Source organism: Hyperoodon ampullatus (assembly GCF_949752795.1).
Source record: "Hyperoodon ampullatus genome assembly, chromosome: 10".
NCBI lineage: Eukaryota > Metazoa > Chordata > Mammalia > Artiodactyla > Ziphiidae > Hyperoodon > Hyperoodon ampullatus.
In genome coordinates this window covers 35,804,984-36,787,471 of record NC_136923.1, presented here as the reverse complement: position 1 = coordinate 36,787,471, position 982,488 = coordinate 35,804,984, and the positions used below count along the sequence as shown (strand labels likewise).

Genomic DNA, 982,488 nt, shown 5'->3' with positions numbered 1-982,488 from the left:
CTAGATCTGTGCAAGCAGAGGCTGGGCTCAGGATGTGTGCGGTCCAGTCAGCTCCTCCTCCCTACCTGGTCCTGGGACCCTGACATCAGTCTTCTCTCCCGATCTCAGGGTTCAAACCAGCACCCACCATCCTTCCCTAGGCCTTGCCCTCCCCATCTGCCAAATGACAGCATGGACACAGGAACCTCACATGTCCCTCTAGCTCAGAGATTCTGCCCAATGGTCCCACTCTCTGGAAATTCAGGCCCATAGAGCCAGCCTGAAGACAGGCCCCTGGGAACTCTCACCCACAGACCATAGCAGGCCCACCTTGGTCTTGTTCTGTGAGGTGGTGAGGGCCTCTGCCAGTTCATTGGTCATGAAGGTGCTCTCTGTCTCCAGAAAGCTGATGCCCTGAGGCTCGAAGATGTAAATGTCCATCTAGAGGCAAGAAGTGGGTTACTGGGTCTGCTGGGGGACAGGGCTGGCCCCCACAGGAGGCAGAAGGGGAAGCAGGGGCCGCCCTCAGGAGAGTGAGGTCATCTAGGAGGACTTCTAAGAGGAGGCGGCACCGGGTACCTGCAGGTGCTTGACCGGCTGCTGGGGCTGGACTTTCAGCAGCAGCTCGTATGCTCCCAGATGCCGCACCAGGAGCTCCTCATACACCAGCTCGAAGGTGACCTTGGCAGCGGGCGCCACACTGACTGACACCTGGAACTGCTCTGTCTTTCTCCCAGTGGCCCTGGGGGAAGAGGGCATCAGGTCTGCCCCTCAGACCAGGGGCGGCTGAAGGCAGGGGCAGCCCCCACCCCCACAGGGTCCTCCCCACCCCGTTGGGTTCACTTGACGAGGCCGGCGCTCTCTCCCCTCGCCACAGCCGCGCTGTATTGCTCCTGGGCTGCAGCCTTCTCCTTGATGTTACCGGGATAGGTCACACCATCAATGATCCTGGGGCAGGAGGGAGGGAGTTGTTGAGAGCCCAGTGGGGGAGGCCCCCTGCAATCCTGCCTCCTCCAGGACTTCACGTGCCTCTTGACAGACTGACTCCCATCTTTACCTGAGCCCACCCGTTTATTATGCACCTACTGTGGACATGACTCTGTGCGGGGCCCGGTGCGGATGGGGGCTCTGCAGGCCTCCATCTACCCTGAGACGTGCACTGTGTTGGCAAACATGCCTTTTACTGAACAACTGGGATGAAGGCTGCAGGGGAGGCAGGTCCCGGCCTCTCTTCTCCCTTCCCATCGGGCTCCACGTCCCAGTTGCCCCTTCCATCCCACAGACTGTTCTCAGAGGAAATGGTCAGCCACCAGCGAGATCTCTGAGCCACAGTTCACTCAGCCCTGTGGGGCAGACTCAGCAGGAGGGAGATGCCGACTCCCAGGCCAGTGGAGACACAGGACTGAAGGCTCTGACCCCTCTCCCCCATGGCTGCCCCCCCTTCCAACACTGGACAGGCCACTCTGCAGAGAGATTGGCCTCTGGGGAAGGAAGTTTTGGACAACTGGTGGACAGGGATCCTTGGGGCGTGCAGACAATCCTAGTGGCCATTTCTGGGGACTGAGAGTGAACTGGCAGGCAAACATAAGCCTGCTCTGTCTGGGGGTGTTGTGAGAGGGTGAGAGTGTACGGGGGGAGGGGGGACAGCCAGGAACTCAGGACCAAGTGTCCTTCCTCCACACCCTCCTGACCTCCCTGGTCACAATTTAACTCTGGGCTAAGGATTGGGCTGCTGCTGGGCTGCAGGGCTCCTCCTCCCAGATGTCCAATTTGGGATCCCAGGCAGGCTGGGGAGCAGGGCCCCCTGCCCCCTGCTTCCCTATCTCATGAAGCAACAGGAGCTGGGCCCAGAGAGGGGTGCAAGTCCAGGGCCCTCAGAAGATGCGATGGGCCTGAAACCTCGTAACTTGCCGGCCATGGAACCCACATGGGAGGCGGGGTGCAGCCTGTGAAGCTTATGCTGCAAGTTAGGCAGCACAGACCTGGCTCCAGGGTGAGCAAATCAAGGGCTGCTGGAGGGGGTGTGGGCAGAGAGATAAGGAGCCAACCATAGGGACCGGACCCCCACCGCAGGTTTTCAGAGGTCCCAGGGTGCACTGGGGACTCCACCTTAGATGCTCGCTCTCTGCCCCACCCATCGCCTGCCCTGAGTTTCTGGGATCAGCCTCTCTCTGGCCTGTCCTCAATCACTGCCTCTCCTGTGGGGCCAGGGACAGAGAGTTCTCTGGCATTTAGCAAACATTGCAAAACTCGGTCGGGAAGGGTGGGGGAGGACAGTAGAGACAAGGTGAGGATCATCACCTGCTTACAGACCCCACAGAAACCCCAGGGGCCTCCCAATGAAGCTTCTGACCCAGAGCAGAACCACCCTCTGCAGTATCCCAGTTGGAGGTGTGGGGGGATGAGCCTGGCTTAGAACTTCTGTGACAAGGAGGTGGTCCCCCTCCTTGAGGCACTGTTTCATTGTGGGGCAGCCCAGGGGTTAGGAAGTTTTCTGTATTCTGAGCTGGAATCTGCCTTTTGGTGACTCCCTTCTGCCTGGGCTTGGCCTCAGGATGCCCTGTCTGTACTTCTCAAAGGCAAAGACACAAAGATACTGTGGTTCTCCATCTGCCACCTGGGCAGCACTCAGGGAAGATGGATGAACAGATGGAGAGATGGATGGCGGGAGGGACCAACAGAGGGAGGGATGAAGGCATGGCAGGATGGATGGAGGAATGGAGGGAGGAAGAGATACAGGGAGGGAAAGAGGGAGGGAGGAAAGAAGGGAGAACCGGAAGGAGGAAGGGATAAAAGGATGGAGGGAGGGAAACGTCTCTGAGAATACATGAAGTTCCTGCCTAAAGCCTCTGGTCCCTGTATTGCCTACAGGTGGAGCACACACACCTCAGGCATATATCCTGGCACATCTCACATCAGGAAGAGGCCCTCTCTTCCTGATCTGGCATAGGGACCATGGTGTCACAGTGCTGGATTGGGGAGGGGGGACGAGGAGGAGAGCAGGAGGGCACCTACATGGAGAAGTTGGTGATGAAGGCTTTCTTGGGCAGCTCCATCTGGAAGGTGATCTCCTGCAAAGTACTGGCCTTGTTGACCACCCGGCTGGTGACGACTGTGTGGGCAAATCGGGATGAGACCTTGGAGTCTACAGTGAGGCTGTAGATGTCGATGTCATTCTGGACCAGTGGAGGAGGAAAGGGTAGGACTGTTCAATGTTCTTCAAGAGTGGGCCTTGACCTTGGTCCCAGACCAAGCCCTGGCCCCCAACCCCAAGCGAGACACTGATCAAGCCTCAGGCAAAATTCCATGAAGCATTTCATTTGTGAACTTTCATCTCACATCAGAGGCAGCTGTGTGCTTCATTCCCCATCCTACAGTGCCACGGGGCAGGGATCAGTCTGTCTTGTTCAGTGGGGGCCATAGTGCCCCTCGGAGAACAAGGAGGCAAGGGGTGGGGGGTGGAGCCTGAGCCCCACTGTGTCTGGGAGAAACTTACTTATCCTTGGGGCAGAGGTGAGTGGCAGAGGATCCTGTTGGGTCAGGAAGCTTCCATGCCATCTTAGCTCTGCCCAATGAAAGGGCAGTGAACAAGTCCTGTGACTGGGGAAAACAGCCCCTGCCAGCCTCCCCCCAGGGGCCTGCAGGAGCTGGGAGAACTGGAGGTAGGGAGGGTCCATCTCTAAGGCTGGGCATCTTCTGCTTTGTCCCCTTTTCCCTGCAGCATTGGGCCTCTCCTGTTGCCCTGTCCACAGGGCACTCCCCCAGGCACGTGTTTCTCTCGAGGCCTGTGGTCTCCAAGGAAGGGCACGTGCAAACAGGCAGAGCCTACACATCTCTCGCCCGCCTGCATGTGGCACACTTGTGCTTAGCACAGAGGTGCGCGGCGGGCCGTGTGGCTTGTTTACACGTGAGTGTCTGCTCCATGCCAGACACTGTACTCAGCATTTTACAACACTCTAGGTTTCCTCTTCACCACAAACTTCTAAATAGTTCTATTACTACCTTGTTCTACAGATAAGGAAAAAGAGACACGGAAAGCATCAATGACTTCCGAAAGGTCACGCAGCCAGGAGGCGTAAGCTGGGCTCCTGAGGCCCATTCTTACCCGCCCCACCCACTGCCGCCCTCCAGGGCAACCTGTTAGGTTGCACTTCCTCCCCGTGAACTGGGAATACCAGGATCACCCCTTCTTGTAAATGGGGGACTCTCCATAGAGCCCTCAGGGTAGTGCCTGGTGGATGGGCAGCACTGCTTCTCTGCACACACACTGAACCGTGCTCACTTGCACACACCGAGGCTCTCCTCCCCTTCACCCACTTGTCCCACTCACGCTCAGGTGCACACATACAGGAACCCGTGGACACCCGCTACCTTTTGGGCCCTGAGGGTCTGGAGGGTGGCCAGCGAGAGCAGGACCAGCACGATGCCGCAGGCGCGGCCAGGGGCTGGGGTCTTCATTTTGGCTCTGGTGCCTGGCAGGCCGCTTCTGAACTTGAGAGGAAGAGCAGAATGAATTTGTAACTTGCTCGCTGCCCCGCCCCTGTGGGGGCAGGTTCTGGGAAATTGGGATCTGCAAGCCAAACATTGCAGTGGCCTCAGATAAGCAGGCAAACTGCGAATGTCCTGTGGACCTTGGCTGGGGACGGGAACATGTACTGAGCAGGAGCAGGCTCAGGTGGGAGTTAGGTACTGGCGCCCCTTCTGAATGGTCCAGAATCTGACCAAACCACCACCACCCCTTGCACCACTCATCTTGCCGACAAGCTCCCTAGGGCTGGGGGACATAGCAGTGAACTGGCCTGCTCTCCATAAGCCCAGCCTGGGAGAAGCACAGGTGTGGTTGGGAAGAGGAGGGCCAGAGGGTGGTTTGCAGGAGGCAGGGGCCTGGAAGTCAGGTCAGTGTGACTGGGCAGTGGGACCCCAAATGCACCAAGCAGCCCTTGGGGTGCCTGAGTGGGGCAAGATCTGCTGGGGCCAAGGCAGGATGGATACACCTTATTTCTGGGATGAGAGGCTAGGTCAAGGAGCCCCCCTTCTCTCTGCTGGGGCCTCAGGATGCTGTTTGGGCCCCATTATTCTAGCCAGGACTCTTGGTGCAACTCCAGCAAGGCCTCTGAAACAAGACCTGCACTTGGCAATACAAACTGAGGGCCATAAAGATGCCCACACGATGTGGCCCAGAAGTCCTGCTCCGGGGAATCTCCTGAGAGGGAAGCATGGAACAGAGAAAGCACAGAGCTCCTGAAGGGGACGATTCGGGGTGGTGGCGTGTATGCTCAGGTGGCCTACATGGAGGTCAGTCGTGCCAAGGGAGCCCGTGAGTCACGCCTGGAGTGAGAAAGGGCAGAACGCTGATCTGTCAGCATGCCAAGGCAGTGCCGTTGTCGTGGGCTCAGACCACAGGAGGGTGGCTGGAGGGCCTGGGGTAGGATTATAGATGATTTTTTTTCAATCTTCCTTTAATAAAGTTGAAAGACTGCTTTCATAACAAGTAGCAATAAAGCGAATTAATACTAGGGGATCTGGATGCAGCTGGTGTTTATGTCCCTGTGGCTCCGGGAAAGCTTGGCTCCTGAGTCTGGGGCCACAGATGGGATAAAGATGCTTCAGAAAAGTGGCCAGGTACCAGATCCTTGGTTGGGGAAGGAGGATTCAGTGACACTATCCCAGGGGTGGGAACTGGGGAAGGGTACCATCTTCAGGGCCTACTTGGGACCCTGGGGCGGTGACAGGGTCAGGCAAGGGCCAGGAAGGGGGCTCCTCCATTAGCCCTGCCTCGGTCAACGCCAGTAGCATCTGCCCCAAGGGAAGGGAGCTGGGTCTGTGGCTACAAGTAAATATTCCCCTTCCTTAGCATGACTTAGCCAGAAGCCTCACCTCTGGGCGCATCTATACAGCTCTCCCTTTGACTATGGATGCGATTGGGCTTACTCGGGAAGACATACCCCTTCAGCAATCTGGGGGAAGAGCCTCCCCAGGAGCCCAGTGAGCAGGCCCAGGCCTGGTCGCCACAGAAGGTCTGCTCCCTTGGGGCACAGAGCATGGACCCAGCCTGGAAACAGCTATATAAGGAAGCCGGGCTGGCCAGGAATGTGGGAAAGGTTCTGTGCAGCCCGCTCCACCTGCCCAGGGGACAGGCGGGACTTCCCTGTAGGCACTGGCCCCGAGCCAGGCACTGTAAGCCCAGACCCTGCCAGTCCATCTCCGGACTGTCTGTGGTCTTGCTGTCACAGCTGGGCAGGCCTCTGCAGTAACCTGAGTCTGACAGGTCCATGCGCACAGAGACACTGAGGCCTAAAGTGGGAAGAATCACACATGAGCCGAGAACCTGGTGTTCCATGCCTCAGGCAGAGCTGTGGGAGTGGCAAGGGGGAGGCTCGGACTGTCTGGGAGAGGGGACAGGAGTTCAGGAAGCAGACTGCCACTGGCCAGGGAGGAGCCTCCAACTGGCTTTGTCTTTGAGGGGATGCAAGCTGGCAGGGAGGCAATATGAACAAGGGGGAGGGGGCTTTGAGGATCCTGAGTCCCTCAGAGCCTTGGGGTCCTTGGAGGCATCTCGATGGCTTCTGTGAAAACCAAGGGAAGGGTGAGCCCCAGGCCCCCACCTGCTTCACTCTGAGCAGTGTGACTATGGCCTGTTTTGCGCAATAGGCTCCCTTGCCTCGTACAAGGGGAAACAGGCTCAGAAAAGGAGGAGAGACAGTCTGAAGTCACACAGATCAGCGCCAGGTCTCCACACCCAAGGTTCTTTCTAGTACGTGGCAGTGGCCATAATGGCACCTGCATTATCCTCTGGGGCCGTCCCAAAAGCTAAGAAGCGTACAGAACATGCCCCACACCTACCTTGCCCACCCCTCCCCTGCATTTAGTGGCCATGGCCAGTGACCAACCAACACCCTCCAAATGCCGGGGCCACTTGGGCATCCTCTTTATTGGTGTTGCCCAGGTGCTGGTGCAGAGTCCCTGGGCTCAGGGGCCAGGGCTGTTGGGGAGGGTGCCAATCCCAGAGGCCGCGGGTGAGAAGCTATGTTCTGGCATAAAAAAGAGTTCTTGGGAAAGGCTCCTGTGTCTAGGTGTTGCTGATGGTAAGGGGCGTGGCGTGCACTTCTCAGCCAAAGACACTCTTGGCGGGTCCGGCTTTGGGCTTCTCAAAAACAGTCTCGGTGCCAGTCCGGGCGAGGCTGAACACCGATGGGGCGGCAGAACCAGCTTGCTCTGTGGGGAGGATGGGGAGGAGGTGTAGTCAGGGGCACGGCCTGGCTTCCTAGGGAGGAAAGGCCCCTTTTGTGGGGAGCACCCCCCTGAGCCCACAAGCTCTGAACTCTTAGAAAAAGGACCCATGGGACATCCCCCCCCAACCCCATCCTCCCTCCTATTGACACACATCTGCGCCCCTGGAGCCCATCGTCCCAAGAACACTCACCACACTCCCGCATGACCTGATAGGTCTTGGACTTGATGTCCTGGTTCTTGGTCAGCTTCCCTCGGGCCCCCTTCAGGTCCTCCTCCTTCACAGGGGGGCGCTTCTTCTTGATGGGGGCTTCCTGAGTGCCAGCCTTGGAGAGCCCAGAGCCTCATCTTACAACCTGAGGCTTCGAGGCTGAGAGCCCTTTCCCACCACTGTGCCTTGGCTGAGACCCCTCTTCCCTGCTCACTTAACTCAAGCCAATTCAAGGCCTCACTCCTCTTCCAGGAAGCCTTTCTGACTATACTTCACAGCCCCATACCCCGAGTCTCTGCCCTTTTCCCACAGACTGGGAGCTCTGGGACCATGGCTGTTGTAGCCTCACACATCTGTGTGCCTGTCCTCCCTGAGCCCGTCTTCCAAGGGAGGCAGAGCCTCCTGTGTTTATGCCCAGAGCTCAGCTCAAGACACAGTTGCTAAAGATGACAGCGCCCATCCTCCACCCCCACCCCCTGGCACGAGCAGGGCCTGTGCTGGGCCCTCCTACCTGGGACATGGTGGGTGTGGGGAACTGCTCCCTGGAAGGCAGTGGCTGTGAAAGAGATCTGAGCGGCGCCCAGCCCTCTCGGGTTTATATAGTTGGCTTGCCTGTCCCGGGAAGTCACTCCCCCTCCTCTGACAGCTCCCTGATGATTCAGATCCACACAGCCGCTGGCTTCAGAGTTTATTCTTGGAGATGATGGGGGCTCGCTGAGCACTGCTGCCTGGGGGGCTGCAGTCCTGGTGAAAGCAGACAGCTGGGGAGACCCCGTACCCTTGAGGACAGCTGCTCTCTGGCAGGCGGGAGGTGCTGGGCCTGGCAGCGACTCGCGTTTATGAACGTAGGTCCTGTAACGTGAGTGGGGCACTCCGAGCTGTCCATCTGCGATAGCCCATCCCAGCGTGGGGGGTGTCCCGGGGGAAAGAGAGGGCCCTGAGCCAGGCTGGACAGCTCTGAGCTTGTTTTTCTCTCTTCTACCCCTTCCCTGGATTCCAGAGGAGAGAGACTTCCCAGCCCCACATGGCAGCAGGGCGGAGGGCTTCCTGCATCTGCCGCTGGGGAGCATGTGCTCACAGCCAGCTCGCTGGGCTCTCACAGTGGACTCAGAGCGTGGGGGCTACCCGTAGCTCACAGGTACAGAAGCTGCTGCCAAGGGAAGCCTGGGAGCCGCTCCATCTGCATTTTTGCTGATGCCCCTGTCCTCTGTCCAGCTCCCAGTGCAAGTTTGGCAACAGGATGAAGGAGGGAGCAAAGCACCCAGGAAGGGCCGAGAGGAAACCATGCTTTGAGGTAAGGGGACCGGTGAGCTGAAGGCAGGAAACAGCACAGAGCCTCTGACTGAGATGAGGTCACCGAAGGGCGCCTGGCCCAAGGACATTGAGGTTGTGAGAGGGTGAGCAAGAGTGAAGCCCACTCAAGGCATGGACAAAGGCACAGGCTCCCTGAAGGTCACTTAGCTCTCCTCTGCTAGTTCCTAACACCCCATCCTTGAAGGGAAGACCCCCGGGGCACAGGACAGGACTCCAAGCCTGAGGCGAGGGTAGGAGTGGATGTGGGTAGGAGGTCAGGGTCCGCCCCATTGGATCAGACATGCCCAAGCTCCTTGTCAGTTTGTGATGGAGAGTATTTTTATCCTTGAAGGCTCCAGGCAGACAAAACCCAACCAGGCACTGATGGCTGGCTGTCTGGAACACCGCTCAGCTGCTGTCAGACCTCATCCCACCCCGATACCCCCTGCCTGGTCCTGGCCCCAGGAGGCCAATGCGAGCCCTGCCAGGCTCCATCTGAGACGAGTGCTGACATGAGGAATGCCTCTGGATGGGCACAGACCCAGGGCTCCAAACAGGGGCCAAGAGGCACTGAGGGCAGGCCTGGCTTGTGAGGGCACTGCTGCTGGCTCCCAGTGCTTCAGCTCGGCCCCCACAGCCAGCTCTGCCCAGGGGGGCACCTGCCTTCCAACCCCGTGGCCTCAGGAACAAGGATGTGGGATGTTCACTCCTCACACTCCATCTCTCCGGCACCCTTCACTCCTCAGGGGGCGGGGGGCGGGCAGAGCAGCTTTTACTCGCATTAACAGGGAAGTGGAAATGGCAAGAGTATGTCTGGTTTTTTCCCCTTGGCAGGTTTCGGCTCCCACATCCGCCAAAAGGAGATGTCAGATTCATTCTCACTCTGTTTTCTGGGGAGAACCTTCTAACTCACTGGGGACATTTTCTTGACCCCCACTAAGCTGTTTCAACTTCACAGAACACACAACCAACAACCACAAAAGTGATGGTTTCTTTTTTTAAAAAACTGTAATAAGATGTCAAACTTTATTGTAAACCACTTTACAATGTTAAGTACATCGTCTTCTCTTTCATTTCAAAAATGTGTTTCTGTGAATCGTAACACCACAGATTTAACCACCCGTGCTGGGAGGGCAGTGGAAGTCGGTCACGGTTTGCTCGTGTAGGTCTGACTTCTAATAAACTTCATGAAAAGAGAAATCAAATTAAACCAACCCACCCACCCACTCAGGAGCTCAAGGTCCCTCCCCAAGAGCAAAGCTCTTCAGAGCTGCCAATGTTTCACAGGGTAAAACACAGAGCTCTCCACTCCTAGTTGGAAATGTGTGAAACTTCTAAAGGCCAACCCTGCCCCCTACAAGGTGGCTGCTCTGGCTGACAAGCCGTCTGCATTTGCTTGGCTGCAAAAAGGCCAGTGAATTGCAGTCTGGAGGGCACAGTGAGCTGCTGACAGCTGCTGCTCCCTCCAGGCTCCTGGGGCAGCCTTCAGACGGGGACTCTGGGCTATAGCCTCCAGGCCCACACTGAAGAGGGGAAGAAACAACCTGAATTTGAGCCTTTATATATTTTCCCTTTAAAGGCATGACAGGTCAACATTAACCCATGACTCCTTGCTGTCAGGAAGAGGCACAGATTAAAGCTTGAGGCAGGAGGCCACCAGTGTGCCCGAAGGCTAATTGACGGGCCTTCATGTGGCAGGTCTTTGGGCTGAGCAGACCAAGAAGCCACTGCCTGGGATCTCACCAACATCCCTCCTTGCCATTGTCAACATCCCACTGTCAGAGAAAGGAAAAATGGGCAACAGCGATCTCTTCCATTCGGATATGACAGTTCTACCTCATCGGGTTATTTCTATCAGTTACAAGAAACTTGTTCATGGCCTTGACTTACAAGTTTCCATTATGGGTGGCTTGGCTGAGGTCCAGATTTGGACAAATCAGACAGATGGCGCACAACACCCAGTTGGTGTTCCATGGTTTCTCAAGCACAATGATGCTTGCCATGTGGCAGGTGAAGAGCTGCACCTCATAAGGCACCTTGGAGCAGGTGGTGAGGAAGCTTATCCTAGGGATAAGGCCAAACACATCAGGCCACGCCATTTAGGCCCGCACGCTGACAAGGCCCTGTACGATCAGACTCCCTGTTAGACATCCATGTCCTAGTTAGCCAGCTACACAACTGAGGCTCAGAGACTAAAGCCCTTTCAAAATCAGGATACAGGGAGAAACCACTGCTCGCTCGCTACCTCTTTGTCCCCCAAACCCACTGCCCAGCAGGCACTGGGATGAGCCTTGAGATGAGCAGATCATCTGGGGTCTGTATAACCCCCAGTTTCCATCCTTCACACCTGTGGCTTCCCCACCCTCGTCCCTGGTTTGGAAACATGAGGAGCTCAAGACTGAAAGTGAAGCTCAGATTCTGGGTTCAGGGAGGTGCAGGAAAGAGCTGCGGCCACAGATTATTCAAACCAAGACAAAACAGGAGGAGAGAGTAAGGCAAGTCAGCGATGCCTGCCACCTACCAGGACCAATGTCAGTCCTGGTCTTCCCTGGGGAGCCCCCCCACTAACACAGCTGAGAGTAGGAGGGGGGAGGAGCATAAAATGAGAGCAAAGCTAAGGGAGAGTGGAGATGGGCTCCAATCTCACCCTGCTCTCCTCTCCAGCTGCAGGTGCCCACTGTAATAGAGTCGCCGCCCTCTGCAATTCAGGTCCCAGCTCCTCTGACCCTCTGGATTCCTACAGGACGACAGGCTGAGAAGGCCTCCAGAAGGCCTGTCCCTCCATGACCCACACAGGTGAGACCATGGGAGGCAGAGGACAGGCCCAGGATGCCTGGTTTAACAGCGTGGCTCACATGCCACAATTCAGACCCAATCTGTTTGAGTGACACGTTTTTATGTAGGTTTTTAGGTAGGAACCTAAAAAGAAGGTTCTGGGTGGTGTGGCCTCCCTGCACTGATCTCACTTCCAACTCGCACCTTAGCCATGCGGTTCTCTATTCCTAAACTTCCATGACTGCCTCTGGGCTGGGACAAAACACTGGGCTGCTGCTCCCACAGCAGGGCAAGTGCCTGGGTCAGCCCATTCCACTGCTGGGCAGCAGACTCCCAAGGCCACGGGGCCTATGCCCATGCTGGGGAGTGGAGGCCACAAGCTTTGAAGCACCTTGTCCTGCCTGTGGACGCAGAGAGCAAGCTCGCTCACCTCCACCCGCTGCTCTGGAGGATGCGAAAAACGGGATCACTTGGTCAGAGAGGCGTTCTCTAGAAGACGAGTCGACAACACTAAGCTGACAGGCAAGGCGTAGCCTGAGAGGAAGTTCCCAGAGCTGGGTCCAGAGCCTGGTTCTGAAGGCTGCACCATGGGAGGCGGGGAGGCCAAGACTGTGTTTTAAACTTCAGATCTGGAGGCTCTGAAGAGAAGCAGGGAACAAACAGGAGTGGCCTCGGAGTCTCAATTTCTCTGGACACAAAATCCTCTTAACGCTCCTTTTTCCAGCATGTTTCAGTAAGACCTCTAACCTGCCGGCAGAAGTGCCAAGGAACTGGTGGGCCCTGGGCAGAGCCCTTCCTATTCCACCCTCACAGGGCCCTGGATCCACATTTGGACCGGCCACCTCCTGCTCAGGCTTGACCTTTGCAGAACCACCGGGTTTGTTGATTTCAGATGAGGGCCCACCTCCCTTCCTACCGGAATCATTACCTCATCTGATCGTAGATTACCTAACAATATTCCAAATAAAAAATTCCCGACTTTTTCCGCCCACCAGTTCACAACCCATGAAAGGCAAACAAACCCATTTCTTTGGGGATTAAAAAGAGTTTTTAAATACAATAGTATGAAAATATAACTTAAAAATATAAAAGTTAACAGTATACGGAAGACTTAAAAATCTATGTTTTGCCCATGAGTCCCATAGGAAATAAACATATACTCAAAAAACATTAACACTGTGACAGCTCATAAAACCAGCTATAGAAATCAATAGTTACAAAAGCCATTTCGAGTAAGAAAGCGTTGCGGTTCCAACCTGGTCAATGTGTAACTTTTAGCCCCCAAACGTGTTACGTCTTCACATTCCCCCGAGCCTTGGCGAAAGGCTCCACCCACGGTCTGTGTGCACGTGAGTTCTCATCCTCGAGGCCACCCGGCCAGACGCAGGACAGGGCTTCTGGGTCCCTCACAACACCGCTTGGGACGACAACACACAAACAAAACGCCTCGCTTGCATATTTGGTCAGTGTTTGTAGTGCAACTGAGTGGGGACCTCCAGCTACCACACCGGGCCAGCGGCCTCCCTCCCTCGGGTCACAGTAGTCTAGGAGTGGGCAGAGACCGTGGGAGGAGTGGAGGTAGAAGAGGGGCAGAGAGAGGAGGGGAGGGAAGACGCAGCGGAGCGACCCTCGGCCAACCGGTGGCTGGCCGGGCCCCGACCCGACCCCAGCTCGAGGATGCGTCATACAGGCAGCCCGAAGCGGTGCTTCTTTTTCTTCGCGGGCTTCAGGGGGGTCAGTCTCCGGAGGTCCTCCTCCACATCGGACTCCTCCATCTCGTCATCGGCCGAGATCAGGATCTGAGTGGTGGAGAGGCGTGGCCCTGAGTCACTGCCTGCAGTGCCCTCTTCACCTACCCACCCTGGACCCCAGCACAGAATGCCAGCCTGTCTAGGAGGCCTCAAGTGTCGGGTTTCTTTAGGAGAGGGTGATGGGGAGGCCCTCTTTACAGAGTGAGACAAGCTGGCCCACCCCAGACTTTTTTTTTTTTACACCACGTGTATCCACGGGCTCCTGATACCAGTGCTGAGTCGATACGCCTCCCCTCTGCTCCCGCTTCTCCATCCAACCTCCGGCTGCGACCGAACCCCCGTCAGAGCAAACTTAGCCTACGGTCATCCTGGCAAAAAAGCCCAGTCTTCACACATGGAGTCCTAGGTCCTTGAAATTGGTTCAAATACAGCAAAAGCAGACTGAAAAGCCCCGTTCTGAATGGAAAACACCTGTGGGGCACAACATAAAGCAGGGAGATTTCAGAGTGTCTGCTCTGAGCCAACCTGGTAAACTTCTGAAGACAAACAGAAGACCTCCGCTCTTCTGAGCCCCCAGAACGATGCAGCCACGCAGCTAGGGCATCCAGGGCAGACACTCATTCACTGCCCACCTGCCTGTCTCCACAGACCTCAGAGCACCAGGGAAGGACTGGCACAGTCCAGGTCAGGACGGAGAGGCCCGAAGTGCACCTGTTCAAGGGGAGCTCATTCTCCTCCTGGGCAGGGCGGTCTCACCACCCCTCCCTGCAGGGCTTCCTGCCTCCAGTCTTGGTCCCCTGATTGAACACTCTGGCTCCCTACCTGCCGCACGAGCACATTCCCATTCCTCACCCTGGATCACAAAGCACCTTGCCCAGCTAGCTCAAACCTTTGCCTGTACCTACTTCTTGTCATTCTGTCCTGCCCTCCGGAATATATGCTACTCTGGCCACAGTGAATTTCACATTAGTACCCAAATGCCAAACCACATGACCACAACTGCTCAGGAGCAGCTGCTTCTGCCTGAAACACTGTGTGTCGTTCACCTAATGTTCACTGCGCTCTTACAACCCGACAGGCCTCGTGCCAGGTTCTAGGGACACCTAGAGAAGAGACGGGCTTCCCCTCTGTCCTCCATCTAGTCAGCTTTCAAAGCTCCCTCCAGGACGCCCCCAAGAGCTAAACCAACTGTTCCAAGTCCTCACAGGGCTTTGTCAACGCCTCAATCTCAGAACTTATTGCAGAGTGCTACGATGGCCTGTGCAGGCTGTCACCTTCCTTGTCCACAAGTCTGAAGGCCTCAGCCATTTCTGTAGCCCCCATCCCACAGCGCAGTGCAGGTGCAAAGTGAGTACTGTGGGCTGCCTAGGACACACAACCTTGCCTCCAGGCTCCTATTTATGACCACCAATCTCCCTGAAGTCCAAACATGTGAACTCAGGAAACTTGAAAATACGGGGAGGTAAGGTTCTCCCTGGGAGGTCTGGCTATTCCTACAGAAGCTTCTTGGTGGCTTAGCCAACACTTCCCTTGTTCTTTGACGACAGGCAGGGATTCAAACGCCTTGATGCTTAAAGGTCGATGACCAGGCCCACACGTCCTTGACAGCTTCCCTGGAACAAGGCAGCTCCTCCCTTTCCTGTCTTTCTCCACTGACAAGAGGGGCTACTGGAGGCGAGCCACCCACAACAGATGCTCCAGCTCCCGGCCCTAGGAAGGCCCACAGGACAGCAGGAACGGGTCCAGGCTGGATGGGAGCTGTCAGCCTCCTCTCCCTCCCGCTAGCTGGTGCTGTGACTCAGCACTCAAGAGAAGGACAGATGCAAACACGAGACCAGACCCCTCCTGGGTCAGCGGCATGAGGGCTCGGCCCTACCTCAGACTCTGACTCCTCATGGGACGCGGCCCTTCGGTAGCGGACCTTGCTGCCGTTCCTCGAGTCCTGGTTGGCTCCCCTTTCTTCTAGTTTAGCTTTCGTCCTTCCCTTTCTCATGAGGAAATTGTCCACTACCCAAAACATCAGAGCCTGGGGGAAGGAAAGTGCAGGTTACTCTGGGATAAGCCATTTGTGAAACCAAGCTGAGCAGCTCCACACCCATCCTTCTCACCCCTGCTCCAGATCACAGCATCGAGAACCAGGGAAAGGAAAACATCATCCAGGCCCCCTGCTCTCTTTCTCAGCAGTCTACGAAGAGATTCCTAATCTCTATGTCCCTTCTTCTGTTTCACCCCAAGGGGTTCTGTGGTGGTGACTGATGGGGACAGCCTGCCCCAGGTGCTGCAGCAGTTGGCAGAGTGGGGCCTGAACCAAGGTCTCCGGACTCCTAGTGGGGGCTCCTCCCCTGGGCCGAGCAGTTGGCCAGCACACCTGCCACATCTGTCATCCCCAGGTTCCTTTACCGTTTTCTTATTTCTTAATTTCTAGCCAGAGTGCTCATGAGTTCCTCTTGGAGCCCTGCGGTCAGGAATAAATGACGGGGATGAATTCCTGACAATCTTAATCTAGAAGCTGCTGTTACACACGGGGCAGGGAGGGCAAGACAAAGATCCCAGAACCCTTCATTTTGCACAGAGGCCCCAGAGCAGGGATGTGCATGTTGAGGAAGCAATCCTGCTATTTCCAGGTCCGGGGTGGGGATGGGAGGTGGCAAATGGTTGCATGGAGGGACCCGAGGGCTATAAGGTGTTTTCTCCATCAGACTCAGAATTCTGACAGACACGGGAAGGCAGGGGGCAAACAGGGTAAAAAATGCAACAAGGCACTGACATTGACAAAGAAGGGGACGATCAGCATGACGATGGCCAGCTTCAGGTCTGGGTTTTCAATGGGATTCAACAGGGCCACCTGTAAAGAGAAGTAGACTCAGTGAGGGTGGAGGAGACCCCAGAGAAAGTTCGGGGTGGGGGTGGGGGAGTGGGGGGGTGATACGGCACTGGAAATCACCCACGAGGCCTTGCGAGGGGGCTTACCTTAGACACTCCCCCCAGAGCCCTGATGAGAACAGCACCTCACATCCAGGGCCACACAGTCCCCAGACCTGACTGCTAACAAGGGACTGACGCCCTTGGAGACCACTGGGAGCAGTTAGTGCTTGAGAGGCGAAACGACGCAGGGACGGGGGACAGGGGTGGGGCGGGAAGCACTTTACGAAGCAGGCACGGGGTGAGGCTGGAGAGTGTGAGGAGAGGAGGAGGTTGGTGGGCGCTCATCACAGCTACTAGCAATGAGGCGCCGACCACTTTCTAACAGAAACCCTGCACCCCAACCGCCTCCTCAAGGGCAACAGCTCCCAAAAGCCTTGGTTTATTTTCTTAAAAAAATAAATCTCAGCCACAAATAAAACCAAAGCAGGCCAAGATCTGAGTTACTTGTCCCCAAAGTCTCTTTGGCTGGTTTCCTGTGGGCAGTGGAAGCTTAACTGCACAGCCCTGGGGCCAGAGGGCAGGGTTAGGAACCATGGGAACCTGTGACCAGCCACACTGCCTGTGGCACCAAAAGGCTCGGTTAAACCACTGGCCAAGAGAGGTGCATGAGGAAGCACCTGCAAATGTAGAGAACACCCGCTGACAACACTTACAATTAACCGACCACCGTAAGCAAGCCCAGGGTGGGGACTGTATTTTCATGGGCTTTATATGTTCCAAGGCTTAACCTAGAGCAGACGTGTATGGCCGAAGTGGAAGGATGCTACGTAAAAAACTGACAAGTTACTGCTCTTGATAGGTAGCCAGGAGCTGCCCCATCAAAACCAATCCAGGTGCATTCATGGAGTTAAAAAAAAACAACAACAAGCAATTTGGTTTCCCAATAGGGCTGGGGTGGGGGAGTACTGTCTTGCTTAGCGTCTCGAGGAGCTGGTAAAGAACGGAACAAGAGGCAAACCTTCTTCCACTGAAGTATGAGGAGGACAATGAAGACGACAGATTTTTCAAAAATCATGATCACGATGTAAAGGGCACACTGTCCAACCCAGGCTCCGCACTGCAGAGGGTCTCCTGCAGGGAGAGCGGGCTTGGTCACGCGGGGCGCAGACACCAATGCCCCGCCCCCCCACTGCCCACAGCTCCTGTGAGCCCTCACACCCCACCCCACCCCAGAGCTCCTGAATGAGCCCTCCAGAGCGCCAAGAATCAGTTCGGCCGAACAAACAAATGTAGGTGTTTTAAACAAAATCAGAGAATTCCTAATTTGGAGATACCAAAGTGGCCTTTCTTTCAAGACAGCCCAAGATATAATTACAAAGCACTAAAGTTAGTAAGTGCCCATTGCTGGAGCTCAGAAAAGCTGGCTCTTTTTGTCCACTGGCAGCAGAGGCTGTGTTAAGCAAGACTGCTATTATTATCCGTTGTTGATTTTTCCAGTGGCTGTAGTGCTACCCATCTTTCCCCCGTCCATGAGCGGGCTGAGGGTTTGAATCATGAAGGCAGCAAATGACCTCTCTGTTTGTCTCCTACCCCCGGCCCACTCTCCCGGCCATTCCTGCTGCCCTCAGCCCTGAGAGCAGAAACCTGACTCTGGGGAAATTCAGATTCTGTCTAGGGGGGCACCCCAAAACACCTTCGGCTGGGGACATGGAAGAAAAGAGAGGAACCTCCAAGGTGAGGAGGGGCTGTGACAAAGGTCCGTCTGTGATCCCATTGGTCACTGTGCTTGAGAAACAGCACAGGAATCACAGGAACACAACAGTCTGCACTGGGGGACACTCAGTGCCTCCAGAAAGTTTCAGAAGGGACTTGATGAAGGGTGGAGGACCCCTCCAGGGAACATCCTACATCCTCAGTGACAGGCAGAACCCATGGGATGGGTGAGTCCCTGGGGAGCCACAAACGCCTCCAGAGCGGGAGACCCAGGGGAGAGTGGGGGGTGGGGGGACGCCACCAGGGGCCACTCTGGAAGCCCTGCCGGAGCTGTGTGACCACGTTGGCCCGGAGGGGGCTAGAGAGTAACACTGCAGGGGAGACAAAGGCCCCAATCCAGGCTGTGAGGAGAATCTGGCCTCCAGAGGAACATCCGGCTTCTCATTTGATTCTGCAGTTTCTGCAGCAATCCCTGTCCAGCATGGGTGCCGGAGGCCCGCAGCCTTGCCAGCTGTATGTGATGGAAACCCAGTGGACACCTTCCGGCAGCTGTAATGGACACAACCCCAGGCCATTCCCTTTTCTGGAAAACCTCTGGAGAAGTGCACAGAAAACATGCAGAAAGACGTCACTGCCTCTTCTGCGGTGTCCTATTTACTTTCACATTTGAGCCAAAAAGCCACTTCAGAAGTGCAATCTCTCCTAACCAGATTTTTTTTTTTTCTTCTTTTCTCCGCGGTACGCGGGCCTCCCACCGCTGCAGCCTCTCCCATTGCGGAGCACAGGCTCCGGACGCGCAGGCTCAGCGGCCATGGCTCACGGGCCCAGCCGCTCCGCGGCACGCGGGATCCTCCCGGACCGGGGCACGAACCCGCGTCCCCTGCATCGGCAGGCGGACTCCCAACCACTGCGCCACCAGGGAAGCCCTCCTAACCAGATTTTTAATGGAATTTTGTAATCCTTCCGGTAAACTACCTGACGTTATTGAGGAAAGTCCTCAAAAACAGCAGCTGAAAATACTTGTTAAAAACTGTTTAAGTGAAACGGGGGAGAGTCAGACAGAAGCACTTGGTAGGATTGGGACTGAATCCCAATCTAGTCTGAATTGGGACTAGTGTGTTTAAAAGTCAACACAACGAGTTAACATTTAATATCAAAAGAAAATATACTTGCTCAGAGCATGCTCACTCCATTTGCTCCAAGTTTTAAGTGGCCGACAGAAAAAGAAGATGCTTTTCCTTCTCAGGGGGCCTCACACTGCCTCCTGAATTCCACTGCTCTGAGTTTCAGAGCCACAACTTAGAGGCAGCTGCCTCTGTTTTTCATGTAGATGCTTGAGTAAGAAAGTCTAAAAACATGGTGAGGACTTCCCTGGTGGCACAGTGGTTAAGAATCTGCCTGCCAATGCAGGGGACACGGATTCGAGCCCTGGTCCAGGAAGATCCCACAGGCCATGGAGCAACTAAGCCCGTGCACCACAACTACTGAGCCTGTGCTCTAGAGCCCGCAAGCCACAACTACTGAGCCTGTGCGCCACAACTACTGAAGCCCACGTGCCTAGAACCCATGCTCCGCAACAAGAGAAGCCTCCACAACAAGAAGCCCGTGCACCACAACGAAGAGTAGCCCCCACTCGCCACAACTAGAGAAAGCCCGTGCACAGCAACGAAGACCCAACACAGTCAAAAATAAATAAATAAATAAACAAACAGATAAATAAATACATGGTGGAAAAAAAAAGTAAAAAGTCACATGTGACCCCACTCTCACACACCGTTTCCTCCAAGCATCCAGCCCTCGTAGCCACAGCTGGAGTGAGTGCACATGCGCTGGTTTTTCTGATTTGTTTCATTTGAGAGTCTGTCCACAGCCTCGTCTTTTAAGGACAGACAAGCCAGGCATTCTCGTGTGCTCTGCTTTTTACCACACTGGACACACTGAGGTGCGTGGGCGTTTTGTTTTTGTTGGATTCTTTCCTCAGGATAAATCACAGGGATGGATGGGACCAAAAGGACGGAACACGTCTGTATCTAGAGAGGCCTCTGGAGGGAGCACAAGGACAGGGGCGGGCAGCAAAGCCCACACACCACTGGTGCCCAAAGGACAGAGACCTCGTTTTCAGGGCTTCTGCCTAAGGAAGAGCAGCCTGGTCTTCAGACTGCAGACACCACGTCCTCCCTGGACCCTGTCTCGCCCCTCAGGGCTGTGTGGTCTATTCCCCACGGACCATGTTCTTGTTAGCAAGTTCACCTTCTCTTCTAGGGACCATGGAAACACCTAGAAAACAAGCCCCTTTTCTTCTCTCACCTGAGAAGAGAGCTCTGTGGCCTACCTGGAACTACTGCCTCAAGTGGATGGGCCGGTTAACAGGTGCAATAGGTAGAATAGTGTCCACAACCTAATCCCCAGAACCCGTGACTATGGAGCTACCGTGGCAGAGACTCAAGGCTGCAAGTGGATTAAGGCTGCTGATCAGCTGACTAAGAGAAAGCATCCTGGCCTATCCAGGTGGGCCCAATGTAATCACAAGGGCACTTTAGAGTGGAAGGAGGTGGGGGAAGGTCACAGTGATATGATATGAGAGGAACTCAACCTGCATCTGCTAGCCCTGAAAATGGAGGAAGGGGTCATGAGCCAAGGAATGTAGGTAGCCTCCAGAATGTGGAAAAGACAAGAAAACCGATTCTCCCCTTAGAGACTCCAGAAGGAACCAGTCCTGCTGACACCCTGGTTTTAGTCCATGAGACCCATGTCGGACTTCTGAACTACAGACAGTAAGATAATAAATTTGTGTTGTTTTAAGCCACTAGTTTTGTGGTAATTTGTTACAGCTGCAAGAAGAAAACAATAGAAATTGACAGAAATAGAAACCAGGTAACTGACATCCACTATCCTTCCTCAGCCTGGGGAGGGAGGACCCAGACGGTCCTCATAAAGGGCAGCTTCACGTGGAAACACCCTGGCTTGAAGACTCTGGTTCCCAAAGGCAGGGGTGGGATGACCCAAGGGCAGGGGCTGAGGCAGGCTAAGTGGGTGGAGGAGGGTGGCATGGAAACAAGAGGTTTAAACAACCACTGCCTTCTTCCTTTCAATCTCTCTTAAGGATGCAAACAAAACACGCTGAGAATAGGTGGTACCATAATGTCCAGCGTATCAGGACCAGACTTGGCCTCCACTCCCACGTCACTGAGCGGCATGACTGGCTATGAGTGGCTCTTTCGTAGCACTGCTCAGCTACAGTTGAGTCGAGAGCCCTGCCTTCCAGAAGGGATCTTAACAGCAAAGAAGAAGCTATGAGCACTGCTCTTGGAGATGGTGGGAGGATTGCATATCTCAGTGTAGTAGCCAAGAGGCCCTCCAAGCTGTGCACTGTCTGGATGAGCTTCCTGTGTCACTCAACCCCTGTGGATGCCTATCCTATAAATGAGGATGATGTTGCTTTGGTCCCTGTGTGCTGTGGTCCATTTCCATCCTCCAAGTTGAGGAGTCAATGACTTGGAGCTTCTCTGCAGCCTTCCCTGGAGACACAGGGGCACACGCTGTGTGTCGGACACTATCTTAAGTCAGTGACTCATCAGGCATCAAGTAACAAGGCTAAGAAAAGCCCTCCCCTGAGCTCATCTCCCGTCAATGGAGACAAACAATTACTTAAGATTTCTAGAAATACCCAAGGCACTCACAGCCAGCTCCACGAACCAGCTCCCCTTTTAAATGTCAGTCCCTTGTGAGTCTTCAGCCATGTAGGAGTGAGCGGCCACAGCCATGAGCTCTTTGGGAGGTGTGACCAGGAAAGGAGAGTGGGATCCAGAATCCCACGGTCGTTCCATCACAGAATCCCTCCTTCTTGTCCCACGTGCCCCTCTCATGGCAAAGACTCCACTGATGTTGTTGCCATGAATGGGAGCTCCTGGCTCCAGACAGCAAGGCCTGTTGTGAAGGTGGGAGACAGCTAAATCCCCAGAGCGGGGCAAGGCCCAAAGAAACCCCTCTCACCAGCAGCCCCGTTGAGGGCACATCCAGCTGCTTCTCTGGGGGTACCAAGTAAAAGGCACTGAATTTGTGCCCGGAGCCAGCATGAAGGCAGCTTCCTGCCCAGGCTGTATCCCATGGGGTATGACAAGATGGAGTGGGTCAAAGCTGGGCCAGCACCCCTAGGTCACCTGTTTTAAGCTGTGTCTCTGTGAGTTGAGGATTCATCTGGTGTCCCTGGTGACCGTACATGCCAGATGCTGGGGTGGGGGCAGCCCACGGTCAGCAAGGTGACTTGGCCCCGGGGTGGGGGGATGGACACTCCAGTCTTGACCTGGTGAGCCCCAGTAGTAGAATGGCCCAGTGACAGGACAAGCACAGACATGCAGTTGGGAGTTTGGCAACTCCCAAACTGAGAGCCGCCTCCCATCTCTCTAGCGAGGTGGGCAGGTGGTATGAGCCTGGTGGGAAGTGTGGCAAAGTGAGGTGGCCTTACAGCCCTGCAGGTGAGGGCTGTGCCCCTCCCTGCCTCTAGGGTGTCTCCTGTCTCCTAGGAGCCTAAGCAGCGAAGCAGGCACCCACCTGCCTCGGGCATGTGGCAGGAGGTTGGAGCTCAGGCTCCAGAACAAGCCTCTCCACCACACAGAGGACATAGCCACCAGCTCTTGAACCTTCTCCGAACCCACTGGCCTGGAGGGCTGTACGGGGCAAGGAGCAGAGCCCCCTCCAGGAAGCCCCCTCCACAGCCCTGTCTAGCGTCCGTGGTACGTTACCATATTCGCCAAAACGCAGGGACTCCCACTGCTGCCACTCCACCAAGACGCTGACGGCGCGCACGCCCATGTAGATGAGCAGCATGCCCACGGTGGCGTCCAAGAGGAAGTTGATGAGGTACCTGTGAGGAGAGGGCACAGTGGCACCATCAGGAAACACCACCCAGGGAGCTGGGCCCACGTGCTTCCAGGGCCAAGGTCAAGGCTGGGGACCCAGCACTGTTTGGTCCTGTTCTGGGAGGTGGGAGCCTCCAGTGTGCCTGTGCAAGAGGCTGCAGGGCTCACCTCCGGGAGCCCAGGAAGGCCTCATGCCCCGGGACAGTGCACTGCTCAAAGTGGGTGGAGGAGCGACCAAGAAAGTCGAAAGCCCTCAAGTGTTCCTGCCAAATGAAGACTGGGACAGAGTGCCTGGAAGCAGCCAAGGAAGCCGGAAGCAAAACAGAACTTAATCGATAAAAATAATTTGTGCCCTAACTGTTCACTCCCTGGAGGCCCAGCCCTCCCAAGGCCCCGAGACAGTGCTGCTGCAGCAGAGCAGTTCAGGAAATGGCCCCCGGGGTTTCCTAGACCAAAGAGGGCAGGGCCACGTGGCCCCTGCTCACCCCTGTGCTTCAGAGCCTGCCATGGAAGCAAGCACGAGTAAGTATTTCTAAAGAGAGAGCTTAACCCCCCATGGAAAAGGCAAGATGATGGAGGAAGGAGAGGAGGGTCAGAGGAGCATGCCCACCCTGACCTCTCGTTCTTGTGGGGTCTGTTTTCATCTATCCGACACACACTTCTTCCCTCACCAAGGAAAGGCCCCTGGCTCACTGGCTTTCCCTCGAGGGCCCTGAACACAGGCTGCAGCTCTCCAGACAAAGCAGGAGACAAGCAGTCACGGGGTCAGGTGCTAGCCTTCTAGATGCCACAAGGCTAGGAAACCCCCCTAGGGAAGCTCTGGATACCACAGAACAACTGCGGCACTGCTGAGTTGCTCAGGCTTGAGATGTTTTATGCAGGCCCGTGGCCCCAACCCCAAGACCCAGCCTCAGCGGCCTCAGTGACATGCACAGCACTCTGAAACCTGAGGGAGCATGTGCTGAAGGGGGAAGGGGGCGGCTGCGTGTGCCCTGGAGTGGTGAGAAAACCAGAGGGAGGGGACGGCCTTTTCTTCCTGCCTGCCCTTCCTCTTTAAAATCACAAGGGGTCACTCTCAGACCACAGACCAGAGAAGGCATAGCGACTGCTTCCCAGGCAGTTTCTCCAAGTTCACAGCTGAGCTCTGGCCCTAGGCTAAAGCTGCTCTCAGATGCTTAAACTGCATTGGTTTCAAGTGGTTCTGACATCTGGGACCCATCCTGAAAATATCAAGAGAACCTGATACACATGCATGCATTAGTTCATTCATCCCTCACCAAACATTGATTCGAGTTTACTGCGTCCCAGGCCTTAGGAATAAAGACAGAAAGCTCTAGACTCTATATTCAACACAGGTGAGACCGGCAGCCAACAGGGTATCCTGTGGGTCCCGGAGCCAGACTGGCTGGGTTCAAATCCCCGCTCCATCACTCTTGAGCTGTGTGAACTCAATTAAGTTATATAAATCTCTCTGTGCCTCAGTTCTCTAACTGTAAATGAGGATAACCCAAGTATCTATATTGCAGGGCTGTTACGAGGATCAAACGAGTCAACATACGTGAACAGTGCTTGCCACGTATTAAGTGCTACACAAATGTGCTGTTAGAATCATAGCCCCTCGGATGTCACAAAAGCCAAACTCCCACCCAGAGCAGTATCCCCAGCACGGGGCAACCCTGCAGCCACAGGAAGTTGTTCACCCTCCTCTGTTTGTACATTTCTCCTCTCCCTGAACTGACTGGCTTCCCTTCTAGGTCTGTAGAGTACCAAGATGCTCCAGGTCCAGCCCAACCCTTCCCCCATTTGAAAAAAGTCATAGGGCTATTCACGGATGATGGGGCTGGAATGGAACCTGCTGCAGCACTTGCTCTTCCACAGGCCAGGACCTCTCCACTCTGTGGGGCAAGGCCTGCTCTGCCTGCCTAGTCTCCCCTCAACAGCTCTTCAACCGACTGCTGGAGCTCACGTGTCTTTCCTATGTTTTAATGACAATATCCTTTGATTGAGCTATTAACATCTTCATTGGCAAGTGTCTCTATGACTTCCAACGTTGCATGTACTCATCATCTCATGAAATCTTCATGGTGATCCTGGGGATCTGGATGAGGAAACAGAGGCTCAGGGAAGTTGAGCTGCCTTCCTGCTGATTGGCCTCCCATTCAAGGGCTCTTTTCACCACACCTAACTCCATTTTGGGCCTTTTCTCCTCTGGCTAAGCACTCGACATCTGTCAGCAGTCCCTTCTCCATCCCAGCTGTGATTCAGTTTGTCAAAGTCCACCAGTGACCAAGGCGGCACCAGGAGACAGGGTTCCTCACCCCAGTGCCTCCAGGGTGAGCAGCTGGCTCTCAGCATATCCCGGCCAACCAAGAAACTCCACCAGAGGATGACACAAGCTTGCTGCTGGGCTCAAGGGTTAGAAGGACAAGGCCCTTTCCTAACCAACTCCCCTATGGGAGGATCGCCCTTCCGGTCCCCTGCTGTGGGACTACACCCTAACAGATTACAACCTATCCAGGTCTTAAGGTAAAAAACCCTGGGGAGGGAAGACTTTACAACCTCCTTCTGAATCAGGACCTGAACTAAATCTCAAAACTACACACTGTCACCAAACAAGAGAAGCTTAAAGGAATCTTCCAGTCCAAATGGTCTTAAATATACACTGAACCTCTTGGCAAGGGACTCACCAGCCCTCCACCCCACTCTCCCTCAGAGGCACGGCAGGGCTGGGGGGCATTCCAGGCAGAGGGCAGTGCGAGCAAAGGCAGAGAAGCAGGAGACAGCCGGTGGGGTTGAGGGCCACCAGGAGCAGCCCAGCATGGCTGGAGCACTAAGTCTGAGCGAGGAGGGCAGCAGATGGAGCCAGGACAGGGAAGGGGAGCAGCCTCTTCTACTCCATCTGCTAAGAGTGGCACTGTTCGGGTGCTGCCCGCAAGGAGGACAGGTATCATGGCCCAACTGGGGTTTCAGGCAGACAGCTTTGGGGGCTGTGTGGAAGGCACACTGACTGCACTGACAAGGCAGAACCACCCATGGTCTTCAGGTCAAAGAGGTCAATGATGGTCAACAATGGCTTTGACCCTGAATGGCTGACACCACAGAGAAGCCCCTATGTGTACTGCTCCAGCACAGACACTCCTTCGGGGCATTATGCTGCTTTGCCAGGGGCTGCTTGGAAACTGGGAGACATAAGGGCACTAGAAGGCCAAGGGACAGAACTGAGGTTGATTAGCAGAAAGCCAGAGCACAGGGCAACTGTCACTGGGCAAAACCTTAACACCCAGCACGCACACAACAATCTCTCAGATGAGCACAGAGACGAAGGGGAGTTGCCCCCTCCCCAAGCTAGAGGGAACATGACTGGCAGCAGAAAGCAAGGCATGGAGGGGCAGGTGATGTTTGCACTCAAATATGGGCCACTTACAGTGAACAAGGGTCCTCTTCAGTGAGATCTGCTAGGTATACATTTGCAAAGTGGATGAATAGCATTCCTATGGCTTGTTTGGAAGTGTCTAAAAACCTGTACAAAATAGAATCAGCACTTGTTATCACTCTGACAGGAGGGTAATAACCAATTTGGGGAAAATGATAAGTCTGAAACAGGAAAAAAAGAAAAAAGCCACTGGGGAGACCCCAAACTTCCAGTTACTCGTCACCTCTTCCTGGGGCGTTGGGACTAACTCAGGCTTGGCGTTTCAGCCCCCTTTCAAAACCGTAACACTGCATCCCTGAAAGGCCACTGATTAATAACACAGATTTAAACACACAAAACACGTTTAAAATGTGTTTTCACTTTTTCTTTTTCTTTTTTTTTTGCGGTACGCGGGCCTCTCACTGTTGTGGCCTCTCCTGTTGCAGAGCACAGGCTCCGGACGCGCAGGCTCAGCGGCCATGGCTCACGGGCCCAGCCGCTCCGCGGCATGTGGGATCTTCCTGGACTGGGGCACGAACCCGTGTCCCCTGCATCGGCAGGCGGACTCAACTACTGCGCCACCAGGGAAGCCCTCACTTTTTCATTTTTGTTACTTCAAAACAAAATGCTTGAACACAGCTTTGGATGGGGTCTGAGGTGCCTCTACTTCAAAGAGCTCCCAACTGACTTCACACACAAGCTGAATGATGTGCAAGCTTAACGAGACTTGCACTCATCCAGCACTGCCTCTGGAGCCCTAAACAACCTTCAGCTGCTGCCGCTTAAACAACGGGCTCGTTTGGGGCAGACAAACTTTTCTGTGAAGGGTCTGAGAGTAGATGTTTTAGGCTGCGGGCCATCGTCCTCTGTAGCAACGACGCACTCTGCTGCTGCACTGTAAGAGCAGCCAGTCACTAGCAACCCACTGACACTTTATTTATGGAGACAGACAGCAGTCAGATTGGGCCTGCGGGCTATAGCTTGCCAACCCTTGGACTAGAGGACAGAAGTTTCAGAAAAGAAAAAACAAAGTTGGTAGTCTTTGGGACAGGTGGCAGGAGCACTGTGGAGATAATGTGGGCCCTCAGTTTCTCCTCAGCCATGAACACCTGGGGACCACTCACAGTCTGTGGTCGAGGAACCTTTGGATTGTGGTCACCTCTCTTGGCCTCCCAGGCTGGGCATTCAGAATTGGGCCAGGCCACTGACAGGGGTGATAAAGGGGCACACAGGCATGGGTCCCAGGGCTGGAACAGACCTTAGAGATTATCCAGACCAAACCTGCAACTGAGGCTTGAAAATCATTTCCTAAAATCAGGGCAAAGTAGGAGCTGCCAAAGGGGATTGTGTGTAAAACCCAACTCCACATTCCCCCAGGCCGCCCCACCTAAGCTAGATACCCAGACTTGAGAGAAACCGACTGGTGGAAAATAAAAACGAATTATCAACATTGAGAAATAATGCACTGAAGATCAATCAAGAATATGCTTATAATTTTATAAAGGGGCCTTTATCACAGAGATTTATCGGAAGTTTCCTCTGGAGGGAAAGTAGATATTGTTAGGACAGGTGCAAGAAAGATGGCTTCTTGAGGGCATTATGTTGTCCTGAGGAGCTGGCTGTCTCCTTCTAAGTGATTTATTTTTTTGGAGTTTTGTCTTTGGAAGTTATGTCTGAAGCTTTAACCACCATTTCTATGAAGGAAAAACTGCTGCCACAAGGTCATCCTGGGACTAAGAAAGACTAGTTTTGGGGACAGGGGCATCTACATGGTACATTTGACTTATCTCCAAATTTAGATTATTTTTTTGGTTACGCATAGAGAATCCAAAGATTTAATATAGTCCAACAACAGGCAGACATAACTAACAAAGCCTGCAGCACGGACTGATACATCTGTATCATCTTCCACCTCCTAAAACTAGACAGCAGAGTTATGACAGAATCGCTACCATCTGGCTGTCACTAGCCCTATAGTGGGCTCAACAGTTATCTGGAGAAACAGAAGTGCTTTCATATTACACACAGTTCCTGATGACTAACTGGACTAATGAATTTCAACACTTTATGTTATGTATAATTGCTCACATTCCATGCCACCCCCCCAAAAAGTCAAAAGCATTCTAGGAATGAGTTAATATTTAAATACGCACCATATCCTCCAAGGACGTCTTTCATGCTTTGGTTCTCTGAAGCGTTTGACTGAAAGAAAAGACAGATATTCAGTACCTTTCTACAGTGATAAGGAAGCGAAGTGCATTTAACAAGCTGAGGGTTCTCGGCACACTCAGTGTTTAAAACCACTGAGTCAGGGTACTTGCTCTTTAACATGGGATGATGTGCAAGAAGCCATGAAGGTCTCAGAGGCCCTGTTGCTACCGACCAGTAGACTCTTCTGAACCGGCTACTTAGGAAGAATGGCTCCTCACAGCATGTGGAAAACTGTATTTTCTTCTTTGTGACAAGGGTCTCTCAGACAGGGACTGGAAACCGCAAAGGGGAATGTAGCTACTTCTAAGTTCAGGATCCAACGACAAATCCATCCATCCGCCCACCCACCCAAACGTTCACAGAGTGCCTGCTCCAAGCCAGGAGCTGTGGAGACAAAGGCAGAGGCAGCTGTAGGGGAGGGCAGACACGTACCCAACAAGGGTGGCGAGCGCTCGAGAACAGATAAGTCTGAGGCAGAGTGAAGGCAGGAGCCTGCCTGCCTGCCTGGAGGAAGGGCACCAGTCAGGAAGGTGGCCAAGCCCAGTCCTGGGGACCGGGGACAAGGCTAGCAAATGGACCAGGGAGGGGAGAGAACAGCCGTCTGGACAGAGCACACACCATGAGCTGACAGGTACAGGGACATGACGTGACAGAGTGTGTGTGGCATAATTTGATTTGGCTTTAATATAGCAGGTAACAAGGGAGACAGGTTGAGCAGCGTCCTGAGTGCCAGGCCAAGGAGTCTGGAATGAATCCTGCTGGGAAGGAAAAGCCAGGGAAGAGACCTAAGCAGAGGCAAAGACACAGTGGGAATGGTGGAAAAGCGGCTCTGAATTGTGTAGATGGTGGGTTTCTGGGAGTGGAGAGGACTGAGCAAGGATGCTGGTTGTGTCCCAGCACCAGGCAGTGGCACTCCCAGCACAGGACAGTGGAGGCAGGATGCTCATTCAGCAACAGCCTGACCACGTCGAATGGCAAAGGCTCCCCAGACCGATATCTTCACCTTGGGTGGGTCTGAGACATAACTGTTTACACTGAAGGAAACAAATAAGTTCTAAGTGTTTTGTCCTCCACTGAAGCCCTAGGCAGACTTATTTCCACAACGACTCTATCTACTCAAACAAACAATGCAAGTGCCGCATGTGTGATGTTCTCCCACACAAAAGTACCGAGGAAGAAACAGACACGATGGTAGCAGGCAAGAACAGACTTCTGGCAGAGCCCCAGGCTGCAGTGAGGATGCAGGAAGAGGAAGGCAGGGAGAGAGAAACGGGTGGCCAATCAATAAGCCCTACTTCTCTAAATAAATACAGGCAGCCCCTGGTTTGCAAAGCAAGGACTGTCTATGCACAGAAATGAAATGTCTGGTGTTTAGAGACATTTTGATAGAGAGACCAAAAAGCAGGTGAAATTGTGAGGAGGCCTCTCATCCCGTTGACACAGGACAGATCCAAAACATCAGCAAGGCCGAAGAGTCTTGAGGGAGGAGTTGAGGGAGGAGTTGAGGGAGGCCCAGAGGTTCTGCAAGCATCCTCTGGGCTGAGGGGCTGGGGGCTCAAGAAGGAGATGCGGAGGGAGCTGGGCCAGGGCAAGCCATCTGGAGGGAAAGCCCACAGGCAGGGCCACAGCGCTTCCTGCTCATGTGTTCTTCTCCTCAGGGGAGTCTGTCCCCATCAGCATAAAATAAAGGACATCAAAACATAACCCAAGAAGAATGTCCTCATTCTTAGGAGATACGTGCTAAAGTACCAGAATGGGTACAATTGACTTTCAAGTGGTTTAGGGGGAAAATTATACATTATTTATGATAATTATATATAATAAATATAAATGGTATAACTTGTAATTATAAATAATTACACTATAATTATAAATGATAAATACAAGTAATGATATAATAAATATTTATAATTATATTAATATAAACAAGAGAAGCAAATATGGTGTTATGTGCCAAATTGTATTCCTCCTCCCACCCCCCTAATTCACATGAAGAATTCCTAACCCCCAGGACCGCAGAATGTGATTACTTGCAGACAGGGTCTTAAAAGAGGTAATAAAAGTAAAACAAGGTCCATGGGTGGGCCCTAATCCACTATGGCTGGTGTCCTTATAAGAAAAGGAGATTAAGACACACACATAGACTGAGGGGTGACCATGTGAGGACACAGTGAGAAGACAGCCACCTGCAAGCCAAGGAGAGAGCCCTCAGGAGAAACCAAACCTGCTGACACCTTGACCTGGGACTTGCAGCCTCCAGGACTGTGAGGAAATAAATTTCTGTTGTTTAATACACCCATTCTATACTTTGTTATGGCAGCCTTAGCACACCAATACATGTGGCAACACAGTAATTGATAAACCTAGATGAAGGACATTTGTGTATTCATTAAATTTATTTAGAATTTTTTTTTAGGTCTAACATTTTTTGAAATAAAAAGCTGGGAAGAAAACACACTCTAGAAGAATGAACCAGTCCAAGCATTCAGAGGGCAATCTGGCAATATCTATCAAAACTGTTAATACCCACACCCCTTAACCTGCAGTGCACTGCCAGGTACGTGTTGCACAGGTCTTACTGCAGCACATGCCAAGATGTATATAGGTCTTCACTGTAATACTGTCATAACAAAAACCCAGGAAGAAACCATCAATGTGGGGTCGGGTATATACATCACGGTATGAGGCAACACCATGCAGTTACTAGAAACAAGGTAGATCTGCATGGATTAATATCGAAAGACTTCCAAATTATATTAACAAACTGCAGAATAATATGCCTACCATGATTCTGTTCAGACCCATTTTTAAAGAATATATATTTATGCTGGTATTACGCAGGGGTTTTTTCCCTAGGATATGTAAGTGACTGTTAACAAAGGCTTCCTTTGATGAAAGGAATTATGGGTCAGGTGACCCATAGACATTTTATATCATTCTGAATGGTTTAAACATTCTTCCATGTTCATATTGTTTTTATTAAAAAAAAAAAAGACAAGCCTGTGTCAGAGACTTGTATTAATGCAGCAAAGTGGGACATGGGAGAAGTGCTGTGACTCACAGTTGGGCTCTGGTTCAAGAAAGGGAGAGGAAGGGTGTGTGCAGGCCGTCCGTGTGCGGGAGCGCCCTACACGGGACTCAGAGTGGATTCAGATTCTTCTGAAGAGCAGACGTGTGGCTCCTGCCTTCTCCCTCTCCATGTCCTACCCCCTTTCCCTAGAATATATGAGTCTAAAATCTTTTTTTTTTTTTAAATTAAAGGAAGAAGAAGCATTAAGAAAGCTACTCTAGATCTAATTTGGAAAAGAACAGAAGATCCTGTTCACCCAGCCATGTGTTACTGAGGGGCCTACTGTGCTATGGGGCCAGTTCAGCAGGTGACGAAAGAGACAAAACCCCCCACCTTCCTTACATTCAAGCGGGGAGAGAGGAGTAAACACATAGCATGTCAGGCAGCAACATGGGACAGGAAAGCAGGAAAGGAGCAAAGGGGCCTGGGAAGTGGGTTTGCAGGGACAGATGAGGAGGCCCGGAAGGTGAGCATCAGTCAGTGAGAATCACCCGAGTCTGCAGAATAGCCGTCAGGCAGAGGCCAGGGATAGGTGGGAGTACGGGACATGAAGTCAGGCCTCCCAGGCCTTGTGGCCCAGGGAGCAAAGGCTCCCCTTTGCCTGCAGTGACAAGGGGGCAGCTGCAGGGCAGGACGCTGTGACCTACAGTCGAATAGGCTCACCCCTGCTGCTGTGCTGAGCAGCCTTCAGGGAGACCAGTATGAGAACCCACGGCGAGGCAGTGGTGGCTTAGCCAGCTAGCAGCAGGAGAGGATGACAGGAGGTGGGATCCTGGCTGTATCTTCAACACTAAGCCGACAGGACTTGCTGACAGGGTGGATGGGGGGGTGTGAGAGGAAGAGAACAGTCCAGGACAACTCCAGAGCTGGGAACTTACACTGTTCCACTGCGCTTCTGGTTCTGGTTTGGTGGTGGTGAAAGGTGGGAAACTGGGGGGACACAAGACTTCTCTGCAGGTAAGAGATGAGGAACTGCCTCCGGGTCCCTGATGGACGACGAGCCACGTAACCGTTCCCAAACAGGGCTGTTCCCCACGGGGCTGTGGCAGCTGCTACCTCAGAAGCTCCAGAGAGTGATTCAGGCTCAGCCCTCGGACAACCGATCTTTTCTCAATTCCTGGTGCTTCCACAGGATGGAGAGAACTCAGACGGCGCAAGAGGGCAAAGCAAAGGGCAATCCATCCTTTCTAACGTACCCACCAACGTCCCCTGAGGCCGGAGGGCTAGTGGAGGGGAAGCAGGCACACCTCAAGGGTAGGTCAGGCCCCTGACACTCCGCGACACTGGACCTGGAACCCAAGGTTGACGGAGCAGCGCCTAAGAGAGGCCCTCGTGAGACAAAGAAGGGGGGGTGGTGTTGAGAGTGGGGGACAGACAAGGGGGCCGTTGGGTCGCGCAGCCCTCGGGGGGTTCCCAGTGGGCTGCTTTCATGCACACACATCCCAGAGACAGGCGTGGGGCCCCATCGCCAGAAAAGCAGTAGTGGCCAATAGCCAGAGAGACGTGCTGTGAGCCCTCTGCTACTATGTGACTTTATGTAAAAAGAAAAAAAGGAGGGGGCCCTCTATGATCTAGCAGGTTGACCTCAAAATTAAACAAGAGAAAACAGGTGGAAGCAGCTGGCACAGAACACGTGCTCAGGAAAGCAAACCACACCCTGCAGGTCCTGTCCTGGACCGTCTTCCCTCTCCTCTCCTCTGTGTCCACTCTTCCCAGTCCTGGGGCCCAGCCACCCCATCCTGGTCCTGGTCTCTGAGAAGCGTGTGACCTAGGGTCTGCCAGCCGCAACCTGACCTCTCCACAACAGCCTCCCTCTTGGCGCCTGCAGGCAGCTCAGGGTTCTAGAAGGGTTCTAGGAATCCCCCCCATGTTGAGTGTTCCTCTGTGGCTCCCTTCTACCTCCCAATGGCTCCCTCCTCCCTCCACAGGCTCTCCTTCCTCTGCTTGACCCTTGGGGAGAAGCCTCCCCTCTCAGGGTTTCTATGCCAAGGGTTCATCAGCCTCCTCCCCCAGCCCTGGCCCCCAGTGACCCTCCAAGTGCAGCCTGGCCCCGCAGAGTCGTGTCTCCTGCCCACCCTGCCAGTCCTGCCTGGCTTCCCCGTTTCTGCATAGAATGGAAGTCTCCTCACCTCTGGGGCCTCCATATTCTCCTCCCCTGACTCTGTCAATCTCCCCCACCAACTCTGCAATTGAGGAGTCTTCTGGACGTGTCCCTTTCCCCATTTCTACCACTGAACTAGTCCAGGTCCTCATGACTGCTTTCCCATGCTAATGAGACTGTCTCTTCACAGGCTTCCCAGTTGCCTTACCCACCCACCTGCCCATCCATTCCCCTCCCCATCCCACCCACAGCCAGCACTTACTCTGTGCTGGGGATACTAAAATGCATAACACAAACACAGTCCCTGCCCTCAAGGAACTTCCAGTGTAATTACACTGCACATCATTTAACTTGCCTGAAACATAGCTCCCTTCGTTTCCAATCTTACTCATTTTTGAATTAAAATACATCTTTTGGAAGAGGTAAATATACGGAGAGTGTATAAAATCCAGAGAGTACATTCTTTTGGTTAGAACTTGTAGGGTACATCTTTTTCAATCTCCTTTCTTTCAACTTTATATTTAACGTGGGTCTACTGTAAGCAACATACAGCTGAGTTCCCCCCACTCCAAGTGTGGCTGGCAACTGAAGAGTGGTCCTCAAAAAGGTAGGTCCAAATCTTCATCCTCAATACCTCTGAATGTGACCTTACTTGGAAAAAAGGTCTTTAACGGGGGGTGGGGGGGTCCCTAAATCTAATTACAAGTACCCTTATGAGAGAGAAGAGCGGAGAAGAAGAAGGCCTTGTGAAGACAGGAGCCTAGGAACCTCTGAAGCCACCAGAAGTAGAAGAGGCAAGGATTCTCCCCCCTAGAGCCAGTGGAGGGGGTATGGCCCTGCTGATACCTTGATTCTGGACTTTGGGCTTCCAGGACTGTAAGAGAATAAATTTGTTTTGTTAAGCCAAGAAGTTTGTGATTATTTGTTATGGCGTCCCTAAAAAACTAATTAGGCAATTTTTTTTACTTTTACTTTTTCTTTTTGTTTTCTTGGCCACGCCCGGATTGCTTATGGGATCTCCCTGACCAGGGATTGAACCCCGGGCCCTTGGCAGTGAAAGCACAGAGTCCTAACCACTGGACCACCAGGGAATTCCCTTTACTTTTCCTTTTCTTTTTTTTAAATTTAAATTTATTTATTTATTTTTGGCTGCGTTGGGTCTTGGTTGCTGTGCAAGGGCTTTCTCCAGTTGTGGTGAGCGGGGGCTACTCTTCTTTGCGGTGCACAGGGTTCTCATTGTGGTGGCTTCTCTTGTTGCGGAGCACGGGCTCTAGGCGCCTGGGCTTCAGTAGTTGCGGCACGTAGGCTCAGTAGTTGTGGCACGCGGGCTGTAGAATGCAGGCTCAGTAGTTGTGGCACACGGGCTTAGCTGCTCCACGGCATGTGGGATCTTCCTGGACCAGGGCTCGAACCCACGTCCCCTGCATTGGCAGGTGGATTCTTAACAACTGCGCCACCAAGGACGCCCCCCTTTACTTTTTCTTAAAAAAAAAAAATTCAGAATTCAAAACACTCCCTTCCATCTGAAATCCCAGTCCCTCTGTTTCCCTTCTCAAGGCCAACCTCTGTCACCTGGATCTTGTGTGTCCTTCCAAAGATGTGCCAGGAGAGTATAAAGATGGACAGATGTCTTTTTAAAGAGACAGACAGACGGTCGCAGACTTCACAGAGTCGGACCCTTCCTGCTCTCCTTGAAAACCCCCTGGAGCTTCACCTACTGTACACGTGGCTCTTCCTCTTGGATTAGAGGTTATGTGGTATCCTGTGGCATGGTAATGTCATCTCTGAGTCATTCTACAAGTACCACTGCAGCGAATGTCCCTGCCATGTGCCACCTCTGCCTGTGTGGGTAAATTCCTAGTGGAAGACTTGCTGCATCAAAGCTTATGTGCAGCTGACTTTGTCACACTGCCCTCCAGAGGCTGTAGCAACCCATACAAGTGCCCTTTCCCCACATCCCTGCCAGCACTGTGTATTAATGAAACTTTTTGCTTTGACAATGTGATCACTGAAAGGCAGCCTCAGCACGGCTGTAGAGTGCACTCATCAAGGCACGTGGGCACCCAGGAAGCAGCTCAAGTGAGGCTGGCAAGACTCCCACCTGCCCTCCTCTCTGCCCACCTGCTCTGGGCCTCGGCTCACACCCTCCCCTGAGGGTACCAGGGCATAGTGCTCACTCTTCCATAAGTTTTGTGGTTTTGGTGCCACACAACAGGAAGGCAGTATGGGTGATCAGATTCTACCTGTTTCACACTGGCAACCTTGTCACTTGGTTCTGCACACACCTCTCTGAGTCAGCACCTAGAGGGCAGGTACCTGGCAATCCACTTCCCTGTCCTCCTCGGAGCCTCGCCCAGTTGATGCCCCAGGGACTTGCTGAGTGGAAGAAGAGAGATGGGATTTTATACAGGGGTGTTTCCTTTTATATCACAAGGAACAAGGAAGAAGACGTAAGAGGTGGCATTGCAAGTCAAATCACAGGAATTGGAAGGGAAATAATTTCCTCAAAGCAGCTGCAGTCCTACTTAGAAACCGAGTCATAAAAAGCACAACTGTTTAGAAATTAAACCACACAATTTAAAAGAGCTATGTCCGTGCCGGGCACACCCTGAGAGAAGCAGAGTTAGATGCATGTAAGGGGCAGTAAGAGGCTCCTGACTGTCTGGTGAAGAGAAAGCAGGGCTCAAGCCTGAACGACAACGAGGTAAACTGGGCTTCAGAAGACATGGTTACCAGGAGGTAGCAGTCCCTTGAGCTCCTCTTTATCTGACGGCACTTCCCAAACCAGCATGATGAGGGTGTAAAATCACCCCTGCTGTGGATACACTACAGGAAGGGGCTCGTGAACCCGGTAGGCTTCTTGGCAGAGAGCTTCTCTTTGCCATGAAAATCCACCAAGGCAATTCAGTTACATGTAAAACGTGTGGAACATTCACATTCTTACTACTAAAGTGTAATCTTGAAGCTAGAAGGTGATCACAGACCACACAGCAGCCACTTTAGCATCCAGCATTTCACAAAGTGATACAACAGAAGACACCCTGGATGGTGCCATGTCACAGGCTACAGAAATGAGTCGCAGGCTCTTCACCAGTCCCTGTGTGAGACCTCGGGGCTCGGGATGTGAGGAGGTTTCCACCCCCTGGGGTGGGGGAGCTCCAGAGACTATGAGCTCATACTTTCTTGTTCATCCCTGGGGGCAAACCCTCTCCTTCCAATGACCTGCAGCCAGAAAAAAAACCCAGAGTTTTAGAGCCTTCTGTCCAGTGACAGGCTGCTGACCGGGACGACACTCTGATGGCCTCATTTCTCAAGCTGTACCACGGTTCAGTGGCTCACGCAACAGAGGCTTCCTGTCGAGGGTAACAGACTGTTTACCAGGGCAAATGGCAAGCAGCCCCCACCCGTGCCAGCTGGGGATCAGTTCATAAACTAGGCAGTTTGGAATCTGAGTCAGAGCCAGAAGGGTCCTTGAGGGGCCAACCTCCTCGGTGTAAAGGGTGAGGAAAGTGGGAGGGAAGAGCTGATTTGTCCAGGATCACCAGGTACTTAGTAGTGGAGCTGGGGTGAAATCCGAGCCACCTGAGACAGGCCTCTTTCTGTAACTGGTACTGGCTGGGCCAGTGACCTCAAACCACAGCTTGCTGGCTCTGTGCTCCCAGGACCCCAATCCCAAAGGACAGAAACTCCTGGGGGTGAGTAAATCCACCCTCACCGATGGAACCAGCAATCTAGGAAGAACCCAGAAGTGCTTCTGCACTTTCCCTAAATTATAAATGATCATCCCAATATTCAAGCCTCCTTAATGCTCCCTAGTGGTGTGAAAACCCCAGAGGTACTCAGTGTCTTCAGGGCAGGGAGAAAGTTCCAGGAAGACACTGAGGTAGCCTGCTGGTTGCCCCCCAAACCCACTGGCCCCTCTCTTTCTTACTAAGTAAGTCCCTTCGGTAGCTTGCAGACTGTGTCCTCAGCCTCCCCTGAAGCTGGGTGCGGCTGTGTGACCAAGTTCTAGCCTAGGATAGTTGTACACCCAGACTGGGCTGCTTTTCAAGAAGTGAAGAGCCACGTGATTCTTATGACAAGGGACTAAAGGCAGTCCAGCTGGGGGTAGTTTGAAATCTAGTCCCTGCTTTATCAAAAGTTTTATTATTATTATTATTTGTGTGTGTGTGTGTGTGGTACGCGGGCCTCTCACTGTTGTGGCCTCTCCCGTTGCGGAGCACAGGCTCTGGACGCGCAGGCTCAGCGGCCATGGCTCATGGGCCTAGCCACTCCGCGGCACGTGGGATCTTCCCGGACCGGGGCACGAACCCGTGTCCCCTGCAACGGCAGGCGGACTCTCAACCACTGCACCACCAGGGAAGCCCCCAAAAGTTTTATTATTTTAAGCCAGTCACTTAATTCTTCCGGGTCTAAGTGTCCTCAGCTGTCTACGTCATAGGGTCAATGCTGGGACAAAAGCAGCTGTAGCAGGTGAGTGGTATGACTGCCTCACCACCACCCTTCGTCAGGCATTCAATCCAGGATTTTACATTGTTACTTCTCATCTTCACAGCAACCGTGAAAGGTATCATCCTTGTTTTACACATAAGGTCAGAGGATCTGCCAAAGGACAAAAGTGGTACAACCAGCATGTGCATGTGCATCTACATCTACCTGATTCCAGCGCCCACATCCTCCCCCCACCCCACCCCCACCAGCCAACCTGAGGAAGCCTAATCCAAGACAATGCTGGTTCTTGTAGGGCTGGACCGCAAGGGCAGAGAGGGCCCAGGAGGCTCCCTGAGGTCAGGGCCCACCTCCTCCCCGCAACATGTCCTCCCGACTCTGGTTCTCTTCCCTTAAACACCTCCACACTGCAGCTGGAGTGAGCTGAGATGCCACGCCTTGCTTAGAAGCTTCCAGAGTCTACTCCACCTCCCATCCCTCAGGGAACACAAGTTTGACTTTTCAAGTTGGCAAACAAGGTACCCGTGGCCTGGCATCTCCCAACTTAGCTGTCACTCACATTGTCCCTTTGGCTTGGGAGGGCCTCCACATTTCTTCTCCTGGAAAGCTCTTAGATTAAGTTCAAACAACTCTAAGACATGCCTCCTTTGCAACTGGGCTAAGCCTCCTGCCTCCCTCTGGCTCCTCAAGGTCTCCTATGCACACCCCTGGATTAACACTTCACGTGCAATACTAAGGATCTGTCTCTCCCGCCAAACAATTAGTTAAGGAGGCAGACGCCTTCTTAACTTATTCGTGTTTACACCCTCCGCACCCAGCTCAGCACCTTTTAGAAGGAAGCAGGCACGGACCGAACAAACGGAGCAGGGCACGCTGGGCTTCGTCACAGGCCAGAGGAGGTGACACCTTAGCACTCAGCGTGCAAAGCTCTGGGCTCAAAACCTCACGCCAGCAACTTACGTGGGGCCAGGGGAAGTTGTTAACCTTGCTGGGCGTCTATCTGCCTCTCTATAAAGTGGAAGAAATGACAGCACCCGTCTCACCGCAGCATTAGCAAGACAATGTGTTTATGGAGTATTTAAAACTGTGCTTTATACTTAGCAAGTACTGTGCACATCACAGCAGGAAGGAGCAGAGGTACTGCTGTTGGAGGAACGGTGCGTCCTCGGGTGCAAAGCCCAGCTGCAGACAGCAGGAAAGCACTCATCTGATTATGATTTGTGGATCCAGAGCCTCCCTAAAGTCTTTTTTCTTATAGATTATAAATCATTGTGGTAAGTTTGGAAACCAGAGAAAGTGAAATTATCTAAAATGTCACCATCTGAATACAACCAAGATCATTAGTTGTTATATCACTGTACTTCTGGTTCCAAATCTCCTTCTGGCCTGCACTTCCCATGTGGGACCAGAACGAAGCTATAGCAGGCTGTGCTCTCTGTTCCCTGGTCCGTCAGCCTCCATCAGCCCCAAGGGTTGGCCACTGGAAGAACTTTCCAGATGCTGGTGCTCTGAAAGGTGAGCACTGAAGAGTGGTGACAGGGACACCCTGGGCAGAGCGGCAGGGCACAGCTCAGGCTTGCATGGCTGGGCCTCCCGCCTCACCACATCAGGCAGCGAACACAGGACATGCTCAGGAAACACCGAGGGACTGACAGGACAGAGGGCTCAAGACCAACTTGGAAGGCTCAGAAGGTCACTGGGGAAAGGGGCTGGTTCTTGTCAAAACACCTCACGCTGCTCTTAGCTGAAGATGGGAGATGCACCATGAAATCAACTCGGAGACGCTGCAGAATTTCTTCTACAATCAGAGTGAGGAAAAAATTTGAACCGACACGTCACCGATTCAAGAAACCACGGAATGAGACCCTGTCATCACACTCCAATCCAGTGGGAAGAGCAGATTGGTGCTGCTGTCCCACAAGCTGGCTGAGCAGGTGCCTGCAGTGGGGGTGGGGGTGGGGTGGGGGACTGGGGTCAGAGTTCAGCTGAGGGTGTCCCTCCACTTCACTTAAAACTCCCATGGCCACAAATCTGTCAAAAGGCAAACTTTATACTTCAGAGCCGTGCACTTTATGTAAATGACACCTCCTTAAAAATTTTAAAAACAAACACAAAGCCCTCCCATGCCTTTCTACAACAGTTAGAATAAAACGCAGGCTCCTTCTCATGGCCAAGGTATTGCGTTACTTCGGGTTCTCTCTGCTTCTCTGACTTCATCCCCTCATCCCCTCTGGCCTTCTCTCTATGCACCACACCAACTGGCTCCATCCTGCCGCAGCTGCACTTTCTGTCTGGGACACTCTTCTCCCAGTTTGCCAAGTGGCGGGCCCCTCTTCTCACTCTTGTCCCAGTTTCCGGGTCACCTCCTTGGAAGCCTCTCCCAACCACCTCAGCTCCAGGTGTGCGCGTCCTGCCTTGCCCCCATCCCTCAATCTCACTTCCCTATCTCGTTTTCTTCACAGCACTAATGCCTCTCATCTCAGAAATTCTTTTGTGTTTTCCTGACCACTGTCTTTTTTCTCCCCACTAGAAAGGAAGCTCTGTAAGACCAGGAACTTCTGCTCTGCTTACCCCACATTCCTAGCAGCTAGAGGGTGCCTGGCTCTTAACAGGGTGCTACACAATATTTGTTGAACAAAGGAATTCCTTCAGTCTGTCACTTAAGACATAATTATTGAGTACCGTCCAGGTATCTATTTTTAATTCAATAAGTTCCATGAATTTGCACAGTGAGTTCTCCCAGAAGTTTGGTTTGCAAACCATTAGTCCTGCAACAGGACTAAAATTGCTTAGCTTTCTCTTTGGCGCCAAAGTAATCTGCCAGCAAGATTGCCAGAGGACACTACCCCAGACCTTTCCTCCTCCTAACTAACCACAAGGCAGGGTGAACCGTCCTGTCAAGGCCTCCCTCCCCATATCTGGCCTTAGATGCAAGAACTGGACACTCTGGGTTTGTAATCAGTTTAAGTGCTCATGAATATTTTTTGTAAGGACTCTTTCTGGACAGATGAAGCCGAGGTTCTAAGTTAGCCAGCTTTAATCCTCCCATGCGTGGGTGGGCCAAAGGCTGAGAGAAAAAGCTAAACTGTCTAGCAAATAAATATGCTTAGCCTTCTAAACACAGGGACTCCTTAGAAGCACAGCTTCCCTGGGAGCAGGGTGGCGGTGTCATTTGCTAAAGCTGATGACCTCAGCAAGGGTGGGAGTGTTCCATGGGGAACTCTTGGATGGAAAGAAATGAATGGCTGATAAGCACACAAGAAGATACGCAACCTCAATAAGGTCAATTTTTAAAATGCAAATTAATAATTATTCTTGCCCCGATTAGCAAAGATTAAAACATTTGGTGAAGATATTAGGAAACAGGCAATCTTCAACTGCAGGTAGAAAAGTAAATGGTACAACCACTAGGGAAATGTGTGGAAGTGGATCTGTGATCCTGGTCCCCAGGATCATTAAATTGGTGTCAGGATGGTCACAGTGAATGGAGCCTCCTGGGACCACGGATGCTGGAGGCAGAGATGTTAGAGATGCTGCTGGAGGTGGATGAAGAGGCCTCCAGGATGCAGTGTGACTTCAGAAGCAGGAGGAGCTACAGACCTATAAATATTCTTAATGAAGGCTTGATGGGTAGTGTAAATTCTCCTTGAACACTGATGGAAGCCACAAGGATTCAGGAATGGGCCGTCCTAGAAGGACTCTGCCCTGAGAGCCAGTGTCCCTGGGCAACTGGGGACCCTCTAGGCCTAAGGAACTCACAGAGATTTGCTGCATCTGCTCTTGCTCTGTGTCACCACCACACTGCTAACTGGATTCCTTGGCCAAATACATTTATGAACTTCATTTGATCTCCTAGTGGACGGAGACGTGCATGGTTTTCTCCCTATCAATCCACAGATCACTTAAAAAGTTGCAGCAGATATTTTGGTAATGTCTGTTTTGATTTTAAATATTTACACACTGCGGCCCAGAAAATCCACTTCTAGGATTTTCTTTTATTGTTACACTCACACAAATACCCAGAAGTCTGTGTAAGAGTGTATTGCAGCCTTGTCTGTAAGAGTGGAAGACTTAAAAACCACCTAAGTGTCTATCAATAAGGGAGGGGGTTAAATGTAAGTTATCATACAGTGGAATTCAACTGTTAAAAAGTGAGGTAGAAATGGTACACTTGCAATGGCTGAATTTTATGCTATACAGGTTACACCTCAATAAAGTTTTCTACAAAGTGAGGTAAATCTATCTGCATTGACATGGAAAAATGCCATGTCACCGAAAAAAAAAAAAAAAAGCACTCACTACCTAGCTCGCTCATGGAAAAAAACAAGTCACCAAAACAGTAATGTGTCATGTGAGCCTATTTTTATTTTAAAATGATATATTCATGCAGAAATTTGAAGGCACACACAATAAACTGTTAACCATGGGTAGCTCTCTAGAGCATGGAATTATAAGGAACTTCTGCTTTTTATGCTATGTATTTCCATAATGTTTTCTTTAGTTGTTTACAAAGAGCATGTATTACTTTGTGGTAGGAAAAAAAAAAGGTCTAAAAACAATTAACTGAGAAAAAAGCTTCTGTTGCCAAAAACAATAATTTAAAAATGACAATAATACAGTTTTGCACATTAGGTTAATTTATAGCCTTCCTCAAACCTAACTCATTCAGAAAATTTCCTTCTGCCAGAAAAGCTTCCAGCAGGCAGGACTCACTAGAGATGGGAAATATGTCACTTCAGCCCATTTAGTCCACGTCAAGCAGGGGCAAGGATCATTGCTGCGCCATTTGTCATCCCTGATGGACAAGATGTGCCACCATGCTCCTGTCAGTCAGGTCAGGGGCTCCCCTCACACGTGATGCTCACAGGCATAGGTTCAAATAAAATGTTTATCGTATATGTTTATATTTTATAGGATTCCCCAGATTCCCTGCCTTTTCAAAATTAACCAACCAATAATCAATCCTGATTGTGCTGGATAAGAGGCCTCTGACTACAAAATTTCTTTACACAGCCCTTCACTGCAACCTCATGGCTAATCAAACAGAAAAAGGAGTGGCCCCAGAGTCTGTGTTTCTCAGAGCTAACAGCTGCAGCCCGGGCCCAGTCCCACCACGGAAGATGATCGTCGGCTCAGGCAATGCAGAAACTTGTCTCACTGCTGCTTCCGACAGTCAGAGGAAACACCCACTCGCCCCACTGCTCAGTGATGAGCTGCAGACTGCAGGGTGGGTTTTCATCCTTGTAACCCAAGGCTCTGAAATGATTCCAGCTGCTCAGGGTGGTCCAAACTCAGCAGAGAACAGAACATATACAATGGGTATAGGGACGTCGCGTTCACACCTTGAGCCTGGAAGGAGACGGTGGAGGTCCAGCTGTACATTCACCCACCAAGAGTTAAACAGAAGCTGAGGACTGGACACAACACTGCCACTCACGGCCTGGCTCACTCAGCTCCAAGAATCTTACTAGGAGGAAAACCCCAGTGTACTGTTTCATTCATAAAGATGACTCCACCTGCCCTCTGACCTTCTGCAGGTCATATACTCTCAATGCCACTCCCTGGCAGTGGTGAAGGGATCCCCCAGCCCCTCATCTCCCTCATCCAGTAGCCCTTGTGAACACTTTGGAAGCTGTGTGAGGGCAACTGGCCGAGGACAGGTTCACACCCAACAGGGTCTCCAACCAAACCCTGCCTCACCTTCGAAGAAAAACAACCTTGTCTCCTACCTAAATCCAACATGCATGGCTAATTCACCTGAGTTTCTAGGAGGGTTTCTGAGAAAGCCTCATCAGGTATGGTATCATCATCGTCGTCATCAGAATACTGAAGTCTCGAGTTATGCCAACTCAATCACTCCTCACATCCACCCTGGGAGGATAGTATCATCCCAAGTTCTAGATGAAGAAACTGAATCTCAGTGCAGTTAAGGAACTTGCTGAAGTCTCACAGGTGGCAAGTGGTAGTCAGGACCAGAACCCAGGCCACTGCTGACCCTCACTCCCCACAAAACAAGTCTCAGCATCAGGACCGCCTGGGCTTGGCTCCTCGGTATAAAATGCAAAGTTTCTGAAATGCAGACCTCTATGTGCAATCCAGACAGCATTAACAAAAGTCAAGAACAGCCTCCAAAAGAGAATTCACTCAGAAAATTTAAGTATAGATAGAAAAATAGTTCAAAAACTTTGTTCTGTACTGATGGTAGCTATAGCATATATATCCACAATACATGCATCATCCAAAATTTCAAGGCTTGCAGTTAAAAAGTCAATTCAAGTCTTAATGCAGGTGGAAACTCAAACTGTTTGCTGTTGAAGTTCGTTGGTACAGGCAGAGGCCACACCGGCTGAGGCTACAACAGGTCTCTGACAAGCGCTGCCCGAGGTTGGCTGCTCCTGCCACCACTCGGCCTCCCACAGCACAGCCCAGGCTCTTGGGCAGCCCAAGCAGCTGGAGCGGGGAGGGGGAAAGCCCCAGGTCTCCCAGCGTGTGCAATATCCCTCCACCACCCCCACAGCCCTATGCCCCCTCCCACTGGCTGCTGCTCCAGGCTCTGTGCTCCTAGGCTGTCAGGACCAAGTGGCACAGTTAGGAAGGTCTGTTCACAGACCAGAGAGGCTCCCACCGCCCGTGCAAGTGAGGGGCACTGCTTTGTGAGAGTCCCACACATTTACCCAGCAGAAGACTCTTCCTCTGGGAATGTACTGGGGCTTCACCTTCTAACTGAAATGAACTAATAAGCACCCTTAGCAGAGAAATTAATAGAAGAGCAGCTCTTCTCTTGATACCACAGTTATAAAACTACATTTAAGACCTTTTCCCTAGCTTCTCAACTCAGGGCAGCTGGCACCCAGAGTCTTTTCTTTTTCAACAATATACATTGTGTAACCAACCAGAATCTGAGCAGAAGACAAGCAACACAGTTCATTTCCTCAGTCCCAAAGCCTGGGAATCAGGTGTCAGGGCAGCAGAGAGCAGCTGAGGAAACCTTAACATTACAATAATATCCTGACTCCAGGGAGCCTTGGGACCTTAAGTGAAGAAATCATCAGTCCCCTATGAACTAAAATATCTGTAAGTCCTCCTTGGCTGGCAGTGGGAATCCCATCTAGAGTAGTCTGTCAGATGCTTCAGGCACCTTGGGTTCCTCTCACAGCTATTTTCACCTCTTCTCCACTTAGGAAGAACAAGTGGCCTGGGTGAGAGGAAGAAGTGATAAATGAGAAGTGTGTATGTCAGTACAGGGGGAGAGACAACATAATAAACCACAACCCCCAGGACTGGGCCCCAGGCTGTCCTAGGAAAGGCGGGTCTGGGTCAAATTAGGATTCCTGTACTCCCAGTGCTCTCTCTGTTCGCCTGTCTGCTGGGATGCCTCCAATTTACCTTCCATGAGAGCGCTGGAAAAACTCCCACCACATGGCGTGGTGGTCATGAGAGGCACCATTAAGGTTTTCTGCATCCCTTGTCCTATTATGTAGGATGTGCAGTGAGCGGCCTCAGGGATGCCGCTAGGCTAGGCTGACAGCTTGGCTGAAGAGCCGGTGGAAAGGAAGTCAGCATCCATCTCTTTCCTTGAGGGCTACGAACCACACCTACAGGCAGTGAGGAGAAGCCACCTGAGTGTGCTGGGTTTTGGAGAAGCACTTGCTGCGTGATCTGGGATTGTTTCACAATAGTGTCCGCCTTTGTTCCAGCCTTCCTAGAAGTCTAGAATGAACCTAAGTGAACCCCAGAGAACCAGCATGTCTTGGTCCTGCTATTTCTCACTTGAAACAGGCCTGCCAATGCCAGTTCCTGATCAGAAAGTTCTGGCACAATTCATGAGACCTCAGGAAAAAAGGAGGCAAAGGGCCTAGGTCAGGCCTGCCTACCTGTCCTCAGACTCTCCAACCCGGCAATAGTGCTGGGAATATGCTTCCTTTGGGCTTGCTCCTCAACCAAGCTACCCGCGGGAGACTTATCTAACAAGCATCTTACCACACCTGACACTGTGCAAGAAGAGCCAGAGGCTGAACCCCTGATGTGGGTGGGCAAGCATAGAGCTCACTCATTTACTCAGGAAATGACTGAACAATCTGACACAAGAATCAGGATAGTGCTGACTGTGCCTAAGTACATTCTAGGGGCAAGGGAAGAGCAGGTGGCTCTGGAGAGACTTACTGAGTGCTCAGGGCACTGAACAAAAATTCTATACAACTCTAAAGAACAAAGCTCTATACTGTATACAAGCTAGAACTTGAGCACTTCCCTCTCCCTTAGCATTGAGATATGAGCCCCCCTTTGAAAGAGGGAGGAAAAGGAAGATCAATTGCCTCCTTACAAAAAAGGAACTTGAGAAGACTGAAAATGTGTAAAAAATCACCTGCACAGAATGAGCAGGCTCCACTTCAAAGATTAGCCCGCATTTGACGCCCACACACAACTCAAAGCTCATTATACAGCAAATTAGTGTGAAATTTATCTTGTATCAACAATCCAGTGTGGAATGTAGAAACTCCGATTTCCTAACGGTTATATTACAAGCAGTGAGCCAACAGGCTGGCTTGCTAAAGACGAGGTAAATAATAAGAATACAGGCAGACCTCATTCTACTGTGCTTCGCAGATACTATGTTCTTTACAAATTGAAAGGTTTGTGGCAACCCTGCGTTGAACAAATCTATCGGTGCCATTTTTCCAACAACATTTACTCACTTTGTGTTTCGGTGTCACATTTTGGTAATTCTCTCAATATTTTAGACCTTAAAGTTACTATATTTGTGAGCTTCCCTGGTGGCGCAGTGGTTGAGAGTCCGCCTGCCGATGCAGGGGACGCGGGTTCCTGCCCCGGTCCGGGAAGATCCCACACGCTGCGGAGCGGCTGGGCCCATGCGCCATGGCTGCTGAGCCTGCGCGTCCGGAGCCTGTGCTCCGCAACAGGAGAGGCCACAACAGTGAGAGGCCCGCATATCGCAAAAAAAAAAAAAAAAAAAAAATTACTATATTTGTTTTGGTGACCTGTGATCAGTGACCTTTGATTTTACTATTGTAACTGTTTTGGGTTGCCACAAGCAGTGCACATTTAAGATCGAACTTAAGCCATAAATACCTGCTCCACCAGTTGTTCCCCTATCACTCTCCTTCTCTTCAGGCCTCCCTGTTCCCTGAAACACAACAATATTGAAGTTGGGCCAATTAATAACCCTGCAGTGGCCTCTAAGTGTTCAAGTGAAAGGAAGAGTCAGTCAATGCAGCAAACGTCACTGCTGTCTTGTTTTAGGAAACTGCCACGGCCACCCCAGCCTTCAGCAACCACCACCCTGACCAGTCAGCAGCATCAACATCAAGGCAAGACCCTCCACCAGCACAAAGACTACTCCTCGCTAAAGGCTCAGATGATTACCAGCACTTAAGTATGTTTTAATTAAGGTGTGTACATTGCTTTTTTTAAATTAAAAAAAATTTATTTATTTTTGAACATGGAATGGATGAACCTTTCAAGGGGGAACTTGAAACTGTTGCTTTACTTTTCAACTCAATCTTAGCTGATACGCTCACGGTCTCTGCTGACCTAGGTGGCTAAGAGTTCTCCAAGGCAAGAAAAAAGAACAAGGCACTAGATGCTGTCACCAATGTTTCTGTCCATCCCTACAAGAGCTTTCCCTTCCCCTATTCTACCGCAACAACCAAAAAGGTATTGTAAGCTCAATTCAGGTTCTCACTCACCCAGGCAAAGGGACATCTTATCAGTGCCATGAAGTCTACTGACAAGGGCAGCATGGACCCAAATGATGCCCTGGAGGGGTATCAAGAAGGACTTAGGGCCTGGCATTTATAGCATGCCTCGGCAGAGCAGGGGAGGGTGGAGGAGCTGACAATAAAGAGGAGGCACTGGGATCACGATTTCCCAGCATGGCCTCTAGGAGCTCAAAGCCACACTGCTGCACTGCTATTTGTTAATGTGGTGAAAGTTATTCTTAAAGTTAGGAAAACAACTCAATTTCTCCCCAATTTTGTAATTTGCTACCATCAGACTTAACTCTTGAGATTATAACTAAAGATGACAAAACTTGGAAAAGCTTCCAGGAGCTGAGTTGATATGGCAGTATATAAGGACTGGAGGCACTTGCTTTGGGTAAAAAAGGATCATCCTTTTTTTTTCTTTTTCCTGCCTTCATTTATGAAAGATACTTCTCACTGGATATAGAATCCTAGGTTTACAGGTTTTTACTTTCAGCATTTAAATATGTTGTTCCAGGACTTCCCTGGTGGTGCAGTGGTTAAGAATCCGCCTGCCAATGAAGGGGACACAAGTTCGAGCCCTGGTCTGGGAAGATCCTGCATTTCGCAGAGCAACTAAGCCCGTGCACCACAACTACTGAGCCTGAGCTCTAGAGCCCATGAGCCACAACTACTGAAGCCTGGAGCCCGTGCTCTGCAACAAAGACAAGCCACCACAATGAGAAGCCCGTGCACCGCAACAGAGAGTAGCCCCCGCTTGCCGCAACTAGAGAAAGTCTGCGCGCAGCAACGAAGACCCAACGCAGCCAAAAATAAATAAATTAATTTACAAAAAAGATGTTCCATTGTCTCCTGGCTTGAATAATTTTATGAAAAGTCTGTATTAGTTCTTATGTTTATTTCCCTCTACATAATGTCTTTTTTCCTCTCCTTGCTTTTTACAATTTTCTTTTTATGATTTTTTTTTCTTTTTATTGTTTTTCAACAATTTGATTATGATGTGGCTTAGTGTGATTTACTTTGTGTTTATCCTACTTGGGGTTTGTTAAGTTTCCTGGATCTGAGTTTACATTTTGGTTTTTTTATGGCAGTGCCTCGTGGCTTGTGGGATCTTAGTTCCCTGACCAGGGATCGAACCCGGGCCCAGAGCAGTGAAAGCACCCAGTCTTAACCAATGGACTGCCAGGGAATTCCTATATGAGTTTAGTTTTCATCAGCTTTGCAAAATATTCGGCCATTACTCTTTTTTTTTTAATTAAATTAAATTTTATTTATTTATTATTTTTGCCTGCATTGGGTCTTGGTTGCTGTGCATAGGCTTTTCTCTAGTTGCAGTGAGCGGGGGTTACTCTTCGTTGTGGTACACGGGCTTCTCATTGTGGTGGCTTCTCTTGTTGCGGAGTTTGGGCTCTAGGTGCACAGGCTTCAGTAGTTGTGGCACGTGGGCTCAGTAGTTGTGGCTCGCGGGCTCTAGAGTGCAGGCTCAGTAGTTGTGGTGCACAGGCTTAGTTGCTCCACGGCATGCGGGATCTTCCCGGACCAGGGCTCGAACCTGTGTCCCTTGCATTGGCAGGCGGATTCTTAACCACTGCGTCACCAGGGAAGTCCCTCAGCCATTACTCTTAAAATATTTTTTCTGTCCTTTTTCTCCCACCTCTTCTAGAAATCAAATTACATGTTGGACCTTTGATATTTTCCCATGAGGCTCTGTTCATTTTTTTTTTGGTCTTTTTTCTCTCTGTGCTTCAACTTGTAAAGCTTCTGTGGTTGTATTATCAATTCACTAATGTATTCTTCCTCAGAGTATAATTTTCTGTTAAGTCCATCCAGTAAAATTTCCAGAAATTATATCTTCAGTTCCAGACATTCCACTTGGTTCACTATTCTATCTTCCACTGTGCTCATTATTATTATTTTTTTTAGATTTAATTAATTAATTAATTTATTTATTTATTTATTTTTGGCTGCATTGGGTCTTCGTTGCTGCATGCAGGCTTTTCTCTAGTTGTGGCGAGTGGGGGCTACTCTTCGTTGTGGTGCGCGGGCTTCTTATTGCAGTGGATTCTCTTGTTGTGGAACACGGGCTCTAGGAGCATGGGCTTCAGTACTTGTGGCTTGCAGGCTCTAGAGCGCAGGCTCAGTAGTTGTGGTGCATGGGCTTAGTTGCTCCGCAGCATGTGGGATCTTCCCGACCAGGGCTCGAACCCATGTGCCCTGCATTGGCAAGGAGATTCTTAACCACTGTGCCACCAGGGAAGTCTGTATATATTCTTTTTATCTGGGTACTTTTGCTCAGCGTACTCAACCATGCTGTTTTATCAGTGGCTCATTCCTTTTAGCTGCTGACATGGATTCCATTGTAGGTATATACCACAATTTGTTTATCTGCTCATGTGCTGATGGACATTTGGATTGTTTCCAATTTGGGGCAATTATGAATAAAGTTGCTATGAAAGTGCTTTCATGGACATAATGTTTTCTTTTCTCTTAGGTAAATAAATATCTAGGGGTAAAATTGCTCAGCTGTATGGGAGGTGTAATTTTCTTTATAAGAAACTTTCCAACAGTTTTCCAAAGTAGTTGTACCATTTTATATTTCTGCTAGCAGTACTATAAGAGTTTCAAAGCTCACAGTCTCTTCAACTCTTGGTATCGTCAATCTTTTTAATTTTAGCTTTTTGTGTTGGTGTACTGTGGTATCTCATCATTGTTTAATTTGTATTTTCCTGATGATTAATGATATTGAACATCTTTTCATGTGCTTACTGGCCATTTGTGTATCTTAATGTCTATCCTTTACCTATTTTAAAATTGCGTTGTCTTTTTTACTGAATTGTAAGAATTGTTTACATATTCTGAATGCATATGCTTTGTCAGATATTCACATTGCAAATATTTTTCCCCAGTCTGTGGCTTACCTTTTCATTTTCATTACAGTATGTCTTGAAGGCCAGAGATACTTAATTTAGATGAAATCCAATTTATTATTTTTTTAATGGTTCAAGCTTTTTTTATCCTAAGAAACCTTTGCCTTTCCCAGGGTCACAAAGATTTTCTCTTACGTTTTCCTCTAGAAGTGTTACAGTTTTCACGTCTACATCTGGAGCTGTGATGTATTTTTACTCAATTTTTAAAAAATTTATTTATTTTTGGCTGTGTTGGGTCTTCGTTTCTGTGCGAGGGCTTTCTCTAGTTGTGGCAAGCGGGGGCCACTCTTCATCGCGGTGCGCAGGCCTCTCACTATCACGGCCTCTCTTGTTGCGGAGCACAGGCTCCAGACGCGCAAGCTCAGTAGTTGTGGCTGACGGGCCTAGTTGCTCCGCGGCATGTGGGATCTTCCCAGACCAGGGCTCGAACCTGTGTCCCCTGCATTAGCAGGCTGATTCTCAACCACTGCGCCACCAGGGAAGCCCTTTACTCAATTTTTGTGTGTGGTATCAAGGCTTGTTTTTAAGCCATGTACTCTTTTTTTCTAGGGCTAGATAAGGCATGATTCTTTTGAGGTGTCTAGTGAATGCCCCCAGTGTTCAACAACGTCTCTCACGTTAACTGGAAAGAAAAACCTCTTCCTGTCCTAAATAGTCCAGCTCATAGTGAAACCGAGCAGGGCCCTGTGGGGCTCCCAGGCTCGGAGGTCTTTTTTGTCCCCCGTTTCTTGTAGGCAAGAATCCAGCCTCCATGACCTTTTCTGAGTTCCAAAGGGCAGATTCGAACAGTTGCTAATTGAGGAGCAGTCAAGAAACCACTTGAGGCAAGATTAAAGGGACCAGAGAAGCTCATCAAGATTAGGAGACCACCTGAGACGAGATTAAAGGAGTGCAGACCCTACACACACCCAGATCTTGTCAGAGCCCCCATCCTTGAACCACTGTCGTAAAACCCTCATCAAATCATCTGGGGTTGGGACACACAGTTTTTTGAGGCAGGAGCCTGCTGTATCCCCCTGTGCCGGGCAAAGCAATAAAGCTATTCTCTTCCACTTCACCTAAAACTCTGTCTCCAAGATGCAGTTTGGCACTGGTGCACAGAGAGGCAGAGCTTTCGGTAACAACAGCTTTCCCCTCGCTCTGTCTTGTGAGTTTCACCTATGCACACACAGATTAATATCCAGAAAAGGACTTGAGACCTCTGAACAAATGTCTTGAGCTTTTCCTCTATGTAGCCCTTTTTTCTCGATATTGTCCCTGAAATTTCCAATTGCTCTGGCTTCCTCAACTTTGTCTTCTCAACTCAGCAAGGCTGCTGGACTCTGTTTGGGTTGCTCCTAACTACTCTGAGATCTGGAAACTGCCTCCAGCAGAAAGCTGAGGGGAAGACCAGAGGGCTCAGTTCATTATTTTCTTTTCCCTCAGGGATCCTGAGCTGCCTGTTGTCCAATTTCTGCAAACGGTTGTTTCATAATATTTTGGCCTCTTTTCTGACTGCTTATAGAAGGAGGGTGAGTTCTATACCAGTGGTCCCTTCTCTGGCAAAAGCCTCTTCACCTACATTTGCATGGGCTGAAGTGTTAAATTTATCCACATAGGAAAGATTCCTCCGGCTTCAGCGACATGCCCTACTGGATTCCAATCTCAAAATGAAGAGCCTTTGGCTTTTCCTAGTCCACCTATCATGCCTAGAAAAATAACTGCATTGACGCTCTCAGCGAAAAACCAAGCCGATGAGGGACAATGAGAACCAAATGGTGTTGAAGAACTCCACACACAGAGGACATGGAAGCACAGAGGTTAGAGAAGCAGCGTCCCTGTGCCACGAACTGCAATGTGAACACTGCACACACAGCAGTGGAAAGCCCCAGCACTGGAGTGAGACACACCGGGTTTGAATTCCAGTATCCCACTTATTGGCTGCCACAACCTTAGACAATTCACTTAACCTCTCTGTGCCTCAGTTTCTCCAGGTATAAAATAGGGTAATATGAGTACCCACCTCATGTGGCTAATGTGAGAAGTAAATGGTAAGGCATGTACAGGGCCTGGCACATAATGAACACTCTACAAATGTGAGTGCTCACATTTGTAGCACTGTGAGCAATACTGTGAGTGCTCAGTATTGTCACCAGACCCAAAACTGGCCAAAGCACCTTCAGAGCCTGTGGTTCTGCCCTCCCACCCAGAAGAGGTTTTACAAGGAAGACTGAAAATAGATCCTACATTTAAATGGTCTCAAAATACCTCCCCACAATTTACTTATTAAGTACTAGGGGGAAATGTTACCTTCACACTGGAGACACCCAGAGGAACCATCTTACCAAGATGTCAGAGAATTTCACCAATACTGGGATAAACCAACATCAGGTGCCTGAGGGCCTGACACACTGAAGAGGTCACAGCATCACTTATGCAGCATCCCCACCAAAAACACACAGCCTGGATGTAATCATGAGAAAACATCAGACAAACCCAATCTAGGACATTCTACAAAGTCACTGGCCTGTACTCTTCAAAAGCATCAAGGCTAAGACGACAATGAAAGGCTGAGGAACTGTTACAGACTAAAGAGATGTGACAACTGAATCCAAAGTATGACCCTGGACCGGGAGAAAATAGCTATGAAGACAGTACTCAGGCAATTGATGAAATCTGAATATGGACTGCGGACTGATAATAACATGTTAACGTTAAATTTCCCGAGCATTAATAATTGTACCATGGTTCTAAAAGAGAACACCAGTGTTCTTAGAAAATGAATTCTGAACTTTGTAGTGATTAGAGTGTAGTGATTAGAGAAGAGAAAGATCTCAGTCCCCCCACCTCCTAAGTCTCATTGCTCTCCCTCTGAGCAGCTTCCCAGTAGGGAGCAAGCTTCTGCCTCGGCCTTGAGCACCAAGCCAGGGCGCCAGCACCAGCTTGGCAGCCAAGCCAGCCCAGCCCAGCCCAGCGAGAGGCAGAGCCATGCAGAGGCCTAACCTGTACAGCACAGACTGTATGTCCTTCAACTTCAAAGGAGAGCAGTAATGGCTAAGGTCGTTAGGGAGCGCACTTCTTGGAAGATGCGGAGGATATAGCGAGGTCGGGTGGGAGGAGAAAAGCACTTAGGGGAAGTAGGACTGTGGGTAAGGGGAGGAGGTAGGAACAGGTCTGGCAGGTGTTGGGGCTGAAAGAAGAGCAGCAGGTGGCATCTTGCTGCAACCCACCGTCTGGTACCATGGCTGTTCTCCTTGGCCTGGGCTACAGTGCAGTCTGTGGTGGCTGGAATGTCTGTAGCAAAGAAAGAGCTCAGAAACGGACATGGGGGCACCAGGTCCAGGAGCCCGGCTGTCCTTCAAGACGCCAGGATGCCATCTTAGTCCCAGGCAAAGAAGGACCCACTGCATAACACCACTGGCAGCCATGGCCAGTGGGAGCAAGGACCCAGGAGCTCCTGGTATGGTTCAGCGGTCCACCTGCTCTGAACAGGGTCAGACAACGCCCCACCGGCGCCAGCTCTCCTTGCCCTCATGCCTCACATCACTGCTGACCAAAATTCAGCCTGAGCCTTGTCCACGCTGGCCCAGCCCGAGAACCTCCATTGCTGGGAGAACAAAATCACTGTAAAACGGCTGCACCCAGGACGCTGTCCCATCCGCAGCAGTGGTCCTTGAACTCAGGCAGGTCCTTAGCAAGACTACAGTGCTTGTTGGATGTTTCCCTGGAGATTTTTACCTATTTGGCGTATTAGTAAATTATTTAGTTTAACACATGTTGAGAAAAACAAATCAATATGCAATCTGCTAAGCAGACTGAGAGGCAATTTAACATTCCTGTTTACTCTAATTTCATGTAACAGAAATGATTTTTTTTTTCCAGTAACTGATGAGATTTCTCACAGAGAATTTGGGGACAGAATTATACAAGCAGGGCTCTTGCCAGAAAAAACACATTCATTTAAGTCTCCCTACACTGTGTCTGTGGGACCCCAACACCCGGCCCTCATCACCAGCCTGAGGGTGGGGCAGCGGTGGAAACAGCAGACCTGCAGTCCTCAAGCCTGCTGTCTGGAAACCCCAAGAGCAAAATCCCAGCCGGAAGGACAGCGCATGTGTGTTGCACACCGTTCAAGGGAGCGCTGAGTGAGTCTCCGCTCCATGCATGCCCTAGATGGAACCACGTGCAAATATTTTAGCTCCAAATTCACTACCCAGATAGAAAAACCTGCTCTCATGCTCTGACGCCGCCTGGGCAGAGACACAGTGTATGCGGGGCTGGCAAGAGGCCCGTGTGCGCTGCCACTGTTCTCTCTTTCCTCAGGACCGCGGCCTGGCTTGTGTCATTTAACCCAGGAGTTGTCACTGCATCATCTTTCTGCATCATTTTTCATGTTATTAAGCGAAAATGTCTTCAAAGAAAACGGAAAAGCCCATGAAGAACACTGATGAGCTTAAGAGGCTGGAAAAGCCCACAGACTAGAACACAAGCTGGGGGGAAATAAAGCATTTTGAGAAAGGTAAATGTGTAAAAAACGCATGTGTCCCAACCTACTGTGCACGCAACTTGGTCCATGAGAGAGAACAGAGAAAAAAACATGAAAGCTCTTGACACCTATCACTCACTGGTGATAGGAAAAGCCACAAATCCTCGACACCAAGTCTTTAGAAGAAATTTTAGAGCCAAGGAAAACACTGGTTGAGCGCCCCAGCCTAACCCTTCCTCCCCGCTCGCCCTGGGGGAGGCTGAGCCTCGCCAGCTCCTGCTTCCTCCTCCGGCAAAGTGGCTCAAGTGGAACCTGACCACGGAGCAAGATGCCCTTTAGAATGCAAAGGGTGCTCTAAATCAAAGGGAACACGGTGGTGGGGGGCAGCTGCATGTCGGATAAGCCAGGGCTGCAGTAACTCAAATGAGAAGTCTTTTTCTCACAGGCAAGCATGCGATTTCAGGGGCTGGCAACCCCGCTGTACCAGTGCAGGAGTTCTAGAACGTGCCGAGGACTGAGTTCTCACGGGAGAGGTTCTTTAGCAAAGCCCAATGCCACCACAGCCTGGGGCCCCACTCAAAGGGGCTAGAGGTTTCCAGGCTTATTCTCTGTGACCACACCCAACAGCTGTCCACAACCAAGGCTGAACCAAAAATCCAGGGATGGAAGCATCTCCACTTTGTCTACACCTGTGTGGAGTGCGGTGGACAGTCAATAGAAGCCGGTTACGAATAAGGAGCTGCTTCCCTTATTAGCTAAAAGCAAAAAGCAATGTCTCCAGAGCCACACAGCCTGACTCTACCACTTACTGGCTATGTGACCTTGGGCAGGTTACTTAACCTCCCTGTGACTCAGTTTCCTTATGTATGAGATGGAGACAATATTAGCACCCACCTCTCAGGGTGGCTGTGAGGACTAACTGGGCTAAAACACAATGCCTGGCACTGAGCAGGCCCAGCAGGTCTGCCCCCACATCATCACACCACCTATCTCAGGAGGCACACTGCCAATAGGCTAGGGGGCTGGGAGAAGGTCACTGGGTTCCCCTTTCTTTTCCTGCAGCCCCAAAGATACAAACAGTAGACCTTCCCTGGGAGACCCCATGAGGTCTAAAAGGAATGTGATAAACTGCTTTAAAACAAAGGTTCTCAAAGAAACATGCAAAAGGAGCCTGAGGTATGGACTTCCCTGGCGGTCCAGTGGTTAAGACCCCACACTTTCACTGCAGGGGGTGAGTGTTCAACCCCTGGTCAGGGAACTAAGACCCCACAGGCTGTGTGGCTCGGCCAAAAAACAAAACAAATAAACAAAAGGAGCCTGAGGTAAACACAGAACCTGACTTGATTTAATTCACCATCCTTTTTAAGCTTAAGTTGTAGAAAATAGGCCTGAAATTGAAAAAAGGCGGCTCTCTGGAATCCCTCCAAGCACACTGCCTCTTTTGCTGGGAGCCTGTGTCCCCACTATCTCCAGCCCCCAGAACCGATGGCCACGCTCATGATCTCCTACCTGGACCTTTGCCCTCATCACTCCCTCTGTTTCGAGAGCCCCTCACATCTCCTTCACCTCCAGTGTTGTGACCAAGCAGGGCTTCCTCAGAGATGGTTCCCAAGGTCTCCTGGCAGAATCCCTCATCACTCCTCTCAAGTCTGTTCAAACATCTACAGCCCTCTTCACACTGCAATGGAATCATCTGCCAGCACGCACGCAGCCCACTCCAGCTGTGAGTCCCTCAGGGACAGGGGACTGGGTCTCAGCTCTTCTTTGTCAAGGCCACACTTGGCACCCAGGTCCTTAACAGATCCATTCTGCTAGAGCTCGCATGAGAGTCTGCATGTGACTGAGTCTACAAACTGAACAATTGTAGTTCTTAACAGGGGTGATTTTCCCCCCAAGGGACACTGGGCAATGTCTGGAGATACTTTGGGTTGTCACAACAGGGGTGGGGGAGCTACTGGCATCCAGTGGGTAGAGGCCAGGGATGCTGCTAAACATCCTACAATGCACAGGACAGCCCCCCAAAACAAAGAATTATCTGGCCCAAGATGTCAATGGTGCCAAGTTGAAAAACCCTGGGTTAGATGGATAACTTCCTAGCAGTGGAGTGATCTAAAAGAGATGCACGGACCACTTCTATGTACACATGAAGAAAAGGATAACTCTTAAGGGCCATCACTAACTCTTAAGATTATTAACTACGCTCCTTATAATCATATAGCACCAGGGAAACAAATTCTGTGAAAACTTGCAGGTAACCTGAAATACTGAGGGCCCTGGAAACTCCTCCTCACGAGTTACAGAATGGATTCATGTACGCCTCCCTGCAGCTCCGGGAGGCTCCGCCTCAGAGGCTGGACCTCAGTCCCAGGGTGGGCTCGCCATCCTCACATAGCCAGGGCAAACCTTCACAAAGGCCAAGGCCAGAAAAGCGAACCTAAGATGGAATTCAAACATGCACGAAAGGACTGGTAGGTCTTTTCAAATTGATGCATTTAACGTTATCAATAGCCACAAAATAATCTGAAGTTCCAGATAATACTCTGGACATAAAGAAGAATCATTAAGAAAGAAACTCGGAATTATACAAAAAGGAAATAAAAAAAGAGGGGGGTAAAGTAGCCAGGGATAGAGAGTAATAAGTGCACCTGTGGAAAGGGGTGAAAAAAGGCATCGGGGGAAGTGGCTGAGAGAGACTGGGGCCTGAGGGACCCGGCTTACATCTCAGCTCTGCACCTACCAACAGGTACCTTGTGCTACACACTTCACCTGCCCACTGTCCTTGTTTGCAGAATGAAAACAACCCCTCCCTTCCAGGTTCCTGTGAAGCACTGTCAAGTGCTGAGCGCAAGAGCCGGCATACTAGGGACTCAGTAAAGAGCCAGTTGCAGGAAAGTGGGCTCCAGCAGCCTGTGTTACCACCTGCTACCACAGGACCTGGGGCTGTTGAAGCCAGGGACTCGGATGCAGGTTCGTCACCTGTAAATGGGTTGCCCCAGTCCACCCACTGCCCGCTCAGGGCCCACGTGAGACTCTGTAGGCGAAAACACAAGAAAGGGTGAGGTGAAGGAAGGAGATTATTACTTACACCAAAGCCACCTGGTTTGAGTGTCTCCTAACTTGGAATTGGCAATCACTATACTGTCTGGGTTATAGTTTTTTTACTATTATGCAGTCTAAGAGAAGAGGGCTAAAGGTAAACATGTTGAGTAAACAAGAAAGAAAGGGAAATGTTTAACTTAATTCAGAAAACAATTTACTCAAGCACTTGTGAGATGTTCCTCAACTGAGTTCTGAATGTGAATACTGTAATGACAATGAGGATGACATCCCCCCTCCTACTATGGAGGGCCCAACATGTGCCTGACACTAACCCAGCTTCCTTACACACACCCTTCTAATCCTCAGTTCCAGAAAAATCATCATTCCCATCTTGCTGGGGAGGAAACCAAAGCTTCAAGAAATACATGGGTTGCTCAAGGGCAGTATGTGGCAGAAGCAGAAATGAAAGCCAGGTCAGATGGGTTCCAGAGCCAGGGATTCTGCTATTTTTAACCATTTGTAAAACTCCTTCAACAGGAGGAGACTTCATCTTCATGCAAACACTATACTAACTGCAAAGGATTTTAAACAGCTCATTAAAGCAGTAAAGGCTTGATAGGTTCCTATAGGGCAACACTTAAAAAACAAAGGTATTTAAAAGGCAAAAAATGCATTACAACTCAGATTGTCCCCTAATTCAGATAACTCCCTCTTGCCCTGATTTTATTCCAAATTAGTGAAGTTTTTATTATAAATAAAGGAGATCACCATTATGGATAAATGCTACCAGGTGAATCAGCATTTAGAAAACCAAAAACTTTCTGAAAATAAGGACCCCCTAACGGGCCTCCATGCTAATGTTGGCTGTACTCCTTTCCCCTGTGGGCACAACAGCAGCCTGGGACAGAATGCTCTTCCTGGGCCTTGGCTGGCACTCCGGGGTGGGGGAGGAAAGGAAGGCGACATTATTGACTGTGTGATGGGTGCCAGGCCCAGAGATGGCACCTTCACATATGAGCCCATTTCAGCCATCACTGAGTTTCGTTATTTTACCAGAAGTGAAAAGTTACTGGGAAACAGGATATTCACAAGATCTCAAAGTATTACCGCCAGAGAGATAATGTATTAACTGCAAAGGGGAAAATGTACCCTATAAGGGAGAGAGCTGGAGACGTGCCCTCTCTGCCCAGTAACTGACCTTATCACTAACAGTGGGACTGATGTCATGTGCCGCCTGGTGCTGTGTAACATGAAGCACACAACACTGCTCATGCAGTGTTCTCGCTGTAAAAAAGGTTATCGCAATCTAATGGCTCCTCCAGACCAACTCAGGAAACACAGGGGTCCATGAAACGCTCAAACACCGCAACAAGGTAACAACCCAGACAACTCCAGAAGGTGGGGCACCGTCCACAACAACTAGCCAGGACTCTTCCAAAGGCAATGTCAGTAAACAACAACAAAAAACAAAAAAACTCATGTGTATGTGTGTGTGTGTGCGTGTGCGCGCACGCACGTGTGTAGGGGAGATTCTTTTAGGATGAAAGTGACTTAAAAACATAACCAGAAAAAAAAAACATAACCAGGTGCAAAGTGTGGACCTTGATTAGATCATAGTTTTTAAAAAACTCCAGCTATAAAAGACCTGTGACGTTAGGGAAAGTGTGAATATTAGATATTAGGTGATATTGCAGGGCTATAAATTTTCTTAGGTGTGATCATGAAACTGTGGTTATGGGGACTTCCCTGGTGGCACAGTGGTTAACAGTCCACCTGCCAATGCAGGGGACACGGTTTCGAGCCCTAGTCCAGGAAGATCCCACATGCTGAGGAGCAACTAAACCCGTGCGCCACAACTACTGAGCCTGTGCGTCTAGACCCCGCGAGCCACAACTACTGAAGCCCACATGCCTAGAGCCTGTGCTCCACAACAAGAGAAGTCACCGCAACAAGAAGTCTGCACACCGCAAGGAGGAGTAGCCCCCGCTCGCCACAACTAGAGAAAGCCCGCACGCAGCAACGAAGACCCAACATAGCCAAAAATAAACAAATAAAAAATAAATAAATTCATTAAAAAAAAAAAAGAAACTGTGGTTATGTAGACAACTATTCTTATCCTTAGGAGACTCAACTGAAGTTTTTAGGGATAAAGTGTGATGCTGGCTGCAACTTACCCTCAAATGGGTCAGCCAAAAAAAAAAAGTATAAAGAGATAGAGTAAACGTGGCAAAAGGTGAACAATTTCTGAATCGAGGTGGAGGGCAGATAGGCATTCATTGTATTATTTTCATCTTTTCTGTATATTTGACATTTTTTAAGATAAAAATTAGGATGGCATGGGGACAGGTGATCCCAGGAAAGGTTGTCCCAACATGCCTATGTCTGTACAGAACACACAGGGAGGCCAGTTCACCACGTGCCAAAACAGCAGGGACTCATTTGAGATTAAGGTTCAAAGCTGGGTATACTAGTCTGTGATGTTACTTTGGGCCTCAGGAAAAATACTATCATTTCTCAGCACCATCAGTGTTCTCATAAAACAATGACACCTTCTCTCAGTTGGATAGTCCCCAAATCTGTAACATGAAAATAGGCAGGTAGATTTATCCAAGCTCTCAAAATGCTTGTTTTGTTAAAAAGCCAATTCTGTCTACACTTCAGCCCAGGGTTCTGATGGTGCATGGTGAAGGAGGCTTGAGTTTGCTTTACATTTACAGGTCCTGAGAGTAAATACCCCTAATGCCAACACACACACTGGCCAATACTGACCTTTTGCTGATGGCTGGGCCACTGCCCTGTGCTGGAACACACAGGGCAGCTCCAGGACTGCTCAGCTCTGCTCTGCTGTGACTTCACTGAGTCACAGGCTACAGATAAAGCCACCAAAACAAGCTGCTCGGCAGGTAGAGCATGACAAAGGTCCCTCGTTTAAAGCATTTCCTTCTACTGAGACACCCGATGACTTTCAGTGACACTCCAGAAAACCTAGAGGGGGAAGGCCCTTTAAAAGCTTGCCTCTGAGTTTGTTTGGCTTTCCTTGGACACACAGGGTACCTTAGCCGAAGCCTCTGGAAAGTTCACCCCCTGAACAAGGCGATGCTGACACTGGGACATGCCAGCAGATGGCGGCTTGTATGTTTATGCAGCTTAAAGAATCAGCTATATAGATCAACTGGCACACCAACTCTCAACTGCCTGGCCAGAGACGTCTGGAAATCCCCACACAGTGAGCCGAGCACCAGCATGAGAAATCCCTGTGACAATCAAAATCCTCTCTTGAGATATAAGAGGGTCTTCCTCCAGGTAACCTTTACTTCTAGGTAAAAAACACAGCAACCTGTAAATGGAGAAAAAGTAATTTTCTGGGTAGAAAAAGAAACATAACAACAGTGGTCTGGGGGCTTCCCTGGTGGCGCAGTGGTTGAGAGTCTGCCTGCCGATGCAGGGGACACGGGTTTGTGCCCCGGTCTGGGAAGATCCCACATGCCGCGGAGCAACTGGGCCCGTGAGCCAAAATTACTGAGCCTGCGCGTCTGGAGCCTGTGCTCCGCAACAAGAGAGGTCGCGATAGTGAGAGGCCCGCGCACTGTGATGAAGAGTGGCCCCCGCTCGCCACAACTAGAGAAAGCCCTCGCACAGAAACGAAGACCCAACACAGCCATAAATAAATAAATAAATAAAGCAAACTGTCAACAAGTAAAAATAAACACTAAAAACAAAAAACGAAAAAAAACACAGTGGTCTGAGGATTCACTGAAATCAGGATGTGAAGTGATGAAAAATACCACACGGCCTGTCTGGCAGAGAAATGGGTCCATCCTATACAACAGAGCTGGTCCAACAGGAAAACGGAATAGTGCCTGCCCTAAGAACTGGGGAGTTGTCAGAAGTGTCCGAGCCCGTTGCCCTGGAGGAGGAAAGCACCAGAAGGGAAAAGACTGTGACTCCAAAGAGGAGAGGGACTGTTAGTTTCAACTGCTCAGGAGAGATGACTGGTATTTAAAATGTGCTTGGGGACTTCCCTGGTGATCCAGTGGATGAGACTCTGTGCTTCCACTGCAGGGGGGCATGGGTTCGACCCCTGGTCAGGGAACTAAGATCCCGCATGCCACGCAGCACAGCCAATTAAAAAAAAAGAGAGAGAGAGAAAATATGCTTGAAGAAACCAATGATGGAATTGATAAAGGATGGAGTGGCCTCATCTTAACGAACCCAGACCTCCCTCAAGGGCTGCAAGGTGAGCAGTCTTTTCATGGGAGCCTGGCACTCCTGAGAGCAGCTCTGCCAGACTGAGGAACAGGCACTGTGACCAGGAAGACAGCCAAGCAGCTTGCAGGAGCAATTCCTTGAGACCACCTCCACCCCCTTTCGTTTTCCCCAACAAAGTCCATTTCAAAATGTAAAACAGTTCCTAAGAGATTTCCTCCTCTGCCCAGCCCTGCAAAATGGAAAAGCCCCACAGTTCTATTTTAATAGAACCAACAAGTTAAAGAGAAGAAAGGTACTTCCCTGACTGGGTCTCGATCAGTGGGACACCCCTTGGGCTGCTGTCTGCTTCTAGGTGGGAGAATAGGGCTCTCGATCCATGTCCATGCCTGTATCCAGGGCAGACATGGCTCTAGCCTTTCCAACTCTTCCCCCCATCACCCCTACTCATCATTGTCCCAGGACCTACTACCCAATGCCACAAGCTCCCTCCACGTCTAGCCTTACACTGAGCAAGAAACCACTTCCTAGTTCCACCTTTGCATACGGAATATACCAACCACGGCGGGATCTGCACTTGTGCTCACAGTGAAGATTAAGAAGTGACTGCGTCCCTGAAGACCCGCAGGGCCAGCACCATCACTCTGAACACATTCAATCTGGCACACTTCTCAGCTGTGAGCAACTCCGCCTGTCATAATCACATTTCCCTCTCTGAATCACAAGTATCAAACCCCAGGGAATTAGTGGGGCCATCAGCACCTATCAAACCCATGAAAATAGCCAGGGCTATGCTAAGAAATCTTAGGTCAGGGAACAACATAAAACTTAAGCCGGGAGTTCCTTTAGGGAGAAAGGGCGGCCAGCTGGAGGAGAGAAATGTGGGGAGGGGGGTGCAGACCCACGCACAATGTCTCGAACATACAGACATACAGTCCATGCACCCAAGTCTGAAGCTGATTTTCGCTAAGTCGTCACAAATTATTACTGTGCAAACAAGTGGGTATTTGTTCAGCAGGGAAAACAGCAAGGCAAGTTAGAGACTAAAAAGGAGAGCAAAAGTAGCAAACATATACAGTCTGGGACTTGTTGCAAGACTTACGAAGGCCAGGCAACCAGAAAAAAAATGGTGTCCAAGAATAGCCTCTTCAGGGTTACCTAAAGCTTGGGAGAATTCACCCAAATAAGCCACACATCATAAACAAGCAAAGCCGCAACTCCAGCAACTGGACCCTACAAGACGCACACACACAGCTGTAGGATCCTTCCCAGATACCAAGGAGCATACCTTCTGCAGGAACTTCCCATTCTACCCACATGAGCACAGTGGGGAAATTTTGAGAACAAGTCATTTTGGAACTAACACCTCTGTCAAAATAGTTATAACCCTTCCCTTTCCCCGAAATGCAATCACAGGGCTACTAGGCCTCTTGTCACTTTAATAAAAGGAAGGATGTACACTAAGAAAACATAACCCCTCAACACGTGGCACACATGACAACACGTTAGAACTTCTGGTTCTCCAGAAGGGCTATCTGGGGTTTTCTTCCCCATCATGAAGCTCTCAAGGAAGGGCCCCTGATGACTTAGCACAGGAATTCTAAGACCTCCTCAGACCTGAGTCTGGTTCTCCACTAAGCTCCTAAGTTGCCCAAGTCTCATGGAAAGGAAGGATACCTGAAATATAAACAAAAGTGGGCTGGGAAAGGGAACAGCCAGGGGAGACTTGAGATGCAACTTAATTAGGAAAGGCTGGGACAGAGATGGAACAGGTGAGCCTGTTCAGGAAAAGGAGAGGAAAAAGGAGATGCGGGAAAGAAGGCAGTCTGGGTGGGTCCGGCTCCAACCAAAACAGAAAATTAAGCTGAGGGTGAAGGGGCGGGGCGGGGGAAGTAGTACTGGGAACGGAATGCACGGCCTAATAAGCCAGGTATTGCAAGGTGGCAGGATTTACATGCGAACGGGACATAGTAAATCCTGAAGTGAAGGTGAAGAAAAAAGCTCAGTATCAGACTGGGGGCGAAGGGGAGGCTAAGAAGAGCCTTTAAAAGGGGGCAGAAAAGAATATGCCTCCCGGGGGTCATGGCCGTAGGCTGTTAAGTGGAGGAGCTTTAATTTGCGATGACACGGTTGCAGGGGAGCATCTCAGAAGAGAGGTGTGCGCGGGTGGGAGAAGAGGAGTAGGGGTGACCCCTGACGAGAGGCTGCCGCGATAAGGCGAGGGACCCAGGACCCTGGGTCGGGGCCAAAGATCCCCCTCGTCTGGGAATGCCCAGCCTGGGCTCGCGGGAGGAAGGCACCTTCGCCAAAGGGCCCGGGTCCCCAAGGCCTGAACTCCTCAGGCAGGAGGGTCCCCGAGGCCGGCGGGCCCGAGGCTCGCGGCGCAGGGCTTCAGGAGGGCGGGGGTCCCGGACTCACGCATCAACGTGCTGAAGGCCACGACGCCGAGCAGCCCCTGCAGGAAGATGCCGAAACTGTGCATGAGGGCACCGCTCTCGCAGCGGCCCGCGCCGGACGCTACGGTGGAAGGCGGCCCGCCCGGCAGTGAATGGCTCGAGTTACCGGCAGGACCCTGCATGGCGGGCCTGGCGAAGGGCGCTGGGCGCCGCCGCCCGGCCGCCCGCCCGGCCTCGCTACCGGCGGGGCCCTCACCACCGAGCCCAGAGCCCGGAGTCCGAGCCGGGAGCCGGTACCTCCGCCCCACGGCCGACTCGGCGCCGCGCGTAACGCGACGTCTGAGACCGCAGTACCTGATTGGCCAGGCCCGGCGTGGGGGCGGGCCTTGGCCGCTCCTACTCTTCCCCCCACCAGGGGCGGGGCTCCGGCCGGAGAGGGAGCGGTGTTTTGGATCCTGACCACAGGTAGGACAGACCAGGTGAGCTGGGCTGCGCAAAACGGATTGAGAGCCCAAGCCCGGACTCCGAGCTCCAGGTCGGGAAGGCAGGAGCAGGGAAGATCTGTGACAATTTTTTTTTTTCCCTCTAAGATAAACCCCTAAAGAATTCATGAAAAAATACTTCTGGATTCCACCCCCAGATTCCGATTCAGTTGTTCTGAGACGGTGGCCAACAATCTGCATTTTCGGCAAGCAGCCTGGATTATTCTGAGGCAGGTCGTGGAGAAAAACAATCTGACTCCGCACACAAGCATTTTCTTTCCAACCCAGACCTTCGGAGTCCTTGTAGTTTCCTTGTTAGTACCAGTATCCTGGCCAAAGGCTTGTCTTAGATTCATCATTCAGGCCCCGAATCGACTTTTCCTCCCATAAACGTAATGTAAATGGTCATTTCAATCCAACTGCCTTCATTTAAAAATATACAGGGTATATGCTGTAAACACGTGGATATAACCCCATTTTGTTCATTTTGAACGTGATTCATATAAGAAAATCAGGTTGTTGGTATTTGTCAGTCTCCAGGGCCTCCCTCCACACACACATTTATTCCCACTCAACCCTGACTCCTCAGAACCTGCTCCCTTCCTCTACTAGGGCCTTTAGTCCCCATTCTGTCACCTACCCTCTCAGCCGCCTCTGGCTTTTCTCCAGACACCTCTTGTTGGTGCTCTCAGGTCCCTGACCAGGACTGCATCCACTTAATGCCAGTGTACACACAGTATTATTCCAGTAGACACTGGGTACACTTGTTGAACAATAAATACCAAACCTAGGGAAAGTTCCCCTAAAGATAGCCATCAAGAAATTCCAATTACATAAAAGGTTCAATGCTATCCAAAAGCTTTCTTGGTTAATAGGAATATTAACTTGATTATCTGGAGAACACAAATGCTACTGGCTCCCTAGAGCCAATTCTCCAGCCCTTCTCTTACAATGCACTTCCACACCTCTGTGCCTTTACATGGCATTCTATCTGCATGGAATACTGTTCCCTTTTCCCTGCTCCATGAACTGCTACTCATGCTTGAAGGCCTGCCTGACCCCCCTGTCCCCACTGTGCATCCACATTACCTTGTGTGTGCTGCTCCACTAGAAGTTTTCAGACTGCTAAATTAGACGGCTGTACACACCTCTCTCTCCCAGCTGAGTGTGAGCCTCCTGAGGGCAGGAACTGATTTTTACTCAGCCTTGAATCCAACATAGTGCCTGGCACAGAGAGCATGCAACAAAATGCTTTTTAAATTAAATTGATTTTTAATTTATAAAATTAAAAACTCTCCACAAGTATTGACCATGGGAAAATACAGAAAATCAGGTTAAGAAAATAAACAGGTAAGGAAAAATTGCATTACCGTCTTTAAGTCTAAGAAGGTCCCTTATGGGTATGTACGCTCAACAGTTACAGTCCACGTTTAGAGAGAACCAAACAATAGGATGTGTCCTTAAAGCCGAAGAGATTGTAGTTGGGCATAAGGAGATTATTAATTGCTTGAAGACACAGCTCAAGGAAAATTGCACATAGAGCTGAAAAATGAATTTTTTTGACAAAGCAGGGCTCTGCACATCCAGATGTGGAGGAACCTTAAGGCCCATCGCTGCTGTGCCAAGGCAAATGGAAAGAACAAGAAGCAGTCTTCAGAGATCAGGGCAGAGTCCTCGGTGCCGGGAGCAAGCTCACTATGGGAAATTCTGCTCTTCCTACCTTTTCTGAACGGCAATTAAAAAGTACCCAGATCCAGAGGGGAAAGGATCAGACAGCAGGATGGGGGGAGAATTCTGGAAAGGTTAATTTTATTGAAGTAGGAAGGAACTTTCTCCTCCATTCAGAGATGATTCTCTGAGGTCCCACTGGAAACAGTTTTGAAGGATTTACTCTGGTCAAGATGCCTTCTTTGCTGTCAAAGGAAGTTAAATATACCTTAAGACCTGTTTTAATTTTCTCACGACCACTTAAAACTGTCATAACATACCACACGTTTATATACACTCTTATTTACAAACCAAAAAAAAAAAAACCCACGCAAAATATTCATCCAAAATAGTTATTTTTTAATCCCTTGAAGTTATACCATCAAACTTGATGGCAGTTATTTTAATAGGTATTCTTGTGCATATTTCTCCTTAAGTATACTTTATCCTCAATGCGTAACTTTTAAAATTAAAAGAAAAACAGTAAGCAGGAAGGATACAACGCAATATGCATTTCATTTTGTTCCAAACAAGCAGCTTAAAAAAAAAAAAAACAAAGGATAACATACATTAAAGTGCATCAGTTCCAACGAGTTAGTATTAGAAAAGGGCCTAAGGACAGTGCTGGAACCAGCCAGGAGTCCCACCCTGGAAGGCCTCTGATTGTCTTCAGAGAATAGTCAACAAAAAAAAAAAAAAGGAAGAGGAAAAAAATGAGCACTTAAAAATCTCAAGAGAAACATTCAAAGTACACTTCCCTAGAGACTTCTTGCAAAAGAAGATAAGTTTTAATTTTGTCTAAACTTTGTAACCTCCCTCAGTCATCTGCTTTGTGACTTGGTTTGCCCCAAGAGCCTACCTTCATCCTTTCAACACTATTTGTTCACGCTCATATCCACTCTGCCAAGTTAGGCATGCAGTTAGATAAACTAAAACATGTAGAAACCTGTAGGACTGAGTTCCCACGCATCCTGAGAACAGGCACACCTATTAGCAACGGTAGCTTCATGTCACTAGCCAGTGTCATCCTTTGCCTCCAGAAATAGTTGGAGACCCTTGCCTCCCACAGCTTTAACTCCACTACTGGTGGAGTTAAAGACATGTCCGGCAAGGCTGTGGCTTGTTTCCCTTTAAGACAGTCCTTTGCGATAGGCCACGGCACCAGAACAGACCCAAATGGTGTGTCAGGTCAGAAAAGACATAAAGGAATGGAGTTTTAGGCCTACTTCTCCATTCCTCCAACCCCCACTCCTGGTTCTGCTGGTTCTTGCAAAAATCTAAGACTTCTGAAACCCTAGAATGAAGAAAATCGATCTCCAGTGCACTTATGGCCCACCACCTTCTATACCTTCACCCCTAAGGCTGCCCTCAGAAACAGAACTACCTGTGAAATCTGGTACAAGTACAGAGGAAATCCCAGGTGAGCAGGCTTGGAACCAGATCCATTTGGACTGGGCTTGGAGTTTAGAACTCTCCTGCCAAAACTCCAAGTTCATAGGTGACTTATTTAGATAAATTCAAATCTCCAAAGTATACACATCCTGACACAATGGGAGGGAATCATCAAAATTCACTAGCAAAACATTGTAAAGTGAATAAAATCAAGGAAGAGTTATACGTGCATGAAAGTGATTGATTTCTTTTTGGTTTTGCAGGAGGCTCTGTCCTACAGGGTTTCCGAGCCAGCACCATGACCATGACACATGGTTACTTTGGGTGGACCCAGGACCAAAGACATTCAAATTTTTAAAGGGGGTACCCAGTCCCTACTGAGACTTATACTTCATTTGCTAGTGCTCCCTTCTCCTTCGTCTTCAAAAGGCCAACTGATAACACGGAACACTTTTGAACTTACACACACACACACATCCCCAATATACAGGACCAAAGTTCAAACTTGGTGTGTGTTTCCACTGCCGAGGCTATGCTCCTAACAGCTCTCTCAGAGTATCTGTGGGCATCAATCAACCAGCACATGGTGTCTTAAATAAATGTCTTTGGTGATAGGCACCAAGTAAACAGAAGTGCCTATGATAGTTTTCCCAATGTCCCCATTTAGTTAAATCTTACCTACAGTTCCCTGATGTTCTGTGTGTGCCCCAGAAATACTTTCTGGCTTGGGAGAGGGGATGGTTCTGAGTACTATCCAACCTGAGGCCTCCTAAAGCTTTTACTCTGTATTCAGTTATGGTATTAGTGACTGAATTCGTACAAGAGAACAAATAAAATGTATTCAAGTCCTCAGGAAGCTTTGGTCCAATGCCCGCTCCCTCACAGTGAGAAAAATTTTACTTCCAGGAGAGGAGCATATAAAGGTCAAGTTCTGAACTGGTTTTCTATGACTGCCTCTATCGTAATTCAAAAAATATTTACCCAAGAAGCCCATCCCTTCCAGATGTTGGTAACTATCCTTCCCTGACCTCTATAATGTAGATGCTGGGAGCCACCTACAATGCTAAAGAAAGGCAGACAGGACAAAAGCTCCCATTAATGCATTTCCTGCATTAGCCACCACAGTTCTGCTTCAACGGAGAGGAATGGAGGTGGTTTACAAATGAAAACAGCACAGTCTCCAGAAGCCCACAAAATATAGTCAAAATGTCACAGCAAATCTTCGCATGCAGTAAAAGGTTTCCCTAACACACCAACGCTACAATAATAGGCTTATATTAGTCAGTCAGCTTCAAGGTCCAGGAGCATGATATAATCCATTCACCTGTTTCCAAGCTTGTCAATTCAGGATCAAAAATGGATCCTGGAAAACTTCCTGACCTTAGGGAGGCTATGGAGCTAGCTGAAGGCGAAATTCAGACAAATGAGTCCCTCATAATGTACCTCGCACAGATTTAAGAGGTTGGTATCTTTAAAAACCAAAGTTCATATACCTATTGCAACATGACAAACATTTTACCCCAACATGGTGAGCTGTTATCAGGCTTAATATCTGTTTTAGAATCACAACAATCAGACTGTCGCTGCTGGCCAGTCCAGCCCCAGCCACATTATGAGGCAAATGGAGTCTAAATTTTATACTTAAAAAAAAAAAAAAAGCCCTGTGCCAAATTCCCAAACAATTATCCTCTCTTCTGTGATGGCCAGGAATAGGGGCTTGTCCAATTTAGAGTCGGCTTCTCTCTGGGAGAAAGCTGAGCTTGAATAATCATGGCATAAAAAATAGACAAGCTGGCTGGGGCCCGACTCTACCTGATCAGAGACTACTACTTAGGGCCGTGTGTTTCATCTTGCAGGGGCTTTGCCCCCTTCACCTGTGAAGGGAGGTGTTTTAAATTCTATGGTTTCTGAAGAAGTCAAGAGAGAGACAATATAACATATTCACTGTTGCATTTGGTAAATTCTCTCTTATAGAAAATCTCATTTTCCTAAATAAGACAACAATGTTAATTAGTTCCAGACTTTTTTTGTTTCATTGATCTTCTTCAAGGAACTCTTTGCCTTAGTGCCTTGACTGCTGAGCTCTCAGGAAATTTTATTATGCAAGATACCCACCTCCCCCGCCCCCACCCACCCCCGCCAAAATGCTATCTACTTAATGCTAACTGTTCCCAAGCATCATATATATGCTTCTCTTCCAGGGGCATAGAATCAATCAAAACTTTAAAAACTATATCTCCGATAAGTTCAAACATATTAACTTCTACTTAAATGAAGCATCTTTCCAGGTATATCTGGTAGTAACCTAAGCAAAGAGTTGATGCTTTAATATATGGTTTGGTTGGAGGGCCTGAGTTAAGGTGTTCATAAATTATCCAATGAAGAGAAGATTCAGATTACAAATGTTTGCCAAGGTCCATAAAAACACGTGGGGCAGCGGGGGAAGAAAAGGAAAAAATCACAATCAGTTTAAATTTGTAATAAAATTACCTTATATTTGTATAGCTGTTTAGAATTTACCCAGTTTGTAGTTTTAAAACATTTTCAAATCTTGAAGAGGAATGATTAGGTTATATATTTGCAGGTAACTAGGATAATTAACACACACACACACACACACACACACACACACACACATTCAGCAAAGCAAACCATATAAAGGAAGCAACCTATGTATCTTTCCTCATTCCACATGGTTGGAACAGTACAGCAAATGCTATTATTCTATAATAGCTAACAGTGCAGTCATAAGTGAAAATTTGCCTGTTTAATACCAACTTGAGCTGGGTCAAAAGAAACACCTAAAAGGAAACTTGAGTTGTTGAGTGGGAATTGACCGTAGAATACATTCAATTTAAAGGTTTAACCAAAGAAAGAGTAAACGTGACTAGGCAAAGACATTTCTAGAATCCTTAACCATCTCTCAATCTTTATCCAGCCACTGAGGACATACTGTAACGGAAATGCCATGCTCTGCATCACCCCTCCTAAAACTTATTTTCTCTGTTGTGCTTCTACACTATCTGCCTGGAGACACTGAGAAAGATGGGGAAATGGGCTTTACTGTGGGTCTAGGGAACACCTACTGATTTTTACCCGAAGTGAGGACTCTCAAAATGAAAGACAAACAACTATAGAGAAAAGTAAACACAAAATAAAAGCCTCTGAAGTCCCTCTGAGAACTAACAGGGAGAAAGCAATTCAACTGAAATAGCAACAATCTTTGAACTACTTGAAACAGGCGGCCCACCTGGGTCAAGATGCAAAACAATGACAGTAGAGTTCTTAGATCAGTCAGTTAAGGAATTGGTGTTAAGTGCCACACATTATTTTTAAGAAAGCAAACAGTGTTTTTTTTCCTCCAACTCTGTCATAGTTTTAGTGTTCATGTAGCTTAAAAATGGTATCATTAAAACAACCTCATACACGGCTAGGCTATAAGCTCAATTATCAACAGAGGTAGTAAACAAAGGAACTCCTAAGAATAGATTTTTAAATGGATCAAAGTGTGACTGTACATTCAAAACCCTAGAGCCACAGAATCATCCCCAAAATGAACTGTTTTAATTTAAAAAAGCTTAAAAAACACAATGACAATGAAGCACTGATGTGCCTTAGGCACAGTCCCAAATCAGTGCTGACTTAAAGCTATGTTCTCTCTTTCCAAGAAAGAGAAAGCAGAGAACAAAGTTCAATCTACAGTGGGAAGGAACAGAAAGAACAAAAAGAAAACCAAAAGGGTGCTTTCCAGCAACCTAGATTATTCTTCGTTTTCAGGCCACACCAGTGGAAATGCTTATTCTTCTTAAATGAGTCTTTTCTTCACAACCTTTATTTTTTTTAAACTGCAATCTGCTGAACAAGAGATGCCCACATTTTCACTGGCAGGAGAGCCACTTCTGTGCAGTTTTTGCTTACTCAGTGTGGGTCCTCCTTCCCTGAAAGTGCAAAGAGAGCAAGCCGACGCCTGCAGGGCCCAGAGCCCCAGGACTATTTCAGCTCCACTTGTAGAGCAGGGCGAAGGATTTGCTGCATTTGTGCTTCAAAGATACAGCTCACTTTGGTTGTCCTTCTCAGTTGGCAAACTGTTCATAAAAAGCAAACTTGATCCTCTCTATGTGATGGCAAAGTTTGATGGCAGGGCCCAGTTTTAAGTCCATGCACTCTTGAACGGTGGGAAGGGTAAGGAGCAACAGGGCCTGCCCATCAATTTCCTGTTAAAGCATAAAATACAAATCATCTGTGATGTGCGTATGAGTGGCAGCTCGACCATTACAGCCCTGGTTCACTTCGCTTTGTCAAAATCAAACTTCCCTGTACTTTTCCTTTCATCACTTTTTCCCTTTAAATAAGTATCACACACTTCCTTTTAAATGCCTCTCATAGTCCTTCATACTAATTAATCTTCAGAATTAGTAATAAAGGGGACTTCCCTGGTGGTCCAGTGGTTAAGAATCTGCCTTCCAATGCAGGGGACGCGGGTTTGATCCCTGGTTGGGGAACTAAGATCCCACATGCTGTGGGGCAACTAAGCCTAGGCACTGCAACTACTGAGCCCGCACGCTCTGCAGCCCGTGTGCCACAACTACTGAGCCTGTCCGGCACAACTAGAGAGCCCACATGCTGCAACTAGAGAGAAGCCTGCATGCCGCAACTAAGACCCAACACAGCCAAATAAATTTTTTTAAAAAAGAATGAGTAATAAAAGTTTTACCAAGGGTAAGAATCCATTCTGCTCTGCAGAAATCCAGTAAATTAACTAGCCTAACAGTAACCGGCAACTAAATGTGCCAGAAGAAATATCTTTTTAGAGGACTCTTTCTAAATCTGAAAGAAAATATTACCTATAAACTGCAATGTTTTCCTATTCTGTAACATTCATAAAAGCCTGACCAGCTTTTCAAAGATGTTCAGTTTTGAATCAAAACAAAATTTATTTCAATATTTAAGGCCACAGACTATTTCTGTTAGAGCCTAACACATTATAGATGTTAATTATTTTTTAAAACAAGCAGATCGTTATTTTGGAAAAGAGGAGGATAATTAAGTATAGCATGCGTAATTTTAAGCTATTTAATAGGGGATGGAAACAAACTCTTAGGAAAAATGAGAATGCAATAATAATCTGCTTCAACTATGGAGGCAGTCAGATAAGTAACTTTTTATCATAGTTCTACTCTTGAGAAGGGAAATAATATTTTTTTTGTTTTGGATAGAAATATTTTTCCTTAGACTTGTAAATAAATTGCTATTACCTCCACAGCCCTCTGCTAAAGAGATACATTACTAAAACCTCAAGGTCTTTGTGATTACCTGGTCTAGGAATATTCTTGCTAGCGGAGCACAGTCGGTGGATCTGATGAACCGCACAACATCCGCCACACTCCACTTCAGGGGGTTACTGTCCAGGTGAAGCCTTTCAGAAACTTCAATCCTTATTTCCTTCATTCCCCACAACAAAAGCAAATCAAATGGTGTTAGAGCTATTTCATTCTAAGAAAGTCTCTACATAAAGTCATAACCCTTTAAGGCAGGATTTAAAGTAATTTTAGGACATGATTTCTCCCAGCAAGGATGGCAAAGGTCCATACACATTAGGTAATCAGGAAATGTTTGTCTTTTGTAATAAGAAATATTAACAGACAAGAATTCATCTCAAAGTTTCAGCACAAGTAATTTGGACAATTTAACAGAGAAAATAGTTTTTAAATCTTCCACTTGTTCCTTGGTTTATTTCAGGTCACTCTCTGGCAGGGTGCAGAAGTAAATGGGCTGGTATTTCCAATAAGAGAAGGCTTAACTAAATTATCAGGAGAAATCGTTTTTAACTACTTCTGTTCACAGACTATATTTAAAAAGCAATCCAGTTTTAAAACACTAACTTTGCCATTCTTATAATGCATGTATGTGTTAATACGCATGTATGAACCTACCAAACAAAATGGTTTAACCAGAACCAAAAAGATAATTTATTACTACAAAACCATATATATTTGTTTGTTTTTTTTTTTTTTTTTTGCGGTACGCGGGCCTCTCACTGTTGTGGTCTCTCCCGTTGCGGAGCACAGGCTCCGGATGCGCAGGCTCAGCGGCCATGGCTCACGGGCCCAGCCGCTCCGTGGCATATGGGATCCTCCCAGACCGGGGCACGAACCCGTATCCCCTGCATCGGCAGGCGGACTCTCAACCACTGCGCCACCAGGGAGGCCCAAAACCATATATATTATGAAAAATATCAAAAGGCAGTTTTCCCTGAACTAAATGACAAGTTACTAAAAAACTACCAATGAAACTTTTTTTTACTTAAAACAAGCAGCCATTCTGAGAGAGATTTTCCTCCTGATAAGTAGTTGATCTCCAAATAATCCTTGAAATGCAAGTAAATCACTGAATTTGGGATGTTTTAAAAAAAGACCCAGGAAATTCAACTGAAGCCATAGTGAAATAAGTGTAACGCCAACATCATTAACAGTTAGATTCTAGAGGGAAATTGTCAAGAGAGAAAAAAAGACACTGTAGTTTTAAAACGGGTACCTTTGGTGAAGGAGGTTTATTCTCATCATCAGAAAATGAAAAAGTGCGAAGCTCTCTTTTTCTTCTCTGTCTGTCTGGAGGCAGTGATGTGGATATCTCACTTTGGGTGGGAGAGGAGGAGCATGATTTTTTTTCTGACATTTCTGACTCTTCCTGTAGCTCATCCTGTTGCTCAGATGTACTGCCCTCACTTAGGGAATCATCATCCCCTTCATCTGGGTCATCCTCATCTTCACCTCCACTTCCCTAGAGGACAAGGAGAGAAGTCTCACTGAAATTCAGGAAAAATCAGTTCCTGGACCACGAGACCATCTTCCATTGGCCGGAGATCCGAATAGAAAGATCTGCAGGTATTCCTTCTGTCTGTATTGTAAACCAGGGATCTCTTGGCTTCTAGACATTACAGGTACATCACAGATCTCATACCTGGGGAGAGCCCGCTGGGGTATTATCAACAGATGCAGAGGAGCGTTTCTTCTTATGAACAAAAACATTTTTTCGCCTCTTTCTCCTCTTACTCGCTTTTTTCAGGGCACATGCTAAGTTACTATGCCCACCAGGTGGCCTCCCAATTCTTTTATTTTTCTTCTTTCCATAGTAGTGTGCTAAATGTGAATGACAAAGAAAAATGAAGTAGCTTCATTATTTTTGTGTACCTCAAACCACAAGGGATTCCACTAGCATAGCACAACATTGGTACAGTGTATTTGATTAAGGTTAAATTCATACAATGGAATAATCTTGACTATAGATTCTGAATATACAGTTTGATTAGTAAATGACAAATGCATAAACCTGAATAATCCTCCCCCTAACAAGATACAGAACATCTCCATTAACCTAGAAAGTTCCCAGGGTCACTTCCTAGGTTAGTCCCCCTCACCAGAAGTAATCACTATTCTAATTTCCATCACTATAGACTAGTTTTGCCTCATCTAAGGAATCATTCAGTAAATACTTTTTCCAACAAGGCTTCTTTCACTCAGTATAATTTTTTTAAAGTGTTTCTTTTTTTTTTTAAATTTTAACTTTTTTTAAATCTTTGGCTGCATTGGGTCTTCGTTGCTGCACGTGGACTTCCTCTAGTTGCGGTGAGAGGGGGCTACTCTTAGTTGCATGGGCTTCTCATTGCGGTGGCTTCTCTTGCTGTGGAGCACTGGCTCTAGGCACACAGGCTTCAGTAGTTGCAGCACGTGGGCTCAGTAGTTATGGCACACGGGCCCTAGAGCACGCGGGCTTCAGTAGTTGCGGCACGCGGGCTCTAGGGCGTGCAGGCTCAGTAGTTGTGACATGTGGGCTCTAGAGCGCAGGGTCAGTAGTTGTGGCACATGGGCTTAGTTGCTCTGCGGCATGTGGGATACTCCCAGACCAGGGATCAAACCGCGTCCCCTGCATTGGCAGGCGGATTGGCTTCTTAACCACTGTGCCACCAGGGAAGTCCCAGCATAATGTTTTTGAGTTTCATCTATGTTGTGTGTATGAGTAGTTCATTTCTTCATATTGATGAAGAGCATTCCATTGTATGAATATACCGGTTTATCTATTCTCCTGCTGATGGGCCCCTGGTTGTTTCCAGATTTTGGCAATTATTAAGTTGTAGTGAACATTCTTGTACAAGGCTTTTAGTGGGCAATGTTTTCATCTTCCTTGGGTAAATACCTAGGAATGGAATTGTTGGATCATATGGTAGACATATGATTACCTTTAAAGAGACTGCTAACACTTTTCCAAAAGGGTTATATAATTTTACACTCCACCAGCAATGTACGAGAGATATAGCTGCTCTGTACACCTCCACCAACATGTGGGATTGTCAGTAATTTTCATTTTAGCCAATCTAGTGGATATACAGTAATTTTTTATCGTAGTTTAAATCTGTACTTCCCTGACAACTAATGCTACTGAGCGAGCACATTTTCATTTACTTATTGGCCATTTGCGTATCTTCTTTTGGTGAAGCGTTTATTCAAGACTTTTATTCACTTTTTAAAATGGTTTTCTCTGTTTATTTAATTTTTTACTGACATATAATTCACACAACATAAAATCCATCATTTGTACATATTCAGCAGTCTTTAGACACAGACTATGAATGAATACACTGTTGTGCAGCCATCACCACTATCGAATACCAGATCATTTTGTTTCTCTTTTTATTTACTTATTTTTAAATTGAGGTAAAAGTCACATAACAAACAACTAAACATATAAAAATGTACAATTTAGTGGTATTAGTGTAGTCACAATGTTGTACAACTACCAGCTTTCTTTAGTTTCAAAACTCCTCTTTTTATTGAGTTGTGAGAGTTTTTAATATATTCTGGAGACAAGTTCTTTGTTGTATTAAGAATATTTTCTCATCTGTGCCCCCTCAGGGATGCCAAAACAAACAAATAAACAGGAATATTTTCTCCAAGACTGTGGATTGTCTTTTCCTTTTTATAAATAGTATTATTAAGAGACCAAAAGTTTTAATTTCGGTAATATTTAATGTATTAGTTTTTCCTTCAGGTTAGTGAATTCTGTGTCCTCTCTCAGCAACCTTTGCCTAGCTCAAGATCTTCAGGATAGCTCTTTTTTTTTTTTTTTTTTGCGGTACGCGGGCCTCTCACTGCTGTGGCCTCTCCAGTTGCGGAGCACAGGCTCCGGACGCGCAGGCTCAGCGGCCATGGCTCACAGGCCCAGCTGCTCCGCAGCATGTGGGATCTTCCCGGACCTGGGCACAAGCCCGTGTCCCCTGCATCGGCAGGCGGACTCTCAACCACTGCGCCACCAGGGAAGCCCCAGGATACCTCTTTTGTTTTCTTCTAGAAGCTTTATAGTTTAGCTTTTACATTAGGTCTATGATTAATTACCTTGAATAAATTTTTGTATATAGTGAGGTGGAGCCAAGGAGCTCTGTTTTTGCATTTTCGATTTGGATATCCAATTGTACCAGTGCCATTTGCTGAAAGAAATTCCTTCCCCATTAAATTTATCATTTTTGTTGAAAATTCTTTAACTATATAAGTTTGTCTCTATTTCTGGACCCTCTATTCTGTCCCATCACTCTATTTGACTATTCTTTCATCAATACCCCACTTTTGATTACTATAGTTTATGGTAAAACTTGAAGTCAGGTAGAGTAAGCCCTCCAACTTTACTCTTCTTTTTCAGGATTGTTTTGACTATTTTAGGTCCTGTGTATTTTCATATAAATTTTAGAATATAGAGACAATTCCAAAAATGAAATATACATAGTTTAGCTCTGAGCTACATATTAAAGTAATATCAAAATATAATGTAATTTTTTTGCGAAAAATGAATACTAAAGGACATAAATCCATTTGATATCATTCAAATTACTAACTGGGAAAAATTATAAAGAGTCCTAAAATCTAGGCTAATTTCAATTATATCATTGTGAAAAATAAATTCAAGACAAAAAGCATAACATAATCCACATACTTCCAAAGGCTCAAATTGGTGTACTTATACATGTGCTTATATGAACAGTACATTTCACTTAGCCACTAATAATCATTGAAATTTACTAAACTAAGTGCTGAATCTGACACAATAATAATAAGTTAGACAAACCCTGCTCTTAAGGAGTTTATAATCCAATAAATATAAGTAGAAACTAGCTTATATACCCTCATATGATTTTGTGATTCATATACTAATTAGAAAACTTGTCATGCTAAATATGGACCTTGTATCAGCAGCATCACCAGCATCTGGGAACTTGTTGGAAATGTAGACACTTAGGCCCCAGACACCCACAGGCCTGATGAACCAGAACCTCTATTTTAATAAGACCCTCAGAATTTGCACGCATGATAAAGTTTAAGAGGCCCCAAATTAGAGACCCCCTAAAAGAAATCTTCAAGTTTAACAAGGTAAAATCCACCTCTGTATTTTTTATTTTTATTTTTACTTTTTGCGGTACGCGGGTCTCTCACTGCTGTGGCCTCCCCCGTCGCGGAGCACAGGCTCTGGACGCGCAGGCTCAGCGGCCATGGCCCACGGACCCAGCCGCTCCGCGGCATGTGGGATCCTCCCGGACCGGGGCACGAACCCGCGTCCCCTTTATCAGCAGGCAGACTCTCAACCACTGCGCCACCAGGGAAGCCCCTCCACCTCTGTATTAATTCTCCTAAGTGACATCAGGGCTTGTGGGATTTAAGGAAAAGTAGGATCAGAATTTTGTGTTTGGGTAACAATGCCTTGACAAGACTCCAAATTAAACATTTCATTCTGAATGCCTTTTTTTTTTTTTTTTGCCGTTTCACAAAAGAGAAGATAAGCAATGAGAGGCAGCAGGTGTTGTTATGACATACTCCTGCCTCCTGCCCAGCACTCTCACCCCAATGTCTGCACAGCTAGCTCTCCTGCTTCCTTCACTTCCTTGGCCACCTGTATGAACAGCACCCCACCTGCTAGCCTTCCTCACTCTCCTACTTTGCTTATTTTGCTTCATTTTTCTCCAGAGTACTTCTATTTGTTCACTTGTTTATTATCTATCTCCCACATTAAGATGTAAACTCAATGAGGAAAGGAATTTTTTTCCTTACATTTGTATCCCAGTGCTAGACCAATGGCAGCACACAGTGGACCCGTAATAAATACATGCAGATTGTATAAACAGATTCCATATCCTATTAGATGCAACAGTTAATTTATATACACTCTGTACATAAAGGTTGGCAAACTAGGGCCTGTAGGCCAAATGTGACCCATGGCCTGTTTTGGTATGGCCCACAAGCTAAAAATAGTATTTACATTTTTAAAAGTGTTCTTTTAAAAAATTAAAACAAAACAAAAAGAATATGCAAAAGAGATCCTATGACCCGTAGCCTAAAATATTATTATCTGGCCCTTTATAGAAAAAGTTTGCATACCTCTGCTATATCTGAATGTCTGCAAAATAAAAACCTTCCAGGATATGAGATATGGTCAGCTGCTACAGTTGACAAATGTAAAAAACTTGACTCACTATATTTAGTCTTTGTAAGTACAGAGCAGTTCTCTGAACACTTATCCAGAACCATCCGTGGACCAAAGAGATTAGGACAGCACTCCAGTTTGATACAGGTTTGCCGGCAGAATTCAGTCACCCGATCTGCTGTTTTCACTATCTCGACGGTAGCTCGGTAACTCTTTCCTTTGTATCTGCCATTGGAAGACATCAGATACCAAGTTTATTGGGCTAGTGATTACACAGAGAAAAATCAAGTATATTAACAGACCTGAAAAATATTTTTGCTTCTTAGAATATTCTATGTCCCTTACAGTTTGAGGACTCTGAAAACAATGAGGAATTTATATGGTACTTAAATTTATCATCTAGTAAGCTATGACAACTAAAAGCTGACTTTTTAAATTAGCAAAATAAGGTCCTTGCTTTCTGTTCCTATGTTTAAGGTTTTCAAATAATAACTTATACACTAACCACTAAAAAAACAGTGACTTTCATTAAGTCTTCCTTGACCCAAGAGTAGTGGTTCCACGAGTATGGTCTACGGACCAATATAACCTGCCAACTGTTACCCATCCATGACAAGATGAGGTCAGAAAACAAGAGCAAATGTTTTATAAACTTTCACAGTAACTTGCAAAAGTAATTTTATGGCTCTTAAATCTAGTAACAAAAAAGCTGTTCCTGCATTGTATGTCTTTTGAATTCCATATTTTTGTAACTCATTTTTACCATATTGTATAAAAGTATAATAGGATAGCAACTTAAAAAAGAAAACAAACCTGGTCCTTTACCACAAATAGTTGAAGAAGCACTGCCCAAGGGAACACAAGTACCCTAATATTATCCATGGAAGAATCAATTCTGTGACCTGTTAAGCGTGATTAAGAATAAAGGGCAGGGCTTCCCTGGTGGCGCAGTGATTGGGAGTCCGCCTGCTGATGCAGAGGACACGGGTTCATGCCCCGGTCCGGGAGGATCCCACATGCCGCAGAGCGGCTGGGCCCGTGGGCCATGGCCGCTGGGCCTGCACGTCCAGAGCCTGTGCTCCGCAGTGGGAGAGGCCAAGGCAGTGAGAGGCCCGCGTACCGCAAAAAAAAAAAAAAAAAAAAAAGAATAAAGGGCAGGGGGGCTTCCCTGGTGGCACAGTGGTTAAGAATCCGCCTGCCAATGCAGGGGACCTGGGTTCAAGCCCTGGTCCGGGAAGATCCCACATGCCTCGGAGCAACTAAGCCTGTGCGCCACAACTACTGAGCCTGCGCTCTGGAGCCCGTGAGCCACAACTACTGAGCCCACGAGCCACAACTACTGAAGCCCGCGCGCCTAGAGCCTGTGCTCTGCAACAAGAGAAGCCACCACAATGAGAAGCCCACGCACCACAACAAAGAGTAGCCCCTGCTAGCCACAACTAGAGAAAGCCCACATGCAGCAATGAAGACCCCTAATGCAGCCAAAAAAAAAACGGAATAAAGGGCAGGGGAGCCTACTCACTTGGCCTTGAGGACTTCCCCACATCCATGCCACACAGAGTCTTTGTCCAGCTGCAGCTCCCGAAGGACACGACTGGGTTTATAGGCTGCATTGATCAGTAAAGTGAGGACCTGTGCTCCATTTTTAAAGCAGAAATATGGGTTGGGGAGGAGAAAAGCAGATGATTAGAACCTTGCTATTCCCTAGAATGTCACCTAGGTGATTAATTCTAGTCATATTAATTAACAAACATTAACATAATAATAATACTGAAGATATGACAGTTGACCGAAGTTGCAAATAAGACAGTAATGAGACCCTCTTAAATATTCTAAACATTATGGTCAGGAAGAAATAGGCACCACAAATTTAAAATTACTCTAGCATTTGCTTCCAAATCCTTTCCTAGTCATGGTACACACAGAAGCTCCGGCCTCCCCAGACACAGCCTCACCACCCTAAGGGCTGATAGGTTTGAAACCCTCACATCTCTTACCCACAGTGCAGCACCCTGCCTGGGAAGCTCAAGTCCAGCAGATGTGTATGTAGTTCTATCACGGTCACAGGTTAATGCCACACAGCCTCTCAGGCTTAGACTACTCTCATGTTCACCCCTGCATGGTCCTCACATGGTCTCTGACAGAAGACCTTCCTACACTGACAGAGGTGAACCTGCCACGTGAAGAACTGCTTAGGTGAATGTTTCCTATGGAGCAAAAATAATTATGTGCCTAGTTCACTGTCCAATACATGAGAAAAGTGAGTCACTTTTGATAAAACCTAGAGTTGTCACACCTACGGCATGCTGATCCTTGTCTGAATGCATCTACCAGACTGCTGTGAAATTTCTTAAATTCTTTTACTCTAGGTGGGAACCTTACCTCTCTGAGGACCAGGACACAATTCCCGGGTCCCACACATTGAGGCAGCTCAGCGATCCTTCCTTTGTTAAGATATGGCCCTGAGAAGCAACGGTGGTTGAAGTATATCTTTGGACAGCAATATTTTCCATTAATTATAACTGAGAAATGAAGAGAAACAAATATTCAGAACAGAATAGTTTTCTACCCTATGTTTCCAAAGCTGAATTACTGAAGAAAAAACCCAGCATATCCACCATTACATAAAGTCAGGACTTAACTTATTTTGGAGTTTAACATACTGTCTGAGTGTGAAATACCTTATACTTACAACAAGTCTATTATAGAGCTATCACTCTGCTGAGATCAACAACATCCTTACTGCAGATTAACTCCTGGTTAATGCAACATTGTTCCAGAGCCCCACGCTTCTATCACTACAGGAAGTGGAGGATTTACTTCAAGAACTCATGATGATTCCTGAAGATCAATGACTCAATAATCGATTCTAGAATATTTCTAGACAGTGATGGTGAATATTATCCAGAACTACAGTTTGTCCCCTTAAAACTACCAAACTAGTATGCTGGTAGCCTTTGGTGATGTGGGAGCCCACCCATCGCTGCGATTCCTCCAAGGGATAAAAACATTCTGTGACCACATCTCTAAATTCTTTAGGTATTACGGGGTATAACTAGGCCTAGAGACCCCTCTCTTCAACTGTTTTTCTGTATGAATACTGTACTCCAATATAAGTTTTTTTTAATCCCTTCATATGAGTAGTTGGCAATTCAGCTACTAAATGTAAAAAAATTCAAGGACACTAAAACATTTTCCATTTTCATATAAAGCAAAGAAAGCTCTTCTGCCCTGTTAATCAAAAGGAAACGAGCGTGTACACTGCCCAGTGTTGACAGCACCCTTAAGTACGCAGTGTTCATTCTCTAATTAAGAACCCAGTCTTAGCATAGTGGTCAGCATGTCGGTGCCCACTTCTCCATTTGAACTCTGTCACCCAGATCCCCTCAGGGGATGCTCCCTGCTGCTGGGAATGTTGGGAGTTTACAGCTCTCAGTTGTGAGTCTATCCTGGAATATCTCTCAGTCCAGACTGTCCCTCATTAGGAGAGAGCTACCTTGCCCAAGGTCCCACCCTTTGTGAGGTGGGGAGGGAGAAGCAGCTCACTTCCAATAACTGACCAATGAGGGAGTACAAGGGTGTGGCCACCACACCTCTAGGGACACACCACTGAGGGACACTCAGTGGCTATGCCAGCTCCAAGGCTCCCTGTGGGACTGGAAAAGACTTCTGTTATAACTGCACTGTGACTCAACTTCTCCCTCTGCCCAGTCCTGCATCTTTTACCCTTCCCAGGAGTGCTTCAAAAAGCACTCCTCAATGAAACTCCTGCATGCAAATATCAAGAGTCTCAGGCTCTGTTTCCAAGGTAACTTGAAATATGACAAAATCCAAAGCAAACACATTTTGGCTATGGTCACATGAGATATTAATGTCTTAATTCTTTAGTTTTAGTAGGCATTAGAATGGTCAGTAACATGTCAAAAATAAGGAGTCATGCAGCCCTGATCCTCTATGTATAAATGATGCTATGAAAAGGCAGTGGGTAGAAGAGACAAAAGTACAGGTTTTGAACTTGAGAAAAATTTGAGTTCCATTTTTGACCCTTCTACTGTAAGCTGTGTGACCTCTGAGCTTTGATTTCCTTTCTTTTCTAAGCATTTACTAAATACCACCCAAATGCCTAATCTGTGCTAAAACACACAGAACCAAGATGCTAAGCATTATACAACCAGCAAAGGGGTGTCAAGAGTAGTTCCAAGGAGCCCTGGTCAAAAGGCTTGGGCCTCCAGCAGGGATCCTTGTCTAATTTATCAGGCATTGCCTCTGCAACAATCTCTTTTTCAGTGTTTTGTTTTGTTTTTAATTGCAAAATATATATACAAAGTGTGTATATCATAAAAAGATTTTAAAGAAGAATAAATATCTATCTCTCAACCACCCAGTTTAAAAAAAGAGCATGATCTGAAAAGCTTAAGTTTCTTTATTTAAACTCAGGGATGATATATTGACCTCCAGAGCCTTTAACACTGACAAGTGATCAGTAAATAATGGCTAAAATATTATAATGTCCATTTATAATGGACAGAAATACCAGCCTAAAGATAATTATTAAACTAAATATATCTTAGACAATTATAACTCTTTAAAATCACAATTAAAAGACCCCTCTATAAAGCTACATCCCATAAATCAAAGGTATTGTTTACTAAGTTATTTTTAGATATAGTCCATTAAAAGAAGCTAAAGGTCATCTTTTCCCTAAGATTGCATGCACTTATACCTGAGTCTGTGGAGCTCAGCTCCTGATTCTTCAGACCCTCATGGACAGTCCTTGAGCATGGTATTCTGCATCAAGAAAACACAACAAAATAATGAGATAATTCCTAAGATCAGTAAAATGTGAGGATTAGTTTCCTTCAAATCTAAGAAGAAAACAAATGTGGCAGATTGCAAAATTGGTAACAAAAGGTGCTTCCTCAATTGTACTTTTTTTAGAAACAGCAATTGTTTTAAAAACTATGGACATGTTCTAAGGGGACAACAGTCTGTAGACAGTGCTGTGATACTGCATGTTCCAATGAACCTGCATTCATGTGAGCAACAAATTATAGAATTCCTTGTTGGATTCTTAAACCACAAGTAAACTACAGATGGTCCCCAATTTACAGTGGTTTGACTTAACGATATTTCCACTTAACGACAGTGCAAGAGCAATATGCATTCAGCAGAAACCATACTTTGAATTTTGATCTTTTCCCTGGCTAGTGATAATGCAGTACAATCCATGCTCCTGGGCAGCAACCCAGTCAGGCAGGAGATCACAGGGTAAACAATCAATACACTTACAACTTTTCTGTTTTCTGCTTTCAATACAGTAGTCAATAAATCACATGAGTATTCTTTGTGGTAGATGAGTTTGCCCAACTGAAGGTTAATGTATAAGTGTCCTGAGCACATTTAAGGTAGGCTAAGCTACGATGTTTGGTAGGTTAGGTGTGTTAAATGCACTTTCAACTTATGATATTTTCAACTTAAGGTGGGTTTATTGGGACATAATCCCATTATAAATCGAGGAAGATCTGTACTTGTTTTTTTAATAGATGAAGAACAGAAGCATTTTTATATAGGGTCTGTTTCCTCCTATCAGTTTCAAAATTAAAGACAAATTACAAAACCAGAATTACACCATATGCAGCAATCACTGAAAAAGGCTAATTTATCTTTTCAGAATACTCCCTGACTAAACCTTTGGATCAGTCTTGATGACTAAGTCAAGGAAAACTCTAAAGCCAGTTTTTTTGTCATTGCTTTCTCAGTCCTCTAGCTGGGTTAGAATGCTGCAGCCTTTCTCTCCATCTCAATTGTCAGTTTTATTACTCACAAAGCCACGAAAGCAGCTATAAATTATACAGAATTTGCTACAGACTGAATTGTGTTCTCTTAAATTCATATGTTGAAGCCCTAATTCCACCCCCACCCCATGCGAGTGTGTTTGGACATAGGTCTTTTAGGCAGTAAATAAGGGTGGGGCTCTAACCCAATAGGATCAGTGGCCTCATAAGAAGAACAAGAAAGAAAGAACTCCCTTCCTCCTCGCTCCTGCCATGTGAGGACACAGCGTGAAGATGGCTATCTGCAAGCTAGGAAGAGAGCCTTGACCAGGAACCAAATCAGGCTGGTACCTGATCTTAGACTTCCAGCCTCCAGAACTGTGAGAAATACATTTCTGTTGTTTAAGCCACCAGTCTCTGGTATTTTGTTCTGGCAGCCTGAGCTAAGACAGAATTGAAAACCCAATTTTTAAAAATACGCATGCACACAGAATCCCTTGTATTTTAAAGGCACCACTAATTCTTTGCTTTTCAACAGTGTGTATGAAGGAATGCTACAAAGGGCTTTTTAAAAAAAATATTTATTTATTTACTTGGCTGCACTGGGTCTTAGCTGCGGCACGTGGGATCTTCGTTGCCGCGTGCGGGATCTTTGCTGTGGCATGCGGGATCTAGTTCCCTGACTAGGGATCGAAACCGGGTCCCTTGCATTGGGAGTGCAGAGTCTTAACCACTGGACCACCAGGGAAGTCCCAAAGGGCTTCTTAATGGGAGACAGAAGTACTCCTCTGAGTGTGATTTTTCTTGTACAGTTGTTGTTTTCTACCTCAAGTTCTTTTCACTGTGACAAATCATAACCTGATTTATAATTTTTGGTTTTCCTTAACAAATACCAGCATAGAGACTCTATTTCCTCTCTTATTCAAATGTCTTCAGGGTCTAAACACCAAAGAAAATTCAATTTGGGGAACATCTTGAGAATGCATTGTACCCTTTTATATATAATGCCACTTTAGGAAATGCTCATATTGTAAGGAGAAGTGTATAAACTATCAAAAGCTGAATTAAAGGATTATGCTTCCATCTAAGAAAACAATATATGAGGAGATATACTCTCTGAAATAGTTATTTCTTCTTCTAGATATCTAACTTTCAAATGTCAACTATTCAAACATACTATCACTTACTGTTTTTCTGGTTGAACCACTGCAACTTTCCTCTGTTTGTGTACTGTACAAAGAAAAAAAATATATAAATGTCAAGAAAAATAAAAAGACAAAGGAAAAGTTACATATGCATTAAGCTAACTTTAGCTTACAGCTGGCCTTTGAACAACATGGGTCTGAATATATGTGGATTTTTTTCAACAGTAAATACTATAGTACTACACAGTCTGCAGTTAGTTGATTCCTCAAATGCAAAACTGCAGAGACAGAGGGCCAACTATGGGACTTGTGCATCTGCAGATGTTGGTATCCATGGCAGGTCCCAGAACCAATCCCCCACATACATGGAGGGCATACGCAGTTCACTGGTCTTTACTGTATTCACATAGTTGGGCAATTATTACCACAGTCAATTCAAGAATATTTTTATCATCTCAAAAAGAAACTCCGTACCCCTTAGCAATCACCTCTCCACTTAACCATCCCCGAGCTCTAAGTAACTACTAATCTACTTTTCCTCTCTCTAGATTTGCTTGTTAAATCATAAATGGAATCATACAACATGTGCTCTTTTGTGACTGGCTTCTTCAGAGTTCATCCAAGTTGTGGTGTATGCTAACACCTCATTCCTTTATATTTCTGAATACTATTCCATGGTGTGGAGATACCACATTTGTTTATCTATGCATCAGTTGATGGACATTTGGATTGGTTCCACGATGTACATTTGTGTATAAGTTTTTATGTGGATATATGTTTTCATTTCTCATGAGTATATAGCTCTATATTTAACACTTCGAGGAACTGCCAGATTGTTTTCCAAAACAGCTACACCATTTTATTTCCCCCCAGAAAATATTCATAGAAGTTGGCTGTCCCAGGGAGGCTTAAAAATATGATTTTTGGTTTCTGTATAAAGACATAGCAATACTTATAGTACTTGCTAGTTAAAAAAACACAGATCTAGGGTTTTTTTTTTTTTTGCGGTACACGGGCCTCTCACTGCTGTGGCCTCTCCCATTGCAGAGCACAGGCTCCGGACGCGCAGGCTCAGCGGCCATGGCTCACGGACCCAGTCGCTCCGTGGCATGTGTGATCTTCCCGGACTGGGGCACGAACCCGCGTCCCCTGCATCGGCAGGCAGACGCTCAACCACTGCGCCGCCAGGGAAGCTCTCAGAACTAGGTTTTAAATATAGGTGACCCTTGAACAATGCAGGGGTTGGAGTGCCAACCCCCAAGCAGTCGAAGATCCATGTATAACTTTACATTCCACCCTCCGTATGTGCAGTTCTGCATCCGCGGATTCAACCATCCAGGGGTCATGTAGTACTGCAGTACATATTTATTGAAACAAATCCACATACAAGTAGACCCACACAGTTCAAACCCACATTGTTCAAGGGTCAACTGTACTTTAAAGGAGAAAATTTTATGGTATATAAATATCTCTCAATAAAGCTGTTTTTAAAAGTTGGGGGGGGATCACTTTAAGATTAGGTTACAAAACATGGGGACTGTGTCTTGCTCAATCTCTCACTCTCTTGCTTGCTGGCTCTGATGGAAGCCAACTCCTGTGCTGTGAGCTCCCCCACAAAGTGGTCCACATGACAAGAAACTGAGGGAAGCCTCCAACTGACAGTCAACAAGGAACTGAGGCCCTCAGTCCGAGAGTCCACAAGGAAATGAATTCCTGCCCACAACCATCTGAGTAAACTTGGGAGCAGATCCTCCCCCAGTTGGGCCTTGAGATGACAAGAGCCCTGCTGACACTCTGAATGCAGCCCCACCAGAGACTCAGATCCAGAGGTCCCAGCTAAGTTGTGTCAGATTCCTGATCTACAGAAAATGTGAGATAATAAATGTTTTGTTGCAATGAATGATCTCCTATGCAGAAATGGATAACCAGAATATCATTTTATTTTTCTCTGAAATGTCCAGATTCATCCTACTTGGTAACAGCCACACAGCAAATTATTTAACAATCAATCCTTTGACCCAGAAATAGACAGCTACCTCGTGCTCGGCGAGGAGTGCTGAGGGGATGGCCATTGGTTTCACACCAGCCCAAAGGAAATATATGCATGGATTCCACATTCACAATAAATTCAGGTATGGGTTTCTTAGAACCTGTTTAGATTTAAAAAAAATTTTTAAAGACTATTAAATAACTTTCTTCATAAACTACTTTCTAGACAATGTTCTAGTAGACAGTGTTCTACTGTTGCAATAATACAGACACAAAGTCTCTTAAGCAAGTTCCCTTTACACAGAAGTCGTACTTTTTCATGTGTGACAAACATTAAGAGAAAAAGCAAACTGTCCCCCAAGCGTAACTGTATAAAGACCAAAACAGGTAGTCAATGTACAGGGTGACCCTTAGTTAGGGAACAGCAAATAAGCACCTAGAACTACCAGTAATATCATTCAGATGGTTGACAAATATGGTCGTCAATTCCATGAAATAACTGGAAAATAAAAGGCAAACGTTATAGTTCTACTCAATAAAAACATTACTTCTGGTACTCAGGAACAAACCACAAGTTAGATTGGTGGGCTCAAATCAGAAAGTGATGTAAACAAAGTTGCTCAGCAGAGGTTGCATAAACATGTACATCCAATGCTGTCCATGACACCTATGTTAAAGGCCGATTCTACAAACCGGGAACAACAGTAAGTACCGAGTCTGACTATTCAGCAGTGAATAAAAAGAAACCCAGGCATAGTTAGCTGTAGTGCCGAGTACTCACATACTACTTTCTGTCCACAAACCTGTCCCATCACTGAATATTACTTTTAGCATAATATATCTTTTCAATTTTACATACTTTTTGGTTCTACTGGTTGGGGGCAACCAAAATATAATCTCTCGAATAAGCTAGTTACTAATGCTCATGCTCATGTATTTTGGTCACATCAAAATATATGCTATTTAACCTGTATTTTTCCATTCAAGAAAACAGGGGCCCATATAAGTGAAGGCTTTTATTTGTATTCATTTCCTAAAATTTGAAGGTCAAGGACAGGAAGATGAATTTTTAGCTCAGAGTCTTACATTACAAATTAGAAGTCTCTGAACAAGACCCCTATTTAGCTAATCAATTAAGTTTAACAAGCCACATTACAGGGGTAAACAGGAAGGCAAAGAAGAGTGGTCAGACGAAGGCTTCTCAGGGGTGTTGACGCTTACCCTCCAACTGGAGCCACAGGTAGGAGCCTCTCACTGCAGTAATGGTGGCAACGCACACTTCTTCAGGGAGAAGAGGGTTCACTGCCTCAAGCTTCATGTTCTCCTTAAATTCATGCTCAGAAATTGACTAGAAGATAAATTAATCAAATACATACTCAGTATTAACTCACGTGCTCATCTGAGAGAACTTTCCAAGTAACAGTTAATCCTAGAGTAACTCCTCCATCCTACACCCCAGGGTAACTGTCCCTTCCCCTCCTACAGAAGATAAGATTTATCCTCCAGAGGGTAAAACATCAGATCCCTGGGCAGGAGGACACAGGAACTATTGAGGGCATGCATGCTGTCCAGAACAGAGATTAGCATGTGGAATGCTGAGGCCCAGTCCCTGCTTCTACCCTCCATGCAAGCAAATGGAAGAGACCTCTTGTGGCAATATGAAGCACAAGAAGGAACACATAAAGATATGGATTTAGGTTTCCCCAACAAATGGCCAGACAGATCTTACCCAATAGGGAAGTTCAAGGTTGACAAGCCCCACCCACATGCTCAGAGCTTCCAGTCAGCTTTTTCTTTTAGTCTCCCATTTCTTAAATATAAGCAAGCAAATTCCACCAAGGAATTACCAGATATCTAAACATATGAAAGCTAGAGACCAAAACAGACAAAACAAGCAACTTGGAGAAAACAGATTATGCAAGAAGAAAACTCACAAAAGGTGGGGGTAATTAACATCCTCTGAAAGATGAGAAAAACTATTGCATCTTTAAAATAAGAACAGTATGTTATTAAAAATATTCAGAAATAGTTTTTAAAAATTAAAAATGTGGTATCAAAAATTAAAAACTCAAAATAAGGGTTGAAAGATAAAGTTTAGGAAATCTTCCAGCAAGCAAAGCAAAAAAAACCCCCTAAGAAACAGGAAAAGCAGTGGGGGTGGGGAGGGTGCGGCAGAATTGGAGGCCTGGTCCAGAAGGCCACCAAAATGAGAATTCCAGAAGGAGAAGAGAGAAAAAGAAAAGGAAATCAAAGAAGAGATCCAAGGGAACTTCCCAGCACAGAGAGGCGCAAGTTTCCAGAGAGAATGTGCTCTCCACGCTCCAGCACATGGGTGAAGACAGGCCAAGCCATGGCTTGACACTGAAAGGGAGTGACAAAAGAGACTCTATAACCTTCCAGGGATAGAGAAAAGGGCAGGTCATATATGAAAGATCAAGAATAAGAATGGCTTTCAACTTCTCAATACCAACACTATAAGGTAGAAAACAATGGAGGTTTTCAAAATTCTAAAGTGAAATAACTTCCATTCTAAAATTCCACATTGAGCCAAACGATCAGTCAAGTTAGTAGAGTGAACATATTTTCAAACACCAAAAGTCTACTAACACTTACATCTCTTGCATCCCATTTCAGGAAGCTACTGAGAGACAGACTCCATCAAAACAAGGGAATAAACCAAAAAAGAAGAGGCCATGAGATATATATAACAGGAATCCCAAGTCCTAAGAAGAAGGAGAGGCAATTCCTTGGGTGACACAGCAGAGCAGTTTCCAGAATTAAAACTACATGGCAAGCCAAGACAGTAACCTGTCTAAAAAGAGGTTGCTAAGAGGGGTGTCTCTAAAAAAATATATTAGACATGACAGATTTCCTGATACGCTAATAGTCTTGAGAATCTACTGGAAGGTGTGGGAAGAACTAGTATTATAAGCAAAGAAAACTAGGCTATGAAAAACAAGGCAATTATTAACTTGAGGACAAATAAAAGAAGAAAACAATCACAAAATACTACACTGCTAATCTGTGAGTAACACCTAAATGCCCATGATAATGTAAATACTCAAATTCAGACTTAACCAAGAATTGTATTATCACTCTAATAGGAAGAGGAGATAGGTAAGACAGAGGAGAAAGGTAAGGTAAAATAGCTAGATTACTCACTTACCGTAATATAGAATTGAGAGACACATCTAAAATTAACTCAAAAGATAGCAGCAAATTATAAGTGAGGAAGTATAAATATAAGAATAACAAACAGTGAGAAGAACAGGAAGTGAATACTTCTGGGAAGGGAAGCCATGGAAAGGGACAGAGCAGGAAGCTGTTGTTTTATGTTCTAAGCTTTTTACTGCTGTTTGGCTTTGTAAATCATAAATAAGTTTAATAATTTTCTCTCCTTAATATTTCATCATTTTTTCATATTAATGGACCATCAAAACAAATCATAAACTAAAATTTTAAATTCACATGATTTCAGCTAATTAAAAAAACCAAATTGATAAACTGTTAAGCTAATTAAATTAACAAATTAACTTCCGCAGCAAATGAAATTTTCCTTGGACAATTTTATTACAATCAACAAGAGGCGTTTTGGGGGTGCATGAGAGAACTGGCTTCAGAGTAAACATCATTACAGCAAGGGAAGCACAGCAGTCCCCAGCAGCCCCGAAGCAGTGGCCCTGAGGGGACAGGATTCTCACCGGAGGGAAGCACCTCTGGGGAGCAGCTTCAGCACCACACTGTTTGAGGTAGTCGGCCCAATCAAAGTCCTGGCCTGGGTAGCCTAGGTAGGGACAAAAGAGCAATGATTCACACCTCACGTGCCTGCCTGGCTTTGCCACTCTGCCAGGTGTCCACCCACAACTTCTAATTTTGCTAATTTGAGGACTTTGATCATTTTAGAGAGGGGAAAAAACACCCTATTAAATCCAAAGTATTAATTTTATAAAATAGAGCAACTCTGGATAAATTTTTAAACTCACACTTCAAATTAGGCATTTATTTGAACAATATGTTATATGATTAGTTGTTGACAATTTACCAAAAGAATTTAAGACAGTTATGACTGAATTTGATTTGTGCTAATAAATCCAGTCTCTAAAGGAGAGAGACCCAGGGTCTAAAGGAAAAGAGGCAACAAACAACCTACAGCACTATTTAATCAGTGAAGACTTTTTTCTTTCGTAAAGCTATTCCCTTAAACATGTCTTAGCAACTACTAATATTCCCAGCACAGGTTTCAGATTCGTGTTCTATAGAATCTCAGTGCTCTATAAGCTGAATCATGAATTCATTTCAGGAAAAAAGCTGAGCTTAATTCCCCACTTAAGTCTACAGGTTCTTGGCAGAAGCCCCTCTAACCTGACATCCTGATGGCACCGGCTCTGTGCAAGGAGCTGGACTGAGTCCGGCTGCCCCGCCATGTCTGAGCTCACCTCCGCTCCCCAGAGCTCAATGTCCCACAGGCACAGAGCAGGCTACTCAAGAGCACACCAGCCTACAGCCAAACAGCCCCTGCAGTCACCTCCTCTGCCCACCTCAGACTGGCACCATGTTCTCTCTGCCTCCCCCTCAATTCCTGACAGTAAATTATCTACCATTTTTAATTACATAATCCACTACTTTCCTTCTATTGATATTCACAAAGACAGCTGAGTTGTCTACAACAATGCTGAGAGAGGTGATATCTTTAATAAATTTTTTTTTCTTCTCATGTAATGGCAGCGGGCAGGAGAAGGAACTTGGGATGTTCAGAGCTTCCTGCAAAGCAAGAACTTGCTCCTGTAGGTATGTCCCCCCAACCATCACCACCAGGCAGGCACTCCCACTGTCTGTTCACTGATGAGGGAGAACCTGGGGGGTTCTGTTACTGTTTTCCCCTATTTACTCATTGAAGGAACTACCATTCTCACTTTTGTTTCCCCCGTGACAAGTCCAATGCCTGGCTCAAAGCAAACATTCTACAAAATGTTTGTTGGATGAATGAAGGCTGAACAGAAAACAAAGGTTCAGAGTCTGTGACTCTTATTAACAGAAAAGAGCACTTCCAGCCCAGTGTTCCAGCAGTCACCATTTAGAAAGTGAAGCTATGTTTTACTAAGAGCTTACCAATAAAGTATATACACGGCCAGTCAAATAATATGATTTGCTGACATAAAAATCAGATAAACACCTTACACTTCCAGATACTCTAAGTTAAAAAAATACTTAAGGGGCTTCCCTGGTGGCGCAGTGGTTGAGAGTCCGCCTGCCGATGCAGGGGACACGGGTTCGTGCCCCGGTCTGGGAGGATCCCACATGCCGCGGAGCGGCTGGGCCCGTGAGCCATGGCCGCTGGGCCTGCGCGTCCGGAGCCTGTGCTCCGCAAGGGGAGAGGCCACAGCAGTGAGAGGCCCGCCTACCGCAAAAAAAAAAAAAAAAAAAAAAAAAAAAAAAAAATACTTAAAATTTCAGCTCAAATAAGTCATATTTAGTAACCTTGATTAAAGGGTCAAAGATTAAATTTTGCAAAGTTGCAAACATGAGGAAAATGAGCTGCTACCTTCCTACTTACAGCCTGAGTTCTACTTTTGACCATAAATCTCCCTCTGAGGTCCAAAGAGTCTCCCTCTAAGAGGAGGCCCAGAAACCTAAAAATCAGTAATCTACCTCCTACTTCTGGCTCTAAGGCCTCTTCTCATAAATCAGCTCCCAAGACTCATTGCATCCTACCCTCACCCCCGTTGCCTCCCAGCAGACACAGATGGAATGAACTAAGGAAGCTGCATGGAACCCCAGGATGTTATGAAGATATTTATCAAGGTAGTAGGACATACTTTACTAGTTTTTTTTTTTTTTTTTGCGGTACGCGGGCCTCTCACTGTTGTGGCCTCTCCCGTTGCGGAGCACAGGCTCCGGACGGGCAGGCTCAGCGGCCATGGCTCACAGGCCCAGCCGCTCCGCGGCATGTGAGATCTTCCCGGACCGGGGCACGAACCCGTGTCCCCTGCATCGGCAGGCGGACTCTCAACCACTGCATCACCAGGGAAGCCCTAGTTTTTTGGTTTTTAAAAAAAATATTTATTTATTTATTTGGTTGCACCTGTCTTAGTTGTGGCAGGTGGGCTCCTTAGTTGTGGCTCGCCAGCTCCTTAGTTGTGGCATGCATGTGCAATCTAGTTCCCTGACCAGGGATTGAACCCCGGCCCCCTGCATTGGGAGCGCAGAGTCCTAACCACTGTGCCACCAGGGAAGTCCCTATTTACTAGTTTTTAAGCTTAATTTATAACTTTTAAATATGTAGATACTGGAATCTAGGTCTTTGTTTACTCTTGTCTTGGGCCCCCAAAACATTAAGGACAGGATTGGGTGTGAGGAGAGAGGGGGACAAAAGATCCAGGTAAAGCCATCTGATAAATCTCATTTCGAAGCAAACAAATCAGAAAAGAATGAATACACACCAGGAGGGGGACTGATGTGTAAACCATTCTTCAGACCCCACTGCACAGGGAAAATACCAGGACTGTCAGCATGACACACGAAGGATCGCTGTGCACGATTCTCTGGTCGCAAATCATCCATTTCCACCAGAAAATACTTCTCATCAAAAACCTGTATGTATGATTTAACACATAAAATAGACAAATTTTTTTTAAATTGAGGTATAGCTGCTTTACAATGTTGTGCTAGTTCCTGCTGTACAACGAAGTCAATCAGCTATATGTATACATATACCCCCTCCCTCTGGGACCTCCCTCCCACCCGTCCCACCCATCTAGGTCACCACAGAGCACCGAGCTGAGCTCCCTGCGCTATACAGAAGGTTCCCACTAGCTGTTTTACACATGGTAGTGTATATATTTCAATCCCAATACGTGTATGTTTATGCACGCGTGTACACACACACACGCGTCATTTCCTTGGCAGAGCTGAACATGTTACAAAAGTTAATGGCCACATTAATAGTAACATTAAGTGTTTTATAATACTACTACTAAGCACTCAGTAAATGTTATCTCTGTGTCAGGCGCTGTTTAAATGCTTTTTTTGTATTAATTCAGCTTTAATCTTCCTAACACTCTAACAAGGTACCATTATCAACCCCATTTTGCAGAAAAGGAAACTGAGTTTAAAAAGCAGTTAAATAACCTGCTCCATGTTACACTGACAGGAAGAAACAGAACCTAGATTTAAATCCAAGTTGTTGAGCTCCAAACAAGCTTAGTTCAGGCTCAGTGAGGAGTCAACTACACCAGTTTATTAGATCAGACCCTAGCCTAGTTTCAAATGCCAAAGAGAAGGTTTTATGAAACTCCCCTGGCTCCTTACCACCTACACTTCAACTCCAGAAAGGACCTTCTGATCCCACTGCAGGTTCAGAATCCCTTCTTGTTCTTTTCTTCCCCCTCCTTTTGTGAAGTTACTCTTTTTAAAAAAAATAAATTTATTTATTTTGTTTTATTTATTTTTGGTTGCGTTGGGCCTTGTTGCTGCACGCAGGCTTTCTCTAGTTGCGGCAAGTGGGGGCTACTCTTTGTCGCAGTGCATGGGCCTCTCACTGTGGTGGCTTCTCTTGTTGCAGAGCATGGGCTCTAGGCGCATGGGCTTCAGTAGCTGTGGCTCGTGGGCTCTAGAGCACAGGCTCAGTAGTTGTGGCACACGGGCTTAGTTGCTCCGTGGCATGTGGGATATTCCCAGACCAGGGTTCAAACCCGTGTCCCCTGCCTTGGCAGGTGGATTCTTAACCACTGTGCCAGCAGGGAAGCCCCCTTCTGGTTCTAAGAATAATCTTCTTCTAAGGTGAGGAAAATTTAAATCTCAACAGGTCAGACGATTCAGTGTCCACATAATTATTCCTCTTGTCACACTTGACTTTTGGTTCTACTTTCAGTAAATGGGCTTCTGCTCTACTCTGAAAAAAGAAATCCTCTACCTTATGCCTCAGTTCTAGTTACTGAGTAACTGGGCCTTGACAACCTGCCCAGTTCTTGTGGTTACTTCTAACAAGAACCTCGCTTTTGTCAGTCTTCCAAAAGATTAAAGTCTGAATCTGGAATCCATGGCTGGAGCAATCCTACTGACAGATCTTGTGACACTAATCAACTGTTCCTCACACATCTGCTCACCCAACGAGCCCTGCACCTAGCTGGACACTGATGACACTGCCTGCCTCCAAACTTTTCAGATACCATGGGCTACCTGCCGCTTAAATCTCCTCTATAGTTATGTACAGCTAGGCCTGCCCCAAAGAATGTGCACCCCACTACTCTGGTGCCCAGGCTTTGGTTAGCTGGGGCAACCAAGCTCTGACAAAGGAATGGGCCACAAAGAACCAGACATTACAAATGTAAAATGTGCACAGAACTAATTCTAGCCTCACAGCTTAGGAGAAACAATGGGTTGGATTAGTGGAGTTTGAAGATTAAAACACTACCAATTTCCTAAACCAGTCACCCTGACAAGAATTCTTACCAAGAGAGTTGCCTCCATTTTACCTTAACAATTGTAGCAGGAGAGATCCCAAAAGGAGACCAGGGATCCACAGCTTCCAATTTCATATTTACAGAGAATGAATGAGTGCCAATCACTTGTTTATCCTGAAATGCAAATGCCAAGAGTGAATAAAATATAGTATCTGCACATTAATTTTATACTCATATATAGCTGAATACTACTCTTAATTAAAATAATGGAACTGTCCAGCTTCTGGTAAATAATCTAATCCTATAATTGTCTTCCCAGCCTGGAAAAAATTATTTAGGGAAAAAAACCCCAAAGGAAGCACTCCTACTCTCTACATTCGGAACACGAGGGTCATACAGAGAAAAAACAAGTTTATTTTACAAGTCAAGGCTATGTAGTTAAGAGTAGAAAAGAAAAGACTCAAAATGCTTTAAGAGCTCTTCGGGAAAAAACCTAGACTACTTTTAGGAAAAAAGGACGATCATCACTCTAGCTAGCCTTCAAACCTCTTCCCTCCTTCAGGCATCACAGCACTCTCACTGACACCAGGGGTTATTATATGCTTTGCCGCCCCCCATATTCCTTTACTCTACTGTGAGAAGATAAGTACCTATCTACAAAATTTTTGTTTTTACCTTAAATAAGTAAGATGGTAATGGCTCTTCCTCCTCCTCTTTCACTTTGGCCAAGATCTCTTGCCACTCAACTTCAGTTTTCAGATGTCTGATGGCTTTAGTTAAAACAAGACAGGATGCTTTAAGTGATGTGAGAACTTACACATTTTATAACTGCTCTGAAAGCATTCACATAAAAAAGTCACTTTCCACTGGGAAAAGGAAGGGGTTCAAGCCCACTTATACCATCTTTACTCAGAGAACTTATAACTTTAACTTCAGTACCTTGTCTCCTCTGTTCAGAACCTGGGTAGTGGTTTGGTGAAAATACCTACAGTAAGATCATAAGGATTGCTGTTGTCCACAAAATAATATAATATAGCATCCAAATTGGGGCACATAATAATGAATGTAAATTGATTCAAACATTAACTGTTTTAGTATTATTGGGATATGTTTTAATCAACAATTTGCTTTGAACTCAAGACCTGTCCTATTCCTATAACTATGTACATGCTACCTAGAGAATTTTTCTTCAGTTTTGGTAACGGATCAGTATGAGTTGGGGCAGAAGTCAGTAGAAGTTGGAGCAGAAGGTATATCAATATGTGTGGCAAATTACTAAGGCAATAAAGCCAAAAAAACACACAAGGAATTTAACTGCTCCATATACATTTTTTCAATATCTCTATTATGTAAACTAACAAAGGCTTCCATAATATGCAGAATAATGTATTTTTCAGTCTCACAGATATTAATAAAAATATAATAAACAATAATGTAATATTAAAAGAAAAATGTTATATTGCTCCTCACCTGATGGGGGCTGAAGCTCATATCCCTGTTGAGCAGCCCAACCAACATGATGAAGAAACGGATCCAAGTAATACAACCAATGTTCAAAATTATCAGAACTCTCAAGTCCTTCATAACGCAGCTTCAGCCTTCCTCCAATGTTGTCTACTACAGTAACAATCCAAGTACTTAAAGAGTCCTGGAAAGCTTGACATTCTAGCCTGGAACCTGGAGCAATGAGATCTAAAGGATTCCTCCCATTACGGAGCTGTAGGTAAAAAAAGCAAAATGATTATATAAGAGTGGTAACATAATATTTTTAAAATCAAGTTTTAAATGAACTCAAATTAGCCTTTATATTTTTACCCATCCAAAGCTAGTGACACTGAACTGTCTAATATCATACAAGTCTCTATAGTATTATTTCTGGTGATATGAAAATATTTATCTTAAAGAAAGATTTCTATCTCTAGGACTATGTTATAGTTTCATCTAGAAAGAATATTTAAAATATCATCATTACTTAGTCTCTGTAAAAGCAAGTATGATCATCATTTTTTAAAAAATCAAATATGACAAAAGTCAAAATCCCCCACAATCCTACCTCCAGGAAAGAACCATGATAAACGCTTTGGCATATACTCTCTGAGAATGGGTTTTCTACACACAAGTCAACATCCACCAGTGTCTTTTCCTCTTTTGTATTTTTTGAAAAATGTATATTGTTTTTCAATGTGTTTGTCACTTAATATTTCACAGCTATCTTTCTATTATAGCACATATAAATCTCCCTCATTCTTTTAATCTGTTTTATTGACATTATGTATTATACATGGGCAGTAATTTATCCACTTATCTGCTGATGGCATTTCAGTTCTGATTTTTTTACTCATTTCACAATGATGTTCTTATAAATGCAATGAGTGTACTGATTACACTGAGGGAAAGGAAAAGTTTAATTCTCACTCTCTAGATAAAAAGCTAGAAAAGAGAATAAAAACAAAGGCTGATTCCAGTATCATCACTTAACCATTTCTTACTGTTCAAACTTACATTTTTTTCCTAATAAGAACTGCTCGGACTTCCCTGGTGGCACAGTGGTTAAGAATCTGCCTGCCAATGCAGGGGACACGGGTTCAAGCCCTGGTCTGGGAAGATCCCACATGGTACGGAGTAACAAAGCCCTTGCACCACAACTACTGAGCCTGTGCTCTAGAGCCCGCGAGCCACAACTACTGAACTCGCGTGCCACAACTACTGAAGCCCGCGTGCCTATAGCCTGTGCTCCGCAACAAGAGAAGCCACCGCAATGAGAAGCCTGCACACCGCAACCAAGAGTCGCCCCTGGGCAGCAACAAAGACCCAACGCAGCCAAAAATAAATGAATAAATAAATAAATTTATTTTAAAAAAAGAACTGCTCTATGACACTTACATATTCATATAGATGCAAAAGAACACATGAACAAATGAAGGAACACATTCACAGCTAAAGATAAGAATAGCAGAATCAAGGTCAATGTACTGCAGGATACTTATTAATTCATTTGTTCATGATTTCATTCATTCATTCAAATGTTACTGAGTGTTTAGCTGGGCCCAGACTAAACATAATTAAATGAGTCAGAGTACAGGCATACATGTGAGATATTGCAGGTTCAGTTCCAGACCACTACAATAACGTAAATATTGCAATAAAGTGAACCATACTAATTTTTTGGTTTCCCAGTGCATATAAAAATAAAGTTTACACTATATTGTAGTCTATTAAGTGTGCAACAGCATTGTCTAAAAAAAAATGCACATATCTTAATTTAAAAATGCAAAACAGGGGCTTCCCTGGTGGCACAGTGGTTGAGAGTCCGCCTGCCGATGCAGGGGACACGGGTTCGTGCCCCGGTCCAGGAGGATCCCACATGCCATGGAGCGGCTGGGCCCGTGAGCCATGGCCACTGAGCCTGCGCGTCTGGAGCCTGTGCTCCGCAACGGGAGAGGCTGCAGCAATGAGAGGCCCACGTACCGCAAAAAAAAAAAAAAAAAAAAAAACCAATTACAATAGTAACATCAAAGATCACTGATCAGAGATCACCATACAAATATAATAATAATGAAAAGTTTGAAATGTTGTGAGAATTACCAAAATGTAACACAGAAACACAAAGTGAGCAAATACTGTTGGAAAAATAGCGCCGACAGACTTGCTTAAAGCAGGGTTGCCACAATGCTTCAATTTGTAAAAAATGCGGTGTCTGAAAAGCACAATAAAGTGAAGCACAATCAAATGAGGTATGCCTGTATAAAATATAAAGATCACCTAGAAACAGAGTGTTTGCCAATCAGTTTAAAGAGGAATTGTGACTGGATCACAGAATTAAATATAACAGTTAACACAATAAAACATTTAGAAGAAAATATAGGAGTAAATCTATATGACCTTGGGTTAAACAAAGCCTTCTTAGATAAGACTCCAAAAGTACAAGCAACAAAAGATAAAAAAAAAAAAAAGAAAACGATAGATAAATTGGACAACATCTAAATAAAAAACTTTTGTTCTACAAACAATATCATCAAGAAAGTGAAAAGACAATCTACAGAATTGGAGGAAATATTTAAAAATCATATATCTTGATCTAGACTAATCAGAATTTATAAGGAACTCTTACAACCCAATAATAAAAAGATAAATAACCCAATTTAAAAATGGGCAGATATTTCGCCAAAAAAGCACATAGAAATATGCTCAGTATCATTAGTCATTAGGGAAATGCAAATCGAAGTGAGATATTACTTCACACCCACTAGGATAGCTATAACCAAAAAGAGAATAACGGGTGTTGGCAAGGATGTAAAGAAATTGGAACCTTCATAAACTGCATTTCACGTATGATACAAAGAATGTTGCTGGTACGACAGATAGTGACAAAATATAACTTAGAAACGTCATAACCAATAATTTATTTCACAAAAACAAGAAATCTATTTTCACCAACAAGCTCAAAAGCTATACTAATTTAAAAGAACTGCTGAAAGCAGGTAGGTGGTGGTCCAGTGTCTTCTGAGCAAAAGAAAAGGGGTCTCAAGTCACATGGTGTGGGAGTTACAAATGTCCATGCTGAAGTACAGTCAGCCCTTGCTCAGTTCCAAGTGAGAGCTCAAAATGGCCACATTTTCCAACTGCATGAAAGAATCTGGAAAACTAGATTTCATGTGTTTGCAACTAATTCAAAAACCTTTTACGCACTGAGCAAGCCACCAGTTTGCAACCTCTGAGGGTAAGTTTACACCCCCCAATACCTATGCCTATGTCTGTACTAATAATGCTGATCTGTCTTGGAGTGGTAAATGAGCATGCAATTTTAAGATTCCTTGGACAGGAAGACTGGAAGGGTTTTCCACACTGATTCTGGAAGCAATAATACTCACGCCCTCTAGCAGCGGAACAGGAGGACTACATGCTCCCATCAGGGTCTGCCGCAGAAACTCATCCCGATCAGACACTTTATCTCTGATGCCTAGATGAAGGAATCATACTGTCAGCCACAAAACACAGAGAAATTAAACTAAGTAGAATACAGAGAAACTAAACCAGTGAAAATGGTTCAGAGGTGCATCTGTCATTTTAATATTTAACAGCCCAACATATTGCTTCTTTGACAGCTTAAAAATAATCCTCCTCTAGATAGAGCTACTTCCTGGTTAGTTTAATAGGAGTTGTATCCAGAAAAAAGAGAATAGGCCCAACTCCCTGTTAGTATAATTTTATCCAAAAATGAACTACTTTATTTTTTATTATGGAATTTTTCAAATATACAGAAAAATAGAGAAAACAGTATAATGAATCCCCAGCTTCAAAAACTGTCACTTCATGGTCAACCTTTATATCTAGACCAGGAGCTGTTAGCAAACGATGAACTGTGGGCTAAATCTGGCCTGCTGTCTTTACTGTAAATAAAGTTTTATTGGAACACAGCCAACATCATTTTTTAAGTACTGCTTTCACATTACAAAGGTAGAGTTGAGCAGCTGTGACAGAAACCACAGGGCCTGAAAAGCCTAAAATATTTTACTATCTGGTCCTTTACAGCTACTTTATCAACCCTGATTTATATCCTCACATACTCCCCCCACCGCAACCCAACCATGGATTATTCAGAAACCAATTCCTGATATCATGTAATTTCATCTAATATAATCTCAGTATGCATTTCTAAAAGAAAATAACTTTTTGTATAACCACAATAACACCACACCTGTAAAAATTACAATAATTCCCTCGTATCAAATATCTAGTCCATGTTCAACTTTCCAAAATGTCTCAAAAATGATTTTTTCAATGTTTGGTCAAATCATGATACAAATGAGAGCCACACATTGCAAATGGTTAATATATCAACTAAATCTCTTTTAATGTGTATGTATACCCCACACTCCCTCTTTTTCTTGCAGCATATTTGTTAAGACTCAACATTTTGTCTTATATAGAGTTTTTCAGAGTCTGGTTTTACTGGTTGCCTCCTTGTGGTAACCAGTTGCTCTACTGTCCTTTCCATTTTCTATAAATCAGTATTTATATCTAGAGGCTTGATCAAATTCAGATTTGACTCTCTGGGGCGGGGAGTAAGATTACTTCGTAAGTGGAGTTGTATCTTTCCATCAAGAGGCACATTCATTCTGGTTGTCTCTCGTTCTGTGATGTTAGCAGCTTTTAATGTTCACTACATAGATATACTGATTCATTAGGGGCTAAAAATGGTGATATTCTATCACCCCTTCTTCATTTACTAACCAAAATACTTCTATAAAGAAAAATTTCTCTTCTTCTACTATTTGATCACAAAAAGAAGGCAGGATATATGCTTGATTTTCTTTATTCTTTCTCTGTATTTACCAGCCTTCAAAATTATCAGTTGGTTCTCTAGCATCGTCCCAAGGCGACCAATGAGGGTTTTGTTTAAAAGATTCACCATGAAGTTACAAATTAAATCACATATATGTTTCAGGCCATTGCAGCTGCTGTCCTATTGATGCTCAAAGTGTCTCATCTTTAAGAAGAGGGGGTCTCTTCAGGTTGGCTCCTGAGTCCTTTGACATAACCGTAGTAAATAGTTATTGATCTCTTTTTCACTTTTGGTATAAAAAGATGTTCCGTGCTCCTCTTGTACATTTCCTGCCCCCGTCCAGCTTTATCCCACAATACACAAATAATAATTTCAAAATAACATCAACTCTACCACCAACAATATGATTACTAAAAACAGCTTGAGCTGTTGTTGCTACTTCGGCAATTTTTTTGGTTCCTTTTGGCATAGCCTTACTAGGGACATACATTTAAATTACTGTATTTGAAAGTCACTGAGATAGTTGTTCTCTGGGTAGTTACCTCACAAGCTCCATACACAGGTTTCTTTATTTGCTTCTGCATTTGTTTTTTTACAAATTGTTTTTTTTTTTTTTTTTTTTTTTGCGGTACGCGGGCCTCTCACTGTTGTGGCCTCTTCCATTGCGGAGCACAGGCTCCGGACGTGCAGGCTCAGCGGCCATGGCTCATGGGCCCAGCCACTCCGCAGCATGTGGGATCTTCCCGGACCGGGGCACGAACCCGTGTCCCCTGCATCGGCAGGCGGACTCTCAACCACTGCGCCACCAGGGAAGCCCGCTCTGGAAGAATTTTATTCTACCCTTTTTCCCTCTTTTTTTTATTATCCTAACTTGACCTTGTATGAGACTCAACTGAAATCATTTTCTGTTGTTCATGTTTAAATGAGGTGAATTTTCCTATACTCTTAAGATGCGATAGTGGGCCAGGTAGCTTCATGTCTCTAGAGCTTCCTCTTACATTGTTTTTTCACAGAATGTTAATGGCAAGCTAGAAGCCCATCGATAACCCAGGACTCTAACTTCATTTCTAAATACCATCCTTCAAAAAACAAAATGAAACAAAACAAAAAAACCTAGGGCTCCCTGGAGAAATGGCTGATTTCAGGGCTGAGGCAAGGAAAAGTTTCCTGAACAAGAAACTACTCAAAGAATAATGGGACATAGCAAAGGACACATTTGCCAGCTTGAAGGGGTGTCCACTGGCCAAATTTAGGACAGTCTGAGCATCAAAATAAATAATGATAGTAAGGATTACAATCCATTGAATAAAATAATACTCATGAGTCTATACTGACATAGATACATAAATACACACATGCATACATGCATACATAAATACCTGTGTGTAAATGGTAGAAAAGAGAAAGCTCTTTCTATAGTAGAAAGCCAATTATGAAATAAAGAAGGAATTAGAAAATACCATTTGGTAATCATTAAAGTAATAACTGTTTCAGATAAAAATTATCAATGGATGCCAAAAATAGTGGGTGAAGTTTGAAGAGTAATGAGATAGTTACATAATCTCAAGCTATCTTCCCACAAGATACTTACTAATTAAAAACAGTAAAAGCAATTTTACAGTGGAAAAACTTGGCATATACCAATTTAATCAAGTGATGAAAGTTAATATCACAAGTTAGTTACAGGACAAACCAACAGCATGTGTCTCCTGATATGATGCAGCAGAAGGACACAGCATCACTTCTGCATTTTTCCTACCCAAAGTGCACAATCTGAATCTAAGTAAACATCAGACAAACCCAAATTGTGAGACATTCTAAAAAATAGCCAGCCTGTACTCTTCAAAAACGTCAATGCCAAGAAGGACAAAGAAAGGTTAAGGAAACTAAAAAGATATGACAGCTAAATGCACTGAATCCTGGACGAGGAAAAGACATGAGGAATAATGAACAGTACTCAACATAATGAACGTTCCTGGGAAAATCGGCCTGTACCTTTCAAAGATGTCAAAGTCATGAAAGTCAAAGAAAGCCTGAGGAACTGTCCCAGATTAAAGGAATCTTAGGAGACATGACAAATGAATGTTAACACATGATCCAGGATTTCCTTTTACTGTAGAAACATTTTACTATAAAAACATTATTGATAAAAACTGAACAAGGTCTATACATTAAATAACAGTATTATATCAAAGTTAATTTCCTGATTTTATTTTATTGTGTTCATGAATGTCCTTGTTTTTAGAAGTAAAGAGTAAAAGGACATCACATGTACAACTGACTCTCATGGTTCATTAAAAAAACCTGTGTGTGTGTGTGTGTGTGTGTGTGTGTGAGAGAGAGAGAGAGAGAGAGAGAGAGAGAGAGAGAGAGAGAGAGAGAGGATAAAGTAAATGTGGTAAAATGCCAACATTTGGGGAAAGTTGGCAGTAAGTGCCCAAGAATTTTCTATAATATTTTTGCAAATCTGAAGTATTTCTGTAAATCTGAAATTATAAAAAAATAAGTTGAAAGTAAAGCATATAAGGTCTGGAATTTTCTTAAGGTCTGTCTTTCCTTTCTGCACACTTATATGACCCTTCTCTTTCTTTTGTCCTATTGTCTCTGTCCTACTTAATTTGGATTCTACTCCCAGTAGGGCTCTTTCCTGAAAGGGAGCTTCAGTTGGTTTATTCTAAGGGTCCACAGGTCCCAGATTGCTTGTAGGTGATAGGAGGGAGGACGATATAATCAGAAAGAGAATCAATCTGGCCCAGCGTACTCAAAGACAACCAGACCTACAAGTCTCAAACTTAAGAGAGCCTCACAGACCTACAGGATTATAAGCCACACATGCTTCCTATGAATGTCATAAAAGCCTGAAGCTTAGTGAGCACAGAATATAATTTTTTTAAAGGGAAATGTAAATTATTCCTTATAAATACTGTTATTCAAAATGCTAACCCGAAGAAGTCAGGAAGACCTATGTGCTTGGGAAACTGGAAACCTAAGACTGTGGACAGCCCAAATTTTCCTACAGCAATACCACATCACGCCTTGATATGAAGTATCGCATTACCTTCCGGGGCTTCGAGGGTCTTCTTATTCTGCTCACACCACCCAATGGGGTAGAGGTCAGCCTTCCTGATGTCACACCAGAAGTCTGCTCTCCGGTCCTCCCCGTAGCCATCGTAGCGGAGGAGGAGCAACTGCTCACAGGCGGTAATGATGGTGGCAACCCAGTAGGTTTCAGGATCGGTTTTCACAACCACCTCCAGTTTCATCCCAGGAGCAAATCCATTCTGCAAACGTGTGTCCACCTGAACAGGGAAATGTTATTAACCACCAGAAAAACATCTCAAATGAATACTTCTTTGGCCAACGTTCTTTTAAGACTTACAATTCTGAAGCACTAAATGCAATAAAATCTTCTCAAGGGAAACCTGAGAAATTCCAATTCTAACTCACAGGAGTGATCCAAACAAAACAGGGACTAGCAATGCTGCTCTGTTCCATCTGACTCTGAAGGAGCTTTAAGAGAACTCAATATTCCACCAAAGCAGTCTATTATGATTATAGAATATGCTTTCTATTAAGTATACAAATCACTAAATGTTCACCATTTTAACAACCTTCAACACATTAAGTTTTCAAGAGTGATTTCTCGATCATTCAAAAGAAAATTTATGAAGCTAGAAAAGGTAAAGGACAAAAATAAGTTATATTGATAATAAATTAGTATAATATGTACCATACAAAAGGAGCCATATTTCCCAGTTTCCCTAAAACAGTCTGTGTTTACACCTGTTATTCCTGAATAATAATAATGCCTCTTATCTCTCTCAAAAGTGTCCTAATTTAGATGATAAATTATATGGTCACAAAGTTAGGGGTCTGCAATTCTGGAACTCCTGTATGTGTATACTAAAATTAAATAAATATACTATGGATAATGAGAGCCAGGTTTCTCACTGTGGGAGAAAGAAGTAAAAATAAGAAGAGGGGAATGGGACTTCCCTGGCAGTCCAGTGGTTAAGACTCCATGCTTCCACTGCAGGGGGCATGGGTTCAATCCCTGGTGAGGGAACTAAGATCCTGCATGCTGCACGGCACAGCCAAAAATAATAATAATAATAAAATAGAATAAAATTTTAAAAAGAAGAAGGTAAAACCAGAATGAATCTTGTGGTGTTGATCTGAAATCAGAGGTGTGGATGCCAAAATGACTATTACGACTACGATATCTGCATAATCTCAAAGGTTCTCTCCACAAAATTCTTCTTAGTCGCAAAGGGGAAAACAGAAACATTACGGTGAAGAAATCTGGCAGATGCCACCTTAACTAACGGATCAAAGTTAATGTCACCAGTCCTAAAACATCAATATCATATACCCTTGATATCATACCAGAAAAGCACATCATCATTTCTATGACATTCTTGCCAAATGCATAAACTCAAGCTCATCATGAGAAAACCCAAACGCAAATTGAGAAACATTCTACAAAATAACTTGTATATGATATGCACTTCAAAAGTATCCAGGCCATGAAAGACAGAGAATGAGGAACTGTCCCACACTAGAGGAGACAATGAAGACATGACAACTAAGTGCAATGTGGCCATCATAACCACTGGAAAGTGAGGGGGCTCCTGGAAAGGAGAGGCCAGAGAGGGAAAGTCCACATTCCGTGTAAAATTCCTCCCCATTCTAATCACTAACCTGCTGCACTCCTGAAAAGTAATCACTATCCTGAATTATAACACTACAGTTTAACACTGCCTGTGTTTCAGCACTATGTTAGCAAAATTATGCAGTATGAATGTTTTTCTGTGTGGGGCTTCTCTTGCCCAACATTGCTTATGAGATTCATTTGTGCTGTTGCATGTAACAGTACTTTATGTCTTCTCACTCCTGTATAGTATTCCATTATACAAATATGCCATAATTTATCCATTCTAATGCTCCTCATAGTAGGCACTCTGGGTAGGTCACAGTTTTGGAAGACTACTGATAATATTCTCATAATTATATGAATAGTTTTGTATGTCATTTGATGCATACCTACACGGATTCCTATAATAAAAAGACAAATATTTTCCAAAGTGGCTGTACCAATGTACTCTGCCAGTAGTATACAAGAAATCCTTCTGCCTTAACATTCTAACCAACATTACTGTATTTTCTACCTTTTTCATTTTTTTTTTTTTTTTTTTTTTTTTTTTTGTGTTACGCGGGCCTCTCACTGCTGTGGCCTCTCCCGTTGCGGGGCACAGGCTCCGGACGCGCAGGCTCAGCGGCCATGGCTCACGGGCCCAGCCGCTCCGCGGCATGTGGGATCTTCCCTGACCGGGGCAAGAACCCGCGTCCCCCGCATAGGCAGGCGGACTCTCAACCACTGCGCCACCAGGGAAGCCCTACCTTTTTCATTTTAACCATTTTGAAACATGTATTATCTCACTGTAATTTTAATTTGCATTTTCTGATTATTAATAGAGTTGAGAATCTTTTTATTTATTAGCCATTTAGATTTCTTCTTCTGGGGAATGCCTAAATTTCTTGCCAATTTTTAATTGAGTCAATATTCTGGATATCAGTCTGGCAATTACTTGTATTACAAATATCATTTTCTTGATGGTGTTGTTTGATAAACAGAAGTTATTAATTTTAATATACTCTGATTCATCAATATTTTTCCTTTAAAAAGTTAATGGTTTTTCTATATTTTTAAACAAACTTTTCCCTATCCATAGAGGTCATAAGACATACTACTATATTATTTTCTAGAAGCCTTTTATATTGAGAACTAATATCCACCTTGAGTTAATCTCTGTGTGTGGTATTAGGTAGGGGTCAGGTTTTACTTGTTTGAATCAGTTTGTCAATTTCTACTTAAATTTTTTTTTGCTGTTTGACTTGGGTTGCAGTCAATCTACAGATCTGGGGAGAACTGACATCTTTACAATACTGAGTCTTCCAATAGATGAACAGGTATATTCTTTCATTTTAACTTATATAAATAAAGATTTGAAGTTTCTCTGTAAATATTTCTTACATTTTATTCCTAGCTATTTGATGTTTTTTATGTTATTGTAAATCACATCTTTCAGTTTCCATTTCTGTTTGCAGTATATAGAAATAAAAGGCTTTTTATACCAACCTTGTATCTAAAAATCTTGCTAAAATTACTCATTAATTCTAATAATATAGCTGTAAATTATTTTATTCATCTGCAAATAATGACCTTTTCCCTTCCTTCCTAATTCTTATACATTTTGTTTTTCTTACCTTATTATATTGGCTAGATCCTCCAATACAATATCAAACAGAAATCATGTTAACCAGCATGATTTTTGTCTTGTTCCATATTAAAAAGATGTATCATATTACCATTAATAAAGTTTGCTGTAGATTTGTTTATAGATACACTTCATCAAATTAAGGAAATTCCCATCTGTAGTTTGCTAAGAGTTTTATTGTAAGTGGATGTGGAATTTTATCAATAATTTTCTTTATATATTGAGATGATAATGTGATTTTTCTCCTTTATTCTACTACTATGGTGAATTATGCTCATTGATTTTCAAATGTTAAGCCACTTAAGCCATCTTGTATTCCTGGAAAAATCGACTTGTTATTAATGTACTATCCTTTTTAAATATAGCTACATTTAGTTTGGTATTATTTTGTATGCTATTTATGCATTAGTCGTCATGAGTGATGTGTCTCTGTAATTTTCCTTTCCTGAAACATTGTTAGATTTGGTATCAAGGTTGTGCTGATCTCTAAATAAACTGGTACCCTACAATCAATATGGGATAGAATGATCAGACAGAAAGGAAACAGAAGACTTGAACAAGATTATAAACCAACTAGACCTAACAGACATATAGAGAACACTCCACTCAGCAACAAGAGAGTACACATTCCTCTCAAATGTACATGGAACATTCTCCAGGATAGACCATAATTTTAGGCCAAAAACCAAAAATCATACAAAGTATCTTTTCTAATCACAATGAAGTAAAACTGGAACTCAATAACAGAAGGAAAACTAAAAAATTAACAAATACTTGGATATGAAACACACTCTTAAATAGCCAATAGATCAAGGAAGAAATTACAAGGGAAATTAGAAAATACTTTGAGACAGATTATAACAAAAATACATCAAAATTTATGAGAGGCAGCAAAAGCAGCATTAAGCAGGAAATTTGTAGCTGTATATGACTACACTAAAAAAGGAAGATCTCAAATCAACACCCTAACTTTACTTCTTAAGAAACTAGAAAAAGAAGAGCAAATTAAACCCAAAGCTAGCATAAGGAAGGAAATAATAAAGATTAGAGTAGTGATAAATAAAATAGAGAACAGAAAAACAATACAGGACTTCTGGTTTTCAATTTGACATGTAAGGATTTTTGGATGTTGGAACTCCTGTCCTAAGAAGGAAAAAAAACCTCAACAAACTAAAAATCAACAACTCTTCTTAGATCCAGCAGAGAATTGAGGTCATAGGGCAAAACTGCTGTGCTCAAAATTGGAGACAGACAGACAGATACAGAGAATTACAACATACTAGACAGAGCAGAAACCTCTGCAGGACTAGAACCAGGGTAGGAAACCTCAAACTGTAATTAATGTATTGCTAGAGGCTCAGCATGGACAAGATTGAGAGGTAAAAACTCCATGGGGGCCCAGTCTCAGGGCGGCCCACGGACTTCTCTGAGTTTACCGCCCCCAGGAGTCCTACCAGGTTTTCACAATAAAGATCAGAGAAAAATCTCCTAGTACTTCTGGCAGAGGGAAGAATAAAGTAGCATTGTGAAATACATCCAAAGCATCCTGCTCTTCTTAACAAGACTGACCTTCAAGAAAAATTATTTTACTAGGTCCTAACCAACTAGAGTTTTACCAGAACTTTTACCAGAGTTTTCCTGATCTAAGGTAAGGGAAATACCCAACTCCAGCCCCCTCTAGCCTCCAAAATAGGGGAAAGGATATGCACAACTCAGGTTCACTAAAACACTGAGACCAAATCACAGGGCTAGAGAATGCTTTTGCTCTCCTCACACCACCACATCAAGAGGGCTCCTGTAAAACAGAGGAGACAAAATAAATGACACCAAAGTAAATTTTAGCCTCTGATACCTATAGCTACAAGAAATGGTAAAATCAACCTAACTTCTATCCAGGTAAACATAAAACACTAAAGACCTATTTATTTCTCTTCCTTTTACTCAGTATAATATGTCCAGCTTTCAACAAAAACTTACAGAGCTACTAAAAGACAAAAAACACAGTTTGAAGAAACAGAGCAGACATTAGAACCAGGCTCAAATATGGCAGAGATGTAACATACCAGGAATTTAAAACAACTGATTAATATGATAAGGGCTCTAAATGAAAAGAGTGGACAGATGGATGATGCAAGAAGAGAGAAACTCTGAGGAAAAATCAAAATGAAATGGTAGACACCAAAAACACTCTAACAAAAATGAAGAATTCCTTGATGGGCTCAACCACAAGACTGGGGTCAGCCAGGGAAATAATGTGTGAGCTAGAAAAAATGTCAATAAAACTTTCAAAACTGAAAAGCAAAGAGAAAAAAGAATGAGAAAGTTAGAAGAATACCAAAGAACTGTGGGACAATTATAAAAAGTGTGACATACGTGTACTATAAATATTGGAAGGAAAAGAGAAAGAATAGAAGAAATATTTGAAGCAATAATGACTGAGAATTTCCCAAAATTAATGATACCAAACCACAGATCCAAGAAGTCCAGAGAATACCAAGCAGTATAAATAACACAAAAAAAATCTATACCTAGGCATAAGATACTCAAACTGCAGAAAAACAAAGACAAAAAACTCTTGGAAGACGACAGAGGAAAAAAAAATACCTTACCTATAGAGAAGCAAGGATAAAAATTACATCAGACTCCTCTTCAGAAAACACTCAAGTAAGAAAATAGTGGAGTGAAATATTTAAATTAAAGAAAAAAGACACCAACTTAGAATTCTGCACTCAGCAAAATAAAAGACTTTTCTCAAACAAAAATTGAGGAACTTTGTCGCCAGTATTATTTCTTGCAAGAAATATTAAAATAAATTCTTCAGGGAATTCCCTGGCAGTCCAGTGGTTAGGACTCCATGCTTTCACTGCCGAGGGCCCAGGTTCAATCCCTGGTCAGGGAACTAAGATCCCGCAAGCCACATGGCGTGGCTGGGAAACTTCATTCATTCATTCACTCATTCCTCAGAAAGAAGGAAAATGATATATGTCAGAAACTAGATCTACATAAAGGAAGAGCAATAGAATAAATGAATAAATATATAATAAACATATAAAAGAATCAATAAAGATAAATCTAATTTTTCTTATTCTTAATATATCTAACATATAACTGTTCAAACTAATAACAGCAACAAATTATTTGGTGATTATAGCTTATGTGTAAGTGAAACGAATGATAACAATGTTATAAGGCCTGGGAGGGAGAAATTGGGAATACTCTGATATTAGCTACTGGCACTATCCATGAAATGGTACAGTGTTACTTGAAAGAGAACTTGGGTTAGTTGTAAATGTATATTGCAAAAACAAGGGCAACCACTAAAAAAGTTTTTAAAAGTATAATGATGTGCTAAGTGAAATAAGCCAACATAAAAGTACAAATATTGTATGATTTCACTTATGTGCAATAGGCAAATGCACAGAGACAGAAAGTATAACAGAGGTTACTAGGGGCTGGGGGAGGAGAGTGGGAGGAGCCACCCAGGGGAGAAACCCTGAATACAGGGTTTCTGTCGGAGATGATGAAAAAGTTCTGGAAATGGAGAATGTTAGTGGTTGTACAACACTGAGGAAGAAGTTAATTTTTTTTTTTTTTTTTTTTTTTTTTGCAGTACACGGGCCTCTCACTGTTGTGGCCTCTCCCGTTGCGGAGCACAGGCTCCGGGCGCGCAGGCTCAGCAGCCATGGCTCACGGGCCCAGCCGCTCCGCGGCATGTGGGATCCTCCCAGACCGGGGCACGAACCCGTGTCCACTGCATCAGCAGGTGGACTCCCAACCACTGCGCCACCAGGGAAGCCCCAGAAGTTAATTTTTTAAAAACCTTTAACATTGAAGGGTTTTCAATATGCATCTTTTAATTAATTGCAGTCTACTTACAAATAATACCATACCACTTCATGTGCTGCACAAAGATCTTACAACCGTATACTCCCAAATCCTCCCTCTCATCCTTTGTGCTACTATAGTTACATATGCTATAAACACACAATATACTGCTACCAATTTTTTTGTTTGTTTCAAACTGGTATCTTTCAGAGACACTAAAAATAAGGAAAACAATGAACTTTATATCTAGCTACATCTATGCCATTTCTGTTGTTCTTTCTTTGTGTGGATCTAAGTTTCCGTCTTATTTCAAATTCCTTCTGCCTTAAGAACTTCCTAATATTTATTTATTTATTTATTTTTAATTTTTTTTTTTTTTCGGTATGCAGGCCTCTCACTGTTGTGGCCTCTCCTGTTGCGGAGCACGGGTTCCGGACGCACAGGCTCAGCGGCCATGGCTCACGGGCCCAGCCGCTCTGCAGCATGTGGGATCTTCCTGGAACGGGGCACGAACCCAAGTCCCCTGCATCAGCAGGCGGACTCTCAAACACTGCGCCACCAGGGAAGCCCCCTAATACTTTTTTGTAGATAATGAAACCTCTTAATTTTTGTTTTCCTGAAAAGGTCTATATTTCTCCTCCACTTCTGGAAAAAATTTCTGCTGAGGACAGAATTCTGGGTTGATAGCTTCATTTCTTTCAACACTTTAAAGATCTTACTCCACTGTGTTCTGGTTTGGATAGTTTCCCAAAAAAATTTCACTATAATTCTTATATTTGTTCCTCTATATGTAATGTGTCTTTTTTTCCTCTGGCTGCCTTCAAGATTTTCTCTTTCCCTTTGGATTTCAGCAGTCTGAATATGATGTGTCTGGATGCATTTTATTGTTATTAATTATCCTGTTTTGCATTGCTTGAGCTTCTTTGATCTGTGGTGTAGTATCTTTGTTTTCCTTTGGAAAATTGTCTGCCATTATCCCTTCAAACATCTCTTCCTCACCTCTGCTCTTTTCTCCTTCTGAGATTCCAATTATGCACAAATTACACTTTTAAAAAAAAATATTGTCCACAGCAGTTGGGTGTTCTAGTCTGTTTTTTCCCCACTTTTTCTGTTTATATTTCAGTCTGGGCAATTTCTACTGACTTACCTTCAAGTATACTGATTTCTTCCTCATCTGTGTCAAGTCAACTGATGAGCCTGTCAAAGGCACTCATCTGTTACCATGTTTTTCATTTCTATTAGACTCTTTCTAATAGTTTCTATCTCTGCTGAAATTCCTCTTCTGTTCATGCATGTTGTCCACCTGTTCTGCTAGAGCCTCTAACATATTAATCATAGTTATTTAAAATTCTCTGACAGTTTAAACATCTGGGTCATACAAGTCTGGTTCTATTGAATGCTTTGACTCTTGACAGTTTTCTGTTTTTCTCTTCCTTCTTGTGTGTCTCTCATGATTTTTGGTTGAAAGCTAGACATCCTGGGTAGAACAGTCAAGACTGAGACACATAGTATTTACTCCCGGAAATGAGCATGTTTCTTCTTAGGACTTAAGTTCAAGAGAGAAGGTTAAGTCAATCTAGTTAGGAGTAGAGCTGGGTTTGGGTTTTATTGTTGCTAAGTTATTCACAGTGTACCACAGGCTTCAGATTCCACTAGCACTGTCTGGTATTTATGCTGTAGGCTCATTTGCTATACGGTTTTTTCCCTCAACATTAGCTGCTCCACCCTCACATTTAGATCTTCTCTTTGTGACTACAACTCTTTTGTAACTACACTTCTCTTTGTGACTGTCTCTCTCCACACTCTTGCCTCTCCCCCACAAACAGACCTCTACTACCCACAATTTTCTAATTTGATAGTGGGGGACAAGCATTCTCTGAGATTCAGCCTCAGTCTTGTGAGATTCTGTGTCCCTTGGTCTTGGGGGTGGAAACTTCTCAGTGATCCTAACCTTCCCCCAACTGTAGGGGACTTCTGATGCTCCAGCATGTATTCCTACCCCTCTCCTACCTACATCCCTTCCCCAATCAGTTTGATGCTTTTGTTCTAAAAGACCCAGGTAAAGCTTAGTGCCTTTCCCATAGTGGGGGCTGTTCTCTCCACCAGACATGCACCATGAGGAAGGCTTTTTCACTATCTTACACTCTTCCTCTTTGCAAATGTGGTTTATCTCTAATTCCTTCTTCAGCCCTGTCTTCCCTCCTTCCTTCATGCCAAACTTGGTCATGTAAAACTCTTGCCAGTGGCTTGGACATACATTACCATTGCTCTAGAGTTCTGAGTTCTACCAGTTTTGCCCATGATCTGCTAGTCATAGCCATCCCTTCTCAACATCTTCCTATATCCATGCTTGATTTTTACTATATTTGGCAGCCCTTCACCATATACTGATTCAGGTTTATGGTTAGGCCAAGTCCTAAACCAGAGCAAAGCCCTAACTCTCTTCAATTTTATTAAGGCTCAGAGAGGAAGCTGCAGAAGAAAAGTGTGAAGCTAGCAGAGGCTGGTTCATGAGGTTGAAGGGAAAAGGACATTTATATAACATAAAAGTGCAAGGTGGAGCAGCGAGTGCTGATGTAGAAGCTGCAGCAAGTTATCCAGAAGATCTAGCTAAGATAATGGATGGCGGTAGCTACACTAAACAACAGATTTTCAGTGTAGATGAAACAGCCTTATCTTGGAAGAAGATGGAAGAAAATGCCATCTAGGACTTCCATAGCCAGAGAAGTCAAAGCCTGGCTTCAAAGCTTCAAAGGACAAGCTGACTCTCTTGTTAGGGGCTAATGCAACTGGTGAGCTGAAGCAAGTGCTCATTTACCATGAAAAAATCCTAGGGCCTTTAAGAATTATACTAAATCTAACCTGCCTGTGCTCTATAAATGGGAAAACAAAGCCTGGATGACCGCACATCTGTTTACAACATGGTTTACTGCATATTTTAAGTCCACTGTTGAGACCTACTGCTCAGAAAAAGATTCCTTTCAAAATAGTACTGCTCACTGACAGTGCATCTGGTTACCCAAGAGTTTTGATGGAAATGTACAAGATTAATAACGTTTTCATGCCTGCAAACACAACATCCATTCTGCAGCTTATGGATCAAGAAGTCATTTCAACTTTCAAGTCTGACTACTTAAAAAATACATTTCATGAAGCCGTAGCTGCTATAGTGATTCCTCTGATGAATCTAACAATTGAAAGCCTCCTAGAAGGGATTCACCATTCTAGATGCCTTTAATTACATTTTTGATCCATGGGAAGAGGTCAAAATGAACATTAACAGGTGTTTGGAAGAAGCTGATTCCAACCCTCATGGATGACTTTAAGGGGTTCAGGACTTCAGTGGAGAAAGTAACTGCCAATGGGGTGGAACAGCAAGAAAACTAGAAGTGATGCCTGAAAATGTGACTGAATTGGTGCAATCTCGTGATAAAACCTGAACAAATGAGGAGTTTCTTCTTCTTCTTCCTCTTTTTTTTTTTTTTTTTTTAATCTTTTGGCCACGTCGTGTAGCATGTGGGATCTTAGTTCCCCGACCAGGGATCGAACCCATTCCCCCTGCATTGGCACTGTGGAGTCCTAACCACTGGACCACCAGGGAAGTCCCAGGAGTTTCTTCTCATGGATGAGCTTTCTTGAGATGGAATCTACTCCTGGTGAAGATGCTGTGAAGACTGTTGAAATGACAACAAAGGATTTAGAATATTACACAAACTTAGTTGATAAAGCAGTGGCAGGGCTTGAGAATTGACTCCAATTTTGAAAGAACATTTACTATGGGTAAAATGCTATCAAATAGTATTGCACCTACAGAGGAATCAATCGTAAAAGGAAGAGTCAATCCATGGGGCAAACTTCACTGTTGTCTTTTTTCAAGAAACTGCCACGGCCACCCGAACCCTTCAGCCACCACCACCCTGACCAGTCAGCAGCATCAACATCAAGGTAACACCCTCCACCAGCACAAAGACTACTCGTGAAAGGCTCAGATGATGACTAGCACTTTTAAGCAATAATATATTTTTAAATTAAGGTATGTACTTTTTTTTAGACATAATGCTATTGCACACTTAACAGACTATAGTATAGTTTAAACATACTTTTATATGTACTGGGAAACCAAAAATTTGTGTGACTTGCACTTTATTGCAATACTTGCCTTACTGTGGTGGTCTGGAACTGAACCTGCAACAGCTCCAGTCTGCCTGTACCAGACTATAAATCATTTTCTTCAACTGAAGAGGTTTTGGGGGTTTTTTTTGACAAAAATAAAGGAATATTCATGACTGGTCAAAAAAAGACAAGTTGGCATCGAGTGGCAAAAAATACACAAAACCAAAAGGGTTTTAGAATATGCCAAGTTTTCTTAATAAAAGTGGCAACAGGAGGGAAAAAGAAAAAGCACTCAAGTTCTCTCAAGTATTCTACCTTAAAATAACTCTAAACTCTCTAATGATGGTGCAGTGAGTCAAAGAAAAGAAATATAGTAAGTCAAGCAATATAGTCACTGCTCACATGTTTAAAAGACCCGTAGGGAACTGCTGTGGACCCTGTCTCTTCCAGATAGTCTTCCCAGCTTAATTCCACTTCTTCCACTCCAGATCCAGCATCTGGAATTAAAAACAAAACAACACAAAAACAGGTAAGACTCAATTTTAAAAAAACTTAAGGTATAAAAACATAAACTTAGTAAACCTAACTTACAATTTACTTCACAAGTTAACTGACTTTTCACACAAAATAACTAAGTATTCTTTTTAAATAGCAGGTTCCCTTAGTGCACTGATTGTCAATGAATCTCAACACCATAGAGTGTGACATGCTGTCTCCTGCTGGGATCTATCTGGGATTCACCTAAATAGATCACATAAAGCTGGTGAGAGTGTAACTACTATAATCCCTTTGGACTGTAATTTAGTATCTAATGCCAAATATCTGAGATCCTTAATAGGCATTTCAAACTTAAATTTTCAATCTGTTCTTCCTTAGTACTCTCCAACTGAGTAAAAGTTACCAATGGTTGATAGTTTGACTCAATCCAAAAACTGTGGAGTTATCCTTACTTTCTTCCCTTTCCTTCACATCTCACATCCAATCCATCAGAAAATTCTGAGTACTACCTTTAAAAATATCCCAAACCTAATCACCTTCCACCATTTCTACTGCTATCTCTCTAAGTGCAAGGTCTAACTACCATATCTTTCACCTTTTAATCACACAATAAAATCTAAAATTTGGGAGACTGCAAAGGCCCTATGTGATCTGACCCCTAGTTCCCGACCCTGCCCCTGCATCCCCAACCAGCCTCTTGTTTGCTCACTCACTCGAGGGACACTGAGTTTCTTGCCACTCCTCTCTGACCATGTTCTTTCCTCAAAGTCTCTGCGTTTGTTATTTTCTCCACTTAGACTCATTCCCCTGTCATTGACAGCTTTACGTCATTCAAGCCTCTACTCAACACCTCTCCAGAAAAGTCTTCCACCAGAAAGGCCTTCCATCAGTGTGCATCTAAAGTAGAAACCTCCAGCCTCTGCTTTCATTATCTTCACGGCATTCATTCCTACCTACAAACATACCATGGCTTTTTATCTTCCCCATTAGACAATAAACTCTGTGAAGACAGGAACTTTGTTTTGGTCACTCCTACATCTCTGTCACAGCAGAGACTCAATACATTTTTGTTGAGTGAGCAAAGATTCAAACACTCTATTGGAATCCAATAATCCCAATTCACATAAGCTCCCTAAGAGCAGGGTTTTGTTCACTGACTATCCCCACTGCCCAAAACAATGCCTGTCACTAGCAAGTCTGTGATAAACAGCTGCTGAATGAGTATACCCTTGGGGAGCCTGTGCTTCACACAAACACAAGGAGGCAAATACAAGGATGCTCACCACAGCACTGTTTCTAACAGCAACAGACAGAAGCAATCAGTAGAAGAGTAGATAAATTATGGCAATCCTACAACGGAGTACTACTACATATAGCAGCTGAAATAAATGAACTATATTGACATGTATAAATCTCAAAAAAAATCACATCAAGTAAAAACAGCAGGTGCAGAATGAAAAGCATAAGATACAATTTAGGCTTCAAAACAAAACTGCAATATAATGTTTATAAATACAAATCAATAACGGTACAAAAAAAGGATGGGAAGAATATACATCAACATTAACAGTGCTACCTTTGGGGATGGAGGGAAGCAAAGAAGATTAGAAGGAAAGTACAGAAGAGCCTTAAACTGTATTATGTTTTATTTCTTTTAAAAAATGAAAAAACACATGAAAACATGTTCAACATCATTAGGGAAATGCAAATCAAAACCACAGTGAGATACCACCTCACACTCATGAGGATGGCTATTATCAAAAAAGCAGAAAATAAGTGTAGGCAAGGCTGTGAGAAATTGGAATCTTTGTGCACTGCTGGTCATGGAATATAAAATGGTACAGCCACTGTGGAAAAATTTTTGGTGGTTTCTCAAAAAATTAAAAATATAATTACCATATGATCCAGCAATTCCACTTCTGGGTATATACCCAAAAAACTGATAGCAGGGACTCAAACAGATATCTATACATGAATGTTTATAGCAGCAATATTCACAACAGCCAAAAGGCGGAAGTAACTGACTCAAGTGTCCATCAACAGATGAATGGATAAACAAAATGTACTATATGTATGCAATGTAATATTATTTAGTCATAAAAAGGAAGGAGGGGTTTCCCTGGTGGCAGGGAATGCCTGCCAATGCAGGGGACACGGGTTCGAGCCCTGGTCTGGGAAGATCCCACATGCCGCGGAGCAACTAAGCCCATGCACCACAACTACTGAGCTTGAGCTCTAGAGCCCATGAGCCACTACTACTGAGCCCACGTGCCACAACTACTGAAGCCTGCACGCCTAGAGCCCGTGCTCCGCAACAAGAGAAGCCACCGCAATGAGAAGCACGTGCACTGCAGCGAAGAGTAGCCCTTGCTCGCCACAACTAAAGAAAGCCCTCATGCAGCAATGAAGACCCAATGCAGCCAAAAATAAATAAATAAATAAATATATATATGTATATATAAAAAAGCACCACATCTCTGAAAAAAAAGGAAGGAAATTCTGACACAGGTTACAGGCTACAATGTGGATGAACCATGAGAACATTACACTAAATGAAATAAGCCAGCCACAAAAGGTCAAATATTCTATGATTCCACTTACTTGAGGTAGTTAAGAGTAGTCAAATTCATAGAGACAGAAAGAAGAATGGTAGTTTCCAAGGACTGGGGGGAGAGGGGAATGGGGAGTTAGTGTTTGATGGGTACAGAGTTTCAGTATGGGAAGATGAAAAAGTTTTGGAGATGGACGGTGGTAACAGTTGCACAATAATGTGAATGTATGTAATGTAATGCCACTGAACAGTACACTTAAAAATGGCTGAAGTGGTCAATTTTATGTTATGGATACTTTACCGCAATTTAAAAATGAAAACAAATATTGGACAATGTTAATTTATTATTTATTAATTTTTAAATTCTGCCTTGTAGGTACGTGGGTGTTTCCTATATTGTTTTCCATTCATTTCTATGTATTTGAATATTTTCCCTAGAAATACAACAAACCAACAAAGACTTTCTTGGGAACATCCTGGAAGTATGAGCCAGTAGAAAGTCAACTTCCATCACTAAAACACAAGGCTGGACATTCATATTCATGGTCCTTGGCAAGAACCCTAGTCCCTCAAACAGCTGATTTAAAAATAAAAAATAAACATAACAACAATAAAAGCAGTGAATGAAAGGACTAAAATCTCTCATTCATCAAAAATTACCTAAAAACTGAGAAGAAACTAATGATCTGATAGAAAAGTCAGCAAAACACATGAAAAGAGAATTTATTTTATTTTTAATAAATTTATTTTATTTATTTATTTTTGGCTGTGTTGGGTCTTCGTTGCTGTGCATGGGCTTTCTCTAGTTTCGGTGAGCAGGGGCTACTCTTCGTTGCGGTGCATGGGCTTCTCATTGTGGTGGCTTCTCTTGTTGCAGAGCACGGGCTCTAGGTGTGCAGGCTTCAGTAGTTGCGGCACGCAGGCTCAGTAGTTGTGGCGTGGGCTCTAGAGCTCAGGTGCAGTAGTTGTGGCACATGGGCTTAGTTGCTCCATGGCATGTGGGATCTTCCCGGACCAGGGCTTGAACCCGTGTCCCCTGCATTGGCAGGTGGATTCTTAACCACTGCGCCACCAGGGAAGTCCCGAGAATTTACTTTTTAAAAATGCAAATAGTCCTTAAACATATGGAAACGTGTGTAAATTTATTCATTTTTAAAAAATGCAAATGGAAACTACATTGAGATATCAGATGGAAAAAATTCCAAAGTCTGACAACACACTCCATGGTGAGGCAGGTAATTAAGCAGGTAAAGCATAACGACACAACCCCGGTGAAAGAACTTGGCAATATCTAGCAAATTTACATATGTATTTACCTTTTGATCCAGCAATCCCACTTCTAGGAATCTATCCCAAAGATATGCTGGCAAAAATACAAAAAGACATATGTACAAAGCTATTCATTGCAGTACTATATGTAATACCAAGACTGGAAACAACCCAAATGTCCACCAATAAGGAACAGGGTGAATAAAATACGGTATATACATCCAGTACTATACATCTGTAAAAAAGAATGAGAATGATTTCCACATACTGATGTGGAATAATCTTCAGTATACACTAAGTGAAACAGCAAAACACAGAGCAGTTTTTATTGTAGCTCTAGTTTTTGTATAAGGTGAGAGAGAGATGAATATATATGTAAATGCTCACACATATCTTTTTACGTTTTAAAACATGAAAAATAGAATAAAAAGTAATAAAATTTGTTATATATATGGAGAAGAAGAAAAAGGATGAATACTATCAGGATGAAAGTGGGAATGTTATATAATTTTGACTTCGTAACTATGTATATACTTTACACAATTTAGAAACATTTAAATTAAAAATTCTAAAAACTGAAAATGAACTTAAACAAATATGCCTAACTGTTGGCGTCAAAACCACAAAGAAAACAGGATCTCTTTAAGTCATTAATAAAATACAAAATTTTGACTGCAAACCCAAGTGGAATATATCTAAAGGCAAAACCATAAAGAAATCTTAAACTATACACTATTATCCTACTGATATTTGGAAGGTTGGTATTGTTATTGTGAAAAAATTATATGAATATTATAGGATAAAAATAAATAAGTGATGATATTAAAGACATTACAAAACAACACATTTCTAAAAGAAAAGAGACACGAATATAAAATCAAAGAAATAAAAACCCTGTAATTTTAAATTAAAATTGTAAATATCAGATGAAGCCATCTGATTTTCTTTTCTCTTCGAAAGACATGTATTTCCTAGCTATGTCTATGGATAAGACCTAGAAGAAATGGCAATTTGCTATCAATGAGCACCCCAGCACCTGGATTGTAGACTGTAAATATCATATCCACTTAAAAAAAAATGAGCTCCTCAGAGAAATGGCAAATTGCAAGCTTGGGGCAGGAAATGTGCAAGAGGTACCTTGGAATCTTATTATACCAGAAAGCAAGGACCAGAACTATCAAAGATATATGACATCACATCCAAAGAGCACAGGAACCAATCTGAAAGAACTCTCATTGGTCTAGAATGAGGCAATTTGATCATCAAATGAGTGATGACAGCAATAGATTCAAATTCATATATAAAATATATATGTAATGTATATATGATATGAGTTAATAACACTTAAAAGAAAATAAATCAACTTCCTAAATAGCAGAGTGAGTACCTCAGTGAATCCATTCTTCCAGAAAAGCAGCAAAAATACTGGCTAAACAATGAAAACCGACCATTTCCAAGTTCTGAAATTAACTGAAGGCACAGAACAAACTGAAAAGCCTCTATCAAGACAAGTTACAGAACCTCTGTTAGAATAGTGGGATTGTGGCTCTTTAAGTTGGAGCTATTCCCATCTTTCATTCCTCCCCAGCTCAAAACAGAAATTTTAGAACTGAAAATACAATAACCAAAAAACAAAACAAAACAAACTCCTCTATAGATAAGCTCTACAGCAGAATGAGGAGGACAGGGAAAGAAACACCAAAATTAAAGAGCAATAGAAAACACTCAATTTCAACAACGGAGAGAAAAAAAATGAAAAGCGCCTCACAGAGCTGTGCGGCAATAGCAACAGATCTAACAAAAGTGTCTTCAGAGTCCCAAAAGAAGACAAAGAGAACAGGGCAGAAAAAGTCCTAGAAGAAATAATGGCTGAAAATGTTCCAAATTTGTCAAAAGACGTAAGCCTATAGTTTTAAGAAGGTGAGAAAACTCTCAACAAGATAAACCCAAGGAAATCTGTGCACAGATACACAGAGTCAAACTGCTGAAAACTAGAGACAAAAAATCCTGAAAGCAGCAAGAGAAACAATACCTCTTTTAAGGGGAGTGGCGGGAGACAGAATTCCAATGACAGCAAATTTTTCATCAGAAAGGGAGGCCAGAAGGCACAATATTTTTCAGGAGATGAAGAAAATAACTTTCAACTCAGAATTCTATATTTAGCAAAAATATCCTTTAATAGTGAGTGGCAAAATTAAGATATTCTCAGATGAAGGGAAACTAATGAATTCTATCACCCAGAGATCTACCCTAACAAAATGGCTAAAGTAAATTCTATAAACAGAAATGAAATGACAGAGAAGGAATCTTGGAAAATCAGGAAGGAATAAAGAACAATGAAAAGAGTAAAAATACTGGAAAACATACTACATTTTCCTTCTCCTCTTGAATTTTCTAAATTATATTTGACAGTTGAAGCAAAACTTTTAACAATATCTGATGTGGTTCTCCAAACATGTAGAAGAATATTTAAGACAAGTTTATTATAAATAAGAGTAGGTAAAGAGACATAAAAATAGGTAAAATTTTTACACTTCACTCAAATTAACAAAATGATAAAACCAGCAGAGTGTGATAAGTATATATAATGTAATACCTAGAGCAACCACTAAAAAGCTATACAAAGAGATACACTCAAGAACAGTGTACAGACAAAACAAAATGAAATTCTAAAAAAATGTTCAAGTAACCCACAGGAAGGCAGGAAAAGATGGGAACAAAAAAACAGAGAAAACAGGGCTTCCCTGGTGGCGCAGTGGTTTAGAATCTGCCTGCCAATGCAGGGGACGCAGGTTCAAGCCCTGGTCCGGGAAGATCCCACATGCCGTGGAGCAACTAAGCCTGCGCGCCACAACTGCTGAGTCTGTGGTCTAGAGCTCGCAAGCCACAACTACTGAACCCGCAAGCCACAATTACTGAAGCCCGTGTGACTACAGCCTGTGCTCCGCAACAAGAGAAGCCACAGCAATGAGAAGCCCGTGCACCGCAACAAAGAGCAGCCCCCACTTGCGGCAACTAGAGAAAGCCTGTGCACACCAACAAACACCCAACGCGCTAAAAGTAAATAAATAAATAAATAAATGTATTTAAAAAAACAGAGAAAACAAATGGACAGAAATGGCAGACGGGGCTTCCCTGGTGGCACAGTGCTTGAGAGTCCGCCTGCCGATGCAGGGGACACGGTTTGTGCCCCGGTCCAGGAAGATCCCACACGCCGCGGAGCAGCTAGGCCTGTGAGCCATGGCCACTGAGCCTGCACGTCAGGAGCCTGTGCTCTGCAACGGGAGAGGCCACAACAGTGAGAGGCCCACATACCGCAAAAAAAAAAAAAAAAAAAAAAAAAGGCAGGCGTGAGCCCTAACATATCAATAATTACATTAAGTGTAAATGATCTACACCAACTACAAGACTGAAAAAAAAATTTTTTTCACCCTCCCCCACCCCCTGCCTCTGGTAACCACAAACCTGATCTCTTTTTCTATGAGTTTGTTGGTTTTTGAAGTGAAATTGACTTACAACACTATGTTAGGTACTGCTACACAACATAGTGATTTGATATTTCTATACATCCCCAAATGAACATCACGGTAAGTCTACAGTTACCATCTGTCATGATACAAAGATATTACATAATTATTGACTATATTCCCCATACTGTACATCTCATACCTGTGACTCATTTATTTTGTAATTGAAAGTCTGTACCTCTTACCCTCCCTCAGCTATTGCTCTGCTCTCCCTACTCTCCTCCCTCTAGCAGCCACCTGTTTGTTCTCTATATCTATGACTCTGTTTCTGTTTAGTTATGTTTGTTCATTTGTTTTGTTTTTTAGATTCCACATATAAGTGAAATCTGACAGTATTTGTCTTTGTCTGACTTATTTCACTTAGAATAATACCCTTTAGGTCCATCCATGTTGTTGCAAATGGCAAGATATCGTTCTTTTTTTCCCTAGGGCTGAGTAATATTCCATTGTGTATATATATCACATCTTCTTCATCCATTCATCTATGGATGGGCACTTAGGTTTCTTCCATATCTAGGCTACTGTAAATAGTGCTACAATGAACATAGGGGTGCATATATCTTTTCAAATTAGTGTTTTTTCTTTGAATAAGCACTCAGGAGTGGAACTGATGGATCATATGGTAGTTCTATTTTTAATTTTTTGAGGAAACTCCATACTGTTTTCCATAGTAGCTGCACCAATTTACATTCCCACTGACAGTGCATGAGGGTTCCCTTTTCGCCACATCCTTGTCAACATTTATTATTTGCTGTCTTTTTGATAATAGCCTTCTGACAGGTGTGAAGTGATTGTGATGTTGATTTCCATTTCCCTGATGATGAGTGATGCTGAGCATCTTTTCATGTGCCTGCTGACCTTCTGTATGTCTTCTTCGGAAAAATGTCTATCTAGGTCCCTTACTCATTTTTAAATTGGGTTGTTAATTTTTTAAATTTATTTATTTTATTTATTTATTTTTGGCTGTGTTGCGTCTTCAGTGCTGTGCACGGGCTTTCTCTAGTTGTGGCGAGTGGGGGATACTCTTCATTGCAGTGCATGGGCTTCTCCTCTTGCTGTGGAGCATGGGCTCTAGGCGCGTGGGCTTCAGTAGTTGTGGCTCGCGGGCTCTAGAGTGCAGACTCAGTTTTGGTGCACGTGGTTAGTTGCTCTATGGCACGTGGGATCTTCCTGGACCAGGGCTCGAGCCCGTGTCCCCTGCATTGGCAGACATATTCTTAACCACTGCGCCACCAGGGAAGCCCCGGGTTGTTCGTTTTTTTTTGTTTTGTTTTGTTTTTTACATCTTTATTGGAGTATAATTGCTTAACAATGGTGTGCTAGTTTCTGCTTTATAACAAAATTAATCAGTTATACATATACATATGTTCCCATATCCCCTCCCTCTTGCGTCTCCCTCCCACCCTCCCTATCCCACCCCTCCAGGCGGTCACAAAGCACCGAGCTGATCTCCCTGTGCTATGCGGCTGCTTCCCACTAGCTATCTACCTTACGTTTGGTAGTGTATATATGTCCATGCTTCTCTTTCGCTTTGTCACAGCTTACCCTTCCCCCTCCCCATATCCTCAAGTCCATTCTCTAGTAGGTCTGTGTCTTTATTCCTGTCTTACCCCTATGTTCTTCATGACATTTTTTTTCTTAAATTCCATATATATGTGTCAGCATACAATATTTGTCTTTCTCTTTCTGACTTACTTCACTCTCTATGACAGACTCTAGGTCCATCCACCTCATTACAAATAGCTCAATTTCGTTTCTTTTTATGGCTGAGTAATATTCCGTTGTATATATGTGCCACATCTTCTTTATTCATTCATCCGATGATGGACACTTAGGTTGTTTCCATCTCCGGGCTATTGTAAATAGAGCTGCTATGAATATTTTGGTACATGACTCTTTTTGAATTATGGTTTTCTCAGGGTATATGCCCAGTAGTGGGATTGCTGGGTCATATGGTAGTTCTATTTGTACTTTTTTAAGGAACCTCCATACTGTTCTCCATAGTGGCTGTACCAATTCACATTCCTACCAGCAGTGCAAGAGTGTTCCCTTTTCTCCACACCCTCTCCAGCATTTATTGTTTCTAGATTTTTTGATGATAGCCATTCTGACTGGTGTGAGATGGTATCTCATTGTCGTTTTGATTTGCATTTCTCTAATGAGTAAAGATGTTGAGCATCCTTTCATGTGTTTGTTGGCAGTCTGTATATCTTCTGTGGAGAAATGTCTATTTAGGCCTTCTGCCCATTTTTGGATTGGGTTGTTTGTTTTTTTGTTATTGAGCTGCATGAGCTGCTTATAAATTTTGGAGATTAATCCTTTGTCAGTCGCTTCATTTGCAAATATTTTCTCCCATTCTAAGGGTTGTCTTTTGGTCTTGTTTATGGTTTCCTTTGCTGTGCAAAAGCTTTTAAGTTTCATTAATTAATTAATTAATGACTACATGCTGTTACAAGAAACTTACTCCAAATATAATGATTTACACAGGTTGAAAGTGAAAGGATGAGAGACTTCCCTGGTGGTGCAGCTGTTAAGAATCCGCCTGCCAATGCAGGGAACACGGGTTCGATCCCTGGGCCAGGAAGACCCGACATGCCATGGAGCAACTAAGCCCGTGGGCCACAACTACTGAGCCTGCACTCTAGAGCCCACGCGCCACAACTACTGAGCCCACACGCTGAAACTACTAAAGCCAGTCTGTGCACTCTAGGGCCTGCATGTCCCAACTACTGAGCTGCGAGCTGCAACTACTGAAGCCCACGTGACTAGAGCCTGTGCTTCTCAACAAGAGAAGTCACAGCAATGAGAAGCCCACGCACTGCAACGAAGAGTAGTCTCTGCTTGCCACAACTAGAGAAAGCCCGCGCGCAGCAACAAAGACCCAGTGCAGCCAAAAATAAATAAAATTAAAAAAAAAAAGAAAGTGAAAGCATGAAAAGGATATACCATGCAAACATTAATAAAAAGAAAGTAGGAATAGGTAAATCTGTAGAGAAAGAAAGTAGACATGGTTGCCAGAGGGTAGAATTAAGCAAGAAATGACTGCTAATGGTTTCTTCTGAGGAGTGATGAAAATGTTCTGGAATTAGGTAGTACTGTTGGTCACCCAACTTTCTGAATACACTGAAAACCACTGAACTGTATATTCTCAAAGTGTAAATTTTATACTATGTGAATTATATCTTAAAAAAATAAAAATATTTCAATAAAGATGTTTTTAGGAAACCTCAATAGTTAAAAAATTATTAATTAAAAAGCAAACAAGGGCTTCCCTGGTGGCGCAGTGGTTGAGAGTCCGCCTGCCGATGCAGGGGACATGGGTTCGTGCCCCGATCTGGGAAGATCCCACATGCCGCAGAGTGGCTGGGCCCGTGAGCCATGGCCGCTGAGCCTGCGCGTCCGGAGCCTGTGCTCCGCAACGGGAGAGGCCACAACAGTGAGAGGCCTGCGTACCGCAAAAAAAAAAAAAAAAAAAAAGCAAACAAACAATATGATTAATAAATGAGCCAAAAATAAGAAGACATGGTACTGAAGGGGATACAGGGATGGCAAATAAGCATCTGTTCAACATCACCTGCATCACCTGTTCAACATCATTTGCATTCAGCCAATAGGGGAAAGAAAATTAAGACCAGAATGAGCTATCATTACACATCTATCAGCATGACTTAAATAAAAATAGTGACAATACCAAATGACTGTGAGGATGTGAAGAAATCAGATCTCATATACTGCTGCTAAGAATACATAATGGTACAGCCACTCTGGAAAGTAGTTGTGTTCCTCGGCATTTATCCCAGAAAAATGAAATTTTATGTATATGATTGTTTATAGCATCTTTATTCATAAAAACCAAAAACTAGAAGCAACCAAAATGTACTGCAACAGATGAACGGTTAACCAAACTGCAGTATAGCCACAGAATACTACCAAGCAATAAAAGGAAAGAGACTAATGATACATTCAAGAATTTGGATGGATCTCAGGGGCATTATTCTGAGTGAAAAAAGCCCATCTCAAAAAGTCACATACTGTGTGGTTTTATTTATGTAACATTCTGGAAATGACAAAATTATAGAGATGAAGAACAGATTAATGGTTACCTGGGGTTAGGGAATATTGGGGAAGAGGAGTAGGTGTAACTATGAAGGGGCAGTACAAAGGAGCTCTGTGTGGTGATGGAATAGTTCGGTATCTTGACTGAGGTGGTGGTTACAGGAATCCACACGTGATAAAATGACAGAACTACATACATTTTATACATAGATCAATTTCCTAGCTTTTATATTGTACTATACTTAAATGAGATGTAACTTACAGTAGAAACTGGGTGAATGGTACATGAGAACTGTCAGTATTTTTGCAAGCTCCTATGAATTGATAATTACCTCAAAAGAAACTTTCTTTTTTTTTTTAACGGAGTCTGCTCATAAAAGTTATTTACTTTTTCAACAAACATGCTGAGTACCTTCCCCCCCCAGCCAGTGCCAGGTTCTCTGCCAGGTACAAAGAAAGACAACTCATGTCTTCAAAGAGCTTCCCATTTAGTGGTAGAAAGATAAGCCATACAACATAACACAGGTAAGTAATGGAATTCTGCACTCTGAAGAATGGATTTTGCTCAGCAAAACCAATACCTGCATCAATCTGCTGCTCCCCGTTCATTTCCACAGCACATGGGTGATCTCCTCCCCACACAGAGGACAGGCCTTATAGTTATGCTACAATCTGAAGATTACTTGCAGTTCTCAAGCATCTGTTCAATGGGCATCCAAGGGTCCAAATGAAAGTGCTGAAAAATCAAGAAGAACACATTAACAGGCTGCAGCCCAGTGTTTATTCAGTCATAAGACATGACACTCTGGTGGGCTGAAAGGGCAGATAAAACAAAAATACACTGGCAGAATAGATGGAATTAGAGAAAAAAAATTTGACAGCTTTTCTAATTTTGAAGACTGTGTGTGTGTGTGTGTGTAGAGAGAGAAAGAACTATCAAGATCTTGATATCTAAAAATCACAACAAATAAACATATATATGAATCACTACCCCTTCAACTTAGATTATAATACTGAGCACCACTATCCACAAAAACTCTAATTCCTAATGAAATCCTGGGGGGAAAAGTTAGCTTCCAATGCCCTGTCTTAACCAGTAAATAAGATTCAGGATATGACATATTATTTTATCTAGTTTTCCATTTCATTTACCTAGAATATTATGCAGAACCAAAAAGTATCAACTATATTTGTCTACAATTACACTTATAAAGAGAGCTCAATCCCTCCAAAATAACCTCTGAAACCATTTATTCTTTTTTAAAAAGGCTTTATTGGGATACAATTCACATGCCAAAATCTCCCATTTTAAGTGTACAATTCAATAATTTTCAGTAAATTTACAGAGTTGTATAACCATCACTATAATCCAATTTTAGAATATTTCCATCACCCTGGAAAGAAACTTCTTTCCCCACTTGCAGTTCTTCTCCATTCCATCCCTAGCCTCAGGCAACCACTAATCTGCTTTTGTCTCTAGAGATTTGCCTCTTCTGGACATTTCACACAAATGAAATCATACAACATGTGGTCTTTTGCACCTGACTTTTTTCACTCAGCATGTTTTTGAGGCCCATCCATGCTGCAGCATGGATGAATTTATTTATTCTTGCTTTACACACATGTAAAACAATCTAAGATACTGCCTTTATATATGCCTAACAGATTAGAAAGAGTAAATGCAAGGGGAAAAGGAGCTGCTGCAGGAAGGCGTGATGTGAACTAACCTCAAGGGCAACAATGCAGAAAACTATAAAGGTGGAATAGGAACTCAACAGCCACAGCTGCCTGGGTGATACCTACAAGAGCAAACAACTCTGAACCTCTGAAAAGGATTCTGATTCTTATTAGATCCCCAGTAAAAGATTACCATAAAAATCTTTTAAACACTAAGAAAAAAATAGTTTAAATTTTAACATACTCTTTGAAAAGGTACAAGCTACCTCAAGTACAACAGCGTGAGCTGGGTGATAGGGATACCCAGATTCTAGTCCCAGCTCTACCCATAACTAACTATGCAATCTTATACAGACTATATTATGTCCTTTTTTTTTTTTTTTTTGCTGTACGCGGGCCTCTCACTGTTGTGGCCTCTCCTGTTGCGGAGCACAGGCTCCGGACACGCAGGCTCAGCGGCCATGGCTCATGGGCCCAGCCGCTCCGCAGCATGTGGGATCTTCCCAGACCGGGGCATGAACCCGTGTCTCCTGCATCGGCAGGCGGACTCTCAACCACTGCGCCACCAGGGAAGCCCTATTATGTCCATTTTTTAAATCTGTAAAATGAGTGTAACATTTTCAGATTTTAAAACTAAATTTCATATTGAGCATAGAGAAAATCTTAATAATAGTTAAAATTATGGATATCCCATTTGAGGTAACTGCCAGTTATCCAAAATCTTTTCATACAACAACATAAGCACTGAAACTCAACACATTCACAGATAGGAACAACTGAATAGAAACCTGGTAGTGAGATTTAAAGCCTCTAAATAAGCTTTCTTCTCTCAGTTTACTTTCCTACCCCAAGCCCAAAACATTCAAACTGTACCATTCCACCTGCTAATTCATTCACTCCCCATATTTATTAAACACCAGCTCATTACCATCCACTATTCTAGGGAATAAGGGTAAAGCAATCAAGAGAGACTTGATTCCCGCATTCATGATGCTTATTTTCAACTGGTGTAAGACAATTTAAGCCAACAAATTAAAACAATTATTTAAAGTGCTATGAAGGAAAAGCAGCAGTGGGTGCTAAGATAGAACATAATGGCAGACCTAACCTAAACTAAGAGGTCACTGACAGCGTCCCTGGAGCGGGGAAAGGTATTTAAGCTGACACTAAAGAGGAAACAGCAGTTAGGCAAAAAGGGCAGAAAGGAAAGAGTAGTCCAGGAATAGGGAGCAGCACATACAAAGGCTCTAAGGTGGGGAGGAACTGAGAGCATGCCACTGTGGCTGCAGCATGGGAACCAACCGGGTAAGTGGCACACAATGAAACTGGACAGGAAGAGTAGGAATAACGCAGTTGATACAAACTGGGGATTTACCATGAGTTGGGTACTGTCCAAAGCACTTAAACATATTAACCCATTTAATACTCTCAACAACTGGACAAGGTGACATCACTATCATGAGGAAACAGGCACAAAACAGGTACTACCTGCCAGTGTCCCACAGCTAGTTAAGTAGGAAAACCAGGTTTCAAACCTAGCAAAACGTCCACATTATATGTCCTCAAACACTGTATTATAGTGCCTCTCAATGGGAAGCAACTGAGGGTTTTCTCAAGCAGAGAAAGGATCAAATCTGTGTTTTTAAAAACATCACTCTGGAAAAAAAAAAATTACTCTGGACCGAATCAGAGAAACCATAAAGGAGTGACAAAAAAACATAAAAGTATAAAATTTCTACATGGCAAAAGACACCGTAAAGAAAATTCAAAGATAAGAGAGTAGGTCTTAAAAGTTCTCATCACACACAAAAAATTTTTTCTAACTATGTATGGTGACAGATGTTAACTAGATTTATTGCAGTAATCTTCACAATGTATACAGATATCAAATCATTATGCTGTATGCCTGAAACTAATATAATGTTATATGGCAATTTTACTTCAATAAAAATAAATAAATAAGACAGTTGAGATGGGTGAAATATTAGCAACATGTAAGATAATGGATTAATTTCCATATACAAGCTCCCATAATTCAACAAGAAAAAAAAGAAAAATCGGTAAAATATGTAATTAATCCACATTAAAAATGAGTTAATACTTACAAAAATATGCTCAATCTCATTAGTAGTGAAATAATAAGACTTTTTAATCAAATACTATTTTTTTCACCTTTGCAATTGGTAAAATTTTTTTTTTTTTTTTTTTTTTTTTTTTTTGCGGTACGCGGACCTCTCACTGTTGTGGCCTCTCCCGTTGCGGAGCACAGGCTCTGGACGCACAGGCTCAGCGGCCATGGCTCACCGGCCCAGCCACTCCGCGGCACGTGGGATCCTCCCGGACCGGGGCATAAACCCGCGTCCCCTGCATCGGCAGGCAGACTCCCAACCACTGCGCCACCAGGGAAGCCCTGGTAAAATTTTTAAAACTGAAAATCTCCAGAGTTGGCAAGGAAGACAGACAAGGGAGAGAGTATATATTGGTACTACCTTTTTGGAGAGGAATTTAATGATAAATAATTTAACGTATAAAGATTTAAAAGACAAACTCTTTGAGCAATAATTCTACTGTTAAGAACCTTTCACACAACACAATATGTGGAATCTAAAAAAGTGATACAAATGAACTTATTTACAAAACACAAACAGACTCACAGACATAGAAAACAAACTTATGGTTACCAAAGGGTAATGGCAGGGGAGGGATAAATTAGGAGTTTGTGAAAAACAGATACACACTACTATATATAAAATAGAAAAACAGGGCTTCCCTGGTGGCACAGTGGTTGAGAGTCCGCCTGCTGATGCAGGGGACACGGGTTCGTGCCCCGGTCTGGGAAGATCCCACATGCCGCGGAGCGGCTAGGCCTGTGAGCCATGGCTGCTGAGACTGCGCGTCCGGAGCCTGTGCTCCGCAACGGGAGAGGCCACAACAGTGAGAGGCCCGCGTACCGCAAACAAAAAAAAAAAAAAAAAAAAAAAAGATAAACAGCAAGGACCTACTGTAGAGCACAGGGAACTATATTCAATATCTTGTAATAATCTATAATGGAAAAGAATCTGAAAAAGAATAGATATATATATATATGTATGTATAACTTAATCACCTTGCTTTACATGTGAAACTAACACAACATTGTAAATCAACTATACTTCAATAAAAAATAAATTTAAAAAAAGCACTCTTGAACAACAACAACAAAAGAACCTTTCACACAACACAAATGTGTGGAAGGCTACATAGCCAATGATGTTTGCTGCTGTATTATCTGTAACAGTGAGAAACCAGAAACAGCCTATATGTCCATCAAATGTGAATGAGGGGCTTCCCTGGTGGCGCAGTGGTTGGGAGTCCGCCTGCTGATGCAGGGGACGCGGGTTCGTGCCCCGGTCTGGGAGGATCCCACATGCCGCGGAGCGGATTGGCCCGTGAGCCATGGCCGTTGGGCCTGCGTGTCCGGAGCCTGTGCTCCGCAACGGGAGAGGCCACAGCAGTGAGAGGCCCACATACCGCAAAAAAAAAAAAAAAAAAAAAAATGTGAATGAGATGGCTACAGACATTATGATACACCTACACTAGGAAATAATTTGTAATCATTAGAAGAATTCAAGTAGATCCATAAAAGCATATGGGAATGTCATCTATATTTTCAATGAAAAATGCAAGTGAAGGACAATTATTATTTATATTAACTTTTCAAAATCCTGTGTCCATTGTTTACCTGGCTATGTGACTTTCAAACACCTTATTGGTGCCAATGGTATCACTAATAAAATGGAGTATAACAGTACTGTACCTACCTCACTGGACTGACAGGGTAAGTAAGATAAACAATGAAATGCACATAGCATAGGCTACATAGTAAATGCTGAGTTAATGTTAACTTATGCAATATTGACAGATTCAACTTCCTATGGCACTAACTTAGGGTCACTCTACATATCGTCTTGAAACTTCATCATGGGTCTGACGTAACAAAATTATCTGTTGGTTTACTAGGCTGTGAAGATGTCATCCACTGCTAACACTCATAAAGTCTTGAAATACATCAGCACATTTTGTGCAGCAAGCCACGTAGTGCAATAATAATTATTATTATTATTAATAAATCTTCAAAGCCAAAAAGACATGAGTTGGGGGAAATGCAAGTCTTATGTAGCTGAAACTAAGTATGTAACTTTAAAAAATTAAGTTATAATTAACATACATTATTACATAAGTTTCAGGTGTAGTGATTCAGTTTTTTTTTTTTAATTTTTCTTTATTTATTTTTGGCTGCATTGGGTCTTCGTTGCTGTGCACGGGCTTCCTCTAGTTGCAGTGAGTGGGGGCTACTCTTCGTTGCGGTGCGCGAGCTTCTCATTGCGATGGCTTCTCTTGTTGCGGAGCACGGGCTCTAGGCACATAGGCTTCAGTAGTTGTGGCTCACAGGCTCTAGAGCGCAGGCTCAGTAGTTGTGGCGCATGGGCTTAGTTGCTCCACGGCATGTGGGATCTCCCCAGACCAGGGCTCGAACCTGTCTCTCCTGTACTGGCAGGTGGATTCTTAACCACTGCGCCACCAGGGAAGCCCCCAGTATTTTTATATATCACTGCAAGAAGACCATTTACCATGTGTCAACATACAAAGTTGTTAAAAAGGGCTGTGACATTTTTTCGATCTTACAGCATCACTTAGATTTTAACAAATAAACAATCAGTTCATTGTCTTAATAGGATCATGAGAAATAAACTGATGAAGCCTTTTGCTGTAGAACATCTGTCAAATCTTTCTCTTTATTGCTAGTCTGCTCTCTTTTTATGCAGTGAGGAAAAAACAGTAAAATATCGAGGAGCTTAAAATATAAAAATTTAATTCACTTTTCATTTATTTCCTATTCATGTTAAACTGTTTTACTGTCTTTATTTATCACTGATTTTGGTATTATAATTCCTCTTGTGGTGACCAGAATACATCAGAATTATTTATTTAAATAAGTTCTCATGAACTAACTAATCTGGACCTTGTTCATCTTATTTAGAATTCTTTCAGTGAACTAAACAGCAGCCTAGATATTTACAGGAGGTTCTAATAAAAGAGACTAAAGCCAGTATTTTAAAATAGGAAACACTTCTAAGAAACATAAATTAACAATTTAAAAAAGCAAAGCTAATTGTACAAAACCAGCTTTGATGTCAAACACACACACACACACACACACACACACACACAGGCACACAAAGAAAACAGAAACAAAACCCAGATAGAATAAAACTGAACTGAATTCGCTATTTCATTTTTAGTGATATATCAATATAAAATAAAACCACCATGGAATACTTATCTTTTAATAGATTTTTTTAAAGATCTAAAAGTCATCTGAACAACAAACAGCTACATGATGCTTCCCCTCCCATCCTATTTCAGTTTACCCATGTAGTCCACACTCTAAGCTTATACTACTCGGCTCCACGTTAATGCTCTTGATTTTCAAGGCTAAGATTAAACACTGAGTAAGAGTATTTATTATGTAGAAAAGTTACAATAATGCAAGGGAGATTTCTGTAGCATGAGTCCTCAGCCAAATGATTTAACATGTTGGACATAATTTTTAAAGCACTTAGGAAGAAGGACAGAAACTCAGTGTGACTATAAAGATATGACCTAGTATGTATGGTGGTTGCAAGAAAATGCTTTAATTCAGTAAATATTTACCAGACAGTTAAAAGGAAAATTCCCACTAACTAACATGCTTGAATTTGCACTCCTCTCCCTCAACTGAACAAATGGAAGGTCAGTAATAATTTCAAGTATGTTGTAAATACGGTTAAGTGCAAACAATTCAGCAAATCAGATGCTCCATTTTGGGCAGATCTGCAAAGTTAACCCTGCCCTTGACGGTAAACACTAGTGGTAGAGTCACTGTTTTTTTGTTCCCCAACAGGTGTTGATTTCAGTTGGCCTTTCACTCTCCACAAGGGTTAATCATCACTCCCTGACCTTGTGCACATCTTATTTGACAGGCTATCTAAATTAAATCTTATGCTTCCATCTGTCAAATGTCAATGTAACTTGATGATCATGGGTAGGAATTTTCTATTGTTTCATTAAGTTGTTTGTTGTTGTTGTTTTTAACCCACTGCTACATGTTTAACTAGGGAGATAAAAAATAAGTCTGTTGGGGCTTCCCTGGTGGCGCAGTGGTTGAGGGTCCGCCTGCCGTTGCAGGGGACACGGGTTCGTGCCCCGGTCTGGGAAGATCCCACATGCCGCGGAGCGGCTGGGCCCGTGAGCCATGGCCGCTGAGCCTGCGCGTCCGGAGCCTGTGCTCCGCGGTGGGAGAGGCCACAGCAGTGAGAGGCCCGCGTACAGCAAAAAAAAAAAAAAAAAAAAAGGCTGTTAAGTTGACAAATCTTAGCCACTCAAATCAGCTAAGTTAAATCTGACCCTAACTTAACTTTTTCATGATTATGTAAATGCAACACAGGGCACATCTATCTCAGCTGAACAAATCAGTACTTATTAATTTACAAAACCAGTAAAAGCTTTAAACAAAACCCACAACTCAAGAATACTCTAATTTTTTTAAAAGGTGCTCAACATCACATCAGGGAAATGGAAATCAAAACCACAGTGAGATACCATCTCACACCTGTCAGAATGGCTATTATCAGAAAGACAAGAAGTAACAAGTGTTGGCAAGGATGTGGAGGAAATCCCTGTGCACCACTGGTGGGAATATAAATTGGTGTGGGCACTGTGTGAAAACACTATGTAGATTCTTCAAAAAATTAAAAATAGAACTACCATATGATCCAGCAGTTCCACTTCTGGGTATGTGAAATGACAGGAAATGAAAACACTAACTCAAAAAGATACCTACACCCCCATGTTCATTGCAGCATTATTTACAATAGCCAAGACATGGAAGCAACCTAACTGTCCATGGATGGATGGATAAAGAAGATGCTGTGTACACATATATACATACACAATCGAATCATTTTGCAATATATATATATATATATATATATATATATATATATATATATATATATCAAATCACAGTGTTGTACAACTTGGACTAATACAATGTTATATGTCAACTATATCTCAATCTTTTAAAAAGTCAAATTACAAGGCAATATTTTAAAAGGGTTATTTTGGACTAACAATGAGAAATTTTTAAGTAAAATATGGTACAAGCATACACTGTATTACTACATGGCCAATAAAACTGTGTTAGAGAAATGTTTTCCTTCCCAATCAAAATCCCAATAGGGTATTTTATTCACCTTGATGAGCTAATTTTTAAATGCATCTAAAAGAGAAAATGTACAATCTAGCTACATTTTTGTAAAAGATGATATATGATGAAGCTAGTTCCTTCTATCAAAATATTAAAATAGTGTAGTATTAGTGCAAGAAAAGGCAAATACATCCATAAAATAGAATGAGACTGAGGAATAGATGCATTTATATGAGAGTACAGTTTGTGATACAATGGCACCCCATATCAATTGTGAAAGGATGAACAAACTAATAATAAAGAATTGGCTATCCGTTTTGGGAGGAAAAAAATTAGATCCTTACTTCATGCTGCAACATAAATAAATCCCAGGTGAATTAAAAGAGCAAAACATGAAAATTAAGACTCCAAACAAATTAAAAGAAAAACACAAGAGAATATGGTTATAACCTTGGTATAGTATAGACTTCCTTAAGCAAGGAAGCTATAAAATGGATACATTTGACTACATAAACATTTAAAACTTCTGATTAGCAAAAAGATACCATAAACAACTTTCAAAGCCAAGTTACAGACTAGAGAAAAATATTGCCAGCATATATCAATATAATAGAATTAACAGCCATAATTACAGAAAGCACCTATAAATCATAAAAAAAAGACCAAACCTTATAGGGGCAAAACAGTCAGATATAAACAGGAATTTTACAGAAGAAATGCAAATGACTTACATGCATATGAAAATATGTTTAACATCAACAGCTAAAACAAGTTATTTTTCACTCACAGACTGGCAAAAATAAAAGATTAATAATACCCAATATGGGTAAAGATATGGAGATATGAATGCTGCTATCACCGGTTGAAGAGCACAAATGGATGCAACCCTTTTAGAAAGAAATTTTATTTCATCAAAAATTTTAACCTGTATTCTCTACAACCGAGCAATTCAATTTCCAATATCTATTTCAGAAAACTATCCAAAAAATAAATAAGCAGCATAACGATTTCAAAGAAAGAGATTAAATTGTTCTCACTTCCAGGGCATACACAGAGAAGACACTCCCACACGTACAAAGTGCAAAAGCCTAAATGTATGCTTGAGCAATGTCTGTGGCTAGGGAAAAACTGGAAACCTCAGTATCAATCAGTAAATTAGGGCACATCCGTTAAGATGAGAGTTAAAAAGAACGAGATAGTTTAATGGGTACAGAGTTTATGTTGGGAGTGGTGAAAAGGTTTTGGGTATAGACAGTAGTTTGTATATGTGTGATTGCTTATACAACATACTCAAACATACACAAAACTACATATTTCTATAGTATATATATTTCTTTATATATCTACAGATGCTTTTAAAATGATCTGGAAGGATGCATCCAAATCACTACCAGTGGTTACTTCTAGGAGAGTGAGATTCAGGAACAGGGTAAAAGGGAATTTGTGCTTTATCTGCATTGAATAAACATTTTATGATAAGAATGTATTCATACGTGTACTTTTATGACTCAAATTTTTATTTTGAGAAAAAAAATGCATTTACTGACATGGAAAGTTATTTATTCATTCTTTCAACAAATATTTACCAGAAACCTACTCTGTGTTAATAAGCCCTATCAAAATATTAGGGATGTTATCAGTGAAGAATACTGGCCAAAATCTCTGCCCTCATGAAGCTTATGTTTTAGTGGGAAGGAGAAAAAGTACTTTTTGAAATATGGTAAGTGACAGAGCTGGGCAGGGGAGACGCATAGGCTGAAAGTTAAATGCGGAGGTTGGGGAGGGGGAGGACGGAGATGAGGGGGGGAGGACAAAGACGAGGGGAGGAGGGGGAGCATCACTGAAAAGGTAACATTTGGACAAAGACTTGAAGGACAAACAGAAGGAAAAAGCCTGCCAGGCATAGGTAAAACCCAGAACAAAGGCCCTAGAATGAGGACATGTGAGGTGTGTTCTAAGACTAGCAAGGAAGTCAGGGTAGTAGAGGCCACATAAATAAGTAAGCGAGAGGAGAGGCAAGACAGCCGTCAACCTCACAGTTTGCCACACTCCCAGTCTCCTTTGTGACTGTCTCCCACCTGCAGTCCTTAGGGAACTATGATATTTACCAGGACCCTATTCCTCTGGGGGTGATAAAACATAAAGGCAAGGCTGGTGGGAATGTACAATGGTGCAATCCCTTTAGAAAACAGTCTGGCAGTTCCTGAAAATGTTAAACATAGATTTACCATGTGACTTAACAATTTCACTTCTTGGTATATACCCAAGAGGACTGAAAACATATGTCTACACCAAAACTTGTACATGAATGTACACAGCAGCATTATTTGTAATGTCAAAAGGTAGAAACAACCCAAATGTCCACCCACCCATTAATGAATAAATAAAATGTGGGGGACTTCCCTGGTGGCACAATGGTTAAGAATCCGCTTGCCAATGCAGGGGACACGGGTTCGATTCCTGGTCCAGGAAGATCTCACATGCCATGGAGTAACTGAGCCTGCTTGCCACAACTACTTAAACTCACGTGCCTAGAGCCCGTGCTCTGCAACAAGAGAAGCCACCGCTATGAGAAGCCCACACACCACAACCAAGAGTAGCCCCCGCTCACCCCAACTGGAGAAAGCCCATGCGCAGCAACAAAGACCCAACGCAGCCAAAAATTAAAAAATAAAAATATAAATAAAATGTGGGATATCTAACACAATGGAATATTATTTGGCCATAAAAAGGAACAAAGTACTGATACATGCTACAACATAGATAACCTTGAAAATACTGTGCCAAGTGAAAGAGGTCAAACACAAAAGGCTACATATTGTATGCTTCCATTTATGTGAAATGTACTGAATAAGCAAATCCATAGAGACAGAAGGCAGATTAGCGTGGCTGCCCAGGCTGGGGGAGAGGGTAATGGGGAGTGACTAACGTGTACAGGGTTTCTTGCGGGGGTGTTGAAACATTATAAAATTAGGTTGTTGTGATAGCTGAAAAAAACCACTGACTGTACACTTTAAATAAGTGAACTTTATGGTATGTAAAAATATCTTGATAAAGCTGTAAAAAAAAAAAAGGTAAAAAAAAGCTGTAAAAAAATATTAAGGACACAACTGTGCTTTTAAAATAACATTATTCCCATTTTCAAATACAGAAGCCAATGACAAAAAGAGACAAGGAGTCTGGGTCACCATTAGGATATGCAACAGAACAAGGAAAGATAATTTAGCTGTCACTGTTGTGTATTAGTTAAGTTAATGCTTTAAAAGATAAATTCCAAATTTCTGTTGTTTAATCCAACAGGTATTTATTTCTCACACACATGAAGTCCAAACAGATGTTCCTAATGAGTGGGGCAACTCCCCTCCACGTGGTAATTCATGGAGCCAAGTGCCTTCTACCTCACACCTCCTCCATCTTCAACAAAGGGTTCTCAAATCTTCGAGTATAGGGGGATCACTCACGGGAGGTTCTCCTGGGCCAGGCCTGCAAGCAGAACCTCCCTTCTACCCACGTTCTGCTAGTTAAAACTTAGTTACGTGACCCATCTGCTCTAAGGGAAGCCAAGAACTCTAATGCAGTACTTCCCGACATTAGTAAATATGAGTGTTTAGAATTAGCATTGCCATATTCTAAATTCATATCAACAGCTAATATCAGTTATTTTATTTAAAGAAGCCTCTACGGATCAACAGTAGTGATACAACAAACTGCCATGGAATTGCTTTCTCAATTAATCAATAAATATTTACTGAGTACATACTATCTGCCACATATTGTTTTAGGTAAACAAATAGAGGGGGGAAACCTTGCCCTCATGGATCTCACAATCCAGCGTGGGGAGACAGAAAAACAAAGTGTATATAGCATATTGAACAAAAATAAATGTTAGGAGGAAAATGAAGCAAGGAAGGAGGACAGAAGTACTACTTTCAAAAAGGTGATTAAGGTCTTAGTGATGAGGTGACATGAGCCCACACCTGAGGGAAGAACATTCCAGGCAGGAAAAGGAGAAGTGCAAAGACCCTCAAGTGAGAGCTTGTGCAGGATATTTGAGGTCACTGCTGTTGCAGCAGAATGATCAAGGCTGGGATCTAGGAGGTGAGTTTAGAAAGGTACCAGGGAGCCAGATTACATGTACACTTGTAGGCTGCTGTGAAGATTTTAGTTTTGGGGAAGCCACTGGAAGATTTGGAGCAGGAGAGAGACACAGTTTCACCTATTTTTTAAAAAGGTTATCCTGCAGCTATGTTGAGAAAAGACTGCAAATGGGCAAGAGTAGAAGCAGGAAGATCAATTTAAAAGATGCTGGAATAATCCAGGTGAGAGGTGTTCGTGGCTAACTCCAGGTTAGAAGCAGTAAAAATACAGAATAGTAAATGAGAAACTGGATGTGGGGTGTGAGAAAAAAAGTATTACCTGGGCTGACTCTTTAAGTTTTTTGTCTATGCAATAGAAAGGATGAAGTTGCCACTTGGGGAAAAGCAAAGTCTAAAGGAGGAGTGGTTTGAGGAAGACAAATTGAGGGCTTCAATGCAAAACAGGGCAATATGATTGCCTTCTTCATTATTAAGGGTTTGCTCTTTGAGTGTTCAGGGAAATTCTTTTTCAATCAACAGAATTATTACTATGTAAAGTGTTTCCAATTTATAAGCTATTTTCTTTATCGGCTATACTTCATCTGAGCAAAATAACAACTCTTTACAACAGCTAGATGGGTTCAATCCTTATCTTACACCTTGGGAACCTTCTTGTCATCTTCAATCCCTCTCTTACACTTCACCTTTTTTTCTAGGTTTACTAATCATCCATGAAGGCACTTGCTCATACCAGTTTAGTAATTTATGTTGTCTCATTGTCTTATTTTAAAACCCAAAATTCAATACCCACAAATTTTCCATTAAAAGCACTTAAATGTCCATTTTTCTAAGCCTTCTTTAATACACATCTATCAGAAATTTCAGACATAAATAATTTTTGAAAACTGAATCATACTATAACGAGGTTGGAAATTTTATGCCAACCAATTTATAAATCCCTGGTTCACAGTTGTAAGTATGGCCATTCTGCAGTCCTGTTTCCTCAGCAATTGCTAATTAGTACCAGGGTACTAAGCACCTACACTATGCCAGATACCAAGACTACTAAATCAAGGTTTTGAAATTATCTTTCACTGTACCAAAATATGACATATGCATTTAAAAAGCATTTCTTTATCCTCACATTATCTTGTAAGCTGCAGAAATAGCAGATCTTCTAGAGCTCAAATATTATCACATTCTCATTGATTACAGGCTTTATTTACAGGAGCCAGTAGCACGAGCACATGTTAAAAGAGTCAATATGTCTTTAATCTGATTAAAGAGGTATTTGATTCACCAACACAAATGCTGTCAAAATGTACCACTTTTAATAATTTTATAAAAGGATTACAGGAAGAGACCATGTCTGGTTACAAAAAGCCAGGAAATTATTCTGTAATTCCATGGTTGCTGGTTCTCAGCCTTCTCATGTTAAATCACAGATGAGAAACTTCATTCCAATGCAACAAATGCTTGTTAGCCATTTATCTTAAAAAAAAAAAAAAAAGGAACAAGTAATATTTGAGTATCTGCTATGTATGTGCCTGGCACTTTTTTTGTGTGTTATACGGTAAATAAAACACTGCCCAACAGTTCATGGTAAGCATAATATAAGTGTTAACTATTTTTAAATTATATCTTATTTAATCCTAACCAACCATTTACTTATCACATACATGATAACCCCATTTTACAGATGAGGAGACCGAGGTTCAGAGAAATTAAATAACCTGTCAGTTTATACAGCTAGGAAACACCAGAGGCAGCATTTGAACCCTAGCCTGATTCCTGAGCCTAAACTCCTCTAGTTTTCCTGTAGCTCGGGATGACTGTGAAGTGTCTATCTCCTGTACCACAAAGTGATGGCCCTAAATGATTTACACTCTAGTTCTTCTGTTTATTCATTTATTTAACTTCAAGGTTCTACACTGTTCTACTACAGGGGTAGTAACCAGGAGTCTGAATGGTACCTAGATAGGTGTTGCCATCAATGAATTTCTCCCAAAATGTTATTCTACTAGGTCCTTAACTAGGTTAATTCATGTGAAAGAATAAAAGCCTAAAAACTCTGAATTAATGAACACTTGAAAAAAGAAATATAATTTTCTTATTCTTTAAGTGAATGATAAACTAATCTCCAAAGAAGAGGATTTATGAGACTTTTGCTTAAAGTGTTAAGATTAAAGTTTTTTCTCAAGTATGTTTAAATTCCCACCTTACTCCTTTATACACCTAGAACCTACTTTTTTCATAGCACTGTATAAGGTTAAGCCCAGTCCAGTTCAACTCTCTCCAATTCTGTAATGGTCACTACTAGCACAGCCTAATATGTCTTTCCCTCCATCTCTTCCTCCTTGCCACCAAACTCCACATTTGATCATGATGGCAAAGTCCCCTGTTCCACATAATGGATCATGCTCAGGCAGCCTCATTCCCCTCTGTCAGATAACTGTGTTCTGAGTCTTCCTTATGGCTATGTGACCCAGTCCTGGCTCAAAAATAAGAGAAAACTTACTGGGGAGCTTCTGGGAAATATAATTTCACTCCTAATAAGAAAGGCAAGATAGTTTCAAAATGTGTAGAATCTTTAATATCACCCAGTGTTCACCTTGCAGTGGTAACTGGCACAGCTAGGTTAGCAAACACATCCCATTACAATGTATACAGACTATGTATTCTACTTCTTTTAGGGCCCCTGCAATGCTAGATATGGACATACACTAGAAAGTAAACTCCACAAGAACATGTATTGTTTCATTCAACTAATATTTACTAAATGCCTAGTAAATGCCAGGCTTTGTGCTGGGCACCAGGGTAGAGTCATGAACAAATGAGACATTAAAATCCTGGCTCCTAAGACACAGTTGGTACTCAAATAATACTTGTTGAATTAATGAACTACAAATTCAAATGATTAATTACTGAACTAAAACTCTGGTAGAATTGTTTTTTTTTCTTTTTAGAATAAATTATTTTAAGCTGTAAAATAGTAAAAGTTTAACTGAAACTAATATTCAGATAATTTTAAATATTGTACCTTCAGACCAGTTTTTGTCATACAACTAAAACATATATATATATATATATATATATATATATATATATATATATATATATATATATTTTACATCCCAGAGAATATTCAGTGTAATAAATATTGGTAGGCATTTATACGTATTATAAGCAAACTGGAGAATTTCCAATTTCTCAAAAATAGTATGTGTGCGTAAAATGAAAGTGTTCCTTCAGTATTAATTTCGCTATAACTCTAAGGAATATGTTTAAAGAGTACACTAAATACAGAGAAGCAGTCAATGAAGATTTAAATCAAAATTCAAATCTGATTTCTGGCCCCCCAAAACCAAAAAACAAACAAAAACTACTGTGAGAGCAGGAGCTTCAAGATGGCGGAAGAGTAAGACGCGGAGATCACCTTCCTCCCCACAAATACATCAGAAATACATCTACATGTGGAACAATTACAGAACACCTACTGAACGCTGGCAGAAGACTGAATGCTGGCAGAAGACCTCAGACCTCCCCAAAGGCAAGAAACTCCCCCACGTACCTGGGTAGGGCAAAAGAAAAAAGAAAAAACAGACAAAAGAATAGGGACGGGACCTGCACCAGTGAGAGGGAGCTGTGAAGGAGGAAAGGTTTCCACACACTAGGAAGCCCCTTCGCGGGCGGAGACTCCCGGTGACGGAGTGGGGAAGCTTCGGGGCTGCGGAGGAGAGCGCAGCAACGGGGTGCGGAGGGCAAAGCGGAGAGATTCCCGCACAGAGGATCGGTGCCGACCAGCACTCACCAGCCCGAGAGGCTTGTCTGCTCACCCGCCGGGACAGATCGGGGCTGGGACGTGAGGCTCGGGCTTCGGTGGGATCCCAGGGAGAGGACTGGGGTTGGCTGCGTGAACACAGCCTTGAAGAGGCCAGTGCACCACTGCTAGCCGGGAGGGAGCCCGGGAAAAAGTCTGGAGCTGCCGAAGAGACAATTGACTCTTTCTTGACTCTTTGTTTCCTGGAGCGCGAGGAGAGGGGATTAAGAGCGCTGCTTAAAGGAGCTCCAGAGACGGGCGCGAGTCGCGGCTAACAGCGCGGACCCCAGAGACGGGCATGAGACGCTAAGGCTGCTGCTGCAGCCACCAAGAAGCCTGTGTGCGAGCACAGGTCACTATCCACACCTCCCCTCCCGGGAGCCTGTGCAGCCCGCCACTGTCAGGGTCCCGTGATCCAGGGACAACTTCCCCTGGAGAACGCACGGTGCGCCTCAGGCTGGTGCAATGTCACGCCAGCCTCTGCCGCTGGAGGCTCAACCCGCATCCGTAACCCTCTCTCCCCCCGGCCTGAGGGAGCCAGAGCCCCGAATCAGCTGCTCCTTTAACCCTGTCCTGTGTGAGCGAAGAACAGACGCCCTCAGCCGACCTACACGCAGAGGCGGGGCCAAATCCAAAGCTGAACCCGGGGAGCTGTGCGAACAAAGAGAAAGGGAAATTTTTCCCAGCAGCCTCAGAAGCAGCGGATTAAATCTCCACAATCAAATTGATGTACCCTGTATCTGTGGAATACCTGAATAGACAACGAATCATCCCAAATTGAGGAGGTGGACTTTGGGAGCAACGATATATATTTTTTCCCCCTTTTTCTCTTTTTGTGAGTATGTATGTGTATGCTTCTGTGTGTGATTTTATCTGTATAGTTTTGCTTTTACCATTTGTTCTAGGGTTCTGTCTGTCCTTTTTTTTTTAATTACTTAAAAATTTTTTCTTAATATTTTTTATTTTAATAACTTTATTTTATTTTATCCTCTCCCTCTCCCCCTCCCCCTCCCCCCCTTTTCTCCCTTTTATTCTGACCGTGTGGAGGACAGGCTCTTGGTGCTCCAGACAGGCATCAGGGCTGTGCCACTGAGGTGGGAAAGCCAAGTTCAGGACACTGGTCCACAAGAGACCTCCCAGCTCCACGTAATATCAAACGTCAAAAATCTCCCAGAGATCTCCATCTCAATGCCAAGACCCAGCTCCACTCAACGACCAGCAAGCTACAGTGCAGGACACCCTATGCCAAAAAACTAGCAAGACAGGAACACAACCCCATCCATTAGCAGAGAGGCAGCCTAAAATCATAATAAGGTCACAGACACCCCAAAACACACCACCAGACATGGACCTGCCCACCAGAAAGACAAGGTCCAGTCTCATCCACCAGAACACCGGCACTAGTCCCCTCCACCAGGAAGCCTACACAACCCACTGAACCAACCTTAGCCACTGGGGACAGACACCAAAAACAACTGAAATTACGAACCTGCAGCCTGTGAAAAGGAGACCCCAAACACAGTAAGTTAAGCAAAATGAGAAGACAGAGAAACACACAGCAGATGAAGGAGCAAGGCAAAAACCCACCAGACCTAACAAATGAAGAGGAAATAGGCAGGCTACCTGAAAAATAATTCGGAATAATGATAGTAAAGATGATCCCAAATCTTGGAAATAGAATGGAGAAAATACAAGAAATGTTTAACAAGGACCTAGAAGAACAAACAGAGATGGGGCTTCCCTGGTGGCACAGTGGTTAAGAATCCACCTGCCAATGCAGGGGATACGTGTTCGATCCCTGGTCCGGGAAGATCCCACATGCTGTGGAACAACTAAGACTGTGTGCCACAACGACTGAGCCTGTGCTCTAGAACCCATGAGCCACAACTACTGAAGCCCATGTGCCACAGCTACAGAAGCCCGCGCACCTAGAGCCTGTGCTCCGCAACAAGAGAAGCCACCACAACGAGAAGCCCGCACACCGCTATAAAGAGGAGCCCCTGCTCGCCGCAACTAGAGAAAGCCTGCACACAGCAATGAAGACCCAATGCAACCAAAGAAGAAAAAAAGAGTAGCCCCTGCTTGCTGCAACTAGAGAAAACCCACGCGTGGCAACAAAGACCCAACGCAGCCAAAAATAAATTAATTAACAAAAAAAACAGAGATGAACAACACAATAAATGAAATTTAAAATTCTCTAGAAGGGGTCAATAGCAGAATAACTGAGGAAGAAGAATGGATAAGTGACCTGGAAGATAAAATAGTGGAAATAACTACTGCAGAGCAGAATAAAGAAAAAAGAATGAAAAGAATTGAGGACAAGCCCAGAGAACTCTGGGACAACATTAAATGCACCAACATTCGAATTATAGGGGTTCCAGAAGTAGAAGAGAAAAAAAAGGGACTGAGAAAATATTTGAAGAGATTATAGTTGAAAACTTCCCTAATATGGGAAAGGAAATAGTTAATCAACTCCAGAAAGCACAGAGAGTCCCATACAGGATAAATCCAAGGAGAAACATGCCAACACACATATTAATCAAACTATCAAAAATTAAATATAAAGAAAAAATATTAAAAGCAGCAAGGGCAAATCAACAAGTAACACATAAAGGAATCCCCATAAGGTTAACAGCTGATCTTTCAGCAGAAACTCTGCAAGCCAGAAGGGAGTGGCAGGATATATTTAAAGTGATGAAGGAGAAAAACCTACAACCAAGATTACTCTACCCAGCAAGGATCTCATTCAGATTTGATGGAGAAATTAAAAGCTTTACAGAAACGCAAAAGTTAAGAGAATTCAGCACCACCAAACCAGCTTTACAACAAATGCTAAAGGAACCTCTCTAGGCAGGAAACACAAAAGAAGAAAAACACCTACAATAATAAACCCAAAACAAATAAGAAAATGGTAATAGGAACATACATACCGATAATTACCTTAAATGTAAATGGACTAAATGATCCAACCAAAAGACATAGACTGGCTGAATGGATACAAAAACAAGACCCGTATATATGCTGTCTACAAGAGACCCACTTCAGACCTAGGGACACATATAAACTGAAAGTGAGGGGATGGAAAAAGATATTCCATGCAAATGGAAATCAAAAGAAAGCTGGAGTAGCAATTCTCATATCAGACAAAACAGACTTTAAAACAAAGACTATTACAAGAGACAAAGAAGGACACTACATAATGATCAAGGGATCAATCCAAGAAGAAGATATGATAATTGTAAATATTTATGCACCCAACATAGGAGCACCTCAATACATAAGGCAAATACTAACAGCCATAAAAGGGGAAATCGACAGCAACACAATCATAGTAGGGGACTTTAACACCCCACTTTCACCAATGGAGAGATCATCCAAAATGAAAATAAGTAAGGAAACACAAGCTTTAAATGACACATTAAACAAGATGGACTTAATTGATATTTATAGGACATTCCATCCAAAAACAACAGAATACACATTCTTCTCAAGTGCTCATGGAACATTCTCCAGGATAGATCATATCTTAGTTCACAAATCAAGCCTTGGTAAATTTAAGAAAATTGAAATCGTATCAAGTACCTCTTCTGACCACAATGCTATGAGACCAGATATTAATTACAGGAAAAAATCTGTAAGAAAAAAATCTGTAAGAAATACAAACACATGGAGGCTAAACAACACACTACTTAATAACCAAGAAATCACTGAAGAAATCAAAGAGGAAATTAAAAAATACCTAGAAACAAATGACAATGAAAACACAATGACCCAAAACCTATGGGATGCAGCAAAAGCAGTTATAAGAAGAGAGTTTATAGCTATACAAGCCTACCTTAAGAAACAAGAAACATCTCAAATAAACAACCTAACCTTAACCAAAAGCAATTAGAGAAACAAGAACAAAAAAACCCCAAAGTTAGCAGAGGGAAAGAAATCATAAAGATCAGATCAGAAATAAATGAGAAAGAAATGAAGGAAATGATAGCAATGATCAATAATACTCAAAGCTGGTTCTTTGAGAAGATAAACAAAATTGATAAACCATTAGCCAGACTTATCAAGAAAAAAAGGGAGAAGACTCAAATCAATAGAATTAGAAATGAAAAAGGAGAAGTAACAACTGACACTGCAGAAATACAAAGGATCACGAGAGATTACTACCAGCAACTACACGTCAATAAAATGGACAACCTGGAAGAAATAGGACACATTCTTAGAAATACACAACTTTCTGAGACTGAACCAGGAAGAAATAGAAAATATGAACAGACCAGTCACAAGCACTGAAATTGAAACTGTGATTAAAAATCTTCCAACAGGGGCTTCCCTGGTGGCGCAGTGGTTGAGAGTCCGCCTGCCGATGCAGGGGACACGGGTTCGTGCCCCGTTTCGGGAAGATCCCACATGCCGAGGAGCGGCTGGGCCCGTGAACCATGGCCGCTGAGCCTGCGCGTCCAGAGCCTGTGCTCCGCAACGGGAGAGGCCACAGCAGTGAGAGGCCCGCATACCACAAAAAAAAAAAAAAAAAAAAAAAAAAAAAAAAATCTTCCAACAAACAAAAGTCCAGGACCAGATGGCTTCACAGGTGAATTCTATCAAACATTTAGAGAAGAGCTAACACATATCCTTCTCAAACTCTTCCAAAATATAACAGAGGGAGGAACACTCCCAAACTCATTCTATGAGGCCACCATCACTCTAATGCCAAAACCAGACAAAGATGTCACAAAGAGAGAAAACTAGAGGCCAATATTGCTGATGAACATAGATGCAAAAATCCTCAACAAAGTACTAGCAAACAGAATCCAACAGCACATTAAAAGGATCATACACTATGATCAAGTGGGGTTTATCTCAGGAATGCAAGGATTCTTTAATATATGCAAATCAATCAACATGATACACCATATTAACAAATTGAAGGAGAAAAACCATATGATCATCTCAATAGATGCGGAGAAAGCTTTCAACAGAATTCAACACCCATTTATGATAAAAACCCTCCAGAAAGTAGGCATAGAGGGAACTTTCCTCAATATAATAAAGGCCATATATGAAAAACCCACAGCCAACATCGTGCTCAATGGTGAAAAACTGAAAGCATTTCCACTAAGATCAGGAACAAGACAAAGTTGCCCACTCTCACCACTATTATTCAACATAGTTTTGGAAGTTTTAGCCACAGCAATCAGAGAAGAAAAAGAAATAAAAGGAATCCAAATTGGAAAAGAAGAAGTAAAGCTGTCACTGTTTGCAGATGACATGATACGATATATAGAGAATCCTAAAGATGCTACCAGAAAACTACTAGAGCTAATCAATTAATTTGGTAAAGTAGCAGGATACAAAATTAATGTACAGAAATCACTTGCATTCCTATACACTAATGATGAAAAATCTGAAAATGAAATTAAGAAAACACTCCCATTTACCACTGCAACAAAAAGAATAAAGTATCTAGGAATAAATCTACCTAAGGAGACAAAAGACCTGTATGCAGAAAGTTATAAGACACTGATGAAAAATTAAAGATGATACAGATAGATGGAGAGATATACGATGTTCTTGGATTGGAAGAATCAATATTGTGAAAATGACTCTACTACCCAAAGCAATCTACACAGTCAATGAACTCCCTATCAAATTACCACTGGCATTTTTCACAGAACTAGAACAAAAAATTTCACAATTTGTATGGAAACACAAAAGACCCCGAATAGCCAAAGCAATCTTGAGAAAGAAAAATGGAGCTGGAGGAATCAGGCTCCCTGACTTCAGACTATACTACAAAGCGACAGTAATCAAGACAGTATGGTACTGGCACAAAACCAGAAATACAGATCAATGGAACAGGATAGAAAGCCCAGAGATAAACCCATGCACATATGTCACCTTATCTTTGATAAAGGAGGCAAGAATATACAGTGGAGAAAAGACAGACTCTTCAATAAGTGGTGCTGGGAAAACTGGACAGCAACATGTAAAAGAATAAAATTAGAACACTCCCTAACACCATACACAAAAATAAACTCAAAATGGATTAAAGACCTAAATGTAAGGCCAGACACCATCAAACTCTTAGAGGAAAACATAGGCAGAACACTCTATGACATAAATCATAGCAAGATCCTTTTTGACCCACCTCCTAGAGAAATGGAAGTAAAAACAAAAATAAGCAAATGGGACCTAATGAAACTTAAAAGCTTAAATGGAAATAAAAACAAAAATAAACAAATGGGACCTAATGAAACTCAAAAGCTTTTGCACAGCAAAGGAAAGCATAAACAAGACCAAAAGACAACCCTCAGAATGGGAGAAAATATTTGCAAATGAAGCAACTGACAAAGGATTAATCTCCAAAACATACAAGCAACTCACACAGCTCAATAACAAAAAAACAAACAACCCAATCCAAAAATGGGCAGAAGACCTATATAGACATTTCTCCAAAAAAGATATACAGATTGCCAACAAACACATGCAAGAATGCTCAAGATCATTAATCGTTAGAGAAATGCAAATCAAAACTACAATGAGATATCATCTCACACCAGTCAGAATGGCCATCGTCAAAAAATCTAGAAACAATAAATGCTGGAGAGGGTGTGGAGAAAAGGGAACACTCTTGCACTGTTGGTGGGAATGTGAATTGGTACAGCCACTATGGAGAACAGTATGGAGGTTCCTTAAAAAAGTACAAATAGAACTACCATATGACCCAGCAATCCCACTACTGGGCATATACCCTGAGAAAACCATAATTCAAAAAGAGTCATGTACCACGATGTTCACTGCAGCTCTATTTACAATAGCCAGGACATGGAAGCAACCTAAGTGTCCATCATCGGATGAATGAATAAAGAAGATGTGGCACATATATACAATGGAATATTACTCAGCCATAAAAGGAACGAAACTGAGTTATTTGTAGTGAGGTGGATGGACCCAAAGACTGTCATAGAGAGTGAAGTAAGTCAGAAAGAGAAAAAACAAATACCATATGCTAACACATATATATGGAATCTAAAGAAAAAAAAAAAGGTCATGAAGAACCTAGGGGCAAGACGGGAATAAAGATGCAGACCTACTAGAGCATGGACTTGAGGATATGGGGAGGGGGAAGGGTAAGCTGTGACAAAGTGAGAGAGTGGTATGGACATATATACACTACCAAACATAAAATAGATAGCTAGTGGGAAGCAGCCGCATAGCACAGGGAGATCAGCTCAGTGCTTTGTGACCACCTAGAGGGGTGGAATAGGGAGGGTGGGAGGGAGGGAGACGCAACAGGGAAGAGATGTGGGAACATATGTATATGTATAACTGATTCACTTTGTTATAAAGCAGAAACTAACACACCACTGTAAAGCAATTATACTCCAATAAAGATGTTAAAAAAAAAAGATTTTTTTGTTCCAGTTCTTAAAAAAACAGGGATTGCATTGAATCTGTACATTGCTTTGGGCAGTATAGTCATTTTCAACATGTTGATTCTTCCAATCCAAGAACACAGTATATCTCTCCATCTCTTTGTATCATCTTTAAATTCTTTCATCAGTGCTGAGTACAGGTCTTTTAACTCCTTAGGAAGGCTTATTCCTAGGTATTTTATTCTTTTTGTTGCAATGGTGAATGGGATTGTTTCCTTAATTTCTCTTTCTGATCTTTTGTTCTTAGTGTATAGGAATGCAAGAGATTTCTGTGCATTAATTTTGTATCCTGCAACTTTACCAAATTCATTGATTAGCTCTGGTAGTTTTCTGGTGGTGTCTTTAGGATTATCTATGTATAGTATCATGTCATCTGTGAACAGTGACAGTTTTACTTCTTCTTTTCCAATGTGTATTCTTTTTATTTATTTTTCTTCTCTGATTGCCATGGCTAGGACCACCAAACCTATGTTGAATAACAGTGGTGAGAGTGGACATCCTTGTCTTGTTCCTGATCTCAGAGGAAATGCTTTCAGTTTTTCACCATTGAGAATGATGTTTCCTGTGGGTTTGTCATATATGGCCTTTATTATGTTGAGGTAGGTTCCCTCTATGACCACTTTCTGGACAGTTTTTATCATAAATGGGTGTTGAATTTTGTCAAAAACTTTTTCTGCATCTATTGAGATGATCGTATGATTTTTACTCTTCAGTTTGTTATTATGGTGTATCACATTGATTGATTTGCGTATATTGATGAATCCTTGTATCCCTGGGATAAATCCCGCTTGATCATGGTATATGATCCTTTTAGTGTGTTGTTGGATTCTGTTTGCTAGTATTGTGTTGAGGATTTTTGCATCTATATTCATCAGTGATATTGGTCTCTAATTTTCTTTTTTTGTAGTAACTTTGTCTGTTTTTGGTATCAGGGTGATGGTGGCCTCATGGAATGAGTCTGGGAGTGTTCCTTCCTCTGCAATTTTTTGGAAGAGTTTGAGAAGGATGGGTGTTAGCTCTTCTCTAAATGTTTGATAGAATTCACCTGTGAAGCCATCTGGTCCTGGACTTTTGTTTGTTGGAAGATTTTTAATCACAGTTTGAATTTCATTACTTGTGATTGGTCTGTTCATATTTTCTATTTCTTCCTGGTTCAGTCTTGGAAGGTTATACCTTCCTAAGAATTTGTCCATTTCTTCCAGGTTGTCCATTTTATTGGCATATAGTTGTTTGTAATAGTCTCTTAGTAATAGTCTCTTATGATGCTTTGTAATTCTGCGGTGTCCGTTGTAACTTCTCCCTTTTCATTTCTTATTTTATTGATTTGGGTCTTCTCCCTCTTTTTCTTTTTCTTTTCCTTTTTTTTTTTCTGCAGTTCGCGGGCCTCTCACTGTTGTGGCCTCTCCCGTTGCGGAGCACAGGCTCCGGACGCCCACGGCCATGGCTCACGGGCCTAGCCGCTCCGTGGCATGTGGGATCTTCCCGGACCGGGGCACAAACCCGTGTCCCCTGAATCGGCAGGCGGACTCTCAACCACTGTGCCACCAGGGAAGCCCTTCCCTCTTTTTCTTGATGAATCTGAAAAGCCGACTATTCTCTTCAAGAGAATGAAAAATCAACTGAAGCTGAATAATGAGTATAATTAAATTTGTTCTACCCAAAGTTCAGCACAGTAAGTATCTTGAAAAAGATCACTCGGTAAAGCCAATACAGATGCCTAGAAGAGAACTCTTCTTTGACTTTGTGCCTTTGTCTTCATCAGTTGGGCAAATGTTTCTCTAAACAGTGAACAACAAAATTCACATGCCGGGGAATGGCAGGTAGTGAAATAATAGACCAGACTAACTATAAAAATGAGACCCAGCTTAAATCCCCCGGCCACCACTTACTAGCTCAGTTTCCTTATCTGTTAAATAGGGAATATGGTAAAGAGCTGTTGTGAAGAGTAAATGATAATTTACACTTACAGCAGGTACCTAATAAATCCTATCCATCAGAATATTAGAGATATGTTTAAACCCTCATGTTTCCGTACAACCGTGTCTTCCCAGCTAAAGAAGTTATTAGGGATCATAAATTTTAGAGGCTACTGAACCTACATTACAACTTTCAGCAGTTCAGGAAGTTTAATAAAATATTTTAAGTGATTAATTTAGGTCTCTAAAAGGAAGGAAATCAAGGTATATGAATGATCAACACCATATCAAAAGTAACTGGACAGTTCTGGTAAGGAAGCATGTGGCCTCAAAAGCCAGACTGCTAAGGCTTGACAGGTGCACAGCCTGCTTGCTGTGTGGCCTTGGGCAAGTTACAGAATCAATTTATGCCTCAGGAGTCTCTTCTGTAAAATGGAGATGTTAACAATAGTACCTATCCCATACAGCTACTTTGATTATTCAATTAATTAATGCATGTAAAAGTTTACAGCACACTAAACCCTCAAAGAATATTAGCTATTATTGCTTTAACAAGGCTCTTATTAGAATGAAAATACCTTTTGTTTCTAAAATGATTCCCAGACCATACGTAGTTGAAACACCCTCTTTATTTCTCTATTTTTCTTACCAAATATCCTCCTAACTCCTCCTAGCAAAGTTATACAGTACACGTTTTTAAAAAATTAAAGTACATTTCTCTATTCTTCTTTGGTGTAATGAAATGACATTGAGTTAGTTTAGAGAACAGTCAAAAGGCTAAAAAAAGAATCAGTGATAAACAGCCAACACCGAAAACCTTGGAATCAGTAGGAAAGCACAAAAACAAAGCCTTTGCCCCAAAGGAGTAAAGAGGCTTCTGCCTACCCCAGAGGCCTCGAGAAGAGAACCAAGGGCAAGTTGCAGTGATTGATGTCTTCAGACCTCTGGAAGGCTTGACTTTTATCCAATCATTCACCAAACTTGAACTCCCACTCTTTCTCCTCAAAGCTTTCAACGGAGGGCATGATTATAAGGCAGGATGCTTTGGGGAGTTTGCTGCTTTGTTTTGTTACATTAAGCGCACAGGTATTTTTAAATAGCTTTATGTCAGACTTCACAGACTCCTGGACTATAATCATGTGTGCAGTACGATTAATTCATTGGAATTTTAAAAAAGAATTTAAGGCCCTAAAAGATTATCAGCTATAAGTGCCAAGCAACTTTGGATAGGCTATAACCACTCAAAATCCATACTGCATGAGCAGACAAAACCAGTCCCTCAGCACCTCCCAACTCCAGGGCAATGCTGCTGCCCCCTGAGGCATCCCTGGAAAATAGCATGATGGCGACTGTCTATTGCAAAACACTGGGCCATTATGTTGTGGTCCACAAACCTAAGAAGCATGCTGAACATTTAATAACAATGATACAAGGAACAAGTATAAATTATTTAGAAAAAGCATAAATGATTCAGAAAACAAAATAACTCTTCAGTAGCTTTTAAAGTAAGTGCTTCCGGGACTTCCCTGGTGGTGCAGTGGTTAAGAATATGCCTGCCAATGCAGGGGACACGGGTTGGAGCCCTGATCTGGGAAGATCCCACACGCTGTGGAGCAACTAAGCCTGTGCGCCACAACTACTGAGCCTGCGCACTACAGCCCATGAGCCACAACTACTGAGCCTGCACTCTAGAGCCAGCGAGCCACTGCTGAAGCCCATGCACCTAGAGCCCGTGCTCCGCAACAAAGAGAAGCCACCGCAATGAGAAGTCTGTGCACCACAACGAAGAGTAGCCCCCGCTCGCTGCAACTAGAGAAAGCCCGCACACAGCAATGAAGACCTGACACAGCCAAAAATAAATTAATTAATTACATAAGATAAAATAAAATAAGTGTTTCCAAAAAAGGAGTAAACCTCTGATCACTACTGCAGATATGCTGCAAATGTGTTAGACCTATAAAATAATTCAGTGCAAAGTATTAAATAGGCATGAGAAAAACAAAGAAAAACAAAGTCTAAATTATGCTAACTAATTAGGAATCCAGTTAAATTCATATGCAAGGGGCTTTCCTGGTGGCGCAGTGGTTAAGAATCTGTCTACCAATGCAGGGGACATGGGTTCGATCCCTGGTCCAGGAAGATTCCACATGCCACGGAGCAACTAAGCCCATATGTCACAACTACTGACCCTGCACTCTAGAGCCCGCAAGCCACAACTACTGAGCCCACGAGCCGCAACCACTGAAGCCCACGTGCTCTAAGGCCCATGCTCCACAACAAGAGAAGCCACCACAATACGAAGCCTGCGCACTGCAATGAAGAGTAGCCCCTGCTCGCCACAACTAGAGAAAAGCCTATGCGCAGCAATGAAGACCCAACACAGCCATGAATGAATGAATGAATGAATAAATAAGATAGATAAATAAATAAATAAATTCATATGCAAGATGTAATAGATAAATAAATAAATTCATATGCAAGATGTAAAACCAAAACCCTAACTTAGTTGCAGCTTGTTATTTGCTTTTGTTGATTTCAATACCCACATATATTAATATATGCGGTGAACATCCTCTAAGAACTAGAAGTGCCTATGCTAAATATATAGAGATTTTTGGTTAAATCTCCATACTTTTTAAACAAAAACAATGCCTCCTCCCCCACTTTTCTATTCTTTCCCTAAAAATGATGTTATTTTTCCTGCCATTAAATTATTTAAGTAAACTTAAATACGGTACTAGAAAGGTTACCAGTTTTCTAAGATTAGCACTTACCAATTCCACTTTTTAGCGTGTAGTACAAAATTATCTACATAATATTCAATCCTTAACAACACTGACTATGCTGTGCTAATTTTCATATTTTATAAGAAAAAATAGTTTTTACAAAGTATAAAACTTCTTTCAGTTTGAAACAGAGGTGCCTGAAGTCATCAAAACAAGCTGAAAAGAAATCAAAACTTTCCTATCTGCAAGTTAACAAAAGGTAGGCTTGAGGTAAATAACTGGTGATTAATGTCTCTTTCAGAGGGAAAAAATTTCCAGCACCATCTATGAAAACTGTTCTGACTCACATTCCAAAGGCTGGTTGTTTTTTATGATGAGGGGTGGGAGGGAGACACGGTTATTACTTTAATTGTATTTAAACTGTTCAGAAAATAAATAAATGAACTAGTTGGTCAAAACACAGCCACTCACTCAAGAAAAACATCATCATAAAGATAATAACAACTCAAAGTACACCCTATAAATCATTAACATGTTTTCTTCAGTATTTTCTTATAGGATATGAGATTATAAATACAGTATTATTTTCTATTAAAGTAGAAAAGAGAACTCAACTCAGTTGTTTAAACTCACATTCAATTCCTCCAAAATGATAATTTGAAGATTATCCCAGGCTTAGATATATCAAGTTGGAATTTCATGCCCACCAGTCAGATGACAGACAAATAGGACACTCAGGCAGTCCCTGCTGACTTGGAAACCAAAATCCAATGCTGGAAGAGGCTTAATGTCAAATCTAACTACCAAAAAGTCATAAGCTCACTTCAAATTCCTCTCAAAGCAATCTTTTAGGAAAAAAAATCAATAAGCTATTCAAACACCAGAGTACTGCTCTTGCTTGAATCTTTAACAAAATGTCAAACAAATTCAGATTGCCAGTTAGACTTCAAAGAGCCACCTTAATGAAAAAGTCTTGTCAAGAAAGGGAGGGAGGGGGCCTCCCTGGTGGCGCAGTGGTTGAGAGTCCGCCTGCTGATGCAGGGGATACGGGTTCGTGCCCCGGTCTGGGAGGATCCCATATGCCGCGGAGCGGCTGGGCCCGTGAGCCATGGCCGCTGAGCCTGCGCATCCAGAGCCTGTGCTCCGCAACGGGAGAGGCCACAACAGTGAGAGGCCCGCGTACCGCAAAAAAAAAAAAAAAAAAAAAAAAAAAAAAAAAAAAAGAAAGGGAGGGAGGGAAAGTTTCTCCCATTTTAACAAATCCTCTAATGAGAACTAAACATCATGGAAGTTTGGCCTTGGGAATTTAGACATCAGCACACCTTGTAAAACATGTAAATAAACCCAATAAATAAAAATTACTACTGTGGGGTTACCCGGTCAACCTTGCAATTTTGGAGGGATACTGATGGAGTGGGGTGAAGTATGAAGAGAATAAAATACTTTTCCCACCTTACTCAAATGAGTAATGGAGTTCAACATATAAACCTTTTTCCCTTTACTCATTTTTCCCCCCAAACAAATACTTTATGCGCACATCACTGCCTCATTTTCAAACATTTGCTTAGTGCCATCAGGAACTATACCTAGCACTACGTGTTTACAATACATTAAGTTAGCTGCCTGGATGATTGTTTTTAAATCTTTCTTTGTCTCACTAAATAACTGATATTGGTGAATCTGAAAGTTAGAAAAAACTTCAATAGGTCACATCTAGTCCAATGACCCTCATAGTTTTGTGATTATACACCATTCTCATGCCTCAATATTTCCACAAATAACATCTCTCCGTAAACCTATGGTGCTTCTCTAACAAGTCTCTCCCCGCCCATCCCTGAGTAAGTTGCCCATTCTGTGTTCCAACACCATCAATGACACAGTACAGAAAACTCCCATGAATACCTTCTGTGACAATCTGTTCTACTTCTGAGCAGCTGCACCACACAGTCTGTCTTTGAACTGCCCCCAACTTCCAATGGCTTCTACCCATAGCCATTGCCCATTCAGAATGAGTTTGCACCTTCATGCGTACAAAAGCCCTTCACATAGCTGAAAGAACAGTTCTCCCTAAGACAGGTCCTGAGTTCCCTCACCATCCCAGTCTTCCTCTGAAACACATTTCAGTGTCTGTATCCCAACAGAATACAAAAGAATAAAATAAAACCTTAAACTGATTTTGATTTCACTTTACACTGTCCACTACTTATGTGACCAGGCAAAATATTTCAAAACTAAGTTTGCTCAGTTAGTTAGACTTCGATACTGAGATCTTGGTAATCAGTCTTGATGGACTACAGAACTGTTCCTTTCTCATTATGTTTCTTTAAATTTAACCAATCATAGAACTAAACAGATCTTTATTCTAAAGACATACAGATGGCCAACAGATACATGAAAAGATGCTCAGCATCACTAATCAGCACGAAAATGAAAATCAAAACCACAATGAGATATCACCTCACACCTGCTGGGGTGGCTATTATCAAAAAGATAAGAGATAACAAGTGCTGGTGAGAATGTGGAGAAAAGGGAATCCTTGTGTACTGTTGGTGAAAATGTAAATTGTGCAGCCACTATAGAAAACAGCATGGAGATTCCTCAAAAAACTAAAAATAGAACTATAATACAATCCAGCAATTCCACTTCTGGGTATTATCCAAAGGGAACAAAGTCACTAAATCTAGGCTGATCAATTAGTACAGAAACTTTCCCCACCCCTGGCCCCATCCATTCACTTAGTTCTGAACACTCTAAGCATCTGCTACACACAGCTCCAATTAAGAGGTACATCTACTTACAAAACACTACAGAGTTACTGTGACATTAGATTAGTATTTAAAACAGATACACTGACAGCCAAAAAAAAAAGAAAAAGAAAGCATTCCATTTAGGGAGAATTCTGAAAACAGGGTTAATAACTTTTAAAACAGATACACTGACAGCCAAAAAAAAGAAAAAGAAATCATCCCATTTAGGGAGAATTCTGAAAACAGGGTTAATAACTAAGGTACAAAAAATGAAAAAAAAACTCAGTAGAATGTATGTCAACTTTATAACTTTTCTTATTTACACTTAAGATCAAGAAAAGAACAGAAAACCTTTTCATAACAATAAAGCATCATAAGAGACAGCAGCAACATAAATCAGAGCTGTAAAAACAGAAAAGCAAGCAATTACTATATATTCAGTATAAAATACTATGTTGGGAAAAGATAAGGTCAAGCTTGCAATGTGCTCTTATAAAGCAATAATTCAGGATACATACAGTCTTTGCCTACAAAGAAGCAGAGGAGAACACTTTACAGAGTTTCCAACAGAAGGATTTGTTCGTAAGCCATTAATGCAGAGACAGAGGAAGAAAAAAAACAAAACAAAAAACACTCAACTTGCTAATTAGTTGAAACTCTTTGTCTGCCAAGTCATCTGGGAAATGGTGCATTAGGAAAAATAACCCAAACGACTTGTTAATAACAAGAGTCACTGCATTTGTAACTAAAGAGATCATACACAACTATACCACTGGATAACAAAATAGAAGATAAGGAGTTCTTTTAGTGAAAGTAATCCAGCTAACACATGATGAAGGAATGACAGAATCTCTGATACAATTAACGGATCTGAGCGTTGACCATCAACAAACAGTTTACACCAATCACAAAACAAAAAGCAAGCTGAAAGGTTACTTGCCTAATGATGGAAGAACAGAACACCAACTATGAAACAATCTTTCAAACAAACAAAAAAAATCAAACCTGAATCAGATTGAGCTTCTAGATCCAACAGAGAAGTCAGAGGAACATGGTAAACATCGACCTCGACTTTTACCTCACACCATACATAAAAACTCAAAAGGAATCATTAAGCTAAATATAAGAGCTAAAATTTCAAAACATGTAAGAAAAAAAGGAGAAAATGTTTTTGACCTAGGTTGGCAAAGATTTTTTAGATATGACCCCCCAAAAAGCACAAACAACAAAAGAAAAAATAAATTGCGACTGTATCAAAGTTTAAAAGTGTTTTCTCTTCAAAGATTCCATTAAGAAAAAGAAAAGACACAAACTGGGGGAAAAATAATTGCAAAATATATGTCTAATAAAGGATTTGTATATAAAAATTCTTACAACTCAATAAACAATCCAATTTTTTTAAATAGGCAAAAGATGTGAAGAGACTCTTCAACAAAGATATATGAATGGCAAATGAGCACATGAAAAGATGCTCAACCTCATTAGTCATTAGGGAAATGCTAATTAAAACCTCAACGAAATATCATTACACACCAATGAAGATGATTAAAGTGAAAGACTAACAATACCAAGCGTTAAGAAGGATGTGGAGAGACCGCAGCTCTCACACAATACTGGAATGAATGTAAAAGAATGTAAAATGGTACAGCCACTTTGAAAACAGTCTGGCGGTTTCTTAAAAATTTAGACCCAGCAATTCCACTCCTGGGCATTTACCAAAGAGAAATGAAAATATATCCATACAAAGACATTTACACAAGTGTTCACTGCTATGAACTGGAACCACCCAAAGGTCCATCAGGTAGTGAATGGATAAACAAAATATGGTATATCTATACAATGGAATACTTCTCAGCAAAATACAAAGGAACAAACTACCAAAACATGCAATGATAGGGATGGATCTCAGAAACAACACATTGAATGAAATATGCCAGACACAAAAGGCTACATACTGAATGATTCTATTTACATGAAATGTGTGGAAGAGGCAAAACTGTAGAGAAAAAAGCAGATCAGTGGTTGCCTGGGGCCAGGAAGAGGCAGGATTATCAGTAAGTGGTCAAAAGATCATTTTGGGGGTGATGGAAGTGTTCTAAAACTAAATTTCGATGATGGTTGTACAACTGTATAATCTTACTAAAACTTATGAAGCTGTTCACTTAAGGTGTAAAATATGCCTCAATAAAGCAATTTTTTTAAAAAAGACAGAGAATTAAGAGACCAAATGCAATGCAATGGCCTTTTGGATCCTGTAAACAATATTTTAAAATTTATTTACTGTGGTAAAATATGCATAACATAAAATTTACCATTTTAATCACTGTTAAGTGTATAGTTCTGTGGCATCAAGTACATTCACATTGTTGCGCAACACATTTTAAAAAAGTAACAGCATATGTGGGAATTCCCTGGTGGCACAGTGGATGAGACTCCACGCTCCCAATGCAGGTGGCCCAGGTTCGATCCCTGGTCCAGGAACTAGATCCCACATGCATGCCACAACTAAGAGTTCACATGCCACAATTAAGGAGCCCACAAGCCGCAATTAAGGAGCCAGCAAGCAGCAATTAAGGAGACCAAGAGGGCTTCCCTGGTGGCGCAGTGGTTGAGAGTCCGCCTGCCAGTGCAGGAGACACGGGTTCGTGGCCCGGTCTGGGAAGATCCCATATGCCGCGGAGCGGCTGGGCCCGTGAACCATGGCCGCTGAGTCTGCGCGTCCGGAGCCTGTGCTCCGCAACGGGAGAGGCCACAACAGTGAGAGGCCCGCGTACCGCAAAAAAAAAAAAAAAAAAAAAGGAGACCAAGAGCCACAACTAAGACCAGTGCAACCAAATAAATAAAATAAATAAATAAAATTTTTTTAAAGAATAAATGGTGGAGAGGGCATGGAGAAAAGGGATTTATTTACTTGTTTATTTATTTATTTATTTATGGCTGCATTGGGTCTTCGTTGCTGTGTGGGCTTTCTTTAGTTGCAGTGAGTGGGGGCTACTCTTTGTTACGGTGAGCAGGCTTCTCATTGCGGTGGTTTCTCTTGCTGAAGAGCACGGGCCCTAGAGCATGTGGGCTTCAGTAGTTGTGGCTTGTGGGCTCAGCAGTTGGGGCTCGCAGGCTCTAGAGCGCAGGCTCAGTAGTTGTGGTGCACAGGCTTAGTTGCTCTGCGGCATGTGGGATCTTCCTGGACCAGGGCTCGAACCCATGTCTCCGGCATTGGCAGGCAGATTCTTAACCACTGTGCCACCAGGGAAGTACCCATAACCTATTTTAAAATGTGTTTTCTATGGAGTAGTCCAGTTTGTACTTTTAAAAGTTCAAACACGATTTGCACTATGTATTGTGATATTTCTGAATTATAACAGAAATAAGAGAATTATTATTTCAAATTAACTCAATATTCAGTAGTTAGGAGATATTCTCCTCACTTTAATTTGCACAGAGTAAGTGCTCATTTAAGCACCTGCTAAAATGAACTATACTGAATAACTGGATGCCTGTCCCGAGCACCCTAAATCCCATAGTCCAAGACCAGTGACTGCCACCCAGAGCCATACACAAATTCATCACCTAGTCAGAACCAGCTTGCTAAACCTGGAGCACAAATTTTCAATACAGCCTCCTCTTTTTTCCAACAAGCAGTATGCTATTCATGAAGTACTGAAGCAATGGGAAAAACACAATGATTCAAGTTAATTTAATCAAGGTTGTTATACCTAGATTTTCAGTAGTTGGTTGTTGGTTTTTTTGGTCTTAGCCCGAAATATTTTACAAAAATTATGGTATTTAGATTTTCATTCCAGAAACAGAGCTATTCTTTTTAGATCTCAATTTCAAAAGAAAAAAACCTCTACAGGTTCTGCATAACAGCCAATACCACAAGTCAAATTTTAATCTTCACATGGAACAGAATTCAAAATAGTGATGATGGGACTTCCCTGGTGGTGCAGTGGATAAGAATCCGCCTGCCAACACAGGGGACACGGGTTCGATCCCTGGTCTGGGAAGATCCCACATGCCGCGGAGCAACTAAGCCTATGTGCCACAACTACTAAGCCTGTGCACCACAACTACTAAAGCCCGCCTGCCGAGAGCCTGTGCTCCGCAACAAGAGAAGCCACCGCAAGAAGCCCGCGCACTGCAACGAAGAGTAGACCCCACTCACCACTAGAGAAAGCTCGCGCGCAGCAACGAAGACCCAACGCAGCCAAAAATAAATACAATTAAATCTTAAAAAAAAAGTGATTATAGCAATTGGATTTTTTTAAATTGGAGTATAGCTGATTTACAATGCTGTGTTAGTTTCAGGTGTACAGCAAAGTGAATCAGGTATACATATATCCACTCTTTCTTAGATTCTTTTCCCATATAGGCCATTACAGAGTACTGAGTAGGGTTCCCTGTGCTATACAGTGGGTCCTTATTAGTTATCTATTTTGTACATAGCAGTGTGTATATGTCAATCCCAGTCTCCCAATTTATCCTTCCTCCCCCCCTTTCCCCCAGAAACCGTAAGTTTGTTTTCTACATCTATGGCTCTATTTCTGTTTTGAAAATAAGTTCATTTGTACCATTTTTTTAGATTCCACATATAAGCGATATCATGTGATACTTCCAACTGGATATTTAATAGTATTAAGGAATTAACTGATTTTTACATGTGATAAACATGTATGGTTTAAAAAGTCATCATTTTAGAGATAAACACTGAATTATTTATGAAGTGATAAAATACTCAAGTTTTGCTGTATAACAATACAGTGAGGGAGGCAAAATTGTGTGTGTCAGAGAAAAAGAATATAGATAAAGTAAGCCAGCCACGTGTTGAAAATTGCAGAAACCGAGTAGCAGGGCTTTCTGTTTCTATGTATGTTTGAATATCGTTATAATGAAAAGTAGACCATAAAAAAATTATAGTGATAAATCAGACTTCTTAGAGGCTACAACAAAGAAGCAGCAGCAGCATTAATTGCTGTAAACACAGAAATAAAGAGTGTGCATAGTAAATGACATCCTGATATTCATGGATGCTACTACTCTGAAAAAACCTGCTGCATTCTCAGCAGCATGAGGTGACTCCCATGACTAATATCCCAAATTATATTTTGGACATCACGTCCAAAACACATTACATCCAAAATGCATTTTGTATTTAGAGATCTTTCTGGAAAATCAATGATATTTAACAAGTATGTATTGACTAAAAGATCATCGTTATCTGAGTATTTCCTATTTCTGACCATTCTTTTCTTTAACAACTCATTCTTTCAACAGTGAATGTTGAAGTTAGAGCAGTAAGAGAAAAAAAGTCTATCACTGAAAATCCATCTAGATATAATATGGAATTTCAACTCAAAAAGAAGCAATAACACCAATTATTAGATCACATTTGGTTACTGAAACCTAAACTCACGGTTCCTCCTATTTTCTGTTCTCACAGCATGAGACATTCTCCCCATTTTGTCCATAGTACACAAGGACATTTCTTTTTTTTTTCTTTTTAGTAGAATGAATTGCTTTTAATGACTTCAGTTTTATTCTGATTTTCATTTTTAATTATGGTAGATAATCAAGTGGCAGATTCCTCAGATTCTGAGACACAACTTCTTTATCATTCATGTACAAAAGGGAAATACTGGGTCTTGTCTTGAGCCCCTTTCAGCACCACCACCATCCACTTATATCATCTTGGGCACCCCATTTGACCCCAGCTAATACATCCAACTGCTAAGCTGAAGCAGTCCATCCCTGGTACCACAATGGGTCAAAAGAGAGGGACAAAAGGGGTTGCAACTGTCTCAGTTTGAAGCCTCCTTCTTGACAACAGTGTACTCACAGTGCAAAAGTGTTCATCTTTTGCAGAGGCAAGGGACAAGTTTAAGTCAGATGTGCTGTAACTTTTTTTTTTAAGATTTTTTTTTGATGTGGACCATTTTTTTAAAGTCTTTATTGAATTTGTTACAATATTGCTTCTGTGTTATGTTTTTTGGTTTTTTGGCCACCAGGCATGTGGGATCTTAGCTCCCTGACCAGGGATCGAACCTACACCTCCTGCACTGGAAGGCAAAGTCTTAACCACTGGACTGCCAGGGAAGTCCCTGTAACTTTTAACAAAATTCAAAATTGGTACAGAGCAACAATTTTTTGCAGTGCAAACTCAGTTTGTGTTTTTGAAAAGTTAAGTTTTGTTTTCGTTTTGTTATGTTTTTTAGATAATGGATTTTTTTTTGGCTGTGTTGGATCTTCGTTGCTGTGCGCGGGCTTTCTCTAGTTGCAGCAAGCAGGGGCTACTCTTCGTTGCAGTGCGCAGGCTTCTCCTCGCGATGGCTTCTCTTGTTGCGCAGCACGGGCTCTAGGCACACAGGCTTCAGTAGTTGTGGGACACGGGCTCTAGAGCACAGGCTCAGTAGTTGTGGCGCACGGGCATAGTTGTTCCGTGGCATGTGGGATCTTCCCGGACCTGGGATTGAACCCATGTCCCCTGCATTGGCAGATGGATTCTTAACCACTGCGCCACCAGGGAAGCCCTTTGTTTTTGTTTTTAAATTCTTCGGAGTTGGGTTGAATTAATCACTTTTCTTATCAATTAGAAAAAATTTATTGAACACTACATAAATATGGGAAATATAAAACACATGTTAAATATGGTCCCTATACATTGAAAGCATGTAATGCCAGCTGGGAAAACTTAACAGTGATCTAAGAGGGCAATGATGACTACCAAGTGCTCTGGACAGACCACACACAATGGGAGCAAAGCGAAGGAAGGCCTTGGTTTGAGCCAGGTCCAGAATGAGGATGTAACTGTGAAAAATGGAGAAAATGAAGATAATTCCAGACAGAAGGATAAGAGCAAAGGTACAGAGTTGGAAAAGTGCAATGTGTACTCCAGACACAGCAACTAGACCAATTTGGTTTGGGTTGAGAGCTTCAACACAAGTGACAAGACAAGACTGGAAAGCTAGGTTGACGCTAACCTGGAGGCCTTATTTACCAAAGGTTTGGACTTCAACCTGAAGGAAATATGGGAACACTCGAACAGAGTTAAATGCCATGAAAGTGAATGGTAGTGTACATATAGAAAGATGGGCAGTAATGCTCAGGATTGGAGTGGGGAGGAAGAGCCTGGAAGCTAGATCAGGGGATGCTTACTTTAGTAATTCTAAAAAGAAGACCAGAAACACCAGAAGATAGAGGGACAGGAAAGAAACACTTCATTTATATAAGATGTCTGCAGTTTCCAAAAGACTTTTCCTTTAATGAGCTCATTTTACCCTCAGAACAATTTGTAAAGTAGAACATCTGTCACATTTCGTAAGTAAGGAATTGCTGCTCAGGGCATTTCCTTCTATGACTGTCAGGCCATGTTTCTTTTCACGATTACTGATCTCTTAACCACTAGACTGTAAGCTCCTTTAGGGTATGCAGGAACCATTGATTTGTTTGCCCTGGAATCTCAGCTGCATTGCAAAGAGCCCTGCTCAGTACCTGATACCAGAAGATATTCATTAAATACATGATACGTGAGCAAGCAAATAACTTAAGAGCACATTTCCTCTTCCACTCTTGTGCCAATGACACTGAAATGTTTATTTTGTTTTGCTTTGTTTAGTGTTTGTTCTGACAATGGAAAAGCTTTGACGATTACACTACCTTTTTTTTTTTTGGCAGTTCCTAGACAAGAAGACCTCTTTTTTCCCCTAGGTAGGAGAGAAGAAAAATGCACAAAAGGGAATATCAGGTTCTCTGTCACCTTCACAGTAGTATCAGAAAGTCACGCTAAGTGATATATTACTAAGGATACAAAAAGGTTGACATTTGGTAGTTATTTTTTTCAATAATGTTCTATTTTTTTGCAGAATGGAATGGATACTAAGATTAATAGCCATGCATATGAGCACTTACAGTGCCAAAGGTGAGAAACCCTGGCCTAGAACACTTGATGCCAAAAAGTGAGAAAATGCTTCAAAGAATGATGGACACAGGTCAAAAAGACAAAGAAGCCAGCTTAACGGGGCTCCCATTGGCCAAATCTAGGACAACTTACACATAAATAAAAATAACGAGTAACAAGACTATAGCTCACTGAATAAAATAGAAAACCATGAGTCGATACTGATATAAATTAATAAATCAATAAATTTAAAAGTTTGACAAAGAATGGGATAGTTACATAGTTTCAAAGTACTTAGTCACAAAATACTAATTAATTACAAATGGAAAGAGGGTAATTTATCAGTGGAAAGCCTGGCACATACCACCATAAACAGCTGATCATCAGAAATAGGACAAATTGAAATCTGTGCCTCCTTTCAGGGTACATAAGACACAGCGTCATTTCTGTGATGTTCCTGCTGAAGACCTATAACCCGAGTTTAATCTTGAGAAAACATCAGATAAACCCAAATTGAGGGTCATTCTAAAATATATCAGGCCTATAATCTCCAAACACATCAAGATCATGAAAATAAAAAGAAAGGCTGAAGACAACTTGACATCTAAATACGAAGCATGATTCTCAACTGGATCCCTTTGCTTTTACCAAAAAAAAGGGGGCAGTGGGGAGGTGGGAGACTTTATTGGGGCAATTAGTCAAACCTGAATGGGGTCTGAGGTGTATTTGATATTAATGTGTCAGTGTTAAGTTCCGGATTTTGAGAGTTATATTGTACTTATGTAGGAGAATGTCCTTACTGCAGAAGTAACACAGCAGGGTATTCTGGAGTGATGGAGCATCAGATGGACAACTTACTGCCAAGGACTCTGGGTTGGGAAAACATTTTCCCTATTGTACTTATAAGTTTTCCCTGTTTCTGGCTGTTTCAAAAATTTAAAAATATTTTTAAATGATTGGTTATCTCTCCAAAATGAAAGTAATAAATATAATCTTAACACATACACATGTATTCTTTCCAACAAGAGTGTTCTCTTTGTAGGACGAGTACTAAGCTGAGTCTGGTATTTGATCACTAGGAAAGTAGTGCGAAACAGTGTTGTATAACAAAAAACGAAAGCCCAAAACAGGTTTTCCACATTGTAACCCTGACTTCAAACTCCAGTTCATCACAAATGAATTCATGGCCTTGGAAGATTTTTTACCCTTCTGAGTCTCAATACCCTAATCTATAAAGTGGGAATACCACTTTTTTTACAGAGTGGCTCTGAGGATGAAACAAGCTGGTTTCTCTGACAATGCCTTCCAGATTATAGATACTCAAGACTAATTCTCTCCCACTTCTAAACAATCTCTTTACAGCTTGCATCTAGTTAGTAAGTTTACATCTTAGTAAGCCTAAGAAGTACGCTTCCTAATATCAAACAACTTTTCAGGTTAAAGGGATATTAAGGATCCTTTACTCCAATACCCCTGCTTTACAGAGAAGGAAATGAGACCCTGGACTTACACAAGGCAAAGGCAAACCACTCCCATCACAGAGAAACCAGCAGTGGTTGGGAGCTCCAAGCACTGTGACACGCTCTCGTTTCATCTTCACAGAACTTGGAAGCAAGCATTATGATGATTTTGCAGGTAAGAAAACAAAGGTTCAAGCAAGATTAAGAAACTTACTCAGAATTCAGGTCTCTCTGACTCCAACATTCATGAATTTCCCACTAAATGCTAACTCTATTATTTCCAAACGTGATTAAGAAAGACACCACATATGTAAGTTTAAAAGGGTTTTCTGTACACTATGCACTCAGGAAATTACTCCCTTACCCCCACAGTTCCCTGTTATCACTATAAAACAGAAATTATTTAACCCCCAAGTCTTCATCCATCAACATCCTCAGCAATTTACGATAATCTTGTCAACTCCCCCTATCACAGACTTGTTTATAAAAATCAGCAACAGTGTCAAATTTCTTAAAATGTCTTCCTACCTTAAATAGTTTCTCTTATTCCTACTGTTTAGAGCAAGGTTCTTCACCTGGAGTGCTAGGATCCATGAAGAGAATTCAGGGGCACATGAATGTGAATGAGAGAAAGATGTTACATCTGTTTTAACTCATCTCAAATTGAAATTTAAGATTTCCTTCAAATATGAGTGTAGGCGACAACACAGCAATATTAACAGTAACTTTGTCACCAGAGAAAGAACACATATTTTCATATCACATTACAGATGATGCAGATATACATAAAGATTTCCTTTTTAATCCTATGTATTTTATTTACTTAAAACCAGCAATCTGAGAATGGTCTACAGGCCTCACTAGTTTACCAAAGGGATACATGCATATCAAAAAGCTTAAGAACCCCTGGTTTTGAACAACAAAGCTGTTAATCTGCTGAGAATTTGAGAGAATAAAGGGGAAAAAAGTTTGGCTTTTAAACACATGAACCACTTATTCATTCAACAAATATTTACTTGGTTCTCGTACTGTGCTGTACTGTGAAGCAGCTATAAAGATAAAACATTGCCCCTTTGCCTCAAACTAGTGGGAAAGGAGACAAAAGCAAGTAACAAGGTTAGAATGTCTTAAGGCCTAGAGGAAAAGGGCAAAAGAAACCTTTGAACTCAAAGAAGAGGTTCTGTTTTCTCACTAAACAAACAAGGCACAATTTGAGTAAAGGGAGAAGAATCAGAAAGCTCTTCTAGCTCTCAGTTGCTCCTACAGCCTGGAGTGCAGGGGGCTTCTGGCAGCTCCTCCCTAGCCCAGGGGAAGGCAAAGGGAGACAGCTATCAAGAGGGAACAGCGGGACTTCCCTGGTGGTCCAGTGGGTAAAATTCCACGCTCCCAATGCAGGGGGCCGCGGTTTGATCCCTGGTCGGTGAACTAGATCCTGCATGCATGCCGCAACTGAGAAGTCCGCATGCCGCCAACTAAACATGCTGCAACGAAGATCCCGCGTGCCGCAGCTGAGAGCCAGTGCAGCCAAAATAATTAAAAAAAAAAAAAAAAAAGAGAGAGAGAGTACAGTTGGGCAGTGATTGGACACAGCAGCCCAGCCAGGGCAAGTAGCTCATGGATCCTGATTTAACTCTCTGTAGAGCTGGTAGGCCCTTTCTATTCCACAGATGCTCTGGGAAAATTAAACAACAAGAAATTTTCTTAACTTTCTTTACATAATGTAGGTGGGAAAACGTACAAGGGGGTAAAGTGGAGCCATGTTTCAAAATAAGATGACATTCACTTAATCTGTATAATCAAAATACAGTATGTCTGGGGCTTCCCTGGTGGCGCAGTGGTTGAGAGTCCGCCTGCCAATGCAGGGCACACGGGTTCGTGCCCCGGTCCGGGAAGATCCCACATGCCGCGAAGCGGCTGGGCCCGTGAGCCATGGCCGCTGAGCCTGCGCGTCCAGAGCCTGTGCTCCGCAGCGGGAGAGGCCACAACAGTGAGAGGCCCGCGTACCGCAAAAAAAAAAACCCCAGTATGTCTGACTAATGATATTTTATTTATAACATAGTATTTACAGTAGCTGACTGAGAAAGTGGCAAATGAGTCTGTCTCTATATATAGAACTTAACTTATAAAACATGATGTTTAAATAAAGTAATTTGCTCAAAGTTTCCCCCCACTGAATTTTAATTTTAATTCCACAATATTTGTTATACCATATCAACAAAATGGCACCAGGTAAAAGATAAAACCATCCCAGGGAAATACCACCAACCTTATAAAACATCTGTTTTATATCTTTATCTTTAGAACTATCTTCCAATATTTACCAATGCAATTAGAAACCCACATGTTTACAATGTTTTCTCAACCATTCTCACAATTGACCTCCACCTACTACTGAGCACCTCCTTCATTCCCAGCACTACACTAGGGATGGAAGATCATGATACAAAGGTCAGTCTTGCCCTAAAGGATTTTACAGTTAGGGACAGAGCCACCGGGGGAATTTCTGAAATGCAAGACATTAGAAAACCAGCTGCACAGAGAAGGAAAAGTTAACCGTGAGTCAAGATAGCTGCCAAAAAAAAAAAAAAAAAAAGCTGCATGTAAAAGTAAAGGAACTTCATCTTGAAGAAGAATGGACAGAACCTTGGAAAGGTAGAGGAAAGAGTAGAAGACATTCCTAGCAGGGCAAGCAGGATGCAAAAGGCAGCAAGGCAGGCATGAGACTGGCATCAGCTGTGTGTATGGGTCGGGGGAGGGTGCTTGCATGTAAGGTGGAAGGACAGATCAGTCTGCTGGTTATAGCATAAGGCCACACAGAGGGGTGTACACAGTAGAAAGTTACATATTACACAAAAGGCACCAAATAGGAAAGACTCGAGGAGTACTACATTTTAAAGTTTATCTGTCAGCTGACATACAGTTAAAGGAAAATTAGGACTAGAGGCAGACCAGCAGAAAACAGCCCAGAGAGGAAAGGCTGAGGGCTTGGGGCAGAGAAGCAGCCATCAGAATGGTGAGGAAACGCTAAACCTAAGAGATATTTTAAAGTAGGAAATAACAGAAAAATCAGAGATGACTCCAAATTCTATCATGTGAAAGGCCAAATAGTAGTGACACAGACCTGAGGTTTTGGGGTGGGGGACATGTCAAAGACTGATGCATCCTTTATGACTGATACAGACTCCTGGGTTAAGAGTGGGCCATCCAGGTGAAGTCCCAAAGGTAGGTGAAAATTAGGCTGCTAAGAGATGACAGAGTGTAAAACAGGCTGGGCTGTAGATTATGAGTCAACTGGCAAGTGCAGGCAGCTACTTCTCAGAAAAACCCAAGAGAAAGAAAGGGAGGTAACAAAAAGGGGAAAGGAGGTAGCACTTTTTGCTGGCCACTATCAAAGTCACTTCACATACATTAAATAGAGAAGAAATATAAATGCAGTAAGTCAAGAAAATGCCCTCTCGCAAAGAGCACACCATCAACAAAGACAATTATGAAAGGAAGTTCAATGGATAATGAAGACTGAGAAAAGGGCACTGGACATGCCACTGCAAAGATCACCGGCAATGTCTGAGAGAGCTTTCCAGTTGTGTGGCAGGAGCAGAGGCTGCGACGTGGGTGGCTGAGAGGAGAAGGCGGGGATACAAAGTGAATGCAGTGAGTAAGAAGCAACCATATATTTAGGTATAAAATGAACAAGCAGCAAATGGACAAGGTTTAATGGCCCCTTAAAAAGGGCAGCAATGTAGAACAGTTCTCACAATCCTTTGTTCACCAAAGGAATTAGGAAAACACTGACCAACAAAATCCAAAAGTCAAAGGTTAGCGCCCATACTTTGCATTATTGAAGGTGCTAGAATTAAAGGAAAATGACAGACACATTTTAGTCTTTGCGAGCTCAATTCCATAACGAACAGAGTTCAGCTATAAATATAACAAATTAACATACACTGATTGGGACATATTCTGTCTTCTTTACAGTTGAAAGGTTTTGAGTGCTGAGAGACCAATAACAAAGACACAAAGAGCTTGTTAAGCTATAAAAAAAATTACAAATATTTCACACTACCTTTTTGAAATCCTAAACCATGTTTTTATAAATAACACATCTGAAAGACCAATCACAATCATCTAGAAACTTGCTATAGGAATCGTAGTGCTATAGAATTTGATTTGTAAAAACACTTACTGGTTCAATGGAAAATTTTTTCCATGTTTCCAGTGTTGAGCCTTAAACAGAGATAGTCCCAGCCAATCATATAAAACTTGCTAAGTTACAACTTATGCATTAGTTTGTACTCAAAATAATAAAAGTACTCATTCTTCAATCTTTTATCTGAAGAATAAACTCTTCTACACAGGGGACTGTAAGTACCAGACAAATTTAGAATGGGCAGAATATGTCATCATGAATACAACTCTTAGTGGTATATATGGATGAGTTCAAAGCTGACCAGACGCAGTGTTCTGCTAAAATGCACTGTTTTAGAATTTCATAATACTGAAAGCAATGCAAGAACTATGCCACCAGATAAAAAAAATTCTGGACAAGTTCCTTATAGATTCTTAAATTCGTTCAAAATGTAACAGTATTATACTTACAGAGTCATTAACTCAAGATGCAACCTCACTTGTTACAAAGCATGTAACACCATCTTAACTTATAGAAAAAAAGAGCAGTTTTCTCCGTCAAGGACATACTAATGATTTTCAACAAAATGATGGAAAATAAAACATTGCATTTATGAGCATTTCCCTGTGCCTTATATCAGAAACATTCCTACAAGTTACTATTGCAAAAAGAAGTACATTTTGTTTTAGAATATAATCATGACCTCTAAAAATCTTCTCCTGTGAAGAATTTTTACTTATAACTTGAAATAGCAGAAAAATCTAGAATTGACAAGAAAAAAAAAGGTAACTCCTAAGAATTAAGAGTGATTTAAAATTGCATCAGGGGGACTTCTCTGATGCTGCAGTGCTTAAGAATCTGCCTGCCAATGCAGGGGACACAGGTTTGAGCCCTGGTCCAGGAAAATCCCATGTGCTATGGAGCAACTAAGCCCGTGCGCCACGACTACTGAGTCTGCGCTCTAGAGCCCGTGAGCCACAACTACTGACCCTGCCTGCTGCAACTACAGAAGCCCACACACCTACAGCCCGTGCTCTGCAACAAGAGAAGCCACTGCAGTGAGAAGTCCGCGTACTGCAACGAAGAGTAGCCCCCACTCGCCGCAACTAGAGAAAGCCCACGTGCAGCAATGAAGACCAAACACAGCCAAAAATAAAACTTAAAAAAAAAAATTTTTTTAATTTACAAAATAAAATTTCATCGGGACTTCCCTGGTGGTCCAGTGGTTAAGACTATGTGCTTCCACTGCAGGGGGCATGGGTTCAATCCCTGGTCAGGGAGCTAGGATCCCACATGCCATGTGCGCAGAAAAAAATAAAATAAAAAAGAAAATTACATCAATTTTGTTACATTCTATGAAATGACTACAACTGCGTAACGTATGTAACACATACAACTGTGTTAGCTCTTTTTTCTTTTGCCAAAATGCTCTCACACTTTCATTACTATTAGATAATAATCAGTTAATTGATAGTTTCAGTTACTTTAAGAAAGAACATGGCTTATTTATGAAGCGTCGTTTTCTTTAAAAACAGTCTTGAGATCAGGGAGGAAGACAGCTGACTCGTTGTGCCAGGCATTGTGCGATATAATACCTCATCCATTCCACCACCTTTTGAAATAGTCCCATTCTAGACAACAAGGTCCTAATGTATAGCACAAGGAACTATATTGAATATCCTGTGATAAACCATAATGGACGAGAATATAAAAAAAGAATGTATATATGTGTACGACTGAGTCACTCTGCTGTATAGCAGAGACTGGCACAACACTGTAAAGCAACTATACTTCAATAAAAAAATAAAATAAAAAATTTAATATATGGTAAAAAATAATAAAAAAAGAAATAGTCCCATTCTAAAGGCCAGGAAATAAGGTTTATTTTTGGCTGCATTGGGTCTTCATTGCTGCACACTGGCTTCCTTCTAGTTGCAGCGAGCGGGGGTTACTCTTCGTTGCGGTGCGTGGGCTTCTCATTGAGGTGGCTTCTCTTGTTGCAGGGCACAGGGTCTAGGCGTGAGGGCTTCAGTAGTTGTGGCACGTGGGCTTCAGTAGTTGTGGCTCCTGGGCTCTAGAGTACAGGCTTGGTAGTTGTGGTGCATGGGCTTAGTTGCTCCGTGGCATGTGGGATCTTCCCAGACTAGGGCTTGAACCCATGTCCCCTGCACTGGCAGGCGGATTCTTAACCACTGTGCCACCAGGGAAGCCCCTATCAGTCTTTCATTTCTTTTTATTACTAGATAATATTCTACTGTATGGGTATATCACATTTGACTCACCCATTCATCAGTTGATGGACATTTTAGTTGTTTCCACTTTTTGGCTGTTATACATAATACTGCTGTGAGCTTTCATGTACAAGTTTTTGTGTATAATATTTTCATTTCTCTTGGGTATATACCTAGGAGTGGAATTGCTGGGTCATATGGTAACTCTATGCTGACCTATTTGAGAAACCGCCAAACTGTTTTCCAAAGTTGTTGCACATTTTACATTCCTACTAGCAATGTGTGGTGGTTCCAGTTTCTCCACATCCTTGCCAACACTTGCTAGTCTCTCTCTCTCTCCTGATTATAGCCATTTTTGTGGCTTTAATTGGGGAAATAGAAATTAAAATACAGTGAGATGCCATTATGCACTCATATGCAAATGTTGATATTTTAAAATCCAAATGTAGGGAGTGAGTATGTGGAGGTCTATTATTTTTTGTATGACTCAAATATGGTTTTGGCTTTTTTTTTAATGATTTTGTTGAGGTGAGGTTGCTTTATGCTCTCATTTTGAGGATCCTCTAGCTTCATAATTTCTCTCTGCTGTACTGAAGTTTATGCTAGCTGTGTCTTTATTCATTCCCTCCATCAACACTCATTGAGGGGGCCTGTCTGTTTCTAAGGAACCAGTCCCTAGAGTGCCTAGGACACCTGATTTTGTGATGAGAATAAAGAATATGATAAAATAGCCGAACAATTAGAAGGTAGACTAGCTGTGCTGTTGTTCCTCAGAGCTTTTTACAGAGGAATACCTGTTACCAGTGACAGCTCTCAGATGTATTTTTTATTTATTGTTAGCTGATTCACTGGGTGGTGGCTCTGAAAACATTGTAAGAAGTGACTTGTTTTCTTTCCTGAATTGGAGCTTTAGAATATGCAGGAAAATATCTAAGAGGAAATGATAGAAAATGAGGAAATCTATTTTGGTAAAGCTTATGTGTAAAGATTTTGTTTTTGAATGGAACTTAGTATGGGGGAGACAGAACTTAGGTTTTGGATTTGGCTGTCATTTACTAGTTGTGTAGCTTTGGGAAAGTTAAATGATTTCTCTTTACGTTAAGTTTTACTAAATTAAGCCAATCACAAAAGATCACATATTATATATCATTTATACAAAATGTCTAGAATAGGCAGATCTAGAGAGAGAGAAAGTAGATTAACGGTTGCCTTAGGCTGAAGAAGCAAGGAAGTAGGGATAAAGAGTAACTGCTAGCAGGCACAAAGTTTCTTTTTGGAATAATGAAAATCTTCTAAAATTAGATTATGGGGACTTCCCTGGTGGCGCAGTGGTTAAGACTCCACGCTCCCAATGCAGGGGGCCCAGGTTCAATCCCTGGTCAGGGAACTAGATCCCATATATTGCAACTAAGAGTTTGAATGCCGCAACTAAAAGATCCCACATGCCTCAACTAAAAAGATCCCGCATGCCGCAATTAAAGATCCCACATGCCGCAACTAAAACCCAACATGGCCAAGTAAATAAATAAATAATTTTTTAAAAAACTAATAAAAATAAAATTTGATCATAAAGATGGTTTCCACAACTCTGGAAATATACTAAAAATCACTGAATTGTTTACTTTGAGTAAGTGGTAAATTTCATGATAAGTAAATCAAATCTCAATAAAGCTATTTTTAAAATAAAAGAAAAAGGGGCTTCCCTGGTGGCGCAGTGGTTAAGAATCTGCCCCCGCTCACAGCAACTAGAGAAAGCCCACGTGCAGCAACGAAGACCCACTGCAGCCAAAAAATAATTAATTAATTAATTTTAAAAAGAACAGAGGCACTAAACTATTAAAAATAAATAATATAAGAGAAAAAGTAAAGCCTACAATTGTTTGTTTTTCAATATTCTGCCTCAAATGGCAATGTATGCAGTAGGGGAAGACTTATTTCATCAAAAACAATATAACTGGGCTTCCCTGGTGGCTCAGCGGTTTAGAATCCGCCTGCCAATGCAGGGGATTCTATCCCTGGTCCAGGAAGATCCCACATCCTGCGGAGCAACTAAACCCATGCGCTACAACTACTGAGCCTGTGCTCTAGAGCCCACGAGCCACAACTACTGAGCCTGTGCACCACAGCTACTGAAGCCCGTGTGCCTAGAGCCCATGCTCTGCAACAAGAGAAGCCACCGCAATGAGAAGCCCGCACACCACAAAGAAGAGTAGCCCACACTCACCACAACTAGAGAAAGCCCACATGCAGCAATGAAGACTCAGCTCAGTCAAAAAAAATAAATTAAAAAAATCAGAAACAAACAACTGTTTTTCTTTTATTTAGACTGCTGTCTTTTTAGCACCCTACTTTTAGCAGTAAAAGAAAAGAAAATACGGGGTTTTCTAAGATCCAGAACACAGTCATTAATAATTAAAGGACAAAGGAAGAACAATCATTAGAGCTTTAAGTTCACACTCCTACCTCCAAAGTAGGAGTGATTTGCTCACTCACTATCAGACACCACAGGCCCCCCTGAGTTCTAGTAACCATATAATCACAGCCTTAATCTTGATCGTCCCAGTGCCAGCCTGAGGCCACACATGTGTCAGTCTGGCTGAGTCCGGGATGAGCTTATATCCAACATTTAAAGCAGACAATGTCCAACGTTCCCAAAGTGGCTGTCCCGTCTCACATCCCACCAGCAGTGAACCGAGATCCCATGGCTCCACAAACTCATTTCCCAGTGAGTTTTTTTTTTTTTTTTTTTTTTGCGGTATGTGGGCCTCTCACTGTTGTGGCCTCTCCCGTTGCGGAGCACAGGCTCCAGACGCACAGGCTCAGCGGCCATGGCCCTCGGGCCCAGCCGCTCCGCGGCATGTGGGATACTCCCAGACCGGGGCATGAATCCGTGTCCCCTGCATCGGCAGGCGGACTCCCAACCACTGCGCCACCAGGGAAGCCCATTGAGATTTTTAAATTTTTGCAAATCTAGCGAGTGTAGAATGGTATCTCACTGTGTTCTGATATGCATTTCCCCAATTAAAGTAAGGTTGAACACCTTTTTTTAATGTCTACTGACCACTGGATTTCGTCTTTTGGGAAGTGCCTGCTCAAGTCATTTTTCCACTGGGCTGTCTTTTTTTACCTATTGATTTGAAAGAGCTCTTTATATATTCTGACAGTTATATGTGATTACAATTTATGTTCCTACTCTGTGGCTAACTTTTTTTTTTTTTTTTTGCGGTACGCAGGCCTCTCACCATTGTGGCCTCTCCCGTTGCCGAGCACAGGCTCCAGACGCGCAGGCTCAGCGGCCATGGCTCATGGGCCCAGCCACTCCGCAGCATGTGGGATCTTCCCGGACCGGGGCACGAACCCGTGTCCCCTGCATCGGCAGGTGGACTCTCAACGACTGCGCCACCAGGGAAGCCCTGTGGCTAATTTTTTTACTCTCTTTATGGTATCTGTTGATAACGCTTTTAATTTTAATGTAGTCACATTTAACAAACTTTTCTTTGTAGTTAGTGCTTTTTTGTTTTCTTTCTCTCTCTTTTTTTTTCTCTCTTTCTTTCCAGCTGTGTTGGGTCTTCATTGCTGCATGCAGGCTTTCTCTAGTTGTGGCGAGTGGGGGTTACTCTCTGTTGCAGTGCACAGGCTTCTCATTGCAGTGGCTTCTCTTGTTGCGGAGCACGGGCGCTAGGCGCGCAGGCTTTGGTAGTTGCGGCACACGGGCCCTAGGGCATGTGGGCTTCAGCAATTACGGTGTGTGGGCTCCGTAGTTGTGGCTCACAGGCTCTAGAGCGCAAGCTCAGTAGTTGTGGTGCACGGGCTTAGTTGCTCCGTGGCATGTGGGATCTTCCTGGACCAGGGCTCGAACCCGTGTCCCCTGCATTGGCAGGCAGATTCTTAACCACTGCACCATCAGGGAAGTCCCCAGTTAGTGCTTTCTGCACCTTGTTTTAAAAAATTCTTCCCCACCCTGAAGTCACAATGATCCTCTCTTATTATTATTACCTAAAATTTTTTAAATTATGCCTCTACATTCAGTTCCTTAATCCATCAGCTACAAGGGAAAGATTCAATTTCATATTTTTCCCTTACATGTAAAACTGATTATTGGGAACTAGATCTGACCCCAGTAACTAGACTCAACCACTGAGCAAAATAGGAAACTAATGAGATCCTTCTTTTGTTGAGGACCTACTATGCCAGCTAGGAGTTATACAAATATGCAATATGCAATACAAATATGCAATAATTCTGCAAAGTACACTGCTACTATTCCCATCTTACAGATGAAAAAACTGAAGCTAAGAAACAAGTCCAAGGTGTTAAAAGATAAAGATGGGATCCACATCTGTCTCATCTAATGCCCGTGTTCTTTCTACCATACCACACTGTTTTAGGTAAGAATTTGATCTCTGGATAAAAGAGGAAACGTTTTCATTTGAGGATACAGTAGTCACTTTACTCTCCAGGTCCGCTAATAAAATGATGCTTACTTTATTTTAATAGCCAGGGAACAGATATTTATTGAGTGCCTATTACCTGCCAAGTATTGTTCCCTACTCTGGGGATCAAGTGATAAACAAAACAAAGCCCCTATCCTCTTGAGGGCTTACGTCTAACCTGCTAATAAGTAGTCTCCCATGTACCTTCTGCATGACCCAGTCTTACACACTTAATAAAGAAATACTTCCTTGGGCTTCCCTGGTGGTGCAGTGGTTGAGAGTCCGCCGGCCGATGCGGGGGACACAGGTTCGTGCCGCAGGCCGGGAAGATCCCACATGCCGCAGAGCAGCTGGGCCCATGAGCCATGGCCGCTGAGCCTGCGTGTGCTGTGCTCTGCAACGGGAGAGGCCACAACAGTGAGAGGCCCGCGTACCGCAAAAATAAAGAAAGAAAGAAAGAAAGAAAGAAAGAAATACTTCCTCAAAAGCAGAGCAATAGGACTGCAACATGTTGCACTGTCAAGTTTAAGGCTGAACTTAAATAGCAACTTGGAGAAATTTCACCATTTCACACTGACAGAACGCCATGAAAGAAAGCATCGCCATGCCCTTCTCCTGTAGCTTATACTTTCACTTTTCAAAAAATATTAACAATATTTCCAAATTACCTTAACAAAATGAGCATGACTTCTTGTAAGCAAAATGAGCATACATCTTGTGCTATTTCTTAACTCTTCTTTCCCTCTTTATTTTATTTTATTTTTTTATGGGAATTTTTTTTTTTTTTTTTTTTTTTTTGCGGTACGCAGGCCTCTCACTGTTGTGGCCTCTCCCGTGGTGGAGCACAGGCTCCGGACATGCAGGCTCAGCGGCCATGGCTCACGGGCCCAGCCGCTCCGCGGCATGTGGGATCTTCCCGGACCGGGGCACGAACCCGTGTCCCCTGCATCGCCAGGCAGACTCTCAACCGCTGCGCCACCAGGGAAGCCCTCTTTCCCTCTTTTAAAAGATGCATTTCTATGTACAATAAGCAGTAATAAACTTCTGCTTCATTTCTTTACTACAAATAGGATGTCTATGCATATTCAGAAAATAGAAGAATTCAAGGGCTTCCCTGGTGGCGCAGCGGTTGAGAGTCCGCCTGCCGATACAGGGGACACGGGTTCGTGCCCCGGTCCGGGAAGATCCCACATGCCGCGGAGCGGCTGGGCCCGTGAGCCATGGCCGCTGAGCCTGTGCGTCCGGAGCCTGTGCTCCACAGCGGGAAAGGCCACAACAGTGAGAGGCCTGCGTACCGCAAAAAAAAAAAAAAGAAAAGAAAATAGATGAATTCAAGAACTAGGAGAGGGACTTCCCTGGCGGTCCAGTGGTTAAGACTCCACGCTTTCACTTTATGGGGCATGGGTTCGATCCCTGGTCAGGGAACTAAGATCCCACATGCCGCGTGGCGTGGCCAAAAATAAAAAAATTTTTAAAATAAAGAACTAGGAGAGGAAAAAAGGTAACTATGCAGAGCAATGCAAGAGGCCAAGAACTACCTTTATTTTCCCATCACCTGCTTGCATCTGTTTCCATCTTTCAAACAAAGGAAACGCCCTTTCCAGAGGCTCTAGATTCCACCCCTTTCACCCACTTAATAATATAACACCATCAGTTATTCCTTCTGTACTACATTTCCAAGGATTAGTCACATCAGAGGAACATACAAACACGCTCTAATGCTGCCATCTCAATGATCAAAGAAAACCTCTCCTGACCCTGTCATGCCCTCTAAGAACTCCATTTCTCTGCTTTCCCTTCACAGTAAGAAGTCTCATCTCAGAAGCTTGCCTACATGTGCCATTTCCTCACTTCCTACCCAATCTGGCTAGTCTATCCTAACACACTGACATTACTCTTGGCCAGATCACCAATGACCTTTCAATCACCAAATCCAATGGTTTCCTCTCTGGTCTCGCCAGGCCCCCCCATCTATACAGTAAACTCCTCAAAGCATTTTCTCCTCTCAGCTACTGTGACACTACTGTCCTGGTTTTCCTTCTTCCTCTCTGTCCAATCCATCTCACTCTCTTTTGCTGGCTCCTCCAGAATCACACAAACTCTAAATCTTGGAATTCCTCAGAGCTAAGTGCTGAGTTCTCTTTTTCCCCGTATACATCCAACATTCTCTTCCTGGGCAGTATCATGCAAATTCATGGCACTTGCTCCCTGAGCGCCAGACACATATGTCCAACTACTCATTTGGAATCTCCATTTCAATGTTGCACAGGCAAGCGAAACAGAACCCTAATTTGCTTCTAAACCCAAACCTCCCCAGGCTTCCCCATCTCAGTGATAAACAACCAACCAAGCCAAAAACTTAGAAACCATGGTCAATAGCTCAATCGCCCTCACTCCATCCATTAGCAAATCCTACTGAGTCTACTGTGACCATATATCTTGAAATTAACCATTTCTCTCCATTCTCACTATCATCCTAATCCAAGCCACCCGGACAATTGCAGTAGCCTCCAAACTGCCTCTCCTCTCACACTTGGAAGTCTGTTCTCTACACAGCAGATAGAAATCTTTTTAAAGGCAAAGCAGAGGGAATTCCTTGGTGGTCCAGTGGTTAGGACTCCACGCCTCCACTGCAGAGGGCACGGGTTCAATCCCTGGTTGGGAACTAAAATCCCGCAAGCCATGCGGCGCAGCTAGGGAAAAAAAAGGCAAAATAGATCCTGTCACGATCGTACTTAAAGCCTTTCAGTAACTTCCTAAGTAATAAACTCCAAACTCCTTACAGGATCTTACCAGCCCTGGAAGGTCTGGTCCCTACTTACCACTCCATCTTCCTTCCAATCATACTCCCTCTACTGGTTCCTAATTCACCTCAGACTCTTTCCTAAGTACTATCCCCTTGCCCAAAGTGCTACTCACACAGCTGCTTCTCACCCTTCACATCGTAAGTCTAAAAGTCACCAGCACAGAAAGATTTTTTCTCATCACCCTATTGAGCATGTCCTCATCTTATAGTCTAACATATCACTCAGCCTACCAGCCAAGTACTTATCACAAATACTAGCTTCTATTTATTTCCTTACTAGTTTATTATCTCCCTACTGTCCCAAAATACAAGCTTCCCTCTGTTTGGGTTGTACATGCAGTGCCAATAAATATTTGTAGAATGAGTGGCAGAAAGAAGAAGTAAATCAAGGACAGAGGAAGGAGAGAAAAGAAGGGAAGAAAAGAAAACATTTCCTATCTATAGCCAGGTTTCCACCAGAGTTTTATAATACAGATTTTTCCATACTGTAAGTGAAAGTAGAGGTTCGCTGTCGGCTGAGCCTAACAGTAATATTCTATACATAACTTAACCTATTTGTAAAGTACAGCTCTAGCAGCAATCTGTTTATTTTATACCCAGTGCATTTCTATTGAAAGATCAAATTATTGCTTCTCTACAACTAGTCTCAGGAGTTACTAGTACACACTTAAATTTGCCAATGTAAATGAGGAGAAAATTTTGCTTAAAACATAATGCCAAGAGAAGAAAAAGATAATTATAAAATGCAAGAGCTTTATGCCTAAGTGCATTAGAAAAATGCCTCTAAAAGAGCAAAATGTTAATGAGGGGTGATTGGTAAACGGGATACACTGTTATAACCTCTTCGTTTGTGTATGTTTAAAATTTCCCATAATAAAAAGTTAAATAAGAGTAAATGCCTCTAAGAAGTCAAAAGTAAGTAAGTATCTCTGGGTGGGTCACAGCTATTTTCCTAGCTCAAGTGCGCTCTGTTGCCCTCTGGAGACTTAATTTAAATGAACTGTTAACAGTTTCTAAAGGTGTTTTCGTAAGACATGGGCTGCTCCTTGGGAGTGTCTGCGGGCCCTCCCACTGGCTCAGTGTCACAGACTTCCAGCCCAGCCTCCTTTCTATGAGAGACTCCAACAACCACAGCTCAAAAACAGAGCAACTTTAGGGGAGGAATAAAATCGTTTAAAAGGAGGAAGTAGTGGAAGCATGCAGAAAGGGAAAATAAATGATTTTTGCTTAAACTTAAACAGAACATTTTTTCCTAGAATTCTGATGAGGCAATATTTCTTTCTAAAGCGCACTTCAGATTCTGAAAGGGACTTACAGAAGACTAAATGCAAATCCACCAGAGGCCAGCATCCCCAGCCAAAATGGCCCTCCTCCTCCATGACTCCAACATTTCAAAATGTTGCTGCTGTCAGTGGTAGAGATGCTGCTGTGAAGGCCTCATTTATTAGGTGGCACAGAGAACAGAAGAATGTAAGCTGCTCTGGCAGTAGTTAATTTTTTTGCTATAGAAATACTCTGGTCTATGGGAAAACAAAAATCATAGAAGTTTATTTTCAGTTTGTTTAGACTGAAGAAAATAATCCTATTAGGAAAGTAAGGGACTGCAGCTAGTCACAATTTTAAGACTGATTTTATCCTTACAAGTGAATCCATGAACATAATGAGATGGATCCAAACTGGCACATGAAAGATCCATTTATTTAGTTTACAAGTAGAAAAGGATCATCGTTTAAGAAAAATAATTAGCATTACAGAAATCCAAAATAACCTGATGAATGAAATAAGCTAGTACTTGAACATAAATTATTTAATTCACCAAAAACATGATAAATTATTCCCTGAAGATAACTTTTAACATTAAAAGCCCTTAGAATTTCAGATTTAAGGAAAAAAGCAAAGATGTGAATTCCATAAATAAATTACAGTAGAATTCTAAATCTGTAAATGTAATCACTGCATAGGATTTCATTTTGTCTTTCTTTTTTGGGGGGTAGGTGCAAGAAGTATTTTGTGATCTATCAGTGACAGACCTCACATCCAAGAAACAGACATTCAACCTAAAACCCTAGGCCAATTTTAATTGAGGCCTAGAGAAGCAGGGAAATAGACAACGGAAGTCCCACTAATTCCTACCATTTCCACTATGATCTCCCTCCACATCTTGAGAGATTTAAATGTTGCCATCCCTAATCAAAAATAAGCTTATCAGTAATAGATTCATGTCATAAATATTGACGAGCACTGAACATGAATATAGTTTGCAATCAAGTATATTTAGACCTTGGTACCCTTGTTCATAAGCGAGAAAAGGAGCAACAAGATGCTGGCAATGTGTCTTGGGGGGTGTGGGGGAGATGAGAATGATCTGAGCAGCAAAGGGAGGAGCACTCAATCAGAGGTACCGTAAATACAAGCCTGTCACATCTTAGACCAATAACTGATAGCAGGGGTCTCTGAGTAAGGACTATAATCAGATTAGGAGAGGCCAGTATGATCTTGTAGGTGACAGAGATCTAATCTGGGACACAATTGGGCCTAAACACAGATTTACTGAACTCACGGAAATGAGCACTTAATCACACTAAGAGATCAAGGCCACAGTGAAGATATGTTTCCTGTCGTGTTCCATTTTGAGAGGCTGAGTTCACTTTTGTGGTTCAACACATGGATGTGACTAGGCTAAGTTGGAATTTAATTCTTAGCTTTCTAATGTTGCACTCATGATCTCAGATCTTACCCTTGCTATTAATTTAGTTTGTTCCTACATCTAAGTTTATCTCTACATATGAATTAAATAAATACCACCTGTGCTGGATAGTTTATGTTGGTACTCAGCCCCAAGTTTAACCTTCTAGACTCTCCCTGAATCATCAGGCGTGAATCTGCATCGCCAGCCCCCCTTGTCAGCTGTGCTCTCACTCAACTCTGGCAGCAGCCCTGGCAGGCGTACAGGTTCCTGCTTGGCAGTGAACTCCAGCAGTATAGGTGAAAAATGGTGGTGTGTGGGCTCTACGCAATACCACCTTCCCCTTTGCTCCTCCAGCCCTTCCTTTTGTATCCAATTCCTAGAATCATACCCCCCCTTTTTTTTTTTTTTTTTTTTTTTTTTTTTTTTTTTTTTGCGGTACGCGGGCCTCTCACTGTTGTGGCCTCTCCCATTGCGGAGCACAGGCTCCGGACGCGCAGGCTCAGCGGCCATGGCTCACGGGCCCAGCCGCTCCGCGGCATATGGGATCTTCCCGGACCGGGGCACGAACCCGTGTCCCCTGCATCGGCAGGCGGACTTTCAACCACTGCGCCACCAGGGAAGCCCCCCCCCCTTTTTTAAATTGACGTATAGCTGATTTACAATGTTGTACCAATCTCTGCGGTACAGCAAAGTGACTCAGTTATACACACAGAATTATATCCCCTTTTGATTGAAGCACCTAGGAGTGGTTTCCTGACTAGACATTGTCTGATAGCCTACCAAATTCAGAATTTATATAATTCACAACCCAGGGTGGGGAGCTATGCTATAAAATATTCATTCATCCATTCAGTCAACAACTTCTTACTGAGCACCTACTGTAGGCAAGACCCTGTTCTAGGTGCTGGAGATACAACATAGACAAAAATCCCTGTGGTCAAAGAGCTAACATTCAAGTGCCGGAGAGAGATAATACATAGGCTAGAGAAGTAAAATACACAGTGTTAGATAATAAATGCTAAGGAGAAAAAAAAAAATCAGGGGCAGGGATATGAAATTTTGCAGGAGGTTGAAATTTTCTTTTTTTTTTTTTTTTTTTTTTTTTTGTGGTACGCGGGCCTCTCACTGTTGTGGCCTCTCCCGCTGCGGAGCACAGGCTTCCGATGCGCAGGCTCAGCGGCCATGGCTCATGGGCCCAGCCGCTCCGCGGCATGCGGGATCTTCCCGGACCGGGGCACGAACCCGTGTCCCCTGCATCGGCAGGCGGACTCTCAACCACTGTGCCACCAGGGAAGCCCGAAATTTTCTTTTCCTTTAATTGAGGTATAGTTGATTTACAAAATTAGGTACTAAGGGACTTCCCTGGTGGCGCAGTGGTTAAGAATCCACCTGCCAGGGCTTCCCTGGTGGCGCAACGAAGACCCAATGCAGCCAAAAATTAATTAATTAAATAAAAATAAATAAAATTGATGATGCAGGCAACTGTACCCTCCTAGGGCATAAAAGTTATAAAAAAAAATTTCTATCTGACTCCTACCAGGTGAGAATATAATTAGCCAAAGAAAATGTAATAATTACAAATTAACTTCCTATAATATTCAATATACAGAAAAATTAATGCATAACATGCCAGGGTTATAAAAATTTTAATAAATCAAAACAGCAAATGACTCACATATAAGCACTCAGTATAATAACCTTCCTCAGCAATGAAACAGCAAATTAGGGGAACTCAACAGATAGCAAAGTAAAAAGTTTGGGGCCCATTTAGGATATACTGTAATCTTGACAAGCTGCATGCTTATGGACACAAGTTAACAGAGTTTCCCCTCCATCCCCATGTCCTGACTGCTGCTCACTCCAGTTCCAGGCAGGTCCCAATGAGCCTGCCTTCAGTTTCAGATATAATAGCCCAAGATCACTGTAGCTAGTTCTTTGCTTCTTCTGGTACTCTCAAAGAGGGAAAGTTGGTGGGAACCTCACCAAAGTTAAACAGCTTTAGGAGGAAGCAGCACTAAAGATAAAGGCTTGGAAAGGGATTTGAAAAGGAAAAGTTCAGGATTATTGTCTTATTTTACACTGGACCTTGTCTCCATTAAAAACTGAAATGTCGGGGCTTCCCTGGTGGCGCAGTGGTTGAGAATCTGCCTACTAATGCAGGGGACACGGGTTCGAGCCCTGGTCTGGGAGGATCCCACATGCCGCGGAGCAACTAGGCCCGTGAGCCACAACTACTGAGCCTGTGCGTCTGGAGCCTGTGCTCCGCAACAAGAGAGGCCGCGATAGTGAGAGGCCCGCGCACCGCGATGAAGAGTGGCCCCCGCTTGCCACAACTAGAGAAAGCCTTCGCACGGAAACGAAGACCCAAAACAGCAAATAAATAAATAAATAAATAAATAAATCACAAGTGCCGCATGCTATAAGTTAAATTCAAAGTCCAAGTTAATAAACACTGTTTTAAAAAAAATAAAACTGAAATGTCTTAAGTCTGAGAAAGTCTTATACTAATAATATATGAGTAAGTATTCAAAGATTACTCACTCCCTGACCTTTACTCCCACAAACATTATTCCACAAAAACCATTTCTCAAAATAACACCCTACAAAAATGTTAGCCCCTCCTCCCAGCCCTGTCAAAGTATCTTCCATAGGAGGCACTTTGTACCTTTCTGACAGCACTTAAACACTAGCTATTTTGTATCATATCTTATCCTGGTACTATAAGCTTCTCAAGGGCAGGGAATTTACTCAACTTTGTATTCCCTCAACTCCTGGCACCACCGCTTTATAAAATTTGCTGAATAAATTTCTATGTCAACAGATCACGGTACCTCCAATTCAGTAGAGAGGAAAAACCCACAACTTTCTAATGCAGCAATAACGTTCCTGCCTCCAGGGAGGGGTAATGTCATTCTCACAAGAGAAGGAAATTCAGTGCCCACCACCTCGAGATGCCTCAAGGTCAGCACTGCTGACAATCCTGGTGTGCACACTGACCAACTGGGAGTGCCTTTTTCACCTGAGAGGGCGCTAAAGCAGAGCTCCTGTGTGAATTTATTAGGCATTATCCACAGGCAATTCGCTTGCTCTACAGTCCTCTTCAAATCCTCTGACGTTAAAACAAGCCTTCAAACCACTGTTTCTTCCACCTGTTCTTTAAACATCGAACGGTCCAACTTGCCAGGCTGCCCTGTTGCTTACAATGCTTTTCACAATACAAGGAACTTGACTAAATCTAATTGCCGATTTCTATACTTCTTTTTCCTGAGATCACTTTTTTCTTTCTTTCTTTCTTTCTTTATTTATGGCTGCATTGGGTCTTCATTGCTGCATGTGGGCTTTCTCTAGTTGCGGCGAGCGGGGGCTACTCTTTGTTGTGGTGCGCAGGCTCCTCATTGCAGCGGCTTCTCTTGTTGTGGAGCAGGGGCTCTAGGTGCACAGGCTTCAGTAGTTGTGGCGCATGGGATCAGTAGCTATGGCTCTCAGGCTTAGTTGCTCTGTGGCATGTGGGATCTTCCCGGACCAAGGATCGAACCCGTGTCCCCTGTATTGGCAGGTGGATTCTTAACCACTGCGCCACCAGGAAAGTCCTGAGATCACTCTCTGAAGGCACCTTATCAACCCATAAGAACTTGCTTTTTGCCATACTATGTGATGCTGTTTTTTTGCCACAGGTCCAAGTCTACAAGTCGTATCCTTCTGTCTGCCTTCACGGGTCAAAACTACTCACTAGAATACAAAATAAATGGCAGAAAGAATGCCATTCTTTAATGGCAGAGCAAACACACTTGACTCCGGAAAGCCCAGTAGTGCACTCAGTGGCTGCAAGCCCCTGCAGGGAATGGCACTAGCACTTGTGGACCAGCAGTGCCTGCCAGTTGCTGGCCCAGTGTGTGCACCCACTGTGCAAGCGATGACAGCCCTGGGTTAGGAATATACTACCATGAATTGTTACCCTTCGTGTGTGTGTGTGTGTGCGTGTGTAGTACGCAGGCCTCTCACTGTTGCGGCCTCTCCCGTTGCGGAGCACAGGCTCCGGACATGCAGGCCCAGCGGCCATGGCTCACAGGCCCAGCCGCCCCGCAGCATGTGGGATCTTCCTGGACTGGGGCACGAACCCGTGTCCCCTGCATTGGCAGGCGGATTTTCAACCACTGTGCCACCAGGGAAGCCCTGTTACCCATTTTTTGACGACAGTATTTTAGAGGCAATGGCAGTACACAGAGAAGATACTGATGGGGGGTATGAATGCAAGCTCTGAGGGAGTGTTCTCAAGTTCTTCCAATAAAGGGTAAGAAGTAAGAACTCATTACTGAAATATAATAACACTTTAAGATTCAGCTACATAATGCATCAAGATTCCAAATTCAGTTTCTTCAGAAGTTACGATACTGGAACCATAGCATTCTGTTTAAAATTCCTTATCAAGTAGCTCAGATAAAAAGCAACTTAAAAAAAATTTTAGCTGTATTACTGCCAATGAACAAAAGAATACAAAAAAATTTCCAGAAAATAAAATAATTTGTTAGCCAATCCATGCTGCTGTGATTTTCTCAAAATCAAAACACAAACACAAATAAACTAAATTGATAACAAGCAGCACACACAGGTCTTGGGCTTTAAAGGCATGGTTAACACCTCACAGTCTGTGGACATCTTCAGACACCTCAGCCTCCCAAGACTCAGATGGGAACTCTGCCCCCTCTACCCCTCCTGCCCCACAGGAAGGGGAAGGAGTGGAGTGGCGGAGACTTTATCTCCTGCTCCCCTTATTCTACTGCACCCAGTGCTGGAGAACAGTCTACTTATACAAACGCATTAACTCAGAAAAAACACATTCAGTATTAGAAAGCTTGTCTTAATCCAAGCAAATGCAGTTATCATTTATTAGTCCATGACACTGTTTATAGCATAAAAAAACTGGAAATACCAACTGAATAAATTATGGAGCATCCATTAACAGACTACTAGGCAATCATTAAAAGAACAAGGCAGATCTCTGTGAACTTGGATATATCCAAGACATTTTAAATGAAAAGAGCACTACCAATTGAGTTTTTTGAAGTGGGTGGGGAAATATATATCATTATACAAACAGAATTTTTCTGGAAGAAAACAAAAGAAACTAGGGATAACAGTGGCCTGCAGAAGGGACTAAGGGGACTTCCCTGGCAGTCCAGTGGTTAAGACTCCAAGCTTCCAAGGCAGGGGGTACGGGTTCGATCCCTGGTTGGGGAACAAAGATCCATGCCGTGTGGTGTGGCCAAAATAAAAAAATTGTACAGAACGGACCGAAGGACTAGGGATCTGAGTAAAGGAGTACTGTACACTCTTTTTCACTATTCAAAAAATATTTTACTACGTACATGTATCCCTGTTTAAAAAAAAAAGATTAAGGGAATTCCTTGGAGGTCCAGTGGCTAGGACTCTAGCTTCCACTGCAGGGAACACAGATTTGACCCCTGGTCAGGGAACTAAGATCCCACAAGCTGCACAGCCACAGAGTGGCTGAAAAACAAGCAAACAAACAAAAAGATTAAGTACTTAAGTCTGTGATTATGATAAAAATAAAGCAACGCAAGAAAAAGTGATGCCTATTAAAAGCAATCTCATTTTTCTTATCTCTAAATTCTTCACGGCAACATTTGAATTCAGTAAAACGGGTGGGTGGAAGGGTGGTATAGGAAGAGGTTCATTCTACCCACAGTAACTTTCAACTTTTTGACAACCGTGCTAAAAAAAAATGTATACTTCCTCCTCAAACCAAGATGCAAAAATCCCTTAAATGTTTTTGGCTCCACTGTAATCAAAGTTTAAATGATTCAAATATATTAACAGATCTGCAACTAAAGTTCAATTACATTTTACATGTTAATATCACATACTAACTATATTATGAGTAAACAGTTTTATATAATATCTTTTTGTTTCTAAACAGAATTTCCGAATTACTGAAGAGTCCAAATTTTCTGAAGTCTCTCCAGCCAAAAATCAGTTAAGTAAAAAACTAGAGTATTGACTCATTTTTCCTTTGTGCATGGAAGCAGAACAAAATATATCAAACCAAAAAAAAAACCAAATATTTTTTCATTAAAAAATAGAGGGTTTTGGGCTTCCCTGGTGGCGCAGTGGTTGAGAGTCCGCCTGCCGATGCAGGGGACACGGGTTCATGCCTCGGTCCGGGAAGATCCCACATGCCGCGGAGCGGCTGGGCCCGTGAGCCATGGCCGCTGAGCCTGCGTGTCCGGAGCCTGTGCTCCGCAACGGGAGAGACCGCAACGGGAGAGACCACATCAGTGAGAGGACCGCGTACCGCAAAAAAAAAAAAAAAAAAAAAAATAGAGGGTTTTTTCCCTCATAGCTTCACAATTTCCAAAACTTCTCCATTTCCAGGCAGGACTGAGTAGCGGGTGGGAAGGATTATAGGCAAAGTCTAAGTCTGGTCAACCCTCTTTCAGTTCTGTGGTGCCTCCCCTGTTCTCAGGTACCCCCAGTCCTCATACAGATACAACATCATCAGCACTCCCACCACAGTAAGAGCATCAATTCAATTAACAATGGTGGGAGGACAATGGATCCACTGGATTTTATTCTGAAGCTCAAGCTGGGGCTCATGCACCTGCAAATAACAGGCTCTCATTAGTTACATGAGGGCAAAGGAAGTATCAATAGAACTGCCCCATCCTATGCTCATATAGAACCAGACTGGTGATTGCCCCTCTGTAACTACTATCATGAAAAGTAAAGCAAATGACTGGAGCTAATGCCCTTCAATTTGATTTTTACTAATGGAAATGCATTTGTGTCAAAGATCTGAAGATGGGCAATTATCCTCGAAAAAGTGTTGTTATAAGTTATAAAGAAAATGAAGTTGAGGAAAGGAATGTGGCTCACCTTAAACAATAAACAGACACTCCAAGCTGCAAAATATGACAAAATATTGACTTCTCATAAAAAAAAAATTCTGAACATTCAGAACTAAACTATAACACTGCCCCCCCCAAATCTCCAGAGTTAAAAAAAATTTTTTTCTTAGATCATCTACAAGTTGGCTGTTTATTCATACCTCCACTTAACATATATGTATTTGTTATGCTCCATTCTCAGTACAGGGATGCCATGCTGATTAAAGGACAGACCTGGTTCCTATCTTCATGGAGTTTACAACAGCAAACAGAAGAACAATGCATTAGTGCACTGTCTAGTTTTCCCACAAGGAACAATAAGGAAAAACATTCCTGGAGTAGGTTTTAATATTCTCTACAGTGGGGCTCTAAAACACTTTATAATAAATTAAACTTTTAAATTTAAATATTAGAATGAGCTAAAAATAAGATAATTTCATATAGTGATAAGTGCCATGAAAAAAACCAAACAGTAATGAGACATGAAAAGCCAGGGGAGTGGAGGTAAGGATGTTTAGGAAAGGTTTCATTACTGAGCTGACCCCTCTGATGAAAAGGAACTAAATGTAACAAACTCAGTGTACTTGGAGGGACAGAAAAGACATGTGGCTGGATTGTGGGAAAGCAGGCGGAAAAGTGGCAGAGGTGGGCAGGGAACAAATCACAAAGGGCATTACAGACCACAAAAGGAGTTTGGATTTTATTGTAATTACTATGGAAAGCCACTGGCAGGCTCTAAGCCTAGGAGTAACAAGACAGGATCTGATTAAACATCATAGTTTCTTGTTTAGCACATAATACATTTTAGAGTAGAAATAATGTTATAAATGATGGTGCTGCAGTATTGCTTCTATGCTTTCGTTCAGCTATAATTCATCTACTGTCTACTCTCTGCTACGTTGTATGCAAGGTACCGATAAAGAATAAAACAGGGTCTCTCACCATGAGCTCTCAATCTGGTATAGACACTGAACAAATAATTACAATTGTAATATTCACAAGAGGAGAATATGTAGAATACTGTGAGTACCCAGGGCAAAGGGTAGTTAATCTGGCCTGGAGGAGTCCGGGGAGGAAAACTCCACAGGAGACCTGAGTCTTACAGGACAAGCAAGAATCTCCTTAGTGCAGTCCCCTAAGCACAACACCCAAACCACTGGTGGAACATGAGAAAATTTAGGGGCTGCTGAAGACTTTCTTTTAAAGTATTTACATAGCATCATTAAGGTGGAATGGGAAAAAGAGTTAACATATAAAACATGCAACTGCAACTTCACAGGTATTGCTTAAAGATGATTTATTAAGAACTTCAAAGGTACAAATTTCTAGTTATAAAATAAGTCATGGAGATGTAATGTACAGCATGGTGACTATAGTTAATAATATTGTATTACACATTTGAAAGTATCTAAGAGAGTAAATCTTAAAAGTTCTCATCATAAGAAAAAAATTTGGTAACTAGGTATGGCGACAGATGTTAACTAGACTTATTGTGGTGATCATTTCCCAATATATACAAGTATCAAATCATTAGTTTTACACCTGAAACTAATATAATCTTGTATGTCAATTATACCTCAATTTAAAAATTAAATTAAAAAAAATTTTCACTAGCATTTGGTTTTCCCACAACACTGAATATGTGGGTATCACTTCAACAAGTGGGTCTGTGCTCTCTGTATATGTATGTGTATGTGTGTGTGTATGTATGTATGTTACCCATTGTGTACTGGGGTTAAAAACTTTTTTTAATACCAACTTTTTTTGCAGCCATTTTTGTACTTAAACCAAGACAACCTTTAATCAAAATTTCCAAACAGAGATTTTGAAAAAATTCCAAATACTCTCCACTTAAGACTCAAAAGTTATGAAAATTTTCCTGATTTGCTTTATTTTTCTATACATATGTGCATATATGTATACTTCATGAGCCACTGGAAAGTGTTGAAGACATCATGAGACATCATGATACCTCAGCTCTAAACTCTTCAGCTTGCTTCTCCCAAGAATAAGGGCATTCTCATATATAGTCACAACTCCATTACTACACCTAAAAAAAAAAATTCCTTAATATCACCTTTTATGAGGTACATAGTTTTTAAAATTTTTAAGTACAAAGGCTTTGTTGAGAACCCTGGGAGTTCCCTGGCTGCCTGGTGGTTAGGGTTCCAGGATTTCACTGCCAGGGCCTGGGTTCAATCCCTAGTCACGGAATTGAGATCCCGCAAGCCATTTGGTACGGCCAAAAATAAATAAATAAATAAATAAGAAACTTACTGAAGGAATATATTTGGATAAAACTATTAGATTTACTATTAGTTGTATTTCATTATTTTTATTTTTAAAATGTAATAATGCTTTATAAAATTTAAGTTAAAAAGTCAAAAATTTAGGAACTTCCCTGGTGGTCCAGTGGGTAAGAATCCATGCTCCCAGTGCAGGGGGCCTGGGTTCAATCCCTGGTCGGGGAACTAGATCCCGCATGCATGCCACAACTAAGAGTCCGCATGCTGCAACTAAAGATCCTGCATGCCGCAACTAAGATCTGGCGCAACCAAATAAATAAATAAATAAATATTTTAAAAAATAGTCAAAATTTTAAAGTAAATTTTTAAAATATTAAAAGAATAATTATGGTAATCAAATATGGCCAAAAGCATGAGATTGGTACATGCAAGACTGATATTTGGGGAGCCTTGTGTTAGTGGAGGACACACTGGACATGCAGAGGAGAGTATGTGCAGAGGACCAGGGTGTGGGTGTGGCTGGAGGGACGGGCGTGTGTGAGAGGGGGCTAAGCTGGGCAGGTGGGGGGACAAGCTCCTCAAGGATTCTGTGCACATTCCTGAGGAGCCTGGACTTTCCCCTGCTGGCAGCCTGATAAGTTTATGTGATAAAATCAAGTTTGTTTAGAAAGAGCTATCTGGCCACAGTGTGTCAGATGGATTGGAGAAGGAAGGGCAGAGGATGGAGGGTATGGACAACCATTTGGAGGCAACAGAACATATTTTTAACTACAAATAATTAACATTTTAGTTATATTATGGGTTGAACAAACCTGCTATACTGGTAAAGGAACAAAACAAAAACAGTAAAACTAAACGAAGTTTACTTGCATGTTCATGTTGTAGAAGAGCAGCTTTTAGGAGAATAAGATAAGTTAGTAGAGACTTCCGTAAAACTTGAAACCCTTGGGCACTTTTGAAGATTTCAGCATTTAAAGGAGTTGGCTCTTTTTAATACCTAGTTTCACTTTCCAAAGTGGCTTTCCTTTTCCTTGGCAAGATTCATCGCCGCATTAATTTTATATTTACCAGTCACAATTAAAATAAAACCAATGGGAAAGAGGTGGGGTGCAGAACAGACCAAGTGATTTTCCGACAATCAGAGTGCCCTCAGGCAGTACTGAGCAACTCCAGAAAGCTCCACTTACAGAGTCCAAGGACCAGATACCAGCTCTGCCTCGGAAGAGGAAGAGGGCAGCACCAGGAGGCCTAAGTGTCAGGACAGGATGCTGACCCTTCACTCCCTTTCCACCAGAACTCTAGTTTTACTTATTTTACATATTGGGCTTCCTATAAAGTTCACTTAACAAAGGGTCCCATAGCTTCTAAAAATGTTTGAAAGCCAAGGAGTCAGAACTGCACATTCTTAAGTAAAGAGTTGGTAATTCAAGAATAAGACTCAGTTCCACGGGAAAGCTGTTGGGGGAAAAAATGGAAGCCATCACTAAGAAGGAAGGTAAAAAAAGACACCTAGGCAGATGGGCCGGCTAGAGGGGTAGCTTTAAGGTAGACTGAGGGATTCTGTTCGGGACCTGTAGATTTTGAGAGGCCAGCGGAGCATCTAAACTCGACAGGCCCAGAGAACAGAGGATATATGGATCTGAAGCTCAGCAGAAAGGTTTAGGGGGGGCATACGGGCTAGATGAAGTCTAAATGTGGGGGAATCCACCAAGGGAGGGTCTGAAAAGGTCACAGAAGGCAAAAAGAAAAGGGTCTGCCTCGAGCTAAGATTGTGTGGAGCCAGTGGCACATAGGGCCACTTCAGGAGGAGAAGTCTCCTTCAGGGTCTGAAGTGGGCAGTCTGTCCACAGCAGAGCAGGCACAGGCTGGACTGGCAGGGGTGGTACTCAACAGAGCAGAAGCTGCAGAAGGGCAAAGGGACCAGAGTAAAGGGTACTGGCCAGGAAGCAAAAGACTGGACAATGGGTCCAGGCTTAAAGGGGCTGGAACTCTTTGAGAGGAAAAGGAGGTTAACAATGAGGTCAAAGATGAGACAGGAAGAGTAGCGAAGCCTCTCAAGGAGGTAGCGGAAAAAGAATACCACACCAGAACCTGAGGTTTCAGTAGTATAGCTGCTTTGGAAAGAGCTCCTCCCAAAGTTAATAGAAAGCCAAAATCAGGGTAAAGGTCAAGGGGTGGGCGGGGAGGAGAAACGGTTTTCAGAACCCTGTTGTGCCTTAAAGCTCTGGATCTGGCTGTAGGAGTCATGGAGCCCTCCTCAGGCACTCACAGCAGAGAAGGGAGAGCCGCCCTAGAAGGGAAGGCCAGAAGAGCCCACCCAGCCCACTGCTTCCCGTGTCACAACTACTACTGGCAACAGGGCCATTTAAAATTTCTCTCAGTTCACCCAGGAGCCCTTAAGGAAATCCAGGCACAGATAATGCCTAACAGCAGATTAAGTCTGTTGCCCAATTTGTGTACAGTGTTACTTGTATCAATATTAACAATAATAAAAACTTACATATATTTTAAATGCAAATACAAACCATGATTGAGGACTAAAATCAACTTCAAAAGGGAAACAAATGAAAATAATAAGCATCAACTACATTAAGAGGGTCAAGGGGTTCAGATATCATAAATGACCATAATAACAATCAAATACCCAAAGTTTTTCATATTTCTAGCTTCAGCTACTAGATCACCTACCCCTGCCCATTTTGCTCAATAATAAAAATGAAAACTGGACTTCCCTGGTGGAACAGTGGTTAAGAATCCACCTGCTAATGCAGGGGACAAGTGTTCGATCCCTGGTCCGGGAAGATCCCACATGCCGCAGAGCAACTAAGCCTGTGTGCCACAACTACTGAGCCTGCGCTCTAGAGCCCGTGACCCACAACTACTGAAGCCCGCACGCCTAGAGCCCGTGCTCTGTAACAAGAGAAGCCACCACAATGAGAAGCCCACGCACCGCAAGGAAGAGTAGCCCCTACTTACAGCAACTAGAGAAAGCCCGTGCGCAGCACCAAAGACCCAACGCAACCAAGAATAAATAAATAAAATAAATTTTAAAACTATTCTGGGTAAAAAAATATATAATACTTTGGAATTAAATCGAAGTACTTGTTGGTTAACACTTTAAACTGAATTTCAGCAGGAAAAACTCTTGAGGTATTTTAATGATTGATAAATTTCTCAGTCCATCTCATGTTGTCATTCCAAATACGACTGTCCTGCACTTGCAGCTGCCAACAAACCTCCCTCCATCTCTCATCTAAGACCCTCTCCAAATGTCATCTCAGCCCAAAACCAACTTTCCCAAACCAAGCAGGTACTCTCAACTGCTCTATCCACCCCAAATCAGTCTAGTGATTAACCTTTCTCTAGATTAAGCAAACACACCTGCATGCAGCACTGCACACCATGTTAGAAATGCCACTGTATAGCCTTTACCCACACAGTCCAGTGCTTGGCTCTGCAGTTACTCAACTATCAAACCACAAAGTTCAGCAGGGACCTAATACCGTTAGCACAATATATAGACAACATTTTTTTAAAATTATGTCCTTGAGTGATGATCTAAAGTCAAAAAGGGCTGAATAAATTTATAAACATCCTCTTGAATAAAAGAGACTAAAAAGTAACTACAAATCTTTAGGTGCCTTTCAGCAACAGGCAAAGATTTACAATCAAACTTGTTAAAACTCTGCAGTAAAATCATAATTTTTCTTTTAATAACCTGTCTTCTTATCCTCTCTCCCACTTTTGTAAAGCTTAAAAATGAACTTGTAACAACCTGACCACATCCTTTCTATTTTAAACATTTTCCAATGGGGCCAGTTCCAGTTGAAGAAGTATCGAGTCATATCAAAATCCCACTCCCTGAAGCCTAATGGTTCAAAATCTCCCAGGTAACCGAAATCCCCAGAGACTTTCAGCCAATTTAACAGCTATGTACAAGAAGAAAACTTTTTTTCAATTACAAAACATTCCAGTTAGAAAACAAATTCTATTTACAGAGATAAAAATACCCTGCCATAACAAAGCCATACCATTTACTGATTAAATGTTCTTTCATTCTCATTTAAATTATTCTGAAATACTGGTTAACAGCCAAATAAATCCAGAAAGAAAAGTTTCAGGAAATTATAAGATAGAAAAGATTTAATAAAAAATATTTAGCATTCAAAATACCTGCCTTATAGTTTTCTGCTTTCCAGACTGTATTCATTTCTTTAATGTGAACATGACATGAAGTCATAATAAAAAGACCAATGAAGTTTGGACAGTTCAGCTTTTCTATAGACTTCAGAGTCAAAAGACAGCAGCTTCTACATCATCATTCTACAGCTAAGCCCAGTCTAGTTACCACTGTGAAAGCAAAAGTACCCTACAGAAGCTGCAAGATTATGAATAAGAAAAGCATTTTTAAAGAGAAAAATCATAGTTTACCAAAACACAAACAGCAAAAGACGGAATTCCCTTTCATATGTGCTTCTCATTTTGCATCTCTTCAGTTGCATCTCTCAAAAATTTAACAAATTTTAAGTTAAATATCTGATAATGCCAAAGCTAAGAAATCTAAAAAGAGCCACCAAAAAAGGAAAGGAGGAAGGAAGGAAGGAAGGGAGGGAGGGAGGGAGGAAGGAAGGAAGGAGAGAGAAAAACTGGTGGATCAATAATAACTAAGCGATGAATTACTTTGCTAATGATGCTATGAATCTTGGGGTAGAGTGACCAAATTCAGCTTAGTTTTTGGCCAACTGTCTGACTTAGTCACAGAAAAACACAATTATTCAGCAGAATCATTACACAAAAGAAAATCTTTCAACTTTGTGGACTACGCCCCATACATCCCTACCACAGGCCTCAGACAGTTCCCAACTTTGTATCACACAGATGGCCATGCAGTAGAAAAACACAGACTTTTGTGAGAACTAACAAGAATTCACTTACAACCTCTAACTCCTCTCCTTTAGCAGTAGAAACAAGAAAGGGTACAAGAATATACTAAAAGGCATTTGGGAAGGATAAGCAAATTGCTGAAGTACTTGCTTCAGTGCGGAATGTAAAAAACCCAACTTCTTAGGTCTAACACAAAAAGGTATCTTAATCATGTTGAAATAAAAAAAAAAACACATACCTGATACAATTTTTAGTTACTTTTTGTTTTTGCTTTCATCACTAGAGTTTTAATGATTTGATAAACCAGGCAAATATCCTGCATATATAAATCAAGTTAATTGCCGTCATTTAAAAGGTTGTTAGCTTTATGCCCACATTCTTTAATTCACTGAACTCTAAAAAATCAATTTTCATTTAATTTTCTCAGCAAATTCTAGGCTTTAAGGAACTGATTCATCTACTGACAACTTAAATCTGACTTGTTGGGAAAGTTCATGATTCATCCTTCAAACCTACTGTCTGCAAATATACCTGTATTCCAAAAACGAGAAATAACAGATTAATACAGGCCCAATGTCCACAAGGACTCCCAAGAACCACAGATCCAAACCTGCACAGTACTGCCTCAGCTAAAAAGTGATCTTCTGACTAAGAAGTCACTCAGGTCAGAATTTTTAGTTATTTTAGATATTAAAAAAAAGTAAGAATTGTTATAAAAGCATCAGGATCAGGGCGAAAAGGACCATGACCATAACTCCAGGTTTACACACGTGTTGTCCTTCAGTTTATTAATATTGCCCCTTTCACCCTCAAGAGAGTTCTGTTGCGAAGCAAAACTCACCAGTGGTGATGGAAGTCAGTATAGTGGTCACCTTGGGAGGAGGAAGGTGTTTACTGAACGGAAAGAATGTAAAGAGAGCCCTTCGGGAGGCCGAAAATGTTCTTAATCTGAGTGTAGCTACCAGAGCGTATACATACGTAAAAAGTCATTGAACTCTATGTACTTAAGATTTTACTGTAAGTTAGGCCTCAATAAATAAATGAATAAATATATATATAAAATTTCAAAAACATATTAAAATACATGTGTAACTATCTTTCCAGATAATTACATGAAATCATCCAGACAGAGCTCCCAAGATATTTTCTCAAAATGTATTTTAATAAAGATGCAAAAAAAAAAAAAAAAAAAAAAAAAAAAATAAAGATGCACATTTATGTAGAACCTTTCAAAGTACAGACCAAGATTTTTTTAATCGTTCACTTTAAAAAGTCACCGAATTTTAGAACTGAAAGCACGCAGAATAATGATCCATTCATCCTCTAACTCTGCAAATAAGGAAAACCAAATCTGTAAAGGGTAAGAAACATACCCAAGATAAGGCAGCTAGTCAATGACAACAGCAGTAATGTAACTGTTTCCTGATCTTGGGCCACTCCCGTTTCCACCAAGCAGTTACTTTTCTGACATTGTAAACAAACCTCAACTCTGAATCTACCTGTGGCCTAGAAAGATTCAACATATCCCTCAAAACACGAGGCCAACAGGCCCCAAAGTGTATGCAAGAAAACACTCATCTTCCTTCCTCCTGTCAAGACAGTTGACAAATGAACAATTACATTTTCAGGCATTTTGCTTGCGATGCAATAAAGTGTGACATCTGAAAAATGTGGTTCCAGAGGAGAAGGCATATGCAGGGATTGACAAAATCCATCTTATTTCCTTTCAAATCTGATGGTTTCTTGGTTCTCAAGACTATATCACTGCTAAGTAGGGCTCACGAAACCTCGCTCAGGGCCGTCCATCCGCATGGCTTTGAGTGAACCGCTGGGAATAACCCCCACTAAATAAAACGCCTGGCCCTGGCAAGGGTGTCCTACCCCAATCCTGGCGCATAACAAAACGTGCAGGTGACCTGTCCTTTACGGCTCAGTTTTAGAACCCAGTGGGCGGCTGACATCTTGTGAAAAACTTAACATACATCCTTTCCGCGGGAATTTATCTCTGTTCTCACAAGGCGTTTCTGTTCCCCACAGGGCAGGCCCGCCTTGTCAGGACACTCTGCTCGCCTCTCCATAGCCTCTTTTCAAGGTCCAAAACGAGACTTTAAGAACAGAAATCGAAACGGTCACGGACCTCCTGAGCGGCAAGCCCGACTGGGGTCGAGCAGCGGGTTCCCCGCGAGCCCTCGGCCCGCTCGCGCGGCGCTAGGAAGGCCCAGCGCACTCCACCACGCTGGCCCGAAGCAACCGGTTGCGGCGGCCGCTAGACGCTCAGCGTCCGCCTCGGCCCTGCGAAGTTCGGACCTCCGCGCGGGCGGCGCGCCCCCGGGTCCTGCTGCGGGTTCGCGCCACCGCCCGGAGCGAGCCCGGGGGGCGGGTCCGCGGGGGCTCGGCGGGCGGGAGCGCGGGACGCGCGGGGAGGGGCACGCGGCGGGCCCAGCGCGCCGGGGAACTTGGGCGCCGGCGTTGCCGCCGCCCGGCCACTTTCCTTTCACGCCCCAAGGCTGCCGCGCGGCGCGCTGTCCGCCCGGGACGGCCGGCCGCCGCCGCCGCGGCGAGGCGCCCAGGCGCGCTCCTGGTGCCCGGCAGGCCGGCGCACGGGGACGCGCCAGGCCGCGCGCGGGCGCCGCGTTTCCCCCCCCCCCCACACACCCGCCCCGCCCCCGCCCCCAACGTGCTGCCGCCGCCCGTTGGCGCCTCAGCCCGCGCGCCCGCCGCCCTCCGGCTACCGGCGGATTTTCGTTGGCAAAGTTGCGTGGCCGCCTCGAGGGGGCCGCCGCGCGGTCCACCGCCCCGGCGCCGCCGCCGCCCCTTCAGGCCGCCGCGCGGGAAGGCCCAGCCGGCGGCCCCGCTTTTTTACCTGTCGGGAGTTTTCGCGCGCGCGCTCGCTCGATCGCTCGCTTTTCCCTTCTCGCTCTCGTTTTCTTTCTTTCCTTCTTTTCGTTCCCCCGTGCGGGCGCTTTTTCCGCTCGCGCCGCCTGCACTCGCCCGCTCGCGCCCTTCTTCCTGCTGGGCTCCGCGGAGCGGGGCGGCCGGCAGCTCTCCCCGCCCCCCTCCACCCGCGCTCCGGCGGAGGCGGCGGCGGCGGCGCTCCGCGCTCCGACTCATTCCAATATGGCACGGGCGCAGGGCGCATGCGCCCGCGCCCCCCCACCATCCGCGCTCCTCCCGGCAGCCCGCGCCCCTCGCGCCGCGCGCGTGGCGCCCCCCGGCCTGGCCTCCCAGAACTCGCCCGCTTGTCTTCCCGCACCGCTGGGCTGTTGCGGGAGGAGAGGCGGCCGCGGACTGGGGTCCTGGGGGGTCCAGCGCCGCCAGTCGCCCCAGCCCCACGTGCCTGCAGCCCACAACTTGCAGCGGACACCCCCGAGGCCGTGGCGCAGGGCAAGCGGCGGCGCCTCCGGCCCCCGACGGCGCTGCGACCCCGCGCTGCCTGGCCCCGACAGGGAGACGCGCCCCCAGGGACCCAGCGCCCACCCTGTCCCTGCTCCAACCCACGAGGGACGGGCCCCCCGCGCCTCACCTCGGGTTGTGGACAGAGCGCAGGGAACCGGGTGGCGTCCCTGTGTCGATTTTGGCGTCCGAGCCGGGGCGAAGCGCGATGCTGTCGTCCGCACGTGACAGCCTCCGGCAAGATGGCATTAGCGGAGGAACGGACCGAGCGACAGCTGGATACCAGATCGGCGCGTGTCGCCGTGGGAGAGGGCTGCGTCCGCCCGCCTGGCCCACGTCGGAGACGTGGCGCGACCCTTGAGATCTGGGAAGGCACCAAGTGCCCCCTGTCTGCGAAGTCAGACCCGGACCCCCGGCACACCCGGTGTCTCTAGGCTTCCGCAGGAGGCGCCCTGTAAATCCGAGTTTTCCTGCCGCTCGGGGCCCCGGCGAGGGGGCACAAGACGGCTGCCGAATTCCGGCGGGAGTGCGGGGGGCCCGGGCTCGGGACAGAAGCTCGAAGGTGGCTACAAGCCAGCCCCGCAACCCGAGGTGCCCACGGGCGTTATGTTCCCCGAGCTCGCCCCTTCCCCAGCGAGAGCAGGTGCCAGTGGGACACCCCTATCCCCACCTGCTCTGGAGAGTTCCATGCAGGAAGGAGTCCCTGTACCATGGAGACCCAGGAGTGCCTGGACTCCCGGGCCCAGAGAGGAGGTCTCCGAGAGGGCTTTGACGGCTCCTGCCTTTCGGGGAGGAGGAGGCGCCCCCATCGCAAGAAGGAGGTCTGGGGTGCCAAATGCGGCTCAAATCACTTCCTACTGACCTCAGCCACCGCGCTGGAAAATATTACCCCACTTTACAGACAAGAGTTGCTCAAAGTCACGCTGCTGGCTAGATTTGAATCCAGTTTTTTTGTTTGTTTTTGTTTTTGTTTTAACTGCCACTGAAAAGACAATAAGAAAACCAGGGAGAAAGAAACATGCAAAAAGAATAAAGTAGTATCCATAATACTACTACAAAATGCAACTTTTCACACATGAAAGCTTCCGCTTATATGCACGTCTTTACATAGTTGCAACCACACATTCCCTTTTGTGTTTGCTACCATCGCTAACATTTTTCTTCTGGTCACACAATTCATTTTTAATGTGTGCAGGTATCCTCATGCATTCACTCAGTCTCTTAATATTGCCTATTTTGGTTCCTTGTAATTGTTTGCTAATGTGTATCTTAGTTCTGCACTTGGAACAAATTCCTGGCAGTTGAATAACCAGGTGGAAGTTTAAGGAACAGCAAGGTGTTCTTGCCCCACAGTGCCATAGGGCTTCCGAAAGAGCTGCCCCACTTACTCCGCACCACCCAGGAACAAGTGTAAAAGAGTTCAATACACATTTCTAAGCGTTGGGTACCATCATTTTTTCTCCCCTATTTTAACAGTGTCTATTGGTATTTCAAGGTTACTTCAGTATTTCTTAGACGACTTTAAAAAGAAATGTTTTTTCCATGCATTTACTATTCTGTATTTCCCTTTCTGTAAATGATCTGTTCATATCCATTCATCTTTTGGGGACTTGAACCTCTTCTAACATTGAATAAGCATTTTTTATGTTATAGATATTGCTCTTCTGTCATCAGTGATCCAAATATTTCCCAGTCCATTGTTCTTTTTTGTTTTATTCAATCTGTCATTCTGGTCCTTTGTGATTTTTAAAAATTGTTTCAATGCAGACAAACCTTTCTTCCACCCATCTGATAGTCTATTTTCTGCTAGTTTTCTAAAACTTCATTTTACATCTAGTTCTTTGGTGATTATCCATGGCAAGTTCATTTTGCTATGTGGGGTAAAATATAGATTTAACTAACCACCATCATCACCAGTTTTTATGCAGTCGCCATTAATTAAATAATTCTTCCCTTATCCTTTGCTTAGTAAAATCTACTTTTATGCTAGGCTTTTGATTTTGGTTGGTCTATTTCTGAATTGTCCATTTCCTTTCACAGACCTTGGTTTAAGCAAATACCATGTGCATCTAAATATTGGTTCTTTGAAATAGGTTCTCACATCTGGCAGGGCTAGAATCCTCCTCATGGGGTCTTCTTTTATTCAGAATATCACTTGATATCCAGACTGGTTTAAGTCCCTACACATTTTAGGATAATCGTACAGGGCTTAAGAGTGCTGGCTTTGGAGATGCGATCACCCAGTTTCAACATTCACCAGCCCTGTGACCTTGGCAAGTTGCTTATCACCTCTAGGCCTTATGGTCTTGGTCTGTAAAACGGGGATAAAAGTAACACCTGCCTCACAAGCTCAATGCCTGTCATATAGTATATATATATATATATATATATATATATATATATATATATATATATATATATATACTCAATAAATATCAGCATTGTTATTGATATTTTTCCAAAAAAATTTGGGATTTTGCATGGAGTTACATTCAACCTGTGAATTCATTTAAACAGATCAAATATTCTATAATATTTCATTTTCCCAACCAGGACATGTGCTATCTTTCCTCCAAATATTTTAAAACTCAGACAGAAGCGAGGTCCCTCATTGACTCCAGCCTCTCTCTGTTGCTCACCTTCACGACCCCTGAGGAAGAGGAAGAGCAGAAAGCCACAAGGAACAATTGAAGACTACCATTTAAGAGAGTCTGGCTTGTGCAGGGCCCCGTGTAGGTGTGGACATGTGTGCACATGCAGGAAATCTTCTTTACCCTTTGCAACATCCCCCAGGGCAGGTCATGGCATTCTCTATGGACAAAGAGCAAACTGGGAGTTTGCAGATCACTCAGTGAGAGCCAGAGCTAGACCACAAACCTGGTGGACCAGCCCCTCAACCCCTCTGCCGCTTGGAATTTCGTATAGTAGTTATTCACAGAGGAGGCAATGCCAGAGGAGCATGGAGGAAACTGACTTCTGATCATGGCACACCCCTGCTCAAAAGCCTCCCAGGGCTTCCCGTTGCACTTTGAAAAAGCCAAAAGACTTACTTTGGCCTCTGAGACTGGCCCTGGCCACCCTACAAACTCACCAGGCACCACTTACCAGTCTTGCTTGCTGCAGTTCACCTGTACCTATATCCTTTCCATCCCATAAGTATGACAAACCCCTTCCCACCTCAGGACCCTTGCACACTCTGTTCCCACTGCCTGGGACACTCTCCATCCCACCTCATGCACCCACCTTCACATAGTTAGTACCATCTCATTGTCCCAGTATCTGTTTAAGAAGGTGGTCTCCTGGACTTCCCTGGTGGCGCAGTCGTTAAGAATCCGCCTGCCAATGCAGGGGACACAGGTTCTATCCCTGGTCCGGGAAGTTCTGACATACCACAGCGCAACTAAGCCCGGGCACCACAACTCCTGAGCCCGTGTGCCACAACTACTGAGGCCCGCAAGCCCTAGAGCCCACGCGTAGCAACTACTGAGCCCACACGCGGCAACTACGGAAGCCCGCATGCTCTAGGGTCTGCACACCTAGAGCCCATGCTCCGCAACAAGAGAAGCCACCGCAATGAGAAGCCCACGCACCACAACGAAGAGTAGCCCCCGCTCACCGCAACTAGAGAAAGCCCGTGCACAGCAACAAAGATCCAACACAGCCAAAAATTAACAAATTAAATAAATAAATAAATAAATAAGGAGGTGGCCTCCTTAGAGAAGTCGTCCCTGCCCACTCCACCTAACAGGTTCTCTCTCTCCCCACAATTGGTACCTATCATTTATATCTGTATTTTTGTCATTTTGGGGGGTTCTGTCACCCTTGTCTAATAACCCCACAGACATCAGTCCCCCTGAGGGCAGAGGTGTGCCTGTTTCATTCACTATGAAGCTGGCCCTTTCCCTGAGAGGCAGCAGGTTGATGAGAGGGTGGCTAGTGGGTCAGCTGGCAACATCCGAGACCAGAGGTTGGCACACCCATGATGTACCCTGGCCATTCCCCACTCAGTCTCCACTTCCTACTGGTTCTGGGGGCGGAGGCTATGACCTCCTACCCTCACTGACCAAGGGGTCAGTGTGTGATCATTCCGTATGAACCCCCGTCCCCTGCTACTTCCAAGCAGTCCTACTCTCTGCAGGTGGGTGTCAAGTCAGGGCCTTGTTCTGAATGAGAGCATGAGGGCCAGGCCTGGACTCAGGGGACCCACAGAACCCTCAGCCAGGACTCGGGCCCATTTTCCACCCAAAAAGAACTTAAAGTTCTGCAGCCTCCCAGGCCCTGCTGTCAGCAGCCCTCCATTGCCACTGACCAGCCAGCACCCTTCAATCAGCCCAAGGGAAGCAAGTCACATGATGATGCCCTGTGGCTAATCATGCAAAGGATCAAGTAGATCACCACCAAAGAGTCCCTGCTCACACCATGCCACTCTCCATTGAAGCCCAGTTCACTATGCTGGCCCTGCTTCCCTAGGGGCACAGGCCACTGTCACGTGTCCTTTCAACACCTGCCCGGCTCCACCTCCACGTCTTGGCTCCTGCAATTTCACCCCGCCAGGCATCCCTCTCTCCAATGCCATGTTGTAAGGGAAAAAGCAGTGTGCTTGGAGGCACACAGCTTGGGGGTCAAGTCCAGATTTAGTCACTGTTTATTTATGAGACCTCCTTTTCTAAAAATTTAATTTAATGTATTTATTTTTATTTATTTATTCATTTTTGGCCACGCCGCGCGCCTTGCAGGATCCTAGTTCCCCGACTAGGGATCGAACCCGGATCCCTAGCAGTGGAAGCACAGAGTCCTAACCACTGTACCGCCAGGGAATTCCCCAATAAGACCTCCTTTATGGGACACTTCATCTCTCTGGGCCTCAGTTTCCTCATCTCTATAAAAATGGGGATAAAGCCACCTATCTTGCTGGGTCCTGAGAATCCAAGGCGGTAATGGTCATAAACACTCTTTGCAAACTGCGAAGCACAACAGAATTATAATAATTGGCCTGGTCCAAAGCCACTTCCTGCAGGAGGCCTCCCAAGATCTCTCCACTTCCTTCTCTGTCTACCCAGGGCACTTAGCTTGCTTTTCCCCAGTCACCTACCTTGGGAAAAGCACAGGCTCACCAGACCCCATTTCCATCCTTGAGTATCACAAGCCCAGGGCTATGCACAATTCATTCCCAGCAATCTCTCTCTACCTCCACAGCTCTCTTTTCCCAATTCATGGAGGAAAACAAAATTAATGGGCACAATGTTCTCAATTTTATATTATTGGGCCATGCAATTTTCCTAAGCCTTTTTGCCCCTTCAACTTCTTATCTGCTAACAAGATAAGGGCACAGAACTGGTGACCAAGAACACTCATCAATGCAGGGAAAACAAGGCTGGCATTTATCTTTGGGGTGATGAAATGTTCAAAAATTAGATATGGTGATGGTTGCACAACTTCATGATATACTAAAAACTGCAGAACTGTATACTTTAAAAGGGTGAATTTTATGGTATATGAGTAATATCTCCATTTAAAAGTTGTATGAGAGAAGTCTGCAGTGACTGGTTCTGAGGACACAAGCCTGTAGCCCTTGGATCAAATGTGGCCCCAGGTGGTGCTTTACTTGACCTGCACAGTGAGGTTTTTTTACAATACTCTTTTTTTTGGGGGGGGGGTAATTTGCATAGAGTAAAATGCACCCATTTTATAAGCGTGCAGTCTCTGAGTATTGACAGAGGTAACCACAACCACAATCAAGATACAGAGCATTCCATCACCCAGAAATTTCCTTCCATCCCCTTTCAGTGACTCCCCTGCCCACAGGCAACCACTGATCTGACTTCTTTTCTTTCTTTCTTTTTTTAAAAAATTTATTTGGCTGCATCGGGTCTTAGTTGCGGCAATACTGACCTGATTTCTATCTCCATAGTTAGTGTTGTCTGTTTTTAAAAGATTCATCATAGAGTGATATCTTTTCGTGTCTGTTTTTGGGATTCATCCACATTGTTACATGTATTTCCCTTTTCCTCTGATGTTCAACCACTCCTTTATTTCAGGTTAAATAATATTATTTTAATCACACAGAATGCCCAAGGAATGAAGATTCAGCACCTCTCTTTTCTACTGGTCTTCAAAATATTGTACCCGTATCAGTGAATTTTTGAGCATACACCCTCCAGTATGTTTATTTATGTTTAAATCATTATTTTATACACACATACTATTATATCTAGTAAAATATTACATGCATTATAAAACATACACAATATATAGAAATTTTAAAAGGAAGAAGTAAAGGTAAGATAAATACTACTTTAATATAATTTTCATTTTATTTATCAAAGGAGTATAATCATTTTGGCCCTCACAAATTATTATATTAAATGATTATTTTTAACAATATTAAAAATATACATTAAAAATAATAGTTAAAAAAAGGAATGGGATTTAAAATGCTTCTTTTTTTACACTGCTGAAGTATAATTGAAGTACAATAAACTATACATATTTAATTTTATAATCCGATTAGTTTTGACATATGAATATACCTATGAAAGCATCATGACAATCAAGAAAACAAATACTTTCATCACCCACAAAAGTTTCTTCACATTTCTTTACAATTCATCCCTCTCTCTGTGAACATCCCCAGGCAGCCACTGACGTGCTTTTGTCACTACAGTTTATATTGCATTTTCTAGAATTTTATATAAATGGAATTAAATAGTCGGTACTCTTTTTTTGCCCGTCTTCTCTCATACAACTTAATGATTTTGAGATCCCTCCATGCTCTTGCATGTAACAGTAGCTCATTCCTTTTTCTTACTGAATAGTATTCCATTGTATGGGTATATCACTATTTGTTTATCCATTCCCTTGTTGATGGGCATTTGGGTTCTTTCCAATTTAGAGCTATTATGAATAACGCTGTTATGAACATTCATATTTAAGTCTTTCTGTGGATGTGTGTTTTCATTCCTCTTTGTTAACAGCATATATATTATGTAATATATTAAATATAATGTACTAGAAATATTCCTAATTATTAATTAGTAATATAACATATGATCTATGAAAATATATAATAAAACAATATGAAATACTAAATGTATAAGGATATGCATGTGTGATATGAAATGTGTAATATGTAAATGATAATATAATTTATAGTATATAATAAAATATAATTAATATAACATGTATTAAATATTTTGAATATATATAATAAATGTCCCATCAACAGTCATACACATTAAAAAGTATATCTATATCACACACATACATATATATGTAAATACCTAAATACACATACACACTTTTATCTGATGTGTATGTCTTTGATGGGACATTTAGTCCCCATTCCCTGTGGTCCTCTACCCACCTGTTCTGAAAACCACATTAAAAAGAAGCAGTCACTCAGGCTTGACCCCAGAGAGGTCACTTCCAAGACTTGGAGGTCAAGTTGGGGCTGAGGAGCTGGCATTTGGAATCAGGACACCAAGGCTCACTATGCTGGCCAAGGGCTCCTGTATTTGGCTGCTTACCGTCCAGGAGCCAGGAGGGAGTAGAGAGTAGGGCCAACTCAGGCACAGAACATTCTCCAAGCCTGTCATGGCCTCCTGAAGGGTCAGAGGTGGGAGGTTCATGAAGAGAGCTGGCCATTGGGCCCTTCGAAGGGAGTTAGCAGGGTAAGCCCACCAGGAGAGGAAAGAGTAAAGGGCGACATGACAGTGGACCCTCCCAGCCTCTCCCCAAAGCCACCTGCTGGGCTTGGGCAAGCGCAGCCTTCATCCCTTTGATGCTCAGAGTCCTTTCTCCATCCCCTGCCTGCTTGCCATGACTGGAGACCACAGTCCCCGCCTGTCCCATGCCCTCCATCGCACTCCCTGCTTCTTCCCATGCTGCCATTTTTCCTTTTTTATTAAGGTATAGCTTACATTCAATAACTATTAGGATATTGGTATGAATCTATAACATGTTAACACGGACATTCATTATGTTTGTTTGATGCCTGTTAGAGCAACAGGGAAGCTTAATCTCCCTGATAAACAAGAGCCTCACAGTTACCTGGTGGGGCTTCCAGCCAAATGTGTGGTACCACTTCTAGGCCCCCAAACTGTTTCCCTGCTTGTCAGCGCTGGGTGGATTTGGGAGGAAAGAGATTTCTGCATAATACAGACAAAATCAGAGACAATGCCAATGGACCTTGCTTTACCCGGTAGCTTTGTACAAAATGAAGTGTAGCCAACTGAATTTTAATTTTCTCATTACTTACTTTATAATTCCTGAGATGTGTGATCTTCATTCCTGTTGGGTCTTGCTCCTAAGTCCTCAAATTTCCGTTCTCCACTGTCTTCAGTCAGTTCTGGAGCACAAAACCTGAGACAGTCACTTTTAACTTCCTGGTATCAATTATTTTATCCTTATAATCTGGCTAGTAACATTTGGGCTGTTGAAAGCAGAGCAATGCACTCAAAGATGTCTAGAGGTTCTTTCAGCTCTAAGATTTGGGATTGGGCTGTGAACAAGATTGTGAATATTTCAGATAAGGAGTTTTCCAAGCAGCAGAGCCAGACTAAATCATTCATGCATGCTTCCTCTCACTGATGCTGGCTCTGTGCCTGCACAGGTGGGACTGAGGTACACAGACAGATCTATTAAATGGCCAACGCAGAAGTGCTCCCAGCTGAGTAAAGTCCTCCCTAGGGTTGGTTCAATGAAAGGGGGTCCTAGAAAGGGCCTCTCTCCAAGGAAGGAGGCCTGATTTCCTCTCCTGAGCTGGGAGCAGAAAACCTGAGTCTGCTTGTCCCTTCTGTCCCAGGGCCTGGCTTTTCCTCTGTGCAGGTGGGGGAGGAGGAGAGGCTCTATAGACCCTCCCACCTTTGTGCTGGGTCCTCTGATAGATTCAATAGGGCAGCCAGGAGGCACTGCTGGGGAGAAGCAGCCTTGGCAGGTGGGGGCAGGCTCTCTGCAGACAGCAAACGTCTTGTGCACTGTTCTTGGTGGGACCCCAGCAACTAGAGGATTAAGTAAAAGCATGCAAGTAAAGGTCTTCTGTGGTGCCCAACTTGTAGTCTCCCACATCAGCCAGATCCTCCATTGTAGCAGGACTCTGGGTTCCTGGAAGATGCCTGCCACCTCTAGCAGCCAGGCTCACTTCCAGATGGGAAATGGGGTGGGCTCTTTGAGGCAACCGAGGGTCTGGAACAGAGGGACTTCCAAGGATGAAGAACAACTGGAATTCACATTCATTGCTATTGTCAGTTTCCTATAAAATTAAACACACACTTACCCTGTGATCCAGTTTCTCCACTCTTAGGTTAAATTTACCCAAGAGAAGTAAAAACACACCCCCACACAGAGACTTGCACAAGAATATTCAGAGCAGCTTTATTCATAATAGCTGAAAACTGGAAACAACCCAGAGGCCTGTCAACAGAAGAATAGGTAAATTGTGGTATATTTATACAATGGAATACTACTCAGTGATAAAAAGGAATGAACAAATGTTAGACACAGCAACATGGGCAAATCTAAAAGACATCATTCTGACCAAAAGAAGCTGGACATAAAAAAGAACATGCTGTATGACTACATTTACTTGATATTCTAGGACAGCAAAACTAATTTCTGATGATGGAGGTCAGAGTAGCAATTACTTCTTGGGTAGGTGCTAGAGACTGGGATGGCACAAAGGAAATTTTCTGGGGTGATGAACCTTGCTCTGGTCATGGTTACATGGGTGTCCATCTGAATGAGAGTCATCGGGTTGTACAGTCCTGATTAGTGCTTTTTACTGACTGTAACTTATTCCTCGATAGGAAAAATAAGCCTCCAGGATGCACTCCGAAATGAGGAGCCTCTGGGGGAGGGCTGCTGCAGAGAAGCAGGCAGAGGCCCCGTGTGTGCGCACTAGCGCTCCCTTCATCCAACCCATCCTGCAGGAGCCTGGCTGGGAATTGATCTTCCTGGTTCTGGTCTCAACCGAATGTCAAGTGCACTGGCTGGTGAATGAGATCATACACATGTAAGTGGCAGTTTACAGCATGGAGGGCTTGGAGGCAGATCACAACCGGACAGGCCACATCATGCCCTCAAGTCAGCTGGGCCATCTGTCACCACTAGACTCTGGGCTTTTCTGAGGCCCCAGGACTGCCTGGCTGGGGTGGGGCATAAGGTTAGCTGTAGCCAACCTTGCTGGGAAGGAGGGGCCCAGCCCAAGCCTCCACTAAGGGGTAGCCCTGGTGCAGAGGGTGACAGGGATTGACCTTAACAGACCTTAGCCACTGCACCCAATATAGACTAATCTCATCTTTGTTTTTTCCTGCCCTGTCTTCTCCCCATGCTCAGCCTGCCCACTCCTTTTTCCATCCAAGCACCAGCCCTTCCTCAGACTGCCCCCTACTTGTTACCTTCTGAGCACTGGTTCTGCAGAAGAAATGACCCCAGGGGGCCCACACCCACACCTGTGGCAAGACATGGTTTTCCACATGTGGAAACACATACCACACACACACTCATTCACACACATCCCAGGAGGATCCCCGGCAACAGGTGTGGATTTATAGATGTGTACAGGTGCCTACGGCCATGGGCACATAAACTATTGCCGCCGTGGTAACAGTCACCATTTATTGGGTGTCCACTAAACACTGGGCAATGTCTGATCAGCGACTGCTTATGGTCCACTTCCCATGTGTGCAGTCCTTGGCTAGATGTTCTGTCCATGTGTGGATTCATTCAATTCTCACCACAACACTGTGTGGCAGGTAGTATTCTGCCTACTTTACAGATGATGACACAGGAACTCAGAGAAAAGTCACCTGCCTGTGATCGTCCACCCAGACACTCAACATAACCCCAAAGCACTGCAGCCAGGCAGAAAGCCCAGTCCGGCCGCTGCTCCCTGCACTCCCTCTCTCCCTACCCTCTCCTCACCCTCTCCCAGGTGGGGTCTCCTTTGGTCAGAGGGAAGCAAGCCCACGGCATCCCAAGAATGGGCTTCTTTGAAAGCCCATTTCCATCATCAAATGGGCTTGCTCTCTAGTTCCCTGGAGCTCTTGGTGGCTACTGGCCAGCAGATCCTCAGTGCTGTTTGGTGGGGTGCGGGGGGGAGTGGGCATGGAAAAGGCACGGTGAGCTCAGGGAGGGCTGGCAAAAACATCTGAGACAGGCCCAGGACAGCCCCAAACTTGACACTTCAACCTCTCCCAGCACCTGGCCTGGCGGATGCTAGAATCCACACTGAGCTCCCAGGACCCGGACCCTATCTTTCCTGCTGCCCAAAGCACCTGCCTGTCCGTTGCTTCTTAATCTCCTATTCTGGGTCCTCCTTCACCCCATTTTCTAGAAGCAGAAAGTGAAGGCCGAGACAGATTGGGATTTGCTCATTTAGAGTGAGAAGTCCAGGAAAGGTCAATCTTTTCCAAGTGAGTTGCTTTGGGGCAGTTCCCCCCTAGTTAGATTGAGCCTGAGCAGGGACCATGTCAGCTACACCTCCAGCCAGCCCTGCTGTCAGATGTCAGGAAGAAACCTGGGGCCAGGGTGTAGTTCAGATCCAACCTGGAGGAGAGGGCCCAGCAGGCCGCTGACCTCAATCTCCAAGTCTCCCGGCCTTGGAGAAGGAGCTGAGGTCAGGGCTCTTTTTCAGGAGAGGCCTCACCAGACAGCTCCTGCCTTTAAGATGTAAAGTTATACATCTTAAATATATACAATATAAATGAATTAATTAATTAATAAGTAATATATAAGATGAGTAATGAAAGAAATTCACATTGAAAGGAGATGTTTTGGCAAAGTGTTAGTGCAACAAAGTGCAACAAGTCCTCTGATCCTGAGTGTGAGCTCAAGAGTTTGGAGGGTGATTTTTTTTTCTTTTTTTTTAGGCTGCACTGTGTGGCATGCTGAATCTTTGTACCCCAACCAGGGATCGAACCCATGCCTCCTGCATTGGGAGCGCGGAATCTTAACCACTGGACCGCCAGGGAAGTCCCTGGAGGGTGATTTAGCACCTGCCTCTCAGCTCAGCGAGTTCAGTTCTCAGCATCTCCGAAAGACCCCAGAGGAGACGTGCACAGGGGTGTCCGTTGTGGCAGTCTGGAATAGCATCCCACTGGAAACAGCCTAGACGTCCAGGAACAGAGGAACAGATAAGCCTATGGGATATCCATATAGTGCATGTCCTCTGCTGCAATTACAATGATTGAGGAGGGGGAGGGGGACATGGCTGGTCTGGGGGTGCTGCGTGTCCACAGGAGCACAGGCTTTGCCAGACGCACCTGGGTCTACAGTCTGGGAGGGGTGTTCTGCTAGACATTTCCTGCCCTGCTTGGCTTCCCCCACGTCCCTGCCTGTCCCCATCCCAACCCAAATCTTATTGTGGGGGGTTGGGAGAAAGGAGAAAATAAACTCTGAAAATAGTTTGAGATGTGAGCTTTTAAAGGAAAAGGATTGAGTCTTGAAGCCAAAATAAGGGGACAGAGATAGAAAGTCAGGGCGTTGGTGGCAGTGTCATCATGGGATGGGCTGCCTGCAGGGCCAGGGCATTAGCACAGCTGAGCACCACCACTGGGACACAACTATTTCACATTCACAGGACATTTGATAAATCATCTATATGTGTTAAACACACATGCTCCTAAAGCACTTTCTTTTTTTTTATACAATAAATTTGTTGCTTGGGTAGCACAAGTATAATTATTCTCATTTTATAGAGAAATATCAAACTCCTAACCCTTGTGAACCCTGAGCTTGTGAAGAACAAGGCCAAGGGAGCCTTTCAATTTAATCTTACTGTATTACATTTTAAAAATGAGGATGTTTTCATGTACTTCTTATGTAATAAAAACTAATTTTAAAAGTTAAAAAAATTGTTTTAATTGAGAACAAGGAAGGAAAAGAGAGAACTGAAGTCAAGGAGACCAGTGAAGAAGCTATTGGTGAAGGGGTGGTGTGGCCGGAGTCTGGGGGTCCCCATCTATAAAATGGGTGCACTGAATCCTATGGTCACTGGAGCTGTTGAGAGGACCCTAGCACTACTGGAGGTGCACTCTGAAGTCTGTGGGGTTTGTTCCCCAGATACTTGGCTGGAAGACAGGGCTCCCCCAAGTACCCTGTTCAGGCCTTCCTGCGGAGCTGCCCTCCCAGGCGTGCCTGATGCTCACAGGTCTCAACACACCAGGAGGCCAACTGGGCCATAGAGAAAGATCTGGCAACAGGGCTACCTCCCCAACCAGAACCCAGCCCTTAACAGGGCCCACCACTTCAGCCCAGCAGCCCAGTGGAGGATCTCCATGCAAATCAGCTGTATGAGCTATAGCTCAGTTCAGACCAGAGCTCCAGAAACAGGCCCCAAAGACACCCTCATTCTCTACTGCTCCAAGGCAGTATTGGGACAGCTGGACTTAGCCTCTAACTGCTCAGGCCCTCACCGGAAATATGATGCCCAGCAGCTCCATGGCCTTCGCCCTCTCTGGGAAAGGGCAGAAGTAGGGCGGCCTGGGTCAGGAACTCCCCACTCCCCGCCCTGGGCAAAGAGCTCCAAGCCTGGTTGGAGGAACAAGGCCAAACAAGGGCTCAAACGCAGGTCCTTGACTCCCGTGGCTGCAAGCACAGCCTCATGAGGTGGACAGGGCCACCATCTGCTTGCTTAATTGGTACCCACTTCCCCACTAGCGCCAAGGGGCCATGAAGGAGGCATGGTCACAGCATGGACAGCTTCTCACACAGCTCCTCCTGCCCAGGGGTGGGATGGGCATCCTTAAGGAGCCTGTACCCGGGAGGCAGTGCTCCTGGGCCTCGCTACCGGCCAGGCCTGGATGAGGCAGAAGCCTCTGGCTGGGAGAGGCAGAGTGCAGAGACATCCCGTGCTTGCTGCTAGCTACCAGGGCCCTGTGGGCACACACGCATTCATGTCTGGGAGGGTCATGGGAGGGTGTCTTTCCATGTATGATGGCAACGCTGCGTGGTAGCTCAAACACAGGCTCTGCCGTCCCCCTGCCCGGGCTGGAATCCCTGTACCACCATTGCTGGTGTACCTCGGGCAGACAAAAGCCCTTCTTAGCCTCAGTTTCCTCATCTGCCAAAGCAGCATGATCCCAACAACTCTGACCCCACGGAGTCTTTGTGAGTGCCTGGGTCACAGTCAGCCCTTATTCTACTCCAAGTCAATGCATGGGGTGTGGCCAGCTGAGTTCCTACCTGCCTCAGTGTCCTCAATGTCCCCAGAGGAGGCTGAAGAGCCAGTTCTAATTGCTCCTCTGCCACTGATATTCTAAGAAGGGGAGGCGAGGTGCTGAGCAGGCTCAGGAGGGGAAAGCCAAAAGGCTCAGCGAGGGTTTGTGGGGTGTAGGGTCCAGGTGGACTTCTGGTCAGTGCCCCAGCCTCTGCTGGACCTGACTAGCAGCCATTCAGCATTTGGCAACTGTGTCTAGGGCCTGCCTTGCCATTGTCTCCCACCACCCTGCTCGCCAGCCCCTTGGAAGAAACACACGGGAGGGTCCTGCCCTCTAGTGGCCGCCGGCGGTCAAGCCTCTCCTTTTGGATCCCAGGCCTCAGAGGAACCCACTGCCCGCTCTACCTTCTCCAGTGCCGGCTTCACAGGAACAAGTCTGTTTTACAGTGGCTGAAACTGAGGTTGGTCCTAGGAGCCGGCTCAGCTATCTTAATCTCTGAGTACCTTTGAGCCCTGAGGGCGCTGCTTCCGGGCTCTTGGTGGTCCTAGGGTCCTAGGGTCACAGGGTCTGGGTCCACTAAGAGGGAGGCCTGACTGCCCAGGATGAGGGTACTCAAGGACCATGGTCAACACAAGCAATACAGGAAGCAGGGAGAGCCTTAGCTCTGGAATGGGGCACATGCTTCTGCCCAGGTTCCCCACACGCCCGCACTCCTGCTTCCCCCATTGCAGCCTGTCGTCAGGCTGTGACCAGTGCCTATGGATGGGGGGAGCACCACAGGAGTTGAGAACTTAGCCTAGGGCTTGACACAAAAGCTGCTTTGCTTCTGGACATCCCCATCTGTGCCCCAAGTGAAAGGAGGCGGGGACCTGGGGAAGGAGGGAAAACTAAGGGGAAGTCCTGCCTCTCTAGGAAGGGCCTCTGCATCCTCTGTCCCTCAAGGGAGGCACAAGTGTGAACCCATCAGATAAGCAAGTCTTTCCTTGCCTTTACTGAACCATGAGCTGAGCCTGGGACCAGGTCATTCCCCCAGGCCCTCCATGTCTCTCCTGCCAGCCCCGGAGGCCTCTTCCCTTCATTCCTGGAGTCTGAAATGCAAAGACTTGTGGCTGTGTGCCAGGCGCTGAGGATTCACATGAACAAAGTGGGCCTGCCTGGCCCTGGGGCAGCTGGAGTCCAGGGTAGGAGGTGGCCAGTGACAGCACAGGCCTCTGCAGAAAAGCACTCAGCGCACACGATGCCCAGTCAGTCCCACCCAGGCCCCACGGAGACCCCGTGGCTCTGGGCAAGGGCCCGTCCCAAGAAGCCTCTAGGTTCTGACAAGGACATCCGAGCTCCAGGCACCACCCCCCCCATGAATCTCCACTCATGCACACGCTTCCTGCTCCCAGTTAGCACTAATTAGACAGTGGGAGAACCCACAGACCGTGTAGCAAAAGCAGTCAGGTCTGTGGGGTCCCAGGGAGGCAGTCCCCATCAGGCACCAGGTGAGAAGGGCCTTGGGGGAAAGGTCCTGGGGTCCCTGCTTCTCTGAGGGGGGATCAAGTTACAGGGCCACATCTGCCAGGGGCCTCAGTGGTCCCTCTGGAAGATGGGAGCTGCCCAAGGGCTGGGGCAGACTGGAGGATGGGGAGCCTGACAAACACCTCCCTTTGAGGCCTTCCCCCAAGCTCCTCATCCCAACCTGGCCTCTCCAGTTCCTCTGCTCCCAGTCCTCACTCCATACATCATCCACTCATTCATTCATTTATTCACTCATTCATTCATGCATTAAGTGTCCATGGACCTCCTAGGACCAGGCCCTGGGACCACAGAGATAGACATGAAGCTGATCAGCAGGGCCGTGCAGGTGGGTATGAGGGCAGGCGAAGCTCCTAGTGCTTAACTCCCCCACTTGAGCAGCCCCTTCCTCTACCACTCACCCCCACCCAGGCCTGGGCCCAGCTTGGCATAGATTACAGGGGGCAACCATCAGATGGCTTCATCCCATTCCTGATGGAGAGAAGGAGGCCAGGCTGGCAGTGCGGTGTGCTTGTGAGTGGAAGGGTCAGCCCCACACCTTCCTTCGTGTGGCTCTGGTTGGCACTCTCTGGGTGAGGCTGTTGTTCCCTTGGTCATTCAGACTGGACTCAGAGGATTGGCCAGCAAGGCCAGCTGTGCACATGCCCGTGACCAGGCCTGCAGGCACAGCACTGCTAGGAAGTCATAGGATTTGGGGGGTAAGAGGAAAAGGGGGGTCCAAGTCCCAGTTGCTCTGAGGTGGGGCTGGAACACGCATGGCTGAGCAACCTGGGCCCCAGACCCCAGGGTGAGGGCCCTGAACCAGCCAGCCCCCTTTACACCACACCACACGGCTCAGGCCCTCAGCCGCAAGCTGGGGTGGTGGGAAGAACGCAGGTGTGTCCAGCCTGGCCCCTGTTCCCCAGAACATCCCCATCCCCCAGGAAGGCTGCACAAATAAGGCCTTGAACCTAACCTGCTGCACCCTATGCCTCTGGGCAGGGAAACAAGGCCCAAAGCCACTTCCCTGAGGAGATCACGTCACCCTGAGGGAGGCGCAGGGGCAGAGGGTGGTTTCACTTCCTCTCTGTTTACTGGTAACTTTAGTTCCCAAGTTCCCCATCCAGCCAGGCTGATTAGTTAGATCCTCCAGGGGGAGGCCTGGGGTATCAATGACTTTCCTGACACCTTGGGAAGCAGTCCCCTGTGCCAGACACACTCCACCTGCAGCCAAGGAGGCAGTGGAACCTGGAGGGTCGGGTCCTCGTTGCTGGCTTGTGCTCACCAGAGGCACCAAGGTCCACTGCTCCTCCAGGAGTCTCCCGGCTTCTGCAGTGGGAAAGACAGTCGGCTGAATAACCCAGTGACAGGCTGCCATGATCTCACAGTTACCGCTGAGCATGGCCTGGGTGCCTGGCATTGTGCAAAGCCTCTTTCACGTGAAAGGAGGGGTATGGCCCACTGGCTAGCAGGTCCTGGGCCTGGGCTCCAGGCTGGCTGGTCATTAACACAGTGTGACCTGGAGAGGCTTCCTTCCATCCCGGGGCTTCCTCTGGGGTGAGGCTGGGGCCGAGAGGCAGGGCCCTGCTCTGATACAGCAAGAGCGGTCTCAGGCTCCATCAGTGGGCAAAATGCAGAAGAGTCTCTGTGTCAAGATATTCTCTACCACGTGGTTTACAATGTAGGGAAAACTGGGGACAACTTAACTGGTACACCGTAGAGTAAAAAAGAACAGTGTAGAGGGCAGTGTGTACATGGCAAGATGTGTGCACCACATGCAAAGTAAAAAGAGGCCATGGACGGGATGGGGCGTTTCTGTCTACAGGGCACTGGCTGCCCAGGATACTTTATAATTTACAACTTATAAGTTAATATAAGAAATACCTAAAATACATAATGCTGTCAGAGATAAGATCATTTGCTACCAGGAAGAACAATACCCGGAGATATTTTAGACTCTGATGATTTCTGCTCTGGTCTAGCTCCCCTGTCTGAACGCAGGCCCAGGCTCCAGCCTCGGAGCACACAGGCCCATCTGCTTTCCCACGCTCCACTCAGCCCCAAATAGTGCTGCATGGTGACTTTTCCTTGGCCCCCTGGATACCCCAGACTTTTTCTTGTCCCCCACCATGGTCCTAGAGCAACAGTTGAGTAGGGATCAGAACCTTTTGTAGATGGAGAAGAGGATCTTACGAACAGACAGCGGCAGGCCTGGAATTAGAGCATGATTCTCAGGCTCCCTGGCTCTGTTGATTATCTGTATCAACAGCTGGTCCCTGGAGCCAAAACATCAACTCCAAAGCTACAAAGACAACCAGAAAGCTTGCAGAGTCGGGGGAGAGGCCCACAGAAGCTGATGGGAGTGCGGAGGCCTGGAGCAGCGGGCTCTGTGGCACAGCCAGGTCACAGGCTTTTGAGGAGAGCAGGAGGAGGAGGAGGAGCAAGAGGCAGGCCTGACGGACCCCCCACCACTCAGATATGGCCCAGACCCCAAAGGCCAACAGCCTTACTCCTCCCCCAAGGAGTGGTGCCAGACCCAGACATATCTGGTGTCTTCCTGCTCTCCTTGAGTCCTAACTGTGGACAGAACACACTTCCCTTCTTAGGAAAATCCCACCTTAATAGTAGCACTCAAGACAGAACCCTCTGGGCACCCTAGGTTCTGGCCTTTCTCTTCCTCCCAGCTGCTTCTGGAAGGGGAAAGCTGGTTGGTCTGAACCTGGCATCCTTTATCCCAGTCCAGAGAAGTAAAAACAACAAACGAAATAGAAGTTTATAGAGGTTAAGTCTGAGAGGCTGATGGCAGAGGCAATGGTTGTTTTTTGTTGTCTTTTTTAGGGTGAGGAGGAAGAACTCAACAAGTTTCAGATCAGTTTTGATGAGTGGGTTCAAGGTGAGGATGCTGGCAAACTGGAGATCGAGGCTGGCGGCAGGGGCAGTTTCGGGAGTGTCCTCACAGCCACCATGGCCCAGGCCTAAAGCTGAGGTCAGGGGAGCCAGTGCCCATGGCCTCACACCCACATGGCAGGACCAACGCAGACCCTTCCATTTTCTTCAGAAGCTGCCGACAGCAGTTGGCCCTCCTTGGACAAAGCCACATTCTCCTCTATCACCTGGGGTCTTTTTTCTTTCTGCTTTAATCTAAGGCTACAGGGAAATTTAAACTACCAGTTGAGGTAATTTCTGAAATTGCTGAAAATCATTTAACAAGCTTTGGAAGCATCCCCTCTTGCTCTGGGGAGCCACTCAGGCTGAGCCTGAAAGAGGTCATTTGCTGGCTCTCCCTGGAAGCTGTGGCTTTGCTTCCCCAGGCTTGCCTACCTGAGTTGGCCAAGAGTCAGAAGGCCTCGGGCAGTCTCCGTTACCCATGTCCTCACCTTCTAAGCTCCTCCGGGCAAGCTGGGCTGAGAAGGATCTTTCGTTTCCTCTTCACTTGCAGCACTGCCTCCAAGAAAAGGGGAAAGAAATGTTGCCACTGAAGGGAAAAAGACTCAACCACATGCATGTCTGTGGACTGGGTTTAGGTGGGAAGGAGGGAGCAGGTAGGCATGAAAAAAATATTCCCAGGGGCCACAGTTCCTCTCTGTTCAGCAGATTTATAATTCCACTCACAGAGCAAACGGGCTGGTGCAGGGCACCTCCTGCTTAGTGCCCCTCCATCCTCTCATGGAAGCCTTGCCACATCCTATGAGGCAAGTGCTCTAATGCCCAGTTTTAGATGCATAAACTGAGGCTCAAAGAGATTAACTACCTTGCTCAAGGTTGAAGTGGGGATGGGTCTGCCTCCAAGACCCTCTCTGGAACTCACACACAACCTGCCTTCCTAGTTCTCAAGGGAGAAGGAAAATAGGGCTGTTCGAAGAAAGGGAAAGGAGCGTGATGGGCTCAAGAGCGTGAGCAACTGAACCTGACAGGGGTGAGGGCCCAGGGGGCAGAGAGGTGAGACATTGGAGGCTGGATAGCAGGTGGTGCTGGGCTCCTGAGGGCACCCAAAGAACCAGACCAGGCAGAAGCGGGGGAAAAGGGATGGGTCCTGTGTTTACTAATGCCACATGTTTGGGGTTTAGTGCCTTCTGGGGGTGACAGGGCTAAAGAAAAGTGGTTAAATCACCAGTATTTGTAATGTCCTCACTTCTCGCTCTTTTGCTGGCCCAGCCGTAAACAGGCCTTGAGTGGGTTAATAGGAGCGAGGGTGGGGAGAACAGAGCTTGGGCTGGGGAGGGGGTGGGGTGGACAGCATCAGGAGAGGACTGGCCGTGGGTGAGGAGCAGAAGAAAAAGCGGGCAGGGAGGTGCGTACACAGGACATGTAGGGAGTCTTGCTATGGGTTGTTTTCTCCAAGGCTTTCAGAGCTGCATTTGCCTGTCCTACCTCTGTTCTCCTTCCATCCTCCCTGGGCTGTGCAAGGTGGGCTACTGACAGATGAGGAAACCGAGGCACAGAGAGGCAAGATCTCCTGCCTATGATTACAAAGTGATGGAGTGGCCAAAGTTAGCTGCCTTCCCACTCCTTGGTGGTGTCACCTGGGGTCAAGGCCACCAAGACAGGGGACCATGGGGTACAGACAACTTTTTCTTTGTAACACAACATAATTTTTGGCCAGATTTGTTCCTCCCAAATACTTCTTTTTTTTTTTTTTTTTTGCGGTACGTGGGCCTCTCACTGCTGTGGCCTCTCCCGTTGCAGAGCACAGGCTCCGGACGCGCAGGCCCAGTGGCCATGGCTCACGGGCCCAGCCGCTCTGCGGCATGTGGGATCTTCCCAGACCAGGGCATGAACCCGTGTCCCCTGCATCGGCAGGCGGATTCTCAACCACTGCGCCACCAGGGAAGCCCTCCCAAATACTTCTTATGCATGCTAATGCCTGTGCAAAACAATTACCTTAAATTCTTTAAGATGAGATAAAGACTGAGGTGGGAGAGGAATTGTGGGAGAAAAAGTCATGGAAGGTCAGCGAGGAGGTTTAAAACATTCAAAATCATGGATTTCAAACTTGGTGGGGTTTTTTTTGTTTTTAACAAAAAAAGCCTTTTTTTCAAGCAATTTCTTAGACTAACCCCTAATTTTCAAAACAGATAAAAAGGGTGCTGCTCCAGTTAGAGTAGGAGCTGGATGGCCCGTCCATCTCCTCAGGCTCAATGTTATCACTACAGCTCAAATCCAGCCCTTGTTAACCCGAGGGAGGAACGGAGCCCAAAGGGAGATGGTACCTGGCACGTGCTCAGTGCGCCACAGTTGGCAGAGTGAGGGAGGCTTGTTCAAGGTCACCCATTGAGTTAGAAAAGGGCAGCCAGGCTGGAGTATAACCATGTATGTGACACCATGGCGCCACAGTTGGCAGAGTGAGGGAGGCTTGTTCAAGGTCACCCACTGAGTTAGAAAAGGGCAGCCAGGCTGAAGTATAACCATGTATGTGACACCATGGGCCGCTTAGAAAGCAAAACTCTTCGTGTACTTCAGAAGGCAGACATGGACGCAAGCGGACTTCCCTGGTGGTGGTGCACATGGAAGGAACGCCACGGGCAGGACACCTCTGGGTTCTTCCCCCAGAGCCTGGCTCTCAGCCATGTGTTTGTAGGGTTGCTGCAGGGAGAGTGGAAAAGAGGCAAGGATGAGTGGCCAGTGCGCTTGGGCATCTTGCCATCAGCCCCGCATGATGTCACTCCCACTTACTAAAGAAAAAAGAAAAAAAATGCAAGTAGCTCTATCCCTTCTATTGCCCCCCAGAGCTGGACATCTGCACACCTGCAAGAACATCCTCTTGTCATTGGAGAGATGCCACTTAGGGTTTTCACAAGCCACATGAGGAAGAAAGGAATCTTCAGCTCTAGCTCAAGAACATAAAAATGCGCTGTGCTAATCTGGTTTGTTCATAAAATTGTTGTGTTAATGCCCTGGGGGAAACAAAAAGGAAAGCTATTTTAGCAACATTCCCTAGTTTGGTTGGGATTATGTGTGGGGGAAAACATTCCCGTTTCCCTCATGGCTAAGGGTTTTGGTTCTCCTGGGTCCTCATGGTTCTCCCTGCCTGGCCGTGCCAGTCCCTGATGAGGGCTGGATGAGAGTGTGCCCTGAGCCCAGGGGAAGGTGGGGCTAGTCAACGCTGGGGTTCACAACACACACCTCCCGAAAGGACCGAGGGTCCTGTGTCACCCGGAGTTGTCTCATAACTCTCCTTCTGAAAGATGCTCTCTGGTCCCCCTGATGCCACGCTCCCTGGTGTCAACTTTTGTCATTTTCAAAAAGCAGTGCAGAGAAGTGAGTGAAGAGCCACAGTGAGTCAGGCTTTCATTTCAGACTCCCCTTCTCTCCCGCCCGACACGGCTGCATGGCAGCCGCACACTATTAGTTCCACATAATTGAAAAGTGTGTCAGGATCTCTCAGACACGAACCCGAAACATGCTGCTCAGTTGTCACCTCCAACGTGACTAATGCAGTCGTGTCTTAATTAGTCACTGTTTACTGCGCTGACAGCATCAGAGCCCTGTTCCAAGGCCCCAGTTTGTGATGCGGATGAGATTAAAGGACTGAGAGTTGCCAGGTTTTCAGGTCCCCTTCCCACTGAGCACTCTGAACCCAGGTGGCCTCTGCCAAGTGCATTGGTCAGACCAGGGCAGCACTGTGACAGTAGAGCCAACAGGGACACATTTTTGGATGGAGGGAGGTAATGAGACAAGTAAATGGTGGACTAGAACATTCCCTCGCAAGTCGGTTGTTACATCACAGGCCCTTGGGCAGCTCCTCTGAGGCTGAAGGGGCAACTCCGGATGAACCATGCCACCTGGCCCAGCCCCTGCCCAGTGAGAGCTGATTGAACTGGGCACTCATCTGCCCCGAGGGTGGCCCATCCACTGGCTCCCTTATGACCCATGGCCCACAGTAGCTAGCCTGGGCCAGTTCCATTTCTCCTCAGGGGCTTTGTGTACAGAACAGAGCTTAAACCCGAGAGGAGAGACTGCAGGCAGGAGATAAAAGGTGGTGAAAGAGACTGTCTTGGGACTTCCCTGGTGGCGCAGTGGTTAAGACTCCACGCTCCCAATGCAGGGGGCCCGGGTTCGATCCCTGGTCAGGGAACTAGATCCCACATGCATGTCGCAACTAAGAGTTCACATGCCACAACTAAGGAGCCTGTGAGCCGCAACTTAAGACCCAGTGCAACCAAATAAATAAATAAATAAATATTAAAAAAAGAAAGAAAGAGACTGTCTCATCATTGGAAGAACGTGGACCTCTACCCGAGAGCAGCAGCTATTTCTGGGAACTCCTCCTCTCACTGCCCACCAGCCTGACTGCCCACCGTCTGGGCCCCAGGACAGGTGGGTATCACCCCAGTGTGAAGCCAGGAGGAGCACAGAAACCAGAAGCTGCCCCAGCACACAGCACCTGCTAGCCTCATGGTGAGGCAGCCGTCCAGGCATCCCCTCTCCTCCTTCTAAAGCCCCCTGGGGCCCTTTGTTCATTCAGCCTCATAGGTGCAGAATCCAGGACCCTTCAACTCTTCAGGAACCTACAGAAATGACTGAGATGGAAAAAAATTTACTGGATCCAAACACAAAGCTTCAAAGCTGATGTTCAAATGTCTATACCCCAGGAGAGTTAGCCAACCACAACTCCTGCATACTTACATACCTGTTATGCTCAATGTGGGACAGGGTGTACTGTAACAGCTTTGACAAGCCGTGGGGAGGGGTCTCCATGAGCATGCGGCAGCCTTGACAGGGTTCTGGGTGCACCTACTCTGGTGAGGACCCCGTTCATGAAGGGAAAGACCTAACTCCCTACAGCTCACCTCTAGCACTTTCCCTCTAAGCCATACTACCCCAGAAGGATGGAGAAGCTGACAGGCCAAGACTTCACTTTGGGAAAGGGGCACCTAGCAACTTCGGCTAATTAGTCTGGAGGATAATTAAGAAGTATTTATAAGACTTCCTTCATTAGGTCCCTAAAGGAGGCTGAACTACATTAGGAGCCCATTTTCCCTATTTCACTCTGATACACCCAGATGGTTCTGGTTAAGAAGGAATGACACTAAGTAGGGGGACTGATTCTGCCACAGTAATTGGGGTTGGATTGATGATGCAAATCAATGAGTCTTCCTTTCCCCCCAAACTCTTCAAATAAAACACCTTTCTTGCTACTCTTGAAAGTTAATTAGGGACTTCCCCAGTGGCCCAGTGGTTAAGACTCTGTGCTTCCACTGCAGGGGGCCTGGGTTTCATCCCTGGTCGGGGAACTACGATCCCACATGCCGTACAGCGTGGCCAAAAATAAATAAATAAGATAAAGTAAAATAAAATAGAATTTTTAAAAAAATCTAAAAAAAAAGAAATTTGGGCTTCCCTGGTGGTACACTGGTTAAGAATCAGCCTGCCAATGCAGGGGACACGGGTTTGAGCCCTGGCCTGGGAAGATCCCACATGCTGCAGAGCAACTAAGCCCATGCACCACAACTACTGAGCCCACGCTCTAGAGCCGTGAGCCACAACTACTGAGCCTGCGCACCACAACTACTGAAGCCCTCGCGCCTAGAGCCCGTGCTCCACAACAAGAGAAGCCACCGCAATGAGAATCCCATGCACCGCAACGAAGAGTAGCCCCCGCTCACCTCAACTAGAGAAAGCCCGTGTGCAACAATGAAGACCCAACGCAGCCAAAAATAAATAAAAATAAAAAATGCTGTTTAAAAAAAAAGAAATTAACAAATATCAATAAAATATTTACAACATTAAGGACATTCACTCAGGTAAATAGCAGTAAAACAAATCACTTTCCACCTGCATGTGATTGGCTCAGAAGTCTCATTTCCAAATAAAATACACGAGTCAAGCAACCGAATGAGGAAGATATAAAGGTGAAGGGGTACCCTGGACTCCCTAAAAACCACAGGCCTAAAATCACACACTTGTCCTCCCTGCCCTGATATTAGTTCTGACCTGCCAAAAATGGCTGCATATTTTAAAAACATGACCAAGAAAAGGACAGGCCAGACAGAGAAGACAGGAAAGAGAAAAGTGCTATCAACAATGAGGAGCACTACTTCGGGCGGAAGGGAAAGGCGGTGAATAAACTGCCAGGCCTGTCAGTCTGGGACACAGAAAGCTCCATTGCAGGGGCCAGGAATCCAGCCCCTCTTTCAAAGTCAGAATCATGGTCTAGTAACGTCAACGTAGGGAGAACCGTTCTGATGAGGAATAAAAACGATTCACGTACTCAAGGTACTTGCCCACTTTCCTTTTGAAATTTAAGAGTTTTTGTTTCTTTTTTGGAAGGAGAAGTAGTATGAAACATCTTCACAGAGATGTGAAGAAAATAATTTATTCATTTTAAAATGGGGAAATTGACATGAAACTAGCAATATGAATACATGGTTTTAAAAAAAGACAGGAGGGAGGAGGTGCCCTGGTGAATTAGGTAGTAAGTGGCAGGGAGTGGGGCAGAGTATACAGCATCTCCTGAGCCAGAAGTCACAGCTGAGGAAGCATTAAGTAGCACAGCAGCATCCCCTCACGGAGGGACCTGACAGGCCAAACCTGAAGACACCAACACACATGTGGCCAGAGCAGCACAGAAAGAAGAAATGCTGCTATCCTCACCAACAAAAGCTTCTTCGTTTCATAAATGGATGTACTTTAGAGACTTGTTTCCATGGAAAAGTAGCCTCACTATGTTTTGAGTGGCACTTAAAGCCTCAAGTGTGATTCCCCCTCAAAACCCTTCTTTGGTAACGTGGGGCAGCTCAGCACTCATGTATGCAAGCACCCTGAGGCACAGGTGTGGCTCTAGGGAGACGGGGGAAAGCCCCAGAGCGAGTGGTCGGGCCCAGCTGTGCTCCAGGGAGCAGCGGGGACAGAGGCAGAAGTCATGGGCTGCAAAGGGCCTGCTGCCCAAGTGCTGGAGCCCGGAAAGCAGGCGTTAGTAATGGGACAACACCTGCTTCCCAAAACCCTGGGCCACGGGGACTCCTCTTTCTATAAACGGGGAAGCAGGCCACAGGAAGCAGCCCCCGGTGGCCGTCCCAGCTGGCCATCTCTCAAGAGGCGCTGGCCCTGACTGCGACAGCCCTGTGCTGATAGCAGAGCCTGGCCGCATGGGGACGAGATGAGCATGAGCCCTTGCTGTCAGACACAGAGACTCTCCAAGCTGGAGAACAGAGTGGGAGCCGTGGTGTTCCTGCTCCCGAGGAGGTGGGGCATCAGCATTGCTGCTCAGGCAACGGCAGCTGTCTTCCTGGAGCTGGGAATGGACACTGTGAACACGAGCACGACTGGCCCTGGGCACTGCCGCTGGTGAGGATAATGGGGTGTGCCAACCTCAGTTTGCCGAAAGAGCTGGTCCTGAAGTCCTGCCCCAGAGATGCAGAGGCCAAAGGTCTGGAACGGATCCTGGAAACCTACATTTCTAACTTGCAATCCAGGTGATTCTGAGGCAGGTAGTGCGAGAACCACACTTTGAGTCTGGGGTCAAGTGGGCAGGGGTTGGGTGACAGGGTTCTAGGGGAGAGAGGGGTGGTCAATGGCAGCAGAGAAGGAACTTGTGAGGGCTGGAGGCCCATTTCTGTGCATTCAAAAGACAAAAAAAAGTACTTGTGGGGCTTTTCCTGGTGGCGCAGTGGTTAAGAATCCGCTTGCCAATGCAGGGGACATGGGTTCGAGCCCTGGTCTCGGAAGATCCCACATGCTGCAGAGCAACTAAGCCCGTGCACCACAACTACTGAGCCTGTGCTTTAGGGCCTGTGTGCCACAACTACTAAGCCCACATGCCACAGCTACTGAAGCCCGTGTGCCTAGAGCCCGTGCTCCGCAACAAGAGAAGTCACCACAATGAGAAGCCTGCACACTGCAACGAAGAGTAGCTCCCGCTCGCCACAACTAGAGAAAGCCTATGCGCAGCAACAAAGACCCAATGCAGCCAAAATAAATAAATAAATAAAATTTATTTAAAAAAAGAGAGAAGCCACCACAATGAGAAGCCCGAGCACCGCAACAAAGAGTAGTCCCCACTTGCTGCAACTAGAGAAAGTCCACGCGCAGCAACAAAGACCCAACTCAGCCCTAAATAAATAAATAAATAAATAAATAAATAAATTTTTAAAAAAAAGTACTTGGGGGCGGGGGGCTGCCTTCTGTGTGTGCCACCCACCCTACCCCACGGGGCAATCAGTTCTTCTAAGGTAGGCTGACCCTGCCTTACAAAATATGACCAAGCCCATGATTCTGGAGGGCCTCTGATTGTTCAGTGACACCTTGCATTTAGCTACTTTCCCTGCAATTAATACGAAGCATTCTCTCCTTGAATAGATAAAAAGGTGTCCAGGTGACTAGGTCCTAGTCTTGGTGCACTGGTGGTTCTTTATCCTTGGCCTCTTGGCTTTGGCTCCGGGCCAGTGGATTTAAATGTGTGCATTTCAGCCAAACTGCCATCTGATACAAGCTTCCCTGCTCTCTGGGTGTAAACATAGAAAGTTTGGGGACGTCGGGACTAGATGATTACTAGCTATTACCACCCAAGATATACTCTGCGCATGTAGCTCCAAAGGCCAATCACATCTAATTAATTAATACATTAATTACATCAGTTAATATAGTAATACATTAATGAAAGAAGAAGAATGCTTTGCTGCCTGAGAACAGCACCTGCTGGGTGCAGGGCAGGGAGGCAAGCCTTAGCCTGGGCTCACATTGTAGCCTGAAGGACCAGATCCGCAGCCTGCCAGTCTTGTCCTGGGGCTGGAATTCCGGTGTACTGACCAGTGCTGGAAGTAACAGGTCAGTGGGGGAAGGGTGTGATTCAGTGACACATGCCATACAGAATTTTCCCTATTTCATTCTGATGGAAAAAAAGACACCTCTATTCAACTTTAGTTGTCATCTGTGCAATTTCCTCATGAGAAGTTACAGCCAACTGCAAAGCGGTGTTCCCTTCAGAGTAGCTCACGAAGGATCACAGTGTCCTTCAAAGCCCTCCTCTCTCAAGTGGCCAGGCCAGAGGTCGTCAGCCGGCTTGCCCCTGCTGTGGGAAGACATGTGCTGGCCTGGGGGTGCGGGTGGGAGTGGGGGACAGCCATGAAGGGGAGAGACGTGACTCTGCCTAACTGTGGGAAATGTGACCTGAAAGACTGTGTCTTCATTTCTTAGATTTCTCATTGAACAATATTTCTCCTTCGCCAAACAACCAGGCCACAGTGTTGACGTGGGGAAAGCCACAACTCCAGGGCCAACTTGTTCTTGTTTGGTGCACAACATCACATAACATCAAGTCTCCTTCCGGCTTTTATGGAATATGTTAAATATTCCTGTGGAGGGTAAAGTGGCTACATCTCTCCTTCTGGGCCAGAAGATTAACTATTATCATCCAAGATAGAGTTTGTTGGAACATGTAGTTCTGAAGGTCAATCACAACCAAAAAGAATTAACACATCATTCAAAAAGAAAAATGCTGATTACAACAAAATGGTGAAAAAAACAATTGCATCTATTTTAAAAGCTTTTTGGTCTTCCCTTAAAAATGGAACTCGTCCTTGCTGTCTGAAATCTCAAACGGATGCTAAGTGTTTGGTCTGGTGGTTCGCTCCGATGACTCACCTGTGTGTTGGTCTCACTCCACTACAGACCCCCAACTGGGCTCTTCTGCATAAAAAACATGTTCCACCCACAAAACCGCTCCACAGCTGGTCCAGGTGCCATAGGGCTTCCACGAGGTCACGTCGTTTTGTCAGTGAGTCTGGACACACCTAACTGAGTCCTAAGAAAGTGGATCAGTTTGGTCTCTGTGAGGAATGCTGTCCCAAGAGTCACTCCCAAACAGAGGGCCCCCACAGCGACGTGCACCAGCATGGCTGGCCAGCCCCGCTCACAGCAGAGGAACACCTGCAGAAAGAAACCACTGTCACTGCCCCGGGCCCCCAGCCGTACCTCCTTTCTCTGAGGCAAGCCACGGGGAGTGGAGGCCCTACTGCTCCAGCTTCCAGTCAGGTAAAGGCATGACAGCTATGTACTAGGGTCTACTCTGTTCCCACGGGTAGTCCCAGAAGCTTAGGGGAAGGGGTAAGAGGAAGCAAGTACTTGTCCAGCTGGGTCAGGCAGAGCAGAAATGGGATGCCTGGAACGAGGGACAGTGGACATGCTGCAAAATCATGTGGTGTGAAGGCTGCAGGGCGCCTCACCTCGGAAACAGCAGTAATGCCACCACTGAGGGCAAATGCCCCGAGGAGGACTGGCGACAGGAACAGGCCGGCCAGGGGCTTGTGGGGGCTCTTCCGGTAGTAGCGGTGGATGAAGCAAAGGCTCTGTGTGATCCGAATGCCCATGTTGAAGCAGTTGGCCAAGATGAAGCCCACGCTGCCACACCAATGGGTCAGGAGATAGGATAACAGCAGGAACGAAGTTGAGAGGGCCAGCATTGTGAAATTGTACCTGGGAAGAGGGAAGCAAGCAATGCAGGGCAGTGGGTACCTGGTCCCAAGGCAGGGCTGCTACAAAGAAAGTGGCTGTGAACATGAATTCACAGAAAGCACCTTCAAGTTCCTGCGATCCAGCTGATTTTCACAACATCGAATGCTAAGTGGACAACATGGAAATGTCACTGTCCCTTTCACCCCTGAATAGAAGAGTAAGAAAATGAACAACTCAACATATTTATGGTGTTTAAGGATAATAACTGGTTACTTTAATTGACACTGTGATCAAAACACATAAAAATCCTTTTCAGCCTGTCTTTAACGTGAGACACAACAATATGACACAGATAACAATTACATGTGAACAGGCACTCTGACAGGTACTGTGAGGGGTGCTGGGGATGTACTGGTGGATGAACACACGGCCCTTTCCCTGTGGAGCTTGGATCCGTTTTATGGACGAGGAAACCAGGCAGAGGGAGGCTAAATAATTTGCCTAAGGAATGAGCCGACACCCCAACCTGACCCCTGGCCCCTAAACTTTAGCACCTCATACCGCTTCCCTTGCAAAATGCAGAAGCCCCATAACCTTGGCCAGTGGCTCTCACTCAAAGCAAGTGACCAGCTTCCATAATGAAATGGAAACAGGGAGCAAAGCCTGGACCACCTTCAGGGTTTCCCAGACTCTTACACATCCCTCCTCTGCTCTCTACATCTCCAGAGCTCTGTGGGTTCTATGACTGGAGGGATTATACTGCTCTTTTCACTTCTATGATTCCAGAGCAGCACGTCACTTAGTTATCTTCAGTTCTCAGTTCTCAACTGAGTCTCAGCAGAGATAAAATAGCTGCCACAGGCTTCCAAAAGGCTTGTGGTACATCCATGAACAAAATTCTCCAGCATCTCATTTCTGCCTAGCACACAGCAGGCATTCTAAGTGTATAGTTGTTGAGGGAACCAAACTCCTTAGATCCCTAAGCTGTGTCAGCTGGGTTAGGAAACCTCAGAGGCCACCACTCGGGTTCTGTACAGAAGGGAGGGGTGGTAAGAAAGCCACTGTGGCCTCCAAATGCCCAGGTTCTGGTCCTTGGGCTGATCAAGCCCAAGGTGCTATGGGAGATATAATTCATCAGAGAGGATAGCAAGAACACACATGCGTGCGCACGCACGCACACACACACACACATACTGTACTCCAACAGGGGAGATATGTTTTCATCCAGAATTCCAGAGAGGGAATTCATTTGCTTCTTAGTTGAGAGAGTTTCTTTTAATGAGTAATAGAACTACAAGAGCCCACATCTTCAAAAGGGAAGTTTCTTCATTAACTGCTAATCAATTATCAGAATGGCCAACTTTATAACAGGCAATTGAGGCTGGGCCAGTACTCTGACCTCTTTTCCAAAAAGAAGCAGAGATGTGTAATCTGTTCAGTTGTTTTTCAGAAACGATCTCAGAAAGGTTTATTAAGACCAATGCTTGGAGTTTAGGCCATAGGTTCACGAACTTTCAAAGTCATCCTCACCCAGCTCCAAGTAGAATGGAAACAATGAATGAAACCGGTAGGCAATTCACGCTAATTCAAGCAGGGACAAGTTCCATGGTGTGGCTTCTTTAACGTAGCCATTTGGGAGGTGCTGATGATGACGGAGTCCACTGTTTTTCACTAGAAGAGGGCTCTGCAACTATTGAACTTTCCAGAACTCATAAATCTATAGCCTTAAAGACATTATCCACTTCAGGAAAAAATGAGAATTTTAAAGATAAAATTAAAATGCCACTTTTTAAATCGATGGAAAATTAGTCAGTGACAATGACTATTTTCTAAGGCTTGGTTAACACAGACAGGAAGTTATTTAATCAGGCTTATCAAAAGATAGATGACTGCAGCAGCAACTGAAGCATCCCCCAGTGGGTGCTGGTTGAAAACATCAAGGCACAGCCATACGTTGTAGCCTTGGCAACCATGCAAAGGATGGTGCCAGTCTTGTGTGCACTCGTCCTGCATTCAACAGTTACGGAGTCCCACTCCACATTGGGCACTCAAGGGCCAACAAGTCAGAAAAAGGAGCTGTCAGTCTTCGGCCTCTGCATCACTGTCCCCTCTGCCTGGAAGGTTCGGCCCCATCTTTGCATAGCAGACCCTTCTTGGTCATTCAGGCCTCAGCCTAAATGCCACCTCCTTGGAGGGGCCCCCCAATCTAAAAAGGCCCCCAATCTCACTACATAACCCTGTTTTAGTTCTTTGCAAAGCACCATATTTTCTTGCTTATTTACTTGTTTGCTACCTGCCTTCCCCACTGTCAGCTCCAGGAGAGCAGGGATCTCTTCTCTTTTGTTCATTGCTGAATTCCTGGAGCTTAAAGAAATGCCTGTTAGAGAGTAGATGCCCCAAAAGTATTTGTCAAATGAACAAAAGAAAATGAGATATCCTTAACAAAACACAACAAAAATCCTTCAGTGGAGCATAATGTAAAAGCCATCAATTTTATGCTATACATATTATGAGGTTATTAACAAAAAAGCAACTTGCAGTTCAATGGACATTCTAATATTTCACATCCAACCAAATCCCCGATTTTTATTTAGAAAAACACTGATTAACCTGTAGGTAGTTAACTAAAAGCCATGATTTCATCAGTATATATTTTTCAATTCAGAATCTGAAATGTACAAGGTAAATCAATCATAACACTTAACTAAGCTGCTCAATTCTACTATAAAAATTCTTACTACCGTTTTATGTCTGGCTAAATTCATAGAGAGGGAAAAATTGCTGGGGTCTGTGATGAGCCCAGGTGCTACCTGTGTTCAGACAGGACTGAGGGTTGGGGCCAGGGGCCCAGACAGAAAGGGGGCTGCTATGTTTAATACAAACCTGGAGACCATGCTTAAAGGTACACACATTTTACTCTTAGGGGAAGTGAATTACTTCAGATGAGAACAAGGCCCTGTCTTTTCTCTATGTTGACTACTAATACCATGAAAATAATTTTCCAGATTTTAATATAATGTTCTGATCCCATTACTACAAATAACTTAAAAAGTTGCTTTCATTGGGTCAATGCAATGTAAGAGAAACCAAAGCAACCAGCCACTGTCTATATTCCCTCATGATTTGTTCCAGGATATATTTTTTTAATGTTTTAATCAGGCTTAGTGTTGATTCTCCCCCTCAACACTAATGCTGAAATTGTTATAACAAAATTCCCTTCAAAGAGATAGATTCTTAGCCCAGAACTCTTTCCACTACACCTCAGTGCCTCATTTAGTATGTTTTAAATTATATTTTTAAATTATTTCATGTTAGAAGCACCTTTCAAGTAAAAACACAGTGCTTTCAAAATTAAACTTAGAGAACATTTTATCCACTAAAAAAAAAAAAAAAAAGATAGACTCAAAGCAGTTTATAGCTATAAATTTAACTGTCTGAAGTAAAAACCATGTCTAGACCACCATTTGAAAACTATGGGTTGTGACCTAAAAGTAGGCTAGGAAATCAATTTAGTGGGTCATGACATGGCAGTTTAAAGAATGAAATAGAACAGAATTAAAAACCATCAGTGTGTCCTGTGCATAACTGGGGTACTTGTTGCTTCATGGAAGCTTCCTTTCAGTCACACCCAAATATGCACTGGGTCACAGTGTTCAATGCAGTTTTCACTCTGAAAGCTGGTCTGAGCCAGCAGTTCCTAAGGCCTTCGCTATCTATCATCAGCAATCTCCTGGAGCTGAGCAATAAAAGACTCCTTGGCCTAAGTTCCTAAAATTCCAGTTCAGCTGGTATGGGAGGGGGCCAGAACTTCTGAGCAGTCTGGGCTGGGACCACTGCCCTAGACTCCAGTTCTCAACTATGGTGTAGCATACAAGGTCACCAAGCCTCTGTGAGACAGGCCCCAGTGGGAAGCAGACAGAGGCTGCTCTGAATGAGAGGAAGGGTTCACCAACTCTCTGAGTACCTTTTCCCCAACCTACCCCCGCACTGGGACTCTGAGGAGCTTCAACGGCACTCAGGGCACTACAGAGGCAGCATGAAACCCCCGAGGGACCCAGACCTCAAGGGGCAAAGGGATAAAGAGGGCCGCTCGCCCCATTACCTATACCCACCCTTCTCTCTTCTTCTTCCTCTCTCTTCTTTGTCCCTATCAGTTTTATCCTTCTCCTCAACTGCATTCTGCAGTGATGTCTTCAGATACCACCTTGCTAATTTTGGCATCTGGAACACAAGAGATCAATTATCCTAGGTGTGGGTCAGAGGCTCTTACCAGGAGTTCACGTCAGAAGCATTGAGGAGTTTTAAAACATTCACATGCTCAGGGCCTGCTGATTCTGTAGGCGTGGTAGGAGAGAGAGTGGTGGGAGTAGGGTGGACAGGAATCTGCATTTCTAACAAGCTCCATGGGGCACTATGACTCAAAACCAGTGTTAAAAACTACTGCTTGAAATTCCAGGGCAGAGGTCCTGACCTGGGGGTCAATGGATGGGAAAAAATGTGGCAAAACTTGTATGTGCACTTGGGCCTTTCTCTGAGGAGAGGTGTCACAGATCCCCGAGATTCTCCAAGACCTACAAATCAGATTCTATAGATGTGCATCTTGAAGAAGCTCCTTGGTAACCCATCGGAGCACTGGGCAAGGAGGTGGGTAAAGGAGTGATCTTGTCTGGTGCCTGCCTCTGCCAGCCTGGACTAACACAACCCTTCAGGGCCCTGACTTCTCCCTTCACAAAGGGAGGCAAGGAGCAGTGTCTGCCCCCAGCCCTACTGTGGGGAGGACTTACTGAATGGTGCCTGAGGAAGGCACCACACTCCTGGTTCTAGAAGAGCCTTCTGTAAATGCATGTTCAGAATGAAAAGAAAGAAGTTACTTCATTTTGGCTGAAGGCCATAATTAGAGGTGTATCTTTAAGGTTACCTACCTGTCGACCTCCTCTTTGCTCATGGCAGCAAATGTGAAACATTCGGTCACTCCATTGATGGCAAGCAGGAGGACGTAAAGACAATAGGCACGCAGCAGGACAGGACCTGTAAGGAAATAACCCACTGAGACTCCAGAGCCCAAACGGGAGGCCCACGTGCACCCTCACTTCGGCAGGTTGGTCAGAGAACACCAGAGCTGGGTCATGAGCCCTGCTGATGTCATCAGTGGGCAGATGCATGCTTGAGCCTATCTGGAAGGACTCCCAGCATTCTACAGTACTGACTAAAATAAACAGCTAAAAACAAAAGGACAATTAGGAATAAATGTACAGATCTCTTGCCTAACAACTAAAAGCTTATCTGGCCAGCAAGCAAGTCTCACTTTCTAAATCAGCATGAAGAAGCCTGCTAGTTTGAGCACTTGGGGACACTAGTGGCCCTGCATGCTAAGAGAAGCTCAGTTGAGGAGGCCCTGAAGAAGCCCAGGGTTCAGGAGCAGCAGGAAACTACAGAGATAGAATACCCATAACTCTTCAGGGAGAATCAGAGCCTGCAAGTTTATTTTCTCCTAAAACAAAGTGATGTGGTTCTATAGCTAACTAACAAGCTTTGGGAAGATCTGCTAACAAAAAATTGGGAGCCTTAAAACGAAATTGATCCCCTCTTTTTTTTTTTTCCCCCCTGGCCAAGCTGCGCAGCTTGCAGGACATTTGTTCCCAACCAGGGATTGAACCTGGGCCCTCAGCAGTCAAAGTGCCAAGTCCTAACCACTGGACCATGAGGGAATCCCCTGATCCCCTCCTTTAAGAGGGCCATTACTGAGAGGCAGCCAAGCAGTTTCTAATAAAATAAACATGTACTTAACCTATGATCCAGCAATTCTACTCCTAGGTGTACAACCAACAGAAACAAATGCATGTGTTCACAAAAACATGTGCACAAAAACATCCATAGCAGTTTTATTCCTAACAGCCCAAAGTGACCATTGACAGGAGAAGGGATAAACAAACTATGGGCCGTCCGCACAAAGAAATACTTCTCAGCAATCAAGGAGAAAAAAAACTACTGATGCATGTAAAAACATAGATGAATCTCAAAAACATTATATTGAGGGAAAGAAGCCGAACATGAAAGTGCCCATGCTATATGATTTCATTTATATGAAATTCTTTTTAAAAGCAATACTAATCTATGGTAACAGAAATCAGAGCAGTGCTTGTCTCTGAGTTGGAGGGGGGCAGTTGACTGGAAAGGGTCCTAAGAGAACTTTCTGGGGTAATAGAAATGTTCTGTATCTTAATCTGGATGTTGGTTACATGGGTGTAGATATTTGTCAAAACTAATCAAACTGTGCTCTTTTTTTCTTTAAAGCATTTAAAAAATATTTATTTATTTATTTTTGCCTGCATTGAGTCTTCGTTGCTGCACTCAGGCTTTCTCTAGTTGCGGCAAGCGGGGGCTACTTTTCGTTGCAGTGCACGTGCTTCTCATTGCGGTGGCTTCTCTTGTTAAAGAGCATGGGCTCTAGGCATGCGGGTTTCAGTAGTTGTGGCACGTGGGCTCAGTAGTTGTGGCGCACAGGCTCAGTAGTTGTGGCACATGGGCTTAGTTGCTCCACGGCATGTGGGATCTTCCCGGACCAGGGCTCGAACCTATGTCCCCTGCACTGGCAGGCGGATTCTTAACCACTGCGCCACCAGGGAAGCCCCCAAACTGTGCTCTTAAGAGGACAGCATTTTAATTTATGTAAATTAGACCTCAATAAAGAAAAAACTTAACTGCTAAAAGAAAAGGGAAAGGCGGGGGGGAGTTCCCGAGTCTCAGAATCTTAAACTTATTCATGGTTTATGAAAGCTGCTTAATATGAAACATCCCTGAGTCATGGGGACCCTAAATAGTTTTACGGCCATCAAAAAGGACAAAAGGACTACTAACAGGGCAGCCCTGATGGCCCTCTCTTGTGTTCACATTGTACCGTATCCTGTTGCATTTCATTCCCCAAGTCACTGCAGAAAGTAGCCTGGCCCCCACCCCAGCTGTGGGATGACTCCAGCAAAGGAGGCAGGGACCAGGTTCAGCCCTGCGGTGGCTCGAGGCTATGCTCATTGTGCTTCCTGCTTCTCTCCATCCTCCTCTCTCTGGCAGAGAGGAGTGGGGTTCCTCTCATAACCTGCACCTCTCACTTGATAACTGAAAGCTGAAGGCATGTGTGAGTCTATCTGAAGGTGGATAGTGAGCTGCTTTGCAATGTGGAGGACACAAAACTCCTGCATGAAACGGTGATTCAATTTTGGGGAAAGAGGGTGGAATTGGGGAATTTGTGGATGGAACCTTAAACTATGGATTAAAGTGAGTGGTAGTATGGCTTGAATTATATATGCCCTTCAAAAGTAATCTGAAGTAATCTGAAGTCTAATAGATCTATCTGGACCTATTAGAGTATGATCTATTTGGAAATAGGGTCTTATAAAGATAACCAAGTTAAAATGAGGTCATTAGGGTGGGCGCTAATCCATTATGACTGGTGTCCTTATAAAAAAGGGAAATTTGGACGCAGAGACAGACACTCACAGAGGGAAGACAATGTGAAGACACACAGGGAGAAGACAGCCACGTGATAGGAGGAGTTAATGCATTTCCAAGTCAAGGACTGCCGGCCTACACCATTAGCTAGAAGAGGCAAGGAAGGATACCTACTCTGGAGATGTCAGAGAGAGCACGGCCCTGCTGACACCTGGATTTCAGACTTCTGCCCTCCAGAACTGTGAGACAATCAATTTCTGTTGAAATTAAGCCACCCAGTTTGTGATACATTGTTATCGCAGCCCTAGGAAACTAATATTAGGGGATTGAGAAGAAAAAAAGATTTTAAAAAATAAAAGAGAAGACACTGCTTTGGGAAAGCAAGTGTTCTCCTTACTTGCTGCAAATAATAAATCCTTCCTTCTCCAGACTAAAAAAAAGTAAAAGAAAGGGCAAGAGAGAAGCACCTAAGAGATAAATGTGAGAAATCTCAGGGGAGTTCACTGAATGTATTTTTCTTTAGGACGGAAAAGCTAGGTATGAGAAAGACTTCTGAGAAAAGTCTCAGAGCACTTCCAAAGCTCCTAATTATATACAGGGCTAAGCCCAAGTAATGCAAAGCAAAACCACAGTGCCCCACGAAAGCCTGCCTGTGGTGCGTCCAAGTCCTACATTTGGAGACAACAGCACAGAGGCCTCTGAGAGGCCACTTCAGGTCATAGGTAAGTCCACTTCACAGGTGAGGACAAAGAACAACACGCAACTGGGGCAACGGAGGACAGCAGCATTGCAAGGTCCACTTTCAAAACTAAGTGTTGGGCTGAGCCATGGAAAGTTCCCATTCTTTTCTGATTCAGTAAGACTTTCTGGAGAAAGTCAAGTTTTGCGAGGTAGTTTTAAGGGAACAAAAAAGACTATGGTGGGGGGCGGAGGGGGGCAGAGAGCAGCAGTGTTAATGTTTTCTGGCGCAGGAAAGGCATTCAGATACGCAGCACTAGTCCAAAGAGTCAGGAGTAGGGCAAGGAGAAGATGGGTGGAGTGCAGACGAGGGAAGGAAAGCCGACAGGCACCCTGGGGAGACAAAATGACCCTCCCAGAAGGCACAGAGAACTGGAAGTTTGGTCAAAATGAGAAGCAGTTGCAATGAGGAGACAAATGCTGGAAGACCTTGCCAGGACAGGGATGCTGATGGAGGCCTGGGCCAGGCAAGAGACGACAAGGGCCCTAAAGATCCTGCAGCGGCTACACCAAACCACGCATCCTTTTCAGAGACTGAGAAACCAGACCACTCTCAAGACTCTTCTCTCTCTGAAGATGAGACAGAGGGGATATCTTTTTGAGTCTCAAATTATTAATGACTCTGGGGCTTCCCTGGTGGCGCAGTGGTTGAGAATCTGCCTGCCAATGCAGGGGATGCGGGTTCGAGCCCTGGTCCGGGAAGATCCCATGTGCCGCAGAGCAACTAAGTCCATGTGCCACAACTATTGAGCCTGCGCTCCAGAGACCGTGAGCCACAACTACTGAGCCCTCAAGCCACAACTACTGAAGCCCGCGTGCCTAGAGCCCGTGCTCTGCAACAAGAGAAGCCACTGCAATGAGAAGCCCGTGCACTGCAATGAAGAGTAGCCCCCACTTGCCGCAACTAGAGAAAGCCTGCGTGCAGCAACGAAGACCCAACGCAGCCAAAAATAAAAAACAATAATAAATAAAAAATAAAGGGGCTTCCCTGGTGGCGCAGTGGTTGAGAGCCTGCCTGCCAATGCAGGGGACACGGGTTCGTGCCCCGGTCCGGGAGGATCCCACATGCCGCGGAGCGGCTGGACCCCTGAGCCATGGCCGCTGAGCTTGCGCGTCCGGAGCCTGTGCTCCGCAACGGGAGAGGCCACAACAGTGAGAGGCCCGCGTACCGCAAAAAAAATAAAAAATAAAAAAAAAAATAAAAATAAAAAATAAATAGAATTATTAATGACTCTGACATAAACCATCAGAGATAGAATTTATTACCTTAGAAATCAACTAACACTGACCCTTTTAAATTCTCAAGACTGGTACCAGCATCTCACTTGAGTAAAAGGACCACACAATGACAATGGTTTGTTGATATATCTTCTATGATTAACGAATCCAGCAAGTGAACATTGCATGGATGGGACAGCCCTTTCCTCGTGGCATTGTCCTGTGGTTGCATTACAAAGGCTGCTCCTTGGTGATTACCTTTCCAAAGGGGCAGAGCCCGTCTCTGCACACTGACTTGCTAATGGCTTCCTAATGCGGCCTCCCTGCAGTTGCCTGACCCAGGGAGCCACAAACCACGTCATTGGTTTCATGGCAGGTGTTTCTCCAAACTTAACAACCTTTGCTGTCAAGCAGAAACTCGGCCCTTCTTCCCCTAATACTAGAAGTTTGGGCCTATTATAGTGGAGACTAAAACATGCCAGTGACGTTGTAAAATGGCACTGGAGAAGGCCCTTTACATTTGAGATAGGGCAGCAGAAAGAAGTCTTCAGGGTTCTTGTCTAGTGACCTGAGGAATTAAAAACATCTTTGCTAAACCCAAGACGAAACACTCCAAATGGATTGCCACCCCACGACCCAGCGCATTTTGAAACTGGTGAAGTTCCCAGGGCCCAGCGATGCTGTGAGACGGCCAGTGGCCTGGGCACCAAGTGTTTCAAAGTTAGACACATTCAATACTTTTCTCCTTCAAAACCCAAGAGTCACTGGATTAAATATACCACTTTATTTGCCGAGATCAATTTCATTCTCTGCGAATGGCTCTGGGTTATCCTTCTGAGGCTTTTATGCATCAGGCCGTGAGATTTATGTGGCACTTACTATCTGCAGATGTGTTTAGTACCAAGCGGAGACTCATCAGAGCCTGCTCTCTGCCTTCCTCGCTTACCCCAGAGGGAGCACAGGGAAGCAATCGGCAAAACACATTTTAGGGCTGAGAGGAAAGCCAAGGATTCATAACAACTGCTCCAAGTGAGGTTGCGGGACTGATCGACCTGGTGCCAAAGCTCCAATTGCACCCTGGGCTGGTTTGACCTCAGGTGCCCCAGCTACCGGCAATTTTCCCTACACTGACACACGTCAGTTGTGTGTTTGAATTTTGTAAGGCTCTTCTAAATATTTCGGTTTGGAAATTAGAACAGATCTGGAAAAACCTCTTGTGCATACCTGATCCTGAGCTAAGCATGGCCCCTCCATAGATGTCCAAAGCCAGTTGAGAATAGGCAAAGCCGAAAACAGAGATGGTCAGGCCGGTGAGCAGGGCCAGCTTTAGCAGGGACTCCAAAACCGCGGCGGCCACAGCAACATCCTCCTTGGGCCAGGGGAGAGGGAAGGAAGTGGGATGAATCATGAACTAAAGAAAAACTTCACGTCTGACTTTCTCCCTTTGCTGTTTTACAGATCACTCTTTCAACTGCTGAGGGCCATCACTGCTTTTCTGTAGCCTGGGTTTATTTCTATGTCAATTAGCAAATGGAGGGAAAAAGACAAAGTGTACCTCCTTAGGCAGTGCAAGGGAGGGTTAGTTTTTAACTCATTTAGGATAAACTATCTCAAATGTTGCCTAGGAAACACTCACTTCCCCTTCTGACATTTATTCTTAAATGGACGAGTTTTTACATTGCTAGCTAGCTTTGTCACCGTGCTTCTCCTGACAAACAACTCCAAACCCTGATGTTCCTGGGATCTACACTTAGGAAAACATTCCTAAATCAGTCTGAGAACCAGATTAGCTCATTTTGAAATACTGTGCATAAACTGTATTTTGCAAAATGTCTTCTAAGAGATGTAAGAGGCCAACTTAGCTTGCTTCTAATTCTAAGACAGACATTTTCAATGGTTCTAGGAAAAGGGAAGTTTCTACAACCAAATACTCTTGGATTAAAATCTCTTCTGTTTTTACTGGCCAGAGTATATCAATTCTCAGAGTCAGAATGGAGCTCTGGGCATGTCACAAGTCCTTAAGAAGCTAAATAACTGGTGTGGTGAGAGAGACCAAATGTCCGCATGCTTTCCTCCCCGCACCCTCAGTTGGCCTTGACCTGGTCTCTGCATCCTTCAGCTCATCTGTTGTTCTTGAGAATTTGAGGATGGGGGAGGCAACCTCATTCTTACACCTAAGACTAGACCATGGAAGGAGGTCTGCGCTGCACTGGGGACAGCTGCAGAGAGTTCTGAGAGGGCTGGGACAAGAATAAGGTCACAAAGAAGGACAAAGGGTGAAAAAGAAGGGCTGGTCAGGGCAAAAAGGAGAAGCTGTGAAAGAAGAAGTGAGCTCAGGGTCCTGCCATCCTTCAGAATGTGATAGAAGAATGAAAACTAGAAGAAAATTTCAGATCTAACAGAGGGGAACAGATAGCTCCACGTTTCTGTCTGTTTATCCTGCACATAGACAGAGAATTCACTTGGGAGATGGTGACATGAGAACCAAGACTACCTGCTTCTGAAGTGTGGCATCCTTTTCTCTCTCCAGCACCTTAGCAAAGAATATATAAAAACTCTCTTCTATTGGCTGGAAAATTAATCTGGCCACAAGGGAGCCAAGATTATTCACTATATCATACACGCCTACAAAACAAAAAGGAAGAAATAACAATCGTACTGGTTTTTCTATTTGAATTTTTATAGCACCATTAAAATTTTTTCTAATTTAATTTTTTAAATTAAACTTTTTGATATAATTATAGATTCACATGGAGTTGTAAGAAATAAAAGAGAGATCCACGTACCCTTTACCCGGTTCCCCAAACAGTAAATTCTTGCAAAACTATAGCACAATATCACAACTGACATGGATACAGTCAAGATACAGAACATTTCCATCACCAGCAATTTTTTATAAAAGTCATTAATGCCAAGTTGATTTTTTTTCTATTTTTATTTACACTACTTTGGGATTATATTCAAAAATAAATGTGAAAAAATATTAAGACCTATCTAGCCACACAAACATGGAGCAAATCTTTGTGACTGCAATGAGCTCCCTTTTCCCTTAGCACACCTTGGCCCCCAAAATGAGCACCAGAGCTCTGCAGAAAGCAGGGTAAGGGCAGAGAACCTCAAAAGAGAACGTGCCACCCACGTCAATGAGAGGGGATAGTCAAATATATATTTATAAAGACCTACACTTTTTAATCTCCAGGATTCATTTCTTATAATCTTTTTTTAAAAAATAATCTTCAGGTTCATTTTTCCATTAAATGTTTCAAACTGCAGAGAAAAATATGAGAAAGTGTCTACTAATAGTTCATCTTTAATTAAAACAATACAGAATTTCATCTTACCCTGATCCCCAAAATTTAACACGTTCAAAAATGTCATCACATATCGCTCGCCTGTAAATGGAAAAGCAAAATAATTAGCATTTCAAATGTACAGTATTTTCTTGTTTCCTTTTCTTTTATCGTCTATCATCTCTTCCAGTTGGTAAATACTCTCAAAGGAGAAAAATTAAGTAATCAGTTAAAGACATGTTCCTTGTCCTAATGTTGATTTCAAATAATCTCAAAATAATAACAATTTGGAAAGTGCAGAGGGCTTTACTGACAACAAATTTCCAAACCAGTTAAATTAAAAACAAAACAAAAATCAATAAAACCAGTCTAAGTTTTTTAAGAAGTATGAGGAGTTACTAAAATGTTAATGATGAAAATGATTATCTCAAGTTTTCAGGGAGGTCAGATAATCTGAGTGTAAATTCTATGAAATGAAAGGTCCATGATTAAGTGCACAGACTCATCAAGTTTCCTCTCTGGGTGGATAAAGCTCCGTGGAGGCTGGCAGTTCCCTGGAGCCCAAGTTCACAATTCAAGACAGTCTAATGCTTTCAAGGTGAAGACACCAGCCCAGAGCCCTATTCCCCACCCCCAACTTCCATGAATGTTCTTATTATCTGTGAGTGGAAAGCACTGACCACTACGGAGGTGGAGCACTGAAGAGTGTCCATAGCTCTGAAGGGCCAACTCTCACCTCCTAGCAACTTGCTCAAAGAGGAAAGCAATATTAAGAGATGAGAAGCAATGTGATCTTAAGTCCCTCTTCAACCCTTCCCTGCCTACAATCTCCCAGCCACTGCATTTGTGGCAGGGACCTCTGCAAGTCTTCCCAGGCACGGGTCCTCAGGCACTGCACTAGTTCCCATCTGTATCTCTGCTCTGCTCTGATCCATCCTCACAACTAACAGTTCCAGCTTTTGCAAATACAGATATTAAGTCAATCCCTGCTTTCACAATTTTAAATGGCTCTGGAGTATTTGCAAAAAGTCCAAGCGCCTTGATTCTGCATTTGAGGTCTTTTATTCTTTAATTTTTATCATTTTTTATAAATTTATTTATTTTATTTATTTATTTTTGGCTGCGTTCGGTCTTCATTTCTGCGTGTGGGCTTTCTCTAGTTGTGGCGAGCGGAGGCTACTCTGTTGCAGTGCGTGGGCTTCTCATCGCCATGGCTTCTCTTATTGCGGAGCATGCGCTCTAGGCATGCGGGCTTCAGTAGTTGTGGCTCACAGGCTCAGCAGTTGTGGCTCGTGGGTTCTAGAGCGCAGGCTCGGTAGTTGTGGTGCACGGGCTTAGTTGCTCCGTGGTATGTGGGATCTTCCTGGACGAGGGCTCGAACCCGTGTCCCCTGCATTGGGATTCTTAACCACTGTGCCACCAGGGAAGCCCTTGAGGCCTTTTATAAACTTACCCCGAGCTATCTTTTTGGGCTCCCTTCACCAACCTCACCCCCACCTCCCACCATCACAATGTCATCCTCTGCTACACCCTACATGGAGGATTTAGCCCCTCCAGCTGCTCTGAGTCAGGCTGGGCCGGTGTTCCCAGACTCAGCTGTTGGTATTCTCACCACCTGCAATGGCTTTTCTTCAGGGGCTTCCCTGGGTTCTGGCACAAAAGGCCTCTCCCTCCCACGTTCTGTGAGCTCCCTGAGGGCAGGAACCATGTCTCACTCATCTCCGTGCCCCTGGCTGCCTAGCAGAGCTCCAGGAAATGAAACAGCACTCAAGAGATGTCTGGCGAATGAGCTGGCATTTCCAAGTACAGCCCCTCACAGCCCTGTATCAGAGTTAACCACACAAATGCCTGCATCTCTGGGGAGAGAATGAGCTCCTTGAGGCCACGGCCTGTTCCTCATTCATCTGTGTATTCTCAGCACCTGACACACAGTGTTTAGGAAATGTGGGGGTAGAAAGTAACAGCATTTATATACACACATATACTATACACACACACACATATACTATACACACACACATATACATATACTATATACACTCACACATACACACACACATACACATATACTATATACATTCACACATACACACACACATACTATATACACTCACACACACATACTGTATACACTCACACATACACACATATACTATATACACTCACACATACATACACACATACACATATACTATATACACTCACATACACATACACTATACACACTCACACATACACACACATACACATATACTATATACACTCACACATACACATACACATATACTATATACACTCACACATACACACACATACACATATACTATATACACTCACACATATACACACACATACACATATACTGTATGCACACACATACACATACTGTATACACTCACACATACACACACATACACATATACTATATACACTCACACATACACACACACATATATATACTCACACACACATACACTATATACACCCCCACACACACATATACTGTATACACTCACACATACACACACATACACATATACTATATACACTCACACATACACACACTCACATATACTATATACACTCACACATACACATACACATATACTATATACACTCACACACACATACACTATATACATCCACACATACACACACACACATGTACTATATACACTCACACATACACACACACATACACATATACTGTATACACTCACATACATACACATACACATATACTGTATACACTCACACACATACATACACATGTGCCATATACACTCACACATAACACACACATACATACACATATACTATATACACTCACACACACACACATTTTTTGCTATAACAATAAATGATTTCAAATTTTTTAGAACTGTAGTTTTTAGAGAAGAAGAATCTGGGTGTCCTTGTCAAGCCCCTTCCTTACTTCACAGCCACAGAGAGGGAGGCCCTGGAATGTCCCTAAGGGCCCTCTGCCAGCCAGGTCAGGACGGCCCAACCATGGAGCAGGCCCAGCTTGGGAGGCTTGAGTGTGTAGCTGACACCTGCCACTGCAAACACATCTAGCCACTGCAGTCCAGACAACCAACTTAGGGCCACTGCTTGCAACCAACTCAGGACCATTCTTCAACTCATTCAAACTGTCCTTTAAACTTCAGGAGGAAAAAAAAGTGCATTTAAGTAACACCCCTTCCCAAAACTCCCTCCATTGTTTTGCCTGTTCTAACAATAATGGGAACTATCACAATATACAATTTCACTACAGTACCTTTTTTTATCAAAAAATACTTGCTGAATACCTATCATGTGCCAGGCCCGGCAGGGTGCCACAGAGACAGTGGTGAACAGCACACTCGGTGTTCTCAAGAAACTTAGCATTAAGGCACCTCCAGTCAGCTCTCCGAAGGCTTCTGACCTTTACTTCCTCCAGAAGCCCTATGAACAGTTTCACTTCTGTAATGGCAGCATTATGGGCTCAGGCTAGAAACATCCATTCGCAAAGTTCAGGGAGCCCTAAGGCGCCTCCTGGTTCTATCCTTTAACTCACAGATGTGGAAAGTGAGGCTTAGGGAGAGTTACTTCCCTTTGGAAGCATAATGAATAAAATAAAGAAGGTGGAAAAGGAAAAACAACAAGATAATAATAATGATGTTTGTATTACAATGCTAGAATTATAGGAAACTTTTCTATTTTCCAAAATTCTTGTAATGGGGTTATATTATTTTCATAATTAAAAGAATTTTTGAAAAGATTTAGAAACACGTTCAGTAATAGATATATAGATGTACAGACACATGAAATTTATAGAGAGAAACTACTACTTTCAGCAGCTTATAGCCACCTCCAATCTCATTCTTTGAACTAAAGCTGGGTATAAATAAACCAATACATATATATAGAAAAGTTACATATACTTTCAGCTCCTGGTTTGCCTTCTGCTTCAGAGCTCTGTCACTGTTAAATCTGAAAGTCCCGAGAAGTTGGAAGGCTGACCAAACTATCCCACAGGTGAATTTTATTGTTAAAGAAAATAAGATGAGGGCTTCCCTGGTGGCGCAGTTGTTGGGACTCTGCCTGCCAATGCAGGGGACGCGGGTTCGCGCCCTGGTCTGGGAAGATCCCATGTGCCGCGGAGCAACTAGGCCCGTGAGCCACAATTACTGAGCCTGCGCGTCTGGAGCCTGTGCTCTGCAACAAAAGAGGCCGCGATAGTGAGAGGCCCACGCACCGTGATGAAGAGTGGCCCCCTCTCGTCGCAACTAGAGAAAGCCCTCGCACAGAAACGAAGACCCAACACAGCCATAAATAAATAAATAAATAAATTAAAAAAAAAAAAAAGAAAATAAGATGAGAAAAACCTGGTTCTTAAAAAGTGCAGAAAAACAAGTGTATAAAAAGTTAGGAAAATGAGATTACAGATCGTTTTCTGTATTTTCCAAACTTTCTGTAATTGATATAATATTTTTATAATACATTTGTTTAAACGCTGTTAACATGGGTTCGGGAGTTAGACTTGGATTCAAATTAAATTGCTCCTCATTTCTGCAGAAGTTATGTAACCTCACTGACCCTCAGTTTCCTCATCCATAATAAATGGGGACAATATCTTTCTTACAAGGCTGTGGAGAGATTTAAATTAGACAACTGAAGTATCTAATTAAATAAATGTTAGTTTCCCTCTCCTTGTTTAAAAAACTCTCATTTCTGAGGGTCCTCTGCCCTGGGGGCTCTAGGCAGCAGGTGGTCTGCATCTAGGCAATCAGCAGTTCTATGGAATCCCCTGGCTGATACTTCGGTTTCCTGACTGCTTAGAGAGACTTTTTACTTACCTTCTGTCAAAATCTGTTTCAAGAAAGACTGTTTGAAGAAACTCCAAGTCAATTTAGCCTCTTCCCAATTTACAAAAGCCTAGAAGAAAAAACAAAACAAAAACTCCAGGTATTCCAAGTCTAAGAATACAATAATACTACATGAGAGGCAAACTCAGTTTGGTCTCTAAATCCCAATTTGGATAGTCGCCACTAATTTTTCATTTACTGCTAAGCACACAGAAAACATCTAACGAATACTGGCAAAGAACTTACATTCCTAAATGTGAAGACAAAGTCTCTGGGTGGAAGAGCCTCCCTGTGGGGCCTGCCCAAGATTCATTCACTGAGACCCCTAAAGAATTGTGCTGTCCCCTTGCTGCTGCCCAGAGAGTAAGCTGACCACATGGAACACACACAGCTCACAGTCAGTTCTTCCCTTAAAGGACGTCTGAAGCATGCCAAGCTGCAGGACAAGTTCTGCTCAATGTACATCTTAGTGCTTTATTTAGCCAGCCAGGGTCCCTTTACAGAAAGCATATGAGCTTGGCTTGTATATTTCAAAAGAAAGTAAGGCCTTCCAGGTCAGTTAAACCACATAGAATTGGAACGACAGAGAAAAGGAAAACAAAAACAAAAAACAAACTGCTGATATGGCTCTTCTCAAACTCTCAGGGGGAGCACCAAACTGCCCATTTTCTAGGGACAAGGAGGGTGAGAAGGAAGCAAATGCTTAGGAAGGGCAGAGGTCAACCTGTAAGAGACAGGTAGCCTCAAAGCCAGAGAGCTGACCACAAAATGCAGGAGAGGGGCAAGCTAGCTGGACATGACTTCTTTTTTCCTACTTCCTCCCAGTTCCTTCTAGGGGCCCCTCCTCAAACATGAAGGCATCCAGAGTATTCAGTTTAGGTGTTAGGTTCTTATTCTCAGGGTACCTGCATTTTGGAAAGTTCTTATTAACTCAGACTTTTCAAAGGTGGGATTTCAGGGGACTATTTAGGAGGAAAGGGGTGAATCACAAGGCCAAGCCCAACCCACCTCTCTAAAAGGTCGATTTTAGCTATGGAAGCTGGCCCAAAGGCAGGCGTAGAACCTGTCCCAGTCACATGGGCCCCTGCTCTTGGCCCAAAGCCCATCTGTGTAGAAATATAATGCATGCCATATATATGATTTTAAATTTTCTAGCAGCCTACAGTGAATAGTAAAAAGAAACAGGTAAAATTCATTTTAATATATTTGATTTGACCCCAAATATTATCATTGCAACATGAAAAGAAATACTAGAAGCATTTCATATTTTTTATATTAATTCTTTGAAATCCAGTGTGTATTGAGTGCACTTACAGCTCATCTCAATTCCAAATGCTCTGTAGCCACATTGCCCCGTCCACATTACCATTTAGGACAGGGCAAGTCTAGAGTACCCTTTGAAAGCAAGGGTCATTTCCAGTCCTCAAATCTCCTCACCCTTTGGTTTCAGAACCCTTCTTCCAGATTTGGAGGACAGTTCTGAATCCTGCCAAACCACACTGACATCAGTGCATCATTGGACCTGGAGCCGAATGCCAGGGGTAGCTCTAGTCCAGGAGGAAATTTTCCTCAGTGAGAAGGAAATTGGGCATTTCCTTGCCCCAGAACAAAGAGCGCCAGACCTCCCTATACCACTAGGGGGCACTGTGGACCATGTCATCCTGGTACACTGATCCCACCCATAGTTGGCTTCAGGGGAGCCTGGGTACAGCACCTTCTCTCTCTCTCTGCCCCCTCCATGCCAGGTGGTCCTCTGGAGGGGGCGAGGGGTGTGATCTGCAAAGCAGTAACTGTGCTCTTTTCAAAGGAAATGAACAGTTACAGCGGACCCACAAGGCTTTTGTGAAGCCTACTTGCTGTTAGGCTGTGAATTGATTTGGGAAGGTGGCTGAGCTCTTTAAAAAAAATAAATTAAAAGTTCTTTAGGACAGTGAAATCATGACAGTGCATCTGATCTTCAAGCTTATACTTGAGCATTCCTTTCTCCTAATGCCTTCAATTTAAATGGACCCATGGTTTGGAAGGAATGGCCACACTGCTTACTAACTCCAAAATGCTCATTAAGGACACAGAAGCAGGAAGTCTGATCAGAGATTGGGTTTCTTCTCAGAGGCACCTGCTAAGTGGTAGAAAAAGAAGCACTCTCCGGGCTTTTACCATTCTGTTCTGAATGGATTTGTCACTTGGGAAGGTCAAAAGAGGCCTCTTGGGGCTTCCCTGGTGGTGCAGTGGTTGAGAGTCCGCCTGCCGATGCAGGGGACGCGGGTTCGTGCCCCGGTCCGGGAAGATCCCACATGCCGCGGAGCGGCTGGGCCCGTGGGCCGTGGGCCATGGCTGCTGGGCCTGCGCGTCCGGAGCCTGTGCTCCACAACGGGAGAGGCCACAACAGTGAGAGGCCTGCGTACCGCAAAAAAAAAAAAAAAAAAGAGGCCTCTTCCCCAAGAGCTAGGTTGGTATTGCTGAGCTGGTCTACAGGCTGTGAATTTCTCCAGAATCCCGTGACTTAACAAGCCATTCCACTGCCTCCCGGTACTGATGGAGAAATTGAGGTACAGGTGGGGAAAGGTGATGGGAAGTACCTCCGGAGAAGGTCTGGAATCAGAACTCAGGGGCTCATTGTGCTTTAACCTGAGTCACTCTTCCACTTCCCAAACTCTTCTGACTCAGAATGGTCCAACCAGCTGCATCTTTACCACACTGACAAGAGTCACCAGGGCCACGGTCCTGTCCCCTGCCCTCCATCACCTCCACACCCCGCACAGCACTCTTTCCTCTCCCTCTCGCTCCAGGGCTATCGACTGCCCTGGCTTCGTCCATGCTTCCGCTTCCACCCACCCTCCACTGTCCTCATCACTTGATAAGTGATAGATAATTGCCACTGCCTCCTCCTGGTCTTCTTCCAACCTTTTCTCTCCTTATGGTGTAGGGTTCAGGCTTTGGATTCAAGCTCAGGGACTGGGGCTCAAACTACAGCTCCTGACTTTTTGTTGCTGTTGTTTATTTTGGCTGCTCTGGGTCTTAGTTGTAGCGCAAGGGATCTTCGTTGTGGCATGACAGCTTCTTCTGAGTTGCGGCATGCATGCGAGATCTAGTTCCCCAACCAGGGATTGAACCCAGGTCCCCTGCATTGGGAGCATGAAGTCTCACCCACTGGACCCAGGGGTGAGACTGGGGAAGTCCCATTCCTTACCCTTTTTTTTCCTTTTTTTCTTTTTTTGGCTGGGCCACGGCGGCATGTGGGATCTTAGTTCCCCAACCAGGGATCAAACCCATGCCCCCTGCAGTGGAAGCGCAGAGTCCTAACCACTGGACCTCAGGGAATTCCCTACAGCTCCTGACTTACAGACTACAAAGACCATGGGCAAAACACTTAACTTTGTTAAACCTCAGTTTTCTCACCTACAAAGTGGGATAAGAAGTCCTATTTCCTGGAGCTGGTATGAGCAATGAATGAGAGAAAACTAGACATGATAAATTTGTAACAGATGGCAAGTTTCTCAGCACAAGCAATTAGACCACGGTACTGTTCAAAAACCTTTCATTAGGCTCCACTGCCCTTGAACTGCACTTGGCAGCACTGAGGCCATTACTACCCGGCTCTAGACCAGCACACCGTCACCTCCGTCCCCCTTTTGCTTCCTCCTCTCCCCTCCCCAGCTGTCCAACCAACCTAAGGACCCAGTCATCTTTGCAATCCCAATTCCAACATGGTGATGGGCACATAACAGGCCCTGAGCAAATGTTCTTCCTTCCTACAGCCACGAATGCTCATTTCTACCACACGTTCACATTCGCCTCTGCCCACGCAGGCGTCAAGGCCCAGCTCAAAAGCAGCTTCCTCCATGAAGCCTTCCTTGACGCTTGCAGATGGAATTCATCAGTTCTTTCTCTGTGCTTCTATCTTGTTAACACTAGACACACAGTGTAGTTAGCAGAGTACACGTTATCTCCCCACCACAGTGCAAGTTCTGAGCACAGGGACCTCACTCAGGGCACCTGGTACAGTGCTTAAGACAGGATACTGCTTAGTACATGCTTGCTGTGTTAAATTCCTCAACTTTACTTGAATACTAGCTGATCTCTCATATTAAATCCCTCAGGAGTGTCAAAGAATAGAAAAGATGTAAAAGGCAGGCTTTATTTGAGATGTCATTACTTTAAGGCTAAATAAGTAACATTAAAGAAGATAGAATTCTGGACTTCCCTGGTGGCGCAGTGGTTAAGAATCTGCCTGCCAATGCAGGGGACACGGGTTCGAGTCCTTGTCCAGGAAGATCCCACATGTCGCAGAGCAACTAAGCCCACGTGCCACAACTACTGAGCCTGTGCTCTAGAGCCTGTGAGCCACAACTACTGAAGCAAGCGCGCCTAGAGCCCACACTCCGCAAAGAGAAAAGCCACTGCAATGAGAAGCCCACACACCACAACGAAGAGTAGCCCCCGCTCACCGCAACTAGAGAAAGCCCACACAGAACAACGAGACCCAATGCAGCCAAAAATTAATTAATTAAGTAAGTAATTAAAAAAAAAGAAGATGGAATTCTATAAGAGGAGGCAAGAAATCTCCCAATTTGGTCAAGTTGATTGTGAATGCAATTTTTTGACCAGTTTCGTAGAAGGGAGCCCCTAGGGCAGAAAGCTGCTCTGGAGAGTCGAGTTAGGCATGTTGCTGGTGTAGTCATCCACTGCATTCAGATTTGTCTCGTTTCTTTCCTCTTTAAAAAAGTAAACTTGAATAATGAATTGTTCTACCTGGAATCTCCTAATCTTTAAGTAAATAAATAATTACTTTGGGCAATAAGACAATTTCTTCTGGAAGACTTCATAGCATAGAGGTTTAAACACACAAACTAAGGTTTTTCCACAGACAGAAGTTAGAGAGAAGTGGGTCCAAAGCCAGCTGTGTGATTTGGGGTTCGTCACTTAATGTCTCTGAACCTCACTTTTCTCACCTGTAAAATGGGAGACAATAGTATTTACCTCATAGGGTTACTAAGAGGATTAAGGACAGAAGTTCAAGTACAGTACTTAGTCTAAGGCCGGGCGCAGAGTAAGTGTGCAGTCAATGGCAGTTATTATAAACGGCTCTTTGTCAAAGTTCAAATACTTTCACAGAATTCTGTTAAGTCTTTAAGAGGGGCCTCAGAGGTTGTGTAGACCAACAATCTCACCTTAAAAGTGAGGACCTGAGGTCTGGAGAGAGTCCTGCAGGCTTCAGATCTGTATCTACTGCCTCCCAAATGCACAGGAAGCTCCCTGAGGCTAAGCAGTCACCTTCCTACGTGTCTGTGTCCCAGAGAACACCCAGCAGGGGCTGTGTTCTGTCAGCAGGAACGCTGCCACCATCATGTGTGACAGGTACATGTGTGACAGGTACACCCAACCTTCTTAAGGTCAAGACTTCTGTCCTGACAACATGAGCATGGGTACTTTCGGGACAGATTGCCAGGTGAAACTGCTGAGCTCTCAGCAATGTCATCAGTGTCTGCCTGGCTAGGATGTTCGAGTGGAGTTACTCCTGCTCTCAGAGCAGCAGTGGGATGCTGGTGATGGTGTGGGCTGTCACTTACGGATGTGCACTCATGCCAGGCCACAGTGTTAAGCACCTTATATGCCCCATCTCATCTGGCTCTCACAACCACCTTAGGAGGGAGGTATTCTTATTATGCCCATTTGACAGATAAGGAAACTGAAGGTTGGAGTTCAAGGAAACTGAAGGTTGGAGTTTTGAGCCCGTCACAGGGTTAAGTACACACTTGTCGGACTCTTTTCCTTACCCTCTCTCTCTTTGCCTGTATTAACAGTAAAAACGCTCCTTTCCAAAATACTGCTGGGAGCAGGCGCTGGTCCAGTATGAAAAGCTGGCCAGGCTTGGTACAGGTGGGCCCTGGGGAGCGCTCAGGGAGGGGGACTTTTCTGCACTCTCAGACCCGCTCTGTGGGCAGGGAGCAGAAGCTCCAGGCAAGAGAAGTGATCTGGAGTCCTGATCTGTTAAGCCTGCAGATAAGGTATCATGGTATCCAAAAACTGTCATGTTGATTTAGGTTAAAGGTAAGATCTAGTTGATCAGAATGGAGAACTCTCATATAACAAATAAGAACATATCTGGCTTTATTACATAATTTCTCGTTTTTCTTGAAAAGTTGCATAACAAGATTCCTTAAGTTCTGAGACTTAAGTCCCAAATACTTTATTACATTTTCAAGTAATCACAAAAGAGCTATAAGGAGAAGTCCAGCTGAAGCCTTACCTCAACTAAGTGCACCACATCCAGCAAGCAAGTAAGTACGAGAAAAAGGGAAAGTGCATCAGCCGAGATGGAGCAGGTCACAGAGCATCTGCGCAGAGGCGATGTGGTAAGACATCACATGCACGGCTCCTGGGCTAGAGACACTAGCACTGACCCCACGAGAGTCAGGAGATAAAAGTCAAATGGACTGAAAGTTGAAGGGTTGAGTAGAAAGAGATTATGCCTTGCTCTCACACATCAGACTCTGGACTCCTCAGTGGTCTACGTGGGGAAGGGGATCACCTGAGAGAGCAGCCTGACACTAGGCAAAGGAACTCTGCAGGGGCCCTCCCTGCTTTGTCAGCACCATCTAGACTAACTGTGCTGGAGGTCAGTCCTGGGAAAAACCAAGAGACGCAGCAGAACAGAGAGAGTGAGCACAGTGGTGAGAGCCCTGTGCTCTGCTGGGATTCATGCCACTCCAGCTCCTGTCCTCACTCTGACCCTCACCCTGGGCAGGTAATTTAGTTGCTAAGCCTCAGTTCCTCAACGCTAAAATAGAAATAATAATGTCATCCCCAAAGAGTTGTTATAAGCATTAAATAAGGTATGTAAATCATCCAGCACAGGGGCTGGCAGAGTGATTTTCAACTGGGGGCAATTCTGTCCCCTGGGGGACACTCCACAGTGTCTGAAGATATTTTTGGTTGTTATAATTTGGGGGTGGTACCTCCTGGTATCTAGTGGGTAAAGATCAAGAACGCTGCTAAACATCCTACAATGCAAAGGACAGCTCCCACAACAAAAATTATCTGGCCCAAACTGTCAATAGTGACAATACTTAGAAACCCTGGCTGAGCACATAACAAGCACTCCATAGACATGAGTTATCAAATTATCTTTATTATTATAACAATAAGCAATAAAGTTGTCATTTCTTTCCCTCAAAGATAACTAGCATCTGTGATTAAAATGATAACAGACAAAATACATTACTTACTCTATTTCTCGTAATATTGGGTAAGAGATCTGTCATTCTGGAGACAGGAAGAACTTGTTGCTTGGCTGATTCTGGGGAGGCCAGTAACTTTGTGAAATAAATAACATAGCAGAGCACCAGAACTGCAGTATAGAAAAGCTGAAAAAAGAAAATAATGGGTTTAAATTACACTGTTTTAATGTAAGCATAATTAAGATACACCTATAGATTTGACCTCAAAGGCCAGTCAAGAAATAGAACTGTCTTAATTAACTGTACTTTCTATGGAGCAATGTCTCACCCTCTGGAAAACAGCACTACTGAGTATGACCCAGCTCCACTGCAGCATCTCTAGGGAAAGTGTCACAACACTTCACCTGACTGGGAGAACAGAAGTTCTTCCAGGCAGGCAGAACATAAGTTCCGTGACAGACATCCACTAGGACAACCACCACAGCAATGTCAGATACGTTCTCCGAAGATTTGTATTTGGACAAAGGGATGGCTCTCCCAACTAGACAGTACACCTTGAGAATCCGTGTGTCCCAGCTGTGCTAGTATCCAGGGACTTGTCCATCATCTAGGGCTGGGGATTCTCCATGAACCCCAGAAACCTGTGACACTATGATTAAAAAGCAGAATTGAGCTGCTGGCTCTCCTTTCTGCCTAGTGCATGGGTAGGGCAAGAGCTACTACAGGATGGGGAGGGTCAGGGTGCTAAGAGGCTCCACCCCATCCTCTTCCCATCTAGGACAAAAAGATGTCTTCTGGCCATGAGCAGCCCCCTGGGGTTTTGTCTGCAGGTTGGGGAGGAGTATCCAAAGAGACCCTTTTCAGGAATTCCCTAGCAGTCCAGTGGTCAGGACTCTGCACTTCCAACGCCGGGCACCCAGGCTCGACCCCTGGTCAGGGAACTACAATAAGATACCACAAGCTGCGTGGCATCGCAGGGAAAAAAAAAACAACGAAAGAGCCCCTTTTCATAAGCTCCCTTATCCCCTCTGCCCCTGAGAACAGTGCACACTAGCTTAAGAAGTACTGGGACCTCCAGGCCCCACTTTCAATCTGGAAACACCAAGCCTGCTCCTTTAGTAGACGCACTAAGAGGAGTCTGGGTTTAGCAGGTGTAGGCTCCTCTGCTCTCCACGCCCATCCATGCCTGAGGACAGACTCGCCATCCACTCTCCGTCTTTCATGCCTCAAACCCTTTAAGACACAAGCAGCGCTGTGGGGAGCCACACCACCTGATGCCAACATCCTCTGTAACAAGCACCCTTTTCTAGCCCCCTTCCCTGCCTCTCTCCATCTTCCTGCTGACCAGAGCCTGGGGAAGAGCAACAACCTCTTTACAGAGTATCCTAACTACATGATCCCTTCCCCTTTTTCTAATTGAGGAAATATTCACATAAATTGACCATTTTAACCATTTTAAAGCATATAATGGCAGTGGCTTTTAGTACATTCACAATGTTGTACAATAACCACCATTATCTAATTCCAGAACATTTTTCATTACTCCAAAAGGAAATTCTGGACCCATTAAGCAGTCACTCTCCATTCCCCAAGCCCCTGGCAACCACTAATCTGCTTTCTGTCTCTACAGACTCGCCTATTCTGGACATTACACATTAATGGAAACATATAATAGGTGGCCTTTTGTGTCTGGTTTCTTTCACTTAGTATCATTTTTTCAAGGTTCATCCATGTTGTAGCACGTATCAGTATTTCATTTTTATGCTGAATAATATTCTATTGTATAGATATACCACATTTCGTTTATCCATTCATCAACTGATGAACATTTGGGCTGTTTCCACCTTTTGGCTATTGTGAATAGTATTACTATGAACATCCGTGTACAAAATTTTGTTTGAACACCCATCTTCAGTTCTTTTGGGTATATACCTAGGAGTGGAATTGCTGGATCACATGGCACTTCTACATTTAACTTTTTGAGGAACTGCCAAATTGTTTTCCACAGCAGCTACACCATATTACATTCCCACCAGCAATGTATGAGTGTTCCAATTTCTCCATATCTTCACCAATGTTTGTTATTTTCTATCTTTTTGATAATTGCCATCCTAACTGCTGTAAAGTGGTATCTCATTGCGGTTTTGATTTACATTTGCCTAATAACTAATGCTGTTGAGCACCTTTTCATGTGCTTATTGGCTATTTATTTGCGTATCTTCTTTGGAAAAATGTCTATTCAAGTCCTTGACCCACTTTTGGGGTGGTTTGTCTTTTTGTTGTTGAGTTGTAAGATCTCTTTATATATTCTACAGTGACCCTTTTATTTGAGCTATGATGCCATGGGGAGAGGGGCCAGTTCAAGGAGGAATCTGGAGGCAGGTTGGAGAAAGGAGAATCCCAGCACCATAGGTGGGGCTCGCCTGCTGATATGAGGTGCTGTTGGCTCTTAGACCTCTCCCACAGAGACTGACAGAGAATATACCAGAGAAGTGCTCTCAGAAATCTTATGATGAGGATGTCAATAAACTCAGAATTGGCCTAGCTGACCTATGATCTATGACGTATCCTGGGTGGGAACTACGATAATGAGAAAGTCATAATGCAAGTAACTTTCCCAAGAAGAGTCAACCAATAACTGGGCATCTCTACTGCCCTCCTATCCTATTAGGGAGAGTCCATCACAAACAGTGACGAATGTTGAGTACTGTAGTTGTAGATCTAATAAAACATGGCAAAAAAAATCAGAGATAACGTCTCTAAAATATGTAATTGTAGCAAGCTACTTTTAGGAAGCAATTCTCATTCTTTTTTTTTTTTTTTTTTTTTTGCGGTACACTGGCCTCTCACTGTTGTGGCCTCTCCCATTGTGGAGCACAGGCTCCGGACGCGCAGGCTCAGCGGCCATGGCTCACAGGCTCAGCCGCTCCACGGCATGTGGGATCTTCTCGGACCAAGGCACGAACCTGTGTCCCCTGCATCAGCAGGCGGACTCTCAACCACTGGGCCACCAGGGAAGCCCCTCATTCTTAATCTATAATTTTATTTTATTTTATTTTTTTTATTTTTTATTTTTTTTTTTTTTGCGGTATGTGGGCCTCTCACTGTTGTGGCCTCTCCCGTTGCGGAGCACAGGCTCCGGACGCGCAGGCTCAACGGCCATGGCTCACGAGCCCAGCTGCTCCACAGCATGTGGGATCTTCCCGGACTGGGGCACGAACCCGTGTCCCCTGCATTGGCAGGCGGACTCTCAACCACTGCGCCACCAGGGAAGCCCTTAATCTATAATTTTAAATCTAGCTCTTCTATGTTTCACAGAAATATTTTTACTTTTTGCCTAGGACATGGGAAACATTTTCACATAAATCATTACTAAGAATTTTAACTTGTCTTCCAATACATTAAGAAAAATTACAAAGTAGTTTGTACTATGAGATGGTATGATAACTGTATGATCTTTTTCATTTTTTAAATTAGCATTAGTACTATAGTTACATTTTTAATAGAACTAGAAATATGAACTAGAACTAGAAAATGAGATGGAATTGAAGCCAAAATTGCTAAAACTGAAAACGTACCTCCTATGACTAGATTCACACCCTCTGAATTATGAGAGATTTCAATCTAAGTTTAAAACAGGCTTGGCAGAGTTTCCTGCTATTCTGAAAACAACTGATTGAAATCCAGGGAAAATAACACACATGCAATTTGATTCCCACCCCACCCCCTTACTGCTTTCTCTCTCCTCCATAGGATTGTCAGACAATCAAAGGTCAGTTTGATATGGGCTGGGCTTGCCCACAGAATGTCTAAAGGAGTTTTTATGTCTGACAACAAGGCTGGATGTGGCTCTCACCAGGTCCCCACAAACACCAGTGGTGTCAGTGTATGCAGTGGGATGGACATGGCAGCCAGAGGAGAAGCAGTGCCAAGACCACCTTTCTAGAGCTTCCAGCCTTCTCCACATGCATGAATACTGCAAATGTAAATCACGGAGTAACAGAAACAAGAAGTAAAAAACAGATGGAGAAACAGAAATTATACAAAAGTTAAAAGTCATAACTCTTACCTGGGCCAAAGAGAAAATATACAGTCCCCAGTGAGGCAAACACAGCACGAGAAAAGCTGTCAGGACGCTCTTGAGGATTACTGACAGGCTCTCAGCAATCACCTGCAAACCCATGGTAAAGGGTACACTTTACAAACATTATTAAAAACTAAAGATGCAAAGGAATCCCAGAAAATCTGGGATAGCGGTTACCCCGGTGGTAGGGGTGGGGCATATGGTTGGACACAGTATTAATAATGTTCTACTTCTTGGGTTGGGTGGTAGGTTCATGGACCTTCAGTATATTATCATGCTTTAAGATTTACATATGTTACACACTATATTCTTTTGTATGTATCAAATAATATATTTTAAAAGATGGAAAGTTAATATCCGTATACAACTAAATAGAATCACTAGAAAAATCTGAAAAACGTCCTTTTAAATTCTTATTTACACTAATAACTTCCCTATTAACAAAACCTGTTCTTCATTAATAGTGTAGCAGAGGTAAACTTCAACCAAACTCATCTGACAAATCTCAAGTGAATGAACTGAACTGTTCATGTTACCTTTTTCCAAATATTTTTTAGATGCAAATCTGAAAAGACCATTCTCTCCTATAAAAGCATTTTTTAAAAACCACTCTTTCTCCTGTTCTTCTCATTTCTCATTCACAGCAGAAGGCACACTGACCTTAAGCTTGACAAACATATGTGCTTGTGCCAAGACCCAGAAGGGCTCTCCCAGAAGTTCCACCACTGCCGAGAACCCAAACAACACCACTCCAGTTCCATAGTGGGGGATGACATCAGGATCGGGCACTGCGAGCAACTGTAGCCAGGCCCAGCCCAGGAACACGGACCAAAACACACCCAAAGGGACTCTAGAAAAGGGAACAAATGTCTCTTAATATGCTAAATATAAAAATAAAAATATATTAAAATAGTAACATTGAACAGAAAAGAAATATAGTCATAATAAAAATAGCTACCACTTATTCAGGCACTTACTACATGCCAGGCATATGATTCACCCCCTTTATCTCACTGACTCCTCACAATGATACTCTGTCATTACCCCCATTTAAAAGATGAGGAAACTAAGGCTGACAAGCATTGGGTAATTTGGCCAAGGTCATAGACAGCTATTCAGGGCAGAAGTAGGACCCAATCCTGATCTAACTCCAAAGCCTGCACTCCTATCCACTGTGTTACAATGACCCATAAGTAAAACTCCCAGAAGTGCCTGCTGTTTGCACTAGAATAACTGAAGAATGGTATACAGCTGGTCCTTGTACCTCAAATAACTGGTAGTCCAGTGCACAGTATCCCTTCAGGTGTGACCAGAGAGCACTTCAATATGACTGGGTGGCTAACAGTCATTCCTCTAATAAAATAAACACCTACCAGCCGTTATGACAGTCATCTCCATGAGGTAATAAGGAGTTATGCAAGGGCAGGACTGGGAAACCATTTTAATCACTAGCCCTCCTGGCAGGGATTGAACTGCAGAAAAGCCATTACAACTTTTAGCTGATGTACTTGGTCCTCAAGAATATTCTAAAAGGCTCAGAACTGAAATCAACATAACAAAATTGAGGGGAGATACAAAGAAACCCTTAAAAGGCTTTCAAAAAATAGTAAGTGGCTGTTAAAAGCACAGAAAACACTCTAAGGAAAAAGGTTAGGAATAAAAAAGATGGCACAGGCCCAGTGGGAATCAAAATAGCAGAAACAGCCTCCAAAGAGGGTAGAAGTGGGGTAGAAACGTGGCACAGAAACCCCTACCCGGAGCTTCCTCCTGGCTCCTGGCCATCCGGAGAGAAAACAGCCAGGGATGCTCCTTCACACATATGTTCTCCCCTTCCTGTCCCACGCCAAGGGTGCAGAAGCCCACTGCAAAACCCAAGCTGGAAACTATTCAGCTTTAGGCAAGTGTTGCTGTTTAATTTCTCACACTTATCACACTTGCCTCCGTGAAACCGTCTCCGGCCAAAGCACAACTCACGTTAGCCACAGGAGGTTGAGGGTCTGGCTCCAGTCCCGCTGGGTGCTGCCACTCAGACATGCTCTGCGGAAGGCCTCTCTGGCCAGGAAGATGGTGGTAGAGTAAAGCAGTGTTAGCCTGTAAAGGAAAAGCAGCAATCAACATGATGTCTAGATTTTTCATAGAGACAACTTCTGGGATTTTGCTAGCAATCGGGAGGAGGAAAAGTCTTGGTCATAGATCACTGGTGGTGATTGGCGGGGGGCAATGGTTTCTTACAGAAGCCCCCTCCCCAGCTAATCTGATCCATACAATAGGAGAGTTAGGAACCAAACAAGGGACATATGAGCGTGTGCCTATAGAGAGTTATGCCTAGGACAGAAACTGCCACAGAGGCCCCCAAAGCCTGCAGCCTTTGTGCCTATACAGAGGTGTGGCTCTGACCATAAGGAGGAAAAAAGGACAAGATATGACCGCACACAGCAAGAGGGCCTCTTGGCCACCCCGAGACTGGTGACCTAATGACCCTTATGAAAGAAGCTGAGGCTCTATTGAGTAGAGAATCTCAACACAGGCAATGAGGCTGGCAACCACTACTGGGGCTGCTGTGACCCAGATGGGCAAGGCTTGCCCACGTTCCTCCTGGCGGGCTTACCTAGGTGGACCCTCCTGCACCTTAGCAAAGAGTAGCTACAGTTCCCCTTCCTCAACAGGCAGTTGATTGGATGAAGCTAGAATGAGGATGGCCCAGGGCTAAGGTACCTGAGGTTGTCCAGGGACCATTCTCTGACCCAGTGCTTCTGTCCCAATGAGACTGAACTATACCTTAAGCAGGTAGACAGGCCAGACAAGGGCTGTCAATGCAGGGATCTGCAAATCTGGGCGAGGCCAGTGGGGAGAGGCCCAAACTGCTTTAAAGTCTGAGTACCTAAGAGGCCTTGGCCCTCTTCCTTCCTGCTTTTACAAGAACATTTCTCATTTTTAAAATAAATTTATTTATTTATTTATTTTTGGCTGCATTGGGTCTTCGTTGCTGTGTGCAGGCTTTCTCTAATTGCAGCAGCTGGGGCTACTCTTCGTTGTGGTGCACAGGCTTCTCATTGCAGGGGCTTCTCTTGCTGTGGAGCACAGGCTCCAGGGTGGGCGGGCTTCAGTAGTTGTGGCACACGGGCTCAGTAGTTGTGGCTTGCAGGCTCTAGAGTGCAGGCTCAGTAGTTGTGGCGCATGGGCTTCGTTGCTCTGTGGCACGTGGGATCTTCCCGGACCAGGGCTCGAACCCGTGTCCCCTGTATTAGCAGGCAAATTCTTAACCACTGAGCCACCAGGGAAGTCCCAAAAAGAGCATTCCTTAAAGTATGGTCTCTATTTCAAAATCACCTGAAAAACTTGTCAAAGTGCAGATTCCTGGGCACCTCCTCAGTCCTACCAATTGCAAAGCTCTCCAGATGATTCCTTTGCCCATCAAAGTTTGAGACCCTTCTCTAAGCTCTGAGAACAGAGCCAAGAGCATATGTTCGGTAAATATTAGATGTGAAATGCTGTCTGAAACATAATGTCTTGTTTACTAGGACATGAAGACACACCTGGGAAGCTGAGCTATACTGAGCACTCACATCACTTCATATACTTTTGTGTCATTTGTGAAGATAGAATATGTGTGGTTGTCCTTGAACAGACAGGAGGAGAGTAGAAGAAACAGAGTCTAAAAGACAAAGCAAGTTGGCTTTCTAAGAGCCTCCAAGGAACTAATGACAAGGACTCAGCTCTCATCCCACTGCCACTTTCCAATTATCAAATTCACCGAGGAGGGAAGGAAGGTGGCTGTTCCAGCCCTGCAATTACAAAGTACATCCTCACGATCTGCAGAATTCCTGCTTCATTTGCTGTCAGCAGGACGAGAACACAGGATTATACCTGAGTTGGAGTTTGCAGTGAATTACTCCCACTCCTCTCCTGGGTTCTAAGGCACAGAGGGAGAGCGGGCAGAGAAATGTGTATTTGGAGGCTGCTAATGGAAAACACACCATGGGTCCATTAAAAGTGACATCGCCTAACGCTTCTCTTCAGCCCACTGCTGAAACACTCTGCTTCTGGTAAAGGTCCATGCTTCTAAAATCCAAGGGTGACACACAGGTACAGAGTTTGAAGAAAACCCGACTAGGGATGTGAGTTGTGGACAAGGCCAGGGTACACCCCTTCTTACCTGACATTCACTATGCCAACGATTTCCTTTGACAGGAAGCGAAGAATAAATGCATTTAAGACAAAGGTGATCAATCGAAACAACACCTACGGAAAAAGAAAAAAAATACATAATAAATTATATTGGGAAGGTTTACTTTGCTGAAATGAACACAAGATGGCTGCTCTTCTTAATGTAACGACATACAGCAGCTTTGCCAGAGAGATTCTCTTTAAAATGCTCAACCTGTCTGCACTGCTTCTGAAATCTCATTCCTTGGGGTCTCTCGGCACTCTCATGCAATGGTCAAAGAACCCAAAAAGGCATGTGGAAGTCTCCCTAATTTACTGATGAGAAGAGGGAGGCCCTGACAGATTCACTGAATTTCTTCAAGTTCAGTCAGGCACTCCAGGGAGCAGAAAGGGAATTCTAGTTAGTGCTTCACACTGGCCCTCCCTCCAGCCTGTTTAGAAAGAGCACACACTTGGCAAGTGGAAGTCTGCAGAATATAGCAGATTTACCAGGAATGACGGAATCTAACTTCTCCTTCTTTGCCTAGTAATAGCTAAGGATCTGACAATGACATTTAATCTCTTTGAACTTCGGTTTCTCAATTAGAAAACAGAAAAGGCTATGTTTATTTACTGAATATTTGCCACTTTCCAGAGAGGAACTGAAATACCTTTCAAACAACTGCAATAAGATACTATAAAATAGAGGGGAAAGGAAAACAGAGTCCAGCTATCGCCATTTGAAAAGGATATATCCTGAGACTTTCAAGCCTGTGAATTCAAGAAAACCACCTGAACAAAGAATTCTTCCCATGAGACAGAGAAAAACAGGTTGCAATTAAGTGAGGTTGCCAAATGGGGATGATGGCTGGGGTGCAAGCCTCACTAAGTGACACCCCCTCTGCATCCTGGCAGCAACACAGATGTAACTCAAGGGCACTCCAGAGCAAATGACAGATCACTTCTGTGTCAAGCACTCTCAGAGTTACATGTGAATAGTTGCAATCTGGAAAATTCAATCAAACTATGCCAGTGGACCACAGTGGTCTGAAAATCTCCTGGGGAAGGTATGACCAAAAAGGGAGACTGCAGTCTAACACTGTCCCTGAAGTGTCACAGAGCAGCAAGGTCTCCAAAGCCAAGGTATCACAGTGTTAACCTTTACGGAGTCAAAGGTGATCTCTTCAAAGTCTGATGAAAGCTTGGTAGCCTCTCCTTAGAAACATGCGGGTACATACATAGACACCAAATTCTGTATTCAATTTTAGAGATTTGAAACCAATTCATGCAGCTCTTAACGGAAAAAGTACTCAGCTGAGAGTCTCAACTCACCATTTAGCTAAACCCATCATCTTCTAATTTCTGTAAGCCTCAATTTTCATCCCTGTCAAGTGAGGCTACCTATCACAGAGAGTTGATGACAAGGATCAAAAAACATCGTGGAAGTGAAAGCATTTTTGAAAAATGCATACAAATGAAAGGCATTAATACACTATGGCTGGCTCAGAGTTACAGAGAATAAGCTCTTAAATTCTTTCAGAACACAATGTAATTGCAAAGCTACCTCAAGTGTCTGCACTGTAATTTGAGAAAGCACACAAGACTGAATTAAAACACTCCAAGAAACCTAAAGATTATAGCTATTTAAAAAAACCCCACATGCACACATTTATGTTAACTTCAAAGTTATCACTAAGAAACTTAATGTCTTAGGCTATATCCATATCTCCTAATTGGTTTGAATAAAGGTTTGAGCTAATGAAGATATAAGGTTGCTCACACTCCCCAGTATTTGCTCTGTATAGTGGCCCTTATTAGCAACAGTCTTCATTTAACTTTGTAAAGGACTTAACAGTTTAAAAAAAAAAAAAGCCCTTTCACATCTGTTAATTACCTGACCCCTAAAAGCAACCGGGTGAATGCATGGGAAGCAAGTAAACTCGGAGCAAAGGGATTTGCCCACATGGCAAGCAAATGACCCAGCTTGACCTTATGGGTAAGGCCACCTGACTCCTAGTCTAGTGTGTTTTCTGCTATGACTTTTCTTTTAATGAAGCTAATCTCAGTAGTAAGGTATCATCAAAGGTTGAACAATCAACATTGTGGCTAAAGCACTGAATTCAAAGTTATTAATGTTGTGAAATACAAAAAAAAACACAACTAGGTAACTTAGGGTTCAACTGATTTAGGGTTAGATGACTAGCTAATGTTTATAAAGTGCATATCTTGTGCAAGGAATTCTTCTACATGCCTTACATAGATTGGCTCATTTCACCCCTACAGTGACCATTTTCAAAATTCATATTACCATAATAAAACTAGCTAACATTTATTAAGTACTTATGCCAGGCACTTAGGCATTTCATCTAATCTCCCTAATGACATTATGAGGTTGCATTATTGTTCTCATTTAAGATGAGGAAACTGATGATTGTAGAAGTCAAGAGATTTTCCCCAAGTGCAGTCATCTAGCGAGTGGCAAGGCCCAAACTTGAGCCCTAGTCTGCCTGGTGCTTTCTCCTAACCTCTATGTGAAATGCTGCCTCTCTAAAACAAAGGGAAAGGTAGATTCAGGACTTTTGTGAGGAAGGGTTGAACGGTCAAGAGTGAGACATAGAGAAACTGAGCCACATGACTTAGAATGACCAGGTTCTAGGGTTAAAAGAATCTTTACAATACCATTTGGATCAACTGGCATGCACCATATCTGACGTGAAAATTTGGGCCAAGAAGGGAAAGTGACTTGTCCAAGGTCACACTGCCTTAAGGAAGAGTGCATACTAAGAGCCAGAGCATACTACTGTTAAGTGCAATTATCCGAATAACCCCAACCTAGCCTCACAGCAACCTTATGAGCTAGGTACTATTATTACCCCCGTTTTCTGAGGAGGAGCTGAGGCTTAGCAGGTGAAGCCACTTGTCCTGGGTCATGCAACAAGGGCATGGTAGAACCAAGATTCCAGTCCAGGCCTGTCTGAGCCCAGGTCCCTGTTCTTCGCCATGCCATATTGTCTTTCTGAACTCAGTGGGAGTCAGAGTTTGAAAAAAGTGTTTGAGGGTAAGGAGTGGGACATGGAAAAAATAAACCCTTGCCTTAAAAATATATGAGATTCTAGAGCACCAAAGGCACCCCTGCCACCTGATCTAACCCTCCCCTACTGCCATATGGGATATATAATGCTCAAAAGGAAAAGTGGTTTGTTTGCAGTCTCCCAGCCAGGATTCTGGACGCAGGCTCCCAGCTCCGGGCCCAGGTGTCCCCTCTCGGCCGCCGCCGCCACCGCCTCTCGCGGAACCCCTCCGTAGTAGCGGGGTCCACGCCAGGGCTGGGTCTGCCCCGGGATGGGCTCTAAAGGGCCCCCGGGCCACCTCCCCGTGAATCCCGGCTGCGGAACGGGCTGGGGCCGGCCCGGCAGAGTACCTGCAGAAGGAGACCAGAGGAGGCCAGCCGGGCCGCCTGGCCCAGCACCTCGCGGGGGCGCATAGCCTCAGCGCCCGGGGTCCGTCCCCAGTAAACGCCTCAGACCGCCGGCTTTGTCGCAAGAAGATAGCGTCACGGAGCGGCTCGTTCGATGATTGGCGATTTTGTACGGCGGAGGCGGGGCACGGGAAGATCTGGCCCTTTAAGTGGACCGGGTTCGAATTAGTCAGCGTGCTTGCGCCGCATCGCCTCTCCCGTTTGAGAGGACGTGTGGTTTCTGTGCCTATATCTCCCTGTTTCAAATAAGTTAAATACTGTGACCATAATAAGAGGTGCTATTAAAGTAGCCAAAGCCCCTTCTCTGAGACTCCCAGCCCACCAACCAAGAAACACTAACTTCCCTGGCCTCATCTGTCAAAAGGAACAAACTATTCACTGGCCTCCGTAATAAGATTTTTTTTTTTTTTAAGAAATGTTTTCTTTAAAAAAAAATTTATTTATTTATTTATTTACTTATTTATTTATGGCTGTGTTGGGTCTTCGTTTCTGTGCGAGGGCTTTCTCTAGTTGCGGCAAGCGGGGGCCACTCTTCATCGTGGCGCGCAGGCCTCTCACTGTCGCGGCCTCTCTTGTTGCAGAGCACAGGCTCCAGACGCGCAGGCTCAGTAGTTGTGGCTCACGGGCCTAGTTGCTCCGCGGCATGTGGGATCCTCCCAGACCAGAGGTCGAACCCGTGTCCCCTGCATTGGCAAGCAGATTCTCAACCACTGCACCACCAGGGAAGCCCCCGTAATAAGATTTTTGCCATTTGACCTTCGCTTACAAAATCATGGACACGGTCCCCTGAATTAGACTAGACAGGTGTGTCCCAATTTTACAGCGAAAGAACTGAGGACCAGAAGTTAAATACAGCATCTTCATATGTGTGGTTCTGTGTAATCCTTTCTCAAGTGTTGAAAATTGGGACCTGTTGTCAGAGATGAATAAGGTGAGACGTGGAGACGTGAAGTGAGTTGTTCATATATACATAACTTGTACCTGGGTGGAGTGGACCCCAGGCTCCTGATCCTAAACTTGCCTCCCTTGTCTGCATGCCACCAATTGTGAGGACAGAGCAGAAGAATGGTAGGAAAGAGCTTCATAAACTGTAAAGTGCCTGACACGATCGGCTGTTGTTCTGTCCATTTTCCTATCATCTGCTATGCGGGCCATAGGAAGCCTCATCTATCTCAGGCACTCCGTGATTTGACCCCAACCTACCTTTCAACCACCTTTCACACTCTCACTGCCCTTTAACAACACATTCTAGGCTCTCGCCATTTGGATCCCTTACATTTCCTCAAACAGGCCCAAATTGGCCTTTGCTCTGCTGCCATCTCTGCGCAAAGTGCCTTCCTTTCCAAATGGCACTGCCCTACCCTCCCAGGCCCCAATGTTCTGACTTGTGAGTATAACAGCACCTGCTATGGACTGAATGTTTGTGTCCTCCCCAAATTCATATGTTGAAGCCCTAATTTCCAATGTGGTGGTAATTGGAGGTGGGACCTTTGGGAGGTAATTAGGTCACAAGAGTGGAGCCCTCAAGAATGGGGTTAATGACCTTACAAGAAGAGACGAGAGAGATGAACTCTCTCCCTGCCATGTGAGGATACAGCAAGAAGGCAGCTGGTTGCAAACCAGGAAGAGGGCTCTCACCAAGAACTGAATCGGCCACTTTATCTTGGACTTCCCAGACTTCAGGACCGCAAGAAATAAATTCCTGTTGTTTAAGCCACCCAGCCTATGGTATTCTATTACAGCAGCCTAAGCAGATTAAGGCAGCACCTGTAGGGCTTCCCTGGTGGTGCAGTGGTTAGGAATCCACCTGCCAATGCAGGAGACACAGGTTTGATCCCTGGCCTGGGAGGATCTCATATGCCGTGGAGCAACTAAGCCACAACTACTGAGCCTGTGCTCTAGAGCCTACGAGCCACAACTACTGAGCCCGCCTGCCACAACTACTGAAGCCCGTGTGCCTAGAACCTGTTCTCTGCAACAAGAGAAGCCACGACAGTGAGAGACCCGCTCACCGCAGTGAAGAGTAGCCCCTGCTCGCTGCAACTGGAGAAAGCCTGCACACAGCAACAAAGACCCAACACAGCCAAAAATAAAAACAAATAAATAAATTTATTTTTTAAAAAAAGACAGCACCTGTAAAGCACTTTGTAACCCTTTATAGCTCTTAGCACAGTCTGCTTTGCAGTGAAGAGACTAGGCTATGTCTAAACATCCCATGAGTTCCAATAAGGCAGGAATGAAGTCCATTTGGCTTTGCCTCCTGCAGTAGTGGCAGAGAAAATCCCCAGGACACCTGTGAACGTTTCCTGACCTGTTATTGCTGCTACTACTGCTGGAAACAGACTAGGGGGTTCAAGGCCTATGCACATCCCCCACTCCCATCTTGCCAGATTAATCAAGTTCTGTCTTATGGCAGGGGCTCAGAATGTAAGCTTTTGACTGTCAGACAGACCTGGCCCTGAATCCTCATTCTGCTACTCACTAACCAGGTGACCTCTATATGCTCAGCTATTAAATAGGGGATATTATCTGCCCTTTGATGGCAATCGTAAGGATTATAGTAGACAAAAGTCTGGCCCTTCAGGAGCTTAAATTCTAGTGGGAGGAAGATTGAAAAAAAAAAACCCTAGTAAATAAATAATAAAATTTCACATAGGGATAAGTGCTATGAAAGAATGAAATAAGATAAGGTAATAGAGGCTTTTAGATGGGGAGGGAGGGGTGCTGTTCCGGAAGGCAGAGCAAATTAGGCAACCACTTGGAGAGGAGAGCAAAATGCTGGGGGGTCAAGGTATTCAGCCTGTGGGCCGAGATGCCCAAGGCCTTGACCTGGGCTGCCTGCCCACCCCCATGGACCTTGGGCTGGCAGGTGAGGTGGGCTCTGGCTCCCTTTATCCCAGCCAAGCAGCTGCCTCCTCCACAGCTACTCCTTGGAGCGCAACCAACCAAGAGCTTTTTTTTTTTTTTTTGTCCGCTCTGCACGGCATGTGGGATCTTAGTTTCCCAACCAGGGATTGAACCCATGCTCCCTCATTGGAATCACAGGGTCTTAACCACTGGACTACCAGGAAAATCCCCAAGAGCTCTTCACGTCAACATACTCTAACCCTAGGCATCCAGGTGGGCTGGTCTGGGAGTGACTAGGGAATCATTTCACTGGGGGCAAAGAAGCCAAAGGGAAATGCTCCAAGCTAAGTCCAAAGTGCAAAGCCTCCCAGGAGTCCAGGGTACAGTCCCCAAGGGGCTTCTGGGCAGGGAGTCAGGAGCCCTTTTCTCTCATTCTGGAGGGTAGGATTTAGCAAGGAGAGATTGAGCAGACACTTTGTGCCCAGAGCCGTGCTGGGTGCAGGGGTGTGTGGGAGAGAAGGAACTGTAATGAGAATCAGTGAGCACCGACCACTGACTCCATGTTAGGTGCTCGTGTGAGCACTGCACATGCATGTACTAACCCCTTCATCCTCTCAACAACTCATGAGGTAGGTATTACAGATGAGGACTCCGGGAGAGCTGCAGAGGTTGAGCTGCAGTGGGCTTGAAGTTGTCCCCCGCCTCTGTGCTGAGCCTCTCCAAAGGCCTTGCCTCTGTTAGAGGTATTGGCACCAACAGGGCCTGGCACACTCCTGTGTGCCACACTCCTGTGTGGAGGGCTAAGCAAGGGGCTGGTGAGCTGTGACCCACTGGCTATTGCCTGTTTTAAACCACCTGCAAGCTAAGGATAATTTTTATAATTTTAAAAGGTTGGGAAAAAAATCAAAAGACTATGTCATGACACATGAAAATTACATGAAATTCAGATTTCAGGGTCCACAGTAAAGGTTTTTTTTTAATTAGAAAATTGGAATCGCGGCTTCCCTGGTGGTGCAGTGATTAAGAATCCACATGCCAATGCAGGAGACATGGGTTTGAGCCCTGGTCCGGGAAGATCCCACATGTCGTGGAGCAACTGAGCCCATGTGCCACAACTACTGAGCCTGTGCTCTAGAGCCTGCGAGCCACAACTATTGAGCCCACGTGCCACAACTACGGAGGACCGCGCGCCTAGAACCCACGCTCCACAACAAGAGAAGCCACCGCACTGAGAAGCCCGTGCACTGCAGTGGAGAGTAGCCCCCGCTCACCGCAGCTAAAGAAAGCCTGCGTGCAGCAAAGACCCAATGCAGCCAAAAATAAATAAATTAAATAAATAAATTTTATAAAAGAAAAAAGATAATTGGAATCATATTGTACATTTCCACTGTATTTTCAAATTATTATTTTTTTAAATTGAAGTACAGTTGATGTACAATATTATGTAAGTTTCAGGTGTACAACATAGTGATTCACAATTTTTAAAGGTTATATTCCACTTACAATTATTATAAAATATTGGCTATATTCCCTGTTTTCTAATATATCCTTGTAGCTTATTTATTTTATACATAGTAGTTTATACCTCTTAATCTCTACCCCTATCTTGCCCCTCCCCACAAATAAAGTTTTATTGGAACACAACCACACCCATCCATTTGTTTACTTGTTGTCTATAGCTACTGTCTTACTAGAACAGCAGAGTAATTTGGCCTGAAAAACTGAAAATATTTACTGTCTGGCCTTTTAAAGAAAAAGGTTGCCAATCCTGGTGATCACCATTGAGCCCCGGTGCCTGACAAGCAGTGGACATTTCAATATTGAATGAATGAATGCATACATAAATGAAATTTTAAGTTCAGTTTAAAAAATTTTTTAAGGGTGGAAGAGTTTTATTAGCCCATGGCAAGATACAAAATGATTAATGATGATAAGAAGAGTTCTTTCCTGGTGGTTGCCTGGTTTGGAGAGCAAGTGACCCCTGGGAGAACACTAGACTATCACTGGTGGTCACTGAAGGAGCTGTTTCTCTGGGCTTCCCCCACCCCCCGCCCCCTGCTCTCCATGGCAGGTAGCCTCCCTGCCAGGGAAAGCTGACCTGAGCTGGCTATTTTATTACAAAGCTGGAGGGAGTGCCAGAGCTGTTGCCAAGCCAGTTAGACTCCTGGGGCATCAGGGCAGGGAGGGAGGTGGCTGGCATGTGGGGAGGCAGGATGGAAGATATGGGAAGCGGGACCTTGGACCTCAGCTGGGTGGAGGCAGAAGAGCTGGGCATGGTCCTATACACCTGCCACTTGCTCTGCCCTGCCAAGGCTTCCTGGTGCCCAGAGAACCTCCACCAATGCCCTCCCTGCAAGAGAAACTCAAGACTCTGTCCCTCACTCAGAAGTCCCCGGGCATGAGAATTTGGCTGTGCTATTAGTAGTCCACATTTGCTGAGCCCGTGTAGGCACTATGCTGCACACTTCACTTTCATGATCTCATTTTACTCCCATAGCAGCCCCACAATGTAGGCACCATTATTATCCCCATTTTACAGACCAGGAGACTGAGGCTTAGTGGGGTTAAGGGACCTGCCTAAGGGCTAGTAAATGACGGTGCCAGAATTTGCACCAGGCGGTGTGACTCTCAGACCCTTAACCAGGACTAAACCAGGTTGTTTATTGTTAGTGCTGATGTTTTGGCTCCACTTCAGCAGTTCTGATTCAGGAAGGCTGGGGTGGGCCTAGGAATATGCATTAATCTGCACTCTGGGTGGTTCTGATACAGTGGACCAAGCTCTGAGAAGCACAGACTGAGGGCAGATCTTCAGGCACCTTGGAAAATCTGCCTCCTTCGGTGGGCTGGAAAATTCTGTCTACTTAAAGCAAGCAAACTGAGTCCTGAGATCTGCCCCCAGGCCCATCCAGCCATCAAGGGGTTTTGCTCTCAGGATTGGGCCACAGTTCAGTGGTCAGGGCAGCGGGGACTGGAGGCGGTGCCTGCTCGAGGGCCTTGGGGAAATTTTGTATCAGGAAGGGTGCACAGTGCAGCCCCTGGCTCCCAGGGTCTGCCCAGGGGTTGGGGGTGAGCAGCCACAGGGCCCTGGCCTTGCTGGCTCCTGTGGGCTTTGATTTGTGCAGAGATAAGAGAGTAAACTGCAATGTCCACTCATCAGCCTGGTTCATATCAACACAATGTCTATTCCAGAGCCACCACCCTGTGCTGGGCATTAGGAGGGAACATAAGGGTGAACGAGTCATAATCGCTGCCCTCTCAGAGCTCAGGGTCCCTCTCCAAGAGAACACGACTGTGATACCAGGCAGGTTGAGGTGGAAAAAAACAGGCAAGGGAAGCTCAGGGTTGGGGTCAGAGCTCTCTGGTGGGAGCATCAGGGAAGCTTTCCCGCAGGGTCTGTTTTTGAGCTGCACCTTGAAGGGAAAGAGGGCTTGGTCAGACAGAGGGACATGCAGGCAGAGAGAACACAGAGGAGGAAACTTGCCGAGCCAATTGGAGGACCCAGGAAGCGCCTTTGACTGACCTGGAGTGCAAGAGGTCCTCCCTCACTGGTCTGTGGCCAGTGCCGGGCTGGTAGCCCTGAGAAGAACAGCAAGTTCATGGATGTGGACATGCATGTGTGAATGAATACAAACTCAGGCACATGTGTTCACATGCATGGGGGGAGGTGAGCATGCATCTGTATGTGTGTGCAGGTCTATTTGCCAGGATCTGCCTTCAGACAGACAAAGTCTGTGTGTGGGAGTCTGTGCGCATGCACGTGAATGCATACATGCTTGTGGGTTTATGTATGAGCACGGATGTGAAAATGTGAATGTAAGGTCACATGCAGTGCACACAGCCAGTGAACGTGTGGGGACATGAAGGTGTGTGTGCACGCAGGTATACACATATGTAGGCTGCCTCAGGGAGTCAGCCTTTGGACTTTCTGATTCTGGGTCCATGGCCCCCATAAGTGCAAAAATGGTTAACATTGTGAGTCAGGCCTCCACTTTTCATGCATCACCTCAATTAACACTCTCATCAATCTTACATGGTGAGGGGACTTCCCGGGGACTTCCCTGGTGGCACAGTGGTTAAGAATCTGCCTGCCAATGCAGGGGACACGGGTTCCACCCCTGGTCTGGGAAGATCTCACATGCCGCGGAGCATTAAGCCTGTGCGCCACAACTACTGAGCCTGCGCTCTAGAGCCCGCGTGCCGCAACTACTGAAGCCTGCACGCCTAGAGCCGGTGCTCCCCAACAAGAGAAGCCACTGCAATGAGAAGCCCACGCACTGCAGTGGAGAGTAGCCCCCACTCACCGCAACTAGAGAAAGCCCACATGCAGCAATGAAGACCTAACGCAGCCAAAAATAAATGAATAAGTAAATAAATCTATTTAAAAGAAAATTTTACATGGTGGGCTTATTATAGTTATATAATAATCATCTGAGTTATTATTCCTATTTTACAGATGAAGAAACTGAAGCTTAGAAAAGTAAAGTGACTTGCTCAGGGTTACCCAGCCAATAGGTAGCAGAGCTGGGATTGAGCTCAGACTGTCAGACCCCAAAGGCCCCCCTTTACCATTTTCTGCAAGCTGCTTCTCAGCAATTCACAAAGCTCCTAGGAAGGAAACGCCCCTGGCACATTCCCGCTCCTGGCACATTCCCGCCCCTGGCCTGGACCTGGCATAAACACCCAGGGCTTCTTCTCACATGCTAGGTAGGAAGGGGCTGTCCCTGGGGCCTGGCTCTTGGGACCCAGGGCTACACACATAGAAAGGTCACATAGAGGTGAAACAGGGCAGACTTTGTTTATCCAAAACCCCAAAGAATTTGGGCCAGAGCCAGTGGACGCCGCAAGCTTGAGCACATGGTGTGTTTGCTGCCCTATGGAACAACAGTCCAGCATGGAGAGTTGCCCCCAGGCTCTCCCGGGCCTGTTTTCTCGAAGGCTACTTGCCAGCACCTTCTCCTGAAGAAGGTAGGGATCGAGCCTGGGGACCAGAGTGGAGTCGGGTACCAGGGCAGGCCCTTCCTGGACCTGACAGCCTGTCAGCGGCAGCAGCACCACCAACCTGCATTTGTGTCTTTTTTCTTGCATTGAGGACACAAGTGTCATGTAAAAACCAAAACAGGCAATAACAATTTTTTTAAAAATAGGTCTCACAGAAACATTTTCCTCAACCATTTGGAGATGGACTGATCTAAGTTCAAATGTCTTTTAGGTAAGACACTTCGTTTCTCCAAGCCTCTGTCTCCTCATCCGTAAAATGGGGATAATAATAATACCTGCCACATGAGTTATGGTGAGAGTTAAATGAGATAATGCATGCAGAGGCTTCCACACTGCCAGGCACATAGACTGAGCATGCTCAACAAATAGGAGCTATTAGTGTTATTTTCATTGTATTTGCATCAATAGAGCTGACATCGTTTCTCCCTATGACCTTGGAAAATCATTTAATATTTGGACCTCCATCCTCCACCCCCATAGAGATTATTTTGACTTTTTTTCTTACATTCATTTTCTTAAATTAATTTTTGGGGGGGCCATGTTGCACAGCATGTGAGATCTCAGTTCCCCAACCAGGGATTGAACCCATGCCCCCCTCAGTGGAAGCATGGAGTCTTGACCACTGAACTGCCAGGGAAGTCCCAGGCTCATTTAAATGTTTAAAAATATATAACTTATTTTCATAATTCTGTACCATAAAATTCACCCCTTTTAAGGTGTACAATTTAATTGTAAATGAACTCTATTTCAATACAAATTTTAAAAATAATAACAAAATAAAATAAAACGTCATAATATTAAAAAATAAAAAAATAAAAAATAAGGTGTACATTTCAGTGGGTGTTAGCATATTCACGCTTGGATGGCGTTCTCCAACCATCACTACTATCTAATTCCAGAACATTTTCATCACTCCCAAAAGAAACTCCATACTCATTAGCAGACAATCCCCTTTTCCCCTTCTCCTCAGCTCCTGGCAATGACTAATCTACTTTGTGTCTCTTTGTATTTGCCTATTCTGGACGTTTCCTATAAATGGAATCATACAGAATGGGGTATTTTGCACCCAGAATCTTTCACTTAGCATTAATGTTTTGTAGAGTCATCCATGTTGTTGCAGGTATCATTGCTTCATTCCTTTTTATGGCTGAATAATATTCCATTTTATGGGTATATCACATTTTGTTTATCCATTCATTAGCTGATGAACATTTGAGTTGTTTCCACTTTTTGGTTATTATGAGTAATGCTGCTATGAACATTTGTGTACAGATATTTGTGTGGACATGTTTTCAATTCTCTTGGTTATGTACCTAGGAGCGGGATTGCTGGGGTCTTGTGGTAACCCTGTTTTCCACGGTGGCTGTAGTATTTTACATTCCCACTGGCAGTGTATGAGGGTTCCAATTTCTCCACATCCTCACCAATACATATTATTGTCCATGTTTTTGATCATAGCCATCCTCATGGCTGTGAAGTGATATCTCATTGTGGTTTTGATTTGCATTTCTGTAATTACTAATGATGTTGAGCATCTTTTCATGTGCTTATTGGCTATTTCTATATCTTTTTTGGAGACATGTCTCTTCAAATCCTTTGCCATTTAAAAATTCTTTTTATTTTAGCTAACATTTACTGAGCACCTCCTGTGTGCTGACTTACTGGGTTGGGAAGGGGCACACAGAGCCATGGACTCTGCTTGGGGTATGAAGGCTTGCCTTGCTCTGCCTCCCAGGGCTGTCACACTGGAGCATGTGTGTGATAGAAGGAACTCTGATCCAAGAGGGGAGGAGACACGGATTGGACAAGGGCCTCGGGTTTCAGAGGCTGTCTGTGCCATGCACCCTCCCAGGGGCCTGCCTTGCCCACAGGCTGCCCTGCCACACCTGACACCAGTGTAACTGATACGTGGCAGCCACCCAGGTCACCAACAGAGGAGGTACCCTCTGGGTAAGCACCCTCAGGGAATCCCAATTTAAACCCATGGCCACCCAGCCAGGGCCCCCACACAGTCCCTGGTCATCTCCAGGCAGCTCTGCAGGGTGAGTGCTAGGGATAGTGAGGCTGCTGGAGCCTGAGCAATAGGAAGACAGAAGGAGCCTACTCTGCCCCACACGGCTGTGTGCTTTAGGCATGTCCCTTGATGTCTCTGAGCCTCAGTTTTCTCATCTGTGAAATGGGAGACTAACAACACAATCTCTTGAGGTGCTTCTGAAGCTGAAATGAAATGATGCATGCAAAGGGGTTTACACAGGTTGGGACAGAGGAAACGTTCACGCAATATAACTCATGTTACTTTTTTGTCATCTGAAAACTGAGAGGGATGAGATGATCTACAAATGCTCGACTCCCTCCTAGAAAAGAGAGGTGATAAGGAGCCAGTGGAACCCCCACATCATATGAAAGGAGCAAATAGGCGGGCCAGACCCTCCCAGTCACAGCTACCTCTATGGGAAGGAGCTGTCCTGATTTCAGGGTTACCCAAAAAAGAATTTCAGAGGCAGCAGCCCCAGGATGGGCAGCCAGACCATCCTAGGAAGCTGTCTGGCCTCTGGGACTTTCTGGTCTCCATCCCGGCTTCGCCTCACCCCTCCCAGCCCGTGCCACAGCAGCCAGGCGCCTTCTCACTGGTCTGCCGAGCTCATGGCTGAAAGGAAGTATGTTTCCAGATAGGGTGAAAATAGATCCTTCTCCAAATATGCTCATTGTGGCTAAGACAAATAAATCGAACCAAGAGGGAAAAGAGAGCAGAGAGCAGCCATCAGATGGGGCCAGGCCTGGGCAGTTCTGGAGAGGCAAGCTGCAGATGGGTGGGGGTTGGGCTTGTACAACAGAATGGTATGTGTGCATGTGTGTGAGTGTGTGCGTGTGTGTGAGTGTGTGCATGTGTGAGTGCATGTATGTGTGTGAGTGTGTGCATGTGTGAGTATGTATGTGTGCTTGTGTGTGCATTGTGTGTGTGCATGTGTGCATGACTGACTTTAAGCATGACTGAGCATGTGTGATAGTAAACGTGGGTATGGGAGTGGGTATGTGTGAATGTGTGGATGCAGGTTGAGTGAGTGCACTTGTGTGTCAGGCGAAGTCTGTCAGCACGTGCAAGCGCGTACGTGAGTATGTAAGCATTGCGAGTCTACGTGCAAGTGTGAGCGAGTGCAAGTGAGTGCATATGACAGCGTACAAATGAGTGTGAGCATGTAGGAGTGCAAATGTGTGTGACTGCCTGTATGTGTTAATGCCAGAGTGTATGTGTGATTGTGTAAGCATCTGTGTGTGTGAGTGTGTCTGAGAAAATGTGAGTACATGTGTGTGAGTGTTCACCTGTGTCGTGTGGTGTGAACATGTGAGCAAGTATATGTGAGTGTGTACAAGCAGGTGTGATAGTGTGTCTCTGTGTATGGGGTTTTTTGTTTGTTTATTTATTTTTTATACAGCAGGTTCTTATTAGTTATCCATTTTATACATATTAGCATATACACATCAATCCCAATCTCCCAATTCATCCCACCACCACCACCACCCCTGCCACTTTCCCCCCTTGGTGTCCATATGTTTGTTCTCTACATCTGTGTCTCTATTTCTGCCTGCAAACCGGTTTGTGCATGTGCCTGTGCACGTGCTTGTGGTTGGTGTCCCAGGTCACTTACTAATGGTGGTGGCCCCGAGGGAAAGTAGAATTCTCTGGGCTTAGTTACTCAAAGCCCAGACACAGACAGTTCAAGAACATATTTCAAAATAGACCCACTGCATTTGTCATGGGGACTCCCTGTTACCTGGGGGCCAATAAGACTTCCTAGAGTTGCTGCTCTGTGGACCTCTCAGAGGCACAGAATGTCAGAAACCAAAGGGACTTGGAGCCCCTCTCCCCAAAGACTTCATGGTACATATGGGGAGGCTGGAGCCCAGGGTAACACAGCTGGTGGGGGCAGAGCTGGGCTTGTGACTCAGGCCTTCACCTCTCTGTCCAGTGGTCTTCTTGTGCCTCCACCAAGACACACCTTCTGCCTCTGTGGTCCATTTATCCAGCAAATGTTTACTGTGTACCTGTTGAGAGCTACGCATCAAACTGGTCTGTAAGATACAGACCAGGACCCTGCTGCAAGAAGCTTTCGTCCAGGGTGGAAAGGTAGACTGTAAACCAATAGCCAAGTTGATAAGATAATTCCACATCCTGAAAAGTGCCTTGAAGTCAGAAAAGTAGGGTGATGCGATCCCGAGGCCTACTTCAACAGAGTGGTCAGGGAGGGCCTCTACAGAGTGACATTGGAGCTGAGGCCAGGGTAGGGGAGCCAGCTCCTCACAGCTGGGTCTTCAGACCTATTTTCTAAGTGATCTTCTAGGGGCAGGTGGAGCTGTCACAAGTGCCACAGTCCAGGAGGCCTCGACCACTCCCCTAGTCCAATTCTTTTTTTTTTTTTGAGAGTAATATTTTTTAATCTTCCTCTTTGGAATTCTGCAGTGGAAACACAAGGGCAGCCCCTTCTTTCTCCTAAACCCAGCAGAAACATTAATAACCTATCATATCCTTTTTAGAAAATTGAGGTAATTGTAGATTCGCATGCAGTTGTAAGAAATAATACAGAGAGATCCCTTGTACATTTTGCCCACTTTTACCCAGTAGTAACATTTTGTGAAACAATAGTATGACATCACAACCAGAATATTGACATTAGTTCAATCCACCAGTCTTGGTCATATTTCGCCAGTTTTACCTGCGTATGTGTGTATATTAAGTTCTATGCAATTTTGTTACCTGTGTAAATTCTTACATCTGCCACTACAGTCAAGATACTGAACAGTTCCAATACCACAAGCATTCTTCATGTTGCTCTTTTATAATCACGCCTACGTCACCCCCTTCTTAACCCTTGGCAACCACTAATCTATCCTCCACTTCTAAAATTTTTTCATTCGAAAAATGGAGTTATACACTATGTAACTTTTTAGGATTGGATTTTTTCACTCAGCATAATTCTCTGGAAATCCATCCAAGTTTTTGAATGTATCAGTAGTTTGTTTCTTTTATTTATTTCATGATACGGATGTACCACAGTTTAACCATTCACCTGTTAAAGAACACTTTGTACACAACATTGTAAATCAACTGTACGCCAATAAAATTAAAATATTTTTTAAAAAAAGGAACACTTTGTGCTCCCACTTTGTACTCACTAGCAATTAATGAAATAGCCTATTTTACTTGGTGTCCTGAGTGTTGTTTTATAATCACAATTATTAAGTTTCTTAACCCTTCAGGCATGGCACCTATTATTATTTCCATTTCAAAGACAGGGAAAATTGAGGCTTATCGTAAATGATTTTCCCACAATCACATGCTGTTAAATGGCAAAGAAGAGCTTGGAACTCAAGACAATAGGGCTCTTTCTACTACACCAAGCTTTCTCAGACCTTGACTAAGGTTGCTGGGAAGAGGGTGTAGGTAGAACCAGAAGAGAGATGTCGGAGGCTGGAAGAGCACTGGAGCAGCCTGGATCAATTCAGGTCCTCACAGCTAACTTCAGTTCATAGGTTAGAAGAGCAGTGTCATGAAGCAGGGGGCAATATGGCTTATGCCCTTGAAATTGTTTCCCCTTTGCCACTTCAAGCCTGAAGTGGATGGAGCCCATGAGCAATCTGCCCACAGACCTGGGACCTGGAATGGAAAAAGGAGGACTCAGCCTTTGGGTGTCTATCAGAGGATAAATGGTCAAGAATCTCCTTGGAAATGTGAAGTTGAGTGTGTCTCTGATGAGGTCTGAGGAAGTTGAGTCCCATGACAAGTGAGCTCTCTATGCTGGGGCAGGGGACAGTAAGGGAGAAATAGCATTCTAATTTTATTTTAGTGTGGTGGGGAACTTTAGGTCATTTACACACACACACACACACACACACCCTCATTTACACACACACACACACACACACCCCTCATTTACACACACACACACACACACACACACACACACACACACCCCTTGGGCAGGCTCGGTGTCTGGGACATGGTTCGAGGAAAGCAAAGTGGAATCAAAAATGGCAGTTCAGGGCTTTCCTGGTAGCGCAGTGGTTGAGAGTCCGCCTGCCGATGCAGGGGACGTGAGTTCGTGCCCCGGTCCGGGAGGATCCCACGTGCCGTGGAGCGGCTGGGCCTGTGAGCCATGGCCGCTGAGCCTGCGCGTCCGGAGCCTGTGCTCCACAACGGGAGAGGCCACAGCAGTGAGAGGCCCGCATAACGCAAAAAAAAAAAAAAAAAAAAAAGGCAGTTCACTCTTTTGCTGCTGCGGCCGCAGGCATGAGTATGCTCAGGCTTCAGAAAAGGCTTGGCTTCAGTGTCCTCCACTGTGGCAAAAAGAAGGTCTGGTTGGACCCCAATGAGACTAATGAAATTACGAATGCCAAATCCCGTCAGCAGATCCGGAAGCTGATCAAAGATGGGCTGATCATCTGGAAGCCTGTGACAGTCTGTTCCCAGGCTTGATGCTGTAAAAACACCTTGGCCCGCCGGAAGGACAGGCACACGAGCATAGGTAAGAGAAAGGGTACTGCCAATGCTCGAATGCCAGAGAATGTAACCTGGTTGAGGAGGATGAGAATTCTGCACCAGCTGCTCAGAAAATACCGTGAATCTAAGAAGATTGACCGCCACGTGTATCACAGCCTGTACCTCAGCTAGTCTGGTCTGCCTTGCGCCCTAGACCGTGAACTCCTCTTGGCAGGACCTCGCTCAGTTTTTAATCACTGTCCATTTCCCTCCCCCGTCTAGCCCTTGCTTGGGCGCATAGGCTCAATCTACAGTTGATAAACAAGCGACTCAGGGTATGAGTCAGACCCCAAATCCCGAGAGGCACAGAGTCTAACTCCCCCTAGTCCAATTCTGATGGGAAGTGATGGAGAAAAACCTCCTCCCTGGGGACTAGAGGAATCCTCCCTCAGAGAAGGCCAGAGATGAGAAGCAAGTAGTTCCCAAGGCTGCTGGGGCCCGGGAATCACTGCTGGGGCCATGGAGGAACCATCACCTCCACACATGTCCTGAAGTGCTGGTCCAACCCTCATGAAAATAATAGTAACCACTGATGTTAACTAACAGTGACTACTGACGTTTGTTAAGCTCTTCGCATGTGCCAGGCGTATACCAGGGGCTTCAGGTGTATTATTGCATTTAACCTCCTCAACACACCTTAGGAAATGGGCAGTGATGTCACCCCAGTTTACAGATGAGGAAAGTGAGGCCCCACTGAAGTAACATGCACAAGGTCACACCACCAGGAAGGGGCAGAGCTGCCATTTGCACTCAGGCCTCTGCGACCGGAAAGACCAGAGGCCCTGAGCACACACCCTGGTGCCTCCTGCCTGCTTGCCCTTCGCATCTCACTGACCTGGACCTTCCTGGCCACCCTGCCCCCGAGGATCACACTGCCTGCCCTTGGAGCTCCTACCAATTCAGGCCTCACAACCTACCACAGAGCCCTGAATTATGTCACCATTTGCAAAGGCCAAGATCAACGTCATTGTCCTAACAGCCCCTATATGTGCCAGAAACTTTGGAACCTTTACATACGAGATTGCAGTCTTCACAAGAACCCTTTAAGGACAGGATTATGTATCTCATCTAACAGCTGAGGAGGTAAAGGGATGGGGGGGGTGGTAACCTGACCCCAGAGCCTAATAGCCCCCATGCTTTCACATAGGGTGTTGGTGAAATGCTTAGCCTGCTTTACTCCATTTAAGCCTCAAAGTCAGTGACTCCCTCCCACCACCAGCCTTACCTATGCAGGGTTTAAATTCATGCCTCGGCAATGCTACCAATGACAGAAAATCCCCAGCCTTTGGGGTCACTCTCAAGCACTTGAAGCCCCTATGTTGAAAGGGTGAATGCCAAGGGTTCTCCATGTCTATACCTCAGGGCTCTGAGGTACAGAGCATCTTAGTGTAGGGAGCCTGAACAAATGACTTAGCCCCTTAGAACCTTGATTTCCCCATCTATAAAGTGGGGTTATATGATAATACCCACCTCACAGGTTTGGAGTCAGGTAAAACCAAGGTGATGTAATGGTGCCTGGCACACAGTAGGTGCTCAGTAAAGATTTGTGGGTCCCTTGGTTAGCACTGGTCTTGAGACCCTTAGGGGGTGGAGTCTAGATGGTGGGGTAGAGATTTCAACTTCCTGGGTTTCTGGAGCCTTGCTTAGAGGGCCTCAGTCCTCAGCTCTCTCCCCCAGTCACTGGTTTGGGCAGCAGCCCCTGGCTCTCCCTCTGGGAACTGTGGGGGTGATGCACAGGCCCAGCCGCTCCAGTTCCCAGATGAGCCAGGCAGAGGAGGCCACAGGTCTTCCAGACAGCTGTGTCCCAGAGCTGCAGCCGAGGGAAGGAAGTATGTGCTCAATGGGGAAGTTGCTGCCCGAAACACCCGGTTGAGAAACAAGGTGGGGAAAATCCACCAGGCTGCTGGGCTCTGGGGAGGGGATCTCCAGGGGTGGCACATGCACACCACTCTCTCCTCCTCTGTCCCTTTAGCCTGGAGGCAGTGGTGGCTTCCTGCTGGTGCTACTCTCTGGGCTGCCTTGCCTTTCCCCATAGCTTCTCTACTTTTCCATCACCTGTGTAATGGATTCCCTACATTCAGTTCCCTCTATTTGAAACACCTCAAGTGGCTTCTCTTTCCCTGTTAGACCCTGAAGTCCACAGAGGTAAGGCCACTTGTCCAGGATCAAAGGGCTTGCCTGTGGCACCCATCCTCTGCTTCCTCAGCCCCCTCTCCCTTTGGAGGTCTGCCTTCCTCACCCTCACTCTGTGCCAGCTTCCTTCTGCTTTGTGGAGAGCTGTCTGGGAATGTAGTGAACTTAAGGAACTTCATCAGTTGATTCTTACTAAAGTATTACTGACTGATACTTGGGTATCCAGAAGAAGCTAGGACCTCATTGGGCCTGTCCAGGGGATCTGAGGCCACAGAAGAGAGGCAGGCACTGCTGGAAACATTGCCTAAGGCATTTCTCTTCCTGTCTCCTTCCACCTTTCCCCCAGTGCCCCCAACAGGCTAAACCAAGCCACAGAAGTATGAGGAATGCAGCCTGAAGAGGTTGACCCCTCTGCTATAGACGAGGATCAGAGCAGGGGAAGGGTGAGGAATGATTTGCGGTAAGTAGGCCCAGGATAGGCACATTCTCCTCTGTCTACTGTGGCAGGGGTCAGATTTGATGGTGCCTGAGGATACTTTGCTCTCTGAAAGTCTATGGTTCTGTGACTCTTAGAGCAAGGGCATGGATTTCTCTGGGTTCTGGTCGCAATTCCTATCCTGCGTGGCCTGCAGATCCCTACTCCCTCTGCCCTTAGTGTGGCCATCTGCTCAATGGAGAGGTTGGTCAACCTGGTCCACGTGGGCCCTGGAAGAAGACCCTGGGTATGTGGGCTGATTTCTCATCCACATCTAGGCCATGATTCTCCAGAAGCTCCTTTCAGGAATCTGCTGACCTCACCATACCTGGCCATCCTGCTGTCTCAGGCTGGGGGCACCCAGCCCTGTGTCTGCTTTTCCCTGTAGTCCAGTCTTCGTGAGGCTGCCAGCCCATCAGTCATGGGTCTGGACCTCCCACCCCAGCTCCACCTTCGCTGGCTGAGGGCTCTTCCCCCTCAGAGCAGTAGGAGGCACCACCTGGCCCGGGCAGAGGTCCACTCAAGCCCTCCACCCCACCTCCCTCCCTCTATCTGGGGTTTTTCCTTTTTTCCTTTCCAGAAATGGACAGGAAACTGGGCCCGTTGTAGAGAGATTATAAGAAAGATTTCTAAAAAGACTCTGAGAGAGGTGCCGAGCAGAGGGGACAGCAGGTCTCCTTCCGTGGGAGGCTGATGTCAAGCCCTTCTAAGGTTTCCGCAGGCTCTTGGCTCTCAACCCAAGCAAATTAAAAGGCACCCACTTCCCACATAAAACACTTGTAAGAGTTGTGCTCTTCTGTGAGGTGTGCTCCAGTTGACAGGTTGTCCTAATATTACACTTAGCAGACATTTAATGTAACATGTATAGAGTTTCAAGCTTCCTGTCACTGAGCTGACACCCTGTGCTATGTGATCTCAATCTACTTCTCAGAACACTGTACCACCATGAACCCCATTTTACAGGGGAGAAGACAAGATGAGAGAGGTCTGGCACCTCGTCTAAGAACACGCAGCCAGGGAGCACTGGGTCACCGTCTGGGTCTGCCTCTCCCCATAGCCTGGACCTTTGTCACCCTGGATTCCTGACTCTGCCTTGGGGACTCTGGGGTGGGGACTTCAGGTCTGCAGGGCTCACACCTCATTAGAAGAGCTTAGGGCTGCTGAATAGCCTGGCCTGATGAACCAGAGCCCTCCTCCTGGCCCAGTTAGGTGCTTGGCATCGGTGCCCCGGGACTCCTCCCAAGGGTGAGCTGCAGGGCACATGGTTTACCTGCCAGGAGCCCCAAGGTAGGAAAACAAACACCATAAATCATCAGGAAGCCTGTGTAAATATTTTATAGATGGGACAGTAAATAATGCAGCTCCCCGGACGTACCTGACCCAGTTCATCTGCCCCACATCCAGCACCCAGGCCAGTCTGTCTGGGCCACTCTCCTGCCTTGTATTTTTTAAACAAGTGCTGAGGCCCAGTGCTGGGCCCTTTCATATGCACCATCTTCACTGCCTAGCCTTTGCTCACGCTGCTCCCTCTGCCTGGAACACATTTCTCCCTAAGCCTGGCTAATTCATCCTTCTCCTTCAGGAGTCACCTCCTTCAGGAAGCCTTCTTTGATATCCTGGGTGGAGTCAGGAGTTCTTCTGGCTCTCACAGTGCCTAGGCTTCCCCCATGTGGGCTCTGCTCACAGGATGTGGTCATTTCCTAGTGACTTGTCTGCTCTCTCGCTGTCAGCTCCAAGAGAGCGATCATATCCCTGGAACTGAGGGCAAATCTTGGCATATAGTAGGTGCTCAACAAATAATGTTAAAGGATGGCATAAGTTATCTTGTTTAACCTTTAAATAAGTCTGCGAAGCAGGTGTTATTGTGTTTCTTATTACAATTATCCTTATTTTACAGGCAAGAAAACTGAGGCTCAGTGGCAGTGCTGGGATTGACTTCCCACCTGTCTGATCCTGAGTTTAGTGCTTTCTCAATCACCCATCCAGGAACATGTCTCTTTCTCCTACAGACCTCAAACTCCTTGAATCAGGGACCCGCTGTTTCTGCTGGGGGGTCCTTGACCCTTACCATAGGCTCTGGCACCCAGTGGATGCTAATCCACGTGTGTGAATGCCTACCAAAGGCAAGGCAGCAGTCAGGATCTTGTTGCCGACCTGGGAAGGAATGCACAGTGAGTACCTCGGGAGCAGGAGACTAGGTGAGGGGACTTATGACCCCCAGGCCCCAGAGCATCTCTGAGAAGATATGTGTCTGGGGAGGGTCTTGGGTCCCAGGCGGAGGCAGCTTTGAAAGATGCTTGGATGCAATGGCCCAGATGCCTTCCATCCAAAGGCACTGCATTACTTTGGGGCCAAGTCCCTAACCAGGCCATCAGAGCCTCGGAGGAACCTGAGACACAAAGACAGATGATCCTGTCTGCCCTCTCCCCATCCTGTGTCAGGCACTGAGAACGAGGACAAAGAAATCAGGGCACAGGCAGCGTGAGGTGGGACAGGACAAGGACAGCTTTGCACAAGAAGCCCTGGCCTGACCCTGGCCTCGATCCTTGGCAGGAGGTGGGCTGCAGAAGAGATGGAGGGTAAATGGGTTTCAACTGATGTGTCACTTACGGCTGGTTGCCAATGGCTCCCTGCAGCTCTGTTGAGAAGGATTCTGAGTTGTATCCCTCCGGGCTCAGTTAGAAGTGCTGTGATCGATTAGCAATATTGGCCACCAGCACAGAGGGGGGCACAGTAGCCTACTTCAGAATTTGTCAGCCCCTCCTTTCACCTTTCCTCAACTCTCAGCACAGAGTAGGGACCCAATAAAGGTCTGTGGGTTCATTGTTGATTACTACCAAGGTCAGCGCAGAAGTCATTTTGAGTTAGTCATTCATGGAGGTGGAGCTATGAACCCAGGGCCTCTTTACTATTGTATCTGCAAGAACCAGAAAGGGAAAAGGGAGAAGAGAATGGGAAAGAACGACAGACAGCAAATGAGAAGTTAGATGCCCATGAGAACTTCTGGACAGTGTGGACTGAGATCCTGAACCCAGGCACAGCTCTGCCCTCACTAGTCAGCAGGAACCAGGAGCTTTCCAAGGCAAATTCCAGAGATAAATCTTGGCAAGGACCCAGGAGGTGGAGGCTTGTGCTGCAGGAGGCCGGACCCAAGCCTTCTATGCCCGGCAGACTCAGGCATCCCCACTGGGCCCGGGGCAGTGCAAGGGGCACATAGGGGTCCCAGGTGCAGCTCCTGTGTGAGCTCCTGCCCTCACATAGCTTCCCAGGTCGTGGGGGAAGAATACTGTGGGGGCTGGAGCAGGTGGGGCCGGGCAGGATGCTCCCTCTGGTCTGGGAGAACCTGGGCAGGACTGAGAAGGCTGACAGTGGGGCAGCCAGACTGTGTGCGCCTACCCTTGCTCCCCCAGCCTCTCACTGCCCCTTGGACACCCACCCCGTGAGGCCACACAGAAAGGTCTGCACAAGCCTTCACAGCTGGGGAACAAGCCTCTGGAAGGGGAGCTGTGTCCCTCCCCTGCTAGCTGCCAATACCTCCACACCCATCACTCGTCTGACTCCACCCAGGCCAGTTTCCAACTGTCCCCCCACCCCCATCCTTGTTTCTGTGGCTTTAGGGGTAGACTGGCCTAGTGGTTATGAACTCTGGCTTGGAATTCAGAGCAGTCTGGGATGTAAGGCTCAGTTTGGCCACGTCCTGGCTGTGTGAGAATCGGCGTGTCATTTAGCATCCCTGGGTCTCAGTTTCCTCTCCTGTAAAATGGGGCTAATAATGATGGAATTATTGTTCTTATTATGATTCTAAGATTCTGAGACCAAGCTCATGTTCACCACATCCTCTGTAGAGTCCTGATTCCACCTGGACCCCCAGGGGACCTCTTTCAAGATTGGTAGGCATCAAGGCTGGTGAAGGGCCCTGGAGCTGGGGACTTGGAATGTTTTGAACCTGAAGGCCTGGGGCAGAGCAAAATGGGCTGGGCAGGGGTTCCCTGCAGCCCTGAGGCCCCTGGGCCTGCTGAGCTCTGGGCTATGAGCAGAGCCAGTCATCCCAGGCCACCTATAATTACCTTCTGGCAGAGCTCTGTGGCACTGGGCGGGGGCAGCAATTGTGAAGTTTTATTCTGATGCCCATTCAGTGCCCTTGGGCTTCCCCACACCGGCTGACCACTGCCAGACACAGATAAAGATTGAGTTCTTTGGGGAGGAGGCCCTTCCAAGGAAGCTGACCTCTGAGTGCAGGATCCAAGAGTTCAGGACCCCACAGTCTTCACAGACCCACCTCTGCCCAGGCCCTGGGGGCAAAGGCTGCTCTGGGGACCCTTGGCAGCCAGGAGAGCTGATTGGAGAGTACTCCAGGGCCTCTTGGACACAGTGTGAGGCCAGAATGGGGAGGCTCCAGAGGACCCACAGTGGACTCTCCACCTTCATCCTCCTCCCCACTGTCCCCTTCCTCTCCTCCCCTCAGGTGCCCAGGCCTTGGTCTTAGGAGGGCAGATGCTGGCATTGGGGTGGCTGGGAATAAGGGTGCCTCAAGGGCAAACCCTGAGCCTGAGCCGTCTCTGGAGGTCATGCACCCTTGCTGGCTGGAGCCTGGTCTTCCTCTCACTGTCGTGTGCACTTGCACCTTCCTGCTCTCCCACACTGCTGCCCCCACTCCAGGCCTCTCACACACAAGAATTTATGCACAGACACGTCCTTGTACACTCAACCATGTCAGCAATTGCAGGGTGATGATGGAGGAAGTAATGGTGACTTCCCACCCCAAACTTCCCCATCTTAAAGCAGCAAGAGGTGGGGACTCGAGGGGTCAGCCTCCAGGTCAGGGAGAGGATCCTGTGTCTGAGTGCTGTGGGCAGCAGCACAGGCAGGTCTGCCCCGTGCTGTTTCATCATGCATTGCTGCTCCTAATTCTTCTGGGCACATCCCCGCCTACTGCATCTTTCTCCCCAGGGCAGGGCTGAGATGTCTCTGGATCTGCAGAGGAGCTTCCAGGGCAGGGCCTGCCAGAGCTGCAGCAGGGTACAGGACAGGGAGCCCCAGAGGCTCAGGCCAATCCCAGCCAGCCTGACTTCCATGGGGAAGCAGCTCCCTGGCCCTTTGCCCGTGGAGGCCCAGGGCCCAGAGAGAGCCGACAAACGTGAGGTGAGCAGATGCTGCTGAGCACTGCTTGGGCATGGGGTGCCGTCCCGGGAAAGCCAGGCTTCACTAAGAGCCTACAGCATGCCTGACCCTCACAGGGTGGCAGCCATGTGTGTGGTGGAATGGGGAGGGATCTGGAGGAGAGGACATGGCCCTCAAGGGGGTGTGACTCTGCAGCTAGGGAAGGAACAAAGACATGCACAGCTTAAGGCTCAATCCTACAGGCACCAGGAGGGTCACGTGCTAGAATGATGACACCAGGGAGCCCAGAGACCCATGGGTAAAGGTTCCAGAACTAGCAGTAAACGAAAGGAAGCGGGTTCGAGGTGACTCAGGAACCCCCTACACACAGCCACACCCTCACCCATGAGTCTGTTGGTCGGAGACCCAGCAGCCCGTCCTTCGGGGCTGCACACCGAGCTCGCAGAGCAAAGGTCAGAAGGGCAAAGATTAGAGAAATCTCCCTGGACCTACACCCATGTGTGCCCTTTCATGACAGCAAACCTTGTGCTCAGGGAGCAGGCTGTAATCAGCCTCAGGCGCTGCCGGCGGGGGTGGGGGTGGGGAGCTGGGCATGGGGGTGGGTGGGTGGAGGTCTCTGCATCAGCTGTGTCTCCACCCCTGCACTGCAGGTGCCATCAGCAGCATGTGGCAGGGCACTCTGATCGCTACCCTATTGGACCCACAGACCCAGGCAGCATGCATGATAAAGGCCATGCTGCACTTATCCACTCATTTAAAGGGGCTTGTTGCAGCCGAGCCTGCCTCCAGGCCCTTGCCCTTTCCTCTGCCTAGAATGCCTGTCTTCCCAACCTTATCGCTTCCAGTTTCTGCCTGGAAAACCCCTTTCCCAAGGCTTCATTTCCCATTATCTTCAGCACAGGCCCAAATGCAGACCCAGGCCTTTGCATGGAATCCAAGGCCCCTGAGAATGTGAATCCCCCACTACCCCTGGGGTACCCTGTGCACCCCATGCTCCAGCCCCACAGGCTCACCTCGCTCTTCCTAGGATTGGCCTTGGATGTAGTCTTTGCTCCGGCTGTGAGTGCTTTCTCTGTCTCCTCACCACTGCCCGAGAAGGAATTCCTCCTTGTCATTCTGGCTCAGGCCAGGGGCACCCTGTGGTGGAGCTGTCCTTGCTTCCTCAGTTCTAGTACAGGGTCTAGCACACAGTTGGTGTTTGCTAAATGATTGCAGGAGGGAAAGAACAATGAACTATGTTCTATTCTTGGCTCTGTTGGAGTCTGTGCTGGTTACCTGGGCAAGTCACTTTGCCTCTTGGGACCTTAGTCTCCCATCTATTTGATGGGGAGTTAGATGAGATGGTTTGCATTAAGCTTCTAAGAGCCTTAGGTTTTATGCAGAGGGATTCCGGCCATGTAAGCTTCCCATCCCATCCTTAAATGCACCCTGATAATATCAAAATTAAATCATATAACAAAAATAGCAGTAATCTATTGGGAACTCACTCTGATCTAGACACAGTGCTAGACCCTCCTCTGTCTACATTCCCTGAGCCTCTGAGGGGCTATAAACAACCCCATTCAGAGATAAGGGAGTTGAAGCCAGAGAGGGGAGGTGACTTGCCCAAGGTCACACAGCTGAGTGGCTGAACTCGCAGTAAGAAGCCCACCCCCAATGGCCAGGGGACTCCTGGTCTCAGGCTTGGGCCTCCTGAGCTCGGCCACTGCCCTTCAACACAACCTATAAGGACAGCCCCTTTTCAGGAGGCTCAGGCTCAGGGGCTTGGGCTGCACTGTGGGCTGGGAACCCCGCAGGCACGTGGAAGGGAAGAGCGGACCCTGGAGGGCAGTCACCCAGGCATGCGGCTGCTCCAGCCCAGCATCCCTGCCAGGCAGAGGAAGACAGATGCCCGGCCTCCCAAATCATGCTGGACTCCATCCCCTCCTCTGGTGGAGACACTGGCCAAAGTCCAGGCTGCCATCTGGGCCTGGCCTAAGCCAGGCAGAACATCTGCTCCATTCCAGTTTCCTGAGGAATTGTCCTGACAATGCCCCTGTCAGAACCAACTGGAGGGCAGCAGAGCCAGTCCCCACCACAGCATCCTGCCTTTGTCTATGGAAGGGGCAGGGACTCTCTGCAGGACACATGGACAAGCAAGGCCTTGGGCTCCTGCCTCATTCTCCTCCAACAACCTGTGTGGCCTTGGGCTGGGGTTTACCCGAGCCTCAGTTTCCTCCTCTGTGTGATGGGATCAGAATGCCTGCACTACCCAGGTGGAGGTAATTAGATGGCAATTGGGGGGCTCCCCATGGTGCCTGGGGGAGGTTCCTAGCCAAGGGGTAAAGAGAAGAATGTATCTGGGTAGAACTGCGGGACCTGATGCCTGCAACCCTCAGAGTGGCCCACTCCTGTCCATGCCCCCAGCACGTCCTCATGCGGACTTGGGGAGGAGGGAGAGATGGGATAGGGAAGGCAGTGGCCTCCTCCTTACCCTCACTGGGTCAATTAATCCTCGTGGCCACGGAGAGCTAGGGCTCTTATCATCCTTCGTCGTGTTTCAGAGAAGCTGAGCTACCTGCCCGAGGTCACAACCAGTGAGGGCTGAGCTGGGAGGGGAACCCAGAGACCAGGTTTAACTACTAGGAGCCCCTGCCTCTGAAGCCACCAGGTCCTCCTGCGGAAAGGCTGGAGGCTGCGACCTCACACAGACCTGGGGGCCCGCCTCTTCCTGACCTGCTGAGTGGCCTTGGGTGGTGACCTCACCCCTCTGAGCCTCAGTTTCCTCACCTGTAAACTGGAGCTGCCCCAAGCACTGAACGAGAGGCTGTTTTGAACTGCTCAGCCTGTCCTTGGCAGGGGCCAGTATCATCCTAGTGATAACTTAATACGTCCCATCCTGTCGCCTCTCTTGTATAGCTGGAGCTATCAAGGCCTGGAGGGGCAGAGGGGCCTCCTGGGATCCTGCAGCAAGTCAGAGGCACCGCAGGGTGAGCCTCCAGCTTCACAGTGCTTGCCAGGCACCTCCTCAGGCATGCCCATCGGAGGCCTGTGTCTAGCTGCATTCTGCCACCATCCCCACCCCTGACACAAACTCGCTTACTTGTGTGCACTCAGGCTCACCGCAGCCCAGAGGTTTGTCCTTCTCCAGAAGCTTCACTTCATGCCTACCTCCCATCAGACAAGACCCAGGATGCCAGGCCCATCCTCAGCTGCTAGGGTTCCCTTTGAGCTGGGGCTTAGCTGAGAGGCCAAGTCCCCCAAGCCCTGGAAGCCCCGAGCAAATCTGGAGGATCAGTTGGTGGTTCCAGCTCCCAGGGGAGGCCCTGTAGGGCAGGTGGGCCAGAGCTGCAGGAGTCATCCTGAGAGCCACTGCCCCCACCCCGGTTGTCCCCTTACTTTCTGGTCACCCTGTTCTTTCTTCTTCAGACACCTGGGAGCTGAGGTAAAGCATTGTGCTGGGGCTTGGAAGCTGGGCAGGCCTGGGTGGGGAGGTGGTAGGACGATCCCCCAACCCCCCAGTGGTGTTCCCCAGGGAGAGAGGGCACACTCTGCCCTGATGTCTGAGCTCTGCCTAACCTGGTACAGGGACTAGGGGAGGCTTCCTGGAAGAGGTGGTAACTAAGCTAGAACCTATATGAAGACTGAGAAGGAGTTAGCTAGGCATGGTGCACCTTGCAAAGGGAAGAGCATGGGCAAAGGCCTGGAGGTGAGAAACTGCAGAAGGTTGTCTGGTAGGAACTGAAAGAAATTCCTCTCACAGGAGCTGGGGTGCTTGGCAGGGGCTGGGGAGGCAGGGCTGAACCAGGCTGGGCCTAACAGTCATGTCGAGACTTTGTCCTTTTTTTTTTTTTTTTTTTTTGCAGTACGCGGGCCTTTCACTGTTGTGGCCTCTCCCGTTGCGGAGCACAGGCTCCGGACGCGCAGGCTCAGCGGCCATGACTCACGGGCCCAGCCGCTCCACGGCATGTGGGATCTTCCCGGACCGGGACACGAACCCGTGTCCCCTGCATCGGCATCGGCAGGCGGACTCTCAACCACTGCACCACCAGGGAAGCCCGAGACTTTGTCCTTTATCCCGAAAGATCCATGGTCACTTCGAGGCTGGGACTGAGCAGTCCTGGACTCTTCAGGAGGAGTGTGTGGCTCCTGTGAGAAGAAAGAATTGTTGGGGGTGTGGAGCTGGGGTCCTGAGTACAGAAGACTGCAGGTGGCCAGACAAGAGGCACTGGTGGCCCAGGGCGGCAGCAGTGGGGGGCAAAAGAATGGAGAAGTCAGAATGGGGAGACTGAGGGACTTCCTTGACCGTCCAGTGGTTAAGACTTCCAGTGCAGGGGGAGTGGGTTCGATCCCTGGTCAGGGAACTAAGATCCCACATGCTGTGCAGTGTGGCCAAAAACAAAAGAATGGGGAGACTGAGGCACCAAGGGGACAAAGACCTGTACACGCTTCCATAGTGAACTGGGGCCTGGCTGGGGTGGCGACATTGTGGGGGGTGGAGGTTGAGCTGTGGGGAAAGGGCAGGAGGCTGCCCAGCGCAGGCCCACTTGGATCCACCCCAGGGGCTGGGAATCCTTTGTCCCCTCACCGCATCTCTCGGAGCAAAGCTTCTGCCTGAGGGAAGAAAAGTTCATTTCTCGTCTCCTGTGGCACGGCTATGCCATGCACCACACCCACCCCACAGAAGCTGCGGTTTGGCCACAACCTGGCTTCTCAAGAGCCTGGTGGGCAGCGGAGTCCTCCTTGGAGTCTTCTCCTCTAGATTCCGGCGGCTTCATGTGGGTGGTGTGGAAGGAGAGGGCTTGAGGAACAGGAGGGAAGACTGGGCATCATTGCTACCAGCTTCCCTCCATCCCCACCCCCCAGCCCCCCACACGTGCACACCAGCCGGCACCTAGGTGCACACACAAGAACCCAAAGCCAGATTTCACAGAACACTCCCACCACAACCCCTATTGCCCAGCACTAAAACCCACTCACACTTCCCCAAGTTCCCTCCTCATCCTTTCTGCTTTCCCTCCAGAGAGCTGCTTCCGAGGCAAAGAGTGGCCCCCCACACAAGAAAGCTACCTTCCTACCCCAAAGGACAGACCAGCATGGTTGCTCTGCAACACAGTAGAGCTATAGAGCAGATATCAGCATGAACTTCCCAGGCTTCCAGGTTGTGAAACCTGAGGCCAAGTTGAAAGTCTAGTTCATCTTCTTTGCAAGGCTCCCAAATCTCCCTGTGATCCTGAAGCTGATCCTGAAGCGGCCTGAAGCTGAGGCCCCAGTTCCAGTGCCCACCTGGGTAAACTTGGTACAGCTGGATGCAGCTAGCTGGAGTCCTCACCGCACTGGCCTAGAGTGAGGGTGTAAAGGGTCCCACATGGGCCCCACCTGAGGGCTTAGATTATATATCCCAGCCTTTGACCCAAATGCCACCCCCATCCAAAAATTCCAGCCTTCTCCACTCTTCCCTCTATTGCCCTGGGATGACTGCCTGGTGCCCACAGGCCCTGAGGGGCTGGCCTGGGAACTGTCTGCGTTTCTGGCTCCAAGGGCTCACCATTCCTGCTGCCCAGGACTGCCCAGCAGCCTGGCCACCGGCCTAGCCACTGTGGCCAAGATGGCCACAGTCTGTTCCTGCAGAATCCTGTGGGCAGAGGCAAGGCCCAGGCATATGACGGTGGTGGGGTGGGCAAGTAGCCTAAGGGTGAGACTCAGCTCCCTGGGGAGGCTCCTCACCTGGCAACCTCTGTCTCTGCCCACCACAGGCTGCTGGGCACTGAGGAGGAGGCGTATGTCTGCCAAGGGAGCTCGCAGCCTGGGGGAGATGGACATGAACAGCCCAGCTGCCTGTTTCTAGTGCTGGGCATAGGGATGAGGAAACTGAGGCTCAGAGATGGCTGGCATTTGCTCAAGGTCACACAGTGAGTTAGTGTGGAAGCTGCATGCTAGCTCTTCCTACTCTGGAGCGTCTGCACCATGTGGTTGGTGCCTCAGGAGAGGCCCTGGACAGAGGGGATGGGAGTGGGTTAGAACTGAGGGGAGGGCTCATAGGAAGCAGAGGACCTCTTTAGTTAGAGACAGGAATCTGGAAGTCTCCCTAGAGGAGGACCTTTTGCATGGGGCCTTGTTAGACGGCTAAGAGCTTGATGGAATGGCATCTTCAAGAGCAAAGCACAACATGAGCACACCCAGGATGGAGGGTGCTGGCTGTGCAAGTACCTTGTTCAGGCTCTGCTGGTCCAACTGGCCCAACCACTTCTCTCTCCAGGCACTGCTCACTGCCCCTGCTCACAGCCCTGCCAAGAGTTGTTGGCAAACCCTGGGAGAAAGCTGGGTCAGGAACCTAGGATCCCTCATCCTGGTCCTAGGGTAAAATGACTAAGGGGTCCTGAGCCCCAGACTGCTCTGTCACCTCCTCACAGTCACCTCCTCCAGAAAGCCTGCCCGGATTGTGCCTTCCAGTAGGACAATTTCTAAGATACAACAACAGTGTGGAGGGTAGGTCTGTCTGAGGAGATGAAATTATCTGTGCAATTATGAGAAATCTCTACTTTTCTCTGTAAACTTGTCATTATTTTCCTTATTTGCTCTGGTTTTCATCAGAACAGCCAATGTGTGTCATTACTTCATTACTTTTCTAGGTTTCTGTGAATCTCCCTCCCCATCTCTCACCACCCGCCTCCCCCAGCCCCAGTCCTCCCACCCAGGGGTCAGGCTTTGGTGCCTTAGGACGACACTCTCGCCCAGGCTCTGGGTTGCGCCATCCATGAAATGGGCGTGCTCAAGTCTCCCTGACTCTCCCGGACGGAGCCAGCAACGAAGGGCAAGGAGAAGACACCGCCCAGCGCCCGGGCCGAGGAGGCGGCGCCACCACAGCCTCCAGGTGGCGACCCGACCCGGGAATAGAGCCCGGTCATTTATAGCCGGGCCTGAGTCACGTGGCGAGGCGGACGCCTCCGCCCGCTTTGGGAAAGGTCTCCCCGAGGCTAGGCTGGGCTGGGCCCCGAGCGCGGGAGACGTGCCTGCGGGGGCGTATGCGCCGCAGCCGCTGCTGGGGGGCGAGGCTGTCCGAGTGGGGATCCGGGTGTGCCTGGCGGTCCTTCCCCACCCTTTGCAGCTCAGGGCCACCCCTACCCGCCGTCCCCCGTTTCCCACCGGCCAAGCTGGGCACGGTGAGCTGCCCGCTGCGGAGGGAGACTGAGGCAGGTGAGCAAGCGAGGGAGCTGGTGAGGCCGGCGGCCCTCCCCGCCCTGTGGTTGACAGAGCCCCTCCGACTCCGCAGGTGTCAGAGCCTAGTGTGAGACCTGGCAGATCTTAGCAGAGGGGGTGCTGCTGCGTGCGGGTGATGGGGGAGTAAGGGGGAGGCTGGAGACTGGGGGGGTCACCTGGGTCTTTGTGCCAGGGGATAGCTGCTAGTCCGTGACTGCCCCTGACAACACCAATGCCGATCCACGCCCCTTTGGTGGGCAGAGGAGTAGAGGAGCCTGAAGAGGGGACTCAGAAGAGCAGGGGCTGTGCGGTGGTCAGTGCAGGACTGGGGTAGTCCAGGGGCTGCCTGCTCTGTGAGAGCCCGGGGAAAGCCCTGTGCCCTGAACTCCCAGAAAGCACCTTCCCCTTGTCTACCGCAAGTATTTCTCAAGTTTCACCCAAACATAGATGTGTTGAGGACAGAACTTGTGGACCATTAGCCGGCCTCACCAACTCTTTGGTAGTTAACACCAACATGGATTGAGCTCTGCCCCTAGTGCCCCAGAATCTTGATCTCTTCCATCCTCTCAACCACCCACCAGGCCAATATTACTGTTCTCTTCTCCATTCCACAGATGAGGAAGGTGAGGCACAGTTAAGGCACAGGTCCAGGGTGGAGCCAGGATGTAAACTTGGCCTGTTCAGGCCCCTGACCTGGCACTTCCCTACCATTTGGTACTACCCCCAAGGCCACTTCCCTTACTTGTTGCCTACCCAGTGCCTGAGGCTGAAATCCCTGCCCATGGTCATCTTGGTGACCTGAGGCATGGCCACAGGTTGGACCATGTTCCAAGTGCCCTTCTCACCTGCATGCACTAGCCCCAACAGGACCCATCCAGGCTCTGCCATCCCCAGCAGGTGCCCAGGAGCACCATCCCTGCTGGCCTAGGCCTTCTGCTCCAGAAACATGAGCCCACTCTCCCTTGGTCAGGCCAGGGCTCTGGATGTGATGGGGATGGTGATGGCAGCCAAAGCTTCAGGGACAGGGATGGTGATACAGAGAAGCAGAAACAGAGAGGCAGCATAGGCAGAGAGGCCAGAACAAGGACCAACTCTTGGCAGGGATCAAGTGGGGGACCCCATCCTGCTCCCTCAGGTGGGTGGGCCCCAGAGATGGAGGGAGGTCCAGGCCTTTTCCAGGTTGCTTGGCTGAGTCCTGGACTTCCTGTGGAGGGGTTTGAGGGCCCCCAGGGTTAATGGCCTCTGGGTGGGGTGGAACCTGCAGGGGTCAGGCTGGCGATCCTCTAGACTAACCCTCCAGGGAGCCTGCAGGGAGACAGCCCTGGGTGGATGCTGGGGGTAGGAGTCTGGAGACTGCTCAGTGCTAACTCTGATGGGCCTGTTTCCTTGGCTGCAAACCTGGATAGGGGAAAAGGGAAAGTACCACTTCTGGGTGGCTGCTATGGACCCAGCCCTGCTTGGGGATTTATGCCCCATATCATGAGAGGCTGACAAGGGCTCTTCCGAGGCTGACAGCCTGTGACTTGGCAAAGTGACCTTACCTGTGGCCCTGGCCAGTGTGAGCTGAGCCTCACCAGGTGCCCACACTGGCTGAAATTGCACACACATCATCTCACCCAACACTTAACCACCAACATGGTTTGTCATTAGCCCATTTCACAGGTGAGAACTCAGGATCAGAGAGGTGTGGTCACCCGCCCAGGGTCATACAGTTAGCATGTGACACAGCCAAGGCTTGCTCCCAAGCCTCAGCAGGCCCTTCTAAGGTCAGTACCAGTCAGGTTGTGGAGGCACAGAAGCAAGCTCACCTGGACTGTGCCCTGGCCCACCCAGTGTGGCACCAAAGGGCAACTCCGACATGCAGAGTGGCTCCATCCAAGCTTGGCCTGGATTCCCTGGACCCCACACAAGCCTGTTCTCCCTGGGTCCCCTGATCCCAGGGCCTGTCTCTAGAGGGAAGCCCACCTGCATCCTTTCTCTGCATTGGCCACAGTGTGGCCTGCACAGCCTCAGCCCCTTGCCCTTCTCTGGGGACATCTCGCCTCCCCTTGGAATCTCCATAGGAGAAAGATTGGCTGAAGCTAGTGTGTGCCCACAGCCCCTGAGTTCATGAGTCTGCATAATCCTGAGGGCCAAGAAAGTGCTTCTTGGTGTCTAATTTAAATCCTTCTTGTTCCTGCAACACCAGTCCTGCTCTAAAGTAGTGGTTCTCAACAAGGGGTGGTTTTGCCCCCTAGGGGGCATTTGACTGTGTCTGGAGATATTTTTTTTAATTTTATTTTACTGAAGGATAGTTGATTTACAGTGTTGTGTTAATTTTGACTGTACAGCAAAGTGATTCAGTTATACATATATTTTTATATTTATATATATATATACATTCTTTTTCATATTCTTTTCCATTATGGTTTTTCACAGGATATTGAATATGGTTTCCTGTGCTATACAGTAGGACCTTGTTGTTTATCCATCCTATATATAATAGTTTGCATCTGCTAATCCCAAACTCCCAATCCATTCCTCCCCCACCTCTCTCCCCCTCAGCAACCACAAATCTGTTCTCTATTTCTGTGAGTCTGTTTCTCTTTTGTAGATAGGTTCATTTGTGCCATATTTTAGATTCCACATATAAGTGATATCTTATGGTACTTGTCTTTCTCTTTCTGACTTACTTAGTATGATCATCTCTACGTCCATCCATGTTGCTGCAAATGGCATTATTTCATTCTTTTTTATGGCTGAGTAGTATTCCATTGTATATATGTACCACATCTTCTTTATGCATTCATCTGTCGATGGACATTTAGGTTGTTTCCATGTCTTGGCTATTGTGAATAGTGCTGCTATGAACATAGGGGTGCATGTATCTTTTCGAATTATAGTTTTGTCTGGGTATATGCCCAGGAATGGGATTGCTGCCTTATATAGCAACTCTATTTTTAGTTTTTTTGAGGAACCTCCATACTATTTTCCATAGTGGCTGCACCAATTTACATTTCCACCAACAGTGTAGGAGGGTTCCCTTTTTGGAGACATTTTTATCTGTCATGACTTAAGGGAGGGGAGTGCTACTGGCATCTAGTGGGTGGAGGCCAGGGATGCTGCTAAACATCCTCCAATGCACAGAACAGCCCCCACAACAAAGAATCATCTGACCCAAGGGTCAGTAATGCTGAGACTGAGAACCCCTGGACTTTGGAGCCAGGTGGACCTTGGTTTGAATCCCACCTCTGCCATTTACTAGCTGTGAATCCTTGGGCAAGTGGCTTCATCTCTCCTTGAGACTCAGTTTGCTCATCACCAAAAATGGCCCTAATAGTGGCCTTCACCTTAAAGTGCCTTGAGGACTGATCAGATTGCACACATCCAGTACCCAGCACAGGACCTGACACTGGGGAAGCTCCATCAGTGATAGCGATTATTCTTTTCCATTTTCCAAGGTGAACCTCGGGGTGTGGGAGCAAAGGTCTGGTGGCTGGTCCTGGAGCTCCCCAAGAGGCAGCCCTCCATTGCCCTCCCTCCAGTGATCCCTGGCACAGGCTGGGCCTATTGTTGATGTTGAGGGAGAGGCTAGGTTGGCCACTGTGGACCTGGAGGGAGGAGCCAGGAGGGAAACTTGATTCCAGGTGAGCAAAAGTCACCTGAAGCTCTCCTTGCTCCCCTTTCCTCCAGCCCAACCCCAGGGAAGCCATGGGGTCGGGGTAGTGTGATTTGTGAGGACACAAATCACACTAATGAATGGAGTCCCTTAGCTCAGGGAAGTGCCATGGATTCACAGCTGGGCATCACGGAGGAGTGGCATTTGAATGGACACAACCAAGAGAGGTAGAGATTTGGGGATGGGTGGGAAATGACATTCAGTCCCAGGGAACAGTGTGTACAAAAGACTGGTTGTGAGGAGTAGGGCATAAGCCCTATTTCCCAAAAGATAGTCCAGTGTGACCTGAAGGTTCAGTTTGGTGGATAGAGCCTCCCCCAGTGGGGTAGGGGACAGGCACCAGTGCTGGGAACCTAGACAATAATCAGTTTTCAAACTAGGTCCTCCTTCTGGAATGTAGAAGCCGCCCGCCACCCCCCCCCACCCCTGCCCAGCCTCCCATTTGTGGGAAGAATCATTGTAGTTTTTCTCTTTCCAGTCCGGACCACCCCCACCCACCCTCCCATTTGTGGGAAGAATCATTGTAGTTTTTCTCTTTCCAGTCCGGACCACCCCCACCCACCCCAGACACACACTTAAAACAGTTTCAGGATTCACATCTCTGCCAGGCTCTCCGTCCCTGGAGGTCTCATTGGACACCCCTTCCTCCCACCCCCACAGCCCTGTAACCCACTTGGTGTGACCCCTTCTTCCCACCCATCTTCCCCAACCTGAACAACATGGGTCCTCCCACCTGAAAAACATGGCAGCACCTCTGCCCCTGTCCAGCCCATCTCTTTGCCTGCCGCCACTCTGTCCCATACATTTCCCCCACAAGCCCACTCCACTCTAACAGCTGCAACCACCTGCTCTTTGAGAAGACTAATGTCCTGGCCATGGCCTGTGTTGGCTGTGGGCCCCTTGATCAGCTCAGCCTTCCTCAGGGATTGCCTCCCACTTTCATCCCTTAGGTCTCAGCTGGGAAGAGCTGTCCAGACTGTCCTCTAGGTGGTCCCACAGGAGGTAGGCCTGGAACTGGAACCCTCTTCTTTTCCTCTGAAAAGTGACGTTTCTTTGGAGTATGGAGTCATTGGTTTGGTTTTCTGATCTTTGGGAGCAAGAGAATGGATTCCCTGCGCCTTACTCTTTCCCCAGACTTGAGGCCCAGAGGATACCCAGTGAATGAAATGAATGAATGAGTTATGCCAGACAACCAAGTTCTAAGTCTGGAAAGGAAGATCAGGAGCTTCCCAGAGGCGATGGGGAACTCTGAAAAGCAGGGGCAGGAGGGAGGAATACTGGTGGATCGGGGTAGGGGCTGTTTCCAGAATCACTTGACCAGCAGCGGTGGACCATCTAGAGCCTCCCGCCCTGGAGTCTTCCCACTCGTCTCCGGGGGCAGGGCCGGGACTAGCCGGCCTGGCGGCGGGCACCAAGCCCGGCCGCGTCCGCACTCCAGCCAACAGGAAGAGAAAGAGCGAGGGCCCGGCGAGGCGGGCCAGCTGGCGGGGCGGGAGTCCCGGGCGCCGGCGCTGGGAGCTGGGGAACCCCCTCCGGCGCCTCTCCGGCTCGCTGTGCGGGGCGTGGGGCGGGGAGATCGCCCCCCACCCACCCTGGCCTCAGCGTCCTCCGTAAAATGAGGCCCCTTCTGAGGTCTGGTAGTGCCCCAATGGCCGGCGGGGGCGAGGGGTGCCGGGGCGGGCGGAGAGGCCCAGACATTGAGTGGCGGGCCAGGGAAAGCCTAGCCGCTAGACCCCCGGGGGCCGCGGGTGGAGGCGGGCCCTCGTGGGGGCGGGCCCAGGGCGGGGCCGCGGCCGGGGCCGGCACCTGGGTGAGGTCGCGCCGCGCCGCCCCGCCCCCTCGCACTTCCGTGTGCCGCTGCGCGGGAGCTAGAGGCTGCGGACCCGGGATCACTTGAGCGACCCCCGGCGTTCGCCCGCCGCGCCGAGGCCCGGGTGGTACCTCACCGGCCACCGGGCCCGTCCGGGTCGGGTGCGCACCGAACCCCCATCCGCGCGCGCTCCCGGGAGCCGCGCCGAGAGCCGGACTCTAGCCACCGCGACCCCTGGCGCCTGGCCCGAGCCCGGAGGTGAGTGAGGGCCGGGCCCGGACGTGGGATCGGGCTGCCCCGAGGACGCACCGTCCCTCCCTTTCCCTCCCCGCTCCGGTTCCCGTTTCCGAAACTGAGCCGCGGCTGGCGAAAGTCCCGCCGCGCTCTGAGACCCGCCGGAGTCTCCGTGGCCCCGTCCGTCTGTCTGGCCCTCTCCCCAGCGGTAAGGGCTGAGGGGCTCTTGTCCGTCTGCTCCCGGCCCCTCTCTACCCGCGTATGCCCCCAGCGCCTCCGAGGGTCCACCGTCCCTTCCGAATTCCTGGGGCCCTCTGTCCGTCCATCCGTCCCCACCCCCTCAATGTTCCCCCGTCCGCCTCTTCCTAGTACCCATCCGGCTGCCCTTCGCCCCGCTTGCGCCCCATCACCCCACCCCCAGTCCACCTCCCGCCACCCCCTAGATCCTGTCCTCCGCGAGCGGCGCCCCCGGCCACGCTCGCCGCCCCCTGCCTGTCCGCCGCCTCATCTTTTCTACCGCGGGGCTGAGGCCAGGCCGCCCGCTGGGCCTCGCCTCCCGCCTCTGGGACCCTGCCCGGCACAGCCGGCGCGGCGCCTCCTCCTCGCTCGTTCTCTTCTTTCAGTCTCTGTGTGTTTCTCCCCGTCTGTCTCCGGGCTGGGCGTGGCTCCATGCTACACTATCCCCTGCCCTTCCCCTCCCACCCCTACGCCCCCCCCCCCCCAGCCCCCTTTTCCAGTGGCCCCTTCCCAGTCCAGATGCCACCCCTTTGGGGGCCCAGCCGGGAGAGGGGAGGAGGCGGAGGAGGGAAGGGCTGAAGAGGCAGGAGGTGGGCACCGTCAGAACTGCCGCACTTCCCCAACTCCTCCATTCGTCCTTGTCGGGGAGGGGAGAGCCCCACTGAGACCCCCACCAGAACCGGGTCAGAAGGATTTGGTGTGAGTGAGGCGACGTTCCTTTCTCCTCTGGCCCCTACCCTATGTGCGTGGACCCTGTCTTCTGCCGAGTTGTCCGTATCTGTCATGTAGGTATGTTGTATATCTGTGTCTCCTTGAGTGTTCTTTGTCACCGGGTCTGAGACTTGACCCTGTGTGTCCTTTTAAACATGTGTGACTTGCCTATGTGTATGTGTATATACCTCTTTGAGTTTCCTGAGGCTCTGTGTGCCCTCTGCAGCTATGTGTGTACTATGTTCTTTGTCACCAGTCTCCCCTCTGTGTGTTGGGATGTGTGTCCCCATGTGCCTGGAGGGTCTTGTGTTGTACACTGGGTATGTCTTGTTGGTCATGAGTACATACAGCCCGCAGTGTTAGTGTCAGCCCACCAGGCTCATGTGTGAGTGTGTCTGTATAAGTGTGTGTATGTGTGTGCACTTACATGTTCTTGTTCTCTGCCACTGAGCCACTGTGACCAGGCTGTGACCAGACTGACCTAGTCGCTGAGGGAGCGGACTGGCCCCTTGGGTTTCCTCGTTCCTGCCGTGGACTGAGCTGGGGTGTGGTGGGCAGGCCGATAGAAGGCAGTTGTGCGGGTATGTGTGTGTGTGATGTGGAGGTGTTTGGACAGCTGTACCTGGCTATAGGGTGGTATGAGGGATCTGGCGTGTGACAGGAGTTTGGCTGGGGCCGAGGCTGAGTGTATGACTGGTGGGAGACTCACAGTCTGACTGTATGAAACTGTGAGGATGTGTGCTTGGGGAGTCATTGTGATTGTGGGGAACCGAGAGTGCTTGGGCGTGGGTGTCAGTAGCAGGAGGGGATGCCACAAGGTGTGTGTTGCCTGTGCCCTGGGGTGGCAGTGCTGGGAGGGAAGGTGAGAGCCCTGGTGTGTGTGTGTGTGTGTGTGTGTATGCATGTGGCAGGCTGTGAGAGTGTGGATGTGCACGTGATACACTCAGGCCCAGCCCTGGCTCCTGGGGAGACGGGGAAAGCCTCCATCTCTCACCTTCCTCCACTCTCCCGAGTTCACAGACACCTGAGGTCACAGTGTTGTGACTAAGACCGAGAGCTCTGGACCCAGGAGAGATTTGGGCTCAAATACACACTGTGCCTTTTTTTTTTTTTTTTTTTTTTTTTTTTGCGGTACGCGGGCCTCTCACTGTTGTGGCCTCTCCCATTGCGGAGCACAGGCTCCGGACGTGCAGGCCCAGCGGCTATGGTTCACGGGCCCAGCCGCTCCGCGGCATGTGGGATCTTCCTGGACCAGGGCACGAACCCGTGTCCCCTGCATCGGCAGGCGGACTCTCAACCACTGCGCCACCAGGGAAGCCCCCACACTGTGCCTTTTAAGAGCAAGAGCTGGGAACTAGGCCTCTCTAAGGCAGTTTCCTTATTTGCAGGGTGGAGAAAGTTGTGAGGACCAGAAGTCCTGTGTCAGAGGTCCTTTAGTACAGCCTTGGTCCATAGTGAAAGCTCAGCACATGCTAAGTCTTGTTTGGTGACCACTCACCTCCCCGCAAACTATATGGTCCCCATTCTCCTGGGAGCTGGAGCTAATAAAAGCCCAGATAGTCCCAACCCAATTTCCTGCCTGTGATGTATCTTTTGCCCCCTCCCATCCGCTTGACCAGACTGCTTGTGGAGGGAAGATGGCTGACAGAGACCCCACCTGCATCCAGCCCTGTTGAGCCCACATGATACCCCCTACCAGTCTCAGCAGCAGTGATGGGGAGAGAGTGGTGGGGGTGATTCGAAGCTGTGACCGCAGGCCACTGACACCGTTTAGCTGGCACAGCTAATTGGAGTTTAAAATTAGAAATAACTTAAAGCACAGACAAAAAGATAAAGCTCGAGGATGCCTCAGCCCCGAGGGAGTGGTGATGGGGGTCTTCAGCTGGAGGAGCGGCTCACATCTGGGGAGGAGAAACTTTTGTGGAGGCCTGGCATGCAGAGAAAGTGCTCAGGCCTTTCAGCCAGGAGACCCAGGGCACCTTGTTGCCTTTGCTGTTCCTTCCTTCTAGGATCTCTCTGGGCCTCCATTTTTTCAGCTGTATAATGGGCACAACAGTAATGTGAGAATCACCTGAACTAGAAGGTGCAAAACAAAGAATAAAAAAGTGTCACTGTTCATTTGGCACTCCCAGTGTGAGTTCAGCACAGCAGCTGGCACAGCACATCATTGGAGCCTCAGTACCATCTGGGGAAATTTAGTCTCCCCACTTTAAAGATGAGACAAACTGAGGCTCAGAGGAATTGCCCCAGGCCACAAAGCGGTGGTACCTGATTGCACCCTAGGTCTCCAAGCCCACAGGGCAGGCTCTTGAAGACAGGAGGATTAGGAACAGCTTTCTTGTTGTATCTGTAGTCTGGGAATGCTCCAAGGGCTGAGACATAGTGTTCTGACCCCAAGCATGGAGTGGACACATAGCCAGTGCCCTGGAAAAGTCAAGCCCAATACCTCATTTCATAGAAGAGAAAGCCAGGTCCCCACAGGCCAAGGTCTCAGAACCAGACAAGGCTGAGGCGGGCCTCTGTCAGCCATGCTGGGGCTGACTGATGGGAAGAGCCTGTTTGGTGGTGCCTCCCAGCTCATCTGTTTTCTCTTGTTCCTACAGGTCTGCCAGGAACCGGCCCAGGTGAGGGCGGTGGGCCTACTTCTGGTGGTGGTTGTGTGGCGGTGGTGGCAGCAGGAGCCAGGACTACAGACAAAGGGGAGCCGGGAGCCCCAGGTAAGATGGGGTCCTCTTAGGCAGATGGACAGTGTACAGGGATGACCATCCCCTTTGGGCTCCTCCCCTTCTGCCCTGGGACTGGAGTGGGGGAACACACAGAGTCCTTGGTCTGGGTATGGGGCTGGGCACCCAGAGCAGGTAGCAGTTGGCCCTGCCCCTGAGAGCTCCCTGCCTAGAACTGGCTTCTGGCCCAGGGAAGGCTTTGGCCTTGGAGCTCAGAGGCCTGGGGCCCACCAGTGGTTTGGTGCTGAGAGGAGGTGGTGTCTGAGCCAGGGTGAGAGTAGATGTATCAGCTTTTCCTTGGCCCCTTTCTCTGCCTCAGGCTGTCCTCGTCATCACGAAGGGAAACTGAGGTTTGCCCTGGGCCCTGTAGGGGTTGGACACTGAGCTGGAATGGAATGAGGTCTCCCAGCTCCTGGCACAGCTCTCTTCCACACCCCAGTTCCCCCATTTCCGCAGCCTCTCTGGGGCCAGGGGAGAGGCTCTAAATCCCCATCCCCAGCCCCCAGATTCAGGGTGAGCTGGGAGTCTCTAAGGAATACTGGGAAAGGCTGCACTCTCTCAGGCCCCTTATAAAGCTAAAACTTCCCTCCTTTGGGGCCAGACTTGCCTCCTTCAGCCCACATTACAGGGATAAGTGTGAGTTACCCACTGAGTGTCCGAAGTCCAGTGAACAGGATTCTGGGGCGCACTGGAGGGTGCTCAGGGTGGCCAAGGTGTTCTTGCTCCAGGAGTCCTCCCAGATGAATCCCTCACTCCCACCCCTACTGGCTGCCAGGCACCTATAGGTCTCAGGGGTGAATAGATGGTGGGGGCCGGGCTCCCCCTTGAGGGGAGGGCAAGAGGTCAGGACCCTCACTTCCTGGAGGGACTGAACAAGGGCAGGGTCTACTCTGGGTCTTCTGTTTATTCAGCCTCCCTGCAAACCTGGTGGGGAGGAGGTGATGTGTCCTTGGCTGGCTGGGGGACTCTGCTGTGTGAGATCAGGGGGCCATTCCCGCCCACCACTGAGCCTCATTCCCTAAGTTCAATTAATTAGCCTTAAAGCCAGCCCACTTTCTACTCTCAAACTTCACCTACCTTGCTGGCATAGACATACAAACACACACAGGGAGACAAGCTGAGCCGCATTCGGCACCCATATCCGCAGACCCATGAGTGCCTGCACACGTAGCACACATGCGCACACACATACACAGGTGTTCACATGCACTCACCCGAAGGCACGCTCAAACACGCACACAGAGGCTCACCCAGTCATCCGTGCACTCAGACGCCTGCCCACACATACCACACTGTGCCCATTCTGGGTCAGGAAGGGGGGCGGTCCTCGGTCAGGGTCACAGCTCAGCTTGCATCTGGCACTGAGGGTGAGGTTTGAGGTGTGGCCGTGTGACCACAGGCACTCCAGGGGACAGGGCCACAGTGGGAGGTGAGCTCTTCCCAGGCATTCACCAGCTATCCTGCCCGCCTGGGCTAGGCCCCCAGGCTGACCAGGGCTTGGCACTGGGGGGAGGGGGGATAAATGTAGGGGAGGGGCCATGTCAGCTGTGCTGGCACCGTTTGTGGCTGCTGCCACAGAGGAGGAAGTGGGCTGCCTGTGGTCACGGGGCCGAGGTGCTCACAGGCGGGTGGGGGATCCTATCAGCTCCTCTGTTCCCTGCAGTGTCCATGCCTGGTACACGTGGAGTTGCTGGGCCCTGGGGACTGGGAGGCAGGCAGGGGACTTCTCCTGGGGCGGTCTGTGCACTTTCCAAGGCCTGGGCCCAAGGAGAGACCGTCCGAGGTGTTTCCGGAGGCTCACTTCCTCTGGGCTGCCCAGGAAGTGGTTTTAGAGTGGGACTGACCAGCTCTCCATCTGTGGCTTGCTCCACCCCAGCCTTGCCTCCGAGAGGAGCAGAGTGTCTGGCCAGTGGATAGGTCAACCGGCCAGGCTTTCCATGGCCAGGCCTGGTCAGGCCTGGACAGAAACTCAAGGAGTGGGCTGGCGGTGCAGAGGCCACGGAGTCCCCTGCAGCCTCCATAACCCCAGCTCCTCCGTTCCACCAAGCTGTAAGCTGAGGCTCAGAGCATTAGCTCAGGCAGGGATGGCCCCTTGTGTGTGAGTGACATCAGCTGGGCTGCATCTCTGGGATTAGGCAGCTCTAAGCGGCTGTATGAATGGACCTGGGCAAGTGGCTTTGACACCCAGTGCCTCAGTGTCCCCCTCTGACACCTGAGACCATGACAGCATCCACCTTTACCAGGTTGTGCTGGAAACAACAGATGATGTATGCAAAGTAGCCAGGACCGTGCCTGGCACGCTGTTCGTGTGTAAGAAGTAGAAACTAGCTGTATAAAGCACTCAGCACCCGGTTCATGGTAACTGTTCGAAGAACAGCAGGTGGTACTGATGATGGGATTATTATCCTCTGATGGCCTGGGCACAGGCCCAGTGTCACGGGGCAAAGTGGCTGTGGCTGAGAAGCCGGGTCTCGATTCTGCCTCCAGCGGCAATGCTGCAGGGTGGGGACAGTTCTGTTGTTTCAATAGGTTCTGCGTTCTCGGAGGAGAAGAACTCCAGGGTGGAACAGCTGTGCCCACTCAGCTCTTCTCCCCCTCACTCCCTTTCAAAGGGAGAAAAATAGATCTCCTGACAAACGGTTGCAGAGAAGGGAAAGGCAGGCCGCAGCTGCCTGCTGCCCTCTCTGGCCTCCCCAAAGCCCCTCCCCTGCCTGGCCCCTTGCGGGACATGGGGCTTGGAAAAGCTGAGGCTGGCAGTGAGGGGATAGCTGGTGAGCCCTCCCGCCAGCCTGCCTGCTCTTCAGACCCTTGGAGTTGGCCTTTGGGCTGGGGAAGGGGGCGGACGTGTGGGGCTCATGGAGGCTGGAGGAGTGGGGAGAGCTGGAAATCCCCTTACACACATCCATACATACATCCTTGCCATGTGGCAGCTGGTGGCAGGGACCTGCCTGTTCCAGGGACACACAGAAGGTTAGCCCAGTGAGGGTTGGGCTGAGCTTCGGCTTTTGCTATCTGGGGCCAAGGGGCTGGGGTTCTGGGGTATTGAATGGTAATGCTGGCGGTGTAGTAGGCAGGGGCCAGGAGCCTGGAGAGCTGGAGATGGGCAGGGGCCTTGGCTAGGAGTGTGAGCGAGGGCATCGAAGGTTTAGAAGCAAGACCTCTGCAGGCGTCAGACAGATCTGGCTTCAGATCTTTGCTTGATATTTACTGGCTGTGTACTCAAGCCAGGGACTGGACTACTTTGAGCCTCAGTCACCTCACCTGTGAAATGGGCAGATCAGGGAGTGTCCATCTGAGACCTGAATGATGAGAAAGAGCCAGTGTGTGTTTTGGGAGGAGCAGGAAGATGGAACAGCGAGCTCAGAGGCTCCTGAGCAGAAAGGAACGTGGCTATTTAGGGAACCAGAAGTGGTCGCTGGGGTTGGGGCCCAGGAGCAGGGCAGGGTATGGCCAAGAGGCCAGGGAGAGGGGTCTGGGCTGATCAGAAGGGAAATGGGAAACACTGGGGCCTTGAGCAGGGGGTGACAAGATTTGCTTTACTGTCTTAAAAGACCTGCCTAGTCACTGGGGCAGAGGGACCGTGGGGGCCAGAGTAGAGGATGGAGGTTAGTGAGCAGGCTGGTGCAGGCCTGCAGAAGGCGATGGTGTCTGGATGGGGTGGTGATGGAGAAAAGAGAGGACTTCAGGATGGACAGGAGGCAGAAGTGATAGCCTTGCTGTGCTGGGAAGAAGGGGAAGGTGGAAACGACCGCCAGGTGTCTGGCCTGAGTGCTGGCGCTGCTAGGAGACCAGGGGCACTTGCGTGGAGAACATCAGTAGGCCTCATTTGGATGTGTTTGAGCACCTCCAGAGCTAGGCGAGATTGGGGATCCTGGAGTTCAGGAGGGTCTGGGCTGAAAGTGAAACCTGAGAGTCGAGAGGTAGCACGTAAAGCCCGGACTAGGGAGGAGGGGTTCAGCAGGCCTTTGGTGGGGAAGTTTGAGAGGCCTTGGGTACAGGGCTGGGGTGGCTGCCCCTCGAAGGTCCCTGCCAGGGTGCCCAGGAGGGCAGGCTTGTGGTGACTGAGCTGCTGTTTTCACAACAGCTCCAGAAGCTTTGGATTATGTCTGTGGCTGTGTTGGGTAAACAGGCACAGTGGAGTAGCCAGTCGCCAAGGCCTGAGGCTGGAGCAGGTGTCCGCTTGCTGTGGGCTGGGGCTGGAGGAGGTAGGAGGAGAACTGCAGGGTCGTTCAGTATCAGAGCTGGAGGAAGCTGAGAGGTCTCCATTGTCAACGTAGGGAGACTGAGGTCCTGAGAGAGACAGTAGCTGGCCGGGGGTCTGCCAGTGGACTCAGCTGTCTTTGCCCAGCCTGGTCTCTTTCCAGAGCAACAGACCAGAGCAGGGCACCACAGGGCTGGGTGGCTTGAGAGAGCCCCTTTACCCACTGATCCAAGGAAGTTTGGAGGCCCCTGTGGCTATCAGACAGCTGGAAATGGGCGGTGGGGCAGGTGGGGAGAGGGCCCAGCGTGAGGATGACGGCGCTGATAAGGATGACAGTACAGCTCCTACACTCAGCACCAGCTCCTGGGCAGGGCAAGGTCATCCCTTTCACAGATGACGCCAGAGGGCCTAGGCCAAGCTCGCAGGGCACCCAGGGTAGACCCCACTGAACTAGACCCGTCCAGCCCACAGCCAGCCCCTGCTCTCCAGTTCCTGTGTTCACTGCCCGCCGTGGGATGGCACACCATGGTCCTGCCTCTCTCCAGCTTTCTCCTGATCCCTAAAGTGGGGAGGCATCATCTAGGCCCTACTCACCTTGTGGGGATGGATGGCAAAAGCCTTAGATGGCCATCTCACCGTCACTCAAACACAAAGGCTGTTGTCGACAATCAGGAAAATCACAGGGACTCTAGAAGGAGGTGCACAGAGAGGGGCTGAGGAGTAGGGGCTGGTGGAGGAGCCGTGCCCTCAGTCAAGCACCTGCCCTGTCCCGCGGGAGGCTAGACGGGCAGTTCTGGGGCTAGAACCGGAGAGTCCCTCTCCGCCACCCTGGGGTCTGCCCTGTTGGCTTTGTGGCTTTAGGTGAATTACCCGCCCTCTCTTTGTCAGGTTCTGCCCAGTGAGTCTGGAGCTCCGTGGAGGTCCTGTGTGGGGTGCCCGCAGGGCTGCTCTACCTGCACAGGTGCACCCGCCCCTCCTCCTGTGAGCCAGGCCTGTGACTGCACCTGTGGCCCCCAGCCTCGTCCCCAACCTCCACTGACTTCCCCTCAGGCAGTGGGAGGCCACCCAGTGATGAGCCTGACCGGCCCACTCCTTCCCTTGTACACTGGACTTTGTCCCAGGCCAGGAGGGACTCTCTCCACCTCCCTCAGTGGGGAGGCCCAGCCTGCCTGGTGTCCTGCTGCCCTTCCCTCCCCTGTCCCCAGTTGTTGTGCCCCACGGGCTGCAGGAGAAAAAGCTACATTTGGACTTTCCGGTGGCAGACCGTAGTCAGGCACGTGTGGGTCCTTTCAGGCTTGTGAGTTGATCTCTGCCAGCCTAGAGTGTCTCTGTGCCTGTGTTCTCGCGGCTCCCTGTGTGCACACAGATCTCCCTGTGCTGGTGAATGCGTGAGGGTATGAATGTCCTGTGTGATCTGCGTGGGCTTGGACGTCTGTCAACATGTGAGAGCCGGGGAGCAGGGGTGTCTTTCTTGGTGTGTGCGTTACTGAGTTGTCATAGGATTGTGTATGTGCCTATGGCTACAGCTGTGTGTGTATGTCCAACTGCAGTCAGGGCTCCCCACGTGTAACTGTGTTTGGTTTGGTGGGTGTGCCCATGTGGGCACACAGGTGTGGTTATTCTGGGAAAGGCCCTGACATGCCCCCTACCCTGGCTCCTCACAGAGGCCCCTTGTCCTCAGTCTTGCCATGAAGGGACTTTTGTTCCCCCCTCAGGGGTACCTGGAGCCCTCCCTCTGGCTGAGCCCAGGGCTTCCCCAGTCCTAGGGCCAGCTGAGTGGCTCTGGCCTGTGGCTGCTGTGGACTGTGCCCCACACAGGTCCTACACCCCACATGGGCCGGCAGGGGTGAGTGTGAGCCAGTGACAGCCAGGGTCCCAAGATCTGTCCCCGTTACCCTTCCAGACCCTCTGGCCAGATGGGCTCGTGGCACCCTGGGCACCTCTCAGATTGAAGCCCTTCCTAAGGCAAACCCCGCCCCCTCCGCCCCGGCTGACAGGCCCCTCCGGCCCCCATTCTACCCCAGGCCTTCTCACTGCCTGAGCAGAGGTCATCTTCTCTGTAATTACACACTTATGTGGCTGTCCCCTGTGGGGCTGTGAGTTCCATGGGCCTGGTGTGTCTTGTCACTGTGATGCCCGCTGGCTGGGGGTGACCTGGGACCAGGCTAGGCCTTCAAGACCTACAGTCCCCACCCTATCATGTGCAGAATTTTGTCGCCACAGGCATGGGTTTTCCTGAGGGAAAAGCCAGGTGTTTCACTGGTTCTGAGGGAAGGACAGTTGGAAAAGGTTCAGTTGTGCTGCCCAGGCCTCACCTCTGATTCCCATCAGTGGGCCGGGTCGGCTGGCGGTGGAGTTTTTGCATGTCCCCAGGATAGTCAGATGTGTGGCCAGAGCTGACAAGGCTGAGCTACAGGCAGACACCCAGGTCCTCTGCTGAGTGTGATCTCAGACACATGCACAGGGGACCTGCTGGGGCACGTGAGATAGAGGAGCAGCTGGTTTCCTGGCAAGTGGGGAAGGAAGGGCTGGACTTCAGAGCAATCTGTAAGGATATGGAGGAATTCAGGGAGACATTCTGGCTGAGGGAGCAGCCTGTGCAAAAGCTGGAAAGTGAGGCATGTGTTCACAGAGTAGCCAGGGGTGAGATTTGAGGTGGCGGGAGGCCAGGGCCAGGCTGAGGTTTGGGCCTTCTCCAAGGGCAGCGGGAGTCCAGGAGGTTCTGAGCTGTGAGAAGAATGGATTGGGGAGGGACCGGGAGTGGTGACAGGTAGTAGGGGAGGTCACTGGGGAAGGGGAGGAGAGTCCACGGCAGCGGGTGGTCTGTGTGGGGCGAGGGAGAGGCTGAGAAGGAGTCTGGCTGGGGGATAAGGTGCTAGTCCTGGGGGAGAGCAGGGGTGGGGAGCATCCCCTGCTGTGGGACTTGGCCATGACCTGAGACCATGGCTGGTCCCTCTCCCAGGACATGGGGGCTGGGGCACAGGCCCTGGGGGAAGGGCCTTGGAGGGGTCTTGCTAGCCCTTCCCCTCCCCCACCTCCTGTTCTTCTTGCTGAGCCCATTTCCTGGGTTGTGAAACCCCTGTGGCCTCCTTAACTTGCTTCTGTCTGGGAAGGCCATCTGGGGAAGCCAGCCTCCCAGCTGAGCTGCCACCCGCCTGCCTGCCCTGCCCGGCAGCTTCTGCCACGCCCAGCCCCCTTGCCCTGTTGCAACCCTGCCAGGGCCAGCCCTGCTCCTCCTGCAATCACACTGCCTCTCACTCTCCTTCCCTCCCACTGCCTGGGCCTCCTGTGTCCTCCTTCTTCCGTTCATCCCTCAAGACTGATGTGGGCCGGACCTTGAGCTCCCCGCAGGCAGGGTCTGTGTCCCTAGAGGGCCTAGGCCGACACTGCCCCACTTTGCTTTGCCACCACCACCAGCCTTGACCGGCAGCGGGTGGTGGCCTTCCGTGGGCAGGTGGCAGGGGCTGCCCCAGGCTGGGCGGATGTGTGTGGGGAGGGTTGTGTGGGAGGGGTGTATCCCCCTCTCCTCAGGGGTCTGTTCAAGGGAGCCAGACCCTAGACCCACTAGGGGCCTCAGCTGGTCCTACTCACCCTTGCTTTGCTTGACCTCAGCCTGCCTCCTCTTGTTCCCTGGCGGACCTTGTGAGGGAGCCCCCCTCTACATTCTCACAGTCTCCCCAAGAGCCTGCCCAAGGCCTCTCTTCTCGGGCCCTGCTTTGCTCCTCTGTCCAGCAGGCATCACCCTGTGGCCTGGGAGGCAGAATCAAATGTCAGGGAAGGACTAGGGTGGAGGGGACCCGGCCCTACCTGGGGGCCAGGGGACCCTCATTGCAGGACCCGGTCCTCAGTTCCCCCGCTCCGTACAAAGAGGAGATGGACATGTCAGTTTCTGAAGGCCCATCTCTTGGGAGATATTTTGGGCTTGATGGGTTTTATTTTTTTACCTCTAAAAAAATGGTTATCCAACAAGTTATATGTGATTGCTGTAGAAAAATGAGAAGATGCGTTTTTGTTCCTGATAGTGCCCCTCAGGCCATGCACCCCACCTGCCCCCTTTACTGGAACACACTCACGCACACACACGTAGATGTGTAATGTGCATACTTGTCCTCCACGCCCAAGCTCCAAGGAGCTTCAGCTGGCACAGTCACTCTGGTCACCTCGAGGTCGGCCTTGCCCACTGCCCCCGACTGGTTGGGAGAAGGTTTCCGCTGCCCTGGCGGAAGCGGGCCGCCTGTTCTGGTCCGGCCCAGCCCTGCCTTTCCGTACCTCTGGGCTCTTGGTCCAGGGCAGGGTGGGGAGCAGGGCCAGCAAGCCCTCATCTCCTGGGGCTGGGATGCAGCCAGACCTTCCCCAGGTTTTAAGAACTGGAGTCTGTTCCAAACAGCTGGGTCAGGAGAAGAAGTAGCAGTTCAGGGGTCTGTACCACCCTCTTTGTACAGTAGCAGGGGGTCCCCAAGCGCAGACCTAGGACCAGCCTGGAGGGGGTTGGGTGGCCAAGCACAGGGGACCTGTCTCCTGGTGCCCTCACCCCTCTTCTTGTTTACTTTGTCCTCATGGCTGTGTCAGTGTGTGTTGCTCCTGCACGTTTATCTTTCTCTAGCTCTGCCCCCTCTTGCCCTTAGTCTCCTCTTCCTGACATGGCATACCAGAAGAGTGTGGGCTGCAACGTCAGGCAGGCCCGGATTCAGAACCTCCTTCTACCACTTACTGACTCTGTGATCTTGGGCAAGTCACCTAGCCTCTCTGAGCCTGTTTCTTCATCAGTAAAATATCCACCTCTGGGACCTGCACAGGGATAAAGTGAGCTAATGCCATTACAATGTTGGTCTGGTGTATGTTGGCCTCAGAGAAGGATGAGCTTTCTTATAAGTGAGGGTACTGATTCACACGCAGGCCCTTTGACTCCCAAGTCCGGAGCTCTCTGCTTCACAGGGCTGCCTCTGCTGTGGGCTAGAGAAGCAGGAGAGTAGAGACTTGGAGCCCACAGGCAGTTGGGAAAGGCCTGGCTGGCCTCAGCTGGCTCCAAGGAGCTGGTCCCCATGGAGGCCTGGGTGGAGTCCAACCCCTGCCACCTCTGTGGCCCTGCAGAGTGGGGATGAGGTTGAGCCAGTGGCCTTCCTTTGGGGCCTGTGGGCCTGAGCCAATTTGCATGGGGGCTATAAATAGTTGGCCCACCTTGCTTTTGTGCTATCACTTTACCGCCTGGCCTTCCCACCAGTGTTCAGATGCTCTGCAAGGTAGGTGGGCAACTCTGGCTCTGCTTTGCAGGGGGGTCCTGGTGTGCAGGGGCCCAAGACCTCTTTCAGGGTCACATGGCCATCAATGGAAGAAGATGCCAGCTCGTGGTGCCTGTGTTCCTCTGGGGGTCCAGGCGGTGCAGTTGAGGTGGAGGAGGTGATAGAACCTGGCCGGGGCCCATGCTCTAGTTTTAGTCCTAGGTCGTTGGGGCTAGGTGACCTAACCCTAGGGTTACTGCCAAGTAGCCCCAGGGCAGCCCGTGGGTCCTCTCTCTTACGGCGCTGCGGCCTGGCTGTGCAGGTTTGGGGCCAGGACTGGGGCCTGCTGTGGTTGTGGTTTTCCCTCTGGTGGCTTCTAACTGACTGCGAACAGCAACTGCTCCGAGTGTGCTGCAGAGCTGGAGGGCAGGCTGATGATCCTGTCTCTGCCTCACTGCCCTGGGTGGTCCATGGACGGCTCCTGCTGGGTGACCCGGAGCCCATGGGCCACCTGGACTGGGCCCCGAGGGGAGGTGGGGGAAGGGCCGAGGAGGAGCTGGCCGGTAGGTGTTGGGCCCACCTGGGGTAGCAGCTCTGTGAGCAGCTCTGTTCCTGGAGACGTGGTTTCCCCGAGAGGTAGAGTCAGTTATCAGGACCGTCTTCCCAGGCTGTGGGGCGGGGCGTGGAGTGGATGTGGTGGGGATGTGAGTGTACTTTGTAAGCGGCGAAGGAAGGTGCACAGATGAAGGAGGGGTGCTATTAGCAAGAAGGGGTTGTAGTGGAAGAGGCCCCCGCCCTGAGTCTGTGGGGTTGGTGTTGGCTCTCGTCCTATACAAGTTCTCATCATCGTGACAACCCTGCAGCGAGGGACTGTTCCTCATCTGGAGGATGGGGATGACTGAGACTCAGGCCAAGTGACCCACGGAGTCCCACAGCCAAGGCAGTGTGGGTGACAGGATCTTATACCCAGGCAGCTTGACCGTCATTTTGCCACCCAGGGCTGCCCTGACTCCCTCTCCCATATGAGCCCAGCCCCCTGCAGCACAACTGCTCCTCCTTTGTCCCTGCCCACCTGCCCCCTCATCCTCTGAGACACTCAGGAAGTTCATCACGGCCCCACCTGGGTCTCGAGGTTATCCTGTTGGGAAGCGTGAGGCTGAGCCACATCTGCCGGGGGTCAGGCCCTGGAACGTGGATGCAGACACATGGCAAGTGTGTGCTGTGCAGGGGCCCTGCTGATCATTCTGGACCCCCAGACCACACTGGGTGGCAGGAGGGGCACGATGTCCTTTTGCCTAGAAGTTTGAGACACTCACCCAGGCTCCTACGCACGCTCCCAGCCAGGCCCATGCAGCTCGCTCTCCACTTCAACATTGGCTGAGTGCACACTACCTGCCACCCACTCACACGTCCTCGCAGGCACACACATCTCCGTGGCTATGCAGTCACACCCACACATACCGCCCCCCTCCCCCCAACACCAGCTTGCACACTCATGCCTGCTTGGGCCCCGGGAGGAAGCAGCAGCCGCCCACAGCTGGCTTTCCCTCCCTGCCTACTGAGGGGTCACTGTGGCTGGCCTGTCTGGTCTCAGACGTGAGCTCACACACCCACTCTCGCTCCCTCTGAGTAGGAGCCTGGCCCGGGCAGGGGACATGGTGGAGTCTGCCCCACATGGTCCTTCCCCTCTACTCTGGCTGCAGGCTTCAGAGGACTGGCCGGGCCATTGGGCTGGGCTGTAGGCTGAGGTCAAGTGTTTCCTGTGAGCTCATCTGGGCTTGGAGCTGCCAGCAGGCCTGGCTGGTACTCTGTGGCCATGTGGAGGAGCTGGGGGAGCTGTCCCAGGGCCAGGGTGGCTGTTGCCTGTGCACACAGGCGCATGTGTGGGTAGGGGTGCGTGTCTGAGTCTGCCTCCGTGCCGGCTTATGTTCAGGATGGAGCAAATACGTATATATGGGAATGAACGTTAGTGAGCATTCCTGCAGCCTCGGCTGTGGAGCTCCCTCCTGTGGGGCCTAGGCCCAGAGCCAGTGTCTGTGCAGGTGTACGAGTGTACACCTGTGGGCTTGCACAGCTGAGCATCCTCCACGAGGACAAGCCGAAAGACCTTCAGGGCCACCCGTAGTGATCCTCGATTTGAGGAACTGTGAGGAATGGGGGCGTGTGGGGCCAACCTGTGTGGTTTAAGAAGCAAAGTCAGCGTTACATTTGACATTAAAGTAGTTTTATAGTTGGAAAAACTTAGTCTGAAAGTGCGGACAAACTTCCAGGTAGGCGAGAGTGCCTGACCCCAAGGGGCTCAGGTTCAGAAGTGTCAGGCACGCTGATGTGGGTGGGGCCTTTCACTACCCTGGTCCCAGGCAAAGTGGGTGCTTAATTAGTAGAATCCCAGCTTCGGGTTCTGGTTCAACCTCAGGATTTCAGTTTCCCATCTGAAAAGTGGGGGTGATCATCTTGGCCCTGCTACTTGTCTTGGCCCTGCTTGTCTGCCTGGGTAGTTATGAGCAAAAAACAAACTTTGAAACCAAAGAGGGCTGCATGGGGCAGGGTACAGGGAGGAAGGGGTGCTGTCCTGCCCATCTTGGCTGGCACCAAGGTGCTATGGCCAGCACATACTAGGTAACAGCCATTGGGTATTAAAGGAGGCATTGAACGACTGACTCCCCACATGAATGACATGGGAGTCACAGGCTCACACGCCTCCAGGGCCTAGATAGGATTTGGAGAGAAGTGGAAGGGGGCCTCTGAACTGGAGTCAACCGGCAGGGGTGCCCAACAAAGGGGTCAGTGCCAGCCAGATATTGCCCAGTAGGCCTGATGTCGCACCTTCCAATTTCACCAGGGAGGCCACCAATCTAGTCTTAAATAAAACTTCTCAATTTTAATGGTGGCAACTAGGACTAGTGCATTTTAAGCACCACGTGGGCCAAATTCAATGCTGTGGGAGCCCTGGTGGGGAGCGGATACCTGACCACCTCCCAGGGCTGTCCCTGCTGCCCGCCTCACACTTCTGTCTCCACAGCCCTGCTGCAAGCCCCAACATGGCACCGTTCCTGCGCATCTCCTTCAACTCCTACGAGCTGGGCTCCCTGCAGGCCGCAGATGAGGCAAGCCAACCCTTCTGTGCTGTGAAGATGAAGGAGGCACTCAGCACAGGTAGGGCTGTAGGCTGGACCCTACCTATGCTGCAGGCACTGGCAGCAGCCGGTGGGGTGGGGAAGCCAGGGCCAGGAGGAGGCAATGGAAGGGACTGTGCCTTGTTCTCCTAGAGCCTCTGAGGGATCCTTCTCTTCCTTGTCCTCGTCTCCCTGCCCAGCTCAGCTTGCGATGCAGGACAACAGAGGCTACTCACTGCCTGTAGGACCACCTGCACTGGCTACATGGAACCTTCTGTGGAGCTCAGGGCTTCTGGCTCCTCCCCCACTGGTTGTTTCACCCAAGAACAGGCTCCCTGCAGGAGCTCCACATGTCCATCTGTGCCAGGCCCTGTGCTGGGCACTGAGAACACTGCCATGCTCCAGGGCTGACCAGGCCCTGCCCTCATGGGGCTTACAGTCTGGTGGAGGAGGCACACAGTGAATCCTGTGATAGGGAAGTCCAGATGAGGAACCATCCCAGGCTGCAGTCAGGGAGGTCATCCTGGAAGAAGCAAACATCTCACGCCATTCCTTCTTCTACCCTCACCTGGTGAACCCCTGGCTGATCCCTTAGGTCTCAGCTGAGCTGTCCCTTCCTCTAGGAAGCCTTCTCTGACCCTTAGGTTGGGGCAGGCCACGTGACCATGGGCGGGTCTAGAACCAGTGACCTTGCCCTCTTCAGTCTCATGACAGCTGTGATTTAATGTTCACTTGAGGGGTGAACTGATTCATGTCTCTGCCCAGGACTAGGACTCTAGGAGGACAGGTACCGTGTTCTTTCCTCCAACACCATGGCTGGCATGTGGGAGCCTGTGGCAGTGTCACTGAGTACATGTCTAAGGGAAGGTGACATCTAAGAGGGGCTGGAGGAAGAGGGTCACAGGAAGAAGGGACAGCAGGAGCAGAGGCCCGGGGTGGAACCTAGCAGGGCACCCGGGGGAAACTGCCGGCGTTTCTGTGCTCTCAGGCGGGTTGTGAGTGAGATAGGGCTGGTGAGGCGAGCAGAGCATGGTCATGAGGGCTGAGGAGTGGAGACTTGGGCCCTGGGGGAGACAGCAGGCAGATTCCATAGGATGGAAGGCTGTGGGAAGGCCCGGGATTTGAAGCACAGAGGGTCCCTAGCCTGACCTTGCCTTCCTGGCCCGTTGCAGAGCGTGGGAAGACGCTGGTGCAGAAGAAGCCCACCATGTACCCCGAGTGGAAGTCCTCGTTCGATGCCCACATCTACGAAGGTCGCGTCATCCAGATCGTGCTGATGCGAGCCGCGGAGGAGCCAGTGTCCGAGGTGACAGTGGGTGTGTCGGTGCTGGCCGAGCGCTGCAAGAAGAACAATGGCAAGGCCGAGTTCTGGGTGAGGGGCACAGCCACAGTCACGCGTGTGTGTGGGCAACGTCAGCGGGTACGGCCGAGGGCACCCGGCCACTCCGGCCACTGGGGCAGCTCTGTAGCTGACAGCTTGTGTTCGAATCCTGGTCCTGCGATTCATCAGACCCTTCGCCTCTCTGAGTCTGCTTCTGCATATGTAAAAGGAGAAACTACTAAAAGACCTACGGTGGGGTCAGTTTTGATGGAATGAGCAGCTGGATGCAAAGGGCTTACTGCAGAACCTGGCACGTAGGCAGTGCTAAAGAGAGCCCTCCTTGGTATTACAGCTGCTTTTTTCCCTTTTAATTTTGCAAAGGCAGGATGTGCACATAGTAAAACATATCAAGCTGTATGAAAGGGTGGATCCTAGCCCCAACACCAGGTCCCCCTTCTCAGAGAACCCCACTGTTCCCAGTTCTGTTTGGAATCTTCACAGATATTCCAAACCCAGGCAGGCATCGGGGAACACCAGTTATGATCTTCCACAGCCGGCGGGGGTCGGGGAGGAGAAGGCTCATGGCCCTCCACTCACCTGCTGAAACCTGGACTCTGCACGCACACGTGGCCATATGTCCATTGTGGCCACAGGACGTCAGCTCTGGCAGGGCATCCCTGCCCCCTGGGGTTACATGTGGGCTCCTGCAGCCAAGATGTCCCCGCCAGGAAAGACCTGTGACCATGGAGACTCTACTCAGCCTCCAGTGAGGGGTGAAGGAACTGGGCCGAGAGAGGTTGACCCAGGGCTGCACCCACCCTTGAAGAATCCGGCAGAGACTCCTGTTGTGCTCTCTGTCCACCACCCCAAGGGACACTGTCAGTCACCAGGCCCTGGGGGGGCTGAGGGTCTTGCCCTTAGGTTAGGACGAGCCAGTCTGTGTGAGGAGAGTGGACAGACAGAGCCCCCGACAGACAGACAGAGAGAGAGAGAGAGAGAACCAGCACGCTGTGTCAGTATGCGTGTGTCTGTGTGTCTGCATGTGTGGGGGCATGCAGTGCCTCCATTCTAAGATCCTTGTGAAGCGGGCAGCCGGGGTTGGGGGCGGGGAGTTTCCCTTCCCACTCTGTTCCCGGGGCCATGTGGCCAAGCTGGGTGTGGGCTGGATCCTTTTACTTCCCCAAATGTAATAATACTCCTGGGTGAGGGCTGGGGGCGGGTCTCAGGGGTGGGGCCCTGCCCACTCTGGGCAGACAGGTGTCTGGCTAGGCTGCTGGGACTCCCTGGCCCTTCAGGGACCAACCATGGGAGCGGGTTCTGAGTCTGGCTTGGCCCAGGCTCGCCCTCATTGACTCCCCCACCCTTACTCCTGCAGCTGGACCTGCAACCCCAGGCCAAGGTGTTGATGTCTGTGCAGTATTTCCTGGAAGACATAGGTAAGCCCCTCCCTACCTGGGCTGGGGACGGAGGTTCAGAGGCCAGAGCCAGAACGGAGGTTTAGGGAAGCAGCCTCCATTGGCGCTCTGTCCAGGACTGCCCTGGGAGGGACTGAAGGGGTGTGGCCCCTCCCGTGGGCTGGGGCTGACTTCACTGCTACCCGGCCCCCAGATTGCAAGCAGTCAATGCGGAGTGAAGACGGGGCCAAGTTCCCAACGATGAACCGCCGTGGAGCCATCAAACAGGCCAAAATTCACTACATCAAGAACCACGAGTTTATCGCCACCTTCTTTGGACAGCCCACTTTCTGCTCTGTGTGCAGAGACTTTGTTTGGTGAGACTGGCTGTGTCCGCTGGGGTGGGGTGGGTGAGGGAGGGCCCCCATCCCCGGTGCTTCCCCTCACTCACCCTGCCTGGGTACTTGCCTTTCAGGGGTCTCAACAAGCAAGGCTACAAGTGCAGGCGTAAGTGTCTCCACAGCCCGGTCTGTATGCACATGTGTGTGCACGCATGTGCCTGCGTGCCTTCACAGAGAAGCCTGTGTCCCTGTGTTGGGACGGTGTGTCTGGATGAAGCCTGTGCTTGAGTGTGTGCACGTGAGGCTTTCCATGTGGTAGTGTGTGTGTGGACGGCGGCTGCGTCAGTGAGTGCTGGAGCCGGCGTGTCTCTTCCCAGCGCTTCCCGTTCAGTGACATCACGTTGGCGGCCTGAAATAGGCCCCGGTGGAGTATGTACACAGAATCTGCCAGTGCTGCATATCGGGGCTCTTTCCCCCAAGAGAGGCTATTAGACCTTTGCCAGCACATCCCTGGCTGCATGTGCTTCTGTTGAGAGCTGTGTGCATCTGTTACACACGTATGAGCACACCCTTCTCTATGGCCGTCGGTGCATGCATGAGGCAGTGTGGACCGGTGGTGGTGAGCACAGGCTCTGGAGCCAGCCTGCCTGGGTCTAAATCCCAGCTCTACCACTTCCTAGCTGTAGGACCTTAGACAAAGTTACTTAACCTCTCTGTGCCTCAATTTCCTCATCTGTAAAATAGGGACAATAGAGTCATTGTGAAGATCAAATGGGATAAAATATGTAAAGCTGTATTTTAAGTGTGGCTGGTGCCCGGTAAGCATTCTATGTAAGAAGGTTTGTCATTATACATGCTGTGTACATGTATCTGAGTGCCTTTGTGTTGGGGTGCATCTGTCAGTGTGTGTGTGTGTGTGTGCTTAAGAGCTGTTTGCTGTCCTGAGCCACAAAGAGGGCTCCCCTGCCTCTAGTTCTCTCACTGCCATGCCCCCCTCCCTGCCCACCGGGACTCCTTGAGCCTTTCCTAACCTCTGAGGACCCCCCCCAGATCGACCTGTCCTCCCCGCCCCATCCTTCCCAGACTCCTCCCACAGGGACTGACCGGAGGAGAGAAAAGTCAAGCTCTAGGCCGAGGGCTCCGTGTGGTGAGGGTGTGGGTGGTCGGGGAGCACGGGGGCTTTGTGTGGAGGGCAGGACTGGGCCAGAGGGCACCAGCTCACAGATTCTGCCCCTCCGGGGCCTTCCCGTCCCCCTCCTGGGCTTGGGCCTCCTCAAGAATGCAACGCTGCCATCCACAAGAAATGCATCGACAAGATCATTGGCCGGTGTACGGGCACTGCAGCTAACAGCCGGGACACCATAGTGAGGCCGGGCCCAGGGCAGGGCGGGAGGGATTCGAGCTCTCCCCACCCCTTCCCTGTGGGGTCACCCTTCCTCCCCGTTTTCCTTCTTCCTTCCTTCCCCTGGCTTGGCCCCTGGGATCCCTGGATTTCCCAGTCCCCACGGAGCCCTCTTGGGGATCTTGCCATGCATGGGGTTGGGTCAGGGAGAGTTAGGGGGTGAGGGGCTGGAGTTGGCATGTGACCCTTGATCTGTGACACCCCGCACCCCTAGTTCCAGAAAGAACGTTTCAACATTGACATGCCACACCGGTTCAAGGTTTATAACTACATGAGCCCCACCTTCTGCGACCACTGCGGCAGCCTGCTCTGGGGGCTGGTGAAGCAGGGATTAAAGTGTGAAGGTGCGTGCCGGCTAGGGCGGGGGCTGCGGCGGAAGTGGGAGGGGTCCCACCCGGACCCCGGAAGCTGAGACCAGCTGAGGCTGCCTTTGCCCCCTCACTCGGGGACTCTCATGTGGGTGAGGCCTCCTGGCCCCTCCCCACTGGCCCGACTGACTCTGTCATTTACTGCTGTGTGACCGTCAGAAGGTGGCCCCACCGCTGAGAGCTCCACGTCCTCAAGTATAAAACAGGCGTTAGAGTTGAGTCGGCCCCAGAGAGTCACCGAGGGGAAAGCAGGCGGAGGGTGCTCCCTGGCCGGGGCCCGTCTCACACCAGCTCAGCTTGTGCTCCTCGCAGGCCCTCCCCCACCTCAGGCTTCACTGAAATGAGAGACATCTGGAGGAAAAGTGACTTGTCTAGCTTGTCCCAGACATTTGTTTTTTCTTTTTCTTCTTTAAATAATGAAAGATTTGAGGTGCTCGTAATGGCTTCAGATACATCTTTTTCTAAAGGCAGGAAGCCCCGCAGACCCTGCCAAAAGCCCTCGTCTCTCCTGCTCTCTCCTCCATCCCTCCCTGCCCTTGGCTGGGCCTGGGACAAGGGGACAGTTCTCTTGGAGCCTGCTGGCTGCCTGACTGGGCGGGGGCCCTGATGGCTCTGCTTCTCTCCCACCCCAGATTGTGGCATGAACGTGCACCATAAGTGCCAGATGAAGGTGGCCAACCTCTGTGGCATCAACCAGAAGCTCTTGGCCGAGGCTTTGAACCAAGTCACCCAGGTGGGCAGGCACTGTGGGAACCCTGGACAGAGGGTGGCAGGGTTGGGGACGAGTCAGGGCTCATGCCCACTCCTGGGGAACTGCAGTGAGGGGCGTTTATACATAAGACCCTACTTCTGGAAGATCCAGTTCAAGGACTGGACATTAGAGGGTGGTGGGCTTGTTCTCCTAAGAAATTAGTTATTCAAGCAGTGCTTTTCCTGAGGGTGAACCTGGATGACTGCAAGGTTGGAACACTTGGAACTAAAGCCTTTATGTGTATATGATTTTTTTTTTTTTTTAAGAGTTTAGGGCTTCCCTGGTGGCGCAGTGGTTGAGAGTCCGCCTGCCGATTCAGGGGACACGGGTTCGTGCCCCAGTCCGTGAAGATCCCACATGCCACGGAGCGGCTAGGCCCGTGAGCCATGGCCGCTGAGCCTGCGCATCCAGAGCCTGTGCTCCGCAACGGGAGAGGCCACAACAGTGAGAGGTCTGCGTACCTCAAAAAAAAAAAAAAAAAAGAGTTTACCTAAAATCTCTTTTTCCTCCTTTACTTTTTTTTTTTAATTAATTTATTTATTTTTGGCTGTGTTGGGTCTTTGTTGCTGCATGCGGGCTTTCTCTAGTTGTGGCGAGCAGGGGCTACTCTTCATTGTGGAGCACGGGCTCTAGGCGTGCGGGCTTCAGTAATTGTGGCTCGCGGCCTCTAGAGCACAGGCTTAGTGGTTGTGGCACATGGGCTTAGATGCTCCTCGGCATGTGACATCTTCCTGGACAAGGGTTCGAACCTGTGTGCCCTGGATTGGCAGGTGGATTCTTAACCACTGCGCCACCAGGGAAGTACAGTGTGTACATGTTTTGTGTGTGTGTGTTTGGGTATGGGTGGAGCTTGAAGGAGGCCACAGAACTTTAAGATTCTAGAATCTATCACAAGTGAGGAAAAATAAAAAAAGTGAAGGCAACACAAATAAAAATCTATTGAGTAAGTGGCTGGGAAGTTAGGGTTCAATTTCCAGAACTTTTGTTTGTAATCAGTGCCTTCCAGACCACCGAGGCGTCTCTGTGCCGGAAGTGTGTGTGTGTGTGTGTGTGTGTGTGTGCGCGCGCGCGCGCGCGCGCATGTGTGCACTTGTTCACACATGTGTACATGCACATGCACTGTCTGGGGTCCCGGGCTCTGCCCCTGCTGTCCCCCATTGGTATTGAGGGTAGAGTTATGGATGGTTGGGGTCCTCCCTCTGGGTTGGGAGTTCTGACCATGGTATGACCTCTGGCCCCCCAACCCCTACCCCCTCCAGAGACCTGCCCGGAGGTCGGACTCCGAGACTGCAGAGACTGTTGGGATCTACCAGAATTTTGAGAAGAAGCCAGGAGTCTCTGGAGATGATGTCCAAGGTGAAGCTGTGCCCATTCCTTCCAGGAAAGCCCCTACCCCCCCACGCCAGCATGGGACCCAGCCTCTCCACACAGTTGAGTGCAACTGGAGAGGAGGCACCTCTGTGGGGAGGGACCCAGCAGGGGAGGCCCACCCTCTGGACATGAGACATGAGTCTGAAGCAGCTGTCTCTCGGGCAGGAACTGGGACCTACGGCAAGATCTGGGAGAGCAGCACCACGTGCAGCATTGAGAACTTCACCTTCGTCAAGGTCCTGGGCAAGGGAAGCTTCGGGAAGGTGAGGGCCCCATGGCCCTGGGGCAGGCAGCCCGAGGGACCTGGGCTCGGTAGCCAAGGGGCACCTGCTTCCCACCCTCCCTGGGTGCTTCCGGGTTGGGTTGGGCCGTGCGCCCTGACCTTTGGTCCGAACCTCCCCTGCTCAGCACCTCTGCCCATCTGTCAGGTGCTGCTCGCAGAGCTGAAGGGCAAAAAGGAATTCTTCGCCATCAAGGCCCTCAAGAAGGACGTGGTTCTGATCGATGATGACGTGGAGTGCACGATGGTGGAGAAGCGGGTGCTGGCGCTCTCCGGGGAGAATCCCTTTCTCACCCATCTCTTCTGCACCTTCCAGACCAAGGTGCCGGCCCGCCCACTATCAGTGCCCCTGGCCCACAGCCCCCCTCAGTTGCTCAGGTCAAGGCCATGTCTCCCATTGAGATTCTCCAGGGCAGGGCCCAGTCTTCTTCCTCAGACCACTTAAGGCAAGGCTGAGTCCCCCTTCCTCAGACTCCTCAGGGCAGGGCCGTTCTTCCCCCTCACGTCCGCCAGGGCAGATGTCCCCTGCTTCCTTTTGGGGCTTGCCCCTAGTGGTCCTCAGTGAGGGAGCCTCCTGCTGCCTTCTGTGCCTCTGCTCACCACCCTCCCCCCACAGGACCACCTGTTCTTTGTGATGGAGTTCCTCAATGGGGGCGACCTGATGTATCACATCCAGGACAAAGGCCGCTTCGAGCTCTACCGTGCCACGTACGCGAGGCCCTGTCGGGGGAAGAGCCCTCTGCCCATCTGCCTTCCATTCCTTCTTCCCTCCCCCTGGTGAAGCCAGCCTGGGCTGGAGCTGGGGTTGGAGAGACTTGGGGTGGCCAGGGCCATCCCCCGCCCCACGTGGGAAGCTAGGGGTGAGGGGTGAGCTGTGGCTGGGAACACAACCTAGACATGCCAGGTCCTGTCCCCTCCCTGGGCCTCAGCGGGTGGTTGATCCTGCACAATGCAGGACCCAGGTGGGTGGCCCCCAAACTAGCATGCACCCCCAGACTTGTGTGTGTGTGCACATAGGCATATCTATATAAATGCATACACTCTTAGGACAGAGAATTGTCTCATTTGGAGCTTTTTTCTTCACAATTTTCTTTTCTGCCATGGCTACCAGCCCCTACTTGCCTGATACAAGATGTGCTTGATCAGGACCAGGTTGTCCGTGGAGTTATTTTCAGCATTTCCTGTCACTGGGGGTGGGGATGAAGACCCAGGGAGAAGCAGGGGCTGCTCACAGAAATCTCAGGACACTTTGTGTGTGTGTGTGTGTCTCATGCAGGTTTTATGCGGCTGAGATAGTCTGTGGACTACAGTTTCTACACCAGAAAGGGGTCATTTACAGGTGCGGGGATGGGAAGGTGGGGGGTGTTTAGGAGGGGAGGCCCCAACCCCATCATATCCTCTGAAATGCTCTGAGTGGATCCCGGTCCAGCTGTGGCCCCATCTCCTCTTGGAGTCAGTCTTTAGTTGGGTATTTGCTTAAACCACCTACTCCATTGCTACAATTCCTTGTGGCCCCTTAGCTGAGGCTGGCACAGCTCCAGGGACTGGGAACTCCCTGCCCATACTCGACACCTTTGGCGGGAGCGCAGCACTGACTGGTATGGTGTCTCCCTCCCTCGGAGCCATCAGTCTCCCTCTGCAGCTGCATCTGAGCACTCTGAGGTTCCACCAATGGGGTCCGGTTTCATAAATTCTCACCCAATAAATGACAGTCCCATCCTGCCATGGATTAATATGTACTCATCCAAAAGGCTGAGCCCGTGCTGTGTGTACTATTGTGGGATGATCCCAAGGTATGTTGTCAAGTGGAAAACCAATCCATGGGACAGTGCATATTGGGTGTTAGGGGCCAGGCTGTAAAAGGTGGCATGAGATGCACATTGTAATGTGCTGTCCGTGCCTGGACTCAGTCTAGGGAGGGCCCGGCAAGCGAGGTTAGTGGAAGATGGGCCTTGTGCTGTTCTGCTTTTCTGGTGCTTGTTACCGTGTGCCTAAGTTATCTACTCAACTACCTACATAAAATAGACGGGCTCCCTGCCCTTGTGGAGTCTGACAAACCTGAGTCCAGGGCGCTTCCACAGCTGACTAGCTGGGTGACCCTAGGCAAGTGATAGCACCTCGCTGAGCCTCATTTTGGGCTTCGGGAAGTAGGATGGTGTGTGTCCAGCACACAGCACACAGTAGGCAGCTTGCAGGAAGCACCTGTGTTTAGCACCTCTTTCCCCTCCTCTTCCTCATTCCCTCGTCCCCTGGAGAGAGTCCTAGGCTTTCCGGGCTGACAGTGGGGACATGGGAGGGGACTACGGGGAGGAGGGGAATTGGACCCTAACGACTCCTTTTCCTATCCCCTCCCCGCAGGGACCTTAAGCTGGACAACGTGATGCTGGACCGGGACGGCCACATCAAGATTGCTGACTTCGGCATGTGCAAGGAGAACATGTTCGGGGACAAACTGGCCAGCACCTTCTGTGGCACCCCTGACTACATCGCCCCCGAGGTGAGTGGCACCCTCCCGGCCCCGCCTCTGGCTGACACCTTGTCTCCACAGGTGGCGATGTCCCAGTCACAGCCGAGAGGCTGAGGAGGGCTGGCCGGGGCTTGTGCTCGAGGGCCCCCTCAGCTCCGGCACCCACTCTGCCCCAGATCCTGCAGGGCCTGAAGTACTCATTCTCCGTGGACTGGTGGTCCTTTGGAGTCCTTCTCTATGAGATGCTCATTGGTCAGTCCCCCTTCCACGGTGATGATGAGGACGAACTCTTTGAGTCCATCCGTGTGGACTCACCATATTATCCCCGCTGGATTACCAGGGAGTCCAAGGACATCCTGGAGAAGGTAGGAGCCCCTGGGCTGGGCTGGCAGGGGCAGGAGGTGGCAGACGCCAGGTCACGGGAATGCCAGAAGCCTCCTGTCTCAGGGATGGCAGCCTCACCAGTGCTCCGGTCCTAACACATTGGGGGGTCACTCTCCTGCCACGTTCCTGGGACCTCCTGTCTATGTTCCCTGCACTGAATCAGCCTGGCCTGGCAATGATGGGCTTGGGGTCAGAAGACAGGTAGACCTTAGGCTAAACTCTGAGTCTATCTCCTTATCTACAAAATGAGGCCAGAAGAGAACCTTTCTCACAGAGTTTTGGGGAAAAAACCATAAATGTATGATGCCAGGCAGATGGTAAACACCCAATAAGGGCTACTGCTTTTACTCACAAGTCCCACCAGCTGAGAGTCCTGGCAGCCCCAGTCCACGCCCTATTTCTCCACTGGGCCTGGGACCAGAGACCAGAGAGGACTTCTCAGCCCCAGAGGCCCTGGGCTGTGACACCAGGCTGGGCTGGACCAGCCTGGGCACCCCTCGGCCTGCTTGGGGGTTTTCTGAGGCTCCCATTTCCTACAGCCCTCGGGTGCTAACCAGGTTCCCTGCTGCATTGCAGCTGCTTGAACGGGATACGACCAGGAGGCTGGGAGTGACAGGGAACATCAAAATCCACCCCTTCTTCAAGACCATCAACTGGGCTCTGCTGGAGAAACGTGCAGTGGAGCCACCCTTCAAGCCCAGAGTGGTATGTGATCCCACTCCAGTGGGGGCTGCCCACTCAATGTTGTCCCTCACTGCCTTCCGGAGTGGACTCCTCCTGCTTTGCCCTGCCTCTCTCCTGCATCATTCACATGCTCTCCCCCTCTCCCTTCTTCTAGCAAATCTGCTTTCCCAACCTCCTTGGCACACTGAGCCACAGCCTCTACCCTCATATCCTCACCATCTCTCCTCAGTCAGTCATTCAACAAACATCGGTGACAGTGGATCCAGCCACCCTTTAGCATACATTCTTTAAACCCACTGTGTGCAGGGGAGTAAGCTTTGGGGATCAGAGTTAAGGCCCCCCTCCCTCCATCTACCCATCTATCCAATCCATTTTCCAAAAAATACCGGAAATGCTGAGTGCCCTCTGGGTGCACAGCACTGTGCTGGGCTGCATAGCGAAGTGGGAGGCCCAGTCCCAGAGCTAGAGGGGCCCCAGCTCCTCAGACAGATAGGAAACTTGCACACTGATGGTCATTTGTGATAAATGACAGCAGTACAAGACAAGGCCACACACAATCAGTTGCCACTGGGAGGGTCTGTGGGCAGGTGCCCAAGATGCAGAGATCGGGGTGGGTCTGAGAGGAAATGGGATGTCGGCAGGGCTGGGGAAGCTCGGCCAGGCCAAGGGCAGATGGGAGGTATTCCAGGTAAAGGAGGGATGGTTTGCATAAAGGCCTAGAATCTAGAGAACCCGCCAAGGAGCCAGCAGGAGGGCAGAGGCAGGCTGGACTTCTCAGAAGTTGAACTCTGTGGCCCTTCTCTGATCGCAGGTCTTCCCTCCCTTCCCCTTTCTCTCCTTTGCTTCCCCTCCTCTGTCAGGACACGCTGTTCCCACTGAGCAGCCTGCGTAATGTGCCCCCGTGTTTGTGTCTTGAAGCCGCAGAGCACCCCCCATTCCAGGGATCTCAAACTCAGTGCCTCCTGCCCTGGGCACGTCACTACCAGGCCAGGCCAGCTGTGGGAAAATCACACAGCCTGCTTTCAGTGTCTCGCTTTTGATAGAAAGAGGGATAGACCGATTTTAAATAACACCAGGCAGCTGATCGGCAGCCCCTGTCAGTGGGAAGTGGGGCCTGTGATGAGCTGGCCAAGCAGTTTTCAGCACCAAGAGTGGGCGGTCATGCCAGGAAATGGGCCCAGGGCTGCTCTGCTCTGTCAGTTTTCAAAGAAGCCAGAAACCAGGATTTTTATGTCAAATTGCCCAATTTTTTTTTTTTTTTTTTTTGCTGTACGCGGGCCTCTCACTGTTGTGGCCCCTCCCGTTACGGAGCACAGGCTCCGGACGTGCAGGCTCAGCGGCCATGGCTCACGGGCCCAGCTGCTCCGCGGCATGTGGGCTCTTCCCGGACCAGGGCACAAACCCGTGTCCCCTGCATCAGCAGGCGGACTCTCAACCACTGCGCCACCAGGGAAGCCCCAAATTGCCCAATTTTAAAATATTGGCTCAAATGCCATTAAAACCCATGGCTAGTCAAAATGGTTGTACCTGCAGCTCAGTTTGGCCTGAGGGCCACCAGCTTAAGACCTCTTTCAATCACCCTTTCATTGTACCTTCAGAAGCAGAGAGTTGGCAAACTTTTCCTGTGAACAGCCTGATAGTAAATATCTTAGGCTTTGGAGGCCGGATAGTCTCAAGGCAGCCATAGACGGTATGTCAGTGAGTGGGTGTGGCTGGGTACTAATAAAACTTTATTTATGGATGCCGAACTTTGAATTTCATTTAATTTTCACATGTCATGAAGTGTTATTCTCCTTTTGATTTTTTCCTAAACATTTAAAATGCAAAAGCTAGCCTTCGCTTGTGGGACCTACAAAAACAGGTGGTGGGTGGGCTTTGGCCCAGGGCTGTGGTCTTCTAGAACCCTGCTTGGGTGGATGCCCACCTTTCTTCCTCCAGGCCCCCTGCTGGCTTCCCTCATTCCCTTGGTAACAGCATCCACCTTCCAGTGGAAAGACTCTCTTTTCTGTTCTAAATAAGGACAGCTCTGGCTTGGCCCAGTCCAACAGGGATTATGGCTCCGGGAATGGGTCCCCGGAGCGTCAGGAGCCCATGGGAAGGTTGCCCTTTGGGTCCCGCTTACGCACCCCTGCCTTCTGCTTGCAGAGGTCCCCTGGAGACTACAGCAACTTCGACCAGGAGTTCCTGAACGAGAAGCCGCGCCTCTCCTACAGCGACAAGAACCTCATCGACTCCATGGACCAAACAGCATTTGCCGGCTTCTCCTTTGTGAACCCCAAATTCGAGAGGCTCCTGGAAAATTGAGGTTGCCAGACATGTGCCCCCAACCCACCCCAGCCAGGGAGCCTGGGTCAGCCAGCACGGCCTGCTGACCTGGCCCAGGCAGAGCAGGCAGGGCCCCCCACTTCATCGGCACCTGCCTGTCCCCCACGATAAGCAGCAGTGTGATTGTCATAATTTCTGCTGCTGCCTGTCTCCCTCGTCCCCCAGAGAGGCCTCAGCTCCTGTCTGGCTGGGCTTTCATGGTACTTCCTCTGTGAATTGTATGTGAATTCGCTTTTCCTCTGCCCTCAGAGGGAAATTGTAAATCCTGTGTTTCATTACTTGAATGTAGTTATCTATTGAAAAAAATATGTAATATATACATATATACACGCACATATATATATATATATGTGTGTATATATATATATATGGGCGTGTATATATTGCTCAGTAGAGAAAAATGTGGGGGACTGGTAATATGTTGATCTTTTAAAATATATATATATTATATATATGACGCACACCCTCCCCACCTCCCACCACCCCCCCACCCAAAAAAAAAAAAAAAAAAAAGGAGCACAAGCTGTTTGAACCGCCAGGTTCTTTTATTTGTGTGTCTAAATAAACACCAACTGATACCGACCTGGCTGTCGGGACATGTTTCTCGCAGGAAGCTGGTGGCTGCTGCTCCCACTTCTGGCAGCTCTGTCTTGGAAGTTAAACCGAGCTGTTAGCTGCAGATGCAGACCCCTGGGCTTTCATGCAAATGTGTTTGTATTTATGGGTTTCCTCTGGCTCCAGGGCCGTGGGCCAAAAGCAGAAAACTTTTCTGGGTGGCTGAGGGAGCCCCAGGTGTCTCTGTGGGGTGATGGGAGGAGGTGGGACCAGCTGCAGAGAGTCTATCTCAGAAGAGTGAGGGGCGAGCGCTGAAAAGCAGGACAGTGCAAGGTCTGGCCAGGAGACGTGAGCAAAGTCGTCGAGGCCAGCCCAGACTGGTGAGGAGGACAGGGGAGAGGAAGGAAATACAGCTCAGGCTTCAGACAGCTCTGGATTCAAATCGCAGAGTAGCCAAAAGGTACGGCTTTTAAGATGTCACTTAATCATTTGAAACCTCCGTTTCCTCATCTGTAAAATGGGGACAAAGCAAGGCGGTACTCGGTGTAACTTCTCATCTCACGTTTGTCCCTGCCCTTGCCACAGAGGCGTCTGTGTCTGAGTTCTAGAATCTATATCTCAGGGGCTCTTTCCTACCTGGGGACAGGGAGGGGACCAGGGTAGGAGAAAAAAGTGAGAAAATACCGAGTGGCCGGGTTGAGGTTGAGAGACTTGTTCAGTGTGCCCGTGTGCAGCGAGGAAACTGGTGGCAGCCGGTGTCCCCCTGAACGTGCAGCTCTCTGTCCCCACCACTTCAACACCCGCTCTCGGCTTCCTGTTCCTTCCTCTCCACCTCTCTCTGGGCACAGGCCTCAGGCAGGGCCCTCCCTCCAGCCCCTCTGGTCCAGCCCCCGGCCCTCGTCCCTGGTGGTGAGCGAGGTGCCCCCAGTGCCGGATTGGCTGGCCCTGGCAGCCAAGCAGCTGACTTCCAGCAAGTTCATTTTTCTGGGCTGAGGTACAAGTTTCCACAGCTGGAGAGGAGCCGGATGAGGGGGGGCTGATGCTGTGGGAATTGGGGGCCGAGCCCTCCCCAGAGAGACCTAAGTGTCCCCCTGTCCTTTCCACCTGCCACCCTCTCAGGAAACACTTGAATCCTTGCTCTGCGTCCAGCAGTGAAAGCCCCAGAAGTGGGGCTTTTTCCCCTTGGGCTCACAGTCAGGTGGGGGAGACACAGGGTGACATGGGCTGTGCTGGGGAATGCTGGGGCTGTGAGAGCCCAGAGGAGGAGCCTGGGGACCCCTGTTCTCTACTTCTGTTGCACAGGCCCCAGAAGCCCCCGGGGTGGTCCAGAGTGTGTTTAGAACAGAACTACAGTTGGTGAGTGAATTCAGAGCCTGTCCCATCGTCCTGCAGCTCCAAGGCAGAGCCATGCAGCCAGAGCCCATTTCCTCCTGCGTGGGCTGGGAGACTAAGTCGTTTTTCAGCCAGAGGCTGTGGAGGGTGGTGGGAAGAATGGAAGTGTGAGTTCTACTCTGCTTCCCACACACTGTAACCACCATGAGTTTCTTCCTTAGGCCTCAGTTCCTCATCTGTAAAACGGGACCATTACTCCCTACTGGCTCTTGGAGCTCCCGGCTCTAGGGAACCCCTCAGAGACTGATGCTCGGTACCCCATGGGGCCGGGCAAAGCCTGGGGGACGGGGAAGCAGCTGCCAGGGATGCTGCCAAACTGCCTGGGAAGCTGTGCGGCTCGAGGCCTGTTCCCAGAGTTGCGTAGGCACCAGGCCTGACGGGTGGCCCAGGAAATGCCTCTCATGGCTGGACCCGGAGCTGCGCTTTCACTGGGAACTGGGGGTCTGGAAGACGGCCCTCCACCTGCCAGGTAGGTGTGTAGGCAGAGCAGCGAGCTTGGCCTCCACCTGAAATGTGTACCAGGCCGCACACTCACAGCCAAGTAAACACAGTTGCAGGAGGGCCTGCGGGCAGGAGCAGGGCTCTGCTGTCAGATACCCCTGGTTTCAAGCCCTGCATGTCCCTAGTTGTGTGACCTCAGTGAGTGACAACCTTCTGGAGCTCCAGTTTCCTTTACTGTAAAATGGGGATGCAGGCAGACTTCATTTTACTGCACTTCGCTGTACTACACTTTGTAGACATCACGTTCTTTACAAATTGAAGGTTTGTGGCAACCCTGCTTGGAGCAAGTCAATCGGCACCATTTCTCCAACGGCATTTGCTCACTTCGTGCTTCTGTGTCACATTTTGGTAATTCTCTTAATATTTCAAATTTTAAATTATTATTATATTTGTTATGGTGATCAGTGATGTCTGATGTTACTATTGTAATTGTTTTGCAGCACCACCAACTGTGCCCATATAAGAACTTAATACGAACTTCCCTGGTAGTCCAGTGGTTAGGATTCTGCGCTTCCACTGCAAGGGACATGGGTTCAATCCCTGGTTGGGGAACTGAGATTCCACATGCCGCACAGCGCAGCCAAGAAAAATGCAAAAAGATAAGAATCCACCAGCCAATGCAGGGGACACGGGTTCGAGCCCTGGTCTGGGAAGATCCCACATGCCACGGAGCAACTAAGCCCGTGGGCCACAACTACTGAGCCTGCGCTCTAGAGCTTGCAAGCCACAACTACTCTAGAGCCCACGTACCACAACTACTGAAGCCCATGCGCCTAGAGCCTGTGCTCCACAACAAGAGAAACCACCACAATGAGAAGCCTGCACACCGCAACAAAGAGTAGCTCCTACTCGCTGTAACTAGAGAAAGCCTGTGTGCAGCAATGAAGACCCAACGCAACCAAGATAAATAAATAAATTTATTTTTTTAAAAGGAAATACATTTCACAAGGCTATAGCTGCCACATAGAGTGATTCCTCTGATGGATCTGAAAATTGAAAACCTTTTGGAAAAGATTTACCATTCTAGATGTCATTAAGACATTTGTGATCCAGGGAAAGAGGTCAAAATAACATTAAGAAGAGTTTGGAAGAAGTTGATTCCAACCCTCATGGACGACTTTGAGGGGTTCAGGACTTCAGTGGAGGAAGTCACTGCAGATGTGATGGAAATAGCAGAAGAACCAGAGTTAGAAGTAGAGCCTGAAGATGTAACTGAATTGCTGCAATCTCATGATAAAACTTTTAACGAACGAGGAATTGCTTCTTATGAATGAACAAAGAAAGTGGTTTCTTGGGATGGAATCTACTCCTGGTGAAGATGCTTTGAAGATTATTGAAATGACAACAAAGGATTTAGAATATTACATAAACATAGTTGATAAAGCAGTGTCAGGGCTTGAGAGGATTGACTCCAATTCTGGAACAACTTCTACTGTGAGTAAAATGCTATCAAACAGCACTGTGTACTATGGAGAAATCATTCATGAAAGGAAGAGTCATTTGATATGGCAAACTTCATTTTTGTTTTATTTTAAGAAATTGTCACAGCTTCCTCAATCTTCAAGCAGCCACCACCTTGATCAGTCAGCAGCCATCAACATCGAGGCAAAACCTTCCACCAGCAAAAAGATTACAACTTGCTGAAGGCTCAGATGATGGTTAGCATTTTTTAGCAATAAAGTACTTTTTAATTAAGGTATGTACATTGCTTTTTAAGACCTAATGTTATTGCACTTAATAGATTACAGTATAGTGTAAACATAACTTTTATATGTACTGGGAAACCCAAAATTTTTTGTGACTCATGTTTTATTTCGGTGGCCTGGAACCGAACTCGTAATATTTCCGAGGTATGCGTGGAACTATGCTGATGCTTGTGGCTTAGGATGATTTCTGTAAGTGCATCCCACGGTCTCAGGACACAGTAGATGCTTAGTAAACAGCAGCCACTGTGACCCCATCCCCTCAAGGGGATGAAACATGCTCAGGATAGCGGGCCTGTCAGCTGCACATCAGAACCCGTGGGCCTTTTGACCAGACTGCAGGAGGGCACCTTGGCAGTTTCAGTTAAAACCTAAGATGCGGGAATTCCCTGGCAGTCCAGTGATTAGGACTCTGCGCTTCCACTGCAGGGGGCACAGGTTCGATCCCTGGTCTGGGAACTAAGACCCTGCAAGCCATGTGGCGTGGAATGAATGAATGAATCCTAAAATGCACCCACCCCATTGCCTAGCAATCTCCCTTCCCAAGCAGAGCTACCCAGAGGAGTCTCACCCACAGGCCCCAGGAGGCTGGCCCAGGATGCCCACCACCTCGTGGATTAATTGGGAAAAACTGGAAGCAAGCAGAACACCCAGCACCTGGGGAGGTGGTTAAATACTTTCCTGATGTGGAAAATGGTGCAGGGCCAAGGAATCAAGATGAGCAAGTTAGAGAACCAGAACTTCCGAGTGATTCCACCCTGTGGTTCCATGTGCCAGCTCGTGAGGGCACCCAAAGGTGGAATGAAGGATGAATGAGTGAATGAGTGAATGAATGCATGGGCTGCGCAGACCACAATCCCTTTAAGGCAGGGGCTCTCACAGTCAGCGTGCAAAGCACACTGATAAGACACACCCTTTATGCCAAGTTCTAGCCAGCAGGTCTCAGCCCTGACTGTACATAGGAATCCGATGCCCAGGCTGCCCCGCGTCTAGTTCTAGGTGATCTCTGGAAGGGACCCCACGTTAGTATTGCTAAAGCGCCCCAGGGTCCAACGGGCACCAGGATTGAGAGCCAGTTGGTTGAGATCTGGGAATCTGCATTTCACCCAGTCGTCCTGGTGGAGCAAGGAGATGCAGCTGTGAGTGGGCCACACCCTGGAAGGCGAAGTCGCCAGCCAGTACCGCCCAGCCCCTGTGTGTGGAAGGCTCCACCGCTGGACCCTGGGACCCCTGCGTGAGCGCCCATCACAGGCGGAAGATCGGTGGGCCCTAAGGGAGGGAGCCTGCGGTGGCCCCGGGAAGCTACAGCACCCTCTGGTGGCCGGCAGGCTTGCAGGCCCAGGGAGGACCGTTTTGTGCCAGGTACAGTGCTCGGTTCCTAACCCACCTCCTGTCATTAGTCCCTGGGGAAATAGTCCAGCAAGGAGGTGCCCGAGGACCATTTTGAAGAGATTCAGAGATGTGGAGGTTACACATCTAGACAGCTCCCCTGGCATTAAGAGGGTCTCTGGGCTGCCCCAAATCTCAACCCCATTCCATCACACAATTAGAATCCCATTTCCCCAATTTCTTCCTTACTAAGGTGTGAATGACTGATATGAGCTCCCCTCCCCCTGCTCTGGAGGCATGGGTAAGGAGTTGGTAAAACAAGGGTGGCTGCCAATCCTGCCTTGTGACATTAGAAGCGACAGGTGACCAAACCCCAGGAACTCATAAGTCAATGTCCTCCAGCTGGCAGGTGGCATTGACCCATTGTCCCAGCTGAGGGTTGGGACATGGTTCAAGAGCAAGACAGCTGTGGCCAACCACAGACCTTTAGAAACCTGCCATCAATAGTACTGGCAAAACCTCTCTGAGCCACTTCCTGGATTTAAATCATGAGTTTCATTTTCATAGGAAAATGAAAAAGGAATGTCTCAAAAATTAAGCCAATTAGACCCACTTTGCATCAATGATAAGTTCAAAATAACTCATTTCACAAAATGCTTGCATTCCATTAAAAATGGATCTTGTTAGCTTAATTGTTCTTGAGCGCTCTGTTTGGAAGTCTCTTTTTTCTTTAAAAAAAAGAAAGAAAGATTGTCTTTAAACCCTGGCTCAGGTTTGCAGTAGCTGGATATCAAATGCTCCTTTTTATATTGGACCCATACTCAGACTCACCTAGCGTGGGCCAGGAAGTGGCAGTGCTGATGACAAACTATGGGATGCAGACTTGGAGTCAGATCTGGGTCTACACCTGCCTGTCCCATCCCTCCACTGTTACTCGCCCTCTCTGAGCCTCAGTTTCTTCCCCTATAGCTTATGCATAATAATATCTGCTTTACAGTGTTGTTATGAGGGTGAAGCTTGGAAAACTCTTCGTGCAGCCCGGCACACAGTGAGTACTCAGGAAATCTAAGACTATTGTTCTTATTCTTAACTCTGTGAACATCTTCCATGTCTTCAAGCTTGTTTGCCTAACAACAGTGCTGTAGGTACAAGGCATGGCTGGGCCCAGGCTAGTGTCCGGGAATCTTGACAAGAGAAAATATTTGAAGAGATTATAGTCTAAAACTTCCCTAACATGGGAAAGGAAATAGCCACCCAAGTCCAGGAAGTGCAGAGAGTCCCATACAGGATAAACACAAGGAGAAACACTGAGACACATAGTAATCAAACCGGCAAAAATTAAAGACAAAGAAAAATTATTGAAAGCAACCAGGGAAAAATGACAAAAAACATACAAGGGAACTCCCATAAGGTTAACAGCTGATTTCTCAGCAAAAACTCTACAAGCCAGAAGGGAGTGGCATGATATACTTAAAGTGATGAAAGGGAAGAACCTACAGCCAAGATTACTCTACCCGGCAAGGATCTCGTTCAGATTTGATGGAGAAATCAAAAGCTTTACAGACAAGCAAAAGCTAAGAGAATTCAGCACCACCAAACCAGCTCTACAACAAATGCTAAAGGAACTTCTCTAAGTGGGAACCACAAGAGAAGAAAATGACCTACAAAAACAAATCCAAAACAATTAAGAAAATGGTAATAGGAGCATACATATCAATAATTACCTTAAACATGAATGGATTAAATGCTCCAACCAAAAGACACAGGCTTGCTGAATGGGTATAAAAACAAGACCCATATATATGCTGTCTACAAGAGACCCACTTCAGACCTAGGGGCACATTCAGACTGAAAGTGAGGGGATGGAAAAAGATACTCCATGCAAATGGAAATCAAAAGAAAGCTGGAGTAGCAATCCTCATATCAGATAAAATAGACTTTAAAATAAAGAATGTTACAAGAGACAAGGAAGGACACTACATAATGATCAAGGGATCAATCCAAGAAGAAGATATAACAATTATAAATGTTATAAATTATTATACATTATAAATATATATATGCACCCAACATAGGAGCACCTCAATACATAAGGCAACTGCTAACAGATCTAAAAGAGGAAATCGACAGTAACACAGTAATAGTGGGGGACTTTAACACCTCACTTACACCAATGGACAGATCATCCAAACAGAAAATTAATAAGGAAACACAAGTTTTAAATGACACAATAGACCAGATAGATTTAATTGATATTTATAGGACATTCCATCCGAAAACAGCAGATTACACTTTCTTCTCAAGTGCGCACAGAACATTCTCCAGGATAGATGACATCTTGTGTTACAAATCAAGCCTCAGTAAATTTAAGAAAATTGAAATCATATCAAGCATCTTTTCTGACCACAACGCTATGAGATTAGAAATCAATTACAGGCTACTAGAGAAAGCCCGTGTGCAGCAACAAAGACCCAACACAACCAAAATTAAATAATAAATAAACTAATTAATTTTTTAAAAAAAAAGAAAGAAACAGAGGGGAGTACACATGAAACTAACACAGCATTGTAAATCAACCATACGCCAACAAAACTTTTTAAAAAATCAATTAGAGGGAAAAAAACATAAAAAACACAAACACATGGAGGCTAAACAATACATTACTAAATAACCAAGAGCTCACTGAAGAAATCAAAGAAGAAATCAAAAATACCTAGAGAAAAATGATAATGAAAATACAATGATCCAAAACCTATGGGATGCAGCCAAAGCAGTTCTAAAAGGGAAGGTTATAGCTATACAAGCCTACCTCAAGAAACAAGAAAAATCTCAAATAAACCATCTAACATTACACCTAAAGGAACTAGAGGAAGAAGAACAAACAAAACCCAAAGTTAGCAGAAGGAAGGAAATAATAAAGATCAGAGCAGAAATAAATGAAATAGAAACAAAGAAAACAACAGCAAAGATCAATAAAACTAAAAGCTGATTCTTTGAGAAGATAAACAAAATTGATAAACCGTTAGCCAGACTCATCAAGAAAAAGAGGGAGAGGTCTCAAATCAATAAAATTAGAAATGAAAAAGGAGAGGTTACAACAGACACCGCAGAAATACAAAGTGTCCTAAGAGACTACTACAAGCAACTCTATACCAATAAAATGGACAACCTGGAAGAAATGGACAAATTCTTAGAAAGGTATAATCTTCCAAGGCTGAACCAGGAAGAACTAGAAAATATGAACAGACCAATCACAGGTAATGAAATTGAAATGGTGATTAAAAATCTTCCAACAAACAAAAGTCCAGGACCAGATGACTTCACAGGGGAATTCTATCAAACATTTAGAGAAGAGCTAACACCCATCCTTCTCAAACTCTTCCAAAAAATTGCAGAGGAAGAAACACTCCCAAACTCATTCTATGAGGCCACCACCACCACCCTGATACCAAAACCAGACAAAGATACTACAAAAAAAGAAAACTAGAGACCAATATCACCGATGAATATAGATGCAAAAATCCTCAACAAAATACTAGCAAACAGAATCCAACAACACATTAAAAGGATCATACACCATGATCAAGTGGGATTTAACCCAAGGATGCAAGGATTCTTCAATATATGCAAATCAATGGATGTGATACACCATATAAACAAATTGAAGAATAAAGACCATATGATCATCTCAATAGATGCAGAAAAAGCTTTTGGCAAAATTCAACACCGATTTATGATAAAAACCTCTCCAGAAAGTGGTCATAGAGGGAACCTACCTCAACATAATAAAGGCTATATACGACAAACCCACAGCAAACATCATTCTCAATGGTGAAAAACTGAAAGCATTTCCTCTAAGATCAGGAACAAGACAAGGATGTCCACTCTCGCCATTATTATTCAACATAGTCTTGGAAGTCCTAGACATGGCAATCAGAGAAGAAAAAGAAATAAAAGGAATCCAAATTGGAAAAGAAGAAGTAAAACTGTCACTGTTTGCAGATGACATGATACTATACATAGAGAATCCTAAAGATGCCACCAGAAAACTACTAGAGCTCATCAATGAATTTGGTAAAGTTGCAGGATACAAAACTAATGCACAGAAATCTCTTGCATTCCTATACACTAATGATGAAAAATCTGAAAGAGAAATTAAGGAAACAGTCCCATTTACCATTGCCACAAAAATAATAAAATACCTAGGAATAAACCTACCTAGGGAGACAAAAGACCTGTATGCAGAAAACTATAAGACACTGTTGAAAGAAATTAGAGATGAAACCAACAGATGGAGAGATATACCATGTTCTTGGATTGGAAGAATCAATATTGTGAAAATGACTATACTACCCAAAGCAATCTACTGATTCAATGCAATCCCTATCAAATTACCAATGGCATTTTTTACAGAACTAGAACAAAAAATCTTAAAATTTGTATGGAGACACAAAAGACCCCGAATAGCCAAAGCAGTCTTGAGGGAAAAAAACGGAGCTGGAGGAATCAGACTCCCTGCCTTCAGACTATACTACAAAGCTACAGTAATCAAGACAATGTGATACTGGCACAAAAACAGAAATACAGATCAATGGAACAGGATAGAAAGCCCTGAGATAAACCCACACACCTATGATCAACTAATCTATGACAAACGACACAAGGATATACAATGGAGAAAAGACCGTCTCTTCAATAAGTGGTGCTGGGAAAACTGGACAGCTACATGTAAAAGAATGAAATTAGAACACTCCCTAACACCATACACAAAAATAAACTCAAAATGGATTAAAGACCTAAATGTAAGAGCGGACACTATAAAACTCTTAGAGGAAAACACAGGAAGAACACTCTTTGAGATAAATCACAGCAAGATCACCCACCTCCTAGAGTAATAGAAATAAAAACAAAAATAAACCAATGGGACCTAATGAAACTTAAAAGCTTTTGCAAAGCAAAGGAAACTACGAACGAGACAAAAAGACAACCCTCAGAATGGGAAAAAAATGTTTGCAAACGAATCAACGGACAAAAGATTAATCTCCAAAATATATAAACAGCTCATGCAGCTCAATATTAAAAAAACAAACAACCCAATCCAAAAATGGGCAGAAGACCTAAATAGACATTTCTCCAAAGAAGACATACAGATGGCCAAGAAGCACATGAAAAGCTGCTCAACATCACTAATTATTAGAGAAATCCAAATCAAAACTACAACGAGGTATCACCTCACACCAGTTAGAATGGGCATTATCAGAAAATCTACAAACAACAAATGCTGGAGAGGGTGTGAAGAAAAGGGAACCCTCTGGCACTGTTGGTAGGAATGTAAATTGATATAGCCACTATGGAGAACAGTACGGAGGTTCCTTTAAAAACTAAAAATAGAATTACCATATGACCCAACAATTCCACTACTGAGCATATACCCAGAGAAAATCGTAATTCAAAAAGACACATGCACCCCAATGTTCACTGGAGCACTATTTACAATAGCCAGGTCATGGAAGCAACCTAAATGCCCACTGACAGAAGAATGGATAAAGAAGAGGTGGTACATATATACACTGGAATATTACTTAGCCATAAAAAGGAACAAAACTGGGTCATTTGTAGAGACGTGGATGAATCTAGAGACTGTCATACAGAGTGAAGTAAGGCAGAAAAAGAAAAACAAATATTGCATATTACCACATATATGTGGAACCTAGAAAAATGGTACAGATGAACCGTTAGGAGGGCAGAAATAGAGACACAGAAGTAGAGAAAAAACGTATGGACACCAAGGGGGGAAAGTGGCAGGGGGGTGAGGGTGGTGGTGTGATGAACTGGGAGATTGGGATTGACATGTATACACTGATGTGTATAAAATGGATGACTAATAAGAACCTGCTCTATAAAAAAATAAAGAAAATTCAAAAAAAAAAAGCCCCAGTTCTTGGCAAAAACTAAAATCAAATGACATGAAAGGTAGTAATTCCCACTGTCACAAAATTCCATTGAAAGTTGCCACAGCAGCAGAAAGAGCGACAGATGCCTGGAGGTCTCCCCTTCTCCACGCCCTCTTGTTTGGTCTTAGGGCCACACTAAAACCTCTCCCTCACCCCTCAGGACCTTGCCCAGCATGTTCCAGAGGCAGAGCTGGAGAGCCTCCTGGGAGCCCCCAAATCACATCCAGGATGCAGATACACAGGTTGGGCTGATGTTTCTTGAGCAGCTACTAAGGTCAGATCCTGCATTGGAGGCTTTTCTAGTGTATTTGTGGTCATGTCTCTGAAATGAAGGCCGGACTCGTCAATTCACTCTGTGAGCATTTAGTAAGCGCTGACTGCATGTCAGGGCTCTGCAGCATGGTGGGAAACTGTGCAAATGAGGAACAGGCTTGTGGTCTCCTGGGGGAGGCAGGTGTGTAAGCAAATTACAGTACAGGGGAGGGTGGGGGTCAGGGTGTCCACTGGGGCTGTGGGTGGCCAGAGGAAGTACCGGCTTTTCCTGGGAGGGCAACAGGGACTGGAAAGGCCTCCTGGAAGAGGAGACATTTAATCCTGAGATCCAAAGAATGAGTAGGTCCCACTGTCGGACCTGCAACACTTTTATTAAAGTCTGCTAATACCAAGTTTTGCTGAGATGCAAAGCTGCGGGTCCCTGTTAGCAATCGTGGGAACGTAATTGGCCTCATTCCCCCAGAAGGCAACTTGGCACCCTTTGGGACTGCTGAAGACCCAGGCTTCTTGCTGGAGAAAGGCTTGGTCGCGACACTGCGAGCCACACAGGTAAGATTGTTCATTGCCACACTGTAAAATGCAAAATTGGAAACAACCGAATGTCCACACAGGAGACTAAATGGAGAACTGGAGGTGAGTTCGTGCAGTGGATATGGAGCCTCCGCCTTCACAGTGGACAGGGCTGCCAGCTTCAACACCGACTGACTCTCAAACCCACGTTAAGAGGAAATGTGGAAGAATATGTGTGGGGTGATGAAACAGGGCAGTGCAGAGCTGCACGAGCTCAGGGATGCAATCTTCTGTGTGAAGCGCCCAGAACGCCAGGAGTCAGAGGGTGCAACCAGGACGCAGGACGCTGGCTCCTCTGATGGGTAGGGGTGGGGGAAGACCTGGGCTCCAGAGACTACCTAAGGGCTTGGCTTCTGTCTGTAATGCTTTACCTCTTTCAAAAAACTTTTGAAGCATGTACAGAAAACCATCAGAGGTTCATAGAGCTTGGTGGAGGGTCTGCAGATGTTTATTTTATTCTCTGTGCTTTATGCTCAAAACGTTTCATAATTTTTAAAAGTATTTTTTTAAAGTACAGGTAGAGGGTTTCCCTGGTGGCGCAGTGGTTGAGAGTCCGCCTGCCGATGCAGGGGACACGGGTTCGTGCCCCGGTCCGGGAGGATCCCACATGCCGCGGAGCGGCTGGGCCCGTGAGTCATGGCCGCTGAGCCTGCGCGTCCGGAACCTGTGCTCCGCGGGCACAGTGAGTGACCGGGGCAGTGAGAGGCCCGCGTACCGCAAAAAAAAAAAAAAAAAGGTAAGCGTTCTGTCTCTTGACCTGACTGCTGGTTACCCAGGTGTCCCTTTCTAATGATTTGTTACACTGTACATTTGTGCTATGTGCTTTTCTTTACGGAGGTGACATTTCACAGTTTTTTAGAAGTTAAAAAGAATGAGTAGGCAACAGGGTGGGGTCGGGGAAGCGGTCCCAGGCAGAGGAACTGGCAGAGCCAAGGCCTGGGAGCTGGGCAGGGCCCTGGAGTCCCGCCCCAAGGATGCGTGGTCCCCTGAGCACAGCCCTGCTCCCAGCCCGCACCCGTGGGTGGTCGGGCTCTCTGCACTGGGGGGCCAGGCTGGCAGAAAGTGAGCGCTCAGGCAGGGGCGCCAGCTGGAGTGAGAGGACAGGCTTGATGAACGGTTTAACCCTCTCCTGATGTGTTAAGAGGTGGGCGTGCGGCCCGCAGGTGGGGGTTATCATGAGCTTGGCATTACTTGTTGGAGGCTGTGGGCGGGCTGCAGCTGAGCTAGTGCGGGAGCTCGTGGCGGGGGCGTGGCGGCCCGGCGGGGCTGCGGAGAGAGTGATGCGGGCCCTGGGCGTGGGCTCGGAGGAGCAGCTACCCCGCTGGGCCCACGAGGTTCCGCTGACGGCAGCCTGCACCAGCTCGGTAAGATTTTCTGGGGCTTTGGGAAGGTTGGGGGAGACGCAGCAGGGGCAAGTGTGGTGAGATAGTTGCGCTTTCCGGTGTTCTTTCTGCATCAGAGATGGGAAGTCAGGCTCCGCCGTGGGGCTGGCGTTCGCTGTGAGGTGCTGGGCCTGCGCAGGGATGGAGAGGCACTGACATCAGGGGAAATGTGGGTGATTTACCTGACAATCTTATTAAGAAAGCTCGTAAAGGGACTTCCCTGGTGGTCCAGTGGGTGAGGCTCCGTTCTTCCACTGCAGGGGGCCCGGTTGGATCCCTGCTTGGGGAGCTAAGATCCCACATGCCCTGTGGGCCAAGCAAAAAAAAAAAAAAAAGAAACAAAGCTCTTAAAGAAAAGTGTAGAGATAAAATTGCCACCCTTTGTACCTCCCCCCCTCATTTCCTCTGCATTCTTCCACAGGGAACCAGCACCTGGTTTTACTGTGTGGACCATTTCTCTGTACCACAGGCAACCCTGAGCATAGTCTAGAGAATTTTTTTTATTTTGCTTTAATTAATTTATTTATTTTTGGCTGTGTTGGGTCTTTGTTGCTGCGCGTGGGCTTTCTGTAGTTGTGGCGAGCGGGGGCTATGCTTCTTTGCAGTGTGCTGGCTTATTGCGGTGGCTTCTCTTGTTGCGGAGCACGGGCTTTAGGTGTGCAGGTTTCAGTAGTTGTGGCTCACGGTCTCTAGAGCGCAGGCTCAGTGGTTGTGGCACACGGGCTTAGTTGCTCCGCGGCATGTGGGATCTTCCCGGACCAGGGCTCGAACCCGTGTCCCCTGAATTGGCAGGCAGATTCTTAACCACTGCGCTACCAGGGAAGTCCCTAGAGCATTGTTTTGCATGTTTTTAAAGTTCATTATAAACAGTGTCTGTGCACAGGAGGATCCTTCTGCTGCCTGATTGCCCACCCCGCCAACCCACGCATGCTTTTGAAATGGACCTTTACTAAGCCCTGTAGCTCAAGTGTATTTACTTCCTTTTGTGAGAGCTTTGAGATATAATTCATATACCATACAATTCACCCATTCAAAGTGTACAATTCAATGGTTTTCAGTATGTGCATAGAGTCGTACAATCATTACCGCAATCAATTTTAGAACAGTTTCATCACCCAGAAAAGAAACTCCATACCCTTTAGCCTTCAGCCTCCCACTTCCCCCATATCCCCAGCTCTTGGCAACCACTAATCTCCTTTCTGACTGTATAGATTTGCCTATTCAGGATGTGTCATATAAATAGAATCATACAATATGTAATCTTTTGTGACTGGTTAAGGAATTCCCTTTCAGGGTTGTATGATATCCCATCATATATATTGACCACACTTTATCCAAATAAATGATGTAGAATCCTGCTTTCATCCTGCCAAATGGAGTAGAAGGGACTATATTTACCTTCCTGTCCTGCCTGAGGAAAAAAGAAACAAAAAACAAAAACAAAAACAAGATAAAATCAATGAAACAACAGTTCTCAAGATTCTGCACATGAGGTAACAAAAGGCAGTGTTCCCCGAGAGATGGGAAACATGGAAGGTGAGCCCCATGTTTGCCCAGCTTACTGCCTGGAGACAGTCTCCAGGCTGAGGCTTAGGGAGGGGAAACCAGGTGGTGCCCCGTGGACTCCCCAAGTTGGGAAGATGAAGCTGGGAATTCAGGCAAGCCAAGGGGGCTGGAATTCAGAATGTAGCCTATTGGAGATGAGAGAGAAAGGCCCAGAGGTCTGCAGAGAATCCTTCTGGAGTATTTGGCTAAGCACTCATCAGGGCATGTGTGTGAGGAAATGCTCCAAGGTGAGAAAGGATTATCTGAGTGGATAAGAGGGAGAAATCCTTAGAACTCACAGGGTGTTGGGAACAGTGGCTATTCTCAGAAGCCATACTGGAAAACCTCATGATTCAGGGTCATTGTGTAGAGTACCCAGAGGTCACCACATCCTAGAACAAAGCCTAAGAATATTTATGGCAATATAAAAAGTATCCAGCAACCAATCACATAAAATCCACAATGTCTGGTATCCAATCAAAAATTACCAGGCGCGCATCCGGAGCCTGTGCTCCGCAACGGGAGAGGCCACAACAGTGAGAGGCCCGCGTACCACAAAAAAAAAAAAAAAAAAAATTACCAGGCATGGGACTTGCCTGGTGGTGCAGTGGTTAAGAATCCGCCTGTCAATGCAGGGGACACGGGTTCAAGACCTGGTCCGGGAAGATCCCACATGCCGTGGAGCCACTAAGCCTGGTGCCACAACTACTAAGCCTGCGCTCTAGACCCCTCAAGCCACAACTACTGAGCCCGCGTGCCTAGAGCCCGTGCTCTGCAACAAGAGAAGGCACTGCAATGAGAAGCCCGCGCACCGCAACGAAGAATAGCCCCCACTCACCACAACTAGAGAAAGCCCGTGCACAGCAACGAAGACCCAATGCAGCCAAAAATAAATTAAAAAATAAATAAATTTAAAAAAAATTACCTGGCATGAAAAGAAACAGGAAAAATATCAATTGAAACTGACCCAGAACCAACACACATATTAGGATTTGCAGACAAGGACATTAAAACTAGTTATTAACTAAATAATTATAATAACTATTCTGTATTTCAAAAAGTTAAGTAGAGGATGAATAGGCAAAGCACAACAAATTTTTAGGGCAGTAAGTAAACTATTCTATATGTTAATATATCGATACAAGTCATTATACACTTGTCCAAACTCACAGAATGTATAATGCCAAGAGTGAACCCTAATGTGAATGTGGGCTTTGGGTGATAATGATGTGTCAATATAGGTTCATATCAATTGTAACAGTTGTACCACTCTGGTGGGGGATGTCAATAGCTGGGGAGGCTATGCATGTGTTGGGGTAGGGAGTATATGGGAGCTCTACCTTCCACTCAGTTTTGCTTGTGAACCTAAAACTGCTTTTAAAAATAAAGACTATTTTAAAAAAATAAACAGAAATATAGAAGATACAAAAAAAGACCCCAATTACACAATGATGTCTGAGATTTTAAAATATGCTGACTGGGATTCACAGCAGATTAGACATTGCAGATAAAAACTTAAAGACATAGCAACAGAAAGTATCCACAATGAAACCCAGAGTGGGGGAAAAATTAACAGCACCAGTAAGTCATGGTACAACCTCAAGCAATCTAATCTATATCGAAGTGGAATCTCTGAAGGATAAGGGGATGATGGTACAGAAAAAATATTGGAAGAAATAATGGCAGAAAATTTTCTAGACTTGATGAAAACTATAAATCTGTAGCTCCAAGAAGCTCAATGAATCCCAAGCACAACAGACACAAGGAAAATACACCAAAGCACATCATAATTAAATTGCTAAAAAGCAGTGATAAAGAGAAAATCTTAAATATATCCAAAGAAAAAAGTCATGTTACGGGCAGAGGAACAAAAAAAAATAAGAATGACAACAGATTTCTCTTTGGAAACAAGGCAAGTGAGGAGACAAGGGGGCAAGTCTTTAAAATACTGAAAGACACACACACACTCAGAACTCTATGGCCAGCAAGGGTGTCAAGAGTTTTTCAGACATCCAAAGCTAAAATAATTCATCTCCATTTACAGAAAATGTTAAAAGAGATCCATCAAGCAGAAGGAAAATTATTCCAGATGGAAAGAGGGATCTACACAAAGGAACAAAGCATACCAGAAATAGGAAAAGTATGGACGACTTGGTATAGTAATGAAGCTTTGGTGAACTGTTTTCTGGAATTGCACATGCAGGGCAATTAGTTCCAGAGGTGACATGATTTAACATTTCTTTATAAAAATGTCCTTATTCCTCTAGGGGTGGACGCAAGGCAGGAAAACTGTTTCTGCAGATAATGAAGGGCAGGAAATTAGCAGTGCATCTGCATACACCTTTCCCAACCACCACAGTGAAGTTTTTCTCAGGTTAATTGTACTCTTTTGCTACTCATTTCTCATTTACCCACTTTGTTGGACAGCTATTCATGTGCCATCTGCCCCATGCACAACACTGCAACTGGCTATGTGGAGAAAAAGACAAACCAGAAAATTACCCAGGTTTTAAGGATTTCACAGTCTAGAACAAATTGCCATAATAGCAAGTAATAAATACAACTGCCTTATGAAAGGAAGAAATATAGAAGAGGCAGGGAGGGATTTCTCCCAACCAGAGATCTAAGGAAGGCCATTTCCTAGGTAACCCTCCAAAGCATGAGAATTTAGAAATATTTAGTTAAGAAAGGCTGCATCTTATCTGTCACGTGTTGGCAACTTCTGATGAAAATATTAAATTTCTGCTTAAAATATAAAATTTCTCCTCCTGCTTCATGCCCCTGCCTTCTGTTACTCTACTATGTTTGAAACTGGAGGAGCATGGAGAGGGAGGGGGAGGGGGAGAGACACAGAATGGATGGTGAAGCAGCAAAGTGGAGGAAGATAGTTTTCACCACCAGAATATCTCGATTATCTCCAAAGGCCGCTGCTAGCAGGGTGAGTGGCCTTGGAAATTACGACTGTAATTTGGGCTTGCTTGCAGATTTCTCAGGTGTGTAGGGGGTGTGAACAGAAAGACGACCTTTTGGTTTGGGAGGTTTGGAATCTGTGGAGAAGTGTGATTAATTTTTCAAGCACTCTATGCATTGATATCCTTTTTGTTTTCTCTTGGTTTAGTGGACCCTTTCTTGAGAATTTCAGCCCATCTTGTCTTTGCTAAGGAAAGCCACAGAAAGGTGATATTCTGGGCCTGGGACTTGACGTGTGTGTGGAAATCTCCCATTCTGTTCATTAGCCGGGTTTGGGGAATCACTGGCCTGGAGGACATGAATTAGGGATGGTCCAGCTTTGGATTCCTCTTTTCACAGGACCCGGGCCATGGAAAACATTCAATAAAATATTGGTTGGAGATGGGAAAAAAAAAAGAAGTTCCTCTTCCTGTGAAAGTAAAATTAGAAGTCTTTTCTGGCATAGTTGAGATCCAAATTACTGACGTTAGCATTCAAGGCTGCATCCTTCCTCCCCCAGCCCCCCACCATATGTGCCCTCTAGTTACACTAGGCATGGGCTGTCACCCAGATGGGCTGTGCCTTCCTCCTGAGAGGCCCTTGCCCGCCAACCCAAGCTTTCTCTTCCTCCTCCTCAGTCCCCCATTTTCTTCCTGTTGTCAAACTGCCTTGTGTTTTTCTCAGCACTAAGTGATCCACACCAGCGCAGCCTGGGGAGGGGGTGGGAGGGAGAAGAGGAAGTGGGAGAGACCATGGAGGAAGTGACAGAAGCTGGGCCGCCGGGGCTGGCGCTGGAGAGACGGGGGAGATGGTTTGAGGTGAGGCTGCAGCAGGGCAGGAAGAGGCCATTCAGGGCTTCATCCAGTGGTAGTCATGAGGGAGGGGATGTGCTTGAACAGTAAGTGTTTGTGTCAGGTTCTAGAGGATTCCCTTGGGCTGCTGTGTAGAGAATGAGCTGGGGGGAGGGGCAGAAGTCAGAAGGCATCTGGAGGCCATTGACTGCGCTCTGTATAAGAAGAGGTGATGGGGACTTCTCTGGGGTGCAGTGGTTAAGAATCTGCCTGCCAGCACAGGGGACTTGGGTTAGAGCCCTGGGCCAGGAAGATCCCACATGCGGCGGGGCAGCTAAGCCTGTGAGCCACAACTACTGAGCGCACGCACCACAACTACTGAAACCCGCGTGCCTAGAGCCCATGCTCCGCAACAAGAGAAGCCACCGCAATGAGAAGCCGGCACACCGCAACAAAGAGTGGCCCCCGCTCATCACAACTAGAGGAAGCCCGCACGCAGCAATGAAGACCCAGCGCAGCCAAAAATAAATAAATAGATTTATTAAAAAAAAAGAAAAAGAAGAAGAAGAAGAGGTGATGGAGGTCTGGACCAGGATGCAGGCAGAAGCTGGCATATTTGGGATCATTTAGGAAGCAAAATCAATGGGTCCTGGAGTTACTGGGAGAGAACCCTGTCCAGTCCCACGAGTGGGGCAGGGGTGAGTAATTGCCCAAAACTTCCTCTTCGTCCCAGCATGCATCTTGTAATTTCAGTGCTGTGTGACTACTGGGAGCCATTGCTGCAGCCCAGGGTCTCTGGTCCATGAGTCAGCTCCTCCCTAGTCCTTACAGGTGGAGGTACAGGCTACTCCTCCACATGGGCCACTTTTTCCTACAAAGTGATGTGACTTGGGCCTCTGAGGTGATGGAGAGACAGGCTCTTTGCTGAGGTCTGTGTTCCTGGGATCAGCTAAAATGAAATTCCTCGTGGGTCTAAACTTCAACGCCCCTCACCCCCAGCCTGGTGGACCTGGGCTCAAGCACATGCAGAGGCCCTGGCTTGTCTCCAAATACCTCTTGTAAGGATAGAGCTGCTCATCCAGTTCTGAACTGTGTGATGGTTTTCTTCATCTTTTGAGCTTGGAGGAGCAGAGGGAAGCTTCTTGAATTTAAGGTGCGAGTATGATTAGGAAGTTTTTGTTAAAACTCTGATCAGCTGCCTCCTACCCCCATGAAAATATGAGAAAAACATTTATTGCATGTTCAGATCTGAAGTCACTGAAGGCAACATAAAAATGGGCCATGTATGACTTGGGTACTAATAAACTCACCCTTTGTCCTTTGAGGAGTACTGAGGTAGAAAGAGACATTTTCTGGGGAAAAGCATTTGTCGATGTTGGAAACTCTGTTGCTTTATTTTTTGTGGTGAGATGGGGATGAAGGATGGGGGCTCTGGGCTTCCTCCACCCTGGCTCGGGTGTGTGTAGGGAGGTGGTCAGTGACCTGGGGATGAATTTCTGCTCCCTTTTTAAAGAAGCTTCCCTCCTCTTCCCCTTTAAATCCCAGATATTTTCCTTTTTCTCTTAAACTTCAAGTTCTAACGTCCAGATGAGTGTTCTCTGGGAGATGATGGGTGAACCATGAACTGGGCAGATTGGGGGGCTGCTATGCACTGAACTGTGTTGCTCCCAAATTCATAGGTTAAAGCCCTAACCCCCAATGTGACCATATTTGGAGATGGAGACTCTAAGGAGGTATTTAAGGTTAAATGAGGTCATGTGGGTGGAACCCTGACCAGATAGGGTTAGTGTCCTCTTACTTAGAGACACCAAGGGCACTGTCTGTCTCCACTGGCACAGGGAGGAAAGGCCATGTGAGGACATCTATAAGCCACAGTGTAGGCCCTCACAAGAAACTGAATTGGCCGGCACCTTGATCTTGGACTTCCAGCCTTCAGAACAGTGAGAAATAAGTTTCTGTTGTTTAAGCCACCCAGCCTGAGGAATTTTGTTATGCAGCCCGAGCTAAGACCAGGGCTTCAGCAGCTTTGGGGTCCTCCTTTTTTTTGTTTTAAATAAATTTATTTGTTTATTTATTTATTTATTTATGGTTTGCCCAGTAGTGGGATTTCTGGGTTGTATGGTAGTTCTACTTTTAGTTTTTTAAGGAACTTCCATACTGTTCTCCATAGTGGCTGTATCAATTTACATTCCCACCAACAGTGCAAGAGGGTTCCCTTTTCTCCACACCCACTCCAGCATTTATCGTTTGTAGATTTTTTGATGATGGCCATTCTGACTGGTGTGAGGTGATACCTCACTGTAGTTTTGATTTGCATTTCTCTAATGATTATGATATTCAGCATCCATTCATGTGTTTGTTGGCAATCTGTATATCTTCTTTGGAGAAACGTCTATTTAGGTCTTCTGCCCATTTTTGGATTGGGTTGTTTGTTTTTTTGATATTGAGCTGCATGAGCTGCTTGTAAATTTTGGAGATTAATCCTTTGTCAGTTGCTTCATTTGCAAATATTTTTTTCCCATTCTGAGGGTTGTCTTTTCGTCTTGTTTATGGTTTCCTTTGCTGTGCAAAAGGTTTTATATTTCATTAGGTCCCATTTGTTTATTTTTGTTTTTATTTCCATTTCTCTAGGAGGTGGGTCAAAAAGCATCTTGCTGTGATTTATGTCATAGAGTGTTCTGCCTATATTTTCCTCTAAGAGTTTTATAGTGTATGGCCTTACATTTAGGTCTTTAATCCATTTTGAGTTTATTTTTGTGTATGGTGTTAGGGAGTGTTCTAATTTCATTCTTTTACATGTGGCTGTCCAGTTTTCCCAGCACCACTTATTGAAGAGGCTGTCTTTTCTCCATTGTATGTTCTTGCCTCCTTTATCAAAAATAAGGTGACCATATGTGTGTGGGTTTATCTCTGGGCTTTCTATCTTGTTCCATTGATCATATTTCTGTTTTTGTGCCAGTGCCATACTGTCTTGGTTACTGTAGCTTTGTAGTATATTCTGAAGTCAGGGAGCCTGATTCCTCCAGCTCCGTTTTTCTTTCTCCAGATTGCTTTGGCTATTCAGGGTCTTTTGTGTTTCCATACAAATTGTGAAATTTTTTGTTCTAGTTCTGTGAAAAATGCCAGTGGTAGTTTGATAGGGATTGCATTGAATCTGTAGATTGCTTTGGGTAGTAGTGTCATTTTCGCAATGTTGATTCTTCCAATCCAAGAACATGGTATGTCTCTCCATCTGTTGGTTTCATCTCTAATTTCTTTCATCGGTGTCTTTTTTTAAAAAATAAATTTATTTATTTTTGGCCGCGTTGGGTCTTCGTTGCTGCCCGCAGGCTTTCTCTAGTTGCAGCGAATGGGGGCTACTCTTTGTTGCGGTGTGCAGGCTTCTCATTGTGGTGGCTTCTCTTGTTGTGGAGCACAGGCTCTAGGTGTGCGGGCTTCAGTAGCTTTGGCTCACGGGCTCTAGAGCGCAGGCTCAGTAGTTGTGGCACACGGATTTAGTTGCTTTGCGGCATATGGGATCTTCCTGGACGAGGGCTCGAACCTGTGTCCCCTGCATTGGCAGGCAGATTCTTAACCACTGTGCCACCAGGGAAGCCCCATCAGTGTCTTACAGTTTTCTGCGTACAGGTCTTTTGTCTCCTTAGATAGGTTTATTCCTAGGTATTTTATTCTTTTTGTTGCAATGGTAAATGGTAGTGTTTCCTTAATTTCACTTTCAGATTTTTCATCATTAGTGTATAGGAATGGAATGCCTTAATTTTGTATCCTGCTACTTAACCATATTCATTGATTAGCTCTAGTAGTTTTCTGGTAGCATCTTTAGGATTCTCTGTGTATAGTATCATGTCATCTGCAAACAGTGACAACTTTACTTCTTCTTTTCCGATTTGGATTCCTTTTATTTCTTTTTCTTCTCTGATTGCTGTGGCTAAAACTTCCAAAACAATGTTGAATAATAGTGGTGAGAGTGGGCAGCCTGTCTTTGCCCTTATGTATTTTCCAAGATTCATACTTCAAATCCCCATGTCTGTAACACCCAGATCCCCGAGAGTTAGTGATTTCTGGAATCCTACCCAGAGCACTTGCCAGTGTCCCCTTGCTCTCCTGTTACCTCTCCCCTCACCCCGAAGGGGACAGAAGAGCACAGGGGAGCCCCAGGCAGGGACTCATCTTGGGGAGGAGGGCTGGAACCTGCCTCTGAAATGCTTTAATTATTAAAGTAATACCCACCCCCAAAACCCATTGTCCCAGAGGCTGGGAAGGACAGGCTGTTTGAAGTGGCAGCTTTCTTTGTGGCAGAACCTGGATCCCCCTACACACAACATCCGGGGAGGGGATCTTTGGTGAGATGAGGGAACGGTTGTGACCCCAGCTCTGCTGCAAGAGGCGTCTGTGTGGATCTCCACACGGAGATCCTGGAAGCACAGGTGTCCTCACTGGGAGAGAAAGGAGCATTTGGTCCGCAGCTGCAGTAAGACACCTCACATTCTGTCCCCCTGTCCTCACCACAGAAAGGACAGGAAGTGAAAGTCTTCAAGTCCTATCAAAAAGACAGGAACTGGTGAAATCTGAGTAAGGTTTGTGGTCACCTGAGACATTGTACAAACGTGCATGTCCTGGTCTTGGTGATGCACAATAGTTATGTAAGATGCCACCACTGGGGAAAGCTGGTTGAGGTCATGAGACCTCTTCTTTTTTTGCAACTTCTTGTGAATCCACAATTATCTCAACAAAAAAGATTTAAAATAATGGCAGACCCACAGAACGGGAGAAAATATTTTCAAATCATAAGTCTGATAAGGGACTTGTATCTGGACTATATAAATAAAGAACTCTTACAATTTGTCTTAGTTTGGGCTACTGTTATAAATTACCATAGACTGGGTGGTTTAGCCAACAATTATTTATTTCTCATAGTTCTGGAATGTCCAAGATCAAGGTGCCCTCAGATTTGGTGTCTGAAAGCCCTCTTCCTGGTGTGCAGGTGGCTTTTTAGTTATGTCCTCACATAACATTTCCTGTGTGCATACAGGAAAGACAGATCTTACTTGCTTCCTCTTTTTTTTTTTTTTTGGCTGTGTCGGGTGTTCGTTTTTGTGCGAGGGCTTTCTCTAGTTGCGGCAAGCGGGGACCACTCTTCATCGCGGTGCACGGGTCTCTCACTGTCGCGGCCTCTCTTGTTGCAGAGCACAGGCTCCAGACACACAGGCTCAGTAGTTGTGGTTCACAGGCCTAGTTGCTCCGCGGCATGTGGGATCTTCCTAGACCAGGGCTCAAACCTGTGTCCCCTGCATTGGCAGGCAGATTCTCAAGCACTGCGCCACCAGGGAAGCCCCCTTTGCTTCCTCTTTTAAAAGGGCATTAATTCCATTGTAAGAGCCCCACCCTTATGACCTTATCCAACCCTAATTATCTTCCAAAGGCCCCACCTCCAAATTTCATCACACTGGGGATGAGAATTTCCACATATGGACTTTGAGGGGATACAAACATTCAGTCCATACAATTCAATAATAAGAAGAAAAATAACCCAATTTTAAAAATAGGCAAAGAATCCATATAGATATTTCTCCAAAGAAGGTGTGCAAATGGCCAATAAGCATATAAAACGATGTTCCACACCATTATCCATCGTAAGAATGCAGATCAAAACCATGAGATACCACCTCACCTGTAATAAAAAAGATAATTACAAGTGTTGGCAAGGGTGAGGAGAAATTGGATCTGTTATGCATTGCTGGTAGGAATGTAAAATGGCACAGCCATCAGCCTTGCAGTTCCTCAGAAAGTTAAACATAGATAGTTACCAGCAATTCCAATCCTAGGTATACACCCAAGAGAAATGAGAACATATGTCCCCCCAGACCACAAATGTTTATAGAAGCGTTACTTATAATAGACAAAAAGGAGAAATAACTGATGAATGGAAAAATAAAATGTGGTATAACCATACAATAATATATATTATTTGGCAATAAAAAGAAATGAAATTCTGATACATGGGTGAACCTTAAAAACATTATGGTAAGTAAATGAAGGCAGAAAAGACCTGTATTATTTTGTCAGGCTCACCTAGCTCAGCCTCGCCTGAGAACCGAGAAGTCCCCAGGGCACCCCTCACCCCTGTAGCCATATCACATGCACAGCTGTGGGGTGGTGCGAAGAAAAGTGGTCCCTGGCCTCCCCTCCCTGCCAGCTGGGCTGGGAGGCCCTTCACTGGTGCCAGGAGTTTGTCCTGAGGCTGTTGTGGGGCCCTGAAGCTGACCCTCCGCAGGCCATGCTGACCTCCCACTCAGCTGCCTAAGCCATGAGGCTTGGCCAGGCCTTTCTGGCTGGGAGGTCAGGCCAAGGAGAGCCTTGGGCACTGTGTCCTGGCTTCTCATCCTCCCTGGCCAGGGGCTGAGGAGGAAATAACAGGTTCCTCAGACTCTCATGAGGGCCCAGCTGACTGGGCTTCCTGCACGTGCTTGGCCACACCGCACGGCATGTGGGGTCTTAGTTCCCTGACCAGGGATCGAACCCGTCATCCCTGCAGTGGAAGCGTGGAGTCTTAATCGCTGGACCCGTAGGGAAGTCCCTACCAAGCACATTTTATACTATGTCTTCTCAGCCAAAGAGAGGAAGCAGGGTTTCAAAGGCTCATCATGGGCTCTGGGTCCATAAATGTCCCAGTTTCCTGTGTCCCTGATGTCTTAGGACTAGGTCTGGGGCCTTGGGAGTATTGTCACTTCCTCCATATCCTGCCCAAGCCCCAAGGGCCTGCCTGCCCAGGCCTTTGTCTTCTCCCTCACAAGCTGTGTGGGTTTCAAGAGGCTTAGCAGGCTGGGGTGTTGGGGCAGCTGCCTGTCCTGTCCCTCTGCTTGGATTATCCAGGGCTGCCCAGGTCCTTGGGGCCTTGGCTGATGCATATAGATGGGCCCAGCAGGTCTACCCTAGCCTCCCTGCAGGCCTGGGCCTGTGTCCATGGCTCAGGTGCCCTTTTCCCACCATTTGCTTCTAGAAACTTACGTGCATGGGCCTTAGGCCCCAAGGACCACAGGTGGCTTTGCTGACAGCTGTACAGAATCTGAGCTCCAGCGTGCTCCGTCCACATTCCCCATGGCCATGGTCCTGCAGGACCCAAGGCCCTTCTCCAGGTGCCCGCTGCACAACCCCTTCTCCAGGGGGCCGAGGGGTAGTAGGGTGCAGAGGCTGAGGTCTCGGAGTGAGAGAGACCCAGGTTCCAATCCCAGCTCTGCCTTTTACTACCGTGCTGGAGTAACTGGTGTCTCATCTGAGCCTCAGTTCTACCTCATCTGAAAGATGGGGATGATCCAGTTGGAAGGGCTAAATAGATGTATACACATAAAGCGCTGGCTTGCAGGAGGTGTTCAGCAATGTCACCTTCACCTCCCACTCCTCACTGGTCTTGGCTGGCTGCAGCCCAGTCCTGGGACAACAGCCGCCATCCCACTCCTCCTCTCAGCCCCACCTTGGGGATCCATTCCAGGCATCACAGTACCAAGGATGACCACCAGGTGGCGCCCACCCCAGCTCCCTGTCCCCAGGCTGCTGCTTTGCAGACCTCTATGGATTTCCTTACTTTTTTCTGGTTTACTGTAGTTTATTTTGGATTATACAAGAAGGGGCATCAGAGTCGTGTCAGGACCCAGAGCTCTGGCTGAGAACTATCCTCTTCGCCCCACCCCATTGGTCCCAGGCAGGAAGAGAGGGCTTGCCTGCTCCCCACCTCCCCCTACCCATGTGGGCTTCCTGCAGTGCCTGGTGCCAGCCTCCCTGGTGTTTGCCCTGATGTCGGCTTCTGGTGCTTAAGTTGTCTCCAGTTGGTGCCAGCAGGCTGATAAGCCCTGGCCCAGGACTCCTCCCCACCCCTGCTCTTCCTGGCACCCTTTGGAATTGGTGTTAAACATAGGCACACAGCCTCTGGTCCAGCCAAACCCGGCTGAGTAGCCTTGTGAGCTTGCTGACTGTGGGTGTGACTGCTTTATACTGTCCAGATTGTTGGGGGGACAAATAGACATGTCTGTGAATGTCTCATCTCCCCAAGGACTCCGGATTTCCTGGGAACCCCACCAGTGGCTGGGAGCACCCAGCCCTCTTTCCCTGGCATTAGTTTGTCCTAGGTCGGGATAAAGTTCTATGCATTTGGCTACAGGAAAGGCCTACCGCAGCTGAGCCCAGGGAGCAAGGGAGAAATAAGCTGTGGTCACAGGGGTGAGGGAACCAGCCCCACACAGAGGCTGGAGCTCGAGCCTGCACAGCTTTCTAAGTGTGAGCAGAAGCTCCTGGACCAGCTGTCAAATACAGAGTCCCCGGCCCCAGAGGCAAGGCCCAGGAAACTGCATTTTCACAAGTCGAGGGGAGGCAGTTCTGCCCACTTGGAATTGAGGACTGCTGGGTCTGTGGTGCTGGGTGGGAAATTCTTGTTTTTCTTGCTGCCTGCAGCTCTGATGCCAATCTGAGAGCTTCATTCTTTCTCAGGATGGGGCTACCCTGTTTCCCTCTGCTTCTCTGAGGCTGCTGGTTAAGAGGGCATGGGAAGGAACTGGAACAATAAGCAAGTGCCCTCCCTACCCCAGGAGACCTCGGACCACAGGGGTCAGACTATGAGGCAGCTCCCTAGACCCCTGGGGCCGGGCCAGCTGAGGGTGAGGGTTTCCGCCTCTGGGCTGGAAGGCAGGTTGCAGGCGAACCTGGTGGTGCTTGGGAAACAGCAGCAGCTCAGAACCAACTGCGCCAACCTCCCTACTTCTCCCTCCACCCTTCTTCCTCTGAACCAGCACTGGCTGCATTCACACCAAAGAAAAAACATTTCAGGAGCCAATTCATTTTTCTCAAAACATATTATTTATGACTCCTCTCGGTACATCTTTGAGCACCTCTGCCAGGATCTCAGGAATGTGTAGAACTCACTCCCACGCTGTACCCCCCACCCCCCACTAGGCCTTGGTGACCAGGCCCCGCACGGCTTGCGCGATGGCGTCCTTGTCAATGCCGAACATCTTGAGCAGCTCTGTTGGTTTCCCGCTTCTTGGCACCTGGCTGACAGCCAGGCGAGTGACAGTGACGCCAGGCTCGCCCACTACTGCAGAGGCCACTGCCTCACCTATGCCACCTGGACAAAGGAAGGGAGGTGAGTCAGGTGATGCAGCCTCGGGTGAGCAGTGGGCGGGTCCCCAGAGCCCCTAGCTGCCCCCGGGGCCCTGGATCAGTCTGAGTTTATTCCCTTTCCCAAGGATGGGGGGATGGCATATATACCAACCACCCTGCCCCACGCCTGTAGCCAGAGCAGACATCACCAATCACAGTACTTATTTTTTTCATAAGCCCAAATATGGCCTCTGAATCATATTTAACACCATCCTCTGGGCAGCTGTCATCAACCGACATCTGCACTTGATCTCAGGGTCTAAGCCCGTCTATTCCCCTGGGGCCTGCCTTGGAGGAGAGAGTGGTGTGTATTTGTAGAGAATGGCTTTGTGAAAAACTCATTAAGGCCAGAAATTTGTGTCACTTTCCCAGTTTGATTCTGCACAACAGCCTTAACTTTCAGGTACTTCAGGGACATGACCACTGTGTGCTCTTAGCACGGCTGGAACCCTCTCGGGCTTCCTGGGTCAGGCAGGGATCCAAGGAGCCATTCCAGCCATTGAGTTCAAGGGTCCCCAGGCCAAGCCTGAGGTCTGTTAAGAGGCCAAGTCCCAGCTGCTCTGGGTTTCCTGGGCTGCAGCTACCCTCCTGGGGCTGGGATAAAGGAGGATGTCCAGCCCTGTGCCCCCAGCCCTCCCAACCCGTGTGTCCCTGGCTCTCTCACCTTCACAGTAATGGTCCTCCACGGTGATGATCCTGCCCTTGGTAGCACGGGCACTGTCGAGAATGAGCTTCTTGTCCAGGGGCTTGATGGTGAAAGGGTCCAACACGCGAATGTTGATCTTCTCTGTGAGGGGAGGAGAAGTGGGGCGGGCTGAGAGGAAGGAGCTGGGCGCCGTGGGTCTGCCCTTTGGGGGCCTTTGATGGGCACCCTGCGAGGGGGCCTGTCACACAGCTGCCCACCCCCGATGGCTCGGCCACCTCCTCTGTTGATCTGTGATGCCCGTGTCCTCCGCACCCACCCCTCCACCTCGGAGCCTCCCTGGCCTGACAGGAGCAGCAGGTCTCAGGCAGGAAGAGGAGCGCCTCTCTCTCCCCTCACGCCCTGCGCTGCAGGATCTTGGCCTTTGGACCGACTGTCAGGGAAAGCCAGAGGGACAGCCGCCTCCAGGGGTCCACCCTGAGGTAAAGTGAGGGCATGTGGGGTGGTGGGGAGGGGAGCTGTGGCTGCAGGCAGGGCGGTGTCAGGTCAGGAGGATGGGTCAACCCTCGCCCTGGATCTCCAGCCCGTCTCGCTCCTGCTCTGGCCCTCCCCCCAGTTCCTCAGAGCTCTGTTCCTTCTGCCTGGGCCTCTTCGATACCCTCTTTGCTTATCAGTTCCTACTCACATCTGAGGTCATTTTCTTTTCTTTTTTTAAATTTATTTATTTTTGGCTGCACTGGGTCTTCGTTGCTGTGTGTGGGCTTTCTCTAGTTGTGGTGCCTTGTCTTGTTGCAGAGCACGGGCTCTAGGTGCGTGGGCTTCAGTAGTTGTGGCACGTGGGCTCAGTAGTTGTGACTCCCAGGCTCTAGAGCGCAGGCTCAGTAGTTGTGGCGCACGGGCTTAGTTGCTCCGCGGCATGTGGGATCTTCCTGCACCAGGGCCTGAACCATGTCCCCTGCACTGGCAGGTGGATTCTTAACCACTGCACCACCAGGGAAGCCCTGAGGTCATTTTCCTAAGGACACCCATGTCCGCCCTCTCCTGGGTGCTCAGCACAGCTGAAATCTGTTGTGATTCTACTGCAGGGGAGGCTAATGCCTGTCTTCCCTACAGCTAACACTTGTGAGCTCGCAATGATGATAATAATGCCAGGTCACGTTTATTAAATCCTCAGGACACCCCCGTGGGGAAGGTGACAGTACCTCCATCATGGGTGGGGAAACGAGGCACAATGATGCTGAATAACGTACTTAATTAGAAGCCAGCTAAGTAGATTCAGGTTCCAGGGCCTCGATCTGGCCACCATGCTGGGCACACAGTGAGTGCTCCAAGCCTGGCTCTTAGTAATATTCTCATCATTTAATTAGACGAGATTTTTCTTCACCCAAGACCGGGTCTGCAGTTAGCACCCCATCTAAGACTTTGTGGGTCCCGCCCTCCTTACCTTTCTTTAGCAGGTCAGCAGCAGCCAAGGCCTCATGCAGGGTCACCCCAGCCCCGATCACAGTCACCTGGTCGTCCCTGCTCTTCAGGACCACCTGGGGGCAACATGGGGGCCAGTGAGGCTCAAAGTCTGGTAGACTGGGGTGGATCCCAACCTCAGGCTCTCTCTGTGGGGTCTCACTGGGGCATAAACCACACTGACCTTGGCCTGTCCGATTTGGAAATCCTCATTGTTGTTGTAGATGATGGCGTTTTCTGGGCGGCTGGTCCGGATGAAGCAGATGCCCTGGAATGAAACAGAATAACTGAGGATTTCAGGACACAGGACTTCCAACCTTGAGGACTCAGTCTTTCCTCTGCAGCACGTGCCTCTCCTAATATTCCTCCTGCGTGACAGCCAGCCCCAAGCCCCAGATGGAAGATAACTTCTCCATCAGGTAGACTGGCCTCCAAGGACTACACCCCCTCCGCCCCCTGCCCCAGAGTGTTGTGGCTTGCCCCCTGCCCTCAGAGGGATGAGAGCCACGTGAGACATTCCAGTCAATGGCAGCGTGGCTCTTGTTCAGGACTCAGTTCATTCTGTCTTGGAGAATCCAACACAGGGAGGGCAGACAGGCATCAACTGCTGGATTGGCAGGGGCTGCCAGGATGCTCAGTGGTGAAAGAGAGCGGTGATCAATTAGCAATGTCTGCCACGCAGCAGGAAGGGTGGTGTGTATTTCATTTTTCCTGGTCTAACTCCTCCAAGTCACAACACCAGTGCACGGTCAGGAGACACCACTCTGGGGCAGCAAATGACCAGCTCTGGGCCTGCATGCTAGCCTCCCTTCCCGTCCCTTTAGGGAGGCGCTAGCTGCCAGCTAAAGAAAGAACAGTCAAGTGACCCACCTTTCTATTGGCCGCTAATTCCACTGCCTTCTCCGTAGACACCCCATCGCTTGGGTAAAAGACGGTTGACATGGGGAGAGACCGAAACATAGCCAGATCTTCCAGGGCCATCTGGGAGGGCCCATCTTCCCCTAGGGTGTGGGAAAGGATATGCTGAAGTAAGACCTCATGCGTGGAATGGAATCCTGGCCCCAAACCCTGTTTCAGAAGTCCGGGGACAGAATTTCGCGCCAAGCTGGTGGGCTATCCCTGGCAGTGTGACGTGCTAGCTCGGAAGTGTTTTCTGCCACCATCATGGTTCATCTGCTAAACTGCATTGTCGCTGTGTCCCAGAACATGGGCATCGGCAAGAATGGGGACCTGCCCTGGCCCCCGCTCAGGTAAACAGAATTTGGTGATTATGGGTGGGGAAACCTGGTTCTCCATTCCAGAGAAGAATCGACCTTTAAAGGACAGAATTAATATAGTTCTCAGTAGAGAACTCACGGAACCTCCAAAGGGAGCTCATTTTCTTGCTAAAAGTCTGGATGATGCCTTAAAACTTATTGAGCAACCAGAATTAACAAATAAAGTGGACATGGTTTGGATAGTGGGAGGCAGTTCCGTTTATAAGATATCCAGGTGTTCCTTCTGATGTCCAGGAGGAGAAAGGCATTAAGTACAAATTTGAAGTATATAAAAAGAACAATTAATGTGAAAGTGATTTCTGATCTATTTCAAGCCTCCCCCCCCCCCAAAAAATTATGTATTTTTTGTTGTGGAGACTTTTATTGACTTTAGATCTATGGATAATTATTTCTAAGCAAAGTACTTTTATTCCCCATTAATCTTAACTAGACTGTATCAGATACCATTTGTGAAACATTTCTTGCTGTAACTGCCCGAATGCCCATCAAGAGTCAAGAATAGGTGACCAGCACGTGCCTAGGGTAGAATATCTACCAAGACAGCCCGAAGTGGCAGAGTCCCCTGGTAGCATGAGTTGAAACCAGAGCCTATAGAGCTAGGAGCTAGGCAGATGGGTCCAAAGGTCAGAAATGGATTATAAACAGAAGAGCTAGCATACAGTTATTAAAATTAGATCAAAAGAGGGACTGTGAATTACTTTATATCACACTTTTGAAAAAAATTCTGTTCACTCAGACTAGGAGTCAATAAGTTGAAAACTCCAGGATATTCCACAGAGCTAGTAAAGAGGCAGGTATGAGACTACCTTTTTGGTGGTTAAAGGAGAAGGTTTGAGACCTTAAAAAACTTTGTTTCTGATCTTCAATGAGATTGCATGGGCTGTTACAATGATAGAATAAGAATTGGCTGCTCTTTACAAAAAAGAATAACCTAATATCAAGCATAATGGCTAAAACTAAAAATTCAAAGAGGTAAAAATTGAGAATGAATATTGCTAGAAACCAAAATTAGTAAGTTAGAAACTAAACTTCACAGAATTAAAAAATGAAAATTAAAACATGTTTTACCCATCACTTTAGCAAAGATTTAGATTAAGTATCCAAAAAAAAAAAAAAAAGCATTTTCTGCCTTATAAATTGGTACAAACTTTTTAGAGTGTAAGTTAGCAACATCAATTAAAATTCAAAGTATTCTGGATTTGGACCCAGAACTTCCACTTCTAGAAATTAATCCTGAACAAAGAAATGGACCCAAGAGTATTTCTTGCAACTTTCTTTTTCAAACTTGGAAACAGCCCAAATGTTGATTAATAAGAAATAACTAACCAGTATGTCTATAAAATGTAACATCTGCAGCAGTTAAAAAGAATGAAGTACTGACAGAAAAATGCCAAAAATTGCTAAGTAAAAGAAGCAAATTGTGTGTAATACTCAAAATGTTTAATAAATGTTCATGTGTGGGAAAAAGCAAAAAAAAAAGAAAAGAACTCCGGGGACGTCACAGGTGTGAGCACCCGGCCGCAGCTCCTTACCGATGGACACGCCGCAGTGGGAGCCACAGAGGTTGATGTTGCTCTCGGAGATGGCTGCCATGCGAATCTGGTCAAAGGCCCGCGTAAAGAAGGCTGCAAAGGTGCTGCAGAAGGGCACCGTCCTGTCACGTGTGGCACAGCCCACGGCGACGCTCACCTGGGGGCAGAGTGGGTGGTGTCAGCCCCGAGGAGGGAGAGGGTGGCCAGGGGGCCCAGGACCCCCAGGGCCACCTCTTGGGAGGTGAGGGTTCCGTCTCCCTAGTAACTGTTAATTCTCCTCCTCCCATGCAAGTGATCCTGTACACCCACGGACTCCACAGTCTGTTTGCAAACTCCTTCAACTTGAAATAGTAATTTCACAAGTTCTCTTAAAATCACTGTCCTGGGGAACACTTTTCTAGCAAAAGCCTTTCACAGAGCAGGCTATTAAGCTTGGGCATGGACGGTCCATCCTTCCCAGGCCTCTGCAAGTCTCCTCCACCATCTCCCTGCCACCCCAAGGCCTCTGCAGAGACCAGCCCTCGCAACCCCTCTGCATGCCCAGAGGCCCCAGGCCCCAAATGCTGGCCCAGAAGCACTGAGTGCAGGCACTGGTTCTAAATTGGCATCACCTCCACAGCTCTGAAACCCACCAGCTGACAGGAGCCCTCCTTCCCCAGCCCCCCACCCCCCAGCCCCAGACCCCCCAGCTGCCAAGGCTGGAAGCCAGAGACAACTTCAGGTTCAGGTGGAGGAAGAACTCTGGATGCAGCAGAGTCAGGTGGTCTCCAGGGGGAGGAAGCTCCCAGTTCCTAGAAGCCTGCAGGCCAGGCTGGGCTCCTCGGCCAGGATATTTTGAAAAACAGGACAAAACAGTGTTCCTTATTTAACAACCATAGATCCTGACAAGGAGCTGTTAACCCAACTGTGTGCATGGCAGGGGTCCACGAAGTCCTCTCAACTCTGTATTCCACAGGGTGGCAAGGGCCAAAGCCTTGTGCATAAAAGGGCCCAGCAGACTTTGGCTGCTCGTTCCAGCCTCCTGGCTGTGCCTGCCCTTCCGCCTGGAGGGCCCTTTACCCCCAGAGAAAGCCCATCCACCACAATGACTGGCCTGCGTGCAGCATCCCCTGCTCAGCTCCCCTGTGTGCACTCACCCAGCCCTTGGGTGTCACAACACCCCTCCCCCACCAGTTACTTGAGGTCAAGGGTCAATGCTGGGTCCTAGCCGTTTCTAGGGCCTAGCAGGCACCTGTCACTGCCAAACACGGCTGCTCAAGGGAACAGGAGGGGTTCAGCCCTGCCCCTGCACCCCTCAGACCCCAGCTGCACCCACCATGTTCTGCTCAGCAATGTAGCACTCGATGAAGCGGTCTGGGTGCTCCTTTTTGAAGAGTTCTGAGAAGGTAGAATTCTTGGTGTCCCCGTCCAGGGCGATGATGCGGTCGCTGGCGTGGCCCAGCTTGGCCAGGGCCTGCCCATAGGCTTTGCGGGTGGCTATCTGTAGGGAGGAGAGTGGGAAGGCTGAGCACCTCGGGGGCATGTGGCCTGGAGCCCAGCTCAGACTCTGGGCCATAGCTTCCACCAGGGAGGAAAAGGGTAAAAACAGGAGCAGAAAAAGGAAGCCCAGCAGCATATGGCCCCTGTGGAAACTTCTGTAAGGTTGCCAATAAGAACTTAAAACGATCAATGTCTTGGGTGCAGCCTCTTGTCTCCAGCCCGGCTATGAACCATCTGAGCTGGAAAAGATGTCCTAACACCCCCATTTCCCCAGCCCTGTAAAAGAGGCCTGTGAACTCGCCCAACTCTGCACGAGAATACACTGAGGGCCTCGCAGTCAGAAAGCCTGACTCAGGTGGCACTGATGGGTCCACAAGGGGGAGTGCCCAGAGCCGGGCAGGCCTGCCCTTTGCCTTTGCCTGGCCAGAAGTGGGGGAGTCCTGAGTGCAGGCCAAGGCCATGATGGACTGGGGCTGGGGTGGGGGGGACTCAGAAGCTGTCAGCTTTGATCCCAGTAGCTTGCTGTGTGACTATGGGCAAATCCCTTGCCCTCTCTGAGCCTCTCTGCATGTAAATAATTCCAGAGCTGGCTGGCCCCATGAAAGAACTCGCAGGAGCACCATCTTAGGGTTCCTCCTCACCCCGAACTAATCTAATCTCTCTTCTCTTTCCCAGCCCCAGCCCTGGGGAACCAGAGAACTGCTGCCACCCTAGCCCAACCAGTCCAGAAAAGTGAGGCCCAACTGGGTACCTTGTCCCCAACTTTGTAGCTGGGTGGGGTGGGCATTCGGATGTTGGTGATGTCCACTGAGGGGGTGTCCTCTTGCGGGGGTTTCGCCAGGATCTTCTTTTTGCTCTGGATCTGGCTGTAGATTTCCTGGATGATCTGATCAGCCATGTTTTTGGGGAGGGGCTTCCCATGCCAAGACTCCTTATCTTCTACCCCTATGGGTACAATGTAGGAGGGCAGAGGGACAGGTAAGGTGAAAGCTCCCAGAGGGCCAGGAAGCTGCTCGAGGGGGCCTAACCCCCCACACGTCAAGGGCAGGCCACCATGGGGGTCAGGGAAGGAGGACCATGGTGACCAGCACTCAACTGCAGGCCCCTGTTGAGTAGCGGCCCAGTCCCCCAGGAGCTCCCAGTGGGGAGGGGGCATGTGTGGTAGATGAATGTTGCTGGCATGCCACCCCATCCCATTCCCCTTGCATCACCTCCCCATCCCAAGCCTGCACAGCGTGGGGTCTGCTGTAGAAATCACACTCAGTTTGTTGAATAGGTTGGGAGAGGAAGCTGAGGCCTAGGGCGGGGGCAGCACCGCCAAGGTCACCTATGCATCAGTGAGCAGCAGACGGGGCTCTGTAAGCCCGCAGGTGCATCCCCCGCCGTGGCATCTTGCCATGCGGGAACCAGTGAGACTTAATAACCCTCTCCTCTAAGGTCACCTCAGATGTCACCACAGCCTGGAGAAAGCCAAGGACTAACCATCCCAAGCAGCCCCCAGGAGCTATGAGGTTTCCAGATCCCACGTGGTGGTAACACCTGAGGGGTCAGCATCAGCAGCACTGAGGCCATAACTGTATCCCAGAGTCCTCTCCCAGAAGGTTCCAGAACTGTACACTTCTTCCCAGATACCAGTGAATATCCTCATTTACCTCAAGTCCACACAGGCAGAGGGGGACGTGACCGCTGGTGGGCAGGGGGAGAGCCGGGCACGTGGCACAGTGAAGCCAGCCCAGAGCCTGCAGTTAGCCCTTTTAGTGCCAGACTCCCTGTATCCCTGGGCAAGTCCCTGGCCACTTCTAGCCCCATCTTCCCATCGTTACAATGGGCAAGCGCCATCCCAGCCCCAAGCAAGGGTCTGGAGCCCGTGCCTAGGTGCTAGGGAGGGACTTATGTCGGCATGGCTCTCAGGCCAGGCACACGAACCATCTTCCAGACGCTCCTGGGCTGCCCACCCGCACAGCCCTCTGGAATCACTTTTCCATTGCATGAGGGGTACCCCGCTTGCCTCCTAGGGAAGAATCTAGGTCTCCCCAGGCTTTCCTGGGGCTCCCTGCATCAGCCCTTCGGCTCAGGGCAGACATCGGGAGCTGTCAAGGTCGCTCTGCAGATGCCAGGCAGGGAGTGTCCTCTCTCCTTACCCACAGTCCTTCCCAAGTCCTCCCTCTCCTCCTGCCTACACATGACCCCCAGTCAAGACCAGCCTAACCAGGCTCTAAATCCCAGCTCAGCCACACTGCCCAGCAAGTCTCCTGCTCCCCCTTCCCTGGACTGTGTGCACTCCGCTGAGGAAGCAAGCGGCTGGCTCAACCCCAGACACGGGCTCTCAGAGGCACGCCTCCTAAACAACCCCCTCTTCAGTCAGCCGCAGGGCCCGGTCCCGGGGTGGTGGGTGGAAGGAGACTCGAGCATACAGACCTGTGATGCCTCGACCCTTGAAGGTCTTGGCAATGATGGCCGTTGGCTGGTTCTTGACCTGCCCGAAGGCCTTACACAGCTCCTCCACGCTGTGTCCATCTACGATGACGGCGTGCCAGCTGGGGACAGAAAGAGGGCGTGAGGGGTGAGGGCCCTGAGAAGGGTCCTGGGGAAAGGCCCTGCCCTCGCTCCACTGCACGGCTGCGATCTGGAAAAGAGCTGGAGGAGTTGGGGCGCCTCAAACCTGCTGGTTTCCGATTTGGGTTTAATTTTCTCTTTTCACATTGTTTTACTTCCTCTTGTTTGCCTTTGAACAGATTTTCCTCCTCTCTCCTAAGTAATGCAAAGCCTAGTTCACTTATTGTCTTTCATTCCTGAGCTATTCATTTCCTACTGAAAGCTGCTTTTAGGACAATGCACTGGGTTTGGAATCTACTGCTAGATTTCTGATGAATTTTTATTTAAGGGACACATCGGATCACTCCATAGATGGTGGACGTGGTGCCGGAAACTTGAATAAATTAAGTCATGTTGTCAAACATCCAGAGAAAGGAGCCTTTCTCTTTCAGGCAATCCCTTCTGGGACACTTTTTGGCAGATTAATAGTAACAGAAGTAGCAGCTCACACTTATTGAGTGCCCACTCTATGTAGGCATGGGGCTGAGCACATATTAACCCATTTAAACCTGTTGTTGGGCTTCCCTGGTGGCACAGTGGTTAAGAATCCGCCTGCCAATGCAGGGGACACGGGTTCACACCCTGGTCCAGGAAGATCCCACGTGCCGTGGACCAGCTAAGCCCATGTGCCACAACTGCTGAGCCTGCGAGCCACAACTACTGAAGCCCGCGTGCCTAGAGCCCGTGCTCCCAACAGGAGAAGCCACCGCAATGAGAAGCCCACGCACCGCAACAAAGAGTAGCCCCCGCTTGATGCAACTAGAGAAAACCCATGCTCAGCAACGAACACCCAACGTAGCCAAACATAAATAAATAAAATAAATAAGGCAAATTATTAAAAAAAAAACAAAAACCTGTTGTTGTCCCCATTTTATAGACATGTAAGCTGACATACTGAAGGTGGAGTAATCTGCCCAAGGCCGCAAAGCAAGTTAAGTGATGAAACCAGGACTTAAGGAATCTGGCTTTGTAGCCACAAGGTTATGGACACAGACCCAAGGATGCTGCCGGGGTTATACTCCAAGTCCCCAGCCCGATGTGGCCTTGAGGAGGTCTGTTCCTGAGGCATGTTATGGCTGTTTCTTCCCCTGTCCAACAGAGAATCTTTCTTCTCTTCATTTTCTCCCTCTGTAAGGTCACTCAGAGTTAACAGCCCTGTGTCTGCTGTGTGATCAGGTACTGCAACTCCAACTCGACTTTCCCTGGTCATCGGCTCATCTATGAAGGGTGGCCTTGGAGGCCCTGGGCCCTCAGAGCCCAACTGCAGAACTTGTATTTGGGGTAGGGGAGGGACATCAAGGTGAGGCCCTCTCTGGCTGACACCCACCCAGATGGACCTCCCTGCTTTGTAACACGTGACTCTGAACTCACAACCATCCAAGGCCCATGGGGGAAATCTGGAAACCCTATCTCCCGTTTCCCTATGAGAGGTCTGTTCCTCCTCCTGTCACAAGAGGTAACCAGTGGCCTGACGTACTGAGCGAGCCTGGTCCACACCGTGCACCTCCTGCCTCCTCACCCAAGAACAAGGTGAGGATGTGTGAGATCACGTTATGTGGATGCTCTGAGAGCCATCACACCACTCAACGTGCAAATAAAGGAACTTGCTCAGAGCTGGGCCTCAGCCCACGAATCCATGGCACTGGTCAGGGTGGCCACTTTAAGTCCAAATGCCCTGTGAGTCAGACCCTGAAGGGAGACCTTCTTTTGATGGGGCTTAACCTCTGGCTTCAGCCCCGGCATCTGCAAAGCTTCTGGCACAGAGGTCTCCTTTGCTATGAGGGTGCTCAGGCCACAGCCTCGTACGTACCCGAAGGCCTCGCAGCGCTTCTGGTAGACGTCCATCTGATGCTGCAGCGGGGTGGGGTCACTCTGGCCCAGGCGGTTGATGTCAAGAATGGCGACGAGGTTGTCCAGCTTGTAGACGGCTGCAAAGGCCATGGCCTCCCACACGGAGCCCTCTGATAGCTCGCCGTCTCCCAGCATGCAGTAGACACGGTAGCTGTGGGTGGGGGTAGGGGGTTAGAGACTGGCCCCCCTGCCTGGCCCACGTGCCCCTGGCCTTTCCCTCTGGGATGTGCAACAGCTGTGCCCACCCCAAGTCCACACCCAGTGAGGAAGGGGCTGTGAAGGAAGCTGTCAGGAGCTCCAGAAAGTAGCACCAGCTGCCAAGAAACAGCTCCAGACAGCAGTGTGGAGTGGTTAGGGCACGAAGAAAATGATGAGGTTCACAGGGGCTGACTACTCACACTGGGCGGGAGGGCCCTGAGCCGCCCACTGCCGGGGTGCACCCACTTCTCTCCGCCTCACCGTGAACCAGGACTGCTGGGGGAGCCCTGGGACTCGCTCAGTGGGCCAGAGGGACAGAGGACCTTTCTGCTCAGAGGAGCTGGGCCAGGGAGGCCATCTGTGATGCACCCTAGAGGGAGGCTTCAGGTGAAGATGAGCACGCACGAGGGGGCTTGAAGGCCGGGGTCACGGTGTGGGAAGGTGCCTCAAAGGATGGGCTCCTCCCAAACTTCTGGGGCTCGTTCTCACCCAAGACTAGAGCTGGGCCTAGGCTTTCTCCACCCCAGGGGCTATCTCCTGCCCTCAACACAGGCAGCCATGATTGTTCCAAAGGCAGTGTGACACGGTAAAAAGAGCAATGAACTTGGGATAAATTACCCAGAAACAGAACCTTCCCTGGCTGGGGAGGGTGGAGCCAAGGGGTGAGGCTGGAGGCAGGGAGACCAGTTCAGGGACCTTGACCCCAACCCCCAACCCCCCAACTCTGCTTAGCATTGAGTAACCCTCTCAGAGAAGGAAGGTAAGTGCAGTTGCTACTCCCAAAAAAACACACAGACAAGGAAACAGGCTCAAAGGTCAAGGCACCTGCCTGAAGATCATGCAGCTGGGGAGCAGCTGAGCGAGGATTCAAACACAGGCCTGACCGCCCCGCCCGGTCTGTCCACTCCTTGCTGACTAGGATCGCACACAGGGGGAGGGGCAGCAGGATGCCGAGACCCCCCTTCCCCTGCCCAGCGTCCAGATGCGTGACCCCAGGGAGCGAGGCTGGTACCTGGATGGCTCGGAGGGACACAGCCGCCCGCCCTGTTGCTGAGTGGGTTGGGCCTCCAGGCCTCCCTGCTGCAGGGCCAGCGCAGGGGGAGCTGAAGAGAGGTGGGGACGGCTGTGGTGCTGTCAGCATGACTCAGCACCCCTGCAGGCCTCCAGGTCAGGGAGGGCTCCTGCATCCTCCCCTTGCCATGCCAGGCCCGTACCTTCACTTCTGTGGCCTCCAGCAGGCCAGGCCACTGGTTCCCCCACAAGGAGAAGGTCCCACTCACAGAGGCTTATCTGAAGCTGGGTCTTGCAGGCTGCAAGGGGGGCGCAAAGACACTGCAGGGGTGGGGTCTGGCACAGCAGCTCCCGAAAATGACCAACCTGATGGGGCTAAGCCAGAGAAGCTGGTAGGGAACTCGACTTCCCCAAAAAGGGATTCCAGGGAAGCAGACTGGCTGCCTTCCCAACCCCACACCCACTTCCAAGGAACCTGAACTGGGGCCAAGAGTGGAGTTCCAGCATAGCCTCAGACTCAAGTCAGGAGGGTGGCGTGGGGAGACACTGCGGGTGCTTGTGAACAGGAAAGGGGGCCCTGCAGAAGCCAGGGCTAACCCTGAGGCTGCATACTTCCTGAAGCTGTTAGATTCAGGGTAGGGCTACAAATGCCCACAGTCCTGAATTACCATGAAGAGAAGAGACCCTAACGAGAGGGCCAACATTTGCTGCAGGAGTTGGGAAACCACCTCAAATATCCAACAACAGATGACGGTCTAAACGTGTTACAGCATCCCCATAAAACAGAACAGTATCCAGTCATTAAAACTAGCTCTTGGACTTCCCTGGTGGCACAGTGGTTAATAATCCGCCTGCCAATGCAGGGGCACGGGTTCCAGCCCTGGTCCGGGAAGATCCCACATGCCGCGGAGCAACTAAGCCCGTGCGCTGCAACTATTGAGCCTGTGCTCTAGAGCTGGGAAGCCACAACTACTGAGCCCGCGTGCCACAACTACTGAAGCCCACGCACCTAGAGCACGTGCTCCGCAACAAGAGAAGCCACCGCAATGAGAAGCCTGCGCACCGCAACAAAGAGTAGTTCCCACTCGCCACAACTAGAGAAAAGCCCACGCACAGCAATGAAGACCCAACACAGCCAAAAATAAAAATAAAATAAAAAAAACAAACACTAGCTCTTGACAGGGTGTGAGAAAGTGTTCAGATTTTTCTAAAAAGCATTGGGTAAAATTGTATAAATACTAGGATTATAAATCCATTAAGTTTTTTCTCACAATAACATGGAGGAAATAGGATACATTGTTAAGTGAGACTGAAATGGGGGAGAGGTGGTTAAGAATAAGGAAGATGTTTGTTTCTTCTTTTTTTTTTTTTTGGCCACACCTCGCAGTATGCAGGATCTTCATTCCCCGACCAGAAAGTGAACCCATGCCCCCTGCAATGGAAGCACAGTCTTAACTACTGGACTGCCAAGGAAGTCCCTCGTTTCTTTTTAATGCATTCCTGTATTTTAGATTAGTATGTATTTTATAATAAAAAAAATTATGTAAAAGAGAAATGGGGAATTCCCTGGAGGTCCAGTGGTTAGGACTCAGTGCTCTCGCTGCCGGGGCCCCAGGTTCGATCCCTGGTTGGGAACTAAGATCCCATAAGCCATGTAGTGCAACCAAAAAAAAAAAAAAAAAAAGAGAGAGAGAAATGGAAGAGAGCCAATTGGATGTGTGCTCCCTGGTTGATGGCTGGACAGACCTGACTGGAGGCTGGATCCAGGACCTCTGGCAGCTGGCGCAGCCTGGTAATTCCCTTAACCCCTCAGCCTTAGCCAACCCTGGCCACTGAGAACCCAGCTAAACGCTTTCTCCCTACACTGGCTTTTCCCATTATGTTAGGGTCAGGAAACGACCCTTCATGAGGAATTATTTCAAGCAACTGTAGAGAATAATTAACTCACAGCTCTGGTTCTGTGCCAAATAAAATACTCTTAAACACACATCCCATTCTTTGTGACTTTCTTCACTGCATGGTGAATCATTTCTGGGTGTAGCTGAGCCTGGCCCCAGAGCCCAGCCCGGGAGGCTATGCCATCAGGTAACACTGGCCTGAGTCTGGGAGGCCTCACAGCCCCAGCCCACCTCCTGGAGAGCTGTCTCAGGAGCTTCCCCTGCACACAGTAGGTGCTCACTGGGTGGAGCATCCAGTCAGGCTCCCTGTAGCCACCTGCCGCCTGCAGGCCAGACTCCCTCGGCCTCTCCTCTGGGAAGCTTCCCACCCACAGGGCTCCCTGAGCCTGCTGTGCTTCCCTCAGGCCCCTCAGAGCAGCCTGGGGACCCTGAATATGGACTCCAGATGCACACCCTGGGTTCACATCCTGCCTCCACCATAAGCAAACATCTTACCTCAGTTTCCCCACCTGTGAGAGGGGCAGCTGTACGCACCTTATCACCTTATCAAGGTGAAACCCTATAAAGCACAGAGTACAGGGCCCTAAACGGTAAAGGAATGCAGAAACCACTTTGACAGCCTGCAGCCAACACTCCTCCCCTCCGCAACAGAGACCTGTCTGTAGGCCACGGTGGACGGCCTTGTAGCTGAAACCTGCCTCGAGGGCCTTCTCTCCCAAACTGCCTGGTGCTCGAGCAGCAAACCTCTCTGACCAGGCTGCTCACCCTCCACAGGCCACTCTCTCCAGGGTTCATCTCTTCCCTGGCTGACACGTGGGGGTCAGGGAGGCCCAGAAACACCCCCGGAACACCCCATTTTCTCCTTTCCCGAGGTAAAGGCGAGTGGCTCGGGCCTGGGTTCTCGGCACCTAGTCAGGCATTGAGAGGTGGGCCCACCTAAGACTTCCAGGGTCCAGGTGCCAGGCTTGGGGGCAACATGGGAACTCATGAGCCAAAGCGCTCTGGCCAAAGAGCACGTGGCTCTGGACACAAGCCTGGCCCTACCGGTCACTATCCAGGGACTCTGGGCAGGTCCCTTCACTCCTTTGAGCCCATTTCCTCATCTGAAAAGGGAGCTGGTCCTGGTACCAGCCTCATGCCACACATGCACGGTTAGTCACTCAATTCCTAGTCCGCCCTGGGCAGGCAAGGAGGTGCTTGGGGGCAGCGAGTAAAGCTGGGCCACCAGGACCCCCCCCAAAACCATCGTGGGTGGGGGTGGGGAGTGGGAGTGTTACCTGGCTTTGTCGAAGTATTTGCCGGTGTAGGCCATCCCGCAAGCGGCCCCAAGGCCTTGGCCCAGGGAGCCCGTGGCCACATCGGTGAAAGCTTGTTTCTGTCATGACAGAGGGCTACAGTTACTACAGGCAATGTTTCCCAGAAGTGCCTCCCAGGATTCTAGCCCTGTGGCCTTGGGAGCCTCGAAGCCACACCCCACCCATACCCAGGGTACAGGCAGGTCTGCAGAAGGCAGAGTGTGACTTCTCATTATGCCCCTACAGCAGTAATTGTGGGTGTGGTTCAAATACCAGCTCGGGCCATGGGGAGCTGTGTGACCTCAGGCCACGGACTGAATCTCTTTGGGCCTTGGTTCCTTCATCTGTAAACAGAACCCACATTATTCACCTCACACAGTGGTTGGGAGAATTCATGACAAAACTGAAGTATTTGGCCCTAGTGGGTGCCCAGATGGGGCGTCACAGTTTCCATGGTAACCTCATGAACTCCAAACCTTTGCAGCGACCCGAGGAGCACACCAGGCCCCTTCCGTGGGTGTCACCAGCATCCTGCTGTGACCCCCTTAGAGAATCCCTGGTGAACCTCTTCTCCCAAGCTGTGTCTAAGTGGCCAGGGAGGCCCAGCAGGGAAGGGAAGCCGGTGTTTGGTGCCTGGGGAGAGGCCCTCCCTGCAGTTGACCCAGAGTGCCCTGGGCTGGGGCCTTAAAGGTCTCACCCTTCAGCACAAGCTTGGGGTAAACAGCGTGCCTCCAAACGCCTGCTTCTTCCTCCCTTTAATGCCCTCCTCTGCCCTCCAACACCCTCAGCTCCTCAGTGGGTGCCCTGCCCCCTTCCCACATGCCTTGAGAAACAGGAAGTGGAAGCAGAGGCCTGGAGAGGCTCCTGGTGGGGTGCACTTACCGGGACAGGGTGCCCGTCCAAGTCAGAGCTGATCTTCCTCAGGTTCAGCAGCTCTGCCTCAGGCAGGAAGCCGGCTTCAGCCCAGACGGCATACAGGATGGGCGCTGCATGGCCCTGCAGGGGATGGACGGGGGGAGGGGGAGGGGGATGGGTCAGATGAGGAGCTGTTCCCGCCACGCCCCGAAACCCAGGGCTTAGCCAAACCGAACCTGCCGGCCCGGGTATCCCTTTCAGGAAAGGAAGCAAGTGAAGGCTACCTTCCCTCCTTTCATCCCTCTCCAGCCCAAGGTTCCCACAGCCAAGGCCGAGCCGGCCCTAGGACAGGTGCAGGGGGAGCGCAGCTGTGAGGCCCAAGGCCAAAACCCCAGCAGGCAGCCGGCCGCCCTAATCCCTGGGTTCTGGCATGTGAGCAGACTTGGACAGACTTCTAAGCTCTCATGCCTACCCCGAGAGACCAGAGGCCATGGAGCCAGGCCTGGGTACAGGTGGATTTCGGGGTTTCATGGCATAGTTTGTGGCTATGGTTCTCAAGCGGGGCGGTGGGGGGAGGTGGTCAGGGCACCCCATCCTAAACCCTACTGCAGGGCATCACCACTCTTGAGGGAGCGAGCGTGGCCTGGGTACTGGCCCAACAGAGACGCGTGTAGAAAGCCACAAAGCTATACCCCAGACCCGGACTTCAGTCCTGCCTGTCAACACCAAACATGGGCGGAACACCCAGACCATTTCCATTAATCCCTATGAATTCGGTTGTTTATTCCTTAGCTTGGGGTTAAGTTTACCAGCTGGGTCAGCACAGAGCAAGCCACCGAGGGAGGGGCCGGACGGAGCAGGTGGAGAAGAGTGGTGAGGGGCTGGGTTCACACCAGGGAGGTAGGTCCCCTTCTCACCATTTCAGGGCCCACCCAGCCCCAGGTGAAGGACAGAGGGCTGGCGTCCTACCTTGGAGAGCACAAAGCGGTCGTTGTGAGGGTTCTGGGGATCCATGGCCTTGTAGCGCATGGTGTGGAAGAAGAGGACAGCCATGATCTCGGCGGCGCTGCAGCATGACGTGGGGTGGCTGTGGCCCAGGAGAGAGACGAACGCATGCATCACAGCCCTGAACCCCTGATCTACAGGGCTTATCCCACGCCCACAGACAGGGACCTGGGGGTGCAGGTCCCAAGGAGTCACGGGCTTGGCTTGTCAGAGAGCCACGTGCTCCTCCCTCCTGGGAGGGTTACATGGGGTCTCAAGGAGGCACTGCTGGCAGCATGGGGGTTGCACCCTCCCAGGGGCCAACAGTCTGGACCCTCAGAGTCATGGTAATTGAAGAATTCTGGGGCTGGACTAGAGTAAGAAAGGAGGAGGGGTCCAGGAGACTGCAGTGGCCCCTCTATGAACAGTTAGCTAAGTCCCAGTGGGACTGCCCAGGACTCTGCCCACCTGTCAGGGCAACCTGGCCTCCCAGGCCCCCAGGGGTACTGGGCCTCCTACGGCCCTGGGCGGGGGCTAACGGACGAAGGCTCCCAGCAGCCCCCACCCACAGGGTTGGTAGTCTGAAAACTGGGCCTTCAGGCTCTCCAAGAGCATCACTGGGCTACTCGGCAGGCTTTTAATGGGCATTTTGAGGGCTGGTATAGCCACCAGGAACAATGTTTTTGCACAGAATTTAAAAGGCAAAGCAATCTCTTGTCTTCTACAAAGGCTACAATCCTGGAAAAAATTAAAACTCCTTCTGCCTGAGACAGGGCTGGGCTGGGGCTGACAGCAGCAAGCACCTGCCCTTCCAGGCCTGGGGCGGTGGGGTCAACGGGTCTCCCTTTTCTAGGCTCTTTGTTCTATTTGCTGCACAGTTATTTGAATGGCTCCTGGGCAAAGGACTTAACCAGAGAACGTACAAGGATTATGTCTTAGAGATGTGACTTATTCAGGTTTCTTAGGACCCACTTGGTTGATTCAGCCCCAGCCCCCAGGAGTGGAGACTGGGGTTCCCGGCAGGACATGCTGTGATTCCTGAAGCCCTCTGGTCCACAGCTTGATTACAACGTCAGCCTCAGGGCACGTGCCTCCCAGCCGCTCCCTCCATGCAGCTCAGCACAGCCTTCTGCCGCTGCTCTGAGGCCCTTCATACTAAAACATGCCCACTGCCAAACTCAAGGGCACATGCACCACCTGGAGTTCCGTGGGCCTCCCTCCTCCCTGCCAGCCGGCTCCCGCCACGGGTTAGGGGTGAGTCACTCCCAGAGCAGACACATTAGTAGAGAAATCTGGAACTGTCCATGCTGGTTTAGTACCCACATCCCCAGCACACAATCGTCTTATACTTAACCATTTCTACGAACTCCTGGTCATGGGGAAAGACACTAGACCTGAAAGAGGGAGGTGAGGAAATGTGAACGAGAAACCCTTCCCTGCCTGGCAGGAACCCAACTCCCTTGTCCCTAGCGCAAAATTCAGCTGGGGGACGCCCCAGTCAACACCAGCCAGGCTGACCTCTTGCCCTTCCCCTCCTAGGGCAACCCCATCCCTGAGGAACCCTTTTTCAAAAGTCATGACCCTGTTAGGAGAACAGTGGGGGAAGGATGTGGGTGGAGAGCAGGCCAAACTGCTCCAAGAGAAAGAAGGCAGACACGGACAGGAGCTTGGCCTGCCCTGCCCACCTGGCGGTTCCCAGGAAGGGGCTTCAGGCAGAAAGGGCTGTGACACAAGCACTTTCTGCACATGGTGGAAGTGTGCCTGGCCCAGGCAAAGCTGACGTGGTGGGAGGGAGGTCACCCATGAAGAGACACCAGAAGTTGAAAAGTAGTTGATTTGAACACTTCCTTGCGAGACCCATGGGGGTTGAGCCTATATTTCCTCCAAAGCCTGCATCCCGGACACACTACTAGCCCTACCTTCATACCTGCCAAATAAAAACATACAGGATAAGGGATCCTTGGGGGCCAGGTGTCTGCTCCACTCCACCCCACCCCAGAGCTTTCAGGGAACTCCCTCTGAGAGGTGTCCCAGGGTGGGGATATGGGCCACTCAGGCTGTGACTTTAGCACATGCTTCACCTCCCTGAGGCTCAGCTTCCTCACTTGTAAATGGGGTGCTGTGTGCGGATGGCAGGGGGTCCCTAAGACAATGAACTCAAAGTGCCCAGGTTACCATCAGCCACCACTATCCGCTGGAAGACCAGATGCCACACTTCTCAGTGCCTCCAACTCCTCATCTGCAGGCTGGGACCGCGACCCTCTGCGGACCACGGGGCAGGCAAGAGGGAAGAAATAAGCTGAGAATTGAGATGGGGCTCTGCAAACCGTAAACTGCTGAACACACGGGAGACAGTTACTTTTAGGTGCAACTTACTAGAGGAACTTCAGGGTACAGAGTCTGTGGTCTGAGGGCCTGAGATTCTCCTGTAACCCCAGCCTGCCCTGGGGGGACAACTGTGGGTGGGGGCCCACCCCAAGGTGCTGTACAGGACAAACCCATGAATGTAAACTGGCAAGAGGCAGGGAGGGGTGTGGGCAAGGTGGGAGGCTGCAGGGAACTTTATCCACTACGCAACTCTTTGTGATGCATGGGGGTTATAAGTTTGTTCCAAAACCTGTCCACTTACTCCTAATTAGTTCAATCTATGAAGGTGGTGCTGAGGCCTTAGATCTGGGCCTAGGTAAGTCTCCCAAAGGCCCCCCACCTCTGGGAGGACATTCTTCCAGATGTCCCCACCACCACCCTTCCCTTCAGCATTCACTCTGCTTGCTTACAGGTTTCCCTGCAGAAAAAGTGCAGAGAAGATCCCTCACCCCCTGGCTGGGCACCTCTCCATTATCAACAGATAATGCTGCCAGCTGCTGGAAGATGGCCCTTCTCCCACCCTACACATGTCATACACATGCCTCAAGGCCTCAGAAAATGAACCAGGGAGGTGAGCACTACAACAGCCTCTCCAATGCTTAAAAATACAAAGAAAAATAATCTGTTATGAAGAAAGTACCCGAAGGAAAAAGTAAGAAATATGAGTTGAAAACCAACAGTTAAGGTCCAACCTAAAAAGTTAAAAAATACAGTGAGCTCAAAGACAGTAGAAAGATAAAAAATGGAAATTTATGAAATAGGAAGCAAATGTACAATTTTTAAAAATCGAAGTCAAGAGCTAGCTCTTCAAAAAAGAAAAAAAAGGGACTTCCCTGGTGGCGCAGTGGTTAAGAATCTGCCTGCCAATGCAGGGGACACGGGTTTGAGCCCTGGTCCGGGAAGATCCCACATGCCACAGAGCAGCTATGCCTGTGCACCACAACTGCTGAGCCTGCGCTCAAGAGCCCGTGAGCCACAACTACTGAGCCCATGCAGCGCAGAGCCCGTGCTCAGCAACAAGAGAAGCCACCACAATGAAAAGCCCGCGCACCGCAACGAAGAGTAGCCTCCGCTGGCCTCAACAAGAGAAAGCCCGTGCACAGCAACGAAGACCCAACGCAGCCAAAAAGAAATAAAGAGGATATTTCATGACAGTATATTCCTATAATGGAATACTATGCAGCAACCTCAACAAGATCTCACAAATACGACACGTGAACAAAGCACACTGCTGACAGATCTCTACAGCAGGGAAGACCATACTGTTTATGAATTTATACAAACGTTATAAGACTATAAGGAAAACAATAAAATGCAAAACTCAGTGTATAGTTCTTTCTGGGGGAAACCCTCCTTCTGTGAGGAGGGAGAGACACCCAGCAGGTTCTAAAGCACTATAACGTCCTAGTTCTTAAGCCTGGAGGTAGGTACACCCAGGTTAGTTATTTATAACATGTACATTATTTATATTCTTTTTTAGGTATATATTAAAAAAAATACTCAGGGGACTTCCCTAGTGGCATTCTTAACTAGTGGTTAAGAATCCGCCTGCCAATGCCGGGGACACGGGTTCGATCCCTGGTCTGGGAAGATCCCACATACCGCGGAGCGACGAAGCCCGTGCGCCACAACTACTGAGCCTGTGCTCTGGAGCCTTCGAGCCACAGCTACTGAAGCCCGCGCGCCTAGAGCCCGTTCTCTGCAACAAGAGAAGCCACCGCAGTGAGAAGCCCACGCACCACGACAAAGAGTAGCCCCCACTCACCACAACTAGAGAAAGCCTGCGTGCAGCAATGAAGACCCAACGCAGCCAAAAATAAATAAATAAAATAAAATTTATATATTAAAAAAAAACATTAAAAAAGAAAATACTCAGGCAAGAGAACCTCAGGATGCCAGGACACAAGCCATCCTTGTTTTTCCTGTTCCTAGAACCACCTGGACTGGCTCCTGCCTGGAAAGACTGCCTCCACACCTCAGACTATGAAAAAACAGAGCTATGCCCCACACCACTCCCTCCGAGAAGCCCTCCCTGACCACACTATCTAAAATACCTTCTTCAAGACTTCCCTGGCGGTCCACCGGTTAAGACTCCGCACTTCCACTGCAGTGGGCTTGCGTTTAATCCTTGGTCGGGGAACTAAGATCCCGCAAACCGCGTTAAAAAAAAAAACAAAAAAAACCCTTTTATCCCCTCACTCATACTTGCCGCCAACTGACATTATGTGGCTATTTGTTGCCTGTCTGTCCTAGGTGCAACTCCAGCTCCAGGAGGGCAGGGAGTTTGAGCCTTTTCACTGTTGTAGCCTCGGGCCTGAAGAGCATCTGGAACAAAGACTGCACAAATAAATGATGTATCCTGGCTCCAAGACTCTAGGGATGTGACCTCTCTGAGCCTCAGTTTCCTCAATGTAAGATGGAGACAGTAGCAGAATCTGACTGAATGAGGTAGTATTTGTGTGTAAAGAGCTTGACACAGTGCATAGGAAAACGGCAACTGCTCAGTAAATATCAGCTTTAAAAATACCAGATACGAAGTTGAACCTCCTTCTCATTTTGAGGATGGGACCACTAAGGTCCACAGAAGGGGGAAGTACCTTGCCCAAGGTCACACAGTCTACCATCAGAAGAGCTAGGAGAAAAACAAAATGCTAAGAGAAAGTGAAGAATGGATAAACAAAATGTAGTATATCCAAACAATGGACTATTCAGCAATAAAAAGAAACGAAGTACTAATTCATGCTACAACATAATGACCTTCCAAATATTGTGCTAAGTGAAAAAAGCCAGACCCCCAAAGACCTCATTCTGTAGGATTCAATTTATATGAAATATCCAGAAGAGTTAAAATGGGAAGTGGTAAATTCACTAAAACTTATTGTAAATCAGTGTCAATATACTAAATTTACTAAAAGCCACTGGACCATACACTAAGAATGTTATGATATGAAAATTATACCTCACTAGAGCTATAAAAGGATGATCTTTAAAAGGAAAAAGGTGCTCAGAGCCCAGTAGAGGAAATACTTGAGCAGCCACACTCCCAGTTGTGCAGCCCTCAGAGATTACAGCCAGGCCATGGGTGAGACTGACTTCTGAGCAAGAAGGCGAAACAGTGCAGGCCCCCACCAGCTAGACCCCACATGCTGGGGCAATCGCCAGCTCCCACCAGCCCACCCCATGGAGTGGACTTCACCTCACTGTTCAGGGCAGGAGCACAGAGTCTGCCTAAGGACCCAGCGTCCAGGGCTGGTAGCTGTAGTCTGTGGCAATAAGGGAGTTCCTGAATTTGTGAGACTGGGCTCTAGTTACAACAGGCCTCTGCCTAAAGAGGCAAAGTCAAGGGGAGTCAGAGCTGGTGGTCCAAGGGCCACAGTGTGATCAGCTCATGGGAAGACAGGAGAACATCTCAGACCCTAGCCAGGTGGCTGCACCAGATCCCCAGCTTCAGGAAGCACTGCCCATCAGCCCTGCTGAGTTCAGAGGCAAAGAACAGGGTCATTGCAGGACAGCCGGGTGTCCTCACACAGAGTTGGGAAATGCCGCTGCTGGGGTAATCTCAACGGGCTTGCTCTTGCCTCAGTCAGGGCCAAGCTGGGGTGAAGACAACCCGAATGGAGAAGCAGGCCCAGGCAGCAGTTTTCTGCCCAGAGAGGCTGGGCCAACAGGGGCCCTCTGAGCACTCAAAGCCTCTCTAAGCACCAGAGCTGGGTAGCAGGGAGGGATGTACTTCCAGCCACTTCAAGGTCACGTGAACCCCCCAGGACATGAAACCCACAACAGGAGGTGGCAGGACCCCAGAGCTTGCTCATTCTGGTCCCCCAGCCCCACCCCGGAGAAACCCAGTTCAAAAACCACCTATCTGTGAACTTCTCCTTTAGAGTTGGGGAAACTGAGGCCCTGGGACGGGAAGGGTCTTTCTGACAAGGGCACAGCCAGTCGGAACACAGCCAGGGTTAGATTCGTCTCCCTGTGCCCACCAGCCAGGCCTGGCCAGACCTTATGTTCCCGAGTATCCACCCCAACACTGTGGGTCAGAGCCCCGGGGACTTCTAAGCACAGCCCGCACCTCCAGATCTGGGCCTGACTCTGATGGCGTCCTCAGATGACACTCAGCACTGTTTGGATAATGCCAGTCTAGCCCGCTTGGTGAGAACTCAGAAATCTCCACCATGAGCCTCAGCAGTAAGGGCCCCTCTGACAAGGCCATCAAGTCTCATCTTTTAAAGCCTGGATGAGCTGGACCCTTGCCACGGCTGCCACAGCTCCCCCAGCACGCAGAGGGAGGGGCAGGTGACCTGGAGAAGCTGTGGGTGTTGCCACAAGGAGCCCTCTGTGCAGGCTCTGTCCCTCAGCTCCTCGGACACAGAGGCCAGTGTCCTCACTTCCCGGGCCTGGTGACGTCCACTATCACTTGGTCAGTGATGGCACAGGAAGGGGAAAGCTACCGAGATATCAGGACTTCACCAAATCCTGAACACCACGGCCTGGTCCTCACTGATCCAATGTCAGTCCAGCCTCCGCAGTGACCATGAAAAGACTTTGGCCAAAGTGCTGTTTCACCACTGGGGGTGTAAGCTCCCCCAGAAAGGAGACAACCTGACAGGATGGTCACTTTGGCCATGACTGCACAGAGCCAGGGCCTCAAAGCTGAGCCTTCACTTGATGGACCGCACCCATTGCTGTGAGGGAATAGTCGGCCTCAAAACAAACATCTGGAGACCTGTTCAAGTCTTCCTTTACTGGTTTTTTTTTTTGTGCACAGAGCTCTTGGCACATGCCTTTCAAAATCTCTTGTGACAGAGGTAGTAATAGTAACGTTACTTCCTTCTGAAAAATTAAGTTTTTTCTAAGTATTTCTTTTTTTTTTGGCCTTACAGCATGTTTTTTTCTAAGTATTTCTTTCCTGCATTTTTTACGCATGCTTAAAACGAACAGGATTCACTGTATCTTGCACTTTTTCTTTTTGTAAATGGACACTTTGAGTTCAGTGAGTTCCTCCCTAAGGCATTACAATGTAAACCTGGGTGTAACTTAGTTGCCAATCCAGTATCTTTTCCCCATAGAAATCAGAGTTTAACTATCTAACAAAGACCCAGGAGACCCACTGGACACCCTCGCCCTTTGGGAGCCCCCCTCCCCCAGTTGTAAATGTTATTTCATTTCTTTCCAAGTGCCTTCAAACTGACTGAGATCCCTTATCACTGTGCCTTATCTTCCCCTTTCTAGTTTCTCTCTATTTTCTGGCCTGGTGCTGCCTGCCTGCCCAAGAAGTCTTCCTGGTTTAACATGAGCCCCTCACTGGACAGCATGGAACAGCTATGGGCAAGTCACAATGACCAGCTTGGGCAAGTCACTTAACACACTAGCCTCACTTTCCTCATCTATAAAATGTGATATGACAGCATCTGTCTCATAGGGTTATTCTCAGAATCCATAAAATAATATTAGCAATAAAGGATGCTCTGTGTCACACCAGGGATACTTATTGACCACTCAGGAACCCTGTAATTGTCTACAGGTTTTATCTAGACCTGTAAGATGCTCAGAAGTGTAACACTATTTTGTGTCCCTCCAGCTAGACCGACAGGAATCTAGCTAGAGAGCTCCTAGCATACAGCAGGGCTCAACAAGGTTCTGCAGGGCAAATGATCCCCTGAAGTGGTCAAGGGAAGGGGATCCAGTAGTACTCACCAAGCAATATAGGTGTGCAGACCTACTGTGTGCCAGGCGGGGGAGAGGGCAGCAAGAGTAAGCCAGATCCCTGCCTGGCCAAGGGGTACCCCGCATGATCGGGTATCAGCCAGAAGCAAGAATCTTGTCTTTGTTCTAAAGAGAAGACTTGGCTGGGAAGGTTTCTGGAAACCATCCCCCACCCAGACTTCAAAATCATTTCATGAACCCATCACATGCTGTCTGGGCAGCCTCATGCCCCGCCCCAAAGGGCTGGAATCCTGAAAACCACTCAGTGTGTAGGCGCTACTACTGTTCCCATTTTACAGAGCGGGAAACAGGCTCTGAAGCGACTCACTAGCTGACCCTCTCAACTACCCCACCTGATGCCTCCAGCTGCACAGTGGCCAGTTATCATTACTGTCCCTTGCAACTGGCCATCTTCAGAGAAGGCTCCTTGGGATGGGCAACAGCCTTTCTCCATCTTCTGAGCCATTAGGGCTGACGGAAAAGAACGCTGGGGGATGGGCCTCTGACTTGAGCAAAGTGCACCTGGAGGCTGGCCCTGCATGTTCACTCCAAGGCCCTGGGGCTTGGTTCTTGGTTCTCTTAACTTTCCAAGTCTCCCCTCCTCCACCCCATCCCCTCCTCATGCCCCCACCCCAGAGGAGATCCTACACTTTCCCTCACAAGGGATGCCAGGGTTCTGCATCCACGTGGCCACCTTCCTCCTCGCTCCCCACTCCTGGAGTCTCAGCACCCCTGCTCCAAAGCCACTCCAAAGCCAAGAGTGGCAAGAATGTGACTCTGAACAGGAATGTGAGGTGAAGAAGGGGACGGGTAGTTTGAGGTAGGGACAAGGCCGGGGCCCCCAGGCTCCTCTGCAAGATGAGGGGTTAACACAGGCGGCACGGGTTCAAATTCCAGCTCTCGCCGCGTGCGACCTCGGGCAACTGAAAAATTCGGAGCTTCAGTTTCCTCACGTGTGGGTGGAACATTACCAGTTACCAGGGTGGAAAGGGTCCAGGGGTCGCGCGTGCCGAGGGTACAGGGCTTGTCTCTTGGCGAGCGGGCACTAATGGTGGCCTTCCCGGGACGGCCGGCGAGGGGCCTCCGCAGTGCGTAGCCGCGCGTCCCCTGCGCCTTACAGCAGCGGGGAATGAGGAGCCGAGCCGGCCTGAGGCCTGCTGGGAGCCGGGCCCCAGCAGGCGGAAGCCGGGCCGAACGCGGGCGCGGCGGAAGGCTCCTGCGGCGCTGACCTGCGAGGCGCGCGCTCCGCCATCTGACCGCGCCCCCGGCCGCCTCCCTCGTGGTGGCACCGTGCAGCGCGACATGGAGCCGGCGTGCCCGCGGCCCCGGCGCCCTCGCCCTGCGCCCCCACTCACCCCGAGCCGGCCGCCGTGGTGGCCTGGATGGAACTGATGCGCAGGCGGTTGGCCGTGTCCTTCAGGGCCTGCAGCTTCTGCTGGTCTGGCTTATGGTAGGCCTCCATGGCGCGGCCGGGCGAACGGGCGGGTGGGGAGGCCGAGGACGAGGAGACTCAGTGCAGCGTAGCTGCAGGCAACTGCTAAGGCCCGACGCAGCGCGGGGGCGCGTTAAGAGTCCTGGGAGCCGCCCGCGGGGGCGGGGCGCCGGCATCACCCCAGGTTGCCCCGCCCCGCCCCGCCCCCAGACCCGCGGAGGCAGCCCCGCCCCAGCCCTCCGGCGCTGTTAGGAAACCGAGGCCGTCGGGAGCTGGCGAGTCTCTGGACCCAGCCCGATGCTGTCCACCCGCCTAACCTCTCCGTCCCTCTTTCCTTACCCCGAAATCTGCGGGGCAGCTGCGGGCTGCCAGGCTCCTGTGAGTCAGGCTGCACTGCCATGCCGAGATTAACCACCGATACAAATAATGTGATAATAACTGCAGGTTCTAGGCCCGGCTCAGGGTTCAACTGTTGACTCGCATCTTCACTGCAGACCGCTCTCCTTCCTCCACAAAGCCCTGGAGTGAAACTGAGAGGGGAGGCTTCATTGATTATCCCTTAGTAAAAATGAGCAAACTGAAACTGGCAAGGTCAATTAAGGTCACAGGGCTGGTGCGTGCAGGGGGCTCTGCCCTAGCAAACACGCCCTATCCTCAAGCCCCAGCCCCAGAGAGGGACCCCAGGGCTTGAGGAGCCTGTAGGAGGATGAGGATTATGAAAATGAGAATACATATTAGTAGTAACGATAATATCAGCTAATGTTAACTGAGAAATTACTAGAGGCAAACCCTTCACACGTTATTAGGGCCTAATAACACTGCCGACTCTTAGGGAGATCACTGGGTTTGGTTTCCAGGTCTATAGGGGCAGGAGAACCCACCTCTGCTCTTACCAGGTCCCCTGGTCCCCAGGGGGACGAGGGTCCCCCGAGTGGGAGTAGGGCGGGGACCGTCATCACAGATGTTGTCGGTGGAGTTCACCCACATGCCTCAGGAGGCTGATACCCTTTACCACGTCTTATACAGGAAGAAGCTCCATTTTACAGAGGACAGAGAAAGGTATCCCCTCAAATCAGTGGCTGAGGAGGAGGCTGCATCAGACCTGTCTGATGCTGAGCCCCTGAGCGAGCTGAGGGAGGCAAGTGGCCAAGCCTTCCTTGCCTGTGTCCCCTCTGTGTCTTTTGCCAACACTCAGAGCTCTGGGTCATGAGGGACAATGGACTGAATGTGACTGAGTCCCCCACCCCAACTCTAGGCGCTCCTTGGCTGTTCCTCTGCTGGCCTGGCTCCCAGATGCCCAGCCAGACCCTAAGCCAAGTGCATCTCATAGCACTTGGATCCTGCTGGCCCAGCCCATGGAGGGCTGCCCACCCAAGGTTGGCTCCAAAGCTGGCAAGGGCTGCAGGCTGGATTGGAGTGAGATAGCCCCAAGGGTATGCCATGTCAGAGACCTGACATGTGCCTCTGCCCTCAGTCTGATAAGAAAGCACATACCTTTGAAACCCTTTGGAAGCTCTGTGTCTTCCAACTCTGGCCTTTAGAGCAGTGGTTTCCTGTTCCAAACCTCAATTTCTCCCTCTGCCCAATGGGACTAATCCTTGCCATTCTGCACCCACCCTGGTCTCTAATGGTGGCACAGGTCTCTCCATGGCTCTGGGGATCCAGCAGTGATAGAAGAAAATGCCCCTCCACCTGCCCCATTGTGGGGCTCTAGGGACCCCTGGGGCAGCTTCTTGTCATCCCAGGATTCCAGGTGAATAAGACCCAGTTTGGCATCACCACAGCCTTCTCCTCCCACCCCGCCCCCCGACCCCCCTGGCCTACAAGGGCTGGGCGCCTTAGCTAAGGCACAGGGCAGAGCCAAGGTCTAGCTCCTCCTGCTGCTCAGATCTGGGCACCCAACTAGACCTTGGACATGAAGACCTCCACAGTGCTCGTGCCCTTCCACTAGAGACTCTGTGCCTGGGAGATGATGCTGAGGGAAGTTCCATGGGCAAGCATGTCTGCAATGGCAGCAGGCACGGGCTGGTGGGGGCCTACGTGGTCATTTCACCCAATCGGTGTGAAGACCAAGCCTCCTGAGAAATGGGAATACTCTAAAGTATCCCCATTTCTGACTTGTGGACAGAAATTGGAAGGGCCTGTGGGGAACTGTAGCTCGTAAGGGTCCCAATCACCAGACATGACAGTCCCCTAGCTGGCTGAGTCATAAGAATTGCCTGAAACAGTTATTCTACACACGAATCCCTGGTCACCACATCTAACCTTCTGAATCAGAATCCCTAGGGTGGGGCCTGGGACTCTGCATATCTAAGAAGACCCTCAGGCAATTCTGTTTTGGGGCTCTGAGAACTCTCCAGAGAAAAACATCGGGGAGACCTGGACAGACCTGAGTTCAATGCCTCACTGGTTACGCCGTGGGGCTAAGTGAAGCACTGAAAGGCCAGCTGTGGTGGGGAGATGTCCGTGACATGTAAACAGAGTAAAGCAAGGTATAGAACAGCAGGTAGAGTGTGATCCTATTTCTGTCAAAAATAAAGTGTGCACACGCATGTGTGTGTGTGTGCATGCGTGTGTACCCATGCATGTGTGTGTTCGTAAGTGTGTCTGGGCAGAACAGAGACTGCAAGGACAGACTTCAAGCCATGGGGGACTTTGGAGGGTTGGACTGAGGGAGACTTTGGGTTTCTACTTTACGAATTTCTCTTTGGCTGGAATTTAGTGCTAGTGAACACTGTTGACTTTTATAATCCAGAAAAAAAGCAAAACAAAATTCCGTCTTGAAAAGAGCACTGTTGAGATTGGGAGATGCATTTTTAAAAAAAATTTTATTTTTTAAATTAATTAATTAATTAATTAATGGCTGCTTTGGGTCTTCGTTGCTGCACGCGGGCTTTCTCTAGTTGTGGTGAGCGCGGGGTACTCTTTGTTGCGGTGCATGGTCTTCTCATTGCGGTGGCTTCTCTTGACGCGGAGCACGGGCTCTAGGTGCACCCGCTTCAGTAGTGTGGCTCGCGAGCTCTAGAGCACAGGTTCAATAGTTGTGGCACTCGGGCTTAGTTGCTCCGTGGCATGTGGGATCTTCCCGGACCAGGGCTCAAACCCATGTTCCCTGCATTGGTAGGTGGATTCTTAACCACTGTGCCACCAGGGAAGCCCTGGAGATGCATTTTTATGAATGCGCTTTTGCTTGTAATTTCTCATGATTATGTAAAGCTGCCTCTGTGTTTCATAAGCCAGGCTGTTTCCTTGGATGTTTTTGAGTTGGGAGCAAACCTCCAGGTGGTGGGTGCTCACCAGTGGGAGGTTCCTCCTGCCCTTGCTCTGCTATCTACATGAAATTCAGGGCAGAGCTATCCTGATGTGCTTCTGCACATCCCCTGAGTGGACACCAATGAGGCGTGAATGGGTCCTGAGCAGCTGTGTTCCTGAATGACAGCACTGGGCATCACTTTGGCAGGTCTGGCCCACGTGCGGCTCCTGGGGCAGGCCTGGGCTAGTGCTGGGGGCCCTAAATCAGGCTTGCAGTGGAGGCAACATCCCAATCTGGGTCTTCGGGACACTGTCTTTGACTCATATCCGGGGCTCAAAGCCTGTGGGGGCCTGGAATGAGTCCTCGTGCGAGGATGTGTCCAGCCTCGTGTCCACCAATGCGTAGTAGAGGGTCCACTCTTGGACACTCTCTAACGGGCTTGTAGGTTGATGAAGAATTCAGTTTTAATAAATCCATCTCTCCTCTCAATGCCGGAAATTTCCTTCCAGAGGCATTTTTGGGGTAAAGTTTCTTTTGATAATGTTGCCCCCAGGGACGTGAGATGACACACTGTTCAACTCACAGAACCTCTGATTTTTCTGATTTAAATTTTGTTTTTGTTCTTGTTCTTGTTTTTTAAAAACACTGCTCCCCCCCTCCAAAGGTAAAAGTAAAAACCTGGAAGGTATAGAAAATTTAGAAGTAAACTAAAATTGTATGTAATGCCACCCAAAGAGGACCACTGTTAAAGTCATTTGTTCATTTGACAAATTTTTTTTTTTTTTTTTGGCTGTACCACGCTGCATGCAGGATCTTAGTTCCCCGCCAGAGATTGAACCTGTGACCCCTCCAGAGGAAGTTCTGAGTCCTAACCACTGGACCACCAGGGAATTCCCTCATTTGACAAATACTGATTTATTACAATTGTTTGAAGAAAATAAAACAGAGTCAAGGGTCAAGGAGAGGGGCTGGAGAGTAGAAGTGGGGGTCCCTTCAATAGGTGTTTGCTACTATAGTTCTTTTGTTTTCTTATTGTCAGGATCACATAAAATTCTCCATTTTTCATTTACATTTTCCCATTAGCATTCCCAAATTCTTCAAAGACATCGTTTTTACTAGCTGTGTATTGTCCCATCATGGAGCTATGTCCTCATTATTAACCATCCCTCAGTGATGAGTATTTGGAGTGCTTCCAGGTTTTCACCAAGATGTATTACCCTGCAGTTAACATGTGGTACCTAAATCCTTGACCTCCTGGCAGCTTAGCCGGGAGTTTTCCCAGAATTTTTAATGGGAAACTGCTAGGTCAGAGGTTGGCAACCCTTCTAAAGCCCTTGATACATATTTGGCAATGAGCTCTCCAGGAGATCTGGTTGTGACTCAGTCACCTCTGCCTCTCAGCCATGTGCTTGGGGGAGAGGGCAGAGGGAGGGAATCCAAGACCTGCATGGCCTTGGGTGGATCCCTGAATGTTTCTGGGCCTCTGTTTCCTCACATTTGTAAAATGGGCTCATTCTCACAACAAACAGAGGCTTCTTCTTGTTTTCCCTTTCTCTGCCTGGGGAAAGCAAATTCAAGGTGGGGAGGCTACCCTCATTTTCACAGCTGTAAGCTCGTCCTGGCAGTGGTATGTAGGCAGCGGGAGGTATTAGACCCCCTTGGCCAGTGAGCAAAGGGAAAATCAATGAGAAGAGAGAATTCTGAGATGAATTTTATAGACGGTTTTCTCCAGGACACCTGCAGACTCTGGGACCGTAGGCACTGGGCAAGAGCCCCATGACAGGGAGGCAGGGGTGGGGAAAGGGAACCTGGACACAGGGGATAACTCACCAGCTCCTCGACTTTGCTAGAAGTCAGCTCTAACCCAGGTGCACATGGCTCTCTCTCCTTCCTTTCTCATTTTATTGCTTTTAAAAAAAATCACAACTTGGGAATTCCCTGGTGGTCCAGTGGTTAGGACTCAGCGCTTTCACTGCCAGGGGACTGGGTTCATTCCCTGGTCGGGGAACTAAGATCCCTCCCGTAAGCCACGTGGTACTGAAACTGTGCACCTCAGATTGGGACTTGAATCCACATGCCGGGACTCGAACCCAGCTTAAACCCAGATTGGGACTTGAACCTACACACTGGGACTCGAACCCGGCCAAAACCCTGACTGGGACTCGAACCAGTCAGGGTTGCTTCTTTACTCCCAAATCTTCTCTCTGGATTCACTTTTCTTCTTGCAGAAATGTATCTTTTAATAATTTTTTAAAATAAATTTATTTATTTTTATTTTTGGCTCCGTTGGGTCTTTGTTGCTGCACACGGGCTTTCTCTAGTTGTGGTGAGCGGGGGCTACTCTTTGTTGCAGTGCACAGGCTTCTCATAGTGGTGGCTTCTCTTGTTGCAGAGCATGGGCTCTAGGCGCACGGGCTTCAGTAGTTGTGGCACGCAGGCTCGGTAGTTGTGGTGCACGGGCTCGGTAGTTGTGGTGCACGGGCTCGGTAGTTGTAGCGCACGGGCTTAGTTGCTCTGCGGCATGTGGGATCTTCCCAGACCAGGGCTTGAACCCATGTCTCCTGCATTGGCAGGCAGATTCTTAACCACTGCACCACCAGGGAAGCCCATCCTCTTGTCTTTTATTTTAACTAGCCTTGTAGGTGCAAAGTAGTATCTCATGGTGGTTTTGTCATTTACTGCTTTAAAAAAAATTATACAAGTAACAACACATGTTCTTTGTAGAAAATTTGAGAATATATCAAAATACTGTGATAGTCTGTTTTATATGTCATTCTGAAACCGTGCACCCCAAATTGGGACTTGAACTCACGTGCCGGGACTCAAACCCAGCCAAAACCCAGACTGGGACTTGAACCCACATGGCTGGGACTAGAACCCGGCCAAAACCCCCAGTCTTCCAACTGAGATTGCACACCTGGTTTCAGGACTTAATGAAGCTCAGGTTTTTGATGTCTCATCACAGAAAGGATTCAGTGAGACAAAGTAATAGGTAAGAAGTGAGAAACACACTCCACAGACAGAGTGTGGGCCATCTCAGAAGGTGAGAAAGGCACTAGGACATGGGATTGTCAGCTTTTATAGGGGTGGGTAATTTCATAGGCTAATGAGTGGGAGGAGTATTCCAGCTATTCCGGGAAGGGGCGGGGATTTCCAGGAACTGGGCCACTGCCCACTTTTTCATCCTTATGGTTGGCCTTGGAACTGTCATGGCGCCTGTGGGTTTGTCATTTAGCTTACTGATGTGTTACCATGAGCATATACTGAGGCTCGAGGTCTAGTGGAAGTCGACTTGTCCACCATCTTGGACCCATTTGGTTCTAATCCGTTTATGTCATGTCCTCGGGCTATGTCATTCTTTCAAAGGTTGTGCCCTGCCCCCCTTCCCTCCTGTTTCAGTTCAGCGAGGCTGTGTCTCCAATTATTCAATCAAACACTAACCTAGGTGCTGCTGTGAAGTTATCTTGTAGATGTGATTACATCCCATAATCAGTTGATTTTAAGTAAAAGAGATTATTCTAGATAACCTGGGTGGATCTGATTCAGTTGGTTGAAAGGCTGAAGAAGAAAAGTGACGTCTTCTGTGGCAGCGCCAGCCTCCTCTGCAGTCTGTGACTTACCCATCAGTCCCCTCGCCCCACCACCTTGGAGCAATCCAATTCTTTGCCACAAATCTTTAATATAGACCTACAGGTTCTGCTTCTCTGCTTGTATCCTGACTGATACACAAAGAGGAAAACTTCGTCCCCCATAATCCACCATCCAGAGGTCACTAAAGACAACATTTTGGTTATTTCCTTCCAGCCTTTTGTTTTTCTTTTTATCCATGAACATAAATATTTTAAGTAAGGTCATGATCCCTCTGGTTTATATCACTGTGCATCTTAAATGCTTTCCCGCAGAGTCCACGTGCTTTTCTACCCCAGAATTATTACTGGCGCAGAGGAAGGTCATCCACTGTCCCCCCTTGGTTGGACGTTTGCGTTGCTTCCGCGTTTGTACTGTATCAAACAATACTTGTGCTTTCACTGTAGCTAGCACTTGCTTCTGGGAGAGAGGGTTTCTTTTCTGGTCATCACTGTGTGTCCTTGGCCAATCCCAGGACCAGATTGGATGGTCGACCCTCTGAGTCACCCCCAAAGGCCGGGGCTGCAGGCACCTGGCACTCCTGAAAGGTGAGCACCAGCATGGAGCCCAGCGCAGCCCTGCCAGGCCTGCTTTCCTTGCACACAAAGGAAAAGTGCCTAGTCATTGCAGCTTGCGGTTTGAGTAGCAGAGCCTGGGCACCTCCCTGGGTGGGGAGTAAAGGAGCTGCCTCAACAGCCCCCATCAGTTCCTGTCCGGGTGTGCCATGCCAGGCTGGGCTTGGGCAGTGCTGCTGACAGTCAGGGCACTTCTAGGGCAGCCGGGCCCGCCTGCATGGCCTGAGGCACAGAGTGGGGAGAGATTGTCACCCTCTTCCCTCTTCTGATATCTCCTGGTTTCCCTGAGCAAGCTGTGTGGTAAAGGTGGCTTTTGTTCCTGTGGACATCAAAGATGAACATTTTTGTTTTGTTGTGGGGAGATTAAGTGGATTTTCTCCTGGGCAGTTGTTGAATAGCTGAGGTGGTGGTTATTTAGGGTAGGGCTGCAGCAGCCTGGAGAAAGGCATGGATCCTTTCCCTGTTTAGAGCCACACGGCTCCTCCTGGGAAACTCAAAGCCGAAACAGTGTTTGGCTGGGAGGAACAGTCAGCAGCCACAGGAAGTCCCAAGCCCAGGTTGGTTGCCCTCCAAACACAATGGCTTTTTCTCCCCACCCCACCCCCAGAATTAGCAGTGACATCTAGTCAGCCTTCCTTCTGGTGACTTTGATGAGGCCTCAATTGACCCTTTGATTCTTTCATGAATTCACTCCTTTGTTGCATTTACCAAGGCCTGTGTGCCAGCACTGTGCTAGATGTTTGGGGAAGAAGATGATCCTGTCTTGGTTCTCAGATCACAGGTCACAGGTCGGCAGGGGCCACATGGCCCTGTCCTGTGATCTGTACAAAGAATTGCCTGCTGAGACTGCAAATCAGGGAAGGCTCCAAGGAGGAAGTGACAACCGACAGCAAATTTTGAAATAACAGTATTCCCTGCCACCAAACTACCTGTGTCATGCTGGCATGGGTGATGGGGATTGAGACTATAAACCCATTTCAGATCTGGACCTTGGCTTCCCAGCCCAGCCAGTGTCCTGGCAGGATGCCTCTGAGCCACTCCCACACACCCCCCCACCCCCAGCCTAGGGCTGAGAAAGCCCTCTGAAGAGCCATACCTGGGAGGAAGGGATAACAACAGGTGACTGGCAGCAATGCCACTGTCATTTCCGAACGTGCTTCAAAATTCTCCAGGGACCTGAAAGCTTTTTCCACGTTCCACAGACCCAGAGGGAGGTTTGAACAGAACACGTCCAGGTCAACTCTTGCCTCTGCTGCCCCCTAGCTGGGTGAACTTGGACGGATGGCCTTCGGCAAATCACTCAGCGGTCAGTTCCTTCATCTGGAAAATGAGGCAATGACATGTGTCCCCCAGGTGGTCAGGACGGTGAAAGTCACTCTATTCCACAGAGTGACGTGCATCCCTGTTCCCGAAATAGCTTACCACGGAGCCCAGGCTAAGGGGACAGGGCAGGCGTGTGTGGGGCTGTGCCCATAGTGGCCAGCACTGAGTCTGGGACAGAATAGCTGCTACCCCCAGCCCCAAGGGTCAGATGGGGACCAACAAATAGGGTGTGTGTGTGTCTCTCTCTCCCACCTTCCCTCCTACCTTTTTCTGAGGTTGAGGCACCAGCCATCGCACCGGCCCATCATTTAAGGGCTCCAAAGTCCTCGGGGAATGTTAATTAATAACCTCGCCATCTTGGGCTGGAGCGCAAACAGCTCCTCGGTCTCCTTTTGGGCAGGAGCCCAGTGAGTCAGGGCAGGCGATGGAGGGGGGCGGGAGCTGGCTCCCAGGTGTGTCGGCCCTGGACGGGCCCTTTGTGGGAAAGTGGCCGTCTTCTGGGTGAAGGGGAGCCGTGTCAGGGTGAAGACCAGGGCTCCTATTTACGGGGGCATTCTGAGAATTCGTGTAGTCATGCCCAAGCATTTCCACATTTAATATGGAACATCTGATTATAAAGTACTTTAAAACTTCTCCTTTAGATCACAATTTAGGTCTTATTTAAAAATTATGTAGGCATAGGTTACATTCTCTATGAATTCTAGGTCAAAATGGTAAAGGTGAAATGACAAAATATTTGTTTAAAAGGGGGTGAGGTGCCTGCTAGGGTGGAGACCACACAGTAAATGGGGGTGTTGCCGGCAACATTGCTAGCGTCCCCTTTCCCATCAGGGGGCCTGTCGGGGTAAAGGTCAAACAGAAGTCAGGGAAGCTTCTCGGTGCCAGCAGGACGGGAGAGGATGTTAGTCCTTCTGTCCAGGGGAAAGACCCCTGCCTAGGAGAGGCTGGGAGGGGCAGTCTCTGGGGGCAGGGACACGTCAGATATAAAAACAACAAAACGGGGCTTGGTTAGCAAAGTGCGTAGGGGTCCAGATTTTTGTACATGCTTCAGAAGCCAGGGCACCACTGCCAACACTGAGAAATTCCACAGAACATGGCGGGCGGTTTGCTGGGGGTGCCTCTAGAGCTTTGCCAGGGCTCAGGCAGTACCAGACCCATCCTTCTGGAGGGGCAGGGACGCGGTAAGCAAGCAGCAGTTCCTGTGGACTGTGGCCGCCTTCTCAGCTCCGAATTCTGGGGCCCTTTTTAGACTGATGGGCTGACGTCAGTCTAATCACAGCCAGGGCCTCAGCCCCTTCCCAGGATGACAGGAAGCTGGTGCCGTGAGTGGCCCTTTCCCGCGGCTGCACTTTGAATGGCCTCCACCTCTGAGGGATGTGGGGAGGGTTAAAGAATGCACACAGAGCACACAGCACACAACAAATGTCGGTTATGATTACTTGTGAGACTGTACTTCAAATACATTCAAACTTACGTGAAAGAAGTGCCTGGGAAACACGATGTGACTGTCATGCGGCCTTTGTATCACCTCCTTCCGAGCCATTCTACCGCTGGGCATAAGAAATCTCTTAGTAGTCAGCTTTACTTTTAGCTAATTTGCCTGGTGAACCTGAAGAGATATATGTAAGCCCCATCCTCCCACCCTGTCATGGGTTCCGTCTGCATGAGCGTGGCAGCAAACTTAGGTGGAGAATCTTGAATTGATCTAAGCCCTTTAGAAACCTGTTGGCGTCTTCCCATTACATTTGGGGGTAACAGAGACCCCAAAAGACACGGTCTGAAGGAGGGAATGCAGGCTGGGCTCCAGGGTTTGCTTGATTTAGTGACTGTTTTGCTGCTCTTCCCTTCAGCTTTCCAAGAACCTGGCTTCATCTTTAGAGGAAACCCCATGGCCGGATTTCTAGCTGCTCATCCAGGAGAAACAGGCTGGTTCTTGTAGTTCTGACAAACACAGAAGCCTCAGCAATCTCTAACTCACACACTTACTCAAAGACCAGGTATTTTTTAAAATTAATCAATTAATTAATTAATATTTATTTTATTTTTGGCTGTGTTGGCTCTTTGTTGCTGCACGTGGGCTTTCTTCAGTTGCGGAGAGCGGGGGCTACTCTTTGTTGTGGTACGTGGGCTTCTCATTGCGGTGGCTTCTCTTGTTGCGGAGCATGGGCTCTAGGCACGCGGGGATCAGTAGTTGTGGCTCACGGGCTCTAGAGTGCAGGCTCAGGAGCTGTGGCGCATGGGCTTAGTTGCTCTGCGGCATGTGGGATCTTCCCAGACCAGGGCTCGAACCCGTGTCCCCTGCATTGGTAGGCGGATTCTTAACCACTGCGCCACCAGGGAAGCCTAAGATGAGGTATCTTTTAGCAACAGCATGAACCAGGATCCATAGACGGTGAGTGAAAACATCATTAGAAACAACCAGGAAGCCTAAAATCCCAAACCCTATGGCTCTTGTTCACGATCCAGTGGCCTTAGTTTTTCACGAAATTCCAATGAACCCGGTTACCTGGTTTCCTAGGTCATGACAGCTGAAAAGCAGCACGTGAGCAGGTCAAACTAGCTTTTTTTTTTTTTTTTGTCAAACTAGCTTTTAATAAACAGTGGTAATGTGTGACCTAAGGAATTATAGAAAGCAATCTAGAATAATTTATCGTGGAGGCAATGGAGTCAAGAAAGGAATTCTAGACCAGCCCTCTGGTCTGCTTGGCTTCGGGTCCCTAACTCAGGACTGGCTTAATAAGCAGCAGGCCCTGTCACTCTCGGCTTCAACTCCCTTCTCCCTAAAATGGGTTATTGTGAAGATCAGGAAAATAATGGACAGCAATGCTTAAGTGCTGAATGAGCATGCATTAATGATGACTGGGGGGTGTGTGTGTACAAAAGTCATAAAGCAAGGGTTAAGCATATGCTCTGCTCTGAAAAAGCAGGCAGCCATAACAAACATTTTAGAGAGAATTTCATTTGGAAACACACTTAATGTGAACAATTACTAGGGAGATATATGATTAACACTTTTTTCCTTTTCCCTATGTCCCATAATGATCACATTTTACTTTCTTCCCTCCCTCTTTCCTTATCATCCTAGATGCCTGGCACATATGACAACTCAATACACATGAACTGAGTGAATTTGGGAAGTGACCTGGAAGGTTAAGTCCCCTGTAAAACAGTGTTTTTGGTCGTGATTAGACCTGTACCCTCCATCTGGGGAAAACTCAGAGGAATAAATGGAGTTGTTTTTTTCTCTCACCTCACTCCCTCTCAGCAGTAGGAGACTCTGGCAAAGTGTAGCAACTCATTCAAAAGTTCCTATTTCTGTAAATTCAATAAAAACACAATTAAAATTTAGTAGGTGCTAAAACTTGGTTTTGAACTTTTATTAAAAAAATATATTTGCAAACATATAAAATTTAGGATGAAAAATGCTCATCTGAAAACAGGTAATAACTTAATATTTGCAAACATACACAGATGGTATAAAATCCATACCATTAAAAATGTTAATGATGCTGTATTGCGCTCATGGAACAAAAATCTTGCTGTAACCCCAGAGCTTCTCATGCTCACATTTCAGGGCGCTGAGACTCTGGTACACTGAAGGTCATGAGAGCCACATGGCCAAAGCAGGAATACAGAATAAAAATCCATTTAGAACACATACTGTTAAAAACACATTTCTTAAGGAATCACACAGATAAAAGGGAAACACAATTTTGCATTTTCCCCATTCAAAGTGAATGATATTGCATCATAGCATTTCAAATGAAGATGTCAAATACAAAACCGAGTGAAACATTGCACACATTTCTCCTGCTGAATTTGCTGAAAAACAGGCTCCTTGAGGCCCCGGCCCACTCAGGGAAATGTTCTCAAGCACAGCTTTAAAAAGCTCAGTGTAAGTTGCTTTACTTGTTTCAGATCTTAACGTTTTAGACACCTGAAAACACAGGGCACTATTGGTTCCAGAAGGCCCTTTGAATACAACTGAAGAAAACCAAAGACAAGTAAGAAAGAAACACGTGCTCAGCAGCAAACACGCAGCAAGAATGCAGGACACACGTCCCTGTGATTCCTCGTCTTCACTCACGTGGACTGAGCCCACTCGTGCCTGTGCTGCCTCTCATTCCTCTGTGTTTCATTTTGCCCAGAGTTACAGTATGATGGCTAATTTTGTTTTTTAAGCAGTTAGGCACCTTCAATTTCATGTTGCATTGTTAGTAATACAATGGCAGTTATGGCCTCTACTACCAAAATGAGAAAATTTCAAACTACATTCTTTGGGGAGGAGAGTAATAAAGCTGCGTGGTTTAAAAATATTTACCTAGTAGAAGATTTGATGGGGTTTAAAATTTTTACAAGAAAACATGGGTGGAAAAAGAACAATTCTTGACATGCAAAATTGGGTCATATTCTAAACTTAGCCTGTGCATCCTCCGGCAGAGAAGGACCCAGGTCAACTTGGGCTCTTAACAAAACCCCACTCCCAAAAGCCTTCCAAAGTAAGCCATGGACACACATTCACATGCAGATGGCATGAATGCTTCTGAAACTGACAGTCACTTGAAAACCTAGGATTCAAAGTCACACCTTACAAACCTCGGGAGAGATGCACAATGAGGAGGAGCTTCTTCCTTAAAGGAAAGGAGCAAGGCTGTTTGGGAGGTGGGAGTCCATTCAAAGACACCACATTAACTACAACCAAAGAAGAGCAGTGCCACCCACCCAGGTGAGGGGTGGCATACAGACAGTCACGGTGACCTAAATGCAGGTCACCTGCAGTTCTGCAAACCTAGCAAGAAGCATCTCTGTTTTGGTGTCCATTTTGATTCAACTAAGGTTTAAAACTAAGATTCCAGTAAAGTCACTGCAGCAATGTAAACATGCAACCTAAACTAGCATGAGGTTCTGGACAGAAGCCTGAACGAGGAATAAGGCAACTGAACTGCGACTTTCGGGCCAGGGTCATCCAACTGCAACTGTTCAGGCTTGGCCTGACTTCTCTAGGGACTCATTCTGGCCTGAACTTCCTAGTCATCATGATGGGGAACTTCTGGCTTCTGAATTTTCAAAATGCTTTGAATACATAAATCTGGGAGTTGAAACAGGTTTACCCTTTTCAAGTCTCCATGACTTGGGCACTTAAAAATTTACTTTCACACTAAGGAAACCCTATCACAGATTCTCTTTACTGTCTGTCATATTCATTCCTTGGATTAAAGGGTGAAAATTAACAGATCTGATTAAAGACCCTCTTCAGGATATTCTCTCAACTCTCTCGTAATATTGTCCATACTCAAATCATCATTTCAATTCAAATGTCTATCATAACAAGAATCCCTCGATTCTTCCGCTTACCAAAGCCCACTGAGACTACACCTGGGATGCTAGCAAACCTACCAGGGCAACTGTTTTCTGAGAACAGTCACGTGGCTCCCTGGACACCATCTCCTGGTGTCAGCAACACTTCACGTCTTACTGTAACTTTCTCTTTCCCAGGTGACACGCAAGCAATTCATTTTTGGTTGCTGAATTTACACACTACCTTTGAAAACAAACTATTCCTAATGGAGTATGAGAACTTAAAAGCTTCCCTGACTTCTGCGCAATTCACAAATAACTAGGTAAATGCAATAGAAGACACTAAATTGGGAAGCAGAAAAGTTGCCCAGGAAGCATGTTTAGATTAACAAAAGCCAATCAAGGTATTCTTTATGCTAAAAAACTAAGAGCAAACTAAAACAAGTATGTAATTCACAAGTAATTTTCTAAAATCTCAGCTAGAAAAAAAAAATCTGTGGACTTATGATTGAGTTACCATTAAAGCTTAAATGATTGTTCCCGAGGAACCATTACATCTGTCAGCATTATTCACAGCTAATCCTTATGCTAGCTGGTTGAGCCAATTGGGTTTTACCCCATCATTAAATAGTGCTCAGAAAAGTAAGCAGTGCATCTTAATTGGTTAAATACTACAAAATGACTTGTATCATAGAAACGAAGACACTTTCATTCAAAGAATATCTTAAAATTACTATTGCTGAAATAAATCAAAATCTACATTAAAATATTACTAATCACCATTACATGCCATAAAAGAATAAATATAAATCATGGCAGATCAATAGCAGCATAACAAAGCATCTTTACATATTTTCACACTTTGGGCTGCAAAAGTACTCACAGCCTAGGAATACATTGGTAAAGTTCTGAATTTCACACTTTGTTTTAAACTCCATATTCTATAATAAAGTAAGGGCAGTGTGAATAACAGCTCCCTTTTCTGCATAGCTTTAAAACTATTCTCAGTAGACTTGAGGAATGGAACCAGAATGGCTTTGTCAGATTGGTCCACTGGTCCTTTTGTCAAAGTGTTAAGGAAAACAATTAACAATGACTTCTCACTGTGTTTAGACAGAAAAGGAAAATAAGGCTATGATTCACACACAAATTTAACATTTTCAAAACCACTGGAGAGTAACTTAAAGTGAAGATTTCTGACAGAATTCGGGCCTTACCAGTCCCAGCCTTTATTTCAAAGGTGTGCCACGCCTGCTCCTATACCATGACAGGGCCTGCAGGGCCCGATTCCAATGTATCCCCGCACTGGGAACCCGCTACATGGCAGCACTGGGGACACTTAAAAACAAAACACAATTAAGAAATTTCAGAACTTTTAAGGCCCAAGTGAGGCATTCATATAAAATATACTTCACTTGAACAAATCAGTCCTAATTTGCCAGCTTAAACTCTGACCCTTAAAACACGAAGCTACTTTGCACAGAGCTGACTTCTGCTCTGTTCTGAACTTGACTATCAGCCCAATGCTCAAGTTTTTAGGGGGGAAGTGGAGGGGAGAGGGGTGTAGGCTGGGCTGAACTCTGACTGCTGCAAGGCTGGTGACCCCTTTTCCCTAAGACCTTGAACGTGAAAGTGAGTTGAAAATCAGATTCCTTATTTCACAAACTTGCTTAGATCTGATGAAAACACCCACACAACTCAACACAATGGTCTTTTTTTTTTCTTTTTTTTTTTGTCAAAACAAAGGTCTGCTGGTGATGCTTCACAGTGAAACCTCCATTATCACTGGGAACGTCACTTGGAAAACATTCTTAAGGAATGAGTCTCTTTCTCATAGGCTCAATTTCAGGATTCTCAAAACTCAGTGTTCTGTTTAGAAGTTTCCATGATGAGGCCTATTTGTTTCTGAGGTCGACATTCTGCCTTCGGATTTACTCTGCTCCAGTCATAGGTTGTGGTTGTCTTTGTTCTTGGTCAGAACCTGCAAGTAGACTTCGTGAAGCGTACTGAGGAAGCTGGAATCATTCTGGAAGAGATGTTAATGTCACATTTACCTCATTAGAGCTTACTTTCTTGATAACAGCTTAGGAAGAAGCTGTACACATGATTTGTAAACTAATTACCCAAAGAATCCCACCACCCAGAGATAACCATAATTAATACTTTGGAATTCACTCAGATATTTTTCCACCTGGAGCATATGCCCAAGAAGAGAGAAACACTGGTTCTGGCTAGTCTTGAATTTTCTTTATGAACTGATTTTCTAAGAAGTCATACAATTTTTTTATTTTTAAAGAATGAAATTCAAAGACTAAATTGATATCCTACATACCTTAATTAGATGTATTAATGTATCCTGGAGCTGAGACTTGCTGAGGATAATGGAAGGCTTTCTCTGATTTTCTGATGTTCCAACAGTGAGAGGAGAAGGGGAGCTTGCTTTCCTCTCAAGGTCTGAGGACCTTGTAACTGTCTGCTGGAAAACACTTGGGGACAGCAGGACTGAGGACACTGCCGAAGTTGTTGCAGGAACCAGTGGGGGGCCTGCCACCTGCAGGGGAACAATGGTCATTTTGCACCGAAGTGTGGAAGCCAGCAGCCACGTCCAGAGTAGTGGACGCCTGGTAACAAGCATAAGCAGCAGGAGACTGGAGCCCAGAGTCCAGTGCTAACTATTTGGGGTTCAGATAAACATTCAGGAGCAGCATCTGGGCATTTTACATCTGGTTAGGAAGGCTGTTAGCGGAAGGATAAAGAGTCCATTTATATGGTAAGGATGCCCTAGAGTTGTTATGAGAAGCCAGGCCCAATCATCACAGAAGGGGAATCTGATAAATAACAGCAGGGTATGCACAGTAAGAATAATCCTGTGATAAATCAAACATGTAAAGTTTTTCCATGAGGGGCACAGAAATGACTGGAAGAGGGTGTGAAGGAACTTCCTGAGGTGATGGAAATGTTACATACCTTGGCTGGGTCGTTACCCAAGGGATATACGTATGTTAAAACTCAATTAAAAAATCTGCATTTTATTATATGTAAGTTTTATTTCAATAAAAAGAGAATTTAAAAAACCCAGTTATATGAAGCATTAGTTTCTATCTTTTTAAAAATATTTATTTATTTGGCTGTACTGGGTCTTAGTTGTGGCATGTGGGATCTAGTTTCCTGACCAGGGATCAAACCTGGGCCCCCCTGCATTGGGAGTGCAGAGTCTTAGCCACTGGACCACCAGGGAAATCCTGAGCCTTAGTTTCTTTGGTGGTGTTCAACGTATTTATTATACCATTACAGGTATCAAAGATATATATATATATATATATATTTTTTTTTTGTGGTACGCGGGCCTCTCACTGTTGCGGCCTCTCCTGTTGCGGAGCACAGGCTCCGGACGCGCAGGCTCAGCGGCCATGGCTCACGGGCCCAGCCGCTCCACGGCATGTGGGATCTTCCCAGACCGGGGCACAAACCCGTGTCCCCCACATCGGCAGGCGGACTCTCAACAACTGCGCCACCAGGGAAGCTCCCGAAGATACATAAATCTAATATCTATCTCCTTTCATTTAGATGTACTTCTGGGCTAATAATGGCTAACCATCAGAATACACAAAGAGTAATAATTAGTATTTTAAATAATTCTCACATTTTGATACAATCAACAGAGAGCTATATATTTTTTTCCTCCTATCTGTCACCCTCCTCATTTACAAATCGCCAAGAGCTTGCCATAGCTTTGAGAATGTGGTTTCTGGGTTCTGGGCCATTTGGTTTGTTTTTTTGGTGCAACACCAGGCTGAGAGCTCCCGCCGATCACCATGCAGCAGGACAAGCTACAGAAAAGACCCATTAACAAGACCAGTCAGAGCTGGCTATACTTTAAATTCTGAGACTTGAGGAGCGGTGTAAAGGCTCAATGGCAAAAGGAATGTAAAAGTTTAAAAACTGAAAAAAATAAGTGTGCATGTCAAGGCTGGTAGGTAATGGAGGATGAGGGCAACTTTTTTTTTTTTTGCTGTACGCGGGCCTCTCACTGGTGTGGCCTCTCCCGTTGCGGAGCACAGGCTCCGGACGCGCAGGCTCAGCGGCCATGGCTCACGGGCCCAGCCGCTCCGCGGCATGTGGGATCTTCCCGGACCGGGGCACGAACCCGTGTCCCCTGCATCGGCAGGCGGACTCTCAACCACTGCGCCACCAGGGAAGCCCGAGGGCAACTTTTAAAGAATGAGGCAGAGGAGAAACAGCAAGACACAGAGCACACAGGCCTGGGAGGCTTTGTCGTCACAGCAACGGGAAGCCAATGAGAGCAGCGTAGTGATGCTGCCCTCTGTTTACTGAGACACCACAGCTCTTCCAGGGCAAAGACAATCTCCTACTCATAGGGACCAGGCTGACTTGCTCTCAGCAGTCGCCCATTCACAAACACTGAGTGAGTGCCCCTGCTGTGGCCCACCCTGCCCTCCCATACACAGTCAGGGAAGACATCACTACAGACAGATGCCTTGAGGCCTACAGAGGCCACAGCAATGAACTCTGCCTAGGGGAGCAGGAGGGGGCATCTAAGATGGGCCTAGGCTTGAAAGCTAAAACTTTTCACTCAAGTGACAATGTTTTACTTCACACTCAGCAGAAGAACTTAAACATACTGTGCTCTTCAGAAAAAGGGAATCCTTACCGGGATGGCACTGGGTAACATCTTAGGCTGGGCAAAAACTTCAGGATCCTGGTTTTGCTGCATAGACTGCAACATTTAAAAAGAAAAGATGAAAAGATGCAGCAAGTTTTGATTAAGATTTCTTAGTTACTGTGGAAAAATCTAGGTTAGCAGCAGTAAGGAATAGTTCAGACATGAACTGGTTCCTGGACTCCTGAGGGGAGAGGCTGACCAGAACTTGTGACAATGCAGGATGAGAGTTCTGGGACAGTACCCGACCCCCTTCAGTTCCACCCGAGAACAGGGGTGCGTGCAAAGCCTTGAAAGCGTCTCTAAGGAAGAAGCTGAAACCTGTGTCTCTTATAAGAGCTGGGACAGCCCAAGCCTATTTTTGCTGTGAAGGCTGTAGAGATGCAAGCAAGATCCTGGCAGTGTGATACCTCCTGATAAGTGATTTAAACTTTGGACAGGTGGCACTAAATAGTCTTCATACAGAGTCACACTTCCACATGCTAAATTTTATCCCCATTCACTGGGAGAAAAAAAAACTTCCTGTGTAGAGCAAATACATTAGAACTCAATAAAGCCCAAGGTCCTAAAATTCAATACTGCCACATAAATGAAAATGTACATGTTTGTAAGCTTCCTTTGCAAGGGGCATGCTGGAGAGCAGGGTGCCATCCCAGAGGTCAAAATCTGGAGGGGGTGGCATTCACCACTGCTGGTTGTACTTCCAGAACAACAGGAACAGTGGCAGCAGACACACTGCAGGGGTGTGATACCTAACTGTTAAACAACATTTTCTCTCTCCCTTATACTGCAGACAGAAACAGCAAAAAATGACAATTTAATGATGTAACCGGGACACTAGGTTTCCTCTTTTTCTGTACAGAATTTCAATGGAATGGAAAAAATACTCCATTAACTAAGAAATAATATTCAATTATTATGATGGGCTCTTCTATATAATATTATTTGGTAAAATGTTAAGAGTTGGGGACTATAATTATTAAAGGGCATGAGACTAAAACCCTGAAAGGTTCTACCCCCTTTCAGTTCTGTGATCTTGCACAAGTCACTTCCAACTCTGACCTGACTTCCTCATTTGTAAACTCACCGACCTTATAAATTGAGGGACAAGCCTCTTCTTCACCCCCACACCCACTTCACCACTAAGTCCCACTGATCCTACTTCTTAACAAATCCACGAGTCCACACTCCCCAGTGCAGGCCCCCACCAGCTCAAGCCTGGGTGACTGTCCCAGCCTCCTTCCTGATGGGTCATTCTACTTCCATCTTCTCCTTTCCCGGCACGCCACCCTTGGCTCAAAGCACTTAAAAGACTCCCCAGGGCCCTTAGAACAAACCTCTAACTCCTTGACACAATTTACAGAGTTTTGCTCATCAACGAATACCTGCTCCCCTACGTTTCTTTCCACGTAGATCCAGCCACAGTGCAAGTTCAGCAAATGCCCTCTCATGTCCAGGCCTCCGTATGTGCTATTTTCCTTGCTTCCACATACTCTTCCTACCTCTAGAATAGGTCTGGCTAACTTCTACTGAGTCTTCAGATCTCAGCTGAACATCAGTTTCCTGAGGAAGCTTTATTTGACCCCAGACCTCCAAATCTGGGATGGTCTGATGGCAGCCCTAACGCTCCTGGCACAAGGCAGGCACTCAGTGAGAGTACTGAGGGAGCCGGGGATGGAACAAAGATTGGGATAATCTGGATCCGTGGTCCCGAGTCAAATAAGGACTTCTGGAACTGTTAGGCAAAAATAAACAAAAAACCCTAAAATGTACACCCGGGAAGGAAAATACAAATACTATTTCTTAGCTTTTATCAGTTGAAATAACTCTGGGAAGTGAATTGAGTTACAACACCAGTTACCAATGGTCTGGCTGATCACTGCAGGGCTTCTCTCTCCTTTCTTCTAGCTCCTGACACACTCAACAGCTGTCTCTTTAAACAACTGTCTCCTGTCAATTAAAATCCAGGTCTTTGCAGTTTCATCCCACCCAGTTACAGCCACCCACCCTCCTGTCAGTACCTGAAGGGGAGCAAGCACCATGTTGCTCAGGGAGGCTGAGGCTCTTGCTGCTGCTGTCTTCATGGGAGGCTCTATGAAGCTCTCGGGCGTGGCCAGCTGGCCAGCTGCTGCAGAAAAGCTGGGTGCCACTGCACCTTTCCCAAGTGACTGTGACTGTATTTGGTCATGCTGTGGGGTCAACCTGAGTTTCTGGAGAAGATCAACGCTTGGGAGGGATGTACCGGCTGTGTTTGTCACACTCAGTGGGGCCCTGAATGGGCTCTGGCTGGCAGTCAGACTGGTGTGGCTCAGCTCAGGGACTGGCTGACTCAGAAGTGGAGACCTCTGTCTAGGTGTGGTCTTCACTGCTTGCATCATGGTGGTGTTTCGGGGTAGGCTTGGGGGAGCCTGTCCAGTAGAAGCTTCTGCTGGTAGAGTAGGACTAAGCACAGGGTGCAACGGGATCGCATAGCTTGGGGCCTGCTTTTCGCTGGACTGTGTGATGGAGGCAGGAGTGATTAGCACCGGGGTGGTGACTTCAGGCTGGACTGAGTGGTGGGCAGCAGGATGGACACCCAGGTTTTCTGACTGAGGGGTCCCTCCTGGCTCAAAGGAAAATGGTAGGAACGAGCTGGGCTCTTTCTGGGAGGCATCTCCTGGCAGCTTCTCCACTTCTTCTGAATCCAGACCCAAAACTGTTGGCTGTTCCTTTGGCAAAGAGGTTCCAAATAATTCTTCCACTGTCAGATGTTTGTGTCCAGACGGAGCAGACTGAAAAACAAATCAAACCACCCAATGAAAGAAATCTCTTGCAAACCAGCGCAACTAAACTTCTTTTCCATCAACCAAAACAGTTTGCAGAAGCAAGGTTGGGTGGAGTCTAAAAATAGGAAATGGAACAAACTGAAGATGTCCTCAGGATTAAGGCCTAGGTACATCTATCTGGTCTCCCCAAGGTGGTGGACAGAAATCTGCATTAGTAGTAAAATTCCAATTTTCCGGACTCTAGGTGATAGCTTAGAATTCACCTTTTTTTTTGTTGGCAAACAGATATAAGGTGAAGGGGCAATTACTTTACTTCAAAGTTAATTGTGCCTAATTGCCCTATGTCAGTCACACATGGTAGGGAAATTACACTCAAGAGGACAGAGGGACCAAATGCTGATCAAGCAATCATACCTTCATTTTCATGATTTTTGACTAGAAGGTAGGCATTGCACCTTGAGGACTAGGCCCCAAATACCAGAAAATAAAATTAACTATTAAAAAAAATTAAAGTATAGCTGATACAACATTATATTAGTTACAGGTGTACAACATAGTGATTCAATATTTTTATAGATCGTACTTCATTTAAAGTTATTATAAAATATTGGTTATGTCTTCTGTGCTGTACAATATATCCTTATATCTTATTTATTTTATACATAGTAGTTTGTACCTCTTAATCCCCTACCCCGATCTTGCCCCTCCCAATTTAACCATTTTTTAAATAGCTAGCCATTCCTCCTTCCTACTCCCGAATCACAGAATCCTTAAGAAAAAGCAAAGCATTTAAGTCTGAACATGTTAAATTTACATATATTTTAGTGATCTGGTTTATTGATACCACTGCAGCGACTCAAAGGAGAAACATTCATGCCTCCCACTTGTGAGCTTCCCTGCCCCTTCCCTTCAAGGAGTATTGCTGAATTCATTTAACCTTTATTTGCTGAGTATGCACAGGGTGGCAGGTCCTGCTCTGACCTGGGCCCAAAGGACATACCAGGAAGTAACAAAAAAAAGTCCTACCCTGACAGAGCTTACATTCTCATGGGAGACAAAGTACTCTGAGAACACAAGCAGCCTCAACTTATGGTTTTATCCCTAAAGTGTATGGACTTCTTAGTTGTTTACATGAAAAAAAAAATTCACTGAAAACACATGATTTTCAGGGCCCCAGAAAGTCTATAAAGGCCTTAAAGTACCCTGCATCTGAAATACAATGATGATAACACTATGGTATGATCCCATTTCTACAGGAAAACAAGCTCAGTTTTCCCCCATTGTTTGCTGCGTCCATTTGACAAATAATTAACGGTGTTAACCAGGTGCCAGGTGCATTGGGCTGTGAAGGGTGGGGAGAAGGACAGAGAGGGAGCTTCTGGGCAGCAGGCTCTTAAGGGAAGGGGCTTAGGGATCCCCGTTGTTGAGGGACAACAGGGAAGGGAGGACTGAGGATGCAGGGGAGCTTACACATAAGGGACAGAAAAAGTTTCGGGGGCGCCGCTGTGCACTTTCTCCCTGGTGTGAGGGCAGAAGCACCTGCTGGGTGAGAGAGAGGTGGCCGGGAGAGCGTAGGTGGTGCGGAATAGCTGTTGTGGAGGAAGAGGCAGAAGCCTCCTCCAGTTGTAAAAAATGACAATTTCGTACCAAACCATTATATCTTAGAAAATAGTCAATGAAGAGAATTCTATTAATATTAAAGCTAACATAATGTATCTTGGCAAGTTAATGTGACGAGAGGCTTTGTTTAGGTGAAGGAACTCTCACATGGCACATTCAGGCCCCCGCTAACAATGCTGTAGCGAGACTAGTAAGACTGTCTTGTCACAACACTTTCTGGTATTTCAAGGGATTTTCCAGATTCACAGTCTCACTCCAAATACTAGGCAGCACTAACACCTCATCATAAACTGTGGATGTGAAGAACTGCAAAAGACTTTGTATGGTTTAATATCCTTACATTTTTACTTCTGAAAAACTGCAGAGCTTAGGATCTGAAATAAAAAGTACCTAGGTTCAAGTCCCAGCTGTTAACTGGTAAAATTACAGCATTTCTATGTAGTGTGCTCATTTGAAAACTGAGGGCAACTGTGGCTAATTGCCTCACAGAGCTGTTGTAAAAATTAAGTTCTCGATACAATGTCTGGTGCCCAGAAAGCATTCAATAATTGGGAGTTGGCTATTATCATCATTATATGAACCCAGATACAGTCTTTTTTTTTTTTGCTGCAAAAAGCTTTATTGTTTCCATTTGGTCCAAGGCTTGGGACAGGGGTCCAGGGTGGTTAAAAAGCTGCCTAGTGGCTGCAGAGAGGGGCTTCAGGCAGAAGCCCTGACACCAGAGGGGCTCCTCTGGGCTCTGGAGGCTCTTTTTTTTTTTTTTTAAAGTGAGGTGGAATAGCTAGCTGCTTGCTTGCTATCTATCTATCTATTTATTTATTTATTTATGGCTGTGCTGGGTCTTCGTTTCTGTGCGAGGGCTTTCTCTAGTTGTGGCAAGTGGGGGCCACTCTTCATCGCAGTGCGTGGGCCTCTCACTATCGCGGGCTCTCTTGTTGCGGAGCACAGGCTCCAGACACGCAGGCTCAGTAGTTGTGGCTCACGGGCCCAGCTGCTCCACGGCATGTGGGATCTTCCCAGACCAGGGCTCGAACCCATGTCCCCTGCATTAGCAGGCAGACTCTCAACCACTGCTCCACCAGGGAAGCCCTCTGGAGGCTCTTAATCGTGCCAGAGGGTGAGACTTTCGAAGAGATACTCGCCCAGCCCAGCCTGGGGACCAAACAGCTTGCGGAGGTTGGTCAGGCGGTGACTCATCTTCTTGATGAGTTTCACCTCCTTATCTAGGAAGTGGCTCTACAGGAAGTCACAGAGGTGGGGGGTCTGGGCGGGCAGAACCCAGGGCATGCAGATCCAAAAGGGCCTGGTTCAGGTTCTTCTCCACGAGAATGGCAGCTTCCAAAGTGTCCTGGGTTTGTACCCCACTCATCTTGAGATGGCTTCTGCATGTCCTCGAAGAGGGCACGGCTGCCACACTGGTTTTGCATTTTCAAGAGACACTGGGCGCCCTTGCACTTCTTCCCCACCAATTCACAGAAAAAGTGGCCCATGCCCTCCAGAGCCACATTGTCGCGGTTGAAATAGAAGCCCGGAGAGGAGGTAGGTGTAGGAGGCCCGCAGATGCGTGCTGACCAGGCGGTTGATGGCAGCCTCCACCTTGGTGGAATAATTCTGACGAATCTGGGAGCTCAGGGTTGATCGGTAATAAGGAGTTAAGCTCAAAAAATGGTGTTAGCTGGTCCTGGTGGCCGAGGATAGCTGAGTGGCTGATTCCGAAGGTAACGACTGGAAAAAAGGTTGGAGGGTGGTTGGAGGCTGGAGCAAGGGGTGTCCCTGGGTCTGTTCCGTCCAAACACTGTTGAAGCAAGAGACAGATCTGCGGGACTGGTGAGCACACTGCCCCACATATACTCTTAACAGCAATTATGATAAATCTGTGTGTGGATATGTTTTAAAGAATATCAAATAATATGTGGGGATATTAAAAATCTATCAAATCCTTTTAGAATATCATCCCCTATAATGCAAAATAATAACAACAAAACCACCTGACGGGATATGGAGGCTGTGCTATTATAAATCACCCCATTGTTCCCTGAGGCAAGGAGTCATTAAAGACACAGCTGTTTGTTCAGAATTCACTGGTAACGTTTCAAATCCATTCAAAGTAATCCGAAATAGACAATGAATTCTGATATGGGACAGATGTCTCTTTCTCTCTGTCCAGGCCACATAACTGTAGTAGAATGCATAGGTTCCAACCCCAGGCTGGACACTGTAATCTACTCACTTTTGGATTCCTGGCATCATAAATGTCTGCTGATGAGCAGAGAGACAATTCCTTCCCCCTTCCCATTTCTAAAAGTTATGGTAAAATATACATAACAAAAGTTACCAATTTAACCATATTTAACCATATTTATACCTAAGTGTAAAATTCAGTGGCATTCAGAATATTCACAATGCTGTCTATTTACAGAAGTTTTTCATCAACCCTAATAGAAACTCTGTACCCATTAAACAACTCCCTATCTTCTCTCCCGGTCACCCCCAATGCCCCACCCACAGACCCCGGTAATCTCTATTCTACTTTCTGTATCTATAAATTTGCCTACTCTACCTACCTTGTTTAAGTGTAATCATACAATATTCATCCCTTTGTGACTGACTTAATTTCACCTAGCATGTTTTCAAGGTTCATCCATGTTGTAGCAGGTATCAGAATTTCATTCCTTTTTATTTTTTATTTTTATTATTATTTTTTTGGCTGTGCCTCGCGGCTTGTGGGATTTTAGTTCCCTAACCAGGGATCGAACCTGTGCCCTCTGCAGTGGAAGCACAGAATCCTAACCACTGGACCACCAGGGTATTCCCAGAATTTCATTCCTTTTAAAGGCTGAATAACACTCCATTGTATGTATATACCACATTTTGTTTATCCATTCATCTGATGATTGACAATTTGTTTCCACCTCTTGGCTGTTATGAATAATGCTTCATAAACCCTTAGTGTAAAAGTGTCTGTTGTAGTCCTTGTTTTCAATTCTCTCAGGTACATATCCAGGAACAGAACTGCTGGATCATATGGTAATTCCACATTTTAACTTTTTGAGGAACTGCCAAACTGTTCTCCAGGGCTGCTGTACCATTTTACATTACCATAACACTTGTTGGCCTTTTGTGTATGTTATTTGGAGAAATTTCTATTCAGCCCTTTGCCCATTTAAAATTTTTATTTGTTTATTTATTATTTTTTGGCTGCACCATGCAGCATGCAGGATCTTAGTTCCCAGATCAGGGACTGAACCCACGCCCACTGCAGTGGAAGCTCGGAGTCTTAACCACTGGACTGCCAAGGAAGTTCCCTCTTTGCCCATTTTTGAGTTGGGTTAATTCCTTTTTTACACATCATGTTTAGAACAAAATGGTGAAGACTGCTTGGCAAAAGAAGTACTGGAAAACTACACTAATTCTTATTCATTAATGCAAATTATGTAGTTTTTTTTTTGCCACGCCACACGGCATGCAGGATCTTAGTACCCCAACCAGGGATTGAACCTGTGTCCCCTGCAGTGGAAGCGCAGAGTCCTAACCACTGGACTGCCAGGGAATTCCCAATTACGTAGATCTTAACCACCATATTCTTATATATATATATGTGTATATATATATATAAACACACACAAACCAACATTTAGACATACCTACTTTAAAAAACACAGACCACATTGGGACTATCTTGCAGAAACTTAAGAGTCTTTTCCAGGGAAGAATACTATTTTATGTTATAAGAAAAGGAGCAATCAAACAATAGGACATGGAGACGCCTCACCATGAAATACACCTTAGGCTTCATAAATGACATGATCCAGGTAGCAATTTTTACCTATCTAGTGGAACACAAATCAACTTTTGAACAACTAACATTACCCACATTTACATGTGAAATGTTTCTACACTTACACTTAAAAACTGGTATCTCTAGGGACTTTCCTGGTGGTCCAGTGGTTAAGAATCTGCCTTCCGATGCAGAGGACATGGGTTTGACCCCTGGTCAGGGAACTAAGATCCCACATGCTGCGGGGCAACTTAGCCTGCGCGCCGCAACTGAAAAGATGGAAAGGAAAGATGCCGCATGCCACAGCTAAGACCCGACAGAGCTAAATAAATAAATAAATAAATAAATAAATGTTTTTAAAAAATCACCTTCTAAGACGATTAGAATGGTGAATGTCTTATGGTGCCTGATGATAATGTTTATTTCAGTACAGAAAAACAGGGCTTACTTTGAAGTATAAATTTAATAAATATTTACTGAATTAATACATATATCTCAGACTGTTGAAAAAACTGTTTTTTTTTAAAGTCTCTCTAAATCCTCCATTAAAAAATACATATATATATATATATTTATTTTCTTTCTTTCTTTCTTTTGGCTGACATAGGTCTTAGTTGCTGCACACAGGATCTTTGTTGAGGCATGCGGGATCTTTCGTTGCAGCATGTGGGCTTCCCTCTAGTTGTGGTGTGCAGGCTGCAGAGTGTGTAGGCTCTGTAGTTGTGGCACGAGAGCTTGGTAGTTGTGGCGCACGGGCTTGGTTGCCCCACAGATCTTAGTTGGGATCTTAGCTCCCTGACCAGGGATCGAACCTGAGTCCCCTGCATTGGAAAGTGGATTCTTTACCACTGGACCACCAGGGAAGTCCCCAAAACTGGTATTTCTAATGGTATGAAATCTACTTCATATTAAAAAATGGGACTTCCCTGGTGGTCCAGTGGGTAAGACTCTATACTCCCAATGCAGGGCGCCCGGGTTTGATCCCTGGTCGGGGAACTAAATCCTGCATGCATGCTGCAACTAAGAGTTCGAATGCTGCAACTAAGGAGTCTGCATGCCGCAACTAAAAGATCCCGCATGCCTCAATGAAGATCATTCGTGCTGCAACTAAGAACTGGCACAGCCTAAATAAATATAAATAAATAAGTAAATAAATAATGAAACCATATGGTAGAATGCTGAACTCTGACGGCAAAAGCAGCAGAAAGTTTCCAATTTCTCCATGCTGCCTCCCTGCAACTTCTGCCAGGCCAGAGACAGATTCTCAGACTTTCTCTGGGATAGAGTGTGTGGTAAAGCTTTAGGATTTCAGAGGTATCTCACATGAGGCAGAATAAATGAGGTTACGAGGGCAATAAGAGTTATCATAGACAGAATGTTCATTACACATGAGGCCCTGTGCTACACACTTTACACGCATTACTCTATTAATTGGTGAGGGCAGTACTATTATTATTGCCATTTTATAGATGATGACCAAGTAGAACAACAGAACCAGACTCCAACTTAGTTCTAACAAGACAGTCCATATTCTTAACCATTATGCCACCATCCTGAGATGTCCATCAAGCAGACGATAGGTTACCTACTCAATTGAGTAGTGATATGATCCTCTGGGGAACAGAGGTGCAGCTAAGACTTGAATAACTAAGAGGTGGATACAAGTCAAAAGGTACCAACTTTTGGAAATAAGTAACTGGCTGAATCAGTCGCAAGAGGCTGAGTGGGCAGAGCATGCGTCTCCACACAAACTCCCCAAAGCTTTATAGTCTCTGAGTTGGACAGGACCCTCTCTACACTTCTCTGCCTCTGACAAGAAAAACTGGCTGCATTCCTCTAGTAGCTGGGCTTACTTATTCATGGATTCATCTTCCATCATCCATAGAAAAGGTGAAATTTTATTCTTTACTCATCTTTAAAGACTGGATTCTGAGTTCTGTAATGCCTCACTTAAATCAAGTTTTAGTCTGATCATGCCCCTAGGAAATGGAATTCAATGAATGGCACCATGTATGGTACTCAAAAAAATTCTAATAAACTGTATCAGGGGACTTCCCTGGTGGTCCAGTGGCTCAGACTCCGAGCTCCCTATGCAGGGCGCCCGGGTTCGATCCCTGGTCAGGGAACTAGATGCCACATGCCGCAACTAAACATCCCGCTTGCCACAACTAAAAGATCACACGTGCTGCAACGAAGATCCTGCATGCTGCAGTGAAGATCCTGTGTGCCACAATGAAGACCTGGCACAGCCAAATAAATAAATAAATATTTTTAAAAAACCCAAGAAACAAAACAACAGCAACAACAAAACTGTATCAGGTTTTCCATTGTTCCTTCCTCACCCCATAGCTCTTGCTGTTTAGAGAACTTCATATTTCTGTTTGGATTTATTGTGTCCATGTCAGATTTCCTACCTGATAGTGCCCTGGGCACACCAGAAGATACGATTATTCTTAACCACAGGAACCAAAAAACAATACAAAACAAACTAGGGAAATAGCCCCAAGGGAATTTTAATAAGTGAATTATGAAACTGAAATAAAATTTAATACTATTAAGCCTTGACAGCATTACTTGCTCCTCAGCACTAGATGGCAGTGTTACTAAACCAACATACAATCTGCATGCAGGGCCATGGATTTTAGCTAATTTTAGACATGGCTCTGACAATATCCAGATCTCAATATTTTACAAAATGCTGTCACTTTGGCTATAAAATGGAGTTTTGGGGGGTCCATTTCTTCATTTGGATCTCACAGTAAGTCTGTGAGTTAGGCACTGCAAGAATCCTTAATCCCATGATTCAGAAGGAAAGGGGAAGTGACTGGCCCACTGGCTGATAAACCAGACCAGAAGGAATCTGCTCCTTCCCTTGCTGCCTCTCTTAACATATATTTTTTAAAAATTAAGTTTTATATAGCACTGCTTTTTTCTTTGATTTTTTAAAAACAGAGCATTGCTTCTAATATATGTTTGACCTTCAGGATCCTAAGTCCAAATACAGGAAAAATGGAGCAAAGGAATGTGGTATGCAAAATGTGGTTTAAATTAATTACCATCTACATACCTAAAAACTTTATAGATACATTGCTGATGGGAATGTAAAATGGTACAGCCTCTCTGGAAAACAGTATGGCAGGGCAGTTTCCTATTAAACTAAAACATGCAATTACCAAATTACCCAACATTTGCACTCTTGGGCATTTATCCCAGAGTAAAGGGAATTTATGTACAAAAACCTATATACAAATGTTCATGGAAACTTTATTCATAATAGTCCCAAACTGAAAACAACTCAGATGTCCTTTAACAGGTTAATGGTTAAAAATGTTAATTCCACTCAGCAATGACAGGGAACTATTGATATACATAACAATTTCAATGAATCTCCAGGAGTTATGCTGAGTGAAGAAACGTAATCCCAAAAGGTTATATATTATATGATTCCATTTATAGAAAATTCTTTAAATGACAACATTACAGACCTGGAGACAGATTAGTCACTGCCAGGGGTTAGGGATGCCAGAAGAAGGCTGGGAGGGCGTGACATGTAAGTTAGTGCGATAACAAAAGGGCAACACAGAGGATTCTTGTGGTGATGGAAGTCTTCTGTATCTTGACTGTGGTGGAAGACATACAAAGCTCTACATGAGATAAAATTACATAGAACTAAATAAACACATGCACATACACACAAATGAATACGAATAAAACTGAGGAAATGTGAACAAGATGGGTATATTGTGTCAATATTCTGGTTGTGATATTGTACTGTATTTTACAACCTGTTATCAATGGAATAAATGGGCAAAGGGGACATGGATCTTTCTGTATTATTTCTTACAACTGCATATTAATCTATAATTATCTCAAAATAAAAAGTTTAATTAAAAAACTATGGTTTTCTGGGACTTCCCTGGTGGTCCAGTGGTTAAGACCCTGTGCTCCCAATGCAGGGGGCCCAGGTTCGATCCCTGGTCAGGGAAGATCCCACATGCCATGGAGCAACAAAGCCCGTGTGCCACAAATACTGAGCCTGCTCTCTAGAGCCTGTGTGCCACAACTACTGAAGCTTGTGTGCCTAGAGCCCGTGCCCTGCAACAAGAGAAGCCACTGCAATGAGAAGCCCGCGCACCACAACAAAAACTAGCCCTGCTCGCCGCAACTAGAGTAAGCCCGCGTGCAGCAACGAAGACCCAACGCAGCCAGAATAAAGGGTGGTGAGGGACTTCCCTGGTGGCGCAGTGGTTAAGAATCCTCCTGCCAATGCAGGGGACACAGGCTCGATCCCTGGTCTGGGAAGATCCCACATGCCACGGAGCAACTAAGCCCGTGTGCCACAACTACTGAGCCTGCGAGCCACAACTACTGAAGCCCATGTGCCTAGAGCCCGTGCTCTGCAACAAGAGGAGCCACCGCAATGAGAAGCCTGTGCACTGCAATGAAGAGTAGCCCCCGCTCATCACAACTAGGGAAAGCCCACGTGCAGCAACAAAGACCCAACACAGCCAAAAATAAATAAATAAATAAATGAATAAAATAAATAAATAAATAAACAAAATAAAATAGGGTGGTGAGAGAGGCTCTCACCTTTATGGAAGACACTAGAGATCTGAAGGAAGAAAGGAAGCAAGCTACTTCTAGGAGGGAAGTCTTCCAGGCCAAGGGAACTGTAAGTGCAAAGGCCTGTGCTGAGGCAGGAGCATGTGTGGCACATTTGTGGAAAGGCAGAAAAGCCAGTGAGGCTGGGAGCAAGGCAGAAAGATAGAGGATGAGGCCAGGGTTAGGGGGGCCAGATCAGGTAGGGCCTTGTGAGCCACTGCCATGACCCTGGCTTTTATTTGAGTGAGATGAGATACCACTGGAGGAAGGCCATGATCTAACTTATGTTATACCAGGATTACTTTGGCTGCTGGGTTAAGAATAGGGGAGGGAGTGGCAAGGGCAAATGCTGGGAAACCAGACAGGAGGCTATGGCAAAATCCAGATGAAAGATAGTTACATGGACCAGGGGATATGACATGAGAGGATGACATTACGTTGCTGCCTGTACATACATACTTTGACAGATGAACAACGAATCAAACTTGTACTGCATTAAAATCCTTACAAAATGTTGACTCTGTTAGGTTACCTTGGATGAAGTTAGGGCTTTAGCTGTACAAACCTTATCTTGGGACCCGGATGGCGTCTCTTCTAGAGTCTCGGTGCTTCCCAGATTGGAGATCTGAGTACTTGGCTGTAACCCAGGGCTGGAGATATTTGAATTGCCCATCTGATTCTTAAATTAGAAGGAAAAGTATATCATGTGAAAAGCTTGCTATTCTTTGGCTCAGAAAACAGCATTCAAGGTTACTAGAAACATTATTTTAAAAGTCAAGCATAAAATCCCCCCAAATGTTTGCTCTGGACCTACATGTAAATTAACCTATACAATAAAATTTCTAGAAAGCTAAGCACCTGATTTTAGACAATAGTGTTAGTAACAACTGCTATTTTTATAACCCCTTTAAGGAAAAGCAAATAGCATTACTTTATCATGTACTCTTTTCCATTTTATTTTTTAAGTTAACATATGGTGAAATTAACTTTTGGAGTGCACAGTTCTATCTGTGTACCTATCACCACAATCAGGATATAAAACATATTGATCACACCCCAAAACTCCCTTGTGCTATCCCAATGCAGTCATGCTCTCCTTCCACTCTGGGCAACCAGTGATCTGTTCTCTGGCACTAGTTCCGTCTTTTCGAGAATGTCATATAAATGGAATGCTGGCTTCTTTAACTTAGCATATGCCTTTGAGATTCATCCAAACCGTTGTATGTATTGGGCTGGCCAAAAAGTTCGTTTGGGTGTTTTCCTTAACGATCTTAAAGTTTTTTAACCATTTACCTATGGGAGGACATTTGTGTTGCTTCCAGTTTTTGGTGACTATGAATACAGCTTCTACAAACATTCATGTACAGGTTTTTGTGTGGACAAAAGCTTCATTTTCTAGAGTAAATTCCTAGGAGTGGTATTTCTGGGTCATATGGTAAATATATAATTCTTCTAAATTTTTGTACTTTTATTTTTTACATTTAGATCTACTGACCCATTTTAAGTTGATTTTTGTATAAAGTGTTACATTTAGGTTGAGGTTCATTTTTTTGGACATATGAGTGTACAAGTACTCTAATACCATCATATATTTTATTTTATTTATTTACTTATTTATTTTTTTTGCGATACGCGGGCCTCTCTCTGTTGTGGCCTCTCCCGTTGCGGAGCACAGGCTCCGGATGCGCAGGCTCAGTGGCCATGGCTCACGGGCCCAGCCGCTCTGCGGCATGTGGGATCTTCCCGGACTGGGGCACGAACCCGTGTCCCCTGCATCGGCAGGCGGACTCTTAACCACTGCGCCACCAGGGAAGCCCCATCATATATTTTAAAAATTAAATTAAAAAGGTCTCTAGGGACTTCCCTGGTAGTCCAGTGGGTAAGACTCTGCACTCCCAATGCAGGGGGCCTGGTTCGATCCCTGGTCGGGGAACTAGATCCCGCATGTATGCCACAAGTAAGAAGCGTGCATGCTGCAACTAAGACCCAGCACAGCCAAAATAAAAAAATTAATTAATTAATTTAAAAAAAGTCTCTAAACATCACTATCACAGATGACAAAACATTGTAATAAAGTGTTTAAAAATTCCTGTTAACTTGTATCTTTGTTCTTAGAAAGAATCCTAAAAAAATGATCACTAGATGGACATGGAATTTTTTGAAACTTAAGCTATATTTAGGCTATATAATCGAGCATCTAGTGAGCATTATCTGTGTCAAAATAGACACCAAAAACAGTTTAGAACAGTCAAGGGACCACACTTTTTAAAAAAAGAAGCTCCAAACTTTAGTTCAGAGACAGATTAACTTTCTTGACACCATATTATAAAGATATGTGCCTAGTGCAGGAGTAGGTACTGAATGTGAAATGAATGGATAATATGCATTTTTTTTCTATCCAAATGACTTAGTCCTTGTATTATTTCAGAACACCATTTACTCAATGTTACCCATTTAAGCAGAGGTGAAATAGCCTGTGAAAGCTTATGAACTGTCTTATCTTCTAACATACCTCTTTGTGCAACACCACCATCAACCAGTATCAATACCTTATGGGGAATACTTGGAACTGAATTGTATTAGAGAAAATATAATGGGTTGGCCCAAAAGTTCGTTCCGGTTTTTCCACAAAATGTTACCCAATATAAACTGAAAACACTGCTCACAACAAGTTCTTAAGATGGAAGGTGTAAATGTTCAGGAGTATCTTTAAAATTGGGAGTTTTCACATAAAAATCCTGGCTTGTCATTTTCAGAGAAAAGCTGAATAATTTGGCACACCAGCTCATTTGGTAATGACTGGCTATAGCTAAGCTGCAACTGACCAGATGACGCAGGGACAGGCTCTCTGTTGATTTTACTTCCACTCTGGCCCACTGTGGGCACCACTGTGGCCCACCTGGTTTTGGGACGTGTGAGTCTGCAAAACTTACTTAACTCAACATAAGCTATAAGATGGGTTGTACTTTAAAAGGTTTCCAGAACTTCAAATATGTTCTTACACTTATGCAGGGCTGTTCTTGGAAGGTTTGTTTATTTATTTATTTTTGAGGGTTTATTTTGGGTTTGTTAATGATAGTAACCAGTATTCATAAGAGTTGGGGGAAATGGACAATCACAAACAAACTTTTTTTTTTTTTAATTTTGTTTTTGGCTGCGTTGGGTCTTCATTGCTGCGCACGGGCTTTCTCTAGTTGTTGTGAGCAGGGGCTACTTTTTGTTGCGGCGAGTGTGCTTCTCATTGCGGTGGCTTCTCTTGTTGTGCAGCACAGGCTCTAGGCATGTGGGCTTCAGTAGTTGCAGCATGTGGGCTCAGTAGTTGTGGCTTGCGGGCTCTAGAGCACAGGCTCAGTAGTTGTGGTGCACAGGCTTAGCTGCTCTGAGGCATGAGGGATCTTCCTGGACTAGGGATCAAACCCGTGTCCCCCGCATTGGCAGGTGGATTCTTAACCACTGCGTCACCAGGGAAGTCTCACAAACAAACTTTTGGGAAGATAATTTTACAGTATTTGGTAAAAACCTTAAAAATGTCAAAATCCTTTGATTTACCAATCCCATTTCAAGTAACTTAAGAGAAAATTAATGCTAATTAATAACAAGACAGCTACAAAGGTATACTTCTGAGTTCTTAAACAGAATTAGAAAAATCTAGGATATTGTTTATATAAGGCACAGAAATAAAAATATACAACTATTAACATCACAGTTTGCTTTTTCAAAAGCTTTTCATTCTACCAAATGAACTCTCCCAGGGACTCCCTGTGAGATAAATACTGTCACAAAAAGATACTGTTCTTTGGGGAAAAAAATAGGTTACAAAAAAGTTAATGAAAAAGTAGTTTTAAAACTAGTTAATAAAACTGTGTACTTAAATATTATCACACACATTGGGACTTATTTAGACAAATTTGTGGAAGGATAAATAACAAGGCATTAGTAGCAATTATTTCTAGGTGGTGGAATTATTTTTTTTCCCTTTATAATTTTAAAATATAAAATTTTCTATAATTAATATGCACTGCTTACATAATAAGAAAAATAATAGTGTTCCTATTTTTTTAAGAACAAAAAAATCCCTACCAAAATCTAGGATTACATCCTGTGGCTAGATGTGACTCAGAATGGGCCAACCTTAGTCAAGGCCTGTGTTTCAGCTATCTTTCTTTACATTAAAAACAGGAAATTTGGGGGACTTTCCTAGTGGTCCAGTGGGTAGGACTCTGCACTCCCAATGTAGGGGGCCTGGGTTTGATCCCTGGTTGGGGAATTGGATTCCACTCCACATGCATGCCGCAACTAAGAGTTCACATGCCGCAACTAAGAAGTCCATGTGCTACAACTAAAAAGATCCCACATGCTGCAACGAAGATCCTGTGTGCTAGAGCTGGGACCCGGCACAGCCAAAATGAATGAATAAATAAATAAATAAATGAATAAATAAATATAAAAAAACCCAGGAAGTTGGTTAAAACAAACTACTATAGGACGTAGGGAGAAAATGTTTATTATAAAGTGTTTTTATTTTCAAATAATCTCTATTATAAATTCCTCACTCAAAAGTCTGGAATTTCCGGACTTCCCTGATGGTCCAGTGGTTAAGAATCCATCTTGCAATGCAGGGGACGCCAGTTCAATCCCTGGTTGGGGAACTAAGATCCCACATGCCACGGGGCAACTAAGCCTGCATGTCACAACTAGAGAAAAGCCTACACACCACAAAAAAGCAGAAGAGCCCGTGTGCCGCAACTAAGACCCGACACAGCCAAAAAAAAAAAAAAGTCTGGAATTTCATTCACTGTATTATATACACTGGACAGGGGAGATTTAGAATTGGGATTAAATTCCATCACTGAGGGCTAGCTTGTACCCCTGCCCTTGAAACTATCAATCTCCCAAGCCTCTACCTAAAGATAAAGGGTCCATCTGGAACCATAGGCACCAGAGAAGAGCCCACCCAAACACTAAGATGTGAAATCACGGGCCACTGCTAATACTAACTCCATTTGATTAGATGATAGGCAAGTGCAGACAAGAAACGAAACTCTTGTTTAATGAAGCGCCACCTATTTATGGATGGTTTCCAAAAATAGAAAGAACATATTATGAAGTAAATATCAAAGATTTAACTAAATTCCCAAAGGTTTAGTCTTAATCCAGCCACAGAAATTTCATTTATTCCACACCATGGAAGAATTTTCTTTACAACAGTAATTATTGCACTTTCCATATTTTCTACTTTTGCAATGTTTATTAACTAGAAATCGTGTCAGATTTTTATTCTGCTCATGTGACCTAGAGTTCCTTTACAGCTCTGTGTAGAAAAACAAGGCTTTAGTTCTTTCTTTCCTTTGGAGATTACTCGCTTCTCAGCCTGAGGGAGAAGGTGGGCCATCTCCTGGAGTGTCTGCTCTAGTGTACAGCGCCTATACTTCCTATCCTGTGTGGCACCTTGATCTACTCATCACCGGGAACAGGTGACAGAGCTCGGAACTTATTAGTTACTTGTTGTCAGAACACCAAAAGGTCTCTATAAAAATAGAACGAGGCATCTATGTAGATAACCCATATCTCATTAAGGATATGAGAGGGAATTTATGGTAATATATGGTAATCTAAAAGTTCAGAAATGATTCTTGAAATTAATCTCATCTAGTTTCCGAAGAATCAAGTAATTCATTATAGAGATGACTGCTTTTCTTATATTAATTTTCACAGATCCACAAATTCTTCATAATTCTCTATGAGACACTGAGGAATTTGGTCCAAACTGAAACTTCTCATGGGCTCTAATGTACATTTCTCTACTCAGGAGGTGGGACCTTTGGTGTCTGAACATAGAAGATTTGTTGTAGTTTATGGTGAATATGACTGTTTTTAATTAGGGGCAACTACCTTCTAGAGCACTGCTTTCAAAGTTTGTTCCCCGAACTCTAGATTCTTGAGATGTTAACGAGTAGTATGTGAAAAATGGTCCTGTAGTCAAGTCAATCTGGAACTTGGGGTTACTGTTTTATTGTGGGACCTCTCAGAGTCTTGAGCACTGTAAAGCCCCAAGAAGATGGGGGAGGAGAAGCCACTCTAACAATGTTTTCTTAACTCATTTGACCAATTAGAACTTCTTTTCAAGGACTGCCTGTTAACAATGTAGAGGCTAGTGTTAGAGAACTGTTAGGGGAGCTACAGTCTTAGTGTTTTTCACACCTTGTTCCTTTAACTTTTGGTGAGGTGAAGATTAAACAAAAAAAGCTTAACTTAACCCAATGTTAGTAAAGAGTAAGATGACAATTTACAATTCTGCTGAAACAAAGTGCAGCAGTGGAAACCTTCAACCTCACTCCAAGGAAGCGTGGGGCTTTGAAGTGCTGATGTCAGGTGAAAAGCCAGGACAGTTTCAAAGCCACAAGGTTTGAAGACCACTGAGGAACTGCCCACTGCTTGGCACATAGTGGACATTTCATAAATATGTATTGAATAAATTACTGAATGCACCACAACTTCTATTTAATTCAACTTTGGGGAGAAAATGTTATTGATTAACTTTTAAACTAAAATACAGGGAGGGACTTCCCTGGTGGTCCAGTGGCTAAGACTCCGTGCTCCCAACGCACGGGGCCCAGGTTTGATCCCTGGTCAGAGAACTAGATTCCACATGCCACAGCTAAGACCTGGCGCAGCCAAATAAATAAATAAACAAATAAATATTAAAAAAAACAAAAACAAAACCCAGGGAATTCCCTGGTGGTCTAGTGGTTAGGACTCTGCACTTTCACTGCTGAGGGCCTGTGTTCAGTCCCTGTCGGGGAACTAAGATCCCACAAACCATGTGGCGAGGCTTAAATAAATAAATAAATAAACTAAAATACAAAACAGAAAGGAAAAAAAGCATTCTAGAAAAGCCTCTCATTTGGGTAATATTCCAAATGATGCTTAATGAGGGCTGTGCACCTAGCACCAATTACAGATCATAAATTATACACTTTGGTATTGCAGGGTGCAAGTTATCAGAGTACTTTTCAAAAACTACATAAATTCCTAAGACCTAGCAGAGCCTGCAGGGTGGAAGAAGAGGCGTAAAACCTTTCCAGAACTACCTGTTACAGGCTAACGCCTGCAGTCCAAGATCATTTTCTCCCACAGTAATTTTACAGGAATACAAAAAGAGCATTCTAAATTTTCTGAGGTAAGAAAATGTCTTTCCTTATCTTTTAGGCTTAAAATTATAAGACATGTTTTCTTTTTGAACTACTTATTCCCGCAGGCCCTGGAGGTGACTTCCCCAGCCCACAAGCCTCCCGCAGGTCTCCTCCTCCCTTTAGTTCTCCCACTCAGCATGCAGAGTCTCACCCTCTCATACTCATCCTTGGCTCTGCTTAGCATCTCCAGGATGTCGATGGGCCTGTGGTCACTGCAGCCGTTGGCCTGGCTGGGACTCTGCTTATCCCGAGCTGCTTGCTGGGACCGCCGTGTCTCCTCTTCTACCACGCTACAGGAGGAGAACCAGGTTTTAGAAAGACCTCTTTTGATACAATCTGACCCAAGAACTCTTTTGGTGTCCATCTTCCAAGGATACAGGAAGAATGCCACATGGTAACACCGTCCTCACAATACAAAACACAGAGCCTCGGTTACCCCATCCCAGGAGTATTCGACTACCTACTTCACCACCTCACTCACAACAGTACCAACCAATATATTTCACTGTCAGAAGGCCAAAAATACAGAATTCCTTTCCAGAGTGGGTAGAAGTAGGTACCTTTAAAACTCTACTGAATTATCTCATTATCTCTCTCTCTTTTTTAAAAGTATCTCAAAATCAGTCAAACTAACTGGTGAAGTAAATTTGAAAATGGACAGTGCCACCAAGACAAAGGAAGGCTGCACAGCTGAACAACCCCTGTGGAGAGTGTGTATGGATAATGGGGTAGCAAGGAGAAAGATCAGCTTCTTGAAAACGGAGGTCTCGGTGAATCTTCAAAAGTTAACGATAGCACTACAAGCAAACAAAAGATTTCTCTTGTTCTCTCCTTAAAAAATCACTAAGTGGGTGACTGAGGTTAGGGTGATTGTGGTGATGCTCTTTATTTTGATTGGTGCTGCTTAAGCTAATTCTGCACTTGAAAATATATAAAGCATGAAAAGTCAAGGTCTAAGTCGAGGGTTGGGGTCTTCAAATCTATCTGAGGGGTTTCATTTCTTAGGAACACCCTGTCTCCCCTGCCACGTATTAAAGTCTGAAGCAATTATAGCAAAATGTGAGAAACTGAAAGCTGGGCGGTGAGCACATGGATATTTTATTGTTTCTTATATTTTTCTTCAAGCTTGAAATAAAAGTAATACATTTTAATAAGGCAACTAGTCTTTTTTTTCTTTTAAAGATCCATTCAGGTTTCAATCCCAACTGTAATGAATAGGCCTACCTGCCATGGGATATTATAGGTACAGTCACAACTTGATAATCATATTAGTTGAGAACTTTCAGACAGTGATGATGACAGGCAATAAAACAATTCAGTAGCAAAAGGTTTGTTTTTATGGACTAAGAGGAGCAGGACAACAACAGGCCACCCAGTTTCAGTTTTACTGCTTTAAAACAGCCTGGCTAGGAACTCCCAGTAGTGTGTGTGGGATGGTTCTTTTATTTGAAAATACTGGGTTAAACAATATTAAACAGATTTTTTTTTTAAACAGCAAAAACATTCTGAGTTTTTAACATGCTAAAATGTATTACGATTCTCCAAGGATGGGCTTATAGATTTCCCCAAATTTATTTGACCGTAGAATCTTCTCTTGAAGCAGGATTCTTATTTGGAAAATGCTGCTTTAAGGTAATGGTGTCGTTTCTCTATTTAGATTCTTACAGCTCTTAATAGGATTATTATTTATAAAACAAATGTAGAATCATGGACTTGATGGCAGACTGAAAGAAGACAGGCATGTGATATGAGGATCAGACCAATTAGAATATTGTTTCATTTATATCCATACTGGTAATCAACTATTGGGAAAGAAATACTGTATTGTGACAACTGTGAGGCCTGTTGCAAAGGAAAAAAAGACTTGAGAGATATACATTGGTTATTTCTTGATGGTAGATTACGAGCAATTTCACTTTTTTTGTACTTCTCTTCATTTTCCATAATTAACAGGTACTCTTTTAATAATCGGAAAAAAGAGTACTATTAAAAATGACTAATTAGTTAATACTCAGTTATAGGCCACATCAGCCTGAATCCACCTTCTTGCTCTCCTACATAGCTTCTCAGTTCTTTTTTTTTTTTTTATTTTTTATTTTTTGTGGTACGCGGGCCTCTCACTGTTGTGGCCTCTCCCGTTGCAGAGCACAGGCTCCGGACGCGCAGGCTCAGCGGCCATGGCTCACGGGCCCAGCCGCTCCGCGGCATGTGGGATCTTCCCGGACCGGGGCACGAACCCGTGTCCCCTGCATCAGCAGGCGGACTCTCAACCACTGTGCCACCAGGGAAGCCCCTCAGTTCTTATTAACACCTTTTGGAATAAATCAATTTTTTACTTGAAGAATTTTTATTATATTGCGGCTGTCAAAACAGTGATAAGAACTAGATTTAACAGAATGGGCAATAACAGGCACTTTTATTTAGATGCACAATATGCCCAAAATAATTTTACCTGTATTTCTGGTTAAGAGAGGTGATATTCTGAAATATGGAGCAAATAGAGGCTGTATGCAGGCAAAGTTAGAGCAAAGAAGGATAAAGTAAACTTTTTATCTTTGGTGACCAGAACACCATTTATCACAAAGTTAATGTTAACATATTAGGTATTCTCTTCAGCCATAAATAGGCCAGACACTTGAAAACTCACTATCAACACTTTCATGAGGGCATTCACTAATCAGTTTCAATACCACCCCTGCTTCTAGTAAAACAAGCTTAAAGCTTAAGCAAATGTCCCTCTTTTGGGCATTTCTAGTGAAGGAACACTGAATGTCCTTTTTCCTTTCTGCTTCCTGTTTCTATTTCCTCATCCTATTTCTAGGCTCAATACAATAGTTTCAGATAGGCCTTCAGTCTTCTGCTTTATCTACATTCTGAAGTCTTGCCTTAGGTGTACCACCTGCCCTGAGAGAGAAAAAAGCTCAAAATGGTTTCCTGCAAATAGCTGTTAGTGCTGCAAGAGCCAGGTTCTCTCACTTTGGGCCCAAAAGCTCTCAATCTGCAGGAGAAAGTCTATATATTAATATATTCCAAAGCATAGATATTTAAGAAAAATATTCTGGATTTCAGGACAACCAAGAATCAACAAATCTTTGTCTTCTAAGTTATCAGAAGCTGCCTCTGCTGCCACTTTCAGAACTACAAAATAGTCAAATAAATGGGTTTGTAAAAAAAGTTTATTATCTTTTTTTTTTTTTTTTTAGAGAAAAGTTGTTCTAAAAAGAAAGTCTGGTTCTAGAGAGCCAACAACACATTTTCAAATGAATGACACAAGTTCATATGGAACAATGTCCTTGGGGTGCACACAGTAATAAACATGGCCTGCCAGTGGCTCATAGCTACAGCAAACAAAGCAGGAAGCAGATAAACATCCAACTGAGACATGTTAGCAGTCCTGGACTAAAATGTGGCCTTAGCCATGTGCACTTCTTTTAAAATGCAAATATACCTGGAACTGAGATTTTGGGCCTAATTATTTACACTTTTACAAGAATTAGTTTAAAATTAGACTGTTAAAAAGAAAATTAAGACTGTTTTCCCCCAGGCATGTAGGTAAAAACCTTGCAGGAGAGCAAAGGGAATTTTGATTTGACAGAGGGGAAAGAGAGCTCTGCATTTCTGAGGAGATTCAGGCAAAAATTGCAAAGGAAATATAAGTGCACCAGAACTCGCTGCCCACTGCAACAATTTGTCCAGAGCTCTGTAGTACCTCAGGCCCCTCTAGCACCTAAGTGTCTTGGGCTCCCAGAAACCAGAATGGCAATACCAGCAATACAGATAAGCCACATGAGGGGTGGCTTCTGTGGGCCAATCTGAGAAAGGTTGATGAACCATCCCTTAGAACATCAATCCAATGAAAATTACTTTCCAAATTCCAAGATTCTGGTTTATAAGAACTCTCCTGGAACATAATCCATTAGAGGATTGGGGACTACTAAACCTAGAATCTGTGTCAAAAATAAGTTCTCTTAAAGGAAGTAGCCACGGATGTGTGCAGAAGTTCTCTATCAGTTACTGAACACAGTTCCACCTGCTACAGTGGAAATATGGAGGGAACCTAAGGCAGATCCACTGCATGTGGTGGTTAGGCTGTGCACTGGACATAGAGGATACCCTCTGGAGCTAGGCAGTTCAATGGCTCTAACCACATGTTTAACAGTTAAATTATGATCTGTCTGCAGGACTGAATACAATGCAGTCGTTATAAATACTAGAATGCCCTGGAAAAATGCTGTTGACATGAAAAGTAGGATGTACAGTATGATCTTACTTTTTTAAGTGTAAAGAAAAAAGTGTTGCTTGCCATTTCAGTTCAAGAAACATCAAGCCTATAGCTACTGCAGTTGCCCACAGAGAGTGCGCCCTGAGAGGAATTCAGAATGGAGAAAAACAGGAAACATTCTGTGCTTTGGATATACTGGTCCTTAGATTAAGATGCATATCTAAGGAATCATTTCAATGACCCCAGATTCTTGCATCTTTCCATACATAGAAAAGCACTAAAATCATCAACTTAAGATGTCTGTTCTTTGCTATTGGCAATAATCTTTTGATGCTTGACTACATGTTTTTCTCAGCAAAAAAGTTCATATATCCTCATTCTTTTGGCATTCCATTCTCTAGCTCCCTTGTTTTTTCTTTTTTTCTTTTTTTTTTAAAGTATTTTAAAATTCTTGTTCTATTGCTGAGGGTCATATTTTGAATTCTTTTTTTTCTTTCTTGCCTTTTTGGTTTAAAAACAAAGTAGTCTTTAGCTGGTTTCAATTATGTAAATATATTTTTCCTATGGTATTTTCCTCTTGGTGGTAACATCTTAAGTAGATGATTTTTTTCTGATGTATATATATATATTAAAAAAAGTTCATATATATCCTGGCTCCTCCTTTACCTCTTGGGAGCAGTTCCTCAGAGGTCTCTGAGAGGCTATCTCCCAGGCTATAGCGCTCAGTAAGGTCACTGAATAAAAATTAACTCACAACTTTTATGTTGTGCATTGTTCTCTCAGTAGACATAAGAAACAATCACACACATCAACCCAAGGTACACGTAAAGAAAAAGACTGGAATGAAACAGACAAAAACGGTAATGCTAGTAGTAGTAGGAGGATTATAGATAATTTTAGATTTCTTTAAGCTTTGCTGCCTTTTTCAAAACTTTGACAATAACAGGAAATCAGGGGAAAATACATGAGTTAGTGGACTCCAGTAACAAAGAGAAAGGGGAAAAGTCATTTTTTCATCTCCTATATATCACTAATTAAGTCTATGGTGTAAACAGAAATACTTACTCGGCCATGAGTTTGGCTATGCGGTGACAGTCATTCTTGTCATAAAACCAGATACTGTATATTGACACTTGAAAAACAAAGAAAAAAAAATAAGGGGAAATGAGGTTTCAATACTTGGGTAATATGTAAGTAATATATTATCACCATAAAATGTCACAGAATTTACCATGAGGACCTCAAACTGTAGACATCATTACCAGATCTCATCAAACTTAAGATGCCACTAAAGTACAAGATAAACTATTATTTTATGTATTATCAAGAAAAAAAATGCTGCCAATTAAACTAAGAATTAACATTGATTGTGTGGAAAGGGAACGTTGCCTACCATTCCAGTAAATATCGTATATTGCCCTAGCCTGCCATCAAGCCATCAGCCACTTCAGCCACCCGCCCCCCCACCACTATGGTGAGCCCTAAGGCAAATTCAGGATGGAGACAAACAGCAAACACTGTGTGCTCTGGATACTGGCCCTAGATAGTTGCATATCTAAGATGCCTATCTAAGGAATAATTTCAATGAGCCCAGACCTTGCATCTTCCCGTACACACAAAAGCACAAAAATCATTAACTTGAGGTATCTGTTTTTTGTGATTAGCAGTAATATTTTGATGTTCAACTATATGTTTTCAGCAAAAACTCCTACATATCCTGGCTCCTCCCATACCTCTTTGGAGCATTCTTCAGAGTTATCTGAGAAGCTATCTCCTGGGCAACAGTCCTCAGAAAGGTCTCAATAAAATTTAACCTGCAACTTTTAGGTTTTGTTTTTCTTCACTTGATAATTGTAAAATGCTTTCCAAATTGATAGTCAAATGTGGGGAAAAAGGTGTCTTTTTTTTTTTTTTTTTTTTTTTTTTTGCGTTATGTGGGCCTCTCACTGTTGTGGCCTCTCCCGTTGCGGAGCACAGGCTCCGGACGCACAGGCCCAGCGGCCATGGCTCACGGGCCCAGCCGCTCCGCGGCACGTGGGATCCTCCCAGACCGGGGCACGAACCCGTGTCCCCTGCATCGGCAGGCGGACTCTCAACCACTGCGCCACCAGGGAAGCCCGAAAAAGGTGTCTTAATCGTTGAAAGCCATGTTCCAAAACCAAACACCAGAACCTTTATGAGTCTCTTGAAATTTAAAAATATAAAATTAATACCATGTTACAGTAAAAACAAAGCTTTGAAAAACAAACACCAACTCCAGACCCATCCTATGATCGACTCTATTCACACGTGAAATGGAAGTGCCCAGGCTGAGCTCCATATCACACTTCTTTTCCAAACTTTTATTCCCAGTATGGTGATTACCACTAAGAAAGCCCCCACAAAACACTGAATAATAAACAAGATCCTGCTGTATAGCACAGGGAACTATATTCAGTATCCTGGGATAAACCATAATGAAAAAGATAATAAAAAAGAATGTATATATGTATATAACTGAGTCACACTGCTGTACAGCAGAAATTAACATCGTAAATCAATTATACTTCAATAAAAAAATAAAGAAAAACACTGGTGAATGGATAGATGAACTTTATTATAAAGATGACTAAATATAAAACTACTGTAAATACTTAAAAAAATTAATTTATTTATTTCTATTTATTTATTTTTGGCTGCGTTGGGTCTTCCTTGCTGCACATGGGCTTTCTCTAGTTGCGGTGAGTGGGGGCTACTCTTCGTTGCAGTGCGCAGGTTTCTCATTGTGGTGGCTTCTCTTGCTGTGGAGCACGGGCTTCAGTAGTTGTGGCACGCAGGCTTAGTAGTTGTGGCTTGTGGGCTCTAGAGTGCAAGCTCAGTAGTTGTGGCGGATGGGCTTAGTTGCTCTGCAGCATGTGGGATCTTCCCAGACCAGGGCTCAAACCCTTGTCCCCTGCATTGGCAGGCGGATTCTTAACCACTGTACTACCAGGTAAGTCCAAAACTACTGTAGATGATTTTTTTTTTTAATTTAATTTATTTATTTATTTTTTATTTTTGGCTGTGTTGGGTCTTCGTTGCTGCACGGGCTTTCTCTAGTTGTGGTGAGTGGGGGCTACTCTTTGATGCGGTGCATGGGCTTCTCATTGCGGTGGCTTCTCTTGTTGAGGAGCCTAGGGCTTCAGCTCTAGGCTCTCTTGTTGAGGAGCACAGGGCTTCAGTAGTTGTGGCACGTGGGCTCAGTAGTTGTGGCTCGCGGGCTTAGTAGTTGTGGCTCGCAGGCTCTAGAGCACAGGCTCAGTAGTTGTGGTGCACGGGCTTAGCTGCTCCATGGCATGTGGGATCTTCCCAGTCCAGGGCTCAAACCTGTGTGCCCTGCATTGGCAGGTGGATTCTTAACCACTGCACCAACAGGGAAGCCCCAGATACTTTTTGAATTTATTTTTTTACTTGAACTTTTAATTTTTATACAGTTTTTAAAGGTTACTTTCCATTTACAGTTATTATAAAATTTTGGCTGTATTCTCTGTGTTGTACATATAAATACTTTCTGGATAAGGTAGATATACTGAATATATAAGTCAAAATAAACATAGCAATAGGCATGGCTCATTGCTACCATGTGCACCCACTGTGACACAGCACATCCCAGGTTGTACTCCCTTTCATACTTACTGTGACTCTCTGGCACAGGAAGGGCAGATATACTTCTATTTTTTTAAATTAAACTTTTAGTTTTGAAATAATTGTAGCTTAACATGCAATTGCAAAAAATAAACAGAGATCCTGTGTGCCCTTTGTTTCTTCCAGTGGTAACATTTTTTAAAACTATAACATAATATCACAGCCAGACTACTGACATTGATAAAATCAAGATACAGAACATTTTGGGACTTCCCTGGTGGCCAGTGGTTAAGACTCTGCCCTCCCAATGCAGGGGGCCCAGGTTCGATCCCTGGTCAGGGAACTAGATCCCACATGCATGCCACAACTAAGAGTTCACATGCCACAACTAAGGAGCCTGGAAGCCGCAACTAAGGAGCCCACCTGCTGCAACTAAGACCCAGCAAAACCAAATAAATATTAAAATATATATATATTAAAAAGAAGAAGATACAGAACATTTCTGTAGCCACAGAGATCCCTGTTGCCCTTTTATTGCCACACCCATCTCCCTTGGTACCCCTCCCCCATCTCTGACCCCTGACAAGCACACTAATCTGTTCTCCATTTCTATAATGTTGCCGTTTCAAGAATGTATTATAAATGGAATCATAGAGGATGCAACTTTTTGCAACTGACTTTTCTGTCTCAACATAATTCTCTGGATATTCATCAAAGTTGCTGCTTGCATCAATAGTTTGTTCCCATTTTTTGCTGAATAGTATTTCATGGTATGGATGTACTAGTTTATTTAACCATTTATCCACTGAAGGACATCTGGAGTGTTCCCAGTTTTTGGCCATTATGCATAAAGCTGCTATGTTCGGGTATAGGTTTTTGTGAACCTAAGTTTTCATTTCTCTGGGTTAAATGTCCAAAAGGACAGTTACTGAGCCACAGTAGTTGCATGTTTTTTAAAGAGAAACTGTTAAACTGTTTTCCAGTTTTCCAGTGGATGACACATCTAGTCTCTCTGCATCCTTGCCAGCATTTGTTGTTCTATTTTTTTTGTTTGTTTGTTTTTGCAGTACGCGGGCCTCTCACTGTTGTGGCCCCTCCCATTGCGGAGCACAGGCTCCGGACGTGCAGGCTCAGCGGCCATGGCTCACGGGCCCAGCCGCTCCGCGGCATGTGGGATCTTCCCGGACCGGGGCACGAACCCGTGTCCCCTGCATCGGCAGGCGGACTCTCAACCACTGCGCCACCAGGGAAGCCCTGTTGTTCTATTTTTAACTTTATGCATTCTGATAGGTGCATAGTGGTAACTCATGGTGGTTTTAATTTACATTTCCCTAATGGCTAACATTACTGAACGTCTTTTCATCTGCCTGTCATCTGTATATTCTCTTTAGTCAAATGTCTGTTTATGTCTTTTGACCCACTGGATTGTTTTTTAAACTGTTGAGAGTTCTTCATATATTCAATATACCAGTCCTTTGTCAGACTTGTGGTTTGAAAATATTTTCTCCTTTGTCTGTAGTTTTTTTTCATCCTCTTCACAAGGTCCTTCCAGAGCAAAGGTTTTTAATTCTGACAAGGTGCAATTTATGAGTTTTTCCTTTTATGGATTATGCTTTTGATGTCAAGTCTAAAAACTCTTTGCTGACCCCTAGATTCAAAATTTTATCCTGGGCTTCCCTGGTGGCACAGTGGTTAAGAATCTGCCTTGCCAATGCAGGGGACAAGGTTTCCAGCCCTGGTCCAGGAAGATCCCACATGCTGCGGAGCAACTAAGCCCGTGCACCCCAACTACTGAGCCTCCAGTCTAGAGCCCGTGAGCCACAACTACTGAAGCCTGAGTGCCTAGAGACAGTGCCCTGCAATGAGAAGCCACTGTGATGAGACGCCCATGCACCGCAATGAAGAGTAGGCCCTGCTATCTAGAGAACGCCTGCACGCAGCAATGAAGACCCAAAGCAGCCAAAGGTAAAATAAATAAAATAAATAAATTAAAAAAAATTTTTTATCCTGTGTTTTTTCCCTAAAGGGTTTATAGTTTTACATTTAAAATGGTGATCCATTCTGAAGTTTTTTGGGGAAAAGAAAGGTTTAGGTTAAGGTTCTTTTTTTTCTTTCTGGTGCAACTGTTCCAGTATTATTTGTTGAAAATGCTCTCTTCTATTGAGATACCTTTTGTACCTCTGTCAAATATCAGTTGGGCATATTTGTGTGTATCTATTTCTGGATTCTTTATTCTGTCCTATTTATTTGTTTATCCCTCTACCAATACCACATCATCTTGATTACTGCAGCTATATATAGGCTTTAATATTGGGAAGAATAATTCCTCCCACTTTATGCTTCTTTTTCCAAGACTGTTTTAGCTTCTAGGGTCTGTGTCTTTCCATATAAATTCTAGAATAAGTTTGTCTATGCCTAAAAAAATCCTTGCTGGGATTTTGACAGGACTTGGGAAGAGGTGACATCTTTAGTATGTCAAGTCCTTCAATGCACAAATATAGCACATCTCTCCATTTATTTAGGTTTTGATTTCTTTCATTTTGTAATTTTCAGCACACATACCCTGTATATTTTTTGTTATGTTTACCCTAAGTACTTAATTTTCTTTGTAGAGATTATGAATGGTATTGTTTTTAACTTGGGTTTCCACAGGTTCATTGTTAGTATGTAGAAGTCTGATTGATTTTTGTGTGTTGATCTTGTATCCTCACACCTTACCAAACTCACTTATTAGTTCTAGGAGTTTATACATAGACAATCATGTCATTTGTGAATAGAGACAGTTTTATTTCTTCTTTTCCAATCTGTAGCCCTCTTCTTTTTTCTTTTTCACCTTATTGCAGTGGCTAGATCTTCTAGTGCTATATTGAATAGCAGTGATGACAATGGATATCCTTGTCTTGTTCTCAATCTTATCCTTGTCTTGTTCTCAATCTTAGAGGGAAAACATTCAGCCTTTCACTTATGATATGGTGGATTAGAGTGACTGATTTTTAATATTGAACCAGCTTTGCAGATTTGGAATAAGGCCCATTTGGGCATAATTTATATTTCTTTTCTATATATTGTTGGCTTTACTAATATTTGGTTAAGGATTTTTTTCATCTAAATTCATGAGAGATAGTGGTCTGTGGTTTTCTTTTTTTTTGTACTATCTTTGTCTTGTTTGGGTATTAGAGTAAATACTGGTCTTACACAATCAGTTGAGAAGAGTTCCTTCCTTTTCTGTTTTCTGGAACAAACTGTGTAAAATTAGTGTTAATTTTTCTTTGAATTCTCCAGTAGAACTATCTGGGCCTGGAGATTTCTTTTTCGAGAGCTTTAAAATTATGGTTTCAATTTCTTTCATGGCTATAGGACTACACGTTATCTATTTTATCTCGGTTGAGTTTTGCAGTTTGTTGTTTTCAAGGAATTGGTCCATTTCTTCTAAGTTGTCAAGTTTATGAGTATAAAGTTAATAGCATTCTCTTATTACAGAGGATGCATAGTGACATTGTAAGCAGATACGGTAGGAGGTCCCAGGAGAAAGAGAACCAGGCACAGCTTTCTTGACAGAAGAGAAGCCATTTTTGGCCTAAGACATTTTGTGATCTAAGCCTGGCCACCATGCTTGCCCCTGAACAGGTCCCAGTAACTAATGATCTTAAGGGAACAAAAGAATGCAGAAACAAACTATTATCAGGCAAGAGAAGTAACAATAACAAAGATAACATATCAGTCTTAGATTCCCTGTTCTGTTTCAATGGTAAGACTAGCCTGAAAAGCTCAACCACCAGATCAACTGAAACCTAAGGAGTGATGATGTTGACCTTTTCTGACCCTCAATCAACTATAGAAGCTTGGACTCTGTGGACCACTCAAGCCCCTTCATGAATATGCATGACTTCAATCAACGAGAAGCTTGGACTCTGTGGACCACTCAAGCCCTTTCATGAATATGCATGTATCCTTAGCTTAAAACTCCCCTAATTTTGCTGTTTGGGGAAAACCTGCTTTGGAAAAGCCCAGCAGTTCTTAATTGCTGCAAGTAATAACAAATCCTTCCGGGCTTCCCTGGTGGCGCAGTGGTTGAGAGTCCGCCTGCTGATGCAGGGGACACGGGTTCGTGTCCGGGTCTGGGAAGATCCCATGTGCCGCAGAGCGGCTGGGCCCGTGAGCCATGGTCGCTGAGCCTGAGCGTCCAGAGCCTGTGCCCCGCAACGGGAGAGGCCACAACAGTGAGAGGCCTGCGTACCGCAAAAAACAAAAACAAAAAAAATAAATCCTTCCTTCTACTGATCTTTGGCTTGGTTTTGTCTTTTGGCTCAACACCCACCAAGAGGCAAACCCAGTTTTGGGGTAACAACGTCCACTGTTTCATTCCTGATATTGCTAATCTGTATCGTGTTTTTGCTTTTGTTAGTCATTACTAAAGGTTTATCAATTTTATTGACTTTTTCAAAGAACTTCTTTTTTTTTTTTTTTTTTTTTTGTGGTACACGGGCCTCTCACTATTGTGGCCTCTCCCGTTGCTGAGCACAGGCTCCAGACACGCAGGCTCAGCGGCCATGGCTCACGGGCCCAGCCGCTCCGCGGCATGTGGGATCTTCCTGGACCGGGGTACGAACCTGTGTCCCCCACATCGGCAGGCGGACTCTCAACCACTGCGCCACCAGGGAAGCCCTCAAAGAACCAACTTTTTGTTTCATTGGTTTTTCTCTATTTTCATCTTTTCAATGTCACTGATTTTTCTGTTCTCATCTTTGTTCTTTCCTTACTTCTGTATGCTTTGAGTTATTTTATTTTGTTCTTCTTTTCCTAATTTCTTGAGGTGGGAATTTAGTAGACTCCCAGGCAGTGTTGCTTGAAGGGGTGAGAGAAGTTTCCCATGGCTAGGCCATCTGGTATGCCTTTAGTGGGGAGCCTCAGACCTTCAGAGATGAAGACTGCTTCCCAGGCCAGACTGGTTGTGATGTGATTCCTCCCCTGCTCCCACCACACCTTCATGAAAAGGAGGGAACATATTACCCCAGTGGCCACTTATTGTCAGTAGGGCTTCCAATCCTTCCTGCCAGTTTTGCTGGGCTCACCTGGTATTGCTGGCAGGACTCCCATTTGACCTGGGAGAGGAATGAGCCTAACTGGGGCACCCTCCTTTGCTACACTGGAGGTCAAGAAACACCAGGCCTGGGTCCCCTTCTTCTGTTGGGCGGGAGGGTTGTAAGACAACATGCTGTTGTGTTTTTCTTTGAGTTCTGGGTCCTGCACCAGATCATCTTCGTCCTTCTACTGTTCAGAGTTTTCCTGATTGTCTTTTGGGTTACTTCTGGTTCTTATAGTTGTACTTAACAGGGTAGAAGCAAAGAAAGACAAACCTATGCCATTTTGTTTGGATCATTAGTCTCATTATATATGCTTATGGATGGAAAACTGAAGCTCATGGAAAGATTACATGACATTAATAAATCAGAGAAAAATAGCCTTATAACTAGAACTCAGGTCTTCTCATTCCTAGGCCAATAATCCTGCCACTATACACCCAATGCCTCATTAGTTGAAATAACGTAAAATATTTTGTAGAAACAAAAAAGTTAATGAGCTTCAATTATGCTTGAAGACTAAAGGAACACATAAAAGAATAAAGTATAAATAATTGAATAAGTTAAAAATTATACACTAAAAGACTGACAGAATATAGAAAATATAAATGCTAGCACAAGAAACTAAATAAATTAAAAATCCTTTTTTATAACTACGATTTGAATTTCATCAATACACATGAACATATATTGATATTACCAATACACATTCATTTAGAAAGCCACTGTTTTTTTTTGTTTGTTTGTTTTGTTTTTTTGCAGTACACGGGCCTCTCACCGTTGTGGCCTCTCCCGTTGCATCGGCAGGCGGACTCTCAACCACTGCACCACCAGGGAAGCCCAACTGAAAGCTATTTTAACGGCGAATTTTTTGTTTCACCCTGAATTAAGGTCATTACATTCTATAAAAGACTTCATGGCCAATCACAACTTTAACAGTTTCTTTTCAATGGAAATAAAAGTTTAATTGGCTTTTTTATTGCCATTGTAGAGTGAGATAAAACATTGATATACAGAGTAAGTGAATGGTTTCATTTTAATCAATGAAGATCATGAACATGGATTTTTTTTTTTCCCTATTCCGTTCACAAGGGGGTTTCTCTGACCCCACATCTGGCCATGTGTCCTACCATGAGGCAGCCCAGGCTTGCTTTTGTTTTCTGAGCCGTCAGCCTGCTGTGAATAGTTCCCAGTGTTTGGAATCCATTTTCATCGCCCCTCTTCTGTTCACAGAGCTTCAAAACACTACCAATGCTTCAAACAGAGTTAACATCCTTGAATAATAGATAATTCTGGAATATTTTACATGATGTAAGTCGACAGATTAAACTTACCTTTGACATCCCAATGGAAGAAGCACAGAAGCAACCTTGTTACAGAGGAGATAATTGCTAAGCATTATCTACCACAGGCTCTTAGTTATGTTCCTTGCAGCTAAAAATTGCTCCAACATAGAGTAAATTGGATTGGGGTTCTGAAAAGACTTCATATATGGCAATCACACACAACTACCTTTCTCTAAATATGCCTCATCTGACCTTGGCTAAAGAACACACAAAATACAAGAGGCCAAATACAAAAGATGCCAATATTTCTCTAATAGGCACCCCATACAACTTAGAGTGATGAGAAAAAAGGATGATATGCAATACATCAGGCTCAGAGAGGAACACACAATATTTCTGGGGGCTAAGCAGAGGCATTTAAGTATGTTTTCATAGGGGATTTGCAAACCAAACTCTTAAGAAAGAATTCCATATCAATAATCAAAGTAAGTCCACCCGAGCTGTCAACTTACTTTGACAAATCTTTACTTAAGCCCTACCCCCTTTCCTTTGAAGAAATACACTATAATTTAGAAATAAGATGCACACTTTCCACACTTGTACATTATCAAGTAAACGCCAAAAAAGAGCCAAACACTTTCAAAGGCATGCTGCAGAAGAAATAAAGATAAGGAAGCCATAATGATAGCTTAATGGGTAAAGGATAAGAGTCACACTCGATTCTGCCAAAAGCAGACCTGTAGAGGTTCAGACACGCATCAAAGAATCAGCTCTGTCTGCCAACATATCAAATGCTCAGTGCATGCAACTGGCAAGGAGGCCCAGGGACCTGCCACTAAGCCTGTCACTGTCACTGGTGAGGAAAGACAGACAAGTTCACCAGATAGCTAAAACCATGGAAGACCTTGTCTCTAAACCAAAGCTAAGTATTCTTCCCTCAAGAGAACTTACACTCTAAGGCCCAACACATTTTGCCAACAATTTGCTTGCTGAAACATCTTGATTAATTATACCACAGAGGATTTAGGGATTTGGCAATACCGTATAATTTTGCTATGGTAAATAATGGCATCCTGTTTTATAAGTGGCTTTTCTCAATATGAAAGCAAATTATTTAGTTATTGGACACCCACCACATATCATGGCTGTTAACCATTGTCCCAAGTAAGTCATGCTGTTACTGAAGAGTTAGGGGGTGTGACAGGACATTTAAATACCTTTATGTTGTACTTCCATAAAAAATAGCAAAGTGCAGAAAAGTATATTCAAAAGTAAACGTTTCCATTGCTTTTTTCTTTTTATAACTTAAAAAAATTTTATTTATTTTATTTATTTTTGGCTGCATTGGGTCTTTGTTGCTGTGTGCGGGCTTTCTCTAGCTGTGGTGCATGGGCTTCTCATTGTGGTGGCTTCTCTTGTTGCAGAGCACGGGCTCTAGGCACGTGGGCTCAGTAGTTGTGGCTCACGGGCTCTGGAGCACAGGCTCAGTAGTTGTGGCGCATGGGCTTAGTTGCTCTGCGGCATGTGGGATCTTCCCAGATCAGGGCTCGAACCCGTGTCCCCTGCATTGGCAGGCGGATTCTTAACCACTGAGCCACCAGGGAAGCTCTCCATTGCTTTTCAAGTGACAGCCCTTTTCTTTTGAAAGTATGAAAAATACAATCGACAAAGATTAAAGTTATTGGATTATTTAATATTGATAAATTTTAAAAAGCTGAAGGGCAAGACATCCATTTCCCTGCAGAGTCCTGTCTGAAGATCCAGGAGCCAATTATGGTTTGATGTTATACCTCATTTTGCTTCTCATCTGCAGTGGCATATGGCACACACAAGATCAAGGAAACCCAAATTAGTTTGGAGCCTTTAAAAAATCCCTTGAGACTTCTAGAGATTCTGTGAACTGTCACAAAAACAGAGCTGGGAATCACTCTCATGCACGTTGTCTTTTTATTCATTTATTATTTAGATCTGATCTACTTTCTAAAAGGATTTGAGGAGGCTGAAGATTTTCTCAGTATGGTGCCAAGCAGAAAAAGGGGTTTGATAAAGCTTTTTGGCATTGAGTTATAAAATTATTATAAAATTTATGAAGACGACACCCACAAAGATCCCCTAGACTGGGGAACAAAAACAAGAAAATGTACTTTCAACATAACCAAAAATATTTACCCTAGAATGAGGAAGACCCTTCTGATTATAAAAGTACTGTTAAGAATGGAGATGATACAGACATAAGCCTGCCCTGACAAGTGAAAAAGCAAATGCCTTGACAGATCATTTCCTTTAAGACAAGAATAAGCCTGGTGGCTCCTTATCAGTATCAAAAGGTTGGGAAAGAGAGAGAAGAGAAAGTCTCCGAGGTGGGGTGGGGTTTAGAACACACACACACACACACACACACACACACGAAAAGGGGTATGGAGCCAAAGACTGCGGACCTGGGATTACGACTGGAGACTGTGGTAGGTGGCAAACAGGCAGGTGAGGCAATGCTGTGAATCTATAAGTACGGCTGGTAAGTGTAACTGGGTTACGTCAGCAGCTTACCTTTTTTGGACAAAAGAACACACATATTAAAACACCACTGAACACTAACATGGCAGAGAAAGAGCACACCTTCTAAAATTTAAATTATAATGTCCATTTAGTAAACACTGATTAAAAGACTTAGGCCAGGAAATTAAAAATGCTATTCTGCAAGCTCTTTGGTTTGTTTCTAAATTTGGTTCCCCTCTCTAAATTAAATCAAGTCCAAAGTATTTACCAGCAATACTGCTTCCATAGTCCCTTTTAACACTGTAATTTCAGTATAGGATTCAGACACATGAAATGACCACTGAATGTATTTGGGGACTAGGAAAATAAACCCCAAAATATCACAACTGATGATTCCTATTTTTTTTTTTTTTTTTCGGTACGTGGGCCTCTCACTGTTGTGGCCTCTCCCATTGCGGTGCACAGGCTCCGGACATACAGGCTCAGCGGCCATGGCTCACGGGCCCAGCTGCTCTGCGGCATGTGGGATCTTCCCGGACCGGGGCACGAACCCGTGTCCCCTGCATCAGCAGGCGGACTCTCAACCACTGCGCCACCAGGGAAGCCCGATGATTCCTATTTATAAACTTTTTATTCTTTAATGATGGGCAACCCTGAATAAAATAGCGAATCACACCAGGGTTTCACCTCTACTGTCAGGACTTATCGCCACCATTGCCACACAGTACTTGCCACTCCCTAAGGCAGAGCTTCCCCTGAGCTGCAAGTGATTATGGATGTGCCAAAATGTTGGATTCATCCAACCCCCATTAGTGGTCTGTTCACCCCAGTGTCCCACACAAATCTATATTATCATTTTTATGTATCATAAGGGACAACAAAGGGTGGGAAGCATGGCCCTTGGCTTCCATGCAGCCAAGTTCCTGTTTTCTGGGCTTCTAAAAATCTACACTTAGGGGTTTGGGAAACAGGTCAGACAGTGGTGTAAGAAAAGGGGGAATTTCTTTTTTCTCCTTTCTCTAACTTCTCTCCTACATGTTTTTCTACTAATTTACTAAGAGATTATCCAAACCAGGGTTGTAAGGCAAATGCTGAAGGTGGTATAAGAGACCTCAGGGTGTGATGGGATCAGCGAAGCTCTGGTGAGCAGGCCCTACCCAGCGCTCTGCTGACTGTTAGTGCTTGCAGGAATGCAGGTGCTGTGTGGCCATACATGCCATTTTATCATAAGAAGAAAAGGTAGAACTCCAGATATGTGTGTGTAAAATACCCCCAATTCTTTTAAAAATTTATTTTATTTATTTATTTTTGGCTGCGTTGATTCTCTGTTGCTGAACGCAGGCTTTCTCTAGCTGCGGCGAGCAGGGGATACTCTTCGTTGCGGTGCGCAGGCTTCTCGTTGCAGTGGCTTCTCTTGTTGCGGAGCCCAGGCTCTAGGCACACGGGCTTCAGTAGTTGTGGCTTGTGGGCTCAGTAGTTGTGGTTCATGGGCTCTAGAGCACAGGCTCAGTAGTTGTGGCGCACGGGCTTAGTTGCTCTGCGGCATGTGGGATCTTCCCGGACCAGGGCTCGAACCCGTGTCCCCTACATTGGCAGATGGATTCTTAACTGCTGCGCCACCAGGGAAGCCCAAATGCCCTAATTTTTAAAATGTTGGTAGCAAATGCTTATCCTACGCCTTCCTCTAACAAAAAGAAAAAGTTGAGCATGCCTAGCAGCAGTGACTTTGCAAGTAGCTCAGATCTGCCTGGACCCTCCGGGGGACTGAATGTCAGAGGGCTGTCTTCAGGTTTATTCTGCCCACTCCAGAGTGGCTTCAAATCTTCCTGGACAAGTGGTTACTCTGTTTCAATTTTTCACCTCCACAGTGTGCTTCCCTATATTAACACAAGGTGAAAACCTATACAACACATAGTAAGAACTTTCTGCCACTTAGCTATAAGTAATTGTTGCTTTCCTTTTTGAGTTCTTGAAAGAGAAAACATTAATTACCTAAAAGAAATAAGTGGAGCATACATGGTTAACTTTTAAAATCTTTACAATTAAGATAACACTATAATAAAAAAATGATAAAAATTGCTTTTCCCCTGACAACACTACTTTGGGCAGGGGGGGAAGCCAGTAATTAATTAGGCATAATGAAAAGAATCTGCTTTGGAAATTCTGACACATTCACAGGCTCATGAAGTTAACAAGAAGGTACCTGATGGAGCTCTACAAGAATACTAAGTGGTGGCCTATGACAGGAAGCATTAAAGATTTTTGATATGTCTGACCTAACAGTGTCACCAGATCAGCCTTAGAGTCTAAGTCACTGTTTTCATGGTGTTTTTACCTCTTCAATCTACAAAGGTGGCAACAGCAAGGCTCTTTATCTTGGTTCAGAAGGCCAGACTAATGCAGCGCCACAGATCCTTCTTCTTTCACTGATTGCAGAATCATACCAACCACAGCAGCTGCTGCTGATGGGGGAAGACTGCCTGCCTTTCTTCAGGCTAAGTAAGAAGCAGTATGCTGGATTCAAAGATCACAAAGAATGAACTGTGTAACTTTAAAAACTGTTTATAAATTCCTCTTTCAGTCTCGAGGTAGAACTCACATTTTCTGAGTTGACAAATTGTAAACTTATCTTGCAAGGAAATTTCCTGCACTGTGCTTTAAGTCTGAAGATTTGTGCCAAATGCCAGCAGCCACCTAGCATCTCTACTGTTCCAAGTCTTGCCCTTGAACTGAGAAAGGACAAGCAGAGACCAAGAAACACAAACACACACTACAGTATTTCTCCTACTAAAACTTTCCATTTGGCAGCTACTTTTTCAACGCTATGGAAATGAATCTCCCTGCTTTTTCTAGTGATCTAATTTTAATTAAAAATGCTCTATATCAAGAGACTGATGCCCGATATAAAGGAAAAGTTACAAGTGAAGCGGAAACGAAGGGGTACTTCGCACAGGTTTTTGGAGGTAAGTTCTTAAAAATATTAAATAGCAATAATATTTTTATATTCAATTGTTTTGTTATGCTGATCTGTTGTTGTTGTTAAGCTGGTTACAGAGTGAAGCTTTGTTGATTTTTTTCAAAAGTGCTTCTGGATTATAGAAAACATTTTAAAATGAAAAGTGGCATTCAGTGGGAGATCCATGCCTTAAGGTGTTGGGTGGAGGAAACATGGAGTTGTCCTTGTTAAGATGATTATCGTTCAGTAAAAAGATGTCAAGTCTAACATGCACACAAAGTAAGATAATCACTTCTCTTTTGGCTAAAACCGCCACCACAAACTTGTCTAAGGACAGAATAAAGTTAGGTGTGAGAAGAGAAAATCTAGACTGTATACTTCTAATTCATGAATCAGTATTGCTGTTAAAAATGACCAGGAAAAACAACATGTAAATACCCTCACAATCTCTCCGGTGGATCACATTTTCACTGTAACGAGCTTAATCATTCAAATTGGCAACTGGTAAGTCTCAAATCACAGATCTTAAATCATTAATTTTTACCACTAATTAATAGGGTTGTTTCAGGAATAAATATGCACAGCACTGGGATTAATATAGTAGCATATTTCTTTAAGAATCTTGACCTTTACCAGAAAGGCAGAGTTCTGACATTAAAAGTTCTAACACAAATTAAAGACTTCTGCTTATAATTTTCTAAGAAAATAAAACAGAATCTCAGAACTAGAAACATACATAAAATTCTTTAAAAGTACACAATACTGTTAATCAAAATGATATACCGTGTGGTAAAATGCTTAGCAAAAGATATTTAATAAACATTAATGAATTAAGATGTGCATCTGAATTAAATAATCACCTTGTTTGTTTAAAAACAAAGTAAAGGACAAAATAAATAGTTTTTGCAAAAGAAAATCATTAAATGCTAGAATAGATTTTACAGAGCTTAGTGGTACCACAAACCTTTATCTTAATATTTTCAATTAACCAGGTTATACTGTAAACTGTCTAGCTGTAACAAAGAAAAACCAGTTTTGCTTGCTTTCACTTTTTTGTTGATTCACATACCAAATTTTGGATTTAAAAAAACTGCTCAGAACCTACCTTACAAAATGGCCTTGAGGCATGTCATAATTAAGTCATACACACACACACACACACACACACACACACACATACATATAAAGAACAGATTCCAGGTTACCACGTTCACCCTGAGAGATACCCAGAGAAGTGGAAATCAAAGCACCCCTGACATTGATCTTGGGGAAAAGAACCTTCTAAGAGAAACATACTTAGTGAGGTATGTTGCTTGTAGCAGGTGCTCACCAAATGCTTGAAGGAAGAGTGGATAATAGAAGCACAATTTTCTCACTGTGTAGATAAGTGTCCTGTGATAAGATCAGAAATGTACAGATGCTATGGATGCTTTTTCAGAGGCCGGTTGCTATACGGAGAGCTACTCTAGTACCATTTACTGAACCGGACAGAACATTCTTCTCAGCCTTTTTTAAGATGTGATGGAAGAGACTTTAAACTACTGACCCAGTTATTTTATTGAGTCCATTTATTCCTGACTAAGTTTTGTTACACTGTGTTTTTTCCAGGAAACTGTCCATATAATCCAAGTTTTAAATTTACAGGCAGAAAGTTCTTCATAGTGGTTTCTTATTTTTAAAAAGTTCTTTGCAATGGTTTCTTATTTTATTCTCTATCTTTAGCCGCTATATATATACAGTATATATTATTACTAGTATTGCCTATTATGCCTCTCCTTGCTCTTTTTTTGTCGTTGTTGTTGGATCAATCAAGTTATAGGGGAGAGTTTTTTGTTTTGTTGATTTGCTCTACTGTTCTATTGCAATTCCTACTTTCTGCAATTAATTTCTACTCATCTATATTTTCCTTCAACTTAAAGATTTATTTTTTCCTCTATAACTTCTGTGGCTGGGTAGCCTACATATGGTATTTTTTAAATAAAACTCTATACAGACTTGAAAAAAATGCAAATTCTTGAACTGCTAGAAGCAGGGTTCTTTATATGTCCATGAGATCAAGCCTAACTGTGTTGTTTAAATATCCCATAACCTTATTAAATTATCTGCCTTATCTGTCAATTACTGAGGTGGCCTGTTTAACTCTCCCATTATAATTATGGATTTTAAACATTTGATATGTAATTCTGACAAATATTAATACAAGGTAATACCAGTTTGGAATTGTTTTATCTTGCAGGTTATTTACTCCTTTTGTCATTATGTGGTAACTTTTATTCCTGATGATGTTTCTTACCTTAGAATCTATCATGTGTGATTTACATAGTTACATCAGCCTTGTTTGGTTAACAGTTACCTAATATATATAATTCTATCCCTTTACTTTCAACCTTTCCTGGCTTTTGAGTTTTCAGTTTTTTGAAAACAGCATTTTTGGCAAATTCTGTATCTTTATCCAATCTCTGAATCTCTTTTAACTGGCAAGTACAGCTCACTTAACATTTGTTCTAAATACTGATTTACTTATTTCTGCCATTTTATTATAACTGGGCTATTTCCCATGGTTTCTATTTACGTTTTTCCTATCTTGATTTATACTGGCTTAAAATCAAGACATCCTATTTTTTGTTCTGCAGTGATTACCCTGAATCTTTTGGGTAATCACTTGACTTAAAAGTCTGTTGTTCATCAATTTATTTACCCTCTCCTCAGTCTTGGGATGCTTTAGGTTTGGAAAGCTTTTATCTTATATTATTGCTGTCTAGTATTTTTGCTTCACCTTTTTAATATCTCTACTCAAACTAGTCATTTTATTGTTTTATACAGTCAATGCTTATTTTGATATACCTTCTTTTCTTTGCTCATTATTGTTGTTGCTTAAATCTCATTACTTCTGTGTTCAATTTCCTTATTTCTGAACTATAGCCTTTAGAACTGCACTGGTAAAATTAAATTAATTAAACTAAATTAACAATTAATTTACAATTAAAAACTCAGTTGTACTAGGCACATTTGAAGTGTTCAATAGCCACATGTGACTAGTGGCTACCATACTGGACAGTATTGCTTTGGAAGCGTATACAACAAGGGTCTGGGGAAACAACAGTTCTGTTTTTGTTGAAAAATGTCTTTATTTTGCTCTCTTGAATTACTGAATTGTTTGTTTTTTCCTCAGTACTCTGCATATATTATTCCTCTTTCAAAATCAGTAGCTGCAATTAAATATGCTGTCAAACTGGTGCTCTTTGTAAATAATCAGTCTCAAGCTTGGTTGCTTCTGTCTTTGCCTTTGATGTTTTACCATCTGTCCAGGTGTGTATTTATTTCTATTTATTTTGCTTGGGGCCTTATTTTACTGCCTAAATCTGAGACTTCTGTCTTTCATGGATTCTGGAAAATTCTCAGTCATAATCTCTTCAAATATTACCTCTTTCTATATTTTATCATTCTGAAATTCTTCTCTGTCATATGTTAAACTTCCTAAGACTTTCCAATCCTATCCTCTCTTTCAAATTTTCCATTTTTCCCCTTTCTGGAATGCATCCTGGATAATTTTCTCAGATGTCTCTTCCAGTTCCCCAATTCTCTTTTCAGTTGTTAGAAAATAACTGTTGAGTCCAGGTAGAGAGTTTATTTCAATAACTAAAATTTTAATTTCTAGAAGTTTTACTTGGTTATTTTTCAAATCTACCTATCATTTTATTTTATAACCTACATCGGATATTCATATCCATTAAAGTCTCTATCTGATCATTTCATTACCCAAAGTTTCTGTGAAGGGTTGGCTGTTTGTTTTATTGTAACTTTTACTGACTGAATTATTTCTTTGTATATATAGTAATTTTGGACCACGAGGCTTGTCAATAAGATGCCTGGGCAATCTGGATTAAGAATATTTCTCTGCAGAAAAGTTTTGTATTTGCTTTTGCCAGATTTCTAGAGTACTCAAGAGTTGATGATCAATTTTATGTTAATTTTTTGGCCTAGGTAAGAAATTATACCAAATGAATGATATAACTTGAATCTCAGATCTGTATGAGAGAGCTCATGGTTACAATTTTCAGGGGAGACATTTTCCCTCTAACTCATAGCCTAGATTGAGGTAGATTAGCTTGCCTGTCATCTCCCTAGGTTTGTGGGGATATCCCTGATATCCTTCTAATTTATTAATATATAACTCATTAGGGCACCTGGGTGAACATTGGTATGTACGTCTCAGCTCCAATGAGCCACCTCATGAGGGGTCAAGGTCTTGTCTCCTGATCCCATGTAGTTATAATGGGGTCCTTATGTTAAGGAACGTTCCCTATCCCCAAGAACCCTATAACCAGCTGGCAGCTGGTGTCAGCACACAAGCTTCCCACTTCGGCTTTCAGTTTTCACTTTGATGCTGACCCATTAAAATGCCCCCATTCCCTTTCAGGCTATACTATGCATTTAATATTTTATATAGCATTTCTAAGTGTTTATAGGAGGAAGATTTTTTGACATCATATTGCTGGGCAGGAGTTTTTCTTTGATGTGCCTATGCCATAACTCCTCGAAATTCAGAGTTCGCAAAGAATGGTTTTATAATACAGTTAGTAAAATGGATTCTGTTCACAAATGAAAACAGAAGATCAGCAGATTGGTAGTAATGCATATGTTTACACAGCAAAAGAATTATGATTTTTCAACTAATCACAGATAAAATGAAAACTATCATAAATGTTTTTAAGGGAGATGTGTCCACAGATTAAAACAGCATTACATTATCCTACAAAATTTTAGCCAGGAGGGGGCTGTGTGTTCCAGCGCACCATGACCCACTGATCAAAGTTCTAAAAAATTTGTAGCCTCTCATCTTTAACATATATTTATATATTTTCAACTTATCATACCTCAGGCTATCTAGTAATTGCCCTTACAACATTTGAACGTAATATTTGTAAAGGTAAACAGAGTTCCCGGCTTGTCATGGTGCTAATCAGAAGGGATGGAAAGAAGCACACTATGGGCCTAGGTTATAAGAGAGCCTGGCTAATATTAAAGTCTTTATGAATCTTCCACTAATAAGATCATTTGGCTTAAGTCCAAGATGGAGACAAAGTCTATAATATTTTATATTTGTAAGTGCCTGACAAAAAACCTTTACATATATGGTGCTCTCTTAAGATAAGCAGGTCAGATCAGTAGTATAAGTGATTCATCCAAGGTTACAGTTGGTAAAATGGCAAAGCCTAGAATAGAATTCTTGTCTGCAAACTAAATTCCACACAGAAGAGTGTTACCATGGCAAAGCCACCCTCAGGGATATCTTCTGCAGCCTTTGTATCTAGAAATCATTTGTAAGTTTTAAAAAGGAATTACTAAATGAGAGGCATAAAAATCTAATCTAAAGCTTCCCAAGTGCTTGTTCAGTTCAGGTATGGCATAACAAAAGGGTGTGTTTCTGCATGGATCCATGCTTTAGACCTCTGTTGTCCAATATGGTAGCCACTGGTCTCGTATGGCTATTTAAATGCAGATTGATTAAATTAAATAAACTTAAAAAAATTTTTTTCTTGGCCACACCAGCCACACTTCAAGTGCTCAACAGTCACATGTGGCTGGCTGGCGATTGCTATATGAGACAGTACCCATATGGAATCTTTCCATCATCACAGAGTTCTGTTGGATAGCACTGCTCTAAAATGTGGATTGATGAAGTAATTTTATTGTTGTAGCAGAGTAGAAAGAACATTGGTTTTGAAGCTCAACAGACCTAGATTTGACTTCTGCCTGTCACTTATAACCTTTGTGACTCTTGAGCAAATTTCTTAACTTCTCTGGGACTCTTGTTTCCTCATCTGTAAGTCGGGAATCAGAAGTAAGGTGCTGGGAACATCATTTTTGCTTAATAACTATAGAATCTGCAGTCTCCACAACCCTCATTGGTGTCTTGTGGCTGCCCAAAGTCCTTGCACAGTATACAAAAATATACTGCTTCCAAAAGGTTCAAGAGAATCGCCAAAGCTAAGCTTCTGGAGGGCATAAGCATTTCCTCTGTAAGATTTCACCTTTCTCTAGGGTGGGTGGGGAGTGTATAAAGAAAACCTAGGGAATTCCCTGGTGGTCCAGTGGTTAGGACTGCGCTTTCACTGCTGTGGGCCGGGATTCAATCCCTGGTCGGGGAACTAAGATCCCACAAGCCGCACAGCACGGCCAAAACAAACAAACAAGAAAAACCACTAAAAAAAAATAATAGAAAGCAAAACAAACAATTTAGAACTGGAAAAAGTTATAGCTCAATATTCCCTCAACTCTAAAAATTGATTTAAGTGGAAGAGGCTAGATCTGAGGGTGTAACTTGAGTAAAATGGGTCAGGTGTCTTGGTGGTATTTTCCAAAAGAAAACAACAGAAGAGCAGCTACAGAATCATGTACAATTACCTGTATACAAAATCAGACACTAATTAACTTTTTATTTAAAGAACAATCCCTAAACAACTCAATAGCTTGCTGACCTAACGAGACTACTTTTTACTTTTAAGACTAGGTAGACAAAACATATACTCAAGAGAGGCCTTAACACTCCCAGAATCGCTTTATGCTGCCTTTGTCACTTCTCCCCGATACAGCTATTCCTTTAAATACTTTCCCCAAGCTCCTCCTCTGGACTGTTTCTAATATATCCACAGTATTGTGCTTGACCTTTTCAGGCTTTTCTCTGGTCTGAAAGCAAACTGATGTGCTCTTGAATTTCTAATTAGCAATATCAGAAATTGTAAGGCCCTTGAGATGATTCAGTGCCTCAATTAACGGAGGAAGGGAATGACCTGGTTAAGTGAGTCTTCTGTTTAACTAAGGAAACCTTTGTTTCAACCTCTTGTTGAAAATCTTTCTAAAATAAAAAGCAGTAGTGCACTTTTTCCCTCAAGAATATTCTAATTAATATAAAAAACACTCCTGATGATTTAAGGTCTTATCATTACAGCAAATCAATCTATGACACTATAGTGCCATTAAAGTTATAGTATTGATCCCAAGTAACACATGAGAAATTTACTAGATTTTCACAAAATAAAACCTAACATTAGCTTGTTTTTTTTTACAATTTGCTTTCATTTCTTCCACACATGGACTATAGAAATATTTCCAGATATTTTAGGCTCTGATTAGTTAAATTTTGTTTTATCAACATAACATTGTAAATCAACTATACTCCAATAAAAATTAATTAAAAAAATTTTTGGTTAATCATGGTTCACTTATATTTGTGTTATCTTGCACTTTCAACTTCACAGGAAACTTTACTTGTTAAAGAAATATAATGAGATTCACTTCAGGCTTATGCTAAATGGTAATCAAGTCCATGGGCCTCTCATAATTTCCCCTACTGACTACTTTACTAATCAAACTTTTCTTAGAGGCAATAGCTAGATTAAATTTTCAGGTAATAAAAAGCAGAATTAAACCAATTTTCCTTAAAAAAAATTGGATCTGTGTTACTTTGCAGAATTTCCCCTTTAACAGAATGGTCAGCATAAAGAAAACAGCTATTTGAAGTAATTCTACTGTAACATTAGTTTAAATAAATCCATTCAAACCATCTAAGAGAGATAATTATCTGGACAAATAGTTTACTGAAAAGTCAAGAGACAGATTTTATTTTGCTTAAAAGTGAGCTACAGAGAAGAATTTGGGGTTTCTAGCTTCAACACAGACCTTGTCATTTCTCACTCAGGGAATGAAAGGATGCATAATTTCTAGTAGTTTTTTATATTTTATACTGAAGACATTCCCCCAATACCAGTTACCTCCCAGTCAAGTGAAATTCAAACTTTTACTTAAGGAGCAAAGTTATCTCCAGCAATCTCCTTAGATGATGGTTACAGCACAGTCACCTTACCACCATAACCAGTTTTGATATCCCTACCATCAATGCCAAACAAACCGCCTGTCTTCTATCCTCAAACACTCATACCTTCAATACTCATGCTGAAGTACAGGAATCAGGTATACTTTTTAGTGCTTTCCTTCTTGAAAGGGCCACTCTAGCTTTGCTGACCACACCCAACCATTTTTAGAGTCTATAAAATGCCTGAAAGGACCCTGGACTAGGAAGCAGAAAAAAGGGTTACAATCCTCACTCTTCAACTGAATAGCTGCCACTCACCTCAGAGTCTCAGCTGATTTAACTGCCTGCCTACCCCATAGGTTATTATATTAATAACATTAAAGTACAATAGCTCTTGGCCCAGCACTTGTACCCAACAGATACTCAACTAAATAAACAGATCGAAAAATACCACAATCAGGGCAAAGATAGTACTTTCTTTGTGGACAGAAATATCAGTATCTGTCCTGTGTCTCTTAAACTAAGTTCTGTTGCTCAGGGGCGTGGGCAGCCAGTAATACATGTTACAACAAAAACAAAGGGTGAAACTTATTTTCAGAGAACAAACAATAGGAATATAATGTAATGTTATTATATGGAATAGTATAGTTAACTAAAATAATGTAATAAGTTACCGTATACAAAAGAGTGTTTCAATTTTAGAAGCTCAATTTAAAAGCTCTGATCTTACTAAGAGACTCATTTATAACCACAAGAGTATAGACCATATTTTTTATTGTACCTTTAATTTCCAAGAATAATGTGCTGACAGAAATTAAAATCACTCAATTTTAACTGCAAACATATGCACTGTAATTAACAGATAGGTACTCACAGCTTGCATTTCTATATAGTAGAAATGGTTCATGGAGCTGAAATTCCAAGTCTTTATTCACTGGTTCAACTAGATTGTGCATATTCAGTCGATTCACAATGGTGAAACCATGGTAAGGTGAAGCTGACCTTAGATTTAATAGAAGAAAAAAAAATCTGTTGTCATTGTTCAATTTGCAAAAGTGTTATCTACCTCTTTATTTCCATTTTAAAGAATGAATACAATATTGCATTATATAATATTATTAGCACTTAAAATTGTAAACAAAAAAATCTAAGTCAGATCATACCCTTCCTCCTCTTAGAAGCTTTCTCAGTCCCTCAGAGTAAAGACCAAGGTCCTATCTAAGGCCACCAAGGCCTCAGGTGATGTGCGCCCCCTTGACTTCATCTCCTATGCCTCTTCCCTTGTTCCTCCTGCTCCAGCCACACTGGGCTCCTTGCCATTCTTCCTACAGGTATGTTTCCACCTAAAGACCTCTGCCTGGGCCACTGGCCCAGAATCTAGAGTTATCCCATTTCCCGCAAGCCTTTGGTAAACTGTCCTGTTCTCACTGAGGCCTATTAGAGAACTACCCTTTTTAATGCTCCCAAACTCAATACCTCTAATCTCCTCTCTCTTTTTCCATACCACTTAATTATTTTTTGTATTTATTGTCCTTCTCCACTAAACTGTAAGTTCCATGCAAATAAGGTTGTCATTTTTGTAGATATGTCCCAAGACAGACATATAGTATATGTTTAATAAACATATGCTCAATAAAAATATAATTTATTTTAAATATGTTGCAGGATTAGTTATAATTATTGCCCACCATTACAATGATTTTTCTTACATCAAATGTGAGAACTATGGAAAAACCTGAGTTACAAAGAAAATGCTTCGAATCCTACAATAAGAAACACCCTTGGTTCTCATATCAGGATGATTCAGCATACGATCCTTTAGATATTTCTCACTGTATACAACACTTTACGGTTTCTCACTTGTTTCTCTGTATACGCTTGTTTCGCTGAATCCTTTAGGTTTTCTGATTCCAAATCCAGGCTTCTTTTATACTAAGGTCTCTCCAAATCGACATTCTGACATCCTGGTATATATTTATCCAAAGTATATAAAATGTTCTCACATTTCCCAAATAGAGTTTCTCTGGTCTCCTTTTATTAGAATCAATACTGTGTAAGCCTCCATAAATTTCATTAAATCAAGTCGCTCACTAAACTAAATTTCATCTTCTATAACCGGTGGATCTGTACTCTACTGTAACAATAAGGCCAGCAAAGCACTTTCCAAGTACCAACATTCTAACAACAGTTGAAGAGCTTCTAGATATTTATATTGGTAATGAAGACTCATGAAGTAGGTGAACGGTAAAGGGTTTTTTTTTTTTTAAGGAGAAAGATGAATAAGAGCAAACAAAATGTCAAAAAATAAGAAGTAACATCAAAGCATATATATTTAAAGGAAGAAAAAGATCAGTATTTTTAGACAAGATCTCAAAGTTGTACAGCAAAATTTAGAAGAATATTTGACAAGTTCTTGTTAATAACCATCAGTGGAGAAATGGAGAAAGGCAATCCATAAAAGATAACTCACAATACACACACACAGGAAAAGAACCAGGTATCAGTAATAACTCCTGCTGAGTTCCCTAAGCTTTAGAAATCAAGGGAAGGAACCTACCTCAGTCAGAGCAAGACCTAAGAGGGATCCAGGAAAACAAGGAACTCCAATGACTAACATACCCTGTCAGTTGCCTTTAGGCCAAGAAAGTTGCCGAACAAAACACAAGCTGCATTTACAAACCAATCATGTTTTTTTTAAATCATGTTTTAAGACGATAATTCTCAGAGAAGTTAAAAATAAAAAATGTGCAATTATGAATAATCTAGGCTTTCTAAAGGACCCTCAAACTAAAAATACATATTACTACAGACAATGACACAATCCAAAACTTTTGGGGGTAGTTGGAAAGGGGACAGAACCAGAGTCTTAGAAGATAACTTTTTGTTTAGTAATCACACAACAGCTAGTCCATCTATTCTCTTTTTCTCAACTATTTTTCTCAATGTATTCTATTTTTCTTAATATGGGGGGAGGGAGAAAGGCAACTGCTTTAGACTCATTCATTACTAGAAAATGTTTTCCATTTTGCTAGGTTCCTAAATAAATTCTAGTTCTGTTTGATTCTGAATCACAGGAAGTGTCAAAGAAAGGACATTACTTGGTAAGGATCTCACAGCAAGGGATGGATGAATACTTGAAGGGTCAAGCAGGAAGGTTCCAAAGACAAATATACAATAGGGCTGAATCACACCATATGACACCGTTCACCATCAAAAAAAAAAAAAAAATTAAAAAAAAATTTTTTTAAAAAGCTTACCTTCGATATACAAATAAGGTCCCTTCTATATCAGTCTTCTCCTATAACAGACAATGAGACAATTAGTTTTTTTCCCCATAATCTAACCCCAAGTAGTCCCAATGGAGAAGAAATACTTCATGTTTAAGATCAACTTATTTATTTTAAAATTAATCACTTTGAACAGGTCAAGTAGGTCTTCTCCACAGACTACTATTACCAGTTTCTTTTGTATCCTTTCTATTCTATTGATGTGTATTAACTGATATGCAATGTTCTATCCAGCAACACACCTGTATCTGTAGCAATTTCCCTTTCCTTTTTTAAAATTTAAAGGAGAAAAATTCTAGAATTAGCTTTCACTTTTTAAAACTAAAATGTTTTAGCCAAATTTCTTAATTTTAAAGCCAAGGTCCTGTATACAGCAATTTCTTCATCTTTAAAGTTTATCAAAGTTAGTACGGGAAAAAAATTTTTTTTTCTTATAGGACACTTTGTTTCATCATTGGGGGATTTTGGTACATTTTTATGAGTAGCAAATTTAGTTAAGAGTTACTGTCAAACAATTAGTTTGTTATTTTTAAAACTGTGTTGAATCATGAATATTGAATCTATACTCTGTCTTAGTGTAATTCTTATAGGTCTTACAGATAATTACTTTTTTTTAGCTTAAAGTAAATGTTTTGATTAACAAAGTGCAACTCATCATCTTTCATTTGCTGTGACAAGAGCGTATTTAGGTTTTAAACACAGTTACAGGGGCTTCCCTGGTGGCGCAGTGGTTGAGAGTCCGCCTGCAAATGCAGGGGACACGGGCTCGTGCCCCGCGCCGGGAAGATCCCAGATGCCGCGGAGTGGCTGGGCCCGTAAGCCATGGCTGCTGAGCCTGCGCGTCCGGAGCCTGTGCTCCGCAACGGGAGAGGCCACAACTGTGAGAGGCCCCCGTACCGCAAACAAAACAAAACAAAACCACACAGTTACAATGTTTTTAAAAAAGCAAAAAACACATTAGTCTACAGTTCACAGCCCAGGTAGGACCTAAATGGTTTAATGTAATCAACAAACTTAGCAAACTTAAATGTTAGCCATATAAAACTGAATTTGCTGGGATGAAAAAATAATTTTAAAAAATATTTACCATCTTGATTTCTTCCAGAAGTATTGCCCTAGCTTAAACATCATAATGAAACTTTTCCTTACTAAAAATTCAGAGGCTTTTTCTTGCCTTTCAAACTTTATTAGTGCAAGAAATTGGTAATCAACTGTTTCACAATGAAAGAAAACTTGCCCAAATAAACCACTGTGCAAAGTTACAACTCATTGTAAAATAACAATGAGAGAAGAGACTTTGGTTATGCTCCATGTGCCATGACCCAAATGAATAATGGCAGCTTATTTTTCAGTTCAGGTTATTATAGCTTGTATTTCATATTTAAAGGAGAACAACACAATTAAAATTCCAAAATATTGGAAGTCTATGACAAACTAGAAATAAAAGCCTAAGTCCATGCCCCAAATAATAAGTCCATGCCCCAAATCTTCACCATTTGTCTGCAATCCATATTACAAAAATTCATACGTAGAGCAAGAAATGAAAAATGATTCAGAACGATTCAAACTAAAGCAATGTCTAAAACAGCCACGCTTAAAAAAAAATCTATAATTTTGTTCTCTTTAGCTTCCCATACCTCCTTCTCTTACAGGAGGTGAAGGAAAGAAGATAAAGTAAAGCAAGATGACTTTGAAAACTCTATCTGAATTAACTGTTTATAAATGCCAAATGACTTTTCACAAAATTACTAATTAACTATAACCTATGTATCTGCACTATGTTGTAAAGGACATACTACGATAATAATCTTTCAGTTTTGTTAGTATAAAGATTTCAATTCTTACTGAAACGTTAACGTCAATCATTAATTCGATTCAACAAACATTTACGGATTATTTTCTAGGTAAAGCCTATATAGCTGAATGAGTTAATCAAGAAGGTTCAATTTTTTTTAAGGGAAATTATGTTATCTTTATTTATTTGGCCACTTGCGCGGCTTGTGGGATCTTAGTTCCCCGACCAGGGATCGAACCCGGGCACCCTGCAGCGGAAGTGCGGAGTCCTAACCACTGGACCGCCAGGAAATTCCCTAATTATGTTATTTAAACAACGGATGAAGCTTCAAACGGGCTAACAAGTCAGTGAACAAACTGAATGCAACTTTTCGGATCCTATCCCGTGCAAAAAAGACAAAAAGTACTTAGTCTGATGGGAGCATTCAGAGGTGACATCACCAGCAGCATAGCTGGAACAGACACAGGGTCTCTTTTCCAAAGGTTTCAAGGTAATCCAATTAACATGGAAGTCATTTTCCTAAGCGCCTTGAAATCTTTTCCAAACTCTGGAAATACAGTGTAGTTCGATAAATGCGGGACTTATCCCCAACCCCTCTCTTCCAAGAACTGAAACTAACTGGATTTCAAGCTCTAAATCCAAATGACCTCTGAGAAGGGAGCCCTTATTTATGTGTCTATTGGGGGGAGAGAAGGAGTGTTTATTTTATAGATTATGTATACATACTTTATCTAATAACCCTCAAAGCTTCAAACACAATCTTTCAGGCATCTTTATGACTCCACCGGTCTCATATCCTCTAACACACCTGCAAAAAAGGCAAGTCGCCCACATCCTCGAACCGGACCCCATGGGACTGATCCTCTTCCAACCCTCCCCTCTATCAGCTTTTCCCCCGGATGTTTGGACCTACTTCTCTCGCTCCTCTCGCCCAATCTCCGGCTCCGCCGACACCCCTCAGGCGCCAGCCGGCCTCTTCTCCAGTCCCTGGCCTCGCCCCTGCCGCCCTGGCCTCCCTCATCGGCCCCCACCCAGCACGGTCCGCGCGGCCCCTTTAAGAGGCGGCGGCCGGGCAGGCGACTTCAACGGCCTGGCTGCACTCACCCACTGGTTGGCCTTGGGGCAGAAGGTGTACAGTGCGACCTGGCCCGTGAGGTCTGCGATGCTGGTGATGTAGGGGTCGTGTTGCTTCAAGGCCGCTAGGCTCATCTCTTGCCCAGCTCGACTCAGCGACTCCATCTTGAATTCCGGAACCTAGCCCCTCTGGCGGGGGCGGAGTCGCGGACAGGAAGGTGCCATAGAGCCAAAGTTCCCCCAGCTGCGTCAGCACCCTCAACTTCCGCCTCTCCGCCGGGCCTCGCGGTGAGGCGGTACGTCAGCTATTATGCTCTGCTGCGCCCACGCCCGGGGCGCCGGGTTCCAGTGTCGTCAGGTCCCAGTAGACCTACCTTCCGGGTTGGCGTATGCCGTCGCGTGGCCGAGCTGGTAGGCCGGGACTCAGGTGCTTCTTTTCCGCTGGCTGAAAGGTCCCGGCGCCCGGAGCAAGGCTGCTCGGGAGCTTTCTCAGCGTTCCTGCCGGACTAGGCTCCCAGGGCCGCAGAATGGAAACCTCGCTGTGGCAAGGCAGTGCTCCACGGGCAGTTTAGAAAGCACAGAGAAGCGGAGAGGAAGGAGGGAGGGAACCCCGAAAATTACCCCAGATTTCGGATCTCTTGGTGTTTTTATGAAGGAAAATTTTGAAAAAAGCCAAACTAACCCGCCTGTAACTATACAGGAGTGTCTTTTATTATCCACGTTTACTTATTTTCCTCGTCTGAATCCCCCGAAAATATTTCTACCAGTCTTGGAAAGAGCCCGTGAAGGCTTGAGTTTGTCTTGGATCATTTAAAGCTTTAAAACGATAACTCATTCTTTTAGCAAACGTCTGTTGAGCATTTTAAGGCATTTTAAAGAGCCAGGTACTAGCTAAAGAGGAAAACAAGGCTTGTAAGGTATAGGGAGCTCTGCCCCACCGCCGACTTGTTAAATATTTTCTTATAGAAAAGATACCCCAATGGAATTGAAACTTTTTGACAGAAAAAAAAAAGAAAAAGGATAGTAGTTGTATTGTTGATGATTTTACATCCCAAGGCCATTTGTTAATGGAAAGATACTTCATGTCTTACCTTCTTTGCAGAATCACGTTACGTATACAAATGCAGACAAGGAAACATGTATCATTCATTTACCGTTCATTAAGCAAGTATTTATTGAACTCCTAATTGTGAAAGGGTAGCCCCCTGGAAGCTTCAAAGACAACTTTCTAGCTCTGGGAGAAACTGAAAGAAGTAGGGGCAATGCTAGAGACCTTTCACTTGAAACCCAGAGGATGGAGCCACTAACTTCATCTGGTCAGGAAAGTATAGGAAGGCTTCATGGAGGAGATGATGTTTGAATTAATGTTTCAGGGATGAGTAGGAATTCATCAGAGAAGAAAGGCAAGGGCTTCCTTTCATCTCATAGTCTAATGGTAGAAATGTGTTCATCCTCATTTGATGGTTGATTTAATTGAAGCTGGGTGGAGAAATCACTGGCTAGTGATCCACACTAGTCAGGGGGGATCTGGTATTAGAATCCAGGGACTACTGCCTGCTACCCCAGGGTCCTTTTATCCACACTATGGCTGCTTTTCTTCATAGTGGAGGCAGAGCCCTACATCCCCTCTACCTACTTTTTTTTTTTAAACTTTTTATTTTATATTGGAGTATAGTTGATTAACAATTTTGTGTTAATTTCAGGTGTACAACAAAGTGATTTAGGTATACATATATATGTATCTATTCTTTTTCAAATTCTTTTCCCATTTAGGTTGTTACAGAATATTGAACAGAGTTCCCTGTGCTCTACAGTAGGTCCTTGTTGGTTATCCATTTTAAATATGGCAGTGTGTACATGTCAATCCCAAAATCCCTGACTATCCCTCTCCCCCACCTACTTTCAAGGGAACATTTAAACAATCTGTACCCTAATTTTTTTTAATTGTATATTTTGAATAAGTAATACATTCCCTTGATACAGAATTCAAAGGCACACCTGAAACAGAATTTAGGTGTTTTTAATTCTTATTTTTTAATTGAGTTAGAGTTGACATATAACATTATATTAGTTTCAGGTGTGCAACATAATATTTGATATTTGTATATATTGTAAAATGATCACCACAATAGTCCAGTTAACATCCATCACCACACATAGTTACACATTTTTTTTTCTCATGATGACAACGTTCAAGATCCACTCTCTTAGCTACTTTCAAATATGCAATACAGTATCATTACCATGCTGTACATTACATTCTTGTGCCTTATTCATTCGTTTTTGTCTTATGTAGATTTCCTGAAATAATCTAGGACATTTCCTTTTTTATTTATTAAATATTTATTTTTGATTGAACAGGGCTAGACTAGTGAAGAACACCAAGTTATTTTAGGGAGTTTTCATATTCAGAATAGAAAATTGCTTCGAAATGCATGTTTGCATGGCCCCAAACATGTTAATGTTGTCTTTGATACCCTATACAGCTCTTAAGATATATTAAAGAGAATGTGAGTATTTGGGAATTGAAAATCTTTCTCATTTACTTTGAGGCCTGACTTTACCTTATATTTGTGAATCAAACCTTAAGACTTTTCCCGTGTCTTTTAGACCAGGGGTCCCCAACCCCCAGGCCTCAGACCTGTAGTGGTCCGAGGCCTGATAGGAACCAGGCCGCACAGCAGGAGGTGAGTGGCGGGCTAGGGAGCGAAGCTTCGTCTGCCGCTCCCCATCACTCTCCGTTGCTGTGAACCATTCCCCACCCCCCCACCCCATCCGTGGAAAAATTGTCTTCCATGAAACTGGTCCCTGGTGCCAAAAAGGTTGGGGACCACTATTTTAGACAATAGGCTTTGAGAGGTCAGAGATTCCATCTCAGTCTATCAGGTCTCCAGTACCTAACACAGCCCTGGCAAAGAGTAGACTCTCAATAAATACTGGTGAATGAATGTTGTCTTAAAACCCAACTCCCTTAAGGCCATGGAAGAGACTTGTGCGGGGGGGGAGGTGGGTGGCTGGGATCATGCGATCAGAGGTGGGAAGGAATCTTACTCTGCACTGGAAGACCGTTGGTAACATTTGCGTTGTGTTCCATGAATGACAGTTTTTTAATAAAAATAATTTAAAATATGAAACCTAAAACCCAATCAGTCCAACCCATGTGTCTCCCACTCTGAGTGGTTCTGTGGTAGAAACTAAAAGTTGCCATTTAAAATCATGGGCTCTAGGTCCACGATGGTGGACAAGTTGATTTCCACTAGACCTTGAGCCTCAGTATACCCTCATTGTAATACATCTGCAAGCTAAATGACACACCCACAGGAGCCATGGCAGTTCCGAGGCTGACCATAAAAGGCCAATAAGTGGGCTGTGGCCCAGTTCCTAGAAATCTCTGCCCCTTTCCCAAAATTGTTGGAATAATCCTCCCACTCATTAGCCTATGAAATTACCCAGCCTATAAAAGGTAACCACCCCCACACCTTGGGGCCTCTCACCTTCTGAAATGGCCCACATTCTGTCTATGGAGTGTGTATCTCCCTGAATAAACCTTTCATTTAAAAATAAAATAAAATCATGGGCTCTAAAGTAAAGGGCACTAAAATACATCTACCAGCTGTGTAGCTTTGTCAGTCCCAGACTTCCCATTTCTCCAGTGTCAAATCCCAAGTCCTTGCCATGGCCTAGGAGGAGACATTGCTGGGCCTGGTCTCTTGCTTTCTTTCCATCTCCATTTTCTGTGAATTGCTCTTTCAAATTTTCCATCCCAGCCCACTGACTGACATGCGCTAAATAAGCCTAGTCTCAGGGCCCTTGCACTTGTTGTTCTCCCTTTCTGGAACATTCTTGTCTCTGATATTCCTGTGATATAATAATGGCTCATTTCCTCACTTTCTTCATAGCACTTATCTGTGAGTTGTAGTTATTATATTCACTTATGTTTTGTCTGTCTCATCAGCTTAGTGAAGCAGGAACCACGTCTGTCTTGTTTACTATCACATTTTGACACAGAAGCCAGGCTTAATAAGTATTTGTTGGATTAAATGGAATGTTAAGATGATTTCTATCTACCACATAAACCTGAGAGAAGGGATGGTTGTTTCAGCTCTACAGCCAACAAAACATTTGTTTGTCATAAGTATAAACACATAATCATGATCGATTTACTTATATTATTAATATATTTTGTTTCTTAGGCTCTATCCTTATCGCTTTTAGTATAGCCCAGAATTCAGCATCTTTTCACTCTTGCAACTTTCTCCCTGTCCATTTTCTCTCCATCTCTGTCTCCTCTCTCTTTCTCTCCTCCCTCTCCCCTTCTTTCTCAGATTTTCTTATAATTTTTAATTTTTAAAATTTATTTATTTTTTGGTTGTGTTGGGTCTTCGTTGCCGTGTGTGGGCTTTCTCTAGTTGAGGCAAGCGGGAGCTACTCTTCGTTGCAGTGCGTGGGCTTCTCATTGCGGTGGCTTCTCTTGTTGCAGAGCACAGGCTTCTAGGCATGTGGGCTTCAGTAGTTGTGGCACACAGGCTCAGTAGTTGTGGCTCATGGGCTTAGTTGCTCCACAGCATGTGAGATCTTCCCAGACCAGGGATCGAACCCTTGTCCCCTGCATTGGCAGGCGGATTCTTAACCACTGTGCCACCAGGAAAGTCCTCTTTCTCAGATTTTAAAGATTTATTCTAAAAGTATCTGCTTAGGGAGTTCCCTGGTGGTCCAGTGGTTAAGACTCCACACTCCCAATGCAGGGGGCCCAGGTTCGATTCCTGGTCAGGGAACTAGATCCCGCATGTCACAACTAAGACCTGGCGCAGCCAAATAAATAAATAAATAAATAATTTTAAAAATAAATGAAAAGTATCTGCTTATTACTGTTTACCTTTGTAGGCAGAGAAAGCAAGCTAACTAATTTTCCCAAGGTCCTATAATGATTCATTTGCTGAGTTGGAATTAGCATCTACTAGCCTTGGTTTCCAGGTAGATCATGTATCTTGCTACTATTCTGCAGGCACATTCTTAAATTACACTGGATACACATGAGTGAAACTTGTTTTCCTTATGCTGCAGTTTCACTGTTGATATTTATTTTACATGATTGATATCCAAAAGGTTGTGGAGTTACTATAAAACTCCTTACCTCGTCCTTGCCAGATGATTAGGATGGTAGTTCTTTCCTTCAGTTTCTCCAGAAAGGCCTCAGACCTCTGTATTTTATTTATTTATTTATTTTTGATTTGTACTTTATTTTATTTATTATTTTTTATACAGCGGGTTCTTATTAGTTACCAATTTTATACATATTAGTGTATACATGTCAATCCCAATCTCTCAATTCATCCCACCGCGACCTCCCCCCCTGCTTTCCCCCCTTGGTCTTCATACATTTGTTCTCTACATCTGTGTCTCTATTTCTGCCTTGCAGACCTGTTCATCTGTACCATTATTCTAGATTCCACATATATGCATTAATATACAATATTTGTTTTTTCTCTTTCTGATTTACTTCACTCTGTATGACAGTCTCTAGGTATTTGTTGTTTGTAGATTTTCTTTTTTTTTTAATTATTTTTTTTAATTTTTGGCTGCATTAGGTCTTCATTGCAGTGTGCGGGCTTTCTCTAGCTGCGGTGAACAGGGGCTACTCTTTGTTGCGGTGCTTGGGCTTCTCATTGTCGTGGCTTCTCTTGTTGTGGAGCACGGGCCCTAGGCGTGTGGGCTTCAGTAGGTGTGCCACGCGGGCTCCAGAGTGCAGGCTCAGGAGTTGTGGTGCACGGGCTTTGTTGCTCTGCAGCATGTGGGATCTTCCTGGACCAGGGATTGAACCCTTGTCTCCTGCATTGGCAGGCGGATTCTTAACCACTGCGCTACCAAGGAAGCCGTGTTTGTAGATTTTCTGATGATGCCCATTCTAACCGGTGTGAGGTGATACCTCATTGTAGTTTTGATTTGCATTTCTCTAATGATTAGTGATGTTGAGTAGCTTTTCATGTGCCTCTTGGCCATCTGTATGTCTTCTTTGGAGAAATGTCTATTTAGATCTTCTGCCTATTTTTTGATTGGGTCGTTTGTTTTTTTAATGTTGAGCTGCATGAGCTGTTTATGTATTTCGGAGATTAATTCTTTGTCCGTTGATTCGTTTGCAAATATTTTCTCCCATTCTGAGGGTTGTCTTTTCGTCTTGTTTATAGTTTCCTTTGCTGTGCAAAGGCTTTTTTTGTGTGTGTGTGTGTGTGTGTGTGTGTGTGTGTGTGTGGTACGTGGGCCTCTCACTGTTGTGGCCTCTCCCGTTGCGGAGCACAGGCTCCGGACGCGCAGGCTCAGCGGCCATGGCTCACAGGCCCAGCCACTCTGCGGCATGTGGGATCTTCCCGGACCAGGGCACGAACCCATGTCCCCTGCATCGGCAGGCAGACTCTCAACCACTGCGCCACCAGGGCAGCCCCGCAAAGGCTTTTAAATTTCATTAGGTCCCATTTGTTTATTTTTGTTTTTATTTCCATCACTCTAGGAGGTGGGTCAAAAAAGATCTTGCTGTGATTTATGTTAAAGACTGTTCTTCCTATGCTTTCCTGTAAGACTTTGATAGGGTCTGGCCTTACATTTAGGTCTTTAATCCATTTTGAGTTTATTTTTGTGTATGGTGTTAGGGAGTGTTCTAATTTCATTCTTTTACATGTAGCTGTCCAGTTTTCCCAGCACAACTTATTGAAGAGACTGTCTTTTCTCCATTGTATATCTTTGCCTCCTTTGTCATAGATTAATTGACCACAGGTGTGTGGGGTTATTTCTGGGCTTTCTATCCTGTTCCATTGATCTATATTTCTGTTTTTGTGCCAGTACCATATTGTCTTGATTACTGTAGCTTTGTAGTATAGTCTGAAGTCAGGGAGTCTGATTCTTCCAGCTCCATTTTTTCCCCTCAAGATTGCTTTGGCTATTTGGGGTCTTTTGTGTCTCCATGCAAATTTTAAGATTTTTTGTTCTAGTTCTGTAAAAAATGTCATTGGTAATTTGATAGTGATTGCATTGAATCTGTAGATTGCTTTGGGTAGTATAGTCATTTTCACAATATTGATTCTTCCAATCCAAGAACATGGTATATCTCTCCATCTGTTTGTGTCATCTTTGATTTCTTTCATCAGTGTGTTATAGTTTTCTGAGTACAGGTCTTTTACCTCCTTAGGTAGGTTTATTCCTAGGTATTTCATTCTTGTTTTTGCAATGGTGAATGGGATTGGTTCCTTAATTTCTCTTTCTGATTTTTCATTGTTAGTGTATAGGAATGCAAGAGATTTCTGTGCATTAATTTTGTATCCTGAAACTTTACCAAATTCATTGATTAGCTCTAGTAGTTTTCTGGTGGCATCTTTAGGATTCTTTATGTATAGTATCATGTCATCTGCAAACGGTGACAGTTTTACTTCTTCTTTTCCAATTTGGATTCCTTTTATTTCTTTTTCTTCTCTGATTGCCGTGGCTAGGACTTCCAAAACTATGTTGAATAATAGTGGTGAGAGTGGACATCCTTGTCTTGTTCCTGATCTTGGAGGAAATGGTTTCAGTTTTTCACCATTGAGAATGATGTTTGCTGTGGGTTTGTCATATATGACCTTTATTATGTTGAGGTAGGTTCCCTCTATGCCCACTTTCTGGAGAGTTTTTATCATAAACTGGTGTTGAATTTTGTCAAAAGCTTTTTCTGCCTCTATTGAGATGATCATATGGTTTTTATTCTTCAATTTGTTAATATGGTGTATCACATCCATTGCTTTGCATATATTGAAGAATCCTTGCTTCCCTGGGATAAATTCCACTTGATCATGGTCTATGATCCTTTTAATGTGTTGTTAGATTCTGTTTGCTAGTATTTTGTTGAGGATTTTTGCATCTATTTTCATCGGTGATATTGGTCTGTAATTTTCTTTTTTTGTAGTATCTTTGTCTGGTTTTGGTATCAGGGTGATGGTGGCCTCGTAGAATGAGTTTGGGAGTTCTCCTTCCTCTGCAATTTTTTGGAAGAGTTTGAGAAGGATGGGTGTTAGCTCTTCTCTTAATGTTTGATAAATTCACCTGTGAAGCCATCTGGTCAGACCTCTGTATTTTAAAATGTTACTCTATGAAAGTATTTTAAGTGGTGCTAGATGTTTTCTAGAATTACATTTCTGATATGTTGAACTAGTTAAGTCTGTCAATTCTGGAGCAGAAATAATAATACTTTCAACTAGGAAGAAAGAGATAGCTTTCCCATATGAAATAATGTAGTGAGAGTAAAAGAACATGGGATTAGAACAACATTTAATTCATTCCTCTATTGCCAGGAAAGATTGCATTTAACATGGTGTTCTTGATAATGTTCTTTGGTAGAAAGTTCTATGTTGTTTACTGTTACTTTACCCAATGTAATGTTTCAAATTACCAATAACATAGCAATGTCATAAACAACAGCAGGATATTTAACTGATACACTACTTATCCACGGAACTCAAAGTGCTTCATAGGTACACTGTGGAAGGAAAATAAAAACAGAGTCGGTATTGCTAAGAGAGCTCTCTAAACTGCAGCAGGGAGGCCACTGAGGAGGTATGACCTATGCATGCCTCAGACTGTATGGAATCTGACCTTATGACCACTTAGTGTCCTAATGCAATCATCCAGAACATCTACCAGAAACTCAAGATAATTATCAGACCCTTACCCTAAAATAATTCATTATTACTTAAGGACAGATATTTCCTTTCTTGCATCAGAGTCAATCACAGTTCTTGCCAGGAACTTTAACAACGTTGTGGCTTTCGTCTTTAGAAGCCCCTGACTCTTTCTCTTCCACAGAACACTCTTTTGGTTTTACCCGAATCTGTGTCTCCCGAATTCTAAGACTTCAAATAAACTCTTTTCTTATTTGCAACCTTTTTATTTATTTTCTTACTTTCTTCTTCTTCTTTTTTTTTTTTTTGTCGATGATAAATATACACAAGCCCAAAAGATTGGTACATGGATGTAGACAATTGTACATGAAGGAGATCAGAGGCCCAAGATTAGTTGACTTGTCTCTGGCGGAGATTGTCTGCCATTCACCAACAATCCTTTTATCCACTTCCATTGACTGAGGCACAGCTAGGCTTCACTTACCAAGCTCCTTTGGCTTCCCTTTGCCTCTATAACCAAAATCAGGCCAGTAGAATGTTAGCAAAAGTGCTGTGTGTCTGCTCCAGGCCAAGGCTTAAAGGAGAACCTTGCCCTTCCAGACTTTGATTTACCCCTTCTGTTGACTGGGTGCAGGCCACTGTGAGGATCTGAGGAATGGCAGAGACAAGGGATGAAAAGAGCTGACACTCTGAACCACCACACAAAGGACAGCTGCCTGCCTAACAGGGTACCCTTCTCAGACTATTATAGGAATGACAAGCAGGCTCTGTTGGGTTTGGGTGATATACTTCAGAGTATTTTTGTTACCTGAGCCCAGCTGATCTGAACTATTTTACCGTCCAGGTTGTTTAGAAAGTACCAATAACACTTCAATTTTCTGAAGTAGAATTAAAATGAAGCATATAATTTACCAGAACACTTCTTAGTGCTTTGACAACAAGTCAAGATTATAAAAGAATTCAAGCCAAAGCTCTGCATTTACAATCAGTTATAGGTACAAATTTGCAGAGTCACGAAGTGACTAAGGACCAAAAATATTTTACCTTATACCATTAGAAAACTGATTTTATAATCCCATCATGAAAAACCCCTAAGCCAAATGGTATACTGTCCTTATCAATGGGAGATTCCATTGATACTCTCAGACTTCTTTTTTTACGCTCTTATTTTTCGCAATTAAAAGGCAAGCATTTCTTATTTTTTCCTTGTAATTAGATTTTGGGTTTAAATTTTTTATTTTATTTTATATTAGACTACACTTGATTTAAAATGTTCTGTCATTTTCAGGTGTACAGCAAAGTGATTCAGTTATACATATACATATATCTATTCTCTTACAAATTATTTTTATACTACGCTATTACAGAATGTTGAGCAAAGAACCCTGTGCTATACAAGGGGTCTTTGTTGATTATCTAATTTAAAAAAGGCAGTGTGTGCATATCAATCCCAAACTCCCAATATATCTCTCAAGCTGCCCGCCCCCCAGATTTCCACTTGGTGACCATAGGTTTCTTTTCTAACTACTGAGACTTATTTCGGTTTTCAAAATTAGGTCATTTGTGTCAATTTTTAGAATCCACATATAAATGATATGATATAATATTTGTCCACTCTGTCTGACTTACTTCACTTCGTATGATCTTCTCTAGGTCCATCTGAGATGCTGCAAATGGCATGATTTTATTCTTTTCTAGGGATGAGTAGTATTTCATCCTAGATGTGTAGCACATGATCTATACCCATTCATCTCTGGGTGGACGTTTTGGTTCCCTCCGTGTCGTGGCTATTGTAAATGGTGCTTCAGTCAATGGCAAGTGCATGTAACTTTTCCAATCCTGGTTTTCTGCAGATATACACCCAGGACTGGGCTAGCAGGATCACACGGTAGCTCCACTTTTTTGTTTTCTAAGGAAACTCTACACTGTTTTCCACAGTGGCTCTACCAATTTACATTCCCCCCCAGTAGTGTAAGGGGTTCCTTTTCTCAGGGTCTCTCCAGCATGCATTGTTTCCAGACCTTTAGAGGATGGCCACTGTGACTAGTGTGGGGTGATATGTCATGGTAGCTGTGATGGTCATTTCTCTAAAAATTAGCAAAGTTGAACAGCTTTTTCTGTTCCCATATGGACACAGCGTGCGCGTGCAATGTGCGGGTAGAAACTGGCTTATTGAAAGTCGGCCCTGTCTGATTCTTTTGCGATTACCTACCCCAGGACATTTCTTGAGGGCAGGTGTTATTTCCAGCCCCGCAGGCCTTGTGAATATGAAGTGTCCAGAAGCCCGGGTTGAAACTTGTCGTTACGGGCCGTGGCCACAAGGTGGCAGCATTTCATCACGCCCGCCTCTGGTTCCTTCCGCCACCAGAGCCTTAGCCAAAGCGGTGTTCCTGGGCTGGAAATTACGGTGAATGGGCCGGCAGAGACACCCAAAAGTTTCTGTCTCATTGCTTCTTCCTTCAGCCCCTCCCCCGGACTCATCCCAAGGCCTGCAACACCCCGCTGTGCTGTCGGCTGAAGGTGGGGCGGTGACTCTAAGGAAAAAGTCTGGAGTTGGGAACCTTAGCAGCAGGAGACGTGGACACCAGGGGACTTTTCCAAGCCCTTCCAGCCCAGAGGGTCCAGCATCCTTGGGTGCACTCGGTCTGCTTTAGCTGTAGGAGGGCCTGCCTGGATGTGGAGTTTGTGGTGCCATCCAGAGGGGACGAGGCGCTCCAGGTCGGAAAGGAGGCTCGTGTGCCTGCCCATCCTCCCTAGGTCCCTCAGCCCTATGGTGGACCAGCCTTGGGTCCCAGGCTGCTCAGGCTCCAGGAAGGTGACAAAAGCCTAGGTAACCGGAGCCTGAGGAGAATAGTATAAGAATTTCTTCCTGGGTTTGTTCGTTTTTTAATTTGATTTTATTTTTCTATTGGAGTATATTTGATTCATAATTGTTTCTTTTAGTTGTACCACAAGAGGATTCAGTTATACATATAGATATATTTATTCTGTTTTGGTTCCTTACCCTCATAGAGTTTGACACAATGTTTAGTTAAATTTACTATGGTCTGCAGTTGGTATGTGTTTATTATTTATTTTATATATATTAATATGTTCATGTTAATCCCAGTCTCCCAATTTATCTCTCCCCACCTCCTTTCCCTTTGATAACCATATTTTCTTTTTTTCTAATTCTGTGAGTTTGTTTTAGTTTTGTAAATTAGTTTTTTTGTTTCTATTTTTAGATTCCACATATTCCTGGTATGATATGATGTTTGTTGGTGTCTGTCTGCCTTACTTCACTTCATATTTACATCCCTAGTCCCTCCATGTTGGTTAAACTGGCATTACTTCATTCTTTTTTATGGCTGAGTACTATTCCATTGTGTATATGTACTACAGCTTCTTTATCCATTCATCTCTCAATGGGCATTTAGGTTGCCTCTATATCTTGGTCATTGTAAATAGTGCTCCATTCAACACTGAGTAGCATGTATCCTTTCGAATTATGGTATTCTGTGAAGATATGCCCAGGAGTGTGATTGCTGCATCATTTGGCATCTGAATTTCAATTTTTTAAGGAACCTTCACACTGATCTCCATATTGGGTCTAGCAATTTTCATTCCCAGGAACAGTGTAGGATTTTTTTTTTTCCACACTCTCTCCAGCATTTATTGTTTCTATCATTTCTTTTTTTTAAAAAAAACTTTATTTATTTATTTGGTTGCGCTGGGTCTTAGTTGTATCAGGCGGGCTCCTTAGTTGCAGCTCACAGGCTCCTTAGCTGCGGCACACGGGCTCCTTAGTTGTGGCATGTGAACTGTTAGTTGCGGCATAACTGTGGGATCTAATTCCTTCACCAGGAATCGAACCCAGGCCCCCTGCACTGGGACCACAGAATCTTAACCACTGTGCCACCAGAAAAGTCCCAGCATTTATTGTTTCTAGACTTTAAAAAATATATTTATTTATTTATTTGGCTGCGTCAGATCTTCATTGTGGCACGCGGAATCTTTCATTGTGGTACATGGGCTCAGTAGTTGCAGCATGAGGGCTCTCTATTTGTGGCGTGCAGGCTGTAGAGTGTGCAGGCTTCATTGCCCCGTGGCATGTGGGATCTTACTTCCCCGACCTGGGGTCGAACCCGTGTCCCCTGCATTGGAAGGCAGATTCTTAACCACTGGACCATGAGGGAAGTCCCTAGACTTTTTGATGATGACCATTTTGAGTGGTGTGAGGTGGTACCTCATTATAGTTTTCATGTGAGTTTCTCTAATAGTTTGCATGTTGAGCATATTTCCATGTGCCTTTTGGCCATCTGTATGTCTTCTTTGGAGAAAAGTCTATTATAGGTCTTCTGCCCAGAAAATGCAATATTTCTTAAGCCAAGACCATATGAAGAGTTTTTGTAAGGCATCTCTCTGTCGTGTCAACTCTGAATGCTGATAGTTTCTTTGTGAATGTCCAGATAAATATGAAAGCCTAAGAAGCACTGATAATAGAACCTATAGATTCTCTCCATGGATTCTCTTCTATAACTCCCCAGTTTTAATACTTGGTTTCTTCTAGTCTTATATTGCCATTATTCATTTATTAATATTTATTTTTCTGGCATAATTAACGTCATAATCATTTTTACATATGAATTTAATTCATTTAATGAATTTTAGCTCCCTCGAATCTGCAATTTGATTGTTCGGTGGCCAGGGAATATTCATAAGTTGTTGATCTCCTATGGTTTGCATCTGTACAGAAATACCTATAGGAATTAATTATTTATATTTATTATACTCTCCCACTTTGCAGTAAAACCACAATGTAACATAGTTAAAGGGTTCAATGCTTTCTGTTTTTCTGTTTACATCTTGTCCTAATTTGCCTCTCTGACATGTGGTCTACTTGAGACAAAACTGACATATGAGTCATTGGGAGTCTTTCTTGTGTAAACCACTCACTATATGATCTGTGGAGTAATAAACGTGGTCCAGATACAGTTTATGTGAACTCAAGCTCATTCACCCTGAAGGCTCACGTATTAGGAAATCCTATCTTTCCCAATTCAAGTGCACTTATAGACTGTGATGTCACAAAGGATCATTAAAAATCACTCTGAATTACTGAACCACTATAATTTAATGGAGATTAACTGTCACAATATGAAAAGCCAGTCACTCATCTATATGTTGTCTGCAGCCTTGAATTTAATGAGTATTACCTGTTCTGAGCCTTGAAGGGATCTTGATATTCATTATCTAACGAGAAGCACATAAATTATACTTTACCATTCAATAAGCATGAACCCAAAAGGTGACAGAATAACCAGTTTCTCTTGCACAGTAAAATTATTGCCACTACTGTGAAAAAAGAGGTTGAACTAGGTCAGGAACGGTTCTTTTTACATTGCTCAAGAACACTAGAAGAATTAAAAATTTATGGGTTACCTCCTAGAAACAATGATCTGGTAGAGAAATGTAATACAACACCCACTCTCCTGTGTCTTCCTAAGCTGCTCCATGCCATTTCATTTTGCGATTGTATTAGTGTGACAACTTTCCAAAGCTCTAGAAACTGTCTTTTGGCAAAGATGAAGATTTCCAAAGCAAAAGATTTTTTGTGGGAAATCCAGAGGCAGACGGTGTAGAAAGGTAATGTTAAAATGGGAATCAAATAGAATCTCATTTTGTGTATACTCTGTATATTCGTATTTTTATTTTACTTAGGTTGCTGATAAGTACAAGCCAAAAAACAGTGAAGGTGAAGTAAAGAGTGGTATTAATAGTATCATACGATATAAGTATCCTTCTGGCTACGAAAAATACTATCTTGTTATTTTTATGTGAAATCTTCCAGCAGCAAAAGCTGGCAAAGTTACTTCTTAAAAGAACAGTATCTAGTTTTGAAAAGTCTTTTATTAATGATTCTTTAACCTTTCAGACACTTCTAAGTCTTTGTTGTTGTTTTTAAAGAGTATTTTAAAGCATGTATATTTGTATAATATTTAATGCTGGAAAATAATCTAAGCGGGCCCGTTTAGTGATAGACGTAACTTAGTTTTAAGGGATTTGGGGGGGAGTTGGGGCATTTTATTTGTAAGTGTCTAAAAATCATGTGTTTCCTAAGTATTGATGGATGTTTTCATATAGAAAAATTTTTGTTTTCTGACTCAGTGATTCCTTTCCTATCTCTGTTTTCCTTTGATGGCCGTTTATTCTTCCATAATGAACCGCTTGAGAAGATACACAGTGTCAAGCATTCCATTGATCTGTTTTTGAGCTAAATTGCCTTGTGGTTTAGCAAAGGTAATGGAAATATGATTAGTTGGGTGAAACATTACTGTACAGACATTTTCTGCTTTCCACAGATTCCTGCATTTAAAGTAATCTACGGAAAACTAAGGCTTAGGAGGAAAAAATGCCCATCCACAGTTTATGCTAGTAGAATACGTGCAAAAAAAAAAAAAAAAAACCTCGAATTTTTTAGTCAGTGAATCCCTGAGGATTGAGGTACATCATCTATTGAAAGCAGCCAAGAGATCTGTTGAAAGGCATATCACATCAGAGAAAAGAGCTGTGTAGCTTGCAATTGCTTGAAATACATCAGCTGAACCGAACTAAAAGATAATCTCAATGTCATATTTTGGCGTTCCTTCTCAGAATAAACAAGTTTTTCCCCCCCCAAAGAAGTCAGCTGATTTTTAAAGTGTTTGGAATAGCATAGATCTTTCCTGGTGTGATCTGGAAAGGTCTTTGAAAAAGGTATCATTGACCATAAAAAAGGAGCAGTCTTTGGATTTTTTGTCCTTCAAACTGGAGATGGGTAGTGCAAAAGAGGTTTCAGAGGCAAAGCCAATGAGTTTATTTCAACCTTCTTCAGACAGGCAGAGGGTAAATGAATTGATATTAACATCATGAAAGAGAAGAGAACTGACCTTTTAAGAAAGTATGGGTTAGGTTTGCATCTATTAGACCTAAGTATTTCATAGGTCTGAGCAGAGAAAGCCAGCTGCTGACTGTGCAATATTGTGGTGTGGCCAGGCCTTCTGTTGTAGGGTCATCTGTCCTCCAAGATGCACACGGGGTGAAAAAAGAGCATTTTGAAAGCTGAGGGGAAAACACAGACTTGACTTCCTTTTGATCTTCTACACATCTTTTGAATCCAGTTTTATTTAAAACCATCACCATCAGATGTATGTACACTAAAATACTTGACTTTTAACTTTATTTTTTTTATTTTTTGGCCCTGCCACACGGCATGTAGGATCTTAGTTCCCCGACCCAGGATTGAATCCACGCCCCCTGCAGTGGAAGCGCAGAGTCTTAAGCACCGTACCGCCAGGGAAATCCTTTGACTTTTAACTTTAAACAAAAAATATAAGCAACAGGGCTTCCCTGGTGGCGCAGTGGTTGAGAATCTGCCTGCTGATGCAGGGGACACAGGTTCGTGCCCCGGTCTGGGAAGATCCCACATGCCGCGGAGCGGCTAGGCCCGTGACCCATGGCCACTGAGCCTGCGCATCCGGAGCCTGTGCTCCACAACGGGAGAGGCCACAAGAGTGAGAGGCCCGCGCACCACAAAAAAAACAAAAAACAAAACAAAAAAACAAAAACAAACAAAAAATATATATATGTATGTGCAACAAACCTGTGAGGACTCAGTAGCACTTCTTCCAATAAATAGTTAGGCACTTTGATTTTGTATAGAATTAATTGACCATACAATCTTGACCCAAAAGTTCCAGGGTAAGAACATTGATAAACTACATCCAAACTCTGCCATGATGACAAAGCACCTCATTCTGGTACTTTCATCTTTTAATATGCTCCTTGCTATAGGTGAGGAAAAAGTTTTCCTCAAACTTTTTAGGGTCCATGGCTGGGTCTGAAAATTAAACTGGTGAAGATTAACAGGAGAAAAGTACACACATTTATTTAAGTTTCATGTGACAACAAGAGACTTCATAATGAAATGAAGACCCAAAGAAGTGGTTAAACCTGAGTGTTTTTTTTAAATTAATTTATTTTGGAGTATAGTTGATTTACAATGTTGTATTAGTTTCTGCTTTACAGCAAAGTGAATCAGTTATACATATATATATATATCCACTCTTTTTAATTTTATTAATTTTATTTTTTAATTTTAATTTTAATTTTTTTGGCCATGTAGCTTGCAGGATCTTAGTTCCCCGATGAGTGACTGAACCTGGGCCCTCGGCAGTGAAAGCCTGGAGTCCTAACCACTGGACCGCCCAGGGAATTCCAATATCCACTCCTTTTTTTTTTTTTTTTACATCTTTATTGGAGTATAATTGCTTTACAATGGTGTGTCAGTTTCTGCTTTATAACAAAGTCAATCAGCTATACATATACATATATCCCCATATCTCCTTCCTCTTGCATCTTCCTCCCACCCTCCCTATCCCACCCCTCTAGGTGGTCTCAAAGCACCGAGCTGATCTCCCTGTGCTATGTGGCTGCTTCCCACTAGCTATCTATTTTACATTTGGTACTGTATATATGTCCATGCCACTCTCTCACTTGGTCCCAGCTTATCCTTCCCCCTCCCCATGTCCTCAAGTCCATTCTCTACATCTGCGTCTTTGTTCCTGTCCCGCCCCTAGGTTCTTCAGAACCATTTTTTTTTTAGATTCCATATATATGTGTTCGCATACAGTATTTGTTTTCTCTTTCTGACTTATTCACTCTGTATGACAGACTCTGGGTCCATCCGCCTCACTACAAATAACTCAATTTTGTTTCTTTTTATGGCTGAGTAATATTCCATTGTACATATGCGCCACATCTTCTTTATCCATTCATCTGTCGAAGGACACTTAGGTTGCTTCCATGTCCGGTCTATTGTAAATAGAGCTGCAGTGAACATCGTGGTACATGACTCTTTTTGAATTATGGTTTTCTCAGGGTATATGCCCAGTAGTGGGATTGCTGGGTTGTATGGTAGTTCTATTTTTAGTTTTTTAAGGAACCTCCGTACTATTCTCCATAGTGGCTGTATCAATTTACATTCCCACCAACAGTGCAAGAGGGTTCCTTTTTTCCACACCCTCTCCAGCATTTATTGTTTGTAGATTTTTTGATGATGGCCATTCTGACTGGTGTGAGGTGATACCTCATTGTAGTTTTGATTTGCATTTCTCTAATGATTAGTGCTATTGAGCATTCTTTCATGTGTTTGTTGGCAATTGTATATCTTCTTTGGAGAAATGTCAATTTAGTTCTTCTGCCCATTTTTGGATTGGGTTGTTTGTTTTTTTGATATTGAGTTGCATGAGCTGCTTGTAAATTTTGGAGATTAAGCCTTTATCAGTTGCTTCATTTGCAAATATTTTCTCCCATTCTGAGGGTTGTCTTTTTGTTTTGTTTATGGTTTCCTTTGCTGTGCAAAAGCTTTTAAGTTTCATTAGGTCTCATTTGTTTATTTTTGTTTTTATTTCCATTTCTCTAGGAGGTGTGTCAAAATGGATCTTGCTTCCACTCTTTTTTAGATTCTTTTCCCATGTAGTTCATTACGGAGTACTGAGTAGACTTCCCTGTGCTATATAGTAGGTCCTTATTAGTTATCTATTTTATATATAGTAGTGAGTATGTCAATCCCAATCTCCCAATTTATCCCTCCCTGCCTTTCCCCCTTTGGTAACCATAAGTTTGTTTTCTACATCTGTGACTCTATTTCTGTTTTATAAATAAGTTCATTGTACCATTTTTTTAGATTCCACATATAAACGATATCATATGATATTTGTCTTTCTCTGTCTGACTTGCTTCACTCAGTCTGACAGTCTCTAGGTCCGTCCATGTCACTGCAGATGGCAGTGTTTTGCTCTTTTTTAATGACCAAGTAATATTCCATTGTATAAACCTGAGTGTTTTTATGCTAGATTGGATGAAGAATGGAAGTCGTGGAGAGATGATGGAATGAAGGGTATGAGCTAAGTGTGGTAAACTGGGGGAAACTCAGCAAGGCCTGTTTGTTCAAATTCCTTCCTGTGTCCCTTTTTCTTCAGAGATAGAGATGCTCCTTCCTCTGGGTATTGGGAGAGCACCTCTCACATGAGGGTTTTATGACCTGCTTCAGGGAAAGGTCAGAAAGTCCTTCCTGCACAAGCCATTTCTCAAGTTCTTCCAGGTAGAAATATCCAATATGCCAAGGTGCCCTATTTTGGGTAGCATGTCCTGAACCCTGTCACTGCCATAGAAATATTCATCTCTCACATTGAACATCCATACAAATTATTTCCTTTAATATGCAACCCAGGGCAAGGCAAGGATGTTTATCCTTGTTTCATCTAGGGGAAAATGGGTGCTCTGATAGTGAAGTGACAGAGCCTGTCTCCACACAGGTGGAGCCAGCACCCACTGCCAGGGTGCCCATCCCACAAGACCACTCTGCCTCACTATCCATGGACGCTGGAATCTCAGCCGTTTGGCGTCCAAGGAATCATGTAGCAAAACCGATAAACAAATGCTAATGTGCCAGTGGTGGTTTAGAGGACCATTCCCAGGTACCCCACTAGCTGCTTTCATAGTGAATGTTTCAGGAAAATATGAAAGATGGTTTTGGCTAGTAAGATAATGGAAACTGGGTTGTGAAACAAGAAAAAGGAGAGACAGAAAAATTCTGGCATCCATGAAATTTTGTTAGATGCATTAAAAAGTTTCGGGACGCTTTTGGGAAGACCCTCATGTTTGACTTAACTCAGTTCTGTGACTGGAGTTTTCTTTTTGTTGGAGCTGCCACGGGCTTCCTTGTCTCTTGCTCCTTCACCGCTGAACAACTCAGTATATTCCAAGTGAACCTTTTTTTTTTTTTTTGCGGTACGCGGGCCTCTCACTGTTGTGGCCTCTCCCGTTGCGGAGCACAGGCTCCGGACGCGCAGGCTCAGCGGCCATGGCTCATGGGCCCAGCCGCTCGCGGCATGTGGGATCTTCCCGGACTGGGGCACGAACCCGTGTCCCCTGGATTGGCAGGTGGACTCTCAACCACTGCGCTACCAGGGAAGCCCCCAAGTGAATCTTGAAAGCTCTGTCCTGGCTTCCCTTCCTCTATGCCAGTGGGCCGTGCAGAGACTTCCATGCTCTGAAGCTCCCACTGTAATAGTCAGCTCTGGATATCGGGGGCTGATGATTCAATCTGTGAAATATCCAGGATCTTTACTTTTTTCTTTTTGACTATATTAAAACATTGAGATATAATTGACAAAGAAAATTATATTAGTTTCAGGTGTACAACATAATGATTTGGTATTTGTATGTCTTGCGAAATGATCACCGCAATAGTCCAATTAACATCCATCACTATATGTAGTTACACATTTTTTTTCTTGTGATGAGAACTTTTAAGATCCACTCTCTTAGCAACTTTCAAATATGTAATACAGTATTGTTAAGTATAGTCTCCATGCTGTACATGACCTACCCAGGACTGGTTTACTTTATAACTAGAAGTTTGTACCTTTTGACTCCCTTCACCTCATTCCCCCCGCCCCCTGCCTCTGCCAATCATCAATCTGTCTTCTGTATCCATAAGTTCAGTTTCTTTGTTTTATTTTATTTTTTTTAGATACCACATATAAGTGAGATCATACAGTATTTGTCTCTGTCTGACTTATTTCACTTAGCATAATGCCCTCAAAGTCCATCCACGTTGCAAATGGCAAGATGTCCTTCTTTTTTATGGCTAATAATATTCTATTGTATACATATTTGTATATATCTTCTATTACATATATACATACCACATTTTCTTTATCCATTCATCCATCAATAGATGCTTACTTTTTTTTTTCTTAGCATTTCCCTGCTTATTAGAGTAACTGGGAGTTCAGAGGGGTAGTTAGAAGGGGTACTGTTATAAACCAGTATATGGTAAGTGCCAAATGAATGGTCCTGCTGTGCTAGCCAGGGCTGTGTTCCAGATGAGGGGCACTCAGAGAAGCCACACGGAGGAGCAGAGTCTGGGCCTGAGCTTCAGTGATGGGTGGGGTTAGGTCGGACTGAGGGGAGAGGAAAGGATGCCAACTCCCTTCTTTTTCTATATGTTTCATTACAGAGAAAACCATATGGGTTCTCTTTGGGGTTACATTCTTTTTTTTCTTTTTTGTGGTACGCGGGCCTCTCACTGTTGTGGCCTCTCCCGTTGCAGAGCACAGGCTCCGGACGCGCAGGCTCAGCGGCCATGGCTCACAGGCCCAGCCGCTCCGCGGCATGCGGGATCTTCCCGGACCGGGGCACAAACCCGTGTCCACTGCATCAGCAGGCGGACTCTCAACCACTGCGCCACCAGGGAAGCCCTGGGGTTACATTCTTGAATAATATTTCTTGGAACACTCTTAGAAAGAATGTTCTCCTTTTCTCCTGTTTGCTGGGTTATGCTAAAGCAGTATCTCACCAGTAGCTTTAAGACGCCCAACATCTGAGCATTTCAAATCAGAACGTCAAACAAGAACTCCAGTCTTGGCTCCATCGCGTGATGGCTGGCACCAGCGGAGAAATCATTTAACTTCTCTGGATCTGTTTTCTCATCTGAAAAAATAGGGTTATTAATTTCTACCTCCCGGGCTTGTAGAAATTGGGAACTTTGCCCACACTGAGAAAACGTGGGCAAATTAGCTAACATGGTGCCTAACACATAGGAAGGGCTCTATCAATGACAAGGTTCTTGTCCCTCCTTATAGGCCATAAACGACAGATTTGTTTTTTGAGTAGGGGACAGACATCATGGCTCCTGACAGCATGTGAATAAGGTGGTACCTCTGCTGAAATGCTTGCTTCTGGAATCGTGGTCAGCCTTTCTGGAAACCTAAGCCTGACCTCTCGCTGGTGGTTGCCCACAGACGCTGTTCCTTGTCTGGAGAATGAATGGGGGCCCCAGGGTCACAATTCCTGGTACATTGCCATCCACAAGCCCAAGAGCCCCAGAACACATGTGCACTGTCAAGAGGATCGAAGGACAGTAGAGTTCAGGACGGAAAAGTGCTGAGGCCAGGCATATTTGTTAAAGTGAGGATGTTAGCCAAGGACAAGTGCATATTGCTAGGTAATCAGAAGTTTCCCAGTGAGCTAGCCCAGCACGGAGTTACAGTAATTTTTCTTGCATATATTTTTCTGGGTGGCCTTCTAAAGCCCTTTGATAATGCAGTCAGATGGGACAGACACACTGGTTAAATCTGCTCTCTACTAACAGAGGGAGAATAATGGCTTCTGTGCTGTATTTAATTAATTAAAATATCTTACTGGGAAAGTGGTCATCACGAGGGGAAGAATCTGTTCTGAGAGCTTGTTGTAAGCCTAGGAATTGAAGAAAGGGGGAGGTTGCATTATTACAGACCCCCTAGCAAGCTAAATAACATCCCTTTGAACGCTAAATAAAATTTCAGAGTGAATCAGGTATATACCTATAAGTCCTGTGTCTTTATGCTCTAGGGTTTCTGCTGAATTAATAATAGTAAGAACAATAACAACAAATGACAAAATACTTCCAGTCAGAGAAATGGATCCAAGGCAAAAAATCCCCTAAAACCCCAAAAGGTAAAGCTACCTGTTTTAATATTTGCTACTAACATGGGAAGGGAGGCTCCTTTGTGGCCCTGAGGAATTGCTTCCACTGGGCAACCAGTCTCTGGCACAACAAGGCCACCATCTTCCAAGTCTGCAGCAGGGGCCTCTGTTCTCTATTTCTTCCCTGAACACTAGAGTTAGTAAAGAGGGATTGGATTCATGTTTAAGAAAGTGTTTATTCTTTGGGAGATGAGGTTAGGATTGGTGTTGGGAACAGGGCCTTGGAGAAGCTCTTAGAGGTGAGAAAATGATGTTATTGTTACTACCCTCTTTCCCTCTTTTTCTCACCTTATTAAATAGTGAAAAAAAGGTCACTTTTTTGAAATGCTTGAAAACAGCTTTTTCACACTCTAGGCAGCAGACTAAGTTCTTGTTCAGGGTGGCCTTTGGGCTGGAAATTTGGATAGTCACTTGGTGGAAAAGGGAAATTAAAGGTAGTTTTAACCAAGTGAAGAAAAAAATAGATACAGTCCTTTATTGTTACTTATTGATGGTGTTATATGCAGACTCCATTTCGATGGGGATCTGAGCCTTTGTAGAGTGATGTCCTAAGACACCTCAGGAAAGGGTACCCTAGTTAGAGTAGTGGACTTGAAAGGTGGTAGAAGAAAGATTTTCTTTAGGGTTTTTTTTTTTAATAAATTTTTAAAAATTATTTATTTATTTGGTTGTGCCGGGTCTTAGTTGCAGCAGGCGGGCTCCTTAGTTGTGGCACATGGGCTCCTTAGTTGCGGCACATGGGCTCCTTAGTTGTGGCATGTGAACTCTTAGCTGCGACATTCACGTGAGATCTAGTTCCCTGACCAGTGATCGAACCCGGGCCCCCTGCATTGGGTGTGCAGAGTCTTAACCCCTGAGCCACCAGGGAAGTCCCTTTAGGGGGTGTTTTTGCCACCCAAAAGCCATAGGGTAAACTTTCTCTGCCCCTGAGGGTCATTACATTTCTGAAGTTAATGATTAATTGAGGTGATGAATCCTGCGTCCCCTCTATCCCTCCCTACCATATCCAAAGCCTAGATTTTCTTTTTTTTTTTTGGTTTGGTTTTGTTTTCAGTGTAAGTAAGGATTGAGCATCAGTTATCACCGTGTAACGTAGGTCAAACCTTAATTTCAATATCTTTTTTGTTGAATAACTATTTCAATGGAAAATGAAATTTAATTCTCTTCTTTTTAAAAACATTTGAAACAAAATATTTCAGGGTGTTCAGATTGCCCGAGATAGTTGAGCTCATACTGAGATATCCCTAAATATCCAGTCAGGCTGAGATTTGGCATATATGTTAAAAGTTAGAGCTAATTAAAAGCATGTTGTGACACTGATTAAAACCGGGAGATGAAATCATGATTGCAGTGGTTTTTAACCTGGGGCCTGTGGATGGCCTTAAGAAATTCTTCGACTGCCCTGGGATTAAAAGCAATGTTTTGTGTTTCTGTGCTTTTGTCTCAGAAGGGAATTGGTGGCCTCCAACAGATTCTCAAAAGGGTCCATGTCTCCCCAAAAGGTTAAGAACCACAAACATTGAAAAGTGCCCAGTACATAGAATTAAATTTTAAAAATTGATAAAAAGAAACTTCTCTGGTCATCTATACTTTCTCTTTTTACATTAAAGGCTTAGAATATTAGATATTATAGGATATACAACCTATAAAAATTCATTCTAGTATGAATTTTAAATCCCAATGAAATGATTATAAAAATTATTTCACAAATAGAGAAGCTCGATTGAAAAGGAGATGCCTTGTCTTAGGGTGTGAGATGGCCTTAATAAATCCAAATGAAAAATTTCCTGGGAACTGGAGGACTGAAAAGATGGACACCCTGGTGCTGTGGGTGGAAAATGTCACCTGAGCGCCACTGGGGGGCGCTGTGGCACAGCGAATAAAAGGAACACAGGTTTAATGAGCCCTCGGCTTCCAACTCCAGTGAGACCGTGGACAGGTTATTTAATCTCACACTGGGTCAGTTTTGTTAACTGCAAAATAAAGATATTCTGTTTCAATGTATTTCAATGAGACTAAGGTATGATAGCAAAGCGCTTTTTAAAAAGTATACATGGCTATTAAAATAACTGTGTTGATAAGGATTGCGGAGATACATTATAAGCATAGAGAGTAAGGTGCAGAGTATAGTATGATGGTTTTGTGTATGAATTTTTATCCAAACACGTATATGCTGATAATATATGCCATTAAGATTATTATTTACTAGAAAGGTGAACAAAAAACTGTGGTTACTGTTGGGGGAATAGAACCAGGAGTGGGGAGGTATTTTTTTCTGTTAAAAATATTGGGACTTCCCTGGAGGTCCAGTGGTTAAGAATTCACCTTTCAATGCAGGGGACGCGGGTTTGATCCCTGGTTGGGGAACTAAGATCTCACATGCCGTGGGGCAACTAAGCCTGTGCACCGCAACTACTGAGCCCGGGCGCCTCAATGAAAGATCGTGCATGCCGCAACTAAGACCCAGTGCAGCCATAAATATGTAAATAAATAAATAAATAAATAAAAGGAGAGCTGATTATAGAAAGTTAAAAAAAATATCCGTAATTTCACTATTTAAGAAAATATTAATGGGATATTTGGATAGTGGGATTATGGGCTGTTGTTTTAATTATTATTTTCTCTTAAAAAACTAAAAATAATTAAAAAAAAAAAAGAAAATAGAAGACCCTTGGGAAAAGAGTGACTCGGAGGTGTTAGGTGGGATTATTATTAATGAAGAATAACCATGGCTGATTTAAGGTCTGATCATAGGAAAGAGGGTGTTTTCAGGAAGTTGCTTCCCAAGGATGAGGAAGTACCCCAGATTCACCTCTCTAGGTCCCTTAAATAGAACAAATTTGGAGACGCTTTTCTTCTCTAAGAAACCTATGTCCCTGTCCAATGTGGCTGTGAGACTTGTGCTGGGTTTACTTGCAGGTAACAGCCTAACGCCTGCACCAGAGCATGCCTCCCTCTCCCATCGTTCTCCCTTCCTACTGGGTCATCCTCTCATCGGAACACTAACTTTCTCCAATGTCGCTATCTTCAGAAAACCCTCCCAACTTTCAGAAAAAGTCAACCCCACATTCTCTTCTTGCTGCCGCCACATTTCTCTGCTTCTCTCCTGGCTTCTCTAGAGCAGTCCGTACTTGCTCTCTCCAGGTCCTCTCTTCCCATTCTCTTTCAACTAGTTTTTGATGGTGAGTTTGAAACAGATATAACTGTAGAGCGAATAGTAGAATGAACCCAAGGATGCTCCTCACCCAGCCTTAACAGTGATCAATCATGGCCAGTTTTATTTCATCTACACCCTTATTCACTTCTTCCTTCCCATATTTTGAAGCAAATTTTATATAGCATATCCCTTTATCCATAAATATTTTAGTGTCTTACTAAAAGATAAGGTCCCTTTTACCATAACCAATACCTTAAAAATTAACGATTTCTTGGGCTTCCCTGGTGGCGCGGTGGTTGAGAGTCCGCCTGCCGATGCAGGGAACACGGGTTTGTGCCCCGGTCTGGGAAGATCCCACATGCCGCGGAGCGGCTGGGCCCATGAGCCATGGCCGCTGAGCCTGCGCATCCGGAGCCTGTGCTCCGCAGCGGGAGAGGCCACAACAGTGAGAGGCCCGCGTACCGCAAAACAATTAACGATTTCTTGATATCGTTAAATATCTGGTCAGTGTTGAAATTTCTAATGGTTTCACCTCTGTCGTAACTTTTTTACAGGGTTTGAAACAGGATTCAAATGTTGTCCATATAATGCATTTCTTCTTTTTCTCTCTGTTTCTGAATCTGTCTCACTTTCTCTGTCTCCCCTCCCTTGTAATTTGTCTGTTGAGGAAACTATGATCCTTTTCCTTTAGAGTTTTTCATAATCTGGATTTTGCCAATTGTATCCCTGTGGTGTAATTTAATGTGTTTCTCTGCCCTCTGTATCTCCTAAAAATTGGTAGCTGAATTTAGAGGCTTGATCAGATACAGGTTTGATTTTGGGAGTGTGGGACCAGGATGACTTTATAGCTGCCGGTGTGTTCTTCCGTCAGGAGGCTTATAAAGTCTGTTTGTTTTTCTCCTTGAGATGCTAGTTGCTCTTGATGATCAATGCTTGTTTCCATTAATTCATTAGGGGTTCCAAAATATATTAGGTGATATTCTAATTTTATCGTTCCCTTTTCATTTATTTACTAGCTGGAATAATTCTATTTTTTAAATTAAAAAAATTTTTATTTATTTAGGCTACACCGGGTCTTAGTTGCGGCACGTGTTGCAGCATGTTTGTTTGTTGCAGCATGTTTAGTTGTGGCATGCGGGACCTTTAGTTGCGGCATGTGGGATCTTTAGTTGCGACGTGCGAACTCTTAGTTGCGGCATGTGGGATCTAATTCCCTGACCAGGGATCAAACCCGGCCCCCCTGCATTGGGAGCCTGGGTCTTACGCACTGGACCACCAGTGAAGTCTCTGGAATATATTTTAAAAGATAAATTTACCTTCATTTACTATTTGGATACCCAATAGTACAATTTATATAAGAAAAACAAGATAAATTCTTTGATTTAAAAAAAATTCACTAGTCTCAGAATAGTAAGTTGGTCTCCTAGGATCCTCAATTTGGGTTTTTTGGGTGATTTTTTTCAAGTATTATTATGAACTCATGTATTTAAACATATTATATGTGTTTCAGTCCATTACAGTTAATTCATATTGATGCTCGAATTTTCCCATTCCCATTCTCTCTTAAACTCACTTCAGTAATCCCCACCACTTTTGTCAATGTCACCATTGGCCTACATGCCACAAAATCCAATAGTCAACTCTGAGTTCTCTTTTTTAAAAGATTTTTTTAAATGGAGATATACCACATACCATAATATTCACTCTTTTAATGTATACATTTCAGTGGGTTTTTAAGTTTATTCACAAAGTTGTGCAGCCATCACCACTCTCTAATCCCAGAACACTTGGACTTCCCTGGCTGTCCAGTGGTTAAGGCTCTGAGCTTCCACTGCAGGGGGCGTTGGTTCTATCCCTGGTCAGGGAAGTTCCACATGCCATGGGGTGCAGCAAAACCCCCCCACAAAACAACGACAACAAAAACACCCAACGAAAACAAAAAACATAGGCCAGAACACTTTCATCACCTCATACCCATAGCGGTTAATCCCCGTTTCTCCCTCCCCCAGCTTCTGGTAACCACTAATCTACTTTCTGTCTCAATGGATTTGTGTATTCTGGACGTACTATATAAATGGACTTGTACAGTATGTGGCCTTTTGCGACTGGCTTCTTTCACTTACCATAATGTTTTCAAAGTTCATCCACATTGTAGCGTGAATCCTGAGTCTTCATCTCGCCCTATCAGGAGCATTTGACACGACTGATCACTGTTGTTTGTTCTTTTGACTTCCGGAGCACCCTCTCTCTTACGTTCCTCTCACTACTCTGGCTGCATCTTCTCAGTCTTCTTTGATGCTTCCTCCTTATTGTCCAGTCCTCTTAATGTTGGTGAGCCCAGGGCTCAGACATCAGACCTCTTCTACTTCTTTTTTTTTGGCTGTGCCACGTGGCCTGTGGGATCTTAGTTTCCTGACCAGTAATCGAACTCGTGCCCCCTGCAGTGGAAGCGTGCAGTCTTAACCACTGGACCGCCAGGGAAGTCCCAGACCTCTTGTTTATACTCACTCCCCAGGGGCCCTCATCCAGTCTCATGGGTTTACATCCCATACAAATGCCATCAACTCCTGAATTTGTATTCCTAGCCAGGACATTTCCTCTGAATTCCAGAGCTACATCTTCATCTCTTCTTGGATGTCTCACATGCATTGCAAAAGCAACATGTCCAAAATTGAACTCCTGAGTCACCACACCCTCCTGCTTTCCAATTTGTTCCTCCTACAGCCTTCCATCTAGATGCTTTGACCAAAAACTTCATAGTCATGCTTGACTGTTTTTCTTACTCCCCACATCACATCTATCAGCAAATCCCACTGGCCTTTCCTTCAAAGTACATCCAGAATCCAGCTCCTTCTCATTACGTTCATGGCTAAATCCCCTTGTCTAAGCCCCCATCACCTCTTGTAGGATAATTGCAATAAGTTCCTGACTGGCATCCCTCTGCCAACCCCCTATGGTATATTCCTAGCAGCTCGAGAGGTCATTCTAAAGCCTAAGTCAGATCATGTGTCTCTTCTGCTCAGAATTGTTCAGTGGATCCCCATGTTGGGCAGAATAAAAGCTGAAGTCCTTACAGTGTCTTAGAAGCCCTCTGTGAGGCGCCCTCCCCTTACTCCATCACACGCACCTCCTGCTGCTCTCTGCCTTGCTTTCTCTGATTCATCCTCACTGGATTCCTTGCTATTCCTCATAGACGACTCACATGTTCTCACCTCCAGGCCTTTGCACTCACTGTTTTTCTGCTAGAATCCTGTTCCTCCAGACACCTCAATTCCTCATCTTTCAGTTCTGTGTTTATATGTCACCTAATTGATGAAGCTCACTCTATTTAAAATAATAACTTGTACCCAGCCCCTTCCCCATTCCCTATGCCACTTTCTCTGCTTTTCTTTTTTTCCAAAGTACTTACCTACTGACACATACACGCACCCATAAATGTATGCATCCACATGTGCACACATTCTCCACCTATGCCTACATACATGCACACACATACACCTACTTGTTTACTTGTTTATTTGCCTATTGCCTGTCTTCCCCACTAGAAGGTAAGCTTTGTGGATACAGGAACGTAATTTTTTTCCCTGCTGTATTCCCAGCACCTAGAATAGTACTTGGCAAATCATAGGCTCTCAATATATTTTTATGGAATAAGTGAATGAATTGTGTGAATACTTCTTTCCCTGACAGAGACAAATGGCTAGAGCAGGAGCTTTAAAACATTATTCTTGTGCCTTCTGCTTCTGCTTCCTTTCTAAAACTCAGCTGGTCAGGAATGACAGTCCCTCCAAGCTCTGGGCTCACACAGATTCCTCCTGGACGTTTAGTCAGCACGTCTTCCCCTTTGATCTCCCGCAGCATCCCTGGGGAGTCAACATTTAGGCCCATCTGCGAGCCTGGCACAGAGCCTTCCTTCCCTCCAAATGTATGGATGATTGGCTTTTGGGTAGAGATGCTGAACAAAGAAAGGAAGGTTATCTTTTGGGTTATGGATTACTTCCAAAAGCTAAATGTGATAGAAGCGCTATCACAAAGGCTAGCACACACAAGTAGCTTGAAAAACTGGCTTGAGCATTTCTGCTTGCTACAGATAGAGGAGAAAAGAACTTCTAAATGTAGAATTTCCCAAACCATCAGACTTTTAGAATCAGGAGGGCATTTCCTTCCCTCCCTCTCTGCCTCCCTTCTTGACTCGACTCCCCTCCCCTCCCCTCCCCTCCACTCCACTCCCCTCCCTTCCTTCCTTCCTTCCTTCCTTCCTTCCTTCCTTCCTTCATTCCTTCTTTCCTCCATTCCTTCCTTCCTTCCTTCCTCAAACAGACACAAAAGGCCAGAGAAATGAGGCAGATCTCCAGAGTCACATAATTAATAGCAGAGTCAGAACCCAAACTCAGGTTTCCTAATTCTCACTCTTTAGAATATATTATGCCACCTTCCCAGTAAACAAGGAAATAGTCAGGAAGATGCTCAATTAAATATTTTTGGGGAAGTTAACCACTTAGGTCTCAAAAAGCTCAGTGCCAGTGGACAAGTAATTAGAGTGTCACCCAAGAGATGGAAAAATGAACACTTCTTGGTCTTTAACCACTCTAAAGTTTCCAGTTTACCTCTCTAATCCTGTAGATTTCTCCCAAGGCTATTTATTTTCAGCTCATCATTATTTGCTCATTTACTTGCAGACAGTTTATATCCTTCTTTGGGCAAGAGAGAACAGAGAGGGTCACAAGGAAAATGTGTTATTTAAAAAAATTATTACAAAACAAATTTTTAATTTTTTTGGCCATGTTGCACAGCTTGCAGGATCTTAGTTCCCTGACCAGGGATCGACCCCAGGCCCAGAGCAGTGGAAGCGTGGAGTCCTAACCACTGGACTGCCAGGGAATTCCCTACTACAAAACAATTTTAATGTACGTTAAACTTAATAAAAATAATAATAGCTGACATTCATTAAGCATATTGTGTGACAGATGCTATTATTACTTTTCATACATTATCATATTTAATCCTCATAACCTATGAGGTAGGTATGATTATCATCTCCATATTATAGAGGCAAAAACTGAAGCTTGGAGAGATTAGGTAACTGGAATTGGGTTTTCTTCAGTCTCAAAAAATATTTTTAATATAATGTCAGTGGACAGCTCTTCTGCTACTGACATACCATTTGTCTTTCTATGGCTTAGTGGGTATGGGATTGTACCAGTCTATACAGTTTTCTGGTTTTTTATGTTAATTGTTTCTAGTGGTAGGACCATATATTATATTTATATAGACTTGGACATACAGACAATTATAGAAAAATATATAGGCCACATATATAATTTGAAACACTCATTCTAAATCAGGACACACAAATTCTCCAAAGGAGTTCCTCAGACATGCTGAATCCAGGATTTGACTCCAGTGACTACTTTCTAAACTCTTACGCTTTGGAAGATAAAACTAAAATATATTTTGCAAGTTTTCTTTGTATTTTTGTAACTCATAATAAGAGAGTTTTGGTATGATAGTTGTCTTACATAAATCAAACTGATTTATTAAAATGACATTTTACAAAGGTATAAAACTCTTAGGAGAAGACATAGGTGTAAATCTTCGTGATGGTGTAGTAGGCATTGGTTTCTTAAATATGACACCAAAGGCATAAGCAACAAAAGAATAAATAGACAAATAGAACTTTTGCAAAATTAAAAATTTTTATTCTTCAAAGGACACTTTCAAGAAAGTGAGAAGACAACCCACAGAATGGGAGAACACATCTGCAAATCTTATCTGATAAGGGTCTAGTATCTACAATTTATAAAGAATATTTACAACTTAACAATATAAAGAAAAACAATCCAATTTTAAAATAAGCAAAGGAAAAATAAGTGAGGGAGATTAAGAGGTACAAACTTACAGTCGCAAATAAATGTCACCTGTATAAAATGTACAGTGTGGGGAATACAGTCAATAACTATAATATCTATATGGTGACATATTGTAACTAGACTTATCATGGTGATCATTTTGAAATGTATAGAAATACCAAATCACTATGTTGTGTAACAGGAACTAACATAGTGTTGTAGGTCAATTATAATTCAACAATAGACAAACCAACTCATAGAAAAAGAGATCAGATTTGTGGTAACCAGAGGTAGAGGGGGAATGGGAGGGAGAATTGGATGAAGGCAGTCAAAAGGTACAAACTTCCAGTCATAAGATACATAAGTACTAAGGATGTGATGTACAACATGATAAATACAATGAACACTGCTGCATGTCATATATGAAAGTCATTAAGAGAGTGAATCCTAGGAGATCTCATCACAAAACATTTTTTTCTATTTCTTTAATGTTGTATCTATATGAGATGATGGATATCCAATAACTTATTGTGATAATCATTTCATGATGTATGCAAGTCAAATCACTATGCTGAGATCTTTTTTGATCCACCTCGTAGAGTAATGGAAATAAAAGCAAAAATAAACAAATGGGACCTAATGAAACTTAAAAGCTTTTGCACAGCAAAGGAAACCATAAACAAGATGAAAAGACAACCCTCAGAATGGGAGAAAATATTTGCAAACCAATCAATGGACAAAGGATTAATCTCCAAAATATATAAATAGCGCATGCAGCTCAACATTAAAAAAAGAAACAACCCAATCCAAAAATGGGCAGAAGACCTAAATAGACATTTCTCCAAAGAGGACATACAGATGGCCAAGAAGCACATGAAAAGCTGTTCAACATCACTAATTATTAGAGAAATGCAAATCAAAACTACAATGAGGTATCACCTCACACCAGTTAGAATGGGCATCATCAGAAAATCTACAAACAACAAATGTTGGAGAGTGTGTGGAGAAAAGGGAACCCTCTTAACACTGTTGGTGGGAATGTAAATTGATACAACCACTATGGAGAACAGTATGGAAGTTCCTTAAAAAACTAAAAATAGAATTACCATATGACCCAGCAATCCCACTACTGGGCATATACCCGGAGAAAACCATGATTCAAAAAGATGCATGCATCCCAATGTTCACTGCCGCACTATTTACAATAGCCAAGTCATGGAAGCAACCTAAATGCCCATCAACAGATGAATGGATAAAGAAGATGTGGTACATATATACAATGGAATATTACTCAGTCATAAAAAGGAACAAAATTGGGTCATTTGTAGAGACGTGGATGACTCTAGAGACTGTCATACAGAGTGAAGCAAGTCAGAAAGAGAAAAACAAATATCACATATTAACGCATGATGTGGAACCTAGAAAAATGGTACAGATGAACTGGTTTTCAGGGCAGAAATAGAGACACAGATGTAGAGAACAAACGTATGGACACCAAGGGGGGACAGCGGCGGGGGGCGGGGTGGTGGTGGTATGAGTTGGGAGATTGCGATTGACATGTATACACTGTTGTGTATAAAATGGATGACTAATAAGAACCTGCTGTATAAAAAAATAAAAAAAGAATAAAAAAGAATTTAAAACAAAGGACATGGGGGTGGGGAGGAAGGGTAAGCTGGGATGAAGTGAGAGAGTAGCATTGACATATATACACTACCAAATGTAAAATAGATAGCTAGTGGGAAGCAGCTGCATAGCACAGGGAGATCAGCTCGGTGCTTTGTGACCTACTAGAGGGGTAGGATAGGAAGGGTGGGAAGGAGATGCAAGAAGGAGGGGATATGGGGATATATGTATACATATAGCTGCTTCACTTTGTTATACAGCAGAAACTAATGCAACATTGTAAAGCAATTATACTCCAATAAAGATATTAAAAAATAAAATAAAATAAAACTAGACTATTATAAAAAATTAAAGGAAAATAAATGGAAAAAAATCACTATGCTGTACATCTTAATCTTATACAGGGCTCTATGTCGATTATATCTCAATAAAACTGGAAGAAAAAAATAAAAATAAGCAAAAGATCTGAACAGACATTTCTCCAAAGTGGATACACAAACGGCAAGTAAGAATGTGAAAAGATGCTCAACATCATTAATCATTAGGGCAATAAGTCAAAACGACAATGAGATACTACTTCATACCTACTAGAATGGCTATAATAATAATAAAAATAATAACGATGGAAAATAACAAGTGTCAGTGAGGATATGGAGAAATTGGAGCCTTCAAACATTGCTGGTGGGAATGTGAAATGCAGCAGTCACTTTGTAAGACAGAATTGGCAGTTCTTCAAAATGTTAGAGTTATCATGTGACCCAGCAATTTCATTCCCAGGTATATACCCAAGAGGGTTGAAAACATATGTTTTCATACGAAAACAAGGGCATAAGAACTTGTACATGAATGCTCATAGCAGCATTAATAGCCAAAAGGAGGAAACAATGCCAAATGTTCATCAAATTATCATTGGATAAACAAAATGTGGTGTATCCATACAATGCAATATTATTCATCCATAAAGAGGAGCAAAGTGCTAATGCATGCTACACCATGGATGAACCTTGAAAACATTCTGCTAAGTGAGAGACGCCAGACAGAAAAGGCCACATATTGTATGATTCCATTTATATGAAATGTCTAGAATAGGCAGATCCATAGAAACCACAAGTAGATTAGTGGTTGCCAAGGGATGGGGGGAATGGGGAAATTGGGAGTAACTACTAACAGATAAGGGGTTTCTTTATGGTGTGATGGAAATGTTCTGCAGTTAGATAGTGATGATGGTTGTACAACTCTGTGAATATACCACTATGTTATACATTTAAAAATGGCTAACATGGTGAATTTTATGTTAATTGAATTTTATCTCAGTTTAAAAAAATGGCATTTTACAAGCTTTAAGTGATGCGTATATTTGAATAATCTTATTTAAATTAGATTTCTGTGCTCTTTATTGCAAGCAAGCATTGCCTCTTTTTGTATCTGTCAGAGTTTGATTTTTTAAATTTTTATTGGAGTATAGTTGCTTTACAATGTTGTGTTAGTTTCTGCTGTACAGCAAAGTGAATCAGCTATACATATACATATTTCTTCTCTTTGTTGGATTTCCTTCCCATTTAGGTCACCACAGGGCACTGAGCAGAGTTCCCTGTGCTATACAGTAGGTTCTCATTAGTTATCTATTTTATACATAGTAGTGTATATATGTCAATCCCAGTCTCCCAATTTATCACACCCCACCTTCCCCCCCTTCCCTCCATACATTTGTACTCTACGTCTGTGTTTCTATTTCTGCTTTGCAAATAAGTTTATCTGTACCATTTTTCTAGATTCCACATACAAGCAATATTATACAATATTTGTTTTTCTCTTTCTGACTTACTTCACTCTGTATGACAGTCTCTAGGTCCATCCATGTCTCTGCAAAGGGCACAATTTCGTTCCTTTATATGGCTGAGTAATATTCCATTGTATATATGTACCACATCTTCTTTATCCATTTCTCTGTTGATGGACATTTAGGTTGCTTTCATGTCCTGGCTATTGTAAATAGTGCTGCAATGAACACTGGGGTGCATGTATCTTTTTGAATTATGCTTTTCTCTGAGTATATGCCCAGTAGTGGGATTGCTGGGTCATATGGTAGTTCTATTTTTAGTTTTTAAAGGAACTTCCATACTGTTCTCCATAGTGGCTGTATCAATTTACATTCCCACCAACAGTGTTAAGAGGGTTCCCTTTTCTCCACACCCTCTCCAGCATTTATTGTTTGTAGATTTTTTTGATGATGGCCATTGTCACAGTTTGATTTTGCGGCAACACCAGATTGGGGTTAGGGCATGTGCTTCTTGAGTTGTATCAGAACTTTACCGTGGTTGCTTTGCCTCACCTGCTGCCCAGCTAATTTTATAATACTACCTTCAGAAGGCAGGGAGCAAACCTGGTCATCACCAAAATTGGGTCTACATAGTGGCAAAACATTTGATGACTTTAATCTAAAAATAAAGCTGGAAATAATAGACTCTTAGAATTCTAGTTAGGATTGTGTTTGCCCTTGGTGAGGAGAGGCATGGTTATGACTAGGAAGGAAACATGGAGGAGGTTTCTGCAGTGCTGGGGATATTGTATATTTTGACTTGGACACTGGTTCATGGGTATGTTCAATTTGTGAAAATTCATCCAGTGGTATGCTGATGATATGTGTACCGTTCTGCATGTTTGTAAATTTCAATAACAAGAAAACTATTCAGTTCAACCTCCGTATACGTGTTTATGATATCGACAAAGTGGTGTGATTAAATGGGGACCAGACTCCACTGAGTTGACCTGCTGCTGTGGAGGTTACACTCAGCCATGGCCATTCTGAAAGTTTGTTGCCAAACTTCGTAGGCACTCTCTGAGCTCTGCATCAGGGCCCTGTCCCTGAGGCAGTGAGTGCATCTTCACCATCTCCTAATCATTGTTTTGAAGAGCAAGGGCATGGCTAATGAGTGGCTCCTGTGCATTGGGGCTGCTGGAATATAAACCCCCTGGATGACGTGATGCTCCGAGCCAGATATGGAGCTGCCAGGCAGGCGTGCCCCACTCCCTGCTCTGTCATCAATGTTAGACGTCCAGAAGCTACATACCGTTGTGCTTGCTCTTTCCACCTGGGACCCAGAAATGTCCTTATGGGCATCCACTACAAACAGATCTGATTGGCCTGTTCGTGGGTTCAGGCCCACAGTCCCATATCTAAAATATTTGGTGCCTGATGTATTTTAGCATCCAGATATTTTGGGGTTTTAGAAAGATGATACATTGCCTATACGGTATATTATGTAATACTGCCAACACGGCCTGGGGCAGCAGTCTGTAATCAAAGTTGAGTATTTGGACCAGGTGGGATAAAGACTACAAATGGTCTCCTGTCAGTTCAGGCCAGGGCGTTCTGTCAAATGAGTTTGCCTTAAGACTTAAAAAGTTTTTTTGGATCAAAGAAACAAAAAATGAAAACAAATTTTAAATAGAAAAGAAGATATTAAAAACATTTTTTTAAAAAAGAGAAAAAGAAAAAATTTTTTGTTTTTCAGAGTTCGGGGATTTGGAGTTGCTCATGGGAGAACATAGATCTGCATCAGTCAATTTACCGTTAAGCACTGAGTCCCCGTTCTTTCCAGACGGAGGTTTCAATGGGCTGAGTGAGCAGGGGAATGCGGAAGGGTATCAGATGCTGAGGAATGTCACAATCTGCTCAGGCTGAGGCTGTGCCTCTGGGTCGGTAAATGGAGGTGGAAGAGTGGCCAGAAGGTACACTTGATGAGGTGGGACAGAGATGCTTGGTGGAGCACAACCATTTTCTGGATTCGCCTCTCCTCCGCGGCACCTGCTGAGCTGTCAGTGCTCGTTAACATTTCATCGATTCCTGCAGCTCAGAGGGGCCTCCTGGAGCATCTAGCTGTAGCCAAGCTTATGATGTAAAATTTAAGGAGACTAATATTTATCTAACTTAATTATAGGGATGATAAAGCTCACTTACACATGTGCTTTGAGGAGATTAGCGTTGAATTCCCTACATGAGGAGCAGGAAACAAGGAGCCTTTCCTGGAAAACGGATTTGCCACCATTCCTGCTGATCACTCAACAGCATGTAAATTCACTGTAGGAATGGCTTCTAGTTGTTTTTCTACAGGACTGTCGATAGAGGTTGGAGGGGCATAAACAGACAAGTCTCACATCGCACTGGGAAAATGTCCCCCATGATCCCCAAACACACTAATCTTCGTGTAAACTTTAAAGGGAACGACAAAGAAAGTGATGGTGACGGCGTGTTTACGTGTGTCTGCAGATGGAGGGTGGTAGCCAGTGGTGGGGGTAGCTTTTAAGCTGATCCTAATTGCAGTTGGTGATTACATTTCACTGTGATGTAGTATTTTTTAGTTCTCTTACAACCTCAGAGATATTTTCCTGTCTCCCTCTTGCACCTCCACCATCTTTTGCCCATCATCGTATCTCATTTGGATCCATCCAATAGATGTTTGTTTACAGAGTGCTTTTGGTGGTGTGGGAGATACCACAACGGTGTAGTAGGTGCTAGGGAAATAAAGCTGTTAAGACATGGTCTTTGCCCGCTAAAGCTTTTGGCCTGGCCACGTAGACAAATGACTTCAACAGTTGTGTACATACAGTAGGATAGGGTAAGTCCTGCAATAGAAGGGCTCATGGAGTGTTATGTGGGCACAGAGGAGGGTTATCTGAATCAGCATGTGGGGCTCAGGGAAAACTTCTTATAGGAAATGATGCTTTGGGTTGACTCTTTTCGTGTTGCTTCCCATTATAAACAGTTAAAATAAAATGCACAGGTGGTAATACGTTTCAGTGCATTTTTTTTTTTTTTTTTTGTGGTACGCGGGCCTCTCACTGTTGTGGCCTCTCCCGCTGCGGAGCACAGGCTCCAGACGTGCAGGCTCAGTGGCCATGGCTTACGAGCCTAGCCACTCCGTGGCATGTGGGATCTTCCCGGACCGGGGCACGAACCCGTGTCCCCTGCATCGGCAGGCGGACTCTCAACCACTGCGCCACCAGGGAAGCCCCATTTCAGTGCATTTTGATCTTTAATCAAGATATAAATCATTTTCATCAGCACAGAGCGTTCCTTTGCGCTCCTTTCCAGCCAGCGCTCCACTCCAACCCACCACCTCAGAGGCAACCAGATGAATGGTCTTTGGTCTAGACATTTACAATAGGAAGAGTGGAGGAAAGGCAATTCCATGGAGGGAACAGCGTGCAAAGGCATGGACATGTGAGCAATTGTGATATGTGTAAGGGACCTCCTGTCCTCTGGTCATCGTGCCTCTGGGGCTGAGGGAATGTCATCTCTGTTGGATGGAAGTTTGACAGAGGTGAGGCTAGGAGCCAGGTCACTAAAGGATGAGCAGTCAAGCAACTTGACTTTCATCTTATAAGACAAAAGGAGCATGGAAGAGATTCAGGCAGAATAGTGGTACTAGTACCAAGACCAGTGAACTTAATTTGGTTTTTTTCCTAATGAAAAAATCTCAATCCTTTTATTGAGGTAAAATACACACAACATAAAATTTACCGTCTTAGCCATTTTAAAGCGTACATTTCAGTGTTATTAAATACCTTCATACTGTTGTACAACCATCACCACCATCCATCTCCAGAACTCTTTCCATCTTGCAAGACTGAAACTCTACCCAGTAAATAATAACTGCCCATTCTCCCCTCCTCCCAGTCTCTGGCAACCATCATTCTACTTTCTGTCCATATGATTTTGACTACTTTAGGTACCCCACATAAGTGGAGTCATACAGTATTTGTCTTTTTGTGGCTGGCTTATTTCACTTAGCATAATGTCCTCAAGGTTCATCTATGTTGTAGCATATGTCAGAATTTCCTTCCTTTTTAAGGCAGAATCCTTTGTATGTATGTATTCAGTATTTTGTGTAAATGTATTTTGCTTATCCTTTCGTCTGTTGATGGACATTTGTGTTGCTTCCACATTTTAGCTATTGTGAATAATGCTGCTATGAACTCGGGTATACAAATATCTGTTTGAGACTCTCATAATTCTTTTGGGTATATACCTAGAAATGGAGTGGCTGGATCATATGGTAATACTTTGTTTAATTTTCTAAGGAATCATCATACCGTTTTCCACAACAGCTATACCATTTTACATTCCCATCAACAGTGCACAAGGGTTCCAATTTCTCCACATCTTTTTTTTTTTATAAATGTATTCATTTATTTATTTATTTTATTTTTGTCTCCGTTGGGTCTTCATTGCTGCTTGTGGGCTTTCTCTGGTTGCGGCGAGCGGGGGCTACTCTTCATTGTGGTGTGCGGGCTTCTCACTGCAGTGGCTTCTCTTGTTGTGGAGCACAGGCTCTAGGCACGCGGGCTTCAGTAGTTGCTGCACACAGGCTCAGTAGTTGTGGCTCGTGGGCTTTAGAGCGCAGACTCAGTAGTTGTGGCGCACGGTCTTAGTTGCTCCACGGCACGTGGGATCTTCCTGGACAAGGGCTCGAACCCGTGTCCCCTGCATTGGTAGGCGGATTCTTAACCACTGAGCCACCAGGGAAGTCCCTCCACATCTTTGTCAACACTTGGTGTTTTCTGTTTTTTGACAGTAGTCATCCTAATGGGTATGAAGTGGTATCTCATCATAGTTTTGATTTGCATTTCCCTAATGATTAAGACCTTACTTTTAAAGAGATCACCCTGGCACCCAGTGTTTGGGGAAATGGAAGGGGACATTGAGTAGAGGCAGAGAGACCCTGTTAGGAGTGATTACAGTAACCTAGAAATGATAAAGGCCTGAGCAAGACAGGGCGTGGTGGAAATGGAGAAAAGGAAATAGATGGGAGAAGAGTTAAGGAGATAGGCTCGCCAGTACTTGGTGATTAGGTAGAGGTTGACTTCATAAACTAAGGCACCTACAAAGCAGTACATGCATGGTATTTCCTTTAGTAACACCGGATTGTGTGCCTCCCCATATTTCCAGATTTTGCTTATTCAGAATTACCAGCAAGTTAGTGGAGAACACTAGAACTCAGATCCCTGGCTCCCAGCCCAGGTGGGGAAAAGTTTTTTCTACCATATTTTTAGGGTCCCTTAAATAGCTCAGAAATGGTCCAGTTGTTATTCTTTTTTTTTTTTTTTTTGCAGTATGTGGGCCTCTCTCTGTTGTGGCCTCTCCCATTGCGGAGCACAGGCTCCGGACGCGCAGGCTCAGCAGCCATGGCTCACGGGCCCAGTTGCTCTGCGGCATGTGGGATCTTCCCGGACCGGGGCACGAACCCGTGTCCCCTGCATCGGCAGGCGGACTCTCAACCACTGCGCCACCAGGGAAGCCCCCAGTTGTTATTCTTAAATAAATAATCGTGGGCTCCCTTCCTCAAGGAATGACTGTATACCAGTTCAATCTATGATTTTTTCAACCTATAATTTTTAAATAATGACTTTATTAAGATATGATTCATATACTATGCAATTCACCCACTTAAAGTATATAATTCAGTGGTTTTAATATATGGGCAGATTGTGCAGCCATCACTATAATCAATGTCAGAACATTTTTTCACTCAAAAAAGAAACCGTTTCCATTAACACTCACTCCCAATTCTCCCCCTGCCCCCAGCTCCCAACCCTAGGCAACCACTAATCTACTTTCTATTTCTATAGGTTTGCCTATTCTGGAATGTTCACATAAATGGGGTCACACCCTATGTGGTCTTTTGTGACTGACTTCTTTTACTTAACACAAAGTTTTCAGGGGTCATCCATGCTGTAGCATGTATTAGTACTTTATTTCTTTTTATTGCTGAATAGTATTCCTGTATGGATATGCCGAATTTTGTCTATCTGTTCATCAGTTAATGGACATTTGGGTTGTTTTCACTTTTTGGCTAGTATGAACAATCCTGCCATGAACACACATTTACAAATCAATCTATGATTTTATTTTTTTATTTTTTTGCGGTGCGTGGGCCTCTCACTGTTGTGGCCTCTCCCGTTGCAGAGCACAGGCTCCGGATGCGCAGGCTCAGCGGCCATGGCTCACGGGCCCAGCCGCTCTGCGGCATGTGGGATCTTCCCGGACCGGGGCATGAACCCATGTCCCCTGCATTGGCAGGCGGACTCTCAACCACTGCGTCACTAGGGAAGCCCCTCAATCTATGATTTTAAATGGGAATGGCTACCTTATGAGATTGTTGCAAGAATAAAGTGAGAGGCTGCATGTAAGGCACAAATACAGTGCTTGGTACACAGTAAGTGCAAAGCAAATGTTGACATCATATGATGAGGGTGGTAACGATGGTGAAATGTGTCTCTGTTAGGAGCTGGAGGTTAATGGCCCTCAAACATTTCTTTCTCTCCTTTTGTCCTACTCTATGGCTCCACTTCCATCTTCCCCTTTTTAGTTTCTCCTTCTTTTCTTCCATATTACTTTCGTTGCCCTCCTCAACTCATATCTTAACATTATTGGTGGTTCCCTGATGGATTGCTTAGCACCTGGTAGCCTGAGGACAGAGCCACAGTCTTTGTTACTCTTTGAGAATGAACATGACAAAGACTTGGGAGCAAGTACAGTGATGGACAGGAAATTACTGCTGGGAAATTCTATATGGATTTTTTCGGATTTCACAGGCTCTTATTTGGGTGGCAAAACCTATGTAATGGAATATTACTCAGTCATAAAAAGAAATGAAATTGAGTTATTTGTAGTGAGGTGGATGGACCTAGAGACTATCATACAGAGTGAAGTAAGTCAGAAAGAGAAAAACAAATACCATATGCTAACACATATATATGGAATCTAAGAAAAAATGGTTCTGAAGAACCTAGGGGCAGGACAGGAATAAAGATGCAGACATAGAGAATGGACTTGAGGATATGGGGAGGGGGAAGGATAAGCTGGGATGAAGTGAGAGAGTGGCATGGACATATATACACTACCAAATGTAAAATAGATAGCTAGTGGGAAGCAGCCGCATAGCACAGGGAGATCAGCTCAGTGCTTTGTGACCACCTAGAGGGGTGGGATAGGGAGGGTGGGAGGGAGACGCAAGAGGGAGGAGATATGGGGATATATGTATATGTATAACTGATTCACTTTGTTATACAGCAGAAACTAACACACCATTGTAAAGTAATTATACTCCAATAAAGACGTTTAAAAAAAATAAAGGAATAGGAATCAAGACACTGTGGTTTTTTAGCAGATACAAATTATTACAAAGAGAATGGATAAAAACAGGGTCCTACTGTATAGCACAGGGAACTACATTCAATATCCTGTGATAAACCATAATGGAAAATAATATGAAAAATATACATACATATAAGTGAGTCATTTTGCTGTATAGCAGAAATTGATACAACATTATAAATCAACTATACTTCAATAAAATTTTAAAAAAGAAAACAAAAACCTAATATAAGTTTTTCAGCCAAAGTTATTTAAGTCTTACAGCTTCTTTTTTTATATTCACATGCTCAGAGGTTTTTATCTTTTAATCAAAGGAGTGCCTGGGTGTTTTCTATACTGCCATGCAAGATAATTATTTTTAATAGGTAATTATCTTTTTTTCTGAATTTGTTGGTATTTTATCCATTTTTAATTGAAGTATAGTTAATTTATAATGTTGTGTTAGCTTTAGGTGTACAGCAAAGTGATTCAATTATACATATATATACATATATATATTCTTTTTCAGATTCTTTTCCATTGTAAGTTATTACAGGGCATTGAATATAGTTCCCTGCACTATACAGTAGGTCCTTGTTGTTTATCTATTTTATACACAGTAGCGTGTATACATTAATCCCAACCTCCTAATTTATCTTCTACCCCCACCCCCCTGCTATCTCCTCTGGTAACTGTAAGTTTGTTTCCTATGTCTTTGAGTCATAGGTATGTATCTTAATATTAAATAAATTATTCTTATCAATTCAAAGAAAATATAAAGTAACTGTGGAGACAATTTGCATTTTAAAGTTCAAGTGGTTAAAACATTTTGAGGGCAAAGTTTTATTTTATTGGTAAAAAATTTTAAAATTCATTCCTCTATGTAATACTGTAATCTGTCTTTTTATGTGAAGAGAGACAAGCATCTAATTAAATAATACTGCTTGACATCAAACAATTCATCAAATATTTCAATGAAGACAGTTTTATGCTCAGAGTTGCTGTTGGATGGTGTCTGCATTTGAAACTCTCTTTCACATTAATTCAGTATGTCATCCATCTCTCTCTTTGACTCACACATAGGAACAGAGATGATTCTTTTCTGTTAGGAGGACCTCAAAAGCAGAAGCTGAACTGACACTGAAGAAGATTTGAAAAAAGATTCATCAGGCCTTTTTGAAAGGTGTTATGTGGGTGCACTTTCCTCTGACTAAATTGATAGTTTATTTGCTTTTGAAGTATGGAAGGAAAAAACAGTTACCTGAAAGAAACTCCTCATCTCAGGAGCAAAGCTGGCTTATCTCTGGGGGTTCTTAGTGTGTTGTTGACTGGTGTTGTGAACTGCTTTTCCTTAATCTTCTCCAAAGAAACCTTAGGATGAAAATTTATTTTTAAAATTCAGTTGTTTTTTGTGCTTCAAAAAGTGAACTTGTATGAGTAACCACTCTCTGGTCCTCAATGTTTTTGTGCAAAGATGAAGGGAATATAGACAATGAGAGCTTGCCAGAAGGCATGCTGGAAATATCATTAAATATAGTCATATACTATTTCAGAAGAACTAAAAGACAGTAAGAAACTTATAAAAGACATAAAGAACCTTATTCATCAGAATTAGAAAAACGTACAAATGAGGTGACAAAATTCAAGACAGAACTAGAAATAAAAGGGAAAAAAATCATTTTAGAAAAGAAGACCAGACCAGAAGGAACAGTAGAACAGAGATAGTAGAAGGTAAAAAGAAATATAATTTCACAGTAAAAAAGAAATGAAGAAAGAAATTAAAAGGACTTGAGGGAAGTGATACATAGGAGATAAAGAAAGTCAGAAATACGGATATTGGGAGGGGAAGAAATCCAAAGAACCGGAAAGAACAAGTGTTAAAAGTGAAAGTCAAGAAAACTTTCTTGAAATATTTCCTGGAATGTTTTGAACTACAGACTGAAAGAGCTCCATTGACCCAGAACTGCAAATACCAGGACACATTCTAGAACAATTGCTGGACCTTAAAGAAAAATAAAAAATTTCTTTTAAGGCACAAATAGCATGTGACTTATGAAAGAAAGGAAATTAGATTATTACCAGACTTAATTTTTAAAAAAATTTTTATACAAAGATTTTATATAAAACCTTTTATATGGAAGGGTACTTTCCATTTATAGTTGTTACAAAATATTGGCTATATTCCCTGTGTTGTATAATGCATCCTTGAGCCTATATTACACATAATAGTTTGTACCTCCCACTCCCCCACCCGTTTATTGCCCTTCCCCCCTCCCCACTGTATTACCAGACTTTCTGACAGCAAACATTTATGCCAGAAGATGGAATAATATCCTAAGATACTCGAGGAAACAAAATCTGAACAAAAAGTTGTATATCCAGTAAGATTGACACTAGCTGTGACCAACATACAAGAACTCGGGGAATATTGTTCTCATGGGCCCTTATTCAAGTGTCCACTAGAGATCAAGTCCACCACAAAGATTAGAGAGACGCTGGCACAAGAACTGGTGGTGAGCATGAAATACATGGTTGCTTGTAGAACTAAGACTTAATGAGGGTTGAAGGCGGGAGATTATAATATCTAAAGGTTATATGAACTGTCAACACAGATCTAGTACAACCATTAAAAAAGAGGAGAGGGCCTCCCTGGTGGCGCAGTGGTTGAGAGTCCGCCTGCTGATGCAGGGGATATGGGTTCGTGCCCCGGTCTGGGAGGATCCCATATGCCGCGGAGCGGCTGGGCCCGTGAGCCATGGCCGCTGAGCCTGTGCGTCCGGAGCCTGTGCTCCGCAACGGGAGAGGCCACAACAGTGAGAGGCCCGCGTACCGCAAAAAAAAAAAAAAAAAAAAAAAAGAGGAGAGAATGAGGTTAGCCTAAGAAAAACATTTTTTTCCAAGACTTTTTTTGATGTGGACCATTTTTAAAGTCTTTATTGAATTTGTTACAATATTGCCTCTGTTTTATGTTTTGGTGTTTTGGCCCCAAGGCATGTGGGATCTTAGCTCTCCAACCAGGGATCAAACCTGCTCCCCCTACATTGGAAGGTGAAGTCTTAAACATTGGACCACCAAGGATGTCCCCAAAAAACATTTTTTAAAGTGTTTTCTCTAACCATAATTTGTGATGGTATTATTATTATTCCAAGACTGTTGTACAATTATTATAGCTTAGAGTAAATGATGGGATATTCTAATTCTATCACCCTCTGGATCCTTGAGACTAGGATTCTTGGTATGGAATAAAGGGTGCAATCCCCTAGTAACAATGAGTAGCTCTAGTGCCCAGAGTATGGCCCCGAAATACTATGTTCCACTAGAAGAAACTAGGGCTTCTTGGAGAAATGGCTGATTCTAGATCTGGAGTAGGAAATGTACAAGATGAACTGGAGCATCTTGACATAGAATGGGGCAGGAAGGCTATCAAAGACTACTAGAGGGGCAGACAGAAGACTCAGGGGCCATTCTGAAGAGGCTTCCACATTATTAGTGAGAATAATGTTGAAATATGTTTAAATCCATGATTTCATAGTAGTATCTAAAAAGAAAACTAATTGGCCACCTTCTGAGGATGATAGGTAACCAATTCATTATTTTGAAAACTGTGTGAATAAAAACAAAGAATCGACTATTTATCTTGTTTCTCCTTTATGAATTGTGCAAACACATGAGTAACCAAATGGTATATGAGGGGAAGTATCTCTTTATTAGATGATTCCAGCCAATAAATAAAAACAATGTGATAGAATTAGAATATCACCATTCTAACTATCTCAAATGAACGAATTAACCTAGGCATTGAGCACTAACTGCCAACGTTGAAACAAAAACCCTGGTGAAAGAATACACCACCACTTCATCTTGTCAAAGAGATGGAATCTGAGTCTCATTAATACTCTGGATCCGGTGGCCAATTTGCAGGAAAAAACAGAGGATAGAGGAATATGCTGACCTGTACCATAAGCAAGCAGTCATAGTAGTCCAGATTGGAGGAAACTGCACAGGTTAAACAGCCTAGGTCCTTCAACAGATACACTGTAAGGGAAAGAAAGGGATGGAGGGGAATATACCAAGTTAAAAGGGGAGCAAACCAAACTACTGTGCCCACTGGGGTGATAAAACCATAAAGTAACACAAGAAGGTGATTATATTTTTAGAGGGAGAGCTGGAAGGTGTGATTAGTATGGGGTACACAGAGAATACTTCACCAAGTGTTCCATTATTAACACACTACTATACTTGCTTTATCATACATGTAGCCAAAGCTATCCCTCCATCCATCCATCAATCCATCTTAATTTTGGATGCATTTAAAAGTAAATTACAAACATTTGTATACTTCCCCCAAAGTACTTCAGTACTCTAATACGATTAACCAGACCTTAATATTTACTTACGGTTTTTTCCTTTTGATGTAAAATTTACATGAAATGCACAAATTTGTAGTGTACATTCACTGAGTTTTGACAAATGCATACGCCCATGTAGCTCCTGTCAAGATATACATTACCATCACCCCCAAATTCCCTCACGTTCCTTCCAATTCTCTAAAATCTGAATGTATTTTTCCTCAAATGATTAAATTCAAGAACAAAATTGATTTCCTTTTGAGTAAAAAAAAAAAAAAAAGCCTGTTTTACTTCCCCTTTCCTTCCCCCAACATCGCTAATTTTTGTAGATATATTCCAGGAATCTCACTTTGGATTATTGTTAGCAGTACTGAGAGGAAGTCTAGAATGGTGGTTAAGATTTTGGAACCAGACCGCCTGGGTTTGAATCCCAGCTCTTTCCCTTATCAACAGTGTGACATTTCTACATACCTTCTCTGCCTCAGTTTCCTTCTTTGAAAAATGGAGGTAATAATAATACTTTCATCAAAGGGCAGATCTGAGGATTAAATGAGGTGGTACAGTTGGCCCTCCCTATTAGTGGGTTCCACATCCACGGATTCAACCAATAGCAGGTCAAAAATATTCTAAAACTTCTAGAAATTTCCAAAAAATAAAATAATAAAACTTGAATTTGCCATGCGCTGGCAATTATTTGCATAGAATTTACATTGTATTTACAATTATTTACATAGCAATTATATTGTATTAGGTATTATAAATAATCTAGAGAAGATTCAAAGTGTACATGAGGATGCGTATAGGTTATACTCAAATACTAAGTCATTTTATATAAGGGATTTGAGTATTCATGGACTTTTGGTATCCTCGGGGGTCCTGGAACCAATGCCCCATGGATACCAAGGGCCAACTATATATGTAAAGCACTTACAACAGTACCTGGCACATAGTAAACAAGACGTGTTTACGTTATTGTTATTAAATTACCATTTTACAGTGTGTATAATTTCTTTCAAGAACTATTTTGATGATTGCATTCAGATTTAAAATTACGTTAACAAGAATTATATTAACAACAATTATTTAGACTTAACTGGATTTGAGGGTCAATTGGAGGCATTCGATGATTTAACTATGGATCATCCTTGCAATCTGGAATGATTTGTTCTAGTGTCCTTCAGAGACCATCCATCTGGTGTAGATCCCATGTGGTGTTGAGGAAGCCTCATACTTTCTCTCTTTAGTTTCCTTTTCTATGAGATGTGAGGAGCACCAGAGACTCATACAGGAGATTCATCAGACTCATCACGGAACTTCTTGGTTATAAATTAGATTATTCATATGAAAACTTGTGGAAGTCTTCGGGAAATCGATACTCTACAAACACCTGTGATTGCTGTTATTTATCATTCTCCAAGTGAGTCAGTCCTTTTCATCAACCCGGGCATGCTAACTTTAGCAGACAGTGTCAGCTTGCAGATCATCCATAATTGGTGTCCCCTTTTTTCTTCCCCCTTGAGTCATCCTCCCCAAGGATGCCTCCATCTCCACCACCACTTTCCAGCCATCTCTCCTGTACGACATGGTCAGCCACCATTACAACAGCTCCAGCCCATCCAGGACTCTCACAGAGGCCAGATCTACCTTTTTCTCTATGAGGGAGCAGGAAAATACCTACCATTTCTTTGAAATAGTTAGCTTTGCAGCTATGGAACTGAGGGCAGTCATTTGGAATTCTGTTTGATTTTACTGTGTGTATGTTTACTCTTCTGTGATCAAACCTCTGAAGTTTACTGACAGAACGTGCAACAGAAACTTTGTTCCATCAAGATGGATTTTTTGGATACTGTTAAAATTATCCTTAATTTCTTCTTTCTCTTAGACAAGCAAACCTACATTTAATAGTGGTGATGGTTGCACAAGGCTGTGAATGCAATTAATGCCCCTGAATTTTATACTTAAAATGATTAGAATGGAAAATTATATAAATATATATAAATCATATATTTATATTATAATATAAATCATATATATAATATATATATATATGATTTAACTGCAATAAAAAGGATGTGTTAGACTTTGGAGGTCCTATAGCTCACTGGCAAAGGCTGGTAAGGGGGAAGAAACATGTAAGTTATTATTATCCTTTACTGGCCTGAATCTGTAGAGAATTTGTACTCTAGGTATCTCTCCTGAGCAGCCTGTGTTTAGTGGAATCTTAAGCAATTAAGACAAGGTGTGTCGGGGACTTCCCTGGAGGTCCAGTGGTTAGGACTCCGCACTTCCACTGCAGGGGGCACGGGTTCGATCCCTGGTTGGGTAACTAAGATCCCACAAGCTGCGCGGCACGGCCAAAAAAAAGACAAGGTTTGTCAAATTTAAGGATCTTTAAGTAGAACTTTTGTTCTCAGCCACAAAGTCAGCTGACTGTGGTGTAAATAGGTGAACAGGGAGAGCTTTGCATTATTGATTTTCCTTCCTATGATTTAAATCTGATTACCAGCTGTGGAGTGATAAAGTGGATGCGCTAATCTAGAGAAGAAAGAGCTCAGTGTTTTCAGCCAGGGCTACTGGAAACCCTCACATAGACCTTATCTGACTCCACTCCCTTTGTGCGCCTGCATTTGTTAAGCCTCTGTCCTTGAGCCATCTGCAGTCTCAGTAAAGTAAAATGCTGACTCCACTTCACCATGGGGTTAGCGTGTCACACCCTAAGTGACTGGGGACTCCGGAGAAGTAGCCTAACCCATAGAGGTGTGCTCCTCTTACCGAGACGCACATTCCCAGGGCCCCTTAGTTTGCACAAATAAAGCTGTTTTGATGGCCTGTTAGCTGAGTTATCTTTGAAGTTTGGCTATTGAAAGATTAATTTGACCTTAGCCTGAAAAAAAAAAGAGTGCATTAATGTAACTTGTGAAGCATTAAATATACTATTTTCGAGAACGAGATCCTTTATATAAACATTTGCTACACATTGTGCATATGTTTACGTTGAACTATTAAATGTGTCAGTTAAGTTCTTAGGCATTACTTACAGTTTTAATATATCTGGGTATGTTGAATCCCAAGCAATTTGTATCCAAGGAAGCATCTCACACTGTGAATTGCCATCTGGGAGACCATTCATTCATTCATTCAGCATCAGTCAGTTAGCATGTGCAAGGCCCTCTGCTATGCCTTGAGTCCAGATCTAAAAGCACTCTCCCTGTCATTCTTACTGCCACCAGTACGCCAGAAGCAGGGGACTTCCTTGGGAGGCCTTGGCAGGATGCCTCACCCTGAAAAAAAGCTGCTGTTCCCTAGCAAAGCCTAGGGTTGTTTTACTGACTTCCCAGGAATTTAGAGAACAAGGTGAGCAGGTGCTGGTATTAGGTGTATGATGTCTCCTTTCCTTTTAATCATATAAATAAAGGGTTTTCTTTTTCTTTTTTTCCTGGGTTTTAAAACTGAAGTGTAGTTGATTTACAATATTGTGTTAGTTTCTGGTGTACAGCAAAGTGATTCAGTTATACATATATATTTTTTCCAGATTTTTTTCCATTATAGGTTATTACAAGATATTGAATATAGTTCCCTGTGCTATACAGTAAGTCCTTATTGTTTATCTATTTTATGTATAGTAGTGTGTATCTGTTAATCCCATACTCCTAATTTATCCCTCCCCCGCCCTTTTCCCCCTTGGTAACCATAAGTTTGTTTTACATGTCTGTGAATCTGTTTCTGTATTGTAAATAAATTCATTTGGGGCTTCCCTGGTGGCGCAGTGGTTGAGAGTCCACCTGCCGATGCAGGGGACACGGGTTCGTGCCCCGGTCCGGGAGGATCCCACGTGCCATGGAGCGGCTGGGCCCGTGAGCCATGGCTGCTGAGCCTGCGCGTCCGGAGCCTGTGCTCCGCAACAGGAGAGGCCACAATAGTGAGAGGCCCGCATACCACACACACACAAAAAAATTCATTTGTATTGTTTTTCAGATTCCACATGTAAGTGATATCATACAATATTTGTCTTTCTCTGTCTGACTTATTTCATTCATATGATAAACTCTAGGTCCATCCATGTTGCTGCAAATGGCAATATTACGTTCTTTTTTATGGCTGAGTAATATTCCATTGTATACATATACATCACATCTTCTTTATCCATTCATCAGTTGATGGACACTTAGGTTGCTTCCATGTCTTGGCTATTGTGAATAGTGCTGCTATTAACATTGGGGTGCATGTATCTTTTTGAATTAGAGTTTTCATCTTTCCCAGATACATGTCCAGGGATTGGTGGATCGTATGATAACTCTATTCTCAGTTTTTTTGTTGTTTTTTTTTTTTGCGGTACACGGGCCTCTCACTGTTGTGGCCTCTCCCGTTGCGGAGCACAGGCTCCGGACGCACCGGCTCAGCAGCCATGGCTCACGGATCCAGCCGCAGCCGCTCCGCGGCATGTGGGATCTTCCCAGACCGGGGCAAGAACCCGCGTCCCCTGCATCGGCAGGCGGACTCTCAACCACTGCGCCACCAGGGAAGCCCCTATTCTCAGTTTTTTGAGGAACCTCCATACCATTTTCCATAGTGGCTGCACCAATTTATATTCCCGCCAACAGTGCAGGAGGGTTCCCAATAAAGGGTTTTTATTTGTTTATTTATTTATTTATTCATTCATTTATTTATTTTAAAGGGTTTTCTTAATTTTCCACATCACCAGGCATTTTCTCCTAAACATCTCTTGAAAGCAGCCAGGCTTTTATCTCCCTGTAAGGTGGAACCTGAGATATAGATATGAATAGGCCAGCTCAAATCATGCAGCAAGTCACTGACAAAACTGGGGATCCTAGGTTCCAGGAAAGGATGGCATCTCATCCATCCCTTGAGGTCCTGACAGTCTCCTCTCCTTTGAGAAGCCTTCCTTCCCCTTCCCAGTCATTACCCGTCTCTCCACCTCTTTCCTATAGAACCCAGCCTCCAGGCTCCTGGTCACACAGTTTTGTACTGTGTCTCATTTCCACAACTAGATTGTAGGCTTCTTGAGTCTCTCAAGCAGAGTGTAGCACATAGTTGCCTTCTATGGCAACCCTTTCGTATCTTTCTATCTTCTCTACTTCTCCTTCCAAAATGTATCTGTGCTTTTCTATGTCTCATCTAGGAAGGGAAAGTGATATTCTCAGAACACCTATGGTCTATACTACAGTTATGATTGGCTATTTTGGGACAAAGCCTCTTGTTTGTGTCTTGTTTTTTATATAAATTTATTTATTTATTTTATTTTTGGCTGCGTTGGGTCTTCGTTGCTGCGTGTGGGTTTTCTCTAGTTGCGGCGAGTGGGGGCTACTCTTCATTAAGGTGTGCAGGCTTCTCATTGTGGTGGCTTGTTCTGTAGCGGAGAACAGGCCTAGGCACGCAGGCTTCAGTAGTTGCGGTACACGGGCCCTAGAGTGCCTGCTTCAGTAGTTGCTGCGTGTGGGCTCAGTAGTTGTGGCATGTGGGCTCTAGGGTGCTCGGGCTTCAGTAGTTGTTGTGCATGGGCTCAGTAGTTGTTGCTCACAGGCTCTAGAGTGTAGGCTCAGTAGTTGTGGCTCATGGACTTAGTTGCTCCGTGGCATGTGGGATCTTCCCGGACCAGGGATCAAACCTGTGTGCCCTGCATTGGCAGGCGGATTCTTAACCACTACGCCACCAGGGAAGTCCCTTGTTTGTGTCTTCTAATCAAATGGAGCAATTCTCCTTTTGTAGGGGCCTTGAAAACGCTAAGGCAAAGGCAGAGAATTAAGGTCTAGCTAGAAAACATAGTTTTCTTTTTTAAAAAATAATTATTATAGGAGTTCCCTGATGGCCTAGTTGTTAGGACTCTGGATTTTTCACTGTTGTGGTCCAGGTTCAATCCCTGGTCAGGGAACATCCCGCAAGCCATGTGGCACGACCAAGAAAAAGTTATTACAAAAAATTTGATATTTAACTAAATATGTGTATATGTACACACACACAAACATGTATGTAAGTTATGAAGGTCAAAAATAAAATACCAATGAAGCTGATATTCAACTTAATAATAAAATGTAACCAATACTATTGAAACTACCTTTGCATTTCTCCTTTATTTTATTCCTCTGCTTGCCCAAACCAACCTGAGTGAATCACTATCCTGAATTATCTTCTTTATAATTTTAATACATAGGCATATGTTACAAAACAATGTATTATTTAGTTTTACATGTTTAGACTTTAGATAAATTATATCATATAGTGTGTTTTCTTTTGGTATCTTGATTTTTTTTTTACTTAGCATTATATTTTTCAGACAAATGTTACTGTGTGTAGCTGCAGTTCATTTATTCTTACTGCTGCATAATATTCCACTGTGTGGATATTCTGCAGTGTTTTAACCATTCTCCTGTTGATGGACACTTTGGTTGTTTTCAGTTTTTTACTAATAATGCTGCTAGAACATTCTTGTCCCTGTCTCTCGGTGCAGATGTGCAAGAGTTTCTCCAAGGTATTTGGCAGTCCTTGGTTGGATTTACCCTCAGATCTATTTCTTGCCCTTCTGCTGACCTGCTTTGTATTACAGGAGGCTGACCCCTGCAGGCTGTGTGCTTCAGGCTTTTGTGTCCACTGGGTTTGGTGAGTTGGAGGCACTGGGGGGAGATTGGAGGGACAAGGAAGAGAGAAGCCAGGTATTTCTCCCCCTCTGTCTTGAGCAGTATTTCTGGAAATGGCTGTGGCTGTCTCCTCCTGGCTCTAGGTTCTGGAAAGGCCATTGTGGTTCCAGCTTCTGCCAGGTGACTGTTGACCATGCGCTTCTAGAACATTGCTTTCTCCCTTTGTCCCTTGTGACTAAGAGTCATCAACCTTTTCATATAAAGGGCCAGACAGTAAATATTTTAGGTTTGCAGGCCACACAGTCTCTGTCGGAACTACTCAACTCTGTGAATGGATATGGCTGTGTTCTAATAAGACTTTATTTACAAAAACTGGAAAACATGTTTGTGAGACTATTTGATAATTATCGTATAAATTCCTGAGGCTGAGTTTTATTCTTTCTGTCTTTTTTTTTTTTAACATCTTTATTGGAGTATAATTGCCTTACAATGGTATGTTAGTTTCTGCTTTATAACATAGTGAATCAGCTATACATATACATATATCTCCATATCTCCTCCCTCTTGCGTCTCCTTCCCAGATTGGATGATTTATAAGATCTGTCTTCAAGTTTGCTAACACATAGTTCATCTATTAAGCCCATCCAGTGAATTTTTCATTTCAGTTATTGTTCTTTTCAGTTCTATAATATCATTTAGATCTTTTAAAATGTTTTGTTTTATTGCTGCGATTCCGTATATGTTCACTCAATAAGACAATATGCTCCTTTAAGTCCTGGAACATACTTATAGCTGCTTGAAGTTGTCTGCAAAATCCAACATCTGTGCCGACTCGGGGTCACATTTTCCTGTTTTTTTTTTTTGCATGTCTAATACTTTTGAACTGCATACTGCAGATTGTTGCTGATACATTGTAGGGACCCTGGATTTTACTGTCTTTCATTTGAAGAGTGGTGATTTTTGCTCTATCAGGCAGTTCAGTCACCAGCAGGTCACCTTGAATTTGTGTAGAGTTAGTTTTATGCTTTGTTAGGATAGATCTGTGCAAAGCTCATATCTGTGGCAAGCCCATACCCAGCCCCTTGACCTTGGCAGGATTCAAACTCCAAAGCTATGTCTTCCCCTCAGATCTTGTCAAGACTGCTGAGTGGTCTTTTTATTCCATATATATTTTAGAATCAGCTCATCAAATTCCTAGTTATTGGGGACCTATCATGTTTTCAGCTAAAGAAGAGTGGTTTAAGAATATGTGACATGGTCTTTGTTTACAATGAGCTTACATTTAAATTGCAGAGAGGACTAATATCCATGAAACAGTGAAGAGAATAAGATGGTATGTAAAGTGCAGGATTGTGTGGAATGTGTTAGACACAGAGGAGAAACCCAGAAAAGAGTTGGATAAAGAATGTAGAAGAGATAGTGAGATTTCAGAGAGGGTGGTGGGGCTTGGAGGGTGAGATGAAGAGGAGAAGGGGCGGTGTGCTCAGAGGTGATAGAAATAGGACTTACCTGAGTGTTACTGCATCCCAGCTTACATATATTATCTCATTTGTTCCTCAAAGAACACTACTGGGTAAGACAGGTGATAGTCTTATTTTAGGGGGCATAGAGGGAAGGTGATTTGCCTAAGAATCTAGTTTGTAAATGCTAGGCTGGAACTTCAGAGCAGATCTTCTGCTTGTAGTCCAGAATCCTTTCCACTGCATCCCCTTAGCTCTTCATATAAAGAATGGTTTCGAAACAAAGCCAGGACGCCTAGAACTGTGGTTTGTGTTATGCACGTGACTTCTCCCTTCCCCAGAGCATGTCAGGAATCAGGACAAGCTGCTTGATCTGTGACGCTGTGTAATGCTTTTAGCATCCAGGCCGACTCAGCCAGGGGGCCTGAAGGGGAGATTAGGGGGAGAAAATAAGAGAGGCAAGTGAGAATCACGTGACCTCAAAAAGATCTTGAGTACCTCTTAGGAAATTAAATTTAATACAGAATCCTTATATTGATACCATGGCTCTATTAGAACAGGCTTGTTGTTTTTCCTTAAAAAGAATGTCACCCAAAGGGGAACGGGCGGGGGTGGGATGAATTGGGAGATGGGAATTGACATGTGTACACTATCGATACTATGTATAAAACAGATAACTAATGAGAACCTACCATAGAGCACAGGGAACTCTACTCAGTGCTCTGTGGGGACCTAAATGGGAAGGAAATCCCAAAAAGAGAGGATATGTGTAAACGTATGGCTGATCACTTTGCTGTACTGTAGAAACTAACACACCATTAAAAAGCAGCTATACTCAATAAAAATTAAAAAGAAATGAATGTCACAAAGTAATTCTATATTTTTATCAGACAAAATTCGCGGTACCATCGTTACCTCCGGACTTGCATTTGGCACAACATGGATCTGGGCTCAGAATGAGTCCTCCCGTGCAAAACAGCTGAGGCTGTAAAGTTGATACTCCTTTCCAGCAATTTCCCTGCCTTCTTCTATTCCCAACTTCAACTGTTGAGTCCCATCTGGTAGCCAGTGCCCTCTTGATGACTCTCCCTCACTTCTAAGCAACAGCAGTGTTCAAGATTGAATGTGACTGAAGCAGGCTAGGGTAAACTGATTTGTGATAAGCTATTTTGATGTCTTTCAGGAGCATCTTCATTTTTAAAAAAATATTTACTTATTTATTTTATTTTTGGCTGCATCGGGTCTTAGTTGCCACACCTGGGATCTTTGCTGCGGCACGCGGCATCCTCCACTGCGGTCTGCGGGCTTCTTGTTGGGTGCGCCGGCATCTCTCTCGTTGTGGCGCGTGGGTTTAGTTGCCCCACGGCATGTGGGATCTTAGTTCCCCGACCAGGGATCGAACCTGTGTCCCCTGCCTTGGAAGGCAGATTCTTAACTACTGGACCCCCAGGGAAGTCCCCAGGAGCAGCTTCATTTAATTGAAGCAAAACTTCAAGCGGAAGAGCTAAAGGTGTGCAATGGTGGACTTTCCAGCCATGATCACTGTTGGGTGGGAGGTGGATGGCAAATTAGAGAAAGAAGCTTTTGTTTTAGTCCTTCACTTTATATCAGAAGTCACACCAAATCAGCAAGCATTTACTGAGTGCCTATGAAAGGCAAATCAGCAAACTTCTACTGGATGCCTACAATATGTTTCACCATGAGATAAATGGTTTAATCTTGAGAAATGTAGGGTCTATTAGAGATGATGTAACTTGGGAAGTCTTAATTTGGCATCTTTAGATATTCCATGAACTATCTGAAATTCATGCAGTATTTGATGCATGTGAGTGTATGTATATATATTGGTGTGGGGGGGAAAGGTCCAGATCATTCATCAGAATCTCAAAGGAGACTATAGCCACCCCCCTTCCCCCAAAGCTTAAAAATTACTAGCAAGAGTTCCCTCTTCTGTCTGCATGTAGACTCAGGACTATGGTAGAGATGGGCTCATTTCCTTCTTGAATAGTGATGTCACAGTCAGGATTTGGAATCACATCTCAAGGCTCATTCTAGCTTCATCATTGTTGCAGTTTAGGTTGGGAAACAGATTCTGCAACTGAGATTAGCCTTCAGGAAGTTTATTTGGGAGTGCATTTGGGATTGACACTTGTAAAAGGGAAGGGAAGAAAGCAGGATTGGGCAGAGGGAGAAGCTTTGATGCCATCTCAGAGGATGCTGTGGTTGATCCCATGGGGACCAGGGGGCTTGGCCTTTACACCTCCCACAGATCAGTGATTGGATGAGGAAGTGTGACCTTGGGTGAGGTGGCAATCTCCATCTAAGGCAGTCCCAGCGGCAGGGGTCTGGTGGAGACTAAGAGTGGAGGGCTTCTTGCTGGCAGTCTGCTCAGCAGTGTAATTTCTTCCTTTTCAGTGTTCATAAGGGTCTAGCTCTGTGCTGCTCAGATCCACTTCTTTTGTGTAAGGTCTGGGGGAAACTCCTCCAGGATTCTAATTGGACTGTCCTCCTGGGTAAGCTGATTTTACTGATGTGGCAGTAAATCTTTGTAGGCTTTATCTCCCACCCCTGGGAGAGCATATGTCTTAAGTCCCCCAGAGTGCTAGACACTTTTCTATCTGGTCTGACTATATAATCATCATCTGTATGGAGCATCAGTGTGATGTCCTGTGGGGTTTTCAGCCACACCACCAGGTCTCTTCAGAGAGTGGGAGAGTTAATATAGCTCTGGGTCAGGACTGTAAATGTATCCTGTATACAAGACTATAAATGTATACTGTTGTTTGTTCTAAGTGAATGGGAACCGTTTCTGATCATCTTTTCTAAGAGAGATAGAAAAGAATGCCATTTGCGGATCATAGCACATAGCTGAGGCCACGTTAATCTGCTCTACCAAAGAGAGGCACACCTGGAACAGCAGCTGCAATTGGGGATACTGCTTGGTTGAATTTGCAGTAGTTTCCTTTCATACTCCAGCATTTGTCTTATTTTTTGAAGGATCCCGGATTGGTAAATTAGATGAGGACATGATGAAGACCATCCTCTCTGCATCCTTTAGATCTTTAAGGGAGGCACTTTGTTTTTTTGCCATTTCCCCAGGATGCCATATCGATTTGGATTTACTATCTGGGCTTATTTGTAAGCCAAGGGGTGGTGGTCAGTTTCAGAGTTTTCACTTGGCCTTCCCATGATGATAGCTCTTACCTGACAGGCCAAGAACTGATATGGAAGTTCTACCAAATAATAAGCGTGTTCTTCCAGTTATACATTTGGGGATCCAAGAAACGACTGTTACATGGGTCATAGACCCAATGGACTTTCTGTGAATAGGACCCGGGCTAGGATTTCAGTTTTTACCTAAATCCCATACGACCCCACTGTAAGGGCTGGGGTGGGAGTGCTTGTGCTGTTTTAGGTCTCTGGAAACTAATGTCAATTTCGACCCTGTGTCCAACAGTCCTTTTGGGCAGTTCCCTTTCCTCAGTGCATGGTTATCTGAGTAATGGCTCTAGAGGCCCATGTGGAGAGAGAACATAAGGAAACATCACCATGTACACTTGCCAGGATGTTACAGGATCCTTCCACTTGGGAATCTGTCTTCTCTTCCAGGCAGTTATTTCTGTGTCAAAAAACTAGCTCAGGTTCAGAAACCCGGCAAGGGACCATGATGTTTTACTGGGGTAATGGACCTCAGTTTCCTGATTATCCATCCTTGATTTATTTTGATTTTACAGTTTGAGTAATACGCTTATTGGGGTCCCACTTATTTTGTCCTTAGGGATCCTGTGTGCTGTTAATCATCTCCTGAACTCTGTGTCTCAGGCCTCCTGGCCGCCCCCAACCTTGCCGCTCACTGTGATAATTACATCCACCTTCCCTCTGACCGTTAAGCATTGCCACCTGGCCACGGAGGGAGGGTAAGGTGGTAGGCGTGGATTGTACCATCCCATCCCCATTGCTATCAATGAGTTGTTTTGTAATGGCGTCTCTCCCATCGGCTCTGGCCCACAGGAGGCAGCCACCATTGAACTTCTCAGCTTTGGTAAGTGCTGCATCTTCTGGTGGGTTTTCTGGCCTCCTATCCATCTAGCGACACCCACCCCAGCATTTCAACCCTTCTTCTGTGGTCTGCCATGGCAGTTCTGGTATTTCTACTTCACTTAATGGGGCCCATTGCCTTTTCTATGCTTTTAGGAATCATGCTAGGAATGTGTCGGCACCATTTCCTGGGATCCTTGCCAGGGTGTTACATCATGTATCCTAAGAGAGTGCTCTCCAAGCGATAAGCTCTCCATTATTCAACCTTGTGTTCTGCCCTCCTTGACGGAGCACGCTCAGGATGCAGCCCTGTGTGCCTGCCTCACTCCTGCATGCTGGCGAGGACCTGCAGCTCCTTGGTGGCCCCTTCCTCCCTCCCCATGGCCAGATCCTTTTCCCCCACTTCGCTCCCAGCTGCCTGCACTTAAACAGCATTTAATATTTACAGTTACAAAGCTGGATTTTGTTGTGACTTAAACCTTGTTATTGGCCTAATGATGGAAAGGGGAGGTGAGGTTGAATCCAAAACATGTTGTTTTGCTGGGGAGAAGCCTCTGTGTCACCTCCAAGCGAGAGGGGAGTGCTATCCCCTTATAGGGAGGAGTGGGCCACTTCAGCAGGTTCAGAAGTTTAGGGGAAATATAGGAATTTAGCATTTTCAGGTGGATCCACCAGATGCCTCCATCCTATGAGTCATGGTCCCGTTCTTTCCCAACCAGGACTCTATCCTTGGTATAGCAAATCTATACTGGTTGGGACTTTAATGTACCTTGGAGCTCAGCTGCTCTTACTATTAAGTCCTGGGACCAACCCGCAGCCTTTTCTGCCCTCCCACTACAGATGATGACAGCCTCTTCACTTACTATTTAAGAGGCCATCTGGGCTTTTACACTCAACTTTTTGCTTTTTTAATTTTTTTTTTTTTTCTGGCTGCACCACACAGCATGTGGGATCTTAATTCCCTGACCAGGGATCGAACCTGTGCCCCCACCCCCCCCACCCCCCATTGAAAGCGAGGAGTCTTTACCACTGGACCACAGGGAAGTCCTTACACTCAGCTTTTAATTGTTGATTAATCGCTCTCAGCTTTTCATTAATTAAAAAAATAAATTTATTACTTAACTAATTTATTTTTGGCTGCATTGGGTCTTCGTTGCTGCACGCGGGCTTTCTCTAGTTGTGGTGAGCGGGGGCTACTCTTTGTTGTGGTGCATGGATTTCTCATTGTGGTGGCTTCTCTCGTTGCGGAGCACAGGCTCTAGGTGCGTGGGCTTCAGTAGTTGTGGCACGTGGGCTCAGTAGTTGTGGCTCACGGGTTCTAGAGCACAGGCTCAGTAGTTGTGGTGCATGGGCTTAGTTGCACCGTGACATGTGGGAATCTTCCTGGACCAGGGATCAAAGTGTCCCCTACATTGGCAGGTGGATTCTCAACCACTGTGCCACCAGGGAAGCCCTCATTATCTTTTTCCATAGTGTCAATTGTGTTTAGCCATAGACATGCAACTTCATTACCCTTAGTGTTACTATTTCTCTAGTGCATGATACATCACGCCAGCCACTGCCTTTCTTTCCACCAGTGTAGCATCCCAGTTCACCACAGATGAAATTTTAACAATTACAGTGCTACCTTATGCCACCTAGTACCACACAGTCCCACTAGTGATGGGATCCTCATTGCCAACTGGGTGATCCACTTCCAAAATCCTAACCTAATGTCCACTTTCTCTGACTATGCCTGGTACCAACTTAAGATTAGCATGCAAAAAATTTACTAGGAATTGCTCTTAGGATCAAAACCTGTGGAAGGGAAGGGAAATGGAGCTGTGATGCAGTCTCAGTGGAGGCTCAGCTGACCCCAGAGGGAACTCAGAAGCTGAGATCCATGACCCTTTAGGATTGCCCCAAGTTGGGGCAAGAGGGCTTAGTCTTAAACCTCCATGTCAAAAAGTCATTGGATGGGGCTTCCCTGGTGGCGCAGTGGTTGAGAGTCCGCCTGCCGATGCAGGGGACACGGGTTCGTGCCCCGGTTCGGGAGGATCCCACATGCCGCGGAGTGGCTGGGCCCGTGAGCCATGGCCACTGAGCCTGCGCGTCTGGAGCCTGTGCTCCGCAACGGGAGAGGCTGCAGCAGTGGGGGGCCTGTGTACCGCAAAAAAAAAAAAAAAAAAAAAAAGTCATTGGATGCAAGATGCTTTGGTAAGGGGCCATGAGCTTGAAAACGTGGCTGTCATCAGCCAGGGTGATTTGTGTAGGGGCTCACAGCTGAGGGCTTTTTGCTGGCAGCACTCCTAGGACCTGGGAATGACTTTCATCCCTGAAGGCAGATCAGTGTGGAGCATCACAGCATCCAACACAGGCACTACTTAGGATTTCTAAAATCTTGAAAGTGACATCTCCAGACTCATCTGCCTTTGCTGATGAAATAGATGTGATTGTCTTCATAGTAAAGAATAAATAGTAAACTTAAAGACTAAATACTCTTTTAAGGGTGGGCAAAGTAGTTGGGAAGTGAGAAGAACAGGATCTGACTCTGTGGTCTTAAGCAAATCATTTCACCTTTGAGCCTCTTTCCTTCTCTGTGAACTAGAATGCCAGTCCCTGCCCTGTTTGCCTTCTGTTGATTGAGGATCTCATTAGCTGTTAGACAACATATTTGAAAGTGATCTCTGATTTTAAGGCTTCAGCCAGCCTAGCACGGTTCCCTGTGCACAGTAGGACCTGCTACAAGTGATAGGGGTTGGAAGGATTCCTCCTTTTCCAGAAGAGTTTCCCTACAGTTAAAATTGTTTTCCACTGGAAGTCTTTTCAGAGCGCTCAACCCTTGAGAAAGAAAGCGTATTAAGTTACTATCACTCATGCACACCCTCCTAGGATGTTGGGAGGAGCCTCCCGATGTGAAGAGGGGGATCCCAGGAAGGAGGTATGTGAGAATGTTGAAAATACACCAGTGGGCCCTGGCTCTACATTGACATGTGCCCCACTGGCTAGGGTAGCTAGGTTGAGTGGGCTGTGGCTCACTGGTTTGCTCATGGGAGGTTTGGAGCCCTCCTACAGCAATAAATGAGCTTGCCTCTTTTTCTAGTTAGATTCTAAATCATCTGTGTTTCTGCAGAAACCCAGAGTCCCTCAGAGGTCTCCGAATCCTGGCACTCCTGGCAGTGTGTGTTAGGAACTGACTGGGCAGGTAAGGAATGGACGGGAACTTCTCACTGTCTATTCAGTAGAAATGGAGTGGATAAAGAGAACTGATAAAATGCAGTTTTGAAATTTACCTCATTCATCATTTCTAGTGTTTTAGAGGCTGGCTAATGCACTCCACTCAATCACTCCTCAGCTCCTGGTAGGAGGTAATAATGACACCTATTTGGGGCAGAGTGGATAATGACAAAAATCCCCTGCATCCACATAGTATCTGTTCACAACTTTATTCTCTGCTCACAGAGCCCAACTAAAATCAGCCTGGGTTAGTTCAAGTCTGTGGAGAAGCAGACTCCAAGGTGGCATTAGACACACAAGAGCGCTCCTGAGGGGGAGGTGGGGAGCAGGAGAAGGCAGACACGGTGATGTAGATCCGACACCCGAGGAAGGAAGAAGGAAAGAAGAGTCTTGGACGACAACACAGTCAAAAGAGGTTCAGCCAGGCTGATGGGGAGTCCTCAAGCCAGTTACACATTGGAGACGTCCTGCCTCTTGCTGGAATGAGCCACCTTAATCTCCCCACTGTTCTTAATTGTCATCGATTACCCACCCCACAGCAGGAGGTCTGAGCTGTGCATTTTCAGGGCCACCAGGGTCCATCCCTTGCTCTGCACAGATCTACTGCTTTCCACAGCTCAGGGAGCAGCTTCTGCATAGCTCCTGTCAGCCTCTCTTCCTGAGGGGAGCCTAGAAGAGGTTAATGGGATGAACAATGACCCATTGCTGTGGTTGGTCTCTGGGCCACAAGTAGCCCTCATCCTCTCCTTCCTCCATCATCCATCCTAAATTCCCTTCACCCTCAGCCATTACCTTGGTAGGTGGCAGCAACTTACTGGTAATTGTGACCCAAACCTTCATCTCAAGGGCCTGAGCTCTTGGTAATCATACCCTTCTCAGGCTGGTGTTACTACACATCTGTTTACAGTTACAAGGCAAGGGAGTACCAGCAGGCACTACCCCAGACCCTCTCCCGGTCCCCTGAAGCAAAGGGCCAGCCACTGGTCACCACTCCAGAATCTCTGCATATTCTCACTTTGGGCCACTTCTCCACATGGGCACGACCAAGAGCTCTGCTCGTAACTCAACCCACAGGGAAGATTTTTTGTCTCTGCTGTCTTTCAAGACCAACTCTGAACGTGGCTGCAATACAGTTGCTGTCCATTTTCAGCTTGTATCCACATACAGATTGTGACCAAACGTTTAAGAAATTGAGATGTAATTCACATACAGTACAAATTTGTAAGTCATTGGAAAGCCAAACTTGGACCTTTTCCTGCTCTTTCAGCTGGTTGTGTAGAACTCCCTGTATGGCCATAGATGCAAGCTAAGAGAGAGGCACTGGAGCAGCTGTGGTGGGTGATCTGGGGACTGTGCCCTCTGTTCCTGCTCAAGCTCAATTACAGATGCACATTTCATCTTATGATGGGCTGAGGCTGGGCCTGTCCCACAGATGCAGGTCCAACAGATGCAGCTCTTCATGGACAGCAATACTGGTTACCACAGGGCCAAGCATTCTGTCTCTATCAGGACCCCTTCAGGAACTGTTTTTCAAGAGGCATAAAACCCTCCACTGCAGATGGCATGGCCTTGCTCCAGAATCGCAGGGGACTACATTGTGATTCTCCCACTGGGGATTACCATAGACTCCACAACATGTCTTTTTTCTACCACTAACACCCCCTGCATGATAGGGTCCGCTGGATAGTATGGCCCAAGTATCAGGACACGTCTGTAGTACCTGCCGTATAGCCCTTTCCTGCTTTGGGCTCCACCCAAATCAGGCATGCCCCTGATTATTGGACCTCTAAACACTTTGCTGAAGTGGCAGGTCCCTGGTGCTTCAAAGGGTTTATCTTCCATCCCTGCCACAAGTGTGTTTTATCAAGGCCTCTTGTGTACCAGCAGCTTTTGCTCATCCTGTCATTGATGGAATGTTTTGGTCTGATGTTCTGTGGGATGGCCAGGTGGCCAGAGGGCTTCTGACTATATCACAATAGAGGGCAGGAGAATTAACATAACCCTGAGGCATTATGGTAAATGAACATTGTCATTGGTCCCACTGTGAATGCTGAATGGAAAAGAATGCATTAGCCAAATCGAATACACATTCTGTACTTGAGGCCTTGTTAGATTGATCTAACATTAATACTAGACCCAGAACAGCAGCTACAGTCAGGACTACTACTTGGTTGAGCTTGTAGTCTACAGGCATCCTCTGGGAGCCATCAAGTTTCTGCAGGGGCCAGACTGGTGAACTGAAAGTATGATAGGTCTTCCATCCTGTAGGTCTTTAATGATGATACTAATCTCCATCCCTACTAAGTGATATTGTGTTTGATTTACTATCTTGGCTTTTGGGGACTCAGTTTCAGAATTTCCACCTGGCATTTTCCACTCTGACAGCTCTTACCCCACAGGCCAAGGACCCAATGTGAGGGTTACTGCAACTGCCACGTATATCACTTCCAATCATACAGTCAGGGACTGGGGCAACGATCACTGGGTGGATCACTGGGCCCACTGAGAGCCAGATGATAGCCAGGATCTATTTATTACGTGGCCTCGCCTAAGATAACAACAGGGGGGCGTGATGATGCTTTGGGTCCCCAGGTATCAATGTTAACTCAGATCCTGTGTCCGGTAGTTCTCAAAAAGCCTGGAAACTTCCATATCCATATAATCACATGAGTAAATGGCCCTAGGTCCTTTGCAGAAGGAATCATTACAGTATATACTTGCTGTGCTATTGTGGGTCCTACGTACCTGTCTGCTTCACGTCTTTTAAGGCAGTGGATTCCAGATCTACAAATTGCCTTGGATCTGGGAGCTGAGAAGGGAAAGTGACTTTTTACTGAGGTGACCACCCTCAGCCTCTTGTTCCTCCATTCTTGACCTTTCACCCCCTTATCGACGTTAAATGAAGTAGCATTCTTGATGGCTGCCTATCTATTTCACCTCCAGGAACACTGTGCTCTATTAACTATCTCCAAACTCTCTGAGTGTCAAGCCCCCTTGACTGCCCCCCGGGCCACTGTGACTTTGGACCCCGTCAGCCTCATAGATATTAACAAGCCTGGCTCTGTGATGACCTTTCCTATCATGGGCTCTGGCCCGCCGAGGAGAGCCACCACTCAGCTTAGTGATGCCAGGTGGATGGAGAGTCCTTGAGCCAAAGCTGCCTGTTGGAAGAGTGTGTGCCCTGCTGGAATGAGCCTGCCTTAGTAGCCCTGCTGGCCTCAGTCATTGGTTGGGGGCGGCCAGCAGAAGCCTGGCACAAGTGCGGTGGCCAATCTAGAGCAGGAGCAGCTGGGCCATCAGTCAGTTATGCTCCCTGCTGCAGGTGGCCTGGGCACTTTTCCTGGCTGCTGCACAGCCTCTCTCAGGAAGCGTCCAGGAGTGGAGAAAGCCTCGAGCTTATAACATGGTAACAGGAAGGAACAACTGTGCCAAAGTCACTAAGCGTAGTTTCTGGGGTTTTTTTCCTCTAAAATATTTCTAAGCAAGTCACTTTCAAACACTCATTCTTCTATGTGCCTGACCTATAAAAAATTGAGATATAATTCATATACCGTAAAATTCACCTATTAAAGCATACAATTGAGTGGTTTTTTTCCTATATTCACAAAATTGTGCAAGTATCATGGGAGTCTAATTTCGGAACATTTCATCACCCCCAAAAGAAACTCCATACACATCAGCGGTCACTCCCCACTCTTCCCTCCCGCCTTGCTCCAGGCAACCAGAAATCTACTTTCTGTCTCTATGGATTTGCCTATTCTGGACATTTTATATAAGTGGAATCACATATATGGCCTTTTGTGTTTGGCTTCTTTCACTGAGCATAGTACTTTCAAGGATCATTCATGTTGTAGTATGTATCAGTATTTCATTCCTTTTTATGGTTAAACAATAGTCTCTTGTATGGATATACCACATTTGGTTTATCCATTCATCAGTTGATGGACATGGGGATTGTTTCCTATTTTTGGCTATTATGAACAAGGCTGATCTGAATATTTGTGTACACATTTTTGTGAATGTACGTTTTCAGTTCTCTTGGGTATAAGAGTGAATCGCTGGGTCAGAGGGTAACTCTGTGTTTAAATTTTTGAAGAATTGCCAACCTGTTTTCCAAAAAGTGTGCCCAACATTTTTATAGGCATTTTGGAAAACACAAAAGTGAAGATAACCTCTCATTCCAAAGAGTTTCCAATTTACAGTAGATGAGGAGATGAGATTAAGATGCATACATTAAACTATAATATAGCTTATAATTAAGAGCCAAACCATGTAGCTCTAAATTAAAAGTGGATCTACAGTCCTACACACTGTGAGAGCTGGAAGGGAAGGATGAATATGTCTGAAATAGTTAGGGCTATGCCGCTGAAAGCCTGCATTTCCACAATCCTCTTCAACAAGACCGGCATGGGACTACCCGGGACAAAGGAGTAGCAACTGCTTGACACTCTGGAAAGCCTGCCCTGTGTCAGGGATGTTTTCTGCTTTCTTCATTTTACATTATTTTTAAAGATAAAAAATCTGATACAGTGGAGATAGTTTGAAGTTATGTTTTAGATATTTTCTCCAAAAGTGAACATAAATTTGAGTAAAGCTACTTCCGTTCTCTGATCTGGTCTCCCTTGTGACATATGGTACACATTTTGCTGACTCACTTGGAGTTATGGTTAAAATCTGTGGCCAGGAGCAGAGAGAGAGCAACTAGTTCACAGAAGAAATGAACCCTGACCTATGCACTTGGGGCCATGTTAAGCAATAGCTTGGGACATTTTCTATCTATGCTAAAACAGTATTGTAGCATTAGTATTCTGTCTCCTTCTTCCTTCAGAGGTCTTCTTAATGGACGGAGTCAAATGCTTTCCACTTGCTATCCATTTATCCTTCAGAGAGCAAATAAATGATAGGATGGGAGTTATTCCTACTGAATTATTCTGAGATACTTCTTAAGTAAAACCGGCATCACCTTTGGTCCATTTCATGTTGATGTTTGCAGTTGATTTCCCGCTCTCTGAATTTCATAACTCTTCCTCTTAGCATCCAGACCTTGCTGTCCTCCTTAGAGAAATCAGCCGCCATTGGCCACCCTGGAAGCCTGCGCTCCCCTCATGCTCTCACCTGCAATTGCTCACCCAATTTGTCCTTCACAGAGAGATTTGTTCTGAACGCCACACACTCTTCTTTCTAAGCTCTCTCACCTTCTTATAAGGCTGACATTCATTCTGAATTTTCAGTAAGAAAATATAGGGAATAGGGGGAGAAAGAAGCCTTTTCTCTTTGTGCATGAAGGAGCATGTTCTGTATCCCTTTTTGAAGGAGCAGAGACTTGATAATGGACTAGTTCCCCCCCCTTGTTAAAATTCTCATCTTTTAGTATTAAAAAAAACCCCAATTGCATGGTGAATTGTCTTTATTTTCTCCATGACTAAACACTGCATTCTTCAGCATTTAACAAGTCATTGTTCTGAAAAATTGGTTTCAGATCAGACCCTGTTTCCTAATGAGGCAACGACTTAGTTGGTAATACATTTTTTCCCTGGGACTGTAAACAGCAGCAGACATGAAAAAAGGTATAAAACATCGATGGGAAATAAAATTATGCAATTCCCCCTTTCCAGTGGTGTGGTGTCTGTGAGTAATAAAGGACTGATGGAAGATTGATGGGGTCTTTGATTGAAATTCTATCAATCAGAAGTGCTAATTAAATAACTACTGTATAACCAGCCCTGGTCATTGTTTGTTGAGGACCCAAGAAAAGGAGAGTTGCTGCAATCTAATCTGGGAGGAAAGTTTTATTTTTTAAATTTATTTTATTTAAATATAGTTGATTTACAATGTTGTGTTAATTTCTGCTGTACAGCAAAGTGATTCAGTTATACATACATATATTTTTTCTTTTTCATATTCTTTTCCATTATGGTTTATCACAGGGAATTGGATATAGTTCTCTGTGCTACACAGAAGGACCTTGCTGTTTATCCATCCTATATAGTTTGCATCTGCTAATCCCATACTCCCAATCCATCCCTCCCCCACGCCCTCTTGGCAACCATGAGTCTGTTCTCTATGTCTGTGAGTCTGTTTCTGTTTTGTAGATAAGTTCATTTGTGTCATATTTTAGATTCCACATAAAAGTGACATCATATGGTATTTGTCTTTCTGTTTCTGACTTACTTCACTTAGTATGATAATCTCTAGGTCCGTCCATGTTGCTGCAAATGGCATTATTTCATTCTTTTTTATGGCTGAGTAATATTCCATTATATATACATAATGGAATAATATAATATATATTATATATTAATTATATATAATATCACATCTTCTTTATCCATTCATCTGTCAATGGACATTTAGGTTGTTGCCATGTCTTGGCTGTTGTGAGTAGAGCTGCTATGAACATAGGGGTGCATGTATCTTTTCGAATTATAGTTTTGTCCAGGTATATGTCCAGGAGTAGGATTGTTGGATCATATGGTAGCTCTATTTTTAGTTTTTTGAGGAGTGTCTATACTGTTTTCCCTAATGGCTGCACAAATTTACATTCCCACCAACAGTGTAGGAAGGTTCCATTTTCTCTATACCCTCTGGAAGAGAAGTTTTTAATCTTGTTATTTCTGGACTTCCTATCTCTATCACATCAAGTCCAAACCCTTCTCTTTGTTTGGATACCTTTGGTAATCTGTGGTTCACCTGCCCTTACAACTTGGCTTCCCACTTTCTTCCCCAAAAGGAGCTCTCTTAAAGTCTGTCTGGTCTTCTGGGCCATTTTCATTGGCTTTTGCTCATTGCTTTCCAACTCCCTCCTTCCAAACCCCAAGCTTTTCATGTTTCAGAGTCTGATTCAAGTTACACTTCTTTTGGCAGCTTCCCCAATCACTACAGCATTTCCTGATCATTTTAGTCTATTTTCTCAACTCTACAGTATAGTCTATGTTAAATAATTTGATTCTTGCTTATTAAGTATTCTGTATTGTTCAATAGTTCCAAGTGCCCCTTGAAAATGTCCTTTAGAGTTGAGAAAATATCTTAGGTTGTTTGTCTTTCTCAGAGCACTTAACATTTATCTATCAAATCAAAAATATTTATAAAGTGCTTATTCTGTATCAGGCCCAGGTCAAGGTATGGGAGACACAGTTCCTGCCCACATGGATGTTACACTCTAGTGGGGGAAGCAGACAATATACAAACCAAATAGATGATCTAATGCCAGAAGCGTTCTGAGACTCTCTGTCTTTTTTTAAATTTTAATTTTATTGGAGTATAGTTGATTTACAATGTTGTGTTAGTTTCAGGTGTACAGCAAAGTGATTCAGTTATACATATATAATACATACATTCATTCCTTTTTAGATTCTTTTCTCATATAGGTTATCACAGAATATTGAGTAGCATTCCCCATGCTACACAGTAGGTCCTTGTTGGTTATCTATCAATACATGTAAGTTCTAAATAAATCACTCATTTTGGAGAACAAGTGGAGACCAATTAGAGAGTAATATAGTAAACAACCTCATGCAAATTATTTGTGCATTTTATAGCAGAACTATGGTATCATCTTGGGCATTTAATTTTTTGATGCTTCAGTTTCTTCATCTCTTCATCATGCTCATGTTCCATCCTGTGTACACATATGATCACATCAAACACAGTATCATCGTCCCCTTCTGCACTCCAGTGATCATCCTTAGTTACTTGCATATTCACTGGTCCACCAACTGTTCAAAGCCAAGCCTCTGATAATTATTCTCAGTTTTGATTGCTATTGGATTAAAGGGACTTTAGATCATCTGATCCACTCCCTCACATTATAGGTGGAGAAATTGGGGCCCAAATTGTATGTGTTTTGCCCTAAAACCATATAGTAACTTACTGGCAGAGTCAGAACTATGACCTGAACTTCAGATACTTCCCCCCACCCCCACCCTATGATTTCACCATCTCATCTGAAATGGCTCCTGCTTGACCCTTACAGGCTGCCAAGGTCAGTGTTAACGCCTATTGTATTTTCTGATATGGGACTCTTTTCCTACCAAATAATATACTCTCAAAGCTCACCTTATTCAAGCCTCTATCCCTTCTGTGTACTGTACTGCCTGGCACATGGATGTATCCAGTAAATGTTGGATGAGTGAAGGTATTAGTGAATTATTTATTTATTTAGTTAGTTTTTTAGTGAATAATTCAAGTGTATTTTACTTTTGCAAGAAATACATTTCTAAAAAGTGATGTGTAAGATGAATTTCAGTAAATAGGATGTGACTTTCTTCTTGATTCCCATTCAGAGAAGAAAGATGACTATCTTTATTTCTAATTTGCCTTTGATTCAAAAGTAGTTCCTTACATTTAAACTTTAAGTTTTTTCCTTCCAGCTCAGGGACTTTGTAAAGCTGTTCATGGCATATAAGATAACACTGTCATATACTCAAGAATTGCTACTTAGAATCACTGTGATTAACTTTGTGTACATTGAGGCATGATTTATCCTGTCTTTCCTCAACCTATTATATACCTATTTACCACTCCTGGACCATACTGAATTTTCTTAAAGTGAGGCCCACCTTTGGGGTGTGTGTGTGTGTGTGTGTGTGTGTGTGTGTGTGTGTGTTGAGAACCAATGCCAAGGTTAGGGTGACCCAGGAGAGAGGAAGAGGGAAGACGTATAAGCCTCATCATAGAACAGTCAGTGTCAGAATAAGTCTAGAGAGTGGGAAAGAAGACCAGGAGGTAGACCAAGTCACAGTGGATAGAGCCTTGAGTGCCAGGATGAGGAAAGGGCATTTAATTTGGTAAGTATTTGAAGAGTTTTAGCAGAATTTATAATACCCTTGATCCTCCCTCCAGAGGTCTTTCTAGCCTATTCCTTCTACATCCACTTGCAGTTACACACCCACTGAAATGATGAGCTACTTGCTGTTCACCAAGACTCCCTGTTCTATTGCCTCTGTGTCTCCACCTTCTCTCCCATCCCTTTATTTATGGCCCACGCTAACTTATTCTTGAGGTTTCAACTATCATTTCCTCCAAAGGTCTTCCCAGTCCCCTAACGGAGTTGGACCCTGGTGCAGGGTACCCCCTTCCCCATGGTCACCCTGTCATACCACCCATCTCTCTGAACTCTAACACTTGCTGAATTTTCTGTATCCATCTCCAGGTAGGAAGCTCCTTTGGGGGGGGGGGGCTGTGACACACTCACCAGTGTATTCCAATTGCCTGGCACATAATGGTCCAAGTATTTGTTGCATGAATGAAAGAAAGAATGAGCAAATAAATGCGTGGATGGAATGATATAATTGGTCCTGCCCTTTAGGATCCTTACCTGGCAAGACAAAGGGAGAAAGACAGGTTAGGCAGTTCCTATGGTATTCAGGCGAAAGAGCTTGAGGCTTAAACTAGTAGCAGAAAGAGTACAAAACTGGGACATAAGAAAGTTTCAGAGGAAATCTAGCAACTGATTGAATGTACAGAGTGAGGGACCAGGTATAGTCTAAAGGCTGAGGTTTTGAGTTTATAAGAATAATGGTACCCTGGATGGAAATAGAAGGAAGAGCTGGTTTGGGGTGGTAATGGTGGGGGGATAAAAGTGTGGTTTTAGACACATGCATGTATAATATTATCTACTGAAGCTAATTTTATGGTTGGTTTTCCTGATTCTTGAAAACATACCAGAATTAAGCTACTCATGCTTGAATGGCGGGTCTGGCCTCTTCTTCATCCTCATTGCCAATCTTTGGATTGTTTGGAAGAACCTACCTTCCTTTTTCAGTGTGGATTTCTAGGTTACTTGGGAAACTCAGCTGTTTTTTTGCACTTCAATCCAGGCAGGATCCTGTATGCCCAGGAAATCAATATCTTGAGCCTGACTCAAGATGGTTGGAATTAAGCCCATTTACATGAGCGTTCTCTCAAGTGTCATAGCAATGGCCATTCTTCTAGGACAGTCCCTATGACTAGTGACGTTACCTTCCTTCCCTGCCTCCAGGTCAGATGGGTGCTGAGACTGCAGAGGTGGGATGCACTGGTCATGGCAATTGCCACTGCCAGGTCAGATGGCTGAAATGTCTTCTCCAGTAGGATTACTCTCAGCATTAACATTTGGCAAAAAACTGCTGCTGAGGACGTTTGTCTGTGGCATTTTTGGTCACTTTCTCTCCATATCCTTTCTTAATGACTTTTACAACTTTGACACTCTTCCCTGTGTCTGATCCAGGCAGGAAGCTTCTCTAAACTTCTGGGCCACTTAAAAAGAATAAGATCATACCATTCAAGTGTAGGTGTTAATGTTGGACATTGTTTCACCTCCCTTTCTCTGTGGCATTCCTATTTTAACAGTGGTTAGATTCTTGGTAATATCTGAAAATATTGGAAAGTTGCTTGGTCTGGTGCTATGGACCCTGAAAGCAGAGAAGGGTCCTGGGTTCTGGTCCTAGCAGTGTTATTGACAGACTTTGTAACCTGTATAGATTGAATAGGTATAGCCTCAGTTTCTTTATTATGAAATGAGGTAGTTAAACTTAATCAGTGGTTTTCAGCCATATTATTGTCTTCTCTTTTATTTGAAGCTCCTCTTTTACTATTCTGAAATGGAATTCAGAGATAATATAAGCTACTTAACATACATGATTTAAAAAATCAATATAGTATCTTAACTGTAACAGAAAAAAGAAATAAAAGGAAAGTATTTTATATAAAACAATATGTATTTCAATATGTAAATGCTCAGGCCCACCTACACCAGAAGATATAAAGTCATCAGATATCTGCAGCTATACGTAAAATCACCATAAATGTGACAGCTACAAATGCTGCAACTCTATGTGGTGTTGGCATTCATTTATCATTTTTATTGGCCATCAAATACAACTAGCGGTATTGCTGTCAGTGATTTGATTTTCCAAAATGGTGAACGTTTCTTGGTAAAGTTCCAAACAAAATAAAGCATGATCTTCCCTTCTGGGTTGCTTTCCTAAAAAAAAAAAAAGTCAGTATATATTTAAACTGTGCAAAAAAAAAAAAAAACCAAAAAAAAAACCCCATGTACTTATATGTAGAAAGGAGTTTTGTTCTAGGCTCAGATAATTAAACACACACTTTCACTTATGTAATTGGCTGGCTGGACCTTGGGAAGTCAGAGGAGGAGTGAGACAGTTTTCTGTGGGTGGGATTCTTCCCTACGGTGCAGGATGTTGAGTGTCCCTCACCACCCCTACCAAATGCTAGGAGGTTCTCTCCAAATTACTGGGAGAACAACAAAAACACCCACCACAGTTTCAAAAACATGCTGGAGTGGGGGTAAGGGGGTGCAGGCAGTACTGCCTCCCTTGAGAATTACTGAACTAGATGATGTTCTACGTCTGTGGAAGTTCCACCAAGGGCAGATTCAGGTATTACGGGACACAAAGCTTATTCGATTTGGAGACCCTGTCTTTAAACAAAGAATCAAAATTAGAAATACAAAATTAAGTAGGAACTTGGGCATGTATTTACCATGAGATGAGAAATGGCAACGAAATACGAAAATATTAAAAGCTGATAAGTACCACAAACGTCATAAACACCTATTATGTTTAAAATTAGTTAACTGCCTGTCATACCTCTCTAAGACTTTTTCCCTGCAGCATCCTCTGGTCATCTCTTCACATGACAATGAATATCATTTTCTATGGAGACAAGGAAGGATAATTCTGTCTTTCCTTTAACATGGTTGATCAAATTTCATTTCTATTGGTAATGATTTAGAAAAGTTTTTTTAGCTTCACAGCTCATTACGATCATATAAATTGTTAGGATTGTTATCAGATTTGGGAAAGCTTCTAGTTTCTTTTATATGTAAGCTCTAAGATAAAAAAATTTTTTTTTTTGTGCAGTGACCAATCATAAGTAGCCCTTAAACTGACAATACTCATTAACCAGTTTGTCACTGATGTTCTCATTTTAGTAGCTTAATGTTAATTTATGCTGTCTTCATCAAAATCATATTTCATGTTAAGTCACCTGGAAATTTAAAGACAAGTATTCTGATAAATTCTGTTTTGTATGATTCCCACCAAAAAAGAAAAAAAATGTTTTTTTTTATATTTGTACTGGCCTTACTATCAGGTATATTTCTTTTAGGAGAAAACTTCTCTTTTGACCTGACATCAATGAAAACTTTATCCTTCATTCACAGTTTCACATGTCTGATGATTGCAAGAATTTTCCATAGGCTAGCTTTTAGATATGTACATTTCAAACCTTGCTTCTCCTGCACCACTCACATACTTCTGGGGCTGGGTGCCATAGGACATGTTCATATCATGACACGGCCTCACTTCTGCACCTTCATATCAGGATAGATACCCGATATGGTGGACAGTAGGAGCATTCCTGGAGGTCTTTCTTAGATTACAAGTGAAAGCAAAAACAACTCTACATAGAAGAGCCATATAAATATTTCCCAGTAAAGCAACACTAAATGTATCCACAATTTAACTTCCCCTTATCCAGATTCCCCAAAACATCTCTACTCTAATGGTGCCAACTCTAGAAGTGTGATAGAAAGGAAGCTGGAGAGGAAAGAGATAAAATTCTCAAGAACTGTGGTTGAAATATTTTATTTCTGCAAATGACCTGTAAAAATAGTTTTTAAATATTTCATTTTAATGCAAAATATTGCATTTCCCCCCGCTGTGATGTTGCCAATTTCTGGGTTATAAACCACTTAAGTTTTTAAAAACTAATTTTTACTACTGGTAATAGAATAAATTAACATATTTCTAAAATTCAAGTAGGGCTAATAACAAAAATCAGTGATCCGATGGCTTCTCCCAATCCAAGAGGCAACCACCTTCAACCTATTAAACCACTTTTTCAGGTTTTCTTTGTATTTTCAAAACCAATATTTATGTACTATGATCTCTTGGGTTATTGTTTTAGACGTTATTTATTGTCTCTATTCTAATAGATGCAAATTTAACTTTCAGTTTCATGTTTCTTTCCTGGAGGTATCCCTTTGGCAGCCTTCTGTCCTTTCCTCCCAGTCTGGACCTGTCCTTCTCCAGGAACACATATGGGGTTTTCCTAGAACTTCTTTTTTCCATCGTCTGAGAAGTCCTTCAGTTCAGCTCATCTTCTGTGTTCTAGCCCCAATTCCTGGCTCTCATACCTCTCTTTTTCTTGCTTTAATCCTCTATTTTGGTGAAATACATCTTTCAGTAGCTTTTTGAAAAAGAGTATATGGGAGATAAATCTTTAGAAACAGAAAAAAATTTTAAGTGTTTATTTTCCACTCTCATGTTTTTGGGTGTAGAATTTTAGATAAAAAATAATTTCCCATCATATGAGAATTCTGAAGGCGTTGTTCTAGTGCTTTCCAGCTTCACTGTTGCTCTCAATAAGTCTGATACCATTTGATTTCCAGTTCTTTGTAGATAGCCTGTTTCTTCTCTCCGGATGTTTTAGGATCTTTTATTTAACTCTAGTGTTCTGAACATGTATAATAATTTGCCTGGCCTGTGTTGTTTTTCAGTCACTGTGTTGGACACTTGTTCGGTAGGCCCTTTCAGTCTGGAAGATGATGTCCTTTAGTTCTCAGAAATTTTCCCTTAAAAACTTTTTTTTTAAGTTATTATTTTGTTTTGGTAATTGTTTTTGAAAATTTCCTTCTCACGTTTTCTTTGTCCTCTGTCTGGAATTATTATTTAGAAATTGGTCTTCCTGTATCACTTCTACTTTCCTTTCCTTTTCAGTATTATTGTTCATGTCTTGGTCTTTTTGTTTTACTTCGATTTTTAAGGACATTTTCATAGATTTTAAAATTTCATATATTTTTAACTTGAAGAGTCCTTTCTGGTTTTTGGATTATTACTTTAAAACTTTTATATATAGTATTCTGTTATTATTTCAAGGATGAAATAGCTTTTCTCATTTCTCTGATATTCTAATGAGTTTTCTTCTGCTCCCTGGTTATATCTGTTTTCTCTGAGGTTTTGTTTGTTTGTTTATTTTCTTTTCTCCTACTATATTAGAAATATTCCTAATATTTCTCAAATGTCTGATGATCCTGTGCTGTCTCATCATATGTAAGGATGAGGTTTAACAGTCTATTTGTGTATCTCAAAATTTATCTAGAATCCTCCTTCTCACCACCTTCACCTGTACCATCTTGGTCCAAACCACCATTGTCTCTTGCCTAGATTATTGCAATACTCTCCTAATTGGTCTCCCTGCTTCCATACCTATGCCTTATAGACTATTCTCAACAGAGGCTAGAGTGATCTTTTAAAAATGTAAGCCATATTATATCACTTCTGTTGCAAATGCCCCAATGGCTTCCCATCTTATTCCAAGTAAAAGCCTAAGTCCTTACAATAAGGTATTAGTTTTCTATGCTGTGTAATAAGTTGCCACAAATTTAGAGGCTTAAAACAACACACATTTATCATTTTAGTTTCTGTGGTTCCAAAGTCCAGGCATGACTCAGCTGGGTCCTCTGCTTAGGGTCTCACAAGGCTGCAGTTAAGCTGTTGGCCAGGGTTAGGTTCTCATCTGGAGCCTCGACCAGGGAAGCACATGTTTTCTAACTTGAGTGATGGTTGGCAGCATTCAGTTCCTTGCGGTTGTGGGATTCACAGATGTTTGCTTCCTCAAACCATCAAGGTGGTGGTGCTGGGTTTGGTTGGGGGAGAGAGAGAGAGAAAGAGAGAGAGAAAGAGGGAGAGAGAGAGCGAGAGAGAGAGAGAGAGAGGCACTAGGGCAAGTCTACTAGCAAAGCAGAATCTTATACAATGTAACTTAATCACAAGAATGACATCCTCTCATCTTTGCCATAATCTTTTGGTTAAAATCAAGTCACAAATCTTGTCCACATACAGGAGGGAACAACACAAAGGTGTGAACATCAGAAGTGAGGATTATGGGGTGCCACCTTGAGTCTCTCTGCCACAAATGGTCTACAACGCCATACCTGGTCTGGCTCCCTATTACCTCTCTGACATCATTTCCTACCATCGTCATTCTTGCTCACTCTGCTAGAGCCACAGGAATCTTAGGGCTTTTGCATTTTCTCTCTCCTCCTCCTAGAACTCTCTTCTCCCAGCTGTCCACATAGCTCACTCTCTCATCTCCTTCAAGTCTGTGTTCAAGTGTCACCTCAGAGGACCCTTCTCTGACCACCTTATTTAGAATTCCTGGCACTCTCTTTCCCTTTTTCTGCTTTATTTTCCTCCATATACTGTATCATTTATCTATTTGTTGTATTTATTATCTGTTATCCCCCACTAGAATGGAAGGTCTATGAACATAGGGCTTTCTATCTGTTTTCTTTACTGCTGAATCCCTTGTATTAAAACATGATAGTCACCCCATAAGTATGTATTAAATAAATGAGTGTGCTGTGCAAGATTTGTTGTCTGATGGGCTTAACAATAGGACAATTGGATGGGTAGCTGGCTGGCTTTTTTGTTGGGGACCTCCGAATTTCAGCATCTGTAGGCCTTTGTTCATGTGTCCTTCAGTTTCTCCAAGAGGGGATCATCCAATCTCCTGCCTGAGGATTATAAGAAGCCTGGCTGCCATTATTTTGTAGCTATGCAGTGGGAGGGGCTGAGGTTCTCATATTCAATATGCAAATTTTTACTTTATCTTTTAGTTTTTAGTTTTCCTCCTGACCAAACCCCCTCTCCTCCCCAGGCCTAATGTCCTCTAGACTTGATCTTCTCTGGTTCAATGTCACCAGAGACTTGATCTTCTGTCTCCTATGGGAAGGAGAATTAATTGAATATGCCAGGTGAAGGTTGGGGTCTTGGAGCTTACCTGCTGCCTCTGGCTCACCTCTGCCTTCTGTCTGGTACTTAATATTTCCTGAATTCCTCTAGAGTTCTTGAGAGTGAGTTAGTTTCTCTTTCACTGGCCTCTTCTTTTGTATGCCCTCAGGTTTGACCTTTTTCTCTTCGTCATTAATCCTTCCTACATCTACTTTCCGACTTTATATGGAGTTTCTCTTTCTGCTTCTTTTCCTTCTCATTTTGGAGAAAGTTTTGAGAGAAGAAGGCCATCTTAATACTGAAAATCCTAACGGATATTTTCATCCTGATGTTTAACATCTCCTTGGGGATATGCTTGAAGTCTAAAAATATTGATGACAAATGGAAAATCTTACCAGAGGCAGCTTGATTCTGTACTAAAGGTGAACATTAGGAAAAGGATTTCAGATCACCCAAGTGTTAAATGGGGTTGGAGGAGAGGGTGAGAAGTACTATGTACAGTCAACACTTCAGATAATTCATACCTTTTGACCCTGTAATAGCCTTTCAAGGACTCTGTCTTAAAGGAATACTCAGAAACTTGAACAAAAATAGAAGTGTAATTATATTCATCACAACATATAGTCAAAACTGGAGAAACCATAGGGAAATAAAATTTGGTACCACAATATTTCACTGGAATATTATGCAGATATTAAAAGAGATATTTCTGAAGTTACTTTTGAAAAGTCATAAAAAGAGAGATAGGGACTTCCCTGATGGCACAGTGGTTAAGAATTCGCCTGCCAATGCAGGGGACACGGGTTCGAGCCCTGGTCCAGGAAGACCCCATATGCTGCAGAGCAACTAAGCCCATGCGCCACAACTACTGAGTCTGCGCTCTAGAGCCTACGAGCCACAATTATTGAGCCCACGTGCCACAACTACGGAAGCCCACATGCCTAGAGCCTGTGCTCTGCAACAAGAGAAGCCACTGCAATGAGAAGTCCACAAGTCGCAGTGAAGAATAGCCCCTGCTCGCCACAACTAGAGAAAAGCCCGTGTGCAGCAACAAAGACCCAATGCAGCCAAAGATAGATAGATAGATAGATAGATAAACAAACAAACAAATAAATAAATAAATTTATTAAAAAAAGATTGTTAAGACTGTTTAATGATGGGAAAAAGGGCTCACAATATATTAAATGATGAAAACAAGATGAGTACATATTACTTTTATTGTAAGAAAGCTTTTGAAAGGCACAATTAAATTAAAAGCCATTTAATTTATTTTAAACCAGTTAAAAAGATGAAGAAACAGTTAATGATACACAAAATGAGTGTTATATGTACCAGAAAATACAAAATTATGGCTTATAAATGAGTTCAAAAGAAAGCATCTGTTTCCTTTCTTAGGTACCTACTGCTCCTATAGATGTGAAAGGGAATAAAGCAGTTACTCCTTTTCAAGGAAACCAATTATCTTTCCTTTGGAATATCTGGTAAACTTATATGCCCTCACTTTCCAGCTTTCCAGAATAATCTTTGTATGTACTTCAAAAGAATGGCTTTTTCCAATAGTCTGCCAAGCTTTTAAAAAAAGCCCTATTCTTGACCAAGTTTGGAAAAGCACATAAATGTTCACTGCACACAAAGTCAGTGTGTTCATTTCATAGGAAAATTCTCCAGCATGTAGGACAATTTTAGAGTATGCAGATGACAAGTACTCTAATATTAGTTACTAATGATAGAAGAGTTTAATTCAGGGAAAAATTGTTTACTTAGTGAAGAGGTCAGTTCTTGAACCTAAACTCTTCATTACATAAAAAAGATGTTGGGAAATATTATGGCTCCAGAAATAATCATCACAATGAACCTTCACGCTCAGTCCACATTCATCTACCAAACTCACAGGCATAGAAAATTCTAGGAGGGTAATTCTTGCCCTTGGGGGGAAGCAAAAGCTAGGATGACAAGCAGAAGTTATATTAGGGTATGATTTTTGTCCCTGTTTTCCTTTCTCTTATTCCTTTTGCTCTTTCTCTCCTTCCAGACCCACCCCGCCTTTCATTAAATAGGGGGTGGTGCAGTGGGAGAGATATGTACTATCTGTATTTTCTGTTCTAGTTCTAGAGGAGCGTCTCACATGTCCATGAACTGACACGGACTATACAATTATCTATTTCCACCCTTCACCTCTCATATACAAGTACTGAACATCTTATTATACAAGGCATCACGTGAGACGCGTGGCCCCAAGGAGCTTATGACAGAGCTCACGACTCAAGGTAGCTCAGTACACACCATGTATGGTACAGGTGGACAAGAAGAGAGCATTATGGGTAGGTGCCATAGGAAAGAGCTTCTGCTCTGGGCATTTAGTTTTTTGGAATAGAGGGGGTTTCCTCTTTGGAATTCCTCTTGAATTTTATTGTTAGAGCCATGCTTTTGTATATACTCATGAAACCATGCACACTGGACCTAGGCTCAGCAGACAGACATCTTTGCCCAAGAAATTTGGAAGTTGACTGCTGCACACTTGGAGAGATGAACTTTCCCTACATTTCACAGAATTGGAGGATTTGTTTGGTAGAAATGTTAGGCACAGCTACTTTAACTAAAAATAAAGAAGCTGGACTAATTCAAAAAGGCTGGAATTCTCAGTTTTTATACATTTCAAACTCTTAAAGTGTTTTGTTGAGAAAATTTTACTGATTAGAGTAAAATATCTGAACCAGTCACTTTAGAGCTTCCATATTCCAGACCTTTTAATTCTCTGACTTGCTTTTGGAGGATCTAGCCTCTTTAATGTCCTTGGATCCACATGACAGAAATTGTAGTGTTTTCTGTTTACTTGAAAGGGGAGGTTTGGGATGACAGTAGCATTTCCATAGAGATTTAGTTACTAAGAGGCAGTTAACACAATACTAAGTGCGTAGGAGGAGTTTAATAGTTAGTGATTACTAAATTGATGAATCTTTTGGGAGCAATGCTGTTATATTTCTTTCTTTTTTAAAAATTTTTATTGGAGTATAGTTGATTTACAATGTTTTGTTAGTTTCAGGTGTACAGTAAAGTGCATCAGTTATATATATATACATATATCCACTCTTTTTTAGATTCTTTTCCCATATAGGTCATTACAGAGTATTGACTAGAGTTCCCTGTGCTATACAGTAGGTCCTTATTAGTTACCTATTTTATATATAGTAGTGTGTATATGTCAATCCCAATTTCCCATATTATCTCTCCCCAACTTTTCCCCCCAGTAACCATAAGTTTGTTTTCTACATCTGCGACTCTGTTTCTGTTTTGTAAATAAGTTCATTTGTACCATTTTTAAAAAGATTCCACATCTAAGTGATATCTTATGATATTTGTCATTCTCTGTTTGGCTTACTTCACTTAGTATGATCATCTCTAGGTCCATCCATGTTGCTGCAAATGACATTGTTTCATTCTTTTTTATGGCTGAGCAGTATTCCACTGTATCTAAGTACCACACCTTTATCCACTCCACTGTCGATGGACATTTAGGTTGCTTCCATGTCTTGGCTATTGTACATAGTGTGGATGCTGTTATATTTCTAAAGACTTCACATACATTATGTAAAGCATTGATCTTTTTGAACAACTTGTTTGTGCAGTTACATGGGATCAAAAAGCTATAGCTGAAAACAAAGAGGGCTGTCCCTGCTCTACAAGGAGAAAGAAGGGAAATTTAGATACATTTCAGAGTCCAGTTTAATCCCATGAAGACTTCTCTGTCCACCCATGTTTACTGCTTTCCCTCTGCTTTCAGATCTTACAGCTTCTGCACACAATTTATGACTTGTTTCATATGTACAACAGCCATAGCTATATTTTGGTAACTGCTTTGTTACCAGGGGTGTACTGGGTGCTAGATGATGTGGTGATTCCTGCCTCCTGGATGTTACAAAGGAGTAGGACAGACAATAAACAAGTAACAGGAATAAACAGTTCATCCAGGATTCTCAGTTCAGTTGGATATAAACTTGAAACAGCTCTATCTGTTTTTCCAGTGACTGCTTTCAACCTTGTTCACACAATTTCCTACCTCTTGGTGAATGTTTGGCAGATCCTATAAATTTCCAATCAATTTGAGTGGTTAAAATACAGTCTAGGCAAGCTTACAATTCAACCTGACTTCTGGTTCAAAGTAAACTCCTCCCTCATTACATGATGTACTTACATTTACCCTACCGGGAAAGAAATTCTCAGAGATTCTGGTTGGTCTCTTTTCCTGGGAAAACCTAGAAGAGCAAAGTTAGTGGGATGAAATATCTTTCTACTGCAGCTCGTCTCAAGGCTGCAGCTGACGCTCAGTGTGTCCTTCCTCTGTGTTCATTCTACATCCCCTCACCCTTGGCTCACACAGCTGCTGGCTTACTTTATGTGGTGAGGGCGGAACCCCTGTTCATTTTAGAAATACCTGAGATCCATGGCTGCTGTACTTGTTCACGTGTCATCAAATTGGGCAGTGGAATACCAAGAGATGAACCAGTCGGTCACCCGGGTCCTTCTTGTGTAGTAGTCACCCTACCGCCTGCTGATGAGCAAGATCAGTGACCTCTGCTAGCCTAGAGACACCTTTCCTCATCTGCTGGTCTTTGGAACAAGGAGCTCAAAGTGACTAGGTGGCAGCTGTAGCTTAAAGTTGAGTGGATCTCTCATGACTCCCCTGGTAGAAGTGCTACTCCTATGGGAAAGAGGACCTCAAGACCCACAGAGTCTGAAGTTGCAGGGCGAAGCAGCATGCATTCTCCTAGTGGGTTGCTGGGGGTGATAGTAAGTGGGGACACTCCTACTTTTACTCCTTGGTTCCCCGACCCATGCATTCTTCCTCTTGTGACACAGCACAATGTAATCGTCATTGCTTTAGGTGTAAGCTGTGTATATACCCTATGGGTATCATCTCTAAACTGGCACCTCAGTTGCATCTTCAATGGGCTGTTCTGTCTCTTTGTCAATGTGGCAGCTTCTAGAGAGATGAACAATATGGTGGGACCAGTGGATCTCATGGTTATGTGCCACACTGTGTCACCTCCTTGGTCTAATGCACTGTTGCACAAGATTCTGTGTTGCTAGACCAAACGCTCTATAAACCCTCCAATAATGGTGCTGGCCAAGAACTTGTAGGCATGAAAGAGAAGGGTAAACTGTCAAATTCCAATAGATGAATTGCTACCCCTTCCATGGAGAAGGGGTCTGGTGTAATCAACTTGCCACCAGCTGGCTGGTTGGTCTTTTCAAAGAATGATGCTATATCAGTCACTCAGAGTTGGTCTCTGTTGCTAGCAAGATAGATATTTGGCAGTAGCAATAGGACGATCAGGCTTGTTGAATGAGAGCCCATTTTGTTGACCATGCATGTCCTTTATCCCTGAACCATGGCTACCCCAGTCATGAGCCCATCATGCCAGCGCTGGAGTAGCCAATGACAGAGGCTGGCTGATGTCAGCTGGCTACACCATTCTGCCTCCTTGATTGCTTGATGCCTTTTCTGTGATGGATGCTATCTGAGGAGAATTAATATGTGATAGAAATATCTCCACACTTTATGTTTCTCCCCATAGTTCCATCCATATGCCTCTTCCCCAAGCCTCCTTGTCCTTCATCTTCCATTTTCCTTCCATGTCCCTGAACAACCAGTCAAGTCATTCACTTCTGTCCAGAAGTCTGTGTATATTCTTGCTTCATACCACTTCTCCTTCGACATACAGTGGATGACCAGGTGCAACACACATAGATGCTGTCTTTTAGTGTCACCCCTGAGTGCACTAGTGGTCCATTTTTGGCACCTACATATCAAGTCACTCTATCTGTGAATCATGTTCTGCCTTCTTCCTCCTCTGTCAGCTGTTCATGCAGGACTCCCAGGTGGCCATAGGTGTGAGTTGAGGGAGAAATGCTTACAACAGTGGGGGAGGACCTGGGGGTCTGTGCTACCCACTTCATTTTTTTGTGCCCTCCACATGCTCGATCCTAGGTGTACTACTTCAGTCTTATGATGTATCACGGGTGGGCCCATCTTATGACTTGGTGGGCCTTACAGAACCCTGTTCATGAGGGGCAACTTCAGCTGTATGGTCACTCGATGTCTTATGACAAGACTCTCCATCTCTCTCCTAGCCCAGTAACACACTAGAAGTTTTAAAAATAGTATATAGTTCTCTGCTGCATATATAATGGCCTTGCTCCAGAACTCTTGAGATTTGTGTTGTGAGTCTCCTGCAGGAGTTTACCATAAACTCCTCAAGGCATTTTTTCCCCCTACCAAGTATACCTCTAGAATCATAGGTTTTGCCAGGTCGGATGGTTAGGGTATAGTGTGGAATGCATCAATGCTTCACTGCTTGGACATGTTATAGAGTCCTTTCCTACTCTGGACATACTTGAAACCTGTAGTCTTCCTGCCACTTAGTAAATGAGTTTGAACAGTATTCCCAGATGTGGAATATGCTGCTTCCAGAACTCAGGGACAGGCATGGTGAAGGAAGGTGCCTAATACATCCAAGCAGGGAGGTTTGTCCGGGGAGTACAGCAATACAAGGAGAAGGGCAAGAGCATTGAGGGGATTCATAAGGAAGTGATTATTAAGATGGAACATGGGATCCAAAGAGTACAGGAGGGAAGTGGTGAGAAAGAGAGAGAGAGGGAGAGAGAGAGAGAAATGATCTGAGAAAGTGCATTGCAGTTCCAAAGTGATGTTGAAGAATTGCTATAGCTGGGGTACTTGAGCAAGTAGATCAAAAGACCAGGAGGTTGGAGTATGAATTTGGAAAAACAGAAACTCTGTGTGTGTGTGTGTGTGTGTGCACGCGCGCAGGCGTGCACACATCATGAGGGTAGGTAGGCTGCTGCATTGGAATGGAGGAAAGAGTAATTTGAAATGAGAAGATGGAGAGACCAATACACTATTCTGTTTTGTTTGTTGTTAATTTCCTTGCAGTGTGTGTCTTCCCTACTAGACTCCAAGTTCTTATATTTGGCACCAGACACAGTGCTGAGCCCATTGTATGAATTCAACGTATACACGAGAGGAACAGCCTTCAGGTCTATGTTACATACAGAAAGAACTTCTAGACATAGAGCTAGGGCTATTTAAACTGATGCATTTACCTGTTAGCAGACAGCATATTACTGTCTGTAAGGAGGCCAGAGGAGCAGCTATAGAGAGTAGATTTAATGATTTTTGACTTTTGCATTAGGCAGGCTGACTGGGGAACAGGAGACATAACCAGAACACAGAATCAGTACAGGAGTTTTGCTATGTTGTTATTCCCAAATCTACTTCTTTCCTTATATTCAAGTGTCTGGTTCATTATTTTTAATGCCAAGGAGACCCTGTATAGATATTTCTTTTCCCCTTATGTTACATATTTGTGTGACTCTTTCTCTGTTCTTCCAAAGAAAACTGGGGATAGCTTTGATATTTTAGGGGCTAACTTCTTTAGCTAGGGTGTATTTCTGTTGGGGGGAGCAGATTTTCCTTAAAGGGGTTGGCAAATGCTAAAATTCCTTTGACTAATGTGGTGTTTTTCTTCCATTAAAGAAAAGGCTTAAAATGCAAACTCCTGGCAGAAAGATAACAAAGCCTTAAATGATATTAAGGTGTAAATGACTGAAGCTAGACTCTTTTCTGAGAGAAAGATACATATATTTTTCTGAGAGAAAGGGGAGGAGGATCAGAAGACAGTGATGGTGTGGGCATGGAAAGAAATTGCTCTAAGGAGAAGCAGGGCTACAGGAGCTAAGCCTTTTGCCTGGTGCTGGCTCTGTCACCTATGAGCCTCTGGGTTGCAGGGTTTAGTGGTTATTGACCTAAAACAAATAGACTGCCAGATACTTCTCCAGCAAAGATAGGTTTATTCAGGATCAGCAGAGAATTGCAATTCAGGGTCTGCAGCCCTGGCAGGCCACATGCAAGTTCCCCCCTGGCAAGGGAAGGAAAACGCTTTTATAGAGGAGAAAGGAAGTGGGGAGGGCTGTAGTAAACAAAGTCCATGGCTTCTCATTGGCTGAGTCCTTGCAAGGGAAGAAGAGGCATCTTTCTTTTTTTGTGAGCTTTGCTATCATCACAGGGCATGAGAGCTCCCCCTTCTGGTCTCCTGACTCTGTTTAATTGAGGTTTCTGTTTATAGTTTTTTTCCATGGTGAATATGGTTTGTGAGCTCTGAAGTCATGATAGTGCTTCTGAATGACCTTGAGGCCAGTGGAAATATTTACCTCCCTATAGGGCGGTGCTCGCTTTCTCTCTCTTCCCTAGGAATTCACCTGGCTTATCAAGTTTACATTCCCTCAAATGGATGAGAATTCTAGGTCCACCTGGTTTTCCTCTATGTATTCCAAACCATTCTTTCCACTATTTCCTATTACCTACGAGTGCAGGAATGAGTCTGTTTACACCAGCGGTTCCCAACATTTTTGGCACCAGGGACCGTTTTCATGGAAGACAATTTTTCCACGGCGGGGAGGAGGGTACGGTTCAGATGGTAATGTGAGCCATGAGGAGCAGCAGATGAAGCTTTGCTCACCTCCTGCTGTGTGACCCGGTTCCTAACAGGCTGCGGACTCCGTAGTGGTCCGTGGCCCGGGGGTTGGGGACCCCTGGTTTACACAAGCACTAATCAGTCATCAAATTAAAATGGGACCTGTTCCAGTGCTTAGAAAAGCAGAATTCTGAGCTTTAAAACAAGTAAAATCTTTCAAGAAAAAAATTTTTTTCAAGCTAAAGTCAGCTGAGATGCCAAAGCTCGGAGTTTTATTTCTAGTTCTACTAAATAGCCATATGACCTTGGATGAGTTGTTTTACTTTTCCGGGCCTCAGTTTCCTCATCAAACATGAGAAAGACTGCATTCATGCAATTACCGTGTATTAAAGTGCTTGGTAAACTCAAAACAGCCAAATGACTGTTAGATGGCATTGCTCATGTTGTGGTTTGAATCCTGGTAAATATTCCACAGTTCACAACTGCTTGGGAATCTGGTCAGGCTTTTGCTGCTTTTGTTCAGTTGGGTTTTGCACCTGTTTCAGGTGGTTGAGGGCAATATTAGAATCACTGATGAGCTTTTTTTTTCTGGCCATGTTACCCTCCTGAAAGCTAGTTCCTAGGCTTAAAAGTCAGATCCTCCCCGCTTTTCCCTCCCAGAAGTGGTGTTGATGTCTCTGGCTTTTTACTTCTGCTCTCCCTCGAGGCCTCTTAAGTTTGAAAACTCATTTAATTCCCCATCTCCAGCTGGGAGTGTTCTTGAGTTCTGTATTTTCCCCCAGGATCTTTAAGGAGACTGCTTGCTCATTCCTAGATATGATTTTCCTTGTATTTTCAGAATTGAGCACACGGCTTGACATTCATTTTCTGCATTTTCCTTTTTTTTTTCTCTAATAGTCTATTTTCTAACCATTGCTACTTCCATCAAGAATACCCTTTGCCTTTAGTTAGATCCAGTGAGTACTGGACACCACGGTTCTTTCAACAGTACTATTATATATTTATAACCTAACTCCTCTGCATCAGTTCAGATGCCACTGATAATGTGAAAATTTGAGTTACCTTTTCCCCTTTCTTCCCCTTTCTAACCCTGTGGCTCTGGCTTGACCAGGGAGTCTGGCAGCATGAATAGAATTACACCGCTTTGTGTTTTGGATGGATTGACTTTATCTACCAATCTCAGAGTCACAAGATATGAATTTGCATTCCAATTTGCCATCTACTTGCTGTGGGATATCAGGGGGTTCACTTACCTTCTCCGAGTCTCCTGATTCCTTATCTGTACAATGGGTGCAATAATTTCTTGCCTACTTCACAGTTATGAAGATAAAATTAAATGTTTTGCGATATGTAAAGTACTATATACATGTAAGCGACCTTTGTCATTATTATTATCGTTATGGCTGATTTTCTAGGAGTTTAACGTCAATATTACCATAATAATATTAATATGGGACCCTGAGATTGGCTGGCTCACTGGAACACAGGAAAGGGTACCGCTAGAATATTGGAGAGTGGACAGAGTGATAGAGTGGAGCTGAGGTACCCAAGGTTCCAAAGAACCTGTGTGTAATGAATAAGACTTGGACACTGGGTCCTATCGTTAGCCCCAAGGTAAGGGCCCCCTGTCTTCCTTAGCAATGCCCTCTCCAGTCTCCCTCACCTTAGAGCTCACTCTCAGCTTCTCATTTCCTATAGCTCTAGCCACTCATACCACTTATCTGATTAAATCAGGGTAATCTATTTCGTTTATCTTTTCAATTTTCATATTTTCTCTCCCCTACCAAATTGCAAGTATTTCAAAGTCTAGAACCATGTGCATGCATGTCATTTATCCCATAGAGATGGCACATCACTGTGATATATACCTGGTAGGTACCAGAAATGTATGGTATTTATGCAGTGCTGGGTCATGTATTTCTTTGTCAAAGATTGGAGAGAAGAGTCTTCTGTGTGTGTTCTGTTATTCTCTAAAATTTTTATCTTTAACACAGTCATAAGAGAATATACATTAAAAAGTTAAACTGTGGTAAAAGACTTATGATTCCACACTTACATGAGGTACCTAGAACGTACCTCCAGTTCATAGAGACAGAAAGCAGTATGGTAATTGCCAGGGGTAGAGGGAGGGAGGAAGGAATGGGGGTTGTTGTTTAATGGGTATAGACTTGCAGTTTTACAAGACGAAGTGTTCTGGAGATTGGTTGCACAACAACATGAATGTATTTAACACTACTATTGAATACAGTCTCTTAAAAATAGCTAAGATGGTAATTGTTTTGTGTATTTTATTACAATTAAAATAAATTTAAGGGCTTCCCTGGTGGCGCAGTGGTTGAGAGTCCGCCTGCCGATGCAGGGGACACGGGTTCGTGCCCCGGTCCGGGAGGATCCCACATGCCGCGGAGCGGCTGGGCCCGTGAGCCATGGCCGCTGAGCCTGCGCGTCCGGAGCCTGTGCTCCGCAGCGGGAGAGGCCACAGCAGTGAGAGGCCCGCGTACCGCAAAAAAATAAATAAATAAATAAATAAATAAATAAATTTAAAAAAAGAGTAGTCCCTGTCAACCTCATATTCTAATCTGTTCCCCAGAAGTAACCACTTCTTAACTCTTTAATTGTTTTCTCCTCCTTGAAATTGTTCTCTCTCTTTCTCATACATATCTATATTATATAACACATATATAATATATCTATATATAATATATATCTATATATAATATATATAACATATATATAATATATCTATATATAATATATAATATATCTATATATAATATATTATATATAACTACATACATTATAGCATGTATAATATATATTATACACTATCTCCTGGTTTATCAAATTTATACATTATCTACTAACATAAACATTGGTAGATGAAGATTTTTTAGCTTTCTTTTACTCCCCTCTTCTCATCCTATAATCCAATATACTCATATCTCAACTTTTGGTTAATTTGATTGTCAGTGTTTCAGTTATCTATTGCTGCTTAACAAATCATCACAAATCTTAGTGATTTAAAACAACTAGAATCATTTTCTTCTTTCTCACAGTTGTGATGGGTCAGGAATTAGGCAGGGGTTGACCGGCTGGCTCTGGCTCCAGGTGTCCCAGGCAGTTGCAGCCAGGCAGGGGATGGAGGTGGAATGGCAGGGGCCGGCCAGAATGTCATAGAGTTGGAATCCTACAGTATATAACCTTTTCAGATTGCCTTCTGTCCCTTAGTAATATGCATTTAAGTTTCCCTCATGTCTTTTCATGGCTCAATAGCTCATTTCTTTTCAGTGCTGGACAATATTTCATTGTCTAGGTATACCAAAGTTTATTTATCCATTTACCTACTGAAGGACATCTTGATTGATTCCAAGTTTTGGCAATTATACATGAGGCTGCTATAAACATCCATGTGCAGGTTTTGTGTGGACATAAGTCTTCAACACTTCTGGTGAATGCCAAGGAGAATGATTGCTAGATCATATGGTAAGAGTATGTTGAGTTGTATAAGAAACTGCCAAACTGTCTTCCAAAGTGTCTGTACCATTTTGCATTCTCACCAGCAGTGAATGAGAACTCCTATTACTCCATACCCTTGCCAGCATGTGGTGTTGTCAGTGTTCCAGATTTTGGCCATTCTAGTAGGTGTGTAGTGGTATCCTCATTGTTATTTTAATTTGCATTTCCCTGATGGCAAATGATGTGGAGCATGTTTTCATATACTTCTTTGTCATCTGTATATCTTCTTTGGTGAGGTGTCTGTTAAGTTCTTTGGCACATTTTTTAATCAGGGTGTTTGTTCTCTTATTGTCGAGTTTTAAGAGTTCCTTGCATATATTGAATAACGGTCCTTTATCAGATGTATCTTTTGCAAATATTTTCTCCCCGTCTGTGGCTTGTCTTCTCATTTTCTTGTCATCGTTTTTCACAGAGCAGAAAATTTTAATTATAATGGCATCCAGTTTGTCAATTATTTCTTTCATGGATTGTACATTTGGTATGCTATCTAAACATTCACCACCCTGTGCAAGGTCATCTTAATTTTCTCCTGTGTTATCTTTTAGGAGTTTTATATTTTTGCATTTTACATTTAGGAATATGATCCATTCTGAGGTAATTTTTGTGAAGGGTGTAAGATTTGTGTCTAGATTCATTTTTTAACATGTGGATGTCCAGTTGTTCTGGTATAATTTGTTGAAGAGACTATCTTTGTTCCCTTGTACTGCTGTTACTTCTTTGTCAAAGATCAGTTGATTATATTTACATGGGTCTATTTTTGGACTCTCTATTCTGTTCCATTGATCTATTTGTCCATTATTCTACCAAAATACCATACTTTCTTTTTCTTTTTTAAAAAATAATTCATTTTTTAGAGCAGTTTAGGTTCAGTAAAATTAAACAGGGTTACAGAGATTTCCCATATACTCCAGGCCCCTACACATGCATAACCTTTCCCATTAACAACAACTCCCATGAGAGATATTTGTTATAACTGATGACCTAAATTGACACATCACTATCATCCAAAGTCCATAGTTTACGTTAGGGTTCACTCCTGGACTTGTACATTCTCTGAGTTTGAAAAATTTACACTGGTATGTATCCACAATTATAATATCATACAGAGTAGTTTCACTGTGCTAAACATCTGTCTTCTACCTATTCATTCCATTTCCTCTCCCAACACTTGGCAACCACATTTTTTTAAAATTGTCTCCATAGTTTTGTCTTTTCCAGAATATCATATATTTGAAATCATACAGTAGGTAGTCTTTTCAGATTGGCTTCATGAATTTAGTAAATATGCATTTAAGGTTTCTTCAATTGTTTTTATGGGTTGATAGTTCATTTCCTTTTTTTAAAACATCTTTATTGGAATATAATTGCTTTACAATGATTTATTAGTTTCTGCTTTATAACAAAGTGAATCAGCTATACATATACATATATCCCCATATATCCTCCCTCTTGCATCTTCCTCCCACCCTCCCTATCCTACCACTCTAGGTGGTCACAAAGCACCAAGCTGATCTCCTTGTGCTATGTGGCTGCTTCCCACTAGCTATCTATTTTACATTTGGTAGTGTATATATGTCCATGCCACTCTCTCACTTCGTCCCAGCTTACCCTTCCCCCACCCGGTGTCCTCAAGTCCATTCTCTACGTCTGCGTCTTTATTCCTGTTCTGCTCCTAGGTTCTTCAGAACCATTTTTTTTTTTTAGATTCCATATATATGTGTTAGCATACGGTATTTGTTTTTCTCTTTCTGACTCACTTCACTCTGTATGACAGACTCTAGGTCCACCCACCTCACTACAAATAACTCAATTTCATTTACTTTTATGGCTGAGTAATATTCCATTGTATATATGTGCCACATCTTCTTTATCCATTCATCTGTCAGTGGACACTTTGGTTGCTTCCATGTCCTGGCTATTGTAAATAGAGCTGCAATGGACATTGTGGTTCATGACTGTTTCTGAATTATGGTTTTCTCAGGGTATATGCTTGGTAGTGGGATTGCTGGGTCGTATGGTAGTTCTATTTCTAGTTTTTTAAGGAACTTCCATACTGTTCTCCATAGTGGCTGTATCAATTTACATTCCCACCAGCAGTGCAAGAGTGTTCCCTTTTCTCCACACCCACTCCAGCATTTATTATTTGTAGATTTTTTGATCATGGCCATTCTGACCAGTGTGAGGTGATACCTCATTGTAGTTTTGATTTGCATTTCTCTAATGATTAGTGATGTTGAGCACCCTTTCATGTGTTTGTTGGCAATCTGTATATCTTCTTTGGAGAAATGTCTATTTAGGTGTTCTGCCCATGTTTGGATTGGGTTGCTTGTTTTTTTCATATTGAGCTGCATGAGTTGTTTGTAAATATTGGAGATTAATCCTTCGTCAGTTGCTTCATTTGCAAATATTTTCTCCCATTCTGAGGGTTGTCTTTTCATCTTGTTTATGGTTTCCTTTGCTGTGCAAAAGTTTTGAAGTTTCATTAGGTCCCATTTGTTTATTTTTGTTTTTATTTCCATACCTCTAAGAGGTGGGTCAAAAAGGATCTTGCTGTGATTTATGTCATAGAGTGTTCTGCCTATGTTTTCCTCTAAGAGTTTGATAGTGTCTGGCCTTACATTTAGGTCTTTAATCCATTTTGAGTTTATTTTTGTGTATGGTCTTAGGGAGTGTTCTAATTTCACTCTTTTACATGTAGCTGTCCAGTTTTCCCAGCACCACTTATTGAAGAGGCTGTCTTTTCTCCATTGTATGTTCTTGCCTCCTTTATCAAAAATAAGGTGACCATATGTGTGTGGGTTTATCTCTGGGCTTTCTGTTCTGTTCCATTGAGCTATACTTCTGTTTTTGTGCCAGTACCATACTGTCTTCATTACTGTAGCTTTGTAGTATAGTCTGAAGTCCAGAGCCTGATTCCTCCAGCTCCGTTTTTGTTTCTCAAGATTGCTTTGGCTATTCGGGGTTTTTTGTGTTTCCATACAAATTGTGAAATTTTTTGTTCTAGTTCTGTGAAAAATGCCAGTGGTAGTTTGATAGGGATCACATTGAATCATAGATTGCTTTGGGTAGTAGAGTCATCTTCACAATGTTGATTCTTGCAAACCAAGAACATGGTATATCTCTCCATCTGTTTGTATCATCTTTAATTTCTTTCATCAGTGTCTTATAGTTTTCTGCATACAGGTCTTTTGTCTCCTTAGGTAGGTTTATTCCTAGGTATTTTATTCTTTTTGTTGCAATGGTAAATGGGAGTGTTTCCTTAATTTCTCTTTCAGATTTTAGTGTATAGGAATGCAAGAGATTTCTGTGCATTAATTTTGTATCCAGCTACTTTACCAAATTCATTGATTAGCTCTAGTAGTTTTCTGGTGGCATCTTTAGGATTCTCATGTATAGTATCATGTCATCTGCAAACATTGACAGATTTACTTCTTCTTTTCCGATTTGGATTCCTTTTATTTCTTTTTCTTCTCAGACTGCTGTGGCTAAAACTTCCAAAACATGTTGAATAATAGTGGTAAGAGTGGACAGCCTTGTCTTGTTCCTGATCTTAGAGGAAATGCTTTCAGTTTTTCACCATTGAGAACAATGTTGGCTGTGGGCTTGTCATATATGGCCTTTATTATGTTGAGGTAAGTTCCCTCTTTGCCTACTTTCTGGAGGTTTTTTTTTTTATCATAAATAGGTGTTGAATTTTGTCAAAAGCTTTTGCTGCATCTATTGAGATGATCATATGGTTTTTCTTCTTCAGTTTGTTAATATGGTGTATCACATTGATTGATTCGCATATATTGAAGAATGCTTGCATTCCTGGGCTAAACCCCACTTGATCATGGTGTATGATCCTTTTAATGTGCTGTTGGATTCCGTTTGCTAGTATTTTGTTGAGGATATTTGCATCTATGTTCATCAGTGATACTGGCCTGTAGTTTTCTTTCTTTGTGACATCTTTGTCTGGTTTTGGTGTCAGGGTGATAGTGGCCTCGTAGAATGAATTTGGGAGTGTTCCTCCCTCTGCTATATTTTGGAAGAGTTTGAGAAGGATAGGTGTTAGCTCTTCTCTAAATGTTTGATAGAATTTGCCTGTGAAGTCATCTGGTCCTGGGCTTTTGTTTGTTGGAAGATTTTTTTTTTTTTTTTTTGTGGTACGTGGGCCCCTCACTGTTGTGGCCTCTCCCGTTGCAGAGCACAGGCTCTGGATGCGCAGGCTCAGCGGCCATGGCTCACGGGCCCAGCCGCTCCGCGGCATGTGGGATCTTCCCAGACCGGGGCACGAACCCGTGTCCCCTGCATTGGCAGGCGGACTCTCAACCACTGCGCCACCAGGGAAGCCCCTAGCTTTTTAAAATTAGTGTTAATATGGTTTCTTTTTCTCCATCCATTTGCTCTTTCGAACAAGAAGAAGACTCTTAGGTCCTAGGGGATGTCGGAACTCCAAGATGGAGTAAGCCTGGTTCCCTAAATCCGTGAATTGGGGAGAATCTCCTGTTAACCAGAATGTTTGTCTTCAATTGTTAGATGAGTGAGAAGTAAACATTTATTTTGCTAAATCACTCACATTTTAAAGTTTATTAGCAGTTAGCATTACCTAAATAATAAATTTATCATTGCTAACATCGTTAATTTATCTAGTTTCCTTTTTTTGATATTGATCAACCATGGTAGAGATTTGTCTGTTTTATTAATATTTTAAAGAAACATCTTCTGTGTTTGATACTATTCTCCACTTCATTAATTTATATTGTCTTCAATATTTATTTTCTTCTATTTGGGTTTAATCTTTTGTTCTTTTTCTAAGTTCTCGAATTGCTTGGGTAAATCGTAATTCTTTCTTTCTTTTTTTTTTTTTCTGGTCATACCACGTGGCATGTGAGATCTTAGTTCCCCAACCAGGGATGAACCTGCAACCCCTGCAGTAGAAGTGCAGAGTCTTAACCACTGGACTGCCAGGGGAGTCCCCATAATTCTCAATATGTATTATATTTTAATATATACACTTAGGCCTATAAATCATCATCTAAGTATTAATTTTGCTGCATTTTATAAGTAGTTTTAACTACTTAATAATATTCATTATGATTTTTAAAACATTAATTATTCACACATGTGTTTTTATTTTTCTAATGTTTGAGCTTTGGGGGCCCAGTTTTGTCATTGTTTTCTAGTTGAACTATATTGTGATTTTAGAAAGTCCATCCATTTACATTTAATCTATATGTGTCTTTACATTTCTTGTAGAAAACATATCGTTTGGTCTTGTTTTTTGATCCACTCTGACAATTTGTCTTTTAATTGGTTCATTTTGCCCATTAACATTCAAAGTGATGATTGATATAATTGGTTTAATAGCTACCATATTTGCTACTGTTTTCCATTTGTTGCCCTTGTTTGTTGTTATTATCTTGGTCTTCCACACTTTTTCTGCCTTTTGTGGTTTTAATTGGTCATTTTATATGATTCCATTTTCTCTTCTGTCCTAGAATATCATTTATAACTTAGAAAAAAAGAAAAACCTTTTTTGTGGATGCGCTAGAGTTTGCAATATACATTTCCAACTAATCTAAGTCTACTTTCAAATAACACTATGCTGTTTCACTGGTAGCATGAGTACTTTGTAATAACAAAATAATCTTGATTCCTCCCTTGCATCCTTTGTGTCATTGCTCTCATTTTTTTTTATGTTTCTCATTTTCTCATTTTATGTTTTACTTACACATAAGCATACATAGATACATAAGCTCACATAACCAAATACATTGTTGCTATTATATTTTGAACATACTTTTATCTGTTATATCAATTAAGAATAATAAAACTTTTCACATATATATGGGATCTAAAAAAAAAAAAAGGTTCTAAAGAACCTAGGGGCAGGACAGGGATAAAGAAGCAGATGTAGAGAATGGACTTGAGGACACGGGGAGGGGAAAGGCTAAGCTGGGATGAAGTGAGAGTGGCATGGACATATATACACTACCAAATGTAAAATAGATAGCTACTGGGAAGAAGCTGCATAGCACAGGGAGATCAGCTCCATGCTTTGTGACCACCTAGAGGGGTGGGATAGGAGGGTGGGAGGGAGAGGCAAGAGGGAGGAGATATGGGGATATATGTATATGTATAGCTGATTCACTTTGTTATACAGCAGAAACTAACACACCATTGTAAAGCAATTATACTCCAAAAAAGATGTTAAAAAAAAAAGAATAATAAAAATTTTAATTTCACCTTCACTTATTCCTTCTCTGCTGCTCTTCCTTTCTTTATGTAGATCTGAATTTCTGACCTATATTGTTTTCCTTCTCTCTAAAGAACTTCTTTTGACATTTCTTGCAGGGCAGGTCTACTGGCAACAAATTCCCTCAATTTTTGTTTGAGAAAGTCTTTATTTTTCCTTCACCTTGGAAGGATACTTTCACAGGGTACAGAAATATAGGTTGATGTTTTTTTCTCTCAATACTTTAAATATTTCACTCCACTCTTTCTGGCTTTCATGCTTTCTGAGAAGTCAGTTGTAACTCTTATTTTTGTTCCTCTATAGGTGAGGTCTATTTTTCCTCTGGCTTCGTTCAGGATTTTTTCTTCAGCTTTACTTTTTTTTTTTTTGTAGTTTAAACACGATATGCCTAGGTATTTTTTTGTGGTGGGAGGGGATTTATCCTCCTGGAGTCTCCCTCATGAAATAATAGTACAGTGGTCAACAAAATGATATGGGTAGAGTCTATACTCACATTTTGGGGACTGTACCCTCTGTGGAGCCCTCCTTTCTGGAGTTTCCCTTATAATTTCTGACCTCTCTGAATTCTGTCCTCTAAAATCTCAAGGCAGTAAGACTAAAGCTTTTTGCCAACCCACTCTGCACAGATAAGGAGTGTCCTCAGGCAAAAAGCCACAAATATCAAATCTCACCTAGTATAGTTCGCATCTTTCAAGGGTTAACGTTCCTCCAGTTTCTGCCTCCTTTTGGTCACTCTCCAATATTTTCATAGTTAAAAAATAGTTATTTTGCTCCTGATATTATACCAATCATCTGTAGGTGGGACACTTTGATCAAGCTCCTCTACTGTTATCACTGAACTTCAACCACAGCGTTTTGCAGTGTCTGATGCTCCAATCCCTGTAACTGTCTGTTCTTTTGGGAGTATTGGTTTGCTTCCTGTTGGAATTTCTCTCTGGCAGTACTACATTTTTACCTTCCTCTGCTCTGCTACGTCATTTACCTTTCTTCGTGTGTTTTCTCTCTTCATGTATTGTGATTCAGAGTTACAACTGTCTTTAAGTTTCATCAACGTTGGATTTTTTTCCTTATTATTTTTATAGTAATTTCTGGGAGGTGAATGAATGTGGAAATATTTTTACTCTGTCCTCTTGAAACCTGAAGTCTCTTGAGTTATTCTTAAATGTGTTTAGATTGTAAATTCTTCTTGGACCAGGATAGTATCTCTTTTGTATTCTCTCAACACCGTGAATTTATAAGAGCTAAATTAACATGGTGCATGTTGAAATCCAGGTGGTTTGGACACACAAAGCTCTCTGAAAAGTGTCAGTGTTTCTGGCTGGTTTGGCTTAGTTTCTGTCTAAGAAACAAATTTCAACCTTCCTGTCTTCTCTAAACCACTGCTCTAGGCCTCCACTTAGCCAGTTTTCTTACAGGGCTGTAGCTACCCTCTATGCTTTCTCAGTGAGGTGTAGATCATCCTGAGAGAGAGCTTAAAATCTTTTCACAGGCAAGGCCGGAAGGATGAAGGCTGTCCTTGGTTTCAGGAAAAGTATCATCCTTTAAGCCTTTAAAAATGGTGTATGAGTGGGAGTGTGCAGCAGTGTGAAAGTTCAGCATCAGGAAACTATGTTTATTCTCAAATCTAAGACTTTTCTGGGAAAAATAATGTGAAAGAATCACCACATATCCACTGGCAGATCTGATCTACTAGAGCCCTATTCTTCTTGAAGATGAATCTATCAGTCTGGGTTCATGGCCACACCATGTACTATCTGACTCAGAGTAGCATCTATGGGTTCTCCTCCTTAACCACTAGCTTTCTCACAAACTGATAAACTCCTTTGTGTTTAGAAGCAGCGGAGCACATAGACATCCTCGTGTGCCCTGGAAATGTCTGTGTTTCTGTGTACAGTTTCTGTCAATCCAACAATGAAGGGTGTATGTGGGAACCTCTGTTTTTAATTAGCCTTTAGGGCACAGCCTGCTCTCCACGCACTGTCACAACAAAGGGATCTTTATTTCTTTGGGGCATAGTATTAAGATGCAGGAGCTGGAGCTGTATACTTGTCATGTTTGAAACAGCTTTTATCTACTTTTTCATCAGTGATCTTTGACAACTGATCTCCAGTTCTGGCTTAACCATTTACTAGTTGCATAACCTTGGGCAAACTCTTGTCCCAGATTAATTAATCTAGTTTACTGCTTCATAAACTGGCAGTGATAATATTTTCCCTGATCACATACTTCACAGGCTTAGTGAGGTTTAAAGGTTAGCATGGAAGTGGAAAAGTGTTATTAAAAATATAAAAATAAATTATAGATATTACATCTTAGAGAAGTTTTTCATAGGAAGAGGGGTAAGTTAAAAAAAGGAAGCCTTGGTTGACTCCTGAGAGAGTCCTATTCATGGGGGTAAAAACAGAACATGGGACAATGTGGCACTGAGGCTCTGCCACCACTGCTAGCTTTCCCTTCCTTTTCTCAACCCTCCCTGCCCCCAGATGGAGACAGGAATTGACACTGGGCAGGACACCCCTCCCCAGTGCTGCTAGGCCACCTATGCCGAGCAACTTTGTCAGAGGGTTGACAATCAGCTCCCTGCTGCTTTCTCATCTTTTAAAATCCAATTAAACATCTCTGGCCACAGCGTGACAATTGTCTGGGCTCCACAGAGTGGAACTTCACCTGAGGTGGCATTAGGAAGCCAAAAGATAAAAGAAAAGCTGCTTTATCCTGGAAAGATCATGCCCACAGCTCCAGAAAGGGTGGAACCATTGTGAGGTCTGGACCCATGTTCAGACTGAGCCGTTGTCTAGCTGAGCTCCAAACTTCAAGATGTCAAAGGTCACGGAGCAGATTTAACCCCAACCACATGGGCTCCTGTGCGGAGAAGTGCTCTGGTGGTTTAAGAATCATCAGTGACAGAACATGTGTGTGAGAAACATCGAATTTGAGTATAACATCCCAGCAGGGACGGATGCTGGAAAGTTAGGATGGAGCCAGATTATAGGGGACCTTGAAGCCATCATCAGAGTCTGACACTGAACTATAGGTCCCGACCTCTTGTGGAAGGCAGGAGGATTCTGCTATGGATAAAGTGTTCACCTTGCAGATTGCCATCCTGTAACATCTTGCCATTACACTTGTTTCCTGAGGTTTATCCAGCCCATCTAGTCACAGGGCATTGGCATGTTGTTTGCATAATACAGTAATGCCTCCCCTTAAACACTGGGAAGATGCCACCTCTGGAAGAATCAAGAGCTTCTTGTTCTGAAATAAATGCTATGCAGTTACTGGATCAACAAAACAAAACAAGGAGTCTGGACTCTGGTACTGAATTTCCTACTGTCCAATTGGTCATGTGAGGAAGCTATTCTCTTCTTGGGGTTTCAGCTTCCTTATCAATAAAATGATGGAGAAAGTGATGAGAACTTGTAAGATTTATTTCTTTTTAGCAACTTTCAAATATGCAATACAGTATTATTAACTATAGTCACCATGCTGTACATTATATCCCCATGACTTATTTATTTTATAACTAGAAGTTTGTACCTTTTGACTCCCTTCACCCATTTTGCCCACCTGCCCACCCCCATGTCTGGCAACCACAAATCTGTTCTTGGCATCTATGAGCTTGTTTATTTCCCTGTTTTAGATTCCACATGTAAGTGACATCATACAGTACTTGTCTTTTTCTGTCTGACTTATTTCACCTAACATAGTGCCCTCAAGGTCCATCCATGTTGCAAATTTCATTCTTTTTTGTGGCTGAGGAGTATTCTGTTGTATGTATATGTATATAAATAATAATCATAAATAATGCTGCTATGAACATAGGGCATGTATGAGCATATATCTCTTTGAATTAATGTTTTCATTTTCTTTGCATATATGTCTAGGAGTGGAATTGCTGGATCATATGGTAGTTCTATTTTAGTTTTTTGAGGAACCTCCATACTGTTCTCCATAGTGGCTGAACCAGTTTACATTCCCACCAATAATGCAAAAAGGAGAGAAATTTCCCTTTTCTCCACATCCTTGCCAACACTTGTTATTTCTTATCTTTTTGATAATAGCCATTCTGACAGGTGTATGGTAATATCTCATTATATTATGATTTGCATTTCCCTGATGATTAGTGATGTGGAGCATCTTTTCATGTACCTATTAGCTATCTGTATGTCTTCTTTGGAAAAATGTCTATTCAGATCTTTTCCCCATTTTTTTTTTTTTTTTTTTTTGCAGCACACGGGCCTCTCACTGTTGTGGCCTCTCCCATTGCAGAGCACAGGCTCCAGATGCGCAGCCCAGTGGCCATGGCTCACGGGCCCAGCCGCTCCACGGCATGTGGGATCCTCCCAGACTGGGGCACAAACCCGTGTCCCCTGCATTGGCAGGCAGACTCTCAACCACTGTGCCACCAGGGAAGCCCATCTTTTCCCCATTTTAAAATCAGATTTTGTTTTGTTTTGTTGCTATTAAATTGTACGAGTTCTTCATATATTTTGGATGTTAACCCCTTATCACGTACATGATTTGCAAATATTTTCTCCCATTTAGTAGTTGGATTTTCATTTTGCTAATGATTTCCTTTGCTGTGCCGAAGCTTTTTAGCTTGATGCAGTCCACTTCTTTATTTCTGCTTTTGTTGCCTTTGCTTTTGGTGTTAAATTCAAAAAATCATTGCCAAGACCAATGTCAAGGACATTACTGCCTACGTTTTCTTTTAGGAGTTTTATAGTTTCAGATCTTACATTTGAGTCTTTAATTCATTTTGGGCTTATTTTTATGTATGGTGTAAGATAGTGGTCCAGTTTCATTCTTTTGCATGTGACTATCCAGTTTCCCAACACCATTTATTAAAGAGACCAACCTTTCCCTATAGTGCATTCTTGGCTCCTTTGTTGTAAATTAATTGACTATAAATGTGTAGGTTTATTTCTGGGCTCTCTCTTTTGTTCCACTGATCTATGTGTCTGTTTTTATGACAGGACCACACTCTTTTGATTACTTTAGCTTGGTAATATAGTTTGAAATCAGGGAGCATGATACCTCCAGCTTTGTTCTTCTTTCTCAAGACTGCTTTGGCTATTTGGGTTCTTTTGTGGTTTCATATAAATTTAGGATTGTTTGTTCTATTTCTGTAAAAAATGTCATTGGAATTTTGACAGGGATTGCATTGAATCTGTAGATTGCATTGAATCTATAGATGGCTTTGGGTAGTGTGGACATTTTAAGAATACTAATTCCTCCTATCCGTGAGCATAGAATACTTTTCATTTATTGTGTCTTCTTCAATTTCTTTCACCAATGTCTTACAGTTTTCAGTGTGTAGGTCTTTTTTCTCCTTGGTTAAATTGATTCCTAGGTATTTTATTCTTTTTGACGCAAATGAAAATGGGTTGGTGTTTTTAATTTTCTATTTCTGATAGTTTGTTATTAGCGTATAAAAATGTAACAGATTTCTTTATGTTAATTTTGTGTCATACAACTTTATTGAATTCATTTATTAGTTCTAACAGTTTTTGGGTAGAGTCTTTAGGATTTTCTGTATATAGTAACATGTCATCTGCAATATGACAGTTTTACCTCTTCCTTTCCAATTTGGATGGCTTTTTTTTCCTTTTTCTTGACTAATAACTCTGACTAGGACTTCTAACACTATGTTGAATAAAAGTGGTGGGTGTGGGCGTCCTTGTTTCATTCCTTATCTTAGAAGAAAATCTTTCAGATTTTCACCTTGAGTATAACATTAGCTGTGGGCTCTATTATGGCCTTTATTATGTTGAGGTGTGTTCCCTCTATATCCACTTTGTTAAGAGTTTTTATAATAAATAGATGTTGAGTTTTGTCAAATGTTTTTGTGCATCTATTAAGATGCTCAAATGATTATCCTTTATTTTGTTAATATGGTGTATCATGTTGACTGATTTGCAGATATTGACTCATCCTTGCCTTCCTGGAATAAATCCCACTTGATCATGGTGCATGATCTTTTTAATGTATTGTTGAATTCAAAGGCATTTTTCAGAAACAGAAAATGACCTGCCTGCAGTCACAATGTGTCAACAATGGTGCCTAGGTTCCACATCTCTCTTCTTCCAGTTTTCTTCTTGCCTTTAGCTGCAGAGCTTATTGTATGATAGAATGATCACCACACTTTCTGTAGTTGTGGGAGATCAGAGGAAAAAGAAATGAATAAACCATGGAGTGGTTGAGGAAGACTAAATGGGAGAAGAGGGCCTAGGCTGGAAACTGACAGAGGGGTAAGATTTAACTAGGCAGAGAGAAGGGAGTCAGGCTTTCCAAGTAAACCAGGATGGCAAGGCAGGGCTGGTGTGTTAGGAGGAGTCAAGAGCTGTACTAGTGAGAACAGGAAGCCTGAGAAATGAGGAATGGCCTTATAGTCACCAAAGCCCCCAGGTAATGCTGAAGCTCCTACACTTGGTGTGCTAGGACCTTGAGACTCAAAGTATGGTCTTGGAACTAGGAGCATCATCATTGCCTGAGCTTGTTAGAAACACAGCATCACAGGCCCACCCCAGCCCTACTGAGTCCAAATCTTTATTTTAACAAGATCCAAAGGTGATTTCCGTGCAACTTAAAGTTTGAAAAGTACTGTCATTCAGGACAATGGTTCTCAGTGATATGATGTCTTATCCCCCACCCCCAGGCCTACTGAATCAGAATTTTCTAGGGATGGGGCTTGGACATTAAAGGTTTTAAGAAGCTCTAACCTGTAAGAAGTACTGTTAAGCCAGGGTTAACAGTAAGTACTTAAGTACTTCTTAAGTACTTAAGCACTTACTCAAGTACTTACTTCTTAAGTACTTCTTAAGTACTTAAGTAAGTACAGAAGTACTTAAGTACTTCTTAAGCCAAGGTTAAGAAGTACTGTTTTCATGGCTATAAAGCAAGAGTGAAAATGTTGGATCAGAGAATAGCACGGCGAAAGATTTAATAAAGATAAGTCAGGCAGCAGTATGAAGAGTGTGCTCAGGAAAGAGAAATTAGTGGCAATGAACCAAATATACAAAATGAAAGAGAAGACAACTCCACCACGCTGAGTCTTGATGGTTGAGAAAATAGTTGTGCCAGAAGTTGCTGTGGGGTTGGGGAGCTGGTCTGCAGAGGATAAGGAGGAGTTAGTTTGGCTTAAGGTATTTCTGCTTAGTTTTCATGGCAACTACATCTGGCAGGCATTTGGTGGTTGGGCATTGGGGCTTAGGTGAAAGGGCAGCACTAGAAGTGTGGATTTGTGATCCATTATCCCAGAGGTGGGAGCCTGAGTCATACAAACGGTACAAGAAGTCCAGATAACAGAATAAAGACTTTTCGTGCTTATAAGTTAGAATGGGAGGCATGGAAGGAATTTTAGAAAACTTTAGGCCAAACTTCTATGCATGATCCAAGTGTCCTGACCTCAATGATAGTGCAAGGAATGTCCTTCCAGGTTGGCCTCAGCAGCTGTCAGCTTAGATCAGGGAAGGGCCATGCCCTGTGTCCCCTGCTAGAGCCCTGTGGAGCTCATTGCCAGAAGGGCCTGGCCTGTGTGTCATTCTCTTGCCAACTCTGTGACTCAGCTACACACTTCCAGAGTGATATTTTCAGAATACAGTTATGTGTAGCAGAATCTCTTTTCCATGACTGGCAGTGTTGCCCATCTGTGGAGTCATCAAGCTCCGTGCTCTAAAAGCAGGGAGGAGGTATGCAGTTGGAGAAAATTGGGAGCCTGCTTGGCTGTTGGGAGTCTGGGGTTCATACTCTGCACCAGGGCTCCACACCCCTGGAAGCCCTCTCCTAAAGGGAGGGTGGGAGTTGACCAGTAATACACAGACCACCTCAGCAATAGGGTGCAAACCAGACTGAAAATACACACCAAGATAAAAGAAGTAGGCTTGGGGGACTTCCCTGGTGGTCCAGTGGTAAAGAATCTGCCTTACAATGCAGGGGATGTGGGTTCGATCCCCAGTCAGGGAACTAAGATCCCACATGTCGCGGGGCAACTAAGCCCGCAGCGCCACAACTACTGAGCCCGAAAGCCTCACTAGAGAGCCTGCATGCCACAAACTACAGAGCCCACGTGCTCTGGAACCCACACACCACAACTACAGAGCCCACACACCTTGGAGCCTGCGTGCCACAACTAGAGAAGAGAAAACCCGCACGCCACAACTAGAGAGAAGCCCGCGTGCTGCAACGAAAGATCCCACATGCCTCAGTGAAGATCCTGCATGCTGCAACGAAGACCCGATGCAGCCAGAAGTAAATAAAATAAATACATAAATAAATAATCTTTTTTTTTAAAAAAGAAGTAGGCTTGGGGTCGCAAAACCAGGGTTCAAATCTAAGTGAGCTCTGCTACTTATTGATGGAATCCTTGCACAAGTTTCCTCCTCGACAAAATGAGGAATTTTCTCTTCTTCATGGGCTGTAGAGAGCAAATGAAATGCTGCATGTAAGAGTGCTTTGCAAACTATACAATACTTCTATAAATACAATTTTTTTAAAAAAGAACACCAGAATGTCAAATGTATAGACAGATGAGGGAGAAGAGGACCCAGTGAAATCGGAAGATTCGTTTCCATGATAGTTTGGGAGGTTTTCTCTCTTTCCCAGTGCACCAAAAAGGAGGAATCTTCCCCTTTGGTTCTGTCTCTGTTATGGTCTATTCATTCTTCCTCCTTCAGCCTGAGACTCCCCAAGTCAGTCGTTAAGTTTTAACACACCTATGATGTACACCTGGTTCTGTGTGCACACCTGGCTTTGGGCAAAATTGTGAAGGAAGCACAGTTACCTGTAGTGACCCCAGATAGCCCTTTAGGGTATGCTTCCCAAAGCAGGCGTGGGCATCCCACTTCCTGAGAACAGGACCATTTAACTGGGAAGTAAAGGGTTTGCTGTGATATTTCCAGAGATGTTGGCATTTCAGGTGGAGGACTAAAGCTTTAAGCTCTGATGATGGAATTTCTGGCATCAGTGAGCTGGGTGGAAATGTGTAGAATTAGATCTTTCTAGTATCCTTGAAACCATAGTACATAGTCTTCTATCGAGGTGTTAGGCTGGCCTTATGGTGGAATAATTCTCAGCCCTCAAAGATGTCATAAATTGTATGATCCACATTATAAGTGCTCTGGGATTCCGTGAGATGGATCCAATTGCATTACTTTGTTGAATTTTGTGAGAATCAAGAAGAGAACAGAGGAGAGTAAGCCATTGTGTTCATCCCGTGATAAGTACCAGTGCAATACAAGGGCATTAACATTCCTGATGCTGGCAGAATCTATTCAGAGCCATAGAAAGCTGCAACCAGAAGAAATCTCATGAAAAGCAATTCATCTGTATAGTGCAGGGTCTTCAAACTTTAGCAGGTATCAGAATCACTTGGAGGACTTGTTAAAGCATAGATGGCTGGACCTCACCCAGAAACCCTCCAGAGTTTCTGATTCAATAGGTCTGCGGTGAGTTGGAAAATTTGTATTTCTAACAAGTTCTCAGGTGAAGCTGATGCTGCTCTTGTAGGAAATCTTTGGAAACTGTGGGTCCTGTGCTTTGTAATTTATAAAATGCTCTCCCATAGTGATCTCCTGTGATCCTCTTACACCTTGTGACCTCGTGAGGCAGGTACTTCACAGATGAAGAAGTAAGTCCAGAAAGACTGTGATTGCTAAGGTTCACCCAGCTAGTGGCGAGCAGAGCTGGGACTCAGAGCCCCTCACTCTTATGGCCGTTTTTCTAGTTCTAAAGTGTACCACTGCGGAGTTCTAGGACGTTGGCTAAGTGTGACCAAAACGTGACCATCAATTTTCTAACTCTTTCTGTAGGATTCTTTTTATTCACTTTGCCTTCTGCAGTCTGCAGTGAGCTATAATAGTTGGGGAATTTTGGAGATTTGTGAAGAAATAGTTGGAGGAGGAAGCAAAGGGACTAGAGGGAAGAAGTTTCTAAGAAGAAAGGTCTGTGAGTGATGAAAGGGTCCCAGTTAGGCAGGAGCTGGGAAAGGAAGCCAAGGAGAGTCCTGCTGAGGGAAAGGGGAGGAGGAGCAAGCTAGTAGAAAGTTAAGAATCCTGAAAGACCTTTCGTAGCACTTAGGCATTGAGCTTCACAGGACAAGATGTGTGGTGTTCTGTCCTTTAGCCACTCGGTTACTCTGCCACATCAAAGTCTAGCCTGTTTCTGATGTGGAGTGTTTGCAAAGCCCCTCTCAGCCACCCTGGCATTCTTTGCTATTTATTATTAAAGTAGTGTCAGTCTTTGAGAAATTATGAAGCTCTGGATATGTTTCCCTCTTAGCCCCATGTGTTCTTTGCATTTATCAAAATGGAACACTAACAAATATTTATCCAGTTTTATAGATGTGTTGACGATAAAGAGTACCAGGTGCGTCTCCCTGCCATGGTGATTATTTTGCTCAATACGTGATTGACTGAGAAGTCTTCAGTGTATTATAAACACACATTAAAAATAGCAACCTAAAAAAAAAAGATAAAACTGACAAATAGGAAGTTCCATATTTTTGGATGCAATACATTGCCAACCTCGTTATTAGGACACCAAACAGATAATCCTTAGTGAGTTATATAACTTTATATAATGATTCTTCTTCAAATAAATGTCTTTTTGGCTCCTACAATTTTTTTTTCATTTATAAATGTTTTTCAAATTGGAACTCTTTTTTTAAAATTGTTTTTTTTTTTTTTTTGGTTCAAATTGGAACCCTTTCAAAAGAAGCATTTTTTTTTTTTCTGTGTGTATGTCCTAATAACCTAGGACATATAAAGATCTGGCTAGTTTATCAAAATTTCAAACTCATGGTTCAATTTCAATTTTTAGCATCTACTTGTGACCATAATCATGAAGCTAAGAAAGGTTACTGCATTTTCATGTTGCGTTTTTGTCAAAGAGAAAATGTTCTTAAATTGGCCCAGTACTCTATACTTCGCTAATCAAAGGGGATTAAAGGGGTTCAAATCACTCAAGATTTGTTACTGCTTATTCCTGTGTGTTATGAAAACAATTTAAAATTAATGAAATAAAGATTCTTAATATTTTTATCATTTCCTACTTAATGTTCCCCCAAAACACTGATTTAAAAGTTGAAAAGACATATAAGTATCAAGGATTTGTGACTTAGATTTTTCTTTAAAGTTGTAAGAAAAGTGAACGGGTCTGCATATATTGTCGGTGCCAGGTCGGAGAGATACTGGTCCCATTTAAACTTCAGTTTTTGTTTTGCGAATTGAATAAACAACTGCTCTGAAGAAACGAAAGGAAACTATAATGTTTGAACTATAAAATTTCTGACGTTTATTGACTCTCTGGATCTCCCAAACAACTTCCTGTCCTCGTAAATTTGCTCCTGTGCTTGGCCAGATGCAGGCTTGTGTTATTTTTCCATTGCAGCATGTGAATATACCAGTTTTATTTCCAGCGGTTAGCTGCTTTTAACCTGGAGGTGGCTGTGCAGTAGTGCTGACTAAACCCAATGTTGGATGTGCTGTGTGTGTGTCCACTGTCACATTCAGTATGTGCCACGGGGCTGCACTTATGTGCACAGATGTAAATACCTATTTCACTATTATCTCTGCCCTCTACTTTATCTCCTTTGGGGTTGTCCGTATTGACTGTTGAATCTAAATAGTAAAGCAGGTACAGGAAATTAAAATATGTAAAGCAAAATACAAAAACCATTTAAAAAATCCAACCGCATTCTATTGCTTTGGGACTATATTGAATGACAGAATACTCATGAACAAAAAGGAGAATCATCACAATGGATTGATCTTAATGGGGGCAAAGAGTTAAGTTTTGAGGTCAGGCCATAAAGGTAAGAACTAAGACCAACCAAGGGAAGGGCAGACTCCTGCCAGCACTATTTAAATGGTGCCCTCCCTTCCTTCCTTTCTCTCCTTGCAACTGCGTATACTTAAATTCACATAAGGTATATGATTCAAGTTGATGGTATGTATCAGCACTTCTACAACATTATTTTTATTTTTTAAAAAAATTTATTTATTTATTTTTGGCTGCATTGGGTCTTCATTGTTGTGTGCGGGCTTTTTCTAGTTGCGGCGAGCGGGGGCTACTCTTCGTTGTGATGTGTGTGTTTCTTATTGCGGTGGCTTCTCGTTGCGGAGCATAGGCTCTAGGTGCGCGAGCTTCAGTAATTGTGGTATGCAGCCTCAGTAGTTGTGGCTCGCAGGCTCTAGAGCCCAGACTCAGCAGTTGTGGTGCACAGGCTTATTTGCTCCATGGCATGTGGGATCTTCCCGGACAAGGGCTCGAACCTGTGTCCCCTGCATTGGCAGGCAGATTCTTCACCACTGCACCACCAGGGAAGTCCCTACAACATTATTTTAAATCTTTGCAATAAATCAATAAGATGGGTGATATTATCCCTGTTTTATCCAAAGAGAGGAAGTGACTTTCCCAGAGCAACATAGCTAGTAGCTGGCAAGGTCAGGATTTGAACCCAGATCTACCTGGCTCTAAAGTCTAATCTCTCAAATACACCGTATTAGAATGGTAAGAACCCTTAGAGATCATGTTTTATAACCACTTTATTTCACAGATGGGAAATAGGACTTGCCCCCTTTGCTGCTTCCCTCAGTCAGCGTGGATAATGGGGTGTCAACTGTATATACTAGACTTTGCCAGGATTTCCCAACTGGGGAAATGGAGAGGATTTGGTGCATCAGAGAGTGATGGATAAGATTTAAGAATTGGGTCAAGGGGGATGGGAATGAACCAGTTAAAGGAACTGGAATTACATAGCCTGATGTGAAACATAAATCCAGCTCTTCAAGTGAATAGTCAGTTGATGAAGGATAAAGACCAGCTGGGCTCTACTTTCCATGTGCCAACTCAAGAAGAAAGGCCTGTGTATTTTGCTGGGTGGGGGTATAAGTCAGTTGTAATCAAGAAGTCCTGATGGGGGGCTGTTGGGAGGAGGGTGGCTAGTTAGAATAGTGGGATAGGGGACCCTCCCCACCACCTGCCAGGCTGGAAGCTGCCTTCTGCAGGTCTTTATGTTTTCCTCCCCAAGTTAAGAATAGCATTGCCCCTCTCAATAGCTATAGTTAAAAAGTAACATTCTTAATTGACCCATCAGAACCTCCTGCACCTACAAATGTTTCTACTCTCTGATCCATCCTGCCCACTGGGGTTAGAGCTATTTTCATGAAGCACAACTCTGATACCAATTCTCTGCCCAAAGATGGCCCCAGAATAGCTATTTTCAAAGTGTGGTCGATGAAACCCCAGAGGTAAGGTTGCCATTTTAAATAATCAACAGAAAATTTTTTAGTATATCTATGTCCCAGGCAATATTTGAGCATCCTGTATTTTATCTAGTAACCCCTACCTGGGGGACCTTAAGATCCTTTTCAAGGGGTCTTTGAGGTCAAAACTATTTTCACAGGACCACTAAAGCTTCTTTGCTGTTTCCACTGTGTTGACATTTGCACTGATGGTGCGAAATCAACAGTAGTTAAAAGTGCTGGTGTCTTAGCATGAATCAGGGCAGTGACACCAAAGTGTACTGGGGGACATCGTGTGATACACAATCTCTGTCATGTGCTTACAGTAAAAAAAAAAAAAAAAAGCCAGTTTTACTTAAGAATCTCCTTGATGAAGCAGTAAAAATGATTAGTTTTATTAAATCTCAATCCTTGTGTAGATGTCTTCTTAATATTCTGGGTGACATATTGGGATGTATGTATAAATCATTACTGCCGCATACAATGGTTGTCTCAGTTGTGTGATGGTCTGAGGTGCAAAGCTGAATGGTTGCTTTTTCATGGAACACCACTTTTACTGACAAACTTTGGTTATTGAGACCTAAGTATTTGGCAGACGTTTTGAAAATGAATGAAGTGAGCCAGTCACCTCCAAGAAAAACTTGACAGTGTTTGTGCCAATTATAAAATTTGAGCTTTCAAGTGAAAATTAGAATTTTGAAAAACTTCTGTCTACCACTGAGAGCTTGACAACTTCCCAATGCTCAAAGCCTTTCTGATGAGCTTGGTGGTGATAACAATGAATGTGGGGTTTTTTTTTTTTTTGATACTCTAATGAAACATGTCAATATTTGGAAAAATCTGTGTAACTCAGTGAGTCAAAATATTCCAAATGACCAATGCATGATATTACCAAATTCTGCATCAGTAGAAAGATCCATTCACAGTGCAATATAAACTGAGTGATTTTAATGTAACAGTGTGTAAAAAATTTGCACTGTTATGGTTTTTTTTTTTTTTTTTTTTTTGCAGTACCCGGGCCTCTCACTGTTTTGGCCTCTCCCATTGCGGAGCACAGGCTCCGGACATGCAGGCTCAGCGGCCATGGCTCACGGGCTCAGCCGCTCCGCGGCATGTGGGATCTTCCCGGACCGGGACACGAACCCATGTCCCCTGCATCGGCAGGCGGACTCTCAACCACTGCGCCACCAGGGAAGCCCCATGGGCTTATTACTATTTTAAAGTGAACTATAAATGATTTTTAAAATGTTCTGTTTGAATTTTGCATATGGTGAATATCAAGTGAGACCATCTACATGGCAAAAGCTCTTTGGGGTCTACCATAATTTAAAAAAAATATATTTATTTACTTATTTATTTAGTCTGTGCCGGTCTTAGCCGTGGCATACAGGATCTTTGTTGTGGCATGCATGCGTGATCTAGTTCCCCGACCAGGGATTGAACCTGGGCCCCTTGCATTGGGAGTGTGGAGTCTTACCCACTGTGCCACCAGGCAAGTCCCTACCATAATTTTTAAGAGTGTGAAGGGATTCTGAGACCAAAAATCTTGAGAATCACTGGCCTACAGGACAACACCTAAACTGGTGAACCAGATGTTAGGGATTCCTGCCATTCTACTCCAACCTGCCTTTGCCACCTCACTTATCACGACTGTCTCTGAAGTAACCCCAGGTTCCAGCCTAACCACCTACTTAATGATTTCTGCACATGTTCTGCACTTGTCTGCCTGACTTTGTGCATGCCATTCCTCTACCTGGAACACATGTCCACAACCCCTTTATCCACCTGTCTGTTGGTTAGTGGGTCAGAGCTACCTCCTTAGGGACTGAGGATGGAGAGACTCATTTAGACCCAACGTCACAGTCTGTTTATGGCTATACTGTGCATATAGCCTTCAGGATCTGTTTATTTGTCTTCCTTAATGAGAATTCCTGGAGTGCAAAGGACCCAATCTTCCCTCTGTTTATATTTTTTCCAATCTAAAGGCCAAGTGTCCTGCCATAAACTTTATGGGATTTTTGTAAATATTAGCTGACAATTTCTACCGATATCTTTGGGCTTTTATGATCCTGTGCAGATTAATCGGAGTATTTAGTGCCTGCTGTGAGAAGAACACTTGGCAGTGGGGGAAAGGGGGCTAAGGAGGTGACCCTTGCTTAAGGACCTGAACTGTGCTTGGAGAGACAGGATTTATAGCCAAAAAGCAATCAAACGAGACACAAGAAGGTATGTAATCAAAGGAATAACCAGGTGCTGTAGGCCTTTAGGGAAGGGGAGATGGGAGCCAGGGCACGCGCGTGTTTGCGGTCGCTGGAGAAATCTGAGCAGGCTCCTGGGAGGAGGCAAGGACTTGCAGGGGACTCGTTAAATGGGGAGGGTTTAGTTAGAGGTCAGCAAGGCAGGATTTTGGGTCAGCAAATAAACACAAGCCAGGGCAGAGTCAGGAATGAGCACAGCATGTTCATGGCCTAATGAGGAGGCTGCTGACCATGGTGAAGGTGAATGGTGTGAAACGATAAGGTTGAAAGCTGGTTAGAGGAGTTTAGACTGGACTTGGAAGGAAGGAAGAACAAGCTTTTTTTTTTTTTGGTTAGGTAAGTGACATGGTGTTTTTTGAGCCAAAGATGGGCTATTTGTGGGAGAAGGAATGGAGATGGGGCATCTAGTTAATGGCCCAGGGGTGTGAGGTGGTGAGGCTCTGGACTGGGGTATCAGCAAGGTTTTTGGAATGAAGTTCACACAGGTCACCACGTCTAGAATGCCAGCATGGAGCCTTTAAATGGCAGTGTTTTATATATAAAGGCCTAGGGATTAAAACTCCACAGTAGTGTGTTAGTGACATAATTGGGTCTTATCATGTGTGGCTGATTTAGAGGTGAAATCTTTTATTCTAGCCTTTCCTCGTGTTTTATTGTTTCAGCTACTAAATAATTGTGTGTGGTTTTGGGCAGTTTACTTAACTCCTCGGTGTCTTGGTTTTGTCATATGTAAAATGAGGGTATTAATAGTTTAATAGTACCTGTCTCATAGCCTCGTTATGAGAATTACATGAGGTAATACATGTAAAGTGCCTATTTTTGCGCCTGACACATAGGAGGCCTTTAAAAAATATTAGCTATTATTATTTATTTATTCAGTAATTCACATTATCATGGGAATATAAGTATTTAAATTACCCAATGGGCCAAAGCATTCAGTGCTAAGCTGAATTAAGGCCCTCAAAAAAAAAAAAAAAAAAAAAAGCTTCCTGGAGACAGGGCAAAGACGGGATTCAGAAGCTGGGATGGAAAAATGTTAAAAATTCTAATTCCATAAACTCATTAAGATCTAAAGTGTAAAACTGGGAGACCCAAGTCACAATTTAATTTTGTCACTTCTCAGCTTAAACACCTTCACTGGCTCCCACTGCAGAAAAGATAAATCTGGTCTTTTTAGCAAGCCAGCAAGGCTTCCTTCACTGACGTTTCGTTGGCCATCACAGCCTTCCTTCCCCAGCCCAGCAGCCTGCGCCTCAGCTGCTCTGCACTCCTGCTAATTTTCAAACACATCCTGTCCTGCACAGCAGTCTCCCTTGCCTTCACTCTTTCCCCCAAAGCTCATTCCTCTTACCCCATTTATGCACTATAAAATTAATCACCTGTTTTTAATAGACTTTATTTTTAAGGGCATTTTTAGGTTTACAGAAAGATTGCATAGAATGTAGAGTTCCCATAAACTGTCTCCCCCAACAGTTTCTCCTTTCATTAACATCTTGCATTAGTGTGGTCCATTTGTTACAACTGATAAACCAGTATTGATACATTATTCTTAACTAAAGTCCATAGTTTACACTAGGGTTCACCCTGTGTTGTACACTACTATGGGTTTTGACAAATGCATAAGAATAATGTCCTATAGCCACCATTACAGTATTACAGAATAGCTTCATTGCCCTAAAATCGCCCTGTCCTCCACCTACTTATCCCTCCCTTTTCCCCTCCCTGTCAGTTTTTAACAATCAGTTAAAATGCCATCTCTTTTGTGAAAATATCTCAGAATCCCTCTATTATCAATCTCTTTGATGCTTGCATAACACTTTCTTCATACCTGTTATAGCTCCTATGTTCCAAATATTATTAGAGATACACACACTCTTTTCTTCCTTTGCTAGAGTGTATGTCCTTGACGGAGGGTCTGTGCCATAGATTTATCCTCACAACACCTAGCCTAGACCCTGTTCTTAACGGGTGCCTTGTGAATGCTGGCTGAATTGTGAGCAAATATTAGGGTGGGGTTTTCCAGAGTAGGTCTCAAGAGGCAAAGCTTTAGACCTAGAGTTCTGAAAGTGACAAGTGTACTTGTGAATTTTAAACATGCTTCAGGACTCAGGGGTCCATGGATGGGAAACTCTCTGAAGGGAACCGGCTTCTGTCCCTTCAGATTTGGGCTCAGAATCAGCCTCGGTTGAGGTGGCCCAGGCCAGCTTTATAAATATTACTAACTAGGCCTCAGGGCTCTTTCCTTGCCTCTTCTCCCCTCCAAAAACAAAGCAAAAAAAGAAAAGGACAAGGAAGTTGGTTGTTTCCATCCATCTAGTCCCGGTGCCCCTCTCTGGAAGGCCCCTGGAACGTCTGTTTGGTACCCTCCTCTCTCTCCCCAGATGGCTCTCAACAATTGAGGGTGCCCAGCGTGCCTTCTTTGGTCAAGGAGCACCTTCCCTTAATTTCCTAGTTCACGCTGAGCTTTTTGCTTTATTTTCGCTTTAAAGACTTTGTTCTCAAGCATTCTAAAACGCTGTAGGAACATGCAGATCAGAAAAGCAAATAAATCGAATCTTCTGAAGTAACAAAGCAGACGTCCTTATTCAACAACCAGCACAACGCTAAATGGGAAATATCAGTCATGCACTAGAGACAGTAGCTTCCCCTCCAGACGGGAACTGCCGTTTGCAAAAACCCCCAACCCCCAAAATGAGGCAGTGAAGGTATCGTAAAACAAACTCCTCTCCTCAGCTCCCAAACGGGAGTCTGCAGTTTCTAGCAGCACTGCCTGTTCTTTTTACGAGACACAAGCAGTTTGCAAGACCTCGGCTTTTACTTCCCAGTACCTGCCTCCTAACACACGTGGGGGTGGAGAGGGAGGGAGGGAGTGGGAAAGAGAGATGTCCTCCCCTTCCCCCAACCATCTTAGAGCCCACAGCGGCGCCAGACCCAGCGTTGGGTGGGGTGGGATGAGGGACACTCTGGAAACCAGGTTAGATCTAAAGGTGCTGTTACCTGGGGCGGCGAGTGCTCTCCAGACAGCCGGGCTCCCCCATCCCCCCCGCAATCGGAAAGAGCGGAGGAAAAGTGTGTGGGGGGGTGCTCCTGCCCGGCTCCGAATTAGTTTGGGAGCCGGGCAGAGCCCTTCGCCAACCGAGCGACAACCGCCCGCCGGCACCTGTGCTCCCAGGGGGCGGGGCCTCCTCCAGGTGTGCTCCGGGGGAGGACGACGCCGACAGCCGAGGCCAGCCGCGGGAGCCTAAGCGTCCCCCGGCCCCCTCCCCGAAGAAATGCCGGGGGAGGAGCGGTTAATCCGCACCCGGCCTCCGAGCGATCCGCGGGCCCCGCCGGGGGGAAGGGGAGAGCACGCCGCGGTACCGAGGGGGTTAAGCGGGAGGCCCGCGACTGGAGCGCGCTTAACCCTTCGGCGCCCGCGGGTCAGCCGAGCCTGGCCGGGGTGGCGGGCCCTCGAGTCCCACGCGGCGGCTACCCCGACCGCGCGGGCCGTGCGGGGGGAGCCGCGGGTCGGCCTCCGATCGCCGGGGCGCGGCGCGGCCCGTGGGAGGCCCGGGGCGGGCGGGGGGAGGAGGGGGACGCGGCGGCGGGCGCGCAGCGTCGCCAGGGCGAAGCCGGCGTGCGGCGCGGCGCGGCGCGGCGGGCGCGGAGCTAGCGAGCGAGCGCCTCCGTCCCCGGATGTGAGCTCCGGCTGCCCGCGGTCGCGAGCCAGCGGCGGCGCGGGCGGCGGCGGCGGCGGCGGGCACCGGGCACCGGGCACCGCGGCGGGCGAGCGGGCGGGCATGGGGGGCGCGCCGAGCGGCCCCGGCGGCCGGGCCGGCATCCTCGCGGCGTCCCTCCGCTAGAGGGGGGGACCAAGCCAATTCTCCTTTGCAGCAAAAAATTACATGTATATATTATCAAGATAATATATACATCCGATCTTATTTTTTTTAAAAAAAGTTTATTTTGCTCCGATTTTGAAAAAGAGGGAGCGTGGGTGGCCAGCGGTTTTTATAAATTATTCTTATTTTCTGTTATCTGTCCTCGTCCCTCCCCACCCCCTGCTGAAGCTTGAATAAGGGCAGGGATCGCGGCTCCTACCTATCGGTCACCCCCTTACCCGTTCCTCCCCCGCCCCAACGCCTAACACAGTGCCCTGCACACAGTAGGCGCTCAATAAATGTTCGTGGATGATGATGATGATGATGATGAAAAAAATGCAGCATCAACGGCAGCAGCAAGCGGACCACGCGAACGGTGAGCAGCCAGAGCCTGGGCACCCGCTGCCAAATCTAATCCTTGTCATGGTCCTCCTATTCCCACCCCCCTCTTCCTTCTCACCCCCCTCCCATCTCTGATGCGCTGGTGGGTTGAGGGGGTTGGAGAGGATGCTTCTAGCTCGGTGTCATCTACATAGAAAGGGGAGATGCGTGACAGCCACTCCGTTCTCCCCTTCAGGCCTTGAATGTCAGAGCTAATTCTGCATTTGTGGGGTTGGGGGCGGCCGTGGAGTCCTTGGAGTACTGTGCCGCCGGAGGGGCGGCGAGCCGAGGTGATTCGGCTTCAGTGTCCTCGGGCTCAACTTTCCTCCAACGCTCCCGAGCGATGGAAAGGGGGTGGCTATGAGTCTTCAGCCGGAGCCCCCTTTCCAGCCTCTTCACCTCCTTCCCCGGCCCCTGGTTAATTAGGAAGAAGGTCTCTGGTGGCATCCGGAAAATTCTAGGATTGCCAGGTTTCAACCTTCTCGCCGGTGGGTGAAGCATCCCCCTACCCTTGAGAGGGAGGCTGGGTCTCGGAGTCGCCGGCCAGGGGGTCGGGTGGAACGCGTATTCCCGCTCGCAGCGCCGCTGTGCACACGTCGGTAACCTAGCAATGCCCGGAGAGTCGCTGCCGCTGTGAGGCTCTGCGCCCCAGCCCGGCCACGTGCAGTTACCATGCCGGCCCGGCTGGGTCGAGGGAAGGGGGCGCAGCTCCTGTCCAGCCCTCTTCACTCCTGCTTGGAGGTCACTGGAGTCCCCCACAACCCTCCATGGGCTCGCAGCCTTCCCGATGAGCGCTCCCCAAGGGAAGACTTGGGGCGACTTCTCCCCTGGCTCAGACCGTCTGCTGCCCAACCCCGCGGCCCCCTCTCAGGCTGCTGGCCAGGCAGACGTGTGCTCGCTTTGACTCTTCCTTGCTTTGTACTGAACAAGAATTGGTTTTGCAAACGCCCATCCCTCTACCTCTGCCACCACGCTCACTTTGACTTCTGTCTCAGTAAGGAGGTTGTGACCAGAGGCAGGCAGGTGCCAGGGAGACCTGCCTGGGTCTTGGCCTGACCCCAGGCTGGAGAGGGCTTTGCACATGGAACCGTCTTGGGGTTCTACCCTGTGTGCACTTGGATACCAGCCTACACTGAGGTGATTCCTGTTTAGGCCTTGAGGGCCCCTGGCATAACCCAGCCTGTCTATCCTAGGTGTAAGGGTGCAGGCTGCCTGCCTTGTCTGTTTCTTCGGATGCTGGCTTGGCTGCTGCAGCTGCAATTTAAAATGCCAAAAAGCCCTAAAGATGTTTTCTGTTTTCCAAAGACTGTGGAGGAAATGAGTCCCAAGCATCATGAATTTTCATTTGGAGGAAGTGTCAGTGCATAATCTAAGTATTGGTTATGGGGCTTTTGGTATTGCCCTGGTGCCAGTGGAGGATTTTTTTTCCATGCTGAAAAAAATGCATTGGTGGCTCTGGAAAGATGTTGGAGTAACACCCTGAAAATGATTAAGACTGTTGAATTATTGCCACTGCTTTTTTTGTGTGTGTGTGATGGTAGTTATTTTGAAGAAAAGCTGTTGTATGTATCTGTTAACTCATTAGAGATACATGGGTTTTAAAAGTCAGAAAAGATTTGAAATAAACGTGGGAATGACCTCAGTTTGTCTGAAGGAATGCGCTGAAAGACTCCTTGTGAAGACACGGATGTAGGGAGTTACTAACCCATTGAGCGTGATGCAGCAGTGGTCCTGTGTTACTGACACTTTGGGCAGGGCTTGTGGACTTTTCTTGCTATTCTTGCTGGCCAAACCCTGTTTCTGAAAAATAGGACATGAGGTTTCAAATGGAAACATGGGGATGATTTCCCTACTGTTCTTGATGGGAAACCACTTTAGCTTTCTTCTGACACTGGATTCTCATTGTTTTGTTTTGTTTTTTAATTTTCCTTTTTCTCCTTCTTCCCAGAGGCAAACTATGCAAGAGGCACCAGGCTCCCTCTTTCTGGTGAAGGACCAACTTCTCAGCCGAATAGATCCAAGCAAACCGTCCTGTCTTGGCAAGCCGCGATCGACGCTGCTAGACAGGCCAAGGCTGCCCAAACTATGAGCACCTCTGCACCCGCACCTGTAGGATCTCTCTCCCAAAGAAAACGTCAGCAATACGCCAAGAGCAAAAAACAGGGTAACTCGTCCAACAGCCGACCTGCCCGCGCCCTTTTCTGTTTGTCACTCAATAACCCCATCCGAAGAGCCTGCATTAGTATAGTGGAATGGAAGTATCCTTTTTTGGGGGAATGCTTTCTCGTTTTCTCTTTTACCATCTGTTCTTTAAAAGGATTTGCTTTCTGAAATGGCACTTACAAAGTGATAGCATTTTCGAATGTGAGCAACAGAAGAAGTTGTGTGTAGAGGGTTTCATGGTATATAATTTCCTATCTCCTCTGGGTGCAGAGGGGTATCTCTCTGGGTAAGTATAGGCTACTCTGTGTGTGTGTGTGTGTGTGTGTGTGTGTGTAGTGGTGGGGGAGGGAGTGACAACCTGAAACTTCAAAGTGGTAGATAATGAAAATATGAAATTAACTTTTGGTCATTTGACACTAGATGGTTAGTTTAAATGCACCATTGTTTTTTGGCAGTGGTATGCATTGAACCTATTGCAAATAAGGTATGCTGATTTAAAAAAAAAACTGTACTAGAAATAAATACATTTTTGACCTTTAGTGGAATCTTCTCATTTTGACGTTTGGAATTTGCCTCGGAAACTCCAATTAATGCTAAGATGGCTTGTAGATCTGACATTTGGTGAGTCTGATTGTTCAGGTAGCTACAAATATGAACACTTGCTTCATAGGGAGGGAGCAATTTGCTCATCAATGCTATGACTTCCTGGAATTTCCTTTTGACAAGTTCCAAAACAGCATTTGAAACGTGAGTGTGAGGGAGCATGTGAAGGGAGAGGTTTGTGTGTGCCTCTTCTTTCAGCGCCCGTGTGGGTTAGAGCACAGCCCTCTCAGTGGAGGAATTTGCAGTTGCTGCCTTTATAAAAAAACTCCGTCTGTGTCCTTGGACTGGAGTTACATTTCTGGGTGTCTCCTTTGTATTTTTAAAACTGAACTCCAACTGCCCCAGGAGGGTGGTTAGGGCCCAGATCTTGGAAAACTAGGGTGTACTGCCTGCTCACTCCCTCCGCTAAACCTGGAGGCCAGGTTCCAGTGCCCGCCACCCTTCAGAAAAGGTTGACTGAGGCCTTTCTTTCTGAGCAAATGGCTTTCTAATTAGTCAGATGGTTCATCGGTTTGGGTAAAACACAGCATTTCCTTCTCCCAGAAGTATATTCGGAGTTGACCTGGGCCTTAGAGCAGTTCCTAAGCATGGGAAGGAGTATGAATAAAGGGCTTCCCCATGGAGGCTGAGGGGAGGGGAGGGGCGGTCATGCTACAAAGGGAGGGGGTTGGTGACCCGGGCTAGAAAGTGGAGCTGAAACCCCTGTATCATTTGAGTGCCTAGCTAGGCAGCTCTTTGCATTAGCTGGCTCTGCCTTAGCTGTCTTAGCTGGCTACTTTCTGTGCTCTCAGAGAGTTAAAATGAGGTAACTGTCTAGAAAGGTTTTGGAGAGAGTAGCCAAGTGTAGGATTTGAGGGGTTTTCATGTGCTTTTTCCTTTTTAGAACAGATGTCTCCTCTCCGGAGGGAGTTGCGGTGTCTGTCACATGGCTGGGGTTGTGTGGATGTGTTTTCTCTTTAGGTTCTTTCTGAGTCTGAGGACGAACACTGGTGTCGGCCCAGGAGGGAGCCGGCTCCACAGGGTGTCCCTCAAGTGGCATGGCAGCAGTCAGAGGCACAGACTGTACTTAGCCAGAAAGATCTCGTCCTCCTCAGGTTGGCTTGACGTGACTCTGAGTAAGCAGAGGCCTCTCGGTGGGGTCATTAATTTCATGTGGAGTGAGGTGGGAGGCCTGGTGCTGTTTGTGCACAGTAGTTTCTCTTTGTGCACAGTAATTTGTATATAGTAATTTATGTGAACGGAGTGAATTCCTGGATGGTGCTGCCGACTCCCGTTCCTGCACTGCCAGACATGTGTGCAGGAATTAGGGGCTGTGGCTGCCAGTGCAGGGAGAAGCCGCCCCTACAAATGGGGAAGTTTGCAGAATAGATCCTGAAACGATACATGATTTGTTTTTTTCAAATGACAGTTTTCTTCAGGTTCAGGGAGCAGGGTATGGGTAGCCTCCTAAAGCCAGCAGTGCCAGGCCCTGTCAGCACTGGGAGAGTGAGTTTTTACCTGCTGTTTGCCTTTACATGCAGGCAAAGCAGAGTGTCCTGCACTTGGGGAACGAGGAAGGAATATTTAGGATCAGACCCATCTGTTTCTCTGATGCTCTGTTCTGCTTGGCTTGTCAGAATCTTGTGGCAGTGGGTTAGGATCCACCAGTACCTGGAGTCTGAAACTGGACCACCATAAAGAAAAAGTACTCTTATGTTTGCTTTCCTGAACAGCATCAGTGCTTCTCAGATTTGCTGGTTTATCATTTAGGTAGCAGGAAATTAAAAAGGCAGAATGGTGGTGTGGGGGAGGGGAGAGACAGTAACTGTGTTTCCATATAGGATAGCCCTGGGGCAATTGACTTTTAAAATTTTGGAAGGAACTGCCAAAAGGAAAAATGAAAAGGAGATTCTGAAGTCTTTTTAAGGTGGACTGCCTTAAAGTTGGGTCCCTACATAAGAGATTTTGTAATACTAGATGAAAAGAATAACTATGAGGGAAGGATAACTGGCTTTAAAAATAAGCCCCTCAAATTAGTAAGGGAATAATGTCTTTCACGTCCATATTTCAGTGAGTGTTAAAGGTCTTCAAGAGGCTGAGGCTTCATGAAACTCAACGTATCCCCAGAGACATGAGGGGTCTCCGTTTCCTTCAGCATCTTTGGATTTCCCAGAAGGAAATCAGGATGAGTAGAGAAGGTCTGTGCATATCCTCAAAGCTTTAGGACTTGGAGATGTTTAGTGAAACTGTGGCCTTGCCTTTTATGGGTGAGTGTATGGGAGAAACAGTGTCGTACAACCAAGTCCAGAGTTGGAGATTAGATTGGTGCTCGTGAAACCTTGCATTTGGAAAGGCTGAAAACCAAGAGAGGAAAAAGTCATTTTGGCAGATGTCAAATTTTGTATTGCCAGTTTTGACAGTGTCTCTTAATAACACCAGAAGGTTTAAGCAAGTATCTGTTGAAGGCTGCTCTCAGAGTGATTCTTCCAGACAGACCCCTGAGATTTAGAAATGTTAAGTCGAACTCTGAAAGTGTCTGGTGGTGATTTCTTATGGCCTTTTATTTAATTTGTTTATAAATTGAACACAGTAACAACACGTTATAAACGGAGCTCCGGTCCGGCTCTAATCTAAAACAGTGATAACCGCTGATTAGTAAGAAGGAAAGCGGAGGAGGGAGGTGAAGCCTGGCTTGCTTGTTACAGCGAGGGATTGGAACAGCCATAAGACGGTCACAGGTGGAATGGAGAAGGTCCTTGGTGACTTGTCCTATCCCAGTTCGGACAGGAGATTCAGACTGACCCAGCCAAGAAGAGCCTCCAAGAAAACGGCTGTAACACATGGTGACAAGGATTTGTGGAAGAGGTTTGTCTTATGATGGCTTTTCTTTGTGTCTACAACAGCCAGGAATTTAGCTCTCTGAGGCCCTTGTTGCTGTGAAAATGACACGAAGTAGAAACCTGTTTCACACAGTGCCCTGGTTGGATGTACTTTTAGGTTTTCATATAAAATGTCCAACAGAAGAATGAGTGTAACGTGATCCTTGCAACAGAAGAAAAGGGCGTGGAGATGTCATTTGATAGGAAGATCTCCTGTGAGTTGACCACTAACTGTTACTCCTGCTGGAAACCTTGTAGTCACAGCAGTCAGTTGAATAAGGATTTGTGGGTAAAATTTTCATTTAAAAAGCAGTTCAAAAGTGGTGTGATCGGGAGTGTGACGAGAGAGATGGTTTATGTTGGTGTAACACAAATATACCTTAACAAAAATTTTCAGACCATTTGACATATTTATATTATTGGCTATTTTTGCCAATTGTGTGGCCTTAGCTATTTACATCCCATTCCCTGAAGATGATTCTAATTCAACAAATCATAACTTGGTAAGTGTCCTTAGAGTTGCTGCTTGTCCTGATGTGTGCTTGTCATTTACCTCTATACTGAAGCTGGAAGCTGGCAGCTGGCTCTCTGGGTGGTTGAAGTTAACAGCTATGCATGTGATGTTTCACGGAGCTTTGCAACAGCGGTGTTTTTTTTTTTTTGACCTGTATTCTCAAATTCATACTGAATGAAAGTGTTTAAAGTCATGAATCTTGTATAAATAGATGTGGAACTTTTCATAGAAGAGGTTTGTAGCAGATTTAAAAATAACTTTTCTCTCCATATAGGTTTTTTTTGTCGACCATTCTTTTCCTCGTAATGTTAGCCTTTTTTTTTTTTTTTAATCCAGTGTTATTCGGGAGTTGTGGGTACTATTGGGTACTGTGGTTAATTTTTCTGGTAAGTAGAGAGTTATCATAGCTTCTGTACCTGAACTATTAATTTTTACAGAAGTAGAACACAACAAAACTAATCCATGTAATGCATAATTTGGTGAATGTACAGTAGAGTATTGAAGTTCCTCCACTTGGTCCTATGAAATGCTCCAAGATAAAATGATTCTATGGTGAAATAAATTGGGATACTTCCATATACCTTATTGCTCTCTTAAAGATTTATAGTGCACATTAACTCAGTAAAAGCTCCAGGAAAGTCTGTAGTTAAAAAACCAGTTTCATTTTGTTTAACTCAGCTAGTCCCTAAAAGTAATTGGTCATGGATTCTTTAAACATTTTTTTGGCAGAGTGCATCACAGTGTTTCATGGAACTTCCTTTGGGAAAGGTTGATATAGTTTAAAAAAAAGCACTGAAGAGCACTGGAGTGGGACTGGGAGTTGTCCCAGTGGACTGTCAACTGGCTGTATTTTGGGGCATTTCCCAGACCTGTTTTGCATTGCCATTTACCCACCTGTCAATTCGGGGGATCGGATGAGAAGATCACCAGGGTTGTTTTTACCTCTGACATCCTGTAATCTTTCCTTGATGATTCAGAAGCCATTTTAGGATTTTTCTGGTACTGCAGCATCCTCTTTGCAAAGATCAGTCCTTCATGAGTGGAGGCTGTGCAGAAAGGAGGTGAATGAGGGGCTGGTCCCGGATAAACAGGAAATTCTCCCTATTGTTTTGCTTTCCCCTCTTTTAGCTGGTTCCATTTGGTTTTGGTTTCTCATGCTGAAGCTGTATTTTAGTAGGGCTGGATGTTCTTAGCTGAGTGTTGTAAAGTCAAAACTAGTGAGGGGAGAGCTCTGCCGGGGTCTGTAGATGTTGACATTATGCTCTTATGATTTTAGACTTCATGGTTTATGTACAGGATTTCATGTTACATTTAAAATGTGCGGCACATTTCAGATGTAGTGTGATGTCTCTTCATATTTGGGCTTTTGTAGTCTGATGTGTAGGGAATTTTAAAAAATTTTGGATACTGCTACTGAAAGTACAACTGTAAATGGGAGTTGGATACACATGTAAAGACTTACTGGTAGTATATATTTATACTGTGCTAGAGATGATCTGTGTGACTGGATATTTTAAATAGCTTGTGATTTAGTTGTAGACATGTGACTTTAGACAATCATTTCAAAGGAAAAGCAGAAGTAGTGAAAAGCCCCCACAATGGGGCTAGATCATCACAGTCTAGGCCACAGATGGTGTCAGCCTTGTTACCAAATTTAACAACGTGGATGGTGACCCAGTTTGTTGCTTTTTGTAGCTCAAGAGAACATGATTAAACAAACTTAGAAAATAGATACCTTTCTGAAAGGCAGATTAATTCAGATCCATGGAATAATTAATGTAGCTGCATGTGTAAGTCAATTAATATTCTGATTATTTTTTCCCAGGGAAGTTCAGGGCACTAATATAAGTACTGTCGGGCCATTTGGATTTCTCAGCTAATAAGTGAGGGAATAAAACATAGGAAATGGATAAATCTCTCTTCCTCCCCCTGGCAGTCCCTCCCCCGTGGATCTTTTATTGACAGCTCTTAAAACACCGGCCTTTTGTGGGTGGGAGAGGGCAGTGTGGTAGTTTGGCGATCCTTTCTAAAAAACCCAGCATATATTTCTTTGACCTCTTAACATTCTGAAACTTATAGCATTCAAGTTTGTGTTCACTTGGCTGGTCACATGGCCAGACGAGTTTAATCTCTGCCTAACTCTTTAAATATTTCCTTTCTCACTGTGGGAAGGGAAGATCTTTGTGGATTTCCCCCTGACTCTTAGCAAGGTCCCATGCCATGTCAGTCCTCCTGCCAGGGAGCCGGTTTTTTTTTTTTAAAAACATTTGACCCAATTTGTACCAAAGTGATTGCTCTATTTTTGGGATCGGTTTAGAGGCAGCTGAACGAAGCTTATTTTTCATCTGTAGTAAATACCTTTCAATTAATGTGAATGGCAAAACAAAGGGCAGAGACTGATACGGATTGCAAAGCTGTACGTGTCAGGGAGCTGGTGGTTTCCTTTGCCTCCAAGCTCTGTCGGGAATGTAGATGTTGAGCGCTTAAAGTACGATTCAGGGCCAGCTTTGTGGAAGATGTTTCTGCCTGTTACAGGTAGTTGGCAGTGAAATTATTACTTTTGTTGGGTAAGAAATGTGGCCATCTCCCTTGGTCCAATGTGCGTTTAGTCTGGGTTGTACCTAACTGAGCCAGCTTTGGGGATTTGGAGACTACCTTGGGGGCAGCAAGTTTTCCCAGTGTTAGATTAAAAAAAAAATTATATATATATATATAAAAACAATCTCAAGTTTCTATGCAGCTTTCATCTGTGGACTTGCAGGGACTAGTGGAGGCTGCAGCCATGGAAACGGTGCAACTCAGTTCCCACAGCAATCTCCCTCCTAGATCAGTCGGTAGCAGGATTTCCTCAGTTCCACTTATTGAAAGCGTATACCATTTATTTAATTTTTTTCTTAGCATGGGGCAGGGGGCGGGGAGCGCTTCTTTATGGAGTGTCAGCGTGGGAATGATCACAATCCTGTACCTCACTGTGTTGGAAAATGCTTTATTTCGCTTCCCAAACTTCAGTTTCTCATAAGTCACAAACTGACTGAACGCTTCAGTCTGGGCATCCTGCTACTGGAACTCCCACCCCACCCCCGGGCCCAGTTCTCCATAGCGCTGACCGGCCTCAAATTAGAACTGTCCAAAGGAGGGCGCCCAACTGCCAGCCCTGACCTTCCTTGATGTCTGCAGCCACCGAGGGCAGGGCGCGTGGCCTAGGCCACTCTGTCCCTTTACCAGGTGCTCAATATATGCGTTTGACACTCAACGAGAAGGTTTACTAAGTCTTTGACCCCCTTTTGGCCCCCTTTCTCATCTTGCCTTTGTGTTTTTAGACGGCTGACACTTGGCCTCTATAAAGCCCCTCATGTCTTCCCCTTCCTCTCCATTCACATTGCGGTCAGATGGCTTTTGCTAGAGGAGTGATCCTGAGGTTTCAGGGGCGACCTGCTGCCCGAGGGAAGGCTGGGTGCTCCTTGGTCTACCCAACCTTTTCTGGTTCACCTTCTGTGCCTCTCCTTCATACCCACCCCCACCCCCATCCGTTAGTCCACCAGCTGATCATGAACACCCCTCCCTGCTCTTGTCCACCTCCTGGCCTCTTCTCCATCTGAAATACCTCTTCCTCCCCACCACCCCTTCATCACTGTCACTGTCCTTAGAGCTGCTCAGGAATAATCTCAAAGGATGTCTCTTCTGTGAAGCCTTTTCTGACCCTCATTAGAAGTAACACTCTTATCTGAACTGCTCCGCTGGCACTTTGCATATAAAACACCTTATATTTTGGTTATTTATGTGCACATCTTATCTTTGTCTTATCAAGCCTCTTCAGAATGCAACTCACAGTGAATCATTTTGGAACCCCAATAGCACTGAGCCTGACGGTGTGTAGAAGATGTTCATAAATGCGGGTTGTTGAGGACCACTGAATGAACGCTCTCAGGAGAAGTTTCCCACCCAGTCTTTCCTCTGAGCCGTACTCAGGATTTCCTTGTGTGGCAGATTTCCTCTGAGGACTCTTTCGAGGTCCTTGGCGGGGGGTAGGTGGGAAGTTTCACGTGTTTACTCCTGAAAAGCTGAGGGTCTCGTGACCCTCACGTATCCCTGGCTGAAGGCACCGTGGGGCTGGGTTTCCGAGCTGAGCAGCCTTATGCGTTTTGTGCTCCAGCTCCAGGGCTCTGAGTAGCAGAGTGGTGGGAGCATGTCTGGGAAGCAGTGCTGCCTGGGGACTCCTGTCAGGGGGACCAGATGCCTTATGAGGGCCAGGAACGCTGTGGGACAGCCTACTTTGATTGCATTCTCTCCTCCGTGGCCGAGATTCCCACGCAGTGTTTCCTGGGTTTAAAAAGCGAGTTCATGGGCTCTGCATGGTCCATAGTTTAGCATCTCAAATAGTGAGTGGTGTGAATTGAAATACCTGAAACACAGTTTCGTAACCTGTCTCCTTGGGCTTTGCCTAGAAGGTGGCTTTTATTTCCGTACCTCATCTCTGTGGCTTTGCTCTGTTGTCTTTCTGTTTGAATTGCGAGTTTATTTCTGCATGCCTAGATGCCGTTTCTCTAGGACAGCTTGTGTGCTGCCCTCAGTTCAGCCTTCTCTGATCCTTGTCCCCACCTTCCACCCCACCTGCCTATGTGCAAGTAGTACTTGCTTTCCTCTTTGCAGATATTCACCCCTTTCCGCCTTATTCTATAACTGCTGTGGGAAGTGGCTTGGTGTGTGAGGTGCAGTTCTGCACATGGGCTTTGGGCTCTGACAGTCTGGCTCTTTGGCTGATGAGCTGAGTGACTTTGTTTTTGTTTTTTAAAATTAATTAATTAATTAATTTTTGGCTGCATTGTGTCTTAGTTGCCAGGCTTTCTCTAGTTGCGGCGAGCAGGGGCTACTCTTCATTGCACTGTGTGGGCTTCTCATTGCAGTGGCTTCTCTTGTTGTGGAGCATGGGCTCTAGGTGCATGAGCTTCAATAGTTGTGGCTCGCAGGCTCAGTAGTTGTGGTGAACTGGCTTAGTTGCTCCACGGCACGTGGGATCTTCCCAGACCAGGGCTCGAACCCGTGTCCCCTGCACTGGCAGGCGGATTCTTAATCATTGCATCACCAGGGAAGTCCCGAGCTGAGTGGCTCTGGATGAAAGTAGCATATGCTGAGTCTGACTGGTCTCGATGGTGTTGCGAACTTAACCCTGTGCGGGCGCACATTAGGCACATCAGGAAATGCACGTGGAATGGGTGGGTCCATAAATGAATGACTGTGTGGGATTCCATGGCATGTCCTTATAGATCAGTAGTTAATTTTCAGCAATTGGCTAATGATTAATGTTTGCTGGAGAGGCTGACTTTCATTGTCCAATATTAATGAGAATCCCAGGAAGCACCTGTCAGTTTGTCTTGAATTTCAGGATTGTATATTTCTTGGCAAATTTAACTCTTTATATCTGAAGGAGGAGAGAAGAAAGACAAATGCTTGATACTTTTTGAATCCCTGCCTCATAAGCTGGCTTCTGTGTTCAGCACTGTGTGTGAGCCACGTGTGAGAGGTTGTATTTGGGTGGGTGTGTGTCACATTTCGTGTAAAGGTTGGTGGAGCAGCAGAATGCCCAGAATAGATGGACTTGGGGAGTGACATTTAACCCAGAGCTGGTGAACCCGCTTATGCCTTGTACAAGTAATTGCATCTCTTTTGTCGTCTTGCCTTATGTTGACAAAGAACAAGTTACCCAGATTGATGTTTTATTGAACAGACTTGGATTGAGAATCGGCAGTTTTTCAGAAATCAAACCCAAGTCTTAAGGAATTCAGATTTACTTCTATTAAAGTTCCTTAAGAGGAATTCCCAAACGGTCCTCACCCTTTTGGTTTGTTAAAAAGCGAACCTCATTTCTCTATAGACACACCTCGAACACTGGAACTTCCCTGCTTAGACCCTTGAAAAATGAACCTGTCTTAGAGTGAGGATATGTTGGTGTATTGGCCAGAACTTGTTGGATTACGAGTTGCAGAAACACAAATTGGCTTAGTTGGGGAAAAAAAAAGTATGTGTGTGTGTTTGTAATTTATTAACTTAGGTAACTGAAAAGTCCAAAGGGTAGAAACTGTTATCAGACACAGCTGGAAAGGGGGCTTAAAAGAGGGTCTCAGGATCTCACCCTGCACCCCAGCCTTCCCGTCTCCCAGGCACAGTCAGACTGGCCTCCAGCGGGTCCCTCTCACACACTGCCTGAAGTGTGCATCCCGTCAGCCCACTTTGGGGAGGGTCTTTGGGGAGATGCATTCCTTCCTTAACCTCAGCTCAAGTTCAGTATTTTAAAATGATAGTGTGAGAAACAGGAGACCCTTGTAGCAGATTTGTGGGTGGTTTCCTTTTTTAACCTTCCCCATCAGCATTTAACTTTTAACTGTCTGCAAAACGTGAGAAGTGCCTGATGCAGAGGGGTCAACTTGCCCAGCTGCAGAGACACTTATGTCTTGTTAACTACAGGTGGTGGTGGTGGGGTGGGACTCCAGAACAGACCCTCAACTGCTCCTCCCCTAGGAAAGTCTCTAAAGAAATTGCAGAGGCCCTGGGATGCTGGTGGTTGAGCAGAGTGTTACTGTTGCTTGGACGACGTGCCCCGGGTAAGCGACGTCGGTGGGTTTCCTTGCCCTGTGGGGTGGCAGTGGAGGTTGGCAAGTCATTCCAGAATAGACGTGAGCCTCCTGTCATGCTCACACTCCTGGGGCCCTCTGCCATCAGCACTGTAGGATGTGTCCCCAAGTCCTGTTCTGCCCATGTGATTGAAATGAGGAAAGGTGAGATTGGTATTCTCACAGCTGGGGTTCTTGTGGGCAGTGAGGTGTTTGGCTGGGCAGGCAGAGCTGGCACTGGGAGGTGGGCACAGTGAGAAAAGCTGAAGATGGGGTTGGAGGAGGAACTGTCTGAGCGAGGAACTGTCCTCTGTCTCTGTGTGTGTGTGAGAAAGCTGGGGGAGAGTGTGGTGGGTGGATGGACCGCTGGGTGTTTTTGACAACACACACCTTGTAGCATGAAGCGCTCTTCTGGAGATTTTAACTATGCAGGGTTCCAGACACTGCCCAGGCTGGGGAAACTGACTTTCTTCTCCAGAACCTCAAAGCAGTTATTTCTGCTAATTTCTTTTCCCCCTCCCTACTGGCTGAGTGGTAAATTTAGAAATCACCTGTTGAAATTATTGAATGAGTGAACATGAGAGTCAGGCTGGAGGGAATTGGCAGGGGGTGACCTGAGGGAGGGAAGGCCGGCTCCAGACTGCTCAGGGAAGATGTAGCTGGCAGATGGACCCTGCCTGGGAAGGAAGGAGGAGGTGTCCTTGGTCAGCTTGGCCTGTGGATTCACAGCAGGCTGGGTGTGAGGCTCGTGCTTTCCCTGCCATGGTCATCTTCTGAGGGGCCCACCGTGCCTCCCTTCCCTGCACCCATGGGGAGGTCTAGCACGGCATACTCACAGATATTTTCGTAGTGCCGTAAGGACCCTTGTTTATAAGACAGGAAGTCAAGGCACCATTATTTGACAAATATTTATTGAGACCTGCTCTGCAGAGCATACCGGACTAATGTGTCGGGACTTCTAGCCGGTGCTGCTGCGGGCTCACTGTGCCCGGTCGCCCTTTCATAAGGAAAGCCCACAACATGGGGTCCGAGAAAGGCCTTCTTTGTTTTTTATATTTTGCATTCTTACAGTAAATCATCATTCAAATTTATACAAATAATACAGGAATACATTCTTCTAAACTATTAAAACGCTGCAAGTAAACTGAGTCTCCTTTTCCCTACCCAGCTCCTAATCACAGTAATCAGTTTCAGAATTGTTTTTCACTGTGTCTGTATGTGTATATCATCTGTGCATTTTGAAATCTATATCTATACAGTTTGGGTACTTTAAGTTTTACACAAGTGGAAACAGAGTGCATGCATTATAAAGCTTCCTTTTTTTCCCACTTGATGTGTCTTACAGATCTTTCCGTATCTGCCTGTAGAGATCTAACAACTCCTTAGTTGCCGTAAAATATTCCGTGTATGTGCCATGGTTTGTTTAATTGTCCTCTTTCTGATGAGCAGTTAGGTTAGTTCCTAAAGTTTTGCTGTTTCAAACAATGCTGCATTGAATATCCTTGTATGTGTACAAGTAAACTGTTCTCTGGGATAAGTACTTAGAAGGGAACTCTCTGGGTGGGAGGACAGTTCATTTTAGTTCCATACTTACTGCTGCATTGGCTTCCACAAAGCCCGTACTATTTACGCTCCCCACCCCAACAGCTCCTTGAGGTCAGCTGTCCTTTAACTCTGACGAGTGATGTCATTCGTTCCTTGTCTTAGGCCATGGGAAAGGAAATCTTGGGGGGAGGGTACAGCCTCTCTCTTGGATGTCTGGTAGGCACCCAGAGCATCTGGTTCGAGCAGAAAGTCCTGGAACTCTGAGCACCAGACTTGTCACCTCTTTCGAACCACAGACCTGGATGAAAGGTACCAAGGCTCATTATTCTTTCCCTTGCTTTGGGTGCACGCACTTGGGGACCGTGCTTCTTTCAAGAGAAACATTCATTCCAGATGGCTAACAGATAAATAAGTCCCTAAGGCAAAAAATTGAGTCTCACTTTTGCAGTGTTTGCTGGCTACAGCTGAGTTCTAAGACGAATTCTTCCTTTATGTTCCTTTTAGTGGCGGAAGAAAAATATCTCACCTGGTATGTTTCTGCTGTCCCGTGGTGTTTGATGATTAATTATTCTATTTTCACAGGCAATTGAACCTCGCTATTATTATGGTATTTATTATAGGGTTTGTACCCCCTCCTGCTTCCAGAAGCTCTGAGGTGGCTTAGAAAATGGAAGCTGATGAAGGATGGGGCAACCTGGAATCAAAACAAAAAAGCAGACTTGCCCAGGTGCTCCAGATGAACGGATTGCTGACACCTGGGCACTGAACTGGCCGTTAGGCTTTCCAGCAGTGGTGACGAAAGGGAGCACTCCTAACTTACAGGGTTTTTATCCTCTCAACAATGGGAAGCAGCCACATTCATTGAGAGAGGCGTTTTCTAGGAAGCAGTTCCAAGCAGGAATCTACAGCATGGGTCCTTGTACAAGGTACTGTTGGGGCACGGAGAGCCATGTCTTCGCTGTGCTTTTGTTAACGAGAAATAAATGCCCTGCAAGCAGATGGTCTCTGGATTCAGAGTTCCTAAAGGGTTAGGACACAGCATTAAAATGTGGCATACTGGAGGCACTTCTGTATTCTATAGCAGTTTTGCTTTTTGGTTATATAAATTACTATAGAACTAAAGCTGGGAAGATTAAAAAAGGAGTAGTTTAAAACAGCTATCATTTGATCACACATAAAGTACTTTCTGGAGCATTTATTATGTGTAAAATATAGTCCATTAAACATTCACTTACTGGCTTAACTTGGTTTAAGTCAGAGTACAAAAGGATAGTATGTATTAATGCAAAGAACCCCTCCCAAGCCCTCATTTTGGAAGAGATGTGGTTTTATTATTTTACTCTAATGTGAACTAAAGAAGTGACCAATGTATTTTTTTTTTAAATAAATTTCTTTATTTCTTTATTTTTGGCTGTGGTGGGTCTTCGTTGCTGCGCTCAGGCTTTCTCTAGCTGTGGCGAGCGGGGGGCTACTCTTCGTTGCGGTGCATGGGCTTCTCATTGTTGTGGCTTCTCTTGTTGCAAAGCACAGGCTCTAGGCGTGCGGGCTTCAGTAGTTGTGGCACGTGGCCTCAGTACTTGTGGCTCGCGGGCTCTAGAGCTCAGGCTCAGTAGCTGTGGCGCACGGATTTAGTTGCCCCACGGAATGTGGGATCTTCCTGGACCAGGGCTCGAACCTGTGTCCCCTGCATTGGCAGGAGGATTCTTAACCACTGCGCCACTGGGGAAGCCCGTGACCAATATTTTTAAAAGAAGACATCCTCGAATGTTCTTCAGTAAATAGATAACAATGGGGTATTACGAAACACTGTTTATACTTAAATGACTCCTTTCAAATTGTACAAAAACAGCTTGACTGAGTAAATGGTTAAAATGCTGCCCTTTTATAACAGTAATTTGTCCCTTAGTCTTTTTTTTTGAGATAATGCGAAAGTGTGCTTCTCTTTGGGCATTCACAATTTCTGAATTATTGAACTATAAATTAATGGTGAATCTATCTAAAGCTCTTTTCATAATTTTTATCTGGTGGGAGTGAAATGAAAACATCTAAAGTTCTAAATTAGAATGTGGGGAAGTGGTGACACCCAGCAAGAATTTGGTAAAAGAGAGGTGTTTAAGAAATCTTTTTCTAGAAAGCCCCATGGGATCGCAACTAGTTTGGTCGGGGCAGAGAAAGCTTTGGAACTATTTTGGGTTGACCAGCTGAATAAGCTAATTGATAATCATTAAAGACAGGTGGGGGATGAGGGGGTGGGGAATAGGAGCTTAGATGCTGGTTCTGATTTACCCTGGATGGTACTGAATGTGAATCACAGACTGGTGAGGTTGGGATTGGGAAGGACCCGGGAGACCTTCAGGTGGATGTGTTCATTCTTCAGACCCAGCAGTCGACTTGCTTAGGGTCGCACAGTGAGAGAGGAGTCAAGTGGGACTTAGGCCAGGGCTTCTGTCTCTGGGTCTGTTTCCTTCCCACCCTCACCGTTACAGCCCTGAATCCAGGTTGAAGTCAGGCGTTTGCCATCTGACCGGTAGGTCTGAGGATGCCAGGGGCACTTGTGACATCTGGAAAATCAGATGCCAAAAAAATGTCTCTTCAAAGCAAGCTGGGCATTCAGCCGATTTCTTTGTCTTCCATAAGATAGTTTTGGTCATTCCTCCCTCCCCTGTTTTACTTCATAAATTATTCTCTTCCTTTCTTCATGCCTGTTAACATGCAGGAATCATTTGGCCATGGACGGCCTCATTATCTTATGGAAAGAGCCAGGCCGCTGGCCAGTGGGTGTGGGAGGGCAGGAGGGAGTCAGCTGGCCTGGTGACAAACGCTGTGGGTCTTTCCTCAGTCATCTGGTTCTGGTGTGGCTGCCATACCCTGTCTTTTTGACCATAACTGGAGGCACAGAGATAATTGCCTTTGTTACCAGCTCATGGCTGACATCTGCTGAGCTAGGTGGGCTTTGTATGTATAATCTCCTTAGTTCTCCTTTAATCCTCACTGTAGAGTCTTGAAGGAGAGACTACTGAAATCCTCATTTTGCAGGTGAGGAAAAAAAGCTGGGAGGGCTCGAATTGCTTACATGAGGCCATTAGGCCTAGTAATTGGCAGGGCCTGGATCCACATCCGGGCTTCCTGACCTCAGAGCCCACCCTCCACCGCCAGGCGGAGTATATAAGTCAGAGCTCACAGCTTCTTGCCGTCTAAACGCCCCGCAGCGCAGAGCAGAGCATCGCAGAGCGGCGCAGAGCAGCGCAGGGAAGGCCGCGCAGGCTAGAGCGACGGCAGGACCTCCAGGTGGGTCTCTGCGCAGGCTTCACGGCCTGGTTTCGCTTAGGGCTTGGAACCCAGGTTCGGGGACTGGCACCGAAACTCCTTGCGTATGATGCACTCCCGTCGCCCAGAGGCGTTGCCAGGTGGGGTGGGGTGGTGGCTGAAGTCAGGGTGGCCCTCTGCCTGTCTTCTGAAGCGCTTTGTGAGCCATCCAATTGAAATGGGAGTTAGAGGAGTTTAAATTAGGGCATTAAGTAGATTTTATTGCATTTTAATTCCTTGAAAAGTGTTACTCCTGAAAGGAAAGCGCGGGGGCTCTGGCGTAGGACGGAGCGAGCAGTTAGGCTGTGGGCTCCGAGTCACACACGCCTGCAGTTCGGCGCCTGTGAAGGGCCAGAGGTGCCTCCTGGCCCGGTCTGTCCCTTTTCTGTAAAAGAGGAGATTAAGCGGCTGGCAGGGTTAGCACAGACCCTGGCTCCTGGGGTACGTGGAGTTGCGGGGTTCACTATTCCTGGGGCTGGGGCGACAGTCTGGTGCGTCCTCAAGCCTCCGCGCGGCCCGCCCTGGGAGGTAGGGGTTGCCGTCCTCAGCCTCACAGGTGAGGAACCTGGGCTGGGAAGCTGGACCGCTTGCTCCCGTCCGTGCATGAGGGAGCGACCCCTCCAGCCACACCAGACGGGTTTCCTGGACGGACGGCTTGCTGGGTTATGGGTTGGCTTTCCAAAGCCATTTTACGGAAGATGTTTTCACCAGACCCGTTTGGTCTGTCCCCTGAAGAGCCTGAGACATAGCCATCAGAGAGGGTGTTGGGGGGACCTGGTGAAGTAGTGATGGAAAGTGACCCACTGGTCATAGGAGGCCCTAGACCTGGACTGCAACCCGTCCTTGCTTAGACAACAGTCAAGGGCTGCAGATTTCCCTTGGGACACCGAGGAAAGAAGGGGGCTGGGTTAGCGATCAGGATCTGATTCCCACAGCCAGGAAGCCTGAAGCCCCCCCTCTACAGAGAACAATCCAGAGCCCAGTCCTCCTGTGAGGCTTGGTGGCGCCCCTGCCGACTGCTTCCTCAGCGGCTTGGGAATCCACTTGACCAGCTGTGTCTTGTTCCTGCTCGGCCCAGGTGGGAGGCTCTGGCCAACTCTTGATTTAAATGTTACTCAGAAGAGAACAGAAAACAAGTGCTAAGGAGCAGAACAGATGTCAGGGGAGTTCTGGCCTGATTGCTGCATTCTCAGAAGGGAAGGTGGGGCAATTCCTAGAATTGGGGTAGTGGAGTCACCGCTAGCGCCGTGAGCTGCCATCAGAGCGTCTGACGTGCTCTCACTGCGACCTCGTGCGTCCTCCTGCTCACAGGTTACAAAGCAGGTCTCTGGGCCTGGGCCGTTAAATGATCCCCCTCCCACCCCAGACCAAATAGCCAGGATGTGGCAGAGGTAGGACGTCTTGGGCCCTTCCCACCACACGCAGTTCCAGGGCTTATCGGGGGCCTCCCTGCAGGGGGTTCTGCTGGGAGACTGAGGCTCACAGAGGGGATGTGACTTGTCAGAGCTAGGGCTCCCCAGGACCCGGGAAATTGTTTGTCCTTCTTGGCCAAGTGACCTCAGTTTCTTTCTTTTTTTTTTTTAATTAATTAATTTATTTTTGGCTGCGTTGGGTCTTCGTTGCTGCGCGCAGGCTTTCTCTAGTTGCGGCGAGCGGGCTTCTCATTGTGGTGGCTTCTCTTGTTGTGGAGCACGGGCTCTAGGTGCGTGGGCTTCAGTAGTTGCAGCACACGGGCTTAGTAGTTGTGTTGCATGGGCTTAGTTGCTCTGTGGCATGTGGGATCTTCCTGGACCAGGGCTCAAACCCGTGTCCCCTGCATTGGCAGGCAGATTCTTAACTACTGCACCACCAGGGAAGTCCCTGATCTCAGTTTCTTCCCCTGTAAGATGGGAGTAATGGTGATAGTACTGCCCCATGTGTTGAGACGATAAAAAGGGATTTTGTAAGAGAACGTTCTGCACCATTAATTTCCCTACACGTCAAGCCTGGCTTCTAGGGCTTTCCCTGATCTGACTCCCTCCCTCCTTCCCTTTCAGTCTGTGTTATCCTATCCTTTGGAGAGCCGAGACTCTGGAGGAAATAGATCTGGACCTGGGTCCCAGGGTTTGCCACCCACTAGCTTTGTGACTGAATAATTTGTTACCTCCCTTGGCCTTAGTTTTCTCATCTGTAAAATGGGGGTATAGTCATGCTTGTCTCACTTTTAGCAGGGGGCCTTTGAGGAGCGAATCAAATGACATGTGAGTGAGCCCCAGTTCACCAAAGATGTTATTCAGTCGGTCAGGAATGGTCTCAAGGGGAGTCTCTGACCTCCCGGTGATGTTCAAGTTCCGCAGTGTCTGAGTATTAGGGGAACCTCCTTTCCCTCAGCCCTTGTGGTGCTGCGGGGTTTTAAAATCAGCCCCAGGCCACGCCTGTTAAGTCCCCCAGATCTCTCATGAGTGCGGCATTTCTTGGCCCTAGGATTTTTTTTTTTTTTTAAGATGTTGGGGGTAGGAGTTTATTAATTTATTTTATTTTTTATTTTTGCTGTGTTGGGTCTTTGTTTCTGTGAGAGGGCTTTCTCTAGTTGTGGCAAGAGGGGGCCACTCTTCATCGCGGTGCGCGGGCCTCTCACTATCGCAGCCTCTCTTGTTGCGGAGCACAGGCTACAGATGCGCAGGCTCAGTAGTTGTGGCTCATGGGCCCAGTTGCCCCGTGGCATGTGGGATCCTCCCAGACCAGGGCTCGAACCCGTGTCCCCTGCATTAGCAGGCAGATTCTCAACCACTGCGCCACCAGGGAAGCCCCGGCCCTAGGATTTTTGTTTCCCTTTTCCTTAGTGTGGCCTAGTCCGTGGAGGTGGGAGGGGAGCGTGCCTCTTTCCTTCTCTTTGAGGGGGGGGGGCCTCGTCGCTGCTTCTGGCCCGAGGCTGGGCGGCCATTGAGGCTGGAGATCCTGACGTGTGGTCTTGACTCCTTCCCATCCTGGTGGTTTGTGAGCTTGAAGTCCAGCGCCTTCCCTGGGGAGCTTCATGGACTAGCCCTGGGTGGGAGCTGCCCCGTCCCGTGAATCACACGCTTGCTTGGGTTTGGTCTTATGCTCTTTTCTTATTTCCAACAAGAGTGTGACCTTTTCTGGGCAGGGACCCAGTTTGCCCTCATCTGCATCCTCCTCAGCTCCTGGCATGGGGTGTTTGTAAACGATGGACCATTTAGTGAAGCATCACTGTGTCTACATCACGTGCTCTGAAGTTGCCTTATCGCTTTGACTGCTTTCTTAATAGGGCCTGATGGTCTCTCTTTGCAAGCTGGGAGCAGAGCATTGGGGAGATGGATGGAGAGATGGAGGGGCACTGGCAGCAGGACAGAGAGACAGATAGGGGAGAGGGAGAGATAGAGACAGAGACGGGGGAGGGGGGAGAGACATGGGTTGGGGGAGAGAGAGAGAGAGGGATACTCTCTTAGGGAGAGACTGTGATTGCTTAATGAAAACATTAGAACTTACAAAACCAAAACACAGTGAGCTCTTCAAAGCAGTTATTTCTGAGGCTGCACCTTAGTCCCAGTGATGCAGGAATGCTTGTTTTCAAAATTGCTTTCAGAGCCAGTTTCTACTTTTCATTTTTCTCTGCTTCTGGAGAAAAATGGGGTGGTCCACGTTGATCACTGACCTTATTCACCAGCGTTTTCCTAAAGAAATTCTTGGATATTTGTAAGAAAGCCAAATCTGTCTTCAAAGAGAGCCGTGTTCTCTTATCTTTGAGGCTCTTGAGAGGTGTGTGTCCTGGGCTCTGGAGAAGGTCTTCACTGGCATCTTGGAGTTGCTCTGAGGGGTGGCAGTATTCCCAGCACCATGCGGCCTGCTTCCCAAGCTTCCTCCTTTGAAAAGAACAACACTTGTTTATGTGATTCTAGTGTGTTGATTAAACAGAACAGCCTTCCTAGTTTGTAGTCACACTTCCCTAAGTCTGTAGTCTCATCTGGCCTGACTTCTCCTGGTGCCAAGAATCCGTCCACCTAGGCTTTCCTCTTTAGCCACTGGCCCCAGGCACACGGTCAGGTGAGGTGTTTCACTCCCAGCTGTAGCCTGGCTTTTAAAGGCCTCCCCCATCCCTGGTAAGGCAGACTTTCACGTTACCCCAGAGTCAGGGGACGTGGATGTGGGCTTCCTGGGAGCGGGGATACCTGCCTGACCCCTACCGGGATTCGGGGGTCCTGGGTACAGGTGTAACTGCACCATTCATAGCTGTCGTGTGGGTGATCTACACAAGTAGACAGAATTCCTTCAGTTCCCAGGAGGCCTCCTTGGGCTTAGAAGAATATGTGAGTTTCCGCATTTCTTCTTTTCTTGCCTTTAAAAAAAAATGCACTTTTGATCCCAGTTAGGTTAGACTTCTTAATCTTAGCTACAGCAAAGAGAGCTCCACCCTTGCTTTGTGTGAAGTGTGCGAGATGACGGAGGCTTCTTTAAAAATAGTCCCTCATTTATAAGTGGGGCGTCTTCGACCTAAGTCATGTTCTGTGCAGGTTCAGGTGGTCGGCGTTGGGACCTGGGGGCAATAAATAACAGAATTAATTGGTCTTCACTAAGTAGGTGGGATGAAGGCATGCACATTTTTTTTTTACATAGCCTTATTGAGATATAATTCACATACCATACAATTCACCATTTTAAATTATACAATTCAGTGGGTTTTATTATATTCAGTCGTGCAACCATCATCAAAATCAATCTTAGAACATTTTCGTCACCCTGAGGAGAAACCCCATATGCATTAGCCGTCACTCCGTATTTCCCACCAACACTCCCTCCCTTCCCCAGCCCCAGACAACCACTAATCTACTTTCTGTCTATGGATTTTCCTATTTTGGACATTTTATATAAATTAAGTTATATAATATGTGATCTATCAAGTCTGGCTTCTTTTATTTAGCATAATGTTTTCAAGATTCATTCATGTTGTAGCCTGTATCTGTACTTCATTTCCTTTTGTGGCTGAATAATATCCCATCGTATGGATATGTCACATTTTCTGTATGCCTTCATCAACTGATGGACATTTGGGTGGTTTCCATTTTTTGGCTGTTATGAATACTGCTTTGAGCATTCATGTGCAAGTTTTTACGTGAACTTATGTTCTCAATTCTCTTAGCATATATACCTAGGAGTAGAATTTGCTGGGTCGTATGGTAGCTTTAACATTTTGAGGAACTGCCAAACCGTTTCCCAAAGCAGCTGTGCCATTTTACATTCCGACCAATAGCGTATGACAGTTCCAGTTTCTGCACATCTTTCCTGACACCCGTTAATGTATATATTTTGGGTTCTAGCCATCTTAGGATATGAAGTCGTATCTCATTATAGATTTGCATTTCTCATGACTAATGATGTTGAGCTTCTTTCCTTGTGCTTATTAGCCATTTGTATATATTCTTTAGAGAAATGCATATTCAGATCCTTTGCCCATTAAAAAAATTTTTTTTTATTATTGAGCTATAGCAATTCTTTATATATTCTGGATACCAGTCCCTTTTCAGATATATGCTTTGCAAACATTTTCTCCTCTTCTATGGGTTGTCTCTTCATTTTCTTGATGGTGTCCTTTGAGCACAAAAGTTTTACATTTTGACAAAGTGGCATGTACATCCTTAGAATCTTACAGCTGGATAGGGCCTTTGTGGTTGCCTGTTCTAAATCTCTTGTCCTAGTGATGACATGCCCTGTGGTCCAGAGAGGAGGTGCCTTCCTCAAGGTCACAGGCTAAAAAAGTCAGGACTGGAGGTTAACCTCTGGGAAGCCTCAGTTTCATCCCCACTGTTTCTGAAGGTGGTAAGTTTAGGTGAGAAGGGAAAGAGTTGGCAGCTCTGAACGTTCTCATCTTCCTGGAAGCCCGCAGACTCCAAACTCAGCTCTCCTTATAGATGGAGACCCCTCCGCATGGTTCATTTGTTTTAAAGTAGAGGAGGGTCCTGTCACATTTGGTCCTTTTTCTGGGAGGGTGCACCCTATGAGAGACGAGTGTAGATCAGTGCTGTCGGGAGTGGTCATCACTAGTCACCTGTAGCTATGACAACTTAAGTTAAAATTGACTCAAAGTTAAAATTTTATTTTCTCAGTCACACAAGCCTCATTTGCGTTGTTCAGTATCCATATAGGGCTCCCATATGGGACAGCACACGTAGGGAATGTTACCATCATTGCAGCCAGTGCTGTTGGATGGCGCTGGCCTGGAGACATTTATGCCCCGTGCACTGGCATTCTGTCCTAACTTCTGACCCAGGCTGGTGCCCTGGACTCACAGCCTTGATCCATCTTCTGTATGTTCCTCCTGCACCTGCCACTCAGACTTCCTATGTATGTAGCTGCCTCTGGGCTTCTTGGCAAGGCCCCTCCTCAGATTAGATGGTCTGTGGGTCCTGCTGGTGGAGATGCTGCTTTTCTGTAGCTTCTGGACTTGGTTGCTAGTAAAGAGACCAGTGTGTTCCCTCACTTCAGCCAATGGATGTGACTTGCAGAAATCGAGCTGGAAGATGCTTGGAGAGGAGTGTGTTCTTTCTTGGAAAGGCTAACTCCCGAAAGTGAATGAATGAACGTATCAATATGCTCTGTGGACGAGAGGAAGAGGTTGAAGAACTTTGGAGTTTGGTTCTTTTGGTTGTATTCGTGGGTAGTCTTTGAGTGGGTCCTTTCCTTTAGAGGCAGTCGGTCCCAGGGATTTGCAAGATTGCGAAGGGATGCAGGGAGGGAGGCAGGAGGAGTTGGAAGCCCAGTGTCCCGAGTCAGTGACATGGCAGATGCTGGCCTTGTCCTGTTTAGCGCCCTGTGGCGTCACCTTCATTTCAGGTGCCTGTAATCCTGAGGGCCATCCAAAGCACTGACCCCAGGGTCACTAGCGCTGCACAAAGACTCTCAAAGGAAGTGCTTTATGTAAAAGGATGGAAGACATCATGGTTGTACCAAGTTGGAGCATTAGAGCAGAAATGAGCCTAGAGGATATCGGAGAGGAGAAGGGACTGACCCAGGTCACAGCAAGTTAGTGGTGGCAAAACTGATGAGAACCCGGGTCCTGTGGCATCTGGCCTTATGCTCATTCCACACGCCAGGGTGTATTTCTTCATTTATACAAGGGACAAACACAGCGACTTCTTGGAGGTGTTGCCCAGGCTGAGACATGAATTAATTTAACCCACATGAGGCACTAGGTCTTGCCTTCAAGCCTTCATCTGCTGCTCACGTCCTTTGAAAATATTAAGAAACCTTTCAATTAAGGTGGGATCACCCAGGGTTCTCATTCCTTCTCTACATCCTATCTCCAGGATCTGTTTTCTGCAGGCAGGTCTGTCCTTGACTTTAAAGAAAGTGTTGGGAAACAGAGACTTGTTTTTGAGTTCAGCCTTGTTCACTGGGCTTCGAGAGCCTTGAGGGCAAGGCCAGTGTCATCTGTCACCACTTGGGGACTGGCACAGTGCATTCAGATAGGGAATATCTGTGGACTTTCCCTTTTTCAGGAAAACTTCCCTTTGGATGGGTTTCTGAGGTACGAGGTCCCTTCTCCAGGTGGTTCTGAAACTTTGTCAGTTCTAATTTGGAAATAGTGACCGGAAGAAATGGGATCATTTTTTTCTGTCTGCAGGGAGAGTTGCTCATTTTGACTTTGAACTTTATAAGAGCTGGATAACTTGCATGTTGGTATTGAGAAAGTGAGGGCTACTTTTTGCTGAATTGGACAGTAAGTATACAGAGCCCAACAGGATATGCTGGGTAGAATTCCCAGAGCAGTGAGGGGTAAGCAGGGAATTGTGGAAGGAATTCCAGGCCATAAACACAGAATATCTCGCTTAGTAGTGGAACTTTTCTGCTCTCTCCTCCAGAGGTGGCAAACAGTTCTTTTCAAATACAAGCTTAATGACTACTATGCCAACACACCAAACTACAAGGTAAATTTATGTACCAGTTTAGCACTAGAAAAGCAGTTTACAAAAGATCTGCACGACAATCTTAAAAACAGGTTGAAACATCGTAGGCTCGGCTGGTTTACTTTTAGGTTAGTTATTAGGGACAAGGCTGCAGGGACAAGATCATCGAGCAGGGATGTGACCCAGGTCAGAGCACCTGTCTGTCTGGCATTTGAAGACTCTTTTTGGGTTCATTTTAATTAATTTCTTGTTCAGCTTTTACCAGGACCTGAGTTTCTCTGGTTGGAGCAGAGTAAGTTTTCAGGCTGAATTACTTGGATCATTGCCTTTGTTTTCTTTTTCACATAGCCTGTGGATATCTGGCCTTTTCAGCCAAGGAAAATGGAAATGCTTTTAAACACTCACTTGCGCCATGAATTTCAACCATATATTAATTTGCTGCTTATTCTTTGATTTTCATATCTTTTGAGAAGCAGTGAAATGACACTGGGGCAGGCCTTCGAGGTCCTTTGGAGGTAACTCAGGGGCCTGGAGATGGGGGTTGCAGCCAGGGAGAATGGAATTGTGCCCTCCCACCCGTGTCACCCACAGAGCAGTTCTCCTCTCCCCCCTCCCCCTCTCCTTCTCACATTCTCCCTCCCTCCCTTGTGTGTGTGTTTGAGGTTTGCACTTAAGATTTCATTTGGGGGCTTCCCTGGTCTCCCAGTGGTTGAGAGTCTGCCTGCCGATGAGGGGACACGGGTTCGTGCCCCGGTCCGGGAAGATCCCACATGCCGCGGAGCGGCTGGGCCTCTGAGCCATGGCCGCTGAGCCTGCGCATCCAGAGCCTGTGCTCCGCAACGGGAGAGGCCACAACAGTGAGAGGCCTGCGTACCGCAAAAAAAAAAAAAAAAAAAAAAAAAAAGATTTCATTTGGGGAGAAAAGTTTCTGAAATGCCTCTTGTTGGCAGTTAGAGGAGAGGTTGGTCTGTGTCCTGTCCTCACTTGCGTCAGCGAGGATTCCCAGCTGAACATTTAGGGCTTGGCTCTTCTTGTTCCTTCCTCCGAAGAGTCAGCCACAGGATAGACGCCGTACTAAGGTCTCAATTTTGCCTCTAACTCATAGGTGTTACTTAGCTCTTCGGGGCAGCAGAAGTAAGAAACCTGGTGTCAAGAGTGAGCACAGGCCCTTTAACAAGTGATTTCTGTGTATTGTGGACATCTTGATTCAGTGTTATCCCCATTTTTTTTAATATGAAAAAAAAAAAACCCAGCTAGATCAGAGTATGAACTCATTCCTGTCTTCTCCCAAACTTCTTCTCCTAGGAAGGAAAAGATTCAGGATGATGAGTAGGTAACGGGCCATATGTAACATGGTGGCTTTGCAGTGGGGGAGGTGAGGAGTACAATGGGAATAAGCTGATTAAGTGATCAATAGAGGGTTTTGCAGGTTTTTGTTACTTTCTGCTTTGGGTATAGGTTTTGCTCTGTAAAGCCTGGAGGTGACCCATTTAATCCCTATATATATGGAGCTCTCCAGAATGTGCCAAGGACCAGCTCAAGTCACAGAACGCTAATGGAAGGGGAAAGAAGTCAGTCCCTGACCTCAGGGAGCTCACAGTTCGGTGCAGGACAGATGGCCCTTAGTGAGCCCGTGCATTAGGACTCCTCTGGTCCAAGTAATGGGCCCAATCCCAGCACAGACTGGATTAAGTCAAAAAGGAATTTATTGGCTCCCATAACTGGCCAGTCCAGAGATAAATCTGGAGTCAGCTCAGGGACTCAAATGATGTCATCAGGATCTGGTTTCTCTCTCCCCATCCTGCCTCCACTTCCTGTGTGATGACCCCATTCTCAGACATGCCCTCCCCTTGTAATTGCAGGATGGCTGCCAGAAGTTCATAGGCCTGCCTCCTTCCACCTTCCTTCCAGCAAAAGAGAGTGTGAGAGTCTTTGTCCAGCCGTGCCGGGCAGTCTTGTTTGATCTCATTGGCTCAGGCTGGGTCACGTGCACATCCTGAACCTGTCACTTGACTGACTTAAGCCTTCGTCCTGTGATTCACCCCTGAATCCAGGGTGGCGCCAACTCTACCCTAAGCCCCTGGGCTAAACATGGAGAGAAACTGGAATGTTGATTGCTGGGGAAAGGTAATGGAATCAGGCTTGAACTCTGGCCTGACCCAGCGTCGGGGCAGGCTGAACTTGGGGTTGTACTCCCACCGGGCATACCCATGGGTCAGAACTTATTCCACAATGAGCAGAGCATCTTGCTACCATGCGGTTATAGCTGCACTGTGGATTTAGACACCAAACCTTGTCTGCCCTGAGAACATTGTTCCTGCCAGGGTTGGGAGGGAAACATTTCAGGGGAGCATTAGGACCTTGACTCTGATAGCGGACATCTTCATGGTGGTTACTGTTTGAGACTCTCAAATGCATACAGGTGAATAAGGACAGTGGTGCACTGGCACCCCTCCCATCAGCCACGTCATTCAGATGAGCATGTTTTAATCTTTCTGGGGTTTGAATAGCAGAGTGGGGAACGGTACTGACTTTAGATAGAGTTTGGAAAGAGACCTAGGTGTACATCCTGACTTCAGGTTCCTCATCTGTAAAACGGTAACCACCTCAGAGTTGTTGTGAGAAATAAACAAAGTGGTGTGAGTGAAGCCCAGTGGCTGGAACATAGTGCACAGTCCATAGTGGTGGCTATTGTCATTTCCTAACTTTTCAGATGAGCAGGGGATGCTGCCAGATAATCTCTTTAGAGTTTGTTTTTGTGTGACCATTCTGTAAATCTATGAAAATCTTTCTTCCACTGCCCACACCTCTCATAGTTGGAGAGATGCTTCTTCACTCGGGATGAGATGGTGGAAAGCTCTCACACATCGTGGCCCTTACCACGTAGCTCACTGAGTGCTTTTGCGTTCATGCCCTCATTTGATCCTTAGAACAGCCCCTGATGAAACAAAGCTGGAGTCACAATTCCCATTTTATAGATAAGGAAGCTCATCTATGACTCAAGGACCTCGTAGTGGGAGAGCTGTAGGGCAAGTCCTACTGTTAGGAATCTTCTCAGATATCCTATGTCCATTGTAGCTTTCTTCTACTCCAGTGTGGATTTGCCTTTCTGATATAATTCATTGAATTTGTTAGAGATCTACCATGGTTTCAGATGGATTTGACTGGAGAGCCATACTGTACAGCTTATCAAAATAACCCTTGAATTTATCTAGTGAAAAATAAAATTGTCCTTTTACATCTGTCTTTGTTCACTGGCTTAATTCATCAGGATTGTACTGCAAGCCTCTCTTGCCATTAAAGCAAATTAGCTCAATTTGTGTTGTTACAAAATAACATAAGTCAAGTTTATAACATTTCAGAGTTATAGTCAGTAGTTTCCCAATTGGAACCGGAAAAGCTTGCCTTGCTGAGGTCCAAGTCATTTATCTTGGTTAAGGTAGAGATTTCTCGGGGAGGTTGGACTTCTGGGAAAGAGAGTTAAATGCTAAATTCTTAATCTGTTAACACCTAGCTCATTTCTTCCTAACCACACCCGTCAAAGCATTGTGCACTAGCCTATTTGCAGTACTGGATGGTAATTACGATGGCATTATTTGAGAAAAATTGAGGGTGCCTGGCAGCCAATAAACTACTGTTAGAATATTATTAATATTATCATATACACATCTACCTCGACTTAATGATGGGGTTACGTTCTGATAAAGCCATCCATTGTAAGTTGAAAATACCGTAAGTCGAAAATGCATTAAACACACCCAAGCTGCCAAACATCATAGCTTAGCCTTGCCTACCTTACACATGCTCAGAACACTTAGATTAGCAAAATCATCTGCCACAAAGCCTGTTTTATAATAAAGTGTTGAATAGATCATGGAATTTATTGAATACTGTACTGAAAGGGAAAAGCAGAATGTCTATCTGGGTACACATGGTTGTACGTGTATTGGTTGTTTACCTCCTGATCGCGTGGCTGACTGGGAGCTGTGCTTGCTGTCCTGTCCCACGTCAGGAGAGGGTATCTCTCTAGTCTGGGAAAAGATCAAAATCTAAAATTCGAAGTATGGTTTCTACTGAATGCCTCTCGCTTTCGCACCATTGTAAAGTTGAACCATCGTAACTCGGGGAGGTCTGTAGGTCTTTTGGGTTCTCTGTTTCAAGACATTTGAAAATGTAGACCAGATTAATCAAATGCGTCGTGCATGATACATGGCTGTGTGTTACCCTCTTGTTCATGTGTGAGTGAAATGGTCACAAGAACCAGCAAAAGCAAGATCATCTGGAGCAAGTTTATCTGTTAGGTGGTTTTAGGGTGAGTAACTTCTAGTTGACTGAGGGTTGAGACTGAAGCCAGATTACTGGGCTCGTGATATACTAGGAACAGGCTTTCTGTGAGGACACACAAGGCCTTAACCCAGACTTCTAGTCTAAAGGTATGCAGGTGTCTCTGTGAAGACATCTCCTGTAGTGGAATAAACCAAGCACCTGAGACCAGAGCTCAGATGAACAGCAGATGTGTTTGGGGTGTGCCATATATATGGTGAAGGGCATGAAGTGCACAAACATGAACTTTTACGTGTACAGACCCATGTAACCACCGTGCAGACCAAGCTATAGAGCATTTCCGTCACTCCAGGAGGGTTCCTTTGTGCCCTTGCCCACCTCTACTCCTTCAAACCCCCACCAGGAAATCACTATTTTGACTTCTACTAGCATCAGTTAAGGTTTGCTTATTCATGAGCTTCATTATAAGTTGAATCATGCAGTAGGTAGTGTTGTATGTTTGGTTTCTTTCACTCAGTATGATGTTAAAAGCACAGGTTTTCTGCCATCAAGGTTGGCTTGAGAACTCACCTGGAGTAAAAAAAGGTTTGGAGAAACCTTGGTTTATACAGGTGGGCAACATACCTTCTGAGATGAGATGTCCTGGAACCATCATGAAATAAAATAAAGGCTTGGGCCTCCCTGGTGGCGCAGTGGTTGAGAGTCCGCCTGCCGATGCAGGGGATACGGGTTCGTGCCCCGGTCTGGGAGGATCCCATATGCCGCGGAGCGGCTGGGCCCGTGAGCCATGGCTGCTGAGCCTGCGCATCCGGAGCCTGTGCTCCGCAACGGGAGAGGCCACAACAGTGAGAGGCCCGCATACCACAAAAAAAAAAAAAAAAAAAAAAAAAAAAAAAAAATAAAATAAAATAAAGGCCAAGAAAAACAGACATCACCTAAAGAAAAGGACTTCCACGAAATGGGAAGCTTCTGATGACACATCTTTTCTTTACCTGGTGGTGGGAATTCTACCCTCCCCACCTTGCCTCTGCATTTTCCACGTAGGCACTGGAGAGTCCTGGCTGCTTGGGTCTGACGTGTATAACATCATGTGATTGATAACATTTGAATGCGTGTGTGATGTGGTCAGGGAATGTGTTAGCTGGTATTCTGTTTCAGCTGTTTCTTCCTGGTCTTGGAATAATTCCCTCATATGTAATGCGAATGGTTGTAAAAGACCTTGTAGAAAGAGACCTTATTTGTTTTTTGTTACTTACATTCCTTGTCTTAAGAGTCCCTTCCCTTCACTTGGTATGTCATTTCCTGTTTTTTCTTCCCTTTTTTGGACTCTGAATAAATCCTGAAGAACCTCTATTTTGTCCAACTATAGTCCTTTAAAGTGGAGAAGCTAGAGTTCCAGCTATATTTGGAAGTACTTTTCAATAATGTTAGATATAATATATACAACAACTTTTTCTTTCCATAGGTCTTAGAACATTCTGGAAATGTTCTCAAATATACACAGCCAGACCAAACTAAACAATATTTATAACTAAAAGAGAAGAATTGAGTTTGAAGTACAGAATATTTGAAGGGAAATCTAGTTTTATTACTTTTAATTTAGAAATCAATTTTTACTTTTATGGTTAATGTTTTCTAGGTCTTAAGAAAGGTCACAAAGATGCTGTTTTTTCCTAGAAGCTTTACAGTTTTAGCTTTTACATTCAGGACGTTGGTCCCATTTCAAATTTTTTTTCCTACGGCCTGAGGTAGGGGTCAAGGTTCATCCCCCAACCCCCCCACCCCCCATGGACATCTATGTTCTTTAAACAACATACTTAGAAAACCTTTCCCATCTCCACTGAATTGCTTTGGTACCTTTGTTGAAAATCAATGACCCATATAAATTTAGTTCTATTTCTAGACTTTTTCTCTTCCATTGATCTGTTTGTTTGTTTGTTTGTTTTGGAGGGGCTGACCCTTGGCATCAGGCTTGGGTGCCTGGCCCGAGGTCTTTTCTCTGGGACCCTTGACTGACCTTGTAGGGTTCTGAGCAGGTTTTGTTCTGGTGGCACTGGCTACAACTGCAGGGTTGGTTAGCGAGGTTGGTTGAGATGTAGACTGAGAACCAGGCTGTTTATGAGATCAGACTTCTTTTTTTTTTTTTTTTTTTTTTTTGCCGTACGCGGGCCTCTCACTGTTGTGGCCTCTCCCGTTGCAGAGCACAGGCTCCAGACGCGCAGGCTCAGTGGCCATGGCTCATGGGCCCAGCCACTCCGTGGCATGTGGGATCTTCTTGGACCGGGGCATGAACCTGTGTCCCCTGCATTGGCAGGTGGACTCTCAACCACTGCACCACAGGGAAGCCCTCTGTTTGTTTTTATGCCATTTGTACACTGTTTGGATTACTGAAGCTTTATTGTTGTACATATAAAATCAGATAGTATAAGTTCTCCAATTTTGGTTCTTTTGTTTTTACCCCCAAGAATGTATTGGCTATTCTAGGTCCTTTGCATTTTCATATACATTTTAGAATCAACCCATCAATTTCTACAAAACAATTTTCTGGTATTTTGATTGAGATGACATTGAATCTATATATCAATTTGGGGAGAAGGACAGCTTAGCAATATTGAGTCTTTCAATCATTGAATATAGTGTATCTCTCCATTTATTTAGATCTCCAGTTTCTCTCAGCAATGTAATTAGTGTAGAGGCCTTACACGTATTTTATTAAATTTATCCCTAATATTTTGGGTTTTGGTGCTATTGTAAATGGAATTTAAAAGTGAATCTTCCAGTTTCTCTCCCTCTCCCCCTCTCTCTCCCCCTCTCCCCCTCTCTCTCCCCCTCTCTCCCCCTCTCTCCCCCTCTCTCCCCCTCTCTCCCCTCTCTCCCCCTCTCTCCCCTCCCTCCCCCTCCCCCTCCCCCTCCCCCTCCCCCCTCCCCCCCTCTCCCCCTCTCCCCCTCCCCCCCTCTCCCCCTCTCCCCCTCCCCCCCTCTCCCCCTCCCCCCCTCTCCCCCTCTCCCCCTCTCCCCCTCTCCCCCTCTCCCCCTCTCCCCCTCTCCCCCTCTCTCCCCCTCTCCCCCTCCCTCCCTCCCTCCCTCCCTCCCTCTCTCCCTCCCTCCCTTCCTATTTTTGGCTGCGTTGGGTCTTCATTGCTGCGCGCAGGCTTTCTCTAGTTGTGGTGAGTGGGGGCTACTCTTTGTTGCGGTGCGCGGGCTTCTCATTGCGGTGGCTTCTCTTGTTGCAGAGCATGGGCTCTAGGTGCACGGGCTTCAGTAGTTGTGGCAAGAGGGCTCGGTAGTTTTGGCACACGGGCTTCGTTGCTCCGTGGCATGTGGGATCTTCCCGGACAGGGCTTGAACCCATGTCCCCTGCATTGACAGGTGGATTCTTAACCACTACACCACCAGGGAGGCCCTTCCAGTTTCTTTTATTGCTACGATGTGGAACCATGCTTGATTTTTATATATTGGCCTTGTACCTGTCATCTTGTCAAATTTATTTATCAGTTCCAGTAGTTGTTTTGAAGATTCTTTAGGATTTTTTATGAATGCAATCATTTTGTGAAAAAAGATAGTCTTATTTATTGCTTTCCAATATGTATGAATGTATGTATTTTTCTTGCTTATTGCATTGGCTGGGACTCCAGTACAGTGTTGAAATGGAAGTGGTGAGAATGGACATCCTTGTTTTATTCTTGAACTCAAAGGAAAGGCAGTTAGTCTTTCATTATTGAGTACAATGTTAATTGTAGGTTTTGCATAAATGTCCTTTATCGGTTGAGAAAGTTTCCTTCTGTTTCTAGTTTGCTGAGAGTTTTTGCTGTGAAAGGGTGTTGAATTTTATCAAGTGCTTTTTCTGCGTGTATTGAGGTAGTCATAGGCTTTTCTCCTTTATTCTATTAATGTGGTAAATTCTGTTGAATTTTGAATGTTAAACCAAATGTTATTACCAAGTTAGACCCCACTTGGTCCTGATATATTATCCTTTTTTTTTGTATTGCTGGATTTAGTTTTCTAATATTTTGTTAAGGATTTTTGTGTGTGTGTTCTTCAGGGATATTGGGGTCTTAATTTTCTTTTTTTTTTTTACAATGTCTCTGTCTGGTTTTGGTATCAGTGTTCTGCTGGCCTCATGAAATGAGGAGTAGTCTGATACCAGTTGCTCTGCCATGATTGGCTGCAGAGTTCTAGATTTCTTACTTTTAAGTGCATAGAGGGATGGCTGTTGGCTGAAAGAGGTGGAATTGTTTTAATAATCAGCTGAGAATTTCTGCTTTAATAACATATGAAACATCTGTGGAATAGTGTATTAGTTGTATATGAAGCAATTTATCATGGATGCTGAAAAATATTTTATCTTAAGTGGGATGAACAATTCACACCTACCTCCCCTTATGCTAAAATTGCATTTATATTTTAGTAGCAAAATGTCTTTTATCACCGAGGGAATGAATTATCTATCTGATTGTCATTCCTTTGTAATTTATGGAATATTTAATTAATAAGGTTTTATTATATGTTAATATTTGAATCTCATTTTTTTTCTCTCTCTACCCTCTTTTGGTTGTATTTCTCCCAAATAAAAGCTTAAATTCATAAGTCAGCTAGTGTTTTTTTTTACCTGTTGAGTTATTTTGCATGAAGATGGTCACATGGCCACAGATAAAATAAAAATATTTTTTCGTTAGTGGCATTGTAGGTTGCCACTGCTGCTGTAGTTTCTGTTTGGGGGAGACTTTCCTTCAAAAAGAAGGATTATAAATTCAGTCTAACTCAGCAGTGGTTCAGTATAGAATGGAGTTAGACAAAAAACACGCCATCAATTTTGGTGAAGTAGAAATCTTGTGTTAAGTAAGCAGTGGGTGAGAGGGAATTGGGAGCAGCCATCCTGGTTCCCATAGTGATAGTGCACATCCAGGAAAAATACAGGGAAAAAGGGAATCATTATGGAAGAGTTTTGGGGGGGTGTTGTGATGCTTCAGGAAGCACGCCAACTTCTACACCTCTGTCTTCAGAATGATGTGTTTAGACACACATCCTACACAGTGTGTTCAGCAGTACTTGCTGTGCTTCTCTTTAGTCCCTCCAATCCTAGGGAATGGTACCTCTGGGGGAGTTATGGCCCCATGTGATTTAGAAGGATCTTCTCCCCTGTTTCTTTTCAAGAATCCTGGGAAGGTCAGTGATTTATGGCACCTATAAACAGGGACCCACAACATTGCTTGGAGCACTTGGTGACTTCTGATGGACAGGTGTTCCCTCCCCCTGCTGTCGTCCCCTGTTCCTGGGTGGTGGACTGAGTTATACGATGCTTGTGGGGTGGTGTGCATGTTCTCAGATCCCACAGGCCTGACTTTGATGCTGCCCCTTGTATCAGTCTCCCTTGCTCCTCTGGGGGATGCTTATCAAAAAGGTCTTGGGGGGCTTCCCTGGTGGTGCAGCGGTTGAGAGTCCGCCTGCCGATGCAGGGGACACGGGTTCGTGCCCCAGTCCGGCAAGATCCCACATGCCGCGGAGCAGCTGGGCCCGTGAGCCATGGCCGCTGAGCCTGCGCGTCTGGAGCCTGTGCTCCGCAACGGGAGAGGCCACAACAGTGAGAGGCCCGCGTACCGCAAAAAAAAACAAAACAAAAAAACAGAAAGGTCTTGGGATTGGGGACCACTTCCACATTTGTATGAAGTGGTCCCCCAGCATGAAACGTCCCTCCTTGCTCTCCACCCATACATATCCCGTCATTCTTGAAGGCTTACTTCAAGTCCAGCCTCCCCTAACTACTCAAGCCCTCCACCTTTTCTTCTCTTTAGGGTCTGCGTTTTGCATGTTTATTTTTTGGTATAGTCTTAACACATTTTGAACACATTTTGAAGGTTTCTTTCAGAGATATAGTCTAGGTCTGATTTTTTTAAAAAAGTGACACAGAATGGAGGCTTTTTGTTTATTTACTTGACAGGAGTAAAAAATGTTCTTATACTACACAATGGGAAATGAAGCATTTGCAACCCGGCAGAGAATTTAGGTTATTATGAGTGTGAGAGCAGAGAATTTAGGCTAAAAGAAACAAAGTTATTCACGGTCTTGATTTCTCGGCTTGATCCCCTGGATTATTGCCTTATTCCCTGTACTTTTAAACTCCGTGGTAAGATTTTTCTGCAGAGGTACTTTCTTGTCATTAATGAATTCTTTCCGCCACACCCACTCTGTTTGGATTTTTGAGTTATTTTTCCCTTTTGGTTTCCGTACTCCAGCTCTCTTTTTATTAAGACTTCTCTGCCAGTTGTTTTTTGCGTATTGGTATCAGAGTCAGACATCCCCAGGACCAGATCCCAGGCTGTGTAATCCTGAGCAAGTCAATCTCCTTTTAAAAAGAAGAACGAGGAAGCTTGCCTTGCAGGATGGTGGCGGTGGGGTGGCAGAGTTTGAGAGAATGCGTGTCACGGTAGGAGCTCTTGATGGTAGCTCAGTAGGCTTCTCCTTGCTCTACTCCAGGGGTCCCCTCTGTTCTTGTGTATCAGAGGCACACAGTAAGTGCTCTCCCAGTGGGTTACTTACATTACTGCTAGGGTGACCTTGATAGTTGATAGCCAAGGGGAGGTGAGTGTCATCAGGCTCAGGCTTGTACCCTTGAGCTTGCTGAATTGTTGCAAAGGCATTTTTCATGGTGTTTACCCAGTGACAGGTGTGGCATGTACAAAATATTAGCCCCGTGATAACAAAACCCATTAGTGTAACACCTAGGAAGTCATTAGGCCACAGGAAGTCAGCGGATATCTTACTCTGTGTCCTGTGTGGAGATCTGGGAATAAATAATTAAAGGAGAGAGAGAGAGGGAGACATGGAGCGGATAGTCTTGAGGAGGTGGGACCTTAACCACAGTAACTGCCACTTATGGAGCAGCTGCTGTGTTCCAAGAACCGTCCCCGATAGTCACAACCACACCATAGGGCAGAGAAGTAACGTGAGGCTCCAAGAGGCTGTGTTGAGGTGGGTGTGCAGAATTCAGAGAGAAGTGTCAAGTGGGCACTTCAGGGCAGGAGAAGAGAACCAAGAGATGGATAAGGGTAAGGGATTTTAAGCACTTCAGGAATACTAAAATTTTAGCACCTCTTGATTTTTAAGATAAGCGTCATTGGCTAGAATTTGAGATTAATATGTTGTGGAACTGATTTTTGCATGTGTGTTGGTTTTATGTTTATTGCTTTTGTATTTGTTTTGTGAAAACCCTTTACATTTGTTGGATTTTATATTCTTTGTAGGCGGGCTGAGGCAGTTACTTTTATAGCCAGGAGGAGCAGGGAGGCGGTGGGTGTGCTGAGGCAGAGGCAGCCGACTTGGATTCTGGTCACTTTCCTTACCCGGCTGCGTGACTCGTGCCCGATGCCACGTCACATGGTGGAGGGGCTGACCCTTGGCATCAGGCTTGGGTGCCTGGCCCGAGGTCTTTTCTCTGGGACCCTTGACTGACCTTGTAGGGTTCCGAGCAGGTTTTGTTCTGGTGGCACTGGCTACAACTGCGGGGTCGGTTAGCGAGGGTGGTTGAGATGTAGACTGAGAACCAGGCTGTTTACGAGATCAGACTTTTTTTTTTTTTTTTTTTTTTTTTTTTGCCGTACGTGGGCCTCTCACTGTTGTGGCCTCTCCTGTTGCGGAGCACAGGCTCGGGATGCGCAGGCTCAGTGGCCATGGCTCACGGGCCCAGCCGCTCCATGGCATGTGGGATCTTCCCGGACCGGGGCACGAACCCATGTCCCCTGCATCGGCAGGCGGACTCTGAACCACTGTGCCACCAGGGAAGCCCCAGACTTCTTTTGATGTCTCAGCCGTGCCCCTTTGGAGCACTCTCTCTGTGAGTTGTTCAAGTATCTGTGTTTCCCATCATGTTTTCCTTTTTGTCTTGCCTTCAAAGAAGCTCAGAGCTAAATTTATTGCTTGATTGCAGTTGCTGGGTTGGCCAAGGTTTTAAATACATATACTTTTTACATGATTTTTTTCTTTTTCTTTTGATAATCTTCTTGTTTGTGTCCTTGATTGCATCCACCTTAAATCATTTTGAGATGTAGGTCAGGTATACATTTAAGAATCATTTCTGTGGGAGGTGAGCCATCAGACAAACAAAAACAGATTTGGGTGACTTGGGTTAAAAAAAAAAAAGTTTGGGATACATTTTGTATTTAAATTCCTTTTTATGTTATTTGCTTTCAGGTTGTCTGTACAGCTCACTTTACTGTACTTTTATGTGGGGTAAGCATCGGGGGAAAGCTTTTCTTTATAACAATTATTTTCTTGATTATGAAAGAACTGGTGGGGTAACCCTCAGTTCTGACCTTGTTGGCAGACCTGTGATTCCCTGAGTTTGTGGGGGCCACATACCCTCGCTCTCCTGCCTTGTTTGGGGCCTGAGGCAACTCCCCTGGAACCCCAAGGCTGCTCTGGGGGTGAGGGCACTGAGCATGTGCAGCTGCTGGCTGATCCTTCTCAAATACGGAGAGGGAAGATCTGGGGCCTAGTTGCTGGGTGCCACTGCCCCTTTGTTCCAGCCTGGCTTCTAGAAGTAACTTTTATGCACTCGACAAACAGTTGTTTGGTATCAACTGTATGCTGGGCACTGAGATAGGTGCTGTGTTTTTAAAGCTCTTAATGATGACAGCAGAGTTGTTAATAATTACAAATATGATAGACTCATCACACCGGCAATAAATTTTGGAGGAATACTATTGATAAGACTCCTAGTGGCAGATGTGGGCAGCTCCGGTAGAGAAATAGAGGGTCCTGCAGAAACCGAGGACACTGGTTACAGTGGGGCAAGGTAGGGGAGCAGAGTTGCATGGCTAGGTTGTGTTTCTTGTGTGTGAGGGCCTCTTGGGACACCTCTTCTCAGTCATTCCAGATGTCTGGGCTTATGAAGAAAGTACCTTAGACCCCTAAGCCCTTTGGTGTGGCCCCCAAAGAGATGCTGGAGTTACTTCCAGAAGTTCTGTGGGCGTGGAGCATGCGGGCTGGCTGTGCTTCCCCTGCCCTCTCCTCCCCTCTTTGTGGCTATTCCTTTCTGTAATTCATCTGATTGCTTTTCTTTACAAGTTGCTGGCTTAAGCTTTATGTTATCTAATTTTGTCTCTTCCAGCCTCGCACATCCAGAGCATTGCCTGGGCCTGTGCTCATTTTGTCCCTTCCACTTCTCCTGTGGCCCTCCACATCCCCAGGGGGTAGGAACGGCATTTGCATAATCTCTGCTTTTTCTGGCAGCAACAGGGAGGTGGCTGGCCAGGTGCTCTTCAACCTCTGGAACCTCTCCTTTCTGTGTTCCCCTCCTCGTTATCTGTCATTGACATATTTTGCTTCTTCTAAGACCCGGCCCTGCCCCTGCGTCCTCTCTCCCCGTCTCTCTCTGCCTCCTTGTTTCTTTTGACCCAAATCCTTCCCATCCCCATCCTGCCCTTCTTTGCTTGCTGTCTGGCTTTTCTTACCTTCTGTCACATTTACATGCTCACTATTTCTTTTTACTCCAAGCATCTGTTCATCCAAATCATGAACTGCAGTTGGTATAATTAAATATGTAATATGTTTATTTTAATATCAGTATGTTACTCCGTGCACATATTCATAAAAGACCTGGCTGTCAGTGCTGGGTCAGATCACTGTTTGCAAATGTCCACTCCTGCCAGCTCCCCTGCGATGTTCGTCAGGCACCTCATCGGTTCTCTCTGTCTTTATGTCTCTCTGCTTCGTCTGCATTTCTCTCTGTGTGTTGCTGTCTTTCTCTCCAGTGCACATCGCTCCTATAGGCTGGCCCCTCTCCTCCACATAAATCCCTGTCTGTGGATGCTCACCGACCCCTGGGTGAGTGAGGAGGAACAGAAGTGCTCAGGCAAGAGGCCGTTCGCAGGAACCAGTAAAGAACTAAAATTTCATGCCCTGCTCTTTATTTTCCTTTTGCTAGCTGCTCTAAAATTGCAGCACATTAGTCGTTGGGAACGTGGAGCCTGGGCACCCTCGCCTGAGTGTATTGCTGATGCAAAGACAGGCAGGCAGGAGCAACCACAGCCCGGCCCGCCCGCCTGTGGTCCCTTGTGATCCCCTTCCCCAAATGGGTGATAGGGAAACCAGCCCGTCTGTGAGGCTTATGAGTAGAGTGACAGGGAATAGAGAATCCAGTATTAAGATAGATTATGTGGTGTTTGCTTGTCACTTCTGTTTAAAGGTAAATAAAAATCTATCTCTGGCTTAGAATTCTAGCCGCCTGGCCTGTGGGTGAATATTGACTGGCAAGCGTCACCTCCCAAGTAGGAAGGCTTGCATGCAAGGCTGTAAATTAGAGCTCTGCTTTAGACATATCTTCTTGATGTTTTCTGCTGAGTGGAATTAGAACATGTTGTTTCTTTTGAGGTTGGGAAATGCAAACAAGGATCCCCTTCCACCTAGGCTGGTGGAAAGTAAATGAATAACTTGAAATCCCATTTTATCAGCCATAAAATTTAGATGAAAGCTGGGGCAGATAGATTAGAAGATTGTAGTATGTCTTGGACCACAAATTTTTATTCCTTTTCTGGAAGAGAAGAGCTACATTTTAGATTTAGATAGTTGGGTTATGTTGTGTTTTTTTTTTTTTTTTTGCGGTACGCGGGCCTCTCACTGTTGTGGCCTCTCCCGTTGCGGAGCACAGGCTCCGGACGCGCAGGCTCAGCGGCCATGGCTCACAGGCCCAGCCGCTCCGCGGCATGTGGGATCTTGCAGGACTGGGGCACGAACCCGTGTCCCCTGCATCGGCAGGCGGACTCTCAACCACTGCGCCACCAGGGAAGCCCTGGGTTATGTTTTGTAGGCTATCAGATACACAGAACGCTGGATTAAGTTTCTAGAGTCTTGAGTTTTAGCATAGTGACGGCAAGTCACTTGACATCCATGGGCTCTGGTTTCATCGGCTCTCTAAGGGAATACAAATTCCCACCTCGTAGGAGGTAGTGAAGATGAATGGGAAATCTGTGCCAAGCACAGAGTATGTGTTCAATAAATAGTAGTAACTGGTAACCCTATGATAAGCCTACTGAAGACCTGGGTGGTTCGTTTTTATTTGTTGGTTTTATTTTGTTAGGTAATATATGGCTGGACTTAAAATAACACATGCTGCTTGTGCTTCTCTGGACATTGGTTCTTTTAGGGACTTAACTATATTGTTGTCACAGAAATTTTGAAAGGACTTAATGGCTCCAAAAAGGGCTGAAAAGTTTTGAATTTCTTTTTTTATTTTTTGCAAAAGAGTTTGAAGCTTAAGTCATGTAATTAATAACAGGGGAGGTTAAGAGTCAAAGATTTTTCTTTTACTCTGGTCATTTTTTAAGCTGAACTTGGCATGGGTTGAAGCAAATCCGTGCCTTCTTGACCATTCACTTTTTAAAAAAAACTGAGAAGATAGATTCTATCTCTAATGAAATAATTGCAAACAGTCTTGTTAACATATGGTACTGATTTTTCACAGAAGCATTGTTGAAAGGCATGGGAACTACCAGGTTAAAAGACATAAAAATAGCCAGTGCTTCATACAGTCCAGATGGTATCTGCAGACTAGAGAGGATCCAAGAGGCACGAGAAGCGTCTAGAGCATCTAGAGCAGGGGTTGGAAACCACGGCCCTTGGCCAGGCCCAACCTGCTGCCTGCTTTTTGCGTGGCCTGTGAATGGAGGATGGTGTTTTACATTTTTTAATGATTAAAAAAAAATCCAAAGAAGAATACTATTTCGTGACATGTAAAAATTATATAAAATTTACATTTCAGTGACCATAAGTAAGGTTTTTCTTTGGATCACAGCCACTCCCATTTGTTTATATACTGTCTGTGGCTGCTTTTGTGCTAGAAGGTCAAATCGAATACTTGCCTAAAATATTCACTGGCTGGCATTTTACAGAAAAAGATTGCCAATCCCTAATCTAGATGGTGAGGAATTTTAGTTCTAAGATATATTAGTTGATACATGGCTTATTTTGAAGTTCAGCTTTTAAACTTTAAGCCTTTTTGCTTTTTAAAAACTTTAAAAAATAAAGTATAGGGCTTCCCTGGTGGCGCAGTGGTTGAGAGTCCGCCTGCCGATGCAGGGGACACGGGTTCGTGCCCCGATCCCGGAAGATCCCACATGCCGCGGAGCGGCTGGGCCCGCGAGCCATGGCCGCGGAGCCTGTGTGTCCGGAGCCTGTGCTCTGCAACGGGAGAGGCCACAGCAGTGAGAGGCCCGCGTACAGCAAAAAAAAAAAAAAAAAAAAAAAAAAAAAAAAAAAAAAAATAAAGTATAAAGAACAACAAGCCACATGGCCTGTTAATCCCACTACTCAGATCACTCTCTTTCACGTTTTCTGTGATAAAAATAAAAATGCTCATGGTAGAAAATTTTCAAACAGTATAAGAAAGGTATAAAATAAAAACCTGTCCCCTACTTTTTCCACTATCCCAATTCTTCTACCCAAAGGTAACACAATAATTTAATGTTTAACATGCCAAAACCTTTTTGTGGTTACACCAGAATATATATGTATATCCTTTTTTAAACAGCTTCTCATGGAATGCTTAATTCACTAGTAAAATACCTCTTAGTTATTTATTTAACCTTTTATTTGAAAAATTTCATATGTGTACAGCCTATGACAGAAGAGTACAACAAACCTCATGAACCCATTATTCAGCTTTGATATTTTTCACCTCATGGCTAAATCCTGTTTTCTCTGTGGAACCCACTTCCCATGTTAATTTTGAAGCAAATTCCAGATACATCATTTCATCTGTAGATACTTCTGTATGTATCTCTAAAAGATGACTCTTTCAAAAACATGACCGCAAACTAAAAAACGTAAAAAAACCAAATTAATATAAATTTGAACACTGGGTATTATTTAAAGTTGTCTCTCCCCCCACCCCCAGTTCTCTTTTAAATGTCATAGTTTCTTTTACTCTTTGGTTGAATCAGGATCTGGATAAGGTTCACATGATGTGATTGATTGTCATCCTTTAAATTTTAATCTGTATGTTCCCTCAACACCTCTTCTTTTCTCCTCCTTACTCCTTATTTTTCAAAGAAGCCAGGTTATTTGCTATGTAGATGTTTCACATCCCTGTGGTATTGTTGAATCAGCCATTTCTCTAAGAAGTCAGTCCTGTTTTTTTTTGTTTGTTTTTTAAGTGGGAAATAGTATTTCAAGACACAGTCTGGGCTCAGAGGTGCATGTCCATAAACAAACAAATAAACAGCTTTTTATAATAAAAAACACACATATAGATAAAGCATACAGTACAACACTTATGTAACCGTCACCTAGGTCAAGAAGAAGAATATGGTAGCAGCTCAGAAATACCCTAGTGCGTCCCTTTCTGACCACATCCTCTCCCTTTTCCTCTCAGCATAACTGCTCTCTTGATTTTGATGATAATGACTTCCTTGCTTTTTTTTTTTTATATATCACTTATATATCTACATCCATAGCAATATAGCTTGGTTTTGTCTGTGCATTTTTTTTTTTTTTTTTTTTTTGCGGTACGCGGGCCTCTCACTGTTGTGACCTCTCCCCTTGCGGAGCACAGGCTCCGGACGCGCAGGCTCAGCGGCCATGGCTCACGGGCCCAGCCGCTCTACGGCATGTGGGATCTTCCCGGACCAGGGCACGAACCTGTGTCCACTGCATCAGCAGGCGGACTCTCAACCACTGCGCCACCAGGGAAGCCCTGTTTGTGCATTTTATATAAATGGATCAGGTTGCATGAATTCTTTTACATCTTCTTTCATTCAACATTGTAAGATTCATTTGTTTTCATTTTCTTTGCAATATTATATTCCATTGAATGAATAGACCATAATTCATTTATTGATTCTCCTAGTGATGTACATTTGAGTTGTTTCTAGTTTTGAGCTGTTAAAAGATGCTGCTAAGACTATCCTTGTGCTTGTCTCCTGACGCACATGTACCTATGTTTCTGAAGGGTACAAACTTAGAAGTAGAATTGCTGGGTCAAAAGGTATGTGTATTTTTCCAAAGAGTTGTACCATCTGATACCCTCACCAAGAGCGTGTGGGTGTCCTATTGCTTCACGTCCTTGCCTACGCCTGGAACTGTAAGACTTTTAATTTTCTTTCCAGTCTGTTGATTTGAAGTGGTAACTCTCTGTGACTTTAGTCCAGTGTTTCCCTGATGACCAGTGAGGTCAAACACCTTTTTGTATGTTAAACTGACTGTTTGGATTTCTTCCTTTTGTGACGTTTCTGTTCAAGTCTTTGGCTCATTTTCCCATTGAACTGTCTTTTTCTTATTAATTTGTAGGCATTTTTATGTGTATTGGATACAGGTTCTCATTGGTTTTGTGGGTTGTATCTTCTCCCATTCTGTGCCTTTTCATTTTCTTTATGGTGCCTTTTGATTAACAAGTTCTTGTGCTTTTTGTGTCTTATTTTAGGAAATCTTCCTCAACTCTGAGATAGGTTAGAACGTATAATAAAATATGAAATATTCTATAGTAAAAGTATATAAATAAGATCTCATCTTTCAAAAGCCTTGCAGCTTTGTCTTTCTGTGTACATTCTGTTTTAAAAAGTCTACACAAAAGAAGTAATACTGTACCTTACTTTTGCACATAAAGTTTTATTTTAGAGATCTTTCCACATCATCCATATACTAATCTACCTTTGTTTCTAGTTTTATTTCTAAGATGTGGTGCTGCAAAAAAAAAACTCTTGTGCATAATCTTGGCATAATTTTGTGAGTATACTGATAAAGCAAATTCTAAACAGTAGAATTTCTGGGTCCAACAACTTGCTTGTGTTAAATATTAATAGATATTAATATTTGCTCTCAGTTAATAAATGTGAAAGAGCCAGCAGTCCAGCTGACCACATCCAGAGAAATTAGCTATATGTGAAGTGTTTTATAGACCTCACCTGCATGGATTGCAAAATGATTATTTATTTATTTTTTTAGGTTCTTTTTTTTTTTAACATCTTTATTGGAGTATAATTGCTTTACAGTGTTGTGTTAGTTTCTGCTGTGTAACGAAGTGAATCAGCTATATGTATACATATATCCCCATATCCCCTCCCTCTTGCGTCTCCTTCCCACCCTCCCTATCCCACCCCTCTAGGTGGTCACAAAGCACTGAGCTGATCTCCCTGTGCTATGCGGCTACTTCCCACTAGCTATTTATTTTACATTTGGTAGTGTATATATGTCCATGCCACTCTCTCACTTCATCCCAGCTTACCCTTCCCCCTCCCCGTGTGCTCAAGTCCATTCTCTACGTCTGCGTCTTTATTCCTGTCCTGCCCCTAGATTCTTCAGAACCATTTTTTTTTTTTAGCTTCTGTATATATGTGTTCACACATTTGCTTTTCTCTTTCTGACTTACTTCACTCTGTATGACAGACTTTAGGTCCATCCACTTCACTACAAATAACTCAGTTTCGTTTCTTTTTTTTTTTTTTTTTTTTTTTTTTGCGATATGCGGGCCTCTCATTGTTGTGGCGTCTCCCGTTGTGGAGCACAGGCTCCGGACGCACAGGCTCAGCGGCCATGGCTCACGGGCCTAGCCACTCTGCGGCATGTGGGATCCTCCCAGACCGGGGCACGAACCCGTGTCCCCTGCATCGGCAGGCGGACTCTCAACCACTGCGCCACCAGGGAAGCCCCAGTTTCGTTTCTTTTTATGGCTGAGTAATATTCCATTGTATATATGTGCCACATCTTCTTTATCCATTCATCTGTCGTTGGACACTTTGGTTGCTTCCATGTCCTGGCTATTGTAAATAGTGCTACAGTAAGCATTGTGATACATGTCTCTTTTTGAATTATGGTTTTCTCAGGGTATATGCCCAGTAGTGGGATTGCTGGGTCGTATGGTAGTTCTATTTTTAGTTTTTAAGGAACCTCCATACTATTCTCCATAGTGGCTGTATCAATTTACATTCCCACCAACAGTGCAAGAGGGTTCCCTTTTCTCCACACCCTCTCCAGCATTTATTGTTTGTAGATTTTTTGATGATGGCCATTCTGACTGGTGTGAGATGATATCTCATTGTAGTTTTGATTTGCATTTCTCTAATGATTAGTGATGTTGAACATCCTTTCATGTGTTTGTTGGCAATCTGTATGTCTTCTTTGGAGAAATGTCTATTTAGGTCTGCCCATTTTTGCATTAGGTTGTTTGTTTTTTTGATATTGAGCTTCATGAGCTGCTTATAAATTTTGGAGATTAATCCTTTGTCAGTTTCTTCATTTGCAAATATTTTCTCCCATTCTGAGGGTTGTCTTTGCATCTTGTTTATGGTTTCCTTTGCTGTGCAAAAGCTTTGAAGTTTCATTACGTCCCATTTGTGTATTTTTGTCTTTATTTCCCTTTCTCTAGGAGGTGGGTCAAAAAGGATCTTGCTGTGATTTATGTCATAGAGTGTTCTGTCTGTTTTCCTCTAAGAGTTTGATAGTGTCTGGCCTTACATTTAGGTCTTTAATCCATTTTGAGTTTATTTTTGTGTATGGCATTAGGGAGTGTTCTAATTTTATTCTTTTACATGTAGCTGTCCGGTTTTCCCAGCACCACTTATTGAACACGCTGTCTTTTCTCCATTATATATCCTTGCCTCCTTTGTCATAGATTAGTTGACAGTATGTGCATGGGTTTGTCTCTGGGCTTTCTATCCTGTTCCATTAATCTATATTTCTGTTTTTGTGCCAGTACCATACTGTCTTGATTACTGTAGCCTTGTAGTATAGTCTGAAGTCTGGGAGCCTGATTCCTCCAGCTCCGTTTTTCTTTCTCAAGATTGCTTTGGCTATTCGGGGTCTTTTGTGTTTCCATACAAAGTGTGAAATTTTTTGTTCTAGTTCTGTGAAAAATGACATTGCTAGTTTGATAGGGATTGCATTGAATCTGTAGATTGCTTTGGGCAGTAGAGTCATTTTCACGATGCTGATTCTTCCAATCCAAGAACATGGTATATCTCTCCATCTGTTTGTATCGTCTTTAATTTCTTTCATCAGTGTCTTATAGTTTTCTGCATACAGGTCTTTTGTCTCCTTAGGAAGGTTTATTCCTAGGTTTTTTATTCTTTTTGTTGTAGTGGTAAATGGGAGTGTTTCCTTAATTTCTCTTTCAGATTTTTCATCATTAGTGTATGGGAATGCAAGAGATTTCTATACATTAATTTTGTATCCTGCTACTTAACCAGATTCATTGATTAGCTCTAGTAGTTTTCTGGTAGCATCTTTAGGCAAAGATGTATAGTATCATTTCATCTGCAAACAGTGACCCTTTTACTTCTTTTCCAATTTGGATTCCTTTTATTTCTTTTTCTTCTCTGATTGCTGTGGCTAAAACTGCTAAAACTATGTTGAATAATAGTGGTGAGAGTGGGCAACCTTGTCTTATTCCTGATCTTAGTGGAAAGGGTTTCAGTTTTTCACCATTGAGAACGATGTTTGCTGTGGGTTTGTCATATATGGCCTTTATTATGTTGAGGTAAGTTCCCTCTATGCCTACTTTCTGGAGGGTTTTTATCATAAATGGGTGTTGCATTTTGTCGAAAGATTTTTCTGCATCCATTGAGATTATCCTTCAGTTTTTATCCTTCAGTTTGTTAATGTGTATCACATTGATTGATTTACATATATTGAAGAATCCTTGCATTCCTGGGGTAAACCCAAGTTGATCATGGTGTATGATCCTTTTAATGTGCTGTTGGATTCTGTTTGCTAGTATTTTGTTGAGGATTTTTGCATCTATGTTCATCAGTGATATTGGTCTGTAGTTTTCTTTTTTTATGACATCTTTGTCTGGTTTTGGTATATGATTATTTTTGAAAGATGGACACCTATCATTCTCCATATTTCAAAGGAAGAAATTGCTAATTTAGCCAAATTATAGTTTGGAGCAAATTTCTTGGGAGAGTCTATGCTGTGTGGAGTATACATCATGAAGAACAGGGAGGTAAGGAGGTGCTTAACTGTGCTATAAAATCAGCACAAAGAAGCCATTTCGAAGGACTGTGATGTTCTTTGTGACAACTCACTTGAGAGTTCTTGGGCTTCTGAGTAGTCATCCTCACCAAAGTAGGGACTCTGACCAGCCTTTTGGATCTTAGGTTTTATTCAAATGGAAATACTTTTTCCCCCCTCTTGCTTTAGAAATTCTCTGAGTGTAGCTGTTTTTCCCCAAACATTTCCTGAGTACCTGTGTTCTAGGGAATAGTGAATACTCTGGGGAAGGTAGAGGGTTGGTTATGAGATTTATTGTTTGTCTTCAAGCAGATACCATCACATAGAGGGGTTTAGGTGGTAGTTTATTTGTATAATGGGCTTTTAACATTAATTGGGTATTACTCTCCTCAGAGCATCATTTAAATCAAAGCAGCTGAGCCAGTCACAAAAGATCCCATGTTATATGATTCCATTAACATGAAAGTCCAGAATAGGGAAATGGACGGAGACAGAAAGTAGATGAGTAGTTACTAAGGGCTGGGTGATAGAGGGAGTTGGTTGGTGATAGCTTAAACGATACGGGTTTCTTTTTGAAGTGATGAAAATGTTCTAAACTTGGTGGTGATGGTTGCATGTATCACTGAGTACACTAAAAATCATTGAATTGTACATTTAAATGGGTGAATTGTATGGCATGTGAATTATATCTCAACAAAACTGTGAAAAAATATTGAAAAAATCAATGCAGCTGTTTTTCCTCTGCTGGCTCAATGAGATTTCCTTGTAAATTCTCTGGTTGCTTAAAAGAATGAATGATACAGCATTCCCAGTCTGGAGGAAGGGTCCTAAAACAGATGCCAGTTTGATGTAAGTGAAATAGCCAGTTTCTTACCGATAGAGAGGAAACTGTGATTTCCTTCTTCACTGAATATGAGTCAGTGCTGTTCAGAGGCCCTTTAAAGAGGGGAGCAGCATTATTCTTTTTGCAGGGCAAAAAAACCAAACCAAAACATTGCCCACAAACCCATTTAACTCAAATTTTTGTAACTTCTCTGAATTTATAATTAATATAGATTTTAAGTGGTGTTTTTCCTCACTCCCCTTTTCTGCGTAAACCTTTTCTGATGCCAGGAGTGAGGAGGTGGGGTAAAGAACTTGAGTGTACAGCTGAGTTAGTATTCATTATTCCCCAAATGTGCAGGATTCAGAGCTCTCTCTTTTGGTAGGCCTGTGGTCTATACTCAGGAATTGAGGTGTATTTACTGAGGTCTCAGTAAATGCCTGTCCTTATGTAAAGATGCTCTGGCCTTACCCAGGAATATAGCACCTGACTGAGACAAATATGTGAATAGTAAATGTTGTCCTATTAATAAACAACATGTATGGATTGTTTACTGTGTGCTTGGCCTGTACATTTTGTAGTTGTTACAAAAGCAGGAAAAAACTCTCTGGCACTCAGAGGTGTCATTTTCTTATTTAGTGCTTACAACGGAGGTGGTGAAGGCACTCTTTACTATTATTTTATAGGCAAGGAGACATTCAGAGAAGTCAGATGTCTTGCCCAGGGTCACATGGCCAGTAATGGGTAGATTCACTCCCAGATCTGTCCAACACCTGAGTCTGAACTTTTCTAGTCGGGGGAGAGGGAACATGCAATTGATAACATTTTTATTCTACAATTAATGCAGATTAAAAGACAAGGGAAAGCAGAAAGAAGAAAAATAAAAGCTACCCATAACTTTACCCCATGGGCATGCCCATCTTTAGTGTTTCTGTGTATTTCCTTCCAGTCTGTTTATGTGCCTTCTGATCTATTTTTATGTCCACCCAACCTCTGTCAGCCCATCAGTGAAGGCCGTTGCTAATTCATTAAAGGACCTTGGGACTGAGGACACACAAGTCATAAATCAGGATGTTTCATGGGCTGGGGACTGGGGTGGGGGTGGGGGCAGGACACAGACCTGACAAGTTCACACCACAGTCCATCTCAGGGAAGGTTGTACTTGCCCAAAGTGTCCCCTTAATCTTTCTCTACTCCCGCAAGTGTTAGACTGTCCCTCCTGTGCAACATTTAAAGAAAAATCTCTCTACAGGGGCACGTGCTGCACCCCATATGCTTATGGGGCGTGTATGGTGAATATGGAAAAGTGCAGGGTTAATAATAATGGCTTTGGGATCTCATAGGTGAGTGAGGTGGGTGGTGGGGATAGAGGTGGCTGGAGGCTTCCGGAGACTGATGGCACTGGGTCTGGCTTGCAGCCAGTTGAAAACCTGCAAATCTGGGAGAGAACGTTCCAGGTACTATGAAAAGGTCGTGAGAACCTCCAGTGCTGGGAGGACTAGGTGAGGGAAAAAATCAGATGGAACTTTACCCAGTGAGTCATCAGTCATTTGCTTGGTGATTGGTGGGGGTCACCTGCTGTTGTATCTCTTCCCAGTGTCGGGGGCAGGGGTGATGGTGGTGGTTAGGGCTTCCTCTCTGAAGTAATATCAAAAGAAGAGCTATATTTATAAAGGAGGCTTCACCTCACATGTGCATGCGTGTTTAGCTATAAAGGCTGGGATAGCTGACACAATGGCTTGAGGGTAGTGACCTCTAATGGTTAGGGCTCAGGTCCTGGTTCTCTACAGTAGTTCCGACCGCAACAGTGCTGCTTTCTAGCCGTGTGACCTGGCAGATTGTTCAGCCTCTCATTTGCAGAATGCGGGGCCACCCACGACACCTGCATTTAGCACAGTGCCTGGCCCAGAGTGAATTCTCAATAAAGACGAGCTAATGTTTTATAATTCTAGAGAAGGGGAGAGATGGATGTTTAGGTTGGAAAACTGGATTCTTCTCTTTGTGCTCACAAAGAAAACCATGCAATGAGGCCTACGTAAGTCACTTTAACGTGGTTTGGGGCCTCGGTTTCCTCAGCAGTGAGAGGACGGTTCTAAATGATTTCTTAGATTCTACCCATGACTCTAATTCTATGATTCTGTAGTTTTTCAGTTTGTTTTACACCATATATCATTACAGGTTTTTTTTTCTTGGGGTAACTTTTAAGATCTACTCTCTCAGCAACCTTCACATATGCGATAAGGTATTGTTAATTGTAGTCACCATGCTGCACATCACATCCCCAGGACTTAGTTTGTAACTGGAAATTTGTACCTTTTGACCCCCTTCACCCATTTTACGCATTCCCCACCCCACGTACAATTCTGTCATTTGAAAGACTGTCTCATTGAACACAAGCTACTGGTCAGAAGATTCCCTTGTTTGAGTCTCGCCATGACATTGATGGTCAATGACCAATCCTGCTACTTTCCCAGATGAGGAAGCAGGCTTGCAGACCTCGGAGTTTGTGAGAAGAGCATATTCTAGAAAGTGAAGGCCGGGGTCCATTTAAAATGAATGTGTGAAATATGGATGCACCTCGATTGGCCTTTGGCCCTTGTGGCGAAATGGAGCTGGAAAGGGGTTCTTGGAGGATCTGGGCGAGGATTTCAGGAGACATGATTCCCAGGAGAGCTTCAGGCTAGGACTGTCATGGTAGAGCAGTAATTTACAGGCTCCTGACAGCTTGAAAAGGTCATGGTGTTCTTTATAAATGAAAACAAAGTAACTTAGGGTTCAGGGGAAAATGGAAGGGCTTGTAAAGACTGACCTCAAAATCCCCATTTGTTATCATGTCAGAATTTGATTTGTTTGATGCAATTAGCTCAATCTGGACACTTTCTTATTCTAAAAGCAGCTGGGATTCAGGGCACAGGCTAAAGCAGTGTTGGGGCAGGGGGCGGGGAGAAGGCCCTCTGGCAACAGTGGAAAGGCCAGATTGTTTCTATTGTGTGCCCTGATGTAATTCTGTGCCTGCCCTCTGTGGTTTATCACTTTCCATTTCACGCATCCTTTTTGTAAAGCAATTACAGAAGCAGGGACAAATAGGCAGTAGCAGAGTGGATCAGAGCCCTTTAGAATGGATAACTGATGCAAACTTGGCTTCAGCTTGTGGAGGGTGGGGAGTGTGTAAGGATGGGGCAAGGAGAGATTCTTTCTTGGAGGAATGATGGTCACAGGGTCATGAGTATTGCATATTGGGCCTCTTCGGCCAGGCCCTCCAGCCCCTGAGGTCCTTCGAAGCGGCTTACTGGCTGCACAAGGCCTGTGGCTGTGTTGGAGGCTGCGGTGGCTGAGCTGTAATTTAGATGTTGCCACTGTTCAGCCATGAAAGGGCAGTGTCAGGCTGCTCTGTCGAAGTGCTGGGAGGGAGGCTTGGGCCCTGGGGGAACTGGCGGCTGCATTTTGAGTCAGCGTGATTCCAGGAACCCCAGGAGCGATGCTTGGACCCTCACCTTAGTGGGCCAGAGTTTGGGTGGGGGTCCCCAAACCAACTGTTTGTACTTCTAGGGGTAGGCACTGAGTTTATAGCTGTTCGGTGATCAGGGTTGAGATTAATCTGTCCTTGGTTTTGTTATCGTAGAGTGGCTTTTGGCTTAGGCTTCTGGTGACCAACTGCTCACAGCCATAATTTAGCCCTTGAAAGGCCATGAGAGCCGTGATTTGGCTAGCAGGGATGAGAAGCCAATTCTGAAGAGACCCTGCTTCCTTTATGATCGGGCATCTCTTCTGCATTTGTTTTTGCCCCTTGTCTCCTACACCGAGCTCCTCTCCCCCGCAACCCCAGCCAATGTCTTTGTGGAAAGTTTTGCATTATAGGGCCCAACTCACCAGCCTGGCCTTGCCAGCACGATTATTACTAAGTCCGTTGCATCATACAAAGACATTGCAAAGTAACTGGATAGAAAACGGCCCTGTCCCCTGACGTTGGGCAAGTGGCTTAACTCTTCTGAGTCTCTGGGATTTTTTAATTTTTAAAATTTTCATGGTGGGGATAACAGTAGCAATATACACCATGGTTATGAAGAAGAATATGTAAAAGTTACTCAAATGATGGAATGTATATAGAATAAGATGGCATTCTTATGTAAAGTGAGACCTTCTCTAGAAAAGTTGTTTGTAGTAAATTGCATCATTACACATTCTACTTATATAGTACTTAATATTTGCCCAGAGAGCTTTTATTTTGTTATTCCTTTTTGATCCCATCAACAGTTGTGTACAGAAAAGAGGCAGGAATCATTACTCTCCGCCACCATTTGACAAAGGAGGGGAACTGAGGCTCCCGGATGTTGTGACTTGTCCAGGGTTATTGACTGAATAAATGCCCACATGAGTAATACGAGGCCAGCGCTGTTGCCATCACTGTGTGCTGAGTGCAGAGCATTAGGGCTCATTGGTCACGGCCCCGAGGGCTCACCTGCCTGTCTGCCGCCCCTGTTCGTTTGCTTAGCAGCTCTTGACTGAGGGCAGCTGGTGCCCAGGCCCTCTGCTGGGTGTCAGGAATGTTGTTAACAAGGGGGCCCTGGCGCTCGCCCTCTGGGAGCCTACAATCTGGCAGGGGAGGCGGACTGTAATAATTACAGTGTCAGTCGGTCCTCTTTCTCTTCTGCCTCCTGTGAACGTGCCGGGGGTGGAGAGAGACTTGGCTCCCTGACCTTGGGCTTCATCTTTCTCTCTCTCTCCTTGTGGGAAGTCCTGAGACAGCTCCTTGAATGGTGCCTGTTAGGGTTCCGCCTGCCCCTGCCCGAGGCTGTGCGTGCTCAACAGTCCGCGACAGTGGAGCATGCGCTAGTGTGGGCTGGAGGGCTGTGAAGACAGAAGAGACAGAGAGCTTTCTCCGAGGAGACACATTTGGAACCAGCTCTTAAAGATGATGACAGTGGTCCCTCGGGTGCATTGCCTCTCCTGCTGGCTGTCATGACCCATGGTGGGATGTTGGCAGCTTTCACTGGGACCTCTCGTCCTATTTGTGAAGTTTTAGTACTGCTGTACTTGCTCTGAGTAGAGCTGGATATGACAAGGCAATAAAGTTCTGCCTTTTTCCCTCTAACATCCTCTCCCTACCAGAGCTTTCCCCTAAGGGAAAGGGGGCAGTAAAACGGGACCACTTTTTGGCGCTGCTGGGCAGCCTTTCCAGCATGAGTGAGAGGGGTTGGTCTGGAAAAGAGGAGCTGAGGAGGATTATCCTAGATTTCACAGGTGGGTGGGTGGAGGGAGGTCTGGACTCATCAAATAAGGAAAGTTTTTTCCCTTGCATCCTGGAATAGAGGTGATTTGCAGACTTCTCTGTGGTTGTTTTTCCTCTTCCTCTCTTGGTCCTTTGATTCATTCTGCCTCATGTCATGTCTTTATTTTCCCCTCTTTGCACCCTTCTCTCCTGAAAGAGGATTTGGTGGAATGGTTATAATCATCTTAAATACACTAGCTTTGTGGCTTAGTTGTTTGTGCATAAAGAAACTGAAGAAGAATATACAACCTTGGCTGTGTTCCTTCACAGATTGTATCCTTCCAGAGAGCCGAATTTTCCAGAGTGCTGAAGCTGAATTTTATCCATTGTAAGCAGCAAAGCTTTTCTTTATTGTTAAAAATCCATATTGGAAGGGAATTCTCTGAAATGTATTACCCATACACATACACTGTCTTTGTAAGCAGACCGTTCGAAACCTAACCTGACGTTTTCTCCATCACACAGGGTCAGTGTTCGGGGCATCGAAGGTTATTCTGTGCTGGAGGAATGATGCCTTTGGGTTGTTTGCCCCTATAGTAAAAGGCATCGGAGTCTCATACTTTGCTGATTCTTATATCTGGGCTTTTTTTTTCTCCCTTCCACTATGTTGGGTGTTCCTTTTGCTCGCAGTATCTCTCCCCTTCTAATCTGTGTGTTTAGGAACAAGAGAGCAATTTATTTAGAAATGTAACAACAACATCTACCATATAGTGGGTTCTTACTGTAGTCACTGCAGTAGTGCTTTTCACGAATGTTCCCATTTAATGCCCACACAGCGCCAGGAGATACATAGCGTCATCATCCTTATGTTACAGAAGAGGGAACTGAGCAGCAGAGAAGGCGACCACATATCCTTCTTGCCTGAAATACAGGAAATTAATTCAATAGGCATTCATTGGGGGCTTGTATTGTACTTGTTAAGCATCATTAATTAAAAATAATTGGTACGGGGTGTTGATCAGTAACAGTGAAAGAGTTTGAATCATAGAATATTCTTAAATAATAGTCTGGTTATGTACAGGGCTTCATAAGTCTTTGTGCTGTTTTACAACACTTAAAGGGATTTAAGCATGAGAGAAACAGTCTTTGTAAATTGAATTAAAATGCAGTGGTAGTCTTCTCACTGCTGCTTGGGGTTCAGCTGTTCAGACTAGAACACAATTAAGCACAGTAGTCATCTAAAACAGTATAGGTGTAGGTACCTATACTGATATCATAATTTGTGTTCATTTATACAGTCTAATTATCCTCATCTTGAAAGGGGCTTGATTTTTAGAAAATTTTTATGGATTTATTTATTTTTATTTATTTTCAGCTTCGTTGGGTCTTCATTGCTGCACGTGGGCTTTCTCTAGTTGTGGCGAGTGGGGGCTACTCTTCGTGACGGTGCGCAGGCTTCTCATTGTGGTGGCTTCTCTTGTTGCGGAGCACAGGCTCTAGACACGCAGCTTCTGTAGTTGTGGCATGCGGGCTCAATAGTTGTGGCTTGTGGGCTCTAGAGCGCAGGCTCAACAGTTGTGGCACACGGGCTTAGTTGCTCCACGGTATATGGGATCTTCCCGGACCAGGGCTCGAACCTGTGTCCCCTGCATTGGCAGGCGAATTCTTAACCACTGCACCACCAGGGAAGCCCTAGGGGCTTGATTTAAATTTATTTACATTGCTTCTGCCAGATGGAAATGACATGTACCTGTGCGTTTGAATTTACCAATGCCTGAGCCTTTGAAACCCTGTAGATAGAGTGAACCCGGCTCTAGATGATTAGACAGTTTACTTAGGCTCCTGTTTACTCTGTACTACCAACTTGTTGGGGGCCCTGAGCAGAAATGTTGACTTTTCTGGGCCTCAAGCTCCTCTACTTTAAAATGAGGTGGGAAGGAAATCTGGTAGAGTTTCTAGTCTGGGGCATTCTATGAAGAGTCTGTTCTGTCTCAAATGATTGCAACCAGAGATACAGGTCTATAGGTACTTGCTCTGAAGAGGACTAAATAAGCAGTGGTATTTACATGTAAACCACTGGTTTATAAAATTCTCTGAAAGTTGATTCTTTGAAGGGTATTATATAGGCCCTTGGAGTCTTGCTTATTTTAAAAATTTTATTCCCTTCATGTTCTTCATTGGCTTTTCAAGCATTTTCTTTGTAGATAGCTCAGAAGTGGTTATCAGCCCTGTTTCTTATTAATTTATTGTAAATTCTAAACTGGCAGATTTTCTGTTAATGATGTTCTTGTACTGTCTGTTCACCTTGGCCCTTTAATGCTGAGTAAATTAGAGAGCATGGGGGAGAAGTCTTCCTGACTCCAGATACTCAAAGGGTTACTTTTTTCTCCTGAGCAGCTCTGCATATCTATATAGGACAGAAGTACAATAAAAGGAGTTAAAATGGAGGAGATTTCAGCTGGATACACGGAAGGGTAAAAGCAGCCTGATCATTGTGCTCAAACCTCTGCAGAGCTGCTGTGAGGAAGGGGTGGTGTGTGGTGTTGGCCTGTTCCGCATGGCCCCTTGTAAAAAAGAGTGTTTTCACAAGAGTGTTTTCACTCTCCTCCAGGGCCTGCTGGAGGAGAGTGGGGGGAGCCAGGGATGCCCTTCCAGGGCTGCTGCTGAGGGCAGGTGGCAGCAGGGGGCGTTGGCTGGCCTTCAAGGTTCATTTTTGTGCTTGAGTCTTGAGCTGGTGAGATATGCCACCTGGATCAGGCAGTGCAGAGAAGCGGTTAAGTTCTCCTCTGTGTTTTTAATGTTCCCCGATTACCAAGACGTTCAAGGGTAGTGAGTAATGGTGCTCAGTTCCCCCCTGGAACCATGGCGCAGGGCTGACAGCATAGATTTCTCCCTTCGCCGCAGGTCCAGATCTCTCTCCCTTCGCCAGCATCCATGGTACCCGGAGGCGCGTGCGTCTCTGACTCTGCATTCCTTGACTCTTAATGAGCTATCAGGCTTTCCCCTATAATTGGGTCAGGCAGCCATGTGACCTGCTCACTGCCAGTTTCTTTTTTGAAAAGATGTTCATTTCATGGATCATTTTGAAGATTCTCCGTGGGTATGCAATCTGGTTTGAGAAGGTTGGGTAATTTTTCATTTGTTCTTTGAGATAGGTTGTTTTGTAGTCTTCTTTGCAGTCAGCCAGTGTTAGACTTTTTAAAGAGGTTCTCTCTTGTCATCTTCATTTTATTGCTTCTTGTCTGAGTAGAACTACATGAGAAGTCCCCAGACCCACATGACCCTAATCTGCTCCGGAGGTGGCTAGAGAGAGAGAACTGGGAGGAAAATAGAGATTTTTGAATTATGGAGATTTTAGTAAGGGGGAGAGAGAGACAGAGACTGACACCAGAAGTGTTTTTTACTTACTTGAGCAATTATATCCTTAGCTTGGGGATGGAAATATGTTCTGAAATTTGTTTTGTCAGCTTCCTCTGAAATAAATAAAATTACAGTGATGATATCATTCCTGTTTGAAATGTTTGAGTAGGTATCAAGGCAAAGTGATTAGGACCTAATTGTTTGCCAGACTTTCTTTAAAGCTGCATTTTTTTGTTTGTTTGTTTGGGGGTGGGGTGGGGATTTCTATGCCAAAAAACATCTTAAACTGATGAACATATAGTTCTCTTCACTTATTTTGGCCAGTTTTTAATTAGATGACTGTTTTCATAGTTGAGGAAATACATTTGCGTTGGGCTGAAGCCCTGGGGTGCCAGATTTCAATCCCAGAAAAAAATGTTCTCCTCAGTTTAGTGCTGATGTACACTTAAATAGCACAGGAGCGAGCGCTTTTCCTTGGCCAAGGTCACATGGCGACTTTCCAGAGGGTTGATTGGTTTTGGAGTTGGGCAGGTTTCAGGTCTAGTGCCCCAGCTTGCCCTCCATATAGGGAGCTACTGCTCTCCAGCTCCCTGTGAGTGCAGCCTCAGGAAGTCACCAGGTTCCCGAGTCTCTGTCCCAGGCCAGCCTGCCATGAGCAGAGGGGGTGGGGACCGAAGCACGGTTGCTGCCCAGTACAACCGGACCTCCTTCTCGTCTGCACTTAGTCATGGCGACTGCTGTGTGAATCACCAGCTCCCACTTTGTTTGCTAGCTCGTCCTCGGTGCTGGTAATGAGCTGGGAGGTAGTTAATATTTGCCACCTGCTGTGGGAGATTCTGGGATCAACCAGTTTTAGTTTTCCTGAAACCACACTTTGAGGCTTACACTGATAACGTTCTGCAGTTCTTTGCAAACCCCTGGTCAGGCACCTTTACTAGTTCTCTTTTTACCAAGGACGTATGAAGGCTGGACTCCCAGCTAACGCTCCATCCATTCCAGACAGGCTGGTCCTGCTCCTCCCCCAAACCCCCTCTGCATGTTTGCTGGGCTGTTTCTTTTCACCGCTGGGTATCTGACAGGAGCCTTGTGCGTGGCTTCAGTGGTGGCTGGGTAAATTCTCCCAGGTGTCCTGCCCACCTTTTCGGAACAGTGTGTCTCCCGCTGGGGCTGCAGGTGGAGTGCTGGGCATGTGGGGTCTTGGATGGCAAGGGCTGAGCCAGGACAAGGGCAAGGGCTCTTGCTGGGCTCCTGGTTCCTGCGCCTCTCCTGGTGTCCTGTTATTGACCTGTACCCCGGCCCACTCTTCCACCTGGGAGTGATCTCACTCCCCAGGGCAGCTTAGTATCAATATGTGTCCTGGATCCTGGAAGATGACAAACCCCGGGCCCTTCTTATCTCTGCGCATGCCCTCAGTGTTGTGTGGGGTTCCGCTCCTGAGGCCTTTATTCTGCTTCCTGAAGACTGAGGACTTTTACCTCCCCAGCCTGCTTCCCTGCAGCTTGGAGCCCATGATTTTCTTGACTCCCTTCTTTTCTCAGGATGCCCGCAGGAGTGGGGCCGGGGTCAGGAGCTCTGCCGCACTGCCCTTTCCACCAGGTTCTTCTGTTTCTGTTCTTGACATATGCAGTGTAAGGTTGATTTCCTTTTCTTGTTTCGTTGCTCTTGGTACTTTTATTATTTTTTTTTAACCTTTTTTCTAAACTACCTTATATTCATTTTGCTTGACTTTGGAGTGGAAAGATAACATGTTCCCACTTTACCCTCGTCTGAACTTGGAACTGCCATGTTACACTTTGTTATTTTTTATTGCATTGTAATTGACCTACAATATTAGTTTCAGGTGTACAGCGTAATGATTCCATATTTTTATACATTATGAAATCATCCTCATGATTCTGGTTACCATCTGTCACCAGAGAGTTATTACAATATTATTGACTGTAGTCCCTGTGCTGTACAATATATCCCTGTGAGGTATTTATTTTATAACTGGAAGTTTGTACCTCTTAATCTCCTTCACCTATTCCACCCATTCCCCCAACACCCTCCCCTCTGGCAACCACCAGAATTGTTCTCTGAATCTCTGATTCTGTTTCTGTTTCGTTTTTTGGATTATACAAATAAGTGAAATAATACTGTATTTGTTTTTCTCTGACTCATGTCACGTAGCATAATACTCTCTGGGTCCAACCATGTTGTCACAGATGGCAAGATTTCATTTTTTTATGGCTGAGTAATATTCCATTGTGTGTGTGTATATATATATATGTATGTGTGTGTGTATATATATATATATATATATATATATATACACCACATCTTCTTAACCATTCATCTATCAGTGGACACTTAACGTTGCTTCCATATTGTAGCTATTGCAAATAATGCAGTGAACTTGGGGGTGCATATATCTTTTAGAATTAGTGTTTTCATTTTCTTTGGATAAATATCCAGAAGTGGAGTTGCTGGATTCTAATGTAGTTCTATTAATTTGGGGGGGAACCTCCATACTATTTTCCATAGTGGCTGTACCAACTTACATTTCCAAGTAGCAGTGCATAAGGGTTCCCTTTTCTCCACATCCTTGCCAAAACTTGTTATTTGTTATCTTTTTGAGGTATAGTTGATTTATGATATTATAATAGTTTCAGGTATACAACATACTGATTCACAGTTTTATAAATTCTACTCCACTCATTACAAAATATTGGCTATGTTCCCTGTGCTGTACAGTATGTCCTTGAAGCTTATCTATTTTACACATAGTGGTTTGTACCTTTTAATCGCCTACCTCTATTCTTGCCCCTTCCTTCTTCCATCTCTCCACTGGTAACCATTAGTTTGTTCTCTATATCCATGAGTTTGTTTCTGTTTTGTTGCATTCGTTCATTTGTTTTATTTTTTAGATTCCACATATAAGTGATCACATACAGTATTTGTCTTTTTCTGACTTATTTCACCAAGCATGATATCCTTCAGGTCCATTCATGTGTTGCAAATGACAAAATTTCATTCTTTTTATGACCGAGTAGTACTTCATTGTGTGTGTGTGGGTCGGCGGGTGGGTGTGCATTCACGCTACATCTTCTTTATCCATTCATCTGTTGTATGTTGCTTCCATATATTGGCTATTGTAAATAATGCTGCTATGAACATTGGGGTATATGTATCTTTTCAAATTAGTGTTTTTATTTTCTTTGGATATGTACTCAGGAGTGGAATTGCTGATCGTATGGTAGTTCTAGTTTTAGTTTTTTGAGGAACGTCCATACTGTTTTCTGTAGTGGCTACACCAATTTACATTCTCATCAATGGTATAACAAGGGTTCCCTTTTCTCCTCATCCTCACTAACATTTGTTGTTTGTGGTCTTTTTGATGATAGTCGTTCTGACAGATGTGAGGTGATACCTCATTGTGGTTTTGATTTGCATCTCTCTGATAATTAGTGATTTTGAGCATCTTTTCATGTGCCTGTTGGGCATCTGTATGTCTTCTATGGAAAAATGTCTGTTCAGTTCTTCTGCCCATTTTTAATCAGGTTGTTTGTTTTTTTGATAGAGTTGTATGAGCTGTTTATATATTTTGGATATTAACTCCCTTGTGGGTCATATAATTTGCAAATATTTTCTCCCATTCAGTAGGTTGTCCTTTCTTTTTGTCAGTGGTTTCCTTTGCTGTGCAAAAGCTTTTAAGTTTAATTAGGTTCCATTTGTTTATTTTTGCTTTTGTTTCCTTTGCCTTAGAAGACAGATCCAGAAAAATATTGCAATGATTTATGTCAAAGAGTGTTCTGCCTAGGTTTTCTTCTGCGAATTTCATGGTTTCCAGTCTTACATTAGGTCTGTAATCCATTTTGAGTTTATTTTTGTATATGGTTTGAGAAGATGTTCTAATTTCATTATTTGACATGTAGCTGTCCAGTTTCCTCAGCACTACTTATTGAAGAGACTGTCTTGTCTCCATTATATATTCTTGCCTCCTTTGTCATAGATTAATTGACCATAAGTGTGTGGATTTATTTCTGGGGTCTCTGTTCTGTTCCACTGATCTATGTGTCTGTTTTAGTGCCAGTAGCATACTATTTTGATTACTGTAGCTTTGTAGTATAGTCTGAAGTCAGGGAGCATGAGGTCTCCAGCTCTGTTCTTTCTCAAGATTGTTTTGGCTATTCAAGTTCTTTTGTGTTTCCATACAAATTTGAAAATTATTTGTTCTACTTCTATGAAAAATGCCATTGGTATTTTGGTAGGGATTGCATTGAATCTGTAAATCATCTTAGGTAGTATGGTCATTTTAACAGCATTAATTCTTCCAGTCCATGAACATCGTATACCTTTCTATCTGTTTGTGTCATCTTCAGTTTCTTTCATCAGTGTCTTTTAGTTTTCCAGGAACAGGTCTTTTACCTCCTTAGTTTTATTCCTAGGAATTTAACTCTTTTTGATATGATTGTAAATGAGATTATGTTCTCAATTTCTCTGATAGTTTGTCAGTGTATAGAAATGCAACAGATTTCTGTATGTTAATTTTGTGTCCTGCAATTTTATCAAATTCATTGCACTCTGTTTTTGGTGGCGTCTTTTAGGTTTTTTAACATATAGCATCATGTCATCTGCAAACAGTGACAGTTTTACTTCTTCCTTTCCAATTTGGATTCCTTTTATTTATTTTTTCTTATTGTTGTGGCTAGGACTTCCAGTACTATGTTGAATAAAAGTGGTGAGACTGGGGATCCTTGTCTTATTTCTGATGTTAGAGGAAATGCTTTAAGCTTTTCACCATTGAGTTTGATGTTAGCTTCGGACATATCATTTATGGCCTTTATTATGTTGAGGTATGTTCCCTCTATAGCCACTTCGTGGAGAGTTTTTATTATAGATGGATGTTGAACTTTGTCAAAAGCTTCTTCTGCAACTATTGAGATGATCATATGGTTTTTATTCTTCAGTTTGTTAATGTGGTGTATTGCACTGATTTTGTAGATATTGAACTACACTTGCATCTCTGGGATAAACCCCAATTGCTTGTGGTGTATTATCCTTTTAATGTATTGTTGGGTTTGCTTTGCTAATATTTGAGGATTTTGGTATCTAAGTTCATCAGTGATATTGGACTGTAATTTCTTTTTTTTGTGATATATTTGTCTGGTTTTGGTATCAGGGTGATGCTGGTCTCATAGAATGAGTTTGGAAGTATTCCTTCCTCTGGAGTTTTTTTTTTTTAACATCTTTATTGGAGTATACTTGCTTTACAAAGGTGTGTTAGTTTCTGCTTTATAACAAAGTGAATCAACTATACATAAGTTTCATTAGGTCCCATTTGTTTATTTTTGTTTTTATTTCCATTTCTCTAGGAGGTGGGTCAAAAAGGATCTTGCTGTGATTTATGTCATGGAGTGTTCTGCCTATGTTTTCCTCTAAGAGTTTGATAGTTTCTGGCCTTACATTTAGGTCTTTAATCCATTTTGAGTTTATTTTTGTGTATGGTCTTAGGGAGTGTTCTAATTTCATTCTTTTACAAGTAGCTGTCCAGTTTTCCCAGCACCACTTATTGAACATGCTGTCTTTTCTCCATCGTGTATTTTGTCTCCTTTATCAAAAATAAGGTGACCATATGTGTGTGGGTTTATCTCTGGGCTTTCTATCCTGTTCCATTGATCTATATTTCTGTTTTTGTGCCAGTACCATACTGTCTTGATGACTGTAGCTTTGTAGTATAGTCTGAAGTCAGGGAGCCTGATTCCTCCAGCTCCATTTTTCCTTCTCAGGATTGCTTTGGCTATTCTGGGTCTTTTGTGTTTCCATACAAATTGTGAAATTTTTTGTTCTAGTTCTGTGAAAAATGCCATTGCTAGTTTGATAGGGATCACATTGAATCTGTAGATTACTTTGGGTAGTAGAGTCATTTTCACAATGTTGATTCTTCCAATCCAAGAACATGGTGTATCTCTCCATCTGTTTGTAGCATCTTTAATTCCTTTCATCAGTGTCTTACAGTTTTCTACATACACGTCTTTTGTCTCCTTAGGTAGGTTTATTCCTAGGTATTTTATTCTTTTTGTTGTAGTGGTAAATGGGAGTGTTTCCTTAATTTCTCTTTCAGATTTTTCATCATTAGTGTATAGGAATGCAAGAGATTTCTGTGCATTAATTTTGTATCCTGCTACTTTACCAGATTCATTGATTAGCTCTAGTAGTTTTCTGGTAGCATCTTTAGGATTCTCTGTGTATAGTATCATGTCATCTGCAAACAGTGACAGTTTTACTCTTCTTTTCCAATTTGGATTCCTTTTATTTCTTTTTCTTCTCTGATTGCTGTGGATAAAACTTCCAAAACTATGTTGAATGATAGTGGTGAGAGTGGGCAACCTTGTCTTATTCCTGATCTTAGTGGAAATGGTTTCAGTTTTTCATCATTGAGAATGATGTTTGCTGTGGGTTTGTCATATATGGCCTTTATTATGTTGAGTTAAGTTCCCTCTATGCCTACTTTCTGGAGGGTTTTTATCATAAATGGGTGTTGAATTTTGTCGAAAGCTTTTTCTGCATCTATTGAGAGGATCATATGGATTTATTTTCTCCTTCAATTTGTTAATATGGTGTATCACATTGATTGATTTGCATATATTGAAGAATCCTTGGATTCCTGGGATAAACCCCACTTGATCATGGTGTATGATCCTTTTAATGTGCTGTTGGATTCTGTTTGCTAGTATTTTGTTGAGGATTTTTTCCATCATGTTCATCAGTGATATTGGCCTGTACTTTTCTTTGTTTGTGACAACTTTGTCTGGTTTTGGTATCAGGGTGATGGTGGCCTCATAGAATGAGTTTGGGAGTGTTCCTCCCTCTGCTGTATTTTGGAAGAGTTTGAGAAGGATAGGTGTTAGCTCTTCTCTTGAGAAGGATAGGTTTTAGCTCTTCTCTAAACGTTTGATAGAATTTGCCTGTGAAGCCCTGTGGTCCTGGGCTTTTGTTTGTTGGAGGATTTTTAAAAAATTTTATTTATTTATTTATTTATTTATTAATTATTAGTTTCTGCTTTATAACAAAGTGAATCAGTTATACATATACATCTGTTCCCATATCCCTTCCCTCTTGCGTCTCCCTCCCTCCCACCCTCCCTATCCCACCCTTCCAGGCGGTCACAAAGCACCGAGCTGATCTCCCTGTGCTATGCGGCTGCTTCCCACTAGCTATCTACCTTATGTTTGGTAGTGTATATATGTCCATGCCTCTCTCTCACTTTGTCACAGCTTACCCGTCCCCCTCCCCATATCCTCAAGTCCATTCTCAAGTAGGTCTGTGTCTTTATTCCTGTTTTACTCCTAGGTTCTTCATGACATTTTTTTTTCTTAAATTCCATATATATGTGTTAGCATACGGTATTTGTCTTTCTCTTTCTGACTTACTTCATTCTGTATGACAGACTCTAGGTCTATCCACCTCATTACACATAGCTCAATTTCGTTTCTTTTTATGGCTGAGTAATATTCCATTGTATATATGTGCCACATCTTCTTTACCCATTCATCCAATGATGGACCCTTAGGTTGTTTCCATCTCTGGGCTATTGTAAATAGAGCTGCAAAGAACATTTTGCTACATGACTCTTTTTGAATTATGGTTTTCTCAGGGTATATACCCAGTAGTGGGATTGCTGGGTCATATGGTAGTTCTATTTGTAGTTTTTTAAGGAACCTCCATACTGTTCTCCATAGTGGCTGTACCAATTCACATTCCCACCAGCAGTGCAAGAGTGTTCCCTTTTCTCCACACCCTCTCCAGCATTTATTGTTTCTAGATTTTTTGATGATGACCATCCTGACTGGTGTGAGATGATATCTCATTGTAGTTTTGATTTGCAGTTCTCTAATGATTAATGATGTTGAGCATTCTTTCATGTGTTTGTTGGCAGTCTGTATATCTTCTTTGGAGAAATGTCTATTTAGGTCTTCTGCCCATTTTTGGATTGAGTTGTTTGGTTCTTTTGCTATTGAGCTGCATGAGCTGCTTATAAATTTTGGACATTAATCCTTTGTCATTTGCTTCATTTGCAAATATTTTCTCCCATTCTGAGGGTTGTCTTTTGGTCTTGTTTATGTTTTCCTTTGCTGTGCAAAAGCTTTGAAGTTTCATTAGGTCCCATTTGTTTATTTTTGTTTTTATTTCCATTTCTCTAGGAGGTGGGTCCAAAAGGATCTTGCTGTGATTTATGTCATAGAGTGTTCTGCCTATGTTTTCCTCTAAGAGTTTGATAGTGTCTGGCCTTACATTTAGGTCTTTAATCCATTTTGCGCTTATTTTTGTGTATGGTGTTCGGGAGTGATCTAATCTCATACTTTTACATGTCTCTGTCCAGTTTTCCCAGCACCAGTTATTGAAGAGGCTGTCCTTTCTCCACTGTACATTCCTGCCTCCTTTATCAAAGATAAGGTGACCATATGTGCGTGGGTTTATCTCTGGGCTTTCTATCCTGTTCCATTGATCTATCTTTCTGTTTTTGTGCCAGTACCATAGTGTCTTGATTACTGTAGCTTTGTAGTATAGTCTGAAGTCAGGGAGCCTGATTCCTCCAGCTCCGTTTTTCATTCTCAAGATTGCTTTGGCTATTCGGGGTCTTTTGTTTTTCCAAACAAATTTTGAATTTTTTTGCTCTAGTTCTGTGAAAAATGCCAGTGGTGATTTGATAGGGATTGCATTGAATCTGTAGATTGCTTTGGGTAGTAGAGTCATTTTCACAATATTGATTCTTCCAATCCAAGAACATGGTATATCTCTCCATCTATTTGTATCATCTTTAATTTCTTTCATCAGTGTCTTATAATTTTCTGCATACAGGTCTTTTGTCTCCTTAGGTAGGTTTATTTCTAGATATTTTATTCTTTTTGTTGCAGTGGTAAATGGGAGTGTTTTCTTGATTTCACTTTCAGATTTTTCATCATTAGTGTACAGGAATGCCAGAGAATTCTGTGCATTAATTTTGTATCCTGATATTTTACCAAATTCACTGATTAGCTCTAGTAGTTTTCTGGTAGCATCTTTAGGATTCTCATGTATAGTATCATGTCATCTGCAAACAGTGACAGCTTTACTTCTTCTTTTCCGATTTGGATTCCTTTTATTTCCTTTTCTTCTCTGATTGCTGTGGCTAAAACTTCCAAAACTATGTTGAGTGAGAGTGGTGAGAGTGGGCAGCCTTGTCTTGTTCCTGATCTTAGTGGGAATGGTTTCAGTTTTTCACCATTGAGGATGATGTTGGCTGTGGGTTTGTCATATATGGCCTTTATTATGTTGAGGAAGGTTCCCTCTATGCCTACTTTCTGCAGGGTTTTTATCATAAATAGGTGTTGAATTTTGTCAAAAGCTTTCTCTGCATCTATTGAGATGATCATATGGTTTTTCTTCTTCAGTTTGTTAATCTGGTGTGTTATGTTGATTGATTTGCATATATTGAAGAATCCTTGCATTCCTGGGATAAACCCCACTTGATCATGGTGTATGATCCTTTTAATGTGCTGTTGGATTCTGTTTGCTAGTATTTTGTTGAGGATTTTTGCATCTATGTTCATCAGTGATATTGGCCTGTAGTTTTGTTTCTTTGTGACATCCTTGTCTGGTTTTGGTATCAAGGTGATGGTGGCCTCGTAGAATGCGTTTGGGAGTGTTCCTCCCTCTGCTACACTTCGGAAGAGTTTGCGAAGGATAGGTGTTAGCTCTTCTCTAAATGTTTGATAGAATTCGCCTGTGAAGCCATCTGGTCCTGGGCTTTTATTTGTTGGAAGATTTTTAATCACAGTTTCAATTTCAGTGCTTGTGATTGGTCTGTTTATATTTTCTATTTCTTCCTGATTCAGTCTTGGCTGGTTGTGCATTTCTAAGAATTTGTCCATTTCTTCCAGGTTGTCCATTTTATTGGCATAGAGTTGCTTGTAGTAATGTCTCATGATCTTTTGTATTTCTGCAGTGTCAGTTGTTACTTCTCCTTTTTCATTTCTAATTCTGTTGATTTGAGTCTTTTCCCTTTTTTTCTTGATGAGTCTGGCTAATGGTTTATCAATTTTGTTTATCTTCTCAGAGAACCAGCTTTTAGTTTTATTGATCTTTGCTATCATTTCCTTAATTTCTTTTAAATTTATTTCTGCTCTGATCTTTATGATTTCTTTCCTTCTGCTAACTTTGGGTTTTTTTTTTTCTTCTTTCTCTAATTGCTCTAGTTGTACAGTTAGGTTGTTTATTTGATATGTTTCTTGTTTCTTGAGGTAGGATTGTATTGCTACGAAGTTCCCTCTTAGAACTGCATTTGCTGCATCCCATAGGTTTTGGGTCATCGTGTTTTCATTGTTATTTGTTTCTAGGTATTTTTTGATTTCCTCAGTGATCTCTTGGTTATTCAATAGTGTATTGTTTAGCCTCCATGTGTTCGTATTTTTTACAGATTTTTTCCTGTAATTGATATCTAGTGTCATAATGTTGTGGTCAGTAAAGGAAGTTGATACAATTTCAGTTTTTTAAAATTTACCAAGGCTTGATTTGTGACCCAAGATATGATCTATCCTGGAGAATGTTCCATGAGCACTGGAGAAGAATGTGTATTCTGTTGTTTTTGGATGGGATGTCCTATAAATTTCAATTAAGTCCATGTTGTTTAATGTATCATTTAAAGCTTGTATTTCATTGTTTATTTTCATTTTGTATGATCTGTCCATTGGTGAAAATGAGGTTTGGAAGTCCCCCGCTGTGATTGTGTTACTGTTGATTTCCTCTTTTATGGCTGTTAGCATTTGCCTTATGTATTGAGGTGCTCCTATGTTGGGTGCATAAATATTTATAATTTTTATATCTTCTTCTTGGATTGATCCCTTGATCATTATGTAGTGTCCATCTTTGTCTCTTGTAATAGTCTTTATTTTAAAGTCTGTTTTTTCTGATATGAGAATTGCTACTCCAGCTTTCTTTTGATTTCCATTTGCATGGAATATCTTTTTCCATCCCCTCACTTTCAGTCTGTATTAGTCACTTGTTCTGAAGTGGGCCTCTTGTTGACAGCATATATACGGGTCTTGTTTTTGTATCCATTCAGCTAGTCTGTGTCTTTTGTTTGGAGCATTTAATCCATGTATATTTAAGGTAGTTATCCATTTATATGTTCCTATTACCATTTTCTTAATTGTTTTGGTTTTGTTATTGTAGGTCTTTTCCTTCTCTTGTGTTTCCCACTGAGAGAAGTTCCTTTAGCATTTGTTGTAAAGCTGGTTTGGTGGTGCTGAATTCTCCTAGCTTTTGCTTGTCTGTAAAGGTTTTAATTTCCCCGTCGAATCTGAATGAGATCCTTGCTGGGTGGAGTCATCTTGGTTGTAGGTTTTCCCTTTCGTCACTTTAAATATGTCCTGCCACTCCCTTCTGGCTTGTAGAGTTTCTGCTGAAAGATCAGCTGTTAACCTTATGGGGATTCCCTTGTATATTATTTGTTGTTTTTCCTTTGCCGCTTTTAATATTTTTTCTTCGTATTTAATTTTTGATAGTTTGATTAATATGTGTCTTGGTGGGCTTCCCTGGTGGCACAGTGGTTGGGAGTCTGCCTAACGATGCAGGGGACATGGGTTTGTGCCCCAGTCTGGGAAGATCCCACATGCTGCAGAGCAGCTGGGCCCGTGAGCCATGGCCGCTGAGCCTGCGCGTCTGGAGCCTGTGCTCCGCAACGGGAGAGGCCACAGCAGGGAGAGGCCTGCATATCGCAAAAAAAAAAAAAAAAAAAAAATGTGTCTTGTTGTGTTTCTCCTTGGATTTATTCTGTGTGGGACTCTCTGCACTTCCTGTACTTGATTGACTATTTTCTTCTCCGTATTAGGGAAGTTTTCAACTATAATCTCTTCAAATATTTTCTCAGGCCCTTTCTTTTTCTCTTCTTCTTCTGGAACCCCTATAATTCGAATGTTGGTGCATTTTATGTTGTCCCAGAGGTCTCTGAGACTGTCCTCATTTCTTTTCATTCTTTTTTCTTTATTCTGCTCTGTGGTAGTTATTTCCACTATTGTATCTTCCACGTCACTTATCTGTTCTTCTGCCTCAGTTATTCTGCTATTGATTCCTTCTAGAGAATTTTAATTTCATTTATTGTGTTGTTCATCATTGTTTGTTTGCTCTTTAGTTCTTCTAGGTCGTTGTTAAATGTTTCTTGTATTTTCTCCATTCTATTTCCACGATTTTGGATCATCTTTACTATCATTACTCTGGATTCTTTTTCAGGTTAACTGCCTATTTCTTCTTCATTTGTTCAGTCTGGTGGGTTTTTACCTTGCTCCTTCATCTGCTCTGTACTTCTCTGTCTTCTCATTTTGCTTAACTTACTGTGTTTGGGGTCTCCTTTTCGCAGGCTGCAGGTTCGTAGTTCCCGTTGTTTTTGTGTCTGCCCCCAGTGGCTAAGGTTGGTTCAGTGGGTTCCTGGTGGAGAGGACTGGTGTCTGTGTTCTGGTTGATGAGGCTAGATCTTGTCTTTCTGGTGGGCAGGACCATGTTTGGTGGTGTGTTTTGGGGTGTCTGTGACATTATTATTTTAGGCAGCCTCTCTGCTAATGGGTAGGTTTGTGTTCCTGTCTTGCTAGTTGTGTGGCATAGGGTGTGCAGCACTGTAGCTTGCTGGTCATTGAGTGGACCTGGGTGTTAGCATTGAGATGGAGATCTCTGGGAGAGCTTTTGATGTTTGATATTACATTGGTCTGGGCAGTCTCTGGTGGACCAATGTCCTGAACTTGGCTCTCCCACCTCAGAGGCACAGGCCTGACACCGAGCTGGAGCACCAGAACTCTGTCAGCCACATTCAAAAGAAACGGGAGAAAGGAAAGAAAGAAAGCAAGAGAGAGAGAGGGAGGGAGGGTGGGAGGGAGGAAGGGAGGAAGGAGGGAAGGAAATAAAGTTATTAAAATAAAAAAAATTATTAAAAATAGGAAAAAATTTAAAAGTAATAAAAAAGGGGAAAGAAAGAAAGAAGAGTATAACTAAACCAAAAAACAAGTCCACCAATGATAACAAGTGCTAAAAACTATACAAAGAAAAAAAGTGGATAGACAGAACCTAGGACAAATGGTAAAAGCAGAGCTATACAGACAAAATCACACAAAGAAGCATACACATACACACTCACAAAAAGAGAAAAGGAAAAAAAATATGTATCTTTTGAGAAGTCTGAGGTCTTCTGCCAGCGTTCAGTAGGTGTTCTGTAGGAGTTGTTCCACATGTAGATGTATTTCTGATGTATTTGTGGGGAGGAAGGTGATCTCCATGTCTTACTCCTCCGCCATCTTGAAGGTCTCTCCCCTCAAACTATTCTCAAAATAGTTTGAGAAAGATAGGTGTTAACTCTTCTCTAAATGTTTGGTAGAATTCAACTGTGAAGCAGTCTGCTCCTGGTCTTTTGTTTTTTTGGAAGTTTGTGTCAATTTCTTTACTGATAATTGGTCTGTTCATATTTTCTGTTTCTTCCTGTTTTTCTTGGGAGATTATACATTTCTAGGAATTTGTCATTTTCTTTTAGTCTATTTTATTTGTAGACAGTTATTCATACTAGTCTTTTATGATACTTTTTATTTCTATGGTGTCGGTTGAACTTCTTTTTCATTTCTGATTTTATTGATTTGGCCCCCCCTTCTCTTTTTCTTGATGAACTGGCTAAAGGTTTATCAGTTTTGTGTAGCTTTTCTTTTTTAAAAAAATTAATTATTTATTCTTTTTTGGCTGCGTTGGGTCTTTGTTGCTGTGTGCGGGCTTTCTCTATTTGTGGCGAGTGAGGGCTACTCTTCATTGTGGTGCACAGGCTTCTTAATGTGGTGGCTTCTCTTGTTGCAGAGCATGGGCTCTAGGTGTGCGGGCTTCAGTAGTTGTGGCACGCAGGCTCAGTAGCTGTGGCACACAGGCTTAGTTGTTCCACGGCATGTGGGATCTTCCTGGACCAGGGCTGGAACCTGTGTCCCCTACATTGGCAGGCAGATTCTTAACCACTGCACCACCAGAGAAGTCCCTGTGTATCTTTGCAAAGAACCAGCTTTTAGTTTCATTGATCTTTTCTATTGTTTTTTTCTGCTCTGATCTTTATGACTTCTTTCCTTTCACTAACTTTGTGTTTTGTTATTTTTCTAGTTCCTTTAGGTGTAAGGCTAGATTGTTTATTTTAGATTTTTCTTGTTTCCTGAGGTAGGCTAAACTTCCCTGTTAGAACTGCTTTTGCTGTGTCTTATAGATTTTTGGATCATTTTGTTTTCATTTTCATTTGTCTCCAGGTATTTTTTTTTAACTTCTTCCTGATTTTTTCAGTGATCCATTGGTTGTTTAGTAGCATATTGTTTAGTCTCCATGTGTTTGTGTTTTTGCAGTTTTTTTTCTTGTCATTGATTTCTAGTCTCATAGTGTTGCGGTCAGAAAAGATATTGGGTTGCCCAAAAAGGTCATTGGTTTTTCTGTCAGATCATAACAAAAACCTGAGCGAGCTTTTAGGCCAACCCAGTACTTGCTCAATTTCAATTTTCTTAAATTTACCAATGCTTGTTTTGGGGCCTAGCATGTGATCAGTCCTGGAGAATGTTCCATGTACACTTGAAAAGAATGTGTATTCTGCTGCTTTTGGATGTAATATTCTCTGTATAGCTATTAAGTCAGTCTGGTCTGATGTGTCATTTAAGGCCAGTGTTTCCTTATTTATTTATTTTTGGTCTGAATGATCTGTCCGTTAATGTAAGTGGGCTTTAAAGTGTCCTACTATTACTGTGTTACTGTCAATTTTTTCCTTGATGTCTGTTAATATTTGCTTTATGTATTTAGGTGGTCCTATATTGGGTGCGTATGTATTTACACTTCTTCTTGGTTTGAGCCTTTGATCATTATGTAATGTCCTTCTTTGTCTCTTGTAAACCATCTTTGTTTTAAAATCTATTTTATCTGGTATAAGTATTGCTACCCTGGCTTTATTTTTATTTCCATTTTCATGGAGTATTTTTTTCATCCTCTCACTTTCAGTCTGTGTCTGTATTTAGATCTGAAGTGAGTCTCTTGTAGGCAGTATAGATATGGGTTTTGTCTGTTCAGTCACCCCATGTCTTTTTTTGTGTGTGTGGTACGCGGGCCTCTCACTGTTGTGGCCTCTCCTGTTGTGGAGGACAGGCTCTGGACGTGCAGGCTCAGCGGCCATGGCCCACGGGCCCAGCCACTCCGCAGCATGTGGGCTCTTCCCGGACTGGGGCACAAACCCATGTCCCCTGCATCGGCAGGCGGACTCTCAACCACTGTGCCACCAGGGAAGCCCCTATGTCTTTTTAAAAAAATCTTTATTTGGGTATAATTGCTTTACAATGTTCCATTAGTTTTTGTTGTACAACAAAGTGAACCAGCTATAAGTATACATATATCCCCATATCCCCTCCCTCTTGAGTCTCCCTCCCTTCCTCCCTATCCCACCCCTCCAGGTTGTCACAAAGCATCGAGCTGATCTCTGTGTGCTATGTAGTAGCTTCCCACTAGCCATCCACTTTACATTTGGTAGTGTATGTATGTCAGTGCTACTTTCTCACTTCGTCCCAGCTTCCTCTGCCCTGCTCCTGTGTCCTCAAGTCCATTTTCTATGTCTGCATATTTATTCCTGCCCTGCCAGTGGGTTCATCAGTACAGTTTTTTTAGATTCCACGTATGTGCATTAGCATATGGTATTTGTTTCTCTCTGACTTACTTCACTCTGTATGACAGACTCTGGGTCCATCCACCTCATTACAAATAACTCAGTTTCGTTCATTTTTCGTCCTATGTCTTTTGATTGGAGCATTTAGTCCATATTCATTTAAAGTAATTATTGATAGGTATGTACTTAGTGCCATTTTGTTAGTTGTTTTGGCTTGTTTTGTGATTCTTTTTTGTTCTTTTAATTTTTTTCTCTTCCCTTGTGATTTGATGACTATCTTTAGTATTAGGTTTGGATTCCTTTTTCTGTGTGTGTATCTATTAAAGGTTTTTGATTTGTGGTTACCATTTTGTTTATATGTAGCAATCTGTATACATACATGATTATTTTAAGTTGCTGATCTCTTAATTCCAAATACATTTGAACAACCCTGCTTTTTTACTCCCTTTCCCTCATGATTGCTGTTTTTGACATCATATTTTACATCTATCTGTTTGATGTTGCCCTTAACTGCTTATTGTGGATATAGATGATTTTTACTACTTTTATCTTTTAACTTTCCTACTAGCTTTGTATGTAGTTGGTTTATTACCTTTAATGTATATTTGCCTTTACTGATGAGCTTTTTCCTTTCATAATTTTCCTGTTTCTAGTTGTGGCCTTTTCTTTTTTGCTTAGAGAAATGCCTTTAACATTTCTTGTAAAGCTGGTTTGGTGGTGCTGAGCTCCTTTAGCTTTTGCTTGTCTGTAAAACTTTAGATTTCTCCAACAAATCTGAATGAAAGCCTTGCTGGGTACAGTGTACTTGGTTGTAGGATTTTTCCTTTCATCATTCAAAATATATTGTGTCACCTCTTTCTGGCCTGCAGAGTTTCTGCTGAAAAGTCAACTAATAGCCTTATGGGAGTTCCCTTGTACACAACTTGTTGATTTTCCCTTGCTGCTTTTGATATTCTTTCTTTATCTTTAATTTTTGCCATTTTAATTACAGTGTGTCTTGGTGTGGGCCTCTTTGGGCTGATCCTGTTTGGGTTTCTGTGTGCTTCCTGGACTTGGATGTCTGTTTCCTTTCCCAGGTTAGGGAAATTTTCAGCTATTAGGTTTTCAAATATGTTTTCTGCCCCTTTGTCTCTCTCTCTTCTCCTTCTGGGACCCCTATCATGTCAATATTGGTATCCTTGATCCTTGATGTTGTCACAGAGATCTCATAAACTGTTCTCATTTCTTTTTTTTTTGTTCAGCTTCAGTGATTTCCACTACCCTGTCTTACAGCTCACTGATCTGTTCCTCTGTATTATTTAATTAACTTGATTCCTTCTAGTGTATTTTTCATTTCATTTATTGTATTTTTCACCTGTTTTTTGTTTTCTATATTTTCTAGCTTTTTGTTAGAAACTTCTGACTTCTCACTCTGTTCATCCAGTCTTCTCCCGAGTTCTTTGATCATCTTTATCATCATTACCTTGAACTCTTTCTCAAGTAGTTTGCCTATCTCCACTTCAGTTAGTTCTTCTTATAGGGTTTGTCTTGTTCCTTCATTTGGAAAATGTTTCTCTGTCACCTCATTTTGCTTAATTTGCTGTTTTTATTTCTATGTTTCCTCTAGGTTAATTATGTTTCCCAACCTTGGTGAAGTGGCCTTTTGTAGGAGACATCCTATGAATCCCAGCAGCACACTCCCCTCTGGTCACCAGAGCTGTATGCTCTAGGGGTGTCCCCTCTGTGGGCTGCATGGGTCCTTCTGTTGTGGTGGGCTGACTACTGTGGGCAGCCTGGTAGTCATGGCTGGCCCCTGATCTGGTTGTGTGCCAGGCCCTGCCTTGTGTGGAGGCTGCTGGACACTGGTTGGTAGGGCCAGGTCATGATGCAGCTGGTTGTGGAACCCTGGCAGGCCCCAGGGCTAGTGCCGGCTCACTGGTGGGCAGAGCTGGGTTCTGAGGTGGGTGGTTGTGGGGCTTGGTTTTCCCAGATCTAGTGTTGGCCTGCTAGTGGGGGGGGGCTGGTTCCTGACATGGCTGGCTGTGGGTTCCAGGGTGTCCCAGAGCAGGTGCTGGCCCACTGGTGAGTGGGGCTGGATCCTGGGGTGGCTGGCTGAGGAGTCCAGGATATCTTAGAGCTGGTATTGGCCTGATGGTGGGTGGGGCTGGGACCCAGGAGGTGCCACTGCTTGTGCTGGTTCGCTGGTGGGTGGAGCTGGATCCCAGGGGCTCTGGCTGCAGGGCTCTGGGGGTCCTGAAGCTAGTTTCAGCCTGCTGTGAGTGTGGTTGTCTCTCAGGGCCATTGGCCAAAGGGCACAAGGTGTCCCAGAATGGAGTTGGCCTGCTGGTGGGCAGAGCTGGAGCCTGGTGGGTCTTGAGGCTGGTGCTGGCCTGCTAGTGTGTTGCCTGGGTTCTGACAAGGCAGGCTGTTGGGCTTTAGTGGTCTTGGGGCTGGTGTCTACCTGCTGGTGTGTGTGGCTGGGGCCCCGGAGATCCTGGGGCTAGTGCCTGCCCACTAATGGGTGAAGCCGGGTCCTGAGGCTAGTGCTGGCCCACTGGTCAGCAAAGCTGGGTCCTGGGGTCTCTGGATGCAGGGTCCATTGGTCCCAGAGCTGGTGTCAGACCACTGGTAGGAGGAGCTGTTTCCTGACACAGCTGCATGTGGGGTCCAGGGTGTCCCAAAGCTAGTGTCAGCCTACTGGTGAGTGGGGCCTGATTCCGTGGTGGCTGGCTAAAGGGCCCAAGGTGTCTCAGACCTAGTATTAGCCTGTCTGGGGGTGGGGTTGGGGCCCAGTGGGTCCTGGGGCTGGTGCTGGACTACTGGTTGGTGGGCTGGGTCCTGCCATGGCAGGCTGTGCAGCTGTGGTTGTGCTGGGCTGATGTCTGTCTGTTGGTGGGCAGGGCTGGGGCCCTTTTTGTTGGAGTCCTTAGGGTTTTTTTAATGTACAGTGTCATGTCAACTGCCAACAGTGACAGTTTTACTTCTTCCTTTCCAATTTGGACGCCTTATATTTCTTTTTCTTGCCTAGTCACTGTGGCTGGGACTCCTAATATTCTCTTGATAGAAGTGATGAAAGTGGTCATCATTGTCTTGTTCCTGATCTTAGAGGAAAAGCTTTCAGCTTTGCACCATTGAGTATGATGTTAGCTGTGGGTTTGTCATATATAGCTTTTATTATGTTGAGGTATGTTGCCTGTATACTCACTTTGGTGAGTTTTTAAAATTATATATGGATGTTGAATTTTGTCAAAAGCTTTTTATGCATCTTTTGAGATGATCATATGATTTTTATCCTGATTTCTTATGTGGTGTATCACATTGATTTGCAGATGTTTGAGCCATCCTTGCATCCCTTAAATTGCACTTAATTATGGTGTATGATGCTTTTAATGTATCATTGGATTCAGTTTCCTAGTTTTCTTGAGGATTTTTGCTGCTGAATTCATCAGTGATATTGGCTTGTAATTTTCTTTTTTTTGTACTTTTTTGTTTTGGTATTATGGTTATGCTGGTCTTGTTAAAATGAGTTTGGGATCATACCTTCCTCTTCAGTTATTTGGAATAGTTTTAGAAAGGTAGGTATTAACTCTGTTTTAAATGTTTGGAAGAATTCACCTGTGAAGCCATCTAGTCCTGGATTTAGTTTGGGAGTTTTTTGATTACTGATTAATTTCATTGTTAGTAATTGATTTCTTCATGATTTAGTTTTGGAAGATTGTATATTTCTAGGAATTTATCCATTTCTTCTATGTTGTCCAGTTTGTTGGTGTATTATTTTTCATAGTATTCTCTCATGATCCTTTCTTTGTATTTTGTGGTATTAGTTGTAACTTCTCTTCTGTCATTTCTGATGTTATTTATTTGGGCCCTTGCTCTTTTTTTTTTTCCTTGATTAATCTGGCTGAAGGTTTATCAATTTTGTTTGTCTTAAAGAATCAACCAACTCTTAATTTTATTGATATTCCCTATTTTTTTAGTCTCTATTTTATTCTCTCTGTGATTTTTATTATTTCCTTCCTTCTCCTAACTTTGGGCTTTGTGTTTTTCTTTTTCTAGTTTAAGTTGTAAAGTTAGTTTATTTGAGATTTTCCTTGTTTCTTGAGATAGACTTGTATAGCAACAAACTTTCATCTTAGAACTGCTTTTCCTGTGTCCTGTGGATTTTGGAACATTGTGTTTTTATTTTCATTTGTTTCAAGACTTCCTCTTTGATTTCTTTATTTACCCATTGGTTGTTTAATAACATGTTGTTTAGTCTCCACATGTTTGTGTGTCTTCCTCTTGTAATTGATATCTAGTTTCATACTGTTGTTGTAAAAGACATTTGATATGATTTTAGTCTTAAATTTATTGAGACTTGCTTTCTGGCCTAACATGTGATCTGTCCTGGAGAATGTTCCATGTGCACTTCAAAACAAAGTGTATTCTTCTGTTTTTGTTTGAAATGTCCTGTGTCTATCTACTAAGGTCAATCTAGTCAAATGAGTTATTTAAGGCTAATGTTTCCTTATTGATTTTCTGTCTGGATGGTCTATCCATTAAAGTAAGTAGGGTATTAAAGTTCCCTACTATTATTGTATTGCTGTCAATTTCTTTCTTTAAGTCTGTTAATATCTGTTTTATGTGTTTAGGTGCTCCTGGGTAGGTGCATATGTATTTACAAATGTTATGTCCTGTTGTTGGAGTTGAACATTATGTAATGCCCTACTTTGTCTTTTGTTACAGTCTTTGTTTTAAAGTGTATTTTGTCTGATTATAAGTATTGCTACCCCAGCTTTCTTTTCATGTCCAGTTGAGTGGAATATCTTTTTCCCTTTCTTCACTTTCAGTCTGTGTGTGTGTGTTTAGCTCTGAAGTGGGTATATAGGCAGTATATAGTGAGTCTCTCTTTTTTTTTAATCCATTCAGCTACTCTGTCTTTTGATTGGAGAATTTAGTCTATTCATTTACATTTATAGTAATTATTGATAGGCATGACTTATTGCCATTTTGTTAATTTTTTTCTGGTTGTTTTTCTAGTTCTTCTTTGTTCCTTTTTTCTTGTTCTTTTCCTTTGTGGTTTGATGACTTTTATTAGTTTTATGTTTGGATTCCTTTCCCTTTTTCATGTATGTATCTATTATAAGTTTTTAGTTTTTGGTTATATGTTTGTTATATATAACAACATATATATATGGCGGTTTATCTTAAGTTGATGGTTGCCTAACTTCACAAGTATTTTACAAACTCTATCCTCCTCTCCATGTTTCATAATTAACATTAAAAAATTTTTTTTATCACTCAACTAAATATTATAGTTATGGTTGATTTTATGACTTTTGTTTAACTTTCATACAAGCTTTTAAAGTAGTTGGTCCACTACCTTTACTACATATTTGCCATTACCAGTGAGATTTTTTTCTTTTATATATTTTCTTATTTTTAGTTATGGCTTTTTGTCTTCAGCTTAAAGAAGTTCCTTTAACATTTTTTTGTAAGGCTGGTTTAGTGGTGATGAATTCCTTTATCTCTTGCTCGTCTGGGAAACTCTTTATCGCTCCTTAAATTCTGTAGGATAACCTTGCTAGGTAGAGTATTCTTGGTTGTAAGTCTTTTCCTTTCAGCCCTTTGAATGTATCATGCCACTCCTTTCTGGCCTAGTAAGTTTATACTGAATAATCTAATTGTTTTTTTGGGTTTCCCTTGTATATAATAAATTGTTTTTCTCTTGCTGCTTTTAAGAGTCTCTCTTTATCCTTAACTTTTATCATTTTAATTATAATGTGTCTTGGTGTGGTTCTTTTTAGGTTCATCTTATTTGGAACTTTTTGGGCTTTCTGGAGCTGTATATTTGTTTCCTTTCCCAGGTTAGGAAAGTTTTCTGCCATAATATCTTCAAATAATTTTTCTGGCCCTTTCTCTCTCTCTCTTCTCCTTCTGGAACCCCTATAATGTGAATGTTATTCTGCTTGATGTTGTCCCAGAGGTCCCTTAAGGTATCCTCCCTTTTAAAAATTCTTTTTCCATTTTGCTGCTCTGTCTGGGTGATTTCCATTGCTTTGTCTTTTAGCTCACTGATTTGTGCTTTTACTTCATCCAGTCTGCTGTTAAGCCCGTCAAGTGTATTTTTCAGTTCAGTTATAATCTCTGTTTGGTACTTTCTTACATTTTGTATATCTTTGAAGCTACCACTGTGTCCATCCATTCTTCTCCTGAGATCAGTGAGCACCTTTATGACCATTAATTTGAATCCTTTATAAGGTAGGTTTCTCATCTGCATTTTGTTAGGGTCTTTTTCTGAGGATTTGTCTTGTTCTTTGGTTTGGAACATCTTCCTCTGTCTCTTCATTTTGCCTGACTCTTTGTGTTTGTTTGTATGTATTAGGTGAAAGGGCTACCTCTCCCAGTCGTGAAGGTGTGGTCTTGTGTAAGAGATGATCTGTGAGGCCCACAAGTGCAATCTCCCCTGGCCTTCTGAGCCCAGAGCTCAGGGGGCATCCCTCATGCCGCTTGTGTGCCCTTGCAGCTATGGTGGGGCTGCGCTGCTGCGCTGAGAGCGTGGGGTGTGGAGCATCCCCTCCGGTGCTGGCCGGCTAGAGGGAGAGCACCAGAAGTGGTGCCCACCAGTTCTGTCACCAGCAAGTTAGAATGAGATTACAAAAATGGCACCCAACAGTGTTTCCGTCCCCAGAGAAAGTCCCTGCAGGTTCCTGCCTTTACAGCAGCCACTTTGGGCTTACTTAGTGGTTCTCCCTCACTTACAGTCCTGGCACTTTCCACACTGTTGCTTTTGTGCTGGATCTCAGGGTGAGTGGTCTGCATGCCTTTAGGAGCAGGTTTTCAGTTCCCTACAGTTCTGTGGTTCCCCTGGACTTAATCCCTGTTGATTTTCAAAACCAAACATTTTGGGGCCTTTTTTTTGTGGTGCCAGACCCAGGGGCCTGATGTGTGGCAAGTCCCATCCCTCCTCAAGGGGAAATTTCATGTTTTTGGGGTCCCTTCCCAACTGTGGGACACCATGCCCAGGGTGGAATCCTGGGCAAGACTGAGTCTCTGCCTGTTACTAGTCTCAGTGCATCTCTTTATCTTTTGTTATGGAGCCGCTGTTCATGTAGTCCTTCAGTCCTTTTCCGAGGATAGTTATTCCATATATAGCTGTCAATTTGTTGTGTCCATGGAAGGAAGGGAGTGTGGGGTCTTTCTGTGCTGCCATCTTGAACTCCTGATTTCCATGATACACTTTAAAAAAGATTTAGTATTCCTGTGAATTTTCTTCCTTTCTAAACTATAAGCTTTGGACCAGGAACTACATTTCATTCTTCTGTGTGTCCCCCTTGTATCTCTACCTGCTGGGTGCTTAGTAAACACAGGACAGAATGATTCAGTGCTGATCTGGTATAAGAGAGCAGTTACTTCCAAGTTATGTTAAAAGCTCTCAAGCTCACTAAAAAATTACTCGCGGACACAAATCAAGCTGCCTGCACATACATTAAAGCAGGGACACTAAGAGCCACCATGAGGCAACACCATCTTAGCTAAGAAAACAAAGTTTACAGTAGTGCTGTTTTATTTATTGGGTTGGCCAAAAAGTTCATTCGGGCTTTTGTATAAGATGTTCTGGAAAAAACCCGAACGAACTTTTTGGCCCACCCTATATGTGAATGTATTCTAGTTGACACAGTCATTCAGAATGGACTTGCTACAAATTAGTGGAGCATTTCAGTGAAGTTTTGAATAAATTCCTGATTTCTGTGACTTGTCTAATTAGGCTAGGCTGTGTTGAACACAATCCCTGTTTCTTAGTTATCAAGTTATAAAAAAATGCGTTTATGCTGTCTGTCTGCATCACCACCTGGCTGCAGAGTCTCCAGGAGCACCTCTGCTCTCTTCCTGTTCACTCTTATTTTAAGAACAAATCCCTCCCATTCATCAAAGATACATCATGCTGGTGGGACTAGGGGAAATATTACTAGCACTGCTGCTGTAACCACTCCTCACCCCACCCCATGCTAATGGGAGCTAGTGTTTGACAAGCAGTCTTATGTTGTACTGTATTCTGAGTAATGTATGTGTGCTGTTCCACTTAATCCGATGAGACAGGTGCCATTATTACCCCTAGTTTTGGGGAGAGGAGTTCAGAGAGGTTAACTGTCATGCTAAGATCACACAGCTTGGAAGAGTTGGGAGTGGGGAATGGGCTTTTTTCCCTTAAGGCTACATTCAGTGGACTGAAAAGTAATCAGAGCCTACTGATATTAGAAAGACATTCCCCCAGAATGAGACCACAGGCTAAACATTACCATCTTGTTTGTGAATAAGAGCTAGAGGATGGTGGTTGGGGGTGGGGGAAGGAGTCCGGAATGATCATCAGCTGAGAGTTACCTGTGGTTCAGGTAGAAAGTAGTGCAGGTGCCAAAATTATGATCAAAAGTCATCACTGTGTGGTCACATTACTGAAACGTGACCACACAGTAATGACAAGGCACGTATATATACTGGAGAGGAGGAAATAATGGCAAAGTTAAAAATGCTCCTAGGTAGATAGAGCTTCCCTGTTTATATGTCTGTATGAGCATCTTTAGACCATTCACAATATAGGGACTCCACGCAGTTGCCCATGTGTCTCTTTAGAACATAGTAAGGGTGTGTGTGTGTGTGTGTGTGTGTGTGTGTGTGTGTTTATGATTTCGAAAATTTCTACAAATACCTTCTGATAAGAAAAAAGAGAGTTGTTACATTAAAAATTTGTAAGGAGAACCATTTTATTCTCAAAGCAGTTGAAGCAGTGTAACTCTAAATAGGGTCTTTTCCCAGCTATTTTGCAAGTCACGGGTACACACACCACACATAGGCTAGGCTTCCAGGCTGTGTAGTATTTAGCCCTATTCAGTCAACATATTTGATTCCCTGGCAGCCAGTATCTGATTGGAAGAGAAGGTACAAATAGGACTGTTAAGATTAAGTTCAAAGATTCTTCTAGGGACTACGATAAGCCTTTGTGATAGGAGCTTTTGATACTCATACAAGTTTCTGTTACTTAGAAACTTGTGTTAACCTAGAAAATTATGCTACAAAACACAGCTGTGTAAATATCAATACTTTTTGAAAGTGTCTTAAGTTGTGTGTGCATGTGTGTTTTAAAACTGGAATTTTCAGTATCACACCACAGGAAAAAGGTATGTAAGCTAGATAATAAAAATTATTTACAAAAGTAGAAGAAATTGTGAGCCAGTGAACTGGTTTTACAAAAACTAGATTCACTGCAGTTCCTATAAACCATGCTGCATCTAACCTCGCATCATCCTAACAGATGGGGGGATTGTTTCTTCTCTCCAGGCACAATATTACGAATGGATCTTTTTCCCCAGACTTCACTTCTCTGTGAACTTGCCCTGATGAACTCAAGAGACTCCTTTCCTTGTGCTCCCTTCTTTCAGCCCAACAGAATGGCTGTGAGATTGAATGTGCACTTCGAGCTCCTTACTACTTCCTAGGTCTTCTTCAAATGCATTCATCATCCCTCCTTGCTTACAGTTTAGTCTCCTCAAGGGTAAGGATTAGGTGGTTCTTTGTTCCTTCTCCCACAGCACAGTGTATGTGGCTTTCACTGCATGAGGTTAATACACCTTGGCAGCTGACATTTTATCCCTTTGTCACCACTCAGGAACCAGCACATGGTCTTGCACTCAGTAGGAAATCAATAAATACTTCATTGATTAATAATTGCTAAAGCTGATCCCTGCATCTGTTGAATTCAGTGACCGTTTCTGATTATGAATGGGAAAGGGTTCTGTTGGGGGTGGAGTGATAGCAAAGTCCCCCTTGACGCTCTCACATCCATTTAATCACAAATAACACCCCTCTCCGTTTAAATTTGCGTTCTGTTGACATTATTGGCAAGTATGTAGGATTATATGAAAATTTAAAGAACATATACTGAAATAAAGGTGAAAAATTATAATGACTTTGGAGCAAAATCATGTTTCCTGTAGCCTCTATCCCACTATTTCTGGGGTCTGGGTAGTGTGTCTAGCAGTGTCTCATGAGGGGGCTGTACCCAGATGATTGAATTAGAAACTGAAAAAAAGACTTATCAAGCATTTCGTGTCACACACTGTGAGATGTATCAATACTGGAATTTCCAGCTATGTTTTTTTATGGCACCATATTTTATAAAACCGTGGAAAATATTGAACCTTTGAACAAGGATCTCAGTCACAGTGATAGAACACGATGTAGGATAGGGCTGTGCTGACAGAGTTGAGTTTGGAGGGTGGATCTCCTGCCCTTTCCCCTGTTTACTTCTGGCTGCTTTTTCTATTTTCCTGTGAGGTTCTTCCCAGGGAATAGAGAAATAAGTCAACAAAAAGCAAGTATAAAAGGGAGATTTATGACTTTCTATACCTAAAGCTCATAGCTTTTTCCTTTAATGCTGTATTGACTCATCTTTTTTTTCCTCTTTAAGTCATTCTCAGTGATGCTCCATTTCTCACTTAGCCTCTCTTATCAGTTGCAGATGACCTGTGGGGAAGGAAGACTCTTTAGACCTTGTTTGCCTCTCAACAGAGAACCTACCTGCATCTCACTGAGGGCTCCTTTCTCTACCCTTAGTTTTTCTGTCTTACGTGGATAGACCCTGCCCAGACTACTCTTTTATTTATTTAAAAAAAATTAACATACAGTAAACCTTTTTTTTTGTTTGTTTTGTTTTTGTTGTACAGTTACGTGAGCTTTAACACATACATACATTTTTATATCCACCACCACAATCAGGACACAGAACAGTTCCATCACCCCCGAAACTTATTCATTTGGCTTTTTTGTAGTCACACTCTCCCTTCACCCCAACCCTGGGCAGCCTCTGATCTGTTCTCCATCACTGTAGTTTTGTCTTTTCTAGAAATGTCATGTAAATACAGTCACTCAGTATAATGCCTTTGAGGTTTATCCATGTTCAATAGTGTGTATCAGTAGTTCCTTTTCATTGGTGAGTAGTATTACATTTATGGATATACCACAGTTTACTTATCCATTCACCTGTTGAAGGAAATTTCATTTATTTCCAGTTTTTGGTGATTTTTCAATAGAGCTGCTATAAACATACAGGTTTTTGTGTGAATATGTGTTGAATTCTCTAGTGTAAACCCCTAGGAGTAGAATTGTTGGATCATGTAGTAATTGTATGTTTAATGTTATAAGAAACTGCCAAACTGTTCTCCAGAGTGGCATGGCAGTGCTATTTTGCATTCCCATCAGAAACATACGAAAGTTCCAATTACTTTGCATCCTTGTCTACGCTTAATAGTGTCAGTACCTTTTATTTTAGTCTTTCTAATAGGTGTTTAGTGGTATCTCATTTTGGTTTTTTTTTTTTTTTAATTTATATTTACATTTATTTTTTTTCTTTATTTTTTATTTTTTTGCTTTATAACAAATTTAATCAGTTATACATATACATATGTTCCCATATCCCCTCCCTTTTGCGTCTCCCTCCCACCCTCCCTATCCCACCCCTCCAGGCGGTCACAAAGCACCGAGCTGATCTCCCTGTGCTATGCGGCTGCTTCCCACTAGATATCTACCTTACGTTTGGTAGTGTATATATGTCCATGCCGCTCTTTCACTTTGTCACAGCTTACCCTTCCCCCTCCCCACATCCTCAAGTCCATTATCTAGTAGGTCTGTGTCTTTATTCCTGTCTTACCCCTAGGTTCTTCATGACATTTTTTTTTTCTTAAATTCCATATATATGTGTCAGCATACAGTATTTGTCTTTCTTTTTCTGACTTACTTCACTCTGTATGACAGACTCTAGGTCCATCCACCTCATTACAAATAGCTCAATTTCATTTCTTTTTATGGCTGAGTAATATTCCATTGTATATATCTGCCACATCTTCTTTACCCATTCATCTGATGATGGACACTTAGGTTGTTTCCATCTCCAGGCTATTGTAAATAGGGCTGCTATGAACATTTTGGTACATGTCTCTTTTTGAATTATGGTTTTCTCAGGGTATATGCCCAGTAGTGGGATTGCTGGGTCATATGGTAGTTCTATTTGTAGTTTCTTAAGGAAGCTCCATACCGTTCTCCATAGTGGCTGTACCAATTCACATTCCCACCAGCAGTGCAAGAGTGTTCCCTTTTTTCCACACCCTCTCCAGCATTTACTGTTTCTAGATTTTTTGATGATGGCCATTCTGACTGGTGTGAGATGATATCTCATTGTAGTTTTAATTTGCATTTCTCTAATGAGTAAAGATGTTGAGCATCCTTTCATGTGTTTGTTGGCAGTCTGTATATCTTCTGTGGAGAAATGTCTATTTAGGTCTTCTGCCCATTTTTGGATTGGGCTGTTTGTTTTTTTGTTATTGAGCTGCATGAGCTGCTTATAAATTTTGGAGATTAATCCTTTGTCAGTTGCTTCATTTGCAAATATTTTCTCCCATTCTGAGGGTTGTCTTTTGGTCTTGTTTATGGTTTCCTTTGCTGTGCAAAAGCTTTTAAGTTTCATTAGGTCCCATGTGTTTATTTTTGTCTTTATTTCCATTTCTCTAGGAGGTGGGTCAAAAAGGATCTTGCTGTGATTTATGTCATAGAGTGTTCTGCCTATGTTTTCCTCTAAGAGTTTGATAGTGTCTGGCCTTACATTTAGGTCTTTAATCCATTTTGAGCTTATTTTTGTGTATGGTGTTAGGGAGTGATCTAATCTCATACTTTTACATGTCCCTATCCAGTTTTCCCAGCACCACTTATTGAAGAGACTGTCCTTTCTCCACTGTACATTCCTGCCTCCTTTATCAAAGATAAGGTGACCATATGTCCGTGGGTTTATCTCTGGGCTTTCTATCCTGTTCCATTGATCTATCTTTCTGTTTTTGTGCCAGTACCATACTGTCTTGATTACTGTAGCTTTGTAGTATAGTCTGAAGTCAGGGAGCCTGATTCCTCCAGCTCCATTTTTCGTTCTCAAGATTGCTTTGGCTATTTGGGGTCTTTTGTGTTTCCATACAAATTGTGAAATTTTTTGCTCTAGTTCTGTGAAAAATGCCAGTGGTAGTTTGATAGGGATTGCATTGAATCTGTAGATTGCTTTGGGTAGTAGAGTCATTTTCACAATGTTGATTCTTCCAATCCAAGAACATGGTACATCTCTCCATCTATTTGTATCATCTTTAATTTCTTTCATCAGTGTCTTATAATTTTCTGCATACAGGTCTTTTGTCTCCTTGGGTAGGTTTATTCCTAGATATTTTATTCTTTTTGTTGCAATGGTAAATGGGAGTGTTTTCTTGATTTCACTTTCAGATTTTTCATCATTAGTATATAGGATTGCCAGAGATTTCTGTGCATTAATTTTGTATCCTGCAACTTTACCAAATTCATTGATTAGCTCTAGTAGTTTTCTGGTAGCATCTTTAGGATTCTCTATGTATAGTATCATGTCATCTGCAAACAGTGACAGCTTTACTTCTTCTTTTCCGATTTGGATTCCTTTTATTTCCTTTTCTTCTCTGATTGCTGTGGCTAAAACTTCCAAAACTATGTTGAATAAGAGTGGTGAGAGTGGGCAACCTTGTCTTGTTCCTGATCTTCGTGGAAATGGTTTCAGTTTTTCACCATTGAGGACGATGCTGGCTGTGGGTTTTTCATATATGGCCTTTATTATGTTGAGGAAAGTTCCCTCTATGCCTACTTTCTGCAGGGTTTTTATCATAAATGGGTGTTGAATTTTGTCGAAAGCTTTCTCTGCATCTATTGAGATGATCATATGGTTTTTCTCCTTCAATTTGTTAATATGGTGTATCACGTTGATTGATTTGCGTATATTGAAGAATCCTTGCATTCCTGGAACAAACCCCACTTGATCATGGTGTATGATCCTTTTAATGTGCTGTTGGATTCTGTTTGCTAGTATTTTGTTGAGGATTTTTGCATCTATGTTCATCAGTGATATTGGCCTGTAGTTTTCTTTCTTTGTGACATCCTTGCCTGGTTTTGGTATCAAGGTGATGGTGGCCTCGTAGAATGAGTTTGGGAGTGTTCCTCCCTCTGCTATATTTTGGAAGAGTTTGAGAAGGATAGGTGTTAGCTCTTCTCTAAATGCTTGATAGAATTCGCCTGTGAAGCCATCTGGTCCTGGGCTTTTGTTTGTTGGAAGATTTTTTATCACAGTTTCAATTTCAGTGCTTGTGATTGGTCTGTTCATATTTTCTATTTCTTCCTGATTCAGTCTTGGCAGGTTGTGCATTTCTAAGAATTTGTCCATTTCTTCCAGGTTGTCCATTTTATTGGCATAGAGTTGCTTATAGTAATGTCTCATGATCTTTTGTATTTCTGCAGTGTCAGTTGTTACTTCTCCTTTTTCATTTCTAATTGTATTGATTTGAGTCTTCTCCCTTTTTTTCTTGATGAGTCTGGCTAATGGTTTATCAATTTTGTTTATCTTCTCAAAGAACCAGCTTTTAGTTTTATTGATCTTTGCTATCGTTTCCTTCATTTCTTTTTCATTTATTTCTGATCTGATTTTTATGATTTCTTTCCTTCTGCTAACTTTGGGATGTTTTTGTTCTTCTTTCTCTAATTGCTTTAGGTGCAAGGTTAGGTTGTTTATTCGAGATGTTTCCTGTTTCTTAAGGTGGGATTGTATTGCTATAAACTTCCCTCTTAGAACTGCTTTTGCTGCATCCCATAGGTTTTGGGTCGTCGTGTCTCCATTGTCATTTGTTTCTAGGTATTTTTTAATTTCCTCTTTGATTTCTTCAGTGATCACTTCGTTATTAAGTAATGTATTGTTTAGCCTCCATGTGTTTGTATTTTTTACAGCTCTTTTCCTGTAATTGATATCTAGTCTCATAGCATTGTGGTCAGAAAAGATACTTGATACAATTTCAATTTTCTTAAATTTACTAAGGCTTGATTTGTGACCCAAGATATGATCTATCCTGGAGAATGTTCCATGAGCACTTGAGAAAAATGTGTATTCTGTTGTTTTTGGATGGAATGTCCTATAAATATCAATTAAGTCCATCTTGTTTAATGTATCATTTAAAGCTTGTGTTTCCTTATTTATTTTCATTTTGGATGATCTGTCCATTGGTGAAAGTGGGGTGTTAAAGTCTCCTACTATGATTGTGTTACTGTCGATTTCTCCTTTTATGGCTGTTAGTATTTGCCTTATGTATTGAGGTGCTCCTATGTTTGGTGCATAAATATTTACAATTGTTATATCTTCTTCTTGGATCGACCCCTTGATCATTATGTAGTGTCCTTCTTTGTCTCTTCTAGTAGTCTTTATTTTAAAGTCTATTTTGTCTGATATGAGAATTGCTACTCCAGCTTTCTTTTGGTTTCCATTTGCATGGAATATCTTTTTCCATCCCCTTACTTTCAGTCTGTATGTGTCTCTAGGTCTGAAGTGGGTCTCTTGTAGACAGCATATATATGGGTCTTGTTTTTGTATACATTCAGCCACTCTGTGTCTTTTGGTGGGAGCATTTAGTCCATTTACATTTAAGGTAATTATTGATATGTATGTTCCTATTCCCATTTTCTTAATTGTTTTGGGTTCATTATTGTAGGTCTTTTCCTTCTGTTGTGTTTCTTGCCTAGAGAAGTTCCTTTAGCATTTGTTGTAAAGCTGGTTTGGTGGTGCTGAACTCTCTCAGCTTTTGCTTGTCTGTAAACGTTTTAATTTCTCCATCAAATCTGAATGAGATCCTTGCTGGGTAGAGTAGTCTTGGTTGCAGGTTTTTTTCCTTCATCACTTTAATTATGTCCTGCCACTCCCTTCTGGCTTGTAGAGTTTCTGCTGAGAGATCAGCTGTTATCCTGATGGGGATTCCCTTGTGTGTTATTTGTTGTTTTTGCCTTGCTGCTTTTAATATGATTTCTTTGTGTTTAATTTTTGACAGTTTGATTAATATGTGTCTTGGCGTATTTCTCCTTGGATTTATTGTGTATGGGACTCTCTGTGCCTCCTGGACTTGATTAACTATTTCCTTTCCTATATTAGGGAAGTTTTCAACTGTAATCTCTTCAAATATTTTCTCAGTCCCTTTCTTTTTCTCTTCTTCTTCTGGAACCCCTATAATTCGAATGTTGGTGCGTTTAATGTTGTCCCAGAGGTCTCTGAGACTGTCCTCTGTTCTTTTCATTCTTTTTTCTTTCTTTTGCTCTGCAGCAGTTATTTCCACTATTTTATCTTCCACCTCCACCTCACTTATCCGTTCTTCTGCCTCAGTTATTCTGCTATTGATCCCATCTAGAGTATTTTTCATTTCATTTATTGTGTTTTTAATTGATGCTTGATTCATCTTTAGTTCTTCTAGGTCCTTGTTAACTGTTTCTTGCATTTTGTCTATTCTATTTCCAAGATTTTGGATCTGGGAAATAGAATCTTGGATCATCTTTACCATCATTATTCTGAATTCTTTTTCAGGTAGACTGCCTATTACCTCTTCATTTGTTAGATCTGGTGGGTTTTTATCTTGCTCCTTCTCCTGCTGTGTGTTTTTCTGTCTTCTCATTTTGCTTATGTTACTGTGTTTGGGGTCTCCTTTTTGCAGGCTGCAGGTTCGTAGTTCCCGTTGTTTTTGGTGTCTGTCTCCAGTGGCTAAGGTTGGTTTAGTGGGTTGTGTAGGCTTCCTGGTGGAGGGGACTAGTGCCTGTGTTCTGGTGGATGAGGCTGGATCTTGTCTTTCTGGTGGGCAGGTCCACGGCTGGTGGTGTGTTTTGGGGTGTCTGCGGACTTTTTATGATTTTAGGCCACCTCTCTGCTAATGGGTGGCGTTGTGTTCCTGTCTTGCTAGTTGTTTGGCATAGGGTGTCCAGCACTGTAGCTTGCTGGTCGTTGAGTGAAGCTGGGTGCTGGTGTTGAGATGGAGATCTCTGGAAGATTTTCGCCGTTTGATATTATGTGGAGCTGGGAGGTCTCTTGTGGACCAGTGTCCTGAGGTTGGCTCTCCCACCTCAGAGGCACAGCACTGACTCCTGGCTCCTCAATTTGGGATGATTTGTTGTCTATTCATGTATTCCACAGATGCAGGGTACATCAAGTTGATTATGGAGCTTTAATCCGCTGCTTCTGAGGCTGCTGGGAGAGGTTTCCCTTTCTCTTCTTTGTTCTCACAGCTCCTGGGTCTCAGCTTTGGATTTGGCCCCGCCTCTGCATGTAGGTCGCCGGAGGGCGTCTGTTCTTCGCTCAGACAGGACAGGGTTAAAGGAGCAGCCTCTTCGGGGACTCTGGCTCACTCAGGCCGGGCGGGAGGGAGGGGCACGGAGTGCGGGGCGAGCCTGCAGCGGCAGAGGTCGGCGTGACGTTGCACCAGCCCGAGGCGCGCCGTGCGTTCTCCCAGGGAAGCCGCCCCTGGATCCCGGGACCCCGGCAGTGGCGGGCTGCACAGGCTCCCGGAAGGGCGGTGTGGACAGTGACCTGCACTCGCACACAGGCTTCTTGGCGGCGGCAGCAGCAGCCCCAGCGTCCCACGCCCGTCACTGGGCTCCGCGCTTTCAGTCGTGACTCGCGCCCGTCTGTGGAGCCCCTTTAAGCAGCGCTCTTAATCCCCTCTCCTCGCGCACCAGGAAACCAAGAGGGAAGAAAAAGTCTCTTGCCTCTTCGGCAGCTCCAGAGTTTTCCCGGACTCCCTTCCGGCTAGCTGTGGCACATTAGCCCCCTTCAGGCTGAGTTCTCGCCGCCAGCCCCAGTCCTCTCCCTGCGCTCTGACCGAAGCCCGAGCCTCAGCTTCCAGCGCCGCCCGCCCCGGCGGGCGAGCAGACAAGCCTCTCGGGCTGGTGAGTGCTGCTCGGCACCGATCCTCTGTGCGGGAATCTCTCCGCTTTGCCCTACCCAGGTATGTGGGGAGTTTCTTGCCTTTTGGGAGGTCTGGGGTCTTCTGCCAGCGTTCAGTAGGTGTTCTGTAGGAGTTGTTCCACGTGTAGCTGTATTTCTGGTGTATCCGTGGGGAGGAAGGTAATCTCCGCGTCTTACTCTTCCGCCATCTTACCCGGAAGTCGCTCATTTTGGTTTTAATTTTCATTTCCCTAGTGGATAATGATGCTAAACATCACTTCATCTGCTTATTTGCCATCTGTGTATCCTTTTTGGTGAAGTGTCTATTTCCATCTTTTGCCCATTTAAAAAGTTGGATTGTTTGTTTGGTTTCTTACTGTTGAGTTTTGAGAGTTTCTCATATATTCTGGGTCCAGGTCTTTTATCAGATATGTAATTTCCAGATATTTTCTCCTACTCTGTGGCTGGTCTTTTCTTTCTCTTAAGTGTTTTACAGAGCAACAGTTTTCATTTTGGTGACATCAACTTTTCAAGTTTTTTCTGTGATGGATTATACTTTCTCCCAGGTCATATACATTTTCTCTAGTGTTATTTCTAAAAGTTTTATAGTTTTACATTTAAATCTGTTTTGTGATCTGTTTTGAGTTACTTTTTGAATAAAGTATGAGGCTTAGGTTGAGGGTCTTTTTTTGCACATGGGTGTCCAGTTGTTCCAACACCGTTTGTTGAAAAGCCTATCCTTTCTCAATTGAATTGTCTTTATACATTTGTCAAAAATCAACTGGCCATACTTGAGACTTTTTCTGGACTTGCTATTCTGTTCCATGAATTTATTCCTTCACCAGTACCACACTGTTTTGATTACTGTAACTTTAATGTCAGTCTTAAATTGAGTGGTTTGAGTTTTCCAGCTTTATTCTTATTTTTCAGAATTGTTTTTGTCTATTCTAGTTCCTTTGCCTTTTCACATAAATTTTTAGATTCAGCTTACTGGTTTCAACAAAAAAGCTTACAGTGATTTTGATTGCATTGAATCTATAGATTTAGGTAGAATGGACACTTCAACTACAGTTGACCCTTGAACAATGTAGGGGCTAAGGGTGCTGACCCTCTGTGCCATCAAAAATCTGCTTATAACTTTATAGTTGGCTCTCTATATCTGTAGTTCCACATCTGTGGATTCAACCATCCATGGATCATATAGAACTGCATATGTATTTATTGAGAGAAATCCACGTATAAGTGGACCTGCACAGTTCAAACCCATGTTGTTCAAGGGTCAGCTATATACTGAATTTTCCAATTCATAAACATGGTGTATTTCTCTGTTTATTTAGGTCATCTTTGATTTATTTCATTAAGGACAGTCTCTGTATTTTCATTAGTGTTTTTATATCATCTACACTCAAAATTATTATCAATATGTTTATATTTAGGCCCACCATTTTATTATTCTGTTGTCTCTTTTTCACTCTTCTTTTGCCCCTTTCCTGCCTCCTTTTGGATTATTTGAATATTTGTTAGCATTTCATTTAAATGTATCCATTGTTCCTGATCTTAGGGGGAAAGCCCTCAGTCTTTCACCATTAAGTATGATGTTAGCTATGGTTCTTTCATAATGACCTTTTGTTGGATTGAAGAAGTTTCCTTCTATTCCTAGTTTGTTGAGTGTGTTTTTAATTAGAGGTTGTTGGATTTTATGTATAGTGTTTTTTTCTTGTGATGTCTTTATCTGGTTTTGATGTCAAGGTAAGGCTTCTGATTTTTGTGGAAGTGTTCTGAAGGATTGGTGTTAATTCTTTAAACATTTGGTAGAATTCACTAGTTAAGCCATATGGGCCTGGGCAGTTCTTTGTGGGAAGTTTTTGGTTACTATTTCAATCTCCTTACTTATCATAGACCTGTTCAGATTTTCTATTTTATCTTGAATCAGTATTAGTAGTTTCTTGCTAAGAACTTGTCCATTTCATGTAGGTTATCTAATTTGCTGGCAGCATTAAAGTTTTTTTACTTTTTTAAAAAGAAATTTATTGGGGTATAGTTGATTTACAATGTTGTGTTAGTTTCTGCTGTACAGCAAAGTGAATCAGTTATGCATATATCTACTCTTTTAGATTCTTTTCCCATTTAGGTCATTACAGAGTATTGGGTAGAGTTCCCTGTGCTATACAGTAGGTCCTTATTAGTTATCTATTTTATATATAGTAGTGTATATGTCAATCCCAATCTCCAATTTATCTCCTCCCTCTCCCCTGCAGAGCATTTCTTTTATAGTAGGTCTCCTGGAAATGAATTCTCTTAGTTTTCACCCTCTGAAAATGTCATTCACCTTCATTTCCAAAGGATGTTTATAGAATTCTGGGTTGACAGTTCTTTTCTTTCAGCACTTTATAAATACTCGTTCTCCACTTTCTGACCTCCATGGTTTTTTCTGAGAAGTTATTTAAATCATTGTTCCCTATATATTTTTAAAAAATATTTATTTATTTATTTGGCTGTGTCGGCTCTTAGTTGCGGCATGCGGGATCTTCCTTGTGGCACGTGGGATCCTTCGTTGCAGCACACAGGCTCCTTGTTGAAGCGCACGGGCTTCTCTCTAGCTGTGGTACACGGGCTGCAGAGTGCACAGGCTCAGCAGGTGTGGCTCACGGGCTCTCTAGTTGTGGCATGCGGGCTTCAGAGTGCACGAGCTCAGTAGTTGCAGCACGTGGGCTTAGTGCCCCAACCAGGGGTTGAACCCACATCCCCTGCATTGGAAGGCGGATTCTTAACCACTGGACCATCAGGGAAGTCCTCTGTGGCCTATATGTTACATGCTGTTTTCCTCTGGCTTTTTTCAAGATGTTTTTCTTTGTCTTTAGTTTTTAGCAGTTATGATATGTCTGGGTATGGATTTCTTTGAGATTATCCTGTTTGGGGTTTGCAGAGATTTTTTAAACCGTCGGTTTAGGCCTTTTGACAAATACGGGAAGTTTTCAGCCAGTGTTTCTTCAAATATTTTTACCACATAACACTCTTTCTTCTCTTCTTCTGAGGCTCTGACGACATGAATGTTAGACCTTTTGGTATTATTCTACATGTCCCTGGGCTTCTGTCTATCTTTGTAATTCTTTGTTCATCCAGTGACATTTAAAATGTAGTATTGTATTTTTCAGTTCTAAAATTTCCATTTGGTTCTCCTTCATGTCTTTTTTGAGGCAGGGCTAAAATTTTCTATCATTCCATTAGTTTCAGCAGTGTTCAGCCTTACTTCCTGGAACATGGTTATAAAAGCTACTTTAAATTATTTGTTAGGTAATTCCAATACCTATGTTATCTTGAAGTTGATGTCTTTTAATTGTCCTTTTCCTTGCAAGTTGAGAGTTAGCTGGTTTTTCATATGCTGAGTAATTTCAAATTATCTTCTAGACATTTGGATATTATGTTGTGCTTTTCTGGGTCTTGTTTATATCTTATGGAGACTGTTTATTTTTTCTTTTGTAAGCAGACGATTGATCTGGTTGGAAGTTTTGATTTGCATTCCATGCGCTGTGTTTCTAACATCAGTTCAGTTTTCAAAACCTTTTCAGTGTCATTTGAATCTGTGCCGTGTGTGTATTCCATTGCCCAGTCTGGGACCTGAGCAATCATCTCTTCCAAAGTGCAAATCTCAAAGCTGTTGGCATGCTGTTTAGGATCAGATACATGGTTAACAGCTCAGAGGTGAGACCATATATTAATATACCACTTTGTGATAAACTCCCTTAGCTCCCTTCTCTCTGCAATCTCTGTGACAATTTCTGATTCCCTGAGGCCCTCTTTTGCTGTCCTCCAGCCAGAAATACAGGACTGTGTTTCTCTTGCTCTGCTGTGTACTTTCTGTGACTGTGCAGATCCAAGCAGCAGAAGGCCAGTGAGAAAAAGAAGCAGTGGGGATTTATCCTCTTGTTTGTGGGACTATAGTTCCTCGTAGAGAAAATCATTCCCCTTTCTCTGAGTTAGGTGCCTGCTCACCTCTGCTGTTGTTCTGTGGCTCTGTGGGATTGTCTGGCACTGAGGTAGGAGAGATCAGAAAAAAGCAAAACCAATACAGGGGATTTCTCTGAACATTAGGAGGTTAGGAGTTACTTCTTTTTTGCTCCTTGGGCTGGAATGTGAGGGTTTCTCTTCCAAGTTCATTCTTTCCTTACCTAGTGAGCACTTCTGGGTGCTGGGCCTTTGAATTCAGCCTGGGTGATACCAGAGAGAACAAAAACAGCAACGGAAAATTCACCACTGGTTTGGTGGTCCTTTGTGTTCTAGTTTTCTTCCTTAGTCTGCCAGCTACCATTGACTTTTCAGAGTCCTCAGGTGCTCCATGTTTTCCAACCAGCTTTCATATTTACATATAGTTAAAGAGGTAAGATGGGTGTTCTTAATCCATCTTGCCTGGAACTGGAGTGTCCATATTAGTCTTAACATCATCTTTTATAAAACAAACCCTGGCTATGATGGGGTTTACCAAGTCTGATTTTCTGAGATCCTAGGATGTGTTCATAACATGTATCATGGTATTCTCACATAATACTTATCAGTTAATAAACTTACTTTTCTTTAATTTAAAGGAGGGATTAGCATACTGTTTCTGTAATGGGCCAAATGGTAAATCTTTTTAGTTCTGTGACTATACGATCTCTGACACAACTTCTTAACTTGGCTGTTGTTGTGTAAGAGCAGTCACAAACAATACAGAAACTAATGAAGATGGCTGTGTTCCAGTACAACTTTATTGACACTGACATTTGAATTTCTTATTCTTTTCATGTGTCACGAAGTATTATTCTTTTTATTTTTACTACCATTTCATAGGTGGTTGGCCAGATTTAACCCATGGACCAAAGTTTGCTGACACCTGGCTCTTATCATGGATGGCTGTCTGACCCTAACGAAAAACCGTTCTTGATCATAAGGGGTTATTTTTAACTCGTTATGGAGAAACATAGGTAGGAAAGCAACAGAAGTTCCAGAAATCTTATGGAGTGTTCATAGATGAAATATGTAAACCAAAGTAGCATTTCAATCCCTTTCTGTGTTTCTTAGGTTGTGTAGAGAGTGAGGGCCTTTTACATTTTGTGTCAGTGTACCCCCATATTACTTAAAGCAAATGCTTTCATCCTCATTTTATGGATGAAAGAACTGAGGTGTGGAGAGGATTACACGGTCCAAGTCATGACTAGACTGGGGTTTGTATCCAAGCCAGTCCAGTACCGGAGCTGTTGCTTTTAACTCTAGGGCAGTGAAGATCTCCTTTCTCCATTTTGACTTGTGTCCTTACAAAGAGGCCTTGTTGATAGCTGTGTAGGTCATTAAAAGACCTGGTACTTAAGACTTCTGTGTTCTGGTTTGGACTAGTTCATGTATCATTTGTTTCTCTGGGTCCTAGTTTCTCTGCCTATAAAATAGGGAACTGGGCCAGCCAGTGTCTGTCTGTCATTGTGGGTTTCGTGGGTTTTATTTTGTGGATTTTTGGCAGCGAGCATCATAACCATGGACAGAGACCCTGGGAAGAGGTGGTGCCTGTAGGGCTGGTGAGAGCCATAAGGAGCAAGGCTGGCCCTGGACCACAGTGTGATGGCTGTTGACTTAGAGCTCTGTAGCTATAAAGAAAAAGAGAATAAACACAGTACTTCTTCTTTATCTTCAGTTTTTCACAGTATACTCCTAGATTGAACTTTGCTTGATTTAGTGTTCGCCACATAAGTTAGTGCCATTTTCTTTGAACTCTAATCAGTGGAAGTTAGCAATAAATGCTTAAGAATCTGTGGGTCTTGATGAAGTACCGGTATACCTTGTTTGAAGCCTGTTCTGCAAATAGTAAAGCATTTCTTAAAGACTTGATGGGGTAATATGAAAATGTTCATTGCTTTCTTTGTTCACTCTTAACATTTTAAAAAGTTATTCACATCACATGACTTAATTATGTCATTGATTTAATGTTCTTTCAAATGTGATGAAAATGGAAAACGTTAAACAGTCATAAAAAATCAAAAAGAGGAGAAATGAAGTCACATTTGAATGCTGCTTTGTGCTAGCGATTTTCGTACATGCTCTTGTAGAAAGTAGTCTCATTTTACCATGATGAGCAAGACTTGGTTTCTACCATTAAGAAATTTAGAGTTTAATAGGCTTAATGGTCCTCAACTGGCATTACTCTTCTTCAGTACTTAGAAATGTGCAGTTGTAATTGTCACAAGTACTGAGAGCACTATTGGGCTGCAGTGTGTGGGATTACATTACAGTGAAGAATTGCCCCACCCCAAATTCTCGTAGAGCCCCTCTTGAGAAACACTGGGCTGAATGAAATAATAGTATTGATAATAATACACATTTGCATGTTGAGCACATCCTATCTGTTCTGAGAGCTCTACAAATACGTATTTTCTGATCTGCAGCTCTAAATTTAAAGATCTGTAAAACTGAATTGGATTTTTTTTAATGAACCCATTTGGTGATAAAACATGACCTGAATTGATTCCTGCTTTAAGAGTACAATTCAGTGATTTTTCAGTAAACTTACAGAGTTGTATTACTATTACCACAATTCAGTCTTACAGCATTTTCTTTATCCTCTCAAATTCTCTTGTGCCCGTGTGAGACTATAATATAGTTTTTGTCCCTTTTGGTGTCAATTTTCAGATGTTCCACTGAAGAAACACGAAAAGTATTTGGTTATAGGGTGTTTTTCCAGATCCTTCTGGGATGTTAGGTATTCATTTTCTGCAATCTGAAAAATTCTGAATTCTAAAACCCATCCAGACCCAGAAGTTCCTGGTAAGGGACTGTGGACCATAGAAATGCATCCCATCCTCAGAATAACCATGTGACATAGATACCATTATTGTTCCTTATTAGTAGTTGTGGAAGCTGAGGCACAAAGAGGGTAAGCAGTCTGCCTAAGATAATGCAGTTGTGTGAGTGGTAAAGCCACAGTTAGAACCTAGGTATGATCTTACCACTTTGCTTTACCATTGCTTTGCTTATCCAAGGCTGAACGGAATGCCAGTGGGAGTCCAGAAGAGAAAACCAAGAAAGGAGCATGACAGCTGGGCCTGTGATAGATTTTGCCTGTGTTTAGAGATGAAGGAAATCATGTTCTTCTTTTTTTATTTGCGTTGATACTAAAGAATATTTATAAAATACTTTAAAATTCAACTCACGGTACTGTGAAAATCAGCAGACTTACAGTCCCCATTAAATAAATCACCATTATCTTCTCTCCTCTGTATACCCCTACTCTTCCCTTTCTCTCCCCACACAGAGGGGACCACTATCCAGAATTTTATGCTTATCCTTCTTTACTTTTCTTGATAGTTAAACCACGTTTGTTTTAATCCCTCAGCAACCTATTTTTAGTTGTGCACGTTTTAGAAGTTTATATAAATGGAATTAGATTGAATACATTCTTTCTAACTTGTAGTTTTCTCTCAATTACATTTCTGAAATTTGTCTGCAGTTCATTTGTTTTCATTGCTATGTATTAGAATATACCATGATATATTTATACATTTACTGGTGGTGGACATTTGTGATGTTTCCTTTTTTTCCTAGTTCAAATGGTGCTATAGTGCACAGTCTTCTGAATTTCTCTTGGTACACATGTGCAAAGGATTATCTAGGAGTGGAGTGGCAAGGTGTGTTCTTATCTTCAGCTTTACTGGATGACAGCAACTTGTTTTCCAGAGGGTCATAGAAATTGATGTTCTCCTCTACTAATGTATAAGTGTTGGATTTGCTTTCATATTCTTGTTAACACTTGATGTCACACTTTCTAATTTTTCTAATCTAATGGTTCCAAAATGGTTTCTCATTGAGGTTTTAATATTTATTTCTCTGACTACTGAGATTGAGCATCTTTTTATATAGCCATTTAGTTTTCCCCTTTTGTGAAGTGTCTGTCTAGTCTTATGCCCATTTTCCTGCTGGATTGCCTTTGTTTTATTCATTCACTGACATTCTTTATATGTCTGGCTACTAATCCTTTGTCAATTATATTCTATACAAATATTTTTCCCAGTTTGTGGCTTGTCCTTTTGTTCTTTGTGGTGTCTTTTGATGAACAGAGTTCTTAATTTTAATGTAGCTAATTTATTCATCTTTTCCTTCATGGATTTTTTTTCTCTTTAGTTTATTTAACAAGTGCTTATGGAGCACTTTCTATGTGCTAGACACTTTTCTAAGCACTTCCCATAAGTTGAAAAACAAGGTATTGCATCTTATGAATTAAGTTGCCTCATTCACCAAGTAAGAGGTAACAGCACCCAGTTGGTCTTAAATGGCTGATATACAGTTTGGTACTTATGTTATTTTGATTCTGTCAAAGAAATTGAACTAGAAGACCTCCACTGGGAATACTGTCACTCCCCAGATGTTCTATCAGAGGAGTATCAAATGCAATGTGTATGATACGTGTTCAGGCACACGCTGCTTTCCTGTAACCCTTTTGTCTGTAGAAAGTATCATTTATGCTGCAAATAGCAGTCAACTTTCAAATAATACTAGTGCTCTAAGTCATAGCCTTTCCCAACTTAGTTGGCCAACGTGAAGCATGATAAGGCTTTGTGAAAATTATAATTTCGATTTCTTTTTGACTGAGGGGCAGAGAATTCCTGGACAATGGGAAGCCTATTTCCCTACGTAAAACTTGACAGTCTGAAGTCTTCCCAGCCTGCAGACCATAGCAGGGTCTAACCATGGACCAAAGAAATATGTCATCTGCCAGGGCTGGTCCCCCTTCATCTCTTACTGAGGTCCCCTTTTCAGTCTGCTCCAGCCATGATGGCTTCCTCATTAGTCTTCAGAATGCTCCTCTTCGCCTGGAATGTGCTTCCCCAAATATTTTGATTCACTCCTAATCACCCAGGTCTCTGTTCTTAGGTCATCTTCACAGAGAGGTCTTCCCTGATCAACCTCTAAAATAATAGCTTTCACACCGCGTCTTGCTTGCCTCTCTGATGGAAACTTGCACTGTCTAGGTAGCTCTTTCCATGGATATTTCTTTCATTCACACTAAGCTCTTTGAGGCAAGGATCTGGGTTAAATTTCTTCCTCTCTCATCCCTGCCATCTTCCTTCAAGGCCTAGGACTGCACCTTGCATGCTGCTTTGCTCACGGTAGACTCTTCAGCGATCTGTTCACAGAAGATGCAGGTAGCAGTTGTCTTCCTCAAGGGGTAGGGCAGTAAATTAGGCATGCAAACTTCTGGCTGAAGTAACATTTCCACTCTGAATTCCACTATGTACTTTTCTTGAGTTTTGTGTAAGAGACATGTTCACTACAGAATATCCAGGGCCTAGCGCAGTGCCCGACTCATGGTACCCACTCAGTAAATGTTTACCAATCACACATGGCTGAAGTTAACTTTGGCTTACGTGAAATCTATTATTATTATTATTAGTGTCAAAAAATTACACTTTAAACTTACAAGAATTACTTACACTATCCATACAGGATGTGCAGGGAACAAGTTTCTCATTGTGAAAGAGCCTTTGTTGTTCACCTGACCTCCTGTGATGCTGGACACAAAGGGATTAGAGAGACGTGTACCCCGTTCCGTAGTTGGTATATTCACAGATGTTCAGACCTCAGAGTCTCTTCTGAGTAAATACTTAACTGCTTTTACTTCATTCAGTGGTGCCCTTGTGACCTTAAAGAATTCATACACATTCCAAAATACTTATGTTCCTACTCTCTCCTCATCAGAGAGTTTAAGCCTCAAGTGTTTGTCAACTTTAATAATAGTGTAGCCAGTTATTTTACCAGCAAAAGCAAGCGTATTCAGCAACAGCCAGAGGACTAGAGATACAGGATATGCAAACTATGGTGGACCATAGGCCAATCCAGAGAACAAAGAAGGGGAACTTGCTTTTGTAGGGATAAAGTGGGGAAGGGGGACTTGGGAGAGGCTGTAATAACCCAGGAGTTCATTGGAGGAAGCTGGGAGTCCAAAGTATGGAAGCTTCTCATTGGTTGGGCTGCTACAGTGTCTGGCTGGGCTCTTGTTGGGTGGAGAGTTTTTCTTGTGCTGGGTAGTAAGGTAGGCAACACCTTCCTGTTGGAATAACTGATGATGCATGGCAGGGCGTGAGAGCTCACCCTGTAGCCTGTCCTGACTTTAATTTAGGCTGAGGTTTCTTTAGTTAATTCCACAGATTACTGAAGAATGAGAACCTACAGTCTAGGATCAATGTAAGAGATCAAGGGAAGATAACACAGCCACTGATAGAAAAGTCTGTTTTCATAAAAAATAAGTGAAGCCAATTGTCTGTAGTTTAGAACATCCTCACTGATAAGCAGTTGATTGTGATGAAATGTAAACCACGTCTGGCATAGTTGCCTGGGGTGTGGCTGGATGGTACTTAGGCAGAAGCAAGGACCAAAGCTTTTGCCAGTTTTTCCAGGCAAGCTTTTGCCAGTTTTTCCAGGCAAGCTTGTATCAGGAATTCCTAGAGAATGAGGAGTTCTAGTTTATGGGTTTCTTTCTGACTGGAAGGAGTGTGGTCTGGGCAGAACATTGGCCTAGGAGTCAGAAGACTTAGTCTTGTGACCCTAAGTAAGTCTTTAATTGAGGCTCAGTGTCCTTACTTAACACAGGGAGAGACATCATGGGGGGTGATATTTGGATCAAGTGAGAGAATGTGATTCTTTGTGGACAGTGAATTTCTGTGAAAATAAGATGGTGAGGTAGTATTGCATATGAGCTTGGCAAGACCCCAAACTTGAATAACTGCAACTGTTTATCCTCTTATATGCCTGCACCAAGGCAGCTAAGCATGGTTGCACGCATCATTTAGCTGCGTGGATTGGTAGTCTTTAAAATGATCACCAACCTCAAGTGAGAACTTCATGCCCCTGGCATTTATACTATCTTTAATCAAGTCCATTCTTTTTCTCATTCCTTGACACTGATTTCATATCTTCTCCTCTATCCGTAAAGCTCCAGTACCTCTTTCCCATCCTCGTTCTCTGCTGATGGCCTTACTTCCCTCTTGCCCGAGGAAGCTGAAGCCACCGGAAGAGAACTTCTGTGACTTCCCACAGCCATACCCACCCATCTGTCTGCCTTTCTGTCTGCAGGTGCCACTGCTGCTTCCCCGTTACCCATGCCCCTGGCCAAGGCTAGCCGCTTCACTTGATCTCCAGATTGCATCCCATCTTGCCCGTTCAAGTACATGGCATTGCAGTTCTTCTGCTCTGTTGGTTTTATTCTCTATACTGGATCTTTCCCATCAATGCATAAACATGCTGTCATTATTTCCCCCATTTAGGTACAAACTCTCTCTTGATCCCTTTTCAGCCATCAGCTGTGAACCCATATTTCTCTTTTCCTCTCTAGGTAAACTTTTCAAGTTATTTTCTGTATTCCCCGTAGTATTGTTCTCATCTCACATTCCTCTTTGAACTCATCTAATCATGCTTTTGCTGTACCATTACTCTCAAAACTGCTCTCATGAAGATGACTACTGATCTTCCTGTTGCTAAGTCCAGTGGTTCATGTGCAACCCTCTCTGTATATGATGCACCTGAAGTACTTTCCACATCCAACCTCCTTCTTCCTTGATACACTGTCCTCTCACTTGCCACACTCTCTGGGTTTTCCTCCGCCTCCCCTGCTGCTCCCTGTCAGCCTCCTTTCCTGGTGCTCCTGGACCTCTTCCTGCTGGCGTGCTCTGGGACGCAGGCAGCGGACCTTCTCTTCCTTCCACCTGCATTCCCATCATCAGTGATCTTACCCAGTCTGCAGTTTAAAATGTATGCAGAGGCTGATCTCCCCTGGCCCTCCAGCTCAGCTTCACTCCTGCACTCCAGGCTTGTATATCCACATGTCTCTGAAGAGGCATGTCCTGTCCTGCTTGCCCTGCATGTTCTCCAAAGCACTTGTTGCCACCGACAGGCTGTTGCTGTGCTTGCTGGTTGGTGGTGGTCATCTCTGTGCCCTCCGCTAGAATGGAAGTTCCACAAGGGAGGTCTTTTGTTCACTGCTATAGCTGCTGCACCTGGGAGAGTGGATGTGTTAGCTTGTATTATTCAGTGAAGACTGATAATTCACTGTTACCACACCCTGTCTCAGCTCTCTCTCCATCTGATGGTGCTCCAGCCCTACATCAATGGTCCTGGTCTTGGAAATCTCTAAATAAATCCATTTGGCAAAATGATATCACTATTTCTGTATAACACTGTTTAGTATCAGACATTTTTAGTATGTAGTGTTAAGTATATTCTTCATGATTGATGTAGGGAGGCTATTTGGAGTAGTAGAAAGATCTTAACTTTGGAGCCAGATTCTTCTGAGTTTAAATTCTTGCTCTGCCACTAAATAGCTACAGAGCTTTAGTCAAAACATAGCAACCCTAGGCTTTAGTTTTCTCTCGTTGGTGAAATGAAAAGATATTTGTTTCATAGGGCTGTTGGGAGAAATTAAATGCTGAGGATATGGACTGCATCTAGCATAATTCTTGGCACATAATAGGTGTTCAGAAATGATGACTGTCAGGACTCCTGTCCCTGGTTGGATAGATGATCTGTAAGATTGCTTGCAATTCTAAAATTTTTGGAATAAAAAGTTTGGTAATTTTTCCTTTTAGACGTTGGCAGTTCGTCTTTGGTTGAAAACATGATTGTTTAACATTGTTTCTGTGGTAAAAATTAGATTTGATTTACATTGTTTCAACTTACAGAGTCTTTTTCAGGAATTTATTCTGCTACAAAGTTCAAGGACCTCCTTTCAGTAAAATTTACTTAGAGTGCTTAGGAATGGAATGTTCTGGAGGAATTGAATCTACTAATTAATGAGAAAGGAACTCATTTTGTGAGGGAGGCCTTTCTCAAATGCCTTTATATGTACACCCGAGTGTAACTCCCAAGTGTACAGCTAGGGCTCAATCACTACTTGGTTACTTGTCTTTGACCTAGAGATACTTACCTGAACTTCTTATTGATTGCCCTGAGCTGTAAGCTGTAGGAAGTGTAGGTGATGCTACTAAATACAAATGCAGTATAGGCTTAAAGATATCTTATAGGAGTTTTTTGGCTTCAAACCCTAAATGTCAACAGCAGCCATGTTCATGATAATTATTTATTGATTGTACCTACTTAGAGGAGAAGAGTTGGTTGCAAATGACCGCAGTTCGAAGGAGTCTGAGCAAGGAAGTTGAGACACTGCATGCAAACACACATATCCGTGTGTGGCCAAGCATCCACATGGATTCACACACATACACTGTTCAGTGATAATGCAAGAACAAAGCCTTGAGTGGGAAATACAGCCCAATATATATCACTGGACAATAGGAGGTAAGTGCCAAATGAAAAGGATAAATTTAAGTACCGTGATTTCAAAGAAGGTGTAATTAGCAGAGGCTAAAAATGGGCAGAGAAAGCTTCCTGGAAAAAGTGAGACTGGAGCTGGATTAGGGTGAGTCAGAGTGTGTTTCCATGTGATGCAGTTGATGAGGCTGGTCCAGCCAGGAACGAGAGGATGGTTCTCTGGCCAGTCCATACCCACCTCTGGGAGGATCGGGCTGGCGATCGCCTCACAGCTTCCCTGTGAACATAGCTCACCATTCCTAAGTCATGTCCTTGTTTGCCACTTGTGATTTTGGGTGTTTTGTGACTTTGGGAGGCGGGGTTCTTAAGCTGGAAGGGCAGGAGAGAGAGTTTAGGACCAAGTTTGTTGTGGGGAGATGTTTGAACAGTTAGTTTCCTGTGCGTGTTTGACTCATTCTTTGGAGATGGGTCCACGAGGACAACATTTGGCTGTGTGTTTTTCTCTGATGATGTGGTGGGTGATTCTGGGGGAGAAGAAAAAGGAGATGCAGGCTTTAGACAGAAAGAAACATGGAAGCATTCATAACTACTTTTCCCCCAGCCACTCAAAGCCAAACGTAGATTATGCCATGTGGTAGGGATGGGATGGGAGCAGTGAGGTAGCCAGAGAGTGGTTTTATATTGATTCACTCGCTCAACTCTCTGGACTGTTTACTGGGAAACCATGGCTGTCAGTAGTTGGTTGTACTAGCTGGAGGGTGTGACCAAGAGCCCGCAGTCTCACACAGGCCTTTATGTGAGTCACGAGGGGCTCTCTGTTGGTGGAGAGGCTGAGATGGAGTCGGGGGCTGGACAAGGAGGGGCCATGAATCTCACAGGGTGACAGCCACATTTCTCCAGAGGAACCACAGCTGCAGATGCATGCTTAGGTTAAACGTGAACCCTAAGTAGGAAAATAACCTTGTCTTTTTAGGACCTCCCCAATTTAAGTGCCTCTCTGTGTAAGACAGTGAGCTTTACTGCAAAGGCTTAAGAAAAAGCATGACCCATGTGACAGCGATCAAGCTGTTCGGTTCTCACGGGTACTCCAGACCATAGCTGGACCCTGGCCTGCTCAGCGCATACTGTCTAAATAATAGGTGGTGGGGAACTTCTGACCCTGAGTGATTGGGACTTATCAAATTCCCTGGAGGTGCCTTAGATATTACCCTGGTTTTACAGTTGAGAAAACTGCTCCTCAGCCTGTGGACTGATTTGTTTGAGGTCACCAAGATCTTTTTGTCTGTCTGTTGGTTTTTCCCTCTCCATATGCCATCTATTTGCTGTTGAGTCCTAAATTTATATACCTCTCTGTGACCTATCAGTCATCTCGACTTGTATGTTTCAAAGGCATCTCAAACACGCCATATGCAATAAGGAGCCCAGATCCCCCCAAGCCTGGCCACCCCTAGCCTTTCCTGTCCTTAACAGATGGCATCCCACCCACCTAGGTGCTGACACTCCAAGTCTGAGGACTTCCTGGATCCCTTCTTATCCCTGAGCCTACCATCAGGATCACCAGCCAGTCCTATTCTCTCTGCCTCTGGGTTTATTTTGACTCTCTCCACATCTCGTCATCTCTACAGCCTCCCCATCTAAACCTCCATCTTTTTCTGCGCCTCCAGTCTCTTCTCCACATGGTGGCCAGATGGCCTCGTAAACACAAATCCGAGCATGATACTCATCCATCTACATACCCTTTCCTAGATCGTTCTTATGTGAATTGAACTTGGCTTTCCCTTTGAGGTCTCTGAGGCTCTGTGTGATCCCTGCCTTCTCCCCTACACCCCTGTCTGCATTCTCCTTCGCCTGTGATGCTTCGGCCACATCCATGTCATTTTAGTTTCTTTAAAATAATAAGCTCTCATGGCCACAGGGCTTTCAAACACCTTCCTTCCACCTGGAAACTCCTTTTTATCCATCAGTCCTAGTTTAAGTGTCACTTCCTTTAGGACTTAGATAATTCTTCTACCTAAAAAGTTCTCCCATATTTTTCTCTCTCATTGTACCCAGCTTATTTTCTTGATAAGTGTTATCTATAATTGTTTATTTGTTAATCTGGTTATTTCCTGTACTGATTGCTGTTGGGGAAAGGCCTATTTTGGTTTTGTTCACCCATGGGAATCCCCCTTTGTCTCCAAATCATCTCCTGTGACTCTGCCTTTCCTCATTCCACTCCAGCCATACTTACTTCCTGGCTGTTTTTCAGAAGTGCCACTCTTGCTTCTGCCCCAGGCCCTTTGCATTTGCTGAGCTGTTTGTCTTGAACGTGGATTTTTGTCCCCCTTGGCCCCACCCCCACCCCAGATAGCTGCATGGCTGACTCATTTTTAGATTTTTACTCAAAGTCACCCTTTTTGGTGAAGACTTTTCTGGCCCCTGTATCTAAAATTGCACCTGCCCTGACACTTCCATGCCGCCCTTCTCTGCTTTAATTTTCTTCCTTGTACTCGTCACTATCTACCATATGGCACATTTTACTTATCTTACTTATTCTCTGTTTTCCCCATGACAGTGAAAACTCTGTGAGTTTCTGTTCTTTTACTGCTATGTACCCAGTATCTTGAACAGTTCTGGGCACATGGGCACTCTATAAATGTTTGTTGAATGAATGAATAATTGCATGAATAATGTATGCTCAGCGAATGGCACATAGTGGGCACTCTATACACTTTTTTTAAAATCATGAAATGTACATAAAATGTAACTTGTTAACTATTTTTAAGTGTACAGTTCAGGGGCATTAAATACATTCTCACTGTTGTGCAACCATCACCACCATCTGCTCTGTATTCTTTTCTGAAATGAAAGGATCCAAGAATAAGCGAGGAACTGAGTGAATGGAAAGCAGGTTTACAATAACAGTCCCTTGACTTGGGGCCCAGTGTTCTTTGCCCGGCCTTGTGCAGTGCAGGAAGGCAGGAGGGTGAGAGGAGGAGTCTGAGTATCATCACAGGATGCCTGGTGGCTACTGCAAAGATGCTAAAAAATGTGGCACGTGTACTACGTTGTCTGTGTTGTAAATGACAAGGGCCCTGCTCTGTTTCCCCTTTTCCATGCGATGCACACCCATGCTTACACATGCACCATGCACACACACGTGCCTTCTGCGGATGTGACTTTGTAATGTTTTGAGCTCATGGGACGGTGTGAAAGGGAAATGCTCATTCTCCTTTGAAGCTTTCTTACTGGATCCACATCAGGAGAGGAACCTTTATGCCTCTGTTGGAGCTCTTGGCCCCTTAGATTATTCCATTGATGGCAGGGCAGTGTTATTTTTAATTCTAAAGTAAACCAGATTGCATGGAACACAAAATGTTAAGTGTGGGTCAGAATCATTGACTATGAAATTCTCCCGGGTGAATGGAAAGGAAGGGTTGCTTTGAGCCCTTAAAAGTTTTTTCTCACAAGCTTGTTGAATTCTGTAGAAATCCACATTTTCATCCATATCACCATTTCAGACCCTGCTCTGCTGAAACCCACACGGCAGGTTCTCCACTGCATGTCCTGCTCTGGATTCCACAGTGACTTTGCAGTGGTGTCTTTTCTTCATGACCCCACTGAAGTCTTAAGGCGGAAGCACAGGGCAGACACATCTAAGTGTTTGGGGGTCTTCTCTATTGAATTCCCGTCTTATATATGCCACCGTGATGGGCCTGACGCTGTTTTGGTGTGGGGTGTTCAGAGAGAATTCGAGCATAGCTGGGCCCTGGGGGAGCCTATAGTACAGTACTGCAGATAGAGCCGTCTCTACCTGACTGCTTCTCGATGCTATGAATGCGGCCTGTTGTGTGCACAGAAGGCTGTGGGAGTGTCGAGGAGAGAGAGGAAGCTGCTGTGTGGGGTGGGGGTGTGGGAAAGGTTAGGGCAGAGTTCACAAAGGTACCTGTCAAAGCTAGAGGTCCATTGGTGTGGCCAGAGGCCATGCGGGAGGCAGCAGTGAGGCAGAAAGTCGGCGCACAGGGCAGGATTGTGGTTGGGGCCAGCTTCCTGTCTGGTCTTATCAGGGATAGATAGGAAGTGGATTTAATTGGGATTATGTTCATTTCTGTTGTCAGCGCTAATCATTTGTTGTTTGAGTTGACTTCACTAGAGGTACAAGTATCTGTCAGGGAATTACTGAATTCCCACAAATGCGGCTGTGGTGCACAGTTGTCTTGCGGGGTCCAAGGTCAGTGGGCATTTTGCTGGTACAGCCAGCATTCAGTGTTACCTAAACTCATAGGATTACCCAGCCAAGTAGAAAATAGCAGTGTCCCTTTAGGTTATTAAGTGTTATTTCATGAGAGTAAAGACACACACTAATTGGTTTAATCTATTTTGATAGTTTGGGTTTTTTTTTCTACTTACATCTACTTAAAAAAATCACCAGTCCATTCTTTTTGTTTATGTTAAAAGGTGCTAGACACTTAGAGTCATTGATGTGATAAGACTTGGTTCTAGATTGTTAATTGCAGTATTGACAATACTTATACCCACAGCAGAGTGCACACCTTTACCTTTGGGTCAGCAGAGCTCATTAAGAGAAAGCTTCCATTGTCTTGTTGGAAAGGGGAAAAATACCCATTAATCGGCATAGTTTTTTTTTTTTTTTTCTGTTCTTAAGCTTAAAAATTAAATTAAGCTTACAAATGGCCAAACAGATGAAAAGATTATTACAATTATTTTCCTGATGCTTTATTTATTAGTTCGGAGGAAATGTTTGTGTTTCATGGGCACCTTCCCTCTCACCACTGAGACTGGACAAAGCTGATGGTCCTTGTTGCATCTTTGCTTTATTTGTTCTCCCGGATGGGTTGGTTTCAGGCCATGTGTATGACCTATAGTGGGATATGCAACTGTCTTTCCCCTGGGACATGTTACTATTTGTTTCCATCACAGTGGCCCGTGAAGAAGTTGGAAGGTGCCACTGATGTTGGTTACATTTGTTACATATTACACAAAAATAACAAGATAGCTTTCAAGTTTGACTTATAGGACAGTTTGCTTTCTTAAAACAAAATGGCGACCAATGCACATTTTTCTGGTGAGTAACTCCTCTTAAATTTTAAATAGATTTAAATAAAATTTGGTCTGTGGATGTGATAATTCTCAGTGAACTCTTCAGTGTGCAGAAATACTAAAAGCCATTGTACTGAGAGAATCATTGCTTTCTGTAATGATTTCCTGGAAGAACATAAGCATCTACATCCTCCATCAGACTAATGGTTTTTCCAGTCCAGCCTTCTGACGCTGAGAGTGGAATTAAGAGAGTCACCGTGGGAGGACCTGTTGATCCTTCTTGCCTCACCTTTAAAAATTTAGGGGAGTGGTTCAAACATGGGTAACTTCCCTTAATAAGCTATTATGGAGCCAGTACTCATACTATTCTCAAATTTGTCTAAATTGCTTTTGCAGAAGTTTTTATTTCTGGCCTTTACCATCTGGTGGAACCGGGTGGCCAGTCTGAGTAGCAGCCAATCAGAATTTACCCATGTCACCAGTGAAGGGTTGAAGTCCTTATTCCCATTGAATTTTCACACTCATTCATTTGATTCACTACATGGAATTGACAAATGCTTACATCGTTCACCTGTGTTTATCTTACATCTTTGTGTTATTTTGCTTTATGTCACCAGTACAGTTTCTAAGGACATTTTCTTCACTTCTTTTTTTTTAAAGATTTAATTTTGTTTATTTTTGGCTGCATTGGGTCTTCGTTGCTGTGCGTGGGCTTTCTCTAGTTGCAACGAGGGGGGGCTACTCTTGGTTGCGGTGCACGGGCTTCTCATTGCGGTGGCTTCTCTTGTTGTGGAGCACAGGCTCTAGGCACGTGGGCTTCAGTAGTTGCGGCACATGGGCTCAGTAGTTGTGGCGCATGGACTGAGTTGCTCTGTGGCATGTGGGATCTTCCCAGACCAGGGCTTGAACCCATGTCCCCTGCGTTGGCAGGAAGATTCTTAACTACTGTGCCTCCAGGGAAGTCCCTCTCCACTTCTGCTTGCTGTAGGGGCTCTCAGAGCTGTTGAGCCTCTGGCCGATAAGCCCCATCTTAAAATAGTGAGACATGGGCATCAGAGAGTCCTGAGTTCAACTTCTATCCCCGCTGTGTCCTGGCTGTGTGGCCTGTGTGCTTCACCAAGTCCCTAAGGCTCAGCATCCTCATCTGTAAGGTCGGGGTGCTGTGTACCTTCTCGTAGAATTGTACTCACTCAGATCCTAAGTTACAAGTGGCAGAAGCCCAATTCAAACTGACTTTTGCAGAACGAAGGGGTGATGGTGGTTATTAGCTCATGCACACAAGCAGAAAGCCAGGGGTGCCGCTTACTTGGGTGTTACCAGATCCCAGCCCTCATGGTGTGGTGAGGGGCTGTCTCTCTATGCCTCAGCAGTGTTTTTCTCTGCTTGACTGTCTCCTTGGATGTGGTGGCTCAATGGCCATTGGCAGCTTCAAATTCATACCTACCTTATCAGCTTGGCAACCCAGCCCAAAGAGACTGCCTTTTTCCATTAGAAAAATGAGAGAAATCCCATGCAGTTTAGCCCTTGGCTTGGAGCACAGCCTGTTCTTGTCCTTTTCACCGTGGCCAGGGGAAGAGGGATTTTGGCCCTGCAGTGGCCAGAGGATGGAGTCACCTCTGCCCCAACCACATGAGGAAAAAGTTCCCACAGGGGAGGAGGCTCTCACTGGGAGAGTGGGATTGGGGCATCCACGACTGCGTCAGGTGGCAACAGTGGCTCCCCTGGCAAAAGTGGGAGGACTGAGGTGGTGCAGGCAGAACCTCATGCTGTGCCTGGCAGACAGAGGTCCCTGGATGGAGCCCTTCCTCTATTACTCTTCATTTTACTACCCAGGGAACGAAGCTTCTTTACATTGGTTCTAAAGCCACTTCTTTAATGTGATTCTACTCTTCATACTTCCATAACCTTTTAATTTTACTTACCTGCAGCGTTGAAGTGTTTTGAAAAGATCTACGTTAAGGGGGGATGCCCGCAGGGGGAAATGTCACTGAATCTCTTTTTGTTATTTAGTCAAAAATTACTGCCACATTCTGACTTACTTCACTCTGTATGACAGACTCTAGGTCCATCCACCTCACTACAAATAACTAAATTTTGTTTCTTTATATGGCTGAGTAATATTCCATTGTATATATGTGCCACATTTTTATCCATTCATCTGGTGATGGACACTTAGCTTGCTTCCATGTCCCGGCTATTGTAAATAGAGCTTCAATGAACATTGTGGTACATGAGTCTTTTTGAATTATGGTTTTCTCAGGGTATATGCCCAGTTGTGGGATTGCTGAGTCATATGGTAGTTCTATTTGTAGGTTTTTTTTGTTTTTTTTTTTTGCGGTATGCGGGCCTCTCACTGTTGTGGCCTCTCCCGTTGCGGAGCACAGGCTCTGGACGTGCAGGCTCAGTGGCCATGGCTCACGGGCCCAGCCGCTCCGCGGTATGTGGGATCTTCCCGGACCGGGGCACGAACCCGTGTCCCCTGCATCGGCAGGCAGACTCTCAACCACTGCGCCACCAGGGAAGCCCCTATTTGTAGTTTTTTAAGGAACCTCCATACTGTTCTCCATAGTGGCTGTATCAAATACCGTATGCTAACACATATATATGGAATCTAAGAAAAAAAAAAAGGTCATGAAGAAGCTAGGGGTAAGACGGGAATAAAGATGCAGATCTACTAGAGAATGGACTTGAGGACATGGGGAGGGGGAAGGGTAAGCTGTGACAAAATGAGAGAGTGGCATGGACATATATACACTACCAAACGTATAATAGATAGCTAGTGGGAAGCAGCCGCATAGCACAGGGAGATCAGCTCGGTGCTTTGTGACCACCTAGAGGGGTGGGATAGGGAGGGTGGGAGGGAGGGAGACGCAAGAGGGAAGAGATATGGGTATATATGTATATGTATAACTGATTCACTTTGTTATAAAGCAGAAACTAACACACCATGGCAAAGCAATTATACTCCAATAAAGATGTTAAAAAAAAAATTACTGCCACAGACAACACCCTCAGGCGTTCTGAGAGGATGGAAAAGAACAGGGAAAAGCCCCTTTCTTGGGGTGTCTGCAGGCCAGTTGGTGTGGGTAGTGGGTCAAGTGTGTAGATACTGTGGTGGGAAGTAGAGTATGGGAAAGCGCTGCAGGGGAGGAGGGAGGCTGTGCGGGGCACGGGGTAGAGCAGGACCCTATCCCGGAGGGAGGGTGCGGGAGAGTCTGATGGGGGAGCTAGCTCAGGCGTCAGCTGTGGGAGCAAGATGGGGTGTCAGGAAGGAGAGGTGGGAGAAGGGAGCTGGTTCATCCTTGGGTTCCGAGAGAAGCAAGAGTTCCGCAGCGTGGTAGAGGAAGAACGGCACAGTCCCAGGCACCTGGACAGAAGTCCGTATGGGTCTGGTGAGGGCTGGAGAAAGGGGGTCGTCAACTCTCGCTCCCAATGGTGAAGGCTGCGAGCCAAGGCAGAGATGGGAGGGTGCAGGATGACCGGGGGGCGGGGGGCGCGTGACGAGCAGTTTTGTTTCTGGAGTGCGAGGCTCACGAGGAGGAGGTGAGAGGCAGTAGAGGACCTTGGATGTCAGGTTCACACGTTCGCTGTGATTCTCTGGGCGGTAGTTCTCCAGGGAGGGCTTCACGGGCGTGTGACCTCTGCAGCTGCCCAGGGCCCCACGCTCAGCTTAATGCTCTGCGTTTGTAGTCTGGAAGTTCTTAGTACCTTTTTTTTTCTTTAACATCTTTATCGGAGTATAATTGCTTTACAATGGTGTGTTAGTTTCTGCTGTATAACAAAGTGAATCAGCTATACATACATCCCCATATCTCCTCCCTCTTGCGTCTCCCTCCCACCCCCCCATCCCACCCCTCTAGGTGGTCACAAAGCACCGAGCTTAGTACCATTTAAACAAAGGGCCCTGTGTTTTCATTCTGTGCTGGGCTCTGAGAATGACGTAGCCTGCAGTGGGGTCATGTGGTAGTGGTCTGAGCTGGGCTTCAGAACATGTCCCACTGGAGTGAAGACGAGAGGGAGGGTAGAGGTGGGACAGTAATTGGGAAGGTTCACATAGTTTTGCAGAAGAGAGATTAGGGGCCTCGATGAGGATGGAGAGGGAGGGGACGCATCTGACACCTGTGGCTGAGCCTGAGCCGCAGACTGAACAAGATGGGCCGGAGGAGGGAGCGGCCAGAGCTGGCTTCAGCTCTTGACTTGGGGGCTTCTCATGCTCACTGGTACCCTCTGAGCCAGGGGACTTCCAGTGGATAAGGCTGGTTTTCCAAGCCAAAATTTATAAGACTGTCTTAATATTCTTACTCTCAATAGTAAGCTGAAGCTGACACTGGCAGGCTCATTCAACGAATGTAAAATAACCAGAAAAGACATTCTGGAATCAAACAGATGGACCAAGCAATCATGTTAAAAACAGTAAATCACAACTTGAATTTCAGTTAATCATAATCACATTTCTCTTTATTGAATTTTGAAACATCTCCTAAGTAGTTTCCTATTTTGGTTTCTTTTATTTAAAAGACCTTGTTGTTATTATAGGGCACCCCAGTTAAAGATGCCTGATACATGATATCTGACCCCCCCACCAAAACCTTACCATTTAGGAAATGATATCCTTTCTGAGGTTTCAAAAGGTTATTTCATCTCCTACAAAGATTCATGAGGGAGTTTATTTCCCTTTGTTCAGTTAACATAGAAATTAACATGACTGCCTATTTACCCAGTGATTTTTTCAAAAACACTCTTCAAGTAAGTCAAGGTTGCCCTGAATTTAGGGTCCCAACCATCTGTAAGCAGTGTTTTGAGAAGTGGGGCTGAGAAGGGCATCTGGTTTTGACCTTCAGGTCTGACCTTTAAATACTGTCCTATTTCCTGTCTGGTGCAGACATGGACAAAGGACTTTTGGTGCAAGGACACGAGGTCAAGACAGTACTGTCTAGGTCCCAGATGCTGTGCTGGGGCATCTTGAAATTGGGGAAGCAGCTCAGGGCCAGAGGGGACCAGGGTGTGAGTCTTGGGAAAAGATTAAAGGGCTTCAACTAAGTCCCATGGACAGATTGGTATACCTTTTCAAAGTTTTATAGAAAACAGGCTCCAGGGAGGTACGAAGACCCCTGTAGCTCTTTCTGCCCTCGTGATGTTGCCCACACCTGGTCATCAAAAATAGCTTTCTCTGACTTGTGCATCCTTTTTATGAAAGGAGTAATTTGGTACCATCCAGATGTGCCACACGCTAAACATGGAGATTATACCTGCTTTTTTAAGGGAGTGTGGAGGAATACATGATGTCATAAATGGGGGGCCCACAAAGTTAGGTGAGAAAGGGAGAGTTCCCTTCCTGTGCTCTTTGGCCCTCGATGATTGCCATGTGTTTGGTTTTATCTCGATGCTCCTGCTGCACTGATGGTGAGCAGTGCTCTGTGGACGCTGGTCAGTGAAGGGCCTCTCTCACGATGCCTGGCACTGCGAATAGGGAACGTAGTGTAGACACCTGGCCAGTTCCTTGGTGTCTCCCACGCCACCAAGTATCTTGCTGTTTGCACAGTAAGCACTTGTTGTTGGGTGAATGAATAAATGTGCAGTTGAATGAATCCTGTTTGACCTGTCCGGAGAAAGATACCTTCGCCATCTGTAGAGCGTGAATTGTGACTTCTAGGTGCAGGGACAGCTTTGTGCTCAAGCATCTGCATAACCTCACGTGGCCCTTTTTGGCACCAAGAGCTGTGAAGGCAGAGACCATTTCTATTTTGCTCAGCGTTTATTCTCCAGTGCCTAGCGCAGGACTTGGTATGTTAGCAGGTAATAAATATTTGTTGAGTGAATGAACAAATGAGTGAGATACACCTGTCTTTCTTACATTCTAGAAGAAGTTCATTTCTAAAAGAGTTGTGTGTGTGTCTCCAAGTTCCTTTAGTCCTCAGGATCTTCTCCTTCATGTCCTCCTCCTCTTCCCCCTTCACCACCTCCTCTTTCTGCCTCTCCAATGCTCAGCACAGTGATTGACACATAGCGGTCATTTGGTATTTGTTCAGGAAATGAAGTAAATGGCAGTAGGTGAAGGAAAGTGCCATGAGCAGGAGTTAGAAGGTCTGGAGTTTGGCCAGTAACCAATCTGGAGACCTTGGTTAAGTAAGCCAGGTGTCCTGTCTGCACCCAGCAGTCTCCTGCTTTGTAGAATGGGGTTACCAGTCGCTGCCCTGGTAACCTTGGGCGTTGTTTATGCAGCTCAGAGGTAAAAAGGGATAGGAAATGCTTGGGAAGAGCCAAGTCTTGTACCCATTGGAGGACTGGTTCTTGTTACCAAAACAGGACTGAATCCAGTTATATTGGATGTGTGGCTACTGTGTATTTTCCTCCTTCCCAGTCTGCCCTGAGGACTGGTGGCTTTATTTTTCCTAGATAACTAGATAAATCAGATACACTTCAGTGTAGAAAATTAGGATATCACAGAAAAGTATAAATATGAAAACAATAATCACCCATACGCAGTAGTCCAGAGATAATCACCATTAACCTTGTGGAATAATTTAAAACATTTCCTAGGCAGGTGTATACACACACACACACACACGCACGCACGTGTGCCATATGATTTCAGTCATCTGACAGTTATTTTATTTTATTTTTTTTGACAGTTATTTTTTTGTGTGTAATTTTCTGAAGTAAATTGCTGTCTTAGCTTGGGCTGCTGTAACAAATACTATAGACTGGGTGGTTTAAACAACATTTATTTCTCACCGTTCTGGATGCTGAGAAGTCCAAGATCAAGGTGGCAGCAGATGTGGTGTCTGGTGAGAGCCCACTTCCTGGCTTGCAGACGGCTGCCTTCTTGCTGTGTCCTCACATGGTGGAAGGGGCGAGGGAGCTCTCTGGGTTCTCTTTTTTAAGGGCACCAATCCCATTCATGGGGGCTCCACTCTTATGACCTAATCACCTCCCAAAGGCCCCACTTCCAGTCACCATCACAATGGGGATTGGGGCTTCATCGTATGAATTTGGGGAGGACACAACCATTCAGTGCATAGCAATGGCCCATTCCAGGAGAAGAAAGAGTGTTGTCTTAACATTTCTTCTGTGACTTCCCTAGTCTGGTGTGAGACAGAGCAGATATTTGCTAAATAGTTAATAGATTTCTGGGACCTCAGGGCTGGAAAGATTCTGAGTTACAATGTTCTCATTTTAAATACAGGAAAACTAAGGCCTAGGGTGAAAAGCAGGCCCCGGGCCCCAGGGCTGGATGATAGCAGAGCTGAAACCCAAAACCTCACCTGTTGTCTTCTTGCCCACTTGTGCTCCCTGCTGATGAGTGCCGGTGCCGGGAGGTCCATGGGGTTAGCACTTTGAGCACATAAACCAGTGCTTGGTTCAGTCTGCCTTTATCTCTAGGTTTGGAGGTACTGCTCTGTCTCAGGATAGCGCCTGGATATCTCAAAGTAGCTGTTTCCAGTGGCGCTTTCAGACTGTTCTCTCAGCATTATGCTGACTTCTGTATTGGTCTACATCTGGGGCCTCCCTCCTGGCTACCATCATTTGTATGTAGGCACAGACTCTGTGCTTGATTTAACGTTCTCGTCTTGGTGGGAATATATTCTCCTGTGTTTATTATTTAGATGTCCTAACATTTCTCTTTCCTTGCCTTTAAAGCACAGTGGAAAGGGCTCCTCCTTTCTATGGGTGGTCCTTGCCTCCCTCTCTCACAAGTGTGTAAATCCACTCCCTCCCTCTCCGTGGCACTCTCTCATTTACCCGTAAGCATATCATGTGCAAGGTCCCCAGTATGGCTCTCCTGTGGGGGATTCTGCATCTGTGAACACCCTGCCTTTAATTGAAGGATCTGAGTACTGAGTCTGAAGAGTGGTGACATGTATATAGGAAAGTTATGGTTCAGTTTATACTGTGGCTGGGGACCCAAGAAAGGGGCAGAGAAAGTACTCTGGATACTCAGGGCAAGAGGGTAGGGAGATGGGCAGGCAAGGCTTTGAAAGGAGGGACATTTGAGCTCAACTTGGAAAGGATAATTAGGGTTTGAATACTTGGAGGTTGCAGGGGAAAGCATTCCAGGTGGAGAAAGAGTATGAGATGAGAAGGGTCGGGGGTGAATCCCTAGCTGGGAGCAGCCAGGAAGGACCTTCAGGAATCCTGGGGTCTGGGACTCAGCAGAAGCAGGCTGAGTCTTCCCCTTTGCAGGCCGGGACTCGGGGACCACCTCCCTCATCTTCTGTGTTGCTCCTTCTTTAGTGCTAGTGGTGCCAATAGCCTGGCCAGTTGATGCCACTAGCTTTCCTTTAGGACGAGGCTCTTGACCAGGGGCCCATGGACCTCTAGGTGCCTTCCAGTGGATTTCAGGTCATCTGGGAACTACCTGAAATTGTGTGCATGATTTTGTATCTGTGTGCATTTATTCCCCTCCAATTTTCAGAGGTCTCTGTTACCCTTGAAAATTTATGCACCTTCACAGTCTAGAAGGAAGAAGGTTGGCATGTGGATTAATTTTAACAAATCATTTAAAAAATCATTTAAAAAATTCTCGGGGGCTTCCCTGGTGGCGCAGTGGTTGAGAGTCCGCCTGCCGATGCAGGGGACACGGGTTCGTGCCCTAGTCTGGGAAGATCCCACATGCCGCGGAGCGGCTGGGCCCATGAGCCATGGCCGCTGAGCCTGTGCTCCGCAACAGGAGAGGCCACAACAGTGAGAGGCCCGCATACCGAAAAAAAAAAAAAATTCTCGGATCATATAAAGTTTTTGGGGCAAGTTTCATTCAGTTGGAAAGCCATCACTTTTCTCAGGCACGTTCACTGATCTTAAACCCTACCCCTGGGGGGTGGGACTGTGTCTCGTTCTTTTCTTTGTCATCCCCGAGCCCCACTACTTGGCGTCAAATGCGTGCCATTTGTGATGTTTGTTCAGGGAATAAAACAGCTTTGCTCTGGATCTCAGTCCACATGTATGCGACCTGCGGTAGAATGGACTTTGTAGACCATTTGGCCGCCTCTAGGATCTTGGGGCTGGCTCTGTGGGGGGCAGACATTTCCAGTGCCAGCCTCCCTGCCTGATCCCTCCCTGCTCAGCATGGGGACCAGCTGAGGAATGTCTGCCCCTTGCCTGCCGAATGCAGTCTGAGCTCTCTTCTCTCAAAAGAACACTTAGGCCCCGTGATCCCAGGTAGAGGGCTGGACCCAAATGTGTCTGTCCGCCTGTTACGGGGCAGGGTGCGGGGGACATGCTTGTCAACCTCAGCTCGCCCCTCCTTGACTTGAGCATGGCTTGTGCCAGCAGCAGCCCGTGCTGGGGTTAGACAGTGTAAGGCTTCCCGTGGCTGCAAAATCACCAGTTGGGACGCTCCTCTGGGGCTTTCTGCTTGGCGAGTCTGCACTTTGACAATCGGGAGCTCTGCCAGGCGGCCGTGAGGTGCCCAGCAGAGGGCAGGGCCCTGGCAGCCGCCTTGGGGTTCTGTTAAGCAGGCATGCGAGTTGTGGCCCATCGGGGAGCAGCTTGGAGCTGTGGTGGCAGCGTCGTGTTCCCACTCGACGTAGACTGCTTTATAGCACCGTGGGGGAAATCACGGGAGAGGAGTGGGCCCCTTCGTGGTTGTTCAAAGTCATTTTTTTCCTTTTTGGGAAAGCACAAAGACAGCATTTGGTTTTCACTGTTAAGGGCTTTGGCCTCTCTGAGAGAGACAACAACTGTGGTGTGTAGTGCCCTAGGGTGACAAGCCAAGCCGGGCAAGTCCTAATCCAGGTGGGCCTGGGACCCCATGTTATCACTCCCATGAACCCTGTCCTCTGTCTCTTTCTCATTCATTCAGTAGCTCATTGACTGGTAGCTCACTGATCGTCTAACATGTGCTGAGAAGGAGACAGTGAACAGATACCCACAGATCCTACGTTGAGGGAGCCTTCTGGAAGGCTATAGCACCTAAGTGTTGTAAAGTATTTTGAGACCTGTGCTGGTGGGTGGGGGGGAGAGGTGCTTGGAGTCGATGCTCCTCCTTCGGAGATGCCCCCATTTTTTTTTTTCTGACCTCCTAAACCTGCAGAATCTTTACCGCTTGTTTCCATCTTTAACCCCATTGCATTTATAGCCGCTTCCATCATCTGCTTGTTTGTCCATCCATTCATCCCTTCACCATCCAACATTTAAAAGCCTTAAGACAGGAATGCAGAAAAAAGACTTAGTCCCAGCTCTCGGGGAGCTCATCTTTGATTTGCTTTTTCATTGTCCAAATTGCTCTGAGAGTTTTGTTCCCTAGCTTAACTGTAAGCTCCTTGAAGGTCAAAGACGAGCTCTTTTCTGATATTCATGGAAGACCGAAAGATTTGTTGTTCAGTGGATTGCTGGAACTGTAGTCCTGGTGTCTTTGCTTAATGATAGGCTGTAAGCTCCTTGAAGGTCAAAGAGGAGCTCTTCTCTGATATTCATGGAAGACCGAAAGATTTGTTGTTCAATGGATTGCTGGAACTGTAGTCCTGGTGTCTTTGCTTAATGATAGGCTTAAAAAAATGTGTGTCTGCAAAGCACACCTGCCTTCCTGCTTGCCACGTTGCGTAGACGTCTCTATGAGAGGCTCTCAGTTTTGGTTTATAAATCCAGAGTGCTGGGAGGGACTTGGGGAAAAAATATAATGTCTCAATAGCAGAGATCCCCAAAGTATACCTGTACTTGAGGCTTTCCTGAGGAATGAGAAAGCTTACGTCTTTATGCTTCTACCACATTTTCTGTTTTTTAAAGAAAGGGATGTGTCAGTTGAAGCTGCCTAATTCGTTTTTAATGTGGGTCAGAGCTGCTGCCTTCACGTGCCTTTGTCTAATCGCACCTAGACTTCTGCTGAAATGCTTGCTTCATAAATTAAGTTTAATGAGTAGAAATAGGAAGGTGAAACACAGGGCTGACGACTCTGGTGAGCGTAGCTTCCTGCCTGCCCCAGGAGGCCTTGCTCTTGGAGCTGGATTTGCACTTGGGGAGCCAGGATTCTGGGAGTCAGGCTGGGACATTCATCAACAGTGTGTAGCATAGATCTGCTTCTTAGCAGATGCAGCTGGCCCACTTACAGTCCTGATGCCAAAAGAATTGTCATTGTCTTTAAAAATTTTTTTGACTTAAAAAAAAAAATCAGACTCAGGGTTGAGTCCAGGTTTGAATCTTAAAACAGGTTGACCTATTTTCATCACAGCACTATCAAAGCCTGCTTTGTGATTCTACCTCCCTGACATGCTTTCATTGGTGTCATGTGAATTGAACACCTGATCTGAGCAGGGCAGAGAGTGAAGACCTTGTCTGGGGGAGCGCGATTTCCCGCTGGGCCTGGGGGCTGAGTGAGCCTTGGGGTAATGCCTCCCAGAGCCACCCCACAAATGCTTGCTCCCTGCCTGGGAGAGCACGTCCTAGGAGAGGGCAGCAGCTGTGTAGCCCAAGCATGGGGCTTTACCTTTTACAGAGTGCTTTCACGTCTCCCCATTTGACCTTGACAGCGGCCTGGGGAGGGAAGCCCGGTGGGCCGTGTCGTCCTTGCTCCACAGAGGAGGAAAGGGAAGCTGGCACAGGTGGGTAGTGGGTGCCTAGATTAGAGCCTGTGGTGCTGGCTCTCCCCAGGGACCTGTTGGAGCCCCTGACCCAGAGCCCCTGCCTTGGGAAGCTTCTTCTCCCTTCCAGATCCTTTGTTCTCTTCCTTGCTTGGTTTAAGCAGTTCCAGCCATGGTTGAGGTTCAGGAGCAAAGTAGCCCTGACCCTGTGTAGGATCCTCATGTGACAGGCTGGCCATTGAAGTCTCTTGAGCATCCTCATCCCGTGGCTCCCGCTCAAGACAAGGGGAAGGGCTCTGGTTCCCCGTGGGCAGCGACAACCCCATGGCAAGTGCCTCAGGCAGAGGAATTCACGCAGAGAGGGATTTGCCCACTGATTTTTCCTTGCCTCTATTCTGGTTTTGCCCTTTGGAAGACCAATAGCTCCTATTTGCAAGGGGCCTCTCCTGCTTATTTATCAGTAGCCTTCTGGTCTACTTCTTTAATTGTCTTGATTCTCTCTGAGAATCAGAGAGTCTCTTGATTCTTTACCCTACAGTGTCTCCAGTGATAAGAATGGACATCATAAAAGGTAGCAAAGCAAAAGTAACTCTCTTCACTTTTTAAAATTCACCATAGTCCACGAAAAATATTTACAAGAACTGGAGACTGATGTAGTATTATATCAATAAAAACAACAGTAATAATATATATTATATATAATAGTATGTAATATATATTATTATAATCCTTTACATTCCTGTAGAGATCTTCAAAAACTTTAGACCGTCTTCACTTCTCTTGTCTTACTTGTCATTTTCAGAAACCTTCTGGATTAGATAAGATGGAAATATTTAATATCCATTTAAAGATGGGGAAATTAAGACCTAGAGAAGACAAGGTCCTTGCCCAAGGTTACTTGCCAGCTAGTGAGCAGCTGAACTAAACCCGGATCCTTTAATTCATAACCAGACAGGCACTGTCTTTAACTTCATGAAGCTTATAATCTAATTGGGAAGAAAGATATTGAAAAAATACCAGGACACATGTAAGACACTGAGGGATATAAGAAGACAGACCTGAACTGGTCTGGGAGTTGGGGTGGGCTGCCCAGAGGCAGCGGTGGGTAAATGAGACCTGGATGCTTGTTGGCTTGCTAAGTAAGAAGAGGGATGACAATGATTCAGGGCATGGCACGTTCAGGGAACTAGATGGAGCTTCACATGGCTGGACAAGCATGAGCCAGGGTTGAGGACCATGGGGTCACCTTACAGGGGGGCCTTACTAGCTTTGATTTGGTCTAAGGGCTGTGAGAAGCCTCTGAAGGGTTTTAGGCAGGGGGTTGACGTGTGTTTTAGAAAGGCAGCTTTGACAGCAGAGTGGATATCTGTTGGGGGAAGGGCAAGAATGAAACTAGGGAGCCTGGTCATGCAGCTGCTGGGGTTGTTCAGGGGGAAAATAACGGTGACATAGATGATGCTGGTGACAGTGGGGAGGGACAGAAGTGGAAGAGTGAAGAACCATTGAGCAGTAGAGTGAGGAGGAGTTTGGGATTGTCTGGTCGTGGTAGATGGAGGAGAAGTAAGCCTCGTAGGATTTTGGCTTGGATGGATGACAGGGCCATTTGCTGAGTTAGGAAACCTTGGGCAAAGACTGGTGTTGGGAAGGAAGGCAGAATCATGGACTCAGTCTGGGATGTGCTGAGTTTGAGATGCCTGTAAAACACCAGTTGAGTGATCGGGTAAGAACTTAGACAAGCGGTCTGGGGGCTGGAGGCGTGAATTTTGGATTCCCTGACACAAAGTGAATCACTGAAATAGTGGGTATGGATTAGGTCACCAGGTTCTGTTGTTTCTTTACCACACTTCTTGGGGGGTTGTTTTCTCAAACCTTTATTAGGAACCAGAGCTTTGAGGGAGTTCTTACCACATCTGGAGACAGTGTAATAAAGGCTATTCATCAGGCCTCAGCAAAGCCCTTATAATGTGAAAGGAAAATCCAGTAGGTCAGCGGAACCCACAAAAGAACTTAGTGTTGCTAATTTAAGAACTAATGGTTGGTTGAAGGAATGCTGGCACGTGGTCTCTGAGGTGACACTTTTTTATGGCTTGTTTTACCCAAGTTCACTTCATTAGATCCTTGTGGCATGTGGCACACTTAGAGATAATTCTGAAATACTTTCATCCTGTTTTTAAATTTTGGATTAACTCTTTGGACAGATATGCAGAGGCTGCCCTCTGTGGCTCTAGAGTACATATATCTGTTGTGACTACTGTTACGGAGGTGACCAGTTGTTTGTATCAGTGAGAGCCCTGGACTGGCTGGGCTACATGTCTCTCCCACTGAAACCCTCCAAGGGTTGCCCACCTGGGTTTGAAAGGATCCCCTCCATGAGGCACTTGGAGGGCTCGGGGAGCAAGCACCCACTCACTGGTGCTGGTTGAGCACCTCTGTTGCCACGAGGAACAGAAATGTGACTCAGGCCCAGCCCTCCTGGGAGCCTGGGGCTGGAGCCTCATAGCTGGGTAGATATGACATAGGTAATTGTCAGCAACGGTGAGCTCTGCTTTATGTGAGTTCTACGTGAGGTGGGGGGAGTTTGGAGAAGGAGATGCTCCTTCCGGTTGGGGAGCAGAGAAGTGCTTCACAGAGTTCACAACCATAAAGTGAACGGGTGGAGGTGACTCATGGCTCTGTGCCCCTCGTTTGGCGTCCACCTGTCTCTGGCAGAGTCAGAGAGCCCTAGCTGAGGGGGGACACAGGGTCAGCCGGTGGAACCTCAGTTCACCCAGAGCAGGCGGAGGCCCATGTGAGGACCAGCAACACATGCCCAGCCAGCTCTTTTTTACCTTCTAGTTTTTGAGGTATGACTTTTTAAGTAGGCATTTTTCTGACCTTAAAGTTATTTAATGCCCCTGAGAAATCATTCTAAAAATTGGAAATTTTAAGTTACTTATGATTTATTGAGTGGTTCCGTCTAACTACTCATAGTTAGAGGTACGTGATGTATATGTAAAACTATAACAGATTCTGACCTCCTTTGTGGGGGAAAAAGAAGTAAAGATCTCTTCTGGAAGAAAATGAGAGAAAAGGTCTCGATTAATATTTTGTCATGCTCACATGTTTTGGAGAGCACCTTTCATTTCTTAGGAAAGGTTCCCCCATGTACTCTTCCATTTTGCACAGTGCCACTGTTCTAATTAGTAAAGCTTCAGAATGGTGACAGATGTGAGATTCTTTAATTCTTCAAATCTGTAGGGTTTTCCCTAGTGCAAAAATCAGTGTCTTTTTTTCAATTTAATTAAATCTTTAATGAATATTTTATCAAATGAGCTCCATGTCTTATATTTCATTATTAATGTTGTTTATGAGGCCCTCTCATCAGCATAATTTATAAACTAAGAGATTAGTGAAGGAGGGAGGATATTTCAGAGACAATGAATGGGGGGGTGGGGAGAGCACAGCCGCACGTCCTTCTACGTGTGTGCAGAAATGACCATTTAGAGATGCTGTGGGAGAAAGTGGGCTGCTGGAGCGCACATTTCACCGGGGGTGAAAGCACTTGTCCTAAGTGCGTGGCTGTCCCTGCAGCATTTTGGACGGAACGCAGCTGGGAGGGAGCATAGAGCAGGAACCTGGAGGCAGAGGGGCTGAGTGTGGGTCAAGGTTGGTCTCGTCCTCACTGGGTCGCTTTAGCCAAGCCCCTGCCCCCATTCAGGGTCATTTGGATCTGCCCACTGGCCAGAGAGTGCCCCTGGTTCACTGATGACCCTGGCAACCAGCTTGTAATCTTCCTCTGGGCCTGTTTTGGCTCAGCCATATGGCTGATGTCTCATGCGATACTCTGGCCTCTCATTTCAGGGGACTTGATCCTTCTCCTTCCCGTGCCTGGGACCTCATCGTCCTGGGTAGTGTTCTATCTCCTGAGCCTCTGCCTCAGCACCCTCTCCCTGCTTGGCGCTGCCTGGGACCTGTTCTCCTTCCTCTGTAATCCCTGCAGACCTTTGCTTTCCTCCTTGTCCACCCTACATTCCAGACCTTTCAAGTCACTTCCAGAAACCATCTTCCCATTTGTCCTTTCCACTGCATCTTCCAGGAAATCCCCAGCCCTCGCTGAATGGAGCCAGCTCTTCTGCCCCCGCCCACCTGTCCCCTGGGGCATGGCCACAGTCGCCTTTTCTGTTCCTGTGGGTCAAGCTCCTTCCCACCTCCGAGACTCTTTAGAGACTGTTCTGTCTCCCTGGGGTGCTCCTCCCTCACTTCGTCTGCTGCTGCTGCTGCTTCATGTCTGAAACCCTCATTTGCTTCATAGGGGGGGCCTTCTCTGACTGCTTGGTTGAGGTCGGGGTCTCTCTCTGTCCTGGTCTGTTGTCTCCCTGTGATGTCCCTCATCGGGTGGTGCTTCTCTGTTCCAGACCTGGTCCAGGCTCCCCAGGGCAGCCCTGACTTCAGACCTGCTGTTCCTTCGTGCCCAGGAAATGCCCCAGAAATCCTATTACTATGGCATCCAACGGTCACCTTCCAGACCGTCTCTCCTACTCAGAAGTGGCTCAAAAATCTTTTGTCAGCATGTGTCCTGGTTCTTGGTTCCCAAAGCACTGTGGTCCTCGTTGTTATAATTCCTGACAAAAGGGATTATAACAGGAGGTGCGGTGGCCTATTAGTCAAGGGCATGGGCTTTGGACCAAGATGCTGATTGAAATCATGACCTCACTTCTTACAGCTGGATGGCCTTGGGTCTGGTAACCTCTCAGAACCTCAGCATCCTCATCTAGAGACTGACAATAGTGCCCACCTCCTGGTATTGTTGAGGGGATTAAATGAGCAGATGCAGGCATGGAGCGCACAGAGGGTTCAGGGTACAGGGGAGCATCCAGGAAGTGCTGGCTGCTGCCGTTGTGAGCTGTTCTACACCACTGTGGGGACGGACATAAAGCCCTGCCACCTGTGCTTCATGCTGTTCCCTTACCTATGGGCTTCCAGTAAACATTTGGAGATTGAAAAGAAGATTTTAGAAGGCACTGAACCCTCTCGAGCCTGCGATGCAAAACCCTGTCCACCTTTACAATAGCATCTCGTTCCCCCGTACCCCATGTCTGGCCCTCCTGGCATCACTGCCTTCTCTCCACCTTTCCATCACAAGTGGCTCTTTATGTCTTCTTCCTCTTGTTCTGTCTGGGATACCCTCTGTCTTTGCCTGGATGCAGCATTGTGTCCATCCCCCTCTAATACCGGCTTCACAAAGTCTCAGTGTGTGTCCACTGACTCTGTTGACCCCGTACATGTGGCCGTCTGTCCACTCAATGCCGTGTTGATTCGCCCTCGTTTGTTGCTTTCTGAGTCTGAAATGATAAACTACTGAAGGCGGGAGTGATGTTTCCTCTTTCCTGAGAACTGCACAAAGGATTAAAGAACACAGTCCCTGCTAGGCATTCAGGAAAAGCTTGTTGACTGAAGGAAATAACCAGTCAACCTAGTTCTGGTGTTAATTAATTAATACCTGCGTATCAGGTGTACCCTGGGATGCTTGTTAAATACATGTCACTTAGCGTATTTTGTCACCAACTTTTGGCAAAACCAGGTGACAGGACCTTGTCCCTCCTGCCCCTTTCTGTTCTTTCCCTGCCTTTCCAGGAACAGCTGAGCCTTCTCTGCACTAAGGCAGCATTGCTTGCGTCCATTCAGCATTTGAACAGGAGTTACCGGACACCTCCCTGCTGTGTCACAGGCAGGCCCTTGTCTGGGCACCAAGGAGCAGCGGCGAACCAGACAGGGTTCCCACAGAGCTGTACGCTGGTCCTGGTCCGGGAGAGACGCACGTAGCAGGGATGGAGCTTCCCTTTTACATTCTGGCTGGGGAGACAGACAGCGCGAGGGAGTGAGAAGAGGAGAAGAGGGGTAGGGCGGTGCTGTTGCACATTTTGGGGAGCCAGGAAGGGCTTCTTTGCTGAGGCAGTAGGTCAGCAGGGACCTGAATGAAGTGAGGGAGCAAGCCTTGTGCACATCTGGGGAAACAGTATTTGAGGCAGAAGGGACAGCGAGTGCCGAGGCCCCAAGGAGCTGGGAGAGTGTGTGTTGTCTTGGGAAGATGGCCAGGAGGTGTGTTTGATGGGAGTGGAGTGAGGGCGGGGGCGGGAGGAGGTGGGACAGGGAATTTTAGGAGACCAGGTTGCACAGGGCCTTCGCAGCTCCTGTAAAGGTCTAGGATTTTATTCCGAATTAGATGGGGAGCCATTTGAGCGCTTTGAGGAACAGAGGGGCACAATCTCATTTATGTAATGTCACCCCACATCTGTCACGAGCTTAAGGAAATTGAACACACTCAGTTGTAGGAGGAGGGAAGTTACTCGTATTTTAGCAGAAGGGCACCTGTCCAATTACTTTGTGGGTGAGGCCCGCCAGCAAAAGGAGTGGAGCCTGCGTGGAATGAAGTGGCTCCACGTGCCTCCTGCTTCTCCCTCTCCCGGCACATGTGTAAGCGGTAAACACTTCGGAAGAAATACACACTGAACCCAGCGGTTTTGTTTTTTATTTTTTTGTCACCGCGAAACTGTCTCTTATTAACTAAAGCAAAGAACCCCAAACACTTTTTGTGGACATCACTTTTTTCTTTTAGATTTTAAAATGGTATTGTGCATATGCCTATTTAAAAAATTTAGGCACCTTTTGGAGGACACAAACAAATCCAAGAAATCAGTGTGAGGTGTTCTGAGGTCTGAATTCAAAGCCTTGGAGCTATTCGACAGACTTCCGTAAAACCCCACAGGCACTTGGTGCCTTTGATGAGAATGTTGTTGATCGTAGCTCTGTACAAGAGGGTCTGTTCCCCTCTGCCTGAGGATGTAAAATTATCAGGAACATCCTGTTGGTGTTGAGGTCATGAGCCAGCGAGAGAAAAGAGGGAGGAAAGGCGTGGCCACTTTTCACCCCTGAAGTATGAGAAGGGCTGTGCTCCAAGGCCACCCAAGCAGCTGGACTGTTTTCCTTCTCGGCCTGATCTCCGCCACCCCCACCCCCAGCCAGCCAGGTGAGCAGAACGTGCTGCCTCACCCGCCTGGCTGAGAGGTGGCCTTGTGTCCTGCCTGCATACCTGGGTCACTGACACAGGAGACTGCAACCCCAGCCAGCTTTGCAAGAGCTTTGGTCAGAAATGATGATGTTAGACTCCATTTTTCAGGGAGCTGCTGCTTTTCTTAGAAGATGTAAAAAAAGAAAGATGTGAGTAAGGCAGAATCTTAGAAGAAGGAAGAACAGAAATTAAGTTCAGCGACAGAGCCCACCGGGCCTGGCAAAGTCTGTCTAACTAGGAGTGGGGAGGGAGGGAGTGTGTGTGTGTGTGCAGGTGTGTGTGTGTGTGTGAAAAAGGTAAAAGAAGTGGGAGACTCCCTGGCCAGAAAGACCCTCACCCATAGGTGTGAAGTCTGGTTAATAGGAGTAACTTAGACAACAGCTTTAAGGTGCGTTATTGTTTTCCTTTAAGGCATTTGAAATAACTCGTCTAAAAGATGGTTGTCAAAGCCTTACTTGAGGGTGGAGACAAAGTCCCTCAAGGGCTCTGGGCTTACTGAGACGCAAGTCACATGAGAACTTAGACCCAGTTTCTCCGGCCATGTTTTTTTCCATTAGTTCAGTCACTTCAACAAACAGTTATCGCTTACTAGGTGTCAGGCACCGTGCCTGGTACTGGGGCTGTTTGGTGAACAGGCTCCACGTGGAGTTTATGTTCTCCTGTGGGGGACAGGCAGTAAACAGGTAAACCAGAGAGGGTGAATTCGGGGAGCACCTGCCTTACAGAGGAAATGAAGTGAGCTGATGTGGTACCTGGTAGGTGGCCGGGAAGGCCGCGTGGGGCTCTGGGACAGAGTTTTCAAAGCAGAAGGAAGATACAAAGGCTTTGATGCAGAAAGAAGTGGGGATTTTTCGGCGCACAAAGAAGGGCAGTGGATACCATGTTCTGCATGCAGAGAGAACAGCAGTGTCCTCGAGTCCTCTTCCCTTGCTCCCATTGTACTGGAGTCCCACAGACTTGTGTGTGTGCAGCAGGTCCGCTCTTGGGCACCGGGGCGCCTCTTTTTCCAGGCTCTTTATCTTCCCCCGGGCCAAGATGTAGAGAGTTCTGATCAGAGCACGGAGCCTCTTAAGGCTTGGAGAATGTTCTCCTGTCATTTTCCCCCCAGTCACCCAAATGTGAAAACCCGACTTCCCTTATTGATCTGGAGTCATGCGCTGGCAGGGATTTTGTCCCTCGCAGCTCTCATGTCCTGTTGCTGCTTTCCTATTGCTTCTTTCCTCAGGTTTCAATTTGTATTTTCTCCGTGTTGTCCGTGCACTGGTTGTCCCTTTTCGTGGAGCTAATTGTTTAGCCATTAGAATGGTTCATTAGTTCAGCTCAGTGAGCATACACAGCTGTTTGACAGGGAGTTTCACCTTTGTGGTTTCAGCCCATCTTCGGGTTAGTAGTCAGGTTGTGATGACCATTTCCTCCCCAGACAGTGTTTTTCCCTCTGGAGGTGGCAAAGGGCACATCCACGAGAGGACGCTGGTAGGGACATTTGGATGGAGGGGCAGATGCTAACAATACTTCCACGTGGAAGGAAAGATGAACCCCAGAGGTTAAACCAAGGAGTGGAGGAAATGCCACTCCCTACCCCCAGAACCGTCACCCACCCATGACCATCTCCGAAGCCCCAGATCACTGTGGAGGCCCCGAGACCCAGGAAGGACCATGTGTTGGTTCTCAGTCTCCAGCTGGCCCCAGGAGCTGCTCGGCATCTGCAGTTGCTTCCCTGGTGCCCCCTGACCAGCTCACCAGAGTCCACTGACTCAGGCCAGACCCATGGCTGTCCTGGGCCCTTCCCTGCCCATTCCCCACACCAGTGACCCCAGCTCCTAGTGACACCTGACCGGCCTCAGTTTGTCTAGAATGCAGTGGAACTTGTTGCCAGGGAGATGCCAGGTAAGAATTCATGAAAAAAAGTTTTAAAAGTGTTTTCATGGTTCTTACCTTCAAGGACTTTACAATCTAGTGCTCATGAGGACATGAATGATAAAGGCATTTTATGACATGCACCCAGCGGGTGGTTCAGACAGACTGGCTGAGCAGGAGGGGGATGTAGGGTGTGTATGGTAAAATGTATTACTAGATGGTGGCATCTGTTGTCGACAAACAGCCCAGGCTGGTGTAGGATAGACTTTCTTGATCTCCTGGGGTTTTTTCAGTTGTAGAATTGTGTCATCACTAAAGAAACAAGGCTTAGCCACTTACTGCTTTAATATCAGAAACAGAGAATGAGGTCAAGATCCATGGGGCATTGAGAGCCTCATAGCACATGTACTGCAGGAACGCTCCTTCTGGCTGATGTTCGAGCCAACCACATGGCGCTGGTGGGGGAGGGCTGGGACAGAGAACCTGGGTAACCTCAGGCTTCCTGTATGACCTTCAGCCTGGTCCTCTGCCCTTTGGGGACCCCTGCTTTCTCACAGTTGTATCCTCTACCGTGTGTGTGTGTATGGGTGCGCACACGCACACATACACATGAGCCCATGAGTTTGTAGAGAGGTGACTCCATTGTCAGAAGAGATTCTGTTAGGAGTCAGGAACCCTGGATGGTGGTCCTCCCTTTTTCATTTACTGTGCCATTTTGGGGAAAATCGAGCAGAGTAACAGCTCTCCAAAAATGTCCACATCCTTATCCCTGGAACCTTGTGAATATGTTACCTTACGTGGCAAAAGGAACTTTGCAGATGTCATTAGGTCAAGGATCTTGAGCTAGAGAGATTTTTGTGGATTTTTCAGGTGGGCTCACCCAGTCCTTATAAGAGGGTCAGAGACAGAAGATGTGATGATGGAAGCAGAGGTCAGAGTGGTACGGCCACAAGCTAAGGAAGGTGGGCAGCCTCTAGAGGCTGGAAAAGGCAAGGAAACAAATTGTCCTCTAGAGCCTCGAGAAGGAATGCAGTCATGCCAACACCTTAATTTCAGTCCTATGAGACCCATTCTGACATCTGACCTCCAGAACCTATAAGATAATAATTTTGTGTTTTAAGCTACTACATTTATGGCAGTTTTTTCCAGTAGGATTAGGAGACTAATATATCACTTATTCCTGTGGCATTTAGTTGCCTTAATTCTAAAATGGGGGCCAGAAATGTTATCTGCCTGAAGGCTGAGAACTAGACCATATGGTTTTTTCCCCAAGTTTCTTCTGTTCCTAGATCTGTGAGATAACAAGATAAGCCTAACAGTGCTTTGAAAAGTTTAAAAGGAGAGGATTTAAATGGACCATTAATCTATGTGTGCCAGGTGTTTTCCACTGTTTTGTCATTTAATTCATATCACCATCTAAGAAACAGTTTAGAATTCTCATTTTTAAAAAACTTACTCAACAGGTATTTGAGATGCTGTTCTGGGTGCTGGGGATATAGCAGTGAGTAGGCTTGACAAAAATCTCTTCCCTATTGAAGGCTCTGTTCTTTAGGGAGACGGATGATAAACTGTGAACACAATAGCTAAGTAAATTATAAATGATGTTGGAGGCCGATAATTGGTCTGGAAAATAAATAGAGCAGGTTGGGGGACTAGTCATACCCACGTTAGAGGTGCAAGAAGGAAGCTTAGAGGGCTGAGGATTTGCTCAAAATTGCAGCACCAGGAGGTGAGGGGGCTGGGCTTAAACCCAGGTCTTTTGGGATCCAGAGTCCTGATCTGGTCTTTCTCTCAGACGGGTAGAAAGCTCTGCTCTACTCTGCTTATTTGGGTTTTTTCTAAGCGAGAGGAGTCCCCATTGCCAGCTGTTGCTTTAAAAAAAAAAAAAATTGCTCCCATTCTGAATTTCATATTTTTAACTCCTTCCCGTCTCTGCAATAAAAATTCCAGAAAGCTTGGCCAGTTCTGGTGCTGGTGACGAGCCAAGGAATGCAGGCAGCGGGCTGGGACAGCACGCACACGGGCCCCTGTTCCGTTCCCTGCGAACGCCAGCATCCCATCTCAGCGGAGGCCTGAGAGCAAAGCCACAGCCCGCGGAAAATGGGGTCAATAGTCATTTCATCTTTAGCATGGCCTTTCTCTGGCAGTTCAGTGTTTATCATTTCCTGTCATTTAGAAATATGTTTTTCTAGGGAACTGTCATGTCTTTAGAGGGAAACTCTAAAATTGTTCCTTAGAGCCCCTCTCTCCATTCACTTCACTTCTCAATCACAGTCTGATTTGACAATGAAAGGTGCTTGGCAGTAAGACCAATGGAGGTAAATTGTTTCAGTATTAAATATTAACAAGTCATAATTAATAAGTAATCAGTAAGTTTTGTTAATAATCTTCACAGGCTCAAACGGTAGATTTTAGAGATTGGTTTTGCAGTGCCTTCTGTTGCAGGAAGGGAGTTTGCAGAAAAACTTTGTTGCCCTGCTTTTATTTCTTCCTACTGCTACTTCTACACAAAGCCGAAAGAAAGGCTTACTTCAGAAGAACTAACCCCTGGGGCTAGCTGCAGTGAAAGGAATTGAACTTCTGGTTAATCAGTGAAGGCTGGGGCACAGCTGGTGGAAAGGGATGTGCCAGGCCTGGGCACTGAGAGATCGGGTCTTGGTGTAGCTCTGCAGTTGATATCCTTGTCATCTTGGAAGACATTTCTGGGCCCTGGGACAGCTGAGAAACTTGATTCCATTTGAAAATGTTCTTCAGAGCACTAGCAGATTAGCCAGTCCTGGCAGTAAATAAGTTTTAAGTGGCCAAATTTGGATATGTTATCAGTGTGCCTCCTTTTTTAAACAAAATACCACAGGTATGTTCCTGGTAAAAAGCTGCACGTAAATTGAATTTTAAGTAGTTTTCCAGTGGAAGGAATCCTTTTCTTTTTAACGTATTAGTTTCTCCTGTAGCAGGGGCTCTGCCTGCATTTCCTTTTTCACATCAGCTTAGAAAAGTTTTAAGGTAAAACATGTTCATTTCAGAACATGTAGGAAACATAAAATATATATATATATATATATATATATATATATATACATTTTAAGAATGGAATCATTTGAAATATACTCTTTTGAAACTGAACAATGTGTCGTGAATGTCTTTGATAATCTTTTGTGATCTCCTGTAGCTGTCCTTGCTGACTGCATAATATTTCATTAAAATGGTTGTTCCATTTAACTCATGGTCTGTTGGAAATATAGAGTTTTTTTTTTCACCACTATAAATCATGTTGCATTAGATATCTTGGTGGCAAAATTTCCATGTATGTCCATGATTATTTCCTTAGAATAAATTTTTAGACCTGTAATTGCACAACAAAGAGTATCCAGAATACAGAATTGTGCAATTTTTTTTTTTTTAAGGAAAGCCTTGTGTATTTTATTTAGAGAAGTACTCTTTTTAAAACTAATTTATTTTTGGCTGTGCTGTGTCTTCGTTGCTGTGCGCGGGCTTTCTGCAGCTGCGGCGAGCAGGCCTCCCACTGCAGTGGCCTTTCCCGTTGTGGAGCACAGGCTCCAGGCATGCGGGCTTCAGCAGTTGTGGCTCGTGGGCTCTAGAGCATAGGCTCAGCAGCTGTGGTGCACGGGCTCAGCCGCTCCATGGCATGGGGGATCCTCCCGGACCAGAGCTTGAACCCGTGTCCCCTGCATTGGCAGGCAGACTCCCAACCACTGTGCCACCAGGGAAGTCCCAGAATTCTGTGCTTTTGATGTGAGTTACAAAGTATTTCTTTGTTGTTGACTTTTAAAAGGGTGTAAAACTGATAATTTTTGATGTTAAAATAATTGAATATTCAAGAACCCAGACTTTCAAGATATTTCACATATCTGAGGCTCAGTTTCCTCCTTTATAAAGTGGGTATAATAATATCCTTAAATGAAATGTGAGCATTAATGGAATCATGTAGTATAACTCAAATCCTAGGCTGCATGTGAACTCTTGCTATGGAAGTCTGTTAATTTGTACGGGAACCTCTCCTCATTCACCAGAAATGCATGGGGCCTGGCACGGTCCCCTCTCCACTGCTCCCTCTTCCTGGGCCGCTGCCGTGGGCTCGAGCAAGCCTTCCTCCATCTTGGTGCTCTGTGCCCAGGGTTGAGATGTCGGTCCTAGTTCTGAAAGCCTGCCTTCAGACATTTATACTTTCAGACAGACTAATCAGGCTGAAATATCTCATGCTTATTTGCAGCTAGATGAAGCAATCCATTTAGTTTCTTTGGAATTACCCAGGCATGGAAGAAATTGGTTTCTCAGCCTTGAGAAATTCTGCAGATAGCGAGGTATTGACAGGCACCAGGGTGAACTTGGAAACAAGGGCGCCTGGGTGTGGCCCTCGGTCAGGACCTCTGTCCATGGCTGAACTAGCGGTTCCCTAGGACCCCACCTCCGCTTCAGCTCTCCCTTTGGCCAGTGTATATCATGAAGTGATTCCTCATCTCCTCCTTTGAGGAGCTCTGAGCTTCTCACTGGGAAAATAGGGCTCTGGTTTCCTTTTCCTTTTAGTTTCCTCGTTAGTTGATAGAGAAAGACATTTGCTGATTGTCTTCCTCCTTTTCCTGAGGGAGAGAGCTGGGGGCCCTTAAATACAGAGTTGCTTTCTGTTGAAACCCCAGCGATCTGGCCTTTGGGCTGTCACTAAGGGCTGTGGGGCAGGAGAACTTGGGCTGAGTTTGGGATTCCAGATTCCACAGTGTGTACTACCTCCTGTACTCAGTCTTCACTACCCAGGAGACAGGAACAGACCGGGAGACTGAGGGATGCAGAGGAACGAGCCCAGAGACATGCAGCTAGTAAATGGCAGAACTGGGATTCAGATCCTCACAGAGTACGCTTCCATTGTTGGTGCTTTTAACCACCACATGATACTGTCTTTCAACAAATACCTGCTTATCAGCATGTGTTTTGTACCTGTCTGCACTATGGGGCTTAACATTCATCTGCCAGTTATGCCATTATCACACAGGAGCTTGCAGAGACAAAATGATATGGTCCCTGTTCTCAGTGGAAATTTTCACATAATCGTATACGCAACAAAATAACTCTGTTATTATATGAAAATACCTCACCTGCTTGATATATAGACCTAAACCCCAAAAATCTCTGAAGAATTTTGTTCTGAATGATCAAAATAGACGATCCTTACATAATATGCATATACAACCTTCATGCCGCATCTCCACCCCAGCTCTTACTTAGTCTTTGGGTTCTTTGCTTTACTGGCAATCCTGGTGGCTTGGGTTATGGGCTCTGTAATTCTGCAGTTCACTCGTTTGACATGAAGAGGGAAAACCATGTCAGGCACACACCACGTAGTGTCTTTCTGTCCCCCTTTTCGAGGTCATGCCCTTTCGTCATGAATATAAAAACTCCAGCCCCACTCCAGAGATTCTGATATGCTTTCCCGGGTTGTGTATTTGCTCACCATTCCCCACCCATCCTCTGTGAGGATCATTAAATGTGCAAAGAGGGTTGTGTTTCTTCTCTCTACATCCCATCAGCAAAGGTTAGGTCAAGCTTTGCTTCCTGTCATAGGTATTGAGAGTTTTAATTTTAAACTATGAAATTACATTCTAATACTAAATATTCTCCTTTCATCTACACCCACTGCGGTGAGCCTATCCACTTTACCGAGATGTGTCCTCTCTGGGGTGCACCCCTTAGTTAAGAAACCACTGTTTCAGTAACAAGGGAGAAGGCAGGAGACTGATTAAAACAAACCCCAGGATCTTAAAAATCCTAGGATTTTAAAAATCCCAGGATTCTAAAAATAGAATGATTTGGGGTAGGGAAAGAGAGCCCTACAAACCTCAGTCGGCCCTGACAGTACTGTTCTCTTATAGCTTAACCTTTGATTTTCCTGACTCCATAGAGAAGCTGTTAAATGATTATGTTAGTAATAATGATGCTGATGGTAGTAGCTACCACTGAGTATGTGCTAAGCATTATGGGAGGCACTTTTCATATTTTTAATTCTTACAGTGACCCCCTGTTACAGGTATTTCACCCCCATTTTAGATATGAGGGGAGGTAAGCTTTTCCCATGTCTCACAACTAGCTAGTGAGGTGCTGGGGTTTTAGCCCATGTCATCTGAGACTGAAGGCCTGTGCTTCTAACCCTGACACCCTGTTGCAGCTTCACAGCACTTATATCAAGTCGTGCGTGCTATAGTCCCTTACTGCTGCTCCATCACAGAGGTTTTACTCGCTTGAATTGTCCTGTATTGTCTTTGCTATCACAGACCCTTTCTGGAATGAGAGCTGGGTGTATGTTAATGCATGTAGTCTCGTTCACTAGACGGTAAGGTGTTTTGGGGTCAGAGCTGATGACTTTTATCTTTGTAGTAGCAGTTAATAAAAGTTCATACCAGCTTAGAGTTCCTACTTAGGTGGACAATGGCTGGACCTTGGCCAAGACTGAGTTCTGGGTCTTACCTGTCATTAAGTTGTTTTAGCACTTTGGGAAGCTCCCTTCCTGTCCACCACTAACTGGTTATGGTTCCCTTCCCTTTCCTCCTTTCTTTCCCTTTTTTTTCTTTTTTTTTTTTCCTTTTTGCTAAGCCTCACATCCTCTGCCAGTTGATCAGAGCTGGCATGTGAGACAGAACCTGCTTTCTGCTTCTTGACTTGGCCTCTACAAGTCCATTTCTATAACTCTCATCTGATTATGTAGCCGGTGAAGTTTTGATAAGCTCCTTCTCGCTAGCTGACCAGGTTGTCCCTCTTGGACAGTGAGTTACAGAATGTTGGGTCATGTGCTGTGCATGTGGCAAGGGTAGGATCCTGGAGGTGTGAAGTCCGAGAGGGCTGGAGGGGAAGTGGAGCCTTTCACGTAACAAAACCCTGCTCTCGATTGTGCTTTTGTATCTGGGGTTTTCCGAGAGGCCTCAGCTGACACGTGGAACAGATGCACTCCCCTTGAGCAATTGTTCCAGATATTTCATTGAACTAGCACCTAAACGCTTTAAAGTAGGAATGATGCTCATGCTTTCTCTGAAAGGCAATAGAGCAGAGTGGTTCAGAGACTGCTGCGGCTTGAACCCCAGCTCTGACATGAACTGTAAGACCTTGAGCAGGTTCCTCAACCTCTCTTGTGCCTCCAGTTCCTGATCTGTAGAACCAGAGATGATAATAAACCTACCCGATGGGGTTTCTGTGAGGATTCAGTGACTTTCTACATTATAAGCACTCAGAATAGTTCCTGGGACATAGTATATGATGGATGATACCATATTGTTAGATCACTTGATTCTCTAAATCAAATGAGAATGCTTCATAAGTTGGAAAATACCATTCAAATACTCTTCATGGCAAAAAAATGAAGCAATGAAACATTGTAGTTTAAGCTATAGCTGATAATCCCAGTTCATTCAGCAGCAGTCAGATTGGCCAGTTGGAGATGATGGGGAGCTCACAGACATGACGGAGCTCCCTGGAGCAGTGATGCCTGGACTTAGCTGTGTATTAAAATCTCTGGGGAACTTCAAAATCCATAGTGCTTGGTTCCTTTCCAGACCAGTAGAATCAGAATTTTCGAGGGCAGGGGGAAGGGTGGACCCAGGAAGTTGTAGTCATTGTTTTTGTTGTTATTATAATTTTACAAAAAGCTCTCCAGGTAATTCTGGTGCAGCCGGTCTGCAGACTGATGTTTGGGAACCTCTGACTGGCATGGTCTAACAGAATTATATTGGTTATATTTGGTTGTATTTAATGGGGTGCAAGATAGTTTGGTAGAGGGTCTGATAGCAGGCATTACATTTAAATAAATGTTCAGTAGGTAATAAGGGAGAGGCTACACAGGCAGGCTTGTCTGAAAGAAATTCTAGACATCTGAAGACACCTGAAGTCTCGCTCTGTTTCTTATCGAGGTCGGTGTCCACTGGCTGACTGGTTCTCTTGCCATGGGGGTAAAGTGGTGATGGAGACTGTTACCTGCGTGAGGAGTGGGAAGTGAGTGTAACTGCAAAGATTTGGGAGTGGGCAGTTTTTGGATCTTGGTCTGCGGAAGGCACACTGGTTCTCCACGTCTGAATGTGTAAGCGAAACGGCTCTGTGGGTGTGGGATTTTGAAGAAGGGGAAACTGCAGGCAGAGGGCACAGTGCAGAAGATGCAGTGAGCAGGCATTTGGGTGACTGGCCAGAAGATGGGGAGTTCGCCTAGTCATTCCAAACTCATTAGTCTGGGAGCTAAGAACAAGCTGGAGGCTGTGTGTTCAATTAAAAGAGGGGGCTGGCATATCCTTGAGAAGGAGGGTTAGAAATGGAGGGCTTTTTGAAGGCTCTTCCTCATCTCCCCACTCTCCTCTTCTTCCTGTAGCTAAAAAGTCTTTAAAAGCTCCTTAATGAGGAGATCATAAAAGCTAAATGAGATGCCAGGTTGGGTCAGTGATAGCCCTTGGACCAGCATCTAGCAGCTGGTTTGCTTTTGCTGGCCCTGGCTATGAATGGGGATAAGCATCCTTACTTTGCTGAGCTGCCATAGAGTTGGAGGAAATAGTGGTTATCAGTGGTGGCTTTGTTGGCTGTAAGGTGCCATTCACACTGATGTGGACATGGCATCCCCCTTGGTGTTGGAAGAGAGAACAGTCTCTGCCCCTGGATGGAGGTGGGAGTACTTGCTAGTGAGGGTAGAGCCCCAGATCTAAGGATCTGGAAACATGTACCATCGCCCTCATTTCATGGTCTAAGATGCAGGAGTATCTCCCTCCTAAGGTGCATTGCAGGGCAGGGCACTGTGCTGACTCCTGTGATGCAGCTGTAATGGCCTGACTGTGACGGTTTCTCCCTGTGGCTGTTGCAGTTGGGTGGCTGGTTATGCCCAGTTCCCAGAGCTCTGCTGTGACTCCATTTCTTTCTCTTTTACTCTATTACTACATATGAGCAAGAGTGAGACCATTAGAGGTAACCTCGAATCCATCCAACTGATTTAAAAAAATCCAAAACAATAGATTATGCACAGATTTTGCTACTGTCCTGTTAGAAATACATGTGATACACCACACAGCAGTTGTCAAGATAAGAACCACCACCCCAGGTAGGGAGATCCTTCCGGACGTCAACTGTTTCCATGCACTTGAGACCACCATGGTGGGCTTCCCCATGTGTCTGGTGCTTTGGAAGTTCTTGGGGAGACAGATGGTCTCTTGTTTTTCTGGCCCCTTAAAGTACTTTAGTCCAAATGAATGGTAGGCTTTTAGGTTCTATAGGAGTTATTCAGAGAGAGAAGATATCTCAACATAATTGAAGTGGTGTAATTGATCAGCATGCTGGAGGACAGGCAGCCACGGATCACACGAATCAAGAGTAATAAATTCTGTGCAGAGCGTTTTACATTTTATATAGTTTTCTACAAGGATTGTGAATTCCGATGCCTTCAGGAGCCAGACAGGTAGCAAACATCAGAGAAGCAGTTAGGATGGCAGGGATTATGCTTTAAAAGATAGCAATCCAAAATTTAGAGCAGAAGCATAATACACTGTTTCTGATTTTCAAAGAACATTTATAAATATGATCTCATTTAATGTTCATAGCATCCTTATGAAGCAGGACTGTTCTCCTCTTCCAAGGATAATAAAGTGTCAAATACAGTCAAACCAAGGCAAAGATAGCTTGTGGCCTGGAACCTGCAGAGCTTTGTGGTGCTTCCTGTAGAGGCCTGGGCCCTGCGGACCGAGCCACTTGGGAATAAGGTGTTGTGTCTTGTAGCGTCTGCCCTGTCCCCAGAGCTGCTTCCATCGTCCTCCGAGCATGGCTTTGGGGAGATGGGCCCCTGGGCCTCTTTGTGTCTACTCTCAGCCAGTTTTCTAAATGGACCCAGGAGTAAAAGGCCAGGAGACGCCAGCAAGGCTACACAGGAGTCAGAGAAAGCCATCAGCTGAGTCAGTACGCAGGTCCTTCTGGACATAATGACAGGCCCAAAGTGCTGAAGTCAGCTTTGCTACCACATCGAACTGGCTGACTTGAGCTTTCCCAACTGTCTCTTCCTTTTTTTTTTTTTTTTTTTAGGTTAAAAGTTTTTTTTTTTTTTTACATCTTTATTGGAGTATAATTGCTTTACAGTGGTGTGTTAGTTTCTGCTTTATAACAAAGTGAATCAGTTATACATATACATATGTTCCGATATCTCTTCCTTCTTGCATCTCCCTCCCTCCCACCCTCCCTATCCCACCCCTCTAGGTGGTCACAAAGCACCAAGCTGATCTCCCTGTGCTATGCGGCGGCTTCCCACTAGCTATCAACCTTACGTTTGGTAGTGTATATATTATGTCCATGCCACTCTCTCACTTTGTCACAGCTTACCCTTCCCCCTTCCCATGTCCTCAAGTCCATTCTCTAGTAGGTCTGTGTCTTTATTCCTGTCTTACCCCTAGGTTCTTCATGACATTTTTTTTTTCTTAAATTCCATATATATGTGTTAGCATACGGTATTTGTCTTTCTCTTTCTGACTTACTTCACTCTGTATGACAGACTCTAAGTCCATCCACCTCATTACAAATAGCTCAATTTCGTTTCTTTTTATGGCTGAGTAATATTCCATTGTATATATGTGCCACATCTCCTTTATCCATTCATCCGATGATGAACACTTAGGTTGTTTCCATCTCCTGGCTATTGTAAATAGAGCTGCAATGAACATTTTGGTACATGACTCTTTTTGAATTATGGTTTTCTCAGGGTATATGCCCAGTAGTGGGATTGCTGGGTCATATGGTAGTTCTATTTGTAGTTTTTTAAGGAACCTCCATACCGTTCTCCATAGTGGCTGTACCAATTCACATTCCCACCAGCAGTGCAAGAGTGTTCCCTTTTCTCCACACCCTCTCCAGCATTTATTGTTTCTGGATTTTTTGATGATGGCCATTCTGACTGGTGTGAGATGATATCTCATTGTAGTTTTGATTTGCATTTCTCTGATGATTAATGATGTTGAGCAATCTTTCATGTGTTTTTTGGCAGTCTGTATATCTTCTTTGGAGAAATATCTATTTAGGTTTTCTGCCCATTTTTGGATTGGGTTGTTTGTTTTTTTGCTATTGAGCTGCATGAGCTGCTTATAAATTTTGGAGATTAATCCTTTGTCAGTTTCTTCATTTGCAAATATTTTCTCCCATTCTGAGGGTTGTCTTTTGGTCTTGTTTATGTTTTCCTTTGCTGTGCAAAAGCTTTTAAGTTTCATTAGGTCCCATGTGTTTATTTTTGTTTTTATTTCCATTTCTCTAGGAGGTGGGTCAAAGAAGATCTTGCTGTGATTTATGTTACAGAGTGTTCTGCCTATGTTTTCCTCTAAGAGTTTGATAGTTTCTGGCCTTACATTTAGGTCTTTAATCCATTTTGAGCTACTTTTGTGTATGGTGTTAGGGAGTGATCTAATCTCATACTTTTACATGTAGCTGTCCAGGTTTCCCAGCACGACTTATTGAAGAGGCTGTCCTTTCTCCACTGTACATTCCTGCCTCGTTTATCAAAGATAAGGTGACCATATGTGCGTGGGTTTATCTCTGGGCTTTCTATCCCATTCCATTGATATATATTTCTGTTTTTGTGCCAGTACCATACTGTCTTGATTACTGTAGCTTTGTAGTATAGTCTGAAGTCAGGGAGCCTGATTCCTCCAGCTCTGTTTTTCGTTCTCAAGATTGCTTTCGCTATTTGGGGTCTTTTGTGTTTCCATACAAATTGTGAAGTTTTTTGTTCTAGTTCTGCGAAAAATGCCAGTGGTAGTTTGATAGGGATTACATTGAATCTGTAGATTGCTTTGTTTGTCTCTTCCTTTCTATCTTTCAACCATCTCAGTCATTTTTCACTGAAAGAAAAAGAGATTGAGAGATCCAGTTGGGGTTAGTTTAACCCAAAGCGAAGAAACCCCAGTACCGGGGCTGGATTCCCCTGAAGGAGGGAAGAGGTGTCAGTTACAATTAATGTGAGCAGAATCTGTGGCTCCCAAGACCTCTGGTTACAGCAAATGTGGCAGCATAGATTACCTTCAGTTACAGTGAACTACATTTAACTACATTATTACCAGTACACCTTGATGGGAGCTGGCTGCTTTAATATCCCTGACCCATGGAAGAAAAAGACAGGAGGGGAGACATGGAAATGGCAGATGCCTAGGATCTGGGCATGGGGCATAGTGACAGGCCAAGGAATGTAGACTTTCTGTACCATCCCAGAGGTTACGGATGGTGTGGATCTGGTTTCCACAGTGCTTGAGGAAGGAAATTACTCACTTTATTGAGGTATAATTTATATACAGTAAAATGTATACTTTACACTGTACAGACTGATGAGTTTAGATAAATGTATACACCTCTGTAATCACCACCCTAATGAAGATGCAGAACAGTTGCATCATACCATCAGGTTCCCTTGTGCCCTGTCTGGTTAGTCTCCACCCCAATTCCTTTTTTTTTTTTTTTTTTGGCTTTTCATACATTTACTCCTTTAATCCTCAAAACAGCCCTTAGTAGGTGTGTTCTCATTTATTGCTGTCGGTTGGAGAGGCTGTAGGTGTGGTGGTTAGGGCCTGGACTCCAATCTGCATTAGAATCTTGGCTCTGCAGTTTACCAGCTGTGTGACCTTGGGGAAGTCACTCAACCTCTCTGTGCCTCAGTTGCTTCATCTATAGTTTCTTCATCTATAGTTTCTTCCTCTAGGGGTTGTTGTAAGTATTAAGTGAAAAATGATGCAGGTAAGCACTACAGATATGTTAGCTATGATTAGATGTTATTTTACAGAAGAGGAAACGAAGACAGAGATTGACTTGCTCTAGGCACACAGCTGCTGGAGGCCGTCAGGATTCAAATCTAGGTCGGTTTTATGCCAACATCCACTACCAGCTACACTAACACGTCCATGGCGATTGTAGAGTGTCTCTCAAGTAGAGACATTTTCAGTGGTTCTGTGAGCTAAGGGAACAACAGAGGCAAAGAAGGGTTAGGAGTGACTTGGCCAGAGTCTAAGAAGGATTTTGATAAGTTAAAAAAAATTCCAAATTTCTCCCTGTTTTCTCTTCTTAAAGAGCCATATCAGTAATAATAGTGAAAAGGCAGTGTAGCAGTCCATTAGTAGAAGACATCCCAGGTACACAGTTGCTTTTAGGCTTGTATAGTTATTTTCTACATTTACTAACACACATGATGATAAAGGATCCTTTTCTAAAAGGCATTGTAGGGTTTAGATCAAGAGGACTTGTTCTACCTATTTATGAAACAGACAGACAGAGAATACACTTGTGGTTGCCAAGGGGTATGGGGAGTGGGGGAGGGATGGTTTGGGAGACTGGGACTGGCAGATGCAAACTATCATATATAGAATGGATAAACAATAAGTTCCTACTGTATAGCACAGGGAATTATATTCAATATCCTGTGATAAACCATAATGGAAAAGAATATGAAAAAGAATGTATATATGTGTATAACTGAATCACCCTTCTACATAGCAGAAACCAACACAACATCGCAAATCAACCACACTTCAGTTCCACCCCAATTCTTGACCCAAGGCAAACACTGATCTGCTTTTTTTTTTTTTTTAACTATTATAGGTTAGATTTGTCTTTCCTTGAGTTTCATAGAAATGAAATGATTCAGAATGTACTCTTATGTGGGTTATCCAAAGTTTGTCCTTTTTGTTGCTGGATGACTTTCCATTGTATGGATACAGCACAATTTATCCACTTAACTCCTGTTGGACATTTGGGTCCAAACATTGGAAACGTCATTTTGGCTATTACAAACAAAGCTGCTTCATAGCTGCATAAAGCTGCATTTTTATACAGGTCTTTGTGTGGACATATGCTTTTATTACTCTTGGGAAAAAGAGCAGATTGGAATTGATGGATCATATGGTGTGGTGGGCAGAATTTTGGCCCCCATGATCTTTTCCCCCACTCTGGGTGATACACCTGTGAATATGTTATATTACAAAAGGGACCTTGTAAGGTTGCTAATCAACAGACTTTCAGATAGGGAGATTACCTGGGGTTAATGGGCCAGTGTAATTACATGGACCCTTAAAATCAGAAAAGGAGGGCAGAGGAACCAGTTATAGTGGTGTGGGAGAAGAGGTTAGATTAAAAGAGTGAGAAGGACTCAATCCAGTGCTGTTGCTGACTTTGAATGTGGACACACTTGAACTCCTGTATAACAAGATGAGGACTGAGGACTTTCTACCTAAGGAGATACAGCTGACTTTGTTACATGTGACGTTCTCACCCTTAACCCCAGTGAGGAGACACACAGTCCCAGGAGCCATTGTATTCCTGTCTGGCTTATTAATTACTACTCACATTCAGTCACAATCCCATTGAATACTCTGTTACCTAAAGACTAAATTGTTAACTAAGTTAACTTCCAACAACTTGTACATAAAATCAAAATGGGAAGGAGAGAGAAGAAAATAATTAGCATGTAGAAATAAAAAATAAACCTATAGCAGGCAAGTAGAAAATATGCCAATCTGCTACAGTCCTAATTTCTGTAACTGATCCCATGACCACAGTTGCCATCAATGGCTTCCTTTTTCTGCTACCCATTCTGTATTTGCCCTGCACTCAGCCACAGTATCAGCCGGTCGGGATTCTTTACCTGGTGGAATGACCCACACCTTCCTTTCTGAAGGGTCCGAGTCTGCCGTTTCCTGCCTGGTTTGGTTTGCTGGAGTTTTCTATTAACCTTTATGATAGGGCATGGAAGTACTAAGAGGTGCCCCAGAGAATCACCTGGTTTCTGGACTGCCTCCTGGCCTCCGTTGTGTAAAAGCAACCCAGTTCCCCCTTGCCAGTCAGAATCAGTCACTATAGTCAGTGGATTAACCCCCTTCTCCCTGCCCATTGGTTCAGTGGCATAAAGGGACCCAAATGTCCAGGTGGTATTCTTGTGTTCAAATTCATGCACCCTTGGTGGAATTGTTCCTTCTTTGGGGATGGAGGTCTCCAAACCAGCAGATCAAAGTTGCTGAGATGGGAATCAGATATCCCGTGAGTTGATTGGTAGGTGTAATAGTGACAGGAGCCTCGCTCACTTCTACACCTTAAATTCTGGATCGTGTATTCTGACTACGAAAGAGACCACACCGTGTGTTGGTTTCCGATTCAAAGCATAGGCTGCTTCCTGGAAAACAGAATTCCATCCTTTCAGGGTATTCTGTTCCACCTGGTGCCATAATGGAGTCTTTAGCAGCCTTCCCACCTTCAGCTGGCCAGCCACTTCCAGGGACAGGGCACTGACAGTTCTTGACATTATACTGATACCAGGTTTCCTGCAGTTTCTATATTCTTGTTATAGCTGGCTTGTTGATTCTCACGTTTCCTATCTCATCTGCCTTCTATCATGACTTGATGTGCAACCTTAGGGAAATCCTTTCCTCTCTCTGGATCTTCAACTTTCGATTCAAAGAGTGGGAGTTTTGGACTTGATCATCCATTGAAAACCTTCCACTTCTAGTGTGTTCTTACTTGGTGACCTTGCAGGGTTGTCGTGAGATCACTTGGGACTGTGTGGGTAAAAGTGAGCTGTTGATGCCAGGGGTTGTCACATAGTGGGAGGGTTGGGCTGTGATACATCCCCATCATCATCATCATCATCATCATCATCATCATCATCATCAGTGTCCAGGGTTTGACTTCCATTCTCTCTGGAGCTGAAGGAAGGGTACTGGCCCTCCAGTATCATATTACTGTGTCTCTGCCCCAGGGCTCTTAAGATCGATGCTCCTTTCTGTGGGTGTGGATTGGGACCTGTTGGCAGGGATGGGAAAGGGCCTCATTGTGGAGAGATGGCCGGAACAGGAAGGTGGAGGAATTTGACATTTCCAGGCTGTGCCTCCTGCTTCCCTCTCCTCATCCCCCGACACAGAGGTGCACACGTGCACATTCTCTCTTTTCCAAACAGATACAGATGCTTTGGAGTTAACCAGCCTTAATGAGGAGATAGCCATTCCAGTTCCTTCCTCCTGCCTGCCGCTGGCCTGTGCTGTGCTTGGCAGTTGCAGCAGGCCTGTGAGGAAATACACCATTCTCTCCCTGGTGGTTGGGGTTTTTTTTTTTTTTTTTTTTTGAGATGAAGACCTAAAAATATTCTACTCTATAATTGGTTATCCAATCAGCCATGCAAATAAGCACTATGCCAGAGCCTATAGGAAATGAGGCAGGAGGCCTGACACTTGGAATCATGCCAGATTTGCCTTTCTTTTTTCTTTTTTTTTTTTAATGTGCTTGGGATCTGAATTTGGGGGTCGAGGAGGAAGATGTACTGGGCAGGTTTCCCTGGAGGCAGGCACTGGACACTGATTTTGTGTCTACCTGGTGGGTTGAGGGCAAAGCGGGTAGGACTCGGTGTCATGGGGAGTTTTGGAGCTGGTGTTACTGAATATAGTTGGACAGTTTGACCTGCTGTGCCTTGAACATCTCTTCCAGCCTCTGGGCCTTTCTTTTTTTTTTTTTTCTTTTTTTGTGGTACATGGGCCTCTCACTGTTGTGGCCTCTCCTGTTTTGGAGCACAGGCTCCGGATGCACAGGCTCAGCGGCCATGGCTCACGGGCCCAGCTGCTCTGCGGCATGTGGGATCTTCCCGGACTGGGGCACGAACCCGTGTCCCCTGCATCAGCAGGTGGACCCTCAACCACTGCGCCACCAGGGAAGCCCTGGGCCTTTCTTTTATACGATGCCTACCTCCCCCAACGCAGCTGCCTAGAATGCCCCCATCCTCTTTTCTGCTTCTTCAAATCCTGCACATCCCTCAAGGCCCAGCACACACTTGACGCTGTCAGGACCAACCATGCATAGCAACTGCGACCTTCAATACTCTCTGTCTGCAGGAGAAACAGCCTCCTCCCCACAGCTCTGTGTGGCGCTCATGTGTGCACCGTTTACTGTGTGCCCCGTGTCTCCCCAGATTCTCCCAGAGGCCCTCTGACACTAGTGGGGGTGGGGCTGCGGGGAGGAATAGTTCAGTGTTTGGGCTCAAAGCACATGTTGGAGTCGCATCCTTGCTACTCACTGTGACCCTGGTTAAGTTACTTTGCTTTCTAAGCCTCACTTTCCTCCTTTGTAAATCACTGAGAGTGATACTTGCAATTTCATAGGGTGTAGGGTTATGACAGTTGAATGACACAATGGCTGTGAAGGACTCAGCGGAATGGCTGGTTCAGAGGCAGAGCTTCTGAATGCTAGGTGGTGGAGGTATACTTTTGTAGTTGAGCGAAAGGAAGTGAGGGGAGTAGGCGACTTCGTCGGGTTGCATAGTCAGCCATGGCCACCTAGCACGGACTGTGGGTGGTTACCTCACTGGATTCTTCAGTGCTGCCTCCCAGCCCAGCCCCTGGACGCTGTGCCGGACCGGTGGCTGGTAGTCGGGGGTGCAGTGGGGTGGAAGGCTATTGGCCGTGAGTACCCAGTATGTTGGGAGAGGTGGGTGGAGGCACCTGCGTGCAGAGGGGAGAGCGCCTGACCTGAGCACAGAACAGAAGCTCCGTGAGGAGAGCGCCCCCAGCACCAGGACAGGGCCAGCCTCATCATAGGTACTCAGTCCTCTTCTGGGAAGGAATGCCTAGGATCCCTGAGCTGCAGCACTGGCTGTCCCCCTGACCTGGGTTACCCTGACAGCTCCCATGGCCCCAGAGTCACGGGGACCCCCAGTGCAGAAGGGGCTGGGCTTTTAGGGATGCAGTTCTCTGAGGTCTCCTGGCAGCCGCCCTCCACCCAGCATGCGCCTTACCTCAGTTGTACTTTTGGAGAACTGGGTGGAGAGACCAGAGCTCCAAGGTCTGACGGGGCTGACTGGCAGGGAGGGTGCCAGGTGCTGGCAGACCTGCGGGCAGCGTGTGGCTGTCCTCAGATGGCCGGGCTGGCTGGGCTTCGCAGGAGTGCTCAGCTCGTGGACAGCTTTGTTTTGTGCTGACACTGAGGGACTTCCCTGACAGCCAGATTTGCTGCTGTTGCTACTGCCTCGTCAGAGTCAAGAGTGTTCTGACAGCGGGCCCTACTTCACTGTCTCTCTGGTGGTCACAAGGCTCCAGGGTCTGGTCGGCCACAGGATAAAACCTCTGAGCATGGCGTTCAAGGCCCTTGAGGTGTTCTGGCCCCACCGGCTTTTCCTATGTCGCTTCCTGCTCGCTTCCAGGTGGCAGGCCCCAAAACCCATGCTTTGGCCACCTCAACTGTTTGCTCGTCCCCAGATATACCCAGAGCCCTGTTTGTCCACATAGGCATTCATTGTGCCTGTCTCTGCCCTGCGCACACCACGCTTTTCCAGTTTCCCCTTTCCTGCTCAAATGTCGTCCGTCTCGAGGAGTCTCCTCCCCTTGGTTGGAGTGAATTCTTTCCTTCCAGTTTATAACCCTGTAGCCCCTGGACTGTCCTTGCTTCCGTCTGGCACTTTTCATCTGCACGTCAGTACACTCCAGCAGTGCAAACGTTGGTGTTGCTCTTGAACAGACTGGGATTCCAGTTCTGGTTCTGCCATTCTCTAGCCATGTGACCTGGGAAAATCATGCAACTTCTTGGGCCTTCACAGTATCGTTGGTGAAGTGGGGTTAACAGCCCTGATGTGACAGGGTTTGTGAGCTACTGTATTTGTAGCCCTTTGCAAGTGACAGCTAGTGGGCCCCAAGGGAGCTCCTACCAGCACCATCTCTCCTGTGTTGGTTCAAGCCTGTTTCTCTGGCCAACTCCACCTCCTTCCATGTGGAAACCATGCCTGTGAAGTGTTAGTGTGACAGCAGGTCTGGTCGGGATGCAGAAACCACACCAACACCGGGCACCGGGCCGTGTGGCTCTAATTTCCACCCCCTTCCTGACCCCACGGCCACCACACCTCGCACGGGGCTGCTCATGGACCCGGTCTTCGTAGAAAGAGGTGGGATTTGATTTTGAACTTGCTCATACCTTATCTCTTTGGGCCCTCAGAAAATTAATATTCAGAATTGGCATTCGTCATGGACATTTCTCCATTCTCTCCTCTTTCCTTTCTCTGTGAAGATCATAGTTTCAGGTTATTTCCTTGAATTAATTAATTTTGGCAAACCTTTGTGAAGCATTGATAAGGTGCCTGGGTCCGTGAGGTGCTGGAGAGGATAACCAGCATTCTTAGATGGGTGTGCGTCTTCCAGGGACCTTCACCGCTGCTGCCTTGGTCCACGGCTCCAGAGGTGTCTGAGGGGCTGTTACTACTATTCCATCCTCATTGTGCAGGGAGCTGGGGATCAAGCCCTCATCTTCAGGCACTGAGTCAGGTGTTCTCTCCCTGCCCTGCCGTAGGAGCCTAGGCCCCAGAACATGGCGGAAGGAGCGGGAAGGGCACCTCTTAAATGAGGATGAGAATATACAGTTGCGCACAGAGCCTCTGATGCCAGGCTGAAAGGCCACTTCCTCTTCTGCATGGCACCCTTCCCCACCCCAGTAGTTAAAAGCTTAGAGGACACCGTTTTATTACAAATGAAAACAAACGCACCTTCAACACTGGGATAGAGACCTGTGAATGCAAGTAAAGGAGAAAAACAGAATGAGCCACTGTTGGGAGTTCATGGAAAGCGACATGCGTGGGACTGGGGGTACTGCTCCCTCAGCTTCTCCCCCCATTTGAGGCTCAATCTAGGCGGCCCTGGGTCTTGACTAAGTGTCTCTGTCTTTTCAAAATTTCTGCCCTGGAACTAAGCCGGAGGGAGCTCCGGAGAGAGTGTGTCCAGAGCATGCTTTTCCGGCTCCTCCGCAAGCTGACTATTGCGGGCTGGGGTGAGGACGGCGGTGAGGTGGGGGCGGGGATGGTGGTGAGGAGGAGAGCCAGGTGTGTGCTGCTCAGCAGTTGCCTTGGGAGAGGAGGGAGAGGAACAAATCAGTTAAATCCACTTGTGCCAAGTCCTTGATTTTCTTCACATAAGCAAAGGTTTCTAAGACAGGGCACAGAAAGCAATAACTAGAAGAAAACACTGATATGGTGACTTCATCGAAATGACAAACATGTGCTCATCAGAACATGCTGTAAGGAAAATGAATAAGCAAGCCCCTCATCGGGAGAAAACATTTGCAAAACATGACGGGTGAAGCACTTGTATTCAGGACATGTAAAGCATCCATACAACCCAATAATAAAAAGACAAACATTTGCATTTTAAAAATTGGCAAATGATTTAACAGATATTTTTAATAGAAGATACAAATGGCCAAAAGGCCCATGAAGAGATATTCAGCATTAGTGTCATCAGACAAATGCAGATGTACCATAATGATTTGCCATTCCATACCCCACAGAGTGTGCAAATGAAAAAGGTGATAACGCCAAATGTCGGTGAGGCTGTCAAACAACTAGGAACTCTCACACATTGTTATTGGGATTGGATGGTGGTACAAGTGCTTTGGAAGAACCTCAGGCAGTTTTTTTAAAGGCCTATGACACAGCAGTTTTATTCCTGGATGTTTACCCAAGAGAAATGAAAACATGTCCACAAAAAGATTTATATACGAATGATTATAGCATCTTTATTCATAATGGGAAAAAATTCTAGATACTCCGTAGGTGTCCATCAATAGGAGAATGGATAAACTGTGGCATATTCATACAGTGGAATACTACTCAGCAGGAAAAAGGCATGAATTACTGGTCCCTGTAGCATCATTATGCTGAATGAAAGAAACCTTTCATAAAAGTGTCACCACACTATGAGTCCATTTAAATGAGCTTTGCCTGTCCGGGAACTAATCTATGGTGGTAAGAGTCAACAGTGGTCACCCCTAGGGAATGTGGGGCGGGAAGTGGGAAGAGGCTCAGTGCAACTTTTCTGCAGAGGTCTGTACCTTATTTTAAAGTGTATCTAAAAATAAGATGCATTATTGGTGTGTAGAGTGGTGGCTTAGATATGTGAGAAAGCATGTACAGCAAAGTCCTACTTGCAGAATTTAGGTAGTGGATGTAGGGGTGTTCACTGTAAAATGCTTTCAGCTTTTCTGTGTATTTGAAAATGTTTAGAATAAACGTTAGAATAAATGTGCTCAAGTAGAGGATGCAATTTGCAGCAATATGAATGGAAAATAATTGTGATTTATTGCCCTTTGTTACGTGGGGCTATTTTGCTTATCTTCTTCAAAATTCCTTTAAAATCTGCCACAGGAGCCTCTGCAATAGAGCTGATTTATCAAATTCAGAAGAATTCTTCCATCCTTTCTGATTCATTTGTGTCACCTGGATACCTTTGGGTTAGTTTTCTCATCACATGATTCTCTCTCCCGCCTTGAATGTGAACTCCCGAAGGTGTGTTTCCCTCAGTACTAAGGGCTTGGAGTAGTTTCACAATTGTTTTCACTGTCTGGTTGGAGAACAAAAAACCAACGAGTAGAAGGAGATTGGGAAGTAGTGATGGGGGGAGACTCAGAGTTCACTAAGTAATTTGAAAGATACTCAGGGACCAAAACAAAGTTGTAGCTTTTCAGCAAAGATTTACATAAAAAGATGAACTGGGTCATTCTTTTCCCTCTGTCACCAGTGACCCACCTCCAGTGTCCTGGTGGATGTCGTGTGCAAGAGCTGAAATGGCCGTCTATTGGAACTCTCAGGGCCTGAGACAAAAAAATGCCTGAGACGCTGTTTAAGTTAGCGATACCAGGCCAGCCGTTGAGTGGGGACCGGAAGTTACAAACCACTGCAGATAATCACAGAGTGAGCTGAGGACAGATTAGAGCCTCAGCTTTTCTGTTTTTCTGGAATGAAGTCAGAGCAATGTTGTTCTCATTTTCATTTGCAATGAACCCAGTTTTTGTACTGATCTGTGTTATAATAAGTACATGAAAGGCAAACTAGAAGAAAGGAGCCAGCACGCCGGCTAGTTAGGTCTTGCACGATAATGAAAACAACATAGGTAAGTGAACCCAAGCCCTCTGGCCAGTCAGGTTCACTCTCCTTCTTTCCTGGCCCCTTCCCCTTCTGCCATGCTGAGCTTTTCCCACCCAGGTACGTTTTTGGCAGGGCTTTGCTCTCCCTCTTCCTTCCAGCTGGAGCCCAGCTGTAATCACCCGTCTGCAAGGTGTGTTCTCCTGATGTTTGCCTCCCATTATATGGCGCTTCACCCGGGAAGGGCTCTGGTGAGGCGCTCTGCTGTCTCCCAACAGGCTTTCAGTTGGTATTAGTTATTAATCCTTGAGCTGTGGCTTTCATGGGATCAGTCATCAGAAATGGAACCTCTGTGAGGTCCTCAGCTGATAGACCCAAGACTGGACTTGTCCAGGTGGTGCCAGTGGGATTGTGTAGGGGCATCTCAGAAATGTACACTCCATTGGTACATTGAGAAACTCTAAGAAACTCGAAGCATTCTGGTGACAGTGAAAATTGCATTGATAGAATAGGGGTGTAAGAAAGCTGATCAACTGATTTTTTTATAAAGGACTATTTTTATAAAGGGATAGAGAGGGAAGGGGAGAAAAGGGTGTGTGTCAGTGTGCAAAGGAGTGTCACAGTGGCCCATGGGTTTCTTCCATTGTTCTCAGCCCTGAGGAAAGAGGGCTTAATTTGTCTCCAAATCATGGGCAGTGGACAGAACTCAGTACAGTGGACTCCGGGTACAGAGCGTGAAGAGGCAAAGACCACATTTCATTCATGTCTGGGTCTCCATGTCCCAGCATTGAAAGAGTGGCTGGAGGGAGCCCCAAGGGCAGTGAGGGTGGCCGGATCTGAGCACTGGTGCGGATGCTGGCGAGATGGACCCTGCGGTCTACCCCTCCTACGTTTGACAGTGCCACATGGTTATAAATGTGTCCATGGCCATGTCTCCACTGTGTCTCCTGCACTTTCCTCTTGGAGGTTTAGAAGTGCTGCTTTGCTGTTTTCTTGCACCCTACATCTGTCTCTTGTCTCCAGCACTTTTTCAAAAATTTATTTTTATCTTTTTACTAATATGTAATTTATTTCCAATATGTTCTTTCTCCATTAGTAATATTTATTTTTTTATTTTTAAAATTTTATTGAAGTATAGTTGATTTACAATGTTGTGTTAATTTCTGCTGTACAGCAGAGTGACTCAGTTATAGATATATATATCTATTCTTTTTCATAATGTTTTCCATTATGGTTTATCACAGGAGATTGAATATAGTTCCCTGTGCTATACAGTAGGACCTTGTTGTTTATCCATCCTATATATAATAGTTTGCATCTACTAATACCAAACTCCCAATCCTTCCCTCCCCCACTTCCCTCCCCCTTGGCAACCACAAGTCTGTTCTCTCTGTCTGTGAGTCTGTTTCTGTCTTGTAGATAGGTTCATTTGTGTCGTATTTTAGATTCCATAAATAAGTGATATCAAATGTATTTGTCTTTCTCTTTCTGACTTACTTCGCTTAGTATGATAATCTCTGGGTCCACCCATGTTGCTGCAAATGGCATGATTTTATTCTTTTTTTAGGGCTGAATAATATTCCATTGTGTATATGTACCACATCTTCTTTATCCATGCATCTGTCGATGGACATTTAGGTTGCTTCCAAGTCTTGGCTATTGTGAATGGTGCTGCTATGAACATAGGGATGCATGTATCTTTTCAAATTATAGTTTTGTCTAGTTATATGCCCAGGAGTGGGATTGCTGGATCATATGGTATATCTGTTTTTAGTTTTTTGAGGAACCTCCATACTGTTCTTCATAATGGCTGCACCAATTTACATTCCTACCAAGAAGTGTAAGAGGGTTCCCTTTACTCCACACCCTCTCCAACTTTTATTATTTGTAGGCTTTTTAATGATGGCCGTTCCGACCGGTGTGAGGTGATACCTCATTGTAGTTTTGATTTGCATTTCTCTGATAATTAGTGATGTGGAGCATCTTTTCATGTGCCTATTGGCCATCTGTATGTCTTCTTTGGAGAAATGTCTATTTAGGTCTTCTGCCCATTTTTGGATTGGGTAGTTTGTTTTTTTGTTATTGAGTTGTATGAATTGTTTGTATATTTTGGAAATTAAGCCCTTGTTGGTCGCATCATTCGCAAATCTTTCCTCGCGTTCTGTGGGTTGTCTTTTTGTTTTGTTTATAATTTCCTTTGCTGTACAGAAGCTTGTAAGTTTGATTAGGTCCCATTTCCAGCACTCCTCTTGAAGACAGTTGTTTCATTCTTCAGCCGTGTGAGGGCCATGGTGGCACCATTCACGCTTCTAGGAAGGTTCACTGCTCTGGGATTCGGGGGTGTTCTCTGCATCATGCCTGTACCTCCCCCGACCCGAGCACTCCCATCTCTGCCAGGTTGGTGCCCTGATTTCTAATAATAAACAACTTTAAGAGGGTGGGCACATTGTTCATTTATTTGTTCATTAATTATTAAGTGCCCATTTTGTCTCAGGTATAGACAAAAGGAATTTGCTAAAACTACAGACAATTTGCGACCGCTGGATTTCTGTTTGACCTTCACATCTGTTTATAAGTTTGCAACAAATTAAGAAAATGAGTCCTACAGTAGGGTGACTGGTCCCCTGCTGACTTGTTGTGGGGGAGTGGCTGACTGGGTGTGCAGAGGTTCAGGATGCCCAGTGCAGAGAGAACTTGGGGACACATGGGGTCGCCTGGTCCAGCTCCCTGCCTTTGGGGCAGGAGGGGAGCCAAGTGAGAAAATTCACAAACTGTGGAGGGAAGGGAAGAGTTCTGTTTCTAGTGCTGCTGCTTTGGGTTTTTCTAGATGAGCTTAAATGCTGGAAATTGACCAATAAGATATACAGAATTAGTAGAATTCTAGAGCAGAAGGGTCTGAAGCTCACTGTACTCCCCCTAATTAAAAGCAGGGCTCATCAGAGATGTATCCAAGTCTGGACTCTGGCTGGCTTAGTGCAGTGGGCTTGGGTTGGTCTGTGCTGCCCTGGGCTTATACCCTCATGGTCAGAGGGGTGAAGAGGGCATGGTGGCTGATGGCCAGGTTCCAGAAGGGCCTGCTGCAGAGTCATGTCCTGGTGGCCCTGATCTAGAAATAGCCTGGAATAGTAATCGAGACCTGAGTATTTGGGGACAACCTGGCCGAAAGTAAGATCCTGATTGTCAAAACCAGTCAGATGGAGGGGAAGGTGGGGCAGGTATGGCAGCTGATAAAGGCCATCTTCATGGAAGATGGGAGAGAGACCAGAGAGGGAAAGGCTGAGTCGTGACATGGAGAGAGAGAAGGAGGCTCTTAGGAAAGCCCTCAAGGAGGGAAGAGCTGTAACCTGACCCAGACCAAGAGCCAGTTCCTCTAATTTTTCTTTTTTTTAAGTCAAACATGGAAAAAATCACACTCCAGTGTCATATTGCACGGGAAAGTTTCAGGGTAGCTACTGTTGTGGTTTATTTTTATTTATTTTAAGAATTTTATTGTTATTTTTTAAACAGCAGTTTCTTATTAGTCATCAATTTTATACACATCAGTGTATACATGTCAATCCCAATCTCCCAATTCATCCCACCCCCACCCCCACCCCTGCCGCTTTCCCCCCTTGGTGTCCATACGTTTGTTCTCTACATCTGTGTCTCTATTTCTGCCCTGCAAACCAGTTCATCTGTACCATTTTTCTAGGTTCCACATATATGCGTTAATATACGATATGTATTCTTCTCTTTCTGACTCACTTCACTCTGTATGACAGTCTCTAGATCCATCCATGTCTCAACAAATGACCCAATTTCATTCCTTTTTATGGCTGAGTAATATTCCATTGTATATATGTACCACATCTTCTTTATCCATTCGTCTGTCGATGGGCATCTAGGTTGCTTCCATGACTTGGCTGTTGTAAATCGTGCTGCAGTGAACACGGGGGTGCATGTGTCTTTTTGAATTATGGTTTTCTCTGGGTATATGCCCAGTAGTGGGATTGCTGGATCATATGGTAATTCTATTTTTAGTTTTTTTGGGAGTCCTAGCCATGGCAATCAGAGAAGAAAAAGAAATAAAAGGAATCCAAATTGGAAAAGAAGTAAAACTGTCACTGTTTGAAGATGACATGATACTATACATAGAGGATCCTAAAGATGCCACCAGAAAACTACTAGAGCTAATCAATGAATTTGGTAAAGTTGCAGGATATAAAATTAATGCACAGATATCTCTTGCATTCCTGTACACTAATGATGAAAAAATGTGAAAGCGAAATTAAGGAAACACTCCCATTTACTGTTGTGCTTTATGACGTCAGATAAATTCTTTCTTCTCTCTCAGCCTCAGTTTACCCCTCTGTATTTCACAAGCTGAGGCATCTCACATTTGGACATGACGTGGTTTGATGTCTCTGGTCGCTGCTTTCACCTGGGCTGTGGTGGCTCCTTCGCCCCCCTTCTTCACAACATCCTGGGCTGACCCCATACCTTCCCAGTCACGTTCAGTTATTGAAACTTGAGTGTCAGAGCCTGAGTTAGGCTTCCCCCGGCCCCAGCCATTGTAGGAAGGGAGCAGGACCTAGTCTTCCCCTTTCTGTCCTCCATGCCCCCAGCCTGCACCCCTCAATATCGGCTCCAACTGCTCCACTTTTGAGGAAGCAGTAAGAGGACAAATACCTTTTCACCTAACGGGGCTCAACTGAGGGTTTCTTCCTTGTTGGTTTGCAGCTTCCGTAGCTGAAACTGGCCGGGTGGCAGGCCCTCCATCTGGCAGGCATCCACGCGCAGGGGTCTCCAGGGTTCTGTGGACGGCTTGCTGAGCCCTCCCCACCACAGAGGCCCTGACCTGGTACTCACGGCTCTGGCTCAGCCCCCTGATCCCTACTGCACTGCCTGTGTCGCTAGGCTGACCCACCTCCCTTGGTGACCAGTCCCTTCCGGTGAGGCCCCAGAGATAACTCAAGCCTGAGACCTCATGGAGAAGCTCGTGAGAAGCTCACAGGAAGCTCGCAGGTCCCTGCCGGGCAGGAAGGCAGCATGGTGACTGCCCTGCCTCTTTGCTTCTCCCTGTTCTGGGAAGGGGAGTGGCCGTTCAGGACTGTGGCTGACGCAGAGTCCCCGGGGGATAAGGAGCTAGTGTTTCCTTCGTTTGAGCATGACCATCTTCATGACTCTCTTGAATTTAGAAAGGGGCCCCCCTCTAGCTTCTCCTCCCAGATACTGCGATCGGTTCTCTATCTTCCTCTCAAACCTTATTAGACTATAGCCCTTGGGGTGGCAGAGGGCTGGCTTAGTAAGCCCTGGGTGGGGAGGTGTTGAATCCTATTTCTTGGTTACTTAAAAAATGAGCTGCTTAGTATTTCTTGCTTTCAGCGGGGAGCCCTGTCCTCTAATATCTGGGTAACAGCACACATCTCAGCCAACTCCTTTTTAAGTACAAAGTTAAGACTCATCCTCACACACACTGCCTGCCTCTCTGCACCCATGCATGAGTGTCAAATGCAGAACCTGCACCTGTTAGGTGAGGCTGTCTTTTCATGGTTCTGGTTTTCTCTCTGTGACGGTGGTGTTTGTCAAAGTCTGAGGACCATTTCTTGTAGAGGATGGATGTTAAGTCTTACTTAAGGCTGTTACAATGTCACCCCGGCCCCGCTCCCTAAACCTCAGAGAGTCAACACGTGCTGTTCTGGGTCTGTTGTACGCTGACATCAGTGCTGACAGACCAAATTATAGTACTCCCTAACCCAGTTCTAAAGGATGAATGCCATGGCACTTAAAGTATTTGGCAGAAACTATTATTTTAACTCATTTTCACAGTGGCTATGGGTTTTTTATAGTCTCGTAGGAACTTTGGTTAAATACAGAGTAAAAACTGAAAGCTCCTTGGGGAATAATGGGGAGTCAGGTCCTTCAACGTCTTTTAAAAAATATTCCCTAAGCAGCAGTTTCTTTCGTGCCTGCAATTCTGAATTGTAGTGTGTGCCTCCAGGTGAAGATAAGCACCATATGTCATGGTGCATGTGTGTGTTTCCAAAGCCTCGGTGGTCACTGTAATTTTAGTGCCTGTGTATTTTCACAGGAAACAGTAAGGAAGGACTGTCAGCACCTGTTTTTAAAAATGTTTGTGTTTGCAAAGATTTTTGCTAATATTTCACACGTATCTTAGCCATTAAGCAAAAATGTTACACCCTTCATCTTAGCAGAAGGATCAGGGCTAGATAATCACTAGCATTCTCCTTTGCTTTATCTTGCAGGGAAGCGAAACCTAAAGGCATTCTATCTCATGGGCACTAAGGGTCCAGAGCATGGGTCAGCAAACTTCTTCTGTAAAGAACTAAATAGTAAATAATTTAGGCTTTGCAGGCCATGCAGTTTTGGTCACAGCTGCTCAACTTTGCTGTTGTAGTGCAAAAGCAGCAATAGACAGTACAGAAATGAATGAGCCCTGCTGTGTTGCAGTGGAACTTTAGTTAGAAAAGTGTGGCTGGTGGACCAGACTTGGCCTGTGGGCTGTGACTTACCAGCCCCTGGTGTCGTGAGAAGTATGAGTTTTGAGTTGTCACTGAGAGTCTAATCCAGCCCCAGAAGGTAGTACTCCTCGCTTGATGGCCTTTATATGAACACAAGTCTCCTGCTGATGGTTAATGAGGACGTAAGGCCAGGCTGGTCTTCAGTCTTCTCCTGAGGATGTGATCACACCTGCAGAGATTTATGTAGACTCCCGAGAGAATGCCTCATTTCCCCTCTTCACTCTACCTCAGGAACTGTGCATCAAACACAGGGACATAGAGAGTGAAAGAATTCTTGACAACTTAAATGAAGTCATGGTTAAGGTGAGGGGTTAGCAGTCAGCACCTGGATGCTTTTCTGGGCAATTCTCACCAGTTGTGAATTTCTACCAGGGGCTGCCAACCTCCTTTCCCATGTGTGATGCTGTGCAGGTCTTTCCTGCTCAAATGCTTTCTCTCTTTCTCAGTCATGCTCACTCACATTGCCTCCCTCCTTTCCTTTTTCTTGCCCCAGCACATAATGCCACTACCAACACACACACACACACACACACACACACACACACACACACACACTTCCCATACTCTGGCACACAAGAGGACAGAGATGATGACATGGATCCAGCTCTGGAAAGTTTGCCACCATCAAGCCCGAGTCCCTAGTGGGTGGTACTTGGTGCTGTCTCAGGGCATCACACAAGTGGTCAGGTCACCAGAGCAGTAAGATATTCATTTAAGTATATCCTCACCAGTGACCGACGATGCACTTGCACCCTATTATGCACTTTCTAGAGACAAACTCATGGTGAGCATAGTCAAATGCTAGACCTCAGATGGGAGCTGAGGACAAGGTGAGCCCTGGTTAGTCTCTCCAGCCTCCTGCTGCTCCTGCCCTTTAATCTGACCTGTAAGTTGGTTATTCTAAAAAGTCAGTTATAGGGAGACTCATTTAAAAAGATAGAAACACTTCTTTTTTTTTTTTTTTTTTTTTTGCAGTAAGCGGGCCTCTCACTGTTGTGGCCTCTCCCGTTGCGGAGCACAGGCTCCGGACGCACAGGCTCAGCGGCCATGGCTCACGGGCCCAGCCACTCCACGGCACGCGGGATCCCCCCGGACTGGGGCACGAACCCATGTCCCCTGCATTGGCAGGCAGACTCTCTACCGCTGTGCCACCAGGGAAGCCCAGAAACACTTCTTAAAGATAATTTTAACCTAGACTATATAACTGAACACTTACTTGCCAATATTTTGGAGTCGGGCCAAAGGCTTTTTTAAAAAAAATATTTATTTCTTTATTTATTTTTGGCTGCGCTGGGTCTTAGTCATGGCACATGGGATCTTTGTTGCAGCATGCATGAGGGATTTAGTTCCCTGACCAGGGGTTGAACCTGGGCCCCTTGCTTTGTGAGTGTGCAGTCTTACCCACTGGACCACCAGGGAAGTCCCCAAAGGCTCTTTTGAGTATCACGCATCTACTGGTCAGGGTGCCCATTTTCTTTCTTGCATAAGCGACACCTGTAATATACCTACAGTATCCGATTGTGTTTTATTTGAATCAGAGTAAGAACTTAAAGATACATGAGAAGAGAGCAGAGAGCGATTCTGAATGGGTATGGTTTTCCCTTTTCCCTTGCTGTCATCTGACTTGTATCCGACTCCACAACAAACCCTTCAGCAACAGTTCTTATCAAGTACTTCTGGGGGATTCAGCTGAGTTTTTGTATAAGCAACGACTCTTTTTGCACTCATGTTTCATCATTTCAAGCACCATGCGATTAAGTTAGGTAGTTACAGTAACAAGCATACAACTCAAGCGTTGAGGACAAAAATGTATAATCTTTCTAGAAATTAACTTGGGAGCCACATGGGTTTGGTATGGCGTGGGCTTTGGTCATTATCTTTTACCCAGAAGAATGTCAGTTCATCTGACCAGATGGTTAAAAGCAAATCAATTTAGAGAGCTTCTGTCTATTAGAAAAGAGGTCAAGACCTGAACTTCTACCCTCAATTCCCAGTAAAATAATAACCGTTTATTGTTAACAAGCGCTGGGCATTGCATGTTAGTTCATTTATTCCTTTGACAGGACTGGCACTGATTAGGAAACCAAGGCTCAGAAGGGTGAAGTTCTTGTCCCAGGTTACACAGCTGGATAAAGTAGGAACTTTGAACTCAGGCTGTCTGACTCTAAAATTCACTGTGCTACCCAGCTTACAACTGGTAGTCAGAAGTCATCCAGCTAGATTTCAGTTTTCCTTATCCTGCCTTGAGGGGTGTCTGGTTGTTTAAAAAGTAGCAAACTGGTGGATTGTAGGCCCTACAGAGGTGATACAGGACCTATTTACCTTTTACTGGCTGTAATGAGGGAGTCATCTTATCTCACATCTTTGCCTCTCTCTGTGCTCTCATACGTCTGGGCTGTGAAAAATATGCACGACTGGATGTTACAGTTGAACTTTTGTTCTGGATTTGGATTTTTTTTAAGTTTGGCATTTGAGCAGAATCACAAGTTGTAGAAAGTGGTAATCTCTAGACATTTGAGGTCTGATTCACCAACGCTATTGGAATTAAAGAAAAACCTGTATTTGTGTGCTCCATTTTATCCTAACTCACTAGGATGTTTTTATAAATAATGAACCTAGATATTTAGCAAATGGCATGTATTTAGCTGTTGAAGATTTCATGGGATCTGCTGTTCATATGTTTCAAAGTTATCCTAAAGATAGGAGTTTGCCTGAACACTGAATTCACTGGGAAGTGACTATGGAAAGTGAACTATACTGGCATACAGAGGCAGCTTTAAAATACAGAGTATAGAAATTAAGCAGCTTGACAGTTCTCTTAGGAGGTACGCTTATGAAGTATTGAGAGCCTCAAGTGTGATGATTTCAGTTGGTCACAGAGTGTTAATGAATTTTGAATTGAGGCAGTTATGATTAAGCCTGTTGCCTTTTTCAACACTAATCATTATTAAAATGATGATTGATCTTAGTGATTATGAAACCATTAAAAAGGCATCTGCCTATGCCTGAATTAACAGGATGGATGTAGGTTTTGTAGTTGTAGCCAAACAGGACTTTAGTGATTGTGATTTCAAGGTGCTTGTTTGTTTAGGCTCCTTCCTGTGTTTTCGGAGCCTACAGTACTGTTTTTTGTCACAGGGTACAAGCAGTGGGGTTGAGGGGTAGTGCTTGGTGCGACCCCTTGGGCCTCACTGTGGCCTATAAAGTGAAAGGAGTAGGGTGGTTTCTCAACGTTCCAGAACCCCACCCTTGACTGGGGAGATGCTTGTGGAGACCCTTCCGTGAACATTCAACAACACAGCCACATGATGACGGCAGCCACTTTATTGAGTGCAAGCCATGTGCCAGGCATTTGCACCATCAGTATTAATCCTTAATTCCCCTAGGGTGGTGGTGGCCCCATTGAGAGGATGAGGAAAATGCTGCCTGAGAATTTCAGTGCTTTCCCTCGGGCCACACAGCTGGTCCAGCAGAACCGGGGTTTGAAACTATTCTTCATTATCTACAGTCTTGTGCTTCCTTAAAAGAGTGTTCTTTTGGGAGATTGCTGCAGTCTTAAGAAAGCTGGGGAAAGACTTTATCGCATCCAATGTATGAAGATACAAAAACATGATTCAGAAGAATAGCCTCAGTCTCTGTAGAGCCCACCCAGCTCAGAGGGCCTTTTACCCTAGCCAACCACCTTTCCCATAAAGCAACTAGGGAAGAGGGACCCCATTTCTCCCTCGTGTCCCCCGTCCTGTGTGAATTATAGACGCCTCTGTCCTGATCACCCTGCTCCCACCTAGGAGGTGTGTGTGCCTGATGGCAAGCAGCCCCGGGCCTGCCAGGGGATACATGTGACTCTCGTTGCCCTATGAGCTCCGGTCTTGGGTGGGGACCATGGCCCAGGTCTTCACATGCCCCCATGCTCCCTACCCTGCTTCTGTGACCTGATGCCCCACTTAGGGCCCAGCGTGGGTGTCATTTCACTCCCTGTCCCGGTCTGGTTTTTATGAGCCATCCCTCATATGGACTCGAGGTGGATCAGGGAAGGTGGGCAAGCTGTGGGGTAGATCAGGTCTGCTAGAGCCTTCCCTCCTTTCTATGTCCAGCACCCAGGTGTCCTCGGCTGCTTTTCCTGCCCCCGGTGCTCAGCGTGCCAGTGCTGCCCTTTCCCTCTCTGGGTTTCAGTTTCTCCATCTATTGGAGGACGGTGCTATTGGGGCTCTGGAGTGCCTTCTGGATCTGTGGTTCAAAGCCTTCCCCACCCCATCCTCCCTTCAGTGCCCCACTGAGATGCCTGTATCTTCTTCCTTCTCATAAAAACTCCCATCTTGGTCTCAGCCACTCTCCTTTCCTTCCTCTCCAGGTGACCCTAGAGACAGCTGACTTCCAAGATGGCCCCACTTCTTCTCCTAGGACAGGCAGGGAGCTCACTGCCCAAGCTTGTCCTACGTCTCTGGTTCCTTATGTGGAGATTCAGTTCCTCCTCCAGAATCATACCTAGGATGTGTGCCTCATCCCCATCACTTCCTGGGTTGACTCTTTTTGACTGTTTGGTTTGCTTCTTGGGAGTTTGGCCTTGTACACAGTTAGGGATTCTTTAAATACCTTTTAACTTCAGGGGTTTTGTGGATGGATGTGTGTGTGGAAGGGGAGCGTGTGTGTAGCCAAGCATGAGGGTAAGAGAGTGGTTATTATTCCCCACTGGTGTCCAGTGGTGGGTCCAGATTATTGGCTTCCAGAGCTCTGTTTGTCAACATTTTTTTCTGTGTGGGAGGGGCAAAGGTAGTAGATACATTTTACATTGTAGCTCCCAAACATCTATGTATATATCATCTGAAAACATGACTTTGATGAAAATATACTTACACTCACTAAATTCTCATATTTGCCATGCTTTCCGATAGTTTCCATTCTATTTTATTTCATTTTTCAAAATTTCTGGATGTAAACCACAAAATGAACTTCATATTCATTCCACTTTAAGCGTCTTCTCCATTACAGTGTACATTCCATGAAGACAGGCAAAAATTATTCTAATTCCTATAATTCGTGCTCAATTCATATTGTCAGCGGATTCTTCTAAGCAAATCCTCTGGAGAAATATTTTTGTTCTGAGAAACAATTTCATTCAAAAGATAAGGCGACTTGTGTCACTGGTCTGCTTTCCTTCCACATTAGCTGTTAGAAATCTCAGAGGCACGTTAATAAAAATGTGTTCATAGTACACATTTTGGTTATGATCTTATTCCTGTTTCATTTTCTTTTCTTTTCCTTGTTAATTTTAATTTCTCATCTTATGATTTGTCCTAAATATTTAGACTTCCAGCTGATTTTAAAGATGCTCAGTGAGAAAACCACAAATCAGACATACCTAAAAGTAGAGACAGAAAATCCCCCATGATCTTGCTTTCAGAGGAAAGCCTTTTCATTTTCGGGTGTCTGTGCTGCAGACTGGCTTATTAAGAGATCTCCTCAGACATCAAAGGGATCATGTTATTCGCATTATTCCTGTAGTAATGTATCATAGACATCCTTCCCTGCCCTTACATGTAGATCTCCCGCTTTCTTTTAAACAGCCATCTAGGATTCCCTTACTTATTTACTTCAAATTTTTATGTTCTTGCTGCCTAGAGTTCTTTTTCGGAGCGAGGCAGATACTAAATAACAAGTTACCTTAAAAAGAATAGTAGAGGTTAGGAACTAACCCTAGCCACTTGACCAAACAGAATCCCCTCTAGTGACTGCTTCTGGAGCCACCAGTTTTCCTGAGAATGGAATTGCTCATAGAAAGCCTGTGCGGGTCTGAGCTTGGGGGATGGTGGCAGACACGCCTGCTGCACCCCCTTGCTGGCCACCCCAGCCCCGGCTTCTGGGAGCTGGTAAGTGACAGAAGAGGGAGAGGTTTGACTGGCAAGGCCAGATCAATGTGAGGGATGCTCCCCAGCTTGGAGTGGGTGTGCAAACACTCAATTCTGCTTAGTCATGGCCTTGGGTATTGATTTCTACTTCAGGACCACAATTAGGTGGTGCCTGGTTTTTAACCCACCCAATGTCTTTTAAATTAACTTCATTTTACTTTCTAATGCTAAAACAATGATGAATTATAGGCATGGAGTAATTAATCTTCTGAGTAAATGTATCACATATTTTATCTCAGTTATAGACTCCTCACTTTATGTATTTTTAAACACTGATTCATGACTTTATGAATTTATTCAGAAAGAAATGATCCATGTTCCTATGGTCTCGTTACATTTATTGGAAAAAAGCTGACCGTGAATGAGGGTTGTTCATCCCAAAGACTGGTTTTTATGGTGGAGAGACACACCTGGTGAGCGGAATGGTGGCTGCTCCCCCGGCCCACCTGTGCTGGCACGGTTGACACACGGCCTGGGAGCTGGGCCCTGTTTCACCTCCTGAGTGTCCTGTTCTATGATGGGCCCTAGGCAGACTTTGCTGGACAGTCCAGGCGGTGTAGGAGCTGGGCTAGATGGGCATCTGTCTCCCTCAGAGAGGAGCCGGTGCTGACCCTGGGCCGGCCCCCTCGAGGGGGAGATGCCTGCCCTGGGGGTGTGCAGACCTGCAGGGTGGGCAGCGAGCTGGGCCCTGGACCCAGTGCCCATGTAGCGAGTAGTTAGCAGGTGCTCTGTGCCAGGCCCTGTGCTGTTCCTGGGGCGTGGCCAGGCCAGGGAAGCGTGTAACACAGACGCACCAGTAAAGTGAGCCAGCGTCCATGGGTGTGTGTACCCCACAGACCCTGGCTCACGTGTTTTACGTGTGTTGCCTCATTCACATTCAACAGCAAACCTGGCCCACTTCTGCCCTTCTTATTCTCACTTTATGAAGAAACAGCAGCAAGGAGGGGTCAAGTCACTTGCTTGAGTCCACACAGCCAGTAAGGGGCAGATCTGGAAGCTGACCCCAGGCTCTTTGTCCTCTGGACAAGGTCAGAGTGCATCTGAACACATGACTGCAAATGTTCTTAAATGGGGGCAGCACTGCCCACCAGGTGCCAACACTATTACAGTCGGCAGCTCCGCCCCCAAGGTGCATCCTCAGGCTGCTCCGTCCAAGTTGTCTGGATGACCCGTGGCTGAGGTCCTGGTGGAGCTCCATAAAAGCCCAGGCGAGACTTGGCAGCCATGGGACTGGCAAGGAAGTATGCTTCCCCGCCAGGTGGGTGCAGTAAGGCCTCTTCAAACCAGAGGGCACGGTTACTGCTCTTTGTTTTTCCTGTTGACTGTGACCCTCATACATGAATGGAAATAGTAATCCTGCCTTTGCCTGTCTTACTCCGTAGTTTGGAGAATCAGTTGAGATGAGAGATAGGAACATGTTTCTTTTCTTAGATACTGTGTGCAGGTGTGCACATGGTGTGTTTATAGGGGTACCAGTGAGCATCGGGGGCGTGAAATGAGATTACACTTAGAATTCAGATGTCAGGAAATGTAATCATAGACAGGTGTGAAAGCCTCTGTTAACGGAGAAAAGGAATGACTGCTTTCTTGTCAAAAGGAAGATGTTTGGTTTTAAACTTACTCAGTTCCTGCCATTTTGAAATGTTTGCCCATTTCTTTTCAGCCAAGGAAGTGGACACGTGGGAGCATGTGGTTCGTGTCAGGCAAATGAAGCAATACTAAGAAAAGACTTCTTTTATAAAATGATGGGGTTTGGCAGTTTTCACATGACCTGGGCCCATTAGATCCCAGGGAGGCAGTGAGCTACTTTGATCAGCCCCACGTAGGGCACATCATCTCACTGCCGTTTACCTTGACCTGAGCTGTCAGAAGAGGATGTAAAGGCCTGACACAGTTAAGAAAGAAAGACAAGCTCTGTACTTCCACCTAGGAGAGGCAAATGGATCTGGGCCTGGGTGTCAGAACTGCTGGTGGGGCTCCCTGACAGTGAGACAAGGTCTCGGCCCAGGTGCTCAGAAATGCAGCATTGGGCTCTGCTTTTTTTCTCCTTTTTTTTGTGGATGATGCCATCTTGGTGTTTATTGAGACTAAGTGCTCATTTCTCTGCTCTGTACGGTGAGAGGGTCTGCAGAGGTAGATGCAATGGATCTTGCCCTCAAGGTAGTGACAATCTACAAATAATACAAGACGACACCCTATAGGTTCACCTGCCCAGCTTAGACCAAGAGCTCTGGAAAGCAGGGCAGTGCCTTGCCTCTCTCTGCTTTCTTTCATGGCCTCATACGTAGTTGGTGCTTAAGCATTTGTTGTTATGATTTACTTTCATGATTAACTGCAGGTGGTGCAACTTTTAACTCTGGGGTGGCAAATAGTTTTGACTCACATGCCCACTGCAGTCTGGGGGTGACGCCTGATCGGGCACCGTGTGAAGCTGCGTTAGGGTGCAGTCGGAGGAGTGCCGGCTGGAGACCGGCGAGGGGTGTCTGCTGCAGGGGTGCCTGGGGAGCAGAGGCAGTAGGCACACAGCGGTCATTTGCCTTCCCCGATGAGTACATCATGCTTTTGAAAGAGAGGGCAGGAGAGCACGCAGAGGAAATGAAATGCCCCCGTCTTCTCTGGAAGGGTGGAGCAGATCAATAGAAAAAACATGCTTTCAGTGACGGAGAAGAGCAGTGACAGAGACCAGAGGGTCCAATGGGTGTGACATATATGCAGGGTGTTATGGGAGCTGACAGACTGGAGCAGAGGGGGTCGTGGAGGAGGAAAGGGAGTTGGGTGGAACAGAGGCCCTGTGCCCGGCGGGGTAACATATCCGTTGTTTGTTGGTGCGTAGAGCATAGGCAGATTGTGTAGAGGTCCTTGGGGATGCCACATGGAGGAATGGAGACATGATACTGTCCTCCGCTTTTCAAGAAGCTTTCCCAAATGCTCCACACCCAATTAGTTGCTCCATTCCACATCTCCCCACAGGAGATTCCCAGTACTCTGCTTTAGCTTTGATTGTCATCTGCTCTGTCTAGACATGTTGATGTATACATCTGCTGTCCTCCACCAGGACATGGACACTATCTTAGCCGTCTTTTATCTCCATTGCTCAGGACCGCACCTGGTATGGAATAGATACCCAGTGAATATGGCTGAATTAAATTGAAATAGGGTGCCTGAAGTCCAAGCAAGGTGGGGTGGAGGTGGGCAGTGCCTTCGTGGTGAAGCTGGGTGAGGAGGTGTATGGCTGCCAACCATAGAATGTACACACTACCAAGGGGTCCCAGGATGAGTGGGATGGGAAGCAAGCCAAGTCTGAGGCATCAAGTTTTCAGGAGTGTGTTGAGTCCCAGAAACCAGTTGGAATTGAAGACAGCAATAGAGAATGGATGAGATGGAAGGAGGAAATCTGGAAAACTGAGCCTAGATGAATTCCCAGGGGCAGTGACTTGCAGGGCTTATGGGTCCTGTGCACAGAGAACCATCCCTAAGCCTGTGGGTCAAAGGGAATCATCCAAGGAGTTGAATCTCTTGAGAAGTGAGGAGCTGCTGAAGATTCTCTTAGGTGCTTTAACTTTCAGAGAAGCAGAGTGATCCTGTAGGCCCCCAGTATCTAGTTAGGACTTTTGTTTGCAGTTGACCAAAAACCAAACCTAAACTGGCTCAGTTTATTGGCTTTTGTAACTGAAAAGCCCAAAAGTGGGGGGAGAATTTTGCCTTCAGGTTCAGCTTGATCCAGGGGCTCATACAGTAGCATCAGAGCTAGGTGCTTTCCTCTGTCTGAGCTTCTCTGTCTTTCTGTTTGGCCCTCTCTCTCCTCATCTTTTGGCTTGGCTTCCCTAGGTGTTGGCTTTTCATCTTTATGTCCCCTTGGTAACTCTAGGCTTATAGCCTCTGAGAGCTAAGTCAAGCCAATGACAGAACTTCTGGCCTAGTGGCTGAGTGAAACCCAGGATTAGCTTTAACTGAATCTGGTTGGTGGGCATTGGGACACATGCCTATCCCTGAACCAGTAACCTGGGTCACATACCGACCCTTGTGGTCCCTGGACTGAAAGTAGGAAAGGAGCAATTCTCAGAGGAAAGTCAGGGTGCTGTTACCCTGTGAGTTTTGCTGGGTGGCAAGAACCATAATGAGCCACCCACTGCCAGCTGCTTGCTTTACCCCTGCAGCCAAGCAGCAGCTGCCTCTGTGCTGCCGATAAGTGAGGCCACATCCAGCGAGAGTGCCCTGTCAGCTTCCTCTGCCCTCTTCCCATGGACCAGATGCCTTTGAAGTTGGTCTCCATGGAGTGGTCAGCCAGGCCACCTGCTGGCCACCTTCATTTGTCATCTTGGATACATTCTGGATGGCATCCGGGGCAGTGGCCCTGCTTGGCCTGGGTGGTCATGGGGTCACTGGGATGGCGACAGTCCTCTGAGGTTCCTGTCCCATTTCCTGGTCCTCCTATTGGGACTCCACTTCCAGAGCCCGGGAGTGCGGCCTTGCCCCTTCCTGTCCCGGGTGGCCTTTGATGGCGAGTTTCTGATGGTTCACAGGGCTCTTTCCCGCTTCACTTAATCTGATTTTCACCATCACCTGAGTGGGCAAGGGTGAGTATCCTGGTTTTATGGATGAGGAAACTGAGAAGCAGAAGGGGCAAATGACTTAGCCGAGTGCCACAAGGAATGGACTCACTTGCATGTGCTCTACAATTTGTACTTAGAAACCAAAGGTGAAGAAGAAGGAAGGCATGCTGACTATTCCAGCCAGTCTCTTCATGTGAATGTGGCATCAGCTACCCATTGGCGGCCCTCTAAGTACATACTTCATTAATACCTGCAGAGGAAGGCATTACCTCTGTTTACATCCCAGCGCTCTGAGCTGAGGCCGCCTGCTGCTCCCCCTCCCGTGATCCCCGGCAGAGTTTACTGGAGGTTGAATCACACATCAGAACCCTGTAAAAGTGGCCACAGCTCCTGAGGGCACCTCCTGGAATGTGTGAGGCAGCAGGTGTGAGGGTCTCTCGGGCAACCTCGGGTGACTTGGTCACCTGACAAGGCAATGGCTGCTCTTGGATCTTGCTGCTCCTGGTTCGCTGTCCTCCCTGGGGTCCCTGGTCCCTCACATGGCTTCCCTCTGAAGGCTGAGTCTGGACATTGCTCATCAGGTCATAGAGAATTGTAATTTCACACTGGAAGACATCATCCATTCAGGCTTCTTGTCTTACAGGTGAGAAATGGAGACCCAGCCTTAGAACCTTACCTCCTCTCACTCCCACCCCCAAGTCCATGGTGTCCCTCGGTCCCTTCATCCTCCCCCTCCCCTCACACCTGGGCTCCTGCAGCCCTGGACCTCTCATCACCCTTGACTGATTTGCCCTTGTGGATGCTCCTCCCTCTGACTAGAGGTGGGGAGGCCGTGGATGCAGAGCAGGAGCTGTGAAGCTCTTCCCAGGTGTTTAGTCGTGGGCATTTTCCTGGGACGGGGCCTGCAGTATTGTTATGGGTGGGATGTCTGTGTCCCGCCCCCCCTCCCCTGCCTGTGTTCATGTGTTCAAAGCTCAACCCCAGTGGGATGTTGTATGGAGGTGGGGCCTTTGGGAAGTGTTTTGGGTTAGATTAGGTCTTGAGGGTGGGGCCCTCATGTTGGGATTAGTGCCCTGAGAAGAAGAGGAAGAGATCTCTCTCTCAATGTGTATATTTCCACCAAGGAAAGGCCAGATGAGGACATCATGAGAAGTCAGCCATCTGCAAGCCAGGGCAAAGGCTCTCACCAGACATCAGATCAACTGGCACCTTGATCTTCCCAGCCTCCAGACTGTGAGAAATAAGCCTCTGTTTGTTTCAGCCACCCAGTCTATGGTATTTTGTTATGGAAGGCTGAGCTGACTAAAACAATTATGGAACGTCTTATCAGGAAGGGCTATTGAATAACGTTTGGTCAAAACTTCTCATTTTGCTCATTTATTTCTTCATTTATAAATACCAAGTATCTATTTTTGTGAGACTTGGGAATACAGTGATATATGAAATAGAAATGGTCTCTGATTGTATAAGAAATTATCATTTATTGGGAGAGGCAAGTATCAAAGAGGTAGTTTTTTTTTTTAATTAAAATGTTCCATTGTGAATAGGGCTATGCAGAAATATGGTGAGCTTTGACAGTGGGCCCAAATTTTGTCTGGGAGGTCATCAAAGCTTTTGCTGAGAAAGTGTCATTTAAGCTGAGCCTCAAAGGACAAGTAGAACTTAGCCTGATGAAAAGGCGGGAATTGGTGGGGGTCAGGGTGGAGGGAGGCATTCTACAGTGAGGGAACTGGATGTGGACCTGAGTCACTCAGGGGCTGAGCTGGGGCCAGCAGAACACAGATATAGCTCCAAGCCCTGCATTCTCTCCACAGCCCTGTGCTGGGCTTGTGCTACTGCTGTATCAGGGTTGTGTGCTCACCGAAGAGGGGAGTGGACACACACGGGGGTAGGCACACCAGGTGGGTGAAGCAGCGTGGGCAGAGGCATGGAGAAGGGAAATCATGGACTTGGGAACACAGTGGGAGGGAGCAGCTCGGCCCATGATTTGGAGTGGACACTCCTGCAGGAGAGAAGCAAGCAAGCCAGAAGGTACAGAAGGGTGGAAGGTGAGGGCGTTCACCAGGGGCTCCGGCAGGGATTGAAAGGGAGGGCCTGTGAGACGTTGGGATCAGCTATTTATTGTCTCTACACTCTGACCATTAATTCCAGGTGTGTTATAGGAAGGGTTTTTGGTAACTTAGAAAGATTCCTACCCTGCTTGTTTTGCTTTTTGGTACATATGCTAGAATCTCAAGTTCTCATGTTTTTATAGTCCCCTTTCAGTCTGGCTTTGTTGCTTAATTCCTTCTCTTTTTTTCTTCTCTACCTCCTATTAGCACCTGTGTGTACTTTATGTGTGCCCTGTATGGTGCTGGATGCTGGGGTTACAAAGACAGTAGGAGATGATCTCTGCCAATGGGGAGCCCGGGACTGCAGGACACAGAAGGGTTATGTGTGTGGAGGGGAGACTCTGTACCTTCTACTGCCAGGCTGTACGCCAGGAGACCACTGCAAAGACGGGCCCTGTGGGTGGATGAGCAAAGCAGAGCGGTGAACCTTACATGGCTCATCAAGCCTTGTTGATCTTTTGACAGCAGGCCGGGAGCTCTGTGAGGGTAGGGTTCAGGCTTTCTGAGGAGGACCCAGGTGCTCAGGGATAGATGGGTGGATGATGGATGGATGGATGAATGGATGAACGGATGGATAGATTGATGGTGGATGCGTGGATGGATGAATGGATGGATAGGTTGATGGATGGATGGATGTTAGTACCATAGCACTAGTAAAGGGATGCTTAAAAATAGGACAGCTGCCAACCAAGTACAGTTAAAGATCCTGGCATCTCCTATTCCCCGCCAGTTGACAGTTTCTGTTTCTCAAGGCTCTGTGAGGGGTTAACTGGTTTTGAGACTGCTGGTTTAGAGCCTCCTGTTTGGTGAAACTTTACTGTTTAAAGAAGATAAATCAGGTTGCAGAATTTGATTTTAAACCTTTATTTCTCTAGTGACTTGAGTCTCATGGGGGACTTTTCATCCACATAATAGGGTGGTCTCTGGTGAAGAATTGGTGCTTTCTTAAAAGATGGTTTGCTGGCCCTACCCACCCAGGATCCCTTGTTAGTGAGGCGGATCCCTGCTGGTGGCTGGTTGAGTGTGCCTGGCAAATGCAGGGAGACTGGGGTGCAGGAATCATGTACTCTTTTTGTTTAGCCTGGGGTAGGGCTTTTAAGGTGCAGTCCCTTCCCAGGGGCCACCTCATTTCATGTTCAGTTCTTGAGGGCTCTTGCTCACCTCTTTTCAGCCATCCCATTCCTTCATCCGTTCTGTGGTTTCTTCCATCCCAGCTGCTGACTCCATATCTTTTCTGTGCGACGTCTCACGGTCCTTCAGCCAGTTGCACGTTCCCACCCCACCCTGCAAGGAACCTGACTTTTTTGGCGGCTTCCTTTCAGATCACTGACCCAACATTCTTTTCTCAAATGAACAATCCTCTTGTGAAGTAATTACCTCCCCTTCCCATGATTGTTGTTTTGCAAGATTTCTTTTTAACACTACATTTGCTTAAATGTGGAGGTGTATTTGTTTTACTGGAGTCCTTTTAAATGGCAGGATTGGGGACCAGGATGACACTGGCTTCTGGGCAGACTGGTCTGTCGTGCTCTCCAGGCTGTGATTGTTCAGCTGGCACCATGGTAGAGTGTCTGTAAGAAAGAATCATGTTACAGCAAGGTTATATTTCTTATAATCAATTCCATCAAGTAATGCACTGAGGATTTTGGAAAGAGAAACCAAAGTCTTCAAAAAGGAGAGAGAGGAGGATGAGAGAAGGGGATAAAAGAACCCTAAACAATTCAGTTGCATGAATGGCCCTTGTATTATTGTGACAAAATTACTTGTAAGTAAACGCTAAAGAGGAAAAACAAGCTGTGTTTGGTAGGTGTACTCTCTGTTCCCTGTCTTGTTTGTCTGCTCTGCAGTATAGCGCTGTGTTGATATAGGGATATAACTGCTATGAATATTGATGGCAGCAAAAGCCTTTTTTTTTTCCCATCTGGCCCAGTAAATAAAGCAGAAAGGATAAAAAGGGAAGAGGAATTGTAAAATCCGCGTGCTGTTTCCAGCTTATCTTGTTCCCTTACAACTCTAACTCTCAAAAACATGTTGACGATCTACCTTTGGTGGTCAGGGTCTAATCTGAGTACAGCAGATTAGTTTATTCAGGGATTTTTTGCTTCTTGTTAAAGCAACAGGGTGGCTTTTCCTTTTAGCTCTCTAGGTTAGCGTCACTGCCTCATTGAAGCTTTCCTGGATCTCTCCTCTGTAGCTGGTAGCAGTCAGTCTCTATTCCTCACTATCCACAGTGGCCTGAGGGCACCTCTCGTGGGAACCCACCACCCAGGGATGTGGCAGTGAACGGGAAGACGAGCCCTTGCTCTCATAGGCTCCCAAGGACTGCAGAGAGTGAACAGAGGAGTCCTTGGAGGTCTGCGTGTGGCACGAGGGGGCATGCACGCTGCTACTCTGGGAGATTTCAGCTGCTCACCGCAGCCTGGAGGGTGTGGCTGGCTGTGCGGAGGGAGTAGGTCATGGTCCGAGAAGGCCTCGCAGCCTGCTGAGGGGTGCGGGGTGCATGGGATGGGATGAGCCAGGCTGAGAGCAGGACCTGCTGGCAGATCTGGAGGAAGCGTGAGTGTGGAGGTTGGGGATGAGCTAAGCTTTGAAAATTGAAAACACTTTGACTCTGGCTAACTGACTCCACAGAAGAATTTGTTAGACCGCTAGGATGGTGTTCTGAGGATCAAGGGGTGCTCTGGTGGCACATTAGGAATGACAGGGACCTTGGGGGGAAGAACCGATGAACTGGCTTTTCAGTGTGACCAGTGGGGAGTCGATAATGGGGGTAAAGCCTGGGGTACCGCCGGGGTTAGATGGTTTCCCTGCTGGTAAAGAGGAAGGATGCAGGGGCAAGGCTCGGTGAAGTCCCACCGGGGACTGGGACTCGTCTGCGATGGAGGGGTAGCACTCTGGCGGCGGATGGCTAGACCCCAGGGTGGCTTAGGCAAAAAAGTGCTCACATGGAACAAAGCAAGTCCTTGCAGGGGAGAAGTGGTCTAACCCTTTGGCCTTATCAGAGGGCAGAACTGCTTATGAAGGTTCAGAGTGCTCTTTGTCAGTTCCCTCTCCTGGGATGTCCTCTGTGTACCACAACTGAACCCCTACCTCTTGCACCAGACTAAACCTTTCGAAGATAGGACCACAGTGGAGACATTTTTCTTACCTTGGCTCCTGGTGTGGGGCCCATCGCCCAGAAGAGGTGCTCACTAAGCATTTCCTGAGCCAAATTTATTCGCCCCCTTGCACCAGGCATCTTAATAAATGAATTCTATGAGTTCCATTTTCCTGAGGCATTGGTAACTTTCCTCAGGTCTCACAGAGGAGAATTAATATTAGCAGAGGACTTTATGGCCTGTATGGGACAGTTTTAATTACTTACGAGTTTTCATTTACTTATTATTTCAGTAGCTTTTTGCCAGCAAATGCCTCTTGTAAAATTAATCGCACACATCTCAGCGGTCTATATTTCTATTGAAACCAAAGCTGTATAAAGAAAATCTTTGTAAAAGAGGAAAGAGCCAACATTTTTAGACCTGCTGATGGATGCATTTTCTACAGCTCATGGAATCGCATGAGTTGGAACTGAAAAGGTCCTAAGAGCCCTCTAGCCTGAGGGTGGCATCTCGGAGGTCTGTGGCAGTCAGATGGGAGTGGCTGCTGAGTCTGGAAGAAGAGGAGGATTCAGGGGCTGAGTCCAGGCTCCCTGGGAACGTGTGTGGTGACCCATCAGTAGTGTCATCCGGGAGAGGCGGCACGCCAGTAAGGAGGCTGTAGGCTTGCCGTCCTGAATCCCCTCCCCTTACTGTTCAGGTGAGGAAACTTAGGTCCAAGGGATTGGAGGGACTTGCCGAGGTCACCTTGCTGCTCAGTGACAGAGATGATCCTGACTTAGAAGTCAGATGGAAACCCGAGAGGAAGAGAGGGTCAAAGCAGATGCAATTTGCTTTCTTCCAAAGGACATTCTGTTCAAAGCCCTGTGGGAATCTTTGTTGCATCCTTGTGCTTTTCTGGGCCTGATTTGGCAATCTTGGGAGGAAAACACGCTGCATTTTGCAAATGTGTGCAAATAACAAACGTGCTGTTATGTCCTAGGCAGAGTCACTGCACACACATCAAGGCAGGTTGCAAAGTGCAATAATATAGCCACTGATGAAAAGTGTTTTACACTTAGTTGCTTATGAGAAATTCAGTGTTAGAATTAAAATGCCTTCTTGCTCCAGGTACAGTGTTAATTGTTCCATTTCTCATAATAAAACTTTGCTTGGAGAAAAATGCTTATACCTCTGAGATACTGATCTAATTAATCCCTGTTTCTTTTCTTCTTTTTCCCCATCCCCCCCTTTTTTAAATTTCTTTGTTTCTCTTCACAGGAAAAAGTAGAATATGCCTTCCTGATTATTTTTACAGTCGAAACATTTTTGAAGATTATAGCGTATGGATTATTGCTACATCCTAATGCTTATGTTAGAAATGGATGGAATTTACTGGATTTTGTTATAGTAATAGTAGGGTAAGTCCCTTTTATTTGAGGATTTTTTTTTTTTTTTGGAAAATGGGAGGTGGGGAGTAACAGAAAACAGTATTTTAAAGGAACGGGGTTGTTCCTTCGTGCCAGTGATTGCTGCCAGAACCTGTCAGGAGTTCTTTGAAGCCTGATGCTGCTGCTGTCGGTCTCTGGGCAGAAACCAATTTGAAATTCTCTTGTTGTTACTCCCTCTTTGAGTAACGTGTTAAGGAAGGAAGTTTAAGCTCAGCTTGTGATGTGAGAGGGTTCATCTTACAGGGCCTTGGGCCTCCACAAGTAGGCCAGCCCTGCTGGTGCTTTGAGTCCAACGTGTACAGCTCTTATGCTTAACACCCCATTAAGTTAAAAAACCAAAATAAAACAGTAAAAAAGTAATAAATCCTTCATAGCAGTGAGGTACTCTGCTATTTAACATCCCTTGAGGAAAGCTATTAATTTTTTCTGCTGAGTTGGGAGAAAAGATGTGGCAGCTACTATCCCATTTCACATAACAAAACAAGTGTTTGAAAAATATCAGATATCCGACATGAAATGAAATAAACCAGAAAATGCAAAGAATCAAGGCTTCTCCCTGAATCCTGTCACAGGAAGAAGACACGAACAGTTTCAGTTAAAGGAGAATGTTAAAATAAAAAACAGTGGCCTGTGTTATTCTGGTCCTTCAACACCTGGAAATGTTTCCAGCAAGAGAAAATGAATCAATGTCAGAGGAATGCTGGGTCTTTGGACCAAATACCCACATAGGAAAATAAGATCTATTCCTTCGCTGAGTCTTAGTTGCCTAGCTGTAAAATGGGTTGCTCCTAAAATTATATTTTCTCCTATAGAGAGAGAATGTTAAATGGCCTTTCTGTTTTTATCTCCATGACTTCATTCAAATGCCTTCTGCAGTTGAGCGAGGTGATTTTTCTTTTGGATTATTCTTTATCATGAATCCTTTAGCTTTTCATGGGAGACTAATACTGCTGGATATTGGGAGAGTGGGATAAATTTTGAGCCTGTTCTTTCAAACCTAGGAAGTTAAAGTGGGATCCAGAGTGGTAGCCCAACAGGATGATTAGACTTATGGAGAAAAATGTTAACTTTTTGCAAAAACCACCCTAGTACATTGGACTCTAAGGTATTGTGGCAAAGGTAGTGCAGCATGAACTAAAATGAAGATACGTATCATGCCTTCCTGTATTTGATGAACTTTAACAAGGAGTGGCAAGCAGGAGCCTTACAGGTCTCTTGGTTCTGGAATAATCTTGCTGTGACTCTCCTGACTCTGGACTTCGTGTTCAGCTAGATTATGGAGCTTCTTAGCTCCATTTCTTTTGTCCCTACCCTACAATCAACTGTCTGGAGGCATTTTTCAGATTATCATACAGCACAAAGACAGGGAACCAAGAAGAGTGTGATAGTCTCATTGAGTTGAAGAGACAGAGACAAGAGTTCAGGGAGGCTGAGGTGGCTGAAATTTGAGAGGCATGATATGGGAGCAGCGAGGGAGATATTGAGAGAAAGAGGTCTGTAAGTATGCCTTGAGGTCCTCTTGAGTTTCGGCTAAAGACTAAGCTACCCTACATGGGATGATAGTCCATAAGGTCAGGCAAAGATTACGACGAGGGAAAAAAGAAAATCTGGGGGGCTATAGCTGACTAATAACTAGGACTCACATAGGTCTGGGAGTTGTTCAAGTTATGACCAACCAGAGTGGAAAGACCTCGTTGAACACCCTGGACTGTCAGTAGAGACCCCAGAAGGGCCATTAGTAGTACAGGCTAACTAACTCTAGAGCAGGGTTTGGCAAACTGTGGTCAGTGGGCCAAATTCAGCCTGCTACCAATTTTTGTAAAGTTTTATTGTAACACAGTCACAAGCATTTGTTTACATAGTTGAGTTGTGTGGTTTAGGTCCACAAAGCCTAAAATATTTACTGTCTGGCCCCTTACAAAACAATTTTGCCAACTCTTGTTCTAGAGTAAAAACCATCTGAAACCCTTAATAATAATATTTGAAAAGAAGCCTGAAAAGGAGCAAACTGACATGCAAGTAACTTAAGTGCCTGCCAAAGCAAAACTCAACACTCTTTAAAGGAAGACACAAAATCCAGATAATTAAAGTGTTCAGCATCCAGTCAGATATTACTAGACATGTGAAGAATTGTGACCCATAATCAGCAGTAAACTCCATCAATAGAAACAGGCCTAGAAATGACAGACATGGTGGGATTAGTGGAGAATTCCTTTACAGGACTTTTAAAACTGCTATTATAAATATGTTTATGGACCTAAAAGGAATATATGACTACAGTGAGAAAAGATGGGACAACGTAAAAAAAAGAACCAAATGGTACCTTGAGAGCTGGAAAACATATCTGAAATGAAAAATTCCCTGGATTGGCCTAACAGCAGATTAGTCTCAATAGAAGAAAATAATCAAGGAATTTGAAGATATAGGAGTAACACAAAGAATAATGATGGAAAATAAATAAATACCACCTTGGTGACCTGTGGGGCAATATCAAGTAATCTAACATACATATATTTTGAGTCTCAGAAGATGGGAGATAGAAGGGAGACAGAAAAAAATATTTGAAGAAATAGTCCAAATTTTCTAAATGTGATGAAAAATATAAACTCACAAATCCAAGAAGCTCAACAAAGCCCAAGCAAAGTAAACATGAAGAAAGCTACATCAAGGCACATCATGATCATAAATTGCTCAAAAGCAAAGATAAAGAGAAAATCTTAAAAGTAGAGAAAAAGCCATGCAACTATGCAAGCAACTGTGCAAGTCAGAAGACAATCGACATTTTTAAAGTGCTAGGGGAAGATGTCCAGGTAGAACTCTTATTCAATGAAGATATCTTTAAAAATTGAAGGAAGAAAGAAAATTTTCAAACAAACCACAGCTGAGAATTCATCAGGAGACCTGCACCTTAACAAATGTTAAAGGAATTTCTTCACACTGAAGGAAAATGACAATAGATAGAAGTATGGATCTATACAAAAGAAATGAAGAATGCCAGAAAGGATGAGTGCATGTGTAAATATAAAAACACTTTTCTCATTTTAAAATCTTTTTAAAGTAATTGATTATTTAAAGCAAAAATAACAACAGTGTATTGGGGGGGTTATAACATCTATAAAAGTAAAATATATGACAACAGTAGCACAAAGGACAGAAGCAAGGAAATAGCCATATACCATAGGAAGGTGCTTTGCAGTCGGTGGAGTTATTTGAAGGTAGACCATGAGAAGTTATATTGTAAATCCTAGAGCACAGGTCAACAAACTTCAGCCCATAGAACAAGAACGGTTTATTGCCTCCCCTGCCCCCCAACACTGACAAAGTATTTACTGTCTGCTAAAGCAGATTTAGTTTTATTGGAAGACAGGCACACTCACTAATGTTTATGGCTATTTGGTGTTAGGATGGAAAAGTTGACTACTTGTGACAGAGACCCTATGGCCTGTAATTCCTAAAATAGTTACTATCTGGCACTCTACAGAAAACTTTTGCTGACACTTGATCTAGAGGAGACACTAGAAAAATAAAGTGGTATAGTTCATAAGTCTATTGGAGATTAAATGGATTTTTTTTAAATCTCAATTTTTTAAAAAAGCAGGGAAGACAGGAACAATGGACAGGGCAAATAGAAAACAAATAGCAAGATGGTAAATTTAAACTCACCCTTATTTAAAATCCACCCTTACTTAAAATCCAGAGGTTATCAGATTTTATATGTCTATAAAAACAACACTCTATAGTGTCTGTAAGAAACCTAATTTATAAAGACATAAATAATTTGAAAGTAAAAGGACAGAAAAATATATACCATGCAAAACTAATCAAAAGAAAGCTATATTAATAACCAACAAAGTAGACTTCAGAACAGGGAATATTATCAAGGATAAAGAAAGACACTTTATGATGATAAAGGTGTCATTTCACGAAGATGATGTAGTAATCCTAAGTGTGTATATATACACACACACGTGTGTGTGTGCATGCCTGCATGTATGCATACATACATACAATAGCAGATCTTCAAAATATATGAAGCAGAACCTGATAGAACTGAAAGGGGGAATAGACAAATCTTCAGTTGTTGTACATCTTAATACCCCTCTCTTGAGGAGTGTTGATAGAACATCTAGTCAGAAAATCACTAAGGATATAGGGAGATTTGAACAGTTCCATCAACCAATTTGACTTAATTGACTTTTTTAGAACACTGTACCCAACAAAAGCATAATACATTCTTTTCTCATGCATATGGAACATTCAGCAAGAAAGACATATTCTGGGCCATAAAACAAGTCTCAGTGAATTTAAGAAGATTAAAATAATATGAAATTATATGTTTTGAATGAATTTAGCAATGTTTCTGGATAAAAGGTCAGTATAAAAAAGCATGTGAATTTCTATATATTAGTCATGAACAATTTGAAAATAAAACGTTAATGACATTATTATTTACTATGGCATCAAAAACCATGAACTATTTAGGGATAAATAGTGACTGAAAATGACTAAACCTGCTGAGAGAAATTAAAGAAGACTTAAATACATGGAATGATGTACCATGTTCATGGACTGGAAGACTCAGTATTGTTGGAATATCATTTCTTCCCAAATTGAGGTATATAGATTGAATCCTAATCTAAATCCCATTAAGATTGTTGTAGAGATGGACAGATTTATTCAAAAATTTATATAGAAATTAGAGAGGCTCTAGACTAGCCAAAGAAATCTGTAAGAACAAATCTGGAACCTGATTTTAAGACTTCCTGTAAAGCTACAGTAGTCAGGACAGTGTGATAGTAGAGTAAGGAATAGACATAAAGATCAATGGGACAGAATAGGGAGTCTAGAAGTAAACCCATATGGATGTGATCAATTATTTTTAGACAGAGGTGCCTTGATGACTCAATGGGTTGAGGAAACAGTTTTCAACAAATAGCACTGGAACAACTATTTATCCATATGAAAAAGAAGGCTCTCCATTCTTACCTCATACCGTATACAAATATTACCTTAAAATGAATCATAGCCCTATATTTAAAAGCTAAAACTATTAACATTTCTAGGAGAAAACCTTTATGACTTTGGGGTAGGCAAAGATTTCTTAGGACCCAAAAAGCACTTGGCATAAAAGAAATAATTGAAATTTTGAACCTTATCAAAATTTAAAACTTTTCTTCAAAGGAGACACTGTGAAGAAAATGAAAAGATAAGGCACAGATTGGGAAATCATATTCCCAATACATATATTTGTATTCCCAATACATACCAAGGACTTGTATTCAGAATTTATAAAGAACTCTTATAACTCAAAGATAAGGAGATGACCCAGAACATAAATGGGAAAAAATTTGAATAGGTCTTCCCAAAAGAAGATATGTAAATGGTCAACAAGCACCTGAAAAGATGTTCAATGTCATTGGTAACTAGAGAAGTGCCAATTAAAACAACAATGACATAGCACTACATACCCACTAGTATTAGTAAAAAGACCGACGATACCAGATGGAACTCTTACACACTGCTTATAGAAAAGGAAAATGATACTATCACTTTGGAAAAGTTTGCCAGTTTCTTACAATGTTAACCATACACTAACCACATGACCATATTACCAGGACTATCCTGGGTACTTACCCAAAATAAATGAGAATACATGTTCACAAAGAGACTTCATTCATAATAGAGAAAAACTGGTAACAACCCAAGTATTCCTCAACAGGTGAATGGATAAACTCATTGTGATATGTTCATACAGTGGGATATCAGTCAACAATAAAAAGAAATGAACTGCTGATAAATGTAACAGCTTGGATGAATCTCAAAACCATAGAGAACAAAAAAAGATAAACAAAAAGGAGAACATGTTGTATGACTCCATTTATGTAAGATTCTAGAAAAGGAAAAAACAACCTAAAGTGATAAACCAGATAAAGTCAGTGGATACCTGAGGCTGAGCTGAGGATGACTGTAGGAGGCATGAGAGCACTGTTTGAGATATTGGGAAGGCTCTCTGTCTTGGTTGTGGTGTTTGTTACTGGGGCTTAGGCACTCATCAAAACTCATCTCATTGTACACCTTAAATGGGTGTATTTTATTATATATAAATTACGCTGCAATAAAGTTGGTTTTAAAAGTAAAAAATCATCTAGGAAACTAAAGTCGAACTGGACTTGGTCTTTTTTTCTCATTAAGTATGAAAAACTTTAGAACATCAGATTACCCTTTATCTAAAATATGTACTAAATTGTAGTCAAAGAGCAGAAGAAAAGTTCAAAAAGAAAAAGAAAAATGAAATTATTATGTCTTCCCTTGAATCAAACTCCTGCTCACTGAAGTTGCCAACTGCCAACTCTATCTTCATCCAGTGGATTTTCCGTTCCAAGTCAACCATGACCTATTGCTTTTGTCAAGATTCCCAATAACAGAGATGTCAAGAAAGTAATTGATATTTCTAAAATGTTAACTGTTAATAATGTGACCACAGGAAGGTTCAGCGTGTCTACCGGCGCAGATATAATTCTCTTATAGAAGAGTTTGATCTGAGTCAACTTTTATCCCACTCCTCTAAATTTCTCAACATACATGTATTTCAAGCATTCAAGCTCATCACTTAAGCTTTTGTGAACATGGAGGGCTCATTCTGGTGCTTCTAATTTGTGTCAGTTTGGGTAGCTCCTTGCCTTCCTGTCTTGGGGTAAACTTTTAATAACAGTCTAGGATCAAATACTTTCTCCTCTTGTCCTCATCTCTTCAGGCACATGGTACTTATTTTGTTTGGGTGGGGGCAGTGAAAGGAGTAGAATCACAGAACATTAGAATGGGAAGGGCAGGGCTCTGGATCATTTAATCAGTTTTCAGAGTAGGAAACTTAGGCCCAGAGAAGGGGAGGGACTTTCCTAATGCCTCCTAACTCAGGAATGGAAGCATGCCCTGACCCCTTGAGCCCTCCAGCTGTCTGGAAACAGCAGCTGGCTTCCCTCTCTGAGTCAGGCTCCTCTGTGATGGGAGAGACATTGTTCACCTGTTTTCAAGGGCATCACCGAAGAACAGGGGATAAAAGGGCCATAAAGTGTACATTGCAAAGGTACACTGATACTTGAAAGCAATCTTAAGTTACCACCTGCATAAATTATTTTCCTAACCCTTTGGGATGAACATTTCTGTGGCTGCTGCATTTCAGAAGAGTTTGAGGTTTTCTTTCTTCCTTTTGCTTTGTTTTTATGACACTGTGAACTTGTTTTGGAGGGGAGACTTTTAACTTTATTTAGCCTTGCTGCAGGGGTTTATAGTAATTACAAAACTATGCTAATGAGAGAGACCTATCATAAATCTGATATATTTCCCCAGTCATAACCAGAAAGAGCCCACCTTCTGTAGCTTTGAAAAGGTAAAGACCTGACTTATTCCCTCCCTGTTCCCCACCCCCCGCCAGGTTCATTGCTAATTGCGGTACTGTTATTAAAACAAATGACCGGTCTTTAAACACCCCAGAATGACACGACTGTGCCCCAATCAGGACTGTAATCAGACCACCCTGTGTTTTATCGACTTAGTGTCTTGGCCATCCAGAGGCACGCCAGTGGGTGCAGAGTTTCTGCTTTAGCTGCTAATTAAACTTTGGAAACCTTTTCTTTGTGGCTGGGCCAATCATTTCCATAATCTGATTGGCCAGAGTTGATTCTATTTGAAATGGGCAAATTTCTATTTATTCTGAAAAACAAGCAACAATTCCAAAGAACAAATGTTTATTTGAAAGAGCAAAAGTAACTGTCAAATGAGCGGATTGCCTGAAAATAGCCTTATCCGAAAAGCCTTCTGAGAGTAGGGAAAAATTTGTCGTGGCTGCCAGATACAATATTATTCACATTTCAAAAGAGAAAATGACGGTATTAATACCTTCTCTTAGGTTTCTGCTTTTGGCCTTTGCACAGCTCCTTAGCATCTGTGATTTACATCATTCCCTGAACAGCCCTTTGGAGGTGGAGCTGGGGGTGTGTATGTGTCAGTGACTGTATTGGAAGTGGCATAACATATCGTTTAAGATTTGGGACTTTGGAGTCATTCATTCATTAATTGTTTATTCATCAGATATTTTTTGAGTGCCTCCTGTGTGTCAGGAACTGTTCTAGGCACTAGGCTGGAACAGACTAAATGAACAAATGAACACACAGACTACAGTTCCCTGCCCTTACGGAATCTAAGGGCGTCGAACATACCTGGATTCAGGTTTTAGTTCTGCCACTCATTTGTGGCCTTGGGCAAGTTACTTGTTCTCGCCAAGTTTGTTTTTTCATGTGTAAAATGATGTTCATGATAACTCCCACTGCCTAACATTTTTGAGGATTAAGGAGATAATTTAAAGTGTTTAGCACATGGTGAGTGCTCATAAATGGCAGCTGCTGGGGCAATTCCACTGTCATCATTGGAAGAGGGGATTCACCAGGGATCTAGGGCGCTGACATGCTAGAATGCTCCATTGGCAAGAAAACAGGTGAGATCAGTCCCCATCCCTAGTCCTTCTAGATGTAGGGGTCACGGCCAGGAGTCACAGCCTGGTTCTTACCTCTGCTTTGCCTTCCCTTTACTTAAGCAGCAGCCTTACAGAATTGGCCCTTGTTCAGAAATAACTACTCTCACCATCCTGTTTTGCTTCCCTGGGTGACAGACTCTAACATTTCTTCCTCTCTTCTTCTTTCAGGTTGTTTAGTGTAATTCTGGAACAATTAACCAAAGAAACAGAAGGCGGTAACCACTCCAGTGGCAAATCGGGAGGCTTTGATGTCAAAGCCCTCCGCGCCTTTCGAGTGTTACGACCACTTCGACTAGTATCAGGAGTGCCCAGTAAGCACGTTTCGTTTCCTAAAGCCAGAAGTTTGCTGATTTTTTTTCCTTCTGGGTAGGTCTTGGGATTATGAAACAGGGTGCGATGAGGTGAGTTGCTGTGCACCAGCCAAGGGCTCAGCAGGTGACCATGGAGGCCTTGGCCATTTACAAAGCACTTTTGCTTGTATTGTCACTTTGGGTCCCCGTGACAGCCCCGACCTGGGGTGGAAGGGGGTGGAGGGGGGCAGTAGTGATGGTTGTCTTCCTGATTTTATATTAGAGAGAATCTTCTCTCGTGCAGAGACCAAGTGGGTGGTGGCAGGAGACCTTGAGTTCAGGCCTCCTGATTGCAGTCTGGTCTTCGTCCTCTGACATGTGCTGCCATCAATTCCTCCCACTCTCAGGCCTGTCCCTTTGAACGTGGTGGGTTATGGGGATGAGGGTGTTGGAGGCCTCAACTGACTGCCTTTTTTCAAAGTGAGAGCAGCAGGGGGCTGGAATCCTGAAAGTCTATTAAACTCTCCCACAGAGGGACTGTGCCCCTCTCACTCGGGGGTGAAGAGGTGAATGCTTCTGTGTCCTCCCTGTATGTAGGGCACAGTAGCACCTGCCTGAAGGTGGTTGTGAGGTCTGAATGTAGTAATGCAGGGAGAGCCTTCAGCGCAAGGTCTGGAGCACAGAGAGGGCCCTCAGTGTGAGAGATGCTGTATCACCCACTAGCCTACTCTATACCTGTCCATGCCAGGCCCTAGTTTGCTTCTTGCTCCAGATCTCCAGGCCAGGTTCAGTGCCACCTGAGTTGGAACAGATGCCCCGTCTGTGCCCTGGCCAGGAACTTCCATAAGGAGCATGGCATATGCTTCCCTGGGCTCTACTCATGATAGGACATCCCTACTGGGAACTTGAGAGGGTGGAAGTTTTAGTGCCTCTCCAAGGACTGTGGCTGTGAGTTGGCTGCCTGCTTCCAGCTGCAGGACAGATATGGGATTGCAGGCTGTGCCTTTTTTTCACAGCTCATAAAGCCATCAAAAGAACACAGATCATGTTTTTGCCTCTCCAGAAGTTCTTCATGACATTTTATTAAACCTGTTGGCACTCAGAACGCACCAAAAAATCTCTGGAAAAAAAAATTCAAATTTAACATTTTAAAATGTAGGAAGTGGTGTTTTATGTGTACTTGTTTTTCCATATTGTTCGTTTATTTTCATTGAAAAAGATCAGCACAAGTCAAAACCACAGAACCGTCTGGAAGCAATTGAGAAAAATAGAAATACCTTGGAAATGACTGGCCCTGTTACATGTAACATGATTAAATGAGAAGTTCAGTGAGCAAACATGAGGTTTCAGATTCAGTTGTTACAGCTTAATCTAATTTCAAAGTAACCACGGCAACTTTTTTCCCCCAAGGAGCAAATGACAGGCCAGCCTGCCTGCAGTATGTGCTGTGAGCAGACATGCGGGTGCAGTGGCTTTGTGGATCTGAGTCATATGTGAGGACTTTCTCAGCTCATGTTCATTAACTGCCCTGGAGCATCCAAGTCTCTCATCAGAGCCAGCTGGGCTTTGGGGAGATGGGTCAGGGGCTCTGGGTCATGCTCTTTCCCATGCAGTTGGCAGCTGTGGACTAGTGATTTCTTATATTCTTGAAGTTGTTAAAAATGCCTGGGAAGGTGTGACTGTTTATACTTATCTGGGAGTTGTCTAATCCCTTCTAAAGAGAACTCAGACTGTCCTACAAGACATGATTTTGTGTGTGTATGTGAATATACATTCATTCATTGGAAAGTAAACATGTGTTTCAGATAGAGTCCTTCAGATGTTTGTGAAGCTCTTAACTAGCTCCACACAGGTAACTGATAAATATGTATCAGAATCCTAGACCATCAAATGGGAAAGAACCCTCAAGGTCATCTGGTCCACGACCACCATCTTTTAGATGAGGAAGGTCATCGAAACTTTGGGCAGCTTCTCATGGCTAGTGGGTGGCCAAACAGGACCAGATCGGTGGCCTCCTAGTTCCTGGCCCAGTGTTCTTTCTGCTCCATTTCACTGCCTCCTTGGTTAAAGTCCTGTGAGATCTGTTGTACACATTGGCTATATACAAAGGAGCCTAATGTCATGAAAGTGTACACATTCACAATAAGATACAATGTCATTATTTCATAAATTTGGCCAATCTGAAATATAATAGTTACAATAAACATAGACACACTTATGAAACATAGGGCTCACTGCCATACAGCTGAGAAGAGCTGACTGCTGGATGATGATTTTGGATGGCCCATCCATGTCTTAAAAAAAGAAACACAAACAAACCCAAATGAAAAAACAAACAAAAAACCCCTTGCCCAAGTAGATTAGAGCATATGTTTCTTTTCCCCTCCATCTATTCCTTATAGAAGACAGAAACATTAAAAGTCATCCTATTGATCATTTTTTCTCTAGAAGAAACCATTTGAACATTTAAGTATCCGAAGACAGTATGTAGGAGTTTTGTCTTAATGAAAGTCTAGAAAGAGGCCCTTTGCAAGTCTGAAACCCTCTTATCGCCCTTCCCTCCCCATCCCATCCCCCAGCTCTTCCCATGTGCTTCTTATCAAGGCGAACTTTAGCTGTTATCGCTGATAAGTATTTTTGCTTGGTGTGTTCTGACTTCTAACGTATTTAATTCTAGCATCTCAGCCTCTTCTGTTCTTTCATTGTTTGAATATGTATTGGGAAAGTGGGAAGATACTAGAAAAGGGCAGTTTGGAGGAGGGAGAGACAGCAGGGAGAGGAAGGGAAAGAGAAAGAAAAAAGGGGGAAAAGAGTGAGCTAGTCGAGTAGAAGCTGAGGTAGGTCACGGTGGTTGGAGGAGCACAGGGCACATGCAGGGGCGTCAGGTGGCCTGGATCTAGTCCGGCTCTGGTTCCTGCCGGCCGCTCTCCCTGCGGCTCCTGCTCCCCTCCACCCAGTCCAGAGTGTTGCCCCACTGTCCCTGCTCCCATGGTCTTTTCTCTTCCTGTACCATGGCTCTCAGTGTTGCTCCGTGGGTAGCTCCCAGGTTTCCACGTCCCTCCCTCATCTCTCAGGTCCACGTTTCAGCCTCAGGGCACTGCCCCCTTCATGTTAAGTGATCAGACTCACCAGGTGGACAGTTGCTCTTACCCTCTCCTTCCCTGGCCCCTCGTCTCCCTCTGCCACTCCAGGGGAGCCTCCTTTGACAGGCTTGTCTTCGTTCAGGCACTAGGATTAGCCTCTTGACCTTGCCCTGCCTCCCTGGGCACCTTCCTCTAACTCAGACCCACTTGCTGAGTTCTGATCTCATCCAGCTCCTCACCCTGTCCTCCCTGGAGAGCCCAGCTCCCTCCAGCTGCCTCTCTGCCTGTCTTGCCTATTGCTGCCCCACTTGCCTTTCTAAAAAGGCTGCCTTTTGAGTTTTCCTGGGTCTCTCCCATGTATACATGTTATTAAACTTCTGTTTGATTTTCTTCTGTTTAAAATAAATAAAGAGGCTGCCTTTTGCCGATGGACTAAACTCTGGCCCTGTGATCTGAATTCAAAACCCAGAGCTACCCAGCTGCAATCTGCTTGTCTTTCTTGTTACCCTTTTCCACTTCATGACCGCCAACAGAGACTCACCACCCCCAGCCCACGTGGCGCTAGCTCACTTCTGTGCTTTTGGTACTTTCTTCCGCTGCCTGGAGTAACCTCTCTCCTCTTGCCTGTGGAAATCCATCCTCCTCATGCTTCAGGCCCTCCTGAGAGGGAGGCTACTGCCCAGTCCTCTTTCTTCTCCCCCACTCAGAAGCGATGTCTTTCATCCCTCTTTAATTTTAACTGTGTAATATTACTTATTCAGCATCTGTGTGCTACCTTAGAGTAATTTGTGTTTAATTCTTATGTCCCCTTCTGCAGCATAACGTCTTTGAGAGAAGGCACATCATTTAATACATCTTCATATCCCCCAAAGCACTAAACCTTATGTTTGCTGCACGGTAGATGTTCAGGGAATTTTGTTGAATGGATGAACAAATGCTTAAATGAATGACTTTCATATCTGGCAGTGCCCTCTCTAGGCCTTAGTTTTTCCATCTTTCAAGTTGAGGGAGTTGGATTAGATGGTCTTTAAGGTTCCTCTTTGACTTACCTCACATCCAGGTTTAACGTTAATTAAAAGCTATGAAATACCTCTGAGTTTTATTACTGCGTGTCCTATACAGAGCAAGCATCATTAGGAATCATATCTGTGCATCACTGCAATATCTTCCTGGCTCACAAACTTATTTTTCTCTTTCCTAGGTTTACAAGTTGTCCTGAACTCCATCATAAAAGCCATGGTTCCCCTCCTTCACATAGCCCTTTTGGTGTTATTTGTAATCATAATCTATGCTATTATAGGATTGGAACTTTTTATTGGAAAAATGCACAAAACATGTTTTTTTGCTGACTCAGGTGAGTAATAAAAAATGGCAGCTAACCTAACTATTTAAAAATTTGGCTTTCCCAAAAACAACTTTTGTGGTTTGGGGAAAATCTAAAACAAAATGAGAGAGAGAGAGATGGGGAAAAAAAAAAGATAGCCAAATACACTGGTGAATCTAAGACAGTTCTTAGTGTGAATTATATTCAGAATAAATGAGAATTTAGTTCCCTTTTCTATCTTGATTTCCTATGTAATGTGCTCTGGTAAACAAGATGGGGGGACCCCCTGAAACTGGACCGTGAGGTGAATCAGTAGTGTTGCTTTGTATAGGCTGAGGAAAGGTGCTGTTAGCGTGGGGACAGAGGAGAGAGGGGTGGATTCTGAGTAGAGGAAATGGCAAATTCCATGGAGGAGGGAAAGTTTGAAGTGAACCTTGAAGGACAATAGGAATCCAAGATAGCATAGCTGGGAAGTAGAGTGTTCCAGGCTCTGGGCAGGGTACTTGGCTTCTGCAGCTTGGTTTCCTGATGTTCATTCCTCCCTTGAGTGGTCAAGCCTTCCTCTGCTGTTTGCAGATATCGTAGCTGAGGAGGACCCAGCACCATGTGCGTTCTCAGGGAATGGACGCCAGTGTACCGCCAATGGCACAGAGTGTAGGAGTGGCTGGGTTGGCCCCAATGGCGGCATCACCAACTTTGATAACTTTGCCTTTGCCATGCTCACCGTGTTTCAGTGCATCACCATGGAGGGCTGGACGGACGTGCTCTACTGGGTAAGCAGCTTGAGGAGAGAGTTGATGGAGTATGCTTTCCTCAGATAAAAGTGTTTCATTAGCTAGAGCCATTGGGGAGCTGGCTGAAAAAGACCCCCTGGAAGTGAGTTCTTTGGGAAGGGAAGCAGGCCCTCTCGTCACTCAGTAAGACCTATCATCTCTCCACGTTGGGGCCTTGGTTTCAGCTCTAGAAAGCTGCTATAGGATGTGGACTCCCTCGCATCCCCAGTGCCACCTGGGGACTTACTGCTGAGCGTGCCCAGTAGTCCCCTTTGTTGGAGGAACTCCAGAGGGCCAGGGCTGTCCTCATTAAACTCTTAAAGAGCCAGAGGTCATTCCCCAGGTTAAGAGGCTCCTGGACTTCCATGGACTAAAACTGACCTTTTATACCTAAAAGCAGGTTGCTCTACCAGATCCTAAATGGAAGATAGGGAACATTAATTGAATTCTTTTCATGCTTTCCATAGCTTAGTAGAGCCTTAAAGCCCAAATGGGTTTTTTCCCCTATTACAGTATTTCCCTTTTGCATCTTCAGTATTACTACTAATCAGCCCAGCATAAGCCCTTAGCTCTCTCTTCCTTTTTCTTTGGCGCTATAGAACTCTGGCAGAGAGGGTAGAAATGCCATATAAGCCTTCCAGGGCTGGTGGACCTGTCCATGAAGACAGTTGGACGCTCTTTGTATGGCTCAGGGCTGGCTCTCCTTGTTCCTGACAGAACCAGAAAGGTTTGCTGTAAATGAAGAGCCGTCATATTTTAACAGCCATTTCTCAGAGCTGGGTTTGTTGGTTTACTTCTGTGTTTGATAGAATTTGAAAAAGCTCACAGAAGTTTAGAAATTATTTTCCATGACACAGAGTTGCTGGGAAGAACAGCTGACTTGCAGATTTTGAGCCTAAATCCAAGTCCAAATGGGATTAACCAGGATTCCAATAATGATTTGTTAAAAGACAATGGGTAATAACATACTTCTTGAGTGGTCAGTCTCTAGTTAGAAGGCCTGCAAGCTGAGAAGTAGCTTCCGACAAGATCTAAATTTCAGACACTTTATAGGATTTCCCATTACTCTGTAACTTCAGAGGACATAGCATATAACGGTTGTAAATAGGTTTTTGCTTCCCTTTACAAGTGAACTCCATGCATGCAAGATTGTAGAAGTCCCTATATATGTTCAGTGTTAGGCAAAGAAGACATGTTTTTATTTTCATCCCCAAAGTGTGAGTCTACTTTGGTAATAAGGTTTTTAAAACATCACCAACATGTTATATCTTGTTTCTCTCTCTCTCTCCTTTTTCTGTTGTCATAGGGGAGTGTGTGTGTGTGTCTGTGTGGGTATGCACATCTGTTATTTATATCCATAACACAATGCCTTTTGTGAAGAGGAAGAAGGAGGGAGATTATATTGGATGAGCCAAGGCCATGGCCATGCAAGGGGACCCTCTAATTAGGTAAAGGGTTTGTTTTCAGTATTATCTTCTAAGCTGTAACTCCTAGTTAGATTAGCAGAGGGCTCAATCCCAGTCTTCCCTTGAAGTTTCTGATAAATAGAAAAAGCGTCATCCAGATAGCCCACACTCTGATCTTTCCCCGCAAAACAGTACAGAAGACAACATTTTGATTTAAAACAAATAAATGAAAAACCTGTGACTCCTCTCAGCTCTGTTCTCCCTGGTTTCACGGTGAATTGCCATTGCCGATCCAACATGCACTGACTAATGGACAATTTTATACTTTATGTTATGTTTCTGCACACTGATTGTCTCATGACAGTTTTCCTATCGCCAAGCTAGTGAAAACTCTGGGAGCGTGTGATTAAAGGAGAGAAAACTCCACGTACCCAGAAACAAAAGTTTCCACTTGCTTTCCTGAGAACCTCTAAGTATCACCTAGGATGATATAATTATTACCTCTCTTTTTCATATGACAATCACAGAGCTAATAATTTGACAACATAATAATTACATTGTCTATAAATTACATGGCATCTTTATTCTGATGGAGGAACTCCAGTAATTTATCAACATTATTCCAGTCTATATCCCATTATAGAAGGTCTGGGAAACAGTGGAATATAGACTCCTGAACATCCCCGAGGTCCTACCGCTAGAGCAAGTGGTACTTGATTTAGAACAGGGGTCTACAGACTTTTTGATAAGGGGCCAGATAGTAAATATATTTGGCCTTGCAGACTGTAATGTCTCTGTCACAACCACTCAGTTCTGCCCATGTGGCTTGGAAGCAGCCGTAGACAACATGTAAACAAACATGTGGCTTCGTTCCAATATTTATTTATGGACGCTGAAGTGTGAATTTTGTATAACATTCCTGTGTCATGAGATACTCCAGATTTTTTTCCATACCATTTTAAAATGTAAAAACCATGTTTAGCTCACGGGCTGTACAGAAGCAGGTGGTGGGCTGGTTTGGCCTGCAGGTCACAGTTTGGTGACCCCTGGTCTAGACTAGAACCCGGCACTCTTTCCTTGGCATTTTTCCACTGTCAGAGGTTTTTGAGCCCTTCAGAACGCTAGGGGGCAGCTCAGTGATGTCTTCCAGAGTGTTCACTAAGACCTTAGTCTCTGAAGCACATCAGGTTGCTTTTAATTACTTGTTTATTACACTATCTCAGCACAGAGATAGGCAGGAGCCAGGGCCCCAGCCTTCTTCATACTTTATGGGCCACAGTCAATGGGAAGCCACACAGCTGTGCACAGAACAGAATATCCCTGCCCAGCACAGCGCCCGGCCCAGAGCAAGCGATCAGCAAACACCAGTTACTGTTACTCTTTAAGTGCATGATCCCATTGCCTCACTATAGATGGGCCATGTTTCAGTGCCTGTTTTTATCCGCAGCTAGAGCGTAAAGGGAATATCTTGAGAGAGAACTGAGATTTTATTTTAAATATTGATGGCAAGCAAAATTTTCCATCCTTTAGGCATTTGTATATGGTGGACAAAGTCTTTGCCAGGGATGAGTTTGCATCTGGTCAGGTTTATATTCAGTCAGTGTTCTCAAGTTCAGGGATGCCTCAGTTCCCAAGAGTGCCTGGCAAGTGGTGGCAGGGTCTTGAAAAGGGATGTGCAGGTGGGCCCGATATGCAGAAAGACACGCATAGAATAGGACCATTTGGATGTGTGGGGAATGGGATTATTAGTTTCTGGTGAAAAATGACTTTTTTTAGTGCTCTTTTATGAAGTGAATTCCATAAACATAATTAAGGTGGCATCTGACCCACATGCATCTGTTGTCCACAGAGGCAGAAAGGTGTAGTGCAAGGAAAGAGCCTTAAGGCTGGAAAGGGCTGGGCGTGTGACCTTGGGTAGGTCACCCAGACTCTCGGGGCTTTCATTTTGTCCACAAGATGCAGAGTAACCCTACATGATCCTATTGTTTTTTTCTTCAGCTCAGAGGAAGTGTTTTTAGATGTAGGAAATTAATGAAAAGAGTATTGATTTCAGAAGAGAGCTCTCCATATATATCATTTGTGGCCTTTTGCGTTAGTGCCAAGCTCTTTTCTCAGTGAGCATACCTATGGCAGTGCTGGCTGTATGACTCAAATGGGAAGTTCCCTTGGCCAAGCTGACCGTCCTCTTCATTCAAGGTACCTGGGAAATCCCTCTCTAGTTAGCCAGCAGCTCGCCTTTCTGCCCCTTGCTCTGATTCCATGCTCAGGGGAGCGACAACCAATCTACCAAGTTTCTAGTCGTAATTGCAACAGTTAGAAAAAAACAAAAAGCCTAGGTTAGCCTTTCCTTGGAGACATGGATGTGCGTCTCAGCCTTTGAAGTGAGGGGAAACTGAAACTAGGTTGTTTGCTGAGTACCAGATGACACCACATGATGACTTTGACATAAATATTTTAAAAATCTAAATTGAAATGCTTGAGCTCCTTCCGATTTTCCCATTGCTGACAAAGACCAGTCAGACAAAATCCCAAGCAGAGTCTCTATTTTCCTCTGGGTATTTCGGGGACCAGCTTGCCAGTTCTCACTTGTCCCACGTGTATGGTAAGCCTCTGAAAAGAGACCTGGGTTGAGGAGATCTCTTTGGGAGAAAGACTGGCCCTTAAAGCTTCATTTTTGTTGCTCTTTCTCACCCTCTGGAGATTTATAGAGTCTCCTGTGGCCTTTGTTTTCCCCTTGGCCCCTAGCTGTTATTCCAGGGGATATTTCTGATTTGAGCAAATGGGAGTCTGTTGCACACTTACTTCTAAGAAATTAAAAGTTTCTTTACTTAAAAAAAATGTTCCCTCCCAAGTTGGAGCAGACAGCTGTTCCTGGAGCCATTCTCTGGAACATGGGACTGAGGCCTCAAAGAGGATGGGTGGGGCAGGTGCTCGGCTGACGGCTGGCCCACTTCGCCAGAGCTGTGGGAGAGCGGGGTCTCCGGTGGGAGTCCTGGACGTGCACATCCTTACTCCCTGTGAGCGGGCCCACTCTCCCCTGTTACGTGCCCTCCTCTTGCTTCAACAGAGGGGAAGCAGGCCTAGAGAGGTCTCTGTGGAAGGCGCTGACTCCAGGCTGGGCTCTGGTCCCTCCACCAGGCAGCCTGTTTCTTCTCCTCCACGTCTGGATTATTAAATAAGTTTAGCGGTGTGGCTGCTTTGGAAGAATTACCCTTGGCCTTCCTGCTGAAATTAGTTTATCCAACTTAATGAGATCAACAATTGCAGCCACGGCCCTGCCTCATTCATTACTCTAATTGCCGATGTAAGATGTGCAGACTGATAGCAGTTCTATTAAGCACATCCATTTTCATGTGGCCAAACAGGTGTTTCATAAGGGATTTAATGCCCTCTCCCTAGACTTCAGCAGCAGATGTTAGGTAATTTTTTTTTTTTAATGTTCTCTTTTTCCGTTTGGTTTCTGCATGAGGCAGACAGTGAAATGCTTGAGCTTCGCTCTGTAAAGCTAAAAATCCAGCGCCAGATAATGTAAAGGAAAGCGCATGCTTAAAGGCCTAAGGGCCTGACCCTGCAAGGCAAGAGTGATGAATCAGCCCAGACTATATACTGTTCTATTAGCCGAAGATCCTGGCTGTTCCAACGAAGTCAGGCCCGGGGTCATTCATTCTGTCCCCTCACCAGTCCTTAACACTTCCTTCCTGGGAGAAGTGTTTGCCCAGTTTAACGTGATCTGTGCTGCCGGAAAGTTCCATCCAGCCGTGAACCTGAAAGCACTTGTTTGCTCCATCATGAAAGCTGCTCATGATCAGACCTCTCCTGGGAAGGTGTATCCGGGAGGCCATGTCTGACTGTGCTGCTTCAGCTTGTCCTAGAAGTAGGGACACCAGGTTCCTCTGGAACAGCTCACAGCTGGAGCCAGCTCCCCCAGGGTGGGTCATGTAGGTTCCAGCCAGGTGTGGAGGATAAGGGCTTCTTTCCTTCTCCTGGGTCCTTCGTATGGGTGCAGATACGGAAAAAAATGTCATTCCCCAAAGCACCCCTGAATGTGTCAGCTAGTTGACTTCTGAATACTTTCCTTCTTTGCATTAATTTAGCTGTGCTTGCACTCACTGATAGCAGATAATCCAGATTTAAAGTGGGTTAGGTTTCCTTGGATTGGTTGGCTTCCAGTGGAAAGTTATTATTTTAGGGTTTTTTTTTTAAAGAAAAGAATTTATAGAGTCAAATGTTGCAAATTTGTCTCTATAACTAAGACTTTTCCACCATCACAAATTTTGAAAGCAAAAATAGTACTGACAACTTGGGCAGAGTAGAAAATAGTTTCCAGCTAAGCACTAGTTTTGTCTCTGTCAAGATCTTTTCTGAAAATCCCTTACCAAGGCAGTTTCCTGTGAGAAAGAGCCAAATCCCAGCTGATTGCCCTAGCAGTGGCCAAAGTTTGCTGTTATTTACCCCGAGAGCTTTGATGACTCTGTGTGCATGTGTGTGTGTGTGTGTGTGTGTGTGTGTGTGTGTTTTGGGAATATATAATGAATGTGCATTGGCTACTGTTGTCTGATTTGAAGCTAAGTAAATGTTTAATTAAATGTATAGAATGCTGTCTCTAATGTAACCTTCTCTCCTTATTAGATTCTCTTATTAACCCACTCCTATGAGACCATCTTATTTCTTACAGATGAATGATGCTATGGGATTTGAATTGCCCTGGGTGTATTTTGTCAGTCTCGTCATCTTTGGGTCATTTTTCGTACTAAATCTTGTACTTGGTGTATTGAGCGGGTAAGCTACACCTCTTTCATCTTGAAAGCAGAGTCCCGAGGACAGTTGCCAAGACCACACAGGCTTTGCTAGATGGGGGCCGCCGGGTGGGTGCCAAGCATTTTATGTGTCCTCCAAGATGCTTTCTTTTCTGCTGAGGCTTCCCAAATCAAGATATTTCCTGGAACCTTACCAGCCTTCATGAAAGAAAGCTATAGGATAATTATTGACCAGAAATTAATCAGCGTTGTCACTTGGGATTTAAATTGTTGGCATTGCTTGCCCATTTGTATGTCCTAAAAGGAGATACATCTATAATTGTGTTATTGGCCTGGATCCAGATATAATGCAGATTAATTGGTACAAAACAGTAGCTAAATGACTTTTGGTAGGCCACGTTTGTAGGCTTCAGCAGCAGAACCTGTCCTTATTGAAAGAACAAAAACGGAAGGCCCTTGGCGGCGTCCCCTTCTAGGAGCACCAGTCTTTAATCAAAGCTCTAGTGGTCCAGCAGCTGTTCTTGGGGCTCTGCTCTTTAGCAAATGGATAACTGATAACTAATCTCCTTACATTTTACAGGTAAATGATGCGATAGGATGGGAATGGCCATGGGTGTATTTTGTTAGTCTGATCATCCTTGGCTCATTTTTCGTCCTTAACCTGGTTCTTGGTGTCCTTAGTGGGTAAGCAGTTGGATCTGTGTTCCACATTCTGCTGCTGCCATGTGTCAGGCGGCTCTGCGTGTCCCTGCGGCTTTCTCTGCATGCATGTGGACTCTGATGTCCCCTCTGTGTGTTGCTTTTGGACTAAACTGTGATTCTTTCTGCTTGTATCTGTCTGTGAGATTCTGTGTTTCTGATGCTTGCCAAACACTATTAATTTAATGGAACCATTTCCCCAAAGCCAGTCACGTTAATATGCCAGTGTGTACAAGTAGATTAAAAGTGAGTAAAAGGATTCCCAGCCTTGGTCTCCCCCAGGAAAGGGCCTTTGTCTTTTGTGGTTTTCTTCCCATTAGTACATAACCTGGCCCTTTTTACCTGCAGTGTATCATGATGATTTCCAGTGATGTTTCAGATTTCATGGTAAAAGAGAAATAAGCCTAGATTAGCACATAAATACTGAATAGTTTCAAACTCTCACATCCTTCAGATCGGGATCGTTTCTTAGCTTGGTTTTCCGCTGCTGTCACTGTGAGAATGCTCCCTTCCATTCATTTTTAATCTTAACTTGTAGAATCTGTCTTTAATGAGGGTAATAATCAGCTTTTGCACCTAAATTGCCTGTGGCCTTATCATCGTCCATGTCACTCAGTCACCATTTTTGAAATTTCATTTTGTTGACCCCCTTGGCTTGGTGGATTGACAGGGGGTTCGCTGGAGACTGGGTCAGGAGGGGGGCTTCGCCCTGCCTGTAGTTGCCATCCCAGAGCCCTTCTGGGAAGCTCTGCGTCCTCCCCATCCCACAGACACCCCAGACAGGGGAGTACCCCAGAGAAGGGAACCAGGGCTCTCCAGACTCTCAGAAGCAGAGCCAGTATATAGCCATTGTCGGGGCGGGGTCGGGGCTGGGAGTGCGACCGAGGCCCAGGAGGTGCCCATCTCCCCAGAGGAGCCTCTGTCGCTCCCTGAGCTCAGGCATCCTCAGGAGATACTGTTGATAGGCTTGATTCCTAGTGAGTTTATCTACTCCTCAGTCACTCTATCTGTGCCTTTCCAAGCTTGTATCTTGGGGGAAGTGATGTCTTCGTGTAATGCTGAGTCAGTGGAGAGACCTTTATCGCATTTTTCTCAACACTGCCTCTTCCAGAGCAGAAAGCAGAGCTAGTGATCCATCTCTGCTTCCTTTCCTCATCTTCCCTCTAACCTATCCTGCCTGTTTTCAGGGATAACACGTTTAGAATTCTCCTTGACCGAGCGTGGTCACTTTTACACCATGGATGTACACTGTCCTGTGAAGCCCTGTCTAGAAATGGCCCTGGAGCCTGTGCCCCACAGTGAGGGGAGAAGGGACTGAGCTGGGGGTGTGACAGCTTACCCCCTGCCCCCCACCTCAACCAAAGCTTCCTTCTATAGATAAATGGCTCTTCGAGCCTCATGTTCTTTCACTTAAAACTTTAAAAGTGCCTTCCTCCTAGTGACCCGCCATGGCCTTAGGTTAGTGTCGGGATGGTAAGGGTGGAATGTATCCCTGGAGAAACAGCATCGTGTTGACTTTACCACAGAAACAGCCCGTACAAGGGTAACAGCAATTCTCTTGTGAATTCCTGGCACCCCGTGCCTCCTAAACCCAACTAAACTGAGGCCGTGGAAGCGGTTGATTTTAACAGTGCCAGTGACATGCCTTACCTCTGCACTCCCAGAGCAGGAACATCACCCCTGCGTGATGAGGCAGCTTAAAAAGGAAAGCGGGCAAATGGGAGGGAGGGACTCCGTGTTACAATGGTGGGTGTTAAATACGCACTCTGAGGGGGGTGGTGCCCAAAGCTGGAGGATAAAAACAGGCACACACCATGGTGGAACAACCAGTGTACTAAAATATATTTTGGGGAAAATAGTAAGTAATTTAAAAACAGTTTTGAATCAGAACAAAACTAGATCCCTTATGAAGGAGAGCGCAAATGACCCATGAATTTTTACAATAAAATCTGAGATTTCGCAGCAGTTTTCAGTCCGTTCCATGATGTGGGGCTGCAACTGACTCTCTGCCACCTGTAAGGCCACTTGGGTAGGAAATGCTAAGCCATGCTCTGTGTAAAGGAAGAGCCACGTCTGCAGAGCAGAGTCATGCATCGCGTTCGCTAATTTGGTCAGCTTTTCCTGAGTTCCTGTTGAGTGCCTGGCTCTGGGCCAGAAGCCAGGGTGCCAAGATGTCGAAGACTCAGATGGGGGCCTTGTGCTCAGACAGTCATTGTCTCGAGTGGGAGGGAAACTGTTGTTAGGCAGTGCAGGATGGCCAAGCTAGAGTAGAGGCGGAGATGGAGGGGCTGTGAAAGCTGCATGTCTGTGAGCTGGATCTTGAAAGATGATAAGGTGTCTCTGGGGGTGGGGGTGGAGGTGGAGAAACCAGAGAAGGGGCTGCTCCCACCTCCCCTAACAATTAGTTACCCAGGCTTCTCTGCCTAGGTACTCCTCCTTGACTTTCCCCCAAAGCAACACAAAATCAAAATGGGTCATTTGTATTCATTTTCTTGTTAAAGAAATGTAATTTTTTTTTAAAGTTTAGTTTTAGTCTTAGGGTTCTTCCCAACTTTTTTTAGGGAATATAAAAAATGTTTTAAATGTTTTAAATAAATGTTAAAAGGAAGACAACTTATGTCGCATAGCCCCTTAGGGACCATCAGACCAACACAAATGTAATTCCGAAAGGCCCAAATTAAAAGGTTGTCCTGTTTTAGACACTTAAGACCGTTTTGCTGCTTTCTAATGAAGAATCATTATAAGATGCTGTGTGTCTTTAAGTCTGTTAACCATTTGGAAATATTTGTTGCTTTTTTTTTTTTTTGCACACTTGTTTTGGTGTTGGTACGTTTTTAAAGCATTAAGACTGATGCTTCGGAAAAATCTTTGCTTTTACCGCATACCGTTCTTCTCAAGGTGAGTGCGAGGTTCATGAATTTTACGCCCGGCATAGCCAAACGTGATCCTGGATGAAGACGTTTTTCTCTGGTGCTTGTGCTCTGTGGGAGGAGCCGAGACTATCTGTAACTAGAGTTGCGATTTCACATTAAGTCGTCATTAAGGAGATGGTCCCATTTTGACCAGGCATTGGAAAGACTGTCTCGATTAAGTCTACAATTCAGACTACGTCTGTTCTCATGGTGGCTTTGATGGTTTTTCACTTTTAAAATTGTTCACTTAACCCTTGTCCCCGTTGAGGTTTTGTCCGTAGATAGGTAAAATAAGAGACCACAGTGGTGTTTCCGCGCTTTGTTTCTTTAGAATCACTGCCAGATTCCCAGGGGGAAATGGTGGTCATGGACAGTGGGCTTGTGTCTTCACCTGCAGGACCCACCTGATGCCAGGCACACCTGCAGTAAGGTAGAGGGCCCTCTGAGCCCCTGTGGTGTGGGTCAAACCCCCAAGAAGGGACTGATAGATGAGAAGGGAACTGGAAGACCTTGGTTCTGGTCCTGCCAGTGTCACCCGCTAACTCTGGGACTTCACTTAGGAGCCCTGAGCCTCTGTCTCTTGACCCCTCAAATGGGGAAGATGCTGCCACGCTGCCCCTCCTGCCGTGGGGTAGCTGGCTTTAGGTCATCTCATGAATGTAGAAGTGCTGTGAAAAATATGTACTATAAAGAATTTTACTCATTGAATCTATCTTTCTCTTAAATCCACGGACCTCCTCCCAGTCCCCTCCCTGGGTGAGGTGGGAACAGCTGAGGGGCTGTTTGGAAACTATCTGAAGTGTCCCATTTTCTGGATTTCCCAGGAAGTGACCAAGAGAAACGAGCTATGTATGCACAGTAATACTGTACTCGGTGCCCCCCCAAGAGGAGGCCGTGGAGGTTCTTTGTCAGCTATAAAGTATGATGCAGCTGTAAATCATGACTGAGGTTATGTCTGACAGTGATTTCTTTGCACAAATAGAGGGGCATGGCATTTCTGTAACATATGGTTAAACACTGGCTTTAGAGTCGGATAATCAATGCTTGACTCTTTGCTCTACCTTTTACCAACTGTGAGATTTGGTGAAATGACCTACCTCTTAGAGCTTCACTTTCCTTGTCTGTGAAATGATGTAAATAATATTCACCGTGTGGAGTTGCGTGAGGATTCAGTGAGCTGAAGAGTGTAGAGAGCTTGGTTATCGTTATGATGATAGCTTGAATAAGAGTATATAAAACGGGATTTGATGCAAGAAAAATCTAATCAAGTCAGTTCTTTTAAGCTAATTTTTTTCCCCTGTGACCAGGCCTATAGATTGGGTTTAATTTGCATGACTATTTTACTCAGGAGTTAATAAACGAAGTATTCTCTACTGCTCTTTACTTTTAGAGGATCTAATGTTCAAAAATGCTATCAGAGGTGCAGGAAGGTACAATGAAGATGAAAATATTTAGAAGCTGGTAAATTATAGGTCCTTGTTGAGGAAGGATTTGATTTACCTTTGTCTTTGTTTCTGCCAAAGAAAGACTAAGGACCCACAATGCCTAGACAGGTTTTGATGTCTGTTAGATGGATTTCTCCTAAGAAGTTTAGATAATCTCTGATATTTATTATAGTGGCAGTCATATTCCTGGCACTTAGCAATGGCCAGAAAGAGATTAGAAGACCCTTAAGAGATTAGTGTAATATAACCCAGACTTTGATGCATCTGTTCTCTGTCGGCCTTTGAAGTCAGGCCCCACATGCCATTTTTCATAGTAAATCCAAAGGGCAATTTTAGGATCCTATGCTATGAATATTCTTTCTGTTCAGTTGTTCTTAATACTGCTGTTTTGGTGCCTGGATGTTCCTTGCCAAAAAATGTTTAAAAACTCTATTTTCTTTTATAAATTCAGTATCATACTATGAAGGCTCTTGAATTATTTACCAGACTATGACCAATATTGAGATGGACCTCTATCCTAATCACTTTTTTAAAGGAAAAAAGTGATTAATTTCATCTCCTAATCCTTAGACTCGATTCACATTTGTCCAGAACATTCCATTTCTCTTCAACCCATTTGGTTTGTCTTTAATCCACAGTAATTGGGGGGAAAGGATGCTTGGTGATTGGTTGAAAGTGTTGGGATAAAAAACCTAGACAAAGATTCAGGCATGGCTACTCTACCTACCTGTGTTACTGTTGGTATAGAGGAAGTGGAGAGGGGTGGTGTTGGGGGGGGCACTGTACTGAATAGGTCCAGGTTTGGGAAGGCATCATAATTTACACCCTGGCCCATTAAATTCACACCATTATGAGCCATGGTCAATTGGAGATTGCCTCTAATTTCCTCCCCTTGAATGTTGGCTCAGCGGGCAAAACATACCAGGTAGATGGTGGTTGTTTGCTTGAGGAGACATACCTTCTCGGAATAGGCATTCATATAATTATTCATGGCTGGGATTAGAATTAGCTCTCATTAAATATTTGACCAGCATCTGCTGACAAAAAATAAACAACAGAATTTCTTCCTGTACATAAACATATCGACATCATAGAAGAGTAGTTGAATTGCTTGCAACGTTGAAAGGGGTATAGTTAGGTAATGTGATAACCAGGCTCTCAGCATGGTTGGTTACCACTGTTTTACAGAATAAAATTATATTGAGTTAATGAGTTAATTCCATATCTTGACCAACAGACTAAGAAAGCACACCGAGATCTAGTCCAAAAACAAAGGGACAGTGCTTGACCAACACACTAAGAAAGCACACCGAGATCTAGTCCAAAAACAAAGGGACAGTGGAGGGTATTTGCAGATAGTTCTTAAAATTAAAAAAAAAAAAAAGATTTTCCTGTGCGTGATTAGTGATGATCAGGCTACCAGAATTCTAGACACATTGAGCTGGATTTGTCTTTGGTTTTGACTGGACTCATAGGTGAAAGAGTTGTCCATACAGTTGGAGGTCTCTTTTCTTGAACTTGGAAGTAATGTTGGGAGTGGGGTTGAAAGCTGAGGGAGAGATCTGTGGTCCTTTAGTAACTTCACATGGTTTGGTTTTGGTAGAACAAGAAATTAAGCCCCACTTCAGCTTTAAGTGGAAGAATGCTAAATTTCCTTTTTCTGATAAAGAACCGTGTTAAACATTTATATATACTTTTAAGCACTGAACTTTTCTGTTGCAGAGTTAAGATGCTGTCGGGGGTGGTTGACAGGTGGATGCGGGTGCTGTAGGTACGGTGGTACCTGAAGCGCATAGGCTGGTAGCCACACCTGACATTAACAAGTGAGTGGTAACCTCTCCGCCGCTGGCTCGAAGCGACGGTTTCCATAGAAATGGCTGTTGGGATCAGTGGAAATGAGGTAAGTGAAAGTTTTCGCTGATCCTTGTTTCCATCAAGCTGACGCCTGTTTCCCTGGCAACAGCAGTGGACAGCAGCCAGGCACTAGCAACAGATTCAGGAGAGCTCTCTCACTTGTCAGCTGTGGCTATCATCTATTCCTAACCGAATCCTTTTTTATAACACTTGGCAAAAACCTCTGAGGACCCAGGAGGCATCTCTGGCCACGTGTGCCCTCCTGAGCACCCATTTTGCCGATGGAGAGCTCTGTACTAAGCGAATTCATCATAGTGCTCTCATGCAGAGCTCAGCTCTTCATTAAGCCTCTGGTACCTTAATGGTTGAAATTAAAGCCATAATTTTCCTGTGTTCCCTATTCCGTTGGCGGCATTAACAATCACTGTTACTTCTGCAGTGAAGGGTTGTTTATGAATTTAATAATTTGACTTCTGTGATTGCCCTAAGGCGCTACTGTCAACCTTATGCCAGTCTTTTTTTCCTTCTGTGTAATACCTCTTATAAGCTGGTAAAATTGCTTACAGAAATCAAATATTGGCATAGCAGGACAGCTCAGTATAGCAAGACCTGTATGTCTGGGATATAGGGAGCTCTTCTTTATTAAAGTTCAGCAGTTGTTCCTTTCCTGGAACATTTTAATATTTAAGCAAATTATGCACCCAAGGCGAAAGTATCCTTCTCCCATATGAGACAGTGTTCGCAGGTTCCACAAAGCAAAGGAGAGCTGTCATTATTGCCCTGGTGTGTAAGGTAAGCGTGTGTGCGGAGAGGCACAGAATGAGGCGTTGGGCGCTGTCTGGTGTTAAACCCTTAAAGATACTATTTTAAAAATATTTTGTCCGAAACAAAATGAAACTCTGAGACTCAGAGCTATATCTCTGAGAATCAAATGAAGATATGGATCCACAGCGTTACGAGAATTTAGATTGGCTGTGTAAAAGAGCACTGAAAAAATGGTGAATTTCCTGTCTTGGAGGGCTTTCTGAATGACTTTGTTCCCAAGAATCTGGATGAGGGCAACTATAATAATTGGCTTGGAGGCGATATTTAGGACTAACCCTGTACCACTGGATCGGGTTCAGTGCAACAGACTAATAAACAGAAGATCTTGCTCGATATTTTTCTCTCTCTCTTAGACTTCTTAAGAAAAAAGGACTTATTCATTCAATGAATATTTTTTGTGTGCCTACACAGTGGTTTCAGTGGTGAGACAAAGCAGAGTCTTGTCTTCATGAAGCTTGTATCTCATGAGGGAGACAAAAATTATAAACTTTTATAAGTTCTTTGAAGGAAAGGTGCATGGTGCTGTGAGAGTGTTTAACAGGGAGAACAAATGTCTAGGGGAAGCATCCTGGAGGAAGAGAAGGACGAACGAATAGCCATCATATCCAGGCAAGATGGGAGAAGACGCTCGGGGAGGGTATTACAGTCAAGGAGAAACCCATGCAAAGGCCCGACAGTGGGAAGGAACAGAGGGCATTGGAGAAGCTGAAGAAAGCCAGGGTGGCAGGCACTCAGGGGGCTGGTAAAGGAGGGTGAAGAAAAGAAGACAGACTGGTCAGCAGAGCCCAGATCACAAAGGTCCTTCAAGATCACATCACAGATTCTGGACATTAGCTGAAGGGTAAAGGAACCCACTGATAAATTTCAAGCCCAAAGTGATGTGATTTACATTTGTGTTTTATAAAAATTACTCTGCTTTCTGATGTCTTCAACTTACCTTAAAATACTTCAAAAAATATAACTGGATGGATAGAGGGATGGATAGATAGGAGCTAAAGAAAATGTAGCAAATGTTAATTGTGGAAACTAGGTGGTAGGCATATGGCTGTTCACTGTGTAAGTCTTCCTACTTTTATGAACATTTGAACTTTTTTCTTAATGTTGGAAAAATTCAGCATATAAAAATCACTCTGGCTGCAGTAGTATGAATGGATTGGATGGATGCAAGACTGGATGTGGGGAGACCAATTTAAGGCTATTGTAATCCTCTTCCAGCCACAATATAGTAACAGTGCCAGAATGGACCTTCTACTATAAACAACTATAAAACTGGCGAAAATATACGAAGCAGTGTTTTTTGTTTTTTGTTTTTCAGAAGATGGAAATAGGCAACACAGGATTGGGTTCCTTAGGAGAAGGGAAACACATGCAGTAAGTGCCACAATTGTCCTGGCTGTCTGCCCGGAGATGCTTTTAGAGTTGTGGCACAGGAGGCAGAGCCCAGAGGAGGACAGTGGTCTATTTGCTCGAGAGGCAAAGAGCAGAGTTTGAGAGGCTGAGACAGCTGGGATTTTCAGGGCAGGGTACTGGAGAGAGAGAGGTATGCAGAGAAGGGGCCCCAGAAAGCTGAATAGGGAGTCTCTGAAATCTTTGACTATATACTAAGCTGCTATGTGCTAGTTGAATTTATTGGTAGAGAACAGCTACTATAAAGCTGTGAGCTGCTGGAAATCTCACTGTTGGGAAACAGAGGGATTCTGACCAGCTGGAATAGATTGACATTGATGATACATTGGACATTCAAGTGAGACCTCGGAAAGGCCAGGCGTTACGGGTAGGGTTACCTTAGCCCTGGAGTAAGAGCCACTCTAGATCTACCCCAGTCTAGACCTGCAAATCTTATAAACAAGCTTCAAAAGGATCAAGACAAGTGGCTAACTTAACACCTGCCAAAACAAGTCAACACCCATTAAAGGAAGACACCAAAAACCCAGACGTTCCCCAAATGTTTCCCCACATCATTAAAAGTTACAGGACATGAAAAGAAGCAGGAAAACGTGATCCATAATCAAGATGGGGTGGGGGCGTCAACAGAAACAAATTGAGAGATGACAGATAAGGCAGGAAAGGAACAAAGAACATATGGGATGAACAAAAAACCAATAGCAGGATGGTGGACATAAACCCAACTCTATCAGTACTTGGATTGAATGAAATGGGCACAGTGTTTTAATTAAAAGACAGAAATTGTCAGAGTGAATAAAAATGCAAGATACTATAAGACACAGATTAAAAATAAAGGGATAACTATATTAATACAAAATATATAAAATAGACTTCTATACAAGGAGTATTTGCAGAGAGATATTTCAGAGATAGAGACACTTCATATTCCTGGAAGGGTCAATTCATCAAGAAGACAATGATTCTACATGAGTTTGTACCTAATAAACTTTGAAATACATGAAGGGAAAGCTGTCAAAATTAAGTGGAGAAATCAATAAATCCACAAACATAGATGAAAATTTTATAGTTCTTTCAATAACTGAAGAGCAAGGGGATGAAAAAACTAAATATAGATAACATCTGAACACTACCAACCAGAATGACCTAACTAGTACTTAAAGAACACTATATCCGATAACTGCACAATACTCATTCTGTTCAGGAGCACCAAGATAGACCACGTGTGGACTGTATTAAAAAAAAAAAAAAGTCTCACTAAGTATCAAAAGATTTAAATCTTGCAGAGTACATTTTTTCTAATAGCAATTGATTTGAAATAGAAACCGGCAACAATACGCTGTCTAGAAAGTCATTCAAATACTGAAAAGTAAATGATACATCTCTAAATAACTTACAATTCAAAAAAACATTACAATAAAAGTGAGAAGTTTTTTAAATGGAAAGATGATAAAAGTACAACATCTCAATTTGCATTATCCATCTAAAGCAGTGCTTAGAAATTTGTAGCTTTAAATGCCTATATTAGTAAAGAAGAAAGGTTTACATTCAGTGGTCTGTATTCCCATCTAAGAATCTAGAAAAGAAAAGCAAATTAAATCCAAGGAGAGTAGAAAAAAGAAATAAGAACATAAGTCAGTAGAAGAGAAAATGCAAGAAATAGGTAAAGTTAACAAAGACAAGAGTGGACTCTTTGAAAATCTTAATAAAGTTAATAAATCTTTAGCAAGACTAATCAAAAAAGAAAAATCGATCAGTATTAGAAACGATGGAGGGTATGTCAACACAAACATTACAGACATTAAAATGATAACAAGAGACTAGGACAATAAATTCAGTAACTTAGGAGAAATGGACAAATGCCTTGAAGAACACAGCTTATTAGAACTGACTCAAAAAGAAAGAAAAGACTGAAGAGCCCTATATTCGCTTTTCAAATGGAATTCAGAATCATAAACCTTCTCTCAAAGAAAACTGGGGGCCTCAATGATGTCAAAAGTCAATTCTGTCAAACAATTTAGAAAGAATATCATTTCTAGAAAAAAATCTCAGATAATAGAGGAGGAAGGGGACATTCCCTAACATATTTTTATGAGGCCAGAATAACCTCAGTACCAAATCCAACAGACAAAAGAACAGTAGTTTTCATTAATATAGATGTAAAAATTCTCAAACACTAGCAAATTAAATCTAGCAATTATTTTTTTTTTTTTTTTTTTTTTAGTGGTTTAAAACAACACAAATTTATGATCTTACATTTCTGGAAATCAGAAGTCCAACATCGTCTCACTGGATAAATCAACATGCCAGCACACTGCATTCCTTTCTGTGGGCTCCAGGAGAAAAATCCATGTCCGTGGTCACTCAGGTGTAGGCGGAATTCAGTTAATTCCACGCAACTGTTCTGACGTCTCCATTTACTTGTTTGCTGTAATCTGGGAGCTGAATTTAGCAACTAGAGGCATCTTTCTCATCCCTGCTCGTAGCTCCCTACTTCTGGGAACTAGCAACAGGGTATGAAATCCTTCACATGCTGCCATCTGTCGTGCCTTCTTCTTCCATTGTCGTATCTCTCCTACCCACTCTTTTCACTTTCTCCTGCAATTTTATTTTTTTATTTTTTTTATTTTTTTTTATTTTTTTATTTTTTTTATTTTTTGCTTTATCACAAATTTAATCAGTTATATGTATACATATGTTCCCATATCCCCTCCCTTTTGCGTCTCCCTCCCACCCTCCCTATCCCACCCCTCCAGGCGGTCACAAAGCACCGAGCTGATCTCCCTGTGCTATGCGGCTGCTTCCCACTAGCTATCTACCTTACGTTTGGTAGTGTATATATGTCCATGCCGCTCTTTCACTTTGTCACAGCTTACCCTTCCCCCTCCCCATATCCTCAAGTCCATTCTCTAGTAGGTCTGTGTCTTTATTCCTGTCTTACCCCTATGTTCTTCATGACCTTTTTTTTTCTTAAATTCCATATATATGTGTCAGCATACAGTATTTGTCTTTCTCTTTCTGACTTACTTCACTCTGTATGACAGACTCTAGGTCCATCCACCTCATTACAAATAGTTCAATTTCATTTCTTTTTATGGCTGAGTAATATTCCATTGTATGTATGTGCCACATCTTCTTTACCCATTCATCCAATGATGGACACTTAGGTTGTTTCCACCTCCGGGCTATTGTAAATAGGGCTGCTATGAACATTTTGGTACATGTCTCTTTTTGAATTATGGTTTTCTCAGGGTATATGCCCAGTAGTGGGATTGCAGGGTCATATGGTAGTTCTATTTGTAGTTTTTTAAGGAACCTCCATACCGTTCTCCATAGTGGCTGTACCAATTCACATTCCCACCAGCAGTGCAAGAGTGTTCCCTTTTTTCCACACCCTCTCCAGCATTTATTGTTTCTAGATTTTTTGATGATGGCCATTCTGACTGGTGTGAGATGATATCTCATTGTAGTTTTGATTTGCATTTCTCTAATTAGTAAAGATGTTGAGCATCCTTTCATGTGTTTGTTGGCAGTCTGTATATCTTCTGTGGAGAAATGTCTATTTAGGTCTTCTGCCCATTTTTGGATTGGGTTGTTTGTTTTTTTGTTATTGAGCTGCATGAGCTGCTTATAAATTTTGGAGATTAATCCTTTGTCAGTTGCTTCATTTGCAAATATTTTCTCCCATTCTGAGGGTTGTCTTTTGGTCTTGTTTATGGTTTCCTTTGCTGTGCAAAAGCTTTTAAGTTTCATTAGGTCCCATGTGTTTATTTTTGTCTTTATTTCCATTTCTCTAGGAGGTGGGTCAAAAAGGATCTTGCTGTGATTTATGTCATAGAGTGTTCTGCCTATGTTGTCCTCTAAGAGTTTGATAGTGTCTGGCCTTACATTTAGGTCTTTAATCCATTTTGAGCTTATTTTTGTGTATGGTGTTAGGGAGTGATCGAATCTCATACTTTTACATGTCCCTGTCCAGTTTTCCCAACACCACTTATTGAAGAGACTGTCCTTTCTCCACTGTACATTCCTGCCTCCTTTATCAAAGATAAGGTGACCATATGTCCGTGGGTTTATCTCTGGGCTTTCTATCCTGTTCCATTGATCTATCTTTCTGTTTCTGTGCCAGTACCATACTGTCTTGATTACTGCAGCTTTGTAGTATAGTCTGAAGTCAGGGAGCCTGATTCCTCCAGCTCCATTTTTCGTTCTCAAGATTGCTTTGGCTATTCGGGGTCTTTTGTGTTTCCATACAAATTGTGAAATTTTTTGTTCTAGTTCTGTGAAAAATGCCAGTGGTATTTTGATAGGGATTGCATTGAATCTGTAGATTGCTTTGGGTAGTAGAGTCATTTTCACAATGTTGATTCTTCCAATCCAAGAACATGGTACATCTCTCCATCTATTTGTATCATCTTTAATTTCTTTCATCAGTGTCTTATAATTTTCTGCATACAGGTCTTTTGTCTCCTTAGGTAGGTTTATTCCTAGATATTTTATTCTTTTTGTTGCAATGGTAAATGGGAGTGTTTCCTTGATTTCACTTTCAGATTTTTCATCATTAGTATATAGGAATGCCAGAGATTTCTGTGCATTAATTTTGTATCCTGCAACTTTACCAAATTCATTGATTAGCTCTAGTAGTTTTCTGGTAGCATCTTTAGGATTCTCTATGTATAGTATCATGTCATCTGCAAACAGTGACAGCTTTACTTCTTCTTTTCCAATTTGGATTCCTTTTATTTGCTTTTCTTCTCTGATTGCTGTGGCTAAAACTTCCAAAACTATGTTGAATAAGAGTGGTGAGAGTGGGCAACCTTGTCTTGTTCCTGATCTTAGTGGAAATGGTTTCAGTTTTTCACCATTGAGGACGATGCTGGCTGTGGGTTTGTCATATATGGCCTTTATTATGTTGAGGAAAGTTCCCTCTATGCCTACTTTCTGCAGGGTTTTTATCATGAATGGGTGTTGAATTTTGTCGAAAGCTTTCTCTGCATCTATTGAGATGATCATATGGTTTTTCTCCTTCAATTTGTTAATATGGTGTATCACGTTGATTGATTTGCGTATATTGAAGAATCCTTGCATTCCTGGGATAAACCCCACTTGATCATGGTGTATGATCCTTTTAATGTGCTGTTGGATTCTGTTTGCTAGTATTTTGTTGAGGATTTTTGCATCTATGTTCATCAGTGATATTGGCCTGTAGTTTTCTTTCTTTGTGACATCCTTGTCTGGTTTTGGTATCAAGGTGATGGTGGCCTCGTAGAATGAGTTTGGGAGTGTTCCTCCCTCTGCTATATTTTGGAAGAGTTTGAGAAGGATAGGCGTTAGCTCTTCTCTAAATGCTTGATAGAATTCGCCTGTGAAGCCATCTGGTCCTGGGCTTTTGTTTGTTGGAAGATTTTTTATCACAGTTTCAATTTCAGTGCTTGTGATTGGTCTGTTCATATGTTCTATTTCTTCCTGATTCAGTCTTGGCAGGTTGTGCATTTCTAAGAATTTGTCCATTTCTTCCAGGTTGTCCATTTTATTGGCATAGAGTTGCTTATAGTAATCTCTCACGATCTTTTGTATTTCTGCAGTGTCAGTTGTTACTTCTCCTTTTTCATTTCTAATTGTATTGATTTGAGTCTTCTCCCTTTTTTTCTTGATGAGTCTGGCTAATGGTTTATCAATTTTGTTTATCTTCTCAAAGAACCAGCTTTTAGTTTTATTGATCTTTGCTATTGTTTCCTTCATTTCTTTTTCATTTATTTCTGATCTGATTTTTATGATTTCTTTCCTTCTGCTAACTTTGGGATGTTTTTGTTCTTCTTTCTCTAATTGCTTTAGGTGCAAGGTTAGGTTGTTTAGTCGAGATATTTCCTGTTTCTTAAGGTGGGATTGTATTGCTATAAACTTCCCTCTTAGAACTGCTTTTGCTGCATCCCATAGGTTTTGGGTCGTCGTGTCTCCATTGTCATTTGTTTCTAGGTATTTTTTTATTTCCTCTTTGATTTCTTCAGTGATCACTTCGTTATTAAGTAATGTATTGTTTAGCCTCCATGTGTTTGTATTTTTTATAGCTCTTTTCCTGTAATTGATATCTAGTCTCATAGCATTGTGGTCGGAAAAGATACTTGATACAATTTCAATTTTCTTAAATTTACCAAGGCTTGATTTGTGACCCAAGATATGATCTATCCTGGAGAATGTTCCATGAGCACTTGAGAAGAATGTGTATTCTGTTGTTTTTGGATGGAATGTCCTATAAATATCAATTAAGTCCATCTTGTTTAATGTATCATTTAAAGCTTGTGTTTCCTTATTTATTTTCATTTTGGATGATCTGTCCATTGGTGAAAGTGGGGTGTTAAAGTCCCCTACTATGATTGTGTTACTGTCGATTTCTCTTTTTATGGCTGTTAGTGTTTGCCTTATGTATTGAGGTGCTCCTATGTTGGGTGCATAAATATTTACAATTGTTATATCTTCTTCTTGGATCGATCCCTTGATCATTATGTAGTGTCCTTCTTTGTCTCTTCTAGTAGTCTTTATTTTAAAGTCTATTTTGTCTGATATGAGAATTGCTACTCCAGCTTTCTTTTGGTTTCCATTTGCATGGAATATCTTTTTCCATCCCCTTACTTTCAGTCTGTATGTGTCTCTAGGTCTGAAGTGGGTCTCTTGTAGACAGCATATATATGGGTCTTGTTTTTGTATCCATTCAGCCAATCTGTGTCTTTTGGTGGGAGCGTTTAGTCCATTTACATTTAAGGTAATTATCGATATGTATGTTCCTATTCCCATTTTCTTAATTGTTTTGGGTTCGTTATTGTAGGTCTTTTCCTTCTGTTGTGTTTCTTGCCTAGAGAAGTTCCTTTAGCATTTGTTGTAAAGCTGGTTTGGTGGTGCTGAACTCTCTCAGCTTTTGCTTGTCTGTAAACGTTTTAATTTCTCCATCAAATCTGAATGAGATCCTTGCTGGGTAGAGTAATCTTGGTTGCAGGTTTCTCTCCTTCATCACTTTAATTATGTCCTGCCACTCCCTTCTGGCTTGTAGAGTTTCTGCTGAGAGATCAGCTGTTATCCTGATGGGGATTCCCTTGTGTGTTATTTGTTGTTTTTGCCTTGCTGCTTTTAATATGATTTCTTTGTGTTTAATTTTTGACAGTTTGATTAATATGTGTCTTGGCGTATTTCTTCTTGGATTTATTCTGTATGGGACTCTCTGTGCCTCCTGGACTTGATTAACTATTTCCTTTCCCATATTAGGGAAGTTTTCAACTATAATCTCTTCAAATATTTTCTCAGTCCCTTTCTTTTTCTCTTCTTCTTCTGGAACCCCTATAATTCGAATGTTGGTGCGTTTAATGTTGTCCCAGAGGTCTCTGATATTGTCCTCTGTTCTTTTCATTCTTTTCTCTTTATTTTGCTCTGCATTAGTTATTTCCACTATTTTATCTTCCACCTCACTTATCCGTTCTTCTGCCTCAGTTATTCTGCTATTGATCCCATCTAGAGTATTTTTCATTTCATTTATTGTGTTTTTAATCGATGCTTGATTCATCTTTAGTTCTACTAGGTCCTTGTTAACTGTTTCTTGCATTTTGTCTATTCTATTTCCAAGATTTTGGATCATCTTTACTATCATTATTCTGAATTCTTTTTCAGATAGACTGCCTATTACCTCTTCATTTGTTAGGTCTGGTGGGTTTTTATCTTGCTCCTTCTCCTGCTGTGTGTTTTTCTGTCTTCTCATTTTGCTTATGTTACTGTGTTTGGGGTCTCCTTTTTGCCGGCTGCAGGTTCGTAGTTCCTGTTGTTTTTGGTGTCTGTCCCCAGTGGCTAAGGTTGGTTTAGTGGGTTGTGTAGGTTTCCTGGTCGAGGGGACTAGTGCCTGTGTTCTGGTGGATGAGGCTGGATCTTGTCTTTCTGGTGGGCAGGTCCACGTCTGGTGGTGTGTTTTGGGGTGTCTGCAGACTTTTTATGATTTTAGGCCACCTCTCTGCTAATGGGTGGCGTTGTGTTCCTGTCTTGCTAGTTGTTTGGCATAGGGTGTCCAGCACTGTAGCTTGCTGGTCGTTGAGTGAAGCTGGGTGCTGGTGTTGAGATGGAGATCTCTGGAAGATTTTCGCCGTTTGATATTATGTGGAGCTGGGAGGTCTCTTGTGGACCAGTGTCCTGAAGTTGGCTCTCCCACCTCAGAGGCACAGTACTGACTCCTGGCTCCTCAATTTGGGATGATTTGTTGTCTATTCATGTATTCCACAGATGCAGGGTACATCAAGTTGATTGTGGAGCTTTAATCCGCTGCTTCTGAGGCTGCTGGGAGAGGTTTCCCTTTCTCTTCTTTGTTCTCACAGCTCCCGGGTCTCAGCTTTGGATTTGGCCCCGCCTCTGCCTGTAGGTCGCCGGAGGGCGTCTGTTCTTCACTCAGACAGGAAAGGGTTAAAGGAGCAGCCTCTTCGGGAACTCTGGCTCACTCAGGCCGGGCGGGAGGGAGGGGCACGGAGTGCGGGGCGAGCCTGCAGCGGCAGAGGTCGGCGTGACGTTGCACCAGCCCGAGGCGCGCCGTGCGTTCTCCCAGGGAAGCCGCCCCTGGATCCCGGGACCCCGGCAGTGGCGGGCTGCTCAGGCTCCCGGAAGGGCGGTGTGGACAGTGACCTGCGCCTGCACACGGGCTTCTTGGCGGCGGCAGCAGCAGCCCCAGCGTCCCACGCCCGTCACTGGGCTCCGCGCTTTCAGTCGCGACTCGCGCCCGTCTGTGGAGCCCCTTTAAGCAGCGCTCTTAATCCCCTCTCCTCGCGCAGCAGGAAACCAAGAGGGAAGAACAAGTCTCTTGCCTCTTCGGCAGCTCCAGAGTTTTCCCGGACTCCCTCCCGGCTAGCTGTGGCACATTAGCCCCCTTCAGGCTGAGTTCTCGCCGCCAGCCCCAGTCCTCTCCCTGCGCTCTGACCGAAGCCCGAGCCTCAGCTTCCAGCGCCGCCCGCCCCGGCGGGCGAGCAGACAAGCCTCTCGGGCTGGTGAGTGCCGCTCGGCACCGATCCTCTGTGCGGGAATCTCTCCGCTTTGCCCTACCCAGGTATGTGGGGAGTTTCTTGCCTTTTGGGAGGTCTGGGGTCTTCTGCCAGCGTTCAGTAGGTGTTCTGTAGGAGTTGTTCCACGTGTAGCTGTATTTCTGGTGTATCCGTGAGGAGGAAGGTGATCTCCGCGTCTTACTCTTCCGCCATCTTACCCGGAAGTCTCTAGCAATTATTAAAAGAACAATACCTCATGACCAAGTGGGGTTTATCTAGGAAACACAAGGTTAGTTCACCTTTGGAAAATCAAACAATGTAATTTACCATATTAACAGAATGAAGGAGAAAAATCATATGATCATCTCAGAAAATGCCACCAACAGTATTCTGTAATACTCATGATAAAAAGCTCTTAGCAAACTAGGAATATATGGGAACTTCCTCAACCTGTAAAAGGTTATCTACAAAAAAAACACAAAACTGTAACTGACAACATACTTAATGGTGAAAGGCTGGATTTTTTTTTTTGTTTCTTGTACGTGGGCCTCTCACTGTTGTGGCCTCTCCCGTTGCAGAGCACAGGCTCTGGACGCGCAGGCTCAGTGGCCATGGCTCACGGGCCCAGCCGCTCCACAGAGTGTGGGATCTTCCCAGACCGGGGCACGAACCCCTGTCCCCTGCATTGGCAGGTGGACTCTCAACCACTGCGCCACCAGGGAAGCCCACTGGATGCTTTTTTTTCCTGAGATTAAGAACAAAGTAATCATTCCTCTCTCACCCCTTTTGTTCAACATTATACTGGAAGTACTGGCCAGTACATTAAGGCAAGTAAAGGATATAAAAGGCAGAAAGATTAGAAAGAAAGCGAAAGCTATTTCTGTTCACAGAAAACATGATTGTCTACTTAGAAGGTCCTAACAAATTGCCAGAAAACCTACTAGAATTAATAAGTGAATATAGCAAGGTCTCAGGATACAAAAATCAATTTTATTCCTGTACATAAGCTGCAAGAATGTGGAAAATGAAATTTGAGAAAATATGATTTACGATAACATTAACAAATTAAAATCCTTAGGAATAAAGATAAGAAAAGATACGGAAGACCTCTGCACTGAAAACTACTGGTTAGTAAAATTAAAGACGATCTAGGTAAATGATGATGGCCCATGATCATTTGGTCTGGATTGGAAGATTCAATATTTTTAAGATGTTGAATTTATCTGCGTTCCTCAAATTTATCTATTAAGTGCTGTCCCATTCATAAATGCTAATGGCTTTTTAAAAAAAAACTGACAAGATGATTTCAGTATTTATATAAATTGCAAAGGACCTATAATAACTAAAACAATCTTGACAAAGAACAAAGTTGGATGACTTACATATATCTGACAAAGGGTTTGTATGGAGGATATACAAGGACTCTTAAATAATAAGATAAACAGTAAACAATACAATAAACAAAAAATAAAATTGGCAAAAGCCTTGAACAGATACTTTGCAAAAGAATATATACAAATAGCCAGTGCACATGTAAAGATGTTTAATATTATTAATCATCTGGGACATGCAAGCTAAAATTGCAGTGAAATTCTACTACATATGTAGAATAGTAGAATAGCTAAAATCAAAAAGACAGTATCAAGTGTTGACAAGAGTATAGAGCAACTGATAATGCTCACATGTTGCTCATAGAAACAAAATGGTACAACCACTTTGGAAAAGCTTGTCAAGTTCTCATAAAGTTAAACATATATTTACCATATGTCTCAGCAATTCCATTCCTAGTTGTTTACTGAAGAGAAATGAAAGCCTTCTGTCCACAAAATGACTTGTATGTCAGCATTCATAGAGCATTGTTCATAGTAGCTTCAAATTGGAAAAACCCAAAGGTCTATCAGCAGGTAAAATAGATAATCAAATTATGGTATCCAAGTCAAACTTTGGAATACCATTCAGCAGTAAAAATAGAATGAAGTACTAGTACAACATTATCAGTGATGCTTAGAAACATTTTGCTGAGGGAAAGAAGCTAGGTACAAAACAGAACATATGGTGAAGTTCTGGAAGAGGCAAAATTAGTCTATAATGTAGAAATCAGGTCACTGATTTTCTAGGGTGGGAAGAGGAAGAGTTTACTGAGAGACCTTTCTGGGAGGTGTTATAAATGTTCTTTATCTTAATTGGGGTGTTTTTTACATGGTGTCAACCTTAGCCAAACCATCAACTTAAATCGTGTGCATTTTATTGTTCGTGACTTGTGTCATGATAAAATTGATTTTAAAATACCATTAAAATAGATTTAAAAGAGTTTTCTGCTTCTGGTTGAGGTGGAGTAACAAATACCAGATTTACCCTACCCTCCCACCTGAAACAACAACAAAACCCAAAACAGACAATATATGTAAAACAACGGTTTTCAGTACACTGGACGTCAGGCAGTGAAGGGCAGTGATCCCTGAGAACCAGGAAATAAACTAAATAAGCTCCATAATTGTTCCAGTTTACTGGCTTAAGAGAATTCTTGGGCCACGGCACAAGGAGGGGGAACCCAGGCAGAGCCCTGTCGTCCCCCTGGGTTTAGAAGATGAAGCTAAGAGTCTGCAAAAACTAAGGTGGCTAAAGTATGCAGGACAGAGTACTGGAGAGGAGAGAATTTCATAGAAAGAGAACTCCAGAAGTTCCCCCTTAAGTATTCAGCAGAGTACTTTTCAGCACATGTGTGTGAGGAAGCTGAGGAAAGAATATTTGAATGGATTAGAAAGGATGGTGTTCAGTGCTGGCATAGGGCCAGGAATATTGCCTGTTCCCACCAGCCGGACTGGAAAAACTCACAAGTCACAGGACGTTGGGTAGAGTACTCAGAAAAGATTTGCCTCAGTAGTGGAATTACTAGTCCTAGACTAAGTAGTGTTCCAGATTGACCTAACAGATTATTAAAGCAAGACCTGAAATGATCAATCAGTTTAGTCCAAGTTCCTTAACTGCATCCCAGAGCAAAGCAACTGGCATATTTGTAGGAATACAAAAATATCTACAATCCAACAAGATAAAACTTTAAATGTCTGGGATTCAGAAGTCAGTAGGCATGCAAAGAAGCAGATAAACATGACCCATAATTAGAAGATTTAATCAATCAGTTGAAACCAACCCAGAACTCATTCAGATGTTAGAATTAGAAGAAAAGGACATGAAAGAGTCATTATAACTATATTCCATGTGTTCAAAATGTTAAGCAGAGACATGGAAGATGCAAAAAAAAAACAAAAAACAAAAAACAAACTAAAAACGTCAAGATCCCAGGAGTAAATCTAACGAAAGATGTACAAGATCGTGTCTACACAAAACTTTGCTGAAGGGAATTAAAGAAGACCTCAAAAAATGGAAGGATTGGAACACTCAATTTATTAGGATGTCAGAAGACAGGTAGTATTAAGAAAAGGAGGTTTTCTTTGTCATGAGAAGAAAGGAAGAGAATATGGGGCAGATACAAGTTTGGTTTGATCGTAGGAAGCTGGGAGTGTTCCTGCCTGATTCCTAGCTTCTCTGAAGCAGGGGGCAGGGTTAACTGCTGGCGGCAAGGGGGTGGGTGGCAGAGTCCTGTCTGGAGAGTCGGGGAGGTTCAAGATGGTGGTTACAGGGAGTTGGGGAGTGAGTGGACCAGAGAACTGACGTAGATGATAGGTAGCATGGAGGTCCTTTTTGAAGCTGGCGATGACAAATCCATATTGATGTCGGTCTATCGCATCGTATGACTTTTCTGTAGCCACGTTTGACTGCTCTTACCCAGGTATGGAGAAAGGGAGTATCTGAGGTCATCTGGGGTGAGGGTTTTGCTCTCTCTGTATAGTAAAAGGATGCAAGAGAGTTTAGGGTAGCAGCAAGAACATCACTAAATGGTTTACTGATGGATCATGAAATCTAAGGTAGATTAGGAGGGAAGGGGAAGCCTAACAGACTGAGAGAAAATGGGGGCGGTCAGTGGACTGGATGTTCCGAAGAGGTTAGTATTGTTTATAGTGGGAGGAGTGAGGCAAGTCAACTGATCTGAGAGGAGGTTGTGGTCAGAGAGCAGAAAGCTTGAATTCATGATTAGGGGTGGTAAAATTTGGGGATCAATAGTCATGGAGATTAATATGTCAAGGGATTGAAAAGCCAGGTGTTGGCAGCGTCAACCAAGGGCTACTGGAATCCCCCAGGAAGATGGTAGGACTTGGGATGGGGAGGAAGGCTGGGAGCTGGGAGCCTAAGACTTCAGTCTAGGGGGCAAGTAGGAGACAGCACGGAGGAAGGGGAGAAGGTCACATAGCCTACTGGCACTTCCTGAAAGGAGTAGGGTTTTTTTGTTTATTTGATTTTTATAGCAGGATGAGGGAGTATTGGTCTAGATGTGAAGAGGAACAGAAAAGCAAGGAGGCTGTCAATGCCACCTTGAGACCCCGAGGTAGGTGGGGTCTGGAAGGGCTACAAGGGAAGCAAAGCAGTAAGCTTGAGGATGACCCAGGTTTCCATCAAAGCAAGGAGAAGGTGGGGGGTCCCTTTGAAAAGGTTGAGGATACAGGAGATTGTACCCTCTGGAGCAGCAATTCCAGAGTGAAGAGTGAGAGGAGGCTGAGTCCGTGATGGGGAAGTTCAGAGGACCTGAGGATGACGACGCACTGGGCGATGGGGACTGGGCCTTGGACATGTGCCTTGCGCTTTGCTCAGTGACTGCCGGCATCAGTGAAGAGAGCTGAGGCTTAGTGGTGGTGAGGTCTAACGATGGGGCAGGGTCCTCAGCTAATGGAGACCCTGCTCACTTGGTCTGGGGCGATGTTGTCCAGCCCCTGTGGTCTGGGCTCACCTGGCCTGAGATACGTGCCAGAAGCTTCAGTCTCTGCAGACAGAGCCTGGGGGTGCTGGTAACTCCAGCGGGTGTATCCACAGCCGAGGGTTGTGGCAGTGCTGTGGCTGGGATCCCTGAGTGCTGCCCCGCCTGAGGTGGCTCCTTTGGCCCAGGGGATTCCTAGTTGCTGTGGTTATTGGTTTCCACATGTCGTAGTGCGAAGAGCTCAAGTTCAGAGGTCAGAGTCCTGGCTCTTGTCCTGGCACCACATTTCCTGACGACGTGACTTTCATCAGTATACTTCACTTCTCCAAGTCAGGGTCTTCTCGCTCCTAAAGTTGACGGCCCCATTGCCATGTAGTTTTTCTTTTCTTTTTTTTAATGTTTATTTATTTATTTATTTTTGGCTGTGTTGGGTCTGCGGGCTCTAGAGCACAGGCTCAGTAGCTGTGGTGCACGGGCTTAGTTGCTCCGCAGCATGTTGGATCTTCCCGGGCCAGGGCTCAAACCCGTGTCCCCTGCATTGGCAGGCAGATTCTTAGCCACTGTGCCACCAGGGAAATCCCCATGTGGTTTCTCTTACAAGGCTGTCCTGAGAACCAAGGAGAGAAATGGATGGGAAGGGACCTTGTAAACTGTAAAGACTTTTGCAGATGTGAGGTGTGGTCAGCATTGGCTGTTCCTGTGAATTTGAAAAGCCTTCTTGTTTGCAGTCTGAATATTCACGTGCCAGCTGTTGTCTCCAGGGCCCCGCCTCTTTCCAGGACCTGGAGTGGCACTTGAAGACCTAACCTAATTTCTCTAAGTCTGATTGTCATAAGAGTTTGTTTTGGATTCAGGGATAAAATATTAATCCACTCAGAACTAGATCATTCCCTTGAAATTCTGCTTAAAATAAATCTTGGTTTAAGTTTTCTGCCAGCACCTTCAGAGCCTCCAAGCATTTGGGGCTTTTCGGCTTCTGAGTCTGGGAGGCTTTCTAATCCAGTGGGTGATGGCACACCGCCTGCCCAGAGGTGTGCTCTTCCCAGAGGCCTACCTGTCCTTGAATCATATGCCGGTACTTACAGATAGGCTTACGGAGACATATGGAGGAGCTCCAGGGCACTCCCTGTGTGCACGCCAGCACCTGCACCCTCTCCCCTCCGGCTCTCAGTCAAGTGTACTTGAGCACAATCTGTACCGAGCCCTGTGCCCTGGGAGAGCAGTGGAGGGCTGGCAGGTCAGAGAGGGCTCTCCTGAGGAAGCCGGACTCAGGTGGGGCGTTGAAGGAAGGGCGTTTGTAAGGATGTCAAGATAGGAGGATGCATCCCAGACCCCAGAAGCAGCGAGGGGAGCAGGGCCTGGTGGGGCCCGCACTTCAGGAGCCAGTGAGTTGGCCAGTGGGGCCGACGAGGTGCTGTGTGCTGTCTGGGAGTCGTGGGGCAGAAGGAAGTGCCTGGTGACGGAGGCGGGGTTTTGTCTTTAGTTCATGGGAGCTGTGGAGGCGTTTGAGCGGCAAGGTGATGGAGGCGGGCCGGGCCTGGAAGGTAAAGCTGTGCCTCTCTGGGCCGAGCAGAGTGAGGAGAGCTCTGGGGCTGGGGACTGTGGCAGAGGGAGCGGGGTGTGAGGAGGTGGGAGTTCCGGCTGGGGTGGGAATGAAGGAGACCTCGTGGAAGATGGTTGAGGGTCAGCGTCTCTCAGATGAGGAGAGAGCTGCGGATTTGTCAGCTCTGGGGTATGGATCACATGAGGGAATTTTTCTTTATTACTTATTGTTGTTAATATGTCAGTTATATATAGATCTATGCCCGGCGCTGAGCTAGGTGCCTATATAAAGTTTATTTCATTCAATCTTCTCAGCTACTTTAGTTGCTGTGTCTTTTGCCTCAGTTTTACAGATGAGGGAAGCAATGCTCAGAGAGGGTTTGTTTTTCTCAAAGTCACACAGCTAGTAAGGAAGGAATTCCGGGTAAGCTAGGGATGAAATCTGGATCTGCTCAACTCCAGAGCCCAGGCTGCTTTCTCATCAGTTGGAAGCTCTTTCTGTGTGTGATGAGAGGGTGCCCCTGGGGGATCCCATCTATCAGACTGGCTCTGTGCTGATACATCCTGAGCTGTTCCATTCTTCATGCTCTGCCAGTTTCTTTCTCTTCCCCCAAATTAATTACTCAAAGTAAAGGGGAATCGTGGAATATGGAGACTTCAGAGAAATTGGGGTTTTTTACCTCTTAAAACTCCTGTGAACAAGTCCCAGTCTATCTCAAGAGGCCCTTTGGGATTCTGTTACTGGGGCGGCAGGGGGGTAATCTCTCTGAGTCCCTGAGTCTCCCCTGTAATAGGATGCTCTTCCCTTGTTCTCAAGTAAGTCTGATGGTTCAGAAAGGGCACTTCACCCATCCTGTCCTTCAAGGAGAAGCTCCTCAGAGGGAGGACCCCATCTCCCTTAGGGCCTCTCTCCAGGTGGTCTGCCTTTGACATGACCAGTGAGAGGGATTTGGGCTGGAATTCCTACAGGGATTGCTTTGAGGACTTCCCAGCTGGTAGGCTCTGTTCCAGCTTTTTCCGTGGGCTAGTGTGGCTCATCTGTGGTCAGATCCCCCAGCTGCCCTTTGAATAGGTGGTGCAGCCCTCTGTCCATCTCAGGCTCTTTAACTAGGCCCTTAGCAGCGAACTGTTTTGGTGCAGAAGCAGGACAGGGCCTGGGCTCGCTGGTCTCTTCCCACATGTTAACTTTGAATGGTTCTGCCACTCTCCCAAATCAGACTTCAGATACACAATTTTTTAATTTTTCTTTAAAAACCAGAATCTGACAAGTCTAGTGGGGTGTGGTTCTCAGACGACTTCTTAAGGAGCAGTATTTGAAGCCGTCATGAGAAGATGTGATATAGTTGGCAGGGCTCACTTGATTGATACACTTCACTTGGAGAAAGTGACGTGAGGCAAGAGGCCCATGTTTTTGAAGAACACGTCTTAAAACATGTTTTTTAGAAAACAGGTTGAAACAAGAAGTCTGTAACTTTTAGCATACAACCCGGATTCTTATCATTTGGGGAAATGTCTTTGGTAGCCATGGAAACTAACTCTTCAAAGAAAGAACAGCTCTTCTGTCCTCAGACAAGGGGATGTGGTGAAAGGAAAGTGTATTTCATTCTAAGAGGCTTTTTCTCTATGGATGACTTCTTAGACTTGTCCAGGACTCTGACTGGCTTCGTTTTTGTTTTTTGCTTGTGACAATGACGGGTGCAGTTTTAGGTGATAGGAAGTTACAGGTACGTCCCATGCAGAGCCCACAATCATGTCTTTGACATGATCATCATTAGCGTAAGGCCTGAGCCTATGAAACTATATATTTAATTCAGCCTAATCTTATTGAGCAAATACTAATGACCAGGATTTGTGATAAGGAACCAACATCCAAAGATAAGACAGACACAGCCCCTCTGTCACAGAGCTTACAGTCTGGCGTGTAAGAGGGAATATTAAATAACAAATTGCAGGGCAAATTGGAGAACTGTTTTTGCAGGCTGACCCAGCTGAGTGGGGTGGTATTTGGAAGAGTAGTGAGTTGAGCCTCACTTCGGGAACAGCCTGGAGCTGAAAGAGTTCTCCGTGCCTTGGAGAAAATGAGGGACCTTGAGGATGGCCGGAGCACAGGGTTCAAGCCAGGGAGTGGTCAGAAAGGACTGGGAGAGAGAAAAGAAGACTGGACAGATCAGGCATTTGTTCTCTCTGTCCATACCCCCCTTCCTCGTGGGCAGCATAAGTGCCACCCTGTCCCTGAGCTTTGGTGTGTTCAGGCTGCCCTGCTGTCGTTCACAGAAGATAACTCACCCTAGTTATTAAAAGCTAGGAAAACACCTACTTTGAAAATGGTTCATCTTCCCAAAAGACGGCAACTCTTTTCTATATAAAGCATCTTCACAGACGTTGATGTCAGTAAAAGAAGCGAAGGACATGAAAAGGGGAGGATTGCTTTGAGAAAATCTCTTAATATTCCCCAACCGTCACAAACAGAAAAATTAGAAGGCACAGGATCCCTTTGCACAAGGATTCCCCATGGAGTTTGTTTCAGGAATGAGCTCCCAAAGCATAGTCATAATGTAGTTGGGTGATTGGAAGTGTGATTGTTAAACATTTTTCTCGACCTGCTTGCTGTGTAAACAAGGGTCCTCCATTTGCTCTTGTCTCTTTGGCTCGCCGGTGGTTCTCCTTCACTTCTTGGTGGCCAGTGCCTAACTTCCGTTAAAGAGCGCTGTCATCCATTAGCCCTCTTCCCCTCCGTGGGAGTTACCTGCAAGGGAGCAGATCCTATCGATGGGGTGCTGCAGCCCAAAGCCCTCCCCCCGATTCTGGCCTATTTATTTCATGCAGAGAGAACACATTTGGGCTGCTCCTGGCTTTTTGGGGTTGAGGGAAAACTGGAACAAAGCCAATGATTTTGGTGAACTTTGAACTAAACCAGTACCAACAATTTAAAAATTTTTTGTGTGTGAAGCATCACACACTATTGTTGATTTTTTTTTAAATAAAACACCCAATTTCCTCAAACTCAAACTGAACTTATGTGCTTTCCAAAAAATTAAATTTAAGCAAAAATGTTTTTGAACCAAACTGCTCTTTCATCCTGTTTTATTTCCTTTATGTCTGTGTAGGGGAAATAATTTAGGTCTAAAGAAGACTGGCCTCTGCTGATAAAAATCAGTGGCTTATTTCTTCAACTTCCCCCTCCTCTTAGCCTGTTGGTGGGGGGTTTGTTTTCTTTTTTTGATGAATTTCTGAGTCTTTGCTATAGAAGTCTGAGTCCTAGTGATTCCGTTGGCCTTGCTCACTGGAGGTTTTTGTGCTTGTTTGTGTTTGTTTTCTCTGTGCGTGTGTGTATAAATTTCAAAGCATTTAGCTTGTCTAAATTTCATTTGTGTGGGTTTGGCTAAAATAAACAGTACTACAACCCAAGAAAAAGCTCCATCTCTAAATCAACATGATTTCCAGTGGCCCATTTATTTTATGGGGCATTTGAGAAATAACAGATTCCAGAGCAGACCGTGCGTCGTCCTTCTGCATCGGTGGCAGTCACGTTTGACCTGCGCTGCCATTTCAGGGCGATGGTTTGCTTCAGGCTAAGTGCTCTCTCTCCAGGAGTGTTGATTGAGCCAGGGCTCCCAGAGCTGGGGATGGCAGGGCCTGTAAGCCCTGGTCAATGTCAGGGTTCGGGGAGCTCTCTGCAGAGCGTGAGGCACGTGCCTGGCTCCTGGGTGAGGGGGGAAGTTATGTAGGGGCCCCAGGGAGGGAGGCTGGTTTTGGGGAGTGAAGGTCAGCATGTGGGGAGATGAGCAGAAAGGGTGCTGTCACCTTTCTCTAAGCCCGAGCTGGGGCTCTGGAAGAAAATCAGGATGCAAGGGTAAACGGTGCTTTCTGCCCTGCCCCTCCCTTCCTGGTCCTGACTAGTAAGTGTCCAGCCTACCATCTTCTGAGCCAGGAGGCGGAGGGATCGGGAATCCTTTGAAAAGAGCCCTGGGTTTGGAGCCTGGTTCAGAGCCCTTTGTCCTGTTTACCCGGCAGGTGACGTGGGAGCAGTAATGTCACCTTGATGAACCTCGGTTTGGGCCTTTGTGAGATGGGAGTGAAAATCCTGGTCCTGCCTGTGCCGTAGGAGGCAGTGAGGCCTGTGGGCAGCAAATGTAAAGACACTCCGAGGGCTCCAAACACACATCCCGATACCAAAGGGGTTCGCTCCGTTCCTGCCGGGGAAGAGGGCCATGGCCTGATGCGCTCCCCCGCGGGAAACCAAGTCAGCCCCCAGCCGTGCAGATGCAGACCCTCTGGAGCTGCTGGAGGTTGGCTGGGGCCCAGGGCCAACGTGCTCGTGGGTGAGGGGCTGCTCAGGGCGGTGAGGGCTCAGGCTGTGCCTGTCTCGGAGCTTCCGCTTGTCCTCTTCTTTGTGTCGCTCCATCTGTGTGAGCCCTGTAGAGGCAGGGAGGGAGCCGGGGCAGCACCCCTTGTGACCCTTTCTTCTGAATGCTCTCAGCCCTTCTGCTTCTCGGCTGCCAGCACTAAGAGAGGGTTCCAGGCTGCTGCCCAGGGAGAGGAACAGAAGATGAGGAAGGGACCACTTCACGGCAGTTGGGTGTCCTGCATCCCTCTGAGCCATTGAGGAGCCTGGGGAGACTCAAGTTACTGCTACAGTCAAACGTGGCGCAGGGCAAGTGCTGTCCTGAGGGGGGACAGGGTGATGAGGTGGGGCCTGGAGAAGACAGACGGCAAGGTCTTCACCACATCCTGTGCGCCAGTTTCTCTGCCGAGGGCTTAGTCCTTCTACCAAGGGTCCCTGTTGTACCCCTCAAGGGAGTTGCTGCTTCCAAGGCTCCCAGTTCCCATTTTTCGTGGACTTGGACTATTAGAAAATTTTTCCTTCTGTTGTGCTGAAAGCAATCTTCTGAAACGTCCATCCACTCCCTGGGGCACACAGCAGATCTGCTTCCTCTTTTCCATGGCAGCCCTTCCAGAGGTTGAGGACCAGGGACGTGGCTCTTCTGTGGCATCTCTTTTCCATCTGACCTCCTGTTTGCCCTTTCTCTGCCCTCTGCCCACCCTGCCTTTCTTTCCTGAACACTTAGGCAGATAATGTTCACCTGGTAGGTGGTGTATCACCTGGCCCTGCAGGAAGGTCCATATTAGCTGAGAAGACAATGGTGGATGTGCCAGACCTAGGGGACCACGTGGAAAGGGTGGAGGTGGAAATGACCAGACTGTAAAGTGGAGGGTGCTTGGAGGGGCAACAGTGTCAGGCTTCATAGTTGCTTTTCCAAATGGTGTAAGAAAGTTGGGAATTGTATCAGGACCCTGTAATTTTTTTACTCGCATTTTTATTGATGTTAAATCTAGTCCATCACCCAGGGTTTACTGAATACCTTCTGACCTCCTCACCAGATTTTCTCCTTATATGATCTCATCTTCACACAGCACTCCTAAAAAACAAAGCTGATGGTGACTCTCTATTATCAAACTTCTGTTGGTTCCCCATTGCCTACAGGGAAGCACGTCCCTTAGTTTGGGATTTAAGGCCCTTCCTGGACTGACTATAAGCTGATTTCTTTTTTATCCTTATCCATCCCTATGTTTACTCTCTTCCTCCTCGGCCTCCGGTGTGCCCATGTGGAGGTCCTTAGGAGGGTGGATTTAGGAGCTGGATGGGCTTGTGTGACCAACTTCCCTGACCTCAGTTTCTGTGTAATGAGGGTGATGCCATCCTTGCCTTGCCGTTCACACTCTCCAGGGAGGATGACGTGTAAGGAATTGTCCTGGGCTCTGTTAAGGACACCGCTGAGGAGGCTGCAGGGAGAAGGCACGCATGCAGATCCATGGCTGGTGTCAATGAGGAGAGTGCTCTGGTGAGCACAGGGAGGGCAGAGCTCTTTGGCTGGGGTAGCCAGGGAAAGCTGGGTCTCGACAGGTGAGCTGGAATTGAAAGGCGGGAGAAGGCTGCTCAGGTGGACAGAGTTCTGTGGACAAAGGCTCACAGGGTTAGGGAAGCAAAGAGGAGTGTAGCCAAAGTGCAAGGTGTGCATTTATGAGAAGGGGAGATAAAGCTGGAATAGCAGGTCGGGGAAGGCTGGAAGGCCTTGAGTGCCGGGCCAGGGTGTTTGACCTTGATTCCTGAGGGCAGCAGTGAGGAGCCCTGAGGCATTCTGAGCAGGATGACACCATGGTGGAGTCCAGGTGTGCAGTGCTGGTGACCAGCCAAGAGGGAGGCAGGCCCTGAGGAAATGCTCCAGCTACAGCCCCTCCAGCTGCCTCGATGGGTGAGGTGTGTGCACACTGGCCAGCGTGAGACCCTGGGGAGTTGTCAGGTCCAGCTGGCAGGGAGATTCCTCCCTGAGAAATCGCTCCTTACAGGACATAGACCTGGAGGAAATCTAGCAACCTGAGACAGAAACTCTACCCCGTAAGCCTGGAAGTGATTAGGGAAAATGGCAGGCTGGTGGTAGAGCCTGTTCCTGATGCTATCCACAGGCTCAGACGCATTCGTTTCAGGCTTCTGGCCAATCCCAGGAACCGTGGGCTTTCTGTCCTTGTGCTTTCTGGCCTCTTTAAGGAGCAGGGCTCGTTTTGTTGTGTGTTATGTCTTTTTGTACCTCGTCTCCTGTGTGCCTGCTCGAAGAGGAGCTCTCTTGGAGGAGAGAGATGTGGAAAGAAATGGACAGCATTGTCCATTCCCACAAGGAGCCTGCAGTCTACCTGGTAAGCGGAAATGAATGTAAAACCACATAAATTTGCATTTGATTAGAGCGGTTACGTTTTCCAAACATTTTAACAAATTTTTTATTTGGAAGTAATTTCAAATATACAGAAAAGTTGCAAGAATAAGAATATCTTAGTAAGCAATCCAGGTACCCTTTACTCCGATTCACTTAATATTCTATTAATATTTTACCTTGCTTGCTTTTTAATTTGTCTGTAAGGGGTGTGGACTGGTTTTTTAAAATATTTTAAAATTCCTTACTGTTTTTAGTTATTCGGGGGCTCACATTATCCCAGATTTGGCCCGTGAGGTGCTTCTCATGCCCCCGTCATGTTTTTTTTTGTTTTGTTTTGTTTTTTAAGCACTTTCTTACTCTCTTAGTCCTGTGTCTACCCTGCCCCAGCCCTGGAATCAACCATTTCTCCAAAGGCTACTGGTCCTTTTAATGGGAAATGGTAATAGAGACCGAGATCTGGGTGCCAAGTATGCTCATAACTACTGGGTGTGGGGGCATCTTTGTTTCTAGATCTTTCCGACAGAGCTAGGAGGTATATGCATTTACATACACGTACCTACCTTTATACGTGTAGTCATATGCATACATCTTTAGAAATCATGAGTTCACATCAGTATCCCCGTTGCAGTCCATCCCCAGAGGGCTCTTTCTAATGGTCCCCTTCCCGTCTTTCTATATCCGTCCTTCCACAGGGAGAACACTGGCTCCCAACTGCATTTACGCATTAACTCATTGGTGAAATCCTGTAATACGTCTAAAATAGTTTCAGCGTGGTTTCGTCCCTATCACTACACAAAACCAACGTGACTAAACGGAGTTGAGCATTTGTCTGTGGCTCTGCCCTTACCCCAGTCCTGTCCAGGAGGGAGAGGATGCAGTCAAATGTTCATAAACTACTTGAGCTAGTTTTGTCTTTCTCCTTCAGGGTGGTTATGGTATTCATGTGAAGTACAGTCAGATTCATTTGTTTCAGTTCACTTCCACTTTAGGGGTATTTTCCCTCCTTCCCGTCCCTGTTGATTTAATTAAAAATTTAATGTGTAAACCGTTAACATGATTCTAAAAGTCAAAATTATAGAAAAAGTGTCACTCCTACTTCATCCCCTCTGCTCCCTTTGTCCTCATCCCTTATTTTGTGCTTTATCTTTCACATACATCCTGCAGTAGTGTTTGTTTCCTTATTTCCTCTTCTTTTTTTTTTTTTTGTCTTTTTTTTTATTAGTTTCTGCTTTATAACAAAGTGAATCAGTCATACATATACATCTGTTCCCACATCCCTTCCCTCATGCATCTCCCTCCTCTTCTTTTGCATCCAAAGGGTAGCACAATATATGTGCTTTTTTGTCCAAGCACTTCTTAAAATCCTTTTTCTTTTTTTTCCCCCTTCTGATCTGGAACAGGTAGACTTCTATCACATGTGAGTTGTCAGATTTCTAGTCACTTGTGAAAGTCTGACGGTTTCTACCAATAGCTTTGTTAGATTAACTTTTATAATAGTGACTGTTATTTAATCCCTTAGTAATAGGCTTCTAGAATGATAAATTCTTAAGTGAAATGGAAAACTGTTTTTTTTCATCATCCACTGAGGTTGATAAAGATTCAGTGGACTCAGGTGACATTTCCTGGGATGCAAGGTTTGTTGTGATGGGAATGAGTTATTTTCCACTGAACAGATAGTGCTGCAGGGTTGATGGGGCACTTGCTGGCTTATCAGGGTCACTCTGAGCCCACTTTGATCCCATGTGTCCTTTTGTGCTTCCCTCTATTCCGCTGGCATCATGCAGCTTAGAGCCCATTCATAGCGGTGTGCAATTTTTCTCCTTTTGGTACTTGAGAAACCTCCTCCAGTTGCCTTTTATTATTCCCAGATTCAACAACTAAATGTTATACATTTGAACTTCACAATTGTACAGTGCTTTGTGATGTTCACAATAGCATCTTATTGAATGTCTGACTTAATCCCTGTGAGACAGGAGAACAGGTAGCGTGTCTGTTTTGCAGGTGAAGAAACTGAAGCTCAGAAAAGGCAAGTGACAGAGTGGGGACTAGGGTCCAGGTCTTCTGACTTAGAGCCCAGAGTGGTCTGGGAGGACCGATGGGACAGCTGAGTTTATCACAAAGAGCCCACCTCCCTTTACCTCCGCCCTGTCTCAGGGCCAGCAGATGGAGATTTATGCGTTGTCAATCTCAGTTCTGTCCAAATCAGTAAATGTTATGCACCTGCTAAGTATTAGGCCATTCAGAACTGTCTAAAATCAGTTCAGAGCGTTTATATTAACAGTTTTGTTACACGAACAGTTATAATAGTGATTACTATTTAAAATAAATGGGCTACAAGCCAGGACTTCACAGCGTTTTTTTGTTTTAAACATTTAAAAATATATATTTATTTGGCTGCATCGGGTCTTAGTTGTGACACGTGGGTTCTTTCGTTGTGGTGTGTGGGATCTTTCATTGTGGCGTGTGGGCTCTTCGTTGCAGCGTGTGGGCTCCAGAGCATGTGGGCTCAGTAGTTGTGGCGTGCAGGCTCTCTAGTTGTTCACTTGGGCTCTAGAGTGCATGGGCTTAGTTGCCCTGCGGCATGTGGGATCTTAGTTCCCCGACCAGGGATCGAACCCACATCCGCTGCACTGGAAGGCAGATTCTTAACCACTGAACCACCAGGGAAGTCCCATTGGCAGCGTTTTTTATTCTCAGAAATTTTAGTCACAGTAGGATTTTACCTATGCATGCTTTGCTGTGTCCCAACAACCAAGAATGTGCAACAGTGATGCAGCTTGTTAGAGAGAGGGGTTTTGTATTTCTAATGTAAAAAAACTTAATAAAACATGATATTAAAGCAAAATCCCCTGTGAAACTTAAGGGTGACTCTTTTGCTATCATAGTAATTTTCTTTTTCAAGAACTCAGATGATATATGTAACCAAAATAAGAATACCCTGTTTGTATATAATCATGTGAATTGAATACTCTCAGTTCAGAGTCAAAATATGCAGAAAGATTTGTGCTGGAATACTTTTGGTAAGCAATAGAATTGAAGGCCCACAGACTTGGTCTTTATAGTGTATTTAAGAGAATAGATTACATGATGCATTTTCATATTGACACGTGACACTCCAAGGCCTCCACTTGTTCAAGAATGAGATTCTGGTTCAGGTGTGACATTTTCAAAGTTCAGATTCATTTGGTGGACCTACCCTGGACTGAGTTATGCATGGCCGGTATCTCAGGAAGCCAAGGCTGAGAAGCCCCACATCATTCTCAGGGTATGGTTCGTGTGAGCAGCAAGATGCTGCCTGCAAAGGCCTTTCTATTTTGAGAGGGAAGGTGTTCTCCCCAGGAAGAAAGGTCCTGGGCTGAGAGTGCAGAAAGCTTCTCTGGTCCTTGATGGGCTTTGGCTCCCCACGCGAACCCCTTGGAGTCAGCTCCCCTGCGAGCTGGGCTAGGATGCCCCACAGCCTTGCCGCCTCCTCACTTGCCAGTGGGTGAAGGTGGGACAGACCAGCCCCTAACAGAGCCAAGTACAGAACCCAGGGCATCTGAAAACTGGGTGATATGGTTGAAGGGCGATGAGGTTGTCCCTTCTCACGGGGCGGGGGGAGAGGGTGACAGCTTGGTGAGGATTCTGGTTTCTTACCTGAAGCATCCATGTCACTGGGTGTTCAAGTGTCTGTTCAGCCCATTGACAGTCCAGAGTTGGGGGGTGGGGAGAGATAGTAGAGGTTAGCTTTTTAGGTAAGCAGGTCACCTCCCCTTCGTCGCTTGGCTGGGGCTGGGTTGGGTTAATGAGGTCCCTGCAAGGGAGATGTGCTGGCTTTGGGCTGGAAGGAAGGCAGACATAGAGTCCGTCAGCATTCAGGGGTCTGTGTGTAGACACTGCACTGCCTGTCATCTCATCTGCTTTCTTAGCTGCTTTTTAATCATACTTCCTAAATCCATAACACACACAACTTGGCTCCTGTAACAGTTCATGGTTGGAAACGCAGATGGTTCCTTGTATATGAGAATTGGGTAATCATCCACCTGACCTCCTGACTTGCCTGAGCAAATGTGGGATTCTGTATATACGCAGAGATCCAGGCTTGCAGACGGGAAAGGTAGAGTAAACAATGAACAGTTGGAAACGTTTCCATGTCTGCCAGAGCCTTTCCAGGGCAGGTGTTCCCATAAATGGGCAACAAATCATACTGCCTTTTCCCCTTCTATAGGGAGGACTTCTGGGGGAAAGATCATGGCAAGAAGCGAGGGTTAAGAAAGATAGTAGTGCTTCATGGGTGCTCCGTTTCCTGTCTGGGAAGGGGGAATGGGGCTGTGAGGTGGGTCTGCTCTGACCCTGTCCACTGCTCTGGCCAGAACTGCAGCGGGTGGGGAGCTGGGGTCTCAGGACTCTTGGTTTGGACAAAGGGACCAATACCCATTAGGAACACTGAGTGTTCCCTCAAAGTATGGAAGAAGCCCTCTGTGACCACAGCTTGGCCCTCGTGAATCCTTTCTCTCTCAAGCGTGATGCCAGCTATCTGAGGAGACTCTGGGGAGGTGGTACATCTCTGAGTCCAGGCCCCTGGTGGGGGGTCACGGGCCTGCCGTGACGGGCAGCTCGTGGTGTTTGGGGACTCGGCTTGTTGGGAGCACAGAGCTCCTGAAGGGAGTTCGTTTTCTGAGGGACGGTGCATGTGCGTTGGTGTGGTCTCTGCAACTCTGATCCCCCACAGTCTTGCTTGGGAAGGCACTGTCGTGTGTCCTGTCCACGTGTGTGGCCCCCGTTGCTGTGCTCATGTGGCTGTACTCGGTGCCGTGTGTCCTGCTGCAACACTGTTGTGCAGCAGGGCAGACGGCTCTCGGCATGGGTACCCGGCGACGTCCTGACCTATGCCTGTTCTCTTTGCCTCCCCCAGAGAATTCTCAAAGGAAAGGGAGAAGGCGAAAGCACGGGGAGACTTCCAGAAGCTGCGGGAGAAGCAGCAGCTGGAAGAGGATCTCAAGGGCTACTTGGATTGGATCACCCAAGCAGAAGATATTGATCCTGAGAACGAAGAAGAAGGAGGAGAGGAAAGCAAACGAAATAGTAGGTGGCGCCCCTCCTGCTCGGGACCAGACAGAGCCTGTGTGCCCTTCAGATGCCTGCCCACGCAGGTGTCTCTCCCTCTGACCCGGTCTGAGACTGAGGCCTCCTCCCAGCCCTCCGGTTCCCTGGCCTGCACATCAGCGAGAGCCATGTGCATTTACACCGACTCTGGATTTCTGCCTGGGGTGTGGGCTTTAGATACGTATCTCGTCTTGTGGCTTTATGGTCAGGGCGGGTCAGCCGGATGTGCCGTTTGCCCCTCTGGAATGGAGTAAGCCCCTTCTCTGGGGCAGGGGTGCAGTAAGACACCCTTGCACCAGAGGAGACAAAGTTGTGCTTCCTCCAGTTCAGAGCGAGTTATTGGAAGGGGCCTTGAGAAGCAGGGCGCCTTCGTCCCTTCTGCTCCTTGCAGCGGCTGCCACCTGCACCAGCCAGGGGACACCACGTGCTTAGCCCATCACCAGCCAGGAAGACAGCAATTCACTGTTTAGGGTGGCGTTAGGAGGCATGTGAGTCAGCGGGGCCGCTCCAGAGCCCACCCAGCCGGTACCCCACACGGGGACACCAGGCATTGCTCGGTCCACCACTGGAATTCATTGTCATTGTCAACCAAAGCATCTCTTTCATCATATGCTTTTCTTGCTCTTCCTCTTCCTGAGGCCATCTGTGCCTCCGGTAAAAGTGGAAATTGAAGTTCGGCAGCGGAGTTGACTAAGGTGTTTGTGATGTGTTTCAAATCTAGACTAGTTGATAGTAAAGACCGAGGGCGCTGGTCCATTGAGAGGCCCCGCCCCGTGGAAGATGGCTGGGTAGGCCCCCCCGGAGTGGAGCCCTTCCAGCTTCATGCAGTCAGCCCTTCGTTCAGCAAGGGTGGGTGCGGGATGCCGGGAGGACTTGTGCCGGCGGAGGACGTGGGTTGCTCCTTCTGGGGAGGGCAGGCCCGCACACAGGTGAATGCGGCACGAGGGCACGGAGATGCGGGCCGGGCGAGGGGGCAGGCAGTGTGTCCAGAGGAGGAAGGGATGGCCTAGGGGTCTAGGGCATAGCTGTGGGCTCGCGGGACCTGGGCCTTGAAGGACAAATGGACCTGAGATATGTCAGGAAAAGCAATCTGAGTCGAGGCAGTGGTGTGAGAAGGACGTGGAGGTGGGCAGGCAAAGACTCGGGGAGGCTGTGATGGGCTCTTGCTTCAGCCGGAGCCCCGAGGTTGTGCAGGTGAGGGTGGGACGAAGCAGGGAGGGTGGCCGAGTGGAAGCTGAGGCTGAGACCCAGGGTGGAGGGGATTCTTGACCAAGACGGCCTTCGCGATTCTCCAAGCCTGGGACTCGGTGAGTCTGTGTTTCCATGGAGGGTATTTCCTGTCATCAGGGATGCGCCCTTGACTCAGTCCTGTGTGCTAATGGTGGGGGGAGGCCGGTGCATGCAGGCCCCCTGCTTCCCAGGCTGCACGACTGCCTCCTCAAGGAAAGCCTGGGGGTCGCCCCCTGAGGCCGAGGGAACTGGGGAGATCTCTAGACTAGGTTTGTCGACTATGGGATGAGAGTTTCTAAGTGGACGTTCGTGTGAGTTCCACACCCGTGACGTGACCGCTTTGTGATGAGGTGTTAGGAGTGTCCGCATGTCTTCGGCGCAGCTCTGTCCGGGGCGTTCGCACCGGAATCCCATGGCCTTCTCGGCTTCTGCCCCTCCAGCGTGGCCAGCACAAGCCTGCAGCTCAGGGCTGCCTGCCCCCCTTTCCCTCTTCGTTCCCAAGCTGCGGTGTTGACGCTGCCCCGCAGAGGACCACCAGCCCCCGGCCCTGCTCTCCTAAGCCCAGCCCGTCACCTGTTCTGTGTAAACGGGCAAAGGTCCCGTCCTTTCTCTGGAGCAGAGCATGTTGCCCTGCCAGCGTGGGTGTGTCCTGTAGGGGCTGGGCAGGGCCCTCTTCTGTAGGTGGATGTCCTTTCGTCTCCTCATTGCTCCCCCTCTAGAAACAGACAGGGGGCTACCTTAGCGGAGCCAACATCAGTTGTGCTAGAACTGTTTCTGTGGCCCGTGATTTGAGGAGTAGGGATTTTTGCTGGACTTGAGCCATTGTCTCCCAGTCATCCTGAGGGTCCACTCTTGTGTCCTAGCCCATTTCCTGTGTCCTGCCACTGCCTGTAAGGGAACGTCTAATGGCAAAATCAGTGCCTCTACCTTTGGAGACCTTGCTGTGGTACCTTAGTGGAGAAACTGGCATCTTAACCCAGGGCCTGCTGTCCACTGTGGGAGCCCAGAAGGGCACGGGGGTGCGGGCTGTATGGGAAGCAGGGAAGGCCCCACGGAGAGGCCGTGTCCCTGCTGCTCTCTGAGGGATGAGCAGCCTTTGGCTGTGGAAGGTTGGCGGCGGGGGAGTGCTTTTCAGGCTGAGGAAATGGCATAAACAAGGTGCAGAGGTACACATGTTCAAAACCCTTAAGTGCGTTACTTAGTAATCAAGGAAAGAAATAATGCCCCCTTAAAAGTTGCAGAGCCTCAGAATTCACTGTGCACCTGGTGCTCCAGTGCCCAGAAAGCTGCGCCGTGTCTCAGGGATGTCAGCATCGTGGCTTCTGCTCTGCACAGTGATGTACAAGTGAACATGCAGGACCAGCTTGGTGCTTGGTCCAGAATGGCACCTCCTTCCAGTGCCCCCTGGCTTTTCATCAGCTCCTTTGCCAGGTGCTGGGGTGTCCTGTGGAGCGAGGCTTACAATATTTCCCCAGTTGTCAGAGTCCCAGAGCCTTGACGGATGACGGTTGGAAATGAAGACGTAAATCCCAGGCTGTGGGAACCATGTTGATGTTTAACTGATTTGAGAAGAGACCCCAAGCCTCCTCCCAAGGAGCACATTCCCTGCAGCCCAGACCTTCTGGAGGATCAGTGCTGCCAGGGTTTCCCTGGGGCCTCCCGTGGCTGCCAACCGTTTCCTCCTTGCCACAGCCAGAAACACAGGGGAGAATGGCTCACCTCAGCCCACGTGGTCCTCCTCACCAGCGAACAGTGGCTGACTTACCACCTGCACACACCAGGTCTGGTCTCTGTCACCTGTTGGCAGGCAGTGAAGTGTGGGCATCACCACTGTCCTCCCCGAGTGTGTGAGACTCACCCCCGACCCCAGCCCTGCCCTGCATTCTCTCTGGAGAACGGGTGGGGCACTCCTTCGGGCTCCTGACTGTGTCCACACTGCCTCAGGATGCTAACTCCATCCACTGTCCTTTTCAGTTGGGTCATGGATGCATTGGGACAGTTTCCTCCCAGACATGGAGGAATTAAGTGACTGTGAGAAGAAGCCTCCCTGATGGCTGAGGCTCAGCCTAGACAAAGGGGACTCTTGGAAGCCATTAATAACAGCAGGTGTCATAAGCCCAACAAAGGCAGCGGTGGGGCCAGGAGGCATGTTGATGTCCCTTCTCTGGAGTTGGCTGCAATTGAGTTTGGTGACTTGGAATTTGGACTGGAGTATTAGGCACATCACCCAACATCTCTGAGCCCCAGTTTCCTTGCCTGCAGGAAGGGGCAAAAGCTATTTGCCCACAGAGTTGTCATGAGGGTTAAATGTTCGATAACTGGTGAGAGTCGTCATAGCTGTCACAGTACTTGCTGCTGCTGTTGTCATTAAACTCCAAGAAAACTTGACCTAAACAGAATTCTTTTTGGAGAAGTACTAGATCTCTACTCAACCTCAGGGTGAGGACCCCTTTTCGGATCATCTCTGTACTTTCGTGTTGAAGAACTATAAGGTTCTCAAGTATTGATGGAAAACAAATCTGTTGACTCGGTCACTTTCGAGATATGGTAGCACAGCCTTCTGGCCCTTGAAGTCCATTTCTAGTTTGGTGATGCTTGGTGTCAGAGAACAGATGTCAAATCAGGTGCTTGGAGATGCACTCACATTATCTTTTCTCTCTGACCTACTGTCTGCATCTGCGATACCCAACTCTGGCTGTATTGGGTTGGCCAAAAGGTTTGTTTGGTTTTTTCTGTAAGATGGCTCTGGTAGCACTTAGTTGCCTTCAACTTCATTCAAAACAATTTTGTTAGATTGTATGTGACAGCTGTCATATCAGTGTGCATTTAAAAAACATCAAAATTGGTGAATTTTTGTGTAGCCATTTTAATATTGAAGATGGAAGAGAAAAGCAACATTTTTGGCATTATTATTATTTCAAGAAAGGTAAAAATGCAACCGAAATGCAAAAAAAAGATTTGTGCAGTGTATGGAGAAGGCGCTGTGACCGATCAAATGTGTCAAAAGTGGTTTGTGAAGTTTCACGCTGGAGATTTCCTGCTGGACAATGCTCCACGGTCAGGTAGACCATGAAGTTGAAGTTGGTAGTGATCAAATTGAGACATTAATTGAGAACAATCAACGTTATACCACGCTGGAGATAGCCAACATACTCAAAATATCCAAATCAAACATTGAAAATCATTTGCACCAGCTTGGTATGTTAATTGCTCTGATGTTTGGGTTCCACGTAAGCGAAAAAAACCTTCTTGACCATATTTCCACATGAGATTCTCTACTTAAACGTAATGAAAACGTTCTGTTTTTAAAACAAATTGTGACGGGCGATGAAAAGTGGATACTGTACAATAATGTGGAACAGAAGAGATCGTGGGGCAAGGGAAATGAACCACCACCAACCACACCAAAGGCCGGTCTTCATCCAAAGAAGGTGATGTTGTGTATATGGTGGGATTGGAAGGGAATCCTCTGTTATGAGCTCCTTCTGGAAAACCAAATGGTTAATTCCAACAAGTACTGCTCCAAATTAGACCAACTGAAAGCAGCACTTGATGAAAAGCATCCAGAATTAATCAACAGAAAATGCATAATCTTCCATCAGGATAATGCAAGACCGCATGTTTCTTTGATGACCAGGCAAAAACTGTTACAGCTTGGCTGGGAAGTTCTGATTCACCCACTGTATTCAGCAGACATTGCACCTTCGGATTTCCGTTCATTTAGGTCTTTACAAAATTCTCTTAATGGAAAAAATTTCAATTCCCTGGAAGACTGTTAAAAGGCACCTGGAACAGTTCTTTGCTCAAAAAGATAAAAAGTTTTGGGAAGATGGAATTATGAAGTTGCCTGAAAAATGGCAGAAGGTAGTGGAACAAAAGGCTGAATACATTGTTCAATAAAGTTCTTGGTGAAAATGAAAAATGTGTCTTTTATTTTTACTTAAAAACCAAAGGCACTTTTTGGCCAACCCAATACGTGACAGTCACCTGGGGAGTGAGGATGTATCCTGGTGCCATGCCCCACCCCACACTGATTCACTGGTCTGTGATGGCACCCACGCATGGCTCCTGGAGGTTCCAGTGTGACACCAGGGTTGGGGACTCCTGAATGCCAGCACGCTGAATATCACACTTGGAAGAAGACAGAAGGAGAGACATTCCTTCCTTTATGCCTATCTGGTAGCTACGGTGACAAGTAGCTCTGGCTTTGTGCGTCCACAGATTATGTACAACGCCATTTTCCTAAATTTCCTGATAGAAAGCTGGTGTTACACAATTAACTGAATGGACAAGATTCCCTTGGAAGTTAGTTCCTCAGCGTTTGGGAAATCTTCAAGGATAATTTATTTAACTTTTTGCTGAGCTTCAAGTTTCTTAAGAACTCTGCCAAATCTCGAAGTGATTTTTTTAGACGTATGCAGCTGTTTCTGAGTTAACAATGGAGTTTTGCTGGGGCCATTAAAATCTGAAAGCCTAAAATTCTATTTTAAACACTTCTCATTGTCAGCGATTAGTTTTTTTAAAAAAAATAGCATTAAAAATAATGAAATCCTTTTCAAGGAAGCTCATTCTAAAATTCTGGCCAGAAAAACAAGGCATTTTACTGTGGGAACTATGAATGATCAATAATCCCTGTAAGGGGGAGTATTTGATGCCCAAAGAAAGAGAGGGGAGGATACCTGAAACTCCAACTCTGACCACTGGGGAGAGCCTCTGTCTTCACTTCATCAGATCAGCTGTCCTGGAGGCTGTGAGCGCTGTTCCTGCCCGCCTCGCACTGGGAAGCTGCCCCCTCAGTGTACAAGGTTGTCATAGCTGGCACCTCCCTTCTGCACATGCCACCTTGATGCCTTTTACTGCAATGTTTGATTTGCAAGGTGGGCAGAAAACCAGAGATGCCATAGCTGTTTGCAAGCACAAGGCATGGGAATTTGTTGGTCCTGTTTAAAAGGTTGTGTCTTCAAATTTTGATTTATAAAACTGCTTTCATCACAGTCAAACCACCTCAGGGTGCAAGTTCAAAATGGAAAACATTCAAGTAAAAGCCGGAAAGCAAACAGCAGCAGTTAGAGCTGCATGTGGTAAACATGCATCCAGGACAACTGCCCTCTCTGGAGAGGGCCCAGGGCTGGAGTTACGGGAGACACCCGCTCCCCTGGGTGGTACTGGGAGCCGTCGTCTGCCCGGGGCTGGCCTCACAGGAGCTGGTGGGAGACGGACTTGGGGATGGTTGCCCCACCATGATGAGGAAGGTGGGCACTCCAGCCAGGTTTGTGGAGTCCCGACTCAGGGTGGTGTTTGTTTTTAATATACTTTGATTACATAAGCAATGTTTGCCCACTGTAAGGAATTCATATAATATCAAAGTTTAGAAAATAAGACCATTCTCTCATCCCTCTTCTTAGAGGGAAGCAGGTGTGGCAATGGGGGCCTGTTCTTTCCGGCCTCATCTGTGCACATGAGAACCTGCATTTGCACAGACAGCACGCTCACTGGTCCCCACCGTTAGATCACCCAGCACGGATGGTCCTGTAACTTGCCTCTTTCACTGTGTTTTTTTAAACATCTTTCTGTGTTTTTTTAAACAACATTTTGGCTATTTTCAATAAGTGGCCAGTTTAAATCTGCAATGGACTGGATTATCTATAGAGCACATGGAGTCTACAGCAGTTGTCAGAGTTGCAGTTTTATGCTTGTTTGTGTGATCGTCTGGTTGCTGTCTTCCTCTGCCACAAGACTGGGAGCTCCATGGGGGCAGGAATGGGGTCTGCTTCTATTCTGCACGGGGTGGCTGGCCCCTGGCACAGTCTTTGTCACACGTACAAGCTCGCAGTGGTTACTTGTTGAATGAAATAGCACCAGATAATCTCTATCACATGCTTCCTTTGTGCCAGACACTGTTCTAAAGGCAGGGGGTACATGAGTCTGTTATTCCTCACACAGCTCTGAGACCAGAACTTGACAGGGGGAAGACGAAGCACAAGAGAGTAAGCAGCCTCTCAGGGCCACATGCCTGCTAAGTGGTAGAGCTGGGATTCCAGCCAAGGTTTTGCCACAGTCTGCATGTTCGCCGCCACTCATTCCCCCAAATGCAGCAGTTGTGTGACCACCGGTGCCCTTCGTCCCATGGGAGCGATTACCAGAAAGGGTTTTGCTGGGTCCCAGGGGAGGCCCATTTCAGAAATGTACGTGTTATGCCGAGTGGCACCACTTCCCGTTCCCACCAGTCGTGCGTGCAAGTCTCCCCCGTGCCCTTGCCCGCCCGCCATTCCTTCTGCTGCCCTTGCACTGCCCAGGGGCGTGTGGCCTCTGCTCCAGAGTGGCCATTGTATCACAGAGCTGGATGGGGCTGGAGACCCTAGAATCATTTTCTTGTGACCCAGTGGCCACAGGGGAGTTGTCATGGTTGACTACGCCTCGCCAATGCTTGTATCACTATATTTCACCCTATTTACAATTCACCTCTTAGAACGACTCTGTGATGTGCAGGTCCAACTGTTATTAACATCTTACAAGTGAAGAAACTAAGGTTGAACACCATCAGGTACCACGTCCACAGTCATTCAGCCAGTAAGTGGCAGGGCTGGGGTTAGACCTGGTCTGTCCAGGTCCAGAGGCCACCACTTGAACCCCTAGTGTCCTGCTTTATATGGTGATGCTGGCTGGACTCACAGAGCCGGTCAGCACCCAAGACTCCTGCTGAAGTGCCCTCTCCCTAACACCTTTCCTACAGGGGAAGCCAGACCTTGGGAACCTTTGTCCAGAGTGGGTTAGTTGGTTGTTTATTTAGGACAGGTTTTTGCAGGCCGGCGTTCTGTATACTAGCTACAGAAGGTGCACGTCCGCTCTCCCCGTCAGATCCTGAACTGTAGGTTTCTCCGTGCAAGGAGGATAGTTTTGGGGTTTGTGTATCAGAGCCCGTGGATGGGGCCACCTCTGGCATCCTCGGGCCTGCTGGCATTGCTGTTGCTGCTCTCTACTGAAGCATAATGGAATTGCCTGTGTTCCACCCAAGGGGTCACATTGGCCGACTTACTAAAAGAGGATAAGAAGAAAAGGAGGTTTCGCTGCTTTCGCCAACGCAGGGCTAAAGATCACGGTAAAATGCTGAGATTGAACTTTCTCTTTGGGAGACTCTTCTCCCCAGACTTCTGACGCCTTTTCCTTACACATGGGCATGGTATGAGGTGCATGTGCTGTGTGCTGTGTTTGTAAGATGCCTATGTTTTCATTTGATTTCTTTGAAACTTGGCCGTGTTGTTTTCCTCTTGTCTTTCCCCCAGATGTGTGTCTTAGCCAACATAGCATTGCAGTTTCCTCTGTTTGAACTGTACCTTTTAAAGAAGCAGCTGAACCAACTCAGAAAATTTATTTAATTCCGCACGAATATTCTTAGACTGGAAGACAGACTTTTTAAACACTTTCCCCCAAATGATGGTTTTTAATCTAAACTGTTTGGAAATTCCAATGATGTTATTTGATTGATTTTTTTCTTTTCCAGGTTACATGTTTCACATGGCCTCTGGGTCTTCCAATCTCTGGCTGGTTTGCCCAGGACCAGGCTAAAGCTAGTAGTGTCAGTTTCGAGAATGAAGTTAAAAGCAGACTTCTAGGATGCTACGATTTGGGGGCCCTTGCTTTTACAAGTGGGAATGGGGAAAGGGCTTATGTAGGAAACAGTTGAGTATCTATCTGTGCTCTAGACTAATGCTTATCATAGTCCCTCATCAGAAGCCCTGGGGTTGGCATCAGGACCATCCCCATGCAGGGTACTTATGCAAACAACTGGTGTCCTGCCCTGCCTGCCCGAACCACCCCTGTGGTCCCACAGCAGCACAAGGCGTTGCCTGTGCACACCTGGTTAGTGTCACCGAGGTCGGCCCTGGCCAGACAACTTTGGAGGAGTCTGTGTGAGAAGATTCAGACTTAGGGACAGAAAGCCAGCCGCCAGGAGAGCAGAGGGTTTACGTTGCCCTGTTTGCTGAAGAGTGGTCTCAGCCATTCATGGGAATGCCGAGCGCAGCGGTGATGGGAACTGGACTTGAGCAAGTCCTGGATGGTCCAAATGAAGGTTGTATTAGATTCCTACTCTCTTCAGAAGGCCCGAAAGTGGAAAGGGACACCGAGTATGAGATATGAGCCCTTCGTCACTCTGAGAGCACGTGGTGGCCCCGAGAGGAGGAACTTGCCTGAGATTGGAAGCAGGTCTGGGGGCAGAGACAGAGCTGACTCTCGCAGCTTTAGTGCCTGCAGAGGTTTGTGAAGAAGCTTGGTGCGGCTCTGAAGGCCCCCGCAGGAAAAATGGGCTTCAGCTAAGCAGGAAATATTGTGATGGCCATGAGAAATACGTTTTCAAAGACTGACGCCTACAAGCTCCGGTGGGTTGTCACGAGCAGATGAGTGGTTCCCGTCCTAGGGGAGCAGAGACCCCTCCTTGGGCACATAGGTGCCCACCCTCCTTAGCGGGGCCTTGGGCCTCGTGGCTTTTCAAGGATTCTTGAGGCTTCTGGGTGAGCCTTGAGATCTGCAGGAAGAGGAAGCAGCCTAATGTTTTCAGGAAACTTTCTGTATTTTGTTGGGGTCGGGGGGTCTTTTATTTACTGAGCTACCTAGGAACCCTAAAGAAGGCCCCTGACATTACTGGTGGTGCTAGTGGGGTTGAGGCCCTTGTCGGGATGCTGTGCTCCCCATGTCACTGGTCATACAGAAATAGTTACTGATCAGGGCATGATTCTTGCTTTAGACACAGAAACCTTGGTCTGGCCTTGACCCACATTCTCCAACACGAGTCTGGCTTCTTTATAGCAACAAGACTCCGTTACCCTGTGACGGCTGAGCGTGTCACCACTAGCAAGCACAGGCAAATTCCTCCAGGGGATGTCGTGGCACTGCTCGTGCTTGTCATGAAAATAAGATAAAAACACAAGATCTTGGCTTTGGAGCCCCTGTCCCCAAGGAAGGCAGCCATGACCCTGCCACTGCTCAGTTGTCTAACCTCACCACCACCCCCGCCTTTGAAAGGAAAGAGTGAGAAGCTTTAGGCTGCTGGGGCGTGGAGGAAAGCGCTGGAAGAGACCCATGAGAGTGCAAGAAAGCCTGTCCCGTGGAGAACAGGGGAGCAAGGGTCCTAGAGGCCCAGGACACGTGTGAGCGAGACTGTCCCAAGAGGAGGCTGGCGCGCTCCAGCCTCACTTGGCAAGGGTCCCCGTGGTTCCTGGCCCCGTGGCTGGCAGAGGTCTCTCGGGGTCTGCTCCCTCCTCTGCTGCCCCAGTCTCCAGGGCGCTCTGCCAGGAGGTGACTTGGACCCAGTTCTCATGGGCCAACTGCTGGCCTCCTGGCCACCCTCCTGAGGGGTGGGCAGCAGCTTCCCAGTACTGCTCGTGTCTTGCTCTCCTTGCTGGGCTGTGGGGGAATGCAAGGGAAACCCCCTTGGTGCTGGGAGTAAAACCAGCCTGTGGGTGTTTCCCCTTTACAGCAGTTCTGTCAGGTTACAGGTAAATTGGTCTTAGAGGTGCAGTTGCCCAACAGCTCATTTATAGATTCAGTAACTAAGCCCTGAGAGGAAAGGGGACTTGTCCCCATACCACCGATGACAGAGACCAAGCTTCTCTGACATCTGTCCTAGAGGCTTTGGGCTCAGTAGCCTCCATCACTGAAGGAAGTTAGTCTGAGATGTTGCTGTGCCTGTTAGTGGTGAACATAATTTGGGGGCTGCCTATTTGGACCCACACAGAGGCTCATTCAGACCCCTGGGTGCGCGTACCCATGCACGTGTGCGTGCGTGTATTTGTGTGTTGATTTCCCTCTGAATTCACAAGCCAGGCAGATACAGTGGAGAATTAACGTCGTCCTTCAGAGAGAAGGTAGATAGAGGAATGTTTACACGTTGGTGAAGATGGTGTTGTGCTAGCCTGAGAAACAGCGTGTTTCCCTGGTTTATTTTGTGTGGCATTACCCATGATAGTGTCCAGGCCCTACAATTAGATCCTAAAGAGAAATAGTGTGACCCGCTATCCACAGAGAGTGCTCCTAGCGGGGGCCGAGCCCAGGCTGCCTGGGTGGCCCTGGCAGCCCTCACTTGCAGTCCAGGGTGTGCTGGGCTCCTGGCTGGCTGGCACCATCCCCTCGCCGACAGCAGCAACTCTGGGCCCCTTCTCAGGTGCACACACTCGAAGCCTGAGGGTCTGCCCTGGAGCTCTCCCCAGAGATCCCAGTACCTGGAATCAACTGCAAAGCATAGGTCCTGAGCTACCCTAGATTTTCCGCAGGCAGATTGCAGGGCAAGTCAGCATCCTGTCACAGGCAACAGGCTTGTTCTAGTGCCTGGTTTCAGCTGGAGTCATTGAAAAGTGTTTTCAAATTCATATTTTAAAAATGAAAACTTCCTCAACAAAACTCTAAAGTTTCCTGAAACGTGTAAAGGAAGAGGACTAATAACCTCTCTGCATGCAGATGGCCCCGGCTTCTTCTGCAGGAGGGTCTGGTGCCTGTAGGTCTGAGGGGGTCTCTCTGTTGCAGCCCTAATTAGGCCTAGCCACTCGTCAGCAGTGAACGCTGAATCCCTGCTCAAGGGGGCAGAGAGGTCACCCTGAATGGGGCAGTTCTGATGCTGCGGCAGCTGGTTAGGGAGAAGGGCACATGTTCTGATAATTCGTCCTTGGGTTTACTTACTTGGGCTTTTATAATTCTTTCTGTTTGCATTTTTATGAAGTCCCAGTAGTCCCCATCCCACCTGGATTTTTGAACTCCCCACATTTGCTGGGCTGATCTCCTGGAAGTGGTCTGGCTAATTAGGACCAGACACCAAGGCTGGTGGGTAACAGGCTTGCTTGGTTTTTGGAACTTTTTGATTTATGGAGTTTTAAGTATATACCCATACACATACCAACATGTACCAATACTGAAACATACACCAGTATATTTAAGGATGTACCAAAGCCACACGGGTGGTGTGGCACAGTGGCAGGGACTCAGGAGAGCTTTCTCCTCGCACGTCTGAGCTGCGTGTCCCAAGGCAAGTGGGTCAGTTCTCTCATCTGTGAAATCACAGCATTTGTTCATGTCATCTCAGAAGCCCCTTCCAGTTCTAACAGTCTGTGATTCTCCTGTCTTGATTTTTTTTTAATGTAGATGGGATCCTATTGGGGCTAAGTGAAGTGAAATCCGTATCAATTTATGAACATTAAAAAAATGAATGCCTGGTGCAAGTGAAGGGTGAAATGTTTTAATGTACAAACAAGCTCCTTGGTTATGCCCACTGGGCCCTGTGTCTTCTATATGTCTGGAAAAGGAAACACTCCTTTGGCTGCAGGGAGAGGCTGGAGTGGACGGGAAGGGTGCCAGGGCCCCGGCCAGAGCCTGGCTCCTCGGCTTGTGGGGAGGGACTGGATCCAGATCCATTTCCAGGACCAGATGAGGTCACGACGTTCTAGCGTGGTCACTGCTCCTTTCCCCCACCTGGCCCTTCTTCTCCTCCTCCTGAGCCCTAGGGACGTGATTCTGGAACAGATTTATTTATTAGGGACCTATGGCTCTGTAGGTGTCAAACAGTGATGCCAGAAAAGTTGCTTTCCATACAACAGGCTAAATTAGAAATAACTCAGTTTAAGACAGAAAAGATACAAACCAGGGGTGTTGGCCGAGGCTGGTTCAGAAGTGCAGAAGGCTGTTCAAAAGAAGATCCTCTGTGCAGTAGTAGAAGTGGGCAGGGTGAAGTGACACTGGATTTGGACCATCTAGGGAGTGTCGCCTTGCTTCCAGGGAGCTCCAGGAAAGCTTCTCTGAGATGATGGATTCATCACTTATGGGCCTCACTGACGGCCTGACACTGCAGACCCACTCTGTATCTCACCTCTTACAGTTCTGCCAACAGCCCTATGAGGTTAAGTACTCCCCAGTTTACGGATGAGAAAATGAAGCCTTGGAGATGTTCGGTCACAAGTGTGGGGTTAAACTTAGACCTGGCCAACCTGAGAGCCCGCCTTAACCACTGTCCCATCCCACCTGAAGGATGGAGCCCACTTGGCGAGCAGGAGGATTCTCTCCACCAGTGCAGCCTCAGTTTCTGCTTGGGGAGTTCAGTCTTATTTCTTATCTCCCCACCCGCACCCTTAGTCCAGGGAGCAGCTTGTACATTTCATTCACTAGTAGTTGGCATAGAGCCAGAAATGCAAAATGATGTCCGTCCGTCCCCCGCCCCCCTTCCCATAGGCAGGGTGGTGTAATTTATCTGTTTGGATCAGATCATTTGAGAAACAAGCTTTAGGAATGAAATGCAGCAACTCTGTTGATGTCATCATGGGACATGGCCCCAGAGAGTAAAAAGCCACAAAGCTTTAGCCCGTTCAGAAGAAGTTTGCCCTTTCAGAAATAGTGACTGAAGTTACAGTATGATTAATAGTGGTTAATATTAGAACCATGAAGTGGTAAACTGTTAGAGATGGAAGTGACCCTCAGGAGTCTAGAGATAGTGTCCCCACTTTACAGGCAGGACACTGAAGCCTGAAGAGAGGTGGGACTGCCCAGGGCAGAGCCAGGACCGAACTGAGGCCGAGGGCCCTCACCCGCCCACCCCACCCCCGCCCCATGCTGCTCTCAACTTCTGTCCTCTTAGTGGTGGCACAAAGCACCAAGAAAAACATTCCACATAGACGACTCATGCTCATATTTGTAAGGGCCTCCCACCATGATTTTCTTTTTGCTGTTCCTGAAGATAAGGGTGACCCTATAGGAGGAACCTCTAACAATGAACTTGGCTGACTCACGATTTTTCAGTCTTTCTGCTGAAGTCAGAGCATGGAACAGTCACGGAGAAGTGAATTGCATGAGCCGCCTCCTGTGTCTGTGTGTTTCTATCTCTTGATGGAGCTTTTTGTTAAAGGTTTTCCTGTGATTGGATTGTGGGCTTTTTTTTTTTTTTTTTTTTTTTTTTTTTTTTTGCGGGCGGGCGGTGTTTTTGTCTGTTTTTTGCATGGAATGGTGAAAGAGTGAGTCAAAGTTTGTAGCTGGTTTCTTTCGACTTAATTAAGGAAGAAAAAGGTTATTCTGTGAGAATACCAGATGTATTATATGGTTCTGTAATGATCATTTTGTCTTCACTTTTAAAACCTTTGCCTAAATGTGCCTGGAGGTAGCTATTGAGCCCCACCCCTCGCAAGCAGGCTCAGTTCCCTGGGTGCTCACAGAAGGGAAGGGGTCTTCTTCGGTGCCTCAGAAAAGATGTTTCTCGGCTCTCTGGGCCCTTCAAGTCAGGTCTGTGTCCATCCTTGCCATTCACACCCTGTCTCTCCCCTGAGCAAGGTCCGCAGGCATGCACCGTACAGACAGCTCGCTGGTCCCGCACCTTTGCCCTGCATGCCTGAACTGGTCTCAGACTCTGCCCCACAGCACTCCAGGCACCACTGCCGGGTTTTACAGCTGAAACCAAGGCGTCCTTCCTAAGAGGAACCATATGGGCAGAGCTTGCAGGGGGAAAGGCTTTCCTGTTGGCACCGTTAGGTCTATAAAAACCATAAGGTCACTGCAGTTCGAAGTTATGCATCAAGGAATAGAAGTGCATGGGTTCGGGTGATTCTCCTGTGTTTCAACCTTTGACCACCTCTTGTAACCCCAGAGCAGAATTAGTTATTACCGCACTTGCTCAGACCCCTGCGGTAGCTCTTGTCACAGTAGATTGAAGTCCACCGGGGGACTACCTCTCCCATGGGCCCTCCAGGGCAGGTGCAGCTCCCAGTCCCTCTCTGCGTCCTGCATCTCCTTTGCTGCCTGGTCTCCAGCACACGTCCGTGATGTTTCTAGGGTTGAATCAAGTGGAGGAGAAAAAACACCCGTGTGCCAGATGGTGGCTCTGGGTGGGTCCCAGGGCCTCCTGACACTAGCAGGTGCATTTCAACATTTCTTCCACTTCTGCTCATGATCCTGCTATGGGGGAGGGAGATGTGCCCAGAGACCCTGGTAGCACTGGGACCACAGGCAGCTTTGCCTTCTGGTCGCTGGCTGGGAGAAAACCTTCTTCTCCCCATAAGACTACTTCTTGGTGCTCTAGTGCTGGTGTCTTTGGTCGGCACCTTCTGCATCTTGGCTTCACAAGCTGGGCAGAAGAACATCAGATAGATTAATGGAAAATGAGTCAAATTCTTAAATTTTTAAAGAGATTTTATGCTTGGTACCTTCATGCACTCCTCCCTCTAGAATACTTCCTCTCCTTCAGTATATTTAAAATAAGAATTTGTTTGTGAAATATTAGGTTTGTTCACAGATTTTCTGGAGTACTTTTTGTTGGGACAAGAAAAGATGTAGCTGTAACTGAGATGTCTTGATGGCCTCTCAGTGCATATCTGGAAATCAGAAGAATAAGCTGGCGCCAGGCACAGTGGCAGGATTCAGTTTGGTCCCCAGGCTTCTTTTCTTGGGAAGTTGGATGGACAGGATCTCTTCCTGTCGGGGGACTTTGTGGGCTTCCTCAGCAGATCACGGAAATGAGGGCTCCCCGCTGTGGAGGCGCCTGGCTTCTTGGCATTTCCTTTTGCCAGTCAAGCCCCTGAGGACCCTTCATCACCCTCCTCGCTGTCTTGCCAGATTCCCCAAGGGTCAGCCTGGAGGCAGAGATCACATCTGTCCCGTCCCCGGGCGCGTAGTGCATCCGTGGCACCACTTAAAGTGTTTCTTCTCCCCACAGCCAGCATGCCCACTAGTGAGACGGAGTCTGTGAACACGGAGAACGTGAGTGGGGAAGGCGAGAACCAAGGCTGCTGTGGGAGCCTCTGGTGAGTGGGGGGGAAGGGGGGTGCCCTGAACTCTCAGCTCCTCCTGGCTTCTTAGAGAAGCAGATATGAGGAAGACACCCAGATTTCAGGGGAGCCCTGGAGCCATGGCCTCAGGTGCAAGAGGGGTGGGCGGGCTCACCCTGGACCCCTTGGTCCTCCCCCTAGCCCAGATCCCCCAGATCCCCCAGACCCCCAGCATTTCACCTGCCTCTTCTCTCAGAGCGGTCTGTCCCGCTGAGGTGGAGCCTGCCGCGGGCTTAGCCAGGTAACCCGGCAATTCCCCTGTGTCCACTAGGTGCTGGTGGAGAAGAAGAGGCGCCACCAAGGCCGGGCCCTCTGGGTGTCGGCGGTGGGGGTAAAAGGCCCGATTCTCTGAGCCTGGTGCTGGCGTCAGTGCTTTGAAGGGCTTGTATGGCAGAATTGCTGATAGAATGTGCTACATATTTAAGTTTTCTTCACTCACGGGGTCTCCCAACCTCATGTATAGTGGCTGGATAACGAGACCCTGCCCTCCTCGGCTCACGCACTTTGTCTCGAGCCCTGCACCACCCTCTCCTAACTGTGGAGGATGCCATCACTTTAACACCCACTGGCTTTTTTCTAGACGAGCTGGGCTGCAGCAGTGGGTGCACCAGCATCGTGCAGCGTGCAGAGCATTGCCTGCTTTTGGGGGAGGCCCATGCGGTTCTGTTTGCTTTCTGCTGGTGTCCTTTGGGTCTTATGTCTGTTGAGTACGGGTGTCGTTTTTAGGAGAATCTGATCTCCTTGGCAGAGGTTCATGAAAATGATGTGTTAGGAGCAGGAAACTCAACAGTTCATGAGGTAGATTTGCCTCCTCTCTCTTGCTCTGCCCTCCTACGATAGCATGAAGTAGGCAGGGAATGGGTTTGTCTTGCCATTTTACAGATGAGCACACTGAAGCTCCAAAAGGTGCGCTGCTTGCCCAAGCTCTCGCAGTGAGTGAAGAGCAGAGCTAGGACTCCGAGCCCAGGGCTCCTTTTGCTGTAGTAGCAGCAGCATGTGCTGCTGTTGAGATGTGAGGCTGAGCGGTGGGCAGGAGAGGGCCTGCTGGCTGCAGTGTGAGGAATTTGGGTGAGGGGAGAAGAACCCCTGGCATCACCACCTGTGCCAGGGCTGCTCAGGCAGCTAAGAGTCTTCTCTTGCTTGGCCCCCTGCTCGGCGCTCACCCCAGCTGGCCCGCTGCGGGAGCCGGGGGTGCTGGGTCCAGGCTTCCATGCATGGCTTTTATGATATCTCTGCTGAAATGTGGGGGGAGTGTATCCTCAAGACTTCCTAACAGGAATCATATTCTTTTTGTCTTTCTTTCAGTCAAGCCATCTCAAAATCCAAGCTCAGGTCAGTATCTTCTTTCTGTACTTTTTCTTAAGCCTGTGTGGGTTTTTTATGTTCAGACTTCTGAATTTTACATAGAGTTGCTCTAGACTTGGTTTTTCACTCTGTGGGCACTAACATTCATGTAGAAGATGAATCTGCCCAGTAAACAGTAAGTACCTGCCTTGGAGAACAGTGTAGTAGGTGCCAAAGATTCCCCCCTTCCAAAACAGACAGACCAATAAGATGCAGCAATGAGCAACGTTGTGCCTACTAATCAACCCTTTACATCCCCTCCCAGAGTCCTTTCTCTAAGAGAGATACTTCCTGTCACTTCTCTGCTTAAAGCTTTTCCATGGAAGGAAGTTCGAGAGGTCTTCTGAGTTGCTCGTAATGTTCTCTTTCTTGCTCTGGGTGCAGGTTACACAGTCTGTTGGTAAAAACTCATTGAACTGTATACCAATGGTTTGATACTTTTCCATATAAGTATTATTTTTCAGTTAGAAATAGTGTTTTACCACTATATACAAAACTTAACTTGAAATGGAATAGAACTACACGTAAAACTTAAAACTGTAAATATTCTAGAAGAAAACATAGGAGAAAATCTTAGTGACCCTGGCTTAGGCAAAAGTTTCTTGGGTACAACACCCAAAGCACTGGCCGTAACAGGAAAAACTGATAAATTGGACTTCATCAAAATTAAAACTACTGCTCTTTGAAAGAAAAAGATCAGCTGTAGACTGGAAGAGAAAATATTTGCAAAACATAATTGATAAAGGACTAGTACCCAGTATATATAAAGAATAATGTCAGTAATAGGAAAACAACCCAATAAAAAGTAGACAATAGATTTTTAATAGGCATGTAGCCAAAGAAGAGATACAGATGGCAAATAAGCACATGAAATGACCATTGGTCATTAGGAAAATGAGAATTAAAAATCACAGTGAGATACCATGACACATCTATAGAATGGATCAAATTTAAAAATCTGGCAATCCCACGTTTGACAAGGATGCAGATCAATGAAAATTCTTATACATTGCTACATGTCAAATGACATAGCCATTTTAAAAGCAAGTTGGCAGTTTCTTATAAAGTCAAACATATATTTACCATATGACCCAGCAATCCCACTTCTAAGGTATTTATATAAGAGAAATGAAGATAGGTATCTACACAGAAAAATTTTTTCATGAATGTTTATATTCATAAGCATTATATATGTATAATTTATAAATATAACATTTACATGTTTATTTAAAATTGCCAAAAGCTGTAAATAACTCAAATGTCCATCAAATGGTAAAGGGTAGACAAATTATAATTCATCCATATGATGGACTAAAACTCAGCAACAAGAAAGGAAAAAACTACTGAGAGATCAACAACACAAATGAATCACAAATGAATTTTTACTAAGTGAAGGAAGCCAGTCTTAAAAAGCTATATATTGTATGATTCTGTTCATAGGATTCCAGATGAAGCAAAATAATAGAGAAAGAGAACGAATCAGTAGTTTCTGGGGCTGAGGTGAGCAGAGTGGATTAACTACAAAGTGCCATGAAGGAACTTTATTGAGTGATGGAAATATTCTACATCTAGATTGTGGTTACAGACTGTAGAACTAAATAGAGTAAATTTTACCATATGTAAATTAGATCTCAGTAAACCTGACTTAAAAAAAAGGGGACTTCCCTGGCGGTCCAGCGGTTAAGACTCCACACTCCCAATGCAGGGGACACAGGTTCAATCCCTGGTCAGGGAACTAAAGCCCTTTCATGGACTTCTTGTTGCCAGAGGGCATTTAAATTCCTTCATAATTTGGCCCCCAGCTCACCAAAACATGGTCTCATGTTTTGACACCCTTCCCAGACTCTGCACTTTGTTATTCCGGACTGCTTTCAAGCCATCAAATGTACCACACACTCAGGTTCTTCCCATCCAAGTCTCTTTGGGGGAGCTGAGTGGAGTGCCCTGCCCTCTCCCCCCGGCTAACTCTTACTCAGCTATCGAGAGCCAGCCCAGACCTCAGCTTTTTGAAGAAGCCTTCCCCAGCTCTTCCAAAGATCCCTTGCAGCTCCCTTCTCTTTGCTCCTGTACCCAGTACCCTGGGTGTAACACCTGGTGTGGATTTATAATTACCTGCCACAGCCTGGTATACTATTCAAGGACAGGGGCCATGGACCATGCCTTCATCTCCACGTGCAGGGTTTGCGGGGATGAGACAGTCCCCTAGATTTGGGAGACACCTGTGACTTGTCACCGCAGCGTGAATAGACCCACCAAGGCTGGATCTTGTTCAGGCCACCTTGCTTATGTGTACTGAATTATGCATCACAGGAGAAACCCAGTCTTGTGGGGACAGTTTTTAGTGTCCTCAGTGGACTTCTTCTATGCTGGTTATCATGTTTCCAGCTGCCATTACCATCAGAAACCACATAGCAAGAGCAGTAACCAAATGCACCTTGCTTGTTCCAGGTCTTGCCAAAGAGCTGGCACAACTCTTTCTTTGGCCCCTGGGTTACAGTGTTCTTAGCAGATCGGTACAGCTGAGTTGGCCAGGGCTACAGCCCTGGACACAGCCTGGAGATTCTTCTGACTCAAGCACCTAAAGGAAGCGCCCACCACCCCCCGTCACTGAGCACAGGCTGGACAGAGCTGACACTGCCACTCGGCCAGCCCTTCCCTGGGACCCCCTTCACCAAGCCATCCTGTGGCAGGGAACGTTTCCTATAGGGAGACGGGCTAAGGGAAAGAATACTTTCTCTAATTACGTACTGCAACTGCAAATTGGTAGAGGACATGCTACTTGTCTGTTTGGCTCAGCTCATTCTATTTGTATGGAAACATGATTCAATATTAGCTTTTCTCCTGAAGGTATATTTTGAGCATCCCTAGTTAGAAAGGGCACCTGATGACTCAGGAGTACTCAACATCGACAGCTCTCTCCGGCTCCAGAGGAACCTCCAGATTTAAGAAAGGACTGAAAGTTTCCCTAAAAGGAAAACTCGGGTTTGGGAGCACTTCGCTGCATGGTAAATTCCGCATGATGATTAAGAGATGTGTATGATAAGCTGGTCTCTCTGCCCTGAGAGCTCGGACTGATCCATGTGCCTCGAGGTGGGCACGTGAACTGCATATGTGTACGAACTCATGATTCTGTGAATATCTAGATTTCCTAACTGGTTTGAGGACTGCATATGACAGATTATGGGGCTATCTAAAGCCATAGGAAGGAAACTGATAGCATGATCAAGTCAAGACTGTGCTTTTAAAAGTTGTATTTTAAAACCAAAGTAATTTGTCTTACGAGGTCTGGTCATTTCTATGCCATTTGTTCTCATCTTTCCTCCCTGCACCCGGACCCCAGCTGGGAGCTCCAGAGTGCAGCTACTCTTCAGTGTGGTGTTCATCAGATGCTGCATCTGTCTTCCAGGGAGTAACGTTTGCTTCTCTTTCAGCCGCCGCTGGCGCCGCTGGAACCGCTTCAGTCGCAGGAGGTGTAGGGCTGCCGTGAAGTCTGTCACATTTTACTGGCTGGTTATTGTCCTGGTGTTTCTCAACACCTTAACCATTTCCTCTGAGCACTACGACCAGCCTGACTGGTTGACACAGATTCAAGGTATAAGCAGAAGCCGTTCTCTTTTTGTTCCGAATAGGGGATCCCTGAGGCTGTCTGACTGCAGTCTAGTCTTTTCTGATGGACATAGGGTAGCATCCAGGACCATTTCCAGTGAGCAGTAGCTTGGAAGGCGGCAGAACCAAGCACAGGGCGCACCTGGAGAGGGGGTGTGGTCTGTGAGCACCTTGAAGCTGATAACTCCAGAGCAGCTCATTGTCTTCACCCTGTGACAACCTGGGATCAAGGAATCAGGCAGCTGGAAGGGACCTCATAATCCCTTCTCCCCGTCTCCACTGGAAGCTTTGCAAGCGGTGGCTGTTCACCTACCTCGAATGCCCCAGCAGGGTGGTATGAGAGCTCATCCTATTCTGAGTTCAGCAGTTTTGAGCCATTGTGAAGCCCTGCCTGACATCAAGTCAAATCTGTTTCTGTCTGACTCTCCAGCCTGCTGGGTGGCATTTTCTGAAGTGATCTTGATAGGCAACTGCTTCTTAGATCATGGTGCTTTAAGGAAGATCCAACAGATTTTTTTTGTTACTGATTGAAACAAACAAACTAAAACCACGTCATGACCTAAATGCAGAATTGTAGGCTTTCAGGGCTCAAAAGTATCAGAGATTATGTGGTAAGCTGCCCCTCCCCATTTTACAGTCAGTGAAACTGAGGCCCAGAGAAACCAAGGAACTTCTCCAAGGGGCACATGTCTGGGTAGTAGCCAGAAGCAGGACTAGAGCCTGACAGACAAGCAGACCATAAGCGTTCGTGCCGCATTTCTGTAATTGGGGCAAGAGCAAAGATGAGGGCAGAGGTTCTTGGGGCACTTCTGGCAGTGGCTGGTGAGAGGGAGGTGGCGAGGGAGAGGTCAGAGCCACTCCCGTGACGAGATCCCGAGGACATGTGCCCCTTTGTCTTTCTAGATATCGCTAACAAAGTCCTCTTGGCTCTGTTCACCTGCGAGATGCTTGTGAAGATGTACAGCTTGGGTCTCCAGGCATATTTCGTCTCTCTTTTCAATCGGTTTGATTGCTTCGTGGTGTGTGGAGGAATTACTGAAACGATCTTGGTGGAACTGGAAATCATGTCTCCTCTGGGCATCTCTGTGTTTCGCTGTGTTCGGCTCTTGAGAATTTTCAAAGTGACCAGGTGAGGACGTGCGCATCTCACTGCAGGTGTTTTCTGAACGTGGGTGGTGGTCAGCCCTGTCCCCACCTGGGGGACCTTCTGCTCCATCCCCGGTGGTGCTCTGGGCTCACCCCCTTGTCTTGACTTGCAGGCACTGGACCTCCCTGAGCAACTTGGTGGCATCCTTGTTAAACTCCATGAAGTCCATCGCTTCGCTGCTGCTTCTGCTTTTTCTCTTCATCATCATCTTTTCCTTGCTGGGGATGCAGCTGTTCGGTGGCAAGTTTAATTTTGATGAAACGCAAACCAAGCGGAGCACCTTTGATAATTTCCCTCAAGCTCTTCTAACGGTGTTCCAGGTGGGTCCCCCGCCATCCTTGCCCTGGGCTGCACCTTAGGGGATGCCTTCTCATCTGTCCACAAATCAATAAGACAGAACACTCCATTGCTATTGTATCAGTAACCTCTGCCCTAATAACACTGATTAATTTTGTGCCATTTAAGTCATTTGTTTTGCATCTCACTCCAGATCTATGTGCTGTGATTTCACGTTTTTGTGAGACCACTAGTTGTATTACGAAATAATCAACCCAAAATTTGTGTTTGATTGTATGAGGTTTCTGAGGTTCCTGTGACATAGGCTCTAAAGTCCTCTTCTTGTCCTTTGCTAATTTTTGACGGCAGGCAAGTTTTGTAATCCTGGTTATAATGGATTTATGCAGAGAAGTGACTTCTAAAGCCCTAATACCTTGGTGTATAGTCAGAGGAATCAGGGTGATTAAAGAGTTGTGACAGCTTTCTGGCCCTTTGTTGTCCTCCCTCGTGTGATGTAATGGGGACACACAGACTCTGAGGATGTCTCTGCTGTTGGGGCCTTGGCGGGCATCGGGCTGAGAAGGGAGCAGCAGTGTCAGAGGTTCACAGGTGGCCCTGCACTCAGAGGCCCAGCCTCTCCACCCCACCTGGCTGTAAGCTGAGGTGTCCCAAACCCCCATCTTGTGTATTGTGAGCTGAAGCCGTTCCTTAGAGCCTGGCAGGTAGATTTAAAAGACCCATCTGCCTGGGACTTCCCTGGCGGTCCAGTGGTTAGGACTCCGTGCTTCCACTGCAGGGGGCGTGGGTTCCATCCCTGGTCGGGAAACTAAGATCCCACAAGCCACGCAGCGCCCTTGTTGCCCTCATCTGCCCTTGTTGCTTTTCACATGCGATGCCAGCAGCAAGTCCTGCGGGAGAGGGGGAAGGCCTGTCGGGAGGGGCAGTGCACACGGACGTCCCACGGTGGCTCCTCCAGTGCTCAGCTCTGTGACCTTGGAAAGTCGCTATTTTCTGAAAAATGAGAGCCTAGGGAATGATCTCTAAGGTTCTTTCCTACTTGGCCATTTTGAAGTGAATGGAATTACTGTCACTGCTCTCAACCTGGCCTATAGCAATAAAGTATAATATAACTCAGTTTTAATTTTTGGCCACTGATGAGTCTTTTTTTTTTTTTTTTTTTTGATACTTTCAGAGAAACATGCATGGTGGCGGTGGTTTTTGTAGTACATGTGCACGGCACAAAATTCTAATGTTAAAAAAGCATATAAAGTGACAAGTCTCCCTCATCCAGCCACCAATATCCCGTTGTCGGAGGCAACCACCATTAAGCAGATTCTTCGGTATTCTCCCAGTATATTCGCTCAGATGTAAATAAACATACCTACCTGCCTATCTACCTACAGATGAATTTACACAGATGGTAGCTCATCCTACATGCTTTTTTTCATCTTTCCTTTTAACACCTAACATGTCCTTAAGAACCTTTTTTATTGGCCCGTAAAAAGCTGCTGCCTCCTTTTCAATGCTGCCGTGTTGTGTGGTGTGGGTGTGCCAGAATTCATGGGCCCAGTCCCCTGCTGATGAATATTCCACTGTGTCTCGTCTTGGCTGAGTGGATGACCTTGAAGATACACCATGGGGCACGTGTGTGACAATAGGTCTGTAGGATAAATTCCCCCAAGTGGCATTGCTGGTTTAAAGGGTGTGTATCCATTTTTGTTTGTTTGTTTGTTTGTTTTTTGCGGTATGCGGGCCTCTCACTGTTGTGGCCTCTCCTGTTGCGGAGCACAGGCTCCGGACGTGCAGGCTCAGCGGCCATGGCTCACGGGCCCAGCCACTCCACAGCATGTGGGATCTTCCCGGACCGGGGCATGAACCCATGTCCCCTGCATCGGCAGGCGGACTCTCAACCACTACGCCACCAGGGAAGCCCCTGTGTATCCATTTTTAACTTTGACGCTCTTGCCCAAGTATTCTCTTCAAGGCTGTGGTAGTTCATCCTCCAGTGATGGGGTGTGGGGACTGCCCCTTGCCTAACTCCCTTTCACCAAGTGAGTGTTCAGACGTTTTGATTACTGCCAGTCTGGTAGATGGAAATGGTATCTCATTGTAGTTTTAACTGATATTACTGTTGTCAGGAGTGATGTTGAATGTCTTCTCATGTGAGCAAGAGCCATTTATAGTTCCTTTTCTGTGAATTGCTTTACCTTTTCAAACCATTTGCCAAATTTCTATTCGGTTGTACGGCCTGTTTTCTCTGGGTATGTATATACATGTTTAACTGCACAAAGGTCCTGGAGAGACACACCAACAGCATGCTCCTGGGGAGGGGACCGAATGGGCTGGGGTATAGTCAAAGGGTACACAAGTCTTACATGGAATGCTATTTTATTTTCACCAAAAGAGTTAACTCATGTATTTATGTGATTAAGCATAACATTTTAAAAACTGTAGGATAACGGATGCATTTGTTCAGTGCAAACTGAACTGTGAAAGGCAGGTTACACCAGACACGGGCAGCCCCCAGGAGCTCTGGGAAAACCGTGGGAACTGTGAGTCCACCTGCCCATTGATCCCAGTTTTGGCTTCTTAGATTCTGACAGGTGAAGACTGGAATGCTGTGATGTATGATGGCATTATGGCGTACGGGGGCCCATCATCTTCGGGAATGATCGTCTGCATCTACTTCATCATCCTCTTCATTTGCGGTAACTGTATCCTTCAGCCTTCGGGCTGCCCCGGACCACCTTGTTGTCCCTGTCGTGTTTGCTGTCTTCCTCTCTGAGTTTCCCCATGGCAATGGTGGTAGCCATTGTGGTGGGGAGGTGAGTGCCCTCACCTCACTCTTGTGCCCTCCTTTGCTGTTGCTAGGGCAGCACAGGAGAAGCAGAGTCTCAGTCAGGCTTTGAGGAATGAGAGGAGCCACGGGAGGGAGCCTGAGACGGCACGTGGGCTGCACCAGTGGCCGCCCACTCGGCATGACGTCCCATCTCCCGTACAGGTCCCAAGGGATGGCTTAGGGCAAAGCCCTGTTGTTCTCCGTGCCATCACCCTTGAGGGTGTAGGGAGGAAAAATGTCCCTCTAGCTTCCAGGTTCTTTTGGCTGGCTAGTAATCAAATTGAGGTAAGACAGATTAAGAGGAGGAAAACAAATTTAATTTCATACAACATCCCTTGAGCTGTTTTCCCCTTCATCTTCTCTGGCTTGTTAGTGAATTTTCGTCAGGGTGGAAACCCCAGTGCAAACCTGTGGGAACAATGCTTTGTTCTTCTGTGTATTATATGGAAGTCCCTCTCTCAACACATAGAAATCCTAGGAGTCTCTCATGCAGCTCCAGCAGCCCTGCTGCAGGGAACCACCCTGCTCCCCCTGCCCAGAGGGCAGCTCTCCTGCATAAGAGGATAGGCTCTCTGCATAAGCCTCTTACTGCCTGTGGGCCCTGCTGGAGTTTGGGGTGGCATTTCTCCATCTTCCCAACTAGATGAGAAGCTTCTTGAGTCAGCGATCTCTTTTTGTATTCGCATGTCTCGTGACTTACACCACAGGGTCATGCACACACAGCCCTTGGTCAGTGTTTGTTAAATGAATGATCAGTATTTTCTTTTTCCGCTCTCCTCGTGATTCATTCTTTAGGCCACAGCCATATACTGGCCCTAATCTGCAGAGAAGTATTCCCTGGCCACTTTCCAGTTAGATATTGTTTTCTTTGTAGTGCATGTATTACTCTCTGAAATCCTTAAGTAGTTTCTGTTCTGTCCCCCACAGCTAGAATAGATGCTCCTTGGGAGCTTGGACTCCAGTCTGTCCTGTTTCCTCCCATGTCTCCAGCACCCAGAACGGTGCCTGGCACATCAGAGGTGCTTGACAGATGTTTTCAAATAAATTCCACAGCACATCACTGTTTAGGAGGGTCTGGTGGGTAATCCTTCTGAAAACAGATAATGGGTATTTGCTCTTGGAAACCACCTGTTACAAACTTGTAAGATTTTCCTGTGGTTTATTACCCTGCATTTTCTTTCTACTACCTAAAAGAATCTCGTGTCGTTGTAAGACTAGAGATACGGTATTTCTTCGTTGTGATCATTATCAGGGATTCCCAATGCAGTGATTCCAGCACGAATCGTTTTCTGAGCCGTGATTGCACCACATGTCAGAGGAGAGCTCGTGTTGCCAAGCCATCGCCAAGCCCAGGACAGACTGCTTCCCCAGGCTCATGGCCGCTCTGTTAAAAAATAATCCTACTGTATCAAAGGTGTTTTGAAAGTCTTCATAGAATCCACTCACATTTCTATCCTCTTTAAAGATTTGAATAGGCCAAGCATGACATCCCCTGGAAGCCTGCTCATCATCAGCGCCTTGTTAGGTTATGTTTGTTGACATGTTCAGCAACCTGCCTGAGAGTTCAGATTGTGGAGGGCGTGTGGGACCGTGCTGTGCCTCTCCTGTCTTGGGGTCCCTGGGCTCCCGTTGTCTTGCACGCAGGTGGTGGTACGTCAGCTAGAGGGAAGCATCAGTCAGAGAAGGGAGTCGTTTTGACCTATTTATTGCCCTCTGATCCCTGTGCTTCTCCAAAATGTACTTAACTGCTAACAAGTAAGAAACAGGCATCGTCTGATTTGGGAACCTTATTCAGGATATTTTTTTCAGTCATTCAAGGAAACCACACATAGAACATTATAGTAAGAGCCAAAAACCTGATAACTTGTTCAGTCACCTAACTTTTTACTATTTGCAAAAATGAAATTCAACCACAATAGTCTAAGATACAGCCACCGGGGGACAATGCAGAGGAGTAGTCCAGCGCCATCAGGCAATAAGGCAGGTGTGCTGGAGTCAGTCAGTGTTTGTGGAATTAATGAATGAACAAGGTATTCACAGACTCGGAAGGTCATTTCAAATAAGAAAGGCTCAGGCTGCCTTGTGTGATGGGATCATCATTTGAATAATGTGTAGCCTTTACAGGGTCTTATTTGGAAAGGACACCCCAGATAGATATGTTGTGGGTGTGAGTGTTTTAAAAGAAAGAAAGCAAAATGCAAAATGCATAAAAACAACATGCTTGTGTTATAGATTGTTTTATGCAATGTGTGTCGTAGACACCTAGATGTATAGACACATGTGCACAAGCACATACATGCACACGCATGAAGGGGAATGTTGGCGTTTGTAGGTTTTCATGGGTTTTGGTGAGTCTTAATTTTGTGTTTGGCCAGCTTATCTTCTACAGGTTCTAGTTCGTTTTTTAAAAAAGTGGGACTCTGGTCTCCTAGCTTTACCAAGTGAACATAGCACTAGGGGACAGTTACCTGTCACCAGCCTCCTGAACACGGGGGTGTTTCATTACCATTATTGACCGTGTGTAGCTGCATTTAGAACCGCGTTGCATCCTTAACATTTTCAAATTAGATATTCTACTGAATGTCTTCTTGGCCATCGCTGTAGACAATTTGGCTGATGCTGAAAGTTTGAATACTGCTCAGAAAGAGGAAGCTGAAGAAAAGGAAAGGAAGAAGATTGCCAGGTAACCCCATTTTCACCTGGGCGGTTTGCTGAAGGGTTTGACCCGGGGAGCCATTCGCAGGTGGGGCCTGCCAGGGCACCGGACTCCACAGCAGCTGCAGCTCCTGTGCTGCTGCTTTGTGGGGATCCTGGCTGGTCCTGTGAGGCCGACCAAAGAGGATGGACTCTTGGGCAGAACCCAGGCCCTTGGCTCTCATCCCCTCGGAGCTGAGAGTAGGAGTTACACGTCCCCATGCTTAACGGATCACTGCAGTTAACTTTGGCATCATAAAATAAATGATGCATTCAATGCTGATTAGCTCTTGGATGAGAATTTTAATAAGATGATCTGTGTAATGAATCCAGTGCAGTGAGGTGAACAGGAAGCTCTGGGTGTGGGTTGTGCTATGTTCTTGCGATTAGGGTTGTTGCCAATTAAATTCTGTCCTTCACTGGGCCACTGTTGATTCAGAATCCTGATTAGCTTTTTTATACAAAGCAATATGGTTACTTGGGGGTTTTTTGTTCTCTTCTCTCCTCTTCTCTGTAGAAAAGAAAGCCTGGAAAACAAAAAGAACAACAAACCAGAAGTCAACCAGATAGCTAACAGTGACAACAAGGTAGATGTTACATTCTCCACTTGGTTTCAAAACGATTCTGTTGATATCACCATAAATGTACCCTTTACACCATGACAGTGTTGTGTGTGATATTTTGGAGTAGTGAAAGTGTGGCACCCCGTCATAAACACTGGCTTTCCAGGGGTGTCTGAGTGAATTAAGGCACTTAGCTCGTGGTTAACAGTATTTCACCAGAGAGCTGGTATGATGCATCCTGAACTGGTCTGACCACTTATTTTTTCTTGATTGGAATGATGTGGTCAGGCCTGACCTGTGTCAGTATCTTCTCAGTGGGGATTAAAATCAAGGATTGCTGAAAGATGTCTGTCCCCAGAGCGTGGGTGTCTCAGGATCAGAGGGTCTGGGTGCTCAGGGCCCTACTGTGAAACTTCGTGCACCGTGTCAGCTCTGGATTTTTCATTAATTTGTTCATTTATTCAGTGAGTCAGTAAATACTTTTTGAGTGGTGACTCTGTGTCAGATACTGGGGATCGGGAACGGCCAAGACCAGCGAGGTCCCTGTGTGTGTGGGGCTCTCAGTCTGGCGGGGTGGCAGGAATCTGTAAGGCAGTTCTCATGTAGCGTGGGTGCCAGTGTTGGGAGAGGAAGAGGCATGGGTGGGGCTGGCTGTCCATGGCTGGGCAGGGGTTACACCAGTTTACTCCTCATCTGCCCTCAGACCTTCTGTTTTCAGCAGAGTCACCATCTGGGGGCACCTGCTGTCCCGACACACTTACATACAGCGCACACTCTGGAGACAATTCCTCTGTCCCTTGCTGAACGGCAGGGTTGAGCCTTTACTTGCCCCTCTCAAGTACATTTAAGTCAGTCTCCGTTCCTCCCAAGACCTCTGTCTTCCCAGGTCACCATCGATGACTACCGAGAAGAGGATGAGGACAAGGACCCCTACCCGCCTTGTGATGTGCCAGGTATGTGGTGGAGGCCAGAGGCAGGCTCTCAGCGCATGAGCCATATGTCTTTGCTCTCACTCTGATCAGCGGCTGAGTCTGCGGCTGGCTGGCCCAGCTGGGCACACGCAGGGCTGCCGAGGCTGCCGAGGCCACGGGTGTAGTCCCCTCGTGGGCCGGTTAGCTCTGCTTTTTCTTGTGGTTGTGGGCGGCTCATGTAACCTAGGCTCCAGGGGGTGGGGAGAGAACGTGTAGGTGGAGCAAGGCAAGCCCACACTGGGCTGGGACGTCTCTCTAGGAGATGGCCAGTTATCAACACTCACCTGATACTTTCACCTCGACTGAGGCCTTTACTGGCTGACGTAGGAGGGACCGTGGAGTCAGGGAGCCTGGGGGCCTGTGTGTGACTTGAAAGCCCACACGGTTTTTCAGGCTGGAGCTGAGCACAGAGGTTGCTGGGGACGCAGCAAGGTGCTGGGGGGATGGGCAGTGAGAATCCCACAGCTGCCACCTTCACCTTCGCTCAGATCTTAACCTGCTGGGGCCTCATGCCCACAGCTACGCATGCTCACCAGATGGGCCCACTTCTCAGCCCCTCCCCACCCCCACATACTCTCCGTCTGGATTTGGAAGGGTTTTGATTAATGTAAGCTGATAGATGATGTTAACGTTTAAGCCAAATATTCATATGAAATTGAGGACGACCATTGAAACCCAAATGCAGTCTTTGTTTATTTCATGCCTAAAAAAAAAGTGTCTCCTTTAAAGTAGGTGAAGAGGAAGAGGAGGAGGAAGAGGATGAACCCGAGGTTCCTGCTGGCCCCCGTCCTCGAAGAATCTCTGAGTTGAACATGAAAGAGAAAATCACCCCCATCCCCGAAGGGAGCGCTTTCTTCATTCTTAGCAAGACCAACCCGTAAATATCCCCTTTCTAGTTGCACAGCTGCCCCGTCTCCCCCAGGAACCTACAGGTTGCTTGAGGGTGGCTGGGGATGGGGTGAGGGAAGATGGTTCTCAGCCCCTTTCTGCGCCTGAGCGTCAGGGCCCCCAAGCCCCCTCAGACCCCTGTCCTGCTCCAGCCTTGCCTTTGCCCTCTGTTCATCTCTTCCTAGCCTTCCTGTGCCTGGACCAGGGGCTTAGGGGTGTGACCAGGTCCTGGGAGAAGTGCTGTTCCAGATTCTCCTCCCCCCAACCCCTGCACTGGGGCAGCAGTGGTGCAATACTGTGGCTTGGTCAGAGCCCACAGCTCTGGTGTGCCGTGAGTCGTCACTTGTGAAGTGTTTTCCATCCAAAGAACCCTTTCTTCACGAGGGGGCCTTCTGTTAAGATGCTGTGGGGGATGAGGATTTTGACCAACTTCTGCAGAGTATCTTCACCCAGAGATCCAGTTTAGTTGATTACTTTTCCCTACTGGGTTTGATGGTGATAAAGTAATAATCGCTCAGTGATATTGTATAGATGGTGGCTATTCAGTTCAGCTCCCTGATATCCTGCTTAAAATGCATTTTTCTTGCTAAAATGATCAGGTGCTCACCAGGAGCATGGTCATTACTCACAAGTACTGTGAGAGGAAGATGTGTATTTACTAGCTCGTTTCTAGCTTTCAAATGATCTGGGAAGGAGTGAAGTGCCAGGGGTAATCGATGGCTCCTGGAAAGGTTTCTAGAATTGCAGAAGCAGTTCTGGGCTGTCAACGAAGAACTCCATAAATTCACAGGCTCCAGGGAGACATAGGTGGGAAGCAAGGGGGGCTGCAGTCTTACCGACTTGAAGCCTGGATGGCAGTCTTTATCGCTCATTACCGTTGACAGTTTGGGTATCTCTTTTAAAAAGTTATTCAGCTGACTCCCTGACATCTACAGCTCATTACCTCTGCCTATATTGGAGTAATGGATTGATTTTCCCCCAAAGCTTTGAGCACTCCTGCCCTCACAGCACTGGAAGGCCTTCCCTTGCTGCTGATGGCTTGCAGGCCCTCCAGGGACCACATCCCAGCATTAAGCAGCCCCAAAAGGGAAGATTTGAAACAAGGGGTCACCTTCCTATAAAGTGGACTCCAGTTTTTAAAGTGAAAAAAACATTTCAAAGGAAAACCTACATGTAGTCTATAGACAAAAAAAAAAAAAATCTTTAAATTCTCAAGTCAAATATTGAGGCTAAGGGAAGTCAGGCACTAACTTCACTAAGTAGCCCATGGGACATCAGGGGCATCAGGAAAGGCTCTGATGGCCTGTGGAGCCGTTGTGAGAGCCAGGGCTGGGGGTGCTGAGCACGTGCAGTAGCATCCTTCTAAGATTCTTGCGTGATGGTGTAACTTTCACTTGACTTTCTCAGAAGTACTTGTTGTGGGTCGACTCCCCCTCCTCCCCGCAAAAAATAGCACTTATGACGGAATCTCCACATAACAGGAGATTCCACCAAGCCTCACTCACCGTGGTCATGTTTTGATACAGCCCAACTGCTGGGATAGCTCCTATTCTTTGTGAGCTGTTGGCATGAGCTCTGACCTCGGTCTCTGTTCCAAGGCAGGGAAAGGGAGCAGCTGGGCTTCATGTTATGGTGGGGATATGTCACCCTCAGACCTGGACTGGAAATCTGCCCCTGGTCCCTACTATCTGGGTCACCTTTTTTTTTTTTTTTTTTTTTTGGCCACACACCACTCGGCTTGTGGGATTTTAGTTCCCTGACCAGGGATCACACCTGGGCCCTCGGCAGTGAAAGCATAGAGTCCTAACCACTGGACCGCCGGGGAATTCCCATAGCTGGGTCGCCTTAAGAAAGTTCTTTCACAGGCTGAAGCCTCAGTTTCTTCACCTTTAAATGGACGGTGTCCACACTTTTAAGGTCTCAGTGAATGGTCTCTGTGGCGTGTCCATACAGTACACTTGGGGTCTGCCTTCCTGGGGTTTCCAGGGGCTGATGGTCCGGTGGGTCCGTTTGCTGGGTCGGGGCTTGGGCGGCACAGGGACAGCTGTCCTCCACCTGGCTCGTCACCGTGGAGTGGCCCTAGTGTGCTGAGGGCCCGGGGCCTTCTGGGGCTGCGTCCATGCGGCGGCTTTCCCCGCAGGATCCGCGTGGGCTGCCACAAGCTCATCAACCACCACATCTTCACCAACCTTATCCTCGTCTTCATCATGCTGAGCAGCGCTGCCCTCGCCGCCGAGGACCCCATCCGCAGCCACTCCTTCCGGAACACTGTAAGCCCCCAGCGAGGACGGCAGGGCGGGGCTCCCCGGGTCGGCGCTGAGCTCTCGGGCAGAGGCTGCGTCCGCGCAGGGCCTTCAGGGGCCATGAGGACAAAAGCTCAAGTGGGCCTCTTGTTCACCTGTAGGCATTTTGTTTCAGGTTTGTCAGTGCCAGAGAGGTTTTGTTTTACGGGCACAAACTTTTATTGAATCATATGTTTTGCCCCTCGTTTCAAATATCCTGCAATACCTGGGTATTTTCAGGGGCTCCGCTTCTCTACCTCTCCGTTCCTCGCTGCCAACATCTCGGTCCCTCTTTCCCCTTCCCTGGTCCAAGTCACACGCACACCTATTTTGAGATTCCCGCCTGGTGGCAGCATCCAGCAGGAGAGAAAGTAAAATTGAAACCAGGTGTGTCACATGCCCGGGAGCTCTTATGTAGGGTTGGCAGGAAGACTTAAATGCACAAAGCTACTTGGTTCTGTTACTGACAAGAAATACAAGTTAGGGAAATGACAGATGTGGACCTGAAGGGTTCAGTGGAGAAGAACTAAGTTTTGGTTAGTTTGGGGCAGGAGGTGGCTTTACAAAGAAAACAAGCAGAGGGTTTAGTCTTGTATTTGTAATCAGTTTCATAATTTAGGGCTGGCTCCCTTTCCCAGCATCGATGTTGGGCAGAGACTGATACCTAAATCAGATCCTGCCTGAGCAGTTCAGTCTCAGCAGGTCAGCTGTCAGCACTGAGAACAGTCCAGAGGTGAGACAGCTTCAGAGGACTGTAGCCTGTTGACTGCCCGGCCTCAATACCGTAGCGCAGTTTCAGGTGATCGCCCAGAAAGCTGCCCGGGGAGGGAGGCCCGCAAGTGTGCGAGGCCGTCAGGGGTCGCTGCCTTGCCTGGTTGGTACCTCTTTTGGTACAAGAGATTTTTAGAGATTTGTGGATTTAGACAAATCACCAGATCAGTGTCGCACAATTTCAGTTGTGACAACCAAGCCCTGTACTGTCTTTTCATTTCCAGTGCTCTTGGTTTGAAGCCTGGCAAACCCAATCTATCAGATTGCTGAAATTCAGGCACCCTGATATGAAGATTAAAAGATCTTCCCCTCAAAGCATGTGTGGGTGATGTAAAGATGAAGGCCCTGAGCCTGTCTCAATCTGTACTCAGAGGTTAGGGCTTTTGTTAAGATTCTCGAGACTGTCTAAACACTCAGATGGAACAAGGCCCTCAGTGTCACTGGTTCCATCCGAAAGATGAGACACAAGGCGGAAAAGCTGTTTGGGAAAAAAAATACCATTATGTGATGGACTAGATCAGAAGCTAGTCCTAGAACACAGATTGACAAAGAGTTAATTTACGTGCGGGCCTCATGTTCTAATTTTTTATTGTAATTGCTTCCCCATGGGTTTATTTCCCTGCCACTTTTCCCAAGAATGTTATTGTTCTTTTTTAATAGATGTACATATGTACGTGTGTCTTGCTTTTAAAATGCCACAGTGTTTTTATTTGACTGTAGTCAGAACACTTAACATGAGATTTTCCTTGACAAAATTTTAAGGATACAAGACCGTATCCTTAACCCTGGGCACCATGTTGGATGTCAGATCTCTGGAACTCACTCACCTTGTATGACAGGAACTTTACCCACGTCCACCTCCCACAGCCCCTGACAACCGCCATTCTGCTTTCTCTCTGCGAGTTTCACTACTTTAGATACGTCATATAACTAATATCATGCAGTGCTTTTTTTTTTTTTTAAATCCTTAGCTGATTGATTAGTGAAAAAGAGAAAGGAGGCAGAGTGAGGAAAGAACAACCTGCGTCCAAGAGCTTTGACCCCGGGTACCAGGCCGAATTGTTGGCTTGTCGGCAGCTGTGTCATTCTTGGCTACCCATGTGCTTTCAGCAGGCACAGCCCTGCTGCGACCTCGGAGGGGCTAAGGCGGAGGGGCAGGGTTCCCCGTGGGCAGCCTTGGTAGTGTACTGGGAAAGACCTTTTATTGCCTGGCCAGAAACACAGATACACAGAAGGGTTCCAGCAAAATGTATAAATCCCCAAATGGAAACAGTTTGGAAAATGAATAATACTGTCTGAAGAGAGAGAACTTCAGCGAGGAGGGCTGCCTTTGAAACAGAGGTCCTCGCCTTAGTGTAACAGTAGTAAGGACTCCCCTGGGGTGGGTCCCACACGGACACAGCAGGGCCCGTGGCTCTTGACTGGCATATCGGAGGCCTGGCTTCCCTCTCAGCGATGCAGAGACTGGCCGCGTGGCCTGAGCAGCTGCCCCCGTTCTCAGCATCCACATCTGTGAAATGAACGGAGTTGGCCTGGGTGGGCTCCACGGGTTATCTTCCAGGGCCGCTCTCTTCAGTTTCCCCAAACCACAGAGCCCAGTTGTCATGCAGATAAGCAGCCAAGATGGCCTCTTCCAGTGGCAGAGTCTCGGCTGCTGTGTTTGTGGCTGAGGATTCCCTGTGGTCAGCCTTAGGCCCACTGCTGCCCACCTGCCCGCCCTTCAGCCCGCATGGCTCTGAGGAGAAGCAGGGACCCCAGAAGGGGTTAGCAGGACTCCACTGGTTGGAAAGGAGACGGTATTCTCAGAAATGCTGATAAAGTGGCCTGGACCATCATTCAGAGGCCAAGTCAGTCAGTTCTTTGAATGGGCCCAGCAAGGAAAAAACCTGCCTTAAGAGAGAGAGCAGTGTTAGATGCAGAGCAGCGGGCAGGAGGAAGATGATAAGTGAAACTCTTCCTTGCAGATTTCTCCAGCCGGGCACATCGGTGGGGGAAGGGTGTTTGCTCCCTGATTGAATGGGCTGGAACTGGAGGGGACACGTGGCCCCACTTGGTGCCACTAATACCTTTGTTTACATTTTCCCTCCAATCCAAAGTTCAGCTGAATCACAGCATATTTCATTCTACCAAAAAGACAGTTAAAAATCTAAAATGTATGTGAGACTAATTTATCTGGTGCCACAAGTTACCTATCAGCATAGTGCTTTCATAAGTGAGCCTCTGTCTGCCCAGAACACGAGGCTGGGCCGGGGGCGGAGGGGGCCAGTCACCAGGAGTGGTTACAGGAGGTAAGTATCCCCAAAGCTCTTGGTTGGACCAAAGTGGGGCCCTTTGAGCATCTCTGCACTTTCCTCCAGGGTGGCAGGCATATCCCGGGAGAACGGGTCTCTGACCGCTTGTGGGCCTGTAGCTGTTGGGGTTTGTCCGGATGCCTTTTTCTCATCTCCACGTGTTGTGCCTTGCAGATACTGGGTTACTTTGACTATGCTTTCACAGCCATCTTTACTGTTGAAATCCTGTTAAAGGTAATGGCTTTTTCATTGATCCTCGCATACTCTAAAGCAGCGGTAGCAATAACGGTGGCAATTCTTTGTTTACCTTCCAGATGCTAGGTTATGCAGATTATGTCTTCACTGGTACTTTTGCATTTGAGATCGTTTTGAAGGTAACAGGTGCCACAGGAGTGTGTTTCAGGGGCCTGCTCCTGTGTGTGACACACGGCCAAGACGCGTGACGTGCTTCTGGCTATTTTCAGTTTTTGTCCTCTGTGATCAAGCTCCGCTTTTTTTTTTTTTAACCAAAGGATTTTTTTTCCTGTAACCATTCAACTTGTTTTTGCTGTTTCTTTTTAACCTTTGAATGCATGTAGGAGCTACTTTGGCTTCCTAATAGTGATTGGAGATTATATTTTGCTCCTTTTTTAATGTCCTCTGAAATGTGTCAACTGATAACAGATACAACACTATGTGTGAACTTTCTTCCACCCTTCTTGACATCAAAATCAGAGGAAAAGCATTTCTTCTGCGAAGGGAATGTCTCTCTTCTCATTTCTTTGACTGCATTATGTTTTCAGTGCCCTAAAAGAGTAACACACTATTTTCTTGCAACAGGGTTTGCAAGATAATGTGGGTCTCTTTGTGTTAAGATATATCTGTTTTAATGGATGGGCTTACATTTACACAAACGAAAAGCACACCCTCTGGACAGGGGGCCCGGAATGTACTGCCCATGCATGAGTTGCCAGTTGCCATTGCTGCATGTGGTTTGTGTACTGGTTGTGAAGGCCACCCTGGGGAGAGCTCGTTCCTATGTACTCAGAGGTCTGGAGACCCACAGCAGAGAGCCCAGAACCCCTGACTTGCTGAGGGGCATGCTTCCTCACAGTACTGGGACAACGTGGCCCGGGACAGCTGTCAGGGCAGTCATCTCCTAGTGGAGAGACAAGCTGGGAAATGAGGTCTTGGAACCACAGTTTCTTTAAACCATGTTGGGGTTTTTGTGTGTGCATCTCAGGACAAAAAAAAAGAAAAAAATGTATTTTAATGTACCGTGGAACTTGGGTTCTTTACAAAATCTTCTGTAAAATGAAACCTCAGTTAACATTCCAAGCAATAGGGTATTTAGTTATCTTCTCTCTCTTTTTTTTTTGGTTAATGAAAATACTAGCACAAAACCAACGAACCAACCTCTGTTTAAACCCTTGTTAAAAATCTTCTAGGCATTTGAGTTCATTTTCCTGCCTTTAGGCCAGTAAATTTGCTTAACGGTTGTCCTAAGTGAGATGCTGCCTGGGTCAGTGAACAGATTCTACCTCCGTCTCCACGGTGATGGGCATTGGAGCAGAAGGCACAGGGCGTGGGGTGCAAGGACGCTCACCTGGCCTCTGCTTCATCCTGAGCTGCTTTTTTTCTTGGCAATTTGCCTTCTCCTCAAACTGAACAGGAAATGTTGTCTTTAGCCTGTTAGCCTGTTTAATTGAGGTTTTACTTTCCACATTTTTAAGTTGTCCAATGCATTTAGTTCCTCTTGGGCTTCAGGGCAAAGAGATACAGGTTTATTTAAAAGAAAACAACCCACAATTATTGCTTTTCAATTTTTATATATTTGCCTCAGTGACTTAAATCTTCCAAATCAATTCTCATTTTGAAAGTATCTCATAGAGTGGAAAATGAGCTAAAACAAGAAGGATTCAGAAAATGCAGAATCTCTGAGAAGCAGCTGACATCGAAAGAGTGGTTCCTGGTGGCCTGGGGAGGATTTGGAAGGCTGTTTGGATACTGGGTTAAACCATTTGAAGTGGCCTTTTTTTTGCAGGTTAAATAGGGTTAATTATTGGCAGTTCCATACGGGCCAGTATAATTAGCTCCCAGCTCTGCCCCTCCTCTCCTGTACTTATCTGAAACTTCTCCCATCTGTTTTTCTAAAGAAGCAGTAACTCCATGTATTTTGCAGTTTTTATTCTGGAGCACTTCCTCACTAAGCTCCTTATTCAAGAAGCTCAGTGGGGAACCTGCGGTGTGGGCTCCGGGTACTTGGGGCCGTGACTTAGCAGGTGATGGCTTCTGAGCTACACCTGGCACGTGCTAGAGTAGCTGGGCTTGGAGGAGCCTTTAAAATGGGTGTATCAGTAAGGGCCGTTAGGAGCAATACGGGGCCTGGGAAAACCAAGCAAGTTTCTATATCAACGGAGCATGTGAGCCCGGGGCTCGGGCACTTCTAGCCCCACTTGGGAAGTCTGGGTTGGAGCAATGTGGGCTCGGCTGGGGTCTCAGAAGGGCTGGAACTGGCGTTTTGTGGGGAAGCCAGGTTGTCTGGGCAGTGATTACATCCTGACAAACCTGGTCAAGTGGACTCTCTGCCGAGACAGAGCCTTTGGACGTGCCAACGATATATTCATAATTGAAATCTGTTTTCACTGTAATAAGGTCCAGTGAAATAATTGCTCTCTTCTTTTAAAATGTATAGGAAATCAGCTGCCCCTTTTCCATTTTTGAACAAAGCATTCAGTTGCTCTGCCCTGTTGGTTTACATTTCTGGCTTCCTAATGCACACTTGTTCATAAGGTCATACTTTGCTCAAGCTTTTGTAAAGAGCCCAGGTTTCTTTTCCTTTGCAGAGAGAAAAGAAAAACAAAACTCTAACTCACTCATGATTCTGCTTATAGATGACGACTTTTGGAGCTTTCCTCCACAAAGGGGCTTTCTGCAGGAACTACTTCAACTTACTGGATATGCTGGTCGTTGGGGTGTCTCTGGTGTCATTTGGGATCCAGTAAGTATTCTGGGGCGTGCGTGAACGTGTGTGTACAGGACTGTTGGGCAGGAAGGTCTATGTGAGGAATCTTAACATAATTCATAAAGCCTAGGCATCATTTTAATTATGGCATTCGGTTATCTGGGAAAGCTTAATTTGTGCCCATGCCAGAAAGCATTGGGACAACTCATCCTTTCTTGTGTTTCTGTTTTTCTTTTTATGTCCTCTGCTGGGTTGTGCTCATTATTCTCTGTGATATTTTTTTCAAAAGAGGGTGAAAGAAGTCTAGACTAGGAGGGAGGGCAGCTGGACTCTAGTCTGGGTTCTCCAGAGGCTGGTCCAGGGCCCGGGGCCGGTGGGGGCTCCTCTCCCAGGATCTCAGTTCCCCATCTATACAGGAGGGGTTGGATGAGGTGACCTCTCAGGGCTTTCCAGCTTGGATATTGAAGGCTTCCCTTCCTCTCCAGGATAAATCAGCTGCTATGACCCTTTTGCCATCTAAAATTTTTAGCTACGAGGGGCCAAAGCTGCAAGTCAGAGCCCCAGGACCTTTCCATGGCATTGAGGGATTTCTGGTGGGGTACAGCCCCGGCTGTACACTGCCTGCCTGCCGTACCTGGGGTTTTGGGGCAGAGGCTCCAGTGGGAGCGTCCAGGGGTGGCCTTGCTCTCCTGCTGACTTTGAAGCACCTCTGCTCAGGTGCTGACCATCAGTGCCCCCCATATGAGAGCACATGTGTGCACATGGCCTCTGAACTAAAGGGAAATGAGAGGCTCTATCCCCCTCAGAAGGGGGAGGACCCCTGCCTGAAACTGCCCTGTGTGAAAATCCTCTTCCTCACCTCCCATCAGTACCCAGTGAGAGGGAGCCATGTAGTCACAACTCGGAAAGGCATTCTCACGAGTATCTTTGTAATGCCTGTAAGCTCACAGCTGTGCCTGCGCCCTTCAGCTGCACCCCCCCATATGCTAACCCCATACCCACTTGGGACTCACCTGATATCACCTCTGTGGGGCCTTCCCAGACTCCCCAAGGTGTGTTCCCCTGACTGCCTTCCCTCTGTTGTCACACCTACATGCTGGCTTGCAGTTGCCATCTCTCCTGCCCAACAGCGGACTCCTTGAAGGCCAGAGAAGCCCAGCACCAGGGCACTGCAGCAGGCCTCCAAGCTTAGAAAACCAACCAAACCAACGCAACTCAGCCAAGTACTGCCTTGCGTTTACATCAGGTGGAAAGAATAAAGCAAGCTCCTAAATTGTGTCTCTGCTGCATTAGTTGTGTGCCTGTCAGGGTCTCTGAGAGTGCAGGGGGCCTGGCTTAGGACGTGCCATGGAGCGTGGGCCGGAAGGAGGAGACCCACCCTCGTGTGTGGGCCATGGGGAGAGATTAGCTGTGCTCCACGTGGCCCCACCATAGTTCTACTAAAGTGAAATCATCTCACAGCATTTTACCCACTGTAATACACTCTGCTTGCTTGCTTTCCTCTGCTTTTTCCCTTAGATCCAGTGCCATCTCTGTTGTGAAGATCCTGAGAGTCTTAAGGGTCCTGAGACCGCTCAGGGCAATCAACAGAGCAAAAGGACTTAAGGTTTGGATTCCTCTCCAGGCTGGGCTGGCTTTGGTTGGGGTTAGCTGTCATCACTGATTTTTCTGGGCCGGGACTGGGTTGAGGCCTGATGGATTTTCCAGTGAGCTTTGCCTCTGAAAAGAACATTTCTGACCAATGAAGCTGCCTCTGCTAAGTGCTGGTAGTGTTTTTCAAGTTATTATTTTACTCACAGACTTAGAGAATGATCTTATGGTTACCATGGGGGGAAGGGTAGGGGGAGGGATAGATTGGGAGTTTGGGATTGACATGTACACACTGCTATATTTAAAATAAAATGGCTTTCCATGAAAAAAGTTATTATTTTTTAAATTTTTTGTTAATTTAAGATGTTTTTCTTTATTTGATTACTGTTCACACTTCATTACTTTTTTCATTATTAATAGTATTCCTTTGGGTTTCTTTTAGTCTTTAAATCTGTTCTTGTGCAGTTTGTACAAAAGCCCAGAGGGTTTACATTTTCCTAAGTCGTCTTATGGGGTACAGGGCCCTGTGGGCCTGTGTGCCAGGTAGTGCTGTACCCCACGGCATTTCTTCTGACTGAGCTCACTGCTTTGGAGGAAGCCAAGGAGGGACCTGCTTACAGGATGTTCCTCCCAGGTGGCCATAATGCACTGGGGGTAATTCCATAGATAACTACCTGAAACGCGAAGCATAAGGGACTGTCAGGTAGGAAAATAATATAAAAATGCGTATAATCATAGGAAATCTTGGCTGGTATTAGTTCATCCCGTGGCTAAAGTAACACAGGGAAGTAACGCTCCCCTGTCCCCTCCCCACCCCCTCTCCCTAGCACGTGGTCCAGTGCGTCTTTGTGGCCATCCGGACAATTGGCAACATCATGATCGTCACCACCCTCCTCCAGTTCATGTTTGCCTGCATCGGGGTGCAGCTCTTCAAGGTACAGGGAAGGGCCTTCAAGCATGGAGCCCAGCCCGTCTTCTTCAGGCAGAGCCCACATTTGACTGTCTGTCTGTTTTGTATCCAGGGAAAGTTTTATCGATGCACAGATGAAGCCAAAAGTAACCCCGAAGAATGCAGGTGAGTGTCCTGAACGTGGGAGTGGGGAATTTGGAAGAACAGATAAAAAGCTTCGAGAATCCGCTCGTGCTAGCATTTCAGAAGTTTTTGTTGTGGAGGACAAGAGGCCTGAGAGCTCAGCTCATGGCTGGAGACATGGAAGGGTTTTGTTTTGAGGTGAAATTCACATAACGTAAAATCAACCATTTCAAACTGTACAGTTCAGTGACGTTTCATACAATCACATTGTGGAGGGAGCACCACTTCTGTCTAGTTCCAAAGCTTTTCCTCACCCTTAAGGCATGGACGGATGACTTCTGACGTTTGGTACAGAATCAGTAAACTGGGGGAGAGAGTGGGCTCTAAAACGTAAAATAACAATTATGAAATGCTCCCCAAAACCTCCCCCTACAGCCACGTATCCAGTTTTTTCCTCAAACCAGAACTTGAAGCTTAACTTCCTGGAGTTCAGGATCTGGCCACCCTCTTCTGACAGGTCCCAGGATGCTTCTTTCTCCTTGCTCCCGTCATCCACATCTTGGCCATATGTTCGTTCACAGTAATGGGCAGAGGAGAGAGCAGGTGGCATATACTCATTCCTCTTATCCCAATGCATCCAGAAGACTGTGAAGGTAGACACGGAGACCATTGCCTGAAGTTCTGAGACCTTAGAAGCATAGATGTCCCTGTGTCCCTGTCCTTTTGAGATGTCACCAGGCAAGGCTGGCCTGCTTGCACTGTGTTCATTGAGGGTTTCTTTTCAGCAGAAGGTGCAGTCAGAGAGCACCAAAGGCCATGTGACTGTGGCAGCGCACCTCAGGGGCCCCGTTCACGCTCTGGGGTGGGGGGCGCCCACGGAGGTGACAGCACAGCAGCCGCGTGAAGACGCTTTCCCTTCCCTCGCTAAGTCGGCCTTCTCATCCGTGAAATAGAGACATTCTAGGAGAAGTACTGTGTGCCAGCGATTATAGAATTGTTTTGGAAAGAAAACTGGGAATATTGTTAGTATAAGAGAAGGAATTTGATTAAAACTAAAATGTAGATGAGAGGATGCCTGGGCTTGTTTCCCAGAGCTTGTGGAATTCTGCATGGCCAAAACATTGCACACTTTGAGGCCATTGTATGAGGGATGGTTCTTGTTCGGTAGTTTTCATTTGTGATCAGGCTGGGTGTCTGCCTGGTTACTCTGGAGAATACTCATTTAGTCATGGCTGCACGGTTATTTGAACCGTAGAGTAGGCTAAATGCAGGGCAAGATACGGAGAAACGCAGGCTGTGCCATGCTCAGAACAGTGGCCTGGCCGGGGGAGGGATCGGGCAGTGTGACAGATTCCACATCCTGCCAGGGTGACCGCCCACTTCCTTTCCTCTCTAGGGGGCTCTTCATCCTCTACAAGGATGGGGATGTCGATAGCCCTGTGGTCCGTGAGAGGATCTGGCAAAACAGCGATTTCAACTTTGACAACGTCCTCTCAGCTATGATGGCTCTGTTCACGGTCTCCACGTTCGAGGGCTGGCCCGCGTGAGTACCGAGATCGTTTGTCTCCCAGGGACGCTCCTGCTGCTTGGCGGGCACTCTGGGCTGAGCCGTCTCTCCTGGAGAGCGAGTCCTGCTGCTCTTCTCCAGTTTTGTAGGCCTTTTCTATGACTTTTTAACTTTGGACCACTTATCACTCACTTCCTGGCCCACAGGGCTCCTCTGTCTGATTAGGCAAAAGATTAACCCCTGTGGGCAGCCAGGACTCTCGGATTTGGGCAGCTGGGGTGGTGGAAGGTGGGTATCTCTCAGCGGGCTCCTGGGGGGGCATCACTGGATGTGGATGGGGAGTCCCCAGAGGCATTTTTCAGGCCAGCTCCCGTGTCACCTCATCAGTAAAGCTGCCACTACACTGTTCCTAGAGAGGCCCTTGATAGCGTCCCAGACCATTGATTCATTTGTTCATTCACTCCTAGTAATGTACGAATACGTGCCATTGTGCCACGTCTTTCACTGCCGCGCCTGCTGGCTCATTCATAAAGTGTGCTCTGGATACCAACTCCATGTAACATGCTGTACTAAGCCCTGTGGAAGAAACAGAGCTGTCTGGATGTGGTTTCCCCTTTCAAAGCCCACGTTCAGTCAGTGTCCTCAGCCAAGCCAAGCGGGAGGGTCCTGGTGTGTCAGAGACGCAGCATAGGGTCCTGAGGAATGGCTAGGATTTTGATGGGTGAGGGAAGAAAAGTGGAAAGAAGGTAGAATACGAAAGGGGAGCTCTTGTGCGTTTGTTGTTCTCTGCTCTCTGATGGCCCCCCAGCTCCTGCCACCACAACATATATACGTTGATAGAGTTCTGAGTGTCAAGTTCTCATGCCCAGAGGGGGATGGACAGGCTGGCAGGACTCTCTGGATGTGTGGGGTGTCTGCGAAGTAGAAGGACAGTTGGGTGGGGCTTGTTCATTGGTGGATTGGTCCTGCGAGAAGACGAGTATGGAGTGAGAGCCTGCACTCTACAGAGGCGCTAGCTGTGGTCACAGGTTTTAAACACCGCACTTTAGTAAATCTGGGTGGCAGCTGGCACCAGGGATGGCAGGGAAATGAACAAACTTGGGGCTTGGGGCTCAGGGGAGGTGGGCTCAACTCCTGCTCTGCCCCCAGGACTGTGACCTGGGCACTTAGATCCCTCTCTGAGCTTCCGTAAGACAGGGACGACCGTATGTCCACCTTTCCAGATGGATGTGAAAGCACCTAGCACAGTGCATGCCTCGGGTGGGTGCCTGGAAGGGCTGAATCTGCATCAGAATGAGCGTACATTGCATTGGAGGCTGTTGCAGTAATTGCCCCTCTTTCTGCTCAGAGTTCTGCCTGGCACATATTTAATTTTAGTGCTTGTTTCAGTTTGGGGAACCTCTCATAGTGCTTTGGAAATGCCCTGGCCGCTCGCTCGTTGTCTTGTGTTTACAGCTTTCAGTTCCACCAGTGTCTTCCATGTGATGTCCTTCCTCTCTTCTGTCTGTGACTAGAAAGGAGCATTATTGGATATTTGTAAAATCTTTTCCTGTCTTCAAAGCAGTCAGTCCACAAATATATCCCAGGTGTTCCCTCCGCCAGGTGCCGGGCTGATTGGCCTAATGCTCGAGAGGCTTCCTGAGGGACCTCCACGTGTCCCGGGGCCTTGGGGTGGGCTCCCAGTGAGGGGTCCGACCGTCAGTGCCCACAGAGGTGGTCAGAAGCCAGCGGGGCTGGGCTGCTGGCCGAGCGGCGCGGTGCTCACTGGATCCTGTGCTCTCCAGGTTGCTGTACAAAGCCATTGACTCGAACGGAGAGAACGTCGGCCCCATCTACAACTACCGCGTGGAGATCTCCATCTTCTTCATCATCTACATCATCATCGTAGCATTCTTCATGATGAACATCTTTGTGGGCTTCGTCATCGTCACATTTCAGGAGCAGGGGGAGAAAGAGTATAAGAACTGTGAGCTGGACAAAAATCAGGTTAAAGTCACACACTGTTTGGGCTTCTGTCCCTTGAGCCAAAGAGGACTGATTTCTCTTTTCACAGCTTCCTGCATGTACAGAGAAGGGTGCCCACCTGCTCTCTCTCCCTGGGGCTTGGGCCCTGCTCAGAGCACACTGTCAGCCATTGTGAGTCATCAGTGTGGAGGGTTAGTTTCCCAGATGCAGATTAGGCTGTAATTTTGAAATTTACCCCCAGACATGTGAGTGAGAAGTCAGGATACCTAGGCCACCTTCTGTGGTCATGACCCACTAGTGACAGCTCAGAGTCATGTAGGATGGTGTGGCCTGGGGCCAGGAAGCACCCAGTGATGCTTGCACAGTCCCTCCCAAGGGATAGCCTTTTATCTCCTCAACCTCGGGACTATTGACATTTGAGGCTGGATAATTCTTTGTCATGCTTGCTGTGCATGGTTGAGAAGCCTCCCTGGCCTCTACCCACTAGATTCCAGTAGCACCTTCTGCCCCCCACCCTCATTCCCGCTCCATTTTTGGTGACAACCAAAAATATCTCCAGACATTGTCAAATGTACCCTGGTTGAGAACCATTGACTTAGGAGGAAGTACCCTATCACACCACCGGGAAAGTCGCTAACTTTAAACTTGGGACTAAGATGGCACTGGCATCACTCTCTTGATCTAGCACCTTGTTTTAACCAGTCTGTTAGGTGCAGGGGCCTTTGGCTCTGATCGTGTGATGATGCGAGGGGGACAGGAGACCTGTCTGGTCCTGTTCTACCTGTACCTGCTCTGTGACTGTGGGTGTGCCTCCGCCTCCTGTCTGGGCTGTCTCCCTTCTCTCTAAATTGAGGGCATTAAGGAATTACTTTTAAAGGTATTTTTCAGCCCTAAAAGATAGTCTGTGAGATCGAGATTCTGTTCTGGGAGTTTCCCCCAGGCCCTCTATCAGTAGCCATCTCTGTTTGATGGTTACATAGAGAGCAAGAATCATCTGCCAGCCTGGGCTTCCTGGCGGGAAGTCGCCGTGCATGGTGAGGCCGTCTGTCTCAGGCTGCAGCATCGCCACTGGGGGAAACAGGAGGACAGCTTGGTTTATAGGAAGACGTTGCTGTGAATTGTCAGGGCGTCCCTGCAGATTTTATCAGTGACGGTCTGAGGGAGGCCTGGCCCAGCTCTTCACCCCTCCCGACCCCCGCCAAGGAAGAAGAGTGTCAGGGCAAGACCCAGGCAGAACCAGAGCTGAAACTAGGTCACCAGGAGGTCCAGGATAGACTCCAGTCAGGGGTCTCAAGAGTCAGCATGTGAGGTCACAGCAGGGCCAGGTCCTGGACAGAGAGAGCCTGTGGTTGGTCTGGGCCTAGGAGTAAGGAGGGTATGATGCTGAAAAGGCTTTTGGGGCTGGAGACTCCCTCTGGGCTTGCTGCAAAGGGTGGACCGGTCTCGGCCCCAGCATCAGTGGGCGGGGCAGTGCTCTGGCCATCATCACGGACCATGTCCTGGGGGTTCTAAGATGAACACGACAAGCTCCTGAGCCTCAAAAGCTCTCAGACAGACACACAGCTCACTCACCATTAGACACTTAGGGTTAACATGCTCGTTCTGGTTTCTGGTAGGCGTCTTGTATGGGTCCATTCTGGAGCAGCCATGGGACCTCCAATCTCAGGGCGTCAGCCCAGCCCCTCTGGTTCTTGAGGATTTCTTTGCCTCTCGTTACTTGGCTTCCTTCCCTGGGCAGGAGAACTACAGATGTACTCCACCAGCATCAGGAAGGGCAGGGATAAGACGTGGGTCAAGGCTTTGCATCTCTGCTTAATGCACCGCCGGACCTCAGTCTTTTAATAAGTGAAATGGAAGCAAACTGGGTGCACTGCTTACCCTCAAAGGCTGCTGTGAGTACCAGATGAGGTGATGGAGCTGGGGGCCCTTTGTCAGTGATGCTGAGTGGTACCTGTGCGGGGTGCGCTGGTGGTTTCCCCTCGTTCTCGCTCCCTCCCAGTAGGTGTGCACCAGCTTTTCAGGGCAGACGAGAACTGTGTCCTTCTTCCATAGACGTGCTCAGGATCCCCGTTGCTCTTTTCTGCCATTGCAGCGTCAGTGTGTTGAATACGCCTTGAAAGCACGTCCCTTGCGGAGATACATCCCCAAAAACCCCTACCAGTACAAGTTCTGGTACGTGGTGAACTCCTCGCCTTTCGAATACATGATGTTTGTCCTCATCATGCTCAACACCCTCTGCTTGGCCATGCAGGTAAAAATGGAGACAGCCGCGTGGATCACGTCTGGGCCTTCGGTGCAGCCCCATGCCCCAAATTCTGAGGGTGGAATGCCACCTCCTCACAGGAGGAAGGGTTTGAATATCTGATGAGTCTGGGCTGTAGTTTGGCCAGACTCCCATTCTGGCTAATAGTTGCCATGGCAGGAGTTTACAATCACTCTTCTGCATAAGAGACTGTACAGCGTGACCATAAGTGACATTTCTGTGGAGCCCTAGCATGGCTTGCAGGCCTGTAAACCTTTACTGTGGGCTTCTGTGGCCAGGGAGTGGTTGTGGACTAAAGCTCTGTCTGTGTGGAAATGAACAGGCAGGGTCTTCAGTCCTGACTTGACTCCTTAGCAGCTGGGTGACCCGGAGAAAGTTATTTAAATCCCCCGAGCCTGGCTTTGTCAATTGGTAAAGTGGGAAACAAAGTTTATGCTGGGTAATTTGTGTCAGGCACTTTGCTCTGGGCCTGTCACAGAGTGTCATTCCTGTCCTCAAGTCACTCTCAGCATGGCAGTGGGGAGTCTTCTGGTCCGTGGAGTACTGAGTTTGACCTGCCTGACAGTGACTCTTTGCTCACTCTGGGGGCAAGGAAGGCAGCTCACTTCAATTGGCCACGTTGGATTACAGAGCGGTATTGATAGTGAACGTTTCCAGCACTTGCGTTGTCCAGTGGATATTGCACTAGGACAAGAGTGGCCAAGGTCTAGATTCAGTTTCCCACTGGCTCTAAGAACTTGAGCAAATCAAACCAACTCCCAGTGCTGTCTGGAAGATGAGTGTAAAGACAGCCAAGTGTATGTTTTCTGGCCCTTTCCTTAAATTTAAGAATTCCTTATGAATGAGGACCCTCTGCTGATGTAGGGAAAAGCATGGAGGCAAGATAACAGTGCCTTTGATTGAATATAGGCCTAAATGGCATATAATGTATCCTAACCGAATCCTACCTTTGTCCATAGACCTGTGGGTGTGTTCTGCATCGTGCCTGGGTCAAGGCCCTGAGTAGAAACCCTGCTGGGAGAAAGGGTGGATTCCCTTTATTCCGAGCAGAGGAAGTGGATGTCTTTCCCCTTCATCGTTTGGTCACCCTCATCTTGTCAGGGGCCCCTGTGCTTTGTGGGGCGCCAACCATGTGCCCTCGCAGGGTCAGTGGAATCACTGGGAGAGGGTGCTGGACCAGGGAGGTTGCCTCGCTGTCCATGTGGCAGGCGGACGGACGCCTGCAGGGGGTGGCGGGCTGGGGAGCCTCCTTTTGCGAGTCTGGAGCGGACCCCTGAGAACTGTGCCTCTGCTTCCATCCACAGCACTACGAGCAGTCCAAGATGTTTAATGATGCCATGGACATCCTGAACATGGTCTTCACGGGGGTGTTCACTGTCGAGATGGTTTTGAAAGTCATTGCATTTAAACCTAAGGTGAGTTGCTGAACCCACTTGTCAGAGGCTGTAGCTGAATCACTCCAAAGAATCACCCACTTCCTGTTAGTCTTGTGTTATTGGATTATGCTGAATTGTTCTGGCCGTTAACGAGCTTATTCCCTGAGAACGTTAAAATCTGCTTAGGGCATCTGTGTACGTACGGGAAAATGAATCTGCGAGAACAAAACCTCACAAAAACAATTCTGAGAAAAAGAAGAAGAGAGAATTAGGAATTTGCAGAATGGAGATTGTTTTGAAACCTGATTTCTGTTTCTAGAAGAGCGTGTGTCAGACTGTCTCAAGAAAACTCGCCTCATTACTTGAGCATTGGAGACATTGTTTTCACATAACCCATCAGAAATAATTCGGCCCTGATTTTACTTTTACATTTCCAGCACAAAGACTTTGGTTTTCTTTGTTCTTGGTCTACAGCATCTTTTTCACCTTTTATGGAAAATTCTACCAGCTGCAGACCTCTCACAGCCATACCATCTTTCGTTTGTTTAATTTAGAAAAATTTCACTTGACTTTAAGACAAAACAAGACATGAGCCTTTTAAACTGTGTTGGACTGCTCTGCATATTATGTCTCCTTTAGGACAGAGTGACTCCAGTCCACAGTTGTCAACGTCTGTAGCGTAAGAGACAGATAGTGTAGTGTCGAAGAGCACGCACCATTCTGGGACCAGACTGGATTCAAATCCCCAAGCAAGTTGTCGATACTTCACTGCTCTGTGCCTCCATTTCCTCACCCATGAAATGAGGGCGCTAGTAGTCCTACTTCATAGGGCAGTTTGGAGGAGTAAGAATCACTCTGTGTGCCACGCTTACAAGAGTGCTCGGCATGTAGCCCCATGCTGTAGACGTGTCAGGACTGTTACTATGACGACCACCATCCCCATCATCAAGTGATGATGTTCCCTCGTCCTAAAACCCTAGACGGAGGAGCAGATCCTGGCCGAGCTGTGAGACATTTGACCCTCAGTTTCTTCTCTAGCAAAGCCTCCGCCCATCAGAGTTAGAGAATGAGTTCAGTGACCCCAGTGTCTGTTCATCAGGGTGTAAGGTATCTGACAACACTAATTTAAGTAAGACTCAGATTATGAAATGACGGTTTCACATACTCCATCCGTAAGTGGAATTCTAATTCAGAACTGTTCCTTCCTTTAATTTGAATTAATTCCTATGCAATCTTTATCAGATCTTTGTGGACCAAAAAGAAAAGACGCTTGTAAGTGATCGATCGGAGTGATTGCAGTGGGGTCAAACTTGGCATTTTTGCATGGCCAGATGCTAATTACTGTGACTTGTCCATATCTCCACACATGCACATTCTTCCCCGCCCCCACCAAACTCTTCTGAATATCCTTTGAGATTTTTGGTTTGCTTCCCTTTCCCCTTTCCGTCTTTGATCAACATTTGTCTGGACTGATGGAAAGGTTGCAGAGTAAGAACTCCAGAAGCACTTGATCAAGGCAACATGGCACATTTATTTATCTATGCAGCATTTCCTAGATCCCCTTGCCATGTCTTGCCCTGCCTGGTGATTAAGCTCTGAGAAGGCACATTTGTCCATGGCATGTGTGAGTCCGTGTGTGTCTGCGTGTGCACTGTCAGCGGCTGTGTCCGGTGAACCACTGATACCAAACCTGGGAGGAGAGTTCAGTGGCGTGTAAACAGGCTGGTGAGGCCGAGGGGAAATGAGTAGCTAATTTATAATCAGTACTGATCGCTCAGAGTTTTTAAATGAGTGATTTCCACTAGAAATTGTGCCGCTTCGTAGTTTTCCTCCACAAGGTATTTTCACAGCAGAAGACAACCTCAGATTACAAGCGAGAAAAATTTTAAAACAGCAATAGCAGCACCTCTACGCTTGAGGGACACTGTCACTGCATTTGCGAAGCAGATGGATTTGGTGTTGTGACGGTGTGTCTGGAGGAGCCGGAGAGAGTCATTTCACCAAGAAGCAAAGCTCTTCTTAAAACGCTTCCTGACTCTCCTGTCTCCTCTTTGGTGTTAGCAAAGCAAGGCCAGGCGAGTAGTCTTCCACAAAGAAGTCAGCGAGGCCCTCCTACCCATCAGAGGGGCAGTGGGGCTGAGGAGGCGCGTTGCAAAGGTGGCAGGAGGAAGCCTCTCTGTGAGGAGATGGCCAGAGGGGCAGAGGGCTGGGAACCTGGCCCATAAGCTTCATCTCAGAAAGTCTTTGTCTCTCCTGGGGAGCTTTTTCACAGGGTCCTTTGGGGCTGTGTTCTCCACAGTGAGGGGCGCATGTTCTGGGAGAACTGGTCAGCATCTGTCAGGAGAGACAGGGTTGCAGCTGTTTTGTAATAGAAATACAGAGGGTGAAGTTAGAATCCTTCCTGGGAGGTGAGAGGCCATCATAGGGGGAAGGGTTCAAACAAGTGGAGGATCCCGACTCCTTTTATACTCAAGGGCCTGACTGGTAAAGGGGGCCTCCTGAGTGAAAGCCCATTTAGAGGGATGTGGTCCGAGCTGGGAGCTTCCCTGGTGGGGAGGTGGGATCACTCCAGGGGAAAAGTTGTTCTGAGTGTGGGTTAGGCAAGCATGGAAGGTGGGGAGACGCCAAAGAGCCAAGGAAGGAGGGCCGAGCAAGCAGGCTGCTCAGGGGGTTGTGTCGGCTCCCCAGGGAAGACCCACCCATCGGGCATCGACCTCGTGCGCTTGGAGCGACTGAGCCGCCCTAGGGTTTTGAGAGGTGGGCCATGATGTAGATAAGAGCCAAGTCCTGTTCCCCTGGCCTTCCCCTCCAGTACTCCCAAGGGGCAGCCGCTGGACTTCTCAAGTGAATTCTCTTGCTACAAGGAAGGAGATTGAAGAAGAAGGGCTTTGTCCAAAGTACTGGCTCCCGTAGGTCTAAGGAGCACTTCTGATTTGTCTGAGGTTCCTTCTTTGTGCTTCCAGAAGCCGCCCATCTGATGTTTTGTCCAGCACCTGTTCAAGTACGTTACCTGCCTCCATGTGGGCTTTTCCTCAGGGAGCCATACTTTGTTCCCAAGTCTTAGACCTCGAAGCATTTGGATCTTGGTTCTACACTTGACCCTTGAACAACATGCGGGTTAATCTGAGTATTACTTAGAGCCACCGCTCCCTATCCCAGGTTTCTCTGCACCCATTGATTCATCCAACCACAAACCACACAGGGCTGTGGTATTTACTCTTGAAAAACATCCATGTGTATGTGGACACGCACAGTTCAAAGCCACATTGTTCAAGCGTCAACTGTACCTTGAAAATGTCTAATTGACCTGCTTAGCCACTTGAGCTTGGAAAACGTTGAGAGTTACTGGGTTTGGGGAAAGAAGAAAGTGCTTTAGTGCTGTGCTCGTGCTTTTGTGCAGAGCAGATATGTCGTGGACACTGGGTCACCTGGCCCCATATGCCTCCCAGAACAGCACTCCCTCCCCCAGGGTCCCTGGCAGGAATAAGGCTGCTTAATCAGCCCCAGCAATTTTCCTGGAGCACATTCTGCACCTCCTGGGAAGAAACCCTGACACTATCTTTTCAGTTCTTCAGTGATCACATATATATATATATATATATATATATATATATATATATATATATATATATATACACATATCTCATAAATGTATCTCAGTGATTTATTTTAATGCCAAATAATGCTTGAGAGGAAATATTAACTCTCCTTAACTAGAACTTGATGTCAGACTCCTTCATGGGCTCAGCCTATCCCTTCAAGGCCGGGGTATCCCAGAGCTCCCTCCTGGTCCCCTTCTCCCCTGATAAGGTGCATGCACGCCCAGGGCCTCAGTGGCCAGCTCGTATCACCCCAGCCTCCGCCGCCCTCCTCCCTCTTGCATCCCTTGACTGCTGAACCATCCCCTGCCTCTGGCCTCAGCACCCCCCCTTCATCTTCCACACACTCCCTTTGTAAACCAAAAGCTGACCACGTCACCTGTTGTATGAAAAAAAAAGGTAATGTCATAGTCGAAAATTCAGAGTTCTGCACCAAACACTAGTGCACTTACGTTTCTGCCTCACTTCCGGCCGCGTGCTCCCAGCCATTCCTCCTCTGCACCCCATCCCCACTGTTACCATGCGGGACCTTTCCGTGGCACGTGCTTCTGTGTCTGGAAGCCCTTTTCCCACCTTGTTATCTTTTAAGGCCTGTCTGGAATGTGGGCTCCTCCGTCAGAGTGTCCCCCCAGCCCAGCCAGGGTCGGCTCTCCCCTCCACATGTGCTTCTGTTAGATGCTCACTGTGCACTGTCAACATCAATACCCCCCATGTCTCCCTCTCCATTAGCTGATGAGCAGCTGCTCAAGGCTGGGTTGTGTTTGTCTCACGCGACGCCTGCTACATGCTGGTTACTCCGTGGGAAGTGGTGGAAGGAAGAAAGGAATGGATGGATGAGCCTGTGGGTGCAGCCTCTTGGCATCAGGCACTACCGGCTTTTCTATCACAGGAGATGTGGGCAGAGCAGAGTGGCCAAAAGTGAACGTATTTTTCTTTAAGCCTCCACTTGACCTTTGGAAAGGCTTATGCTGGTTAGAAAGCTGTCAGTTACAGTTTCCACCAGAAGTTGGCACTGTGGGTCATCCCTTGGGTCGAATGCTTCCCAGACAGTCCCTGGCAGAAATTGGTACGTGATCCGGCTGCCTCAGTAAACCCCAAAAGGCCGGGCAGCAAAAAGATCCTGGACTTGGGCTGCTTCTCTTGTTTCCATTGCATAGACCTTGCCGCCCGCCGTGTGCCAAGCCCATACTCTATCCTGGCTGGGGGTCCAGCTCTCCTTCAAGGAGCCTATAGTCTAGCCGGAGATTATGTTAATGGACCATCAAGATAGAGTTCTTGGAAACAAGGGAGCTTCCTGGCCCTAAGCCCACGTTAGTCTGGGTTATGATTTTAAATTCCTGGAGTCAGAAGTGTTTCCGAGTAATAAATGTTATTGCATGTGGCTGACTTGCTTGATCCTTTCAAATGGGTGAGGCTGGACAAAAAATAGTAAGGGCCAACTGTGGCCAGACTGGTAGGGACTGCTGGTTCCACCTGAGGGGCCCTGGCCTCCACATTCAGTTGTAGGAGACCCTCTTGTGACTGGCCAAGAGGAGAGAGTATGCAGGTGGGCGTCTTGCTAGAAGCCCTAACCTTCTGCTTACCCAGACGCTGCGGTGGCTTTGATGGGAAAGGGGTGGGGCTGAGTCATACTCACTTGACCGTGATTTTATTACCTAGGAGGCTACTAAACAGGGAAACAGGATGTGGGAAGAAGGGGCGGGGGCTGGCATTTTCTGCCTCCCCAGGACCCCTAGCAAGCCATCTGGCCAGAGCCTGTGATTCCGGCCACCTGCCTGCAGCAACTCAAGCCTCCTGTTGCCTAGATGAGGGTGTCAGTCCAGGAACCCTCTAGAATTTGGGCACAACTCTGTGAGTGCGGTGGACCCTCCAGAGAGGGTGTTGATGAGATTACCAAAGAGTTCCAGGACCCCAAACATCAAGCCCCTCTCGTGTTGATTTAAAGTGACTTTATACACCACAGGGGGCCAGGATGGGCCAGTTGGAGAATAGTTTGCAGGCTGATAGGAATGATCCGAAGGTGAATACTGATCATTCTGGAGAGACAGAGACACAGAGACATACAAAGAGAGAGGAGCTATTCAGGAATAAAGTCTCAAGTAGGTAAGAGGGGCATTCAGTGCCCTGAATGCTAGTGGGCTTGGCCTCCGGTAAAGGATGTACTGTAGCAAGAGGGGGGCAGGGCCCGTGGTGTGGGACAGGACAGGAGGGACAGTGGGTCTTCACTGCTCTCTGTGCCCTAGAGCCCCAGTTGTTCCTGATGACCACACGTTTCTAAGGCATCAGTTCCTCTCTAGAGGAGAGGGAAAGGCTCACCGTGCTCTCTGCAGTTCTGAGTTGCTGTTAAATCCATGAAGAAGAGGACAGGCTCTGCACCTCAGAGCGTGCTCTGTGGCCAGGCCGCCAGTCAGCCCACTGTGTGTTACCGTTCGCAGTGATGCAAGTAATTTAAGAGCAAACGCTGTGTTCTCACAACCCGGGTACAACGGCGGCACTCAGCGCGCCACGTGATCCAGCTGACTTTTTGGGTTGGCGTCGTCCTCGGGGAGGGAAGCAGAATGTGCCTTTATGTCCCGGTGCACGCTCTGGGTCTCCTCTCTGACCAGCACAGCCGGCTTCCTGAGGGGCACCAGTCGTGTCCTCACCATGGCCCACCTCTCCTGTTTCGCTAGCCAAGAGTCCCACATCTTGAGAAGAGAAGCTGTAAGGAGTGAGACGTTGTCTTTATTAAGCAGATGCTCCCCTTAGACATTTATCACAGGTCATCAGAGCTGGTGCAGGCGAGCTTTTGTTTACTTGTTAGAGCGCTGACAGAGGCATCTGGGAGGGTGGCAGTCAGTCCGTGAGGGTAAGTAACTATGAGAGAGGTGCTGGGATTGTGGGAGAGGAGGAGAGAGGAGATGGCGGGGGGGCGGGGTCAGAAGTTATGGCAGTTCGTTGGGAAAATCTTACATTATTTAAGATGAGATTTTTTAAAAATCTCAAACCCTAAGTCAGCGTTACAGGTCCCCCATAAATGCAGCTAGGGTGATTAACAGTGATTAGAACAAACATCACTCCTCCGGTTGTTAGAACAGCCAGCGTGTCCACATTCTCCATAGTGTCATAAAAGGCTGGGGCTCCGCAGTGGCTTCCTCTGGGCCTGCACTTGATCACCAATTCATGGGACCTGACACTTCAAAGTACCTTCTGTTCCAGTGTTCTTGATCCAGCACTAAGTGTACCCCGTTGTAAGCACACTGGCCCCTTTTTATATGATTCAGACCTGAATTTTTATTTCCACAACACATCCTGGCTTGTTGAAAAGATGCAGTTGATTTGCAGACAGTCGTTGACCTTGCAACCAGAAGCCTCCGTGCACTGTTCTCCCCACCACCCCCTCCGACTGAGGGCTTCCTGGGGGGTATCAGGAGACAACAGGCAGTAATTTAGCACCTACTGTGCTGAGCCCAGAAGAGGATGCAAAATGTATGCCATGTATGTACAGATTTGTAAGTCACAGTCGTTGGGATGTTGTACCTTCAACAAGATACAAGGACCTGAAGTAACAAGAATAGGGTAGAGCTGCATGACCAGGAGGGTGCAAGTTGGTGGAAGGAGGAGGCCTTGCCACGTGTCAAGCAGTACATGGGCTTACGGCTCTGGGCTGGGTGGTGGGATTAGTGGAGGAGGGGACAGGGCTGTCAGCACAGTCCTCATCCTCAGAGGGTTTTCCGTGAGGTAGACCTGCGGGCAGAGGCCCCAGATTCAGTGATCAAGACCTGAGAGACATTCGGAGTCCCCAGGATGGGAGGTATAAGTCAGGAGGATCTGAAAACATGCCATCAGGGCGTTGGCATTTGAGCTGAGTGTGAAGGAGGAAGTGGACGTGGGCAGGTAGAGGTGGGGTGGGGAGGCCGGGATCCCAGAGGCCTCAGGAGGTGGGCAAGAACCTGGTGGTGGTTTGAGGGATGGAAAGGAGTCCGCTCAGCCTGGAGGATGCAGAGGGAGGGGAGGGAGGCCAGAGCTGGAGAGGAAGAAGGAGCCTGTCAGGAGATAGGGGCCGCTCTGGGGGACAGTGGGAGCCCTCGAGCATCAGCACCATCCCTCAGCGCTCCTTCCCCTGTGAGACCTTCTGTGCACTGATCCCGCAGCCCTACAAGCCACACCTCTGCCTTAGACGGCGTGCATCGCTGGCCTGTCTCCCTGTAAGCCTTCGTGTCCCTTTAGCCCGAGAGCTCTGTGGGGACATCCTGCCGTGCGGCACACCCTTTGCAGTACTGGGGCTGTCGAGGAGAGGCAGGGACACTGGTTTGTTTCAAGGGCACAGCAGTGAGAAGGTGTGAAACGCCGGTCATAGTGGTCTTGACGTGGAAGAAGAGAAGGAGGTGATTGGGAGCCCCATGCGAGGAGTAGGAGGGCCTTCTCCTCCCTCAGCTAGTGAGGGGGTGGGCTTGTGACCTTGGGTGCCAGGGCAGGGTCGCCAAGTGCCTCGCTCTGTCCTGCAGGTACTTGGCTTGGTTCAGTGCTGCCCAGGGCCGTGGTCTGCATCGTGTGTGTGTGTGTGTGTATGTGTGTGTGTCTGTGTGTGTGGGGGGTGTGTGTGTGTCTGTGTGGTGTCTGTGTGTCTGTGTGTGGTGTGTGTGTCTGTGTGTGTGTGTCTGTGTGTGTGTGTGTGTCGGCCCATGCACCCGTGGCCTCTCTCACACATGCAGGTGCCCCCGCCCTGTGTCCCTCTGCACCGGTGGACGGTATGGTCGCTTCCCTTTGGCCGTCCCACCCCCCCTGGTTGCCGTGGTTGCTGCGGGGCCCGGGTGTGTCCCCACGTGGTCGGCGTGGCTTCTCCTTCCTACGTGCTCATAAACATCTGCCCCCGCCCGCTCTGTCCAGGGGTACTTTAGTGATGCCTGGAACACGTTTGACTCCCTCATCGTAATCGGCAGCATTATAGACGTGGCGCTCAGCGAAGCCGACGTGAGTATGTGCCCGCCCAGGGCCACCTCCCATCCTGTCTCTGTCTGCACACCCGCCCGGCCCTGCACTGCATCACCTGGACAAGTCACAGAGCCCAGTCGTACTTGATCGAAAATCAGGAGTTTTCTAACGAGAGCTGCAGAAAAGAGGCCTTTTAGCGTAGAGCTTGATCCCCAGGCCTTTAGACACACATCACCTTTTGGAGGACTGTTTTGCAATGTTAAGCCGAGTCAGCGGTAGGCAGGGCAAGATAGGCATCTCTAACTGTTTTTATTTGCTGTATCAGAAGCAATACCCGAAGTGATGTACCTATAACATGTTTGTTTTAGGGTGATTTTTCAAGTAGCCAGGTGGCTTGATGCTAGAATGTTCCCCTTTTATAACACTGTCCTTTTCTTCTTTTTTTCCTGTTGTGCTTCCTCTCTTCTGTGGCTTCTGAATGCTTGCTCTAACAGCACTATTTCACTGATGCATGGAACACTTTTGATGCCTTAATTGTTGTTGGTAGCGTCGTTGATATTGCTATAACTGAAGTGAATGTAAGTAGCAAATTTTGTGTCCTATAACCTCGTTAAGTCTAACACGGAGGAGACCAGAAACCCTCCCCACGGATCTCTGTACACTTTAGAAATTCAAGCACACATTTGCTTCAAAGACTAAGAACATTTTGTCCTCTTCCCTCCCTCCCCCGGCCCCCCATCCCCCCATCCCCTTCCCCTGAACGAGAGTGGGGAAGTAAACGTAGAATTGCCATTTTGGAAGGAAAACATTATTTTTAAAGAAGACCCTATTAAAATGTTAAGGGCTAGGAGTTAATTGTGTGGATGTGTGAATATTATTGCTCAGTAGCTGGGTGACCTCGGCAGGGCCCCTGGCTGCTTCGTGCCTCAGTTTTTTGAGCTGGAAAGCAGAGTTCATAACGTGTGCCCTGGTACCCACTGTGGGTCTGTGAAGGCACAGGAGGGAAACCCCACAGCCGTGCCCTGAGCACGTGGCCACCGCTGCGGGTGTCCTCACCTGTACCCTGTGTCTGCTGAGCCCTACTGATGATGCTGGGGAACATGCCTATTCTAGCTCCCCAAATAGTGACGCAGATTGAAGGCTGCCCTGGGCCAGGGGACAGAGGGCCTCGTGTATATTAGGAGAGGGTGTCAGCACTCCTTTGTTGCACCCAGTTGAATCCTTTGTTGAGGAGCAGTGGTAGGTGGAGTGAACACCCCGCCCAACCTTTAGGAAGCATCCTGAGAAGCTTCCTCAAAATTCAGAGGCTGCAGAAAGGGGAGCACCACCTTCCACTGGCCCCTCTCAGATCTGACCCATGCCCAGACCAGGAGGGCCTGATGCGGGCAGAACTGGCCCTGCCCACCTGGTCTGTCCCCAGTTCATCAGAAGGCCTCCGTGGGTGCCCAGGTTGTGTGGAGCCCTTCGCAGGGACAGCTGGAGCATGGGGTGGGCTGCCGTGCTGTGCTGGCTTTCTGCTGCCCGGTGCCAACCTGGCCCTCCTCCCCCCATGCCTGGCTGGGAAGGGGTTGCCACGCTCTGCCTGGCTGACACCTGTGGGCTTATATGGTCCATCCTGGTGCCCAGACAGCCTGTACCAAATAAGAATGATGAGATCTCTGTATGCCACCACTTTGGGGGCCAGGCTGGCCGTGGAGTGTAGAGTAGCAGGACAGTGCTAGCCTGGAGCTGGGCCTCACTTCCCTCGTGGACCAGTGGGATGAATGATGTCTGCCCTCCCTGCTTCTTAGGTACGTTGCAATGATAAAATGATAGGCATATTTGTGAAAATACTTGCTTAAACTCCCAAAGTGTTAGGGAGATACAATGGTATTATTTTAAATATAGATTTTCCTTATAATAATAAGCGAATTGAACTGGAAGACATTACCATGTCCATGAGGGTATGAGTTAAGCCTCATGACACTCAAATTCATGCCAAGACCAGGTACTGAAATGGTATTTTACTAGATTTAGGTACATAAATCTGCCAACCTCCATAAGCCCAGACTTATATAAATTCCACGTTATGTGAAATATTCCACAAGTCAGGTATAAAGTTGCCATTCATAATGTGTGAATTATGCTTGGTTATAAAATAATCTGATGCTAATGGGAGAACATAGGACCCTCCCTGGGCTGCCCGGGGCTCTCTCCTGAGTTTATGAGCAGACATCTGCCTGCTTAATCATCTCACCACATAAAGCACTTACAGCCTCCATCAAAGTACACTTACGTGAACATTCTGGAACCAGACCCTCATGTAAGTCAGAGGTGGTCTATAATGGAAGTGAAAATATCATAAGTGACAATTTGAGCAGGTCTCCCTGGAGCGCTTCGTGCTTCACGTGTTGTGTAGGTGGTGGGGTCCATGCTTAGCTTCTGGGCACCAGGATGTGGCCAGGGTTTGTTCACCAAGCGGACAGCCCAGCTCTCTAATGCCTGACCCCCCACGCTGGTGCACCACTGACAGTACGTGCGGCTTCCTGGCTGCCTCGCCGCGTGCTGGGGCTGAGCCCGCTGTGCCTTCCCTCTGGTTCAGCCCTGCCCAGCAGTGTCTCAGACATGTCCGCCGTCACCTTCCATCAGTCAGGAAAGCCACAGGTCTATAAAAGCCCACACGAAATTTTTTAGTTAGCATTTGACTTGGGGGTTTCTGTATAATACAGGCTTTCACTGGCATTCAGTCAAACTGAAAAATCCTACCAGTCAACATCCTCGTACTGTTTTTCAGTACGTGACCTTTCCCCTGGTCAGATGGAGCCTGAGACCAAACCTTCCTGAGCCGGGAGCAATGCGAGTTCAAGGCCCTGGCCCAGTAGAAAAGCACCTTAGGGGACCTCAGCATTTCTGTGCTGGGCCTCAGTGAAGAGGGGATGCTCAAGGCCACCTTCTCATTTATTCAGTCCTTCATCACATCTGTATTGGGCATCTACGACCCTCAGGCCATGGCACAAAGACAGGAGAGACTGGATGTCCTTAACCTCTGGTGACATAACTCTCTGAGTGTAGCCGGTGGTTCCTCTACACGCCCCCCCGCCAAGTTCCCCGGGAAGCAGCACACATCATTTCCCTTGGTGGCCCTGTCCCCCGCACTCCTGACTCAGCTGAGCATGAATACTCTTGGTCCATTGTTGGCTGTTTTTAGCTGCCGTAAGTCATCATTTTTTGCAATGTTTAACTTGCTGTGCTGTCTCTCCCAACCTCTGTTGCTCTTCCTTTTCTGTTGCCTAATTGATTTTCATGTTGGTTTTGTTTTTAGAAAATTGTAGCGGCAAGTATATATAAACATATATACGGTGAAGTCGTTGTTAAAGCAAAAGCACTCGAAAGACTGTATACTTGTCTTTGGCTTCTGCACCTTTGGTTTTCGCTGAGTTTCACAGGAGTGCTGTGGATCGTGGTCATCTAAATTGTTTGCTGTGCCCTATTTTGTTGTCTCCAGCCTGGGGCCTGAGCTGGGACCATCTTGGTCAGTCACGCTTGGCTCTGTGACATGGCCGCATAGTCTTCAAGAATGAACGATGCGGCCTGGAAATGAGAAATCGAGCTTGCGTTTGTATTCTTTGCAAAAACATTTTGGATGGCCCTTTCTGTTGTCCGGCTTGCATGCTCACCTGGCCCTCTCCCTCCTGCCGCCCCCTCCCATGACCCCTACCCTGCCACGGTCATGGTTTGATAGCTCTCATGGACTTGCCTTCATCACAGTTGGCCATAATGTCATCAAGCTGCTAAAATGTCAGATGAGGACTGGCAGGCTTGGTTTTGCTCCTTCTTCGATGCCTGTTTGTTCCTTGAACGGAGAAATGATCCAGCATCATATTCTCTCTAACCTGGGGAATGGCTGTTGCTGACATTTAGTCTTTCCGATTATTGTTATTTGCGGGGAGGCAAAACACTTGTTTAGCAGCAATGTCTGCACTGTTATTCCTTGTACAAAGGAATGTACAAAGTCAGTAGGGAGGTCACTCCCAGGGACCTAAGAATTGTCCCTGACTTGTCGTGTACCCGGGGTGGACCAAGTGGCCCACAGCTACACTCAGCCTCTTGTTCTAAATCCATGGTCAGGTTGTTCAGCCCTCCATCCTGTATGCTAACCCTTTTCTAGGGACCAGGTCGCTGGTTTCTGGAGACAAACTCAGCAATCCCCAATACAGAAGCCTTCCATCCCAGAGGTGTTACAGGCCAGGTCAGAAGTAGTCAGAGAGAGGCTCCCCAACAAGAACTCTTCAGGATGCCTCAGGGTAACTGGTCTGCTTCCTGTCTGAATTGGAAAACTGCATTCTTTCAGCTTTTCTAGGAAGAGATGGGGATTAATGCATAAATGCAGACTGATCCCTTTGCACTTGGGAAACTCAGGGCTCCTTTGCCTTCCGTAGTTGCAGGGAGTTGGCCCAGAGCCTACATTGCAAGAGCCTGCTTGGGAGCCCTGTGGGAAGGAGCTTTCCAGACTCTGGCATATAATTTGGCTTCCTGAGGCTGAGGGTCCATTTCCCTGTAGGGTTTCCAGACGAAGACTGTGGCATCTCGGGAAGGAGTTACCGAGGTCCTCTAGTCCAGGCCCTGGGATGACACTGGAATTCCATCTATTGAAACATCATTCAGCCCCTAGTGCTGTCAATGGAAAACTCCCTGGGGAGTGAGACCTTCCCTAGTCTCACAGCCTCTGGGGGTGTCCTGCGGTTGATCCCAGGAGTGGCAGCTTGCTCATGGTCCATTTCCACCCTTCACCAGCTCCCTGTGTTTCTGAGCCTTCTCTACCCATCCCTTGTAAGGAAGATGGGGATGGCAGCTACTCGCTTTGCATCCATCTGAGTACTGAAACCTCATCAACTCCAGGAGAACCCATTGCTTAGCTGTAACGGCCTGCATGGGCTTTTCTGGTGGTCGCATTCTGTGTGGCCCCTCCAGACCTAAAGGGAATGAGCTGGTGTGGGTGACCAGCTGAAGACATGGCCCAGCTTTACTCTGGCCTTGGGCTGCTGCTCTTGGCTCTGGCTCTATGTTGGAACCACCTGGGAAAGCTTGGGGCCAGATCAATTAAGTAAGAAGCTTTGGGGTGAGAACCAGGTATCAGAGTTGTTAAAGATCCCCAGGCAGTTCCAGTGGGTAGCCCAGGGTGAGAGCTGGCCTGCCCTTTTCATCAGGCTGGCGTTTGTAGTTTAGGCAAAGCCATCCTCAGGGTCCCTCCATTTGTAAGATATTTTGGCAACTTGTACTTTCCCCCGGTGCTACCAGTGACACCCTCCCCTGCCCAGTCCTCCTTGCCCAGTGAGGCATGTGGGGGGGTGTCACAGGCTGCACTGGGGGTGCACGCAGCCTGGTGTGCCATTTGCTCTGTCCTTACTTTCTTGCATGTTGTGCTGCTTTGTCCCTCCACAAATGCTGTCTTTTCCTCTTCTTTGTTTTTTTGAGCAAAAGACTACCCATGGTTTCCAGTTCATAGGCCAAGATTTGTCATACTTCAAAGATAGCAGTTGAAAAAGAGATGTGCCCTTCAAAAGTCAGTTTGGCTGCTAACTTTCTCATGTCATAAGGGGAGTGTAAAAGGTCTGTCAGATTTGACGTGGGCTAGGGAAGGGCCAGCAGAAGAGGCTTGGGCCAGGTCATGGCCAGAAAGAGTGTCTTCCTCGACCACCCAGCCTCCTTATTCTCCTGTAAGTCCAACACATAAGTTATGGACGTTGCAGAAGTGTTCTGTCTTATGCACACTCTGGTCCCCTTGAGCATAGTCAAGTGCACACACACACACACACACACACACACACACACAGACACCCCCTCACACTCCAGCTGTAAGGGTGAGACTGGAGCCTCCTGCACACAGCCCTTAGGGAGTTGGTGTGAGCAAGCGTGAGAACTTGGGAAAACAGATACCTTCATTTGCTAAAGTCATGAGTTAAAAACCATCATCTGTCCTTTTAAGGAGATGTGATCCCTTTTGAGATGAGATGATAGAAGGAATGTAAAAAGAGTGACCAGGCTTTGACCAACCCATTGCAGGGGTCACGTTCCGAGCATCCCAGGCGAAGCAGGGACCCCTTTTTAGCCCCATCAGAACCTGTTAGCCCTGGCTTAGTAATCTCGTTGAATTTCAGTTGTGATGTGATGTGCCCAAACTCCTTCTATTTTATGAATTTTATAGGGTTTTAGGTTTGATCTCAGGAGGCAGCCATTGACGAGAATGAGACTCCAGGATGGAGTTTTTCCTTTCCCTGTATCTCCTGGGAGGAGAACCCATCAGATTAGGGTGTGCATCCATGCGTGCACACACAACCCTTAGCTGTACAGACCCACCGTGCAGAGAGGCTCCCTAGACCCCTGGAGAGCACCCAGGAGTGCTGGGCCCCCAGTCAGAAGAGCCTCCTTCCTTTGTTGGCTTCTGGGTCGACCAGCTGCTTCAGCAGAGGTGACCCCACTGAAGGGGAAAAAAAAAAGCCATCATTTCCTGACTCTTGTTCAGCCTTTACTGTTTAATTTAAAGATGGCTCCTGATATTTGTGAGTTGGCTTACAACCTCTTTGCATTCTCATAAACACTTATTGAACCTCTAATAAGTGCCAGACACCATGCTGGGCACTGAGTGGAGTGAGGCAAGGTCCCTGCCCCCTGGGGGCTCACAGACTGAGTGGGGAGGCTGGTGACCGCAGGGTGATGAGGGCTGGGATTCTGCACCCTGGGGCCCAAGTGACAGGAGCCCAGCCAGACCTCGGGTGAGACAGCACTGCAGAAGCTCAGGGAACGCTGGTGCTAAGCTGCTTCTTCCCAAGAGTCACCCAGAGCTGAGCCTTCTTGGTGGGGCAGTGAAGGCTTCTGGAGGGAAACCAGCCCCTCTCCTGCTTGCCCTGGCTCAGTCTGCCCAGCTCCTCGGCAGCCACGCCAGTGAGGGCCCATCAGGCGCACGCCGCCCAGCCGTGCAGCCCCAGGAGTAGAGTGGGGCAGGGGAGGTCTGTGGAGCACAGGCAGCTGCCACTCTGCCCTGTTTGGTGGAGTCACCCTGTTCCTCAGGGTTAGGAACGGCCTGCCTCAGAGCAGTTAGGTCCTCAGACCCACAACCCTGACTAAAACAAGAGAACCAGTCTTCCCATGAGAAGCAGAATCCCACTCTGCATTTCTGTGCTTGGGGACAACTGAGGTCTTGCAGTGTTGTCTTTTACTGGATGTCTTTCAGTCTTGAAACATCATGTCCTGGGGTGTGAATTAGAAAGTGATAGTGTCTGAGCCTGCATCAGTGGCTGCCCACCCTCAAGTCCAGTTCCAAGCAGTTCCTGTGGCATTTCCTCAGGGAGGGAGCAGATGTGTTATCCTCAGACATGAATCACAGATTCTTTTTTTAAAAAGGGGGGGACACCCTCCTGAACCCTTGCTTCCTTCCCAGTTCATTAATACATTTTCAATCTTTGATTTCTTAAAGCCAACTGAAAGTGAAAATGTCCCTGTCCCAACTGCTACACCTGGGGTAAGATCAGTGACTAGTCTCCAGGGGCTGGGCCTTTTCCTTGAGTTTATTTGGCCATGTCGAGTTTTCCACTAGCTGTTCTGTATTCTCCATGGTTGTCCTTCCAGAACAGTGTCTGCAGTGGTTTGCATTCATCATCAGTGTCCAGTACTCTTGACCAGACCAGTGTCCTCCTCTTAACACACTAGACCACGTGAACATGCATGTGCTGTGTGGACACAGGGTTTCCCAAGCCCTGTGTTGTTAGCATGTAACTTTTCCTTTCATATCATGCTTTGTAAGGTGAAAAGGCCCCAGAAACACATCTTTAATTCTTACCTCTGCCACCTCTGTTTGCATCTGTTGCTGTTTTTCTGAAAGTGTTGCATGTTCTACTTTCCATTGGGTTTGACCTCTCCATGATAACCCTTCAGAACTCTGAAGAGAGCAATAGAATCTCCATCACCTTTTTCCGTCTTTTCCGAGTGATGCGATTGGTGAAGCTTCTCAGCAGGGGGGAAGGCATCCGGACACTGCTGTGGACTTTTATTAAGTCCTTCCAGGTAAGAGCCATGCCAAGGGCTTCTTTGTCTTTGAAGATCATGTGTAAGTCAGTGGTTGTCCCCTGTTGTGGAGGATCCAGACTCCTTTCTGCAGGACCACTGTGACCACCTAGGTCCAGAGAGGACCTGGAATGCTGAGGAGACGGGCCCAGCATTGCTTGGATAAATCAAATAGGATTACTTGCTTAAGGAAGCAGAAGAGAAAGCAGTAAGGCCCGCAGCTGAGAAATCTGCAGCATTTCTGAGATGGATAGATATACGGGGCTCCCCGCACCTCAGTCCTCCCCAGGATGCCCGGGTTGAATGGTGATGTCTGAGAGAGGGTGGGTCCCAGCCGACCCCTGGAAGCCTCATAAGGCTGCGGCAGTCCTGTCCGTTGGCTAATCTAGATACAAATCAGAGACTACTTGGCTTTGGCCAGCACACCATCCCCCGTCCTGGGTTATCCGGTGCCTGGGAGGATTACAGAGTGAAGGGCACCTGGGTATAAGCCAGGCCCCCTTTGTCATCTATGGCTTTCCAGCCTGGTGCAGCCTGGTTCTTGGCTGTTCCAAACAGAACCCAGCTTCTCCTGTACCTTCCAGCACCCCACCCTAGATGTTCTGGTCTTCTGGACTTACTCCGTTGGGGAGGGGGGCACAGATTCTTATTAAGAGGTGCTCCGCATGGGGGAGTGTGTAGATGTGCACGAACTTTAGAAAATGAGTCATGGATCTTCGTTTCTTTATCTTTTGACTTTAATTCAAAAGTAGTAAATGCTCACATTAACAAATTAAGTTATTCGAAGATACACAAAGAACAACCCCATCGGCTCTGAGGAAACTGGTGTTAATATCCCAGGAAACATTTTTCCACAGTGGGCAGAATTTTAACAGGTAAAGAGGAGAAGCGTTGGCATCTGGGGAAGGAGGTAGATCCAGAAACTCAAAGAAGGAAAATCGCAAGTCCTGTTGGGGAAAATGAGACTGTAGGAGGAGCCAGGATGCAGCTCTGAGAGAGGCAGGGCAGATGGGCGGCCTCGAGCAGGTGAGCCTCAGTCCTGGAAAGGGATTAAATCCTAGACGGTTGTTAGTAATACAAAGTACCAACATTTGTGAATGAACTGCTATAAAAATAGAATGACTCATGCAATAATGTCATTGTTACATTAAACTTTTTTTTAAAAGTTTTGGTCACTATAAGATGAATTCATGTCACAGAGACATGACCATACATGACCATTCATGTCCATAAAAATTGAGAAACTATGCCAACAGAATTCTTAAACATTTGCTCATCTAGGGAGAAAACGCATACTGCTATGGCAAGGACAGCCTGAAACTAACCCTGTGGGACTCTGTTAACCAGTTGTCAGGATGGTGCTACTGCACTGGGCCAAGCTGGCAGTCACAGATCCAGAGCTGGCACAAGTTGGAAGCTTTTTTAGCCACTGGCTTTCTGATGACCTTTCTCAGATAGGAGAGCAAGTGGAAGCTTTATGCATGTGAGCTTGGCCTTAAGTTTAACAATCTGGGCACTCCCTGGAGGCGTGCCAAGCACACAGACATCTTCTGTCACTTGAGATGAGGGAGACAAGCAGCTGAGGAGCCTTGGATTAAAAGACCAGTGGTGGGCTTCCCTGGTGGCGCAGTGGTTGGAATCCGCCTGCCATTGCAGGGGATGCGGGTTCGAGTCCTGGTCTGGGAAGACCCCGCATGCCATGAAGCAACTAGGCCCTTGCGCCACAGCTGCTGTGCCTGAGTTCTAGAGCCACTGAGGCCCGCGCACTTAGAGCCCGTGCTCCGCAACAAGAGAAGCCACCGCAATGAGAAGCCAGTGCCCCGCAACGAAGAGGAGCCCCCACTCGCCGCAACTAGAGAAAGCCCATGCGCAGCAACGAAGACCCAACGCAGCCAAAAATTGAATAAATTAAAAAAAAAAACCGGTGGTATGACCCAACACATGTGCTTATATTTGATGTTCCTAAGGAGAGCCCAGGCTTGGTGACCACACAGCTAGCTCGTTTTCTTCCCTGGCCCAGCCCCCAGCTCCGTGGTTCTTTCAGAAAGTGCATTTTAAGAAAGGTGTCTTGCTTTCTACAGCCACAGCCAGAAAGTGGTTCTTCCCCTCTGACCCAATAATTCTACTCCTAAAGCTTCACCCTAAGGAAGTACTTAAGCAGATGCAAGGTGATTTTGCATAAAGATGTTCCTTTGCGAAAGAGCCCCTTGCCCCCATCCCCAAACGCCCACAAAAGAAAGCAGAAGCGATCTAATTGTCTAGCATGTTGGAATTGTTTCATCAATTACAGTAGCTTCTGAGAGCGACACTGTTTAGGATTACAACGCACTGTTAACAACTGTGGAAAGCATGTCGTGCCTGCAGCTTCGTAACCCGAGGTGTGCATGGGCTGCTGTCCTCAGGGCTGAAGCCGGGCTGCTGGGCTGGGGTTTAAAAAGCTCTTCCTCACTCTTGATGTCCTTACAATATAACATGGAAAAGAATAGAGCGTGTGCCCCATGCGGGCCTTCCGTCTGCCCCCAAGCCATGCGGGGGGACAGGGTGCTCACGCTGAGCCAAGTGCTGCTTCTCTTCCAGGCGCTGCCGTATGTCGCGCTTCTCATCGCCATGCTGTTCTTCATCTACGCGGTTATTGGCATGCAGGTACGCTCCAGCACCTCTCCCCCGGGTCTCCTTTGCTACGTCACCCCAGATCTGTGGCAGGCTGTACCTTGGCCAGGGGGACTGGAAGGACAGGTCATGAGTTTTCAGCCGGACGCCTGGGCTGCTGAAGAGCTATAAAGATGAAAAAGACGTGGCCCTGCACGAGAGAGCCTGTGCCAGCGAGAGCCGGGCTCAGAAGGGCATGGGGAGGTTGGAATATGTCAGAGGAAGCTGGGTTTAGGGCACTCCCCACCCCCAGTCTGGGTCTGAGGGGAGCCAACTGATTGAGAAAACCCATCGTTGATTGTAGCAACAGCAAATGTTGTACTGAAAAAAGCCATAATTGTCCTATTTTCTGCATCAAAGTTGCTAAGAAGATACTGAGTGATACAAAAGTCTGTTTATCATCTGAAAGCATTACAAACTGTCTAGATGCTGGGGCTGAACTGGAACCATTATCTTGCCTCAGAAGCGCCCCTCTAAAAAGAAGCGTGAAACCAGGCTCTTCTGTGGCCTGGTCCTGGCTGAGGGGCTGTGGGATGCTCCCCAGCTCCTCCTGAGGTGCGGAAGGGGGCATAGGAGCTTCCCTTAACAGCTGAGCCCTAATGCAAAGTGGGCGGGTAGGGGGCAGAGCCCCCTGGAGGAGAGGGAGGTGGAGGACCCTGTGGCCCTGGACCTCCCTAGGGTCCCTCTGCCACGCTCTCTGCTGGTTCAGGTGCAGCCTTTCAGGTAAGGGAGGGCTGTGAGTGAAAAAGAGGTGAAGTATTCCCGCAGCAGAGAAATGGTGGTACGTGCTTTTTTATTCTGACGCCAGAGAAGCATTTGCAAGTGCCTAGGACTTTTACCAGGGGTTTTGAACGAAGAGGCAGTGTGCTTGAGCCCCTGTAATTTAGCAGCTTGTGACGCCATGGGCCCCAAAGAGTCTTTTATGCCATAACGTCCTCATATAAAACTTAAGTGGTCACAGAGAACTGGAAACCGCATCTCGCACACCACCCCCGTGTTCACTCAAGAGTCTTTGCCGGCCGTCAGGGTCTTCGAAAATGTCAGTCTGCTTCTGTAATCCCCACAAGTGAAGAATTTGCTGACTTCTCCTGGCCCTTAAGGCAAAGCCCACCCTCCTTCCCATGGTCCACCGGCCCCCCGTGCCTGTCTGCAGCCTGGTCTTTGGGCTGTTCGTCACACTCACGTTCTTTTCATTTCCTGGAGCACCCGGGCCATGTCGCCTCTGCACGTCGTGCTCCCTCTGCCTGGAGCATTCTTCACCCTCCTTGTCACCTGACTGGCTTCTCCTTCCCCTTCAGTTCTGGGCCTTAACCTCACTCTTCCTGGGGGCCTACCCTGACCCCAGCCCCAGCCTCAGGGATCCTGTGAGCCTATTCTGTGCTTCCCCATCGGACTGGACCAGTCCAGCTCCCATCTGGAGAGGCTGCCGGTCTGGTTACTTTTTGCATCCCTTCCCCAGGCTAGGAACTCCTTGAGCTGAGAATGTGCCCAGCGGTTAGCACCAAGCCCAGCATATCTTAGTGGGATGAATAAAGTGCCAGGCACTCTGGGTATTGACCAAACTTGAGTTCTAAATTCACATATGGAGGGGTGGATTTTTTTTTCTTTTTTTTTTTTTTCTGGTATGACAAAATCTTTTCTTTCTTTCCCCTAATAATTTCTCTCTCTAGATGTTTGGGAAAGTTGCCATGAGAGATAACAACCAGATCAACAGGAACAACAATTTCCAGACCTTTCCTCAGGCAGTGCTGCTGCTCTTCAGGTGACTGAGTCCAGCCCGGAGCAAGTCTCTCTGGTTCTGGGCTCCAGAGCAGCAGAGGACCTGGGTTCTTAAAGCAGTTGGTCATGGTGGCCTTTTGTATTTGTTGGTTTTATACTATTAAACAGACACGGTGGCATTTTAGTCACAGAGGAATTTTGCAGGCTTTTGATCATTCCCATTGTGATTGGCTTAAGGTTTTCCACTTGGGAGGGAGCAGGTCTACTGAGCCGCCAAGAAGGTATGGGGTGTATGCTTACACATGGGCGCGTGTGCTTAAACAACCGGGAAAATGAAAATTTAGCAGGAATGTAGAGGCCTTTTGCACAGTCAGTGGGGAGCATCCTGAGATGTGCAATTTCAAACTTTATGGGATTGTTTTTAACTCCATTTAATAGCTTTGTAAACAAAGGGCCTTAAAGTGAGAGAACTTTCTAGAAACCATACAAGCAAGTCCTAATGTCTGGAGAGCAAGTTCTTTGTAAGTTAGACAGTTTCCAGTTCTTTGCTTTCCACAGAATCAAATGGGGATCTAATCAAGTTGTCAGATGTTAGGTCATTAAAAATAATAATCGTTTAAAAATTGTAACATAAGTGTTTAAAGGAGAGAAGACAACAAAACAAACATCCCTTTATACAAAAAGAATTGATGTGCTTGTATCAAGTGACTGATATAAATCAAAGGGAGTTGCAACAGGGCCTTCCTTACTGATGTAAGTTGTATTTGAAAATAAGTAGGAATTTCAGTGTAGGAATTTTCACTAAATCAAACAGGCTTTCCCCACAAAGTACTTAGGTTTTGGTCTAATTAAAAAAAATTTTTTTTTCTTAAAATTTCTTCAAGATCTAAGCCTCAAATGCCTTCTTTGTTTCTTTGCTTGATCTAAAAAAGGTGTGCGACGGGGGAGGCCTGGCAGGAAATCATGCTGGCCTGCCTCCCGGGAAAGCTCTGTGACCCCGAGTCCGATTACAACCCCGGGGAGGAGTACACCTGTGGGAGCAACTTTGCCATTGTTTATTTCATCACTTTTTACATGCTCTGCGCATTTCTGGTAAGTGATCAGAATAGCCACCCCACCACCAATGGACACATATTCATGTAGCATTTGGGATTCAGACCAATGACGTTGCCCCGTCAAATAGCTGTGGGGTCTTTTATGCTGACGAGCAGTCTAGACTCCACTGGGCCGTCGAGGTTTTGTTGAGCGAGGCCTGTGTTACTAGCAGCTTTGGTGTGAGCAGGGGTTGGGTGCTCGCTAACTGGCTTCACCACCCCAGCTTCTTAGGGCTGCTGGTTCCTTTATAAAAATCTCGAAGCCACTGCACATAGGAGTGAGTTATGTGGTGGCAAATTACAACACTGCAGTGTGTTTCAAAAGGTCAGACAGGACATTCCCCCCTGCCCTCCCCTGGGCCTATACCCAGACCATTTTGGAAAGCTAGAAGTCTGCCTTTTTCTTAAAATGGTCTCCAGAATGCAAGATTTTCAGCCTCTGTAGGAGAAATGGGTCCAAATGTCTTGTGACCCTTATAATTAGGAAGCACTCACTAGGGTTGAACCCAGCTCATCCCACTACAGCTGAAACTCCCTCTCGATTGGCTTTTACAGATCATCAACCTGTTTGTGGCTGTCATCATGGACAATTTTGATTATCTGACCCGGGACTGGTCTATTCTGGGGCCTCACCATTTAGACGAATTCAAAAGAATATGGTCTGAATATGACCCCGAGGCAAAGTAGGTTGAAAAGAATTCCATCTGGCTTGTGTGGGCTGTTTCTGGACGTTGGGTGTGCTTTTCTGTGGAAGGTGGGATGGACCGAAAGCCCAGGCCTGCTGGTGCTGCCCTGCACCTCATGCCGTACTTTGTCTCCAGGGGAAGAATCAAGCACCTGGACGTGGTCACTCTGCTCCGCCGCATCCAGCCCCCCCTGGGGTTTGGGAAATTGTGTCCACACAGGGTAGCCTGCAAGGTAAGTGTCCTGTTGGCATCCCTGACGGCCTCTCTTGCAGGGACTCCCTGCTTTAGTCAACAAACCCTTACTAAGTGATATTCTGTGGAGCCTGCTGTCAGGCGCTGGAGCTGCCGAGATGAATGACATGTGGCTGCTGTCCTTGAGGAGTTCTCAGCTGTGTAACTCTCAGGTCACCCTGTCAGCCAACAATAAGAATAGGAAGGGAATTGTGTAATTTGTCACTGGGTAGAAGGAGGGGATGGTGACATTTGCATCAGGTCCAGCAGGAGAGAAGTAGGAGTTTGTCAGAGGGGGAAGGGCATTGCAGAAAGGGAGCCCAGGGAGCCCAGACGTGGAGGCAAGAGAATGGGGAGTCAGTGTGGCTGGAACGCAAGAGGAGGTGGCAGAAGGCCTCAGGCCCAGGCTGAGTGTAGCTGCGAGGAGCCTTCTGTGCTACGCTGAGTCCCATGGAAGAAACAGGAGGAGACGTCCATTCTAGAAAGTTGACTCTTGGCAATGGAGAAGTGAATTAGGGACAGGAGAACACCCAGGAGAGCTGTTGCATTATCTCACTGTGAAGTACCGAGAGCCAGAGGGAAGTGGGCGTGGAGAGGAGGGGATGGCTTAGGGATCTACTTAGGGAGTAGAATGGAGAGGACTTGGTGGCCTGGACATTTCCTAGCTTGTGTGATGGTGCACACAGTGACGTGCCCCTCGTGTGCATCCAGCGGTGGCGTCTCGGGGATGGATTCAGATCTCCTGCTGAAACTGCACTCCTCCTCGGACGGGACTCGAACCCGTCTGCACCTCAGATTGAGACTTGAACTCACAACTCCTGACTTAGGAGGGGACTTGAACCCACTGTCCCTTAGTTAAAACCACTCACTTGGTGTCAGGACTTACTGAAACTCAGGTTCTTTTGCCTCGATGCAGAAAGAATTCAGCGTGAGGCAAAGTGGCCGGCAAAGAGTGAGTTTCTTAGCATAGGATGCTTGTGAGAAACACAAGCGGGCAGGCAAGGGAGCGCAGCCCCGAGAACAAAGAGGGCTACATTTTTATAATCAAAGAAAAATGGGGTAGGGGAGAAGATCGCCTTCTTCCTCATTTTTGGCTAGAGGTCAAGGCTTGTATCCTTAATTCCTCTTTTAACCCTTGATGGTCTAACCAGGACTGTCATGGCACTCTTTACATGATATGTGTATTAGCAAAAGGGTGGTAACATATACTAAAACATGGTAATTCATCTCAGGTTTTGGTATAATGTCCCCTTTCACCTAGTTTCTTTCCCCTTTCATCTGTATTCCTGTCTTGGCTACACACAGGAATGCAACTCTTCAAGGACCATTAATTCCCTGACTTCATATAACAAGATTCAGATCTCATATCTATTGTCTTGTACTTTAACTACATATGTAGATTGTTGCTTGGTTACTGGATTCTTTTCTTGAGTTGTCTCCCACTGCTTAAACAGTCTCCCAAAGTCCCTTAGAATTCCCTTTCTGACTTTAATCCCCTAGTGGGATTTTTTTTTTGATTAATTTATTTGGTTGCGTCGGGTCTTCATTGTGGCATGCGGGATCTTTCGTTGCGGTGTGTGGGCCCTTCGTTGCAGTGTGTGGGCTTCTCTAGTTGTGGCGCGTGGGCTCAGTAGTTGCGGTGCACAGGCTCCAGAACGCACGGGCTCAGTAGTTGCAGCGCACGGGCTTAGTTGGCCCGTTGCATGTGGGATCTTGGTTCCCCGACCAGGGATCAAACCCACATCCCCTGCATTGGAAAGCAGGTTCTTAACCACTGGACCACCAGGGAAGTCCCCCTGTAGTGGGATTTTTAAGCTATATCTATTTAATTATCCTACTCTATCCCTGTCACCATCTCACCCCATTCCTGAAGTTTTCACATCAGACCATGCTCTCTGCGAGCTCTCATTGAGATTTGTTTTCCTTTCATAGAACTCACATCGAACCGCCTTGAGTCAGCTGTAGCAATAGAAAAGGATCCCCCTTTTTAAAGGAGAAATGCAAGATTTGCCTGTTGAAACTCTACCCTATAGAAATCCAGCCAGTCTGTGCAACAACTGGTCCCCTCTTCCCACAGATATGAGGGGATTCGGGGTCAGGGGTTCACCCTACCCCCAAAGGGATGGTGGGCTAGCTCTAGAGAGAACCCACAGTGAAGCGTGGAGTCTACAATGTATTTCAGGCTTTCAGAGAAATCTGAGCCAAAACTCATTGTTCCCTGGGCTGGAAGTCCAGTTGGCAAGTCCTTGGGGTCCTTGCCCGAGTCTTTGCTTCTCCTCATCCTGGACTCTGGATGTAGGCGGAGAATAAGCCACAGACGTTGACTTTTTTCCCATAAATTTCCCAGTATCAGCCTCTTTTCTGTTTCCAAGAACAAGACGGGTTCTGGCTCATGGCTGTTATTTTGTGTTTGCATTTCCAGACCCTTTTATGTAAAGGATCTACGTGTCCTTCAGGCACAAAGTAGTCCATTTTGCTGATTCAGGAACTTGCCAGGAAGAGCAAGTGACTGTGCAGGCTCTCCTAGGACTAGGAATTTAGGTGGGACGAATCATGTGTACACAAGACTCCAGTCCATTAATAGGGAGGAGGAAAAGTGTTTTAAAATCTTTCTCTTGAGACACCTTGTCAGCCAAAAGTACGAAATTTGAAACTATTAGAAGTTCTAAGTACCACTTATTTAGCACTTACCATGTGCCAGGCACCTGGCTGGAGTCTTAAGTGTCTGTGAGCCCCTTTAACCCTTGCACAGCCCTTTTCTGTGGGCATGGCATCTGCAGTAACTGGGGCCACAGAGAGTTTCACTCACCCAGGTCCTCTCCAACTCTCAGTGGTGGTGTTACAGGGGCGAAGAGAAAGAAAAGAGAAACAGGATGTGGGGATCCAGCGCTGAAAGACCGAACACTGGACTCGTAGAACCTCGTGGACTTGTACAAAACACTCCACAGTGGTCTCACCAGGGCAGGGTCCTTGAAGGACACTCCCTGCGTTAGGAAAAGTAATCGACCCTGTTGGTTGAGGACCTTGGTCCCAGGCTCTGTGCCTGGCTCATCATACCTGGTACAGCACTTTACCCCCAAACAGCCTTAAGGATGTGCCCGGAATGGAGGCCTGACCCCAAGACACAGGGAGAGCCAATTAATGAGAAAGGGAGAGGAATGCATGAACAGTAGCGAGTCTAAAAAACAAACAAAATGCATCTTCTGAGCGCCCGCGTTTGCACTTCATGACTCAAGCTTTGATCTTTGTCAGCTCAGAGCTCCTCAGATAGTAGATGCCCCCCCACATGGCTGTTGAGTTGAATCGAGGGTTGATTAGAAAGGAGATGAGGGATAAACAGAGAACAAACGAGGAAAAGGGCTGCAGCTGTCATCATTCGTTTGCGTTCTATTAAGGGACTTTTCTTTCTGTTTACAGAGACTAGTTGCCATGAACATGCCACTCAACAGTGATGGGACAGTCATGTTTAATGCAACTCTGTTTGCTTTGGTCCGAACGGCTCTTAAAATCAAGACGGAAGGTGAGCCCTCCCTGGAAGCAGGACAGGTGGGAGAAGAGGAAGGGGAGGCCGTATCCCACCTTGATTTCCATCTGGGCCTCTTCTTGTCAAAGGCGGGGCAGGGAGGGGACACCCCGCTGCCCAGGGGATGGGGCAGTATGTGAAATGCGAACATCTGTGCTGGCCCCACTGGCTGGACCTGCTTCCCTCAACCCTTCTCCCCTCCCTCCGTGCTTCACCTTATCCGGGAAGGTTGAGAGGTGACTCGGGCCACCAGCAGCCCCGGTGAGAACAGAGAGGCATCACTGGGCAAAAGAAACAAGGCTTGTTCCCCCCTCTTGCTTTTTGAATTCAGGGAACCTAGAACAAGCTAATGAGGAGCTCCGAGCTGTGATCAAGAAAATCTGGAAGAAAACCAGCATGAAACTACTTGACCAAGTTGTCCCTCCAGCTGGTGGTCAGTGCAATTTATTTCCTAAGTAGTTCTTGACCAGCACATTGGTTTCAATGCTAGTCTCTAGGAAGCCCAGCGTGTTTGCAGAATGCTTAAGGTACCAGCCAGAACATTGAGGCCAACAGCTAAAGGCCCTTCAGCCATTAGTGTAATGATTTGGGGTAACATGAAGACCATTGCAGGCAAAGGAGAGGCTTCAGTGAGAAGGAAATCAAGACCCACATGGTTGAAGCCGGGGTTCTCTTGTGGGTAGAGGAATTAATGTTAGGAGAACAAGCTTGCTGCCTCAAAACCAAAAGCCTATTTTTGTTTGGGGTTTTTTTTTTTGCCCAAAATGAAGTGTTTAAAACTAGTTTTCCTATGTCCTTCAACATACTGTTGAAAACTTCTCACACACAAAAAAAAGCTTTCAGAAAATGGTGTTTTTGAAATGTTCTTAAGACTGGATCTGCTACCATAATTACCAAAAACATCCCTTTGTTTAGAATTTAGAGACGGAACTAACAGGCATGCTTATTTCCTTTTGTTATCGTAAAATAACTGACTAAACTTTTCTCAGATTTATATATATATATATAATACATATATATATATATAATACAGATACTGTATTTCCATTTTTGTCTAAGTTTACATGGACTTACAAGTGGAGGTGATTGTGTTTTGACTTTTATTTTCCAGTTTTAAAGGTGCAGGATCCGTTTGCTCGGTGCCAACATGCCCGCACTTTACCCCCTAGCCCTGGGCACGTTAGAAGTGTTTGCTGTGTTTTGTAACCAACTGAAATTTTATAGTGTCACTGCTCCTCCAGCCTCCAGATTGGGCTGGCTCAGGTCCAGAAGCTGAGCCAGGACGGTGGCCTCTCCTTTTGAGAAGGTGACAACCTCTGGCTCTTGGGGGCAGAGAGAGCAGCATGCTGGCCAGCTCCGCTCTCCGGCATGAATCCAGAAGCAGGATGAGCTTTTTTGTGGCTGGAGGGAGCCACCCAGAGCTGGCAGGGCCACCGGCTCAAAGCTGGGAAAGATGGCTCACAAAGAAATGATAAAGGGATAGTGTGCAAAACAAAACACTGAAAGAACAAAACCAAAATGAAAACTCCCACCTAGAGAGAGAACCCTGGCTCTCCACAGGAGAACGGATACTGCACGCTTAAAACGAACCTTTGGTTTTCGTTCTTTTCTTTTTAGCTGCACACCCAGGTGCTCGCATGGCTGAGACGAATTGCTTTTTCCAATCGTTGTAACAATGTGCTTGAGCTTTTTCTGCAGCCTCCATTCCTTTCAAGTCTCAGTCTTTCAGAATATTCTGAAGCAATTCTGTTTTAGGGTGGTGGCATGGAATCGGAGTTATCTCTTGCCAGTTGTATTCCCCTACATGTTTCTCACGATGCAGACGCATGCTTCAGAGTAGCGGGCTCCACCTGTCCAGGGGGACCTGCCTTAATGGCACCCGCACCTCCTGTCTCTCTTGAAACGCCAGCCTCATTACAGCCCAGTCTCTCTCACATCAGCGCCCATCCTGGCAAGGCTCGCCTGGAGAGAGTCATTCGCATTACTGTGAAACTGCCTTTCTTTTCATTTCACCAGAAAAAAAGTCCAGAATTTGGCTCCCTTCCTTGGAAAAACTGATCAGCTTTTAGCCCTACTGGCCTTCTCACGAAGGCTACATAGTCTTCCACTTTCTTGGTCCAATAACAGGTCCTGGTTTTCTCTCTGTTATTTCTTAGCATGGATTGGGGAGTTAGGATGACAAAGGTTAATCTCTTCCAAAATGGCAGTAAGACCACTGAGAAACCTGGAACAAAAACAGTGCCTCAATAAGGCATGGAACACTCCAGAAGTTCCATGGCATGGGTTGTGGATGTGCTGGAGCTTATCCAGGTTGAATCTCAAATAAGTGCTCTCGTCACTGAACTTCCATAGGTGGTAACTTCAGGCTTCGGTAGACAGACTCTGGTTGAGTTGCTGCACAGGGTTGTAGCATCTGCATTCACCCCTTGCCTCTTTGTTTTTCCTCTTTTACCACTGGGTCCCAGCCTTTCCCACACCGTGGGGCACTTAGAAAAGGAGAGCATATTTACGACCCTCTGGGCCAGCGGACAGGTAGCTCCCACGGCTGAGGGGCTCGGTGTCCCGCCCACTGTAACTTGGTCAGAGGGCAGAAAACTGAGCCAGGCCAGCCCTGCACCTGTGACTGGTTGATGTGGGTCACTTGGGGGCCCCTTACAGCCCTGGTGACAGAGCAGAGTAGGTGCCCACCTTAGAAGGCTTTGCCAGCACAGGGGTGATGTGAACCCCACTCCCCGCCGAGGTCATCACGAGCTTGATGAGGCGATACTCAGGAACGAGCCTGGAACCCAGGCCAGAATTCCGGGCTCTCGCGGCGCCTTTGGCCACGGTGACAGCCTCTCTGCTGAGCTGTCTAATTTCCCACCTGGCTCTTGCTCGTGTTCTCACCTCTACTCTAGAGTCTCCTGCCATTTTGTGGATCTTCCCCCCTCCTTTAGAAGTCCCTCCTCCTCCCAGGGGCTCTTCTTTGTCTTTGGGCCTTCACCCCGGACCTGGATCTTTGGCTCTTTTGCCCTGAGAAGCACTCGGGGCCGACCCCGTAGCTCTCTGCCGTCCTGAGCCCAGACGGCCTCACTGCACTTACTCCTCTTCCTTCCTTTTCTGACCTGCTGTAGCTTTGACTTTCCCTGTTCTTAAGACTCTTCCTGGGCCCAGTTTCAATAGCTCAGCATCTCAGTGCAAAAGGCCAAGTGACCCTTGAGAGGCCTGCCCTGTAGAGCCCTAGGTGGGCACCTCTGCCCTGGAGCTGCCCCTTGGGCAGAAACCTGATCTGCCCTCTTCACTGAGTACACCGCCCCCCAGGTTCTGGGCCAGGGAGAGCCAAGACCCTCCCACAGGCGCCCCCTTGGCCCCTCTAGGTTAGCACCATCCAGGTGGAAGGGAGAGAAAGGTTAGGCCTGCTTTTGCTGGAAGCATCCCAGCATGGGATGAGGTGGGCCTTCTGTGAGTACAGCCAGTGTTTTTCGTGGGAGCCCACAGAGAAGAGTGGAAACCCTGGCCGGCAGAGGCTGGCTGCCCCTGGGCTTCTCATGCCGCAGTCGGTCCACCTCCTGCCATGTGGCCCGGTGGGGAGGTAGACTTGTACTCTAGGAGAGGCGGCCCCAAAGGAGCAGGTGGCCCTTGTGGTGGAGCACGGAGGTGGTGGGGTAAAGAAGGAGAGCCCAGGCCCAGGGGTCCCACATCCCAACTCACCTGGCCTGGCGCAAGTCATGGAACCTCTGTCCACTCCCCTGTCGCCTTCCTGCCTCTGGACAGTGCGTTGTTAGACCATTTGGACCAGCCCGAGACTGATGAGGGACCTGGTTTCACATCTACCCAAAGCCCTAGGTTCACTTTGGTGGCCCCTACACCGTTCCCAGACTTGCTGGGCTTGGGTTTAGAAGGAATGCAACACACTCCTCAAGGCTGACCACTGCCAGGCGTCTTCTCACACAGTAACACTGAGTAGCTTCTGACAAGGAAGTTGGGGGCTGCGGGAAGCCCAGGATGGCCCAGCAGTGTCCAGACGGGGATACCCCCCTCATGGCCACAGAATGCACCCCACCCAGGAGGGTCCCAGTGTCCCCCACCCCGTCATGGTCTATGATCCATTTCAGTGGATGCCACTGTTGGCGGGTTGTAAAATAATGGTGACTCTGATGGCTCACCATCCCCCGCCCCCGGCACTTAGGACCACCCAGAGTGTTCTACTGGCCTCTTCTCCCGTAATCCTCACAGCTTCTCCTCAGAGAGGCTTAGGCCTGTTTACGGGTGAGAACGCAAGCCCAGAGAGTCCGAGCCCCTTACCCAAGATGGCACGTAAGTTGCGAGAGCAGCCTGGCCACAAGTGGAACTGTGCTAAAGCCTGAGGGCAGCAGCCGTTCCTACCTCCCAGCCTCTGCGAACCGTGGTCAGTAACCCCCGGGGGCCCTGGACAGATGTGGGGGTGAGCAGGCCTTGTGGAGACTCCTGGGCACACGGGCACTGCCAGGATGGTTTCCCAGGAGACAGCCAGAGCCCCTATTCTGCCTCATGCATCACCTTTAATCACGCTCGGCAGAGTTCCAGCTCCCCAGCCACACACGATGGGGTTGTTTCTGAACAAAGCAGAAATAAGTCAGCTCAACTTTGAGGTTAGTTGGAGCTGTCACTTGCAGTATCGAAAACAAGCAGTTCTGAATTACAAACCAAGAAATGACATGTGGAGGCTATTGGCAGAGAATTAAGGGGGCACATGAAAATCTGGGTCTGCAGCCACTTTTCAGAAATGTCCTCTCCTTCCAAGCCTGTCTGTCACCTTTCTGAGGTCTCTATCTTTATCTCCAGGCATTGGGATTTGGATGGTTAATTGTCCTGGGCATTCGTGGTAATTACACATGCAAATCCCTATGCGCAGGGGTGAAAATATGACCCATGAAGGCTTTTTTTGTTTTGTAGTTTTTATTTTGAATCAGTAACCAAGACGGCACTTCATAGTGTTACTAATATGCTGCTCTATTAAATTCATGACAAGTGTATTATTTTCTGCAATTTTGAGCATCAGTTTATTTAACTGACTCTAATTTTGAGCCTTAACTGCTTTGCACAACCTTGCTTTTCGCTAGATTTAGTCTCCCGTGTCCTAAGCGAGAGCTCAGTGCCTCGTGCCCCGTCTTGCCCTGCCCCTAGCCCCCAGCCCCAGCCAGAAGTGAGTGTTTAGGCTCTTGCTGCAAATATGCTGATTCGGGAGAGCTCTGTCTGGTCTCTCCGTTTAGATGATGAGGTAACCGTGGGGAAGTTCTATGCCACTTTCCTGATACAGGACTACTTTAGGAAATTCAAGAAACGGAAAGAACAAGGACTGGTGGGAAAATACCCCGCGAAGAACAGCACAATTGCCCTACAGGTGAATTGTTGTTTTGTCTTTTTCTCTTTTTCACTAACGATTTTACGAGCTTATTTGAAATACTAGAGAGCTGACTATTCATGGTTGAGCAGTACCACCAGGATTTTGTTTAAACTGAGATACTGCACACTCCCCCAAATGTGGACTAGTCATTTCTGGGCCACCAGGTAAGTGCCTCCCCCTCCCTGCTTTCTCTGGCGTGCCCCTGCATCCGCATCCACTGTGGCCCGGCCCGTGGGGCAGGGCCCCCAGGACAGTGGCTGAGGCACATCCCTGGCGGGAGGGGAGCCAGAGCTGCCCTCATGCCTTGTCTCCCCCAGGCTTCTCCAAAGGCAGCGTCCTCCGATCAGGCACCCACCTTCCCCCAGCCTCGGGCTCTGGCCCTAGCTGCCCACGAAACAGCTTTCCATCTGAACGCAAGTGCTTTGTTTTGTTTCTGTTTGTTTCTTACCCCACTGCTTGTTGGTTTTCGGTCCATCTCAGTAACATCCATCACCTCCTAGTGCATGTGTGCATGTGTGAGTGCGTGTGTGAGTGTGTGTGTGTGTGTGTGTGGGTGGGTGCGTGCGGTGTGTCTGTCTCTGCGTGTTGTCTCCTGATGGCCGTGAGGCTTGCTGTGCAAATGCTGTTCTCTCTCGACCCAGCCAGCCTCTGGTCCCGTCACCCGCCCGGGCCCCGCCCAGGCACCTGGAGGGGGGATGTGGTTTCAGGAACCTCTGGTTCTAACTAGGGTCCATGCATTCAAGGGTGTAGAATCCTAGGTAAGCCCAAAGCCCTGGTGGGAAGCAGGTGTGTGGGGAAAGGGAGTCCCAGTGGAGACGTGCATGAAGAGGGGCTAGGAAGGGAAGTCTGTGAGTGCTGTGACTGAGAAAGCAGAGTGGAGAAGGAATGAGGAAAAGATGCTAAGGACTACAAAAATGGAACTACAGAGGTTGGCAAGCTGTCAGAAACAACTGTCCAAATTAATCAAAAGCCCTGTCATCTCTGCTGTCCGGAGCACGTTGAGTCCATTATGCATAAGATAAAGAACTTTTTCCTTTTATGTCCCTGTTGTCACCATTTGTCTTAAACTGGGCCTTGTTGGTATGGGTAAGGTTCAACATGTTTCTGTTTGTTTCTTACCCCACTGCTTGTTGGTTTTCGGTCCATCTCAGTAACATCCATCACCTCCTAGTGCATGTGTGCATGTGTGAGTGCGTGTGTGAGTGTGTGTGTGTGTGTGTGTGTCTTTTGCTTTTTTTCTGGGGGAAAATGCCCTGCATTGTCTTGTGTTCTCAGTGATGGTAATTACCAAAGTGAAGGCTTGTCTGTCATCTCCCTGAGAGAGAATGAACATGAATGACAATGAATGCGTGAAGGAAGTGGGGTGGGGTGTGTGCATATGGCGGGTTAGGAGATGACCTTGTGTGACAGTGACCTGTTGATTCATGATGCAACCTGGGCTCTGCCCAGACGGCGCTGGGGGGTGGGGTGGGGAAGGATGGATGCTGAATCTGACCAAGGACAATTTCTGATCTTTCTTCCTCTGATCACATCTCCTAAAGGGAGTTCAGTGAATCACAGGCTTGAATAGCTGATTGCCATCTCAGCCTGCAGAATTTGAGTAAAGCTTTCACCTCTGACCCATCCAGTTTTCAAGTGACAGCCTTTCTCCTGATCACAGCTCACAAGTAGACTTAGAGAGAAGCAAACTGAAAAGATGTGTTTGCAAACTTTGAACAGGTCTGGTCCATACGTTCTAGAGGGCGGCGTGGCCAAACTGGGTGCAAGGGCAGGGAGTGATAATCATGCTTCTGCAGGCTCTTCCCTAAAGCAGCGCTGGGCCTGGAGGACTAGGGGGCCAAATTCCAGAGTGTCGTGATCCCCTCCTTGTAGGGAACTGCTTGCTGTTCTCAGATTCTAGTTCTTGCGGCTTGATGACTTTTCTGGAGGGGGAAACATACTCTTTCATGGATGACTGTGTCGTAATTTACAGTAACCAAGGTAGCGTTGTGCTGAGACCCTTCTGTTTTCTGTGGAAGGCATATATGATGACCATCTGGATACAGGGTTATACCTTTACTGAGTCCCCAAGGCTTCCCAATTAGATGGCTTCAGTGCTTGCTCTGGTGGCTGGATATAGTGTTTGGATGTTTTAAAAACCTGAACAACAACACATGGCTACGTAATTAATAATCACATTTCATGGGTGGGTTTCACTGAGAGTTTAAGTTGAAAGTTCAAGTGATGCTGAAGCTACATGTATACATCGTGGGTTAAAAAGACTCTGTTACATTGTGTCACAATAATGTTTTTCCCCTGGACATTTTTTCATTTCGTTGTTTATAGAATTTTCCTTTCCTTGGTGAAATTAAAATATCTCCAGTTAGATGCCAATATCAACACATTTCCACACGGTTCCATTGGGAGTTGAGGCTGTGACTATAATTTATGTTGAGTACCCAGCCTAGTAAATTAAGTTGTGTTCATAATCTTGACAGATACATTCTGAAAATGCATTTGATTCTGCAGCAAACATTAAAAACAGAAAATTTTTGTTTCCGTGAAGGATAGTTCTCATTACATTTTTGGCTTCCTGTGCTCTAGAAAGGGCTTCAAATGTGATTTGTCACTCTACATTTAATTAGCACGACGAGGCACTTCCTTTCTGCATTGAGGAAATATTACATGACGATGCGGCAGTTAGGGAAGCGGGGTCAGATGGCGGTGGGAGGAGAAATGGATCAACCGTGGCGCTAGGATAAGTACACAGATCCTCAGGAAAGCTCCCCAAGGTGGGCACGGCCTGTCCAGAAGTGGGATGAGTTGCATCTCCCTGTGCCAGGGGTGCCGGGAGGCTGAAAGCCCAATTACTAATGAAAAATGGAGTGTGGGTGTCAGGTGAGCACAGGAGTCAAGACCTAGGCCAGTGCGTGCTTGTGCTGCATAGGGTGCAGTCTGTCTGAGCAGGATCAGAGCTGGTCCATGTTCTCTGTCCCCCCGCCGCCCGCATTGGAATGGTTTCGGAGGGCACACAGATGCACTCTGGTTATCAACTCTGTGGGCTCCATCTGGTCTCCCTCTGTTCAGACCAACTGCAGGGCCCCTTCTACACGAAGGGGGGTGGCTTGAGGAGCTCCTGGATCCACGTGTGGGTAGGAGCTTGGCACCTGGTGTCCTCTGGCCTCTGTGGTCTGAATGAGTGTGCAGTTTCCATCCATCCATCCATCTTCATCATTAAAGCCAGCCTTCTCTCCAGCCCCTCTCCAGAGGGAATCAGAGAGAAGCTGCATCAGGCTTTTTTTTTTTTTTTCTCTCACTCATCCCCTACATGCCATATTCACTTTAGTTTGACTCAGCCTTTGCTCTTCATCCATTGTTGCTGCATCCCAGTGACCTGCAAATTTCCCCAAGGAGCAAGTAAATAAAGGAACACAGCTCTGCAGCCACGAAAACGCTGTCCCCTTCCCAGCAAATAGTAATGCCTCATCAGATCTTCCAGATGAGGACTGCAATATACAGACACTAATTAGTCCAGTATTTCACAGATTAGAAAAAGAAAAAAGATCCCAGAGTGGGGAAAGTTTTGTTCATTTCTTTTTCTTTCAACGTTCGAGGATTTCCTTTTTACAAAAGACACGCCGGTGGACTGAGGGGAGACTGTTCCCCACTCATCCCAGATGGGAGTCTGCCCATCTTCAGGACAGGAGGACTTGAGAGGAATAGATTTTTCTTTTCCTTTTTTTTTTTTTTTTTCCCTTACCTGTTTGGAAGTTGGGTTTAAGGAGGAGACCGTCATTTCCGGCTTGCAAAGAATTAGGTGGTTAGGTTTTATAATGTGGAAGCCTGAGCCCCAGCTGGCAGGTGATGGTGTAGGTGGCCCAGTAGAAATGTGGGTGGTGGACCGGAATCAGATGACTCTCAGTCCCTGATGTGGCCCCCTCGGAGAGGCTCGGGCATAAAGATAAAGGAAAATGGGATATTCCACAAACATTGAACCTGTAGAATATCCCACACCTGTTATCTAGTCACCTCAGTCTAAAAATTAGCAAGATTTTTTGTCTTTTTTTAAAAAGCATGATTCCGTCTAAAGCCATAAAAAGGCTTTTTTTTTTTCTTTTTTAATCTAAGAGAAGAACAGATGCTAACAGATGAGATTTCACTGGCTGATTCATTTGTTTCAGATGCTTGAACGGATGCTTTAGAATTTTCTGCCTGAGCTACAGCACCAAGCTCGTTAGTCGGAAGGCGTTTGTGGCTAAGGCCTTGAAAGGGAAAAGTCTCAAGTGGGCTTATTTCTACTGAAACAGCATTTCGGGAGAAATGCAGGAAAAAGCAAACCCAAGGCCCCAGAGAGACCCCTTCCAAGCAAAGCACTCCTCCGGAAGGTGGAAGCAGGGCCGTGGCTCAACTGCGGAGCCGTGGTCTCCTGTCGCGGACGCTGCTCGTGGTGGCTCCTTTTCATGAAAGGGAACGAGCAAGGCTTAACAGTTTTCCCTTCCAAGCAGAGACTCAGAGAAAGGGAAAGAGTGAGAGAGAGCAAAGGAGGGGGGCAGCCGCTCCACAGAGAAATGAAATGAACACAACTTCCTGATGCTGGCCAGTAAAAAAAAAAAAAAAATTAATAAAAAGATTAAGCAGACCTGCGTAAGGTGGGCAGCTGACTCCATTCCAAAGTCCTGCATCCCTAGTTTACCTGAACTACCAAAGACTGGCAGGCCCCTTGGCACTGGGCTGACAAAGTTCCTTTTATATATGCCAGTCCATCATGACCTCCTGACCATCCAGCTCCGCTCTCTGCAGTGACCAGTGCAGGATGCAGGGAGATGTGGACAGGACAGGAAGCTCAGACACCCCCATTTAAACTAACACATACACCTGCATGCCCAAACCAACCCAGGCGACACCTCAGGTTCCATCTTAACACGTCCGCGGGAAATACCACCACACCCAAACCTCATCCGACATTGTCCGTCTTTAATTCAAAGCCAGTCTGGGGATGCCTCTTTGGAAGCAGTGTGGTCCAGTTTCAAGGACACTGGGAGTCAGGGAACCTGGGTTCTAGTCCCAGTTCCAGCGTTCACTTGCTGTGTGACCTTGGGCAAGACACTTAACCTCTCTGTGCCTCAGTTTCCCCATCTGTAAAATGGGGGTAATAATGTCGACCTACCTCACAGGGCTGTTGTGAGGAATAGCTAAGTGATTGTAAAGCACTTTGAACGTATAATTGCTTATTATTAAGACTACAACAATAATAATATCATATGCCTGTTTACTACCAGAACTTTAAGAAATTCTTGTTTTTCTTTGACCTCTTCTCTGTTCTGTAGTGATCCATCGAGAAAGAGAATTCTCCCCTTTTTGAGATATCTAGGAAATGCATAAAGATGTAAACAGAAGTAACTCTTCAGGTTGTTTTCTCACATCTTACAAAAAGTAGATTTTTTGCACAAGAAGTTGCTTCGGGGTGGGGGGGTCGCCTCTGAAATTCTCAGCTGATTCCAAGCAGTAGTTGAGGAGTCAGTACACCTGATGCTGAGCCCAAGATACCCAGAGGTATTCAAAAGTAACCTTAGTGCAAAACCTTGAAGTTCCTGAAATGTCTAGAGAAGAGAAGGGTTACAAGCCCTGGTCTGTGCAGACTGGAGGCTGCGTGCATGTGTGCGTGTGTGCAGGGCGTGGAGAGGCCCAGGATGTGGGGAAGCCCGGCTCCTGGCTGTGCTCATCCACAGCCAGGCAGGGTGGGTGAGCCGTGTAGCCAGTGGGAAGAGTGGTGCTAGCAGAAGTCCCCCAGGCCCGTCCTATGCATGACTGAGAGGGTCCCTCCCAGCCTGGAGGTCTGCTCCAGTGATGTCTTCTGTGCTGTGACCTTTGTTCCACTTGGGAAACAGGCCTGGCCCCCGATTCTGTTCCCATGTGTGCAGACTGTCTTAAGTCTAGGAGCTCGTGGTGGGTTTTCTGGATTCTCACAGCAGAGTCCATGGGGCCAGAGAACAAGGTTGACCTCTTCACACAGCACCATGGGTGGTGACGTGGGTATGGGGGTGACCCCTGTGAAAATGTTGAAGCACAGCTGTACCTGCTAGTTGACAGCTGTGGCCCCCAGCAGTTTGAGTGTCCTCACCCCCTGCTAACATCCCAGCCCTGCACCAAACCCCTCTTGTGATTCAGTAACTAAAGGGCGAATGCCTGGTGTAGCAGGAACCTCTGGGAGCCTATTCTGGTCCGAAGGCCCAGCTCTGCTCTGACCGGGTAGTGCCCGGGATAAACCAGTTATTAGGTATGTGGTATATCATCCCTGAAAAAGAAGCTGGTCAGCTCTATGGGCACAGGTAAGGTGTTTATCCACTGTCACAAACGATCCCTCTGTCCCTGACCAACTCTGATGTCGTTTATTAAATACTAAAGGGAGCGTATGTGCTCACCCCCGCCCCCTGTCTGTCACCCCATCTCAGAGGCCCACAGTGACCATCTGTCTTCTAGATCTAAGTCTCTATACACCAGAGCCTCAGCAGAACAGCTCTAAGCAATCCATGTGGCTGGTGTCTCCACATACCTTTCTGCACAGTCCTTCCAAATTAGAAACTGGAAAACAGTAACTGTCTAGGTAGGATTTATGGAACGGTCTAAATGGAACGTGAGAATCTTGCCCAACGTGGGCCTGGCTGTGTGCTGAGTGACGGCCCTGGTGGTGGCTGGTGGCTGAGACCAATTGGTAAAGGACAGCCAGAAGTTGTCGGGGCTACCTCCCACCTCGCTCGAAAGGGAAACAAGGCTTCCCTGGAACCTGGTTCACAGTCAAACTGCAGATACCTCTGTCCTTTTCCCTAGGACCTTAAAAGAAGAGTAGCTTTAAATGTAGAAAAGTTGTAAGAGACAAGTCAAGTTTAATATGTCAGATTGACAGACTCAGCAAACTCGGTGCCCAGCACCAGAATCCATGGTGCTAAACTCTTAAGCTCCTGGATGGAAGACACAGTGCAGGCCAGAATCCATCGTAGGGACACAGATGTAGGATCGGGCCTCAGGCTCTTCTTCAATAGCTTATTCTATGGTGTGACCTAATTAAAACTTCAGTTGATCCACAGGATTATTGGGTACTGGATTCTCTACTCTTAAAGGCAGGCGATCGTTCCTCTCTTAGTAATTATTATTTTCAAAAGTCTTTGAGACGATAGAATTACTGAAAATAAGGAAAGTTACATGATGTCATCGCAGAAGGTCTTAATTACTGTGGCGTGTAATTGACTAACACCCACCTAGTAGCCCTCTTTAGCCCAAACGTATCACGATTTGGTTATCCACAGGCAGGAGCTTGCGAACACTCATGGTTCCTTGGTTGGGTAGCTACCTGTACAAATTAGTTCTCCCTGGCACACTGTAGCCCTGAGAGAGGTGGCTGTTTGGGGTGATGGGAAGGCACATCATTCTAAGGCACAGTGAAGGCAACCCATGCCAAAGGCTAACTCAGAGAAGCCATGAGAAGGATGTTTCTTCCCAAAGTAGAGAAAGGTCGGGGGAAATCACAGGAATCCGGATGGGGGAAGAGCCCAGCTCCAGGAAAAGATGGTGTTGCCTGTCTGAGGGCGGGTTATCATCAAGTTCTACAACTTTTTGGTCTCAGGAACCTTTTATGCTCTTAAGAATTATTGAGGACCCTTATGTATCAATATTTACTACATTAGGAATTAAAGCAGAGATTTTTAAAACGCAGAATATGCAAGCACAAAGATGCCGGAGAGCTGAGATCCCCAAGGTTCATGCAGCCTTTGAAAAACCCCACTGTGCTCTCCGGAGAGGATGAGAGCGTACAAGGCCGAGAGCATCCTTGTCTTATTATGCAAAACACAATGACCTCTTGGACCCCTTAAGGTGTCTCAGGGGGCTCCAGGGTCCTAGGGCCACACTTTGAGAACTGCTGCTCTGGGGGATTGATCCCATATCCCCCCCTAAAGGAAAAGGGTGCTGGAGCCTTTTTCCAATCTCCCGCCCCTACCTTGAACTGTCCCCTAACTCCCAGGCCCGTCCCCAATCCCAGCCCACTCACCTATACACGGAGGTGCCTGAGCCCCCAGCGTCCAGCCCGCGTTCAGGCTGAGAGTTGTACCGCACAAGCCATGTCTCACTGCCGGTGCTGATCTGGAGGAATGGTGGTATGAATTCGTGTGTGAGAGAGAAGTGTCTGTAAGGATCTCAGCTCCTGAGAGTGGCACGGTGGAGACAAGGATATGTGCTGAGTGTAGGACCAGTTTTCGTGATACCTGGTGATTTCTGTCATTGCCGTGATACAAGAGTGCTGCTGAGTTAGTTGTAAGAAGTTTCACCTTGATTGAGTGGCAGCCACAGTCACGTGGGGTTGCAGTCGTGAGTGAGCGCATGGTGGGAACTGGATCCTGGCACTCTTCCCCGTAGACCCAAAAAGGTGGGGCGGCATGGTGTCACTGGAACAGCAGAACTGCACATCGCGATCCCTAGCTGAGCCTTCACTAGTGTGGGCAGGTCACTTAACCAAATGGGAGTAATCTTGGCTCTCCCCTCCCCAGCCCTCCCTCCCAAGATGTAGTGGGATAAAGTATGTTACATTGCAGTGACAAAGATGCTAGCAGAATAGGTCTCGATTTGTGACTTCTGCTAAGCCCACATTTTAAGTAAAACTCTCTCTGTTATCAGGAAACTGGCAAGCATTTCTCCAATGCTGGTGTTAAAACTACAACCAAGAATTAAGGTGGAACTAAAACAGATAGCTCTGTCAGATCAGAGGAAATGTTACAGATTGCTTTAGATAATTTTTTTTAAGTTGCAGGGAAATGTCATAGATCACTTTAGGTAATTTTTTTAAACTTCCCTTTATCTTTCAAAATGAAGGTAACAAACGCCATGTACACAGCTGAGTGCCACCCCCAGGGTAACTTACATGGTAATGTTACAGCTGACTTTGCAGCCAGGGTTGGAATCACTGTGCATGACTCACGGGCATGCCTTCCTGGTAATTCTAGCCCTTTATGTTTATATATAACTCGAGGACTGTTCATAATGGACGCAAAGGCCACCCCATCACATTTTCCCTGGTGGAGAGCAATGACAAAAGAAGGGGTGTGCCTGTGTGTGATGTGTGTGCATGTGGGGATGCAGGGGAGGTGGGATGGCTTATAGATGAGCAGGTGTATGCTATGAGAATTTAATCTCCAGTTCTTTCTGCCGAGGGAGCTAGTCTAAAATGATCCCTTCTAATTGGGTAGGGGCGGAAGCCTGCTAAAGGGTTAACCAGAACTCGCCTTTAACAAGATGACCGAGCAGGGCCGGCCTTGGCTGCGGGAGGCCTGCCTGTGATAGAGACCGGGCTCTGCTCTTCGGCTGGAGCCTGAAAGCCTGGCACTCATACCCGAAGATGGATGGCCTGGCCCAGTCCCGACTGGAGACTCACATCTCTTATCTGCACGGTTACAGTGTAGGTTCAGGAGGGGTTCCTGGGCGTTTCTACGTGCTGAGAGCTGGCAGGCGACCGGTGTGAGTGATGGAGCTAGCTTAGGGAGACAGGCAGTGAAAGCATTTCAGATGCACCAGGTAGGAAAAACTTAACCCTGAAAGTGGGCAAGAGAAAGGAAGGTAAATGAATGTTCCTACTTGAGGTTAAAATATCATACACTTATGCTATTGCTTCAGAAATATTTACAGAGATTTTATAGTTTGGGTTTTTTTTTTTTTGGTGACTTAATCATTCACTAGAGTAAATATCTATAAAATTCCAATTAAATGGTGTCTAAAATTTAAAGCAACAGTCTACAGGCAAAGCGCCAACATTTCTTTTTTTAACAAAAATATTTATGAGAACATCTAGCATTTAAAAATCAACCAGAAACTAGGCTTGATTCTGTTTAATATTTTATATGATTGGACATCTTAAAACAAATCAATAATGTTTATATTTTATAGAAATTCTGTGTTTATTCAAAACCATAATTCTACTGTGATGTTAATGGAATGACTTTATATGGCTTTAATTGTGTTGGTTTAAATGCTAATGACCACATTTCAATTTAAAATACTATTTTGCTGATAGAGGTAGACACAGATATGACATATGAAAGAATAGATAATTTTACTGATTGTAAAGTGTTTATTTCAAGAAAAAAATGTTCTCTTTTTTTTTTTAAGGGCTGTGAAAAAAAGCAAATTTTTCAAGGGTTTAAGATAGACTTCTGCACTTTGGGAATTGGAACTTGTGCCTATGGAATTTTTGGAGCAGCCTAAGCTACCTTGATATGTGTGCTAGAAAACTTTTCATTATCATGTTTTGTGATATGTAATAAATTCAGGGTGCTGTGCTTAAGCTTCGTTTCAATTCAAGTTTGGGAACATCTGTCTCCCTCATTCCCAACCCTGGCAGATGCCCCTACTCTCCATAGTACCTCCCCCCTCCCTCCCTGTCTGTCTTTCCTCAGATCCCCTGTGAAAGAGTAAAGTCAGTCTCTGACTCTTAGAAGGTGTGTTCCTTCCTGCGTGGAGCAAGCAAAATATAATCATGATTTCTGAGCCTCTGCTTTCCTGTCTGGGAAGAGTGATGCTTTCTCTCCTCCTTTGATGTCTCTTTAATAAATATGTTGTCCTTATTTGTCTTTGGACGTGGCCTCTTGGGCCACCTCTCAATTTCCTCCATGATTTATGTTGCAAACAAATTCTCTGTCCTGTGTTTGTTCACTGCTCTCTCCTAATCTTGTGTATCATTGAAGACATGCTGGAGACAGTTTTTGTTTTTATTATGCAATTATGTCATATGTGTATTTCAGTGAAATGTCAACCCGTCAACAGAGGATGATGTTAAAAATTATCCAAATAAATAGTTTTCTATTTCTTCTAATCAGACCTAGTCCAGTCAGTTGAATGACAGTGAATAGGATTATCTGCTGTTATTTAAACAGAGTTTTCCTGGCCCACACTGCCTTGGGACATGGATGAAGGTACATAATTTACCTGGGGATGTTGACTCGGTGCATTGTCACCTGTGTGTGTTTTGTGGCAACGGAAGCGGGTGTCTCAAACCTGGTCTCTTGTTTGGGAGCCTCAGATATGTAACAGCTCTTTCTTTGCAGTGATCCAAAATCAGATGGTGAAACTCTGGCTTCGTTTATCTTCCCTTGATAATTGTGCCCTACGGAACACTGCCTGGATGAATTGCAGGCTGTTCAGTAGTACTGGGCTTAACCTTGCTGCCCAGGCCTGCGGCTCTGCTGTACAAGAGCTTTCATCCACTTGGCATTAGAGTTGCCTTCTTGACGTTTCCCTGAGAATGGTGCGGGTCTGCCTCTAAGACAGATGATTTCCCAGGCTCAGATGTGCTGGAAGCGGGGTCCTGAGAGAGGAAAAGAGTGAGCGTGTGTGTGTGTGTGTGTGCATGTACATGTGTGTGCTTGTAGGTGTACGTGTGTGCACGTCTGAGTGCGTGTGTCTGGTGCCTGTGATCAGAGGGACAGGTGAGCGAGAGGCAGCCTCACTGACCACACCACAAGCTGTTCTGGGTTTGGCCCTGGGACACGTGTGTCCTTCCCCTGCGAGACCACAGCCTTCTTAGCCGGGAACCTTAAGGCTTTGACTCCAGGCAGCTCATTCACCCCCACAGTTCATAAAATGGAAAGGTCTGGGGCTCCTGTATGCAAAGAATGGTTCAAACCAGACGCAGCCTGGTGTGCCGTCTTTAAAAGGATCCTCTCGTAGGCTGAGGGCTATTACAAACGAAGCCATTTTCACGAGAGCCTCTTGGGCGGTTCCATATGACTGCAGAAGACCGGTCTGAGCGTTCCCACACTCGTGGGCTCGGTCCTGCCGGATCTGGCAAGATGGGGGCCACCCTCCCCTCCTCCCCTCCCCCCACCCCCTCCACTGCCGGGCGTGTCTCAAACGTGGTCACCATGCTTTGTCTGTGCTCTGTACCACCCGCTGCCGGGGCTTGTGGAGGAAGGACAGGGAAGTGGTCTCCCCCTCACACTGGGGGGTGTTAGCTGCAGATGGAGACCTGCATAGCCAGGGCCTCAGATGTTCTCCACACCTTTAGTGGCTACTGAGGTGTAGACAGATGGCCGGCAGGTGAGGGGGTACCACCCGGGTACAGGACGGGTGACCTTAGACCGGGGACAGGGAGGGAATGCCTCTTTCCGATGCCAGTCTTTTTGTGTCCAAGGATAGAGTAACTGTACTCTCCCTATTAGCATGCCATTTTCCTTCAAATTGTTGGTCAAAACATCATAATTTTCTCAGAGCCAGCAACTACCCCTCCCCCTTAGGTAGTCCATAAGCATCTCGAATATTTCCCTAGAGAAATTAAGTACAATGGGAGGGCTTCTCCCAGGCCCTGTCCCACTGGAACCAGGGGCCCAGGGTGAGGAATGCCGGTTGTGAGGGCCTCAGGGAAATGCAGAATGTCCGCAAGGGGCCTGAAGGGGTCACCTGGCAGGTCTGGCACTGCCTCCAGAGGCTGGGGCCCCTTTCAGTGTGTTGTGGTCTTCAAGAGGATGACCCAACCATTGGCGAGTTCTCCGCCTGAGCACAGGCTGCAGGCCCAGGTGCCAACAGATGGCCATGGAGCCTGGCCCTGCACAGCAGCCCAGGTCTGTGCGTGTCTGTCCATCGCGTTCTGGTCCTGAGTGTGCTGGTGGCTGCAGTGTGTTGTGTCCCTCCCTCGTTCCCATGGCTTTGAAGCAGAACCAGTGGCCCAGTTGGCTGCTTGGTCTGCTTGCCCTCTGGCACCTGCACTAGGCTTCTCATCCTGGGCACAGCCAGCGAGCGCTTGCCACCCTCCCTGTAAAACAGCCGCGCCGTGCTCCTCGTCCCGTCCGAGGCTCCGGGAGATGGCGCTCTGCAGGCCATCCTTCTGTAGACAGTCATTTAGACATGGGCCTGGGCTCTTGGCCATGGCAGACCCTAGTACTAGTAAGCAAGCACTGTTCCCTGCGAGTGGGGGTATTTGAAAAGGCGGTCACTGGCCTCAAGCATCCCAGCCCAGGACCATCTTGAACTCCTGACCACACCCTACATCCCTGAGGCTGCAGGGACACCATCAGTTACATTCAAACAAGTGGTCAGTTCCCTGGACTGTCCTTTGGAGAAACCTTCCCCTCCCACAACTGAATCAGGCAGGAGCAAAGCCAGGACCCAGGCTGGGCCCAGGCCACCCGTGTTGTCTAACCTGTTTTGCCATTTTCATTGATCTAGGCGGGATTAAGGACACTGCACGACATTGGGCCAGAAATCCGGCGTGCTATATCATGTGATTTGCAAGATGATGAGCCGGAGGAAACAAAAGGCGAAGAAGAAGAAGATGTGTTCAAAGTAATTATTCCACGCCTAGCTACACACTGGCCACTTGGAAATAGCGGGGCAGGAGTCCAGTTGGGGCAGTTAACGATCTGCCAAAGAGCCTGGAGAATGCACACCAGCCCCAGGGCCTAGAGGGGCTTGTGGACCATGCCCTCCCCCCTGCAGCCCCTCCCCGTTCAGCAGCACCCCTTCTAGGGCCAGGCCTGCTCCTTCCCTGAGCTTGCCCCTCTGCCCCACACTGGCCACTTCGGAGGAGCTTGGTCACAACCACTGGCCGGCGTGGATGAGCATCCTGGGTCCTTCTAGCAGCTGCTGGCCCTCCCTATCCCTTCTTCCCTGGGCCGGCTCTTTGATCTGCCAGCGGGCCCTCCACTTCCCAGCCCCCGGCCCAGAGACCTGCCTGCCGCCCAACCTCAGCCACTGGGGCTGCCGACAGCCCTGCTGGGCGAAAGTCAGCTCACCTTGGAGCAACCGGAAGAGTGCACTTGAATGACAGCCGAGCGCTGGCTCCCCAGCTCAGGAATCGGTAACCTTCCTCATTTCAGGGGGACCAGCTGACACACACAGTCACCCTGGTCACTGAGACACTCAGATTGTTTTACAGGGATTCTATGGAGCTTACCTAGAATTTGTTTTTCATGTAGAAAAGAAATTACCTAACATAGCTAGCCTGCATCAAATATTTGTTAAATTACCTGGTGTTGTCTCCCATTATTTTGCAGAGAAATGGTGCCCTGCTTGGAAACCATGTCAATCATGTTAATAGTGATAGGAGAGATTCCCTTCAGCAGACCAATACCACCCACCGTCCCCTGCATGTCCAAAGGCCTTCAATTCCACCTGCAAGTGATACTGAGAAACCGCTGTTTCCTCCAGCAGGAAATTCGGTGTGTCATAACCATCATAACCATAATTCCATAGGAAAGCAAGTTCCCAGCTCAACAAATGCCAATCTCAATAATGCCAATATGTCCAAAGCTGCCCCTGGAAAACGGCCCAGCATTGGGAACCTTGAGCATGTGTCTGAAAATGGGCATCATTCCTTCCACAAGCATGGCCGTGAGCCTCAAAGAAGGTCCAGTATTAAAAGGTAACGTTTAAGATGTGTTTGCACTTGGTATTGTAGTGTCAGCCCAAGGCAGGTCTTTCTCCCGTCTCTGGCACAGGTGGGAGGCTCCCTGCGGGCACTGGTGTTAGGACCTGTGAGTGCCTCCAGGTCACAGCTTCTTCAGGCACTGGCCATGTGATGAACCCAAAGGATAAAGGGCCACCTGCCACCCTGCATCCTGCTCTACGCGATGCCCCTTAACACAGGAGCAGCTGCAAACTCTGCCTTCCCCGACTGTACCACATACTTAGGGACTGGCAGACTTTTCCTGTAAAGGGCCAGAGAGTAAATATTTTAGGGTTGGAGCCTCATACAGTCTCTATTGTAGCTAGTCACCTCTGTTATCGTAGCAAGAAGCCAGCCATAAGCCATATGTAAGCGCACGGCTGCAGCTGTGTCCCGGTAAACCTTTATTTGTGGACACTGAAATGTGAACTTCATGCACTCACGTGTGATGAAATATTTTTCTTCCTTTGATTTTGCTTCAGTCCTTTAAAAGAATGAAAACTGTTTGTAGCTGATGGGCCATGCAAAAACAGGTGACGGCCTGTATTCAGCCCATGAACCATAGTTTGCCGACCCCTGCTCTAGGGAGTAGCTTGATATATTTGCTTTTTAAATTTTGCTAGAAATATTTAACTTTTATCTTCTCCCTCCCTCCCATGTTATGCCTTTCCTGGATAGAACCCGCTATTATGAAACTTATATTAGGTATGTGCTCATTGCCTGTATTTATGTGTTAAATACTGTGTGTCCTAAGTGGGACCAGATGGCCTCTCTGAGTGCTGAGAGATGAGAAAGCCCTGGGAGCCAGCTAGCCTAGTGCAGGGTGTTACAGCCCAGGGCTGTGGACGCAGAGCTTTCAGATCCATATCTGCACAGACTGTGTTACCATCCAAGGACCTAAGTTCACATGCAGCGTGCCCACAGCTGTAGCCCCGCAGGCCTCAGTGCGGTGCTGGGAGAGCCCCTGGCCTGTGGAGCTGGGCAGTCGTGCTGCTGTCTGGGGTCAGGCCTCTTGTGGAGGCTTTGTAAAAGCATGACCCCCCACCTCCTGAAGTCCAGGAGCCAGGCCTTCTCCTTTGTGTCCTGAGCAGCCCCCTACCCACAGGTAGTATACCCTGCTCCCTGTTTGTTGAACCCAGTTGGACTGTGGGTGGGATGGTCATGGTGTTGGGGACAGGGAGGACAGATGTCCTGGTTTAATGATCTCAAGTTAGAAGTTACTTGAGCTGGAGGAGGGTGGGAGAGAGTGAAGAGCTTGGAGGAAGCACAGTCCTCTGTTTGGAGAGCAGTGATGCCACAGAGCCTGGCCGGCTTCCCTGAGGGCCGAGGCCAGGACATCTGGGTTTCAGGGAGACATCACGACAGTCCTGGGGCAGGGCTGTCTTTGAAAACGTGGTGGACATTGTCCGGGAGAGTCTCCCTCCCCTGGGACCCTGTACTCAAAACTCCTGTCCCCTTTCCTGGGTCAGATGCAGTGTGAAGTTGGGACCCTCTTTGCTTCAGGCTCTGAAGGCACCTTGGGCCGGGGTAAGGAGGCACAGGGATCCGAGCAGGTGGCCTGGGAGCCCATCACTGCAGGTCTCTAGGTCCATTTTCTTGCTCTATTTCCAAACTACATCACTCTTTTGGTTCTCAGGCCTCTGGGGGTAGTGGTATGGCACTAGCATCATCAAGGCACTGAGAGAGAAACCCCTTCCTGGCACGTGCGTGCGCACACTCAAGACACACACACACACACAGCACCATTGCCAGAGGCATTAGCAACCCAGCCCCACTTGAGGCAGGAGCACCCAGGGAGATGCCAGAGCACCTTGGGCAGGGCCGCTGTGGCCACCGCCGAGGCACAGCCGGAGGAGCTGTCTGCCGCCCGCCCAGCTGCTCAGGCCTTCTCTCCCAACTGCAGGTCTGACTCAGGAGACGAGCAGTTCCCAACTATTTGCCGGGAAGACCCAGAGATACACAGCTACTTCAGGGACCCCTGCTGCTTGGGGGAACAGGAGTACTTCAGCAGTGAGGAGTGCTACGAGGACGACAGCTCGCCCACCGGGAGCAGGTGAGGGCTCTGTGGCTCGGGATGACCTTAGGAGGCCTTGCTGTCTCCTGGCCCTGGGGCTGCGCCTGCTCATGAAGCCACGGGCCACCTGCTGCTGCCCTTGGGACTGTCCTGGGAAGCAAAGCAGGAGCACAGCCTCCAGGCCACGGGAGAAGTCAGGGCAGGAGAAATAGGACTGGAGAGAGGCAGAGTGGAGGCCTGTGTTCTCAGGCCTGTTGACGTATTTCCACCAGGGGCCCACCCATGAGGCTTTATTGTAGGCTCTAGAAATGAGAGCCTTTGCTAAACGCTGAGCGCTCTGGGCTGGGGGCTCTCGCTGTGTAGCGGCTCGTCAGCCCAGAGCTTGGTCGGTCTTAATGGACAGCTCCTGCTTCCCGCTCCCATCAGGTGGTCTCTCCTAGAGGTGAGGGGACAAGAGGTCAGAGTGGCCCCACTCAGCAGATGTGCCTCTCTAGGCTCCTGTCCTGAAGAAGGCAGGTATGAGGTTAAAGCGGATACTTTGCTTTAGGACAGGTAGCAGGCAGTGCAGGGGGATAAAGGCCACCTACCACCCTCTTCTCTGTAAACTGCATCCCACTGTGACCGGTGGCCCATTGAAGTGGACGTGGTTCTGTGGTGAGGTCACTTCTGGTGTCTGAGATGTTGTTAAATGTCAGCCTCGTCTTTCAGGCCAGCCACAGCTGAGCCTCCCTCACCCTGCTCTGCGCCACGGCCTTCCGCAGGCCTCCCTGGATGCCTGACTTGCAGAGCCGCTGGTCCTGAGCCAGCTGCATTCTGAGTTTCCGTCTTCAGGGCCTTTGCCCAAACCATGACCACCCCTTGGATGCCCTTTCCCCACCTGTGCTCACCTAATCCCACCTTCCCTTCAAGGGCCTGCTCCTCCCTCCTCTGACTGGAATTGAAATGCCACCCCCCACCCCACCCCGAGAACCCACGGAGCCCCACCCTGAGCCCCTCTTCCAGTGCCCACCTTCGCCAGCCTGCGTTAGAATTCCATGTGCATGAGGTATTTGCTAAGCTCCTTGACCGCGCTTCATGCATCTTCGTGTCCCAGGCGCCCCACTCAGCACCTGGCCGAGGGCAGACCCTCGGGAGGAAGCGAGCGGGTGATAGTCAAGCTTGCAGGGCATCTGCAGTCCACATCTGACCGGGGTCTGAGGCTGCCCCAGGGAGGGAAAACATCAGCACCTCACTCATCGCAGGTCTGCCATCCTGAACCTTCCTGTAGCAGCCCTTGCCCTCCATCTAGAATTTTCCATGGAGCTGAGGGCTGCCTTGTTCTACTGTGTCCAAGGCGGTGGGGAGAGGACTGTGATGTGGGCTTGTTAATTAGGCTCTCATGTGTCCCTTGCTCTCTCTTCTGGCCTTTTCGATCACCAGGCAAAGCTACAGCTGTGGCTACTATAACCGATACCCAGGCAGCAGCTTGGACTTCGAGCGGCCTCGAGGCTACCATCACCCGCAAAGCTTCTCGGAGGATGATGACTCACCTGTTTGCTATGATTCCCGGAGGTCTCCAAGGAGACGCCTGCTCCCTCCCACCCCAACATGTGAGGCCAGATTTTTTGTTTGGGAGCAAGGCTCACAGAGCGCAGCGTGCCTCTCCCCCTGCCCCAGCCTGGGGGTGGTGACGGACGTGGTCCTGCCATGTTGGGGGCCTCCAGTCCTCGAGACCAGCCCCCTAGTTGGAGATGCTGTTGGCTTTCTTTCTCATCTGTGTGCCACGTGGTAGGGCTTAAAGCGCTTCCTGCTGAGAACAGAGGGAGACAGTGTGAGGCCCCACAGCTGCACGGTATGTAGCACCTGATGAGGGGTTTTCAGTGCGCCTCATCACTGCCTTTGAGCTTGGGATCTGCCCTGACAGGTAGGCAAGACATGCACCATGGTGTTGATAGTCCCACTCCCTAGATGGGGCGGTGACCCCTTAGAGGGCGGAGGATGGGCCCACGCACAGAGTGGACTTGAGCCCAGGCCTCTTACCAAGGCCCATGAGGAGCACCTGGGGGTTCTTGGTATCCATCCTTCCTCCTCTCTCCCACCTTTGCCTTGGTCTGCCAGTGCTCTCTGCTCATGGTAGGTTGTGGCCTTGGTGGTGACCTCTAGGGTAGGCGCTCCCATCCTGGGGCCAAGGAATCCCCTCCCGCAGAGAAGCGGCAGGGGCTGGCTGCTCCCTGACCTGGTTTTCGTGTGCAGCTGGCATCAATGGTGCCACCAGGAGATCTGGGTCACCCACAGTGAGGAACTTGAGCCAGGGAAGGAAACACAGCAGTGGCCCCTGCCAGTTCCTGGCTGGGTAGTTTGATTTTGGACACGTGGACATTTTGATGCTGGTTAAAGAATATCTACTTCTGGCGTTTCTGAAGAATGAGGCATATTTTGGGGTAGGACTCTAATCAGTAACCAAAAATAACCAAGACACAGTGGCTCTGAGTCTGCCATCTAGTGCACAGTAACAAGTGCAGTTGGGTGGTGCCCAGGTCCTATCTCTCTCTAGCTGTCATAGCCCTGCTGGGAAGTGTAATCAGACCCATTTCCATGGTTAATATTTAATTTCACAGCCCCAAACAGAAGCTGCTAAACAGAGCAGTTCTGGGGTCCATCAGTACCAGGTGACGCACACGCAGGCGAGGCTGGACAGAGGCCCCTGGCCCTGTGAGTTCCACTGCCCTCCTGTGACCTCCCTGTCTCCCTTTGGTGGCCACGATAATCACCATTCGCAGGCGCCGCCTCTGTGAATCAAGGACCCTGAGCGGGCAAGAGTGGCTGCCCTCTTTATTTTTAAGGGTGAATAAATTAAATGCATCTTATTTGCTTTGCTGCTCATCCAGTCAGACCTCAGGCAGGGAGACCACGGAGCCCCTGTGTTCTCAGCCACAGCGGGATTACTTCCCCCATTAGAGACGGCGGTGCAGAGCAAAAGGGAGGATCCACTTTCAAAACTGAAAGGTGCCACCTGAATGACAGCGGTGGTGGCTTTCCTTTCCTGGCTCCATCCTCTGGCTCCACCATCTGACCCTAGGAGGGTCTGAGAGGTGGTGCTGACCAGGGAAGCCCATCCTCTTCTTAGAACACTTAAGTTCGGTCCCGCGTGGCGCGTGGAGGGAAGGCTGTCTGATGCGGATGGCAGGTGTCCGTGTCCCATGTCGGCAACTGGACGAGGAGGCCCAGCAGGCCCCATGGTGTGTGTCGGGCCCGCGAAACAGGGCTCGTTGTCTGTCTGGTCCCTCCCTGTCGGGCAGTGGCCGGCAAGGGCTCGGTCTGGTCTCCGTGCACTTTTGGAGCCTGGCCCCCAGAGAACGGGCTCTGCAGCATCGTGTGCAGTCCCGGGGTGCCGGGGGCCTCCCCAGGCTGGTCCCTGCGGTTTTCCAGTGCAGGAATTAGGGGTGTGTGGAGTGTTGCCGGGGCATGAGAAATGCCCCGTGAGCTTAGAAAGCAGAGTTCAAGAAAGGACTGTTGAGGTGACTCAGCGCTGCCTTGCAGGCCACCAGTAAGGCTGCCGAGGCAGCCCAGGCGGCAGCGCCTGAGGGGAGGTGTCCTGGGGAGGCCTCTGGCCTGTGTTCGGAGCCCAGAATTCAGACTCATCTCCCGGGCCTGGTGCCCTGTGAAGCCACGAGTGTTGGTTCATCTTGTCATCACTCGACCTGTTTATAAGCCTCTATTCAAAGTGGCTGTTAACAGGGCAGCCAACCGCATTTTTTAAAGTTCAAGGTATCCTTTCTTGTTTGTTCTGTCTTCAGGGCTAGGGAAGCTGAGTCTTTCCCCACAAAAGGATCTGCTTATTACCTGGTTGAGCTATTAGGGCAGGTAGCAAACAGAAGTGTAAACATAACACAGGAGCACCAGCATGATGCTCCAGCCCCCAGTGACACTCAGGATGTCTGGAAGGTGAGAACGGGGCGGTCAGCAAGCGTCTCTGGGATTCTAGAACGACGTCGTGTACTTGACCCGGAATGCTGTGTCCACACCAGGTGCAGGGACAGGGGCCTAGGGTCAGAACAGCCACCCTCTGGCTGCTTCTAGCTCCTCCCCCTGAGAACAGACGTGGCAGGGAGGAGAAATTGACTTGCTCTTTTGAAAACATCCCTTAGTTGGACTGCTTCTTCCTCCCTCCCAAAGTTCTGAGACACCGCCCCCGCCCCCACCGCCCCGTGCCCAATGCTTTTTCTTGGATGCCTTGCTTGCTTCCTCCTGGGCCCCCTGCTGAATGTCCAGGGGGCTGCCCTGACCCCAGAGCCCCGGGGCCCTGACGGCCAGATTCACAGCTGCACGGTGTGATTTAACTTCTCAGCCCCCCGGAGATCCTCCTTCAACTTCGAGTGCCTGCGCCGGCACAGCAGCCAGGAGGAGGTCCCGCCATCCCCCGCCTTCCTTCACCGCACGGCCCTGCCTCTGCACCTGATGCAGCAACAGGTGAGCCGGCACACCTGGCCCTGCCCCCAGGGCCGATGTGCACCCCGTCCCCCTCGGCTGCCAGCACTGGAGGGAAGGGGGACCCTTCACAAACACTCTGGTTCAGTCCTGTGACAACCTCGCCAAATAGAAACTATCATGAACCCTGTTCTACGGATGAGCAAGCATCACAGAGGGAAGGTGACATCCCTGAGCTCACACAGGAGGTGAGTGGCCGAGCTGGCATTTGAGTCCCAGGCTGCCAGCTTCCAGAGCCGGGCTCTCAGCCTAGCTGCACACACCCTTCCTCGGCACTGAAGGCAGGGCCTGGGACAAGCCACACTGCAGGGAGTGGCTGCCGCTTGACTGACCCTGAACAGTCGGTGCTGCCCTTGGCTCTGAGAGGTTATCCCGTCATTTACGAAGCCCTCTGGGGGCTGGGCCCTGGGGTCACAAGAGTGTGTGAGCCTCCGACCTGCCTGCAACGGGGGTGTAGTCCAGGGAGACCGGCCTGTCAGGGCGGCCGGACAGGAGGGAGCCCAGGGCCTGGAGGGCCTGCGGGGCTTTGCCTCCAGGACAAGGGTATGGTACTTTGTCTTCCTGAAAAGAGCACATCAGAGATGCTGTCCTCTTGTGTGTGTGTGTGTCTGGGTCAGGTGGGAGCACACATGGTATGGTATGCTTCTTACCCTGAGCGTCCATTTCAGAGTTTCTGTTCAGGTCTGCCAACCTTTTGCCTTTCTGCCTTCCTTTTTAAAAAAAAAAATATTTATTTATTTGGCTGTGCCAGGTCATAGTTGCAGCATGCTGGATCTTAGTTGCGGCAGGCGGGATCTAGTTCCCTGACCAGGGATCGAACCCAGGCCCCCCTGCGTTTGTAACGCACAGTCTTAACCACTGGACCACCAACGAAGTCCACTGCCTTCCATTTTTTATGTTAAGTTTTCTGTGCTGCTTTGTCGTGGACGGAGGCCCTGGAAGGCCCTGGCCATCGCATGCCACACACCAAGTAGGCATGGAGGTCTTTGTGGGCTTGTGCGTGACAGTGCCCTGTCCCCTGCTGCCCCGCCCTGCCTCCCCCAGGCGGTCCTGGCTTCCGATTTGGCCACAGGCCTGTGCTGTTCGTAAACCCGGCCTCACCGTCCCCCTCTGCAGAGTGGGATGCCAGGGCAGACCTGCCATGGCATCTCTGGAGGTGGAAGAAGCAGGCTTGTACCTGGTGCTTCCTGAGCAGAGTGCTGGCCGCGGGATGAGTTGCCCTAAAGAGAACCAGCCTGTTTCCCTACGAGCGCTGGGCGCCGTCAGCTTACTCTGAACGCACTTCCCTATTCAAACCCGGAGTGAACCGGGTGGCGTGTTCATACCCCACAGCTTGTGTGTCTTCCCTGTTTCTTCATGCTTCTAAGCAATTTCACCAACAACTGATTCCTACCTGGGAAGGGTCACAGGAAATATATTATGCATTTGGGGGAAAAGAAAACACGGTCTGCTAGAAAGCCAAGTTTTTACGGCCAATTCATTGATTACTCAGTGTGCTGTGTCCTTCTGAAGCCCCTGTAAAACAGCGCCTCCAGCCTGGTCTGTTTTTTTTTGTTTTGGGGGTTTTTTTTTTGCAGTATGCGGGCCTCTCACTGCTGTGGCCTCTCCCTGCTGTGTCCCGTTGCGGAGCACAGGCTCTGGACGTGCAGGCTCAGCGGCCATGGCTCACGGGCCCAGCTGCTCTGCAGCATGTGGGATCCTTCCGGACCGGGGCACGAACCCGTGTCCCCTGCATCGGCAGGCGGACTCTCAACCACTGCACCACCCGGGAAGCCCCAGCCTGGTCTGTTGTGAGGGGGCCCGAGGCCGGGACCTCTGAGGACCTCTGGTCTCCCCACTTCCTCTTTCTCCTCAGATCATGGCAGTCGCCGGTCTAGATTCCAGTAAAGCCCAGAAGTACTCGCCGAGCCACTCCACCCGGTCGTGGGCCACCCCGCCAGCGACCCCGTCGTACAGAGACTGGACGCCGTGCTACACCCCGCTGATCCAGGTTGAGCGGTCGGAGGCCTCAGACCAGGTCAACGGCAGCCTACCGTCCCTGCACCGCAGCTCGTGGTACACGGATGAGCCCGGCGTCTCCTATCGGACGTTCACACCAGCCAGCCTGACCGTCCCCAGCAGCTTCCACAACAAAAACAGCGACAAGCAGAGGAGCGCAGACAGCTTGGTGGAGGCAGTGAGTGTGGCCGCGGAGTCTGCACGGGAGGGCGGAACTGGGGAGAACCGCGTGCAGCAGGAACGGGTGGTGGTTCTGAGGGCAGGCGGGCTCCGGAGCCCGGATGCCTGGCTTCTGAACCTGGACACCGCCCACTTCTTAGCAGCAAGGATGGTACTTAAAGCATGAATATAAAAACAGCACCCCGGCCGGGTTTCAGCAGGTAGCTGTACCTAGGATTGTGTGTGCTGTTCCTGCAAATATGACTAGCTTAAACTGAAACGTCTGTCCCCAGTGGGTTGCACTCTTATTGGGCCACATGCTGTGTTTGAGGTCCTTCAGATTTTCAGAGCCATTCACCTTCCCTCTTAGTTACCACGTATGGGGTCTAGCAGACATGACTGGCTGAGTCCCAAGAGCACATCATACAGTCACTGCTTGAGATGCTTTTTCTGTCCTTTCGCATTCGTGCCACAGATCCTCTTTCCTGTACAGGTTCTGATATCCGAAGGCTTAGGACGGTATGCGAGGGACCCAAAATTCGTGTCAGCGACAAAACACGAAATCGCCGATGCCTGTGACCTAACCATCGACGAGATGGAGAGTGCAGCCAGCAACCTGCTGAACGGGAACGTGCATCCCCGGGCCAATGGGGACGTGGGGCCTGTCTCACACCGGCAGGACTACGAGCTCCAGGACTTCGGGCCCGGCTACAGCGACGAGGAGCCAGACCCTGGGAGGGATGAGGAGGACCTGGCAGATGAAATGATTTGCATCACCACCCTGTAGCCCCCAGGGAGCGGCCGACTGGCTCTGGCCTCAGGTGGGGCGCCAGAGGGCCAGGGGAAAAGTGCCTCGTAGTTAGGAAAATTTAGGCACTAGTGTGGAGTCCCTATTCAATTTAGACTTTTGTACAAGTGACGTCATGCCTCAAGGAAGCCATAAATCTGGTAGGGGACAGCCGCGCCCACATGCTCAGCCCCAGCTGTGGGCAAGAGCAGGTCCAGCCCTCCTGGAGAGGACCAGTGAGGAGGTCGGACAAGCCCTGCCCGCTTGTCCAGAGCGCTGGCCCGCCACCCGCGGGCATGGGGGGGAAGGTTTCAAGGTGATGACGATCACCATACCTATGTCATTACCTCAGCCATCGGTCTAGCATATCAGACGTTCACTGGGCCCAGCGTATCCATTTTTAAACCCTTTTCCCCCAAAAAACACACTGCTTCCTGATTCCTGTTCGGCTCTTCTGAAATACAGTGTGTAAGTCAGGACCTACCTACCAGCCGTCATCCTGAGAGGGGAGCGGGACCCTGTAAACGGGGTTTTCTGTGACGTGACGCCAGTTTACAGGAGAGAGCATCACTCCGACGGTCGGTTTCTGACTGTCAGGCAAAGGGCAACTGTAAACTGGAATAATAATGCACTCGCAACCAGGTAAACTTAGATAACGCTAGTTTGTTTAAAAATTCTAGATTTACTGTATATGACTTGTAATATACTATAATTTGTATTTGTAAAGAGATGGTCTATATTTTGTAATTATTGTACCGTATTTGAAATGCAGCAATATCCATGGGTCCTAATAATTGTAGTTCCCCACTCAAATCTAGAAACTATTAGTATTTTTACTCGGGCTATACAGAAGTAGAAGAAATAGAGCCAATTCTCATCTATCCAGTGGAAATCTTTTGGGGGTAAAATTTTAAGTTCAAAAGAACTTGGCACTACAGAGATTTTTCTAAACTATTTTGAGTCACTATAAATCTGTCTTTACACAAGAGATAACAGATGACTATTTGCAGTCTTTTTTTGGGCAGGGGTTCTATGATTTGATGTTGCACCTCCTGATCCACCGTGGGTTGCAGCTGTCTTTTGTTTTGCTTTAGTAACACTCCGATGAGCACACTGCAGCCTAGGTCGAGCTGGTTACTCTGACCCGGTGGCATTCATAGTTGTGGTTTTCTCAGCTGCCCCCACAGGACATTTCCGGCGCAGAAATAATCGCACAGGTGAATGAAGTCCTTCTGCTGTTGTCCCCTGGGGACTGGTAAGGCTGCTTGTCTTAGGAAAGAAATAAGGAGTGCTGGGGACAGAGGGGGCAAAGGATGATCGATAGGACTAGACGTCGGGCTCTGTACAAATCGTATTGCCTTTTTACAAAACATTGCTGTACTGTGTGTTCTCTTTGAGGGCTTTTATATGCAACTGAATGAGGGCTGAAGTTTTCATTAGAATGCACTCACACTCCAATTGTACTTCTCAATGAAAACCCACTTTTGGATCATTAGACCCATCAAGGCTTCCTTTTCTGTTCACAGAATTATGCCGACTTTGTCAAGTTACCTTGGCAGGGATTCCCTGCAGTCAAAAAGACTGGTAGCGATTTTTGGTTCAAAGTTTTTAAATATTACGTAACCTGTTAATGTTTTGGTTTTTTTTTTTTTTTTTGTAAATAACACTTTGTTATGAAGACCTTACAAACCTCTTCTTAAGACATTCTTACTCCAGATCCAGGCAAAAACACTTCAAGGTTTGTAAATGACTATTTCCTGACGTAAATTCTTTTTTATTAAAATGCAAAATGATCTTCAGAATAAAACTGTGTAATAATTTTATTGTACTTGGGAGCTCTCGCAAAGAGCTGGCGTTCGCCAGTGCGAGCTTCGGGAGGGGCAGGTACTCTGTGAGGGCACTTCTGTAATTATGTAGATTTTTTTCTTATCCTCTTGGCGCCTTCTCCTTTTTTCTTATCCTCAGGCCGATGGTAACTTAAGGCCAGCTGCAGAGAGCACTGTTTCTCCTAAAGGGCTAACCCACTGTCACCGTCATCTCAGACTCTGTGTCTCTCCACCGAGCATCGGTCTTTCTTACTGTGTGGCTTGGCTTACCATCATCAGTCCAAAACTGCTGTAACAGGACTGAGTTTTCTGGTATAGTCGGTGATCTTTTCTAGTCAGCACTTAACCGGCATTTTTACAGGCTGCACCACTCCTAATATCTGTCTGCATTAAGCCTGCTTCGACTGCTCATCTAACATTAAATTTTTCTTTGGAAGAAAAATTTGAAGTTGTAGAGCATGGTTTTTTTCTTTCAGGAATCTTTTAAGATTAAATGTCTCTCCTTTTTAGTTCCCCTCCCACTCCCTAAAAAAAAGTCATTTTGTTGTGTCCCCAGGAATAGTACATTTAGTTTCTTTCATCTTGTGTTTTCCATAATATCACAAAACAGAAATGGCAGCAAGAACCTCGTTAAAATGGTCTCTGTGATTTCCATCCAGACGGCTGGGCCACGCAGCACCTCCCAGCCTGATTCTGAGATGTTTCAGAATCAGCCAGTGGCTGGGAAGGGTGGGTTGCAAAGGCCCCAGAAGCTTCTCCAGTGCAGGATGGGCTTAACCTGCCTGATGAACCCACTTTACGGCTGATGCCACGCTTGTGAGAGAAACCAGAGCAGTTTATTCTGTGTTGTTTATGTTTTGCAGTCCTAAGTGTCTTTGCCCATTGCCTGTTTTCCTGCAAAGGTTTTTACTGTTATGCTGGGTGGTCAGTTTGTCCTGAAAACTGGTTAGCATCACACACAGAGTTCCAACTCCTTTACTAGCCTCCCCGACTCAAAAACAGACTCCAGCTATGGCCTTCATTTGTTGAAAAAAAGTTTTTACTTCTCTAAAATGATATTCCTTCCCTACTGGGGACCTAGGAAGGCAGGCGAGGAAGAGGAGCAGGCCTGGGGCCCTTGCTTCTAACCAGAGAACGAGAGCCAGAATGGCTGTGAGGGCGCCCTGTGGGGACAGTGGCAAGAGATGCGATGGGAGGCTGGGGCCAGCGGAGAAGGGTGTGTGTTTTTTCTGGTTTTTAAGAGAAAGGCACCTAGGTATTTGATCTGATGGTAAGTCGTGCAGTGGAAATCTGAAATGACCTTTGGGAGGAGGAAAACGGTTTGGCTGGAGAGAAGACTCTATTTGAATTTGTGGAAATGGCTCCTGCAGCCTGCACGAGGGCCGCACAAGGCCGTACGTTAAGGCGCCAGAGTCCCACCTCCGGGACCTGCCCTTTTCTGGTCACCTGCGGGCAGGCTGCTCCTCTAGCTGTATGTTCTGGCTCTTATTCTACCAGGAAGAACCCTCTGCTGATGCAGCAGCTTAAACACTGGCTTCCTCAGAGGGGTCAGTGTTCTGACCACTAGGCACATTTGCAGCTTTCTGTTAGGCTTTTTCAACCTAATTTTTGGAAATGTATGTTTTTCCTTTTGGGGAGTACTGCAGGCTTTTTGCTAAGGGACTTAAACGACGTCTTCCTGGTTCTTCAAGAGGCTGAGCGCCGGCCGGTCTCCATGCCCCTCGGGCTGCCAGACTATGGCTCATCCTCCCCAATTCCAGTTTGCACTTTCCTCCCCTCTCTGGCTTCCTTGGCCAACAGCCCTCTCTTTCTGAGGTCGGAGCTTCCTTCGTGGTGGTGGACCCTTCAGAGCCTTCAGGTTAGGACACGGGCCAGTGGCTCCACCCTGCCCACGTGGCCACGGCACTCAGCTGTCAGGGCTTGAGGGAGGAACCGCCTCAGATCAGAATATTCTGTCCTGGGTCTGAACTCCAATCGCAGTTTTCTGTTGGGTCCTGGATATACGTGACACTCATGCTCTTCTCCTTTGAAACGTGTGTGTGTGTGTGTGTGTGTGTGTGTGTGTGTGGCAGTGTCATGTGATCGCATGGAACGAGGCCCCGTAGCAAGGGCGCGAGAGGGGCCTGGGTGCCATCCACCGTACAGGCTCCCCTTACACACTTCGCTTTGCCCATCGACACACGCACACTAGCGCGTCAGCCACCGTCTCAGAGGCCGAGGGCACCACAGTACGCAGAGGTGACCGAACTGAATGGCCGTGTCACCTGCCATACCGGCGCCAGAGGAGGTCAGCGCAGTCACACTCAGGCCTGGGACCCCCCCCCCTGCACACCTGCTGTGTCACTTCGTGGCCCTCAGAGCAGGGGGCTGGCACCTGCACTCCTACTGTTCCTTCGCCCCCGCAGGCAGCTCCTAGACCCAGAGGAGGCCTGTGGGCAGGTTGGGACCTCTCTAGGAGAAAGACATCTGTTGGCAGATGTAGAATTTTCTTTCTTGACCCTCCGTTGGAACCGAAAATAAAGCAAGATACAGGTAAGATGAAACAAGATTTGCTTAAAGTTTAAAGGAAGGATGGTGTGATGGCTTTCTGCTTTCCACCCTCCTGGAAATCTTTCTCAGAAATGTTAAGTTGCAGCTGTTGGGCCTCCAAGGCACCTCAATCCACTGTGATCCAGGGTGAAGCCAGGAATGTTCCATTTTCCTCCCCTCCTGATTCTGGGTCCAGCACGACAGGTTTCCATATAGCACTTCCATTCTTTCTCGCCGTAGACAGTGGCTTTTGGATATCATCAGAAAAATCAATCCAAAATGCATTCAAGTTTTCATTACCTTGTAGAGACAGTCTGGATAATGACAGTCTCAGTTCAAAGATTAAGTTACGGGATTGCATTATTGAATTATAAGAAGTTTAAAGATCAGAGAGCTGTCTTAAATGTTACTTTGTATCTGTTTCCCCCCACCAAACTCAAATCTTTGCCAATTTATTTTTCTTTCACTCAACTGCATTTTTTTTACAGGATCAGGATCACAGTTTTACTTGACTGTTTTTTCCGTCAGTCTGGCTCCCGCCTGGTCTGTTGCTGTGGACGTCTGGAGAATGAGAATTAGCCAGCCGTGGCCACTGCTGAGTCCTCCATCTCCCCAGGCTGAGAGGGAGGCTTTGCATGGAGCGGGCCAGGGATGCAGGTCTGCTCTGGGTTTCTAGGTTTCCTGGCAACAGGAAAATCTTTTAAAATGCTGAACCCTGAAACCCATGGTAGTGAAAAGACCCTGCAGACTTCTGAGTCCTGGAAAAAGTCCCAGAATTCCTCTCATCGGGCTGATGGTGTTAATAAGAACCAGAGCATCAGAGAGGTGGGCTGCAAGCCCCTCAGAGGGACCCAACTGAGCACCAGTTCCTGCCTCACTCTGGGAGTGAAATCAGGAAGCGGCAGAGAAAGGAGAAGCCTGTCTCTTCCAGCAGGCAGCTTTCCCTCTGGACACTGGAGGCTTGTGCACACATCCCAGCTGAGCTCCACGCTCCCTAACTCCTGTGGGACTCTCGGCCTCCGCTGCAGCTTTCAGCCTGAGGGGGAGGATGCCCCGGCCTCTGTGCAAGCACCCTGCTCTTGGACGGGCTTGCCTCCAGAGGGAGCCTGGGAGAGAACCACTTTCCTCAAGTCCTATCAGGGCCCAGGAACACAGCAGGACCCTGCGTTGGGAGAGCGCCACAGAACACAAGACAAGGACCTGGCCAGAGTTACCCATTCTCCACCGGCCTCCCGTCCCCTCTGCTGTCCTACCAGGAGGCAGGGAGGAGGGGCCCCAGCCAGAATGCTGGCCTTCCCCAGAGAGCCCCCAGGGACATGCTGGGAAGAAAGAACCCGATTCACTGACCAATACTGGTTTCATTTCTTAAATTATCCAATTCTTGGCCATCAAACTGTAACATTCTAGAGAGATCCAGGAAAGCACATTTGGCGCCAAGGGCTGTGCTGAGCCTTCTTACTCAGGGACAGCCTCAGCGCTGGGTGGCCAGGGTCCTGGGCTTGTAGACAGGGACATCCTCATCCCAGAGAGCTGGCCGCCCCTTGATGAAGTCGGCTGCCTTCTCTGCGATCATGATGGTGGGGGCGTTTAAGTTGCCGCTGACCACACTGGGCATGATGGAGGCGTCGACCACCCTGAGGTTTTCCACCCCGAGGACCCTGGTCTGCGGGTCCACCACTGCCATGGGGTCGGAGGGCTGGCCCATCTTGCAGGTGCACGATGGGTGGTAGGCGCTGTCTGCCTTTGCCCGCACAAAGGCGTCTATCTCCTTATCCGACTGGACGTGGCTTCCTGGCTGGAGCTCCTTCCCCCGGAACGGTGCCAGAGCTTTCTGTGCAAAAATTTCTCTGGTCAGCCTCACACACCGACGGAAGTCATCGATGTCAGTTTCTGTCAAGGAGAAGAAACAGGTTAGATGCCTCCTCTTACCATGCTGGCCTCGCTGGAAGATTCTCCACTGGGAGAGGCTCAAGAAGCTGCCCAAGGGGACACGGTTCAGGGACATGCAGGTCCAAGCCACCAGGTTGCCTGTCACCTACCCATCAGCAGTTACAGTGCAACCAAGCAGAGTCCCATGAAGCCCAGACAGACAGCATCCTAGACGGACACAGCTTGCCCCAGAGGCCCTACGTTTAAATCGGGGATCTGAATTTTCTTATCTATAAAATAGAGATAAGACTACACCTCCTGCCTCTGCCACAGCGTGAGTATTATTGGGCAAAACCTGCCCAGTGGGGACTGTGCAGTTTTGCTGTGCATATAGAGGCAGGCCCAGGAGTGTAATTTGCTTTTAGAAGATACTCACAGGAACAGTAAGAAAAATGTTCTGTGAGCTACCTATACACAGCCAGATCTCCTTGCGCCTCTTGGTAGATTGTTCTGGAAGCTGCAAATCCTGCCTACTGTGTAAAATGGTGTGTCAGAGTTAGTTCAAGTGACCGAGGGCACTACATAGCAACACGTGCACGTTTACAGCCCAGGATAATGGGGTGGAGGGAGGACAGAATGTGACTTGTGTCTCAAAAATGGGGTCCAGGGGTGAGATTCAGGGACACATATGAACCCCATAAAGGCATTCAGTCAATCCGTCAAGGACCCAACAATCCCAGGTCTGGGAGAGACAAAGGTGGCTGAATTACCTGTTGACAAGTAGTTGGGTTGGATCACAGGGTGGTCATGGGGGTTGGCACTTCTCAGTTTGAGCCAGCCCACGCTCGTGCCCCTCATGGTCCCCACATGCACCTGGAAGAGCCCAGAGAGGTGGTGACCCCTGTTAACCCCCCAGCTTAGTCATTTAGAGAGGCCCCGGGTTTCCTGTGGTCCCTGGGACTCAACACCCAGAGTCAATTAAGAGCAGATACATTTAAAAATCTACCTGCATCTTACCAACCCCACCCCCAACACACACAAAAGGCATCAAAACCACCTCAGTCCCTCTCTCCTGCTTCCTGGCTTTATTACCTGATGGCTCATGTTCAGGGGCTGGCGGTCCCTGGGCAGAGCCGGCTTCATTGTCCATTTCTAGTACTCAGGACCCGGTGCAGCTGCCCCGAGCTGGGTGCGGGTGTGGCCTTGCTGTGCACCACGCAGTCTGCTTCACTCTGCCTCTCGCTCCCCACCCGCCTTCCCTCCTCTCAGACACTCCGGGCAGCTGGAGAGCAGGGCATCGCCTTCTGGGCCGCCCACCCTGGAGGCCCTGCTGCAGTGGGGAGACGACCTGCTCACCTGGTAAGCCTCCTGCTGTGGGGGGACCCGCCCATGGTCGATCACCTGGGAAGGGAGGAAGTGGAACTGGATGTCCGGGTGGGGGACCCCAGGCTGGCTCCGGATGAACCCACCTGTTTCCAGATGGGCTGTGGCTCCATCCCCTGAAGATCAGAAGACGATGAGGCAGAAGAGCAAGTCCAGGCGTGGCAGGTGGGCCAGCCTCCTCTCTCTAGTGCCTGGACCCAAGTCCTCGGCTCGGTCCTCCTTCCCCTAGGTGGGCTCACCCAACACCATGGCTTTCGATATCAGCTCCATGCCAAGGGGCTTCAGCTTTGCCCCTTCCCCTGACTCCACCACTGCCAACTGGACTGTGGGACCTGATGTCCTATGGGCATCCCAAACCTACGGCGGCCCACCCTTCACACACAGGCCGTGATCAAGGTCAAGGCCCTCTTCCATCCAACCTCCCACTGTTGCAGGAAGGGGAACCCCTTCCAGGGCCCGAGAGTGGGCTCTTCTCTAACACTCGGAAATGAATTGTCCGAGGAGGCACATGTGCTGACAAAGCAAAAGACTTTATTGGGAAGGGGGCGCCCGGGCAGAGAGCAGGAGGGTAAGGGAACCCAGGAGGACTGCTCTGCCACATGGCTCGCAGTCTCAGGTTTTATGGTGATGGGGTTAGTTTCCAGGTTGTCTCTGGCCAAGCATCTTGCTTGGCCCATCATCTGACTCGGGGTCCTTCCTGGTGGCGCGTGCATCTCTCAGCCAAGATGGATCCCAGCGCAAAGGATTCTGGGAGGCTGGTTGTCTCTGCCCTCTTTTGGCCCCTCCCAAATCCTCCCGGTTAGTTTTCACCAGCAGCACCCTGTTCTTTTTCAGGACCTCCTGTTGTGAGACACCTCAGGCAAGAGGCTATCATCGTGCCTGGCCAAGGCGGGTGGTTTTGGTTAATGGTTCCCTAACAACTCGAGAGCCCACTCTCGGGCCCTGGAAGGGGTCTCCCTTCCTGCAACAGCTGGCGACTCTGGTGGAATCTCTTCTTCACCACGACTGACATCCTGACTGCTCAGGCACCAGCTCAGCTACTGACGGACCAGACCCAGAGGCCACCACTGGGACCCTCTTGTCCCTGATCTCCTACTGACACAGATGACTGGCCAGAGTGCCCCGCCCAGGTAAGGAACAAGAGACGTTGCTGACCTCTTTGCCCTTCCCTCTCCCCTTCCTCTTCTCAACCCCTCCTATCCTACCCTCCTTTCTTCTGGATGCAGGAGTCTGGCTGAAGGGCTTCAGTTATCTGAGCGCCAGAGCCTGATCACCTCCGGTGGGCAGAGAACTTGAATTATCTGGTATCTGGTTTCTGGTAGGGCCGAGTTCCTGTCCTCCCTTCCTGGAAGCCCAGAGAAAAGTCCCGTAACGCCTGGGCGTCTGCAGGTGGCAGGAGATGTCCGAAAGGACACCCCTTTTGTCCCCCGCCTCCTTCCCCTCTTCTTTCAAACTGCCCTCCTTTCCTCCCTTTGAAATCTCTGAAGACCTGAGATATTTCCATTTACTCTGTTCATCAGTACTCGGATCTGAAGTTCTCTGTCTCTGTAGGAGGTTTTCTGAGAGACTGCAATCTTGTATTTAAGGGAGTGTCTGATTAGGACAGCCGTGCCTGTGTGTGTTTTGTACTCTGTGTTCTGTGTTGCGATTTGTGATGGCCATTCTGCCTTATGAAATGGGAAATTCTGGTTCCGTTCCACTGCAGAGCCCTCTTGGGAGAATTCTGTCTGACTGGAAAGATTTTAGCTATGAGCCTATGACTAAGAAAAAGATGATATTCTATTATAACACTGTGTGGCCAGAATATTCTTTAGACTCCAGAGAAAACTGGTTTAGGTGAAACTCTTGAAAATTCCAAAACTGGTTCTTTTTGCATATACAGTTAGAAAAGGGAAGCTTGATAAAACGTCTTTTCAGAATTCTGACCCTGAGGGAACAACTCCTTCTGGGAGAACTTGCTTTTCTGCTCTCAGGATCACTTATCTTATCTAGATCATCTCTAATTCCTGAGATTGAAGGGAAAAAAAACAATGTGGAGGGAAAGCTTTCTAAATTTTACTTATTCCAACCATTATTTATAAACTAGTGAGTTTTATAATACCTGATTCATAACTAAGTTTAGAAAATGAAGCTTTGAGATCTCTGGTTGTGTTTGTCTATATATCTGTGTGCGTTATATATATGTCCTTACCTTTGGATGTTATTACCAAAACTAATTTTTTAATGAGCTCTATTTAATTGGCTTAAGGGAAATTTAGCGCTTATATAAATTTTCAAAAATACAGAAGGTAACTGGCCAGAATTAATTTCAGGTTCATGTAAACTGGGAAATATTCAGTATTAAATTAATATCTGGTATTAAACTTAGTTTAAGTTTGTTAATTTAAATAGACATGTCGTTGTCATCAACATTAAGTATAATACCTTTATTGTACCTAGGTTTAATAGAAGTCAAATAAGATCTTACTATATCTGTTGTAAATTTGTCAACAAGGAAAATAACTTGGTGTGATGAAATTTTTTAAGTGAATTAAATACAAGTGAGATCAGAGCTTTGGGGTGAACTTTTTAGGAATAATTATATTTTAGCAATGTCTACTTGAGAATAATCTCTCCAGATACTTGGAAATATACTTGAAATTTAGAGTGGTTCTAAAGTGATGGAAGTTTATTGAATAGCTAGGTGGTTCCCAAATAAAATAAGATACTGAGACATCAATTACTAAACAGAGAAACTAAATGTATTTAGGACTATTAATGAATATGTTTGGTGCCACCCTGAGATGTTCTCTATAAGAAAGCAAATGTTTTTAGAAATTATCACTAGTATTTATGTTTACCAATCTACAGAATGCTAATGTAAAAGTTCATAATTGCTGGGACTTCCCTGGTGGTGCAGTGGTTAGGATGCTGCGTTCCCAATGCAGGGGGCCCAGGTTCGATCCCTGATCAGGGAACTAGATCCCACATGCATGCCGCAACTAAGAGTTCACATGCCACAACTAAGGAGCCCGCCTGCTGCAACTAAGACCCAGTGCAACCAAAAAAAAAAAAGTTCATAATTGCTTACCTCTTAGTTTTCACTAGAAATTAAGGTTTTTAAGAGTTGAGGGCTCTAATTTAACCATGTAATTAAAGCTAATAGAAATAATAAAGGACGCATTTCAGTGTACAGCAGGAAAGTAGGATGTGTGTTTGCCTTGAAGAAGGTATGAGAATGGAATTGCACTTTATTATAGGAAAAGAAAGTGAGTCTGTCTTAGAGCTGATTGTTTCTCAGTGGAGAAGAGAATGGGGGGGCAGACTAATATGGATACAGAAAGTGATGGAGGGTTTGTGGATGGTCAGGATTGGCTAGGTGTAGAGTACAGTCAATTAAGTGAATTTTGTTATTAAAAGCAGGCTGGTACAAGACTGGATCTGGTTTTCTCTCTTTAGTAAGAGGACAAAGTTTCCTTGGAATGCTGCTTTTGATAACAGATTGTGTGAGTTTCCGTGCCTTTAAGTGATCTGTATTTGCTTTTGAGATCTCTTGTAACTTTGGTTAAGGAATAAGCATTATCTCACAATGACCTATCATCTTATTTGACTAAGTGTTTTGAGACCTTTTGACAAACTTCCCAAATACCAAATTTTAATTAAAGTTCTTTTGACCTCCAGCTAACTTTGGGACACTTTAGAGGGTCTCTGAGGCATTTCAGAGAGAAATATTTAACTAGTATTATTTGGTATGTTAAATTACATGGAGAGCATTATCACACTAGTGATAAACCTACTTAGAATATACTGTATGGATAAATATTATTAATATACACATTCTAGAAATTATATAAAGTTTCTGAAATTTGGATATGTCCTGGTATTGTTATAATATTAGTTATCTTAAAATGTTGTATGTGACAGAAACTTGGTTAAGCTTCTTTGTCAAAAACATTGTAATTAGATCTTTAACCTTGCCTTTTTAAGACTTTTTGTCATTCACAGACAGTTAAACTGATGCTTTGCAAAACTGCTTCATCTTCAAGAAGATTCACAGAAAGGGCTTTAGACAAGTACAGGTTTCTGATAACTTTTAAATCATACTACTAAACTAGGTAAGACTTTTTTTTTTTTTGAGTAGCTATTTTATTTATGTCTTTGTTTTATTTATTTATTTATTTACTTACTTACTTACTTATTTAATTTTTGGCTGCACCATGAGGCATGTGGGATCTTAGTTCCCCGACCAGGGATGGAACCCGTGGCTTCTTAACCACTGGACCGCAGGGGAAATCCCAGGTAAGATATTTTTAACAGTCTAATGGAAACTGTTAACAAAAAGGATTAGTTACATAGGATTGAGTAAACTGATGAACGTGGTTATAATTTTTATGGTTTCTGTCTGAAACATTACTAGCTTTTAATCTGTGTTTTCCAGATATAGAGAAACCCCCTCAAACTAATTATGACTTGTAGCAATTTGGTAAATTGTACCTTTGTAAGCAGAATTGAAACACTTCCCTTTTCTTTCTACCTGATCCCTCCAGAGATTGCAAACTCTTAGGTTCCCAGCAGCTGTATAAGATAAATTAGTAAAGCCACCTCCTAACAGGTGCAGGAATCTCAAGTTATTTTGCAGACCTCAAAAAGGGAGGGATTCACCTAAATCTATAAGGCAAAATCTGTGACAGGCCCTGGCATAGCTTTCCTGGCCTTGGGAGGCCTTTTATCAAACTTAATTTGCAGACAGATTAACCTTGATTTGGATATATCTGATAAAAATGAGGGTAATTTTAGGGAGAAAGAGACATTTCAGTGGATATCAAATTCTAATTCTGTTTATTGAGGTCTGTATTCACTAAGACTCACTTCTCAGATAGTTCCTTGCTGTTATATTGTTGCAAAGTTTAATTGAATTATTAAAAGGACACTCTAAATTTGTTTCTGAAGCTTAACTCAGTAATCTATCCTTGGATGAAGATCAGATGCTCCATGATCTGCAACCGGAAGGCTAACACCAGGCTATGGTCATTTAAATTTAAAGGCTCCCTTATGTTGGGGAAATTAAACTGAACTAGGGATAACCAGCCTAGTAACACTAGGAAATTGGGCTGGGTGCCTTATGGACAATGCCAATATATACTGTCCCTTCAAGATAAGAATTGGTACACAACAGACTAAGTCAGATGAACTGGGATATACTAGACTGCACCTAATGGAAGTTCTTGACTTAAATTTTTATGTATGACCTTACTAATCCTGCTAGCTATATTATTTTTTATATTGCCTGTTTTACAAAATTGTTGTTTCTTGCATTACCAAATGTGTGACTGAGCCTCTGATAAAATGATGATATATAGTTACATATGAGATCAATGATTGTTATAGTGTAACTCTAGATATGGGAAGAAGCATATCAGCATCATCCCTCCTAGATTTAATCTAACTAGAATGTATTTTACCAAAAACTACCTCCCTCATTCAAATAAAATTTTCTACACTAGTATCAGACCAAAAAGGCCTAATCAAACTATATTTTCTCTCATTCCTCTTTACCCTCACCCTAAGCATAGTTCTATTTAATTACCATGAGTAACCTCTATAGTAACTACAACACCAATAGGCAGTGACCAACCAGTGACAGTTACTAATCAAGCACCATAACTATACAACGCCACAATTCCTATAGCCTCTTCACTAAAAAATCCAGAATCACCTGTATTATAAATCACTCAATCCTCTAGCCTGTTAAACTTGAAATACAATCTCCACTTCCTCATCTTTTAAAACATAAAATACCATTGAAAATTATATTATCGGGCCTCCCTGGTGGCGCAGTGGTTGAGAGTCCGCCTGCCGATGCAGGGGATACGGGTTCGTGCCCCGGTCTGGGAGGATCCCATATGCCGCGGAGCGGCTGGGCCCGTGAGCCATGGCTGCTGAGCCTGCGCATCCGGAGCCTGTGCTCCGCAACGGGAGAGGCCACAACAGTGAGAGGCCCGCGTACCACAAAAAAAAAAAAAAAAAGAAAATTATATTATCAACCCTGAACGAAATATACCTAAAACAGTCTTCTTAGAAACTCAAACCTCAGGATACTGCTCAGTAGCTATAGCTGTTGTATAACCAAACACTACCAACATCCCCCCTAAATAAATCAAAAATACTATTAAACCCAAAAACGAGCCACCAAAATTCAACACAATCCCACAACCAACACCGCCACCCACAGTCAACCCAAGTCCACCATAAATAGGCAAAGGTTTTGAAGAAAACCCCACCAAACTAATTACAAAAATAGTACTTAGAATAAATACAGTGTATGTTATTATTATTCTTACATGGCCAATGACGTGAAAAATCATCGTTGTTATTCAACTATAAGAACACTAATGACCAACATCCGAAAATCACACCCATTAATAAAAATTATTAACAGTGCATTTATTGATCTTCCAGCCCCATCTAACATTTCACCATGATGAGATCTCGGTTCCATTTGTTTAGTATTACAAATCTTAACAGGCTTATTCCTAGCAATACATTACACATCAGACATAATAACCGCTTTCTCATCGGTAACACATATCTGCCGAGATGTAAACTATGGGTGAGTTATCTGATACCTACATGCAAATGGAGCATCCATATTTTTTATTTGCCTATTTATTCACATAGGACGAGGCTTCTATTATGGATCCTATACTTTTTTAGAAACATGAAACATTGGAATCATCTTATTATTTACAGTCATAGCCACAGTATTTATAGGCTATGTCTTACCTTGAGAACAAATATTCTGAGGGGCAACAGTTATTACTAATCTCCTCTCAGCAATTCCATATATCGGCACAAGCCTTGTCAAATGAATCTGAGGTGGCTTTTCAGTAGATAAAGCAACTCTTACACGCTTCTTTGCTTTCCATTTTATTCTCCCATTCATTATTGCAGCACTAACAGCTGTCCCCTTACTATTCCTTCACAAAACAGGATCTAATAACCCCACAGGAATTTCATCTGATGTAACAAAATTCCATTTCACCCCTACGATACAATCAAAGACGTCTAGGTGCCTTATTACTAGTTCTAGTACTAATAATGTTAGTGGTATTTTCACCCGATTTATTAAGAGACCCTGATAACTACACCCCAGCAAACCCTCTGAAAACACCACCCATATCAAGCCAGACTGGTACTTCCTATTTGCATATGCAGTCCTGCAATCAATCCCCAATAAACTAGGAGGAGTACTGGCCCTAATCTTTTCAGTCTTAATTCTAGCACTCATCCCAATGCTCCATACATCTAGACAACGGAGCATAACATTTTGACCTCTAAAGCATAATATTTCGATCTCTCAGCCAATACCTATTTTGAGTACTAGTAGCAGACCTATTAACACTAACATGAATTGGAGGACAACCCGTGGAATACCCCTTCATTACTACTGGACAACTAGCATCTATTTTATATTTCTTTTTAATTTGGGTACTAATGTCAGTAACTAGCATCACTGAAAATAATCTCCTGAAATGAAGAGTGTTTGTAGTATATCTATTACCCTGGTCTTGTAAACCAGAAAAGGAGAATAACATTCTCTCCCTAAGACTCAAGGAAGAAGCTCCAGATCTACCATCAGCCTCCAAAACTGAAATTCTACTTAAACCATTCCCTGAAACTTTGTTATGGGACATTTACAAGATTATGAAGTACCATGTCAGTATTAAAATAACCTCTTTTTACCATAAACTACTATGTACTTCATGCATATATGCACTACCACATTAATATGTACCTAATATCATATCGTACATAATGCATTATATGTATAATGTGCATTATTTACCCCATGCTTACAAGCATGTACATTATCTTACTGACAGTACACAGTACATTATATGTACAATCGTACATTAATTATTTACCCTATGCTTATAAGCATGTACATTATCTTATTGACAGTACATAGCACATTAAGTCAAATCAATTCTAGTCAACGTGTGTACCATATCCAATAGATCACAAGTGTAACCAGCAGGCTGTGTGAAACCATCAACCCGCTTGGGGTGTCCCTCTTCTTGCTCCGGGCCCATAACTTGTGGCGGTTTCTACTAATGAACTTTATCAGGCAAGTGGTTCTCACTTCAGGGCCATCTCACCTGAAAGAGCCCACTCTTTCCTCTTAAATAAGACATCTCGTCAGACCAACGACTAATCAGTCCATGCTTACACATAACTGTGATTTCATGCATTTGCTAATTTTTAATTTTTAAAGGGATGCTGTGACTCAGCTACGGCCATCTGAGGCCTTAACACAGTCAAATAAATTGTAGCTGGACCTTAATTGAATATTATTTACCAACATCATCAACCATAAGATGTTATTCAATCAATGGTTACAGGCCATAAGGAAATTACGGACACACATACACACACGTACACGTACGTACACACACACATGCAGTAAACAGATGAATGACCTGTTTAACAAACCCTCTTTACCCCCTACTAAATCCCATGCTCTACATGCCTATAATGCCTTGCCAAACCCCAAAAACAAGGCAAAAACATATAAATACATGGAACTTAGCTGCCTACTCAATAAACATGAACTGAATGCTCAGAATTAGATAGACCTAGAAAATAAACCCCAATCATACCAATCAACTACTTAGATATTTACCATTTATATAGACCACTTTTATCAAAATTTTAACACTAAATCCAACATAAACCAACCATATACATATTACTTCACTATGTAAAAACAGCTTGTTAGTGTAGCTTAAAATCTAAAGCAAGGCACTGAAAATGCCCAGATGAGTTTACCAAGTCCATAAACACATAGGTGTGGTCCAAGCCTTTCTATTAATTTTTAATAAAGTTCACATGTAAGCATCTGTGTCCCAGTGAGAATGCCCTCTAAATCATTAAGATTAAAAGGAGCAGGCATCAAGCACACTAATATGAGTAGCTCATAATGCCTTGCTTAACCACACCCCATGGGAAACAGCAGTGATAAAAATTAAGCCATAAACAAAAGTTTGACTAAGTTATATTAACTAGGGTTGGTAAATTTTCTGCCAGCCACCGTGGTCACATAATTAACCCAAATTAATAGAAACTCAGTGTAAAGTGTGTTAAAGAGTGATATAAAATGAAGTTAAATTTTAACTAAGCTGTAAAAAGCCATAACTAAAATAGACTACGAAGGTGACTTTAGTATTTCCTGACTACAGGACAGCTAAGACCCAAGCTGGGATTAGATACCCCACTATGCTTAGCCCTAAACCCAAGTAACTACAAGAACAAAATTATTTGCCAGAGTTCTACTAGCAACAGCTTAAAACTCAGAGGACTGGGCTGTGCTTCCCACCCTTCCAGAGGAGCCTCTTTTATAATCGATAAACCCCGATAAACCTCACCAACCCTTGCTAATTCAGTCTATATTACCACCATCTTCAGCAAACTCTAAAAAAAGAATAAAAGTAAGCATAATTATCATACATAAAAATGTTAGGTCAAAGTGTAACCTATAGGATGAGAAGAAATGGGCTACATTTTCTATTTCAAGAATATATTTCTCACACACGAATTATGAAAACTAAAAACCAAAGGAGGATTTAGTAGTAAATTAAGAATAGAGTGCTTAATTGAATAAGGCCATGAAGCACGCACACACTGCCCATCACCCTCATCAAGTATTATAATAATTTCCTAAAATCTATTAGCAAATACTAATCATACAAGAGGAGACAAGTCGTAACAAGCATACTGGAAAGTGAGCTTGGATAAATAAAAGCATAGCTTAAATAAAGCACCTACTTTACACCTAGATTTCATAATTTATGAATACTCTGAATGAAATCTAGCCCAACACCTCTCCACATATCTACTAATATAGGCAGACTAAATAAAATATTCACTCAACATTTAAAGTATAGGGGATAGAAATTTAAAATATCCTCTGGCGCTATACAGAAGGTACTGTAAGGGAATGATGAAAAAAGCATTAAAAGTAACAAAAAGCAAAGTTTACCCCTTGTAACTTTTGCATAATGATTTAACTAGGGAACATCTAACAAAGGACTTAAGTTAAATATTGGCGAAACCAGACGAGCTACTTATGAACAGTTTATTAGAACAAACTCATCTATGTAGCAAAATAGAAGATTTATAAGTAGAGGTGACAAACCTAATGAGCCTGGTGATAGCGGGTTGTCCAGGAAAAGAATTTCAGTTCAACTTTAAAAATTACCAAAATAATTATAAATTTTAATATATTTTACAATGTTATCTAAATAGGTACAGCTTTTTAGAAATGGATACAATCTTATCTAGAGAGTAAAGACACAACACCATAGTTGGCTTAAAAGCAGCCACCAAGTAAGAAAGTGTTCGAGCTCAACAATAACTTTAATACCAGTAACAAGCAAATCAACTCCTAGATTTGTACTAGACTAATCTACTGACCGACAGAGGTAATAATGTTATTGTGAGCCACAAGAAGTATTTCTCCTTGCATAAGTTTACATCAGTAACTAATAATATACTGATAAATAACAGTAAATAAATACAACTCAACATTAAATTATTTATTAAACACTATTAATCCAACACAGGCAGGCACTCAAGGAAAGATTAAAAAAGTAAAAAGAACTTGGCAAACGCAAACCCTGTCTGTTTACCAAAAATATCACCTGTAGCATAACTAGTATTAGAGGCACTGCCTGGCCAGTGACAACTGTTAAATGGCCGCAGTATCCTGACCATGCAAAGGTAGCATAATCATTTGTTCTCTAAATAAGGACTTGTACTTGTTAAGGGAGAGGATTTGAACTTGAATGGCCACAAGGTTTTACTGTCTCTTACTTTCAATCAGTGAAGTTGACCTTACCGTGAAGAGGTGGGAATAACAAAATAAGACCAGAAGGCCCTATGGAGCTTGAATTAATTAAGCAAAAAAACCCTAACTAAACCACCAAGGGATAACAAAATTTTATATGGGTTGACAATTTTGGTTGGGGTGACCTTGAAACACAAAAAAGGCTCTGAGTGATTAAAGTCTAGACTTACCAGTCAAAACATATCATCACTAATTGATCCAAAAAATTGATCAACAAGTTACCCTAGGGATAACAGCTCAATCCTATTCTAGAGTTCATATCAACAATAGGGTTCATGACCTTGATGTTGGATCAGGACACCCCAATGCTATAACTGCTATTAAAGGTTTGTTTGTTCAGTGATTAAAGTCCTACATGATCTGAGTTCAGACCGGTTTCTATCTATTATATAGTTCTCCCAGTATGAAAGGACAAGAGAAATAAGGCCCACTTTAAAAAGTGCCTTAAAACCAATTAATGATATAATCTTAATTTAATTAATACATATAATATATTACTCAAGACCAGGGTTTGTTAAGGTGGCAGAGCCCGGTAATTGCATAAAACTTAAACCTTTATAACCTGAGGTTCAAATCCTCTCCCTTAACAAAATGTTTATAATTAATATCTTAATACTTGTTATCCCCATTCTTCTAGCCGTAGCATTCCTAACATTAATTGAACGAAAAATTTTAGGCTATATGCAACTTCAAAAAGGGCCAAATGGGCTTCCCTGGTGGCGCAGTGGTTGAGAGTCCGCCTGCCGATGCAGGGGACACGGGTTCGTGCCCCGGTCCGGGAAGATCCCACATGCCGCGGAGCGGCTGGGCCCGTGAGCCATGGCCGCTGAGCCTGCGCGTCCGGAGCCTGTGCTCCGCAAGGGGAGAGGCCACAGCAGTGAGAGGCCTGCGTATCGCAAAAAAAAAAAAAAAAAAAGGGCCAAATATCATAGGACCATGTGGCCTATTACAGCCCATTGCTGATGCAGTCTAATTATTCACTAAAGAACCACTACAACCAGCTACATCCTCCATTTCCATATTTATCATTGCACCAACCCTAGCCCTAACCCTAAACATATGAATTCCCCTACCCACTTATTAATATAAATCTAGGAGTATTATTTATGCTAGCTATATCAAGCCTAGCTGTATACTCCATTTTATGATCCAGATGGGCTTCCAACTCAAAATACTCATTAATTGAAGCCCTACAAGCAGTAGCACAAACAATTTCATATGAAGTAACACTAGCAATTATTCTTATATCAGTCCTCTTAAGAAACAGGTCTTTTACCCTCTCAACCTCCATCACAACACAAGAGCATTTATGAAAAATTTTCCCATCATGACCCTTAGCTATAATATGATTTATTTCCACTCAAGCAGAAACTAACCAAGCTCCCTTTGACCTAACAGAAGGAGAATCTGAACCTGTATCTGGCTTCAACATACAATATGCAGCAGGCCCATTTGTCATATTTTTCTTAGCAGAATACACCAACATTATCATAATAAACATTTTCTCAACAATCCTATTTCTAAGAGCGTTCCATAACCCCTACATACCAGAACTATACAAAATCAACCTTATCATCAAAACACTATTACTAACAATTTCTTTCCTATGAATTCAAGCATCCTACTCTCGACTCTGATACGATCAACTAATACATTTACTTTGAAAAAACTTGTGACTACTAACGCTAGCCATATGCATATGACATGTCTCACTACCTATTATAACATCAAGCATTCCTCCACAAACATAAGAAATATGTCTGATAAAAGAGTTACTGTGATAGAGTGACCTATAGAGGTTTAAACGCTCTTATTTCTAGAATCATAGGAACTGAACCTATGCTTAAGAATTCAAAATTCTTTGTGCTACCACATTACACCATAATATATAGTAAGGTCAGTTAAATAAGTTATTGGGCCCATGCCCCGAAAATGTTGGTTTATATCCTTCTCGTACTATTAAACTCCATCATCTTTATCATCATCCTAACAACCATTATCTCAGGGACCATAATTGTAATAACCAGCTCCCACTGACTACTTATTTGAATCAGTTTTGAAATAAATATACTAGCCATTATTCCCATTACAATAAAAAAGTTTACCACATGAGCTATAGAAGCATCCACTAAATATTTTCTAACACAAGCTACCGAGTCCATATTACTTACAATAGCCATTATCATTAACCTATTATACTCCAGCCAATGAACTATTACAAAAATCTTTAATCCAACAGCATCTATAGTAATAGCAATAGCCCTAACCATAAAACTAGAACTATCTCCATTCCACTTCTGAGTACCTGAAGTTACACAAGGCATCTCATTGACAGCATGCTTAATCTTATTAACATGACAAAAACTTGCACCCTTGTCAGTATTATATCAAATCTCACCATCCATCAGCCTAAACCTAATATTATCCATACCATCTATTATAATCGGAGGATGAGGTGAACTAAACCAAACCCAACAATGAAAAATTATAACTTATTCATCAATTGCTCACATAGGGTGAATAACAGCCATTATATTGTAAAACCCAACTATAACAATCCTAAACCTACTAATACATATCATAATAACACTTACCATATTCATACTATTCATTTACAGCTCAGTCACCACCACACTACCACACACAAAATAAAATACCCGTTGTTACAACCCTCATTCTCATCACCCTGTTATCAATAGGAGGTCTTCCTCCACTATCAGGATTTATGTCAAAATGAATACTCATTCAAGAAAAGACAAAAAATAACAATATTATTTTACCCACACTAATAGCTATCACAGTGTTACTCAATCTATACTTCTACATATGACTCACGTATTCTACAGCACTAACTATATTTCCCTCTATAAATAATATAAAAGTAAAATGACAATTTGATTTGACAAAACAACTCTCCTAACAACAGTAATTGTAATATCCACAATACTCTTATCCCTTACACCAATCCTTTCAGTATTGAACTAGGAATTTAGGTTACACAGACCAAGAGCCTTCAAAGCCCTAAGCAAGTATAAGTTACTTAATTCCTGCTCAATAAGGATTGCAAGACTATATCCTACATCAATTGAATGCAAATCAAACACTTTAATTTAAGCTAAATCCTCACTAGATTGGTGGGATTACATTTCCCACGAAACTTTTAGTTAACACCTAAATACCCTAGTTAACTGGCTTCAATCGACTTCTCCTGCTGCAAGGAAAAAAAAAAAAAAAAAAAAAAAAAGCGGAAGAAGCCCCAGCAGAATTGAAGCTGCTTCTCTGAATTTGCAATTCAATATGTAAAATTCACCACAGCACTTGGCAAAAAGAGGACTCAACCCCTGTCTTTAGATTTACAGTCTAATGCTTACTCAGCCATTTAACCTACATTCATAAACAGCTGACTGTTCTTAACTAACCATAAAGATATCAGTACCTTATATTTACTGTTTGGTGCTTGGGCTGGAACAGCAGACACTGCCTTAAGCCTGTTAATTCATGCTGAATTAGGCTAACCTGGAACACTGCTAGGAGATGATCAGATTTACAATGTACTTGTAACAGCCCATGCATTTGTAATAATTTTTTTTATAGTTATGCCTATCACAGTTGGAGGCTTCAGAAACTGACTAGTCCCACTAATGCTGGGGCACCCGATATAGCCTTTCCCCATATAAATCATACAAGCTTCTGATTACTTCCACCCTCCTTCCTACTACTACTTGCATCATCAATAGTTGAAGCCAGTGCCGGTACAGGCTGAACTGTATATCCACCCTTAGCTGGAAACCTAGCCCATGCTGGAGCTTCAGTAGACCTTACTATCTTTTCCCTACATCTAGCAGGTGTCTCCTCAATTTTAGGTGCTCTTAATTTTATTACTACAATTATTAATATAAAGCCACCCACTATACCCCAACATCAAACACCATTATTTGTAATGATCAGTTTTAATTACAGCTGTATTGCTGCTGTTATCATTACCTGTATTAGCAGCCAGGATTACTATGCTATTAACAGACCGAAACCTAAACACAACCTTTTTTGACCCCGTGGGAGGGGGTGATCCAATCTTATATCAACACCTATTCTGATTCTTCGGACAACTTGAAGTCTATATTCTGATTTTACCTGGATTTGGAATAATCTCACATATTGTAAATTATTATTCAGGAAAAAAAAAGCCTTTTGGATATATAGGTAAGTATGAGCCATAATATCAACCGAATTTTTAGGATTCATCGTATGAGCTCACCATATGTTTACAGTAGGTACAGATGTTGACACATGAGCATATTTTACATCAGCCATTACAGTTATTGCTATTTCCACAGGAGTAAAAGTATTTAGTTGACTAGCAACCCTTCATGGAGGTAATATCAAATGATCTCCCACCATAATATGAGCCCTAGGCTTCATTTTCCTTTTTGCAGTAAGTGAATTAACAGGAATTGTCCTAGCTAACTCATCACTAGACATTGTCCTTCACGATACGTATTATGTAGTTGCACACTTCCACTACATATTATCAACAGGAGAAGTATTCACTATTATGGGAGGCTTTGTACATTGATTCCCACTGTTCTCTCAGGTTATACACTCAACTTGAGTAAAAATTCACCTTGTAATTATATTTGTAGCTGTAAATATAACCTTCTTCCCACAACATTTCCTAGGTCTATCTGGAATACCATGACAATATTCCGACTGCCCAGATGCATACACAACATGAAATACTGTCACATCCATAGGCTCATTTACTTCACTAATGGCAGTAATATTAATAATTTTCATAATTTGAGAGGCATTAGCATCAAAACGAGAAGTCTCAACAGTAAAGCTAACATATCTCCCAGGAGAATTCGGGAGTGGCAAAAGAGGGAGGAGAAGACCAATCTCCCAGAGTCCTTCTCGCTGGAATCCATCTTGGCTGAGAGACGCACGCACCACCAGGAAGGACCCTGAGTCAGACTATGGGCCAAGCGAGATGACTGGCCAGAGACAACCCAGAAACTAACCCATTACCATAAAACCTGAGCCTGCAAGGCATGTGGCACAGCAGTTCTCCTGGGTTCCCCCAGGCTCTCTGCCTTGGGGTTCCTTCCCAATAAAGTCTTTTGCTTTGTCAGTACGTGTGTCTCATCGGACAGTTCCTTTCTGAGTGTTTGTTAGACAAGAGCTTACTCTCCGGCCCTGGAAGGCCCTGCAACACCTGCACCGCCTCCTCCTCAAGGTGCTGCAGTCTCCCTGGCCCAACAAATTCGTTCTTCAAGCACACCCAGTGCCTAGCCCCGGGACCTTTGCACGTATTCTTCCTGCCTAACAGACCCCCTGCCAACATTCTCTAGTTTAACATCCTAATTATTCCTTCACTGTACTTAAAACTTAGCACGTTTACTTAGTTTCCTTCCATTGTCTCCACTAGAGCGTAAACTCCCTAAGAAAACCTGCCTTATTAGCACTTCTCACCATGTAGCACAGCACACGGTAGGTGTGCGAGAAATGCATGCTGAGTGAATAAGATTTTGAAGCACTACTTCCTGGCCAAACTCAGTACTCTGAGACCCAGCTAGAAACCGCATGGAAAATGCTGAGAAATAGAGGCTGTAGTCCAGCATCAAGTGTCCTTTCTCTGCATTTTCTCCTGGCCCCTTGGGCCCCAGGCAGTGTCCAGGATGAGGCCATCCCTATCCATCCATCAGGAAGGGCAGCACCCAGCCCCTGCAGAGTCTCACCCCGGGTAAGCCCTGTGTATCACGTCTGGTCCTCACACCAACCTGCCACACAGGAACTGCATATCCCCATTTTGCAGATGGGGAAACTGAGGCTCAGAGAGCTGAAATAAATGGCATAGCTCAGCTCTGAACCAGCAATCTAGAGCCACAGCCTGGGCTAAGCACCTCAGGAGGGAGGCTGTGCTGCCCACAGAACATCTCTCCCAAGGTCATGGATGAGCACACCCACCTGTGAACTTCCAGAGCCACTCCAGGCCAATCCGGACCTTCCTCAAGGGCTTCTGTGCTGAGTGGAGGGTGATGGGGGAGGTGCACGCCTGCTGGATGTATATCTCCAGGTGGTCTTGGAGGTTCTGGCCAACTCCTGAAACCAGAAGGGGTGGTTAGGAAAATGTCTCCCAAAGGGGCTTAGCTGGCCTCTCAACATCCCCTGGTTTTGAAAACTTTTCCTCCACCCACTTATCTGCCAGGCCAGCTCCTGCTCATTCCCAGGGACACCATTCCCTCACTCCCAGCCATGTCTGGCCCTCTCAGATGCTGCCAAAGCTGCCTGCCCTTGACACTCGCTCCCAGAGCAGCACCTGTAACCATCCAGGTGCCTTCCTGCTAAGCAGCACCCTCCACCAGGGCAGTGCCCACGCCTCCAGCTGGCACCACTCAGTGAGCTGTCCCAGAATGGCTGACCCTGCACCCTCACCCCTGGCCTGGGGAAGGATGGAAGCAGGCCCGTCATGCTGTGCAGACCCAGCATGAGCCCATCCAAGCTCAAGGGCACACTGGGCAGGTCACTGTCATGGACCAGCACTTTCAAAGACCTCTTATGATAAAGCTTCAAGCTCTGGGAGCTTGAGTTATAAGAGAGGGCAAGAGGGCCAGGCTCCAAAGGGCATCAGAAACAATCTATGAAATAAATATTAGGCCTGGGAGAACCATCTGAACATGAACAGCATGTCAGGGTAGCTGGTGTGTCCTGAGGATGGAAGACACAAAGGCCCGGACCCCTCTTGCCACAGGGCTGCCCTGTTGACCTGCCTGAGCCTGGCCCAGTGGGCTTTACGGGCAGATGCTCCCTGCTAGAGGTGCCTCGCTGCTGAGAGGGATGGGATGTCTGGGGAAGGGAGGAAAACAACACAAAAGCTTGGGGTTTCGCTGGGGGTAGGAGTCCAGCGAGGCATGGGGGACCTTCAGGCTTGCGGGAACAGTGTGACAGTCCTGAGGAGCCCTGACTCCTGTCCCCTCCCCACTCCATGCTAATAAAGTATAATAAACTTTTATTTAACAGGGACACCTTTGGGGCGCAGTGGGGAAGGGAGCTCACCAGGCAGGTGGCACACCACCGGGATGCCCAGTTGCTTGAGGTCGTCTGCATTGCCCACGCCTGACAACATGAGCAGCTGTGGAGAGTTGATGGCACCTCCACTCAGAATCACCTCCTTGCTGGCGTAAGCCTGGAAGAGGCGAGGAGCCATGCAGGTCACACTTTCCCAGAAAAGCCAGTCAGAACCCCAAGAATATGGCCTTGGCATGACGTACCCACATGGTGGGTGGGGATCCTGCTTACAGTCTCCAGAGCAAGGAAGAGGATGCTCAGGGCGCCACTAGGTGAAAGTAGCCCACACGTGCAGCTGTGGGTGTGTGTGATCATAAATCAAGCACGGTTCATACTCTGATATATTCTGCAACAGCCTGACAGTAACGATGGTCTTAATTAAAAACAGGACTGTAGAGCTTAAATGAGATAAATGAAAGCAGGCACTCAAACAAGCAGTTTAAATAAAGCACATGGTGAGCAAGATCTTCACGTGGGATGCAGAACAATCCCCACGTGCTCCTAAGTGGAAAACAGCAACAGTGCAGAAATAGGGAGTGTGATCACAGGTATGGTTTTTAAAGCCTCTAATATAAACTTATCAATTTCTGGACAAGTGTGGAAGGCAATAGCAGGAAGAGGTTCATGGGGGCACTCGTGCCCAGGCACCGTGGGCCCTTTGCAGGTGGCTAGACTGGGGCTCCCTCACCTCTGCCAGGCCACCACCTCCTGGGGACAGTCAGGCTGTTGCCACCAGCCGCTCACTCCTTATCATCATGTTGATGGAGACAAGGACATGACTCCTGGCCACCCACACTGACTGAGTGTGACCACGGGGTCACTGCCGACTCCCTCCCTGCCATGTGAGCTGCCCATGTGGTGGTAATTCACTCACCCTGTGGCTCTGGCCGTTCTTGATGTACTCCACACCCACCGCACGGGTACCTTCAAACAGCACCCTGCTCACAAATGTCTGGGTCTCAGCCGTGAGGGTGGGGCGGCTCAGTGCCGGATGCAGGTACGCGCAGGCTGTGCTCCAGCGCTTGCCTGCAGGACAGAGCAAGGAGATGAGTCACAGCCCCAGCCTGTTCCCTAGGCACCTATCGTGCACGGGGAGGTGGGGAAGGACTGCAGAAAGAGGGAATTTCCCTTCCCCTGACTGGGCAAGCTCTGCCTTCAAAGGCAGGCTGAGACCAAACTACCCTGTCCAATTGACATCCTGGGGCCCCTGGATGCAGGTGGGAAAACATCCCTCACCCTTGACAGGACGACAGAGACCAGGAGCGGCTGATAATGAGAGCCCTGGGTCCACCCGGGCCTTGCCTCCGCCCTGCTGCAAGGCCCGTCACTGCTCTGTGCCTCAGTACGCCCATCTGTAAGGCTTTAAAACTTGAGGCTGTGTGGCCGGAGAGCTGCCTCTTCATTCCACACCAACAGGGACCAGAGGATGCCCAAGGGGTCACCATCTCCGAGTCACTTCTCATTGGCTTTGAATGGTATTCTGTGGCCTGTCGCCAGTGTAATCTGTCACATCTCCTCCACCTCAAACCAGCCCCAGTCTGTCCACACTTACTGACCATGACAGGTGGGGGCAGGAGGGTCGGGACTCTGATAGAGCAGCGTTTCGTTTTTAGAGGAGGAACCTGGGAGATGGGGAATCGGAGGCCTCGCGCTACCTTCGTGGATGGTCATATCCATCCAGCCGAAGCCCTCTTGCTGGAAGCCGTTCATGTCCTCAGTGAGTGGGTAGCCGGCCTCTTGCGCCGCCTCCAGGAATGCGCGGTGCAGCGGGTGGCCGCTCTTGCCCCGGGACACCCGCAGGGGACCGTCGCCGCCGCGGTACCTCCCGGCGCCCAGCTCGTGCGCCTGCGCCTTGCGGAAGTAGGGCAGGCAGTGCGCGTAGTCCCAGCCCGCCGCGCCCTCCCGCTGCCAGCGCTCGTAGTCCTCAGCGTGCCCGCGGACGTAGACCATGGCATTGAGCGACGACGAGCCGCCCCAGACCCGGCCGCGTGGCCAGTACAGCACGCGGCCGTCCAGGCCCGGCTGCGGCTCCGTGTGGTAGCACCAGTTGTACCTGTCATCGCACAGGTTGGCCACGAGGGCTGCGGGCATGTGGATCTTCCACAGGAGCCGCTTGCTCCCCGCGTACACATCCTTGGGCCCGGCCTCCAGCAGCAGCACTCGCTTGTCGGGGTCCTCCGTGAGCCGGCTGGCCAGCACGCAGCCAGCGGAGCCCGCACCCACCACCACGTGGCTGTACTCACCCCCAATCCGGGGGCGCTTGCTGGCCAGAGCACGGATGCCCCGGGGCCAGTGCTGCCCCAGGGCTCCCCATGGGCCGAGGCTCCCTTGCCTCCAGCCTCGAAGGATGCACCACATGCTTCCAGCCCAAGTCCTCTTACTTCCACGGAGGGGAATGTGACGATTCACTTTCCCTAAAACAGAAAAAGAGGTTTTGAAAAGTTTAACTCAGCATGCACTGCAGAATCAGCCCAAAGCTAGGGCAGCAAAGGTCCCCTGCAGGCCCGCCAGGTGCCTGCCAGGCGCTGGGTGGGTCAGGCCTGGCTGGCACATCACTGCCCTGGGGAACCAGGAGGAACAAACGGAAGCACAAGCAGGGATATCAGCCCTGTGGGGTCTGCGCATATGGACCGACAGGCTCAGGGCTGGGGGCACTGGAGTGGGGAGGTCCCCAGAAAGGCTTCCCTGTGACACCTGTGCATGAACCTGGAGGCCGGGCAGGAGTCTACCTGCTGGAAAGCAGGGGCTTTCCAGGTTTACCCTCACTCCTCATCTGTTCAAGACAGTAGACAGTTGCTGAGTCCCTACCACGTGCCAGGCACCATTTCCTCTCTAGCAATACTCCGAAAACAAGACATCTGCTCTCAAAACTGATGGTCTGGGACTAGGGAGACAGACAAGACTTACATAAATAACCAAAGGAAGGTCAGGGTGAGAGGCTGGAGACTAAAGAGCTCAAAGCCTTTGACCTAAGGGCCCCAGAGTGCACGAGAGGGCTTTTCAGCAGGGGATGGGGTCAGAGCTACAATCTTTCAAGATCGCTCTGTTGAGTGCTGGAGTTTTAACAAACACCAATAACTTCTGGAGGATCCTTTCCCAACAATGTTCGTATTAATCCCAACGTGCTCAGTGCACAGAGGTGGAAAAGAGCCGAGATATCCCATCAAGACCTCCACTGACACAGGAACCTCTGAGAAAGCCCCACCCATGAGGCTCAGGCACACAAGGCCCACCCAAGACTGAGGCTGCAACAGGAGAACTGGAAAACCTCAGGAAAACCCTGATAAATCCCTCGACCCCTTCCACGAGCCTATATCAAGTAACAGAAGCAGCCTATCACTGGAGGCAGACTAAGAGGTGAGAGTGGAGAGAAAGGTTCCACCCCCCCACCCCCACCCCAATTCCTGCAGGCACAGGAGAAAGAGGCAGCAAGGCCTCCTAAAAGCTAAATCTGAAGCAGGAATTCTGAGAACCTTCCAGCGCTCCAGGCCTCATGCTAGCACAAGGCAGCAGCAGCCCACAGCACAACTCCCGACTGGGAGTGACTCAACACTCCACACTAACGACCTGATAGAATAAAAGGCACGCCCTTTTCTAGGCATAAACGCTACTTACCTCAGTCCCTACTATCCTGGTACACACAAGGTCACGCATTCAATAAAAAAATTAATAGACATAGAAGTAAGAAAAAGAAATGACTCATTATAAAGAGAAAAGTAGTTAACAGAACCAGACCAAGGGGACCCATCCAGATGTTAGAACTATCAAACAAAGACTTTAAAATAACCAAGTTTAACATCTTAAAAGATTTAGTTCAAAAGGTGGACATGTTGAACAGACAGGCAATTTCAGCAAAAAAGTTGGCAACTATTAAAAAAGGCACAAACAGAACTGCTAAAAATAAAAAAAAATTTTTTAATTACTAGAAATGAATAATTTGACTGGACATAGCAGAGAAAAGAATAAGTGAAACCGAACATTAGGTTAATAAAAATTATCCAAAGGGAAATAAAAAGAGAAGAAGGAGTGAAAGAGGGAGAGAGAGAGAAAAGAGCAACTGAGAGTATGGGATGATATCAAACTGTCTAAAGTATAGACAACTGGAGACCCAGAAGTAGGAAAGGGATAAAGGGAAAAAAGAAGAGGGGGAGAGAGGAGGAGCAGAGGGAGAAGGGGAGAGAGAGGCAGAGAAGGACAGAGAAAGAACAGGGGAGAAAAGCTATCTGAAGAGATAAGTGCTAAGACTTTCCCAATATTGATGCAAGACAAAAACACCATAAATTCAAGAAACTTAGGGCATCCCCAGCAACATCAATACAAAGAGAAACACATCTAGGTACATCACAGTCAAACTGTGGAAACCCCAGAAAAAAACTCATCAAAGCAGCTGCCCGCCCCCCAAAAAAACATATGTACAGAGGAATAAATTTAAGAGTGGCGGCAAACTTCTCATCAGAAAACTTACAATACAGGATCGGATCTAGATGGTGGGGGAGTAGGACAGGAAGCTCACCTTCTCCCGCAAATACATCAAAAATACATCTACATGTGGAACGATTCTCACAGAATACCTACTGAACACTGGCAAAAGACCTCAGGCTTCCAAAAGAGCAAGAAAATCTCCACAGCAGTGAGTAGGACAAAAGAAAAAAGAGAGAGAGAGAGAAAGGAATTGGGGGCAGGACCTGTGCCCCCAGGAGGGAGCTGTGAAAAAGGAAATGTTTCTGCACACTGCTAAGTCCCCTCACTGGCGGCAGGGACTGAGGGCTGAGGCTTGGGCTTCGGGGGTCAGACCAGGGAGAGGACTGGGATTGGCTGTGTCAAGACAGCCTGAGGGGGCCAGGGTGTGCTCACCACAACCGAGGGAGTATGGGAAGAAGCCTGGGTCCGCCAGAGAGGCAAGGCACCACTGTTGGGTGGCGTGCAAAGAGAGGGGCAGGGCCGCCATAGGAGCTTCTTTCTCCATGTAGGGCACCGCCTACTGGAACTCTGAGGGCAGGTGTGAGCCACCGTTGCCACCTTGGACTCCAGAGGCGGGCATGGACTGTTGCTGCCACTGAGGGTCCCTTGACTGGGCACCAAACACTGCCCCTGCCTTCCCGGGAGCCGGCGTGGGCCACACACCTGCACACCCCCTGTCAAGGGGATAACGGCTAGCACACACTGAGGAAACAGACAGCAAGCATCCAAACCAAAAACAGCCCTCACACCAAAAAAATATTAAACCCACAAATGCTACATAGGGATGCTCCCGCATATAAATAGCCCTCCAAGACCACAGTAGATAACTGTTTCTCCTAAAATCACAGAGTAAGAGAAATATAAGCAAAATGAAGAAGCAGAGGAACCACTCCCAGTTAAAAGACCAAGAGAATTCCCCTGAAGGAACAAACAATGAAACAGACCTCTTCAGTCTATTCAAATTCAAAAAAGAGGTGAACTAACACAACATTGTAAAGCAATTATACTCCAATAAAGATGTTTAAAAAAAGGAGGTGAAAATGAAAATACTGAAGAAATTAAGAAAGGCTATCAAGAGAAATGCAGATTACTGTAAAAAAGGAACTAGAAACTATAAGGAGAAGCCAAGAAAAATTAGAAAATTCATTTGCTAAGATGAAAGCTGAGCTAAAGGCAATGAATAGCAGAATGCATAATGCAGAAGAAAGAATAAATGATCTGGAAGACAGAATAATGGAAATTATCCAATCAAAACAGCAAACAGAAAGCCAAATGAAAAAAAAATGAAAGCAATATAAGATAACATAAAGCATGCCAATCTACACATAATAGGGATTGAAGAAGGAGAAGACAAAGAAAAGGGGATTGAAAATGTATATGAAAAAATTATGGCTGAAAACTTCCCAAACCTAAAGAAGGAAACAGATATCCAGGTATAGGAAGCACAGAGGGTCCCAAACAAGATGAACCCAAACAGACCTACACCAAGACATATGATAATAAAAATGGCAAAAGTTAAAGACAAAGAGAGGATTCTAAACACAGCAAGAGAAAAACAAAGAGTTAATTACAAGGGAAACCCCATAAGGCTATCAGCTGATTTCTCTACAGAAACACTGCAGGCCAGAGGGAGTGGCAAAATATTTTCAAAGCCTTAGAAGAGAAAAATCTGCAATCTAGAATACTCTACCCAGCAAGATTATCATTTAGAATAGGAGAAGAAATAAAGAATTTTTCAGACAAGCAAAAACTAAAAGAATACAGCAATACTAAACCTAACCTAAAAGAAATATTGAAAGGTCTTCTTTAGATAGAAAAGAAGCAAGAAGATATATAAAGGAGGAAATCACAATTGGAAAGTAAATCACTTAAATTAGCCAGTATACAGATCAAAAATAAAAAAAACCAAAAACCTATTTGTGAAAGCGATGATAAAGAACAGCAAAAGGATAAACATGAAAATGTAAAAAAGGACATCAAAATCATAAAATGTGGGGAAGGAGAGTAAGAAAATGCAGTTTTGTTTTTTTTTTAAGAATGTGTTTGAACCTATATGACTATAAGTCTAAAGCAAGAAGATATAGGAAGGGGTTAACATACTTGAAAAACAGGGCAACCACAAATCAAAAACATACAATAGATTCACAAAAAACAAAAAGAAGAGAACACAAGTATAAAATAAAAGGCAATCATCAAACCACAAAAAGAAAAAGGAACAAAAAAGAAACATAGAGTCAACTGGAAAACAAGATTTAAAATGGCAATAAATACATACATATCAATAATTACCTTAAATGTCAATGGACTGAACCCTCCAATCAAAAGACGTGAGTGGCAGACTGGATTAAAAAAACAAGAGCCTACAATATGCTGCCTGCAAGAGACCCACCTTACGGCAAAGGACACACATAGATTCAAAGTGAGGGGATGGAAAGTGATATTTCATGCAAACGGAAATGACAAGAAAGCGAGAGTTGCAATACTCATATCAGACAAAATAGATTTTAAAACAAAGGCCATAGAGAAAGATAAAGAAGGACACTATATAATGGTAAAAGGATCAATACAAGAAGAGGATTTTACACTTGTCAACATATATGCACCCAATATAGGAGCACCCAAATACATAAAACAAATACTAACAGACATAAAGGGAGAAACTGATGGGAATGAAATAAGAGACTTTAACACCCCACTCACATTAGTGGACAGATCTCTTAGACAGAAAATCAATAAGGCAACAGAGATCCTAAATGATACAATAGAACAGATTTAATTGATATTTTCAGGATATTACATCAAAAAAACCCCCACATATTTTTCAACTGCACATGGGACAGTCTCTAGGATTGACCACTTACTAGGGCACACAACTAATCTCAGCAAATTAAAGAGTATAGAAATTATTTCAAGCATCTTCTCTGACCACAACAGCATGAAACTAGAAATCAACCACAGGAAAAGAAATGAGAAAAAAATAATTTCATGGAGACCAAACACCATGTTACTAAAAAACCAATGGGTCAACAAGGAAATCAAAAAGGAAATTTAAAAATACCTTGAGACAAATGACAATGAAAAGACAATCATACAAAATTTATGGGAGGCAGCAAAAGCAGTTCTTAGAGAGAAGTTCATAGTGATACAGGCCTTCCTTAAAAAATAAGAAAAATCTCAAATAAACAACCTAACATACCACCTAAAAGAATTAGAAAAAGAACAAACAAAACCTAAAGTCAGCAAAAGGAAGGAAATAATAAAGATGCAGAAGGAAATAAATAAAATAGAGATTAAAAAAAAAGAAAAAATCAATAAAATCAAGAGCTGGTTCTTTGAAAGGGTAAACAAAATTGACAAACCTCTGGTCAGGCTCACCAGAAGAAAAGAGAGAGAACCCAAATAAACAAAATAAGAAATGAAAAAGGAGAAATCTCAACTGATACTGCAGAAATACAAGAAAAAAAAAAAACCCATAAGAGAGGGAATTCCCTGGCAGTCCAGTGATTAGGACTTCGCACTTTCACTGCTGTGGGCCCAAGTTTGGTCCCTGGTTGGGGAATTAAGATCCTGCAAGATGCATGGTGTGGCCAAAAAAAATTTTTTTAATCAAAAAAAAAAAAAAAAACCATGAGAATACTATGAACAATTATATGACAACACATTTGACAACCAAGAAGAAATGGACAACTTTCTAGAAACATACAGCCCACCAAAATTAAATCAAGAAAAAGTAGTTAATTTGAACAGACTGATCACAAGAAATGAAATAGAATCTGTAAAAACAAACAAACAAAAAACAAAACAGGGGCTTCCCTGGTGGCACAGTGGTTGAGAGTCTGCCTGCTAATGCAGGGGACACGGGTTCGAGCCCTGGTCTGGGAGGATCCCACATGCTGCGGGGCACCTGGGCCTGTGAGCCACGGCTGCTGAGCCTGCGCGTCTGGAGCCTGTGCTCTGCAACAAGAGAGGCCGCGATAGTGAGAGGCCTGCGCACTGCAATGAAGAGTGGCCCCTGCTTGCCACAACTAGAGAAGGCCCTCGCACAGAAACGAAGACCCAACACAGGAAAAATTAATTAATTAATTAATAAAATTAGGAATTAAAATCATTTAAAAAAAAAAAAAAAAAAAGGCAGTCTGGGTTTTTTTTTTTTTAAAAAAAAAAAACAACTTCCTATGAGCAAAAGTCCAGGCCCAGATGGCTTCACAGGCAAATTCTACCAAACATACAAAGAAGAACTTATAGTGATCCTTCTCAAACTCTTCCAAAAGATTCAACAGCAGGGTATACTCCCAAAGACATTCTATTAAGCCACCATCACCCTGATACCAAGACCAGAGACAGATACCACCAAAAAAGAAAATTACAGATCAATATCTTTGATGAATATAGATGTAAAAATCCTCAACAAAATATTAGCAAACCAAATCCAACAACACATAAGAAAGGTCATACACCACAATGAAGTGGGATTCATCCCAAGTTCAAAAGAGTGGTTCAACATATGCAAATCAATCAATGTAATACACCACATAAACAAAAGAAAATTCAAAAACCACATGACCATCTCAATAAATGCAGAAATGCATTTGACAAGATTCAACAACCAGTCATGATAAAAACTGTTACCAGAGTAGGTACAGAGAGAACATATTTCAACATAATAAAAGCCATTTCCGACAAACCCACAGCCAGTATAATACTCAATGGTGAAAAGCTGAAACCCTTCCTGCTAAAATCTGGAACAAGACAAGGATGCCCACTCTCACCACTTCTATTCAACATAGTATTGGAAGTCCTAGCCACAGCAATCAGAAAAGAAAAAAGTAAATAAAACGTATTCAAATTGGAGAGGAAGAGGTAAAACTGACACTATATGCAGATGACATGATACTAGATATACAAAACCCTAAGAACTTCAACAAAAACTACTAGATCTAATAAATGAATTCAGCAAAGTAGAAGGATACAAGATTAATATTCAGAAATTGTTTGCATTTTTTAAAATAGTAGATCCTTGTTGGTTATCTATTTTAAATATAGCAGTGTGTAAATGTCAATCCCACACTCCCAAACTATCCCTCCCCTCCCCACATTTCTTTACACTAACAATGAAATATCAGAAAGGGAATGTAAAAAAAAAAAACTTTTAGGACCTAGAAGAACTAAAGAGCAAACAAACAATGATGAACAACACAATAAATGAAATTTAAAATTCTCTAGAAGGAATCAATAGCAGAATAACTGAGGCAAAAGAATGGATAACTGACGTGGAAGATAAAATAGTGGAAATAATTACCACAGAACAGAACAAAGAAAAAAGAATGAAAAGAATTGAGAACAGTCTCAGAGACATCTGGGACAATATTAAATGCACCAACATTCAAATAATAGGGGTCCCAGAAGAAGAGAAATAGAAAGGGACTGAGAAAATATTTGAAGAGATTATAATAGAAAACTTCCCTAATATGGGGAAGGAAATAGTCAATCAAGTCCAGGAAGTGCAGAGAGTCCCATATAGGATAAACCCAAAGAGAAACATGCCAAGACAAATATTAATCAAACTATCAAAAATTAAATACAAAAAATATAGTAAAATCAGGAAGGGAAAAACAACAAATAACATACAAGGGAATCCCCATAAGGTTACCAGCTGATCTTTCAGCAGAAACTCTGCAAGCCAGAAGGGAGTGGCAGGATATGTTTAAAGTGATGAAAGGGAAAAAGCTAAAACCAATATTACTCTACACAGCAAGGATTTCATTCAGATTCGACGGAGAAATTAAAACCTTTACAGACAAGCAAAAACTAAGAGAAATCAGCACTAACAAACCAGCTCTACAACAAATGCTAAAGGAGCTTCTCTAGGCAGGAAACAGAAGAGAAGGAAAAGACCTACAATAACAAACCCCAAACAATTAACAAAATGGTAATAGGAACGTACATATTGATAACTACCTTAAAGGTAAATGGATTAAATGCTCCAACGAAAAGACACGGAGTGGCTGAATGGATACAAAAATGAGACCCATATATATGCTGTCTACAAGAGACCCACTTCAAACTTAGGGAAACATACAGATTGAAAGTGAGGGGATGAAAAAAGATATTCCATGCAAATGGAAATCAAAAGAAATCTGGAGTAGCAATTCTCATATCAGAAAAAATAGACTTTAAAATAAAGACTATTACAAGAGACAAAGAAGGACACTACATAATGATCAAGGGATCAATCCAAGAAGATATAACAATTGTAAAAATTTATGCACCCAACATAGGAGCACCTCAATACATTAGGCAAATGGTAACAGCCATGAAAGGGGAAATCGACAGTAACACAATCATAGTAGGAGACTTTAACACCCCACTGTCACCAATGGACAGATCATCCAAAATGTAAATAAATAAGGAAACAGAGGCTTTAAATGATATATTAAACAAGATGCACTTAATTGATATTTATAGGACATTCCATCCAAAAAAACAGCAGATTACACTTTCTTCACAAGTGCCCATGGAACATTCTGCAGAATAGATCATATCTTGGGTCATAAAGCAAGCCTTGGTATATTTAAGAAAATTGAAATAATATCAGGCAACTTTTCCTACCACAACGCTATGAGACTAGATACCAATTACAGGAAAAAAACTGTAAAAAATACAAACACATGAAAACTAAACAATACACTACTATATAACCAAGAGATCACTGAAGAAATCAAAGAGGAAATCAAAAAACACCTAGAAACAAATGACAATGAAAACATGATGACCCAAAACCTATGGGATGCACCAAAAGCAGTTCTAAGAGGGAAGTTTATAGCAATACAAATCTACCTCAGGAAACAAGAAACATCTCAAATAAACAACCTAACATTACACCGAAAGCAATTAGAGAAAGAAGAACAAAAAACCCCTAAAGTTAGAGGAAGGAAAGAAATCATAAAGATCAGAGCAGAAATAAATGAAAAACAAATGAAGGAAACAATAGCAAATATCAATAAAACTAAAAGCTGGTTCTTTGAGGAAGATAAACAAAATTGATAAACCATTAGCCAGACTCATAAAGAAAAAAAGGGACAAGACTCAAATCAATAGAATTAGAAAAGAAAAAGAAGTAACAACTGACACTTCAGAAATAAAAAGGATCATGAGACATTACTAGAAGCAACTATATATCAATAAAATGGACAACCTAGAAGAAATGGACAAATTCTTAGAAAAGCACAACCTTCCGAGACTGAACCAGGAATAAATAGAAAATATCAGCAGACAAGTCACAAGCACTGAAATTGAAACTGTGATTAAAAATCTTCCAACAAACAAAAGCCCAGGACCAGATGGCTTCACAGGCAAATTCTGTCAAACATTTAGAGAAGAGTTAACACCCATCCTTCTCAAACTCTTCCAAAATATAGCAGAGGTAGGAACACTCTCATTCTATGAGGTCACCATCACCCTGATACCAAAACCAGACAAAGATGTCACAAAGAAAGAAAACTGCAGGCCAATATCACTGATGAACATAGATGCAAATATCCTCAACAAAATACTAGCAAACAGAATCCAACAACACATTAAAAGGATCATACACCATGATCAAGTGGGGTTTATCCCAGGAATGCAAGGATTCTTCAATATATGCAAATCAATCAATGTGATACACCATATTAACAAACTGAAGGAGAAAAACCATATGATCATCTCAACAGATGAAGGAAAATCTTTTGACAAACTTCAACACCCATTTATGATAAAAACCCTCCAGAAAAGAGGCATAGAGTGAACTTACGTCAACATAATAAAGGCCATATATGACAAACCCACAGCCAACATCATTCTCAAGGGTGAAAAATTGAAACCATTTCCTCTATGATGAGGAACAAGACAAGATTGTCCACTCTCACCACTATTATTCAACATAGTTTTGGAAGTTTTAGCCACAGCAATCAGAGGAGAAAAAGATATAAAAGGAATCCAAATCAGAAAAGAAGAAGTAAAACTGTCACTGTTTGCAGATGACATGACACTATAAATAGAGAAACCTAAAGATGCTACCAGAAAACTACTAGAGCTAATCAATGAATTCAGTAAAGTAGCAGGATACAAAATCAATACACAGAAATCTCTTGCATTCCTATACACTAATGGTGAAAAATCTGAAAGAGAAATTAAGGAAACACTCCCATTTACCACTGCAACAAAAAGAATAAAATACCTAGGAATAAACCTACCCACGCACATATGGTCACCTTATTTTCGATAAAGGAGGCAAGAATATACAATGGAGAAAAGACAGCCTCTTCGATAAGTTGTGCTGGGACAAGTGGACAGCTACATGTAAAAGATTGAAATTAGAACACTCCCTAACACCATACACAAAATAAATTCAAAATGGATTAAAGACCTAAATGTAAGGCCAGACAGTATAAAACTCTTAGAGGAAAACACAGGAAGAACACTCTATGACATAAATCACAGCAAGATCTTTTTGACTCACCTCCTAGGGAAATGGAAAAAAAAAACAAAAATAAACAAATGGGACCTAATGAAACTTAAGAGCTTTTGCACAGCAAAGGAAACCATAATCAAGATGAAAAGACAACCCTCAGAATGGGAGAAAATATTTGTAAATGAAGCAACTGACAAAGGATTAATCTCCAAAATTTACAAGCAGCTCATGCAGCTCAATATCAAAAACAAACAAACAACCCAATACAAAAATAGGCAGAAGACCTAAATAGACATTTCTTCAAAGAAGATATACAGATTATCAACAAACACATGAAAGGATGCTCAACATCACTAATCATTAGAGAAATGCAAATCAAAACTACAATTAGGTATCACCTCACACCAGTCAGAATGGCCATCATCAAAAAATCTACAAACAATAAATGCTGGAGAGGGTGTGGAGAAAAGGGAACCCTCTTGCTCTGTTGGTGGGAATGTAAATTGATACAGCCACTATGGAGAACAGTATGGAGTTTCCTTAGAAAACTAAAAATAGAAAATACCATATGACCCAGCAATCCCACTACTGGGCATATACCCTGAGAAAACCATAATTCAAAAAGAGTCATGCATCACAATGTTCATTGAAGCTCTACTTACAATAACCAGGACATGGAATCCACCTAAGTGTCCAGCAACAGATGAATGGATAAAGAAGATGTGGCATATATATACAATGGAATATTACTCAGCCATAAAAAGAAATGAAAGTGAGTTATTTGTAGTGAGGTGGATGGACCCTGAGACTGTCATACAGAGTGAAGTAAGTCAGAAAGAGAAAAACAAATACCGTATGCTAACACATATATATGGAATCTAAAAAAAAAAAAAAAAAAGGTTCTGAAGAACCTAGGGGCAGGACAGCAATAAAGACACAGGCATAGAGAATGGACTTGAGGACATGGGGAGGGGGAAGGGTAAGCTGGGACAAAGTGAGAGAGTGGCATGGACATATATACACTACCAAATGTAACACTGATAGCTAGTGGGAAGCAGCGGCATAGCACAGGGAGATCAGCTCGGTGCTTTGTGATCACCTGGAGGGGTGGGATAGGGAGGGTGGGAGGGAGACACAAAAGGCAGGAGATATGGGGATATATGTATATGTATAGCTGATTCACTTTGTTATAAAGCATAAACTAACACACCGTTGTAAAGCAATTATATTCCAATAAAGATGTCAAGAAAAATAAATAAAAGAATATAGGAATTTAAAAATAAATAAATAAAGGAATAGAATAGGAAACAAAAATAACTTTTAGAATAGCACCAAAAAACACAACAAAAAACTAACAAAAAAAAAAAAGCCCTAGGAATAAACCTGACCAAGGAGGTGAAAGACTTACATGCTGAGAACTATAAAACATTAATAAAGGAAATAAAAGAGGATTCAAAGAAATGGAATGATATCCCATGCTCTGAGAGTGGAAGAGTATTTTTTAAATGGCAATACTACCCAAAGCAATCTACAGATTTAATGCAATCCCTATCAAATTACCCATGACATTTTTCATAGAACTAGAACAAATCATCCAAAAATTTATATGGAACAATAAAAGACCCCAAATTGCCAAAGCAATCCTGAGGAAAGAAAACAAAGCAGGAGGCGTAACTCTCCCAGAACTCAGACAATATTATAAAGCTACAGTAATCAAAACAGTATAGTATTGGTACAAAAACAGACATACAGATCAGTGGAACAGAAAAGAGAGCCCAGCAATAAACCCACACATCTATGGTCAATTAATTTTCAACAAAGGAGGCAAGAATATAAAATAGGAAAAAGACAGTCTCTTCAGCAAGTGGTGCTGGGAAAGTTGAACAGCTCCATGTATATCAATGGAGTTAGTACACACCCTCACACCATGCACAAAAATAAACTCAAATGGCTTAAAGACTTAAACATAAGACATAACACCATAAAACTCCTAGAAGAGAGTATACACAAAACATTCTCTGACATAAATCATACCAATGTTTTCTTAGGTCAGTCTCCCAAGGCAAAAAAAAAAATAATAATAATAATAAAATAAAATAAAACAAATGGGACCTAATCAAACATAGAAGCTTTTGCACAGCAAACGAAACCATAAACAAAACAAAAAGACAACCTACAGAATGGGAGAAAGTATTTGCTAATGATGCAACAGACAAGGGCTTAATCTCCAAAATATACAAAGAGCTCATACAACTCAATAACAAAAAACCAAACAACCCAATCAAAAAATGGGCAGAAGCCAAAGCAATCTATAGAAAGAAAAACGGAGTTGGACGAATCAGGCTCCCCAACTTCAAACTATGCCACAAAGCTACAGTAATCAAGTCAGTATTGTACTGGCACAAAAACAGAAATATAGATCAATTGTATAGGATAGAATGCCCAGAGAGAAAACCACGCACATATGGGCACCTAATTTACAACAAAGGAGGCAAGAACATACAATGGAGAAAAGACTGCCTCTTCGATAAGTGGTGCTGGGAAAACTGGACAGCTACATGTAAAAGAATGAAATTAGAACACTCCCTAACACCATACACAAAAATAAACTCAAAATGGATTAAAGACCTAAATGTAAGGCCAGACACTATAAAACTCTTAGAGGAAAATATAGGCAGAACACTCTATGACATACATCACAGCAAGATCCTTTTTGACCTACCTCCTATATAAATGGAAATAAAAACAAAAATAAACAAATGGGACCTAATGAAATATAAAACCTTTTGCACAGCAAAGGAAACCATAAACAAGATGAAAAGACAACCCTCAGAATGGGAAAAAATATTTGCAAATGAAGCAACTGACAAAGGATTAATCTCCAAAATTTACAAGCAGCTCATGCAGCTCAATATCAAAAAAACAAACAACCCAATCCAAAAATGGGCAGAAGACCTAAATAGACGTTTCTCCAAAGAAGATATACAGATTGCCAACAAACACATGAATGGATGCTGAATATCACTAATCATTAGAGAAATGCAAATCAAAACTACAGTGAGGTATCACCTCACACCAGTCAGAATGGTCATCATCAAAAAAGTTAGAAACAATAAATGCTGGAAAGCGTGAGGTGAAAAGGGAAACCTCCTACACTGTTGGTGGGAATGTAAATGGCTACAGCCACTATGGAAAACAGCATGGAGGTTCCTTAAAAAACTAAAAATAGAACTACCATATGACCCAGAAATCCCACTGCTGGGTATATACCCTGAGAAAACCGTAATTCAAAATGAGACATGCACCACAATGTTCACTGCCCCACTCTTTACAATAGCCAGGACATGGCACCAACCTAGATGTCCATCGATAGGTGAATGGATGAAGAAGATGTGGCACATATATACAATGGAATATTACTCAACCATAAAAAGAAACAAAACTGAGTTATTTGTAGTGAGGTGGATGGACCTAGAGTCTGTCATACAGAGTGAAGTAAGTCAGAAAGAGAAAAAGAAATACTGTATGCTAATGCATATATATGGAATCTAAAAAAAAAAAAGGATCTGAAGAACATAGTTGCAGGGCAGGAATAAAGAGGTAGACATAGAGAATGGACTTGATGACATGGGGTGGAAGGGCAAAGCTGGGGCAATGTGAGAGTAGCATCGGCATGTATACACTACTGAATGTAAAATAGTTGGCTGGTGGGAAGTAGCAGCATAGCACAGGGAGATCAGCTCGGTGCTTTGCGATGACCAAGAGGGGTGGGATAGGGAGGATGGGAGGGAGGCTCAAGAGGGAGTGTATGTGGGGACTTGTGTATGCATATGGCTGATTTGCTTTGTTGTGCAACAGAAACTAACACGGTATTGTGAAGCAATTATACTCCAATAAAGATCTATTAAAGGGGCTTCCATGGTGGCGCAGTGGTTGAGAGTCCGCCTGCTGATGCAGGGGACACGGGTTCGTGCCCCGGTCCGGGAAGATCCCACATGCCACGGAGCGGCTGGGCCCATGAGCCATGGCTGCTGGGCCTGCGCGTCCGGAGCCTGTGCTCCGCAACGGGAGAGGCCACAACAGTGAGAGGCCCGTGTACCGCAAAAAAACAAACAAACAAACAAAAAAAAGATCTATTAAAAATAAATAAATAAATAATAAATCCAGTAAATGATTTTTAAAAAGTGGGCAGGGCTTCCCTGGTGGCATGGTGGTTGAGAGTCCGCCTGCCAATGCAGGGGACACGAGTTCGTGCCCCAGTCCGGGAAGATCCCACATGCCGTGGAGCGGTTGGGCCCGTGAGCCATGGCCGCTGAGCCTGCGCGTCCGGAGCCTGTGCTCCTCAACAGGAGAGGCCACAACAGTGAGAGGCCTGCGTACCACACACACACACACAAAAAGTGGGCAGAACACCCTAATAGACATTTCTCCAAAGAAGACATACAGATGGCCAATAGGCACATGAAAAGATGCTCAACATCGCTAATTATTAGAGAGATGCAAATCAAAACTACAATGAGGTAACACCTCACACCAGTTAGAATGGCCATCATCAAAAAGTCTACAAATAATAAATGCTGGAGAGGATGTGGAGAAAAGGGAACAGTCCTACACCGCTGGTGGGAATGTAAATTGGTGCAGCCACTATGGAAAACAGTATGGAGGTTCCTCAGAGGACTGAAAATAGAGTTACCATATGATCCAGCAATCCCACTCCTTGGCATATACCCAGACAAAACTATAATTCCAAAAGATACATGCACCCCTATGTTCACAACAGCACTATTCACAATAGCCTAGACATGGAAACAACCTAAATATTCATTGACAGATGAATGGACAAAGAAGATGTGGTAAATATATACAATGGAATACTATTCATCCATAAAAAAGAATGAAATAATGCCATTTGCAGCAACATGGATGCAACTAGAGATTACTGTACTAAGTGAGGTAAGTCAGAAAGAGAAAAATACCATATGATATCACTTATAAGTGGAATCTAAACTATAGCACAAATGAACCTATCTACAAAACAGAAACAGACTCACAGGCATAGAGAACCGACTTGTGGTTGCCAAGGGGGAGGGAGGAGGGGGGAAGGGAGAGGGATGGACTGGGAGTTTGGAGTTAGTAGATACAAACTATTACATTTAAAATGGATAAACAACAAAGTCCTACTGTATTGCACAGGGAACTATAGCCAATTTCCTGGGATAAAGTATAATGGAAAATAATATTAAAAAATAATGTATACATGTGTTTAACTATCACTGCTGTACAGCACAAATTAGCACAACATTGTAAATCAACTAGACTTCAATACAAATTTTTTATTAAAAAAATAAAGGAAACAGACAATCCAGAAGATAATGGAGTGACAAATTTAAAGTACTGAAAGGGGAGGAAAAAACCCAAACAACCAGTAAACAGAATTCTCTCTACCCAGTAAAGATATTTCAAATATGAAGGAGAAATAAAGACATCTTCAGAGAAACAGAAGCTGAGAGAATTTATTACCACTTGGATGTGCACTGCAAGAAGTTCCTCAGGCAAAAGGAGTTTGATACCAGATAAAAATTTCAATCTATTCATACAAAAAAATGGGGAGCAATAGGAAACGGTAAAAATTGTGGGTATATTAGTTTCTTATGGCTGCTCTAACAAATTACCATAAACTTGGTGGCTCAAAACAACACACATTTATTCTCTTACAGTTCTGGAAACCGGAGTATGAAATCAGTTCCACTGGGCTAAATTCAAGGTGCTGGCTGGGCTGGTTGCTTCTAGAAGCTCACTAGAGGAGAATCTGTTTCCTTGCCTTTTCTAGATTCTAGGGGCCACCTGCATTTCCTTACTTGCAAGAAAGTAACCCCTTTCTTGCATCAGTGCAGCCTCTTGTTTGTGTCATCACATCTCCTATTTCTGTAGTAGTATCTACCTCTTATTAGGATACTTGTGATTACATCATTGGGGCCACCTGGATAATCCAGGGTAATTTCTCCACCTCAAGATTCTGAATCTCATCTGCAAAGTCCCTTTTGCCATATAAGGTAACATATTCACAGACTCTAGGGTTAGGACATGGATATCATGCGGGGCCATTGTTTAAGTCTACCACAGTGGGTAAATACAATACACTTCTCCCTGTATTTTTAATCTCTTTAGAATATAATTGACTATCTAAAGCAAAAGTACTAAAATATACTATAGGGTTCATAATATATGTAACACTAAAATATATATAACAACAATAGCACAAAGAATGGGAGAGGGGAGAAATAGAAGTCTACTTTTATAAGGTTATTATACCAGAAATGAAGTGGTATAATATTATTTGAAGGTATGCTAAGTTAAAGTTATATATCGCTAAGTTATATATTGTAAAACCTTACACAATCACTAAAAACTTAAATAAAAAAAGAATTGTAGCTAATAAGTAAATAGTGGTAATAAATAAAATAAAATATTCAAAAGAGGTAGAAGAAACTAGAAAGAGATGGGACAAATAAAGAGCAAACAGCAAAATAGTAGATTAAAATCCAACCATATCAATATTTGTATGAAGTGTAAATAGTCTAAATACTTCAATTAAAATGCACAGATTGCCAAATGGGATTTTAAAAAAATAAAGCAAGACTCAAATATATGCTGTCTGCAAAAAAAGAAAACCCACTTTATTTTATTGTTTTTGCTTTAGACCATCAATTTACCTAAATATTATTTTATTCTTTATTTATAAGCATTTATTTTTGCATTTTAACTTAAAATTCTCAAATTAAATTTGCAATCATATATGTCCCCTATAAATTAAAAAGTATAAGGAAAAGATGAATTTGAAGATGATTATTTCTTTTAACTATTGGATTTTTTTACTTTATTTTTTTTTTACAGCAGGTTTATTATTTATCTATTTTATGCATATTAGTGTATACATGTCAATCCCAATCTCCCAATTCATCCCACCACCACCACCACACCCCACCCCTGCTTTCCCCCTTGGTGTCCATATGTATGTTCTCTACATCTGTGTCTCTATTTCTGCCTTGCAAACCGGTTCATTGGTACAATTTTTCTAGATTCCACATATATGCGTTAATATATGATATTTGTTTCTCTTTCTATTTTTTAATTTTTCTTTTATAATTTTTTAACATCTTTATTGGGGTATAATTGCTTTACAATGGTGTCTTGGTTTCTGCTGTATAACAAAGTGAATCAGCTATACATATACATATATACCCGTATCCCCTCCCTCTTGAGTCTCCCTCCCACCCTCCCTATCCCACCTCTATAGATGGTCACAAATCACAGAGCTGATCTCCCTGTGCTATGCAGCTGCTTCCCACTAGCTCTCTATTTTACATTTGGTAGTGTATATATGTCCATGCCACTCTCTTACTTTGTCCCAGTTTACCCTTCCCCCTCCCCGTGTCCTCAAGTCCATTCTCAATGTCTGCGTCTTTATTCCTGTCCTGACCCTAGGTTATTCAGAACCTTTTTTTTTTTTTTTAGATTCCATATATATGTGTTAACATACGGTATTTGTTTTTCTCTTTCTGACTTACTTCACTCTGTATGACAGTCTCAGGGTCCATCCACCACGCTACAAATAACTCACTTTCATTCCTTTTTATGGCTGAGTAATATTCTATTGTATATATGTGCCACATCTTCTTTATCCATTCATCTGTTGAAGGACACTTAGGTGGCTTCCATGTCCTGGCTATTGTAAATAGAGCTGCAATGAACATTGTGGTACATGGCTCTTGTTTCTTTTTTTTTTTTTTTTTGAATTTTATTTTATTTTTTAATACAGCAGGTTCTTATTAGTTATCCATTTTATACATATTAGTGTATATATGTCAATCCCAATCTCCCAATTCATCACACCACCACCCTCCCCCCGCCACTTTCCCCCCTTGGTGTCCATATGTTTGTTCTCTACATCTGTGTCTCAATTTATGCCCTGCAAACCGGTTCATCTGTACCGTTTTTCTAGGTTCCACAAATATGTGTTAATATACGATATTTGTTTTTCTCTTTCTGACTTCCTTCACTCTGTATGACAGTCTCTAGATCCATCCACATCTCTACAAATGACTCAATTTCATTCCTTTTATGGCTGGGTAATATTCCATTGTATATATGTACCACATCTTTTTTATCCATTCGTCTGTTGATGGGCATTTAGGCTGCTTCCATGTCCTGGCTATTGTAAATAGTGCTGCAATGAACATTGGGGTGCATGTGTCTTTTTGAATTATGGTTTTCTCTGGGTATATGCCCAGTAGTGGGATTGCTGGGTCATATGGTAATTCTATTTTTAGTTTTTTAAGGAACCTCCATACTGTTCTCCATAGTGGCTGTAGCCATTTACATTCCCACCAGCAGTGCAAGAGGGTTCCCTTTTCTCCATACCAGCATCTGTTGTTTGTAGATTTTCTGATGATGACCGTTCTAACTGGTGTGAGGTGATACCTCATTGTAGTCTTGATTTGCATTTCTCTAATAATTAGGGATGTTGAGCAGCTTTTCATGAGCTTCTTGGTCACCTGTATGTCTTCTTTGGAGAAATGTCTATTTAGGTCTTCTGCCCATTTTTGGATTGGGTTGTTTTTTAAATATTGAGCTGCATGAGCTGTTTATATATTTTGGAGATTAATCCTTTGTCCGTTGATTCATTTGCAAATATTTTCTCCCATTCTGAGGGATGTCTTTTCGTCTTGTTTGTAGTTTCCTTTGTTGTGCCAAAGCTTTTAAGTTTCATTAGGTCCCATTTGTTTATTTTTGTTTTTATTTCTACTACTCTAGGAGGTGGATCAAAAAAGACCTTGCTGTGATGTATGTCAAAGAGTGTTCTTCCTATGTTTTCCTCTAAGAGTTTTATAGTGTCTGGTCTTACATTTAGGTCTCTAATCCATTTTGAGTTTATTTTTGTGTATGGCTTAGGGAGTGTTCTAATTTTATTCTTTTACATGTAGCTGTCCAGTTTTCCCACCACCACTTATTGAAGACACTGTCTTTTCTCCATTGTATATCCTTGCCTCCTTTGTCATAGATTAGTTGACCATAGGTGCGTGGGTTTATCTCTGGGCTTTCTATCCTGTTCCATTGATCTATATTTCTGTTTTTGTGCCAGACCATATTGTCTTGATTACTGTAGCTTTGTAGTATAGTGTGAAGTCAGGGAGTCTGATTCCTCCAGCTCCGTTTTTTTCCCCTCAAGATTGCTTTGGGGGCTTCCCTGGTGGCACAGTGGTTAAGAATCCACCTGCCAATTCAGGGGACATGGGTTCAAGCCCTGGTCTGGGAAGATCCCACATGCCACGGAGCAACTAAGCCTGTGCGCCACAACTACTGAGCCTGCACTCTAAAGCTTGCGAACCACAACTACTGAGCCCATGCACCGCCTCTACTGAAGCCCACGCACTCTAGAGCCCATGCTCCTCAACAACAGAAGCCACCGCAATGAGAAGCCTGTGCCCCGCAACAAAGAGTAGCCCGCGCTCAGTGCAACTAGAGAAAGCCCACATGCAGCAACGAACACCCAATGCAGCCAAAAATAAATATAATTAATTAATTAATTTAAAAAGATTGCTTTGGCTATTCGGGGTCTTTTGTGTCTCCACACAAATTTTAAGATTTTTTGTTCTAGTTCTGTAAAAAAATGCCACTGGTAATTTGATAGGGATTGCATTGAATCTGTAGATTGCTTTGGGTAGTATAGTCATTTTCACAATATTGATTCTTCCAATCCACGAACATGGTATATCTCTCCATCTGTTTGTGTCATCTTTGATTTCTTCTTTCATCAGTGTCTTACAGTTTTCTGAGTACAGGTCTTTTACCTCCTTAGGTAGCTTTATTCGTAGGTATTTTATTCTTTTTGTTGCAGTGGTGAATGGGATTTTTTCCTTAATTTCTCTTTCTGATCCTTCATTATTAGTGTATAGGAATGGAAGAGATTTCTGTGCATTAATTTTGTATCCTGCAACTTTACCAAATTCATTGATGAGCTCTAGTAGTTTTCCGGTGTCATCTTCAGGATTATGTATAGAATCATGTTACCTGAAAACAGTGACAGTTTTACTTCTTCTTTTCCAATTTGGATTCCTTTTATTTCTTTTTCTTCTCTGATTGCCGTGGCTAGGACTTCCAAAACTATGTTGAATAATAGTGGCGAGAGTGGACATCCTTGTCTCGTTCCTGATCTTAGAGGAAATGCTTTCAGTTTTTCACCACTGAGAATGATGTTTGCTGTGGGTTTGTCGTATATGGCCTTTATTATGTTGATGTAGTTTCCCTCTATGCCCACTAGGAAAACTCACTTTAAATATAAAGACATAAGTAACACATAAGAAAATGGAAAAAAATATATACTACACAAACACTAAATAAAAAAGCGAGTGACTACATTAATACCAGACAATGTAGACTTTGGTATAAAGAATTTTAACCAAGGTTTAGAAGACATTTCAAAATGATAAAGAGGTCAATATATCACAAAGAAAAAACAACTGTGTGTGTATATGTGTCTAGTAGAGCTTTCACAGCATGAAGCATAAATTGATAAAACTGAAATGAAAAATGAATAAATACACAATTACTCTTGGAGATTTTAATACTCCCCTCTCCATAATAGATAAAACTACTAGATAAAAAGTCAGTAAGAATATACAAGACTTAAACAACATTATGAACTAAGCTGACCTAATTAACACTTAGTGTGAACACCCAAACACCAGCAGAATACATGTCCTTCACAAGTGTACACCACCAAGACAGACAGTATTCTGGATCATTATAAAAATCTCAACAGGGGCTTCCCTGGTGGCACAGTGGTTAAGACTCTGCCTGCCAATGCAGGGGATACGGGTTCAAGCTCTGGCCCGGGAAGATCCCACATGCAATGGAGCAACTAAGCCTGTGCACCACAACTAATGAGCCTGTGCTCTAGAGCTCACGTGCCACAAGTACTGAGCCTGTGTGCTACAACTACTGAAGCCCATGTGCCTAGAGCCCGTGCTCCACAACAAGAGAAGCCACTGCAATGTGAAACCCATGAACCGCAATGAAGAGTAGTCCCCGCTCACCATAACCAGAGAAAGCCCGTGTGCAGCAACAAAGACCCAGCACAGCCAAAAATACAAATAAAAAATAAATTAATTTAAAAAAAACTCAACAAATTTAAGAGGACTGAAATGCTACAAAGTATGTTCTCTACCCACAAAGGAATTGACTTAGAAATAAATAATAAAAGTATATCTGAGGGCTTCCCTGGTGGCGCAGTGGTTGAGAGTCCACCTGCCGATGCAGGGGACATGGGTTCGTGCCCCGGAACGGGGGGATCCCACATGCCGCGGAGCGGCTGGGCCCGTGAGCCATGGCCGCTGGGCCTGCGCGTCCGGAGCCTGTGCTCCGCAACGGGAGAGGCCACAACAGTGAGAGGCCCGCGTACTGCAAAAAAAAAAAAAAAAAAAAAAAAGTATATCTGAAAAAATCCCTAAATACTAAGAAATTAAACAACACACTTTTAAATAACCCATGAGTCAAAGAAGAAATCACAGGAGAAATTAGCAAATGTTTGAAATGAATAAAAATGAAAACAGAACAGACAGAAATGTGTGGGATGTAGGAAAGCAGTGCTTTGAATGAAAAATACATCATTAAAATGCTTACATTAGAAAAGTCAGATCTCAAATTGAGGATTTATACTTTCACTTTTAAAAAGTCAGAAAAAAAGAAAATTGGTCCCATGGTGATCAGAAGAAAGTAATAAACATAACAGCACAAATCAATAAAACTGAAAACAAATTTAAAAATGGAAAAAATTAATAAAACCAAAATGAAGTTCTTAAAAACAATTAATAAAATTAATAGAACTTCTCTGGTGGTGCAGTGGTTAGGAATCCACCTGCCAATGCAGGGGACATGGGTTCAATCCCTGGTCCAGGGAGATCCCACACGCTGCAGAGCAACTAAGCCCGCGTGCCACAGCTACCCTCTAGAGCCCACGAGCCATAACTACTGAGCCCACGTGCCACAACTACTGAAGCCCGCATGCCTAGAGCCTGTGCTCCACAACAAGAGAGACCACCACAGTGAGAAGCCCACGCGCTGCAGCAAAGAGTGGCCCCTGCTCACCACAACTAGAGAGCAGGCCTGTGCGCAGCAACAAAGACCCAACGCAGTCAAAAATAAACAAATAAATAAATAATTTTAAAAAATTAATAAATCTCTACCCAGGCAAAGAAAAGAGGAAGGATAACACAAATTACCAACATTGGCAATGACAGAGGGAACATCCTTACATATTCTACAAATATAAGACTATTATGACAACTTTACAGCAATACATTTGATAATTAAGATGATATGGATACATTTTTTGAAAGATTATCAAAGTCCCCTCAAGAAGAACTATATAATCTAAATAGCTGTACATATTTATTTAAAAAATTAAATTCATTAATTTAAATTTTTCCCACAAAGAAAACTCTAGACTACATTGGTAAAAGCCAAGAAACATTCAAGATGGAATAATACCAATTCTATAAAAAACATATGAGAACACTTCCCAACTCATTTTATAAAGCCAGCAGTATTCTGTTACCAAAACCAAAGATATCACAAGAAAACTATAGACCAATATCCACCATGAACAAAGATGCAAAAATCTTAAACAAAATTTTAGCAAATCAAATCCAGCAAGAGACAAAAAACATACATCATAACCAACTAGAGTTTTATTCCAGGAATGTAAAATTGGTTCAACATTTGAAAATCAGTCAGTGGTTTAACACACCAAAAAAGAAAAAACATACAATCATCATAGTTAATGCAGAAAGCATTTGGATATATACAACATTCATAAAATCTCTGTGTACCTAAAGAATGGAAGAGAACTTCCTGTTAAAGGGAATCTATGAAATACCCGCAGCTGACTTTGTACTCAATGGTGAAAGACTAAAGCTTTCCTCCTGAGATCAGAAACAAGGCAAGGATGTTCACTCTAATCACTTTTATTCAACACTGTTTAAAGGTTCTAACCAGGGATTTAAGGTTAATTAATTAATTAAAAATAAAAGGCATACAGATTGGAAAGAAAGAATCATGTGGCCTTATTTGCAGACAAGATGATCATCTACATAGATTCTCAAGTAATTTACAAAGAAAGCTACTGGAATTAATAAGTGAATTTAGCAATATCACAGGATACAAGGTCAACAAACAAAACTCAATTGTCTTTTTATATACTATTAATGACCAACTGAAATTTTAAATGTAATAAAGAGTTTGAGTCCATTTTTTATGTTTGGTCATTGACAGCTTTCAAGCTCCACCCCTCCCTCTTGCCCTACATCTGAGAAAGTCACTAAGAAGGCTCTGAATTTCTGCCTTAGGTGTCAGTGGGTAAGCTCAAATCATGCAAATCCAACCCATATGTAGGAATCCTCACCTTGGTCCCACTCCCCAGGGCCACTCCCCCTTTCTGTCACTCAAGCTATCCCAGACTGGCTTGGGTGCCTGTCCTGCTCTACCCAGAAAGCCCCATTATGTGAGTAATAAACTTTTTCATAGCCTCTTGGTACATGTGTGGTACCATCAGTCCCAACATTCAAACAAATTATGTGTGGGAGGGGGTAGATCCCACTCTCTGTGAGGCAACCACAAGTCAAAACAATACCACTTACAAGAGCATCAGGAAATCTGAAATAATTAGTATTAGATTTAACAAAATATGTGCAAAACCTATACACTGAAAATGACAAAACATTACTGATAGAAGTTAAAGATGATCCAAATATATAGAGAGAGATACCACAAGTAGGAAGACCTAATGTTGTTATGTCAGTACTGCCCAAATTGATTTATAGATTTTCATGCAATGCCAATCAAATCTCAGCAGGATTTTTTTTTTTTTTTAGAAATTGACATGCTGACTTCAAAATGTATATAGAAATACAAATGACAGAGAAAAAGTTACAGTACAGACAAAAAGAAACCGCACGTGGCAGTGAAAATGAAGGAAGCACAGCACCTCATATCAGTATGGTTGAATACTAAAAATAGATTCAAAATATACAAAGCAAATAAGATGGTATGACCTGAATGAGACCTTTATATAAATAAAGTTTTAAAACATGTAATTCATTTATGTACCCAACATCAGAGTCCCAAAATACATAAAGCAAACATTGACAGATTTGAAGGGAGAAATAGATAGTTCTATAGTAATAAATGGAGACTTCTATACTCAGATTTCAATAATAGAAGAACCAGACAGAAAACCAGTAAGGAAATAAAGAACTTGAATAACATTACAAACCAAATGGATCTAACAGACATTTACAAAATACCCCACCCAACAACAGCAGAATACATTTTTCTTAAGTGCACATGGAACATTCTCTAGGACAGCCCATGTGTTAGGCCACAAAACAAATCTTAATAAATTTTAAAAGACTGAAATAATACAAAGTATCTTTTCTGATCATAATAGAATAAAACTAGAAATCACTATCAGGAGGAAAACTGGAAAATTCACAAATATGTGGTCATTAAACAACACACTCTTAAACAATCAATGTGTCAAAGGAGAAATCACAAGGGAAATTAGAAAATACTTTAAGACAAATGAAAATAAAATCACAGCATGCCAAAACATATGAGATGAAGCAAAAGCAGTGCTAAGAGGGGAAATTTATAGTTGTAAACGCTTACATTAAAAAGGAAGAAAGATTTCAATAAAAAACCAAACTTTACATCTTAAGGAACTAGAAAAAGAAGAGCAAACTAAACCCAAAGTTATCAGAAGGAAGGAAATAATAAAGATTAGAGCAGAGATAAATGAAATAAAGAACAGGAAAACAACAGAGACAGTCAATCCAAAAGTTGATTTAAAAAAATTTTTTTTATCAAAAGTTTAGGTAGGTTAACTAAGAAAAAAAGAGTGAAGACTCAAATTAGTAAAATCAGAAATTTAAGGGGGGCCATCACTGCTGATTTTACAGATATAAAAAAGACGATAAGAAAGTACTGTGAACAATTGTATACCAACAAATTGGATAACCTAGATGAAATAGACAAATTCCCAGAAATATACCATCTACCAAAACTGAATCATGAAAAAACAGAAAATATGAATAAACCTGTAATTAGTAAGGAGATAGAATCAATAATCAAAAACCTCCCCAAAAAGGAAAACCCTGGAGAAAATGGCTTCACTTGTGAATTCTACCAAACATGTACAAAATGAACATCAATCCTTCTCAAATTCTTCCAAAAAATTAAAGAGGAGGTTAAGTTCCCTAACTCATGTGAGCCAGGCATTAACCAGATAGCAAAGCCAAAGACACTATCAAGAAAACTACAGACCAATATCTCTTATGAGTAGTGATGTAAAAATTCTCAACAAAATACAAGCAAACTGAATTCATCAGCATATTAAAAAGGATTGTTTACCATGACCAGGCGGGATTTATCCCAGGAGTGCAAATATGGTTCAACATATGAAAATCAATCAATATAATACACCACATTAACAGAATGAAGGAATAAAAACCACATAATCATCTCAACTGATGCAGAAAAAGCATCTGACATAATTCAACACCCTTTCATGATAAAAACACTCAGTAAACAAGGAATAGAATGAAACTTCCTCAAAATGGTAAAGGTCATATATGAAAACCTTGGGGTAACATCATACTCGGTGGTGAAAGAAGTCTTTCCCCTAAAATCAGGAACAAGGCAAGGATACTCACTTTTGCCACCTTTACTCAACACAGTATTGGAAGTTCTAGCCAAAGAAATTAGGAAAGAAATAAAAGGTATCAAAATTTTAAACAAAGAAGTTATCTCTGTTTGTAGATGACATGATCTAACATGTAGAAAATCCTAAAGATTACAAAGAGATGCACACAATAACTATTAGAGCTAATAAGTAAATTCAGCAAAGTTGCAGGATCCAAAATCACACACAGAAAAATCACTTGCATTTCTAGACACTAACAGTGAACAATCTAAAAAGGAAATTAAGGCAACAATTCCACTTATAACAGTAGCAAAAAGAATAAAATATTTAGAAATAAATTTAACCAATGAGTTGAAAGACTTAACACTGAAAACTACAAAATATTGCTGAAAGAAATTAAATAAGGTATAAAGAGATGGAAAGACATCCTGTGTTCTGGATTGGAAGACTCAATATTGTTAAGATGGCAATACTACCTATGGCACTTTACAGATTCAATGTAATCCCTATCAAAATCCCAACAGTGCTTTTTCAGAAATAGAGAAACCCATCTTAAAATTCATATGCAATCTCAAGGGACCCCAAATAGCCAAAACAATCTTGGAACATAACAGGTTGGAAGACTGACACTTTCTGATTTCAAAGCTTACTACAAAGCTCCAGTAATCAAAACAACATGGTGGTGGCATAAGGACAGATATATAGAACAACAGAAAAGAGAGTGCAGAAATAAACCCTCACATAGATGGGTAGTTGATATTTTACTAGGGTGACAAGACACATTCGATGGAGAAATGATCATTTTTTAAGCAAATTGTGTTGGGGAAACTGGATATCCATATGCAAAAGCATGAAGTTTGACCCTTACTTAATACCATATACAACAATTAAAACAGACCAAAGACCCCAACGTAAGAACTAAAATTATAAAACCCTTAGATAAAAACATAGGGAAAAATCTTCATGACACTGGATTTGGCAATGATTTCTTGCTTGATGATGATGCTTCACCAAAAGCACAGGCAACAAGGGAAAGAACAGATAAATTGGACTTCATCAAAATTAAAAACTTTTGTGCAACAAAGGACCCCATCAAGAGAGTGAAAAAACTCACAAAATGGAACAAAATATTTGCAAATCATAGCTCTGTAAGGGATTAATGTCCAGAATATATAAATAACGCCTACTACTCAATTACAACAAAAAGCACACAACTCAACACACACACACACAAAAGGGCAAAGAACTGGAATAGATATTTCTCCAAAGATATACAAATGGCCAATAAACATGTGAAAAGATGCTCAACATCACTAATTCAAATTAGAACCACAATGAAATACCACCTCACACCCATTAGAATGGCTATTATCCCAAAAATGGAAAAAAACAAACGTTGACAGGAATGTGGAGAAGTTGGAACCCTTGTACACTGTTGGTGGGAATGCAAAATGGTACAGCCACCATGGAAAACAGTTTGGTGATTCTTCAAAAAGTTAAATATAGAATTACCATATGATCTAGCAATTCCACTCCTAAGTATGTACCCAAAATAATTGAAAGCAAGGACTCAAACAGATACTTGTATGACAATATTTTTAAGCAGTATTATTCACAATAGCAAAAAGGTGGAAACAACACAAATGTCCATCAACAGATGACTGGATAAGCGAAATGTGGTATATACATACAATGCAACATTATTCAGCCTTAAAAAGGAATGAAATTCGGGACATAGCAGTGAGTGCCAATTGCTGTCCCTCCTATTCCAGGTCACCGCTGCTGCTGGGAGACCCACAAGCAGGTGCCAAACGCTGCCCCCGCCATGCAGAGAGCGCTCACGGGACACGAGCAGGTCCCAATCACTGTCCCTGCTGTCCCTGGAGTGCACGGGCTGTCACCACCACTAGGAAACCCAGGAGCAGGTGTCAGTCACTGCCCCCACCATCCAGGGAGCATGCATGGGCAGGGAGCAGGCATCAATCGCTGCCCAGGGGTGCATGGGCTGCCAACCTCAGCTAGGGGACATGCGAGCAGGTGCCAAGTGCAGCCCCTGCTGTTCCGGGGATGCACAGTCCACCGCCTGTGGGTAACCCACAGGGTGGGCACCAATCACTGCCCACACCGTACAGGGAGTGCTCACAGGCCAACACGTCTACATACCCCTTATCAAGGGGATAATGGCTAGCACACACTAAGGAAAGAGGCAGTAAACATCCAAACTAAAAGCAGCCCCTTGATTCTGGACAAGATGGAAGAATAGAAGGACTTGAGCTCACCTCCTCTCATGAAAACACCAAAATCACAACAAACTGCTGAACAACCATGGATAAGAAAGAGTGGAACCTACCAAAAAAGATATTTTACATCCAAAGACAAAGAGGAAGCCACCATGAGATGGTAGGAGGAACACTTTCACAATATAATCAAATCCCATACCCACCAGGTGGGCGACCCACAAACTGGAAAATAATTATATCATAAAGGTTCTCCCACAGGAGTGAGTTCTGAGCCCCACATCAAGCTCCCCAGCGTGAGGGTCCGGCAATAGAAGGAGGAGCCCCCAGAGCATTTGGCTTTGAAGGCCAGTGGGGCTTGAGTGAAAGAGCTCCACAGGACGGAGGGAAACAGAAACTCCATTCTTGGTGGGCGCACACAAGATTTCACATGCACTGGGACCCAGCACAAAGCAGTCACTCCATAGGAGCCTGGGCTACACCTGCCTGCTGGTCTCAGAGGGTCTCCTGGGGAGGCGGGGGTTGGCTGTGGCTCACTGTGGGGGCAAGGACACTGGTGGCAGAGGTCTCAGGAAATACTGATTGGCATGAGCTCTCCTGGAGGTCACCATTTTGGCACTGGGACTTGGCCCCACCCAGCAGCCTGTAGGCTCCAGTGCTTGGATGCCTCAGGCCAAACAACCAGCAGGTGGGGGAACACAGCCCCACCCATCAGCAGACAAGCTGTCTAAAGTTGTACTGAGCTCACAGCCACCTCTAAACGCACCCCTGGACATGGCTCTGCCCACCAGAGGGACAAGACCCAGCTCCACTTACCAGTGGGTAGGCACCAGTCCCTCCCACCAGGAAGCCTGCACAAGCCCCTGGACCAACCTCACCCACCAGGGTGTAGGCACCAGAAGCAAGAAGAACTACGATCCTACAGCCTGTGGAAAGGAGACCACAAAACCAGAAAGTAAGACAAAATGAGACAGCAGAGAAATATGTTTCAGACAAAGAAACAAGATAAAAACCCAGAACAACTAAGTGAAGTGGAGACAGGCAATCTACCTGAAAAAGAATTCAAAGTAATGATAGTAAAGATGATCAAAGATCTCAGAAAAAGAATGGAGGCACAGACCGAGAAGATACAAGAAATGTGTGACAAATACTTAGAAGATTTCAAGAACAAACAGAGGTGAACAATATAATAACTGAAATGAAAAATACACTAGAAGGAATCAATAGCAGAATAAATGAGGCAGAAGAACGAATAAGTGAGCTAGAAGACAGAGTGGTGGAAATCACTGCTGTGGAACAAAATAAAGAAAAAAAGAATGAAACAAAATGAGGACAGTCTCAGAGACCTCTGGGACAACATTAAACACACCAATGTTTACATTAGAGGGGTCCCAGAAGAATAGAGAAAGGGCCTGAGAAAATATGTGAAGAGATTATAGTTGAAAAATTCCCTAACGTGAAAAAGAAAACACTCAAGTCCAGGAAGCACAGAGAGGTCCATACAAGATAAACCCAAGGAGGAACACACTGAGACACATTAATCAAACTGACAAAAATTAAAGACAAAGAAAAAATATTAAAAGCAACAAGGGAAAAGCAACAAATAATATACACGGGAATCCCCATAAGGTTATCAGCTGATTTTTCAGCAGAAATTCTGCAGGTCAGAAGAGAATGGCATGATATATTTAAAACGATGAAAGGGGAAAACCTACAACCAACAATACTCTACCCAGCAAGGCTCTCATTCAGATTCGATGGAGAAATCAAAAGCTGTACAGACAAGCAAAAGCGAAGAGAATTCAGCACCACCAAACCAGTTTTACAACAAATCCTAAAGGAACTTCTCTTACAGAAAAGAAAAAGCCACAACTAGAAACAAGAAAATTACGAATGGGAAAGCTAACCAATAAGGGCAAACATAAAGTAAAGGTAGGAAATCATCCATACACAAATATGATATCAAAACTAGCAAGTGTGGACTTCCCTGGTGGCGCAGTGGTTGAGAGTCCGCCTGCCGATGCAGGGGACAGGGGTTCGTGCCCCGGTACGGGAAGATCCCACATGCCGTGGAGCGGCTATGCCCGGGAGACATGGCCACTGAGCCTGCGCATCCGGAGCCTGTGCTCCGCAACGGGAGAGGCCGCAACAGTGAGAGGCCCGTGTACCGCAAAAAAAAAAAAAAAAAAAAAAAACACTAGCAAGTGTGAGAAGAGGAGAGTACAGATGCAGGATATTGGAAACCCATTGGAATTAAGAGACCAGCAACTTAAATCTTGTATACATATAGACTGCTGTATCAAAACCTCATGGGAACCGCAAACCAAAAATCTACAATAGATACACATACAAAAAAGAAAAAGCAATCCAAACACAACACTAAAGATAGTCATCAAATCACAAGAAAGGAGAACAAGAGAAAGGAAGAAAAAAGACCTACAAAAACAAATTTAAAGCAATTAATAAAATGGCAATAAGAACACACATATCAATAATTACCTTAAATGTAAACGATTAAATGCTCCATCCAAAACACATAGACTGGCTGAATGGATACAAAAACAAGACCTGTACATATGTTGTTTACAAGAGACCCACTTCAGATCTAGGGACAATTACAGACTGAAAGTGAGGTGATGGAAAAAGGTCTTCCATGCAAATGGAAATCAAAAGAAAGCTGGAGTAGGAATACTCATATCAGACAAAATAGACCTTAAAAAAAAAGACTGTTACCAGAGACAAAGAAGGATACTACATAATGATCAAGGGATCAATCCAAGAAGAAGATATAACAATTGTAAATATACATATGCACCCAAAATTGGAGCACCTCAATGTATAAGGCAAATGCTAACCGCCATAAAAGAAGAAATCGACAGTAACACAGTAATAGTGGGGAATTTTAACAGCCCACATTCATTAATAGATCATCTAGACTACAAAAGCAGTTCTAAGAGGGAATTTTATAGCAATATAATCTTACTTCAGGAAACAGGAAAAATCTCAAACTACCTAAACTTACACCTAAAGCAACTAAAGAAGAACAAACAAAACCCAAAGTGAGTAGAAGAAAAGAAATCATAAAGATCAGAGCAGAGGACATCCAGGAAGATGGCGGAAGAGTAAGACGCGGAGATCACCTTCCTCCCCACAGATACATCAGAAATTCATCTACACGTGGAACAACTCCAACAGAACACCTACTGAACGCTGACAGAAGACCTCAGACCCCCCAAAAGGCAAGAAACTCCCCACATACCTGGGTAGGTCAAAAGAAAAAAAGAATAAACAGAGACAATAGGATATGGACGGGACCTGCACCAGTGGGAGGGAGCCGTGAAGGAGGGAAGGTTTCTACACACTACAAGCCCCTTCGAGGGCAGAGACTGCAGGTGGCGGAGGGGGAAAGCTTCGGAGTAGCGGAGGAGAGCACAGCAACAGGGGTGTGGAGGGCAGAGCAGAGAGATTTTGGCACAGAGGATCGGTGCCCTCAGGCACACACCAGCCCGAGAGACTTGTCTGCTCGGCCGCCAGAGCGGGCGGGGCTGGGAGCTGAGGCTCGGGTATCGGCTTTCAGTCGGAGCGCAGGGAGAGGTCTGGGGCTGGCGGCAGGAAGAGACCCTGAAGGGGTTAGTGCTAGCCCGGAGGGAGTCCGGGGAAAGGGTCTGGAGCTACCGGAGAGGCAAGAGACTTTTTTCCCTTTTGTTGCCTGGTGCGCGAGGAGAGGGCATTCCCCTCCCTCCCCTCTGCCTGAGTGAGCCAGAGCCCCCGAATCAGCGGCTCCTTTAAACCCGTCCTGTCTGAGCGAAGAACGGACGCCCTCCGGCGACCTACGCGCAGAGGCGGGGCCAGGTCCAAGGCTGAGACCCGGGAGCTGTGAGAGCAGAGACAGGGAAATCTCTCTGTGCAGCCTCCGAGGCAGCGGATTAAAGCTCCACGGTCCATTTGATGTGCCCTGCGTCTGTGGAGTGCATGAATGGACAGCGAATCATCCCAAATTGAGGAAGTGGACCTTGAGGACAAGATTTAAGACTTTCCCCCCTTTTTTTTTTCCTCTTTTTACAACGAATTATCTCAAATTAAGGAGGTGGACTTAGCAAGATTTCAGACTTTTCGCCCTTTTCCTCTTTTTACAACGAATTATCCCAAATCGAGGAGGTGGACTTGGAGAGCAAGATTTTTGATTTTTCCCCCTGCTCTCTTTTTGTGAATGTGTATGTGTAATCTTCTGTGTAAGATTCTCTCTGTATAGCTTTGCTTCCACCATATGTCCCAGGGTTCTTTCGGTCCGTGTTTTTTTTCAATAATTACTTTTTAATTTTAATAACGCTACTATATTTCATACTTTATTCTATTTTACTTTACCTGCTCTTTCTTTTTTTCCTCCCTTCCCTTCCTCCCTCCCTCCCTCCGCTCCTCCTTTCCTTCTTTCTTTTTCTTTCCTCCATCCCTCCCTCCCTCCCACCCTTCTTCTTTCCACTTTCTTTTTCTTTCCTTCCTCCCTCCCTCCCCCCTGTCTTTCTTTCTTTCTTTCCTTCCTCCCTCCCTCCCTCTCTTCTTCCATTCACTCTTCCTTTTGCTTTCATTCCTCCCTCCCTCCCTCCTTTCTTTCCTTTCTTTCCATCCTTCCTCCCTCCCTCCTTTCTTTCTTTCTTCCTTCCTTCCTTCCTTACTTCCCTTCTTCCTTTCTTTCAATCTCTCTTTCTTTCTTCTACTAATTATTTCTTTCTACTTTTTCTCACTGTTATTCTGAGCCGGGTGGATGAAAGGCTCTTGGTGCTGCAGCCAGGAGTTAGTGCTGTGCCTCTGAAGTGGGAGAGCCAACTTCAGGACACGGGTCCACAAGAGACCTCCCAGCTCCACATAATATCAAGCAGCGAAAATCTCCCAGGGATCTCCATCTCAACACCAGCACCCAGCTTCAGTCAACGACCAGCAAGCTACAGTGCTGGTCACCCTATGCCAAGCAACTAGCAAGGCAGGAACACAACCCCACCCATTAGCAGAGAGGATACCTAAAAACATAATAAGGCCACAGGCACCCCAAAACACACCACCAGACGTGGACCTGTCCACCAGAAAGACAAGATCGAGCTTCAACCACCAGAACACAGGCATTAGTCCCCCCCACCAGGAAGCCTACACAACCTACTGAAACAACCTTAGCCACGGGGGACAGACACCAAAAACAACGGGAACTACGAATCTGCAGCCTGCAAAAAGGAGACCCCAAACACAGTAACATAAGCAAAATGAGAAAGCAGAAAAACACACAGCAGGTGAAGGAGCAAGATAAAAACCTACCAGGCCTAACAAATGAAGAGGTAATAGGCAGTCTACCTGAAAAAGAATTCAGAATAATGATAGTAAAGCTGATCCAAGATTCTATTTCCCAGATCCAAAATCTTGGAAATAGAATAGACAATATGCAAGAAACAGTTAACAAGGACCTAGAAGAACTAAAGATGAATCAAGCATCGATTAAAAACACAATAAATGAAATGAAAAATACTCTAGATGGGATCAATAGCAGAATAACTGAGGCAGAAGAACGGATAAGTGAGGTGGAAGATAAAATAGTGGAAATAACTGATGCAGAGAAAAATAAAGAAAAAAGAATGAAAAGAACAGAGGACAGTCTCAGAGACCTCTGGGACAACATTAAACGCACCAACATTCGAATTATAGGGGTTCCAGAAGAAGAAGAGAAAAAGAAAGGGACTGAGAAAATATTTGAAGAGATTATAGTTGAAAACTTCCCTAATATGGGAAAGGAAATAGTTAATCAAGTCCAGGAGGCACAGAGAGTCCCATACACAATAAATCCAAGAAGAAATACGCCAAGACACATATTAATCAAACTGTCAAAAATTAAACACAAAGAAATCATATTAAAAGCAGCAAGGGAAAAACAACAAATAACACACAAGGGAATCCCCATCAGGTTAACAGCTGATCTCTCAGCAGAAACTCTACAAGCCAGAAGGGAGTGGCAGGACATAATTAAAGTGATGAAGGAGAGAAACCTGCAACCAAGATTACTCTACCCAGCAAGGATCTCATTCAGATTTGATGGAGAAATTAAAACGTTTACAGACAAGCAAAAGCTGAGAGAGTTCAGCACCACCAAACCAGCTTTACAACAAATGCTAAAGGAACTTCTCTAGGCAAGAAACACAACAGAAGGACTATACCTACAATAACGAACCCAAAGCCATTAAGGAGATGGGAATAGGAACATACATATCAATAATTACCTTAAATGTAAATGGACTAAATGCTCCCACCAAAAGACACAGAGTGGCTGAATGGATACAAAAACAAGACCCATATATATGCTGTCTACAAGAGACCCACTTCAGACCTAGAGACACATACAGATTGAAAGTAAGGGGATGGAAAAAGATATTCCATGCAAATGGAAATCAAAAGAAAGCTGGAGTAGCAATTCTTATATCAGACAAAATAGACTTTAAAATAAAGACTATTAGAAGAGACAAAGAAGGACACTACATAACGATAAAGGGATCGATCCAAGAAGAAGATATAACAATTGTAAATATTTATGCACCCAACATAGGAGCACCTCAATACATAAGGCAAATACTAACAGCCATAAAAGGGGAAATCGACAGTAACACAATCATAGTAGGGGACTTTAACACCCCACTTTCACCAATGGACAGATCATCCAAAATGAAAATAAATAAGGAAACACAAGCTTTAAATGATACATTAAACAAGATGGACTTAATTGATATTTATAGGACATTCCACCCAAAAACAACAGAATACACATTTTTCTCAAGTGCTCATGGAACATTCTCCAGGATAGATCATATCTTGGGTCACAAATCAAGCCTTGGTAAATTTAAGAAAATTGAAATTGTATCAAGTATCTTTTCCGACCACAATGCTATGAGACTAGACATCAATTACAGGAAAAGAGCTGTAAAAAATACAAACACATGGAGGCTAAACAATACACTACTCAATAATGAAGTGATCACTGAAGAAATCAAAGAGGAAATTAAGAAATACTTAGAAACAAATGACAATGGAGACACGACGACCCAAAACCTATGGGACGCAGCAAAAGCAGTTCTAAGGGGGAAGTTTATAGCAATACAATCCCACCTTAAGAAACAGGAAACATTTCGAGTAAACAACCTGACCCTGCACCTAAAGCAATTAGAGAAAGAAGAACAAAAAACCCCCAAAGTTAGCAGAAGGAAGGAAATCATAAAGATCAGATCAGAAATAAATGAAAAAGAAATGAAGGAAACGATAGCAAAGATCAACCAAACTAAAAGCTGGTTCTTTGAGAAGATAAACAAAATTGACAAACCATTAGCCAGACTCATCAAGAAAAGAAGGGAGAAGACTCAAATCAGTAGAATTAGAAATGAAAAAGGACAAGTAACAACTGACACTGCAGAAATACAAAAGATCATGAGAGATTACTATAAGCAACTCTATGCCAATAAAATGGACAACCTGGAAGAAATGGACAAATTCTTAGAAATGCACAACCTACCAAGACTGACTCAGGAAGAAATAGAAAATATGAATAGACCAATCACAAGCACTGAAATTGAAACTGTGATTAAAAATCTTCCATCAAACAAAAGCCCAGGACCAGATGGCTTCACAGGCGAATTCTATCAAACATTTAGAGAAGAGCTAACACCCATCCTTCTCAAACTCTTCCAAACAATATCAGAGGAAGGAACACTCCCAAACTCATTCTACGAGGCCACCATCACCTTGATACCAAAACCAGGCAAGGATGTCACAAAGAAAGAAAACTACAGGCCAATATCACTGATGAACATAGATGCAAAAATCCTCAACAAAATACTAGCAAACAGAATCCAACAGCACATAAAAAGGATCATACACCATGATCAAGTGGGGTTTATTCCAGGAATGCAAGGATTCTTCAATATACGCAAATCAATCAATGTGATACACCATATTAACAAGTTGAAGGAGAAAAACCATATGATCATCTCAATAGATGCAGAGAAAGCTTTCGACAAAATTCAACACCCATTTATGATAAAAACCCTGCAGAAAGTAGGCATAGAGGGAACTTTCCTCAACATAATAAAGGCCATATATGACAAACCCACAGCCAACATTGTCCTCAATGGTGAAAAACTGAAACCATTTCCACTAAGATCAGGAACAAGACAAGGCTGCCCACTCTCACCACTCTTATTCAACATAGTTTTGGAAGTTTTAGCCACAGCAATCAGAGAAGAAAAGGAAATAAAAGGAATCCAAATTGGAAAAGAAGAAGTAAAGCTGTCACTGTTTGCAGATGACATGATACTATACATAGAGAATCCTAAAGATGCTACCGAAAAACTACTAGAGCTAATCAATGAATTTGGTAAAGTAGCAGGATACAAAATTAATGCACAGAAATCTCTGGCATTCCTGTACACTAATGATGAAAAATCTGAAAATGAAATCAAGAAAACACTCCCATTTACCATTGCAACAAAAAGAATAAAATATCTAGGAATAAACCTACCTAAGGAGACAAAAGACCTGTATGCAGAAAATTATAAGACACTGATGAAAGAAATTAAAGATGATATAAATAGATGGAGAGATATACCATGCTCCTGGATTGGAAGAATCAATATTGTGAAAATGACTCTACTACCCAAAGCAATCTACAGATTCAATGCAATCCCTATCAAACTACCACTGGCATTTTTCACAGAAGTAGAACAAAAAATTTCAAAATTTGTTTGGAAAAACAAAAGACCCCGAATAGCCAAAGCAATCTTGAGAACGAAAAACGGAGCTGGAGGAATCAGGCTGCCTGACTTCAGACTATACTACAAAGCTACAGTAATTAAGACAGTGTGGTACTGGCATAAAAACAGAAAGATAGATCAGTGGATCAGGATAGAAAGCCCAGAGATAAACCCACGCACATATGGCCAACTTATCTTTGATAAAGGAGGCAGGAATGTACAGTGGAGAAAGGACAGCCTCTTCAATAAGTGGTGCTGGGAAAACTGGACAGGGACATGTAAAGGTATGAGATTAGATCATTCCCTAACACCATACACAAAAATAAGCTCAAAATGGATTAAAGACCTAAATGTAAGGCCAGAAACTATCAAACTCTTAGAGGAAAACATAGGTAGAACACTCTATGACATAAATCACAGCAAGATCCTTTTGGACCCACCTCCTAGAGAAATGGAAATAAAAACAAAGATAAACAAATGGGACCTAATGAAACTTCAAAGCTTTTGCACAGCAAAGGAAACCATAAACAAGACCAAAAGACAACCCTCAGAATGGGAGAAAATATTTGCAAATGAAGCAACTGACAAAGGATTAATCTCCAAAATTTATAAACAGCTCATGCAGCTCAATAGCAAAAAAACAAACAACCCAATCCAAAAATGGGCAGAAGACTTAAATAGGCATTTCTCCAAAGAAGATATACAGACTGCCAACAAACACATGAAAGAATGCTCAACATCATTAATCATTAGAGAAATGCAAATCAAAACTACAATGAGATATCATCTCACACCAGTCAGAATGGCCATCATCAAGAAATCTAGAAACAATAAATGCTGGAGAGGGTGTGGAGAAAAGGGAACACTCTTGCACTGCTGGTGGGAATGTGAATTGGTACAGCCACTATGGAGAACAGTATGGAGGTTCCTTAAAAAACTAAAAATAGAACTACCATATGACCCAGCAATCCCACTACTAGGCATACACCCTGAGAAAACCATAATTCAAAAAGAGACATGTACCAAAATGTTCATTGCAGCTCTATTCACAATAGCCCGGAGCTGGAAACAACCTAAGTGTCCATCATCGGATGAATGGATAAAGAAGATGTGGCACATATATACAATGGAATATTACTCAGCCATAAAAAGAAACGAAACTGAGCTATTTGTAATGAGGTGGATAGACCTAGAGTCTGTCATACAGAGTGAAGTAAGTCAGAAAGAGAAAGACAAATACCGTATGCTAACACATATATATGGAATTAAAAAAAAAAAAATGTCATGAAGAACCTAGGGGTAAAACGGGAATAAAGACACAGACCTACTTGAGAATGGACTTGAGGATATGGGGAAGGGGAAGGGTAAGCTGTGACAAAGGGAAAGAGAGGCATGCACATATATACACTACCAAACGTAAGGTAGATAGATAGTGGGAAGCAGCCGCAGAGCACAGGGAGATCAGCTCGGTGCTTTGTGACCGCCTGGAGGGGTGGGATGGGGAGGGTGGGAGGGAGGGAGATGCATGAGGGAGGGGATGTGGGAACAGATGTATATGTATGACTGATTCACTTTGTTATAAAGCAGAAACTAATAAAAAAAAATGTATTTAAAAAAAAAAAAAAAAAAAAGATCAGAGCAGAAATAAATGAAATAGAGAGAAAGAAAACAAAAGAAAACATCAATGAAACTAAAAGCTGGTTCTATGAGAAGATAAACAAAATTGATAAACATTTAGCCAGACTTATCAAGAAAAAAGGGAGAGGGCTCAAATCAATAAAATTAGAAATGAAAACGGAGAAGATACAACAGACACCACAGAAATGCAAAGGATCATAAGAGACTACTATAAGCAACCTAAAAGAAAAGGACAAATTCTTAGAAAGATACAACCTTTCAAGACTGAAGCAGGAAGAAATAGAAAATATGAACAGACCAATCACAAGTACTGAAATTGAAACTGTGATTTAAAAACTCCCAACAAACAAAAGTCCAGGACCAGATGGCTTCACAGGTGAATTCTATCAAACATTTAGCAAAAAGTTAACACCTCTCCTTATAAAACTCTTCCAAAAAGTTGCAGAGGAAAGAACACTTGCAAACTCATTCTATGAGGCCACCATCACGCTGATAACGAAACCAGACAAAGATACCACAAAAAAAGAAAATTACAGGGCAATATCACTGATGAACATAGACACAAAAAAATCCTCAACAAAATACTAGCAAACTGAACCCAACAATACATTAAAAAGTTCATACACCATGGTCAAGTGGGATTTATCCCAGGGATGCAAGGATTCAATATACACAAATCAATCAGTGTGATACACCACATTAAAAAAGAGAAGAATAAAAACTATACGATCATCTCTATAGATGCAGAAAAAGCTTTAGACAAAATTCAACACCCAGTTATGATAAAAACTCTCCAGAAAGTGGGCATAGAGGGAACCTACATCAACATAATAAAGGCTATATATGACAAACCCACAGCTAACATCATTCTCAATGGAGGAAAGCTGAAAGCATTTCCTCTAAGATCAGGAATGAGACAAGGATGTCCACTCTCGCCATTTTTATTCAACATAGTTTTGGAAGTCCTAGCCATGGCAATCAGAGAAGACAAAGAAATAAAAGGAATACAAACTGGAAAAGAAGAAGTAAAACTGTCATTGTTTGCAGATCACCTGATACTATACATAGGAAATCCTAAAGATGCTACCAGAAAATTACTAGAGCTCATCAATGAATTCAGTAAAGTTGCAGGATACAAAATTAATACACAGAAATCTCTTGCATTCCTATACACTAACAAGGAAAGATCAGAAAGAGAAATTAAGGAAACAATCCCATTTAGCATTGCAAAAAAAGAATAAAATACCTAGGAATAAACTTACCTAAGGAGGCAAAAGACCTGTACTCTGAAAACTATAAGACCCTTATGAAAGAAATCAAAGATGACACAAACAGATGGAAAGATATACCATGTTCCTGGATTGGAAGAATCCATATTGTCAAAATGACTATACTACCCAAGGCAATCTACAGATTCAGTGCAATCCCTATCAAATTACAAATAGCAGTTTTCACAGAACTAGAACAGAAAATTTTAAGATTTGTATGGGAACACAAGAGACCCCAAACAGCCAAAGCAATCCTGAGAAAGAAAAATGGAGCTGGAGGAATCAGATTCCCTGACTTCAGACTATACTACAAAGCTACAGTAATCAGAACAGTATGGTACTGGTACAAAAAAACCCAGAAATATAGATCAATGGAACAGGATAGAAAGCTCAGAAATAATTAATCTAATTAATTAATAATTAATTAATCTATAACAAAGGAGGCAAGAATATACAATGGAGAAAAGACAGCCTCTTCAATAAGTGATGCTGGGAAAACTGGATAGCTACATGTAAAAGGATGAAATTAGAACATTCTCTAACACCATACACAAAAATAAACTCAAAATGGATTAAAGACCTAAATGTAAGGCCAGATACTATAAAACTCTTAGAGGAAAACAGGCAGAACACTCTCTGACATAAATCACAGCAATATCTTTTTTGATCCACCTCCTAGAATAATGAAAATATAAACAAAAATAAACAAATGGGACCTAATTAAACTTAAAAGCTTTTGCACAGCAAAGGAAACCATAAACAAAATGAAAAGACAACCCACAGAATGGGAGAAAATGTTTGCAAATGAAGCAAATGACAAGGGATTAATCTCCAAAGTATACAAACAGCTCGTGCAGCTCTATATCAAAATCAAAAACAAATCAAAACAACCCAGTCAAAAAATGGCAGAAGATCTAAATAGACATTTCTCCAAAGAAGACATACAGATGGCCAAAAAGCACATGAAAAGATACTTAACATTGCTAATTATTGGATAAATGCAAATCAAAACTACAATGAGGTATCACCTCACACCAGTCAGAATGGGCATCAACAAAAAGTCTACAAACAATAAATGTCGGAGAGGGTGTGGAGAAAAGGGAACCCTACTACACTGTTGGTGGGAATGTAAGTTGGTACAACCACTATGGAGAACAGTATGGAGGTTCCTCAAAAAACTAAAAATAGAACTACCATATGATCCAGCAATCCCACTCCTGGACATATACCTGGACAAAACTATAATTCCAAAACATACATGCACCCCTATGTTCATAGCACAATAGCCAACACATGGAAGCAACCTAAATGTCTACTGACAGAAGAATGGATAAAGAAGATGTGGTGCATATATACAATGGAATATCACTCAGCCATTAAAAAAAATGAAATAATGCCATTTGCAGCAACATGGATGGACCTAGAGATGATCATACTAAGTGAAGTAAGTCAGACAGAGAAAGACAAATATCATATGATATCACTTATATGTGGACTCTAAAACAAATGATACAAATGAACTTATTTGCAAAACCGAAACAGGCTCACAGACTTCAAAAGCAGACTTGTGGTTGCAGGGGTGGGGGTGGGGGAAGGTAGAGGTGATAAATTAGGAGTTTGGGATTAGCATATGCACACTACTATATATAATATAGATATTTAACAGGGACCTACTAATGTGTAGCACAGGGAACTCTACTCAATATTCTGTAATAACCTATATGGGAAATAATCTGAAAAAGAATGGACATATGTACATGTAACTGAATCACTTAGCTGTACGCCTTAAACTAACACAACATTGTAAATCAACTATACTCCAATATAAATTTAAAATTAACATAAATAAATAAAAATGAATACCAACCAAAAAAAAACATGCTACAACATGGGTGAACCTTGAAAATATTATTCTAAGTAAAATAATTCAGTCATGAAACAACAATTATTGTATGACTCCGCTTATATGAGGTAAATCCATAGAAAAAGAAAGCAGAGAAGAAGTTACCAGGGGCTGGGGAGAGAGGGAATGGGGAGTTACTGTTCAGTGGGTATGGAACTTCTATTTCGGGTGATGAAAAGTTTTAGGAATGGATAGTGGCTATGATTGCACGACCCTGTGAATGTACTTGATGCCACTGAACTGTACACTTTTTAAAACAATGGTTAAAATGGTAAGTTTTATATGATGTATTTATACCAGACCCCTTCCTCATGGAGTGGCAGCAGGTCATTTACTCTCCTTGGCCTCAGTCATCCCCAGACCCCACCTCCTCTCACAGTTCTTCTCCAACACCCCCCTCCGGCGTGCCCCAATGTGCAGGGCACATTTCATTGTTCTCAAAGGTCTGGGTCTGGCCTTGAGCTAGGCACAGATCTCTCTGGTTCCTGGGCAGGGGTGGGGCTGGGCATGTGGGGACCAAACTGGACGTTTCGGTCTGGCCCCACCTCTGCCGAGAAGAAACGCCCTCACGCGCCTCTGCCCCCAACCCACATTCCCCAAAGAACCCCCAGCTTAGGATTTGCTGAATAATGAAGACAGGAGAGCCCAGGGCACTTGCCCAGTCTCACTTCCCCTTCCTGGGGGTGCATGTGGCCAACTCTCCACCCCATGCCATGGCCAGGAGTGGGCTGGCCTTTCCTCTTCTCCCCTGGCAATCCTGGTGCCCAGGCCTGGAGGGAGGCTCTCACCTTGGAGCAACATGTCCCTGTTCCTGAGAGCCGTCCAAGGGGGCTGCCTCCCCCTACCCCTCAGAAGCCAGGCCTTGAGCTGGGGAGAGCAGAGGAGTCACTCAGGTTCCTGGCTCTCGGTGGCCTCACAGTGTTGGGAGGTGGCAGCACCTACGCGCACTCACAGGGCAGTGAGAATGGGGGTGGCAGGGGAGCGCTGAAGAGGG

At 45.1% G+C, this 982,488-nt stretch overlaps 10 protein-coding genes, 1 long non-coding RNA gene and 2 pseudogenes across 22 annotated transcripts in view; 4 read left to right on the top strand and 9 right to left on the bottom strand.

The window, feature by feature from the left end:
* The window catches only part of ITIH4 (inter-alpha-trypsin inhibitor heavy chain 4), a 10,245-nt gene extending 5,793 nt beyond the window's left edge, over positions 1-4,452 (bottom strand). The window contains exons 1-5 of the mRNA XM_079712587.1: positions 4,351-4,452; positions 2,995-3,155; positions 823-927; positions 559-721; positions 288-420 (exon numbers count right to left, since the gene is read on the bottom strand). Coding sequence (XP_079568713.1) covers positions 288-420; positions 559-721; positions 823-927; positions 2,995-3,155; positions 4,351-4,437 — 649 coding nt within the window. The 5' untranslated portion in view covers positions 4,438-4,452. The remainder of the gene's footprint in view (positions 1-287; positions 421-558; positions 722-822; positions 928-2,994; positions 3,156-4,350) is intronic.
* A 2,431-nt stretch (positions 4,453-6,883) lies between these two features.
* MUSTN1 (musculoskeletal, embryonic nuclear protein 1) lies at positions 6,884-7,973 on the bottom strand. Its single transcript, XM_079712295.1, has 3 exons — positions 7,932-7,973; positions 7,403-7,535; positions 6,884-7,194 (listed from the first exon to the last, which is right to left on the bottom strand). The coding sequence occupies exons 1-3, from the start codon at positions 7,938-7,940 to the stop codon at positions 7,088-7,090; spliced, it is 249 nt and encodes an 82-aa protein (XP_079568421.1). The 5' UTR covers positions 7,941-7,973; the 3' UTR covers positions 6,884-7,087.
* Positions 7,974-8,187: 214 nt separating this feature from the next.
* Positions 8,188-9,685, top strand: LOC307059087. The gene is made up of 4 exons (XR_013811109.1): positions 8,188-8,265; positions 8,421-8,558; positions 8,636-8,714; positions 9,548-9,685. It is a non-coding gene; the product is annotated as an uncharacterized lncRNA (long non-coding RNA).
* A 2,841-nt stretch (positions 9,686-12,526) lies between these two features.
* Positions 12,527-64,856, bottom strand: LOC307058695 (store-operated calcium entry regulator STIMATE; the record flags this gene model as incomplete). Its single annotated transcript, XM_079712294.1, has 8 exons — positions 12,527-13,287; positions 15,116-15,265; positions 16,007-16,084; positions 17,123-17,235; positions 22,560-22,681; positions 26,101-26,196; positions 28,242-28,290; positions 64,697-64,856. 8 exons carry the CDS (start codon positions 64,854-64,856, stop codon positions 13,171-13,173), a joined length of 885 nt encoding a protein of 294 aa, XP_079568420.1. The 3' UTR covers positions 12,527-13,170.
* Positions 64,857-72,328: 7,472 nt separating this feature from the next.
* On the bottom strand, positions 72,329-203,836 carry SFMBT1 (Scm like with four mbt domains 1; the record flags this gene model as incomplete). The annotated part of the gene is given in 21 exon segments (XM_079712947.1): positions 72,329-72,469; positions 73,569-73,697; positions 74,790-75,035; positions 75,216-75,394; positions 79,768-79,943; positions 81,241-81,350; positions 82,101-82,240; positions 84,442-84,506; positions 86,680-86,722; positions 88,674-88,787; positions 89,848-89,974; positions 92,328-92,410; positions 95,067-95,217; positions 97,101-97,202; positions 97,704-97,798; positions 98,499-98,745; positions 101,900-101,988; positions 106,373-106,613; positions 117,933-118,027; positions 203,589-203,647; positions 203,649-203,836. Coding segments are annotated over 21 exon segments (2,820 nt in total).
* A 27,959-nt stretch (positions 203,837-231,795) lies between these two features.
* Positions 231,796-269,600, bottom strand: RFT1 (RFT1 glycolipid translocator homolog; the record flags this gene model as incomplete). 3 transcript variants are annotated; one of them, XM_079713960.1, is made up of 13 exons in its annotated part: positions 231,796-232,641; positions 232,938-233,187; positions 238,089-238,194; positions 243,793-243,937; positions 245,063-245,193; positions 245,910-245,960; positions 250,697-250,775; positions 257,935-258,072; positions 261,956-262,057; positions 262,631-262,820; positions 263,945-264,061; positions 266,127-266,212; positions 269,538-269,600. In XM_079713960.1, 13 exons carry the CDS (start codon positions 269,598-269,600, stop codon positions 232,474-232,476), a joined length of 1,626 nt encoding a protein of 541 aa, XP_079570086.1. In that variant the 3' UTR covers positions 231,796-232,473. The 3 variants fall into 3 exon arrangements, with proteins under 3 accessions (XP_079570086.1, XP_079570087.1, XP_079570088.1); XM_079713961.1 differs by lacking the exon at positions 257,935-258,072; XM_079713962.1 differs by lacking the exons at positions 262,631-262,820; positions 263,945-264,061; positions 266,127-266,212.
* A 38,544-nt stretch (positions 269,601-308,144) lies between these two features.
* On the top strand, positions 308,145-334,980 carry PRKCD (protein kinase C delta). Its single transcript, XM_079713929.1, has 18 exons — positions 308,145-308,249; positions 320,698-320,831; positions 321,964-322,163; positions 323,488-323,548; positions 323,721-323,883; positions 323,982-324,013; positions 325,126-325,211; positions 325,464-325,593; positions 326,250-326,350; positions 327,628-327,724; positions 327,905-328,002; positions 328,168-328,341; positions 328,636-328,727; positions 329,296-329,358; positions 330,378-330,516; positions 330,663-330,851; positions 331,447-331,575; positions 333,700-334,980. Exons 2-18 carry the CDS (start codon positions 320,717-320,719, stop codon positions 333,856-333,858), a joined length of 2,028 nt encoding a protein of 675 aa, XP_079570055.1. The 5' UTR covers positions 308,145-308,249; positions 320,698-320,716; the 3' UTR covers positions 333,859-334,980.
* A 26,671-nt stretch (positions 334,981-361,651) lies between these two features.
* TKT (transketolase) lies at positions 361,652-379,187 on the bottom strand (the record flags this gene model as incomplete). Its single annotated transcript, XM_079712584.1, has 13 exons — positions 361,652-361,938; positions 362,638-362,760; positions 364,061-364,154; positions 364,262-364,345; positions 364,948-365,078; positions 366,887-367,043; positions 368,202-368,366; positions 369,117-369,310; positions 370,784-370,902; positions 372,771-372,962; positions 377,196-377,293; positions 378,096-378,209; positions 379,038-379,187. The coding sequence occupies 13 exons, from the start codon at positions 379,185-379,187 to the stop codon at positions 361,763-361,765; spliced, it is 1,797 nt and encodes a 598-aa protein (XP_079568710.1). The 3' UTR covers positions 361,652-361,762.
* LOC307058582 (dihydrofolate reductase-like) lies at positions 365,242-365,639 on the top strand (annotated as a pseudogene). Its single transcript has one exon. The product of its transcript is annotated as a dihydrofolate reductase-like (transcript).
* A 24,623-nt stretch (positions 379,188-403,810) lies between the features above and the next one.
* DCP1A (decapping mRNA 1A) lies at positions 403,811-461,086 on the bottom strand (the record flags this gene model as incomplete). Of its 4 annotated transcripts, XM_079713189.1 has the most annotated exons (10): positions 403,811-404,656; positions 404,963-405,181; positions 407,303-407,368; positions 409,333-410,082; positions 420,642-420,755; positions 427,421-427,559; positions 432,557-432,623; positions 455,604-455,731; positions 457,987-458,027; positions 460,916-461,086. In XM_079713189.1, 10 exons carry the CDS (start codon positions 461,048-461,050, stop codon positions 404,576-404,578), a joined length of 1,740 nt encoding a protein of 579 aa, XP_079569315.1. In that variant the 3' UTR covers positions 403,811-404,575. The 4 variants fall into 4 exon arrangements, with proteins under 4 accessions (XP_079569315.1, XP_079569314.1, XP_079569312.1 ...); XM_079713188.1 differs by lacking the exon at positions 407,303-407,368 and having other exon boundaries at positions 460,916-461,071; XM_079713186.1 differs by lacking the exon at positions 420,642-420,755 and having other exon boundaries at positions 460,916-461,050.
* On the bottom strand, positions 412,798-417,821 carry LOC307059817 (ferritin light chain-like; annotated as a pseudogene). The gene is made up of 2 exons: positions 417,817-417,821; positions 412,798-413,323 (listed from the first exon to the last, which is right to left on the bottom strand). The product of its transcript is annotated as a ferritin light chain-like (transcript).
* CACNA1D (calcium voltage-gated channel subunit alpha1 D) lies at positions 446,788-911,444 on the top strand (the record flags this gene model as incomplete). 5 transcript variants are annotated; one of them, XM_079713182.1, is made up of 49 exons in its annotated part: positions 576,163-576,229; positions 578,183-578,492; positions 582,256-582,361; positions 750,812-750,951; positions 759,680-759,822; positions 764,086-764,238; positions 764,785-764,981; positions 771,725-771,828; positions 807,239-807,408; positions 823,337-823,424; positions 823,720-823,779; positions 824,754-824,780; positions 828,224-828,384; positions 829,302-829,527; positions 829,658-829,865; positions 832,415-832,535; positions 835,229-835,343; positions 835,872-835,941; positions 836,804-836,870; positions 837,618-837,765; positions 839,917-840,046; positions 843,295-843,354; positions 845,994-846,100; positions 847,583-847,670; positions 848,482-848,589; positions 848,677-848,729; positions 850,084-850,230; positions 851,979-852,180; positions 854,252-854,410; positions 855,727-855,837; positions 864,267-864,350; positions 871,765-871,809; positions 872,223-872,351; positions 874,929-874,994; positions 876,671-876,762; positions 877,652-877,811; positions 878,369-878,496; positions 878,635-878,731; positions 882,148-882,250; positions 882,585-882,686; positions 887,485-887,615; positions 900,801-900,917; positions 901,628-901,995; positions 902,698-902,724; positions 903,923-904,072; positions 905,453-905,622; positions 908,361-908,482; positions 910,356-910,676; positions 911,151-911,444. In XM_079713182.1, the coding sequence occupies 49 exons, from the start codon at positions 576,163-576,165 to the stop codon at positions 911,442-911,444; spliced, it is 6,552 nt and encodes a 2,183-aa protein (XP_079569308.1). The 5 variants fall into 5 exon arrangements, with proteins under 5 accessions (XP_079569307.1, XP_079569308.1, XP_079569309.1 ...); XM_079713183.1 differs by lacking the exons at positions 771,725-771,828; positions 823,720-823,779 and adding an exon at positions 771,063-771,166; XM_079713181.1 differs by lacking the exons at positions 576,163-576,229; positions 823,720-823,779; positions 871,765-871,809 and adding an exon at positions 446,788-446,920.
* A 5,718-nt stretch (positions 911,445-917,162) lies between these two features.
* On the bottom strand, positions 917,163-939,359 carry CHDH (choline dehydrogenase; the record flags this gene model as incomplete). The annotated part of the gene is made up of 7 exons (XM_079713055.1): positions 917,163-917,689; positions 918,439-918,541; positions 919,025-919,167; positions 935,901-936,035; positions 936,990-937,119; positions 937,876-938,027; positions 938,657-939,359. 7 exons carry the CDS (start codon positions 939,357-939,359, stop codon positions 917,271-917,273), a joined length of 1,785 nt encoding a protein of 594 aa, XP_079569181.1. The 3' UTR covers positions 917,163-917,270.
* Between the last annotated feature and the right edge of the window lie 43,129 nt (positions 939,360-982,488).

Bases quoted from the DNA above. Each gene is read 5' to 3' on its own strand.
- PRKCD (XM_079713929.1), top strand. From the start codon at position 320,717: ATGGCACCGTTCCTGCGCATCTCCTTCAACTCCTACGAGCTGGGCTCC. The intron at 325,594-326,249 runs GTGCGTGCCGGC...CTCCCACCCCAG, and splicing joins GCAGGGATTAAAGTGTGAAG to ATTGTGGCATGAACGTGCAC. The intron at 330,517-330,662 runs GTGAGTGGCACC...ACTCTGCCCCAG, and splicing joins CTGACTACATCGCCCCCGAG to ATCCTGCAGGGCCTGAAGTA.
- MUSTN1 (XM_079712295.1), bottom strand. The intron at 7,195-7,402 runs GTGAGTGTTCTT...TCCTCCCCACAG, and splicing joins TCAGGTCATGCGGGAGTGTG to AGCAAGCTGGTTCTGCCGCC.